Raw genomic sequence first — 1,153,433 nt, forward strand, 5'->3', positions numbered from 1 at the left:
AATGAGGTCTCGGGGTTCCGGGATGGGGGCTCCAGGACGCACTGTGGGGGGACCAGCCATTTGTGCGGGTTTAAATTGGATATCATGGGTGCCTGAGGCAGGGGTTAAAAATGGGATTTTTTTTTTTTTCGGTACGCGGGCCTCTCACTGTTGTGGCCTCTCCCGTTGCGGAGCACAGGCTCCGGACGCGCAGGCTCAGCGGCCATGGCTCATGGGCCAAACCGCTCCGCGGCACGTGAGATCTTCCCAGACCGGGGCACGAACCCGTGTCCCCTGCATCGGCAGGCGGACTCTCAACCACTGCGCCACCAGGGAAGCCCTAAAAATGGGATTTTAAAGGATGCTGAGGGTGGCTGAAGAGACAACAGCATAGTGTTAAACTATCCCGCTTTTCAAAGCTTAGGTAGGTAAACGGTTTTATCAAGAGGCAGGAGCCCTCGCAGAGCACGTGCAAGAGGGGTCTGTCTCAGCTTGGTCTGTAACACATACCACAGACAGGGTAGCTTCATCAACCAACGCTGATTTTCCCAGGTTCTGGAGGCTTAAAAGTCCAAGGTCAAAGCACCACAGATCAGGTGTCTGGTGAGGACCCCCTCTTGCTGTTGTCCTCACATGGCTGAGAGCAGACAGAGGGCTAGCTTTCCTTCGTATTCTTAAAAGGACACTAATCCCGCCATGGGGGCTCCACCCTCATGACCTAGTACCTCTCAAAGGCCCCACCTCCAAATACCATCTCATTAGGCTTCAACTTAAGAATCTTATGGGGGCACAAACATTCGTTCCCTAGCAGGGCCTGTCCCGTTCCCTGCCCAAGATACTTATTTATAACAGAAGGGTTGGTGATGCCCCGCTGGAGCATTATAATCAGGGACTTGACATTTAAAATTTAGACAGCAAAGGATGGCAGTGATGAATGACATCTTCTAAAGGAGGAAGGATGCTACCAGGGAAGCACTGAGGCTGGGGCTTGTCTGAGGTCCCTTCCAGCTCTGCATCCTCCACTGTTGTGACTGTATGTAAATCGCCCAGGAACTGGCCCCAGTCACCCCGCTGGAGCAGGGTCCCTAGTAGAACCTGGGGTTCCGTCCAGCAGCCGTGCACCAACCAGCCTTGTGAGAGCCAGTTGCTGGCACTCCCTCCCGCTCCGCACTTGTAACCTAAAGACACGTTGGCAGCTTGCAGTCAGCTCCGGCGGGGCGACAGTCCTCTGCTGGCATCCCCGGGGGCTGCTTTTGTGCAAGTCTCTTATGTAGGATGCATCGTATTTGCAGTTTCAGTTCAGCGTGGGAATTAGTATCAGGGTTTCCCCAGCCACATGCCTGGGTTCACATGCAGTTCTTTCACTTCCAGCCCATATGATCTTAAACTTGACACTCATCTCCACCCGTTTCCTCGTTCAGGTTCATGAATGCAATCACATTTATATCATACGACTGACCATGGAATTAGGACACGTCATGCACGTAGCAGGTATTCACATCCACTTGTTATTATCTGATACCAATTTTGCATTCACGACTGTGTCTGCTGTACTTCCCAGTGCACCCTGCACCTCTTGGGTATAATCAGACAGTGGGTCACACAGTAGAGATCATGAACCCATCATGCGTGCACCACTGTCATTTATTTCTGTCATTCTGAAAACAGTTTCAGTCTATCCGCAGAAGTGTTAGTAGGAGTGTACAATATAATGAACAGCTCCTCCCTTAAATTCTGTGCTCAGGGATTTGGAGTTGGTGACCCCCTAGGCAGTTGAGAGACATTAGAGGTTTTTGAAGTGAAAAGCATAGCCAGGCACCTTATATACAGAACGCCAACCTTCTAAGGCAGCTAATGTCATTACTTCCATTTTCCGGGTGCAGAAAACCAAGGCTCAGAAATGGTCAGGAACTTGCCCAGAGGCCTGGCCAGAAATTGGCATCATGTTCCCTCCCAGGACCAGCTCCAGAGGGCTTGATGGTCTCAGGGCAGGGGCAGGAGCTTTGGCCCGGGTGGAGTCCAGCACCTCTCCTCTTGTGCCTCGGGTTCCCACTGCCCCTCCAGCTCTGGGTCATCACTGGCAGGTTGGAGGCCTCAGAAGCCAGCTCTCCAAGCAGGATCCCAAGGTGTTAGATGTAAAGTCTACCTTGGGTTGGAGGGGAGGGCAGGTGGGAATTCTTGCTTTTTAGAAAGGATCTGACATTGTTTCTGAGGATTGCTGATCAGAGAGAATGCCCTTGGGTGGGCCCTTGGAAGGGTGGGTGTGTTTTACTCCCAACACCCATCAAATAGCTGGCAGCTTTGTGTGGTCCCTATTCTGATGAGCTTTATATCTGAATTCAAAGCTGTTTCTCTTGGCAGGACTCAGGGCTTTGCTGTTGATGCTGCCAAAAACTATGGGGCCTGTGCCAGTTGGTTGGGGGATTTGGGTGGTGTTTTTTTTCAACATAGAGAAAAAATGTTCTCTTCAGTCAGCAGAGGTGCCCTTCAAACATCTCTGCATCACTGATCCTCTGACACACCCTCTGGAGTAGCCAGCCCAGTGCCCCTTGGCTGTGTCTGCCTTGTCCCCTCTTCCAGGGGTGGGGAGACGAAGTGACACTGTGCTGCCTCAGGCTGTCTTGGCCTCCATCATCACACAGAGGTTCAGAGAGGGCCAGGCCACATTCATGGCCTCTGCTCAAGACTCACCTGGTGGCTGGCTGTGCAGATGGCCTGCCTTCCACACATAGGCAGTACCCGAGGTGGCAAGTGGGGACGCTGGGTGAACTGTACTTACTCTTCATCTACTTGAGGGTCAGACATGTTAGCTTGAATCAAGGTGAGTACAGCACCACTGGCAACTCCCTACCTCAGTCATCAATCCCCCAGCTTGTAACCCCACCACCAAAACCACCTCCAACTCCAGTGTTTACAAATCTACAACAATTAACATCACCTCTTTGGCTGGGATGTCAAGCCTCATTTGAAAAGGGTAAGAAAAATAAATGAAAATTAAAGACAGACCCCACAAACATGTCTTGATAAATTTAAGAGGATTGAGATCATATCGAAGATCTTTTCTGGCCATGAAAGTATGAAACCAGAAATTAATTACATGAAGAAAACTGGAAAATCACAAATATGTGGAGATTAAGCAACATACTACTGAATAACCAATGGGCCAAAGGAGAAATTTTAAAAATACCTTGAGACAAAAACGGAGACATAATATACTAAAATCTATGGGATGCAGCAAAGGCAGTTCAAAGAAGGAAGTTCAAAGCGATAAATGCCCACCTCGAGAAACAAGAAAAGCCTCAAATAAAAAACCTAACTTTACACCTCAAGGGACTAGAAAAAGAATGAAGTTTAAGATTAGTAGAAGGAAGGAAATGACAAGGATCAGAAGGGAAACAAATGAAATTGAGACAAAAAAGATAATAGAAAAGATCAATCACATTAAGAGCTGGTTTATGGAAAAGATAAACAAAATAGACCAACCAGTAGCTAGCCTCACCAGGAAAAAGAGAGGACTCAGATAAAATCAGAAACGAAAGAGAAATTACAACTAATACATCAAAAATACAAAGGATCACAAGAGACTACTGTGAACAGTTATGTGCCAACAAACTGTACAACCTAGAAGAAATGGATAAATTCCTAAAACATATAACCTACCAAAACTGATTCATGATGAAACAGAACATTTGAACAGAATGATTAACAAAGAGATTGAATCAGTAATCAAAAACCTCCCAACAAACGAAAGTCCAGGACCAGATGGATTCACTGGTGAATGCTACCAAACATTCAAAGAAGAATGAATACCAATCCTTCTCAAACTCATTCAAAACATAGAAAAGAAGGGAGCTCTTCCAAACACATTTTACAAGGCCAGCATAACCCTGATACCAAAACGGGACAAAGATGTCACAAAAAAAAAAAAAAGAAAGAAAAGAAAATTACAAGCCAATATGCCTGATGAACATAGATGCAAAAATCCTCAACAAAATATTAGTAAATCGAAATCAGCAGTACATTAAAAGGATCATACAACTGTGACCAAATGGAATTTATTCCAGGGACGCAGGGATGGTTCAATACCTTCAAATCATTCAAAGTGATACACCATATTAACAAAATGAAGGATAAAAATCATATAATCATTTCAATAGATGCAGAAAAAACATTTGACAAAATTCAACATCTGTTTATGATTAAAAACTATCAGCAAAGTGGATATAGAGGGAATGTACCTCAACATAATAAAGGCCATATATGACAAGCCCACAGTTAATATCATACTCAATGATGAAAAGCTGAAAGCATTTCCACTAAGATTAGGAAAAGACAAGGATGCCCACTTTTGCCACTTTTATACAACATAGTATTGGAATTCTTAAAGCAGTAAGGCAAGGAAAAGAAACAAAAGGCACCCAAACTGGAAAGGAAGAAGTAAAACTGTCATTATTTTCAGATGACATGGTACTATATATAAACCCTGGATATTCCACCAAAAAAACTGTTAGAGCCAATGAATGAATTTCATAAAGTTGCAGGATACAAAATTAACATAGAGAAATTAGTTGCATTTTATACACTAATAATAAACTATCAGAGAATTTAAGAAAACAATCCCATTTACAATTGCATCTAAAAGAGTAAAACACTTAGAAATAAATTTAACCATGGAGGTGAAACACCTGTATATTGAAAACTATAAGACATTAATGAAAGAAATTGAAGAAGACATAAATAAATGGAAATATATTCTGTGCTCATGGATTGAAGAAGTACTGTTGTTAAAATGTCCATACTACCCAAAGCAATCTACAGATTCAATTCAATCGCCATCAAAATCCCAGTGGTATTTTTCAAAGAAATAGAACAAACAATCCAAACATTTTTATAGACCCATAAAAGACCCCAAATAGCCAAAGCAATCTGGAAAAAGAGGAACAAAGCTGGAGGCATCATGCTCCCTGATTTCAAACTGCATTACAAAGCTAGATTAGTATGGTATCGGCATAAAAACAGAAACTTAGCTCACTGGCACAGAATAGAAAGCCCAGAAATAAACCTATGCATATATGGTCAATTGATTTACAACAACAGAATCATGAATATACAATGGGGAAAGAATAGACTCTAATAAATGAACTTGCGAAAATTGGCCAGCCACGTGCAAAAGAATTAAACTGGATTACTCTCCAGCACTGTACACAAAAATTAACTCAAAATGGATAAAAGACTTGAACTTAAGGCCTGAAACCATAAAACTCCTACAAGAAAACACAGGTTGTAAGCTTCTTGACATTGGTCTTGGCAATGAGTTTTTAATTCTGACAGCAAAAGCAAAAAGGAACAGGTGGGAGTACATCCAACTAAAAAGCTTTTGCACAGCAAAGAAAACCATAAACAAAATGAAAAAGCAACCTACTGAATGGGAGGAAATAATTGCAAGTCATATATATATATATATATATATATATATATATATATATATTTTTTTTTTTTTTTTTTTTTTTTGTGGTACACGGGCCTCTCACTGTCGTGGCCTCTCCCATTGTGAAGCACAGGCTCCGGACCCACAGGCCCAGCGGCCATGGCTCACGGGCCCAGCCGCTCCGCGGCATGTGGGATCTTCCCAGACCGGGGCACGAACCCATGTCCCCTGCATCGGCAGGCGGACTCTCAACCACTGCACCACCAGGGAAGCCCAACAAGTCATATATTCTGATAAGGGGCTAATACCAAAATATGTAAAGAATTCCTACAACTCAATAACAAAAACAAAAAAATCTGATTTTTAAATAGGAGGTAGATCCGAATAGGTATTTTTCCAAAGAAGGTTTACAAATGGCCAACAGGCATATGAAAAAATGCTTAACATCATTAATTATCAGGGAAATGCAAATCAAAGCCACAATGAGACACCACCTGTTAGAATGGCTATTATAAAAAAAGTGTAGAAATAGTAAGTGTTGGCAAGGATGTGGAGAAAAGGGAATTCTTGTGCACTGTTGGTGGGAATGTAAATTGGTGGAAAACAGTACGTATGTTCCTCAAAAAATAAAAAATAGAACTACTACATGATCCAGTAGTTCTACTTCTGGGTATTTATCTGAAGAAAATGAAAACACAAAATTGAAAAGATATATGTACCCACACATTCACCACAGCATTCTTTACAATAGCCAAGATAAGGAAACAACCTAAGTGTCCACTGATGGATAAAGACGATGTGGTAAATATACACAGTGGAACATTATTCAGCCATGAAAAAGAATGAAATTTTGCCATTTGCAACATGAATGGACCTTGAGGGCATTATGCTAAGTGAAATAAGTCAGAGAAAGACAAATACCGTATGATCTCACTTATATATGGAATCTGAAAAAAAGAACCAAACAACAACCCAAGCTCATAGATATGAAGAAAAGATCGGTGGTTGCATGTGGCAGGGGGTGGAGGGGAGGATAAATGGATGAACTGTTTTAGTTTTTTTGGGGGGGTGGGTATAAAAAAATTAAAAGCAAGCGTTAGAGCCTGCATATGCCTATACTTTACCCCAGTCAGGACAAACAGAATAGATAAAAGAGAAAAAAGCTCACACCCACAGTGTGTGGGCTGCCAGGAATGTAGGGCGTGGCCTGGTTAAGAAGCCTTCTCCAGAGCTCGGCCACACCATCAAGAGCACCTTCCAAAGGTGAGGCGCTCGCTGGGTTGTGGGGTGTTGAGGCCCAGTGCGATGGATGGGTGCCATGTCTGGACTCAGGTGGTGGGAAGACTCATGAAGGAACATCCTTTCAGTGGGAGAAAAGTAAAAGCTGATTTAGACTGACAAGGGTGTTGGGCCTTGCCCCCTCCCTGGCCATCTGGCTTAGCACCAGCACGGCCTGACCTCTTCGCAGGCAAGGCAGAGTTAACTCCCAAGTCAAAAAGAGAGGTCAAAAAGAGAGGCAAATACTTGCGGATTTGTGACCAGGAATGCCAAGGCAGCTGAATCTGTTGTCAATGGCCAGCTTTGGGGTGAAGACTGGTGACTGCTAACTTGGGTGATGTCAAAATCAGACGTTAGAGAATGCCCTTTCCATACCATTTCAAATCCAAACTAAGTGAGCCATTTCTCTGCAAGTCGACTGGCTGATATATTGTGTGATTCATCATTAGGTCCCTTACTCTATAAAAGTTTCCCTTTCCCCCTAAAGTCATCCCAGAAACTCTAGCAAAGGGGCCATTAGGATACACAGCCCATTGGTTATATGAGCTGAGCTGATGAAGGGGGAGATGGATCCTGGGCTCAGGACTCACAGGAATAACTGCTATTTGTGGAGAATTTTGTATGTTCCAGGCACTTTACAAATTTCTTTTCTAAACCTCAGAACCCAAAGGGTGACTTTAGAACTCCTGTTTCAGAGATGAAGCTGAAGCTCATACAGCTTAGCTTTTTTTTTTAAGATTCCACACAGCTGGTTAATGAAGTAGCCAGGATCCAAACCCAAACCTGCTGGACTTTCCCTCTACTGTACCAAGCTACCTCATTACCAAATAATGCATTTTTACCACACAATAAAAAGATCTTTTACGCCTCCTGGTGGCTTTCAGTCTGGGGCAGTAGTAGGACATCTACAGATTCCCTGAACAGGAAGGTAAAGAGGCAGAGCCAGTACTTCTGGAAACAGAATTATTAATGTCCACACTGCAGGCTGTACGGGCAGAATTAACACTGCGGAGAATGTAACCTGTGAGTGGAAAAGAAAGAGTGAGCAGTTCTCCTAAAATACAAGGAAGAGGATGGAGAGAGGAAAATAATAATGAGATTACAACAATGGAAGGCAAAGGAGGGAAATCTAAGTAAGATGTATAGTGATAAATGGAATATTTATGAACGGAATATTTCCTGCCATATCAGTAAACAAAGGATGTCACAGTCACCGATGATTGCAGCCCTGCAACGAGAGCCGGAGGAAACTCAGGGCTGAAAAGAATACCTGCCATCTAGCAGCCAACAGACCGCAGCCACTCCCTGCGGTGAGCCCCAAGGAAACTCAGGAGGTGAAAACGAAGGATACTGGCCCCAGATAGTTCAATGCATGTCAAAGGAATGATTTCAGTGAGCCCAGACTCTTGCATCTTCCCATACATAGAAAAGCGCTAAATTCTTTGAGATATCTGGTTTTCTTTAATTAACAATAATCCTTTGACGTTCCCGACTACCTGCCCTTCGTTGCAAAACTCCTATGTGTCCTGGCTCCCCCCTCGCCTCCTTGGAGCAGTTTCTCAGAGTTATCTGAAAAGCCATGTCCTGGGCTGCAGTCCTTATTTTGCCCCAAATAAAACTTAACTCACAACTCTCACGTTGTGTATTTTTTTAAGTCAAAAATAGTTACTCCGGAGGACGGGAACACATAATTCAAATTGAAGTATTATTTAAAGATATAAATGTAGAAAACTTATGTTCTAAAACAGAAAACTGTGCAATGCAGTCTGGAACATGTTCTTGACAAAATGAAAGCAAAGAGGCCCCATGAAAACACATCCGAGCATCCCCCACAAATCATTTCTGTGTCTTCTCTGTGCACCAAATGCAGGAGTCCCAGGGTATATATATGTGAGATATGTGAAGACATAACCAATGTTTGGATGCGTGTGCGTGAAGAAAGCCGCCCCTGCAGAGGTGGCAATTGCAAAAACGTAGACCATAATTTTAAAAAATTTATTTATTTATTATTGGCTGCGCTGGTCTAGTTGCGGCGAGCGGGGGCTACTCTTCATTGCTGTGCGTGGGCTCCTCATTGCGGTGGCTTCTCTTGTTGTGGAGCACGGGCTCTAGGCGCGCAACCTTCAGTAGTTGTGGCTCGTGGGCTCTAGAGCACAGGCTCACTAGTTGTGGCGCACGGGCTTAGTTGCTCCACTGCATGTGGGATCTTCCCAGACCAGGACTCGAACCTGTGTCCCCTGCACTGGCAGGTGGATTCTTTAACCACTGCGCCACCAGGGAAGTCCTGACCTTAATTTTTTTAACCTAAAAACAGACCTCATGCCACATCAGCCATGACCTTACGCTAAAAGGATGGTCAATTCCAAAGCATTAGCTCAGAGAGGCAATTTCTGGTGCAAATGCCCCTGAGATGTCTCAAGTGATCTGCCTGTGCCCCGGGTTCACTTTTTCTCTGGCTGTTCCTGTGTCTTCCTCTTCTTGGCGTAAGGTTTGAGCCAACTGACACTTCTGCTTGTCACTTAGCCTGCTGGTGATGCCAGAGTACAGAGTGACTCTCTGGTGCACCCTCCTGTGCCTTGATGGGGGTTTGGTGGGAGTGTGAGGTTCTGGCAGTGGGGAGGGGCAGCGGAGGGTCTGGGGCAACTGTAGGAGACCCGCAATCTCCCTGGGGGAGAGAAGAGTCACCACGGTCAGGGAGCGGTATTCAGCACAGTCCCACGGAGGTGGGCAGGTTGCAGCGCCTGGGGCTGGGGAGCATCCCAGACCAGGAAAGCTCGGCAGGCAGGTCTGGGTGCTGGCCTTATCGAGGCCACAGGAGGGCGAGAGCAGGCCAGAGGCTGGACGTCCTCTCCTTCAGCCTTAACCAGGCTCAGACCCTGGGACACTGAGTCTAATTGCAGAGCTGGGATGAGAATTCAGGCCTCCCCAACCCCATTTAGTGGTAAACAGTTTCTAAGTTATGTAAACCACTCTCCCTCGGAATATCAAGTGCTACTCTTGGCCATCTTATCAGCAAACACTGGACAGTTTCTTCCTCTGAATATCAATAGCCAACAAGGTAAAAGTGTAGAGAACTCAAGTCTGCCCCTCCTGGTAATATTAGGTTAATTCAGTCTGGTCACCTGTTTTCTAAGTCTTCCTCCGATAGGGTGTCACTCTGTAGTTACATCCGGATAGGACTGTACTTATTTCCTCCAAAATAACTGTAGGCAGAGGGTGATGCTAGAATCTTATATGTCTTCATAATTACTAGTGGCTATAGGGTATTTTTCTATTTATTCCAGAACCTTAAGATTTCAGAGATGGATGAAAATAATAATTACCTGGTTATCCCACCTTGTTTTGCTAGAAGTGAAAAACTGAAGTTCAGAGAGGTAGATGGACCTGTCCAAGGTCACACAGCTAATGGTGGGAAGAGATGGGAACGCAAGTTTTTCTTTTCTTTTTAAAATTTTTATTTATTTTTGGCTGTGTTGGGTCTTTATTGCTGCACGTGGGCTTTCTCTAGTCGCGTGAGCAGGGGCTACTCTTCGTTGTGGTGTGCAGGCTTCTCATTGCGGTGGCTTCTCTTGTTGCGGAGCATGGGCTCTAGGCCCACGGACTTCAGTAGTTGTGGCCTGTGGGCTCAGTAGTTGTGGCGCACAGGCTTAATTGCTCCACGGCATGTGGGATCTTCCCGGACCAGGGCTCGAACCCGTGTCCCCTGCATTGGCAGGCAGATTCTTAGCCACCACGCCACCAGGGAAGCCCGGTAACAGAAGTTTCTGACTTCCAGCCCTGTGTATGTCTGCAATTTTATAATGTCATGACTGCCGGACTACTGTTAGAAATGAAAGCTAAGAGACAGGTTCTCTTAGACAACTGACCATTGTCTCTCAGACAACAGAAACCACACGGAACATTTCAAGAAACACCTAACAATGATCAGTTTAAAAACTTTCTCATTAAAGCACACATACACCCATGCACACTCACTCATATACGTGTACCCCACCCTCTTCTCTGGCTACATTTTACACTGTCCAGGTGTGTCTTGCACAGCCAACAACTTCACGAACAGACTGCTACAACCCTATGCGTCCTTTAAATGAATGCCACCACAGGAGCCAAGCCTGGAGTACCAGCAAACCCCATCCTCCCGCGTGATCCTGGTGGCCGCCCAGAGGCCGTCGCCCTGCTGGGCTGGCCCGGGAGCTCCTGCATGAGATGCCTGCCTGCCTGCCTGACTGAGCAAATCTGCGTCGAGAGCCGAAGAGGCAGGGGGAGTTATCTCCCGCCTTCCCTTCCTCAGGAGGCTGGCGGGCTGTACGGCAACCAAAGGTTCACAATGCACATCAGGGTCTGCAATTACATAAACATCTATATTAGTTTCCTAGGGCTGCCTTAACAAATTACCATAAACTCGGTGGCTTAAGACAAAAGACATTTATTCTGTTATAGTTCTGGAGGCTACAAGTCTGGAATCGAGGTGTCTGCAGGGCCATGCTCCCCTCCAGGGCTCTGGGGAGTCTGCTCCATGCTGCCCCCCCCGGCCCTCGGCGTCCCCTGGCTTGCGGCTTGTCACTCGGGGCCCTGCCTCTGCTGTCCCCTGGCTGCCATCCCCTCTGCGTACGCACCTCAACTTCCCAACCCCTCTCTCCTTATAAGGACGCCGGTCGTTGGCTTTGGGACCCGCCCTAATCTGGTCTGACCTCGTCTTAATTTGATCACATTTGCAAAGACCCTGTTTCCAAATAAGGCCACGTTCACAGGTGCAGGGGGTTAGGACTTCAATGTCTCTTTGGGGGACTCAACCCACAGCACCTAGTGTCCACAAAGCTCACTCTTCTGCCCTTGTCTATCCAAGGCACGCATGTGGCTTCACCCTCCTCGGCAAGGTCCTGGGTAGAGCCCTGCCCTGCTCCCCAGAGCCAGCGAACCCCTCACACAGGGCCCCTCACCCCCTGCCGTCGTCCGGAGTATTTCGGTACATGTGAAGGCTCTCGTCCTACACCTTCAAACTCCTCGTTCAGTTCACAACACCCGCAACTTGTGTTCCCTGTGTGTCTTACACCCTGGCCCACACATGCACCGCAAGTGAGGCGTGCAGGGCCGTGGGCTCAGCCACCAGTGCAGGCTCTTTCGCCAGTCCCTGACGCCACCGAGGAACTTCATAGGAACAGGACCCCGAGACCTTCCGAGATGAGGCAGAGAGGGAGTGCCAAGGCCATGGAGGACTTCTGGTTTTGAGGTGCCCCTTAATTCCTAAAAGGTTCCAATGTCTTCGTCGTTTATTCCATACATCACTAGGGTTGTAGCCTTCATGTTGGGAGCTGCAGAGATGGGGGTTCTTCTCCCTTTACTGCTGGGGTGCGTACAATGCAGAGGTGATTCCCTCTTAGCGTTAATTAAACTCCAGCATTTGTGCAAAAGAGAGGTCGCCATGGGACCCCCAAGGGTCCTTTCACTTCATCAGGATTGGCTCCCTGCAGGGCGATGTGGCTTCATACACAAGTGTCCATCTCCGCGGTGTCTGCCTGTCCAGAGGACGGCCCAGCTGGCGGCTGCAGGATGACACGATGAGGTTGTCACTCAAACAGGCCCTGGTAGTCGGGCGGCTGTTCCTGCTGACCGCAGGGGTACAGAAGGAGCTCCTTCCCCAGGGAGGTGATGGGTTCCTCCTGTGAAGCAGAGGGTACAGGTCAGGCTGTGCCCAGTGACAGCAGCACAGGTATTAGGTGGCTCCTGAGTCTTATTTATGACAGTTTAGTAGGAAGCCCTGCCCTCCCTACCCCGCCAGAGCACACAATCTCTGGTCTCCCCTGGTATTCACAGAGCTTCCAGAGCACACAACCTCTGGTCTCCCCTTGGTGTTCACAAAGCTTCCAGAGCACACAACCTCTGGTCTCCCCTGGTGTTCACAGAGCTTCCAGAGCACACAACCTCTGGTCTCCCCTGGTGTTCACAGAGCTTCCAGAGCACACAACCTCTGGTCTCCCCTTGGTGTTCACAGAGCTTCCAGAGCACACAACCTCTGGTCTCCCCTTGGTGTTCACAAAGCTTCCAGAGCACACAACCTCTGGTCTCCCCTGGTGTTCACAGAGCTTCCAGAGCACACAACCTCTGGTCTCCCCTTGGTGTTCACAAAGCTTCCAGAGCACACAACCTCTGGTCTCCCCTTGGTGTTCACAAAGCTTCCAGAGCACACAACCTCTGGTCTCCCCTGGTGTTCACAGAGCTTCCAGAGCACACAACCTCTGGTCTCCCCTGGTGTTCACAGAGCTTCCAGAGCACACAACCTCTGGTCTCCCCTGGTGTTCACAGAGCTTCCAGAGCACATAACCTCTGGTCTCCCCTGGTGTTCACAGAGCTTCCAGAGCACACAACCTCTGGTCTCCCCTGGTGTTCACAGAGCTTCCAGAGCACACAACCTCTGGTCTCCCCTGGTGTTCACAGAGCTTCCAGAGCACACAACCTCTGGTCTCCCCTTGGTGTTCACAGAGCTTCCAGAGCACACAACCTCTGGTCTCCCCTGGTGTTCACAGAGCTTCCAGAGCACACAACCTCTGGTCTCCCCTGGTGTTCACAGAGCTTCCAGAGCACACAACCTCTGGTCTCCCCTTGGTGTTCACAAAGCTTCCAGAGCACACAACCTCTGGTCTCCCCTGGTGTTCACAGTGCTTCCAGAGCACACAACCTCTGGTCTCCCCTTGGTGTTCACAGAGCTTCCAGAGCACATAACCTCTGGTCTCCCCTTGGTGTTCACAAAGCTTCCAGAGCACACAACCTCTGGTCTCCCCTTGGTGTTCACAGTGCTTCCAGAGCACACAACCTCTGGTCTCCCCTGGTGTTCACAGTGCTTCCAGAGCACATAACCTCTGGTCTCCCCTGGTGTTCACAGAGCTTCCAGAGCACACAACCTCTGGTCTCCCCTGGTGTTCACAGAGCTTCCAGAGCACACAACCTCTGGTCTCCCTGGTGTTCACAGAGCTTCCAGAGCACACAACCTCTGGTCTCCCCTGGTGTTCACAGAGCTTCCAGAGCACACAACCTCTGGTCTCCCCTTGGTGTTCACAGAGCTTCCAGAGCACACAACCTCTGGTCTCCCCTGGTGTTCACAGAGCTTCCAGAGCACACAACCTCTGGTCTCCCCTGGTGTTCACAGAGCTTCCAGAGCACACAACCTCTGGTCTCCCCTGGTGTTCACAGTGCTTCCAGAGCACACAACCTCTGGTCTCCCCTTGGTGTTCACAGAGCTTCCAGAGCACACAACCTCTGGTCCCCCCTGGTGTTCACAAAGCTTCCTTGGCTTAGGCAGCCTTGAAAGAGATTTTTCTTGCCCGCAAACTGCCACGTGGTCTCCCTCCCTCCTGGGCTTGTGCTCTAACTTAAGAGTGTTCTCATGATGGAAAAGAATATATTAAAAAAAAAAGAATGTATATAGATGTATAACTGAATCACTCTGCAGTACGGCAGTAATTACCACCACACTGTAAATCAACTATACTTCAATAAAAACAGCAGTGTTCTCAGATGTGATCAGAGTGCACAGATTTTGTAGCATCTCCTGCATGCTCTGCCCCAGTGGGTTCTCCCTGAGCATTTGAGGAGGAACTAGGTTCAGTGGTAAAGGAAATGCCATTGACAATCCTGATTTTCAGGAGGGGTCATCAAAGGCTAATCCCCCACTGCTTGTGTCAGTCATTTTTCTTGCAATTGCCTTTCACTGTCAGAGCTGCTGCAGGACCCCTATCACAGAGCCAGTGAAGTCTGCACATCGCTTCACCTTGTGGTACTCCACCAAGTCAGCCAGGCTGGCGTGCTGCAGCTGGTCGGCACCCAGGAAGCTGTACGAGTCCGTGGAGGCATCTATGAGGAAGTGTTTGCAGCCGTCCTTGGACAGATAGGACAGGACGTAGCCCTTGATCCTCTCACTGACCCGGATCAGAAAGCTGCCTGGCACGCACGTGCTCAGAAGCTCATTCGCTCTCTGTACGGTGAGAATTCCTGTGGGAAAGAAGAGGTGTTTCAGCCAAATCATTTCCAAAACTCCCCTCTGTTAAACACAGCCGTGTGGATAAAGCTAATAAAAATCTGAGCAAGTTTAAGTCCAGTTTGGACTTCTTAGGAATACGGTATAGTATCATTCGTCATCTGGTATTTGGTGACGGGGCCGGGGTAGGTCACATAAGCAAATGGATAGTATAAACGAGAGCTGAAACGTTTACCCCTCAGAACACATTCCCACTCGCACACCCACTGACAACAGCACAGGCGTCAGGTGGCTTCTGAGTGTCGTCGGACCCTTGACGGTCGTCCTGGGAGGGTGAGCTCTCCCCAGGTGACTGATGGGGACTCTGTGGCCTGGGAATGATCCTGCTTGATCTGGAACGGTAGTTCCCACCCAGGGCAATGTCTGGAAATGTCTTGAGACATTTTTGGTCGTCCTGGGTGGGGGGCTACTTTCCTCCAGTTCGTTGAGGCGGGGATGATGCTAAACCTCCCACCGTGAACAGAACAGCCTCACTACAAAGAGTGATCCAGCCCCAATGCCGTCAGTGCCGAAGGTGGACACCCTGGTCAGGTGTCAACAAGTGAGTGACAGAAGCGGGATGGGCCCAGGCCTACCCAGTGCCCTCTGCTGTGGCTACTCCTAAAGGAGGCTTCATTTATAGGAATGAGGGTAGATATACAGGTATATGCATGTACATGGGTATATATGCTTATCTATTAATATTTATGTCTTCACATACATTCAGAAGAATGAAAGCCTTCATGTATATACACATGAGTTTTATACCCCTATGTATACATGTGTATAGTTTGGATGCCTCATGAACTCACACTGATTCAGACCGGCCTTTCCCCCAATGAGTCCACACTCACGACGTCTGACCCGTATTCCCGGTTCCCCTTCTCATGCCTAGTGTAATTCTTCAGATGAACCAGCAATGTGATGAGACAGCCAGAAAGCGCACAGACACGTCTTGGCAGGGTGGTGAGGGCGGTGAGCGACTCTGACCTCTGACCTGGGGAGCAGCGTTCTCTGCGCCCTTTCCCGCGTCAGCAGATGGGAACCCCTGCCTTCTCCCATGCTGCTCCTCAGTATCGTTATCAGGAAAACCCAGAAAACCTCCTGGTGGAAAGGCAATGGATTATCACAGCCCTTTAGTCTAACATGACTAAAGGTGGTAAAGTTAATTGAGAATTAAACCTAATTATCCAGGGTGAAGCCTAAACTAAAACTGCTTCTACGTTCTCTCTTGTAAGCAGACCTTTAATAAAGGGAGGACTGGAAATCCAGCTGACCGGCCCGCCTCCTGCCCCGTCCCCCCTGCAGGGCCCGCACCTGCACGTCCCGGTGCGTGAGGCTCAGCCCCAGGGCGACGCCAGGATGGGGGTGGGAGTGGGGGCGCTGGACAGGAAATGAGCCTGCCGCCTCTCCTCTGGCCCCAGCTCTGCTGTGTCCCTGCCCCATGGGGCACCTTCTCTGTCCTCTCCAGTCACCTTCCTGCCCTTCCCCAGCGAGACTGAGCCACTGGACACGGCAGGCACCGTGACCCTGAGGAGCCCCTGGGTCAGCTGCTGGGTGTCCGCGTCAGGTGCCCAAGTGACACCCAGGTGAGCTCCCCCGCTACGACCGCTTCTGTCTGCCTGTTGTACCTTCTGCACACACCGGTCCCACGGAGGGCAACCGGAGGCTGAACCAAGGCCACAGGTGACCAGCCTGCCTGGGGCCTGCAGGGGACCAAGGTTTGAAGACTCTGGGTCTGTCTCTGAAACCAGGGGTATTTTTCACTGACTTCAGAATCGAGCTGAGGGGCTCATTCTGAAAAGATTTCTCTCCCCTCCCCGACTTACTGACAGGCTGACTCTGAGATTCCAGATTACTTCAACAGATGGGACAGATGTTATAATGTATAATGTCTGGATTTTATCAAGAGGGATTTGGATTCCTAAAATGAAAGCTATTCTGGAAAATTATAACCAGAATAAGGCAAATTCCTCCTAAAATCAGGTCATATAGTAGCTGTAGATCAAACCATCCGAGAGCCTCCCAGTCTGTAACTATTCCTCATTACACACAAGTCCTGGTGCTGTCTCATCTCCAGAGACACCAGAACTTGGTCCTAATGGGGCCTCCTTCCACTCGGTGGTACCCACGGCAGGTGCAGAAGGTGAATGCTACGGGAACTAGGCTTTGTCCTTTTTGCTTTACAACAGGGTCACCACGCCTGAAGGCCATGCTCTCTTGGTGCACCTGTGATACAGGTCGATGGACAATTTCTCACGATTCCATCGAGGGCAGCGGGTGCCTTCAGGGAGGCCTGACTGAGGTCACTGCCAAGCTCCCCTGTAAAGGGAGCTCTTGAATGCAATGCCGAAGTCCAGCATCAGATATTAATCACCACGGACTCGTGCCCCGTGCACAACTCTAAGAAATTAATTCTAGAGCAGTGAGTGGCCTTCCTCCAGTCCCTGAGGCTGTGACACCTCCAGGCCACCACCCTCGCACCAGCTCTCCTCACACAAGAATCAAACCTGTCTAGGAGCATAGAAGGATCTCTGCACTAGTGGAAACGGATACATAAAAGCTGCCTTCTGCTTCACCAGTTTTTTGAAATGAACCAGCTCTTCACCCAGCGGTCTATTTTGGAGCTGAATCCAGGCCAGGTGGGGCAGAACGGCGGTGGCCCGGGGGACAGCAGAGGGCATTGTGCCAGGGGAAGGGGCTAAGCTCCCGAGAGCCTGGACCCCCGGCTTGGAGGGGAGCAGAGAGAAAGGTCTCACTTGTCCCGGTCGTCTGCGTGACGCCCGGCGCCCTCAAGAACAGTCCTATTCAACAGAACTTTCTGTGACGATGGAAATGTTGTCTGTGCCAGTCATGTGTGGCTACTGAGCACCTGACATGTGACTGAGGGACTCAAGTTTTCATTTTAATTAATTTTGCTGTAAAGAGCCAGGCATGACTAGTGGCTCCATATTGGAGAGCACAGCCCTAAACCCCTGCGAGTGTAGGTTTAGCGCTCCAGGCCAGGCCCAGGAAAACTGTGTTTGCACAGGAGACGATAAATGGACCCCAGGAGACCTGAAACAACTCAGAACCCCCCGCAGGACCCTCACTGGAAAGCCAAGTGACAGCAACTCCCCTACAGAAGGAGGGCAGGTAAACGGGATGCCCTTTGCCGGCCCTTCCTCCGTGTTCTCCAAGATTCAGCCCAACAGCATGAAGCGTTCTCATCTCTCCCTGAGCAATCTGAGGCTGAGGGTCCTCCAGGCCCGGTGAGCACTCACTCAGCCTCTCCAAGGGCTCACCTGGCCCGACCTCCACCTGGGCAAGCGCCGTCCACAGCTCTGAGGGGACCACGGCACATTCTGCTTCGTGTCTCCCTGCTCCACCGCGCGAGCAACGAGAGGGCAGGTACCACTCCTTATTTATTTTCACAGCCTCAGCACCTGCCACTCAGGATGCCCAGAAAAGGTCTAACGAATAATTCTGTCTTACTTCTTTCTCTAGGACACTTCTAGCAACCGCTGCCTCAGGTCTGAGAATTGTTACCACGGGGACAAGGGGTGCACTCATGTTTCTCCAAGGCACCGCTAGGTCTAACTCTGCTGATACATGTACATCTGTGTGACCTGCTTCCAGTGTCTGGAAAAGCTGTGTTTGATAACCAGACGAAAGATAACCCAATAACAACAGCACTGAGGGTTCTTTGTGTCTGCCTGGCATTCCTCCAGGTGTGCATTCCCTCATTTAATCCTCACAGTGGCCTGAGGAAGAGGCACTGTCACTGCCCTTCAAGGACAAAGGGGAAGGCCCATGTTGCAGAGTTCCTGACATGCGTAAGGTCTCTCGGGTGGGTCCCGAGTGCTGGCTGGACCAGGTGCCTGACCCCAGGCCAGGATCACACACACCCATCTGGAACACCTGTCCCCGGCGGGCACGTTGGTTCTTCCAGGCAGAGCCCTGCAGACTGCGAGTGTACACGTTATCCCCGGGGAGTCTTAAACTTGGGAGAGAGCTCCTTCCTACTTTACACTCTCTGACCCTTCAGCATGTAAAGGAAGCACGTTCAGAGAGGCTCTGGGTCCTGCCCTGGTCCTCTGTGTAGAAGGAGGCGCACCGTAATGCCGACATTCACCCTTGACGTCTCAGGCACCTTAGGGATGATGAAAAACGGTCAGAGCTCTTAAAGTATTATTCATAATGTTTCCTTAACAATTCAAAGGTTAAAATTACATCGTTTGTTCTCACTTCATCACCATGGCTAACACTTACTAACCAGGCCTGAGTATGCGTCACACACAGTTCTAAGTACTTTATGTATTCTACCTTGTTCAGACCAGCCCTGGGAGGCAGGTAACGTCGTTATCTGCATCAGACTGATGAGAGTCAAGTGCAGGAGTCGTGCAACTTGCTGAGGCCACACAGCCGGTTGGTGGGGGACCGGGAGCCGAGCGCAGGCGGCCAGGCCCCAGAGATGCGCTTGTCGCCAGCGCGCGTGCTCGCCTACCCGCACCGGCTCAAGAAGCAGCGTCTAGCCTGCTCTGGCTGTGGCAGCAGAAGTCCAGGACACAAGGCACGTGACAAAGAAAGTCTGACAACAAAAGCGTGGACTTAAAGCTACTTCTCTGAAGAGTAGAATGCCCCTTTCCAGAAACGCATCACAAGTAAACCCCCAAGCAGAGCCACTCCCTTTGGTGGGACCCACCCACTGCCCTCTCTCTTGCCTCCGAGGTCCCTCCAAGACCACAGCGGAAACCGCAAACCCAGAGCCGTGGGCGTCAGTGATGGGAAGTGTGAGGCTCCGAGTGCCAGCAGGCCCTGACCCCGGTGGCCAGCAGCGTCAGGGTGAGGACCCAATTGCATCATTTGAAAAACTCAAGGAAGAGAGGGTTTGGGGTTAATGGACTGTTCTCAGCATTATTGGAATAACATACTAAGCCCTGGGTAATTTATGAGAAAAGCCAGGGTCTCCCAGAAAAAAAGCAATGCGCAGTATTCGCTGCAGAAAAGATAGCTCTTCTCAAATCTGAATAAATACCGTAGCTTTCACCTCTCTATGTTTCATCTTCAGGTATTTCAGAAATCTGAACTAACACTACGCAGGCACATAGGAGAACCACAGAGAATAATTTGGACAAAGTGCTCTGATGCCTCATTGTAGATGAAGCTTTGATGCTGAACGGAGGTGACTCCCGGGGCTCGTGGCTCAGGCCCTGCTGGTTCCTCCCAAGGTCAGGGCTTCCCCGTGCCCTCCCCTGCAGAGGCTGGAGATAGCCACGCCAGGCATTTACAAGCCAGGCATTTACAACTGGCCTCCCATTTACATTTCAGGGGGCAGGAAAAAGTGGGCTTCAGGCCAGACTAGTCTTCTGTTTGCATTTCCTGAGACAGGAGATAGACAGGTTCCAGGTTAGACATTTAAAATCAGCCTCCTGTTTGCTCTCCGCAATGGAAGTGACAACAGACACAGTGTAAATAGCCAGACTCTGTCTCCTGTGGATGCCTGAAGATAACAGCCGTGGCAGGAACAGAGAGGGGCTAAAGGAGGGGTAAAGGATCAAGAGGTCACATATGTCCCACCCTTGCGGCAAGGGAGACGCTGCACATGTGCAGAAAGCCTCCTTGGGGGTCAAAAAGGAGGGGGCACTACTCCATAATGGGTGATGCTAAGGCTGTCCCATAGGCCTCTGGGCTGGAATCCATCTTGGAAAAAAGTTGCGCACACACGTGTTAGGGAGGGTCCTAGGGCAGGGCAGGTGCGGAGAAAGAAACCAGATAATTGGCCAGAGGTAAACAGAGACCCAGAAGAACTGCCCTGTATAAGTGACTTCACCGCCTCTTTACTGCACTCCTCATTAGGGAGGACACCCACACCCGTTCTCTCCGGGTGTGCATCTCTGCCTTGTTTCTGTCTTAACTAAACAGTTTCCCTGTGTGCTCTCCCACTTGCTGTGCTGTGTCTCTAATAATAAACTTTGTACCGGTTTTTACAGTTTTTCCTCTGTGAGAAATGCATTTTTCACTGCGGGCAAGAGCCAGGGGTGTGGTGGCTTGGATTCCTGGTTTTTATCCAGGCTCCCCAGGTTCAATTTCTGGGCAGGGAACTAAGATCTCCCTTCACGCCACCACTCCCTGCGGCCTCTGCGAGATCACTGCCACGCACAGGCACCGACGTCCTCCTGCTTCCGACCACAGCCTCTTCCACTCCATGCGGTAGCTGAATCATAGATGTAAGTGAGGCAGGGTGAATACATTTGGGTGACTTTGAAAAGTCACACAGATCAGTAATTTGTGCTTAAGACAGAAGCTTGAAAAATCCCTTTGTGAGAGATGGGTAGAATTTTGATGGCCCCCCAATTAAGAAACCTCCACTCCTCAGCAAAATAGCTGAAGGACAGATTATTGCTTATGGATGCCAGTTTCCAGGTTAATTAAGGTTTTAGCCTGAAAGAAATCTAGGGAGGCTTCTGTGAGACTTTCTCAATGCAACCCATCCAGGTATATACACTCAGCCCTGGAGGACTGTGCTGATGGAGCCTGGATAGCACACTGCAGGTATGATGGAGAAGAACAAACCTGACTCCATATTGGACCTATTCCTTTAGCTCTAACCTTTGAGCTCTGTGGCCTGTGCTTAGTCATGCAGGCTCTGCACCTTTGTAAAAAAGAATGCTGCCTATATCCTGAAATATACAGGGTAGCCCATTCTCAAGGCCTGAACTTTAAAGGTACAATGCTTTCCATTCATATAGAGATAAAAAGTTGCAGAACAGAGAATAACCTTTGTCTTGTTGTGACCTGACCTATGTGAACGTCGTGACCTATGTGGACAGCTGCAAGAACAAAGGATTCTAACATCAAGAAGCACACCACCTCCCCTTTTAGTGTAAAAGAAGCCTGAATTCTAGCTCGGGTAAGATGGTTCTTTGGGACACTAGTCCACCATCTTCTCAGTCTGCTGGCTTTCTGAATAAAGTTACTCTTCTCTGCCCCAACACCTCATCTCTCAATGTATCGGCCTGTCATGCCCTGAGCAGTATGAACTTGGACTCGGTAACACTGGGAAGACAAAGACACAGGACTCCTCCTGGACAATCATCTCTAGGGAACTTAAGTTCCAGCGAATAACTGCCTCCACAGAAATGGACAGGATTTACCCCCAATGGAGGATGAAAATTTGGAGAGTGTAGCAAATATGGAAAGAATCAAAATAGTTGCAGTATGAACTGTGTGGGTAGCCCATGGATGTTAAAAGGATTTGCTTTTTAAGTAGCTTAAAATGTAAAGTTTTAAAAAAATGTAAAGCATTTGGAGGGCACGTTCGATTATATGCCACGACAGCAAAGACATCCACAAGAAATAAATCAGGTGGAAGTATTTCATCAACAGTCTAAGCATTTCCAATTTCGGATAAGGAAGCATAAATTACATTTCAGAGGAATAACGATCAGCTGTTGATGCATAAAGCAAGCATGTGAATTATCTAACAACAACAGAAGTAACTAGAAATCTCCTAAATCAGAAATCTGTTTATACATTTACTTCTATCTTTTTCCCACCTTCCCACTCCTAGTTCCTGCTGGCTCCTAAGCTCCTGACACTGTTGCATATTTAACAGGAGTAGGAAAATGGACGGAATGAAGAAATAGGTCTGTGGGTTTCTGGATGGACCTTCAAACTTCAGTTTTATTTATTCCTTGGCCCTTTTCTCCAAGAAGTGGTACGATTAATTACATATCTACCCACATTGAAGACTCACAGCAGGAAACAGAATGAGTGAAATGACTTTGCTCAGAGGGGTGTTAAGGTTGGCCAGGAAGGCTCCCCAGCACTTATCACCAACTGCACAAACGGTCCAGACCAAAAGGCGCTCTAATAGGGTGGCCACACGCAAGAATGAAATGGATAAAAACAAGGATATATTCGAGGGTCAAGACAGTCCTGAACTCAACACAAGCATGCGAGGAGATAAGCAGTGAGGAACAGAGAAGAAAACAATCCCTCTTAAGGAAACAAAACCAAATAGACTTAACAACACTACTCAGAAAATTATAAATCTAGAAAAGAGAAGACACGCTTCAGTGACCCTAGGACTCACTGCCATCTCACCACATCCTCCCTCCTAACCCCATGCTCAACCCTAACTGCTTGTTATGCTGAACTTTCCACACAGCTTTATTCCCTGTTTGTGGGGTGGCTATCCGCTGGTCCTTCCAAATTACTCTTGCCTTCTGGGGTGACCTCCAGGGCTCTAGGCTTTTAAAGGACAGGCCCTAAGTAAATACTTGAGGAAACAGCGTAGGATGGTTTGGGCAGTAATTAAGATCTATTTTGTTGAAGTGCTGCCTCTTCCTCGTATGTGACGCTGCTACTCAAGACAATACTTGGTGGTGGGGTGAGGGTGATGAGGAACAGAAAGGCAGGGAGGACAGGAGGGGTGAACTTCCAATAGGAAGCTGATCGGTTCTGCTTACAACAGAAACACTGCACCAGGCCCTAAGCACTTCACGCATGTCAGCTGACTTACTTAAAAAACAATGCCGTGGTGTAGATACTATACCCATTTACAGAGGAGAAAACACAACTGAAACCCAGTGATCCATCTTGGAGTCTGGTACTAAGCCTGCACCATACTACCTTTCCGAGCTAGGAGCTAAGAAAACTCTGTGCTGCTTTGGGGCATTAAATTTTTTAAAATTAGTTTGAGATATCATTTACATGCAATAAAATTCACCAATTTTAAGTGTGTCATAGATCAATTCTGACAAACACATACATTTGGGTACCTACTGCCACAATCATAATAAGATTGCACTTCTGTTACTCCAAACCCTGTGGCCTTGGAGCATTTGTATGTCAAATAACTGCTTCTTGAAATCCCACCTGGAAGTGAGCAAAACAGTGTCCAGACAAAAGCGTGCTTTTCCCTTATTCTCAGAGGCAAGGATGGGGCAAGACATAGCTGAATGAGGTCTCTTTGACACTCCCATTTCACCACTGACTGTGAGACTGAGTGACCTCGTTCATTTATCAGAGAAGCAAATCTCTGTGGTATTACTGTTCACTGATTTAAACTTCACAGGTTAATAAAAAGCACCACATGGGTGTTCTCACTTGTCCTAGTGCAGATACACTGTGGCTTTGAAGTCAAATAGATCTGGGTGTGAATGCTGCCTCTGCCACCACAGGTGGGGAAAGAACCTACCATCTTAGTTCCTGGGTTCTTCTTCTATGGAGTGGGAATGAAAGTTACCTTCTTCAAGAGTGCAGTGCAATGCTTGGCCCATGTTAGCCCTCGAAATATTACAGCTCCAACAGAATACTCTGACAGTAGAATTAATAAGAGTTCAACAGTGTTACTGGACTCAAGATCAATATATAAAAACATAACTTCTTTACACCACCAACAACCAATGACATACTTTAAAAAATCTCTTTCAAAATAGAAACAAAAAATATAAGTACATACAACTAAAGTCTGGTTTGCTTTCTTTAAAGTGCATGTCATGTATGGGGAATTTATTTAATGATTTAAAAAGAAATATAAGGAGACATTTACCATGTTCACGGGTGGAAAGATATGATAACATAAAGATGGCAATTCCCTCTCCAAATTAATCTACAAATTCAATGCAATTCCATTAAAAATCCCAACGAGAGTTTTAAAACTTGACATTACCAATCAGTGGAGAAAGGAAGGACTATTTAAGGAATGATGTTGGGACAACTGGCCACCCGTATGAAAAAGGATAAATCAAGCCTCTATACCACATATCATATATAAAAATAAATTACAGGGTGGAGTCAAGATGGAGGTGTGGGAAGACGCAGACTTTGCATCTCCCCACAACTAGGGTACCTGCCCCAATGCCCAAGGAGACGAGAGGAACCCCCAAGCGAACCGGTACGATGTGGAGGGACTGAGAGGGCAAGAGAAATGGAGGCTGGACAGGACCGGTGCCCCTGAGGGGTGACTGAGAGGGGGCAGGGGTTCCCACACCTAGGGGGACCCTCAGGGGCTCAGATCGGGGGGATGCGAGCCCAGCGTTTCCCCCGCCCAGTTAGCCGGGGAAGTCTGCCTGGCTCTCAGGCCAGGTCCTACGCCTTCAGAGGTCCCCCCGGGGCTGGGTTGGTGCTGGGGACATAGAAGGGAGGTGGGGAGAGAACAGGAGAGGCAGGGGGGAGGGGCCCTCCAGGACCAGAGGAGTGGGAGAGGATCACAGGGCGTTTGCTCTGCCCACTGGGGCCTGGGGAGCCTGCTAAGCTCCCAAGCCGATCTCCCACCCTCTAAAGCCCACTCCAGACCACGTGGGTCCTGGGGACATAGGAGGGAGGCTGGGGAGATCAGGAGAGGCAGGTGGGAGGGGCCCTTCAGGATGCGAGGAGCAGGAGAGGAGGGTGCTTGCCCCCCCACTCGAGCCCAGGAGTCCTGCTAGGCTCCCAGGTGGGGTCCCCCACCCGCTGGAAGCAGGGGTGGGGGGCATTCCTGGGTCCCTTATGTTCCATTGAGCCTAAGCCCCACCCGCCCCACCCCCCTACCCCCCACCTTTTCCAGCCCTGTGGGTCCTGAGCATAGGACCCGCCCACTGCCCAAACCTCCCCCTTGCTTAGGCACCACCCTCCACAACCAAGGCCTTTTCCACCTTTTTTTTTTCCTCCTCCTCTTTTTCACTATTGTGGTTCTGTTTTACCTTCTGGTTGTTGTTTCATCTATATTTTAATTTTTATATTTTTTCTAACATAGCTGTTAGTTTCCTAGTCTAATTTTATTTTTTACATTGTTTTGTTTTGCCACCCAGTGTGGCTTGCGGGATCTTGGTTCATGAGTTGGGGATTGGGTTGAAGCTCCTGGGGTGGCAGCTCCGAGTCCGAACCACTGGACTAACAGAGAACCTCAGACCCCAGGGAATATTCATCGGAGTGAGGTCTTTCGGAGATCCTCATCTTAGCACCAAGACCCAACTCTACCAAACAGCCTACAAACTGCAGTGTTGGAAGCCTCAGGTCAAACAACCAGTAAGACAGGAACACAATCCCAGTCATAAAACAAAGGGGAAAAAAATGAGATGCAAAAAAATATGTCACAGATGAAGGAGCAAGGTAAAAACCTACAAGACCAAAAAAATGAAGAGGAAATAGGCAATCTACCTGAAAAAGAATTCAGAGTAATGATAATAAAGGTGATCCAGAATCTTGGAAATAGAATGGAGGCATGGATTGAGAAAATACAAGAAATGTTTAACAAAGATCTAGAAGAACAAAAGAACAAACAAACAGAGATGAGCAATACAATAAGTGAAATGAGAAATACACTAGAAGGAATCAATAACAGAATTACTGAGGCAGAAGAACAAATAAGTGAGCTGGAAGACAAAATGGTGGTAATATCTGCTGAGGAGAAGAATAAAGAAAAAAGAATGAAAAGAATTGAAAACAATCTCAGAGACCTCTGGGACAACACTAAATGCACTACAGGGGTCAAATTACAGGGGTCCCAGAAGAAGAAGAGAAAAAGAAAGGGTCTGAGAAAATATTTGAAGAGATTATAGTTGAAAACTTCCCTAACATGGGAAAGGAAATAGTCACCCAAGTCCAGGAAGCACAGAGAGTCCCATATAGGATAAACCCTAGATGACACACACCAAGACACATATTAATCAAACTAACAAAAATTAAATTCAAAGAAAAAATATTAAAAGCAGCAAGGGAAAAACAAAAAATAACATTTAAAGGAATCCCTATAAGGTTATCAGCTGATATTTCAGTAGAAACTCTGCAGGCCGGAAGGCAGTGGCAGGATATACCTAAAATGATGAAAGAGAAAAACCTACAACCAAGATTACTCTACCTGGCAAGGATCTCATTCAGATTTGATGGAGAAATCAAAAGCTTTTCAGACAAGCAAAAGCTAAGACAATTCAGCACCACCAAACTAACAACAAATACTAAAGAAACTTCTCTAGGTGGGAAACACAAGAGAAGAAAAAGACCCACAAACCCAAAACAATTAAGAAAATGGTAATAGGAACATACATATCGATAATAACCTTGAATGTAAATGGACTAAATGCCCCAACCGAAAGACACAGACTGGCTGAATGGATACAAAAACAAGCCCATATATATGCTGTCTACAAGAGACCCACTTCAGACCTAGGGACACATACAGACTGAAAGTGAAGGGATGGAAAAAGATAATCCATGCAAATGAAAATCAAAAGAAAGCTGAAGTAGCAATACTCGTTATCAGATAAAATAGACTTGAAAATAAAGACTGTTACAAGGCATAGGAAGGACACTACATAATGATCAAGGGATTAATCCAAGAAGAAGATATAACAACTAAATGTTTATGTACCCAACTTAGGAGCACTTCAATACATAAGGCAAATGCTAACAACCATGAAAGGGGAAATCAACAGTAACACAATAATAGTAGGGGACTTTAACACCCCACTTACACCAATGGACAGATCCTCCAAACAGAAAATAAATAAGGAAACAGAAGCTTTAATGACACAATAGATCAGATAGATTTAATTGATATTTATAGAACATTCCACCCAAAAGTGGCAGAATATACTTTCTTCTCAAGTGCACACAGACCATTCTCCAGGAAAGATCACATCCTGGGTCACAAATCAAGCCTCAGTAAATTTAAGAAAATTGAAATCATATCAAGCATCTTTTCTGACCACAGTGCCTATGAGATTGGAAATCAATTACAGGGAAAAAACAGTAAAAACCACAAATACATGGAGGCTAAACACTGCGCTACTAAATAACCAAGAGATCACTGAAGAAATCGAACAAATAAAAAAATACATAGGGCTTCCCTGGTGGCACATTGGTTGAGAGTCTGCCTGCTAATGCAGGGGACACAGGTTCAAGCCCTGGTCTGGGAAGATCCCACATGCCGTGGAGCACCTAGGCCTGTGAGCCACAACTACTGAGCCTGCACGTCTGGAGCCTGTGCTCCGTAACAAGACAGGCCGTGACAGTGAGAGGCCCGAGCACCACAATGAAGAGTGGCCCCCGCTTGCCGCAACTAGAGAAAGCCCTCACACAGAAACGAAGACACAATGCAGCCAAAATAAATTAATTAATTAATAATTTTTTAAAAAGAGTAGCTATTATCATCACTGAAGGGAAGTAAAAACTTTAAAAAAAATACATAGAAACAAATGACAACAAAAACACAATGACCCAAAACCTATGGGATGCAGCAAAAACAGTTCTAAGAGAGAAGTTATATCAATTCAATCTCACTTCAAGAAACAAGAAAAATCTCAAATAAACAATCTAACCCTACACCTAAAGCAAGTACAGAAAGAAGAACAAAGAAAACCCAAAGTCGGTAGAAGGAAAGAAATCATAAAGATCAGAGCAGAAATAAATGAAATAGAAATGAAGAAAACAATAGCAAAGATCAATAAAACTAAAAGCTGGTTCTTTGAGAAGATAAACAAGATTGATAAACCCTTAGCCAGACTCATCAAGAAAAAAAGGGAGAGGACTGAAATCAATTAAATTAGAAATGAAAAGGGAGAAATCACAACTGACACCACAGAAATAAAAAGGATTATAAGAGACTACTACAAACAACTATATGCCAATAAAATGGACAAACATGAAGAAATGGACAAATTCTTGGAAAGGTACAATTTTCCAAGATGGAACAAGGAAGAATTAGAAAATATAAACAGACCTATTCCAAGTAATGAAATTGAAGCTGTAATTAAAAATCTTCCAACAAACAAAATTCCAGGACCAGATGGCTTCACAGGCAAATTCTATCAAACACTTAGAGAAGAGCTAACACTGATCCTTCTGAAACTCTTCCAAAAATTTCCAGAGGGAGAAACACTCCCAAATCCATTCTATGAAGCCATCATCACCCTGATACCAAAACCAGAAAAAGACATCACAAAAAAAGAAAATTATAGACCAATATCACTGATGAACATAGAAGCAAAAATCCTGAACAAAATAGTAGCAAACAGAATCCAACAACATATTAAAAGGATCATACACCATGATCAAGTGGGATTTATCCCAGGGATGCAAGGATTCTGCAATATATGCAAATCAATCAATGTGATCCACCATATCAACAAGTTAAGGAATAAAAACCATATGATCATTTCAATAGATACAGAAAAAGCTTTTGACAAAATTCAACAACCATTTATGATAAGAACTCTACAGCAAATGGGCATAGAGGGAACCTATTTCAACATAATAAAAGCCATATATGACAAACCCACAGCAAACATCATACTCAATAGTGAAAAACTGAAAGCATTTCCACTAAGATCAGGAACAAGAGAAGGATGTTCACTCTCGCCATTCTTATTCAACATAGTTTTGGAAGTCCTAGCCATGGCAATCAGAGAAGAAAAAGAAATAAAAGGAATCCAAATTAGAAAAGAAGAAGTAAAACTCTCATCATTTGCCGATGACATGATACTATACATAGAAAGTACTAAAGATGCAACCAGAAAACTACTAGAACGAATCAATGAATTTGGTAAGGTTTCAGGATACAAAATTAATGCACAGAAATCTCTGGTATTCCTATACACTAACAACAAAAAATCAGAAAGAGAAATTATGGAAACAATCCCATTTACCACAATAACAAAGAGAAGAAAATACCTAGAAGTAAACCTAACTAAGGAGGCAAAAGACTGTACTCAGAAAACTATAAAACACTGATGAAAGAAATCAAAGATGACATAAACAGATGGAGAAATACACCATGTTCTTGGATTGGAACAATCGATATTGTGAAAATTATTATACTACCCAAAGCAATCCCTATCAAACTACCAATGGCATTCTTCATACAATTAGAACAAAAAATTTTACAATTCGTAGGGAAACACAAAAGACCCCACATAGCCAAAGCAACCTTGAGAAAGAAAAATGGAGCTGGAGGAATCAGGCTCCCTGACTTCAAACTATACTACAAAGCTACAGTAATCAAGACAGTATGGTACTGGCACAAAAACAGAAATATAGATCAATGGTATAGGATAGAAAGCCCAGAGATAAACCCATGCACATATGGGCACCTAATTTATGACAAAGGAGGCAAGAATATACAATGGAGAAAATACAGCCTCTTCAATAAGTGGTGTCGGGAATACTGGACAGCTACATGTAAAAGAATGAAATTAGAACACTCCCTAACACCATACACAAAAATAAACTCTAAATGGATTAAAGACTTAAATGTAAGGCCAGACACTGTCAAATTCTTAGAGGAAAACATAGGAAAAACACTCTTTGACATAAACTACAGCAAGATCTTTTTTGACCCACCTCCTAGAGAAATGGAAATAAAAACAAAATTCAACAAATAGGACCTAATGAAACTTAAAAGCTTTTGCACAGCAAAGGAAACCATAATCAAGATGAAAAGACAACCCTCAGAATGGGAGAAAAATTTGCAAATTAAACAATGGACAAAGGATTAATCTCCAGAATATATAAACAGCTCATGGAGCTCAATATCAAAAAAACAAACAATTCAATTAAAAAATGAGCAGAAGACCTAAATAGACATTTCACCAAAGAAGACATACAGATGGCCAAGAGGCACATGAAAAGACACTCAACATCACTAATTATTAGAGAAATGCAAATCAAAAGTACAAAGAGGTATCACCTCACACCGGTCAGAATGGCCATCATCAAAAAATCTACAAACAGGGCTTTCCTGGTGGGGCAGTGGTTGAGAGTCCGCCTGCTGATGCAGGGGACACGGGTTTGTGCCCCGGTCCGGGAGGATCCCACATGCCGTGGAGCGGCTGGGCCCGTGAGCCATGGCCGCTGAGCCTGCGCGTCCGGAGCCTGTGCTCCGCAACGGGAGGGGCCGCAACAGTGACAGGCTCGCGTACAGCAAAAAAAAAAAAAAAAAAAGTTAAAAAATCTACAAACAATAAATGCTAGAGAGGGTGTGGAGAAAAGGGAACCCTCTTGCACTGTTGGTGGGAAGGTAAATTGATACAGCCACTATGGAGAACAGTATGGAGGTTCCTTAAAAAACTAAAAATAGAACTACCATATGACCCAGCAATCCCACTACTGGACATATACCCTGAGAAAACCATCATTCAAAAAGAGACATGCACCACAATGTTCATTGCAGCACTATTTACAATAGCCAGAACATGGAAGCAACCTAAATGTCCATCGACAGATGAATGGATAAAGAAGATGTAGCCCATATATACAATGGAATAGTACTCAGCCATAAAAAGAAACGAAATTGAGTTATTTGTAGTGAGGTGGATGGACCTAGAGTCTGTCCTACAGAGTGAAGTAAGTCAGAAAGAGAAAAACAAATACCATATGCTAACACATATATATGGACCCTAAAAAAGAAAAATGGTTCTGAAGAACCTAGGGGCAGGACAGGAATAAAGACTCAGATGTAGAGAATGCACTTGAGGACATAGGGAGGGGGAAGGGTAAGCTGTGACAAAGTGAGAGAGTGGCATGGACATATATACACTACCAAACGTAAAATAGATAGCTAGTGGGAGGCAGCAGCATAGCACCGGGAGATCAGCTCGTGCTTTGTGACCACATAGAGGGGTGGGATAGGGAGGGTGGGTGGGAGACACAAGAGGGAGGGGATATGGGTATATATGTATAAGTATAGCTGACTCACTTTGTTATACAGCAGCAACTAACAACAACGTAAAGCAATTATACTCCAATAAAGATGTTAAAAAAATAGTACATTAAAAAAAATCATGGTGAATTAATATTTGATTTTTTTAACCAATAAAGAAGTCAATATAAGGCTTTTCATGGAAATTAATGTAAGAATTGGAAAAATAAATTCTTTATAAACTAATAAAAAAAGGCTAACTGGACAACAAATCAATGCTAATTAAATTAAGGTGGTTCCACCGCAGGCTGTTAGATTAACAAAGAAGTCTGGCAATACCACGTATGTCAAGTATATAGGAAGAAAAACTCTCAAGTATAGCTGGTGGGAGTATAACTTTGTATAATCACTTTGGAAGGCATTTGGCAATATTTAATATAATTAAAGATGCACATACCCTACCTCCCAGCATTTCCACTTCTAGATGTATACCCTGAAGAAATTATCATGAATGTCTACAATGAGACATGTTCAGGGTGTATACCACATCATTTTCTGCAATAGCAATAAAATGTACCAAATGTAGGAGAAGGGATGAATGAATAATGATATGTGTGTGTAATAAAATATATATCATCGTTAAACACAAATAAAGCATTATGTGTTTTATAGTGTGTGTATTATAAATATTTAAATAACATATATCATATAACACTGCACTACAGGTAAAATGAATGAGCCAGTCTCATTTATAAACAAAGAAAAACCCAGATAACATAATGTTGAGAGAAAACACACGTTGCAGAAGAATGTCTATAACATGATACCCATGTAAATGTTAAACACAATATTCTGTTTTATAGAAACATATATATACCTATGTTTTATATTTTTAAAATATATTTTATAGAAATACACAGGTATGCATGTATATAATAAGAGTATAAAAATATGGATGGAAAGGACAGCTTCAGAAGAGTGGTTCACCCATTGGGAAGGAGAGAATGAAATAGAATCAAAAAGGGAATAAAAAAGAAGCCTTAATTCTCTCTGTCAGGATTTCTTTCTTAATAAAAGCAGATGTGAAGTAAATATGGTTTTTAACATTCACTGTATCTGGAGAGTAGCTATAACATGTTTCATCACTGGCACTAGATATATTTCCCTCTGTACTGTTCTTGTTTAAAATATTTCATAATTAGAAAAATCATGTTTAGGGACCTCCCTCGTGGTCCAGTGGTTAAGAATCTGCCTGCCAATGCAGGGGACATGGGTTTGATCCCTGGTCTGGGAAGACCCCACATGCCACAGGGCAACTAAGCCCATGTGCCACAACTACTGAGTCTGCACTCTAGAGCCGTGAGCAGCAACTACTGAGCCCATGAGCCACAACTACTGAAGCCTGCATGCCTAGAGCCCGTGCTCCACAACAAGACAAGCTGCTGCAATGAGAAGCCCGTGCACCACAACAGAGTAGCCCCCGCAACTAGAGAAAACTCACGTGCAGCAAGGAAGACACAGTACAGCCAAAAAAAAAAAAAAAAAAAAAAGAAAGAAAGAAAGAAAAGAAAAATCATGTTTAAACGAGGAGAGAAAATCCTCCATAATGTGGGTGGGCCTCATCTAATCAGTTAAAAGCCTTCACAGGACAAAGACTGACCTTCCCTGAGCAAGAAAGAATCTGCCAGGGGGTGGACAGCCTCTGGATCTGAGCCACCAATCTGGCCATTCTCCCTCTGGCTGGCCTGCCCAGCAGGTTTCGGACCCACCAAGCCTGGGACAGAGATGGGGGGGTCTCTGCTCCTCTCTGCCACTGCGCTGAGTGGTGGCTGGCACTCCCTCAGGTTCTGTGCCTGGTCTTCCTCTCTTACCATCTTCCCAACTCACCCCTGGAAAGTCTCATCCCCTCCATGCTTTTAATTGTGGGCTAACGATCCAATCTATTATCTCGAGGGTTGACCCATTAATCTGATTGCCAAATGGATACTTTCGCACAACGGCCCCCCAAAACATTCAAACTCATCATATCCCAAACGAGTGCACTGTCTCCCTCCCCTAAGTCCCTGCATCCTCCTGGGTTCCTGTCTCACCAACAGCGTGCAGCTTCCACCCACCCCACAAGCCAAAGGCCCAGCAGCCCTCACTTCCCTGGTCTCCTCCTACCCAGCCCCATCCTTACCCAAAGCTAATTAAGAGAAAGGGGTGAAATAGAAACTTCTGTGGGGTGGAAGATTAGGTGGCCAAAACAGTAATTTAGGAAGGGTGATTAACAGAGTGCATGACAATGAATGGAATATGGCAAACCAATAAAGAAGAGCTTCCATGCCGCTATTTCAAAACAGGCTTCCTGATAAATAAACAATTATATTTCCAAAAGATAAGTTGTGATCCATCTTCTCTTTGTGATAGAAATGTGAAATTTTGTCTTCTTAAAACCGAAGATAATGATTTACATTGACTACCTGGCTGTGTATTTATTTATTATTACCTTATTTTATTGTATCATATTATTTGCTTTGTTTATAACTATGATGTTTGTATAAATAAAAATAATTCAATAACAATTAATAAATTATATGTAAAACTCAAGAGTCTTATTTTTCAACCAAAGCTTCAACTAGATTTTTAGTCTGACTGTGTCTTCCTAGCTTGTAGCAACTGTTTCAAACAGATCTGCCCATTGAAGTATCAGAATTTTTAATAACACCAACACTTTGAATTTCTCACTCCCTGCTGTTAAAAAAGCTACCACCCTTTCAATCAGGGATGACAGCATCTTCTGCCCAGTGACACAGAAGCTACAAAGTGGCTGATTTCCTCACTGCTTATCTTAAAAAGGAAAAAAAAAACAGGCAATGTGGGGCAGCGGAGTTGACCATGACAGACGGGTCACTGACCATGTTCTTTCTATTCATCTTCTGATGCTGTCGTCACTCTTTCCCCCAGTGTCTTCAGAGCAGAATGGAAAGGAAGGACCTGGTCCCGGGAGGGCTGGGCTGGGGGGCTCCTCTGGGGATGGACAATTACAAAACCTAAATCGCCAAAGAACATGCACTTTCCAGGAAAACTAGGCTGCTGTGCTGTACCTGTAAAGGCAGCTCTTTGGCAATGAGCCTACCGCAGATAACGTGGTTCTTTTTAGAGGAGTTTGCCATGCTGTGTGTTTGGGAGCTTGTTTTTGTGGTTTTATTTATGTGTGAGACGATCCTACTGAAAAGAGAGTAAGTAGCATTAAACATAACTCAAACCGAGATACCCGTTAGGACAAGTGTGTTCCATGAGAGGATGTGATCTCTGTCTTAAAGCTGTCGTTGGGACTTCCCTGACAGTCCAGTGGTTAACCCTCCGTGCTTCCACTGCAGGGGGCACGGGTTCAATCCCTGGTTGGGGAACTAAGATCCGGCGTGCCGCACCGTGTGACCAAAAAAAAAAAAAAGCTTTTGTTGTCCACGGGACCAGTGAGTCCAACCCAACCACAGACCTCGTGGAAGCCAATCGAGGCAAGAAGCCACCTCCTTCTCTTGAAGTTCAAGAAACGGAGAGGTCGGTGAGGCAGGCGCTGGGTAAACAGAGTCTTGGATGAGCCTAGCTTCAAGGGTCGAATGAAGACGTGCTTTACGAGCTGACCTCTGCTCAGTCCCCAACAGACCCACTTTGCAGCCTTAATCGCATGGGTCAACTTTTAAGTTCAAGATCACAAAGTCCCACCCCTTCCCTTAACAGATGAGGAAAGTAAGGCTCAGATAAACGGAATCACTGCGGAGAACGATGATCTGCTCAAGGTCACTCAGCCCGAGACCTTCCGGCCACCCACAGAGGCCACACCAGCCCCTCCCTGGGTGGGGGACGGATGACAGCGCCGCCATCTGGGGCCGTCCCAAGGGGCCTGCCTTCCCTCCGCCCTGAAGATAACTACTGGCCCCACACAAAAGGAGATCTTTGTTTTTTATTTTTCCATACTCCTAACAGAGAAGGATTTTTAGTTTTTATTTCAGAGGAAAAGGCTTTAGACAGTTGTGTTTCATTAAATCAATATTTGGTTATTTTAAACATCATCTTCCTCCACACCAGAATATGAAAAAATCATGTAATAGCAATAACCAGGAGAAAATAATTTTATATTTAGTGAAGATAAGGGATGGGGGTTTCTGCTGTGATATCACTGCATTTTTCTTTTTTCTTTTAACATCTTTATTGGAGTATAATTGCTTTACAATGTGGTGGTGCCCGTCCGGGGTGATGAATCACCCCCGTGCTGGGAGCCACCGTGGCGTGGGCCTCTGGTTGTGAGACAGCAGCTCCCTGAGAAAGCCGGGAAAAGCTGCTCTGTGAGAACAAGGTCAGAGCCTCTTCGGGGGCAGCTCAGGTGAAAGGCAGCCCTGACCCTGCGTGCCTGGAGGCCGAGCCGGCTCACCCACTACCAGGGGCGGGGCCGTGCACTCACCGTGGAACCATGGGGCGATGCTGTCCGAGGTGCCCAGGTAGCCGGCCCGCAGCGGGAGCTGCTCCTCCCGGAACCAGCGCACGATGTCCGCATGGGCCGAGTGGGACGCCGGCCTTGCCGCTGCCTGGTTTCTGACATTCATGAAGGGTTTCAAGTTAGATTCAACTTATTGGAAAATAATGCTTTCAAAAATCACACACACACGCAGAGAGTATAACACGTCTGAAGATCTGGCCTCGCAGCTGAGCTCACGGGGTGTGACCCTGTGCACGGCTGTCACACGGTTCCTTCAGGGCAGGGAATATAAGGGAGCAGATCTGTCACCTGCCCTTCCAGTCCTGCAGGCTAGCCATGAGCTGCTGCTGTACCGACACACAGATTTTAATTCATTTTTAATATGAATGAGAAGCTCCATTAATTAAAATTTGACAAAATGAGCATTAAAAACTGAAATACACCCCCAGCCATATTTTCCTGGAGAGCATGTACTTGCAAAAGGAGGAAACCAGATGCAATAGAATAAACTTTCTCCCTAACACTTTCATCATTCACTTTCCTCATCTTTCTGTTGCCACTAACCTCTCTGACTTGCTTCCTTCTCTCCCATACTTTGAAGAGTTCTGCTAAAAGGCAGTCTCAGAGATAAAAAGTAAAAGCAAGAGGAGTGTTTGAAGATAGGTTAAGAGAAAGATACAGGCAGCAGAATGGATTTGAAATAAATTCAGTAGCAGAACTTAAGTCAATTTCCACTATAAAAACTAATACTGCAGTGTAACAAATGTATTCCCAAGTTCCAGGCCCACAAATTCTGAGCAGAATTCAATGTAAAAACAACAAGTTTGGATGAGCTACCGGAATATCCTGCCATGTAAATTACGTTCTTTATGCTTTTTTATGGTAACACATGCTACCAGGAGTTACATGTGACATACATGTCAGATATATACACGTGATGTATATGCATGCGCATACATACATAGCATTTTGGAGAAAACAGCTTATAATACTTGACTTTCCAAGGGAGCAGACACTGCACACACATGAGATTACATGTTAAGTTCTCCTCCTGGCCTTCAGATTAGGTTCTTTTCTTCGGGAAATCTTTGGAGGTAAAGCAGAAACTCCAAGGACAGCCTGTGTCTGTCTTTCCCTGGGCTGGCTCCTAGCTGACCTTGGTCATCACTGTTTGAAGTCCCAGCCCTGAAACCATCTGGTCTGGCCACCTCACAAAAAGCACTTCATGCAAGTGGCTTAAGTTGGAAAAAATGAGCTACTGGAGCTTAAAACATCGTCTTAAAACCCTCATTAAAAGGCACCTTCAGGGCTTCCCTGGTGGCGCAGTGGTTGAGAGTCCGCCTGCCGATGCAGGGGATACGGGTTCGTGCCCTGGTCCAGGAAGATCCCACATGCCGTGGAGCGGCTGGGCCCATGAGCCATGGCCACTGAGCCTGCGCGTCCAGAGTCCGTGCTCCGCAATGGGAGAGGCCACAACAGTAGGCCCGCGCACCGCAAAAAAAAAAAAAAAAAAAAAAAAAAGGCACCTTCATTGCTGTCAGTCACATAAGCTGTGCTCTCAAAATACTGTGGGTGCGGGTGTATGACAAGCTGTATTCCACCCTTGGGGGAGCCTGGAGAGGCACATAGCCTGCGGGGACCTGAGGCCCGACAGTGACAGGCTCGGGTGTGGGAGGCACCTGCGCAGGAGTTCACACTCCGTGCCCCAGGCACAACGTTGAGGGGCCTCTCTTGTTGTCATAAGGAAAAAATCGTTCCCCAAACTGTCACTCTGTAGAACATGGTCAGTTAGTGCTGGTCCCCAAGGCCCCAGATGGAACCTTTCAACTGAGTAAGTATAAATAATCATAGAAGAGGAAATGGTCCACCTCCTGCTTCCTCTGAGGACAGAATCCACATTAGGAAAAAGCCCTGAAGATAACTACTGGCCCCCACACAAAAGGAGACCTTTGTTTTTTATTTTTCCATACTCCTAACAGAGAAGGATTTTTAGTTTTTATTTCAGAGGAAAAGGCTTTAGACAGTTGTGTTTCATTAAATCAATATTTGATTTCTCTTGGTTATTTTAAATATCATCTTCCTCCACACCAGAATATGAAAAAATCATGTAATAGCAATAACCAGGAGAAAATAATTTTATATTTAGTGAAGATAAGGGATGGGGGTTTCTGCTGTGATATCACTGCATTTTTCTTTTTTCTTTTAACATCTTTATTGGAGTATAATTGCTTTACAATGTTGTTTTAGTTTCCGCTGTATAACAAAGTATATCAGCTATATGTATACATGTATCCCCATATCCCCTCCCTCCTGAGTCTCCCTCCCACCCTCCCTATCCCACCCCTCTAGGTGGTCACAAAGCACTGAGCTGATCTCCCTGTGCTATGCAGCTGCTTCCCACTAGCTATCTATTTTACATTTGGTAGTGTATATATGTCCATGCCACTCTCGCACTTCGTCCCAGCTTACCCTTCCCCCTCCCCGTGTCCTTAAGTCCACTCTCTATGTCTGCATCTTTATTCCTGTCCTGCCCATACGTTCTTCAGAAGCTTTTTTTTTTTAGATTCTATATATGTGTGTTAGCATACAGTATTTGTTTTTCTCTTTCTTACTAACTTCACTCTGTATGACAGATTCTAGGTCCATCCACCTCACTACAAATAACTCAAATTTGTTTCTTTCTATGGCTGAGTAATATTCCATTGTATATATGTGCCACATCTTCTTTAGCCATTCATCTGTCGATGGACATTTAGGTTGCTTCCATGTCCTGCCTATTGTAAATAGTGCTGCAATGAACATTTTGGTACATGTCTCTTTTTGAATGATGGCTTTCTCAGGGTATATGTCCAGTAGTGGGATTGCTGGGTCGTATGGTAGTTTTACTTTTTGTTTTTTAAAAAATCTCCATATGGTTTTCCATAGTGGCTGTATCAATTTACATTCCCACCAACAGTGCAAGAGGGTTCCCTTTTCTCCACACCCTCTCTAGCATTTACTGTTTGTAGATTTTTTTTTTTTTTTTTCCGGTACGCGGGACTCTCACTGTTGTGGCCTCTCCCGTTGCGGAGCACAGGCTCCGGACGCGCAGGCTCAGCAGCCATGGCTCACGGGCCCAGCCGCTCCGCGGCATGTGGGATCTTCCCGGACCAGGGCACGAACCCCTGTCCCCTGCATCGGCAGGCGGACTCTCAACCACTGCGCCACCAGGGAAGCCCATTTGTAGATTTTTTGATGATGGCCATTCTGACCAGTGTAAGGTGATAGCTCTTTGCAGTTTTGATTTGCATTTCTCTAATTATTAGTGATATTGAGCATCCTTTCATGTGTTTGTTGGCAATCCATATATCTTCTTTGGAGAAATGTCTATTTAGGTCTTCTGCCCATTTTTGGATTGGGTTTTTTGATATTGAGCTGCATGAGCCTCTTGTATATTTTGGAGATTAATCCTCTGTCAGTTGCTTCGTTTGCAAATATTTTCTCCCGTTCTGAGGGTTGTGTTTTCGTCTTGTTTATGGTTTCGTTTGTTGTGCAAAAGCTTTTAAGTTTCATTAGGTCCCATTTGTTTATTTTTGTTTTTATTTCCATTACTCTAGGAGGTGGGTCAAAAAGGATCTTGCTGTGATTTATATCATAGAGTGTTCTGCCTATGTTTTCCTCTGAGAGTTTTATAGTGTCTGGCCTTACATTTAGGTCTTTAATCCATTTAGAGTTTATTTCTGTGTATGGTGTTAGGGAGTGTTCTAATTTCATTCTAATTTCAACTGTAGCTGTCCAGTTTTCCCAGGACCACTTATTGAAAAGGCTATCTTTTCTCCATTGTATATTCTTGCTTCCTTTATCAAAGATAAGGTGACCATATGTGCGTGGGTTTATCTCTGGTCTTTCTAACCTGTTCCATTGATCTATATTTCTGTTTTTGTGCCAGTACCATACTGTCTTGATTAATGTAGCTTTGTAGTATAGTCTGAAGTCAGGAAGCCTGATTCCTCCAGCTCCATTTTCCTTTCTCAAGATTGCTTTAGCTATTTGAGGTCTTTTGTGTTTCTATACAAATTGTGCAATTTTTTGTTCTAGTTCTCTGAAAAATGCCATTGATAGTTTGATAGAGATTGCCTTGAATCTGTAGATTTCTTTGAGTAGTATAGTCATTTTCACAATGTTGATTCTTCCAAATCAAGAACATGGTATATCTCTCCATCTGTTTGTATCATCTTTAATTTCCTTCATCAGTGTCTTATAGTTTTCTGCATTCAGGTCTTTTGTCTCCTTAGGTAGGTTTATTCCTAGGTATTTTATGCTTTTTGTTGCAACGGTAAATGGGAGCGTTTCCTTAATTTCTCTTTCAGATGTTTCATCATTAGTGCATAGGAATGAAAGAGAGTTCTGTGCATTAATTTTGTATCCTGCTACTTTACCAAATTCATTGATTAGCTCTAGTAGTTTTCTGGTAGCATCTTTAGGATTCTCTATGTATAATATCACGTCATCTGCAAACAGTGACAGTTTTACTTCTTCTTTTCCAATTTGGGTCCCTTTTATTTCTTTTTCTTCTCTGATTGCTGTGGCTAAAGCTTCCAAAACTATGTTGAATAATAGTGGTGAGAGTTGGCAACTTTGTCTTGTTCCTGATCTTAGTGGAAATGGTTTCAGTTTTTCACCACTGAGAATGATGTTGGCTGTGGGTTTGCACTGTAGTTTTATTCAGGGATTTTCCAAAACAAATTGTTCTGCCTAATTCCCCCCACAGCCTAGGAGGCAAAGGGACCACCATGGCCAAATAAAGTCTTCATTTAAAAAAGAAACATTTCCAGCTGCTGCATAGCACAGGGAGATCAGCTCAATGCTTTGTGATGACCTAGAGGGGTGGGGTAGGGAGGGTGGGAGGGAGGCTCAAGAGGGAGGGGATATAGGGATGTATTTATACATATAGCTGATTCACTTTGTTGTACAGCAGAAACTAACACAACATTGTAAAGCAATTGTACTCCAATAAAGATATTAAAAAAAAAAAAAAGAAAAGAAACATTTCCAAATTCTCAATCTATGAGCTTGGCTGTATATCCCAGAATGAGAATTATCATCAAATCTTTAATCCTGAGCAGAGGAAGTGTAGCTCTGCTCATGATGTGAAGCCCGGCAAGCCTGGGTTCCTACTGTGATGACCCCCCAGTTGTCCCCCCTCCCCTCACTGGCTGTCACCAGGTGGGGGTGAGCTGGGCTGGTGGCACAGGACCTCGCTGAGCATCTTCACAAAATTCCTGGCTGTGTTAATGGTACCCACAGCGGGGATTTTACAGATGAGGGGAGATGAAGGGCTGCCCAGGTGTCTCAGAATCACAGACTCAGAGGTGGAGCCGGATTGAATGGCACCAGTAGGCTCTCTCCCCGCAGCGGCCATGCAATTCATCTATTTTAATCAGCCATTTCACCGCTTATGCTTAAAGCCACCTGCATGGCTTCTTACCTGAGAGGTCTGCAGGGGTGTCCCAAAGGGCTCAGGAACTGAGGCTTGGGTGGAAGGGGGGGCCTCCGAGGCTTCTGGGGGCCACCGAGGGGGCTCTGTGGCCCCTCGCCGCCTCTCCCCCTCTGGGACAGCCTCTTGTAGTCCTCCCGCGCCTGTTTTGCCAGGGAGCGCCTCCTCTCATCAGCTGCCTTGGATTTTCGCACTAGAAAAACAGTGGGGTTTGAGAAAGGCCCTCATGAGCCACGGAGATGTTTAGAAGAATCAGCACCTCAGACGGTGAACAGAACGGACTCTGGTAACAATGAACAGGCACCAGCAATGCCTAGCATTAAAGACCCTAGCGCAGGATGTAAGAATAAGCTTTACTGAGTGTATCTGTACTTCAGACATTATTGATCAGAATCTGTTATGTTTGATTTCACAGAAATGCCTGAAGTCTTCCATTACACTAAGATTTCACTGCATATAAGTGACTGGATCTGGTAAACATTTTCACTTCACAAAAATTGTCATTTTAATGGTGTTGATTGTGATGGAATTCCCAACATTCTGCAAACACAGCCGCCCCTGTTCTCCTCCTGTTGCTTCAAGGGATGACCGTGCAGTTAGGGTGTCTTTGTCCAAGTCAGATGGAAGCTCTAATCCTGTTTCAAACCCAAATCCTCCCAGCATCCATCACACATGCTCTGCTCTGCCTTCATCTGCACTGGCCTCTCCCTAGGAGGACGATCTCTGGGAAGTGCTAACTCAGAATGGGGCAGGGTTGAGCCATAGGTGTGGAAGGGATGCTGACACATCCAGCCTGTCACACCTGTGTTCTTCTGATTACAAAGTTAAGATGTGTTCACTGTTGAAAACTGAGAAAAATACAGAAAAACGAGAAGAATTCCAATAAATAACCTTGAATCCTGCCTCTCCAAGAAAACTAATGTTAACATTGCCACTTCTTTTCCCTCATATACTTAGACATTTTTAAGTAGGGATATTTTTCATACTATTTTATAATGATTTTTCTTCTCCAAGCTAAAAAGATATAAACACATTCCAAGGACTTTAAACACTCTTCCAAAACATTTTTTCATAGCTAAATACCATTTCATCATATACATACATCATAATTTTGATGGTACAAAGATGAATTGAGAACCTTTCTGCCATTCAATGTTTAGATGAGAACCTTTCTGCTATTCAATGTTTAGATGGCTCTGTAGCCTTTGAGTAATAGTTTAGTGTTAAAACATCTCTCAGGCTTCCCTGGTGGCACAGTGGTTGAGAGTCCGCCTGCCGATGCAGGGGACACAGGTTCGTGCCCCAGTCCGGGAAGATCCCACATGCCGCGGAGTGGCTGGGCCCATGAGCCATGGCCACTGAGGCTGCACGTCCGGAGCCTGTGCTCCACAATGGGAGAGGCCACAACAGTGAGAGGCCCGTGTACCGCAAAAAAAAAAAAAAAAAAAAAATCTCTCAACAACCACTCTAAGTGCTTCCTAGATGGATCATCTTATTCTGTGAACAAACTAGCTTAGTGTCACTGTTATGGAGGCCTCTGGGTACTCACAAGAGGCCTGCCACTCCGAATCTTCTTTCCAGCTCTTATAAATCTGCTTGGTTCTCTCTTCATCTATTTGTTTTACTTCTTCATCTTGTGTTTTCTTCACAGATTCTTTCTTCTGTTTAAAAAACCAAAAATAAATACTGGTGAGGGACTCTGGCAGTTTCCAGCAGTGAGGCAGGCACTAGGCATGGTATGGGCACAAAAATGGGCATATAGATGAATGGAAGAGAATAGAAAGCTCGAAAATGAAAACACAACCTTACAAAATCTATGGAAAGCAGCAAAAGCAGTTCTAAGAAGGAAGTTCATAGCACTACAGGCCTTCCTCAAGAAACAAGAATAACCTCAAATAAATAACCTAACCTACCACTTAAAAGAATAGAAAAAGAAGGACAAACAAAATCCAAAGTCAACAGAAAGAAGGAAATAATAAATATCAGAGAGCAGATAAATAAAATAGAGCTCAGAAGAAACATAGAAAAGATCAACAAAACCAAGAGCTGGTTTTTTTGAAAAGATAAACAAAATTAACAAACCTCTAGCCAGGTTCACCAAGAAGAAAAGAGAGAGTACCCGGATAAACAAAATAAGAAATGAAAGAGGAGAAATAACAACTGATACCACAGAAATATAAAAAAATCATAAGAGAATACTATGAACAATTATATGCCAACAAGTTGGACAACCTAGAAGAAATGGACACATTTCTAGAAACATGCAGCCCACCAAAGCTGAGTCAGAAACAAACAGCTAATTTGAACAGACCGATCACTAGAAGTGAAATAGAATCTGTAGCTAAAAAAAGAACTCACTGCAAACAAAAGTCCAGGACCAAATGGCTTCACTGGGGAATTCTACCAAACATACAAAGAAGAACTTACACTGATCCTTCTCAAACTCTTCGAAAAGACTGAGGAAGAGGGAACACTCCCAAATTCATTCTATGAAGCCACCATCACCCTGCTGCCAAAACCAAAGACACTACAAAAAAAGAAATTTACAGGCCAATATCTTTGATGAATATAGCTGCAAAACTCCTCAACAAAATATTTGCACACTGAATCCAACAACACATAAAAAGGATCCTATACCATGATCAAGTTTGATTCATTCCAGGGTCACAAGGATGGCCCAACATATGCAAATCAATCAATGTGATACACCACATCAACAAAAGAAAAGACAAAAAACCCATGATTATCTCAATAGATGCCGAAAAAGCACATGACAAAATTCAACATCCATTCACGACAGAAACTCTCATCAATATGGGTATAAAGGGAACATATCTCAACATAATGAAGGCTAGTTACAACAAACCCACAGTCAACATCATAGTCAATGGTGAAAAGCTGAAAGACTTCCCAAAGGAACGAGACAAGGATGCCCACTCTTACCACTTCTATTCAACATAGTATTGGAAGTCCTAGCCACAGCCACCAGACAAGAAAAATAAATAAAATGTACCCAAGCTGGAAGGGAAGAGTAAAACTGCCACTATTTGCAGATAACATGATACTCTATATAGAGAACCCTAAAGTCATAACACAAAAACTACTAGAACTAATAAATGAATTCAGCAAGATAGCAGGATACAAGATTAATACACAGAAACCTGTTGCACTTCTTTACACTAACAATGAAATTTAAACATGATTTTAAAATCATGTCAAAACAAAAACAAAAACCTAGGAATAAACTTAACCAAGGAGGTAAAAGACCTATACACCGAGAACTATAAAACATTTATAAAGGAAACTGAAAATGATTCAAAGGAATGGAAAAATATCCTATGTTCTTGGATTGGAAGAATAAATATTGTTAAAATGGCCATACTACCCAAAGCAATCTACAGATTTAATGTGATCCCTATCAAAACACTCAGGACATTTTTCACAGAACTAGAACAAATAATCGTAAAACTGATATGGAACCAGAAAAGACCCAGAATTGCCAAAGCAATCCTGAGGAAAAAGAAAAAAGCTGGAGGAAAAATCTTCCCAGACTTCAGACTATACTACAAAGCTAAAGTAACCAAAACTGCATGGTAATGGCACAAAAGCAGACACATAGATCAATGGAACAGAATAGAGAGCCCAGAAATAAACCCTCGCACCTATGGTCAATTGATCTATGACAAAGGAGGCAAGACTGTACAATGGAGAAAAGACACCTTCTTCAACAAGTGGTGTTGGGGAAAGCTGGACAGCTACATGTAAATCAATGAAATTAGAATACTCCCTCAAACCATACACAAAAATAAACTCAGAATTGCTTAAAGAACTACATATAAGATACGACACAATAAAACTCCTAGAAGAGAACATAGGCAAAACCTCCTCTGACATAAACCGTACCAATGTTTTCTTAGGTCAGTCTCCCAAGGCAAAAGGAATAAAAGCAAAAAATAAACAAATGGGACCTAACCAAACGTATAAGCTTTTGCACAGTAAAGGAAACCATCAACAAAATAAAAAAACAACCTATGGAATGGGAGAAAATATTTGCAAACGATGCAAACAACAAAGGGTTAATATTCAAAATATACAGACAGCTCATAGAACTCAATATCAAAAAGGTAAACAACCCAATCAAAAAAGGAGCAGAAAACCTAAACAGATTTTTCTAAAGAAGGCATACATATGGTCAACAGGCGCATGAAAAGATGCTCAACTTCACCAATGATTAGAGAAATGCAAATCAACCACAATGAGCTATCACCTCACACTAGTCAGAATGGCCATCATCAAAAAGTCCACAAATAATAAATGCAAAAGAGGGTGTGGAGAAAAAGGGAACCCTCTTACACTGTTGGTGGGAATGTTAATTGGTACATCTACTATGGAGAACAGTATGGAGGTTCCTTAAAAAACTAAAAATAGAGCTACCATATGATCCAGCAATCCCACTCCTGGGCATATATCTGGAGAAAACTCTAATTCAAAAAGATACATGCACTCAATGGTCATAGCAGCATGATTTAAAATAGCCAAGACATGGAAACAACACAAGTGCCCACCAACAGATGATTGGCTTAAGAAGATGTGATACTTATACACAGTGGAATATTACTCAGCCATAAAAAAGAATGAAATATTACCATTTGCAGCAACATGGATAGACCTAGAGATTATCATAATTAGTGAAGTAAGTCCGACAGAGACAGACAAATATTATATATCACATATATGTGGAATCTAAAAAGTAATACAAATAAATCTATATACAAAATAGATTAGAAATAGAAACAGGCTCACAGACACAGAAAACATATTTATGGTTACCAAACGGGAGAGGGAAAGAGGGAGGGAGGAACAAATTAGGAGTATAGGATTAACAGATATAAACTGCTATATATACAACAGACAAACAACAAGGATTTACAGTATAGCACAGAGAATTATACTCAATATCTTATAATAATGTATAATGGAATGTAATCTGAAAAAAAAACTTAATCATTTTGTTGTACACCTGAAACTAACACAATATTGTAAATCAACTGTACTTCAATAAAGAAAAGAAAAAATAAAATATACAAAAATATCTTTTAAAAGCATCCTTTTTGAGAAGGAAAAATATAGAATAAGAAACATGAGTCTTCCTTAAAAAGGAAATATCTTATTGAAGTATAGTGGTCTTACAATATTATTTACTGTGGTAAAATACATATAACATAAAATTACCATTTTAAATTTTTTAAAAATTGTGGTAAAATATACATAACACTAAGTTTACCATCTTAACCATTTTGACATGTACAGTTCTATAGCCTAAGTACACCCAAGGGAATTCGTTTTTAACCAAAGAGAAAACTAACACACCAAAGCACTTAAAAATTCCTTTGTTTCTTTGAGGACAACCTTCTGAGTGTTCATGAGAAAAATGAATTTACAACTTGGTGTGGCAAAAAGCCTCGTCAGCTGAGTCATGAAACAGGCTGAGGGGCGGGAAAGACGGGCCGTGCTTTGCTCTGCACCACAGAAATGGCTTTTTTCTCTTGTGTTTTCCTATAGAAAGATAAAGACTTTCTTGTGGTTAAATTATTTCACCACAAGTAAAATACGAACCTCGATGCTGTGAAACTGGTTTCAATCACCATTAAAGCACAGTTAGCACAGAAGACGGTGGTAATTCATATTATGCACTTCACCTCAGATGCAACGAAACTTTTGTGGTTTCACTGTTTTCACTTTTTTTCTTACATTCTTTTCCTGCCTAGAGCTAAGCCCCCCTTCTTTAGTTAATATTATAAAAACCAAAGAGCAGCTTTTGGTGTTTGAAATGACTTAAAATTTGCCATTGCCTTATTGACCTGTTGGCAAGCCTGAAAATATCAAAAGTGCTGGTAGAAATTTCTAAGCTCAAACAGAAAAAAATTCAAAGGGAGCTTTGTTTGTCTTCCACACACATATTTTTAAATGATTTTAAATAATTAGAAAAATATAGCTACAATATTAAACTATGCTATCATAGCATACTGTTATACTAAGGATACTGTTGCTTAGGAAAAGCAAGAAGTTTACCAAGTGAGTCTACTTAAAGAAATATATTAAGTAAATAATAATTCGGGTGGTACTTGGCTGCTAAGTTGATACTCCAGTGTCTGAGAGAGCTGTGTTTAGTAAGTCTCACTCCTTTTTCATCCACAGTGTCATTATGTATGGGCACAGTGAGAAAGGAGACAAAATTAATGTTTCACAGAGTAATAGCAGATGAGAGCTGACCCTGGCCGCTGTTTTTATTCAAAGCAGCTAGAACACTCAAGAACTTGTCCCGAGTTTCTCTAAGGATTCCTCCAGAAAATTTACTTTTAGAAAAGTCTTTACAAGTTGATCTTTACTTTCTCTGTTTAGAAAACCATCATTTCTTCTTTAGAAGTGTTCTGCTGAAGCACACAGGTCCAGGATGAAGGCCAGGGAGTGGAGGGGCAGCAGGGCTGAGCCTGGACACTGGTCCAGGCGCCCAGGGGCCGGGGTGTGGAGCCAGAGATGGGAAGACGGAGCTGTCAAAGGTCCCTGACACAAAGCCGCTCGTCCCGGGCTGCTGATGCAAATACTCCCACCAGCTCCCTCATCAGCCCCTCACTCCGTCTCATTACTGACTTCTGTGCGTTCCTCCACCATGTCCAAGAGCTCTTGCCTCTGTGCCCTCCTACGTGCTATTCCCTCTGCCTGGAACACACTTCCCCAGCCATCCCCATCACCCCGCCCTCATTCTTCAGGTGTCTGCTCCAATGTCAACTTCTCTGGCCACCTCTATAAAATCCAATTCCCACCCTCCCTGCATTCCTCAGCTCCCTTATCCTGCGTGATTTTCCTACAGAGCTCTTAGGACCTGAGTTCACACACAGATGTATCATCTGTCTCCCCATCAGGAGTAGAAGCTTTCCAAGGGCAGGGACTTTATCTGTTTCGTTCACTGTGTCTCTAGTGCCCATAGCAGAGCCTGGCACGCAGAAGGAACTCAACATAGGTCGTCTGAACGAACACACAGATCTCCTGTCCTTTCTTCCTCACCTGCCCTCATTTAAAATGACATAATGTAATCAGGGCAGGGTCACTGGGGAGTTCCTTTAGGGACTATTGCTGCTGTTTTATAAAGGGGCATGTATTACATCAGCGTCTGCACACCAGGCCCACAGCTCCAGACCTCCCCATGACTGACGCCTCAAACGTGCGAGCTCTCCAGCTCACACATGGCCCTGCAGAGGAGTCCGGGCCTGGGTCACCACCCAAGGTAACCAGCCCCAGCCGCCTCCTGACAGCCTCCATCCCAGCCTGTGGCCCCCAGAACCTTCATTTTACAGCCTCATCTCTCACTCCACTTTTTCAGACCATCTGTGGGCCAAACCCTACAGGGTTTCCAGTCTCTGCCTCAGTTATCCTGAGCCGCATGTATGGTAACACGGCAGTAGGACGGAGGGAGCAGAGAGGTCCCTGTCCGGATGGACCCGGAGACCTGAGCGCCTGGAGGCCCTGCGGGCACCGTGGGCACAGTGACCCAAGCAGCTGCTCAGCGCAAAGGGACAGGCTCGAGAAAGAGTGAAAACCTAGGGAACCTAATGTGAATTCACGATTTCCGCCAAGTTTCATGCTTCGTTTATCTCTCTCTGAAATCAGTCTCCCCAGCGTTTGCCTCTGTCCGGGATGCTATCTCACGTCAGATCTTCAGGGAGGAGTCCGATATGTCCTGACGAGCAGATACGTCCTGGTACATCCTTTCCATGATACTCAAGACTCTCCAACTCCAGATAAACAGGTAAAGATGAACAGCTGTACTCACAAGCTTTTCAAAGATAGAGTTCACAGTCTGCTGCTTAATTTCATTTCTGCATGAGGCTAATAAAACAATTTGTGAAACATTAGTGGAACTGGCTCTGCACTTAGCTCCTGAGACGGAAGGTAAGTCTTTTACCTGGTGAAATCCATATTCCTTCATACGACTGATAGAATCTGCCAACATTTGGTGAATACTTCTTGAGGAACTGGAGGGCAACTGAAAATTAAATGAAACACATTTTTATGCCATTTAGAGCTGCAGTGCAATTCCAGAAGATAATCTGTTAATGCTTCCCTCATGTCGATGTTCCCAAATGCTGCCCCCCCCCCAACTGGATCCATCCCTTTCCCACCAGCAAGTGAGCTCCTGAGCCCATCCTGACTGAGGGGGCAGGTATATGAAGCCCCAGCCTCTGCACTCAGTAGGGTTAGAGATGAATCACTGCCCAGCAGCCAGGAGCTGGTGGTTTGCTCATGTCTTGCTCCCAGCTGGCCCCAAGGTCCCTGGGATGACTTTAAGACATCAACACTACTCCTTAATCTCAATTCCCTTCCTTCTCTCTTAATCCCTGCTCTACCCCAACCCGTGTTTTGGGTCGGACCAGAGAAACACCTTAGTTTCGGCCACTTAACTGCATTCGCCTCTCTCCCCTTCTAGGGCTGGAGACATACCTGGAATATTCAGTGCCTGGGAGCCCTGCCCACCCTCCCTGCCCGCTCACATCCCCCCTGTCCCCCCACTTCCCCCACTTCCCAGTTCCGGCTTCTGCTGCTCTAGACGGATTTCCCAGGAGCCAGCTCCTGCCAATGGGATTCCTAGTTCTGCCGCCTGGATTCCCTGGGACCATCCTTGTGGGCCACCTGCCAACCCCTCTGGCTCAGTGACTGAGCTGGCACAGCACACGGGGTGCCTCGTAAGACCAGGTCAGTTACACCGGCCCCAGTCACCCGGTCCCTGGCCTGAGTGCAGTCTGGGCCAAGGCCAGCATGGCAGCCATGTGACCTGTGTGGCCGATATTAGACACCCTCAACCCACGGTACCACGACTCACGAGCCTTGTGCCTGAGGACTCCTTCCTGGGTCCTGGCTTAGACGAGAAATTGCCTGCAAAGTTTCAGCCAAGGTCTGTACCAAGATTCAGCGTGGAGCACGGTGGGTACTTTAGGGTCACTTCTATGCCATGAAACGAACCAGCATGGCTACCTCAATCCTGCCCCTGCAGTTAGGTGCCCATGTGAATAATTATCTCCAAAATAATACAGGTGATAACTGGTATTGGCCACTTCTATCCGGGCCCTTAAAACCTCCTTCACATGTGTCTCCAGGCCATTTCCCCCTTCTTTGAGCTGGAATGGTGTCAGCAGTCATGCTACTAGAAAAACAGCAGAGCCTCCAAAGCCTGAGTCCCTGAACGGCTGTGTAGACCTGAGCCTTCCTAGACCAGAACACCCACCCTGGATGTTACAAGGGAGAAAGATGAACTTCCATGATGCTTTGACCATTGCCTGTTTGTTCTACTCTATCTTAGCTGATAAAGCTGGCCACAGCAATCGCTGGCGGCCCTGGACTCCGGCTCTCTGCTGAGGTCATTTACTGATCACGGGAGTACAGTCGATGCTGATTTCCCTGATGGCTGAGGGTCACTGGAGCCTGTCCTGCCCAGGCTCTGCATCAGGGCCTTAGTAAGTATCATCTTTGCTGCCCACAACATCGCTGCTGGAGGGGCAACATTACGCCCATTCTCAGGTGAAGGAACTGAATCTCAGAGGAGTTGTGCAGCTTTCTGGGATCACACAGCCAGCCTGTGCCAGAGTTCACGCTTCTTCCACTATAGCAATACTGTCATGACAGGGAAATGAGTTGCAGGTCAAAAGATTTCTTATACCTATTACTTGGCAAAGTAATGAATCCTATGGGTTTCACAATTGCTACTTGCCATATTCTGTCTCATTTTTTCCTTATTCTGATACTATAAAAGGATATGTAGCTGCCCTGCATCTAAAGCAGAATAGGACAATAACCAGTTCCTCTACTGATGAACAGATCAGAACTCTTCCAACAGGTTTTGTATGTCTGTCTGTTCAAAAGTCTGAGATGGCTTTGAAGGGCTCAGGCTTGTGGTCTCTGAATACATTTCCACTATAAGAACTGTGAACTTTAAAAGCAGGCCCGCTCTCCCTTCCCTCAGTGATATAAGATCTGTGGGGCATTACTTTGCAAAAAGGATGTTTCTTCTATGCTGAAAATTAGGAGGCAGGTGACTGTGCTCCACGGATACGTCCTCAAGTGCTGTAGACAATGCTGCAGCCCCCGCTTCTCCACTCATGTTTCCGAGGGACCTGGGCTTTTGCCACTAGCAGAGCTTTGGACCAAGGTTTCATCAGCAGCACCTCCACCACGATCAGCTCCTGAACAAACTCTTAGTTGTTTCCTGAATTAGCGTCAGGCTAATAGATATCTGACATTGCTCTTCTAAGTCATATATCCCAAAGTGTGGTCTATTTTGTCAAGCATTTTCCCCCATCACTTGCCAATTACTGTCCTCTGCTTGGACATAAAACCTTCAACACACTGTACAAGTTATTCTTTGTCCCTTAGCAGTATTCCTTCAATGGAACTATTGATCTCATGTATACACACAGAAGTGTTTTCTCACCACTTGCTTTTTAAGAAATTACAATCTGGGTTTTTTCCATCATCATCATGTGCCCTCTCTCACTAGCACTTTCAACATGCTCACTGCTTCTTCACTTGTCAGATACTACAGGGTCATCAATATTGTTAAAAGAGCTCAAATCTAAGCACAGATGCAGGAACAAGACAATTTTCAGGACTTGGTGCCAGGGACTGAAGGGACCTCTGTGACCGTCAGCAACGTCTACTGGTGCCGCTCAGAGTTGACAGCCTTTCCTTGTCTGAAGGTTTAGGTTTTGTTTTTAGTATATCAAAGCTCACAAGTTCGTTCTTGAGTAGATAAGATTTAGCATAAACAGCTGATTAATTTAACAACCACCCCAGAGATCAGTACTTCTATTCAAATCCTTCCATGTGTCCAAAACATACTGTCAATTCTAAAACCATTCACACATACTAAGAACCACATTTATAAAAATTCTCATTTTAAGGGTGAGCGAAGATTCGCTCTTATTCCAAAATGTTAAAATAATATGAAGAAGTTAATCAAGACTTGCGCAGAGCTTACCCTTCCCCCTCTGCATATCCTCAAGTCCATTCTCTAGTAGGTCTGTGTCTTTATTCCTGTCTTACTGTGACAAAGCGAGAGAGTGGCATGGACATATATACACTACCAAACGTAAAATAGATAGCTAGTGGGAAGCAGCCGCATAGCACAGGAAGATCAGCTCGGTGCTTTGTGACCACCTAGAGGGGTGGGATAGAGAGGGTGGGAGGGAGGGAGACACAAGAGGGAAGAGATATGGGAACATATGTATATGTATAACTGATTCACTTTGTTATAAAGCAGAAACTAACACACCATTGTGAAGCAATTATACTCCAATAAAGATGTAAAAAAAAAAAAAGACTTGCGTAGAGCAGTTCATTCAGATACACTTACATGCTTACAAATCCACAAAGCACACCATGTACAATGGAATAGACTGAAAGCAGTGTGAGCCAGATCTCCTTTACTAAAAAACAGCCAGATCCATGGCTCAAAAGTGATGATTCGCAATGTCAGTACCAGAAGGAGACAGCCTCAGGAATAGCACTCTGAGCATCCCCAGCTCAAGGATGAAGAGAAGTCCTGAAGAGGGTGCCGGGCCCTCTCTGAAGCTTCCATAGGACGCTGAGTCCCAGGGAATAGACTCTTTAGCTATTCCAATTTGCAACACAAGGAAGGTTGGAAAACTACCCACCTCCCTGCATAATTTTTTCTTACAAAGAACTTTCAAGTCCATGCATCATTTGACCTTCATATCAACACCATAAGGGTATCAAAGCAGGTATTATCCCTTTACCAAAAATGTAAGGCGACCTGTTCATAGGTAGGAAAGCAGGGTCTGAAACCCTCGCCCTGCTCCTTCTGTGGGTTGTCCCGGAGAGAACATCTGTCTGCTCTCGTGCACAGAAGCCATGGCAGTCCCCTCCCACCTGCTGCATCACAGAGACTTCTGCAGCTGCTGAAGCCCTATGGGCAGAGTTAAAGCTATTGTATCCTCTACATATTTGTTTTATTTAAAAATGAAAACTGCCATGGAATATTTATGCAAAAGCTCCAAAAAAATAGAGAGAAAACTTGGAAGGCAACGACATCACAAGCTAGTGGACTCTCTGCAGACACCAAGTCAGAATGGTCCTCTCCAATCAACGTGGACCAAGGAGACCTGGGAGTGGAGCCCCTCCACAATGACCAAAGGATTTTATAAGTATATATAAATTACCATTAAACTTAGAAGTATGGCCATTCAAATCTATATAAGTAATGGGTAAACAAAAGACGCTGCCAGCAACATCAATATTATATGGTTACAAATTGTATTTCCTCCAGAGACTGTGTGTCATGTGAGAATTATTCTAATTATATTCACTTTTTAAACTGGTTTGAAAAATGGTTCATTCTGGCTTCTAACCTAATATTCACTCTGTTTAAAAGTAGGACTATACAATCAAACAAACATCAAGAGCCTTTGGAATAAACAAGAAAGCTCCAGTGAACAGAACATTTTTAGCGCTTATATTTTAATGGTGAAGAAGAAAATGATGAATTAAGGCAGGCGTCCCCAAACCGCAGGCCGCAGACCACTAAGGGTCCCTGGCCCGTTAGGAACCGGGCTGCACAGCAGGAGGTGAGCAGCGGGCTAGTGAGCCAAGCTGCATCTGCCGCTCCCCATCGTTCCCCATCACCCGCATTACCGCCTGAACCATCGGCCCCATCACCCGCATTACCGCCTGAACCATCGGCCCCATCGCTCGCATTACCGCCTGAACCAACCTCCCCATCACCCACATTACTGCCTGAACCATCCCCCATTCACACCCCATCCGTGGAAAATTGTCTTCCATTGTGGCGCAGTGGTTGAGAGTCCGCCTGCCGATGCAGGGGATGCGGGTTCGTGCCCCGGTCTGGGAAGATCCCACATGCCGCGGAGCGGCTGGGCCCGTGGGCCATGGCCGCTGAGTCTGCGTGTCCGGAGCCTGTGGCCACAACAGTAAGAGGCCCGTGTACCACAAAAAAAAAAAAAAAAAAAAAAAAAAAAGATATTCAGTCTAGTTTTAATACTAATAAGAGAGACTTAATTCAAATTCTCCAAAAATCGATGGCCTGTCCCCACGCTTTGCTAACCAGGTCGCTGGAATAATCAGATTCCTATTTCTATTCTCAGCCATTTTAAGTGAAAAGGGAATTTCCCAGTGATGACTATAATAGTAAGCTTTTAAGCATACTGGGGTTTAGCATTGTTTTTTTTTTCTTTTTAAAATAGTGAGAGAGGCAGAATAATGAAACCATGCTTTGATAAAGTGACAAAGAATAATAATATAGAGAAAGTGGAGATATTTTCCTAAGGCCAACTAGACTAACAGGATGAAAAAGGGACATTGAGTTTTACTGCTGAAGGTATGTTGTTGGTCCCTGTGGAGAGATTTTACTGAAACATGAACTAGGACAACGGAGAACTTAGGGAATCTTTTCCCCATTTCTCTAACATTGTTCCTAGCAAAATCTATGCACAAAGACTACTGGAGAGTCCGGCTTGAAAATACAGTGGACTCTAGTATGATGTGCAACTTTATGGCACCTCTTTAAATAATGCATTAGTCTTTAGTGCCTGAGTTTATTCTGGGCAGAGCAGAGCATGGAACTGTCATGCTGCATGAAGGTCTGTCCACCGGTGTCGCAGCTCACCCACGACTCCTCCAAACGACGTGCAAACAGCAGAACTGGGCAGTAACATCCTCAGGAAATGCAATAATCAGAACTAATAAGGGTTGTTAGGGCAAAGTGTTTCAGATATGAAAGAGTTTCAGAGGCCGCTCTTACAATTTCACCAGGGAGAATGTGATCCATGAAGGAGAAAAGGAAGACAGCAAGAGGAATAAAGTAATCGTTAAATGTAAAGTTTAAGGATATTATAAATATATAAATATTTATATATTTATTATATTTATACAGCTGTAATATATATAAATATAAGGTATAAGGATAGCAACAAAGGGTTGTTAGGACAGTAGTCAAAGAGTTTTAAAAACATGGTTGATTTGGGAAGTCTTGACGTAACATAAAATAGGAGCCTAACAATAAATAATAGAAAATAGTATTTACATATATAATATTTTACTCACATCCAACCCAGTGATTTGTAGCTACTGTAACCTCCATTTTTCAGACCAGGAAACTGAGCCCCAGAAAGGTCAGCTAGGCCCCACAGGGTTCCATATTTTTCTTTCCAGCATGCTACTCCAGTGAGGGATAAATGAATCATCGCCAACATCACGTGCATCACACAAAATGAAGTTGTGTTACCAACTTTGTAATGTACAACTCTCAACACCAGAACTGTTTTTCTCTTTTGTAATTCACTTTATATGAAGCTTTTAATATAACATACTACTTTTAAAACTCCAACAGCTTAAAAGGCTTTTATGGGCTTACGATTCTGCGATTCTATCTTATGTAAAATTTTATTCTACAAACTACCATGAAATTCTATTACAGTTATACAAACACTACTGGGGTAATTGTGTAACTCTCTGATTGTGGCTCTTCTCTTGAATTAATAAAATGAGCACGGTTAATTCCTCGTCTGTTTTTACCTGGTATACGCAATAGTTTCATCTCTCACAAAAATAATACTGAAATGCTTCCTTCATGTATACTAGGAGGGAATATACATCAAGAGACAAACGGTTACTGGTTTGGGATTATCTCTCTTTTTTTCTTCACATTCAACTCAACCCTCAAAATTCCACTTGCATTTCAAGAATACATTTCCCCTTCTGTTTGCAGTGGTGTCCTCATTATTAGCGTGACCCCTACTCCCTCTGAGGGACTGGCAAAATGTCTGTCTGCAGACAAGAGCCAGCCGTCCCGCGATGGCTCCACCAGGCCCTGGCACAGGGCGTCTACCCCTCGGTGGGGGAGGGTTCTCCACCCGCCTACTCCCCTAGGTTAAGTCACCTAAGGAGCTGTGCTCTAATACTACTTTTCACTCTTAATAGAAAGCCGGTGCCACATAGAACCCCAAACTTTGGTTGCTATGTAGAAGCACCTCGAGATGAATAAGGGTCCAAAAGTAGCAATCAAGCATATTCTTTTCCATTCTCTTCAAGTGGTCTGATCTCAGTACCTTGCTTTTGAATCTCTCCTTTATGAAGGCAAACCATCAAAATCCAGTTTTAGAGAACTGCTGGCTTCTGAGTAGACAGCAAGCTTAACAACTTCAGTCTGGAAGGGATGAAGGAGGTAAGGAAGAAGGAAAACCTAAGTGGAAGCCTTCCATTGTGTCTGAAAATCATTTCCCAGGTGCCCCTTCACTGTTCTCTACTGAAGGGAACATAACGCTATGAGTTAGAATAACACCTAAAAACACAACTGAACACTACCACAGTTTCAATGTCAACTTTACGATTAAAATGCACATTTTAGTGGCATGTTTTGTTATCAGTTGTTATAGTGAAATGACAGATGTAAAAGCAGGTGTCAGAGCCTTGGGGCAGTGTGGGAGGTGTGTGTGTGTGTGTGTGTGTGTGTGTGTGTGTGTGTGCGCGTGCGTGCGCATAGTAGAGGTGGAGAGGTGAGAGGTCTCATCTCTGGCTCCATTTGGTTAAAGAAGGTACTATGTATGACGGGGAAGACTCTTGCTCAAGGGTTTTTCATCTGCTAGCTTCAAGGTCCTTTTGGGGGTTTTTTGAACGCTTTGAATTCCAAATGTTTGTGTTCTAATTTTTTTTTAATCTCCTGGTTTGCAATGTGGTCCACTTTGAAGGCCATTTCTGTTAAAAACAAGTAATTCTCGGGAAATAAAAATCTAAAAGTGAGCAGATAGTTTTATCCAAGGTCCCCTTTGGGGCAAGGACAGTCAGTCTACTGATGAATAAGTCCCCAGCCCACAAATCACCTGACACAGAGACACACAAGGGCTTATCTCTTTTTTTTTTTTTTTTTTTTTTTTTGGTACGCGGCCCTCTCACTGTTGTGGCCTCTCCCGTTGCGGAGCACAGGCTCCGGATGCACAGGCTCAGCGGCCATGGCTCACGGGACCAGCCGCTCCGCGGCATGTGGGAGCTTCCCGGACCGGGGCACGAACCCGTGTCCCCTGCATCGGCAGGTGGACTCTCAACCACTGCGCCACCAGGGAAGCCCAAGGGCTTATCTTTTAATTACCATCCCACCCACTACCCTCAAACCTGTTCTTTTCCCTCCCAAATTCTCATGCGGGAAGGGGTTAAACACTGACTGCTTTGGGAGGGCTGTCCACGCCAAGGGTCCCTAAGGATCTCTGCTCAGCAGAGGGGTACTCCTAGTTCTTACCCAGAATCCCCCAGGGAGGGGCGCCTGCTCACACAGTGCCTCATCTGTCCTCTTCTCTGGCTCTTACTAACTGCTCATCAGACTTGTCTCTGCCTGGGAATGGCCTCTGCTTCCCAACCTGCATGTCTCAGAACATGGCTGGGTGACAGCTAAATTCTCATATTTACCATCACCTCCCATTCAGGGACAGGCTCCCAGCAACACTGAATGTTTGCTGTGATCCACTGAGAACCAGAACACTCTCACTAGATATCAAGCAGAACATCATTTCTGAGTTTCCCAAGTGCTGCCACTGCTGCCAAAAACAAGGAAAGGGCAGGCATTTTGTAGAGGGCAACAGCTTCCAGAAAAGAAGCCATGCAGGCAGCTCTAATCTAGGGATCATTTCTGTCTCCTCAGATTGCACCAGCCACTCAGCCTCCCTCTGCCTCTACCTCCTCAACTGAAAAATGAAAAGGACCAAGCCTGGGCTCATGGTAAGAATAGCATCTCATAACTGAAGGACTTCAGGGGCAATTCTTGCTGTCTCCATCAGATGATATTAGGCAAGCAACCTCATAAATTTTTTTCAGCTTCCTTTGTAAAGAAACAATGTTGCTAATTTAATCCCTATTCTATAGAAGGAACTGATTCCTGTAGGATGGGGCCCACAGGTCACAGAGCTGCTTCTAAGGATGGAAACCTCCATTCCCAGACTAGAGGTATTCTATGTCAGCTGCACTGTTTCAAGGTATCTGGTACTTAACTGGGCAGTCTTACTTTTGGTTACCCATTTGTTAAAATGAACATTTTAAGTTAACATAAATATATAAGAAGTATTTTGTAAAGATTATCCTCAGTGTGTAAAAAGATGCTGAGACTGGACCCCAAGTTTTCCAAACCCTGAGGCAGGCATCAAATAACTCTTCTCAAATCCCCCAGGTTTGCTTCTTGTGGATCTAAGGGTTAAGCAGAAATTCTCTAGCCTTAGAATTGGGACAAATCTTTCACTGTTCTAGAAAAGATCTCCTTGGATGAAGCCATCTGCCAATGAAGGTATAAAATAAATCACTGTTACATTGGTATAAAATAATCCAAATGCAAACCTAAAGATTGGGCTGTTTACTGTTCTGGTTCCATGGAGGGAAGGGTACAGGGCTCTACAATTTTTTATATGTGAGAAGATTAAGTAGACCCAGGTGAGTCAAGAGGTATAGTTTACAATCTGGGGCTGGAGGGCTGTGGTGAAAAGCTGAGGATAGGCTAGCCAATTGACTAAGGAGGACGTAATATGCACTTTATTTCCAGAAATGGGGCTGGGTTAACCTCAGCCCTGTACTGCTGGGCTTGGACCTCACACCCCTGCCTAATTCCTGCTTGGATATGAAAGTCCAGCCCTGGTGATGTGATTTTTCCAGTGAAACTGCATGGAAACCCTCCTTAACAGCCATAAAGACATGAGAAAATATTCGCCTTCAGGCCACACAGGCATGGGTATTGTTTAGGATCACCAGCATTTATAGCTGGAAGGCTAGGAGGAGTCATCTCAGCAAATAGATTCCATCTCTAGCGCTCACTCCCAGGACTGAGCATGAGACATCTGTGGACAGGACGCGAGGGCGCATGTGCCCTGGGTCGGGGGAAGGAGAGCTGCGATCCATTAGTGATGTCTGCCCAGGTGTAGGTGCGTAAGAGGTCTTATGCTTTGTGTCTACATACCTTTTAAAAGCCTCTCATTTTATAGATAAGAAAAAACGAAATCCTGCAGACACAGAGAATGAAAGCCCAGTTCTTCTGACTACGTTTACCATGCTTGCTCTCATTATGTTAACACAGAGCAAAAACCTACCATAAGTCCACAATCCCTTATTAACGATTCTGAAATCCAACAAGCTCTGAACGTACATAACTCATATTGAGGGGAAAACCTGACTTGGACTAACATGAGATCATTTACAGTATTTACAGTAACTGATTGCAAAGTGTAACCAAACCCTGCCGGGGACACTATATATTATACAGTATATACACAGCATTTCTTCTATAAAATCTGAAAAAATCTGAAATCTGAAACACATCTGGCCCAGGGGTTTGGATAAGGGAGGTTAGGCCAGTGGTACTGAGTCCACCGCCTAGAGGGTGTGGCAGGTAGAGTAGCCCCCAAATGTCTACACCCTCATCCCCTGGAACCTGTGTCTGTGTTATGTGACACAGGAAGTTTGCAGGTATTCATTATAAGCTACAGACCTTAAAATAGGGAGACTTTCCTGGATTGTTCTAATGGCCTCAACTAATCACATGAGCCCTTAAAAGCAGAGAACTTTCTCCAGCAGGAGTCCGAGAGATGCAGGAGAAGGTCAAGTCTAGAATCTTAGCATCTCTCTAAATTCCAAGCAGGAGAGAGACTCCACCTGCCTTTGCGGGAGGGGCCACACTGGCGGCACGAGGAGGCAGGCAGGCAGCCCCGGGACTGTCCCCAGGCTGACAGGGCTTGCCGTGGCTCATTCGCCAACGACCTGAATAAGCGTGGAAGCAATTCTTTCCCAAAGCTTCCAGATAAGATCCCTTCTCAGCCAACACCTCGATTCCTGCCTCGTGAGAACGGAAGACCCAGCCAAGCCATGTCAGATTTCTGACCTGGGGGCTGTGAGATAACAAACGGGTATTAAGTTCATAGTAATTTGCTACAGCAGCAACACAAAACTAAACAGGACGAGCCTGATTCCTCCCCCATGATACAGCCTCTAGACACCCTCCCAAAGTGCCTTCCCCACGTCCCAGCCAAGCCCCTCCTGGGTCAGGGTCAGGCCTGGGTCAGGCCGCTCCCTCCCTGGACCCACTCAAGATGCTTTCACTCTGACACCCTGCTGGCCCCCAGGCTTCCCCCGGCCAGCTCTGCCCTCCCTGGCCAGCCCCGCCCTCCCCACCAGGAACTTGACTCTGTCCTGCCTCACTGGGTGCAGTGCTTTCCAGGGAGTGTCCCTTCTTCCTCCCAAGTCCTGAGACACCAAGACCCAGTCGGGTGCCTCCCTTATGGCCCCGTAACACCTATCACTACACGTATGGAGCCCCTGACAAGCCTTAGCTCACAGAAGGACCGATTCACCTCAGTCGGCCTCACCGTGCAGGGTGCACGCAGGGCAGGCCGGGTGTAGGACACTGTCACGCAGACCAGGCAAGGCTTCCCGTGTTTCTGGTTAAAATAACCCCTTGGAGTTGTAGTGGGATTTGCAGTTTTCCAAGAGTTTCCAAATATATTATGTCATGTAATTTTTACAAAATAAACCATGAGATAAAACAAGGCAGGTATTTTTAATTCCCAGTTTTTACAGGTGAGAAGACAGAGGCTCTAAAAGGTTCTGAGGTTTGTCCGCTCGCCCACGTGAGAAACCCTGCCTCACAGACTCAGTGCTGCCACGCGCAGTGCAAACGCAACTCTGAGAATCTGGCCGAGGCAGCAGCAGGGCCACACTGCGAGCTCTGGGGACACTGCCGTGGATCCGCTCTGGCAGGTGTCCAGGCAGTTAGATCTCATTGCGTCTGTTTCTCCACTCTCCTCTTTCTCTTTCTCCGTGTTTTCTTACAGAAAAAAGTCTACTGTTTAATTTGAAAGCCAACAACATCTGGGTCTAAAGCACTCCTGCTTTGGGGGCACAAAAGCAAAACCTCTCTTGCCAGCAGTGTGATGGTGACGATGCAGCCATGATAGCTTCCCCGGGGCAGACGAGATGGCCCAGCTCTGCCTCTAACACAGGCTCTGCACAAGCCACTGCTCTCTTCCTCCCCTCGGAGAACAGACCCTGTTTCACGTCTCCGACAGCTGCTGTGAGGATGGAGTGAGACAGTGCATCTAAGTCATTTGGCAACTGTCCAGGGATGCATGCACGTGAAGTGTCAAATTCCTCCCCCTCGCTGTGATCACCCCAGTTACCCACATGAAAGCAAATCTGCCTTTTCACCAAAGAATATCCCAGGCTCCTGGCTATGCTCTTAGGATGTGCTGTTTTCTCCTCTTGAAGCTGGCTTTGGCATTCTTTTAAGCTGATTTCATCTTATTCAAAATATTAGTGGGTAAAGAGGGAGGATAATGAAGGAATTAACTGTGGGATTGGCCCCCAAGTCCTACACAGGCCCAAAGGGGTCCCTGACTACATGTTCTCCTCCATTCACAAGATAATCAGAGCAGAGCTGAAAAGACACTGGCTGATACAAATGCAGAAACCCAGTCCACTCTTATACCCCAGTTAAATCATTAACTAAGAAGCACCACCTCCTATGAGTGACTGACTCTTACACAAGAGCTTCCACGGTGCTGAAGGCACATCAACATTTGGGTTGAATTTAACTTTTATCTCTTCTTCATAACCCTTCAGAGATTTTAGATCAGACTAGTAAGGAGTGCTTTCAGATTCAGGTCTGGAGAACTTTCTGAGCATATGGGGCACATTTTCTGGTGATGATCTGTCATGTGGAAATTCATTACAAGTCCAACAAGACCATTTTATTTTAGTAAATCTATAGCTGATTTTCCTTGAATACTTTTTATAATTCTGGAAAACTGATGGCTCTTTAAATCCTCCCATGGTTATTCAGATAAGCATTATGATCACTAACATCAATAAAAATGGCTTGATGATTTTTCCTTTTATAATAAACTTTAGGCCTTGTGTAGGCAATGCAGTTTTAAAGACGTGACAATATCGTTCTAGATACTATGGTCAAATTATGGCCGAAACACGGAAATCTTTACAGCGCAAGCCTGGATTGCATTTGGAAACATGCACTGGGTGACTTCCAAAGCTCCTGCCTTGGTTTCTCACTAGAGTTCTTGTCCAAGGAGCAGATCTGGAGAAGACAATCTGTTTTAAGTACATCAAAGTTACGATGGGAGTGGAAGTTCAAGTAGATATACAAAAATGAGGACTTTCTGAGATATGGGGGCAAATCAATCTCTCTTTGGGCATTAGTTTGTTCATCTGTACAAAAGAAATCATACTTGAATTGTGTTGTAAAATGAACTCAATCCATGAGGAAAAGCTCTGTGAACACTAAGTCAAATTGTGTGTGTTTTATTCTTTTGTATAAAATCAACTTACATCTCCACCTGGAGGAGCATGAGAAGTCCCTGATGTTTCTAAACCAGACTCATCTTCTTTAAAACCAGCAACTGCTCCAGCAGTTCGTTCCTGTTTATGCTGATGACACACCCACACCCCCAGGCATCCAACCTTGGAAACATGGGCTGTGCTAGAAACCTCACTCCCCTGCCCACTGGGATGCCCGGTCAGTTCCTTTCAAAATATGAATCTGCTTAGGTCAGCCCCTTGCTCAAAAATCACTGACAATTTCCAGCTGTTCCTGCACAAAGGGTCAGAACACGTAAGTCGCCCCCAAGACCCTGTCCTGTCTGGCCTTGCCCAGCCCCTCACTCTGTCATTCCCTCTGCATTCCAGCCACACAGCCCTGCCCAACTGTCCCTTTGCTGGAACCTCCAGCCCCAGGCAGCCTCTGTGGTCACCTCCAGCTCTGAGTCCCCGGCAAAGCCATTATGCACGCCGCGGTAGTGCTCACGTCCTGGGGTGAGAGAGGCACAGAAACATACCCCAGTCCTGGAGCACAGCCATCGTTTGAAATGAGATTTTATGTGAAGTCTTTCCCTGCTTTCCCAACTACGAAATTCATGACAGCAGTGATTTTATTTTCACTCCTGAATTGTCATCTCAAGCCTAGCACATAATGGGTACTTGTTCATTGCATGAGTAAATCAATCAATCTTGGGATCTTCTCCTCAATACACCTCCCACTTAACAGCCTCCAAGAGGTAGAGAGCACACACAGCGTCATAGAGCCAGAGACCTAATGGAAGCCACACAGCTGCAAATCCCGTTAGTTCTCAGGGTAATTAAATCACTGGCAGAAGAAATACTTCACCACGTAGTTTCATTATTCTTCCAAACCATAATCCAAGCCGCAAATTACGTTTGAGCTTTTTAAACCACCTGACCTAAGAGAATCATCCTAGTTCTGAGTATAGAATGCTGTTGTGTTGAGGCAACAGCTGTTCCACAATCCCAGGCAGAACCTACGAAGCCAAGAGACACTGATGCTTTGTCCTCAACAAAAGGGGGGACCCATTAGGACATATCTAGGTCCCGGAGGTGCCTGTGTTACAGGCAGGCCCAGCAAACTGCAGCCCGAGCACCAGACCCGGCCCCAACCATCCTGGTGAGTAAAGTGGCCACAACCTGTGCACACCTGCGACAGAGGCCGCAGGGCCCAGGAGCTCCATGGTCCACCATCTGGCCCTTCAAGAGTCTGCCGAGCCATTAAAGAAGGCACATAACACGGAAAAATAACCCCGGAAATGTCTTAAAATGCAGTTTTATATCTAGAGTTCTTTCCTCACACCTTCTCCCATGGAAAAGGGTGCCTTATACTGTTTGTGAAAAGGCAGGTGAGCCAAACCCCCAAATCTCCCAACAAGGAGTAACAGCAGGGCCTTCAAGCTGGGAGGGATTTGTCCCAGAAAAGGCAGTTTAGGATCCTGACGCTCAGTGACGCCAATACCTCCATCTCCCCCGTCATGAAATTCCGCACATTTACAGGCAGGAAAGACTCACAGGCGTTTTCTGCTCTTCTAGGGGTGAAGCTGGCCCACGGCCAGGCCCGTGTCCCCCCTCTTCTGCCGCCTTCTCACACACGCTCCGAGGCTCCCGGTCACCTGGTGCCCGCACATCGGAGGAGTGTGACTTTGGTTTCAAGCTGCTGGTGAATTCTCTGGACTGAGTTTTTCTGAAGAGAAACAAATGTGGAATTATCAAAAACAGTCTTTAACAAAGACAGCTTTCCCAAAGTAGAGGTCTGCATTCAAATTACATGGAAACCAGTAATGGGTACCATTTACTGAGCGCTGATGGTAGGCTGAGCCCTTTGCTAGGTATTTAAAGACATTAACTTAATCCTCATAACAACCCTGCGAGGAAGGCGCTGTTATCCTTGCTTTGCTGTAAGAGGCTCAAAATAATGGTATCACTCATCCGAGGCCACGCAGCAGCCAGGACTGAAACCCGGGTCTGCCCGGCTCCTGGCTCGGAAGCTAAACAGCCAGGGCACACGGCCTTTGTGTCATCAGCAGCAAAGAGTCCCTTTCTCTCCGTGTGCCCACTTACGGCTGTGAAGTCACAGGACCGCGGCACGGAAGAGAGGCCCACGTGTCTGTTCCTAGTTCCCCGCTTGCACGGGGCTGCCAACACTTCGCAGAGGCCACCCTGGCACCCAGCCCAGGGGACCCATCCCCTGCCTCACTGCTCCCACCCAAGCTACCTTCCTGTCTCTGCAGTTGATTATGTCGCTTCCTCATTCACCACCTCCTCACTGTCACAGAATAAGGTCCAAACTCCTAAACCTGGCCTTCCAGGCACTTCAGAGCACGGCCCCCCCTCACCCCTGTGCACCCCAAACAGGCGGAAGGACTCACCATCACCCAAAGCGCCATACATGCCCCATCGAGCGGTCTTGATGACCCCTCTGCCTGCATTGTCCTGCCTGACCTTCTGTAGCTGGAAAACTACTTACCTTTCAAGGTTCACCACCGTGGATCAGGATGATGGGCTTGGGGAACCCTCTGCCTGACCTTAGTCCCAGTGCACACCACAGCCTGTGTGTCTGCCTGTTTCTCCTCCTGAACTGCAAGCTCCCAGCACCCAGCACAGACAAGCACCCTCGGGCCCACTTCCTCCGGGACCCCCGGAGCCTGAAGCCCGAGGGGTCCCCGCGCCTCACCCCTCCCACAGCTGCACTGTTCCAGCGCGAGGCTAGGGAAGCCCAGGGTCACCGGGGGACCACCTCCACACCCCAGCAGGAAAGCGAAACGGCCGACATGGTGGCGCTGTGAAAATGAAGGGAGTCGCCAGAAGTCTGAAGGAAATTTCCAGAAACTGGGAGTCACCATGCGCCCTCAAGTCCCACCAGGCCCCCCACAGGGTCTGAGAGCGAGAGGCCTCGCAGCCCCGTTGTGTGGTGCCTGGCCAGTCCCCCACGGGCCTGCAGGTTCATACCTGAGCTCCCGCACCTCCTGCCCCGACTTCAGCCGTGCCCTCTGGGCACGGATCTCATCACAGAGCGTGTCGTAGGGTTTATCGAGGTGGTGCTCACCCATCACCCACACCCAGACTTCCTCGTCGGCTCCCAGTTTCCAATGAACCGATTTGCCGTTGTCTGCAGGCAAAACAGAATTTGGATGAACAAGTGTCTTTAGCCATGGGTTAGGATGTTTTCCATCATTAAAGTATCTGAAAATCAGATGAGGCAAAGCCCGTCCAACCTGCTCAGAATGAGCAGCATTCCCAGGGCGGCGGCAGTGGGCTGCAGTACGTTTGTTTGAAAATATGATGAATGTGGTGCCCCTTTTCTAAGTGAAGATGCAAGATGGGAAGAAAGCAGGCATTGTCTGCAGTATGTTTAGGGTAACAAAGCAGCATCAGGCACCAGAACATCTACAGCCTAAGAATCTCCCTGCAACCCGGCTGCTCCAGGGCTTGGGGTGTCCACTACATTTCTAGGTTTCATTGCTGAGTACAAGGCAGCACTTGAGAGTCAGACCAGCTTTAGTCTAAATCCTAGCCCTGCCACTTAGCTGTGTGGCTTGGACAAATTATTTAATCTCCCTAAGCCTCAATTTTCTTATCTGCAAAATGGGATCTCCCTAAGCCTCAATTTTCTTATCTGCAAAATGGGAATGCTAACATCTACTCAGGAGGATGGCTGTGGGGAGGCGGTGACAGCCGTGCAGGCAGGTCCCCAGGTCTGACACACGACACGTGACGGACTCACGGGAGAGGCTGGCGCCACCGTCCCTCTGTGCTGTTGACAGACGGACGTGCCAGCTCAGAGACTCGGGCCAGCCCATGAGAGATGACACGCCCGAAGTGTGAGATGCGGGGAAGCTACTTGAATAACCGAACTTGCGCCTGCTCCCAGCAGGGGTTGTGTTACATTCTCTCTAGTTCCTGCTCCTCAGATGCGGCCACACAGGTCATGTTCCCTGAAACCTGGGACGGTGGACCATTCCCAGGAGAGGGGGTGGGCAGTCCTAAACCTGAAGGGCCCAGAGGGGACTCACCAGGGCTATCATGGTCCACGGCTGGTCAAGATGCCTGGGCCTGAGGACCCACACTAGCCAGTGGTGTTGAGTGTGTGACATGGGCAGCAGCTGGCATGCAGGCCGGGCCGTGGCCATGCCACAGGAAGTAGAGTGAAGGTAAAGAGGCAGAGGTTTTGGGGCAGGAAGGGAATTAGATAGGATGTGTCAGATTTAGCGGCCCTGACAGGGGTCTCTGCTCTGAAGACACTGGGGTCCTCCAAGGGGCCCACACAGCTCCCTGAACCCAGGGAGGGGGAATCATTCCCGTAAAGTGAGTGTCGGCCTGGTGCCCTCTGCTTCGTACCAAGATAGGGGGGCTAGCAGGGCCTCTGTGTAGCTCCTTCCACAAAATCCTACTGTGTTCCTAATGCTGGCAGGATGCAGAGCTGGGTGCTGTGGAGATGTGGAGTGAAACATCCTCCTGCAGGTCACCCAGAGCCTGGGAGAGAAAGAGTAGGGTGGTAGGTCACTGACTTAATGAACTTCACTGCATATCTGCTATGTGCCAGGCCCTGAGGTAGACACGCCTGAACACTTACAAACAAGACAGACCAGTCCCTCCTTCTAGCTGGGGGAGGCAGGTGCTGACCAACTAGTTACCTAGAGAAGTCGCAGTAACTGGGGAGGGGTGTTGAAGTGCTGCGGGATGTGTGGAGGGCCGGGGACATACACCGTAACCACGAGAGATTTAAGTCCATTGAGGATTCAGAGGACGGAGGATGCTTCAGAAGGACAGGGAAGAAATAAGAAGTTCTTTGTGTTCAGTTTGGGAGGATGGATATGGCATCTGGACAGAGAATAGGGGTGGTTTTGGTGCTGGACACAAGGAACAGCATGACCGAGATCAGAGAAGGGAATCAACGTGGGGCCACGGGGAACAAGGGTCTCCGTCAGAGCCGAGAGGCTTTAGAAGCAACCTGGCCGTGGGCTGAGGCTCGTGCAGGGGGAGCAGGTGGCTGCCTGGCACAGGTCCCAGACACCAGGCTGAAGGGTTTAAATGTAGGCCCTGTGCTGCATAAAGCCAGAAAGTGGTGCTAAAATCCCAGGGCTTCTACCAGCGCTTTACGTGACCATGTATATATCACAATATTTCCCCGAGCCAGAGTTCCCTCTTTGATAAAACAGAGGTAATGAGTCTGAACTCACAGGCCTGTCACATGACAAGTGTTCAAAAAGCATTAGCTCCATGTTCTTGGTCTGAGTGACCAAGCAAGAGTCCACACCTGTAAGACATGACACCATAAAACTCCTAGAAGAGAACATAGGCAAAACCTCCTCTGACATAAATTGTACCAATGTTTTATTAGGTCAGTCTCACAAGGCAAAAGAAATAAAAGCAAACAATAAACAAATGGGACCTAACCAAACATATAAGCTTTTGCACAGTAAAGGAAACCATCAACAAAATGAAAAAACCACCTATGGAATGGGAGAAAATATTTGCAAATGATACAAACAACAAGGGGTTAATATTCAAAATATACAGACAGCTCATAGAACTCAATATCAAAAAAATAAACAAACCAATCAAAAAAGGAGCAGAAAACCTAAACAGATGTTTTTCTAAAGAAGACATACAGATGGTCAACAGGCACATGAAAAGATTCTCAACTTCGCTAACTATTAGAGAAATGCAAATCAACCACAATGAGCTATCAACTCACACCAGTCAGAATGGCCATCATCAAAAAGTCCACAAATAATAAATGCAAAAGAGGGTGTGGAGAAAAGGGAACCCTCTTACACTATTGGGGGGAATGTAAATTGGTGCATCTGCTATGGAGAACAGTATGGAGGTTCCTTAAAAAACTAAATATAGAGCTACCATATGATCCAGCAATCCCACTCCTGGGCATATATCTGGAGAAAACTCTAAGTCAGAAAGATACATGCACCCCAATGTTCATAGCAGCATGATTTAAAATAGCCAAGACATGGAAACAACCCAAGTGTCCATCAACAGATGAATGGCTTAAGAAGATGTGATACACACACACACACACACACACACACGCACATGCGCGCGCACACACTGGAATATTACTCAGCCATAAAAAAGAATGAAATATTGCCATTTGCAGCAACATGGATGGACCTAGAGAATATTATACTAAATGAAGTAAGTCACACAAAGAAAGACAAATACTATATAATATCGCTTATATGTGGAATCTAAAAATAATACAAATGAATCCATATCAGAAACAGACTCATAGACATAGAAAACAAACTTATGGTTACTAAAGGGGAGAGGGATAAATTAGGAATATGGGATTAACAGATACAAACCACATAACAGGTACATAAAATAAATAAACAAGGACCTACAGCACTGTATAATTATTGTACTGTATAATTATACCTAATGTATAATTATATTCAATATCTTATAATAATCTATAATCACATCTAATCTGCCAAAAAACCCCAAAACCAAACCCTATGCTGTACACCTGAAACTAACGCAGTATTGTAAACCACCTCGACTTCAATTATAAAAAGAGTCCAGGACAGTACTGTGCAGGTGGTGCCAGGACCAGGAAGCCCTGCAGCGCGTCCGCACGCAGGGAGGACCTGGACCAGGCGGTGTGCAGCGGGTGTACAATGATGTTGCAAGAGACAAAGGGTGGAGAGAAGAGGGGTGAGGCCAGCCGGGCCTGCGCGAGGGGAAGACGGCCTCCAATGGGGCGATGGCGTCTGGGCGGCCGAGGCAAGGAAGGACTCAAAGATGAGGCCGAAGGTTTGAGAACGTGGGATGATAAACAGTGACGTCAAGAAAATACATGTGTTTGAGGCGTTAGGTAGTGAACGTTTTGGGAAACGAAGAATAAACTATTTTCAATTTTACTAGAAACCCAGATGGCAAGGTTGAGCACATACCTGAAACATGGAATTGAAGTTTAGAGTAAGGTCAGGATGCACAGTGTGAATGTGGGGATTACTTTACAGATGCCATCGTGGACACCGCTGGCCCAGAGAATGAAACCCAGGAGAGACCCTCGGAAAAGCATGTGCTTCGTCAGGACACAGAAGAAAAGACAGGGGAAGGAGAGTCCTGATTCAAAAGGAAAAAGAGGGAGAGGGAATTCTGACTCCTAAATAACTGGAAGGAGAGTGGGGAGGATGCCTTGCCTCCAGGAGAGGAGAGGTTCCGACCTCAGAGACGGTCACTTCAGACAGACGGGGCAGGCTGCACGGGGCACAAAGGACTGGGCACAAGTTACTAGGGGAGGAGCAAAGAGGGTTCGGCGGGGCTCAGCAGGCATCACTGAGCTCCTGCCACAACCCGCTGTGCCCGCGGGCAGGACAGAGCAGTCCAGGAGCTCAGGGGAACGTGGACACTTCCTTTGGGTTGCTGGGAGGGGAAGGAGTATGGACGCCAGGGACCAGGCCGGGGATGGGGACACAGGGACAGGAGAGAGCAGGGAAAGAGGGTGCTTTTGAGGAGAGAGAAAAGCTCAGCTGCTTAGAGTTGAAACCTGGCTGCACGGAACCACGTTCAGTTCCCAGTGTGCCTCCTTAAGGTAAAGGTACAAGCATGAGGGGTGTTAACAGGGCAGGCACTGCAACTCGTCCTGACTTAATGCTCTCCAGGTGTCCTGGGCCTCCTGCTGACTTCAACTCAGAGGACAGTGAGAGAGGGACCTGTTACAGTGCCTCCACTGAATTATGAGTTTGTTTCCCAGTCTTTGACTCACGTTTCTATGCTACAGTGCTCTCAAGTTTGCTCTTAGGGACTCAAGAGGCAGTGCTGTAGAATGTCACACAAAAACAGTGACGGGTCACGCACGTCCCTGGCAAGGCCACGGCCAGGCCCATTCCGCTCTGACGGGGGAGGGTGACGCCGCTCATGCAGTGCGTGTCGGGCCCGCAGGGGGCAGGAGGCAGTGCCCGGAGGTGTCAGCGGGGTCGCCTCCTCCACTGAGGTCAACGCGACCCCCGGAGCTATGACTGTGCCTCAGAGTCAGCATCTGGTCTCCACTCCGACTGATCCACTTGGAGGGACGAGCGCAGTAGCAGGTGCGCACGAGAGGGAGAGGGATGGAGAGAGGGAGAATTGCATGCTCTACCCCCACTGAGAGAAGACCACGGACTTAGAGAACAGAAGCCAGAAGAGCAACAGAACCAGGGCCCCTAACGCATCATGCATGAACTACACCAGGGCTGACGGAAGCAGGGCTCCTACCAACCCCAGGCTGCCGTGTCCATATGCTCCCTGAACTCACAACATCCCAGGACTCTCCCACCACTCTGGCCGCTCCTCTAGGTCACCCACCTCCAACCCAGAAACCAAAGGGTGAATGAATGCCTGGCCGGGGGGGGCCTCCGGGACTCGGGTGCTATGGTCATGTCCCTTCTGACTGATGCCCGTGCCAGGCCTGCCTTGAAATACTTAGAGCACCACTGAGGCTGTTACTAACCCTACTTGACCACAAGGAAATTGAGGCTTAGGGAGGGTAACTTGCCCAAGATCACAGAGGTGGTGAAACTGGAACCAGAATTCAAAACTCGGCTGTGAGATGGTAAAAGCTGTGTTTCGAGCCACCTCTGACGCATTGTCCAAACGGAAATACTTTTGAAAGCAAGAAAGGAAACCCACCAACAGGAATGGCAGGAAATGGAGAACGTGCAGGGCTCTGCTGAGCAAGCTGGGTGTGGGGTCACTGGCATGTGCCCTCACGGCCCTGCAGAGCTGGACAGCTCCAGCCTCACGTGCATTTAGTGAAGGACAAGGCCCAGTCCTACAGGCACTTCCTGAAGTTAACCTGGTAAGAATCCTGCAGTTACTAACACAGGTCCATCCTTGAAAACTTCAAAAATATTTATGCTTACTATAGAGACAAAAGGACAGGAAGGAAGTTGGAGAATGTGCATGGCACCATGGTCCAGGGAAGCAGGTGGTGGCACAGACAAGTGAGAAGGTGAGCCAGGAGGGAGGCCCGCTGAGTCCACAGCTCGTGGAGGTGAAAGGGAAGGGCAGCCAGTGAGCATCTGCATCCGGTGCTCAACGCGTAAGACACCAAGTCCGTTACACTATGCAGCCCAGAGTGAGGGGCACAGACAGGGCTGGGACCAGTGGCTCAGAACAGACCTGGAGTAGATCTGGACCTGAGTTCAAACCCTGACTCCACCGGTGACCCACACAAGTTACTTTCTCCAAGTTTGTTTCCTTATTTGTAAGAATAAGGGGGGCAACGTTCACCTCCCTGGATTCTTGCGAGGATTAAATGAAACAACATAAATACAAGGCTTCTGGCTGGCACACACTAACAGACAAGCAGGTTGGTGGGGAAAAGCTCCCTGGGATGGAGCAGGTGGGATGCAGTGACGTCAGGAGCAACCAGGGGACTCCCGGGTTTCTGGCTTTGGTGACTCAGGGCCACAGATCATGGTGGAGATTGAGAGGCAGGACCAGGCCTGGGGGTGGGGAGAACCGTGGTGATGCTGATTAACTTGGTTTTGCATCAAGTTTGTAGGGCCTAAGGGTCTTCTGAGCGGAGATGCTCATTGGGTAACTGACATGGAAACCAAAGCTCAGGTGAAAGGTCTGGCTTTGAAATACGGGTGTGAGAGTCTGGCATAAAGAGCAGAAGAGATGCCCCAGGGAGAGAATACAGGGACCCTAACCTTAACCTAGTCTCTGAGTCTGTGACTGAGCCTCAGGGAGTCTGTGAGCATTGGGAAACTCTACACGAAACGTCCTCTGTGTGCATTTTCCTGGTCCAAGCTTTTCATAAGTTTTCCATGGAGTCTATGGGCCCCTCAATCCCACCTCAAGGTTACCAACCACCGGTGTAGAGTGAGACTCCCCTGGGGAACACGGGTATTCAGGGTCAGGCAGAGACGAAAAAAGAAGCCGTCATGGAGACAGCAAGTGACCATGACACCAACAAGAGACTCTGAGAGGCAGCTCACAGGGTCAGACGCAGCTGAGGAATCGACTGAGGTAAGAACTGACTCTAGCAGCAGAGGTCACCGTGCTGGGTCAGGAATGAAGGGAAGGGAGGGGAGGAAGTAGACACAGCAGGTGGCACAAAGCAAGGCTTTATCATGATTTCATGAAAAAGGGAAGATTTTGCATAAAGGAACTTGCCTGAGAATCCACAAATGAAATTTCACAAGCCCGAGTCTGTTTCAGGGGCACACGTGGAGCCTCTCGGGCACCACACACGGTGCCCAGAGCCCAGCCTCCTGCGTGAGGCTTCTGCCAGCTGGAGAGAGGTCCATTGCTAGGCAGCCTCCTTTGTGTGTGTTACCAGAGAGAATCTTACAGAATAAATGCTCCACGGCAGGATGCCGATGCAAGCACGTGTTCAGACGCGAGCAGGGCACCTAGACAACAGGAACTGTTACAAAGCTCCAGGTAAGCTGAATGGGTGGAATGTTTGTTGACAGCATTGGCTCCGGGAGAGTCAGACTCAGGGCCACTTACTAGCTGCTGCCCCGGGCAAGTTATTAAGGTCCCTCAGCCTCATTTTCCTCACCTGTAAAAGGTGAACGGTAACTCAGCTCCAGGCTTGGCTGTGACTATTTAATGAGATGATATATTTAATCACAGAGTTCAGGGTCTGACATGCCTTCAGCTCAATCAGTGCTGGCTGGTGCCATGTTTACTGTCTAGAGCAGTGCTGTCCAGTGGGCGCTCTGCCTGTCATTATACGTTTTCTAGTAGCCCAACTAAAAAATCAAAAGAGGAGTTTGCCCAAGATGATGGAGTAGAAAGACCCTGAGCTCACCCCCTCTCACAAGCACAGCAACATCACAACTATCTGCAGAACAACCATCGATGAAAAAGACCAGAACCTTCAAGAAAAGATATTCTACAACTAAAGACATAAAGAAGGAGTCACGAGACATGTACGCCAGGTAGGTGACCCATAGGCTGGAGAATAATTGTACTGCAGAGGTTCTCCCACAGGAGTGAACATGCTGAGCCCCCGTCAGCCTCCCCAGCCCAGAGTTCCTACACGAGGAAGATGACCCCCAGAGCATTTGACTTTTAAAGGCCAGCAGGGCTTAATTTCGGGAGCCCCACAGGAGTGGGGGAAAGAGAGACTTCACTCTTAAAGGGCACACACAAAATCTCACATGCACCAGGACCCAGGGCAAAAAGCAGTAATTTGATAAGAGCCTGGGCCAGACCTACGTGTTGGTCTTGCAGAGTCTCCCAGAGAGGTGGGGGTGGCTACGGATCACCCTGGGCCCATAAATACTGGTGGCGGACATATCTGGGAACATTCTATTGCGAGAACATTGCTATTGGTGGCTGCCATCTTGGCTCGTGAGCGCCAAGATCTGGTCCCACCCAACAGCCTGTAGGCAGCACTGCTAGGATGCCTCAGGCCAAACAACCAACTGGATGGGGACATAGCCCCACCCATAAGCAGGCTGCCTAAAGACTTCCTGAGCCCACAGCTGACTCTAGACACACCTCTAGACTTGGCCCTGCCCACCAGAGGGCCAAGACCTAACTCCACACACCAGTGGGCAGGCACTGACCCTTCGCTCCAGGAAGCAGGCACTAGTCTCTAGACCAGACTCATTGGCCAGGAGGCAGACACCAGAAGCAACAAAACTATGATCCCACAGCCTGCAGATCCAGCCCACCCACAGCTCACCAGACCCTACTGTGGGACCAGCTGGGACCTGGCCCTGCCCACTAGCAGGCCAGCACAAGCTTCAGGACACCCCAGACCCCAGACCCAACTGTGCCAGCAACTGGCTCCCCAACCACCAATGATTTGAAATGAGTTCTGGGATCCCTGGGCCCTGCAGCCAGACTCCAGGACCTGGCTCTGCCTGCCAGCAGTCCAGCACTAGCGCCAGGACCTACGTTCACCTGTCAGTGGGTGCACAACATCCCTGGAGTCTTTGGTACCCTGATTCCACTCACCAGTGAGCCAGCACTAGTCCCAGGGCCCCCTAGGATTCCTCAACCAGTCACCTCATGGCCAGATCCATCTACACAGCAGCCGGCAGCATCCACACAAGGCAGGGCCTGAGAACCAACCAGGCTGGGGACCAACCAAGCCCCCCTGATGGCCCGCACACTCAGCCCCTATGACAGAAGGGCCGACACAGTCCTCTTAGGGGGCACCCCTAGAGCCTATACCTTGAGTGACCAGGTTGGGAGTGCGCTGCTGGGACACACAGGACATCTCCTACAGAAGGCCACTTTTCCAAGGCCAAGAAACATAACTAACCTACCACATACATAAAAATACAAATAACAACTTAGACAAAATGAGGCAGCATAGGAACATGTTCCAGATGAAGGAACAAGATAAAACCTCAGAAGAAGAACTAAGTGAAGTGGAGGTAGGCAATCTACCCAAGAAAGAGTTCAGGGTAGTGCTCGTACAGACGATCAAAGATCTCTGGAGGAGACTGGATGCACAGAGCAAGAAGTTCGAATTTTTTAACAAAAGAGTTAGAAAATATAAAGAACAACCAAACAGAGAAGAATACAATAACTGAAATGAAAAATACAATAGAAGGAATCAATAGTAGACTAAATGATACAGAAGAATGGATCAGTGAGTTGGAAGACAGAGTAGCAGAAATCACTGCTGCTGAACAGGAAAAAAGAAAAAAGAATGAAAAGAAATGAGGACAGTTTAAGAGACCTCTAGGACAACATCAAATGCACTAATATTCTCATTATAGGGGCCCAGAAGGAGAAGAGAGAGGGAAAGAGTCTGAGAAAATATTTGAAGACATAATAACTGAAAACTTCCCTAACCTGGGAAAGGAAATAGTCACCCAAGTCCAGGAAGCACAGAGAGTCCCACACAGGACGAACCCAAAGAGGAACATACCAAGACACACTGTAATTAAAATGACAAAAATTAAAGATACAGAATATTAAAAGCAGCAAGGGAAAAGCAACAAATAACATACAAGGGAAGTCCCATAAGACTATCAGCTGATTTTTCTGCAGGTCAGAAGGGAGTGGCACAATATATTTAAAGTGATGAAAGGGAAAAACCTACAACCAAGAATACTCTACCCAGCAAAGCTCTCGTTCAGATTCGATGGAGATATCAAAAGATTTACAGACAAGCAAGAGCTAAAAGAATTCAGCACCATGAAAGCAGTTTTACAACAAATGTTAAAGGAACTCCTCTAGGTGAAAAAGGCCACAACTAGAAACAAGAAAATTACAAAATGAAAAAGGCAAACATACAGTAAAGGTAGGAGATCATCCACACACAAAGCTAGCAAGGAGGTTAAAAGACAAAAGTAGTAAAATCATCTATATCCACAATAACCAGTTAAGGGGTACACAAAACAATTAGATGTAAAATATGATATCAAAAATAGTAATTGTGGGGGAGGAAAGTACACAAGCAGGGTTTTTAAAATGCATTTGAAATTAAGAGATCAGCAACTTAAAACAATCACGCATATATATATATATATATATATATATATATATATATATATATATATATATATATATATATATATATATATATATAGGCTGCTATACAAAAGCCTCCTGGTAACAGCAAACCAAAAATGTATAATAGATATACACATGAAAAAGAAAAAAACAATCCAAACATAACACAAAGACAGTCATCAAATCATGAGAAGAGAACAAAAGAAGAAAGGGTGAGGGGGAAGACCTAAAAGAAAGAATCCAAAACATTAACAAAATGGCAATAAGAACACACATATTGATAATTACCTTAACTGTAAATGATGGACTAAATGCTTCAACCAAAAGACGTAGGCTGGCTGAATGGATGTAGATCAAGACCCGTATATATGCTGCCTACAAGAGACTCACTTCAGATCTAGAGACACATACAGACTGAAAGTGAGGGGATGGAAAAAGGTATTCCATGCCAATGGAAAACAAAACAAAACAAAAGCCAGAGTAGCAATATTTATATCAGATAAAATAGACTTTAAAATAAAGACTGTTGGGCTTCCCTGGTGGCACAGTGGTTGAGAGTCGGCCTGCCGATGCAGGGGATGCGGGTTCGTGCCCCGGTCTGGGAGGATCCCACATGCTGCGGCGTGGCTGGGCCCGTGAACCATGGCTGCTGAGCCTGCGCGTCCAGAGCCTGTGCTCTGCAACAGGAGAGGCCACAACAGTGAGAGGCCCGCGTACCGTAAAAAAAAAAAAATTAAAAAATAAAATAAAATAAAGACTGTTATAAGAGACAAAGAAGGACACTACATACTGAGCAAGGGATCAGTCCAGGAAGAAAATATAACAATTGTAACATTGTTACAGTTGTATATGCACCCAATGTATGAGCATCTCAAAATATAAGGCAAATATTAACAAAGGAGAAATTGACAGTAATGCAATAATAGTACAGGACTTTAACACACCACTTACAGCAATGGACAGATCAGCCAGACAGAAAATCAATAAGGAAACACGGGCCTTAAATGACACATTAGACCAAACAGGCTTAATGAACATACAGAGGGCTTTCCATCCAAAAGCAGCAGAATACACATTCTTTGCAAGTGCTCATGGAACGGTTTGCAGGATAGATCTTGTGCTAAGCCACAAAACAAGTCTCGGTAAATTTATGAAAACTGAAAACATATCAAGCATCTTTTCTGACCACAATGCTATGAGACTAGTTCTATCAGTTTTTCACAACAGAAGTTCATTACTCCCTTAAATTTAACACTTGGAACAATACGTTTTGCACCACAGTGGTTCCTCTTTGACTACAGAAAAGGAAAAGTTCTGAGAGTCTTTCTCCACTTCCCCTATAAAGACAGGCCTCCTCTGTGTCTCATCTTGCTCTGTCTTCGGTGATCAAGCCACAGAGAGTCAAGGCCGTGTTGTCATGGCTGAGGCTCCCCAGGCTGAACGAGGCCCCAGCTGCTGCTTGTCGAGCCCTCAGCATGTGTTCCTCCTCGACGGTCTGGATGACTTAAGTGCTACTTTTCCTTAGTGGTTCATAGCTGGGCTGTGGCTTTGAGCTTGTCCTTTTCTTGGCTCATAAATATATCTATGTCCACCCCATTCCTTTACCATTCTAGCTCACCACTTAGCAGTTCTTTCGCTGTCATCCGGTCATTTTTTCTCGTATAGCCTACTGTGGTGAGTTTTCAAAAAGCATCACTAGACTTTTAGTGATAACTAGCATATTGTGTATCCCAGGAACCTGTCCACCTTACAGTAATCCTCAGGCCAAAGTAGGAGAGGCTAAAAAACAATCAGAAGTATGGATTTAACTCAGTAATAGATCAGAAAATCATTTCGAAATGTAGCGTGAAAATATGATTGTTAGAGAGGGACAGAATTCTGGACCTCGTCTGCCTGCTGGGGCGTAACGAGAGGGCAGAAGCTGCAGGGTCCAGTCTGGTAGCCGCTGGCCACAGGTCACTACTGAGCACACGAAATGAGGCTGCTCTGGGCTTAGGTGTGCTAGACAGGTAAATGACCAGAGACTTGGTAGGAGGAAAATTAATGCAAAATACCACATTAATACTTTTATATGCATTATATATTGATATGATCATATTTTGGGCATCTTGGGTAAAATAAATATATTAAAATTAATTTCACCTTTTTCTTTTGATTCTTTTCTGATTTTAATTTACTTTTTAAAATTTTTAAACAATTTTAAAGGTTACACTCCATCTACAGTTATTACAAAATATTGGCTCTATTCCCCGTGTTGCACACTACACCCTTGTAGCCTGTCTTAGCCCCAGTAGTTTGTACCTCCCACTCCCCCTCCCCTACGTTGCCTCTCCCCGCAGCCGGTAACCACTAGCTTGTGCTCTACATCTGTGAATCTGCTTCTTTTGTTATATTCACTAGTTTGTTGTATTTTTTAGATTAGTTAAGTGATCATTAAAAAAGTATGTTGATATACACCTATTCCACTGTGTAAATCAACATACATTTTTTATGATCACTTAACTTATAAAGTAACATAGGTTTTTGAAGAGGTAGATTCAAACCCTGCAAAGGAAGAACTTAAGCAAAGAAACGGAAATTATTGTCTTAAGTCAGCACGAGGAGAACAATTCAGCAAACATGAGAAGCCCAAAGTGTTTCAAAGAGCCTGGGCCAACAATTCCAGGGGCAAGAGCCCTTCTGCTGTCACCAGGCTTCAGAGTCACACACCACATCTGTGTGTTATGTTCACAACCAGCATGGTGCCCAGTGGCCTGGTTACACCTGGTAAACTCTGACTGAAGGGTGCAAGGAAATGAAGGAGCCAGTTCAGAAAGATAAAAGCTCATGCTTCAGTTTGGACGCGTTACCTCTAGAAGGAAAAACAAGTATCTATTTGGAGAGTGTAGGGTACTGTGAAACCCAGAAGATCTGGGCACTAACTGGTGGTGTGACCTTGCATTTATTACTGAACTTCTCTGATTCTAAGTTTTTCCATCTGTAAAACAGGACAACTGATACCTATTTTGCAGAAATATTGTGAAGATGACATATAACGTATGTAAAAGTGCTTTGTGTGGTGTCTGACAAAACAGGTGTTTAATAAATAGCTGCCATTGATGATAGTAATAATAAATGAGATGCTCATACTTGTTTCCGTATCACTATAAAGGCTTAATTCTAAAAGATGCCGCATGTCACAACGAAAATCCAGCACGCAGCAACGAAGACCTGGCGCAGCCAAATAAATAAATATTTAAAAGAAAAATAAAGGCTTAATTGGAAAAAGGTTTTAATGAAAGGCAGTACAAGGTAAAGGTCACTAAACTGACTTCCTTTTTGAGTCTGTGTATACAAGTTAGATTCATGTTCTCAATCTTTGAAACCCTGAATGGTTTTATCAAATTTAAGTTTTCCTGGCTTAATGAAAAATGAAGAGAGATTGATCTTGAATACCTCTCTGTAAGTGACCTTGAAAACCGTGTTGTTTTTTTCCAAATGATAACATTTTATTACAGAAAAAGCATCCCAAATATAGGATTTCATAAACACTGATAAATGAACAAGTGCAACTTTAAAAGTAAATACAAAGTAAAGAGGCAAAACCTACAAGCATTTTGCCTTTAAGAGAAAATGTAATGCTCTCCTACAGAGGTGATCCCACCCAGAGCACAAATGTGGCTCCATCTCCTGTAAAGACATCAGGTTTGTTTTCTGAACTATGCCCAGTTTAACAATTTCAAAATGATAGCAAGAAGTGACACGGAATAAATCACTAAGACCAATTAACTTTCTATTGACCATTACTCAATAAAGGCTCCCCATCACACTTTGACAATTTAAAGCCGAAAACTGTGCTTTTTTTAAACAAAATAGGTATTCATCCATAACAGAATGTGCCTGTGTGTGTGTGGGGGGGGGGTGTTAATGTGTGCTTTTCCACATCTGTGTGTGTATATCCTGATGTACAAGGAATTCCTCCTCACCCATGGTCCCAAAAGGCCTTCTCAAGTTACCAGGGATTCCTTGAGTCAGGAAGACGTAGTACATCTGAAAAATAATCTCACACTAAAAAATTAGTATTATGACTTTTTTCCTGTTAGTAGTATTTGCATTTTAAGAGTGAATCTCCCTAAAAAAGAAAACTCAAAGAAATATCTCTTAGAATCTAGGAAATGCAAACAGCACTGCTACAAAGGTTTTGACACAAAGACTTTGTATGCTGGTAGCAGAATATTAGTTGTCTGTGACAATATGGGGATAGAACTCTTCCTTAATTCCCCTCAGGTCCAGCTCCACGGGTGACTTTTTACTGCAGCTTAAGATCAGCCTGATTTCGAGTAAGAGATCTGCTTTTGGCCTCACAACTCCAGGGTAATTGGCATGTGCGTGTGTGTGTGTGTGTGTGTGTGTGTGTGTACATGCACGAGCATGGAGACTTCAAGTCAATAAACTGCACCATTAAAATCTCAGTAACACTGAGGGTCCACCTGCCAAATTAGACCTCACACCTGGCTTGCTTCTGACTGGTGTGAAACGTGGGAAAGAGCGGGGAGGCATCCCACGTGCAGGCTCCCAGGCAAGGCGGGCTCCGCTTACCTTTCTTTGGTCTGGGTTTCACTGGCAAGGACTCCTGTTTTTCCATTGCTGCTTCTCTTTCTTTCCATCGGCGGACCTGCTCCTCCCTCATCTTGAAGAACAGGATCTGTTTCTGTTCTTCGCTGAGCTCTGCCAGCAGATCAGGATCTATGTACATCTCCGACAGTATCTGTTTCAGCATCTTTGCAAGGGTGGAGTCTTTTACACCTGTGGCAAAAGTTCTTGAAAATGGCTTCCAGGGCTGCCTTCACCTGGGCTGGCCCTGGAAGGCACCCGCAGACCTTCCCCGAGACTCGAGGGGCTGGGACAGTAATTCAACAAACTGGCTCTGGGTTCCCGGCACCAAGCATCCTGTCCAAAACGCCACTCATGAACCTGCAAAGAGCAACAGGCAAAATGCAGGCCGTGTTAAAAAGTGTTAAAATGTGCAGACATGGGGCCAGGACAGGCTTAGGAATAAAGCTTGGAGGAAATACAGTATTGCTTTTCATTTCACAAGAAAGCTGAATCAAGCTTTGTTAAGAGTTTGTGTAACCTGTATCCTGTAATTTCCAAAGATACTTTATCAAAAAACAAAACAAACCCTAACAGGTCAATCTCAGGGAAACAAAAAAATGAACAGAGGTTTGGCCTTCTCCCAACTAAGCAAACATACTATTACCTCAGAGCCCAACAACCCACTACGTCCATGGCTAAGAACAGAGTTAAAGAGACAAAGGCACAGGGAAAAATTAAAAGAAGTTATTTCAAAAGGAAATACCGTTTTTGAGATTTCTCAGAATTACCCACCCAAACCCAAACCAAACCTAAGCCATGCTCAAGGAAGGAAAAAGAAGAAATAAACATTAGACCACAGTGCCATTTTCCCATTTCTCCTTAAAAGTAGCACTAAATAAATACAATTATGTACTTTCATCTTCACAAAAGGACAATACAATGTTCAGACAACACACTAGAACCATGAAAACTGTGCAGGTGCAGGAGAGAACATTCATGTACATTTTGGAAGGTCACCAGGTTTTAGGTGTACCTCTTCCAGATAACCTAATTTAATAGGATCTAAATTTACAGACCAGATAAACTGGGGGAGTGGAGGTGACCAGGCTCATCACAAAGGGTCCTGGCTCTGTAAGAGAGTTTCTCAGAGGAAGGAACCTTGGACCTAAGCACACAGGTTGTTTCATGGGGGTGCTTACCCCACTGCGGTTTCATTCTACTTCACATGTTTCTATTTGGTCTATTTAAAAAAATATACCAAACCTTCATATTTTTGTAATCAGAAGGAAATAATGTATAGATTTCCATTCTGAAAAAAAAAAGATGTTTATTTGGTTCCAGTATAATAGGATACACAAAAAAAGCTTACTTATTTCGACTTTCCAGGATCACCTATGGTCTAAGAAACTGACGAATCCTTTTGTGCTTACAATGCCTCAATAATCCCACCACCTAGCCACGCCCTCTCAAATATCTTTTTCTCCAAACTGAGTTCAAATGCTCTTAAACCTCAGACTAGTCACTTAGCCACACCATGGCTCTCCCAATTCCATCACCTGGTCCTTCTCCAGCCAGACTGTGATGCTCCTCTCACCCCTGGGAGGCCCCTGCAGCTTCACCTTTTCATACTCCTCATGAATGTTTCTCCATTTACACCAGTCTTCCGAGAGAAGCATGAGCAACAGCCCAAGAGCCAGGGTACCCAGAGTGGTTTGCATACACAACACATAGCTCGATTCACTAACGAGTCATTGTGTAGCAGGGACCTTTACTGAGGCTACCACGGCTCCCGTTAACTGCATCCTACAATCTGCCGCATTCAACTACCAAAACTCAAATGGAACACAACGTTAACAGAAAATTTTAATTAAAGGCACTGTCTGACTTTAACTCAGTCAGCCATGCCCGCCCCCGGCTCCCTGGCTAGCTTTGTATTTTGCTTTGAGGTGATCTTCAAAGGCTGTAACGGCCACAGTACTGAAGTTCTGTGATGCTTTCTTGACTCTTGGGTCTCACAGCTTCTCCAGTGGTGGGCCAACTAAATCCACACTAAAGGAGGTTTCCTGAGGCTGAGCTCTTATCTGTAGGTGTCAGAACCGCAGGAAGAATGCAGGTCCTCAGCTCACTGGACTCCGGTGCTCCCAGACCAAGTGGTAAGAAACCAAAGGGAAAGAGTCCTTGACATTCCGGTAAATGTCCTTATGCTGGCACGTTCCTTGAGCAGGGGTTGACTTTCACAGAAATTAAACATGGGGAGGGAAGCAGCCCAGTGAAGCTGGAGGCTTCCACTCTGTTTCCCAGTTTGAATCGGGTGACTCCCAGCAACAGGGACAGTGTGGGTTGAGCCTAAAAACTAAAACCCTGAAAGGGCCAAATCCCCCCCCCCCACTTCCCCACCCAGAGCGCTCCTGGTCACAAGTGCTGACACCTGCCACGCAGCCACTACCTTGAGCGCTTGACATGCAGTAACTAATGAATCTTTGCCATAATCTTGGAGTTCAGTCCCTCACTATCCCCATTTTATAGAAGATGGAAAGGCGTACGCCGGGCGGTCTGGCTCCAAGTCAATACAGCAGAGTCTGTGAACCCAGAATCAGAGCATCATCGGGATGCGGTACCACTGGTGAAGTTTTAGAATGAAAACCAGCAAGTTCTCGCGAAAGCGGAAACGAACCAAAAGCACACGAAGCAGGGTCCCTCTCAGGGGCAGAAGCCTCACCCCTGCAACTGCAGGTGAGCTCAGGGGAGGCCAGGTATTGAAAAGCCCCCACCCCAGGAAGGACAGCGGGAAATGCCCGCCATGCCGGCCCAGGCGTGGGCGATGCTGCCCACGGCATTCACCGGGCACTCAGTCTCCTGGCTCCCCCTCCCACTGTCCCTGGGAGCAGCACGGGCGGGCAGTGGGGTGCAGGGCTGCTCTGCACCTCGGGGATGACACGTTCAAGCTCTCACAGCTTCCATTTTGTGCTGTTTCGCCTTTTGTAGAAAACATGGGTTTTTTTGGCATTAAAGATAACTAATGGACCTTAAGGGAAAGACACTGGCTTCCCTCTATCCTCAGAGAAAACTTGGGGACCCAGCTGACAACATTCATGTGGGGCGAGGCTGCTGAATAACATGCACTGCCTGCCACGCTGAGGCTGTGGACTCCCAGTGGTGTGAACGAACGCCTTCCTCAAATACAGCTCAGGCCACTTACGGGACGGCCAGCTCTGCCTTGCGGGCTGTGTGTCTCTGGGTTGTCACTTCACTTCCCTGTAGGGAGTTTCCTCACCGTGAAATGAGCCTGAACTGTGACTCTTTGTAATCTGAGGTCTAGGCCATATAATCTAGTGGGGAGTTACGGAGACAAGTGGAGCCGGGGTAGAGGAAGTAGAAATGAGGAAATTAGCTGACCAGGGTTTCCCCACTTTATCCCGGACAATCAGTGCTGCTACTGATTCAAACGGGCATGACTTTCCGTGTCTAACACACTGAGGGCAGCAGGCTTCCACTTATGCAAGATCCAGTAAAAAGGAAAGCTCGGCTAACTCGGTTTTCTTCTTGTACAACACATTTCTTAAAAGACAGAAATGACAAGCAACAAGTCCACATCTGCTACTTTTTCCAAAAATAAATTTCTAATGGGTCACAGTTGTCTTTCAGGATGCCTAGAGATGTGGCCTAGCTCTCACACTTTCCAGAGCCACTGTCCTATTTTTTTTTTAATTGTATTTTTAATGACTCTGAGACCTTACCCCAAATGCCAGAGATACAGCCAAATCAATAATAAAAATAGTGTGATATGGACGGTATAACTTTAATGGTAAGAATATAGTTTGAATTCTAATTCTTTTAAAACAGCCAGCTCTGTTTTCAGACTTTCAGTTATCTTACTCAACTTTATGTTATTAATCTATCTGCACACGGGCTATCTTTGAGGATAAAATGAATTGCCAAGGGTGACAGCAATTTGGTAAATTATGTAAATATACACCCCACTTCAGAAATTTGAAATCACTGTACACGGATTTACCCAGAAACTCCACTCATGCCAGATCTATGCCCGCATACGCCTTCCACTTACTTCTTCACTCAAAAAAAAAAAAAAAAAAACCTGTATCCAAGTCGTTCTATTAAGCAAGCAGTCAAACAAAGCCCTTTAGGAGGCGAGCAGGGACTAAGTTTAGAAAGAGGGGAGCTCGCCTGCCTCCTTCCTGTGACTCTGGCGGGGGAAAGACGACTCTGAGCGAACCTGAACAGTGACTCGCCGCTGCCCCTAACGCCACCCCGGGGGCGCCCGGCGAACCCGAGGGCGGGGGGAGGTCACCGCCGGGCCGCCTGCGGCCACCGTCCGGGCCCGTCTTCCGGGGGCGGCGCGCCCACCCCGGGCCCCGCGCCTTTCCCCCGCGCCCACGGCGCCCTCGAAGGAGGGAAGCGTCCCCGCCGCCCGGCCCGCAGGAGGCAGGCCGTCCTCCCCCGCCCGCGACCCCCACGCGACCCCACCCCGCCGCCCGCGCGCTCCCTCCCGGGCAGTCCCGCGCGCGCCCCTCGGGGACCCGGCCCGGAGCCGGAGCTGCCCGTGCGCCCCGCGGCCCCGCGCGCCCCTCACCACGACCACCGGCCTGGCCCTCGGCGCCGCGGCTCTCCCGCCGTTGCTGCGACACCGGACACCCGACACCGGACACCGCTCCGCCGGCACCTGAGCCCGCCGGGCGGAGGAGCGTGGGGCCGGCCGGCGGGACCCGGACCCGCGGGAACCCCCGCGCTCGCTGGCTCCTCCCGGCCCTTCCCGGCCGCCTCCAGCCTACGCGGGGCTGGGCCGCCCGGGGCCGTCGGGCGCCGAGGGAGGGGAAGGCGTGGGCCGAGCACGTCCCCGCCCGCCCCGTCCGTGGTCCAGTCCCGCCCGGGCCGCCCGCACCTGCGGCCGCCGGGGCTCATCTCTCCACGCGTGTCCCGCGGGCCGCGGCGGGTCCCGGCCGAGCGCCGGGCGTCCTGGCAGGTGGGGCCCAGGCAAGGCGGGCGGGACCTTCTCAGCTGCACGGGCTGAGCTTCTGCTACGGCGTCGCTGGAGCTCACTTTTTTTTTTTTTTCTTTCCCTTTTGTTGACCTGAAGTAAATTATCAAACTCTCCGGCGCTTGTCCGTACGGGTGTGGCTTCGTAGGGAGCCAGGACCAAGGAGGAGAAAGGTTGGAAAAGATGAAGACAGCGGAGAGAGGGGAGAAAATGAAAGAAACGCGGCGAGAAGGAAAGAGGGTAAAGGAAGGCCGTGGACTGCGGCCAGGCCAGGTCGGGGTGTCGCACGGGGGGAGGAGCTGGCTGCGGACGGAGAAGGAAATCTGGGAGGACAGTTCAGCAGAAGCAGAGCGGAAACGTTGGAGGGCATTTTACGTCTAGAGGAACGTTCAGAATGTGTGAAGCAAACAGCCTGCTTTGGTGACGCCCAGGTCGCAGGTGTCCGGGAGAGAGGCTGTAAACGGCGAGTGTGGACCTCGTCTACGCAGCCCACCTGACTTGCTCCTTCAGAAATGAAACCCATTTCTAGCCTCTCCAGACCTCGGAAGATACTCAAAGGTAGAACCTGGGGGCAGAGGTCAGGACTGCCTAGGAGCTATTTAAGAACTTTTCTAGGGATCCTATCAGGGAAGAATTTCTGGTTGGGTTTGGTTCCCACTGCTTATTAAATGAATGGCCTGTAGGGTGTTTCTGGCCGGAGTGTCATTTGCCCCCCGGCTAGCTGCTGTGGCCAACTCAGAGTGAACCCTAACACTGTATGGTGGAGCAGTTGAAGAACTACGAAGTTAGCATTTGACACATCCGAGAAGCATTTAATGAATACTTGCTGGGTGCCCGGCCCATCGTGACACTGGGACCTACAGGGAGCAGACAGCCGGGCCCTGCTGCTGTCCTCGGGGCAGCACTGCCTTGTACAGTAGCTGTGTGTATGTTTTATGCCTCTTTGAAATCATAAACGTGATGCCAGGACTGATCCCAGGCAAGTTTGAATCCTACCTGACACCCAGGCACACAACAGGCACGCAGTACACATTGGTTGAATGGATGTTAACAGCCCGACTGAGCACAGACTGTACACTGCATCATTCTCTCAGTTAGGAGCCCGGTGTGTCTTTCCTTTTCTCTGCCGCCTTCTCTACATCTTCCTTGCCATGGGCCTCGCTCCTGTATTGGTAAAATATCTCTTCTTCTCTCCTTTCTCTGCTTCCCCCTTCATCCTCTTCACCTTGTCCCCCTCTCCGCCACCACCTTCCCTTTCTGTTCCTTCTCTCCCATCACCCGTTATTTCCTCTTTCCATTGGCATAATCTGATACAGAAAATATATTTTTTCATTAATTTCAAAAACAGACAGCTAAAATGTTTTCTATTGCTCTAAAAACAACAATGGCTCTGTTACTTAATTATGAGGCCCTCAATTATCTTCCCTCTGGGCCCATGCCCTCAGAAGAAAGCATGTACCCACCCCGTGATCCAAGATGAGTTGTGGGAGGGTTGCCACCTTCACATGCTGGCAGTGCCCCTGTCGAGTGTGAGGTCTGGGCATTGGCAGGGGCTGGGGGCTGAGCCTCTCCTGCTTGCTGGCCACAGGCGAGTCACAGACCCCTCTGAAAGGAGTGTTCAGGAGTTCCCTATGCCCATCCAGGGCAGTGTTCCAAGAGAAGAGCTAAATATCTATTTACTTTATACTAATTTTTAAAATTAGTCATTTATTTGTAGTAATGGATACCATGAAGCAGATGGCCTACGTTTTGATGAACACGTTCCGTGGCATTCCTTTTAGAATTTTGCTTAAGATCCCTGCTTGTAGGCTGCCATGTACAGCCACGCGGCTGGCTCTGTGCAGCTGGAGGGGCGCCGAGCAGAGGCGACAAAGCATAGGTCATCCCCCAGCTGTGAGACACAGCAGCCCCAGTGCTGCCAGGAAGACCAAGAAGACCACTTTTCATAAGTGTGTGAGTTTTATAGAAAATGAAAGTTACCTTCAGATGTTTTCTTTAGAAAATAGCATAAACACCAATAATGTTTTTCCTGTCATACTTTATCGTCAGTAACAGAAAGTCCAGCCATGCTTTTAATTCTCCAAGAAGTAAGCTATACATGTGTCCCTTAGTGACTATGAAGTAGATGTGAAAGAAAAAGACTAAGAAATTTTAATTTTACTAAAAATTGACCAAATCTCAAAATAAATCTTAGTCATCAATTTTTTTTTTAACGTATTGAAGGGCTACTTTGTCTTCAGTTTTTTGCCAGCAGTTAGATTTTATTTTGAACGATTTTCATTCCTTTATGACTCTGTGTGGCTTTTATTTTTTCATCTTCATGAATATCAAGATAAATTATTGGTCTTTACATCATTTTTAAATTAATTCGATTACTCTAATTTTTGATGTTTCTGCTGAATGACCGTTATGGAATTGTCTCCTCCAAACCCACCCTATGGGCTGGTGACAAGACCATAGCGTTCCTCATTTCTTGTGTTTCTGTAAAAGCTGTTGCTACCATCCTGGCATCCTTGGATCTTCCCAGGCAGCTTGGAGTAGGTCTCCTAATGCAAATAAAACCAAAGTCTCATCGCTTAATCTTGGACCAGATTCAGAATCAGGTTTTGATTTCCTAACCTCTTTCTTACGTATCATCTTTTCAAAAATTACACAGATTCATTTTAGTTTTATAAAGCTTTACTGCCGGGATCCCAGAAGTAATTCTCAAGCACATATTAAAATAACCTAAGGGAGGTTTAAAGTTTGCCCGTTTGTCCCCTCCCCCAAGGGGTTCTTTTTTTTTTTTTTTTTTTGCGGTACACGGGCCTCTCACTGTTGTGACCTCTCCCGCTGCAGAGCACAGGCTCCGGACGCGCAGGCTCAGCGGCCATGGCTCACGGGCCCAGCCACTCCGCGGCATGTGGGATCTTCCCTGACCGAGGCACAAACCCGTGTCCCCTGCATTGGCAGGAGGACTCTAAACCACTGTGCCACCAGGGAAGCCCCTCAAGGGGTTCTTTTGATGGGGATGGGATGGAGCACAGACATCAACATTTTTCCAGCGCATCCTAGGAGGTCCTAAGGTGTGGCCAAGGGTGAGAAGCACTAAAATATGTGGGAACAAAGTTAATTGGTTAAGGGAGATTTTGAAGGAGTAGTAACGGCAGCCCCTAGACTTTCTTAAAATAAACATAAAACTGGATGTTCACCTTCTTGGTTCTGGTCTTGAAGTTAGTCCCACAACCTTGTCTGGGGATGGACAGCCTCACATTTCATAAACGCAGTGTCTGGCTCGTCACTGCTGCTCAGTAGGCCTGAGTTTTGCTTCTTTCCTTCCATTCACTACTTCCTGGTTGTGAAACCCAGATGTTCCCTCTGGCCTTTTAGTTGAGGACAGGGCTTCGCACTCTGGCCCAAAGACTCCCACCTAGGCTCCTGGCTCCAGACGTTCTTCTCTTCACGTCCTTGCCTTTCCTGGGGATAGCTCTTTAGTTCTGCCCTCTAGGGCCATCTCCCCCATTATACTCTGTTTGCGTAAAGACTCTTCTTTAGCAGCAAGGAGAGCCTTACCCTGGGGTAAAGTAAGCTACTATGCCTCTTCCCCTAAGTGTATGTTTGAAGAAGAGCCAGTTTATGGCCTCAACGGTGAATGCCATTGTTTTAAGTTTGAAACTGGAGAGTTGATTTTTATTGGCATGTCAGCATTTTAACAAGGACATTTGTATAGCATCCAGTATTATGGAAGGTTATGGCCAACAGATAACAGATCATGCTTTATAAATAGGGAATATGAAAGAGGACAGACTCCCTTTGGAGAAAGGAGTCTGTATTCAGAGTTTATATAGCCACACTGGGAACCGTCATTGGGAGTGCATGCTACAGCTCTGTCCTCACTAAAGGATAGTACATCATATACAATGTTTAGGGCTGGAAGGAATTTGGACGTTATCTGGACCTCATTTTGCAGCTGAAAATAATGGGGGGAAAGCAAGGTTAACCATAACAGAGCTTTATTGGTGAAAACAGAATGAAAACAAAGAGTTTCTGACATACAGTCTTTACAGAGTTATTATACTGTAATAAATTAACCAGATCATTTACTTTACTGAGTTCAGGAGTAAGAATGAAGGGAACCATCACCTGTGTTTCTCTTCCAACATAAGCACCTCTGTCTGGTAATGAAGGGGCAGACAGGAGCCTCTTCGGGGCTGCACCAGCTCGAGGGCAGCTATGGGGCACAGGTCTCCCCTCTGGGATCTGCTGGCCATGCTCATAGCACTTGCAGAAGGAGACCTGCAGGTGCCACATCGAGATTTTCAGCCCCTCTGGAGAAGGCAGACCTGAGGCTGTGACCCTCCCTCTTTCTTCAGTGCAATAAGCAGGTACTGATGGAACCACCAGTCAATTCTGAGTGTTTCCTTGGGTCAAATTCTGCCCAGAGGAAGAGACGTAAGAAGAAGGAACAGAGGAATCAACGCCAGAAGAATAAAGAGAGTGGAAGTGATTTTTTTAAAACGTCTACATGACTCAGCTGATTTCCTAAGTGAGCTTTGCTTCCCATTGGTGTTTCCTGTGGAGCCTCAAATCTGTACTCCTTCCTAGCAGGGGAGGGGTTCACACATGAGGGGGGGAAGAATGCATCCAGCATCCAGAAATTACTTTGAGTCTTTAATGGAAGAGGAGGAATTTCTGGTCAATACTGGGCTTGAAAGCATGAATTTTATTGCTAGTTTTGCTGTGTGGTGAGCAGCCCTCCCAAAATGGCTGAAAGAAAAGTCTAATCAAATGCCTGGGAAACAAAAGACTCAAATCCTACTGTTTTTTCCTTTCAATAACATTTCCTAGTTAGACTCCAAGGAAGTAACATATGTCACTAAAGAGATGACACTTAATGTCAGATAGAAATGGTTTCTAGTCCTCCAAGTGTGCACTAAATCATCATGACACCGTAAATCTGTACAGACCAACATTTCAAAGCACTTTCAAGCTATGATTTCCTTCAGTCCTCCCAACATGTTTGGTGAGATAGGCCTTTTGATCTTAATTGACAAATGGGAACACTTGGGTTCAGGGCAATTCCATGATTTGCCTGGTTTATACATTAGCTTGGGTAGTAGTGGACCAGGGCTGGGACTCGGGTCGTCCCACACCTAGTCCAAGGCCCTTTTCCCCACACCCTACTGCCTCTGTCACCCTGTCATTCTCCCTGCGTGCATAGGATGGCTGGAGCTTTGTCTCATTATTTTTGCAGCCCCCAAGCCTAGCCCAGGCTGTGATATAGAGTAGATACTGAACACATGTTTGTTGACGAGCTGAAGGAATCTAAATTTGGGCTTGCCCAGACAGAATCAGTGCCTCCCTGCAGAGTCTGGGTAAGCTTATTTTTGGAAATTAAGGTTAAGTAGCTTTGCAGCCTAAGAACTCATCAGTGTGTTTTGAGGAATTATCTTAACCCCAGGAATGGCTCATGTAACTTGAATGTTCTGACCTGAGATGCTAGTCTGTATGAACGGAGGGGATAATCTCATGGGGATTATATTATTATCCTGCCACAGAATCATATGCCTTATTTTTATTTTCCCTTAATGCTTTATTATTTTTCAAACTATTATTCATTATGTGCAATGATGTAAATCTTTTATCCCTATGATGTGAATGACACACACGTGAGCAGCTATTGTTTTGAAATACATAGCATTTGCTGACCCAGAAAGATGATTATTTACATGATCAATCTTGCAATTTTAGGAATGCACCATCTTGAGTTATTATTCAACTGTTTCATTGCTGTTGGTTCTCCAGCTAGATTATAAATTCCTTCAGATAGACTCGTGCATTTTATGTATTTTATCTCCCTCATGCCTAATGAAGGACCAACACAAAACATGGATTTCTGAGTACACAGATCACGGCAAAGAATGTAGATTCCCTTGATGGAGCTCTTGGTGTAGTCTGGCAATGTTCACTAGAGAATTTTTTTTTTTTAGTTTTCATCTTGATCCAACTTAATATTGTAGTTGGGATGGAATTCTGTTTTATTAAACTCCTCATAGTATTTCCTAAGAGTTATATATTTGTATAATGAAACTTTCTGTTGGTAGGGCAAAAAAAGTAGACGGAATTGAGGGAGCTGCTTCTAGGATATTTGCATTAAGAAGAGAAACCACATGTGACCTCACCTTCTCTTCCTGCTTTTCCCTCTCTTCCTTCTCAAATAGCATGTGAAAACCTACAGATGGGAATTTCCATTGCTAAAATGAGAAGGAAATGAATGATTGCTTCTGCTGGCTTGTCAAACATTTTGTAAACACGTGTCTTTGGGGGGCAGGGGGTAATGAAAAGAAACAGTCCCTGATGGCCATTAGCAAATACCTACAAGAGAGAGATGTCATGAATAAAAACAATTAAAATAATTTTAATAACGAGGTTGAAAATATAAATACTACAAAGGCCACAGAGATAAAGGTGTGAGCATTCATGAGAAGACAGATTACATCAACCTGAGGGACTTTGGAAACTCTGGTGGTTATCAGAGAACTCATCGTACATTCCTTCCTCCTTCCGGTAGCTTAGTCATAGGGGATGGTGGGAATTCGTGGGGCAGTCACAGAGGCACTTGGGGTTGTCAGTGAGGCTGAACACGTAATAGGATTTTATGAAGGTTTTCTTAATTAGAAAGTTTTAGTCCTCTGGTCTGATCTTTCCAGCTTGTGTCAGTTATCTCTTGCTGCATAACAAACACCAAAAACATAGTGACTTTAAACAATAACCTTTAACATTCCTCATGGGTCTGTGGGTTGCCGGGAGGGTTATCCTGCTGGTCTTGCCTGGACTTGTTCTTGCGGGGCAGCTGGACCCTGGGGCAGGCATGTGGCCTTTGACTGTCATGGGGTCCAGGCGGATTTCTCCACCAGCAGCAGCAGCATTCCAAGAGGCCATGGCCTGGTGTGTCACAGCACATGTGCTCGTGTCCTGCTGGCTGAGGCAAACCCAAGGCCACCTCCAGAGTCAATATAGGAGGGGCTACACTGCACAGATTGTAGGAAGTGTGACTCACTGGGACCATTACTGTTACAGTGTACCACACAGTCCAGCACAGAACTCTCTAGAACATGGACAGCTTGCCCAGGAGAGCTCAGAGTTCCATAGGAGTTTATTCCGCTGTTTCCTGCATTAGCTTGTTTCTGTAGATGTCTCATGTGGAGTGTCTGGACGACCCCTGGACTGGGATAAACCACTGGTGACAGTACCTGCAAGAACCTTTTCTTCCTTTTCTTTTCTTTCTTTCTTTTCTTTCTCTTTTTCTCTCATTCTTTCTCCCTTCCTTCCTTCCTTCCTTTCTTTCTTCCTTCCTTCCTTCCTTCCTTCCTTCCTTCCTTCCTTCCTTTCTTTCTTTCTTTCTTCCTTCCTTCCTTCCTTCCTTCCTTTGTTTGTTTGTTTGTTTCTTTCTTTCTTTCTTTCCTTCCTTCCTTCTTTCTTTCCTTCTTTCTTTCTTTCTCTTTCTTTCTTTTTCTTTCTTTCTTTCTTTCTCTCCTTCACTCTCTCTTTCTCTCTCCCTTCCTCCTTCCCTCCCTCCCTCCCTTCCTTCCTTCCTTCCTTCTTTCCTTCCTTCCTCCCTCCCCTCCCCTCCCTCCCTCCCTTCCTTCCTCTCACTTGCCCATGCTAACTTAGGGAATGTTAAAGACTAGAATTCAGATCTCAGTCTAATGATCTCTGCATAAGCCACCTCCCTCCCTCTCCAGCCCCTGTGGATATCTTGTCTCCAGTTTCATTTACTTTGTAACATTTGAGGACTTCTTGTCTAATATTTTATGTGCTTTTCAATATTTATAATTAATTTATTTGCTGTTTCCTCTACTTTTCAATGCTATGAATACTCCTTATTACTTCACAATCTCTCATTAATTTCATTTTTACCATGTTTAACATTAACTAGTAGAGACACTACAGAGGAATGACCCCAAACCAGATCCTGCAGCCCTGAACCTTACATTCCCCAAACTGTGTTTCCTCCTGTTTATTATTAACTTTGATTTACTTTGCTTTAGCTGGTATTCTGACCATGAGACTATGTCTGACACTTGATAATGTCAGTTGTTTTTCAGAAAAGAGGTGATAATTCCTCATCAAACTTACAAAGCTTACAAAGCTCAGCTTGTAACTGTAAGTGAATTCAGAGCACATTTCTTATAGGCTTTATTTTTCATTAAGCCTAAGGGTTTAACTTAACAAACAGCAGAGTGCTGAATAGGAACAGGATGTTGAGTACTTCTTTCTGTTGTGCCTTTTCTCTGACTCTCAGTTCCCCAGTCTGTCAGCCACTGTGCAGGGATAGGTGGGCGTCTCTGGGAGCCACAGTAGTGCTCTCAGCTTGCTTGCACTTCTGACTCAAGCCAGGAAGTAAATTGGCATTAGGATAGCAGGTCCCTGAGCAAGGCACATAGTCTTTGTTCTGTGTGTAAGGTTCAGGTTAAATAAGCAAACAGATCCAAACCTATGGGTTCCCTTCCTCAGGAGCGCTGGTGCTCGGTCTATGCAGTGCTGTCATCCATGGGTTGCCTTGAGCCTCGTCATCACCCCTGTCATCATTATTCATATTGTTCTCACTTGTCACCAAGCAGCACATTTTTGTTCAGGCTCAAGTGCATGTGAAGGGCATGGAGAGAAGAAGAGCGGGTGTCACAGGAAATGATGTCAGGGTTTTTCTTTTGCTCAGTTTCAGGCTGTTGGAAGGAAAGGTTGACAATTTCACTGTATCCTCCTTCGGTCAGGTTGCCTTCGGGAAATTTCGTTTGAATTTGAGTGCCACAGTTAAAGGTGACATCAATCATGGACAAGTGTAGTTTTTCCAGGGAAGAATGGATAAGTTAAGTACAGTTAAAGGAATTGGGGGGTGATTAGCCTGAACCCAAGAAAGCTTGGGGGTATGTGGGAACCTCCTCAAATATCTGAAGGAGTCTCATGTACTAGAGATACCTTGGACAAATTAGGACATTCGAAATTTGAGGTCAGTTATTGCTCACGACATCTCATCTCTTCTGGTAATCATCATTTAGCAAATGAAGGACAATGGAAACTTACCACCACCTTCACTCTGTCCTGGTCCATTTTCTTATTTATGGCTACACTGGGTTTCACAGATGTCAGTTCTGGCTGTGTCTCCTTTCAAGATATGTTCACCCACAACTGCTGTTTCTAATCTATTATGTTTCTTGCATTAAAGCTCATTTTACGGTGTCAGACTGTTTCATTAAGCTGTCCCATCTCATCCCTTTCACCACTGTCACCTACTCAGCTCCCAGGCACTGCCCCTCACTCACAGACTTTGAGACCTGTTACAAAGTCTTCCCCTCCACTCCCATTCCTGCCAGCGACCTGGAAAATCTCACCGTCTACCTGATAGATGATCCATCCCACAGCACAGCTCACCCTTTCCTGGGTCTCTTTAATTCCGAAGACATCCCCTGCTCCTTTGGCTCTGTCCACAGCCTGGATCTTCTGTACCTCTTAAATTTGGTATTTGAACATAGCAATTTCTGGCCACAGCCTGCTGTTCTCCCAATTTTCTCATGAACTCACACTGCACTGCTCTTTTAGCTCAAAGGAACTTTTATTCCCTGATTCCTTTCATTTTATTGGCTTATCAGCTACCTCAGCCCCTTCCTTCTTCTCTCCCCAGCATAGTCCTCCTTTGCTGATTTCTCACCGCCACTTTCCATTCCCTTACTCCTCCCTCATTTTGCTGGAGAAGGAAAATCACACAGTGATGAGGATAAGGGCTACCTAGAGTCATGGCTCTAACTTCAGCTGGACCTTAAGTCTGCCGCTAGTCTTGGGTTAGCTTCCTCTCCCGCTGTTCCCACCAACTACTCTAATAATACTATCATAATCACACTCTTCAGGCCTCCATCTCTCAATTTCAGCAGATGACCTGCCTCCTGTCTTGAGAAAACTGATGCTTTTAGATATGTTGGCTGCATCAGTCAGGGTTCTTTGTTACAAACAACGGAATCCAATCCACTGGTTGAATGGCATGTTTGTTAGAAGTTACTTTGCAGTTCAGAGAATCTGCAGAAGGACCTGAGAGCCCTTGGAAGCTATTCGGCCCCAACCATGCCATGGGGGCTGTTATGGTAAACACCACTATCAGAATCCAAACCCTAGCTCGCACCATGCACTGACAATGCTCACAACCGAAAGCCGGAAGTTCTGTTCCTCCTGTGCTTGAAGAGATAAACACTTCTCCACTTCATTTGCCGAAATATGGAGTCTGCGTGTACCTACCTCCTTATGCTGCTCCCATCCAAGTCAACAGAAGCATCTGACCCGTGGGAGCTGGATTCACATGCCTGCCTCTCAGCAGCAAGGGATGCCAGAGTGAGTTCTGGTTTCTATCTTGTGGAGGCAGGATTCATCATATGAGAAATTCTCCAATACAAGAGGGGTGACCAAAGACATCACATCTGATGTCAGCTCTCATCATACACACAGGATTAACATTTCTCCTTTATTCTAATTTCTTTTGGTTGGTGATTTCAACCAGTCCCTCAAGTTATTCTTACCATTTCCTTTTTCTTTACTATCCCCCATCCCATGTTAATTCTAATCTGGCCATGTCGATCCTAATGCCATTTCTCGAATTCATCACAGCCTTTCCAGCTTTGCTGTCATTGGTTGAGGGTCTCATCATCTCTTTCTGAATTTCTAACTGGCCTCCTTTCTTCCCATCTCATCGTCTCTAAATCCATACTCCACATAGCCACAAAACGGGATATATTAACCAACTGTGCTGTGACATCTCAAAGCCCATCACTGACGCCCAGGGGGTGTCCTGCCTCTCCAGCTTCATCCCTCACACTATGTGTCCCATAGTTTCGACCTCAACAGCACTAATGATTTATCTAGTTTCTTGCATTTTCATGCTATTTTTGGCTTCTCTGTCATTGTGCACGCCCTCTCTCTTGCCTGGAATGTTCTTTCCTTTCTCCTCTCTATATTGACACCTCACCCCACCCCCCAAAACCACCATTTAATGCTCCTTCATCCTTGCATGCTCAGCTCAGGCATCAGCTCCTCCACAAAGCTTTTTGGGCCTCCTTTTTCGTCCACTGCAGAGTTAGAGGCCCCTCTGCCTGCTCGCATAATGCCGGTTACATGCTCCTCAAAGCACTCACTGGATATTTTATACGATCAAGTTATAATAGGTCTTTTTCCCTGTGAGAGTGTAACTTTCTTAAGGGAAATAGTGGTCTCATTCCTTGCTGTAACCTCAGAACCTGGTAAAGTGCCTGACAGCTGGTAGATACTTCATTAACGTTTGAGAAACAAATGAAATAATGGATCTCCTTTACAAACCCTAGAGTCAGGTTTTGGTGCCAAGATGCTAACCCTCTCATTGTCCCCTGTCACCTCCCCGATAGCATATGAAAAATGGTTGTACCGTTAGACAATGGTTAAGACTTGCAATGCTGCCTACACACACTTCTGAAGGTACTTTAAAAGCTAAGTTTACACAGTTGCCCCATCAGTATCAGAAGCGTGGCAGAATGAAGACCACCCTTGGTCTAAAATCATGAAGCAACGCTAACACTGACCCATGGGCTCAGTGGGTAATCAGAGCATGTGCAAGGTTGGAAGGTAAAATAAAAAGAAAGACTATGCCAAGGGAGAGGAAAATAGCTGATGTGCTGCGCTGCAATCTTTGGGCTGAAATTAGAGCAGGTGAGAGTTTCAAAGATCAGTTGTTAAATATTCCAGCCTGTAAATATTACAGTAAAATGAAGATAACAAAAATGTGTTACGGTGAAGTAATATAAAGTATTTTAGGCACACATTTTATGTTTGAATTGGAAACGTATGATTGGCTTCCACTAAGGTAGCTTGAAAGGGTTGGTGGGTTATTTTAATCTACAGGATGCATAGCTCAGGGCGAACTGGCCGCTCTAGGCCACGATTGCAGGAGCCTTTGCTCTCAGCCTGTGGAATGACGTCCACTCTGGTTCTTGCTGTTTTGTTAAGCTCATTGGAACCCCCAATGGAGCCACTCCTTCCACTCCCTGGGGACATGTCAGCTCTTGGCCTGAGGCCACCGTCCCCACTTCCCTGCACCGCCACCATGCACTACCCTCTGCCCGGCATGGTGGGAGCAGTATTCACCATGGCTAGGAGCGCTCCCTTCTCCCCCCAGCTGGGTCCCCGTGTGACCAAAGACACCACTGGGACTGGCACCCAGCGTGGCTGTGTCTCTGAGAGGGAACGGACTTCATCGGAGGACAGAAGCAGCTTTCTGCAGCCCCTTTTGGAAGTGGTGAGTTAGTCATTAACTAAAACACCTCTGCTTCTGGGAATCAGTCCTGACAAGATGAATGCTGTTCTCTTGTAGAAGTGGCCCGTGACTGAAAGAGGGATGGCAGCTGGGAGCAGAACAAAGACCAGCTGAAGAGTGGAGAGAGGAGTAGGACCACGTGGAGACTCATCTCAGCTCTAACAGAGCAGAGGGGGCCCAGGGCCTGGCAGCTCCTCTCTCCCTCCCGTCCTTACTACATAACGAAAGGCTTATAAGGGAAGGGGCCTAAAAGTCCAAAATTCTACATACCCATGAAACTTGAGAAGCAGACAACTAATTAGCCTGATAATCTGAGTTAAATGTAATTAAGGGCATATGCAATGAATTTCAAGTTCCAACAAATATTCTATACAGATTTATAATAAAGAATAGTTGGGGAAATTTTTGAAGATGCCAATAGTCTGTTTTTTCTGGCCCATGACAGGGTTTATCCAGTTGTCAATCTATTTCTTGTTCTTTTCATAAATCAGACACCTAATGGTTTGAGGTTCAAGTGTGGAACATTTCAAGACTAGAAAATTCGGTTGTGTCAGTCGGACTAGAGCTGTGTTCTTATAACCACTTAACTTTTTTTTTCATTCTTAAAGATCAATCTGAAATCCAAAGGCTGGCCAATTATACTTATCAGCAATGGCAGTTTGCTGAAGCCTCACTAAAAACAAGGTCTGGGAGGAACTAAAGGTCCTTCCGACGTTTCTTGTGAGGAGGCACCTGGATGAATTTCAAAACTACTCTGCCATCTGCCAAGGTCAAATGACATCAGATCCAGGCCCCATCGCACGGCGGTGGTTAGCAAGAGGCTGGTGACATATGAGGCTTTGGAGACCAGATCCCCTGATGGGTTTCCAACACTTGGAGAGCCTTCCCAAGTGCACTGCCTGTTCCCCAGCATGTCCCCCAGCCCTTCCAAGGGAAGGGGTGCAAATGCACGGGCTCCTATGTAGAGCTGAACTATTTGGATGATTCTGTTACAGGTTTTCAGGATCCGATCCAGCAGTCAAAAATGATGTGCCGAGTGCTAGCACGTCTGAAGCACAGTGCCAGGTTGGGGAAGATGTGAAAAAGCAAGAAGACAAGGCTTCTGCTCTCAGGTTTTCAGAGCAGTGGGGAAGGATGCCATTCTCCAGGTTGACGTGACAGATTCCAGGTAGATTTCTACGAGGCTCCCGTAGCAGAAGACCAGGATTAATTGGGTAAAAACATCACTCAGACTGTAAATGTCCTGGTCACCACCTACCCTCCTAAAAGGCCCATTGGCCAGAGAGATGGCACGGGATTGATTTAAGAACTCAAAGCACTGGGGAGGTGGCATCTTCCCTCATCTCGCTCAGGCTCCCATGCCCCCTCTTCTCTCTTTGCCTGGCTCTACTTTTGTCCTCTGTGTACACATACTTTGAGATGGAAAACATTGACTCAATGACTGTGGTCTATTAGCTCCATCCTGGAGGTTATCTACCTTGCAGGTGGTGTGGTCCTGGATCACGTAGTGTGGGTAGACAACAGAATGTAAACACCAGTGGACAAAAGTCACGTGTAAAGGGGATGCAGGGAATACTCACACAGACTCTGTCATTCCTCACCTTTCCTTTTCTCCAGCTGATTTCTACAACTGGATGTAGTCCTGAAGAAAAGGGGTAAAAGGTCCAGAGACCACTGCCCCATGTGGACCAGTGTATTCTTTACGAAACAATTCAAATAGCCTTCAGTGAAAAAACAGCTTACATCGATGGCGTGTTTACCGTGTGCCAGGCACCACATGTCTCATAGTTAAACCTTCTGTTATCTGCACGTTACAAATGAGGAAACTGAGGCAGAGAAGTAACTTGCCCAAGATCACACAGCTAAAGAGTGGTAGACTTGGGAAACCAATTCAGGCCATTGAACTCCTAAGTTTGTGTCCTTAACCATTACAGGTTCTTCCATCCTGGAATGAAAATAGATTGGGAGTCTTCTTTGTCACATTCCACATTCCTCTTGAGTTTGTGTCAACCGTGTTGCCATCTGACGTATGCCTGGCGTCCATGGGAACCAATCAGTCTGCAGCACCAGCCTCCCCTGCCGTGAGGCAGCAAACATGACCCTGAGTGGGTCACAGTGTGAGCATCTGGCTGAGCTTGTGCCTTCCGGGCCAGTGAGTCTGGGAGTGAAGCCGTCTAACTGGCTTTTCCACTGACATCACACAGCGAAATAATTTTTAAGGCATCTCTGTACTTTTCCAACTTCCTTGAATAATGGTGTTATTTATGTGGTTATGAAACATGGCTTGAGAATTATTCTTCTTTGATTTAAATAAAAATGTCATTAATGAAGCATGTCAGTTTTTAGCGTCATTGCATAATGTGTTGCCTTCATAAAGTGTGCTTCATAATTTGGATTGTGGAATATTCCATCAGTATCATGCTTTTGAGAGGGAACCAGTCTCTGAAAATCATAAGCAGTTTTATATAAACATCTCCTGCTTCTTGACCTCCATGGGATACAAATCTATCCATCTTAGGTTGTTATTTGATTGTTTTAGGTGAATTTTAAACTCCTTAAGGATACCTCAAGATAGCTGGGGACACAATAAGTGCAATACCTAATAGATATTGTTGCAGAACTGCACAGGAAATATACAGGTACTAACTTATCTTTAGGTACTAAAAATCAAGACTTGAATGATAAAACTTCAGAATTAATTTTGAAAACAAATATTCTCCTTCACTCCCCAAGGGACCACAAGTCTCCTTTTCTATTTCTGTTTTAAAGTTCAAATTAAATGACCCATCTTTGTGAATATAATGGAGTAGTTATTGTAAAAAGGGATCTTATAAACTCAGAGTGAGTTTCTGAAAGACATTAAGTCCAAGGAACAGATATCCTACCTTTCTCACAGAAGAATTTTAAATAAATAAGTAGTCAGAGTTTATATTTTAATCTATTCTATTTTATTATTTTTACAGAGAGGGAAGTTTCATTCCCTTCCGTGTTGCAGCCCCACTCCCCAACCTTGGTAGAGTTGGAAGCTTTGAAGGTGGCCTTGAAAGGAGGGCAGTCTAGACATAATGTTGTCCTTCAGCCACAGTCCTACAAAAAAGAAGAGCTGCAAATAAAAACGTAAATCTTCCAGCTGGAAGTGTCAGCTATTGTCTGTTGTTATGGAACCCAGAACTTGGCTGTTAATTCTTGGGGCCGGCAAAACGCATGCAGATCAGCGATGGAGTCTTGTTCTTAAATAGTGCTTTTCACGATCCTGGATCTCAGCTCGGAAGCTAGTGAGCAAATGGCCTTGAAGGATGACCGGTGATGGATGGCTGTGGGGAGAGCAAGGGCAAAAGCCATAAGGCAACGTGTTTTATAAGCTGCCTCCCTCGAGAAACAGGCCCGGCAGTGGGGGAGCGGAGTGAGGTGCAGCATATGTGCCCAAGGACAGCCCAGGCTCAGCCGGGAGGAGTGCACAGTGGCCTGTGCGCGAGCTCGCACCAGGGCGGGTGGTGGGATGTAGGCGAGGAGGGAGACGGCAAAGAGACAGGTGCCAACTAGTGCACGAAGAGAGGACAGACCTGCCCAAGAAGGGAAGGCAGCTGCCTCCAGGCCTCGAGTTTTCCAACCTTCAAAACGAGGAGACTGGCTTATGTCTTAGCTTGATAGTAGTTCATAGGAACTCACTCTCGCTGGCTAATGCAAAAGCGAGAAAACACTGGAAGGATGCTGGGGTGTGGAGAATCCAAAGAAGGGGAGAAAACCCAGGCCTCGGAAACAACAGGGACCAGGAGGCTGCAGGAAGCTAGGCCGCTGCATCTGTGGCATTTCTCTTTAGAACATTGCTGTGGACGAAAGTCAGCAGCCAGGACCCTCGCCTCAACTGCCCCCACTCCCACCCCCAGAGCTCCGTGTCTCTCAACTCGAAGTTTCTAGTTTCTGGGAGAGACAACCGACAAGCTTAGGTTGGGTCAGCCGTCCACGCCTGGACTGGTCACTTCTGACCAGGAGATAGGGTCTCGGGAGCACAGCCAGAGCTGTTGGGTCCCACCCTGTGTCTTGGGATGGAACAGAGGTGGACAGAGGCAAATGGACGAGAGCTGGGTGGCCACACCCATATCTTTCAGTTCCACCTAAGGTTCTAGTGAAACTACTGCAGCTCACAGGGATATTTATGTAATAGCTTTCACGGTGCAACTAGAGCCAGGTGAGTAGATCAGAAAGGAGTTCTCAGAGGGGAGCAGGTCTGAATGGGGATTTAAAGGGCCCTGCTCGGTTCAATGGTGGGAAGAGTGCACAGACGCTCAGAGTGAACAGAGCTTACAAGCGTAAACAAGTCATGTTTGGGGAGAGGAACCACTTTGTTTGGTCAGAAAAATTATAGACTAAAGCATTGAGATAAAATGGCTTAAAGGTGAGCCTTTAGTTGGGAGGCAGAGCCTAGAGTTGGGAGGCAGCCTGGAGGAGAAGAAAGAGCAGTGGCATGGGAGCCTGGGATCCGCCACGAATTGGCAGTTTCTCCTTGAGTAATCGAGTTCCCTTGGCCTCAGGTATTCACCTGTAAAAGGAGTCTATGTTGCTACCACTGGCAATCGTGTTTCATTTATTCATCCAAAAAATGTTTATTGAGCAACTACTATGTGCAGGCACCTCTAAGTGCTGAAGATTTGACAGTGAACAAAACATAGTGCCTTCTGTCCTGGAGCTGTGTACCCAACTGATAAAGTAACCATCAAAACAAAGTTTGATTCAGACTGAGGATGGTAAGTCTTGCCTTATTGTCCTGCCCCTGCATTTCCTGCACACACTTCCTTTCATGGAACCCCTTCCTGGGGCTGCATCATTCCTTTGCTAGCTCTCCCTGTCGTGTCAGATGGCACAGTCATCATCGCAAAATATTGACCTGACTCTTAAATTGAAGTGTTTGAGGAGTCCTGAAATAACACCTTTCTTTCCTTTCCACGTTCTGAGCCATTTCAGAAATAAGACAAGAGTAAGGCAGACGGGAGAACCAATCTTAACCCCCAATCACTGATAAATGCCAGGCTTAGTTTACGTCTGCTGTGAAGCAGGCTTTCTGACACTGAGCTCCAGAACCAGACACCCCCTCCCCGGCTCCATCTGCCGGCCTGCCCTGAAAGGTCTCCTGGCGGAGGAGAGGGCAGATTGCATGCTTCCTGCGGGCAGCAGGCTCCGGGACAGGGGACAGAGCCTGGCCTGGGCATGCCCAGTGCCCCTCCCCTATCCCCCGTCAGGAAGTCACTCCTCCCCCTGAACTTACTCCCTATTGCTATGTTATTATCCATTTGCTAAATTCCTTCCTATTTGGATAAAGGGGGAATTTTGTTGCACTTCCCCAATGGAAACAAGGCAGAGATGGGGACGCCAGGAAGCAGGTCCTGTGTCACACTGCTCCACATCCCCGCCTGCAGGAGGGCCAGGGTCTCATAACTACTAGGGCACAGCCCGCTTTGACGCGTTGTCTAAACTCTCGGGTAACGTTGTTGTAAGTTCTGGGGGTTACGGTGAGTTTCCCATCAAAAACTTGGAAATTAGGAAAACTGCTTCCGTAAGAGATGAGACACAGATATGTCACCTGAAGGACAAATAAATAACTACCAGGCCAACAGTAGTTGACTGAGTGAGCGGCTAGCCCTGGGATGTCCAATGTGGTGGCCACATGTGGTGACTTAAATTAAAATTAATGAAAATGGAATAAAATTAAACCGTTCCCCAGTTTGACTAGTCGCATTTCAAGTGCTTACGTGGCCAGTGGCTATTACGTTGGACAGTGCAGATCGAGGACATTTCCATTGTCACAGAAAGCTCTGTGGGTCAGCACTGACCTAGAAAAGCTCCCGTGATCTGGAGAAGAGTCGGCCAGCTGACTCACCTTGCAGACAATGGAGAATCTCCAGTTAAACACTGGTAGTGAGGTTGCATCTGCCTGGGTCCTGGGAGAAGTCAGATGGCGCTTGAAGGGTTAACTGAAGAGGGTGTAGTAAACATATTATTGACAAAGATAGGGCTACACTGATCTAAAATCGAACCCACAGAGCTGGTGAAGCATCTGGGGCCTTTGCACAGCGGGGAGCTAGCACCACGCTGCCGATGAGAGGTCTGAGGGGGTATGACGTCACTGGGCCCAGTAGCTGCTGTCAAATTGATAGTCCTGCCGTGGGCATTTTGAGGGAATACCCTGCTCTTCCTGCCCTTCATCTGTCTGGCTGGCGTCTCCTGCTGGCGTCTGACTGGAGGCCTGAGGGCACGAGAGCCTGGGGATGAAGGCTGCCCCCGGGGTGGGGGGCGCCCAGAGAAGAAAGCGAATAGAAACGGAGGGGGTAAGGAGAGGGGCCAGCCCTCCCTCCAAGCGCTGCCCTGGGGCCAGGGGGTTTGACGTGGCCGAGAGTGGTCCAAAGCTCAGGCGGGGTTCCTAACGTGGAGATGGAAGCCGAAAGGTTGTATGATGCTGCGATGGTTTAGTTTCCACGTGGGTCTGGCTACATGGGAAAGAGTATCCACGGCCTGTGGTGCTCATGCTTGCTGGTGGGGCAGTTTTCTCTCTTGCTGTGAATTTGAAGTTTGAAACACCTGGCCAAGCGTCTACAAGGCTGCAACGCCGCAGGCCTTGGGCCAGAGTAAATGGACCAAAATGACGGGCATGGCCTTGTGAACGCTTTTGGGAAACATCCAGCTGGCCTTGCCCTGAGAAGGACTCCAAAATATCACATGGGCTTAAGGACAAACATTTAAATTCCTAAAATAACACCTGCCCCACGGAATTGCTGAGAGGGTTCCAACACATGACTTAAGTGAAGCACCCGGCACAGACCAAAGAACACAAAGGGCATTTGTTCATTCACCTGATAATGTCTGACAAGCGTTTATGAATGCCTGCCACATGCTGGGGATGGAGCAGTAACTGAACAGGCAAAATGTCCTGCCCTCGTGGAGTTGGCATTTTGGTAGGGGAGAAGGATGGTAAACAATGGAGGTAAGTACACCATATATTATGTTGGACAGTAGTAAGTGCTGAGGGTAAAAATAACGCAGGGCACAGGGATATGAAAAGGGGTGGCCTTTTATACAGAGAGATAGGGTGGCCGGGGAAGGCCTTCCTCAGAGCATGGAACTGGGGAAAAGCCAAAAGAACATGAAGGAACAAGCCAGGGAGACCTCTGGAAGAGGGTGCCAGACGGTGAGGGTAGCTTGTACAGGGCCCTGGCGGGAGGGCCCTGACATGCTCAGGAACAGGGGGGTGGTCAGAATGATTGGAGCAGGGGAGGGGCAGGGAAGACCAGGTCGGAGCCATGGCAGGAGTTGGGTGGAAGATCACGTGGCCTTGCAGTGGATGGGTGCTTGTGACTGCCACGTGTCAGCCTTATACCCCGCGACCTGTCCTCACATATGGGACTCAATTCTCCTGTCCTTATGTAATGTTCCTTCTGATCTAAGAGGCTCACTCAGAGTACTCTGGAAGCTAGGCTCCTGTCGTGTGTGTGTGTGTGTAATGTGTGTATGTGAAAGTGTATGTGTGTGTATGTATGTAAGTGTTGTGTGTGTATGTATGTGTACGTGTGTGCATGTGTGTGTGTATTAACCTGCTTTGTCCAGCATAGTACCTGACATCAAGTTGATGCCCTGTGGATGCTGACTGACTCATGTAGAAATTCCCATGTGGTCTTCAATTTGCTTAAAAAAAAAAATCTGTGATGTCCCTGTCCCAGTGTCATATGGACTCCTGGAAAAGATAGCACAGCTTTTTAATCTGACAGCAGATTAAAGTAAGCTTTGTTTATCTGCATAGTAATAAAAACCCGGGCCATATCCTGCAGGAATATCTTAGGTTATCACTCAAGTAATAAAAAAACAGAATAATTTTAGTGTCTATTTAAGCTTTCAAATAATCTTTGACCAGGACCAAAGGCATCTTCAGCAGCCTGACAACAGAGGCTGGATGTGCCAGCTGAGGCCGAGATTGATGGGCTTGGAGCTGGCAGGGCAGCGAGCACACGGCTTGCGGAAGGCGGCTGCACTCATACATCACCTGTGTCTCTCAAAGAAATGACAACTTGAGTGCTGTGCTATGCTAAGGACTTGATTGAAATTTCTCCGGTAAATCAAAATGAACAAGATATGTTTGCACTTGAATCAAAATGAGGTTTCCTAGTTCCCCAAATGGAAAGCAGGACCATGAAGCCAACTAAACTAAACTCCATTTAGTTTATGTGATGCTCTTATGTCTCCGGGTTCTGTGGTCCACAGGCTCCCTATCTTCCCAGGATGTCTTTTTTATGTCTCCCAGCCCTATGGGCCCTTGTCCCTTCTCTTCTCATTTCCTTCTCCTCCTTTATCTAGTAGAACGCTGGTCTCATTCGTTCTTTTCTTGCTTTACCTTCATAGCCCCACTCTCGTAGCCCCTCGCATCCACCCCGTCTCCCCTACCAGATGTTAGGCACTGTGAGGGCAGGTGCCTTGTTTAAGTGTCTACCACTCAACCCCACCGGAATGCCTTTGATAGTGCTGGGCATACAGTAAATTCTTGTTGTTGTTTTTTAAATCTAGATGTTTTATTTATGTAGATAATCATCTTGCTCCAGTGGGAATTTGAGATGACTTATAGAAATACACAGAGTTCCGTAGGTTATTTTTCATCAGGATGTTGTAGTGGAGATTGGAAACACTGGTCTTTATCCCACATATGATTCTTCTTTGGGTCTTCCCCACACAGCGTCCTCCCATGATACAGCAAAACCTCGGATCCCCTGAGGCAGGTCTCCTCCTGAGCGCTGCCCTCCCCAGAATCCACCCCTCGTGGGGAAGCAGCACAGCCCCCTGGCTTGACTGAAGCTGAGTGGGTGTGCAGGCCGGCCTGCTCTATGCAGTGGCCGCTTTGAGACAGAATGTTTGCTTTCATTTAATCTGTTTGGTTTCCAAGACATTCCAAAAACGTTCAAGAAATGTTTTTTTCTTCTTTGGCACTGTGCCTGCAATTAAGGAAAAAAACTAACAAGTGAATAGTGATATCTGGCAGGCCAAAACTTCTTGCCTTTCATTTTTGATGTAGTTACTCCAATCATAAAGAGCAAAGTATGCTTTTCTAATTCAACTTTGCCCTGATTTTACTTTCTTTTATTATACCAGGAAAAGTGTACCACATTTAGTACGGAGAAAGTCACCTGTTACTCTAACTCATAAAGTGTAATTTTTTAAACCTTTGCTTCTAAGATGTTTACTAGTTTTAACAATAGAGCCTTGTATTGTGCTTTGTTCCTTGATGTTATTTTCTGTTCAGTAATTTTAATATCTGCATAACATTCTTTCTATGATGTACCATGATCATTCTTCATTAATTGGCATTTAAATTGCTTCCAATTTTTCATCGTTATAAATACTGCAGTGAGCAACTACGAGCATATGCTTTTTCTTATAGTTTGGATTATTTCCTTAAGATAGATTCCCAGAGGTGAGATTATGGGCCAGAGGGCTTTAATATTTTTATGATTCTTTACAGATATTGCCAGATAACTTTCCAAAGGATTGTACAGCTTTACAAAGCCACCGTTGATACAGGAGGTAGCCGACTTCATAGCTGCCTGCCAACTCTGGAGTTGTATTAAATCTGTAAATTAAATATGGGGGAAAATTTACTAAATTCAGTCTTGCAATTAAGAAGTCTACCTGTTGCTGTATTAGTTATTGTTCGTTTTTTATTTGGCTATACATATGCATATGTGGAATATATGCATCTACATACAACTGGCATCAGGGAAACCCCTGACTCTGTTTTGGAGCAGGATGGACCCTGGCTGCCCAGAGTGTCCCCCTCAAGCCTCCACCTGTGGCCCTGGCCTGGGACTGATCCCAGGGAGCCCGGTCACCCAGCCCAAGGGGAAGGGCGCATGTGCAGTTCCCTCCCTGCGCCTCCCACCCTCAGGAATCTCGTATCTCCAGGCTGTGTGAACAGGAGCAGAGCCAGCCCGGCAGGTGACACGATGGAACTAGGTGCAGAGTGGGGAGGTCGTCGGGTCAGAGCCCAGACGATACACAAGGCCTCCATGGGAGGCAGGTCTCCCAGGTAACTCTCACTGAAGGGCTCCCCGGGATTACTCCCTAGAGGTCCCATGAGATCTGGCATCAGTGGAACCGGCAACCCTGTTCTGGAGGCTGTGGTGGACCTTGGCGTTGCTGAGAGTCCCCAGAAGTCCCGACCGGTGGCCTGGTCTATCCCTATAAGTCCTGGATCCGGAGAGGATCCCACGGTGCCTGGATGCTGAGTCACAGATGCCTGCACCTGCGCAGTTCACTCCAGCACCCCTGCCCTCAGGCATCCTGGATGGCAGGCCTGTGTGGACAAGGGCTGCTCCCGCCCAGTGGGCGTGTTCCTGGTGCCAGCGTCCCAGCACTGAGCTCCTGATGCGGAGCCTGGAAAGGTCCTCCAGGGGTGACCTCCCCTGACCCTGCCGCAGGCCGTTCTAGGGCTCTGGCCTCCCCGGGATCTCACGCGCCTGCTGGCACTGCATGGCTCCCCGATATCGTGAGATATGCATTCGGGCGAATTGGCATCTCTGTTCAGAGCAGGCTGGACCTTGGCAGTGTGATGTGCCCTCCAGAAGCCCCTGCCTGCCATCTGGCCTGTCCTTACCCGTCCCAGACTCAGGGGCAGCTCTCAGGGAGACGGCGCCCTTGCGTGCGCTCGCGGAGGTCGCTGCAAAGCCCCTGCCCCGCAGCCCGGCTCTCCCACCCGGACTTACATATGATCGGATGTGGGCACAACAAGGTCCCTGGGGCCGCACCCCCCTCTCGTCTCCTTGCCTTCTACGTGCTCCCTATCCTCCTGTCTTCGCCCACCAACTTCTCCATAGCAATAATTAAAACACAATAACCCACCCACCCCCCAAAACACCCCCAAACACCCACAATCACCCAGTGGCAGAGACAGTGATTGCATCCAGCCTGGTAAAGCTCTGCTAGAGGCTGACTATCTGGGACACACGTGTCTTGAGTAGGTCATGCCCACCTGGAATTAGATGGGGGGGAGGTCAGATTCACAGCAACATTGGCTGGCACTGGAAACTGTCGTGTCCTCAGGGAGGTGTCCCATTGTACCTGAAAAGAATCTTGGTCCCCCTGGCGTGAACGTGTACACAGGCTGCATATGAGCGTGAACTGATGAAGGTGAGTGTTCTTCCTCGGCGCCGTGCTCTAGTCTCAGGGGCAAACTGTGTTCCGTTGGCAGGATGGCACTTCGCTGCTCTGGGCCAAACGATGAAGGAGGTCCCCTTTGTGATGCTCGCATACCTGCCTCCCTTCCCCTTGGCTGGCTCCTGACTCTCCTCTCTTGCTCCAGCCCAGGTAGAGAATGTCTACACAGGGCAGCGTCCCAAGGTCTGAGTTGCAGAATCTCAGGGCTGAAATGTGTCTCAAAACTCACCTAGTCCAATCCTTTCCTTTTGAATAGATGAGGAAACTGAATCCAAGAGAAGTAGCGTGGCTTGACCCAGGTGAGTCTGTGGCAAAATCAGCCCTAGAACCAAGGTGTCTGGGAAGAAAGGGCCTGAGATAAAGGGTCAAAAGATGGACTGGGTCTGAGCCCTGCCTTGTAGGAAGCGCATGGCTTAGGGTAAGTCAGTTACATAGACTTGCTAATTTCCATAACTGTTCTGGACCAGATGAAATAATGGATGTGACATAGGACTTTAGAAACTGTAAAGCATCCCACCAATGAAAGGTTTTACTATGCCCGGTCAGTGGTGTGCCAAGGTCAGCCATCAGGAAGGTGCATTGTCTGTAAAGAACTTAAAAACAGTTATAAAACCAACTAAAAGTGAGCTTCCTTTTTGTTATCACTGTGTTTGGCAATTCTAAATAATGTCAGTGATAAAATACTCTTTCCTGAAAAAGTCTTTCATAGGTCTGAATTCCAAGCAATTCTTATGGTTACTATTGAATTTTAATAACATATATGAATGCTTCAACTTACCACATTTTTGTTTCTTATCCTTTAATAAACCTTGTCTTCTCCATGAAAGTTGGTCAAAGATCTCCCAGTTAGGGTTGACAGATTGATTAAAGAAAAACAGAGGGCACCACATAATTTTAATTTCAAATAACAATGATTAATTCTTTAGTATAGCTACGTCTCATGCTTACTTGGGACATACTTATACTAAAACAAATTTATTGTTTACCTGAAATTCAAATTTAACCAGGCATCCTGTATTTTGTCTGGCAACCCTACTAGTTATACGTGAGGATGCAGCTACCCGCTTAGGTTCAGAGAATGAATTCATAATGGTTTAGAATGATTTGAACTTACTTGGAGCACAGTTTGTAACTCCAACCCTGGTACCTATACACATACTTTATTTAAACAGTAGATTTTAAATAACAATAGCACAGGAGTGGTAAAAACAAAGAAACAGAACGTGAGTCCTTCAACTCTGTCATTCCACATGACCACTTGGAGTTTTTATAGGGTTTTAAAAATTTAAGAGTAAAATAGAGTGTGAACTGCGAGGTGTAATATTTTTGTTTGGTAAGTGCAAATTTTATTTCGCATGACATGTAAGATTGTTTTAAATTAATTGATTTATTTATCTAGGCAGTGCCGGGTCTCACTTGTGGCACAAGGGATCTTTGTTGCGGCATGCAGCCTCCTCAGTTGCGGCCTGCATGCGGGATCTAGTTCCCTTACCAGGGATCAAACCCAGGCCCCCTACATTGGGAGCACAGAGTCTTACCCACTGGACCGCCAGGGAAGTCCCAACACTTAAGATATTTTACTAAATGCTATGGGTTGAATTGTGTCCTCCCAAAAGATATATTAAAGTTTTAACCCCCAGTACCTTAGAATGTGACTTTAATTGGAAAGAGTATTGTTGCAGATGTAATTAGTTAAGATGAAGTCGTACTGGAGTGAAGGTGGGCCCTTAATCCAATATGACAGGGGTCCTTGGAAGAAGAGAGAGACACACGTGGGGAGAGGAAAGCCATGTGAAGACACAGACACCCACAAGGACGCCATGTGACAATGCAGGTGATGCAGGTGACGATGAGAACGATGACATTGCATGGCAAGGAACACGGAGGCCTGGGGACCCGCCAGGAGCTGGGAGAGGCAAAGAAGGGCTCTCCCCTGTGGTCTCACAGGGAGCACGGCCCTGCCCACACCTTGACTTTGGACTTCCAGCCTCCAGAACTGTGAGAGAATACATTTCTGCTGTTTTAATCCACCTAGTTTCTAGTACTTTTTTATGGAGACCCTAGGAAGCTAGTACACAGAATCGGAATGACGTCTTTAAAGTTAAATGTGTTCCTCTCTTTAAAAATCGTCATTTTCTCTAATTTGTTGTTTTTGAACTTCAACATTATTATTTATCATATGTTCATTCCCTTAAAAAACCCATTAATATAGTTAATATGAATCTATTTTTTTTCCTTTTTTTGTACTGTACTATTTCATCTTTTATTTATTTAAAAAATTTTTAATGGCATAAATAAGTATAAGGTTCGATAAGAGACAATTTTCATTGCCTATTTCTTTTCTGGTTTTAAAATTCTTTGTTTTGTATCATAATTATTACTAAACATAATTTTGCCACATAGAAGAGGGGTATAAAAAATGACCCCCTCGGGAGTGTTAGGTGAGCCACATACACAGCTGTGCCCGTTCAACCATCTGTTCATTGTGGGGCTTTGTCAAGTTTCTTAATCTACCTGAAGCACAGTTTCCTTATGTACAAAATGAAGCTACTAATACCCACCTCAAAAGTTGTTAGAATTAGATGAGATAATGCATGCAAAGGGCCCAGCACTGAGCAGGGCATAAAATGAGAATGTGAATAATATTGACCGCTCTCTTTACGGTGCTGCTATTTTAATAGCTGAAGGTGTGATTATCTAAGAGTAGCACATTTTTGAAGACCACATGCTCAAGGTGCAGAAAGATGTACCGCAGCTGGAAGAACAGGAAGAGGTGACCTGCCTATGAACACAGCACTGGAGAGGAGGGTCACTACCTGGACCTGAAGAGGGAGCTCTCTGACCACACGATTCTCCTTCCCACGCTTCACACAGGGCCTCCAAATGGAACAGCTCTGAGCAGTGGTTCGAAATGTTCCTACCCCCAAGAAGACTGGTCATTATGCTTGGGGGCACCCTGAGACTGGGGAAGCCACTGGGAGAACAACATAAGCAGCATGAAGCCAGAATAATAATAACAGTAATAACATTATGATAATGAAGATGACAGCCAAAATGCTGGCGTTTATTTCGCTTTTACTGTATACTGTGCTGTATTAAATATATATTACTGAACTTAATCCTGCCAACAGCTCTGTGAACTCGTTACTTCCACTTCACAGATGAGCGCCCCGAGCCTCAGAGGGGTAAGTGATCTGCCCAGGGACCCAGGGCTGGTCAGCGGCTGGACCATTGCCACTCTGAGTCATTGTCCTGAGTGGCCAGACGAAGAGGAAGCATCAGAGCCACCCAGGGCCTGGCTCTCTCTGCTCACCCTTGTGCCCTGGACCAGCGACTCCATTTACCATGTCCCACGTGTCCTGTGCCGTGCCTGAAAGGACCTCGAGGAAGCCCGGGATCCAGGGCTGACCGCCGTGGCCCCTTCCTTTATCCTCGTCCGGGGCCCTTCAGACCTCCTACTGTTTGAACCTCAGTCTTTTCCTCCACCTCATCAGCTGCTGGCCTAGCAAGCCCATGCAGGGAGAGACCAGGTGGGATCTGCTGTCTCCAAGGAGGTACCTGGAAGAGGCTCAGGGCAGGATTCAGGGGGTGGCACGTGTGCCAGGGGACCTGCTGCCTGGCCTCACTCTGCCAGCAGCTCCCAGAGGGGTGGCGCTCCGGCTTGTGTAGGTCCACCGGCCCCAGCGTGTCTCTTGACCTCTCTTGCTTCCTTGGCCATTTTGCCCAGCGAATCAGGAGAAGAGCACCACCAATTTCCTCCTGCTGTCCTGCACTAACCTCGTATCCTCCGGACCATTACCACCCTCCTTCCGCAAGCCTGGCACCAGGCTCTGCATATCATATGCTCTCTCACTGATTTCCCCAGGAAGAACTCATGAGACAGGCACTGTATTATTCCCATTTTGCATATGAGGAATGATGATGTTCAGAAAGATTAACTACTTTTGCCTGAGTTACCCAGCTGGTAAATGTCAGAGCTGGGATTTGAACCCAAGTCTCCCTGACTTCAAAGCTCACATCCTTTATGTTACCCTACACTGATATTTAGACCTGTTCAAGCTGAGAGTAGCAGAGGAAGAAAAGGAGTACGATTACACATGGATTCAACCTTTAAAGTTATTTTCAGTGGTCTGCCCTTGCCTTTTCTTTCAAGGCTGGAGTTGCCCAGCCAGCAGCAATAGGACACATCCTAAGTTTTTTTTTTTTTTTCTTTACCATTTTTTAAATTGGAGTAGAGTTAGTGTACAATATTGTGTTAGTTTCAGGTGTACAGCAACGTGATTCAGTTATACATATATGTATATATCTATTCTTTTTCAGATTCTTTTCCATTTAGGTTTTTACAAGGTATTGAATATAGTTCTCTGTGCTATACAGTAGGTCCTTGTTTATCTATTTTATATATAGTAGTGTGTATCTGTTAATCCTAAATTCCTAATTTATCTCTCCTCCTCTCCCTCCCCTCACCCCCGCGCTATCCCCTTTAGTAACCATAAGTTTGTTTTCTATGAGAGTGAGTCTGTTTCTGTTTTGTTAATAAGTTCATTTGTATCATTTTTTAAGATTCCAGATACAAGTGATATCATATGATATTTGTCTTTCTCTGTCTGACATAACTTCACTTAGTATGATCACCTCTAGGTCCACACATGTTGCTGCAAATGGCATTATTTCATTTTTTTATGGCTGAGTACTATTTCATTATCCACATCTTCTTTATCCATTCATCTAGGACACATCTTATTAAGTAACACCACAGAACCTGAGGGAGGTTCCAGATCCTTCTAAACAAATAAAGTGGCACAGTCTGAGAGGCTGGGGAAGCTCTTGAGAAAATAGGGACTTCACAGGAATTTCAGTCTCTGTGGAAACTCTAAATAACCATCGAAGGGCCTTAGATTTTCCTAATGCGCAATTTGAGAGCCAAAGATCCTTTGTTTTGAAAAATTCTAACATTTTCCCTCCCCAATCCACTCTATTCTCAATGGCATTCTCAGCCCAGTCTTTCGTAGTAATTCAGTTACTGTTGCTGTCCTTAGGAAATCTATGCTACTGAAACGGATAAACAGAACGAGTAACTGTAGTAGGTAAGCATGAGGAAGTAAACACCAGGTTTCAGCTCCTGCAGCGCCCAGGCCCAGATGCAGCGGAAAATAACCAGCTGTTCCAGCAGGCGGCGCTATAGGCCGCCGGAGGCTTCGGGACCAGGTGCGCGTCCTATAGTCAGGAACGAACTCGCTTTCCGGGTTCATTCAAGGACAGGGTGGCGTGCCCAGGATTTCATCCTGGGATCCAGCAGCACTGTCGTGTGATCCTTCTACAGACAAGACAGTAGCGGCCACGTGGGGACGGGTGCCCGCAGCCTTCCTAGGACTGCAGTCCTGGAGAGGGAAGGGCACGTCAGCCCAGGTGCCCTGAGGATAATCCCGTGAGGCCCCAGAGATGCTGTGTGGACAGAAACTGCGCTAACAAGCGAGCCGACTAAACCAAACAACTTCAGTGCAAACAAAGCCTCTGGTGATGCAGCGGTTCTTAATCAGAGGTTCGCTTCAGAATCACCCTGAGAGCAAAATAAGCATCCCTGGGTCCCGCTGTTGAGCTCTGGTGGGTCCGGGCGGGCTGGGCGTCTGTGTTCTCAATCTCCACGGTGATTCCCGCGCGGGATCCCGGCACCTCCGCAAAGCTACCCGCCGTCGTGTCATCCGTGTCCCTCGGTTAGTGTGATACAACGGGAAGAACACGTCACAGCTGTTTCCTCATCTGCAAAATGGACCAAGTGGCCGAGATGGGCTAGTTCCTCAAACCGAGAGATCAGACTTGAGCTATGATCAGGGGTCAGAACTCTTGGTGTGCCCCGCCCCCACCCTTGAAGCAAAGCTCGGCACCATGCTGAGTGGAGAAACATCGCTGTTGAGATCGCTGCCTTCCTCAGTAACCGACTGTGATATAGTGATGTCAGCAAGGTGAGCTTGGTCCCTTCCCTGAGGCTGGGAAGTATTAGGAAACTGAGCCTCTTTCATTTTATAGTCTTAAAAACAGTGCTCATTCGGGTCACCCATTGTTTGATGATTTGGGACTCAGAGACTCCTCGAAGGAATAATTAAATCTGTTCACGGTAGGAGGAAAAGAGGAAAGGAGAGGACATTTATGATTTTGCTTACTCTTTTCAAGAGAAGAGAGGAGAAGAAAGACTTCCTGAGGACACAGGAACGGGGACACCTCCAGCTGACGGCCGCCAGCCCCGGGCTAAGCCCAGTCCCCTTGTGAAACCGTCCTTCCGCCTTTCCTCCGCTCCCCCTACCCAACACTGGCCTCCACACCCCTCACCTGGGAGTCAGAACTCAGCATCCCGGGGGGCCTTCCGCCTCCGCGCCTCCCCCAAGCCTGGTCCCACCCATCCTGGCCGGTTATGTTGTAAAGGCGTCTCTCCCTTAGACTTGGAGCTCCCTGAGCGCACAGGCTCTGACTCATTCGAAGTAGAATGAATGAATTAATGACGCAGGATTAACAGACAGGGAGAGTTTTCCTTACCTGCAGGGAATGTGGCTGGTCATGTCAGGGCTATGCCTGAAATAAAGAGAATTTACAACACCCCACCTCCCAGTATCCCGTATAGCAGCCTAGCAGGTATTTAATTTTGCCAATAATTTATTTCTTTGGGTTAAACTTTGCCCGTGCCTGAGGGCCTCTTTGAGAATAGAAACATCCCCAGGAAGGATGGACTACCCCCTTGGAATAAGTGTGATTCCCAAATCTCAGGTGGGAGAAAGGGCTTAGGATGACTCCTTGAATCATGCCTGGGAGCCAGGGTTTGAAAGACAAGTGTCACCCGGGATTCTGCAGGGAACCAGCTCTGGGCAAAGGGATGTCCTGCTAGGAAGGCCCAGCTCTGATCCTGTGGGGCGTCGGCAGGGAGGGAGGGCCTGCAGTGGGGTTGTGAATGAGTAGGATTCCAGGTGGAAAGAGAATCAGAACCTTCATTTCGTAGAACCAGCGGCTGAGGCCCAGGGAGAGGAAGGACTTTGCCCAGGGTCGGCATGGGGATTCAGAACCCCCAGGCAGGACGCTTACAGCAGTGGCGTCTGCAGTGCCCTTGTGCTGCCCTGGTGCCACCAGGTGGCCACATTCCTGATGCCAGAGCTTTGCTGGGTATACCCGCAGGCTGCTCATTAGAATCCTCCAGGGCTCTTTTTTCAAAACCCAGGGACTGTATTTTTAACACAAATCTGCATTTTTAACAAGTGCTCCCAGGTGATTCTGATGCACAGCAGGTGTGGGAACTATCGGCCCAAGTTATCAGGACTGTTTGTATAGATGACCATAGAGTTCTTTTAACTGCTTAAAAGGACCTTAGACATAGCATGGATCCTCTTTTTTTTTTCCTTTTAATTACAGAAAAGTTTTTTTTGTAAATTTTATTGGAGTATAGTTATTTACAATGTTGTGTTAGTTTCAGGTGTACAGCAAAGTGATTCAGTTATACATACACATATATTCTTTCTTTTTCAGATTCTTTTCCCATACAGGTTATTACAGAATATTGAGTAGAGTTCTCTGTGCTATACAGTAAGTCCTTGTTGTTTATCTATTTTATATATAGTAGTGTGCATATGTTAATTCCATAGTCCTAATTTATCCTCCCCCCCACCATGTTTCCCCTTTGGTAACCATAAGTGTGTTTTCAAAATCTGTAAGTCTGTTTCTGCTTTGTAAATAAGTTCATTTGTATAATTTTTAAAAAATTAGATTCCACATGTGAGTGATATCATACGGTATTTGTCTTCCTCTGTCTGACTTACTTCACTTAGTATGATCATCTCTAGGTCCATCCATGTTGCTGCAAATGGTAATATTTCATTCTTTTTTATGGCTGAGTAATATTCCATTGTATATATGCACCACATCTTCTTTATCCAGAAAAGTTATGCATTACTAAACACAGTCTACTTCCATGAAAAAACTATAGAGACCAAAAAAGGCAGACTAAAGAAGAAGTCAGAGAAAAAAATAAGCTTATGAATACTGTATCTTAGTGTCTCCTTGGCCCTTTTTTTTTTTTTTTTTTTTTGCGGTATGCGGGCCTCTCACTATTGTGGCCTCTCCCGTTGTGGAGCACAGGCTCCAGACGCGCAGGCTCAGCGGCCATGGCTCACGGGCCCAGCCGCTCTGCGGCATGTGGGATCTTCCCGGACCGGGGCACGAACCTGTGTCCCCTGCATTGGCAGGTGGACTCCCAACCACTGCACCACCAGGGAAGCCCTCCTTGGCCCTTTCATTTCCCAAAGGAGAAAACCGGATTGAGAGAAGTTAATGATTTTTCTCAAAGTCACACAAGAAGCTTGTGACAGAGCTGGGCCTGGGAAGCCAGGCCCTCAGGCTCCACTCCCCCAACCCTGAGGGACTGTTTGAGCTCAGAGAAAAGGCCTGTGGGAAGGAGATCACGAGGTCGCAGCGGTCACCTCTGGAGGCCGAGATCACCCACGCGGCCTTTCATTCTGTCTTGTTTGACCCTAGTCCAGTTATAAGCAATGCAGAAGGCTAGGTTACCTGAAATCCTCCACTTCAAACACTTCACTGGGCAGTATCGCCTGTTGCAAACAGCCCTGTCAACACAGAGCTGAGTGTGCAGAAAAGTAAAGGGATGCTTCAGCGCTGAAAACCAGGCGGCTTTGCCTGGTGCCTCCCTGCCCTGGGGGTGTCGGCCTCAGCCGGGAGGTGATGCTTCTGGCCCCGCAGCAAGCAGACGTCTGGGTGAGAACCCCACACAGGCAGGCCTGGGAGGGCTGAACCCACAGGAAGAGGAAAGGTATCCCTGAGAACTTGCAACCCATGATTTATTCAAGTAGAAATTGTAGTTTATTCAGGAAAATTAGAAGTTAATAACAAAGGTATAAGTTTTTAAAAAATCCTCTATGTTTGGAAATTTAGTAAACCATTACTAAATAAGTCTTGGTTTTAAGAGGAAATAAAGTAAACAAATACATGCTCATAATTAAAGGATAATGAAAACACGACATGTTAAAATGTGTGCAATAGCTAAAGAAGTACTTTTAGGTGAAATTATAACCTTAAATATGTTTAATAGAAAAGTTTAAAAGGTTAAAAATTACAAGCTAACTGTTCAACTCAAGAGTTTGGAAAAGGAGCACTGGAATAAATACAAAGAAACATCATGAAAGAAAACAAAAATAAGGACAGAAATCAATGAGCTGGAAGAGGAAAAATAACAGAGATGAACAAAAACAGCAGCGGGTTCGTGAAAAAGATTAATAAGAAAGGTATCTGGAGGTAAAAAGGGAGAAAATGCAAATATGCAAAATGTGTAATGAAAAGGGGGGACACTTGAAAAATTTTAAAGGTGATTGTAAATGAATATATACAAATGAATTTGAAAAACTACCTGAATCAGATAAATTCCTAGAAATGTAAATGTGTAAAACTTGGCACAAAGAGAAATTTTAAAATTAAACCAACCACTGAGTACACAAGGTTTTCAAATGGAATTAATGAACCGTCACTCTCAAGGCACAAGTGCCCATGTACACACGCACACGCACACACACACGCACACACAGGACGGATGGGGCTAATCAAGCCCCTCGGAGTCAGCGTCGAGACTGTGTCACAGCCCCTCTTGTTTCCGCCGTCCTGAGACATACGGTGGTGGGTGGCCTCTGAAGTGGCCCTTGTGACCTGTCTCCTGGGGTTGGTGCCCTTGAATGTGGGCTGGACCTAGGGACTCTCCTCATGAATCGAGTATGGCAGAGTGATCGGCCGTCACTAGGTGTTTGGCCACAGGGAAGCTAAGGCCCATTCTGCTCCTGCTGTCCTCCTCTCCCTCTCAGCCCTGCTCTGGGGAAGCAGGGCGCCTCGCTGGGGGTTCCCCAAAGGAAAAGCCCAGAGCCAAGGACTGAGTCTCCTGCCAACAGTCAGTGAGGACCTGTGGCTTCTGAGCAGCCGTGCGATTGGGCTGGGAAGTGGATTTCTGAGTCCTGCCAAGAACCATGTGAGTGAGATGAAAAGCAGATTCTCCCTCGGGAGAGAGCTGACCCACACCACATCGACGGCTACTTTGTGAGAGACCCTGAGTGAGAAGCAAGTAGGCCCACAAAGCTGTGAAGTGACAAATGTGTGTTGTGTGAAGTCACTAAGTTCTAGGGTAGTTTGTCACATGACGAGAGATAACTCATACATACAGAGACAACACACCTGATTGATTTTACTGGTGAATTCTGCCAACGTTCGATGAGCACTTGTCTCCTGTCTTATAAAAGTTGATCCAAAAAATAGAGAATGAAACTACGCAGTTCATTTGTGATGTTAATATCATCATTTCATTATGATGATGACGACAACGATGATAAAATTTAAGGCAGACGTGCACAGACCTTCAGTGTGCAATCAGGTGGGTGATGACGAACACATACTCCTGTGTATCGATGCGCCAATTAAGACAGAATATTTCCATTACCCCAGGAAGTTCCCCTGTGCCCCTTTCCAACCAATCTCCCTTCTCATAGGCAGCCCTACCCTGATTTCTATCACCATAGGTTATTTTTGGCTGTTCTTTGGAGGAATCGCATAGATATGTACTCTTTTGTGCCTGGTTTATTTTCCTCAACACAATGTTTTTAAGATTAAGCCCCATATTCCCCTCTCCTATATTAATGCCAACTTCCTTCTATTTTCCAGACCCATCTCTGCTCACAAAGCCAAAGTACCAAATTAAAACGAGATCAAATATTCGGTCCAATTGAAAAACATTTAAGCTGGTCTTTTAACTACAGACTAATGACTAAGTTGGAGATGTACAAAGAATTAAAATTGTCTGGTAGCTTAAAGTCAGGTGTAGGGGCAGGAAATTATTAGAGCAGAAGGTTAGAATTTTCTATCTTTTTGTAGAGCACAACACTATGATGAAACAAGGCAGGTTGTGTGAATAAGACTGCTAGTCAAATTATACTGAATAATTTTGTCTTTGGCATATACTAAAAGTAGCTTATCTATAGAATTTTATCTGAGAATTAGTATGTGGATGTGTATACCTCCTTGTAGATTGTTTTTTCTTTTTTTATAACTAGAGTTTTATTTTTTTAATAGATCATTGAGGGAGGTGAGGGGACCACTGATCATTGTAGAAATGTAAGTAATTAAGAGTTAGTAATCTTGTGTTATCTTACAATAATCATGTTGGGGATGGAGGATTCTGGGCACTGAGGCCACAGCACCTCCCCTTCCATGCACATGATGGACGTCACTAGCCCACCACAGCACTACACAGATGTCACTAGCCCATCACAGCACTTTGCTTTCACAGAGCTGCCTAAGAACCCTTCCCAGACAAGTGCTCCAGGCAGCCACCATCCATCTATGGAGTTGGCACAGGGGTGGAAACCTACGGGACAACTATTCCCAAACCTATGAGAAACCTATGGGAACACACTGTGCACAGGAGTATGTTGAGATACAAGTGCTACTTCATTGAAATGTTACAGTGTAAGTGTGTCGAGGGAAAAGCAGGGACATTGGCGTCTAAGAGCTCTGCATGTGAATCCTGCCTCTGCACTTGATTTTCCAGGTGACTTTGGCCAACCACACCCCCTCTTCAAAGGAGAAATGATCACTGTTATCTCACTGAGTTCTTGTGAAAAATGGAAATAACTTTTTAAAGTGCTGAGCAAATAATAGGGGTTCATTAAATGGTGACTGTCACTCTCATCACAGTGGAAAGAGTATAGGTTTGGAATCAGGCACAGCTAAATTCAGATCCTGCCTCTGCTCTTTTGCTGTGACTTTAGATAAGTTACTCACTCACTCTTAGTCTGTTTCCTCACAGACAAGAAAAGGATAATAATAATGGCCTTTATGGGTTCTTTTGTAAGAATCAATGCTAATATGTGGAAATTGCCTGAAACTTGGCCAAAGCTTGACCAATAACAGCTCTTATTTTTATTTTAATGGTACTGTTTTTATTATTCTTCCCTCCTCCCTACCCCCAAAATATGAAAAAGAATTGAGAGGATGTGCTAAACCATTGATGGGGTAAGTGTGCAGGCGGGGAGGGCAGAGAACTTAGAGAGCTTTCAATATCTCCAACTGGTGTTTCTGTATTGTTTGAATTTTCAAGTATATCTGAAGTTAAAACCCAATATAATAGTAAAAGTTAGAAAAGTAAAATGCGTATTATCTATAAAGAGTTTTTCAAATATTGACTCAACCATAATAAATAAGACTCCAAAAAAGAAAAGATTAAGCCATGTTGTTGCATGTATAAGTAGTTCATTGTTTTCTTTTTGTTTTTAATTCATAAGTTTTTTAAGGTTTTATTTATTTTATTTTATTTTATTTTAATTTATTTTTGGCTGCATTGGGTCTTCATTGCTGCATGCAGGCTTTCTCTTGTTGCAGCGAGCGGGGGCTACTCTTCATTGCGGTGCACAGGATTCTCAATGCAATGGCTTCTCTTGTTGTGGAGCATGGGCTCTAGGTGCATGGGCTTCAGTAGTTGCAGCACGCAGGCTCAGTATTTGCGGCACACCAGCCCTAGAGTGAGTGGGCTTTAGTGGTTTTGGTTCGCGGGCTCTAGAGTGCAGGCTCAGTAGCTGTGGCGCATGGGCTAAGTTGCTCCACGGCACGTGGGATCTTCCCAGACCAGGGCTCGAACCCATGTCCCCTGCATTGGCAGGCAGATTTTAACCACTGTGCCACCAAGGAAGCCCAGTTCATTGCTTTTTATTGCTATATTCCAAACAATTTGTTTATCCAATTTCCTCTTGATACACATTTGCATTGTTTTCATATTTTGGTTATGATGAATAAAGCTGCAATAAACATTCTTGTACAAGTCTTTTTGTAAATATGTGTTTTCATTTCTCCTGGATAAATTCCTAGGAGTTGAATTACTGGTTTATATGGCAGATGTCTATTTAACTTTATAAGGTATTGCCAAAACTATCAGTTTTCTAAAGTGGTGAAACCATTTTACTTCAGCCAGTAAAGTAGGAGAGATTTGTTGTTCTACAACTTCACCAACATTTGATGTTGTCAGTCTTTTATATTTTAGCCACTATTGTGGGCATGAAGTAGTACCTCATTGTGGTTATACTCTGCATTTCCTTGGTGACTAATAATATTTAGCTTCTTTTCATGTGTTTATTTACCATACAGAGATCCTTCTTTGTGAAATTAATTTCAAGTCCTTTCCCCATGTTTTAATTTGGGTTGTTTTCCTTTTATTGTTGACCTAAAGCTCATCACATATTCTGGATAGCTGTATCCAAGTCCTTTCTATATGTATATCTTCCCTCAGTCTGTGATTTTCCTTTTCATTTTCTTAATGGAGAGATAAATTTTAAAATTTTTATAAGTTCAATTTATTTCATAAAGGTCAATACCTATTTATAAGTCTTTTTTGTAACAGTAACTTATGAATACAATAGAACTTCTTTACCTTGGTGAAGGTTTTATCCAAAACCTATAGGAAGAATTACACTTAATGGAAAAACTTTGAAAGAATTCCCTTTAAGATAAAGTCCACAATCCCCAGTATAGTTCTGGCCAATACTATAAGGGGAAAAGAGGAAGTATAAACTGTGAAAGAAAAAGAGATAAATTTTTACTAATTGAAGATCATATGATTATCTATTTACCCAATGAAAACCAACAGAATCAATATACAAATTAATAGAACCAATAAGAGAGTTCAGCAAAAGTGCCAAGAAAACATCAGTGCAACAAGAACTACATTCTTCACACCACTGATATAAAACTAGAAAAATATAATAAAAATGAAGTATCATTTACATAGTAACAAAGATGGATAAAGTGTCCAGGAACTAACCAATTTATTCATACAAGTTCCCAGTAGAAAACAGATGATACACTCAAATTTGATAATTGAGAACAGATTAATAAAACGATTATTTATCAAGGTGGGAACAGAGTGTAGGGAAACCCCCAGGTTTGGTAAAACATTTTAGAGCTTGTAATATCAGGAGGCCACCACTACTCCCAGGGCTACAGTCTTTGAAGTTCTAATTTTGCATTTCGTTGCTGATATAGTTCAAGGTGGCTTATTTCCTTGTGTGTTTTGTGATTTTTTATTGTGAGTTCATGTCCCTTGGAAATTTATTTGTGAAAATTCAAAAAGACCAGGATTTGAAAATGCTTTCCTTGTTTTTGACAGATACCTGTCATCCTGAGACTTCTTTAGACTAAATTTTGACTTTTCTCCTCCATGAGTAATGTGGCTTCGGGCCCCAGATCCACAGTGGTCTGCTGTGGTTAGGGATCCTGAGTGGAGAATTGTTTTCTGTTTCTTGTTTTCTCTTTTCCTTCAGAGCCCAGACTTACCCAGGCAAATATTCTTACCCTCTCACTCTGCACGACAGATTGTTGTAATTCCCGTTATTGTGTACTTTGTTTTCTAGTTTACCAGCTGAGGGTGTGGCTGTCGAGGGGTGAATGTTCCCATGTTTGGCTTCCACCCACCTGCGTGGCGGGACCTCCTCTTCCTCATTGCCCTTTCTTGACTCCCCTCCCTGCTCAGCTTCCTGAGCTCCTTTGACAGTTTGATCTTTAGCAAAGGCTCTTGCTCAAACCTGCCTCAGTCTGGCAGGTAGTTTCCTTCTAGCCTTATCTACGTCCAAAACGTATTGATTGATTAATTAATCCAATGAATATCTGTTAAGAACCATTCTGGGGATATAATAGTGAACAATACAGACAAAAATTCATAAATTTATGGATCTTATATTCCAGTGAGGGCAGATAGACAATAAATACATAAAAAATATATAAGTAAAATAATTTCAGATACTGATGAATGCTAACTATTTCTAAAACTAGGTAATGGTATAAAGAGTGACTGGACAGGGATGGGATGACCTTAGTTAGAATATTCAGGAGAGTTCTCTCCAGGAAGATGATACTTGCTTTGCTTTGAGAAAATGATGAGAAAGAGACAGATGTGAGACAACCTGGAAGGTAAAGCTCTCTAGAAAGAAGAGAGAACAGGGAGGAAAGCACTGGTGTGTGAGGAATGCAGAGGAGACAGGTGTGGGAACCTAGTGGTGAGAGTGAGGAAAGGCCGGGAGATCAGGGGATGCTTGTGAGCAGGGTAAGGAGTTTGGGATTTTCTAGTGCTTAGAAGTAAATAGTTTCAAGAAGGGGTGTGGCATGATCTGGTTTCTGTTTAATAAACATATCTCTTGCTGCTGTGTCTCGGAGCGTATTTGGATTGTGGTGAAAAATGGAAGATCCATCCAGAAGCTCAAAGACAGCTTCTAAGTGGCTTTACAAGCATGTCTGCTGACTGAGGAGAGCTGTGGAACGGGAACAGAAAAGGGGAGAGCTTCTGCTAGGTGTTGGCAGTTGTGCTTGCCCAGACCCCTTGGAAGACTGCAGGAAGACTCTTCTGACCGCCTTGAAGATGTATAGGAGTATGGAAGGTTATTAGGGCTGTCACCAGTATTCTGCATCTCCTCCTTCCTGACACCTCTCATGATAGGTGTGGCCATGTGACTCTGTCCAGTTAGTGGAAGTATGTGATTTTCCACAGCCATTCCTCCAACATAGTGACTGGAGGCATTCCAGACAGTGGAAGCTCTGTCACCCTGAGTCCCTGACTGAAGATGAGTATATAGCATGAGCAAGAAACAAAATTGTGTCTTTAAGCCACTACGATTCTAGGGTTTTCTGTTGTCAGAGCATAACCTAGCTTATCCTGACTAAATAGGGAATGACAGTGATAGGAGACTTTGTTGTAGTTTGGACTAAGGCTCAGTTTTAGTTCAACAAACCCTTCTAAAGAGACAAGTCTGGGGAATTCCCTGGTGATCCAATGGTTAGGACTTTGCACTTTCGATGCCAAGGGCCTGGGCTCCATCCCTGGTAGGGGAACTAAGATCCCACAAGCTGCGCAGCCAAGGAAAATAAAAATAAAGAGACTACTGTGCGCAAGACACAAAAATATGAGTCTAGACTCTCCTCACGGTGCTTGCAGTCTACAACTGGAGAAAGACACAAAAGCACAGTAATTGTGTTAAGTGGAAAGATTTATAACATAGCCTTGTCCCTCTCATCTTAAAAAACAGACACCTATTTATAACTCTATGTCACCCAATAGTGGTGTGGTCTACACCGCCAGATTTCTTGAGTTATTACCTTCTGTTCCCCAGCTCTGTCTTCCTCTGACTATGCTCTGACCTCTGAACCTGCTCTTCCCAAAGTCATCAATAACAGGCATTGCTAAGTCCGATGGCATTATTTTTTCAGGTTTTATCTCATCTGAGCTCCCAGCAGTGTTTAACTCTCTTGAGCACCCCTTCCTTCTTGAAATACCTTCATCTATACCACAACCCTCTCCTGCTTTATGTCCTGTCTGCCTGGCTATTCCTTCTCAGGATCCCCTGACTGTTTTTTGTTTTTGTTTTTACATCTTTCTTGGAGTATAATTGCTTTACAATGGTGTGTTAGTTTCTGCTTTATAACAAAGTGAATCAGTTATACATATGTTCCCATATCTCTTCCCTCTTGCATCTCCCTCCCTCCCACCCTCCCTATCCCACCCCTCCAGGCGGTCACAAAGCACCGAGCTGATATCCCTGTGCTATGCGGCTGCTTCCCACTAGCTATCTATTTTACGTTTGTTAGTGTATATATGTCCATGCCTCTCTCTCGCCCTGTCACAGCTCATCCTTCCCCCTCCCCATATCCTCGAGTCCGTTCTCCAGTAGGTCTGTGTCTTTATTCCTGTCTTACCCCTAGGTCCCTCCTGACATTTTTTTCCTTAAATTTCATATATATGTGTTAGCATACGGTATTTGTCTTTCTCTTTCTGACTTACTTCACTCTGTATGACAGACTCTAGGTCTATCCACCTCATTACAAATAGCTCAATTTCGTTTCTTTTTATGGCTGAGTAATATTCCATTGTGTATATGTGCCACATCTTCTTTATCCATTCATCCGATGATGGACACTTAAGTTGTTTCCATCTCCTGGCTATTGTAAATAGAGCTGCAATGAACATTTTGGTACATGACTCTTTTTGAATTATGGTTTTCTCAGGGTATATGTCCAGTAGTGGGATTGCTGGGTCATATGGTAGTTCTATTTGTAGTTTTTTAAGGAACCTCCATACTGTTCTCCATCGTGGCTGTACCAATTCACATTCCCGCCAGCAGTGCAAGAGTGTTCCCTTTTCTCCACACCCTCTCCAGGATATATTGTTTCTAGATTTTTTGATGATAGCCATTCTGACCGGTGTGAGATGATATCTCATTGTAGTTTTGATTTGCATTTCTCTAATGATTAAAGATGTTGAGCATTCTTTCATGTGTTTTTTGGCAGTCTGTATATCTTCTTTGGAGAAATGTGTATTTAGGTCTTCTGCCCACTTTTGGATTGGGTTGTTTGTTTTTTTGTTATTGAGCTGCATGGGCTGCTTGTAAATTTTGGAGATTAATCCTTTGTCAGTTGCTTCATTTGCAAATATTTTCTCCCATTCTGAGGGTTGTCTTTTGGTTTTGTTTATGGTTTCCTTCACTGTGCAAAAGCTTTGAAGCTTCATTAGGTCGCATTTGTTTATTTTTATTTTTATTTCCATTTCTCTAGGAGGTGGGTCAAAAAGGATCTTGCTGTGATTTATGTCATAGGGTGTTCTGCCTATGTTTTCCTCTAAGAGTTTGATAGTTTCTGGCCTTACATTTAGGTCTTTAATCCATTTTGAGCTTATTTTTGTGTATGGTGTTAGGGAGTGATCTAATCTCATACTTTTACATGTAGCTGTCCAGTTTTCCCAGCACCACTTATTGAAGAGGCTGTCCTTTCTCCACTGTACATTACTGCCTCCTTTATCAAAGATAAGGTGACCATATGTGTGTGGGATTATCTCTGGGCTTTCCATCCTGTTAAATTGATCTATCTTTTTGGTTTTGTGCCAGTACCATACTGTCTTGATTACTGTAGCTTTGTAGTATAGTCTGAAGTCAGGAAGCCTGATTCCTCCAGCTCTGTTTTTCGTTCTCAAGATTGCTTTGGCTATTCGGGGTCTTTTGTGTTTCCATACACATTGTGAAATTTTTTGTTCTACTTCTGTGGAAAATGCCAGTGGTAGTTTGATAGGGATTGCATTGAATCTGTAGAGTGCTTTGGGTAGTAGAGTCATTTTCACAATGTTGATTCTTCCAATCCAAGAACACGGTATATCTCTCCATCTATTTGTATCATCTTTAATTTCTTTCATCAGTGTCTTATAATTTTCTGCATACAGGTCTTTTGTCACCTTAGGTAGTTTTATTCCTAGATATTTTATTCTTTTTGTTGCAATGGTAAATGGGAGTGTTTTCTTGATTTCACTTTCAGATTTTTCATCATTAGTGTATAGGAATGCCAGAGATTTCTGTGCATTAATTTTACTTCCAGCTACTTTACCAAATTCATTGATTAGCTCTAGTAGTTTTCTGGTAGCATCTTTAGGATTCTCTATGTATAGTATCATGTCATCTGCAAACAGTGACAGCTTTACTTCTTCTTTTCTGATTTGGCTTCCTTTTATTTCCTTTTCTTCTCTGATTGCTGTGGCTAAAACTTCCAAAACTATGTTGAATAAGAGTGGTGAGAGTGGGCAACCTTGTCTTTTTCCTGATCTTAGTGGAAATGTTTTCAGTTTTTCACCATTGAGGACAATGTTGGCTGTGGGATTGTCATATATGGCCTTTATTATGTTGAGGAAAACATCCCTCTATGCCTACTTTCTGCAGGAATTTTATCATAAATGGGTGTTGAATTTTGTCAAAAGCTTTCTCTGCATCTATTGAGATGACCATATGTTTTTTCTCCTTCAATTTGTTAATATGGTGTATCACATTGATTGATTTGCGTATATTGAAGAATCCTTGCATCCCTGGGATAAATCCGACTTGATCATGGTGTATGATCCTTTTCATGTACTGTTGGATTCTGTTTGCTAGTATTTTGTTGAGGATTTTTGCATCTATGTTCATCAGCGATATTGGCCTGTAGTTTTCTTTCTTTGTGACATCCTTGTCTGGTTTTGGTATCAGGGTGATGGTGGCCTCGTAGAATGAGTTTGGGAGTGTTCCTCCCTCTGCTACATTTTGGAAGAGTTTGAGAAGGATACGTGTTAGCTCTTCTCTAAGTGTTTGATAGAATTCGCCTGTGAAGCCATCTGGTCCTGGGCTTTTGTTTTTTGGAAGATTTTTTTTTTTTTTTTGTGATAGGCCGGCCTCTCACTGCTGTGGCCTCTCCCGTTGCAGAGCACAGGCTCCGGACGCACAGGCTCAGCGGCCATGGCTCATGGGCCAAGCTGCTTCACGGCATGTGGGATCTTCCCGGACCGGGGCACGAACCCGTGTCCCCTGCATCGGCAGGCGTACTCTCAACCACTGCATCACCAGGGAAGCCCTGTTGGAAGATTTTTAATCACAGTTTCAATTTCAGTGCTTGTGATTGGCCTGTTCATATTTTCTATTTCTTCCTGATTCAGTCTTGGCAGGTTGTGCATTTCTAAGAATTTGTCCATTTCTCCAGGTTGTCCATTTTATTGGCATAGAGTTGCTTGTAGTAATCTCTCATGATCTTTTGTATTTCTGCAGTGTCAGTTGTTACCTCTCCTTTTTCATTTCTAATTCTATTGATTTGAGTCTTCTCCCTTCTTTCTTGATGAGTCTGGCTAATGGTTTATCAATTTTGTTTATCTTCTCAAAGAACCAGCTTTTAGTTTTATTGATCTTTGCTATCATTTCCTTCATTTCTTTTTCATTTATTTCTGATCTGATCTTTATGATTTCTTTCCTTCTGCTAACTTTGGGGGTTTTTGTTCAACTTTCTCTAATTTCTTTAGGTGCAAGGTTAGGTTGTTTATTCGAGATGTTTCCTGTTTCTTAAGGTAGGATTGTATTGCTATAAACTTCCCTCTTAGAACTGCTTTTGCTGCATCCCATAGGTTTTGGGTCATCGTGTCTCCATTGTCATTTGTTTGTAGGTATTTTTTGATTTCCTCTTTGATTTCTTCAGTGATCACTTCGTTATTAAGTAGTGTATTGTTTAGCCTCCACGTGTTTGTATTTTTTACAGATCTTTTCCTGTAATTGATATCTAGTCTCATAGTGCTGTTGTCGGAAAAGATACTTGATACAATTTCAATTTTCTTAAATTTACCAAGGCTTGACTTGTGACCCAAGATATGATGTATCTTGGAGAATGTTCCATGAGCACTTAAGTAAAATGTGTTTTCTGTTGTTTTTGGATGGAGTGTCCAATAAATATCAATTAAGTCCATCTTGTTTAATGTATCATTTAAAGCTTGTGTTTCCTTATTTATTTTCATTTTGGATGATCTGTCCATTGGTGAAAATGCGGCATTAAAGTCCCCAACTATGAATGTGTTACTGTCAATTTCCCCTTTTATGGTTGTTAGTATTTGCCTTATGTATTGAGGTGCTCCTATTTTGGGTGCATAAATATTTATAATTGTTATATCTTCTTCTTGGAAGGATCCCTTGATCATTATGTAGTGTCTTTCTTTGTCTCTTCTAATAGTCTTTATTTTAAAGTCTATTTTGTCTGATATGAGAATTGCTACTCCAGCTTTCTTTTGGTTTGCATTTGCATGGAATATCTTATTCCATCTCCTTACTTTCAGTCTGTATGTGTCCCTAGGTCTGAAGTGGGTCTTTTGTAGACAGCATATATATGGGTCTTGTTTTTGTATCCATTCAGCCAATCTGTGTCTTTTGGTGGGAACATTTAGTCCATTTACATTTAAGGTAATTTTCAATATGTATGTCCCTATTCCCATTTTCTTAATTGTTTTGGGTTCATTATTGTAGGCCTTTTCCTTCTCTTGTGTTTCTTGCCTGGAGACGTTCCTTTAGCATTTGTTGTAAAGCTGGTTTGGTGGTGCTGATCTCTCTCAGCTTTTGCTTGTCTGTAAAGGTTTTAATTTCTCCATCAAATCTGAATGAGATCCTTGCTGGGTAGTGTAATCTTGGTTGTAGGTTTTTCTCCTTCATCACTTTTAATATGTCGTGCCAGTCCCTTCTGGCTTGCAGAGTTTCTGCTGAAAGATCAGCTGTTAACCTTATGGGGATTCCCTTGTGTGTTATTTGTTGTTTTTCCCTTGCTGCTTTTAATATGTTTTCTTTGTATTTAATTTTTGACAGTTTGATTAATATGTGTCTTGGTGTATTTCTCCTTGGACTTATCCTGTATGGGACTCTGTGCTTCTTGGACTTGATTAACTATTTCCTTTCCCATATTAGGGAAGTTTTCAACTATAATCTCTTCAAATATTTTCTCAGTCCATTTCTTTTTCTCTTCTTCTTCTGGAACCCCTATAATTCGAATGTTGGTTCGTTTAATGTTGTCCCAGAGGTCTCTGAGACTGTCCTCAGTTCTTTTCATTCTTTTTTCTTTATGCTGCTCTGCAGTAGTTATTTACACTATTCTATCTTCCAGGTCACTTATCTGTTCTTCTGCCTATGTTATTCTGCTATTGATCCCATCTAGAGTATTTTTAATTTCATTTATTGTGTTGTTCATCATTGCTTGTTTCATCTTTAGTTCTTCTAGGTCCTTGTTAACTGTTTCTTGCATTTTGTCTATTCTATTTCCAAGATTTTGGATCATCTTTACTATCATTATTCTGAATTCTTTTTCAGGTAGACTGCCTATTTCCTCTTCATTTGTTAGGTCTGGTGTGTTTTTATCTTGCTCCTTCATCTGCCATGTGTTTTTCTGTCTTCTCATTTTGCTTATCTTACTGTGTTTGGGGTCTCCTTTTTGCAGGCTGCAGGTTTGTAGTTCTCGTTGTTTTTGGTGTCTGTCCCCAGTGGCTAAAGTTGGTTCAGTGGGTTGTGTAGGCTTCCTGGTGGAGGGGACTAGTGCCTGTGTTCTGGTGGATGAGGCTGGATCTTGTCTTTGTGGTGGGCAGGTCCACATCTGGTGGTGTGTTTTGGGGTGTCTGTTGAGTTATTATGATTTTAGGCATCCTCTCTGCTAATGGGTGGGGTTGTGTTCCTGTCTTGCTAGTTGTTTGGCATAGGGTGTCCAGCACCGTAGCTTGCTGATTGTTGAGTGAAGCTGGGTGCTGGTGTTGAGATGGAGATCTCTGGGAGATTTTTGCCATTTGATATTATGTGGAGCTGGGAGGTCTCTTGTGGACCAGTGTCCTGAAGTTGGCTCTCCCACCTCAGAGGCACAGCACTGACTCCTGGCTGTAGCACCAAGAGCCTTTCATCCACATGGCTCAGAATAAAAGGGAGAAAAAGTAGAAAGAAAGAATTAGTAGAAGTAGAAAGAAAGAAAAAAGAAGGAAAGAAAGAAGGAAGGGAGGGAGGAAAGAAGGAAGGAGGAAAGGAAGGAAGAAAAGAAAGAAGATAAAGTAAAATAAAATGAAGTTATTAAAATAAAAAATAATTATGAAGAAAAAAATTTTAGAAAAGAAATGGACAGATAGAACCCTAGGACAAATGGTGGAAGCAAAGCTATAAAGACAAAATCTCACATGGAAGCATACATATACTCACTCACAAAAAGAGGAAAAGGGAAAAAATAATAAATCTTGGTCTCAAAGTCCACCTCCTCAATTTGGGATGATTCGTCGTCTAAAGGAGGGAAGGAAGGAAAGAAAGAAAGAAAGAAAGAAGATAAAGTAAAATAAAATAAAGTAAGATAAAACGAAATATAGTTATTAAAATAAAAAATAATTATTAAGAAAAAAATTAAAACAAAACAACAACAACAAAAAAACACAAAAACAGACAGATAGATCCCTAGGACAAATGGTGGAAGCAAAGCTATACAGATAAAATCTCACACAGAAGCATACACATACACACTCACAAAAAGAGGAAAAAATCAAAAATCTTGCTCTCAAAGTCCACCTCCTCAATTTGGGATGATTCGTTGTCTCTTCATGTATTCCACAGATGCAGGGTACATCAAGTTGACTGTGGAGCTTTAATCCGCTGCTTCTGAGGCTGCTAGGAGAGATTTCCCTTTCTCTTCTTTGCTCTCACAGCTCACAGGGCTCAGCTTTGGATTTGGCCCCGCCTCTGCATGTAGGTTGCTGGAGGGCGTCTGTTCTTCGCTCAGAGAGGACGGGGTTAAAGGAGCAGCTGCTTCTGGGACTCTGGCTCACTCAGGCCAGGGGGAGGGTGGGGTACAGAGTGCCGGGCGGGCCTGCGGCGTCAGAGGCCGGCGAGATGTTGCATCAGCCTGAGGCGTGCCGTGCGTTCTCCCGGGGAAGTTGTCCCTGGATCCCGGGACCCTGGCAGTGGCGGGCTGCACAGGCTCCCCGGAAGGGGAGTGTGGAGAGTGACCTGTGCTCGCACACAGGCTTCTTGCTGGCGGCAGCAGCAGCCTTAGCGTTTCATGCACTTCTCTGGGGTCCGTGCTTTTAGCCGTGGCTTGCGCCCGTCTCTGGAGCTCCTTTAAGCAGCGCTGTTAACCTCCTCTCCTTGCACACCAGGAAACAAAGAGGGAAGAAAAAGTCTCTTGCCTCTTTGGCAGGTCCAGACTTTTCCCCCGGACTCCTTTCCGGCTAGCCGTGGTGCACTAATCCCCTGCAGGCTGTGTTCACGCCACCAACCCCAGTCCTCTCCCTGCGCTCCAACCGAAGCCCGAGCCTCAGCTCCCAGCCCCGCCCGCCCACCCCGGTGAGTGAGAAGACAAGCCTCTCGGGCTGGTGAGTGCCAGTCGGCACCGATCCTCTGTGCGGGAATCTCCCCGCTTTGCCCTCCACACCCCTGTTGCTGTGCTCTCCTCAGCGGTTCCGAAGCTTCCCCCTCCGCCACGGCAGTCTCCGCCCGCATAGGGGCTTCCTAGTTTGTGGAAACCTTTCCTCCTTCACAGCTCCCTCCCAATGGTGCAGGTCCCGTCCCTATTCTTTTGTCTCTGTTCTTTTTTCTTTTGCCCTACCCAGGTACGTGGGGGGTTTCTTGCCTTTTGGGAGGTCTGAGGTCTTCTGCCAGCCTTCAGTAGGTGTTCTGTAGGAGTTGTTCCACGTGTAGATGTATTTCTGGTGTATCTGTGGGGAGGAAGGTGATCTCCGCGTCTTACTCTTCCGCCATCTTCCCCTTGTCCGCTATGGTTTCTATTTCTTCATTGAACATATTGTTTTGTTCATGCACTGTCTTCCTAATTTTGTTCAGTTGTCTGTGTTTTCTTGTAGTTCACTAAACTTCCTTAAGAGGACTGTTCTGAATTCTTTGTCCAACAGCTCATAGATCTCCATTTCTTTAGGATCAGTTATTAGCACTTTATTAGCTTCCTTTGGTGGTGTCATATTTTAATGCTCCTTGATTCCTTACATTGGTATCTGCACATTTGAATAATTGTTCTTCTCTTCCAGACATTGAGGGTTCTCTTTGCAGAGACAGTTCTTTACCAGTCAGCTCAATTTGGGTTTCTGGACATGTCTTCTGGTAATGTCCTTGAGCAGGCGGGGCCTGCTATTATGGTCTATTTTGGGGCAAGGCAAATATTCAAGCTCTGAGATTGGGGGTGGGGGTAGGGGTGGGTGTCACTGGCTGAGAATGACTGGATAGGATGGCTGGCTTGGTTCTCTGCCCAAGTGAGGCTATAGGATGGTCTCTGTGGTTGCCTAGATTCTCTGGTCAGGCTCACTAGACGATTGGGAGTGGGTATCATACTCAGCAGTAGGTGACTTTTTTCCTGGGATGCAATAATAATTCAACGTACCAAATCAATAATTGTGATACACCACATTAAGAGTGAAAGATAAAAATCATATGATCCTTTCAATAAATGCAGAAAAAACATTTGACAAAATTCAACTTCCTTTCATGTTTCAACTTCCTTTCAAATTTCAACTTCCTTTCTCCATAAATTGGGTCTAGAAGAAACATAATCCAGCTAATATTATACTCAATAGTGAAAGGTTGAAAGTTTTCCCTCTAACATCAGGAACAAGGCAAGGGTATCTACTCTCACCACTTCTATTCAACATAGTATTGAAAGTCCTAGCCACAGCATTTAAAAAAAGAAAAAGAAATAAACAGCATCCAAATCAGAAAGAAAGAAGTAAAATTGTCTCTATTTGCAAATGACATGATTCTATGTACAGAAAATCCCAAATACTTCACTGAAAAACTGTTAGAACTAGTAAATGAATTCAGTAACATTGCACAATACAAAATCAACATGCAAAAATCAATCAAGTTTCTGTACACTAACAATGAACTCTCTGAAAGAGAAATTAAGAAAGCAATCCCACTTACAATAACATCAAAACCAGTAGAATACTTAGGAACAAATCTACCCACGGAGGTGAAAGATCTGTATACTGAAAACTATACAGTATTGATGAGGATTCTTGTTCAGGATGGTGATGATCGTGAACTCACCTCCTCCCGTGGGCACACCGAATCTACAGCTATGTATGGAAAACTTCCTTTGAATAAAGCCCTAAAAACCGGCAGAGCAAACCTTCACGCTGGGCAAACAAGAGGGAAACCACACTGAGTGGTAGGAGAGGCAGAGACACTCTCGCCATAAAACCCACCCCACACAGTGCCCCACAATCGGGAGGGAACTCAAAACCCAGAGCTCCTCCCTGAGGAGGGAAGGATTCCTACCCCACCTCAAGAACCCCAACTTTTAAGACTGGTGCCTGAGAGAAGAGCTCCCCAAACATTCAGCTTTGAAGTTCAATGGGGCTTGTGTCCAGGAGACCCACGGCGCTGTGGTGAACTGAGGGCTCACACACAGACTCACACACCCTGGGGCCCAACACAAAAGCAGCTCTTTGAAAAGCACCAGGACTTTATGTGAAAGAGACCCATTTCCTAAATTTAAAGCATGGGTCTGTGGGGCGGGGACTGAGGGGATACTCTCCAGGGCAGGGGCTGGTGGGCACCATCTTCCTGTTCTCCCTCTGCCTTGCTACAGCCAGCAGGTGCCATCTTTTTTTCCTTTTTTTTCTTTATAGTTCCCTTTTTTCTCTTTTTCTCTTCCTTTTTGTTTTTTCCCTTTTATCAGTCAGTGCAATGTTTTCACTCTCCCTCTGACATGCTCCAGAGTGCCAGTATCTGTCAGAAGGGAGCGTCAACACACATCTGGCGCCCTGGGTTTTATGACTACCATGTCTTGTTCTGGAGGCCGGGGGGGTGGGTTGTGTTCCTGGGTACCACAGGACTGCAACAATTGGAGTGACAGTTCTTGGCAGGCTACCACCCCCAGGGCACTGCACTGAGGACTGACACACCCCCAGCCTTTCTGTGGAAGAGGTCTACTTGCTAGTCCTGCTTGGAGGCAGGCTTCAGGTTTGCACACATGTAGAAGATACAGAGGTGCTCTCAGGGAACATAGGCCAAGAGTGTCAACTTTGTGCTCTCCCTCTGCCTCACTATAGCTCACCAGTATCTCCCAGAAAGGAGCTTGTAAGCCCATCTGGAACCCCAGTTTTTGTGACTGCTGCCCAGGGAACACCTCAAGAGCACCCAGCTCTGGGGGCCACTAGGGCTTATGGTCCCATAGGACTGTATATATTTGCTTTTTTTTTTTTTTAAGCTGCTACCTGAAGGTCTGGCTTTCAATCAGCCTGAATCTAGGTGCTGACTAAGATCCTCCCCTTTGGGGAGTGATGTTGAAATCATGACAGAGTGAGATGCTTCCTTTGTTTCCCACAATTCAACACATGTGTCTCTGCCCAACACACCAGGATGCAGGAGAATTCCACACATCTGTACATCTAAAGGTGAGTGGATTGTAACATATAGAGGAGGTGGAATGAGGGGAACAGTGGAGCACTGCCTGGAATCCTGCCCCCCACTGCCAGAAGTGGCAGCTGAGCCCACAACCCCAGGTAGCAGCAGGGGAGGTGGCATACTGGCCTACCAGCTGCCATGGCGCTCATGGCCACACATAACTGGGCAGCAGCAGCAGCAGGACCTGTGGCCCCATCCCTCCAGCCACGGGGGCACCAAGACTCTGGCCCCCAACCCCCACTTGCAGCCGCAGCACCCAGGAACCCAACTCAGGCAGCTCAGGTAAGAGAAGCCAAAAATTTGTGCTATAGCGCCACCTACTGGAAACAAAAGCAAGGCTTTTGCTTCTAACCTGTTGTCTCATTAGAATCAAAGGAAAACAAAAACTTTACCTAAAGAAGAAAAGCAGAGGAACAATTCATCAAGCACCATGAAGGACCAGAGTAATACTGTATTACAAAAAGAAAATGACAATTTTCCAGAAACTAAACTTAAAGTCATGGGATATTGCAATGTATCTGATAGAGAATTAAAAATAGTCATCATGAAGATACTCAATGAGCTACAAGGAAACTCAGAAAGTCAGTTCAATAACCTCAGGAATAAAACTAATTAATAGAAGAAAAACTTTACAAAAGAGATTGAAACGCTAAAAAAGAACCAAACAGAAATACTGGAAATGAAGGACTCAATAAACAAGATAAAAAATGCATTAGAAAGCCTTGAAAATACAGCAGACCATATGGAAGAGAGAATTAGCAAGCTTGAAGATAGAAAGCTAGAAATAATACAGATAGAAGAGGAAAGAGAATTAAGATCTAAAAAATTTCGGAAATTCCACTACAATTATCTGACACTTTTAGGAAGTGCAACATTATAATAATGGGTATTCCAGAATGAGAAGAGAGGGAAAAGGGAACAGAGAGTTTACATACAGAAATTACAGCTGAGAACTTCCCAAATCTGAGGAAGGAACTGATATACAAGCCCATAAAGCTAAGAGAAAAACCAGTTATCTCAATGTAAACAGACCTGTTTCAAGACACATCGTATTAAAACTGTCAAAAGTCAATGACTGTCAAAAGTCAATGACAAAGAAAAAATTTTAAAGGCAGCAAGAGAAAAAAGGATGGTAACTTACAAAGGAACCTCCATTAGTCTATGAGCAGATTTCTCATCAGAAACCCTATAGGCCAGGAGGGAGTGGAATGACATTCCCCAAATACTAAAAGATAAAAATTGTCACAAAAGGATACTCTATCCAGCAAAGTTATCATCCAGATATAAAGACTTTCCCAGAAAAAAGCTGAGGGAATTCATCGACACTAACCTGCCTTACAAAGTGTTGAAAGGAGTTTTCTACCAGAAACAAAATGGCCAAAATATACAAACCTCTGAGCAAAGTGATAAATAGAAACAGAAAATTGCAACTGTTTATTAGAATAGGTTTTAAAACACTTTATTACAGCATAAAAATTAAAGGGGGAAAAGGCAGGGAAAAAAATAACTATACCCATTTCAATTCAGTAATAAACTCACAACATAAAAAGGGATAATTTGGGGAAACAAAAACACAAAAGGGGAAGAGGAAAAGGATGGAATCTGTATAAGCAAATGAAGATAAGATGCGTTAGCCAAAAAAAGGACAATTTTATCTATGAGATATTTTATACAAACCTCATGTTAACCACAAAACATAAATCTAGAGCAGAGACACAAAATATACAAAAGAGGAAACTGAGAAAAATACTATAGAAAACCACCAAAACAAAATGGCAGGCAGAAACACAAGAAAAAGAAACAATGGAGGGACTTCCCTGGTTGTCCAGTGGGTAAGACTCCACACTCCCAATGCAGGGGGCCTGGGTTCAGTCCCTAGTCAGGGAACTAGATCCCACATGCATACCACAACTAAGAAGTCTGCATGCTGCAACTATGAGCCTACATGCTGCAACTAAGGATCTTGCATGCTGCAATGAAGACCCAGTGCAGCCAAAATAAATAGAAAAGAAAAAGAAAAAGAAACAATGGAGATATGGAGCAACCAGAAAACAAAAGATTAAATGGAAGTACTAAGCCCTTGCTTATCAATAATCACCCTAAATATAAATGGATTTAATTCACTAGTCAAAAGACACAGAGTGGTAGGATGAATTAAAACACAAATTCCAACTATATGCTGCCTCTGGAAGACTGATCTCAGCTCTAAAGACAAATATAGGCTCAAAGAGAAGGGATGGAAGATGATACTCTGAGCAAGCAGCAGCCAAAATAAAGCATGTGTAGCCATACTCATATCAGACAAAATAGATTTCAACCAAAAAAGGTAACAAGAGACACATGTGGACAGTATATAATGACAAATGGAACAATTCATCAAGAAAACATAACAGTTATTCATACACAGGCACCTAACATAGGAGCACTAAAATATATAAAGCAAATACTAACAGACGTTAAGGGAGAAATAGATAGCAATACAATATTAGTAGGGGTGTTAAAAGTCCCCTACATTTTTGGAGACAAACAAAAAGGGAAATGCAACATACCAAAACTTACAGGATGCAGCAAAAGCAGTTCTAGGAGAGAAGTTCACAGCAATAAATTCCCACCTCAGGAAACAAAAATCTCAAGCAACCTAACTTTACACCTCAAGGAACTAGAAAAAAAGAACAGATGTAGCTCAAAGATCTGTAGTGAAGTCCTCTTTCATTTCTATTAAAGTAATTTGTGTCTTGTTTTTCTTAGTTAGCCTGGTTAGAGGCTTATCAGTTTTATTAATATCTTCCAAAGAACCAGCTTTTGGTTTTGTTGATTTTCTCTGTTGATTTCCTGCCTTCAATTTCATTGACTTCTGCTTTAATTTTTATGATTTTTCTTACTTACTTTGAATATAATTTTTTATTCTTTTCCTAGTTCTCTAAGGTGAAAGCTTAGATGATTTATTTTAGATCTTTCTTCTTTTCTAATATATGCATTAAATCCTATAAATATCCCTCTAAACACTGCTTTTGCTTCATCCCACACATTTTGATAAGTTGTATTTTCATTTTTATTATTTCAAGGTATTTTAAAATTTCTCTTACAATTTCTTCTTTGACCCATGTGATATTTAGAAGTGTGTTGTTTAATTTATAAGTATTTGGGGATTTTCTGGCCATCTTTCTAGTATGAATTTCTACTTTAATTCTATTGTCACCTGAAAGCATGTATTGTATGATTTCTATGCTTTTAAGTGTGTTAATGTGTATTTTATAGCCTAGAATATGATTTATCTTGGTGAATGTTCCATGTGAGCTTGAAAAGAATGTGTATTTGGCTGTCATTCGATGAAGTAGTCTGTAGGTGTCAGTTATATCCAGTTGATTGGTGGTGGTGTTGAGTTCAACTGTGTCCTTACTGATTTTCTGCCTGCTGGATTTCTGATGAGGTGTGCTGAACTATTCAACTATGATGGTGGATTTGCCTACTTCTCTTTGCAGTTCTATCAGTTTTTGCCTCACGTACTTTGATGTTCTGTTGTTAGGCACATACATGTTAAACATTGTTATGCCTTCTTGGAGAATTGACCCCTTTATCATTATGCAATGCCCTTCTTTATCATTGATAATTTTCCTTGCTTCAAAGACTGCTCTGACATTAATATAGCTACTTCTGCTTTCTTTTGAGTAGTGTTAGCATGGTATATGTTTCTCCATCCACTTACTTTTAATCTATATTTAGCTTTATATTTAAAGTGGGTTTCTTTATATTTTTTCTTATACATTTATTTATTTTATTTATTTTTGTTTTTGGCTGTGTTGGGTCTTCCATGCTGCATGCAGGCTTTCTCTAGTTGCGGCGAGCAGGGGCTACTCTTTGTTGCTGCGCATGGGCTTCTCACTGCAGTGGCTTCTCTTGTTGCGGAGCATGGGCTCTAGGCTCGTAGGCTCAGTAGTTGTGGCTCGTGGGCTCTAGAGTGCAGGCTCAGTAGTTGTGGCGCACGGGCTTTGTTGCTCCACAGCATGTGGGATCTTCCCGGACCAGGGCTCAAACCCGTGTCTCTGCATTGGCAGGCAGATTCTTAACCACTGCACCACCAGGGAAGTCCCTAAAGTGGGTTTCTTAATTTATCCCTCCCCTCACCCACCTCCCACTTCTCCCCCCATATGTTGGGATTAACATACACATGCTACTATATACAAAATAGATAACCAACAAGGGCCTACTGTATAGCACAGGTACTATACTCAATATTTTGTAATAACCTATAAGGGAAAAGAACCTGAAAAAGAATATATATAACTGAATCACCGTGCTGTACACCTGAAACTAACACAATATTGTTAATCAACTATGCTTCAATTAAAATTTTTTTTTAAATAAAGTGAGCTTCTTGTAGACAGCATATAGTTGGGTAGTGGTTTTTGATCCACTCTGACAATCTCTGTCTTTCAATTGATGCATTTAGATCACTGACAGTCAAAGTGATTATTGATATAGCTGAATTAATATCTACCATATTTGCTATTGTTTTCTATGGTTTGTTGCCCTTTGTTCTTTGTTCCTCCACTCTTTTTCTTCCTTTTGTGGTTTTAACTGAGCACTTTATATGATTCCATTTTCTCTCCTTACTTAGCATATCCATTATACTTTTATTTAGTGTTTGTCCTAGAGTTTGCAGTATATGTTTACAATTAATTGAAGTCCACTTTCAAATAACACTTTACTGCTTCACAGGTAGTGCAAGCATCTTATAATGAAATATATTCCATTCCTCCCTCTCATCCCTGTATCGTTGCTGTCATTTATTTCACTTGTACATAAACATATATAGCCTAATATATTGTTTCTATTGTTATTTTGAACAAACTCTTATTTGTTAGATCAATTAAGAAAAGGAAAAATAAACATTTTCACTTATTCCTTCTCCAACACTCTTCCTTTCTTTATGTAGATCTGAGTTTCTGATCTATACAATTTTCCTTTTCTGAGAAAAACTTCTTTGAACATATCCCACCAGGCAGGTTGACTGGTCACAAATTCCCTTAAAATTTGTTCATCTGGCAAAGTCTTATTTCTCCTTTACTTTTGAAGGATAATCGCACAGGGTACAGAATTCTACATTGGTGGGGATTTTTCTTTCAATATTTTAAACATTTCACTCCACTGTCTTCTTGCTTGCATGGTTTCTGAAGAGAAGTCAGATGTAGTTCTTATCTTTGCTTCTCTCTAGGTAAACTGTTTTTCCCTCTGGCTTCTTTCAAGATTTATTTCTTTATCTTTGATTTTCTGCATTTTAAATATGATATGCCTAGGTGTAGGTTTTTTTTTTTTTCTTTTTTGGCATTCATCCTGCTTGTGTTTCTTTAAGCACAGCTTCCTGAACCTGTGATTTGGTGTCTGATGTTAGTTACTGGAAATTCTCAGGCACTATTGTTTCAAATATAGCTTCTGTTCCTTTCTCTTTCTTCTCCTTCTGGCATTCCCATTCACATATTTACTCCTTTTGTTGTAGTCCCACAGTTCCTGGATATTCTGTTCTGTTTTTTTAAAGTATTTTCTTTTTAGTTTTGGAAGTTTCCATTGGAATAGACTCAAGCTCAGACATTCTTTCCTCAACCATGCCAAGTCTATTAATGAGCACATCTGATGAACTCTTCATTTCTGTTAGTGTTTTTTACTCTTGTATGTTCTTGATTCTTTATTAAAATGTCCATCTCTCTTACATTATCCGTCTGTTTTTGCTTGCTGTCTACTTTGTCCATTAGATCCCTTAACATATTAATCATAGTTTTAAAAAATTCCTGGTTTATAATTCCAACATTCTTGCCATACCTGATTCTGCTTCTGCTATTTTTTCAGTTTCTTCAAACTGTGTTTTTTCTCAGTTTAGTATGCTTTGTGATTTTTCTTGGTGGCCAGATATGAAGTACTGCGTAAAAGGAACTGGTAAATAGTTCTTTAGCAATATGGTAGTCAAGTGTGTGTGGAGAAGAAATGTTCTTTAATCTTATGATTAAATAAATCTTACTCTTTTAATGAGACTGTGCCCCTGAACGTCAGACTTCAGAAGTGCTTCTCCATTTCTGCTCTTCCCGCCCTTGCACGTGACAGAATAGATAGAGGGGGATGAAATCTTGTATTTTCTGTCCCCCATGTGGAAGAATAGAGGGAGCTGGAGTATCCCCTTCCTGCAGCTCAGTTGGGAAAAATGATTTCTCCTGAGGGCAGCCCTTGAATACTCTGGGGGGCAGGACAGAGAACTCAGACATGGTTCAAAATGGCTAGCCTCCCTCCCCCCACCCCCCCACCAGAAGCATGAGGAGGTCTTTCTCCAGTCTTCACTTCAAGAGGGTAGTACTCTTAGAGGTAAAGGGAGGCCCTCCTTGACTGTGTCCCTCTGGAGTTTTTAACTCAGAATTACTCACACTGAGCCTCCAGCAATTTGTCAATTTAAGTTCAGTTTCCCCTACCTTGGTATTGGTTCCTGAGGGGGCTTCTGCTCTAGTAAGCTGTGATTCTCAGTATCCACATGTCTGTCTCTCTGATTTGGGGAGCAGCAGGTTACTTTGTGACCTCACTTCTCTGATAGACTAAGAACAGTTGCTGATTCAGTTTGCTTAGCTGTTTACCTGTCAGAACACAGTGACAATTTCCAAGCTCCTTACATACTTAACCAGAAATGGGAAGGCTCTTCTTACTCTCAGTGCATGTATGTAATGTCAAACAATGTAATAGTCATCCCTTTAGATTTAAGCATGTCTTACAAAACTCATTGCTCACCACTGTTTCTTGTACTCTTTAGTTTCCTTATCTAAGCCCTTTGTTCAGATTTCTTTTTCCTTTGGTTAGGTTACTTCCTGAAGTGTTTTGCTTGGATAGAATATGTGGGTGGTGTGCAAGTGTAAAGGACGATGTCTTCACTGGGTATATGATCTTGGGACTTATACCTGTTCACTCAGTAGCTTACAATGATTGTCCACTATCTTCTAGCTTCCAATCCTGCAGAGAAGTTGAATCTTCTTTTCTTTATAGGTATCCTGTGATTTCTGGCTAGAAGCTTAGACATATTTTTTTTCTTTATCATTGAAGTTCAGAAACATTGCCAGAATATGTCTAGGCATGTGTCTTTTTGGCCCAATCCTGTTTGGAACTCCCTTTCAGTAAAATGATTCGAACACTTAAAAAAACTTTAGAATAGTTTTATATTCTATTTTACCCTTAATCATCACTTCTCTATTTGTTCTCTTTTCCCATAAAAATCCTATTATTTGTATAATAGATTTCTTAGGTTTGCTTTCCAAGTGTCTTATTGTTTTCCTTATGATTTGCAATTCTTTCCTTTTTTCCTCTGTGCTGTGAGTTGTGAATTATTTGTCCCTTTTAGTTATCTGCTCCATCAACTGAATTTTCACAACAGCCATAATAATTTTTAGTGTTTCTTGAATTTTTAAATCCAAAGTCATGTTTTGTACTTACAGCAAATCTTTTTTAAAATTGTATAATTGCATCTATTTGAGATTCTTGTTAAAGAATCTATTAAATTTCTATTAAATTTTCTATTAAATTTCTATTAAATTTTCTTTTGTCTTTTTTGCCTCAGTGAGATCCTCCTTCTCTTGGACTTGGTATTAATTATCTATTACTGCATAACAAATTACTCCAAAATGTCGTGGTTAGAATTCTAAACACAACTCACAGAATAGCTCACAGAAATGAGCAGAAATGCTCTAAACACAGCTCACAGTTGCTGTGGGTTGTCCAGGAGTGGCTGAGCTGGGTCGTTCTGGTTCCAGGGCTCTCACAAGGCTGCAGCCAAGGTGCTGGTCAGGGCTGCTGTCCTCTCACGCACAGCTGAGAAAGGATCTGCTTCAGGCTCCCTTACGTGGCCTCTCCGCAGGCTGCCTCAGGCAGGGCAGCTGGTTCCCCCAGGAGTAATCCAAGAGCATGTGAGAAGGAACACCCAAGACAGAGCCACAGCATGCTTCTAACCCAATTTGGAAATTATATCTCATTTCTTTTTTACATCCTATTCCTTGGAAGTCAGTCAGTAAGGCCAGGCCTTCCGCACAGGAGGGGATTACACAAGGATGTGAACACCAGGAGGTGAAGGTCAGTCCTCCCTCAAGCTATGAAGACCCTCCTTAGAAAGCTGTACCTTACCCTGTCTGTTCATGAATGTGAGTTCTCTTGAGCCTGTTCATGTCAAGCTCATGGGAGGTTCTTGGGCAATGGCAAACATGAAGAGGTTGAAGACAGGATGGTCTTTGTTCTAGAGGCAAGTAAGCTGTCCCTGGACTTCAGTCAGCCAGAATCCTGGCCTCTTATCCCACCCAGAAATAGAACCAGAGCAGCCCAGAAAGCCACAGGGAGTCCCTGAAGAGCAACACATCAGGTTTGCTTTTCAGGAAAAAAAAAAACTTTAGTAAAGTTATGGAGGATGGATTGCAGAAGAGGTAGGAGAATCCATTGTGGGGCTTTGGCAATAGTTCAGGTGAGAGATGATGGGCTGAATTAGTGCAGTGGCATTTGAAAGGGGTGTTTTTGATATTTAGGAGGGAAATTTTACTAAATGTGAATCTGGATGTTGGGTGTGAGGGAGAAGAAACATAAATGAATTCCCAATCATTTGGCCTCAGCAGGTAAGTGCAAGAAGGAACTATTCACTGGAAAAGGACATGCAATTAGGAGAACTCAGTATTTTGTGTGGGCTGTGGGGAATAATTAATTCAGTTTATTTTTAAAATAAATAAATTATTTATTTTTGTCTGCGTTGGGTCTTCATTGCTGCGCACGAGCTTTCTCTACTTGTGGCGAGCAGGGGCTACTCTTCGTTGCAGTGTGCGGGCTTTTGGTGTCTTCTGTTGCGGAGCAGGGGCTCTAGACGTTTGGACTTCAGTAGTTGTGGCTCACGGGCTCTAGAGCGCAGGCTCAGTAGTTGTGGCACAAGGACTTAGTTGCTCTGCAGCATGTGGGATCTTCTTGGACCAGGGCTTTAACCTGTGTTCCCTGCATTGGCAGGCAGATTCTTAACCACTGCACAACCAGGGAAGTCCCTACTCCAGTCTTTAAAATGGTTTGCTTAGATGCTGGTGGAACATCCAACTGGAATTCTTCAATAGGAAGTTGTGTTACAAAAAACCTGCGTTTCCGGGATTCCCTGGTGGCACAGTGGTTAAGAATCTGCCTGCCAATGCAGGGGACACGGGTTCAATCTCTGGCCCGGGAAGATCCTACATGCCGCGGAGCAACTAAGCCCGTGCACCGCAACTACTGAGCCTGTGCTCTAGAGCCTGTGAGCCACAACTACTGAGCCCGCGCACCACAACTACTGAAGCCTGCGCGCCTAGAGCCCGCGCTCCGCAAGGAGAGAAGCCACCTCAGTGAGAAGCCAGCGCACTGCATGGAAGAGTAGGCTCCGCTCTTGGAAACACCCCACGCAGCTAAAAAACAACAACAACGAAAAAGGAAACATCACCCCGTCCTAAAAGAGGGTGGGGGGGGGGGGGAAGACCTTCCCAGTTCTCTGTGGCCGGAGGGATGCAGGCGCGGGTGTGGGCGGAAGCCTTCTTTTCCCATCCTCTGAGAGGCTTCTGCCCTGGAGCTAGTTCCTTGGCGCTATAGCAGGGCCCTGGGGGGATCTGATTCCAGCCCCCGATGGGGGCAAGGCGGGGGGACAGGGTGTGGGCACGTGAGGGTTATGGACTCACAGGCTAACGTCCCGCTCTGGAGGGGTCCAGACAGGAGAAAGATGGGAAGAACTGAGTCAGAAAGAGAACGAGGAGGCGGAGTCAGCGCCTCCTCCCCCACCTCCCGGGGGTTCTCGGGTGCTCAGGCGGGCGCCATCGCCCTGCGGCCCGGCTCCCCGCGCTCTCGGGACAGGCCCACCCCCCACACACCCCGGGCACACGAACGGCGGTCCCGCAGGGCGCAGGCGCCGGCCTCGGGGCACGACTCCCCGCGGGGCGCCCCTGCGGCTGCGACCGGCTTCCCACGGCCACCATCACCGGCGCCCCCCTCGCCCGGCGCCCGCACCGCGGCCCGGCGGGGCGCGTTTCCTCACCTCCTTCCCCTTTTCCCCAGCGGCCCCCAGGCCTCTACCTGCACCCCAGCCGCTCCCCCCAACTCCAAAGGGCCCCCTTCCAGTTCCGGACGCCACCACCCCGCCCGCGGCACCCAGTCCTCCTTCCATCACAGAAGGCGGGGCTCAGGACGCTCCAGAGACACGCAGGGAGAAAACCCGCGGAGACCCCTCCCCCCCCCTCCCCCCGTGAGAACGCTGGGAGTGGCCGCCACCACTGGCGGCGGAGAGACTGCGAGGCAGGCAGCGGTCGGAAGGCTTCCTAGTGGACAGGAGGCCCTGACCCCAGGCTGTTGAACTGGGCAACAAGCCAAGCATTCTGCGTGGTTGATTTAGGAAGAATATTTGGGATTCCCCGGTTGTTCCAGAGTTGGAAGCACGGGACGGGGCGGGGAGGGGGGGCAGTCGGGGGCGGGACGTTAAGGAAGCTTGCGTATCTTGATCAAATCCTCACCGTTTTGGTCTGGTTGCTGCAGGGATTGGTCAGAGTTGCCTATTTATATACGGTCTCCCGCCACTCATCCGCTTGTGCTTCGTCTGATCACCTACGCCTTCCCAAGTGGAAGCTGTCGGTGGGAGTTCTCACTAAGCTCCAACCCGCTAAATAGGGGAGTAGCATTTTCCTAGGAGAAGACACTTCAAGCGGTAGGCATGTGCCCAGGGCTGCGTCTTCTGGGCTTTCTGCTCTGTAATGCAGATGGTGGCTGAGCTTTCTGACTTTATTATTGTGAAACCAGCACCTCCTCCGCTTTAGTTCTGTGGCAGGGCAGACACCCAGAGGTTACAGAAACGTTTACTGTCTATATAGAGGCATCACCTTCTCATGAATGGCACCTAAAAACCACAGGCCAGGCTCCCTGCTACACAAGTGGACGAGGGAGGGTGTGCTGGCTGTTCTGTGGCCACCAATTTGGTATTAATCAGGTTCTGTATTCACAAAGCCTCCCAATTTCATTTTTGCTATGGTCTGCTTCCGTGCCTGGGTTTTCCCCACCGTGAGATGTGCGAACGTCCTGCTACCCAGAGCTTTCGAGCACCTTGCAAAGCCTGCTAGTAATGAAGAGTGAGGTCTGTCCCTGTCTTTGCTTGCTTCCTGCATCCAGTTAGCAGCAATTGAAAGGTCAGCTGGTGAGTCACTGGCCGCTATTTAGTTTGTTTTGTCAGCTGTTTATTCATCTGTATCTTCCTGTTAAGATGCAGGGTGTGCTTTTTAAAGAAGCCTTACACAGCATAAGTTTTATTTTGGGACTGGATGTACTAATATATAAAGAGGATCTCTGAGAGTTATTTAGCCCTGTAAGCTATTTTCTTTCAGCAAAATTTTGTGGGCGCTCACTAGGTGCCAGGCACTGTTTAGGGCACTGGTGGTGCAGCAATGAATGAGATGGTCTCAGCTTCCAGCAGCTTACCATCCACTCCAGGGAGATGAGCATAAGAAAGTGCTGCATAGCACAGGGAGATCAGCTGGATGCTTTGTGATGATCTAGAAGGGTGGGATGGGGAGGGTGGGAGGGAGACGCAAGAGGGAGGGGATATGGGGATATATGTATATGTATAGCTGATTCACTTTGTTGTACAGCAGAAACTAACACAGCATTGTAAAGCAATTATACTCCAATAAAGGTTTAAAAGAAAACGTGTGGTGAGTGCAGTAAAGCATGGTAGACAGAAAGAGGGTATGCAGTGGCGATCTGAGAGTTTCTACAACAGGAGGGGATGGTGGGAGGTGAGGAAGAGTCGAGAGAAGGTTTTTGTTTTGGACGCTTGGTTAATGGTGTTGCTGTTGAGAATAATGGAAAAGAAGCAGCAGGTGTGTTAGGTGATGGCTGTGGAGACATGGGCTCATTTTTGGACCTGTTGCAATAGTTTGAGAAAGAGGACTGGGCGGGAAATGCAGATGTGAGCTACATGTAACCATTTGGAAATGTGTTTCTACTAAAAACAGATTGTACTTTATGTTTATGGCACCTGACAAATGACTAGCACTTCAAAAGTATACGGTGTTTATTTTAAAATGTAATTTTCAGATAAAATGTAAGTGGATTCCAGATCATGGCTTTTTTCTTTAATGGTGTCATCTTTTATGTCGGGGATTCAGCATATCAGGAGGGGAAGCAGGCAGTACAAACTGAACACAACCTACAAAGTGAACTTCAGGGTGTTAACAATGACATTAAAAGTGTTACTTGCCCTTTCAGGATTAGAGATTTAAAAAACACTCTGATGAACTATGGAAAACTGTATATTGAATTTGATCTTGAAATGCTGTAGAATGAAGGTTCTTTTCAACAGTGCCGCACTAGTTCCCGGGAAGTCGGTAAAAATGTGTCCTTTATCATACAAAGAATTTTCAAGAACACGTTTTTGTAAAATCGTCCTTGTATCCAGGAATCTAGCCTAACCCTAACCTTAACTCTAACCCTAACCTGTCCCCTTAACCCTAACTCTAATCCCAACCCCCAACCTGCGTGTCGCACTGTCGACTTAAAAAAAGGCACCATCTGACAGTTGCGAGTTAAGTTTTATTTGGGGCAAAATGAGGACTGCAGCCCGAGAGACAGCATTTCGGAGAGCTCTGAGAAACTGCTCCAAAGAGGTATGGGGGAATGTCAGTATATATGTGATTTTGGTGAAGGGGAATACATGTAGTCAAGCACAGATTTTTTGTAGAAGGTTTCTGCTAGTCTCGGGAAGCTTACTGCTAGTCACGAGGAGTACATGTCACCATGAAGGATTTTAGTGCTTTTCTAGATATGAGGAGATACAAGAACCGGGCTCCTAAAGTCGGCTCCTGAAAATACCTAACTATCTGAAGACCTGTTCTGCCAGTTTTTCCCAGAGCACAGGTGCCTCATTTCAGCGCTCCACCCTGAACTCCTTTCAGGGGTGTTGAAAATCAGCAGCTGCAACAGCACATAGTTTAATCCTTGTAGAGGTCGATGGCGAGTGCCACTTGTAGTTGACAACACTAACACCAACTCTGGCATGAATCTGCATCTGCACATCTAAACTGACGCCTCATCCAAAGCTGAGCCTTAACTCTGACAGTAACCTGAACTCTAACCCTAAATGCAGCACTAACCCTTAACTCTAACGTGAACCCCATTTCTTGTCACTAACCCTAACCTTATCCCTAGAACTGGCTTTTTTAGGGGTAGACCTATTAGGGTAAAATGTTCTTTAGGTCTCTAGAAAACAGGTAATCAAAACTGAGAAATGAATTTCAGATTAAATGAGTAATTTATGAACAGATCATCAGTGGACCATCTTCAACAGCATTTCATGGTCAGGTAGCCTGATCTTTCTGATAAAGATACCCAAGGTGTGGATATTGTTCCCGGATGTCTACAGGACATCCTTGCCTCTGTTCTCTGATGTCACTAAATGTACTTAATAAGGGTCATTGTGAAAATTCAGTGAAAGTCTCTGGAGAGGCAAGATCCAAATTGAGAGTACATTTCCGTAGACTCACAAAGGCGTATGCTAACCTTGATCCCAGTCTTCTAGGACTCCCCAAAGTGTAAGACTTTCCTACTCCAGAAGACCTGCAGAAGCCTGGGCTCTTCCCTTTGTATCTAAATTCCACTGTGACCCGAATCCAGCTAGAACTCATGTGGATTAGACGAGCAGTCTTTAAGACAGCGTGCTGTGTTAGGCTCTGAGGGTTATGGAAGTGAGGTAAGGTACTGCCTTGCATTCAGAGACTTCACAGCCAAGTTGAGGGAAAATGATTACCGTACATGAAACAACGAGAGAGTCTGATGGGACAGGACGTAATTCAGTGCTACACTGCGTGGTGCAGACCTGGATGCTGAACTGGCCCAACGCATGGACGGTATTGCCTCACATTTGCCTAGCACTTTGCTGCTACCAGACCTTTGTGACGCACATTCCGTCCTTCCTAGGGTTCTGGGAGGTTGACAAAGGGCAAGTATTAGTATAATCATTTATCTTTGCATATGCAAAAATGACTCAGAAAAGTTAACTGTTTCTTCCCAGATCCCCCAGCAGAGCTTTGACCTCAAGTCAGCCAACTTCAAATCCAATGGGAAGCTCACTCTATTTCATGGAGTAAATGAGACTTGAGCTGGGCCTTAGAGGCCTGAGTAAAATTTGAAGAGATGAGGGGAAATGAGAGTATTCTGCTTGGGGTAAAGCGTATAAGGAGAAGGCAGGGAGCCAGGAATGGGAGGGTGAGCAGATGAGGGGCGGGGCCAGTGGATGAGGTAAGACTGGAAGGGAAAATGGGGCTTTGAGAGCCAGGCAGGGGTTCATGTTTCATGTAGGGTTTCACTACCTACATGAGGAGTCAGTGAAGCTTTGAACTGGCTTAGTGGCTTAAAGAAAGACCCATCTGATACTGGTGTGCGGGGAGGTTTAGAACAAGGGGGGTCCAGAGACAAGAAACCCATTTAGGTGGCTTTGGGGTGTGGCTACAAGGACAGGCCTGGAACCGGGTGGCAAGAGCTGGTATAAAATAAAAATAAATGGGTTTGAGAAAAGGCAGTTCAAAAGGACAGACTTAGTGTTTGATTGAGCATGAAAGATGGAGAAAGTGAAAAAAATCAAAGACTCTAAATTTCAAATAACCAGTTACGTGGCTTCAGGGAAGTGATAGAATCTCTCTGGGCCCCTTAAGGGAAGGAAATGCAAGTGCAACCCCTCACCTCACAGGGGACTGAGGCTTGTATGTACATAGAAGGACTGGATTAATTGGTTGTTTTGAGAAAGAGGGGCAATTTTATTTATTTATTTTAAAAGATTGCTTTTATTTATTTATTTATTTTTGGCTGCGTTGGGGTCTTCGTTGCTGCGTGCGGGCTTTCTCTAATTGCGGCAAGCTGGGGCTACTCTTCGTTGTGGTGCGCGGTCTTCTCATTGCAGTGGCTTCTCTTGTTGCGGAGCACGGGCTCTAGGAGCGCGGGTTCAGTAGTTGTGGCTCACGGGCTCAGTAGTTGTGGCTCGCGGGCTCTAGAGTGCAGGCTCAGTAGTTGTGGCGCACGGGCTTAGTTGTTCCGTGGCATGTGGGATCTTCCCGGACAAGGGCTCGAACCCATATCCCCTGCATTGGCAGGTGGATTCTTAACCACTGCGCCACCAGGGAAGTCCCGAGGGGCAACTTTAAAATGTCTAGAGAGACATTCTCAACGACATTATTTAAAATAAGGAAAAATTGGTAAATGTCTAAGTGCCTCCCATGGGGGGAGAAGTAAATACATTATGAGTATTGTATAGAAATTAAAACCACATTTAAATAACATGGGGACATAAGTATTCAAAATATAAAAGTAGGTGGAGGAAAGAGGGCATAATACTATCTGAATATTATGAAGAATAAATACATGTAGAAAAAAAGGACTGGGAGAGTGATTGTCTCTTGTTGATGGTAATGTGGCTGATTTGTATTATCAAGTTTTGTACTTTGGATTTTTCCAAATTTTGTGCAATGAGCCTTATCACTTTTATAATGAGAAAAAAATATTTCGGAAAAAAGAATAAGAAATGAGTTCAACTACTACTGAAACTGTGCAACTCAGATTGGGACTTCAACCCATGGTCTTTTAAGTAAGATCACACACCTGGTCTCAGGACTTAATGAAACTCAGGTTCTTGATGTCTCCTTGCAGAAAGAATTCAGTGAGAGACAAAGTGATAGGTAAGAAGTGGATTTATTTAGAGAGAAACACACTCCACAGACAGAGTGTGGGCCATCTCAGAAGGTGAGAGGCCCCAAAATATGGGGTGGTTAGTATTTATGGACTGGGTAATTTCATAAGCTAATGAGTGGGAGAATTATTCCAACTATTTTGGGGAAGAAGTGGAGATCTCCAGGAATTGGGCCACTGCCCACTTTTTGATCTTTCATGGTTGGCCTTGGAAGTGTCATGGCACTGGCGGGTGTGTCACTTAGCTTGTGCTAATGTATTACAATGATGCTAACGTATGAGGCTCAAGGTCCACTGGAAGTCAAATCTTCCACCATCTTGGACCTAGTTGGTTCTAACCAGTTTTTATCTTGTCCTATGGATATGTCACTCCTTTAAAGGTTGTACCCTGCCCCATTCCCTCCTGTTTCACTACTGTTTAAAATCTTTAGATATGTTGTCTCCCTTATAACTGTTTCAAAAGAAAATAGCATATAATAGGTAGAGAGGTGGCATCCTTCTCTATCTGAGTTAAAAAATATCAGTGGAGTGGAATAGATCCTGAGACATGACAGAGAGGGAGAGGTGACCTTCATAGGAAAAAGGGAATAGGGCTGAAGAAAATAAAATACAGCAAAGATAGAGCAGAGATACATGCCTTCACAGACAGGAAATCAGAGTTCTTCCCTGTAAAGTAGTCTGACCTTTGGAAGCTGTTTACAACTCAGATAAATACAAAAGCAACTTTGGAAGTAGATAAGAATGCAGTTAAGTCACAATTGCAAACAATGCTTCATTGTACAGTATTTTATTAGGTTTGCTAACCTCCAGGAAACCTCTGCCAGGATTCCTCTTGGTTTTCCACCAGGGCTGCAAAATGTTTTCAGTGAACCTGCATTCAGGCATAAATGAAAACTGACCATCCAGTGACATCATGAAACATTTATGTGTTGAGAATTTTTTATGAATTTACATGTAACTAAATAAAATACTTCTAGGAAATAAGACCATAATTGTACCCCGAGGAAAATAATAATTGAAAACCTATAGAATAATTATCTTAAAATCTTGGATCCGTGAAGGTTCCTGGCTTTGTGCTTAATAAACAGATAATATGACATGACACGGCTACTGACTGGAGGCAATATGAGGGGGAAAACGGTCTTTGACACCAAGTTTTCTGCTAAATGTATGATCTCACATGACCTTGTATTATCACTTAAATTGAAAACCCTGGGAATTACCTTTAACAGATGAGTTTCTGACAAATGGAGCCTTCCTTTTGGCTTATCGTTTTTTTCGTTTTAATTTATTTATTTTTTATTTTATATTTTGGCCTCCTGGCGTGCGGGATCTTAGTTCCTGGACCAGGGATCAAACCCACGCCCCCTGAAGTGGAAGCGTGGAGTCTTAACCACTGGACCGCCAGGGAAGCCCCCTTTTGGCTTATCTTTGACTGTATTTTACAGTTACCTGTGTATTGTTGTTTTCCACCAAAGACATGCTACTCAAAGTTCAGAGAACTCTCCTGAAATATTTTTTCTTCTCCCTACAATTTACATTGGCCCACGTGTCCCCTCACTGTTCTGGATCTCACTCTACCTTATCACAGGTGAGCACACGAGGGTCTGCCTGGTAGAGGGTCAGAGCTCTCTGAATAGCATGGTGCCCAAGCCCCAGTAAATACTAGATCTGAAAAGGGTAAGGGGGCACCCTCTCTGGTTTTCTTTAGGATCAGCTTGTTACTAGGTTTTGGGTAGACCCGCATGTGCTAATTTTCTTAGCTATGCTCACATTTGTAAAAATGGCATAAAAGAAAAGAAATGAACATAGCAAGGATTGGAAGAACCTGAGTTTCTCACTACCTCTCACCATCCCCCAGTGTTTGTGCTGCCTGCCTATATTTTATGTGGCAAGTGGGCAAAACTGCTCCATGTAGAGATGGAAGATTTTTCCCGGTTATAAGATACTTTTCAATATAGGTTGTCAAAGTAAATACTGTAATATCTTTTTCTTATGATATTCCTATGGTAGAGAATGCCAGAAACATTAGGAAAACAAAAATTCACATGTCGATACTAATTGTTTAAAAGTTAAACCTCATTAGAGTATGTTTGCATATTTAAAATGTCTCCGAGGAGGAAGGTGACACGCTGGGAAGGAAGGATGAGGATAAGAACATTATGGAACTTTTGGACTTTATTCATAAAAATGAAATAATTAGGCCTGAGATGGCTTTTCAGTTGTAGGCCTCTCATCCCGTATTTCCCTTTGAATGACTGTCACAATAAGCTACCAGTCACCACACCGTGTGTAATCAGTGTGACATCTGGCTCCATAAGAGGCCACTGTTTCTCCAGCGTTAGCTAAACCAGTGCACTTCCTGTTGCTGGATTAACTGTCAGAGCCACAGGGTCTGATTTCCCTCCTGCTGATTTACAGTCCCTGTCCCGTTCTCTGTCGGCACTTGGATATCATTCCCGCTTTGAAAAAACTTACTCCTTTGACAAATATATACAAAACAGAGAGCTAATGGGGTGACTAATCTATTTGAAGAACCTTCTACATCCTTTTGTGATCGATGATTCCTACTTGGCTTGACACATGTACATTTGGCACCTTTTCCTTGACAAGTAAACCAAGATTGTGTGGTTTTCGTCGTGGCCTATGGTGTAGAAGCGGAGAATGAGGAAGAAAATAATTTGAAGATTTGCAGAGAGAAGGGATTGGATTTCACCCTGTCGTGGAGTCAGTCCATTGGGATAAACCAAGTCACTAATACCAGGCAGAGGAAGTGACCGAATTTTATATTTTGTGTCAGACACAACCTCAAAACAAAGAGGAACCACTCCAAGGACCTGGCCAGATGCAAGCCTGGTAAGTCGCTGCTTAAGATGGAAACTTTCTTGTGAAGCAAAACACCAGCAAGAATATATTTTAGGAAGAAATGTTTGGGTTTTGAAAAGTTTTATACTTTCTATAACTGTGACTGTGTTAAAATAAGAATTCTGACATGGTGGGAGATGTGATTTGGGGGTATTTTGCTGGGCTGCTTTGGGATATGTTTTCCTTTGGAGGAAGAAGAGTCAGAAAAATATTCTTGGTTTTACCATCTAAAGCTATTCTAGCATAAAGTCAAATTGCCAGAGACTTGGTGTTTGAGGATCTAGGCAGGTTGATGACCTTGAATTGTGCTTTTCTTCAATATATTCTGAAATGTCAACTGGTTGGATGTGTAGAGTTCTCGCTGAACACTCACTGATGGAAGATTTTATTGGAAGACTCAAGTCTATTCTGATTTAAAGAGATATAGTTCCATAAAAAAAACAAAAAACAAAACTTTGCTTTTTGCCCTTTATTTAATAATATCTTTAGTGTTAAAGAGACAAAACCAAAACCAAAGCAGTTGATGGCAAATACATTACGAAGAAAACCTGTAAACAGTAAAAATGTTAGAATAAGATCGTGTATTTCCAAAGAAAAGCTGAAGATTTAAACTTCAAAAAAACAGAGATAGAAAAGGTAACTTTTTAGTTCTGCTTATCCATAAAAATTGCCACTATTTTTGCAATCACACCTACTAAGATGGCCTTTATATGGTGCTTTTGCCCTCATCAAGCGAGGGGGGAAATACCTAAATGTGAAATCACTGCAGTTTATTAAATGTCAAAGAGGAACTTGTTAACCAGACAAATCAGATAACCAGCTGCTGTGCAGAGCAGTTGCCAGCCATGGGAAATGTCAGCACTCCCTTTAGAGAAAGACAGCTGATGACTACACAAAATGCATAGTTTATAAATAATTAGAAAAAAAAGATTAGAAGGTGTGCCACTCGTGTTAACCTATATGTTCCTCAGAAGAATAAATATTAGAATGTGTCATTAATAACAATGATCAAATATGATTGTGTTAGAAAATGAGAATGTAGACTACATTTCTGCCTAATTCCAGAATCTCAATTAGATACACGGGCAGGATATGAGCAGAGGATTGAGATTTCAAGGACAAGTGTTGGGGGAGGGGAGGCTGTCCAGGGAGTGGTCAAGGCCCCTTTGTGTTTATGAACTGAAAAGACAAGTTTCCCAGGAAGGAGTCTTTGTCAGGAGATGGGATTTTTCCACTTTCTCTCCCGGGAATTTCTCTTCCCTGAAATGAGGGCAGATGGAGCCTTCCATCTCCTTTCTGGATGCTCTCTCTCTCTCTGTCTTTGAAAAGGAGGAAATAAAATTCCCAGGAACGGATCCTGGCCAAGAAACCCTAAGGGGATCTATGGGATTCTAAGAGGTGGACCTAAGAAGGCCTATGAGCCCCTGCAACTTGTGCAGAATTGCTGGTTGAAGAACGACTCCTTTGCATGAGTAGCGTGTTCGAAGGGAAGAACTCACACAGGTGGAAGAGAGACATGTCTTTGAACTACGCTGCCTTGGAAGCTGGACTTCTACTGCTCCGGCACCTCAGGATATTTAGGAGAAGAGCAGGCCCAGTCCAAGACCCTTGTGCTTTGTGTGCAGTGCCTGTGTAGGAGAGAGAGTAGAAAATGTTTCTTGCCCCGTGTGAACAAGTATGGGTCATCCAGAGAAATCTGAGAACCCTATAACTGGGTTAATCTTGCCCAAGCGGTGGTAGAGAGGGTCCTGACCATGGAAGGAGCCAAGGCTTACTGAGGCATCTCTGACCTCCACCCAGGAGGGGTGAGCGGGAGACTCACGTGGAGACCCAGAACACTGAGCGTTAAGAGCACAGTAAGGACGAGAGGTGTGTGGCTCTGAGGATCAGGGCAAGGACAGAAGTAACGTTGGTGATGAGTTCAGAGCAGAATGGGGCTGGTGGAAAGGAGGGAATCGTGAGAAATGACTCTGAACTGGTTCTGCTCACAGAGCCTGTGCACTGAGGCTGGGTGAGCGGGGCAGGGCCACCGTGGCCTAAAGGTGCTGCAGCACTTGGGCAAACTGGATAAAATCTCATATTATGGACTAAAAGTTACCCTAAGAAATCTTCTATTCCATGTCCCTCATTTCACTCACTTGGAAAGTGAAGCCTAGAGATGAATCCACGATTCCATAACTAATCATGGCAGAGCCTGGCCAGAACCTGCCCATTGAGTGGTCAGCTGTGCCTTGAGGCTGTCATGACTAATCTCATTGTTCCTTTTCCCTTGTTTACGTCTGTCACCACGAGGAGCCCAGCCCACAGGGCCCTAGTCCCCTCCTGGACTCTATTTACCATGTGGTTCTGCAGAGCCCCTCTTCCCCTGTCTCTCAGTCCTCCCCAACTCCTGGAACCTTCCACAATGCCTCTGCAACTCGCTGCAAGCCATCAGCTTATTTCTTTGTATCCCTCAGCTTTCCTTTCTGGATGGTCCCCTCACTGCCTAACTGAACCCAAGTCTCCCCGGAGGACCCTGCAGCTCCTCAGGTAGCAGGGGGTCGATGTCCTCTCCACCCCCCCCCATTGCTCCTTCCACACCCTTTCCCCCTGTCCTGACATCTCCCAGCCTTAAACCCCATCTCATCAGACTCTGCCACCCACTCCCTCTCATTGTCAGAGTCATCAACTGGGGTCAAGTGTACTGTAAAGCCTAAAACTTCAAATGCCGCCTTGATGCCTTGGAGCCTCACAGGCCCCAAAGGCCTGATCCTGAGTTGCCCTGCTCTTGCCAGATATGCCTCCCACCCCAGTGGGAAAGGCTTCCTGTCAGTTGGGTCAGCTGCGCCCCACGTGGTCCTCAAGCTGACAAGTTCACTTCCCTGAAAAATTACCCAAACAAGCCAATCAGCCCCTCCCACGGAGCACAGGGGCACCACACCCTCTTGTTACTACAAAGCTCTCTCTCTCTCTGTTACTTGTTACTACAAAGCTCTCTCTCTCTCTGCCCCCAGGCTTCGCTGGTTCACTGTAATCTTGAAAGCAGCCCCCGTGAGACCCTGCATGGCATGCGGTGCCCTCCTCCCCCAGCTGTGAGTGTGTGTGGCTGGTGAACCACTGCCCTCTCCTCTGTCCCGTGTTGAGCATCCTGTGTCCCATGCTATTCAGACAGGGACCCCTCCCTCACCCATGAGTGGATGGAAGGGGATCACAACAGTCAAGTCCCCTCATTTCTGGATCATTTTAGTTCCCGAATCACTATCACTCACTTTTCTCATATTAACTCTTGTTGATTTCAATGTACACATCTGTGATCCTTGCAGTGCCCTGGTCTTCAGGTCCTTTCATTCTTGTTCCCTATAATCTTGTCCTCCACCCTCCGTCAGCCACTCACTTCCACGTCCTTACCTCCCATGACCTTCATCTACGCCTCCCACTTCCCGCCTCCATCCCCTGTCTTTTCAGTTACTCATACAGCACCTTGAGCCCCAAAATCCTTTGACCCCAATGGGACCTTCATTCCATCAACTCTGTCACCTATTCCCTGTCCCTCACCCCCTTTCTTCCCTGTCTGCCCAGTTAAATGGCCAATTGTTACAATCACTCTCTTGTGCACACCCTCATCCCCCCTTGTTTTTGCCTTTTTCATCCTTCTCATTCAACAAACCTGCCTGACCCTGCCCTCATTCTCTCTGTACTGTGTCTGCGCAGCTGAGAGTGGCTCACGCACATTCACACTACACATGACATTCAAGACCACCGTCCCCAAGTGGGCCCTGATGCTGCCTTGAGAACATCCTATATTTCCCTGGTCCGTGTGCTCTCCTGCTCACCTAAAGAAATATTTCACGCCTTTTCCTCTCCTAAAACCCCCAACACCTTTTCCCTGTGCTCTGTCTCAGCTGATGGCTTTGTTTTCTACTCACTGAGAAAACTGAGGTCATTGGAAGAGAGCTTCCAAACTCCTGACACATGTCCAATCAGGAAGCATGTGACCCCATGTTCCTGCCACTTCACAGGGTGTCCAGGCTCCTGCGGCCAGGGGCCCTCCCTGGGAACTAGACCCTATCAGCATCACTTCTCAAGGACACTCCTCCAGCAATCGGGCCCTTTCTCTACTGGGTCATTCTCACCAGAAAGCAAATAGGTTTTGTTTCTCCCAACTTTTTATTGACGTCATTTTTTCCTCATTATTTCTCTGCTCTCCTTCAAAAAGAAATGTCTCAAGAGTGTTCTCCAATTTTTCTCACCCTATTTCCTCTTGAACCTGCTGTAATCAGATTTTACTCCACTTCAGCAAATCCCTCTGGAAAATGTCAATAATAATAATTTCAAGCACAGCGGTCATCTCTCAGTCCTCATCTTACCTGACACGGTCGATCTCGGTCTCCTCCTGACATTCCTTCTTCCTTCACCTTGAACTGCGTGTGCTCTTCTGGTTTTCCTTCTATCTCACTGGTAGCTCTCAGTCTTTGGCTGTTTCCCCATCCAACGTTTTTACTGTGGAGCTCCCAGGGTCTTGGGCCTTGGACTCGTCTCCTGTTGGAATGCTCTCTCTTTGGGTGATCCAATCCAGTCTCAGGGCTTCAAATACCAGTCATATGATGACAACTCCCAGATTTACACATCCAGCTGGGACCTTGACCTTGAGACTCATGGCCAACACTTACCCAGCATCTCACTTCGATGCTGTAGCAGAGTCTAATCAGAAGGGCAGGACCACTATGAGTGATAGGAAATTGGCAGGGCGGGGGCGGGATTCATTGCAGGGATTCGAATTTCTGCAGTTGTGGAGTTGCTGAAGGGTCTGTGAAGAGCTGTTGACTCTGCCCCTGGGGGCCTTCAGGTGCCATAGGTCAGCTGTACCTGCAGTTGGGAGGAAGAGCTGGACCTGGAGTAGGAGGGAGCCGGATGACTGGGGCCACATCTGCCTCTCGCTGTCTCTGACCTGGACCACACGCCGGCCTGCACCCCGGCCCCGGGGGTCAGCAGAGCTGGGGAGGGGTGGGGCTAGGGAGGCTGCAGGATCTGCTACCCGCCCTGGCAGCGCAGTGGCCAGCGTTTCGGCCACAGTGCAGGCAGGTCGTGGCCTAACCTTAGACGCTACCTCATCTGCACCTTCCAAACTCAGCGCAGATTTACCTGCAGCCTGACCAGGAGCCACAGGAGGGAATGGGCTCTGTCTTAGCTCAGCTGATGCAGCTCAAAACCCTCATCGTGTCTAATGGATTCTCACGCGACATGTTCCAAACTCTCCCCTTAAATCTTTCCCATCTACCATCTTTCTCCATCCTTCCGAGAATCTGAGTCATTCTTGATTCTTCTTTTTTTCTCACCCCCCTCCCCCATATTCCATTTTCCAGGAAGTCTAGTCAGCTGTGTCTTCAAAAAATCCAGAATCTGACTACGGGGTCCAAGCGCCATAATTTCCCACCTGGACCATTGCAGGGACTGCTCTCTGCTCCCTCACAAAGCCCCTCCCCGTATACTTTCCACCTGGCAGGCTGGGTGGCCCCTTTGAAGCAAAAGTCAGATCACACCGTGCTGCCACACAAACCCTCCAAGGGCTCCCTGTCTCACTTGGAGTGAAAACCAAAGTCCTGCCAGCGAGCCGCCTCCAAGTCCCTACATCGGCTGTCCTCCGGGCCGGCGTCGCTCCTGCCGCACTGGCTCCCGGGCTCCTTCCGGCTCTCCAAGCGCGCCAGGCACGCTCCGGCCCGGAGCTTTCACGCTGGCCTCGGCCTCGCCTGCCTGGGACCTGATGCTCCCTCCCCTCCTTCAACTCTTCACGCCCCTGCGATGCCCACCCCGACCAGCCTGTTTTCAATTGCAGTCTCCTGTCCCGGTCACCCCTGGCGAGCTCTATTTGCTAAGTAGCTCTATTTTTTAGGAGCAATTATTACATTCTAAGACAGGCTCTGTGCATTATTACGATGATTGTCTGCCTCCACTAAGTAGAACGTAACCGAGTCAGGGCAGGGATTTTGACTGTTTTGTTTACTGATGTACCCCAGGGGCTTCGTCGATGTTTGTTGTATGAACTGAATGTTCTTAGTGTTTGCTTCCCCCTAATTGGAGGAGATGGATCTTAAGAAGGTTACCTTGTGCATTTCTCCATTTTTAGGAGGCATTCTTTCTACATCATTCCAAGGAATTTCTGCGGGAAAGAGAACCCTCCCTATTGTTTTAGGGCTTCGATTATAAACATCTTTTCTTTTTACCTAACTAGATCTTAACTATAAGAGTTGTCATCACTTTAACTCACCCTGGGAGCATGTGATTAAGTATTAGAGACATACAGAGATGTAGTGGGACACACTCCTCAGCCTTCTTCTAAGGACTGAGTTCTGGGTTCCTTTCACCTAAGCCCTTGAGAGAGCTTTCAAAGTTGGGAAAAGAGGTCACTTGCTCGGGAACTTGATGCAGTTCGCTGTCCCTGCAACAGAGAGGTCTGAAGGAAGAGAAACCACTACCTGATGTGAGAGGAGGTTCCTAGAAAGTGAGGTAGGTGCCTTGGTGCCAGTTATGAATCTCCGAGATGGCGTTCTCTGGCAGCGGACGCAGAACAAGGAAAGGTTTAATCACGGAGGGTTTGCAGCTTGAAATGAAATGTTACTGAGCCTTTTTAAATGTCATGTGCCTGTCCCTTGGGGCGCTGCATCACACTGTACTCCGGTGACACCTTTATGGGACTGTCCTCTAACCAGTCCGAGTGCCACTCCAGAGCTGGGGTGATGTTTTTCCTCTCACCTCCCAGAGCTGGCAGGTGCCGGGACCAGGAAGCAGCTCGCTGAGGGCCTGTTGGGTGGACAGAGAATGAACGAGACATCTCCTGGATCAGCATCAGGAAAGAACAAGGAAAGGGAAGGGGCAGGGGGAGAGGAAGTGGCCCTTTGAGAGCCCCTGTGGGATTTGTGTAACGTAATGTAACTCATGCATTCCTGGCATGTGCTAAACGGTAGCTATTTGTATTTCATTTAATTTTACTAACTTCATGAGGTGTACGTTATGGCCCCTTTTTGACATGTAAGGAAACACTGGATCCGAGGACGGGTGTGCACTTTAGCGCCACTTAACTAGCGCTGGTGGAGCCAGGATTCAGCCTCAGGCCACGCACCTTCCCTGATCCTATCTCTCCATGTGGTCCCCAGAAAGGACGCCCGGAAGCACAAGGCAGTCGTATGTATGTGTGTAAAACGCACACTGTGCACGTAGGCGGGCAATCTTCACCACAGACATGAGTAGGAAACTGGAGAGAACTTACCTTCTTTTAATCACCAACTTCCACCTGGCCCCTGGACCGCCATGCACTGTCTTGTGGTTCCAGATGTCCTCACCCTGGGATGGAATGCAGTCCTATTCCATCATTTAAACTCTGAGCCTCAGTCCTTTCACCTGTAAAACTGAAATAATTATATCCCCCCACCATGGGTTCATTGTGAAGATTAAGTAAGAATACAAGGCAACATTATTGAGGGCTCCCTATATATCAGACACTATTCTAAGCACAGTGCGTGGATTAGTTTATTTAATCCTCACAACCAGCCTATGTGGTGGGTATAATTATTGTCATCATGATCATTTAGTGAGTGAGGGGCTGGACATCAGAGATTAAGTGACTGGTATAAGGCTACCCAGCCAATGGCAAAGATTCAGACCTGGGCTGCCTGACTCCATGGGTCCCTGTGCCATTTCACCTCTGCTGTCTTAAAAAACAACAACAAATAAACAGAACCTCTAAAATAAGATAATAATTAAAATAATAAATCATAATAAAATAGCTACCACTTACTAAATGCCAAGTTGTACAAAGCTCCATGCTTGCTACCCTCCCCTGGTCTCACTGTGAGCCCCCAGCCCCTCACAGAGTTAGCGGGGGTAAATGACATGACAAGTGCCTCACATAATAGGACATTAATAAATATTTGGTCTGGTTTTCACCCAGAGACAACCAAAATTAATATCTTTATATAGAAACTTATAGATATTTTTTCTATACCTATTTACAAGTAAATAAATGTGGATTGTATCATACAACCTTTTTTTTTTTACTTTCCCAAATATCGTAAACATTTTTCCATGTCAATACATATCAATCAACAACATGCTTTCTCAATGAGTGAGAATGAGCCCTCAAGTTGGAAAATACTGCCTCTTAGGGGTGAAAAAAAATCTTAGATATTACAATGTATTGTGACCCTTCAAAGGGCCACAGTACATAAACAGATGTACATCATGGTATTAAAATTTCATGGGGGCTGGGACTTCCCTGGTGGTCCAGTGGTTAGAACTCCAAGCTTCCACTGCAGGGGTCAGGGGTTCGATCCCTGGTCAGGGAACTAAGATCTCCACAAGCTGCATGGCATGCCCCCCGACCCCCACCAAAACAAAAAAGAAAAGAAAAAATTTCATGGGGGAAGGAGGTGGGTGAGAAACTATTAAGATATTAGGGTAAAAAAGTCTAAAAAGGCTCCTTACAGGGACAATATTGGAAAGAGGTCGAGAAACAATGATCTACAACATCATTTTACATAATGGATAGTATTCCTTTGCATGAATGTGCCATGTTTATTGAACTGAAATATTGTTCAATCTGTTATTGAAAACTGAGGATGTTTCCAATTTTTAGCACTATAAACAATGCTGCAGTGAGCGTCTTTGCAGCTAATATTTTGTACATCTTTTTAATTATTTAAGATCAATTGCTAGAAGAGGAATTACAGGTCAAAGGATGTCTCAAAACTTCCGATATATGTTCAAGACTCTACTTCAGGCAGTTTTCAGAGAAATTTCCAATTATGTATCACTTATACAGAAACTGGAGGAAGGGGTAAGACATTTCTTCATACAACTAAGGTTAATAAATTCACTATTAGTGTGAGTCCATGCTTTAAAAAGTCACTACAAGTAAATGTTTCTCAAGATGTCTTTCGTCCGGAATGTTCTGAAATATATTTTTGCAGCAAATATAAAGGCAGACTAGTGCACTTCTGATCCCCGATCTCATCTTGCTCTCCAGCTGGGGCCCCACCTGACACCCAGAGAAACTGGTGTGACCCACCCAGGAAGGGGGGGTGAGGCGCATATAAGCTCTCGTGGTCCAGCTCCAAGCTCGTGTGTGGTTGCTCTCTAAGTGTGTGGGTTCCTACAACTGTGGCCTTTTGTTGGGGATGAGGGAGCGTCCATGCTTTTTAAAAGAATCCACTCTGGGTACTTCCCACTGAATTCTGGTGAAGAGGATCTTGACTCGCCTGGCTGGTCATTTTTAACCTCTTTTAACCCTTGGCCCCTTGATGGAGGTCCTCCTCCAGTTTGGCTCTGCTGAGGCGCCATAGGCCTGCCCCTGGAAGAAGGCCTTGGGCAAACACCCCTTTTGTCCATGACACCGTCCACTACCATCTCTGGGCATCCTGACCCATGGGAGGAAGGTGCACCTGTGCCTGCAGGCGGGGGGAGGCGCAGCGTTGCAGGCATCTCTTCTTCTGCTCAGGCAAACCCAGCGACACCATCTCGGCACCTTTGCGCTGGCGCCAAGCTCTCCACGTGGTTCTGCTGGAGCCCCTCTCCCACTTGGCTTGTGGTTGGGCTGAAGCATCCTCTCCCCTTCCCCACGGCAGGTGAGGGCAGTGGAGGGGAAGCCCCCCCACACACACCTACATCCAATCGTCTTCACATTCAGTCTCATTGCAGCTCGCCTTGGGGGCGGGCGAAGCTTTATAAAAGCGGTCTTCAGCTCTTATGCATCTTGCCTAGGTGTGAAATTTGTCAGTCCCTAGAACCTATGATTTCTCAGTCTTAACTAAAGCAAGTCAAGTCACATCCTAATTTTCTGTTAAAATTAAAAGTAAGAACAACACCCATTAAATATGACGAAATGTGCTGAGACTCCAAAAGCTTTCAGAAGAAAAACACATGAACCATCTAGAAGATTAAACACTTTTTTTTGAATAATTGAATTACAGCAGCAGTGACATCTAATGCCTCAGTAATTTAATGCCATTTCTATGCTCACAAGGCAGCTCACATATATATCTCCTCTGTATCAAAAGTGTATAACCCAACATTTTTATTGTTGCTTACTACTTCAATCAAGGTAAGAGTTGGTGCTATTTTAAATACAATAGAATAAAAGTATTGGAAAATATACCCAGTGACTGTGTTTTGGCTCTTGGCAAATCAAATGATAGAGATTAGGGCTTTCAAAGCTTCTGTCAAGTCCCAACTTTTTAAAGATAAATTTGGCTAGTTATGCTTAAAATGGATATTTTTTGATTCACAGAATAATTTCTATCCACTGACTTCTTTAACATTTCCATTCAGAGCAAAGCTTATAATAACTGATGAATCTCTGAGAACAGTCGTTCCAATTTTGTTCCTAGAGTATGTTCGCTTTTGATAATGTTGTTCTTATTATTGGTTATCCTAATTTGTACTGACTAGATTTTTTTAAAACCTAGCTTAATTTTATGGGAACAATTGAAATCTCATATCAAGTAAATAAATGTTGACTAGAAAATTCAGGCATTAAGTTCCATCGTTGTAAATTGGAGCGTAAGGCAGTCAGATAACTTTAAATTACAGATGATGTGTAATTTTAAATTAAATTTAAATTAACCAACATCTCTTGTGCTCCAGAATGAATTTCTAAAATTTGAGCTGTTTTTCAGCCACCATTCCTGAGGGTGTTTTGTTCTGTATTAGTTTAGTTTAAATTTAGTAGAGAATTAGATTTTTTCTTACTTTGAGAGCAGGGATCAAAATCTGTTCCAGCTGTCTAGTGCCCAACATTTCGTGTCTGAAAACAAGGACTCTTGTGTAGTGTTTCTCATGGATTTTGTGGATCAGGGTTGGGTTGGCTCAGCTGAGTAGCTCTGGTTGACAGCACCTGGTGTGGTCAGTCTGAGGGTGGCAGCAGTGGGATTAGCAGTGTGTGGAGCATCTGGGGACTGGCCAGGTGTTTCTCTCTTCACACGGTCTCTGCTTTTGACTAAAGAAGTTTGTGCTTCCTCATAGCATGGCAGCCTCAGACTTCTTACATGTGGTGCAGGGCTCCAAAAGCTACTGTCCTGAGAGAGAGAGATAGGAGGAAATTATATTGCCTATAATGACTTTGCCTTGGAAGTCATTCTATGTCACTTCTTCCATAGTCTATTCATTGAGACAGTCATCAAGTCCCACCCAAGATCCAGTGGAGGAGACATAGACTCCATCTCTTGATGGGAGAGCTGAAAAGTTCTGAAAGAGCATGTGGGGGTCAGGAGTGTTGTCATGGCCATTTTTGGAAAATACAATATGCTACAGTTTGTCCTCTGGCTACTGTCATCTGCATCCCTTCCATATGCAAAATGCATTCATCCCCTCTCAGAAGACCCCTAGATCTTGTGCATTAAGGTACCAGACTCAGGCTTGAGGTTCAGGATCAAGTTATTTAAATCAAGCTTATGTACAGCTGAGGCTTCTCAAGTGCGTTTCTTCACATACAGCTCGTTGTGTAATATTCCTCTCAATCTGAAGTCTTGCAAGCTAGAGAGAACTTACCTGCCCTCTGCATGTGCAGCCTACAATAGTGAGACAGCATAGGATAACTGCTACAGATGTTCCCACTCAAAAGGCAGTAACAGGAGAAACACAGCAATTCTAAAATCCAGTCCCGCACCTGCTGCCAGGTTCTTGGTTAGGGGTCAGGCCTATGACTCTATGACTCTGACAGCTCTTGACTCTGCCCTCCAGGCTCTTCATTCCTCCCTGGGAGTAAAATGTAGCCCATGTTTGCAGCTGAGTGGTTTTCCCATCCTGCTTTTTGTGTACAGAAGTTTGTGGGTCCAAAGGGGTCTCTTTATTTTATAATATTTCTATGCTTTTCTGTCCCAGTTGATATTATTTTCTGCTACCACAATTCTCCTAAAAGCTTTGTGGGTTTCCTATAAACCATACTGAAGTCTATTCGGTAGGAAAATGGCAAAATATTGAAACAGAAAATTCCACAGAAAAACATACAAATGGCCTTTAAATATATGAAAGGAAGCTTACCCTTGCTCAAAGTAAGAGAAATGCAACTTGCAACTCACTACGTCAGCACGAGGGGGCTTCTGCAGTGCTAGTAATTTTTCTGTTTCTTCATTGGTGTGCTGATTACAAGAATGTGCTCAGTCTGTGAAAATTTACCATCTCTGCACTTCTGATAGGTACACCTTCTGTATGTACATTGTACGTAAATAAGTTAACAAGCAAACTGCCCTGAGATACCACATCTCACTTACCAGGCAGGCAAACATACCAAAGTTAGACAACACATCCTGTAGAGAAGGTGGTGGGAAACCGGCCCACTCATCCAGTGCTGGCGGGTGTGCCAGCTGCTGGCACCCCTGGGGGGCATTTCACAATATCTAGCAAAGTTATGTGTGCGCTCATCCTTTGACTTTGCAGTGCCATCTCTAGGAGTCTGTGTCAGAGACATGCAGGCAAAGTTATGACATGACAACATGCACATGGCTGCTTATTGCTGCTCTATTTGAAATGGCAAGAGGTTGTCAAAAACCCAAATGTCTGTCAGTAGGCGTTGGTAGCTGTTACTTTCACACAAAGGGTCACTCTGCAGCTGTAAAAGGAATGCGAATGGCTGTACACCCACCCTGGAGGGAGCTCCGCATGTGGTACCTAAAACCCTGAGCTATGGAACAGTGTTAAAGAGGGACAGAGTGAAACAGCATATGAGTTCACCCATAGTTTCAAAAAGAAACAAGTGAAGAATAAACAAAACTAATAAAAAATGTTTACCTTTGGGGAGGGGGGAATTAGGGTGGAGGGAACCAAGATGAACATTTACTTCAGAAACATGAAAATGTTTTACATAATTTTAAGAAATTGAAAAGCACCTTTAAAACAATACAAAAGGAAGCAAATGAACCTAGTAATTGTATATCAAGTGCATGAAGGTTAGACTGAGAGTGAGTATAGTGACCATAAAGTGTGTCATCCTAGTTGGGACACTTTTGAGAGTGAAAAGGGGTAGTTTTAATAATTATTCCCAGACAACGGGTATAAACCAGACTGACCTTGGCCAATCGGGACTGGTGACTACCCCAGGTTGGATGTTATTAAGGAATTACTCATTTCTGTTTGATGCAATAATATCACTTATAGATGCATATTGAAGTGTTTACAGGTCACATGACCTCATGTGTGGAATTTGCTTGCATACATTGCTTCTCAGAGTGTGCGTGCATCAGGATTACCCGGAGAACCTGGGAAAACATAGAATACTGAGTCTCCCCCCAGAGATTCTGATCCAGTGGGTCTGCAGTGCAACTAAGAATTTGCATTTCCAAAAAGTGTCTAAATATGCTGGCTTTGCTGGGTTTTAGATAGTTTTGAGAAACTATGTATCTGCACACACAAACACATCAGCTCGTCCTCTCTGCCCCCGTGTGTGTGTGTGTGTGTGTGTGTGTGTGTGTGTGTTAGTGGGGGAAGGCTGCAGTGAGATTGGCAATGTGTTGATCATTATTGAAGTTGGGCCATGAGTCCATGAAGGTATTTTCCTATTCTCTCCACCTTTGTGTATGCTTGAGAATTTCCTTACTATAAGTTTATATATGTTTTTCAATTCAGGAGGTTGAGGTCCAACTCAAATGGAACCTCCTGTATTGCCTTGATTCATTTAATTGGATCACACTGATTTTTCTTTATTATTATAAGAATCATATTTATACTTCTGCCAAAGTAAAAGCCAATAAAAATGAAACACATAAAAAATTCACCCTAAATGCTCTTATCTGTGATCCACATTTTATGATTTTACATACAACTGTGACCCGATGCAATTTAAAAAACTACAGAATTTAATCAGAAAATGAATTTGAAATAGATATAGAAAATCATTTTCTTATTTTTCTTTAATGCAGAAGCAACTCTTTTAATCATTCTCTTGTATCGCTTGTCTCTGTTATAACTTTCCTAAAGTTTTCTCTTCCTATACTTCCTCTTCTCTCCTTTTTCCTTCTCTTTTCTTCACCCCCTTCTGCCTCCTTTGTCTTTTCCTTCCTGCTCTCTGCCTTTCTAAATATATTTTAGATTTTTGGGGTTTTTTGTTTTTAAGTAAGGTCCTGCATCATTTGGTTTTAGTTTGCAAAGTGATTATGTTATTTTATATATTTCTCTCAAAAATTGAAATTGCTTTGAATTTATGTGAACTCTTTAATTGATTTCTTTTCTTTTTTTTTTTTTTTTGGCTGCGTGGCACATGGGATCTCAGTTCCCTGACTGGGTATTGAACCCAAGTCCCCTGCAGTGTAAGCACAGAGTTTTTTTTTTTTTTTTTTTAAATATTTATTTATTTGGCTGCACTGGGTCTTAGGTGCAGCATGCAGGATCTAGTTCCCTGACCAGGGATGGAACCCGGACCCCCTGCACTGGGAGCGTGGAGTCTTAACCACTGGACCTCCAGGGACTTCCCTAGTTGGTTTCTTTTTAAACACCTGAGTATCATCAGTACCCCTCCATAGGAAATAAAATCCCACCATGCGGTGAGAGACCACATCTTCGGGCCTCTATAAGTGGTTTGGTTTCTTCCTAGGTGTGCTCCCGGGGAGCCTGTGGTCTGACTGAAACATGTACTTTTACACTAAACCCCGAGATGCCCACTCATGACAGGCTTCGCTGCCCACTCCCTGCATTCTAAAGACTGTGTAATTTAGCACAGTAAGGGGAAATGCTGCAATACTTTATATTCTTTACAAAACTTCATATTTTGTAGCAGTTACGAAAGAACAAACCATGACTCACACAGTTTTACTGGCGCCGTGTGGACTTGAGGTGAGCTCCCGAGTAACGTGACCTCACTGTGTTCTTTTGGCTGAAACATCAGCAGAAGTTGATAATTCAGATACTGAGAAATCTGTTTAGGAGATAGTGGCACACATAAAGTCCCTCTGTAGCTCACAGCCTTGCAGTCTGTTCTATTCTACATATGTTTGTCTGAAGTTTTAACAGGAAATGTTTGGTTAACCACAATCCTGCTCAACTTTAAACAACTAATTTAATATCTTTAAAAATCTGGCTTTGAAATAGCTTCTCTGAAAAAAGAAAAAAAATCATAGATTTCTTAGATAGAAAATACAGGCCAACTATCAGAACAGGTGATCACTGTTTTCTTAGTCACTCCTGAAATGATGGTAATAGCAGCTAACATTTTTATAGCCCTTGCTCACTTGTAAGCACTTTCCTAAGTGTTTTACATTATATGTAATTAATTTCCATTAATCATATAATTTTCACTGCTATCTTATGAGGCAGGGACTTTAAATAATGATTGGAGATAAAAAATAAATTTGCCTCAGTAGATAAATAAATTTAGAGGGAAGTAAATTCGCCTGAATGTACTCATGTGTAAAATAGGTATAGTCAACAAATTTGATGGTGGGAAATAACGGAAGGTATAACAAAATGGCTTAAATTATTTTTTCTAAATAAGTATTTTTAAAAACTACTGAATAGCTTGGCTTAAAATACTTCTTGGGTGTGGTTTTATCTTAAAATATTCAGAAAAAGAGAAAAGGTTTGACCCGTTTGGGAAGTCTCTTAATCACTTCACAATATATGAAATGAAGTGAAATGAAATCATTATGCTGTACACCTTAAATGTATATGGTATGTCAATTACATCTCAATAAAACTGCAAAAGTTAAAAAGAAGTCTCAGCACTAAACACTGTAAGGTTAAGCAAGGAAATTGTTCGATGTAACATACAATTTGGAAGTAAGAAAGACATTCAAAGGAAGTTAGTAGTGTATGCCATGGTTTTTTTTTCTTTCTCTCTTTCTTTTTTTTCCCCTTTTTTCCTGCTAGCCATAAGGAAGTGAACACACAGGAAGAAAAGTAACTTTCTCCTAGAAAAGAAGATTCAGGGAATTTAGATTCCTGGGATAATTAGGAAATAGATACAGATAAAGTCCTAGTAATTAGAATAAGGAAGTAATTAAAGGCCTGACAGCTAAAACAATAAGCTTTCTTGTCAAGTGAGATTGTTCTGTGTGTATAATGTCTTAGGTAATTTCTGATTTTAAGAAAAGGCTCAGTCAGTCTTACCTTAAAGTCAGAAGTGTTAAACTTGAATTCTAGTTCATGTAGTACCAAAATATATCTGGGTGTTTGAGTTTCTTTAAATCTTGCTCTGTATCAGCTTATGTTGGTTATAAATGAGTTAGTAAACATTTTTCCTCTCTTACTATATTTTTGGAAAAGAATATTTGGCTGAATTGTGACTAAGTGTATTACTTCTTAGCTAAACAGTATACCCAGCTCACCTGTGTACCCAAACTTAAAGCATCACTCTTTACCTCGTTTTCCATTGGAAACATAATCAGTGTTCTAGACAAGTGTTCATATACTCAACCCTTTTGTGATAGTGCACATTTTAGGCTTAATATTTTATAAGGGGTGGTCGCACATGTTGTGTCAGTATCTATATGGGAAGCTGAATATTTTCCTTTTTTTTTTTTTTTGCGGTACGCGGGCCTCTCACTGCTGTGGCCTCTCCCGTTGCGGAGCACAGGCTCCGGACGTGCAGGCTCAGCGGCCACGGCTCACAGGCCCAGCCGCTCCGTGGCATGTGGGATCTTCCTGGACCGGGGCACGAACCCGTGTCCCCCGCATCGGCAGGCGAACTCCCAACCACTGCGCCACCAGGGAAGCCCCTATTTTTAATAGCTTCTTGGAGCTTACTGTTTTCTGAGTGTGGCTGGAAGCACCAGAAAGCAGTGTCTGTTACCTGGTGTTCTGTCGAGACTTATTTACTTGGGCTCTCGACTGAGGTTCGCATAGTTTTCCTCTTGCCCTGGCAGAATCCAAAAACCAGAGCCTCGAAGGAGATGGAAATGTGGCTCCTCAGTTGCCCCTTTCAAGCCAATCAAGCAGGCCAGGGACACCTGAGGTGAGGCAATGACACGCTTCCTCCGCAGTTCTTGCCGAAAGAGTCCAAGAATGAAGGTAATGATCACCTCACCTGGCAGATATCCCTTTGTCCCTATGAGAGCAATTGAGACAACCGCGTCCCATGTTCATACCTAAGGCCGCAATTAGCTGTTGTGTCTCTTTCAGAAAAAGTGGTGCCTGTGAATGTCACTCTGCTCTGGCCTGAGCATCACTTTTCTCCTTGTTTTAAGTGCCGTTTTACCAGGAAATGTCGTGATTGAAGGAAGAAGCTTTAAATAAATAGCAAGGTTTTTTTCCTTTTCTTAAGATTTGGTCCCTAAAAACCAGTTTCCATAGCATCTCTGGAGCTTGTTACATGAACTCAGTTTCCTCTTGTTCCCATCCCCATGAGCACGTCTGCAGAGAACCTGCTCCCTGGGCTACTCAGAAAAGAAGTGTCAAAAAAAAATAATCAATAAACAATAATAGCAACAGAAAAGAGTTTTATTTGCGTCAAACAGGACTAGCCTGGAAGCGCACTTCCCACAGTAGTCTGAGGAGCTGCTCCAGAGAAGCGGGGTTTCCACCACAGTCTTATATCTTGTCAGAACAAAGAACATTAAACAAGTCAGGGATATATTTCTTCAAGGTCAAAACTAAACAAAACGCAAGCAAACAAACAAACCAAAAACGGTCACACAGGCCAGCACATACACAGCAAGTCAGCATGGGCTTGGCACCTGGGAAGGGGGTCTTATCATCAGGGAGGACCAGCAAGAGATGCCAGGAAGACATGCGTTTAATCTTTATTTTTAATATGAACATTTTTTTTTGGTTGCATTGGGTCTTCGTTGCAGTGCGCAAGCTTCTCATTGACGTGGCTTCTCTTGTTGCGGAGTACGGGCTCTAGGCGCACAGGCTTCAGTAGTTGTGGCATGCGGGCTCAGTAGTTGTGGTGCACAGGCTTAGTTGCTCCACGGCCTGTGGGATCTTCCCGGGCCAGGGCTTGAACCCGTGTCCCCTGCATTGGCAGGCGGATTCTTAACCACTGCGCCACCCAGAAGCCCTGGACAGTCTTTACTTCTGGTCAAAGTTCCCTTTTCTCTAATAATTAAAGCAGATGTACAACGTATGTTTGATAGGCCACAAACAAGCTATTTTAGTTAGCATAACGTTCAAGTTAGCTCGTGTATAAGAATGACTTCCCTATCTCTCGACATGTGAAAATTTCTTTTAGCAGAAGCTATTGGGCAGCTTCGAGCCTCAGTTTTCGTCTTGTCCACTTCCTTACCCATCTTACTCTCCCTCCTATCTTAGAGGAAAAGAAATCCTTCATGTCCCTCCAAAGCCAACTGTTTTCATCTTTGCTAATGGTCTTTCTCTTTTCCTACCTTCCCTGGGGATTTATTTCATCAATTTCCTACTCTGTTTCTCTCATCTATTTATTCCTCTCCCCCAGCCTATAACTGTGTACAACACCCCCAGGTCACACTCTCCATCCAGTTACTCCCCGCATCCTCTCCTTTGTTTCACTAAAGGGTTTTCTACCGTCTCTGTTCCCTCTCCTCTCCTGTATTTCCTGTTCCCTTGAAACCTGGTTTCCGTCCTCACTGCTCGACTGAATTGTCACAGCAAAGGTCATCTGTGACCTCAAATCCAATGTCCTTCTGAGTGGTCACCTTACAATGTCCTTCGAGTGGACCTCTCGACAGCCCTTCCTCCTGACACCTCCTCCCTGGGGAACATGGGGCGCTCTTCCCCTCCCTCTCTGGTCCCAACCTCAGGTGTCACCATGATTCTTTGCTGGGGTCGATTTTCCCTGGGGCTGGGGAGAGGGGCTCGGTCATGGGCTCCTGTCGTGTTCTCTCCAGTGACACTTCAGTCATGGCTCGTCTCTTGGTTCCATTTCTCTTCTTCCCTAGGGTATTAGAGACATGAGAAGGCTTCGAAACATCTGACACAAATTCAGAAGTTGCCATTTTTGTTGCCCTGCTTGCCTTGCCCTAATAAAGGAAGGAGGTCACTTTTAGTGGCAAAGGCCTTGGTCATTCTCTGTCCTGTACCGGCTATTGACATGAGTCACAACAAAAGAAGATTTTATGAGGACATGTTAAAACTCAGAGCAGCTCTTGTTTCTGGCCCTTTAGGTTTCTGCTGCCCCATCCACGTGCCTCAGTGCATCACGGGTTCCTGCAGGCGAGGCCTACACTCCCTCACGGGGGAGAGTCACTGCATGAAATAGTTTTGAGGCACAAGTGCGTATCTTCTATTTAGGAAACGGTGGTCCTTATTACAAGGCACACAGCACCCCTTCACCACGGCGTTGAGAACTGTCCAGGGAAATCTTTCTGTGGGCTTGGGGTAATCCCTGAAAGGCAGTCTCCAAAGTTGGACCATTCATGCTATGGATTCTGGGCGGAGACTGTAGATACTTGCTCACTTCTCCTTTCAGCAAAGCCTTCCTTCCTCTTCCACATTTTTTTCCTTTCTGCCCTTCCTTCCTTCCTGCTCATGGGCTGTTTTACTGGAAACCATGAATAACCCCTAAAAATTGCATTTTCATCTTTCTTCTGAAGATCAGAGGACACAGATGACAAAAATCGTGCAAATACTGAACTGAAAGTAGCAAAGGAGCCTGAGCAAGATGTGAGCTTTGTGCCCTGAGGGAGACGGGAAGCAGAGAAGCTGTCAGGGTGGTGCTGGGATGCCAAGGCCCTTCCTGCCCTCGACGTATCGGGAAAGGGGACACACACCTGGGCCCCCCCCCATCCAGGGAGGTGGCTGAGAGTATCAGAGTCTCAAAACTCAATGCCACGCTGACCCCGTGTCTTAGTAAAGCTTATTTCCAGCACTCGTTAAAACTCCAATGTACTGTTTTTTGGAAGAAGTGAAGATACTGATTTTATCAGGCTCCAAACAGTCCTTTGGTTTTCTTTTCTTTAGACTTAATTTTTATAGGGATGTGAACACTTGATAATTTTCCAAGGAGCACTTATCCACAGGTACACTGTGAGGTTGGAAACATTTATCAGAAGACTCCTCCTTTTCTTTACCTTATTTTCCAGTTTTGCATATTCCAGACAATTTCAAGTGTTTACCCGGGAATAAAATGCGGCTTTAATTTAAAATGGAAGTGACCTGGGGGGAAGAGGTTGGTCCCACTAATGATACTGTAAGGCGCTGTGCTTCCCTTCAGTATCCTGAATATTCCCATCCATTTATATGCAAACAAAAAGCTGCGGAATTCCCTGGTGGTCCAGTGGTTATGACTCGGTGGTTTCACTGCCAGGGTTCGGGTTCTATCCTTGGTTGGGGAAGTAAGATCCCACAAGCCGTGTAACGCGGCCAAAAAAAAAAAAAAGCTGCGATTTGTTCCTGTGTTGAGTTTTGCGTCACGTTTCTTTTTGGAGTCAGAGCCCTGGCCAGTTACTGCCCAGGACAATGAAGTGCCATCCAGCATCTGAAACCGCGTAACATGCATCCTTTAGAATAATCCTCAATGTTGGCAACTCAGCTGCGAAGGTTTTTTTTTGGATCTAATGTCTCTGCAGAAGCTGAAAGGCAAACAGCAGGAAATCTATTGTTTCAGAATTCCATTTTCAGTGGAGTGAGTCCAGGATTTATGTTTGAGATACATGTGGACACAGCAATTCCAAAATTATCTATCTTGCTGAATAGCAGATGTGAGAACAGACCCCAAAATGTGCAACTCCGTGGTTTCCTTTTGCTTAGTTTATAATGATGTCACAGTAATCACTAATAAACAATGACAAGGTTTTCCTCAAACTTTGCCTTGTGTCAGGATCGCCTGGAGGACTTGCTGGTGTAGATGGCTGGGCTCCACCTACAGGGCTTCTGAGTCAGGGGTTCTGGTAATGCTCAAGAATCTGCATTCCTAACCGGTTCCCAGGTGGTGCTAATGCTGCTTGTAGTGAGACCGCGCTTTGAAAACCACTGCTCAGATTACCAAGTGCCAGTATGATCATTACACATGGGCATGGAAATCTGTTTTATTTCACTCTCTGCATATGCAAGAAAACCTGAAAAATTACTATGGGGACTGAAATACTTTTTAAAAATTTAATTTACTTTTTTATACAGCAGGATCTTATTAGTTATCTATTTTATACATATTAGTGTATATATGTCAGTCCCAATCTCCCAATTCATCACACCACCACCACCATCCCCCTGCTACTTTCCCCCCTTGGTGTCCATATGTTTGTTCTCTACATCTGTGTCTCTATTTCTGCCCTGCAAACCGGTTCATCTGTACCATTTTCTAGGTCCCATATATATGCGTTAATATACAATATTTGTTTTTCTCTTTCTGACTTACTTCATTCTGTATGACAGTCTCTAGATGCATCCACGTCTCTACAAATGACCCAATTTCATTCCTTTTTATGGCTGAGTACTATTCCATTATATATATGTACCACATCTTCTTTATCCATTCGTCTGTCGATGGGCATTTAGATTACTTCCGTGACCTGGCTGTTGTAAATAGTTATGCAATGAACATTGGGGTGCATATGTCTGTTTGAATTATGGTTTTTTCTGGGTATATGCCCAGTAGTGGGATTGCTGGGTCATATGGTAATTCTATTTTTAGTTTCTTGAGGAACCTCCATACCGTTCTCCATAGTGGCTGTATCAATTTACATTCCCACCAACAGTGCAAGAGGGTTCCCTTTTCTCCACACCCTCTCCAGCATTGGTTGTTTGTAGATTTTCTGATGATGCCCATTCTAACTGGTGTGAGGTGATACCTCATTGTAGTTTTGATTTGCATTTCCCTGATAATTAGTGATGTTGAACAGCTTTTCATGTGCTTCTTGGCCATCTGTATGTCTTCTTTAGAGAAACGTCTATTTAGGTCTTCTGCCCATTTTTTGATTGGGTTGTTTGTTTTTTTAATTTTGAGCTGTTTATATATTTTTGAGGTTAATCTTTTGTCCATTGATTTGTTTGCATTTTCTCCCATTCTGAGGGTTGTATTTCCGTCTTGTTTGTAGTTTCCTTTGCTGTGCAAAAGCTTTTAAGTTTTATTAGGTCCCATTTGTTTATTTTTGTTTTTATTTCCATTACTCTAGGAGGTGGATCAAAAAAGATCTTGCTGTGATTTAGGTCAAAGAGTGTTCTTCCTATGTTTTCCTCTAAGAGTTTTATAGTGTCTGGTCTTACATTTAGGTCTTTAATCTATTTTGAGTTTCTTTTGGTGTATGGTGTTAGGGTGTGTTCTAATTTCATTCTTTTACATGTAGCTGTTCAGTTTTCCCAGCACCACGTATTGAAGAGACTGTCTTTTTTCTCCACTGTATATCTTTGCCTCCTTTGTCATAGATTAGTTGACCATAGGGGCATGGGTTTATCTCTGGGCTTTCTATCCTGTTCCATTGATCTATATTTCTGTTTTTGTGCCAGTACCATACTGTCTTGATTACTGTAGCTTTGTAGTATAGTCTGAAGTCAGGGAGTCTGATTCCTCCAGCTCCCTTTTTTTCCATCAAGACTGCTTTGCTATTCGGGGTCTTTTGTGTCTCCATACAAATTTTGAGATATTTTGTTCTAGTTCTGTAAAAAATGCCATTGGTAGTTTGACAGGGATTGCATTGCATCTATAGATTGCTTTGGGTAATATAGCCATTTTAATAATATTGATTCTTCCAATCCAAGAACAGGGTTATCTCTCCATCTGTCTGTACTATCTTTAATTTCTTTCAGCAGTGTCTTACAGTTTTCTGCATACAGGTCTTTTGTCTCCTTAGATAGGTTTATTCCTAGGTATTTTATTCTTTTTGTTGCAATGGTAAATGGGAGTGTTTCCTTAATTTCTCTTTCAGATTTTTCATCATTAGTGTATAGGAATGAAAGAGATTTCTGTGCATTAATTTTGTATCCTGCAACTTTACCAAATTCATTGATTAGCTCTAGTAGTTTTCTGGTGGCATCTTTAGGATTCTCTATGTATAGTATCATGTCATCTGCAAACAGTGACAGTTTTCCTTCTTCTTTTCCAATTTGTATTCCTTTTTTTTTTTTTTTTTTTTTTTGTGGTATGCGGGCCTCTCACTGTTGTGTCCTCTCCCATTGTGGAGCACAGGCTCCGGACGTGCAGGCTCAGTGGCCATGGCTCGTGGGTCCAGCCACTCCACGGCATGTGGGGTCTTCCCATACCGGGGCACAAACCCATATCCCCTGCATTGGCAGGCGGACTCTCAACCACTGTGCCACCAGGGAAGCCCTGTATTCCTTTTATTTCTTTCTCTTCTCTGATTGCCGTGGCTAGGACTTCCAAAACTATGTTGAATAATAGTGGCCAGAGTGGACAGCCTTGTCTTGTTCCTGATCTTTAGGGAATGCTTTCAGTTTTTCACCATTGAGAATTATGTTTGCTGTGGGTTTGTAATATATGGCCATTATTATGTTGATGTAGATTCCCTCTATGCCCACTTTCTGGAGAGTTCTTTTTTTATTTTTTAATAAATTTATTTATTTTTCGCTGTGTTGGGTCTTTAATGCTGCGTGCGGGCTTTCTCTAGTTGTGGCAAGTGGGGTTAGTCTTCGTTGTGGTGCATGAGCTTCTCATTGTGGTGGCTCCTCTTATGGTGGAGCATGGGCTCTACACATGTGGGGTTCAATAGATGCAACACACGAACTCAGTAGTTGTGGCTCGTGGGCTCTTGAGCACAGGCCCAGTAGTTGTGGTGCACGGACTTAGTTGCTCAGCGGCATGTGGGATCTTCCCAGGCCAGGGCTCAAACCTATGTCCCCTGCATTGGCAGGCAGATTCTTAACCACTGCACCACCAGGGAAGTCCCTCTGGAGAGTTTTTGTCATAAATGGGTATTGAATTTTGTCAAAAGCTTTTTCTGCATCTATTGAGATGATCATATGGTTTTTATTCTTCAATTTGTTAATATGGTGTATCACACTGATTGATTTACGTATACTGAAGAATCCTTGCATCCCTGGGATAAATCCCACTTGATCATGGTGTATGATCCTTTTAATGTGTTGTTGGATTCTGTTTGCTAGTATTTTGTTGAGGATTTTTGCATCTATATTCATCAGTGATATTGGTCTGTAATTTTCTTTTCTTGTAGTATCTTTCTCTGGTTTTGGTATCAGGGTAATGGTGGCCTCATAGAATGAGTTTGAGAGTGTTCCTTCCTCTGCAATTGTTTGGAAGAGTTTGAGAAGGATGGGTGTTAGCTCTTCTCTAAATGTTTGATTGAATTCACCTGTGAAGCCATCTGGTCCTGGACTTTTGTTTGTAGGAAGATTTTTAATCACAGTTTCAATTTCATTACTTGTGATTGGTCTGTCCATATTTTCTATTTCTTCCTGGTTCAGTCTTGGAAGGTTATACTTTTCTAAGAAACTGTCCATTTCTTCCAGATTGTCCATTTTATTGGCATAGAGTTGCTTGTAGTAGTCTCTTAGGATACTTTGTATTTCTGTGCTGTCTGTTGTAACTTCTCCTTTTTCATTTATAATTTTATTGATTTGAGTCTTCTCCCTTTTTTTCTTGATAAGTTTGGCTAATGGTTTATCAATTTTGTTCATCTTCTCAAAGAACCAGCTTTTAGTTTTATTGATCTTTGCTATTGTTTTCTTTGTTTCTATTTCATTTATTTCTGCTCTGATCTTACAATTTTTTTCCTTCTACTAACTTTGGGTTTTGTTTGTTCTTTTTTCTCTAGTTCCTTTAAGTGTAAGGTTAGATTGTTTATTTGAGATTTTTCTTGTTTCTTGAGGTAGGCTTGTATTGCTATAAACTTCCCTCTTAGAACTGCTTTTGCTGCATCCCACAGGTTTTGGATTGTCGTGTTTTTGTTGTAATTTGTCTCTAGGTATTTTTTGATTTCCTCTTTGATTTCTTCAGTGACCTCTTGCTTATTTAGTAATGTATTGTTTAGCCTCCATGTGTTTGTGTTTTTTACATTTTTTCCCCTGTAATTGATTTCTAATCTCACAGTGTTGTGGCCAGAAAAGATGCTTGATATGATTTCAATTTTCTTAAATTTACTGAGGCTTGATTAGTGACCCAAGATGTGATCTATCCTGAAGAATGTTCCATGTGCACTTGGGAAGAAAGTGTATTCTGTTGTTTTTGGATGGTATGTCCTATAAATATCAATTAAATCTATCTGGTCTATTGTGTCATTTAAAGCTTGTGTTTCCTTATTAATTTTCAGTTTGGATGATCTGTCCATTGGTGTAAGTGAGGTCTTAAAGTCCCCCGCTATTATTGTGTTACTGTCCATTTCCTCTTTCATAGCTGTTAGCAGTTGCCTTATGTATTGAGGTGCTCCTATGTTGGGTGCATATATATTTATAATTGTTATATCTTCTTCTTGGATTGATCCCTTGATCATTATGTAGTGTCCTTCCTTGTCTCTTGCAACATTCTTTCTTTTAAAGTCTATTTTATCTGATATGAGTGTTGCTACTCTAGCTTTCTTTCAAGTTCCATTTGCATGGAATATCTTTTTCCATCCCCTCACTTTCAGTCTGTATGTGTCCCTAGGTCTGAAGTGGGTCTCTTGTAGACAGCATATATAATGGGTCTTGTTTTTGTATCCATTCAGTGAGCCTGTGTCTTTGTTTTATTTTAAATATTTATTTATTTATTTGGTTGCACCAGGTCTCAGTTGCGGCAGGTGGGCTCCTCGGTTGTGGCATGTGAACCCTTAGTTGCAGCATGTGGGATCCAGTTCCCCGACCAGTGATTGAACCTGGGCCCCCTGCATTGGGAGCGCGGAGTCCTATCCACTGCACCAACAGGGAAGCCCCGAGCCTGTGTCTTTTGCTTGGAGCATTTAATCCATTCACATTTAAGGTAATTATTGATATGTATGTTCCTATGACCATTTTCTTTATTGTTATGGGTTTGTTTTTGTAGGTCCTTTTCTTCTCTTATGTTTCCCACTTAGAGAAGTTCCTTTAGCATTTGTTGTAGAGCTGGTTTGGTGGTGCTGAATTCTCTTAGCTTTTGCTTGTCTGTAAAGCTTTTGATTTCTATGTCGAATCTGAATGTGATCCTTGCTGGGTAGAATAATCTTGGTTGTAGGTTCTTCCCTTTCATCACTTTAAATATATTGTGCCACTTCCTTCTGGCTTGTAGAGTTTCTGCTGAGAAATCAGCTGTTAACCGTATGGGCGTTCCCTTGTATGTTATTTATCATTTTTCCCTTGTTGCTTTCAATAATTTTTCTTTGTCTTTAATTTTTGTCAGTTTGATTACTCTGTGTCTCGGTGTGTTTTTCCTTGGGTTTATTCTGCCTGGGACTCTCTGTGCTTCCTGGACTTGGGTGGCTATTTCCTTTCCCATGTTACGGAAGTTTTTGACTATAATCTGTTCAAATATTTTCTCAGGTCCTTTCTCTCTCTCTTCTCTTTCTGTGACCCCTATAATGCAAATGTTGTTGCATTTAATGTTGTCCCAGAGGTCTCTTAGACTCTCCTCATTTCTTTGCATTCTTTTTTCTTTATTCTGTTCCATGGCAGTGAATTCCACCATTCTGTCTTCCAGGTCACTTATCCATTCTTCTGACTCAGTTATTCTGCTATTAATTCCTTCTAGTGTATTTTTCATTTCAGTTATTGTATTGTTCATCTCTATTTGTTTGTTCTTTAATTCTTCTAGGTCTTTGGAAAATATTTCTTGCATCTTCTCGATCTTTGCCTCCATTCTTTTTCCGAGTTCCTGGATCATCTTCACTCTCATTATTCTGAATTCTTTTTTCTGGAATGTTTCTTATCTCCCCTTCATTTAGTTGTTTTTCTGACATTTTATCTTTGTTCCTTCATCTGGTACATAATCCTCTGCCTTTTCATCTTGTCTTTCTGTAAATGTGATTTTTGTTCCACAGGCTGCAGGATTGTAATTTTTCTTCTGCTGTCTGCCTTCTGGTGGATGAGGCTATCTAAGAGGCTTGTGCAAGCTTCCTGAGGGGAGGGACTGGTAGTGTGTAGAGCTGGGTGTTGTTCTGGTGGGCAGAGCTCAGCAAAACTTTAATCTGCTTGTCTGCTGATGGGTGGTGCTGGGTTCCCTCCCTGTTGGTTGTTTGGCCTGAGGCAACCCATCACTGGAGGCTACAGCCTCTTTGGGGGAGCTAATGCTGGACTCTGGGTGGGCTCACACCAAGAAGTACTTCCCAGAATTTCTGCTTCCAGTGCCCTTGTCCTCACAGTGAGACACAGACACCCCCTCTTACAGACAAGCCTCTGTACGAGACCCTCCAACACTAGCAGGTATGTCTGTTTCAGTCTCCTATAGGGTCACTGCTCCTACCCCTGGGTCCCAATGTGCACACTACTTTGTGTGTGCCCTCCACAAGCGGAGTCTCTGTTTCCCCCAGTCCTGTCAAAGTCCTGCAATCAAATCCCACTAGCCTTCAAAGTCTGATTCTCTAGGAATTTCTCCTCCCGTTGCCGGACCCCCTGGTTGGGAAGACTGACGTGGGGCTCAGAACCTTCACTCCAGTGGGTAGACTTCTGTGGCACACGTGTTCTCTAGTTTGTGAGTCACCCACCCAGCAGTTATGGGATTTGATTTTATTGTGCTTGTGCCCCTCCTACCATCTCACTGTGGCTTCTCCTTTGTCTTTGGATGTGGGGTATCTTTTGTTGGTGAGTTCCAGTGTCTTCGTGTCGATGATTGTTCAGCAGTTAGCTGTGATTCCAGTGCTCTCACAAGAGGGAGTGAGCGCACGTCCTTCTACCTGGGGACTGAAATTTTTGAGGAGGAATACATATTGAGAAAAGTTATATTTTTAAAAACCTACTATCTCCTGTGACCTCAAAAGTGTAACACAGCATGTACAAAACACCTGGGACAAAGAAGCCAAATCACCTTTTTCTCAGTGATTTGCTGCTATGGGTCATCTCTCTGTGTTTTTGCCTTTGCAAACAGACCATAGATTTTGTGTCAGAGAGTTAACTGTTGAGGCTGGATCTATTTACATAGGAAGCCTGTCTAACCAGCAGTCCCATTGGCCTTTTGACATGACAATATTTCATTCACTGCCCTCCACCCCTAACAAGCTTGAATCACTACCTCCTCTGTGGCCAAGGGACAGGGCACTACATGTAATGCTCTGGAAATTTCGCCTTTGGAATTCAAACCCAACTAAGATTCCCTGCATCACTGTTCAAGGAAATGGTACAAGAGTACCCCAGAATACACTCTTCTTGGTTTGGCCTCACTTTCTCTTTTTTAAATTTTAGTTATGTATGGCTTTTGTAGAATCCTCAGAGCATCAGTTTTCTCTTTTAATAACGTCCACACGATGTTTCAACTTTGCTAAAACCAAGTGCCAAAAGAGGTAATTGATGGTGGAGCCGTCCAAGCTCAGCTCAGACACCATAAAGGAAGTGAGCCATGACCCCACAACTGAGCCCCAGGTGGCTGAGGGCGTCTGCAGCAGAGCAGGAGGATGAGGGCCTGGGGGCCGTGCTCCCAGGGCACACTAGCTCCACAGGGGCTGATGAGCAGCAGTGGCGTTGGTCTGAGTGTTAAATGCACACAGCAGTGGATGTGCCTAAATATTTTTCTTTCGGAACACTTGGTGTCCTGTGGCCTATAGCCTGAATCTAAGAGAACGTGCAGCCCTACAGTTGGGCCTGGGTCTATGTTAGCAAAGTCGTCTCTGGGAAACAAACAAGCAATATTACATCTGGTTCCAACTGTCAGGCGTGTTCTTTCTCGACCTGCCTCCCTTCCCTTTACAGTGGGAACTGAGTGGAAAGGTAACGATTGCCACCAGGAAGAGGCGAAGAGAGCCGAGGAAGTCCTCCCAGCCAGAGCCTCTTCCCTTCCCTTCACTTTGGTCTCTTGTTCTCTCTCCTAATTCTTCCTCTTCTGACAGAGAAAATGACTACCAAGTCTTATACTGGTTATCCCAACTTCACATGAGAAACTGTCCCTTTATCTTATAGCCGTGACTAGAATAGACCTATTCTCAATTATATTTTCCAGGTTATTCAGTCTCATGGTTTTTATTTTTGTTTTTTTCATTTTTTCTTTTTTCTCAGTCTCAAACTGAAGTCTCCTCTGGTTCCCAACAAACTCTCAGGTCACTTTCTTTATTGTCCAAATTTATGTGCTCAAATAATGTAATTCAATACTAGCCTCTCCAAAATACAACTTTAAAAATAAAAGATCTGCAAGCATTATATGCAAAAGCCAATAAATGTATGACTTTTAATGTTATCTGTGATTTTAGCTTATGAGTGACTGTTCTCTATGATAATTGATAATAGATATTGCCTCATATTTTTAGTAGGCATTTAATTATTGATTGGTTGATTGTCCCTCTGTCTTACTAGTTTAATGATGCAGAAACTGAAAGAATATGAGTGTATTTTTATAATTGTTCTCAACCCAATGGTTTATTTAGTAAACCACATGGTAAAAAAAATTTTTTTTTAATGTATTGCACAGATTCATTAACTTCAGAGTAGCTGTGCAGGAAATTCTCTAATACAAATGTAATTTATATTTATGTTACAGTACATAAATACTGTAGCCTACATCAAAGCCTATGATTATTATACAAAGATCCCAAATGACCAAGTACTGGTACCACAATTAACATTTGAGAAGAGTAATTAGTTGACTCTTCTCTACACAAAACAGATTTCTTGGTTTTTTTAGTTAAAAACAAATTTTAAAAATTGAAGTATAGTTGATGTATAATATTAAATAAGTTACAAGTGTACAACATAGTGATTCACAATTTTTTAAGATTATACTCCATTTATAGTTATCATAAAATATTTCCTGTGTTGTACAATATATCCCTGTAGCTTATTTATTTTACATATAGTAGTTTGTACCTCTTAATCCTCTACTTCTATATCCCCCTTTCTCTCTTCCCACTGGCAACCACTAGTTTGTTCTCTATGTCTGTGAGTCAGTTTCTTTTTTTATTATATTTACTAGTTTGTTTTATTTTTTGATACCACATATAAGTGATATCATACAGTATTTTTCTTTCTCTGACTTATTTCAATTAGCATAATGCCCCTAAGTCAATCCATGTTGTTGCAAAAGGAAAAATTTTGTTGTTTTTTATGGCCGACTATATTCCATTGTGTGTGTGCGTGTGTGTGTGTGTGTGTGTGTGTGTGTGTGTGTGTGTATTCATCTGTTGATGGGTTGATGGGCACTTAGGTTGCTTCCATATCTTGGCAATTATAAATAATGCTGCTATAAACATTGGGGTGCATGTATCTTTTCTAATTAGTGTTTTCATTTTTTTTTCAGATATATACCCAGGAGTAGAATTGCTGGGTCAGATGGTAGTTCTATTTTTAGTATTTTGAGAAATCTACATACTGTTTTCCACAGTGGCTGCACCAATTTACATTCCCACCTATAGTGTATGGGGGTTCCCTATCCTCACATCCTTGCCAACATTTGTTATTTATGTTCTTTTTGATGATAGCCATTCTGACAGTTGTAAGCTGATAGCTCATGTGGTTTTGGTTTGCATTTCTCTGATGATTAGTGATGTTGAGCATCTTTTCATGTGCCTGTTGGCCATTTGCATATCTTCTTTGGAAAAATGTCTATTCAGGTCTTCTGCCTATTTTTTAATTGGCTTGTTTGTTTTTTGATGTTGAGTTGTGTGAGCTGTTTATATACATAACAAAATTTCTTGGGCATGACAAAAGGATAAATTATTTTTCTTTACCATCTCCAAAGGCTATAGTTTTTCAGTTATTTAAAAACAATGTCCTTTGAGAGTGCTAAAACTAAAGACCAATAAGCAAATCAAGTTGAAAACAGAAATAACATGGATTCAATCTATTAATGAGATATTAATGAATAGCTAATAGCCACTAGACTCACATATTTGGGCTTGAAGTAAAAAGTCAAGTCAGGAAATTATCTTTCTTTCTTAAGCATTCCTATTTAGAACCACATAGACAACCCATAAAAATTTTCAATCGTCTCCACACAATTTGCTGCCTTGTTCTGACTTGACTTCACACCCAAACAGTGACTTTGAAGGAGTGATTGCTCGGGAAGGAGACCAACCATGAAGTTCTATTCTGTCCTGACAGTGAAGCTGAGCAAACCTTGAGCAGTGGAAGGTCTCCCCTGAGACTCGCTGGGGGCCGTGGGCCCTCCTCGGCCTACTTAGATGCACGTGGCACACCACCTGCTTGAGAAGGACAGCTCTTGCACTCTCGTGAAAGAGGGGTTCTGAGTTAGGCTCAGAGATGCAGACCAAGACTCTTTGGGGAGAGATCCCATAAGCCCTGAGAACTCTCCGAGGTGAAGGAGGGCAATGTCAGGACAGGCTGGAATTCTCCAGAAGTGACGTTTTGGAGAAGGGCTCCGGGTGAGGACCAGGGGCTGAGGTCATCGGGGCCAGGTTTCTCAGATCCTGCTGGCTTAACTTGGAAGATACTGCCACTAGGGCCAGCCTTTCAGGATGGTGCCTTGTGATCTTCAGAAGTTTGAGAGTGACTTGTCGGAATGAGATACAGTGGTGGTAACACACTACATGCTTCCAACAGAAAGAAACAACTCATGAGATGAGTGTGAGGTCCCGAGTTGATTTAAAGTTACCTTTTCCATCAAGAAAAAAACCTCGTGTCCACTGGTTTGATGGCCAAAAAGGGAAAATTAGAAAGTCTGTTGTTTATTCTCTGGACTGTAGGACCGGAAGAGACTGTGGGGCAGGCTGGTGGTGAGGGACAGGGAAGGGACTGAGGAAACTTAACCCTCCGAAACATTTACATTCTGTGTTTATTTATGGAAGATGCAGATTATGATGCTGAGAAATACTGAGAGTGGAAAGGAAAGAGCAGATTTTGTACATTCATTATTGGAGAACACTGCAAACACAGGAGCTATGCCCACTCTTACAAAGGAAAATAGCAGAAGATGTAGAGCCTAGCTGAGGCCAATGAGACGCTCACCTTGCACACTTACAGGGGATGCCAGAGACCTCAATGATCAAGATAAGTAATGTCTATCTAATATATTAGACACACAGTACCTAATATCTAGTAGATTACTTATCTTGATCACTGAGATTTTGGGCACTCGCTTAAATTTTGTGCCCTAGGCAAGTGCCTGAGTCCCGTCACCCTATTCCCAGTGATGGACCCTCTGAATGAACTGGACTCATCTGTCGTGGAGAGTGTTATAGAAAGCAGACTTCTCAGGGCAGGGGCCAGCAAGGCTGTCCTCAATTGGTTTTTAATTTGTAACGGGGACATCTGGGATATAAGTATGTCAAGTGTAAGTGACTCAGCAGGATCTTTAAAAATGTAGCACAGAAATCCCACACTTTCAAAAATAAAATTAGAAAATGTAAGCTTCACTTAATATGTGTAGTGGGTTAAATAGTGGCCCCCAAAAAGATCTGTCCAAGTCCTGATCCCTGGGACCTGTGAATGTGACATTACTTGAAAAAAACAACAAAACAAAGTCTTTGCAGATGTAGTTAAGGATTTTGAGGTTAAGAGCTCATCCTGTATTATCCCGGTAGGACATAACTCCAATGGCAGGCATCCTTATAAGGATGAGACTGGGAGCTTAACATAGACAGAGGAGGAAACCGCGAGGGGAAGAGGCAGAGACGGGAGTGAGGTGGTGACAGCCGGGAACACGAGGGCTTCTGCTGCCAGGGGGAGCTGGAGAAGGGAAAGATGGGCTCCCCTCCGAGCTTTAGAAGGGGTGCACACCAGCCCACACCCTGATTTTGGACTCCGAGGCACCAGAACTGTGAGCCAACCAATGTCTGCTGTGTTAAGCCCCCAAGTCTGTTACAGCAGCTGCAGGAAGTTAATACAACGTGGCAATGAACTGACAGACGACAGCACAGACGTAGAGATTTTAATGTCAGCGAAGGTGCTGCTTGAGCATTGTCATCTACATACCGAGAGTCTTGAAGATCAGACTGATAGTGGGTCTTAAGTAGGGCGACCATATAACTTATGGACCAGTCGGAACACTTCTGAGAAAGGGAGCGGGGACTACCAGTGACCACAAGTCCTGGACCAAATGCCCTGGGTGATTAATGGCTTAAGCAATTCATTTTCAGCAAATTGGTGGTCGCTGGTGAGTTTGCAGCTGGAGCCGCAATCTCGGTTTATCAGCTTCAGATGTGCCAGGCGTTTGGGTGTGTGATGCAAACCCTTCAGGGCATTTTGTTAAATAGTCAATTAGAGAAATGCATACTGAGTGGCCTTTAAAGTAAGGATTTCATGCTGCAAAAATCACCACACGGACACACTTATAAAAGCAGAGAATCTGACTGCTGGTGAAAAGAGCTATGGAAACCAGAGGACCCACAGTACCTGTTTGGGGAGTTCTGGACCCACTCTCTGCTTTCTTCAGAGGTGGTGAAGCTGAGGCATTTGGGCATGTTTGTCATAAGTGGTGCCGTTTGTCATTTTAAGTCTCACAGTGATTTAATTACCCAACAGCCTGAGGAGCTTCAGCATTTGGGCAAGAAAAGTAGAACAAAAAATGTATTTTTCTAATATTAAGGAGTATACAGGATCCTTATTGGAATCCATTTAGTAGGGAAGGATTATAACCTCATACTCATACAGCACTATATACCTTGGCTATAATATTCTTAAATAGAACAATGAATTTTAGGTTTTGGTTTAGAAACCTGAGTTCCTTATGACAACATAACACTTTAAACTTTGATCATATGTTTGGTACTTCTCTGGTTTAAACTGTGATCGGTATGCTGTAGCAGTGCTAAAAATGTTTTCTACCATTCTAGGGTACATCAGTGAGGAATATCTAAGATTCAGTAATTCAATCAGAAGTATTTCTGTCCACGGCTGTGTGCTGAGCGCCCTGCTACATGCTGGGAATGCACAGATTTGGGCACGTCCTCCATTTGTCCTGCTCTCTGCCCTGCCCTCCCCGCTCTGCCCTGGGAGGCTGACCCTTGCCTTCTGGCTTCTGGTTAGGGTCGGCTCCTGTCAGCAGCTGTGCCCATATGGCTTTCTGTGTTCTGGAAGGGTTCCACTAACGGGTCAGGTCTGGGGGGGTGTGTGTGTAAATACATGGGGGGGGGAAGGAAAAATACTGTATGATTTCTTTCTTTTGCTTAAATCCTGGTCCCATCTTTGTAAACAGTCCCTTTCTTAAACTTGCTCCAAATTATTAATTTGAGGGGCCAGGGTTCTAATAGAAGAAGATATAGACCCACCATTAAGGAACTCATTCTAGCTGGAGAGACAGAACTATAACAGCTAACTGTAACATGAAGTGAAAACTTTTAGTAAAGTCCTGTGCAGAGGGATGTCAGAGCACGGAGGGAAGGGTGACAAGTCTTCCCTGGAAAGGGAGAGACAGGGAGGTAGGGGGAGAGCAGTCTTCACCCAGAAGGTGGCATTTGGGCTGTTGGGGATTCGGAGGTCATGGAATTTCCTTGCATTTTATAGACCTCAAGACCTCAGAGATCTTGTGCTATTTGCCTGAAGAAAGTGGTACAGACCAGGAAGAAAGAGGAAACTCCTGGAGACCCCATCATGCTGGGGTTTCCACCATCACCATTTTAGGATAATGTTACAAGGTGACACGAGCAACAAACCAAGGCAGAAGGCCGTGCAAGTCCTGAAGTCACTAAATGACTGCATGGATGGAGGCAAGTTTCCTGAACCCTGTTTCTCCACTGCCCCATCTGCCTAACACAGAGGGCAATTCCTGCCCTTCCCCTTGAAGGATTGCTGCGAGCCTCAGAATGAAAGAGTGTTTGAAGACATGCTGGGACTAAAGCACTCGGCCATTGGGACATGTGGGGTTAGTGAAGGATGGACTGGGAACAGCCATGAGTTGATAATAACTGAAGTGAAAACAAGTGAAGCTAGATCATAAGATTGTTACGAGGATTAAGTGAGATGATATTTGTAGAGAACACAGCACAGCACCTACTGGAAGTAAGTGCTGTGTATCTAGGTGTAAATTTGAATATGTTGTTAAACTAACTGTCATTTACCTCTTAGAATCATTTTCTCTCTGAATTCTGGGGTATTTCCTCAGGTCATTCTTCTCTTCCATTGTATCTGATTTGTTATTTAACCCATATTTTGAATTTTTAACTTCAATAACTACATGTTTCATTTTTAGTTCTGTTTTGATTCTCCTTTCTTTAGTGCCTGATCTTTCATACGGCTTCTATTCCCTCTTTTTAACTTTTTAATGATTTAAACATAATATTATATAGTCTCTTTCTAATACTTCAATTCGGTGGGGAGCACACAGTTTCCTTATGATGATTCATTTTCTTTTGTGGTTTGTAACTTTTCACCATGAGTTCATCTTCAACTGAAGTTGTTTGTTTCTGTGGGTGTCCCATGAGCTTGGTAGGAAAATGTCCCTACAGACTTGTTTTGCATTTTCTTTTGCCAAGTGCTCCATGGGTTTCAATGATCTGGAAACCACTTTTGTGTTAATTATACGGGTTATGAGCCCATAAATGAGGACTCTATACTTTGCGGGGGTTTCAGGATTGGATTTTCATTCTCACGGAAGAATTTTCATTGTTGTTCATTTATTTGATTTTTATTCCAAAATCCTTTCAAGGAACAAGCTACTAGTAGAGTTTTTCTAGAACTTCTTTCTAGGGACTTAGCTGTATAAGATATTTCCCAGTTTCAGCTCCCTCCTTTGCAGAGCCTAAGACCACATCAAAATGCCCTTCTGGGAGCATTAAAACCTCACTCTTTTGGACCTGTATTCAGGTTGATGTCTTGGGGGCCACCCAAGGCAGCTTGTAAGCTTCTCACCCTGCCCAAGACCTTTCTGCTATTGCTGATAATTGAAGAAAGTCCATTTGTTTTTTTCAATATTGGCTATACGTTTACAATCTTTGTTATATTTTATGTTTGTAGATGAGATGGAGCTTATTTTAGTTCAAATGCCCATGTTGCCAGAACCAGGACTCTGTCACTTAATATACTATAGATACATAGATACCTGGATATGGGTATAGATTCACAGACAGACCCAGCATGGACATCTTCTTTTTCTTTTTCTTTATTTATTTTTGGCTGTGTTGGGTCTTCGTTGCTGCACGTGGGCTTTCTCTAGTTGTGGCAAGCAGGGGCTACTCTTCGTTGCGGTGTGCGGGCTTCTCATTGCGGTGGCTTCTCTTGTTGCAGAGCACGGGCTCTAGGCATGCGGGCTTCAGTAGTTGTGGAACACGGGCTCAGTAGTTGTGGCTCGTGGGCTCTAGAGCACAGGCTCCGTTGTTGTGGCGCATGGGCTTAGTTGCTCCGCAGCATGTGGGATCTTCCCGGACCAGGACTCAAACCTGTGTCCCCTGCACTGGCAGGTGGATTCTTAACCACTGTGCCACCAAGGAAGCCCCATGGACATCTTCTTGAAGAATATGCAAACTATCCTTTTTCCTGGGTCCCCAGCTTGCTGGCTGACCCTGTAAACCTCGGGGCTTAGCCTCCATCATCACATGAGCCAATTCCTTATAAAACATCTCTTAATACATATATTACAAACACAAAAACACACACACAGTTGGTTCTGTTTACCAGGAGAGCCCTAATGCCTGACTACACATTCTCCGATCTCCTGCTGGTACTTTCCACTGACCAAGTCCAGCCATCGGGGGACCCAGGTGATGTCACCTGCTGGGGCTCAGAGCAGTGCCACAGAGGATGTGCATGATTCCCAGGTTTTGTGTGTGTGTGTGTGTGTGTGTTGAGGGGATGGCAGGGGTTGGGGGACAAATAGAGACAAATAAAATTCTATGGTGGTTCAGAGAAGAAAGAGATTGGAACCAATGGAGAAAACTTTATGTAGAGGTGGATTTTAAGGTATTTTTCTGAGGATCAAATGGGATTATGACTGAAAATTATTTAATAGCTGTAAAGTTCTGTAATATGCCAGCTCTTATGAAGATTTGGGTACATAGTATTACACACTGTAGGATAATACTACTTACACAATAAGAATCATAATACTTATATTAATAGTTAATGGTACCTACCACTTACCATGTGCCAGGCACTGTGTTAGATGCTTTGCATTAGCAGTTGGATATTTCATTTTTAAACATTAGGTGATGATGCAGAGACATGGACCCCTTCACAGAGCCCTGGGTGTACATGTGAAGATTCGGGGGGCAGTTGGCAGGGTAGTGGCTGTCTGCCCAGGCTCCCGGGAAGCAGGGCCTCTGAGGACTGGGGACACTGTGCTGGGTTCCGTGTTTATTGGCTGCAATCTGGGTTATGCCAGAGCAACACTGCCTGGTGGTCTAGCCAAAGGCACTGCATGTATAAAGAAAACAAATACCCACACCAGCTCCAGGGATGGCTCATCTCCCCATTGGGTGTCCTGTTCATCACCCCCCTGGCTGTGGCCTGAGGCCAAACCTAGGAAGTGACACAAAGAAGAAAGCTCAGAAGGGCGCTAATGAAACATATATTGTCCTGGGAAGGAGATGGGAGCCCAGCTTTCTGCTGATATGAATTCTATTCTACCTGTTCTGTCTGCGTCCTGCCAGGTCCTTGGAAGAATGAAGTGGTGTCGTCATGCTCTCAGGTGCCCAATGGGAAGAGAGAAAGTGCAAGGGAAAGGGAGCCCAGTGAAACGGACCAGGTGGTCCTGTGCTGGGTGATGATCCCGTGGCGAGGCAGGGGAGCTGCTCCTCTGTTTCTAGGCCTCTCGTAGGCAGATTGCTCTGAAGGTCAGCCCAAGGTCAGCCTGAAACCAGGTCTGACTCACATGTGCCCTCACAGGTTCTCGCTGCTCACAGACTGGAAAGAAATGTGGGCTTGTTCAGGTTCTCCAGATGCAGGTCAAGAACATCCCGATTCAGAGCTCACATGACAAATGACACTACTTTCCAGGCTGAGCCCTGACTGGGCACTTCAGAGTTGCTTTGTTGCTGTTCCTGAATTTCAGTGCACCTGTGAGCCACTGGACCCTGAAGGACAAGAGGATGTCAGGCCTTTGACACCAAAATGAAACAGGAACAGAACCAGTGAGTGTAGATGGTCAACAGCCCAGAGGCTGAGTATGTCCACTGCTTTAGGGCTACTCTGTTGTGGCTGTGAAGGACCTGGGACGAGTGTGCAGGTGGGGGGTTGTGGGGGGAAGGTCTGGGTGCCAGGGAGCTTGGGGTCTGGTCCCAACGCTGCCTCTAAGTTGTCTTATGGCCATAGTGGGTGAAATAGCTTCTCTGGCCTCAGCTTCCTCATAATCGAAATGATACAGTTGTGTAAAAAGACCCCTAAGGCCTCCCTGTAGTGGATACGGCTCTATTGCATTCCAGAGCCTAAGGAGGGGCGCGCCTACAACATGGGTTCCTGGTCTCTTGCTCCCTTTAGGGGAGGAGCAGAGAGTCTCAGCCCAGAACCCCAGTCCTGGATGTCCACACTGCCTGGAGTGTGTTGGATCCTGACCAGTAGCTGTGGTCCAGCAGCTTTGCAAATGGCAGACAGGCTGTCGCTGGCTTGTCCTAAGCCTTGGCAGACGTCACTGATGGATCATGGTATTATCTTTCTAAACCGAGAGCTCCAAGCAAACACTACTACTAAGTTAGAGTAGGCTTGCTAGATGAAGCTTACTTGTCATCCCTGCTCTCATCTTTTTCTTCCCAGCTTGACATTCTTCATTGGACAGCATCAAATTAATTGGCTTGCATGTATCAGCTACTGTATGAGATGACTGCATTTTAATTAGGGCTTTAAGTAATTAAACTCCCTAGTCAACAGTCTTTACATTTAAGTATTATATTAATGAAGAAATTTGTTCTCATAATTTAGCACTGGGTAAGAAAAGATGCGGTTCCCATAGAATCATAGCTTGTGGAAAAAGAAAGAGTAAACATGTATCTGGACATCCCTTTAGTGCCCTGGAAGAAGCAGAGCACAGTTACTCATAACACATGCAGTGATAATATTGTTTTTTCAGTTCTGAGTAATGGTGTTATTTGCATCTCCTTTGGGAGATTTCCATAACCTAATGGAGTTTCACAACATTTGGCCCTAATTATTTTTTACTTAATTTAATTCACTGATTGAATTTAGATTGCTTTGCACCAAGCAAAGTTATTCATCCTTTTCCTTGTAAGTAGACACAGCAATTATTGAGGGCAGCTATCACATCCCATCTCAAATGTCACAACTGGGTTAAAAAATCTTTCGGGTTTGCATTACATCATCTATGCTGACGTTTGATGCTCTTCCCAGAATCACTTACAACTTATCTACATTATGATAAATCACATTATATACTTGGGAACTTTCTTCTCTTGTCGTCAACATGCAAAGTTTGTGTAGCTTCCTAGAATTTTGCCTGAAAAAGTTTGTTTAACTTTTCATGGTCTTCGCCTAATGATAGTTTCTTCCATAACTCAGAGCAAGGACCAAGGGAGCTCTGGTTATCAGAACAGGCCAGGAAGGGACATGCTTGCACTAAGCTGTTGCCACCTGGGAGACATTGGCAATGCCATGCCGAGGTGGGAGGGAGCTTGGAGATAGGGCCCCTCCACGTTGATGGATGCTCCTGCATACAAGGAAGACAAAAGGTGCCCCCATCTGGGTAAAGGGCACAGGGGCTGGGCGAGGGATGCCCTGACACAAGGGAGAATTCAGACGTCTGGGCCAGTCCTGGAACCCAGCTCAAGCTGACCTCAGAGTAGGGGCAGACCCACTGTGAAGCTAGTAAGGCTTATGTATCAGGGACCCTCACTGTGTGGGCCTCTTCCGAGACTCTGGGAGGGGCCCTAGCAGTGTGCTCACATGGTCACATGTTCTTGTAAAATATACCCGCAAAAGGAAAAATAAGATATTTTGAGCACCGTTGGTCCAGCCCTCTGTCTCTGTCCCCTCCCGCTGTGCCTCTGTGCTTTCTCTCGTGTCCAAGGTGTGACGGGCATGCAGGGAGTCTTGGTGCTCCATCTAAGGGGCCGTTGAATTGGGGATGTGTGCAGCTGGGTCGTGACGTATATTTATGGGACTCACTGTCACATTTGTGCAGGGTTAAGTGACAGGGAGCTGTCCCCTGGGGTTCCCTGCTTCCAGCCCAGCTTGCCTGCTGTGATGTCACGATGCAGGGTCAGGTTGTGATAAGTGTGTGTCCCACGGTGCCTGCACTGGTACAACCAGATAGCAGAGCAGAAAGTAGGATTTAAACACTTGGAGACAGAAACAGGTCCTTGGAAAGTTCTCCCAATTATCAAACGTGTAAGATGGTAGGTAGAGGATTCCACTTTCAATAGCACCTGGTCAAAAGGGAAATGTTCTTCTCTCAGGAACAGACGCAATAAGCCAGTGTATAGAATGATAAAATCCCTGTGCAGTATTTTTCTTTGTTGGCGGAAACCAGTGAGAGGAATTGATCAGACTTCTTGTGCGTGAGGACACAAACCTACCCACGGGGAAACGTGTGTGTGTGAAGCCGTGTGCTCATGCATCTTGACAAGCCACACCCTGTGGGCAGCCTCCTCGTAGGTCTTGTCCTAGCAGAGTCTGGTGGTTCCAGAGGAAATGACGTGCCAAACAGTCACTGACACAAGTGGTCCAGTGAGAAAACTCCTGAGCTCAACCATCAGTCAGTCAATGTATGCAGCAGAAGAGTGATTTGATTAAACAGCTGCACAGCTCAATGCAACAAAGCAGCATCATAATCATTTAAAATTGCCTTTGGGACTTCCCTGGTGGCGCAGTGGTTAAGAATCCACCTGCCAGTGCAGGGGACACGGGTTTGAGCCCTGGTCCAGGAAGATCCCACATGCCACGGAGCGACTAAGCCCGTGCGCCACAACTACTGAGCCTGCTCTCTGGAGCCCGTGAGCTGCAACTACTTAGCCCATGATCTGCAACTACTGAAGCCCACGCACCTAGAGTCTTTGCTCTGCAACAAGAGAAGCCACCATAATGAGAAGCCCATGCACCACAATGAAGACCCAACACAGCCAAAAATAAAATATAAATAAATAAATTCATATTAAAAAAATAAAATTACCTTTGCTCTACTGTAGGCCTTGATTTCAAATTAATTAGGTATATTTCTTCAGATTTATTGTTCATACTAAAATTCAAATACAATAAGAAAGAAGTAGCCCAGTGGAAGCCCACATTGTAAGAAAGAAAAACTGACAGAGTTTAAAATGTCAAAACCTCTCTGATATAGCACATTGGGAACTAAAAAACTCCCAAAACTTTAATAATTAAACTCGTGAAGATAAGGATAAGATGAGTTAATAAAGGCAAGAAAATACAGGTAATGAAAATGATGCAGAAGAATTTTTAAAGATAAAGAAGGTCAGGACACTTAAGTAGGAAAGAAAAAAAGAAGAAGGAGGATTAAAATAAGAACAAAGTAAAACAATCTGTACAAACAGAACATAAAGGCCAACAGCAGCTTAATTTTGATGAATTCGCTGACTGATAAATTCTGTGACCTCAGCTTGTTACAATGAGAAATAATTTTTGACACCATTTAATGAAAACGTTGGTTTTCTTTTTTCCCCCAAGTTATTATCCCATTAATATTTACAGAAAATCAAACAGCACACACACACATACACACACACAAAGATGTTTTGAAAATAGACATTCTGGAAAAAAATTTTAAATGATCAAAACTATCATGAGACTCTGGCTGGCCTATTCCAAGACTGCATGTGTCATTTTATTTCTAAACTGCTTTGAAAGGGACAGATATTCCTTATAGGAGACCAGTGTTTAGACTGGATGTGTATGTGAAGAAAGAACCTTCAAAAGTCGTAAAGATTCTATGAAGCACTAGAAGGCTGTACTTGGATCACGTATCAATCAAATAAAAATGTTATATGTCTCAAAGAACAAAGAAATACAGTATTACCTTGATTGCTTGACAGAGTTGTGTTTATTATTTTTTAATGAAAAGTTTGTTCTGATGTTGCAATGAAAAGTGGCTGTCCTCAAATAATGCAACTTCCATGGGAATTGTTGAGGTAATTACTGAATTTGATTCACTTTTGCATGAGCAATTGGCAGTTAAAAAATTTTAAAAGTGACTTGCTTATCCAAAATAGCTTACATAATATTAACAAAAATAGCTTGAAATGTATAAAAAATAAATAAACCAGAAAACAAATGGACCCCATTATTATAAATTCTCCATAGGAGATGACAGATGCTTTATCAGCTGCTATATTACTCTTATAATAGAAAACCCTATGCATGATTTTTAACTTTTTTGCCAACTGAAAATCATTTATCTGTGACCTTATTCAATAAAGTAAAAGAAACGGTCAGACAACACGTAGAAGGAGAATACAACAGCTGCAAGCACTGTTTCAAAATATTAATGATTATGTAGCGCATGTGACATACGCAGCTGGCTTCCTAATCTCTTCAGAGAAAAAGCTGCCCCAACAGTATGGCGCTGTTGATGACTGCGGTATTCCGGTAACAGTTAGGATCTGCGCCTTCCAGGTTTGTCTGGCACAGTGCGAGCCACTGGAAATACAATGTGAGCCGTAGTAAATGTTTCTAGTGCCACAACTGAAACAAGTAAAAACGAACAGTTGAGGTTTTTTCATGATACGTTTTATTTAACCCTATGGATCTTAACATGTAATCAACAGAAATATATTTGAACATTTTACATTCTAATTTTTTGGTATTAAGTCTTTGAAATCTGGGGTGTATTTTACGTCACAGCACTCAATTCCGACCAGCCCCATTTCAGGTGCTCACAGCCTCGTGAGGTTAGCACCTGCCCTGTGGAACAGTGCAGGTATAGCAGGTGGTGTGTTTCAAGCACAGATGACATCTCGGATTTTTCTTTAAAGGGTTTAAAATGCAGTGAAACCGTTTGCTCATCACAAACTTGCAACTGGGGTGCAAGGTACCAGCAAGCTGAATTCACTGCCGGCAGAGCATGCGGCTGACTCCAGGGGCTGGACCTCCCCGGGGGATGAAAATGGAAAAGCGCACGCAGCTCGGTAGGGCTCTCAGAGGAGAGCAGCGCGGGGGCGGGAGCATTAGCAGGGGGTCCCAGGGAGAGCTGGAGACCCCTGCAGCCGAGCCCCAGGCTCCCAGAGGGGCGCCCTGGGCGCTGACAAAGTAACAAGGCCGGGAGGAGACGCCGGGCTTACGGGGACCAACAGACGCCAGCGAGGGGTGCCGGGGCCCTGGATCCTGTCTGGGTGCTCCTGACTCTCGGGACAGTCCTCAGTTAGGTGCTGTCATCCTGGATTGACAGCCGACACCCGTGGGGGGGCCTCTGACGTCCCCCGGGAGGAGCGGAATCGGGGTTTGAACGCTCGGGTAGGCGGGGCGGGGGTACGGATGGGAGGGGGCGTGGGTCCCGAGACGTGCAGAGGTCTCAGAGCCGAAACACAAGCCGTACAATCCCAGCTTGACTCCCCATCCCTCGTCCGGCGTTGCCTGAAAATCAAGGGTTTTCTTACGGCTACACTGTGCCTTTGACCAGGAGCGGCCTGGGAAGCAAGGATTAGGCACCTCCAGGTACCAACGGACGCCGCTTAGGGGCTTCCTAGAGACCCTGTGTCCTGGGAGCAGGGACCACCTCCGCGTTGCAGCATTGCTAAATTCCATTTGAACTAGGTCAGCTTTTATTTCCCTCAGACCCGTGTTTTCCGGAACTCTTCTGAGAAAATTGAATCCATGGAGTACAATTGAATTGAATTGAATTGAAGCCTTCTCACTTTTCCCTCTTGCTTGTAGATACACTTTTTAAGCAGGAAAATGCTTCCAAAGGAAGAGACGGTAAAAGCACATGAAATGAATCTTCGTCTGAGAGAACAGCCTCCAAGTAATTAAAAGCCGATTGTCTCCTCCTGGGCCCTTTAGTTTCTGGTTTCTGCCTGAGGACTTTAAGGGATGAATGGATAAAGAAGATGTGGCACATATATACAATGGAATATTACTCAGCCATAAAAAGAAACGAAATTGAGCTATTTGTAATGAGGTGGATAGACCTAGAGTCTGTCATACAGAGTGAAGTAAGTCAGAAAGAAAAAGACAAATACCGTATGCTAACACATATATATGGAATTTAAGAAAAAAAAATGTCATGAAGAACCTAGGGGTAAGGCAGGAATAAAGATGCAGACCTCCTAGAGAACGGACTTGAGGTTATGGGGAGGGGGAAGGGTGAGCTGTGACAGGGCGAGAGTCATGGACATATACACACTAACAAACGTAGTAAGGTAGATAGCTAGTGGGAAGCAGCCGCATGGCACAGGGATATTGGCTCGGTGCTTTGTGACAGCCTGGAGGGGTGGGATAGGGAGGGTGGGAGGGAGGGAGACGCAAGAGGGAAGAGATATGGGAACATATGTATATGTATAACTGATTCACTTTGTTATAAAGCAGAAACTAACACACCATTGTAAAGCAATTGTACCCCAATAAAGATGTTAAAAAAAAAAAAGACAAAAGTGGCTTGGAGGGTCACCTGGATAACTGTTGATCTGAGCCTTCACGGACTATGTCTCCAGGGAGAGGCATGAAGAACATGGACCCCCTCCTGCTTCCCTGCTAATGAAATCAGGTAAAAACTGCAGGCACCAGTTCTGCCGTTGGCTGGGACGCATGTCAGGTGGGTGACCGCCTATCCTTGACTCCGCTGTAAATGAGAAAAAATCGCCCATTCTGGGATTATCGGGCGCATTGACCGAGATTAAATGACGTGGCATGTGAAGGGCCTCCAGCTGTTCCCAGCTCATGGGAAAGAAACCTCGAATGAATGAACAAATGAACATTTGGGGCTTTTCCCCCTCATCGTTTAAAACCATTTAAAGAATAATTATACCAATTTATTATTAAAAATACTCAATCCATTTCCCACATAGCTTTCCTCCCTTACAATATATAGTTTATTTTCCTTGTAGGCTGGACACAGTTTTGTTGAGTGCCTCTTACGGACAGGCGTTGTCAGTCGCCCTCAGTGTTGGCTATAACATTCTTTTTTTTTTTTTTTTTTGTCCACGCGGTTTGTGGGATCTTAGTTCCCCGACCCGGGATGGAACCCAGGCCCACGGCAGTGAAAGTATGGGGTCCTAACCACTGGACCGCCAGGGAATTCCCAGATCTAACATTTTGATGTAGGAGAGATTCAAGGGCAGAGTTCTGGTTGTGGGAGAAGAGTACACAGAGGACTTGTCCTTTTATTATTGAGTCATAACATACAATATTATATTAGTTTCAGGGTACAACATAGTGTTTGGATATTTATATACATTATGAAATGATCACTGCAATAAGTCCAGTTACCATCTGTCACCGTACAAAGTTGTTACTGTATTCTTGACTATATTCCCTATGTGTACATTACATCCCCATGACTTATTTATTTTGTGGCCGGAAGTTTGTACCTCTTAATCTCCTTCACCTGTTTCATCTGTCCCACATCCCCACTCCCCTCTGGCAACCACCAGTTTGTTCTTTGTATCTATGAGTCTGTTTCTGTTTTATTTTGTTTGTTTGTTATTTTTTTAAATTTTAATTTATTTATTTGGCTGGATTGGGTCTTAGTTGTGGCACGCGGGCATCTCTCTAGTTGCGGCACATGGGTTTTCTAGTTATGGCTTGTGAGCTCCAGAGCACACGGGCTCAGTAGTTGCGGCATGCAGGCTTAGTTGCCCCGTGGCATGTGGGATCTTAGGTCCCGACTACGGATCGAACCCACGTCCCCTGCATTGGAAGGCGGATTCTTAATCACTGAACCACCAGGGAAGTCCCTGTTTGTTATGTTTTTATATTCCACATATAAGTGAAATCTTATGGTATTTGTTTTTCTCTGACTTTTTTTACCCTAGCATAATACTCTCCAGGTCTATCCATGTTGCCATAAACAGCAAGATTTCATTCTTCTTTTATGGCTGAGTAGTATTCTATTGTATATATACCACATCTTCTTTATCCATTCATCTGTTGATGGACACATAGGTTGCAACCATATCTTGGCCATTGCAAACAATGCTGAAATGAACATGGGGATGCATATAAATTTTTGAGTTAGTATTTTCATTTTCTTCAGATAAATACCCAGAAGTGGAATGCTGGATCGTATGGTAGCTCTATTTTTAGTTTTTTGAGGAACCTCCATACTGTTTTCCATAGTGGCTCTGTTGAGTTTCCTTCACCATGCAAAAGCTTTTTAGTTTGATGTGGTCCCATTTGCTTATTTTTGCTCTTGATACCCTTGCCTGAGGAGACATATCTGAAAAAATATTGCTGACACCAATGTCAAAGAGGTTATTGCCTATGTTTTCTTCTAGGAGTTTTATGGTTTCCAGTGTTACATTTAAATCTTTAATCCATTTTGAGTTTATTTTTGTCTGAGGTTTAAGAAAGTAGTCCAGTATCATTCTTTTGCATATAGCTGTCCAGTTTTTCCCAGCACCATCTATTGAAGAGACTGTCTTTTCTCCATGATATATTCTTGCCTCTTTTTTCATAGATTAATTGCCCATGTGAGTGTGGGTTTATTTCTGGGCTCTCTATTCTGTTGCATTGATGTACATGTCTGTTTTTGTGCCAGTATATTACTATTTGGATTACTATAGCTTTGTAATATAGTTTCAAGTCCGGGAGTGTGTGATACCTCCAGCTTTGTTCTTCTTTCTCAAGATTGCTTTTGCTATTTGGGGTCTTTTGTGGTTCCATAGAAATTTTTTTTTTTATACAATTTTTTTTTTTTTTTTGGCTGCACCATGCGACATGCAGGATATTAGTTCTCCAACCAGGGATTGAACCTGGGCCCCCTGCAGTGGAAGCGTGGAGTCCTAACCACTGGACGACCAGGGAATACCCTGTATATTAATTTTGTATCCTGCAACTTTACTGAATTCATTTACTAGTTCCAATAGTTTTTTTGGTGGAGTTTTTGGGGTTTTCTATATGTAGTATCATGTCACCTGCAGATAGTTTTACTTCTTCCTTTCCAATTGGGATGACTTTCATTTCTTTTTATTGGATAATTGCTGTGGCTAGGACTTCTGACTATGTTGAATAAAAATGGTGAGAGTGGGCATCTTTGTCTTGTTTTTGATCTTAGAGGAAATGCTTCCAGCCTTTCACCATTGATGTTACCTGTGGGTTTGTCATATGTGGCCTTTATTATGTTGAGGCATGTTCCCTCTATACCCACTCTGCTGGGAGTTTTTTTTTTTAATCATAAATGGATGTTGAATTTTGTCAGATGGTTTTCTGAATCTATTGAGATGATCATATAATTTTTATAGTTCTTTTTTTTTAATGTATATCACATTGATTGATTTACTTTATTATTTTTTTGACTGATTTACTTTAAATCATCCTGTACCCCTGGAATGAATCCCACTTGATCATGGTGTATGATACTCTTGATGTATTGTTGAATTTTGTTTGCTAACATTTTGTTGAAGATTTTTGCATCAATGTTCATCAGGGATATTTGCCTGTAATTTTCTTTATTTCTGGTGTCTCTTTCTGGTTTTGGTATTGGGTAAATAATGCCAGCCTCATAAAAGGAGTTTGGAAGTGTTCCTTCTTCTTCAACTTTTTGGAATAATTTGAGAAGGAAAAGCATTAACTCTTCTTTAAATGTTCGGTAGAATTCGCCTATGAAGTCATCTGGACCTGGACTTTTGTTTTGGGGTTTTTTAAAAATTCATTTATTCATTTACTTGGCTGCATCGGGTCTTAGTTGTGGCACGCAGGATCTTCGTTGCAGCACGTGGGCTCTTCATTGCGGCATGTGGGCTTCTCTCTTGTTGTGGCACACGGGCTCTAGAGCTTGCTGGCTTAGTTGCCCTGCAGCATGTAGGATCTTTGTTCCCTGACATGGGGATCGAACCCACGTCCCCTGCATTGGAAGGCAGAGTCTTAACCACTGGACCACCAGGGAAGTACCTTGGGAGATCTTTTTGATTACTATTTCCTTTTTTTTTTTTTTTTTTTACTAGTAATTGCTCTATTTAGATTTTCTATTTCTTCATGATTCAGTCTTGGAAGATGTATGTTTCTAGAAATTTATCCATTTCTTCAAAGTTGTCTAATTTTTGCCATATAATTTTTCATATTATTCTCTTGTGATTCTTTGTATTTCTATGGTGTTAGCTATTTCTCCTTTTTCATTTCTGATTTTATTTGTTTGGACTCTCTCTCCTTTGTTCTTGATAAGTCTTGCTAAGGTTGATTTGTTTGTCTTTGTTTGTCTTTGTTGATTTGTTTATCTTTTCAAAGAACCAAGTCTTAGTTTCATTTACATTTTCTTTCTTTTTTTTTTTTTTTAGTTTCTATTTCATTTATTTCCACTCTGATTTTCATTATTTCCTTCCTTCTACCAACTTTGGGCTTTGCTTATTATTCTTTTTCTAGTTCCTTTAGGTGTAAAGTTAGATTGTTTGAGATTTTTCTTGTTCCTTTTTAAAAAATTGTTTTTACTGGAATATAATTGCTTTACAATGCTGTACAATGAAGTGAATCAGATATATGTATACCTATATCCCCTCCCACTTGGACCTCCCTCCCACCCGCCCCCATTCCACCCATCTAGGTCATCACAGAGCACCAAGCTGAGCTTCCTGAGCTTTATAGCATGTTCCTGCTAGCTATCTATTTTAGTGGTATATAAGTCAATTATATACATTGTATAGTATATATGTAAGTAGTATATATACACTCTACATAGTAGTATAGTAGTATATAGTGTATATGCATGGTAGTGTATGTATGTCAATTCTAATCTCCCAATTCGTCCCACCCTCCCCTTCCCCCTCTGTGTCCACATGTCTGTTCTCTATGTCCACCTCTCTATTCCTGCCCTGCAAATAGGTTCATCTGTACAATTTTTCTAGATTCCACATATATGCATTAATATATGATACTTGTTTTTCTCTTTCTGGCTTACTTCACTCTGTGTGATAGACTCTAGGTCCATCCACATCTCTACAAATGACCCAATTTTTTTCCTTTTTATGGCTGAGTAATATTCCATTGTATATATGTACCACATCTTCTTTATCCATTCATCTTTCATTGGACATTTAGGTTGTTTTCATGTCCTGGCTATTGTAAATAGTGCTGCAATGAACACTGGGGTACATGTGTCCTTTTGAATTATGGTTTTCTCTAGGTATATGCCCAGTAGTGGGATTGCTGGGTCATATGGTAGTTCTATTTTTAGTTTTTTAAGGACTCTCCATACTGTTCTCCACAGTGGCTGTATCACTTTGCATTCCCACCAACAGTGCAAGAGGGTTCCCTTTTCTGCACACCCTCTCCAACATTTATTGTTTGTAGATTTTTTGATGGTGGCCATTCTGACCAGTGTGAGGTGATACCTCATTGTAGTTTTGATTTGCGTTTCTCTAATAATTTGTGATGTTAAGCATCTTCTCATGTGCTTCTTGGCCATCTGTATGTCTTCTTTGGAGAAATGTCTATTTAGGTCTTCTGCCCATTTTTTAATTGGGTTGTTTGTTTTTCTGATATTGAGCTCCATGAGCTGTTTGTATATTTTGGAGATTAATCCTTTGTCCGTTGCTTCATTTGCAAATATTTTCTCCCATTCTGTGGGTTGTCTTTTCGTCTTGTTTATGGTTTTCTTTGCTGTGCAAAAGGTTTTAAGTTTAATTAGGTCCCATTTGTTTATTTTTGTTTTTATTTTCACTACTCTAGGAGGTGGGTGAAAAAAGATCTTGCTGTGATTTATGTCAAAGAGTGTTTTTCCTATGTTTTCCTCTAAGAGTTTTATAGTGTCTGGTCTTATATTTAGGTCTTCCCTCTTAGAACAGCTTTTGCTGCATCCCATAGATTTTTGAAAGTTGTGCTTCCATTTTTATTTGTCTCAAGGTATTTAAAAATTTCCTCTTTGATTTCTTCATTGACCCATTCATTGTTTAGTAGCATATTGTTTAGTCTTCATGTGTTTTTGTTTTTTTCCAGTTTTCTTCTTGTACTTGATTTCTAGCCTCATACCATTGAGGCTGGAAAAGATGCTTGATGTGATTTCAGATTTCTTAAGTTTATTGAAACTTTCTTTGTGGACTAACATGTGATCTATCCTGGAGAATGTTCCATGTGTACTTGAATGTATATTCTGCTGCTTTTGTATAGAATGTTCTCTCTATAACCATTAAGTTCATCTGGTCCAATGTGTCATTTGGGGCCAGTGTTTCCTTATTGACTTCCTGTCTGGATGATCTATCCATTGATGTAAGTGGGGTATTAAAGTTCCTTACTATTGTATTCCATCTATTTCTCCCTTTATGCTGTTAATATTTGCTTAACATATTTAGTTGCTCCTATGTTGGGTGCATAAATGTTTATAAATGTTATAGTCTTTGTTAGATTGACCTCTTTATCGTTATGTAACACCCTTCTTTGTCTTTTATTACAGTCTTTTTTTTTTTTTTTGCAGTATGTGGGCCTCTCACTGTTGTGGCCTCTCCCATTGCGGAGCACAGGCTCCAGATGCACAGGCTTAGCAGCCATGGCTCATGGACCCAGCCGTTCCGTGGCATGTGGGATCTTCCCAGACCAGGGCATGAACCCGTGTCCCCTGCATCGGAAGGTGGACTCTCAACCACTGCACCACCAGGGAAGCCCCAGTCTTTTTTTTTTTTTTAAGTCTATTTTATCTGATAGGAGTATTGCTTTCTTTTCTTCTCCCTTTGCATGGAATATATTTTTCCATCCCCTCACTTTCAGTCTGTGTGTGTCTTTAGATCTGAGGTCTATATGTAGGTGTAGTGTAGATTCGGTGTGTCCGAGGGAGGAGGTGAGCTCAGGGTCTCCCTATGCCACCATCTTGGGCCCCTCCCAGAGGACTTGTCTTAAGCTGCTTTACATAACATTCTGCTTCAGAAACATCAGTTTTACACACCAATGACTAGGGAGGGTAGACTGACAGAAACTATAGGTGCTGCTCCTAAACCACCACTGTGGCCACAATAGTAGGTTCCATAGAGAATGCATACGCATGCCTATGTAACTGCCATTGTGCTAGAAAAGAATATGGTATAACGTCACCTTTAAGAGCCTAAAGTGTACATGCAAATAAATCATATGGTAGGAGACTTTCTGAGGAAAAGAACTTACCAATCACTGTGGCAACTTGGCAGAGGGAGCTGACAATGTTTTGCGGTGTTGGCTTCAACATCACAGATGTCATATTTGAGTTGTGTCTTGTAGGATGTGTAACAATATGCTATGTGGAGAAATGCAGGGCCAGCTAAGCAAAGAAAACAGCATGAACAAAGGCCTTACAGCATTTAAAGGACTGGGAAATTCAGGAAATGGAAACTTGGGGAACGGCCTAGGAGTCAGTGTGGCTGTAATTTAGGCTATAGATTGGGGGGCAGAACACCAGGAGATTAGCCCACAAGGATAAGTTGGATGAGATAGTCTGCTGGGGTAAGGCATTTTGACGTCACTATTTAGGCAATGGCTAGCTCCTGATAATTTTTAAACAAGGAAATGCTACGATCAAATTGTTCTTTTAAGGATATAAAAAGATCAGCGTATAGGGCCAACTGAGAGAACCCCTCCAGTTGTATTAGTCAGAATATGCCAGTTTGTGCTGCAATAATAAACAAGCCCCAAACTTTAAAGACTTAAAAAATGTTTATTTCTCTCTCTCACAAGGCATGTCTCACATGAGTCAACAAGAGTCTTGCAACATATAATCCCTCAATATTCTATCTTGTAGCTGCACCATCTGCATGGAACACAAGGCATCCATGTCTGCAAGGAAAGAGGGAATTAGTCTCACAGCCTTGCTTAACTGCTGGAGAGCTGGGATTGTCAATGAGCAAACAGAATACTTGGTGAGCCCTAACTGTCTCTGCCCCACCAGGAGAAAAGGAATTTTAGAACTACCCAAATAGGACACCATAAGAACCACTGGAAAGGCAGTGGTGAGGTTGGCTGTAACACCTAGAACTTGTGGAGCTCTGCCGGGGCCAGCCAGCCATGGAAAAGTCAGTCCTTCTGTATCCCATCCACATGTCTCTGCTCTTTATCCATCCCTGCTCACAGATGGGTGTCTGCTAACCTCTACAGAGATGGTTGTGGGAAATTAAGAAATAAGCTGATCAGGATTCTAGGTTATCGGGGCTGGGAACACATGGTGTGTGGAGATCCAAGGCCAGGTGTGTGGATCCCATTGTACCCGTTTCCCTCTTTGCCCTTCTGTCTCATCTGTGAGGGAAGATGAACGAGGCAACCTCTGGATGAGAGAGTGAAAGAAGGGGACAAAAGCAGAGGAGAAAGAGGGAGAAAGAGCAAAATACTTATATTGGGGAAAAATAACATGTTAATAGTGGTTGTCTGGAGGTGGTGAGATTATGGATCACCTTTCCTATCTCTGTTACCACCTTCCTTTTCTGTATTTCACATTTTAGGCAACTTTAAATGTTTTCATCATTTAAAGGTAACTTGATTTATTTAAAACACTATGTAGAAGTTTTACTGTTTATTCTGAGAATGGCTTGTGAGGTTGACACTCTCATCATTTTGATTTAATTATTTACACTATGCAAGTGAAGATTAGAAAAGATTAGCAAAGAATTCTCTCAACTTCTCTGCTAGTCGAGTAGTAGGTTTGATTAAGGATCTGAGGACAGTTTGGACCACTGCCTGAGAGGGGTGTCTCCAGGGAGGGGATGGAGCCTGGCCTTGGTGCAGGGTTCACAAGCCACTGACTGTGGTACGGATGGACGAGGCTGAACCTTCAGCAACTGAATCAGACTCTGCCCCACCGCGAGCACATTTCTCAGGGCTGGGTCAACACCAAGCCCTGTATTGTCTGGAGAAACTCCTCTCCCCTCTGCTCGTGACTGAATAATGGAAATAATTGTTTTTGATTGTTAAAAATTTTATATTGATATGCATATTTTTTAAAAACCCTTTGTAAAGATAAAAAGGATGTTAGTTCTGTAATAATTAGCACTGTGACAGGAATTGGCAGCATGGGGTAATATTAATTTGAACAGACGTAAAAATGAACATTGAAAGGATGAGAAGTTTGGGGCTTGTAACTTAGTTAACGCAATTTTTCCACGTGTGAGTCAAGCCAGGGTGGTGACTTGTGGTTCTGTCACTTGAACATTCTTTCCCTCTGCATCGCTGGAGAGGTTACGCAGTCATTCTGATCTTCCAGCTGTTTCTAATCAAATTAAATGAAAACTTGGAAACAGGCTCTGAATGAACCCACACCATCTCCAGACAGGTCTTGCTTCAAGGAGCCCTGGGGGAGTGGAATCTTCTTATCACCTGTTTACACACATTTATTTCATTTCTGATGCAGAGAAACACATACTAAGAGCCTTTAACTAAACCGAAGATCTGTTCTAATCGCTGTCCAGCCCCCTGTCCTTTGTAGGTCCCACTAGAGGGACTGTGTACAAGCCTGTTTGAAGCAGGCCAATCAAATATGATAACTGAGGCCTCAGAAGACACAAGCAGAGCCTAAATGTAGCTCAAACACCACGGTTAGGAAACATGTCCATTAGGAAAACTGCACCACAGCCTCACCTTTGACGATAGATGCAAACATCTCAAATAGAATGCTAGCAAAACTTCTATAATATAATAAAAATAAAACAATTATGTTCCATGTAACTCGGTACAGCGTGGTGTCCAATTCCAGCTCCATTTACCAAGTACCTCTGCACAAGCAATTTCCCCTCTCTAAATATCAATTTTCCCATCTGCATATTGGGCGTGTACTTCTCTCACTGCATCGTTGTGTGCCTGGCTTATAAGTGAGGAAACAGAAGGAAGGGAAATTCTCACAGCCAGTGAAGGGCAGAACCAGGATTCAACTTCACCTTCACTGGACTCAGAACCTGGGCTCTTAACCTCTAAGCTGTAAGGGAGCCAGGAAGCAGATATAAAAAAATATAGGGCTGCTTTTCTGAACTAGGATAGAAAGAACTTTTTAGTAATATAAACAAATGAAGAAAACATAAGGTGATTTAACAACATGAACTTTAAAAACTTTTAAATATAAAACATACTTTTTTAAAATTTAAGAAGTTAATAACAAACTGAGCAAAACATTCACAACATATATTGGTTAATATTCTAAGAATATTAAAAAGTGCTTAAAAAGATGAATATTCAATTTAAAAAAAGACAAAATATGTACACTGAAAATTCACAAAATAAGAAATACAACTGGGCAATAAACAGAAAAATACTCTAAGACAGAAAGACTCTCCAGAATAGTTCCTAGGTTGAGAGAATGTCCACGTTCCGAGAGTCCTTCTCCGGTCCCGTTTGTCCCCAGGCTCCCAGCCTGTGGCGAACTGGGGATGTGAGGCCTTTCAGCAGGACACAGCGGGCTCCTGCGGTCCTGCATTTCACTTTCCCGGTGTTGACTGTTCGGGGCTGCTCTGCTGAGGCTTGAATCTGGATCACAGTTATTCAGCTGGTGAGCGAGCCTGCCTGATGCTAACATCCAGGTAGCTGTGCTTCACTGCTTCATACTCATTGTTAAGCGTTCTCATAAAGCAGTAAAAACTGTTTCTTTATGCAAAGGGATCAAGAAAGAAAGAAAGCAGCATGGTAATGAAAGTGAAGTCAAAGTGTGCAGGTTTTAGGAAGTTTTGGTTCTTGGTCAGAAGAAGAAGAAATCTTGAGTATAAAGCCTACCATTGAGCAGCAGCTAATACAATATTCACAAGCAGATATTCTAGAGACGTCTGGACTTATCCCTTTAGCACGTTAAGGGGTCTGTTGCACTGCCCTTCCCTGAATGCATGTTCCTTCAGGATTCTGTGCCTTCTCTTTTCCTGTTTCCACCCGCCTTGCTTCCTTTCGCCACCTCAAGGCCAAGCCCACAGCACGTCCTCTAAGAAGCCTGCTCTGCAGCGGGCAGAGTGGAGCGCGTCTTCTCCGTGTGCTTGTCACACTTTGTATCTGCACAGCGTAGCCGGAGGGTGACAGCCTGGACTTGGGAGCCAGACTGTCTGCGCTCAGTCCCAGCCCCGCCGCTGATCAGCTGTGTGATCCTGACCCTGTTGCTTCACCTTTGTGTCTCAGTTTCCTCACCTGCAAAATGAGGGTAAAAATAGCACCACCTCATGGGAATGTCTAAGCCTTAGACGAGTTAACGGACGCTCAGCGCTGGGGCAGGGTCTGACATGGCAGCAAGCATGGTTCTGTCACTCTCCCTCAACACTTCCCACGCTTCATCATGGTTACCTGTTTACATGCAGTGCACGGTTCAAAAACAAAGACTGCCGTAACTCAGTAAGGCAGATAAAGTGTAGTTTCTTTCATTTGTTTATAGATTTTCCTGGACTTCCTCATGAGCTGGCCACCTCTACCCCTCCTGCTCTGGGAGAGGAAGCTTTGTAGACCGAGTGTGATCCAGTAATTTAAACAGCCCATTGATAATGCTGTTTGGGGGGTAGTTGCTTAGACTCTGACCTGAAGTTCTCCAAACCCCATCCAGCTCCTCTGAGAGAGAGGGGGACGTCCTGCCTCTGATGGGGGAGCTCAGGGGCATCCGATCCAGGCCATGCTCTCTGTTATCCCAGCTGATAGGGGCTCTCCCTTGTGCCCTGGGGGGCTGCTCCCACTAGCCTCACTGTCTCTCAGCTCAGGAAGACCTAGTGCCTCTTCCCATGACTTAGCCCCACCAGCTGTGGACTTTCCAAACCTCTGTTCCGTCTTCCATCCTGTCCCCTGTTCCAGGGTCTACCCCCAGCTCTTCTGCTGTGAGCTTGCTCTCAATTCACCATCCCCCCACAGGAGATGGGCGGGAAGCTTAGCTTCCCAAACCAGACACTCTCTCTGCCCTTTGATCAATGCTGGGACGGAGACACTGAACCCCTCCTGCCCCCGATTCAGGTTTCCAAGTTCTATCAAGCACACAGCTGCCTCTGATGGCCATGTCATCCCCATCCCGACTACCCTTGGGAGGAGAAAGGGGGCTGTCCTCGATTCTTCCTGATGGGCTGTCTCCCACCCCCATGTGGACGCTGGGCTGGACAGCCAGCCAGGCTCTAATACAGCTTCATTCCCTTCATGTCATATTAAGCCTGTCTCGTAAGCAAAAAATCCTACTTTGAATGTTAGAATTTAAATGCTAATATTTTCTTTTCCCTTTGACATTCATGTAACAGCAATTTAAATCCCCTCAAGGCAGAGAAAGAAAGTAGGTTAAATACAGTAAACTCCATCCCCACCCCCCCAATTCCAAACATCCGCCCCGTGGTTTGAGTTGGTCTCCAAGTTTGCCCTTGAGCTCCAGGGACAGACTTTGTCCAGTCCATTGGGCTGGGCTCTGTCTAGACTCAAATTCTGACCCTGCCGTTTACCCTGAGACCTTAGACAAGTTACCTATCCTGTCTGTGTCTGTATTTTCATCTATAAGAATATTACCTTGTGAGGTTATTTTGAGGGTTAATTGACTCATGGGAAGTTTTCAGGACAGTGTCTGGCACATAAGTACTCACAAAAATTGTGCTTGAACGCAAACTACCAATACTGTTACCTGCCCCAAACTCATCTCTACCTTTGAATCTGCCAGTAAAGCTCCATGGGAATAAAAGGACTAGGCAGTGGTTTGTACTGAGCAGCCTCTGCTGAAATATTATTGCTTCTCTTCCTGATGGAAAAGCCCGCTAACTCTCTCTTCTCTGAGTGACCCACAGTCACTTGTAATCTACGGGGCAGAGTTAACTGATCTAAGAGGCAAGTCTGCAGAAGATGACGTGGTTCTTCCAGCATTAACACCCCCTTTGTGTGTGTGTAACTATAAAGATAAATTCTGAATCAACCCGTAGGAAGATGAATAAAATTAGCTCCAATGGACTTTGAACAAAACATATGTTATTAGGAGAAAAATATTTTTAATTCTAAAGGATTCAGTCATCAAGCTATGAATCTAAAAGTTTCATGAAAAAAAAAAAGTGGAATCAAAGAGTGGCAGCTGGAAAGGGCCTAAAGATTATTTAGAGGCCCGTGCATTTCAAGGATGAGGAAATGAGCTCCAGAGGCAGGAAGGGACTTGCCAGAGCCTCAGGGGAATTCCTGGTGGAGCCAGGAGTAGACCCAGGGCCACATCAGTGCTCCCCACTGGTGTTGCTGGAGATGCCAAAATCAGTTGCAGGAGATTGTACTGACCCTTCTGGAGACCTAGAGATTATCCTAAAACTGACTGAAAGAAACTGGAGAACGTATTTTCCTATTATTGTGACTTCATAGAAATGTACCGAAGTAAAAGTTAAAATCCAGACTGTCAAACATGCCTGTGTAATTTCCAGCATGGTTTTGAGTCTTTCAGTGTGTGTGTGGTCTGTTTCAGTACATCGTGTTAAAGGTACATTCAGGTTTTCTTTATTACAAATGTACTTGAAAAAAAAAAAGTGGAGTGTGTGAGTAGAGATGTTTGCGTTTTTGTTTTTAGGGTTTTTTTTTGGTAGAGATGTTTTAATAGAAACATTTGGGAGGAACTTCCTCATTTCCAAAGCATGCCTTCAATATAGAAAAAAGCAAGGGTGTTGATTTTTCTTTAGGGTTTGATGTTTCTTCTTGGCTCTTGGTCACAGCACAATATATGGAAAACTCGTCAGCCTTTATTTTAGCAAATGGAATAAAATGGAACAGTTACCTAAAGGAACAAGACATCTGGGCAAGAACCCAAGCATCTGGCTCTCTGAGATTATGGCCTCATTTGGAAGAGCTGCTCCCTTCCTGTGTGCAGTGTGTGACATTCAGGGGCACAGAAACCTAACTGCCTATATTTTCCTATAATTACAACTCAAGTCTACCTAAGCCCCCATCCTTCCTGAATCTAGAAAATCTAGTCAGTTTCAACTAAAACTATCACCACAGGGCTTTCCCAGTCACTTTATGATTTCTCTGACCCCTTCCTCCTGCTCTGAAGGGCGACATCAGCCCCAGAGGCTTGTCTACATTGTAGCCAGGGCAGAGGGCGCCTGTGGGGAAAGCAGGAGCTCTCCAGCTCTCCTCTGTCTACAGTGGCACCCGGTGAGAACAATCTATATACTATTGGGTTTTCATTTCCTAAAATAACTGATTATGGAAATGTCACCTCTTTAAAGAAGTTCTGTGATTCCTCTGAGTCAGAAATAATCTCTTTCTGCTCTACAGCTCTTACATTTTATATTTCTTGTGTCACTCACCACATATTTTGTATTTTATTTGTGTCTTTTCCTATTTTACCTTCTAGACGGAAAGGTGCCTGAGAATAGAAGAGATTGTCTTATTCCTTAAGGAATAACCATGAAATCTAATGCATGGCAGTGCTCCAAATATGTTTTCTGAATGAATAAAGTGATGGTTGTATCAGTCAGCTTTCACTATGATAACGCTGCGTAAAGAAAATGTCAGCAGCTTGCAGCACTTATTTCTCCCTTGCAGTCATGGGCAGTCGGGTAGCTTCTATTCTGCCCCATGTCCTCCATCTGGGACTCATACTGAGGGAGACACTATCTTGTATGCTCACTTCCCACGGTGGTAGTTATCAGAGGGCTGGTGGGAATTCTCTCAACGCGTTTTCCAGCATCCACTTGGGATAAGCAGGAGCCACTGCTTCCCTCACTCAATTAGCCAAAGTGACCCACCCAGCCAAGCCCAACTTCCCTGGGAAATGCACTTCTCCTGGCGTGGGGGAGGGATGAGGTAGGACAGACTTGGAGGTGAGAGGGAATATCTGCTGAAACATAATGTAACCCACCACAAAGACATGAGGAATATAGAATGGAAAAGAAGCAGATCCATAGGGGATATTCCTGCTGCAGCAAAGGTACCACTGAGCCAAACAACAGCCCTGAAAAGGATTTTTCACATTAATTTCCCATCCTTGTAAATTTTTTGATTGGGCAGTTGTCATACATATATAGTTCTAGCCTGCATGGAAAATATACACCGAGGAACTGAAACCTCAGCTGTAGAATGACATGCAGACTTTCCCAGGAGACTAAGATACAATAGCTCCTTTTCTTCTCGCAGAAGAAATGGATAGGGCAGTCTTAATGGAATGAAGTCTCTTAAATTATTTCAATATCTTTATTGAGATATAATTCATATGCCATAAAATCCACCCATTTAAAGTGTACAATTCAATTCAATGACTTTAACATATGGAAAGAATTGTGCAAGCATCATCACTGTCTAAATTTAGAACATTTCTGTCACCTCAGAAAGATCCCCTGTACCCATTAACAGTCTCTGCCTATGAACCATCCCCCAGCCCGAGGCAACCACTAATCCACTTTCTGTCTCATTAGATTTGCCCATTCTAGACATTTCCTAGAAATGGAATCATATGATATGTTATCTTTTGTGACTGCCTTCTTTCACCTAGCACATGTTTTCAAGGCTCACGAGTGCTGTAGCATGTATCAGCACTTCATAATTTTTTTGTGGCTGAATAATATTCCTTTGTGTGGATGGACCACATGTTGCTTATCCAGTCATTGGATGACGGATATTTAGGTTTTTTCACTTTGGGACTACTGTGAACGTTGTGTATAGGTTTTTGTGTAGACATACACTTTCATTTCTCTTTTTTTTTCTTTTAACAATTTTTAAAGTCTTTATTGAATTTGTTACAATATTGCTACTGTTTTATGTTTTGGTTTTTTGGCGGATAGGCATGTGGGATCCTAGCTCACTGACCAGGGATCGAATCCGCACCCCCTGCATTGGAAGATGAAGTCCCAGCCACTGGACCACCAGGGAAGTCCCTCATGTCTCTTGATTATATACCGAGGAGGGGATTGCTGGGTCATGTGGTAGCCCTATGCTTAACCTTTTGACGAACTGCAAACTGTTTTCCTGAACAGCTGCACCATTTTACGTTTTCATCAGCAATGTACAGGGCTCCCAATTTCTCCCATCCCCACTGACATTTGTAATTATCTTTCTTGATCCTAGCATCCTTAATGGTTTTGATTTGCATTTTCTTAATGGCTAACGATGTTGAGCATCTTTATTGGCCATTTGCATATCTCCTTCGGAGAAATATCTATTCAAAGACTCCTCATTTTTAGTTAGGTTTTTTATTTCTTTATTATTGAGTTCCAAGAGTTCTTTGTATATTCTTAACACCTGTCCCACATCAGATAAGGGATTTGCAATTATTTTCTCCCATTCTCTGGGTCATTTATTAACCTTCTTGGTGGTTTCACAGAAGGAAGCCCTTTTGCCTGAACTCTTAAGCTTCTTTTGTGCCAGCACCTCTGTGCTTCCTTAACTGGACTTCAGGGCAGCCAGAGCCTTTCAGCTTAAAGTAGAAGCATCACTGCTAGCTCTCCTCAGGGTCATATCACCATCAGAACTTGCTTTCTGATGTGTTAAGAAATTATTTAACTCTCTCCATCCAGTCCCAGATAGTCTTACTGGGGACAGCACAGTGCACGTCGCCTGGACTTTATTTATTTAAATTTTGATGAGGTCCGATTTATTTTTTTATTTTTAATTTTTTGGCCACGCTGTGCAGCACGTGGGATCTTAGTTCCCCGACCAGGGATCTAACTCGTGTCCCCTGCCTTGGAAGTGCAGAGTCTTAACCACTGGACTGCCAGGGAAGTCCCCAAAGCAGGGGGTTTTGTTTGTTTGTTTGTTCGTTTGTCGCCTGGACTTTAAATCCAGTTCCTCCCTTGGAGTGGTTCCCAGGTACCCGAGAAATTGTCATCAATCCCAATAAATGTCCAGGACCTTACCTGCGTGTTCTCAGTGCTCCTGATCTACAACCTAGAGATGAGATGACCTAACTGAAAAAACTAAACCTATAAATCTCCAAGCATGAATGTGCCTTTGTAAACCTGAACTCTACTGAGAGCCCTTTGTTTCCGACATGTAAGAAGGCTTTGGTGTGCAAAGCCTGCTTTTAGTGTCAAGCAGTCTTTCAATCAGCAAACTGTAAGTGCACACAGAGCTTTTATAGATCAGGTGTTCTTCAATTCTCTGATAAACTGACTTGTAGCACAGAGGATGGAGGTGCCAGTTATGGGGCTGTCGGAGCTGTCCATCTGCTGGCGGATTCATGGGTGTCAGTTTCACCACCCTTTCTTCCCAATTTCCTTTTTTAATACATTAGAAACTTATTTAAAAACATGAAGTTGTATGCGAGTAGCCAGCCTCCACGGACGATGACAGTGCTTACTGTCTTAAGGAGGGTTTCCCGGATCATGTCCTGAGACAGAGACAGCGCCGGAAGGGAGGTTTGTAGGGAGTCTCTCCAGGGCCACTCCCGAGAGCTGTGGTCCAGTGAAACCACAGAAGAGTGAGGCATGCAGGCTCATGCACGCAGGCTCATGCTGTATCCTCAGGGCTGAGTTATGCTGAAGCTTAACCCCAGTTATAGGACTAGGATCAAGAGGTGGGTGGGAGCAGGTCCTGATGGGACACGTGTCTTGTGGGTGGAGGTCTTTGCATTGCCTGCAAGGTGGTGGTGAGGGGGCAGGAGGGCCACTCTTTATAGGGAGGGTGGCTTGCTTCTGCAGGCCCGGAGGGTTTGGGGAATTAGGAGTTTCAAGACAGAAGGGGGAGCTGAAACCATCCCAGGGGTCCTTGGCTGGACCCTTCCCCTTCTTGGTTCTGCTGTTCCGACAGTTAGGTCCTGAGTCTGGTGGTCATCTTTCTCTGCCTTCTCCCTCTGGGAGGTGAGACCCTTGTTGCTGTTGTAAGGAGGGTCCCTGGCTTCCACATTGACTCTCCATCACCGTAAATCGCTCGCAGGTTTTCATGACGCGTGTCAACTTTGCCATAGTAATAGCTGTTGAATTCCACTGTCATTAGAGTCGCTGTTTCCTCCAAACTTTTCACACATCTGGCACTTTACACCAGCATTTCCTTCCACCCTCTCGACTGGTCCCTGGCAAAAGTTTTAACGACTAGACCGGGCATTAGTTTCCCTGGGCAGCCATGACAAACTGGGTGGCTTAAACAACAGTCATGTGTTGTCCCCGGGTACTGGGGACCAGAGGTCTGAAATCAAGGAGTCAGCAGAGCGGGCTCCCTCTGAGGCCCCGAGGGGAGAACGCTCCTCGCTTCTTCCCGTTTCTGGTGCTCCTGGCGCTCCTTGGCTGTGGCTACGTGGCTCCAGTCTCTGCCTCCATCTTCACACACCTTCTTCCCTATGTCTCTCTGCCTGTAGGTTTCCCTGCTTCCCCTTGGCAAGGATGCCATCATTGGATTTAAGGCCAATCCTAAATCTTATTTTGAGGTCCTTAGCTAATTACATCTGCAAAGACCCTATTTCCAAGTAAGGTCCTATTCTGAGGTTCTGGGTGGACGCGAATCTCTGGGGACACTTGTCAACCTACTACCAAGAGCCGTTTTGTGGCAGGGGCTATTCGTGCTTGACTCAGCACCAGTGAGAGGTAAGTCAGGTAGCAAGTGAACCAGTTCCAAACCCCACATTATTTTTGTCACCCCCATCCTGGTACCAGCTTCATGGGGTGGGTTCTCCAGGAAGCAGACTGGTTGTTCACTGGGGAATGTGCTCAGTGCCTGCGGAAGGAGGGCAGCCAAGCCTCAACAGCCTCGACCCCACCCCCACACCCCGCACCCAGGGAGCTTTGGAGTGAACATCACCTGTCTGAGCTGTCCTGGGTTGGGCCAGATTGTTGGCTGTTCATGCACCCACCTGTCAGTCACTAGGTATGGGCTGCCCTGGAAAAGGCTTGACCTTGAATGAGGTAGCTCTTTGCAGCTGAGGAATCCGTGGACGGCTGGCAGCTGAAGGCCGTCTGCTGAGAGTACTCAGCAGCGGCAAGAAGTCCTTCCTTCAGGGAGGCCCAGAGGTCAGGGTAATGGGGTGAAGATGGAGTCAAGTCTCCCTGAGCACCCAGCTCACCAAACCCTGAGCCTTCTCCTCCACTTCTGGGCCCCCCTAGCTGATGAGTCAGCCAACCAACCTCAGTCAGAATAGTTCAGTAGCCGACAAGGTTGGACACACAGCAGGAAAACCTCTGTAGAGTCAGGAAATGCAGCAGCCATGACTCTACGACTGGGGAATTAACACCGTTTAGAGAAAAATGAACTGATTCAGGAAAAGTTAATTACCTTGCCCCAAGTCATCAGCTATGGAAGTGAAGATGAATTTTGTTAATTTTTCTTTTTTACTCATTTTTTTAAACTATGCTTATTTATATGGAAGAATAACAAATGATCCAAATATTTAACAATGGAAGAATGGGTGAAATAAATTTGATTACAGTTATATAATGCTATATAGCTATAAAAAAACACATCTGAAAAAAATTTAATGACATGGAAATAAGTTAATGATAGAGTCTTAGGTGAAAAAGGCTAGTTAGGGCTTCCCTGGTGGCGCAGTGGTTGAGAATCTGCCTGCCAATGCAGGGGACACGGGTTCGAGCCCTGGTTTGGGAGGATCCCACATGCCGTGGAGCAGCTAGGCCCATGAGCCGCAACTACTGAGCCTGTGCATCTGGAGCCTGTGCTCAGCAACAAGAGAGGCTGTGACAGTGAGAGGCCCGCGCACCGCAATGAAGAGTGGCCCCCGCTTGCCACAACTAGAGAAAGCCCTCGCACAGAAACGAAGACCCAACACAGCCAAAAATAAGTAAATTAATTTTTAAAAATGGCCAGTTAAAGCAGTGTATATAGTTTAATATTATTTTAGAAAAAAAGGTAAATAGACAAAATAATCTGAAAAGTTATTTATTAAACTATTAACGGTTGTTATCTCTAGGTCATGAAATTATGAATGGATGATTTTATTTTCTACATTTAATGTTTTACTTTTTAATAACAAAAATGGAAAATTATTTAGAAATAATCATTCCAAGGATTGATTTGTGTGTGATTAATGAGGAATAAGTCACCTTTTTCACCTGGTACTACGATTAGAAGATCAAAAGCCCAGAATCTTAATGACAGAACTGAAGTCAAACACCCTTCCCGCAGTCCTCCCTCCTTATGTGGCCACTTGTCCTGATGTGGGGTTCAGAGGATGTGATTCCCATTTCCCAAGGTGATGGAGGCAGAGGCTGGCTCAAACCAGGTTGAGCCTCAAGGCCACATTGTAAACCCTTTAAACCAGATTTATTTTTACAGAAGTAGGATTCAAACTTGTGTCGATGCCTGGAGTTTGGAGGTAAATGTAGGCATTCTAGCAGCTGTGAAAGATGTTTTCTTCTTAGAAAAGAGGCAGGAAGCTTCTTATCACATAGGAAATGTCATATATGATTTGAAGACATTAGCCGTTGAAAATGTGTGATAAGTAGAAGGTCCAAAGTTTTCTCCCAACCCAAATGAACCAGGTTTTCTCAAAAGCGTGACCTTTGGTTGGCTCTTTCTGAGAGATGCTTTATTTTTTCACCACCAGCAAGACACACCTTCAGGATGCTTTGTGGAAAACGCATAATCCTGAAAAATTAGATATAGAATTTTAATTTTTATATTTTGAAAAGTTTAAAAAATATTTAAAAGTTCCAAGATTAATTTAGTAGGTACCCAGTGGTCAATGTTAACAACCAACTCTCAAGAGGAAAACAAAGCTCTGATTTGTAGGACTTGCTGATTTCTGTGAATTGGTGTGAATACTTCCAGCTATCACGGTGATATCACTGAATGGGGAGCTGGGAGGATCTGCACACAATCTACCCTTCCCGGGGTGATCCAGCTGTAGCTCACCACTGAGCGGACCCAACAGCCATAATTAACAAATGTTAACAATTTTCACATGACATCTTTTCACAAAAGAAATAAAACGTTGTGAGTAATGTTGAAACCCTCCTTGTTTCTCTCCACAGATCCATCTTCCCTTCCTTCCCCAGAGACAACTGTCTCAAGAATCTGGTATGTATTCTTCCAGGTTACACTTTTATACTTTTACCACATATATATGTAGTCAAAGCAATACATCGTTATGCTTTGCCTACTCTGAGTTTTACCTAGTGCTGTCATATTATACATATTCTTCAACTTTCTTTTCTCTTCAATATTGTGTTTTTGAAATTTATTCATATTGATGCATGTAGAGGCAGTGCATCCATTTTAAGTGCTGATTGTGCTCAATTATGTGAAAATATCACAACTTATTTATCTATTCCCCTTATTAATGGACTTGCAGGTTGCTTTCAATTTTGCTAATAAAAGTGATGTTGGAATCACCCTACAGACGGTCTCCATATGCAAGTTTACTGTCCCTAGAAGTGAAGTGAACAGATTGTAGGGAGCTCATTTTCTACTTCAGTAATATTGACAAATTGTTCTCCAAGTGGTTATACCAATTTACACTCCTGGCAGAACTATATGCAGGTTTCTCATTTCCCATAGTCTTGCCGATTTTTAGTATCATCAGACTTTTAAACTGTTGCCATCCTTAGGGCATGAGATGACATCTCATTTAAACCTGAATTTCCCAATTACTAGTTAGGTTGAACATTGTATTAGTTAGGGTAAAGCTAAGCTGATGTAACAAAGAGGCCCCAGGTACAGTAGTTCTCTCTTGCGTAACCACCTTGCGTTGGGCAGTCAGGCTGGTATTCAGGGATCCTTCCCTTTGTCACACTGCCATCCCTTAGGTTATCCTCCTCGTCCCCATGGTTGAAGTTGGGTAGTTGCCACACACTAACTTTTGGAAAAAAATTAGAGAGTTTCTGAGAAAGCAATTGTCTTATAGGCAAATAAGGCAGAAGCTGCACACACTCCTTCAACTCACGTTCCATTGGCAAAAGTTAGGCACATCCTTAGGAGGCACTGGGAGTCATGGTCCCTGGCTGGGCAGCTATGTGTCCAGGAGGAAGGCGGGAGGGGGACTAGCTTTCCTTCTCAAGCAGGTATTTTTGTGGCTTCTGGGCCTCCTTTTCCATGACTCAGCTGGTAAAAGTTTTTGTCCATTTTTATTTTGTTTGCTTTGTCTTATTGATTTATAGGAATTCCTTACATACTCTAGTTTGCCTGTTTAATTTATACAATAAATCTGATCATTTAAATGCACCAGTGCACATACATCAATAAAGATATTTTAAAATATTTTAGCATACATTTAAAGGAGTTTGTTATTTAAACAAGTCATATATTCTTTTGATAAATTAAGATTCTTTTTATAAAATGAATAATTACCATTTTAATGGCAAGATCTTTAGGCTAATATAAGTTATTCAAAGTTAAAACTTAGGGAAAGTGGTTTCTTAGACTCAGCTGAACCTACTGAACTGAACCCACAAGAGAATCTGACACCTATGACATTGTGGTCAATTTCTTAACCACTCGGAGCTTCCATTTTCTTGACTGTAAGGATGATATTATTTGCTCTGCCTCCTATATGAGATTGTTATAAGGATCAACAAGGTAATGTAGAGAAAATGCCCCATAGGGTGCAAAGTTTATACCATTGTTAGGAATTAGAATTACAGATGGGACTTCAGTAGATGCGTTGGATTTCATCTGAAGGTTCCTGAATCTCTTTTCTGGTTCCCCTTGACACTCTCTATGCACTGTCTACACCTTACTCCCTACTCCAGACCAGGGTCGTCCTGGGTTTGTGGGCTGTATGGTTGGAGAATCCATGTGAGATTCGATGCCCCTGAGGGCAGCCTGGCAGCTTGGCTTTCCAGCCTGTTTTCAAGCAGTTCTCAGCTAAGCCTCTCGTCCAAGTGGGGCCGTGCAGTTTCTCTCACTGGTTCAGGCCAACCCAGCTTGTCATCCATTACCTCCGTCACGGGGAACAGTTTTCACTTTCTCAGCATTGGCACCCAGCCTGGCACACACACTCAGAGCCCATGCCGCTGGGGGGTGAGCAGTCCCTCCGCCTGATCCCCCAGCTCTTCTCCCCGTGTCTCTGCTCCAGCTCCATGCTACGTGGGGGCCCTCAGGCTCTGCCAGGGGAGTGGGGGCGGGCAGGGAGGGAGAGTATGGAGGATGCCCTGGAATGTGATTTGGCTTTATTCGTGATAAACCAACTTTTAAAAGTTAGAAAGGAAAATTTTAACCATGTGTTGAAGAAATGAGTATATAGTATGTCTCGATCTTTCATTGCTGTGTTTGCATTTTGTTTTAAAAAGGAGAACAGTGGTGCTTTTGTGACAAAATGCAGGACATCTTTTTACACTGTGCAGCCTAAACCTGCAGGTGTTAGGCAGGCCTGGTGGGGTAGGGGCTGTGAGCTGAGGTGGCCATGTGGCAACCAAAGAAGGGATGAGCAGGGTGGGGGTCTCTGGCCTCCCTCCACCTGGGGTGGGGTTCACACTCATTCATTTCCTAAGCGTTTGCTGAGCAGCTCCACATGCCAAGAGATGTCCCAGGTGCTGTAGCACAGGCTGAGCAGGTGACATCCTGCTCTCATGGAGCTTAAATTGTAAGGCCAGAGACAGACAAAGACACACATGATAATGCAAATATGAAAGTGTCAGTTACTGGTAAATGCTCTGGAAAGATTTTTAAAAGGGTGATGAGAAAGAGACTGGGGTCATCAGGGAAGGCCTTCTTGAAAAAGTGACATATGAGCTGAGATCTGCACAATAAGAAGGAACAACTCATGTAAAATTGGGTGGGAGAGCACATAGGGCAGAGGCTCAGCTACTGCAAAGGATCAAAACTAGGATCAAGTTTAACAGGTCCCCGTGGGATGAGGAGGGAGGTCAGTGGGCCTGGAGTGCGGGCAGAGGGTAAGGAGGTGTGTGTACAGAGGGGGCTGGGGCCAGGCCATGCAGAGCTGTCGGGGAGGACCTGAATCACAAGTCCAGAAGTTTAGTTCAGAATGGGATCCACGCTGGGGGGGCTCCTGGAGCCATGAGGGAGCCGTGGTTCTCAGAATCACGGAGTTGGCTCAGGGACCAGCCTTTGGGGGTCAAGGACAGATACTGGGAAGATAGGAGCTCTTACAGCAATGGTACCTGCCCTGAAGGAAGGGACTAGCAGGTACTGGGTGAGTTGCTGATGGTCTCACGTGGCCAAAGTGAACCCCCAGGACAAGGCAGGACAGACAGACTCCCCCTGGGTGAGGACCGAGGAGGGCCCCGTGGCTCTCACCTCCATGAGCATCACAGAAGCATCAGCTCTCCCCTTGTAGCCTGCACCACAGGCCCAGGGCAGGGAACCAGCTCCAGAGCCTGCTTGCTTGAGCACAGAGCTCCAAGTGGACTGCAAGCCTCCTCACCTGGGCCAAGCCTGACGCTGGCAGGACACTTTGGCAGGGAGGTGGCATCTATACAGTGCTGGGCAGACTGGGCGAGACCACCAAGATGGAAAGCATCTTGCTTCTGAAGAGTCGGGATCAAAGTCAGTGTTCTACAACTTTGGGTTGAGGCACAAACCAAACCAAGACTTTCACATCCTTTGACCTTGTAGATCAACCACCTGGTGAAGGTGGGTGTTCATTTTCAGATTTGATTATGCATCTCACCTGGTGAAGGAGCACAGGTGGATGTTCACCTTAAGATTTGATTATGCATCTCACCTGGTGAAGGGGTGCACGGGTGGATTTGGTCATGCATCTCACAGGCAGATGCCCTGCATTAGGTCAGGAACAAACTGAGGCTTTGCGTGCTGAATAACACCCCAGGATTCCAGAACATGTCTGTTTCAAAGGCAGCACCATGTCTAACTACAAGGTCCTTAATTTTTGCAGCCAAGAAGAACTCCAGACAGCCCCAAAGCTCATACTCTTCTTACTAGACTGTCCTGTTCTCCTGAGTAAATGTGTCCCTAAACTTTTTATTTTTTGTAGTAAAATTAGTCCATGATTTAGGAGTTCAAATGAGGCATCTTTCATGGAGAGATACTATACAATATTAAATTAAAAGTATATTCCTGTTTGCTCAGTGGAAACTATATAGACAGATAATATACGTGACTATGACATCACATTAGGAACTTTCTATAAAAAGTTAACAATGGGGACTTCCCTGGTGGCACAGCGGTTGAGAATCTGCCTGCAAATGCAGGGGACACAGGTTCGAGCCCTGATCCGGGAAGATCCCACATGCCGCGGAGCAACTAAGCCCGTGCACCACAACTACTGAGCCTGCGCTCTAGAGCTCATGAGCCACAACTACTGAGCCCGCATGCCACAACTACTGAAGCTCACGCGCCTAGAGCCTGTGCTCCACAAGGGAAGCCACTGCAATGAGAAGCCCATGCACCACAATGAAGAGTAGCCCCCCACTCACTGCAACTAGAGAAAGCCCGTGTACAGCAATGAAGACCCAGCAATGAAGACCCAATGCAGCCAAATATTAATTAATTAATTTTTTTTAAGTTAACAACAAAACTATTATTATTTTTAATAGCAGCTCTCACTTCTTGGTGCCTGACTGTGTTCTCGGCCCTGTGCTGAGCACATTTTACATGACCTCATACTCCCTCTCTTGTGCCATTGTTTCTGAGTAAAAGTAATGTACTCAAGGAATCCCAGGGCTTGGACAGTCATCTGGTCTGACTTACATCATTTGACTTACAGTAGATTTTCCATTAATGTAATGTTCTTCACCTCATGGGACTTGGGTAATCACTTATTTGTACTTCTTTCTTTTTCTTGGGAGGAATAGTGCAATAACAAATTAACTAAGTGCTTGGATCGTAGAGATAGAAGGGGTTGTGAGAGGCCTGAGCTGGCCTCCTGCCTTTAGATGACTGCGCCTGGGGCAGGGTGTGTGGCAGGCAGGAGAGGTTAACTCACCTCCTCAAGGCCACAGTCTGGGTCTCCTTCTAAGATCCTGTCTCCTGCTCAGATCTCCTTCCCCTAAACTGAGCTTCCACGTGGCAGTGAGTGTCAATATGTGTTGAGATGTAGCACGTCTGTGCCCTTGGTTCTCCTTGACAAGCTACACTTTCAGAGCATGGATTGAAGCGGTGAGGCTGAAATAAAAAATGCTTCCTGCAAATGGTATATTGTGCTGTTAACTGGCCAATTTGGAAGAATTTAGGAAAGGCAGCTAAAATTAAAGCCATAGCTCAGAATAAGCATCACCCCAGGGACAGGATCACAGCCGTCTTCTTCCAGCCCCACCTGTGACAACATTCTACCCAGATGATGAAACAAACATGCTCCCTCCGGCTTCACTTCTACTCAAGTACATCTGCTCCATCCCTCCCATCTGCTAACACCCCAAACCGCAGGGCAGGGTGGCCTGAGGATGCAGTGCAGGATTCAGGGAAGGTGTTGAGGGGACCTTTCTGCCAGTCTCAAGTGGTTTTTAAATTGCAGAAATGGTATTTAGCATAGAGAGGGCTCGTTTTATGGCGTGTGTGTGTGTGTGTGTGTGTGTGTGTGTGTGTGTGTGTGTGTGTGTAGGGAGCACTCTCTCTGATGATTGTGCCTAAAAGCTGGTCTTTCCTGACCCAATAATGAGGTTTCCTGAATGGCTGAGAACTAGCTTCTCCCGCCATGAAAAAAGCCAGTCCCAGAAAAATCTCTTGCGAGATAGAAAAATCTGAACAAACATAAATCAGACATAGATTTAATGCAGATGCTGACACCACAAGGAGCATGAGGAAAAAGGGAAAATTTGGGGAGAAGCAGCGGCATCTTCTGAAAGGAAGGAGAAAGCAAAAGAATAAACCAAAAGACCAACAATTGGTAGCACGTAATTTATCTTGTACCATTCATAACCCTGTCAACCAGAGCATGTGCAGAAGTGACTCTGGAAGGGGTAGGGGAAGCATGCGGCTTTAGTAGAGGACAAAGAACCCACCCAAAACATGAGGTCCACTCGCCCAGGCTGTGAAGCTACCATCTCCCTGCTTAGGAGGGATGAGGCTCAAACTGCACTTACGCTGGCGGATTTATTTACAGATAAATTATATCCCTGTAATTAAGCACATAGACTGAACTGAAATGTGTAGTCACAATATTACCCATCCACACTTGTTGGTTTATACTTAAAAGACCCCTTTGTGTTTAAAGTGACATTAGGGAGCTGGGTAGTTGGGTGGAGGGCAGGAGGTGGGGATGGAGAACCCCAAGGACAAGCTGCATTCTGCCCAGCCAAAGGCCATCCTAGGCTGCAACTCTCTTTATCAACTTGCTGGAGAGCAGGGTGGGACGGAGTTAACGCCCCATGTGCTGATGGAACATGGAAGTTCCATCAGCAGGTCTGGGAGGCACTGGGGGTCTGAGTCAGTGGGTGAGTCACATCCCCACTACCCCCAGGATCAAACACACAGTGGAGCCTTTCAAGGCAAAGGTGTGAGTCATGCTTGCACGTCGAGCTGGCAGTGCACACCACGACCTCACCTCTGCAGTACTACTGGCCCACCCGACGGCTGCGGAAGCAGTGACTGAATCTGAATCAAGTTCAACTCTATTAAGTGAACCTCTGCAAGGTCAACATCTGCTACTTGCTTTTTGGCCAGCCGGCAATCTCGAAATGAGTGCAGATGTCTTGGCTAATGAGGCTTTGATAATGGAAACCTGGGTCCTGATTAAATTTTGTGCAGCCTGTGTTTGTGGACACCAGTGTATCCTGCTGGGTTTCTCAGACTTGTCAATTATATATCAAAAATTATAACAGCAATTGTCCTTTTGAAATGTATCCTACAGATAATTAGCATGAAGCCTGTATATGAACAGCTTTGTGTATGTATACACATATATATCTATCTATACATATACATACAAATACATATAGTAATATGTATACATACAAATACCTATTGTACTTAATGCTAATGTATCTGTATATATAGGTATATATATGTGTGTATATACACAAAGTTGTTCACTGTAGCATCTTTTATTGCAACAGTAAATGTCTAACCGTGAATACTCAGCAGTAGGATGTTTTAAATTAGGCTATAGCCCATCTATACGGTGGAATGTTATGGAGGTATTAACGAGAAAAAAGTATACTGGTATGTATTAGCTATTTTACATGCTATAACTTTTTAAGCATGCTTAATATATGTTAAGTGAAAGAAAACTATGTGACAAAAAAGATAACGCAGTAGGGGCCCATTTATGTAAAAAAAAGAAGGATAGACATAAATATAAATTATGAAGGCTTAGTTCTGAAAAAAAATGAGGAAAATAGCTGTTAACTGAGTGCAGAGAGGGACTGGAGGTCTGGTGAAGGTGGAGAGGTGTGGGTGAGAATTTGTTTGTTAAAATTAGTTATTTACTTCATGGTTCTTTTAAAATATGCCAAACACTAAAGAAAAACACCTTAAATGCATCCAATATTCAGAGGCCAAACTATCATAACTAACTCACTGGCTGCTGAAAAAATACTTTAAAATGGTTCCAAGTTTCCATAAATAAGGCTTCAAGTGCCCCCAAAGCAACTTCACTGTTCATTGTTTATACGGCCATGTGTTCTCTTTAGCACCATTTTCAAGGAATGGGGGCATTCTCTTTCCAGATAGTTCGTTTCTCAAGAATTCGATCATTGATCTAATAATAAAAGGAAGCTATTAGAGACTCTGTGTGCCAGATACTACTCATGCTTGATAAATCGCATGCCCAAGGGAATATGAAAAAAAGCACACCAACAAAAATAGAATTTAATTCACATTGATTAAAACAATGTGTGCCAAACAGCTCTTTTTGTGGGAGAGAAAAAAATAGCAACATATATCAAGAAATCTAACAACTGAACATAGGAGATTATGGCCCCAATAGGTTTGAATTATTCGATAGACTTTTCTTGATTATTTTGTATCAGGCATTATGCTGAGGATGAGTAGCAGGACAGTATGATGAAAGGAAGAGAAAAGATAAAACAATAATTACAATGCAATGCAATAAGAGGTAAAGTGGAGGCCAAAAGGAAAGTTCATTTAAGCAAGTGCAAAACCCACATAAACACGAAAGAATGAGGTAAGGAGGGAAAGGTGAGAACACTGCTATTCCTGGGTGTGAAGGGGGCGCACCTCAAGCTGCCTCTTCAACATTCATCTCAAACCTAATACCCCCCAAGTTGAACTTCTTACCCTTTCCACCTCCTCCATTGGCCCATCCCATGGTCTGCCTCTTCTTAGTCATGGCAGCTGCATCCTTTAGTTGCTCAAGCCACATGCCTAGGAGTCACGATTGAATCCTCTCTGTAATCCTCTCTCCAAAGTGTCAACAAATCCTTTTGGCTCCACTGAAAGGATCCAGAACCCAATCACGTCTTACCAGCTCTGTTGCTTCCACCTTCATCCAAGCCACCACCATCTCTCGCAGGGCTGCCCCACTTCAATCCATTCTCAGCAGAGCGGACAGGGCGATCGATCCACGTATATGGTAAGACAGATCATGTAATTCTCCAGCTCAAAAACCCCCATGACTCCCATTTCACTGAGTAAAAGCTGAAGTCCTCACTGTGGCCGACCAAGGCCCTGAATGCCTGAATGACCTGAGCCCCCCATCCCTCCTACCTCCTTCTACTCCCCGACTGCCCACTCCCCCCCTACCCCCGGGAGCCTAGCGCTCCCCCCAGACTCCCCGAGCCACACTTCTCTCCCCCTCCATTTTTTATTCAATGACCCTTCTCCGTAGGCCTTCCTAATCCTCTTACAGAAACTTGCCATCCCTCCTCTTACACCCTATCCTCTTATTTTTTATTTTCTCATATCACATATAACTATCAAACACTCTATATTCTACCTATTTAGTTTATTATTTGCCACCTACAACCCATCCCCAGAATATAAGCTCCAGAAAGGTAGACATTTTTGTCCGTTTTGTTCACTGATGAGTCCTCAGAACCTAGAATAACACTCAGAATATTACAGGTTTCAATAAAAATTTGTGAAATTCATGAATGAATGAGTAGGGTCTGAATGGGGTTTGGTATTATCAAAACTGAGGTTGAAGGGATAAACAAGGGCCCAGCTCTGGAAGGTGCCACCGTAAGAGCTTTGAACCTCATCAGACAATAGAAAATCACAGGAACAAGAGAGATGGTTATACCATTTGTTTGCATGTAAATATATACAAAACATTAAGAATGCAGTGGGGTGCGGGAAAGCACGTCTGGTATTTTTGCCATAAACATCTTTGCTGTGAGCAGTTTCATTGCACAACTATCTGGCTGTAGGACAGTTTTGCTCTAAAAGGTAAACCAGCTGGTTGACAGTTTGGTTTCAGTGCCATTCAAGACAATATAAAAGATGCACCTAGTAATTCACAACAGTCTTCAAGAGCATTAATGATCCATCCTTTGGCTGATTTAGATACACTGCTTGTTCTCTCCTGTACTTTTAACAAAATTTATGAATATTAACAATATTAGAAGTTGGAGGCAAAAGAAGCACCAAGGTCCTCCTACCCACTCAAAAGAAATAGTTATGTGATTCCCGATGAGTGTAGGTTTCTTGAAAATGCGAAATTTTTTGCCATTTGATAATGGAGAACATGATGTAGATGGAATTTTGGTATTTGGCACAGAATGTGGCTTCCTTGATTTAGTGGAATATAAGGACTAGGCATGTGATAGAACATTTCAATATAGCCCAGCTATGTTCTAGCGGTTACATATGTTCCATATACTGATGAAAAATAGCAGTGTCCCTGTCTGTTTGTTTTACTTCCAGGAAAATCTGGAGAGACTTGCAGCAAATATTTTTATATCATAAAGAATTTATGTCTGACATTAGATCCTGAATCCTTAATGATCAACATTGAGAAACTATCATCACTTTCTCTAAGATATACCCCAATACAACATAACCCTGAATCTACACATTTTAAAGGTAGTCAAATTTTTTTGTGTGTTTTCATTTTTTACAATAAAATCTTAAAAATTTTTTGTTATTAATTTTTCATGTTTCATTATGTCCTTTTAGTCTTTTTTTATTATGTCCTTCTTATCTTTTACAATAAAATTGTCTTACGGCCAACTAGTTATGCAGCAAAACTCCTTGCAGCAAAGATTCTTACCACAAAAATACCTGGAACTGGAGAAAAGGCAGGGAAAAGAAAAGCTTAAAAATTATTGCAATGATATTTGACAGTGAGGATGGAAATTGTGACAGATTCCAGAGACATTTCAGAGTAGAATTCATGACATGTAGTAGCTAAATTAATATGGAAGGTGAAGCAGAAAGAGGACCCAAGGTAACTGAGTTTCTAGCCTGGGTGAAACAGGAGGGGAGGGAGCAGGACACAACTTTTGAAAGAATGGCATAGCCCAAGGACATGACATAAAAGGATTAGAACCAAATGGGTCCAAGGTGGTGGACAAGTCGACTTCCACTAGACCTTGAGCCTCAGTATATGCTCATTGTAACACATCAGCAAGCTAAATGACACACCCACAGGAGCCATGACAGTTCCAAGGCCAACCATAATCAAAAAAATGGGCGGTGGCCCAATTCCTGGAAATCCCTGCCCTTCCAGAAATAGCTGGAATATTCCTCCCATTCATTAGCCTATAAAATTACCCACCACTATAAAAACTGACAACCCCATACCGAGGTGCCTTTTCTCGCCTTCTGAGATGGCCCACGCTCTGTCTGTGGAATGTGTTTTTCTCTAAATAAATCCGCTTCTTACCTATCACTTTGTCTCTCACTGAATTCTTTCTGCAATGAAACATCAAGAACCCGAGCTCCATTAAGTCCTGAAATCAGGTGTGTGATCTCAGTTGGAAGGCTGTGGGTTTTGGCCGGGTTCAAGTCCTGGCCGTGTAGGTTCAAGTTCCAATCTGGCTTTAAGCTGGGTTTGAGTCCTGGCACATGGGTTCAAGTCCCAATCTGAGGTGCACAGTTTCATGGGTGTTTGGGAATGTGTTTAAATGCCATTAAGTAAAGGTAGAACATATGACCTGCAAGGAATGTACTCAAGGCCAATCAGGAGGAAATTCAGGCTGACAGGCCTCTGGACTTTATAATCGATTTCATGCTCTGAGTCAATTTTTACATCTTGTACAAGTGACTTCCTGTGGCAGATGGTAGACAACTGTCTGTCCTTCTGGTCCTTAAATTCATATTCCCTTATATGAACTGGAATTTAAGGCTGGAAATGTGGGGAGGTTAAAAATAAGCAATTCACACTTAAACTGGAGACACTTGATACTTACTGGATAATACTACAAAAATGTTATGATAGAGGGCTTCAGGGTCGCAGAGGGATGTAATGACTGTAAAAGCAATTCCTATCCTGCTAAGTAGAGAGAGGAGGAGAAATAATAGATAAGGAGACGCTGACATAATATCGCTAACACTGCCTGACATGTCGAGTCGTGTCACAGTATTCAGGCTGGGCTTGTTTCATAAAGGCATCTTAGGACGTGCTTGGAATACAGATAGACTTGTTTACATAGTAAACACATAAACATTACTTAGCTTCTGCAAAGAAACTCACTTCCTCTCATTTTTTCTGAGCCTTGCAACCCTCTCAGTCTATCTTTCATTTTCTAACTTTTGATGAAGACTTGAATCTAAGAAATGCTTCACTATTTCTTCACTCCATTACAAGAAAAATTTCAATGTAATAAAAACAAGAGGTGGCCCGATGAGGAGCGGTGGCCCCATGATGAGCGGTGGCCCGATGAGGAGTGGTGGCCCCATGATGAGCGGTGGCCCGATGAGGAGCGGTGGCCCGATGAGGAGCGGTGGCCCGATGATGAGCAGTGGCCCGATGAGGAGCGGTGGCCCGATGATGAGCAGTGGCCCGATGAGGAGCGGTGGCCCCATGATGGGTGGTGGCCCGATGAGGAGCGGTGGCCCGATGATGAGCGGTGGCCCCATGATGAGCCGTGGCCCCATGATGAGCGGTGGCCCGATGAGGAGCGGTGGCCCGATGAGGAGCGGTGGCCCCATGATGAGCAGCAGCTCTCACCTGGTCTCCGTGTTAGGTGGGCTGTCCTGATGCTCCTGCTCCCTGGAATGTCAGTCCAGGGCTGCCAAGTAGAGGCAGAAATCCAAGTTCCATATGAAAGCCCCTTTCTAAAAAGGTTAGCAAGCAGGTAAAAAATGGTAATGCACGGTGTAGGTCAACAGGGTCCACGGAAACTAAACAGGCTTGAGCAGAAGTTTGAATCCGCTTTAGAGTTTACGAAACTCCTTCAGGTACGTTCTCTTGCTTGACTTCACGACATCCTGGTGAGGCAGGAATCTTATCGTTTTTCTTTTCTGATACAGTGGTAACCTGAGGGAGAACAGCTTACCCCGATTACATAAATCCACCCTTCTCACATCTGAGCCTCCCAGCCCAAACCTCGTGCTCTTTCCTCTACTCCATTTTGTTGTTTTAAATGTTGAAAAAGTTTGAGACAAACTTTACATTCTGGTTACCTTCCTTTTCTTTTCCTAGTTCTACAAGTTATTTGAGACCAAAATAAATTGTATATTGGGAATGTAAATTGATACAGACACTATGGAAAACAATATGGAGTTTTCTCAAAAAACTGAAACCATATGACCCAGCAATTCCACTCCTGGGCATGTATCAGAAAAAAACCAACAACACTAATTTGAAAAGACACGTGCACCCCAATGTTCATAGTAGCATTATTTACAATAACCAAGATACGGAAGCAAAACCTGTGTCCATCAACAGATGAATGAACAAAGAAGATGTGCTACATATATACAATGGAATACTACTCAGCCATAAAAAAACCAATGAAATTTTGCCATTTGCAACAACATGGATAGACTTGGAGGGCATTATGCTAAGTGAAATAAGTCAGGCTGAGAAAGACAAATACCGTATGATATCACTTATATGTGGAATCTAAAAAATACAACAAACTAGTGAAATAACAAAAAAGAAATAGACTCACAGATACTATAGAGAACAAGCTAGTGGTTACCAGTGGGGAGAGGGAAGAGGGGTGGGACAAGATAGGGGGAGGGAATTAAGAGGTACAAACTACTGGGTATAAAATAAATAAGCTACAAGGATACACTGTACAGCATAGGGAATAGAGCCAATATTGGATAACTATAAATGGAATATAACCTTTAAAAAATAAGTTGTGTATGTGTAATTTCATTGAACTCACCTTATAGATTATGAGAAAAAAATAGATTAATCATGAAAAATGCAGCAAAGTTTACTATTCTTCAAAATCTTAGATAACTTGATTAGTTAAGCACTTGCTACTCTTGTCACTAGCCACAGGTAGGTAAGTTAAGTCTAACCTTAGGGGAGTGATGTGTGTTTGTCTCCTCCTGTAACATGTAGACTTATGTCTCAAAATATAAGCACAAGAAAAATAAGGTACTTAACTATCTATAGCCTGTCAAGAAGACAAATGAGAGACTTCATATTACATTGCATTAAGACTTTAGACATCCTTCCTGCATACATGATCGTATTTAATCACATTGATCCTATTTGAGGCTATTGCTGTCCCCTGGAGGGAGATGAGGAAGGTGAGGCTCAGAGACATGTGTTTGCTGAGTTCATACTGTTTGTGAGCAAAAACCAGAGACTAGACTCCAGGCTCAGATTTTCATACAAGCTCTGCCACTAAATAGCTCTATAAGTGAGGCAAGACACTTTCCTCTGGGCTTAGTCCCCTTTTAAATTAAATAACAGATTTTAACAATACAATCTCTAAGCTCCTTCGAGCGCTGACATTGCAGGGTTCAATGACCAGTCCCCAGGCCTCTGATTCCTGGTCCATCCCTCTTTCCACCACCCCATCCTGCCTTCCTTGCTCCAACCTGACAGGATTTTACTCAGCTAGGAGAACTGTGATGTCTCGGACCAAACTTGGACACAGAGGCACTGCCCTAAAACCTGAGGAGCCATGGGGTCAGGACAGTCCAAGAGGGCTTCCCACTGGCCACAGCTCAGAAGAGTTATAAGTAAGATCCAGAAGAACAAGGCAGCAACGAAAAACACTGGGTTAACAACAGCCAAAACAAGATAAACACTGAAAGCCAAGGATCTCAGCTAAGACTGACGGTCCTGTGCAGCTGCCAGCCATGAGCCGGCCAGTGGTCAAGAAAGAAGGGGTCGTGCAAAGAGGGAGGCAACCATGTGTCAGAAATCAAGAAAGAAAAGTGGCCAGATGGACACCAGGTGGAGAGCTGACCTGTGATGCCAACAGTCAGATGGCCAGTGTGATTCAGGTGCTGGATCAGGACAAGGATGGTCTCCTCTCTGCTCTTTTATATTTTGCTTTTAATCTTTTAGAGTGTAGGGTATAAACTAAAGTGATCATGGTGACCTAGCAAGCCAGAACTTTCTGGATACAGGAGCAGTGGAATTACAGGTGGAGAGGAGTGGGATTGCTAAATGGACGCGGTTCTTGTCGCTTCCCACACCCAGGCACACCACACCACGTGCGCTATTACAGCCTTCACGTGGACGAGACTCTGCGCTCCGCCGAGCTTGGTGAGGGTCTGGCGCGCTGGTGACCCGTGAGATAAGCCTGCCTGCCTGCCTCTGTGACAAGGTCAGTCTTCCTTCCGCTGAAGCCAGTTTCCCCTGAAGTAAACAAGTGTGGAGAAAGGACTTGAGAATTTGGGGTTTGTGAAGAAAGCTTCGCAGATGTGACTGTGAAATTATTTACTTAAGAAGCCTACTTCTTTGGGGGCAGGGGAGAAAATCCTACATCTACTGGACGCTGTAGGGGACGCTGTGATGCACGACGCAGACCCCGCCCGCCAGGGACTAAAGAGCTCCTCCCCGCCGCGGAAAGCGTGGGCGGCGGCAGCTAGCAGCTCACTCCCTGCCCCGGACCGCCGGTCTCTGCAGGGGCACCCTCGTCCGCGGTCACGCTCCCCTCGCTGGGGAGCCCACGACCAGTGACTGGCTGCTGTGGGCGTCTAAAAGTGCAGCCCCCTCGCTCCAGCTGGGGCCACTCTAGCTCCAGAGCCCCCCACCCCCATCCCCGGGGGCTGTAGAACTGGTCCTCCCGGGCCCCCTCTGTCTGGTCCTGCCTCAGTGATTTCCCCACGTGATTCTCTGCAGCAGACACTCCATCAGGTGAGGAATAATTACTTAAAACAAGATGACTGACTGAGATTTATCAAGTAACAACAGCAAAAAAAACACCAATAGTAGTAACAGCTACTTTAAATGAGCTCTTACTACGTGTCAGGCATAGTCTGTTATCCCATAAAATCCTCACAGCAGTGCTACTGAATAGATATTAGTATCTCCGTTTTACAGATGAGAACACTGAAGTCTAAAGAGGTTGAAGTACTATTCCCAAGGTCACAGAACTGATAAGATCTGTCTGGCATTTGAACTCAGGTCTGTCTGGTCACAAAGCCTGTGCACCACCTCTATTCCAGTATCCACACTGGAAGCACTTTTGCTGTCAGAACTGTGAATCCAAGCAGTTATTATGCAGTGATCACCTCGATATTCTAAGAATCGCATTGCATTGGGAAAGCAGGAAGGGTAGGAGAGAAAGGGAGTGTAAGCAGTGTTTCCTGTGCTTTGTTCTAATTGAAATCAAAGATAAACAGACTTCATTAAGTTTGATCTTATAAGGAATCTTACCTAAATCTATTCTTCGTTAGTAATTGTTGAGTTGAATTGTGTCCCCCCAGAAGCTATGTTGAAGTTCTAACCCCCCAGTGTGTGACCTTACTGGAAACAGGGTCACTGCAGATGCAATTAGTTAAGAGGAGGCCATCCTGGGGTGAAGGGGCCCTACTCCAACATGGCTGGCGCCGTCAAGACAAGACAGTGTGAAGGCCCAGGGGAGAAGCCATGTGACCGCAGAGGCAGAGATGGAGAGGGGCAGCTCCAAGCCAAGGAGCACCACGGATCACCAGCCGCCCCCAGGAGCTAGGACGAGGCAGTGAAGTGTTCTACCCAGAGCCTCAGAGGGGGCATGGCCCTGCTGACTCCTTGGTCTCAGACTTCTAGCCTTCAGAACTGTGAGAGAGTGAAGTTCCGTTGTTTTAAGACACACTCTTTGTAGTACTTTGTTATAGCAGCCACAGGAAACTAGTACAGAATCATGTAAACACAGAGAAAAACGACAAGGATGTAGCATTTTCTGCCCATCAAGTTTATGTCCACCAAACTTTTTAATTGGAAAAATTCACGTCTGATAAAACCACCACAAGCAGTAGTGTATCAGTAGATGTTTAACAACCAGCTCCAAAAAAAAGGTATTTGTAGGTACGTGTGTGTCAATATATGTCTATAACTGATATAAAGGATATGTAACACAATTTAGAAATAATAAAATATACAGTGCTCTTTATCATCAGTTCCATTTAGCCAACTGATTCTCACAGAAAACTTTCTGTTGATTTTTGCTAAATTCTGAATCCGTAGCCAGCCCGGAGTTATAACTGATGAATGAGTCATGACATGAATGTCACTGGTAAGATTATATTTAATTCAAATTCTAGTTAGTAGGCATCTTTCACTGAAGTGAAATGGGTTTTAATAAATGATTATTGTTGCTACTCTAAAATAATAATGGATAACACTTACTGAATATTTACTATGTGTCAGTCTCCACACCAGGCACAGAGGACACAGCAGCCCCCAGACACAGTTCCTCCTTTGTGGAGCTTAGTCTAAGAGAAGACAGACACTAAAAGAAAATTTAGTGTGCAGGAGATGCATGGCACCATTCAATTTAGGATGCTAAGATACTGAGAGTTTCCTCCCCAGCTGAGGACTGAGTCAGAGGACTGACACTGCAGTCCTAAGGAGAAAGGATGGGTTGGAGATACCTTTGGTGGGATTTTTGGACATGATTTGGTGATTGGATATAAACACAAAGGAAAAAGAGGAAGGATTAAATACTCAGCTTTGTGGCGTAAAGTACTTTCATTCAATTATCAATTCAACGAATATTTATTGAGCACCTACAAATGCCATGCAGCATTCTAGGTATTGAGGGTGCAGTGCTGAGCAAGAAAAGGCACCTTAGTGAGACGTGGGGAGGAGACAGACAATCAATGGGTCAATTACTCAATAAATCGTTAAGTGATGGCTGCTAAGCAAAGCACTAAAATAGGCTGATGTGATAGAGGAGGAGACTTTGGATTGGACTGGGCGGCCGGGGGGACCTGTCTGAGGAGATGACATTTAAACTAAGTTCTGAAGAACAAGAACAAGACAACCGTGCAAAGTAGGAGAAACAGCATGACAGGAAGAGGGACTATTTGGTGAAATTCTCCAAGGCAAAAATGAGCTTAGTGAAATGAGAAATTGGTAGGGTTGCCAGATATAGAAATAAAAATACAAGATATCCAGTTAAATTTGAATTTTAGATAACCAGCTATTTTTATTTTAGTATTAATATGTCCCATACAATATTTGGAACATACTTATACCAAGAAAAAAATAACCTTGTTGTTTATCTGAAATTCAAATTTAACTGGGTGCATGTAGAAAACTCCTAAAGAATCAACCACAAATTCTTAGAACTAATAGAAATTACATGAAGATTTGTGGACACAAGTTTAATATACAAAAGCCAACTGCTTTCCTATATATCAGCAATGAAAAATTGGAATTTTATTTTATTCTATTTATTTTTTAATTTTTAATTTTTTGGCTATACCACACGGCTTGTGGGATCTTAGTTCCCCAATCAGGGATCAAACCCCATGTCCACATTAACCACTGGACCACCAGGGAATTCCCAACAATTGGAATTTTAAATTAAAAACACAATATCATTTGCATTACTACCAAAAAAAAGAAAGAGAGAAAAAGAATAAAGAAAGAAACACTTAGACTTAGGAATATATAAACCTAACAAAATATGTACAAGATCTATATGAAGAAAACTAAAAAGAGCTTTGATGAAAGAAATCAAAGAAAATCTAAATAAGTTCAAGGATAGGCAGAGACTATTGTCAAGATGTCAGTGCTTCTCATCCTGACCTATAGAGTCAGTGCAGTACCAATGAAAATACCAGGAAGTTATTTTGTGGTTATCAAGAAACTGATTCTAAAGTTTGTATGGATAGGCAAAATGCCCACAATATCCAACATAATATTGAAGAAGAACAAAGTTGAAGGACTGACATTACTCAACATCAAGACTGTAAAGCTACAGTAATCAAGACAGTGTAGTACTGGTGAAAGAATAAATGGCCAGTAGAACAGAATAGAGAGTTCAGGAATAGACCTGCATAAGTATAGTCAATGGTTCTTTGACAGAGATGCAAAGGCAATTCAACAGAGAAAGGATAGTCTTTCCAACAAATGGTGCTAGAACAACTGGACATCCACATGCAAAGAATTAATCTAGACATAGACCTTACACTCTTCCCCAAAATTAGCTCAAAATGGAACATAGACCTAAATATAAAATTTAAAACTATAAAACTTCTGGAAGATAAGATATAAGAACATCTAAGTGGTGCATTTGATGATGACTTTTTAGATACAACACCTAACAGCACAATCCATGAAAGAAAAATTCGTTAAGTAGAATTTCATTAAAATTAAAAACTTCTGTTGAGGGCTTCCCTGGTGGCGCAGTGGTTGCGAGTCCGCCTGCCGATGCAGGGGACATGGGTTCGTGCCCTGGTTCGCGAGGATCCCACATGCTGCAGAGCGGCTGGGCCCGTGAGCCATGGCCGCTGAGCCTGCGCGTCCGGAGCCTGTGCTCCGCAGCGGGAGAGGCCTCAACGGTGAGAGGCCCGCGTACCGCAAAAACCAAACAAACAAACAAAAAAAAAACTTCTGTTGAAAGATATGGTTAAGAGAATGAAAGAACAAGCCAAAAACTGAGAGAAAATATTTGCAAAACATACAAGTAAAGAACTTGTATTCAAAATAGCACCAAGAACTCTTAAAACTCAACAATAAGAAAACAAATAATCCAATTATAAAGAAGGTAAAAGATCTGAATAGACACTCACCAAAGAACATACACAGGTGGCAAATAAGCCTCTGAAAAAATGCTCAACATCTTATGTCATCAGGAAATTGCAAATTTCCTAACAAACTATACAGCTATTAGAATGATTAGAATCTAAAACACTGACACCACCAAATGCTGGTGAGGCTGTGGAGCAATGGGAACTCTCATGCATTACTGATGGGAATGCAAAATGGTACAGCCACTTCAGAAGACAGTTTGGCAGTTTCTTACAATGTTAATCATACTCTAACCATACAATCCAGCAATCATGCTCCTTGATATTTACTCAAATGAGCTGAAAACTTTTATCTACAAAAAACCTGCACATGAGTGTTTATAGCAGCTTTATTCATAATTGCCAAGCCTTGGAAGCAATAAAGATATTCTTCAATAGGTGAATAGAAACGAAGTTTGATATATCCATACAGTGGAATATTGCTCAGCAACAAGAAGAAATGAACTATCAAGCCACAAAAACATGGAAGAACCTTAAATGTATTCTGCTAAGTGAAAGAAGCCAGTCTGGAAAGGGTACATACTGTATAATTCCAACAATATGACTTTCTGGAAGAGGCAAAACTATAGAGAATAAAATGGTCAACAATTACCAGGGGTTGGAGGGGAATCAGAGGGGAGTTGAGTAGCTGGGGCACCCGGGATCATTAGGTCAGTGAAACTATTCTGTGTGATAATGTAACTCCAAAAAAGATAAACACGTGCCATTAAGCACATGTCATTACACATTTGCCAAAACCTAGAGAAGTGTACAACATAAAGAGTGAACTATGGACTTTATTTAATAATAATGTGTTAATATTGATTCCCCAGTTGTAACAAATGTATCACAAGATATCAACAGGGAAAATTGTGTGGGAAGGTGGAGGGGGTATATGGAAACTCTACTTTCTGCTCAATTGCTCTAAAAGTCAAAGTATATTAATTAAAAAAAGAATTTAACTGGGCATCCTGTATGTTATCTGGAAACCCTAGGAACACAGAGAAACCCCTGTGGTTGGACTTAGTGGGTGAATGGAGAGTGGAATGGGATAAACTTAAAGAAGTAGAGAAGGGCCAGAGTACAGAGAGCTTTGTAAACCAGGAGTTGTGATTTCATTCTAAGTGTAATGCGATGCCCCTGGAAAGATCAGTATTTAAAAAATTCTCTCTGGCTGCCATGTGGAGAATGGATGATTCCTGCTGTGGAAGCGGGAGACCTTTCCAAGGAGCTTGCATTTGCCCAGGCAGGAAGTGAGGGTGCCTTGGCTGGTGGCAGAGGAGGTGAAGAACAGTGGTCAGATCTCTAAAGTGGGGACAGAAACAACAGAGTTTTGTGCTGGGATTGGGGACGGAGAATGAGTGGAAGAGAGGAGACAGACCTTTTTACAGAGATGGTAAAGACTAGGTGTAAAAAGTCGAGAGTTTTTTGTCCTTTGAGATGTCTATTAAATATCCAAGTGGAGGTGTCAATTTTACTAAGCTAGGGAATGATGTCATTAACTTATACTGGAAACAATGGCAAAGGAGCAGTTTGCATGGGAAAGGTCATAAACTGGATTTTTGACATGTTAAATTTGTGACACTGTGAGAGATCTGAATGCATGTGTTGAGTAGGCAGCCACATGTCTTAGTCTAAAGTTGAGAAGAGAAAGTTTGGCCTGGAGATACCATTTGGAAATTGCTGGTACGTAAGATACAACTGGAGTCGTGGTGTTGAATGAGGTTGCCTGTTGAGGCTCACATGTCCTAATCTTTGCTTTATAACCCAAGATGGCACAGAGTAGGGTAAGCAGTCTCTCCAAGGCTGGCTACTGGTCCCCATAGGCTACAACCCAGGTCTTTTCTCCTTTGGACCCCCAAACTAGTTTCCACTGGGTCCCCACCAACTTGTTCTGGGGGGTGGAGATGGGGGCACAGAGCTTGGCCTTTGCACTACTTCTCATTGTAGTCTTCCTCTCATCCCCTCTCTCCCTCTCTCCCTCTCCCCGAATCTTTGAGCTCTTTAATGAGTCGAGGGGATGAAAAGGGACCTGTTCCAGAGTCACCATCACCTCACCCCCAGGTTATTAGTGCTTAAAATTTGCCTCATTTCTGACAATACTCTTCCCAAGGCAAGTGTTGGTCTGCATCACATAGTCCGAGTAGGGCTGGGGTAGAAGAACACAACAAGCTGGTTAAATCCCAAGTACAATTTCACTAGCTATCTGTTCCTTATTGTGGGTCCCTTCTCCAGTCTGCACATGTGTCTCCTTCCACCTTCTTAAACAGCCAACTGTTTTGTTTATCAGTGCACTGACAGAACCCTCCCATCATTCTTGAGATATTTTCTCCTTCAGTTTCTTTAGAGTGAGAATCTAAGGTGAGGATTCTCTAGGAATGAGATAATAGTTAGTAGGGAGGTACAATCTGCTTTTGTCAAATCACTCTTGCTTTTATTGACCTAGACAATTACCTGGGATCTGTGCAGCTACTTATTTTCTAATTCTTCTCTCTACCAGAACTCTTTTTTATGTCCAAATTTTAAAATTACTTTTCAATTGAGGCATAACATGAGTATAGTAAAGTGTCTAAATTGCCCCGTTCTTATATGTATGATGAATGATTTTTAAGCTTGTATACAACTATGTAGTCCATACTGTTTTTAACCTTTTGTTTTCTTTCCAGAATAGCGAAAATAAAACATGTCACAGAAAATATAGTTAGTTATGTTATTTAATCTCTTTAGACCAACATTTACAAACTTTTGGATCTCTGGACCACTTTACACTGCTAAAAATTATTGAGACCCTTAAGAGCTCTTTGCTTGTGTTACTTGAGAGATAGGTAGGTAGGTAAGTAGGTGGATAGATGATAGATAGATAGATGTATATTAGATATATATTATAAATTAAATCTGAAAAAGTTACAAAACACAAGAATACAAAAGCACACATTCCATTAGATTTTGTAATAATGACACCATGGGAAACTTTTCTGTATACTTGTGAGAGGATGAGGGTGAAAAGGGCAAATAATGTCTTAGAATTATTATGAAAATAGTTATTATTATTACGGAAATAGTTTTCACCTCACACACTCCATGAAAGAGCCTTTAAGCTCTCCAGCAATGATCAAGAGACAGCACTTTGAAAATGACTCTTCAAGACCTCAGTTTTTATTTCTACATAATATGACATTAGACTAGATAATCTTTAATAGTCTTTTTACTCCGATTTCTATGATCTCTGACTTCCATTTTTTGATGCCGCTTTAAGTTCACAAAACACTTTCCCACATTCACTTATTTTCTTTCTCACTGCTGTGAGACAGTAGAATAACCCATGTGTTATGTAGATCACTGGGAAAGGTGAGGAGTGCAAAGCTGATATTTAGAGATCAGCTCTAAAAGCTTCCAGGACCTCATCAGATGCCATAGAACCTGATGTGCTGGAAAGCTTCCTGCATGATCAGATATGAGATCCCCATTTCTGCTTCACCGGAGCGCTTTTTATATAGTGGCGTTCCACATAGATTTAATTTTTTTAAAAGAGGGTATTCCAAGCAAACAAACAAACAAATGAAAAAGATAAACTGAACCTCCTCAAAATTAAAACCTTTTGTGAATCAAAAGACACAATCAGGGACTTCCCTGGTGGCGCAGTGGTTAAGAATCCGCCTGCCAATACAGGGGACATGGGTTCGATCCCTGGTCTGGGAAGATCCCACATGCCATGGAGCAACTAAGCCTGTGAGCCACAACTACTGAGTCCGTGAGCCACAACTACTGAGCCTGCATGCCACAACTGCTGAAGCCCACGTGCCTAGAGCCTGTGCTCCACAACAAGAGAAGCCACCACAATGAGAAGCCCATGCACCACAGCGAAGAGTAGCCCCGCTCACCGCAACTAGAGAAAGCCCGCACACAGGAATGAAGACCCAATGCAGCCAAAAAAAAAAAAAATGTCACAATCAAAAAGTGGACAGAACAGGAGAAAATATTTGCAAGTCATATATATGACAAGAGTCTAGTGTCCAGAATACGTAAGGAAGTTGTCAACTCAATAATAAAAAGACAAATAATTCAATTTTTTAAATGGACAAAAGATTTGAATAGACATTTCTTCTAAAATATATATACAAATGGCCAAGAAGCAGATAAAAAGATGCTCAACATCATTAGTCACTAGGGAAATGCAAATCAAACCCACAGTGAAATACCACTTCACACCTACTAGGATGGCTATAATCTAAACGAGAGGTAATGATAAGCGTTGACGAGGCTGTGGAGAAACTGGAACCCTCCCACATTCTTGCTGGGATTGTACAATGGTGCAGATGCTGTGGAAAACAGTTTTGCATTTGTTCGAAAAGTTGAACATAGAGTTACCATATGACCCAGCAATTCCACTCCTAGGTATATATCCAAGAGAATTTAAAACATATGTTCACACAAAAACTTGTACACAAATGTTCATAGCAGCAATATTTCAAAATAGCCCCAAGTGGAAACAACTCAAATATCCGTCAGCTGATAAATGATTAAACAAATTTGGTATATCCATACAATGGAATATAATTCAGCCATGAATAAAGTCCTGATTCATGCTACAACATGGATGAACCTTAAAAACATTATGCTAAGTGAAAAAGCCAGACACAAAAGGCTACATATTGTACGATGACATTTATGAAATGTCCAGAATAGACAAATCCGTACAGAGAGAAAGTAGATTAGTGGTTGCTAGGAGATGGGGAGAGGAGAGAACGGTGAGTGACTGGTAACAGGTATGGAGGTTTTTTTGAAATAATAAAAATGTTCTGGTATTATACAGTGGTGATAGTTGCATAACATTGTGGATAAACTGAAAACCACTTTATTAGTATATACTTTACTATATGAAAACTACTTTATTCGTATATACTTTAGTATATACTAAAAAACACTTTAAAATGATGAGTTTTGTGTTCTATGAATTATATCCCAAACAAGTATTGTGGAAAAAGTGTTGTCCTCCAGAAATTATTATTTGGAGCTTTAGAGACAACTTGAAACAAACTTTGTGATCCAGAAAATAAACAAATGGGTGGAGGAGACTGTAGTGTAGATTTCTGCTGAGGAGGAGTTTGTGGAGAATCCCTGTTGCCAGATTGAGTGCAGCATTGGGCTTAGTTCCTGGGTCACTTCGCTCCCAGGGCAACTGCTGTTGAGCTCAGAGTTTGAAAATGCAGTTGTCTGGGACTTCCCTGGTGGTCCAGTGGTTAAGATTCCAGGTAGGCTTCCACTGCAAGGTGCGTGGGTTCAATCCCTGGCTGTGCCGCATGCTGCACGGCACAGCCAAAATATAAATACATAAAATATATTTTTTTAATGCCGTTGTTTAAGCTGAGTGAATACAGTGCTGGTGGGGCAGATGCAAACCCGCAAGAAAGTATAGACAAGCCAGTTTAAGGGCTGCCTACCACGCCCTAAGCCTGGGTTAGGGCAGAACTTACATGTGTTCTTGGGAAACTCAGGCGGAAATGAAACTTGAGAAACTATTAGAAAGAAGGAAACAAGAACAAAACCCCAAACACCAGCTTAACCATGACAGCACATGGGTCCCATACATCATGGAAAAATCATCTGCTTCCTCATGGAGTGCCTTTTCTCTGGTCACCTGTGGAGTTTGGGAAGGGTGATCCAATCAAAGCAGCCCGCATTTGAGTTCATTCCCCAAAGAAGAACACAAAAGGCAGAAGAATGGAGTTTAATGACAAAAGACAAATTTTTAAATATGACAGAAACACATTAGATGGTGTGAGGTGGGGTAAGTCCAGGAGCGAATGGACAGATGAACTTTCTCCTGAAGCCATGCCTGGATCTACAGCTGGAGTAAGAACTGGGAGACGGGAGAAGCAGAGTGAGACTCAGGCTCCAGGTGGTAGCTCCATGGGGAAAAGGAGACCAACCAGTCCTAAGGTAGAGGGACTTCCAGAAAAGGACCACAAGGGCGGGTCTCGACATCCCAGGTAAGGGACCGGCCTGGTGTCAGTGGGGCTGCGTTCAGGTGTCGACTTCCTGGGGTTGCAGAGGTGCCACATCAGTAGGTACCCTGGTCTGAATTTTCAAGGCACGACTAAGATGACCCCACGCAGGTGGGAGGGAGAAGGCCCCAATAGGCTGGCATGCAGGACTTCTGCAAGGGGCACAGAGTTTGAAAGCTATGTCATGTCTTGTGTGTTACCTAGGCTGATGATCCCAGAGTTCTGAGTTTACACTGAAGCAATGATATTCAAATACAAACAAAGAGTAACTGGACAGATATATGACTGCAACCACTGCATAGCATAAGCTATATATAGATTTACGTATTTACACTCCCAGGGAGAGAGAAGTGGAAAGATTTCTTTAAAAAAAAAGAAAGAAAAGTATACAGCCTTTTGATTAGTTTTCTCATGTTCTGTCTTCATGTAAAATGAAATTTAGGGCCAAAGGCTGTAAACAGTAACAAATATGCAACATCCATCTGGAGTGGTATATGAATAGTCACTAAGGAAACGTTTCCAAGAAAGAAACCATAAATGCTTTCACCAAAGCCGGATAATTAGAAGTGTTGTTAAAGAAACAGTGTAGGATTTAAAAAAAAAAAAATCCCTGGTTAAGATAAAACAGATTTGATTACATTTTAGTTGCCAGGTCTTCCCCAAATCCTTAAAATCTTTCATGAAAATGAATTAAAATTGTAATTCTTAATAGGAAATTTGAGAACAATCAAGCTCTCTCAATAGATTAGAATGTTGCAAATTTCTGAAAATAATGTATAATCTTAAGAGTACAATACGTCACACATTATTTTCTTCTCCTGACTCATGGGATGCTTTTTTCCTTTGCAGTTATATGAAAAAGATCCTCTATATTCTTTTTCTGTTTAAGTAAGTTTAGAGAAGGTAAATTTCATTACTATAATTTCATGTAGGCTTGCAAACAAAGACTGGCCCACATCATAAAGAGAACCACGGGGTGTCTGAAACATATCTGGCAACTGTGGTTATCCACAAAGTGCCGTTTGAGTTGGGGCAGGATTGTGTGGACGAGGAACTAAAGCACAGAAGGGAAAAGTAACCCTGGGATAAGAGCCTGAGTCAGGAGAAAACCCTGGTAGGTGGAGAGGTCTGGTACTCCCTGCCTTCTGGGGCTGTGGTACTCGCAGGTAGGCTCACAGTCCCTTCTCTGAGATTCATGGGGTCAGATGTGTTTCCAAGTTCTGAATGTTTGGGGCTTCATGAAGGTAATCTATTTTGGATATACTGTGACAGATGGTGTGACACCCCACGGAGGCTGGGGCAGCAGCTCACAACCCAACACAGCAGCATGTCTGCAGTTTCTGTATGAACATCACACTAACTGGGATAAAGGGAGACTAAGAATAGCCTCCAGTCAGTTCAGACCAGGTTTTGCCTTCAAATGAATTCTGAAAATCTCTTGGTTTTCAGGAATTTCTTTGGAATTGTGGGCAAAAGATGGTGAACCTGTAATTAAATGTAAGAGTCTGTGCCCTCTTCCTCTGCACGGAGGGAAACCCTCTCTGGGCTCTGGGTGGAAAGTCCTCTCCAGTGGCTCCTTCACTCTGTCCCCCTCGAGCTCCACAGCAGAGCTTGAACAAGAGACAGCAGCGCCCCGACCCCTGTGCCACCCTGGCTGGACCATCAATGAGTCTTGAAAGAGATGTATTTGACTTTTAGTCAAATGTGGAGATAGATCCTCGTTAGTTACACCCCAAGAGAAGGATTTTGTATTTGCTGGATCTGGTGCAGCATGGTGAGTATGTGAGTATCCAAATAATCCTGGGGAATCTTTCACTCTATTGCTCACTTTTACCTAAATTAAGTGTATCGTTTGTCTCAACAGTTGATTAAAAAACATCCTAGTTTCCTAATGAACTTAGATGGATAAGGATCCCTGTCTGTTCTCCTTCTATCTGCTCCCTTTCTCTCTCCACTGAGCCCTCTGCCCCCAATCCAAGTTCAATGGAATTAAAAGTATGAGCAAATTTTGAAAAACCTTATTTGGGATATTGAGATAACTAGCACTTTGTTTTCAAGCATAACAGATGTAGCCAGTGTGAAGTAAAGTCATCTTTTTGGCTGTGAACCAATTTTTAAGTTTGAAATGGCCAAGTGGTCAGTTTAAGAACTGAAAATGCCATTTTCTTGGTCTTCAGACCTACTCAATGGAGGAAAATAATGAAGGAAAGAAATATGTGAGCTACACTTGCCACTTAAAATGTTCTAGTAGCTGCATTTAAAAATGTTAAAGGAAGCAAGTGAAATTAATTTTAATAATGTTTTATTTAAGCTAATATATCAGGAACATTAACTTAATATAAAAAATAATGAAATAACTTACATTCTTTTTTTCACACCAAGGCTTCAAAGTCTTGTGTGTATTTTTTACTTAAAGACCATCTTGAATTGTACCAACCACATTTCAAGTGTTCAGTCGCCACATATGACCATCAGCTACTGTGCGGGGAACGTGAAAGTTTAGAAAATAGAGCCAGCACCCAAACACTCAGCAATTTGTGATTCTTCTGGGGAAAGAATTGCTCCTACTTAAACTAACGAAGCACACAGGACTCAGGAAGAGAATCGCATGCCATTCCTTGGCTAAGCAGAAGTCACAATTTGAACCCCAAACTGGAGGAAACAGTGCAATGGAAAAGTTTTGCCCATCAATTTTTTTGCAAACCCAGGTATCTCTGTTGACTTTAACCCTGGTAGCAATGTAAACCGCTCTGAGGAAAGCAAACGTGAACATGGTAAATAAGTGTTGCAATGGTTCAAAAGTAAAATTCAAGCGTGTTTATGCAGTTAGGCTTCCTGCCCTCAGGAGCCAGGGAATTTAGATTTTGCAATCTTGTTTTAGAGTAACCAGTTGCATCTAGATTTTCACCACTATAAAATGAGAGTAATATACAGTGTTTGTTACAGGCATTGTTCTCAGTGTATTACATGCACTGATTTGTTTAATCCTCATGATAATTGTATAAGGAAGACACTATATTTTATTTCCACTTGAAAGATGAAGAAACTGAGACCAAAAAGGTAAAGTAACTTCCTCGCAAGGTCACAGAGCTGAGGAGAAATGAATTAGAATTCAAACCCATGTTATTAATCATTATTCTCTAAACTACTAGATCTACAATGTTAAAATAAGATGAAACCTCATTATCTTAAATAGAAATTACAGTATAAATGCAATATATTAATATTCAGGAACAACCCTTTATTAATGAAAATGACATTTGTTAAAGGAAATCCTATTCCATTTATGTTTAAATTATATGTAGTTTGTCTCATGTTGTACTCAGACAGCTAAAGTTTAAACTCATCCATTCATTTATTCTGCTCAAATATCAACTCTCAGTGAGACTTTCCCTGATCACTTAAGGTAAAGTAGTAAGAACCTCCCAGCCCTTGGCAATCTCAATCTTCCTTAATTATAAATTTATACATATAAATTCCTCATTATAAATATATACATTATAAATTTATATATAAATTCCTTATTATAAATTTACTTACATGTTTGTGCTGTCTCTCTCCATCCTTAATAATATAAGCTCCACACAGGCAAGACTTGTTTTCTGTTTTGTTCACTACTATATTGCCAGTACCTAAAAACAATGTTTGGATCTTAGTAAATTCTCAATAAACATTTATTAATTGAATAAATGAATGATTTTTATATTTATTCATTTATGCTGAAACAACACACATAGCAATTATGTACATAGACTGTGGAGCAAAATATACTTGTGTTAGGGGTATAGTTGCCATTTACCATTTGTAAAATATACAAATAATAATAAATATATTGACCTTGTAAGGTTATAGGGAATAGGATACCACTTTCTAAAAGTGACATAGAGGCTGACACACTGAATGTGGTTGTGTTGTTATTTTTGTAACATTTTTATTACTTATCCATTCCTTAAATAAATACAGTGTCAAACACTGTGCTGGGTGCTGAAGGACTTTGCATTGAAGAAGACATCTCTTTTGAGATACCTCGTAGATTGTAGATAGATTGCTGGACTGATGAGAAGGAAAGGAACTCTTCAGGATGCCACAGCCCTGCAGGCTTTAGCCCCGACCCCAGCCCTTAACCACAGAGTGAGCTGAAAGCAGAGTCAGGAGCTGGGAGCAGTAAGCAAATGAGATGTGCAGTGTTTCCCTGAGGGCAAAGGCTGAGAGCTGTACTGCAGTCGGGAGCTCCAGCCTTGGGCCAGTGCCAGGTGGGCGAGGGAAGCCTATGTTCTGACATCAGCCAGGGGGTTTCAGAGAGGACTGAAGTAGACAGTGCCAGCTTCAGTAGTAGCAAAAGGAGGCACAAGTTCTCTCTGATGAAGTTTGCATGACTTCCATGCACTCAAGCAAATATGAGTTCAAAAAGTTCACCAAACACACAAATAAACAAGACATCATGTCATAGAAAAAGGAGATAAACAGACTTAGACCCCAAAGGATTTCATATTTTTAAATTCTCAGATAAAGAATACATAATTCTTAAATACAAAGTATTTATGGAAATAAAGAATGGGATCATAAATTTGATCAAGAAACAAAATGATGGGTTGATTTACAAAACAACCTAATAGAACTTTTTTTATTTTTAGTTGATTTACAATGTTGTGTTAGTTTCAGGTGTAGAGCAAAGTGATTCAGTTTATATATATATATATATTTATTTATTTTTATTTATATTTATATATATTTATATCTATATACACACACATATATAATGTATATGTAAGCATCTATGTAAAGTATATATATAAGTATATACATAAATATATATATATACATATACAAAGTGTATATATATACTTCTTCAGATTCTTTTCCATTATAGGTTATTACAAGATATTTAATATAGTTCCTTGTGCTATAGAGTAGGCCCCTGTTGTTTTTCTGTTTTATGTACAGTAGTGTGTATCTGCTAATCCCAAGCCCCTAATTTATCCCTCCCTCCGCTTCCACTTTGGTAACCATAAATTTGTTTTCTATGTATGTGAGTCTGTTTCTGCTTTGTAAATAAGTTCTTCTGCATCCTTATTTTTAGATTCCACATGTAAGTGATATCGTGTGATACTTGTCTTTCTTTGTCTGACTTCCTTTAGTATGATAATCTCTAGGTCCATCCATGTTGCTGCAAATGGCATTATTTCATTCTTACTTATGGCTGAGTAATATTCCATTGTATACATGTACCACATCTTATATATATACCACATCTTCTTTATCCATTGATCTGTTGATGGACACTTAGTTTGCTTCCATGTCTTGGCTATTGTGACTAGTGCTGCTTTGAACATTGGGGTGCATGTATCTTTTTGAATTAGAGTTTTTGTCTTTTCCAGGTAGATGTCCAGGAGTGGGATTGCTGGATCATATGGTAACTCTATTTTTAGTTTTTAAAGGAATCTCCATACTGTTCTCCACAGTGGCTGCACCAATTTACATTCCCACCAACACTGTAGGAGGGTTCCCTTTTCTCCACACCCTCTCCAGCTTTTATTATTTGTAGCCTACTTGATGATGACCATTCTGACCAGTGTGAGGTGATAACCCATTGTAGTTTTGATTTGTAATAGAACTTTTTAAAATGAAAAGTATAATTGTTGAAATTAAAAACTCAATGGATAGATTAGTGTATTAATAGTAGCTGAAGAGAGACTATATGATTCTAAACGTATAAACTATGGGAAAGAGATAAAGGGATGTGGAAGATAGAAGGAGAAGTCCACCAAACGTATAAGCAGAGTCCCGGAGGGAGAGAATAGAAAGAGGTGATACTTGAAGAGAAAAGGGGACTTCTGATGAGAGAAAACTTACCAACAGGATAAATGAAATTATTTGGATATGCCATAACGAACTACAGAATATCTAAGCAAAGAGAAGGCCTGATAAGCAGTGAAAGACAAAATGCAGGTTTCCCACAGAGGAATAACAACTAAACTTACAGCAGCCTTCTCAACACACAAAAAGGAGACAGAAATGGTGGAATGGTATCATCAATAGCTGAATAACAACGTAGAAAAACTATTTTAAGAATAAGAGTGAAATAACAACCTTTTGAGATGAAGGCCCAGTGTTCCTAGGAGCAGAACTTTATGAAAGAAACTTCTAAAGAACCTACTTCAAGATCAAGGAAAGTGATCCCAGAAGGAAGGTCTGAGACACAAGAAGGAATTGCAGGAAAATAAAGTAGAAAACATGCAGTTTATAATAAAAACGATGTCTAATTGTAGAATTAGAACCAACACAATGTTCTTGCATTTGGGGGAAAAGATTAAGATATTGACTACAGTTAGGCTTTGTTTACTCCAGAAATATCATTGGCAAAAATAGTAATAGAATATTTAGCTTCCAAACCAGAAGAAGAAAAAAAGGGGATAAAAAAAGTGAATAAAAGTTCTGTTAATTTTTTTAAAAGGCAAGGAAGGGGAAAAAAGTGGCATAGAAAAAGTAAGACCAAAATAATAACGTAAGATCATATAAGCAAATCTAAATATATCAATTATCACAATGAATATAAGTGTTATCATCTTACAAGTTAAAAACAAAGTAAACCAAAGAGAGGGGGAGGGAAAAAATTCCAACTATATACTATTTATGAGACATACCTAAAACATTAATACACCAACAAGTTAAAGTAAAAGAATAGAAAACAATATAACAGATAAACACTTATTTAAAGTAATATTATATTCAATACCTTTTTGAATAAAGAAAACAAAACAATGCCCCAAATCTTAACCACAATTATTTTCATTTTTATAAATCCCTCTATCTTTTGTCCCAAGCTTCCATATTTTTATATTACTGTATTTGTGATATCCATTTAATTTTAATTCTGTTTTTTATTTTTAAAATTATAACATCATAATTTCCCAAGCTTTTATGTAGTTTGTATAATATAATTTCATAATAGCTATTTTGACCGTTTTTATAATTCAATTATGTTTCCTGCCCGAGCTTTCTAGTAGTGCATTTTATAAGTTTACTACCAACTCAATGAAGTAAAAATTCATTTTATTTGTTGCTTAATCATTAAACTTTAGAATCCATGTGTCATGTGAATATGTCTAGATTTGGGGGGTACCCATGTTTCTCTTACACAGGCCACTCTGATTTTGTGGGTTTTGTGGTCCCTCTTGCAGGCTGAAGCCGTGCCCTCTTTTGCACATCCTCACGTAGCACCACCTGTCCTGCTGATCATCTTAACTGACTCTTCCTGTTCTTTTCGAAGAGGGTAGAGGGCTGCTCAGCTGGTTGGGAGTTCGAGTGGGGATACAGGGCCTTTGGACCAAGTCTCAAGACAGTACAAGACTGAAGCAGAGGCCCTCAAAATACCAACACCAGGAACAACAACAAAAATGAGTGTTATCTGTGCAGGACTTCCTATGCGCTGTGCACTGTTTAATCATCTTACAGACAGCATTGCTTAGTGTGAGTCCATGAAGGCCTTGAATACCTGCTCAAGTCCTCTTTCTACTCCTCCCTTCTTTGTTTCCAAAGAAATCAGAGCCAAGTGACTAGGCATTCAGGCCTCTTGCCTGTTTGTAGAAGCTGTAAAATTGGCATCAATACTTCCATTCATCTGCCTCTCTTCTGGGTCCAGAGGGCATGATGACAGGATGGATTATGAAACAAAGGGGTGTTAACTTGGGAGCAGAAGGCCAAAAAGAAAACTCCAAACAAACAAACCATAGAGGTCAATGCTAATGAGTAGAGAACCGGCTTGTAACTAAGACTCTCCCAGGCTTTGAGGAACTTAATAAAATCAGATTATGTTTCAATGACAGGCATTGCAGCAAAGCTGAATAATAATAACACATTTAGTGCAGCACATAGAAATTACTTGTGTGCATAATTATGGATCTACACAAACTAATGGACCAGTTGAACTCCTCCCTGATCTCTGACTACAAACCTTTGTTTCCCTTCTAGGAATTGGAAAAAAGTCAACGTGTCAGCAGTTCATCTATTTCTGCCTGTTGGTTCATCATGCAGAAATTAAATGAGGTGCATAATGTAAATTTAGATGTCAACATTCTGTTGAATTCTAGAAAGATGCATTAAAATGTTTAGTTTGCATCATATTTCAACAGATTTGTGTCATTCTAAGTTTGTTAATTTTGGCTTATGGAACACTGAACATTTGCATAAATCTAAATTCTACTGAGGACCCTGTGCTAATACCCTGTGCTTCATATTATTTTTCCAAAGAACAAGCTTGATCTGTTCAATCCAATCTTTAAAATCTTCATTATATACTTTGGAAAGCAATATTCTCTTCAATCTTCAGTATTCTGCCATTAAATCAATCTTGTGAACTGGTCTTAGTAGTTTTATCTTGCAGGCTAATCATTTGACACCAACATTATCACGATGTATTAAAAACCAAACCAAAGCAAAGCAAAACAAAAAAAACAAGGTTCATGTTGCCAATCACACGGTTGGTCTCTGCTAGAGTACCTTGGGACCTCCTGACAAAGGGCACACGTCTGGGAGCAGAGGCTCGCCAGGCTGGAGCTCTGGAGCTCAGCTGTGGACGAGCACGTCTAAGTGGGCTGTCCTGGGCCCTGCCCAGCCGATAACAGCAAGCATCATGATTACTGTGTAAAGAAAGTGAATTTTAATGTTGTGCAGCACGATATGAAATGATAGCTTATGAAAGCAGCCGACAGCGTGTGCTGCATGAGGGCTCATGAATGGAAAGCTTACCTTGAAACTGGCCCCCTACCCTCTTAACATCCCCACGTATCTAATCTAAGCCTCATCCCCAGACTAAGGCCACTGTAACCCTTCCTTTGCTTTCTTGCTTCAGCCTCATCCCATTTCAACTGCTCTCCACAATCAATCTTCCTACAATAAAGCTACTGTCCTGTCCTGTCCCGATGGGATGACTGGAGTTCACACGTTTACCTGTTGAATCAGGTCCAAGTGCCTCGATCTGGCTTTACATCACTCTCCCTTTCTCCCTTCCTTCTTCCTTCCCTTTTTCCTTTCCTCCCTCCCTCTCTTCTCTTCTTCTTTACTTTTGATCTACTGAATTATAATCTACACACAGAAAAGTGGACGCATCGTAAGTGTTGCCTGGCTCAGGGGACTCTCACAAACTGGACACACCCAGGTGACACCCAGATCAGGAAGGAGAGCCTGACTGGCCCCCAGAAGTCCCTCCTTGCCCCATCACGGGAGCTACTCACACAGTCTAAAGGGAAACACTGTCCCACCTAATGTCTGCTTCTAAGAGCAGACATTAGTTTGGTCAGGCTTCCTACATGCAAGACTCAGGGGACGGCTCTGACTTGGGGGCCTGAGGATGCCTTGGCCCCCAGGCCTGTGGCAGCGAGTCTAATTCAAGGCCCTGCTCTGGTGGATCTGGATGCCCTGTCATCTGCCTTCATCAGAACTTGCTCAGGAACTGCCAGCCGGAAGTGTCAGGGTGACAGCTGGTGAGAGCTGGGCAGGGAGGGACTGGGGACGAGTTGGGTCTGATGAGGAAGACGTGGAGCTAATGTCATAGGCAGCGTGGTCCCCTACCACCCCCAGGCCTGCTCTTCAGCCACTTCTCTACCCTCCCACACAATTGCACATCCCCGAACAAAGTCACAAAAGGCAACTGCGACAGTGGCATTCAACCCATAGAGTCCCCAGTTGACACCAGGGCTTTTGCATCCCAAGTGGAATGCCTCCAGAGAGGGGCTGGGGATTCCCTAACGCTGCTCCCATCTCAACAACTGTCTTCCTGTCTTCCAGCAGCAGAGACAAGAAAATATTGTTTACCTGTGATTCTTTTTAACAGCAATTCAACAAGTGCTATTAGTTGTTGCCTTATTCTAAAGTTGAGATTTTCTTAGGCATCTATTGAAAATGTAACATAAAAATAATAAGTTAGGTATCAAAGAAAAGTCAGGAGGTTTATCATAACCCCAGCCTAACTCTACAACCACTTTAATTTGCAGATCACCTCCCGGTCCTGTCCACACTCACTCCAAGTCTTACCCTGTGGTTACCACAGGTTCACATGAGGACATTGTCTTTAAGTGGCCTTTTGTTTATGCAAACAAAAGGGATGCTTTACAGAAAATGATCTCTCTACCAAAGGGATAATTTTAATACAGAATCATAAAATTCTGCCTTTCTTTTCTGACATAGCCTCAATCTCTGTTCAGGGAAGCTGTGTAGCTGGGGAAAACAAATGGCAATGACGCCAGTCCCTGCGGAGCCTGGGTTTTGTTCCTGTCAGTTACTGTTTAAATAAACATATGGATGTCAGCTTAAACTTCTTATGCCTCAGAATCTCCAGGAGTAAAGTGCAAAGGATGAGACCTATCCCACCCACCTCACAGGATGTTTGCTTCACTCAGTAAACCTACACGGAGTCCCAACCGCACAGGCACCAGGCCCCTCGCTGGGGACTGCGGACACGGCAGTGCCAACACCTGCATGCACCGGGCATCGGACAGGTGCCGGCTCCGGTCCAGACGGACGATGCCCCCTCAGGAGGGGCTGCAGTCAGTCCCTGCCCGTCCTCACCCTCGTGCTCCCTGAGAGCAGCTCCCGGGCCTCAGGATGGACGCAGCCATGTGAGCTCTCTGAGCGGCCCCTGTCCCTTTCCCCGGACTCCCTCCACAGTCCCTCCCCAGTTCCCCCCGACCTTCACCAAAGCCTCAGGGGGGGCCCAATGCTCCCTTGGCCTGGAACCCCCATCCCAGGCAATACAAAACCCGTTCCCCTCCCCAGAAGGGAAGCATGGGGGCCTTAGAAACACAGGGGTCCCCCTTTGAGATACATCACCTCCCTCAAAAATACACAGAAAAGGGCTTCCCTGGTGGCGCAGTGGTTGAGAGTCCGCCTGCCAATGCAGGGGACGTGGGTTCGTGCCCCGGCCCGGGAAGATCCCACATGCCGCGGAGCGGCTGGGCCCGTGAGCCATGGCCGCTGAGCCTGCGCGTCCGGAGCCTGCGCTCCGCAACGGGAGAGGCCACAGCAGTGAGAGGCCCGTGTAATGCAAAAAAAAAAAAAAAAAAAAAAAAATGCACAGAAAAAAGGTTTTCTGCTGAGCAGGGGAAAAATTGTTTTGAAACATTCCATTTCGAATTCCACTGACATAAATCCAGAAGCCAGAGTGGTTGTTTCTGATTGGAAGTGACTTGCAGGATTTTGCAGAAAGGGTGGCTTTTGTGTCAGGCATTGGAGACAGATGGGACTGAAATAGGGCATCTCCCGTGGGGCGCTGGGGGCAGAGGGCAGAGGTGGGAGGATCCAGAGTGTGCTTGGGGACCGTGAGGACCCAGAAGCACACAGGGCACACTGGAAGGGCAGCCGCCCTGGACGACAAGGGCTGTGGCCCGAGACGGCCAGGCTGAAGCCCACCCTCTAAGAAGCCAGCAGGCTCATCGCTGTGCACGCAGCCAGAGGCCCTGAGTCCCCACCTCCCTTCACCTGAGCAATCACTGTACACCTCTGTACAGGCCCTGATGCGCCTGAGTCTGCCTTCTGTTCATGGCCTCTCCTCTGAAATGGGGAGGTTCTCTGAGACGGCTCTCCCACGGACACTCAAGGCTGTTTTTCCTCCCATATGCCATGTAACCGGGGCCCACAGGAAGGGGGGTGGCTGCTTCCGTGCCCACCTCTGCTACCTCCACACAGTTGCACCCATTTTCCTGTCAGACCTTTGCCTCTGACGTTCATGTGACTCGGACATGCTACCCACCCCCTCCCTGGGCTACTCCCCGGTTTCTGTCATCTCTCAGTCACCCTCTTCACTCACTGGTTCCTGGGCTTCCTTCCACTCAAATTCCATCCTTTTTGTGACTTAGACATTCCCAGGGGAGGCCATCTAGGTTCCCCAGCATCTCGGTTTTTTCATGTCGTGTCTCAAATGGTCTTTTCTTCCCTCTCCAGCAGCTGCCCACTCTGACAGCTGCCCCCAGACACTGCCCCTGGACACTGCACCACCTCTGAAAGCTTGAAGGCCAACCTCCAGCTCCCAGACCATCCATGTCCTTGTAGTTTAGTTATTCAAGTATCCCTCCTCGTGGGCTTCCAGTCTCATCATGACTCACACTTCATTGAATCTCCCATTTCTTCCCTGTCCATCAGTAGCCTCATGAATGGCTCCCCTCTTGCTTAGATTCAATCCCATTCTCCACCATTCTAATCATCATTTACAGGTGCCATAAATTCCTTTATCTTTCATGGCTTCATGCATGTGCTATGGGCAGGTATCCCAAGCAGCAGCATAAGGGATGGATTAAATCAGAAAGAAATTGGAGGCAAAGCTGCTGGGAAGAAAAAATGATTCAGCAGATAAGTATATTTATATACATATATATTCTTTGAATATATATATACACATGTATTCTTTAAAAAGGTAAATATGTTGTGTAAATGTACGGTTGAACTAAGTTACATATAGTAATTAATTATATTCTTCATGAAGAATTAGCAATATTTGACTTGATCAAATAGTTCAGCCTTGGATATGTCATGTTCAAATGATCAATTTTTGAATGACTGCCCCAGATTATCTCAAATATATTTATGCCCACAAGCTGTAAAACATTTATAGTTGTGGTATGGGGGCTAATCGGGCCTGAAAGTATCTTTCCACAGTAATTGGAAAAAGCCTCCCATATTCAGCTGGCTATTTTTAAACACAAGCAACGTCTCACTCCTTCCAAATCAGATTGCTTTAAACTTGGAGAACAAGGGCCCTTATTCAGGACATGTGTGTGCCAGCTCTAAGGCCCAGTTTCTTCAAAGTATCTGGATTGAAACAGTGCCCGGAAAAAGTGATTAAAGTAGCTATGAGTTTTGAAAACTTCGAAAACAGTCATACAGATTTTAAAGATGTATTTAAAAACAAATAAACAGAAACTAATTCTACCCAAAGTACCTGGAAAAAGAAAAAGGCCAAGGAACAGCTTAACTCTAAGTGCCAAGAGAAATGAGCAGCGGAGAAAGAAAGGGGTTTCATTGACTCAATGCCCAGAGGCCACCTCTGGCAAAGCGCTTTAAATGGCTATTTTATTCATGTGTTGTCTCTAAATCCAAAAATGTTAAGTGAAGCCAACACACCCCGGAGTGTTTGGTTCTACGTGGTGATGCTGAGGGCAGAGCTTGCTGAAGCTGCTGCAGGGTTAGGGTACCCGTCTCATGCCCACCTCCTGGGCATCCCCAGCACGGTGGGAACCAGGGAAAGTGCTGGGAAAAGAGCAAAAATGACAGAGCGCCTGTGAAAGGCAGCTCAATAAATTAGTTTTTGTTTTAATTGTTAGGGCAGAAAGCATTATATTAATCCCTGGTAGTTCTGGGACTAAGAGTGGTTTATATGAAGAAACTGTAGTGAAAAGAAAGGGAACAAAATAGTTCTGGTAAAAGAAACTTGAGAGATTTCTACCACACATATTCAAGATCTGACTAAGTAATTTTGTGCTGGTATAAACGCTGTACTGATGACGTGCCTTTGCCACGTTCTCGGACCAGGACTACCTCCCGGGTGTCTGGATGGCAGTGGGACCTGCGGAAGGCCCCGCCGCCGCAGCTGAGACAGGTTCTAGCCAGGCCTCCATCTATTTCAACTCTGTGACCTGGAACAGGTAGCCTCCCTTCGCTGACAGTTCTTTCCTCTTCTTAGACTGACATGTTGGCGTCCACCCTAGGAAAGAGGAACGCCATCTCTGGAACTAATTAGGACAGAGTGTGCAGACGTGGATGTGTTAGGATGTAGCCAAGGGCCAGCCCAGCTTGACTTCATCCTTTTTGTACACTCATCCACTGGGGAAGAAGCAGGGCCCTTGAGAAGAGAAGGTTGGGACGGGGTCTTGGCGAGCAGACAGAGGGTCAGGAAAGGTTGGAAAAGCACAGTAACATTTACAAGCACAGACATGCAGTGACCCTGACGCTGACTCCCTGAAGTGGCAGCATTTCCCAACTGTGGAGCTAGAAAATGGAAACCCTGGTGCAGTGGGCGTTCCAGAGAGGGCAGGGTCAGAAAAAGGTCCTCCTGTCAAACGTGAAGAAATACGGCAGAGTGCCTGCCCTTGTTGAAGCTTCATGGAGCACCTTAGCATAGTAAAGGCTCTGACAAGTCCTGCAGCAAAGAAACAGGATTTACTGTTTAATCCTGAACTTGCTGGACTATAGAAACTCTAACAGACATGTCTGTTAACATTTCATTGAACACAGTAGATAAACATTGCTCTAGGGAATAAAAATCCAAGCTCCCTAACATGGCACGTGATGCCCTGCGGGGTCAGCTCCCGCTGCTGTCTGCCTCAAACCTGACAGGGCACCGAGCCCAACCCCCTTGAGACTCATCGCTACCCTGCCTCGCAGTTCCGCAAGCCCCGGCCGGCCCTGCACATTGCAGACCTCGGGTTTCTTTGCGTGTTTTGTTCATTGCGAACACAAATACTGTCCCTCCTCTTTCACTGGCTAATTCCTATACGTTTTTGTTTGTTTGTTTTTTGCGGTACTCGGGCCTCTCACTGTTGTGGCCTCTGCCGTTACGGAGCTCAGGCTCTGAACGCGCAGGCTCAGCGGCCATGGCTCACGGACCCAGCCGCTCCGCGGCATGTGGGATCTTCCCGGACTGGGGCACGAACCCGTGTCCCCTGCAACGGCGGGCGGACTCTCAACCACTGTGCCAACAGGGAAGCCCCCTATACGTTTTTAAGACTGGTGTGAGCCACGTGCAGGAGGACACGTCTTTCAGGGACATATTGTAACCTTGAGTAGAGACATCTATGCATCCGTGCACAGCAGTATCCATCCTACAAACTGCTTCCTTGTATAGTATCTCATTTAGTCCTTGCTTATATTCCGCAAGGGAGACATCATTACCATTATCATTTTACAGATGAGAAAACGAGGATCAGAAAGCCCAGTGACTCGCCCAAGATCACCTGTCGGGTCTGGAAGGGGCAGGGCCTTCTCCCTCCGAGCCGGGGCTGCCAGGGCGGCTCCTCGGTACTGGAAACCCTCAGCCTTGAGGCGCCTCTTCCATCAGGACTCTTCAGGAGGCTCTCTCCCTTCTCTCCTCAGACACCATCCCGCCCACACCATGGCCGCCTATCCGATGGGCCTCTGGTGACTCAGAGGACTGAGGACAGAGTCTCGGGGCGGGGGGGAAAGGAAACTCATTTGTACCCGGTGTGCACATCTCTCCTCACAGCTGCTGCTGTTCCCAATTTTCTGCTTGGCTGGATTTTTTTTAGTGTTAACTGGTTTTTTCCTCTTGCTAAACTCAAAACAAACCAAAAAAGCACAGTCACATAAGTGTACACGTGCGAACATGTTTCTTTCAGAAGCAAATATTTGTAATAACAAAGAGCTGGAAAGGATGAAAATTATCTTTAAAATTTTTTACGTCACTTACGCTATTTTAGAAGTAGAAAGTGACTAAAAGAAACGGCTGCAACTACAGCTGGAAACACTGAGCTCATTAACCCTTTATCTTCCTCAGCTGCCCCGGATCCTCGGCTTGTGGGGAGCTCCCTGGGGCGGTGAGTGAGGCTTGTTCCTCCAGTCTGCACCCCTGGGCCCTCCTAAGGATGCAGCCTAAGAAAACCACTTGCACCGAGACACTAGAGTGTGGTGGGTTTGCTCCCCCCAGAGTAATTAGTGTATTAAAGGAGAATCCACCCTCACCCCCAAGGCAATGATTAACCCAGAGAAATGAATCCATGGGGATAGATCTTTTGGGTCTATGTCACTCTGATAAGCATAACTTTTAGGCCAAGTAGGCCTTCCTGGCATCTTCCAAGTTGCTTCACAAGCAAGGACCTTTTCCTCTCCCCTGACTACCAGGTGGAGATAAGTGAAGCAAAGTTTAAAAAAAGGGGTTTTAATGCCTATGTGTGTTAAATGGAATAAACAGTCATTTTCCATTATTTAAGCAGCTGCACAGACCTAATGAAAAGCATTCTGTTTTCAAACAGTTGCACTTTTAAGTGTTTCTTGCTGCCCTCTACCCCTCACTCCTCTTGTACTTGACGTGGCCTATCAAGATAAATAAGGCCTTTTTTCTGCTATTGCAGGATTTCCTTCTGAAATGCAGAGAGCATGGGTGAGAAGCAAATCCACACATGCCTGGTTGAGGTTGCTGATTCTGCCTGGTCCGCCAGGCGAAGGTGAACCAGACCTGCACACCTGAGTCATCTGCACCTGCCTGCTGGGCATGACTACGTGCCCACCACACCTTGGTGCTCCATGCTGGCTCTTATCTCACCTATTTTATACACAGTAGTTTGTGTCTCTTAATCCCATACCCCCATCGTGCCCCTCTCCCCACTGGTAACCACTAGTTTGTTCTCTATATCTGTGAGTCTGTTTCTGTTTTGTTACATACATTTGTTCTATTTTTTAGATTCCATATATAAGTGATAACATACAGTAATTGCTTTCTCTGACTTATTTCACTAAGCATAATACCATCTAGGTCCATCCACATTGTTGCAAATGGCAAAATTTCATTCTTTTTTATGGCTAATATTCCATTGTATACATACACCACATCTTTTTTTTTTTTTTTTTTTTCTATGCGATACGCGGGCCTCTCAGTGTTGTGGCCTCTCCCGTTGCGGAGCACAGGCTCCGGGCGCGCAGGTCCAGCGGCCATGGCTCATGGGCCCAGCCGCTCCGCGGCATGTGGGATCTTCCTGGACTGGGGCACAAACCTGTGTCCCCTGCAACGGCAGGCGGACTCTCAACCACTGCATCAGCAGGGAAGCCCTATACCACATCTTCTTTATCCATTCATCTGTTGATGGACACTTAGGTTGCTTCCATATCTTGGTCATTGTAAATAATGCTGTTATGAACATTGGGGTGCATGTGTCTTTTCAAATTAGTGTTTTCGTTTTCCTTGCATATATACCCAGGAGTGGAATTGCTGGATCATATAGTAGTTCTATTTTTAATTTTTGAGGAATCCCCATACTGTTTTCCATACCGGCTGCACCAATTTATATTCCCACCAATTGTGCACCACGAGGGCTCCCTTTCCTCCACACCCTCACCAACATTTGTTATTTGTAGACTTCTTGATGATAACTATTCTGACAGATGTGAGATGATCTATCATTGTAGTTTTGGTTTGCATTTCTCTGATGATTAATGATGTGGAGCATCTTTTCATGTGCCTGTTGGCCATCTGTATGTCCCCTTTGGAGAAATGTCTATTCAAGTCTTCTCTGACGCAGTTCACACTCATACTAATCTACTTATCAGTCGCCTGGCCACACCTTAAGTGTTCTCTTCCAAACATGCTTTCTCATTTTCTTTGTAATATGATAATTTTTCAAATCTTCAAGTTCTAGTTCCTTTTTGCTTAATAATACCATCTTCAAGCCATTTCTCTCTTCTCACAATTTACTATAAGAAGTCAAAAGGAGCCAAGCCTTTCCTTTAACACTTCACTTAGAAACCTCCTCAGCTAGGAATTCCCTGGTGGTCCAGTGGTTAGGACTCCAAGCTTCCACTGCAGGGGGCACGGGTTTGATCCCTGGTTGGAAAACTAAGATCCTGAAAGCCACACGGACAAGAAAAACCCTCCTCAGCTGAATATTCAATTTTATCACTCCCATGTCCTGCCTTCCACAAAACACTAGGAAACAAACACAATTCAGCTAAGTTCTTTGCCAATTTATAAGAAGGATTGCCTTTTCTCCATTGTCCAGTAACACGTTCCTTGTTTCCATCTGAGACCCCATCAGAACGGCCTTTTCCATCCATATATCTGCCAACATTCTGTACATGACTATTTATGTGATCTCTAAGGAGATGGAAGCTTTCTCTACAGCTCTCCTTTCCTTTCTGAGCTTGCACCAGCACTGCCTTTAAAAGTTCCTTTACTGCCCAGTTTCAAAGCTGCTTCCACATTTTTAAGTATTTATTATAGCAGCACCCCATTTCCGTCTCAGCTTGGGCTGCTATCACAAAATACCATAAACTGAGTGGCTTATCAACAATAGAAACGTATTTCTCACAGCTCTGGAGGTTGGGAAATACAAGATCAAGGTGCTGGCCAACTTGGTGTCTGGCGAGATCCCTATTCCTGGTTGCCCACTGCTGACTCTTGGTGTGTCCTCACGTGGCAGAAAGAGCAGGAACTGCCCTCTGGCCTCTTCTTGTAAGGACACTAATCCCACCAAAGGGGCTCCACCCTCATGACCTGATTATCTCCCAAAGGCCCCACCTCCAAACACAATTCCTCTGGGACTAGGTTTCGATGTGAATCTTGGAGGGACACAAACATTCAGCCCACAAAGGCCGTCTTCTATTGACTCTCCCCACTCTAATATGATGTCCTTTCTTCTGAGCCCTGTGGCACTTTGGTTTCATGGCCTCTAAGGACGTTTACTTGCTTGCGCAGTTTGCACTCCACAGGGTCTAAGCTGCTTTGGGCACTGACAGTGCAGTCTCACCTCTGTAACCCTGTCACACAGGACTCACAGCACCTGGCACACAGGAGATGCTCGGTAGCATTTGTTAAAATAGTGAACTTGTGTCACTTCCTGGCAATGACATCAGTTGTTCAATCTATTTGTCTTATATTAGAAGAAAGCGTCAGGATTCAAATTCCCTTCTATGGTCCTAACATGGTAATTATTCAGTAACACTATGAAGTAAAATATATTCAGTAACATTCTGAAGTTAAAATATAAAAATTAAAAAAAATTTTACGTGCAGAAGTTGAACCCTCACATCTGTGCTACTGGTAAGGTGTGAGGCTAGTACTGCAGTCTGGTCCACGGCTCCTTCCTCTCCATCACTCTCTCCAGACCAAAGCCTAGGTCTGTCTCTGTTAGGGGACAGTCCTTCAGCCTGAAGCTCCTGTCAAGAAGTACAGCAGAGGGCTTCCCTGGTGGTGCAGTGGTTAAGAATCCACCTGCCAATGCAGGGGACATGGGTTCGAGCCCTGGTCCGGGAAGATCCCACATGCCACAGAGCAACTAAACCCGTGTGCCACAATTACTGAGCCTGCGCTCTAGAGCCCGCGAGCCACAACTACTGAGCCTGTGAGCCACAACCACTGAAGCCTGTGCGCCTAGAGCCCATGCTCCACAACAAAAGAAGCCACTGCAATGAGAAGCCCGCGCACTGCAACAAAGAGTAGCCACTGTGTTTTGCCAACTAGAGAAAGCCTGTGCACCTGAGGACCCAATGCAGACAAAAATAAATAAATAAAATAAATAAATTTATTTTAAGAAACTTAAAAAAAAAAAGTACAGCAGAAGCTGGGAAATCCTAAAACTGAAGCTGGGAATCCATTGGACAAGTAAGGATCCCCAATATTATCCAGCCTTATTAATTCTAGATTTCTCCCTCCCTATTGCTTAAGTGATCACATTGTACCTTTTTTGGGACAGATGTTCTGTTTAACACTGATCCAGGGGACTGGTTCTTGACTTCTGGATCATTCTACACTTTCAGGAATTAAGGAGTAGTGCAAAAGATCAAACTCCCCAACAAGGGCTGAGGATCACTGTGTTTTCCCTTCAAAGCCTTCATGCAGGGCCATTACCAGAGGGTGAAAAGAGGGTGCTCATCATATGGATACAACTGTTCCTATTAAGACCTGATAAAACCTTCACTTCTATGTAAACGGTGCCTCACTATGCAAGTATATCAGACACATAGCTTTTCAAGCTCACTGCTGAATTAGTCATAGTTCCATAGAGTCTCAATAAACTTTGTAGTCTGGTGTATATTAAAAAATTACCAATATGTAGTTCTGATCTGAGTTTACAATTGAGCCTAATATTTTACTTATGGGAGAGGAGTTGCAACATTAAAATATTTCAGATGGCTTTTGAGACTGTGTCAGGAGTTAGAAAAAAGAAAATTTCTAAAGCCTTTTGAAAACTTCCTTCTTTCCTGTCTTTTCTTTCTTACTTCTACCATTGGCATCAGAATGAATGTTTTTGGCAGAAAGTGCTAGAAAAGGAAGTATTACTGATGGCCAGAGTGTCTAGCAAGGATGGGGAGGACCTGGAAGGGGAGAGCTCAGCCAGGGTCGGGGTGGAGGCTTTGCACGGTGGCCCTGGGGAACTCACCTGTCCTGTCTGAGGGGACCCCACAGAGGAAGAGTGGGAGGAGAGTCTGGGAAAGCAGGGGTGGTGCAGGCAAAGTACTGTCTGTGGAGTTGACAAGGCTGGAGACACTGGGGACCTAGGCTCATGGGCGTGCAGACCTGGGGCTTGGAAGACGGGTGCAGAGCGTCAGTATAGTCGGCTGGCCAGGATGGGCTGGGCACTGCCAGGATGCGATGGGGTGGCAGGGAGTGTGGCCTGGGTGGGTCTGGGAGCCACCTGGTGCCATCAGGGCCCTGTGTGCAGTTATGACAGAAGGGCTGAGGGCTGGCTTTGCCTCTGGTCAGCAGCAGTGGACAAGTTGACCCACCTCCCTGGGCCTCAGGCTCTGCATCCCGAGGACTAAACAGGAGAGCAGATGGGAGGTGCCGGGCACGTGGGATCAAACTGCGCCGTCACCAAGTTCACCTGGAACTTACAAAATGTGCACTTGAAATCATTGCTACTCAACTAATCAAGCTTCCGTGAAGCCTCCTTCCAGTAAACTCACAGCCCTCTGAGGATGGCTTCCCCAAGGGACAATTACAGACCAAGTGAAGAGGTACAGCCTCTGGCTCTGGCCCGGACCTCAGCGAACACAGACCCCAAACACACTCCTCCCCTTCAAGCCGCCCTTCTCCTCCCCCCACCCCAGCCCCTCGGTGGAGTGGTCCTGCTCACTGCAAGGACCCCACCTCTAACTGCCCAGCGCCTCGTAGTAGAAAGTGTCTCAGAACCGTGAACGAGAGGATGGCCATCTAAGCTCGACACAGGACAGAGCGTTCGAGTTCCTCAGGCCAGTGCTCTGATCTGTTCAAGAAATTTTTCCATTTACTTCAAAAGCATCAGCCTGTGTGATCAGATGCCAGTGTAGACACATAGCAACTTAACATACAAAGAATCGCTCAGAACACACCCATGTGTGTATGGAGTTGGGTGGCAGGCAGTAAAGGAAATAGAAGCAGGATGGAAATGAAAGCCTCTTTCTAATCAGAGCATTTCCCAAGCGTTTCCATCTGGTTCCTCCATAAATAGTCATCACAAGGGGACTATCTGACACAGTGTCATCTCCTGAAGAAATGAGCCCAGCTTGCTTTTGGAGGAGAGGAAAAAATAGTCACAGGGGACTGGGTTTGGAGAAAGTAAGGAGTGGAGGAGTTGAGGGGACCACGTGCCCCTGGAACCTGGGGAGGATGTGAGAAAATTTTCTTTTTTTAACCTCTCCAAATCTCAAGTCTTTGTCTGTAAAATGGAAGATAAGGTTGTCCTCTAAATATATTCATTGGGAGGCAATGTGGCATTGTGGAAAGGGCATGGACTTTGGATCCTGAAAGACCTGGGTCTACCTCATTGCTATGTCACTTTGGGAAAGCAGTTTAACTTCTGCAGATTTTGTGTTCCTGTCTTTGAGACAGAGTCTAATATTTACCTTGTTCTGGGGGTGAGAAGTCATATATATAAAGTGCCCTTGGCCGTGTCAGGCATAAAAGAGATTTTTCGTAAATGGCAGCTCTCACTGTCACCACCATCAAGCTCACTATTAGGCAAATCTCCTTATGATAACGGAGGAAACCAAGCTACAACTGTGAAGGTGCATTTCTAACCAGTAGACAGAATATTCTGGAAAGTCCTGAAGCTTTATTTGTATGGCCTGAGCAGGAATGCTCAGTGCTGATTCCTGCCATCACTCTTGTTACTGATCTCAGGTCTGGCTGCTCACCACCCAAAAATCAATACCCGAGTATGGAGGTTCCTTAAAAAACTAAAAATAGAATTACCATATGACCCAGCCATCCCACTACTGGGCATATACCCAAAGAAAACCATAATTCAAAAAGACACATGCACTCCAATGTTCATTGAAGCATTATTTACAATAGCCAGGTCATGGAAGCAACCTAAATGCCCATCAAAAGATGAGTGGATAAAGAAGATGTGGTACATATATACAATGGAATATTACTCAACCATAAAAAGGAATGAAATTGGGTCATTTGTAGAGATGTGGATGTGATGCATCTAGAGACTGTCATACAGAGTGAAGTAAGTCAGAAAGAGAAAAACAAATATCATATATTAACGCATATATGTGGAGCCTAGAAAAATGGTACCGATGAACCAGTTTGCAGGGCAGAAATAGAGACACAGATGTAGAGAACAAACATACAGACACCAAGGGGGGATAGTAGCAGGGTGGTGGTGGTGGTGGTGTGATGAATTGGGAGATTGGGATTGACATGTATACACTAATTTGTATAAAGTAGATAACTAACAAGAACCTGCTGTATAAAAAATAAATAAAATAAAATTCAAAAATGCAACAAAAACAAACAAACCAAAAAATCAATATCTGAGAGGCAGTGGTTGGTAGAAAGGAAAAATGCTTTAATCAGAAAAGCCCGCAATCTGGGGAGAAGGTGGACTCATGTCCCAAGACCAATTCTGAAGATTCTACTAAGCCATGACAGTTTTTAAAGGGAAAAAAAGGGGCATAATTTCAGTTAATCATTTAGATAGGGGGTCAGAGTCATCACCCTCCCCCACTGCGTGCAGGCTTCTCAACTTCTTGTGATTTTCTTTAGATGCTGTGTTGTTCACACAGTCTGTCCACAAGATTACTGAAGGGGAAGCTAGGGAAGAGATCTGATCATCTGTTAATTACTTATTCTTCATTTCTACTTCTCTGATCTAAGGAAAGAACCAACAAGTTAGGCAAGGTATTGTGTGATCAGAAGATTTGAAAAGTGTGCTTGGGCTGGAGATGAGCAGAGCATGTGGGTGCCTGGTTTAAGGTTAGTTACAATATATTGGGTTAGCCAAAAAGTTTGTTCGGGGTTTTTCCATAAGATGCTTTGCTAAAGTAACAAGAAAGGGGGTTTCCTGCTGAGGACAGTTTCCTGCAAAGAGCTACTTACAAATCCCCCCCACCCCCACCCCTCACCCCCGCCCCCATCAGATATCATTTCTTTTCTATGGGATTAGGAACGAAGGTACATCTTCTGTAACTTCTTCATGCTGAGAAAGGGCGTTGAGGTCTTAGAGTGGAAGATGTTGACATGTGTCTGTAGTATCTCTTTGCTGACAGTTTTGGTTGCCTGCTTATGTATACGGGCAGAGCAAGCTATAATTACTTTGATGCCCACAAAGGTATAGATGATCATGAGCAACAGTGCTAATCCCATTCTCTTGAGGCCAGTTCTTGGAATTGTGCTAGCCATAGACTCAGTACTGCTCAGGGTGTGGCAGTTATATCATGGCTGCAGTCTGGTCATCATGCAGTGAGATTTTTCCCTCTGGTGGCAGGTATAGTGTCTGTAAAACAGCTCAGGAGTGTGCATCAGACATTGAGTCTGGGACCCTATTGTCCTGATCATAACCTGCTTGGGCTCACTCTTTTGGACTCAGGGAGGCCTGGGAGACTTCAGCTTTTCTACAAACAAGAGGCAGGGGACATGGAGAGGCCTTTGTAATTGGGGGCCCCACAGAGTTCTGCTCGGGTCCACTCTCTCTGCCTCCCTAACCATTCAGGCTTCATTTCTGCCAAGCTCTCCCTCAGGCCCACCCCCGCCTCCGCCTTGTCTCTCGTTCTTTCTTGAATCAAGAATGCATTTTCCGGGAATTCCCTGGTGGTGCAGTGGTTAAGAATCCGCTTGCCAGTGCAGGAGACACGGGTTCAAGCCCTGGTCCGGGAAGATCCCACATGCCACTGAGCAACTTAAGCCCGGGTACCACAACTACTGAGTCTACGGTTTAAGCCCGCGAGCCACAACTACTGAAGCCCGCACGCCTAGAGCCCATGCTACGCAAGAGAAGCCACCGCAATAAGCCCACACGCTGCAACTAGAGAAAGCCCACGCGCACACAGCAATGAAGACCCAATGCAGCCAAAAATAAAAAAGAAAAATTAAAAAAAGAAGGAAGAAAATTCTTGGAAAATTATTTTTAAACAGTGCATTTTCCAAAACATATCCTTTGGCAGGAGAGGACTATAGTTACCACCTTCTTCTCTTCTTATCAGGCGCTAATGCCGGAAGGTCACGACCAAACTGGGCACAGGGACTCCAGAAGGGTCCAAATTTAGTTGCCAAGGACGGGTGGCGTGAACTCCCCTGAGAGAATGAGTGCGTGTGGAGAGGATGTCACTCCTGAATGGAATATTTCCAGGAGCCCTTGGGACCCCCGGGACATGGTCCTCTAACACTCTTTCTCTGGAATCACTACTCTTGGGAGAATTACTTTTCTTCAATTCAGACAACAGATCTTGATAAGGTACCATTTTGTACAATCTTAAATCATTTAAGCTCTTAAGAACGCTAGAGAAACAACTTTAGCGAGTAGCTCCCTGGGCAGCAAGGCAGCTCATGTGGGTGGGTGGGCCTTTCCAGGGAGCCCAGGTTTGGAGAGAGGAGCAGACGGGCTGGACCAGCTGTGTGCACCATCCACCGGTCTAGAGAGGGGAGGAGGGATCCAGATCCGATGAAATCTCCGCTGCTGCGCCCGAGCCCCAGACCCCGGTGCTCTCAGTCTCTTTCTGCGTCTCTGGAAGGGGGCTCAGCTGCCGACTGCATGAGGTTGTCACAAGGTTGGAGAGAGAGAAGCCCTGACATCTCTCCTCAGTGCCCACTCCCCGCTCCACCCATGTTAAGTTTCTAGAATCTTCTTTTCTCGCTAGAAGTGATGAGAAGAGGTCATTAGCAGAAATAGAGTCCAGTTTAAATTATCTGTTGTTTGCCTTCACACCTTATGAATCTTGAAGGTCAGTGGTGGTGGAGAAATATGAAATCAATTTAGAATCCTTTCAGACAAAGAGATCTTGAGTTTTCAGAGAAATCAGACGATGGTTAAGTTTAGAGTTATTATTAATGATATTATTATAACAACACCCATCCTGATGTAAAGACTTAATAAATATTAATTTTGTGTTTACAGAGTACTGTTACACAGATTATCCCCTTTGACCTTCAAAACAATTCTGTAAGACAGAAAGGGCAGAAATATATTTTGCTCAGGTAAGTCCACTGAGGGTCAGAAACTTGCTGTGAGTCACAGCTAATAAATGATCATGTCAGACCTCCAGACCCCAAACTCACTGCTAACCCTAACCTTAACCCTTCCCTCATCGCAGTGACTTCTTCAGTTCTCAGATGCTTACCCATCAGATAGGAAGCATACAAACTTGCATATGATTGCCATTGCAGGTTTAAAAAAAAAAGATTTCATGCAACAGCTCAAATTGTTCCATTGGGTCAACCAAACTTCCTAGGCCTGAAAAGTGTGTGCATATGCATTCTAAGAAATGCTAACATTTATCGAGAAACCTTTTTGTGCCCGATACTATGCTAAACAAGGCGTTGACAGACACTTCCACTTCATCCTCTCAGCAACCCTATGAAGTGGGTATTGTTAACGCAGAGAAGAGGAAACTGATTATCAGAGAGGTTAAGTAACTTGCTCAAGGTCACAAAGCCACACAGTGGGCTCAGAAAAATGTCTGTGTAGTACCAAAGCTCGTGCTCTCAGTCCCTCTGCTATTTACATCACAGCAGAAACCCATGTTTTTCTGGCACCTGCCCCTACTTCTCACAGAGAACCCCAGCTCCCTAAAAGTCCCCCCAATACTAAGGAGGTGTCTTACACGTGTCCTCCAGGTAAGTCCCTCCGCCCTCCTGTCAACCCCCCAGTGGCATCCCCGCCATTTGTTTACTCTCCTCCCAGGCCAGCCCAAACAACCTAGACATGAAACATTTGGCAGTAATCATCTCTGCGGCAGCCTTGCTAATAACAAGTCGGAAGAGAGAATTGTCCTGAACTCACCACCACCACAGACTTTGTGGTACTTTGTTGTTTTTTGCTTTTTTTTTTTTGCAGTACGCGGGCCTCTCACTGTTGTGGCCTCTTCCGCTGAGGAGCACAGGCTCCGGACGCGCAGGCTCAGCGGCCATGGCTCACGAGCCCAGCCGCTCCGCGGCATGTGGGATCTTCCCGGACCAGGGCATGAACCCGTGTCCCCTGCATTGGCAGGCGGACTCTCAACCACTGCGCCACCAGGGAAGCCCCTAGTACATTGTTTTATTTGCAGGTTGGAGTTGAAGTGAAACTTCTCTTCTGATGGTTCCTTAAACCCCTGCCCATCTGGGGCAGTTGTGGTAAAAAGGCAATCATTTCCCCTCCCCGAGCTCCACCTTCCTCACCTGTGCAGTGGAAACACTGCCCCCTGCCTCTCAGGATGGGGTTGAACTGTGAATAACAGAAATGCAGAGCAACTAGTGTGATGCTCGAACCCCTGGAAGCTAAGACAAGACAACGGTACTTCTCCCCAAATTCCTGTTCTGCAGGAAGACAGAGCTCCCCACTGGCCTTATTCAGAGTTAATCGGTTAACCAACTAGTACAATACTTGTTGAGTGGTTACAATGTCCAAGTAAGTTCTTTTATAGGAGAGTGAGTTACATAAAGAGGCCTAGACATCACTCACATGGGATTTTTGTTGAAAATAAATATAATCAGATCAATATGTCATAATTTCAATGGATAAGTCTGAGACTTGGCCATATGTTTTGCTGCAATTTTCTCTGTCATGGTGTTTGTTATAAAAGGGCTACAGCGCCCAGAGCCTGGCCCAGACAGCTCTGGACACATGTAGACTGAGTCATTTGTCAGCTGTCTGGAAACAAGGAGAAGCCTCCATAAACTTGGGTGGAAAAGCTGTGTGAAGATGTTTAAGAAGGAAAACAAACACAGGGCGCCATCCACCCAGGCTGAGAATTTCCAAGGAGCCGCCCCGGCCAGCGGTGGTCAGCCAGGGCCGGTGCCCTCGGCCACTGAAGGTACACTGCCTGTGGGAGGTCATGGTCAGGAGTTGGGAGGCTGTGGCTCAGGCTAGTTTGCTGCCAGCACTCCAGGCCACGTGCCAGTTTGTCTCAGAGGATCATTTCCTGGTTCCCTCCCAGTCAAGCTCAAATTGATAAAGAAAAGACCTTTTCCACTCACTGCTATGCTGTCCCCAGGATCAAGGTCAGCAGGACTCAAAGGGCTCTTTTCCATTGTGAGGGATATTGAGCCTGTAGTAGCCCACTAAATGTGAATTACTGGATGAATTTTCAGGTGATTTCCTATTGTTCTCACAGTTTAAGAAAACTAAAGTATTTCTTAAAATAATTTAACAAAAAACCTCCTGCTTGATTTGTCACCTGGATAGATTTTCTTATTTCATCTTTCTCTCTTTCTTATTTTCTCTTTTTCATCTTTATCTCTTTATTTCTACTTATCTATCTGTGTGTGTGTGTGTGTGTGTGTGTGTGTGTATGTGATGCCTAGTATTTTGCTGTGGGACTATGGGACTACCCCCTGGGGAATTCCTGAATAACCACATGATTTCAAGTGGAAATTCATTAAAACATTAAAGTTGTCTACAACTGTGTGTCACTGATGCGAGAAAGGTAGATTGAAAGTGAGCTTTGAAGTGTCCTGGGGGCTCATCTTTACATGCATCCGTCTCAGTGTCAGACACCAAACAACAGGTGTCGCTAATATGGAGTTTAGGATAAGCATGGAAACTAGTAGCTTTAGTGTCTTCAATTCAAACATGGGGAGGGGGCCGGATAACAGAAGGAAAGCCATCAGACACACCAGGGAGAGGGCAGCCGAGTCCCAACTGTCCCCTCCCAGCCTCGCTCCCCCAGCCTGTCTGTTCATGCACAGTCCTGACCCGCGGCTGGGTAACCTCCATCCCCACTCCTTCCCCATTCCAGGGGGAAGACTCCCCCTGGGCTGAAGGTGTATCATTTGCTTCCTCAGGCCGTCGTGGAGCCATGGGGCCAGGTCACGCCTGCCCGCAGCTGCCGGCCTTCGCATCCCTGGGCACCGAGGTCTGAAAGTCGACCCGGCTGGACCAGCCGAGCCTCTGGAGGACATGGCTGAGCAGCAGCAGATGAAAACTTCCTTCCTCTCCGTGCAGCTGCGGCCCACCCCGGCGCGCGCCCGCCCCGCCCTGGCTCCCGCCCGGACTGCGGCCGCAGGGGACCCGGAAGAGGGACGCTCTCTCTCGGGTCCCGGGACCGGCTTCTCGGCAGGCCGGGCCCTCGGGCTCCCGCGGGGCCCGGCTGCCCCTCCCCCGCAGAGGCAGGGCCGTGGGACAGAGGCACCAGCTGCTCCCAGTTGCTCTGCTCCCGACGAGGGGAAAGAGGGAGAGAAGAAAACCTGGGACGTGGATGCGAGGAGGGGGCGCGCTCGCAGATGCCCTGCCTCCGGGACCCGTGGACGGCGGCAGCCCCGGCCATGCAGACCCCCTAGCCCGGCTCGCGGCATGGGCGACGGTGGCCGCAGTCCCTCCGCGGGCTGGAAGCCCTGGCCGGGCGGTCCTGCCCCGCGGCACGTGTGGGGCACGGACCCGAAGGCTCAGGACGCCGTGGGAGGCTCCCTTCCCCAGCCCCTGGCTGCCGCCGCCGCGGCTGAAAGCCCCCGGTCCGGGGGAAGTGGCGAGGCGCCGGCACCCTGCCCGGAGCGCCCGCGGAGCGCTGAGGGCTCGGGCACGTCCACGCGGCCCAGGAGCGCCAGGCTCGGCAGGCATCGTGCGCTCCTCCAGACCAGCAGGAGCTGCCCGGCCCCGCCTGCCGCGCTGCCTCTCAAGGTAAGAAAGTGCGCGTGGCTGAATCCCTGAGACCCGAGCTCTTCCCAGAGAAGCAAGAGTGGAGAGAGGGGGCCGATGTGCCCGCAGGGCCCCCAGTTCCTCACACTGGGGTCTCCTGTCCGCTGTGGGCCTGGCTCCTTCTTCTGTGCTCCGCCACCTTCCCTGCACGAGCGGCTTATCCTGCGGAAGGAGAGAATGTATCGCTCCTTCCCAAGATTTCTGCCAAAGACTAGCGTCCTTTATGGGAAAGCGGAGAGGGAGGTTGGTGGCGGTGCACGGACACTTGTTGAGCCCTGTGCTGTGCCAGCCCTTATGCTGGGTGTTAAGCTGCATAGCCACCCGAAAGACAAAGGCTCCTATCCCCAACTCCAGATGAAGGAATTGGGAAGTGATTAGGCAAAAATCCTCCTCTTGCTCCCAAAAAGGAAAGGGCAGAAGCAAAACCTGTTCTCCGGAATGGGCGAGGGGGACTTGGGGAGCCTTCGGTGGGTTTTGTCGAGGTTTCCAGAACTGGAGTGCAGTCTTGGAACTCAGCTCCATCTGTACCCAGTGGACCACCTTCCACCCCTGCCGGCAGGTCGATGTTTTTCTTCCTGGCGTCAGCTTCCAGGCCCTGCTTCCCTTCCCACCAGAAGGGAAAGGGTAGCACTGGGTGGTTTCCAGCGTCTCTCCCAGCTCCAGTCATGGCCAAGCCTACTCTTTGCTCTTCGCATTTTATTCTCTGCATCTCCACTCAGCCTCCTCTCTGGGCTGGTGCTTGAGCCCAGCCTCCCCTCTCCACCCAGCTCAGATGTACTGATCCCAAAATGGGTGGACAAAATTAAAAATTATGCTTTTGTTTTCTCTTTCCCGATAGCACGGACATCTTGCTATACTTTGTCCATATACAGGCAATGAGGGTGAGGGAGGGGTTGGTGGGATGAGATGGAGGAGGGGCCTCTTGCTGGACTGTGTGGAAGGTCCACATGGAGGGACGCTTGGGGAAGTCACCAGAGAAATGGATGAAATTCACAGCATCGGGAGAGGGGCCTCCCAGAGGTGTGGACGTGATGCTGCATCATCTGGAGCCTGTGCCTCCCTCCTGCGTGCCTCTACACCCTCCTTCCTGCCCCTTTCCCCGTAACAGGCAGCCCTTACAGCCACAGTAGAGAATCAGGGAGAAAAGATGAGCTCAAGTTCTCTTTGGAGGGAAACTCTTGGAGAAGAGAAATGCTAGCATGCTTCCTTAAGAAATGGTTTACATTCCATCCTAGTCCTTGTATCTTGCGTTTCCTACAGGGATTTAAGAGGAATGACATATCCGTGAGTCAGAGCCCAGTCTCTGAATGTGGGGTCACACGGTAGTTGTTTGTGTACTTTAATGCTGCTCTGATGACTTGAAAACTCCATCTCCCCTCCTTTCTCCTCCGCCTTCCAGGTATAAGAAAACCTCAGAGCTGTTGCCAGTCCTCTAGGGAGAGGCACTGTGGGACGTGTTCCAAGTGGGTAGATTTCTGCCTGTCTGCCCCATTTAGCCACTTTTGCTAATGGATCCCCAGACATCTGCCCCATCTAAAGCAAGGATGGCAAGATTCCTGGCTAAAATCCTGGAAACCCCAGGTTCAACTCCTAACCTTGAGCAAACCACCAGAGCTCTCAGTTTTCCCATCAGAAAGCCCTGAGGATGCCACCTGCCTGGCAGTCGCCACGGGGCCAGTGAGGGTCCCTCAGTAGCCCTATCTTAGGGGAGAGAAGAGAAGCAAAGTCAGTGGGACAGCAGGTAGGACCGGGAAGCATGGAGTTAGAGGGGTCAGTTTGGGGACTCTGGGGTCAGGGGAGAATGCAGGGCTAAACTTAACCTTGACCATGCTGGTCAGACTGTGTGATGGTCTCTGTCACAGCAAAGAGGGAGTTGGAAAATCAGCACCTTCAGAACTACAAGTCCCTCAGGTGCCTCATGGCTGTTATTAGCCAGGTGACCCCTGCCTGGCCTTGGGTGTTAGAGAAAGGAAGAAATCAACAAAGAGAGGTTTCCATCCGCCCAGCCCTGGGCACATGACGGTTTCCCTGGGTCTGATAGATTGGTGCGCAAGCACCGCCCTGTCCTCGCATGAGTTGGAACTTAGCTGTGTGAGTCACCGCATAGTGATAGCAGACTGGTTAAAAATGTCTTCTGTGAGCTACCAGTGAAGAGGCCTTTCACTCAATACACTCATACAAATGCGATTATTTACTACATTTATTAAAGTGCAATATTGCTTACGTGGAAGCGAAATCTATTCCTACATGCGTATCATAGGATGGAGGTCCTTGTATCAACTTCTCAAGCAAAAAAGTCTGGATCCTAAGTGTAGACTTTCTTCTCCAAATGGCTAAATTTACTCCTTTATTGTTGAAACAAATGGGGTCCAGAGTGAGCATTGCTGATGTATCCAAGTATCACAAGGAGCGGGTACAGCAATCACTTAGTTCTTCATCCAAACCATGACTAGGCTTTAGTGAAAACTACAGCTCTCTGTGCCCTACAGAGAGCTTCCAAAGCATGATTCCTTCTTATCAGAACCTCACAACTCTGTGAAGTTATACATTATCATTGTGCCCACTTTGTGGATGAGGACACAGATGCTTGAGGACGGTCAGTGACTTGCTACGTCCTGAGGCCAGGATGCAGCAGCTTGGACAGAGCTCCTGTGGTCCATGCAGAGGCTGGAGCTCTGCTCTCACTGCCTTCTGAGAGGGCGAGGCTTCCTCGGAAGGCAGCCCACCAGCCGCGGGACTGGGGTCCTGTAAGCACTCCTGGGACATGGGAGAAGGGGCTTCAGGACTATCAGGTCTAGTGACCTAGCCTTGCTGATATGTGACTTGAGTTTGGGGCTAAAGATACAAAGACACAGAAAACAGACACAAGTCAAATGAGAGGGGAAAATAGCTTTCTCTACAATCATTTTGGGAATTTTCCATTTTTTAAACTGTCTTCCTATCTTACATATTTTATGTTTTGAAATTACAATGACTTTGGGTGTGTAAATGACATTAGAAAGACTTCCCTGGTGGTCTAGTGGTAAAGAATCCGCCTTCCAGTGCAGGGGACGTGGGTTCGATCCCTGCTCAGGGAGGTAGGATCCCACATGCCGCGGGGCAACTAATCCCGCGCGCCACAACTACTGAGCTTGCATGCCTCAACGAGAGAGTCCACATGCTGCAAACTAAAGAGCCCATGCGCCCTGGAGCCCACGTGCATGCCACAGCTAGAGAAGAGAAAACCCGCACGCCACAACTAGAGAAGCCCGGGCGCTGCAACAAAAGATCCCGCATGCTTCAACAAAGATCCCGCATGCCACAGCTAAGACCCGAAGCAGCCAGAAAAAAAATAAAAAGAGCCATTTCACAGCTTCCCTTCCCAAGAAAGCAACTTAAAAAAAAAAAAAAAAAAAGGAAAGAAAATTAGCAGTAAGTAATATTAAAAATTCCCCCCAAATGCCATTTCTACAAACCCCACCTGTAGCTTTAAATTTCCCAAGGATTTTACCTCTTTATTTTGGTCTTCCTCTTCTCTTCCTCTCTCATCTCAAAAACAATTAGCTTTTTGAGTTTTCATCACCAGCTGCTAGGAGCGTTCAGGGTTTAGAAGGCAGAGTGAGAATAAGCAGGGCAGAAAGGGCCTCCCTGGAGGCTGGGGGCGGGGGCACAGGGACGGGGGTAGGGAGCAGTTATTCCCTGAGGTGCTGAGGGGAAGGGGGGTCCACTTGTACACAGCAGATCAGAGAGAATAGCTTTAACCCTCTGTGTCTTGGATTGTTTTGCCTTAAAATAAAAACAGGGTCTGAAATATGTCTGTAAAGTGTATCAATTTTTGATAGAGAGATTTTATTTAGAGAAAAGGTCACTGTCACTGGGATTCAGGAGATGAAATGAAGCTCTGGTTCTGCCAGCCAACTAGCTAAGCGCCCTGACGACTCACTGAGCAAAGCAAGGTTACCCCGTCTGACCTCTGAGGTCTTTCCAGCTCTGACCTTCTGGGATAAGTATGAATCTTCGAATCCAGAAAGGTAATGAAACTGTTTAAGGAAATAAAAGTATGAAAATAATTTAATTTCACCTACCTCCGCTTGTCTCTAAATATTAATTATTTTGTCAAACGGCTCCAGGGCAAGGAAGCTACCCTTAGCGGGCTTGCATCTCTCAGGGGATATGGGATTTCAGCGGGAGCTGGGATGTTCTCTATAGGAGCAGCACTGAACAATCAGTTGAATGAATGAAACTTGGAAGGGGGTTAACATCCAGTGATAGGAGTCAGTGCCATCTTTGGGCAGTAACACAAATCCCCACCACAAAATTTTAGGGCCACAATCGTTCGCTGTCTATTCCCTAAAGCCTGATATTTCTTTCTCTGACCAGATTCGAGTTGAATGAAGTTCTCCTCTGAAGTTCAGTACTGACCCCCAGGTACACCTAATCCCCAGGAGGAGGTCGTTGATCTCATCTGGAGTAAATGCTTAATTTCTTAAGCCAATTTGACTTTTCTGGCCTGTTGTGAGTTTAGAAACTGTTCTGCTCATAGAAAGATAAAATTCTAGATAATTCTGTCATTATATTAGTCATTCTTGGTGAGCAATTTAGAAGTTTTAAAAGAAGCTAGAAGAGAGAGCTTGCATAAATGCCATATAGTAATTTGAACAGTGATGTAGATAAATGTGCAGTGGTATCACTTTTAAAGGATTCTGGTATTTAGAAGACAGTGCTGATCAGATTCAAAAGCTTATCTTTAGTCTGTTTTACACTGCATTGGTTTTGACACAGATGTCTTGATTTATTATTTCAGTAAATAAAACCTGAGGTAGCAGAATGGGTTTCAACCCTTTTTCATCTTGTGGTTTGCCTCGGCGTTCCCATGACAATGTTCTCTCACTCTTTTTCTCTCCTTACCCCTTCCTTCGACGTTCACACAGACGTCCTGTCGTCATTGTGCAGGAGCCGCCCTCATGGCCCCATCTCACCTCCACATCTTGATGGGACAAGAGGGCGGAGAGCACACGGACCACTTCACACATTGCCTCTGAGACTTGTAGAAACGATTCAGGGTGGGAGCTGGGACCCAGGTCTGGCCCCCTCTTTGGTTCAAGTTAGCTAAGTAAGGGCGACCTCCTCACGCTGGGTCTCAACTTCTCATCTGAAATGTGAAAAGATCAGACTGTGATTTGCTTCCCACTAGCTCAAGATTCTAAATTCTTGCCAATCCATTTGCACCTGTGTTTGTGAAAACTCTACCAAAGCTACAGCTTTTGATGACAAATCTCTAAAAATCCATCATGTTTAGAAGTCACTACTGTTGGGAAACTCCTCTATTGGTAAAATTAGATACCTCTCCAGGATCCAGAGGTTAAAAAGGAACCAAAATACATTTTTAAACAATTTACACCAATATATACCCAATTTTCTAATCTCAAGTGTTAAATTTCTCTACAAAATATTGGTCGCACGAGTTAAGTATTAGGTTTGCCCTGAGAGATTTGGACAAAATACTGAATTGAGTTTTTTATAACTATACAAAAAGGAGTTGTGTTTTGTTATTCTCCCATATTAAAAGGAAATACATTCGCTGAAAGGGATTGTTTTGTGTTTTTAGTCCCGTGATTTAATTACTTAGCAAAGGGAATATTGGAAATCGATTCCAGAATTAAGGCCCAGAATGAAGAAGAGGCTTGTCCGCACTCAGCCAGTTGGAATCAGTTCCAACAATTGCCTCAGTTTAACTTTCAAGTTTTGTGCCCTTGAACAAAAGTGTTCTATCACTTGTAGATTAGTTAGGATTCTTGGTTGTGTGTGATAGAAACCCTCAAGGCTACTTAACCCCAATGAGGGGGATTCATTATGAGGAGAACCCTTGCCTGTAAGTGTTGGGTGTGTAGAACCAAGGGTGGGGGTGCAGCTGCGTCAGGATCACCTGGCATGAGGGCTCCAGGGCATCCAGTTCTCTTTTTTGTTTCTTTTTTTAAATTTTTGGCTGCGTTGGGTCTTCGATGCTGCACGTGGACTTTCTCTAGTTGCGGCGAGCAGGGGCTACTCTTCGTTGCAGTGTGCGGGCTTCTCATTGCGGTGGCTTCTCTTGTTGTGAAGCACGGGCTCTATAGGCGCTCAGGCTTAGTAGTTGTGGTGCACAGGCTTAGCTGCTCCGCGGCATGTGGGATCTTCCTGGACCAGGGCTCGAACCCGTGTCCCCTGCATTGGCAGGCAGATTCTTAACCACTGCGCCACCAGAGAAGCCCCAGGTCTCTCTTTTCAACTCACCTGTTGCTCTCTGCCCTTACCAGCACTCTTCTCTGAACTATTCTTTCTCTTTTTGCACATCTGCTTCCCCTATTCCAGGGGGAGGAATATGGTCACCCACAATTCCCAGATTTATATCTCCTCTCCTTAAAGACTGGGATTCCTCAGACCTGCTTCCCAATCCCCCTGCAAAGAGGCTTCTTGGTCCAGTGCAGGTTGGGGGTTGGTGCCCACCCAACCTACTGTGGTGGGGACAGCTCATATGGTGCTATCAGATCTACTGAGAGCCCAAAGGTGGTTATAACCATGTAAACCTGTGTGAGGCACAGGTCCTAGAAATTGATGGGACATGGAGAGAAGGGGGCAGATGTGGACGGCCAACCCAATAGATGACAAAGACACTTTCAGGGAGTTTCACTTAAAATTTATAAAGTCACTGCTTTCTATAAATGTCCTATCTGAGCCCTCTCTGATTTTAGGGAAGCCAGTTTTTATAGCTCTTAAGGAGATTTTTTTTAAAAAGCATCCCTGAACAAGCAATGTATTAGAATCAAATTATTGCCTGATATGATTTATAAATAGATTTGTTTCCAGAATCTGCTACTGGGCATAATATGGTAAGTTTTCTCTTTCAAAGACTTTTTTCCTTGCAGACTTTTAGAGACTGTAAAATGCTACATGATTTACATAAATATAAGTCCTTCAGTGAAAGCAGGGTTCTGTAGCCCTTTGGGTTCTATGTGTGATCTGTTCAACATTACAGCCACTCCCTGGGCTACTCACAGAATCCGAGAAGTCAGGACAGTGAGGGGAAGCCATGTTCCTTGAACTGAACCGTATCAGTGAAAACACGAGATGGGCAAAGGAAAGAACCCTGGCTCCACCGTGTCACCACTGCTGGACCGCTGCAGCCTGCTTTGTGAGGAAGTTCACTCTCCTTCGTTCTAAAGGAATCAGCAGCTGTGGCTCTTTTTTGGCTGCCCTTTGTGTTGTGCACATATCCTGTGATTATATTTAGTCAATTTTAACTTTTTGGAATTTAACTTTCAATTTTCAGGATGTGTGATTTTGTATTAACCTTTGAATTACCAAGTCCAGCAGATCGTGAGCTAAAAAGCTCCAGGACCCTATTCAAGCACTTACAATGTTCTGTCATTTGAAAATTCCATTTTGTCTGCAAGAAGCTTGGTTACTCTTGACTGAGTTATCAATCTGATTGTATGATGAAGTAACAGTTAAAATGTCACTCCATCCATCTCATGCCACAAGCAGAGAGATCTCAGTCTTTTTCCATAAAGGATTTAAAGTGCCCTACAACTATAGCACAAATAATAAAAATAATAAAAATAATAATAAAAATAACTATAGCACAAATAATAAAAAATAATAAAAATAATGGTGAAGGTAAACAGTAATAAAGAATCAGTTCTAGGAAAACATAAATAAGTGTCAAGATGAAGAAAGGTCAAGATCAGGAAAAGAACCCAAAAGAACATAAAGGCCAACAGAGCCAGTATGTTTGAAAGTCACATTTGGCTGTGTGCTTTCTAGCTGCTCAAGGTAAAAGAGACATGGTTAGCTAGGCAGTTCTGTGAGAAGGGATGGAGAGAGGGAGGGAGGGAGGGAGGAAGGAAACAATGGAAGGAGGGAGGGAGGGAGGAAGAGGTCCTCTAACATGTTCCACAGAAATCAATTCTCTTAGAAAACCGAATTTTGCTTGCCCTTTAAAATAACAGTAAAAATAGCATTTTGGATAAAAACTTTTCGAAGGAGGACTTAACATTTACTATTTCCCTGTTTCCTTAGATACATATACATGTATACAACATAACTTAATTTTCTTGATAACTTAAGCAATTACTGTAACTGCAGTATTGCTTGCTGGCAACTTCAGATCTGTGAGACTGTTTGCTTCTACGCTTAATGCCCCGAATACTCTGTTTTCTCAGTTCTTTTTGCCTTTTAGTAACTTTTTAGTTTTCTCCATGCTGGCCTATCCCTTCTTGCTGCTATTAGTGTGTCTACCTCTAATATACTTTTTTTAATATACCACAGGCCAGGAAACTAGACAGCAGATTTGTTTAAATTGTAAGGCAAGTTTGTTAATTGCATAAAGTAAAAGTTGAGTGGCTCATCTAGCAGAAGGACTGAGTGGGCTCCTCCAGCGGAAGGATTGAGTGGGCTCATCCAGCGGAAGTTCTGAGTGGCTCATATAGCAGAAGGATTGAGTGGGCTTATCCAGCGGAAGGTTTGAGTGGGCTCAACCAGTGGAAGTTTTGAATGGGCTCATCCAGCGGAAGGATAGAGTGGCTCAGCTAGCAGAAGATCTCACAAGTTTTAGAAAGGATTTTTTTTCCTCTGATATTTAAAAAATTAATTAATTTATTTATTTTTGACTGCATTGGATCTCCGTTGCTGCTCGGGGGCTTTCTCTAGTTGCAGTGAGCGGGGGCTACTCTGTTGCAGTGCGCGGGCTTCTCATTGCGGTGGCTTCTCTTGTTGCGGAGCACAAGCTCTAGGCGCGTGGGCTTCAGTAGTTGTGGCATGCGGGCTCAGTAGCTGTGGCTCGTGGGCTCTAGAGCTCAGGCTCAGTAGTTGTGGCGCATGGGCTTAGTTGCTCTGCGGCATGTGGAATCTTCCCGGACCAGGTCTTGAACCCGTGTCCCCTGCACTAGCAGGTGGATTCTTAACCACTTTGCCACCAGGGAAGTCCCTCTTCTGATTTTGTGTGTTCAGAGATGATACTGTTGCTTTCTGTGACTATGGCCATGCTAGGGATGAATAAAGTTGCTGAAGAAATAACTTCCAGATTCATTCATTCAATAAGTATTTCTTGACCACCAGCTATGTGACGAGCAATGTTCCAGGCATGGGTGGTACAGCAGTGAGTTGACAAAGTCCTTGCTCCTACAGGGAATGATGAACAAACAAACAACACACGGGCATAGGACTTCACATGGCCACAAGAGCTTGGAAGAAAGTAAAACAAGGGGTGATGAGGGGAGGGTGCTCGAATGAATGGTTTAGTTTGTGTGATGACAGAAGGTGACCTCAGAGTTAAGCCTTGAGTGACAGACAGGAGGCAGCCACGAGAAGATCAGGGAGGGAGGGTTCTAGGCAGGGTTAGCAGAAGAGTCCCCTGTACCTGCAGGGTCACTGGGGAGCATAAGTTACTGTGAAGCTTACTCAGAGCTATAGGCAGGGCCAGATCACACAGGGCCTCTTAGTTTTCAGTAAGGATTTTGAAATTTATTCTAAGTAAAATAATAAATTTTTAAATTTATTATTGGGGAGCCTTTGGAGAGTTTTAAGCAGGAGAGAAACACAGAAATTAAGGGAAGGGTGGGTGTGTTTATGAAGTGACCCCCCTACAGTTACTCTGCAGATTACATGTTTGAATCTGCCTCTCATTTCCTAATCTTGTCAAAGAAACCTTGAGGCACACAGCTTAACTCCCTCTGAACACTGGGGGCTCTAATTTTCTTCAGAGTCTTTAGTTCTGAAATGTAGAGGTTTGATGAGGTCCTGCAGACACAGACAGGTGAAGGGGGAGAAAACTCCAGTTACTCAAGGATTTGAGATTTCCCCAAATGAAGCTGTGTTCTAACGATAGACAATAGAGTAGATCTTTTCCATATTTGTAACCTCAAAAAGTTAAACTTATTGCAGCGCATAGAATTTATGATTTAAATAGAAAAACTCCCCCCCGCCTTTTGAGCATTACAAAATGCATTGCACATAATAGGTGCTCCATAAATATTTCTCAACTTTAGATTATGGCAAAACCACACTAAATGACCTCTTTTACCAATTCCTTCTGTTCTTCCCTCAGGTGCTTTCATCCCTCCGGTTCACATCTGTAGGCAGTGAACTGTGAGGCCATCCATGCCAGGAACTTGGCAAGCAAGTGGTGGTTGGCACTCTTGGAGTCCATCCAAAGTAGAATAAAATTTTGAACTATCTTTGGGGTCATAAATTTAGCCTAGTGGTGTTTCTATGAAAATGTATTGTGGCTTAGACTAATATTAAAGGAGTTCCTGGGTGGCCCCGTAGCCAAAGAATTAACAGTGGTATTTCTGGCTAAGCTTGGTGACCTAGTTTTCTGGATCTGCTTTGTGAATAATCTTTATGAATAATGACCCCCAATAGCGGTAACTATTCTCCTAATGAACCAGCTTTACTCCATGCTTTAAACAACCTGTAAAATAACTTTTTTTCTATTTAAATAAATCAGTCTACTTTTCGTGCCATATTAGAAAGCTCATGGCAAAATTCTTTCCCTTCTCATCCTCGATCTGTTTTACTAAATGAGCTTTTCCTTATAGTTCTCTGCAAACTGCTTTCCTACCACCTTTATGCTGTTTTGTGAGCCACTGAGGACCGGCTGCCTTTGTTTATTGTGTCGTCTTGTTGTTTGCAGCTTCTGGAGCTCTTTGAGAAAAAAGCATCACATAAATCCAGTTAGAAGGAATGGCAGGAATTACACTGTTGACTACCTGTAAGTTACTTCAAGCATTATTAAATGTTTCTGTGGGTCCTTTATAAAGCACAAAACAGAGGCAGAAAATTCTTTTTCTGCTTTCTATAAGCTTAACGTTTGTGGTAGGCAAACATATATGCAAAGAGGCATTTTTAGACATATATATACAAGAAACAGCAGAATAAAGATAAAGGTCTACTACTTTATGTAATAATCAGTGTAGGCCTGCAGTGGGGTGATTTAGTCAGGAGAAGATTCTTAATGGAGATGGGCCATCTGAATGAAGGGAGGAAAGCTTGGATTGATAGAATGTAGAGAGGGTTTGAGTTCGTGGTTTCTCCTGAGTTCATGTGTGAATTTCATGATTCATTATGAAGGAACGTAACAACTATGTGGTCACATATTTAGAGAGTGAATGCTTTTCAAACTGAAAATATTTAAGGTTTCTGGCTTGTTAGTTTATATCTTTTATTCGAAAGTATAAAAAATAAATTTAAATTAGTCAACTACATTTACTGAAAAGAATAAAATATCATGAGAGAAGCACACATTCCAGGATTTAAAAATAAGCATAATTTAATGCAACACTGGAGAATTTGCAACCAAGACCAGAAAATCTGGACACAGAGTCCCATGTCTGTGCATTAGAGAGTGGTGGCTCCGCACCGGAACTGGCCGGTTTCCTTTCCCAGGTGGCAGGTGATGATGGCAACTGAACAGGGCCACTTTGGGAGGCGTTGCTAAGAGACGCAGAGATGCAGGAAAGGGCCCTGCATGCCGGACCAGTCGGTGAATCAGAAGCTATTTCTTGCAGGAAGCAGGGGAGGCAGTTTGACTCTGGGACGATTCTGTGAATGAGCAAATGTGCAGGGAGTGTATCTTGCTGTAGACACGAAGGATCCTGCTGTTTGGACAGCAAATCAAAGCAGGTGATCCAGGCTGGGAGCAGGCCCCTGTGACTCCTGAACAAAAATGACGTTTAGAAATCTGTGACGGTAACAACCTGTCGGTTCACAACAGTAACGTGTAGATTGGCTTTCCTGCCTCTTTCCCACCCAGAGGAATCGTTATGATTATTAAGACCTCTTAGGCCTCTTAATCACGAAGACCAGGCCAAGAACTTGAAGCACTCATTTCCCTCCCTTTATAACCTCACTGGGCCTGTCTATGCTGCTGGTGGAGCAGTCTTTGCCTTCTCTTAAGGGCAGGAAAAAGACAAAATAAGTTATTCCTGACTGTAGCAGGCCTCAGAATCCATCAACATGCTCAGAGAGAGAGCCATTTCATTCTTTTGTTAAAATCACGTTAAAAGCTAGCTGCAAACCCCCATCCTATTGGAACTCAGCTATGCTCAGGGCTCCCTGTCTGCTAACTTTGGGCCAAGGATCCAGAAAGGTCATGACAGGAGAAGTTAATGAAGTCTTGCCCTCACATCTGTCCTTCAGCACGTGGTCAGCATGAGCGCAGCCTTGAAGAGCTGCCCCAGGGCCCCGACTCTGGTGAGAGGCTGGCTCTGCCTGCCCCTTCCTCCAGAGTGGCCTTGGTGAGTTACTTAATCTCTCTGTGCCTCAGTTTCGTGATCTGTAAAACAGAGGTTAAGTGAGGACCTGCCTGATAGAAAATAAGGATTAAGTGTGTACTAACATTTAAAGTACTTGGAACGATGCCTGGCATGGAGTTTGCAGATGCTGGGGGACCCCTGCTTGGATTAGCTCTCTGTCTGCTGGAACTTTCCCCAGACTGCGTCCCACCCCAGGCCCTGTGCTGCTTCTGTGCCCCAGGCTGGGGGCTGGACTCTGCACTTCTGGAAGAATGACAGCACAGAAGTAGGGGGTGGGGTCTTCTCTCTGAATGCCTGAATACCCTCCCCCATCTCCACCCATAAAGATGGGGCTATATTTTCTTTGTTTAATCATAAATTCTGTTATATATACGCTTAATATCTGAATTCACTATGATTTCATCACCCACTATCCAGAACTGATGGGACCTTGAGAAACAGAAAATTGTTTAAGCTTAGAAATGTAGGAAAGCAAAAGAGCTCTCTGTAGTTGGAAGAGTAAAGCCATGTGCCTCAGGGTCCTGAAGACAAGGTTAGCAAGTGGGAGGTAAGATAGCAAAGCCTGAAAAACCCTGGCCAACAGCTTCATTGCACCACTTCATAACCACGACGGCCTCCCCTTAATTCCCGCCCCTTTTCCCCTGCTTAAAACTCCCCAGCCCTGAGCTTCCTTGGTGCCGCAGTGGTTGAGAGTCCGCCTGCTGATGCAGGGGACGCAGGTTCGTGCCCCGGTCCGGGAAGATCCCACATGCTGCGGAGCGGCTGGGCCCGTGAGCGATGGCCCCTGAGCCTGCGCGGACTCCGCAATGGGAGAGGCCACAAAAGTGAGAGGCCCGCGTACTGCAAAAAAAACCCAAAACAAACAAACAAACAAACTCCCCAGCCCTCACCCTCACCCGCACCCCCCAGGAGTCACAGGATTCTCTTTCTGCCCCTTTCCAGGAACAAGCATCCTCTCCTCCTCTCCCCAGACACTTGTTACCGCTCTTCAGTGTGTCTAACCGAAGGGAAGGGTCCTGAGGAGACCTGTGCTCCTGACACAGAAACCTCCCTGGGCACAAGTGCGTGTTAATAAAGTATCCTGCCACTCAAGAATGTTTTGAAGAGGTTTTCATTGTTAGACCACATTCTAAAAGTAAAACACTTCAGCCAGGTGTACCTAGAGTTAAAAAAAGAGTTAAAGAAAACTTGGATTTTACAAAAATGTATTGGATAAAACTCTAGTGGTTCTCTGGGTTTAAGTTTGCTTGGTTAGTTCCAGTGTCCTTTTTATTTATTTATTTATTTATTTTTTGAGGAGGGAATACCAACCTTTATTCATACTTGGGTTCAGGTTCAGAGGTATCTTAGAATATATAGCAAAGCAGGAAAAAGCACAGATTCTGGGATCAAGTCTCAGATTCCAAAACAAGCATATTAACTGTGTTACAACAGGCAAATGTTACCCACAGTTTCTTCGGTAAAATGGGGGGAGCATCACCCCAGCTTCCAGCATCTGGTGCAGCTGCCTCCCCTCCCACATCAACTCCCTCACAGGCAGCCCGGCTGAGAGAGCACAGCTCTGCAGGTCTCAGCTCTGCTGGTTAGGGTGGGACTCGGTGAGTCACTGAGACTCTGAAGTAGCCCCTCACCCCAGTATTCACCAAAGGCAAATAGGGGCTCATGAACTGGTACAAGGACCAAGTGAGAAAACCACACATAGGTGTTCACTAAATCTTAGTTATTATGAGTCTTGCCCAGGACAAGGATGGGGCCGGAGTGTCCAAAGGGGGTGCTCAGGACAGTCTATTGGGTATAGAAAGAAAGAGGTGGTACTTCTTCTTATATTTTTATATCTCATCTTTAACATTTTTATTTTGTGCTTTAAAATGTACAAGATATATTAATATGAGAGTATTAACGTATCAATCATAAATAAATATGTGTATTTGGGGGACAGATGCTCAAATGATTTTGCTGATGGTGTTGAGGGGAATGGTTTAAACATTGTGAGGCTTACCACACTCAGAGCTGTTAAAAAACAAAATTCAACTTAGTAAATTTTAAAGATCTTAGTGGTTTTCTTCAATGATTCGTGAATCAGGCAGCATCCCATCTAAGCAGATAGAAAGGGGCTCCAAGGTGCTGTACAAAATGAAAGACTTTTATAGGCCCAAGGGAGTGGGAACAAGGAAGTTATACCAGCCAACAGTGGGGTGCTTGTGTCAGGTCACTTTCCCGTAGGGGCTGCAGGGGTCTATCAGGCAGATGACCTCACTAGTGCTGACCAGGTGATCCTGATGGATGGGTTTAAGACTCTATTCCTGGGAGAGGCTGAAACTGTAGTAAAGTTAAGCCTGGGTTTGGTGATGTGAAGCTCAGCAGAAGTAATTCCATTTGGGGCCTGTTACCTTGTGTTTAACAGAACAAATATTCAAAACAAATATCATCTACATGACAATTTTGTCTAAGTCTTATGCCTCTTGCAGCTACCACGATTCATCCAAAATAGGGCTGGAGCACCTATTTTACTATGGCCTACTTCCACTCCAAATTCCACCCTGCAGAGGTTTTTCCCGCACCACCAAGCAATTCTCAGACACCAGCTGGGTGTCCTACAGTTCAATTCAATTCTGACACTACCGACATGGAGATGGCGTCAGATCCCAGAGGTTAAGGGCTCGGTCCTATAAGACTGCCCCTTCCCCCGCTTCAGACATCAGTCAAAGGTCTAGACTGTCACTGGTGCTTCTGACCCACCGGCTACAGATGGGAGGTTCCAGAGGGCCCCTCCTCATGTTCAATTAACTTGCTCAAGTGGGTCACAGAACTTAGAGGAGCATTCTACTTACTAGATCGTCAGTTTATTATAAAGGAGATAACTCAGGAACATCCAGGTGGAAGAAATGCAGAGCGGACAGTCTGGGGAAAGGGCACGGGGCTTCCATGATCTCTCTGGGCACCACTCCCTCGAATCTCCAGGTGTTCACCAACATGGAACCTGTCTGAACCCAGTCCTTTTGGGGGTTTATGGTGGCTTAATTACATGGGTATAATTGATTAATCATTGATTGAACTCAATCGCCAGCCCCTCTCCCTCCCTAGATGGGGTGGCGGGGAGGGACTGAAAGTTCCAACTCTGATGGAGAGAGAATAGGTTCCTCTGGCACCAGCCACCTTCTTTGGGAGCCTCCCCCAAGTCACCTCAATAACATAACAAAAGACACCTCCTCGGATCTTACCTTAGGAAATTCCAAGGGTTTTAGGAGCCCTGGGCCAGAAACAGGACAAGACCAAAGACATATTTCTTACTATAAATCACAATATCACATATAGGCAATAGACCATTTCACTCCTAACCAGAATTCCATACTAATAGCTTCAAAGGATGAGATTTGGAGAAGGGTTGCCAAATTTAGCAAATAAAAATAACAATATTTGGGACATACTTTTTAGTACAATTATTTGTTGTTTATCTGAAATTCAGTCTTAAGCAGTGTCCTGTATTTTATACAGCAACACTTGTTTGGAGTTGGGTCTGGTGTTGAAGACCCATTAGCTAAGAGACCTTGGGCAAATGACTTAGCTTTTCCGAGCCTCACTTTCTTTGTGCCCTCTGTTGCTGTGAGCATCCTTTTTATAGTGGATATCAGCACTTAGCATGGTTCCTGCACAAAGGAGATAAAGGTCTAAGTTATAGGTATTATCATGATAGATGGCCCTGTTAGTTGCAACTCAGATTCAAGTATTTACTATAAATCTTACCTCCTTTGCTTGAAGGTGGGATCCACATTTGCACAGACTTGCACTTAACTTGTGCACAGTTTGTTGAATTTTGCATAAGTACAGCTTCTGCCCAAGCACTTCCACTGAGTCTGGTTGACTGGCTCTTGGCTGGCCCCCTCTTCCTATTCTCCTATTCCCTTTTCCTTCCCCGTAGGAAGAATGAAGCTTTGTTCTCAAGTTATTTCAAGCAGGCTAAGCCCTTGTGGAAACTGCCTCAATCAGTTTTTATAGGCCAGTAGGTCCCACAGGATGTATAAGATTTATCGTTCATATCAAATTGAAAAACTCCCCTGTGTAAATCTTTGAAACTACAGATGAAAATGAATGGCATTCACTGCAACCACTGTAAAGATTTAATGACATTTGCATTCAAGCTGCTGAAAGTAAATGATTATGGATGCCGGGCGGCTATTCTTTTGCTGAGTTTAGACCGTTTAGAACAACTTGCCCAACGTTAGCTTGATATTAATTCAGGGTGTGTGAAGTGTCCCCCTCAGAGCTGTGGGTTGGATATGATGGAAACTTAGACATTTCTATACAGTCATGAAGCATAACAAGGGTTTGGGGGAGGGAACCCAGGACAGCGATAGGGACAGTGGGAAAGACTTCCTGGAATGCTCACCCACCCAGACCATCCCCTGGGAGGAAGCAACGGTGCCCAGGAGAGAGTGCCAGCACAGTCCTCACAGTCACAGCACACCAGCTCCCAACGGTCTGTGTGTCGCTGCACTGAGGCACTTCACCCGCCTTCCGCTTGCTGTCAAGAAGGAAGGTTAAAGTGAGAATTAAAGACTCTCTGAGTCTGACTTTATTTTTAAAAGTCCCTGACCTTAGCTCCCCGCCATTTCAACTCTGCTATTACTAAGCATCCCCCTGGGCCACCCACTCTGCTCAGGTGTTCTGGGGCCTCTGCTAGGTAGGTATCCCCCATATGCAGGCTGCAGAGGAGTCAAAATCAGGGGACTGGGCAGTCAGTCCTGTATTCCCAGTGTGTGGGCAGATGAACTGGACTGAACTTTCAGGCATGTGGAAGACCATTCTCTTCCACATCATTATCAGAAAGCATTTCCCATGTGCCAAATGATGGAGGGATTTTCCTTCGGACCCCCGGGTGTTCCACGTTGGGAAGCTAAAGGGAGGTATCTGCAGTGGACAGAAGAGACAGAATGCCGGGCATGCTGCTCCAAGCCAGCTAGATGATGCACAGCGCACTGAGCTGATAAGCCCAACCGTCACCTATTGGCTCGTATGAGGGAGATCAGTCACCCAGCCGCAGCTGCTGCAGGTTCCTCTGGAGCAGCTCTTGCCTGCATGGCCCTGGGGGCTGTGGTCCACTTCAGCATCAGACAAAGCTCCCACCCTGGGCCTTGAGCATCACTCCTTATCTGCACCATCCGATTGTATTTCCATCTTCTAGTTCCATCCGCCCATTTTTGTGCAATTTCTTATCCCCTCACAAGTTATGATTCAAGATTTTGAGCTCATAGAACACACGGTCAGAGTCCAAGGGCTTTCCTTGTGCTCTTTCTGTAGGAGGCATTTTGGAGGATGCTGTGACTCTGGGTAAATGACGGCTTTCTGTTTCCCTATCTCTCACATGGAGCTTTGAATGAGATGGCTCTGGAGTTTCTTCCAACTTTCATATTCTTTGAGCCTCTGAGATGGGGTAATAGGTATGAATACACTATAAAGCAAAGAGGGGACAGAAAACTTAGGTACCACTACTGTTATTATTATTTTTCTTCTGAATTATGTCTCAAACTGAGGTGTGGCACAATACCAATTTCTCTCAATTCCTAGTTCCTACAGATTGATCAATTTTAAAAACTGATAGTTGAATGTCTGCCCAAAGAACCCATTAGTTTTACAGCTTCAGCAATCAACTTTCACTCATTTAACAAATATTCAGTTTCAGGCTCTGTGCTAGACACCAGGGAATTTAAAAAAAAAAAAAGACAGACCTGCCCTTGTGGTGTGTATAATCTAGCATCTAGCTGAGAAGATAGGTATTGAATAGGTGATTAAAAGTATAACAAATGTTACAAGGAAGGTCAAGATGCTGTAGCAATGTGTAGTGGGATCACCCTACCTGGTTTGAGTGGGTAGGAAAAGCTTCCTGCCAGGAGGAATTCTCCAGGTTAATAATAAGAGCTAACATATATTGAGCCCATTTTATATGTCATCATGTTATGTGCATTATTTCATTCGGTCTTCATAAGAACCCCATCAAGTATGGTCTATTCTTGTTTCTACTCACAGACAAAAGAAATCAAGGCACAAGCGGTGACAACCATGCCCTCACAGCTAGTTGGAGATAGCCCTGCTTGTGGGTGCAGGAAGCTGTACCCCAGTCTCGGCCGACTGGTAGGAAGGAAGCTGGACAAGCCAGGGGCAAAGGCTGGGGCAGGCCCCGTGCCACCTCGTGGGCTTCAGGAGCTGACGCTGCAAGGAAGCTCCAACAGCCTCGTTGTCTGTTTGTCCTTCAGATAGTAACGTGCTTCTGAAGGAACAATTGCTTTTCTAATTCAGGAAAGAGGCAGATGGAATGGTTCATACACAGTCAGAGGTTACTAGGGTTTGTGAGAAGTAAAATATCCTTAAAGTAAAATTTCCTCAGAAGTGGGAGGGGTTGCATAATCTAATTTTCTAATAAGCCTTAAGTGAGAAAACTCTATAATGATTTTAATGCAGTTCCACCTGGTGTTCAATCAGGTGGCAATAATAGTAGATGTTCAGTGTTTTAATGATAGAATGATTCTAGCCACAGTCACAAAGGCATTGATTCCAGCAGGTTATTTTTCTCCATTCTTGGAATCACATGCTTAGGGGAAATGTAGAAATAGTGAGGAAATATTATAACGGTGGGAGGAGGACTTTTCGTCCTGACACTGTGAGCAGTTCTATAGGGTTAACCTGGACATGTCTTGGCTCAGGACGACTTCACAACATTCAGGAGAAGGGTCTGCTGGGCCACGTTTAGATTCCTCCAGTGTTATTAAAGCGTTTCCACCTTAACTTCAGAAGAAGCAATATAAGCATGACCATGTCCAATATTACTTTATCTGGGTGCGCACAGAAGCATCTTTAATTATTAGGAATGACATGCTATTAAAACTTAATTAACTAGAGTTCCACTACCTGGAGTTCTCAATTAACTTGAATTACTTTTTGTATTGTATCTAAGGCTTATGGGAAATTGCCAGATGATAACGGGTTAAAAGAAAAATAAAACCCAACTCAAACATTTTAAGACGAATGAATCTCACGTTGATGGGGCACCTTAGGCCAGGATTCTGGGCACACCTGTTCTGCTACACTTGGTATTGTGAACTTGGAAATCAGATGAGTGTGTCTGAGAGTCCTCGTTATGCTCACTGTTTTGTCTCCAGACGAGTTACTTCATTTTTCGATGGTTCAATTCATTCATCTGCACAAAGCGGGTCATAGTACCTGTCTCACTCTAATGTGGGAAGAGCAGAATGGGATCACATGGGGAAAGCAAAGGGCCACTCAGAACAGGTACTCAGGAAACAGAAATCATTGAAAATGATTTAGCCTGGGCCACCACAACATCACAAATCATCAAAGAAATGTTACTTACATTTGCTGTTCTGTGCTAACTTTGACAGAAATTATGCCTTCATATTTTCAAAAGTTATTTTTGATAATGACCTTTGAAAATATGAAGGCATATTAAAATTCATTTAATAATGAATTTTAATATTTTTAAAATTAAAATATTTTCTGGTTAACCCTTGGTAAGCTATAATTAAAGTCAGCTAACTAGAATGCCCAATTTAAAAATATTCAGATTAATAAACACTTGATTTTTCCTGTATCAGAAACTACAATGTTTTATCTATAGAGAAATAGGAGTATCTCTCAGATACTGTCTGCTCTGATTTTAACAAAGTTTATTTTAACAAAGTTAAATAATAGAACTGTCAGCTCTGATTTTAACAAAGTTTAAATAAAGTGCCAGCCAGGAATTAGTGCTGTTTTTCTCTGCCTTTTAAAGCTAATTTGGAATCCTTCAAGTCCAGCTGTCTCACACATGTTTTCTACTTGATGTCTTAGTTTTGTTTTTTGCTGAATACCTATTAGCATGTTTACTTTTGTAGGGCTAATAGACTTTTTTCTTGACTAATTTTGAGTGGTAGCAAATTTTCTTTTCTCTTGCATTTGGGGAAAAACAGATCAAATCAAATAAATATGACTCCTTGAAAAGGTTGATTTTTCAAAGGTGGGTCCTAACATATGTATACAGTAATATCTATGTGAAATATAGGCTAATCTATCTTACTGGTCAATATGGATTTTGATGTAATATAATGTTTCCCAAAAGTGTGGACCTTAGGTAGTAACACAATTTTACTATTTTTATTTTTAAAAGTTTTGTATTTTAAAGAATATTTGTATATACCTTCTACTTACAGAAAATGATACTGGTTTGCCATTTATTGATAAAAATTCTAAAGATTCCTTTTAAAACTATTTAAGTTAGGGACTTCCCTGGTGGTCCAGTGATAAAGAATCCGCCTTCCAATGCAGGGGACGCGGGTTCTATTCCTGGTCGGGAACTAAGATCCCACATGCTGCGGAGCAACTAAGCCTGCGCGCCACAACTACTGAGCTCGCACGCCTCAACTAGAGAGAGAAAAACCCTACGCCACAACTAGAGAGAAGCCTGTGTGCTGCAACGAAAGATTCCACATGCTGCAACTAAGACCCGACACAGCCAAAAATAAATAAATAAATAGTAAATAAATCTTTAAAAAAAAAACTACGTTAAAAAACATTAGGGGGGGCTTCCCTGATGGCGCAGTGGTTGAGATTCCGCCTACCGATGTAGGGGACATGGGTTCGTGCCCCGGTCCGGGAAGATCCCACATGCTGCGGAGCGGCTGGGCCCAGGAGCCATGGCCGCTGAGCCTGTGCGTCCGGAGCCTGTGCTCCGTAACGGGAGAGGCCACAGCAGTGAGAGGCCCGTGTACCGCAAAAACAAACAAACAAAAAAAACAAACAACAACAAAAAAAACAAAAACATTAGGAATTGAACAGATATTATCCCTATGCAATAAAAATTGGGCAGATGGCGCATAAGGGGTGAAACTGGGGAAACAGTGGTCTCTTGCTGCATCTGAGGAAACAGGCCACAGTTTACTCATCCTCCTCCCCCAACTACCAGCACAGTGCGAGGACCACCGCAGCGCAGCTCAAGGCAGCACTGGAAGATTCAATACATTAACTGTCCCCTCCACTTCTGCCATTTGGGGGCCCCTCTATGTCTAGAGGAATCAGCACTTTCATTTTCTTTCCAGTTGTCTACTGAGAGAGATACATCGTGTAGCCACAAGCTTGAATATTTAACAATTGATTGAGTTTATTTGTGCCTTGGACGTACAAAGCGCAATGAAGGAAACCAGAGAAGTGATAGGAATGGTGACTGTCCCCAGAGAGTTTGCAGTTCCCTTGTGAAGGCACTTAGAGGGCAAGTTAGGCGTGTAGGTCAGCAAATATCACTGGATGTGGCGAATCTTATCCAGGATGGGGGAAGGAGTTATCAGTTATCGGCAAGTTTGGGGAGGAGATGGGACATGACTTTGAAGGAAGAGGTGTTTAAAATAAGGGATAAGAAGAAGGAGAACATTCTAAGCTGGGTTAGCCATGTGTGTAAAGTCTGCAAAGTGATGTTTTTAATGCATATTTAACAAATTCACCAGCAGACAAACACAATAGTAATACCTTTCTCCTCCTGATTGAAGCCCAGTATTTATGATCTAACATACTTGTTGGTTGAGACATTTTGTTAATTTCGTCTTGCTGCCAATGATTAAATTATTGGCCATGTTCTTTTTTTTTATTTTCTAAAATATTATCTAGCTGTAAGGCTCTTGACCAATTAGATTACTCTATCATCTCTTTGGCCTGTTTGTTTTGTAAGTGTGGTGTGGTCATGTGTGTTTATTTATAAAGACTGCCAACTATGATTTCACTTCTTTCTTTTAGGAAGTTCTCTGCTGTGATGGGAAACTGGGAAGCGGTGAGGACAAATGGGGCATGAGCAGATGCCACTGGTGGGAGGCATGCACCTGGCTGATGTCTGGGAAGCCTGCCAAGGCTATGGAGGAAACCCAGGCTGATGAATGTGCCCTACTATGCTTTGTGGATGATTGAAAGGGGCCAAAGAAAGGGCCAGTCAGAGAAGGTAGAAGCCAGGACCCTTCAGCTAGGGGCAGTTGTCACCTTGCCAAAGAGACATCTAGACACCAGGGTGGGCACCTCTGAGCCACCTGCCATTCCTCAGCCTTAGGCCCTTGCAGGCCTGTTGCTTCTGTGTATTACATGTCATGTCCCTCTTTCCTCCTTTAGTTGACTTTATAGTTGAGGATATCATAAAGCAGAATTCCATCTTAGCAGTGAAAAATAGCAGTGAGATGAGACGATGGTCAGTGGGGCTTCAGTATGGACACGTATGTGACACTGATAAGCTCTGCTGGTTGTATTAATAGGCTGATGTTGAGCTGCATATGACGATCTAGGTCTCCATGATGACAGGCGCAAGGAATTAGTAATCCTACACATGAAGATGCAGTTTTCCATATATTGATAAATAAGAGGTAGTGACAGCAAAATCTCTATATAGATATTCCTACACTTCTTGGAAACTCAAATTTTACAGTGTTTTTTAAAACTTTTCCTCTCGTCACCTGAAACACATATTCCTTAAATCCCCAAACTTCAAAATGCACTCACTTCCTTCAGCTGCCATTATTCACAAATAAGGAGGAAGACAAACCCCACCTCCACAAAACCTGACGTTGCAGGGAGTCAGGGCCCTCCAAGCATCATCTACAATATAGAGGCTGTCATCTAAAAGTCAGCTACATTTAGGGCTCCTCTGGTCAAAAACACTCACATCAAGCACAGGTGCGACAGCAGCCCACGTAGACTTGCTCTTCCATCGGTTCTCAAGGCAGTGGCTCGGGATGTGGCGCTGGGCACAGAGCAAGGTCAGAAGTTTCCATGGTTATAGGAGACAGAAGTCGGCTGGGCGGGTACCCTGGACGGGAGGCCAGTCACAGAGAGCTGCAGGGGACTTGGGCAGGCTGGAAAAGAGGAAGATGATCCAACAGAAAGGAAAGCCTGGCACTTGTCATTTCTTTCCCATCTCTTGCTTTTTGTTTTCTCCAGAATCTCTTCCCGAAACTTTCTGCTTTCTGTCATGGGAGTGATTGAAGGTCTCAACTCAGCACTACACAAACACAGAACATTTTTAATGGTTTTGAATACCTGATCATCAGCTTGCTCTCATAATCTCCCTAGGTACTGGGGCAGGTGGGGAGGGGTCCGTTTCATCTCATTGAATAAAATAATAAAATACCTCAGTCCCATCTGATACTGGTTTAAACCCTAGACTTTTCTAAAAGCTTCAGTCTCTCCGCATCCTGCTCAGGCTAGTTTTCTGTTCTGGAGCAGCTGCTGCTCTGTGTTGGAAATAGACAGTTGCAGAGCTTGGCATGCCCTGCTTACCTGGTCCTGTTTTTCCTTTGAGGTGCACTGTCTACAGAAGCAGCAATAGTGCTGGAGCTCAGGGGACCATCTTCTTATGAGGCTGATGGCGGTCTACAGAATCTAGCAGCCTGGCCATGGCCACTCCTTTCTTGGCCCCTGCTCTGGTACCATTCCCTGGTCTAGCTCCCGGCACAATGATGCAGACTCGGCCACAGCTGGATACCACCTGGGTGGAGGACGCGCTCAGGACTTAGACCTTGATTATTCTGTTTTTAATGGTCTCTGCTAAAATGGAGATTTCACTGTAGGTGGCATACAGAGTGTTCATGGTCAGCATTCAGCTCCAATACAGCTAAACCAAAAGACCATTGGAGGGTAGTCAAACTTTCCTGTGGCTTCTGCCCTCAGTACGCGCTATATCCTTTCAGGCCCCGCAACTCTGCTTTGCAGAGTGATCACAAGGGCAAGCTCTGGGCTCCCATCCCTCAGTTAACCTCACTTGGGTCACAGAAACCAGCTGGGTTTTCGCCTTGATCCCCAAAGTTCTGGAGAACTGGGATGGCCACGTCCTCACTTTCCCTTTCCTAAGCGTGCTCCACACTGCGGACCCCTGTCACTCTCCTGGCCTAGGTACCGATCAGCCACTCACCATCAAAAATATCTAGGTAAGGAGCCGGCACCATTCCCTAATTTCCAGAAACATCTCCAAACTTCAGAGAACTTTTATAACAATGTGCTTAACACTTCAGTTCAGGGAAAGGGAAAGGATACTGGTAGTATTTTAGTTGGGCCTCACTGGTAGAGTAGGCAACACTTTAAAAAAATTATCATAAAGTAAAATTAGCATGTGTGCATGTGTTTGTGTGTAGTTCTATGAATTTTAACACACACACATATACATATATAATACACACATAATTATGCAAACACACCCAAAAAACACATGCTCTCCCTTTATACTTACTCCTTCCCCCACCCCTAGTCCCTGGAAACCATTCATCTGTTCTTCAGTACAATAGTTTTGTCTCTTCAAGAATATCATAAAATGGAATCACAAAGTATGTAACTTTTTGAGACTTGCTTCTTTCACCCAGCAAATCTCAATGTTTTGAGATTCAGCCGAGTGATTAGTTATTGCACGTTGAAGAGTTTGTTCCTTCTTACTGCTAAGCATTCCATTGCATGGACGTTCCCCAGTTTGTTTATCCTTTTACCCTTTAAAAGGCATGTGGGTTATTTCCAAGCTTTGATGGTGTGAATAGAGCTGCTGTAAACATTCACACACAGGTTTTGTGTGAACATGTTTTCATTTCTCGGGGAAAATAATCAGGAGGGAGATTGCTGGGTCATATGGTAAGTGTATGTTTAACTTTGTAAAAATAACTGCCAAGCTGTCTTTCCAGAATGACTCTACCATTTTGTACTCCCATCAGCAATCTATGAGAGATCCAGTTTCTCCTCATCTTTGCCAGCATTTGGTATGTTCACTGTTTTTTATTTTTGCCATTCATGATGGTATCTCATCATGGTTTAGTTTGCCCTTCCCTAATGGCTATCCTTATAACCTCTTTAGCGAAATAATTGTTCAACTCCTTTGCCCATTTTTTTCTTTGTCCATTTATTGAGGGTTTTTTTTTCTTTTTGTTGAACTTTGAGTGTTCTTTATATATTCTGGATACAAGACCTTTGTCTGATATATGGCTTGTAAATATTTTATCCGTCTGCCACTTGTCTTTTCATTTTCTTAACATTGTATTTGAAGCATGAAACTTTTTATTTTTTTGACGAACTGCAATTTGTCACCTCTTAAATTTTACAGATCATGCTTATGGAATATCATGTCTAAAAACTCTTTACCTAATCCTAGGTCATGACATTTTTACTTGATTTCTTCCAGAAGTTTTATAGTTGTAGGGTTTACATTTAAGTCCATTTTTAATTTTTGTTTAAGTGTGAGATTTAAATTGAGGTACTTTTTTTTTTATAAAGATGACCTACTTTTCCAATATCATTTGCTGAAAGAGCTACACTTTCTCCACCGAATTGCTTCTGCCCCTTTGTCAAAAAGGAAATAGCCATATTTGTGTGGGTCTATTCCTGGGTTCTATTCTGTTTCTTTGACCTAAGTGTAGCTCTTCAACAGTTCTGCTCTCTTCTTATTACTGTAGCTTAAAGTCTTAAAACTGGATACTGTGATTCCTCTAACTTTATTCTTCTTCAAAAGTGTTTTAGCTTCTAATTCCTCCACCATCCATATAAATTTTAGAATCAGCTTGTCTAAATCTCCAAAAAATTCTGCTTGGATTTGGACTGATATTACATTAAGTCTATAGATCAGTTTGGGGAGAATTGGCATCTTTACTCTGTCCTCCAATTAATGAACACAGTATGTCTCCATTTTTTTTGGTCTTTGATTTCTTTTATGGACATTTTGTAGGTTTCAGCATCTAGCTTCTAAACATTTTTTTAGACTTTTACCTAAATATTGAAATTATTTTAAACAGTATATGTTTTGTTTTAGTGCCGGTTTTTTCCTTTCTAAAATTGTCATGAAATACATGAAACATAAATTTTACCACTTTAATCATTTTTTAAATTTATTTATTTATTATTTATATCTTGAATAAATATACACAAATATATATTAGGAGACTTGAGTCAAACTTATTCATAGATTCTACCTTTTAAAAATTTATGTTTAGTTTTTGTTTGTTGTGGTTTTGTTTTGCTTTTTTAATATTTAATGGATTTACGTTTGTACATGGTGGGGATAGAGGGGTTGCTGATTCAACTAGCTAATTTTTATTGGAGTTCTAAATGAAATGATAATAATAAACTAATTGTTTTCCTATACTGTCTAAAACTCTTTCACTTACTCTTTAATTGTACAACTCTTTCATTTATTCTTTTTTTTAAAATTCTCATTGAAGTATAGTTGATTTACAGTGTTGTATTAGTTTGCGGTATACAGCAAAGTCATTCAGTTATGCATATACATATATCCATTCTTTTTCAGATTCTTTTCCCACATAGGTTATGACAGAATATTCAGTAGAGTTCCCTGTGCTACACAGTAGGTCCTTATTGATTATCTATTTTATACATAGTAGTATGTATATGCTAATCCCAAACTCCTAATTTATCCCTCCCCACCTTTCCCCTTTGGTAACCATAAGTTTGTTTTCTATGCCTGTGAGTCTGTTTCTGTTTTGTAAATAAGATAATTTGTATCATTTTTTTACATTCTACATATAAGTGGTATCATACGATATTTGTATTTGTCTGAAAGGTGCATTTACTTTGCTTAGTATGATAATCTCTAGGTCCATCCATGTTGCTGCAAGTGGCATTATTTCATTCTTTTTTATGGCTGAGTAATATTCCATTGTGTGTGTGTGTGTGTGTGTGTGTGTGTGTGTGTGTGTATACACACACACACACACACTACATCCTCTTTATCTGTCAATGGACACATAGTTTGCTTCCATGTCTTGGCTATTGTGAACAGTGCTGCAATGAACATTGGGGTGCATGTATCTTTTCAAATTAGAGCTTTTGTCTTTTCCAGATAATATGCCCAGGAGTTGGACTGCTGGATCATATGATAACTCTATTTTTAGTTTTTTAAGGAACTGCCGTACTGGTCTCCACAGTGGCTGCACCAGCTTACATTCCCACCAACAGTGCAGGAGGGTTGCCATTTCTCCACATCCCCTACAGCATTTATTATTTGTAGCCTTCTTGATGATGACCAGTCTGAGGTGCTACTTCATCGTAGTTTTGATTTGCATTTCTCTAATAATTAGCAATGTTGAGCATCTTTTCATGTGCCCATTTAGGTCTTTTCATGTGTATTTAGGTCTTCTGCCCATTTTTTTGATTGGATTGATTTTTTTTTTTGATATTGAGTTGTATGAACTGTTCGTATATTTTGGAAATTAAGCCCTTGTTGGTTGCAGCATTCGCAAATATTTTCTCCTAGCCCGTAGGTTGTCTTTTCATTTTGTTAATCATTTCCTTTCCTGTGCAAAAACTTGTAGGTTTGATTAGGTCCCATTTGTTTATTTTTGCCTTTATTTCTTTTGCCTTGGGAGACTGACCTAAGAAAACATTGCTTTAATTTATATCAGAGAATGTTTTGCCTATGTTCTCTTCTAGGAGTTTTATGGTGTCAGGTCTTTTATTTAAGTCTTTAAGCCATTTTGAGTTTATTTTTGTGTATGGTGTGAGAAGTGTTATAATTTAATTGATTTACATGTAGCTGTCCAGCTTTCTCAACTCCACTTGCTGTAGAGACTGTCTTTTCTCCATTGTATAGTCTTGCTCCCTTTGTTGAAGATTAATTGACTATAGGTGTGTGGGTTTATTTCTGGGCTCTCTATTCTGTTCCAATGATCCATATGTTTGTTTTTGTGCCAATACCACACCGTTTTGATTACCGTAGCTTTGTAGTATTGTCTGAAGTCTGGGGGGGTTATGCCTCCAGCTTTGTCCTTTTTCCTCAGGATTGCTTTGGCAATTCTGGTTCTTTTATGTTTCCATATAAATTTTGGGATTCTTTGTTCTAGTTTTGTGAAAAATGTCATGGGTAATTTGATAGGGATCTTATTAATTCTGTAGGTTGCTTTGAGTAGTAGGGCCATTTTAACAATGTTAATTCTTCCAATCTAAGAGCATGGAATATCTTTCCATTTCTTTCAGTTGTCTTTAATTTCTTTTATCAATGTTTTGTAGTTCTCAGCTTATAAGTCTTTCACCTTCTTGGTCAGGTTTATTTCTAATGTTTTTTTTTTTTTTGGATACCATTTTTAAAATGATTTTTTTTTTACTTTCTCTTTCTTATATTTCACTGTTAGTGTAAAGAAATGCAACAAATTTCTGTATGTCAATCTTGTATCCTTCTACCTTGTTGAATTCGTTTATCAGTTCTAATAGTTTTTGTGTGGAGTCTTTAGGGTTTTCTATATGTAGTAACATGTCATCTGCCTATGACAATTTTACCTCTTCCCTTCCAATTTGGATACCTTTTATTTCTTTTTCTTGTCTGATTGCTGTGGCTAGGACTTCCAATACTATGTTGAGTGGGCATTTTTGTCTTGTTCCAGATTTTAGCAGGAAGGCTTTCTGCTTTTCACCGTTGAGTTTTATGTTGGTTGTGGGTTTGTCCTAAATAGCTTTTATTATGTTGACATATGTATTCTCTATACCTACTTTAGTGAGAGTTTTTATTGTGAATAGATGTTGAATTTATCAGATGCTTTTTCTGCATGTATGGAGATGATCATGTGGTTTTTGTCTTCTCTTTTGTTGATGTGGTGTATTGCATTGATTGATTTGCTTATGTTGACACATCCTTGTGAACCTGGCATGAATCTAACCTGATCATGGTGTATGATCCTTTTTATGTATTATTGGATTCGATTTGCTAATATTTTGTTGAGGACCTTTGCATCTATATTCATCAAAGCTATTGGCCTATAAATTTCTTTTTTGTAGTGTTTTTGTCTGGTTTTGGTATCAGGTTGATGGTGACTTCCTAGAATTACTTTGGGGAGGGTTCGGTCTTCTTCAATCTTTTGGAAGAGTTTGAGAAGGATTGGTATAAGTTCTTCTTTGTATGTTTGGTAGAATTCCCCAGTAAAACCATGCAGTCCTGGACTTTGGTCTGCAGGGAGTTTTTTTAATTACAGATTCTATTTCATTTCTAGTGATTGGTCTGTTCAAATAATCTATTTCTTCTTGATTCACTTTTGGTGGGCTGTGTGTTTCTAGAAACTTGTCCATGTCTTCTATGTTGTCCAATTTGTTGGTGTGTAATTGTTCATAGTATTCTCTTATTTTTTTTGTAGTTCTGCAGTATCATTTGTTATTTCTCCTCTTTCATTTCTTATTTTGTTTATTTGGGTCCTCTCTTTTTTCTTCTTGGTGAGCCTCACCAGAGGTTTGTCAATTTTGTTTATCTTTCAAAAAACCAGCTTTTGGTTTTATTGATTTGTTTCTATCATTTTCCAAAACTCTATTATATTTATTTCTTCTCTGATCTTTATTATTTCCTTCCTTCTGCTGATTTTAGGTTTTGTTTGTTCTTCTTTTTCTAATTCTTTTATGTGGTAGGTTAGGTTGTTTATTTGAGATTTTTCTTGTTTTCTGAGGAAGGCCTGTATCACTATGAATGTCCCTCTTAGGACTGCTTTTGCTGTGTTCCATAGATTTTGTATGTTTGTGTTTTCATTGTCATTTGTCTCAAGAAATTTTTAAATTTCCTCTTTGATTTCACCATTGACCCATTGTTTCATTTTAACCATTTTAAAGTGTATAGTTCAGTGGCATCAGGTACATCCACAGTGTTATACAACCATCAGCACTCTCTATTTCCAGAATTTTTATTACCCCCAAAGTAAATAGTATTGTTTTTTATAGTTCAGTTTCCAACTGTATATTGCTACTATATAGAAATAGGACACGTGTGTGTATACTTTGTATCTTGTGACCTTCCAAAATTCACTTATTAGTTCTATGAGTTTTATTACAGATTCCTTGGGATTTTCTACATAGACAATCATGCAGTCTAAAAAGAAAGATAGTTTTATTGATTCCTTTCCATCCACTGAGTTTTTAAATTTAGATTATTTTACTTTTCATTTTTTAAATTCCCACTTCATTCTACTTTATATTTTCTGATATGTTCTATTTAATATTTCTTTCAAGAATGTTTGCAATTACTTATTTGAGCACTTTTATAATAGCTGCTTTAAAGTCTTTTGTCAAATAATTCCAGGATCTATGTCATCTTATTGTTGTCATTTGTTGATTATGAGTTGAGATTTACTTGGTTCTTTGTAGGCCAAGTAATTTGGGTTGTTTGTATCCTGGATATTTTGCATATTACTTTATGAGACTCAGATTTGTTTAAATCATATGAAGAACATTAATTCTGTTTTAACAGATAACCAACCTAGTTAAGTTCAGGCTGCAAATTCCAATCTTCTTTTTGTGGTCTGTGACTGAAACATCAGTTCAGTTTTCAAAGCTTTTGCAGTGAGCACTGATTGAATCTGTCCTATTCGTGCACCGTTCATATCAGTGTGGGACCTGGGCAGAGTCTATGCTTTAACTTAGTTCTCAAAGTCTTTGGTATGCTAATTAGGACCAAACCCGTACATAAGCATGTCAGGATTGAGCCTAAGTGTTCATAAACAATATGTTCCCTCTTCACTGTCTCTCTGATGTTTTCCGGTTCACTAGTCTCCCCTTCTGGTCCCTTAGCCAGAAACTCTCCACTTCCACAACTGTATCATGTCTGGGGTCATGTGGTAGGAGGAGTGGGAGTGGGGGGTCAGGGGAACTATGTATTTGGTTCCACCTCTTAGAGCTGCAGCCCCACTGAGCAGAAAGTTGCCTCTCCTTGTAAATCTTGAAGTTCTTCTCAAGCCAGACCTAGAGTGCTTCTCTTGATCGCTCTCTGTCTGCACCATAGTGCTTACTTCCACAGTTCCAGCTACCTCAAGTTCAGGTTGGGGAATACTGAGGGGAAATGAAACTGTAAACTCACCACCAAGTCGAGCACTACTTTGAATTCTAGCATTTTTGCCCGATCTGCCTGCTAGTATATACTTCATTTTTAAGGTCTTCAAACATCTGAGGGAGGCACATTGTCTAGGTTTTATAGTTGCATTCACTGAGAGAAAGTGTGGCATGCACTTACTCCATCACACCTGGAACCAGAACTTCTAGCTATTTTTTTTGCATGACATAATTTTTTTTTAACCCAACCAATTTTGTTTCGAAGAAGAACTGTCAATAAGGCATCATTATTGAATCAGAATAATAAATTACTAGATCCAACTGGAAGAAAAAAATTACTAGATCTATAATCTCTCCATGCCTCAGCTTTCTCTTGTAAAGTGGGGATAATAATAATTCTCACTTTACAGAGTTGTTATAAGGTTTAGATGAGGTAATGTATGTGTATCTCTTAGAACTGTGCCTTAAATATAGTATCATACAGGCACTTGGTATCATCACCATACAGCATTAATCAAAAAGATATTAATCATTTTTGTAAGATGAGATCTATTTTTGATATTTCAAATATATATGCAATGAGAGGTAAAAAGACAAATTTTAAGTAATTATATAGATTGTAGGAAAAATGTACAACAAACAAAATATCAATTTTGTACTTACGTGTGAAGGTTAAGCATGTAAAATTTATATGTGAAAGTTAAACAACTGAAACACAAATGAAAATTTGGAGTTTTTCCTTTACTATAGTTGCCGATTTATAAAAACAAACCATGATTTTCCTTGAAACTTACTGCATATGTGAGTTTTCTTATTAGATGAATATATAACTTACTGTTTCTCTGAAGAACAATTTAGCAAGAATCCAAAAGTCACTCAATTCTAAATGCTGAAAATATTAGGATTCCCTATAACCTCTCCCCTGATTTGGGAAAGCACTAACAGACTTACTTTTCAAATCTACAACAGTTATATATGTTCAGTTGCATTTCCCTAAAAATGTTCCGTCCGTCCATCATGTGGGTGTCGCTCTCCCTTCTGCTGATGCCCACTTTGTACCTAGGCACGGTCACAGTGATAGTTCTCTCTCCTGTCGCTCTGTCTGCTGCTCTCACGCGTTCCTGGGCATTGGTCTCAGGTCATCTACAGGGCACCGATTCGCTAACCCATAAAGTCTCCAAATTGTGCCTATAGTATGTACAGTCTTGGTGGAAAAAATGACTGGTAATGGGAAAAATTCACAGACACAGTGTGTATTTTGGAGTCTGAATGGAATGCTTGCTGCCTGTTGAAATTTTAAAATGATACTAAGTGCCTTGCTGACTTGGACTCCACTTAGCCATTGCTTGGTCTGCCCGAGCATTTCTCTCTGCTCATCAGATTGCAAATGAGGAATCCGTCCAATCTTTCCATCAGGAGCCTTCTCTTTACCTTGTAATTGTACAACGAGTCAAAATTCTGGCTTACTTCTCTTCTACTGAGAGGAACAGTTCCAAGACACATTTTAGTTTTAATACAAATGTCCCAAATAATACAAACATGCAGATTCTGCCTGGTCTGATTAATTATGGTAGAGGATGGTCAGATTTCCTCATTTGCAAAGCTGCAACATAGCAAACTACCCAGAGACCGGAACTGGTTTCCTCTGTGGCTTCTGAGTTTTAGATTTTGCTCTGAAATAACATCTTTTGTTGGCCTGTATTTGAGAAAGATGAAAGGGAAGGAAGTTCTCCCATGAGAAAGTTGCTGTAAATGATCACATTTAAATGAGATTAAAACAAACAAAGAACAGCCACAAGAGGCAGTATTTAACATCAAGGAAGAAAAAAAATCAGACCAAGAAACATAGATTTTCAAGATAATAGAACTACCTTTCATAGACTGTATCTTTGATAATTCACGTGGCAACCTTTTTAGTATGAGAGCAGATGATCTTGGGAATCGGTGTGTTCTCTTGCCACATCATTGGCATGGAGAATAAAGCTGAACTGTGTTGAATTCTGTGTCTGCCTTTGTTTGGTGGAATGTCTTTCCAGTCATGTTTAGTGTAATCTGAACACAGGAACAGGGACCATTGAGAAGATTAAATCTCTGTGGCCACAGGTCACAGAATGAGGTGTGGATTCTGTTGGGTCTAAAATTTCAACATACTGGTCCTAACTGTGTAATTTTGCTTTGTCAACACCCTTTACCCTGAGCACCATCTACACTTACCATTTCTGAACCTTTGCCTTTCCTTGCTGTCTCGAGACTGAAATACATAGCTTAGTTCTTTCAGCCTAGGACTAGGGATGTAGATCAGTGAAAAAGGCTACAAGTCGTCTAGGACGTACACGTGTCATGGGTTATGTATGAACTCCCGTTTCAGCTGTTGTATTAGTCAGGCTAGGCTAAACCGTTCCTTGGCAACACAGCAACCCCTGAATCTCAGTGGATCAACACAACCAAGGTTTACTTTTTGCTCATGCAAAATCAAATAGGCAAAGAGAAGAGAGATCAAGAGGTCAAGCAGAGGATTTTCACTGTTGCAAACCCAGAAGTGACACGCATCTCTTCCACTCACACAAGCTGAGGCTAATCACATGGTACCTCCTACCTGCCAAGGAGCTGAATGTGGCATCTTCCACATGCCCAGGAAGGAGGAGAAAACAGGGTAGAGAAGCTTTCAACACAAATGTTCCTTCTGCTGACAATGTATGTAATACCACATACGTCTATCATGTACAATGTATATAATATCACATACATCTACAATGTATGATATATATACATCTACAATGTGCAATGTACATAATATCACATACATCTACAATGTACTGTATAATATCACATACATCTGTAATATATAATGTATATAATATCACATGCACCTACAGTGTACAATGTGTATATTACATACACCTAAAATGTATAATGTATGTAATATTCTTGCTTTCTAAATTATTTAGTTCAAAAGTCCCTCAAGCCTAGAACTGCAGATATATCAGGATTAAAAATTGTTTGCATTATTAGATGTTATTAAGGGGAAAATTTATGATCATGATTCCTGTTTGAGAATAGGCCTTTTTAAGATCCTATTTCTATAAAATAGGTTTAGATTCATTTAATCAGCTCACAGGTATTATTAAAACTAAATTTACCAAAAATATGAATTCCCCAGACTACATTTGGCAAATGCCCAGGTGAAGATTCCTCACTGCATTTTTCAGCGTAAAGAGAAGTTGAGGAGACGGGAGGAAGCAAATGGAGGCACATGGGGCAGAGGAGTTGGCTCCATGCAAGATGATTACAGAGCTCTGGAGACACAACTTCTTCGCTCCTTTCCTTCCTCCCTTCATCCCTTTCTCCCTCCCTTCCTTCAACAAATATTATTCAGTCTCTGTCACATGCCACAAACTCTGCCAGGCACCAAGGAGATAATCATCAATGAGTAGTCACTGTTCCTGGATGAGTTAGGGTAACACTGGGTGCTTGACAGATAAATCCCCAAATCCTAGTGGCTCAACACAATAATGTTTACTTTTAATTCATGTACAATCCAAAATGTATGTGCAGGGCAGGGGGAGGCTGTTATCAGTCATATGATTCACATGGCTCCACAAATAGTACATGAAGCTTCCAAGATGTGTGACTGCAACAAGCCAGCAGAAGGGGGAAGAGTGTGGATGTTTCCAGATGGGAGATTTCCACAGGCCTGGCCCAGCGGGGCTGTACACCACTCCATGTCCCAGTGCAGGTGGGAGGGTCAGAGTGGAAGAGACTTAATGGACCAGAGAGACACAACTGAAGGAGTCCACTTTTAGCTTAGGGAAACAAAAATAAAAATTTTATTCATTAGTCCAACAAAAACTCGTTTGCCTTATTTTCTTTTTTCTTTTCTTTTCTTTTCTTTTCTTTTCTTTTCTTTTCTTTTCTTTCCCTCCCTCCCTTCCTTCCTCCTTCCTCCCTCCATTCCTTCCTTCCTTCCTTCCTTCCTCCTTCCTTCCTTCCTCCTTCCTTCCTTTCTTCCTCCTTCCTTCATCCTTCCTCCCTCCCTCCCTTCCTTCCTCCTTCCTTTCTTTCTTTCTCCCTTTCTTCCTTCCTTCCTTTCTTTCTCCTTCCTTCCTTCTTCCTTCCTTCCTCCTTCCTTCCTTCCTCCTTCCTATCCTCCTTCCTCCCTCCCTCCCTTCCTCCTTCCTCCCTCCCTCCCTTCCTTCCTTCTTTCTTTCTCCCTTTCTTCCTTCCTTCCTTTCCTTCTTTCCTTCCTTCTTTCTTTTTCTTTCTTTCTTTCTTTCTTTCTTCCCTTCCTTTCTTCTCCTTTCCTCCTTCCCTCCCTCCCTCCCTCTCTCTCTTTCTCTTTCTTTCTTTCTTTTCTTCTTTCTTTCTTTCTCTCTCTCTTTCTTTCTTTCCCTCCTTCCTTCCTTCCTTCCTTCCTTCCTTCCTTTCCCTTTCTTCTTTTCCAGGCAATACTCTAGGTACAGGGGCTACTACAGTGAACAAAACAGACAAAAATCTTTCCACTGTTCCTAACCTCAAATTCTATTTTTAGGTCTTATACTCTTAAGAAAATCTTGTATATGTAAGCAAGGAACCATGTACAAAATGTTTATTACATTACTATTTGTAAAAGAAAAAAAAAAGGAAACAAATGTCCATTGATGGGAAAAAATGGATAAATTATAATGTGTTTATTTAACAGAATAATACTACAAAGCAGATAAACTGAAAAACTTTGAGCTACAACTATCAACATCTCAAAAACAATTTCAAAAAATCTCAAAATCAAGTCTGAAAAACGATCTCAAAAAATTTTCAAAAACAAAATACTGTGTGAAAAAAGCAAATTGCAGTTGATTAGTAATAGACCCAGGTTACGTTTAAAAAAGTTTTAAAACCCTGAAAAACAATACCACATGCTCTTTATGGATGTGAATTTATATTAAAAGTTAAAAACACACATGAGCAGGATGAACACAGAATTCAGGATAGTGGCTGTTACTCCGAGGAGGAAGCAACAGAGAGAAATGGATGAGGAAGAGATACACAGAGGGCCTTAGGTGTATCTATAAATTATGATCTCCCTTAGAAAAATCTGAAGCAAATATGACATAACGTTTCTATTGGATAAAGCCGAAGGTAAGCATGTGTGTGTTCAGCATGTCGTTCTCTAGTTTGTTTTTACATTGGAACTGTTTTTGGTACCCTTTTAACTAGACTCATTTCCTTCTAGCCTCTTCCCAAATTGCCCCGTCCCCAAACATCCTACGCATCTCCTGATTAGTGTCTCAACTACTGGTCCTGACCAGGGGAGATATTTTCCCTTCTTGCCCTTAGGTGATGCATCTGAGGCAGTGCAGGGAGGCCACTAGTGGGAAGGAGAGAGGGAATTTGGCTTCCAAGTGGGGAGAAGGGGGTAGGTGGGAACAGGGTCAGGCAGCTTACCTCCCCTGTCTGGCTGCAAAAAGGTCATCCAGAATCCAGCACCCTGGGTGCTTCTATAACTCTTCTAATGGGAGGGACCCCACTAATTTTATTATTTTCAAAGGATTCAACAAATTGTGGCTTTAAGGGTTCCTGTCACCAGTCTGTTCTCCTTGGAATATCTATCTTTTCTCTGGGCAGGTGCCAAACCACCGCAGTCACCTTGACTGCAAGTAAACTCTTGTATCAGCAAAGTGAGTCTGGCTCCCTGATCTCTATTACATAACCGTGCTGGCCACCAGAGTGACCTTGTTCTCCTTGAACCTAGGACAACACAAGCACAAGCCGGGTGATCCGAGGTAACTTTGTGGGCAGACACCAGTTTACCAGCTCCAGCTCCAGACATGTAGCCCTAGACTAGATCAGCCAAGATGATCTTGGTCCAAGCTCCTTCTTAGTAAAATGGTTTCATCATGGGGTATGTTCTCTCTTGATTGTGCTTTGGGTGTTTTCCATTTTACTGTACATCTCTTTATATCCTCACTTCATCTCTTAATCTTATAAGAAACTTGCCTTTCTTTAAATAACTCTGTCCTGGGACCTGGGATTCTCTCCCATGAGGACCTTATGTTCTCCTATTCTCTCTGTCAGGAGGAGAGGACTGTGTGTGTGTGTGTGTGTGTGTGTGTGTGTGTGTGTGCATGTGCATGGGTGGGCTCCTCCCACTTCCCATGGACCATCTCCCCCCTGCTGGAGTCACTGGTCTCCTTCCCCAGCTGGGACCCCTTGATGAGCTGTATTAACCCCGCGTCTCCACCCCATTTGTCAAGCTCTGGATTTAGGTATTGAAGCACAGCTGAAGAAATCCCAAGAAATGGTACACATATTTATAGCAAGCCAATTCTCAGCCCTTGACACTTGCTTTCATAACTAACTCTCTATATTTTTCATGAACCTTCTGGCTTTCTTACACAGTAGCTTTCCCAGACCGTCTCTGCTCTCTTCAAGTATGTCTTTTTTCCCATCCACTCTCACTCCCACTTGAGGATCTCACCAAGGAAAGACTGGAAGGAGGCAACATAGGCACCTGGAGCAAATATCCCCATCCCCATCATCTTTATTTTTATTTCTACAATTGTTCCCTCTTCCTTTGTTGTGGTATCAAGGGAAGAGACTTTCCTATTCCTTCCTCGAGTTAATCCAGCTACGTGTGCTCTAAATTTCTTGACATCTGAGCTGAGAGATCTTATTCCTGTATCATGCCATCTCTTTCCAGCATCTTATGTAGCTGTCATTTTCAGTTAGCTCTTTGTGTTTTTCCTCCTTCAACAAGTGTGTGAGTGCCTGCACTGTGCTAGGTGCAGTGCATCTAATAAAGGATAAAGTATGGTCCTTGCCCTCAGTTGAACAGGGGTAGATGGTAATGTGCTATTCACCTGATTGTAAGTCAGCACGACACAATGACAAATAGTTCTACAGGCATTCCCAGGGAGGAGCAATTATTGTGATGGGGCATTTTAATTTCTTCAAGCCCTTCTACTGCCCCAGAGCCAATCTCCCTATTCCAGCAGCAAAATAAATAGAAAAGGAGAAAAAGCATGCAAATACACTCATTAATCCATTCAAAAAATATTTATTAAGTGTCTACTATGTGTCAGCACTACCGGGGTGCTGGAGGCCCCCTAATGAGTGAAAACAAACAAGGTCCCTGCACTCATGGAGTTTGTAGATAATCAAAGACTAGCCTTAATCACACAAATAAGTATGAGCTGTGGAAAGTGCTGGAAAGGAGCAGTGCTGGGTCATATGCAAGTGCATAATAGAGGGTGTGGTCTAATCCCAGAAAGCAGAGAAGTCTTCCCTGGACCTGGGACAATGGAACTAAGAACTGAAGGATGAGTGCTGGTCATCAAGGTAAAGATGGAGGCCCGAGGAGGGCCAGCCTGCACAGAGCTCTTGTGCAGGGAGGGGGCTTGACCAGGACTCAGGCCTGGAAGGAGGACAGCAAATGGAGGGGTGCAGACATGGAAGGTGAAAGACGCCAGGGAGCAGGGTCTCACAGATCAGGATAAGAAGCTGTGTGTTTATTCTAAGAGCCATGGAGCTGTTGAAGGCCTTGAAGCAAAGAGGAGACTTGATCAGACATGGGCTTAAATGAACACTCCAGCTGCAGGGTGGGTAGCAGGATGGAGGGCTTGGGGTCAACTCTGGTGAAACTGGAAGAACACTGGATTCAGAATCAGACATCACAGGTCGTATTCAAGTCTTATGAGCCAATGAACTTGGGCAAACTCTTCCTGAGGCTTGGTTTCCTCCTCTGGACACTGAGGCAGTTGGGAGAGGATGTGTGTGACTAAGTCCTGGCTCACAGGAGGCCTTCAGCCCATTTGTTTAATCCTATACCTTTTTCAGTGTTTCCTAAGCCTCATAGCCATTATTTGTCTGCCAGGAGGGGATGTAGGTGAAGGGTGTAGACCCAGTGCATTTCTGTGTCTAGTTCAAAGAGCACACTGAGGCTCACCTCGCAGGCCCTGGGGTGGCGGGATCACTTAAATTATATCACTTTCTTTTTTCTCATTTGCAAATTGCAGACCTCAAAGACTATCTAGGGAGAGCTGACATGGCCTCCTTGACCTGCATCCTAAGTACTGAACTCTTGATCTAAGAATTGTTGGAATCTCCATCACAAATTGGTTGGCTTGTTCAAACAAAAGTGTTATGTTTTGGGACTTCCCTGGTGGTCCAGTGGTTAATACTCCACACTCCCAATGCAGGGGACCCGAGTTCTATCCCTGGCTGGGGAATTAGATTACAAATGCCACAACTAAGACCCGGTGCAGCCAAATAAATAAGTAAATAAATATGTTTTTTTAAAGTATTATGTTTCCAAAATCTGGGCTTCTTTAAGAGTTTCAACTCTCTGCTAGGTGCTGGCTGGAATTGAGGATTTTAATTGTTCCATCCCTTCCCTTGTCATGATTGTTTTTCACTAATGAGTTAAGCTAATACGTGGCAGGCATAGGATTCAAATGCAGGGAGTCTGGCTTCACACCATGGGTTTTTCCAGGACACCCTGCTGTCCCACTATTCAAAGCAGGCTCAGGAGCTGAGGAGAGAAAATATCTAGGTTTCCACCTTTTAATTAGATGACGAAATAAAGCCATCTTTGTCACCATCCTCTGTCACAGATCTTAGAGGCACAGGAAAGTCTTAGAAGCATCGGAAGCTCATCATACGTGTGATTTAGGTGTAAGGGATTCCTGGTACAGTGATGGGGGAGGTTCTCCTCCCTCCTCCTTGGAGAATGTCCCCTCCTTTTAGGGCCTGAACTATTTCTCCACCCACCTACCCAAATTTGTATGTTGAAGTCCTAACTCCCAGTGCCTAAGAATGTGACTGTATTTGGACACAGGGCCTTTAAAGTGGTAATTAAGGTGAAATGAGGTCACATGGGTGGACCCTAATCTAATAGGTGTCCTTATAAGAAGAGATTAGGACACAGACAACACACAGACGAGGGCAACCCTGAGAGGACACAGGGAAAGGTGATGCCTACAAGACAAGGAGAAAGTCCTCAGAAGGAAGAAACACTGCTGACACCTTGATCTTGGACTTCCAGCCTCCAGGACTTTGAGACAATACATTGCTGTTATGTAAGCCAACCAGTCTGTGGTACTTTGTTGTGGCAGCCCTAGCAAACTGTTACAGAGCCTAAGGCAGCTCTACCAAATCTTCGTAAAGTGAGAAAACCTGATTGCTCTTTGCTTCCCTGCTCATATAGACTAGAGTGGACCCTAGCAGTGAGTTTTCTCTATTTTGTGAACGCAGCTGCTTACGGATTCACAAGCATCTTTCAACCCAGTATCTCACAGGTCTCACGTTTACCCACCACGCTGTTGATGTGGGGTCTCTTCCTGTCTTTCTTCCCTCCTTTCTCCACAAGGATATATGAGGATATATAGCATTCTGGCAGTTAAGCTGCTCGGAGTACATAAAGTATTAATTCAGCAGCTGAGCACCTTTCACTACTTTATCCATATATCTTTGTGAGCTAAATGGTTTTCACATGCTCAAAGCTATATACCATTTCTTCAGGAACCTGACTTTCAAAGGTGTGGGCTTTAGATGGGGAGAAAGTACACTCTGCCCTCATAAAAGATCCCATAAAAAACATCTCTAGGGCTTCCCTGGTGGCGCAATGGTTGGGAGTCCGCCTGCCGATGCAGGGGACGCAGGTTCGTGCCCCGGTCAGGGAAGATCCCGCGTGCCGCAGAGCGGCTGGGCCCATGAGCCATGGCCGCTGAGCCTGCGCGTCTGGAGCCTGTGCTCCGCGGCGGGAGAGGCCGCAGCGGTGAGAGGCCCGTGTGCCGCAAAAAACAACAACAACAAAAACAAACAAAAAAAAAAAACCCCACCTCTAACTGCTCTTTCCTCCTAAGTGATAGGTCTGCCAGGACTCTGTGCCCTGTAGGAGAGGGCGGGGCCGCTTCTCAGTGAAGGGCCAGGAGGTTGGCTCCATCGTCCCACCAGGCCCACTGGCGTTTGGGTTAATTTTAGTCCTGGGGGCGGTCATCAAGCCTGGCCTCACCCTGGCTGCCACTTCTTGTAAGGCTTCAGGAGAATGAGTTAGAGGCATCTGCCCTGTTCTTTGGAAACTCTGGATGTGCAAACGCTACTTGTCTCCAGGTTTGGGCAAGCCAAGGGTGCTGCCAGGCCGTTCCGTGGAGAGGCTGCATAAGCAAGGATAGAAGGCGAATGTGCATGAAACTTCACTAAAAAAATCCAACCACAAGACACTCAATGACACTAGGCTGTGTGTAGGTGTTACCTGACAGCAGAAACTTCAGAGCAGGAGGCCCACCTGGCCACAGCATTGGCCCTGGGGGAGATTCTGCCAGGAGCACAGGCACCTTGGGATCCTTGTTCTGATGGGTTCCTGTTCTTAGGCAGGAGAGAACTGGTCCTCTGCCTTTTAAGTCACGTCATTCAGCACGTCCCTATTGAATACCCACCTTGTATTATGCAAGAAGCGGGGGAATGGCTGATAGACAGATGTGCTCCCTGCCCCCTGGGCTCAGCAGTGTGCTTGTGCATGCAGCATAGGCTGTTTCCTTCCCTCACCACACTCTGTGTCTCCCTCTTCTTTGTCCTTTCTTCCATTCATCTGTCCCCTGCATGCTCCACCTCCCAGAGGCTTGCATCCGAGGAAGACGCTGCAGGAAGAATGACGCTTATCTCAGGGCCTGAGTCCCTAATGGCAGGATTATATCATCCGGCTAGGAGATATTTTACGATAAATGACCATTTTATGGCCTCTCCAATTACAGGATCCTGAATCCCTTGCTTGTAATGAAATCTGCACAATGCATCTTACTGCTATAGCCTGGAGGCACATGAGAGCTACCCCAGAGTGCCAAGGACTGCGCAGTTAGAGACCTCCATGCTTGTAAATCAGCAATGCATTTTGTCATTAGCAAATAAACAGCTGAGTAGCACTGCATTGCTCACCTGAGGCTCTTAAGTACTTCATCTACTCAAGCACCTAGCTTAGTTCCTGCTTCCTGCAAACAGATTCATGTCCCCACATACACAGGAATAAGAGGCCTGCTGGCAGTGAGCCCAGGGAGGTAGTGGGGTTTGCAGAGGGTATGCTGACAAATGTAATTGCTGGCAGCTGTTGGTCCCAGGGCTGCCAACCCTAAGATTTAACCCCTAACTCTCCAGGTGCTATGTGAGCTGAGGATAGATAGAGATCACTCTTGATCAAAAACAGGTGCTCACCTGAGGCTCGCGATCACTCCTGATCAAAAACAGGTGCTCACCTGAGGCCCACACCTGAGAACTTTGTCCCTGTTCCTATTTAATGCCTTTTCTTCTATTGCAAGACCAACCAACCATTTCACTTGCCAAGACTTGAATGATAGTAAGCTTCAGTATTAAATACTGTTCAGCAGTGTCAACAGTATTTCTTTGAAACTTCCTTTGTCAGCTTTAACAAAACCTCATCAGATCTTACTAAAAAGATTAGCATCCTGGTGTTTTACTTGGGTAATCCAATATTGCATCAAACTTGGAAGAAAAAAGAGGTTTAGCTTGCCTTGGAAATTCAAGGCAAAGTTACACTTGGGTGTTTTAAGAGGCAGACGGGAACGATAAGGGGTAGAGTGCCAGGACTGAGTGAGAAAGAGTAGGCATGGCCCTTTGCTAAGTCTGACCTCAGCCAGATTCATGGTGCCAGGAACTCAGCTCATATTTGCTGAATGAATAAGTGATAGCCCAAGGAAGGAAACTGATCAATGCTAAAATCAGAGTCCCTGTCAGGTCCGAAAGTATAAGATCTAGTTATTTCATCTTTGTTCTACACATATTTTCTTATTTCCTATTGGATAATTCCAGTAAGATTTGTACCCAAACTAAACTTGAACAAGATGTAAGGGATGTTGGTTATGGACAAAAAGAAGATTTAAAGGAAAATATTTGAGAAACTAGTAATTAGACTGATGAAAGCCCTGAATTCAACTGGGAGTAAAAATGCCTACTTGGTAGGTTATTGTGAGGATTAAATGAGATCATGTGTATAAAGCATCTAGCATAGTGCTGACACCTAGAAGGTGCCCAACAATTGTTAGTAGCCTCCTCTCAACACAGCCAACTTCAGTTGATTTTGAGCTGAATCAGAGGGCTGGTTTCTTTTACTTTCTTCCATTTCTAGAATTTCCTTCCCCTCTTAATGGAGAAATGTTACAGAGGAAAGGGATTATTACCTTTCTTTTGTTATGTAAAGAGACCTCATCTTTGCAAGAGCAAAGAGTTTTCTAATCACTTGGGTAAACTTCTGTAGAATCAGTCCTAGAAAACAGCTACTGGGAACTGCTATTTTCAAGAGCTTTATGCTGTTGCTTAGAAATGCTTCTTATTTTTCCAGGAAAGATACTTGGCTGTGTTCAAGGGAGTTTGGCTACTGTCAGTCTCAACTCCGTTAACACTTCTGATATATTCAAAATAAAAGACATATAAGAGAAATACCCTTTGGTGAACTTTTTCAATGGAACTGTGAATCTCTTGGTTTCATTTCATTCTCTCCTTAAAATGTTCTCTCAATTGCCTGTAACAAAGTCCTAAACCTCTATAATGGTATTCAAGGATTTTCACAATTTGGGCCTTAACTTCTTCAAAAGTCTCATCTGCCTGTCTCCCCGGGTCATACCTAAGCCTTCACATTTTTCTATATAGCCTTCCCCATCTCTCCACCAAACTCCTATTCATCCTTGGAGAATCTCTTCTGTGAATCTTTGTGGTACACCACAGAGCAAGGTTCTCATAGAACTTTCATAGTTCTTTTGCTTTCACAGTATTTTTCATGTTTTATTGTATTTCATGTTGATATAGTAGGCTTGTACAGTATCTAGTATCTAGTTGACACTAACTCTGTGTTTGTTGAATAAATGTTGTCTTGAATTTGGTCTGAAAAGTGGGGGAATACACCAATGTTTTACTGTTTGCACCAGACTGCAAACTCTAGAGAAAAAGACCTGTTCTTGGTGATTAGATTAAAGACCATGGAATGAGTTGACAAAGAACAGTAAATATAGTGAAAAAGAATAGATAATAATTTACATTCATTTAATATCTGCTATAAACTGGGTACTAGATGTTTTCAAGGATACAATTGATACAATCTTATTTAATTTATTTGATAACCAGGTGGGGATTAACACACTTACAAGTCAGTAAATGGGTTTAAGGGTAGAGTGACTTGGTTAGCGACTTAATTAATCATGGAGCCTAGATTTGAATCCCATCTGTTGCTCCAAAGTCCAGGCTGTTTGCATTACCCCAGTCTGGCTTGGAGAAGGGAGGCTACCATTGAAGCTATAGGCTGGCACTTGTTCGCAGCACGGGTTTGAGGGGGGAAGGCAGCCAGGAGATTGCAGGAATTAGTCAGTTGTGAGGTGATGAGTGCCTGAGCAAGAGTAATAAGCAGAGAGCGATCAATACATGTGATAGGCCCTGACAGGGAGGAGCCGGGTGCAGCACAGCATCTTACTTGGTCCTGAATGCAGTTGTTCGAGGGGTGGGGTGGGGGGACTGCAATAGGGGCAGGGCACAGTCCTCAGCACAGATCCCCAGATGCAGCTGCTCCAGGCCCTGAGCTGGGAGACTGGCCAGCAGCGTGGGGAGAAGGAGACAAAAAAGACTCAGGTCCTGCAGAAAAATCATAATGTGGTTAATGCCTCTGTGAGTATCTGAGCCCTGACACAATATGTGGTCGCGGTATTTCCCCCCAGCTATGAACCTAAACATGGCCTGCAAAAGTAATAGGTTGGATCCCATTTTCCTCCCAGGTGGGAGGGATTGTAGAGTCCACAGCCCCACAAAACCATGACCAGATGAGAGGATTGTGTGGGAGCTGTTTGGCTGAATATCACAGTAAATTGAAAAGCTTTTGACCCTGAGCTACCACTAAAACTGCTTTGAGATCCTGTTTATGTAGCATGATTCCATACCTGTGAATTCTTACCACAATCATTTTGGCCATATATGCTGTTTGCCAGTCTATGATATTTGGCAAAATGTGTGGTCTGATGCTGAACGTAGAACTGGCCTCCTGGTTAACATGCGTCAAGTCTTGGGTCTTTACTCTTTTTTTTTCTACTCTTTTCTGTTCCACCCATTTTCTATAAGGTCAAAGTAGTTTATGGACATGTACCAGATTCCTGGGGAGAGGCGGTAGGATAAGTAAGGACCCGGTCTTTTTGTAACTCCCTCCCTCCTACCTGCATTACTGGCCAACTCACTGGCAGCATATTCCTTTATTCAAATTTACCAAGATGGAAGTTGTATTTAACTGGAGATGAGAGTCATCATTCTTCTCTTGTAAAGTTGTGCTTTCTTTTTAGGAGGTATGATTCCTTTATAGGTATTTCATTCAATTAAAAAGAAAGAGAGAGAAAATTGAACTTTTGGCAGCAACATCAAGTGTTACGAATGAAATGAAAACACCCAAGCCAGTGCTCAAGCCTTTCATGTGGATTTATGATATTCCTTTGAACTCTTCATAAGTTCAGTGATTTTGAGTTTCAGTGACCCATGAAAAAAGTACTTTCATGAGGTGCTTTTGTTTATGTCCCAGACTTTTTTTTAAAGAAAACTGAAGAAATTCTGTTGGTGTCTGGACCTGGTCAACTTACAGACAACATTTGCTGGCATAGAATTGAAGGTTTTTGATATGTCAATCATTGATATTCTGCTGTTACGTATGATTTTCTTCACTTTATATATTATAGACCTAGATTTATCATGCCTGACATTTTGGTTTTATACATACACTTAGGCTTGCTTGGAGAAGAACATGTTGGGGGCTCACTCATCTGGGAGCCTCACCCCGCATTTCACTAAGCATGTGGAGGGAAATAAGTTTGCAGAATGTAATTCTAGAAGGTGGGTCACCTGTGAAATCACTTTAGAATTTGATATCCTTTAAAAAGTGGGGGGAGGGGTGCTGTAGGGATGAAATACCACATGTTAGGTGCAATGTGGGAATCTGAATCTTTTCCTCGTTTATTATGTAACGGTTTTGAAACCACATGTTCATCCAGCTGTTTCTCATCAGATTTGTTTTGTTTCCATATAAACACATACACATAAAATAAAACAATTTTAATGAAAAGAGAAATTCTCTTTTCCCCTTAAAGTTTCTTTGATGATGAAATTCATGTAAAGGTCTGAATTATGACAATGTACAAGTTAAAGAATTCAGAAGAGAATTAGAACAAAATTCAGTTTTGATTATCTCTTGTCTCCCTTTTTCAAATATGTTTCTTCATTCCTTTGCTCTCTATAAAACCACATGGGAGGGCTTCCCTGGTGGTGCAGTGGTTAACGATCCGCCTGCCAATGCAGGGGTCACAGGTTCGAGCCCTGGCCCGGGAAAATCCCACATGCCGCAGAACAACTAAGCCTGTGCACCACAACTACTGAGCCTGCACTCTAGAGCCCGCAAGTCACAACTACTGAGCCCGCATGCCACAACTACTGAAGCCTGCGTGCCTAGAGCCCATGCTCTGCAACAAGAGAAGCCACTGCAATGAGAAGCCCGCGCGCCGCAACAAAGAGTAGCTCCTGCACGCCGCAATGATGAGTAGTCCCCACTTGCCGCAACTAGAGAAAGCCTGCGTGCAGCAATGAAGACCCAACACAGCCAAAAATAAATAAATAAATAAACTAATTAATTTAAAAAAAAGGATGTTTTTTTAAAAAACCACATAGGAAAAGCACAATTTTGAAATAATATTAGAAATCACAGTTTTTGGTTTCTTTTTTGTGAGAAAAGATAAAATGGCAGAAAAAGTGTGCTGATGACATCAAAACAGAGGAATTCTGGTTCAGAGCATGTTGGGAAACACTTACTTCTTACTCTTACCCTTGTCTCATTACTGGAAATTTGCCTGGGCGTATAGTCCAGTGTGTTTGTCTGACACATATTAACTTTGTATACAAAGACACGTAGCTGTCCTTGGGTCTGGCCCAGCAAGTTCAAGAATTGTAGCATTTCCAGCAGTTACAGCTTTGCAAAGGGACAGAGCACATTGTAAGACATTTTATTGTACTTTTGCTCTGAATTTCATTTAAGTAAGAATAGTAACTTAGATTTCTATAAAAATTTATACTTTTAGTAACTTAGATTTCTATAAACTTTATGCATTCCCTCATTTAATCTTCACAAATTGATACCCCTTTTACTATGAATTTAAGGCTCAGGGGATTCTGACTCCACATAGATAAGTAAAATGGGTGTCATGCATTGGGGCTCATTCGTTATGGCAAATCACCCTACTACACTGGGGACCAGTCAGCTCCTAAAGGTAGGATAACTAGCTAGACCAGCTCCAGTTAGCTCTGACCTCTGCGTTAATGCCTGTCCCTTTTGTCTTCTGACTTACAGGGTTATGGGGCCATATAAAAAGTAGATAAGGCAGATTCTACATAAAATGGAATCAAGTCTCATAGAGTGTAGAATGTTGGCGGTAGCGAAACCTTCCATACCATGTTGTCCAAACCTGACTCATGGGCAACATCCCCGACTTCCCCCCCTTCCAGGATACTTCCAGTAATAAGGGACACAGCCCCTCACATGTAGCTTCTTCAGCAAGCTCGTCACCTGCATGGATATTCTGGTCCAAGCCCCAAGACTCTCTTACCTGACAACTGAATCTTATAGGTCCTCCTGTCATCACTCTTGTCCTGCTGCAAACTCCATGATCTATTCTCCACATAGCAGTAGGTGATCTTTTAAAATGTAATCAGGCCAAGTTATTCTCAGGCTTAAAATCCTCTAAGGTATCCCCACCAGTTAAAATCTAAATCCAAATTCTGAGCATGGCCTTCAGGCCCAAAGACCTGGACTCCCGCCTTCATGCTGAGCTCTGGTCCTTAGTGCTCTGCACCAACCACGAGGATCCTCTCACTGCTCCCATTTCACGACCTTTGCCCTCTCCCCAGGCTCCCCTCCCGTCTTTGTGGTACGTTCCCTCATTGTCAGGTCAATGCTCCAACATCATCTCCTCAGACCACCCTAACTAAAACATTTCCCACCAAGCCGCTTGCAAACCCTTGACCTGCTTTCTTTTTCGTCACGGCTCTTTTTGTTCCTTTCTATTATTTAAAACGTTTATTCATGCAGATGTTTACTGTCAGCCTCCACTCACTCCATGAGGTAGGGACTTTTTCTCATTCATTCTCCACTGTGTTTCCCAGTGTTGTCATCTTGTAGGTATTCTATAAATAAATTAAATTAAAATTAATTAATCAATTATTAGAAAAATTTCCTTTCCATTTCAAGATTGAATATATGCAGGGGTGAAAGATGACTCTAAGATTCCATCCCTGGGTACCTGAAAGAGTGATGGATGTGGGACATGAGGAGTTGTAGGAATACAGAGTGGATGGCATCTAATGCCACCCATTGAACACCCCCTTACTCAGGAGATAGGGTTCATACAGCCAGCATGTCAGGGACTGGAATCCACGTCCCCTCATTTCCCTGCTTTGTGTTCTTTCCAGGACATGACATCATTTCATCAGCAGGAAGTGAGGTTGGTGTACAAATAAAGGAGAGATGATGAATTTGGCTTTGGACATGCTGAGTTTGAGGTGTCCCTGGGACGTTCACCAGTTAGATATAAAAACTGAAACTCAGAAATGAGCTCAGATACCTGCATTGATTTTGTAATTGAAATGTGGGAAAGGATGAGATTGCCAAGGTAGATAAAGAGCAAAAAATAAGAAAAGGGAGAGAAGAAGATGGGGAAAAAAAAAAAAAAAGCAAAGGCCAGAACATTTGCATAAGGAAGAAATTTGCGGATAAAAAAAAGGATGCACATGGTCTCATGAAGTCAAGGAAGAAAGAAGGTCAATGGAGGGAAGGTCAAGTAGGACAAGGACAAAGCTGGAGGAGGGGCAGTTTCAGCAGTGCAGGGTCAAAGGTCAGATTGCCAGGGACCCAGGTCCTGAGGATGAGGCCTTATTGGTTAAGATCACTGGAGTTAAACTGCCTGGATTTGTACCCAGACTTCAGCATTAACTGTAGGGCCTCAGGAAAGATTTTTAATCTCTCTAAGCCTTATTGCCTCATATACTAAATAGGGATAAAAGTATCATATTAAAATATTATGAGAAATAAATGAAATAATCCACTTAAATTGTTAAGCCCAGTTCCTGATGCATAGCAACTGCTCAATAACTTTAGATATCATTTCTCTCTCTCTCTTTTTTTTTTTTTGGCTGCGTTGGGTCTTCGTTGCTGCGCGTGGGCTTTCTCTAGTTGTGGCGAGCAAGGGCTACTCTTCGTTGCAGTGCACGGGCTTCTCATTGCGGTGGCTTCTGTTGTTGTGGAGCACAGGCTCAGAAGTTGTGGGTCGCAGGCTCCAGAGCGCAGGCTCACTAGTTGTGGTGCACAGGCTTAGTTGCTCCGTGGCATGTGGGATCTTCCCAGACCAGGGATAGAACCCATCTCCCCTGCATTGGCAGGCAGATTCTTAACCACTGCACCACCAGGGAAGTCCCAGGTATTATTTCTTTTGGTAAGAGTTTGGAATATAAAGGAAGGAGAAAGATAAGATATAAATTGGGGAGATTAACGGAGTTCAGGGAAGACCTCTTGAGTGAACAAAATCCTGTAAAGAAAGGAAAAAGGTTCATATATTTAGACACAGGGCTTAGTGTTAGGGAAGAGAAGATAGATGTTGAGATAGGAGCACAAAACGGATGATAAGGATGAGAAGAGAGATGGGTATTTTGATAAAGAGAAGGTCTTTCAGTGCCATCTTGTTAGATCAGCCCATGGCCCCCACTTGTTGAGAGCTTGTGAGTGCCTCTTTCTCACTACGCCACATGGGGCTGATAATTCCAACTTCCTGAACTGATACTGTTTGATAAGCACTGCCAGAGCTAAGGACAGAGCTCTGTAGAGGTGTAAGAAAGCCTTTACAAGTGGCCACTGACCAACAGTGAATCGAGCCGCCATTCATGCAACACAATCATTAAGAATCTCAGGGCTGGAGGCATCTGAAAGGCCATCTGGCCCAAGGTCACCTGAATTCCCTCCACAGCATCTCCAGCAGGCAGTTACATATAAGCTGCATTTGAACAGCATCCCATTTGGTATCTTGCAAGCCAGACCTTTCTTTCTCAGGTTAGACTGTTCAGCACAGGAATTCTCCCACTGATCTGCCGTAGACTTGAAATTGGCATTTTCAATCACTCCTTAGGCTTAACAGACTGAAGGATTCTTTTAAACCACAAATACATAACCTGGGGATGGAGATGCTGGTGATGCCTTTTCTGTAAGAGTCCTTGTCAGTCACAAAGGATGACTCCAAGGAGGGGTAAATCTAACGTGCGGTGGGAGGGCTGCAGATGTTAACATCTGAGGATGCTTAACACCAAGGGATGTTAAAGAGCATAAGACGCTGCTACAAAAGCCAACATGAAAGCACAGGGTATTCAGAGGAAGGGAAATATTGAAGTCATGTTCATCCTTTGTCTTATTCTGGCCCCAGGTGGGCACTGGGGTGTGCCACCATCTAAAGAGGAGCCCGGACTTCCCTAGTGGCGCAGTGGTTGAGAGTCCGCCTGCTGATGCAGGGGACACAGGTTCGTGCCCCGGTCCGGGAAGATCCCACATGCCGCGGAGCGGCTGGACCCGTGAGCCATGGCCGCTGAGCCTGCGCCCCCGGAGCCTGTGCTCCGCAACGGGAGAGGCCACAACAGTGAGAGGCCTGCGTACCAAAAAAGAAGAGGAGCCCAGGCCTGAGCGTTCACTCCTTGCCCTCATGTAAACGAGGACATTTCAATTACTGGCAATGAGGTAGTCCATTGAATCCATTTAAATGGACCCAGCCAGAGGTTCATGGATCTGGTTTAAGCTAGGATAGCGGAAGGTATTCTCAGTCTACCTGAGGATAAGACTTCCAACCAGCCATGTAACCCCACCACAATCCAAATGGAGCCCAGCCCAGCCCAGCCCAGCCCAGCCCAGCACTCTCTGAGTTCAGCTAACTCTGAACTTTGTTTTTCCTCATCTGTGAAATACCTCACCTATTAGAATGCAGGGAGCTAGAGTAGAGGGCCTTGGGTGGGTCTTCCCACTTCTAAATTCCATGATAGAAGATCTCCCTGGAGACTCAAGAGATCATAGCAAGGAGGCAGGTAGGAAAGGAGCAACGGCAGCTCCAGAATTTCAACCTGTGGCAGACCTGGAGCCCATCTGTTTGGAGGTTTGACAATCTGGAGAGCTTGTCACATAGTTCCATCTGCATGGCAAACAGCGGTTTTTACTTCGATTGCATAAGCATTGGTGGGAGTTAAGGGAGGTTGACAAGCTCCCTGCAAACAACCCTTGTGCCATTTTGGGAAATAGGTCCTGGGGGATGATGCAGCCATTCCTCCAGCTCTCACTCGGGACAATCTCCATACCCTGCATTCAGCTTTAGGAAACGGAAAGGCTCAGCAGTGGCATTTGAGTATTGTCACCACCATCAGAAGATATTCCTTTTTCATCAGGAAACTTTGGTTATCACTAATTTTCTCTTCTGCCTGAGCGTATGATGTGAGTTGGTTAAGATTTGGCCAAGAGAAGCATAAAAGAGAGACTAGACAATTTGTTAAAAATAAAAAGGGTGATTGAAGTTTTAAAAAATCCTTTTCTTAATTCAATGATGAAATATGGCTGTTAATGGAAAATGAATTGGTCTACTCCGGCCATAAACACTTTACGTTTATGTTAATCACACTAGCGTTAATACCAAACACTGTGAATCTATTAATAGCAGTCTTCATCTTCATAGTACTTTACCAACAACTAATTAATTAAGCAAACCTGTTTTAACTGGTTGCCATGGTAGCAGAGATGCACAGAAATGGTTGCATCCATGAAATTCATTCTTAGCTCCTGAAATATAATTCAGCTTGGGCAATAAGTTATTATGCAGCACTATAATGTGTTTAGAACGATAATTACTATGTTAGTAATGAAAAGATTTGCGAGTACACATAAATACATGCAGTAGTAAATATTTAAAAAGATAATTTTTATGCTTATTACCTATAAAATCTTTTCCTCCACTGAATCTGGTAGCCAAAACATGACAATTTCATCTGTAATTATTACTCTGTTTATACCTTATCTACTGTGTTTGCTCTTCAGTACCCATCCTGAGAAGATGGTCATCCAGATGAAAGAGGCTTCCAAAAATTTGCCGCTGAATAAGCAGTGAGGAGAGGAGTTGCGGGGCAGGGTGGGGAGATGACAGTTGCCATCTTCAAGGGTCTGAAGGCTATTGGAGTGGAAGAGGAATGGGAGTGGTGGCTTGACCGCTGGTGTCCAGACCAGCGTGAATGGCGAAGCTACAGGGAGGCATGTGTGACCTGCGGCCCCATGGCACAGAGGTTACATAGGATGCTCTGGAGTCAGGCTGGACCTAAATCCAGATCCCATCCTTGCTGTGGTGGGGTTAGTTGCTCGGAGCCACTGGCCTGCTGCATGAGGTCGTGTGGGGATTCCCAGCTAATGCACGGAGGCCTCTGCCTAGCACAGAGTAAATAGAACATGAGTGTTAGCTCTTTATTAGTGGAGGATTTTTACCTGAAGTTTGTTAAAAATAGAATGGGCTGCTTTGTGAAGCAATGACTCACTTCTCTGTCAACTGGAAGTAATGAAGCAGAACCTGGATGGCCACCTGTTAAAACTGCTGTATAAGGGCTTCCTGCCTTGAGGGTAAGGTTGAAATAGATGATTTCCAGGTCCACGATTCCATGAATTTGGGGAGGAGGGGAAGGAGGAAGGACTTCTATTTTCATCCTTCAACCTTTGCTTCACTGGATTCTTACTATAATGTAATACTTGGGTGAACTAGGTTTGTGACGTAGTGTTATTGGTAAAATGGTATTATATGGAGCAAACTGTTCTCTTTCAGAAAGAAAGTCCTGAGCTAGCCTTAATTCTAAGAAAGACGCTCACTAATTTGACTGTTTAGTCTCTGCCAAGTTTTCCTCCGAGACCCTTTAGGTCCTTTTCAAATGGAGATGTTTTTCCAACTAGTTTCCTTAAGTCTGTGGCTCACTGTGTTCTAAAATTACGTTACTTCCCTTATTATCCAGAATGTCATCTGTCTACAGTCATATTTCTCTAAATATTTGTACCTATCTTTACCTTGTCCTTTAAATCCTCATCAGTGAGCAGGCAATGAACCAGCCTAGGTTTGTTTTTTTTAACGTCTCAGCAAAGGTGTTTTTAATAAACACAGCCTAAGCTAAACAGCTCTGCTTCAGAGAATTCTTTCTTGACTAGAGTGGCAGCCCTGAGCTCCCGGGTGGCGGGTGGCGGGGCTCCCAGCTTACAGTCTTAGACCTGGAAGGTTTTCTGTTCAGATTCAAATGCAGCCTTGTTAATTCTGGTGAGGTCTGTGCTCAGAGTATCTGAGGACGGTGCCTACCCCCCCCCACCCCCACCCCGCGTCTCTTCCTGCCTTGTCGACTGGGCCAGGCCTCAGCTCTCTGGGCCTGTTTCCCGATCTCAGAAATGGACACGATCTTAGTATGCACCCTGCTAGGAGGACCCCCGAGGTTCCGCGGTGAGGTTCAGTGGGCGGTAAGGTCACAGAGGGACCAATGCGTCCTTTCTTCTTTCAGAAACAAACGCGCCTCATCGCGCTAACTGCCGACACCAGCAGCCTAGTGAGACCTGCCCGGGGGAGGTGTTTGGAGGGTGGGGAGGGTCAGGTGGACCTCGTATTGCTGCTTCGCGTTATTGCCCTTCGCAGATGGTGCGTTTTTCACAAACTGAAGGTTTGTGGCAACCCTGCGCCGAGCAAGTTTATTGGCACCATTTTTCCAACAGCATTTGCTCACTTCCTGTCTCTGTGCCGCATTTTGGTAACTCCTGCGATATTTCAAACTTTTTCATTATTATTATTCTCTGTCGTGATGATCTGTGAGCAGTCATCTTTGATGTTCCTACTGCAAAAAGATCACGACTGGAAGGCTCAGATGACGGCTAGCAGTTTTTAGCAATAAGGTGTTTTCTACCGTACGTGTGTTGTTTTCGACGTAATTCTGCTGCACGCTTATAGATGAGGGTACAGTGTAAACGTAGCTTTTATCTGTACTCTCGCCGGGCTTTCCAGAGGAACATATCATCGGTGCAGTGGAAGGCTGCTCGCAGGGCCCCCGCAGGGTCAGTGGGCATCTCCGGCTGGTGGGCAGCAACAGCGTGCATGTGCACAGACGCGTACCCCGCGGCGTCCACCCCTCCGTGCCCATCGAACACGGCAAAGTAGGCGCGGTCCACAGAGTCCGATAGGCCAAAGAGCAGGTTGAAGGCTGGGAGGCACACGTGCTTGTCCTCCATCCTGAGGCGCGCATTACGGATGGCATGCACGGAGACGAGCCACTGCCGCTGCGGGACCCAGGCAGCCACGGGCACCTGCTTCTGCCACTGGCTGCACACTTCCCAGAGCCGGTCAAAGAGGCTCCGCACCAGGCCCGCAGCGTCCAGCAGGCTCACAGGGGCCTCCTCCTCCTCATCGCGATCCTCCTCCACCTGCTCCGGCAACTTCCGCAACTCAGAAAGGTCCGTCCGCAGCAGCCAGGCAGGCAGCAAGTGGCGGCCGAGCGCTCCTGCTGCTCAGGAAGCCCATGGCCAGCTCAGTTAGCTCATGGCCAGCTCAGCTAGCTCGCCTTTCACCTCCTCCTGGATCAGCATTGTCCCTCGGACCTTCCATGGCAACAGGCTCTCCAGGCCCAGCAGGGCTGGGAAGTCGCGGAGGAGTGCGTCCAGGAGGCTGGGGTTCTCCTCTGCCTTCTGGCTGTTCTGCTGTGGGGGTCCTGAGGCCATGCCCAGAGCATCCCCGGGGGCTGCTGCCAGGTCGTTGGTCTTCATTCTGCCACTCGGCCGCCCGGCGCCCGCTAGCCGCTCCCCCCAGCCTAGGTTTTTAACAGTGTGGGCTTCTTTCTCGTTTTTCTTTTTTTCTCTCTAACAACACCGTATGGTGACAGCTCTGGCCTAGCTGCTAAACGTCTGCCCAGAGCCGCTGAAGTCCACACAGTTACAGGCTTGTTTGTGGGACCTGGTGTCAGGTCCATCCCAACCACTCATGAGACTGCTACTCCTGGGAGTGTGGTTGTCACTATGACAACAAGCTGAGAAGACCAGGGATAGACTGAGAACTTTACAGCGAGGCTGAGAGGGAGCCCAGGGAAAAGGAAAGAAAATAAATCCTAGGGAGGTCACCAAGGCAAGGGTGCAGGGCTGGGTGTAAGCAGTACAGGTAGAAAGGAGACAGAAGGAGAAGGAGAGCAAGAAAGAAGAGGTTTAAAATCTGTCCTGATTCTCACTTTTAAGCCCTATGTCTACATAGATCCTTTAGATGCAATAGAAACCCTACTCCTTAGAAGAAATAAAAATTAAGGTTTGAAAAACAAAATATATTCTAAAAGAGAAAAGAAAAATGTCCTTTTACGGATAACCATTCTAGAATCAATCATTTACTATAAAAGCACCATAACAGCATCAGCAATATAAACTAGTATGGGCAATTTCTATAGAAAACCACAAAGGAGAAAAAAATTAAACGAGAAAACAATCTCATATCCAAAAATATGATGATTGTGTGTCTCTAGCTATTAAATAACTTTCAGAAATCACATACAAAGTCTTTTTTCTGAACAAAATGGATTTGAAGATGTCCTGTTGTTTTGTGTGTGTGTGACAACTACGTGACATTTTAACCAAATGACAAAATTTAGAGCATTAAAGTAGCCCTCCTTATTGTTAAAAGTTTCAGAAGTTCTTCAACTGTAATATGTGCATATTCAACTTATATTCACAACAAAATGAGAGGCAAGTTCTACAGTCTGACATTAATGTTGAATATCCATCAACTACAAATTACTAATCCGTTTTTGGAAATATTTTTCATCTGAAAAAATCAGTAGCAGGTTAATATAGCTTAAATTACAAAAGAAATCAACTTGGCTTTCAATTTTGTTTCTAAACGTTATATTTAACAAATAAACATAAGGGATAGATAAAACCACGTCTCATTTCTGAGGTGTGTGGGTGTGTGTTTGGGGTTAGTGTAAGAGGATGAAATGTTGATTTTTTAAAAATATTAAATTGCTCTACAAATCTTAAAGCATTTTATTTGTAACTCATTTGACAAGTGAAGACAGTGGCTGGAGTGAAGGGCCCAGATAGGACCCACTGCCCCCAGGTTGGCCTCCTCCAGTGGTCCCTGCTCTGGGGTCCAGTGGCCTGAGCATCCATCCCCAAGTCACGCTGAGCAGCAGGAAGGCCCCCCTAGAAGGTGATCATTGCTCCAAAATAGAGCAGATCATGGGACGTGTCCACCTAGGACATTTATAAAGTAAAATATTATGACGACGGTACTCAAATAAGTGTCTTTCAAGCTGTGCCAAGAGTCGGTAAAGGGTTTCCCCACCTGTAAGGCAAAGAGGTCGGGTTACATCATCTCTAGTGTTCCTCCTAGTCCCCTCTATGACGCTGAGACTTTGACTCGTGGTTTTATCTTCCACTCTTATTTATTTAGCATACACAAAAGGCCAAAATTTTTTTTTAATTGGTAAGATCAATGCAATAGAAGAGAGTTCAAAAATAGACCCACACATATATGCTCAATTGATTTTCAACAAGATAATTACATGAGGAAAGGGTAATCTTTTCAAGAATGGTTTTAGAACAATTGGCTATCCATGTAGGAAGAAAGGAACCTTGACCTTTAACTCATACCACATAAAAAAATTCAGTTGTAATGTAAACATAAGAGTTAAAATTATAAAACTTCTAGAAGCAAACATAGGAGAAAATCTTTGTGACATTATATTAGGCAAAGATTTCTTAGGAAACAAAAAAACACAAACCATAACAGAAAAAGTGGCAGATTGGACTTTTAAATTAAAAACTCTTGCTCTTCAAAGACACTTAAGAAATTGAAAAGACAAGCCAAAAACAGGGAGAAAATTATATGTATTTACAAATACAAATACATTTATAAATATGTATTTACAAAATACATACCTGACATAGAACTTGGATTCAGGATATATAAAGAATTCTTACAACTTAATAAAAAGAAGACAAAAAGATTCCATTTTAGAAAATGGGCAAAAGATTTAAATAGACACTTTACAAAAGAAGACATATGAATTGAAAATAAGCACATGACAGGATGCTCAATTATTATTTATCATTAAGAAATGCTAGTCAAACTACAATGAGATACCACTCTACGTACACAAAAGGCCAAAAATTTTTAAAAACTGATAATATCAAGTGTTGGCAACAATGTAGAATACTGGAACTCTCAAACATTGCAGATGGGAAAGCAAAATAATATGGCCACTTTGGAAAACTGTTTTGCATTTAAAAAAAAAAACATACATTAACCATATGACCCAGAAATATCGCTTCTGGATATTTATCCAAGAAAAAAACATATGCACTATACACAAAAACTTGAATATCGAAGTTCATAACATTTTCTTTGTAATAGCCAAAAACTGGACACAACCCAAATGTCCATCACCTGGTGAATAAACAAATTATATTGATATATCATATAATGGAACACTACTAAATAACAAAGAGGAAAAACTACAGATCCATATAAAAACATGCATGAATCTATGTGAACGCAGGCAGACAACAAATGATTTCATACTGCATGATTACATTTATGTGGGATTCTAGAAAAGGGAAAACTACAGCGGAGAGAAAAGCGAGTTAGTAGTTGTTAGGATCCAGGGTCTGGAGGGAGGGGTTGACTGCAAAGGGGCATGGAAATTTGTGGGGGGAGAAGTTGTGAAATGTCTTTTTTTTTTTAATTTATTTTATTTTTGGCTATGTTGGGTCTTCGTTGCTGTGCGGGTTTACTCTAGTTGGGGTGAGTGGTGGCTACTCTTTGTTGCGGTGCGCAGGCTTCTCATTGCGGTGGCTTCTCTTGTTGCAGAGCACACAGGCTCTAGGCGCACAGGCTTCAGTAGTTGTGGCACGTGGGCTCAGTAGTTGTGGCTCGCGGGCTTTAGAGCGCAGGCTCAGTAGTTGTGGCACACGGGCTTAGTTGCTCCGCTGCATGTGGGATCTTCCCGGACCAGGATCGAACCTGTGTCCCCTACATTGGCAGACGGATTCTTAACCTCTGTGCCACCAGGGAAGCCCCGGTGTGAAATATCTTGATTGTAGTGGTGATTTACAGAACTAGATACATTTGCCAAAGCTCACTGAACCCTGAACTTAACAATTCTTATCATCAGTTCCAACGTGTGTGGGTTTTTCCCCACACCACTAAGCAGTTCCCCAGTGCCAGCTGGGTGTCCTACAATTCAAGTCAATTGTGACACTATCTACCTGGAGATACCATCAGAGCCAAAAGATTAAGGGCTCATCCTTAAGGAACGAAAGGCAAGGTTGTGTTCCTTGTGTTCTCCAACCCAGAACCTCATCCTTTTGTTTTTTTTAAGGAGGCTTCATTACATAGGCACAGTTGATTAAATCACTGGCAATTGGCATCAATTCAACCTCCAGCCCCTCTCCCCTTCCCAGAGGTCAAGGGGTTGGGACTGAAAGTTCTAGACCTTTTTTTTTTTTTTTTGCGGTGCGCGGGCCTCTCTCTGTTGTGGCCTCTCCTGTTGCGGAGCACAGGCTCCGGACGTGCAGGTTCAGCGGCCATGGCTCACGGACCCAGCCGCTCCGCAGCATGCGGGACCTTCCCGAACCAGGCCACGAACCCGTATCCCCTACATGGCAGGGGGACTCTCAACCACTGCGCCACCAGGGAAGCCCAGGTTCTAGCCCTTTAACCACAGGGTTGGTTCTCCTTGCAACCAGCCCCCGCCCTCAGGTGAGATTCTAAAGTCATGCCATCAACATAACAAAAGACGCTTTTGCTCTCACCACTTAGGAATTTCGAGATCTTCAGGAGCTCTGTGTCAGGAGCAGAAGGAAGACCAAGTATATTTCTTATTATAAATCACAGTACCACAGCACTAACATTGGTGAGTTTTACAGTATGTAAACTATCCATCAGTAAAGCTGATTTTGAAGGAAAGAAACCCTTTTCTCCAGGGTTCCTGACTGTGGATTTATATGAATCAATAGGGCCAAAATAGCTGGGCTCACAGAGTTCAGAAGTGAGGTGACTCGAAAAGAGCCACTCGGTCAGAATTCAGCCCCAGGAACTTGTCAACTCTTGCAGGTAATTCAGCAGATGTGTCCAGAATGAGGGTTTTTAACGGGAAATGGAGAGAGAACGGGTAGATTTCTTTCCTTTCATGAACACAGTTACAGAAATTTTCAAATGTAAGAGTTCCTAAAGCAGATATTTTGAGATGAGAGTTCTATTGGAAGTTCTCTTACCTGCTTTGTTGACAGTGTTCACCAACATTTCTCTCTGTAGAGCCACTGAAATCAAAGGAATCCCTAAACCACATGCTAGTCCCTCCCAAAATAAGGAGAGAGAATTCATTCATCTATGCATTCAGGGAACACTTGATGGGCAACTCCTCTGTGCTGGGCAATGTGCCTTGGGCAGGAGATAAAAAGGAAGTAAATAAAGAAGGTGTGGTCGTCTCTGCACCTGAAGGCTAGTCTGGTCTGAGTTTCTTGGGGTCACAATTCAGAACATTTACAGATTCAGCTTCTGGGATTTGCCATTATCACTAAAGCATTGCCAGAAAGATTGTGAGGATTGTGACAATAAAGACTGCTTTTGAACACCAGGGTACTTTTACAATGTGGACGCACTCAGGCATTGGTAATTTTCATAGGTCATGTCTACTCTGGAAAAATATTATACGTGAAATGCTTATTTCAGCAAAGTAGTTTTTATATGGAATCCCCCTTCAATACAAACACTGCTTTTGAAACAATTCCTTTTCACTGGAATAATTCTGAAAAAGTAATTTGTTTTTTGAGGGAAATAGGGACTTTCCCCCAAATATTTTCAGTAATTATTTGGACGGTAAAGCATTTTCTAGTGGAGTAGGAGGATGCAGATAGGTTTTCAAGTGTGAAATAGAAAAGCAGCTATACCTATGTACCTTGGTTTTTGTTCTTTATGGTTGAGTCAGTACTTAGTACTGTACTAAAAAGCTTTATATTCTCAGAAAAATAAACCAGGGCAATCATATGGTATTGTTAGGGAACCGTTGGCCGAAACCACTCACCTTGGCTAGGCACGATAATAACCACTTGCATGAGTTGTCTCACAATAGGAGGTCCTGATAAGGAACATGGTGCTGCCACCTAAAACCAACCTGGAGAATTTGGGAAGGGCCAAAAGGAGGGAGGAGATGCCAGCCCGTAATATGTCCTGCCGACCTCCCAGAAACCCTCGTGCTGGAAACCGTCTTGGCTAAGAGATGCACGTACCATCAGGAAGGACACTGAGTCAGACCAAATATGGGCACAAGCAAGATGATTGGCCAGAGACAACCCCCAAAGCTAACCCCCATCACCATAAAACCTGAGACTGCAAGCCGCATGACAGAGCAGTTCTACTGGGTTCCCCTACCCTGCCGCTCTCCATCTAGGTGTCCCTTCCCAACAAAGTCTTTTGCTTTGTCAGTAAGTGTGTCTCCTCGGACAATTCATTTCTGGGTGTTAGACAAGAGCCCAATTCTGGGTTCCCCTTCTGGTAACAGTATCTTTGGACCAAACTTTCACTTGCCATTCAGTGCCTCCTATGTGCCAAAGCCCTTGTGAGGCCGTGCTGTCCAGCAGAACTCTGCAATGATGGAAAGGTTTTCTATGACTGCACTGTCTAAATATAGTAGTCAGGCTCAGAAACTGGGTTTTAATTTAATTTAATTCTTTTACATTTAAATGGCTACATATGGCTAGTAGTTATCAAGTTGGACAGGTTGGGTATGAGGAATAGGTAATATGAAGTGTCCCAATGTGCACAATGTGGTCGTGGTGAATTGGGCTAGGTGTAGATGGAGGATTTTTTCAGTGATTTCTGTCCACAAGGGTACCAGTCTTTCAGTCATCACCTTCAAACACATAAATCTACAATGGAGGTGATTAAGGCTATATCCAGAGGTACAATATGTAATGTATATACTTAAATGTCCATGTAAATATAAGTGCACATGTATTTATAGCAAGAAAAAAATGCTTTGACTCTTTCAAGTCAAGATAGGTAAGAGGATGGTAGGTAGAATGGGGCTCTTTCTGTCTCAGGTTCTACTGAGGTGTCAATGCATTAGATATGAAAGTGTACAAAGTGAATGTGAAACAGACCTCCACCCCATGTAAAGATTTTGAAGGAAATGGTCCTGAGATCCTGCTCCACAATCTTGGATCCCATAGTTAGATCAAAGCTGTAAAAAGAAGTGAGTGTGAGGAGATTGGGAGGACATGGTGACTAGAGCGGTCGCCTGGTTCTACTCCCCATTAGGGGAAGGTGGGAGGTTCTACTCTATGACCCCAAGACTCATAAAGGGACTTCAAAGAGACTCGTTGGAGAAATTTGAAGTTGTTCCCTGTAGCTGGAAAACACTGAGGATAGTGGCCTCACTCATGCCCCAGAAAGCTAATGGAGACTGTTGCTTTCCAGGAAACTCAGTGTGAGAGAGAGTTGAGTGCTCTAGGGGCAGGGCCTGAGATCCCCTGCTGTGTGGTTGGGATTAGCTTGCACTTCCAGAGTTTCTGAGCAAGGGCCATGAGTGTTCTTGTGGACCAGACGTGGGCCACATGCAAGAGAGTTGGCCTGGGGTCTACCTTCCTGTGATCTATCCATTGGGGTGGGCTGGAGAGTATCAGTAAGAAGAGGAGGTGTCCCAGTGGGTACTTAGGGCTGTGGAACAGGAGCAGAGGTTGTCACCTACACTCTCCTTCCCATAGCACACTTCCAGCTAAGCAGGGAAGAAGATCTGATGTCAGGTCAAGTTTGGGCTTTCCAGGATGGGGTAGTTTAATTACTGAACTGACCCTGTGTCTAGAGTGAGCTGAACAATTTCTGGGCTTGCCAAGTTTTCATTTAATGACAGGGAAGACACCGAATGAGATGATTGTGGAGGACAGTTTTGGTTATACCAGGAATGGAACTTATTCAACATCCTGGTTCTAATGTATATAGTCATTCCATTCGATTTTTCTTGGTATAATTCCAAGAAGCTGTGGTTGACACTTCTTTTCTTTTGTAACAAAAAATACAGAAATTAAATACAAATTAATTAATAAACAATTTCTATCAGCCTGGAAACCTATATATTAATTAAATATCTTTTTTAATGAATTCTAGAAGTAATTATTTTTGCAAAAAATAGTAAACAAATATTAGTAACTAGGTCAGGCATAACAAATTAGCTTGAGACAAGTGAGAAATTGCTAGAACTATAGGTATAAACACTCTCTTCCATTCTTCTTGAAAATGATAGAATGAACGTGTTGATAAAAAGAGAAGTGATGATTGTAGTAGGGAGACAGTAGAATAGAGAAAATGCTAACTGAAAACTTTAGAGAGGAAAAACTTTCATGTAAAAATAACCTGACAATATTCCATTAAGAGCATCTACCTGCTCTCCTCCTATTTTTTCAACCTCCTCTGCTGGTTCTTACTCATCCCCCTAACTTCTTAGTGTTGCCTTGGACTTTCTCTTTCTCTTTATCCGCCTCTTTGTTGATCTCATCTCATTTCATGGGTGTAAATACCACTTCTACTCTAACTTCCAAATTTATAGCTCCAGCACCAACCTCTTCCCTGAATTCTGATCTCCAACTGCTTATGCAGCACTACCATTGGGTGTCTGAAAGATGGTAACTTACCACGTCCACAGCTGAGCGCTGACGTCCCCCGCCTAGTCCTGCTCCCCTGCAGGTTCTTCCCAGCTCAGTTTCCCAACTCCATCTTTCAAGCAGTTCTCCCCCAAACACTTGGAGTCATCCTTGACTCTCTTTCTCTTCCACCTTCCATTGATCAGAAAATCCTGTCAGCTCAGCCTTCAAAATACGACAGAATCTGAACAATTCTCACTACCTCCTTTGCCTCCACCCTGGCCTATGCCACCCTCATCTGCTTGGATTGTTGCATTAGCCTCCTAATTCACTTCCCTGTTTCTGACACCCCATACAAGGTGATCCTGGTAAAAGAGAAATCAGATCCCGCTACTCCTCTGCTCAAAAGCTTCCAAAGTCACTTAAAAGCCCAGATCCTCTCAGTGGCCTGTAAGACCCCACACACCACACCTCCTGCCGTCACCCGTCCTCACTCGGCTCTTGGCACACTGACATCTTTGCTGTGGCCCGAACACGCCAGGCGAGCCCTCGGGGCCTCTACACTCACAGTTCCTCATCTGTCTGTCTGTGAGGCTGGCGCCTCACCTCCTTCAGGTCCTCACTCAGATTTCCCCTTCTCAGGAGCATCCTTCTCCAAACACCCTTTGCAACCATCCACTCCCCACACCCACACTCCTTACTCCTTGTCCCTCTTCCTTGTTTTATTTTTCTCTAAAATGCTTATCACCATATCAGGTCTTATAAATATTAACTTATCTTGCATATTTTCTGTCTTCCCAAGGTCATTAGACTGTAAGCTTCATGAGGACAGGGATGTTTCATTTGCTGCTAAAGTCAGTGAACTATACCTAGTACAATACATGCAAATGTTCAAGAAATATTGGTCATATGAATGAATAAAAGAATAGCTATCCATGAGAAAGATAATAAAAAATAAGCTGAAACCTTTGTTATTTGTGTTTCTTCTTCTCCTTCTCCTTCCTCTTCTTCTTCTTCCCATACATAGCCTAACTTATTTGGATCCTGGGGAAAAGGTGAACTGGGTCCAGCCTATGATCTAACATTTCTGTGCATGCAGCACAGGGAGCCAATGTCACTTCCTCCTTGATCTTCCCCTGATTCTCTGCTCTTTGAAATCACCTCAGCACAGTGACCAGATTTTTACTCTTTGCTTCTTGTCTCCCAATCCTCTTATCCCTCCAGCATCCATTCAGTATTCAGTAGAGTCAGATGCCAGGTGAATTTTGTCTTAGATCTGTCCTTTCAGTTTCACCTTGGGCTACTGAAATTCAAGGACAACATGATTTTAGATTGTTGTATATTTGAGTTGAATATTTGTTGTGTATGTAAGTTGAATAATTCTACCTTGGATAAGGGCAAATTTCAACTCAACAATTATTCACTGAAGTCTTTACTATGGACCAAGAACAGTGCTAGAAGCTAGGAATTTGACAATAAATAAGCTAACGTTCTCCACTCTAATATACCAGTTATTTGTATACAACTGATAAATGATTAATGTGTTAAGAGGTCTTCTAATTGAAAATATTGTAGAGGTTAGAGTTTGTGTATTTCAAATAAAAACTTTAAAAATGCATGTTTTAAGACTCTTGGATTGTTTGAGAATTCAGGTAAAAACGAGGAGTGAACCATAGAACGCAATAAGAAATTTTCTTTTTCTCTTTTGACATGAAATAACTGACATCTATGAAATGATAAAATTCACAATATTAATAAAGATGAATTTAAGAGCACTTAATGTTAATCATTGCCTAAATAACTTGAAATGTCCCCATATCCTACGGCTCACATATGAAAGAAACTTGAGACGTCTTCCTAAATTCGACAACACAGTAAAATTGTACATGTTATTTTCAATAATGAATGTGAGACAGGAACTTTTCTAAAGTGTCAATTAAAAAAACCAAACAACTTTTGATCAACTATGCTGGAGAAAAGACTTTTTATTCTACCCATCAGAAATGATGTTACAGAATTATTCTACCACTTCACACTCATTAGAACGGCTATAAAATCAAAATACAGACAATAACCAGTGTTGGTTAGGATGTGGAGAAATTGGAACCCTCATACATTGCTGATGGGAATACGAGATGGTGCAGCCACTGCGAGGCACAGTTTGGCAATAAAATTAAACAGAGTTACATATGACCCACGAATTCTACCCAAGAGAAATGAGAATATAACATCCACACAAAAACTTGCACAGGAGTGTTTATAGCAGGAGTATTCATAAAAGCCAAAAAGTAGAAACAACACAAATGTTCATCAGCTGATGAATGGGTAGTAGAATATTATTTGGCAACAAAAGGAATGAAGTTCTGATATACGCTGGTCCCGGATGAGCACTGAAAACATTAGGCTAAGTGAAAGAAATCAGTCACAAAAAGACCACATAGTGTATGATTTAATTTATATGAAAAGTCCAGAATAGGCAAGTCCATAGAGACAGAAAGTAGATTAGTGGTTGTTTGGGGCTGAGGGGGTTAGAAAGAAAAGAGCAGTGACTGCTAAGAATATAGTGTTTCTTTTTGGCATGATAATATTTTTATAAAATGCACAACTCTGTGAATATACTAAAACCCATTGAATTGTACAGTTTAGATGGGTGAGTTGTGCGGTGTATGAGTTATATCTCAATAAAGCTGTTAAAAAAAGTCATTCCAAAGAGATGATCAAAAGTATGCAGCCAAAACACATGGGGGAAAAGTACTGTAAAGATATTTTAGGAAGTTAATTAATAAAAATATGTGATTTTTCTGGATTTGGTGGTGTGCGCGTAACTTGTCAACTTTTAGAAATTTGTATTAAAGTTTTTTTCCATTCTAAATAAATATTCGCTCTTCTACAAAAAAAAAAAAACGAAAAAAAAATCCACAATCTGGTTCTGCAAACTGGCCTTCAGAAATAGTGGGGATTGGGCTTCCCTGGTGGCGCAGTGGTTGAGAGTCTGCCTGTCGATGCAGGGGACACGGGTTTGTGCCCTGGTCCGGGAAGATCCCACATGCCGTGGAGCGGCTGGGCCCTTGAGCCATGGCCGCTGAGCCTACGCGTCCAGAGCCTGTGCTCCACAAGGGGAGAGGCCACAGCAGTGAGAGGCCCACGTACCACCAAAAACAAACAACAACAACAAAAGAGAAATAGCGGGGATTAATTGTGTGCATGAATCATGCATGAGAGAATTTCCATTTCCTTTTCATTTCTTCTTTTGACTGCTGGTACCTAATGTCTTGCCTAAGTTATCTTTCTCTCTTTCCACAACACAATACGGGGCTCATGGGCAGAGTTCAGGGAGGGATATGGCATTGGATAAATACAGACCAGCCCATACCTCTTTCGGAGTGGTTGCTCCTCCCTGGCCAGTGTGCCTCCTTCCTACTTTTACAAGGTGGATGTCTGTGTATTCTGACACCAAACTTGAGCACAACTGTGATCTTTTGAGCTGGGTGCCTGGGATCTCTGTGGGCTAGAGTAGCAGAAATGCGAATTCATACTCTATTTCCAATATTTCAAGAAACCTAACAAAATATTTATCCACAAAATACATGCTGGCAAAATGCGATGTCAACCTTTGTTTGATTTGCTTTGGGCTTTATCAAATCAAAAGTGGCAACACTGGCTAATTTATGCCGATCAGAGTCTCCAACAATTATGCCTTTGATTATTTAAGGTGGGAAGAATGATCATTTAATAGGTGTGACCAGCTTTGTAAGTAAAATCTTAAAACATGTTGAATTCAGGGAGAAAAAAATAAAAACTTTGCTTTGTGATGAAAATGTTTCTGTTGCCTAACTTTTGAAATGCCTCTTTATTGAACATTTACTATGGGCCAGGAACCTTACATAACTTGTCATGCTAATAATAGTTCTTCAAGCTATTATTATCCTCTTTCAGTAATTGAGGAAACAGAGCCTCAGATTATAGATGTCCATTACCACGTCCCTTAACTAGTAAGCTCATGCAAATCTCCGTCTACTCTGCCTCTTCTATGAAGAGTTATGTCTGGGCATCGTTGGTATGGGTTTAGATTCAGCTCAAAATCCTGACCTTCTTCCATGTATGAGCTGTTGGTTGATTTTCCAGGTAAAGGCCACCAGGCCAGCGGTCAAGCCCTAGGTAGCAACAGCATTTCCTACTTGGTTTTACTCCTGATTCTTTGCCAACAAAGTCATCAGACCTCCGGGTTCAAGGACGGTAGGAGTTTATTGAGAATAGGCACACAGGGACTGTCTTCTTTGCGTCATTCTGTGAAGAGGGGAGGATCCATAAAAGAGAAAAATGCCCAAGTAACTGGGGTGCTTTAGAACCTACACATCTGACCAAACTTCTGCTCTGGCCAGGTAGCATGGACTACGACCATTTTCAGAAGCTGGACTGGATCTGCATAAATGCATCCACCCCCTCATTCTGGTTCCGCCGGTGGGCGCCGCTGGCTGACCGGCAGCTGTGAATGGGGCAAGGCAAAGCAGGAGCCTCAGGGGCCTCCTGCACCCTGACCTGGTGGGCTGCCTCCTCGGGCCACCAAGGAGCCTGACCCTCCATCCTCGACTCAACGCTTGGCCATTGTTATCCATTTCCCTTTATTTGGGCATCTTCCACCGGTCACAGAAGCCAGACTTTAAGGCTGCAATATCCTCATACCATAGCACCGTGCAGCCGGCCATGCGGGTCTCTGCTCCTGGTGCTGAGCGCGCTCTCCGCGGGTAACGGACCTCTGGGGGCGGGGGGTCTTGGGTCTCCCCCTCCCTCGGCCAGAGGAGGGCGCCTTCCCGGCCCCGGTCTCTGCCGCAAAAGCTCGAGGCGAACAGGAAAAAAGGGCATCGGTGTGCGGCACTTCGGTTGGAAAATGCAGTTTTACGCCGGGATCCCCTGGCACGCGCATTCGGAGCCGGGACCGCGGTGGCCGCGAGCATGGGATCTGCCTCGAGGGACTGGACTTGGAAAGGCTCGGCGGGTCGCTGGCGAGCAAACCCCTACACGGACGCCAGAGGCCCCCCGCCCGGATGCCGCGACCCAATGGGACGCGTGGGCGTGTCGGGCGCTAGTCCCGGGAGCACGCGAGACGCCGCTCCCCTCGCGGCGCTTCCTGACAGGAAACTCCGTCGGAAGCGCGGCTCACTTTCCTCAGGGAGACGAACGAAGCAACAGGCAGGCTTCCGCCGGAGACAGGCGACTGCGAGTTCGGCGCGGGGACCGCCCCTCCCCCTTTCTTCCCCCTCCCCCTCGTCTCTCCCCTCCCTTCCTCTGGGGCACCGCCCACCTCCCCGCTCCTGCCCGCCCCCTACCTCCCCGGCTGCCCCGCCCCCTTCCCGCTCCCCCGCGGGGCCCGCCCCCATCTCCCGCGCCCCTCCCACCCTCGGCCCCGCCGCCCTCCCCCTCTCTTTCTCCTCCCTCCACTAGCCCCTCTGGCCCCGCGCCCGCCCCCGCCGTCCCTGGGCCGCGGCCCGGCCGCAGCCTCCGCCAGGGAGCGCGCCCGCCGCCCGCCGGTGTCCCGGGAGCCCGACAAAGAGCGCGCCTGAGGCTCCAGCAGCTCGGCGGGCGATGGGAGATGGAAGGAAGCGACGCCGCGGTGAGGCTCGACCCGGAGGGCGGGCGGGCGGGGGCGGGAGCGCGGGCGGCCGTCGGGGCGGCGGTGCTTTGTGGCTGCTCGGTCCCGGGGTCCCGGACCGCTGGACGTCGGGTTCGGGAACTGCTTCCTTTCTGCCCTCTCTTTGTGCGGGTGAGGAGGCGGAAGGCTCGCTCTGTGGGGTGGCGGTTCGGGGGGTTCACCCCGACCCCCGAGGCCGGGACGGCGGGGGAGGCGGGAGGGGGCCCGGCGGCCGAGTGCGCGGCGCTCTGGTTTCTGTCAGGAGAACAGGGAAGCCCAGCGCAGCGAGCGGGCGCGCGGCCGGCGGTGGGGATTCCGCACCTTGAAAGACGTTGCAGCCCTTCGGTGGTACTTGCGTTTAACTTTGTCCGCCGGTTTCTGCAGCGAGTTCTGGCAGGCGATGTTGTGAGATGTTAAAAAAAAAGCAGGCACCACTTGGAGGACGTGGGTTTAAAATGCTGTCGGTTGCTTGGATGACAAATGTGTAGTGTTACCGCTCCCCTCGGAGGACGCGACGCATGCGACGACGTCATTGTCCACAGACACTGGGGTCCCGGGTTTCCACCCCGGAATAGCTCTTAAGTGGGTCCAGGTGCTGGTGTAGGGAAGACGAGGTCTGGAAAATTCCGCTCACTGGGATTCTGGGAGCAAATGCTTGCAATTCATGAGCCATAGTTGAGTATCTGCAGAGGATTTTGCGGAGTCCCGTAGCCAGGTGAGTGCGACAGGCTTGCTGCTGTCAAGGAGCTTGTCTTCTAGGAGGGGCGGCTTGGGCAGAGCTGTGAAGGAGGAACCCAGAGGAGGGCGGGGTTCTGGCGAGCGAGGGCCTGGACGGCCTCTGCGGGCATGTTGGGGTGGACCTTGAAGGGGAGGGTTGGGGCGGCCGTCGCGTCGTGGGGAAAGGATGCTCCCCGCTGGAGGAAAGCGAATGCACTTTCTAGTTTCTTCCAAGACAGGCTTTACCGTCCTTCCTTAGAGTGTTTGCAGATCAAGGGATATTCTTTTAAAAAGTAGTTAAATTCCTCTTCACCGCTTAAAAATAAGTGCGGCATGCTAAACAAAACCAGCAAAACAAAGAAAAATAAAAGAACACCTTCCCAAACAATTGTTTAGTGGCTCGATGCATGTTCTTCTACAACTCTCTATATCCTCTCACAAGTCCTATGGCAGCTCTGTGGGTTTGTCTTGTCTGATATTTCATTAATACACACTTTTTGTGCTAACAGGAGCAGAGTGGGTACCATGGAAAGTGCTTAGACACCTGGCTTGTAGGTTATATCACTGACTGGGTGAGTCTTTGCCACTGTCTTTGTCGCATCCTTTAGCCCCTGGAGCTGAAATTTCCTCCTCTGTAGGATAAGGGGATTGGGTGGATAGGTGCTCCCTCGGAGTCTTCCAGCCCCAGCATTTTATGGTTTCATGCCTAGACGTGTACATGCATTCCTTATTCAGTGATGTACTCTCAGCTTCACCTTCTGAATCGCTCTCAGTTTATATGTTCTGTGAACGGATCAGCACATCCTGGCCATTGAGTGGGAGAGAGTGATGGAAGCTGCAAAGCTAAAATAACCTTATTTTAAGGTGAAATTCCACAGTTGAATTTTATTTTTTAAAATGCAAGTGTAAGAAGCTTGATTTGCCAATCTGAATGAGTGTTGGCTTTAAAAAGGTTTTGTTGACACTGTTCATTTCATTTGTGACCAAAGAATAATACGTGCTTTACTGTGTACGTGTGTTAAGAGCTTCAATTTTGTTCTTAATTAACTACTAGCACTTAAAAAAGTGAGATATCTCAGAAATCCTTTTAGGCTAGTAAATCTTGGGAATTTGGAAATAATAATATAAGATGGCAAATAGTTCCCTGAAAAAGGGAAATTCAGTGATACTTTCCATCCATGGTTCTGTTCACTTTCTAAAACCTTGGTATTTGTTTCCTGACCCTGGTGGAAAATATGAGTGGGATTTAGCCTGGCATTTTTCTAAAAAAACATGTCTAAGGCATTACTCCTTTTAGAGGTGATTTTTCTTCTTTAGAAATTCTGGAGTCATCTGTCATCATTCATAAACTAAGACACCAGTGTGGTAATGGATTAGGCCCAGTCTTGATTAAGAAGTGCTGGGGCAAAAAACGTGTGAATGTTAAAATGTGTATGTACTTTGGCTTCCGGACTGGTTTGTTTGAGGTTTACCTGACGTAATGTTGTCACTTGCCAATTGTGAAAAGAGCATTTCTTTGCGTTTGGGTTGGATTAAGAAATAAGTAATGGATGATGATCCTTCTCAATTTTTAGAAACGAATTCAGACACGATTGAGGTTTAGGCAGCCTGTGAGAAATAATCTGGTGATCAGTAGGTGACCAAAGCCCCCTTACCTGAGCATGTGACTCAGGCTTACAGATACCTTGGGGTCCAGGCTCACCTCCAGTCACTGCTGCTTTGATAGTTCTCAACATTTAGGACTCTCCCCATGCAGTGGTGGCCAGGCGCAGAGGTCCTTGGCTTCCCTTTGCTAAGAGTGGAGACATTTCCACCTAGGGTACTGCCTCTCAGCTCTTCCTAAGTTCTTTCACAGTTAAATCAGCTGAACCTTAGTTTAGGGTAGTGCACCATCCAGGTGAAATCCCCCAGAGCATTTGTTCATAGTGTCCATGTCTGGACAGCTTTCGTTTGTGGTATTGTTTGCAGTTTCAGAGATTTGCTGGAAAGAATTTTAGCAGTGGCATTATTTTTTGAGAGCGTGTCCCTTTGTACCTTTCCTGTGTTTCTTTTTTCTTTTTTCTTTTTCTAAATTGGAGTATAGTTGCTTTACACCTTTACACTGCTGTGCCCAGAAGGTCAACAAACTGGGGCCCTGTTGGTGCTGAGCAGGCAGGATTTTGTTGACACTCCAGGGCACAGAGGTGGTGAGGCGTTTTCTCTTTCGGGCACACCTGTGGTGTGAGGGAGTCACCAGCTTCTCTCCCCATCCTCCGTGTAAGCGCCAGGCCCTGGCCACAGCTGACCACTCATTTCTCCAGGCCTGTTTAACTGTGAACAACCATCTAGTTTGAAATTCCCTTTTCGCTGGTCACAGGCCAGTGAGATGAATCAGAATAACTTGTACATGTCGATGGACATTTTTGGAAGTTTATCCTTGGGGTTAGGGTAAGAGGGAAAATGAACATTTTGGCCTGAGCCTCTTTTTTTACCTAGTAGCTTCGTGTGGGTTGTCTGAGAAGCAGCATTTTCCTTTAAGTTTCAAATTATGGCCTAACTTTTGGAAAGTGCTTATTTCATGTGATATTTTCAAGCGTGATGCATTGTTACAGTCACAGCTAATATTTATTGAGATCTTATTGTGTGTTTTCACACAGGTTACCTGTAGTCCCCATGACAGCCCCATGCGGTCAGTACTGCCATTATCTCCAGTCTGAAGTCTGGAGAGGTTAAGTAACACAGCTAATAAGGGGCAGAGCTGAGATTTAAACTTGGCAGTCCAGTGGTCTTAACCACCATTCTGCTTCTATGTACTCAAAGTTAGCATTGTGTTGGGGCTTCCCTGGTGGTGCAGTGGTTGAGAGTCCGCCTGCCGATGCAGGGGACACGGGTTCGATCCCTGGCCCGGGAAGATCCCACGTGCTGCGGAGCAACTAAGCCCGTGCGCCACACTACTGAGCCTGCGCTCTAGAGCCCCTGAGCCACAACTACTGAGCCTGCGTGCCACAACTGCTGAAGCCTGCGCGCCTAGAGCTCGTGCTCCACAACAAGAGAAGCCACCACAATGAGAAGCCAGCGCACTGCAACGAAGAGTAGCCCCCGCTCGCCACAACTAGAGAAAGCCCGTACACAGCAACGAAGACCCAGTGCAGCCAAAAAACAAACAAACAAATAAATTTATTAAAAAAAAACATTTAGAGGCACTAAGGTCATATTTCAGAGTGTCAAACCTCACAGCCTGTAAATACTGAAACTACTTTATTTAAGAACCCTTTCATGGAATACTTTCATAGAATCAGTGAGTTACCTCCAAATCAGTATTGTTCAATAGAACTTTCTGCTGTGATGGAAATAGTTTATATCTGTGCTGTCTAATATGGCAGTCAGTAGCTGCATGTAGCCACCGAGAGCATTTGAAATATGGCTAGTGAGATTTAGGAACTGAATTTTAAATTTTATTTAATTTCAGTGAACTTAATTAGCCTCATATGGCTAATGGCTAATATATCGGGACAGCACAGCTCTAGACCAGAAATGCTCTACTAGATGCTAATGGTTGTCCTGGGCAGTCAGTTCCCACTTGACCGTCTGGTTGCTTATGGTGTGTTTACTGACTGGGCTTTGCTAAGTTTTTAGTTTTGTATGTGTTTACCCCATCATTTCTGATAAGTACAAAAGCAGTGAGAGTATATGGGGGCATGGGATTTTAATGGAAATGAAAGTGGAGATAGAATCATTGAAAGTGATGAGAAGAAGAAAAATGTATTCAAGAGTAAGAACTATACTAAAGAAAAAAATTGTGTAACAGGTAGCGTGCAGTTGACAGTACTCAGCAAGATGGAGGAAAAGCTTTTGATAAAATAGAAAAACGAGTGTCTGGCTGAGATCCACTATTACATTAATTCATGAGCTGGCTGTGAGTTGTTTGAGAACTTACAGAGATGGTGAGAGCACTGCCGTTGACTTTTTTTTTGTTACAAGCTGTGGATAGTTCAGTAGCTCCCAGCTCCCTTTGAATCTGCATAGCATCACAGTCCAGGAGGGTAGTGCTGGATATTCAAGTGGCTAAGGTCTTTCCTGGGACCCCTCAAAGCTGTCTTGGAGGCCCAATAGATTTTCAAAGTAGATGAAGCTGAGTAGGAAAGATTTCTGTATTACATGAATTTTGGCAAGGAGCATGCCTAGCTTTAAAAGTACATGTTAGTAGAGGTGCTTCAGACCACAGAATGGAGAAAAAAATCTTACTCTTTATCCCCAAATACTTTTCAGTCTGGGAGGTAGACAGCCACATTTACAGATGCCAGGGTTTCTCCAGGGTCAGGCGTGTAGGAATAGCCTTGAGTATAATAGCATGTGTGAAATCATGAGAGAATTCTCATGGTTAGGCTTCTGTTGGAATACCTGACTATTTTGAGTTTTCTAACTTGTGGTGAAAACACAATGATATCAAGGCATAACACTGCAAAAATGTGGGGATAGGAAGAGGAGAAAGAATAACATGTATTCTGTATTTACGGTGTGGCAGGCACCATGTGAAGCAGTGTGTGTATATGTGTGTGTGTGTGTGTGTGTGTGTGTGTGTGTGTGTGTGTACGTGAATTTACATATTCTTTTTTTTAAAAATAAATTTATTTAATTTACTTATTTATTTTTGGCTGTGTTGGGCCTTCGTTGCTGTGCCGTGGGCTTTCTCTAGTTGCGGCGAGCGGGGGCTACTCTTCATTGTGGTGTGCGGGCTTTTCACTGCGGTGGCTTCTCTTGTTGCACAGCAAGGGCTCTAGGCATGTGGGCTTCAGTAGTTGTGGCGTGCAGGCTCAGTAGTTGTGGCCTGAGGGCTCTAGAGCGCAGTCTCAGTAGTTGTAGCGCACGGGCTTAGTTGCTCTGCGGCATGTGGGATCTTCCCGGACCAGGGCTCGAACCTGTGTCCCCTGCATTGGCAGGCGGATTCTTAACCACTGCGCCACTAGGCAAGCCCAGTTTACATATTCTTATATGTTCTTTACAATGTTGTAAGCTAGGTAGTATCCCCATTTTCAGAGGATGAAATTGAGGCTCATGGAGGTTAAATGGGATTCCTTTTTAAAACAAGTTTATTGAGATAAAATTCACATACCACACAGCTCATCCATTTAAAGTGCATATTCATTGATTTTTACTACATTCACAGAGTTGTGCATTCATACTCGTAATCAACTTTAGAGTATATTCATCACCCCAAAACAAACTTTGGATCCATTAGCTGTTTCTCCGTAATCCTACTGTTGCCCCCATTCCCTGACCGAGGAATCACTATTCTATTTTCTGTCTCTATGGGTTTGCCTATTCTGCACATATCATATAAATGGAATCATACAGTATGTGGCCATTTGTGACTGGTTTCTTTCATTTAGCAAAATGTTTTCAGTGCTCAGCCATGCTGTAGCATGTGTCAGTACTTCATTCCTTTTTATTGCTGAGTAATATTCAATTGAATAGCCAGGACATATTTTATTCATTCATCAGATAGTGGTTCCCTCCCCCCCTTTTGGCATTTAGGAATAATGTTGCTGTGAACATTCATGTACAAGTTTTTGTGGGGACATATGCTTCCATTTCTCTTGGGTATGTACCTAGGAGTGGAATTGCTGGGTCATATTGTAACTCTGTGTTTGACACTTGGATGAACTGCCAAACTGATTTTCACAGGGGCTGCACTACTTTACATTTCTATCAGCAGACTATGCGAGTTCCCATTTCTTCATATCCTCATCAACACTTGTTATTTTCTGTCTTTCTGATTTTAGCCATCTTAGTGGGTATTAAGTGGTATTTCACTGTGGTTTTGCGTTTCCCTAATAATGTTGACCATCTTTTCACATGCTTTTTGGCCATTTGTTTATCTTCCTTTGAGAAATGTCTATTCAGATCATTTGCCCTATGAAAAATTGGGTTGTCTTCTTCTTATTGAATTGTAAAAAAGTTCTTTATATTCTGGATGCAAGTCTCTTGTCAGGTATATGCTTTGCAAAAATCTTCTCCCATTCTGTGGGTTGTCTTTTCACTTCCTTGTTTCTGTCCTTTGAAGTAAGTGAGGTTCTTTTTCTTAAGCAAAGCTTGGGTGGGCATAGCACACTTATAGGTTCTCACATATTTGCTGAAGTCAGTCACCACAATAATTTGTAAAATAGTTTGTATAATGAATATCATTGTTTTGGGGTTTCTGGTTGGAAAAAAGGATGGATTTAACTTTTGCCTAAGTTACTTAAGAGGAAAGCAAAGCTCTGAGGATTTGAGACCTTTGTGTGTATTGAAAAGAAATTTTCGAAGTTGTTTCTTTGGAGTCTTTTATGTACAGAAAATGCTGCTTTCCTCTTGGATTAGAGAACTGCTTGAAAGGAAAAGGACACCCTGCCTAAAAGACCCCTCTTGTAGGTCCTGTAATTTTATGATCTGAATAGAGGTTCCCAAACTAATTTGTCACAAGAATCACCTGGTTTTAGATTTCTAGGGCTGCCTGAAGGTCTGGTTCAGTAGTTCTGAGGCGGCACTTTTCATAATGACCCCACATGATTAAGATCAGGAACATTTGAGAAACTCTGATCTAAACTGGTGATAATCATGACCTTTTAGTGGTTGCCCCTAGAACTTAAGGGGCAAGTTAAGTTCTTGGTCTTAGTGGGTGTGGTCTCCGGGTGGCAAACATCCCTCCCTGAGGGTGATTACAGAGAGCTGATCCAGCCAGTCTGGCTACTTTGCTTAGGGAGCTACGGATCTTGATCCAAGGCAACCCACATTCTCTTTCCCTCCCCTCATATAGTAGAGGTGGTTCCACTATAAAAATTTAAACCAGGTTCACAAACATTTCAAGTCATAAGGTTGCCACTACCCTCTTGAAAGTATTCCTCCCTCCCCTTTCTTCCCCTTTAAGATGTGTCCCTGTTTTCTTACCATTGCTGAATCCCTGGCGGCCTTCCATAGCCGCACAGATCTCTATGAGACCCAGTGGTGAGAAGAGGTCATGGAAAGGAAAACAGTTCGAATTTTACATAATCCTTACTTACACTTTGCTTGTTTTGGGTGGGTGGTCAGGGTCTCCTAAAGGATTTGATAAATGTGATGTTGGGCCAGCTTCATTTAACAGGGGATGGGGACACTCCTGTGCCTGGGTCACCAAGTGAGAGGCAGTGCAGTATATGGTTAGAATGTGGCCTTAATAATGCTTGAGAGGGGCTTAGTGCCTGCAGTAAAACAGTAAGTGGACAGTAAATGTGACCTGGATGGTAGGTTATACTTATCTGGGTAGGAGGTGGAATTATTTCCATTCTTAAAATCACACAGCTGTTAACTAGTAAAACTGGTTTTTCTTGTTCCCTATATTGTGATTGCTTGTAGATACGCAGTGTGGCAGCCAAGAGGAAAATTCTGGCACTTTGAATGGTGCTTTGGCACATAGTAGTCACTCAATGAGTTAAACACCACAGGCTATTGAATCGCTAAGCCCAGGAACCCTTCCAAGCATGTGTGGACAGAATAGGTGCTCTGATACTGACCCTGGTCTTGTGGTGGAGTAGAATTTCCAGAGTCAGCAGGGTTTCTGGCCTGATCATTTTTTGCCGTTGCTTTGGTGTGTGGTCTTCTTGTACCTCCTGCTTTGGGGAAGTGGAATTTTCCCCACTTTGCAGATGTTCATGGGCTGCATTTAGTGCTCCAGGTGTGTGACTTTCATTACAGCCTTCTTGCAAATGACAACCTAGGGCATAAAGGTAAGAGTAATGTGTTAACTGTGAACTTCCTCACACAGGTCTTTCCCTTCTGGCAGAGGCATTTCATAGAAGTAGATTACAGGTGTAGGCTGTGATTGCATGGTGTGATATAACCGTCTCAGAGACCTGATTCATTCATTCTTTTGATTTTATCACTTTTTAAAATTCTTGATTCATTTCTTCCTACCTTCCTTGTGTGGCTTATATGTCAGTCGATTGTCTCTTGTATTGATAGGTTCTATCTGGGGAAAAAAATCTAATTAAATATAGTGTAATATTCTAAAGCTGGAGCTTTAAGTAAAGATATATTTACTTAAAATACTTTAAATTTTATTTTATTTGTATATAAAGATATTTATATATTTAAAAGAACTTGATAGCTTCAGAGTAATTAAGGTCAATATTTTAGAAGCACTACTAAAATAAATATCTGTGACTATTTAATGAGAAAATGTTTTACTTTATAATATCATTATATACCAAAAAGTTCACAGGGGAGTTAAAAGGATAATGGTAATTTCTTGGTGTACGTAGGGATAATTGCATTATGAATCTTCATATATGACAAATATTTTATAAATTTTATTTTGCCTCTATTTAGTAAAAACAATTTAAAAATAAACCACTGTTGGTAGAATTCTGTTATGGTCATTTAACGGCTTATTTCTAAAGCATTCCATTTAGCTTTCATGGAAACAACTCTTTCTTGTTATACACATATATAATCGCTCTACATAATATTTAATTAAATTACATAATATTGGCATAAATCAGTTTGGGAGCAAACACAATTGATTCTGGTAACCATCAGCTCGGTGATCAGAGCAGAATTTCAGAGCCTTGATTACTAGCCATGAGCACCAGGTTATAATGGGCTTCAGCTCGGATGTTTCACAGGGTGCCTGATCATCCTGGAGCTGGCTAACTGCCGGCTGGTGAGAACTTCTGCTGTATATGTAACTTTAGAAACCTGATAGACTATGTGGGTATTGATAAGATAGAGAAATTGGGACACTTTCCATTTTGTTGTAGAATCACTTTTAGCTTTTATCTGCCTCATATCACTTCCATTTGTGTACACAGTTACTAAACTCCTAAATAATTTATTTCTGCATCTAAATGTTTTTGAAGTTAGTTGGCTTTCTTTTTACCTGGAAGATACTTTTAAGTTCTTTTAAACTATGGTTTATAAAAATATGACCCACCCATTTCTTTCTGTTAACTGAATGCACTGCTAACAACAAAATAACTTTTTTTCTGTCTCATACCGTTCACTGGTTACACCCAGATTTTATACAGCATTAAAACATTAAGTGCTTTGTACTTTGTGTCATAATTTCTCTATCATTTGAAGAAATTAAAGTCCATTATATTGGCCTGGAGACTTTCACCTGCTTCAGGAAGGGTGTACCTATTGAGACCCATCTTTTCATTGTGCTCTGGTGAAGTAAGGTCTAGGGTTTTGAGAAATCCTACTACCCTTGGAGTGTTTTAGAGTATCTCTCAGTTTAGAGAACTATTTCTTTACAGTTATTCAGGTTTTGTATGAGATTAATTTAATTATCAAGTTGGAGCACCTTTGTTTTTTCTACAGTATCTGAATATTTATATGCATACAAAGTGCCATATTAAGATACAACCCTTTTATAAGGCTGCAAGATATACTATCATAGTTCACATGCAGCTCTGTATTACTGTAATCTTTCATTCATTCATGTATTCATTAAACAAATATTTATTGAGTGCCTCCTAAGTATCAGGCATTATTTTAGGTACTGGGGATACTGTGGTCAACAAAATAGACCCCAAAATTCTAACTCTTGCAAGGTGAGACAGACTCTGTGTGTGTGTGTGTGTATGTGTATATATGTATGTGTGTGTATGCACGCGCGCTCCTGTATATGTGTGTATAGTACTTTGGAGAAAAATAAAACAAAGGAGGGAGGTTAGGAATTGGGAGGGAGTTGAAATTTTAACTAGGATGGTCAAGGATGGCCCCCCTGTGGTGACTTGTATAATGAAAGGCCTGAAGAAGGTGAAGGGAGTCATGTGGCTGTCTTGGGGGAAGAGGGGCCAGCAAATGCTAGTCTTGAGGCTGAGGCATGCTTTCCGCCTTCTGGGAACTGCAAGACTGGTGTGGCTGGCGTAGTGCAGGCAGGGAGGAGAGCAGACACCAATTCCTGTAAGGCCACTGGTCCCATAGGCTGTTGCAAGGCCTTTGGCTTGTACTCGAGTGAGCAGAGAAGCTGGTGGAGAGTTCCACATAAAGATTGGACATGATCTGGCTTATGTTTTAAGAGGACGCATTGCTGTTGTGTCTCATGAGACTAGACCTAAGTGGAGAAGGGCAGAGATAGGGAAAGCAGTTAGGAAGCTATTGTAGTAATCTAGGTGAGCGATTGTGACCGCTTGGACCAGGGTGGTCTGTTTTGAAGATAGAGTGCAAAAGATTTCATGGTTGACTGGATGTGAGATGTGAGTGAGAGAAGTCAGTGGTGAATTGCAAGGTTTTGACCTCTGCAGCTTGAAGGGGGTAGGGAGAAGCTGATTTGGAGGGAAGGATCAGGAGCTCAGTTTTGGAGATTCCCAGTGGGCAGTGGATATGGTAGTTTGGATTTCAGAGGAGAGGTCTGGGCTACAGATAAACATTTGGGAGCTGTCAAAATGTAGAGACTGGAGAAATCCACAAGGGAGTGAGTGTAGATAGAAAAGAGGTTCAGGGCCAAGAACCTGGGCTACTTCTGCACTGAGGTTGGGGAGATGAGATGGAACCAGTAAAGGAGAATGAGAAAAAGCTGCTGATGAGGTAGGAAAACCAGGAGAGTGCCATGCCTTGGGAGCCAAGTAAGTGAAGACACTGTTTCAAGGAGGATGAGTCAGATACTGAAGAGGGGAAGTACAGTGATGGTCAAGGTCTCGAATTGACTTAGGGATTTAGCAATGGGGAGGTCATTGGTGAGCTTGACAGCAGTAATTGTGGTGGAGTAGTGGGGACCTACAATTGATGGTGAGGACAAGAGACAACAGGAGTAGGAAGTGGGAACATCAAACGTGGACAAATATTTCAAGGATTCTTGTTGTAAAGGGAAGGTGAATAAATACGGCTGAAGGGAAAATGAGGTCAAGAAAGGTTTTAAAATGTGGAAAGTAGCAGCATGTTTGCTGATAGCAAAGACAGTGAAGAGGAAAAATGGAATGATGCTTCATGTAGCAGCATAATTCCCTTGCAGAAGAACTTTGGTTTAGTTTAAAACAGCTAAAATCATTTAGCTTACTATTGTGAACACTAATTTTTGTTAATGTAGCCTATATTTTCAACGTACAAAATTCTTATCTTCCCATCTCTATCGAGGGAGGTCCAAGCTGGAGAGGATATATGTATACATATAGCTGATTCACTTCGTTGTACAGCAGAAACTAACACAACATTGTAAAGCAATTATACTCCAATAAAAAAAAATCAAACTTTTTCTTTTCTCTGAGCCTTTAAATAAATGTTTTTTTTGTTTGTTTGGATCGTTTCTGTTCATCTTTTTCAACCTAAGGGAGTCCCTAGTTCTGCACCAGTATGCATGGGCCTGAAGTATACTCTGTCCATACACTTCAGTAACTGCTGACTTTTTTTTCAGACTTCATTTTTTTTAAGAGCAGTTTTAGTTTCGCAGCAAAACTGAGAGGAAGGTACAGAGATTTCCCATGTACTTCCAGCCCACACACATGCATAGCCTCCCCATTACCAACATCCCCATCATACGGTACACTTGTTGCAATTGATGAACCCACATTGACACATCGTGATCACCCAAAGTCCACAGTTTACATGGGGGTTCACTCTTGGTGTTGCGCATTCTTGGGTTTGGAAAATGTATAATGATGTGTATCCTTCATAATAGTAGAATATTTTCACTGCCCTAAAAAGCCCTCCCCTCTACCCCAGCCTCTGGCATCCACTGATCTTTTTACCATCACCATGGTTTTGCCTTTTCCAGAATGTCATACAGTTGGAATCATGCAGTGTATTGCCTTTTTCAGATTGGTTTCTTTCACTTAGTAATATACACTTAAGGTTCCTCCATGTCTTTCCATGGTTTGATCGCTCATTTCTTTTTAGTGCTGAATAATGTGCCATTATCTTATGTACCAAAATTTATTTATCCATTCACCCAGGACAGTATGGTTGCTTCCAGGTTTTGACATTTATGAACAAAGCTACTATAAACATCCATGTGTAGGTTTTTGTGTGGGCATAACTGCTTGGGCAAATAACCAAGGAGTATTGTATGGATTGCTGGATTGTATGGTTAGAGAACGTTTAGATTTGTAAGAAACTGCCAAACTGTCTTCCAAAGTGGCTGTACCATTTTGCATTCCCATCTGCAATGAATGGGAGTTTTTGTTGCTCCATAGCCTCATCAGCATTTGGTGTTGTCAGTGTTCAGGATTTTGACCATCCAGATGACTGTGTAGTGGTATCTCACTGTTTTATTGATCTTATCTCTGACACAGATTTCCCACAGTCCTTTAAGCAGGTATGGAATCCTCTGGGTTTTCCAAGAATATATTTAGTCAACAAAATAGTCATTGCATGCATTATACATATATGGTCCTGTGTTTACAGATAACAGCCACAGGGCAACAGATGGCTGATAAAAAACAGGAAGAATCTAAAGATACAGATGTCTCTGGCTCTTGTGTGGATTAGTAGTGGCTTCTGTGCATGCTGTGCAAATCATCTTGGGACACTGTAGAAATGCAGATTTTGACTCTTTAGGTTTGGGGTGGGGCCTGGGATCCTGCATTTCTAAAAAACTCCCAGGTGATGCCAGTGATGCTGGTGCACCTCATTTTGAGTAGAGAGATATCAGAGGTACTACTTCTGAGCTTAAGTTTTTTCCTTAAGGTTTTGCTTTTGTTCTCTTCCTACTTTCTCTTATTTCCATACTGGGTCCTCTCTAGTGGGAATTCTCAGAACATACAGCATTTCAGTATTTTCTGCTTTCTAACTTTGCATTTTTATTGATCTCTGCAAAAAGCCTACTGGCTTCTGGGTGTTTGTTTAGTAAATAGGTAGTAATGAGGCAAGTGTCATACGTATTATCTGTGGAAGGCCAGACTCTCAGGCTCGTAAATCCCCAGGCCCTTTTTCTCTTGGGCATCTGAACATACACTTCTGTGCTTTGAAGACCCAGAGGCAGGGTCCAGCACTGGGGCCAAATTGCCAGTTCAGGTGTGTGTTCAAGCGTGGTCAGCTGTCTAATGCTCTGGACACTTCTGTGCTAAGTCTAGCTCTCCTGATGGAGGTTAGTTGCTGAGCTGTGTTATAGAAGTAAATTCTGTCAGCTTGTGGAAAGTAGAGGAAATCTCTTAAATTAGCACATGCTGATAAAAAGCTTCTCAGACGGCTCTAGAATTGAAGAGTCACTCATCAAAGGTCATTTTTGGGGGGAGTGGGGGAGAGTTTGAAATTAATTATATGTAAACTGAAAATTTATTTAAGTTCTATGTTTCGTTTCTGCTGTGATTTAGATCATATATCTTGTCCTGAATTTAATTTTCATGAGGCATATTCTTTAGGATCATCTATGTCAGTGCTGTCCAATATAAATATGTGTTATATATATAATTTTAAATTTTCTAGTAGTCACCTTAAAAAAGTAAAAAGAAATAGGTGAAATTAATTTAAATAATATATTTAACCCATTGTATCAGAAATGCTGTCATTTCAATATGTAATAGGTATAAAAATTATTAATGAGATAATCTGTTTTCTTCTTCTTCTTACCCTAAGTGTTAGTGATCTGACATGTATTTTTTATTCACAGCACTTCTGCCATATTTCAGGTACCAAATGGCTCCATGTGGTGCTGTATTGGACAGTGCTGATCTATATGCAGAGAAGTTGCAGGTGTAATAAATACAGTTTTGTTTGTACCTTTATTTCATCATTCTCTGTGAATCTCAACATATTATTTGCTATAGTGATAGCATTTATGGCTAGCTAAATATTAAAATTGGGGTGGAATTTTTAATATTAATTTAAAAATCTACCCTAAAATGAATAGATGAATGTATGGAAAATAGAAAATTATAAATATGCAAAAAAATGCTAAGCTGCCAGCTGACTTCAGCAATGGCTAACAGAGGTGAGGGTCTATATAAATTAAAAATGGCTGAGACTTTCAGATAAGTTTTAGCAAAATTATTTAGGATAATTTGCTTCTTCAGATGATTTCTGAGAAGTAGTTACAACAGCAACATCAGTAAGAGTTTTGAAAGGTGAGAAGCACCATTCTGAACACACTTCATGTCCATTTTCATTTGATTCCCACAAATCCCTATAAGGTAGGTAGGTACTGTGATGACTTGCATTTTGAAGATGGGGAACCTGAGACCAGAAAGGTGTAGTAATTTGCCCCAGGTCACCAAGTGGGTAGACTGTGGATCTAGGATTTGAACTCTAGACAGTCTGATCCCAGAGCTTACTTATTTCAAGTCTGTGCCAGATGGCTTCCTCAGTATGTCCCAGTGATGCCTTGTTAAATTGTGTGATTCAGGGGTAAAGAGTGGGGATTGCTTGATGTATGAAATCGTTGTGTTCTGAAAACTTGAGTATAAATTAACTGTTTAAATAAATCTTTTGCCATTAATTTGTCTTAATTTCAGAATTGCTTTATCTTGACTTTTGACTGATCTTCAATTTAAGTTGGGCCTCAGCACTTAATTTCTCTGCCCAACCCTGACTTGGGGAAAGAACAGCTAGTGATATATAAGGGAAACCTTCCTTGTAGTAGAGGACTAGAGCTTACAGCTTGATTGGGAGGATACGGCTCTAATACTAGTAAAAGATTATTATAACTTACAGTTAAGTGCAGTCACAGCAGCAGTCATTTATTTTTATACTCATTATCTTTTTTAATCATTAAAATGATGCTGTAGGGTTGGTTTTATCTTCCTCAATAAATAAGTGCCAAAAACAGTGCATTGTATCTGAAACAGACTCCATGTATTCAATTCTGGGTGTCACCTTTCAAGACAGACATTAGCAATGAAAGGACAGCTAGGTATGTGAGTGGTGGGTGAATGGTCAGAAAATCATGTGATATTAGGAGAGGTTGTAGAAACTTTAATCTTTAGCTTAAGGAAAGAAGACTTAGTGGCAGAATAGTTGTTTTTAAGTATTTGGAACAAGGACTGTGGTCTAAAGAGAAACCTGACTACAGGAAAGGAATATGTACACTTACTCCATCTTTCTCCAAAGAATTATGGGAGAAATTTACAGAAAAGCAGATTTTTACTTCGAAATAATAAAGCACTTTTTCACAGAGCTGTTTGAAAAACCAAACCACTTTCTGTTTACATGTGTTTGGACAGAGAATAGGTCCCTACCTGGATATTTAGATTAAATGCTTGCATTTGGAAGATTCGGATTATAGGAATTGGCTATTGGGTGAGTTGTCCAGTTGGTCAAATGAAAGACCCTTTAAGTTCTTTCCAGTCTTGGGGGTTTGTGATAAATTGTGTTCTAAAATCAGATTTTTTGTAATGTAAATAATTACTACCTCAGTTTTGGAAGTTAAGTTGGAGATTGGAAATTAAGTTGGAGATTGTGATTTAATAATAGAATGTCAGAGCAAAGAAGGACCTTAGAAATCTTGAGGTCTAACCTCATTTTGCAAATGAGGAAACTGAGAAAGTTAGAGAAAATAAAGACCCAGTTGGACAAGTACTCAGCTCGTATTGACTTCAGCTGCACTGCTTTTTTTTCTCACTACAATTACTAATGTATAGGTGGAACAGACTAAATCACCTACAGCACATTTTGAAAGGTCCTTTTTAATCTTCTCTAGAGCTAACAGAATAAAGCAGCCTTAAGTTCATTTTGTTCTAATTGGGGCACACTTGAGTCCTTTTCTTGTTACCTCATCTGAACTTGAAACTCAGTGATTTTCCTAAAGACAAGCTTTCTGTTTCTTCAACTTATTTAATGCCACAGTGTTTTATTTCACTGAAAACATAAGCATCTTCACATTGAAGGCAGAAAGAAGACATACAGTGGCTCTGATAATTTATCATTCCTTCAACAAATATTTATTGAAGGCTTCCTGTGTGCCACATGCTTTTCCAAACACAGTTGTGGGATTTTTCTCTGAGTTGGGAAGCCATTAGATAGTCTAGAACAGAGGATGAGGGGATGTGCTTTTTTTTTTTTTTTTTAAAGTATCACTAACAATCTAAAAGGATTATCTGGGAGTTTCAGCCAGCTGTAGTCTGCTTTGATTTAGTAAAACACCTTTTGTCCAGTTGGCACACGTTGGAATTACTGCAGTTAGAGCTTTGATCCTTGTTAGTTACATAAGCAAGTTATTCTACCATTTACTGATTTGAAAAACATTATAACTTTATGATGGAATCTGACAGACCTACGTTTGAATCCCATCTTTCAATGGTGATCTGATTCTGAGAAAATGTATTAATTGTGAGCTTCAGTTTTGTCATTGGTGAAATGGGGTTAAAGCTGTTTCATGGGGCTTTTTTGATGATTAAATGATTAAAAGGAGAACGTGCTTATGAAGTGCTCAGCTCATTGCTTGGAATGTTGTAAACATTCAATAAAAGCACAGCAATTACTATGATAATTTAGAAAAGGGAATTTTAAGAATGGGTAAAAATTATTTTAAAGATAGATTTAGGGTGCTAACTCAGCCTTTATGTTTAGTTTAGACTAAATGTATTAACTACCTTTGTCTAAAAGTCCTAACATTGAAACAGTACTTAAAATAATACCTGTCTTAGCACTATTTCTTTTACATGTGTATGAATTAATTCTTTTAAATGTCACTAGCAGTTTTTGTGGTGTCACAATTTGGCACATTCTAGAACTCTCTTCCCATTCCACAGGCATTATCAGTTTTGGACAATTCTGGAAATTTGGCTGTTGATTAAAGCAGGCAGAGAAGGTCCTGCCTGTGGGTCACAGTTACGTCTAGCCAAAGGACACGCAGGGAAGTGGTTCACTGTGAAGCCTCCCCGGGTTTTAGGGGTCCGTGCCTGTGTGTGTGTGTGTGTGTGTGTGTGTGTGTGTGTGTGTGTGTGTGTGTGTGTGTGTGTGTGTGTGTGTGTGTGTGTGTGTGTGTGTGTGTGTGTGTGTGTGTGTGTGTGTGTGTGTGTGTGTGTGTACTCTGTTACGCAGGATCTTTGTCCTCCCAGAGTGTAAACACAGCATCCTATGATTCTATGGACAAGTTTACCTCTGATGTTTTTTCTTTACATATGTTTTACACCTGGAAATTCAGTCTGACTTTTACTTCAGTGTTGTATCTAATAGCAGTGTCTGGTTAAAAGCATTACAAATTTGATTTGCCAGTCTGCAAGTGATATTAGGAGAGAGTCCTATGTGTAATTGGATTGGACCTCTGTAAAACTTGTCTTTATGTTGCCCTACTTTTTTTGGGTGATGGCCTGCTCATTTCTGCATCTCATTTTCCTGGGTCTTTAGGTGTCACCTAGCTGACTTGAGAAATACATCTGGGTTATTGGGAGAGGGATCGGGGACCATGTGGACATTTTAACTGTCTTTGGAGGCAATATTTTGTCTCCCTCTCCTCTTAATTATTTGACAGAACTTTGGCAAAAATAAGGCCACTGTCTTAATGTAATATTTCAGCATTATTTTCAGTTGGCCCATGAGTGAGTGTGATCATTATGAGAATTCTAGATCATGGAAAAGGTGGGTACATGGCAGGCCTCTGGCGAAGATGTGGGCATGTGCAGCTTTTTTTCTTGGATTGTGTAATTAATTGTTAAAATTCCATTTTAAAATATAAAATTGGAAATGTTTTTCTGATTATGAAAAAAGACCTGGTAATTGTAAACAGGTTGGGATATGCAGAAATATTTAAAGAAGAAAACAAAAATCAACTATAATTCCTCTACTTAGAGATAAAACACTGTTAACCTTTTTTGAGGCATTTCTGTTTCTTATTCTGAGCGTGTGTTTGTGTTCATACAGTATATATGGTTTTATGTGTTTTACTTTGCTTAATATTGTATTACAGACATTTCCCCATGTTATTAAAACTACTTGCAAATATGCTTTTTAAAATGGCCACCTACTATTTAGTGTTAGGGCCCTTCTGTAACTTCTTAAACCAGTTCTCTATTGTTGGATACCTAGGATGTTTCCAGGATCTCATTGTGATTTTATTTCTACATATATTGAATATACACACACATACTTTATATATAAACTTTTGTCTGTATCTCTGATTATTGCCATAAAATATTTTCCTATAAGAGGAGTTTGAGAGTTATAGGTGTGAACTTTTTAAGTCCTCCACATCTATATTTCTTTCTGGAAAGGTGGCACCATTTACATTTATATTTTACTCACCATACTATAGAATCAGAAAGAAACTTTTGTGATTTTTGAGTGATACAGGTTAGGACTAGCTTTGTCATAGCCATTATCTAAGTTCACATCTTTAAAAGGAGGTTATGGAACCACAGAGCTGAAATCTTTAGATCTACATCTAGTACATATTAGTCCTACTATGATATTTTACAGATGAGGAAACTGAGAGCTACAACAGTTATTTAATTGATTTACCCAAGTTCATGTGGTTGGTAATTGGCTGAGCCAGGATTAGAGACTTTGACTCCTTGTCCTGCATCTTTTCTTTTTCATCTAGATCTTGATGCACCAGAGATAGTTGTTCCCCAGGACTGAATTAGAGGGTGACATAAATGTCACCAAACATTTTTTTGCCATGACAGCCTCTGCTAGGCATATAGAACCATTCATTACCTATCATCTGGCCCAGGACATGCCTCTTCCCTATATCTCCCCCAGAATCTCGGCTTAATTTTGATAGGCCTGGCTTGACTTATGTGTCTGTCCCTGTGGCCAGTGTCTTAGCTCGGCCTGAGTCACATGCCCAGAGGCATGGCCCTGGGTGAAGATGAGGGGAAGATGCCAATTTAAGCCTAACACATGGAGTGAGACTAGAGGAGAGATTATTTAAAGAAGAAAAGAGGTATTCTGTTATAAGAAGAAAGAGTGCTGGGCAGGCAGAAACAACAGCTGTCCGTGGCTGATGAAATGGGGCTGGCCAGAGGAAGCGTATGCCTTATAGAGGGATAACAGTGCAGAAGGCAGGGGCAGGCAAGAGCTTAGCACAGGAGGGACTGAGGAAGGCCTGGAGCCTGGCCAAGTGCAGAGGTGTTGGGAGGGGGAGATGGGGAGGGAGGGAAGGGAATTGGAAAGGTAAGCTGAAGACAGATTGGGCAGTGAAGTAGGATGCTTGGATTTTGTCCTATGAAAATGAGAATTCAAGTCGTTGAAGGGGTTTAAGCAGTTTAGCTTTTAAAAAAGATCACGCTCCATTCATTTCTCCTAGGCAGAAAGGAAGAGGGAGAGTGTTAGGAGGCTTTGTAGGAGAGAGATGAAGGTTTCTTGGATGGGAATACAAACAAGTGGAAAGATAAGTGAGCCACAGTTTGTGTAGATCAACAGAATCTGTTGAGTGATGGGTAAGGAGAGGAGGAATGACAGATTTCCAGCTTGATTAGCACAGTGGATGGAGCTGCCATTGTTGAGATTCAGCTCTTTTATGTAAATGGAATTATTCAGTATTATATTTTGTGTCTAGCTTCTATGCTCAAAATTGGGAGGTTAATGTGAGTCATTGCATAATAGCGACACCACTGCTATTACCCTGGATAGATATTCTGCCAGTCATTGAGCCCTTCTGTTGAGGGATATTTGAGTGGTTTCCCACTTTAGCTAGCACGGCTAGTGGTGCTGCCAACACTTACGTATATGGTGCACATATATGTGCATTTCAGTAGGTATATGTATCAGGTCATAGAGTGTATGTCCTGGGTTGAATAGTGTCCCCCCAAATTCATGTCCACCTGGAACCCCTGACTTTATTTGGAAAAAGGATCTTTGTGAGTGTAATTGGTAAAGATGAGGTCATAGTGGAGTAGCGAGCCCTAATCCAGTGACTGGTGTCCTTATAAGAAGAGAAAAAGAGACACACAGACACAGAGAGGAGAAGGCCGTTTCTCATTGGATACTGCTTTGTGTTACTCAGTTCTTCCCACCCAGACTGTAAACTTCTTGAGAACAGGGGTTAGACATGTCTCATTTTTCTTCGTTGATTCTAGCACAGTGCTGAGGTGTATAATAGGCACTTGGTTGGACATAGATCAGGGGGAGCTGATCCTAAACCCCACCCTCCGCTCAGGGTGGACCTTGAGCGGAGGCTTAAAGGAATGAGAACAAATCCCATTTATTAGGATATTTTTTGTTGATGGTTTTTAAACTTGTTTAAAATGGTATAAATTATGTGGGAAGAGGTACATGAACTGCATTTCTTACAAAATAAAGAAATCTGCCCTAGATAATCTTTTGATAGTGCTTTAACATTTTCTAATCCCTGGTATTCTCATTAAATCGTCTGCCCTATTTTTGTGCTTCCAGGTAATTTTTTTCTGTCTAAAATTAGTGTTTCTTTTTTCTTTGGTGTTATTCCACATAGTGAAAAGTAAAAACATCAAATAACTAGCTATGTCATCTCTGGGTGGTCTCTGCCCCTTCGATGCTGCTTTGATTCTCTCAGTTTCTTGGTCTCTTTTTTTTCTCCTTTACTAAAAAAGCTCATTCTGAAGTGCCTGTGAAAAGAGGTCAAGACTGGAAGAAATCAGTCCAGTGGCCCAGCTCCCTGAGGTTATAGGGCAAACAAAACCTCTTCACAGAATGTGCTCCTGGCCTGGAAGCCCAGTGCTTCGCTAGGCTCAGGAGATGCTCAGCGATGCTGGTTTCTCAAACTTAACCACTGCTGTGGTTTGCTTGGCCCAGACTGGTAGGTGGTTCTGCAGGCCAAATGGTGGGCTCCAGCCCAGCAGGTACTAACCACCTGGGGCAACAGTGTGCTTTTTGTTATGTCATTTCTCCATTTACTACAGATTTTAAAAACGATGATTAGGAGAGTCTCAGAAACCAAAGTTATTTTCCATACTCTTATTTCCATACTTCTGAAGGACTGTTAGAAATTTTAGTTCTGTTCCTTAAGTTTCTAAGGAAAAAAGTCCCCAAATGTTGGGGTCACTTTTACACCTCCAAATCAATCCTTGCTTTTTACATGTGGTCGTGTCATTAAATGTTCCTGTGGAAGCATTGTTTAAGGAAATAGAGGTGTGGAGGGGCTTGGCATATGGGGGTTGGGGGAACATTTTTAACTTGGGTAGTTAGGCGGCTACAACCATGTGGAACAGAAGTGGTGATTAGACTAATTAGTTAAGCCATTTTGTAAGTGCCCTGTCGACCCAGGGGTAATGGCCTAGAAATGCTGCCTTTCCTGATTTATTTGATTGATGGAAAGCAGGTTTTACACTTGGGAATTTTCTTGTTTTTAAAATTAGAGATCTTTTTGCCTGGTTTTCATCTGTTTCAATTTTGTTTCTCTGGTAACAGAGAGGCAGGCGTATCTTGGGAGTTTTGGGACAGGGCTTCTCTGCTTTTTGTTTTCCTCTCCTTCACACACTGTTCTAGTGGAGCAGATTTAACTGAGCACCTTTAGTCAAGTGTATTTATCTAACATCCCTTGTTGCCTACTGTGTGCCAGGCACTGTTCCATGCAAAAGGTACAGGGATATCTAGCAGTTAAAAGAGTTTGTTTTATTCAGTGTTACTTCCCCAGCTGCTTGGTGCATGGTAGGTACTACGTAAATAATTTTTGAAAGAATGAGGGGGTTAAAGGGTTGGCCCTTGTTTTGTGTTTTGTGTGTATGCTCAGATTTAGCTCATGCAGTTGTAGCTCATTTTGCAAAACAGTTTTCTTTAAAAAAGGAAAACAAATTTCTGTGCACTTAATCTCATTTCCCTGTAGTTTTAAAATTTAAGCTAAGTCTTTTCAAGGAATTTGCTTATAAAAATAATAAATAAGAGCAGGAATACTGTAGACCCTTAAACATAAAAATATGAAGTGAAAAATGTTTTGCCCAATTTTAATACGGTGCAATACTTTTTGCACACGTTGTGTTGTTTGATCTTGCCGTCATCTCTGAGGTAGGCAGGGCGAGCATTACCATCCCTGCCACAGCACTCGTGTAGTGGGCGTGTTGTGTGGGTTAGAAGAGTTAGCTGGCTTCCTCAAGTGTCCGCAGCCAGAACATGACAGAGACAGTAGACCCCCTCCTCTTCTCACTCCTGGCCCATGTTAGTCTTCCCTTCAAGGGACAGCCTCTTGTGTACCAGCTCCCAGATGGCTGGATCAGCCCCACTGGGGTTAACGAACCCTTTAAGGACGGGCATTCAGCAATAAATAGTGTCTGACTCTTCAAAAACAGCATTAGTTATATATATACTATATGTATATATATATATTGTATATAGTGTATATACACACACACGCTAATCAGATAAACAGAATATTTAAAGATGCTTGTGAGACTTTTTACAACATTGAACATTTTGTGATGATTTGACTATTCTCCTTACCTCAGATAAGAGCTTATGGGCTTGTAATGAGGAAGTGAGCCAGAGAGACCTTTTTGAACCCTTTGATCCCTGAGTATATTTTAAAATGTATAATGGGGTAATAATACCAACCTTGCAGAAGTGTTCTGAGTATTAAATGAGGAAATCCATGTAAGCATAGCACTACCATATGAAGCACTCAGTATTTGATAGCAAAAACAAAATAAGACAAAAACAAGAAAAAAAACCCTAAATACCAAAGGGTAAAATAAAACTATTTTCATGTGCCTTTGTATACTTTATAGTTAAAATTTTAATTATAATAACTTATCTATTTATTAATGCAGTTTCTCCAAGGACCTCTACTGTTAACCTAATTTCAATTATCCCATGTATGTGAAGGATCAAAATAATTTTCTTTTTAAAATAAAAACTCCCAATTGTGTGTGACCTTTAACAGTTAATTAGCCTTTATTACCTCATTGCCAGTTGAGTATTTTTTTCTTTTAATTTTTTGCTGTAAGCGGGCCTCTCACTGCTGTGGCCTCTCCCGTTGCGGAGCACAGGCTCCGGACGCGCAGGCTCAGCGGCTATGGCTCACGGGCCCAGCCGCTCCGCAGCATGTGGAATCTTCCCAGACCGGGGCACGAACCCGTGTCCCCTGCATCGGCAGGCGGACTCTCAACCACTGCGCCACCAGGGAAGCCCCAGTTGAGTATTTTAAAGACCTATTGCTGCACCTACACTACATATCATGGGTTAGAGGTTTAAGACACAACTGGAATTTCTTAGTCTTTAAAATAGAACATTGGGTAATAAAATGAGGTAGATTATCAGAACAAAGCTTGATAAATGTGATTATTAATTTAGAGTTACAAGATATTCATTAAATCAGACTAATTAGGAAATATTTAATTGGCTTCTAGGAAAAAATTGAAAATGTTATAGAGCGAATTGCCACCCAAAATCAGGAGCAGAGAAATAGAATTGATTCTGAGACCTTTTCATGCTACTAAAATACATCATTCTAATATTTTATTATTTTAGAGAGAAAAGAACTCCAGAAAAATTGTTTAAAATTTGTCATCTGTGACATGATACTATACATAGAGAATTCTAAAGATGTCACCAGAAAACTACTAGAGCTAATCAGTGAATTTGGTAAAGTTGCAGGATGCAAAATTAATGCACAGAAATCTCTTGCATTTCTATACACTAATGATGAAAAATCTGAAAGATAAATTAAGGAAACACTCGCGTTTACCACTGCAACAAAAAGAATAAAACACCTAGGAATAAACCTACCTAGGGAGACAAAAGACCTGTATGCCAAAAACTATAAGACATTGATGAAAGAAATTAAAGATGATACAAATAGATGAAGATATGTACCATGTTCTTGGATTGGAAGAATCAATATTGTGAAAATGACTATATTACCCAAAGCAACCTACAGATTCAGTGCAATCCGTATCAAATTACCAATGGCAGTTTTTACAGAACAAGAACAAAAAATCTTAAAATTTGTATGGAGACAAAAAAGACCCCAAATAGCCAAAGCAGTCTTGAGGGAAAAAAAACAGAGCTGGAATAGTCAGACTTCCTGACTTCAGACTATACTACAAAGCTACAGTAATCAAGACAGTATGGTACTGGCACAAAAACAGAAATATAGATCAATGGAACAGGATAGAAAGCCCAGAGATAAACCCATGCACCTATGGTCAGCTAATCTATGACAAAGGAGGCAAGGATATACAATGGAGAAAAGACAGTCTCTTCAATAAGTCGTGCTGGGAAAACTGGACAGCTACATGTAAAAGAATGAAATTAGAAGACTCCCTAACACCATACACCAAAATAAACTCAAAATGGATTAGAGACCTAAATGTAAGAACGGACACTAAGAAACTCTTAGAGGAACACATAGGAAGAACACTCTTTGACATAAATCACAGCAAGATCTTTTTTGATCCACCTCCTAGAGTAATGGAAATAAAGACAAAAATAAACAAATGGGACCTAATGAAACTTAAAACCTTTTGCAAAGCAAAGGAAACTACAAATGAGATGAAAAGACAACCGTCAGAATGGGAGAAAATATTTGCAAATGAATCAATGGACAAAGGATTAATCTCTAAAATATATAAACAGCTCATGCAGCTCAATATTAAAAAAACAAACAACCCAATCCACAAATGGGCAGAAGACCTAAATAGACATTTCTCCAAAGAAGACATACAGATGGCCAAGAAGCACACGAAAGGATGCTCAACATCACTAACCATTAGAGATGCAAATCAAAACCACAATGAGGTATCACCTCACACCAGTCAGAATGGCCATCATCAAAAAATCCACCAACAATAAATGCTGGAGAGGGTGTGCAGAAGAGGGAACCCTCTTGCACTGTTGGTGGGAATGTAAATTGATACAACCACTATGGAAAACAGTATGGAGGTTCCTTAAAAAACTTAAAAATAGAACTACCATAAGACCCAGCAATCCCACTACTGGGCATATACCCTTAGAAAACCATAATTCAAAAAGAGACATGTATCACAGTGTTCACTGCAGCACTATTTACAATAGCCAGGACATCATGGAACCAACCTAAATGTCCATTGACAGACGAATGGATAAAGAAGATGTGGTACATATATACAACGGAATATTACTCAGCCATAAAAAGGAACGAAATTGAGTCATTTGTAGAGACGTGGATGGATGTAGAGACTGTCATACAGAGTGAAGTAAGTCAGAAAGAGAAAAACAAATATCGTATATTAACGCATATATGGAACCTAGAAAAATAATACAGATGAACCAGTTTGCAGGGCAGAAATAGAGACACAGACACAGAGAACAAACGTATGGACACCAAGGGCGGAAAGTGACGGGGGGAGGGTGGTGGTGTGATGAATTGGGAGATTGGGATTGACACATATACACTAATATGTGTAAAATGGATAACTAATAAGCACCTGCTGTATAAAAAAATAAAATTCTAAAATTAAAAAAAAATAATGTTAGAAGTTTAAAAAAATAAAATTTGTCATCTGTCTTATGGGATAATAATGAATAATTGATTTCACTATTTGGATATATTTTTGGAGAATGTGGAAATTTAAAACACTCAACACTTTTTATAGCTACAATTAAGGAATTATAATAAAATTCAGTAAGACTGCAAAATTCACAAACATATTACCTCAATAAAAAAATTGAAACTTGTTCCTTCAAATGCTCAAATGGTTCTTTTAGATCATATTTTGATAGAATTCTTTAAACGGTATATTATTACTCCCTTTTCTGTATTTTTAATGCATGTACTTAATGCTGTTTAACTTTTTTTAGTTATCCATGTTGATTTCCAGTATTGAATTATAGTGATGTTCTCCTCATGGGCTTATAGGTCTGTACCTAATCATGTCAAGGCGTTATGGTAAATTATTATAATGTATGAATAACCTGGTTTTAAATAATAACCTGGTTTTAAATAAGAGCCTAATAACCGTTTTAGTTACATTATGCTCTTTAACAACTAGACATTCAGCAGACATGCAGACAGAATCTTAAAAGGTATTTTAAGTACTTTTCACATATTAGCTTATTTATTCCTTAAAACAACCTCATGAGGTTGGTTTCTTGTTATCCCCATTTTCCAGAGTCACAGGGAAGTTAAGTACTTGTGCAAGGTCACCTACTAGTAAGTGGACAAGTCAGGATTTGAATTCTTTCCATCTGGCACCAGAGCCTGCCTCTTTATCACCATGGTGGTCTTTTTGTTTTACAAGGAGCGGACTGTTTTTTGTCTGTGGCCTGTTTTGCTTTCATCCTGATTTTTGTATGTTTTGAAACTTGCATTCACTCATTTGTTCATTCAGCAAATATTTACTGAGCACCCATCATGTGGTGCAGCAGTGATCCAGCTGGGCCCTGATCTGCGGGACTCTGGTGACCTGCAGGCCTGATGTTGCAGCTTAACGTCTAGGAGGGAGGGCAGATGGAGCAGAGTGAAGCTTACTGTGTTACCGAGAGACAAGGACCTGAGAGGTGAGCAGGATTAAGCCAGATTGGAAAGCAGGTGTGAGGAGAAGAGGAGGACATTCTAGGTAAAGGGAGCAGCCATGTGCAAAGGCCAGAGGATGTATAAGTAGTTTAGAGAACTTCAGACAAATCCATTATGGCTGAAGTCCAGTGTTTTGAATTGGAAATGGAGTGAAGAAGGGTGTAGATAGTGTTAAAAGTGTTCTAAGATCAGACAGAAAACTGAAAGGATTGATTCACTTTATACTTTATTGTAATTTCTGACAGTAAAAGCATAGAAACCAAGTGTATAGCTTCCAAACTTGTGGGGGCATGGGATAATAAATCACTTCAAAAGGAAGCAAGAAAGGAGATTAAAATAAAATAGATGGGACAGATAGCACAAAATAAGATGATAGATATAAACCCAAATGTGTTTGTAATTACTTTAAGTGTATATGGACTAAATGCACCAAAAAAAGACAAGGATTTTTCAGACTGATAAAATCCAACCAAACAGGGGCTTCCCTGGTGGCGCAGTGGTTGAGAGTCCGCCTGCTGATGCAGGGGACATGGGTTCGTGCCCCGGTCCGGGAGGATCCCACATGCCGCGGAGCGGCTGGGCCTGTGAGCCATGACCACTGAGCCTGCGCGTCTGGAGCCTGTGCTCCACGGTGGGAGAGGCCATAGCAGTGAGAGGCCCGCGTACCGCAAAAAAAAAAAACAACACAAAAACCCCAAAAAACTAACCAAACAAATAAACAGATATACTTGACAGAGAATACCACAATACAGGAAATGACCAGAAGTGACCATGAGATAATATACCCCCATCTCCTCACCTCTCCCTTTATCCTGAAGCCACTACCTTCCTGGGAAGGGTACTGGACGTTCCCCTGCAAGTGCAGTGGAGGTCACACTGGGAGCTGGCAGGTTAGCTGTGCCTGGGTTACGCAGTACTGGCTCCCACCAGCTTGTGAGAGCTTTATGGCAGAGGGGGAGTCTTATTCACATCCCTAATGAATTATGTAGTGTTCGGCAAACATAAGTATAAATAGACCTTGACTTTATTTTGTATATACATTGATTTCCATGTGAGATTGTAAACTCTTTGCAGGCAGGGAACCTGTAATACTTCTGACTTTTCCATAATACCTGCTAAAACATATGTGAGTAAATAATAAATATTTCTTGCTTAATTAGTTCAGTCAAGGTTAAATCTGACTTCTGCATAAGGATACTATTGTACCTCTCAGTGCTTTGGAGATTTGTTTTCACAACAGAAGGAAAAAAAACATGTTTTTATGCAATTAAGGACCAAATGACCTACTTTTTCATAAATACATTTTACAAGTAGAAGAGAATTCTTTTGTACTTTGAAAAGCATGATTTATTTAATATCAAAGAAATGCTTTACTCATAAAAGCTGTAATAAAATATTGGTAGTAAAATAATACAAATATTTTTCTATTATTTGGAGGAAAAATTGAGCAGAGCATACCAAAACAGCAGTTCCTTTTCTTTGGAGTGAAAGATACTCTTGATTCTATTAGTACAAATGCCTGAAGTTCTCTTGTTAAGGAAGAATGTGCTGCTGAAGAAAAGACTCAGTTGATCTCATGTAAGAGCTTCTCATTATGAATGGAAAGAATGACGGAATTCAGTTTTTACTTACAATGTATAAAAATTAAAACATGGAGCTAGGGTCTAGTTGGATATATTTCTTTGCAATAGATATTTTGGAAACTGAGAACTAAAGATGCTGTATGCTGCTTCCCCCTAGCATCCTGGTGGTTCTCCTGTTTAGTGACCTTAGTTAACTGTGGTGGAATCACAGAATTTTGAAGCAGGAAAAGGATCTCAGAAATCTCTTCTCATCCTCTCATCCTCCAGATGAGCAAAATAGGCCCACAGTGGTGAAGGGACGAGACGGGGGTCATATGGCTAATTCTGGGAGGAACTAGGCACTCGGACTCTATCTGGCTTGCTTGCTTTGAGACTGCACTGTGTGTTGCTGCCCAGCAGTTCTGCTGTGGTTGCCGACCTTAGTGTAGTGATAAGAGGGGTGGGAGGTGGGGGAAGGAAGGGAGAGAGTCAACATCAGTGAGGGAGATGAGAGACTGGGATTGAGGGAAGGAGAGACGGAAGACCATAGAGAAAGAAGTATGCCTGCCTTGCTCCTTTCTCAGCAGTGGTACCAGTAAAAGCAACGGTCTGAAGCAGGGTCTTGCTGCACACATGAAGCGAGGGGAGACTGGTTCAGGTGGGACCTAGGAATGTCCTATACCTGCAGCATAAACGCCATTCTGAGCGTCTGTGTCTGTAGGCTTGTTGATGTATCTCAGTCCAACCAGTAGAGCCAGCCTCTCAGGTTACAAAGAGATGTTGGGGAGAGAAGAGTCAAATCGAAATTTGTGTGGCTGATAATTTGCCAGTTTTCAGGTTTTTCTTGCCAGTTTTCAGGTTTTTCTTACCCCTTAGCAAGGGGGTATAATCTCACATTTCCCTTTCTACTTTCAAGTCTGAGCAAAATCCTGTGACACTTCTTGCTTAGTTAGTTGGGGTTTGACTTTTTAAGAGAAGTCAAAATGCAAACTGATTTTCAAAAGGTATTTGGAATGTTTCAGTTATCCTTTCCCAGTTCACTCAGGATCTATTACAGATTTGCTGGTGTAAAACAAGTGTTGAAACACCAGTGTGTGGGCGTGTGGCCCACAGTGCCCCTTGGACTTTCACCAAGCTTATGCATTTCCCTTGGGCCGGATTCAGGTTCTTAAATCCCAGCACACCTCCCTGAAGTCAGGTGGGAGCTTGGCCTGATCGAGGTCCCCAGTCCTAGCTACTGATTGTCAATTGTGTTCCTTGGTATTAATGTGATATCTGACTTACGGTCCTCAGGAAGACATGTTCTGTTCACTTGTTTTTACTCTAAAGCCCGTCTTTGGTTATACCATTAGAAGTGTCTCAGTTCCATCTCTTTCTTTGTAGGTTCTATAGTTGGAAATAAATTATGACAGTTAAAATTTTATTATTATACAAGTAATGTATGTTCATTTTAGGAAAATTAGAAAATAGGGAAAGCAAAAAGAAGAAAATATAAATAATCTATAATCTACCTCTTAGAGAAACCACTGCTTGGTAGCATTTTAGTGCATATCAAAATGCTTTTCTATGTACATTTATTTGCATAATATTAAATATTTTAATAAAAATGAGTTTGAGCTGTACATACTGTTTTGTGCTGGGATTTCTCATTTGACATGTTCTCTACATTTCTCATATCAATAAATATAATTTTGAATTTTCAAAAGATGAATCTCTTTGTCTCTACCTTTTAAGATACAGATAAGTACAAAAAACCCCAAAAAGTCACATAATCTCACAACCTTTGTTGACATGTTCAAATGGTTAGTAATAAGACAACTAACATTAAGTGGTTGCTTACTGTATGCCAGGGACTGTTTTATCAGTTAGCTCCTTTAACCCTCACAAAAGCTATGTAGTAGATACTATTTTTAATCCTGATTTACAGATGAAGATACTGAGGCTAAGTGTTTAAATACCCTCCCAAAGCTGTAGAGCTGGTAAGAAATTAGCTTGGATTAGGACCCAGGCAGTCTTGCTCCAGAGCCCATTTCTCCACATTCTTAGCAACACCTGTTATCTCTTGTCTTTTTTTTTTTTAAGTGTAATCGACCTACAACACTACACTATTAGTTCCAAGTGATTTGATATTTCTGTACTTTACAAAATGATCACCATGGTAAGTCTAGTTACTATCTGTCACCATACAAAGATATAATTATTTGCTATATTCCCCATGCTGTACATTTTATCCCCAACTCATTTATTTTGTAACTGAATTTAGTACCTCTTAATCTCCTCACCTGTTTCCCTCATCCTCCTCCCCTCCTCCCCTCTGGCAATCATCTGTTTGTTCTCTGTATCTATGACTCTGTTTCTGTTTTCTGTTTGTTCATTTGTTTTGTTTTTTTTAGATTCCACAGATAAGTGAAATCATACAGTATTTGTCTTTCTCTCTGACTTATGTCACTTAGCATAATACCCTCTAGGTCCATCCATGTTGTTGCAAATGGCAAGATTTCATTATTTTTGATGGCTGAGTAATATTCCATTGTGTGTGTGTGTGTGTGTGTGTGTGTGTGTGTGTTAGACACACACATACATATATTAATACATACCACATCATCTATCGATGGGCACTTAGGTTGCTTCCATATCTTGGCTATTGTAAGTAATGCTGCAGTGAACAGGGATGAGTTTATCTTTGAATTAGTGTTTTCATTTTCTTTGGATAAATACACAGAAGTGGAATTGCTGGAGCATATGGTAGTTCTATTTTAAATTTTTTGAGGAACCTCCATACTGTTCTCTATAGTGTCTGCACCAATTTACATTCCCACCAGCAGTGCAGGAGGGTTCCCTTTTCTCCACACCCTCTCCAACACTTGTTTTTCTTGTCTTTTTTTTTTCCCATAATGTCAGATTTTATTATACAGTTACATTTGTCAAGAATGTGTTTAGAATAAGAATAGACATACACATCAATGGAACACAGTAGAAATTCCAGATATAGACCCATACATACTGGGTTAATTGATTTTTGAAACAGGCATTGAGGCAATTTAATGGGGAAAGGACAGTCTTTTCTTTCTTTTAATAGCTCTTTATTGGAGTATAATTGCTTCACAATACTGTGTTAGTTTCTGTTGTACAACAAAGTGAATCAGCCATATGCATACATATATCCCCATATCCCTTCCCTCTTGAGCCTCTCTCCTACCCTCCCTATCCCACTCTTGTCTTTTTGATGATAGCCATTCTGACAGGTGTGAGGTGATATCTCAATGGTTTTGGTTTGCATTTCCCTGAATACGAGTGATGCTGAGCATCTTTTCACATATCTGTTGGCCATTTGTATGTCTTTTTCAGAAAAATGTCTATTTGATTCCTTTGCATTTTTAAATTGGATTGTTTGGGTTTTTTTTGCTATTGAGTTGTATGAGTTCTTTATATCTTTTTGATACTAATCCCTTAATAGATATATGATTTGCAAATAGTTTTTCCCATTCCATAGGTTGTCTTTTCATTGATGATTTCCTTTCCTGTGTGGAAGCTTTTTAATTTGATGTAGTCCCACTTGTTTATTTTTGTTTTTGTTGTCTTTGCTTTTGGTGTCAAATCCAAAAAATCATCACCAAGATTATGTCAGGGAGCTTACCCTTTATGTATTTTTCTCGTAGTTTTATGGTCCAGTCTTTAATCCGTTTTGAGTTGATTTTTGTGTATGGTGTAAGATGAGGATCCAATTTCATGGATAGTTTTTTTTTTTTAGTTTTTTTTTTAAATGCTTTTTATGAGCTGTCTATAAAATAAGGAAATTAGCCCTTCAACTTTCCTATGCTTTGCAAATATTTTTCCAACATTAGCATTTTCGATGGCTGTATATTTTCCATTATATGGAAATACTGTGATTTATTTGAATGGTGGGCCTTTTGCTTCCAGTTTTTCATTACAGTGCTGTCAAGAACATTCACTTAATAGTTTCTTAGGAAATTTCTTAGAATTGTAAATGGTGAATGGAAGGGAATCCACATTTTTAAGGCTTTGATTCATATTGTTCTGTTTCTCTCTAGAAAGATCGTGTGCACATTGACTGGCAGTATATGATAGAGTGTCTGTGTCCCAATAACTGATGATAGTACTCGGTGTTATTAAAAAAAACTTGGCTAAAGTGTACTCCTTTGATTATGAGTTAAAGTTGAGATATTTCTATATGATTATTAGGAGTTGGTAATTCTTCTTTTGTGGCCTCTTTTAAGGCCTCTTCATGCCTTAAGGAAGATTTTGATCACGTACAATTTTTTCAGTTCTATAATTCCAGTTATCTACCAGTGGAGCAAATTGCCTTCCCTTCCTATCACTGATGGTGTTAAAGCTGATGTTAAAGATATTAGAACTGTTTAAGGCTGGGGAGTGAATATTTATTAACTTACAATTAAAAGTCAGCCTTTAGGCCTGTTATCTCTTTAATCTTTCTGTTTTAATCTTACAGATAAAGAATAAGAAGTTTAGATAGGCCAAGTAACTTATCCAGGGTCCCCTAGTTGTAAGTGGCAGAAAGAGGACTTAAGCTCTGTTCTACCTGACCTCATAGTACAGGTTTCTTCCACTCCTGGGCCATACCTTGTTTATAAGAAGACATACTTACTTTAGGTGGTAAATTAGCTGGTTGAAACCTAAGGTACATTTTGACCAAAAAGACAAAATTTTCAGAAAATACCTGTTTAGAAATATTCTAATGTGATATAGAGTACTTCAGAAACTTGATGTGTTTTTATTTTTATTTTTCTGCTGACTATTCCATAAGAACCCTGATCTACTAGGGGTGTGTAGAAAATGAGTAGGGATTAGGCAAAAACCTTTTCCTTAGTAGCTCTGACCTCTTCCCCTTCCCCTTGCTTCCAGCTCCTGCCACTTTTGAAAGCTTTCCTTCCTGCCTGCCGCCCACCCTGGGAGTGAAACCTCTATGCCTTTTGTCATCTCCTCACTGCTGCATGTCTCTTCATGCTCTGGTGGTGGAATGCTTCTCTCTCTGTTTCCTCAGTGCTATGGCAACAGTTCACAGATAACTACTTTCCTTGCCTTTAAGGAAAAAAGGCTTCACCCATTTCTTTCTCTGTGACCCGGTGTTTGCAATTAGCACTGTGGCCCACCCTTTCCTCCAGTGAAAAGCAAGGAAGTACTGAACTGTAGTCAAGGCTATAGGGCCTGATGGATGTAATAGCTAGCAGGCCTGCTGCACTTCTGTGCAGCTGTTTAACCCCCTTCCCCTCTCCAACAACTGGTTGTAAAACAGCACCTGCTGCATCCTCTGACCGTGCTCCCATGCCCCTTCACTCTCTTTTTGTATTAAACTTGTCGTGTTCTATATTAGAAGTTTGTTTAGTCTCCCCCCACTAGAATGAGGGTCTGGGTGAGTGGGATTTAATCTGCTTACTGCTCTCTGCATGTTCCCTGGGACTAGCATATAGCAGGGGTTCTGTTAGTATTTGTCAAATGGGCCACAGGACTTGGTGGAGATAAGCCTGATTTTGTTCCCTAGGGTTTGCTCTCCTTGGCTCTCTTGCCCTTGAAGGCAGGTTTGGAATATATTTGCCCCTCCCTGTGACATTTGGTCCACCCCATCAGGTCCCAGAGCCTGAGCTAAGTGAGAGCCCAGTAGGAGTGGAGGATTATAGTTGACATAAATAATTTGCACGTGGAATAGCCCAGACTGGTTTGAGTTCTGACCCCAGATGTTTTTAGTCAGTGTATGAGTTTGAGGAAGACTTTCTGAGTCTGTTTCCTCATCTGTGAAATGGGCATAATACCTGCCTCCTTGGTTTGTGGTGAGATGAACTCTGACAGTGTATGGAAACAACTGGTATCTAGGAAGAAAAATAAGCATTGGTGGTGATGTGGTTGTTAATGTTATAGTTTTCTTCTGTGTGATTTTCTATTGATAATTGGAGTTATTTACTCAGTTGTATTTACTGTCCTTTACTAATTTAGGGAGACTGTTCAGTTTAATGTTCAGAGGTGGGTAGGTGACTTTGGCATTTGACTGCCTAGGATCTGGTGCTCCTTCTGCCACTTGCCAGCACTGTGACACTGGGCAAGAGTGAGCCTAATTTATAAACAACAACAAATGGCCATAATAGTAGGATTTACCTCTGAGTGGGTGGAAAGATTCAGTGAGATAGTACTTAACACAAAGTTTGGCCCATAGGGAGCACCGAGTAACTTATAGCCTATAAATGACAGTTGCTGTAATAGTTGTTAGAGTTGAAAGAAGCTTAGATTTCATTTTGTCCACATCTAGTACTCTTACCCTGTTTCTAATTTTTCCTTATAGAGTAATAAAGAATAAATTCGTATCATTTTCAGTCAGTCTTTCATATACTTAAGGTTGGATGCTGCTGTGGACTGAATTTTGTCCCCCCAGATTCATGTTGAAGCCCTAACTCCTTACATGACTCTGTTTGGAGACAGAGCCTTTAGGGAGGTGACTAAGGTCGAATGACGTCATGAGGGTGGGGCCCTAGTCCTATAAGACTGGTGTTCTTAAAGAAGAGGGACAGACACCAGAGATTTCTTTCTGCAAGGGCCTTATGAGGACATGGCCAGAAAGCGACAAGCCAGGGATAGAGGCTTCACCAGAAACCAACCCTGATGGCACCTTGATCTTGGACTTCCAGCCTCCAGACCTATGAGAAAGTTCTGAAGGCTGGTTCTTAAGATACCCAGTCTGTGGTATCTTGTTATAGCAGCCTGAGCAGACTTATGCAGATCCTTTTTTCTTTTCTTGCATCATCATATCTTCTCTTAGTTCTCCTCCTGCGACAGTTTTTACATCTTACCATCCTGGTCACTACTGTCTAGATACTTTCTTGTGTGCACATGTCCTTTTTAAAGTGGGGAACCCCAAGATAAACTCAGGACTCCTGTGTGGCCTCAGCAGTTTGGGTACTGGACTCTACCCTTAAAGTGGGGAACCCCAAGATAAACTCAGGACTCCTGTGTGGCCTCAGCAGTTTGGGTACTGGACTCTACCCTTCTAATGAAATCTAAGATTGGGTTAGGTAGTCACCTGAACAAGCCTTTAACACTCATGTCTACCCCATCCTGTACTTGGTCTGATATTTTAGTACAAATTCAGAATTTTATCTTGTTCACTCCAACTCTCCAGCCGCGACCCCCCCCCCCCTCACCGCCCCCAGACTATAGGAATCAGTTTTTTAGAACCCGAGTTCTAATTAGAAGTCTGAACCAACCAGCCCACCCACTTAGTGCTGGCAGTTTTCATGCTGTTTAGTTAGTTTGGGCTGCTATAACAAATTACCATCTACTGGGTAGCTTAAACAATAAACATTTATTTCTCACCATCTGGGAGGTTGGAATTCCCAGAGCAAGGTGCCGGTGTGGTCAGGTTCTGTTGAGGGCCCTTTAACTGGTTTACAGGGGCTGTCTCTTGCTGTGTCTTCACATGGTGGAAAGGGAGCTACCCAGCTTTGTGGCATCTTCTTGTAAGGGCACTAATTCCATTCTTGAGGGCTCTACCCTCATGACCTAATTACCTCCCAAAGGCCCCACCTCCTAATACCGTCCCACTGGAATTAGGGTTTCAACCTATGAATTTTGGGAGGACACAAACACATTGCACTGTTTCTAACAGCAGCTGCCTAATCTGCTCCTATACTTCCAGTGGTTGGGAGCTTGCTACTTTGCTATGGAACTTATTCATTCCATTGTTGGGTTCCTTCACGTATTTGGAAGAATTATGAATGTTGAGTCAAAATCTGACTCTGTAGCTTCTATTCTTTGATCACACCTTTGTGCTCTGGAGTATCAGAAAATGTCTGTTCTGCCTGCACATGACAGTTTCTTATATAGATTGCCCCCTTCTCTCCTGTTATTTGCTCTAAATATTATAACAATATTTTACTTTAGTATCATTGGGGAAAATCAATTCTGCTTGGTCTTCACATGCCTGAGTTAGATAGGTAAGTGAATCTATAAACACATAAATAAAAGAGGAGCCTAATTGACAGAGGCGTACTGTATTTCATTTGTTTTAGTGAGTAGCTTCCATTAGATAATTCTCTGTGAAAATAGATTGAGGAAGTAGGCTATTCATTCTTCATTATTTGAATCGGTATGATTCATATCTTTCTTCTCTGTTTAGTATGATAAGCATTAAATCTTTATCTGAACTCTTCATAGTATTTTAGTCCTGGAAGATACCCTGTACACAAGCTTGATACCGCCTACTCTTTCCAGTGACATATGTACTTCATATTGCAATAATGTGGCCTTTATATTTTAGCCATAGCAAAGCCTTAAAAATACTGCTATTTCATTAAGTTTGGAGTGCTTTTAATAAGTTATTTATACCTGAAACATGGCTACTGTCTATTCATTTCCCCCACCCCTTATTTCTATTTGTTCCAAGCTATGTTATGTAGCAGAAATTCCTGGGCAAGATGAATGTAAGGAACTAATCATGGATTCTGATTTTTAAATGTTTTGATGGTCTCTACTTACCTTTCCGAATAATTTTGAAAAAAGAGAATTGAATTTGTCTTCTTGATGCTTTGCATTTTGTTTCTTGCTAGTCAGGTATGTATAAAATAAGAAGAAAAAACAACTAAGGTTCATAAACTGGGAACCCATAGAGAATGTGGTATGTGCCTAAGAAAAGTTTTGAAGGAAATTTTTAGTTTCAGAAGCAGAAATTAGGGGGGTCAAGTTCTCTGTGGTTTGTAATGTATGGGAATACATATGGTATCTAACCATAACTTTTCCAAAGATCATGGCAGATCTTGGCTCCACTGGACCTGCTGTGGCCTTTAACCTTTCTATGTCTCCTTGTCTTCAAGACAGGTGTGACAGTAGAACTCAAGGGTTTGTGAGGGTTAAGAAGATAATTCATGTAAAGTTATTAGACAGTGCCTGGCTCATAGTCTGCAATCATACATAAATTTTTTTAATTAAAACATATTTTTTAACTAATAAAAGCTGTCTAGGCTAGTCAATTCTTCAGCATTTGGAGATATTTGAACTTTGGGATGCTGTGGAAGGATTCAAGCACCAGCTTGATAGACCGGAATAACTACATTACCCTGTTAAAAAAAAAGAGACATCTCACTGGGGATACATTAGCAATATGATTTGCCATTTTTTTCTACAACAACATTATTTCCCCCCCACCACCTGGAAAAAAAATCCCTTTTGCTGTATGTCTGTATTGTCGTAGATTCCCAATTTGAAAGCAAACCAAAGATTTCTAAGTTTTTTAATCTTGGAGAGGTTTTTTTTTTTGGCCGCCTCACCCAGCATGCGGAACTTCCCCATCCAGGGATCAAACCCATGCCCCCTGCACTGGAAGCACGGAGTGTTAACCACTGGACTATCAGGGAAGTCCCTTGGAGAGTTTTAAAAGGGAATTCCTGATAGGTATGATGGTGATGATGGAAGTTGACCTATCTTCGTTTTGAAACTAACATAAAAGTTTTGCGAAATGAAACTCAGTGTCCTGGATTTTACATGATTTCATCAGAAAAGCAGGCATAGTTTGGGGCTTGAAGGCATGAGCTCCAGGCAGTGGAGGAAGCACATACCCATTGACTAGGACTTAGAAATAGTTTTGTTAGGCAGATACCTGATTTATCATGCCGTTTGACTCAGGACAAATAAAATACCTTTACGGCAATTTTGAAGACAGAGATCCCTAGAGGACTATTTATATCTACAGATACCTTCTGTATATATTTAATTTTTATGACTTTTCTATTGTTGTGTTTTCGTCTTTTGTCTTTAGATAGCTTAAATTGTAACCTTCTCTATCTTATGTTGCTGTTCCATCATGTTGATCACTGTGTAGACTCCAGTACTGAGTTGACTAATTAAAAAAGATAGTGTTGTTTCTGTCACTGCTTCATTAACAGTGCTTACACTTAGTTCCTCCTTCATATTTAGCTAAAATTTCTCTGTTGCTGAATTTCTCCATTTTTCAGTGCACTTGTAAAATGTCTAATTACTATGTTCTAACTGCTAGTCTTCAGTAGTATGATTGCATCTCAGAAAATTTTTTATATTTGCTAAACCTTTTTACTCCCTCCAGAAGTCTCATTTTCAGCTCCTTAAATCAGCGGTCCCCAACCTTTTTGTCACCAGGAACTGGTTTTGTGGAAGACAGTTTTTCCACAGATGGGGTGTGGGGAGGGGCGGAAGAGGGGGGATGGTTCAGGTGGTAATGTGAGCGATGGGGGGATGCGAGTGCATTAAACAAGCATTTAATTTGAACATGCCAAGGATTATTTAATGCAAATCCAGTATCTCCATTTGCAAGACTGCTTTACAGAGGTTCAGGGTTTGCTCCTGGAGTGTTCACCAAACATCTCCTGGGAGGGCAGTGTTGTCCTCAAGCCCTGCGGCGGGGGGTGGAGCACACCGGCCAGAAGGCTCAGGTCCCTGCGTCCAGCAGCCCTGGGCTGACACAGGCCCGGGGCTCCGCCTCAGGTCCAGGCCCAACATTGCGAGAGAAGAGCAGAACCGGAGCTCTGGCCTCACCAGCTGCCAATCCCAGACTGGCATAAGCTGGCCTGAGAGTGGCCTTCACTAAGCTCTGGGCCGGCCTCAGGGGAACACCAGGAAAGGCCTGTGGAGTGGTGGCTGTGGATTCATGGACCTGCCAGCACCTCCTCGGCATGTGTGCACTAGGTAGAGCCCCCAGGGGAGGTGAAGTTGCAGTCCTCCCTCTACATAAGGACCTCCCCCTGTGACAGAATGAGGCAGTGGTCGTTTCTTACAGAGATGAGCAAGATGGGCATCTGTCTGAATTCCTAACACTGAAAGGATGGGACAGCTGACACCATGGCCTGGCCCATCATCTTGGGGTCCCTGAGAGGGAGGGCTCAAGGCCTGCAGAGCAAACACACACCTTACACACACTGGGGGCAGGGACCACCCATGCTCCTGTCTGCCAAGTACTCCGGATGGTGACAAAGCGGGACACACAATCAAGTCACACTCACTCTTCAGGGATAAGTTGAATCTGGCTTCAGTAAAACCTGACTATTCTTAAATCAGCCGTCACTGAAAAGGGACACTTTTCTAGATTTAGCATACTGATAGAGTCTGGTAAACTTTTTGCCTTTTAAAGAAAATACACAAATCCTAAACATCCTCACTATTCTAAATTGTGTTCGCAACAAACCCTGAACAACTTGAATGAAATTCACTATTGATATCATTAGATGGTTGCTGTGGAGTTCTAGAAAGCCCTAAAATCAAGATGGGAACATGTGTGAACAGAACAGGAAGGCAACACGGATGTAGGCCACCTCGGTGCTGACTGATGAGCACGAGCTTGTGCGCACGAAGCACCCTGTCGGGCGAGTCTGGAGGCCTCTCCACAGCTCTTCAATGACGAGCCTTGAGAGATGCAGAATTCTTTTGTATTTCAAACTGATACCCAAACACGTCACACTTATCTTCCCATTACAGGATGCAAGGGGGGATGGTTCAGGTGGTAATGCGAGTGATAGGGAGCGATGGGGAGCGGCAGATGAAGCTTCGCTCACTTGTCCATCGCTCACCACCTGCTCTGCGGCCCGGTTCCTAACAGGCCAGGGACAGGTACTGGTCTGTGGCCCTGGGGTTAGGGACCCCTGCCTTAAATCATCTTCATTGTTCTTTTCAATTAGGCTTGGAACTCTAATAAGGATCTAATTGGGATCTGTTAGATATATACTTAGAGAGTATAACAATGACTTATTACCCTCCATTTTTAACAGCCCTGTTATGTTAGCAACATCACGGAAGCAGCATTTTATTGTCAGCTAGTGACCCATGGCAATCCTTAGTGTATATATGTATTTCCTAATCTGTTTTCATGATTTGCTTTTATTCAGTTGTTCTTTATTGGACAGCTTTCCATTATTTTATGATTTCTGCTTTAATTTAGTACTCTGATATCTGAAGAACCTTTTCCAGATGACAGGTAAATAGCTGTAGTTTCCCTCTTGCTGCTTCTTTGTGTCTTGTATTCTAGCCGGATCTGCCATTGAATATTAATGTTTAGAAAACACTTCTTGATTATGTTTCCCCCTTAACTGGGATTCCTTCTTACCTATCAAAGACTGCACTCCACATTCTTACAATAATAGTTTTTCAAAATCAGTGGATAGCTGAGTGTTGTCTTTGTTCAGTGGAGGTGAGAATTCAAAGAGAGATAAAATAGAGTCTCAGGATCAGGGGACTTACTGCCTATTTTATCTTAATAGACTTCTCATCAGTACAAGAGGTGTTATTGTAAATGTAGAAACAAGAGAGTAGCACAGGCATTAAGTGCTATAGGAAATCCAAGGAAAGGATAACACGGTAAGTGTTGTGTGGGATGGGATGGTTTTCAGGTCAGGGTGGGATGTGTACTGTGCCTTGAAAAAAAAGCAGTTGATACTAGAGCTAATCAATGAATTTGGTAAAGTGGCAGGATACAAAATGAATGAACAGAAATCCCTTGTACTCCTGTACACTAACAACGAAAAATCTGAAAGAGAAATTAAGGAAATACTCTCATTTACAATTGCAACAAAAAGAATAAAATACCTAGGAATAAACCTACCTAGGGAGACAAAAGACCTGTATGCAGAAAACTCTAAGACACTGATGAAAGAAATCAAAGACGATACAAACAGATGAAGAGATATACCATGTTCTTGGATTAGAAGAATCAACATTGTGAAAATGACTCTACTACCCAAAGCAATCTACAGATTCAGTGCAATCCCTATCAAACTACCAATGGCATTTTTCACAGAAATAGAATAAAAGATTTCACAATTTGTATGGAAACACAAAAGACCCCAAATAGCCAAAGCAATCTTGAGAAAGAAAAACAGAGCTGGAGGAATCAGGCTCCCTGACTTCAGACTATACAACAAAGCTATAGTAATCAATAGAGTATGGTATTGGCACAAAAACAGAAGTATAGATCAATGGAACAGGATAGAAAGCCCAGGGATAAACCCATGCACATATGGTCACCTTATCTTTGACAAAGGGGGCAGGAATATACAATGGAGAAAAGACAACTTCTTCAGTAAATGTTACTGGGAAAACTGGACAGCTACATGTAAAAGAATGAAATTAGAACACTCCCTAACACCATACACAAAAATAAACTCAAAATGTATTAAAGACCTAAATGTAAGGCCAGACACTATAAAACTCTTAGAGGAAAACATAAGCAGAACACGCTATGACATAAATCACAGCAAGGTCCTTTTTGACCCACTTCCTAGAGTAATAGAAATAAAAACAAAAATAAACAAATGGGACCTAATGAAACTTAAAAGCTTTTGCACAGCAGAGGAAACCATAAACAAGACGAAAAGACAGCCCTCAGAATGGGAGAAAATATTTGCAAATGAATCAACGGACAAAGGATTAATCTCCAAAATATATAAACAGCTCATGCAGCTCAATATTAAGAAAACAAACAACCCAATTAAAAAATGGGCAGAAGACCTAAATAGACATTTCTCCAAAGAAGACATACAGATGGCCAAGAAGCACACGAAAGGATGCTCAACATCACTAACCATTAGAGAAATGCAAATCAAAACCACAATGAGGGATCACCTCACACTGGTCAGAATGGCCATCATCAAAAAATCTACAAACAGTAAATGCTAGAGAGGGTGTGCAGAAAAGGGAACCCTCTTGCACTGTTGGTGGGAATGTAAATTGATACAGCCACTATGGAGAACAGTATGGAGGTTCCTTAAAAAACTAAAAATAGAACTACCATATGACCCAGCGATCCCACTACTGGGCATATATCCTGAGAAAACCATAATTCAAAAAGAGTCATGCATGGGAATTACCTGGTGGCGCAGTGGTTAAGAATCCACCTGCCAATGCAGGGGACATGGGTTTGATCCCTGGTCTGGGAAGATCCCACATGCTGTGGAGCAACTAAGCCCCTGTACCACAACTACTGAGCCTGTGCTCTAGAGCCCGTGAGCCACAACTGCTGAGCCCACGAGCCACAACTACTGAAGCCCTCGCACCTAGAGCCCGTGCTGCCTAACTGGAGAAGCCACCGCAATGAGAAGCCCGCACACCGCAACGAAGAGTAGCCCCCACTTGCTGCAACCAGAGAAAGCCTGTGCTCGGCAATGAAGACCCAACACAGCCAAAGATAAATAAATTAAAAAAAAAAAAAAGTCATGTACCACAATGTTCATTGCAGCACTGTTTACAATAGCCAGGACATGGAAGCAACCTAAATGTCCGTTGACAGATGAATGGATAAAGATGTTGCACATATATACAATGGAATATTACTCAGCCATAAAGAGAAATGAAATTGAGTTATTTGTAGTGAGGTGGATGGGCCTAGAGTCTGTCATACAGAGTGAAGTAAGTCAGAAAGAGAAAAGCAAATACCGTATGCTAACATAAATATATGGGATCTAAAAAAAAAAAAAAGGTTCTGATGAACCAAGGGGCAGGACAGGAATAAAGACACAGACGTAGAGAATGGACTTAAGGACCTGGGGAGGGGGAAGGGTAAGCTGGGACAAAATGAGAGAGTAACATTGACCTAGATACACTACTAAATGTAAAATAGATAAGATAGTGGGAAGCAGCTGCATAGCACGGGGAGATCAGCTCTGTGCTTTGTGACCACCTAGAGGGGTGGGATAGGGAAGGGATTTGGGGATATGTGTATGCGTATAGCTGATACACTTTGTTATACAACAGAAACTAACACAACATTGTAAAGCAACTATACACCAATAAAGTTGTAAAAAAAAATGAAATAGAAAAAGGAAAAAAAAAAGCTATGTACTTGAAAAAGAAAAAAAGCAGTTGAATAATTAGTGAGGCAGCCTTCGTTTGCCTGGCCTGGTGTTTCTAGGCAGAAGGATCTCCGTGGAAGTGGAGTTGCTTGTCTGATGGGGGAATTGGGAGAAAAAGTGAAGATCTGCAGCTCATTGCCTGCCGGCCCTCTCTGTTCGGAGTCAGCCGGCACTTGGCTTTTTCTGCATTAACAGACTTGGCCCTGCTGGGGTGGCCTGGAGTTGTCTAGCTGTGCCAGTGACTGGGGAAGTCAGGTTGATTCTTGCCACAGGTCTGTAGCTGTTTTCTCTTGTCTGCTTCATCAGTGATAAGGATGGTGTCTTGATTCCCATTTCGCTCTTGGTTGGATGAGAGCTTGGAGAGGGTTGGAAGGACAGGTTTGGTGGAGTTACACACAGTAAACCCTTGAATGGATGAACACTGTTGTTAGTGTAGGGGCAGTGCTGTAGCTCACTACAGATTGGAATGGAGATTGGAGTCAGATTGTGCAGGGCTGCAGAATGTATCCTTTATTGTAGGCTGAGGACCCATTCCAGTTTTTTGAACACTTTAAGAGTATAGTTTTGTTTTAGTAACATGAATCTGATAGTGCCGTGGAATGGGTTCCTCATTTTACAGTTAAAAAACCCTTTTTTAAAAACCTTAACATTAAGGCTTCTTCAGTTGGGATACATGAAACTTCTGGCTTTGGAAGTTCTGAAGGAAGATGCCATGAAATCACATGTAGGGTCTTTTAAAGGTTTATCTGCCAAAAACTGGTTAAGAGCTACCAGTAAACACTTTTGTATTGTTTACTTATAGGACGTCTAGGAAGGGAACTTCACCAGTAAGTATGATGTTTATTCTGGATTGTGTTGTAGGGCCTTTATCAGATTATAGAAGTTCCTTTTAATACCTAGTTTGCTAAAGCTTCTTTTAAAAATAATGAATTGATGTTGCATTGCATCAGATAGTTTTCTGCATATTCTGATAATCATGCAGGTTTTTCTCCTTTGATTTGTCAATGTGATGAATTATATTAATTGAGCTTTAAAAGTAAAACAGCTTTGCATTCTTGGGATAAAGCCAAGTTGGTGGTAATGGATTATTTTTTTAATATATCGTTGAATTCACTTTGCTAATTTCTTGTTTAGGATTTTTTTTTTTTTTTTTTTCCCGGTACGCGGGCCTCTTGCTGTTGTGGCCTCTCCCGTTGCGGAGCACAGGCTCCGGACGCGCAGGCTCAGTGGCCATGGCTCACGGGCCTAGTCGCTCCATGGCATGTGGGATCTTCCCAGACCAGGGCACGAACCCGTGTCCCCTGCATCGGCAGGCGGACTCTCAACCACTGCGCCACCAGGGAAGCCCTAGGATTTTTACATTTAGTTTTGTGAGATTGACCTGCAGTTTTTCTTCACATGAAAACATGTAAATGTTTTCTGTAACTCCTGAATGCTCAGAAGGAATCCATGCTTTGGGGAAAAAACCAAACAAACCAAAGAACCTCCAAAATTGGAATAATACATGGTGCATGATAAATAAGTAAGTAAATAATCAATAAATACAAAAAGGTAGGAGCTATAAAATGAAAGTCTTTCTCTAACCCCAGACACCCAGTTCCCCTGGCAATCTGTTACCAGAGATTTTGTGTGTGTGTGTGCGCGTAACGCACATTTGTGTATGTACACACCTCCTCTCCCATATATGTTGCATATTCTAGATACTGTTTTCCATTTTACTCTTCTTACTAATATATCTTTTATATGTTTCATTTTTTTATTAAAATTTAAAAAAATTGAAGTATAGTTGATTTACAATATTGTGTTTCAGGTGTACAGCAACTTACTAATATATCTTGGAGATAGTTCTTGTACAGTACATGAAGTCTTCCTCATTCTTTTCTTAATATCTCTATTGTGTTTCATTATATCCCAGTAGAGTTAATTAGGTCCTTTAGATAGACATTTAAGTCGTTTCTCATTTTGCTGAAATGAACATCATTTCACCATCTTATTTGGCATGTAGATTTTTTTGTGGAATAAATTCCTACAAGTAGAGTTGCTAAAAGGATATGCACTTTTCAAATTTTGATAGAAATAGTCAAATTATCTTACAAATGGGTTACATCTCTTTACACTCCAACACTGTATGAGCTTGCCATGGCAAATGTCTGAAGTGTCGTGGCCTCATAAGACTCCTTTACCACTGCACAGGTCACTCGGTTTTGTGGTCATGCTGGCTGCACCTACACTTCTGCCCACGTGCCAGTGCGTTCATCATTAACTTTGTGATCTCATGAGCTTTGGCAGGCAGGGATTTCCTGCTAGAGAGCCTCACGAGAGCCTTGGAAACTGCTGTGTGTTCTGAAGTATTACTGTGAAGATAAGAGGAAGTCCAGCAAAATGCCGAGATCAGGTGTTGAGTTCAGCCTACCTACCTATCTCTCTCTCCTTTACATCCCCCCGCCGCACCCCCTTTCCAGGCCGTAATGGAGCAGTGGAGAGAAATTCAGCGAGTGCTGGCTTCTGTCCCTGTCATCTCTCCAGTGCTAGTGATGGATGGAGAGGACAGAGGAGGATGGGATGGCATGGAATGAGCTCTTGGGGATTTGGACTCTATTGAGGCCGTTCTTATCTTTGTGTTTCCCTGAGTTAGATTAATTTCTTCGGTTGTGTGCAGTCAATCCCCCTTCTTTCCTGAGTTATTACTCACTCTGAGGCTTAGGCATCTTGAGGTGATATGTGCTCCAAGAATTGGCACTCATCTCTTACTGAATTTGAAGTAGTTGTAGTTGTAGTCATGGTTGGGGGGTGGGGACGTGGTAGGGGAGACTTGACTGTTGGTTTACCCCTGTGTCATTTTTATAAACAGGACGCCTGGTTGCCACCAGAAACTGTCATAAAGCAGTGACCAGGAGCTTTGGGGTATGGCCTGTGCTGAATGGGCCAGAGAAGATAGGGGTGGGGAGGTAAGAAAGAGCAAAACCCTTCATCCTTCTGCTTTTATTTGTTGATTGTCTCTTCCATTATTAAAAAAAAAATTAATCTAGAGAGGGATATATGTAAAGCACTGATACTTTGCCAAAATAGCCTCAAGTTTGTGTACAATATTAAGCAAAACTGAGAAAATATTAAAGTGACAAAACAAAACAAGCCATCTCCTAAGAAAGACTTGGTAGGTAATTTGGTATAAGGATTTTTCTTACTTGATTTTTGTCTGGTGATTAGATCTGTCCTGCTCAGAAGCTTCTAATATAACCCCTCCCTTAAACTGATGACCAAATAATTGAATACCAAAGTCCAAACTGTTTAACCTGACGTTTGAAACTCTAGTGCTGATCTGCCTCTTCACTGCTTCTTTCTTATTTGAAGTACAGTCCATGGACTAGCAGCATCAGCATCACCTGGGAGCTTGTTAGAAATGCAGATTCTCAGCCCCTACTTGGATCTGTGGAATCACAACTAGAATTTTAGCAGATCCCCAAGTGTGTGGAAGCCCACTGCAGGGTGAGAAGCACTGATCTGCCTCATTCTTCTCAGCCTCCATTTTAGTCCTGCAGTCAGCTTGCCTGGACTAGCTGTCATTTTCTGAACACGTTCTGCATTTCTCCAGTGGCCTGCCTTTCTTCAAATTATATCATTTTCCCAGAAATGTCCCTTTCTATCAACTTCCTGTCTTTCCTTCCATTCATCGGATTTACTAGGTGTCTAAATGTGCCAAGAACTGTGATTTGGATCGGGTTTCGGACATGGCTGGACACACAGTTCCCCCCACTGCTTGTACAGGCTCCCTGGAGGACAGCTCCTTTGACCCCAAAATTCCACTTCTAGGAGAGTTTCCTGAACTAATCATCAGAAAAGAATGTAAAGAAATGTGTAGAAAGTTAATCACTACAATATTATTTATAATAGAAATAGATAAATTAATAAATTCTGTTAGTCATATGGTAGACTTACATATTCAAGAAAGTAAGATGTATATTACTGAAATGAGAATATATCAACAATGTTTTTGAGTAACAATTATGTTATTAAAGAATACACACTTAATTCCTGTGGTCCAAGGGCTTATAGTTGAATAAGTAAGAGAGACATATAAACCAAATAATACAGAAATACAAATGCAGTAATAATGATAATGATAACAGTAGCAACTAACATCTCTTGGACACTTGAAATGTTCCAGACACTTCTAAGTGCTTCACATTGTTATCTTCCTTTATCCTTTCAAAAACCTTATAAAGTCAGACTACTGTTAATTCCATATGAGGAAATTATGTTATTTTCATATATTTTAATCTTTGCCAATATGATGGGTGAAGTTTGGTAACTTCTGTTTTAATTTGTATTTCACTGATTATTAGCAAGGTTCAACATCTTTTAATGTATATTGGTCATTTGTATTCACATTTCTCAAATAGTCTTTTTATCTTCTGTTTTTCTGTTGTGTTTGTCTTTTTCTTATTGATATGTTGGAATTTGTTATATTTTGGATATTTAAATATATGTTGCAAATATTTACTCCCCAGTCCATGCTTGTCTTTTATCTTTGTTTATGTTGTCTTTTGTTATTTGTCTTTCCTGTCAGACTTGTGTTTGTCATTTTTTATTTTTGATAGTGTCTGCTTGCTGTTAGTCCTTCTCCCTAATAAACTGTTTGGAGTCTTTTAAGAGTTAAAAAATAATGAAATTTCCCCAAATTGTCCATTTTTAAGGACCCCCCCCAAGGGGAGAACCTTGGGGCTCTCCTGAATTATATATATATATTTAATTGCATGGATTTTTAAGATATGTACTTTGACCATTCTGAAAAATCTACTTTCTATGTTCTGAATATATGTTTGCTGGTTTATGGTGTTCCAAATAAAGGAAGTGTTAATAATACTACCATTCCTTATGTTTTTAATTAATTTTGCTCTTGTACAGAAGATGACTGTGCTTGGCTCCCCCAGGCAAAATTAGGGATCTGTAATCAGAGTCACATGAGTAGTCTTTGCTCATCAATTGATGTGAGCTGTCAACCTCAGTTAAATGTATAGGTAAATAAAATGTGTAGGTAATCTCTAACTTTCATATGTGAATTTCAAAAGTTTATAGTTTAATTAATTGGAACTCTACTTTTATTTTTGCACAGAAACAAGTCAGTTTCTAGGTTTCCAGCAAGCCCAAACGAGCATTCTTAAAATTAACTTTTAACAATATTTAATAAAGCACTGTTACTTGAACTTAACATAAAAAATATAGTGTATCACATTAATTTTATATTCCAATTATAGATGTAAAAATAGCACAAACCTCTCATCTTCAGATGCTCTGGTGATCAGACTGTGGGATGTGTGGGTGGGTGTGTGGGGAGTAGGGTAAATGCCTTTAAAACTATAAAGTGCAGAAACCTTTGGTGAATCATTTATTCTCCAGTGTTCTGCATTTAGGAACAAGAACAAAGGTAATTTGCATTTACTCATTATTCTTTAGCTCATGCACTGTCTGTTTAAAATCCAGCGTTTTTGAGGATGATTTGGCCTGGTTAGTGCAGCAGGAGCATTTCCTCATGCTGTATTCCTTGCATTGCTTGGGTCCGAAAGCAACTTTATAACTGATAGCATTGTTCTCACTCACTACACAAGTTTAAGACCATTGGTAAACAGCTTTAACATCAGTTGTAAAATGTCCACAATAAGCCAGGAAGCTTGCTAGTACATTTTCCCAGGTATTTTGTGGTTGTGGTTTGTGTTGTAGGGATGATGGAGGTGACCTAAGAGGAATGGGCTTCTTCATTCCTTGCTCTCAGCTGTCCTGCTGTTCCTTAGTCTTTTTGAGGGCTCACTTGTATACCTCATAGAGCTCCAGAATAGTAGTGCTCAAACTTCAGCATACCTGAGAATCAGCTAGAGGAGTTAGGTACAAAGTCAGCTTCTCCTGTGACCCCTTCAGGAGTCTGATTCAGTGGGCCTGAGGAGTTCAGCAGCCTGTGGTTTATCCACAAGCACCCTGGGGACTATGTTGCCAGACATCCCTGGGCCAGCAGAAATAATGCTCTAGAGTGTTTCATTCCTCCTGTGTTCTCTCTCTCAAGTATGAGTCAGAGCAAGACAATTCTCAGATCCCTTGCTTCTGTGAGTGAGGCTGATGAAGTCTGTCAGGGCACCAAGCATACATAGCTTGATGTCTCCAAAGAGGTAATTGACCAAATGGGACCTAAAAGTCCTAAAGTCCTGGAAGAATTATTTACTTTTATCATGTTTACATAAGCAGTTTGTTTCAGAGAAATTTACTTATTTTGGCTTATGATGAATAGTTTGTGTCTTTTTTTTTAAAATAAATATATTTATTTAGTTATTTTTGGCTGTGTTGCTTCTTCATTGCTGCGCGCTGGCTTTCTCTAGTTGTGGTGAGAGGGGGCTACTCTTTGTTGCAGTGCGCAGGTTTCTCATTGCGGTGGCTTCTCTTGTTGCAGCGCATAGGCTCTAGGTGCACGGGCTTCAGTAGTTGTGGTGCCCGGGCTCAGTAGTTGTGGCTCATGGGCTGTAGAGCGCAGTCTCAGTAGTTGTGGCGCATGGACTTAGTTGCTCCGCAGCATGTGGGATCTTCCAGGACCAGGGCTCGAACCCGTGTCCCCTGCATTGGCAGGCGGATCCTTAACCATTGCGCCACCAGGGAAGTCCCAGTTTGTGTCTTTATTAAAGCTAAATATGTAAAATGGGCACATTTTAGTATTGCAGGTAGTGTGGGTATCCTGACAATGTTTAAGTTTAAAGAATGGAGATCTTCTGAAATCAAAATACAGGTCACCGTGTCAGTTTGTGCCTTTTACCTATTGACTGCCCATCGGACTTGCCTGAAGCTGGGATGCTGAGAAATCATCAGTGGAAAATCGGGCAAATGCCTCGTCAGGTCACTTTGAAGAAATGGCTTTACTGGTAATTAACAGGGCTATTAGGCACCCACATAATATATTTCACTTTCTGTATCATTTTAAATTAAAATTAAAAATTTTGGGTCTTCCCTGGTGGTTCAGTGGTTAAGAATCCACCTTCCAATGCAGGGGACATGGGTTCTATCCCTGGTCGGGGAACTAAGATCCCACATGCCGTGGGGAAACTAAGCATGCATGCTTACAAGTAGAGAGCCCACATGCCGCAGCGAAGATCCCGTGTGCTGCAGCTAAGACCTGATGCAGTGAAATAATAAATAAATAAATATTAAAAAAAAATTAAATCAAGACTATAGATAACTAGCATTGTTTATCTGAAAATTGACTTGGAATTTTTGTTAAATTTTTATTTTTAGGACCTTATGCTATGTTCTCTTTGGTGTCCTTCTTTACCTTGATATTGACAGATACGTGTTATATAGATCCTTTTACCTTAGTGCATGCACATTTCTTCATAATAGACATCTGTTAACACCACGATGAGATGCTTGTATCATCTGGTCAGGGTTTATGTCCTGCAGGCAGAACCAGATGCTTTCCAGGGGGATGACCTGACTCTTCTGATTTTCTTTGTGATATCGAACTTGTGGTCATTTGGTGTTTTTCAAGAGGGGTCTGTACTTGGAGATAGTTTACTTTGGTAAAATTTTCGGTGGATTGTATATTTTCTTGTAGAAATTAATGCAATGATTATATTATTTCTAATATTTCATGTGCTGGTTTAGCTTAAATTACAGCCTGGATTTTATGACTTTCAGAATGTTTGTGTTTGTCCTGAGACACTTTTTTCTCCATACATGCAGTAATTTTCTATATACATACAAACATAAATATATATATTGGGTAAATGACTTATATTTTGCACGTAGAAACTAATTTATTTGATCACTCACATACCTTCTTTGAGAAGAAAATTACGGCTGGTTTTCTTACCTTAATCAAGAATAGTCTTTAGCATGTCTTATTGCAAGATCCAGTTCTAGGTATTACATGTTCTACTAAAACACAGGGCTGCCATCCAGGGGTGACTTTCAAGTTAAGGGAAATAAAAATGTAGCAAACCAGGTGAGAAGACACTTACTTTTCATGATTCCCACCCGTAATTCATAGTTAGCACCTATTTTTCCTTCTTGGCAAAGTACCAAATGACATGTTTTTAAAAAATTAGAGTAGATTTAATTTTGTTTCAGAAGTTAGTAGAAAATTTGAAAAAACTGAAGATACTTCCGTATTTGTGAAGCTTAGATTTTGGTGTATTAATAGGCTGATACTTAGTTTTCATTTATGTAATTTGTGGTATTCTGCCAAAGTTTCAAGACTTTTTTAGGTTGCTGAGTTTATAAGGACTCAGCAAAAATATTTATGAACGCTCACTGTGAGCCTGTAGTCTGTGTCAGCTTTGCGACCACTTGTTCTGATTGTTCTCAGTACCTAGCCTTCCTCCGTTGTTTTTTGAGTACACAGAGGAACATTTGTGAATGTTGTTATTCAAAGTCTGGTTGATTTCCTCCCAGGGATCCTAGTTATGCTGGGCTGACTTTTAAAGTTCTCTGTGGCTTTCCATCATTCCCTCTTGTTACCCAACTTAAATCCTGACTTGCTGTCAGCATGTGGAAGGCTCTAGCCTCCTGGGTGAGAGCTCTAGCAAGTAAGGACATGTGTTCTGAGGCTTACAAATGTGTGTTTTTCTTTTTAAAACCTGGACCTTTATATTGTCTGTTTCGTTTATTAGTTTTAAACATTATCAGAAGCACACAGATCCAGAGCCTGAGGAAGGTAGAAAGGTAGGTAGTAGTAGGCAGGGAAATGAGAAAAGCAGAAGGAAGACTTAGATCTCTGGGTCTGTACACTTGCCATCAAGGGTCTCACCCTCTGTCATTATGGATTGTGAAATGGTAGGAAAGGCAGAGGATGTATTGTGAGTGCATAATATATGATTGCTAGTTTTCTTTTAAATTCTTTCTTTGAAGCTCTCCAACACTTTAGTCCCTTGGTGCCTTAGTGAAGGAGCCGTCAGGAAAACTGGATCCCTGTGTCTTACACTAGTTTTATGGGAGGCTTTGCTACAAATGAATGTTTATCATCCTAGTTTCTTAGCCCCTAACTTTCTACATCACACCCCCCAAAAAAAAAAAGAAAAAGGCACTATCACCATTTGCAATAAGCCATAAAATATATTGTGAATAAGCCAGGGAAGGCGCAGTTCCTAAAAGGGCATATAATCTTTCCATTTGGTCGGAAGACAACTATAAAATGGGCCCAAGATGCAGATTATCAAAGAAGGAGCCTTTGCGTTGGCCAAAGGCTTGCTGTCATACCCCTCCCTCTGCCTTTACATGCATGTCAGTGGCAGGCGGGGTGGGGACTCTGTGTCTCTGCTCTGGTGCCTCCTGCACCCCACCCCCCAGACTGGCTTCTGTGTCTGGAGGAGCAGCAGAGCCCCCACTTGCCCTTCCCAGGGGAGTGTGCTTTCAGGAAATGGGCTGAGTAGATGGATGGCAGCTGGTGGGAAGATGAGAATGGACCTCCAGGGGCTTTTAAAAAGGCTGTGAATTCAGCCCTTGTCTCTGCGCTCACACAGTTAAAACAGACTGGCAGCAGGTCTGGCTAGTGATGAGATGAGTCCTGCCTTTTCCCCCACAGTCTTCTCCTTAGCCTGGTAGTCCATTCCTGCTTTGCCCTTTGCTTTGGATGCTGTCTCTAACCTTTAGAAGTCAGGATTTGGATGTTCTGTTATCCCATTTGTCCCCTGGCAGTTTTTGGACTCTTTCTGCTCTTGAGAGGCTCTCAGTCCCAGTTTTACTTGGTTACTGTTCCTGGCTTTTGGACTATCTATCCAATTAGCCTTTCAAGGGAGTAGGAGCTGGTTTTAGGGAATTTCAAATTACGTGGGCCATCCCCTTATTCTCAAACACTGGTGTTTTTTCCACTTGTTTATGTGCAATCGTATGTCAAATATATTTTTAAAGGGAAAAATGCTGCACATGACAGGATTTGAATCTCTCTCTTTATAGCCAGGCAAGCTGAAGGAGTGGATAATTTTGCTTGTTTGTCTTTCAGCTATACAAATTTCTTAATTATAGTGGAAGAGCAAAGTATATTTGGATGAACTTCAATAACAGGGAACAATATAGGTGGAATAACAATTACTCATTAAATCTTTGATTATTTCATTAATAACTCATTTGTACTTGAAAGCATTAGAAATATACTTACAGTATACGTGTCAGTGTGAACTCACGGTTTTTTTATTAGATAGATACAGAAATAAACAGATATAAAAGTATGTATTTGTATATACATATTTTCTGTGTGTCTGCATTAATTTCCTATGGCTGTTAAAGCAAAGTACCACTAACTTGGTGGATTAAAACAATAGAAATTTATTCTCTCATAGTTCTGGAGGCCAGAAGCTTGAAATGAATTGTATGGGCTAAAATCAAGGTTCCAGGAGGGCAGTGGTTTTTCTGGAGACTGTAGGGAGAGTTTGTTTCCTGGCATTTCCAGCCTGGAGTTCCATTCCTTGCATTCCTGGGCTCTTAGCTCCTTCCTCCATCCAATAGTGTGGCATCCTTTCTCTTACTCTGCTTTCCTCTGACTTCCTTCTCTCCTGCCACAAATCTTGGCCCACCTGGGTAATCCAGGTATGAAAGAACTTAATCACATTTTGAAAGTCTTTGCCATATGGTGCAGCACTCACAGGTTCTGAGGATTAGGATGTGGACATCTTGGGGGACCCTTATTTAGCCCACTGCAGTGTGTGAGAGTGTGTGTGTGTGTGTGTGTGTGTGTGCGCGCGCGCGCGCGCATGCATGTGCAGGGTCCTATTTAAAATTTCTTAGGTCTGTCCCCTGAGCTGGTCGACAAGCAGGTACCCCCAGTAGCAGTGGGCACACCCAGCTGCTCAATGTCCAGTTCTTATGTATCATACTAAACAATATTCTTCATTGAAAGGGACCAGGTTTTTGGGTTGGTTTTTGTTCGTAGAGAAATGGCTGATTCCAGGGAGAGGCCTGGAACGTCCTGTTGTACCAGAAAGTGAAGAGGTGCTCAGAGAATATTGGGGATGTGTCAAAGAGAACAGAAGCCGGCTGGAAAGAGCTTCCACTGGCCAAAATCAGGCAGCTTGAACATTGAAGTAAATAACGAAAGTAGTGGATCACAGCTCATTGGATAAAATAGTAAATTCAGTCCTTATTGATAAAAATAAATTTATAATTTGCAGGTTTGATGAGGAACAGAATATTTATAGTAAGTCCCCTACATGCAAACTTTCAGAGATGTGAACGTGCGTTCCATCAACGGCAGGCATGAGTGAAATTGCAGCTTTCCGTCTGTCTCCTATTGCTGACGATCCTTCAGCTCTACCATCTCCCACCTCCTCTCCCTCCTCCAGTCAGTAGCTCTTCTTGCCTGTTCACTTGATGCCAGCCTCTGTATGCCAGCTGTTGTACTGTACTACTATAAGATTAAAAATGTTTTCTTTACTTTTTGTTTTGTTTGTTTGTTTTTTATGTATCATTTGTGTGAAAAGTATTATAAACCTATTACAGTACAATACTATATAGTCGATTGTGTTAGTTGGGTACCTCGGCTAACTTTGTTGGACTTACGAACACATTGGACTTATAGATGTGCTCTCAGAATGGAACTCGTTCATATGTAGGGGACTTACTGTACATAGTTTCTAAGTCTTTCCACAGAATACTGATTAATTACAGAGAGAAAGTTCTCAGTTGACAGTAGAGAGGCCTGGCAGATCAAAGTGAATATGATCAGGAATGGGACAAATTGAAATCCTGTGTCTCTAAATAGGATGCAGAGTGGATAGCATCACTTCTGTGACATTCCTGTCAAAGATGCATAATCTGAATGTAATCATGAGGAAATGTACCAAAAACACCTTAAATTTTGTATGGAAACACAAAAGATGTCAAATAGCCAAAGCAGTCTTGAGAAAGAAAAACAGAGCTGGAGGAATCAGGCTTCCTGACTTCAGACTATACTACAAAGCTATAGTAATCAAAACAGTATGGTACTGGCACAATGACAGACTTATAGATCAATGGAACAGGATAGAAAGCCCAGAGGTAAACCCATGCACCTATGGTCAGTTAATCTACAACAAAGGAGGCAAGAATATACAGTGGAGAAAAGTGAGTCTCTTCAATAAGTGGTGCTGGGAAAGAATCTAAAAGAATGAAATTAGAACATTCTCTAACACCATACACAAAAGTAAACTCAAAATGGACTAAAGATCTAAATGTAAGGCTGGATACTATAAAACTATTAGAAGAAAACATAGACAGAACACTTTTTGACGTAAATCGCAGCAATATCTTTTTGAACCCACCTCCTAGAGTAATGAAAATAAAAACAAAAATAAACACATGGGACCTAATTAAACTTAAAAGCTTTTGCACAGCAAAGGAAACCATCAACAGAATGAAAAGACAACCTACAAAATGGGAGAAAATATTTGCAAATGATGCGACCGATAAGGGATTAATATCCAAAATATACAAACAGCTCATGCAGCTCAATATAAAAAAAAAAACAAACCCAAACAACCCAATCAAAATCAAACCCAATAGACATTTCTCCAAAGAAGATACACAGATTGCCAGCAAACATATGAAAGGATGCTCAACAGCACTAATCATTAGAGAAATGCAAATCAAAACTACAATGAGGTATCACCTCACACCGGTCAGAATGGCCATCATCAAAAAATCTACAAACATTAAATGCTGGAGAGGGTGTGGAGAAAAGGAAACCCTCTTGCACTGTTGGTGGGAATGTAAAGGGATACAGCCACTATGGAGGACAGTATGGAGGTTCCTTAAAAAACTAAAAATAGAACTACCATATGACCCAGCAATCCCACTCCTGGGCATATACCCTGAGAAAACCATAATTCAGAAAGTCTGTATCACAATTCATTGCAGCTCTATTTACAATAGCCAGGACATGGAAGCAACCTAAGTGTCCATTGACAGATGAATGGATAAAGAAGATGTGGCACATATATACAATGGAATTTTCCTCAGCCATGAAAAGAAATGAAATTTAGTTATTTGTAGTGAGGTGGATGAACCTAGAGTCTGTCATACAGAGTGAAGTAAGTCAGAAAGAGAAAAACAAATACTGTATGCTAACACATATATATGGGATCTAAGGAAAAAAAAAAGGTTCTGAAGAACCTAGGGGCAGGACAGGAATAAAGATGCAGACGTAGAGAATGGACTTGAGGACACGGGGAGGGGGAAGGGTAAGCTGAGACGAAGTGAGAGAGTGGCATTGACATATATACACTACCAAATGTAAAATAGATAGCTAGTGGGAAGCAGCCACGAAGCACAGGGAGATCAGCTCATACTTTGTGACCACCTATAGGGGTGGGATAGGGAGGGTGGGAGGGAGAGGCAAGAGGGAGGGGATATGGGGATGTATGTATACATAGAGCTGATTCACTTTGTTATACAGCAGAAACTAACACAACAATGTAAAGCAATTATACTCCAATAAAGGTGTTAAAAAATAAATATTGACCTTTAGGTGATTATATGCATATTAAATTTTTTAGAAGGAAGTGTACTTGATGTCTACAAATATTTTTTGAAATATACTGATATAAAGGAAGGATTGAACTATACGTAGATGGAAGGATAAATAATAAAGTAAGTATAGTAAAATATTTTAAAAAATGGGCAGAAGATCTAGAAGACATACAGATGGCCAAAAAGCACATGAACAGATGCTCAGTATTGCAAAGTGTTAGAGAAATGCAAATCAAAAGTACAATGAGATATCATCTCACACCGGTCAGAATGGCCATCATCAAAAAGTCTAGAAACAATAAATGCTGGAGAGAGTGTGGAGAAAAGGGAACCCTCTTGCACTGTTGGTGAGAATGTAAATTGATACGGCCACTGTGGAGAATGAACCTATGATTACCAGCAGGGAAGGATGGGGGAAAGGGATAGTCAGGGAGTTTGGGATCGACATGTACACACTGCTTTATTTAAAATAGGTAACCAACAAGGACCTACTGTATAGCACAGGGAACTCTGCTCAGTGTTATGTGGCAGCCTGCATGGGAGGGGAGTTTGGGGGAGAATGGATACATGTATATGTATGGCTGAGTCCCTTTGCTGTGCATGTGAAACTATCACAACACTGTTAATTGGCTATACTTCAATATAAAATAAAAAGTTTAAAAAAAAGTCTACAAACAGTAAATGCTGGAGAGGGTGTGGAGAAAAGGGAACCCTCCTACACTGTTGGTGGGAATGTAAATTGATAACAGCCACTATGAAGGACAGTATGGAGGTTCCTTAAAAAATTAAAAATATAACTACCATGTGATCCAGCAGTCCCACACCTGGGCATGTATCCAGAGAAAACCATACTTCAAAAAGATACATGGACCCCAGTGTTCATTGCAGCACTGTTTACAATAGCCAAGACATGGAAGCAACCTAAATGCCCATTGACAGATGAATGGATAAAGAAGATGTGGTACATATATACAATAGAATATTACTCAGCCATAAAAAAAGAATGAAAAAAAAAAGAATGAAATAATGCCATTTGCAGCAGCATGGATCAATCTAGAGATGATCATAGTAAGTGAAGTAAGTCAAAGACAAATATCATATGATATCACTTATATGTGGAATCTAAAAAAATGATACAAATGAACTTGTTTACAAAACAGAAACAGACTCACAGACATAGAAAACAAATTTATGGTTACCAAAGGGGAAAGGTGTCAGGGAGGGATAAATTAGGAGTTTGGGATTAACATATACACTACTCTGTATAAAATAGATAGTCAACAAGGACCTACTGTATAGCACAGGGAACTCTACTCAATATTCCGTAATAACCTATATGGGAAAAGAGTCTGAAAAAGAATGGATATATGTATAACTGAACCACTTTGCTGTACACCTGAAACTAACACAGCATTGTAAATCGACTATACTCAATATAAAATAAAAATTAAAAAAAAAGTATATGACTGTAATCATGAGGAAATGTAAAGACAAACCCACGTTGAAGAACACTCTGCAAAATAATGGGCCTGTAATTTTCAAATAACTCATAGTCATGGAAGTTAAGGAATCTAATGTCATGTAATAGTGGGTCTAAATAGCCAGTTGGAAGTTCTGAGCTTCACTGTGGGGAGGAGCTGGTTAAGCCATTCATCAGTGGACCCCTGACATAACTATTTAGGTCTTTCTTCGTGAGGTGGTTGCTTTCTGCAGAGAAAGCTCTTCAGATCTCTTGCCTGCAGGGTAAAGTCCAGGGTGCAGCACTCCATAGGTTGGGTGAAATAAAAGAACTGGATATTGAGTGGCTGGGTGTGCTCATTGCTACTGGGGGTACCTGCTTGTAGACCAGCTCAGGGAACAGAGCTGGAGAAGAAGTCTAAGCATCTTAGCATACAGCAGCAAGTCCCCTTGCTACTCTGGTGTCCTTGTATCAGTTGTGCTTCGTGTCCCCCAGGCCAGAGATGTTCTGTGAAAAATCTCACTCATGAATAAAATTCCAGTCTTTTGCCTGAATGAAGTGGGGGGTGGCAAATTTTCCAGTGAAACAGATCTGGGGATCTAACTGCTTGATAACCTTTCCTTTTCACCAGTCCTGCTTGTGTTGACCCCTCCTCCTTCCACCTTCCCCCTTCCCCCTTTCCTTTGCCTTTGAGTATTCTTTGGTGTGGCTTGGTTGGTTCTGTTCCCTTTTAACAGACCTAAGTTACCTGTCATCTTAAACAACTTCCCATTTGCTCTTAACTCTTTCAGCTTTCCCTGATGATAGGCTGCTGTAATAAGGTACCACAGACTGGGTAGCTTAGCCAGAGGGAAAATTATGCTCTCACAGGTCTGTAATCTAAGAAGTCCAGGCTCAAGGTGTCAGTAGGGTTGGTTTCTTCCGAGGCCTCTTTCTTTGGCCTGCAGATGGCTGGCTGCCTTCTCCCTGTGTCTTTGTATGGACTTCCATGTGTGTCTGTGTCCTAATCTCTTATAAGGGCACCAGTCATATTGGATTAGGGCCTACCCTAATGACCTTATAGACCCTGTTTCCAAATGCAGTCACGTGTAAGGTGCTGGAGCTAGGACTCAACATATGAATTTTGGGACACAGTTCTGCCCATAGCACCCAACCATTGTCTTTGGCAGCATTGGCACTAAGCTTCTAGTGCTGCCTGTACTTGAGTTGCCGCACTCGGTGCCCTGCTTCCGTGGGCCTGACTTCTGGGTGATGGAATCAGATGGCACTGAGTGGGATCAGGCATGGAGTGTGAATGTTGGAATCATATTAGTTTTGAGTGAGTTGTGAAACATTATTTTTATAGTCGTTAGTTTAGCTTTTAATATTCTCTGGCTTAAAGCACTTTATAATATTCAGCCCTGACTGACTTTAGAGGTCTCATATCCTCTGAACATGATCCTGAAATTGAAATGATAAGGATGTGAAGGAGCACGCCACCCTCCTCAGACTACCCTCAAGCCCTGTCTCCACCTCTCCCACCCCTGACCCCATACGTCCCCTCCCAAGTCAACTGAAATTACTTCTAAAATTTGCTTGCAGCTTTCTGCTTTCTCCTCTTGATTTTTTATAGTTAGGCAATTAAAAAAATTAGTTTACGTCAGTAGTGTTTCTCTTGTATCTGAAATTGGTAATTATAATCAGCAACATCTTGAGACTTGGATGATATTAGGTGAAAACTCTTTGTAAATTTGAAAAGCTATGTAAAATGTAAGGTTGAGATTTTACTTGTCCTGTCCATTTAAAGATGGACTGCCGACTTACATATTATGGTGACCATGTCATTGTAACTTCATCACAAGGAAAAGACTTGTGTTATTCCTCCTTAATGAAATATCTGTGAAGGTGGCTCAGAAGTGTGAAGAATCTTTGTGCTTCAGAATTAGAAGGGACCTTAGAGATGAATTTGAATATCTCTTTTTACCAATAAAAAGAAGCTGAAGTCTAAGACTGAAGCTGAAGTCCAGGACTGAACATTAGTGTGACTGAGTGGGAGTCTGACCTGGGATTCAAGTCTGGATCAGCCGACAGTCCATTTGCTAATGTTACTTCATATCCCATACTTTATCACAGTGGCTGTGATAAAAAAGAATATATATTTTTCAGTTAGTAATACAGAAGAAAAAGTAGTGCTGAGTATTTCAAGTAAAATTTTTTTGACCTGCAAAAATTGTTGTGGAGATAGGTGGGTGAAGAACTGTAACCCTTGGCATGGGAAGGGCAGTGGGGCATCTAGCTTTAAGAATAACTAATATAAGCCGAGTGCATTTTATTTCACTGGGCAAGTCAGGGGAATGGTTGTGCTTTGACTGGGCCTGAATGTTGGGTTTTGGGGTTCCCCACAATTTTCAGAGTATGGAGTGCTTTATTAGAGTGGAGCCCTGTAGTATCTTTTACTCTTGGTTAGAGCATCGTTTTAACAGGTGTTTCTCTTCTGTGAGAGTCTGTGCTTTGAACAGTGCTTCACTTCCAAACCTTAGCACAAGTGTGCTCTGTGGACCAGCATCAGCATCCTCTGGGAACGTCTTAGGAATGCAGAGTCTCAGGCCCCACCCCAGACCTGCTTGATCTGTGTTTTAACAAGACTCCCAGGCAGTTCATATATACAGTAAAGCATGGGAAACACTGGTCTAGAGCAGTGGTTCACAAAATGTGGTCCCTGGACCAGCAGCATCAACATCGCGGGCAAAGTTGCTAGAAAACACACATTCTCAGGCCCCAAATCCCAGGCCCCCTGAACCAGAAACTCTGGGTGAAACCCCAATATGTGCTTTAACAAGCCCTGTAGGTAATGCTAATTCATGCTTAAGTTTGAGAACCACTCTGGAGCACTGTGTTTCCACAGTTTTGATCTGGACTCACGGTGAAAAATATATTTTACATCATGACCCAAAACACACACACACACACACACACACTCTAGAAGTTTCATAAAACAATGGTTATCTTACCAAGTTCTATATCTACTTTGGTATTTTCCATTTTATTCTGTTAAATATATATGTGTGTGTATAAACTTATTTATAAAGAAAATCTGGCCATAACCCACACAGCTGCTTACAAAGCCACTAATAGACCATGCACTGCAGTTTAAGGACTGATGCTCTTGAACAGGGTCTCTTAACCTTCTTCTGTGCTGTGGCCCCTTTTGACAGTCTTGTAAAGCTCTGGATCTCTTGTCAGAGTAATGCTTTTTAAGTGTATACAGTAATATACATGGAGCTGTAAAAGAAACCAATTATATAGGGTACCAATATATTAAACAAATGTGTGATATGGTGATATATTGTATTTTCTTATTCATAGTGAGATTTAGTGGTGGGTCTTGTAACTACTGTCATTTCAAAGTAGGAATGGGTATAAATGATAGTTCAAGTTATTTGCAATAATTGTTATATGAAGTGAAAATGGCTGTGATTTCAATTGGTGACAAAGTTACGGTTACTGATAATAATACTGTGGTTTGTTGAGTACATGCATATTTGAAAAAAAAAAAGCTACATTTCGGTTTAAGTTAAGTGAAAATAAAGATGTAATTTTTTCCCCTAACTTCAGACTTCCAAAATTGTGAGGTTAAGCACTCTTGCTCAAGAGGAACCTTTCTTTGGAGAATAGTTCCCAGGCTTTAAGACTGTGTGTCAAAAAATTACCTTCCTGGAATTCCTTAAAATTGCTGCTTCATCGATGGCATTTCTTATTTTCTAGCACCATGGTAATGGAGTTCTGTTTTGTTTTTTTCCTCACCAACAGGGTAGGAGGTTTCCCTTTTCTCCACATCCTCACCACCATTTATTTTTTGTGTTCTTTTTGATGTTAGCCATTCTGACAGGGGTGAGGTGATAGCTCATTGTGGTTTTGATTTGCATTTCCCTGATGCAGAAATCAGCATTTTAAAATTTAATTTAATTTTTATTTTACTTTGGAGTATAGTTGATTTATAATGTTGTTAGTTTCAGATGTACAGCAAAGTGATTCAGTTATACATATACACGTATCCATTCATTTTCTTTTTTTGTTTTTGGCCACGGTGTGCAGCTTGTAGGATCTTAGTTCCCTGACCAGGGATTGAACCCCAGCCCTCAGCAGTGAGAGTGCAGAGTCCTAATGACCGCCGGGGAACTCCCCATATATCCATTCTTTTTCAGACTCTTTTCCCAAGTAATGGAGTTTTCCTTTAAAATCTTCTTCTCTATTGTTTTCCTGAGGTTACCTCAGGCCCAAATGCAATCTATTGACAATGTTTCTTCTCTAGTCTCCCCCATCTCAACACACCACCCAGCTGCTCAAACCAGATTCCTGGGATCATTCTCTGGGCCATGGGTTCTGGATTCAGGATCTGAATCTGGGGTCCACGGTTTACTAGCTGTGTCACCTTGGACAAGCGACAAGCCTCCCTTTCTCTGCCTGTGAGACTGGGATGGCAGCAGTGCCCCCACCTCATAGGACTGTTCTGAGTATTGCATGAGACATCCCAGGTATTGCACTGGAACAGCCTGGCCTGGAGTTAAGTGGTTAGTAAATGTTATCCATTACAGTTATGCTTGATTTCTTCCTTTCCCTTATTCCTTAAACCCAGTTTGTCAGAAAATTTATATAGAGTTTCCCTACAGGTATATTTCATATTTATCTACTTCTGTCTGTTTCCATTGCCGTCGTCCTACTCGAAACTTCCATGCATTCTCATTGGCACTTCTGACTGGTGTCTCTCCTTCCTCTTGACTGACTCCAATCAGTTTCCCCTATAACAACCGTATGATTTTTTTTAAAGTGTAAGTGAATGACCTAATAAAAACGTTAGTGACCACCGTACATTTAGAACAGTCCAGTGGCTTCCCGTCAAGCCTTTCCCTGACCTGCAGCCTGTGTTTTTGGCCCCTGCGTCCTTTCAAGTGTTTGTTCCTGCTGTGCTGTTTCTCTGGTCTGCCTCTGAACTTGCCCGTGTACCCACTGTTCTGTGGCCACATTGGCTTTCCCTCAGTTATTTGGGTAGCCTGGTCCTTTCATACTTTGAGGCCATTGTGTGTGACCCTCCCTCTGTTCAGCTGCATGTTTCTGCCCTTCCTCAGCTCCCATCCTTCTCATCTCTGTGGGAGAGAGCCTTTCTTAACCACCCCTACCTAAATTAGGGCACCAAATTCCTCCTTTATCAGCCTGAGGCTCCCTAAACACATCAACAAGTGAATATTGCCTCTCCATCAGGGAAAAGGATAATTAACAGCCTGTGATTATGAAACATGCAACTCCAAGAGGAGTGGAATAATTTTACACATTGTGAACATTAAGTGATTGTAGAGCTATTTTAAGAAATTGCAATCCTGAAATTGTTCAAGAAGGTCTTTGATATTGTTATTCAAGAACAAAGAGAGGCCGGCCCACTGAACCTGTCTGCAGAGGGTAATGGAGGTACTCATAACCCAGCCATGCGCCTCCTCACTGCTGTCAGTCATTTCTGCTCCAAAGGGTAAAGCAGATGTCATAAAATTTCCCTCCTTGAAGTAGCTGCCTGGTTGCTGATAGAACCCTTCATGCTCTTCTCTCCTAAAGTGAATGGTCAGTTGCTGCTCAGACATGAGGAAGAGGCCTCATGATTAGACGATAGAAACCAGTGTGGTAATATCTGGATCCTGGTTTTAATTTTTGAGTTCGGAGTGAAGAGGCAGCATAATGACTCCCTGATTGGACTCGGTCAAATTTCTTTGTGTTTTGAAATTTCTGCCTTGTTACTTATTTTTAATTAATCCTAGGCCAGAGAAAGGAGGCACTCCTGATTTTTGGCAGTTGCCTAAAGCAGCCAGGAAAAGGGTGATAGGAGTTGAGAATCATGTTGTAAACCACTTCAGTGACCTTTGTAGTTTTTCTTTCAAATAAGTGTCCCAAAGGACACTGGGACAGATACTTGAATTTAGGATAATAAGTATAAACGCCTGGTACTCCTGTTTGGCTAAATGGTGTTCCTGATTAAATAAAAATGTGGTCTCTTTTGGGGAAAGACTACCTTTTGTTTACATACTTTAGCAGAACCCATGCACAGAAGTATTCCTGGTATGGACTGTGGGTAATGATAATCATTTGGAAAATGATGTGTCTAAAAATAAAATACAGTTTTCTTATTGCAAAAAAGTAACATATACTTAATTTTTAGAAATTCTACCATAATTCTGCCCTCCAGTCAAGCCAACCTTTTCATATTTTTCTTGTTCCCCTATAGATGTTTATATGTTTATCTTTCTATATAGTTGTAATCTTGCTGTGATCATCTTGTATTCTGATTTATGTTATGTTATGATTTTCATGTTTCATTTTTAATGGCTGTATAGCATTCTATCAAGTAGAAATGTCATAACCATTCTCTTGTTGGTTGATTTGCTTTATGATGTATTTTTTATGATATACTTTTAATGATGTCTTTGTTTTGCTCTAATTTTGCAGGCAGAGACATTTGTTTGGGTTAACAGTGCATCAGCACATTCCCAGAGTGTTGCCAAGGCCAAATATGAATTTTTATTTGGCAGATCTGAAGAGAAAACTCCAGATACTAGTAAGTGTATCCCTACCTTCCTCTTTCAGGTAACAGATAGGAAGTGCTATTGAAATTTCAAATCTCAGAAGCTGAGAATTCTTCAAATCAAGAAGTGACTTGAAATTACCTAAAACAGGCTACTAGAATCACATCCTGTATTTCTGAGTTCTACACCTTAGGAAGATGTAGAATTATTAGTGAATAATTAAAGCAACAGGTTTCACAGAGGTAGGAAGGCAGCAGTGCGGATGGAGAAAAGGTACTCAATCAGCAGGAGATAAAGGCCATAGGAGTCCTGGGAGTCAGGCAGAGAAGGGTACTGAATGTGGTTAAGAGCTTTGGCTCTTTAGCTAGGCTTCTTGAGCGTCAGTTCTGGCTTTGTAACTTATGAGATGCATGACCTTGAGTAAGTTGTCCAAGCTATTTTTGCCTCAGTTTTCTCATCTGTAAAATGGGATTATAGTGATATATGTGTCAGAAATCTTTTGAGGATTAGGTAGATTGACATATGTAAGGATCTCAAAACCATACTTGGCATGTAATAAATGATATGGAAGTGTTTGCTGCCATTATTATTTATTATGATCATTATCATCATCATATTCCTGACCTTTGAAGCTGACATTTAGAAAAAATACAATCCTGACTCTCCTCAACTCCATCACTGTCTGACACTGATTTTCTGTTTTGGGTAGACAAGGAATCTGACCTAATGTATTGGTAGCTGTTGTTCAGTTGAAGAAGTCAAATGCTAACTATTCATTTTGATTTATGTGTTAGATGGGATTATATAATGGGCTCCCTAATACCTGGGGCTAGCAAGAATGCAGTGTATATCAATAATTCCTTTTACCTTAATAATGAATATTTATTAGATATTTCAGTAGTTGGGGACTCTTAATGAAGTATAAAACAGCTAAATTATTTTAAAAAAATCATTCTGCTTTTATTATGTAGCATAAATACCTAACATTCTAGGCTAGAGGTTTGGGGCACTTAATCATTTATTCACTTTGTCTCAGGGAGTACTGACTGTCATCACCCCAAGACTGTGTAAAACTCCTCCTTGGCATAGCCTTAACTTTGTGATTTTGTGCTAATTAAGCTGTTTTTAACTTCGATAAAACATGATTTTTACTTCACTATATAGAGATACTATCAGATGTCTACATAGTCCTTTGACTTATTGGTGGGTGAGTTTGGGTCTACCTTACTCATAGGTTTTGTAGTTTTCCGAGTGTACCTGAGGAGAATCAAAATGACATTTTAAACCTCCTGTTCCTTATTTGCCTTGGTAAAAATGGTTGGTGTTATTTATTTCTAGTGTGATGTTATTCTGCAGGTGTGTAAGTGTGCATGCATTTATTAAATCTATTTAATGAACACTTATTATGTGCTAGTCACCTGTGCTGGGCACTGTCATGGTACAAAGAAGCAGAAGACAGTCCTTACCACATGGGGGCTAATTCTTTGGTCAGAGAGAGGGAATGATCATTTTCAGCTGTGCTGGTGATGGCTTCATGGAGGAGGTGAAAGTTGCACTGTTCTTAAAGAATGACTAGTATTCTGATTAATTGAGTTTTGGGGAGGGCATTTCAGACTGAGGGAAGGGTATGACCAAGGGTGTGGTGGCAGAAAATACAAATTTTTTGGAGAACATGGAGGAAACTGCCCAGGTTGGTTTGCAAAGCATATCTGTGAGAGATAGGTTTAGAAAGATAACCATTTAGAAAGGGGCAGAATCATGGAGGGTGAAGAGTGTGCATTTTAATTTAGGTATGTGGAGATGAAGTGCCAGGTACTGTTTTTTTTTTTTAATCTATTTTTTATTTTTATTTATTTTTTTGGGTATAGTTGCTTTACAATGTCGTGTTAGTTTCTACTGTAAAACGAAGTGAATCAGCTATATGTGTATATATATCCTCTCCCTCTTGGACCTCCCTCCACACCCCCTAATCCCACCCATCTAGGTCACCACAGAGCACTAAGTGGAGCTCCCTACGCCATACAGCAGGTTCCCACTAGCTATCTGTTTTACATATGCTAGTGTATACATGTCTCCCAATCTCCCAATTCATCCCACCCCCACTTACCTCCCCCCCTGCCCCCCCCCCCCGCCCCCCGGCCTGTGTCCACACATTTGTTCGCTATGTCTGTGTCTCTATTCCTGCTCTGCAGATAGGTTCATCTATACCATTTTTCTAGATTCCACATATATGTGTTAATATACAATAATTGTTTTTCTCTTTATGACTTACTTCACTCTGTATGACAGTCTCTGGGTCCATCCACGTCTCTGCAAATGACTCAGTTTCATTCCTTTTTATGACTGAGTAATATTCCATTGTACATATGTACCATATCTTCTTTATCCATTCCTCTGTTGATGGACATTTAGGTTGCTTCCATGTCCTGGCTATTGTAAATAGTGCTGCAATGAACATTGGGGTGCATGTGTCTTTTTGAATTATGGTTTTCTTAGGGTATATGCCCAGTAGTGGGATTGCTGGGTCATATGGTAATTCTATTTTTAGTTTTTTAAGGAACCTCCATACTGTTCTCCATAGTGGCTGTATCAATTTACATTCCCACCAACAGTGCAAGAGAGTTCCCTTTCTGCACACCCCCTCCAGCATTTATTCTTTGTAGATTTTTTTTTTTTTTTTTTTTTTGCGGTATGCGGGCCTCTCACCGTTGTGGCCTCTCCCGTTGTGGAGCCCAGGCTCCAGACGCGCAGGCTCAGTGGCCATGGCTCATGGGCCCAGCCACTCCGCGGCATGTGGGATCTTCCCGGACCGGGGCACGAACCCATGTCCCCTGCATCAGCAGGCGGACTCTCAACCACTGCGCCACCAGGGCAGCCCCTCTTTGTAGATTTTTTGATAATGGTCATTCTGACCAGTGTGAGGTGATACCTCATTGTAGTTTTGATCTGCATTTCTCTAATAAGTGCTAATAATAATTGCTAATAATTAACAATGTTGAGCATCTTTTCATGTGCCTCTTGGCCATCTGTATGTCTTCTTTGAGACATGTCTCTTTAGGTCTTCTGCCCGTTTTTTGATTGGGTTGTTTGTTTTTTTGATATTGAGCTGCATGAGCTGTTGGTATATTTTGGAGATTAATCCCTTGTCAGTTGCTTTGTTGGCAAATATTTTCTCCCATTCTGAGGGTTGTGTTTTCATCTCGTTTATGGTTTTCTTTGCTGTACAAAAGCTTTTAAGTTTAATTAGGTCCCATTTGTTTATTTTTGTTTTTATTTTCATTACTGTAGGAGGTGGGTCGAAAGAGATCCTGCTGTGATTTATGTCAAAGAGTGTTCTGCCTATGTTTTTCTTGAAGAGTTTTATAGTGTCTGGTCTTACATTTAGGTCTTTAATCCATTTTGAGTTTATTTTTGTGTATGGTGTTAGGAAGTGTTCTAATTTCATTCTTTTACATGTAGCTGTCCAGCTTTCCCAGCACCACTTATTGAAGAGGCTGTCTTTTCTCCATTGTATATTCTTGCCTCCTTTGACATAGATTAGTTAACCATATGTGCGTGGGTTTATCTCTGGGCTTTCTATCCTGTACCATTGATCTATATTTCTGTTTTTTGTGCCAGTACTGTCTTGATTACTGTAGCTTTGTAGTATAGTCTGAAGTCAGGGAGCCTGATTCCTCTAACTCTGTTTTTCTTTCTCAAGATTGCTTGGCTATTTGGAGTCTTTTGTGTTTCCACACAAATTGTAAAATTTTTTGTTCTAATTCTATGAAAAATGCCATTGGTAATTTGATAGGGATTGCATTGAATCTGTAGATTGCTTTGGGTAGTAGAGTCATTTTCACAATATTGATTCTTCCAATCCAAGAACATGGTATATCTCTCCATCTGTTTGTATCACCTTTAACTTCTTTCATCAGTGTCTTAGAGTTTTCTGCATACAGGTCTTTTGTCTCCCTAGGTAGGTTTATTCCTGGGTATTTTATTCTTTTTGTTGCCATGGTAAATGGGATTGTTTCCTTACTGATTTTTTTGTTGTTAGCGTATAGGACTGCAAGAGATTTTTGTGCATTAATTTTGTATCCTTCAAGTTTACCAAATTGATTAGCTTTAGTAGTTTTCTGGTGGCATCTTTAGTATTTTTGCTGTATAGTATCATGTCATCTGCAAACTGAGAGTTTTACTTCTTCTTTTCCAATTTGTATTCCTTTTGTTTCTTTTTCTTCTCTGCTGTGGCTAGGACTTCCAAAACTATGTTAAATAATAGTGGCAAGAGTGGACATCCTTGTCTTCTTCCTGATCTTAGAGGAAATGCTCTCAGTTTTTCACCATTGAGAATGATGTTTGCTATGGGTTTGTCGTATATGGCCTTTATTACATTGAAGTAGGTTCTCTCTGTGCCCACTTCCTGGAGAGTTTTTATCATAAATGGGTGTTGAATTTTGTCTAAAAGCTTTTTTCTGCATCTATTGAGATGATCATGTGGTTTTTTTCTTTAATTTGTTAATATGATGTATCACATCGATTGATTTGCTTATATTGAAGAATCCTTGTAATCCTTGCATTCCTAGGATAAATCCCACTCGATTGTGGTGTATGATCCTTTAATGTGTTGTTGGATTCTGTTTGCTAGTAATTTTTTGAGGATTTTGGCGTCTATGTTTATCAGTGATATTGGCCTGTAATTTTTGTTTTTTGTGATATCTTTGTCTGGTTTTGGTAGCAGGGTGATGGTGGTCTCCTAGAATAAGTTTAGGAGTGTTCCTCCCTCTGCAAATTTTGGGAAGAATTTGAGAAGGATCGGTGTTACCGCTTCTCTAAATGTTTGATAGAATTCACCTGTGAAGCCACCTGGTCCTGGACTTTTGTTTCTTGGAAGATTTTAAATTACAGTTTCAATTTCATTACTTGTGATTGGTCTGTTTATATTTTCTACTTCTTCCTGGTTCAGTCTTAGAAGTTGTACCTGTCAAAGAATTTGTTCATTTCTTCCAGGTTGTCCATTTTATTGGCATATAGTTGTTTGTAATAGTCTCTTATGATCCTTTGTATTTCTGTGGTGTCATTTGTAGTTTCTCCCTTTTCATTTCTAATTTTATGGATTTGAGTCCTCCTTTTTTACTTGATGAGTCTGGATAAAGGTTTATCAGTTTTGTGTATCTTCTCAAAGAACCAGTTTAGTTTTGTTGATCTTTGGTGTTGTTTTCTTCATTTCTGTTTCATTTATTTCTGCTCTGATCTTTGTTTCTTTCCTTCTACTAATTTTGGGTTTTCTTTGTTCTTCTTTCTCTAGTTGCTTGAGGTGTTAGGTTAGATTGTTTATTTGAGATTCTTCTTGTTTCTTGAGGTGAGATTGAATTGCTATAAACTTCCCTCTTAGAACTGCTTTTGCGTCATCGTGTTGTCGTTGTCATTTGTTTCTGTGTATTGTTTTATTTCCTCTTTGATTTCTTCAGTGATCTCTTCATTAGTAGCATTTTTTTAGACTCCATGTGTTTGTATTTTTTACAGTTTTTCCCTGTTATTGATTTCTTTTTTAAAAGAATTTTTAATTTATTTATTTATTTATTTTGGTTGTACTGGGTCTTCATTGCTGCGTGTGGGCTTTCTCTTGATGCAGCAAGTTGGGGCCACTCTTTGTTGCGAGCTAGTCTGCACAGGTGTCTCATTGCAGTGCTTTCTCATTTTGGAGCAGAGATCTAGGCACATGGGCTTCAGTAGTTGTGGCATGTGGGCTCAGTAGTTGTGGCTCGCTGGCTCTAGAGCGCAGGCTCATTAGCTGTGGCACACAGGCTTAATTACTCCGCGGCAAGTGGTATCTTCCTGGATTAGGGATCAAACCCATGACCCCTGCATTGGCAGGTGGATTCTTAACCACTGCGTCACCAGGGAAGTCCCTGTGATTGATTTCTAATCTCATAGCTTTGTGTTCAGAAAAGATGCTTGATATGATTTCAGTTTTCTTAAATTTACTGAGGCTTGATTTGTGACCCAAGATGTGATCTATCCTGGAGAATATTCTGTAAGCACTTGAGGAGAAAGTGTACTCTGCTGCTTTTGGTTGGAATGTCCTATAAATACCAATTAAGTGTGTCTGGTCTGTTGTGTCATTTAAAGCTTGTGTTTCCTTGTTGAGTTTCTGTCTGGATGATCTGTTCATTGGTGTAAGTGGGGGGTTAAAAGTCCCCCACTATTATTGTGTTACTGTCAATTTCCCCTTTTAAGCCTTATGTATTGAGGCAGTCCTCTGTTGGGTGCATAAATATTTATAATTATTATGTCTTCTTCTTGGATTGATCCCTTGATCATTATGCAGTGTTCTTCCTTGTCTCTTGTATCAGTCTTTATTTTAAAGTATATTTTATCTGATATGAGTATTGGTACTCCAGCTTTCTCTTGATTTCCATTTGCATGGAATATCTTTTTCTGTCTTCTCAGTTTCAGTCTATGTATGTGTGTCTAGGTCTGAAGTGGGTCTCTTATAGACAGCATATATACGGGTCTTGTTTTTGTATTCATTCAGCCAGTCTATATCTTTTGATTGGAGCATTTAAACCATTTACATTTAATGTAATTATCGATATCTATGTTACTATTACCATTTTCTTTATTGTTTTGGGTTTGTTTTTGTAGGTCTTTGTCTTTTCTTGTGTTTCCTGCCTAGAGAAGTTCCTTTAGCATTTGTTGTAAAGCTGGTTTGGTGGTGCTGAATTCTGTTAGCTTTTCCTTGTCTGTAAACCTTTGGATTTCTCTGTCAAATCTGAATGCGATCCTTGCTGGGTAGAGTAATCTTGGCTGTAGGTTCTTCTCTTTCATCACTTTAGGTATATCCTGCCAATGCCATCTAGCCTGCAGAGTTTCTACTGAAAAATCAGCTGATGACCTTATGGGGATTCCTTTATATGTTATTTTTTGTTTTTCCCTTGCAGCTTTTAATATTTTTTCTTTGAACTTAATTTTTGTTCGTTTGATTAATATGTGTCTCGCTGTGTTTCCCCTAGGGCTTATCATGTATGGGACTCTCTGTACTTCTTCGACTTGGGTGACTATTTCCCATGTTAGGGAAGTTTTTGACTATAATTTCATCAAATATTTTTTCAGACCCTTTCTCTTTCTCTTCTTCTTCTGGGACCCCTGTAATTCAAATGTTGGTGTGTTTACTGTTGTCCCAGATGTCTGTGAGAATGTCCTCATTTCTTTTCATTCTTTTTTCTTTATTCTGCTCCTCGGCAGTTATTTCCATCATTCTTTCTTCCAGCTCACTTATTTGTTCTTCTCCCTCAGTTATTCTGCTATTGATTCCATCTAGTATATTTTTCATTTTAGTTATTGTGTTGTTCATCACTGTTTGTTCTTTAGTTCTTCTAGGTCCTTGTTAAACATTTCTTGTATTTTCTTGATCTGTGCCTCCATTCTATTTCTGAGATTTTGGATCATCTTTACTATCATTACTGTGAATTCTTTTTCAGGTAGGTTGCCTATTTCCTCTTCATTTTTTTGGTCTTGTAGGTTTTTACCTTGCTTCTTTGGCTGTAACATATTTTTTTGTCATCTTATTTTTCTTTTGATTGGTGGGGCTGTCTTCCTGTCTTGCTGCTTGTTTGGCTTGAGGTGTCCAGTACTGGAGTTTGCCAGCAGTTGTGTGGAGCTGGGTCTTGGTGCCGAGATGAGGACCTCTGGGAGACCTCACACTGATTACTATTCCCTGGGACCTGAAGTTCTGTTAGTCCACTGGCTTAGACTTGGTGCTCCCACCACAGGAGCTCAGGCCAGTGGCCTGAGAATCAAGACCCTGTAAGCTATACAGTGCAGCAAAAAAAAAAAAAAAGCAACAAACAGAAAAGAGCAGAACAATAACAAAGAATAAAAAATAGAATTAGAAAAGTTAAAAATATATTAGAAAAAATAATAAAAATGAAACAACAAAACAGAACCACAACAGCAAAAGCAAAAAAGAAAAAAGAAAATAAAGGAAAAAAAAAAGATAAAAAAAGTAAAAAGATAAAATATTCCCTGGTGCCTTCTCTATCAGTGTCCTTCTCCTGACTGTGAACTACAGCCAACCCCCACCTCACCAGTGGGCCCTCCAAGACCTCTATGTAGGTCTCTGGACTCACTATGTCAGCCCTACGTCTGTGTGTGTTCCTTTCACCAGCGTCTGGTCCTGGAGCTTGCCTGGAGCACATGTGCCCATGCAGGCCAGCTGGGGCACAGGTGTTCACAGGCACACCCACAGGGGCTGGAGGAGGCCTTGGAGGGGGGTGGCGTTTCGCCCACCTGGACCCACGTGGCCAGAGGAGGCTTTGTCAGGGGCGGGCCTAAGACATGGGACCCGCGCAGTCGGAAGAGGCTTTGGCCAGGGCCACTCAGGTCCGGAACTCATGCGGCCAGGTCCGGAACTCATGCGGCCGGAAGAGGCCTTGTGTTGGGGGCTCAGGCCCAGGACTCGTGCAGCTGGAAGAGGCCTTGGTGGGGAGGAGGAATTCAGGCCCAGGAACTGTGCCACCAGGAGAGGTCTTGGTAGGGGCAGGAGTTCAGGCCCGGGACCTCAGCAGGCTCATGGGGGCCCGAGGGGCTGGGGGAGATGCTGGCCGCATTACCCTCCAGTCCCCTGATTCCGTGAAGGTCCCTCTCCTTCCCTGCTGATCCTCTTGCTGTGAGTGGGTGCCTGTGAGCGTGAGAACCTCTCCCTTCCCCCAGCCCCCCCACAGGGGTGCCAGTCCCATCCCACCTCCACTTTTCTTCCCCCCACTCCTTCCTTCCCATGTCCAACCTGATCGAGTGGGGATTTCTCCCATCCTTTTAGGGGTCCAAGGTCCCCCACCGGCGCCTAGTTGGTGCCCTTTTGGAGATGCGAACTCTGTGTCTTCCTACTCTGCCATCTTGACTCCACCTTTCTTGTTGTTTTTCTAACACTCCAGCCTGGGGTAACTGTATTTCTCCAGGTACCATTTTAGAGAGATAAATCAAGATGGGTTGATCTGGAAATTGGAAGGGGCAGCAGAAGTTGTTGCTTATCGTAGGAGGGGTGTAAGATGCAAGTTTATATTGACTTTTGGAAAGTACTTTTTTTTTCTAATCTTCACAAAGAAATGATGGCACATTTTTATCATTTCAAAAATACTCTTGAAGTTTCATTATATTGACCATTCATCTATTGTCAAAACACTGCCCAAACTCAGAAGACCATAGGGAAAGGTAGTAGAAAGAATAGGACAGTGTTTTTATTTGAATTTGATTGATAGGCATACCTCTTCCCACTTGTTTTTGTTTTTCCAAGTGGATTAAATAAGTGACTGAAACTGACTAAGTGCTCCAGAAACAGCCTGCTGGAGAAATGGAAATGCTGACATTGCGTTTTGAATGCATCCCCAGTAATATTCAGGTGGTAGCCTCGTAGTAATGCAGCCAAATCAGTGAAGGTCAGTTGACTCATGACTCCAGTTAGGCCCAAGGAAAGTGTCGCTGCTCTAGGGACAGGAGGCTTAGGCTTTGCCACTCAGTGGGGACTTAACATGGGCTGTGGGTGGGAGTTTCTAGGGAAGACAATACAAGATAATTTGCAAAGTGTTGCTTATTGCAGGGGTTTTGAATCTGTGACAGAGTTTGGAGGTGTTGGATGGGGTATGGGAGAACATGAGAACAGAGGAAAGAGTCCCCTGACTGGGAATTAAGGTCTGGATTCTGTGATCTGTTCATCAGTGTAGTGAAAGAGGTGACCTTGCTTCTCTCTATTCCCTGCTGCTTTATGGGAGCTGTCGTAGCTTTCAGGAGCTCTTCAAGGGCAAGTCCGTAGTTGGTAATTGCTGAGAAGCTTTGAGCTAGTGTGGCATCAGTTGTGCTGTGACTTAATGAGGAACAGGGAGGCGAGTCACCAGAGGTTCCCCTCTTCCATTCTGATCAGCTCTTGAAATATTTGTGGAGCTACATTGAACTACAAAGAGGTAAAAAAGAGGTGCCACAGGAACCCACCTGGGGCCACCTGTGAAGCAACACCTCCCAGACTTACCCCTTGCCCCTTGTTTTCTCTCCTGGCTGTTGCACTGAGGCTGCTGGCTTCTCTCAGCTAGGCAGATGGAGTCCGCTCTAACAGGAGGAGGCTTCATTTTGGGGAAGTACATTCTTTGAAGTGTTCCTAAGGCAGTATCAGATGGCTGAGGTTGGTATGTCTTTTGGGGCGAAATCCAGAGGGAAGAAATGCTTGAGAAAGTCTTTGAAGAAGAATGAGACTGTTCCTTGGCTTGTGGGGAGGACACGTGACTTGTGGAAGAGTGTGAGGGAGCAAAGTGCCCGTGGTATCCTGAGAAAGGGAACAGACTTCTCGTACTAGCTCTTGGAAATTTACAGACTCTCACTCCTACCTTCTCTACTGATTTTTAAACTTTGAGATAAGTAGGTAGGAAATAAGCTTCAACAGTATTGAAGAAATTGTCCAAGGGCATGTAGTTTAGATGCGTTCAAGTCAGGTGGAGGCCAGGGAAGAGTTGGGGGGTTGGTGGTTGATGAACTGGTTTTCCAGAGCTCTGATGGGCAGAGTCACTCGTGTGGAATTGAAGCCCCAGCCTGCCCAGATGGGGTAGACGTCCAAGTGTATCATCTCTTGACATCTGGAAATTGACACAAACGTGCTGGGCTGGTGAAACCCCACGAGTTACTGCTGAAGTACATGCAAAACCGCCCAGAGGGGCTCTTTCACAGCCCAGGACATAGAAGACCCTCATATTAATGAATAGATCAGTGACCCTAAAATGGACAAGCTCACAATAAAGTGGTATAAACTGCAAAAAGGAAGGAGCTTCCATGGGACGGAAGGTCAGCATACACAGCAAGCAGGGAAATCAAGACCCACAGAACCAGAGATAGTAGAATATTCTGAAACTATAATAGGTTTGTTTAAAAGATAAAAGAGGGAACCATTATGATAAAAGAGGAAAGTATGAAGTAGAGAACATACATATATGAACAAAAAAATAACTTACAGAAAATGAAAAATATAAATAGTGAAATTTATTTATTTATTAAATTTTATTTTTTTTTTTTTTTGCGGTACGCGGGCCTCTCACTGTTGTGGCCTCTCCCGTTGCGGAGCACAGGCTCCGGACGCGCAGGCTCAGCGGGCATGGCTCACGGGCCCAGCCACTCCGCAGCATGTGGGATCTTCCCGGACCGGGGCACGAACCTGTGTCCCCTGCATTGGCACGCGGACTCTCAACCACTGCACCACCAGGGAAGCCCCATAAATAGTGAAACTTAGGAAAGCACAATGGTTGAGTTAATTTTACTTTTGGTGGGGGCTGATGAACTTTTTTCTGATCCCTGCTTTTTTTTTTTTTTCTGCTTTTCAAATGTTATCTGCAGAAAAGTGAAAAGAAGGAAAAAAACGAGCATTTGTAATTCCAAGCAATGTGTTCTCATCTTGGCAAAGCTTACTTCCGATTTTTTTCTGTTTGTCTGTTCCATCTCCCAAAGGCACACACATTTCTTCGTTATTTAGTAAACATACAGGCGGTTACTCTTTGTCAAGCATTGTTCTAGGTCTCGGGGTGGAGTGTTGAACAGAACTAAAATCCTGGTTTGACAAATTGCTTCACAAAGATTGTTCCAATTCCGAGTCTCCTCTGTGGTACAGGTGTCACCTCCTCTTCCTTATATTACTATCTGAGACAAAGCACTGCACCACATTTAATAGGGGAAAATGCACTGGTTAGGTTTTATTCCCCCAGATATAGGTATTTATTTTTTATTTTAAATATGAATTTAAAGTTTTTATTATCAAAATAATATGAGTGTATAATCTGAGAAATATAACTGTTACTAAAGTATGCACGGCCCATGTGCAAGTCCCCCGCCTTGCTTTCTTCCCCTAGTGGCAGTGACTTTTGACTGTTGCTGTTTTCTTCTACTCTTTTTCCTTCTACTTTTGCTTTTGTTTTTTAAGCTTTAATGGTAGTTGCCTTATAGATAATATGCTTGCACCTGTATTTCTTACTTATTCAGAAAAAGTATAATAAAAATGAGGAGTTTGGCTCACTTTCATCCCCCCCCCCCCCCAGCACCACAGGTTGTATTCTTACTTTTAGGTTTTTACTTGGTTACATTATGGTTGTTAAATCTCAGGACACTCTTGTGTAAAATGAGAATGCAGCACCCCTGCAGCCTGCCTAGCTTTCCTTCCCCCAACTCAGCCTCCTTGCGTCTCACCTTTACTTTTACAAGGCTGTAGGCATTTATATACTGTTCTGTAACTACAGGATAGCAAAATCTTTTATGCTTTTACTACAGGTTGATTCTGAAAATTAAAAACCTGGCACCAGCATTTACAGAGTGCAGAATCCAGGTGGTGTAGTTGGAACCGAAGTGAGAGAAGCGAGTCCTATATCCGTGACCTCCGCTGCTCAAGGGGTGATACAGTCAAGGAGAGCAGAGAGGAGACAGAGTGAGGTTAACTGTATTCTTTGTAACAGGCAGGTTGTTTTCATCTTGAAGGCTTTCTTAGAGTCTTCTGACAACCTGTTCTCAGTTGTGCCATAAGTTTTCTAGGCCTCTGTACAGCTGTTCCCCTTTGACTTTGACAGAATTCTTCATTGCATTCTTGATTAGATGCACTGTATCTTGGATTACATGCCTCATTCTTGGAATCTGTTTTTTTTGATAGAGTATATCTATCCTTTAGTAATACTTCCTGAGAGGTTCTGGGGTTGGTAACATTCCTAAAGCTTTGTATGTCTGGAAATGACCATTTTGTTTTTATGCTTCATTGCTCACTCCCCTGGAACTGAGTCTAGATCCAGCTCAGTTCCCCTCAGAATTCTGAAGGCGACCCCGCTTTCCTTGGCATCCACTGATCCTGATGTGACTCTGAGGCTTGCTTCCTTGTGCGGGACCTGCTCTCTCTAGACACTTTTGAGGTCTCCTCACCTCAGCCCTCTGAACTGTCAGGAGGCACACATCGTTAATTGTTCTTTCTGTGCACTTGGTGAGCCCTTTAGGTCATACCTTAGCTCTGGAAATATATGTTCTATTTTTTTTTTTTATTATTTCCCCTCCATTAAAAAAATGCTTTTTACTTCTAAAATTCCTGTTCATTTTTTTTCCTTTTTTTTTTTAAAGCAGCTGTTGAAAGCTGAGGAGCAGGATTTGACTTTCTTGAGATCAATTTTGGAGCAGCACTGCAACAGTGCATCTCAATTAGAATAGAGAGCTTTTATCTCCAGAAACTTGCGGCACCAAATGTAATTGAGGTCAGACTTTTTAATGTACATATTAGCTATCAAGGCTTTGTTTAAGATTTTCTTCTTCATGTGTTTTTTATTGGAGAGCTAGTCTTTCCTTGACGTACAGAACTCTTTGAGTGCCGTGAGGGTGTTTTAGAGTAAATTTGGGTCCTCAAGATGGGTCCCTGAGCAGAATTTTTCATTTTCAGGTGTAAGAACTACTTTTTTTTTTTCCTTTTTAAATTGTTTTTTTATTTTTCCCCTTTCCTTTTATTGGCGCACCATGTGGCTTGCAGGGTCTCAGTTCCCTGACCAGGGATTGAACCCTGGCCACATCAGTGAAAGACCAGAATCCTAACCACTAGGCCACCAGGGAGCTCCCAGAACTACTTTAGAAAGTCTGCTTTTAGCAGAACCTCCCTTCACCATTCCTAAATCAACTATCCAGTCTTAAGTTTCCTTTTATTTTTAGGTAGGAGGTATCTTTTCCCTTTTATTTTGTAAAGGAGAGGTCATATACTGGCATCTGGCATGCATGTTTTATTTGACCTGGCCAGTGTTTTAATGAAAAATTGAGCTAACCTGAAAAAAACATTGGGGTATTTCATGTAAAAATCCAGACTTCAAGCATCTGTGGGGAAATCTGGGGTGCACCACCGTGTGGGTGTTGCAGCTGGCCCTAGATAGAACTCAGGTGCTGCAGGCTCCTACTTTGCCTGCTTTCCTTTTGTGTTGCCTCCTGAAGCTTGTAGGCGTTTGGGCTTAAGGTCTGTGCTTTAAAGTCATACTAGTGTATGGCTTGTTATTTTGACATGTTTTACAGTAATGATTCTCATTATGTCCTGCTTTGCAACCCTGACTAGCATCCAAAGGTGGATATATCATGAAGTATGCCTGGGAACTTTCCAAGGCCTTCTGAGGCCTAGCAATTTTTTCTTCTTTCGCTTAAAGAGAGCATCCCAAATTTTGTAAATTTCAGGAGCCACAAAACTGGATCTGCCCCTGCCAGCATGAGAACCACCTGTAGACTTTTTAAAAGAAAAAAGATTCTTGGGCCTATGCAATCAGAATCTGTGGGCAAGGGATCCAAGCATCTCTCAGTTTTTAGGCGGCTCCCCAGTGGATGATTATGATGCACATATAGGCTTAAGAACTTCTGTATTTAAAAAGCTAGTCACCTGAGCTATTTGTAAACTATTTTAATATTAACAAGATTCATTGTGGGATCCTTTAATACATTTGAACTATAGTTTGATGTATTTTACTGACATTCGAAACTGAAGTGCTTAGGAACCACTCCCAACTGAAAATCAATCAGATAAGTTAAGAGGACATCTCTGAAATTAAAATTGTGATGTCAGTATGAAAACATGATTTGATTGTTAAGAAAATAGTGTGCATTATTAGTTTTTCAGGAATTTTTGAGGTTTCCTATATCTGTAATGTTTGTCCACTCATGTGGAATTTCACTGGCAATTTCTGTTATCCTAGTAGTCACGTAAATATTTGCTTTGGAAAGCATTATTGTATAGGTGAAATCAGGCAGAGATTCTGGAGTCATTATAATGAAGATACAGCAGACAAGGAGATATGATATTGCAGCCTGATACAAGTGCCTCTGCTCTTATTGCTTGGGTAGGTTGAATGCTTGTTTTAAAGCAGTGGTTTTGGAAATTTGTGGAGATGATTTTAATTGTTACAGTGACTGGGAGTGAGGCCTGGCTACTGGCCTTTAATGGGTAAGTGCCAGGGATGCAAGGCATCCTGTAGGGCATGGGATAGTACTGCACAAGGAAGAATTGTCCCAAGTGCTCATGACTTCGAGTGTCCTGTTAGACATTCTCGTAGGGGAAAAACATGTTTCTAACGATCTGGGCATAGGATATGTAACCAAAAGGTTTTTCATGTCATTTTAAATATCAGTGAATTTTCTAGAACTATAACTACCATGTGAATCGAGGGAAGATTCTACTTCTTTTTGTTTGGAAATTCACTAAAAATTGTTCACCATTTCAAAAGTCATTACCACAAGGTAATGACTGTGCTGTTGAGTTGTCAGTTCAACACACCTGCGGTCTGTGCTTGAGCCTAGCTTTCAGGGTGAGGCTGCATGTAGATACAACCTGAGCATGTACATCATGAGGAACATTTTAATTCTATTTCTCCTTTGTGTTACGTTTAGTAAACCACTGAAGGCGCACCTTTAGTAAGTCATGATACTGATTTTTTTTTGATATTGATTGTTTTGATTTTTATATTTAGCTTTGAATTTCACTTGAGGATAATAAAGGAGGCATTGCCAAATATTTGTTGTGAAAAGGTATTTTTGCTCTTAAAAAGTTGAGAATTGCTATTTTAAAGCAATCGCTCTTAACTAACAGTGCACATCACATTGACCTGTGGACGTTTTGAAAATGATCATTGTGAACCTCCCCTGGCAGTACTAATTTAATGGTTTCCTAGGAAATTCTAGGAACTCTACAAACCTTTTCCAGTTCATGGCATACTTAGAAAATGATATACTTCATATCGTACACTAGGGTGAATGAAAGCAGCTGCTTAAGGCTGCAGGTGACCACCTGGGGATCCTGGCAGCTCCCGCCCTGCCCTGCCAGCAGCGATGTATTGACACTTTGGAAGCTTGGGATGCTTATTAAAAATTCAGATTTTTCTTTGCACAATGTATATGTATATCAAATCATCACCTCATACACTTTAAATTCTTACAATTTTATTTGTCAGTTACACCTCAGTAAAGCTGAAAAAACAATTTGGCTTCTTGAACCTCACCCCAGTAATTCTGATTTTGGTGTGTGACCCAGAAATCTACTGTGATGAGCTCCCCAGGTAATTCAGACCGGCAGTCTGCTTGTAGGGGTAGGTGCAGTAGCCATGTGTTGTCTGATGGACACAGAACAGGAGGGGCTAGGCTCCTTTCTGAGGACGTGTGAGGTGAACGTCAGAGATTTCTGAGAGAAAGTGGGGAAGTGAGACCCCTGCTGGAAACAGTGGAGCAAACACTGCTGAGAAGCCCAGGGAGAACTCCCTTTGCTCCTTTCACATGAGGGAGCTCTGAGGGAGCTGAGCACATCTACAGGTGAAGAACAGACCCACTCAAGGTACTCTTCAGATGTCAGGAAGAAAGGGGTAGATGCTAACATATTTTGAGAGATAAAACGTCTATTTTTAGAAAGGAGAATGGAGAAGATTGTAGAGACTGGTGAGTTTAAGGATGATCTTTAGCCAAATTTTAGAGGATTATTAGAAGTACGGGAGAGTAATAGTCCTCCCCAGGTGAGAGCTGGTGCTGGAGTGGAAAGGATGAGAGGTGGGAACGGGGGTGGGGGTAGGGCGCTGAGGTGATAGGCCTTCTGAGGGTGAGGGACTTGGGTGGATTGGTGGAACTGAAAGTCGTTGGGGGTGGCTGGAAACCCATGTGTTATTAACGTTATTAACATTCCCTAAATGGATGTTATTGGAACACAGTTAGGGAAATGCTGATGTACTAGCAACAGGCCTGGGCAAACAATCTAGAGGCCTGGGTTTTCATTTATGTCAGGTATCAGATGCCACAACTTGCTTCAAGATGAGTGAAGGCACTCCTGAGGGTGTTTACTTGTTCAATATACAGCAAATACCTGTAGTTGCTAGGCTGGAGGTGTGGAGATAACAGTGTACAGTGTGACTGTGAAGGCTGGTTGGGGAAACAGACAAGTAATGTGATGGTTCTAACATTATATGATTCCTGCTACAGTAGAAATAAAAACAGGGAGTTTTGGGAAGCTGGGACAGCTTCCCAGGAGAGGTGACTATCTGAGCAGAGTTTTGTTTTTTGTTTTTTTTTGCGGTACGTGGGCCTTTCACTGTTGTGGCCTCTTCCGTTGCGGAGCATAGGCTCTGGACGCGCAGGCTCAGCGGCCATGGCTCATGGGCCCAGCCGCTCCGCGGCATGTGGGATCTTCCCGGACCGGGGCACGAACCCGTGTCCCCTGCATCGGCAGGTGGACTCTCAACCACTGCGCCACCAGAGAAGCCCTGAGCAGAGTTTTTGAGGCTCAGGTGGAATGGGTGCTGGCAAGACAGATGTTTCAGACAGTGGAAGAAGTATATGTAAAGCTATGGTGCTGTGAAAACCATGGATTGTTCAGAGCAGCTGGTGTCAGTGGGCGTAGAGGGTGGGTGTGAGGGAGAAGGCTCAGGACAGGCAAGGGCCAGGCTGTGCACAGTGTTATGTGCCCTGCTAAGGAATATGTGTTTCATTGCATTTTTTAAAATAATGGATTGATTCTTTATGTTTGGGATTTAGGGAATCAGTCTGAAAGCAGTGTGGAGATTGGATTGCAGTTATGGAGAAGTGAGATTGGAAGCAGTGTGCCTTGTTAGGAAGGTGCGTGCGCGCACACACATGCACACACACACGTACACACACACACGCACATACAGCGCACACATGCACGCGCATGTGCAACACACGCACACGCAGCACACACACGCTCACATGCGCGCGCACACACCCCCCTGTGGCTTAAAGAAAATACAAGTTTACTCTTCTCTTCCGTGAAAGGGATCCAGACAGATGATAGAGAGCTCGGGCGGTGGTTCTACAGTGTCAAATGAGCCACACTCCTGTGGGCTATTTGGTCTGCCATCCTTTAAACATTTCTCATCTTCTAATGTGGTTGGTTGAGTTCCAGGCAATTCCCGAGAGCACAGAAGAGGAAGAGGGCAATCAGAAGGGCAAAGGGGCATGTGTCATCTGTACTTTAAGGATATTTTGGAGAATATCCTTACCACAGAACATTTTCAGTTACAGCTCATTGCTTATAGTGTGGTGCCATGGAAAATGCAGAAAATGTAATCTTTAGCCATGTGCCCAGCTAAGAATTGGGCGTTCTGTTTGTAAGGCAGGGGAGGTGGGCAGTGGGCTCAGACCACCTGTGTGATTGCCACAGAGAGTAGTACGGGGATGCAAGGGGCTCATGATGATGACGGGGCTGAGGCAGTGGCAACAGGGAGGAAGGCAGAGTGCAGAGAGGGAGGCGCTGCTCTCGGCACCTGATGGGGTGTGGAAAGGAGGAAAGAGGGAGGCACTGAGGGTGGTTCTGCTTTGGGCAGCTGGGTGGATGGTGGTGCCTTTCAACAAGGTACAGGCTGGAAGGAGGAGCAGGTTTGGGGTGGTAAGGAGAATGGTGACAGCCCACTATGCTGGGTTTCGGACACTGGCACTTTCATGTAGGGATGTCCGGTGGGCAGGGGGTGTGTGTGGCTCCTCCAGGGAGAAGAGACTTTGGAAGTGGATGTATTGCCCAGGGAACATGTGCACCATGGGAAGACTGCAAATGGCACCTTGAAGAAGATAAATATTTAAAGGGTGTTTAAAAGGAATTCAGGATGATGAGCCAGGGAGATAGAAGGAAAAGCAGAACAGAAAGATATTGGGAAATAAGAGGGAAAAGATTGTAATAAGAAGGGAATAATTGGGCCCAGTAAATAAAGGCTGAAGTGTCTAGCAATTAAGAGGTGATTGAATGCAGTAAAATAGAGAAATAGATGTTTGTGTGTTTCAGTATCTCTGTCTATATGTATCAGATATGGGTGTGTGTATATGTGTAAAGTTGTTTAGATCAACAGCATGATTCAAAATGATCATAATGACTGTCAAAATCACTCAGGGTAGATGGCTGCTGAGCTGATCTCTAGGAGTAGAGTCTGCATATCCTGTGCCCCCCCTTCCCCCTTGGCAGCCCACTTTGGGTTTTTGTCACTGTGATAGGGCAGTAACTAGGTCTCTCAAGCTAAAATTCTGTATATATTTATTGCTAAGTGAGAATGTTTTTATGGGCAGAGAGGGGTAGCTATTTAATACAAGGACTAGTGTGCCTTGAGAAACATGAAATGGTTTAAAAAATGTGATGAAATTAGGGTCCCAACTGCCACTGTTCACCCCCTTCTTTGAGCTTTAGCATCAGGCTGTGAGTGAGGATGGGGGACTGCTTAGGACTGCAGCGGCCTTGGTCAGGTAGAGCTGGACATGATGTTTTTTTTTTGTTTTTAATTTATTTTTGGCTGTGTTGGGTCTTTGTTGCTGCGTGTGGACTTTCTCTAGTTGCGGCGAGCCGGGGCTACTCTTCATTCCGGTGCGCGGGCTTCTCATTGCGGTGGCTTCTCTTGTTGCAGAGCGCGGGCTCTAGGTGCGTAGGCTTCAGTAGTTGTGGCACACGGGCTCAGTAGTTGTGGCTTGCGGGCTCTAGAGCACAGGCTCAGTAGTCGTGGCGCACAGGCTTAGTTGCTCAGTGGCAAGTGGGATCTTCCTGGACCAGGGCTCGAACCTGTGTCCCCTGCATTGGCAGCCGGATTCCTAACTACTGCGCCACCAGGGAAGTCCCAACATGATGATTCTTTGTTCCATTTAGGACAGTCCTACATCTAAAGGTATGACAAGTTCACAGGCACAAGTGATTTTGAAAGGTGTACTGTATTTTATGGTATCATTTTAACCTGATTTACAGATACCTACTGGCAGATTTCTGCATTTTCCTTCAATAAGTATATATATGTTTTTTCCTGAAAGCTTGGAAAGAAATTGTTGGGTTGGCCAAATCGAATTTTTTTTGTACAAAATTCTATGTTTAGGTTCTGCTGATAGTTAGACAACACTTCCCTCTGGTGGACGCAGTTTGTGACACTTTTTTATTTTTATTTATTTATTTATTTTTTGATTGTTTATTTTTTTGCATCTTTATTGGAGTATAATTGCTTTACAATGGTGTGTTAGTTCTGATTTATAACAAAGTGAATCAGTTATACATATACATATGTTCCCATATCTCTTCCCTCTTTTTTTTTAACATCTTAATTGGAGTATAATTGCTTTACAATGGTGTGTTAGTTTCTGCTTCACAACAAAATGAATCAGTTATATATATACATATGTTCCCATATCTCTTCCCTCTTGCGTCTCCCTCCCTCCCACCCTCCCTATCCCACCCCTCCAGGCGGTCACAAAGCACTGAGCTGATCTCCCTGTGCTATGCAGCTGCTTCCCACTAGCTATCTACCTTACGTTTGGTAGTGTATATATGTCCATGCCTCTCTCTCGCTTTGTCACAGTTTACCCTTCCCCCTCCCCATATCCTCAAGTCCATTCTCTAGTAAGTGTGTGTCTTTATTCCTGTTTAACCCCTAGGTTCTTCATGACATTTTTTTTTCTTAAATTCCATATATATTTGTTAGCATACGGTATTTGTCTCTCTCTTTCTGACTTACTTCACTCTGTATGACAGACTCTGGTCTATCCACCTCATTACAAATAGCTCAATTTCGTTTCTTTTTATGGCTGAGTAATATTCCATTGTATATATGTGCCACATCTTCTTTATCCGTTCATCCGATGATGGACACTTCGGTTGTTTCCATCTCCGGGCTATTGTAAATAGAGCTTCAATGAACAGTCTGGTACATGACTCTTCTTGAATTATGGTTTTCTCAGGGTATATGCCCAGTAGTGGGATTGCTGGGTCATATGGTAGTTCTATTTTTAGTTTTTTAAGGAATCTCCATACTGTTCTCCACAGTGGCTGTATCAATTTACATTCCCACCAACAGTGTAAGAGGGTTCCCTTTTCTCCACACCCTCTCCAGCATTTATTGTGTCTAGATTTTTTGATGATGGCCATTCTGACTGGTGTGAGATGATATCTCATTGTAGTTTTAATTTGCATTTCTCTAATGATTAGTGATGTTGAGCATTCTTTCATGTGTTTGTTGGCAGTCTGTATATCTTCTTTGGAGAAATATCTATTTAGGTCTTCCGCCCATTTTTGGATTGGGTTGTTTGTTTTTTTGTTATCAAGCTGCATGAGCTGCTTATAAATTTTGGAGATTAATCCTTTGTCAGTTGCTTCATTTGCAAATATTTTCTCCCATTCTGAGGGTTGTCTTTTGGTCTTGTTTATGGTTTCCTTTGCTGTGCAAAAGCTTTGAAGTTTCATTAGGTCCCATTTGTTTATTTTTGTTTTATTTCCATTTCTCTAAGGAGGTGGGTCAAAAAGGACCTTGCTGTGATTTATGTCATAGAGTGTCCTGCCTATGTTTTCCTCTAAGAGTTTGATAGCTTCTGGCCTTACATTTAGGTCTTTAATCCATTTTGAGCTTATTTTTTTGTATGGTGTTAGGGAGTGATCTAATCTCATACTTTTACATGTAGTTGTCCAGTTTTCCCAGCACCTCTTATTGAAGAGGCTGTCCTTTCTCCACTGTACATTACTGCCTCCTTTATCAAAGATAAGGTGACCATATGTGCATGGGTTTATCTCTGGGCTTTCTATCCTGTTCCATTGATCTATATTTCTGTTTTTGTGCCAGTACCATACTCTATTGATTACTGTAGCTTTGTAGTGTAGTCTGAAGTCAGGAAGCCTGATTCCTCCAGCTCCGTTTTTTGTTCTCAAGATTGCTTTGGCTATTCGGGGTCTTTTGTGTTTCCATACAAATTGTGAAATTTTTTGTGCTAGTTCTGTGAAAAATGCCAGTGGTAGTTTGATAGGGATTGCATTGAATCTGTAGATTGCTTTGGGTAATAGATTCATTTTCACAATGTTGATTCCTCCAATCCAAGAACATGGTATATCTCTCCATCTATTTGTATAATCTTTAATTTCTTTCATCAGTGTCTTATAATTTTCTGCCTACAGGTCTTTTGTCTCCTTAGGTAGGTTTATTCCTAGATATTTTATTTTTATTCTTTTTGTTGCAATGGTAAATGAGAGTGCTTCTTTAATTTCTCATTCAGATTTTTCATCATTAGTGTATAGGAATGCAGGAGATTTCTGTGCATTAATTTTGTATCCTGCTACTTTAACAAATGCATTGACTAGCTCTAGTAGTTTTCTGGTAGCATCTTTAGGATTCTCTATGTATAGTATCATGTCATCTGCAAATAGTGACAGCTTTACTTCTTCTTTTCCGATTTGGATTCTTTTTATTTCCTTTTCTTCTCTGATTGCTGTGGCTAAAACTTCCAAAACTGTGTTGAATAATAGTGGTGAGAGTGGGCAACCTTGTCTTGTTCCTGATCTTAGTGGAAATGCTTTCAGTTTTTCACCATTGAGGACAATGTTGGCTGTGGGTTTGTCATATATGGCCTTTATTATGTTGAGGAAAGTTCCCTCTATGCCTACCTTCTGCAGGGTTTTTATTATAAATGGGTGTTGAATTTTGTCAAAAGCTTTCTCTGTATCTATTGAGTTGATCATATGGTTTTTCTCCTTCAATTTGTTAATATGGTGTATCATGTTGATTGATTTGCGTATATTGAAGAATCCTTGCATTACTGGAATAAACCCCACTTGATCATGGTGTATGATCCTTTTCATGTGCTGTTGGATTCTGTTTGCTAGTATTTTGTTGAGGATTTTTGCATCTATGTTCATCAGCGATATTGGCCTGTAGTTTTCTTTCTTTGTGACATCCTTGTCTGGTTTTGGTATCAGGGTGATGGTGGCCTCGTAGAATGCGTTTGGGAGTGTTCCTCCCTCTGCTATATTTTGGAAGAGTTTGAGAAGGATAGGTGTTAGCTCTTCTCTAAATGTTTGATAGAATTCGCCTGTGAAGCCATCTGGTCCTGGGCTTTTGTTTGTTGGAAGATATTTAATCATAGTTTCAATTTCAGTGCTTGTGATTGGTCTGTTCATATTTTCTATTTCTTCCTCATTCAGTCTTGGCAGGTTGTGCCTGTCTAAGAATTTGTCCATTTCTTCCAGGTTGTCCATTTTATTGGCATAGAGTTGCTTGTAGTAATCTCTGATCTTTTGTATTTCTGCAGTGTCAGTTGTTACTTCTCCTTTTTCATTTCTAATTCTATTGATTTCAGTCTTCTTCCTTTTTTTCTTGATGAGTCTGGCTAATGCTTTATCAATTTTGTTATCTTCTTAAAGAACCAGCTTTTAGTTTTATTGATCTTTGCTATCGTTTCCTTCATTTCTTTTTCATTTATTTCTAATCTGATTTTTATGATTTCTTTCCTTCTGCTAACTTTGGGGTTTTTTGTTCTTCTTTCTCTAATTGCTTTAGGTGCAAGGTTAGGTTGTTTATTCGAGATGTTTCCTGTTTCTTAAGGTAGGATTGTATTGCTATAAACTTCCCTCTTAGAACTGCTCTTGCTGCATCCCATAGATTTTGGGTCGTCGTGTCTCCATTGTCGTTTGTTTCTAGGTATTTTTTGATTTCCTCTTTGATTTCTTCAGTGATCACTTCGTTATCAAGTAGTGTATTGTTTAGCCTCCATGTGTTTGTATTTTTTACAGATCTTTTCCTGTAATTGATATCTAGTCTCATAGCGTTGTGGTCGGAAAAGATACTTGATACAATTTCAATTTTCTTAAATTTACCAAGGCTTGATTTTTGACCCAAGATATGATCTATCCTGGAGAATGTTCCATGAGCACTAGAGAAAAATGTGTATTCTGTTGTTTTTGGATGGAATGTCCTATAAATATCAATTAAGTCCATCTTGTTTAATGTATCATTTAAAGCTTGTGTTTCCTTATTTATTTTCATTTTGGATGATCTGTCCATTGGTGAAAGTGGGGTGTTAAAGTCCCCTACTGTGAATGTGTTACTGTCGATTTCCCCTTTTATGGCTGTTAGTATTTGCCTTATGTATTGAGGTGCTCCTATGTTGGGTGCATAAATATTTACAATTGTTATATCTTCATCTTGGATTGATCCCTTGATCATTATTTAGTGTCTTTCTTTGTCTCTTCTAATAGTCTTTATTTGAAAGTCTATTTTGTCTGATATGAGAATTGCTACTCCAGCTTTCTTTTGGTTTCCATTTGCATGAAATATCTTTTTCCATCCCCTTACTTTCAGTCTCTATGTGTCTCTAGGTCTGAAGTGAGTCTCTTGTAGACAGCAAATATATGTGTCTTGTTTTTGTATCCATTCAGCCAATCTGTGTCTTTTGGTGGGAGCATTTAGTCCATTTACATTTAAGGTAATTATCGATATGTATGTTCCTATTCCCATTTTCTCAATTTGTTAAAAAAATGGGAATAGGAACATACATATCGATAATTATTGTAGGTCTTTTCCTTCTCTTGTGTTTCTTGCCTAGAGAAGTTCCTTTAGCAGTTGTTTTAGAGCTGGTTTGATGGTGCTGAACTCTCTCAGCTTTTGCTTGTCTGTAAAGGTTTTAATTTCTCCATCAAATCTGAATGAGATCCTTGCTGGGTAGAGTAATCTTGGTTGCAGGTTTTTCTCCTTCATCACTTTCAATATGTCCTGCCACTCCCTTCTGGCTTGCAGAGTTTCTGCTGAAAGATCAGCTGTTAACCTTATGGGGATTCCCTTGTGTGTTATTTGTTGTTTTTCCCTTGCTGCTTTTAATATGTTTTCTTTGTATTTAACTTTTGACAGTTTGATTAATATGTGTCTTGGCATATTTCTCCTTGGATTTATCCTGTATGGGACTCTCTGTGCTTCCTGGACTTGATTAACTATTTCTTTTCCCATATCAGGGAAGTTTTCAACTATAATCTCTTCAAATATTTTCTCAGTCCCTTTCTTTTTCTCTTCTTCTTCTGGAACCCCTATAATTCGAATGTTGGTGCGTTTAATGTTGTCCCAGAGGTCTCTGAGACTGTCCTCAGTTCTTTTCATTCTTTTTTCTTTATTCTGCTCTGCAGTAGTTATTTCCACTATTTTATCATCCAGGTCACTTATCCGTTCTTCTGCCTTAGTTATTCTGCTATTGATCCCATCTAGAGTATTTTTCATTTCATTTATTGTGTTGTTCATCATTGTTTGTTTCATCTTTAGTTCCTCTAGGTCCTTGTTAAATGTTTCTTGCATTTTGTCTATTCTATTTCCAAGATTTTGGATCATCTTTACTATCATTATTCTGAATTCTTTTTCAGGTAGACTGCCTATTTCCTCTTCATTTGTTAGGTCTGGTGGGTTTTTATCTTGCTCCTTCATCTGCTGTGTGATTTTCTGTCTTCTCATTTTGCTTATCTTACTGTGTTTGGGGTCTCCTTTTTGCAGGCTGCAGGTTTGTAGTTCCCGTTGTTTTTGGTGTCTGTCCCCAGTGGCTAAGGTTGGTTCAGTGGGTTGTGTAGGCTTCCTGGTGGAGGGTACTAGTGCCTGTGTTCTGGTGGATGAGGCTGGATCTTGTCTTTCTGGTGGGCAGGTCCATGTCTGGTGGTGTGTTTTGGGGTGTCTGTCGAGTTATTATGATTTTAGGCAGCCTCTCTGCTAATGGGTGGGGTTGTGTTCCTGTCTTGCTAGTTGTTTGGCATAGGATGTCCAGCAGTGTAGCTTGCTGGTCGTTAGTGCAGCTGGGTGCTGGTGTTGAGATGGAGATCTCTGGGAGATTTTCGCCATTTGATACTATGTGGAGCTGGGAGGTCTCTTGTGGACCAGTGTCCTGAAGTTGGCTCTCCCACCTCAGAGGCACAGCACTAACTCCTGGCTGCAGCACCAAGAGCCTTTCATCCACATGGCTCAGAAGAAAAGGGAGAAAAAGTAGAAAGAAAGAATTAGTAGAAGAAGAAAAGAAAGAAAGAAAGAAGGAAAGGAGGGAGGGAGGGAGGAAGGGAGGAGGGAAGGAAGGAAAAAAAGACGATAAAGTAAAATAAAATAAAGATAAAATATAATAAAGTTATTAAAATAAAAAACATAATTATTAAGAGGAAAACCAAAAAACAAAAAAAACGGATGGATAGAACCGTGGAACAAATGGTGGAAGCAAGACTATAGAGACAAAATCTCACACAGAAGCATACACATACTCAAAAAGAGGAAAAGGGGAAAAAAATCATAAATCTTGCTCTCAAAGTCCACTTCCTCAATTTGGGATGATTCATTGTCTAAAGGAGGGAAGGAAGGAAAGAAAGAACAAAGATAAAGTAAAATAAAATAAAGTTATTAAAATAAAAATTAAGAAAAAAGTTAAAAAAAACAAAACAAAAACAGACAGAACCCTGGAACAAATGGTGGAAGCAAAGCTATACAGACAAAATCTCACACAGAAGCATACACATACACACTCACAAAAAAAGGAAAAGTGGAAAAAATAATAAATCTTGTTCTCAAAGTCCACCTCCTTAATTTGGGATGATTCGTTGTCTATTCATGTATTCCACAGATGCAGGGTACATCAAGTTGATTGTGGAGCTTTAATCCGCTGCTTCTGAGACTGCTGGGAGAGATTTCCCTTTCTCTTCTTTGTTCGCACAGCTCACAGGGGCTCAGCTTTGGATTTGGCCCCGCCTGTGCGTGTAGGTTGCTGGGGCGTCTGTTCTTTGCTCAGACAGGATGGGGTTAAAGGAGCCGCTGATTCGGAGGCTGTGGCTCACTCAGGCCGGGGGTAGGGAGGGTCATGGAGTGCAGGGCGAGGCTGTGGCGGCAGAGGCCGGCGTGATGTTGCACCAGCCTGAGTCGCGCCGTGCGTTCTCCCGGGGGAGTTGTCCCTGGATCACGGGACCCTGGTAGTGGCGGGCTGCACAGGCTCCCCGGAAGGGGGGTGTGGAGAGTGACCTGTGCTTGCACACAGGCTTCTTGGTGGCGGCAGCAGCAGCCTTAGCGTCTCATGTCTGTCTCTGGGGTCCGCGCTTTTAGCCGCGGCTCGCGCCCGTCTCTGGAGCTCCTTTAAGCATCGTTCTTAATCCCCTCTCCTCGGGCACCAGGTAATAAAGAGGGAAGAAAAAGTCTCTTGCCTCTTCGGCAGGTCCAGACTTTTCCCCGGACTCCCTCCTGGCCAGCCGTGGCGCACTAACGCCCTTCAGGCTGTGTTCACGCTGCCAACCCCAGTCCTCTCCCTGCGCTCCGACCGAAGCCCGAGCCTCAGCTCCCAGCCCCGCCCGCTTCGGCGGCGGGTGAGCAGACAAGCCTCTCGGGCTGGTGAGTGCCGGTCAGCACGGATCCTTTGTGCGGGAATCTCTCCGCCTTGTCCTCCACACCCCTGTTGCTGTGCTCTCCTCCGCGGCTCCCTATGTCCCCCACTCCGCCATCCGCAGTCTCTGCCCACGAAGGGGCTTCCTAGTGTGTGGACATTTTTCCTCCTTCACACCTCCTTCCCATTGGTGCAGGTCCCGTCCCTATCCTTTTGTCTCTGCTTATTCTTTTTTCTTTTGCCCTACCCATGTTTATTCTTTTTTCTTTTGCCCTACCCAGGTACGTGGGGGGTTTCTTGACTTTTGGGAGGTCTGAGGTCTTCTGCCAGCGTTCACTAGGTATTCTGTAGTAGTTGTTCCACGTGTAGATGTATTTCTGGTGTATCTGTGGGGAGGAAGGTGATCTCCGCGTCTTACTCTTCCACCATCTTCCCGGAAGTCGTGACACTTTTTTAGTAGCAGTTCTCAAATTGTCAAGTGCTGTTTCCTTTTCCTGCTACAGATTTCTTTTACATTTGTTTTGGAGGTCAATTAATATACTTTTGTTCTTTCTGCTTAATCTAATCTGAAGGTTTATAAAAATTCCAGTGGTGTACAAATATGCCTTAAATATGTGATGCTTTAATCTCATTATGATGTTATGAAATTAAAGATTTGGAATTTTCATGCAAAAACATTCATGTGGTTGAAATAGAAATGTTAACCACCCATACTCTCAGATGGACATTTTGGTATGCCTCTGATAATTATAATGCTTGAATATAAGATGCATTAAAATAATATATGATCCATGGCTGCTGAGCCTGTGCGTCCAGATCCTGTGCTCCGCAATGGGAGAGGCCACAGCACTGAGAGGCCCGTGTACTGCAAAAAAAAAAAAAAATATATATATATATATGTATATATATATATACACACACACACATATGAAAGCTAGTCTGGAGTGTTCTGTTTTTCTTATACGTAAATTTTGCAGAAACTTCTGAAGAAGTCACTACTACTGTAATAATTGAAAGACTAATGTGGAAGGTCCTAAATTGGCTGTTTCTTAACTGATAGTTTTTTAGTTGTTGTATTTGTTTGTCCTGTGTTAAATTATGGCTGACAAAGTGAGTGGGATATTTTTATTAATTTTTTGGTTCAATCCTGAGTTCTCTGTTTGTTTTATATATGTATACACACACACTTACTACGTAACAGATACTCTGCTAGGAAATTTTTATGTTAGCTATTCTTTAGACCTCAGAGGAGTCCTCTGATGCTAGGTCCCCAATAAGGCTTAAATAATTTAACCTCAGGTTACACAGCAAGTAAGTTGTGGAACTGGCATGTCCACTCGAGTGTGACTTCAGAGCCCAAGTCTTCCCACCACATCCTACAGTATCACAAAGAATCAGAGTGAGATGCCACTGTACCCCAATTGCCAGCCTACTAACTTCAGGTGAAAGTGGGCTGTAATTCTGACTTTGTCATTAATTGGTAGTATGATATTGAGTAATTGACTTTCCTAGCTCCACTTTTTAAAAAAATCTTTAAACCAAGGTCTTTGTGTCTCCCTGAGGGTTGGGGAATGAGGAGATGGTGGTATGAATCCATGCCCCACTCCAGTCAACTAAAGGCTCCCCCTCTTATCTGTTGTACATATTGGGCTTCTATGTCAGACATCATTTGAAGGCACAATTTCTCTGCTTAAAAAAAAAAATTAAACTGTTGGTCAATATGATTTCCCAGGTCTTATCCAGCTCATTCTTTCTTGAGGGATGTTGATCAGCACAACAGCTCCTTGTTATTTTTCCTTTGGCAGGGAAAGCAGGTGTGGCCTGAGGCACCGGATTATTTAGTACCTGCTCCTTTCACTTGACAGCATTAGGGTGCTGAGGACAGGGCCATTAAATTAGGAGGAAAGCAGGCTCTAGATGGGCAGTCCTCCAAATCTCAGAATACTGAAGCATTTAAATTCTTTACCCACTGTAATCAGAGCACCCAGCTGCCCCTTTACTTTGCAGTGAAACTTTCAACAACGCACTTCCCACATCCGAGCAGAGGGAAATTATGTGAGGAAGATGACAGAAGTAAAAAATACATAAAACACTGAAACATAAATTTCTGTTTGCATTCAACATTGTAGAATTAGAGAAGATTTCTTGGCAACATGCCAAATAACAGTGAGCAAGACCCAGCACTCTTTCATCCATAGCTACGTTGTCTCTGCCTTCCTGAAAGTTTCTGTTCCTTGTTGTGCTCATGCTGTTCATATTGAAGTATTCAGTCAGCCTTACTTCACTGATACAAACAGTGGTATCATTGAGAACAGGGTCAAATCTTAACTTTTATTTCAGTACACCAGGAACATTGCAAACTATTTTAAAAAAATGTTTCTGTTGGTTAAAAGGGAGTCTAGCAAATGAGTAGGGACCACTTAGTGCACTATCCAGCTGTACCCGGAAAAGCAATTTAGAGAGCTCGCCCTTCCAATGACAGATTGTTGAATATCTTAAATTGGGCCCCTTAGCTGTCCTTGGAGTAACTGCATGGGGAACTCTGATCAAAATGAATAGAATGAAAGAAAGAATATTAAGAACCTGTTTTAATTTTCTGGTTAAAGGAAAAATGATTAGAGATTCTTTTTTTTTTTTTTTGTGGTGGGAGGCTCCCCAGAAGTTTTTGGGAACTGAGATTTGTATAGGTTTGGTTCTCATATCTAGGTATAGTGGGGGAGAAGAGAAGGGGCAGGAAATAAGTTTTTCTTGTTTAATACATTTAATTAATTTCTACAGATAGTTAATGAGTATTTGCTATGTAGCCAATTCTGCTAATCACTGCTTATGAGAAACTTATGAACTTATAGGCAAGATAACATTCACACTAGGAGCCATTAAATAGATGATGATGTGTGATTGAGTGCCAGATAATTAGTATAAGTCTCATGAACAGATGACTGATTCCATGCTAATGATCCTGCATGGAGATAGACATATGTTCTTATCAGGAGACAGACTATTGAGATCAGGAGCAGCCTGGGAGGTCAGGGGTGTGTGGTCATCATATTAGGTACAGTAGAGGGAGAGCACAGCAGGGTATGAAGGCACACTCAGAGGCTTCTAGGAGGGATGTTCGTTTGTTCTGTGCCTGGCAGGGTAGGCAGTATTTGAATATATGGAAAGAATAGGCAGGATGTTCTGTTCTAGGAGGAGATGAGAGTGATGTTGTGGAGGACGGCAGAAAACTGGCTTAGGTAGAGAAATGGATTAAGATGTGATCGTGGAAGACCTTAAATCAGTTCAGCAAGTTGCCATTGGAAGTGTATGTCTTGAGAAGCTTTATTTAATCCCTATCAGTTTGATTGATGACCCTTTCTTTGGGGGGGTCCCCGCTGTACCTTAGAGTCTGCCTCTGTTATTGAACCAGTCATTCTGAAAGGCTCAAATGTATTTACAGGTTTTTCTTTCACTAAATGTGACTGAGACTATACCTGGTTACCTTGATTGGAATTTGGCTGTTTTTGAAATTCCATATTCATAAATTTACCTATCAGAGTGGGTTACTTCTACAGATAGTTTGATTTTAACCATTTTATTTTCAATCTTAAAATTTAGATTTTTGTGACATCTTGCTTTCATTGTCATATGCTCAGCACAAAAGACATAAAAATTAAATCCTGTTTAGCAATACATTTAACAAATTTGTTTTAAATAAAAAGATTAAATGAAAGGGAATTAGAATTCAGCAGCTATGTATGTATCATTAATATTATTGTGTTTGTCACTTATGTGCTGTTGCATTCACAGTGTGTGTGTGTGTGTTACTCCACTGGTATTTATTTTAGGAACTCATTTTTATTTCCGAATTTGAGTTTTATTTATTTAAAAAATTATTTATTTATGGCTGTGTTGGGTCTTTGTTGCTGTGCATGGGCTTTCTCTAGTTGCGGCGAGCGGGGGCTACTCTTTGTTGCGGTGCACGGACTTCTCATTGGAGTAGCTTCTCTTGTTGCTGAGCACAGGCTCTAGGCGTGTGGGCCTCAGCAGTTGTGGTGCGTGGGCTCAGTAGTTGTGGCTCGTGGGCCCCAGAGTGCAGGCTCAGTACCTGTGGCACACGGGCTTAGTTGTTCCGCGGCATGTGGGATCTTCCCGGACCAGGGATTGAACCCGTGTCCCCTGCATTGACAGGCAGATTCTTAACCACTGTGCCACCAGGGAAGTCCCCCGAATTTGAGTTTTAAAGGACATTTTATAATTAGTTGCTCATGCTGATTTTCTTAGCATGAGTGTTTTAGGATGTGAAATTGCCACTTCTGCTGTGCAAGGTCTTATGGTGACGTGTGCTACCCTAGGAGCCCGGGCTGATGCTCCTCCAGCGTGGACGTGTGTCCAGGCCACCAAGTTTTCCTTGCAGGCAGTGAAGTGAAATCGAAATCTCTGTCATTGCTGATATTTCCCCTCTTCCCTCCCACCCATTTGCTCTTAACCATAAATTTCCCCATTTCCGCTGTTTATGATCTTTGACATCTTCTAATTTGGGTGTGAGTTTTCTCTATAAAAATGTAAAAATAAAAAAAATTGCTGCCAGATCCTTTTGGTGCATTGAAATTTATGTGAATAACTTGAATTAAAAGGAAAATTTCTTAGATGAGTGAGGGCTGTGAGTGCTTAACATGAGACCCTCTGAGAGGGTTTCTTAACTTCAGAGCGTCTGTGAGCCCCCAGACATTTAATGCGAAGTTTGTATGAATATTTATCTGGATTTTTTTTTTTTTTGGCTGTGTTGGGTCCTTGCTGCTGCACGCGGGCTTTCTCTAGTTGTGGCGAGCGGGGGCTACTCTTCGTTGCAGTGCACTGGCTTCTCATTCCTGTGGCTTCTCTTGATGCAGAGCACGGGCTCTAGGCATGCGGGCTTCAGTAGTTGTGGCACACGGGCTTAGTTGCTCCGCGGCATGTGGGGTGTTCCCGGGCCAGTGATTGAACACGTGTCCCCTGCATTGGCAGGCGGATTCTAAACCACTGTGCCATCAGGGAAACCCCTATCTGGATGTTTTTATTGGGAGAGGATCCATAGCTTTCTCAAAGAGGTCCATGATGCCAAAAAAGTTAAGAACCACTTCTCTGAGGATTATATTTTCCTAGTCCTACAGATTCAACTATTACCCTAAATCAACTACATTAATGAGGTGTTTACCATAAAGTAAGCTCTTTTAAGTACTTGAATTAGTGAATCTATTGATATATTGTCATAATTGTTTTTGCAAGATGTACCCCATACCAGAAAGGTCAAAGGGATTAATTTACACTTTTAGTTTCTTTCCCCATTAAATTGACATATTTACTGTACAGAGACCACTTGACATAATCTTTATAAATATGGGGTGTGATGAAAATTATTTTAGGTTCATATATCCATGGATTACCTTGTAAGTTAACATCATCATCCTAGTAAAGAATTAATGACTATCTTTTAACTTCTGAACACTATGATACTTGTCTAGTCTATAGAAAATGTAACATAAGAAGTAGGTTGGGAAGCCAGTATGAAATCATGAGTATATAAGGACCCAAAGAAAAGTGCAGGCAATACATGTTTTAAGAGTAGAAAGGAGGGAACGGTCACTGTGAGTTGGGTCAAGCATGCAGGACTTCAGTGAGAAGGGGGATTTGAGCGGGGACTTGAAAGATGGGTAAGACAGAGTTTGGGGAGGAGGGAATAACTGGTTGAAGCAAGGTCCACAGGCGATTTTGCCCCTTAAGGGGACACTGAGTTGACCAATGGAGAGGCAGCAGTGGGTAGTGGCTCTTTCCCTGGCTTCTAGTCCTGGCTGGAAGCTGCTTAACCACTCTGTTCTCAGTATTTTAATTTGTAAAACTAGTACTTTTCTTATAACATTCTTAATTTATTTGGTATGTGTTATATTTGAAAAGAAAAACCTAATATACAGAGCCATCAAGATGGCAGTATGGGAATAAGGTGAGAGTAGTTAGTGGCCAGATTGCTAAGGGTCTTGAGTAACAGGGTTAAGCAGGAGTTGGCAAACTATGGCCCTTGTACTCATTTCTTGTCTTTGTAGATGACGTTTTATTGGGACACAGCCATGGGTTAATTTATCATCGTCTCTGACGACTTTTTCTACAGTGGCAGAGTTGAGTGTTTGCATCATGACTTTATGGCCCATGAAGCTTAAAATATTTACTCTTTGGTCCTTTACAGAAAAAGTCTGCTGACTCCTGAGTTAAAGAATTACAGCTTTAATTTAGTTGCATTGGGGATCCATTTAAAATTTCTGTTTTGTTTTGTTTGGGGGAAGGAAAGGTATGTAGTAGACAGTAGTAACAACAATGCCACCGGAAAAGTGTATTAGGAAGATTAATCTAGTGAAGTTGCCTAGAGTGCATTGGAGGGTATGAATTCGTGTTGAGGTGGGTAGGCTGTTTAGGACCAGTAGTTAATTCCTGAAGCACGCTAGAGAAGAGATGGTATCCACTGTAGGAAGAGATAGTAATAAGAAGAATGTAAATGGAGGGATAGATGTGTGAGACTCTAAGAAAATAATAATAGTCTTGGAGACGATATGGGGAGATACGAGGGAATATATGAGGATCTAAAGTATGTCACTGAAGTGACCGGAGGGGTTAGTGGTGCATCTGAAATAGGAGCTAGTTTTATAGGGAAGTTCATCACTATGGTTTTGGCATGTTGAGTGTGACGATACATCTGTCAGGTAGTTAGAAGTTATTGACTCTTTGCTTTTTCTGCTTCTCTGGCCAGACCCAACTTTCCGGGAATGGTAGGCACAATTCAGAGAGTAGGCTGCCCTTAATTGCTCAGAACTCCCCCTACAGGATCCCAGGAAAGAGGGAATCTGTTTCCTTAGTCCAGTTTTTCTTTTTCCTGGTAGTGCCTTCCAAGAGTGATGGCGGTGGGTTGCATGGTGAAATAATGTGGATGTGTAGCACATGGCTTGTAAATGCCAGCGACTTGATCACTGTCTGTGGGAGAAGCACGGGGCAGCTCCCAGAGGCTCTCTTGAGCATGTTGGCTCAAGTTAGTTCTTCAGACAAAACTCACAATCTTCCCTTCTACTCTTAGCCTGAGACACACATCCCTTCTAGACTCCTGAGACCTCCACCAGAGGTGAGCTAATTAGACTGTATGTGAGCTGCTTCTGGCTGTGGTTTACTTTGTATTTTTTTCTTATTATGTTGTCATTATCATAAGTTGGGTGGTTCTTTTGCCAACACAGATCGGAATGTAGCCTTGACACCTTTAACTTGGTAAGATTTATTTTCTGTTTGGCTTTCTTGAGGCTTGTAATTAAAGGATACAAACTGGTCTAGAGTTACTTTGTTTTTTCTCCTTGTTCTGTCATCCCGGTCCAAATCTAGACCCTTGCCTCAGAGGTCTGGTCTGGCCAATTACATTTTCTTCCGAATTAACTAAATTCTTGACATCTTTCCCTTTTCCTGTATAGTAGTCTCCGTCTGACGAGCACTTCCAGTCAATGGAAGTGTGAGGTGGACTGAAGCTCAGGGCAGATGTCAGATCTGGGAACCTGGAATGATCAGGGCAGAGCCTTCCTTTCAAATACAATTTTGTAGTTTTCAGTTAACTTTTCAGGCAACCTTCTCAGTTTAATCTTACAACAGCCCTGTGAGGTAAACATCTTGTAATTAATTGTTCAAATTATGTTGAAAATTAATTGCAAATTTTTATTTTAGTGAGTACAAAAGGCTGGATAAGTTGACTTTTAGTGAGAATTTTTAAAGTAATAGATGAAAGCTGAGGCTCAGGAAGGCAAAATTACTTGTTCCAATCACATGGTAAGTAATGGAACAAAGACCGATCCCCAGTAGTAATAGTAGTGACATCAGCTAGATCTTACTGACTGTTCCCTAAGTGCTGGGCACTGTTTTAAGTATTTTATGTGTATTAACTCATTTAGAATACTTTTGCCACAATACCAGTTTGTCTGTTGGGTGATAGATGTTTCTTCCAAGCTCTTCCATTTTAGAAGGTGAAGAATACAAAGTGAGAAGAGCAGTGAGCTGAGAACTAATCAATTTTTGGGACAACCTATAATTTAAGGGCAGAAGAAATGCCAGAAGCCGGGGAAATAGCAGAATGGCAGAAGCGATAGAACAACGACTAGGGTAGCATATTGTCACACGAGCCAGTGGACGAGGGGGATTGTAGAAGAAATTCCTACCCTTCCATCCCTTGACTGACTGGACTGCGCTCTGCTCTTAGGGCTGGATCTAGAGTCCATGTGGTCCTGCTTCCCTGCCAAGGGGTGGGATGTTACATTTTATTGTAACATAGCTGATACAAGGTGAGAGTTTATGAACAGAATCTCTTACTGAAAGAAAGAAAATAAAAAGAAATGGCAAATAAATAAAGGAGTTTATAGGAGAGAGAATTATAATCCTAATTTAACTAAAGGCTAGCCAGAAATCGGCTTGATGAGTACAGATACTAGGGCCCTCTGGCTACTTCAGTTGCCCACTTCAATGTCTTTTGGATAATTATTGACTTTTCTACTTTGGGGAAGATTCAGTTCCTCCTAGAATTTGCTTTCAAGTTTTACCTTTGCGTATGGTGTCCCCTTTAGCCCAAGACTCTGGAGCATTCTTTCTCCTCCAGTGCTATTCTTGCACCCTTGGGTTCTGATTCCATCCCAGGCCCCATACATGAGGATGGCAGTTTCCTGACTGACCATAGAAATTCTCCTTGCCTGTTACATGCAACCTGAGTTTTATGCCATCTTAACCTGACTTTGCAGTTTGACATCTGTGCTTCCTGGGTATCTCAGTGATACGGGGGTACAGCAGTGAACAAAACAGATACAAATCATTTACTTCGTGGAGGTTTCCTTTGAGTCAGTGGGGCTTATAGTTTGATTACATTCTGAATAATATTAATTAGCCAGTTGTAAATATAAGAATCTACCTAAGATAATATTGGGAATAACCAGAGTAGTCAACAGTAACTGAATTATATTACTAAATGGCACGTTGTATGTTCATTATAAATGATGTTTACATGGTTTATATATAATAGAAAATAACATAAGTATTATTGTAAATAAGTTAATATGCGCAACAAGGGAAAAATGTTTAAATTCCCAAACTGTGGTAGAATAAAAGACAGGAATGAAGTACAGCCCAGTGTGAAGTAGAAGCTTTGTTTCCTTCTGCTCTTCTTAGACTCACATTTGGGCTGCCAACTAAATTCCTTTCCTTCTTTTTTTTTTTTTTAATTTGATCTGAGGGATGTTTCTTGCCCTTCTTATCTTCTAATTGTATGTTGGCCAGGTGGCTTAAACTCTCTCTATGCTCTTATCTGTAAAAAAGGAGTTAATATTCTCCATACCCTGAGAACCCTCTTACACTGTTTGGTGGGAGTGTAAATTGGTGCAGCCACTCTGGAAAATAGTATGGAGGTTCCTCAGAAAACTAAAAGCAGAGCTACCGTAGATCCAGCAATCCCACTTCTGGGCATATACCCAGACAAAACTATAATTTGTAAAGATACATGCACTCCTATGTTCATAGCAGCACTATTTACAATAGCTAAGACATGGAAACAACCTAAATGTCCATCGACAGATGAGTGGATAAAGAAGATGTGGTACATATGGAATGGAATATTACTCAGCCATAAGAAAGAATGAAATAATGCCATTTGCAGCAGCATGGATGGACCTAGAGACTATCATACTAAGTGAAGTAAGTCAGAAAGAGAAAGACAAATACCATATGATATTACTTGTATGTGAAATCTAAAAAATGACACAAATGAACATATCTACGAAACAAAAACAGACAGATGTAGAGAACAGACTTGTGGTTGCCAAGGGGGAGGGGAGTGGGGGAAGGAGGGACTGGGAGTTTGGGATTAGCAGATAAAAACTGCTAATAGGGTGGATAAACAACAAGGTCCTACTGTATAGCACAGGGAACTATATTCAGTGGCCTGTGTTAAACCATAAAGGAAAAGAATGTGAAAAAGAATACATATACATATAACTGAGTCACTTTGCTGTACAGCAGAAATTAAACACAGCATTGTAAATCAACTATGCTTCAGTAAAATTTTAAAAAATTAAAAAAAAAATCCTCTACACCCCCAAATTATCAGAAAAGGAGGAGTGGCTTTATATTCAAGTTTTTACCATTTCTGAATTAGGGATGTTTGACTGTTTTTGAATAACAAAGAACTTTTGGAGAATACGTATTAGCTTGAAATAACTACAGATAATTCTAGTTGGGATGCTTACAGAGATCACTAAAACAGGTTTAAACAAAGAGGAGGAAACAAATTTAACACACATTTATTAATTATACCTGAAGAAATGATCCTGGAGTTGTAGGTGTTGGATGTCACTGTAAACTGGCTTTTAAAGGTGACTTTTAAAGGTCAGACAGTGAGTGTAGCACTGAATGGATTCTGTGCATTAGGATAGAATTTCCAGCTACAGCATCACACAGCTTTAAAAATTGCTGTATCTCAACTTAAAGCAGAACCTAAGATGTAATATAACTGAAAATGAGACTGTGGTGGTAGCAAAGATTCTAACGACAATTGCATGTGAAAAGCTTGACTCTGATAATTCCCAGAAATGTAAGTCAGAGCAAGTATTTTTATTGTTTTATGTAGTATGTTATTTTATATATGTACACAATTAACATAAAATATTATGAGAAGCTATTTGATTATTTAATGTACATCCTTAAAGTGTAGCCAACGACTTTTTGTCCATTGGGTTGCCTTATATTCAGGTATACCTGGTCTTTACTTCTTAGGAGATTTTAAGGGTTAAATGAAACAGTTAATTGGGTGTCTGCTGTGTAGTAAGCACTGGGTAAATAGGGACTGACAACAAGACCTGCTGCAGTTCTGTTTCCTGCTCTTTCCTTGTCATCACAGCTGGTGGGGGAGCAGGAACACAGTGGGGAGTGACTTGGAGGGTGACAGGGTAGCTTTATAGGTAAATAGCATCTTGCCCAGTCTCTCCTCCTCCAGGTCTCCACCCTCCACCCCCGCCGCCTCCCCACACAGTCTGTAGCGCAGAGAAGGCGCAGTGGTTCTGCACTCTGAGACGGCTCACCCTCTCCTCACCAATGCAGACCCTCAGGTCCACTGACTGTGGTCATCCTGCCAAGCAGTCCTGGGAGAGTTGGAGAGTTTGTAGGTGATTTTAAATTATATCTTTACTGAACAGGAGGTTTCAGACATACACACTTTTTGTAAGGTATGTTTCCCTACAAGCTTACTAGTAGGGCTGTGTATATATTTCTTATAAGTTACAAGTGAATTTTTGTTATTTTTTTAAAACAATGTTCAGAGTATAAAGCTCTGGCATAACTGTCATTATTTCTAGTCTTGGTGTGCACACCTGTCCTCTCTGCTCACTTGGATTTATTTTCATGTTATGTCTTCCTGGATTCTGTTTTCTATGTTAATCTTAAACATTCAGATGTACCTTATAATAGAGACAGTAGACTAATATGTAAAAACTAAATTTTTATAATCCTGAAATTGGCACTGCGTATATTTGTTAACATCTAAGAACCAGAATTAAAAAATAAATAACTTGAGATAGGAAAACTGGCTGCTTCTTTTTTTTTTTTTTTGCGGTACGCGGGCCTCTCACTGTTGTGGCCTCTCCCATTGCGGAGCACAGGCTCCAGACACTCAGGCTCAGCGGCCATGGCTCACGGGCCCAGCCGCTCCGCGGCATGTGGGATCCTCCCAGACCGGGGCACGAACCCACGTCCCCTGCATCGGCAGGCGGACCCCCAATCACCGCGCCACCAGGGAAGCCTGGAAAACTGGCTTCTTATTTGTTGAAATTTGCTCAATAAAACGAAGTTATTTCAAATAAGGAACTATTGTTACCAGTTCTTCTGATAATCTTGTCTCCTCATGGATTTAGTAAGTAATAAAGGCAAATAATAAAATATCATATGTTGTGACAAAATTGGCATTATACAGTCTTTATTTGTAAAATATTTTTAATTCTAAAATTTTATACTAAATTGGATAACAGTAGTTTGCTTGCCTGTTTGTATTACTTTGTTGGAAATTTTTGAGAAGTAACACGTTATATCAAATAGCAATTTATTACCTACAGCTTGTCAGTGCTAGTGACAATAAAGCCTAGAAATACATTACTGATTTTAAATTTTGTTATTCAAGAATAATTAATTATTCATTTCTCTTAAAACTTTCTTACAAGATTTGTATTTAGGATTTGTTTTAATCAGGTATGGTAAGTCACACAGACATGGGAATAATTGTCATGAAGAAAGAAGTGTACTCACAGATCTCTAGAAACACCTGCAGGGCCACATGGGGATAGAAGGGGGTGGGGAAGAGCACAGCCCAGCCTTTAATGGGGTTTTTGCTGGAAGGAATGGGTAAGGCACGGTAGATACCTGCGTAAGCTTAGGATTATATAGTTTGAATAATTTCAAGGGTTAAAGTCTAGGGGTAGTTCCTAGTTGTCCCATGCCAGGCCCTTGGGTGATGTAGAGCCGGGGAATATTGGCTTAGGTGGGAGAGGTTGAGGAAGGAGATGCATGGGGTGTGGCTCTGGATTGGTTGATTGGTGCATCAGAAGTGTACTCCCAGGGGAGTCCTTTGCTCTCTTCAGGAAATAGCTAGCCCTGGGAGGGGCTGACTCTCCAAGATCAAGGCCCCAAATGCCAGAGCGTCAACACAGAAAATAAGAAGATACAGTCAATACAAACTTTATGTTAAGACTCAAAATACTTTATAATTTAAATTTCATACTTTCTTCATTAAAAATCATTGGTTGCAGTTGGCTGTTGTATACTTTTGTTTAGAAGATCTTAAATTTTAATGAAAAAGTGTATTTTATAAATCTAGCTTTTTTGATTGGTACAGTATGTCAGTGATATTTCTAGAAAAACAAATTATCTTTTACAGAGGAGATATAAACAGAATATTGGTTGGTAAATTCTTTAATGGTTCTCTCATCTGAATATTATTGATATTATCTGTCTTTCAAGGATAATGGCAGCTTTATTAGGTTACATTTCAGAAACAAAACAAAACCAGACAGTCAAAGACTTCAGGATGTCACTGCCAACCCAGTCGTAGACTCAGGTGCTGTTTCCACATGTATATTTTTTAGAGATAGTGTACATGAGAGACTAGAGAATATGTAACAAATTTATCTTCAAGCTTTACTTTTTAAAATGGTGAGTTTTAGGATGTCTGTCAAAGATATTGTTAATTAAAGCCTAATGTGAAACGCTAGACATTTGGAAATGAGACAGTTGTGTGGTTGAGACAGTTTCATTTCCTCACAGTCACTGGTAGATGCATTTAAGGGGATCATCTTAGTTATGTAGCCTTTTTATAACCTCAGTAACTTTATTCAGCACCCTCATTCATGTATTTGAGTTTTTTCCCCTTGTAAGGAGCTTTCTTGGAAAGCACACCCAACAACTTCAGCTTATATCTCACAGAGAGTTGGTGATTCATGGGTTGGTTAATGTTTGTATGACACCAGCAAAGGTTGTCCTTTCTGCTTTTCCTACCAACTCTGGAAAAATTGCAGCTCTTCTTGGAGAAGTTTTTGAAAAGGGAGGAAGCTGGCAGTTGTAGTTTAAAAATGCAGTAATAATGCTAAAAGTAATGATGATTATAGTAACAATAATAATAATCTTGAGCTTTTATTATATACTAGTTGCTAGTATGAGTGCTTTATATATTTATATGAATAGTTAATTTAATTCTCAGAACAACCTCATTGTTTTCCTCATTTTTTTTGGATGAGAAAATTGAGCCCCTCAGAGGTTAAATCTTGCTTGAGGGACATAATTGGAAAGTGATGGAACCCAGACTACAAGTCTAGATTGTGCGCTTTAACCGTGCTTTTATAACTTAAAAATCTATAGCTCAGAAGTAAGGAAACTAAAGCCGAAAGATTTAAAGCCATTGGCCCAAGGTCACTGGAGCAGTCAACACTGAAATTCCTCTCCTGGGTGTCATTTTCACTATCTTCGTATGCTTTCTCTAGGTGTACTCTCTGCCTTTATCCTCTTATATTTGGGTGAATCTTCTTGCTATTTTTGACTTGCTGTGGTTCCAAATTCTGAAAATTATATTCTTCCTTTGGAATTGTTTTACTTGACAAGGAAGCCCCCAGGAGTCAGTGTAGCTTTATGGACTGAGAGGGTGGACTTTGAACCTTAGTGCCTGTAATTGAATCCTACCTGTGCCGGTTTTAGCCATGTGAACTCATACAAGTCAGATACTTCTTGTGTTTCAGTAGTTTTATCTGTAAAATGGGTTAATTATGGTAGCTATCCCACAGGGCTGCTGGTAGGAATAGATAAGTTAATACAATAAAGCTGCTTAGTGTGGTGCCTGGCACATAGTAAGCATTTTATAAATATTTTCTATTCTGGCTATATTATTTATGAGAAATGTATACTCCAAATTAAACTCAGCACATTATCTCACACCTATTAGGTACTCAGTAAATGCATACGGAGTGAATAAAAATAATCATCAATTGCTTTGTATTGGCCTTTGCTTTTTATACTAGTTGGAAAATTAAGGTTATAGAAGATGAGATATTTTCAATGTTTGTATTAACCTCTGTTACTAAGACTAAGGACCAATATTACACTATGCTCTTCATCTCGTGCTATTTTTCACTTCACTTTTCTCATCTACAAAACCATTAGTTTTTCATTTAGTATTTTTATTGAGATTGTGTAGAAAGGTATTGCATACATCTGAGGTACCATTGGTGATGTAAAAGTTTATGTCATCATATTTAAAACTAAATGTTAATGTCTTCGAATTTTTTCATGTCACATTTTCCAAGTAATATCAGCTACCCATTAAATAAGAATTTAATTGCAGGAATGGTAATGCAGTCGTCAGTAAAATGACTTTAGTTGGCAGCATCATTTAGCCGTGAGATGAGGACTGGGAAAGCAGGATTGAGATCCTCCCACGGCAGTTGTTCAACATTACATTTGCTTTTGCCTTTTCTGGTTAAATAACACAAGAATTAAACCCTTTAAAAGGGAGCCCATCCATCTCCTTTCACGCGTGTCCTTCTTGCATCAGAGAAAATGCTGCATAATTCTGAGATGACAGCCCCACCTCTGATGTCACCCGGGGTGGTACAGTCCTCTCCGAGGCTTTGCTGGGGTTCCTGCTGCTGCACTGGGGAAATGGTTACATTAAAGCTCACTCCCGTCATCTCCATTATCTCCTTGGAAGTAGTTTTCACAAATATAGAAAGGCCCTACGGTGGTTGTTTTCGGTAAGCTACCAAGGTGGAGAGCGCAGAGGCAGACGGGAGCGTGAGGGCAGGCTGCTGTGCCTTTGTGACACAGGGAGAGGCGGCAGCTCGCTCAGCTGGGCTCCTGGTGCTCAGAGCGCTTCCATGGACATCACCCTGTGCATTGCAGGGCCACAGGGGCTGCCAGGAAATCTGAAACTCATTTGCTTCCAGTTACTAGAACGGCAGATTTTGAATTAGCCAGCTTCTTTTCTAGCTAACTTTTCTCAAGCGTTAAGCTGATGAACTGGGCATTTTCTATGATCAATGGGTAACTGCTGGAGCTACAGTAATCTCTGTGAGTAACCTCTATTTGTAGGTCTATGCAGGCAAATATATTTTGTATATCTATCTTTTGTAAAATGCTGCTGTAAAATGATCCATCTGTATTATTGACTGCTTTTGCTTACTAGTCTTGTCTTTTGACCATCCCAGTAGGAGACTGCTGGGGCTGGATGAGGTTTTGCTGAATCCTGACTAGAGAAGCACATACTGCATTTATCCGGGGTGTCCACACCAGCCGTTCTTTAATTCCCCAGCCGCCAGAAAGACACCACCTGCCCTCCGAGTGCTGTTGCCCAGAACCTCCCCTGGCTTTAACGTGGAAGGTTTATTTTAGCATCTGACATTGGATTTTTCAAAATTTTTATTTTTAAATAGAAAACAGAATATTATTCTTACCTGTAATTTTATTTCCTTTCATTGTTTTTTGTTGTTGTTCAAACGGCTTTCCTGGGAACACAGAATTCTATCATCCTGTTTCTCCCTGTTTCTGATGTATTATATAGAAAGAAAGAGGAAACCAGCTACCCCTGTAGTTTTAGAAAGCCATCATGTTGTGGCACTGGATGGGAATGGGGAGGAGTTTCTCTTAAAGAGCTCAGACTGCTTTCCCCCTGCTCTGCCGGAGTCTCTGGAGGAGAGCGTGGCTAGCCCCAGGCAGCACCACAGCCGCTCCTTGAGCACTGTCCTTGAGGCTGAGGTGGCCTCTGCTGGAGGTTTATTTTTCCTCAGTTTACACATGGGGGTGTGTTTTTCTTATCTGTGGAAAGTGTCACTTTTAGAGTAGTTCAAGATTTATTTCTCTCTCACCAGGGAACTTGACTTCGGTGAAATTTGCATTTTCAGAGACGCTTGGAATTATTGCTCATGTCAATTTGCAGCCTGAATCCTTACCAAAACTGTGGGTCTCTTATTGAGCATGAAAACTACTGAATGCAAATATGGATCAGCTGAGGCTTGTGACAGGCTGGAGGCTGAGTGAAGCTGTTGTTTTCCACTGCACTTGACATCTGTCTTGGCACACAGCGGTTTAGGGAAGTCCACAGCTGTAGTGGATCATCACTGCTAGGCACTCCAGCCGCTTGGCATTTGTGATTTTTAAGAAAAAGAATTGTATAGTATTTTGAATTTCAACTTAAGTATTAAATTTCTTTAATATTTCAATTTTAAAATATTAAAATATTTAATAAAATATCTTAAATAAGAACTTATATTAATACCACCACATCTGTGTTAACTTTAGCAGAAGAGAGCCTGCTATAAACAAGACTGTGGAGTTCTTTAAAAGCTTAAACTTTTGCTTTTAAAAATAAAGAGAAAACAAAAAAAAATCAGTGAAGATCAGAGAAATTTAAAAATTGGGTTTTCAGAGAGTAAAGTGGTGGTGACCAGGGGCTGTCAGGGTGGGGAAAATGGGGAGATGCTGGTCAAGGGTACAAACTTACAGTTACAAGATGAATAAGTTCTGGGGCTCTGATGTAAAGCATCGTGATTATAGTTAATAATATTGTATGATGTACTTTGAAGCTGCTAAGAGAGTAGATCTTAAATGTTTTCACCACAAAAAAGGAAGTAATTGTGTGATGTGGCAGAGGTGTTAGCTCAAGCTATAGTGGTGATCATTTTTCAGTCTCTAAGTTTATCAAATCAACACGTTGTATACCCTGAACCTACACAATGTTATATATGGATTACATCTCAATAAAGCTGGAAAAAATTAGAACATAAAATTGGGTTTTTAAAAGTGTGGATTCCTAACAGGAAGAAGTAGAAAAAGGATAGAATGGATGAAATCAGAGGAGCAATGATGATCAGAAGCGCTAAGACTGGAAGGAGAAGCACAAAGTGTGGATATAAGAAGAAACAAATGAGAGTGGATGATAGGTCAAAGTGGAGAATCCTACTGATTGAGAAAAGGAAACCAGCTTTTAAAAACAATGATTTTAAAGATAGATCTAAATTCAGCTCTTGCAGCTTAGAATTTCTCCTCCGTGATGAGTGCCAGGTCTCTGCACGCTGGCAGAGGCCTGGGTTAGGGTCACTGGGCTGCTCCTTAGCGCACTTGTCTTACCTACCGTGTGTTGTGTGCTGCTGCTCCTAGCCCACAGAGCTCCTCTGCAGTTGACTGGAATGGAAAGCTAGTCTCATTTCCCCAGGGACTAGAATTGAAGGAGAAAAATTGGGTTCTGAATCATTAGTATGTGAAATTTAGTTTGTGATGAGCACAGCTGTAACTATTAATCACTTGGGGAAAGAGTGTCCAATTAATAGAACTGTCTCGTGTGCACATGCTAATAGCTTGTGTAGTGGTCGGCAGACCTTTTCCTGGGCTTTGTAACATATAAATACCTTAAATATCTGTGCTTTTAGAGAGTTATTAGTGACCAGGTAATAGCCAGCATCCTCAACTACATACTGTAGCCGTCTCCAAAGTGGGACTTTTATTAAGAGTGTGTAACAAAGTATAATGTACTTAGATTACTCATTTAGCAAATTATCATTACTCATACTCATTTTATATCACCTTTATCATACTAAATGTATTTTCTATTGCTTAGTAAAAATGGATTATTCTCCTGTTTGTTTCCTTTTTTTAAATAAAACTTTTTCTACTGCACTACAAATCGAAACCATGCATGCATCACTGTGATACTGGAGGGGTTTATTGATTGTTAGAAACATTGATCATTGTTATTCACAGTTAAGGATTATGATTACTTATAGATAAAATGTATTTGAGATTTTTTACTCTGCAAGGCTTACTTTTTATGTTGCTTTGTAAATTGGACCTTTGTCTTCAATTTTTTTTTATTGATTTATGAAATTTCAGACTAAAGGGGACAATTAGTCACCCATCTGTCCATGGGATTGAATTCCTTCCTGACAGGTCGGGGGCAGTGTGTCTTTAAGGTTGTTTCTGTAAGTTTTCCAGTGTTGAAATAACTTAAGAATTTATAGTTCTTTTATCACACTAACTGATTATATACGTTTTAATATGTTTGGTAGCTGATATTCATTAGGGAACAGAGAGCACCAAGGGCATTACTGCATTTATGAACAACCTACAAGGGAAGGAGAGAAACTGACTTCTAGTGGCTGGGTTAGCCATGATTGTAAAGGATTGAAAATGTGCTCAACTGTACTTATAAAAAATAGTGCTGTCTTGAAAGTGCCACACGAGAGTGAATTTGCCTATGCATTTTTATTTTACAAGTGATATATCCAGTGACATGAACCTTGAAAGTCTGGGAAAATCTCCCAGTTTTTAAAACCAGAAAAACCTTACCTTTCCCTCAGCTTCTTTCTTTTAAGCTACAATGTAATTTCTTTAAGGCTATGTACAGATGTTAATGTACAGGCATTTACTAATGCTCAGTTTTACATTTGTAGGTTTTTTTTTAGGACTTTATGGTCTTTTGCCTAAAGGTAGAGTCATTGACCATTCACTGTGGGAGAAATTCACTGTGAGCTGTAAACTAAAGACAGGTCCCATCACAGTCGAGGTGGTTCTCTTCCTCTGCTGAAAGGATCCTGGACCAGCTGGATGGCAAACCCAGACCAGAATGCACAAGGCTTTCTCTTGATTGGAAGGAGAGGCTGCATGTTTTCTTTACCTCTTGTTTACTTGATTGAACACTTGGACCTTTCAGTTAGGAGGTAGGAACTCTTAAGATTATCTTTCAGAATAAAAATTAACGATTTAAATGTAGTCAGAACAACTTCTAGATATTGTTGTAGTTCTCTGGAGAAGTACTACCATATTTTAAAGTGTATACAGATTACCTGGGGTTCTTTTTAGAAATACAGATTCTGATTAGGAAGGTCTGAGATGGTACTTGAGTCTGCATTTTGAACAGACTCCTGGGTGATACCTATGCTGCTGTCCCCTGGCCACATCTTGAGTAGGAAGGTTCTAGGGCAGTGCTTTCAAACAGACTTCTCTGTGAGCATGGAAAAATATTCTGTATCTCTGGTGCAATATGATAGCCACTAGCAACATATGGTATTGAGCACTGGATTTTCAGTTTAATTTTAATTAATTTTTAAGTAGTTATATGTGGCTGTGGCTACCATATAGGGCAACATAGCATTTAGAGAGTAAGTTAAACAATTGAGAAATTAATGTTTAATGGTAACAACCCATGTAGGATCATGGTGAATTCTAGAACTATGGCCAAGGTTGTCCCCACTTAACTTTACCACTGCTTTACCACTGCTCTCTGCAAGAGAACATATATGCAGATAGAGTTGCTGGACTGCAAGCTCCTTGTTAGGAAGGACGACCCCGCCCCCCACCCCCACCCCCCGCAATGTTTCCAGCATTCTCTTCAGCCTGTACTTGGGAGTAGGGGACAGAACTTAGGTAGCATTGACGTGTAGTGTTTTGCTTGGGTTTTGGGAGGCTTCTTTCTGTTTCTCTTTTGAGGTTCTATTAAATGGTATCCTGTTGGTTATAGGACATTCTTCATTCATTCATTGATTCAACAAATATATCCATTTTGCTCGGTACTGTTATTCTAGGCTCTGGGGATATAATGGTAAAGAAATCAGACAAAGTGCTTCTCTTTTGGAGTTTATATTCTAGTGGCAACAACACAAAATAAGACAAAACAAACAAAGAATCTTTTCCTAAAAATGACTGGGCCTAGTTCCTAGGGAATGTGTGTATGATTCGTAATTGTGGTTTCATGGACGTGGCCCCCATAGTCTTTTGGGAAACCTATATCCAGTTGCTCAGAATCCCTTATGATAAACTTCTTTACTTCACATTTCTACTGTGAAGCTGTGACCAAGTCTGCAGAAGACTTGCCAAATAGTTCTTTTTCTTCTTCTTTTTTTTTCCTTCAGCCATTTTCTTTTAAGGAGTTTGCTACTCAGAGTAGAAAGAAATCCATTTCATTTACTGGGCCTCAAGCAGGGTCAGTCTTAGAAGGGCCACGGTTTTTCTGAAGCTCATCTTTTGGAGCAGGCTTGTTTCTCCATGATTTCGAGAATTCTTTTTTGAAGTATAATTGACATACAATATTATATTAGTTTCAGGTGTACAATGTAATGATTCATTATTGTATATGTTGTGAAATGATCACCACAGTAAGTCCATCACCATACGTAGTTACAGAAATTATTTTTCTTGTGATGAGGACTTTTAAGATCTACTCTCTTATCAACTTTCAAATATGCAAGACAGTATTATTAACTATGGTCCCCGTGCTGTATATTACATCCCCATGATTATTTTATAGCTGGAAGTGTGTACATTTTGAATCACTTTACCCGTTTCACCTCCCCCCACATCCTTCTGACAACTTCCAGTCTCTCCTCTGTATATGTGAGCTTGTTTTTGTTTTTGTTTTTTTTTAAGATTCCACATGTAAGTGAGACCATTCAATATGTGTCTTCCTCTGACTTATTTCATTTAGCATAATGTCCTCAAGGTCCAATCATATTGTTGTAAATGGCAAGATTTCATTCTTTTTTATGGCTGAGTAATATCCCATTATATAAACTATATATAATATATATATATACCACAGTTTCTTTATCCATTCATCCATCGATGGGCACTTAGGTTGTTTCCATATCTTGGCTATTGTAAATAATGCTGCAGTGAACATAGGGGTGCAGATATCTTTTCAATTAGTGTTTTTGTTTTCTTCAGGTAAATACCCATAAGTGGAATTGCTGTATCATATGGTAGTTCTATTTTTAATGTTTTGAGGAACCTCCACACGCTGGAGGTTGCGCTAATTTACGTTCCATCAACAGTGTACTAGGGTTCTCTTTTCTTCACATCCTTACCAACACTTTTTATTTCTTATCTTTTTTTTCTTTTTTTTTTTCTTGAGGTGTGCGGGCCTCTCACTGTTGTGGCCTCTCCCGTTGCGGAGCACAGGCTCCGGACGTGCAGGCTCAGCGGCCATGGCTCACAGGCCCAGCAGCTCCGCGGCATGTGGAATCTTCCCGGACCGGGGCACGAACCCGTGTCCCCTGCATCAGCAGGTGGACTCTTAACCACTGTGCCACCAGGGAAGCCCTCAGAAGATTTTTTAAATTTCAGGGAAAAGATTGAAGGCACATACTAGGGTATCTCACTACCAATAAAGATGGAGGGCAGGAGAGGGATGTACAGCTTAGTAGAGGTAAAATAGATAAGCTCTGGTTTTTATTTGTTGTATCATGTTGGCAAGTACATCATTCCTTTGAGGCTGTTTTCTTGCTAATTATGTTAGGTAGCCAAATTAATTCTTTGATTCCTTTGACTTTTGCAGTTTTATATTCTATGATCCTCATTTTTTGTAAAGGCATACTCTAACTTAAATAAAAGCATTATAACGTCTATAGGAAGTATTTCCCACTGTGATCTAAGTACTTCTCTAACAATTTAAAGCTATTTTACTAAGTTAAAGAAAAAAGCCCATGCTTTTGGATTGTATACTTTTTTCTTTCATTGCATTTTAACAATAAATTTATAGCTTTTAAACTACGGAGGAAATTAAGTCCCCTGAATTATTAAGGAAGAGAAAACTGTTAAAAGCCTAAAAAGTGTAAAATATGAAAAATGTTTTTTAAAAAAGTGTAAAAAGGTATAAATAAATGCCAATATAGAATATTTCCCAATTCATTTTGTTAAGCCCACATTACTACCCAAACCAGAGATAGCACAAGACAACTACAGACCAATATTGTTTATGAATATAGGTGCAAAAATACTAAAAAGCTGAATCTAGCAACTTTTAAAAAAGGATTATGCACCATGACCAAGTGGTATTTATTCCAGGAATGCAAGGTTGGTTCAGTATATAAAGGTCAGTTAATGTAATTCACTCTTACTAGATTAAAAGACAAAACCCACATGGAAATCTCAATTGACAGAGAAAAAACATTTGACAAAACTTGGCACCCTTTCATGATAGAAACACTTGACAAACTGGGAGTAGAAGGGATCTTCCTTACGCTGATATATAGCACGTTTGTGAAAAACCCACAGCTAATATCATACTTAATGGTAAAAGACTGAAAGCTTTCTCTTAAGATCCAGAACAAGACAAGGATGTCTAGCTCTTACCACTTCCAGTCAACATTGTACTAGAGGGTCTGGCCAGTGCAGTTAGGCAAGAAAAAGAAATAAAAGACATCCAGATAAGAAAGAAAAAAAGTAAAATTATCTCTGTTCACAGACAACATGATCTTATATATAGGAAATCCTAAGGAATCCACACAAAAGCTATTAGTACTAAATAGTAAGTTCGGCAACCAGTTGTATTTCTATATGCTAGCAGTGAATAATCTGAAAATGAAAAAATTTCTGCATATTATAGTATCAAAAAGAAAATACTTAGGGGAGTAAGTTTAACAAAAGTAATGTAAAACTTGTACATTTAAAACAAAAACATGTTAAAAGAAATTAAAGAAAATTAAATAAATGGAAAGACATCCTATAGTTACGGATCAAAAGACTTAATAGTACTATTGTTAGGATGCAGTGCTCTACAGATTCATCCCAGCCTCTATGAACATTTCGGGTGTCTGGCAAGCTGATCCTAAAATTCATATGGAAAATGCCAGGGTCCCAGAGTAGCCAAAACAACCTGGAAAAGGAAGGACAAAGTAGGAGGACTCACACTTCCTGATTTTACTTCTGCAAAGCTACAGTAATCAATATGGTGTTATACTTGCTACTAGCTCAAAGGAATAGAATTTAGAGTACAGGCATAAACCTTTACGTTTATGGTCAGTTGATTTTCTATGAAGGTATTAATGCAGTTCAGTGGGGGAAATAGTTTTTTTCAACAGTAGTGCTGGGACAGTGGATATCCACATGCAACAGAATGACGTTGGAGCTCCACTTTACCCCATATACAAGAGTTAATTCAAAATGGATCAAAGGTCTACATGTAATAGCTAACACTGTAAAACTCCTAAAAAAAAAAAGGAATAAATCTTTGTGACCTTGGATTAGACAATAATTTGTTGCATATGACACCAAAGACACAAGCAACAAAATAAAAAAATAGATGTTGGATTTTATTAAAATTTTTAAAAATTGTGCTTCAAAATAAACACCATCGGGCTTCCCTGGTGGCGCAGTGGTTGAGAGTCCGCCTGCTGATGCAGGGGACACGGGTTCCTGCCCCTGTCCGGGAAGATCACACATGCCGCGGAGCGGCTAGGCCCGTGAGCCATGGCCGCTTGGCCTGCGCGTCCAGAGCCTGTGCTCCGCAATGGGAGAGGCCACAACAGTGAGAGGCCCGTGTACCGCAAAACAAAAAAACAAGAAAACAAAACACCATCAACTAAGGGAAGAGACAACCCACAGAATGGGAGAAAATGTTTGCAAAGTATATATATGATAAGGAATTTCTGTCCAGAATATACAAAGGACTCTTACAACTCAATAATAAAAAGACAAGTAACCCAATTATAAAATGGGCAAAGGATTTGAATGGATATGTCTCTGAAGAAGACATACAAATGGCCAACAAGCATGTGACAAGATGCTCAATATCATTAATCACTACCACAGTGATTAATGATATTGAGCAAAATCAGAACTACAGTGAGATAGCATTTCACATCTACTAAGACAGCTATAATAAAAAATATGGGCAGTACTAGAACCCTCAGACTTCGCTGGTAGGAATGTAAAATGGTGTAGTTGCTTTGGAAAACTGGCAGTTTCTCCAAACATTAAAGAGAGAGAGTTACCATGTGACCCAGAATCCACTCATAGATATATACCCAAGAGAACTGAAAATAAATGTAGACACAAAAACTTGTACACAAATGTTCATTATTTATAATAGCTAAAATGTGGAAATAACACAAATGTCCATCAGCAGATGAATGGAAAGAAACTGTGGTATATCCATACAATGGAATATTATTTGTCAATAAAAAGAAAAGAAGTTCTGGTACATGGTACAGTGTGGATAAACCTTGAAAGCATTGTGCTAGGTGGAAAAAAAGACAAAAAATGCCACATATTGTGTGATTCTGTTGATATGAAGTAGAACACGTGAATCCATAGAGACAGAAGGTAGGTTGGTAGTTACCAGGGGCTGAGGAATGGTGGCTAATGGATTGGATATAGGTTTTATGGTGGTGGTAGGAGGTGATGAAAATGTTCTGGAATTAGATTGCGGTGATGGTCACACAATTTTGTGAATATATTAAAGACAACTGAATCTTAAAAGTCCTATCACAGTCTTTATTGAAAAATTTAAAATGTCAGTGTGCCACAGGAAGAGGAATCTTTATTGCTTTTAACTGTCTTCCTTTTCAAAATCAGGGTTTGAAAGTTGCTTCCTCCTCAGATTTCAAGCAAGCCGCATCCTCTTACTTCTGTCTTGTGAAGGTACTATCAATACTACAATCACAGAGAAGTGCTTCTTGGATTCCATCAATACTGATTCAAATTTAATTTAAAAAATGTATTTCAAATTATTTCAAAAATGAAATATGAAACTGAATACACTCTTAGATGTATTATTATTTATCAGATTTTCCACACTGTGGGATACTATACATTAACTTATGTTTCCAAGTTACCTCATTTTGTACATGCCTTGGAATCAAGTCTTTCATGTCATTTCATTGTATATATTCAGACAGTCATCAAACATTTCACTGAATAGGAAGGTGGTAGCTGGCAATGCTTTAAAAGCAATAACAAAAACAGCAGGTGTCCTCTGTCATAAAGTTGTCCAAGTGAGGACCCTACATTTCCAGGGTAGATGAGGATATTCTCGATACAAAGTAACCAAAACCAAGTTCAGAAGGAAATTGGATCCTGGGGTGATAGGACTGTAACTGTTATCCATAAATCCTCAATTTAAAATTCTGTTATCAGAGTGTCTTCATTTTTCTCATTGACTGCCGTTTTAATAAGAAAAGGATGTAAATTTGATCCTACATAGTAAATATATGCTAATTGTTTTTACTGCTTCATATATTGGGGTTCTGCATATGATACCATTTAAATTTTATTCATTTGGGATCCCAGAGATCTTTCTTAACATACTAAGTTTCCTATTCCATTTTGACTTCAGTCTCATTCCCCAGGGATATTCTGAAAGCATTCCCCCCCACAACAGAAATCCAACAGTGAAGGGGAAGCTTCCAGCCAAAAAAATATTTACTGACTTTAAATAGATCATATCTTTTTTCTGAGGCTTCCATCTCAGAGATTGCACTGCACAGGTATTGTTGGCTGGATCGTAAGACTATTTGTTGTTGTGCCCAATATAAATACTTTAGTTGGTATTTCATGAGTGGTATTTGGAAAATGATACATATCCTTATTTTCATCTGTTCTTGCGTATGCAGCAACCGAGGTGCGTGTGTGGGACTTCATCAGAAGCAGGGTTGAATAGGGCGTGTGTCATTAGATCGTCTCTGTCTGTGCCAAAACCTTTGTGGGTACTCTCGTGTAAGCTAAGTGGAAGGGACCACCGGCAGGGTTATGAGAAGCAAGTGTTGCAGAGGTGGGGGCAGGAGACAGTGAAAGGATCCCATAAGGATGACTGAATGCCTGATGCGTATGGAGATTTATTAACACACGTTGGAATCTGTTGTTCAGAACAAGTCATGTGTCCATTCTGTTCTCTTTGTAGGTGATCATGGAGGAAGCACTTTACTCCCCCCGAATGTCACAAATGAATTTCCAGAATATGGGACCATGGAGGAAAGTGGAGAAGGCCTAAGAGCCTCTCTCGAGTTTGATGCCGAGTCTCTGCCGTGCTGCCCTCAGGTGCAGCAGAGGGTCCAGTCTCTTGCTGGCCATCCCTCTGGGCTTCTCAGTGTTACCGGAGGACCAAAAGATGTCAGAGAGGTCCCCTCTCAGAGTCATCTCAAGGAACAGAGTTTACAACCCATTGACTCTTTGATTTCAGCTCTGAAAGCCACAGAAGCCAGAATAGTTTCAGGAACATTGCAGGCTACAAAGGTACTGGATGGAGATGCAGTTTCTACTTTTTTAGTTCAGCAGGTGGAACAAGAGCCAGACCCTGCCAGTCATAAAACACAGAGAGCCAACACACTGTTCCCTGCTGGCCGAGAAAAGTCACCCGATATACCTCTTTCAGCTGAAGTTACGACTGAGGAAGGTTTTTATTTGAGCATCCAGGAGGACCTGACTGCACTATTAACTGGAGAAACTCAAGCAGAGCTTTCCCTAAGAGCTAATAATGGGAGAAAGGGGGCTGTCCATGTGCAGGAGCCAGCTTGTCCAGCATCCTCCGTGGGGAGCCCCGTGACCCACAGCTCAGTGGGAAGTGCTGGGTTATTGAGAGAGAGGAGATCTGATCAGGGGAGAGAGCACCCAGAGCAATGTGGTCGAGGCAGCTCCTCAGGACGCCCAGGCCAGGTCAAACATGTGGAATTTCAAGGGGTGGAAATATTGTGGACAGGAGGGGAGAAAAGAGGGACATGGCAACCTGTGGATTTTCAGACATCATTGGAAAGGACAACCCCTCCTGAAAGCAAAGAGTTTTCTAAAGTGCCAAGCCATCTCATCTCATCTGCTGGTTTGTGTGATTCAGCTGGTTTAACTGAGAGTGTTTGGGATGACACCTGGAGAGCTCCTTCAGAGAGGCTGGCCACTGGCTCAGGGCCATTTCTGCCTGAGCCTCTTCATGAGAGTGGAGAGGATGAAGTCTTCCTAAGGGAAAACAAGGAACATCTTGAGACGAAACCTGAACTGGAGAGAGACAGGGAAAGGTGAGCTCGCATAGTATCCTGCTGTCTGTGATGCCAGTGAGAACTCGATTCACAATATCCTGGGTCCTTGTTTACCACAGAATGGAAGAGAAGTGACTGTAAGCTATGTTGCTTCTAAGGTTCCGAGATGTTAAAGCGGTCTTGTTATAAAGTTGTCCATATGGGGAGACTGTGAACTCTAAACTAGGTGACTCCATTTCTGATGTTTTATTGTATTTGACAGGTTGCAACTTCTCCAACATCAAGGTAATTAAATACCCCACGATTATCTTTAACAATGTGGAAAGGTTTGAACTCTTTTTGACATCCTGTAGTCATTACATCCTAACTCAGGCATTTCTTCTGGGTGCAGCACCGTTGCCTGCATACAGCCTTATACATGTAGGAACACAGAGGCTGGCTCAGTTTTCTAGATTGAAAGAGATCAGGAGGTCAGAATTCAGTTCTTCCATGACACTCACATGGGTCTCCCTTCTCACAAGCAGCATGTTTTGATTACAGCCCTGATGAGTAAACTTGGCATCATATGGTATTTCCTGGTCTCTCCCTACATTTCTGGCATCCATACCAGCTGTGAGACTGGAAAAATGGAAGCCATACCCGTCTGTCTTCACATCCTTTGCTTGTAGTCTGACTGTAGAGTGTTCCTCTTGGCAAAGTCATTTCAAATGTGTGCCGTCTTGTCAGTCCTCCACCTGTGGTAGTTCACATGGGAAAACATCTGTGTCATGCCTGAAGGGTTTTGTTTGTTTGGTGTAAGGAGATGCCGTTTTCTCCACAGTTAACTAACAGATCCATGAAGAGATGCTCCTTTAGGATGGCTGTCAGGACTCCTCTCCCTCCCGTCCCCATCCCCCCTACACAGAAAATCTCCAGACTCCCCTCAAAAGGAGCCCTGATATGTGGTACATGGCTCGGTAATTATATTCCCACTGGGGTATGCACTTCCGTGCCTGTGCAGATTATTAATTCATTCCTCCTTTCCTCCCGCCCTCCTTCCCTTCCTGTCCTTTCACAAATGGTTTTCAGTTGTCTGCTCTGTCCTTGATACGGCTAGAGATGCTGGGCATAAAGGAATGTTCAAAATAGACATGGCCCTGGGAATTCCCTGGCGGTCCAGTGGTTAGGACTCTGTGCTTCCGCTGCAGCGGGCATGGGTTCCATTCTTGGTTGGGAAACTAAGATCATGCAAGCTGTGCGGTGAGGGAAAAAAAAAAAAAAAAAAAACAGTGGAAAATAGACATGGCCTGAGGTCACTGACCTCATGGAATTTACTTCTGAAGATCAACACATTAATAATGCTGGGACCTCTAATTGTGCTGGGTTCCGTAAAGGAGAAGAAGGGAGACATACTAGAAAGAATAGTTTTGTTTTGTTTTAAAGTTTTTTTTGACGTGGACCATTTTTAATGTCTTTATTGAATTTGTTACAGTATTGCTTCTGCTTCACCTTTTGGCCCTTTGGCCCCGAAGCGAGGCACGTGGGATCCCAGCTGCCCAGCCAGGGTTCAGACCCTCACCCCGGCATTGGAACGCGAAGTCCCAACCACTGGACCGCCAGGGAGGTCCCTAGAAAGAATAGTCTGAATGCAGGAGAGAGGCTGATTCGGTTGATGGCTTGGGGAAGGCCTTTCTGTGGAAGTGATAGTTACGCTGAGACTTCAGGTATGAATACGTGTTTGCCCAGCAGAGAATGGGGAGGAGGATATTCCAGGCAGAGGGAACCACCTGAGCAAAGGAGGACTGCTTGTCGCTAATGGAGCATGCTTCCTGGACACTGCAAAGCAGAAGCCTCCAGGTGCCTTTTAAGATGTGACCCTCCGTCCGCCCTTCTCCCCGTGTGGCTGGAGCCTGGGGGCTGGGGGAGGGTGGGAAGTAGGTGAGCAGAGGTAGGGAGGGGCCTCATCCTGAGCTTCCTGTTTCACTGCAAGTGCCCTGAGGAGCCATTTAGAGGTAGAACCCAGAATAGTACTTGGTGTGGGGTAGACCTTCAGTAATTTAAAAACAGCAGAGACAACTGTACTGTTGAATGTGAATCCTGGTAATACCTAGAAATGTGGGTTACCTACCAGGTAGTTTTATTCCTATTTCTGTTTTGTTCCTGAGGCTGAGCTAGTAATTGGCACATCCAGATTCAGCTCCACGTTTTTCTGTCTCTTGTATTCTTTCTCTTACTGAGTTTTAAAATTTTATTTAGTTATTCTAATGTTCATTTTTAATATTTGAAGAACATGCTGCATATTAATTAATTAACGCCCCAGGTATATTAACTTGTACGTTTTTTGTAGGTTGTCACTGTTTTGGTTAGCCCTGTAGTAAACACGTTTGTTGGCTCTTATTTATTTATTTTTTCTTTTAAAAGGTCGTTTACTGGCTGGCTGTTTCTGGACCTGAACTCTCTCTGCAGTGCTGTCTTATTGTCACCAGGGGACAGCCCTTGGATTATAGAATATTTATCTTCTTGAGGGCATTAGGTCTTATTTAAATCAGAAAATATTAACAGACTGATGAAAGTTTAGTGTATTTTTAGTCCATTAAGTTTACACAATATATTTATCTTCTAACAGGTCATTTACCTGTTAATGACCTCTTTCTGTTAAAATTAAGAATGATAGTAGCTGTTAATTTGGATTTGTGGAGTTTAGTTGGCTAGATGAAAATTCATTATTTTAACATTTTATTGAAATATTCTTTGGACCTGATTCACATATTAGGAAATAGTTCAAAACTATATTAAATTATGTAGAGGGTAGCATAGCGTATGTATGCTAAAGAGTTCTTTCAGCCTGAATATGTTTCTATGAAATCTTCCTTCCCAAATGTATTGACATAAGCCCACTGAATACAAGTGTTAGCTCTATAGAATGTTCCCTTTTTTATATGGTTGGAGGGGAAAAAATAACCTGATATTGAAATTCGTCCGTTTTATGTGCTTTCCAGGATTCTTGAGCAAGAGGAGCACTTTCGGGCCAGAGATGATGATATCCTTGGGTCTGGTTGTGCAGAGGACTCCACTGATGTGTACAGCTCCCAGTTTGAAACCATTTTGGACAACACTTCTTTATACTACAGTGCTGAGTCCTTGGAGACTTTATATTCAGAGCCTGATAGCTATTTTAGCTTTGAAGTGCCCCTCACTCCAATGATACAACAGCGCATTAAAGAAGGTGGTCAGTTCCTGGAGAGGACATCAGTGGAAGGACAGCAGGACGTCCTGAGCATCTCTGCAGATGGTGGAATAGTGATGGGCTATTCTGGTGGGATCACCAATGGGCTGAGTGGCTCCAGTAACTCCACCTACACGAAAGGCACCCCAGAGATTGCTTTCTGGGGAAGGTACTGGTCCCATTCTCTTAATTTTGTGCTGGTGGTTTTTGTAGCAGTTTTTTTTTTGGAAATCTGAGTGTGGAACATATTTGAAAAGCATTTGGCTGGTTTCTGTGGATATAAGTGAATGATGTGAGTGAAAAGTAATTTGGGTTTTGGGGGCAGGTAGAGTACAATTTAGTGGTTTGCCAAATTGGCAACCTGTGGACATTCTATTTGGCAGTATTTCTTGTATTACCATATGTAAATTGGATCCTGAACAAATACTTGTGGGTGATGAGTATGTATTAGGTCCCATGATGCAGCTTTGGTAGCAGTGGCCTGGTGCTGGGAAAAGGACACTGGGAGATCTTGGCTTTCATTCTGCCACTGGCATTGGTTGATTACTTGGGGCAGGTTGTTTGATTAGGCCAGAGACTCCTTGATTGTAAGTAGAGGGTGTTGGATTAGATGGTCACTGTAATCTCTCTTGGCCGTTTGCCCTGTGAGGTCCCATTCTGCTGGGAAGTCTTCATGTTCCTGAGATGGTGGGGGAGGATCTAATTATATGGGTGCTTGGTAGAGCTGATTCCTTGGTCAACGCCATAAATACTTATTTTCTCTCTCTACTTTAGGATTTAACTCTCCCTAGAACACAGAATCACAAATTATGTAGGTTTTATGTGCTGTACCTGTCATTTAGTGATTCCCTGTCTCTTTATGGATTATCCAGCATTTCATCTCTTGTCATTCATCATGCTGTCCTTCAGCATCTCCATAAGTGGAAAGAGAATGCTAAACTTCTTAATCATTTTATGAATTTAGTTTTAATATATTTTTCCTGAATTAAAATGTGTCAATTCACATGTTTGGGGAGGTGCAGGGGAGGTTAAATGGGGATAAACTATTTTAAAGTTGTATGAAAAAACGTCAGTTTTTTTTTTTTTTAAAGTCAGTATACATATTACAGAATTTTTTTTTAATATATAAATTTATTTATTTTTGGCTGCGTCGGGTCTTTGTTGCTGCGTGCGGGTTTTCTCTAGTTGCGGCGAGCAGGGGCTACTCTTCTTTGTGGTGCACGTTCTTCTCATTGAGGTGGCCTCTCCTGTTGCGGAGCATGGGCTCTAGGCGCGTGGGCTCAGTATTTGTGGCATGTGGGCTCAGTAGTTGTGGCTCGCAGGCTCTAGAACCGCGGGCTCAGTAGTTGTGGCGCACGGGCTTAGTTGCTCCGCGGCATGTGGGATTTTCCCAGACCAGGGCTCGAACGCATGTCCCCTGCATTGGCAGGCAGATTCTTAACCACTGCGCCACCAGGGAAGTCCCCATATTACAGATTTCTAATGAGCCTGTTTTTATGATCAGTCTGTTCTATGTTAAGTGTTTCCTATAAGCAGTTTATAGGTTTATAGTTCATTGGCTGAGCACATTCAAGACTGGCACATGGTAACGTTGCAGCTATGCATTTCCATGTGAAATAGACCATGGATGTTGGTTGTCTTCTTGGGTCACACAACTCTCAGAAGCAGAAGACCTTGGTCTGAATTTCTTGGACAAGCCACTTATTCTTTCTGAAACCCCCTTTGTTTATTTGCATAGTAGGGTTAATGATACTTAGTATGCTGTGTGGCCATGTGATTTAAAGAGTTAATATAGATTAAAGCACCTAGCACAGTACCTGGTACCAAGTAGAAGCTGGAGCAAATGTGTGAATCAGAACTGGCTGATAAACCCGCATTTATACCCGATCTCTAAGAGGTGGTATCCCTGAGGGAAGGGGGGCATCCCTGAGAAGGGGGTGTTTCTAGAAGGGGCCAGAGAGAGGGGTGTCTCTGAGGGGACATCCTTGAGAGGGGGTGTCCCTGGGTGGATGGTGCTACTTTAGTCGTTTAGTTTCACCATCATCTCGGGTAACTGTAAGTTGTGGTAAAATGCAGATAATTTCATTGAAATTCCAATCCAACTTTCTGGAGTGAGTTGAAGTTGTTGGGGACCTGAGGTGTTTTTGGCTGAGAGGCTTTGCTGCAGAAGCCACAGGGAGGGTAAGTAAGTAAAGACAAGAAGTAAACATCAGCACAGAACAGGAAGGTGAAAGGTTTATCAAAGGTGCAGTTTGCACACTCAGAATAGGAAGCAGCCATCATTGGGGCCAGTGTGAGTGCCAGTCATTAGTAGGGCAGAGCTGGGTAGTTAAGAGAGAGTATTGGGGTAGGTTATAGTACTTTAGCATCTCAGATGTGGACAGTGGTATATACTTCAGGCCAACTTGAGATAAGGTTTCAGCTGTGTTACCTGCATTGTCAAACCATGAGATCTTGCCCAGCCATGAGACCGAATTCCAGTACTGAATGAGAAGCATGTTAGAGATGGGCTCTGGCACTGTCCACATGATTCCTGACCAGTGGTCATTCACCCTTCCTTGAGCACTGCTAGTGATGTGGACAGACCAGCTTGGCAAGGGCACGCCATTTGTGTTCTTGGACTTGGCATAAGATAATAAGCAGTTACAGGTGGAGGAGGTTTTTTGTTTGGTGATTCACGGTTAAAAATTAGGATGGGCTCAATCATTCTAAGAAATTTTAGGGAATCGGGAATAATTTTCATATTCTTCTCTACGTTCTCTGCCTTCTTAGTGCTTTGGAGAAGTTGTAGCACCAGAGGAATCGTGGGTTGAAGAATAATGATATTTTCCAGCTTAAAGGGGGTCTTAGATAACCCTGTTTCACAGTAAAGAATCTGAGTCCCCGTTGGGTGGGATAGAATTACCTGGTGACAGATCTTGCACCAGAATTCAAATTGTGTGACTCCTAGACCAGGTACATTGACTGTTCTAGGCTGCCTGGTTTCATATTTGTATTCTTTCTTTTGATCTAATTCCTCTCATGCCATATATTCATGGAGCCGTAAGTCTGAGTTGGTAATTGTAGAGCTGGTGGTTGGTGATGGTGTATGTGTTCAATTTTAGAAAAAAATTTCCAAATTTTTATCTAAAAAAAAAAAAATGGTTTTGAAGAACCTAGGGGCAGGAGAGGAATAAAGATGCAGACGTAGAGAATGGGCTTGAGGACAGGGGGAGGGGGAAGGGTAAGCTGGGGCGAAGTGTGAGTGGCGTGGACATATATACACTACCAAATGTAAAACAGATAGCTAGTGGGAAGCAGCTGCATAGCACAGGGAGATCAGCTCTGTGCTTTGTGACCACCTAGAGGGGTGGGATAGGGAGGGCGGGAGGGAGATGTAAGAGGGAAGAGATATGGGGATATATGTATACGTATAGCTGATTCACTTTGTTATATAAAGCAGCAGCTAACACACCATTGTAAAGCAATTATACTCCAGTAAAGATGTTAAAAAAAAGAAAAATTCCCAAATTGTTAATAAACCTGTCTCCATAAATTTTTTAATGTAATCAATGATCAGGCTTTTAAAAATTTCTTCTGCATTAAAACATCCCTCTGCAGAGGTAAGGAGTAGATACTGAGGTACTGAGTCTGTTAAGGAAGTCCAGACTAGGACGCTGACTGCACAACTGTCACCCCGATTGACTCCCTTCTGTTAGGCACTCAAGGCCAAAGTGTTAGGCTTCAAGGAGAAAAAAATTCATTTATTAATAAATGTTGTGATAAAGCAACACAGCAAAAGTGATAAATAAAACAAGTGCACGTGCTTAGCATTCCATCTCTACTCACTGGTCTCTCCTGTTTCCTTGGCAGTGGACTGGGGGGTCTGACTGTGTCTGATAAAGTGAACTCTGAGGAAAGCACAAAGGAAAGGGAATGATAAGACTAATCTGCGCTGATAATGCTGCTTTGATTCTAGCTGGACTTGAACCAAGAAAATTAAGCCCATTCCTATTGAGTTACTGCTTTTGATGTATAAAGTGTTAGACAGTATTATAAGATCATTTTAGGTTGTCTCTAAACACCATCTTATGTCCTATGCATCATATGTATTCCATAGGTTTTCTTTCTTTAGTAAAGACATGGTGCTTAATTCACATAATAAGCTAAGAGAAAGGAACATTAATGTTCTGATTTTCCAGGTAAGGAAACTGAGGCTCAGAGCAGTTGAGTAACTTGCTCAAAGTCACACAAATGGTAAGTGCCACACCCAGTATTTGAACCCAGGCAGTCAGGCTCCAGAGACCATTTACTTTTGATCTCAAAACAAAAATATTTTTGCTTGACATTGCCTAGGTATATTTTTAAATACTTTTCTATATCAGTATATGCTTTTACATCATTAAAGATTATTTCAGTGGCGGTATCTGACAGTGATTTCTTTTGAACACAGGATGACACTGTTCTCAATTGTGTTGCTTCCTGTAAGAAAGGTGGAGTGGTTGGGGAGGGTGACGAGGACCTGTGGCACTTCAACACACCTTAGTTCCCTCTCAGGAACACCCCCAGGCCTGGATTTAGCCAGGCTTTGTGGCCAGAGCGGGACTGAGCTCCACTTAAGTCAAAGAAGAAAATACTTCAAATCTGTAATATTCTAGAATAGGGTTGGAAAGGACGTTTGTAGAGAGTATGTGTGCTGACTCTGTCTTTTAAAGGGTTATGTACCTTTGCAGTATCAAATAGATCGCTCATTATAAGCTGAAAACACCTCTTAAGATCCTGGAGTCAATTTGGCAGGAATAGTTAATTCTCTCAGATGCTCTGAACACTGATGTTGACCAGAGAGCTGCATGCCAATGCGGAAATAGCGCACCCTGTGAATGTAACACAATAGTTTAATGAAGGAGCAAAGAGTAGCATCCCCTCCCTTTGTGGTCCAGCTGCAGAGCACTCAGGCTAGCTAGCGGGTTCAGTGGTGCTGTGTGGAATCCAGTCACGTGGCTCCAAAATTAGAAAGGATAATTAGAGACTTACAGATACCCAGGGCCAATGGGTTCCTTTGTGTCTGGGTGCTTCTCCCTCTCCGGCCCATCAGCTGAAGACTGCAGCTCCAGTCAGTAAGTCCTGACCTGAAGCCTGCAGGGCACAAATGTGGTCACTGTGACCATTAGCAGGGTTGAATATTGTTTATTTCTATGGAGCTTGGGTTTGGACAGATGGGAAAAGGGACAGCAAATACAGCCATATGGCAGGGATTTCTCTTTTGATTCTCTGAAATACACACAACTGCCTTTTAAGATTACATTTTTGGTGTAACAGATATATACACTCCACGTCTGGGCTTCCCAGTTTTTCTTTCGGAGGGCGCTCAGGATCCCGAGGAGCCCCGCAGAGGGGGTGGATTACGTCTGTGTGCAGCTCTTACGCCTGGGGAGTGCTCCGCTCAGTTGGGTCCACTCCAGCTGGTAGTTGCCGGTTTTCTGCCTTCTCACCTTTCTCAAATGAAGTGCAGACATTGGAAGTATCTTTTTTCTTCCTGTTTTTCTTTTTCTTTAGTGTCTTTCTGTCTAGGAAAAGTCACATGAAACAAGATTAGTACTTAGAGAAATTTGTTGAAGTGCGATTTCAAATACATTTTGACATCCCAACTTAAAACCTGCAGGTATTTAATTAAGTAATTAACTAATTAATTAATTATTATTTTTGGCCGTGCCACGCAGCTTGTGGTGTCTTAGTTCCCCAACCAGGGATTGAACCTGGGCCCCGGCAGTGAGAGTGCTGAGTCCTAACCACTGGACCGCCAGGGAATTCCCTGCAGGTATTTTAGTATAATGTAAAATATTAAAATCATGTGACATTAGTTAAGCTGGTGACAGGAAAAGACCTTGATCTTGTGAACTTGTTTGGGGGGATCTGGCTGACCTCCTCTGTCCTCTAGGTGGGGAGCTCCTGCCTCTCAGGTTCATTCCTGCTGCTCTGGTGATCTCTTCAGGCCTTTTCTCTCATGTTTTAAAACTTGTTCTGTAGAAGATAGGTTCTTATTTTTCTCTTTCTAGCTTTCTGAAGCAGTTGTGATGATGATTTTTTTTTTTTTCTTAACTGTAAAGGAGTCCCTGCTCATTGCTGAGGGCAGGGGCTCTCCTAGCTTCAGAGCCGGTCATATCTGGGTTCAGATCCTGCCTCAGGTACTTACTGGGGGTGTGATCTTGAGTAAGTTACAGAAAACCTGGGAACCTTTCCAAGTGTAAAATGGAATGAATAACACCTATTCAAAAGCAAATGAGATTAAGTGAAAAAAAAATCAAGAATAGAAAATCAAGTGGTTTCACAATGCCTAGCATGTAGTAGGAGATAACTGTAAACTAATGATAATACGAACAGCAGTGGTAACCTGGAGAAGAGTTGTTATGCCAGTCTACCGCCTGCTCAGGCCCTGGGTCAGCCTCTGAGCTGTCTGAAACACCTGGTACTGGATGTCCTGAATAAAATTCAATGTACTGTGGTGGGGTGGCATAAATATGGGGATTTGGGATCAGAAGACAGGAGGTCAGATCATCCTCTCTACTGGTTGCTTGGTCCAGGGTAGGTTATTTCACTTCTAGGAACCTCCCGTTCCTTACTGGTAAAATGGAAATAACCTTATCACCCAGTTTACAGTTCTGTTGTAAGAATTTGCTAAGTTCTAGTTTGTGGATATTCATTTTTATCATGAATTTTGCAGTAGTCTGAGTAATAGTCTAAGGAATATAAGAAAATAAATAAGAAAAAGCCTGATAAAGAAGGAAAGACGCAAGAATTTGGTGAGTGAGTGAATCTAGGACACGGGGGCTGCATCAAGGTGACTGTGAGATTTCCAGTGTGGATGACTTACCAAGTCAGGAAACAATCAGCGGGAGTTGGTGGGAGCAGCAGGGTTTGTAGGAGGGCGCCTCCCAGTGGGGTCTGTTTACACAGATTGAATTTGAGGAGAGGGAGGACCCTTCATATGCAGAGACACGGAGTCACCATTTGGAGGGGAGGCTCGCAGTGAGCTCTGGGAGGGCGAGGAGCGGCTGAGGCCGGGCTGGAGAGAGGTGCACACGGGAGCCCTTGGGTGCTGCCCGTGCGGCTTTCTGATGCCACCTGGGTAGGACATATGCCTCTGACCGGAGTTTCCAGGCGGCTGTTTGGTGCTCACCTTCAGTCCCCAGCAGTGTCCGATCGTCAGGGAGCCGGTGTGGCTGTCCTCTCAGGCAGGCCTGGCTCTGGCTCTGGGGGTTTGGCCTCTCCCTGTTTGCTGGGGTCTCTTGTATAACTCGGTGATGACTTCAGGAAATGGTCCTGGATTTGAAACAGGGTTTCCCAGAAGCATTCTAATTCTGTAGTTTAAACCTTAAGACATACAAAGTAGTGACCTGGACGTTGGTGTGAAGAGTGCTGTGGAGTGCTGGCTAAGTGGGTGATCTTTCATCCAAGACTATATTGCAAGACCTCAAATGATAGAGGACATTGGAGTTACATGTTATTACAAGGAGAATCATAGCTCTAAATAAAAACTGTATTGGCGGTTATTTTAACTGGTCAGGGTGATGCAGCAATCTTTCTATTCATATATCAGTGCAATATTTAACTTTTAAAGGAAGCAATAACGTTTTCTCTCAGCAGAGGTCACTTAACACAAGACTTGCAACATTGGATGAGAAACGTTATCCATTGATCCACTGGGGAAGAAAAAAGACAGAGACCTTCTCCAAATAAAGTTCTCTGAAAGTCTTTTATGTAGAAGTACCAATTTATCAGAGCCCCAAATGGGTATGTTTCCAGTGCTTTAATCTTGTTTTTCTTTTTCTCCCGTGTGTCTTAGACACTTTCTGTAAACTGTATTAAATTGGCACAAGCTCCTAGCAGAGCCCTGCTATTCAGTACCGTAGGGCCATGGTGCCAGGCGAGTTGAACATAATCTTTCTCATGCATGCTAATGAGGATTAATGTAAACTCCATCTAAACCATCTAGCGTCTAAATGTTAGAGAAATCCCTTGACAGCTTCTCATGCCCTTGTGCTTGGGCCTCTGTCCCCAGGCACTTTTCTCTGAAGCTGGAATTAGGAGGCACTCTCCATGCTTTGCCACCACAGATTATGACTCTGCTGGTCGAGGGTGGTACCCAGGCAGTGACAGCTTCGGAAGCTTTTCGTGGAAAGATGCTCATGTTCAGCCTAAGTTGTCAACCTCTGATTTTTGAGCTTGTTAGAAATGTGTAATGCAGACCTCATCCCTGACCTACTCAATCAAAATGTGTATTTTAACAAATTCCCAGGTGATTCATGAGTACTTTAAAGTTTGAGAAGCACGGGAAACTGTTAAAGGCAGAATACAAAGCTGAGTAAGACAGTCCGTGTCCTCGGGGGCGGGAGGGCGGCAGGCCTGTTATATGTCACTGTGCTACTGGCAGGGAGAAATTTCTTAACAGAGGTTCATAAAAGTGAGTGGCCCTGGCTGTGAACTTTGAAATGATTTCTTGTGTCACCTTTGGTGTAGTGATCACAGGGTGCCCATTCCTGCTCTAGAAATATAGAGGTTGACCCATTTTCCTGCTAGGAAACAGTATGGTTTCCTAGTGAAGAGTGTGGGTTAAGTCAGACTGCTTTGGCTTATATTTTGTGAATTATCTCTACTAAACCTCAGCTTACTTATCTGGGAAAAGGGATAATAATTTACTGTCACTTGATGATTACTCAGAAAATGTTGGCTCTTATTTTCAGTAATAACACTGCTTTAACTGTTCTCTTTAAAACTTCCTCAAAGTCACCTGCTGTGAGTGTACCATGGTCAGATCAACTTAGGATGTTGTTTATCTGTAATAATAATTCTAAGAGCCTTCGATTACTTGAAGGTGAGGAGTTTTAATGATAGTTTATTTTCTTCATAATTATACAGCAGCTGTACCTCGACACAATGGTGACATTTTCTAGTCAAGAGTAGTAATATGAAATCTTTAGTATAGAGAAATTAAGAGGTATTGAATAATTATTATTGTGAAACAAAATTATAAATGTTCATTATTCACACTCCATTCACTAGCAACTATTTTAGGGTTCATCATATAATATTATACTTAGGTCTGAGCCTGTCCCTCCTATTAGGCAGTGAACTTCACAAGTCTTTAGATTTAAGACTCAGAGAACCTGTTACAGAGTCCAGCACATGCTGGGTGCCCAGTTTTTGTTGAATGAGGAACTCAGTTAGCAGCTGCTCTATACTAGGTACTAGGTGTCTCCCAAAGAGGGGGCAGATAACTTCACAGATCACTCTGGAACAGGGCCTAGTGGGTGGGGCACTAAGGTTCCGAGGCCAGGACTACTCCAGCATGGGCTTTGGAGGACCCGGTGGGTGTGTGGACATGGTTGTGGGCTGGGGGAGACTTTCCAGGTGGAGGTAGAGTTAGGAACAGCTGCTTGGATTGGGGGCTTGAGAGTGGGGAGTTCAGGGCTTATTAATCTCTTTGCCTCCTGTTGTGTTAATTTTCTAGATTGAGGCCACTGAATCCACTTGAAAGGCAGTCATCATGCAGTTGACTTACAACTTCTGCACGTCCTAGGCACACCCAGAAGTGTAAAAGTTAATAAACACCTTGCATCTCGCCAGCCAATTTGAGAAATAAAATGTTGCAGTCAGTGCCTCTGTGGTCCCATCTCTCTTGTTCTCTTCCTAAAGGTCACCATGACCTGTGGGCGTGTATTGTGCCTATATAGGTGTCAACCCATAAACAATATATGATATTCGTTCACATGTTTCTGAACTTTATATAAGTGCTATCTTGTTTCCTTTTGTAACTCACTTATTTGCTCAACATTTCAAATTCATTCTTACTGATTCATAACGCCCTAGTGTATTAATTATTTGCTGAATAATATTCATTGCATGAATATACACTGTAACTAATTTTCCCATTTGTCTAGTTATGAACATTTTGGCTGTCTTGTATTTTTGTTATTTTAAATGGCATGGCAGTGAACATTCTAATTAGTGGCTTCTTGTGCACATGTGGAGAGTTTCTCTAGGCTAGGTATATATTTAGGAATAAAATTGCTGGACAGTAAGTTATAATCATTTTCTGGGTGAACCAAGGCATTCTTGAAAGGGCATATTACATTTTCTTTGAGAGTATGTAATTTTATCTACTTCTGTTTATAAAGTAATTTTTAGTTATTTTACCTCCTGATCCTTATAATTCCCAAATCCCAACAAATATAGCAGGAGCTTAAAGAGAAAGCATGGGAAAAAAATGAAGCGAAACCAGTCTCCTTTCCCTTCAGGAGCTCTGATGTGTACTCTGTTATCCATTAGTTAGGCCTGGTGCGCGTCCATTCCGTCCGCCCCGCCCCCGCCCCCCACCCCCAAGTCCCGTAGGTCCCAGTTTCTCAGATGCCTTGGTGGCAGTTGTTGCCTGCGTCTGACAGCTGTGAGTGTTGTCAGTCCGCTTCTGGCCGTCTAAAGCAGGGTTTGAGCAAAAGGCCAAATGAGTCTTTTCATTTAAGGATAGCAGAAAAACAGAAACAAAACTAGAAAATAGGAAAACACAAATCACATAAAATTAGGTGTGAATTTAACACAGGTGAATTTAATATAATATAAATGAATCAGATCTATTTATTGCCTATTTCAGCCATTCCCTTATAGCCAGAATGTGTGTGCTGTAGGAAATGACAGTCTTTAAAAATAGGACCTCAAAAACTGTAGTGCTACTTAAGAAAAACAATGCTGAGATTAACACTTTTGTTCTTCTTTTTCAAATGATGTTGGACAAACTCTCTTTCTCACATAAGCAGCAACCACTCCAGATAAGCTAGCACAGCTGTCCTTTCTCCCTGTAGTCAGCTGGCCTCCTGGCTTCTAAAGAGTTAAGCTGGAGGTTTGTGAGGTCATGCGTGGCTTCCCAGGATCTGGACTTCTGAAGCTCTCTTGGAGGGGGGCTGCCTGCGGAGAGGGGAGGCGGGGCAAGGGGAAGTACTCCTTCAGCTTCTTCAAGTTCTTACCCCGCAGTCCTGAGGGAACAGTGGCGTTCTGGGAGAATGTCGCTGCCGAGTCAGGGTGCAGCAGTCTGCGCTCCCAAAGGAAGCAGCTGTAGAAGTGCATTGAAAGAGCCCTTGCCGATGATGAAGTTCTGCTAAACAGATGGGACCAGGGGATGTTCTTTGTATTCGTGACAAAATTACGGGCAGGCTGTTTGCTGACAAAGGTAACTGGAATTGACTTTATGTTCTTTGTCTGGTCCCAGGCAGTGCTGGATTATGTGTGATTGTACTTACAGAAAATTCCTTGGATTTTAAACTTTTATTTCAAGTGAAAAACATTGTAAGAAAGTCTTAGAAGAAACTTAGGAAAATGATAATTCCTGTATATTGTTTTCTAAACAAGGATGTCCGAAGTGCGGAGGGTGTATTTGTACAGGGCTGTGATGTTTGGGCAGTGAGATGCTCCCTTGATGGAGCTGTGCTGCCCTTTGAGGCCAGCAGGTGTTGCTCTGCGCTCCTGCACCCAGGGCGGTGCCAGCCGCCTTCTACTAAACTTCAGGCGTCGGGAGGTCACCAGCTTGAGCTTTGTCATTTCAGTGGAGTCCATTCTGACTGCTGCGCAAGGCTTCCACTCTTATTTTGGTGTATCACTGCTCTAAAGGGAAGTTGGCTGTGCTGTTAGTGTAGAGACATGATCTGTCTTAGAATTTGGCGTTGGTTTTGAAACTTCAAAGACTAGTCCGTTATCTAAAGAAAAAAGGTAAAGGGAGTTTTTATCTGGAGCTGAGGGAACGAGCTCCACAGTTCTCTCTGGGAAGGTCTCTCTTCATGTTCAGGCCAGGGCATATGCTGGGCAGCTCTCGGGTCAGATGGTAGAGAAGGGCTAGAGCCAGTGCGTTGATGTTACTTCCATTCTTGAGATGCTTGGAGTTAAAAGATACATGGACACCCCAAGGCCGGTGAGAACCTCAGGGCTTGGATGTCTGGGGTAGTCAGCTGAGTGTAATTGGTGTGTTGGTGAGTATGTATGAGCCTGGACTGAGGAGTCATAGTCTCAGCGGTTTAAGTTTTACCTCCGTTTCTTACCGTTTGACCTCTAGTGAGTTACTGCACTACCCTGACCCTCAGTCTCTTCACACGTGAAGTAGGAACGGTGACCGGAGCGAGCTCGGGGTGGTGGTTGTGAGGGTTAACAGAGGTGCAGTGCGTGGGCGAGTTCAGCAGCCTTTCTCCTGTCTTAGTCAGAGCTCAGCAGGTGTGAATAAAGCACGGCTATTACTGTGTTTAAGTCGTTCTCCCTTACATCAGACGTGAGAGGGCCTGGGCTTGGGCCTGTAGACCGGTGGTCACAAACATGGACTTTGTGGGTACGCTCACACAGTAAACGTGTCAGGGCTTCTTTGTGCCAGGGTTCCAGGCGGTGCCTCCTCAGCGCCTGTGGCCCCTTGCCCCGCCCTGCCCCTCTCCCCCAGTCATCTCTCAGATGGAGCCTTTGTGGAAGGCTCCACAGAGGGAGGGAGGAAGATGGGTAGGTTGGTACAAAACCATCAACGCTGTGAAAACGTCTTTATGCTCAAGTCCTTTCAGTGAGGGTTAGTTTCATCGTCTTTGAATGGGGAGAACAGCACTGTGCGCTCACGTGCCGCTCAGGGGCCACGCAGCCCACACTGGGAGTGCAGTGGAAACGTTGTCGGGACCTGGCCGCTCCTTCTGGTTCTTCCTGTAGGTGCACGTCGTGCTCTGCCTGGAGCGGTGGCCGCTCTTACCGGGTTTTTCTATGTTCACAGGTTGACCCGTTCTGTCTTCATGCTCCAGGAGTTAGTGGCTGGGTGAAGCTCCTTAGCTCCTATTTCCTGGACTATAGCTTGTGGATGATGTCTTTTTTCCGTGGTTATTGAAGACATTAAATGAGATAAAATATGTGAAAATGCCTAACAATTTGTTTGCTCCTTTGAGAATTGCTCTATGTTTTTCCGTTACTATGAGGGGAAAAATCATACAATTTGTAAATGAGTCTCTTTTCCCCTGTTTTGCTTTTATAAAGGTTTCATGTTTAGATTAGTGTTTCTAAAGCTTTTGTTTAATTTAAAATAGTTTAGTCAGTTTCTGTTTGCCTGCATGACTTTCCAGTGCAGCTAATCCTTATAGCTTTTAAATTTAATTTTGAACTAGTTTTTTTCAGAAATACAAAAGGAATATGTGCCGATGGTAACAATTCAAACTGAAGTCCCTGTGGTCCCACTTTGCCGAAGGGACCTCCTGATGGTTCATAGGGTGTCCTTGCAAGGCATGGTCTGTGCAGCTCTTTGGGGACCAATTTTAAACTACCTTACAGTGTGAAAGCACAAACGATGGAAAGTTCTTTCGGAGTTGCCAGCCTCCTGAAACGTGGTTCCTCCCTACAGCTCTACCACGCAGCGCTGGAGTGTTTAGCAGCCCCTTGGAGGGCGCGCGCCTGCACAGCTGGGCTGTGTCACCAGAGCTGAGTGCATTCGACAGGGCCAGCTGTAGCCACACCGTGGTTCCTGCCATCAGGCCAGAGTTCCTGCAGGAGAGTGAGCCATGGGCCTCTCTCAGCAGATGCCAGGGCTGACCCTGCTCTGAAAATGCCCAGTCCTGACGTTCTAGGGAGGCAGAGCCTGTGTTGGGTTCCAGCAGGGCTATTAGTGATTATGTAGCTGGCCTGAGGGTGTGATTCAGTCACCCCACTGGTGTACGGTTGTGTTTGGCTTTTTGTCATTAGTAACGTTGGGTTGAGGGAGCGTCAGAGAGGTGTGCTGAGTGTGGGCTTGGAAGATACGGGCTCAGCTGCCAGCCCGGCTGCTTACCAGCTGTGAGCCGGGGCAGAGCTTCCTTGGTCCTCAGTTTCTTTACTTGGAAACTGGGACCATTGTGAGGTGTGAAGTAAAATAATGCACGTGACAGTGCTAGGTAGACTACGAAGTGCTCTGTGGATTCTTTAAGTCTCTTAAGTGTTTGGTGTCCTTGACCTTACCCAACCTCTTTGTGAGTATCGTGTGTCCCATCTGCTCCTGAGTGGTCTCGGCATGCCTACAGCCTGTCTTCAGAAGCAGGGCGGGCAACAGAGTTTCTGCGCTCAGCATGTTCTTCAACAAGCTACTCCCTTTTGTTGATTCAGCTGGTCCTCTGTGGAGGCCCTGCTTTTCAGCCAGGGAGACACTGGGGACTGAGGCCCAGAGCACCTCTGTTGGCCCAGCTCTGCTACTGATCCTGAGACCCAGTCACTTCCTCTCTTGATCCCTGCATGTCCTCATCTTTAAGACATTTGTATTTGACATGGAAATGATGATTCTCTTCCTTTTTCTGTCTTTCCTCAACCTTGCTGTATCCATCAAATTACTGAACAATTTCTGCTTCCCCTTTTAAACAGCTTGGGACAGTTATCTTCAAAAAGATAAGACAAGTGAGTAATGAGGCTGTGAACAGCAAGTTGAGGAATACTGTGTTGACTTTTGAGCCCTAAATGTGGAAAAGGGTGATGGGGTGTTCAGGGTAAGTATCAAATTGTCCTGCCCATAAGCCACTGACCTTGACATTGGTTTGTATTATATTCATCCAGAATTGGTCACCTTTGATTAGGGCTTCTGTGTCTCAGACCTGTTGTTATGGGAGCTGTGAGAACCTGAAGGGGAAGAGAAGAAGGATGCCCTGGCAGCTGAAATGGAGATGCCACCAGGAGAAGAAATGGAGAATGAATTTCTTGGAGCTGGAGACAGTGATCCCTTTGGGTCAGGGAGGGCCTTTGGCCAGGCTGTGTGTGCGAGATGTTTGCGTTGCTGTGGTTTGGTTCTCAGTGCTGTTCATCCATCCTGGTTTCCTAAGTTCTTTGTCTAAATCTTGTTGAATAGAGGAGCACATCTAGCAGGTGTGGACATTTTAGTCTGGCTTTCCCAGGACAAGACTGCATTTCTGGGTGACAGAATGACAGGGAAACATTTGTATTTCTTCAGTGTTTTGCTGCTAAAAGATAAGCAAAAAGACAGTTAAAAACTTATCTCTGCAGCTTACAAATCAGAAGGCTCAGGACTGGCCCAGGTAAGGGGAGACAGTCACTGACCGTTGGAACTTGTATCTCTAGTGAGTCCCTTGGGGGACCCATCAGATGAGCCGGCTGTTAGAGACTCATGAGTTGTCCTTCTGGTTGAAATAGGTCACCTAGAGAATTCCAGCACTTCTGGCTTTTAAGGCAGTGGTTGATAGGAGGAACACAGATTTGTCTGTGATTGGCTGAATGATCTGAGTGTGTGACTGTGTGTTACAGGAATTATCTCTGCTCTAGACCCTTCCAGTTGCAATGTGAGTGAAGATTCTGTTGCTCAAGACTTGACACTTCTTGCTAAATTCTGAAGGGTGGGGTCTCACAAACTGACTTACCATAAACGTTGTAACAAGCAGATCAGTATCTATTTAAGTGCCAGGTGTTATAAGTGCTGCTTCAGGATTGGAGGTGGGGACATGGCCAACAGGTTTAGAAGGTAATGGAGAGTACCAAAAGTAATGGAAATAAAAACAAAAATAAGCAAATGGGACCTAATGAAACTTAAAAGCTTTTGCAAGGCAAAGGAAACTACAAACAAGACAAAAAGACAACCCTCAGAATGGGAGAAAATATTTGCAAACGAATCAACAGACAAAGGATTAATCTCCAAAATATATAAACAGCTCATGCAGCTCAATATTAAAAAAACAGACAACCCAATCAAAAAATGGGCAGAAGACCTAAATAGACATTTCTCCAAAGAAGACATACAGATGGTCAAGAAGCACATGAAAAGCTGCTCAACATCACTAATTATCAGGGAAATGCAAATCAAAACTACAATGAGGTATCACCTCACACCAGTTAGAATGGGCATCATCAGAAAATCTACAAACAACAAATGCTGGAGAGGGTGGAGGGTGTGGAGAAAAGGGAACCCTCTTGCACTGTTGGTGGGAATGTAAATGGATACAGCCACTATGGAGAACAGTATGGAGGTTCCTTAAAAAGCTAAAAATAGAATTACCATGTGATCCATCAATCCCACTACTGGTCATATATCCAGAGAAAACCATAATTCAAAAAGAGACATGCACCCCAATGTTCATTGCAGCACTATTTACAATAGCCAGGTCACGGAAGCAACCTAAGTGCCCATCGACAGACGAATGGATAAAGAAGTTGTGGTACATATATACAATGGAATGTTACTCAGCCATAAAAGGAACGAAATTGGGTCATTTGTTGAGACATGGATGCAGCTAGAGACTGTCATGCAGAGTGAAGTAAGTCAGAAAGAGAAAAGCAGATATCATATATTAACGCATGTATGTGGAATGAAGAAAAATTGTACAGATGAACGGGTTTGCAGGGCAGAAATTGAGACACAGATGTAGAGAACAAACGTATGGACACCAAGGGGGGAAAGCTGTGAGAGGTGGGGATGGTGGTGTGATGAGTTGGGCGATTGGGGTTGACATGTATACACTGATGTGTATAAAATTGATAACTAATAAGAACCTGCTGTATAAAAAAATAAATAAAATAAAATTCAAAAAACCCCGACAAACATATGTGGCCAATGGTAACTTTTACAGGTACAGAATCTAGTCCTGTGGCAGCCATGAAAAAAAGAAAAGACACATGCACTCCAATGTTTACTGCAGCACTATTTACAATAGCCAGGTCACAGAAGCAACCTAAATGCCCATCGACAGACGAATGGATAAAGAAGATGTGGTACATATATACGATGGAATATTACTCAGCCATGAAAAGGAACGAAATTGGGGCATTTGTAGAGACGTGGATGGATCTAGAGATTGTCATACAGAGTGAAGTAAGTCAGAAAGATAAAACAAATATCGTATATTAATGCATATATATGGAACCTAGAAAAATTGTACAGATGAACCGGTTTGCAGGGCAGAAATAGAGACACGGATGGAGAGAACAAACGTATGGACACCAAGGGGGAAAGCGGCAGGGAGGTGGTGGTGGGATGAGTTGGGAGATTGGGATTGACATGTATACACTAATATGTATAAAATGGATAATTAATAAGAACTTGCTGTATAAAAAATAAAATTCAAAAATTCAAAAAAAAAAGGTAATGGAGAGTAAACCTAAGGAGGAAGTTGGTGTAAGGTGGATTTTGCCTTGAATTTTCTGGCATCTTGACCTTGAGAAGCTGGTGTGTCCCATCCTTGGCTGTGACTTTGAATTCACCATGGAAATTGCATAGCTGAGCATTTTCTGAAGTTTAAAAACGAGGGAACTCAAAAGTCTCCACCTGAAACACAGCCGAAGAATGTTACTTGTGGCATTTAACGTAATGACAGACTGCCCAGTCCACGGCCCCACCTTTGCTGTGGGATTCTGTCATCCTGGGCTCCTCAGTTGGTAAGCAGTGTGGATTTCACAACCCATTCCTTGGAAAGTAACCTTTTCTTTTTAAATGAGAAAAACATTTTTGCTAACAAAATATTTTACTGGGAAATTTAGGTTGAACAAAACAGATACCCACCACCACACACACACACACACACACACACACACACACACACACACAGACACACACACAGACACACACACACACACACACACACACACACAAACACACACACACACCCCTCAGGCAGCCTCAGTGCAGCGTGTGAAGTGTCATCTTGCCCTGCTGCTCCTCCTGGGGAGCTGCCCCTCCTGAGTCAGTCGAGCCCTTCCTGTGGCGCTGGGTCTTCTTGGGAGGCTGCGAGGTCCATCTGCAGGAGCTGGGCCTGGTTCCCAGGGTGGGCCTGCCCCGCCCAGGGTGTGGTAAGGATCCCGACCCACCCAGGGTCGGCCGGTGTACAAGTAATATTTATCTTGTGTTACACTCAGTTTTATGAAAACAGCTGAGGATAGCAGTCTGCTGTAACTGTACACCAAGTTGGTTAAAAGTGTCATTATAAAGGAAGTAACAGGATTTAGGGATATTTTTTTCTCACAGTACTGTATATATTATGTGACCAGTGGTTGTCCTTTCTGTGCTTGGATGCCATTCTTTTCACCTGTTTTCTTGATGGCGTATTTTCTTTTCCTGCTTCCTTTCCCTCTGTCTTCAGGGCCTTTCCATCATGCTGAGCCTCCACAGGCACAGATGGACAAGGCCTTTAAGCTGCTGTGTTGCCGTGGCCATTGCACACGTGAGGCCAGCCTGAGTCTCATGAGCCCAGGGGTTGCCTCCTGACCCGTCTGTGCAGGGTGGGCCTCTGAGGTTGTCCCGTGTCTGCTGGTGATGCCGGGGGGCCGTAGGAAGAGCGTCGTGCTGGGAGTTGGGAGGCGTGGGCTGTGGCCCTAGTTCTGTTCATATCCAGATTCTTAACCTCCCTCCGAGGCCTTCCTTTACTCATCTGGGAAATGAGATTAGATTCAGCAATTCACGAAGCATATTCTCAACTCAAAAAATTCATTATTTGGCTCTATGAAATCGTACTAATTCTGGCTCCTGAGATTAGCTCTTTGTGACCAGTTAGGACCTTCTACACAAGAACAGATTGAAAAGCAGCTAGGAGACTGGAATTGGAGCGGGTAGAAGAACTCCAGGGCTGAGCACCGCATGTGTCGCTCGCTGGCCAGCTGGGAGGCCAGAAAGCAGGTGCATGAGGGAGCAGGGTCCACTCTTCCCCGACTTTCTTGGGCGGCTTTGCACAGCCTGACTTTCTGCATGTTCTTCCATGAAAGCAACAACCACTCGTTACCCTTCCTCAGTCTGAACTGCTTGGGAAGAAATACTTATTCTGAAACCCAAATGCCCCTCTTCTAGGAAGGCGAGTGCAGAGATGGTAGGAGACTAATTCTTCTTCTCTTGGCTGAAGTAAGGAACTAAAGATTGCGTCTTTTCCGCCCCTTATCAGAGGGTCCCTGTTTCTCACATGAAGGCAGAAGTGTGGGCCCCAGCGGCTGAAATGAAACCAGGACGGAGGAGGTAAATGTCCACGTAATCCTCTCTGGAGTCTCAGTGTCCAGTGCGTGTATGTTGCAGGCCTACACTTAGGGGACATATTCTCTCCGTTTCGAACTGAAGAAGCGTGGACGTGACCATCTGGAGCCTGGGGCTTTATCGTGCCTCACATTAGCTCTGTGACTCCGGGCATGTCCCTTACTCTTTTTTTTTTTTTTTTTTTTTTTTGTGGTACGCGGGCCTCTCACTGTTGTGGCCTCTCCCGTTGCGGATCACAGGCTCCGGATGCGCAGGCTCAGCGGCCATGGCTCACGGGCCCAGCCACTCAGCGGCATGTGGGATCCTCCCGGACTGGGACACGAACCCATGTCCCCTGCATCGGCAGGCGGACTCTCAACCACTGCGCCACCAGGGAAGCCCCCTTACTCTTTTCTGAGCTGGTGTCATGTTTAAAATGAGGGAGTTGGGCTAGGCAGGGCAGTATTTAGGGTTGTTTCCGGATCCAGTGTGCCAGGAACTTGAGATCCCCCTCTTCATTTGCAGGTTGTGGGAGGGGAGTGGCCATGCGGGAACAGGAGAGGAGCAGCCAGCTTGTGCGGACGCCTTGTATCCAGCCTGCAACCTCCTTGGGCAGAGGCTGTCTCATAATTTTTGTGCAGCACTAACTCCCAGTTACCACAGAGCGTCTTACAGTTGATGTTGTCTTTGGTCAGTGTGCAGATTTTGGTGTTTATTTATCAAGGTGTCACAGCCTGAGGCGCCCAGTTAGGAGCACAGCCGCCCAGGAACAGGAGAGGCCTCCCCGTCTGAGTTGTTCCTTTGTGGCCATGGAACTTTTGAACTGTCTGTCCCTTCACAAGGAGTGTCTCCCTCCAGGGGTGGCAGAAACGTTTCTGTCCATCTCCCTCTTTCTGTTTCTTTGTTTACCTTCAACATAAGCCTTAGGGACACTCGTCCCCCAGCCCGTGTTAGCTGCCTGTTCACATTCAGGTTGAAGAGCTGCTGGTGCCTTTGAACCTCGAGGGGAGGTTTAGCAGGGACAGCTATGCTTCTCCAGGGAACTGTCTGCCTTTGCCTTCTTGTTTTAATGGTAGTGCCAGTCAGAACGCTTGTATTCCATCCGTAAGGCCCAGCACATGCACTGAATGGCTTACTGAGCATATTTTCTGGTCACGATGGGATCTGAAAATCTTTTCCTATCCTGATTCTTTCAGTACCACAGGGCAACTTTAGAGTTGGCAAATTACCTTGTTTAAAATACATCCCAACTCGGTGAAGGATCCCACTCTTCCCAGTCCTGGAGAATTCTTTTATTGAGGCTCATCCCACTGACTTAACTGAAGGAGATCAGTACGAGTGCAGGTCATTACAACTGCATTTAGTTATCTGTGCTGTTGGTCAACAGAGTTATAAAGGATTTCATTTATATATGTTTATTTTATTCAAAACAATAATTTTAGTATTCTCTCCTGTCAGATTTTTAGACAAGGAGATAGTTTGATTCATCTGAGTTTCTCTCTTCTGACATTTCCTAACTGATGTAGTAATGAGACCTTGGAACTTTCACCTGTGGGCAACAGGGAGAAGAGGAGAGAGTCAGAGGGCTCACGGAGCCCCCAGCCATCCCACGGGTACAACTGACAGGGTGCTGATGTGGTGATTCCAGAGCCCTCTCAGCTTGGAGTACTTGAAACCCTGAAACCCTGTCCTGTGCCCCTGGAAGTGATGACTGAGGACAGAGTTGCCACCCCGCTTATGTCACTAACTTTGGGACCGCAAGCAGGACTGTGTCGGTGGGATGGCACAGCTGCCAAAGGCCCCGGGTGTCCGCTCCAGGAGACTGTGTGAACCCGGCTCGCTCCTGCTGTGACGGCCTCTCCCCGCCAAGGTGGTGTCTGCCTCCATGTGCCAAGGACCTACAACTAGTATAGTCTCAATCAGAATGGTATTAGTGCAATATGCTATTTACTTTTGAGGAAATGTTCTAGTTTACTAAATATCATATTCTTACCTCCTGCTTTTTTTACATTTAGAACAAACTTACCCTCAAGTTAAAACTTTATTTAAACAACAAGGTTTTAGAAAATCTAGGTTAGTTTGTGAACTCATATGACGTGCTTTGAGGCTTCCATGGCTGTACATTCTTAGATTTGAGTGCAAACCTTTCCCCACCGATTTGGAATGAACTGGGCATTGTAGCTGGTTTTGTATGGAACAGTTGTTTCAGATCCCAACCCTGTAATGACGTCATTTTCTTTATACCCAAAGTAAATGCTGTGCAGAATAGATGATTCTGGAATTTGACCTCCCTGTATTTCTCCTGATTAAACTCTTCTCTTGCAGAGGAGCCATGCTAGTGCACAGGCCCTTATACGTTATTGTTTTTGTGCCTCTAACTTTTCTGGTAATAAATCTTATTTTTCTGTGAGAAAGCAGCCCATCCTGTTTGAGGGGGCGTAGGGGTTGTGGCTGAAATTGCAGATGCATCCAGTGTTCTGTTTTGATTTTCTAACTTCAGAGTGCCTTTTCAGTGGAAGTGATTCAGTCTTAATTGTTATTATATTTAGCCAAGATAAAGCATACTTTAAGTTGTTTACATGTAAGGCCTTGAATTAGAGAGAGGAAAAGTGCTCGAGCCCCAGGGAGTCATTCGTAGGGTTTTCAAGTTTCTGAGGGAAGACAGAAGTGTATCTACCTCAGATTTTTTGTATGTGCTTGAAAAAGAATAGGGGAGAGATCAACCTGTAGAAAATTCCATCCTCTCTAGAATTCTCAGGGGCCTGAAGTAGGGCCATTCCTTTACTTTCTTTCTATGATATCTTCATATTTTAAGAATAATTACTCTTGTAGTTTTTCCCTGTGTAGATTTAGATCTTAATTATGGGTAAATTGTATGATTCAAAGGGTATTAATGCAAGTCTTCCTATGATTATGTTAACATTTGTAATCCCATCAAGCTAACTGCTGGACCTCTATTAAGGCCAGAACTCTATCTATGCAATGGATAGAATTGTGTGTAGGGTTAAGAACTTAGTTCTTTACCAGCGGATTTGTCTTCACAGCCTAACTTGGCCATTTCCTGATAGTGTTACCTTGGGCAAAAAACCCTCCTTTCTGTCCTTTTTGAAGAGGTCGCAGTAATACCTACTTTCTAGAGGCATTACCAGGATCAGTTGAGATATAATGCTTATGAAGTACTTGACACAGTGCCTGGAGCTAGTAAGTGTGCAGGAGATGTTGGCTGTCATCAATGTCTTCCCTGTCACCGTCACTGCCAGGTCCTTCCACAGAGGCACATGTGCCTCTGCTTTTTTTTTTTTTTTTTTTTTTGCAGTACGCAGGCCTCTCACTGTTGTGGCCTCTCCCGTTGCGGAGCACAGGCTCCGGATGCGCAGGCTCAGACGCCATGGCTCACGGGCCCAGCCACTCTGCGGCATGTGGGATCCTCCCGGACCGGGGCACGAACTCGTGTCCCCTGCATCGGCAGGCGACTCTCAACCATTGTGCCACCAGGGAAGCCCGTGCCTCTGCTTTTATCACGCCTTTTATGTTAACCCCATCAAGCTCAAAGCTCAGTTAGCAACAAGGGACAGTGTCCCATGCTCATTCCTTTCCTACTTCTCCTCTCTACCTTCTGCCTTTTTTGGTGCCCTTCTGTCAGGGATGCTAGGTGAGGACTGAGGTTATATCTCAAAGCTATTATTAGAAGAGGAGAAAGAACTACAGATCCAGAATACGGAATGTCTGCAGGTGTCCCTCCAGGAAGAAGAAACTTCCTAATGCCTCTTTATTGTACAAAGGGAAAAAAAGAAAAGAAATTCGAATAATGTCTGACTCTTGCTCAGAGTTTTAGGTACAGTGATTCTGATTCCTCATGCTGGAAGTTGGCTGTATAGAAAATTAACTTTCAGTAATGGGTCACTATAATCCTTCTGATGATTTTATTTTTTTATTAACAACTGTAGCAGAGACATAGTCTTCTAGAGAGTTGTCTTGACAGTGGAAAAACCAACACGGAAACTGAATATCTCCTGATAAAAGTTAGAATAATAGGAAAATTTATGGTTCTCTGCTCAAGTGAAATCCGTGCCTAGTTCCACATGTTCTGGCAAAAAGGAACATCAGAGGAAGGCTTCTGTGCCTTCACATTGTACCAGATTTTCTTTAGTGAATGTCCTCCTTCTCTGATATATGTTATATCTAAATCCTTTGCTGAAGAGCTCTCATTGACTGGATATTAACAAAGTCTTTGCGTAAATAACACCACACAATTTTTGTGAGGTCTAACTCATCTTAAAAGAAGACTAAACAAAACATCCGCTTGCTGTGAAGAACCAAAAAAGTTTTTTTCCACTTAAGCCCCTGGTGGGAGCATTTTTATGTCAAAAATAGATCAGCTCGGTGCTTTGTGACTACCTAGAGGGGTGGGATAGGGAGGGTGGGAGGGAGGGAGACGCAAGAGGGAAGAGATATGGGAACATATGTATGTGTATAACTGATTCACTTTGTTATAAAGCAGAAACTAACACACCATTGTAAAGCAATTATACTCCAATAAAGATGTTAAAAATAAATACATAAGGGCTTCCCTGGTGGCGCAGTGGTTGAGAGTTCGCCTGCCAATGCAGGGGACATGGGTTTGTGCCCCGGTTCGGGAAGATCCCACATGCCGCGGAGCGGCTGAGCCCGTGAGCCATGGCCGCTGAGCCTGCGCGTCCGGAGCCTGTGCTCCGCAACAGGAGAGGCCACAACAATGAGAGGTCCGCGTACTGGAAAAAAAAAAATAATAATAAAAAAATAAATAAACTGCCTTTGATAGATGGCCTCTAAGCAGTCTCTGCAGCACAGAGGAATTACAAAAAGGCGTGTAACTTTGGCGTTGTGTGGCCTTGAGCTGCTGTGGGCTTATGGGGATTCACACAGTGATGCTGCAGAGAGTAGCTGTGGTTTAGGTAAAGGAACCCTGGCTGTGGGCTAAACACTAGCTGGGGTGATCCTCAGTCAGCCGGCTCAAGTCTCCTTGTGTATCCAGCAGTGGACTCTAGGTACTTCTCCCTTACTGAGAGTCTTAAGAATTTCAGGTACTGGCTAAAATGGGAGAAGAATGGGGAAGTCCATTGTATTGTTGGAAACAGCAGAAGAGGGCTCCCTCAGTTGCCCTTCTGCTCCTGTGACTTGTAGGTAGGTTTCTTTATCAACTCTACCTTTTCTACCCCTGCATTGGTCTCAAGTTCTCTGCTTACAGATAGAGCAGGTTCTGATTAAACAAAGGAAGGGACAGGTACCCTTTGTTGGTTTGTGCTTTTAAATTCATTCTGTTACCCTCCTGCACTGAGTTAGGCAGGGCTTCTCTCCCGGTGGTATGGCTCAGGGTGGCAGACTGCCTGCCCTGCTCTTAGACTTCCTGAGGGTAGCAGCAGACAAGGGTCTCTCAAAAAACTTAAAGAATTTTGGCCTTCCTCATTATTGAGTCATCTGGGCATGACTGGTTGATACCAGCTGGCTGGGTGCAACCCAGAAAAGCCTACCCACTCACCAGCATCCTTCCTCCTACCCAGTTCAGACAACGCCCGTACTTCCTCTCTTCCTAACATGTGGCATCCAGGCAGCCCTTTCTCTTTATAGCGAGTAAGGGCACTTACTCCATGCTAGTGGGTGTTACAACTCGTGTGCTTGTGTGTGTGTGTAAATAGACTTTTTTTTTTCACTAAGGGATTACAAAGAACTCCCAGTTTTATCACATGGTTGGAAGTGAACCTGCTTTGTCAGAAGCTTGACTGGGGGTGATACTGTGCTCTACCCTGGGCACCCCCAAGGGGCTGCTTTAGTGGGTTATCCTCACTAAGAACACTCCGTTTCCGTGCTGGGCCATGAGCATGCACAAAGACAGGTACCAACAAGTAGCACATCCAGTTAGTGTGGGCATGGCCAGGGGTTCACCAGGCAGTTTAGGTTGTAAACTTGATTTTTATCCAACAGAAATCATGAGACTTGTTTTGCTTTCTCTTCCCTCCTTAGGTTCTTGTTTATTACTTTTTAAATGTCATACAGTAAGTAATATAATAACCTTATCAGGTGTAGTAGGCTGTTGTGGAATTTTAGAGGTAGAGGGGATATTCATCCAGCCCTGCACACCCCCAGAGCTGTGCAGATGAATGAATATACTGAGGCCAAGGAAGTGAGGTGCTTGCTCCGAGTCTCATGGTTAATGATGACACTGAAACAGGAATTCACCTCTCTTGGCTTCCATATATGTTGTGCTCTTCCGGAGCGTCTTTGCCATGTGCCTCCCGTCTAACCACTGTTGGTGAGTCTGCGGTACTGCACTGGCGCCACGGACCTCTCCCAGGGAGACGAGACAGCAGTGGCGCACAATGTGGTGTATGGAACCACACTGCCTGGATGCACATCCCAGCTCTGCCATCCTGCTCACGCATACCTCAGTTTCACCATCTGTCAAGAGGACTTGTTAATACTATCTACTTCATAGGGTTGATATGAAGATTAAATGCGCTAATTAATGCCTGTAAACTTCTCAGAACCATGCCTGGAACATTGAAAGTGCTTAATACATATTAACTGTCATTTTTGCCTGAATGCTTTGAATGGCAGTGGAGAGGAATTAAGTAGAGACCATTATGGCGTGAACACTGAAGTGTTTACCTCAGCCTGGCAGACCAACTGGGGTTCTGGGGTAGCAAAATATACACCAACCGCCCAGGTCGTCTCTGGGAGGCCACTGTGTTTGTCACAGGTGTTCCAAGACATTTTGGCTTAGCTTCTCCTCCAGCAACCCCTCCCAGGGGGAGTGACTGGGGCCATGTGACTTAGCTGTTAGCATGATATCACAGGACATTTCCAGGCAAAAGGTAGTTCTCACTAAGTTCTTCTGGTTTATTCACTTGGCAGTCACATTCCTTTGAAATAATGCAGGCTCATTTTGTTCAAGATCTAGAGGACAAAGGGATCAGCAGTAGGATTCCTAAAGGCCCATGGGATGATTATTTTCTGCTGACCTCAAACCAGTGTTTTGTTCCTCAGTGTAATAATGTATATTATCATGTGGAGTTTAACAGTGTGTGGGCGGAGAGAGAGAAAAGCTTTTACGGAACGATGGCACAGCGTTGTCTGTGAGTGACGTGGGGTGAGACGGCCACCGGGAGTTGTAAGTAACTGCCGCGCCTGTCAGTCCACTGCCATAGGCAGTGTGGGAGCTGGGGAGGCACCGCGTGCGTTGGCTGTGCCATCACTGCGTCACGGGGGCCACAGCCACGGGGGCCACAGCAACTCAAGCCTTGCTTTGAGTAAGACACTTGGAGACAACCCGTCGCTACTTTGGGCTCAGTGTTGAGTTGATTTACAGCAGGTGATGGCTGTGGAAAGTGAGGTGTCCCAGAACCACTGGAACTGCAGAACCTTCTTAGGAAACTGTTTTTCTCCAGGTGAGTAATTCTGGTTCCCACACCATTTGCGGAAGTGACTCCTTGGCAGCAGGCCCCCTCTGGGGCTGGCCGTAGCCTGTCACTCTCTTTGTTTTTCTGTATGGAACAGAGGCTCCAGCTTTAAGGGCCAGGAGCTGTATGAGGAAAGCCAAGCTCGGGGTCCTGGGGTGGAGAGCTAATGCTGGGGGCTGGAGGGTTGATCGAGAAGCCAGGGAAACTTGCTTTTTGACAAAGGATCTTTTAAGAGGAAAGCTTTTGCTCTACTGTTTTTGGTCTTTTTTCTCTTTCGTGCTTAAGAAAATATTTTCCCTTAAAAATGCAGTTAGATTTGTGTATAAAAGTTCAGTGGAGAAAATGTATTTGGACTAGGGGTGTCTTTTCTGCCTATGCTCTGATGAAATAACAACGCCAGAAACTGATGGACTAACCTTTGGAATTTGTGTTTCTTCTGGTTAGAATATCGTTGAGAGAGCTGAGCGCAGGAAGTGCTGTTTTGAGATTTAGTTCCCTTTTTAAGGACCTCTCCCTTCTGTTTGTTTTAAAGTGGGTTTTGAGTTTTCCATTTCTATGATAAGCCCATTTCCTCTGGGACATTTGTAGAATATTCAGACACAGATTGAAATTACTGAGAAACAAATAGGGCGCAGAGTCAAAACATGTTTGAAATGCAGTTAACTGAAATAGGTTGTCAGCCACTGAAGGCTTACATTTGTTTTACTGAACATTATTATTTTAAAAAATTGAACTTTGGTTTGCACTTTCTTAAAGTTTCACAAAGTCCATTCAGTTTTTTAAAATTTTTTATTTATTTATTTTTTTTAAAGAGGCCAGGACACATTTATCAAATAATTAGACTTAACCAATATACAGAAATGCTTATGGAAAGCAGAAGAACTGAGGAAGGGAGGGTCAGACCATTTCTTTTCCTGGAAACCCACGTTCTCTCTCTTGCCCGGAGTGGTAAAACAATGCAGACCTTTAGGTAATTTTTTATACTTAATGTTTCTCGATCATACCATGAAGCTATAGCTTTACATGAAATCAAAACTAAATCTCTAGTGTTATTAGCAAAATATTGTTTTAGAAATAAAAGCCCTGTTCAGGGCTGTGAGGTGATTCCATGTGTGAGCTTTGTCAGATGGCATTACAGGATTAACTAGCTGAGCCATATGATTCATTCAATACATGAGCCAACTTAAACCCATTCATAATTATGTTCTTTATTAGAGAGATGGGAGAGCTGTGTCTAAACACAATAGGCATTTAGAACAGTCCTCTATTGTGTCTTTCCCAGAGTGACTTCCCCATCCCCAGAAGCTGTCTGCCTGATGTACAGCAACAATGTCTTGCAGACAGAGTTGTGGATCTGATTAGGTTAGAGGAGAGTCATCCTAGCTCTTAAGCAAGGTGGAGGATTACTTGAAAACCTCAGAGCTTTACCGGAGCACTTTTAAAGTTTAGTCTCATTTCATTTACTGCGTACATTTATGGTCTTTTGCTAGTTAATAATAGAGAGTCAGGAACAATGACACTTTGATAACCCAGCTAAGTGGTTTGACCTAAAAACCTCCACTGAATCCTAGTTACCTATGCCAATATACCATTAGGACAGAGAGGGGAGGCACAATCAATTTCTTTTAGAGCCCACTCTGATTTTTATTGAACTTGCTCTACACCTCTTGAGGTCTGTGTATGCATACTTATGTTTATTTTACCTGGGTAGGGTAATGTTTTAGATGATGTTTATGTAGAAGAATTTGAGCAGTTTATTAAAATATGCTGTCATGGGTCAACCGTGTATTAAAAAATCCCATCCACTTAAAAAGGAGTCTCATTATAGAATTAAAGTATATGTTCATTAAAGACAATTTGAAAAGCACAAAGAAATAATCTAGGAACCACCACTGAGAAATCAGTTACTGTTGCCATTTTGGTATATGCATTTTCAACGTGTGTGTGTGTGTGTGCGTGCGTGTGCGCACGTGTGCACTTCAGATTTATTTAAATGAGTGCTTCCAAAAGTCTGGTGCAGACACTATTGGTGGCACATGAAATAATTTAGGAAATATATGAATGAGCATGTTTTGTTAATGGTTATATATTCTAATATATATTATAAAATTATAACAACACATCAAACCTATGATTTCATGGTTACAGTTACTCTGGATGACCTTTAGATGTTGGGAGTCCTCAGCCCCTCTTCAGCACCTCACTCATTAGGTGATTTCACTAGGTCTTCAATATCCAGCACATCGGTGATCTGGTCAGCTCTACCATCAAAATCTGTTCCTGATTCAACTCTTCACCACTCCTAATGCCACCAGGATTCAAATGATCCAGGTCACCATGGTTTATGACAATATCCGTTTTTTAAAAAATATATTTATTTATTTGGTTGCGCTGGGTCTTACTTGTGGCAGGCGGGCTCCTTAGTTGCGGCTCACTGGCTCCTTGGTTGTGGCATGCAAACTCTTAGTTGTGGCATGCATGTGGGATTTAGTTCCCTGACCAGGGATATGACAATATCCTTTTAACTAGTGTCCTACTTCAGTCTTTTGTCAATCTCTGTTGGCTTCCCATCTCAGAGTAAAAGCCCGAGTCCTTACCACCAACCCACAAGTCCCTGCATGGTCTGCCTCTTCCCCGTCCTGTACCTCTGTGACCTCATCTCCTCCTATTCTTCTTTCTCACCTGCTTCTGTCACATCTTTGAACATACCAAGCATGCTTCCACCTTGGGTCCTTTGCTCTTGCTATTACATCTTCCTGGAATGCTTATCCCTCAGGTACTCCCATGGCCAGCCCCCCAACTTCAGGTCTTCAAAGGTTCCTTTCTAGCAAGCATTTCCCTGGCTACCTTCTTTAAAATTCTGACTCCTTCCCCCACAAGCCTCATGTTCCTCTTGCTTGTTTTATTTTTTCTCGCTAACCATGTCACTAATGTGGTTATCTTATTTTATTATGTTTCCCCACTTAAACATAAGCTCTTCCAGGTCAGGGATTTTTGTCTGTTTTAGTCATTACTGAATCTACAGCACCTAGTATAGTTCCTGGCATATAGTAGGCATTTAGTAAAAACTTGTTGAAAGAATAGCTTAAATAAAAGTCATGGGCTGACTTAATGAACAATATTAAATAAATCAGTACCTCTAGTACAGGGATATGCAAAAGTCATGAAAGTGATGAATGGATAATCTTTGAGAAACACTGATTTAAATAATCTTTGAGTCTTTTTCTTTTGTGTTATTATAAATAGCACTGCAGTAAATACCCTTTAGTAGTTTTCTTGTATATATTTATGATTATTTCTTTAAAATAAACACTTAAAAGTCTTTTTGCTGATTCTTAGGATATACATATTTTTAAGACTTACTGAAGCTAGACAGCTTATTGGTTCATACCCCTGTCCAATCTATGAGCACTTATATTTCTTCCTAAACCTTGCGGTGCACTATCTCAGTGCCTTTTTATCTTTGCCAGTTTGATAGCTGAAAAAGCTGAGTGCCTGAGCTTGTACTTCATTGATAACTTATATGTATAAGTATTTTCCCACCTGTTTAATTCTGATCTTTTAATCTTTTTTTTGTGACTTGCTTGCTCTTGTCTGTTTGGGCTGGGCTCTGATTGCAGGGGACTGAAAACCTCCATGAGCTGGTTTTATTGGATGGATGTCATAGGCACTCTGGTTTATGTACAAGGAAAGAATACGAAGGACAGGCAGACCTCTCAGAGACAGGAACGGGAGGGTTCCTGCTTCCTATCATTTCCACTCCAGCTTTTCTTTCCCTACTGGGTTTCCCTTTTCTCCCTCTCTGCAGGGCCTCTGCTTTTCTGTAACTGTTCATACCACCTGGCTTTGGTTTGCCATGTCACTCAGTTCAGCCCTGACTCTTAGCAGGACCTTTCAGTTCAGATACCCATCATCATCCAGGTGCCGTGGGCATCTGTGTCCCAGATTTCTAGGAGTGAGCAGTCAGTTGGCTCCATTTCATTAGGTGGTTGCATCTGGTCCAGCTAGCTGAGATTAGGGTTGGCGGGGGGGGCGGTGGTTGAGGCACTTGGGGACTGTTCTGTCCAGGGGCTGTGGGTGAAATAGCTTCTCTAGGAAGGATGAAGTGACTGGAATGTTCAGTACCATGTCTTTTGCCCATTTTTTCGTATGATGTGTTCATCTTTCTCTTATGGGTACACAGAAGCCCATTACATACGACGACTAGTTTTGTCTTTTGTCTCATGGGTGTTTTTCCCTCTGATTACCTTTTTTTTTTTTTTTTTTTTTGCGGTATGCAGGCCTCTCACTGCTGTGGCCTCTCCCGTTGCGGAGCACAGGCTCCGGATGCGCAGGCTCAGCAGCCATGGCTCATGGGCCCAGCCGCTCCGTAGCATGTGGGATCTTCCCGGACCGGAGCTCGAACCCGTGTCCCCTGCATCGATTGGCAGGCGGACTCTCAACCATTGCGCCACCAGGGAAGCCCCTGATTACCATTTTAATTTTGCTTGGTGTTTTCACCATTTAATTAAAATAGTCAATTAAATCATGATTTTTGCTACTGTAAAGTTTAGAAATACCTTCTTTATGAGGAAATTATATATTCAGCTATACCTTCTAGTTCTTTACAGTTTTATTTTTTATGTGCCCCTTGAATTACATTAAATTATAGGGGAATTTGGGAGAGAAATAGTATCTTTGCCTAATTCATTCTAGGAGCATAGTGTTTATTTAGTATTAATTCCTTTCAGCAAAATTTTATAGCTTTTTTTTATTCTAGTTCTGTACCTTTCTTAAGTTTAGTCCTAGCTACTTTATAAATTTTATTCTTATTATGAGTAGAATTTTTCTCAATTATGTTTTCTATCTGGTCCTTCGTGGTTTATTGAAGCTATTGTTTTCATATTTTTATTTTACAACTGACCACTTTACTAGTTCTAATAACTTTTTTACTTAATACATTTGGGCTTTGTATGTAGACACTTACAACATCTGCAAATAGTTATTTTATTTCTGCCTTCTTCTATCTTTTCATTTTTTTTTCTCATTTTACTGTAGTAGATCTTTTAGAATGAGGATTATGGTGATTGTAATGGAATGTAAAACAATGTCTTATACTGTTGTGTTTTGTTAGGAATAATTGTTCTGACTAGATAGTCAGAATAGGGACTTCCCTGGTGGCGCACAGTGGATAAGACTCTGCACTTCCAATGCAGGGGGCCTGGGTTTGATCCCTGGTCAGGGAACTACATCGCACATGCATGCTGCAACTAAGAGTTTGCATGCCACAACTAAGGAGCCTGGGAGCCGCAACTAAGGAGCCCATCTGCTGCAACTAAGGAGCCCATGTGCCACAACTAAGGAGCCCAGAAGCCAGAACTAAGGAGCCTGCCTGTCTCAACTAAGACCTGGTGCAACCAAATAACTAAATTAATTTTTAAAAAAAGCAGTAGTTGTTTAACAACTTTTAGATAGTCAGAATATTTGGGAATGTAGAGGTAAATGAAACTAGTGGAAAACTGGTCTTGACCCAAAAGATGATCTACACTGGCTTGTCTTGGAGCTTGAATGTTTCACTTGTTACTCTCTTTCTGACCAAATCATTGCCTCCAGAAAGTCCCTGTTAAAATGCCCATGTGATCCTCCCATTAATACAGACTTGCTAATATAGCATGTCACTGATGTGGTTCTCTGATTTTCTGGTAATTGATACTGGTCTACTATTATGGAAAATGAGAAATGGACCTTAAAGAGATAGGATAGAAAGTGTTTAAGGTGGTGATGGCAGCATGAGCCCATGTAGTTAGCAGCTGCTTACTTCAGCTTTAGCTTTTCTCTGCTTTGTGTTCTGTGTACCTCCCACCTCCACCCCACAAACTCAACCACAGTGAACTTCTTTTGCTTTCTTAAATATGTTTTATTCTCTTGTCTTGAGCTTTCCTGTTCTTACCCCCCACTCTTAGCATCCTCGTCCTCAGGGTCAACTTCAGTGTCACTCTTCTCTAGGAGACTGATTTCCTTAGAGTAGGTTATGGTCCTACCATGTACTCTGAATGTACCCTGTATTTTCTTTAAAATGACATTATTATAATTGCTTTGAAAAATAATCTCTTTTAAAAATGTTAGAGCTATTTAACTATAACCTCAAATTGCAGTGCCAGAGAGCATGTCTCCCTTACTGATCATTGTGTCTGACACCTAAGTAGTCACTCAATAAATGCTTCCAAAATTAATGATGAACAGGGGAATGGAGGACAGTGAGCATGGGTGAGAGACTGCAGGGAGCTGCCTTGATTAGTGCAAGTGATAGCAAGAGGGAGTTGGAGGAGTTGGAAGGGAAGGTATTGTGTACGCCTGTGCCAGAAAAACTTAGTTTCTGAACCTGTGTGGAACTGAAGGGAAGGCCTGCCTTCTGTTACTGAATTTGAGCAGAGTTCTGAGAGATTTGAAATGGAGTTTCATATACAGGTGAACTCAATGTACCCTTGGACACGGAGAAGAATACAACTCTATACTTCATGCTTTTACCCTTTAATTTCTTTGCTTTTCAGGGTTGAAGTAGTACAGCCACTAGGATTTTACAACATCTAAACTGGCAGACTGGCTCATAAAGTTTAGGACCCCACCAACAATGAAGACCATATTTAAAAAGCTAGAGTGGTAAAAGGCAGTAGGAGGAAAAAACAGGAGTCTGTACAAAAAAAACAGGACTTGGTGCTTTTTCGTTGGCAAAAGCAAGGAAAGTTTGCTTTTGTGAGCCTGGATGGTACCAGTTCATGAATAAAGAATTACCGTACAGTTTTCACTGTTTCTCAAGTTAGAGTAAACTTGTTCCTATACTTCTGTTTTTTGTATTATCATTCTATTATAAATTATAAACAGTGAACTCAGAGCCAAATGTAAATAGGAGACCAAATACATTTATTACTATTATTTTCTTTATCTCATTTATTCAAACTATGTATTCCTGAGGAAAACTGCTCTTTGACATAATGTTGAACTGAGGGTTGAACTTTGAGTATTAATACTTGGAGTATTAAAAACAAATCCATGTGAATTGAGCTGAGTTTTCATGAGATTACTATATGACTAATAAAATTAAGCAAGTTGAGGTGCTAATTTTGGTAGATTGGGTTGTAGTGATACTGCATTTAAGTTTAGAGTAATCTGGCCATTTTTCATATCCACTTGAAGTCTTCCTCTGGCTCCCTTGCCTAAGTACTCACACTACTGCCCTTTTTCCTGTACCCTGTACGATGCCACTGGCCTCATGCTTTGAACAAGCCCTGGCGTCTTACACCCCTGCGACTTGCTGTGCATTGCCTGTGCTGGGAGAGCCTTTCCTTCATCACTGTCCACCTGGCATACGCCTCCTTTTGGTTCAGGATTGTGCAGGATGTACTCTTCTAACAGTTGGAACACTGATTGCTCCGTGATTTCTGTCTTGTTTGTAGTTATTTCTACAAACTTTGTCTGCACTACCTAGACTTTAAAATCCATGATGTTGGGAGCTGTGCTTTGCTCTTTATTCATCTTTGTACACACTGTACCTACTGTGAAGTCTGGGTGCTCAGTAATTGATGTCAGTGAGGGAACTTCGTAGGTGGTTAGGCATCTCTGTCCTCCTCTTAAGCCTCTGCTCTTTATTTATTTATTTAATTGACATACAGTTGGTTTACAGTGTTGTGTTAGTTTCTGGTGTATGGCAAAGTGATTCTGTTTTACATATATGTGTTTACATATATAGATATATATTCTTTTTCAGATTACTTTCCATTATAGGTTATTACAAGATATTAAATATAGTTCCCTGTGCTATACAGTAAGCCCTTGTTGTTTATCTATTTTATATATGATATTGTGTATCTGCTAACCCCAAACTCCTAATTTATCCCTCCCCCCTTTCCCTTTGGTAACGATAAGTTTGTTTTCTATGTCTGTGAATCTGTTTCTGTTCTGTAAATAAGTTCATTTGTATCAGTTTTTAGATTCCACATATAAGTGATACCATATGACATTTGTCATTCTCTGACTGATTAGTATGATCATCTCTAGGTCCATCCGTATTGCTGCATACGGCATTATTTCATTCTTTTTTATGGCTGAGTAGTATTCTATTGTGTATATGTACCACATCTTCTCTATCCATTCATCTGTCGATGGACATTTATGTTGCTTCCATGTCTTGGCTATTGTGAATAGAGCTACTATGAACATTGGGCTGCATGTATCTTTTCAAATTATAGTTTTCTCCGAATATGTGCCCGAAAGGGGGATTGCTGAATCATACGGTAACTCAATTTTTAGGTTTTTTTTTTTAAAGGAATCTCTTTACTGTTCTCCGTAGTGACTGCACCAATTTACATTCCCACCAGCAGTGCAGGAGGGTTGCCATTTCTCCGCACCCTCTGCAGCATTTATCATTTGTGGTCTTTTTGATGGCCATTCTGACTGGTGTGAGGTGATACTTCATTGTAGTTTTGATTTGCATTTCTCTAATAATTAGTGATGTTGAGCATTTTTTCATGTGCCTGTTGGCCATCTGTGTGTCTTCCTTGGAGAATTGTCTGCTTAGGTCTTCTGCCCATTTTTTGATTGGGTTGTTTAGTTTTTCAATATTGAGCTGTATGAGCTGTTTGTATATTTTGGAGATTTATTGCGTGTTGGTCACATCATTTGTAAATATTTTCTCCCATCCTGTAGATTGTCTTTTCATTTTGTTGATGGTTTCCTTTGCTGTGCAGAAGCTTATAAGTATGATTAGGTGCCATTTGTTTATTTTTGCTTTTATTTCTTTTGTTTTGGGAGATGGACCTAAGAAAACATTGGTACGATTTATGTCAGAATGTTTTGCCTGTGTTCTCGTCTGGGAGTTTTATGGTGTCATGTCTTGTATTTAAGTCTTAAGCCATTTTGACTTTATTTTGTGTATGGTGTGAGGGAGTGTTCTAACTTCATTGATTTACATGTGGTGTCCAGCTTTCCCAACACCACTTGCTGAAGAGACTGTCTTTTCTCCATTGAATATCCTTGCCTCATTTGTTGAAGATTAATTGACCATGGGTGTGTGGATTTATTTCTGTGCTATCTATTCTGTTCCATTGATCCATATGTCTGTTTCTCTGCCCCAAACACAGTGTTTTGATTACTGTAGCTTTGTAGTATTGTCTGAAATCTGGGAGGATTATGCCTCCAGCTTTGTTCTTTTTCCTCAGGATTGCTTTGGCAATTCTGGGACTTTTATGGTTCCATGTAAATTTTAGGATTATTTGTTCTAGTTCTGTGAAAAATATCATGGGTAATTTGATAGGGATCACATTAAATCTGTAGATTGCTTTGGGTAGTATGGCCATTTTAACAATATTCTTCCACTCCAAGAGCATGGGTTATCTTTCTGTTTCTTTGAATCATCATTAATTTCCTTTATCAATGTTTTATAGTTCTCAGCATGTAACCTGAGAACCTGTAACATGTAAACCTCCTTGGTCAGGTTTATTCCTAAGTATTTTATTTTTTGTTGCAATTTTAAAAGGGATTTTTTTTTACTTTCTCTTTCTGATATTTCATTGTTGGTGTAAAGAAATGCAACAGATTTCTGTATGTTACCTGCTACCTTGCTGTATTTGTTTATCAGTTCTAGTAGTTTTTGTGTGGAGTCTTTAGAGTGTTCTATATGTAGTATCATGTCACCTGCATATAATGACAGTTTCACCTCTTCCCTTCCAATTTGGGTACATTTTATTTCTTTTTCTTGTCTGATTGCTGTGGCTAGGACTTCCAATAGTATGTTGAAAGGAAGTGGTGAGGGTGGGCATCCTTGTCTTCTTTCAGATTTTAGTGGGAAGCCTTTCAGCTTTTCACCATTGAGTATTATGTTGGTTGTGGGTTTGTCATAAATAGCTTTTTATAATACTAAGATATATACCCACTTTGGCAAGAGTTTTTATCATGAATGGATGTTGAATTTTATCAAGTGCTTTTTCTATATCTGTTGAGATAATCATGATATTTATCTTTTGTTAATATGGTGTATCACATTGAGTGATTTGTGTATGTTGAACCATCCTTGTGACCCTGGAATGAATCCAAATTGACCGTGGTGTATGTATGTATTTTGTTTTGTAATGTATTGCCAGATTCGGTTTGATATTTTATTGAGGATTTTTGCATGTGTATTCATCAAAGATATTGACCTATAATTTTCTTTTTTGGTGGTATCTTTGTCATATTTTAGTATCAGGGTGATGGTGGCTTCATAGAATGAATTTGAGAGTGTTCCCTCCTCTTCAATCTTTTGGAAGAGTTTGAGAAGGATAGGTATAAGTTCTTTGTATGTTTGGTAGAATTCCTCAGTGAAGCCATCTGGTCCTGGGCTGTTGTTTGCAGGGAGGTATTTTTGTTTGTTTTTGTTTTTTTTCATTATATATTCTATTTCACCTCTGGTGATCAGTCTGCTCAAATTATCTATTTCTTCTTGATTCAGTTTTGGTGGGCTGTATGTTTCTAGAAACTTCTTCATTTCTTTTAGGTTGTCCAGTTTGTTGGCATATAATTGTTCATAATATTATATTTTTTTGTATTTCTGTAATATCAGTGGTTATTTCTCCTCTTTCACTTTTTATTTTATTTATTGGGGTCCTCTCTCTGTTCTTGGTGAGTCTGGTTAGAGGTTTGTCAGTTTTGTTTATCCTTTCAAAAAACCAGCTCTTGGTTTTATTTTTTCTATTTTTTAAATCTATTTTATTCATTTCCTCTCTGATCTTTATTATTTCTTTCTGCTCACTTTAGGTTTTCTTTTTCCTTGTTTTCCTAATTCTTTTAGGTGGTAGGTTAGGTTGTTTGAAATTTTTCTTGTTTTTTGAGGAAGGCCTGTATTGCTGTGAACATCCGTCTTAGGACTACTTTTGCTGCATCCCATAGATTTTGTATGGTTGTGTTTTCATTGTCATTTGTCTCAAGGTATTTTTGGATTTCCTCTTTGATTTCATCATTTACCTGCTGGTTTTTTAGTAGCATGTTGTTAAGTCTTCATGTAGTCTTTTTTTTTTTTTTTTCTCATTTCTCTTTCTGTGGTTGATTTCTAGTTTCATGCTGATGTGGTCAGAAATAAATGCTTGAAATAATTTCTATTCTCTTAAATTTGTTGAGGCTTGTTTTATGTCCTAATATGTTGTCTATTTTAGAGAATGTTCCATGAGCATTTGATAAGAATATGTATTGTGTTTTTTTTGTTGTTGTTGTTTGTTTGTTTTTTGATGTAGTGCCCTGTAGATATCAGTTAAGTCTAACTATTCTTTTTTGTGTCATTTAGGGTCTCTGTTGCATTATTGATTTTCTGTCTGGAAGATCTGTCCATTGATGTCAGTGGGTGTTAAAGTCTCCTATTATTATATTCCTATCAACTTCTCCCTTTATGTATGTTAGTATTTGTTTTACGTATTTAGGTGCTTCCATATTGGGTGCATATATGTTAACGAGTGTAATATACTCTTATATTGATCCTTTTATCATTATATAGTGTCCTTCTTTATCTTTCTTTATGACCTTTGTTTAAAGTCTATTTTGTCTGATATGAATATTGTTTTAAAGTCTGTTTTGTCTGATATGAATCCTGCTTTCTTGTCATTTCCGTTTGGATGAAATATCTTTTTCCATCCTCTCACTTTCAGTCTGTGTGGGTCTCTTGTATGAAGCATATTGTAGGTTCTTGTTTTATTATACAGTCTGCCATTCTTTGTCTTTTGATTGGAGCATTTAGTCTGTTCACATTTAAGGTAATTATTGATAGGTATGTATTTACTGCCATTTTTAACTTTATTTTCCAGTTGATTTTTTACTTCTTTTTTTTTCCTTTCTTTTTGTTTTTCCTTTTGTGGATTGATGGTTTTCTTTTGTTTTATGCTTGAGTTCTCTTCTTTTTGGTTTTTATGAATCTGTTATGAGCTTCTGATTTGTGGTTACCATGGTTTTCAAGTATGTCAGTCCACCACTATATATACTTGCTCATATAAGCTCAAACACATTCTGAAAAACAATCTACATTTTCTTACTCCCCCCACCCCTGTTTTTATGATTTTAATGTCCTATTTTACATCTTCATGTTTATCATTTTGCTGGTCATTGTAGTTATAATTGCTTTCACAAAAATTGTTTTGATCGCTTTTTTTTTTAATCTATACACTGGTTTATTGAAGTGATCTACAATGCTTTTACATATTTGCTTTTCCTGTTGTAATTTTATTTTTCCTATCGATTCTCGCTTCTTTTCTATTTAGAGAAGAACTTTCAATATTTCTTCTAGGATAGGTTTAGTAATGCTATATTCTTTTTGTTTTTGCTTATCTAAGAAATTCTTTATCTCTCCTTCTATTCTAAATGATAATCTTGCTGGGTAAAGTATCCTGAGTTGCAGGTTTTTCCGTTTTAGGACTTTGAATATATCTTTCTACTCCTTTCTGGCCTGCAGCATTTCTGTAGAGAAATCAGCTGATAGCCCTATGGGGGGTTCCCTTCTAACTAACTCTTCATTTTTCTATTGTATCTTTAGAACCTCTTTTTATCTTGAACTGTTGCCATTTTAATCATAATATGTCTTAGAGTAGGTCTGCTTGGGTTCATCTTGTTTGAGACAGTCTGTACTTCCTGTACCTGGATATCTGTTTCCTCCTTTAGGTTTAGGAAGTTTTCAGCCATAATTTCTTCAAATACATTTTTGATTCTTTTTTCTCTTTCTTCTACCTCTGAGATCTGTATTATGTATAGATTGGCATGCTTTATATTATCCATAGTTCTCGTATATTGCTTTTATTTTTTTTCCATGTCTTTCTTTTTATACAGCAGGTTCTTACTAGTTATCCATTTTATACATATTAGTATATACATGTCAATCGCAATCTCCTAATTCATCACACCACCCCACCCCCCGCTTTTCCATCCTTGGTGTCCATACGTTTGTTCTCTACATCTGCGTCTCAATTTCTGCCCTGCAAACCAGTTCATCTGTACCATTTTTCTAGGTTCCACATATATGTGTTAATATACGATATTTGTTTTCTCTTTCTGACTTACTTCACTTTGTATGACAGTCTCTAGATGCATCCACGTCTCTACAAATGACCCAATTTCTTTCCTTTTTATGGCTGAGTAATATTTCATTGTATTTATGTACCACATCTTCTTTATCCATTCGTCTGTCAATGGGCATTTAGGTTGCTTCCATGTCCTGGCTATTGTGAATAGTGCTGCAGTGAACATTGGGGTGCATGTGTCTTTTTGAATTATGGTTTTCTCTGTGTATATGCCCAGTAGTGGGCTTGCTGGGTCATATGGTAATTCTATTTTTAGTTTTTTAAGGAACCTTCATACTGTGGCTGTATCCATTTACATTCCCACCAACAGTGCAACAGGGTTCTCTTTTCTCCACACCTTCTCCAGCATTTGTTGCTTGTAGATTTTCTGATGATGCCCATTCTAACTGGTGTGAGTTGATACCTCATTGTAGTTTTGATTTGCATTTCTCTAATAATTAGTGATGTTGAGCAGCTTTTCATGTGCTTCTTGACCATCTGTATGTCTTCTTTGGAGAAATGTCTATTTAGGTCTTCTGCCCGTTTTTTGATTGGGTTGTCTGTTTTTTTAATACTGAGCTGTATGAGCTGCTTATATATTTTGGAGATTAATCCTTTGTCTGTTGATTCGTTTGCAAATATTTTTCTCCCATTCTGAGGGTTGTCTTTTTGTCTTGTTTGTAGTTTCCTTTGCCTTGCAAAAGCTTTTAAGTTTCATTAGGTCCCATTTGGTTTTTTTTGTTTTTATTTCCATTACTCTAGGATGTGGATCAAAAAAGATCTTGCTGTGATTTATGTCAAAGAGTGTTCTTCCTATGTTTTCCTTTAAGAGTTTTGTAGTGTCCCGTCTTACATTACATTTAGGTTTCTAATCCATTTTGAGTTTATTTTTGTACATGGTGTTAGGGAGTGTTCTAATTTCATTCTTTTACTACACGTAGCTGTCCAGTTTTCCCAGCACCACTTATTGAAGAGACTGTCTTTTCTCCATTGTATATCCTTGCCTCCTTTGTCATAGATTAGTTGACCATAGGTGCATGCGTTTACCTCTGGGTTTTCTATTCTGTTCTTTTGATCTCTATTTCTGTTTTTGTGCCAGTACCATATTGTCTTGATTACTGTAGCTTTGTTGTATAGTCTGAAGTCAGGGAGTCTGATTCCTCCAGCTCCGTTTTTTTCCCTCAAGACCGCCTTGGCTGTTCAGGGTCTTTTGTGTCTCCACACAGATTTTAAGATTTTTTTGTTCTAGTTCTGTAAAAAATGCCATTGATAATTTGGTAGGGACTGCATTGAATCTGTAGATTGCTTTGGGTAGTATAGTCATATTCATAATATTGATTCTTCCAATCCAAGAACATGGTATATCTCTCCATCTGTTGGTATTATCTTTAATTTCTTTCAGCAGTGTCTTACAGTTTTCTGCATACAGGTCTTTTGTCTCCCTAGGTAGTTTTACTCCTAGGTATTTTATTCTTTTTCTTGCAATGGTAAATGAGAGTGCTTCTTTAATTTATCTTTCAGATTTTTCATCATTAGTGTATAGGAATGCAGGAGATTTCTGTGCATTAATTTTGTATCCTGTAACTTTACCAAATTCATTGATTAGCTTTACTAGTTTTCTGGTGGCATCTTTAGGATTCTCTATGTATAGTCATGTCATCTGCAAACAGTGACAGTTTTATTTCTACTTTTCCAATTTGTATTCCTTTTATTTCTTTTTCTTCTCTGATTGCCGTGGCTAAGACATCCAAAACTATGTTGAATACTAATGGTGAGAGTGGACAGCCTTTTCTTGTTCCTGATCTTAGAGGAAATGCTTTCAGTTTTTCACCATTGAGACTGATGTTTGCTGTGGGTTTGTTATATATGGCGTATATTATGTTGAGGTAGGTGCCCTCTATGCCCACTTTCTGGAGAGTTTTTTATCATAAATGGGTGTTGAATTTTGTCAAAAGCTTTTTCTGCATCTATTGAGGTGATCATATGTTTTTTTTCTTCAGTTTGTTAATATGGTGTATCACATTGACTGATTTGCGTATATTGAAGAATCCTTATATCCCTGGGATAAATCCCACTTGATCATGGTGTATGATCGTTTTAATGTGTTGTTGGATTCTGTTTGCTAGTATTTTCTTGAGGATTTTTGCATCTATATTCATCAGTGATATTGGTCTGTAATTTTCTTTTTTTGTAGTATCTTTTTCTGGTTTTGGTATCAGCGTGATGGTGACCTCGTAGAATGAGTTTGGGAGTGTTCCTTCCTCTGCAATTTTTTGGAAGAGCTTGAGAAGGATGGGTGTTAGCTCTTCTCTAAATGTTTGATACAATTCACCTGTGAAGCCATCTCGTCCTGGACTTTTTTTTGCTGGAAAATTTTTACTCACAGTTTCAATTTCATTACTTGTGATTGGTCTGTTCATATTTTCTATTTCTTCCTGGTTCAGTCTTGGAAGGTTATACCTTTCTAAGAATTTGTCCATTTCTTCCAGGTTGTCCGTTTTATTGGCATAGAGTTGCTTGTAGTAGTCTCTTAGGATGCGTTGTATTTCTGTGGTGTCTGTTGTAACTTCTCCTTTTTCATTTCTAATTTTATTGATTTGAGTCCTCTCCCTCTTTTTCTTGATGAGTCTGGCTAACGGTTTATCAATTTTGTTTATCTTCTCAAGGAACCAGGTTTTAGTTTTATTGATCTCTGCTCTTGTCTTCTTTGTTTCTATTCTATTTATTTCTGCTCTGATCTTTATGAGTTCTTTCCTTCTACTAACTTTGGGTTTTGTTCGTTCTTCTTTCTCTAGTTCCTTTAGGTGTAAGTTTAGGTTGTTCATTTGAGATGTTTGTTGTTTCTTGAGATAGGATTGTGTTGCTATAAGCTTCCCTTTTACAGCTGCTTTTGCTGCATCCCATAGGTTTTGGATTGTCGTGTTTTCATTGTCATTTGTCTCTAGGTATTTTTTTATTTCCTCTTTGATTTCTTCAGTGATCTCTTGGTTATTTAGTTTGTATTGTTTAGCCTCCGTGTGTTTGTGTTTTTTACGTTTTTTTCCCTGTAATTGATTTCCAATCTCATAGCATTTTGGTCAAAAAAGATGCTTGATATGATTTCAATTTTCTTAAATTTACTGAGGCTTGATTTGTGACCCATTGTGTGATCTATCCTGGAGAATGTTCAGTGTGCACTTGAGAAGAAAGTGTAATCTGCTGTTTTTGGATGGAATGCCCTATAAATATCAATTTGTCTGGTCTGCTGTTTCATTTAAAGCTTGTGTTTCCTCATTAATTTTCTGTTTGGATGATCTGTCCATTTTTGTAAGTGAGGTGTTAAAGTCCCCCACTATTATTGTGTTACTGTCAATTTCCTCTTTTATAGCTGTTAGCAGTTGCCTTATGTATTGAGATGCTCCTATGTTGGGTGCATGTATATTTATAATTGTTATATCTTCTTCTTGGATTGATCCCTTGATCATTATGTAGTATCCTTCCTTGTCTCTTGTAACATTCTTTATTTTAAAGTCTATTTTGTCTGATATGAGAATTGCTACTCCAGCTTTCTTTTGATTTCCATGGAATATCTTTTTCCATCCCCTCACTTTCAGTCTGAATGTGTCTCTAGGTCTGAAGTGGGCCTCTTGTAGATAGCATATATATGGGTCTTGTTTTTGTATCCATTCAGCGAGCTTGTCTTTTTTTTTTTTTTTTTTTTTGGTTGCACCAGGTTTCAGTTGCGGCAGGTGGGCTCCTCAGTTGTGGCATGTGAACTGTTAGTTGCGGCATGTGGGATCCAGTTCCCCGACCAGTGATCGATCCCGGGGCCCCTGCATTGGGAGCATGGAGTCCTATCCACTGCACCACCAGGGAAGTCCCAAGCCTGTCTGTGTCTTTTGGTTGGAGCATTTAATCCATTCACGTTTAAGGTAATTATCGATATGTATGTTCCTATTACCATTTTCTTAATTGTTATGGGTTTGTTTTTGTAGGTCCTTTTCTTCTCTTATGTTTCCCCCTTAGAGAAGTTCCTTTAGCATTTGTTGTAGAGCTGGTTTGGTGGTGCTGAATTCTCTTAGCTTTTGCTTGTCTGTAAAGCTTTTGATTTCTCCATCGAATCTGAGTGAGATTCTTGCTGGGTAGAGTAATCTTGGTTGTAGACTCTTCCCTTTCATCGCTTTAAGTATATCGTGCCAATCCCTTCTGGCTTGTAGAGTTTCTGCTGAGAAATTGGCTGTTAACCTTATGGGAGTTCCTTTGTATTTTATTTGTCGTTTTTCCTTTGCTGCTTTCAATAATTTTTCTTTGTCTTTAATTTTTGCCAATTTGATTACTGTGTGTCTCAGCGTGCTTCTCCTTGGGTTTATCCTGTATGGGACTCGCTGTGCTACCTGGACTTGGGTGGCCGTTTCCTTTACCATGTTAGGGAAGTTTTTGACTATAATCTCTTCAGATATTTTCTCTGGTCCTTTCTCTCTCTCTTCTCCTTCTGGGATCCTTATAATGCAAATGTTGTTTCGTTTAATGTTGTACAGAGGTCTCTTAGGCTGTCTTCATTTCCCTTCATTATTTTTTCTTTATTCTGTTCTGCGGCAGTGAATTCCACCCTTCTGTCTTCCAGGTCACTTATCTGTTCTTCTGCCTCAGTTATTCTGCTGTTGATTCCTTCTAGTGTAGTTTTCATTTCAATTATTGTATTGTTCATCTCTCTTTGTTTGTTCTTTAATTCTTCTAAATCTTTGTTAAACATTTCTTGCATCTTCTCGATCTTTGCCTTCATTCTTTTTCCAGGTCCTGGATCATCTTCACTATCATTATTCTGAATTCTTTTTCTGGAAGTTTGCCTATCTCCACTTCATTTTGTTATTTTTCTGTGGTTTTATCTTGTTCCTTCATCTGGTACATACCCTCCGCCTTTTCATCTTGTCTATCTTTCTGTCAATGTCATATCTGTTCCACAGGCTGCAGGATTGTAGTTCTTCTTGCTTCTGGTGTCTGCCCTCTGGTGGATGAGGCTATTTAAGAGGGTTGTGCAAGTTTCCTAATGGGAGGGACTGGTGGTGGGTAGAGCTGGCTGGCTATTGCTCTGGTGGGCAGAACTCAGTAAAACTTCAATCCACTTGTCTGCTGATGTGTGGGGCTGAATTTCCTCCCTGTTGGTTGTTTGGTCTGAGGCGACCCAACACTGGAGCCTACCCGCACTCTTTGTTGGGGCTAATGGTGGACTCTGGAAGTGCTCACGCCAAGGAGTACTTCCCACAACTTCTGCTGCCAGTGTCCTTGTCCTCACGGTGAGACACAGCCACCCCCCTGCCTCTGCAGGAGACCCTCCAACAGTAGCAGGTAGGGCTGGTTCAGTCTCCTGTAGGGTCACTGCTCCTTCCCCTGGGTCTTGATGTGCACACTACTTTGTGTGTGCCCTCCAAGAGTGGAGTCTCTGTTTCCCCCAGTCCTGTCAAAGTCCTCTAGTCAAGTCCTGCTAGTCTTCAAATTCTGACTCTCTAGGAATTCCTCCTCCTGTTGCTGGACGCCCAGGTTTGGAAGTCTGACGTGAGGCTCAGAACCTTCACGCCAGTGGGTGGACTTCTGTGGTATAAGTGTTCTCTAGTTCGTGAGTCACCCACCCAGCGGTTATGGGACTTGATTTTATTGTGATTGCGCCCCCCCCCCCCCCATCTCATTGTGGCTTCTCCTTTGTCTTTGGATGTGAGGTATCTTTTTTGGTGAGTTCTAGTGTCTTCCTGTTGATGATTTTTCAGCAGTTAGTTGTGATTCCAGTGCTCTCACAAGAGGGAGTGAGAGCACATCCTTCTACTCCACCATCTTGAACCAGTCCCTCCCCGCACTCCATTTGTCTTTCTGTCTGCTGTTCTGATGGAGTGGTTTCCATTATTCTATCTTCTGGATTGCTTATTCGTTGTTCTTCATTACTTAGCTTGCTATTTATTGCCTTTATCTTTATTTTCGTCTCAGCAGTTGAGCTGTCTATTTTTGATTAGCTTCCCCTTATAGTTTCTAGTTCCTAGTTACAGTGGTCTGCATTTCTATCAACAGCTTTTCTTAATTCCTTCAGCACTTTTATTATCTCCTTTTTGGACTTTGGGTCTAGTAGACTGGAGTGGTCAATTTCATTGTTATTTCAGGGGCATTCTCTTGATCTTTTATTTGGGTTGGTTCCTCTGCTTCTTTATTTTACTCATTTTTCTCTCACTGTATAAATTCAGAAGAAACAGTTATCTGCTGTGGTCTTGAAACAGTTATCTACTGTTTTTATGTGGGAGCTTCCCTGGGTAGCCTGTGTGGCTCTAATATTTTTGGTGTGAGGGTGGTTTTTAGTATGGATGCCTGCCACATCTTTCCTCAGGGTGTGCTGGCTCTTATCCCCTTGAGAGTAGGTGTGATTAGTGTTGTGACCAGAGCCTGCCCTGGATTTTGGATTGGTCCTCCTCTTTCCTCTGTGGTTGTCACAGCTCTGTCAGCAGCAGGGTCTGCTTCCCAGTTGCTGGAGTAGACGTCCCTAGATCCGGTTCTGAGCGGCCGTGTGAGGTAGGCAGGACTGGAGCACTCCTGCTGTGAGAGGAGCCACTGAGTATTCCTCTGCAGGAGTTGTCTGTCGGGAAGTGTACTCTGTGATGTCACCTGTTACCTCTTGTGTGTGCTCACAATGTACACTGTTCTTGCCATTGACCTCGGCCCCGCCTTAGTCATGAGAATGCTGGCAATCGGCCCAAATGTCCCTCAGGTGCTGCGCTCAGAAGGCTGCAGATGCAGATCTGCCGAAATCCGGCACCTGGACACACTGTAGTGGTGCACCTGGACCTGCTGTGGTAGTGCAGGGAATCAGCCCAAACCCCAGCCCCGCCGTTGCGTGTGCCTACCATAAAGCCCACCACTGCCGACACTGGTCCTGCCCCGCCCAGGGGGGTGCCTGTCATCTGCTTGGACGTCCTACAGGCGCTGCGCTCACAAACCTCCTGGTGGCATAAATCCTCTGAAGTTGTGCAACTGGAAGAATTGGCTCAGATTTCAGCCCTGTCTTCGCGTGTGGGCAACCCGCCTGTGCTTGTGTGCTCCCAGAGCTTGTAGAGGTGGAGCCGTGCCTGCCCATGAGCACACTGAGAATGAGGCTGCTGTGACTGCACCACGTTCCACCCCTTCCTGCGTGCGTTGACAGTGGAGCTCCTGTGGTGCACCTAGGCTCTGTCCAGCACACCCCCCCACCTGCAGCCTGGACCACACTGTGGGCCCTTTGGGTTGTCTCTGCACAGCCAACCCCAGTCCCGTCCCTGGGTGTGTTAGCTGAAGCCGGAGTTTCGGTCCCCGGCTGCTGCGCAGCAGGCACGTGTCTCGGGCTGGGGAGTGCAGCAAGGTGGCCAGGACCGTCTGTGCTGGTCTCTCTTTGTCCTGCCTGCTGCAGGCCAGCTGCAGCACTCTCCTCCAAGCCTCTGAGGCTCTGTCTGTCCCAGCTGATCTTCCAGCTGTGAAGGGGGTTCAGAGGGCGAGGGAACCTTTCTTCTCTCACAGCTCCCTCCCAGAGGCATAGGTCCCATCCCTGTTCATTTCTTCCTGCCTAGTTAGGTGGTTTTCTTTCTGGCAGCTTTGGTTTTGTGAGGTCTTCTGCCAGTATCATTAGGTGTTCTGTGAGAATTGCTCCACAGGTAGATGTATTTCTGATGTATTTGTGGGAGGGGGTGAGCTCCACGTTCTTTTATTCCACCGTCTTGATCTCTGCAAGGCCTTAAGCCTCTGCTCTTAACCGTGATGTTAACATTGTATAAAACAGTGTCACAGCCATCATACTCTTTCTGTCACTTTAGTGTGAGCTGATGTTAATTGTCTTACAGTGCTTATAGCTCAGAACTTACAGTACATCTGAAAGATAGAAGACATACTCTCTCTGAATAGAAATATTCATATCAGAGTTGTGAGTATAAAATGGAATTTGACCCTTGGGTATATATAGCCAGAATAGGATTTTTAAAAAATACAAACCAAAACCTTCAAAAATTTTCCAAAGGGCCTTTGCCCAGGCTGACATTCATTCTCATACTTCAGTGATAACACAGTACGTGTTTCTGGAATCAGTTTTGTGTAATATAACTCTATTCCTCCTTAACAGTAACATTTTTATTTCTCTAAGAGAAAGGTACAGAAGGAACTCATTTACATCACAAGGAATATAAAATAATAAGACATTATACCATTTGGTGAGTCCTACAAGAAGTTGGACTTAAGTTAGAAAGAAAATTGCTGCTGATATTAATTTGTTTGGATCCAACAATTGTACCAATTCTGTCAATCTGAATTTTTAGGGGTGATGTCCAGTGATATGTGTTTTTAAATGAGCTTCCCAGGAGACTCTAACAGATATTGAATTTTGAGAGCTACTGGTGGTCTTTACAATGAGAGATAACAGATAATACTCGAACTACTGGTACAGCAGTTTTAAATGTGTTATAGCCTGTGATGCTTATTTGAAATATAAGTAACCCTTTGGTTCTCAAACTTTAGGTCTGGGGTAGGGCTGGAGAAGTTGCCTTTATAACATTTTCCCGGGTGATTCTAATGCACACATACGTTTGAGAAACTGTGCTAGTATATGACAGCATAGCAGTAAGTCAGGGTTTTCCGAATTGTATTTCTCTAGGTGTTAATAGATGTTCTTGGCACAAAAGGATTCATGTCAGATAACTTTGAGAAATGCTGGAAAGGTAAAAAGTGTTTTTGGTTTTTGTACAGCTCTAATTTTCATAGCCTGAAGCACTAGGGTTTTGTGGAATACTGTTTTGGGGGACACATGGAAAGAGGGTGACTCTTGGCCCTTGTTTGTTGAAAGTCTTGGTTAAAGAGGTGGCGCTGGATTGGTGTAAGCCCGGGCGCACTGTATGTTACTGGTGCTCTGACTTGGGGCTGGTTTGCTGCTTTCCAGTGTCTGCATCACAGTCAGGTATGTGTTGAACAAAGCACCTATCTCGTTCTTCTTTTCTGAACTTCTCCCTCCAAACACTGCAGATTTCTTTGGCAACGTTTATCATGGATAATGAAGTGTGTGCTTTAGGCATTGGTACATAGCTCTTAGATTTATTCTGGTGAGTTGTGTGGAACTTTTTTTCTATTTCTATTCTGTAAAGTTAAGAATTCTGGGAAAGAGAAACCACTGAAATCTTCAAAAATTTTTAATAGTAAACACTAGTTTTGAGTGGTTGATTTTTAAGGCAGGTATTATGATCCTCATTATTTGCAGACGAGGAAACTGAGGCTGAGAGAGGTGACACAACTTGCTGGGACTGAGACCTGAGACTAGGTCTGTTTGAGTATCCAGACCCGTAATTTTTTTCCTTAGTGGCTTTGCCTTTCAGTTTTATTCAAGGTTTATATTAGTGCAGTGGATTGTTTACTGTGGAAAGTATTCTAGGATTGGAGACAGATGTGGGTTCAATTCCAATTTTGTATCTAAGCAGCTTTGTATCTTTGGGAAAGTCATTTAGTCTCTCTGAGCCTCACTTTTTTTCCCTCCATTAAATTGATATGTAGTGTTTTCCAGGCCTTATCCCCAGATATTAGTAAAGATTTATGAACATGGGTGTGTATAGTGTAAAGCACCATCTGTAATTGTGAGGGCAGAGAGCAGGTAGTGGTATCCACATTTTTAGTAACGAGCTTTCCCCAAACTTTGGCAAGTTTTAAGTGGTATCAATGGGAATTACTTCTGCAAGTCTTTTGGTTGCTCTGAAGTGACTAGCATGTGACAACACTGTGACAAGCTGCAGAAACGTCAGCTCTTCGGTGACTTGGGGCTGGTGGCATTGCAGCAAATTGCAGAATTTAGGATCTCCCGTGGCAGGACCAAAAAGCCAGGCTGATCTCCGGTAGGGCAGGACCTTTAACACCTCTGGTGCATAAAGGGAGAAATCACACCTTTGCTATTTTTGCTACTTGACTGGTATTTTCTTACGTTAAGTGATTGGGGTAAAGATCTTGTGAGAGGACTGGCGAGATTGACTTAAAATGTATTTAGGTTTTATTTTATCAGCCCTAGTTCCAAGGATAGGAATTCAGAATGTGAAAGTAAAACTGTCTAGGCGATTTGACTCTGTAGTAGAAGGAGAAATTTAAAAATGAATTTTAAGAGTGGTGCCAAAGGGCATTCTGTTTTCTTCAGACCCCAAATGAAGGAGTGTGTCCTCCAAATGGAAGTTCCAGACTGGTAGGATTCTTTTTCTTTTTGGCTTCTTGGGAGTTTTTCTGGCTCTTGGCTTAGTTTTTTCTTTTCTTTGTCCTCCTTCCCTCCCTCCCTCTTTTTCTTACTGCTACATAAAACCAGAGTGATATTACTTATCATATACTTCAGAAATAAAATTAAAGAATAAAGTATAAATAAAAACTTCATAGAGCTGAATGACTGGGTTGAATGATCATCTTTGAGTGAGTTTATATGCTGAGATAGGAGCTCAGAGGTGCCAGGACTCAGGAGAAGGGTGGTCAAGCACATGCTCTTGTTCTCTAAACTTTAAAATATCTGAACTGGGTCATCTGACATGTTTTTTTTTTTTCAGATTTACTTATTATTTATTTATTTTATTTACTTTTGGCTGCATCGAATCTTAGTTGCAGCACATGGGATCTTTGTTGCAGTGTGCAGGATCTTTTGTTGTGGCGCGTGGGCTTCTCTCTAGTTGTGGCATGTGGGTTTTCTCTCTCTAGTTGTGGTGCATAGGCTTCAGGGCACATGGGCTCTGTAGTTCTGGCACGCAGGTTCCAGAGCGCGTGGGCTCTGTAGTTGTGGCACGTGGGCTCTAGTTGAGGTGCGTGAGCTCAGTAGTTGTGGTGGCATGTGGGATCTTAGTTCCCTGACCAGGGATCGAACCTGCATTCCCTGCATTGTAAGGTGGATTCCTCACCAGTGGACCACCTAGGAATTCCCTGATATGTATTTTTTATTTTATAAAAGAGACAAGATCTATATGAAGTTAATGTACTAGTGAGGACAGTATATTTTATATTTCCATGGTGAATTTCATTCTGAAATGGCTTATGTTCTCTGAAAGTCACAAAATCTAAATGCATGCTGCCTTCTGGGTTCATCTCTGATATGCAGCTTCTTGCAGCAGGTAGTTGGGAATTGCTAAGTGCATCACATCCACACCTTATGGTATTTAGGTAAGGAAGCAGAGGGACTGTCACTAGGGGGATATTGGCCCAGGACATCACAGCTAGGTCATTCCCTCTTGCCATTTAAAAAGTTGAGTTTGAGGATGTTTCTGCTTTTTTTCTTGCACCGTGGCGTGGGGTATTGCTCTTAAGAGTGTTGTGGGGTGAAAGGGTATTAGGAACACACTCTGGGGGATGGACTGTAGTACTGAAGAAGGGACACAGGTTTGCCCCCCTCCTCTCAAGCGATGCCCAAGTGACACCGTCCAAGGAACTGGGCTGGATAGACAGGTGCTGTCTGGGGCTCTGCATAGTGATTCCTTTTTAAGAAGGCATATATATGACCAAATCTTCTCCCTGTTTGCTTTTCTTCTTTGAAGTCTGATGCTCACTCAGCCTGGGCCATCTAGTGGTTTCAGGCCACTGAAGACCCTCTCATGGCCCCTCCCAAACCTAAGTTTTTCTGGTAAAAAACATCTTATTTTGTAAATTGAATAGCTTAGTGAAAGTTTGAATGCATGTTTCACAGAGTGTGTGTTCCATGTAGGATAGAAATTAAAAGGGTAGTAAACAAAACAAAACAACAAAAGTGATTTTATCAAGGTTAAACTCTTTTCTGAAGAACTTCTAAGTCTTTAGTACGAAGAGTACTCACCTGCATTGTGCATCTGCAAGGGGTGGGTTTAGAAGTTAAAGAATACTCAGCTTACTGGCCATTCGTATTTTTTATAGTATGGAGTGTATTTGTCCTCGAGGAAAATTTTCTTTTCCTGCTATCTCTTCCTCAAAATGAAGTTTGAAGTGATGGAATAGATTATGGTTCAAAAAATTATTTGAAGCCATGAGCATAGAAGTTCATAAGCCATATGGAGTAAGCTCTGTGTGTGTGTGTGTGTGTGTGTGTGTGTGCGCGCGCGCGCGCGCGCGTGTGTGTGTGTGTGTGTAGGGGGTTATTTGTTTGTGTATGTGTGTGTAAAAGTCCAAAAGTTTGGTATTAAAGCAATATGAAGCAGTGTTTGAATTACTGGGGGGAATATTCTTCATTTTCACAGAAACTGGTTAACAAGTGAGGGAAATTGTTAATATTCAGTTTTTTTCTTTTTATTTGAAGTGAAGTTGATTTACAATGCTGTATTAGTTTCTGGTGTACAGCAGAGTGATTCAGTTATACATATATAAGTTATATATATTTTTTCAGATTATTTTCCATTATAGGGTATTACAAGATATTGAATATAGTTCCCTGTGCTATACAGTAGGACCTTCTTGTTTATCTGTTTCGTATATAGTAGTGTGAATTTGTTAACTCCAAACTCCTAAATTATCCCTCCTCCCCTTTCCCCTTTGGTAACCATTTGTTTTCTGTGTCTGTGAGTCTCTTTCTGTTTTGTAGATAGGTTCATTTATATCACTTTTTTAGATTCCACATGTAAGTGATATGATATTTGTCTTTGTCTGACTTACTTCACTTAGTATGATAATGTCTAGGCATGTTGCTGCAAATGGCATTATTTCATTTTTTTTTATGGCTCGGTAATATTCCATTGTATATATGTACCACATCTTCTTTATCCAATTATCTGTCGATGGACACTTAGGTTACTTCCATGTCTTGACTATTGTAAATAGTGCTGCTGTGAACATTAGGGTGCATGTATCTTTTCAAATTAGTTTTCATCTTTTCAGTATGTATGCCCAGGAGTGGGATTGCTGGATCATATGGTAACTCAATTTTTAGTTTTTTAAGGAACCTCCATATTGTTCTCCACAGTGGCTGCACCAATTTACATTCCCACCAACAGTGTAGGAGGGTTCCTTTTTCTCCACACCCTCTCCAGCATTTTTATTTGTAGTCTTTTTGATGATGGCCATTCTGTTTGGTGTGAGGTGCATACCTCATTGTAGTTTTGATTTGCATTTCTCTAATAATTAGCGATGTTGAGCATCTTTTCATGCTCCTGTTGGCCATATGTATGTCGTTTTTGGAGAAATAATCTATGTAGATGTTCTGCTCACGTTTTGATTGAATTGGTAGCTTTTTTTTTTTTTTTGATATTGAGCTGTACGAGCTGTTTGTATATTTTGGAAATTAAGCCTTGTTGGTTGCATTGTTTGCAAATATTTTCTCCCATACCATATGTTGTTTTTTCATTTTGTTGATGCCTTCCTTTGCTGTTTAAAAGCTTATATATCTGATTAGGTCCTATCTGTTTATTTTTGTTTTTGTGTTGGGAGATTGACCTAAGAAAAACATTGGTATGATTTATGTCAGAGAATGTTTTGCCTATGTTCTCTTCTAGGACAAGAAGACATGTTGTCATGTCTTTTATTTAAGTCTTTAAGCCATTTTGAGTTTATTTTTGTGCATGGTGTGAAGGAGTGTTCTAACTTCATAAATTTACACGCAGCCCTCCAGATTAACATTCAATTTTGTTAGAGAAAAATCAAGAGTTTTCATTCGATTTTATTAGGTATTGATTATAAATACTGGTCTTAAATTCATGTAACCTCCCTTTACTTTGTAATTTTTCTCACAAGGAATATTTACCCATAATTTTAAAGTTTAGCATTTTGGAACTTGGTATGATTGTGTTTTCTTGAAATTGGAGAAGGAAAGTTTTAATACTAGTTATCTTAAATGTTTTCTTGGTGCACTGGGATATAGCAAAGCTTTAAAAATATTAGATAAACTTAAAAATATTATTGTAAAAGGCATTGGTTAGAGAGTGTCTGTGACCTTTTGAATGGTGATGTTTCAGGAGTTGGCCATAAACTTCTAGAATTAACTGTAAAAACCAGGACTTCAAAAAAACTCTAGTCTTGTCTAAAACAGAGGGAATAAATAAAGAATTTCGTGCCATCATTATTTTACTATAAGGCACGAGGCGGATGTGCCAGCAGGACAGGGGCCTGGGGGCTGATGTGCAGTTCTGAGTGCACCAGAGAGGTGCAGCCAAGCTGGGCACGGATGGGACAGTGGAAACAGGTATTTGTAAGAATTTGAAGAGAGGGCAGAAAGCACTAATAGAGATGGTAAAAACTGGATGATATCTAACCACAGAAAGTATCCATAAAGCCTCTTGTTCTTCACAAGATGGAACAGTTAGAAGAGAGAACAGAGGAGAGTGGAACCCATATGGTTCTCTGGCTGGATAATGTTATTTAGAACCTTGACATGCGAGGGGCAGAGGTATGTGGCCAAACTAACTTCATGTTTACAAGTATACTTTTGAGCACTTGTAATGTTTAGTTTAGGGGTAGAATACTTAAGTTTAATGAGTTAATTTTTACTTGTTTATTCCTAATGATTGCTATTCTTAAGCAAATTAAATTAAAAAGAAGTAAGTTCTAAGTTGAGACCTCTAGCAGGGGTAGATTAAGAAAAACAACAACAACACACACACACACACTCAACTGGAATTAGGATCTGTCTTCTAACTCTTTGGCTACTGCTTGTGAGGTAGAAGAGGCCAGCTATCCCAGACCGGCTTGGGTGCATCTTGACCTGTGTTCTGGAGGAAACAGGGATTCACAGGAATGGAGTAGGTACACCAACTCTTGATATGACACTATGTAGCAAACTGCTTACAATATTAACTTAGTAGTCATTATCTATGGAAGGATTATCTACTTTGTAGAGTATCTGTTGACAATTATGTTGGTCAGAGTTCAAACATTCCCTCGCTGGCCAGTCCTGGACCACCTTCTGTTGCCCAGCTTCTGATGCCCAGTGAATATATACTAATACTAATTCAACTCAGCACAAATGTGGACAGAAGAGAAATTTTTGCATAAAAATTATTCATTGCATTCTAAAATGTATGGAACAATCCATTTATTATATTTATTTATATTTATTATATTATATTTATTATACTTATTTAATATAAATAATTGGAAGACGGTTTGAGATCTGATTAAAGGTAATTCAGTGCTTCATATTTTTTAAGTTGAAATTAAGCATTTTTTCTCCTTAGGGGTAGGAAGGGCCAGAATATGGTACGGTAAAACCATTATTTTTTAGCCATAACTTTTCCTCAATAATATAACCCTAGTGATAGAAAACTGATTATTTTCAAGTATCAGATAATCACACATGCAAAAAAAAACCTGTAAGAAACCAGAAAAAAACTAGATAATTAGGATTTAACCAGTAATAATAAGGCGTGTATTGAGTCTTCAGATGGCTGTTTGGGAATTTATTCTTTTTGAATGACTTTTAAAATGATAGATTAAAATGTGAATCTCTAAGGAATAATGTTGTTATAAGCATTACACCAAAACAGACATTGTCATTAGTTTTCTTATATAGGAATTGTATGTGACTATTATTTATCTGTCTGTTCCTCTCTTTTTATTTGGTAGGAATTTCAGAGAGAAAAAGCAAAGAGGAGCTAGCCCAGACAATTTTTTAACTTTAAAAACCCGTGATAAACCATAATGGAAAATAATATGAAACAGAATGTATATATATATGTAACTGAATCACTTTGCTGTACAGGAGGAATTAACACAGCATTGTAAATAAACTATACTTCAATAAAATAAAATTTTTAATATCTGATGTTTCTTTCTATAAATTTTCTTTGGAAGGTAGACTTGATCTCATTCTGTGCTATAGTGAGTATTCTGCCTAAGGGTATTAAACTTTCTTGATAATAGTTGTATTGAATTAAGCAATAAGAGTGTCCTTTCTGAACCCCAGCAGGGAGATTGCTGGGCTCTGGCAGTTAGAGCCTTTTACAGCATGTCCTTCTTCATGTGTTGTGAGGCCAAGTGGCACCTCCTTTCTTCCGCCTCATTCAGAGGAGGGAGGTTTTTGGTGAGTTGATGATTGATTGATTGACTGATTGGTTTATTTATTTACTTATGAATAATAAATTATACCTTCCTTTAAATAAAATATTGTAAAATAAGATAACTTGAATTTGGAGAGACAGGAAGGGATGTGATATCTTGGCCTGGATAAGCAAGTGTTTTTCTGTGTAGAAATACGGGTGTGTTGTCTAAATTCAGACTGTTTTGTTTCCTGAAGAGTGTGAGTGTGCAGTGTATTTTTTTTAATAGATCTTTATTGGAGTATAATTGCTTCACAATACTGTGTTAGTTTCTGTTGCACAACAAAGCAAATCAGCCATATACATACACATGTCCCCATATCCCCTCCCTCTTGAGCCTCCCTCCCACCTTCCCTATCCCATCCCTCTAGGTCATCACAAAGCACCGAGCCGATCTCCCTGTGCTATGCTGTTGCTGCCCACCAGCTAACATTCGGTAGTGTATATATGTTGATGCTACTCTCACTTCGCCCCACCTTCCCCCTCTCACCCCATGTCCTCAGGTCCATTCTTTATGTCCTCCTCTTTATTCCTGCCCTGCAGCTAAGATCATCAGTACCATTTTCTTTTTTTTTTTTTTAGATTCCATATATATGTGCTAGCATACGGTATTTGTTTATCTCTTTCTGACTTACTTCACTCTGTATGACAGACTCTAGGTGCATCCACCTCACTACAAATAACTCAATTTCGTTTCTTTTCATGACTGAGGAATATTCCATTGTATATATGTGCGACATCTTCTTTATCCATTTATCTGTCGATGGACACTTAGGTTGCTTCCATATCCTGGCTATTGTAAATAGTGCTGCAGTGAACACTGTGATACATGTCTCTTTTTGAATTATGGTTTTCTCAGGGTATATGCCCAGTAGTGGGATTGCTGGGTTGTATGGTAGTTCTATTTTTGGTTTTTTAAGAAACCTCCATACTGTTCTCCATAGTGTCTGTATCAATTTACATTCCCACCAGCAGTGCAGGAGGGTTCCCTTTTCACCACACCCTTTCCAGCATTTATTGTTTCTAGATTTTTTGATAATGCCATTCTGACTGGCGTGAGGTGATACCTCATTGTAGTTTTGATTTGCATTTCTCTAATAATTAGTGAAGTTGAGCAACTTTTCATGTACCTCTTGGCCATCTGTATGTCTCCTTTGGTAAAATGTCTATTTAGGTTTTCTGCCCATTTTTTAATTGGGTTGTTTGGTTTTTTTTTTTTGATATTGAGCTCCATGAGCTCTTTGTATAGTTGGGAGATTAATCCTTTGTCCGTTGATTTGTTTGCAAATATTTTCTCCCATTCTGAGAGTTGTCTTTTCGTCTTGCTTATGGTTTCCTTTGCTGTGCAAAAGCTTTTAAGTTTAATTAGGTCCCATTTGTTTATTTTTGTTTTTATTTTTGTTATTCTAGGAGGTGGGTGAAAAAAAAGATCTTGCTGTGGTTTGTGTCAAAGAATGTTTTTCCTATGTTTTCCTCTAAGAGTTTTATAGTGTCTGGTCTTACATTTAGGTCTTTAATCCATTTGGAGTTTATTTTTGTGTATGGTGTTAGGGAGTGTTCTAATTTCATTCTTGTACATGTAACTGTCCATTTTCCAAGCACCACTTATTGAAGAGGCTGTCTTTTCTCCATTGTGTGTTCTTGCCTCCTGTGTTGTAAATTAGGTGCCCATATGTGTGTGGGTTTATCTCTGGGCATTCTATCCTGTACCATTGATCTCTGTTTCTCTTTTTGTGCCAGTACCATACAGTCTTGATTACTGTAGCTTTGTGGTATAGTTTGAAGTTGGGGAGCCTGATTCCTCCAACTCCATTTTTTTCTCAAGATTGCTTTGGCAATTCGGGGTCTTTTGTGTTTCCATACAAATTGCAAAACTTTTTGTTCTGATTCTGTGAAGAATGCCATTGGTAGTTTGAGAGAGATTGCATTGAATCTGTAGATTGCTTTGGGTTGTATAGTCATTTTCGCAATGTTGATTCTTCCAGTCCAAGAACATGGTATATTTCTCCATCTGTTTATGTCATCTTTGATTTCTTTCATCAGTGTTTTATAGTTTTCTGAATACAAGTCTTTTGCCTCCTTAGGCAGGTTTATTTCTAGGTATTTTATTATTTTTGTTGCAGTGGTAAATGCAATGTTTCCTTAATTTCTCTTTCTGATTTTTCATTGTTGGTGTATAGCAATGCCAGAGACTTCTGTGTACTAATTTTGTATCCTGCAACCTTACTGAATTCATTTAGTAGTTCTAGTAGTTTTCTGGTGGCATCTTTAGGATTTTCTACGTATAGTATCATGTCATCGGCAAACAGTGACAGTTTTACTTCTTTTCCAATTTGTATTCCTTTTATTTCTTTTTCTTCTTTGATTGCTGTGGCTAGGACTTCCAAAACTATGTTGAATAAGAGTGGCAAGAGTGGACATCCTTGGCCTGTTCCTGATCTTAGTGGAAATGCTTTCAGTTTTTCACCATTGAATATGACGCTTGCTGTGGGTTTGTCATATATGGCCTTTATTATGTTGAGATAATTTCCCTCTATGCCCATTTTCTGGAGAGTTTTTGTCATAAATGAGTGTTGAATTTTGTCAAAAGCTTTTTCTGCATCTATTGAGATGCTCATATGATTTTTACTCCTTAATTTGTTAATGTGGTGTATCACATTGATTGATTTGCTTATATTGAAGAATCCTTGTATCACTGGGATAAACCCCACTTGATCATTCTGTATGATCCCTTTAATGTGCTGTTGGATTCTGTTTGTAGTGTTTTGTTGAGGATTTTTGCATCTATGTTCATCAGTGATATTGGTCTATAATTTTCTTTTTTTGTGATATCTTTTTCTGGTTTTGGTATCAGGGTGATGGTGGCTTTGTAGAATGAATTTGGGAGTGTTTCTCCCTTTGCAGTTTTTTGAAAGAGTTTGAGAAGAATTGGGATTAACTCTTCTGTAAATGTTTGATAGAATTCGCCTGTGAAGCCCTCTGGTCCTGGACTTTTGTTTGTTGGAAGACTTTTAATTACAGTTTGAATTTCATTACTTATGATAGGTCTGTTTATATTTTCTAATTCTTCCAGGTTCAGCATTGGAAAATTATACCTTTCCAAGAATTTGTCCATTTCTTCATGGTTGCCCATTTTATTGCCATATAGTTGTTTGTAGTAATCTCATAATCCTTTGCATTTCTGCAGTGTCAGTTGTGATTTCTCCTTTTTCATTTCTAATTTTATTGATTTGCATCCCCTCCCTTTTTTTCTTGATCAGTCTGGCTAAGGGTTTATCAATTTTGCTTATCTTCTCAAAGAACCAGCTTTTAGTTTTATTGATCTTTGCTGTTGTTTTCTTCATTTCTATTTCATTCATTTCTACTCTGATCTTTATGATTTCTTTCCTTCTACTGACTTTGGGTTTTCTTTGTTCTTCTTTCTCTTGTTGTTTTAAGTATAGGGTTAGATTGTTTATTTGAGATTTTTCTTGTTTCTTGAGGTGAGATTGAATTGCTATAAACTGCCCTCTTAGAACTGTTTTTTGCTGCGTCCCATGGGTTTTCGGTTGTGTTTTCATTGTCATTTGTTTCTTTGTATTTTTTAATTTCTTCTTTGATTTCTTCAGTGATCTCTTGGTTATTTAGTAGTGCACTGTTTAGCCTCCATGTATTTGTGTTTTTTACAGTTTTTTTCCTGTAAGTGGTTTCCAATCTCATAGTGTTGTGGTCAGAAAAGGTGCTTGATATGATTTCAATTTCTTAAATTTAGTGAGTCTTGATTTTTGACCCAAGATGTGATCCATCCTGGAGAATGTTCCATGTGCACTCGAGAAGAAAGTGTATTCTGCCACTTTTGGGTGGAATGTTCTATAAATATCAATTAAATCTATCTGGTCTATTGTGTCATTTAAAGCTTGTGTTTCCTTATTTATTTTCTGTTTGCATGATTTTTCCATTGGTGTAAGTGAGGTGATAAAGTCCCCTACTATTAGTGCGTTACTGTTGATTTCCCCTTTCATGGTTGTTAGCATTTGCCTTATGTATTGAGGTGCTCCTGTGTTGGGTGCATAAACATTTTTAATTGTCACATCTTCTTCTTGGACTGATCATTTGATCATTATGTAGTGTCCCTCCTTATGTCTTGTAAGAGTCTTTATTTTAAAATCTATTTTATCTGATACAAGTATTGCTGCTCCAGCTTTCTTTTGATTTCCATTTGCATGGAATATCTTTTTCTATCCCTTCACTTTCAGTCTGTATGTGTCACTTTCAGGTCTGAAGTGGGTCTCTTGTACACAGCATATATTTGGGTCTTGTTTTTGTATCCATTCAACAAGTCTGTGTCTTTCGATTGGGGCATTTAATCCATTTATGGTCAAGGTTGTTATTGATATGCAGGTTCCTATTACCATTTTCTTAATTGTTTTCGGTTTGTTTTTGCAGGTCTTTTTCTTCTCTCATGTTTCCCGCCTAGAGAAGTTTCTTTAGTATTTGTTGTAAAGCTGGTTTGGTGGTGCTGATTTCTCTTAGCTTTTGCTTGTCTGAAAAGCTTTTGACTTCATTGAATCTGAAAGAGATCTTTGCTGGGTAGAGTAATCTTGGTTGTGGGTTTTTCTCTTTCATCACTTTAAGTATATCCTGCTGCCTTCTGGCCTGCAGAGTTTCCACTGAAAAATCATCTGATGACCTTATAGGGATTCCTTTGTGTGTTATTTTTTTGTTTTTCCCTTGCTGCTTTTAATGTTTTTTCTTTGAATTTTGTTAATTTGATTAATATGTGTCTTGGTGTGTTTTTCCTAGGGTTTATCCTGTATGGGACTCTGTGCTTCCTGGACTTGGGTGACTATTTCCTTTCCCGTGTTAGGGAAGTTTTCGACTATAATCTCTTCAAATATTTTCTCAGACCCTTTCTTTTTCTCTTCTTCTTCTGGGACCCCTATAATTCGAATGTTGGTGTGTTTAGTGTTGTCCCAGGGGTCTCTGAGGTTGTCTTCAATTCTTCTTTCTTTATTCTGCTCCTTGGCACTTATTTCCACCATTTTGTCTTCCAGCTCACTTATTTCTTCTTCTGCCTCAGTTATTCTGTTATTGATTCCTTCTAATGTAGTTTTCACTTCAGTTATTGTGTTGTTCATCTCTGTTTGTTTTTTGTTTAGTTCTTCTAAAATGTTAAACATTTCTTGTATTTTCTCAATCCGTGCCTCCATTCTATTTCTGAGATTCTGGATCATTTTTACTATCATCACTCTGAATTCTTTTTCAGGTAGATTGCCTATTTCCTCTTCATTTATTTGGTCTTGTAGGTTTTTATCTTGCTCCTTCATCTGTTACACATTTTTTTGCCATCTCATTTTTTTTTCCTTTTTTTTTTTTTTTTTTTTAATGAATGGTATTGCATTCCTGTCTTACTGGTTGCTTGGCCTGAGGCTTCCAACGCTGGAGTTTGTAAGCTATTGGTAGAACTTGGTCTGGGTGCTAAGATGAGGATCTCCTGGAGACCTCACTCCAATGAATATTCCCTGCGGTCTGAGGTTCTCTGTTACTCCAGTGGTTCAGACTTGGAGCTCCCACTGCAGGAGCTTCGGCCCAGGCCCAGCTCATGAACCAAGATCCCGCAAGCCGCGTGGGGTGGCAAAAGAGAGAACAATAACAAAGTAGAAGATAAAATTAGACTAGGAAACTAACAGATATATTGAAAAGAATATAAAATTAAAAATATAGATGAATCAACAACTGGAAGGTACATCAGTACCACAATAGTAAAAAAGAGGGGGAGGGAAAAGAAGAAAAAATGGGAAAAGGCCTTGGCTATGGAGGGTGGTGCCTAAGCAAGGGCAAGGTTTGGGTGGTGGGCGGGGCCTATGCTCAGGACCCACAGGGGTGGAAAAGGCCCTGGGGGCTGTGGGGGGTGGGGCTTAGGCTCAAGGAACAGAAAGGGCCCAGGCATGCCCCCCACCCCTGGTCTCAGAGGGCAGGGGACCCCACCTGGGAGCCCAGCAGGCCTCCTGGGCTTGAGTCGGGGGGGCAAACGCCCTCCTCTCCTGCTCCTCCTCTCCTGGATGGTTCCTCCCGCCTGCCTCTTCTGATCTCCCCAGCCTCCCTCCTGTGCCCCCAGGGACCCATGCGGCCTGAAGGGGCTTTGGAGGCCAGGGGATCAGCCTGGGAGCTCAGCCGGCTCTCTGGCCCGACTGGGCCAGAAGATCGCCCTCCACTCCTCTCCCACTCCTCCCGGAGGGTCCCTCCCCCCTGCCTCTCCTGATCTTCCCAGCCTCAGGGGTGCCGATCCTGTCTGGCCTCCACTTCTCCCCCCCCTCAGTCCCCCCTACCTCCTACTGGTTCACTTGGGGGTTCCCTCGTCTCCTTGGTTGTCACAGTCCCCCCAAATGGCCGGCAGGTGCCCTAGTTGTGGGGAGACTCCAACGCCGTGTCTTCCCACGCTGCCATCTTGGCTCTGCCTCCCTGTGCAGTGTATTTTAATCACATTATTAAAGGAGATGATCAGCTTCAGACCATCTACTGATTAGTTTACAAGGGAGTGGAATGCAGTTGCCCCTTTATTTTCTTTTGTCAGGGTGGAGAGTGATATGGTGTTATCAGAAATTTTTAATGCCATATCAAGGCAGTGAAGCAACATAGCCAAAAGCTGTTTCTCATGAAGTTGTAAACTCAGAATTCCAATGACATTTTAAGAGTATCTCAGGAAAACAAGTTAGTCTATCTGCAAATGATTCACTCTTCCTTTCCTGCCCACTGGAATTGGGATTCATTGATCCCACTTTGCACAAAGAAGCTTCTGTGCAGAGTGAACATGTAAATGTTTTTGCATCATTTTTTTTCTCCTTAGTTTTCACGCTCAGTATTTAGAAATAGTTGCTTTGCAAATGATTCATTTCAAATTTTTATAATGTGGTTGTATTAAAGTTGATAGTATTGCAGGTATTACATGCTTATTTGAGAGCTGGCCCAGAAAAGCTGCAGCCTAGTATAGAAAAACAAAACAACCCCAAAAAGCAAAAAAGTGAAAACCCCCGTCTTCTGGATCATGCCCAGAGGAGCCTGAACCTGTAGAAGGGTGATGAGTCCAATTGTTTCCTGGAAATTAGTGCTACTAAGGCACGTTCAGCCTGTCTCATTCTGTTGGTGAGCTTGGTCGGTCTCTGTACACTGCCACACACACGGGTGCCCTCTTCTGGAACACCGAAGGCAGGACTGAGAAAACTGAGTGAGGTGAAAGGTTCCCTGAGGAGGCAGACCTTCTAGGTGATGCTTACTAAAATTCATCATTGGTAAAGACTGAATTTTGGCCTCTGTGCTGAGTTTTGATTATAAGGTTTTGTTTATGGTTCTCTTATAAGGGCCCTGAAATCATTTGTAGGTAAGATGCAGTCCCATCTAGAGAAATCTATTCTATATAAACATCAAAAATGTGTTCATTTGAGGCAGTTTTCTTTAGAAAAATCAAGTATTCATTCATACTGAGAGCTAACATTTGTATATGATTACTAATAGCAGTTTACATTTAATAAAATGCTGATCTCGCCTGATCATCCAAATAACCAAGTAGTAATCTTAGTGGTGCAAGGGGTGGTGTAGTGATGAAAATGGGTCTGGTGATGGCAGCTGACATTTATTGTTTACTGTGTGCCAGACTCTTCCCTAAGCATTTACACAGATCTTCTCATTTAATCTTCATAGCACTTCGTTCTTTCCATTCTGTAGATGAACAAACTGAGGCTCACGGAGAATAATGAACTTACCCACAACTGGTGGCTGATGGAACCCATGTTTGAACTTGGCAGTCTAACTGGAGCTTTTCAACAGATACTCGCTTTTAGCATCTTCTAAATTTATAGTTGTTCCTTACTGGCAAACTGAGTGCTTGCCTGGAGAATCTCATTAATAAATTAAGGGGACCTCCTAATTCTTTCACTGTAATGGAGTTTTATTCAGATGAATACTCTGCTAGACATGTTTTTAGGGTGGCACATTTCAGAGTTCCTTGGTCATATAGACTCTCACCCTGTGAGGGCACCCATCAGTGTGTAGGCAAGTGCTGTGCCTGTACTGAGTTCCCACAGGTAGCTCTGCCTGGGTATACTGTGGGCACTTTATACTTATCATGTCTTCAAGTCTTTGAATCAAACTCAGGGTTTTTCTCCTCTGTCTCCTGTTTTTCCCCATATGCTTGCACACTCTCTGCTCTCTCTTTCTCTAGCTCCCTTCCTCTCTTCTTATCCCTCTCACCCCCTCCCTCTCCCTCCTCTCCCACCCCCTCTCTCCCTCCCCCTCCCTCCCTCCCCCTCCCCCTGGTATACATTCCTTCTTCTTCCTGAGGTAAGAAGAGTGCTGAGGCCTGTGTCAGGCCAACACTCTGCCTGAGACAATCTCTAGAAAGCACTACTCCCAGGCTTAACCAGTATTAGATACTATTAGGTAAATGGCACCACTGGAGGTGCTGTAGCTGTTCTGAATAACCTCATTTACGTTTCCCTCAAGATTAGGTGTAGAAAACTGCTAGAGCTCATCAATGAATTCGGTAAAGTTGCAGGATACAAAATTAATACACAGAAACCTGTTGCATTTCTATACATTAACAATGAAAAATCAGAAAGAGAAATTAAGGAAACAATCCCATTTACCTTTGCATCAAAAAGAATAAAATACCTAGGAATAAACCTACCTAAGGAGGAAAAAGACCTGTACTCTGAAAACTATAAGACACTGATGAAAGAAATCAAAGATGATACAAACAGATGGAAAGATATACTGTGTTCTTGGATCGGAAGAATCAATATTGTCAAAATGACTATATTACCCAAGGCAATCTAAAGATTCAGTGCAATCCCTACAAATTACCAATGGCATTTTTCACAGAACTAGAGCAAAAAATTTAAAAATTTGTATGGAAACACAAAAGACCTCAAATAACCAAAGCAATCTTGAGAAAGAAAAAAAGAGCTGGAAGAATCAGGGTCTCTGACTTCAGACTATACTACATAGTAATCAAGACAGTATGGTACTGGCACAAAAACAGAAACATAGATCAATGGAACAGATTAGAGAGCTCAGAAATAAACCCACACATCTATGGTCAATTAATCTATGACAAAGGAGGCAAGAATATACAACGGAGAAAAGACAGTCTCTTCAATAAGTGGTGCTGGGAAAACTGGACAGCTACATGTAAAAGAAGGAAATTAGAACACTTTCTAACACCATATACAACGATAGACTCAAAATGGATTAAAGATCTAAATGTAAGACTTGATGCTATAAAACTCCTAGTGGAAAAAGTACACAGAACACTCTTTGACGCAAATTGCAGCAATATATCTTTTTGGATCCATCTCCTAGAGTAACGGAAATAAAAACAAAAGTAAACAAATGGGACCTAATTAAACTTAGAAGCTTTTGCACAGCAAAGGAAACCATAAACAAAACAAAAAAACAACCTATGGAATGGGAGAAAATATTTGCAAACAATGTGACCAACAAGGGCTTAATCTCCAGAATATACAAGCAGCTCATGCAGCTCAATATCAAAAAACCAACAACCCAATACAAAAATGGGCAGAAGATCTAAATAGACGTTTCTCCCAAGAAGACATACAGATGGCCCAGAGGCACATAAAAAGGTGCTCAACATTGCTAATTATTAGAGAAATGCAAATCAAAACTGCAATGATGTATCACTCCACACTGATCAGAATGGCCATCATCAAAAAGTCTACAAATAATGCTGAAGAGGGTGTGGAGAGAAAGGAACCCTCTTACATTGTTGGTGGGAGTGTAAATTGGTACAGCCACTATGGAGAACAGTATGGAGGTTCCTTAAAAAACTATAAATAGAACTACCATATCCTGCAGTCCCACTCAGGGACATATATCCAGAGAAAACCATAATTCAAAAAGCCACGTGCACCCCAGCGTTCATTGCAGCACTGTTTACAATAGCCAAGACATGGAAGCAACCTAAATGCCCATCCACAGAGCAGTGGATAAAGAAGATGTGGTTTATATAAACAATGGAATATTACTCAGTCATAAGAAAGAATGAAATAATACCATTTGCACCAACATGGATGGACCTAGAGATTATCATACTAAGTAAAGTAAGCCAAACAAAGACAAGTATTGTATGGTATCGCTTATATGTGGGATATTAAAAAAAAAGTGGTACAAATGAACTTAATATACAAAACAGAAATAGACTCACAGCCGTAGAAAGCAAACTCAGGGTTACCAAAGGGGAAGAGGTGGAGAGGGATAAATTAGGAGTTTGGGGTTAACATATACATACTACTATATATAAAAAAGATAACCAAGAAGGACCTACTGTATAGCACAAGGAACTATACTCAATATTTTGTAATAACCTATAAGGGAAAAGAATCTGAAAAAGGATAGTTACATACGTATGTATTACTGAATCACTTTGTCATACACCTGAAACTAATACAACTATGCTTCAATGAAAAATAAAATAATTTTTAAAAAGTTTTGATAAAAGGAATATGTTTTTAAAAGATTAGATTAGGTGCTATCTCTACTCTGCCTGAGACATAAAGGCCATAGATAATGGTGGCCAAGAAGATTTCCTTTCCTTTCTTAGAGGCGATTTATGCTTCTGGGTTTTAAGTGCATCTCACTTACGGTGTTGTGCTTAGAGCTCTTCTTGACTGACTTCATTCTGGCTTCCCTGGGTCTGCTGGTTTCAGGCCTCTGTGACTGCATCCTCAGCTTGCAGAATGGCAGCCGGGTCATAGTGCTCCCTTCCAGTCCTTTTATTCCACTTGTGACTGGAGTTGTTTCCTCGCCCTCTTTGGGATTCTTCTGACTTGCCTCTGACTAGCTTATGTATGAAATTGAACTAGGTGACTGTGGTTGTTTTCTAAATGCAGGGCATGCACCTTAGCCTAGTTTATTTTTTTATCCTAGTTTTATTACCACAATTAAATAAAAATTTAAAGACATTTAAAAAATTTAAATTCAAAGAAAATATGAACTAAGACAGTGTATCTGGTACCCTCTGCTGATGTCAGTCTCCTTAGAACTTTTCAGGATCGGTTATACTGAACTAGAAAGTTAGTGCCCCATGTCATTGCTGGCAGAACGCAGAAGACCTCAAAGGAAGTGGAAACAGCTGCTTGCTCAGTTCTGCGTTCTTTCAACAGATGGCTGTTGAATAACCTCAGCCTACTCTTCTGATGTGGATACAAAGTGAAGTTTAAGATAGTGGTAGGTGAGAGAGGTGGGACTTTAAAAAAGCAGAGCTGTAATATCCAGGTGCTCTGAGAATGCAGCCGGGGGGGTTGGAGTACGAGTCTTAGAAAAGCTGTTATTTCACTTGGGTTCTTGTAGGATCATTGAGTTTGCAGAATTTTGGGGAACCCCAGGATTGTAGGGTGGGGGTGACAGGAGCAGCAAAGGGAAGGACGTGGGAAAGCGGTGTAAGAGCACAGCTTACATCTCTGTGCAGCCCAAGCATGAAGACGATGGAGGTGACCAGTCTAAACGGGCAGTTGGGGTTGGCTTGTGAAGGGCCTTAACGACATGCGGCAGAGCATGGGCTTTTACCTTGTGTAGGATATTTGTGAAGGAGACGTTTTATCACATCCATGGTGGCAGTATGCAGGCTGGGAAGGAAGGGTGAAAATACAGAGAAAAGAGGGTTTTCCTTTTGTATTTGAAGGACATTAGGGAAGAATCAGCAGATCGTAGTCAATTGAGAGAAGATCTTGATAAGACAATAGAAAAATAGTAGGAATAAAAATTAAATCACAGAAACAAGTTGAAACAAACCCAGAAGGAGTCTGATCGAGAACAAGCATTCGGGAGATAGGGTTACCAGATAAAGTCAGGATGCCCAGTTAAATTTGAATTTTAGATAAATAGTGAATAATTTTTTTAGTGTCAGTATGCCCCATGCAATTTTTGAGACATACTTTCACTAAAAACTGTTTTTTGTTTATTTGAAATTCTGATTTAACTGGGTATCCTATTAATTTTTTTTGGAAAACGCAGTAATCAGTATGATAAAAAGGTTATGAAAAGACTTGGTGGTCAGACTCAGTGATCTGATCCTTCTTTTGATGATATTGATGATAGAGTGTAACCACATATGTTTGGAGGTGTGAGGTATAGGCCTTAGTGAAGCATTTATATATATCACAGGGAGAAGCTTTTGGGAAGTCTCTTCTATATTTAAGTGACTGGTAAGGATTTCACCTTAGGAGATTTAAGTTACTTGATCAAGAAGAAAAGCGGAACTGTAGAAAAGAAGGGAAAATTCAAACTATTGGAAGCATCTAACACTCAGCAGACTAGATGGACAATGTCTTGTGTATTCCAGGAAACAAAACGGGGGTGTCCCTCCTGCTGAGAGGGGTCATCCAGTTTGCTTTATCAAGTGTGAACAAGGCAGGGCTGCCATTGTTGTGTATGATCTTGGTATACAGTGGACCCTGTGTTATGGCTTCTGTTTTTATTAGTACTGTAAAAACATACAGAAACCCCAAGAGTAAACACTTGCGAGAGTGTGAGGTCATAGTCAAATGACCTCACAGGGAGCCAGGTCCTTGGAAGCCCTAGTGGACCAGCAGACAGTGGAGATGGGGGATGAAGAGTCCTGGGAAGGGGCTTGTGAGAGGAAGCATGGCCCAGGCGCACCCTTTGCTCCAAGATATGGGTTCTTGGTGTCTGTCGTACTGCTGGTGAGTTGGTATTGCCATCATACCGCCAGGCTTTCTGACTTAAAAGGGGCAATCTCTGTTCTTGTTCATGTTCTTTCATAAATTGTGAATGGGGCAGAATGAAGCCATCTAGGAATGGAAGTATTTATCTTCATTTTATTCCTTATTTTCCTTTTTACTGAAGGTTTTCTCAAGACGATCCAGAGAAGTCTGATCCATACACATTTTTAAATTACCTCCTTCTGGTGAATGTGAGGAAAATGAGGTGAAATAGACTGGGCAGGATAGGAGAAAGAGGCAGCAAACATGCGGAATGAGAAACATAAGGAATAGGAATCAATACCGCATTTAAAAAATACAATGTCGTTAGGGTAAGTCTGTTGTATTTGAACAACATCTTTGCAGTACTATGTATGTGGTACAATTACTTTTTTTTATGGAGTGATTAAATACATGCCGTGAATTTGCCCTGAGAAGTGAACAATGCTAAGTAGCAGTTTAATTGAGAAGAAAATCCTTTCTTTGACATTGTTTTTTCTACACAATAGCTAATATGCAGAGTAAGAGAATGCGCGGGAGCACAACTCCAGGGATTTTCTTTTCATAATTATAAAAACTACTTGACTGTAACTCAACTAGTTCTTAGAGTAAATATTTTACATTTTCACCACTTATTTAGGAAAACACAAAAGTGTGAGCTGACCTTTAAAAGAAGTGTCCTCTATGAATTTACTTACAGTTTTGCTGTATATAAAAATTAAATATTCAGTTTTCTGATAGCGTAAATTTCACAAAACTGGCTGGTAATGTGAACTTTATAAAGTAAAGTTTAAGATGAAAAAAATTTAAATGTATTTACGTGAAGAATTCATCATAATGAAGCAATTTATTTTAATTGGTGGGTATTTCTTTTGGAAAATTGTTTAAGGTGGCTGATTGCTTAGGGAGGCTTACCAAACATCTTGGTTTGCCTGCGTCAGTTCCGGTTTGTGTCTGTTGTCTTGGTGTTGACTATGGTTTAGCATTTGGTTTTGACTTTAAAAAAATGAAGTATTATCATTAATAGTTGCAGTAGAATAAGTCAGCATGGGTTTGTAACCCTCCACTTTGTACTTCCCGCTTCTCCACAGTCTCATCTGGAATGCGTGAGTTGACGTGTGCATTGAACAGAAATTTCACATAGTTGAGTCTAAAAGACTATGTGGGATACTCTCTCTCCCTTTTCCCTCCCCTTAAAGCTCCTTTCAGAGATAGCTTGTGCAGTGCTTGCTGATAAGTGAGCTTGGAGAGGGGCTGCTAGAGTCTGGCAGTGGTTGGGGACTCTGGGGACTCTGCAGCCCCCAGGCGCTCCTTGGTGCACCAGCTGGTTGTGCAGTAGCCCAGCTGCACTGAGTGATAGTGAAGCTGCCAGGCTACCACTTAGTTGGTGGATCAGTGGGAAATGGGAAATTGTAAGTTAGGTAGAACAAGTGACAAAATAGAGATTAAGCAGTTCTGTTTAAAAATGTCTTCACTTTGCTGTAATGATTTTTATAAGTTTACAACTATTTTTTTTATTGGTAATGCTTTTTTTTTTTTTACCTTGTAACAATTATAACTACATATTTAATGATTTTATCATCCCTGTTTCCTTTTCAGAGTGTCCTCGTTTAGACAATAAATTGTTCTCTACTTACAATTCAGGCCAAGTTAAAGAGCTATGGGATAGGGCAAGGGCCTGCAGACTAGGATTCAGTGTAGCCTGGAATGGCTTTTACATTTTTAAAGGTTGTGAAAAAACAACAAAAACAAAGAAGCCTGTGTGACCAGGGTCCTTATGTGGCCTGCAAGTCTGAAATATTTACTCTCTGGTTCATTGCAGAAAAATTCTATGTCTGCTTTACAGTCTACAGTAAGTGTGTTGGAAGCCTACTTAAGCACAAGTAGTTTACCATGAACATAGCCTTGTTCTGTTAGAAGTCCAAAGGAAGGTCTGGAAATCACAGTGTTATTGGTTTTAGTGTTACAGATGCATGCTGCAGCACCTGGCTAGAGCAGAGGTTCTCACAGTGTGGTTGTGCGGCTTCCTGAGACCCTTTCAATGGGTTTGTGAGGTCAAAATTATTTTTTTAATAACAGTGCAGCATTGTTTTCCTTTTTCACTGTGTTGATACACACTGATGGTACAAAAGCAATGGTGGGGGCCTTAGCACAAATCAAGGTAACACCAAACTGTTCTAGTTGTTACATTCTTCATTGCCATGCATTCAAAATAAAAATAAAGAGCAGTTTCACCTAAAGATGTCCTTGATAAAGCAGTACCAATTAATTGCTTTTCAACACTTGGGTACCTGCCTTTTTAATTTCACATGCAATGAAATGGAAAATATGCATGAAGCGCTGTCTAGGAACAACACTCATGTAGTTTGAGTTGTGAGCTATAAACTAGTTGCTTTTTTCATGGAAATGCCATTTTCCTTCAAAGTCTGACAAACTGTGGTTTTGGCAAACATTTTCTTGAAAATAGAGTTACTTAATTACTTTAAGGAAAACAATCATCAATTTTTGTTGCCAATGGTAATACTTAAGTTTCAATCAAAATTAGAATTTTGGAAAACTTGTATCTACCACCAAAAGTTTGGCAGCTTCCCAGTACTTAAAGACTTTTCTGAGGATATTAGTGGTGACATTAATAAATGTTATTTTTTAAAATAATAAAATGTGTCAACAGATATTTTGCAAGTGACCAGTTCATGTGGCAGAATCATGCCTGGGTAAGATGCATTCAAAGTGTGAGACTTTTTTTTTTTTAATTAATTAATTTATTTATTTATTTATTTTTGGCTGTGGTGGGTCTTCATTGCTGCACGCAGGCTCTCTCTAGTTGCGGCGAGTGGGGGCCACTCTTCATCGCGGTGCGCGGGCCTCTCACTGTCGCGGCCTCTCTTGTTGTGGAGCACAAGCTCCAGATGTGCAGGCTCAGTAGTTGTGGCTCACGGGCCCAGTTGCTCTGCAGCATGTGGGATCCTCCCAGACCAGGGCTCGAACCCGTGTCCCCTGCATTGGCAGGCAGACTCTCAACCGCTGTGCCACCAGGGAAGCCCATGTGAGACGTTTTTAATATGAGTACAAAAAGTTCATTGATACAAGTTTAGATTCTATATTGCAGCTGACTTTTAAGAGACTACCACTTGTTTTATTTTGGCATCATCATATGAGAAAAGAATATCCACAATTAAGGATATTAAAATGCTCCCTATTTTTCTAACTAAATATTTCTGTGAGGCCAGATTTTCTTAATGCTTTCAACCAAAATGATGTATTATTACTGAGTGAATGTAGAAATGGCTGTGAGAATCCAGCTGTCTTCTAGTGTGCCAGGCATTAAAGAAATTTGTAAAAGATGTAAATCACTGTTGCTTGTCTCATTAAATATTATGTTATTGTTTTGGAAAATATAGTTCTTTTTAATAAAAATGTATTATTTATATTCATGAAATGGATTTATTATTTTTAAATGAATATTTAAATTTTTCTGTTTTAATTACTCATGCAGTGAATATCACTAGATATAACCTACATACATAGAGGTCTTTGGAGTTCTCTATACTTTCAAGAATATAAACGTCCTGAGACCAAAAGGTTTGAGAACTGCTCATCTAGGGTTTAAGTAATCACTTCTCTAGTATGTTAAAATATAGCAACTGAAAATATTTTTATGAATAATTAAGCATAAGATGCTATCATTTAAAATAGTTTTTTCATTTGTTCTACAATATTGTGATCATTTCATTAGCTACTTTGCTTTTTGCCACACAAGAACAATCTTTTCTGTTCTTTTGTTTCCTTCTTTTTCAATTCTCACAGCAATGCTGGGATGAAAACAACACTGCTAGAGGCTCATTCTGAAATGGGGAGTACTGAAATTCTGGAAAAGGAAACCTCAGGAAGTCTCAGTAATGGTACCAGCAGCAACGTAGAAGCAGCCAAAAGGTTGGCCAAACGTCTTTATCAACTAGACAGATTCAAAAGATCGGATGTGGCAAAGCACCTAGGCAAGAAGTATGTCCCATTCCAAGGATGGTGTCTGAGTGTATCCTTGTAGGGGTATGTGTGTGTTCTGATGGCTTCAATTTTAATAACCAAGTCTATTCTGTTTTCTTATAGCAATGAATTTAGCAAACTAGTTGCGGAAGAATATTTGAAGTTTTTTGATTTTACAGGAATGACACTGGATCAGTCTCTCAGGTATGATTAAACATCACTTCTGTTCTTCTTTGCTTCTAAATAATTAATTCTGAGAAGAGAAAATAATGTGCTGAAGCTAAAATCTGATTTTTATTTTTTTAAACCCACAGTTACTTTGTGATCTTAGCTCAGATTGTATTACAGATATTAAACATGGTGGAAAGTGGGAAAAATATATTGTTTTTATGAAATCACACATGAATTCATATCCTGCACCAAATAGACGACCTAGTAAAGAATGGTGGCAAAGTAAGTCTTGGAGAAATGGAATCTGTGGGAATCTGGTTTTTGAATGCCTTAAAAAGGCACAGTTTACAGACTGTAGAATTAGATTTTCCCTAATCATTTTTTACAATAGCCAAATAGCCCTTTAAGACAGTACTTTGGAATTAACTAATGAATGGGATAAAAATGAATATCAACATAATAATCAGCAGAAAGTATCTGTAAAACTGTTTCAGACAGTAGCACTTTTTGCTGATCTGTTCAAGTGAAGGTGTTGGAAACACACTGACCCTCATGTCTCACACGATACCATAGTATAAATTTCTAAGTGCAGCTGAAGGTAAAACCCAGTAAGCATTTAATCTTATAAACTTTATAACGTGTCACAGCCTGGAGGAATTCTGAGATCATCTTGTGTAATGCTCTAGTGTTACAAATCAGGAAACTGAGGCCTGGGAGGTGAAGGGAGGATGTTCCGTTAGAATGCACAGCAGTGAGTTAGTCTCTGGCTCTTTGCGTGAATCAAGGGTACTCATAGGTTTGTCAATGAAAACAGGTAAGGGTGGGGGAGGGATCTGTATTTTTGCTTTACTCTCTCATATGGTTTATTAAAAAAAAGTTAAGAAAAATTAAAGTTAGATCAACATAATTTAGATTAACTACAGATAAGGAAGACAGCAACACTTTCATCATTGAAATATGTTTTATTGTATGTTTCTTTCAAAAGTAAGATTTCTTAGGGCATTTTAAATGATTTTTTCCTTCCCATCTCATATTTAGGTAAATGCATCTACTTTGTCAAGTGAGGGTCCTGGATACATCTATAATAGACAGTACTCTCAGTGACTCTGATCTAGATTGGTATTCCTAATTTAAGAAATAAATTAGGGTTTTATTTTCCAATTTCTTCCTCATGTAGCAAGTTAATAATATATGGTGGTGATAATAGGCAAAATAAAATTAACAGAAATCTACTGTGCTAATGGAAAACTGATGAATTCCTAAAAGTGCTAACAAAAGTTCAAGATGAAAAAAAAAATAACATGGAACTGAGTGAACTGATGAGGATCATTATAATTTTTGCAACTTTCTGTTTGAATAATAATAAAAAAGAAATCTACTGTGCATAAGACAATATAATTGTAATTTTAATAGTGGGTCGGTGGTGATTACAGTCAAGTAACAAAATGACAAAAACCTGTGATCTTTGTCAAGCTTTAAAACATAGTCTACAGGGGACTTCCCTGGCGGTTCAGTGGTTAAGACTCCGCACTGCCAGTGCAGGGGGCGTGGGTTTGATCCCTGGTTGGGGAGCTAAGATCCACATGCCGCGTGGCATGGCCAAAAAATTAAAAAAAAAAAAAGTTTAAAACATAGCCTACATGGTTATGCATCCAGACTTGTGTTCTTTAGTTTTTATCTGACTGATCTTTTAAAATGGCTACTTGACACTTAACATATGTGGAAATCATCCACCTTCCCAAGGCTTTTTTTGATGTATTGGCCACCATGTTATTGCTCTGTCATCTTTTATATTGACAGTTCCTATAATATAAACATCAATATAAATTTATATTGAATGGCCATCTAGTAAGTGATTTTTTAAAAATATAGAATATCTTACATTGTATTGTTAATTTCTTATGTTTAAATGAATTAACTTTTAACTGTCAAACATAGAGAGTATGGTAACATTTTCTAAAAATTCACCTTTTCCCCCTTAATTCTTTTTTAGGTATTTCTTTAAAGCATTTTCTCTTGTGGGAGAAACCCAAGAACGAGAGAGAATTTTAGTACACTTCTCCAATAGATATTTTTATTGTAACCCAGATACCATTGCTTCACAAGGTAATCTGATGGAAATGCTTGAATTTCTTTCTTATAACAAGGGCTATTTTCCTCAATGTGTGAAGGTTACATTTTATTATGGAAAATATGGAAACTTATGCAGAAGAAAATGAAAATCACCTAGTTATCTCTAATTACCTAGAGATAACTGTTACTAACAGTTTGATTTACTTCCTTCTAGTCTATTTGTACAATATTTTATGTCAAATTGGAATCATTACAGAGTTTTGTTTCCTACTGTCTTTCCCTTTCATTGTGAGCATTTTCTCATGTTATCAAATATTCTTTAAAAGCCATGATGTTTAATGACTGCATGATATTCTTTACTCTTGTTTTAGTTACTTTTACTCCATTTTCCAGTTCCATAGTATGACAGTATACTTTCTTTAAATTGCTCATGGTTTGTCACTGAGATTTTATGTCAGTGTACATTGTAATAAGTGAAATGCTAGTTTTCTTCTTTCTCCTTCCTATACACCTGATCTCTAAGCTTCTTGATGAAGGGCATGTATAGTTTTATGGTTAGTTTTGGAAACATCTGCAAATCTCACTGGAGGTTGTGGTGTGTCTCTGGTGCTTTTTTTGGACATTCATTATTACAGCACTGACCACTGACTCTGGTTTATGATTTTAATGGTCTATATTTGTATTTACTATTTTAAAAAGCAACTTTAAACTATTTAATTTTTGATATACCTTATGAAGATAGGTCATTTCTCCGTTTCAATTCTTATAATAAAGCAAAGTTTTCAGGGTTTGAAGTCAAGCATTTTCACTTACAATTGGAGTATCTTTCATAAACTTACAAGTTCTGGAATAAATCACTGAGACTAGATGCACTAGAAATTATAATTATCTCTTAGCTTCCGTATTGCCAATTACCATTGTGTCAGTGTACTTTATATTGACTAAAGTGATTGCTCCTGCTGCCTCTGCCCTGAAGGCTGTAGCTAAATTAACTGATTGTTAAAGTCACATTCCTATCCGTAAAATAGGAACTGTCTTTATTCCTTTGACTATATGTAGACCATTTATTCACTGTCTGTATCACTGTCGGCCTTGACTGGAGAAAGAAAGGTATAGAAGTGGATTGTTTTTATTAGAACCTTCTTCAAATCTAAGAAGACACTGACATTACTAAGTGAAACAAGGGCTACGGATTTGTGTACTCAATTGGCTGTTGATAAGGATATTTGAGAGTTAGCTGCTGAGTTTTAGAAATACATTCAGGAATTTGTTTTATATGTATTTAGAATACTGGAATACATACCCTTTTAAGCATTTAGTAGCATCTACTTAGAGATAGTCCACTTAGAGAAATCACCTACTCAGAGGCATAGTTTGGAAGATAAGCTATCTTTAATTCATGAATTCAGTAGTGGGACAAGCTTTTTTGTACATTTAGTATAAATTAATAAGATTTTTCTGCATCTGCAACTGCTATTGTCTACTTTACTTGGATTGAGAATTGCAGGGAGAGAATAAGGAGAACTAATCCTAAGGTTTGGAAGTAAGAAGCTTAACTCTTAGTGCTTTTTCTTTTCCTTTGTAAAGTAAGAAGAGAAAGTGATGTTTCCATATAAGTGTGAAATGACTTTGCTGGTTTGGGTAACGTTTTTCCCCTAAATATTAATTTTAAATCTTCAGTGATTATTTCAGTATTTCACTTTTGTCTGATCCATAGCATCCTGGACCAGTCAACCTAAATGTTGCCTTTAAAGCATGGCAAGAAAAAGGATAACTATTTCTGTCTATATATTTTTAGCCAGAGAACTAATACCCAAAGAGTAAACATTGGAAGATGCAAATCTTGGTTTTCTTTAACTTTTGCTTCTTTCCTAATTCACTTTCTTCCCAGAAAATAAAAAAGTAACAGTATTAAATAATTTATTTTCATTTGTATATCTTATAGAAAATTGAGAAACTTTAAATAAAAAAGATAAAAATTATAATTTTACTATCAAGAGATAATAATCTCTTAATATTACATTATATATCATTCTAGATGTATTATATTTAAATAGAATCATACTGCATATAGTGTGTTTTTCATGTAATACTTTATTGTAAAATATCTTTCCATTTCAACATGTATACTTGGACCACATTTTTAATGACTTCAACATAACAGAATTGTGTTTTAGGTGGGTTATATTTACTCATTCCCCATTGTAAGCAGTCTTTCTTTAGGTATCCTTGTGTTGGGGGTAGCTCCTTATTTCATTAGTATAAAGCCCTAGAAGTAGGTTTGCTGTGTCAAAGGACACTGTTTCAAAGTTTTAGATATATACTATCGAATTGTCCTCCAGAGGTAGGAATAATTTACTTCATCACCAGTAGAGTCCAAATCTGTGCATTGAGATCATTTTAATAACTTTTTCTTTATCTATTTTGTGTTTCCCCAAATGAATATGATTAATTTTGCCTAGCCACAGTATTGTGTTTTCATAGGTTCTTAATTAAGCATAGGTATGCTATTTTAATGATACTGAGGAGTCCAATAGGAAATAGTGAATTAATGCTTTCTGTCCTTGTCTCTTTTGTTAGATGGAGTCCATTGCCTCACCTGTGCAATGATGCTTCTTAACACAGATCTCCATGGCCATGTAAGTGTAGGTGTGTGAAGAGCTGTCTTACAGAGCTCCAAAATATTTTGGGCTTATCTTTGCTTTTGTGTTTATCCTCTGCCTCCCTTTACCTCATTCTCTACATGGCAGGTAGGTAAACATAAACCTTTGGAAAAAGAAATAACTTATTCTACATGCTAGCACTGAACATAATTTTAAGTGAATTCCGTATGCCTACAGGTCTGGAGTTGTTCTAGCTGTAATGTGTGTTCTTGTATCTTCTTTCTCCACTAGGTGGCAGAGACAGAGCTTTTACTTATGTTTTTTGTTTTTGTTTTGTTTTTTGGTTAGCTACTAGGGTTGATATAGAATAGTGGAAAGAGGATATAAGTTAGATCTGAAAGTGTCAACTATGTTTTCACTAAATATAGTAGTAAGTCTTAAAACTCAGACTTCTTTACACTCCTCAACTTACCTGGTCTCTTGCTAGTTGAAATATCAAGGTAATCTACTGTCTCATCTTCTATTTAAAGTATAGGATGAACTTATAGAATTTAGAATTATATGTAAACTTTCACCTTTCATAGAAGTGGAATTTTAGCATTTACTTGAACTGTTCATATTAGAGAAAATGTTTTAGTTAAATATAGATCAACATGTACTTAGCACAAAAATTATTTCATAGTCCCAGGTCCATTTATTTTGAAGAGAAAATCATGTTTCTTATAATTAAAGAGTCTAGATCATCCCTTGATTTGATATATGATTTATCTTCCAATTAAGAAACCACATTAAAAGAACTAAAACTTAGATATTGGTCCTAATTTGTTCTACTACTATTCCAAAAGGTCACACCTTATTTTAAACATGGTGCTCCTCTTTAAGAGAGGCAAAATGGAGCTGTATGGGGTCATTAAGATGGACTGAGGGGGGGGGAAGAACGGTTCTACTGTCAAGAAAGTGAAGGAGAAGATACAGTGATAGAATCATAATTTCAACATCGTCTTCACAAATCTCACAATACTCAACTAGGAAATTCCTTCTGCAGTTTGCAGGAGGTGAATTTAGAACACGTTAGTGACTTGTAGGCATATGTAACTTGTGTCCTGAGATTATATAGACTGAAAATGTAGATGTTCTCAGGGGACATTCGTGGATAATATGTCTTGTGGAAATGAAGGTACTGGGATTCCCACAGTGTGAGCCTTGAAATGAGTGTTAGAGTCTAATATTCATTCAACTTGATATGGGGATGACCAATCAGTGTACTGTCCTAACCTCTGTTTTCCTGTTAACAGTGAAGCACGTTTTCATTGCTTTCTTTTCTGTTCATCTTGTGATAACAGCTGCAACTCTGTCCCCTTCTTTTCCTCCCACTCAATTTCTTAACCTAACTATCAGCTGAAGGAAACACTTTTGATTATGCTTGTCCACATACAAACATTAATCCAAGCCAATGCGTCCCAGCATGAGGAATCTTCTTCACATTGGATATCTTGAGGTCCCATCCACATATGATAGTTGTGCATTTACTCTCTTTTGACTGAGAAAATGTATAATAATGAAAAAGAGAATCCAGTAATAGTTCGATTCTTATTTAAAGGTTAGGGATGTCATAGTACTTCTATGGAAGTTGCTAGATTTGTGGGGATTTATTTCTATTAAAAGCTGGATTGCTTTTTAAAAAGCTAATATTGCTTTAATAATACTTTCAAATAAGCATGTGTCTTATTAATCACAATAATTTCAAGTATAGCAGTAAGTAAAGGTGTGAAGTTTGTTATTTATTCAGATAACTCCGCATGCTTGATGTCCAGACAAGCCATGGGCACCCCAGGGCCTCTTGTACACAGGTTCAGAACCACAGATCTTGGATTTGCTTTTGTCTTCCACACTTGAGGAATTGAAAGGAGATTAAATGATGTGTCGCACTTCTTTTTGGCAACTAGGATATAAGAGACAGTTTATATAAATGAACAGTTTAATATTATCTTGATTTATGCCAATCGTACATAATAACAACTGGCTACAGTGGCAGAATTACATATGAGGGAGAAAATTATGAATGCAAGTAAATCTCTCTGTATCACCTTCAAAATCATGTTGTTATTGATTATTAGTTCTTAGGTTTGTTTTTAAAAATGTGTGCTACATACTTCAGATTGTCTGTTGTTTAAGTTTTGTATATTAGACTTTTTTATTCTTATATACAGTGCATGCTGTTTCAAGTCTGTTGAAAGTATACTAGCTATCATAAAAACTAACTGTGTGAAAATGTGTTTCTCTTCTTTTCCTCCTCTGGATTCATTTAAAAAATAAATTTTCCTTCTAGGTGGTAAGTTTTTAATTCATAATTCTGGATATAACTTCTCTTGCATTATGATTGCCTGAATTATGTTACAGTGTCTGACTTATTGAAAGTGAATCATTCATGAAGAGTATACAGTGAATTATTTCTAGCATCTTCCCCTTTTCACCTTCTCCTTATGCTGTGCTGCCTAGGTCATCCCCTCTCATTACTTAGTCCAAAGCCAGAGTAATCCTCTTGGGAAATGAACCAATAAACCACTTCCCTTTTCTTCCCTACCATTGTGTCATAATAGCAGTACAACAGCATGACATTTCTAAGAAGTGCTGAGACAAGCTCATCCCTTCCTCATGCTTTCAGTGGGGGAGGTATAACCTGGGAGGTTCACTTCTTACAGCTGTTCTTTGTGAATCTTCCTGTGCTTAGGAATGATGTGTTGAAAATGCACTGGAATGGGCCTTTGTTCTTCCTGCTAATCTTAGTAATAGAATGGTAGAAGGTATACTAATATAGTGAGTCTAATACAGTGTCATATGTTGGAATGTCTTTCTAGCTTCCTTTTTTCTAATTTATTCTGTTGTTAAAGAAACACTTGTAGGGCTTCCCTGGTGGTGCAGTGGTTGAGAGTCCGCCTGCCGATGCAGGGGACGCGGGTTTGTGCCCCTGTCTGGGAAGATCCCACATGCCGCGGAGCGGCTGGGCCCGTGAGCCATGGCCGCTGAGCCTGCGTGTCCGGAGCCTGTGCTCCGCAACGGGAGAGGCCACAACAGTGAGAGGCCCGCAAACCGAAAAAAAAAAAAAAAAAAAAGAAACACTTGTAGCATGTACACTCCATTCCAAGTTCCCTGCCATCTGGGTAAGGATCAGAGGCCATATCTCACTCTGGTAGGGCTGGTGAGGCTAACCTCCCTTAGGTTAACTGCAGAGGTGGTGGTAGGTAACTAAGGTGCTGTGGTGGAAAAGCACGGGGGTTCTCTTAATTACACACCCTTCACTAAGTGGGCTCAGATGTTTTAGTCATTTTACTGGAGCTAAGAATGGTGATTCCCTTCTGAACTTACTTTAAAAAATACGAATGATTTATCATTAGTTATCATTATTTTAGCAATAGTATGGACTTGCTTTTACTTTTCTGCAAGTGGTTTACTCAGATTAAATAAGTATTTTATAATTGTGGTCACATTTGCTAAGTGATCTCTTATTTTTAAAATGCCTCTTCATATCTGAAATCTATATGTAAGTTAGACTTTTGCACATACAGATCAATATCTATCAAAACAAACCCTAAGGTTTATTTTTCTCTTGCTATGTTGGAACTAAGGTGTATTGAATATTGTAACTATCAACAAGGAAAGAGTTGAAACTTTTTTTTAAAGCCTTGTATTTTATTGGAAAGGCATGAATAAAATGATTTATCATTTTAGAATAAACTCAAACCTGTTCCTTTTCTGGACTTATCTTCAGATGTGCTCTGTTAACTAAAAGTAGCTCTCTTGTACTTCAGTCCTAGTCGAGCTTCAGCCTCCTGAATCTGAGGCTGAGGCTGAAGACAGGTAGCAGGGCCAAGACAGTAGTCAGGAGCTTCTTACCAGGACTGGATCCTGAGATGGGAGGAAGTTTTAGAAATAGAACTGAGTTGCAGCAGAGACTGGGGTGGATAGGGGCACAGTAGTTGGCCAGTGTCACAGCTAAAAGTTGGAAGAGATCCACAAGATGGTGCTGCCCAGGTCAGGCCATGGTCAGAGGCAGTAGCCAGGGCATTATTTTAAGTCAAGATTTTGTGACAGAATCTACCCTTTAACACTGAGGCCTGGGATTTTTAGCAGCAGTTTTATCTGAGGTGTGTCTCCGCTTTCTAGCATTGACAGAGCCAGCCCACCCTGTGCATGGGGTGTAGTGTGTAGGGTGTGGTTTCTCTGGAGTGGTGGCTTCCTGTCTCGGGCTGGGCATCCTGCAGATGCTCTGTCCTTGGGATACTTGGCATGCATCATCTTCAGTAGTCTGGCTTTGTTGTGTGAGGCAGGACCTTACTGGCTCTTTTTGGTGTTAGGTTATAGGTTGGATAAGGGGTAAAACCAACGCAAGTATACCATACTGGTAGGGGGAAGAAAGAAGTCAAGGAATAAAGTATAGGTTTTGTAACAGAATAATGTTAAGAAGGTGTGTGTAGTGTGTAGTTCAGTTTGAGATAGGTCATAGGAATTCATTATTTTTCAATCTGTAAACTGCATTGATAATTGTGAGTTTCTAATTCGTAGATTGGCTTTCTAGGATCCTAGAATTTTGAATGGTGGGTAAAATATTTGGTTTATTATCAGAAGTGGAAAATGCCTGTTGTAAGAATTGTGATTAAAGACTTTTAATGCTTTTACTTTTCATATTGTGCTATCTTATATTTCCACCCTTAAAAGCAGCACAGATCTCCATGAGGTTGCTAGGGATTATTTAATAACTAAGGGATTCTCTGTGGGTTTAATAACTCAGGGATTCTCTGTGGGTTTCTGCGGCCGTCATCATTGTAACTGGCATCCGCTGTGAGTGCGTTTTGCTTCTGCTGTCCCTCTCTCCTGCAGAGCTGTCTTCTCTGTGGACTCCTCTTCGAGTCCATGCTACCCCATTTCCTCAGTGTCCTCTTCCAGGAGAGCCAGCCCTGGCTCTGAATTCTTTTTCTATCTGATTTCCAGCTGTGGGTGGTATTTATTTCCATAAGCCTCCTTCCCTTGGAGTCCTCTTTTCCACCTCCCTGATGTGGAGTCTGTCTTTCACCTCGTGGGGGCTCCCCAGCCACAGTGACTCCACCAGACTCTCATCACTGTCAAATTGGCAACTGCTGAGATTTTAATAGGAATCCTTATTTAAGCATGTCAGAATTAATCATGCACTGGTGGATTTTCTTGGCTTCCAGACTCCTCAAAATGAAAGCCTTCCTTTACTTTTTTTCTTTCCTCCATTCCTTTCTCCCTGCCCTTACCCCCTTCTCTTTCTTTTTTCACCTTTTTTTTTTTTTGGTAGTTTTACTTTTCTTAGAATCAGTTCATACTTATAAAATACAACAAGGATAGCTTTTATCAGTTGAGTCAGTGGGGCTCATTTAGGGGCCTCGGATTATCTCATTGATACATTATTCAGAAACTTCATCCCTTCTCTTTCTTACCATTATGAGCTTCTCACATTTGCACTGCTCATTTGTAGATGGTGATAAAGGAAAGCAGATGAAACTCTGTTAAGTCAGGTTTTGCTCTTTCTTCCTGCAAATAGTTTGGGGAGGGAGGGGGAAATGAGGATGAGGAAGGTGACTGAAACCTCTGACCTCTAATACCATTATTTTCTTTAATGCCTGTCTAGACAATCAAGTTAGAAGTAGAGATTAGTCTTTGTAATTTGATAATGAGGGCAGTCTTTCCTTTATCTTCTCAAATTTTAGAGAAACTACTTTCTATGAAGCAGTGATAGAAGATGCTACTAAATACTTCTCAATGTTCTCAGGATTCCTTTATACTCTTAAAATATTTTGAGGACCACCAAAAAGCTTTTACTTATATCTGATTTACCATATTAGAAACTAAAATGGATAATTTAAACATTTTATTAAATCATTTAAAATAGTAGTAATGAGGGCTTCCCTGGTGGCGCCGTGGTTGAGAGTCCGCCTGCTGATGCAGGGGACACAGGTTCATGCCCTGGTTTGGGAAGATCCCACATGCTGCGCAGCGGCTGGCCCTGTGAGCCATGGCCGCTGAGCCTGCGTGTCCGGAGCCTGTGCTCTGCAACGGGAGAGGCCACAACAGTGAGAGGCCCGAGTACCACAAAAAAAAAAAATAGTATTAAGAAGCCAATTAAATGAATAACATATTTTTTATGAACAATAATTATACTTAAACAAAATTTAGTGAAAAGAATAGCATTTAAAATTTTTTGCCAGTCTCTTTCATATTTGGTTTAATAGTAGACTGCTAGATTCTCTGCTTCTGCATTTTGTCTTTTGCAGTATATCACAAGTCATGTAGCTTCTAGAAAACTCCACTGTAACTTGTGAGAGACTGAAAAACGTTTTTATTATTATTATGAAAATAGGTTTGACCTCATGGACACCCTGAACAGGATCCCTGAACCACACTTTGAGAAGCACTGTGTTGTAACATTATTTTCAGTTACCATATATCTATTTTTTCTTTATGCCATTTCTGGCTCCTTTTTCAATGGCAATATGTTACACAAGTGGTAGGAAAAATCCCAGTAATACTTCAAATATATCTAAAAGTTGAACTTTTAACACTTACATTAGCCTTGTGTTTAGGGTTTATTAAAGAATACTTTGAATATTATAGCTATAGTTTCCTGGTTTGGAAATTTACAAAGGATCCTGCTTTGCCAACTAATCATGTATTCATGTATAATTTAAAAAATGGACACCTGAGGGCAGCAGAACACAATTAAGCTTATTTGATAGAGATGCATGCAAAACAAAAGCAAAATAGGAGCTTTTAGCAGAGCTCCAGAAGTAAAGTAATTACCAGATCAGTAGTATGCTTTTTCAGCACTTACTGTAACATGTTGCAGGAGGTGGAGTTGTCATGTGGGAGGGTATGCCTGCTGTGTTTTAATATTTCAAGATTTATGAAGCCAGATTTTACCAATGGATCATGAGAGCTTTTAGTTTCTCTGAAAGCATGTTTTCCACAAAGTTTCCAGACTTTACACTATTAAAAATGAAAAATGTTAGGATTATTTTGCTCATTCTTCAACCTTTCCATCAGAGTATATGCTGTGGGCTGCTTCCTGGTGAATGTGCAATTGAGATAGCCACCCTATCAGCAGCTTCCCCTTAGGGCTGAGTGTGGGTCAGGTCTTGGCTGGAGCTTGGTAGAAGGTTCCATTCTCCTAGTTGTCAGGGAAGCATGCTCAAAGCAAAGACTTGGTCACACTTATGCTAAGCTTTAGATTATAGTTTGTATGGTGTCTAAGTGACATTGTTAAGAATGAAACTCTTCTTCTTAACTTTCCTCCTTTGCTGTCAGTTACCACTAAAGTTGGGAGTTGATTATCTGCTGGGGTGGGAAAAAATGCCACAATTTTAACAAAGGGAAAACCTGAAATTAAGGCACAGAATACATCAGGACGCCTAATCTGCTTGCATGCCCACTTGTGGTTTGTCCTCAGTACCAGTGCCGCTCCTTTTCCTTTTCTCATAGACTGGGCCGGCAAAGTGTGACCCACAAGCATGGTCGCGCTGATTTTCCCAACTTTTATTGGAACACGGCCACACACATTTGCAAACTAAAATGACGATGTTCAGTAGTCACAGGGACCTTATGGCCTGTGAAGCCTAAAATATTTCTTATCTGGTCCTTTACAGAAGTTTACAGAACTTGTCTCTTCCAGATTCTTGCCCCTTAGTGTATGAAACCTTCTATTCCCTCTCCCAAACATAGTAGGGTTATGTTGAGGATGATCTTTTTACCTAACGTTCTAAATGTGAAACGTGTCCGAGTTACGTTTTTCAGACATGATAAATTCATCAAAGAATTTCTCTCTAAAAGGAAACAAATGGATTAAAAAACTCTTTCTTTTGTAAGAAAATATATTTGTTAATGGCAGTATAATGATGTTGGGAGAATAGCCTTAAATTTGTTTGGGAATGTGAACCCCCAGTTTTGGGTTTTTTTTTTTAACTTTTTGATTAATGTTTTGTCTCATTAATAATGGTACCTTAATTGGCTAAGTAGTCAAGATTTGGGCCTCCCTGGTATTTTGGGATTTCAAATAGAATTCTTTTTGTGGCTTTTCCATTTTATATTTGGTTAAAAATGCCTCCTGATTTTAAAGATAATGATCTACAGATTTATACTTATTGAGCGCCTCAGATTTGATTGGAAATGGTGCATTGATTTCAAAGGATAATTTGTGTGCCTCTTAATGCATAAGGAGGCCTTTTCAAATCTCTATGCTTTATTCATTTAATGGGAAGGAATTCAGAATATAAGAAAGTTCTATGAAAACGCTGCCTTGGCATGCAACTGCCAGCGTTTGTTTCAGAGCAGGCCTACTATTTTCCAAAGTCATGATTCAATTTCAAAAGAAAACAGAATAGACTAGGAAGAAGAGGATAGAACCATGATACTGTATCTTTGATACCTATGAATTGTTGAGATACAAAATCAGTGATTAAAGTTCACTTTGTTCAGTGGACAGTATTTGTTTGAATAACAGTCTTTCAAATTAATTGATACAATTTGGTATAACAAGGAGAAAAAAAATGCAGGTCTCATAAGGACTGTTTCTTGATGATAAAGACTTCATTTTATTTATTTTTTATTTTATTTTTTGCGGTACGCGGGCCTCTCACTGTTGTGGCCTCTCCCGTTGCAGAGCACAGGCTCCAGACATGCAGGCTCAGCGGCCATGGCTCACGGGCCCAGCCGCTCCACGGCATGTGGGATCTTCCCGGACCAGGGCAGGAACTCGTGTTCCCTACATCGGCAGGCAGACTCTCAACCACTGCGCCACTAGGGAAGACCCATTTTATTTTTATTCCCGGATAAAAATGGTATAAAAACGGTATAAAAACATGGGGAGTGTTTAAACACTGATGTCAGTAACACGCAAAATGGACTGACCTGACCCTTTGCTTTTGCTCCTAAACCTTACCTAGAAGAATTACCAGTGAGTCAGAGGAGGACAATAAATGGCAGGTTTAAAGAGCCTCAACTAACCAAGTATTCCAGAAGTTGTTGGGCATCTTTGACCTATAGAAAGCCATGTATTTTGGTTATCTTTATTCCCTGCATTGGTCAGACAAATCAAGGCATATCTTTATTCCCTGCATTGGTCAGACAAATCAAGGCAAATTGTTCCAGTTGATTGCACCCAGAACACTACCTTACTGTGGAGGACCCAAAGTGTTTGAATTATCTTTTGTTGGTCTGACTTTACATACCCATTTCCCCCCCAATTGCTATTTTCCTAATTGCTGTTTCAAAGTCCATGTGAGTCAAATTGATATCTTTATACTAATATAGGCAATGTTTAGTCACTGTGAAAGTATACAAAAGGCAATACCAAACAAGCAAGTAAATGAAATAAAACTGAATTTAGAATGAGTGTGATTTTATAAACTAAAATAACACCAGGGACTTTACCATTATTTTTAAATGTTGTAAAACATAACAATTGTTAATTAAATGATGAAAGTTTTATTTACACCTTATAATAGAAATTCCTGGTGTCCTAAAGAAGCATTTTTGACTGAGTGATCTTTACACATACTGCTCATGAATCTTCCAAAAGAATTTGGAAAAAACTAGTAGCTTCTCATCCAGTTTAAAGTTGTCATCTAAATATTTTATTGTGTTAAGTAAATAAAGCTTATGAAAAGAGAGAATTTTTGATGTGGATGTTAATTATTGATATTAAAAATTGTCTTTCATTAGGGTCTAAATATCACAGGGAGAAATATTTCTAAATGACAGTACTTCTGAAAATCCGTTCCTCCAAAAAACAGTGAGAACACTAGCAAAAAATGACCAAAATAAACATTTTCAGAACTCTGGATATTAACCAGAATGCTTGTAACAATCTAAAGACTTTATTGGAGGAAAAAAATAAAACCCAGCTGAATTTCCATAAGAACAGAAAGCTTTGTGCTGTTTTCACTTATCCTGTTAACCATTCCCCTCTCCCCCGCTCCAGAGTAATCTTGAAAACCAATAGCCTCACAGTCACGGTAGCTTTGAAAACCGAAAGCCTAGCATCCACTGGAATGGGCAATTTGGAGTTCTCCTCAAAGTCCCATTCCCAGGGAATTGTCATTACGTGTATGTGACTTGTCTGGCAGTTCCCTGGAAAATCGTCACTTGCATAGCTTGTCTTTCTTTGATCTGACTCTGCACTCACTCACTGAAAGCAAACTTTTCCCCAGAGTATGTGGCAGTTGTTCAACACTGCTGCTGCCTGGGATGGTGGTAAACAAGAGGCTGACAAACAAGAGGCTGACCAAAAAACTCAAAAGGAAAAGCTGGGAAATAAGATATATAAAGGGGGCTTTGGTAAGCTCTGAATATATTTGGGAATCTGTGTCTACATGCCCAGGAAAAACTTGGGAAGGCCCTAAGTTCTCACTTCTTCTTGACTTTGAGATTTTGCACAAGCAGAAAGTGAAGCCTCAAACAGATTTGTGAACGACCTCCTGGAGCCTCAGCACATGCAGAACCCCACGGCACAGGCTGACTACTTCCTGATTCAGAGTGTTTAGGGAACCTCTGTCCAGTAATAGGTTGACTACTGAGCTAACTGAGCAGAGACTTCAGTGGCCACACACAGCAAAGAATATAGACTTTACAGAATTAGTTCAGGAGAAGCAAGTAAACAGTGACATCAAAAGCTGGGGAGGGGAAGGAACCTGAATTACAGAGTGGCTGTATTATGTTATTTAAGATTTCTAGTTTTCAACAAATAATTTTGAGACAAAGAAATAGGAAAGTATGGCCCATACATAGTATGAATAACAGTCAATAGAAACTGCCTCTAGGAGAAGCCAGGTATTGGACATGAAAGATTAGAAAAATGGATTAAAAGCATCTAACTATGTCTACAAAAGACACACTTTAGATTCAGAGACAAGTAAGTTGAAAGTAAAAGAATGGAAAAAGTACTACTGGGCTAACAGTAATTGAAAGACAGGTGGACTGGCTCCATTAATATCAATAAAATGTATGTTAAGACCAGAACTGCTAGAGGCAAAGACAGACATTTTATAATGATAAAAGGGTCAGTCCACCAAGAGGATAAAACACTAATTCTAAGGTATAGGCACTTCGTAACACAGCCCTGAAATACATGGATAAAAAGCTGACAAGTGCAAGGGAGACTACGTACTCAGCACCAGAGCACCTACACATATAAAGCAAATACTAACAGAGCTAAAAGGTGAGAGAGTGATTCAGCTGACTCTTGAAACAACGTGGGAGCTGGGCCACCGACCCCTGCGCACAGCTGAAAGTCTGTGCGTAATGTTTAACTTCCCCGGAAGTTAACTACTAATAGCCTACTGTTGACCTGAAGCCTTACCAGTCAGTTAACACATATTTTGTATGTTGTATGTATTACATACTTTATTCTTACGATAAAGTAAGCTAGAGAAAAGAACATGTTATTAAGAAAATCATAAGGAGAAGAAAATACATTTACTGTACTGTAAGTTTATGAACTTAGTGGTATCAGTAAATGCAGTACAGCAAATGTATTTTCTCCTCCTTATGTTAAACTTATAATTATCATTAAGCTTATCACCTGTTTATAAGATGAATCCTCTGTCAGTACCTACATCAATATTGTCTTATGTGGTACAAAATGCTATAGGTGTTACATGTATTAATAATGCCAGACATCAAAATGAAAAGATAATGTGGAAAAGAAATTCATATTTATTTACAGGTGTAATGATTCATGCATTGATAACAAAGAAGCAGCAATAAGATTGCTTCATGGTAGCCTAGCCTGTACACTAATGAATAACTTGTTATAAAATTTTTATGGCATACAGCATTATAGTCATTTATAATATAGTATTAGAAACATTGCTACATTAAAAAAAAAATCACTTCTCTGTGATGATAGGCTGTGAGCTATGTGGTTTGTCTGTGAGTTTTTTACAAATTGCTGCAAATCTCTAAAAAATTTTCCAGTGTATTTATTGAAAAAAATCCATGTGTAAGTGAACCCATGGAGCTCAAACTCATGTTGTTCAAGGGTCAGCTGTATAATACTACTTGGAGACCCCACTCTCACCAATGGATAGATCATCCAACAGAGAATCAAAAAGGAAATAGTGGATTTGAACAACACTATAGATCAATTTGATCTGACAGACATATATAGAATATTCCATTAAACAGTAGCATGATACATATATATTTTTAAGCACACATGAAACATTTTCTAGGATCATGTTATGCACAGAACAAGTCTCAACAAATTGAAGATGATAAAAATTATATCAGGTATCTTTTCAGACCACAAAAGTATGAAACTAGATATCCATTAATAGGAGGAAAGCTGGAAAATTCACAAACACATGGAAATTAAACAACATACTTCTGAGCAACCAATGGATCAAAGAAGAAATTGAAAAGGAATGAAAAAGTATCTTGAGACAAACAAAAATGGAAACACAACATACCAAAGTGTATGGGATAGAGCAAAAGCAGTTCTAAGAACAAACTATAGCTATAAGAAAATAGGAATATCTCAAACAATCTAACATTACACCTCAAGGAACTAGAAGAAGAACAAAGTAAGCCAAAGTTAGCAGAAGGAAATAATAAAGAGTAGAGCTAAGATAAGAGCAGAAATAAATGAAGTGAAAAATAGGAAAACAATAGAAAAGATTAATAATACTATGAGTTGGCTTTTTGAAACAAAATTCACAAACCTTTAGCTAGACTAACCAAGACAAAAAGAGGACTCAAATAAATAAAATTATAAACAAAAGAGGAGACATTACAACAGATAACACAGAAATACAAAGGATCATAAGAGACTACTGTGAACAATTATATTCCAATAAATTGGGCAACGTAGAAGAGAAATAAATTCTTAGAAACATATAACCTATCAAGACTGAATCAAAAATAAATAGAAAACCTGAACAGACCAATAATGTGTAAGGAGATTGAATCAACATCAAAAACCTCTCAACACAGAGAGGCCTAGTACCAGATGGTTTCACTGGTGAATTCAAATATTTAAAGAATAATTAATGCCAGTCCTTCTCAAACTCTTCCAAAAAATTCAAGAGGAGGAGGGACTCCTTCCAAACTCATTTTACAAGGCCAGCATTACCTTGGTACCCAAACCAGATAAAGACACTACAAGAAAATCACAAGACACTGATGAATATAAATGCAAAAATTCTCAACAAAATACTAGCAGACTGAATTCAGCAGTACATTATAAGGATCATACACCATGATCAAGTGCCTCATCCCTATGAGGCAAAAGTGTTTCAGCGTACACAAATCAATAATCATTAATAGACTGAAAGGTTAAAAATCATACAGATCATCTCAATAGATACAGAAAAAGCATTTGACAAAATTCATTATCCTTTCATGACAAAAATTCTCAATAAATTGGGTATAGAAAAGTACCTCAACATAATAAAGCCCATACATGACAAGCCCACAGCTAACATCATACTCAGTGGTGAAATGTTGAAAGCTTTTCCTCTAAGGTCAGGAACAAAACAAGGGTTTCCATACTCCCCACTCCTATTCAGCTCAGTAATGGAAATCCTAGCCAGAGCAGTCAAGCAAAGAAAAGAAATAAAAAGCATCCAAATTGGAAAGGAAGAAGTAAAATTATTTCTTTTCTTAAATGATATAATCTTAAAGATAGAAAACCCTAAAGACTTCACACACAGAAAAAAAAACTGTTAGAATACAATATACAAAAATCAGTGTGTGTTTCTATACACTAAGGATGAATTCTCTGAAAAAGAAATAAAACAATCCCGGTCACAATGGCATCAAAAACAATAAAATACTTATGCATAAATTTAGCCAAAGAGATGAAAGATCTATATACTTAAAACTAAAAGACATTGAAGAAAGAAATTGAAGACACAAATGAGTGGAAAGATGTCCCATGTTCATGGTTGGAAGAATTAATATTGTTAAAATATCCATACTATGCACAGCCATCTATAGATTCAGTGCAGTCCCCATCAAAATTTTAATGGCATTTATTTTTTTTTTTACAGAAATAGAACAAACAACCCTAAAATTTGTATGGAACCTCAAAAGACCCCAAATGGCCAACACAGTCTTGAGAAAGAACAACAAAGCCATATGCATCACACCTCCCAGATTTCAAATTATACTGCAAAGCTGTACTACTCAGAACAGTATGGTACTGGCATAAAAACAGACACATAGACCAATTGTACAGAATTAAGATCCCAGAAATGAATCCACACATCTATATAATCAATTAATATTTGAAAAGGTAGCTAAGAATGCTCAGTGGTGTAAAGATAGTCTCTTCATTGAATGGTGTTGGGAAAACTGGATAACCACATGCTAAAGAATGAAACTGGACCCTTATATCACTCACAAAATTAGCTTGAAATGGATTTAAAGACTTGAACGTAAGACCTGAAGCTATAACACTCTTAGAAGAAAACATAGGCAGTAAGCTCTTTGACATTGGTCTTGGCAGTGGTTTTTTGACTCTGACACCAAAAGCAAAAGCAATAAAAACAAAAATTAATAAATGGGACAACATCAAACTTAAAACCTTTTGCACCGCAAAGGAAATCATCAACAAAAAGAATAGGCAACTTACGGAATGCGAGAAAGTATTTGTAAATTGTTTGTCTGCTAAGTGGTTAATGATCAAAATACATAAAGAGCTCATACAACTCACTAACAATAATCTGATTAAATGGGCAAAGAAACTGAATTTTTCCAAGGAAGATATACACATGGCCAACAGGTACATGAAAAGATGCTCATCATTATTAATCATCAGGGAAGCACAAATCAAAACCTCAGTGAGTTATTACCTCACAATGAGCTTTCTCTTCACACCTGTTAGAATGGCTGTTCTCAGAAAGACAGCAGTTAACAAGTGCTGACAAGGATATGGAGAAAAGGTAGCCCTTGTGTACTTCTGGTGGGAATGTAACTTGATACAAGCCATATATGGAAAACAGTATGGAGGTTTCTCATAATTAAAATAGAACTACCATATAATCCAGCAGTCCCAGTTCTCAGTATATAGTCAAAGGAAATGAAATCACCATCTCTAAAAGATACCCATGCTCCTCTGTTCACTGCAGCGTTATTTACAATACCAAGGCATGAAAACAACTTAAGTGTCCATCTACGGATGAATGGGTAAAGAAAATGTGAGATAGATAGGCAGGTAGGTAAGTAGATAGATACGCACACAATGAAATATTATTCAGCCATAAAATAGAAGGAAATCCTACTGTTTGTGACAACGTGGATGAACCTTGAGGGCATTATTCTAGTGAAATAAGAGAAAGACAAATATTGTATGATCTCATTTATATGTGGAATCTAAAAAGAAAATGCACACATATAGAAACAGAGCAAATTGGTGGTTGCCAAGATCAGGTATGTGTGGGGGAAATGGGTGAAGCTTGTCAAAGGGTACAAACTTTCATTTATAAGATGGATTAGTTCTCAGGATCTAATAATGCACAGCATGATGACTACAGTTAACAGCACCGTATTTGGAAGTTGTCAAGATCTTCAACGTTGTCACCACACACACAAACATGTAAATATATGGAGAGCTGTATGTGTTAATCTTACTGTGGCAGTCATTTTGCTATATGTACATATGCTATATGTACATATGTTAAATCATTATGTTGGACACCTTAAACTTATAGAATGTTATATGTCAATTATATCAATAAAGCTGGGAGAAAAGAAAGAAAATGCACTCATAGAAACAGAGAGTAGATAGGTGATTGCCAGGGGCTGCAGGGTGGAGGAAATAGGTAAAGGTGGTCAAAGCTTACAAACCTCCAGTTATAAGATGAATGTGTTCTGGAGATGGTGCAGTATGGTGACTACAGTTAATGATACTGTATTGTGTACTTGTAAGTTGCTAAGAGAGTAGATTTTAAAAGTTCTCATCACACACACACACCAAAGGTAACTATGTGAGGTGATAGATGTGTTAACTAACCTTACTGTGATCAATTTGCTATACATGTGTAGAAAAACATCACTTTGAACACCTTAAACTCACACAATGTTACATGTCGGCTATATCTCAGTAAATCTGGTGGTGGGGGGGGGAAGAATTAAAGGGAGAAATAGACAATTTAACAACAATAGTTTGAGACTTCAGTACCCCACTTACAAATATCTTTAGAATAACTAGGCAGAAATCAACAAAGCACACTCTGTAACACACTCCGCTCAGCAGCAGCAAAATATGTATTCGTTTCAAGTACACATGGGATATTTTCCAAGATAGAACAAAAACTAAGTCTCAGTAAGTTGAAAAGGAGTGAAAATATACAGAGTATGTTCACTGAGTACAATGGAACGGAATTATGTCATTAACAGTGAAATTTGTAGAAAATGAACAATACTGAATAACAATACTGAATACTGAATAACTATGGGCCAAAGATGAAATTCACAAGGGAAATTAAACAATACTCTGAGACAAATGAAAATTAAATGCAGCATAAAACGTATGAGATGCAGCTCAAGCATTGCTAAGTGGCATATTTGTTGCTGTAATTGCTTATATTTAAAAAGAAGAATGATCTCAAAGCAATAAAGTAGCCTTCCAGTATAAGAAACAAAAATAAAGCAAACTAAACCCAAAGAAATCAGAAGGAAGGAAATAATTTCGAGAAGAAGCAAATAGAGAATAGAAAAACAATAAACATTTTAATGAAACTAGAAGTTTTTTCTTTGAAAGGTCAACAACATTGACAAATGTCTAGCTAGCCTGACCATGGGGAAAAAAAAAGATTTAAATTACTAAAGTCAGTAATGAAAGAGGGTGTCAGCAATTGTATGTTAACAAATTAGATTACCCAGGTGAAATGGACAGATTTCTAGAATGATATATATTGTTGGAACTGAATCAAGAAGAAATAGAAAATCAAAGTATTTTTCAAAGTATTCTATGAGGACTGTATTACCCTGATACCAAAGCCAGTCAAAACTATCACAAGAAAACTAATATCCCTTATGAATAGCCCTTGTGAACATAGACACGAAATCCTTAAAGAAATAAAAAGGAAACCTAATCTAGCAATATATAAAAAGGACTATACATTATAACCATTTGAGATTTATTACGGGCATACAAGATTGGTTCAACATATGAAAATCAATCTAATCACCTTATTAATGGAATAAAAGAGAAAAGCCACATGATTATCTCAGTAAACACATAAGAAGCATTGCCAAAATCCAACACCATTTCATAACTAAAAAGAAAACATCTAATAAGCCAGGAATAAAAAGGAATTTCTTTAATTCCTGAAAATGAGCTCTATGAAAAACTCATAGCTAACATCATACTTTATGGGAAAGATGGAAAGCTGTCTCCAGATCAGAAACAAGACAAGAATGTCTGCATTTGCCACTTCTTTGTAACGTATTGAAGATTTTATCCAGGGTAATTAGTCAAGGAAAAAAATAAAACATAAGAACATAAGAAAGAAATAGGTCAAATTTTCTCTGTTTGCAGAAGACCTGATCTTTTATATAGAAAATCCTAAGGAATCTACAAAAAAAGAAAAAAAAAATCCAAAAATGATTAGAATCTAAAAAACACATTCAGCAAGGCTGTAGAATAAAAGTTGAATATACAAAGATCATTTGTATTGCTGATACTAGCAATGAACAATATGAAAATGAAATTCATTTCATTTACAATATCAGTCAGAAATACTAAGATACTTAAGAATAAACTTAATATAAGATCAATACATTGACATTGAAAACTATATAACATTGTTGAAAGAAGCCAAATAAGTGGAAAGTAATTTCATGGTCATGGATTGGAAGGCTTAATGTTAAAGTGCCATACTCTCCAAAGTGATCTTCAGGTTGAACACAGCCATTGTCAAAATCCCAGCTGGCTTTTCTTCCCCCCCCAGAAATTTGATAAGCTAATACTGAAATTCAATTACAACTCCTATCAAAATCCCAATGACATTTTTTGCAGAAATAGAAAAATTCATCCTAAAATTCATATGGAATCTCAAGGGACTGTGAATAGCCTAAACAGATTTGAAAAACAACAAAATTGGAGGACTCACACTTCCTGATTTCAAAACATATTACAAGTCTACAATAATCTAAAGAGTGTGATGTTGGCATAAAGACAGAAAATAGACAAATGGAATAGAATACAAAGCCCCCAAATAAACTCTTGCATATATGCTTTAACAGTCTTCAGCAAGGGTGCCAAGACTACTCAATGGGGAAAGGTTAGTCTCTTCAACAAATGGTGCTGGGAATAAAGGATATCCACAAGCAAAAAAATGAAGTTGCACCCTTATACCATATAAAACATTAACTCAAAAGAGATTAAAGACCTAAATACAAGACCTAAAATTACAAAACTCCTAGAAGAAAACATAGAGAAAAAGCTTCATGACATTGGACTTGGCAATGATTTCTTGGATCTGACAGTCAATGCACAGGTAGCAAAATTTAAAATAGACAAATGGGGTTACATCAAACTTACAAGCTTTTGTACACCAAAGTACACAATCAACAAAGTGAAATGACAACCTACAGAATGGGATAAAATATTTGCAAGTCATATATCTGATGAGGAATTAATATCCAGAATATGTAATGAACTCCTGCAACTCTACAACAACAACAAAAAATCAAATAACCCAATTAAAAAGAGGGCAAAGGCTTTGAATTAGACATTTACCTGAAGATACTATACATATAACCAAGAAGCATATGAAAAGATGCTCAACTTTCACTAATCATCAGAGAAATGCCAGTCAAAACTACCTCACACCCATTAGGATGGCTACTATAAAAAAAAAAAAAAGGTGGCAAGTATGTGGAGAAATTGGAACCCTTATACGCTGTTGGTGGGATTGTAACATGGTGCAACCCTATGGAAAATAATATGGCGGTTCCTTAAAAAATTAGAAATACCACATGATGCCTCTATCCTATTTCTGGTTATATATCCAAATGATCTGAAAACAGGATCTCAAGGAGATGTTTGCACACCCATGTGCATAGCAGCACTTACAATAGTGCAGAAGTGGAACCCCCAAATGTCTACCAGTGGATGAATTGTTGAACAAAAATGTATACGTACAGTGAAATATTCAGCCTTAAAAAAGGAAGAACTTATGATGTATGCTACAACATGGATAAACTTTGAGAACACTATGATTTCACTTTCATGAGTTACCTAAATATTCAGATTCATTAGAACAGAAAGTAGAATGATGGTTACCAGAAGCCTGGGGGAGAGAGAAAAAATGAGTTATTTTTTAAATTTTTTAATTTTTTGTGGTACGCGGGCCTCTCACTGTCGTAGCCTCTCCCGTTGCGGAGCACAGGCTCCGGACGCGCAGGCTCAGCGGCCATGGCTCACGGGCCCAGCTGCTCCACGGCATGTGGGATCTTCCCGGACCGGGGCATGAACCCGTGTCCCCTGCATTGGCAGGCGGACTCTCAATCACTGCGCCACCAGGGAAGCTTGGTGAGTTGTTTTTTAAATGAGTATAGAGTTTAAGATTTGCCAGATGAAGGAGTTCTGGAAATCTGTTTCACAGCAGTGTGAATATACATAACCCTACTGAACTCTGCATGTAAAAATCATTAAGGTGCTTAATTGTTCATGTGGTTTTCTTAACCATATCAAAAAGAATGCAGAGGTGTAAATAACTTACTACAAATGTACAAGAATCAAGAGAGTATTATAGTGGCATCAAACCAAACATCTAGATCAGTGCAATAGAATTATGAGTTCAGAAGTAAACCCTTATATTTACAGTCTTCTAATTTTTGACAAGGATGCCAAGGCCATTCAGTGGAGAAAGACTACATATGGTGCTGGGACAACCGTATAGCACATGCAAAAGAATGAGGTTGGATTTGTCTTTCCTACCTTGTACAAAAATTGACGCAAGGGCTTCCCTGGTGGCGCAGTGGTTGAGAGTCCACCTGCCAATGCAGGGGACACGGGTTCGTGCCCCAGTCTGGGAAGATCCCACATGCCATGGAGCAGCTGGGCTCCATGTTGCATTTGACATTTGACACCAAAAGCACAAGCAACAAAAGAAAAAATAGATAAATTGAATATCATCTAGTTAAAAATTTTCTCTGCTTCAAAGAACACCATCAAGTGAAAAGACAACTCTCATAATAAGAGACAGTATTTGTGAAGTGTGTATATGATAATGAGCTTGTATCCAGAATATACAAAGGACACTTACAACTCAACAATAAAACACAAGTAATAAGAAAAGGGCAAAGGATATAAATATGCATTTCTCCAAAGAATATATACAAATGGCCAATAAGTGCATGAATGGATGCTGAACATCATTAGTCATTAGGGAAATGCAAATCAGAACCAGAAGATACCAGTTCACACCCACTAGGTTGCCTAAGATAAAAAGAGCAGGTAAGTGTTAGTAAGGATGTAGAGAAATTGAAACTCTCATACACTTCTAGTGGGACTGTAAACTGGTGCCATCAGTTTCTCAAATGATTAAACATAGAGTTACCATATGACCCAGCAATCCCACTCCTGAGTTATACACATAGAGGAATGAAAACATGTCCACACAAAAACTTGTGCACAAATATTTTTAGCTACATTATAATAACCAAAATTTGGAAACAGTCCAAGTATCTACCAACTTCTGAATGGATAAACAAAATTTAGTATATTTATACAATGGAATATTATTTGGCAATTTAAAAAGTTAAATACTGATTAATGCTACAGTATGGGTGAACCTTGAAAACGTTATGCTAAATGAAAGAAGCCAGTCATGAAAGACCACATTTTGTATGATTCCATTTATGTGAAATGTTCTGCATAGGCAACTCCATAGGGTTTAGTAAATAAAAAGTTTGTCAGTGGTTGCCAGGAGATGGGTAGTGGTGATGGGAAGAGAGATTTGGGGAGTGACTACTAATGGATATGAGGCAGCTTTTTGGGGTGAAGAACATGTTCTGAATTTAGGTAGTGGTGATGGTCATACAACTTTATCAGTATACGAAGAATTATTAAATTATATAGCTCAAAAGGGTGAATGTTATATGAATTATATTTTAATAAAGCTGGTATTTTTTTAAAAGTTATAGTAAGTTGACACTCCATCATATTAAAAAAACCCTCTTTTTTGCTCCTTGCCCACTTTTCCATAGTTTTATTTTTATGTTTTTATATTTCAGTCTTTTATTGATATTGTTTTATTTGATACTTATTTTAACAAAAATTATGTAAGTTGAAATGAAAGTTTCAATTTCTTATGACTAAAAGACTTCAGGTGTTTAAATATAAATCATTCTAAAAGAAATTTTTATCATTATTAGCAATGCAAAATTGATTAAAAGCAGATAATGTTACAAGTATTTGAATTCACCAAATTATATATTTAAAAACACTTTTGTTCTTAACTGATGATTAAATTACATCCTCTTTTAATTTTTTTAAAAGCAAAGAACTGGAATCACCTGACGTGGAAAATGATTTTTTACCTGGTCATTATTCATTCATTTTCTTAAATCCTTGAAACATATCCCAAAAAAGCATTGCAAGTCATATCAAAATGACTATTGATTATACTTGTTACATTTTACCTTGGGGCACGTTGTTTGATCTGATATACTAGATAAGGATTGGGAAAATTGAGACATTGCTTTTTCAAGACATTTTCTTTTTCAATATAATGTTATTTTCTATTGTGTTGTCTATTTCAGTATAGTGTATTTTCCATTAAAGTTCCTTTCTGTGCTTTAAATTTTCATCAAAACTTAGGACTGCAGATGCAATTTATTCAAATTATAGGAATTATCTACCAAATACATTTAATTGGCAAAGCTAGTTATCATTGTTAAAACATTCATCCAGTCTTTCATGTAAGTGTGACTATATGCCCTCTTTGCTGATGGAAGAGGCAAAGTTTTTAACAAAAGTTATTTAGCACGTTCACTATAATTAATTAGCTAGCACATGTTGGACAGATTGTTCCATGTTGTAAGGCAGAAGGGCAGTTGTGAAAGGAGAAGTGGGAAGTGATTACTTTTTTTTTTTTTAACATCTTTTTTGGAGTTTAATTGCTTTACAATGGTGTATTAGTTTCTGCTTTATAACAAAGATACCCCATATCTCCTCCCCTTTGCGTCTCCCTCCCACCTTCCCTATCCCACCCCTCTAGGTGCTCGCAAAGCACCAAGCTGATCGCCCTGTGCTATGCGGCTGCTTCCCACTAGCTATCTATTTTACATTTGGTAGTGTATATATGTCCATGCCACTCTCTCGCTTCGTCCCAGCTTACCCTTCCCCCTCCCCATGTCCTCAAGTCCATTCTCTACATCTGCATTTTTATTCCTGTCCTGCCCCTAGGTTCTAGAGAACCTTTTTTTGTTTTTGTATTTTAGATTCCATATATATTTGTTAGCATATGGCATTTGTTTTTCTCTTTCTGACTTACTTCACTCTGTGTGACAGACTCTAAGTTCATCCACCTCACTACAAATAACTCAATTTCATTTCTTTTTATGGCTGAGTAGTATTCCATTGTATATATGTGCCACATTTTCTTTATCCATTCGTCTGTCGATGGACACTTACATTGCTTCCATATCCTGGCTATTGTAAATAGTGCTCAATGAACATTATGGTACATGCCTTTTTTGAATTATGGTTTTCTCAGGGTATATGCCCAGTAGTGGGATTGCTGGGTCATATGGTAGTTCTATTTTTAGTTTTTAAAGGAACCTCCATAATGTTCTCCACAGTGGTTGTATCAGTTTACATTCCCACCAACAGTGCAAGAGGATTACCTTTTCTCCACAACATCTCCAGCATTTATTGTTTCTAGATATTTTGATGATGGCCATTCTAACTGGTATAAGGTGATACCTCATCATAGTTTTGATTTGCATTTTTCTAATGATTAGTGATGTTGAGCATCCTTTCATGTGTTTGTTGGCAATCTGTATGTCTTCTTTGGAGAAATGTCTATTTAGGTCTTCTGCCCATTTTTGGATTGGGTTGTTTGTTTTTCTGGTATTGAGCTGCATGAGCTGCTTGTAAATTTTGGAGAGTAATCCTTTGTCAGTTGCTTCATTTGCAAAAATTTTCTCCCATTCTGAGGGTTGTCTTTTTGTCTTGTTTACGTTTTCATTTGCTGTACAAAAGCTTTGACTTTCATTAGGTCCCATTTGTTTATTTTTGTTTTTATTTCCATTTCCCTAGGAGGTGGGTCAAAAAGGATCTTGCTGTGATTTATGTCATAGAGGCTTCTGCCTATGTTTTCCTCTAAGAGTTTTATAGCTTCTGGCCTTACATTTAGCTCCTAATCCACTTCGAGTTTATTTCTGTGTATGGTGTTAGGGAGTATTCTAATTTCATTCTTTTACATGTAACTGTCCATTTTCCCAGCAGCACTTATTGAAGAGGCTGTCTTTTCTCCATTGTATATTCTTGCCTCCTTTATCAAAAATAAGGTGAGCATATGTGCGTGGGATTATCTCTGGGCTTTCTATCCTGTTCCATTGATCTATGTCTCTGTTTTTGTGCCAGTACTATACTGTGTTGATTACTGTAGCTTTGTAGTGTGGTCTGAAGTCTGGGAGCCTGATTCCTCCAGCTCTGTTTGTCTTTCTCAAGATTGCTTTGGCTATTCAGGGTCATTTGTGTTTTCATATAAACTGTGAAAGTTTTTGTTCTTGTTCTGTAAAAAATGCCATTGGTAGTTTGATAGGGATTGCATTGAATCTGTAGATTGCTTTGGGTAATATAGTCATTTTCACAATGTTGATTCTTCCAATCCAAGAACATGGTATATCTCTCCATCTGTTTGTATCATCTTTAATTTCTTTCATCAGTATCTTACAGTTTTGTGCATACAGGTCTTTTGGCTTTTTATGTAGGTTTATTTCTAGGTATTCTATACTCTTTGTTGCAGTGGTAAATGGGAGTGTTTCCTTAATTTCTCATTCAGATTTTTCATCGTTAGTGTATTAGAATGCAAGGCATTTCTGTGCATTAATTTTGTATCCTGCTACTTTACCAAATTCTTTGATTAACTCTAGTAGTTTTCTGGTGGCATCTTTAGGATTCTCTATGTGTAGTGTTATGTCATCTGCAAACAATGACAGCTTTGTTTCCTCTTTTCAGATTTGGATTCCTTTTAATTCTTTTTCTTCTCTGATTGCTATGGCTAAAATTTCCAAAACTATATTGAATAATAGTGGTGAGAGTGGCCAGCCTTGTCTTGTTCCTGATCTTAGAGGAAATGATTTCAGTTTTTCACTATTGAGAACGATGTTGGCTGTGGGCTTGTCATATATGGCCTTTATTATGTTGAGATAACTTCCCTCTATGCCTACTTTCTGGAGAGTTTTTATCATAAATGGGTGTTGAATTTTGTTGAAAGCTTTTTCTGCATCTTTTGAGATGATCATATGGTTTTTATTCTTCAATTTGTTAATATGGTTTATCACATTGATTGATTTGCATATACTGAAGAATCCTTGCATTCCTGGGATAAACTCCACTTGATCATGGTGTACGATCTTTTTAATGTGCAGTTGGATTCTGTTTGCTAGTATTTTGTTGAGAATTTTTGCATCTATGTTCATCAGTGATACTGACCTTTAGTTATCTTTCTTTGTGACATCTTTGTCTAGTTTTGGTATCAGGGTGATGGTGGCCCCATAGGATAAGTTTGGGAGTGTTCCTCCCTCTGCTATATTTTGAAAGAGTTTGAGAAGGATAGGTGTTAGCTCTCCTCTAAATGTTTGATAGAATTTGCCTGTGAAGCCATCTGGTCCTGGGCTTTTGTTTTTTGGAAGATTTTTAATCACAGTCTCAATTTCAGTGCTTGTGATTGGTCTGTTCACATTTTCTATTTCTTCCTGGTTCAGTTCCGGAAGGTTGTGCCCTTCTAAGAATTTGTCCATTTCTTCCAGGTTATCTATTTTACTGGCTTATAGTTGCTTGTAATCTCTCATGATCCTTTGTATTTCTACAGTGTCAGTTGTTACTTCTCCTTTTTATGTCTAATTCTACTGATTTGAGTCTTCTCCCTTCTTTTCTTGATGAGTCTGGCTAATGGTTTATCAATTTTGTTTATCTTCTCAAAGAACCAGCTTTTTGTTTCATTGTTCTTTGCTATTGTTTCCTTCATTTCTTTTTCATTTGTTTCTGATCTGACCTTTATGAGTTCTTTCCTTCTGCTAACGTTGGGGTTTTTTTTTCTCTAATTGCTTTAGATGTTAAGGTTAGGTTGTTCATTTGAGATGATTGTTGTTTCCTGAGGTAGGATTGTATTGCTATAAACTTCCCTCTTAGAACTGCTTTTGCTGTATCCCATAGTTTTTGGGTCATCGTGTTTTCATTGTCATTTGTTTCTAGATATTTTTTGATTTCCTCTTTGATTTCTTCTGTGCTCTCTTGGTTATTTAGTAGTGTATTGTTTAGCCTCCATGTGTTTGTATTTTTTACAGATTTTTTCCTGTAATTAATATCTAGTCACATAGCATTCAATCGGAAAAGATACTTGATAAGATTTGAATTTTCTAAATTTACCAAGACTTGATTTGTGACCCAAGTTATGATCTATCCTGGAGAATGTTCCATGAACACTTGAAAAGAAAGTGTATTCTGTTGTTTTTGGATGGAATGTCCTATAAATATCAATTAAGTCCATCTTGTTTAATCTATCATTTAAAACTTGTGTTTCCTTATTTATTTTCATTTTGTATGACCTGTCCATTGGTGAAAGTGGAGTGTTAAAGTCCCCTACTATGGTTGTGTTACTGTCAATTTCCCCTTATGTATTAAGGTGCTCCTATGTTGGGTGCATAAATATTTACAATTGTTATATCTTCTTGGATTGATCCCTTGATCATTATGTAGTGTCCTTTTTTGTGTCCTGTAATAGTCTTTTTTTTAAAGTCTATTTTGTCTGATATGGGAATTGGTACTCCAACTTTCTTTTGATTTCCATTTGCATGGAATATCTTTTTCCATCCCCTCACTTTCAGTCTGTATGTTTCCTTAGGTCTGAAGTGGGTCTCTTGTAGACAGCATATATATGGGTCTTGTTTTTATATCCATTCCGCCAGTCTATGTCTTTTGGTTGGAGAATTTAATCCATTTACATTTAAGGGAGTTATCAGTGTGTATGTTCCTATTACCATTTTCTTAATTTGGGGGGGGGGGGTTGTTATTGTAGGTTTTTTCATTCTCTTGTGTTTCCTGCCTAGAGAAGTCCCTATAGCATTTGTTGTAAAGCTGGTTTGGTTGTGCTGAATTCTCTTAGCTTTTGCTTGTCTGTAAATGTTTTAATTTCTCTGTTGAATCTTGCTGGGTAGAGTAATCTTGGTTGTACATTTTCCCCTTTCATTGCTTTAAATATGTCCTGCCACTCCCTTCTGGCTTGCAGAGTTTATGCTGAAAGATCAGCTGTTAACCTTATGGGGATTCCCTTGTATGTTATTTGTTATTTTTCCCTTGCTACTTTTAATATTTTTTCTTCGTATTTAATTTTTGATAGTTTGATTAATATCTGTCTTGGGTTGTTTCTCCTTAGATTTATCCTGTATGGGACTCTCTGTACTTCCTGGACTTGATTGAGTATTTCCTTTTCCATATTAGGGAAATTTTCAACTATAATCTCTCCCAGTATTTTCTCAGTCCCTTTCTGTTTGTCTTCTTTTTCTGGGACCCCTATAATTCGAATGTTGGTGCATTTAATATTGTCCCAGAGGTCTCTGAGCCTGTACTCAATTCTTTTCATTCTTTTTTCTTTATTATGCTCTGTGGTAGTTATTTCCACTATTTTATCTTCCAGGTCACTTATCCATTTTCCTACCTCAGTTATTCTGCTATTGATTCCTTCTAGAGAATTTTTAATTTCATTTATTGTGTTGTTCATCATTGTTTGTTTGCTGTTTAGTTCTTCTAGGTCCTTGTTAAACTTTTCTTGTATTTCCTCCATTGTATTTCCAAGATTTTGGATCATCTTTACTATCATTCTGAATTCTTTTTCAGGTAGACTGCCTGTTTTCTCTTCATTTGTTTGGTCTAGTGGGTTTTTAACCTTGCTCTATCATCTGCTGTGTGTTTCTCTTCCTATTTTGCTTACCTTACTGCGTTTGGCATCTCCTTTTCGCAGGCTACAGGTTCATAGTTCCCGTTGTTTTTGGTGTCTGCTCCCAGTGGCTAAGGTTGGTTCAGTGGGTTGTGTAGCCTTCCTGGTGGAGGGCACTGGTGCCTGTTTTCTGGTGGATGAGGTTGGATCTTGTCCTTCTGGTAGGCAGGACTGCATCCAGCGGTGTGTTTTGGGGTGTCTGTGACCTTACTATGATTTTAGGCAGCCTCTCTGCTAATGGGTGGGGTTGTGTTCCATCTTGTTAGTTTTTTGGCAAAGGGTGTCCAGCACTGTAGCTTGTTGGTCGTTGAGTGCAGCTGGGTCTTAGCGAAGTCAGCTCTCCCACTTCAGAGGCACAGGCCTGACACGTGCCTGGAGCACCAAGACCCTGTCAGCTGCACGGCTCAGAAGAAGAGAGAGAGAGAGAGAGAGAGAGAGAGAGAGAGAGAGAGAGAAAGAGAAGGAAAGAAGGAAAGAAGGAAGGAAGGAAGGAAAGAAGGAAGGAAGGAAGGAAGGAAAAAAATAGTTATTAAAATTAAAAAATTATTAAAAAATTAAAAATAATAAAAAAGAAAGAGCAACCAAACCAAAAAACAAATCCACCAATGATAACAAGCTCTAAAAGCTATACTAAGAAAAACAAAAAAAAGCATAATAAAAAAAACTGACCGACAGATCCATAGGACAAATGGTAAAAGCAATGTTATATAGACAAAAATCACACAAAAAAGCATACACATACACACTCAGAAAAAGAGAAAAAGGAAAAAAAATATATCTATATATATAAAAAAGCAAGAGAGTAACTAAATGAATAAACAAATGTACCAATGATAATAAAGTCTAAATACTAAACAAAGGTAAACAAACCAGAAACAAATTAGATGTAGAAAGCAAACCCCAAGTCTACAGTTGCTCCCAAAGTCCACCCCCCTTAATTTGGGATGATTCGTTGTTTATTCAGGTATTCCACAGATGCAGGGTATATCAAGTTGACTGTGGAGATTGAATCCTCTGCTCCTGAGGCTGCTGGGAGAGATTTCCCTTCTTCTTCTTTGTTCGCACAGCTCCTGGGGTTCAGCTTTGGATTTAGCCCTGCCCCTTTGTGTAGGTTGCCTGAGGGCATCTCTTATTTGCTTAGACAGGGCAGGGTTAAAGGAGCAGCTGATTTGGGGGCTCTGACTCACTTAGGCCAGCGGGAGGGAGAGGTATGGAATGTGGGGTGAGCCTGTGGCGGCAGAGGCCAGCGTGACGTTGCACCAGCCTCAGGCACGCTGTGTGTTCTCCTGGGGAAGTTGTCCCTGCATCACGGGATGATGGCAGTGGCGGGCTGTACAGGCTCCCAGGAGGGGAGGTGTGGATAGTGACTTGTGCTTGCATACAGGCTTCTTGGTGGCTGCAGCAGCAGCCTTAGCGTTTCTTGCCTGTCTCTAGTGTCTGCGCTGATAGCCGCGGCTCATGCCCGTCTCTGGAGTTCGTTTAGGGGGTGCTCTGAATCCCCTTTCCTCGCGCACCCCAAAACAATGATCTCTTGCCTCTTAGGCAGATCCAGAATTTTTCCTGGACTCCCTCCCCACTAGCTGTGGTGCAGTAGCCCCCTTCAGGCTGTGTTCACGCAGCCAGCCCCAGTCCTCTCCCTGGGGTCTGACTCTGAAGCCTGAGCCTCAGCTCCCAGCCCCCATCTGTCCTGGCTGGTGGGTGAGCAGAGAAGCCTCTAGCGCTGGTGAGTGCCGGTCGGCACCGATCCTCTGTGCGGGAATCTCTCCGCTTTGCCCTCTGCACCCCTGTGGCTGCGCTCTCCTCCGTGGCTCTGAAGCTTCCCCCTCCCCACCCAACCCCTGTCTCCACCTGCGAAGGGGCTTCCTAGTGTGTGGAAACATTTCCTCCTTCACAGCTTCCTCCCAGAGGGGCGGGTCCCATCCCTATTCTTTTGTCTCTGTTTTTTCTTTTTTCTTTTGCCCTTCCCAGGTACGTGGTAATTTTCTTGCCTTTTGGGAAGTCTGAGGTCTTCTTCCAGCATTCAGTAGGCGTTCTGTAGGAGTTGTTCCACACGTAGATGTATTTCTGATGTATTTGTGGGGAGGAAGGTGATCTCCATGTCTTAACTCCTCCACCATCTTGAAGGACTCTCTGGGAAGCGATTACTTTTAAGACACACAGGTGAATCTGTTCTCAGGCAGATTTGTATTTTTTAAGTTCTGTATAAATACTCCCTTAAAACTATCTATGGTTTTGCATTCCTTTTAAAGTCTTTGTCTCCAGAAATATTCTCCACCAACTTGAAGAGTACTGTTCTACCCTATTCTTATTCTTTTATGCATAAAATAGGCTTGCAGAGCATGCCTTTTATTCATACGTGTATTGTGTGCAGGGATGTTACTATGTTGGTGAACTTTGTGTTCAAGTGAACTTGACCACCCCACTTGACCACATTTACCAGAAACTCCCTGCCTGTGCACTTGTGTTCTATCAATACATCCCTCTCCTGCACGCATGATGGGTTTCTGTTGGTGCCCATATTCAACCTCAGAATACTTTACAACTGGCAACTTATACTAGTTGATTGGAGCTGGCATTGGAGGCAATTCTCTGTCCTAGCAATTTTATTAGTTTTCTCAGTCAGCACACTTGTATCTTTTCTCTTTTTACAGTTCAGATTTTTAAATTTTTGTTTATTAATGAGGTTTTCTTTGGTTAAACTTATTATCCTTAAGTCAGATTGGAAATGTGTTTGTAGACAGTCCTCCATGGGTCTCTTGCTTTTCTTATATTTTGTGAACTGAAGTTTGGTTGCCTTTGATCTGGTTTGTTTTTTCAGTGTAATTCCTATAGTGAGCAGTATTGGAAGACGTAGTGATTCCCAGAGCAATGGTTAGATTTGCATATGACCTTGGAAGATAAGAGCTGGTTTCTCACTTTAGAGCAAAGGGATAGGTATGGTTACTGCCCCACTGCAGGGATTCATGTTCCCAAATCTCAGGGTTTCTGCTGTGTGTGCAGGTGTCAGCTGGCCCCACTTAAGTTGCTCTGTGAAAATTGGGACTCAGGGAACTGGAGCAAGAAAACACTGGGATTCTGTCCACTTCTGTTGTGATAAATTCCTGTGGTCCTGCTTCTGACTGCATTCAGCAGGTTGTGATAGACTAACTTGTTAGCTTGAAGTAGTAGGCTAAAATCTCAGGTCCTTCATTGTTCTTGGCAATAGGTAGGAAATACAAATAAAGAAGCAAATAAATAGCTATCAGAGTTCAGTTCAGAAATGTCATTTTATTCATGTTTTTCCTGTAAAAACTACATTATATATTATTTTTATAAAAGTAGCATAGATTTTTCAGATTTTATCTTAGGCTAAAATAAAGCTTTAACGTAATTTTGCTATTCATATTTAATGACAGTTTTAAAAGCATAATAAGCCATCTGTTTTTTCATATGCATATAAACTTGTATGTATATATATGCATATATTGGGGGGTGTGTGTTTGGTTTTGAAAAACCAAATCAGTCTTGCTTTGCTTTATCACATTTTCAAGAAATAATCTTAATTCCACATATGCCATCATGATGTACTATTTGCCTCTATTCCAGAATATTGGAAAGAAGATGACCTGCCAAGAGTTCATTGCAAACCTCCAAGGGGTAGATGAGGGTGGTGATTTCTCCAAGGATCTACTGAAAGTAAGCATTGAAATACTGGTATTTATTTATTTATTTATTCATATATTGAAGTATAGGTGATTTACAATATTATATTAGTTTCAGGTATACAACATAATGATTCAATATTTTTATAGATTATACTTCATTTAAAGTTATTATAAAATATTGACTATATTTCCTTTGCTGTACCATATATTCTTATAACATTTTTTTTATGCTTAGTAGTTTGTACCTCTTAATCCCCTACCCTTAAATACTGGTTTTTAAAATATGCTTATATTTTCTACTTACCTTTTAATCTAAAATAGACTAAGATCACTTAAGTATTTTGTTTTTTTCTTTTAGTTTTATTGGTGATGTTTCTGTTGGGCATTGTCCTTGATGCGTCAGACTGCAAAGTACCCTTTGATTAATAATTCCTAAAAGTCCACATTGTAATTGATAATACTGAGATAATAAGTAGATTTGGAATAATTGCTGATACAAATAGTGGGCATTTTTTGATTTACTTGACTGTCAGAACTTGAGAAAGATCACAAAGGTATATTCCTTATGGAAACAAAAAGCATTTGCAGACACTAAAGGAAGGAGTTCTGACTCTTCAGTTCCTAGTCAGAAATCCACTCAGGTCATCTCTGGAAAGAGATTAAATTAAATCTGAGTAATTGTAGATTTCCTGAATTATTTGCACTCAGCTTTATTATTGGTAACAATTAGCATCTTTTTCCCTCTAGTCAGATTGTTTTCTAGGAGACAGAAACATCAACTTTGGAATTCATAGCATCCTGCAGCAGTATAAATGAAATGGGCATTTGATCAAGTGATTGATAATGGATGTGAATATTTTAGAAGTTCAGGATAAGATGTGTATGTTGAGAATGTGATTTTTACAGATTTCTGTTTGATTCTAACTTTCTTTTTAAAAACTTTATACACATGTATATTTCTTTTGGATTCAGTTATTTTGACTGAATTTGCTAAGAAGGGCAGCACATTTGAATCATGGTATAATATGGAAATGTACCAGCTGAAGGATAAGTCCTTTATTATGTTTTTTTGTGACTTTTAAACTACATAATATGTAGAATCAAGTTCTGCCAGATTTGGAAAGACATATATACTTTGAAAAATGAAAGAAGGTGTAAAAATGGCATTATGAGATTCCAAGTCTTACTGGCTTTAATTGCAGCTCATTAAAAAATTATATTATGAAAAAAGCAGGAAGAAATGTATCTTCAGCTTACTATATAAGGAAGGTATTTTTTAAGCCTTTTCTTTATAGAATAAATGCTGCCGTTTCTGAAGCTACAATTCCAAATGGGAACGGGAAGTAAAAGGTGTTGGATTGAGACTTAATAAATATGTTCTGTGCATCCATGGAAGTTATACAGTACACACATGTTAACAGGTCTTTTTTCAGTCTAGTGGTACTAGCATGGAAAATAACAGTCTTTCTAGGAGAGGATTTGTGAGGCTCTTATCAAGTTATGTCAGCAATGAAAATTGACAGGTATAATTTTTACAATGAAGCTCTCAGACTTTAGTGGTAGGCTTATGGTAACGTTTGTGACTGTGGGTACATAGTGGGCAGATTTAGAGCATGGTTGATGGAGCTTTCTGAACCAAATGTAGTTAATGTACAGTGCAGTGGCTACCATTCTCCTTGGGGTAAACATGTTCTTTGATTTAGTCAGCGAAGAATTTGCTGGCTGATTTGTCACAGTTGTACAGTTTGAGATCACGTTTACAAATCTCAGGGAAAAATATGTGTTATACTGTTCTTTATTTACTGTGTGGGAAGATGACAGTGAAGTGACACTGAAAATGACAGTGGCATTTAGCATGGAAATTGTCAAGTAAAATATTGATTCCTTTTTATAACAAACCCCAGCCACTCACCCATCCAAGAGGAGAGTTTTCCATTTCAGTAGGAATCTGGATTTTATTGCAGTTTCTTCAAACCGTTGGTTTCATTTCACTCTTCTGTGTGGCCAGCCCTCTTCCCTGCTCCTTCTCCCTTTCCCTCCCTTTCTGCCTCCCTCTTTCTTCCTCTCTGTTTCTCTTTACTTCTGTCTTTTCCTTTCTCCTTTGTTTTCTCTTTCTCTCTTTCATATCTTTCTTTCTCTCCTCCCCTCCCACCAGAACTCTCTCTCTCTCTCTCTCTTTCAATAGCTAACTCTTCATTCCTTGTTGAGATAAATTATTGGGTGGAATATTAATTGGCATTTAGGGGGACAATATTATACACATGCCACACAGACAGATACATACGTACAGATAAACACAAACATGTTTGGTATCATCTTACAGGTTCTGACTAACCCCTTTCTGTCTTCTGCCACCCCCTCCCCAACTTAAAAAATTACAGGCATGTCCTACATGCAGTTTAATTTATGACGTAAGATATTTAAAGTTACATGGATCAAACCAATAAATGGTTATTGCTACATATTGACCTTATTACTTTTAGATTTCTTTGGATCAAAAGTAGCATTTGGATTTATGTCTGTTGTTCAGATTTCTTTGGACCGGAAGTAACATTTCAACTTACATCTGTTCAGTGTGGTTGCGTAGTCAGGAATATTTATTGAAGGTCCACTGTGTGTTCAGGTGTGGACTTGGAGAACGTGTCAGAACCAAATGGGCCCCTGTCCTCAGAGATCATAAACTACTGAAAACGATGGAGGGTCCTTTCTCCCTTAACATGGACAGTTATTCCATATTAAAATAAAAATATAAACTGAATTCTGCTGTTGTCAATGGAAATGGTTACAGAAAAATAGACCTTAACGTACTTAAAGGTATGCACAATGAGGAACTTGTTTCAAGCCTTCAAATTCAGAGACTTGAGTTAATATTTTGCTTTAAATTTGCCTTAAGGTACATGAAAAGGATAGATAATGGTATATTGAGCCCTTTTTACAATTTACAATTCCACTGCTGTTTCCCTTTTCACTCAAATGACCTAAAACAGATACATGAGTATATGAGTGCTTTGTGCAAATAAGAGTTCTCCCCCGACAGGTTGCTTAGAGCATAAGTTATAGATATCTATGGCATAAAATGGAAAAAGTTGGGTACCAAAAGACAGCCAGTGATACAATATTATTTAGGTTCTTTAAACTTGAAACTGGCTGGGAGGATGTGATGTTTGAGATGGGTCTTCATTTGAAAAATAGGTACAGTTTTAGTAGGAGACTTATTTTGATTTTTATTTAGGTTAATATTCCACTTCATCTCCCCCCCCCCGTTTCCTCTCCATAGACATTAATGTTCTTTCTTTCTTTCTCATAAGCACCCCTGACTATTTCCTCACCAAATCAAGACCAAACTATGCCAAACCATCTGGCGTGTTTTATGGCTCCACAGGGCCTCCCCATCCCAATGCTTGGATGTGGTTTGCCTTCAGGCATCATTGGGGATGAGGTGGAAAAAGTTCTGATAGATTTAATAGGACATCCCTAAAACTCTAATAAAAATCTTCAGGACATAAATAGAAGAGGATGAGAATGTGAAATGTGGGCCAGCTCTGGGTTGGAGGCTGAACTTCCTGAGAGACATGAAAGCTTGAGGATTATGACTATGGTCTTGGGAACTGTACGACTGGATTCCAGTCCCAGCTCCTCTCTCTGATTAGCCTAGTGATTGTGAGCAAATTCACTTAAACTTTGTCTCTTGATTTCCTCATCTATGAAACGGGTGGTTTTATTAGCACCCACCTCATCTAGTTGTTTTAATAATTGAATGAGTTAATAATATATAAACTCTTTAGAGACCTAGCATGTGTTAGGTATTATAAGTTTTTATTTTTAATATTACTTTATTCTTTACCTATCTCAAAGTGGACTGGACAAGGACTCCACCCCTTCCTGTGAGTATTTGGACCCAAGGTGTTTCACATGTCCTAGGGTTGAGTGGGATTAGCGTCAGTAGACAAGACCTCTATCCCCCATCCCTTTTCAGCCTAAACACACACATCATCTTGGTCTTTAACAGGAAGCATTTGTGACCTTGACCTTGAGCATTGCCTCCTTTTGTGGTAAGATTTTTAATCCTTGTCATTTATGGCTTCTTTTCTTTCTAAAGACTTGTTGGTTCCAAAGAATGGCCATTGAAATCCTTCACGGGAGGCATTATTCAGTGAAGTCTGTCTTGACATTCTGTAGGCACCTGACAATGAACCTTGGTTAACCCTATGTTTTCTGCCTTTTTACCTTGTTAGCAACAGTGCCTTTCTCTTGCACCTTATCCCTCTTGGAACATTTTTATACCTTAGGTTTGGTTTGGGTATTGGATGCTGCAACAGCGGAGAGACTAAGGAGAGTTTGGAATTAAACTGGTCCTGAGATCATGAAGAACCTTTGAGGAAGCAAATAAGTTCTGGTCCTCTTAAAGATCCCAAGAAAATCCTGGGATATTAATGGGGATGTGAATTATTTGAAGTGACTTCAAATCCCTGGGGAAGAAGTGTTGCTGTATGTCTCCCTGCTCTGTGCGTTCTCCAGATAGAGAGCCCTGGGTCAGAAGGCTCATCGGTTTAACGGTCTTGCCCGTCAGTTTTTATAGATTCTTGACTGTGTTATCCTGAGGATCTCTTCCACCCAGTCTCATCAGGGGCAGATTCTAAGAACTAGTGAGAGTGTTGACATGTAATCATATGCATGTTTCTGAAGCACTTTGTAGAATAATCTTTAAAAATTTTCTTGATCATCCTCTATCTCATGCTCCAAGTGTAGCACCTTGCTTCTTTGCCTTTCTGTTTCCCAAGTTTTTTTCTTCTGAGTTTCCTATTAACCTCTATTCTTGATTTTAACAGAAAAGCTACATTTGAATCTTTAGTCCAGTTTGCTTTTCATTTCTAACTTTGGTTAGAAATGGTACATTACATGTTGGAAGAGACTTCGGGACTTTGGGGGTGACTACCAGTTATTTACATGTCTAGAGGGGAAGTAGCCATTTCATAATATATTTACATGAAAGAAGAGAAGAAACAATAGGAAATAAGAGAAAAGGAGCCAGTGAAAAGTGGCATAGGAGCACACTGGGTGAAAAGTCAGTCAGTTATTGGCTGCACAATAATATCATTTTGAAGAGCTCCAGACTGAATATTTTTGGCAATGAAACATGAAACCCATGTTTTCTATCCGAGCTTCCTTATTGCCCCCTACCATTTGATATTCAGACAATGGTCTCCTTAATATTTTTGTCCTGGTCATGGTTAGGTTTATATTTTTTTTTCCTTGAGCAGCAGTTGAATTCAGTAGGTGCCAACAAGAATTAGAAGAAAAATACGAATTTAGGAGTTTTTACATCATCTTAATTATAGAGAGGACAAACAAGAAAACGCCCAAGTCTTTCAAAATGATTTTAATATAACTAAAAAACAAAACTGAATACATTTTGCAGAGTATTTTAAAACATACCTTCTCCTAAATCAGCTTAAATACACAGGTAGCTTTAAGAATAAAGCAAGGTAAATAATCTTGCTTGGGTAAGTCAATGACATGTCCCCCTTTCAGGCTATTGCTTATGATTATATGTTTGACTTCAGAGTATTTTTCAGAAATTTAATTTTTTTTTAGAAATTGTTTGCTTCCATCTTTCTTACTTGGGAATTTATTAACTCTGAAATTAGTTGCAGTCTCTTAAGGGAGACCAAAAGTTTTTTCACTCTCTTAGGTTTGTAGTTAATGGTGAAGTGTGTGTGTTGGGGGTTTAGGGGGTGTGGGGTAAGGGAGAGTAGTAATTAAATTGAAATAGTGTAAATCAGTGTGCCTGGCTTAGTGGAATTCACATGATTCATTCCACTAGTGGAATAATAATAGTGAATTAAATTGTTACATATTCCAATTCAAGAACATGGTATATTTTTCCATCTGTTTGTGTCATCTTCAGTTCTTTCATTAGTGTCTTAGAGTCTTCGGAGGCAAAGGAGTCTTTGCCTCCTTAGGTAGGTTTATTCCTGGGTATTTTATTCTTTTTGATGCAATGGTAAATGGGATTATTTCCTTAATTTCTCTTTCTGATCTTTTGTTGTTAGTGTATAGAAATGCAACAGGTTTCTGTATATTGATTTTGTATCCTGCAACTTTACCAAATTCATTGATGAGCTCTAGTAGTTTTCTGGTGGCATCTTTAGGATTTTCTATGTATAGTATCATGTCATCTGCAGACAGTGACAGTTTTACTTCTTCCTTTACAATTTGGATTCCTTTTATTTCTTTTTCTTGTCTGATTGCTGTGGCTAGGACTGTGTTGAATAAAAGTGGCAAGAGTGGGCATCTTTGTCTTTTTCCTGATCTTAGAGGAAATGCTTTCAACTTTTCACCTTTGAGTATGATGTTAGCTGTGGGTTTGTCATATATGGCATGGCCTTTAGTATGTTGAGGTTTGTTCCCTCTATGCCCATTTTCTGGAGAGTTTTTATCATAAATGGATGTTGAATTTCATCAGAAGCTTTTTCTGCATCTATTGTGATGATCATATGGTTTTTATTCTTCAGTTTGTTAATGTGGTGTATCACATTGATTGATTTGTGAATAATTGAAAAATCCTTGCATCCCTGGGATAAGTCCCACTTGATCATGGTATGTGATCTTTTTAATATATTATTGGATCTGGTTTGCTAGTATTTTGTTGAGGATTTTTGCACCTATGTTCATCAGTGATATTGGCCTGTAATTTTCTTTTTTAATCAATATTGTTAAAATGGCCATGCTACCCGAGGCAATCTACGGATTCAGTGCAATCCCTGTCAAAATAATAATAGCATTTTTTTTCACAGAACTAGAAGAAATAATTTTAAAATTTATATGGAAACACGAAAGACCCTGCATAGCCAAAACAATCTTGAGAAAGAAGAAGAGAACTGGGGGAATCACATTCCCTGACTTCAGACTATACAACAAAGCTACAGTAATCGAAACAGTATGGTACTGGTGCAAAAACAGATACATAGATCAGTGGAACAGATTAGAGAGCCCAGAAATAAACCCACACACCTATGGTCAATTAATCTATGACAAAGGAGGAAAGATTATACAGTGGAGAAAAGACAGTCTCTTCAATAAGTGGTGCTGGGAAAACTGTATAGCTACATGCAAAAGAATGAAAGTAGAACATTCTCTAACACCATATACAAAAATAAACTCAAAATGGATTAAAGACCTCAATGTAAGACTGGATACTATAAAACTCCTAGAGGAAAACCTAGGCAGAACACTCTTTGACATAAATTGTAACAATATGTTTTTGGATCTGTCTCCTAAAGTAAAGGAAATAAAAGCAAAAATAAACAAATGGGACCTTTAAACTTTAAAACTTTTTCATAGCAAGGGAAACCATTGAGAAAACAAAAAGGCAGTATACTGAATGGGAGAAAATATTTGCAAATGATATTATCAATAAGGGGTTAATACCCAACACATATAAACAGTTCATACAACTCAACATCAAAAAAACTAACAATTTGATTAAAAAAGGGTGGAAGACCTGAATAGACATTTTTCCAAAGAGGACATGCAGATGGCCAGTAGGCACATGAAAAGATGCTCGATATCACTAATCATCAGGGAAATGCAAATCAAACTACAATGAGATAACACCTCACACCTGTCAGAATGGCTGTCATCAAAAAGAACACAAATAACAAACGTTGGCAAGTGTGTGGAGAAAAGGGAACCCTTTGTACACTGTTAGTTGGAATGTAAATTGGTGTAGCCACTGTGGAAAACAGTAGAGAGGTTTCTCAAAAAACTAAAATTAGAACTACCATATGACCCAGCACATCCACTCCTTAGCACATATTTAAAAAAAAAACAAAAACACTAATTTGAAAAGATACATGTACCTCACCATTCATAGCAGCATTATTTACAATGGCCAAGTTATGGAAGCACCTTAAGTGTCCACCAGCAGATGAATGGATAAAGAATACGATGGAATACTACTGAGCCATAAAAAAGAATGAAATTTTGCCGTTTGCAGCAACATGAACAGACTTGGAGAGCGTTACGTTAAAGTGAATAAAGTCAGACAGAGAAAGACAAATCCAAACACTGTATGCTGTATCTAAAAAAGACAACAAAGTAGTGAAAAAAGAAGCAGATTCGGGCTTCCCTGGTGGCGCAGTGGTTGAGAGTCCGCCTGCCGATGCATGGGACACGGGTTCGTGCCCCGGTCCGGGAAAATCTCACATGCCGCGGAGCGGCTGGGCCCGTGAGCCATGGCTGCTGAGCCTGCGCGTCCGGAGCCTGTGCTCTGCAACGGGAGAGGCCACAACAGTGAGAGGCCCGCGTACCGCAAAAAAAAAAAAAAAAAAAAAGAAGCAGATTCACAGGTACAGACAAGAAACGAGTGGTTACTGGTCGGGGGTGGGGGGGGATGGCAATATGGGGGTGGGGAGTGAGAGGTACAAACTGTTGGGTGTAAGAAAGGCTCAAGGATGTATTATACAATATAGGGCATAGAGCCAATATTTGGTAATAACTGCCAATGGAAAAGAACCTTAAAAATGATATAAAAAATTTTTTTAGAAAGTTAAAATAATTGTTACATATTCTATTAGTTAGAATCCCAATAAAATGTTACTATTTAGATGTGTTTGTTTTCCTTTGCTTTCCCAAAAAACAGAATTTAGATGTGGTTCATTTAAAAGAAGTTTCTGAAAATGCATGTATCCATTACTTAACATATGTAGTTGGCTGAAACCATTGTATGTTTTGTTTTAAATACAATTTTCTTATTTGCTATTCTTAGGAAACAGTAGCTTGTGAAAATGATGGAGAAATTAGCCAGGAGGGTAGCACTTAAACAAACAGATCCAAAACATCAAAAGAGAAAAACACATTTTAAATAAAGGTTAATGTATCTTGTTGGAAAAAGGAAGAAACGTAATTAGGAAATATAAAAATTATACTATGCAGGTTCATAACCATTAGGCTTTTAATCAATTACAGTTGTATATAGGGGTAAGAAAAAAAAAAAAAAAAAAAAGATTAAACCGTTAAAGATGGTTTAACCAGCCATTAAAGATTCAAACAATTTTGTAAAAGCTCGAACTCTGAAAAGTACCTGTTTGCACGTAGTGACAGCAAGAGCTGTAGGATTTTTCTCAAAAAGAGAGAGCAAAGCTAGCTCAGCTTTCAGAGTTCCATTGACCTATCTAATTTGACCCTTTCAGCTAGGGAGAAGATTAACAGTTTAACACTGACAATTGCCCTATTTTTCTTTCTACCAAAAGGCTGACCCTAAGCAGCATTTCTCCCCCATTTTGCTCTCTCCTCTTTCATCTTTGCTTCCAGTGTTATCAAATTAGGACAAGTATAAATGGGGAAATCTGAGTAAGATCGGGGTTTTCAATGTCAGTACTCTGGTTGTGATATTGTACTGTAGTTTTGCAAATGTTACCATTGGGGGAAGCTCGGTAAAAGGTATAAGAAATCTATTATCTCTTACAACTGCATGTGAATCCACAATTATTTCAATAAAACTTTCAGTGAGAAGGAAATTCCATTTCCCTCCGTTCAGCCAGAGATTTAGGCATCATACAAGGATGAGTTTCATGAAGTTTTCCTACTCTTTCAAACTTTACTGCTCTTTCATTACTCTTTCACAGCAGTGAGTGTCACGATGCTTAAGCTTAAGCTATAATGGTGTAGCAGCATTAAAAACAGTGCTTTTAAGAAAAAGGCGATGGGGAATTATTTTAAAGAGTTGAAAGGCAGAAAGTCACATGAGTCCATTTAAAAAGATTATTATTATTACTCTGGGATCTGTGGAGAATTGTTTGAAAGGAAGTGGGAGTGAAAATGGGGAAGATGGTGAAGAAATGGTTGCAGTTGTCCACGCGAGAAGGGTTGGCGGCTAGGACGTGGGTGGCGACAGTAATAAGGGAATGATTTTAAATTGTTTTGAGATGTTATTAGCATTTATGTTACTAAATTATTTTCCAAGTTGCCCCTCTGTCCCTTCCTATATCACCTGTGTTCTAAACTGCATGAAATAAAGAGCAATAAAAAGTAGGAAGAGCCTGTCTGCTTCTTCTGAGTTAATGCTTGGTCTTTGTGCCGCTTTGTGCCTCTGTGAAGACCTCGGCCTGGCCACGCAGGCTTTTCAGTTTTCTCGTGTGTAATGTGGGTAGTAAGGCCTTCCTCCAGGAGTGATTGTGAGGATTGGCAAGTGCATCCCCGTGTTGTCACATGGCTCTCGTCTCTGTGACAGGGTTGTGGGAGTCCTGGGCTCCACACCTGTCCTCTTGCTGCTGCTGATGAGTGATGGCCCTCAGTCACTCTTGGTTTGTAAAATGAGATATGGTTTGTAAAATGAGATATGTGGGCCGTGCCCATAATTTTCTTGGTTTGTAAAATGAGATATGGTTTGTAAAATGAGATATGTGGGCCGTGCCCATAATTTTCAGGTTTTCAGTTCAGGCTCCTTTTAGCCCACAGTATCTGGGGTCACCTTGCCCTGTCCCCACTCCCCACTGGGACCAGAACTCCTTGCTCTGTTTTTTTGTTGTGCTCAAACTTACTCATGTACAGTGTCTTCTGAGCAAAATATTTTGTAGCAGAGAATAAGCTGGAAAAACTCTATACGTGGTCTTTACGGATTCTCAGTCTAAGTATTAGGAGTGTTCTTAATGTCATTTTTTTTCTTTGTAAACTCAAATCACATCACTCAAGTTTTAACTTTTATGTTATATTTATTGGTTCAGACAAGTATGTATTTAATAGTGAAAGTTCAGATTTAAATTCAAGAAAATTACCTTTGTTGTGTCAGCATTCTCAAAGGATTACTCCTGAAGAATTATATGAGAGGAAGAAACAGGCCACAGTCTGAAAACAGTCTGAATTTTTTATAAATGAAAAGCCTGAAGTGAATTCTCAGAAATACTTGATCTGAGTTATATTTGGAGTTTGCAGTTGAAAATAGGAACTGAGGGGTGGTATTTAAGTGTAGCTAAAAAAAGAGCATCAACTGTTGCCTGGAGTAGGTGAGCTTTCTCCAAGAGAAGGTCCTGGAGACCTGGTAGCAACAGTCTCTATGGAGGAAACGGGCTTGAATGCTTATTCTGGTATAAGCAGGAGAGCCTTTTAAGAGAAAAGCTATGTTAGCAGCTTTTTAAGAGAAAAGCTTTAGAGGTTCTGGCTTAAAATATGGAATGTAGCTTTGTTCAGTAAAACGAATCAAGCTGAGGTGTGATACAGGGTTCGTGGTGTGTTTCTGCTCTGGTTTCCCTGTGGAGATCTGGTTGCAGGCTGTTGCTTCCAGTCGCGTGCTGGCCTGGACAGACAATGCTGCTGCTTCTGGTGTAGTTCAGACCTTGAATGGAAGACGGTGACGATGAGGAAGATAATACTTGGAAGCTGCTGAAGGTCTATATCTCGTGTTCATGCTTTAAAACAATCTATTAAAAATAATTCTCTTAGAACATTTTGACAGAACAGATGCTGCTTAAAGAGTACAAACAGATTTTTAACCAAAAAAAAAGAAGAAGAAGAAGAAAAGAAAAGAGTTTGAGTAGGGGAAAGGGGAGGTAGTCATTAAGGGTCCTGTAATGGAGTATTAATGATTCCCAGATAGATTCCATTTTAATTTGATCATAAAGAAATGCTACAGAATTTCATATTCAGATGCATCCATAGAAGTTAGAATGGTCACATGTTTGGAACATTTTTAAATTTCATAATATAGTCCACCCAGGTTGGTGCTCCTGTCACTCAGGCATGAACGTGTGGTATTGATATGAATGTAATGGGTCACATTGTGAATTTAAACTGTCCTCCTTTTGCTTATGATATACCAGATGGGGACAGCAGTGATGGGCTTCTTTTAACAGGCCTGCAATTCAATGGCAAATGAAGTATCACAGCAAATAGTCCATCCTAAACACAGGGTTTACCTGTCCATTGAGGACACAGAGACACAGATTTTAATTTAAAGGCATTTGTAGCTGTACAGTACAGAATTTCACAAAGGAAAACAATTTGTTTTGTGGTTGTATTAATGCTTCACTTATGTAAAGGTCAGTTGTCTGGAAAAGACTCAGAAGTTGAAAACACAAAAAAATTAAAATAGAAGTAACTCTGAACAGCCAGAATAAATAGGTGTTATACAGAGTCTGTGTAACAAACCTTACAAATTTTACTCAGACCCTCATTTATGGTCTATTTTCAATAATAACCAGAATTGTTACTTCTTCAAAATTTTGGCCTAATCTTCCTCCCTGGCGTATCCTAAGCCAATGGGCACTTAGATGCCATTATACAGACAGCTGCCTAAAACCGCGCGCTGTACCTGCCACTGCTTATCTCAGAGTCAGCTCACCTTTTCTAAAACAAATTTAATAAAACACAGTATCCAGGTTGTTATTTAAATTTTTAAATTGAACTTATTTTGAAGAAACAATTGTTTTCCCAGTTTAGCCAGGAATTAAAAGGATAATCTTGCATGGAGTGCTGTCAGTTGGATAGATGGACCTTAGCAAGAAGTGATTTGATGATGAGGTGAAGAGAAAGAGAAAACTTAAAAAGCCCTGGGTCTCCACATGGAGCAGCTGGAGTTGTTTTGATGAAGGGCAGGCAGAGCTGAGTAGGCAGCAGCTTCTCAGAGTGTGTTACAGCCCAGCGGAGTAATGGATGGACTTAGAGAGCCACCAGGAACGTTACATCATGTTTACTCAGTTTGATTAAGGAGACAGGAGAGTGAAATGATTTGGAAAGATTGCCAGCAACTATTTTATAAAGGTTTTTCCATTTAAAGAAATTAGCTTCAATCAGAAAATCCACTAATATAGAATAATTCATTTCTCTACCGAAAAACATTCTTGAACTTCATTTTTGGTCAATGTTGAATTTTTATTGTTGCTATTTTAAAGCTTTTTGTTTATTCTAGTTGTTTTAACATTTACCCTCCTCTCACACTTCCCCCAGATAGCGGCATAGTTTTTGTGCTGTAATGCTGCTTTTTCAGAAACACCAGGAAACACCTCGCAAGGAGGTATCTCTGGATGGTGCAGTGCACTATGCCCCTGACCAGTGGAGGCACCTTCTCCTGTGGGTCCTCAGCACCTCACCAGACCACCTGTGGGGAGGCCCCCTCAGCACCTCACCAGACCACCTGTGTGTCCCCTCTGCACCTAATGAGACCACCAGTGGGGAGGTCCCATCCCTTCCCGCTCTTTCCCAGATGAATGAGCTGCTGTGCCTATCCCCACACACTGCCACGTGAGGATGACCACCACGGATGCCACACCTACTCCTGGGGCAAGTCATTTCACCACAGGGTCTCTTAATGCTGGAAGCAACCGGAAGCATTTATTCCTTGAGAGTGCAACATATGTAAGTTGTTACTCTTCTTCCCCTCTTTTTCTTTCTTTTTCTTTCACTTCCAGAAACACAAGTCAAAGGTAAATCTCTATACCCAAAATACTACCTTGAAGGGTTATTTGCATTTCAGGTTGTTAGTCATATGTTGTAGACTTGGGCAAAAAAGTCATCTTTGGAAAGGGTCATGGATTCTGAGATGCCTGACTTTGGATTAGATGGTATTGCTTGTTATTTGCGTGTGACCTCCTCCCTGCCCCTATTCTTAAGGGCGGGAACTATGTCTTGCCCTTATACCTAGTATAATTCCAGGACAAATCAGATATTCAACAAATAATTTGTGAAAGAAATGATTGCAGTTTTATATAAAACCCAGTACTGTGATTTCTGACCATGTGAACACCATGTGACCAACTTGATGTTGTATGCAGAACTGTCAATGTATACATACAACCATCTTTTCTTGTCTTTTATTTTTTTGAGGGGGGATCCATAGTTTTAATCAGATTTTCAGAAGGACCTTTGTTTCCCCCAAATATTGATAGCTATAGACCTAGGACTCTCCCAGAGTGTAGACTTGTACCTTGTTGTTTCAATTAAAATAAACAAAATATTTAGGAGAAAGGATTTTTCTTTCCCCTCTGTACTTTGTTCATTGAGGCCCTGATATGCGCCCAGTCTCTGTGCTGGATTCATGGGTGCAGCCCTTAATAAGACAGACAGAGGCCATGCCCTCTTGGAGCTTAGAATTGGCAGAGAAAACAAATATTGAACCCATGATTATGCAGATCATGAAATGCTTTACTCAAAATTACACACTTATTGTGTTTAGTTACGGAGGGCAGACTTAGTAGATTTGCCATATATGGCGAAAGTCAGAAGCTGGATCAAGGTGAAATCTGAGATGACTTCGTTGGCATTAGCTCTCCTTTGCTGCTTGGGTTTAGCTGCCATGTGGAAATTGGCGGCATTTGGCACCTCGGGGGTCATGGAAAGTCAGGCCTCTGTGCGTGTTTCTTGAGCACTACCTCTACGGTCAGCGCCTTACGTTTGTGGATGAAAAGCCTGGGGACGCGGAGAGGGAGCGGCCGGCGGGGTGCGGGGTGTGGTTTTGCCCGAATCAAAGATGGCCGCCGCGAGTGCAGCCTCGCGTAGTTTCACGTCAGGTTCTGGAGCTGGGGGAGCCTCCGGGTTGCTCTCAGCGCCTCTTCACGAAGCTGGCGTAAGGCAAAGAGGCGCCTCTGGAAGAGGCCAGACGGGGGTAGCTACGCTCTGGGCAGGGGCCGCGTCCACGCCTCCGCTACTAGCTGCTGATCTGGCGGCCTTGCGAGTGTAAGTGGAGAGAGGCTTTGAGGCAGCCGTCTGTGCTCCCAGTGCGTCCCCGTTTCCTCAGCTTCCTTGGCTTTAGGAGTGAAAAGTGAGATTAGGCCCTGGTTGCCCCGACATTGCCCTCGCGCTGTCACTTTCCGGTGGCCAGGCATAGCCAGGAGGTCGGCGGCTGCAGCTTCCACTGCGGACTCTCCACGGTCACACTCGTATTGGCTCAGCGTGTTGGTGCCCGGCTCGGTCCTCCTGGCGCTCACACTCTAGTTGCGGAACTGAATGGACACACGTGAACTGTTGGGTATCAGTTAAAGAGTAATTAAAGGTTAAAAGGTGTGGTCTCATACTGTTAATTAGCAGTGAATGTCGCTTGGCCGTTGGAGCCATCCCCAAATATTTTCTAGCGAAAGTAGCCTCGTATTGCTCAGAACAACCCGTGACCTTTTGTACCTTTCATAAAAACTAATCGCTGCCTTCGTTGTATAGATCATGCACACGTATTATCTTTCCTGGTAAACTGCATGTTATGGAATATATACATATGTAGCTATCGTGAGCCCGCACGAGAATGTTCATAGCAGCATTGCTTATATTAGTGAAACAGTTTAAATGTCCACTTACAGGAGACTGGATGAACAAGTTACATTATTGGACAAATTGCCATACACAGAATGCTAAAAGATGGAAATTAATGAACTAAAACTATTAGTAATATTGATTTAGAGTTCATTAACATAATATTGAGAAAAAAGCAACTTACAGAAAGAGGTATATGGTATACCATAGATAAATAAATGTTTAAACACACAAAAAAAGGTGAAATCTGATAGGATTCATGAGTTCCTACTTTGCTAAAGACTGTGCTAAATATATTGGGGGAAGCAAGGATGACTAAGATGTGCAACCAGCCTTGGAGAAATTCTTAATCTAGTCTAGTGGTTCTCAACTCTGGCTACACATTAAGATCATTTGAGACGAGGGGAGAAAAAGTAGGCAACTGACATATTCTCACTCAGGTAGGAACTCTTAAAATGGTATGGACACTTTGGAGAAAGGTGTTTAACTAAACATACATTTACCCTATGATCCAGCAGTTCAAGAGGAATGAAAGCACGTCACAAGAGTATTCATAGCAGCTTTATTCATAATAGCCCCAAACTGTACACAACCCAGACATCCATCAGCTGGGAATGGGTAAACTATGGTATAGCCTTACAGTGTGATACTCAGTAGAAAGGAGTGGAGTACCAATATACACAACATCATGGAGAAAGAAACCGTAAACCAGTGTATGCAATGCATGATTTTGTTATATGGAATCCTAGTATAGGCAAAACTAACGTACGGTGGAAAATAAAAATCAGAACCATGGTTTACCCTGGGGATGTGAGGATGGGAATTACCTGGAAATGAGCTTGCGGGAACTTTCTGAGGTGATGCTAATATTAAAAAATGTTGGGAAAAGTGTCACTTGCAGAGCTATAAATAAAAATTTGATGTTTTCTTCCTGCTCTCCCCTCTTCTCCCTCAGAAATTTTAACTGGGAATGGGGTCCATATGCATTTTAAAAGCTCCTCCGATGATTCTGATGTCCACTGAGATTTGAACTGTTAAATAGGATAAAGTACAAAAGAAAGCTGTTGTTAACAAATTACCACAAATTTAAACAACACAGATTGATTATCTTACTATTTTGTAGGTCAGAGGTTTGGGTTGGCCTGGATTCTCCTGTTCTGGGTTTCACAAGAACAAAATCAAAGTGCAGGTAGGCCTGTGTTTCTTTCTGGGAACTCTGAGGGTGAATCTACTTACAAGTTCATTCAGGTTGTTGGCAGAAACCAGTTCCATGTGGTCGTAGGACTGAGGTCACTGTTTCCATGTTGGCTGGGGGTCATTCTCAGTTTCTAGAGGCCACCCACATTCCTTGGCTTCTGGACTCTTTCCTCCATCTTCAGACCCAGCAATGATGGGTCAAGTCACTCTTTGTATCTCTGTCACCACAGCTTTCACCTCATTGTTCCTCTGTTCTCTTCTTTTGGCACATCTCCTGAGTGACCGTTCTGCCTTCTTCTTTGCTTTGAAGAGCTTGTTTAATTACGTGAGCCCACCCGGGTAATCCAGAATACTCATCCTATGTTAAGGTCAGCTGATTAGTAACCTTAATCTACCTGCAGAGTTCTATCGCAGCAGCACCTAGATGGACGTTTAGCTAAATAACCAGGGAACGAGAATGCTGGCAGGATGGCGTCTTTAGCATTCTGCCTACAGTAGAGAGTTACATTGAAAATGCTGGGGTTTCAGAATAAAGAGAAAAGACTTTCAACAGGAGAGCCTCCAGGGAGCCTCTTTCGAGGAGGTGGCGTTTAGTCACTCAAGGCAGTTCTAATGGATGCTGCAGAGCCAGAATAGGAGAAAGAACTGGAGGTGGGCTAATAGTTTGAGTGCCAGCGTGGAGAAAGGAAGCGCGACAAAGTGTGATCCCCTCAGAGCAGCCTTTATTCCATAAACGCACTCCGTGTGTGTTAGTTATTATTTACACTGAGTCATTCAGGCCACTGTCAGATTAACATCAGATATTTTTAGATCAAAGTAGAAAAATAGGAGGAATGTCAAAAAGTTACCCACTTAATGGATAGAAATATTTTTAAAAGGACTGGGGGAATTTCATAATGTGATTTATCTTTCACCTTCTGTCTGGCTGTTAGAACCCAGTAGAATTACATGTGAAAGTCCAAAAAGTTATTTAAGTATTTCCAAGCACTTTAAAACTCCATATCTACTGATGAAAACCAGAGAATGTGGCCTTCCTTTATATGCCCCCACAGTATGTACCTCTCTGACCATTTTTAGTGGACTTTGTACCCTAAAGTACAAAGCTTGGTTGGATGATGACATCAGTACCATTGCAGCTTCTGTGGAGAGATGCTGTGGCCTAGTGGCATCTATCTAAAAACTGCAGCCTTATCAACTGATTTTTATAATAATCCACATAAAGGAAAAATGCTTTTTGTAAGCATTAAGCATTAACTACTCTATACCACTTACCTTCTTTTTTACTTTATTTATAAGCTGTTAGAAAGGATTGTGTATACATTTTTATTTTGAAAGGCAGGCATGCATCTCTACAAAAAGTCTTAACAATACTTCCTGCCAACCTTTTAAAAATACAAAGGTTTTAACTGCCTGTGGTCATTTTTATTCACCCTTCTAAAGGATGTGTACATAAGGGCTAAAATACTGAAATCAGCAAGCTAGTTATTTTATTTTATTTTTATTTTTTGCTAAAGCTGGATATGAGAAATAGAGTTCAAAAGGGAAGGCTTGGTGGCAAAAAGCTGAGGCGTCTTTTAATGAGGATCAACAAATTACGCTCTTCTTTGATGACTTGCAGTTTGCTCTTTAAACTTCTGGAGCAACTAAGCATTCCAAACCTGTGAAAGTCTTTCCAAACCTGTCTTCCTATCCCTTGCCAGGGTTTGTTTTCTTTCCTTCTCTTCCCACCTTGCACCCACCCCTGAAGAGTTGGTCATGATGATCAGAGGCCTGCTAAAGGAAGCCCATCCTTTCTTGGAGTTGCTTTGTGCGTTCTGAGTAAGTAGTGAATAGGCAACTCGACAGCAGTTGACTGAGCTGTCTGCACCTGCACAGGAAGCCCTGCTTTCTTCACCATGCTGCCATCCTGCCATGATCCCTGCTGCCTGGTGTTCTGGTTAAAGCTTTGTACTTTCATATTCAAAGATACGGGGAACTGTTTCTGATTTCATCTTTTTCCATTCATTTTCCCACCTTAATATGCTAAAATATATTTTCTGATAGCTCTAAGAGATTGCTGTTGTTTCACTTATTTTTTCCTCTTCATATTTCCACAATGCTGTTGACTTTCAGGATATATATATATATATATTTTGCCTCTCTACTGTATCAGTTTCATGTTTTTCTTTAGGAAAAATTGAATTAAAAACATGTGAAAACAAACCTTTAGAAACTCAGGCAGTTTCTTCAGGTTCTTAGGTTCTTATATTTTCCTTGTTTGTAACACTGAATTAAAAGCTTACTGTAAAGATCCTTCCAGTGCTGTTAACTTCCATTAAGTGGTATAAGTACTCTGGGTTTTTTTTGCCGTACGCGGGCCTCTCACCGCTGCGGCCCCTCCTGTTGTGGAGCACAGACTCCGGACAACGTGCAGGCCCAGCGGCCACGGCTCACAGGCCCAGCCGCTCCGCGGCACGTGGGACCCTCCTGGACCGGGACATGAACCTGCGCCCCCCGCATCGGCAGGCGGACTCCCAACCACTGCACCACCAGGGAAGCCCAGTGTCAGTACTCTTATAGGTACCCACATATATTTTCATGAAAAGGTCAAATTCAGATTTATGTTGTTTTTATGTTATTATTAAAAAGTAGAGAATTATTTGGCGATATTTGCATCTGAGGAGAACTTTTCAACCTTAAAAAGTCAGTAGATTTCTAAACTTCACTTTATTTCCTGTGAGCAAAGGAGGCTATGAGCTGGCAATTCTGAGACTGTATAACTTTATGCATATACTAGGATTAACAAATAAGCAAATAAAGTATACATGATGAGAGCCAGGTTTCTCTCTATAGGAGAAAGAAATTACAAATCAGGAAAAGAAGGAAGGTTAAAATGAACCTGTGGTGTTAGATTGGAATTGGAGTTATAAGTGTGTATTCATAGTTTCTAATGTGTAGACGGATACAGAGGTGTACTGAGTGATAGGTGTGAGTCAGTGTACAGACAGAGGTTTCCTAGCTCTGCCTGCTGAGAGTTTCTAGAAACAATGACACCCAGTAGCCATGACCAGTCTAGCGTCCAGACCTGGGTTTCTAAATACCATTCGCCAATAAAAGGACCAGGGCTCCTTGGAGAAGTGTTTGGCTCTAGGTCTGGGGCAGGGAAAATACAAGAGGCACAGAACATCTGTGGTGCCAGAAACCTACGTAAGTGCTCAGGAAAGGGGAGACCTGCCGAAAGGGCACTCTGGCCATCTGGAGGGGCTGCGAATGGCCAAGCCTGGGCAGTTAGAGCAGAGAGTGATAGTCTTGGATTATGCCCTATGGAGCAAGAAGGGACAGCTTTTTCTTACAGAAGAATTTCAGTTAATACCTATAAAAGCAAAGAGGGAAATAGAATATCACCATTAGGCAAATACCACAGTAATTCTTGAACACAAGGTCCAGTGATGGGTGCTCAAATTTGTGGTGAAAGTTTGAGGAGAAACAGGATATTTGCATAGTCTCAAATTGTCTCTTCCAGATATTAACTACAAAGGGAAAAATAGGAATTTTACAGTGTAGACACCAGCACATACCACCTTAACCAAGTGATCAGGGTTACCCTGCCAGTGGTAAGACGTAGATGTCACAAAGCCTGTGATATGACACGCTGAGAAGGACACAGCATCACTTCTGTGCTGTCCTGCCTCAAATGCCTAACCTCACTGTGAACATGAGAAAACACCAAGCACACTCTAACTGAGGACTATGCCACACTATAACCGATCAGCCCTCCTCGGAGTGTCACGACCATGAAAGACCGAGCAACTGTCACAGATTGGGAGAACCAAGAAAACACAACTACTAAATAGAGCATAGGATCCTGGATAGGGTCCTGGAATAGAAAAGGACATTAATGGAAAACCTGGTGAAATTCAAATAAGATTGGTAGTTTAGTTAATAATACAGTACCAATGTTAATTTCCTGGTTTAGATAATTATAGTACAGTTATATAAGATGTTAACATCAAGGGAAGGCTGGATGAAGGGTATACAGGAACTCTGTACCATTTGTACAACTTTTTTGTAAGTCTAAAATTATTTCAAAATAAGAAGGATGCTGGATACTTAAATGTACAAAGGTGTGTGTTCAAGGACATTAATTATTGTTGACTATAGCAAGAAATTAAAAATAACACAGATGTCCATACTCAGGGATTAGGTAAATTATGTTATATTCATGTAGTTAAGAGTTATTAGAAAGAACCACGTAGCACGGTGTGTACCTGATATGGATGTCACAGTGAGGAGAGGGGTGCAGGGCGTGTCAGCATGACCCCGCCCCACTTTGTCTGCCTGGACTCTCATCCCATCTCCAACACTTAGCGTGAATTCTGTGACCCTTGGGAAAATTATTCCTCTTTTCGCTGTTCATCAGTTTCCTCATCTGTAAATTGGGAATAATAATAGTATCAAGTTATGGACTGGCTGCAAAGATTAAATGTGAAAACCCCTATAAAGCACTCAGGATAATACTTAACATATAGTATTGATAAAATATTAATACTTTATTATTTTCTAGGAGTAAATGGGGAAAACCCCCAATATAACATTAAGTATCAAACAATGCCATTTCTGTTAATAAAAATCTTGTGTGTATGAATCTTGGAGATTAGATACTAATGTGTTTAATGGTGGTAGTGTTGGAGGTGGGCAGTAAATCAGGGAAATTCCACTTTCTGAGTTAAATATTTAAAGTTTTCCATAAAGTACACAGTTAGAGAAGTATACATGGCAGCTTTTTAATAGAAGCCTGCTATTAAATAGAAATTATTAAGAAACGAAAATGGTATCTCTCAGGCTAACAGAATTGGGTAGTCATTCTAGATGGGGGTCCAAAATCATATGACTTGGCATCTTCATAGTGGAAAGTACAAGGGCCTGACTCTGCTCTTGGCCAGTATCTATAATTGCCTGGAACATGATTCTTAATTTGGAAAGTGAAGAACTTAATGACTCCAGCCTATAATTCTAGGCTGTGAAAGGTTATTGTGAGAATGGGTGTAACAAGCTCTTTGTCTTTGTGGGAAATGAACCAAAAGGCCTAAATTGTGGAGTTGAGCCAGAAATAAGTAATTCTGATAATTTTCATTAGAATGATTTAAACCCTGGAATAGAGCACCAAAATGATGTACTCTCCAGGCTTATAGTTATAAATAGGATAGATTTCAATTGCTTTTTGACCCCTGCGTCAAAAAGCCCTCCCGAGTTATGGTGGGGGCCAGAATTCACTACTATCTTAACAGAAGCCTTCTATATTTATGTATAGCATAGACAGAATATATAGAAATGGACATGTAAGTAACTACATATTTTTAGAGATATGCCTATGTTCATAATTTGGCTATGACATCAGTTTTTTTGTGATTATAAAGGTTTTTGTTTTTGGTTTTTTTTCCCGATGCTTGCTTCAATGCTGGTGGTTCTTTGTAGTGCTGGAGCTCTAAGCCTGGCCATTCTGATTTAAGTGTGTAGAGGTCTCTGCAGCAGACTGAAGACCCATCTGTCTTTGTGATTTTGAACTGCACAGGGTTTCTGAAAGGACCATGAGTGGAACTAGGATGAAGTGTCAAGTGTAAGTGTATGCTAGGAATGTAGGAAGACCATTCCAAGAAATGAGAATAAGAGGTAAAGTGATCTGCTGTTCTCTTGCATTTGTAATTCTCTTTCATATCTTCCCTATGAATAGGCCTCTCAAAGTTGAATCACCAAAGCTTTCCAAGGAAAAAAGTGATAATGTTGAAAGCATATTTTCCTCATTTGACTCTTGGTAATGTTTTAACACATCTTTTATCCTTTTTTCCTTTAATACTTTTGTTTAAATATACAATACTGGTTGACCTGCTATTTTAAAATCATTTAGATTTCATTTACATTCCACATTTTCCTTTGGGACGGCACCTGCTTTTTCCTTCTGTTTGCAGTCTTCACTGATTCATCTATGGTAACTGGATGTCAGAGCATTTTCCTTTTATGATTAAGTTAGATGCAGTGCATTGAAGCCCATATCGTTATACTGTAATCTCTGGAGAGCTTAAAGTAGATGAGAGAGGGGAACCCAAAATTTATTGTGCCACGAATACCGGTAGATAATTTTAGCACAAAATTGGGTTTTAGAATATTCCATTTTAAAGGTACTGCTATATACAGCAAGTGCCTACTTGTAAGTGTAGAGACTATACATTGAGTAGCACAGTTCCAGCGTTTGTGGAGTTTTCCATGTTTTCCCAAATACTTTGGTTTCTTAAATTCTAGGATTTTAATATCAGATAAAATTGACGCGCTGCAGTGGACACTGCTCTGAAGGTGGATCATGACAGTAACAAGCTTCAGGGAAAGAGCAGTGGACTCTTGGAGTCACACCATCTTGGGTGAAGTTCTGACCCTGCTATTTACTGGCTTGTGACATTGGGCCAATTAATGAAGCTTTCTGAGGCTCCTTTCTCCAAGTGCAAAATGGAGATAACGTTACTTCCTTTGAACAGTTGTTATAAGGATTAAATTAGGTTGCATATGTCAAAATGTTTAGCACATCCTCTGGCTTCTAACTAGTATCTACAAGCCTTTCCCCCAACCTGACTTGTTCTAGTCTACTTTTTGCTCAGCGTTTTCTAAGATTTAACACACAGACAACAGAAAACATTCTTTAATGTATTTGGGTCTGAACATTTTTATGAGTTTTCACTCTTCCTTTCATTGCTTTATTCATTGTTCACTGTGCAGAACATCTTTCTGGAGAATGAGATCAGCCCTCTGCCCTAAGGAGGCACTCAAGCTGGTTCACACTTAGGAGACACTGGGGGAGGCCCAAAGCAGAGAGAGCTGGACCCCACGGGGGCTACAAGGTGTGGGTGCATTATGGCCAGCTTCACAGGGGAGGTGGAAGTGATGTCTAAGCAAAATCAGGAGGAATCGGAGACAGAGTAGAAGGGATGGAGGGAGTAATGTGCTCACTGGCTCTGTGGATGCATGAGAGAGAGGATTTCCAGGTGACTCCTGGGATTTAGTGTCTGATGGTGCTGTTTCTCTGAAATTAGGAATGCAGGAGCACTTTTATTAGAGCTGGAGGTAATGTTAAAGGTGGTCTAGTCTGATATCCCTGAATTTTTAGGTGAGAAAACCGAGGAACTTGTAAGGGTTGGCTCAAAGAAGAGCTGAGGCTTGTTCAGGGTCGCTCAGTTCAACTCTCCCTGCTTTAATAGGAGTGCAGTGATTTGATTGCTGAAAGAGGCCCTAAAAAATAGGACTCAAGGTATGCTGCGTTCTACTTGAGAATTTTACACATGAAACAGCACGGCATTTCTGTCTCTGTAGCAAGAGAAGGTCACTGCAAGCTGTCAGAATTGAGGGGGAATAGTGAAGTGGAAAAAGGGTACAGCTGAGGTCAGAATTCTTAGGAGAGAGTGACTGGGTTGCCAAAACCTGGTGCTGGTAGAAGCAGTGTGGGGATCCAGACTGAGTGAACACAGCAGGAGCCATCAGCTTAGGGCCAGTCAGAGATCAGAGTCGGGAACAGAAGACAGTAAGCAGAGGCACACTGCGTGGATGAGGAGTCGGCCCAGAGACACCGCCTGGACAGCAGCTGTGGAGTGACCTGAGGTCGGACGCCTCCTGAGGGCTGGCCGGCCTCCACTGCTCTTGCACATTTGGCTGATAGCTCACACCTTGCACTTTTGTTCCTCTGAGCTTTTTCATGAAGAAGAATGTTACCAAGCACTCTGTTATCCCAGATTTGATGTTACATTATGAGCGGTGTCTTAAAATTTCTTTTGGAAAGAACCTGTGTTCTAAAATTAGCTGATAGTGTTAACTCCGTCTGATGTCTTATATTCTTTAAAAATATTTGGCTTATACTTTTGCTACTAAAAAATGGAATAACTTAGAGTTCTATGACTATGTTTATTAATGGTGCAAGATACGGTATTTATAAAGTGGACCCCTTATCTGTAGACTATTAGACACATGAAAAATGGAAGTTTAAAAAATAAATCTCAAAGTATATCATCCTCTTCTTCATATCCAACCCTGTAATAAAACACAGGTGTTTTAGGACATTTTATGGTTCACCACAGAGTTCAAACAAATGCACTGTATTTACGTTTGATGTTTTCCAGGTTTGCCCAGCCCTCTGTTTCTTTAAATACTCATGGTATTTCAACAGTGAGCCTATAACTAATAATTAAGCAAAGGAACACCCATTTTTTCCCCTTATATATCCTAGTCTTCTTTCTTCCACAAAGATTTGTTTATTGCCTAAAGCCTTTATTTCTGCTGGAGAGTCATGTGCCTTCTTGTTACTGTTTATAACTGAGCATAGTTTTCAATCTAACTTGAGTTTTTCAGTTGTTTAATATTTTCTTTCTTAAAGATATTTATCACTAAATTTTCATCCATTTGAAGTTTTCCTAGTTTTCCTTATGTGCCTTCCAAAATGATTTTTGAACATTGAACTTATTTATTAATTAAATCACCAGGTAAAATCAGCATTTAGTTTGAGCTGTTCTGAATAATCTGTGATACCTAGGTGCCTAAGGATCTTCTTAAAAGGAAAAAAACCATCCTTAGGGTAGTTTTTATCTTACAAATATATTAAAAGACACAATTTTAGAAAAAAAATGACTAACATTTCTTATAGAACCCTTTTGGGGGGTTGGTTAGAGAATTCCTATTTTTGAGTAGAGCTTAATCTTGTCTGCTTCTTAGCAATCCAAGAAAACCATTTCTGGAAAATGATCAGTTCATTAAAGGCTAATCAGCCCTTTAACCCATGTGATGTTCATATGTCTCTCATGGGGTCATCCTTCTAGTGTCTAGTGTGAGTTTTCATTTTGGAGCTGAGAGAAAGGTGCCCTTTTGGCATTCAAACCTATTCATGCTGTTGTTTAATCTGTGATGAAATTTACATTTCCAATAGTGATTAGAGTTTTCCAAGTTTAATGTGCAGTGTGTTTGGTAGGCACCCTTTATAATACGGGTTTCTGTGTGGATTCAAATGTATCGTCTGCTGGATTGTATCCCCAGAAAAAGCAGCTATGTCCAGTTAAACATGGTAGACCAGCCCTGTTGATCTTGATAATGTGCATGTTATCTAATCATAGACCATTAGAGTTAGACGTCAGCCTTGAGATGCTCCTGGTGAACCCCTTCATTTGACAAATGAGAAAACAGGTTTCCGAGAGCAATAGTGACCTGTTCAAGACTCTGGTTAGTGTGGACATGTGAAGCCAGAATTGAGACGAGTAAAGGTAATTTTCCTTCCCACTGCCATGGTTTTCGCACACGCCAGGATACCTCCAATTAGACGTATCATGCAAAATCGGTTACTAGAAAGTCAGGATCATTGTCTGTGATGCACATGCTGAGACAGGGAATGAACACTCAGGTCCTGGTTTACTGGGCTTTGCCAGTGACCCGAAGTCAGGGATTCATATTTCCCGATTCCCATTCCGTTGCCCTCCTCCCAATATCACATTGATTTAAGACTTTTAAAATCAAGCAAAGATAGCTTTTAATATTTTTCACCTGTAGGTAGAAAAATATTACAAGCAGTTTCTCTTGGTCACCAGTTTGAGTAGAAGGAGCAGTACTAGTAACATGTGATAAGGCTCTGTGCAGGGGGCCACACACATCGAACAATAAGAAATCGGATTCAAGCAGATCAAAATCAAAGTTAAAAGTTAACCCCATGGTATGAGATTAGTTTTGTGTGTCTTTTTTTAACTAAAGTTCAGTGATATCATAGCTATAAAATTAGAAAAGGCAAAATAGACCTGTACCCTGGGAAAAAAATTTTAAATATCAATACATACTTTTTATCCCTCTCAAACCGATATCTGCAAGACTGATTTATAGTCTTACACACCTCATAAAGCCGTACACTTTTTGAGTAATGCATTGAAAATACCTGAGTTCAAACAAGAGTTCCATCATTTTCTAACAGTGAGCCCTAATTTTCTCATTTGTGAACTAATACAGTGTTTCTCAACTCTATGCATGTTAGGATTGTCTGGGGCAACAATATAAAGGCAACACAAGGCAAACTAAGGAGGTAGTACAAGCCCCCACCCCCAGAAAGCTCTGATTCTAATTGATCTGGGTTGGGACTGGTATTGTTTTTAAAGCTCCCTGGGTGATTCTAATGGACTGAGCCACTAGGCCAGATAACTTTGAAGTCCCTTTAAAGTTCTCATATTCTGCAATTTTGAGAAGTTTTAATGTCATTTAGTCCAACAGCTCACTCAGCATAACCATCCCTGGGTATTTGAAAAGCAGTCTCTAGTTTTTGTGTCAACATTCATGTTGAAAGAATACTCATTATCATCAGAATCTTATTATTCTTTAAAAGTTTTTCCGGATAAACAGGCAAATTTTCCTTGGGGAAACAGATAATAAATCTAATTCCTAATATATCTGATGACCTTTCTGATATATGAAGATTACTCTTATGATTCAGCCAAGTTGTCTCTTAGGGCAAAATACCCCCAATTTTTCATCTCTGTTCATGTGACATTATTTCTATATCCCAGCATCCTGCTTATCCTGCTCTAGGGATAAACTGGGTTGCCATCATCTCTGTGAAGTGTGTTCCCCAGAAGTGAACACAGTCCCTTGATGATCAGAGTAAGAAGCCTAGAGGGCTTTGGTGATTGTCCTCCTGTTAGGCTCTTACTGAGTCCCTAGTTTGGATAAATAGCTAATTATTTACCGATACTCACTGATCTATAGATACTACCCCAAGCAATCTACAGATTCAATGCAATCCCTATCAAACTACCACTGGCATTTTTCACAGAGCTAGAAAAACAAATCTCACAATTTGTATGGAAACACAAGAGACCCCGAATAGCCAAAGCAATCTTGAGAATGAAAAACAGAGCTGGAGGAATCAGGCTCCCTGACTTCGGACTATACTACAAAGCTACAGTAATCAAGACAGTATGGTACTGGCATCAATGGAACAGGATAGCAAGCCCAGAGATAAACCCATGCACATATGGTCACCTTATCTTTGATAAAGGAGGCAAGAATATACAGTGGAGAAAAGACAGCCTCTTCAATAAGTGGTGCTGGGAAAACTGGACAGGTACAAGTAAAAGTATGAGATTAGAGCACTCCCTAACACCATATGCAAAAATAAGCTCAAAATGGATTAAAGATCTAAATGTAAGGACAGAAACTATCAAACTCATAGAGGAAAACATAGGCATAACACTCTATGACATAAATCACAGCAAGATCCTTTTTGACCCACCTCCTAGAGAAATGGAAATAAAAACAAAAATAAACAAATGGGACCTAATGAAATTTCAAAGCTTTTGCACAGCAAAGGAAACCATGAACAAGATGAAAAAACAACCCTCAGAATCGGAGAAAATATTTGCAAGTGAAACAACCGACAAAGGATTAATCTCCAAAATTTACATGCAGCTCAATACCAAAAAAACAAACAACCCAATCCAAAAATGGGCAGAAGACCTAAATAGACATTCCTCCAAAGAAGATATACGGATTGCCAACAAATACATGAAAGAATGCTCAACATCATTAATCATTAGAGAAATGCAAATCAAAACTACAATGAGATATCATCTCACACTGGTCAGAATGGCCATCTTCAAAAAATCTGCAAACAATAAATGCTGGAGAGGGTGTGGAGAAAAGGGAACACTCTGGCACTACTGGTGGGAATGTAAATTGATACAGCCACTATGGAGAACAGTATGGAGGTTCCTTAAAAAACTAAACATAGAACTACCATACGACCCAGCAATTCCACTACTGGGCATATACCCTGAGAAAACCATAATTCAAAAAGAGTCATGTAGCAAAATATTCATTGCAGCTCTATTTACAATAGCCAGGAGATGGAAGCAACCTAAGTGTCCATCATCAGATGAATGGATAAAGAAGATGTGGCACATATATACAATGGAATATTACTCAGCCATAAAAAAAAACGAAATTGAGTTATTTGTAGTGAGTTGGATGGACCTAGAGTCTGTAAGTCAGAAAGAGAAAAACAAATACCGTATGCTAACACATATATATGGAATCTAAGAAAAAAAAAAGGTCATGAAGAACCTAGGGGTAAGACAGGAATAAAGACACGGACCTACTAGAGAATGGACTTGAGGATATGGAGAGGGGGAAGGGTAAGCTGTGACAAAGTGAGAGAGTGGCATGGACGTATATACACTACGAAACGTAAAATCGATAGCTAGGGGGAAGCAGCCGCATAGCACAGGGCGATCAGCTCGGTGCTTTGTGACCACCTAGAGGGGTGGGATAGGAAGGGTGGGAGGGAGGGAGACTCAAGAGGAAAGAGATATGGGAACATATGTATACGTATAACTGATTCACTTTGTTATAAAGCAGAAACTAACACACCATTGTAAAGCAATTATACTCCAATAAAGATGTTAAAAAAAAAAAGAATGTTAACTTCTAAGTACCTTGCCACCGCCAAGTTCTTTCCATTCTATGTAAATATTCTAATAAGAGTATATTTATACCAATCACTTTAATGTAATATATCCAAATAAAACAGTCTTCAGCCCCTTAGACCTATTTCTAAAGTAATAAGAAAGCCAGGGGATTTCTCATTTATTTTATTCTAAATCACAAATACTATTGAATTTTCACAAGAAAATAGCCTTTTTATTTTATAGCGGTACATGCATATGTACATAAAATAAAGTAATTTAGGTTTTATTCATTCATCTGTCACCTCAGAGTCTGAGGGAGTCTGGTTTGAACATTGATGTATTTCACAGAATTCTAGAACTCTAGAGTTTAAGCCTTGTGACTCATAAAGTCAATTACCCTTGCTTCATATGGGTGGAAGTCCGGGGTTGAAGAAGTTATGTGGAGGGATAAGGTTTCTGCTTATACTTAAATAGGTAAACTAGATTATAGGAGATGTGCTCAAGTTTGTTATAGTTACATGCCGTTTTAAGAAACCTGGAGTATTTCAGAAGCTGCTTTCCATAAAAACAATTTATATGCTAATTTTGTTTATTTATTCTTCAAAGTAGATTTTTAATGAATTCTGCTAGACAATCTTTGTTTAATTTGCCAAATAAATTTCCTGAAACATAATTTTATTATTCAGATGGGTGTTCCTTAAATTGACTCAAACAGAAAGTTTCTGACTACACTGAAAAATCATTTGAAGAACCCTTGTTGATATCCAATAATCCTTTGTGTTCTCACAGTTTCATCAGCCTGAAAAATCTGTACTGATTCTCTTTATGAATATTATTTTTTAGTCCTTGTCTGATTCATTCTGAAAGGTCAGTCTTTCTGTGTAAGGCTTATACAAGGGAGCTTGCCAGTAAAAACCGTGCTGCAGGGGCATAGAAACAATTTCAGAGAAAAATTGACCTTGTAAACCCTACTGTCCATCTGATTGCTTTTAGCTTCAGATATGTTTGTATGACTATAACAGAATATAAAGTATACAGGCTGCAAATGAAGCATTTCTGTCCTCTGTGAATCTTAGCCTGGAGAGCAGTATATTTGCCCGGGCTCATCTGCGGTCCATTCGCCAGCTCAGCTTAGTTTTTTCTTGAACTAGTGTTGTGAGCAGCTCAGCCATCGGTTGTGATTGTGTATGCTAAGGCTTGGTGGTCAGTATTACTCTCTAGATTACTGGCTTTAGGGGTATAAAGAAAAGCATAGTCTTTGATGTGAAGATCAGATTTTCCCTTTAACAGCAAAGGCTTCCCTTTAACAGCAGAATTTTAAGTTTTCGTCTCAAATGAGGAGTGTTGCTTTTGTAGTACAGAAGGACTTCATAATGACACCGCTTTTCTTTAGAAGCCTTTGATTTTTAGTTTTTGTGTGTGTGTGTGTGTGTGTTTTGGGTTTTTTTTTTGTGGTACGTGGGCCTCTCACTGTTTTGGCCTCTCCCGTTGCGGAGCACAGGCTCCGGACGCGCAGGCTTAGCGGTCATGGCTCAGGGGCCCACCCTTTCCGCGGCATGTGGGATCTTCCCGGACTGGGGCACGAACCTGTGTCCCCTGCATCGGCAGGCAGACCCTCAACCACTGCGCCACCAGGGAAGCCCTGTTTTTAGTTTTAGGAAGAATGATTTAACACCTAACAAAACTTCAGAATGAGAAATTATTATCTTCCTTTCCTTTTGTTGACTTTCATTGTTACAGTCATAGATTCATACACTTAAATCAGAAGGGGGAGGCTTGAAGATACCTAACCCAGTCACCTCCTTTTATAGATGACACTGCCCAGTTACTGTGCATTTGTTTCTTTTACGTCTTCCCGGGACAGGGAAAGCTCCATGAGGGCAGGGACTTGCTTTACCTTGGTGGCTGCTGTATCCGCAGCTGGTACACATTCAGGTTCCAAGCACTGAAGAACCTAGGACGTGGGGAGAGAAAAGGCTGAACCAGGACTGTCCAGTCAGTGAGCAAAATCTGACCCAGTAACTTTATCTGCTGACTACAAATTTTGTGCCTTTTTCATGATGTAAAAAAAAAAAAAAAAAAAAAAAAATTGGGAATCTTAATTATTTGGGAGCTTTAATCTGTAAAAGATGAGAATCATATACAGTTTATATTTATTGGGTACTGTTTTTCATACGTATAAACTACTTATTTCTTTGAACCCACATAGTCTGTAACTCATGATTGAAGGTATTTTTAATCCATATTTTTTTATAGATGAATAAACTTGGGCCTTGAAAGATTAATTTACCAGGGGTTATGCAGAGTTAAAGCCAGGATTCAGGTCTCTTCCTTCTGCTTCCAAGTTTAGTGATCTTTCTACCTTTGCCTTTTATGTGGGGATCGATGTTTGTCAATATGAAGAATTACCTAGGCCCACGGTAGCAGTTATTTAGCTCAGTGCCTTCCGTACTGCAGACTTTAATGCCTGTAGGATGTAAGTAAGTGCTGGCTTAGCTAGAGGTCTGTATTTAAAAGGCAGCAAAGGAAGCATTACTTCCCACTTTCTTTCATCTGCGGTGATCGGTCTTGGCCCCCTGTGTGGTCTTATTTGAGGGGCTTTTCTGCTCCCTTACCTTTTTCTCATTTTCCCATAATTGGACTTGGATTTCTCAGTTTGGTCCTAAATGATTTGCAGGCTTCAAAGCTTTCCTGCTAAATTTTTAGTGGATACCCCTGAGATGGAATGTACTAAGACTTAGTTGAGGATTAACATCTATAGCTGGAAGAAAGATACTGCCTTTTTTTGTTTCTATTAAGGAGAATAGAGAGGAATGATGACAAACTAGGAAATGGGTAGATACCACTGTAAGCAGGATGCGTTTGTCCACCTTCTGTGAAAGCGATAAACCTCCTCTTATCCAGTGACATTTTTGTCCAGGCTCAACTGGACTAGTTTCTTGGGACTCGGGATAGTGCCATCACATTGCCACTTTGGTATATAACTCACCTGCCAACCACTTTCTGGCAAAAGTCATGCATGAGTAATACCACTGTTTCCTATACATGAAGAGAGGAGATTTAAGAGGAGATGGTGTTCTGTAACACTGCAGTTCAGTGCAGGAAAGAAGCAGCTGCCTGTCCACAGCAGGATATACCAAGTTACTACCTCCATTTCTCAGTTTTCTCTTTCTCTCTTTCTCCCCTCCCTCCCTTCTTTCCTTCATATATATATCTATATATTTTTTCATATATATATATAAGTTTGGGTTGTACAGCATCATAATTCAACCTGTGATTACCGTCCATCACCATACAGTTGACCCCCTTCACCCATTTTGTTCACCGTCCAACCCCCTCCCCTTCTGCTAATGTGTTCTTTGTATCTCTGAGTTTGTTTTTGTTTTATTTTGTTTATTCATTTGTTTTGTTTTTTTAGATTCCACATCTGAGTGGAATCATATGGTATTTGTGTTTCTCCATCTGACATATTTCACTTAGCATAATAGCTTAAGGTCCATCCATGTTGTCGCAAATAGCTGGATTTCATTCTTTTCTATGGCTGAGTAGTATTCCATTGTATGTGTCTACCATATCTTCTTTATCCATTCATCCACTGATGGACACTTAGGTTGTTTCTATATCTTGGCTATGGTAAATAATGCTGTAATGAATATAGGGGTGCATATATCTTCTCAAATTAGTGTTTTTGTGTTTGTCAGATAAATACCCAGAAGTGGGACAGCTGGATCATATGGTAGTTATACTCTTAATTTTTTAAAAACCCTTCATACTGCTTTCCATAGTGACTTCACCAATTTATATTCCCACCAGTAGCGTATGAGGGTTCCCTTCCTCCACATCTCTCCAACATTTGTTATCTCTTGTCTTTGTGATAATAGCCATTGTGACAGGTGTGAGGTAATATCTCATTGTGGTTTTGATTTGCATTTCCCTGATAATTGGTGATGTTGCACATCTTTTCATGTGCCTGTTGACCATCTCTGTGTCTTCTTTGGAAAAATGTCTATTCAGGTCCTCTGCCCATGTTTTAACCGGGTTGTTTTTGTTGTTGAACTATGTGAGTTCTTTATATATTTTGGATATTAACCCCTTATCAGACATATGATTTGCAAATATCTTCTTCCATTCAGTAGGTTGCCATTTTGTTTTGATGATGTTTTCCTTCTCTATGTGGAAGCTTTTTGTTTTGGTGTAGTCCAATTTGTTATTTTTGTTATTGTTTGCTTTTGTTTTTCTTGCCTTTGGAATCAGATCCACAGAAACATTTCTAAGACCAATGTGAAAGAGTGTACTGTCTACATTTTCTTCTAGGGTTTTTATGGTTTCAGATCTTACATTCAAGTATTTAAATCCATTTTGAGTTCATTGTTGTGTATAGTGTAAGATAGTGGTCTGTTTTCATTTTTTGCATGTGGCTGTCCTTTTTTCCCATCACCATTTACTGAAAAGATGATCATTTCTCCAGTGTGTGTTCTTTGCTCCTTTGTCATAAACTAATTGTCCATATATGTGTGGGTTTACTTCTAGGCTCCTAATTCTGTTCCATCGACCTGTGTGTCTCTTTTTGTGCCAGTACCACACTGTCCTGATTCTGACAGCTTTGTAGTATAGTTTGAAATCAGGGAGTGTGATACCTCCAGCTTTGTTCTTATTTCATTTTTCAACTGTGGGTATTCCAATGTTTATTTCTTCTAGAAAGATATGTTAGAAACTTTGACCTTTAAAAATCATGACACTTAAGAAGTAGAACTTACCATTTTTTAACAACTTTTCTTTTTTTCCTAACGGTGTATATATTCTTTACCTCGTACCAAATCCTTTTATCCTTTTGGGTAAAGTGTACATTTAGCTAAAGGTACTAAGAGATTCAGTGGTGGTTCTATTACTTCATTTTTTTGTTCTCTCTCTATATTTTTTTAAATATCCTAATTAGATGTTGTGATCAAGGTTGCTCTCTACGAAGGTACAGTCTTCACTGCATTTCCATTCTGTTCTTTCTTTTATGTTTTTCATTGGTTGAAGAGTCAAGGGCAGAAGATGGAGTGTATTGGCAAGTAAAGGCACTTAATTTGGATCATCTTTTCTTTTCTTTCTCTTGACTTCTTTTGTGTTGTTGTGGTTTCCAGTTCTGGGGTTTGTGGTAGATTGTCTGCAGAGATGGTCACCTGTAGTTCTTCCATCCCCGTGTGCACATGCTGTCCTGCCCTTCTAGAGGGTGGAATTATCCCCACCTCCCTCCCCCTTGAAGGCAGGGCTGGCATAGTGTTACAGAATGTGGCAGAGGTGACGCTGTGACAATTACAGATCTTAAGAAGGGGCGGTTCTGAGCCCCTGTGTAAGGAAGGAAGTGCAGGCTCTCCTGCTGCAGAGGGAAGCCTGTTGTGGGAGCATTGAGGCTCTGCAGCCTGCAACCGACACCATTCCCAGATGCGGGAGCAAGGTCCTTGAGCTTCCAGCCCCATGGGAGCCCCGCCAGTGCTATGAGGGCAGGCAGAGTGGTCTCCTGAGAGTGGCCCCACTCTGCACACCCACAGAGTCGCGGGCAGATTCAGTAGTACATGGTGTAAGCTGCTGACTTTGGGGCAGCTTGTACAAGACTTTTATGTCTATCTCCTTATGTCTGGTGACTGTCCAAGTACACCAATGACCCTGTATTTCTGAGGGACCTTCTAGCTGATCAGTATTTTTTGTTGTGGTAAAAATTTGTTAAACATTCTTTAGCAGCTGTTTCTCATTTTGTTTTCACCAGCTTTGTATTTGTCCTCACTTGGAGCAGATTCTGTGTCTTTTGAAATGCCCCTAGATGTCATTTCTCTGGGGCATTCAGTGACACCACTGTCTTGTAGTTGTTTTCAGGAAACAAAAAATTATTCCTCTCTTGCAAAAGAAAACCAATGAAAAAAAATTGACTGATTTCCTCTGAAGAGTAAATTTCCTGCTACCAGACTAGAGCATTCTCACTTCTCAGACTCTACATGTAGCTGGTGGACAAAGAGCAAAACAGAAGGCTCTGAGATAAAAAACTAAAGCAAAGGCCAAGATCCAGGGGGAGTTTGTAATGTACATTTTCTGTTCAAATTGTAAGTATTCCAAGGAAACACCAGAAGGTAGTTATTTCGTTTTATTTTAAATTTCTGGAAGGATCTGAAACCATTTTTAAACGTATGACTTTTAATTTCCTGAGTAGAATGAATGCTTGTTCTGAGGTCCTTGTATCAGCTTCTGTAAGCAATTTCCTTTGAAAGCTCAAGGTAGTATTTTTCTCATTTTGTTGTTAGTGTTTTTGTACTTTAATTAAAGGTTTATCATTTTTCCTGTTGTCTTTCTGCCTAACAGTTCCTTTCCTCAAACTCTTCCAAACAGTTGAATAAAGGAATCACTGGGATTATATTTCATCCAGGGATGTAAAGTTTAAGTATCAGACAGATAGAAGATGCTGGGTTCAGAGGATCTAGTTGCTTTTTTTAACTTAACGAGAATCACATCAAGCCCACCTTAAAGCTCTGTTTACTGTTTCCAAGCTTGTGTCATTATTAGTGACACTGATTCCTGAAGTCATTAGTCAGTCGTTATAATACGTGTTTTGCTGTGTAATGAAGAGGCTTTTTGAGGGGTCGGAGGGAGGAGAGAATTTTCTAGAGAGGACGAGGGGAATGGTTTTTAGGAGCAAGTTCTTTTTCCTTAGTTTCATTTAAAAATATTATTTTCAACCTTAACTAGGTACATGGGAATTTCTACTTGGTTGTCACCTCTCTAAACCAAAAGTGCTATTATAAGCCATTTATGTATTTTTTCCAGCATATTTCAAGTATGTGTATCTTTTCTTTCAGTTATGTTTTGAATTTCTGAAAAATGGTGGCTACATACTCTTAGCTTCTGAGACCGAGGTTCCCTCAGGACACTGGGCACTGCTTGGAGGTGTTCTGGTTGTTGGCACTTTGGGCAGCACTCAGCCTTCTGTACTGTGTCGTGTCTGGCACACAGGAGGTGATCAATAAGTGCTTATGCGTGCGCGGAGGAGAGGCCAGTGAATGTGACAGTAGATATGGGGTGTCTTTTTTTCTTTCTCTTTCCTCAAAGGTACTGAGGATGGGCTTTGTTAAGATCAAGTTGATAGTTCAGATATAAACTATGGTGGTCTTGTTAATATGCATATATACAGGGTTTTTGCATTTCTTCCAAACAGTGACAGAGATCAAAGCTAGATAAGTTTTTAATTATGATCTGGGGTGTGTGTTTATATTGGAGAATACTCGCTGCTTAGCCTGAGAGAGAGAGACGCATTGACAGATGAGAATTACGGTGAGGTTGATGATCACGCCATGTGTCTTTATCCCTAAAACGTCAGGTCCTCATTTTGTTGTCCTGTGGTTGCGGAATGAATGTGGTTTGCAGAGTCGTTCCAAAGTAACATTCCATATTAAGAACATCTCAAAAGAAGTGGTACACTTGGAAAAAAACACAGTGTACTCCTTGTAATTAGAAAAAAAACAATACTTATCGTATTGCTTACTTTTGAAAGTGAAGGACTAGAATTCCAGATAAGGCCCCTATTTTAGGAAAGGGGAAGTTTCTTTGCTTTATGATGCTTTCTTTTCTAGTCTCCATGGAATTCAGGTTTTGCTATTTTAATGAAAGAGGAAATGAATAATGAATGAGATAAATAATGAGAGTTGTTTTTACTGGGGGGAAACATCTTTTAAAACACGGTAGCAACAATACTAAGAAAAATTGCGTTAGCAACTTCCTCACGAGGAAGGTTTAGCAGGGATTTATTTCCCTCTCCTGTGTGGTAGGCTAGAGATAGGGATATGAAGGATTTCCCCCCAGAATGGCATGTATGGTTTTTCTTAGTGCCCTGATTTTGTTCATGGCCCAGAGTGAGTGCTAGCTGTTTTGAGGAAGAACAGTGTTTAAAGGTAACGTATGAGACAAATGCTGGGTAGCTCTTCTTAATACACCATTACTACAAATTGTCTCGTGAAAATCCATACCTTTTCTAAGCCATACTTAGAAAACTAATTAACTTGAAGTAAAAGCGGAAGGGAAATCAAAACCAGTTTGAGCTTTTTCTTTAGCTCATTCCTTAAGCTTTACAAATTGCCTGGTAACTGTAAGAACTTACAGGATTGTGGATTCTGAGGGGAGTCCAGTTCAGAAATCTTGGCTGTCTAGCAAAGGAAGTTCAGAGTCTCAAAGGGAAAAACCAATTAAGAACTTAAGGTTCAAATAGCTGATGAAATCTCCTGCACTTAAAATTGTCTATTAGTCTCTTTGTTTAATGGCTACATTTTAAAGTTACTCTTTTTTTTTTCCTTTGGGATGGAAAAGGGGCAGGAAGAATCAAAGTTTTCAATCAGCTTTTTGAACACTGCATTTTTTGAACAGGGAGACACAAGGAATTTATCTTCTGCTTTTCTTACAAGGAATTTATTCTCTAGACCGAGAGACAGAACGGACACATAGGCCCTTTCCTGTGCCCCTTCCCAACTTCCTTTTCATATTCGTTTTGATGGCTCATACTTCTTTTTCTTCTTCGGACAGGAAAGGGTCACCCAAAGGTGATTTCAGGCCCTCAGACTCCTGTCCCTGCCAACCCTGCAGCTCTGCTCTGGACTTCTTAGCTCTGCAACACTTCCGCTTTCCCTTCCCGCTCTTCACCCACGCTACTCCCTCTGCTTCCAAGACTCCTCTCTGCTGCTCACCGGCCAACTCAGACTCCTCCCGCACGTCCTCCCTTAGATGTCCCTTCCTGAGAAGCCTGCCCTGTTGTTGAAGATCAAATTAAGCATCCTTTTTGTGTGTACTGTAGCATCTGATTTGTAATTGACTCTAATGCTTACACTAGACTGCGGGATTGGAGAAGGCAAAGGCCCTGTCTGTTGTGGCCACCACACCACCAGTGCCTGACACAGAGAGCTTGGCACACAGTAGGCCCTCAGCTACTCACTGGACACTTGGAATGAGTATTTTTACATGCTGAATTGTGTGACCAGAGAAACCAGTGAAGACAGAAATGATCAGTGAAAGTGGGTCCTTGACCTGAATGATAAACTCCTTCATGGGGACATTCAACACACACACTCTACCTTCCTCCTTCCCTTCTGTTTTTCTCTTTTTCTTATAATAACTAATCATCCAGCGAATATTTTTTGAGGGCCTAATATGTTTCAGTATTATTCTATGTGCAGAAGATAAAGCAGTGACAAGCCCCTGCCCTTGTGGAATTTACATTTTAATGGACTAAATGGATAAAAATGGGTTAAATATGAGTATAGAAATAAGCTGGTAGGGCATTGAGGAGGCCAGCTTGGTGGGTAGGGTACATTGCAAAGTCAGACTTTGAATGGTTCCCCTTAAGAGCATAATTTTACTTTGGAAAGTAGGTGGGTAATGGAGAAGTATATATAGCTTTCGAGCAAAGGAGACTTTTAGTCTCTAATTAGTATGCAGAAACTGAAAGTAAAAAGGCCAGTTTACACAAGATTGCCAAAATAGGGGAAATGATACCCAGCTTGGAATAGGGCAGTGGCAGAGAGGTAAGATGACTAGAAGAGACATTCTTCTGTGGGGTGTGTGTATGTTGTGAGTGTATGTTTGGATTTCTTTTAAATTCAGCAATATAGTTTCTAAAGAAAATTTCCTAGATGGTGGACTATCTGGATAGAGGTGATGAAGGAGAGATAAATTAGGACTATTTAGCGCCCTACATTTAGAGCCCAGACGAGCAGCAGGAACACTGAGAAAGACGGGGCAGTAGTTTTGGATGGAATTAAGATATTTTGCATAAGTTGCATCTGAGATTTCATCTGAGTAGGTTCATTCAGTTGATGCTTATTAAGCTCCCAGGAACTCTTTATTAGGCTCTGGGGTCACAAAGACACAAGACAGATGAGACCTCTGCTGTCATGAAGTTTACATTGTAATGGGCACACAGAGGAGAGGATGGGATTGCAGGTCAGAGTTGGGAAATCTTCTGTGACAGCATGACTTGAAGTCATGGGAATGGATGGGGGTTTGGGTCTACGTAGCAGATAATCCTGAGTGTATAAATCTTTATATCTAGGGTTTGGTATAATAATGCAATAATTGTCATCAGTTATACAGCAATTCATAGCACAATAAAGAAAGAGATAAGAGAAGATCAGGGAATTACTGTGGCTCTTTTAACCAGCTATATTCCTTTTCCATATGTGGAAGAAAAAACATACTTCTTTGTCTTTAAGTTCTAAGCTGTCATGTTATTAAAGTTCAGTAACTTAATGTTTCTGCCTGCTTATTACTTGGCAACATCTCACTAACTCACCGACGTCAATTTAGGCTGGTCTCCAACGAATGCATGAAAGAAGCAGAGGCCAGCAATTCAGATGACTTTTTAAACAGATTTAGCATGTGAGTACATCTCTGGGTTTGGGGAGGTGGTGTTGGAATCAGGAGAGATCTGCATCATAGCTTCCCCTATCAGCCTTGTCTCTCAGTAACAGTCATGAACTGCGAGGTTAGTGTCTTGGCTCAGAGATAAGGATGCTTTTGCACTGACTCTTCTGTTGCCATCTCAAGCTGTTTTTTTTTGTCCCCAAGAACAGCACTTTCAGTGGGTGTGGAAGTGGGCGGGACGTGAAGCAATGGTTTGCATAGCATTGCCTGGCTACAGCTTGGCATTTCTTCCTTTTTTCTTTCTCTTTGCGTCATTGCCACTGGTGTCACTAATTTTACTTCCCCCTCACCCTTGTTTCTCTGGGAGTATCCCAGAGTCTCAGCATGATGTTTTCTTTCGAGTTGTGGCAGTGTTCTCAAGCAATAACCTCGGAGCTGTTATCTGTCCCATCTTACAGGCTGAATACTAGAGGAATTCATAAAAGAAATAAAGTTCCTCTCGCTGGAACTTCTGCTTTCTCTCTCTGGTTGTCTTTTACTTTTGGACATATCCTAAATGAATATGCACTAGATGCCCCAGTCACCAAAAGGAGGGGAAATAGAACATAAGGTAGGAGGGTGGTAGAAAGGAGTGCCAACCCCATTGCCTCGAGTGATTCCAGAAATCAAAAGCCACCCTCCTTGAAGGAAGTATAAAGGATTTTACCCCTTAGGACACCGTGTGATAGAGAGACCTGGTTTTCATCCTTCTTCAGGTCGCAACCAAGGAAATCTGTAATATTAGTTTCTTCCAAGCTCTGTTCCTACTTACATCTCCTCCTTTATCTATTTCTGTCCCTTGTCTGTAGTGTCTCTTTTCAAAGCTGACTGTTTTCTGAGTTTCCTAAAGAAGAAAGAATTCTTGGGGCTTGTGTTGAGTTAGACCTTAAAGGATGGATAGGATTCGGGTGTCATAGAGGCTTATGCCAGACATGGTTTCAAAAGAAGTAACATGATTGGGAGCCAATAAATAGAACATGTTTTCTAGACTGAGAGCTTAGTGAAAGGTTACTTGGCAGAAAAGAACTAGGAAATTGGGTTTTGCTTGATGACCTCCTACATGGGAGAATTCAGTTCACTTTGTCTGTGTCTCTTATGAGTTTTTAATATACGTTCCCCCCACCTCAAGCTGGTAACTTTGCCCGAGCCCACCTGCCTCTCCAGGTCTTATCAGTGTTCCTGTCCACTGGTCAGGGTTGGTCTTTGTCCATTTACTCCTCCTTCTTCCAGGAGCTCACACTACTAGCCGTTTGTCCCCTCACTCCTTATTTTATCCATGCATTCATTTATTCCTCTCTCCATTCATTCATATGTTCATTCATTCTAGAGTCGTTTGTTAAGCAGTATTTACCTTTCTTCCACTGTCCATTACATGCTCACATTAAATTTTATACCAACCCTGGAAGGAATTATAAGGAGATTTCTAGCCTTAACATTATTGCTCTTTGTTTTGGCTTCTCAGTATATTGTTGCCTCATTTTTCTTCTAGTAATAGACCCTGTAACAGTCCTTGAGAATAGATGTACCCCTCCAGTTGTCCTGATGCCAGGATCTCTGCTCCACGTGTACTTCCAGCCTCACCTACTTGTTTATGACCCAAACCCTAGGCTCATTTTTTGTCTTCTTTTAGTATATCCATTCTTTTTATGTCTATTATCATTAACTTTTAAAAGAATAATTTTCCGTGTAACTTTCAGTCCTTTACTTGTATTAATATGGCTGTGATAGCAAATCACTGCTGTAGGAACAGCAGGCTTCCAGAGGTATTCTGGTATGTATAGATACAGAAGTTGCCTCTCAAATTAATTTCTGCTTCAGGGAACATGAGAGGAGATTTAAAATCAATAAATGGTTTTTCAGTGACAGTGTGTGGGAGAATCAACTCTCCTCCAGAAATTAAGTCAGAAGAAAAAAATGTGTTCTTAAAATATATTAATTTATTTTTATGTACTTGGCTTTCATATGATTGTTTATTTATAAAGGGCTCATGTGCTTAGCTATGTTTATACCTACAAATTTCATTATTTCATAAACAATGCCATGCCCCTGACACACTGTGAGCTATTACTCTACGTGCAGTACCAGAGGAAGTGGTGTTGGACATGCCGAAGGAACGAGCTTTGTTCCTTTCCTTGAGAACTCTGTGTGTGTGTGTGTCTGCCTGCTTCTTACATTTGAGAATTAACAAAATAAAAAGGGAACTCTGTTGTGTGTCTTGTATTTCTTTCAGGATGTTGCTTGGTGCTGGGCATTTAATAGATCATCAGCAGAGAAATGCCTATGGAACTAACTTGCATTACATTGAAATAGCTAACTAAAGGATCCTCTTAACAACCTGCTGTAAAATGAGAAAGTGCACTGGATGATGAAATACAGAAAAGAAAGAAAAATTACATCCATATATGCACAAAGGCACTTGAGGAATGTGTGTGACAAGTCGTGCCTAAGTGTTCCTGTTAGGCACTGAAGATGAAGATGAATAACAGCCACAGTAGTGTTGATGATTATATCTAGTCTTTTCAAAGGAGCTGGAGCATAGGTGTAATTTATAGCCATACACCTTCCACTCGCACGTGAGTTCATGCACAAAGGAAGAGATGTTGTGGGTTAGTCCTGAGAGGCAGGGCATTGACTGTGTTAATTCAACGCAGCAGGATTTTTCCCAGGTGCCTATTTGTCTGCTTGCATGCTAGTGCAATGGAAAACATTTTAAAAGTATGAGTTCTAGTGTGTGCCCTTAATCTTACAGTTTAAGTGGGAAAACAAAACTGCTAACATACATACGGCAACTAGCAAAGGATACAAGACATTTTGTAATTGGTGCAAATTATGGAATTTGCATAGCAATGTTTAAGAGTTCAGAAAATGAGAGACTGGTGGGTATATAGCACTCCAGGGGAGCTCTATGGGGGGCATGAATTTGGACCGGGCCTTACAGTTAGCTGAGATTTAGACAGATGGAAAGGCTACCTATGGCAAGGAGGGAAGGGCATTCTCAGGTTAGAAAAGAGCAGAATGGGGAGGTAGGAGGGAGTGGGGTGTGAGTTGACGGCGCCACCAAGGGGACGTGGTACTGGTGGGGACACTGGGAGAGCCCCCCAGGGTGAGGAGGCCGATGTGCTGTCCTGACCCGGGCACAGCTGCTGCTGCTTCCTCCTCCTTGAATGAGACTGACTCTGTCTCCACTGATTATATTTAGATACATTTATTCACATCTGTACTCCCTGTGAGGATAGGGAGGATGAAGGGGGAGGATATGGAGGGAAAGATTTAATATTTGTCCATTTCTTAAAGATTAAGTTTATTTTTAGGGTATCTCACTTATTACCCAACTGAGGGGAAACTTTCTAAGGGACTTCTCGGTAAGAGAAATCTCAGGCTATCAGGTGTGACTAGTGTTTTTACTGTGCTGGAAAGAGAATATGTGCATTTTAAAATTCGGATTACCTTTTTACTTGTAATTGTCAGCTCTATAAAGTAGACCAGGCAAAGGAAGGGCTAGTGGTGCTTCTTTGAAAGAGGGAACAGCCCGCTCCTCGTCGAGTCAGGGCATCTGTGAGCCTCTGCCGCATATATCTCAGTCCTCCTGGCATATAACCCCCACGTCCTTGTAGGTAGTAAAGTTAAAATTTTAAAAATGTTCTTTGATCTTCCACCCACTGATTTAGTAGACATTTAAGTTCAGTACTGCAGCTGGGAGAAAGGGAGGTTGAAATATAATTTCTCCTGCAAAAAAAAAAAAAAAAAACCTCAAAAATCACAGTCTCTATGTACTGGTTTAGAAATTATAACAATAAAGTGGTTTCTGTTTTAGAAGGTGTTGTTAGTCATCACGCTTTAATCTACATGGCGTTACTATTTGTGACCTACTTAAAATGGTTGTCCCTGCAGTGGGAACAGTAAGTGTGTAGCCCCCGGTTGACTTGTAGGCCTTTTTCAAAGCTGTCTTTTAATTGCAGCCAAGAGGTTAAATACATACTGACTATAATTTTCTGTGGGCTGGACTTTATCGGGTGAAGACGTGTGATAGGTCTTAGTCCAAGGGAACCACTTCGTAAACAGTTACCCTAGTAATTAAATAGCTCCTCCCCATTCTGTGTTAAGATAGGACACGTTGTCCAGAGTGATCTTCTATCTATGCAGAATGATTCCTGGAGCAGGAGTCAAGAAATCCAGGCCCTGTGTTGGCCACGCTGGTGCACTGCTCCGCGGCCTTGGGCAGGTCACACACATCTTCGCTTTCCTCGTGTGTAAAATGAAACATTGCATTACCATCTCACTAAATGTCAGTTTTTTAACTTCTAAGGTTTTTATGATCCTAACTATGCTACAGAATGTGCAGAAATATAAAAGGATAAATACAGTGGTCCTTGGTCTTCTAGTTACCTGGGGCACAGTTGATTCATCCAGGTAGACCTTTGTAGGCATATCTCAAAATGAATCTTATAGCAAATAGCACTGTTGCTTCCCCCAACCCCTTTGGAGCCTCTATAGAACTTTGGCAGATTTTAGTCCGAAATAATTGATCCTGAAAAGGAAAACATTAAGATTACTTGAAAAACATATCAGAAATTGCATACACCTTGTTTTACCAGAGTGAATGTTCTAAGAGAGCGCCTGCCGGCCGGCGGCAACAACATAATTCACTGGGGCTCCAGGGCCAGGAGGACTTTGTTCTAGAGGGACATGGACAGTGGGCAAAGGCTTCTTTCCCCAAGAAAACCAGTACAGTGTTCGTGATTTGATCTCTTTGTTCACATTGACTGATGAGGCTTACCCCTCAGTATGAATATTTCTGTCTTCATGCTTTCTTTTAAAATAAAGGCTCATTTTGGTTTCCCCAAATCCTGGGGAAGAGTGATATAAAGTAAGAAAAATCAAAACCTTTAGAGGTTTTAAAACATCACTACTACTAATAAATCACTGTATTTGAAAGTGACCTTTGAACCTTCTTTTCTTTTCTGGAAGATGGTTGTTGTAGCCATGTGTGTGTTTAGAGTGTCATTACACGAGTGTGTCTGCACCCCTGTGATGGGTTGTAAGCCATGTGCAGAGCACTATGGAGGTGGCCAGGCAGGGGGTGGGTTCTGTAGTAAAGGCCAGATTTCTCCTTCAATCTTCCTGGCAGATTTAATATGTACTTCTTTAAGAGTCTTTCACTATTCATCTCTTTTTTTGGTCAGTTTGCATATGATATTTTATATTTCTGTCCCAATCAAGAGCTGCTAATTCTTGCTACTTTTTGCCAATTGTAAATAGCTGTAAACATATATAATTCCAGGTAGTTTGAGGATGTGGATACAGTTTTTTTCTTTTCTTTTTTTTTTTTTAAGTTTTGCTTCCTGCATCACTTGTCCTTTACTCAACAAAACTGTTTTCCTTTTTCCAGATATTTTATTAAACATCTGGAAATTCAAAGAGTCTTCCTAAGAGGCTCATAGAACGCAGTTGTGCCCAAATGTGTGATCCAGGAAACACCTGGTGGCTTAGGTAGGGAGGAGTGATGGGAATGTGCCTGGGTATTTGATGCCCAGTCCAACAAAACAAGGTTATGTTTTTGTATCCAAAGCCAGAACTTTGGTCCTCCTTGCAGGGACTATCTCTGTAGGTTTTCTCTGTATGAACGAATTCTGCTCTACTGGGTATGGCAGTAGTCCTTAATGGACGTGTCACAATGGACAGTCATAATTGCATGTAGGTTTTTATTTTACACTATCTGGGCATTAAGGATAAGAAAACTTACATATCTTCACTTTTCTGTGTTTCAGTGAGAGAAATACACTACTTGTATCACTATGAACACAAGAAGTATGAGTAGTACTTTTTAATCCTGTGTTTATGGTATACAGAATGGTTTCTTAACTATTACCTCAAAAATGTTTGGCAAAACAAAACATAAAATACTGAGTTTTGCTGTACACATGTGTGCTATATTCCTGAAAAGCTGATTGGTTAAAATGAAACCACTTGACCATAAAATAGTAGATGCAGGCAATTTTAGGAATGGACATAAAATATCCTGGAACAAGCAAGTCAGTCTTTCTCTAGAAGGTGTCCATAGATGAGATCTACCACCTCACTAAATAGTGCTTCCTCGACCTAAAGGTGTTCAAGCAGTAACTGGGCAGTTAGTCTGAATATTGAACAAGGGGTTCAGCTAAAAGAATATTTGGACTAAATGACTTTTAAAGTCTTGCACAAATGAGCTTCTGTGGTATATATTTTGTTATGGTTTAGCACAGATATGAATGTTGTTTTAAATTAAGATGACCAGTAGCATATAATAAAGGAGGAGATGCCTTTGAAGATTGCTGCTTCTGCCAGTGTTGCTTATGTGACTTGAGAAAGTGCTTTTCTTTGGAGTCCTCTAAAAGTGGGTAATGCAGAGGCCTGGGTTTGGTCATTTTTTCAGGCCAGACACTCGATTTCAGTTTTTTTTTTTTTTTTTTTTTTTTTTTTTTTGCGGTATGCGGGCCTCTCACTGTTGTGGCCTCTCCCGTTGTGGAGCACAGGCTCCGGACATGCAGGCTCAGCGGCCATGGCTCACGGGCCCAGCCGCTCCGCGGCATGTGGGATCCTCCCGGACCGGGGCACGAACCTGTGTCCCCTGCATCGGCAGGCGGACTCTCAACCACTGTGCCACCAGGGAAGCCCTCAATTTCAGATTTTTTAATTTTTCATAAGGACTTTGTCTTTTGTCAAATACCCTAATAGAGTTTGATTCAGAGGAACTTTATATATGCTACAAATTGAACTTATTACTTTGGCGGTCTCCATGGAGCCCACTCATACTCCTCTTCCAGGTGCCTTCCAGAAACTGTTTGATCAGGGAGAACAGGGCAGAGTGGTGTGAAGCAGGCTGCCTGACAATCGGAAGTCACAGCCACCTACATTTCAATCTCTGTCTTCATTCTTCCCTTATAGCCTCATTCTCCTGGCCTAGAATAACTCCGTTACCGCTCACATTCTTTTATCCTTTATGCTCACAGGATCTCTACGTCAGCTGCCTGACAGTTTTACAGATGTCTGTGGCAGTTGGGTGGATCCTGAAGTTCTGTGATATCTGTTTTTGCACATTGTCTAAGAATTTGTGCTAAACTCCGCTCTCCTCACTTGCCTTTTTGTTTTTAACCTGCTTTTCCCATTTTAGCTTTTTGGTTTTTGGGTTTTTTTGCATCAAACCCCTTTGCTTTCAAGCTCATTATATCTCTAAATTAGAAAATTTTTCTGACTTGCTACTTTCTTCTACCATCATTTCCTGTTTTCCTCTTACCATCATATTTCATCTCCTCAGGGATTTTAGGGATTTTAGCTCCAATTGAATAACATTTCAGGTCCTGGAAGGACTTGTGCCCAAGAACAAGGCTGAGACATGAATACATGCTGTACCCATACTGTCTTTCTGTTAATATATTTTCTGATTATAAAATTTATTAAACATTTGATATAGAAAATCTTTAAAGTATTAAAAATGCTTTCAGTTTTCCTGTATCCCAGAGAAAATTAAAATTTTTGAATATTTTCTTCTAGTTCTTTTTATCTGTCTGTGATGCTAAATGATCTGACCTCTTTGTAATCCCTGTTCATGCCTGCTTCCTACAAAAACGAAAAAGAAAACACACATAAAGAGTGTGCTAAAGCTGAAGATCTTCTTTTATAATTTCTTGTGGGGGAGAAAAGTAATGTGAGCATGGAATGGATAACATGGGAAATAAGTAAATGCTGCTCTCTGATTCTAGAGAAATGGACATGTGTGAATGGAGGAACAGATGAAATAAGGAGTGTGAGGGTAAAAGGCTGTTAGCTGCACAGGAACCTTGTGAGGGTGCTCTGTTAGGAAATGGGGGAGGGGGAATGGTGAGCAGGTGTAGGCCAGCTCACAGGGGAAGGTGCATCAGGGCCACTGGAGCAGATATGAAACAAATCTTCGTTCTACCAGATACACTTGAACAAAGTCTATTAAAGCCGGGTACGAAAGTGGGAAGTGACGTTCAAGGCAGTGAGTCCCCAAGGCAAGACTCCTGGGTGCCCTCTTGGAAGCTGACTGCCACACACGCTTCTGAGCTGTCTTTGGCCTTTAGTCCAGCCCTGTGGAATATTGTTTGGTGTCCTTTTATTTACTGGATCTCGTAGGGGAGCTGGAGCAGGTGAAAGTTTGAAATGGAAAGAGAAGGTTTGGTTCTGATTTAATTTACATGTAAAAAAGTCACCAAGGCAATCTGTATGGAAAGAAAACAAAGGAAGTAACGTTTTTTTTAATCTTTCAAACTCAGTCATAATGGTAGGAATTCATTAAAGCCAGTATTGTGGCAGCTTTGGAGAAAAACCTAAAAGAAATTATATAAATAACTAATATACAAATACTTAAAAAGATAGTATATCAAGTATATTTAACACTGAAATTGCAGTATGTTTCTGCAATTTTGCTTCATATTTTCTTTTAAAATTCAAGCAAAATATGTTTGGCTCAAAAGCTCAAAACATTATTGTGAAAAGAAAAGCACAGTTAGAGTGCTTAGGCCACGGTTACGATGTGTGACCTCCAACCTGGCTGATGGCAGTTGCTAGAATTGCACTGTGCACTCGCCACCAGCTCCCCTTCCTCCCATTCTGGAGCATTTTTAAAATTTTTCTTTTAAATGGCTCTTTACAAAAAGTAGGCCTGTTGTAGATGGACAACACGGAGTGAAATGCTTACTCTCTGAAAAATAGTAGGGAGAAACACGGTTTCCTTTGGTGATTTGTTTATTTTTATTTCATCCTGTTGTTCTGGTTTTAAATTATATATTGGAGAAGAAAACAAAACTTCCTAGATCTTGGGACTCCTTTAAAAATGTCTGATTTCAGTGCTGTTGGCTAACTTTCATTTTCTCTTCTGACTAGCAATATTTTGTTCACATTTGAAGAACCTCAGGTTAAGTCCAGAGGTCTGAATTTTGTTTTTAGAGGAAGGTGCATCCTTGATCGGTCTCGTCTGTTTGGAGTCTGGCAGGAGAGGGGTGCCTGGGGCTTGGCCTGCTGCTGCTGTGCCCCCAGCTCTGTCCTGCAGAAGGTGGAGATGGCTGTGCTCACACACTGTCTGCGCCAAACACAGAAATGGAGAGATGTTACCTTGGGGGCCTTTGTTTTGATTTATAAAATTCTCATTCTGTACAAGATCAAATTAGCTGTTTTAAAACTGTGTATTTTTAAGCCATTGATTCAAATCAGATGAAGAATAGTTTCTATAACTAGATTGGTCTGTCACAAAGGTTCGTCTGATCATGCTACTCCTCTGCTTAAAACCCTTCATCCCATAACTTCCCTCAACACTTAGAAAATAAATTTAGACTCCTTACCAAGGCCTACAGGGCTTGCAAGGTCTGGTTCCAGCAGTGTCCCCCGCTCTGCCTCATCTCTTGCCAGTTTTTCCCTCACTGCCCAGGCTGAGCCACCTGGCCTTCTTGCCGCTGAGTGAATACCCGCAGCGCCTTCTGCCCTAGGTCCCTTATTGCTGCACACGCCTGGGACATTCTCCCTTCGTTGGCTGCTCCTCCTTAGGAATACGTTGGCCTGCCCACGTACTCCACTGCATCTGTGCCACTGCAGTGCCTAGAAAGGTGAAAACTACTTCCCTCACCCCTTCTGCTGCGGTTTCAGTCTGTGATTTAGGTTTAACCATCAGAGACGCCGTGTGAAATGTGCCAGGTGAACCTGGGCCACAAGGAGGCCAAGTCCACTTGCGGTGACGCTGCCGTTTCTGCTGGCAGTTCATTTTTCTGTGGCTTCTGTGGCAGACGTCTGCATGCATCTCTGAGGCAGGATGTGGGGTGCAGGTTATGTTGCAGTCCAGATGTTCTGGTGGCAGCTCCAACCTGATCGTGGTGAGGCTGGTGGCTCCGTGGCAGTCCACTTCTGCACTAGAGCTCTGGAGGTATTTCCTGGACACGCAGCCTGGACTTTTCCTTCGGCCTTTCCAGCAATCTATGAACTAATTAATGTCTGATAAATCACAGTCTTGGACTAGCTAAGCAGGTCCGGTTCTCCCCACTGATGCTCTGACCAGCGTTGGCGCCGTGCGTCCCCTCCCAGCCAGCACTTACCCCTGCCCTCCCCGCCCTGTCTCCCCTGCTGCAGTTCTTCAGGGCACTTTGGCATCCCGGCATTATGCATGTTCTTGCTCATTCTCTTACTGGCTGCTTCCCTCACTAAAATGTATGTTCCCTGAGGGTAGGTGCTTTATATTTTTACAGCCATGCCCAGCCAGACCTAGAACAGCGCCTGCACGTAGTAGGGTCTCAGTACATACTTATTGAATGAACTTATGTGCCAGCTCTAGTTTGGGGCTACCTACCTAGAGAAATGAGATAGACACTGAAGACTGACCGCATGGGGTTCAGTGGAAGAACAGGGTTATTAGTAAGTGGTACTTGTCACGGGCTGTGGAGCAGCAGCCAGGCTGATTACAACCACTGAGGCAGCGCATGGATTGATACCTGTGTCCAGAAACACTTCCAAGTGATTTCCTTTTAAAAAAATTCTGTTATATTTAGCATATCATTTTAAAATTATTGTCAGTTTACAAGCTAGGCAATTTAGAATTTGTAGAGCGCTTACCTTTCTTGAACAATCTGAATTCAGATGATTCAAAGAATAACAGATTATTGTCTTTCCTTAAAGCGTTCGAATTTGTAGGTGGACAATAAACAAACACATACATGAATACATTAATAAAATAAATGCCCTAAAATTGCATTTTTTAGATCTGATTAATCTAGACCAGTGCTTTTCAAATGGCAGGTTAATATCCATTATTAATGATCCATTAAGTTAATCTAGTGTTTTGTGGCTAGCATTTCTTTCATTAAAGTGGAATAGAAAAAAAATGTAGTCCACTTAGGACAGGTAAGTATTACTTCCTGAAACTTTTGTTTCAGATACATATGTGTATCTTACATATACCAGGTCATGATGAAAATGTAATTTCTTACTGAAGATTGGAGTAAAAACTTGAAAAACATAGAGACACAACTGGATTATCTACAACTCATTAATGATGGCTCTACCCAGAAGTGCTGCTAAGGTTGAAAGTTAGAAGTTTATCTACGGAGAGACCTAACTTACTGTTTTTTAAAACCCTGGGCCTGGAGCCAACACGTGAAGCCATGGTCAGTGCTTGCACAGTGGCAAGTGAGGAGAGAGCAGTAGGCCCCCCTGTAATCCACTTTAAGAGTAAATATCCACTTAAAGACAAACACTAGACATTGCCAAATAAACCCAGTGCATTTGGAGAAAATTCACCTTGACAGATTGATGTGTATATCCTTTTAAACATCTTGGAATTTATTTGTTGTGCTCTATTTGGAAGCTGCTTTGTTTGTGTCTTCCTACAGTAAAGGACTTAACTCACATGGTGATGACATTAGCATACATGTATTTGGTTTAACTGGACTGTAATATAAATGATCAGCTATACTCTACTGATAATCGTTATGATTCTGTTTTGTCCTGTGTAGGAGGTTCCTTGCTAGGAATGCTAGGTTTTAAATTACGGTCTTCACAGAGGGGCTTGTTAAAATAGGTTACTGTATATGGGTTTAAAATTTATAGCAAGCTGAATGAACCTTGTTTTGTCACTGAAATTATTTATGCCAACTCAAGATATATGTCATGTCCTCTGACCAAAATATCTTTATAGTTACAGTATTTAAGATAAAATGTAATTTTATGAAATTGTAGAACTTGAAACCTGCAAGGACCTTAGAGCTCCTACTTCTATACCGATGAGTACACTCAGGCCTATACTGAGTTTCGCTGGAGATTTTCTCACTCTTTTCTTCAGGCCTTTCACTGCAACTTTGAGGAATTGCTATTATAATTATTTTCTCATTGCCTTAAGTGTAAAGGAGGAAGAGAGTAAGTCTGAGGATTGAAGTGAGCCCATTAAACTGTGAATTAGACGTGATTCCTCGGTCTCTTTCCCACTTCCCCTACCTCCAGGGTGAGGCTGGGCACCTTTGCCAAGATTGTAAATAAATATTTTTTAAATAATTGTCATTACAGCAGCAAGGTTGTTTGTTACCTGGGCCAGGAGCAGAGGAAGAGGATGTTGGTGGCAAAGCCCTGTCTGTCCTTAGAAATTAAGCTCTAGCCCAAAACTTTCCTGTTGTGCTCGACCAGACAAAAACCACAGTCCCTGCCCTCTGTAGGCCATCGCAGGTAACTGACTTTGTTTATTCAAGTATGCCTCTTTGGGGCTCTTACGTCCTGTTCCAAATTTTCCAGTCTCACACTGTATTCTTTTGGGGAGGTGTGTAATAATTCTTCTCTATCTTATGACATTTCTAGTGAGTCTTACATTATTATAATGATCTAGAATTAGCAGAAGGCAATACACATAAGACCAATAAACCTGTGGGCTCTGAATTCCAGCTGTGCCACTTCTGACCTTGGGAATGTTGCAGTCGTCTGAACCTTTCTGTCTCATCTGGAACTATGGAGTGATGATCATTATCTATCTCACAGTCTTGTACATTTTGTCTTAATGAGGTCATTCATGAAACAGTGCTCATAACTCTGCCTGGCAATAGTAGTAAATGTGTTTGCTGCAGGGCTGCTGCCTAAAAACCCTAAACCTCCCTGGCCTGAAGCTGCCAAATTACTGTGGTCAGCAGTCACTTGCACAGCTGTTTTTTGAGGATCTGCTACTCACTTGTTGCTGTGGGGAATCCAGGAGAAGGTTTCCGGGAGCTTCTGTACCTCTGTGTGGGGAAGTCTTAAACTTGACCCATGAGCAGAGCAGTGTGCCCAGTGGTGCTGCTGTGGGTTAGGAAGGAGAGTAGGTTTCCTGGGAAAGAGAGGACAAGGAGTATGAGGAATTTTTTTTGAATGAGCTCTCGTCGCTCTTTACTAAAAAAGAAATCTATGCCAATTTATTAACTCAAGGTACTTCTTATCTGAGCCTATTTTATCAGCACATTCTTTCCCACTCGGTGAAACTACGAAGAAACCATATAGTACTCAGAACATTATTTAGCTGGGGTGGCATCAGGACAAAGGGAGTTATTTAGATGAATGTTTCATGTCATTGATCTAAGGCAGCTCAGTGTAGCCATTTCCCATGGAGATGAGTTTGCCAATGGACCACCACCCTCAGAGTTCCTGAGCTGCCAGGAGATTGCCAGCTGGGCCAAAATATATCCAAGCCCATTAGCTAAGGCTTCTCCCCGCCTGGACTGTGTGTTTGTATGGGCACTGCCAATGCTCCTGCATGTGGCTTTTTTGCTCTTTGTCCTTTGGCTGACAAATAGCTGACAATGAGTATTTCTTTAGCTATTGTAACATATTCAGTCAAGTTAAAGTGAATCCTTCTAGCTTGTTGAGCTATACTGTTTCTTTTTTTGAACTACCATGTGATTAAGTTATACATAGTTATGATAGAAAAATTAGGAAATGACAAGCAAAATAAGAGAAAAATATTCTCCCATAATAACATTTTATGGAATAGCATTGCATCATGTATTTATATTATTATATATTATGGAGTGTATAATATAATATTGGGATATAATATTATCCCATTATATTATGTAATTATACATTATTATGTAAAACATTATGATATTATACTATAATATTATATATTGTGTTCCTTATATAGCTTTGCTATGTAACAAACACCCCTAGAATCTCAGTGACTTAAACTAGGTATTCGTGTCCCTTTGGGATGGATATGGCTGAGTGTTCCAGTGTTGTCTCTTCGGAGGCCCAGCCTGGGGGAGCTGTCCCTCTGCAGACAAGCCCATTCCTGTGTTAGAAAGAAGAAGAGGAGAGGCTGAGCCAAACACACAATGCACTGAACGCTCCCCGTGCAATGTGCATATCTACTCTTATTCTGCTCGCCAGCGCAAGTTACACAGCTACGGCCGCATCCGTGGAGGGGTAGGAAGGTTTCCTCAGAAACCTTGGGAGTAGGTTGCATGGTAGGCATTTTGTGAAAACTAATACAGTGTGTGATAGTTTTGGTCACAGATACTCCATTTCTCCACACAAAATACTCGTGTGCTGTACTACAGCAACCATTCTTCTCTTTCCTGTTCCTGAGGGCTTCCCTCCTCCTACAGGCAGGGTGCACTCACCCCGCCCCAGAGAGATACAGTACATGCCGCCTTCTTTAGGGCTTTACAACAGCTGTAATGAACCTGGATACAGTGGTTGTGGTCTGCTTTTCCCTTTCGTGTGTGTGTGTGTGTGTGTGTGTGTGTGTGTGTGTGTGTGTTTCATTAATTTTTATTGGAGTACAGTTGCTTTGCAACGTTGTGTTAGTTTCTGCTGTACAGAAAAGTGAATCAGCTATACATATACATATATCCCTTCTTTTTTGGACTTCCTTCCCATTTAGGTCACCACAGAGCACCAAGTAGAGTTCCCTGTGGTATACAGCAGGTTCTCATTAGTAATCTATTTTATACATGGTATCAATAGTTTATATATGTCAATCCCAATCTCCCAATTCATCTCACCCACCCCTTCCCCCTTGGTATCCATACGTTTGTTCTCTACATCTGTGTCTCTGTTTCTGCTTTGCAAATAAGTTCATCTGTACCATTTTCCTAGATTCCACATATAAGCGATATTATACAATATTTGTTTTTCTCTTTCTAACTTATTTCACTCTGTATGACAGCCTCTAAGTCCATCGTGTCTCTGCAAATGGCACAATTTCATTCATTTTTATGGCTGAGTAATATTCCATTGTATATGTGTACCACACCTTCTTTATCCATTCCTCTGTTGATGGACATTTAGGTTGCTTCCATGTGCTGCAGTGAACACTGGGGTGCATGTGTCTTTTTGAATTATGGCTTTCTCCAGGTATATGCCCAGCAGTTGGATTGCTGGGTCATATGGTAAATCTTCACATGTCAATATATATTTCAATAGAATGTTAATGCTTGCACTGTACTTCATTATATATGCTATAAGTTATTTAACTTATAAGTTGGGATTTTTATCTTTTTTCTAATTGATGTCTGAAAATTTGTATTTTAAGGATTTTTTTTTTACCCTTGTCTGTCATATATGCTGCTTATATTTTTTCTAGCTTTCCTTCTAACTTTATGTGTGTTATTTTTTAAAATTTCAGCTTTTAAATATTAAGCAGGACAGAGATACTATGGATGGTATATTGTACAAAAGCAAAATGGGGTAGAATAGAGGTAATGGAAGCAGTAGGACTGTGTAGGAGGCCTCTCAGTAAGAGGGCAGGACTGAAATGGAAATGCAAAAAGCGCAGGAAGCATTGAGATACACTTATTTTCCTTTACACTTAGTATTTAAGGTTTCCCACTGTTGAAGTTCATCTTCCCAGAACCGGCCCTCTAAAGGGAAATTCTCCGTTTATAGTCTAGTAAGAGAAAAAAATGTTTGGAATAAAGCAAATGATCTTTATTTCAGTGGCAGTAAAGTCAGTGTTTGAAGAGAAGACATAAATGTATTTGTTTTCAATTGGGAAGCAACATTTTGCTACATTATGCTTTGCTTTTTGCTTTTTCATCTTTTTGGCATCTTTGGTTTTAGATCTTATCTGCCAGGAAGTTCCTTTTTAATGAATCAGCTGCTTTTTGAAATCATCACCACAATTTTAAGAACAGGCTAGTGATATTGCAGTATTTTCAGGGTTAAAAGCACTTTGATTAATGTGAAATTCATTGTCAGTATACTTCAGGCCAAAATGTGAAAATGATTGCTTTGAGATTCAGTTGCATTCATTTCTATTCATGTAGTTTTCAAATGCAAGGTTTACTTACTAATTTTTAGGCTTAGTGTTATATATTCTTAATAGAAACACACTCATGTTTTTTTTACTTTTTGTAAAAAAGAAAAAAAACGGAAGATTAGCAACTGGCCTTTTAGAAATAGCATCCATTGTACTATAATCACCTGTTCTTCTGTGGCAGTCCTTTCATGTTGTTTGTTTTAACCAGGAATTCCACTTCCAAGGGAATTCTCTATGTGGGAGTCTATCTTCTGTGGGTGATTATTTACACCAACAAAAAAGACACATTAATTGTTTGTATTATTAGAAGTTTGTTTCAAACTTTTCCTTGAAATGTAAATATTTGATCCCCTCAGATTTCAAACATTCTAGTGATAATGAAGAATTGAAGGAAAGCAATTTTGATTTCAACCTCTTGAAAATCTGATTGAGCATCTTCAGGTGCCTTGGAGGGGACAGTAATACAGTCTAATTCTAGGTAAGCCCTTCCTGAGTGGATGGGTCTGTGTAGCTGCAGAGTCATTCACGTGTTGGTCAGTGAGCTGCATTCTGTCTTACAAGCCACAGAATGCGCACCAGAAAAATCTCTGCCTTGGTCCGTTCTTCAAGGGGAAAAGACCCTGTAGCCAGAGGAACAGTGAGGGAGCTCAGGCCCTATGGTAGTATTGCCTTCTGATTGGTGCAGTGCTAGCAGCAGAGAATTAAAGGACATTTCACCCAGCTATTGACCACTGGCAAATAAAAGAGTTTTCCAGCTAGGATTTCTCACAGTTCTTGTCCTCAGAAAAGCACGAAAATCAAGATAGTCTCAGAAAAGAGAGAAAGACATTTTAGGAGAACATGAAAATTGCCCTGGCAAGCAGTGCATGAAACAATAGAGTGCCTCTTGTAAAGAGTATCACTTAAGGTATAGGAGTATATACCTTAACATTTTAAGTGATTTCCATCTTGTAACTCTGAGAAGAACCTGTAAGTAGTTTACTTACATATACATACACGGGCACATAAAATGTGTCTATTTTACGGAATTGAAAACTGAAACTTAGAGAGCATAAGTAGCCAGAGGGTCCCCAGACAGTTCCGCCTCCATCTTTCATCACTGCCGTTTCTATGGGCTCAGGATAGTTTACTGAACTCTCCAGGTCATGTTTTGAAGTTACTGGGGAGAATATGGATCAGAGAAAGAGACTTACAAGTAGTTGCATCTTTTTCCAGATGATCTTAAACAGTGGAAAGAACTGTTAGTTACAAGTAGGTTGTCTCAGCTTCCTCTGCAGATGGATGAGTGATAGGCAGCACAATGCCTGGCAGTGGTATGTGCCACTCCAAGTACTGGAAATCAACCTCAGGATTCCTGGGAAATATTCTGCCTCGGGAAATAAAATGTTAAAATGAATGGATCTGAAAGAGTTTGTTTTTGCTTTTATTTTCAGTTCTTTCACATAATTTTCATATAATTTGTAGGCAAAAAGTCCTACGTTCCATAAATGGTCCTGTGAACATAGTGTTTCACATTCAAGACACGTTCGTGATTGTTTTTTGGTTAGATGGAAAAAGATTGAGATGAAATGTTGTTTATAAGTTTCTACTTCGTAAGAAGATGTTTACACCCTTGGGAAAGCTGTTGGCTATGCTATTGTAAAAGGTCTTGCAATTGGTGAATAATTCCACTCTAAGTAAATATCCACTTAAAGACAAACACTAAACATTGCCAAATAAACCCAGTGCATTTGAAGAAAATTCACCTTGACAGATAGATGTGTATATCCTTTTAAACATCTTGGAATTGATTTGTTGTGCTCTATTTGGAAGCCACTTTTTTGGTCTTTCTACAGTAAAGGACTTAACTCACATGGTGATGACATTAGCACATATATATTTGGTTTAACTGGACTATAATATAAATGATCAACTATACTCTACTGGTAATCATTATGATTCTGTTTTGTCCTGTGTAGGAGGTTCCTTGCTATATGCTAGGTTTTAAGTTACAGTCTTCACATAGGGGCTTGTTAAAATAGGTTACTGTATATGGGTTTAAAATTTATAGCAAGCTGAATGAACCTTGCTTTGTTATTGAAATTACTTATGCCAACTCAAGGTATGTATAATTTCCTGTGACCAAAAAATCTTAGTTACAGTATTTAAGATAAAATGTAATTTTATGCAACTGTAGAACTTGAAACCTGCAAGGACCTTAGAGCTCCTACTTCTGTACAGGTGAACAGACTGAGGCCTGGGGACGTGAAGGGGCCTGCAAGGTTGTGCAGCAGGATGGTGGCATTGTTGCAGCATCACTCAGGTGTTCTGAGTTCTGTTCTACTGTTTCCTCAGACATAGGCAGAGGGAAAGACAGAAAAGACAAGAAAGGCAAGCTGTTTATGCCCTTGTTTTGGTGTCTCGGGAAAATTATTTAACTTTTTGGCCTTTTTTTCCTCTTAAATAAAAATGAAACTGCCTTTTCTGCATTGTATTATGTATCTAGTCTGTTTTGGGGTTTTTTTTGATGGGGAAATGAGCCTTGGATATATGTATACATATAGCTCATTCGCTTTTCTCTACAGCAGAAACTAACACAACATTGTGAAGCAACTACACCCCAATTAAAAAAAAAAACATTCTTTTTTATACAGTGAAGTTTCTTTAAGTCCTTATGCTCCAGAGTTCAGATAATTTATAACAGGTGACCACGTCTATTGATATAACTACAGACCTAGAAGCTGTCATCCTGTCTTTCAGGCCTGCAGGGGGAAGGCTAAATGACCAAGCTGTGCCCATGCTGATGGTTAGCTTCCAAAGCAAACTGCTGATTTCCACAAGTGTAGCAGAAAGGTTTAAGGTGATAAGTGTGGCATACAGCCTTTAAGCAATGTTCATACCGTTTAGAGGTGTTTTATATCTTTAAGAGCTTGATCTAAAAGAAAACAACCATGCTCTAGAAACTACATCATGTTCCCTATTATTAATATAAATATATACTCTTTTGATGACTCATCCATGGGAATCTATAAAATATTCATACTTCTAACAGCCTATAATGAATTCATGGATTGTAGGTACCTTTTATATTATATCTAATTAAGTGCTTAAATTAAGAAATCTGTTTCCAAAGGGAAACACGGAGAGTTGCTGCACTGTTATTTGTTTTTTGTTTTTCATTTTTTATTCTTTTAACGTCTTTATTGGAGTATGATTACTTTCCAATGTTCTGTTAGTTTCTGCTGTATAACAAAGTGAATCAGCTATATGTATACGTATATCCCCATATCCCCTCCCTCCTGCATCTCCCTCCCACCCTCCCTATCCCACTCCTCTAGGTGGTCACAAAGCACCAAGCTGATATCCCTGTGCTATGTGGCTGCTTCCCACTAGCTATCTGTTTTACATTTGGTAGTGTATATAAGTCCATGCCACTCTCTCACTTCATCCCAGCTTACCCTTCCCCCTCCCTGTGTCCTCAAGTGCATTCTCTATGTCTTTATTCCTGTCCTGCCCCTAGGTTCATCAGAAACTTTTTTTTTTTTTAGGTTCCATATATATGTGTTCGCATACGGTATTTGTTTTTCTCTTTCTGACTTACTTGACTCTGTATGACAGACTCTAAGTCCATCCACCTCACTAAAAATAACTCAATTTCGTTTCTCTTTATGGCTGAGTAATATTCCACTGTATATATGTGCCACATCTTCTTTATCCTTTCATCTGTCAATGGGCACTTAGGTTGCTTCCATGTCCTGACTATGGTAAATAGTGCTACAATGAATATTGTGGTATGTGACTCTTTTTGAATTATGGTTTTCTCAGGGTATATGCCCAGTAGTGGGATTGCTGGGTCGTATGGTGGTTCTATTTTTAGTTTTTTAAGGAACCTCTATACTGTTCTCCACAGTGGCTGTATCAGTTTACATTCCCACCAACAGTGCAAGAGGGTTCCCTTATCTCCACACCCTCTCCAGAAGGGGTTCCCTTTTCTCCATACCCTCTCTTTTTGATGATGGCCATTCTGACTGGTGTGAGGTGATACCTCATCATAGTTTTGATTTGCATTTCTCTAATGATTAGTGATGTTGAGCATCCTTTCATGTGTTTGTTGGCAATCTGTATATCTTCTTTGGAGAAATGTCTATTTAGGTCTTCAGACCATTTTTGGATTGGGTTGTTTGTTTTTTTGATATTGAGCTTCATGAGCTGCTTGTATATTTTGGAGATTAATCCTTTGTCAGTTGCTTCATTTGCAAATATTTTCTCCCATTCTGAGGGTTGTCTCTTCGTCTTGTTTATGTTTTCCTTCGCTGTGCAAAAGCTTTTAAGTTTCATTAGGTCCCATTTGTTTCTTTTTGTTTTTGTTTCCATTACTCTAGGAGGTGGATCAAAAAGATCTTGCTGTGATTTATGTCAGAGTGTTCTTCCTATGTTTTCCTCTAAGAGTTTTATAGTGTCTGGCCTTACATTTAGGTCTTTAATCCATTTGGAGTTTAGGAAGAGTTCTAATTTCATTCCTTTACATGTAGCTGTCCATTTTGCCCAGCACCACTTATTGAAGAGGCTGTCTTTTCTCCATTGTATATTCTTGCCTCCTTTATCAAAGATAAGGTGACCATATGTGCATGGGTTTATCTCTGGGCTTTCTATCCTGTTCCATAGATCTGTATTTCTGGTTTTGTGCCAGTACCATACTGTCTTGATTACTATAGCTTTGGAGTATAGTCTGAAGTCAGGGAGCCTGCTTCCTCCAGTTCTGTTTTTCTTTCTCAAAATTGCACTGGCTATTCGGGGTCTTTTGCGTTTCCATACAAACTGTGAAAGTTTTTGCTCTAGTTCTGTGAAGAATGCCATTGGTAGTTTGATAAGGATTGCATGTAAACTGTAGATTGCTTTGGGTAGTATAGTCATTTACACAATGGTTATTCTTCCATTCCAAGAACATGGTATGTCTTTCCATCTGTTGGTATCATCTTTAAATTCTTTCATCAGTCTCTCATAGTTTTCTGCATACAGGTCTTTTGTCTCCTTAGGTAGGTTTATTCCTAGGTATTTTTTTCTTTTTGTTGCAATGGTAAATGGGAGCATTTCCTTAATTTCTCTTTCAGATTTTTCACCATTAGTTTATAGGAGTGCAAGAGATTTTTGTGCATTAATTTTGTATCCTGCTACTTTACCAAATTCATTGATCAGCTCTAGTAGTTTTCTGGTAGCATCTTTCAGATTCTCTATGTATAGTATCATGCCATCTGCAAACAGTGACAGCTTTACTTCTTTTCCGATTTGGATTCCTTTTATTTCTTTTTCTTTTCTGAGTGCTGTGGCTAAAACTTCCAAAACTAGAGTGGGCATCCTTATCTTGTTCCTGATTTTAGAGGAAATGGTTTCAGTTTTCTACCATTGAGAACGATGTTGGCCGTGGGTTTGTCATATATGGCCTTTATTATGTTGAGGTAAGTTCCCTCTTATGCCTGCTTTCTGGAGAGTTTTTATCATAAATTAGTGTTGAATTTTGTTGAAAGCTTTTTCTGCATCTATTGAGTTGATCATATGGTTTTTCTCCTTCAGTTTGTTAATATGGTGTATGACATTGATTGATTTGCGTCTGTTGAAGAATCCTTGCATTCCTGGGATAAACCCCACTTGATCATGGTGTATGATCCTTTTAATGGGCTTTTGGGTTCTGTTTGCTAGTATTTTGTTGAGGATTTTTACATCTGTGTTCATCCGTGATATTGGCCTGTAGTTTTCTCTCGTTGTGATATCTTTGCCTGGTTTTGGTATCAGGGTGATGGTGGCCTCGTAGAATGAGTTTGGGGGTGTTCCTCCCTCTGCTATATTTCGGAAGAGTTTGAGAAGGATAGGTGTTAGCTCTTCTCAATGTTTGATAGAATTCGCCTGTGAAGCCATCTGCTCCTGGGCTTTTGTTTGTTGGAAGATTTTTAATCACAGTCTCAATTTCAGTGCTTGTGATTGGTCTGTTCATATTTTCTATTTCTTCCTGGTTCAATCTCAGAAGGTTGTACTTTTCTAAGAATTTGTCCATTTCTTCCAGGTTGTCCATTTTATTGGCACAGAGTTGCTCATAGTAATCTCTCATGATTCTTTGTATTTCTACAGTGTCAGTTGTTACTTCTCCTTGTTAATTTCTACTTCTGTTGATTTGAGTCTTCTCCCTTTCTTTCTTGATGTGTCTAGCTAGTGGTTTATTAATTTTATTTATCTTCTCAAAGAACCAGCTTTTAGTTTTATTGATCTTTCCTATTGTTTCTTTCATTTCTTTTTCATTTATTTCTGATCTGATCTTTATGACTTCTTTCCTTCTGCTAACTTTGGGGGTTTTTTGCTCTTTTTTCTCTAATTGCTTTAGGTATAAGGTTAGGTTGTTTATCTGAGATTTTTCTTATTTCTTGAGGTAGGATTTTATTGCTGTAAACTTCCCTCTTAGAACTTCTTTTGCTGCATCTCATAGGTTTTGGGTCGTCATGTTTTCATTGTCATTTGTGTCTAGGTATTTGTTGATTTCCTCTTTGATTTCTTCAGTGATCTCTTGGTTATTTAGTAGTGTATTGTTTAGCTTCCATGTGTTTGTATTTTTTCCAGATTTTTTCCTGTGACTCATATCTAGTCTCATAGCATTGTGGTCGGAAAAGATACTTGATATGATTTCAGTTTTCTCTAACTTACCAAGGCTTGATTTGTGACACAGGATATAATCTATCCTGGAGAATGTTCCATGAGCAGTTGAGAAGAAAGTATATTCTGTTGTTTTTGGATGGAATGTCCTATAAATATCAGTTAAGTCCATCTTGTTTAATGTGTCATTTAAAGCTTGTGTCTCCTTATTTATTTTCATTTTGGATGATCTGTCCATTGGTGAAAGTGGAGTGTTAAAGTCCCCTACTATTGCTGTGTTACTGTCGATTTCCCCTTTTATGGCTGTTAGCATTTGCCTGCGTATATGGAGGTGCTCCTATGTTGGGTGCATAAATATTTACAATTGTTATATCTTCTTCTTGGATTGATCCCTTGATCACTATGTAGTGTCCTTCTTTGTCTCTTCTAATAGTCTTTATTTTAAAGTCTATTTTGTCTGATATGAGAATTGCTACTCCAGCTTTCTTTTGATTTCCATTGGCATGGAATATCTTTTTCCATCCCCTCACTTTCAGTCTGTATGTGTCCCTAGGTCTTAAGTGGGTCTCTTGTAGACAGAATATATATGGGAGGTCTTGTTTTTGTATCTATTCAGCCAGTCTATTTCTTTTGGTGGGAGCATTTAATCCATTTACATTTAAGGTAATTATCAATATGTATGTTTCTATTACCATTTTCTTAATTGTTTTGGGTTTGTTATTGTAGATCTTTTCCTTCTCTTGTGATTCCTGCCTAGAGAAGTTCCTTTAGCATTTATTGTAAAGCTGGTTTGGTGGTGCTGAATTCTCTTAGCTTTTGCTTGTCTGTAAAGGTTTTAATTTCTCTGTTGAATCTGAATGAGATCTTTGCTGGGTAGAGTAATCTTGGTTGCAGGTTTTTCCCTTTCATCACTTTAAATATGTCCTGTCACTGCCTTCTGGCTTGCAGAGTTTCTGCTGAAAGATCAGCTGTTAACCTTATGGGTATTCCCTTGTATGTTGTTTGTTGCTTTTCCCTTGCTGCTTTTAATACTTTTTCTTTGTATTTAATTTTTGTCAGTTTGATTACTATGTGTCTCAGTGTGTTTCTTCTTGGATTTGTCCTGTATAGGACTCTCTGTGCTTCCTGGACTTGAGTGACTAGTTCCTTTCCCATGTTAGGGAAGTTTGCAACTATAATCTCTTCAAATATTTTTTCAGTCCCTTTCTTCTTCTCTTCTTCTTCTGGGACCCCTATAATTCGATTGTTGGCATGTTTAATGTTGTCCCAGAGGTCTCTGAGACTGTCTTCAATTCTTTTCATTCTTTTTTTTTTTATTATGCTCTGTGGTAATTATTTACACTGTTTTATCTTCCAGGCCACTTATCTATTCTACTGCCTCAGTTATTCTGCTATTGATTCCTTCTAGAGAATTTTTAATTTCCTTTATTGTGTTGTTCATCATTGTTTGTTTGCTCTTTAGTTTTTCTAGGTCCTTGTTAAACGTGTGTTGTATTTTCTCCATTCTGTTTCCAAGATTTTGGATCATCTTTATTATCATTACTCTGAATTCTTTTTCAGGTAGAATGCCGATTTCCTCTTCATTTGTTTGGTCTGGTGTGTTTTAACCTTGCTTCTTCATCTGCTGCGTATTCCTTTGTCTTCTCATTTTGCTTAACTTACTGTGTTTGGAGTCTCCATTTTGAAGGCTGCAGGTTTGTAGTTCTCGTTTCTTTTTTTTTTTTTTTTTTTTTTTTTTTGGTGTCTCCCCTCAGTGGGTAAGGTTGGTTCAGTGGGCTGTGTAAGCTTCCTGGTGGAGGGGACTGGTGCCTGTGTTCTGGTGGGTGGGGCTGGATCTTGTCTTTCTGGTTGGCAGGGCTGCATGTGGTGGTGTGTTTTGGAGTGTCTGTGAACTTAGTATGATTTTAAGCAGCCTTTCTGCTAATGGATGGGGTTGTGTTCCTGTCTAGCTAGTTTTTTGGCATGGGACATCCAGCACTGGAACTTTCTGACCGTTGGGTGGAGTTCGTTCTTAGTGTTGAGATGGAGATCTCTGGGTGAGCTCTTGCCGATTGATATTACGTGGGGCCGGGGGGTCTCTGGTGGTCCAGTGTTCTGAACTCGGCTCTCCCACCTTAGAGGCTCAGACCTGACATAAGGCCGGAGCACCCAGAGCCTGTCAGCCCCACGGCTCAGAAGAAAAGGGAGAAAAAAAGAAAGAAAAAACAATTAAAAAATGAAATAAAATAAAATAATTAAAATAAAAAAATTTAAAAAGTTATTTAAATAGGGCTTCCCTGGTGGCGCAGTGGTTGAGAGTCTGCCTGCCGATGCGGGGGACGCGGGTTTGTGCCCCAGTCCGGGGGGATCCCGCATGCCGTGGAGTGGCTGGGCCCGTGAGCCGTGGCCGCTGAGCCCGCGCGTCCGGAGCCTGTGCTCTGCAGTGTGAGAGGCCGCAGCAGTGAGAGGCCCGCGTACCGCAAAAAAACCAAAAAAAAAAAAGTTATTTAAATAAAAAAATTAAAAAGTAATAAAAGAAGAAAAAGGAAGAGAGCAACCAAACCAAGAAACAAATCCACCAGTGATAACAAGCACTAAAAAGTATACTAAGATAAATATAAAAATCAGAAATAACTAAGTCACAGACAGCAAACCCCAAGTCTACGGTTGCTCCCAAAGTCCATCCCCTCAATTTGTGATGATTCTTTTACTATTCAGGAATTCCACAGCTGCAGGGTATATCAAGTTGATTGTGAGGAATTAATCCACTGCTCCTGAGTCTGCACAGAGAAATTTCCCTTTCTCTTCTTTGTTTGCACGCCTCTTGGGGTTCAGCTTTGGTTTTGCCCTGACCTCTGCCCTCAGGTTTCTGTTCCCAACCAGACAGGATGGGGTTAAAGCAGCGGCTGATTGGGGGCTCTGGCTCACTCATGCCGGGGGAGGGAGGGAGGGGTACGGTAATTATAATTGGAATGCAGGGCAGGCCTGCAGTGGCAGTGGCCAGCGTGACGTTGCAACATCCTGAGGCACACCGTTCTCCCGGGAAAGTTGTCCCTGGATCACAGGACCCTGGCGGTGGCAGGCTGTACAGGCTTCTGGGGTGGTTATGGATAGTGACGTGTGCTTGCACACAGGCTTCTTGGTGGCTGCAGCAGCAGTGTTAGCGGTTCATGCCCGTCTCTGGGGTCCGACCTGATAGCCACAGCTTGTGCCCATCTCTGAAGCTGGTGCTTTCCCTTCTATGGGCAGTCAGGGAAGGAGTCCCCTCTCCTCCCGCTCCCAGAAACAATGGTCTCTTGCGTCATATGCAGGTCCAGACTTTCTCCCGGACTCCCTCCCATTTAGCTGTGGTGCACTAGCCCCCTTCAGGCTGTGTTCACGCAGCCAACCCCAGTCCTCTCCCTGCAATCTGTCCTCCGAAGCCTGAGCCTCAGCTCCCAGTCCCCTCCCGCCCTGGCGAGTAAGCAGGCAAGTCTCTCGGGCTGGGGAGTCCTGGTCGGCACCGATCCTCTGTGTGGGAATCTCTCTGCTTTGCCCTCTGCATCCCTGTTGCTGCGTTCTCCTCCATGGCTCTGAAGCTTCCCCTCCCCGCCCACCCCCCTTTTTCCACCAGTGAAAGGGCTCCCTAGTGTGTGGAAACTTTTCCTCCTTCGCAGCTCCTTCCCAGAGGTTCAGGTCCCGTCACTATTCTTTTGTCTCTGTTTTTTCTTTTCTCTTTTTCCCTACCCAGGTACGTGGGGAGTTTCTTGCCTTTTGGGAAGTCTGAGGTCTTCTGCCAGCATTCAGTAGGTGTTCTGTAGGCGTTGTTCCCCATGTAGATGTATTTTTGATGTGTTTGTGGGGAGGAAGGTGACCTCTATGTCTTACTCCTCTGCCGTCTAGAAGTTCCCCCCTGTTTTTTGTGTTTAGAAGATATATTATGTACAATTTTCTTTTTGAAAGAATTAATTTATATTTGGCTGTGCTGGGTCTTTGTTGCGGCACGTGGGATTTCTCTAGTTGCAGCGAGCGTGGGTTACTCTTCGTTGCAGTGCACGGGCTTCTCATTGTGGTGGCTTTTCTTGTTGAGGAGCAGAGGCTCTAGGCATGTGGGCTTCAGAAGTTGTGGCACATGGGCTCAGTAGTTGTGGCTTTCAGGCCCTAGAGCACAGGCTCAGTAGTTGTGGTGCACGGGCTTAGTTGCTCCACGGCATGTGGGATCTTCCTGGACCAGGGCGCAAACCTGTGTCCCCTGAATTGGCAGGTGGATTCTCAACCACTGCAGCCCCAGGGAAGCCCAGATATATTATGTTTAATGTTAATATGAGAGCCCAAAAAGATGGTGGTTGATTTCAGATCCCATTTCTCTAATTCTTGGCCTAGGAAAATGAAGCACATTTGACTCAAGCAAGATTCCATCAAATGCCCTTGCAAGTGAGGAAGCCTCACATTATCACAGTTTTCCAGGAATCGGGTTGTTGATTAACTGCCTGTGGGGAAAATTTTGTTCTTAGAAATAAGTAGGAAAAGTTAACCATTTGCCAATGGGCTTAGTAAAGAAAGGAGGGAACTAGAGCAAAATCTATAGCTTGATTTTTGTTTTTTAAGGTCTCCTTACAATTTGTGCAATCTGTAACACTGGAACTTTGATTTAAATAATGCAAATAATTAAAATACACCACATATCACTTTTTCTCTGTCTTACCACACACCCATTCTGTATCTCAGTATACCTATACAAGAGTTTATGATAAATTTACCTTTCACACTGTTTGAATTCCTTTTATTTTTCTCTTATCATCATATATTGCCCAGAAGTACTGACACTACCTTAAATTTTTTACCAGGATTTATAAACATCTCAGCAAACATTTTCTGAGGAAACTATCCTTCATATAGAGTAATTGACCCAGTGAGTAGAAGATTAGTCAGTTCACTACACACAAAGCTACAATTTTTACCACATACAATGAATTTGTCACCATGGAAGTAAACTCAACAACCAAATGTTGGGTCTCCTTTCTTAAATGTTAATAGATGTATCAGTCTGAGTGGGCTAAATTGCTATAGTAAATGATCCCAAGTTGCATCGTGGCTCAGACACAGTAGAGATGTATTTCTTGCCTATCCAGTTGTCTGAGGCACACATTCCTGGTGAGTAGGTTCTTCACAGAAACATAGCAGCCTCTTTGCATTCTGTGCCTTCATCATCCCCAGAGACATCTTAATTGTTCTGTGTCTGGCTTGTAAAAGGAGAAGGAGCATGGAGGGGCCAGTGGTTCTTGAAGGACCTGGACTGCAGGTGGCATAGGTTCCATCACTCACACTCTGTTGGCGGGCGTCTAGCTGCAGATGGGGCTGGGAGCAGTGTTTGGATCTTCCCAGCAACAACCCTGTACCATGGAGAAGAAAAGGGATTTTGATTGACAACAGGATATCTCTGCTGTACCAGATAATCTTTTTATCCATTTCCTGAGGAGCCTATTTGAGATTTTTTTTAGGGGGTGGGCAGTGTGGATCTTCAGATGCTCTTAGATGCCTTGTTTTTTTTTTTTGTTTTTTTTTTGTGGTACACGAGCCTCTCACTGTTGTGGCCTCTCCCGTTGCGGAGCACAGGCTCTGGACGTGCAGGCTCAGTGGCCATGGCTCACGGGCCCAGCCACTCCGCAACACGCGGGATCTTCCCGGACTGGGGCATGAACCCGTGTCCCCTGCATCGGCAGGCAGACTCTCAACCACTGCGCCACCAGGGAAGCCCCCGATGCCTTGGTTTTAATATAGACTTGCTATCTTCATTAATGGTAACTTAAAATTTTAATATTTCTGCATATTTTCCAGAAAGAGGAAGTGCTATTTTTATTGAAACTTATATACTGTTATTGTTCTCACATATAAGAACCAACATAAAACCTTTCAACCCTAATGAAATAGGAAGATTAGTTAGAAATCAGTACATCTACTCCTAATAAAGAAGGCACATAACATGCCATCTGGGATGATACTAGCATGATATATTAGGTGTATTAGCTTCCTGTTGCTGCTGTAACAAATTACCATAAGTTTAGTGTCTTAAGACAACACAAATGTGGTAAGCTCTCCTTCTGTTGTTACATGTCCTCTGACTCTGACCTTCTACATCTCTCTAAGAACACTTGTGGTTCCACTGTGCCCACCAAGATAACCCAGGGTAGTCTCCCCACCTCAAGGTCCTTAACATAATCACAACTTGTAAGTCTCTTTTGCCACGTAAGGTAACATATTTACAGAGGAACATAAAAATCTCCTAATCCAGGGATTAGGATGTAGACTTTGGGGACCAATATTTAGTTTAACACTGATAGGTAAATAATGTGCAACTTTTTCTCAGGAAGAAGCAAAACAACAATGAAATGAATTTTTGGTTGCTTTTCAGAAGACAGTTTGTTCATCACACTCTGCCATGTAGTCACAAAATGTTGGTTCTGGAATGAACTATAGAGATTTCTCATTCAACACCCATATTTCATAGATGAGGAATGCAGGTCCCTAAAAAATTGAGACTTGCTGGAGGTTACTCAGACCATCAGAGGCAGAGCTTTGGGACATTCTGGGGATTTTAACATAAAGGAAGAGAGAAGGTACCTTGTTTCTTTCTTGGAACCCTCCATTTAAGAGGGTTTTTGTTTGTTTGTTTGTTTGTTTTAATAATACTAATACTCTGAGATGACAAAATGGTCCCAAGTCTGCTGATGGCAAAGAAATGATGTCTTGGTCCATCAAGGACCTCAGACCTCAGTAATATAAATAAATGAAAATTCTCTCTTGTTTAAATAGATCATCAAGGAGACAGGCTTCATATCTGAGAGAAAATTTTTTATGATAAGTCTTACTGAATGTCAAGTACTTTTATTGTTGCCTGGAAAGGAGTGGAGAGTAGAAATACTAGAAATTCTCACATCTCATCATTAGCCCTTTGTTTCCAACTCTTCAACGTGCTGAGTCGAAACTGAGATGCTTGTGAGTGTAAAACACACACCAGATTTCAAAGATTTAGTATACAAAAAGGATTTTTATTTATTACAAATTTTATACACGTTGAAATGATAATGTTTTAGATAATGTCGGGTTAAGTAAAATATGTTTTTAAAGTTAACTTCACCAGTTTTCTTTTTACTCATTTTAATAAGGTTACTAGAAAAATTTAACTTATATATGCACCTTTCATTACATTTCTTTTGGACAGTACTGCCCTAAACTTTGCCCCGTAACTAATGATGGTGTGATGTGAGGCTGAGCAGCTCTCCCTTATCCTGGTCAGAATGATTAAAGGTGGTGGAGCCAGATTTCTCAGAGCTAGCTCAATAAAAATTAAATATTTCTTATTTAACCTTATGTTCGTAAACCAGTAGACTCATCATGACTTGGTGAGCGATTGTGATGCTGTATTACTGTAATATATAGTAAAATATATTTATACTGTAATATATAGTAGACATATAGTATTTTATATAACTATATAGTAGAATGTAAATATATAGTAAAATAAATACATACATAAATATATAGTAAAATAAATATATGCTGTAATATATTGTAAAACCTTGATAATTCTGGAGAAAAGTTACAATTAGGACTTGAATCAAAGAATACTTTAAAAGAAATGCAGTTCTCTTTGCTTCTAGGAATGTATACAAAGACAAGCTAAGCTCAGGCCCCACAGAGTAATAGTAAGAGCATAGCTTTTAGGAAACTAGTAGAGTCAACATTGATTCAAGTCCTGATTTCAGCTGAATGACTTTAGGCAATTTAGCTAACTTCTCTGAAACCCATCTCTAAAGTGAGATTAACAGTATCTACCTAGTAGGGCTTATCCTAAGGATTACAAGAGTAAGGTAAGTGAGGTAAGTGAGGGCCTGAGTAAAGATCCCTGGGCAGCAAACTCTGAGTCACATATTAACTCATAGGGAGTATGTTGGGAAGTGCTCTCCAGATGGTACCCGGGAAGGGTGGGATGCACTTTGGAGGAGAGAGGAAAAGAAGCTAGGCTGTGATGCAGTCTCCCCAGGGGCCTCCGCTGCCTCAGCAGAGGTCTGAAGCAGAGAGGTGCCCCTTCAGAGCTGTCCTGCAGTGCAGCACAGTGTCCACCAGGAATGTTCCTTACCCTTTCCCTCACAATAGGAAGATATGCTGTTGTGTTGTACGAAGTTACCATAATTAATTTAACCATTTGAAGGGTTTCCCATGCTTTCCTGTTACAAACAATGACAGTTTTTGAACTCATCTCCTGGAGCATATATGTAAGAGTTTTTCTAGAGTATAGTACTGGGAGAAGAACTGCCAGGTCATAAGGTGACAAATTCTACTTTACGAGATAATGCCAAATTGTTTTCCAGAGCGTTTAGATGGAGGAACAGCAAAACAGGTGGAATGGGACCCCAGGAAGCTTTAATGGCCCTGTTATATTCTATTTCACATATTGGGGGTGGCGGTTTGAAGGGTGTTTACTTTGATTATTATTAGTTTAATATCTTGCATGAACATTACTTTTATGTTTTTATGTGTTTTTGTGTGGTTTGTATGTATACAAAATGTGTTTTATGTATTTTATATGTTATTTTGTACATATCAATGATTACTTAGTAAAAATACCCCCTACAAGAGAATAGACAGAAGTTGCCCATTAGTTCTGTGCAATCCCTCTGGGTCTTCTAAAGTACGTGGAAGGGAACTAATAGTGTGTTTTTAAGGTATTTGATATCTTACCCAGTTGTGTTTCTAACATATTAGAGCAGGAGGCATGAAAGATGCTGTTGACCTCTTACTTTTTTACCTCACGCTTGCACTTTCCTGTCTACCAGGCTTATTTGGGGCTGTCAGGTGTCAATGACTGTGTGTCTGCAGCTGCCTCTAAGAGACATTAAGATTTACTTTAGATTGTCAACCCAAGTTGGGATCTCAATCTCACTGTCATACTAGCTCTCATCAGCCCTTGGTTGTTGCTCTTCTTTGTAAGGAGGTTTTTCCCTTCTGCTAGAGATTTTTAGTCTTCTTAGGAGTGGTTTTGTCCCTAGAAAATTTGAGAATTGAAAGCCTAGCTCTGGTCCCTTTTGAATGCTATTTGCCTTAGATTCTGTGTTTCCATTTATTGGTTCCTCTTACATAAAAATGTGTATTGGACTGTTTTTAACATCTAATGGTTAGCATCCCCCATAAAAATGCTACTATAAATTTCTAGCACATACTTGGCCAGCTCTGAGGATCCCTTGAATGAGCACTGCTAAGTTGAAAACCATTTCATTTATCAGAATAATTTTAATTTATTATCTAAGTAAGAAAGGAAAGATTTCATCTAGAGAAGGAACCTCACTTTCTAATTAACTTGCATTGTGCAGAATGTTTTCTCCAGAGACTTGGAGAGCACTGTGGTAGTGGGAACAGATGAGCAGACACTGCTGTGTGGAGTAAGGTTGGGGTAGGAGTGGTGGATAGATGTTTAAGGCACAGGAAACACAAATGTTTTATTGATGATTATTTGTATTTGGCCACTCAGGCTTAAATAGGAACCAGGATCTTCTTAATCTTTGTTACTGAAGTGAAGCTCTAACTTGAGCTACTTTATTGTTTGTTTCATGAAACTTGGACAGGAGTATTTTCAGATCTCAAAATCACAAGTCTTATAGCATATCGGGATCTAGCTTTACTACCCAATTATCACAGATATGCCACTTACATATCAGATGCTATGCTAAGTGCTTCATCTGTGTTTCCTCTCCACTGTCTCCAATAATGTCATTTCTTATAGCCAGGATTCTTGGCTACAAAATAAATGGAAACTGACCCTGGATAACTGAAGTATAAAGGAATTTATTGGAAAGTCATCAGGTAGCTCACAAACTGGAGGGGGAGGCTATTTAAGAATCATAGTAGGAAAATAGCTTCCCACCAAGGAATGCTGACAGCAGAGGAAACGCCAAGTGGCTTCCATGGGAAAGGTGTGGTGAGGACCCTACAGCTGCCACCACTTCTGCTACAGGGATGCTCTGACCCTGTGTCTGTGTCATTCCCTTGGCAGCATCAAGTGGCTGGCTTAGGTCACATGGCCTTCGCTGCTAACTTACAGGGACAGGGACTATTTGTCCCCCACTCTGGCACACAGTGGGAGTTTCCCCTAAAGTAGGAAGTTCTTGGTGAATAGCATGAAATCATCAAATGTCCATTGAGTCATGTTTCCCCCATTTTTCATTGAGATTTAGAAAATTTAAGTAACTTACCCAAAGTCATACATTCAGTCAATGACAAACCCAAGATGTAAACACAGGTCTGCTTGGCTCAGAACCATTGCACTTTGCTGCCACCTTAAGTGCTATTAACCTTGGTGAAGCCACTGTTACTGTCTTGGCCACATTGAAATTTGGATGAGGCAGAGAGTATTAAGTAGAAATCTGCTGGTTTTGTTTGTTTAGTTTTTTTTGACTAGGTCAGAACCCGTGGAGACACAGAGTACCTCATAGTGGCGCACTACTGTTTTACATTTGCTTGTGTGATTATTTGATTATTTTCAGTGAATGGTTCTTTAGTTGATGTCTATCTCAGCGTAAGCTCAGTGAGAGCAGGAATCTGTCTGGTTTTGTTTAATATTCTGTTCTTAGTGCCTGACATAACAAATGAGGGAAATCATGGTGGTGAACAGAATTAAACAGGTGTTTTGTCTTTTGCACTATAGAGCTTATAGTTACTCTTATGTAACACCAAGTGGTGACCATTTTTGGTGAAATTATAAATATGATTTGAAATTATTAAGTACAGATAGAAACTGATAAGTGACCCAGACTACCAAGTGAACTAAGCAAAGAAATGGAAAATGAAAATTTGTGGGTTTAGAGGACTTTCTGATAAATGAAAGTGAGGCAGCAAATGCTCTCTCTGTACAAATCATCTTTTTTTGGAAAAAATGCAAGTACAGTCATGTACTGTAATTGGCATCGTTTCTTGCTTAGAGAATAATTTGCCTTTGGCGTGAAGCTCCACGAGGGCAGCGATATCTGACCGTTTTATTTCCTTCTGGACAGTGTGTCTGGCATGACTTAGGTACTTAGGGGATATTTGTTGAATTGACACTAAATGAGATTATTATGGGTGGGTTTATTGGATTGGCTTCTGGGACAGAATATTTTCTCAGCACTTACCATCCCATCTGTAATTACTGGTTTACTCACTGGTGTTGGTTCACAACCTGGCCCCATATGAGGAGGGCAAGGAGAGACCGAAGAAAGAGGCAGTCACTCCGGACTGGTAGGTGGCAGGTTTAATACGCAAGGGAACTTATGAGGCTTGTCTTGGGCATCTGAGACACAGCGGATCTCTGCACCCGCCTCCAGGATCTTAAAGTTTATAAGCAGCCTTAAGTGGGTTCCCGTCAGGTAGGCCGTCCAGATGGTCCCAACACCACCTTACTGTCTCAAGGCCGCGTCCTTGAGCAGCTCCTAGCACGGGGAAGGCAAGCGGAATGCACATTCCGAGGGTGGGGGCTGGGTGAGGAGCCTCTGGGTGCCCAGGTCCGGCTCCAGGGTCAACTGGTAGACGTGTCCTCTTGATGACTTCCTCCAACAGCTAGAAGAACAGCTCTGGGAGGTCTGAAATGATACCACTTCTGTATCTGCATTTTGTATGTACTTTGGGATAGAATGAAGAGGACCTTCTTCCAGCACAGAACAAGGTTTTAGTGTCTTAGTGGTACATGAGAGGTTTTCTGCCCCTCCAGAAGGTCTAGTGACTTCAAGACAAAGTTCTTTGTTGCTTTTCCATGTGATGGTTTGAAAAGGTCTGAGCTGAATGTGGCAGTGTCAGTTACACAGAATTATGTCTTATGAACACAAAGATGCAGTTTTCCTTCTGTGTTTCTGGGCTTCTAAATAGCAAGTCTAATATATGACTCTTGTCTAAATGTCTTACATGACTGGATTTGGTTTATGAGGGATAAATAATGTTTTTTTCAAGTTTGGAACTATTTCATGCTTACAGGGTGGTTTCTCCCCCCGCCTCCCCCTCCCCCCAGCAAGAATGTTATTTAATTTTAAATGTAAGAAGGTTCTATTTAAAGATTTTTTTCCCATCCTGTTCCTTTGTGTGTTTAAGGAACAGATGGAACTAGAGCCTGTGAACCTACAGGCGAGGCTGAGGGCCGCTGGAGGGAAGCAGCACATCCTCGTGGGTTGAACGAGTCAAAGACAACTTCGACCTTCAACTGCCAATTACCGAAGACAGTGATTGTTCATTAAAATTGGGCTTAGTTTACATTTCAGATAATGACTTATGAGTGAAGGAAATCTTTAGCCCCATGGCTAGACAAAACTTTTCACTTTTGTGTCCACCTGAGATGGGCAAGGATAAGCATTATCAGACCTTTATGAAAAGTATTAGTGGACAAAGGGAATGGGTTGTGAAACTAGCTCCTCAGGCTGGGATTGAAGGATAAGGGACCAGAGAGCAGGTCCAGTCTGTATTCCGAGAGAAGCTGTATGAGTTCTGTTTTGGAAAGTAGTCTGTGAGGTGTCTAATCCATTAAGGTGGTAGATTGGTGACGCGTGGCAACAGGGTTCTGGCACAGACTCTTAGCACAGAACAGAGGCAGGGGAGCCTGCGTGAGGTCTCATGTGGCTGGACCACCTGGGGATCAGGATCTAGTCCTGCCATGTGGGACGCTAGATGGCTGCCACCCTCTGCTGGGGTTTAAAATTGGTCCTCAGATTAGAAAAGGATCAGCTGGGAAAGCCTGGAAGAAGACAGGAAAAAAGCAGGGAGTTTTTATCTAATTTATCTCTTTTTATTATTTAAAGCCATTTGTTGTTTGTATGTACTCTCAATGACTGTGGTAAAGTAGATATTGTTCTCTGGAAGACTGACTAATTTTGTGATCATGTTGCTGTATGGAAAGGAATAGTACCCAGAGAATGGAACGATACCTACCTCACTCCTGCCATGTTAGGGGCAGGAAGCTTCCACACATTTTTCTGGCCCCCCAGACTGTTCCTAAGCTGTTGGTAGAGTTGATTTTTCACGCCTCCTCTCTGCAGTTATTACATGAGTGGCTGGCCTCCATTCACTTCTGGAGTCAGTCTCCTCATATTGGATTTCAAGGTAACCATTTTAAGCCTTAAAAGCAGTGTGAAAAGATGTGTGGTTGTGGAATATTTAGCTTCAAGAAGCAAATAGCACAGGAGAAAAACAGCTTCTATTGGAAATTAGGAAACCTGGACACAAGTCTCAGTTCTGTCACTTAGTTATGAGGCCCTGGACAAGCCGCTTCATGTTTCTTGGGCCTCAGGAATCTTCATCTATAAAATGAAGAGACTGAAGGTGATTATTTCTAAGGTTCCTTCCAGCTCTCCCAATGAGGTTAAGTGCAAATGAATGGCCTAGAAAAGAAATCATTTATTAGCACCTTCGTGACAGTAGCACCAGCCTCTTGAAGATGTCGGGCCATGTGACTTTGACTCCCAGGTCATATTCGCTCACTTTACTCTGTTCCATACAAGCCAGTGTGACCTAAAGAACCTAGGAGAGCCATGAGATTCTTTTACGGCCTTCATTCTGTTCTGAAAATAAACTGAAGCTGGTTTCCTCTTGCATCTCATGCCTCTCTTCCCTCCCCTACTGTGTTAATTGTACCTCTGGACAGTTGATATTTAGAATTCATTACCACTTTGGCTTCTCTCCAGAGTGCTTAACTCAGTCTTCGGCCTTTTCTGCTAATGGTTCCACAGTGGTTTTTTGTGTTTTTTTTTTTAACATCTTTTTTGGAGTATAATTGCTTTACAATGGTGTGTTAGTTTCTGCTGTATAACAAAGTGAATCAGCTATACGTATACATATATCCCCATATCTCTTCCCTCTTACATCTCCCTCCTGCCCTCCCTATCCCACCCCTCTAGGTGGACACAAAGCACCGAGCTGATCTCCCTGTGCTATGTGGCTGCTTCCCACTAGCTATCTGTTTTACATTTGGTAGTGTATATAAGTCCATGTCACTCTCTCACTTTGTCCCAGCTTTATAAAGAGGAAGGACGCACCTGCCTAGAAGCCACTGTCGTCCTCCCAACTATCTCACTGGAGTTCTGCCAAGTCTTTAGTTCATGGGTATCCAGAAGGTACCATTGTAATTGTGGCAGAATTTCCTGCTGACCCCGCCTCCCACCCCCAACTGGGTGCCAGCTGCATGTTAGGGCCTTACGGTATTGGTGCTGTACGTATCCCTGGCACCTGGCACCTGGTAGGCACACATGAGCAATGTATTAGATGGGGTTCAGTTCTCTGGGACTCTGCCTTTTGAGAGGTTTAGAGAGTTTTTCTTTTGACCATTAACTGGGACACTTTTTAGAAACTTATTAGGGCTTGTGTACCAAATAGTGTCTTCAGTAAGAGAAAGCATCAGAAGGTACAGTATGGATTCCCAGCCTTCCAGTTAATTTGCATAATTAAGTTTCTTCTACAATTTTTATTTGATATGGAAGTCACCTTTATTTTCTGCTAAAGCTTTTATGAAAAGTTATTTTGTACTTTAAACAGCTGCTGCTCTCCAGGAGGCCTGCCTCTATTTTATAGCAAGCAAGCTCCTCTGCACAGGCTGGCTGATGTCTAAAAACGGTCAAGCCTTCTCAGAGCAGGATGGGGCAGGATGGGGCCATCATTAAATATTGAATCTAGTTGTGAACCCCATATGTGCCTAACACCACAACTGTGGGTGATATAAATGTAAGGGGAGGAAAATTAGACTTATTCAGAAAACAATTGGAAAACCATATTGTTTAAATGTTATTTAAGGTGTGCTACATTACAGGCATATTCACTGCATCCTTATTTATGAAGCAAAGGACTGCAAACTAAATGTCCAGTAATAAGACCCAGATACATCTGTATGCTGGAATACTGTGTAGCGATGAATCAGAGAGAGGGAGATTTATGTGTGCTAAAGTAGAATGATCTTGATGGTAAGGAAAAAGAAGAAACAGAAAGAATATATATCATGCTTTCATTTGTAGCCCATAAGAAGAAAAAGGATACATATACACACTTACACAGTGTCCATGGATGGACTGTCTCTGGAAGGATGCTTAGGAATCTGGCAATATTGCTTCTTTCTGGGCAAAGGGACTGGGAAACTAATGTGGGAAGGAAACTTAAAATTCACTGCATGCTCTATTTTACCTTTAGGAAAGAAGTTCATTTTGCATTAACTATAGTCATTTTTCAGAAAAAAAGATTATGCTGAATTTTCTTAAAAAGAAAATGACATGAAATACAATAGAGAAGGGAAACTTCCTGTACATTTAAGGAGTTTATTTGACAAGTAGTCATTGAGCTCCTGCTCTCTGCAGATGCTGTTATAGTCTCTGCGGCGCGGAGGACTTCAGACAGCCAGGGGTGCCCTACAGACAGGAGACGGCAGTCATGATGGAGAGTGACTGGGGTCGGGGTCGGGGCTGTTTCAGGAGGGTGGCCAGAGAAGGTCCCTTGGAAAAGGTAACATTTGAGCTGAACCCTGAATGGTGAAAGCCAGGATCAGGGTGCAGCAAGAGAGTGCCCGGCGGGAGGACACCAGCAGGGACCATTCAGGAGAGCCTCGGCAAGCAGGCAAGCATGTGTTGCGTGTGCAGGTTGAGTGAGGCTGCAGTCCTAGGGAATGAAGACACAGGCCTGACTGAAGGGGACGGTGGTGCTGGGAAGAAGTGGGACTGAGTTCAGGTTGGTAGGGTGGGGTCAGAGCACCCAGGGGTCCTGAGTGCTAGGGGTCCCCGCCAGCTTCCTCACGTGTTCCCTGTGTTGTTCACCCTGACCCTGTGGAGGCATGGCTCTGTGCTCTTCACTCTGTCCCGATACGAGAGTGCTGGGAACAGTATGAGGAAACTGCGTGGTGTGTGGTGTGGCTCAAAGTGAGGATTTGAATGCGGCTCTGCCATCACCTCCCGAACTGACTTCTGCCGCCTATGAAGAGGGGGTTTTACAATCCCCACTCACCTCGACCCCCTCACAATGTTTTCAAGTTGAGAACCCAAATGAGATAACCTGTGCTACTGCTGTAAAGTATAAGGTGTTAAACAGGTGAAAGTTGTTATTAGGAATGACATTACAGGAGGAATAATACCAGCTGGGCAGTCTTTAGATAAAGGTAACATATTTGGGTAAAGATAGGATATTTCTGCTAAACGTCCCAGAAATCAGGTTGTATATCAGATTCCATCTCTGTACATGGCAGCACATGGTTTTCATTCTTTTTATGTAAGCTTTTTGGTGGGGAAAAGGAAATTAAGTTCATCAGGAGGTGTCTTCTCACTCCTCATTATTCTGCCTGGCAAATACCCAAACGATGTGCTGCTTTTACAGCATGTTCCCTGTTTCTGACACATTGAAGCAGGGTCTCGTGTCTTCCACTAGTACTTTTTGAATTTTTATCTTGGCTCTGCTGCTAGTTCCTTCATGGGTTCTACCTCAGGCTTATTTGTGTTAAATGGAGATATTGGCCTATAGAATCACCATATGCTTAAGTTAGAATTATGCATGTTCTAAACGAGCGACTTTATCATCATTTTTTATGTCTTTGGAACATGCTTTGTAAAATATAAAGTCACTGCAGATTTTTTTTTTTTTTTTTTGCTGTACGCGGGCCTCTCACTGTTGTGGCCTCTCCCGTTGTGGAGCACAGGCTCCAGACGCGCAGGCTCAGCGGCCATGGCTCACGGGCCTAGCCGCTCCGCGGCATGTGGGATCTTCCTGGACCGGGGCACGAACCCATGTCCCCTGAATCGGCAGGCGGACTCTTAACCACTGCGCCACCAGGGAAGCCCCACTGCAGAATTTTTTTTTTTTTTTTTCTTGCGGTACGCGGGCCTCTCACTGTTGTGGCCTCTCCCGTTGTGGAGCACAGGCTCCAGACGCGCAGGCTCAGCGGCCATGGCTCACGGGTCCAGCCGCTCCGCGGCATGTGGGATCTTCCCGGACCGGGGCACGAACCCGTGTCCCCTGCATTGGCAGGCGAACTCTCAACCACTACGCCACTAGGGAAGCCCCAGAATTTTTTTAATTTAAAAGGTTCAGTAGCTTCAGATTACCTGGGAAGAGAGGAAAGTTTACCTTAAAGTAGCCAAAAATGATGTCATAGACTCTAAACTCTGCATTCTTAAAGCAGAGAAGATCTCCAGGATCGTCCAGAAGCGATTATCTATTATCATCTTAGACCAGACTCTACCAAAGTTCTCTAATGTCTTTGTTTCGCTCGTAGCAGAGTTGAAGCATCATGGGCTTCAAGGGTGGGAGATGGGAAGTGGAGAGGCCAGAGGAGGTAGGAGGTAGCCCCCGACGTGGGGTGCAGCCCAGCCCAAGTCCAAGCTTCACCTGCCAGGCTCACTGTCAGCAGAGGAGACAGCCCACATTCCTGAATAGTGCTCAGGAGCTGTGCCTTGTACTGTACAAAGTTTGTAATCCTGAGTCATCAAAGAAAAGATCAGATTTGAGGAGTGGGGTCGGTTGAGGCAGCACTGTCTTCCGGATTGGCATTTTACAAACTATTTTAAAATTGTATTTATATTAACACTAAGCCCTCCTTTATCTGGAGGCTTCTGTGACTGACCCTGTATACCCCAGGGATTCCAGATAAGTGAGGTATTGCAATCCTGAGTATTATACTCAGAACTTCACATGTCAGGAACTAAAATTCTCTGGTCTTCTATTAGCTTCCAATTTGTAATTCTCACTCAAGGGGCTGCATGCATTCTTGTGCTGACAGAGCATTTCTAGCTCTTAGAAAAGCTTCTTGCTCCTTCTTGGTCAGAGTTGGCTTTATGTGTCTCACTCTAAGCCATATTTAAAGCTAACATGTGCTAACCGATGGATTTTTTTTTTTTTTTAAGTTTTCAGTATGAGAGGGATGTGACACACCATCTTTATTCTGGATTTCTCATATGGGCTGACCACATTCCTGGTTAAACGTCTGGCTGTAGTAGTCTGAGGCTGTAAGAAACATTTAGTTCTTCAAAAGGCAATGCAGTTTGAATTACTGTTAAATGATATGTGGCCTGGAACAGAAAGGGGAGAGGAAAATAAATGCTCATTGGGATGGCTTTGTGGCTGTCATCCTTTTCCTTGCTTGGAATTGACTGAGCCTTTTGATGCCCATCGTATTTTTTTTTTCTTTTTGAAAATTTATCTCTGTTCCCACCCCACGTAGTGCCTGACAGATTACTTGAGACTTTTATTTGTGGTCTCTCTATTTTGTTGTTGACATTAATAAGCTTGCTGCACAATCACAAGAGAAATAGTGTTGCTATTTGGAATGTTAATGAATTGCTTGCCTGGCCAATTGCCATTTGTTCCAGTGTGTGAATATGGGTGTGTGTGTGTGTGTGTGTGTGTGTGTGTGTGTGTAACAGAGAGACAAGTAGCAGGGCTGGGGTTGCTTTTTTTCCTGTTCGCAGCCAGTGACGTGAGCTGTGCCTGGAACAATCAGACTCTCTGCGAGCAGGGTAGTTGACGCTGGAGGAAGCAGCCTGGTGTTTCCTGGGCTAAGGCGATCTCGGAGCTCTGAGCTGCTCAGGCGCGGCCCAGCGGAGCTCCTCCAGCATAAGAGCCTTGCAGCGGCTGGAAAGTGCCTTTGTATTTCTCCAAGCCCCTTCCCCGGTCAGCCTGCAAAATGATTGGCGTGAACAGTGTTCAGAGTGCCAGCAAGGTGCGGGTGAGGACCTCAGGCTCTGTGAAATATTCCCGGGAGGATTCCATCCGGCGGCAGTCACACCGGTCAAAGTCTATGAAAATTTCCAACTCCTCAGAGTTTTCTGCCAAGGAGACCAAGGTAAAGAGACACCACGTTCAAGCATATTGACAGTTGTATGTTAGGATAATGAAATTTGGTACAGTTTTTGCCAGCGTCTAATGTGCAATGACAAACTGAGAAAGTACAATGCATAAAATGGCTCTAAGATAATAGGTGAGAGGGTGGTATCTGAACTCCAGATATTAAGATTGTGGCGTGGGTCAGTTTTCTAAAGAGCCAGTTTGTGGAAGACAAGGGTGAAGCAGGGCTCAAAATGAAATGATAGTGGAGAAGTGTTGGTTGGCACATTGATCGCGTTTTAGTCTCAGAAAGGTTGCCTTGACAAATGACTTGTCAGTGCAGTGTATTTTTAGAACATCAGGAATACAGAGACAGTGTGTGTGATTTTATCGTTCAGATAGGTCCTCTTGCCTTCCCTCCTCTGCTTTCCCCCTAATATGTGGAGGGCAGACCTGGTCCTATTACACTACATCTTTAGCTCATTCAGAGCCTCAGGTGTATGTAATTGGGAAGAATTTCTTCTTTCATGTTCCTTACACATATGTATGCTGATGCTGTGCTGCCATTATTCACTTGTCTTTTTGTGACTGTCTGTAAGATAACATCATCTCTGCTCATATGAGATGTGAAGGGGGTGATTACGTAGTGAAATGGGCATTTACTACATGCAGTATATTCTTGAGATTCTTCCCACCACCATCTGTGTGAGCAGGGTACTCAGAAACACTCCCACTCCACAGGTTTAAAAATGGAATAATGGAATCATGGGACCACAAAACTCTGGGGCTGTAGATGTAGATGATTATGCTGGAGACTCGGAGGTTTGATGTGTGCAGGGGAAGCTTCAGGAGCAGAGCTCGGTGTCACCCGGTCTCCTCACAGGTCCCTCCCAGCCGCCGTCTGTGACATTTACCTATTGAAAGACTTTGGTAATAACGGGTGCCCTCGAAATATGGTGGGGGTAAAGGGAGGGGGCAGAATACCTCATATGACTTTAAGAAACATGTTGGCTTCTTACCCACTCCCTTAGGCTGTGACACAGTGGGATCTAACACCATCAGTCATTAGCAGATTTTCTAGTTAGAATGTCTTCAGATGTAACTCTTTCCTCCTTGTATTTTTTTTTTAAAGCTGTAGCTTTAGGAAGAAACATGTGTTTCTTCGTCCATGTGTTCACTGTCCTGTTAATGTGACCTGCCTGGGGATGTATTGGTTTCTACTGGAACTGTTAGGAGACCTCCTGTGGTGTGATGACTACTGTTTCCTGCTGAGATAGACCTGGATGGCTTATTATATTTTTAAGTAGCTAAGTGTATGTGGGCAGGTATGTGATTCTTAACATGGCTCTGATTAGCTTCTATTAAGAGTGCTAAGAAGCATGTTTAGGTTTTGTTTTAATATGGATTGTACCTACAGTATCAGACCATCATCATCTACCAACAATCCCGATGATAATTTAAGCATTGTAATATTAGTCTATTTGCCCAGAATTATGGTTGTGTACTGTAATGTAGGAATCTAGCATACATGCCAAATGGAAGGACGCTCTAACTATCTTCTCTGTTTGTCACACAGTACAGGTTCTTCTGTTTGATTTGATTCTATGCAAGAGAAAGCCAAGCATTTTGGCGGGGGAGGGGGAGTATTGCAAACATAGCAAGGAGAGAACAGCATAAAAGACTTCTGGTAGAATTGTAGGCAGTAGGCCATCACATGGTACTTTGGAGATTATAGTCAAATTTTTTTAAATTATATTTTTTGAGGCATAGGAAGTTCTGGAGGGTGCATTCACCCACTATCTCACAAGAGATATTTTTATAGCATTATGTAGTCTTTTAAAATTAAGCCCCAGAAGTAACTAACAGAAAATCATTAGAATGGGAAATTAGATAGATTAAACATAATCTTTCACTAACCATTTTTGTTCCCTAAATGAGGTAAACTGAATAACACTATAGGCTTATACCCTAAATGTACGGAACCAAACTATATTATAGATATGTATAAATACATATCAACATGAATTCCTGTCCACAGTGTACATGTTTTACTCTGGGGGTTAATAATCAGAATTTTCATTCACCTTACTTTTTTAGCACTTAAAAAAGTGCTTCTTTTTTAAGAAGCTTCTTTAAAAATGGAATAATGGAATCTTGCTTCTTCCTGCTAATCATGTAAATAACACGTTTTCATTATCTGACTCTTCATCCAAAATGCAAGATATCTAATCTAATGATTAGAAGAGATACCATCACCACTGCCTGAAAAAAAAGCCAGTAAGGTACCATTAACTTGGGGTATGCTCCTGGGACTTACTTTTGTGTCTCTGGAACTCTGGCGTTTTCTAGAATAGGTGCAGTCATTGTGGTCCCTTGTCAAGGAGCTGGAGCTATGTAACATGTTTTGTATCCCTTGAAAGCTTTAGAAGAACACGTACGCGTTTTGTGGAGAACACATGCGTTATTTAAATGTCTTAGTGAAGTCTGACTTTGATGTGGCTCTTTATCCGCTAAGGGCCTGCTGGTGGAAGGGTACCCATGAGCTCCTGGCCGTGAGGGGGCGGCCCAGCTGCTCGCTCTGCTTCTGACCCAAGGAGCATTTCGGGTCGGTGTCTAAAGACTGGCACTCCTGAGTCAGGCGTGCGCCATGGAAGAAGATGCCGATCAAGCCTTGGTTCTGCCACACGTTTCCACATCCCCCTGGAAATATAAGTTATTTCAGCACTGCGCAGTTTTCAACTTGAGTAAGCCAACTATCGGTTTAAAACATAGACCTGTAAAAGCTCATGTTGACAATATCGCTTTCTCCTTCCCTGTCTCTTGCCAACTACACTATGCATTATAGATGAGGGGGTCTCAACGGGACGCTTTTCTATTGTGGTTGTAGGTCAGTGTGACGCGCATGGTTGACTCTTAGGCATTTTTTAAGAAATAGTATGAGGCTAGAGATTAAACCAGGAGTTCTTTGGTTGGTTATCATCTGGATTCAAGCGAACTGTTTCAAGCTATTCAATAGTACAGCAAAGAAATCAACTTCTCCAACAGTCAGATTGCAGAGCAGAACCCCTGGCACTTTGGGTGGTGCCAACTGAAAACGGGGGCCTTTTGCTCTGTGCTGTGACAGCATCCCTGTGGCGGGCCGGGGTTTTGCTCACTAGTCAGCAGTGTGCACCTAGACAAGTCACTTCTCCTCCCTGACACTCACCCATAAAGAGCAGGGGTTGATGAAATGATACCCTAGTTCTGAGCAATGTTAATTTTAGAAACCTTGTGGGGATTGGTGATGGTTATTCCTCTGTATGAGGAACCTAAAGACTGAGCTAGATTCAGGGAAGGTGAGTTTATATATATTTTGAATAAACCTCTTCCTGTGCTTGGTGTTAACCGTAAACACATGAAAGGAAAGTGGAAGGGCCTAATTCATTGCTTTGCAAAACTCGCTGCAGTGGTGTGAAAGACACCATCAACTCTGTCCTCTCCCTTCTGCAGAGGCTTTGCTGTAGTATTGTTAGGTAAATGTTAATCATTTCTCCCTCTGGGAACCAAATCTATACACGAAGGAACCTGGAAGAAATCATTACCGTGCCCCTTTGCGACCTGAAGTTTTTCTTGAGAGGTTTGTGGATTGTCATTCTTGACCAGATCTCTTTTTGTTCTTTAAACTAAGGCTTAGAGCCTGGGAACGAGATTCTGGTTCAGTGGGTCATTTATGTCTGCCTATTCCAAAAATGTATTTCTCATATAATATGGAGAAAATCCTTAGTCATAATTTGGAAAGTTTCCTGCGAATGTCTTTTTGTATTTTTTTATTCTTAAATTGAAGTAGAACATCTTTTAACCTTGTAGATTCATCCTTCAGTTGGATCCTTTCAGAAGGACAGTAGATCTAAACTATTAGAGCCAGAATATGAAGAACATCTCGCATTACTAGTTATGACCCTGGCACATGAGAGAGTCTGAGAGGAGGTGTCTTTCACAAAGTAAATTTGGTTGTGCAAAGATAAAAACAGTTTTATCTCCAGACTCTCCTTTTCTTATATCGGCTCTACTGTCTTCACGCTGGAATCACTTCTTGTGATCCAAGAAGTTATGCTTTTCCCTCAGGTGTGATTCTGAGAAACTAATACATTTTGATATTTTAACGTGGTCTTTACCCAGAGGAGGCCTTAAGATACCTGGCCCTTCTGGAAGGTAATGCTGCAGACTACGTAATTATCAATAGTTGTTTAACCCTTTTCAGACTTGACTCAGCCTTGCCTCCAAATAGAAGCTTTCACCACTTTTAGTTTTATTTTAAATTCTAAAGCTAGCACAGTGATACTGGTTTTTGTTGTTAGGTTTGTATTTTTGGATTTTCCTCCAGCCCCTAACTCCCCCTCCCCTCACCCCAAGTTGTTTCTGAATTTTTCAGATCCTGCCAGTACTTTCATGTAAATTAGTACCTTTTTAAAGGATGATTATTTAGGACATTCAGCAAACTATGCTTATGATGGGGTGACACCTGTTGACCCTTGAATGTAATTAAAAGCGGATCTTCACTATCCTCCTATTTACCTATTTTCATTTGCTTAAGGTGCCCGTGGTTTTGTACTTGGTTTGAGTGTCCTTAGAATAATCCCAGTGTCACACTGCATCCAGCTCTGCTGCACTCGTGCCTTTCTGTTTGAACACGTTCTTCCAGGGATGGTGTACTAGGCTGGTGTTTCAGAGCTTCCAGGAAGTATTTGAACATTGTAAAGAAGATGCTGGTCTGTGTCATCATTCCTGGCAAGCTAGTATATTAGCCTTGTCAGAATCAAGGGAAGGGAAGAAGAGAAATCTGTGAAATAGTGTTAAGATGGGAGTTACGGGAGAAAACAAAAAAAACTTGCATTTTTAAGATAGTCTTTGTTGAAGATGCAAGGAGGTTAGCATGGCGATAACCTGAAGTGAACCCTCAGGAGCCCTTGTGTGGGAACATGCATGGTGACCAGATGTCCTGTGTTTCCCAGGACGATGCCTTCCTTTATTGAAACCTGTTGTTAGATTATGCTTGGTTGCCTGGTTTACATTTCAGGGGTTGCATTCCGCTTAAGGACTAACGGGAAAATTTTGGAGAATGTTTTTTATTTACTCATGCATAGCGATACAGAAACCATGAGCAGCCGGGCAAAGTAGCTCCTCCTCAGTAACTTATGGGGTTTCTCTTCTATCTTTGGCTTTTAATTAAGATTTTTGAGCATTATCTTATCTTCCAAGCAGTACACTCTTTGAAAAAATCTGGTCTACCACGTTCTGATGGTACAACATTTTGGTTTACACACAGATCATCTGATTTCAGTGGGATTTGTATTTCTACGTAGATTACTCGGAATGCTTCATGTCAGAATTTTCAGGAAAGTACTGGGTGAGGCCCTCTTCCTAGCCTGGCTCATCCCCTGACACGACAGGGGTTGCAGCCTGCAGTGAAGTGTTGGAACATGAGGTACCCAAGGCAGCTGGAGACATCAGTATACTTGTAATCGCTCTATTCAGATCTGGCAAGCCAAGTTTCTTTTTGACTCCAGTAAATCAGGCGAGAGTATGCAGCTCTCCCAAGCCCAATCGCTGGTCTCCTCCTTGCACCCAGGTGCGGTTTAGTGGTGTCAGCCTCAGGTCCACAGCTGAGAAGCTGACGGGGGTCTGGAGGGGCTGACAGCGGGCAGGGGAGCCCCTCCAGACCCTGCACCCGCAGTAGCCATGACAAGGGCGTCACTTCCTACTGAGCTTTTTATTAGAGCTGTCTCCTGAGACTTCACAGCATAAGTAAACCAGAAGGTTTGAGGTCTAGTTCACTAGCTAGACCTAATAGACAGAAAAGGAAAGCGCTTTGAGCGAAGAAGTTCTCTCCTGTCACTTAGAGGCACTGATAAAGTACCAGCTTTGTACTGATTTATGACAGTTTTCTTCCTCAGAACACTTTTTGAAAAGCAGTTAAAATAGAAAGCTCTCCAGAATGCTTTTATTATGATTGGGCAGTGTTTTGAGGGGGTTTTTGTATGCCTCATCAACCCCCTGCTGTGATGTCTGAGATCATGATTAAATGGTATTTATATGCTGCAAAAGCATAACTCTTAAAATTAAAATTTAAGATAACAAATGTGCTTTTATCCCTATGCCTACATAACCCCACTAAAATGACAGTAGAACTCACAGATCTTCAAGGACACAGAGAATGAGATAGATTCCCTGAAGATGTCAACAAAATTCAAAAGATGGAAAGACTTGTTAACCGCAGAGAGAGCTGAAACTCAGGTGCCTGCAGACCTGGAAGCCCATAGAACACAGGAAAGGCATAGGAATCAGAGTCACTGGCTACCTCTGAGGGCAGTGGGTCAAAACAGAACAATCCCTTAAGTCCTTTAAAATTGGTTACTGGACCCTCTAGATGCCTTCCCCTGCTTTGCAGAGCCTAGTGACCATATCCCCCATCTTCTGCAGCTCCTCTCAGAGACTTTGGACTTAGGAAATCAGGCTCAGTTGAGGCCAGCAGTGGGATTCCCACATTGAAAATAGGCGGGTTAAGTGAAAAGTACACACATTTCACAATGGGCAGTCTCTTCCTTCTCTCCTCACCCATCTTACTTGAAGTTACTGGAAGAAGAGAAGGCATGGTGTCCAGTACACAGAAATCTAATAGCAGAGAGTCAGAGGGGAACCCCACGATGATAGTAAAGGGGAAGCCCCAGAACAGCAGCTCTGCGGGAGATAGAAACCGACCAGTTTGTTTGTTCGTTTGTTTATTAGTTTGGTTGTTTTGGGTCTTAGTTGCGGTTCTTTGTTGGCAGCGCGCAGGCTTCTCTAGTTGCAGCGTGCGGGCTCCAGAGCGCACAGGCTCAGTAGTTGTGGTGTGCAGGATAAACTGACCAGTTCAGATTGGAGTGGGAGAATAGAGGATTCCAAGGATGCTTCCAGCAGTGTCACTGAGAGAATACGTGAAGTGTTGGACCATATGGAGAGGAGATTCCCCATGTGGTGATGAATTAGAGATAGGCTCTTAGAAAATGAAGTCAGCAACAACAAAATGAGGTCATGATTAACATCGGGAAAAACAAAAAGTTCACAAAGAAGCAACTGTGGCCTACTGCACACATAGCTCAGCAGTGAATTACATCTGCCTAGTCATAACAAGGTAGGCACTGAAAATTGATGTACCTCTAAATTGTGATTGTGATATAATTTTAGTGGGAGGATCGGGAGTGGAGGGGGGAGTAAGAGCATACTGTGTGTGTGTGAGAGAGAGAGAGATGGAGGGGGGGAGAGGGAGAGATGGAGAGATGGAGGGGGAGAGAGGGAGAGATGGAGGGGGGCAGAGGGAGAGAGGGGGAGAGAGATGGAGAGAGAGGGGGAGAGAGATAGAGAGGGAGAGGGAGAGATGGAGGGAGGGAGAGATGGAGAGAGGGGGAAGAGAGATGGAGAGAGGGGGAGAGAGATGGAGAGGGAGAGATGGAGGGGGGAGAGGGAGAGATGGAGAGAGGGGGGCGAGAGGGGGGAGAGAGATGGAGAGAGAGGGGGAGAGGGAGAGAGATGGAGAGAGAGAGAGAGAGATGGAGAGAGAGGGGGGAGAGAGTGGGGGGGAGAGAGGGAGAGAGAGAGAGGGAGAGAGATGGAGAGGGAGAGAGATGGAGAGGGAGAGGGAGAGATGGAGGTGGGGAGAGGGAGAGATGGAGAGAGGGAGAGAGAGAGAGAGAGAGATGGAGAGAGAGAGGGAGAGAGAGAGAGAGAGATATAAATGCTCTTCTCCAGAGCTCCACAGTTGAAAGTCAGTAGTTCATACTGAAAATAGAAAAAAAAAAAAGGAGTTGAAAGAGGTTAACTCTGGATAACAAAAATCTGAAGTAAATAAATCAAAGGATTGTTATTCATTACATGCCTTTTAGTAATTTTAATTATGAAAATGATAAACATATTCCTTTGATAAAAGTTTAAAAATGAACAAAAAGGAACATGGACAACATATATAAGTACACATGAGACTGGAATAATTTCCATTGACTAGAATGGTTTGTGTATCTTAACTTTGTGTTTAGCAAATACCAAATAATAGGGACTTCTTTTTTAAAAATTTAATCTTTTCCCAGACACTGTATTCTAGCAGCTATAGGACTAGACCGTGTTCTGCTGCTGGTTGCTGTCAAAGTTTTCAGTCTATAGTGAAAATGTTAGTGAAGGTATGGTCCTTTCTTGGGAAACAGTGCTTTGTCTTGAGGTTGTCCTTGTTAATTATTTTGATGGAATGATGGCAGTAGAAGATAGTGTTTTGTTTTATTTCCTCACGTGACAAAATGAAAATCTGGCAGTTCTAGGTGGGTTCCCAAACCTCTTTTCAAAATTTTCCTATTCGTGAAATCCCAAAGCCTGGCAGCCACTGGATTAGATTATTTAATTTAGCTGTATTGATTGTTTTGGATGAAATCTGTTTCCATTTGGTTTGTCTTCATTACTTTGTCTAATGCATGGAAATGACAGAGAACAAATGCCATGCCTGATGTTCTCTCTAAATGTCAGAGTCCCCAGGAATCATTTTTATAAGCCATTTATAAAAAGAACTCTGCATGTTACTCAGCAAACAGTTTTTTAACTGTGTACATTAACTTTATCATCATGTCCATAATCATTAAATATAATTGATCATTTTCTCAGGTGTTTAAAAACTTACTGCATGTAATTTACGAGGTTATTTGGAATTTGTTTTCTTTATGTACTAAAATTATGAAGCTTCCTTTATTATGGTATGTGCCTGCCACTTCCCAACAAGTAAGGCTTACAACAAGAGGGTCTAATAACAGATACGGCAGGTACAATCCAGAATCTTCTTTGAAAATATTGGTTATTGTTATATTTTTCAAAAGTATGGCCCAGCTATCCAAATCCAGACAAGTTTTTGATAGATAAATCAGAGGATTCGCGTATAAGAATTAAAAGCAAAATCAGGAGATGGCTATGAAGGCAATGAATTTGAAAATCATGATGCTTATACAGGTCAGAGAATAGTTACATATGCTGAAGAATACTTTGGAAGTTAACCTTAACTCTTATGGAAGAAGGTGGTGATTTACTAAGACTATCATTACATTAACTTTTTCCAAGCTATCAGGCTCTGACGATTGCCACATTAAATCACATCTACATAATGTTTTTGGACATTAGTTTTTAATGCCCACATTTGTTTGAAGATGAAGATCTTTTCAGAATATATGTTGTAATCTTTCCATTGGTACTTCAGTGAATTCCTCTTCTACCTGAGATACATATCCTCTTCCCAGGAGGGTTTTGACGTAGTCACAGCAAGTCCATCTTGGGAAGGACAAGAGGTGTAAAGCAGTGAATAAAAACCTGAGCTCTGGAGGCAGGTGGTCCTATGTGTGAGTTCCAGTTTTGCCACTGGAACTCTGTCACCTGGGAGAGTTGCCAGATTTAGCAAATAAAAGTACAAAACACCCAGTTAAGCTTGAATTTCAGGTAAGTAATAAATAATGTTTAGTATAAGTATGCCTCATGCAAAGTTGGGGGGTGGTAATACCTATGCTTGAAAAAAGTTAGTCACTGTTTATCTGAAGTTCACATTTAACTGGCCTCCTGCATTTGATCTGGTACCCTACAACCTGCAGCAAGTAACAATCTGCCTACTCTATAGCTTTGAGATCAGTGAGATGGAATAAGTCATACTTATTTCATAGGTTGTAGAGAGTTAAATGAAGTAGTACATATAAGTGCTCAGCATGTAGCAGCTCAATAAATGTTACCTGTATGGATCATATCTTCTCAGTTGTCAGACACCCAGCCTGGCATGTCCTAAAGCGCGACTGTAGCTGCAAACAGTTTTAGCCATCCAGGTTGGAGTTCTCTTGGGAGAATAGTATACTAGTCTGAGTGGTCAGAGACGTGTACTCTTATTGTTGTAGGTTTTAGAGGGAGAATTATATAACAGATTCAAGCTCCTCTGCCCCGAAGTGAAGACAGGAAGTGAAAGCCTAGATTTTTCAAGGGAAAAAAAGTCAAGGAAAAAATGTGAAAGGCTTTGGAATCAAACTGCCTATGATTCCTTTTTGAGATCTCCCACCTAATAACACTCTCTTTACCCTCTCTGCACCCCCATTTTCCTCATCTGTAAAATGGGAATAATACCCATGGGTGGTGGTGAAGAGGGAACAATGTCATACATGTACAGGTCCCGGCACTTGTTAACTACTCAGTAAATGTTGTTGCCATGTTTGTCTATAATGCCAAACTGCCAATTTGATTCAAAATAAGTGATTCTCCCCAGGCCCAGCATGCTTGGCATGGGGAATGGAATGGATGGATTCTGGATGTTTACTTCAAGTGTCCTGTAAAGTCTTGAGTAGGACAAGCATGGGCTGTATGTAACAATAGTACCTTTCATTCATATATTGCTTTACAAAGTACAGATGTTTTCATATTGACAATTTGATTTCATCCTCACGATTCTATGAGGTAGATTGTTGTTATCTTATCTTTACTGATGAAGCAACCAAAGGCTAGTGTTAGTGGCCTAAAGTCACACAGCTGATGGAAGGGGCAGGTTCGATACAAGTGAACTGATTTCTAGTCCACTGTTCTTTGTTCTGTGCTGTGGCCTCCCTGATGGGAGTCATGGTGTCAGGGTCATCATCACCGAGGTCCTTGTCTTCTCAACACCTGTTTCTTTAAAACATGCCGTGGTCAAGACAATTTATGAGGTATCGTGGGGACTAAAGAGAGGCAGAGTCTTGATCACATGTGTGAGGAGTTTAAAATATAGTATCTAGATTTTTAGTTGAAGAAGTAAAGCATTTATGGTGTGGTAAACATTCAAATGGTACAGAAGTTTATCCATAGAAAATTCTCTCTACCACTCCATTCCCCCAGTTGCCTTCTACAAAGGAGATCTCAGCAGTGGTTTCTTCTGTATCCTTTCAGAGATGTAGTGAGAGCAAACGTAGATACATTTTTTCCACAAGGTAGGAACATACTAAACAGACTGTTTTGCACCTTACTTTTCCCCTTTAATCGCATATTCTAATATAGCTACCCCAGTTTTAGCTTAAATGACTTTAAATACTAATGGAGAGCAATCTGTCTCTGGTGCCACTGTTGAAACTGTCTTACCCAATTTTTTATTTGTGCTTAATGTGTGGGAAAATGGGCCATCCTTCTCCCACAATTTAGGAAATTGGTCTGATACATCCCCAGTCTGCACTGCTGCCCCCCCAAGCCCGGTCACACCACCCCTCACCAGACACCGCCAGTCTCGATGCAGCTTCCCTTGCTCTCTTCCAATCCTTTCTCCACTTGGTGGCCAGGGCGACCTTTAAGTACATGAATTAGAGCAGGTCACTCTACTGCTAAAATGCCCCAGTGGTTGCCCAACACACGTGGAATTAACCCTTGTTTTCTGGTCAAAAACCCTGTGTGACGCGGTTACCTCTTTGTCCTTGTCAGGGCCCACGTCTCAAGCCACCGTGCTCTAGCCATGGTGGCCTTGTTAGTTTCTCAGACCCACCAGGTTCAGTTATGCCAGGAGCTCTTTCCCTTTATCTTCCTATGGCTGTCGCTTACACCCTAAATTTCCTTGCAGAGAGGCTTTTTCAACCATCCAGTCTAAAGCTACTTTTTGAGTTATTGTTACCTTATTTTAGTTACCTTATAATAATTATTTGGCAGCCTCCCAGAAAGTGAATAATCTTTATTTGTTTTCTTATTCTTTTACTGTCTGTTTCTACCCCCACTAAATCTAAGTTCTATGCCTGTGTTGTTCACCACTGGGCTTTCAATGCCTGTATGAGTACCTGACAACCTGCCCACCTGACAGGTAGTAGAGACTCAGTTGACTGAATGTATGAATGAATGAGTGAATAGTTTTAAGAGATTTATTTATACAATATCGTTACAGTTGTTACAACTGTTATGTTATACTATACTGTTCATGTCCCAAATATGAACTAGTCTTCTAATAGTTATAAAAAAATACTATTCTGTATAAGTACTTATACTGTATACAATACTATTATAGAAAAAAATGCAATCTTATCATTGTTTATTAGTTATAAAAAATACTTTCCCCTGACCTATCAGCATATGTTAGGATAAAATATTTGTTGTGGTTACTGTATGCTAGAGCAATACAGTGAGTCAAGCAGGCATGCCACATAGGCAGTTGGAGCACACAGGTGACAGAGATGCATGACAGGTTAAACGAGAATGGAATGAATAACCGTCAGCACAGGTACACTGTTTTCTCAGGTAAGAACTCAGGATCGTGGATATCTTTCCTTGTGAAAACATTACTTTTAAATAACTAAATAACAAGTCCTGAGCTGATATAACAGAAAGTAAAAGGCAAAGAAATGGAAGAATCTGAATAGCGTTGTTCGTTTTTAAATTTGTAAACTAGCGTCTAGTAAGTTTTTAACAACAAAGCATTTATTGAAGTTGTAAAATCTATTGCTCAATCTATGTTAACTTAAAACATTTTATATATACTGTATATATACTACGTTATAGTATGGTATATATGTCAGTATTGCATCAGGATTAAGGCAGACTTTACAAGCACAGACTTTGGCTTCAGACAGACCTGTCTTCAGATCCCCAGCTCTGCTCTATGACCTTTGGCAGATTACTTAACCTTTATGAGCATTAGGTATGTCATTTCTAAAGCAGGGATAATAATACCTCATTCATACAGTTGCTGTGAGGACTCAGATTAAATAGAAATAACTCTCTTAGCACGATGCCTCACGTAGTGTGGCCTCATAGATGGTTATATTATTATCTATCATCAGTGGAATATCAGCCATTGAGAAATGGCTAGAGCATCATCACAGAGTTAGAGAAATCTCATCAAGTGAAACATCCAATATCCAGAAGTGTTAAGTCTCTAAATCATAAACCAGGAAGTTTTGCTGTATCTATTCTCTATTTGGGATTCTCATTGTTCTTTCCCAGCAGTTTTCTGATAACTTCATTCTAATCAGAATTTCAACCCTGATGTCCTGTTGGATAACAGATGTGTTTAGTTTGGCCCACAGTGGGGGTTTTTTTTGTTTGTTTTTGTTGCTCTTTTTGTTGCCACACTTGAAAATTTGTGAGCCTTGAGTAATTTGTACTTCTGAAAAATAATAAGAGCTAGGCATAGTGAATCCACACTCCCACCTGATTGAAATCAGGCTACAGCTGAGTGTCACCCGCCCCTCTAGATCAGGCTTTCTCTAATTCCCAAGAGTATCTCCCTGGCTACTGTACTCAGCTATGTTACCTGCTTGCTGATGAGTCTTAGTCAGTTTTTTGATATTGGACCAGCATTTAGACTTGATATTCAAATCAACTCATTAGGATATGTTTACAGGTTTTTTTAAATTGAGGTATAATTGGCATATAACATTATGTTAGTTTCAGCATACAACATAATGATTTGATCTTTGTATACATTGTGAAATGATCACCCCATAAGTCTAGTTAACACCCATCACCTTACATAGTTACAAAAAAATTTTTTCTTGTGATGAAGACTTTTAAGATCTCTGTTAACAGCTTTCAAATATGCAGCACAGTACTGTTAACTATAGTCACCATGCTGCACATTACATCCCCATGACTTATTTATCTTATGATTGGAATGTTGTACCTTTTAACCCCCTTTGCTCATTTCTCCCACTCCCCCATCCCTACCCCACCCCTCTGGCAACCCCACCAATCTTCTCTCTATATGAGCTTGGGGTTTTTGTGTGTGTTTGTTTTAGATTCCACGTATATGAGATCACATGGTATTTATCTTTTCCTTCTGACCTATTTCACTTCACATAATACTCAGAAGCTTCATCCATCTTATTGCAAATGGCGAGATTTCATTTTTTATGGGTGAATAATTTTCCTTTGCGTGTGTGTGTGTGTGTGTGTGTGTGTGTGTATTTGTGTATATGTGTGCATGTGTGTATGTGTGTGTGTGTGTATGGGTGTGGAGAGAGAGAAAGAGAGAGAGGAAGCAGTTTATCCATTTATGGACCCGTACATTGTTTCCATATCTTGGATATTATAAATAAAATAATACTGCAGTGCACGTAGGAGTCCATATGTCTTTTCAGTATATGTTAAAATTAGCGTTTTTGTTTCCTTCAGTAAATACCCAGAAGTGGGACCGCAGGATCATATGGCAGTTCTAGTTTTAATTTCTGTGAGAAACTCCATACTGTTCTCCATAGTGGCTGCACCAATTTACATTCCCACCAACAGTGTATAGGGGGTCCCTTTTCTCCACATCCTGGCCAACACTTGGTATTTCTTGTCTTTTTGATAACAGCCATTCTGACAGGTGTGAGGTGGTGTCTCATTTGGTTTTGATTTGCATTTCCTTGATGATTAGTGATATTGAGTATATTTTCATTTGCCTATTGGCCATCTGTATGTCTTCTTTGAAAAAATGTCTCTTCAGATCCCTTGCCCATATTTTAATTGAGTTTGTTTGTTTGTTTTTTGTGATCAAGTTGTGAGTTCTTTGTATATTTTGGATATTAACCCCTTATCAGACATACTGTTTGCAAATACTTTCTCTCATTCAGTTCATTGCTTTTTCATTCTGTTGATGATTTCCTTTGCTGTGCAGAAGCCTTTTAGTTTGAATAGTCTCACTTAATTTATTTTTGTTTTTGTTGCCTTTGCTTTTTGTGTCAAATCCAAAAACTCATCACCAAGACCAATGTCAGGGAGTTTACTGCCTATGTTTTCTTCTAGGAGTTTTATGGTTTCAGGTCTTACATTCAACTCTTTAATCCATTTTGAGTTAAATTTTGTATATGGTGTAAGATAGTGGTCCAGTTCCATTCTTTTGCATGTGGCTGTTCAGTTTTCCTAACACCATTTATTAAAGAGACTTTCCTTTCCCCGTTGTATAGTCAGGGCTCCTTTGTCATAAATCAATTGACCATATATGTGTGGACTTATTTCTGGCTCTCTCTTCTGTTCCATTGATCTGCATGTCTGTTTTTATGTCACTATCATACTGTTTTGATTACTATAGTTTTGTAATATATTTTGAAATCCGGGAGTGTAATGCCTCTAGTTTTTTTGTCCTTTCTCAAAATTGCTTTTGCTATCCAGGGTCTTTTGTGCCTCCACACAAATTTTAGGATTGTTTTCTTCTATTTCTGTGAAAAAAATGCCACTGGAATTTTGGTAGGGAGTGCATTGAATCTGTAGATTGCTTTGGGTAATATAGGACATTTTAATGATATTAATTCTTCCAATTCATGAACACAGAATATCTTTCCATTTATTTGGTCATCTTCAATGTTTTTCATCAGTGTCTTATAATTTTCAGTGCATAGGTTTTTCACTTTATTAAATTTATTCCTACATATTTTATTCTTGTTGATGAAATTATAAATGGGATTGTTTTCTTCATTTCTCTTTCTGATAGTTCATTATTAGTGTATAGAAATCAACAGATTTCTGTATATTGATTTCATATCCTGCAACTTAATTGAATTTTTAAGTTAGTTTTAGAAGTTTTTTTTGTGGAGTCTAAGTTTTTCTATACATAATATCATGTCATCTCCAAATAGTGACAATTTTACTTCTTCTTTTCCAATTTGAATGCCTTTTATTTCCCTCTCTTGCCTAATCGCTCTGGCCAGGATTTCCAATACTATGTTGAATAAAAGCAGTGAGAATGGGCATCCTTGTCTTGCTCCTGACATTAGAGCAGAAGCTTTCAGTTTTTTAATGTAAATTGATGCAGGCACTTTGGGTGTTAGCTGTGGGCTTCTCATATATGGCTTTTATTGTGTTGAGGGATATGTTTACAGTATTAACAAGGAGAAAAAAATTCTTTCTACTTAAGTTTTTGCTCAAAAAGGAGCTTAGTACAAATATCAAATCATTATGTTGTGCACCTGAACCTAATATAATGTTATATGTCAATCATGCCTCAATTTAGAAAAAGGAACTTAGTGGCTATTTTGTATTTAAATACATTTACATTTTGAATAATGTTATTTGAACTAGCATAGTTAGGAAAGTTTCCTTAAGACACAGCAGCCAGTCAAATGGGAGGTAATCATAAGGTGTAGAAAAGACACTTTAGGAGGAATATGCTCTGTAGAAATACTCATGACACCTTATTGACCAATTCTACCCTCAGAATGAATGAAATGAAACAATATGTGTGTGTGTGTGTGTGTGTGTGTGTGTGTGTGTGTGTGTGTATATATACATATATATGTAATAGTTTGGAGTACTGTGTCAGCATAAATGGTAATAAAGGGAACGTTTTTGTTCCCTTTCAGGTTGGTTGAGTGCACCTCCAGAGCTGCTCACCAAATCTTTTGGTAGGTGTGCATATTTAGTATTATCTTTGGCTGCATCTCCCCTCCTTTGGTGATAAGGAAGGGTGGTTCCTATTTTAGCTCACAAAGATACATTTGACAGTAGGCAATCAGGCGAGCCCCACTTGCTGTTCCTCCCCCTTAGGGAATAATCAGTCTTCCTCCCTCTTTACTTTTTCTTTTTTTTTTTTTTTTTTTTTTTTGCGGTACGAGGGCCTCTCACTCCTGTGGCCTCACCTGTCGCGGAGCACAGGCTCCGGACGTGCATGCTCAGCGGCCATGGCTCACAGGCCTAGCCGCTCCGTGGCATGTGGGATCCTCCCGGACCTGGGCACGAGCCCGTGTCCCCTGCATCAGCAGGCGGACTCTCAACCACTGCACCACCAGGGAAGCCCCCTTTTTCATTTTTATATGTACAATTTAAAAATTACTTTTATTTCCTAATTTATAGAGTCATACCTGGGATTTGGGAGCAAATAGTGATGCTGCTAATCAATAACCATGGGGAAAAATAAGTGAGGGACACAGGAAAAGGGAGTAGGGACTAGGGAAAGAACTAGTTTGAGAGTTTGACCAGGTGATTTCTAAGATCCTTTTGAAGTGGAATCATAGAATGGTAGATCTGGAAGGGGGTCAAAAAAGGTAACCTTATGCAACCCTCTCATAGCACATATTTAGAAAATGAAGGCCAGGTAAATGAAATTATTTGTCTTGAAAGGGCAAGTTCATGATTGTCGAACCCCCTCCTCCCCTCAAATTCTTAGATCCTGAGACTGGATCTGTTCTCTCTTCTATTAAATATTTGTCTAAAAATTACTTGTCATATGATGTCACATATTAGATACTATGTGTGAAAGTGCCTTGCACATTGATGGCAGGAAATAAAAAGTTGATTCTGCTAGCTAATTCTCCATTAGGTCAAGTTCAGTCAGGATTAGCAGTACGTTTTGTTACCCTTACATAAGAGGCCCCAGAAGGCAGAGTGGATTCTTCTACACCTAGCATAATGCCACTGTGGCCTATAGATGTACTCACAAGTGTTTGTTATGTGATGAATCATGCATATTAACTATACTTCAGATTCCCTTTCAGTAAGGCGAGTGCTTTTATGTTACTGTCGTGGTATCTGTTATGGTTTGGTGTTGGCTCATCTCTGCAGTAGAGTCAGACACTTAATGGTTAGATGTTTCTGCCATTGCTGGCTGGGTTTGTAAGTGCGCCACAACCTGTGGTAAGTTAACGCTCCAGGACATAGATTTTGACCCTGTTTACATGGTGACTGGATCCAAAAAATAGATCTGACTATAGATGTGGGAAAAAGCCAAACTCAGAATAAGTTATTTATATTGAGCATGCTTTTGTCACCCTGAATGAGAGCTAAAGAGAGGAATGCCTGCAAGGTTGCTTGTTAATATGTGTTCTTTAATGTCATGTTCTTTAAACTTGGGTACATGAAAACTTTCCACTGGATACAGGAATCGGTTTCCAGAAACTCATCTTTTATATGTTATTCTCCCTAAAATGGATCTACCTATGAATACTCTTGTGGTCAGAGTTTCAGGCTGTTTATCCTTTTTTACTTCTGGTTGACAATTGCCTTCTGCCACTTAAGAAAAAGAAAAAAAGAAGGCGGCGGCACAGTCTCACCCATAACTTTATTTGGTATGTTGCACGGGTATAGCAACTTCCACGGGTAGAGGGGCAAACAAAGAGTCAATTCTAAATATTGGTTTTAGGGAAGCCCCCTTTAATGAGGTAGTAATGCAGTTTCTCAATATTATTTTAAGGTATAAGGAAGAAAATAAAAGTTGAGGGCCATTGATTTAAGATATTTTGAGTTTTTCTAACCAATTTGAAATTCATATGGTAACTAGATTTATTAATTTTTTTAAATAAATTTATTTTTATTTTTGGCTGTGTTGGGTCATCGTTCCTGCATGTGGCCTCTCTCTAGTTGCAGCGAGCGGGGGCTACTCTTCGTTGTGGTGCATGGGCTTCTCATTGCGGTGGCTTCTCTTGTTGCAGAGCACCGGCTCTAGGCGCGCGTGCTCATTAGTTGTGGCTTGCAGGCTCCAGAGCGCACGCTCAGTAGTTGCAGTTCACGGGCTTAGCTGCTTCGTGGCATGTGGGATCTTCCCGGACCAGGGCTCAAACTCGTGTCCCCTGCACTGCCAGGCGGATTCTTAACCACTGCGCCACCAAGGAAGCCCCTAGATTTATTAATTTTTAACCAATGTCTTTTTCAAACACAGTCTTTCTCTGATAACATTTTCCAGAGTGTTGCATATTTAGTTCTATACTTAGAAGTCTGCTTGATCTGAATATCTGCATGAAGCAGCATTGCACTTGAACAAGATAGCCATGGCGTTGATGGTGTCATAATTCTTGGGTACAAATTTCACTGTGGTCACTGTCAGTCTCACGAAGGGAAACTGGAAGTTGTGTTATCCCCTATACTTTTCCTAGTAATTCAAGGAGGACAGAGAAAGAAAAATCACTGGAGTTGAGAGATGATTGAACAAAAATACATGAATTTCATAGATTGCAAAATGTGCTTCTGGAGAGAAAGAGACTCATGGTTACCTGATGCATGGTAATAGGGAAAGCTTCAGAGAACCGTGTGTGGGCTGTCAAAGATGGTGCTAAGCTTTGAATAAAATTGCATTTTATCATCTTGATGAGAAGCAATTAAAAGTTGAAGAACAAAGACTTAAAAGTAAATTTAGACCAAGATACCTTGATCTCTGTAATTTAAGCAAGTTACTTTGCTTTCTCATTCTTAAAACTGATGAACTTCAACTTTGAGGAATCATTCTGTCCTCTTTAGTCTCAGTGGAGGTATTTGATTATTGTCTAGCTCCTGGGTTAAGTTGCAGGAATTTCAGTTTGAAGAAGACAGGTAACCTCACAAAGCAGTGATTTTTAACCAAGGGTTTTTATCAGAGTTATGTGTGGATCATTTGGAAATATTCATGTTTAGGTTCCTAATCTGTGAATCTGATTCAGTAGATCTGGAATGGGACTCAGTGATCAATATTTTAAAAAGTTCATTGGCTCATTCTGGCACATACCCTCATACTTTCAGTTGAGAGCACTCTGGTAGACAACTGTGTTTTACCTGGGGACTGACTTTGGAAAAGTTTCTGGAAGTCACCCTGTGGGTATGATCATTCTTTATTCAGAAATCTGTCTTCCATTTATACCTCGTGTGTTAATTTCCTAGGGCTGCTGCAACAAATTACCACAAACTTGGTGTTCTAAAACAACAGGGATTTATTCTCTCACAACTTTGGGGGCCAGACGTCTGAAATCAAGGTGTGGAGAGTGCTGCGCTCCTCTAGAGGGTCTAGGGGAGGATGTCTTCCCTGGTTCTTCCAACCTCTGGTGGTTGCCAGCATTCCTTGTGTTGTGTCTGTATCACTTCAGTTTCTCTGTCCATCTTCCTGTTACCTTCTCTTCTGTCTTTGTTAAATCTCCCTCTGCTGCCTTCTTATAGGGACACCACTCAGCCCAGATGTTCTCTCCCATTCAAGATCATTAACTTAATTGTGTTTGCAAACTTTTTGTGGAATGCAGAAACATTTGCAGGTTCTGGGGTTTAGGACCTGGATGTCTTTTGGGGGTCCATTATTTAGCCTGAGACAGCTGGCTGTCACCTCACTGCATATAATTTATATGGGCTGCTCTGGCCCATTGAGATTGATTTCGTCCCTTTCCCCACTTGTCTCCAGCTACCAATTCATGGCCACAGGGAAATGGAAGCCTTCTGTGACAGTGTTTACCCACAAATCTTGCTTTCTTGGACCTAGATCAGATAACCCCTCACATAGCTAGAGATAAATTATTTTACTAAGTTGTCAAATACACCTCCAATTTCAGCCATTTGTATGGCAAATACCTTTGGTCATAAGTGGAGCGGGAGTATACGATCAGTGCAGCAAACCATCATCCTCACTGACGAAGGCATCCCAAGCATGTGTCCCAGCAACGGTGGCTCTTGTTTAAAGCTCATCCTTAAGAAGAGAATATCACAGTGACCAGCATTACATGACTCGATTCCAGGAGAGGCACGAGCCTTCTTCCCTTTCACGTGAGCCTTGACCTAAGCCAGGCATTTACAATGCTGTCAAGTTTGGTTTTAGGAGAGAGAATGTAGTTAGCTGTAGTTAGCTGATAGGAAAGAATTTAGTTAGTTGAAAGGATAGAATGTACTTAGTTGAATGTAGTCACTTGATTTCTGAGAGAAATGTAATTTCTGAGTCAAACTTTATGAAAACTAGCTATAGCACCTTAAGAGAATTTTTTAAACAAGGGGCTTCATTTTCCCCATCTACAAAAGGAAGAATTTATTTCATGACCTCTAAGGCCCCTTTCAGCTCTGAAATTCTATTTTGTTGTTTCTTGAGTTTTAACAGTTTGTCCTAAAAACACTATTACTAAAAGGCTTGTTCTTGTGCCATTAGTAGGCAGGTGCAAGATTGGTAGTAAAGATGATTTTAACCTGAAGCTTCCTTGATTGTGTGGTAGAAATATATGTAAAAGTATTTTGAATGGAACAATTGATAGAAAAATTTTGGCATTCCTAGGATTCTGACTTGGGCATGTTTTATATCACCATAAACTACCCATCCTTGGGCTTTATTTGTAGTGTTTCTGTACTCCAGTAATTAAATGTTTTATATCAATGGGGTTTACTAAGATTGAGAGTACATTTTCACTATTAGGCCTTCATGTACTAGTTAGTTCCTTTTTACGGAGTTTGTGATGCTTTGTGACACATGAATCTGAACTTCACAGGAGTTCACATGGGCCGAAGATAAACCCTTAGGTTCAGCCACATTTAAGGGATAAGATGAGGAAGATATGAGTAAGGAGAAGGATTGTCAAAGGAGATAGGAGAAAATTCAGGAAACTATGTATTGTGTCACAGAAAATAAGGAAGAATATATTCAATGTTTGAGAGTATTCAGTGCTGCTGAAGGTGAAGAGATACAGAACACTAGAGTGGCCTTGAACGAGGAAAGCTGATGAATTTGTTGTGATAAGTTTTAATGGAGGAACAGGGATGGAAACTAGATTGAAGAGAATAGATCAAGCGGAGATAAGAATTGCTGAAACTTCTCTCAGGAGAGGTTCTGAGGAACAAAGCGTGGCAACTAAATTGCAGAGATGGGGTTTGGAGAGACCTGCACAGGTTTGAAAGCTGATAGAGGGGAGCAGGTAAAGGAAAAGCTGTTACCCCAGAAAGGGAAGGTCAGGACCTGTGTTAGAGGCTTAGCCTGGCAGGCATGGACCACTCCTTCCCTTCCTGTCAGAAAGGAGGAAAGAACAGATGCCAATGCAGATACATTTTAGGGAAAATGGCAAAAAAGTTAAAAGAGACTCATGAATGAATGCTCTGCGGAAGTGTGAGATGTTAGTGTGTACTGTTGTTAATGTTCTCTATTAATGTTGAATTAGTCACCTACCAGGAGCTCAGGAGGTCTGCACTTGCGGCCAGTCAGTGCCACCCCTCTGTAATAGATACCCCAGCCCCCTTGACTGCAGGGAAGGGCCGAATCATAACTCCTCATCTCCCAGGCACATGGATTGATCAGTGGGGAGGACAGGTGACCTACATCATACCAGTTGGAATCTTTTCAAACTGGAGCTGGGAGAAAAGAACTGTGGGTTTCTCTTATTCAGAGATACAAAGATGTGAATGGGTGCTGTTGATATGGACATGTTTATCGTTTCTTGTGTAGCAAAGAAACAGGGAGTGGGGATGTTTGGGATGGAAAGAGAAGAGTTGAAAGTAGAGGGGGCAGAGTTTATGTTTTTTTCCCAATTTTATTGAGAAATGGTTGACAAGGGGGTAGAATTTTAAATTCCTGTGTCCCTGTGGCCAGCTCCATCTGGATCATTTTTATGGTTTGGCTACATAAACGTTAGGTCCCCCTTACCCTTAAGGTAGAGTTTAGATTTTTGAATTTGAAACTAAAGAAACCTTAACTAATATAATGTGAAGTCAGAATAGGATTGGTCAAGAGTTACAGTGTTTCTTTTCAGGTACAACAGAAAGGCCATGGGACAAAGAAGTGGAAAGTACCATCAAGACTGGTTGAGGTGATGGGCTGCCTGGGAAAGGATGTGAGGACTGTTGGCTGGAGATGAGGGGGAATCAAGGGACTTCAGTTCCTAACGAAGTGAAGTAGATACAAGGGTAGGCAGTTGTGATCAGGGTATATGAGTGTTGGATGCATTTGCAAAGCAAATTTTCCTTTTTTAAGAGAAATAATGGACTATCATAAAGCACTAAAAAGATTCAGGAAAATCCCTTTGTAATTTTTTCATTGAAAAGGATAAGGCTAACATCCCGTGTTTAGATTTGTTGCGTTATCATTTACACAAAGAGGACTTGACCTACAATATAGCAAGTTTGTTGAATTTTACAAGACCCTTTATAATAGAGTTTGTTGTGTGATGTGCAGCTGACAGGGAAACAAGAATCTTCTCATTTGAAACTCAGTTCTTTCTTCAAGAAAATATTCTCACAGGCAAAAAATTTGAGAAAAAAAATGATCTAAGGCAGAATTGAATTTATTGGAAAATTTCTAGTTGCTTAGATATCATTTTCTACCTTTATGAACAGGTAGTTTTTTAATCTTTACCATATTGTTAAATTACTCTGGTTAGTATTGAGAGTGATAGTGTATAAAAAACCTTTAATGGTCTGTCTCTTCTGAAAAGCCCACTATTACTTGTGGGTTCAGGACGGCTCCTACAAGGAATAGAATTAATGTAAAGACGCTTATCAGCAAGAGTCTCCTGAGGCTGGAGCTAGACATTGACTCTGCACTTCTGTACATGCAGACTCAAGAGACATTAGCTATATAATAGGTTGTCCTAGTTCTTGAGTGAATTTGAGTTCTTCAAAAAGAACATCCAATTTATAGCATGGTCTTTGTGCCTTGATTTACCCCTTATTTTCTTTTGATGTTTTACCATTTCTCTATTTGAGGACACGTTTTACCATACCCTGATAATGATGAAATGTGTCCTAAATTTTATTAGCTCCCATAATTATACAGTAGGTAAACTGAGTACTGTAGCCACACTGAAGAACTCCCATGGAGTCTGTCAAGACACTGGCTAAGGATACATGTATCGCATCTTAAATAATATAAAATCTGTAACTAAGCATCTTTGTCCTGAATTGGGACGTGCTTTGCTAGAAAGGGAGTTCACTAGCTGGATGCAGTCTTTTTGATCACACACATGTAGACTTCCTCTCACACTTAGAAGATAGATCTACAAGGCAGTTCTGCCTCTGCTCTGCTGTGCCTGGGAAATGTTATGAACTTACCATTTCCTCATGTGAAAGATGAGGGGTTGGATGGCATCTGATCCCCCTTTTCCCATCTCAGAGTGAATGAGATGAGTCTCATAAGTCCAAATCCTTCTTTAAAGAAAAATGTTCCAACTGCATCATGTTATTAGACACATAGTCCTCTCTTCAACGCAATTTGCTGTTATATCTTAGAGATGCACTTGTGTTTTCTTTATAACATCTCACTCAAAAGTAAGAAACTAGAGGTGTGGGTAGCATTTTCTTGGATTAGCTGTAGTGGAACAACGTGATTACAAGGAGCTTACACGTGACGCCAGAGCTGGGAGGTGTGGTGGGGCAGTCTTCTGCTGCCTGGACGGAGCCTTGGAGGCTCCAAGGAAGCTTTCTGTCTGCTGCACCACCGCACCCGCCAGTGCGGCACTCACCAACTGTAAAGCAGAGTCAGGAGGTGGGACCCATAAAAGCTGCTTAATCCATTCCTCTGTCCATGGACACCTAGCTTGCTTCCAGGACCTGGCTATTGTGAATAGTGCTGCAGTGAACACTGGAGTGCATGTGGCTTTTTTTTTTTTTAATTTTTTTAAACATCTCTATTGGAGTATAATTGCTTTACAATAGTGTGTTAGTTTCTGCTGTATAACACAGTGAATCAGTTGTACATATACATATATCCCCATATCCCCGCCCTCTTGCGTCTCCCTCCCAGCCTCCCTATCCCACCCCTCTAGGTGGTCACGGAGCACCGAGCTGATCTCCCTGTGCTATGCAGCTGCTTCCCACTAGCTATCTGTTTTACATTTGGTAGTGTATATAAGTCCATGCCACTCTCTCACTTTGTCCCAGCTTACCCTTCCTCCTCCCCATGTCCTCAAGTCCATTTTCTACGTCTGCATCTTTATTCCTGTCCTGCCCCTAGGGTCTTCAGAACCATTTTTTTTCCTTTAGATTCCATATATATGCATTAGCATACAGTATTTGTTTTTCTCTTTCTGACTTACTTGACTCTGTATGACAGACTCTGGGTCCATCCACCTCACTACAAATAACTCGATTTCGTTTCTTTTTATGGCTGAGTAATATTCCATTGTATATATGTGCCACATCTTCTTTATCCATTCATCTATCGGTGGACATTTAGGTTGCTTCCATGTTCTGGCTATTGTAAATAGTGCTGCAGTGAACATTTTGGTAAATGACTCTTTCTGAATTATGGTCTTCTCAGGGTATATGCCAAGTAGTGGGATTGCTGGGTCGTATGGTAGTTCTATTTTTAGTTTTTTAAGGAACCTCCATACTGTTCCCCATAGTGGCTGTATCAATTTACGTTCCCACCAACAGTGCAAGAGGGTTCCCTTTTCTCCACACCCTCTCCAGCATTTAATGTTTGTAGATTTTTTGATGATGGCCATTCTGATACAATGGAATATTACGCAGCCATAAAAGGAATGAAATTGGGTCATTTGTAGAGATGTGGATGGACCTAGAGACTGTCATACAGAGTGAAATCAGAAGGAGAAAGACAAATATCGTATATTAACGCATATATGTGGAATCTAAAAGAGTGGTACAGATGAACCTATTTGCAAAGCAGAAATAGAGACACAGATGTAGAAAACAAACATATGGACCCCGAGGGTGGGAAAGGGAGGGTGGGATGAATTGGGAGATTGGGATTGACATATATACACTACTGTGTACAAAATAGGTAACTAATGAGAATGTGCTGTACAGCACAGGGAACTCAGTGCTCTGTGGTGATCTAAATGGGAAGGAAATCCAACAAAGAGGGCATATACATGTACATATAGCTGATTCACTTGACTGTACAGCAGAAACTAACACACCATTGTAAAGCAACTTTATCCCAATAAAAAAACAAAACAAAACAAAAAGCTGTTTAAGTCATTGGCATAGAAACTCTGAAATTATTCTGAGATAGTCTCCCATAATTGGGCTTCAGTCTCCTTTCCATGTGTCTTACTCATTAAGTTGTTATGAAAACAGTTATATTTATTCCATTAATGAAAAGGTATGAATATTGAAATTTCCAAAGCAATGAAACTATAAGACCATATTTTGAATAAGAAAAATAGAGTACATGTCTAATTTTAATCATGTCCTATATTTTACTGTGGTAAAATGTAGTACAGTGTTGTGTGTCTTACAAATGACGTTTTTTACTTCATGAAAAGTCTCTCTCTTTCACAGAGCTCTACCTGCCCTGTGCTCCTTAGCCTCACCTGTGTTTTCTTCATTTCTGCAGTACCAATAGGATGACCCACAAGGGCCCTGGGAGTTGCTTGCTGACTCACTCAAGCCTTTTGGCTTTGGTCATTTGCTGAACGCAAAATGTGAAACAGGGTGAAAAGAATAATTCCATCTTGTTTTCTCTCTTTACAGGCTCTGTACAACTCAATCAAGAATGAGAAGCTTGAATGGGCAGTGTAAGTATGCTGCATGTCAGCCATTTAGTAAATGAACTACTTGCTCTTTTCTTACTGTCTTTCTTTGTGCCTTAGCGGTGACCCTGGAGAAGGGTTAATTGCACCAACTGTTCTCATTTTACACCAGTGTCTTACCTACTTTGTATAAGACACATAAACCCTGAGTATCCCATGTCTTTTTCTTGGTACCCAGCATGCTCCTATTCTTATTTTAAGCTGTTTGCTATGCTTGTATGCAATCAATTATCTTTTTATAAAAAATAGCATTCAAAAAGAAAATATGGTAAAATTACATAAATTCCAGAATCTAACACAGATGATTTGGGTACCATACACTGATTCTGATTATCTCCTTCTTATCATTATAGCAAGGTTTTCTAATCCTGTTTCCTGTGACACTAATTATACCAGGATATTGATAGATAAGCTTAAGAAATGATGGATTAAATGAAGCTAATTTTTTTTTTAACTGAAGAACTTCCAGGAGCTTGTACAGTGCTGATGTTTATTGTCAATCTGTAAGAGAGAAATAGAATTTGCAATGTTTCCTGAACCTATTTTGACAGTAAAATGTAAGGTTTCAAGGTACACACTTTGGGGGAGATAGTATTACAGATAAATTATAACTAACTCTATGTAGACCAAGAAAACCACCCTTGTTAAATTTCTACTAATCAATATAGCAGTTAAGAATTTAATTTTTTAGAAATTGTTAGAGCAGAATCTTTACTAAATTTTTAATCCAGTTATCAAGAAAATTAGAGCCAAATATGTTTTTAAATTAGAACTACATGTGAATTTTATTTTTGATTTTCACTGATATTAAGCTTTCATAAATATTTTTCTGACATGTTACCTAACATAGCCATCTACAGTGAACTTAGGTTTACAAATCATAACTTGGGGGAATAAATCTTATTCTTTCATAATGCGCACTGTGGAAAAATGGTTTACCAGTTGACTAGATCTTACATATAACATGCTAGAATGAATTAAAAAATACCAATACCACTTAAATTGTTTGACTAATTGTAAGGGAATGTGGTACTATTTTAAATTGGGGATTCAAAGTATGAGACTGTAATATTTGCAAGTATATGTGATGGCCTATGTTTCTGTGTATGTATATCACCAGACTCAAGTAGAGATAGTGTATCATTTCAAGGAAAACTCATTAGAATTAATATGAATTCATGGCCTGAGGTCCAAAGCGATTATTTTTGGACTTATTTCTCATGAATGAAAGTGAGTTTCCTAGAAAAATTTCATAAATGATATACTTAGACCCTTGCTGAAATATGAAAGGCGTATCTTGACCTATGCAGGATGTCTACTCTCGAAAAAATTAATAGAATGAAATAATTGTAAATATATTCATATTGTGAGAGAGAATATTTTGATGATTCTTTTATAAATTTATTTTTAAAAGCAAATAAATATACTCCTGAGGATCTGTTTTGTAAATCTAGATTTTTGATATATTGAATTTGCTACATTAGGTTTTATTTACATTTATATATAGTGGCAATTCGGTATAAGAAAGCTTTATCTTGGGCCCTATCCATGGATCAGGGTGGATGTTTACCCAAGAACTGGATTCTTCTTTGGCCCTCTTGTCAGGTCAACAGGGCATTGTGTTCAAGAGCCCAGATTTCAAGAGTAAGACAGATTTGGGTTTGAATTCGAGCTCTGCTGTGTACCAGCTGGACCACTGGCCATGTGATCCTTGAGGCCTCAGTTTCCTCTTCAGGATGACACTGTGAAATATTCTAAAACAATAAGCATAAAGCAAGTTACCTCTCAAATGGTAACTAATATTGTAGCTTTTAAAGCTCAGATTTCTATTTTATTTGTCATTTCCCTTTTTATTTCTCTCTTGTTCATACGGTTTCCTATCCACATTTATTCATCACCTACCAAGAATAAGGCAATACAGTAATTTATCATATAATTAACTTTCTTCTCGTATAAAATGAAGCGATTGGAAGAAATGATCACAGCTGTCCTTTTCAGTTTTAATATTCTGTGAATTTTGAAACGTTACGACGTATCAGTATTTCTCAAGCTGGCTCCTTGTCTAGATACACTGCTGTTATCTAGAGGATATAAAACAAAAAGGGTTTATGGGTCAGTGTGATGGACTCTTTGAATTTCTTCAGTAGATAAAGGGCCAATATCCTAACCTTTTTGATCCCTGAGTCCTGTTTTGATAATGAAGTACCTTTCAACAGCTAATAAAACTAGTGTTCCCTAGAACAGTGGTCCCCAACCTTTTTGGCACCAGGGACCGGTTTTGTGGAAGACAGTTTTTCCATGGATGGGGGCAGAGGGGGGTGGGGAGGGATGGCTCAGGTGGCAGTGCAAGCGGTGGGGAGCCGTGGGGAGTGATGGGGAGCGGCAGATGAAGCTTCCCTCACTCTCCCGCCACTCACCTCCTGCTGTGAGGCCCGGTTCCTAATAGGCTGCGGACTGGTATCCCCAGGGGTTGGGGACCCCTGCCCTAGAACACACTTTAGAAAACCCTGCTGTCCATATATCAACTTATGTGATCTTCAGATCAAGAGCTAAGCTTTTTCATTCATAAGTAAGTATATATGCATGTGTGTAACTGTATGTAATACTGTGCTCCCCCAGTTTTCCTTGTATCTCTCCAGTCACACCTTCTCTGATTCATTTTCCTCCTATTAGCCATTAATGTTAGTATTTCCCGAAGATTAGCACTTAGAATTGTCTTTTCACTAAAGTCCCATTCTCATCACTCTCATTCAGTCTTAAGAGTTCATCTGCCGTATCTAAAAATTCTTACCTTATATGCAGCTCTGCCCTCTTTCCCAGATTTCAGTTCAACATTTGCATTTTTCTGCAGGACATTTCCTCTGCACTCAGCACTCATCATCTGTCTCTAGACTTCGTCACATGTTCTCCACTTCTATTAATGGCACCAGTATTTCCTAGATTCTGGGCTCCCATCATCCTTGAACCTCTCTGGCCCCTCGTTCGCTCCTGCGGAACTGGCCCCGCCAGCAGCCCCACACCATTCCTGCTGCGGCACTCCGAGTTCAGACATCCCTGCTTCTGCCTCCTGACTGTCTCCGCCTCCAGCCTCTTTCCTCTACTTTAACCTGTTTTGAAGCCCTCCTCTGCTCTAAAATGTCATTAAGCTCTGCACATTGTGCCAGTAATCTATTTTATTCCCCGTACTTGTCTTCACACACCCTGTATGTCAACAAAGCTGCCACTAGATGCCATTCCCTGCACTTGCCCCATGGCTTCTGGCTTTTTGGACAGTGCTCATAAAGTAACCTCTGCTTAGAATCTACATCCCTGCCATTCTTTACAGCCCAGCTCATAACATGCTCCATGAATTCTTTCCTGATCTTACCAACCAGAAATAATCTCAGCCTTTAAACATCCACTTTACTTTATCTGATGACACAGTGATTTCTATTCTCAGTTATAGTTATTGATAGGAATGTTCCATTAAGACTATAAGCTTAAGGAAGTTATACATGTCTGGATTTGTCCCTTTATATCCTCCTTTGAGGCGCATAGTGCTTATATGTAATGAAGTCTATATAAAAGTCTATAGAAAGAATAATAGCAACAGTGCAAGGAACTGCATTTCCTGAGAGATTTTCTACAGTTGTGTAAGTTTAGATAATAGTTACAGGAAAGGGGTTGCTACTTCAAAGTTTGTAGGATTTCGTAGTGTATACTTGCATGGGGGAGATCTTGATATTGATTTATTTTATTTTTACTGAAGTATACTTGATGTACAATGTTATGTACATTACAGGTGTGCAGTATAGTGAGTCACAGTTTTTAAAGGGTATACTCCATTTATAGTTATTATAAAATATTGGCTATATTCCCCATGTTGTACAATATACCCTTGTAGCTTATTTTATACCTAATAGTTTGTACCTCTTAATCCCCTTCCCCTATATTGCCCCTCCCCCCTTCCCTCTCCCCGCTGGTAACCACTGGTTTGTTCTCTACATCTATGGGTCTGCTGCTTTCTTGCTGTATTCACTAGTTTGTTATATTTTTTAGATTCCACATATAATTGATATCATACAGTATTTTTCTTTCTCTAACATATTTCACTTAGCATAATATAATGCCCTCCAAGTCCATCCATGTTTCTGCAAATGGCAAAATTTCATTCGTTTTTATGGCTGAGTAGTATTCCATTGTATATATACACCATATCTGTTTTTATCCATTCATCTGTTGATGGACACTTAGGTTGCTTCCATATCTTGGCAATTGTAAAAAATGCTGCTATGAACATTGGGATGCATGTATCTTTTCGAATTAGTGTTTTTGTTTCTTTCAGATACTTACCCAGCAGTGGAATTGCTGGATCATATGGGAGTTCTATTTTTCGTTTTGTGAGAAACCTCCATGCTATTTTCCACAGTGACTGCACCAATTTACATTCCCATACACAGTGTATGAGGGTTCCCTTTTCTCCACATCCTCACCAACATTGGTTATTTGTGTTCTTTTTGATGATAGCCATTCTGACAGGTGTGAGGTGATATCTCATCATGGTTGTGATTTTGCATTTCCCTTACGATTAGTGATGCTGGGCATCTTTCCATGTGTCTGTTGGCCATCTGCATGTGCTCTTTGTAAAAATGTCCTTCAGGTCTTCGGCCCATTTTTTAATCCAGTTGTGTGTTCTTTTGATGTTGAGTTGCATGAGCTGTCTGTATATGTTGGGTATTAACCCCTTATTGGTTATATCATTTGCAAATATTTTCTCCCTTTCAGTAGATTGTCTTTTCGTTTTCTCAGTGGTTTCCTTTGCTATGCAAAAGCTTTTAAAGTTAAGGGGCCCATTTGTTTAATGATGTTTTTCTTTCCTTTAGGACCAGATCCAAAAAAATATTGCCACAATTCATGTCAAAGAGTGTTCTGCCTATGTTTTCTTCTAGGAGTTTTATAGTATCCAGTCTTACATTGAGGTCTTTAATCCATGTTGAGTTTATTTTTGTATGTGGTGTTAGAGAATGTTCTAACTTCATTTTTTTACAGGTAGCTGTCCAGTTTTCCCAGCACCACGTATTAAAGGGACTATCTTTTCTCCATTGTATATAGTCTTGCCTCCTTTGTTATAGATTAATTGACCATAAGTGTGTGGTTTTATTTCTGGGCTCTCTATCCTGTTCCATTGATCTGTGCATCTGTTTTTGTGCTAGTACCATACTGTTTCGATTACTGTAGCTTTGTAGTGTAGTCTGAAGACAGGCAGTGTGATTTCCCCAATTCTCTTCTTCTTTCTCAAGATTGTTTTGACTATTCGGGGTCTTTTGTGTTTCCATATAAATTTTGAAATTTTTTCTAGTTCTGTGAAAAAAATGCCATTAGTATTTTGACAGGGATTGCATTGAATCTGTATGGTCATTTTAACAATATTAATTCTTCCAATCCAAGAACATGGTATACCTTTCCATCTGTTTGAGTCATCTTCAGTTCCTTTCATCTGTGTTATATGGTTTTCCAAATACAGGTCTTTTACCTCTTATGTTCCTTATTCTTTTTTTCCTTTCTTTCTTTCTTATTAGTCATCCATTTTATACACATCAGTGTATGCATGTCAATCCCAATTGCCCAATTCATCACACCAACAGCCCCCCCTCCTGCCTCTTTCCCCGCTTGGTGTCCATACGTTTGTTCTCTATATCTGTGTCTCAATTTCTGCTCTGCAAATTGGTTCATCTGTACCATTTTTCTAGGTTCCATATATATGCATTAATATACGATATTTGTTTTTCTCTTTCTGACTTACTTGACTCTGTATGATAGTCTCTAGATCCAACCACGTCTCTACAAATGACCCAAATTCGTTCCTTTTTATGGCTGAGTAATATTCCATTGTATATATGTACCCCATCTTCTTTATCCATTCGTCTGTCGATGGGCATTTAGGTTGCTTCCATGACCTGGCTATTGTAAATAGTGCTGCAATGAACATTGGGGTGCATGTGTCATTTTGAATTATGGTTTTCTCTGGGTATATGCCCAGTAGTGGGATTGCTGGGTCATACGGTAATTCTATTTTTAGTTTTTTAAGGAACTTCCATACTGTTCTCCATACTGGCTGTATCCATTTACATTCCCACTAACAGTGCAAGAGGGTTCCCTTTTCTCCACACCCTCTCCAGGATTTGTTGTTTGTAGATTTTCTGATGATTCGCATTCTAACTGGTGTGAGGTGATACCTGATTGTAGTTTTGATTTGCATTTCTCTAATAATTAGTGATGTTGAGTAGGTTTTCATGTGCTTCTTGGCCATCTGTATGTCTTCTTTGGAGAAATGTCTATTTAGGTCTTCTGCCCATTTGTGGATTGGGTTGTTTGTTATTTTAATATTGAGCTGCATGAACTGCTTGTATATTTTGGAGATTAATCCTTTGCCTGATGATTCGTTTGCAAATATTTTCTCGCATTCTGAGGGTCGTCTTTTCATCTTGTTTATGGTTTCCTTTGCTGTGCAAAAACTTCAAAGTTTCATTAGGTCCCATTTATTTTTGGTTTTATTTCCATTACTCTAGGAGGTGGGTCAAAAAAGATCTTGCTGTGATATATGTCACAGAGTGTTCTTCCTATGTTTTCCTCTAGGAGTTTCATAGTGTCTGCTCCTACATTTAGGTCTCTAATCCACTTTGAGTTTATTTTTGTGTATGGTGTTAGGGAGTGTTCTAATTTCATTCTTTTACATGTAGCTGTCCAGTTTTCCCAGCACCACTTATTGAAGAGACTGTCTTTTCTCCATTTTATATCCTTGCCTCCTTTGTCATAGATTAGTTGACCATAGGTGCGTAGGTTTATCTCTGGGCTTTCTGTCTTGCTCAATTGATCTATGTTTCTGTTTTTCTGCCAGTATCATATTGTCTTGATTACTGTAGCTTTATAGTATAGTCTGAAGTCAGGGAGTCTGATTCCTCCAGCTCTTTTTTTTTCCCTCAAGACTGCTTTGGCTATTTGGGATCTTTTGTGTCTCCATACAAATTTTAAGATTTTTTTGTTCTAGTTCTGTAAAAAATGACATTGGTAATTTGATAAGGATTGCATTGAATCTGTAGATTGCTTTGGGTAGTAGAGTCATTTTCAAAATATTGATTCTTCCAATCCAAGAACATGGTATATCTCTCCATCTGTTGGTGTCATCTAAATTTCTTTGAGCAGTGTCTTATAGTTTTCTGCATACAGCTCTTTTCTGTCCCTGGGTAGGTTTATTCCTAGGTATTTTATTCTTTTTCTTGCAATGGTAAATGGGAGTGTTCCCTTAATTTCACTTTCAGATTTTTCATCATTAGTGTATAGGAATGCAACAGATTTCTGTGCATTAATTTTGTATCGTGCAACTTTACCAAATTCATTGATTAGCTCTAGTAGTTTTCTGGTGGCATCTTTAGGATTCTCTATGTATAGTATCATGTCATCTGCAAACAGTGACAGTTTCACTTCTTTTCCAATTTGTATACATTTTATTTCTTTTTCTTCACTGATGGCTATGGCTAGGACTTCCAAAACTATGTTGAATAATAGTGGCAAGAGTGGACATCCTTGCCTTTTTCCTGATCTTAGAGGAAATGCTTTCAGTTTTTCACCATTGAGAATGATGTTTGCTGTGGGTTTGTCATATATGGCCTTTATTATGTTCAGGTAGGTCCCCTCTGTGCCCACTTTTTGGAGAGTTTTTGTCATAAGTGGGTGTTGAATTTTGTCAAAAGCTTTTTATGCATCTATTGAGATGATCATATGGTATTTCTTCTTCAGTTTGTTAATATGGTGCATTACATTGATTGATTTGCGTATATTGAAGAATCCTTGCATCCCTGAGATAAATCCCACTTGGTCATGGTGTATGATCCTTTTATTGTGTTGTTGGATTCTGTTTGCTAGTATTTTGTTGAGGATTTTTGCATCTATATTCATCAGTGATATTGACTGCAATTTTCTTTTTTGTAGTATCTTTGTCTGGTTTTGATATCAGGGTGATAGTGGCCTCATAGAATGAGTTTGGGAGTGTTCCTTCCTCTGCAATTTTTTGAAAGGGTTTGAGAAGGATGAGTGTTAGCTCTTCTCTAAATGTTTGATAGAATTCACCTCTGAAGCCATCTGGTCCTGGATTTTTGTTTGTTGGAAGTTTTTTAATCACAGTTTCAATTTCATTACTTGTAATTGGTCTGTTCATATTATCTATTCCTGGTTCAGTCTTGGGAGGTTGTACCTTTCTAAGAATTTGTCCATTTCTTCCAGGTTGTCCATTGTATTGGCATACAGTTGCTTGTAGTAATCTTACAGGATGCTTTGTATTTCTGCGGTGTCTGTTGTAATTTCTCCTTTTTCATTTCTAATTTTATTGTTTTGAGTCCTCTCCCTCTTTTTCTTGATGAGTCTCACTAATGGTTGATCAATTTTGTTTATCTTCTCAAAGAACCAACTTTTAGTTTTATTGATCTTTGCTATTGTTTTCTTTGTTTCTATTTCATTTATTTCTGCTCTGATCTTTATGATTTCTTTCCTTCTGCTAACTTTGGGTTTTGTTTGTTCTTCTTTCTCTAGTTCCTTTAGGTGTAAGATTAGATTGTTTATTTGAGATTTTTCTTGTTTCTTGAGGTAGGCTTGAACAGCTGTAAACTTCCCTCTTAGAACTGCTTCTGCTGCATCCCATAGGTTTTGGATCGTCGTGTTTTCATTGTCATTTGTCTCTAGGTATTTTTTGATTTCCTCTTTGATTTCCTCAGAGATCTCTTGGTTATCTAGTAATGTATTGTTTAGCCTCCATGTGTTTGTGTTTTTTACATTTTTTTCCCTGTAATTCATTTCTAATCTCATAGAGTTGTGGTCAGAAAAGACTTGATATGATTTCAGTTTTCTTAAATTTACTGAGGCTTGATTTGTGACCCAAGATGTGATCCATCCTGGAGAATGTTCCTTGTGCACTTGAGAAGAAAGTGTAATAAGCTGTTTTTGGATGCAATATCCTATAAATATCAATTAAATCTATCTGGTCTATTGTGTCACTTAAAGGTTCTGTTTCCGTATTTATTTTCACTTTGGATGATCTGTCCATTGATTTAAGTGAGGTGTTAAAGTCTCCCACTATTATTGTGTTACTGGCGATTTCCTCTTTTATAGCTGTTAGCAGTTGCCTTATTTATTGAGGTGTTCCTATGTTGGGTGCATATATATTTATAATTCTTATAACTTCTTCTTGGATTGATCCCCTGATCATTATGTAGTGTCCTTCCTTGTCTCTTGTAACATTCTTTATTTTATTTTATTTTTTTATTATTTTTATTTTTTTGCGGTACACGGGCCTCTCACCGCTGTGGCCTCTCCCGCTGCGGAGCACAGGCTCCGGACGCGCAGGCTCAGCAGCCATGGCTGACGGGCCCAGCCGCTCCGCGGCATGTGGGGTCCTCCCGGACCAGGGCACGAACCCGTGTCCCCTGCATCGGCAGGCGGACTGTCAACCACTGCGCCACCAGGGAAGCCCATGTAACATTCTTTATTTTAAAGTGTATTTTATCTGATATGAGTATTGCTACTCCAGCTTCCTTCTGATTTCCATTTGCATGGAATATCTTTTTCCATCCCCTCACTTTCAGTCTCTATGTGTCCCTAGGTCTGAAGTGGGTCTCTTGTAGACAGCATATATATGGGTCTTGTTTTTGTATCCAGTCACAAGCCTGTGTCTTTTGGTTGGAGCATTTAATCCATTGACATTTAAGGTAGTATCAATATGTATGTTCCTATTACCATTTTCTTAATTTCTTTGCATTTGTTTTTGTAGGTCCTTTCCTTCTCTTGTGTTTCCCATTTAGGGAAGTTCCTTTAGCATTTGTTGTAGAGCTGGTTTGGTGGTGCTGAATTCTCTTAGCTTTTGCTTGTCTGTAAAGCTTTTGATTTCTCCATCGAATTGAATGTGATCCTTGCCGGGTAGAGTAATCTTGGTTGTAGGTTCTTCCCTTTCATCACTTTAAGTATATCATGCCACTCCCTTCTGGCTTGTAGCGTTTCTGCTGAGAAATCAGCTGTTAACCTTATGGGAGTTCCCTTGTATGTTATTTGTCATTTTTCCCTTGCTGCTTTTAATAATTTTTCTTTGTCTTTAATTTTTGCCAATTTAATTACTATGTGTCTTGGCATGTTTCTCCTTGGGTTTATCCTGTATGGGCCTCTCTGTGCTTCCTGGACTTGGGTGGCTATTTCCTTTCCCATGTTAAGGAAGTTTTCGACTATAATCTCTTCAGATATTTTCTGTGGTCCTTTCTCTCTCTCTTCTCCTTCTGGGACCTCTATAATGCGTATGTTGTTGCCTTTAATGTTGTCCCAGAGGTCTCTTAGGCTGTCTTCATTTCTTTTCATCCTTTTAGCTTTATTTTGTTCTACAGCAGTGAATTCCACCATTCTGTCTTCCAGGTCACTTATCCGTTCTTCTGCCTCAATTATTCTGCTATTGATTCCTTATAGTGTAGTTTTCATTTCATTTCATTATTGTATTGTTCATCTCTGTTTGTTTGTTCTTTAATTCTTCTAGGTCTTTGTTAAACATTTCTTGAATCTTCTCGATCTTTGCCTCCATTCTTTTTCCGAGGTCCTGGATCATCTTCACTATCATTATTCTGAATTCTTTTTCTGGAAGGTTGCCTATATCTCCACTTCATTTAATTGTTTTTCTGGGGTTTTATCTTGTTCCTTCTTCTGGTACATAGCCCTCTGCCTTTTCATCTTGTCTCCCTTTCTGTGAATGCGGTTTTTGTTCCACAGGCTGCAAGATTGTAGTTCTTCTTGCTTCTGCTGTCTGCCCTCTGGTGGATGAGGCTATCTAAGAGGCTTATGCAAGTTTCCTGATGGGAGGGACTGGTGGTGGGTAGAGCTGACTGTTGCTCTGGTAGGCGGAGCTCTATAAAACTTTAATCTGCTTGACTGCTAATGGGTGGGGCTGGGTTCCCTTGCTGTTGGTTGTTTGGCCTGAGGCAACCCAACACTGGAGCATATCTGGGGTCTTTGGTGGGGCCAATGACAGACTCTGGGAGGGCTTATGCCAAGGAGTACTCCCCAGAACTTCTGCTGCCAGTGTCCTTGTGTCCACAGTGAGCCACAGCCACCCCCTGCCTCCGCAGGAGACCCTCCAACACTAGCAGGTAGGTCTGGTTCAGTCTCTCCTGGGGTCCCTGCTCCTTCTCCTGGGTCCTGATGCACACACCACTTTGTGTTGCCCTCTAAAAGTGGAGTCTCTTTTCCCCCAGTTCTGTCAAAAGTCCTGCAATCAAATCCCAGTAGGCTTCAAAGTCTGATTCTCTAGGAATTCCTCCTCCCATTGCTGGACCCCCATGTTGGGAAGCCTGACGTTGGGCTCAGAACCTTCACTCCAGTTGGTGAACTTCTGTAGTATAAGTGTTCTCCAGTCTGTGAGTCACCCACCCAGCAGTTATGGGACTTGATTTTACTGTGATTGTGCCCCTCGTACCGTCTCACTGTGGCTTCTCCTTTGTCCTTGAACATGGGGTATCTTTTTTGGTGAACTCCAGTGTCCTCCTGTCGATGATTGTCCAGCAGCTAGTTGTGATCCTGGTGCTCTCACAAGAGGGAGTCCTCCTTATTCTTTTTAATGTGATGGTAAATGGGATATGACGTTGATTTTAGAGCCTTAGAAGAAATCAAATCATAGAATTATGGGATGCTTTAGCTAGAGGGAACTTAGAGTTCATTGGCTATCTAAATGGGTTCCATGGAGCCTTAGCATTCAGGGAGATGTCTGGGGGCCTCCCTAGGTGATGTGAATGAGGGAAGAGGGGAGGATGACAGGGACACAGTTCTACCTCACACAAGTGTCACAACTGTTTCAAATGACCAAAGCAGCCCCATTTTTATCCTTTTAAAAGATGTATTTGGCGCTCTACTTATTATTGCTTTTCCTAAGTAATCAGTACTGAAGAAAAATTTTTTGAAAAGTACTACTCCAGTCCAGTGTTCTCCTTTCATGTATTAGGCAAATGAAGTCAAGAAGCACTTATTAACAGATGCAGAGTCACACAATCAGTGTAGGAGCAAAGCGAGGATTAGTTTTCCCAGCCACCTCTCTCCCCTTGGCATCGCCATGCTGCTTCACTTTTCTGTAGCCACATAACTCTTATCAAAGTCTTTGCTGGGCAGGTGTCACATCTGAATGTGTATTAAGAGAGATTTATATTAAAGTTTTAGTCTCGTGAAATGCTCCTAGAATTACTAATCATTCATCTATTCCACAAACAACCTTTGAAACAGCTGCTTCTGTGCCTGGCCCAGTACTGAGCTCTAGATACAAATATGAAAAAGAGAGAGGTTCTCTGCCTAAGAAGAACACAACATGGGGGCGGTTGGAGGGGGCAGACTGTACAAAGACTAAAACGTAAAAGCTGTAGTGAGAAGTGCAAGTAGCCAGACTGCCTGTGGAAGGTCTCGGCTCCCTTGTGCAGGAGAATCACCATTTCTTCCCCACTTCCTTTGCTCAGTTATTCTTTATTCATAAAGCTTCTTTGTGCTAAGCGGTATGCGGGAAATTTGCAGAGAAGAAAAGGCATTAAGACATTTTCCCTGGCCTTAAGAAATCTTACAGCCTAATAGATGTGTTTATTTATTTTTAAATGAGGAGTGGTTACTCTGTCTGATTGGGATGGGATGGTAAGGTGAGTTGAAATGGATACAGGCACTTATAACTTATGTTAGAATTGCTTAAAATTTAGCTACCTGAGGATTTTCAGAGAATACAGCAGTTAACAGAAAAGCAAAATAAAAGTGCAGTATTATTCATTAGGAAAATTAATGGTCGTCTTCTACTTTGGACTTTCATGTGTACTGCTTTATTGTATTTTATTGTATTTAGGATTGTAGGAAATCTCCCTTACCCTAGTTTTAAGAAATATTAAAAATTCACATATCCAGCTTCATTTTTAAAAGACCCAACCAGTATTTAATGTAAATAATATACTTTTGGACCCCTCCACTCTCATGCTTCTTCCCTCAGTGTGTAGGTTGCAGCATTATTGACCTTGCTTATCATTATGCATAGTTGTTCTTTTAGCTCTGAATAAGCATTTTTACAATGCCTGTATCATGGAATAATTTTTGCTATTTTATGTTACTCTATAACTCAGTTTAGCAGAGCAGTTTAATACCTTTGCCTTGCTTCTGAATTAAATTGTTTTCTATTTGCCCTCTTATATCAAATTGTCCTGGCTCTGATAGGTGATATCCTGGCACATTGGGGCCTTTCTGTCTTTCAGATCATGTGTTATGGAAGCCCTCAGCTTTCAGAAGTGTGGTTTTAAATACCAATAGTTCGTTGTTTGGCCTCTTTATCATTTTTTAAATGAACTTCAGTTATGACTAGTCTTTTCAGGAAACCAGTGCTACCCGTTTATTGGTTAATTTTAGGAAGTAGAGAAAGCTCTGCAAAGATGTTCTCCCTCTTCTTTACCTGGGTGACACTGCCTGTGAGTACCTGTGGGTGTGTGTACCTGTGTGTATGTCTGTGTGTGTTGTTAGAGAATGATAAAGGCAGTGGGACTGCTTTGTCTTTTATGTGGTGCTTTAATTCTTTGTCCAGTCCAAAGGTCTGAATCCAACATTAACAACTGCTTCCAAAGTCTCTTTGCTATATAGTCTCTGATAAAAGCCTTTTTCTAAGAAAAGAACTCTTCTAGAACTCTTTTATTTTTATTACCTGGTCCCTATTTGTATTTTATTTAACACAGTGTTGATTCTAATTTTATTTTAGTAATACATATCAGTTAAAATGTAGTCTCAATTCTTGCTCTTTAGGAAACGGCCATCTCAAAAGGACAGTTTATTTTCTCTCAACGGAGTCTTTCAAACTTAGACTGATTTAGATAAGGCACCTTTAGCTGATGAATATAATTTATCACCTTGCATTTAAGTTTTATCATTTTCTCATGTTACAATTCTCCCTGATTTTTTATTTGCCAACATTAGAGTCCTCCAGGAAGAAAAATTGAAATTTCCTATGTATACCTTTTAGGTTTGAACTTGTATCCTAAAGAAAAGGGCATTTCTTTGTCTTATTTTAAATTTTTTTTTACCTTGAAGTAAAATTGTTTTATTTCTGTAAAAGAGATAAATCATGGTAATTCATTTTTGCAGTTACTTATTCTGTTAGATAACTTTATTATCCTAATGTCCTAGTGAATCTAGATGTATGAAATTGTTAATCACAATAGTGTTTCTTAATAGTAGATGTAGATAAAGGAAAACTTTCTTACTCAGACAACTTATTTTGGATCAAGACATTTATGTGGCACTTTGATCTAAGATGTTCAAAGATTAGTTCTTGTTTTAAACTTCAAAATAGCCATTTGTAGGTTGATCGTAATTACTAGTGAGAAAACTAAGACAGAGAAGTTGCCATAAGTTGGACAGTGGTTGTACATACAGTGAGTATAATAAGTATATAGAGAAATATTGGAGTGTGTATATTTGGAGAAAGAGGTAGGAGGGTTGGCATGAGGAATTATTGGTAGAGAGACAACTAACCATGGAAAAATTAATGAAACTGTTTGTGTGAGATATTTGACTATAAAAAAGGGTTAAAACTCAATTATCCATTTGGGGTGCTCATACTATTAAACATTGCACTCATTAAAATACTAGAAAAGAATAAGATTTGACAAGTCCACCATCATTGCTCGGTTAGATCACCCTAACATTCCTAACTGGAGAATACTAATCATGCTGCACTCTTAGCGTAACAATAATTCTAATGTTAATATTAGGTGGAATTCACAAATTTAGAAGACAACCTATATGAATACTAACTAAGGGTAAATGTGTAAGGGATGTGTAAAGGATGTTATTGGTTTGATTGTTCTATATATAAATTCATTGAAAATAGTTTGAATATAAGATAAGGAAAGAAAAGCAATGCCTTAGTTATAAAAAGGTGATCATTAACTTGAATTAGATTTTGAGGTGAAGAATTGATTTCACTTAAAAATTTGTTGGCTAAAAATGATATTGAACATGGATCAGTCTCCTGGATTTTGGTATTTGAAGGAAGATTTCAAGGTTTAGAGTTAGGGAAGAGTCTCTTACACAGCTCTGTGAAGTATAATTTTATTAAGAATCTGAATCATAGTTCACACTTAACATTTAATCTGTAAGTACCTATTTTTTTTTTAATCATCTCGAATATGTTGAACTCAGGTAGATAGGAAACTGGACACATTTGTCATCCAATGTTTAGCTTTAAAAGGGCAAGTTAAAAAAAAAAAAGTCCACCCTCTGTGTAAGTGGCATCTCAATGATGAGACTGAGATGGATACTTAGAATTTTTAAGGATTTTATTGTTGTAACAGCGTTAATATCCACAAAGATTATGATGAAATTGATGTAATTTACAAATATTTATTATCTTTAACTGCAGAATATGCTGAGCAGACAGGTTGGAGAGCAAATGGAATGTGGCTGTAATGTTAGTAGCCCACTCATCCCAAAGCAATTTTAAATCCCTAAGGTGCAAAAAATTATAAAGGCTGGGGTATAAGGAAAGTGTTTTTTCCTAATATGCTGATGATTTAGAATTTTATGTCATCTATATCAATTGCTAAGCCTTTGCTTTTTGTTAAAGAATGATACAGAGGAAAATACAATAAACATAATTTCTACATGGAGCATAATATGCATACAATGGCTCACATAGTGCCTGGGACATTTTAGACCATAGGTGTTTGGATTTCATTGAGCATTTTGCATGTGTGCATTGTGATATACACACAAACCTACATTTTCATAGTTGAAAAATTTAGCCTGATCAGTAATAAGGAAGTTATTTTTAGTTGCCCATTAAAAATTTCGTAGTACATCTTCTGAAACATCTGACATCTGTCTTGACCCCAGTGTATTTCCAACAACTTTTTGTTAAAACCATATTAACATCTACAGTTAAGTTTTTCTTAGTTTGGAAGGGGTGCTACAGTCATCAAACATGCAGTCAGATCCTTTATTCCAGAAAGCCTACATCCTCCTCCCAGCTGGCAGCATTCTTGTTAGTGTTAAAGGGCTAATGATGAAGCTTGACATTTTTAATAAAAGCATATTCTCCTTTTTACAGTTAAGATGCCTGTGTCAGAATAACGTAATATTAGAAAATAAAATGTATTTCCTGTTTTCATCAAAATTTTAAAATTTAACTTCATGGTTATTTTTTATTTTTGGTAAGTGACAAAGACAGATCCATTTTAAACTCATCCTGCCTTGTGCCATATGATGTAAAATCGAAGCCCCATGACAAGTCAGCACATTTTTTATAAGCTTATTCTTCACTTTATTTTCCAACAATCACCTGTTCACAATATTGGGTTGATATTCAACTTAGTATTCTGTGCCTGCACTCAACCACTATATTCATTTTTTAAAAGCAAATTTATTGAGGTATAATTTATATACTATAAAATTCACCCATTTAAGTGTCTGATTTCATGGTTTTTGGTAAATTTACAGAGCTGTATAATTACTGTCACAATCCATCACCCCATTAGACTCCATACAGATTCCTTGTGCTTGTGATTCAGCATATTTGATATGAAGTCTTCCCTCTTCTCTGGTCCTACACTGTTTTGTGCTCAGCTCTGTTGAGGTGCATATTATAATACTCTTTTTTATAAAAACATTACCCATTATTATTTGTATTTTTTTCCCCTACTGGACTATGAGTCCCTCAAAGGGTCTTAATCATTTTGATCTTCCCACCGCCTAGTGCACTGCCTGGCAGCTAAAGGCTCCTTGTAATCATTTCTGAGCTGGCAATGACTCCCTCCTATAGACAAGAAAGGGCTTGGCCACTTGCAGGCTACTGTGCTCAACAGGCATCCCTGTGGATGGTGCAGTGACTTTCAAATCTTTTTAATCAGGGAGGCCCCCTGTTACCTGCCATGTGAGGTTGACTTGTCTGAAGCTTGGTTTTTCAGTGAGTTGATAACCTCTATCTTTTTAGGGTGGTTGTGAGGTTAAGAAATTAAGTTAGGATGATATGGTATTGATTAGATGCTCAAGGTGGACGACCTGATTCATACCCCACTCCTGTCTTTAATGTTCTGGCAAGAGAAGTATGTACACAAAATACTGAGTCAAATGAACTCAGTCATCCACTGTGTAACCCAAAGTGCAAGGCACCCTAGAAAGTTAGATTGGAAAATGCAGTGGGAACCTGAGTGACTGCCAGGCTTGCTGAGCTCAGCCCACCTAACTTGAATACAGACTGAGAAACCAGAACTAAAGGAGCAGAGGGAAAGCCTGATCCTCTGGGTTTGCCACACAGTTAGGCAGAGGGTAGAGGGTGTTCCGTTTGATGCTGGGGGTGGGTACTGAGGCGCTCATGTGAAGTTCACAGTTCAGAGCCACAGGCTGACGAAAGACTGAGACCAAACCAGAGAACTGTAGAATGCTTCCCTTCCCCACCTTACCATTACATTACTAAAGCCCTATTTATAGCAGTTCCTTTTACTCACTACATTGATTCTGACTTTCAAGAGAAAATTACAAGCCATACTAAAAGGTAATAAACATGGTTTGGAGAGACAGCCAGCATCAGAATCAGACTCAGATATAGCAGGGATTTGGAATCATCAGACCAGGAACATAAAGCAGCAATGATTAATATGCCAAGGGCTGTAATAAGTACAGTACACAGCATGCAGAACAGATGAACCATGTGAGCAAAGAAATGGAAATCTAAGAAGAATCAAAAAGAAATGCTAGAGATCAAAAACACTATAACAGAAGTAAAGAATGCTTTCTATGGGCCCATTAGTAGACCGGTCACATCGGAGAAAAGAATCTCTGCAAGCTTAAGAATATGTCAGTAGAAACTTCAAAAATGGAAAAACAAAAGAGAAAATTCACTAGGAAGAGGAGAAGGAACAAAATATCCAAGAACTGTGGGACGACTATCAACGATTAAAAACAGATACATAATGAGTGCCAGAAAGAGAAGAGGAGAGAGAGAGAGACACAGGGTGGGGCAGGGGAGGACAAAGGACACACGTGAAGCAACAGTGATGGAGAATTGCTCCCAAGTTAATGTCAGACACCAAGCCATCGATCCAGGAAGCTCAGAGAAAACCGAGCAGGATAAAAATTAGAGGTGTGACAAAAACTACACCTAGGCATATCATTTACATACCGCAGAAAATGAAACATAAAGAAAAAGTCTTGAAAGAAGCTAGAGGGGAAAAGCACCTTACCTATGGAAGAACAAACACAAGAACATCTGACTTCGCAGACTAGTAAGCAGGAAGAGAGTATTGTGACACAGTGTTGAGAGAAAAAACTCACCAACCTAAAATTCTGTATTCTGAAAAATTACTAATTCAAAAAGATACCTGCACCCCAGTGTTCGTAGCAGCATTATTTACAGTAGCCAAGATATGGAAACATCCTAAGTGTCCATCAACAGATGAATGGATAAAGATGTGGTACACAAACATACACGCTGAAATACTACTCAGCCATGGAAAAGAATGAAATTTTGTCATTGGCAACAACGTGAATGGACTTGGAGGGTATTATGCTTAGTAAAATAAGTCATACAGAGAAAGAAAAATATTCTGTGATACCACTTATATATGGAATCTAAAAAATAAACTAGTGAATATAAAAACAACAACAAAAAAACAGACTCACAAAGAGAACAACCTAGTGTTTACCAGTGGGGAGAAGGAAGAAGGGAGGGGCAACAGAGGGGTAGGAGGTTAAGAGGTACAAACTACTATGTATCAAATAAGTAAGCTACATGGATATATTGTACAGCACAGGGAATATTACCAATATTTTATAATAACTATAAATGGAGTATAACCTTTAAAAATTGTGAATCACTATATTGTATACCTGTAACTTATATAATATCATACATTAACTATACTTCAATTTTAAAAAAAGACATCACCCAGATGGCAGCATAAGTTGTTCCTGACTTTACTCCCCCTCACAAGAACAACAAGTAACAGCTCTTCGAAAAAGACACCACTGAGAGATTCCTGGAACATAGAGGGGAGTCTGAAGCCCCTCTGTGCCTCAGAGACGAGACAGACTGTATTAGAAGGGTAAGAGGAAAGGCTACAGGCCGACTGCATGGCCCTTCCCCCAAGCCAGTGCAGCACCCACCATGTAGAAATGTCTCACCTGAGCCTGTGGTTCCCCCAGTGAGAAAAGAGAACCAGTGGCCGACCAGAACCCCCCGCCCCCCAGCATTGTGCATTTCTTTTCAGGAGCCTGCTCTGATCTCGCACCTGGGAATCACCTGCGAGTCTTGGGTCTCGATACTGGGCATCTAATTGAGATGGGAAAGGGTCAGGGGCTTCCAGTAACCATCACAAGGATCTTGGCAGACTGATTTCCTACCCGCAGGGCCAATTGTTAGTCCCAACCAGCAGCTTTGATCATCTGCAGAACCAAGTCAGTGGCTCAGTCTGACCAGGGCAATTCAGCAGGTCTGCCTAAACGAGGTCCCCAGAAGAGGAATTCTGCAGCCCTGGAACCTGGTCTGCTCAAGCCCAGGCAGAAGAGCTGAGCCCTAGTTGCACCTGCTGCAGAGTGTGGCCCCCAGCCCCATCTGACAGGAAGGGCTGCTGAGAACACCTGGAAGCTGCATAACCCACCAATGCTCAAGCCGAGAGGAGGAGGGTAAGCAGAACTGATCACCCCCTAGAGCAAAGCCATTGACCCTGTTTGGCCAGGGAACTTGGGGCACAGGTCAGCTTGAGTCAAGGCTACATACAAAGAGCGTCAGTGGCCTTGGAACTGCTTTTCCTGCTGAGTTCAGGCAGAGAAACTAATTCATAGCCCCAGTTTCTGCTGAAGACAGCTTTCAGCCCACCCAACCAGGGAACCTTACCAGAGCACCCAGGAAACTGTACAGCCCATCCACAGCCCTGCTACAGTGGTACTGAACATGGAGCGTAGCCCAAAGCTTCCTCCACCCACAAAGCAAAACCAGTAACTTCATCTCACTAAGATTATCAGGGCACACTCTTGACTGGTTCAGGGTCCCAAACAATGAGCCTTGCAGACCCTGGGTCCCATCCTGCTGCCCCTCCATGGCAGGGAAGCTAATTCATAGCCCCATGTACTATGGAGTATGGTAACCAGACCTGACCATCTAGTGAGCCTAGCCAGAGAATCCAGGCAACTGTGAAGCCCATCTGATAGCCTTGCTTGGGCAGGGAACCAAGCCAGCCATCTTATCCAGCTGTTCTCAGCCAGTGACACCCATCCCCTTCCCCAGTCTCAGAGCTCAGGCGGCTCGCCTCCAAATAGGCCATAATAACAGCCCCCACCTGCCTGAGGATGTTACCAGCAGACATGTCCAGAAATCAAACTGAGCTGACTAATGAAGAACTGTCTCTGCCAAAGTGAATCTGCAAAGTCTGAAAGAGGAGACGACTTACTCAAATGTGCAGATACCAACATGAGGAATCAAGGATCATGAAAAATCAGGTAAATATGACATCACCAAAAAAAACTAATAAGGCTCTAATAACTGAGTCTAAAGAAATGGAGATCTATGAACTGTCAGGCAAAGAATTCAGAACAGTCCTCTTAAAGTAGTTTAATGAACTACAAGAAAACAGACAACTAAATGAAATTAGGAAAACAATGCATGAATAAGTTCAACAAAGAAATGGAAACCCTGCCCCTTAGTCCTGAGCCACAGGTGCACGGCACCAAGAGAGGTTGTGGGCAAGCTGCTCCCTCCATGGCACCAACAGTCCCAGTGGGCAGAAGGTTCTGAGCCTGACCCTGCGCCGCCTGCATGTGGCACTGACAAATGTGGAGGGCGAGTAGCCTCCTGCCACTTGTGTGACCCAGCCAGAGCCAATGAACAGACAGCTCCACCACCCCACACCATTCACACCACCCACCAGAACTGATGGGCACCCCCAGCCCACACAGGAGACATACCTTGAACGACAGGCTCAGCCCAACAAGGGGCTGTGTTTGTGGAACCCCATGGAGCTGACACAAGCAAAGACATAGTTTTAGAGACAGCTAAGAACTAGGGCAAGATTATATAATAAAGTTCATCTCCCACGTGGGGCCAGTCTTTCATGACAGGGAGAAATAGCTGTTTTGAATAACAGAAATAGGGAGTCAAGCAAAATCAGGAAATAGAGCAATATGTTCTAAATGAAGGAACAAGTTAAAACCCTGGGGGAAAAAACCTGCAATGAAATGGAATTAAGTAATATACCTGTTGAAGAATTCAACATAATGGTCATAAAAATGCTCAGTGACCTTAGGAGAAGAATGGATGAACACAGTAAGAAATTCAACAAACAGAAAGAAAATATTAGAAAGTTTCAAACAGAATTTTAAAAGCTGAAGAATATAATAGCTTTCTTGAAAAATAAACTAGAGGGAATCAACAGCAGACAAGATGATACAGAAGAATGGATCTGGAGGACAGGGGAGTGGAAATCACCCAAACAAAACAGAAGAAAGAATTTTTTAAAATGAGGACATTTTAAGACACCTGTGGGATGACATCAAGTGCACTATAGTCTGCATTGTAGAATCCCAGAAAGAGAAGAGAGAACAAAAAGGAGCAGAAAACAGATTCAAGCAAATAATGGCAGAAATAGATGAACAGATATTTTTTCCAAAGAAGACATATAGATCATCAACAAGCACATGAAAAGATGTTCAATATCACTAATTTTTAAGAAATGAGAATCAAAACTACAGTGAGATATCACTTCACACCTGTCAGAATGGCTAGTATCAGAAAGTCAAAAACTGGTAAGTGTTAGGATGTGGAGAAAAGGGAACCCTTGTGCATTGTTGTGGGACTGTAAATTGGTGCAGCCACTATGGAAATCAGCCTGATGGTTCCTCAGAAAAATTAAAAACACCATACAATCCAGCAGTTCCAATTTGGGGTATTTATCTGAGGAAAACAAAAACACTTAACTCGAAAAGATATGTGTACCACCATGTTCATTACAGCATTATTTGTAATAGCCAAGATATGGAAGCAATCTGAGTGTCCATTGATAGAGGAATGGTTAAAGAAGATGTGGTATGTATGTACGTGTGTGTGTGTGTGTGTGTGTGTGTGTGTGTGTGTGTGTGTGTATATATATATAACAGACTATTATTTAGCCATAATAAAAAATGAAATTTTGCCATTCGTACTGACTTAACATGGATCTTGAGGATATTCTGCTATGTGAAATAAGTCAGACCAAAAATGTTAAATACTGTGTGATTTCACTTATATGCGCAATCTTAAAAAAGTAAAATGGACAAAGACTCATAAATACAGAGAACAGATTGATGGTTCCCAGAGTTGAGGAGTGATAGGAGGTATGAGAAATGGAAGAGGAGGGGATCAGGAGGTACAGACTTTCACTTATGAAAGGAATAGGTCATGGGATATAATGTACATCATGGGAAATATAGTCAGCAATACTGCATTAATTTTGTATATTGACAGATGGCAACTAGACTTATTGTGAAAATTGTATAATGTATATAGACATCAAATCACTAAGTTCTACTCTTTAAACTGACATAATGTGCATGTCAATTATACTTCAATAAAAAAGAAATATTAACCATCAAAACCAAACAAATCCTAGAGCAGAAGAACACAATAACTGAACTAAAGAATTCAATAGAGAGCTTCAAAAGCAGAATTCGCAGTGCAGAAGATAGTATCAATGACCTGGAAGATAGGAAAATTGAAATTATGCAGTCAGAGGAGCAAAAAAATTGAAAAAGAGTCAAGAAAGCCTGTGGGACTTACGGGACACAATGAAAAGAAACAATATTCTTATATGGGAATTCCAGAAGGTGAAGAGAAAGAGAAAGGGACAGAAAGCATATTTAAATCAGTAATAGCTGAAAAGTTCCCAAACCTGTAAAGACAAATAGACATCCAGATCTTAGAGGCCCAAAGGACCCCAAGTAGGTTAAACCCAAATAGGGCTACCCCTAGACACATTATAATTAAATTATCAAAAGTCAAAGACAATGAAAATTTTAAAAGCAGTGAGAGAAAAGAGAGAAGTCACATACAAGAGAACCCCCAAAATACTTAGGCGGATTTCTCAACAGAAACTTTTCAGGCCAGAAGAGAATGGGATGGTGTACTTAAAGTATTGAAAGAAAAATGCTCAACCAAGATTACTGTACCTGGAGAAATTGTACATACAATTGAGGATGGATTAAGACTTCCTGAAACAAACAGAAGCTGAGAGAACTTGTTATGGCTAGATCTGCCTTACAAGAAATGCTAAAGGGCGTTCTTAGAATGGAATTTCATGGACAGTATCATTAAAACTCATTGGTAATTGTAAATATTTAGTCAAATTTGGATTCTGTAATACAGTAATGGTGGTGTATAATTCACTTACAACTCTATTTTAAAAGTTAAAATACAAAGGTAGTAAAAATCATAACTGCAGTAATCTGTTATTAGTTATGCAGTATAAAAATATGTAAACTGTAACATCAATAATGTAAAATGTGAGGGGGAGGAAAAGTAAAAGTGTAAAGCTTAGGAATTCTATTGAATTCATGGTAAAAGCGCTCAAAAAAGTTGGTGTAGAAGGAACCTATCTCAACATAGTAAAGGCCATTTTTTCAAAACCATAGCTAACATCACACTCAATGGTGAAAAACTGAAAGCTTCTCTAAAATCAGGAATGAGACAAGGATGCCCACTGTTGTCATTTCTATTTAACATGGTATTAGAAGTCCTAATCATAGCAACAAGACAAGAAAAAGAAATGAGTCATCCAAATGGGAAGGGAAGAAGTAAAACTGTCACTCTTTGCAGATGACATTATGCTAAATACAGAAATCCTGAGCATCTCTATACCAACTTTGTTGAGAACTTCTGTCATGAATGGGTGTTGAATTTTGTCAAATGCTTTTTTCTACAGCTATTGAGATGATCATATGATTTTTATCCTTTGCTTTGTTAATGTGGTGTACCACATTGATTGTTTTGTGGATACTGAACCATCCTAGCATCCATAGAATAAGTTCCCCTTGATCATGGTGTATGGTCCTTTTAAATATATTGTTGAATTTGGTTTCCTAATACGTTGTTGAGGATGTTTGCTTCTGTGTTCATCAAAGATATTGGCTTGTAGTTTTCTCTTTTTTTTGTAGTGTCTTTGTCTGGTTTTGGTATCAGGGTAATGGTGGCCTCTAAGAAGAAATTTAAGAGTGTTTCCTCTTTAATTTTTTGGGAATAGTTGGAGGACTCTTCTTTACATGTTTGATAGAAATCCTCTGTGTATCCATTCAGTCCTGAACTTTTCTTTGTTGTGAGATTTTTGATTACTAATTCATGTTCAATACTGGTAATCTGTCTGTTCAACTTATCTATTTCTCCCTGATTCAGTACTGGAAGATTTTATGTTTCTAGGAATTTATCCATTTCTTCTAGAAATTTGTCTAATTTGTTTACATATAACTGTTCTTAGTATTCTCTTATGATTGTATTTCTTGCATATTGGTTGTAATTTCTTCCTTTTGCTTCTTGTTTTGTCTGTTTGGGTCCACTCTCTTTTTTTCTTAATGAGTCCAGCTAAAGGCTTATTAATGTTGTGTATCTTTTCAAAAACACTAGCTCTTGGTTTCAGTGATTTTTTTTTCTATTGTTTTTCTTCCTTGTTTTGTTTATTTCCACTCTGATTTTTGTTGTTTCCTTCCTTCTGCTGACTTTGGGCTTTGTTTGTTCTTCTTTTTCTTATTTCCCAAGATGGGAGATTAGGTTGTTTATTTGAGATTTTTCTGGTTTCTTGAGGTAGGTCTGTATCATTGTAACCGTCCCTTAGAATTGCTTTTGCTGTTTCCCATATATTTTGGAAAGTTGTGCTTTTGTTTTCATTTGTCTCAAGGCATTTTCTGATATCCTCTCTGATTTCTTTGTCAAGCCATTGGTTTTTCAGTAGCATATTGTTTAGTCTCCATGTATTTGTGTATTCTCCATTTTTCTTTTTGAACCTCTTAAATTTGTTGGGACTTGTTTTATGGCCTAGCATGTGATCTTTAAAATGCAAATGTTAGTTTGCTTGATGTTGTCCCAGAGGCCCATTAAACTATTCTCATTTTAAAAATTTGTATTTCTTTTTGCTGTTCTGATTGGGTGATTTCCATTATTCTGTCTTCCAGATTGCTTATGTGTTTTTTCTCTATCACCTAATCTCCTGTTAATTCCCACTTGTGTATTTTTCATTTTAGATACTGTATCTTCAGCTCTGATTGGTTCTTTTTTATATTTTCTATTTCCTTTTTAAAGTTCTCTTTGTGTTCATCTGTTCTTTTACCAAGTTCAGTTAGCATTCTTATTGCTACTTCTCTGAACTCTTTATCAGGTAAATTATTTATCTCTGTTTCATTAGGTTTTTTTAGGGTTCTTTTGTTGTTTTGTTCTTTCTTTTGTAACATATTCCTCTATTCTTATGTTGTTTAACTTTCTCTGCTCTGTGAAATTAGGTGAAACGTTTACCTATCCCAGTGTTGAAGGCATGTCCTTGTGTGGGAGCATCCCTCTGCAGTCTGTGTGTACCCAGTGGCTTTGGTGACAGAGCTAGATCTGAAGTGAGCTCAGACCTCATCTTCTTCTGGGGTCCCCTGGCAGATGCCATCTTGGTAGGAGGTAGTACTGGAGTTGGAGGGGCTGGAGACAGAGCCAGTTGTGAGCCAGCTTTTTTCCTCTATTTCATGGCAGTCACATCTGTATTGGAGCCTGGGTCAGGGCCTGTGGGGCTGGAGCAGGAGCCCTGAGGTATTTGGATTTTTCCTGGGTATGATGGTGGTCTCTGTCTTGGGTGGGGTCATTTCCAGGGCTCGAGGGTTTCAGGCTGTACTTCTGGGCTTGTTTCACTTTTTCATCTTGGTGTGCTTGCTTTGGTTCAAGGCTTGGTCAATGCCAGAGAGGTTGATGCCACACTGCTGAACTGAATCCTCCCTCCCAAGTGTGTGCAGAGATGCGTGCTCTGCCAGTGGCAGTCTCAGCCCTGGAGCTAACCTCACTTACTTCTAAGTGTGTACAGTGATGCATGCTCTGGTGGTGGCAGTCTCAGCCTTGGAGCTAGAGCTAGTGTTGCTCCCTCCTGAGTGTGTGCACCAGTGCATGCTCTGGCAATGGCTACCTCTGCTCTGGTCAGAGGCAGGGCCAGGGACCATGCTGGCTCCATTCCCTACAAGTGTCCTCTATCATTGGCAGCAGTGGCCTCCCCCTTTGTGGAATGCAGCTCCAGAGCAAGAGGGGCTGGAACCAGAGCCTGACGCGGGTTGGTGGGTGCACTGGGGCAGTGCTGGAAAGCCAGCCAGAGCTCCAGGCAGTTTTCAGTCTGCTGTCCTCATTCTGTGTCTGAGAGTAAGCAAGTCTACACATGTGGTATTTAAGAGTGGAGTTTCAATTTCTATAAGCTGGTAAGCTCCACTTGTTTTCAAACCAGCAAAGAGAGCTTGTCTTCCTGGTGTCAGACCCCAGGGCTGCAGTGGCTGATATGTGGCTTGAACCCCTTGGTCCCCAGGTAAGATCCCCAAGCCTGTGATATCCCCTCCTTTTCTCTGTCCCCCACTAGGAGTGTGGGTCCTGACCAGATCGCTCCTCCTCCCTTTTACCAGACTCCATGTGGATCTTTCTTTATAGCCTTGGTTGCAGAAGTGCCATCCTACTAGTCCCCAGGTTGATTTCAGCAAGAGTCATTCTGTATGCAGTTGTAGTTTTGATGTGTTTGTTGAGGTAGCTGAGCTCATCCTCCTCCTCCTATAATTTTAAGATATTTATGTAAGTTGCATAACCACAAGGGGAAAACCTGTAGTAATTACACAAAAGAACATGATAAAGAAGTAAAGCTTATTGATACCACATCAAAACACAAAAAAGACAGCAGTATAAAAATCAAGGAACAGTGGATCTACAGTAAAACCAGAAAGCAATGTGCAAAATGCCAGTAGTACGTCCTTACTTATCAATAGTAATTTAAACCTAAATTGATTAAATTCTCCAATCAAAAGACATGGAATGGCTGACTGTATTAAAAAATAAGATCCGGGCTTCCCTGGTGGCACAGTGGTTGAGAGTCCGTCTGCCGATGCAAGGGACACGGGTTCGTGCCCCGGTCCAGGAAGATCCCACATGCCGCAGAGTGGCTGGGCCTGTGAGCCATGGCCGCTGAGCCTGCGTGTCCGGAGCCTGTGCTCAGCAACGGGAGAGGCCACAACAGTGAGAGGCCCGCGTACTGCAAAAAATAAAAAAATAAGATCCAACAATATGCTGCCTAAAAGAGACTCATCTTAGCCTTAAAAACACACATAGACAGAGAGTGAAGGGATGGAAAAAGATACTTCAAGCAAATGGTAACCCCTCCCCCCCAAAAAAGCAGGACTAGGTCTATACTTCTTTCAGAAAAAATAGAGTTGAAACTAAAACTTGTAAAAGTATATAAAGAATGTTATGTAATGATAAAGTAATAATACCTCAAGAAGATATAACAATTGTAAATATTTATGCACCCAACATCAGAGCACCTAAATACATAAACCAAAAACTATAACAAGAGAGCTAAAAGAGGTAAACAGCAACACAATAATAATTGGGGACTTTAATGACTCAACCTGTCGGCAATGGTTAGATCATCCAGACAGAGAATCAATAAGGAAACAGTGGATTTGAGCAACATTATAGATCAGATGGACCTAACAGACATACATAGAATATTCTTTCCTACGGTGGCAGAATACATGTTTTCCTCAAGTGCACATGGAACATTTTCTAGGACAGACCATATGTTAGGCCACAAAAGAAGTCTTAGAGATTAAAATCATATCAACTGTCTTATCTGAACACAGTGATATGAAGTGAGAGATCAAATAACAAAAGGGAAATTGGAAAATTCACCAATATATGGAAATTAACAACACTCTCCTGAACAATGAACGGATCAAAGAAGAAATTAGAGGGGAAACAAAAACGTTCCTTGAGACAAGTGAAAATGGAAACACAACATACAAAAACTTGTGGGATGTAGCAAAAGGAGTTCTAAGAAGGAAGTTCATAGCAATAAATGCCCACATTAAGAAGTAAGGAAGATCCCAAATAAAAAACCTAACTCTGTGCTCTAATGAACTAGTAAAAGGACAGCAAACTGACCACCAAGTTAGTAGGAGGAGGGAAATAGTAAAGATTAGAGGAAAAATAATTGAAATAGAGAATAGGAAAGCAATAGAAAAAATTCCCCTAACTTGGCATTGTTTCTTTGAAAAGATAAACAAAATTAACCAAGGAAAAAAGAGAAAGGACCAAATCAACAAAATTATAAATGAGAAAGGTGACATTACAGCTGATTCCACAGAAATACAATGAATTGAAGAACAACTATATGCCAACAACTGCACAACCTAGAGAAAATGGAAAAAAAAAAAACTTAGAAACATACAAACTACCATGACTGAATCAGGAAGAAATAGAAAGTCTGAATATATCAATTACTAGTAAGGTGATTGAATCAGTAATCAGAAGTCTCCAGAGAAAATCCAAGAACCAAATGGTTTGACTGGCAAATTTTGTGAAACATTTAAAGAAAAGTTAACGCCAGTTCTTTTCAAACTCTTCCAAAAATTCAAAGAGAAGGGGACACTTCCAAACTTATTTTACAAGGCCAGTATCTCCTCAGAACCCAAGCCAGGAAAGGACAATTCCACGAAAGAAAACAGACTAATATCCCTGATGAATATAGATACAAAAATTTTCAATAAAGTATTAGCAAACTAAATTCAACAGCACCTTAAAAGGATTATTTAACATGATCAAGTGAAATTTATACCTTGGATACAAGGATGGTTCAACATACAGAAGTCACTCAATGTGTTACATCACATTGAATGAATGGAAAAATGTAATATGATCATCTTACAGATGGTGCAGAAAAAGCATTTGACAAAATTCAATATTCGTTTATGATAAAAATTCTCTTAATGATTTAGGTATAGAAGGAAAGTACTTCAGTGTAATAAAGGACACATAAGCCAAAACTAATATCATAGTATTGAAGATTGAAAGGTTTTCCTTTAATCAGGATAAGAAAAGGATGGCTACTCAAACCATTCCTATTCAGTATACTACTGAAAGTTGTTACCAGAGCAATCAGGTAAGAAAGGGAAATAAAAGGCATCAGAATTGGAAAGACAGAAGTAAAATTGTCTCTCTTTGAAGATGATGTGATATTATATTTAGAAAATCCTAAAAACTCCACCAAGAAACTGTTAATTCTAATCAATGAATTCAGTAAAGGATACAGTATTAATATAGAGAAACCATTGGCATTTCTATAAACTTACAATGAATTAATCTGAGTAAGAAATTTTTTTAATTATACCATTTAAAACAGAATCAAAACCAATAAAATACTTAGGAATAGGCTTAACCAAGGAGGTTAAAGATCTCTCCTCTGAAATCTCTAAGACTGATGAAATGAATCAAAGTGGACACAAATAAATGGAAAGGAACTTATATCAGTGGATTGAAAGAATTAATATTGTTAAAATGTCAATACTACCAAAAGCCATCTATAGATTCATTGCAAACCCTGTCAAGATTCCAAATGGCATTTTTACAGAAATAGAAAAAATTTATATGAATTCACAAAAGACCCTGAACAGCCAAAGCAATCCTGAGAAAGAAGAACAAAGCAGGCAGCATCACACTTCCTGATTTCAAGCTATACTATAAAGCTATTGTAATGAAAATAGTATGGTAATGGCATAAAGACAGACAAATAGATCAATGGAACAGAACTGAGATCCCAGCATAACCCAAGTATATACGGTCAACTAGTATTTTACAAAGGATCCAAGAATACTCAATGGGGAAAAGTCTCTTTAGTATGTGTTGCTGAGGAAATTGGATATTCACATGTAAAAGAATGAAATTAGACCCTTGTCTTACACGACTCACAAAAATTAAGTCAAAGTGGATTAAAGACTTGAATGTAAGACCTGAAACCATGAAATTCCTAGAAGAAAACATAGGAAAAAATCTCCTTGATGTGGGTCTTGGCAATGATTTTTTGGATATGACACCTAAAGGACAAGCAACAAAATCAAAAACAAGTGGGAATACATCAAACTAAAAAGCTTCTTCACAGCAAAAGAAATAAAGTGAAAAAGCAAATATAAGGTAAATCAACTAGACTTCAATTAAAAATAAATAAACTTAAAAAATAAAAGGTGCTAGAGTGAAGAACAGAGATTCAGCCATTTTACTTAGTAACTTGTTCTGAATAGAATAAAATTAAGTAAACCAAAAACAAAACGCAGCCTGCAAAGGGGAAAAAATATTGCATATGATATATTCTGATAAGGGACTAATATCCAAAATACATAAAGAACTCCTGTAACCCAGTAGCAAAACACCAAACATTCCAATTAACAAATGGGCAAAAGACTTGCATAGACATCTTCCCTAAAGAGGTTATCTTAAACGGCCAAGGTACATGAAAAATGCTCAACATCACTAGTCATTAGGGAAATAAAAAAACACAATGAGATATCACCTCATGCTTGTTAGGGATGGCCGTCATCAAAAAGGCAAGAGATAGTAAATGCTGACAAGAATGTGGAGAAAAGGGAACCCTTATGCTGTGTTGATGGGATTGTAAACTGGTACAGCCACTATGGAAAACAGTATGGAGGATTGTCAAAAAATTAACACTAGAACTACCATAGGATCCAGCAATTTTAATGCTGGGAATATATCCAAAGGCAATGAAAACAGTAACTTCAAAAACTATCTGTACTCCCATGTTTGAAGTGGCACTATTTATGATAGTTAAGACACGGAAACAACCTAAGTATCCATCATGGATAAATGGATAAAGAAGTTGTGGAATATACATAATGGGATGTTATGCAGCCACAAAAAATGAGGAAATCCTGTCATTTGTGATAACACAGGTGGACCTTGAGGACATTCTGCTAAGTGAAATAAGGCAGTCACAGAAAAACAAATGCTTTCCACTGATATGTGGTGTACTGAGAGTCATCCAATTCATAGAGACAGAAAGTGGAATACTGGCTGCCAGTATTTGGGGGAGGAGGGAATGAGAAGTTGTTATTTAATAAGTTTAGAATTTCAATTCGGATGTTGAAAATATCTAGAGCTTACAGTTATTGTCCAACTCCACTATCACAGGGGTCCCCAACCCGCGGAACTGGGCCACACAGCACGAGGAAAGCAGCGGGCAAGTGAACGAAGCTTCATCTGCCACTCCCCATCACTCACATTACCACCTGAACCATACCCCGCATTGCTCACTCACATTACCGCCTGAACCATCCCTCCCCACCTCGTCTGTGGAAAAACTGTCGTCCATGAAACCAGTCCCTGGTGCCAAAAAGGTTGGGGACTGCTGCACTATCATATTCTTCATGATTATTTCTCATTGAATTCAGCATAAGTAAATAATCCAGTTCTGCTCTGGAAAATGTTTTTGTTTTCTTTTCAACTGTTATTCCCTCCCTTCCCCAAACACACACACACACACACACACACACACACACACACACACACACACATACATTCACAAAAGCCCCACCAATTTATATTTAAATTCAGAATTTGGATTTCATATAATTCAGTCCCTTGAAGATAACATAATTCTTGAGTTTGGTGCTAGCTTAACAACTTTGGTACACCTGAAACACAACTATACTGAGACTTGCCAAAATGGGGTATTTTAAAATCTGTTCAGTGGCTGGGTCAATGTAATAATATTCAGCTCTTGTCACTCTTAAGAAGCAGTTGTTGGATTGGTTCAAGATCGCGGGGTAGGAGGACGTGCGCTCACTCCCTCTTTTGAGAGCACCAGAATCACAACTAACTGCTGAACAGTCATCAACAGGAAGACAGTGGAACTCACCAAAAAAGATACTCCACATCCAAAAACAAAGGAGAAGCCACAATGAGTTGGTAGGAGGGGCACATTCACAATAAAATCAAATCCCATAACTGGTGGGTGGGTGACTCACAAACTGGAGAACACTTATACCACAGAAGTCCACCCACTGGAATGAATGTTCTGAGCCCCATGTCAGGCTTCCCAACCTGGGGGTATGGAAATGGGAGGAGGAATTCCCAGAGAATCAGACTTTCAAGCCTAATGGGATTTGATTGCAGGACTTTGACAGGATGGGGGAAACAGAGACTCCACTCTTGGAGGGCACACACAAAGTAGTGTGTGCATCAAGACCCCGAGGAAGGAGCAGTGACCCCAGGGGAGACTGAACCAGACCTACCTGCTACTGTTGAAGGGTCTCCTGCAGAGGTGGGGGGTGGCTGTGGCTCACTGTGGACACAAGGACACTGGCAGCAGAAGTTCTGGGAAGTACTCCTTGGCATGAGCCCTCCTGGAGTCTGCCATTAGCCCCACCAAAGTAGGCTTCAGTGCTGGGTGACCTCAGGCCAAACAACCAACACGGAGGGAACTCAGCCCCACCCATCAGCAGACAAGTGGATTAAAGTTTTACTGAGCTCTGCCCACTAGAGCAACACCCAGATCTACCCACCACCAGTCCCTCCCATCAGGAAGCCTGCACAAGCCTCTTAGATAGCCTCATCCACCAGAGAGCAGAGCAACACCCACCTCTACCCATCACCTGAGCAATACCCAGCTCTACCCACCACCAGTCCCTCCCATCAGGAAGGCTACACAATCCTCTTAGATAGCCACATCCACCAGAGGGAAGACAGCAGAAGCAAGAAGAACTACAATCCTGCAGCCTGTGGAAGAAAAACCACATTCACAGAAAGATAGACGGAAGGAAAAGGTAGAGGACTATGTACCAGATGAAGGAGCAAGATAAAACCCCAGAAAAACAACTAAATAAAGTGGAGATAGGCAACCTTCCAGAAAAAGACTTCAGAATAATGATAGTGAAGATGATCCAAGACCTCGGAAAAAGAATGGAGGCAAAGATCAAGAAGATGCAAGAAATGATTAACAAAGATCTAGAAGAATTGAAGAACAAACACCTAGAAGAATTAAAGAACAAACAGAGATGAACAGTACAATAACTGAAGTGAAAAATACACTAGAAGGAATCAATAGCAGAATAACTGAGGCAGAAGAACAGATACGTGGCCTGGACGACAGAATGGTGGAATTCACTGCTGCAGAACAGAATAAAGAAAAAAGAATGAAAGGAAATGAAGACAGCCTAAGAGACCTCTGGGACAACATTAAACGCACCAACATTCTCATTATAGGGGTTCCAGAAGGAGGACAGAGAGAGAGAAAGGACCTCAAAAAATATTTGAAGAGATTATAGTCGAAAACTTCCCTAATGGGGGAAAGGAAATAACCACCCAAGTTCAGGAAGTGCAGAGAATCCCAGGCACGATAAACCCAAGGAGAAACACGCCAAAACACAGAGTAATCAAATTGACAAAAATTAAAGCCAAAGAAAAATTATTAAAAGCAACAAGGGAAAAATGACAAATAATATACAAAGAAATCCCCATAAGGTTAACAGCTGATCTTTCAACAGAAACTCTGCAAGCCAGAAGGGAGTGGAGGACATATTTAAAGTTCTGAAAGGGAAAAACCTACAACCAACATTACTCTAACCAGCAAGCATCTCATTCACATTCGACAGAGAAATTAAAAGCTTTACAAATAAGCCAAAGCTAAGAGAATTCAGCACCACCAAACCAGCCCAACAGCAAATGCTACAGGAACTTATCTAAATGGGAAATACAAGAGAAGGAAAGGACCTACAAAAACAAACCCAAAGCAATTAAGAAAATGGTAATAGGAACATACATATTGATAACTACCTTAAATGTCAATGGATTAAATGCTCCAACCAAAAGACACAGGCTTGCTGAATGGATACAAAAACAAGACCCATACATGTGCTGTCTACAAGAGACCCACTTCAGACCTAGGGACACATAGAGACTGAAAGTGAGGGGATGGAAAAAGATATTCCATGCAAATGGAAATCAGAAGGAAGCTGGAGTAGCAATTCTCATGTCAGATAAAATACACTTTAAAATAATGTTACAAGACACAAAGAAGGACGCTACATAATGATCAACGGATCAATCCAAGAAGATAAAACAATTATAAATATATATACACCCAGCATAGGAGCACCTCAATAAATAAGGCAAATGCTAACAGCTATAAAAGAGGAAATCAACAGTAACACAATAATAGTGGGGGGCTTTAACACCTCATTTACACCGATGGACAGAACATCCAGACAGAAAATTAATAAGGAAACACAAGCTTTAAATGACACCATAAACCAGATAGATTTAATTGATATTTGTAGGACATTCCATTCGAAAAGAGCAGATTACACATTTTTCTCAAGTGCACACAGAACATTCTCCAGGATAGATCACATCTTGTGTCACAAATCAAGCCTCAGTAAATTTAAGTAAATTGAAATCATATCAAGCATCTTTTCTGACCACAATGCTATGAGATTAGAAATAAATTACATGGAAAAAAACGTAAAAAACGCAAACACATGGAGGCCAAACAATACATTACTTAATAACCAAGAGATCACTGAAGAAATCAAAGAGGAAATCAAAATATACCTAGAGACAAATGACAATGAAAACACAATGATCCAAAACTTATGAGGTGCAGCAAAAGCAGTTCTAAGTCAAGCTTATAGCAATACAATCCTACCTCAAGAAACAAGAAAAATCTCAAACAATCTGACCTTACACCTAAAAGAACTAGAGACAGAAGAACAAACAAAACCCAAAGCTAGTAGAGGAAAGAAATCATAAATATCAGAGCAGAAATAAATGTAATAGCTGGTTGTGAGGGCATCTCACCCTGTCGGCCACAGCTGGTTGCAGCCTCCACCTTCTTTCAGCACTTCCAGAAGCAGCCTACTGGGAGGTGCCTCCTTCCTCAGGAGCCCCTTCTCTAAACCTCTGGACCCCACAACAGCCGGGTAGCAGCACTGTCTCCTCCATAGCATGTGGCTGACAGTGTCTTGGTGGTCTGGCTGGGTGTCAGGCCTGTGCCGGTGCGGTGGGAGAGCCAAGTTCAGAACATTGGTCCACCAGAGACCTCCTGGCTCCACATAATATCAGACAGCGAGAGCTCTCCCAGAGATCTCCATCTCAGTGCTAAGACCCAGCTGCACTCTACCACCAGCAAGGTACAGTGATGTACACCGAATGCCAAACAACTAGCAAAACAAGAACACAACCCCATCCATTAGCAGAGAGGCTGCCTAAAATCATAATAAGGTCACAGACACCCCAAACACACCACCAGACGCGGTCCTGCCCACCAGAAAGACAAGAAGCAGCTTCATCCACCAGAATGCAGGCACCAGTCCCCTCCACCAGGAAGGCTACACAACCCGCTGAACCAACGTTAGCCACTGGGGCCAAACACCAAAACAACGGGAAGTACAAACCCACAGCCTGTGAAAAGGAGACCCCAAACACAGTAAGGTAAGCAAAATGAGAAGACAGAAAAACACAAAGCAGATGAAGGAGCAAGGAAAAAACCCACCAGACCAAATAAATGAAGAGGAAATAGGCAGTCTACCTGAAAAAGAATTCAGAGTAATGTTAGTAAAGATGGTACAAAATTTTGGAAATAGAATGGAGAAAATACAAGAAACGTTGAACAAGGGCCTAGAAGAACTAAAGAGCAAATAAACAATGATGAACAACACAATAAATGAAATTAAAACATCTCTAGAAGGAATCAATAGCAGAATAAATGAGGCACGGATAAGTGACCTGGAAGATAAAATAGTGGAAATAACTGCCACAGAACAGAATACAGAAAAAAAGAATGAAAAGGATTGAGGACAGTCTCAGAGACCTCTGGGATAACATAAAACCCACCAACATTTGAATTATAGAGCTCCTAGAAGAAGAACAGATAAAGAAAAGGACTGAGAAAATATTTGAAGAGGTTATAGTTGAAAACTTCCCTAATATGAGAAAGGAAATGTTCAGTCAAGTCCAGGAAGTGCAGAGAGTCCCATATAGGATAAATCTAAGGAGAAACATACCAAGGCATTTAGTAATCAAAAATTAAATAAAAAGAAAAAATATTAAAAACAGCAAGGGAAAAAAGCCAAAGTAACATACAAGGGAATCCCCATAAGGTTAACAGCTGATCTTTCAACAGAAAATCTCCAAGCCAGAAGGGAGTGGCAGGACATATTTAAAGTGATGAAAGGGAAAAACCTACCACCAAGATTACTCTACCCAGCAAGGTTCTCATTCAGATTCGACGGAAAAATTAAAAGCTTTACAGACAAGCAAAAGCTAAGAGAATTCATCCCCACCAATCCCGCTTTACAACAAATGCTAAAGGAACTTCTTTAGGCAGGAAGCACAAGAAAAGGAAAACACCTACAATAACAAACCCAAAACAATTAAGAAAATGGTAATAGACACATACATATAGATAACTACCTTAAATGTAAATGGACTAAATGCTCCAACCAAAAGACATAGATTGGCTGAATGGATACAAAAACAAGACCCATATATACGCTGTCAACAAGAGACCCACTTCAGACCTGGGGACACATACAGAGTGAAAGGGGAAGGAAAAAGATATTCCATGCAAATGGAAATCAAAAGAAAGCTGGAGTAGCAATTCTCATATCAGACAAAATACACTTTAAAATAAAGACTATTACAGAAGGCAAAGAAGGACACTACATAATGATCAAGGGATCAATGCAAGAAAAAGATATAACAATTGTAAATATTTATGCACCCAACAAAGGAGCACCTCAGTACATAAGGCCAATGCTAACAGCCATAAAAGGGGAAATTGACAGTAACACAAACATATTAGGGGACTTTAACACCCCACTTTCACTAATGAACAGATCATCCATCCAAAATGAAAATATATAAGGAAACACAACTCTTAAATGATATACTAAGCAAGATGGATTAATTTATATTTATGGGACATTCCATCAAAAAACAACAGAATACAGTTTCTTCTCAAGTGCTCCTGGAACATTCTCCAGGGTAGATCATATATTGGGTCACAAATCAAGTCTTGGTAAATTTAAGAAAATTGAAATCATATCAAATATCTTTTCAACCACAATGCTATGAGACTAGATATCAATCACCGGGAAAAATCTGTAAAAAATACAAACACTTGGAGGCTAAACAGTACACTAAGAAATAACCAAGAGATTACTGAAGAAATCAAACACGAAATCAAAAAATACCTAGAAACAGATGACAATGAAAACACGATGCCCCAAAACCTATGGGATGTAGCAAAAGCAGTTCAAACAGTTAAGTTTATAGCAATACAATCCTACCTCAAGAAACAAGAAACATCTCAAATAAACAACCTAACCTTATACCTAAAGCAATTAGAGAAAGAACAAAAAAAGCCACAGTTAGCAGAAGGAAAGAAATCATAAAGATCAGTTGAGAAATAAATGAAAAAGAAATGAAGGAAACAATAGCAAAGATCAATAAAACTAAAAGCTGGATCTTTGAGAAGATAAACAAAATTGTTAAACCATTAGCCAGACTCACCAGGCAAAAAAGGGAGAAGATGCAATAGAATTACAAATGAAAAGGGAGAAGTAACAACTCACTGCACAAATACAAAGGATCATGAGAGATTACTACAGTCAGCACTATGCCAATAAACTGGACAACCTGGAAGAAATGGACAAATTCTTAGAAAAGGACAACCTTCCGAGACTGAACCAGGAAGAAATAGAAAATATAACACACCAATCACAAACAATGATATTGAGACTGTGATTCGAGATCTTCCAACAAACAAAAGCCCAATATCAGATGGTTTCATGAGCAATTTCTATCAAACATTTAGAGAAGAGCTAACACCTACCCTTCTCAAACTCTTCCAAAATATAGCAGAGGGAGGAACACTCCCAAACTCAATATACGAGGCCACCACCACCCTGATACCAAAACCAGGCAAAGATATCACAACGAGAGAAAACTACAGGCCAGTATCACTGATAAACATAGATGCAAAAACTCCTCAACAAAATACTAGCAAACAGAATCCAACAGCACATTAAAAGTATCATACACCATGAACAAGTGGGGTTTATCCCAGGAATGCAAGGATTACTCAATATACGCAAATCATTCAATGTGAAAAACCGTATTAAAAATTAAAGGAGAAAACCATATGATCATCTCAATAGATTCAGAAAAATCTTTCAACAAATTTCAACACCCACTTATAACAAAAAACGCTCCAAAAAGTAGGCATGCAGAGAACTTATCTCAACATAATAAAGGCCATATATGACAAACGCACAGCAACATAGTTATCAGTGGTGAAAACTGAAACTATTTCCACTAAGATCAGAAACAAGACAAGGTTGCCCACTCTCACCACTATTATTCAACATAGTTTTGGAAGTTTTAGCCACAGCGATCAGAGAAGAAAAAGAAATAAAAGGAATCCAAATTGGAAAAGAAGAAGTAAAGCTGTCACTGTTTGCAGATGACATGATACTCTACATAGAGAATCCTAAAGATGCTACCAGAAAACTACTAGAGCTAATCAATGAATTTGGTAAAGTTGCAGGATACAAAATTAATGCACAGAAATCTCTGGCATTCCTATACACTAATTATGAAAAATCGAAAAGTGAAAATAAAACACTCCCTTTTACCATTGCAACAAAAAGAATAAAATATCTAGGAATAAACCTACTTAAGGAGACAAAAGATATATGCAGATGTATGCAGATGATGTATGCAGAAAATTTTAAGACACTGATGAAAGAAATTAAGGATGATACAAATAGATGGAGAAATATACCATGTTCTTGGATTGGAAGAATCAACATTGTGAAAATGACTCTACTACCCAAAGCACTCTACAGATTCAGTGCAATCCCTATCAAAATACCACTGGCATATTTCACAGAACTAGAACAAAAAATTTCACAATTTTTATGGAAACACAAAAGACCCTGAGTAGTCAAAGCAATCTTGAGAAAGAAAAACGGAGCTGGAGGAATCAGGCTCCTGGACTTCAGAGTAAACTACACAGCTACAGTAATCAAGAGTGTATGGTACTGGCACAAAAACAGAAATATAGATCAATGGAACAGGACAGAAAGGCCAGAAATAAACCCACGCACATATGGTCACCTTATCTTTGATAAAGGAGGCAAGAATATACAGTGGAGAAAAGACAGCCTCTTCAATAAGTGGTGCTGGGAAAACTGGACAGGTACATGTAAAATTATGAAATTAGAACAGTCCCAAACACCATACACAAAAATAAACTCAAAATGGATTAAAGACCTAAATGTAAGGCCGGACACTATCAAACTCTTAGAGGAAAACATAAGCAGAACACTCTACGACTAAATCACAGCAAGATCCTTTTTGACCCACCTCCTAGAGAAATGGAAATAAAAACAAAAATAAATAAATGGGACCTAATGAAACTTCAAAGCTTTTGCACAGCAAAGGATACCATGAACAAGATGAAAAGACAACCCTCAGAATCGGAGAAAATACTTGCAAGTGAAACAACTGACAAAGGATTAATCTCCAAGATTTACAAGCTGTTCATGCAGCTCAATACCGAAAAAACAAACAACCCGATCCAAAAATGGGCAAAAGACCTAAATAGGCATTTCTCCAAAGAAGATATACAGATTGCCAACAAATACATGAAAGAATGCTCAACATCATTAATCATTAGAGAAATGCAAATCAAAACTACAATGAGATATCATCTCACACCAGTCAGAATGGCCATCTTCAAAAAATCTAGAAACAATAAATGCTGGAGAGGGTGTGGAGAAAAGGGAACACTCTGGCACTACTGGTGGGAATGTAAATTGATACAGCCACTATGGAGAACAGTATGGAGGTTCCTTAAAAAACTACAAATAGAACTACCATATGACCCAGCAATTCCACTACTGGGCATATACCCTGAGAAAACCATAATTCAAAAAGAGTCGTGTACCAAAATGTTCATTGCAGCTCTATTTACAATAGCCAGGAGATGGAAGCAACCTAAGTGTCCATCATTGGGTGAATGGATAAAGATGTGGCACATATATACAATGGAATATTATTCAGCCATAAAAAGAAACGAAATTGAGATATTTGTAGTGAGGTGGATGGACCTAGAGTCTGTCATACAGAGTGAAGTAAGTCAGAAAGAGAAAAACAAGTACCATATGCTAACACATATATATGGAACCTAAGGGAAAAAAAGGTCATGAAGAAGCTAGGAGTAAGACGGGAATAAAGACACAGACCTGTTAGAGATTGGACTTGAGGATATGGGGAGGGGGAAGGGTAAGCTGTAACAAAGTGAGAGAGTGCCATGGACATATATACACTACCAAACGTAAAATAGCTGGTGGGAAGCAGCCGCATAGCACAGGGAGATCAGCTCGGTGGTTTGTGACCACCTAGAAGGGTGGGATAGGGAGGGTGGGAGGGAGGGAGACGCAAGAGGGAAGAGATATGGGAACATATGTATATGTATAACTGATTCACTTTGTTATAAAGCAGAAACTAACACACCATTGTAAAGCAATTATACTCCAAATAAAGATGTTTAAAAAAAAAAGAATGTAAATGGAAACTTGATAATTGATGGTGGAGTTATAAAAATAACATGTGCCATACAACTGCGTAAAACAGAATGGTGTCATTTTGAAGAGCTTTAAAAATCTTTCAGAAAAAAGACAAGAATGTCCTCTCTTGCCACTATTATTCAACATCATTTTGGAAGTTTAGCCACAGCAATCAGAGAAGAAAAAGAAATAAAAGGAATTCAAGTTGGAAAAGAAGAAGTAATGGTGTCACTCTTTGCAGATGACATGATACTCTACATAGAGAATCCTAAAGATGCTTCCAGAAAACTACTAGAGGTAATCAATGAAGTTGTTAAAGTATCAGGATACAAAATTAATGCACAGAAATCTCTTGCATTCTTATACACTAATGATGAAAATTTTTCAAGAGAAATTAAGGATACACTCCCATTTACCATTGCAACATAAAGAATAAAATACTTAGGAATAAACCTACATAAAAAGACAAAAGACCTGTATCCAGAAAACTATAAGACACTGATGAAAGTAATTAAGGATGTTAAAAACAGATGGAGAGGCATACCATGTTCTTGGACCGGAAGAATCAACACTGTGAAAATGACTATACTACCCAAAGCGATCTACAGATTCAAGGCAATCTCTATCAAACCACCAATGGCATTTTTCGCAGAACTAGAACAAAAAATTTCACAATTTGTATGGAAACACAAAAGACCCTGAGTAGTCAAAGCAATCTTGAGAAAGAAAAATGGAACTGGAGGAATCAGGCTCCTGGACTTCAGAGTAAACTACAAAGCTACAGTAAACAAGACAGTATGTTTCTAGAACAAAAACAGAAATATAGATCAATGGAACAGGATAGAAAGCCCAGCGATAAACCCAGGCACTTATGGTCAGCTTATTTTTGATAAAGGAGACAAGAATATACAGTGGAGGAAATACAGCCTTTTCAATAAGTGGTCCTGGGAAAACTGGACAGCTATGTGTAAAAGAATGAAATTAGAACACTCCCTAACTCCATACACAACAATAAACTCCAAATGGATTAAAGACCTAAGTGTAAGGCAAGACACTATAAAATGCTTAGAAGAAAACATAGGCTGAACATTCTATGACATAAATCACAGCAAGATCCTTTTTGACCCACCTCCTAGAGAACTGGAAATAAAAACAAAAGTAAACTAAAGGGACCTAATGAAACGTAAAAGCTTCTGCACAACAAATGAAAACATAAACAAGACAAAAGGACAGCCCTCAGAGTGTGAGAATGTATTTGCAAATGAAGCAACTGACAAAGGATTAATCTCCAGAATTTACAAGCAGCTCATGAAGCTCAATATCAAAAAAACAACCCAATCCAAAAATGAGCAGAAGACCTAAATAGACATTTCCCCAAAGAAGGTGTACAGATTGCCAGGAACATATAAAGGATGCTCAGCATCACTAATCATTAGAGAAATGCAAATCAAAACTACAATGAGATATCACCTTACACTGTTTAGAATGGCCATCATCAAAAAATCTACAAACAGTAAATGTTAGAGACGATGTGGAAAAAACGGAACTCTCTTGCACTGTTGGTGGGAATGTAAATTGATACAGCCACTATGGAGAACAGTATGGAGGTTCCTTAAAAACTAAAAATACAAGTACCATATGACCCAGCAATCCCACTACTGGGCATATACCCTGAGCAAATCATAATTCAAAAGGAGTCATGTAGGGGCTTCCCTGGTGGCGCAGTGGTTGAGAGTCCGCCTGCTGATGCAGGGGACACGGTTCGTGCCCTGGTCTGGGAAGATCCCACATGCCTCGGAGCAGCTGGGCCCGTGAGCCATGGCCACTGAGCCTGTGCGTGCAGAGCCTGTGGTCCGCAATGGGAGAGACCACAACAGTGAGAGGCCCGCGTACCGCAAAAAAAAAAAAAAAAAAAGAGTCATGTAGCACAATGTTCATTGCAGTTGTATTTACAGTAGCCTGGACCTGGAAGCAGTCTAAGTGTCCATTGGCAGATGAATGGATCAATAGGATGTGGCATATATACACGATGGAATAATAGTCATAAAAAAAATGATATTAATTATTTGTAGTGAGGTACTGGACCTAGACTCTGTCATACAGAATGAAGTAACTCAGTAAGAGAAAAACAAATACTGTATGCTAACACATATATATGGAATCTTAAAAAAATTGTTCTGAAGAACCTAGTGGCAGGACAGGAATAAACACGCAAATGTGGAGAATGAACTTTAGGACATGGGGAGTGGGAAGGGTAAGCAGGGAAGAAGTGAGAGAGTGACATGGACATATGTACCCTACCAAAGGTGAAATAGATAGCTAGTGGGAAGCAGCCACATAGCACAGGGAGATCAGCTTGGTGCTTTGTGACCACCTGGATGGGTGGGATAGGAAGGGTGAGAGGGAGGTGCAAGAGGGAGGAGATAGTGGGACATATGTATAGCTGATTCATTTTGTTATAAAGCAGAAACTAACACACCATTGTAAGGGAATTATACTCCAATAAATATGTTACAAAACAAATGAAGTTCAAATGTAGAAAACAATAGCAAAGATGAATAAAACTAAAAGCCGGTTCTTTTAGCAGATAAACAAAGTTGATAAACCTTTACCCAGATTCATCAAGGTAAAAAGAGAGAAGACTCCAATCAACAGAGTTAGAAATGAAAAAGGAGAAGTTACAACTGACACTGAAGAAATACAAAGGATCATAAGAGACTACTACAAGCAACTATATGCCAAAAAAATGGACAACCTGGAAGAAATGGACAAATTCTTAGAAACGTATAACCTTCCAAGACTGAACCAGGAAGAAGTAGAAAATATGAACAGACCAAACAGAAGTAATGACATTGAAACTGTGATTAAAAATCTTCCAACAAGCAGAAGTCCAGAAACAGATAGGTTCACAGGTGAATTCTATCAAACATTTATAGAAGAGCTAACACCCATCTTTCTCAAACTGTTCCAAAAAATTGCAGTGGAAGGAACACTCCCAAACTCATTCTGTGAGGCCACCATCACCCTGAAACCAAAACCAGACTACAAAAAAGGAAAATAACAGATCAATATCATTGATGAATATAGATGCAAAAATCCTCAAAAAAATACTAGCAAACAGAATTCATCACCACATTAAAAGGATGATACACCATGATCAAGTGGGATTTATCCCAGGGATAAGGATTCTTCAATATACACAAATCAATCAATGTGATACACCATCTTAACAAATTAAACAATAAAAAGCATATGATCATTTCAATAGATGCCGAAAAAGCTTTTGACAAAATTCAACACCCATGTATGATAAAAACTCTCCAGAAGTGGGCATAGAGGGCACCTACCTCAACATAATAAAGGCCATATATGACAAACCCACAGCAAACATCATTCTCAATGGTGAAAAACTGAAAGCATTTCCTCTAAGATCAGGAACAAGGCAAGGATGTCCACTCTTGCCACTATTATTCAACATAGTTTTGGAAGTACTAGCCACAGCAATCAGAGAAGAAAAAGAAATAAAATGAATACAAATTGGAAAAGAAGAAGGAAAACTGTCACTGTTTGCAGATGACATGGTACTGTACATAGAGAATCCTAACGATGCCACCAGAAAGATACTAGAGCTAATCAATGAATTTTGTAAAGTTGTAGGATACAAAATTAATGCACAGAAATCTCTTGCATTCCTATACACTAATGGTGAAAAATCAGAAAGAGAAATTAAGGAAACACTCCCATTTACCATTGCAACATAAAGAATAAAATACCTAGGAATAAAACTACCTAAGGAGGTAAAAGACTTGTCCTCAGAAAACTATAAGACACTGATGAAAGAAATCAAAGATGACACGAACGGATGGAGATATATATACCATGTTCTTGGAATGGAAGAATCAATATTGTGAAAATGACTATACTATCCAAAGCAGTCTACAGATTCAGTGCAATCCCTATCAAATTACCTATTGCATTTTGTACAGAACTAGCACAAGAAATCTTAAAGTTTGAATGGAGACAAAAAAGACCCCAAATAGTGAAAGCAATCTTGAGGGAAAACACAGAGGTGGCGGAAGCAGACTCCCTGATTTCATACTATACTACCAAGCTATAGTAATCAAGACAATATGGTACTGGCACAAAAACAGAAATATAGATCAATGGAACAGGATAGAAGGCCCAGAGATAAACCCACACACCTATGGCCAACTGATCTATGACAAAGGAGGCAAGGATATATAGTCAAGAAAAGACAGCGTCTTCAATAACTGGTGCTGGGAAAACTGGACAGCTACATGTAAAAGAATGAAATTAGAACACTCCTTAACACCATACACAAAAATATTCTCCAAATGGATTAAAGACCGAAATGTAAAGCCATGCACTCTAAAACTCTTAGAGGAAAACATAGGAAGAACGCTCTGACATATATCACAGCAAGACCTTTTTTGACTCACCTCCTAGAGTAGTTGAAATAAAAACAAAAATAAATGGGACCTAATGAAACTCAAAGCTTCTGCACAGCAAAGGAAACTATAAACAAGATGAAAGAACAATGCTCAGAAAATATTTGCAAACAAATCAATGGAAAACGGGTAATCTCCAAAATATGTAAATAGCTTATGCAGCTCAACATTAAAAAAACAAACAACCCAATTAGAAGATGGGCAGAAGACCTAAACAGACATTTCTCTAAAAAAGACATACAGATGGCCAAGAGGCACATGAAAAGCTGCTCAACATCACTAATTATTAAAGAAATGCAATTCAAAACTACAATGAGTTATCACCTCACGCCTTTTAGAATGGGCATCATCAGAAAATCTACAAACAACAAATGCTGGAGAGGGTGTGGAGAAAAGAGAACCCTGTTGCACTGTTGGTGGGAATGTAAATTGATACAACCACTATGGAAAACAGTATGGAGATTCCTTAAAAAACTAAACATAGTACTACCATATGACCCAACAATCCCACTACTAGGCATATACCCTGAGAAAACCATAATTCAAAAGGAGACATGTACCACAGTGTTCATTGAAGCACTATTTACAATAGCCAGGTCATGGAAGCAACCTAAATGCCCATAGACAGATGAATGGATAAAGAAGACATGGTACATATATACAATGAAATATTACTCAGCCATAAGAAAGAACAAAATTGGGTCATTTGTAGAGACCTGGATGGACCTAGAGCCTGTCATACGGGTGAAGTAAGTCAGAAAGTGACAAACAAATATCGTATATTAACATATATACATGGAATCTGAAAAAATGGCACAGACTGGTTTGCAAGGTGGAAATAGAGATACAGATGTAGAGAACAAACGTATGGACACCAAGGGGGGAAACTGGGTGGGGGGATGAATTGGGAGATTGGGATTGACATATATACACTAATATGTATAAAATAGATAAGTAATAAGAACCTGCTGTATAAAATAAAATAAAATTCCAAAAAAAAAGCAATTGTTTTCTGTTCTTTGTGGAATTCCAGTGAAATATAAGACTCCAGTGGACTTGCATGGTTCCTTATCTATCTTTTTCGTTTAGAAATAAAAGCACACCTGTCATAAGTAACATAGGATATAGGAAATTTGTGATTTACAGTTGATCTTTAGAAAGAACAGAGAAATAGAAAGATTATCTTCTGATAGCACCAGAGCTTTTGTTCTCCAAATAGACTGCATCTTAAGCTGTGGACTTTGACCACCCAGTGACTCATACATGATTACACAGTGGACAGATTAAAGAATGTTTTGGGGAATTTTGTAGGTTGTAAGATGTTAAGATGTCTGGAATCTCAGTAGAATATACTATTCTTTTTTTTTTTTTTTTTGTGGTACGCGGGCCTCTCACTGCTGTGGCCTCTCCCACTGCGGAGCACAGGCTCTGGACACACAGGCCCAGCAGCCATGGCTCATGGGCCCAGCCGCTCCGCGGCATGTGGGATCCTCCCTGACCGGGGCACGAACCCGTGTCCCCTGCATCGGCAGGCGGACTCCCAACCACTGCACCACCAGGGAGGTCCTACACTATTCTACTTAATGACACAATAAAAAATAAAGTGAATTTAAGTGTAAGGTGACATGGTCATTTCATTAACCTTTGTAATTTGAAGAATACTTGTTTCTCAGGATTGAATATTTTCAGCCCTCACTTATTGTCAGGGTTTTAGTGAGCTGTACTTTGTTGAACATTTCTTCAATTATTCTTCATCTATTTTTGTCTTTGGTTTTAATATGTCTTAGAATATACAAGCCCCTCTAACAACAGCCTTTCTAAAAGAAATGTGATGCATGCCACATATGTAATTTAAAAATGTTTAGTTGCTACATCATCAAAGTTTAAAAACGGTAAAATTAATTTTATAAAGTACTTTTAACTTATCCCAGTGTATCCAGAATATTATCATTTCAATATGTATTTGGTAGAAAAATTATTGGAGTATTTTCCTTTTTTGTACTGTCTTTTGAAATATGGTGTATATTTTTTAAATTTATTGTACATCTCAATTTGGACTACCCACATTTTAAGTTCTCAGTAGCCATATGTAGCCAGTGGCTACCATGTTAGACACTGTAACTGTACTTCTTTTGCCTGATGTTTATATAGAGAAAAATAATTTCATCCCCAAAACTCAGCAGAACGTTTTAAATAAACCAGTATAGAGACTCAAATAAAGAGGACTCAGATAAATTAGAAATGAAATGGGAGACATTTAACTTATTCCACAGAAATACAAAGGATCATAAGAGACTGTTATATGACAACAAATTGGACAAAGTAGAAGAAAAGGATAAATTCCTAGAAACATACAACCTACCAGGAGTGAATCATGAAAAAAAAAAAAAACCGGAAAACTGATGAGACCAATTACTAGTAACTACTTGGACAGGTATTTGATTACTGATTAAATAAACAAAACAAAAAATAAAAGTCCAAGACCAGATGGCTTCATTGATGAATTCTAGCAAACATTCAAAGAAGAATGAATGCCAATCCTTAAACTATCCATACAATGAAAAGGAGTGATTCTGCCAAACTCATTCTACGAGGCCACCATCACCCCGATGCCAACGCTAGACAAGTATGCTTCAAGGAAGGAATATCACAGGCCAGTAACACTGATGAACATAGATGCAAACAGTCCTCAACAACATACTAGCAAACAGAGTCCAACAGCACATTAAAAGCATCATACATCAAGATCAAGTGTGATTTATTCCAGGGATGCAGGGGTGGTTCAACATCTGTAAATCTATAAATGTGGTACACCACATTAAGAAAATGAAGGATAAAAATATAATCACAACAGATGCAGAAAAAGCATTTGACAAAATTCAACATCCATTTGTAATAAAGACTCTCAAAAAATTGAGTATAGAGGAAATGTACCTTAACATTAATAAAGGCCATATGTGACAAGCCCACAGCAAACATCATATACTCAACCTTGAAAAGCATTTCCTCTAAAATCAAGAACAGTATAAGGATGACGTGGCAATTAGGCAAGAAAAATAAAAGGCATCTAAATTGAAAAGGAAGAAGTAAAATTGTCTTTATTTGCAGGTGAAATGATACTATATGTAGAAAACCCTAAATAGTCCACCAAAAAACTATTAATAAATGAAGTGCACAATATAAAATCAATATACAAAAATCAGTTACATTTCCGTATACCAACAATGAACTGTCAGAAATAGAAATTAAGAAAACAATCATTTTTACAATAACATCAAAAACAACAAAATACTTAGGAATAAATTTGACCAAGGAGGTTAAAGGTCTATACCCTGAAATCTATAAGACATTTTAAAGGTCTATACACTGAAATCTATAAACATTGATTAAGAAATTGAAGAGAACACAAATGAAAAACATTCTGTGCTAATGGATTTGAATAATTAGTATTGTTAAATGTTCATAATACTCAAAGCAATCTAAAGATTCAGTGCAATCCTTATCAAAATTCCAATGGCATTTTTCACAGGAATAGAACAATGCTAAAATTTGCATAGAACCACAAAAGACCTCAAATAGCCAAAGCAGTCTTGAGAAAGAAGAACAAAGCTGGATGCATCACAATTCCTTTCAAACAATAATATAAACAAAACAGTATGGTATTGACATAAAAACAGACACATAAGTCAGTGGAACCCAATAGCCCAGAAATTAACTCACACAAGGCAGCTAAGAATGTACAAGAGAAAGAATTGTCCCTTCCCTAAATGGTGTTAGGAAAATTGATAATCTACATGCGAAAGAACAAAAGTGGACCTCATCTTACACCAAACACAAAAATCAACTCAAAATGTATTAAAGCCTTGAACATAAGACCTGAAACTATAAAACTAGAAGAAAACATAGGGAGGAAACTTCTTGACATTGGTCTTGACAGTGATTTTTTTGATTCGGCAACAAAAGCAAAAGTGGGTCTAAGTTAAACTAAAAAGCTCTGCACAGAAAAGGAAACCGTCAACAAAATGAAAAGGCAACTATGGAGTAAGAGAAAATTTTTGCAAATCCTATATCTGACAGGGGGTTGATATCCAAAATATACAGTGAATTCCCACAGTTCATTAGCATAAAATCAAATAACTCAGTTTAAAAATTTGGAAAGGACCTAAGTAGACATTTTTTTCTAAAGAGACATAAAAGAGGTCAACAGGTATATGAAAAGGTGGTCAACATCACAAATCATGGAAATGCAAATCAAAACCACCTGAGATATCACCTCATACCTGTTAGGATGTCTATTATCAAAGAGACAAGAGGTTACAAATGCTGGCAAGGATGTGAAGAAAAGGGAACCCTGGTGCACTGTTGGTGGAAATGTAGAGTGGTACAGCCGCTATGCAAAACATTATGGATGTTCCTCAAAAACTTAAAAATAGAGCTACCATATGTTCCAGCGATCCTACTTTTGAATATATAGCCAAAGAAAAGAAATAATTATTTCAGAGATATCTGTACTCCTATGTTCAGAGCAGCATCATTTGCAATAGCCAAATATGGAAACAGCCTAAAGTCCATCTGTGGATGAATGGATAAAGAAGATACACACACACACACACACACACACACACACTGGTATACTATGCAGCCCTAAAATAAGAAAAATCCTGTCATTTTTGATAACATGGATGAACCTGGAGGGCATTATGCTAAGTGAAATAAATCAGATAAAGATAAATACCATATAGAATCACTTATATGTGGATTTTTTTAAAAAAGTCTAACTTACTGAAACAGAGTAGAAAAGTGGTTGCCAGGGCATATGGTGTGGGGGAAATAGGGAGAGTTTGTTCAGAGGGTACAAACTTGCAGCTGCAAGACTAATAAGGTCTGAAGAAATAATATAAAACATGGTGACTACAGTTGATAGCAGTGCATTGTATAACTGGAATTTACTAAGAGAGAAAAACTTAAATTTCTTACCAAAAATAAATATATAAATAAATATGTGAGGTGTTGGATTTGTTAACTCAATGTTGGGGAACCTTTCATGATGTATGTGTATATCAAATCATCAGGTTGTACACTTATAATACCTTACAATAAATAAATCAGTTTTACCTCAGTAAAGCTGGAGGTGTGGGGTAGGGGAAAGTAAATGCATAAATAAACTAGTATGTCCATAAAATAAAATAGTACTCAGCAATGAAAGTGAACAAACTATTGATTCTCACAACAATATGGATGAATCGTAAATATGTTTTGCCAAGTAAAATAAACCATTTATGTGACATTTTGAGAATGGCAAAACTATTGGGAAGGAAGGGAGATAGGTAGTTTCCAGGAATTGGTCAGGGAGAGGAATTGACTAAAAGAAGGCAGCAGAAGGAATTTGGGGGTGACAGAACTGTTCTGTTTGATATTGTGATGGTAGATACATGATGCATTATGTATTCCCATAGAATTGTACATCTCAAGGAGTACATTTTGTGTATGTACATTTCTTAAATATCAGCCACAGTATGGGGAATGCAAGATATATTTCAGACTATGTGAAATTAATTTGTTTTCCAAATGAATTGCATAACCGTTGTTATATATAACAAACAACCCGTTGTTTACTCGGGTTGAACATATAAATAAATAAATATATTGTAGGTAAGAAAGCCAGGTTTCTCACTGTTGAAGAAGTACAAATAAGCAAAAGGCAAAGGCTGGGATGAATTTTGTCTTGCTGGCTTGGGTTGGAGATAACAGTATGGGCTCATGGGAAGGGAGGGAGGATAGCTGGATCATACATATATATATATATATATATATATATATGCAATATCTATGTATTTCCCTAGGTGTGTCTGTTGAGAGGGCCTAGAGGCAGTGAGCACACCTAGCACCTGGATTTGGTTTCTAAATACCATTCTCCAATAAATAGAACTGGGACTCCTTGTAGAGTTGTTGCTTCCGGGGCTGAGACAAGGAAAATACAAGATGAGCTTGGAGGTAGCATCTTGTGGTACCTGAAAGAAAGGAAATGCTTACAAAACAAAAAGGAAAAAGGATGAGGCATGATGAAAGGACACAGAAGCCTACTTGATAGGACTCCCAGTGACCAAAGCTGGAAAAATTTGAACAACAAATTAAATAATGGTAGTGTTTGATTACAATCCAAATAATAAATATCCATGTGTCCATACTTACAGAAGAATTCCAATGAATAATGTAGAAGAAATTAGGGAAATTTTAAAAAATCACCATTAGATCACTACAGTATAATTGTCTTAGTCAGAATACACAGATGAATGCTAAAATTAGTGGTCAGAAGTTTAAAGAGAAACAGCATATTTTCATAGTCAGAAAATATCTCCCCCAAATCATTTGCAAAGGAAAATAGTAACTTTACAGTATAGAAACTTGACAGAAACCACCTTAACCAAGTGATCCAGGTGCATCTCACTAATAATAAAACACATACCTCCTGATCTGGTGTACTGAGAGGGTGTATCACCCATGGTATCCTTCCCGAGAATGTATAACCTCAATCTAATGATGAGAAGACATCAAACAAACCTACAGAATCACTGGCTAGTACTTTCTAGCTCATGAAGGACAAGTAAAGGCTTAAAAGTTGTCACTGTCTGGAGGCGACTAAAGAGCCATGACAGCCAAGTGCATTGTGAGGTCATGGATAGGATTCTGGAAAAGAAAAAAACATTAGTGAAAAAAATGGGTGAAACCTGAATAAAGTCTGAAGTTTACTTCTTAGTATTGTATTGTTAATTTCTTAATTTTGACACTTTTATTATGGTTCTATAAGGTGTTAACATTGGGGGTAATTTCCTGGCAGTCCAGTGGTTAGTACTCTGCACTTCCACTGCAGGGGGCCCGGGTTTGATCGGAACTAAGATCCCACATGCCACGTGACATGGCCAAAAGAAAATAAAAGTTGTTTACATTGGGGAAACTGGATGATGAGCATAAGGGGACTCTGTACTATCTTTGCAAATCCAAAATTATCTAAAAATAAAATTAAAAATAAGGTATAGTTTCCTGAGTTCAGTGTTATTTTCATATATCTCACAATTATTTATAAAATACCAATGGGGAGAAATGTCTGTTTTACTCTGATAACCAAATAAACACTTTTTTTTTTTTTTTTTTTTTTTTTTGTGGTACGCGGGCCTCTCACTGTTGTGGCCTCTCCCGTTGCGGAGCCCAGGCTCCGGACACGCAGGCTCAGCGGCCATGGCTCACGGGCCCAGCCTCTCCATGGCATGTGGGATCTTCCCGGACCGGGGCATGAACCCACGTCCCCTGCATCAGCAGACAGACTCTCAACCACTGCACCACCAGGAAAGCCCCCAAATAAACACTTTTGATGATTGTTAAGCTTTGTGGTTTATTTTAAATATATTTTGGTGGTGGTTATTTTGGTTGAAGTTTTATAAAAAGATTCAGTATTCAAAGCTTAATAAACAATGAAACCAGAGATGATTCAGGACATTAAAACCAGAGAACTAAGACAAATGCTCTTATTCTGGTTATGTGTTTTCCAGCAGTATATCAGAGCTTATTAGCTTTCTTCTAATCTTCCCCTCTCTTTATTAGCTGAATGTGACCACCTCCTTCATACTTCATGTACATTATAACCTCAGCGTTCAACTTTCCCCTGCTTGAAGGAATGGGGATTCAAAAGGGGGGCTGGGCAGTTAGGGGTTTTCTCGGTCAGTGATAGGGTGCGCCAAACTTTAATGGCGATTGGAAAGCTGTAAGATGCCAAAGCACTGTGGATGGCACCCCCATCCTAACCCATTGGTAGCTTTACCTGAGGTTTTGATATTAGAGATTACCTGGTTATTTGGCAGATATAGTCCAATATTGTTTACTGGACTTAATCTGTACTTGTCGTATTCTGTATGCTTGGTACTATTCTAGGCCATGCAGAAATCAAAATCAAAATCATGATCTCTGCCAAAGAACTTGTACTTGTTTGAAAGAAGACAAACATGAAGGCTCTATAGTAGGTGTAAAGACCAGAGGCTTTAGAGTTTTGCAGTCATATCCTCACTATTTCTTCCTTTAATTCCTAGGTCTGTGCTTTGGCATATTTATTTAAACTTTGAGTCTCTTTCCTTACCTGTGGTATAGGATACTAATATCAGTCTTACAAGACTGTCATGGTCATAAATACCTGGCACACAGGAGATGTTTAGTCAACCGCAGTTATTCTTATCATGGTCGTTGTTATTAAGACTGATAGACCATTAGAAAATATGATAGTTTATTACACCAAATAACTCTGTTCATTGAATATTGTGTTACTCACAGTGTTCACATTGAATATTGTGTTACTCAACCTGTGTGTTCAATCTTTGTTTTATCCTTTTAGAGATGATGAAGAGAAAAAAAAGTCTCCGTCAGAAGGTACTGATGAGAAGGCTAATGGAACACATCCAAAGACCATCAGCCGTATTGGGAGTACTACCAACCCATTCTTGGACATTCCTCACGACCCAAATGCTGCTGTGTACAAAAGTGGTTTCTTGGCTCGGAAAATCCATGCAGATATGGATGGAAAGAAGAGTAAGCATCATTTGTTGACATTTTCTATTTCATTTATTTCGTCTTTAAGATAGGCTCAAAATTTAAAGTGAATTTATCTGAAGTAAAGTGAAGGGATAAAGAAAAATTGTATTATGTTTATTTAGAAAAGTATTATTGAAATTTGGTAAAGCCTCTAACCCTAAATCTGAAAACCATTATGCACCTTATCTTCTGCAAGTAGAATTACAGAACTTCAGAACTGGAAGATTTCTTACAGACCATTTGTTTCTAACCTCTTATTCATTTATTTATTCTCACCTTCAACAAATAGTTTTTAGTACCTGCTATGTGCTAGGCATCAAAAATACAGTAGTATATAGAATGGACAAGGGCCCTGTCTTCATGGAGTTTACATTTTCTGGTGGTTGAAGGAAAGGTTGGATTTATAACACATAGAATGATAAATAGTGTGAGATCCTTGAGACAAAGCAGGGAGGGTTAGAATTGAGATCCAAGCACACGTGGAATGCTGACCTCTGTGGAAGATGGACGGGTGCAGTGTAGGTGAGTGTAGTGTGCTTCGTCCTAGGAAATGGAAGGAGGCCCATGTGACAGGATTATCTACTGACACATGATGTTGGAAGTTTGAGTGGAATGGAGTCTGTTTCTATGTTTAGAATAGCCCTTGCAGAGTATGAAATAGCAATTGTATGTAGTTGGATAGACTAAGATAGCTGTTAATGCATGAATTAACAGCTTTCATGCAGAATTAATGCAGAATTAGGCTATAGCTCTAGATTATTTCTATCCACCTCCAGACACAGACATGCAGTGCTGGGATGGACAGTCCTGCTGTTTCCTCCTGTGCTGGGCCCTTTTTTCTTAATGTATTAGCATATTCTATTAGGGTACAATCAAGAGAAACGTTGTAACAGTGTAGCTTTACACTGACTTACAATGCTGAGCAAGCCTTGCTGTCCCCAGTTCTGTAGGAGCACCCCACCGTGTTTCTGGGCAGTCTGTACACTAGCCCGCTAGCCTATGTCATTTTCTCTGTCAGCACTCCAGTGGCTGCAAGGGACAGTGAGTCTAACAGCTTAGGAGAAAAGGGCAAGGAGACGCCTCAAGATGAAGAATTGTCTCCAGGACATTTTCTGCATTTCTTTCTCTTTATTGTTTTTGCATATCATATTTATTCTTTTTTTATTGAGGTATAATTGATTTACAATATTTTATTAGTCTCAGGTGTACAACATAATGATTCAAAGATTTTATAGATTACACTCCATGTATGTCAATAGTTACTATGAAATATTGGCTGTAATTCCCTGTGCTGTACAGTATATCCTTGTAGCTTGTTTATTTTATACATAGTAGTTTGGATCCCTTAATTCCCCACCCCTATTTTGCCTCTCCCCCTTTCCCTCTCCCCACAGTAAACACTAGTTTGTTCTCTATATCTGTGAGTCTGTTTCTTTTTTGTAATATTCATTCATTTATTTTATTTTTCAGAGTCCACGTATAAGTGATGAAACACAGTATTTGTCTTTCTCTGTCTTGACTTACTTCACTAAGCATAATACCCTCCAGGTCCATTCATGTTGCTGCAAATGGCAGAATTTCATTCTTTTTTATGGCTGAGTAATATTCCATTGTGTGTGTTTACATTTATATATATCACATCTTCTTTATCCATTTATCTGTTGATGGACATCTAGGTTGCTTCCATATCTTGGCTGAAAAGTTAGCTGATAGCCTTATGGGAGCTCCTTTGTAAGTAACTTGTTGCTTTTCCCTTGTTGCTTTTAATATTCTGTCTTTATTTTTAATTTTTGCCATTTTAATTACAGTGTGTTGGTGTGGTCCTTTTTGGGTTTCAGACTCTCTGTGGATTTTCAACCAAGAAGTCTATTTAACCTTTCCCAGGTTAGGGAAGTTTTCAGCTATTATATATTCAAATATTTTGTCTTCCACTTTCTCTCTCTCCTTCTGGTACTCCTATAAGGTGAATGTTAGTATATTTGATGTTGTCCCAGAGGTCTCTTGAACTGTCCTCATTTCTTTTTATTCTTTTTTCTTGTTTTGCTCAGCAGCAGCGATTCCCACTGCTCTGTCTTCCAGCTTGCTCATCCGTTCCTCTGTATCATTTAATCTACTGTTGATTCCTTCTAGTGTATTTTTTCATTTCAGTTAGTGTATTCTTTATCTCTGTTTGGTTGTTCTTTATGGTTTCTAACTCTTTATTAAAAACTTCTAATTTCTCACTCTGTTCATCCATTCTTCTCCCAAGTTCTTTGATCATCTTTACAATCATTACCCTGAACTCTTTCTCAGGTAGGTTGCCTGTCTCCACTTTGCTTAGTTCTCCTTCTGGGGTTTTATCTTGTTCCTTTCTTTGGAATATGTTCCTCTGTCACCTCATTTTGCCTTATTTGCTGGTTTCATTTCTGTGTATGTAAGTTGGTTACATTTCCTGACCTTGGAGAAGTGGCCTTCTGTAGGAGACATCCTGTGTGTGCTGGCAGCACACTCCCCTCGGTCACCAGGGCTGGATGCTCTGGGGTGCCCCCTCTGTGGACTGTGGGTCCCCCTGTTGTGGTAGGCTGACAGGTGTGGGCAGTCTCATAGGCATGGCTGGCCCCTGGTCTGGTTGCTGGCCAGGCATTCCTTGTGTAGAGGTTGCTGGTCATTGGTTGGTAGGCCTGAGTCACAAGGTGGCTGGCAGCCTCACTCCTGGTGAGCCCCAGAGCTTGTGCTGGCCCACTGGTGGTCAGAGCCAGGTCCTGGGGTCTAGCTGCAGGACCCAGGGGTGCCAGAGCTGGTGTCGGACTGCTGGTGAGTGGGGCTGGACCCTGGGGCAGCTGGCTGAGGGGCCCAGTGTGTCTCAGAGCTGGTGTTGGCCTGAAGGTAGGTAGGGCCATGGCCCAGCTGGTGTGTGGGCTGGGTCTGTAGGCTCCAGGGCTGAGGTTTTCCTTGGGCATGTCTCTGCCTGCTGGTGGGTGATGCTGGTCCCAAGGCTAGAGCAGGCTCACTGGTGGATGGGGTCAAGGTCCAGGAGATTCTGGGGCTGGTGCCTGTTCACTGGTGTGTGGAGCTGAGTCATGGGGTCTTTGGCTGCAGGGCCCTGGGGTTCCCAGGTCTAGTGCCTATGTACTGATGTGTGTGGCCAGGTCCTGGACCCTCTGGTGGACAAGGCCGTGTCCAGGGGCAGCTGTGGGCTCGAGGGTCTTAAGGCAGCCTGTCTGCTGGTGGGTGGGACTGTGTCCCCACCTAGTTAGTTGCTTGGCCTGAGGTGTCCCCGTACTGGTTCCTTCAGGTTGGTGGGTAGAGGTGGGGCTGGATCCTGAGGCTAGTAAGTTAGAAGGAGGATTCCAAGAGGTGCTCGCTAGACCAGCATCCACATGGTAGAACGAGCTCCCCAAATAGCTGCTGCCAGTGTCTGTGTCCCCAAGGTGAGCTGCAGTTGCCTCCTGCCTCTCGAGGGGCTCTCTAAGATCAGCAGGAGGGTCTAACCCTGGCCCCTTTCAAATTACTGCTTCTGTCTTGGGTCCCAGAGCATGTGAGACTCTGTGTGTGCCCTTTAAGAGTGAGGTCTCTTTCCCACAGCCCTCTGGGCAATCTCCTGAAAGTCAGCCCCACTGGCCTTCAAAGCTAAATATTCTGGGGGCTCATCTTCCCAACGCAGGACCCCTGAGCTTGGGAGCCAGATGTGGGGCACGGACGCCTCACTCCATGGGGAGAACCTCTGCAGTTGTAACTATTCTCCCGTTTGTGGGTTGCCCACCCCAGGGTGTGGTCTTGGCTGTACTGCGACTCCGCCCTCAAACCCATCTCACTGTGGTCCGTTCATTATGTCTTTAGTTGTAGAAGATCTCTTTTGATAGGTTCTGGTCTTTTTTGTAAGTGGTTGTAATTTTGTGTGTCTGTGGGAGGAGGTGAGCTCAGGGGCTTCCTGCTTTGCACTTGTGGGAACCCCACTCAGCTTTATTCTTTGGAAGGGGAGGCTTTCATGTGGCTGGATGCGTGATTACTAGCAGCACGGCAGAGCATGTGTTCAGTTCTGTCTCCTGACCTCCACTGTAGTGTATTCTGTGGCACGACTGTGACCTGTGTGACTGACACCCACGTGGTTGCTCTGGTGAGAGGAGAGTTCCCTCCAGCAGGGGTGAGATACAGTTCTCGGAGAAAGGGTGATCTTCTTGGTAGACAGAGCCAGCGACGTTCATCTCTTTGTCCCCAGCACACACACACACCCTTTCTCCATACATTGAGTTCAAACAATGCTTTTGCCCAACATGGCACAGTTTCCCATCTCTAACCACAGATCTCCTCACCTCTGTCCCCTGTGTCTAGCTGTGGCTCCCGTCTCCAAGGCTGATTGGTGTCCATTCTCTTCAGGTAGGGATGTAACTTAACTCTACAGGCTAACTGAAAAATACAGAATATCTGACATACTTCATATAAAGTACTAGAGGCAAAAAACAGAATAACTGCACTTTAAAATGCCAGTTCTAGAAAAGGCAAAAGAGGCAGCAGAACAGCTGTCACTGATTCAATGTCTGTTGCTACATCAAGCAGGATGGGCTGACCACGCTAATGTACTTGAGCGTCTTTTCACTGAGTCACTTCCCTGGGTAACTTATTCCAGAGCATCCCCAGGTTCAACCTGTTGACATTTGCTTTGTCCATGTTTTCCTGGGCCACCTCTGAGAATTTTTGGAGAGAATCCCCCTGCTGGAAGCTCTGATCGCTTAGCAGCCCTATGAGTAGGAGCACAGGCCCAAACCATCGCAGTCCCCTTGCACCAGGCCAGAGGTTTTCCTGCCAGTAAAACTCCTTTAAAGCCTTAGTTATCCCCTTTGAGAACTTCTGGCTGGTTAGGGCAGTTTTAAGTGTCACAGGGCTTTTTTTCTGTTTAGCAGCTTAAGAAGTTCTGCCTGTTACCTGCCTCTGCTTCAGTCTCTATTTCTGTTCCTGCTTCAGAACGCAAAATAGGTGGGAAAACAGATGGATCAGGTAAGATGGGGCTAATTGGGCCCAGTCTCCAGACTTCACTCCAGCTGGTTGCTTTATCACGGAGGGCTTCTTCACTTCTGCCTTTGAGAGAGGGTTTTGGGGAGGAGTCTTGAAGTTTCATCCTTTAATTCCTCAGGCTCTTCCTAGATATTCCCATTTCAGTTTTTCATGGTTTTTAAAATCACATAAGTATGGGCAGATAACCCAACTTTTTCAGTAGAAAGTGCATAGTTTCTAATGATAATTTACATACACTAAAATTTACCAATTTAAATTACATAGTTTGAGTTCTGAAAAATGAATACAGTTGTGTGACTACCATCACTATCAAGATACATAACATTTCCATTACCTGAAAAAGATCTTGCTGTTAATTCCTTCCACCTTTACTCCCAGCCCATGGCAACCACTTATCTGTCCTTGGGCACTGAGCTTTTTCTTTTCTATAATTTCAATAAATTGAATCATGCATATTTTTTTGTGCTTGGCTTCTTTCACTTGGAAGTGTTCTTTGCAGATTCATCCATATTGTGTGCTGCATTAGTTTGTAGTTTGTCTCCTTTTATTGCTGAGTAGTATATTCATTCCATTGTTTGAATATCTTACAGTTTACACATACACCAGCTGGGCATTTGTGTTGTTTTCAGTTTGGGGCTATTATAAATAAACCTGCTTTGGATATTCTCAAACAAGTCTTTGCATGTACATATGTTTTCATCTCTTTTCAGAAGGTACCTAAGAGTGAAGGAGTGAGCTTGCTGGGATGTGTACTAAGTATATATTTAACTTTATAAAAAACTTCCAAACTGTTTTCTAAAGTGTCTGTAATGTTTTGCATTTCTGCCACCTGTGCATGTTACGTCCTCTTGAAAAAATGATCCCTTTGTCATGAAATGACCTTCCTCATTCCTGATCACATTCCTTATTTTGAAATCTACTTTGTCTAATATTAATATAGTAACTCTACCTTTCCTTTCAGTTTTTGCTAGAAATTTTTTCTAGCTTTTTAACCTTATTCTGTGATCTTGTCTTTAAAATTGTTTTCTACAGCATACTTGTGGGTCTTTTCAACCAACAATCTTTTGATTGGAGTGTTTATACCATTTATATTTATAGTAATTACTGATATACTTGACTTTATAGTAATTTATAGTAATTACTGATATAGTTGACTTTAATTCTGCCATCTTGCTCTTTGATACTTACTCCATACTTACTTTGATACTTACTTGCTCTTTTTACTTACTCCATCTTTTATTTTTTCCTCTTTTCCTGACTTGTTTGGGCTTGTGTGTGTTTTGTGGCATCAGGGGGTTCGGTCTTTCTTCACTGTTGGCATATTAGCTGTACCTCTTTGTTTAATCATTATAATGAGTGCTGGAGGGTTTACAGTATAGTCTTTAACTTGTCACAGTCTGCCTTCAAATTTTACCACTTCATGTGTAGTTTGGAATCTTTATAACAGGTTACTGTGCTATTGTCATACATTTTAATTATGTATATAAAACTCATACTCCATTGTTATATTTTTCCTTTAAACAGAAAGGTATTCTTTACTTTTACTCACATATTGACCATTCCTGGTGTACTGGGTTCCTTTTTGCAGTTTCACATTTCTATTTAGTATCTTTTTTTTCTGCCCGAACAATTTCTTTCAGTATGTCTTATAGTAAACTGCTGGTGAGAAATGTTCTCATGTTTTATTATTTTTAAAATTATATTAAGGCTGCACCTTAATTTTAGGAATTTATGTTCACTTGTATGTAATTCCTTGTCAGTGTTTTCTTTTTTGTTCAGTAATTTTAAAATGTTGTTCTGTTGTTCTCTACCCTGCGTGGTTTCAGACAAAGGGTCTGCTATCATTTTCTGTTCCTCTGTACCTAGTGTGGGTTTCTCCCCCTCTTGCCACTCTCAAGATTTTTCTCTTTATATTTGATTTTAAGCATTTTTATTATGAGGTGCCTTACTTTATGTTTTCCTTGTTTTTTTTTTTTTTTTTTTTTTTGAAGTTCTTGGATTCATTGGTTTACATTTTTTACTAAGTCTGGAAATTTTTCAGCCATCATTTTTATAGCACCCACCCCTCTTCCTGGGACTCTAGTTTCCTGTATGTTAGACTGTATTACACAAAACGTTCGTTGAGACTCTGCTCAATTTTTTTCCTACTCTTTTTTTGTTTTTTTCAGTACTTTAATAATTTTTGTTGCTATATCTTCAAGTTTACTACAGTATTTTTATTCCATATATAGTATTTTTATCTTAGAAACTGCAATGTGAAACTTTTATATCCTTCATTTCTCTCCTTATCGAGTTTGTATCTTTCTTAATATCCTTGAGCATATTTTTCATATTTACAATAGCTGTTTTAAGGTCCTTCTCTTCAAATTTCTTTCTCTCTGTGCTTTTCTGGAACTGTTACATTCTTTGCATTTCTATTCATTTTTGTTTTCATGCCAGACTTTTTGACATTTTTGTGGGTGGATTTGGTTTTATTCCTTTAAAGAATGTTGTATTTTATTCCATTGTCCAAATGAGTAACTTGCAGATTAGCTGAACCCTTTAGAGGCTTGTCTTTACCCTTTGTCATGGTGGATCCAGAGCAGCCTTTATTTGGAGACTTATTTAGCTCCATTACTAAAGCATTATTACCCTTCTTTAGACTCTCTTCAATGCCCTGGTGTTAATGAAGTCTTTCCACTCTGTCTGATAAGAACACAAGCTGTTCTTAGCCCTCTGTGAGCTCTTAAAATTACTCATTCCACTACTTATTTCTGATGAATTGGACCATTTCCGTTCACGTGTGTTCAGATCAGTGCTCCAGCCAAGACCTGGGGATTCCTCTGCAGAACTCCAGAGCTGTCGCTTTGTGCAGCTTTTCTCTCTCTTTTATTCTGCTCCATAAATTCTAGCCACCTCAGCCTCACCACACTCCCTCTTCAGCTCCTCAGCTCAGCACTACTTCCAGGCACCTACTTTTACTGCTAGATCTTAGACACTGCCTCCAAGCAGTAATCTGGGCTTACCTTATTTGTTCCTTTCTCTTCTAAATCACAGTTCAGATCTGCCTATTGTACAGTGTTTGAAAACTTTTGCTTTACATATACTGTCCTATTTTCTAGTTGTTATGATCGGAGGGCAGTTTCTGTAGCAATTAATCTTTAATGAGCATAACTAGAACTAAACTGATTATTGATCCCTGTTGTTAAGAAATTTCTTTCTAGTTGCCTCAGACCTCAAGACCTAATATTTACTGAGTTATGAAAGTGATAAGGAATTCTAGGTATTTGAGTATGACCAGGTGTGTATTTGGAGTCCCAGAACAGGATTTGTCTTCTTCCCAGCTGATCTTTTCCATGCTTCCCAAATCCCTTTTGTTGGACTTCCAATCGTGTCTGGTTGAACTGGTTTATCTCACTGCTAGATGGCTACTGCTTCTTGGAAATGCACCAACACCTGACCTGCTTCTGAATGCATCCTTCTGTTTTGAGAGGTAGTCACCATAAGCAAATTTGAAGTATGTTTTATATTACTCATATCTAATGTGCTTTAAAATATATCACTTTTCATTTCTAATACATTAAAAAATTAAAAACAGCAGTGGAGCTTTTCTGGAATAGGAGATCCAACTAATTTTTGAGAAATTTGTGTAATGATACCTTTTGGGCATATTATCCTGCTAATAAGTCTGTAGAAATTTATTCAGATTCATCGTGTTCACTATAGCCAGCGCTGTATTACATTTGCATGTATATGTAAACATGGGGAGGTGATCTGACGATAGATACTACTAAAAGTGTTTCATAAGTGAAGATTTGGGTCAAAACTCTATGGAAAGATTAAAACCCTGATTAACTTGTCTCCAAAAGACCACTTGTCCAACTCAAGGTTTGTATATTTCATTTTTTTTAATTAACTCTAAGTACTAAATTTGTCAGAGTATTTCCATAATTCCTCATATAAACATTTTTTAAAACTTGGAGATATTCTTTGCTCTTATTTATTTATTTAGTCTTTTAAAGATATGGTCAGCTCGGGCTTCCCTGGTGGCGCAGTGGTTGAGAGTCTGCCTGCCCATGCAGGGGACGGGGGTTCGTGCCCCGGTCCGGGAGGATCCCACATGCCGCGGAGCGGCTGGGCCTGTGAGCCATGGCGGCTGAGCCTGCGCATCCGGAGCCTGTGCTCCGCGACGGGAGAGGCCACAGCGGTGAGAGGCCCGCATACCGGGGGAAAAAAAAAAAAAAAAAAAGATATGGTCAGCTCAAAAATTTGTCCAGGAGACAAATCATCATTAAAAGCAAATGTTTCATCTCATAGAAGTATAGGTGTTTACCAAACCCATTAAATCTGACATTAAGCGAAAACTTTGAACGGTCAAATTTAGAAAACAAAACGTATCTTCTGCATTTTGTCAGGTAGAATGAAAAATAAAGTTCAATATAAGCTCTTAGCTTTATTAACCTGATGCATGATATTTGCGGAAATCAAGAAAGTGATTGGAAACAACAAGGTACTCAAAATATGAATGTTCTAAATCATGATGAATAACGAGATAATTAAGTGATTACTCAATATTAGTACTTTTTCCTAAGCACTTCATGCATTGCTTCATTTAATCTTCACCTTATGAAGCAGGTATTATTACTATTATCCCCATTTTACTGAGGAGGAAATTCATCTTATATTTGTTAGCCAAAGCTGTAATATAGAATATCAGGATATCTCGTGGGACTAAAATCTGATTATACCAAACTAATTGTGGCACATTATTAAAAGCAGTGCCCATGAGAAAATATGTTTAGAAAACATTTAAGTTCTCCATGTTTTGTGCAATCAGTACCATCTACTACAATGTAGCATGTATTTAGGTGGCTAGAGGTCTCAGTCGAGGGCCAGTGGGGCCTGAACATTTCTTTTACTTAGCCAACCTAGCACTTTTTTGTAAATTGAATTGTGTGAATTTAGTTAGGCATTTTCTGGTTAACCATAGTTTCCGCAAGCCCCTATATCATTATGCCAGGCCTCCTTACACAATAATTGCTACTTTTCTAACCCCAGAGTCTTTTGAGGTTGTGACCCACCTCCCCTCACCCCTGCCTCCCATTTAGACTGAGGTAGCCTTAAGGAGACGGGGGCAGACAGATGGGCAAGACCATACCTAGTGCTAAATTTGTACTTCAATGGTATCAATGTGGCAAAAAATGAAGTGCTTATCTAGTTTTGCTACCACAGCCTATATAAGCTGAGGTGCAAGAAATTAATTTTTTCCCTACATGAATTAAACACTCCACAAGTACCTAAGACTGTACATGTACAAAGACTGTGTTAAATATAGCCTCTCTCCTCTTAGGAGCTAACATTTAGGTGTACCATACAGAGAATAATTACCATCTAGAATCCACAGCACAAGTTTCTAAATACATATATTGTTAGCTAAGGTACCATATAAAACATTCAAAATTGAGTGGGAGAAGTACAGTTGGGACCATGCTGACATTCTCCCAGATAACAAGATATCCAAAGGACAGTGGAATAGATAAGAGGGCCCAGAAGCAGCAGCGTCCAGTGTTTATGGTAACTTGATTATACAACAGAGGAAGTGATTCAGATACTGAAGACAACAGAACTATTTCAGTAAATGGTGCTGAGGGTGTGGGCAGTGATATGTGTGGTCGGGGGAGGTATGTGGTGTCTGTGGAGGGGGTGAGGTGGGTGTGGTGTGTGTGCTTATGGAATGAGGGGGGGTGGGTGGTATGTGTGTGTCTGTGTATGTTCCCCGCCTCAGCCCAACCAGAAAAATCAGTTTCAGGTAGATTAAAGGTAAACATTTGAGAGAGAAAATCTAAAATGTTTAGATCAAAATGTGAAGCAACATCTTAATGACCTTTGGGTAGAGAAGGCTTTCTTAAGATTTAGAAAAACAAAAACAGTGAAAGGATATATTGCTGTATATGATTACATTAATGTGAAGACTCCTCTTTTAAAAAGTTAGAAGATAATCCACAGTATGGGAGAAGATACTTTGTAGCATATTATATTACTAATAATGGATTAGTATTGTGTGTGTGTGTAAAGGAATCTTAAATTAATTAGAAAGACGACATAACAGAAAAATGGACAACAGTTGGAACAGACCATTCACAGAAAAATAAATTGCAGTGATCCATAAATATATATGAGGAGATACTTAGACTCCAGTAATCAAGGATATTCAGATTAAACACACAGTGAGATATCATTTCACGTATGTCTCATTGGCCAGAATTTGAAAGAGTGATAATACCAAATGCTGGCAAGGATTTTAGAGCAGTGAGCACTCTTCCACCCCATGCATGTGAGTGTCGGTGGTATTACCACTTTGGAAGACAGTTGGCAATAATCAATAAAGTTGGAAAAGCCTACACCTGTGTCTCAGTTAACCCAGTCCTAGGTACGTATCTACAGAAACTCTTGCCATTTTACAAGGAGGGGATTGTTCATAGCAACATTATGTTAGATCAAAATAAAACAACCTAAATGGCCCTTAATAAGAGATTGGAAAGGTTTCATATATTCATATAGTAGAAAACTGTGTAACAGTGAAAAGCAAGTAACTAGAGTTACAATTTTTAACATGAATGACTCTCACAAAAGGTAATGTTTAATGAAAAAAGCAACTTGCAGAAGAATGTGCGTATATGGTAACATCTTAAAGCATGCAACACAGCACTATTTTGCATAGGAACACATCCACATAGGAATCATTAAATATGGCTTAGTGGTTACCTCTGGCAAGGGGAAGAACATGCAGTCAGTGAGGAGTACCTAGCAATTCAACTATATTGACAATTTTAAAAAATTAGGTACACATATGTTTCTTGCTCTTGATAGCCTTCTGATCTCTTAATGTTTCATTATAAAATTTTTAAAACTTGATAGAACACCTGATTGCATGGGAAATTTAGAAGCAGTTGGTATTTTTCTTGAAGTCTGTGCAAGAAAAATAATAATTATAAAACCAAAAACCCCAAAATTAGTATTCACCTCATAATATTTTAAACCTTCACCACAATAATAAAATTTTGGTTTTTTTGTTTTTCACATTTAGAAATGTAAAAGATTTAATTACGGTTACACAATGGAATGTAAATATTGTCCACCTTGACCCTGTAAGAATACAGATGAAAGAATTTGGGGTGTAAAAGTGGAGAGGGGAGAGCCCAAGGGAAACAGGGATAGAGCCATCATGCTGCTCTTAGAGAGAAGTGGAAAAGGGCTACCTAATACCCAAGAAGCAGGAAATAATGTTGTTAGCATGCTCTTAAAACCACTGGGACAACAAATAAGATGCAGATAAAAAGCATACAAATGTACTGGGCAGGTGGAATGAAGCAGTCACATTTGCTAGTCCTCATCTCTCACAGCAGAAAATCAATAGAGAATTTTACAATCTATTATCACAGCACATTGTTTAGGGATATGATGCAAATTAACTACCCCAAGAAACAGTAAATGTTAAAAAGTGGTTTCTTTTGGAAAATGGTATTGGAGGAGTTGGGAAGAAGTGAATCAAAGAAGCTAATTATGTGGACATACCACTTTAGTAATTTTGAAATATTTGAATCACATTTCCAGTATAGATCCTTCATTGATTTTACCCACCTGAGATCTGTTTCTATTTGAAATATTGAAATGTTAATTGCTTTTTAAGGGTGTGGGAGCCATATTTGTTTCACATTTTAGATCTCATTTTAAACGCTTTGGATGTAAGGAGTGTTGAGTAGTGTCTTGAGAAGGTTAGGGGGTTTCACTCACTTTAGAGGGGTTTACACATTGCCTGTCAGTGAAAGTTTTGAAAATTCAGTCCCACATGTCAAATTTGAGAGAGTAGATGATATTCTGAGTCACACTTACTGAAAATAGAGTTTATAATGGCACTGCAGGCAGAATTCTTTGTTATTGTATAACACTGGGAACAGCGACACTGTAATTAAGAGATAATAAAAGTGGAATATTTTTTCCCCAGAAGACAGTGTCTCCTCCTATTAGAGAAAGACTCTTTAAGTGGAGGCAAAGCAAAGCAATTATTTTAAAACTAGGCGAAGTTCCCCCTCCTTGCCACTTTGCTGTTCTGTGGCAGCAGGGTTGTATAATGAAGCCCTTTGACACAAGGCCAAAGAGCAGTGCCATGAGGGTGGCCATTTGAGTCCTCAAGTAGGAGTTTGGTGGCGGTCTAGTTCTGGTGGCATTTTATCTGTGTTCGATGAGGAGTGCCTCTTCACAATTCTACATTTAGACTAAATAACTTTTAGGTTTTTAAGTTCCATTTTGATGGCTCTTGTCTTTCATTTAAAATCCACCCTTTCCTTCATTAGTGTTGGTTAAAAGAGGTCACCCACTGTTCTCAGAAGCAATACTTTTGACAAGGAATGTGGAATAGAAACTATAATTTTTTAGCACCAAAAAAACTCTGTTCAGAATCTGAATATTTCTTTCTGAAAGAAGAATGCACAGTTTTCACTACATCTGATTTTTAGAAATTATTCTGTTTGTACTGTTGACTCATTCTATTTATATTTTCAGTATAGTTAAAATTTAGGAGAAAGAAGAAAATAATCTTCATTTCTCTATGTTTGTTTATTACAGTTTATCAAAGTCTTCAGTAACCTGATGTAAATTTGAAATTAAAAATGCAATACTGGTTTCCTAAAGAAAATAATTATGGTGATAGAAATTTATGTACCAAAATTTTATCACTGGATAGTACAGAATTAAGAATTTGAGCTTTGAAACTAGATAGATCATTGATTCATTTTAGAAATTTTTTTTTCTTTTTTGGACAAGAAAGTAGAATTTATTGGTGGGCAAGTAGGGAGGGGACAGTGCCAAGACTCTCGCGAGTGCAGGGCCCGCCATGTGTCCAGGGGCCACAATTAGGGATGTATTTGACTTCACAGCCATCTGGGATGGGCCTCTTTTCTGCCACCATGCTTTCAAATTCATCCTCATTAAACTTAGTAAATCCCCCCTTCTTGGAGATGTGGATCTTCTGGCAGCCAGGGAACTTGAACTTGGCCCTGAGGAGGGCCTCAGTCACATGCTCCTTGTTCTGCAGCTTGGTGCAGATGGACACCATGACTTGGCCAATGTGGGCCCTGGCCATTGCACCCTGGGGCTTTCCAAAGGCACCTCACATACCTGTCTGGAGCCTCAACTGGGGACAGTATACCAGTCACGAATGTCCACTGGAAAGGGCTGAATCCAACATCCCTTAGGGCAACCCATACTGGCAACAGGCTCATACACTACACTACCAAGGAGCCTGTTGTTTGCAGCCACTGCACACCAGGCCCCCATGGGGAAAAGAGCACAGTCGGCTTAATTGGCTGCAAAGTAGAAATTCTTTCGAGCACCAGCTGTGTGCCAGTCCATTCACTCTTGATGGGAAATAAGGAGAGGGAGGGGATATACCTGAACAGGTGTCATTCAGCTGAAAGCTGAATTGCAAAAGGAAGTTCATAACATCTTTGGATACAAATGGCATATATGAGTATTCCAGTGAGGGAAATAGGTAATGCAAAAGCCTCAAAGGTGAGAATGCCACCTTAAGGTGCTTATTAGCACAGTGTCTGGCACATAGAAAGAACCTAATTGTTATTTAAGAACTTAATTATTATTTTAGGTAATATTAGCAGCAGCAGCAGCATTATTGCCATCATCATCTTGGAAACAGCTGAAGGACCAGCAAGAGCAATACAGTGTCACTCTTGCAGTCATTTTTAAAATGACATATGATATATAAGTAGAAATGTTTAAAGGAAACAAGTATGATATCCCAATTTTGTGGCAGACGTGTGCGTAGTAAAATGATTAGGAGCTTATATACTGAAATGCTCTCTGGTGGTTAGACTGGTGATTTTACATATTTTTTCTATGTGTGTTTTTTTCTGTTATTTTCCATATTTTTTATTTACTTTGAAATTTTTTGCCATTGACACTGGATGAATATAACTTACATTATCAGGGAAAATCAGTGTTTTATGTTAAACATTTGTTATTTAAAATATAACATCAATGCAATAGAATATTTAAAGGCCTAATGAAATACAATGATGTCTAAAATATAGTAAAATGTTTTCAAAATAAAGACAAATGGAAAAAGGTATAACAAACACTTAAGCATGATTACCAATAAAAATTGACTGTTAAATAACAAAAAATGCAATAAAATAAATTTAAAAGATATAATTGGCTTTATTAAACCATCAGTCAATTGGGCAGCATCCCACCTTGCAAGCAGAGAGGAGCTTGGAGGAGCCGTACAAAGTCAAGGCTTTTATAGGCAGGAGAGAAGGGAAAAGGGGAGAGTGGTCACCTCATCTTCTTCTGGGGTATGGAAAGGGCCTGTGTAGCAGATTTCCTCATTGCTGCTGACAAGAAACTTCCAGACTAGTTGGTTAAGACCATTCCTGGAGGAGGTTGTACTGCAATTACTGCAATTAGGTTAGTTATTAAGCCTCGGTCTGGTGAGGTGGGCTGAGCACAAGTGACTCCATTTGGGGCCTATTGTCTCTTTTTTAAGATGACTTATGATAAGGTGGTGGGTATTAAACCTCCCTTTTAAAAATCTGCTAATGGCTGTTGTGGTACTGTTCTTACCATAAATAAATTGGGGATGGGGATCGTTGACAAATGTTTCATGTTGTTTTAGCAGCACTTAGTAATTTGTATCAAGGCTGCTTGTTGCAGTCCTCTTAGGAATGCAGTCCTGGTTACAAGGTGGGAAGTCCCAAGGTGGGAAGGGGTGAAGCTCTTCCAAGCACTGGCAGTCTAAACAAATGGAAGACGTTGGCCTGACATGGAAAAGCTGAGTTACACACATGGTGGCATCACTTCAGATGCAGTTCATGGCAGTGGGCTGTTTTCTGGCATCTGTGTCAGCGGTCTTGTAGGAAGGGTTGGGAACCGTGTTTTAGAAAGGGGAGCTGGCAGTCTCTCCTGAAGCTCCTAAGTTTGGGGTAAAACAGTCAGACTGCTGTCATCTTCCCTGAGAACAGCCTCTGTCTGCAGGCTGCTCTTCCTTGCCACTAGGAGTTATTTTTGTTGACCTGTAGTAGCTTTTGCCCAGGGGCGTGTTAAAGGTGCCAATGGGGCTTGGGCTATTTTACAGTTAAGGTAGCCTACTTGAATTCTATTTGTAGAAATGCATGCTCAGCAGCATCTTAGACTCTAAAGTTTATTGGTCATAAGGTGCTTGTGAAGTTGAACAAACTTGATTTGGTGTCACTTGATGAGCCAGATTCAGGCTTATCTGATTTAGCAGTTACCTGCGTTCCTCAGATAGACTGTAATAATTTACCCTTACATTTTATTTTAGTATGTTGCTCTCTGTAAGTTTGATAATGAATCCTGTAAATTGCTCAAAAAATTATGAAAAAACATAGTATGCTTGATTTTCTTGGAGTTCAGTGTTCATACCTTTCACATATAATGAAGTTATTGAACTTCAGTAACATTTTGCTATTGTCCAACTTTTTAAGGTGGTTATTAAAATAGCAAGTTCTCCAGCATCTTCCTTCACTTTATAAGAATTATGAGCATGGTGACTATGGTTAATAACACTGTATTACATAATTGAAAGTTGCTAAGAGGATAGATCTTAAAAGTCCTCATCACAAGAAAAAAACTGCGGTAATGTATGGTGATAGAGGTTAAGTACACTTACAGTGGTCACCATTTTGCAGTATAGACAAATATTGAATCATGTTGTACACCTGAAACTAACATAATGTTACATGTCATTATATGTCAGTTTTTTAAAAAAAGAATTATGGGATGCTGTTTGTTTCCTAGAATTTAAATTCCCTTTCCACAGATGTCCATTCTTTAATAATTATTGAAAACCCATAGCAATTTGTCAAGCTATGTTTGTTCCTTATGAGCCTGGGTCTTTACTGATATCCTATTTCCATATCCAACATCCTCTTGTTGAAATAATCTGTATGAAAATTTTGTCCTGCCTCTTCTTTGCTCTTTAACCAACCTGAGTTTTCAAATGTATTTCACCTAAATGATGGAGACACTTTTTAAAAAAATTATCTTCAATGTTTGTTGAGTTGCCTCATCTACATGCCTATTTAGGACATCTGATGCTTTTCTTCTTTTTCGAGTTTTTAATCTGTTCTCTGGACACAGTAACAAATAGTACTTGCTTGGAGATTCCATTCTAGTATAAGGGGAGCTCAATAATAAATAGGTGGTATTTCAGGTGACTGTTAAGTGATCCAGAGAAAAATAAGGCAAGGTGAGGAGAGGAAGCCCTGGGGGATGTGACATCTGAGCAGCGACCTGATTGAAGTGAAGGGGCAGAGGTCATACTGGTATCTGGGAAAGCAGCAGCGAAGAAAATGTGCGGGATGTTCATCTGTCAAAATGCTAAAAAAGTTTATATGACTCTAGTATTTGTTTTTCCTGAAAAAAATAGCTGTATATTCTGGGTTATTTTTGTCTTCCTCGCTGCCTGCACACTTTTCCCGTAACCTTAGCTCATGATGATATGTTCTTATTATGTCCTGCCCTCTTCTCCAACCTCAGCACAAGTCCTTTACATTCTCCCTGTGCTTCTAGCAATGGCTAGCTGTGAAACCATCTCCTAGCTGAGTGGAGGAACGTATTTGTTTACAAGTTGGGTTTGTACATTTTTATGGCTTATTACTTGGGTAAAAATTTCTCCATCAGCTTTTGTTCCTCCTCCCACTGTTCACTTTTACTGTTTGCATTCATGTTTGATGTATCCAATGTCAAGACAGGACAGGACCTGGGACAAAACAGAAACAATAAATATGTTAATGAATGTGCTGTACTCCATCCTCCCCCCAATTAAATTAAGGGTGAAAGGTTACCCCTTTTCTATTAAAATGCATCAGGAATGTCTGGGGCCGGGGTGGGGGTTCTTCTCAAAATATTGACTTTAACAAAGAAAAATTTCTGAATACATGAATGATGTTTAAAAAGTAAGTCTTTGTGTTTTAGCATGGAAATTGGATGCATTTTCTTTTAGAAGACAGTATCCCTAACAATAAAAAATACACTTTTAAAAGATTCACATGTATTAACTCATCTGATTTTCAGAATAACCCTATGAGGTGTAGGTAGCATTTTATTTTTGTTTTACAGAGACAGTAAGTGACGCATGGGGAGGCTGACTTGCCCAAGGTCACTCAGGTGAAACCAGAATTTCAAATCATGTGCTCTCTGTGGAAAATACTATGTTGGCTTTTGTCTAGAGGCCATCCTGATAAAGGGTGGTGGTGATCAGTATTATGAGTCTTCTGTAATTGAGATCCATGTTTTGATTCAGTGTCTTAGTCCAGATATACTGTAGAGAAGGTGGAGGGCCAAAGAAAACCCCCCTTTTCTATCTGCTGAAAACAAAATCCTCATTTAGAACTTTCTCTGACTTGTAAACCCTACACATGGGTAGAATTAGTGACTTCCTCCTCTCTTTACCTGCTTGAAACCTCCACTGTGGTTGCTTTCGGTTAGTGCCATGCTACCGGTAATTTGGTTTATACAACTTATCACTGTTAATGTGAACTGTTTAGGGGTAGGGTTTGTGTCCTAATAACCTTTATGAAACAACACTGTAAAGTAATTATTGTATGTTGTAGTGTCATTTTATAGATTTATAACCAGAGATGTTAGGCAACTTGTTGAAAGTCAGAGAAATAGTAGACAGCAGGGTATGAATAAAATCCAAGTTTCCTGGTTCTTGGTCCAGAGTACTTTCTGCCATTCCAGAAAGATCAATTTAGGGTAAAAGTCTTGACTTCTTAAAGGAATAGAATCACATCCAGAGTGAACATCATCCTGCCAGGGGCATCCTGGGGAGCATATTCTTCCAATTCTCTCTTGTGTTTCATGTTCTGTTCTCTACCAGTGATGTAAACCTATTTCTATTATAAAAAGAAGGAAATGTTTTTCAGGGAAAAGCAATCTGTATAGGTTGTACTTCTAGTTCCTGTAAGGCTGCCCCAGTTTTTCCTTTTATAAAATAGAGTTGACTGCAGGTAACAGCTCCCAGTCGTAAAGAGAAAGATTATAAAGATTAACTGATTTTTTTTAAATGTGTAAATTGCCTTAAATGTTTCGAAGGTAAATGATTTAGAAATATAAGATAGTAATAGTACTGTTTTATTTCTACCACTCTGTTATAAACCTGGAGATAATTAACACTATGAGTTGCTTAATATTGTGTGAGTTTTCTCCCAAAGGTAACTTCTGTTGTGCACAGCTGGGATTCCATTGCTTCAAGCAGTAATCTGAGTGTCTCAGTTACTCAACTAAGATTTAATGGTACTTCTTATGGTGGTGCCTGAGAATATTTTATGAAAGGAAGTTAGGGATAAATATACAAGGATTACTGTTAACTTCACATAATGATTTGTAGGGAGAGCTGTCATCCATGAATTTGTCTAAATCCTTTGCATACCAGTCATAGAAAGCAAACTCCCCCTGCCTGGGGTGCACCTTCAGCTGCCTCAGTGATGTAGAATTGAAGAGCTTGCTTCCTACCAAGGTAGCATATCTCTTCATTCTATAGTAGAGATACTTTAAGAATTTTGCCCAGTTTTCAGATGCTGTCACTAGGGAATTAACTTTAGAAATATCTTGTGCCTTTTACAAATCTCGTACAGACATGTCCCAGTTGTACAGTGTAGAAGGGCTTTTGCTGAGCACATCTTTGTTTCCAAGATTTATTTTGGAATGCCCTCGGTGGTGTTGCATTATATTTTAAATGTCTTTCTCCCATTAACATAGAGAAATTGAACGTATTTTACATGGAGCTTATTACATCCTCACATTTCCCTTGTTTCCTAGCCTGGCAGGGCCTCCATTGTTAGCTTTCAGGCCATAACTTAAGAATTGTTTCTAATTAGTGTGGATATGGCTTACTGACCTTCTCTACCATTTGGGGAAAAAATGATATTTTTGTCACTTTACTGGGGCAATGGAAGAATATTTTTCAGGCCAACAGACAGGAAAGAAAGGTTTGTGTATTAAAAGAAAAAATAGACACTGTCCATACTATGTCTTTCTATGCTTCTTAAGTCTTTCTGATATTAAACTTGAAGAAAAGGAAAAAGTAGATAATCAGGGAACCCACAGTGTGGAGTGTTCAAAAACAGGCCAAGATTTTGATGAAAATAGAAAAATTGGAACAGTAAGATCTTAAACGCAATCTGTTCCCAGTTCGGTTCAGAAGAAATTAAAGTTGGAGAGTATAGCATGCAAATAAAAACCTTTGCATGAAGCTTATACCTTTTGGTGAATTAAAAAAATAAATATCTTTATTTTCTGGCATATATCCGTCATTACTCTTTACTGAATATTTCATTGCTCGGGAGTATTTTATACCTTCCTCTTTATGAAAGAAGGGTGACAGGCTGTGCTTTCATTCTCAGTTGTGCATTTAACTATTTTTTAAAGATCAGTGGTAGTAACTGAAGCCAAAATATTGTTCATTGTACTTCATATTTTCAAGAAGACTTCTTCAAATGTATAATAAAGATAAGGTCAGAATACTAATAAGAACTGGTTTATAATATTGAAGATTTAATGATAGTTTCACCACTGCTCAGGTTTGGAACAACTGCGAATTTCTCTTTTGCAGAAATGTGTTGTGTGTGTGGTGTAAAAAGTCACAGAGGCCTGTTGACTTTTTTGTTTCTTGTTTTACTTTGAATATCACACCTATATCTCAGAGTCTACCAACTCAGTGTGGATGAGTCTAGTTTGACTGCTCTTTCCCTGCATACAAACCAGAGTAAAAGTGGCCAGTGCGATGGGGAACCTAGTGCTGCAGGTTAGTGAAGTCTCAGAGTCCACATCTGTAAAATGAAGAATATAGAAGTGGCTCCTCACAGAGTTGTGGGCTTTAGTTAACATACATCCAGTTTTGGAACAGTGCTTAAAACAGTATGTTCTCGATAAATGTTAGCTGATGCTATCACTACTGCTACAATTATTACTGCTATTAGCCTTATTACTCTGCAAAATGCTAGGTGAGCTAGGGGGCAGACACAGGATCGTGGCTCAGTTCTGAGCTGCATCGCCATGAGCAGGGGTGCTTCTGAAGGCATCAGGGAGATCAGAGAACACACCTGACTTGCATTCCCCTGCTGTCCTATCTTCTCATTCCCTGCCGTCTGTGCTTACCTCACCGGAGTAGTACGCCTGACTATTGCAAAGGATTGTCACCTGGAGAGTTTCCCCTTAATGTATCCATAGAACATGTTTCCTCCTCCGAGTTGCACTAGACAGTAGCTTTGAAATCCGTATGTAGGTAGCCCCCTCAGTAGCTTACACCACCTCTCAGAGCTGCAGATGTAGTTATAATGGAGACATCAATGTGAAATAGAGGCAGTGATGCCTAACTGAAAGGATCATTTGGATCAAACAGAACGTTTATAATGCGTGCCCAGTGCTCAGAGCACTGTAGTATAGGTGCTCAGTTAGCACTGCTGCCTTCCCCTTTCTTTCCAGTTCTTTGTCTTTATTGTGCACCTCTATCCATATTTTGGGCTTTTTCTCTCATGTGGGCGATTGTAACAGCCTCCTTCCTTGTTCTAGTTTCTCTCATCCTGTCCTCCGCTCCTATCTCCTTATCCTGCTTCAAATGAATTCTAGATTATAAAATTTGTGAATGAATTCTTCAAAAGAAAAGAAAAAATGAGAAACTGTGTTTTGGCAACACGATGGCCTACAAATTCCAAAACTCGTACATTATGAAACATCTAAAAGTGATTAAAATATTTTTAAACACCTTTTAAATGAGTGGATGAACCTGTAACAATGAAAGGGAAATGCGTACAAATCTAGGAAGTGAGCTAGCCCTGGGACTGCTAATCCCTCAGGGCATCTGTGGATCTGGGTGCCCAAGGAGTACTGGAGATAAAACTACCAGCTTTTAGCACAGAGGACAAAAAGATAGAGTATGAAGGAGCTGTGAAGCCGCCTGTGGGGTAGGCTGAGAAGTTAGAGTATCAGAAGTTTCAATAGCGGAGACAATGGAGAGACAGTATTCAAACATATGATGACTGCAAGTGTTTGGAAATGATACCTGAGAAGCCCAGAGCTGGATAAACGTGAAGAAACCTGTACGTAAACAACATGAAGTAATGTCTTCATGAGAAAAGGTAATTGTCCACCTAGACTTTTTTTTAATTAATTAAGTAATTAATTTTGGGCTGCATTGGGTCTTTGTTGCTGCACACGGGCTTTCTCTAGTTGTGGCGAGCGAGGGCTACTGTTCTTTGCGGTGCTTGGGCTTCCCATTCCGGTGGCTTCTCTTGTTGTGGAGCATGGGCTCTAGGCGCGCAGGCTTCAGTAGTTGTGACACACGGGCTCAGTAGTTGTGGCTCGTGGACTCTAGAGCACAGGCTCAGTAGTTGTAGTGCACGGGCTCAGTTGCTCCGTGGCATGTGGGATCTTCCCAGACCAGGGCTCGAACCCGTGTCCCCTGCATTGGCAGGCAGATTCTCAGCCACTATGCCACCAGGGAAGTCCCTAGAATTTCTTATGAAACAAAGACATTTTCATATGAAGAAAAACAGAAAAAGATTTGCCACCAAAAGACCCTCACTAAAAGAACTTCTAAGTATAGATTTCAATAAGTAGTTGAAAATGGCCTCCAAAAACAACCTGAGTTACAGAAGTAACAAATAAAGGTAATATTATAGTAAACATGAGGGAAAATCTAAGCAGACAGTGGCAATTTATACAAAATGTCTACTTCAGTAGTATTAAACAAGACAAAAGTAATAGACACTGTTATCATGTAAGGTTGGAGACAGTTGATGAGTTAAAATACACCAAGATTCTTTTATTTTCAAGAAGAAGGAAAGCAGTCTTTGGACTCTGGGTATGCATGTTAAAAATAGCCGTGGAAGTGTAGTCTAGTGCACAAAACGGTATCTTTTGATCAAGTTTGGCAAACACCTTTTCACAGTAGGCACCCAGATATTTGTTAAAATGCATCTACCTACCAACCCGCTACCACCCTTGTAGTTAGAGCCTTGCAGTAGGATACATCCAGTTTCCAGTCAGTGACTTCACTGATTCCTTCCACCATGTTCATTATGTAACTACAGTTATAGCTCTTTCCCCAGCCTTCTGTACTTAATAATGAATGTGCTATGATGTCAGATTTAACTCCCTCTACCGTTGTCATTATGAGGGACAATCCTCCTCATTCAGTGGGGTCCAGCCCTGTGTTTCACGTGGCAAGCCTCACCGAGGGTGCAAAAGCCATAGCTGCACTGTGTGTGTGTGGCTTTAAAATCAGGGCCGCTGAGGCTGCCTCTACAGCCTTCCCATCCTGTTTAGTGCACAGTGGTCCTTTTCTTCCCTGAATTCCACTGTAAAATGGAGGTAATACTAGTGTCTTATTTTTAGCATTGTGGTGTGCGTTAAACAACTAAGTTATAATTGACCAAAAACAAGATTAAGTTTTACACTTCTGTGGGAGCTGGAAAAATAGAGCATGGCGCACAGGGTTAATGCTCCCTGACTCAGCATTAGTCACCCACAGGTGACTTGCGATCAGAGTTTGGTTGGAGAGATCTTTGGGATCCATTTCTAGGAGGCTTAGTGTGGTAAAGATGAAGATCTGTTAAAAGTTTCTGTGAACATGTACACCAATTTGTTACCAAATTGGTGGACTAGACCCACACTGGGGTCCTAACCCGGGTGGAGACTCCTTGTCTCCGTCAAGGAGGTTCTTTTTCTGCTCGGATTCACACAGCCACTAATGAAACCAATGAAGAGCCTGGGACAGCACAGCCTTTATTCAATGGCCAAAGAATGGAAAGAAGCCAGAACTCGGTTCCCAAATCAACTTCTCAACCCAATTCAGGCAGAGACACAATGTACAGAGGAGGGTCCAGGTAAAAGGGTGGGAATTGGAAAGAGAGGGAGGAATATTCATGAATAGAGGTGTGGTTTGGATCCGGACCTGATGCAACACTCCTTTTCAGTCCTTGTATGGGCTTTTCCAGTTGTTGTCATGGCAGTTGTCAACTATCCTGGTGTCAGTGGGTGTGTCGATTAGCTAATCTGGCTCAAGGTCACTGGAAGTCAAATCTTCCCCCATCTTGGGCTTAGTTGGTTCTGACCAGTTCTTCTTTTTCTCCTTGCAGCTTCCTCCTGAAACTTAGATAAGAGCAATTGGTTTGCATTTGAGGGAGGGGCAGGGTTATGATTCTGGGGCAACAACCTTGGTAACAGATTAATAGATTTCTACTTGAAAAGCAGAAAACTAGATTTGTAAATCTTTAAACTGAAGGAATCTCAAGATGCCACTAAATTAGTTTTAGGGCTTTGGGGAAAGCCTTTCAAATCCAGGACCTGTGTTCCTCCTATAGAAAACAGAAGGGTTTCTCTAAGTTCTTCTCCAGCATTAGCCAGTGCTTTGCCTTAAGTTATATGAATTATCCGCATTTTAAAATGAAGCAGCTGAAGTCCTGAGAGGTTGGGAGACTGGTCGGGAGTTACCGAATTAGGGTTAGTGGGTGAGAGGAGAGGTTTGAGACAAGGTCTAGAGATCAGCTGGTCTGCCTTCCAGCAGGTACCTCCACCACACCGCTGCCTCTGTCCTGCTCTGCAGCAGCTCCTGCAGCCCGGGGCCACTTGTGTGTGCCCTGCTCTCACATGGCCCAGATCAGAATTTGACATCTATTGAAAAAGGCAGTCAACATTTATTTCATATATGTGTGTATATATATATATATATATATATATATATATATATATATATATATGATGATCTATGGCTTTCTTTATAGTAGCCACTTGTTTTTCTTTATAAAGAAGGTTATGGCGCTTCCCTGGTGGCGCAGTGGTTAAGAATCCACCTGCCAACGCAGGGGGCAAGGGTTTGAGTCCTGGTCCGGGAAGATCCCACATGCCGCGCAGCAACTAAGCTTGTGTGCCACAACTACTGAGCTTGCGCTCTAGAGCTGCGAGCCACAACTACTGAGACCATGAGCCACAGCTACTGAAGCCACACTCCTAGAGCCCATGCTCCACAACAAGAGAGGCCACCGCAATGAGAAGCCCCCGCACCGCAATGAAGAGTAGCCCCTGCTTGCCGCAACTAGAGAAAGCCCACGTGCAGCAACGAAGACCCAACACAGCCTAAAATAAATAAATTTTTTAAAAAAAGAAGATTATGGTATACATTTTTTGATCATTTATTTTTGAGTACACACTTTAAAACCTTACGTGATGGAAACAGATGGGATGAAATTTTTTTATTTCCCCTGGAAACCTACAGAGTGGATGTTTTGAGTCCTATTTTGCCAGGTGGATATCTCAGTATGGTGTTGGCAGGAGCACCCGTGTTCTGTAGGTGGCTATTCACCTACTTTCCAAGCCTAACAATTCTTCAGTCAAAGGAGATTTAAAAGATTTACTTAAGAATAATGCACTTCCTAATTTAATCAGGCATCCAGGTTAAAGACAGCCTAAAGACAGCCAAATAGTTGATAACAGAATAAGAATAAATGGCCCTTCCTGCATATTTGGTAGACATTAGAGAAATGGTATTCAGGTAATAACCTTTTCCAGTTACGGATTTTAATTTTATCAAGATTAAGTATAAATAGTAAACTGTTTTGCTAATCTGTGCTTTTACTTTAGGACAATCTGTAAAGTTTTATATAAGTCAATAGAGAAATTCTACTTTATACTCCAGGAAAATATAAATGAAGGAAATATAAGGACTTCCGGAAGAAACTTAGTTTGGAGAATTTTTATAAAGGTGCCTAATGTCTGCCTTGCACTATGCTAGGTTCTGTGAATTCTGAAGATGAAGGATATCTGTTCTCAGGTTATTCACAGTCTACTGGAAGAGACATTTAGAAAAAAAAAAATTATGTTACAGGGCAGCGTGATCTGCAGCAGAGGTATCACAAATTGCCACAGGAGTAATAATAATTAAAGTTACAGTCCAGCTGGTGGATGTTTGGGAGAAAGACCAAGAGGAGTCCTTTTATATTCCGGGACTTTTTTCTTGTGACTCCTGGAAACTTTGACGAAGCCATGAAGGCTCTGGTTCGTGAGCCCTTAGATTAATGTGTATTTCCAATATGCCTCTTGCTTTTTCAGTCTTTTAGTCACCTCTACTGGAGCACGGACCGCAGAGCCTTGCTGCTTGGGCTCAGAGTCCTGCTTCTCCTCTTCCTAGTTATGTGACCATAAGCAGAGTACTTCTCTGTGCTTCAGTTTTATAAAAAGACAAGAGTAATAGTACCTACCTCACAGTGTTATTGTGAGGATTAAATGAGATAATACTGCCTGTTACACAGTAAGCCTCAAGAAAATGTTAGTTCTCATTATTATTAGTCTCGGTAGCAAATAAACCAGGAACATTGAAGCATAATCACCATGTTGACCTTTTAGGTTCTCCTTCGAAAAACGCAAATTTCCATCAAATAAAATTTTTCAATTTTTTTTCCCTTTCTAGCTCCAAGAGGAAAGCGAGGATGGAAGACCTTTTATGCTGTACTAAAGGGAACAGTTCTTTACTTGCAAAAGGTAAAAGTAGATACAAAAAAATGAAGCCTGTAAAACTTTATGAAGTGATAATTAGACAGGTTACCTAGAAAATACTCACTTTGTACAAAGAGGCCACATCAAACACCCAAAAGACTGTTTAATTGATATCTAAATTCTCTTTTAGATTTTTTTTTTTGTTTCTGGTGCAAAAATTGTTTTGGAAATTATTTATATATATATGTATATATATTACATTTTATAAATATAAAAGGTTATATACATGCATATGTGAGTGTATGTGATCAGAGGGAGTGGATGAGCTGTGTTCTAATTATATTCAATTAGAAATGCTGAATATAAGTTGATAAGTTAGACTTCATATTGTCTATTCAGGTTCAGATTGTGGTAACACTTGTTTCAATGGGTATTTATACTATAGATTAGTTTTATCCCTCATTTATTTAGTTATTTATCTTCATTTAGATCCTACCTAAATCTAGAAACACATTTTCTTTCAAGTCCTGGTATTTAACACTGCAAATGTATTCCAGTTACCTGGGTAAGTGTTTGACCATACCATTTCCTGTCAGCGTCCTTTCTTCTAATCCCCAAGTCTGGAAATTATTTTGGTATCAAGTTTATATATTCTGACCTTTGAAGGCTAGTCCCTGGAGCTTCCGCCTCCCTAGCTCTGTGTGCGTGGAGATGGGAAAGTTGTGTCTTGACTGGAATAAGTACACCACGTCCCAGGGCCCAACAGGACTCTAGCTCCCACCTCAAAGGAAAGCTTGGAAATACTTTTTCTTTTTAATGTGATAAAAAACATAATGTGAGATCTCCCTCAATAAAATTTTAAGTGAATAGTACAGTATTATAAACTTTATAAGCACCATGTTGTACAGTAGATCTGTAGAAACTTTCCGTCTTGCATGACAAACAATACCCCATGAACAGCAGTTCTCCCATTTCCCCCTCTCCCCAGCCCCTAGCAACCACCTTTCTACTCTCTGTTTTTTTAAGTTTGGCTCTCAGATACTTCACATAAATGGCAACAAGCAGTGTTTGTCCTTCTGTGACTGGCTGATTTCACTTAACGTAAAAGGTTCATCCATGTTACAGCATATGACAGGATTTTCCTCTTTTTTATGACTGAACAATATTCCATTGTTTACTTCATTTTCTTTTTCCATTCATTCGTCCATGGACATTTATGTTGTTTCCACCTCTTGGTTACTGTGAACAATACTGCAGTGAACATGGTGTGCAGATATGTCTTTGAGATCCTGATTTCAGTTCCCAGAAGTGGAATTGCTGGATCATATGATAGTTCTACTTTAAATTTTTTGAAGAACCTCTATATTGTTTTCCACAGTGGCTGAATCATTTTAAATTTACACCAACAATGCACAGGAGTTCCAATTTCTCCAAATGCATGTCAACATGTGTTATTTTCTGGGTTGTTTTAAAAAAAATATTTTTTAATAATGGCCATACTAACAGGCATGAGATGATACTTCCTTGTGATTTTGATTTACATTTTCGTGACAATTAGTGATGATGAGCATTTTTTCATATCCCTGTTGACCATATGTGTGTTGTCTGTGGAGAAATGTTTATTCAGATCCTTTGACCATTTTTTAATCAGGTTATTTGGGTTTTTTGCTATTGAGTTTAGGAATTCCTTATATATTTTGAATATTAATCCCTTATCATATATGTGGTTTTCAGGTATTTTCTCCCATTCTGTAAGTGGCCTTTTCACTCTCTTGATTGTTTCCTTTGTTGTGCAGAAGCTTTTTAGTTTTACATAATCCCGTTTCTCTATTTTTGTTTTTGTTACCTGTTGTTTTGGTGTCGTATCCAAGAAATCATTGCCAATGTAAATGCCAAGAAGCTTTTCCTCTGTGGTTTCTTCTAGGAGTTTCATAGTTTCAAAGCTTAAACATTTAAATCCGTGATGAGTTGACTTTTGTGTATGGTGTATGTTAAGGATGAACTTGCATTCTTTTTCACATGGACATCCAGTTTTCCTAGTACTATTTGTTGAGGAGATTATCTTTTCTCCTTTGTGTTCTTTTGGGACCCTGTGGAAGATCAGTTGATGGGATTGTTTCTGGGCTGTCTATTCTGTTACATTGGACTACATGTATGTCTTCATACCACTACCATAATTTTTTGATTACTATGGCTTTGAAATATGTTTAGAAATGGAGAAGTGTGAGGATTCTAAATTTGTTATTCTTTCTCAATATCATTTGGAGCATTCAGGATCCTTTGTAGTTCCATATGAATTGTGAAGGTGAATTTTTCAGTTTCTGCAAAAACTACCATTGGGATTTTGATAAGGATTACATTGAATCTGTAGGTGACTTTGGATAGTATGGGCATTTTGATAATATAAAGTCTTCCAATCCATGAACATAGGATGTCTTTCCATTTATTTGCGTCTTTAAATTCTATCAGCAGTGTTTTGTACTTTTTATTGTATAAGTTTTTCACTCCCTTTATTAAGTTTATTCCTAAAGTATTTTATTGTGTTTGATTCTGTTGTAAATGGAATTGTTTTCTTAATTTCCTTTTTGGATTGTTCATCATTAGTTTATAGAAATGCAACTGATCTTTACACGTTGACTTTTGTATCCTGCAACTTTGCTGAATTTATTTCTTAGTTCTAACAGTTCTTTTGTGTAATCTTTAGAGTTTTCTGTATTTAAGGTCATGGAATTTGTAAACAAAGATAATTTTACTTTTTCCTTTCCTGTTTAGATGTCTTTAATTATTTTTTCTTCTTGATGGCTGGGCTAGGACTTCAGTACTATGTTGAATAGAAATGCCAAGAGCGGGCATTTTTGTCTTGTTTCTTTTCTTAAAGAAAAAGCCTTCAGTTTTTCACCATTGAGTATGATGTTAGCTGTGGGCTTTTTATATATGATTTTTATTATAGTGAAGTAATTTCTTTTTATTCCTAGTTTGTAGAATGTTTTTATCATGTGAAAGGTTGTTGAATTTTTATTAAATGCTTTTTCTGCATCTATTGAGATGATCATGTGATTTGTAACATTTGTTATGTTAATGTGGTTTATCATACTAGTTAATTTTCATAAGTTGAAGCATTCTTGCATTCCAGGGGTAAATCCCAGTTGGTCATGGTGTATGCACCTTTCTTTTTTTTTTTTTTTTTTTTTTTTTTTTGCGGTACGCGGGCCTCTCACTGCTGTGGCCTCTCCCGTTGTGGAGCACAGGCTCCGGACGCGCAGGCTCAGTGGCCATGGCTCACAGGCCCAGCCGCTCCGTGGCATGTGGGATCCTCCCAGACCAGGGAGGACCCGTGTCCCCTGCATTGGCAGGTAGACTCTCAACCACTGCGCCACCTGGGAAGCCCCTGCACCTTTCATAATATGATGTTGGATTTGGTTTGCTGATATTTCGTTGTGGATTTTTGAGTCTATATTCATCAGAGATATGGCCTGTAGTTTTCTTTTCTTGTAGTATCTTTTTCTGGTTTTGGTATCAAGCTAATGCTGGCCTCATGAAATGATTTTAGAAGTGTTCCCTCCTCTTGAATATTTTATAAGAATTTGAGAAGGATTGGCGTTAATTCTTTAAGAGTTGGGTAGAATTTACTTGTGAGGCTGAATGGTCCTCGACTTTTCTTTGTTGGGAGGTTTTTGATTACTGATTTAATCTACATGCTAGTTATAGGTCTATTCTGATTTTTATTCATAATTCAGTTTTAGCAAATTGTGTTTCTAGGGATTTATCCATTTTTTCTAGATTGTCCAATTTGTTGGTGTATAATTGTTCATAGTTGTTTCTTATAATATTTTTATTTCTCTGACATTAGTTGTAATGTCTCATCTTTCATTTCTGATTTTACTTATTTGAGTCTTCTCTCTGTTTTCCTTAGTAGTCTAGTTAAAGGATTGTCAATGTTATTATTTTCAAAAAACCAACTCTTAATTTCAATGATTTTTTTCCCTCTACTGTTTTTCTGATCTCTATTTCATTTATTTCTGTACTAATCTTTATTTTTTGAGGGAAGTGAATTTTATTTGAGCTGCTGGCGTTTTGAAGATTTACTCTTTTCTTCTATTACAAATAGGTTTTTAAGACAACTAAGGAGAGATTATCACCCTTGAGGTATGATACTAAAATTAGTGTTTTCACATCTAAGACATTATTACTTGTAAGTCAGTCAAAATTACTGCTATTTAATTTTTTTTTTATTTTAGCACATAAAGATAGGTTTTTGTTTTTAGGACAAATTATCTCAAATGCTTGTTTCAAAATGTAGTTCTTTTTTTTAAATTTATTTATTTTAGTTATTTATATTTGGCTGCACTGGGTCTTCATTGCTCCTCGTGGGCTCTCTCTTGCTGCAGCAAGCGGGGGCCACTCTTCATTGTGGTGTGCAGGCTTCTCATTGCAGTGGTCTCTCCCATTGCAGAACACGGGCTCTTGGCACGCGGGCTTCCGTAGTTGTGGCACGTGAGCTCAGCAGCTGTGGCCCGCAGGCTCCAGAGCGTAGGCTCAGCAGCTGTGGCACACGGGCCCAGCTGCTCCGCAGCATGAGGGATCTTCCCAAACCAGGGCTCAAACCCACGTCCCCTGCATTGGCAGGCGGGCTCTCAGTCACTGTGCCACCAGGGAAGCCCAAAAATATAGTTCTACTTTGTACCAAACTTGAAATATTTAGCAAAAATTAGCATCATGATCAGTATTCCAGCTTATGTCTTCAGAATTTCACAGTTGATGCAAAATGTTTATTATTTTTCTTATTGTTATGTTGATATGAATCCTTTATGTATGTAAAGTCCACTTGCTAACAAGGGCTACACTGAAGCTATGTAAACTCCCTAATAATTGGATCTGTGTCCTAGCATGTGGCACACAAACATTTTAAAAAAGGGTCTCTGAGCAACTTTGACGAATATTGTTTGCTATCTTGTTTTTTTGAGGTTCTTCTCCCATTTATTTATTTTTTTTTAATTTAAGTATAACTGACTACAACACTATGTTAGTTTCTAGTACACAACGTAGTGATTCGATATTTTTTATATATTACAAAATGAACACCACAATAAGTCTAGTTACTGTCTGTCACCATATAAAGTTATTATATTATTATTAACTGTATTCCCCATGCTGTACATTTAATCCTTGTGACTCATTTATTTGGTGACAAAAGTGTGTACCTCTTAATCTCCCTCACCTATTTTATTCACTCCTCCACCCTCCTTTCTCTGGCAACCACTTGTTTGTATTCTGTATCTATGACTCTTTCTGTTTTGTTATGTTTGTTTTGTTTTTTAAATTGTACATGCAAGTGAAATCATGTGGTGTTTGTCTTTCTCTGACTTATTTCACTTAGCATAATAACCTCTAGGTCCATCCATGTTATTGCAAGTTGCAAGATTTCATTCTTTTCTTTGCTGAGTAATATTCTGTTATAAATGTATATATGCCACATTCATCTATCAGTGGACATTTAGGTTGCTTCCATATCTTGGCTATTGTAAATAATGCTGCAATGAACATAGGGGTGCATGAATCATTTTAAAATAGCATTTTTGTTTTCTTCAGAAAAATACCCAGAAATGGAATTGCTGGATCTTATGGTAGTTCTGTTTTTTAAATTTTGAGGGACATCCAAACTGTTTTCCATAGTGGCTGCACCAGTTTACATTCCTGCCAACAGTGCACAAGGATTCCTATCTCCACATCCTTGCCAACACATTGTTTATTGTCTTTTGGATTACAGCCATTCTGACAGGTATGATGTAATATCTCATTGTAGTCTTGATTTGCATTTCCCTGATGATTAGTGATGTTGAGCATGTTTTCATCCATCTGTTGGCCATTTGTGTCTTCTTTGGAAAATGTCTATTTAAGTCCTCTGCCCATAATTTCATCAGCTTGTTTTATTTTGTTTTGATGTTGAATTATATGGAACCTTTGTATATTTAGGATATTAACCCCTTATCAGATATTATTGCTTCAGGGATCTTCTCTGATTTAGTAGACTGTCTTTTCATTTTATTATTAGTTTTCTTAATTGTGCAAAAGTTTTTTCGTTTGATGTAGTGCCATTTGTTTATTTTTGCATTTCTTTCCCTTGCCTGAGGAGACGTATCCAAAAAATATTGCTTAGACCAATGTCAAAGAGCATACTGCCTGTGTTTTCTTCTAGGAATTCTATGATTTTACATCTTCCATTCAAGTCTTTAACCCATTTTGAGTTTATTTTTTATAGGTTGTGAGAAAGTAGTCCAGTTTAATTCTTTGGAATGTAACTGTCCAGTTTTCCCAGCAACATTTATTGAAGAAGCACTCTTTTCCCATCTTTTCCCTAGGTTTATTCTGAGATATTTATCCTTTTTGTTGCAATTGTTAATGGGATTGTTTTCTTTCTATTAGTTTGTTGTTAGTGTAAAGAAACACAAAATTGCTTTTGTATCTTGTAACTTTACTGAATTAATTTATTAGTTCTAATAGTTTTTTGTTGTCATCTTTAGGATTTTCTAAATACAGTGTCATCTGCAAACTGTGACTTTTACTTCCTCCTTTCCAGTTTGGATGCCTTGTATTTCTTTTTCTTGCCTGATTGCTATGGCTAGCGCTTCCAGTCCTATGTTGAATAAAAGTGGCAATAGTGGCCATTGTTGTCTTGTTCCTTATTGTAGAAGAAATGCTTTCAGCTTTTCACAGTTGATAATGATATTGGCTATAGGTTTGTCATATGTGGCTTTTATTAGGTTGAGGTATGTTCTGTCCGTACCCACTTTGTTGAAAGTTTTTATTACAAATGGACGTTGAATTTTGTCAGAAGCTTTTTCTGCATCTATTGAGATGGTCATGAGTTTTATTCTTCAGTTTGTTACTGTGGTGTATCATTGATTGTTTTGTGGATATTGAACCATCCTTGCATCCTAGAATAAATTCCACTTAATTGTGGTGTATAATCTTTTAATGTATTTTTGAATTCAATTTGCCAATATTTTGTTGAGGATTTTTGTATCTATGTTCAGTGGGGATAGTAACCTACAGTTTTCTTTTTTTTTTTAACATCTTTATTGGGATATAATTGCTTTACAATGGTGTGTTAGTTTCTGCCCCATAACAAATTGAATCAGTTATACATATACATATGTTCCCATATCTCTTCCCTCTTGCATCTCCCTCCCTCCCACCCTCCCTATCCCACCCCTCCAGGCGGTCACAAAGCACCGAGCCGATATCCCTGTGCCATGCGGCTGCTTCCCACTAGCTATCTACCTTACGTTTGTTAGTGTGTATATGTCCATGACTCTCTCTCGCCCTGTCACAGCTCACCCTTCCCCCTCCCCATATACTCAAGTCCATTCTCCAGTAGGTCTGTGTCTTTGTTCCTGTCTTACCCCTAGGTTCTTCATGACATTTTTCTTTTCTTCTTAAATTCCATATATATGTGTTAGCATACGGTATTTGTCTTTTTCTTTCTGACTTACTTCACTCTGTATGACAGACTCTAGGTCTATCCACCTCATTACAAATAGCTCAATTTCGTTTCCTTTTATGGCTGAGTAATATTCCATTGTATATATGTGCCACATCTTCTTTATCCATTCATCCGATGATGGGCACTTAGGTTGTTTCCATCTCCGGGCTATTGTAAATAGAGCTGCAATGAACATTTTGGTACATGACTCTTTTTGAATTTTGGTTTTCTCAGGGTATATGCCCAGTAGTGGGATTGCTGGGTCATATGGTAGTTCTATTTGTAGTTTTTTAAGGAACCTCCATACTGTTCTCCATAGTGGCTGAACCAATTCACATTCCCACCAGCAGTGCAAGAATGTTCCCTTTTCTCCACACCCTCTCCACCATTTATTGTTTCTAGATTTTTTGATGATGGCCATTCTGACCAGTGTGAGATGATATCTCATTGTAGTTTTGATTTGCATTTCTCTAATGATTCTTGATGTTGAGCATTCTTTCATGTGTTTGTTGGCAGTCTGTATATCTTCTTTGGAGAAATGTCTGTTTAGGTCTTCTGCCCATTTTTGGATTGAGTTGTTTGTTTTTTTGTTATTGAGCTGCATGAGCTGCTTGTAAATTTTGGAGATTAATCCTTTGTCAGTTGTTTCATTTGCAAATATTTTCTCCCATTCTGAGGGTTGTCTTTTGGTCTTGTTTATGGTTTCCTTTGCTATGCAAAAGCTTTGAGGTTTCATTAGGTCCCATTTGTTTATTTTTATTTTTATTTCCATTTCTCTAGGAGGTGGGTCAGAAAGGATCTGGCTGTGATTTATATCATAGAGTGTTCTGCCTATGTTTTCCTCTAAGAGTTTGATAGTTTCTGGCCTTACATTTAGGTCTTTAATCCATTTTGAGCTTATTTTTGTGTATGGTGTTAGGGAGTGATCTAATCTCATACTTTTACATGTATCTGTCCAGTTTTCCTAGCACCACTTATTGAAGAGGCTGTCCTTTCTCCACTGTACATTCCTGCCACCTTTATCAAAGATAAGGTGTCCATATGTGCGTGGGTTTATCTCTGGGCTTTCTATCCTTTTCCATTGATCTGTCTTTCTGTTTTTGTGCCAGTACCATACTGTCTTGATTACTGTAGCTTTGTAGTAGAGTCTGAAGTCAGGGAGCCTGATTCCTCCAGCTCCTTTTTTCGTTCGCAAGATTGCTTTGGCTATTCGGGGTCTTCTGTGTTTCCATACAAATTGCAAAATTTTTTGTTCTAGTTCTGTGAAAAATGCCAGTGGTAGTTTGATAGGGATTGCATTGAATCTATAGATTGCTTTGGGTAGTAGAGTCATTTTCACAATGTTCATTCTTCCAATCCAAGAACATGGTATATTTCTCCATATATTTGTATCATCTTTAATTTCTTTCATCAGTGTCTTATAATTTTCTGCATACAGGTCTTTTGTCGCCTTAGGTAGGTTTATTCCTAGATATTTTATTCTTTTTGTTGCAATGGTAAATGGGAGTGTTTTCTTGATTTCACTTTCTGATTTTTCATCATTAGTATATAGGAATGCCAGAGATTTCTGTGCATTAATTTTGTATCCTGCTACTTTACCAAATTCATTGTTTAGCTCTAGGAGTTTTCCGGTAGCACCTTTAGGATTCTCTAGGTATAGGATCATATCATCTGCAAACAGTGACAGCTTTACTTCTTCTTTTCCGATTTGGATTCCTTTTATTTCCCTTTCTTCTCTGATTGCTGTGGCTAAAACTTCCAAAACTATGTTGAATAAGAGTGGTGAGAGTGGACAACCTTGTCTTGTTCCTGATCTTAGTGGAAATGCTTTCAGTTTTTCACCATTGAGGATGATGTTGGCTGTGGGCTTGTCATATATGGCCTTTATTATGTTGAGGAAAGTACCCTCTGTGCCTACTTTCTGCAGGGTTTTTATCATAAATGGGTGTTGAATTTTGTCAAAAGCTTTCTCTGCATCTATTGAGATGATCATATGGTTTTTCTCCTACAATTTGTTAATATGGTTTATCACATTGATAGATTTGCATATATTGGAGAATCCTTGCATTCCTGGAATAAACCCTACTTGATCATGGTGTATGATCCTTTTAATGTGCTGTGGCATTCTGTTTGCTAGTATTTTGTTGAGGATTTTTTCATCTATGTTCATCAGTGATATTGGCCTGTAGTTTTCTTTCTTTGTGACATCCTTGTCTGGTTTTGGTATCAAGGTGATGGTGGCCTCGTAGAAGGAATTTGGGAGTGTTCCTCCCTCTGCTATATTTTGGAAGAGTTTGAGAAGGATAGGTGTTAGCTCTTCTCTAAATGTTTGATAGAATTCCCCTGTGAAGCCACCTGGTCCTGGGCTTTTGTTTGTTGGAAGATTTTTAATCACAGTTTCAATTTCAGTGCTTGTGATTGGTCTGTTCATATTTTCTATTTCTTCCTGATTCAATCTTGGCAGGTTGTGCATTTCTAAGAATTTGTCCATTTCTTCCAGGTTGTCCATTTTATTGGCATAGAGTTGCTTGTAGTAATCGCTCATGATCTTTTTTATTTCTGCAGTGTCAGTTGTTACTTCTCCTTTTTCATTTCTAATTCTGTTGATTTGAGTCTTCTCCCTTTCTTTCTTGAAGAGTCTGGCTAGTGGTTTATCTATTTTGTTTATCTTCTCAAAGAACCAGCTTTTAGTTTTATTGATCTTTGCAATTGTTTCCTTCATTTCTTTTTCATTTATTTCTGATCTGATTTTTATGATTTCTTTCCTTCTGCTAGCTTTGGGGTTTTTTTGTTCTTCTTTCTCTAACTGCTTGAGATGCAAGGTTAGGTTGTTTATTCGAGATGTTTCCTGCTTCTTAAGGTGGGCTTGTATTGCTATTTACTTCCCCCTTAGAACTGCTTTTGCTGCATCCCATAGGTTTTGGGTCATTGTGTCTCCATTGTCATTTGTTTCTAGGTATTTTTTTATTTCCTCTTCGATTTCTTCAGTGATCACTTCATTATTAAGTAGTGTATTGTTTAGCCTCCATGTGTTTGTATTTTTTACAGATCTTTTCCTGTAATTGATATCTAGTCTCATGGCGTTGTGGTCAGAAAAAATACTTGATATAATTTCAATTTTCTTAAATTTACCAAGGCTTGATTTGTGACCCAAGATATGATCTATCCTGGAGAATGTTCCATGAGCACTAGAGAAAAATGTGTATTCTGTTGTTTTTGGATGGAGTGTCCTATAAATATCAATTAAGTCCATCTTGTTTAATGTATCATTTAAAGCTTGTGTTTCCTTATTTATTTTCATTTTGGATGATCTGTCCATGGGTGAAAGTCCATAGTAGGGGTGTTAATGTCCCCTACTATGAATGTGTTACTGTCGATTTCCCCTTTTATGGCTGTTAGTATTTGCCTTATGTATTGAGGTGCTCCTATGTTGGGTGCATAAATATTTACAATTGTTATATCTTCTTCTTGGATCAATCCGTTGATCATTATGTAGTGTCCTTCTTTGTCTCTTCTAATAGTCCTTATTTTAAAGTCTATTTTGTCTGATATGAGACTTGCTACTCCAGCTTTCTTTTGGTTTCCATTTGCATGGAATATCTTTTTCCTTCCCCTTACTTTCAGTCTGTATGTGTCTCTAGGTCTGAAGTGGGTCTCTTGTAGACAGCATATATAAGGGTCTTGTTTTTGTATCCATTCAGCCAATCTGTGTCTTTTGGTGGGAGCATTTAGTCCATTTACATTTAAGGTAATTATTGATATGTATGTTCCCATTCCCATTTTCTAAATTGTTTTGGGTTCATTATTATAGGTGTTTTCCTTCTCTTGTGTTTCTTGTCTAGAGAAGTTCCTTTAGCATTTGTTGTAAAGCTGGTTTGGTGGTGCTGAACTCTCTCAGCTTTTGCTTGTCTGTAAGGTTTTAATTTCTCCATCAAATCTGAATGAGATCCTTGCTGGGTAGAGTAGTCTTGGCTGCAGGTTTTTCTCCTTCATCACTTTCCGTATGTCCTGCCACTCCCTTCTGGCTTGTAGGGTTTCTGCTGAGAGATCAGCTGTTAACCTTATGGGGATTCCCTTGTGTGTTATTTGTTGTTTTTCCCTTGCTGCTTTAATATGCTTTCTTTGTATTTAATTTTTGACAGTTTGATTAATATGTGTCTTGGAGTATTTCTCCTTGGATTTATCCTGTATGGGACTCTCTGTGCTTCCTGGACTTGATTAACTGTTTCCTTTCCCATATTAGGGAAGTTTTCAACTATAATCTCTTCAAATATTTTCTCAGTCCCTTTCTTTTTCTCTTCTTCTTCTGGAACCCCTATAATTCAAATGTTGGTGCGTTTAATGTTGTCCCAGAGGTCTCTGAGACTGTCTTCAGTTTTTTTCATTCTTTTTTCTTTATTCTGCTCTGCAGTAGTTATTTCCACTATTTTATCTTCCAGGTCACTTATCCATTCTTCTGTCTCAGTTATTCTGCTGTTGATCCCATCTAGAGTACTTTTAATTTCATTTATTGTGTTGTTCATCATTGCTTGTTTCATCTTTATTTCTTCTAGGTCCTTGTTAACTGTTTCTTGCATTTTGTTCATTCTATTTCCAAGATTTCAGATCATCCTTACTATCATTATTCTGAATTCTTTTTCAGGTAGACTGCCTATTTCCTCTTCATTTGTTAGGTCTGGTGTGTTTTTATCTTGCTCCTTCATCTGCTGTGTGTTTTTCTGTCTTCTCATTTTGCTTATCTTACTGTGTTTGGGGTCTCCTTTTTGCAGGCTGCAGGTTCGTAGTTCCCGCTGTTTTTGATGTCTGTCTCCAGTGGCTAAGGTTGGTTTAGTGGGTTGTGTAGGCTTCCTGGTGGAGGGGACTAGTGCCTGTGTTCTGGTGGATGAGCCTGGATCTTGTCTCTCTAGTGGACAGGTTCACGTCTGGTGGTGTGTTTTGGGGTGTCTGTGGCCTTATTATGATTTTAGGCAGCCTCTCTGCTAATGGGTGGGGTTGTGTTCCTGTTTTGCTAGTTGTTTGGCATAGGTTGTCCAGCACTGTGGCTTGCTGGTCGTTGAGTGAAGCTGGGTGCTGGTGTTAAGATGGAGGTCTCTGGGAGATTTTTGCCGTTTGATATTATGTGGAGCTGGGAGGTCTCTTGTGGACCAGTGTCCTGAAGTTGGCTCTCCTACCTCAGAGGCAGAGCCCTGACTCCTGGCTGGAGCACCAAGAGCCTTTCATCCACACGGCTCAGAATAAAAGGGAGAAAAAGTAGACAGAATTAGTAGAAGTATGAAGAAAGAAAGAAGGAAAGGAGGGAAGGAAGGAAGGAAGGAAGGAAGGAGGAAAGAAAGAAAGAAAGAAAGAAGGAAGGAAAGAAGGAAAGAAAGGAGGGAGGGAGGGAGGAAGGAGGGAAAGAAGGAAAAAAGACAGAAAGAAAGAAGATACAGTAAAATAAAATAAAGTATAGTAAAGTTATTGAATTAAAAAATACTTATTTAGAAAAAAAAAAGGGACGGATAGAACCTTAGGACAAATGTTGGAAGCAAAGCTATACAGACAAAATCTTACACAGAAGCATACACATACACCCTCACAAAAAGAGGTAAAGGGGGAAAAAATCATAAATCTTGCTCTCAGAGACCACCTCCTCAATTTGGGATGATTCGTTGTCTAAAGGAGGGAAGGAAGGAAGGAAAGAAAGAAAGAAAGAAGAAAGAAAGAAAGAAAGAAAGAAAGAAAGAAAGAAAGAAAGAAAGAAAGAAAGAAAGAAAGAAAAGTATAATAAAGTTATTAAAATTAAGAAAAAATTTTTTTAAAAACCATGGACGGATAGAACCCTAGAACAAATGGTGGAAGCAAAACTATACAGACAAGATCTCACACAGAAGCATACACATACACATTTACAAAAAGAGGTTAAGGGGAAAAAATCATAGATCTTGCTCTCGAAGCCCACTTCCTCAATTTGGGATGACTCGTCTATTCAGGTATTCCACAGATGCAGGGTACATCAAGTTGACTGTGGAGCTTTAATCCGCTGCTTCTGAGGCTGCTGGGTGAGATTTCCCTTTCTCTTCTTTGTTCTCACAGCTCACAGGGACTCAGCTTTGGATTTGGCCCTGCCTCTGCGTGTAGGTCGCTGGAGGGCATCTGTTTTTTGCTCAGACAGGACGGGGTTAAAGGAGCCGCTGATTCGGGGGTTCTGGCGCACTCAGGCCAGGGGGGAGGGAGGGGCACTGTGTGCAGGGCGGGCCTGTGGCGGCAGAGGCCGGCGTGACGTTGCACCAGCCTGAGGCCCGCCGTGCGTTCTCCCGGGGAAGTTGTCCCTGGATCCCAGGAACCTGGCAGTGGCGGGCTGCACAGGCTCCGCGGAAGAGGGGTGTGGAGGGTGACCTGTGCTCGCACACAGGCCCCTTGGTGGCGGCAGCAGCAGCCTTAGCATCTCCCGCCCGTCTCTGGGGTCCGCGCTTTTAGCCGCGGCTCGCGCCCGTCTCTGGGGTCCGCGCTTTTAGCCGCGGCTCGCGCCCGTCTCTGGGGTCCGCGCTTTTAGCCGCGGCTCACGCCCGTCTCTGGAGTTCCTTTAAGCAGCGCTCTTAAACCCCTCTCCTCGCGCACCAGGAAACAAAGAGGGAAGAAAAAGTCTCTTGCCTCTTCGGCAGGTGCAGACTTTTCCCCGGACTCCCTCCCGGCTAGCTGTGGTGCACTAGCCCCTTCAGGCTATGTTTAAGCCGCCAACCCCAGTCCTCTCCCAGCGCTCCGTCCGAAACCGAAACCCGAGCCTCAGAGCCTCAGCTCGCAGCCCCGCCCGCCCCGGCGGATGAGCAGACAAGCCTCTTGGGCTGGTGAGTGCCGGTCGGTACCGATCCTCTGTGCGGGAATCTCCCCGCTTTTCCCTCCGCACCCGTTGCTGTGCACTCCTCCGCGGCTTCGAAGCTCCCCGCTCCGCCTCCCGCAGTCTCGGCCCGCGAAGGGGCTTCCTAGTGTGTGGAAACTTTTCCTCCTTCACAGCTCCCTCCCACTGGTGCAGGTGCCGTCCCTATTCTTTTGTCTCTGTTTTTTCTTTTTTTCTTTTGCCCTACCCAGGTACGTGGGGAGTTTCTTGCCTTTTGGGAGGTCTGAGGTCTTCTGCCAGCCTTCAGTAGGTGTTCTGTAAGAGTTGTTCCACGTGTAGATGTATTTCTGGTGTATCTGTGGGGAGGAAGGTGATCTCCACGTCTTACTCTTCCGCCATCTTCAAGGTCCCCCCCCCACCCCCCAGTTTTCTTTTTTTGTGGTGTCTTTGTCTGGTTTTGGTATCCAGGTGAGGCTGGCATCGTAGAATGAGTTCAGAAGTGTTCCTTCATCTTCAGTTGTTTGTAATGATTGAGAAAGATAGGTGTTAACTCTTCTTTATATCTTTGGCAGCATTCACCTGTGAAGCCATCTGGTCCTGGGATTTTTGTTTGTTGGGAGTTTTTTTGTTTTGGTTTGGTTTTTGTTTGTTTGTTTTTACTAATTCAGTTTCAATTCTGGTAATTGGTCTCTTCCTGTTTTCTATTTCTTGCTGATTCACTCTTGAGATATTCTGCATTTTTAGGAATTTATCCATTTACTCTAGGTTGTCCATTTTGTTGACATATAATTTTTCATATAATATCTTTATGATCCTGTGTATTTCTGTCCTTTTTCATTTCTGATTTTATTTCTCTGGGACCTTTATCTTTTTATCTTGATTAGTTTAGCTAAAGGTTTATCAGTTTTGTTTCTTTTGAAAGAACCAGCTCTTAGTTGCATTGATTTTTTTCTATTGTTTTTTAAGTCTCCATATTATTTATTTCTGCTCTGACCTTTATTACTTCCTTCTACTAACTTTGGGTTTTGTTTTTCTTTTTCTGTTTCATTTAGGTATGAGCTTAGATTGTTTATTTGAGATTTTTCTTGGTTTTTTTTTTTTGAGATTTGAGGGGTAGGCTTGTATTGCTGTAAACTTCCCCTTAGAACTGCTTTTCCTGTGTCCCATAGGTTTTGGATTGTTGTGTTTCCATTTTCATTTGCCTCCCAGGTATATTTTTTACTTCCTCTTTGATTTCTTTAGTGACCCATTGGTTAGCATATTGTTTAGCCTCCAAATGTTCTTTATTTTCGCAGTTTTTTTCTTGTAGTTAATTTCTAGTCACATACCACTGTGGTGTGAAAAGATAGGACTTTATATGGCCTCAGTCTACTTAAGTTTATTGTGACTTGTTTTGTGGCCTAATGTTTGATCTGTCTTAGAGAATGTTTCATGTGCACTTGAAAACAATGGGTATTTTGCTGCTTTTAAATGGAATGTTTTATATATATCTTTTAAGTCCATCTTGTGGACTTATATCATTTAAGACCAGTGTTTTCTTATTATTTTCTGTCTGGATGATCTATCCATTGATGTAAGTGGGGTGTTAAAGACTCCTACTTTTATTGTGTCACTGGCAATTTCTCCCTTTATGTTATTATTATATGCTTTATATATTTAGGTGCTTCTGTGTTGGTGCATATATATTTATAATTGTTATATCTTCTTGTTGCATTGATCCCTTGATCATTATATAATGCCTTTCTTTGTCTCTTGTTACAGTCTTTGTTTTAAAGTCTATTTTGTCTGATATAAGTTCTGCTACCCCAGCATTCTTCTTTTTATTTTCATTTGAGTGGAATACCTTTTTTCATCCCCTCACCTAACTCTGTGTGTGTCTTTAGATCTGAAGTGAGTGTCTTGTAGGAAGCATATACATGGGTCTCTCTCTTTTTTAATCCATTCAGCCACTCTGTGTCTTTTGATTGGAGTATTTAGTCTATTTCCATTTAAATAATTACTGATAGGTTTATACTTATTGCCATTTTGTTAGTTGTTTTCTGGTTGTTTTTGTAGTTCTTCCTTGTTCCTTTCTTCTTTTGCTTTCTTCCCTTGTGATTTGATGACTACCTTTAGTGTTACGTTTAGATTCCTTTCTCTTTTCTGTGTGTGTATCTGTTACAGATTTCTGCCTTGTGGTTACCATGAGGGTCATATAAAACGAATGTGTGTGTGTGTGTGTGTGTGTGTGTGTGTGTGTGTGTGTCTGTATGATTATTTTAAGTTAATGATCACTTAAGTTTGAATACATTCCAACAACTCTGCACTTTTATTCCCCTCTCACCACATTTAATGTTTTGGACATCATTTTACATCTTTTTCTGTGTATATCCCTTAACTACTTATTGTGGATATAGATGATTTTACTACCTTTTCTTTTAACCTTCCTACTAGCTTTATAAATGTTTGAATTTTTCTTTCATAAATTTCATATTTCTAGTTGTGGGATTTTCTTTTCTGCTTAGAAAAGTCTCTTTAACATTTCTTGTAAAGCCAGTTTAGTGGTGCTGAACTGTTTAACTTTACTTGTCTGTAAAACTCTTTATTTCTCTTTCAAATCTGAATAATAGCCTTGCCAGGTAGAGTATTCTTGGTTGTAGGGGGTTTTTTCTTCCCCCTTTCATTACTTTGAATATATCATGCCACTCCCTTCTGGCCTGCAAAGTTTCTGATGTAAAATCAGCTGATAGTTTTATAGGAGTTCCCTGATACATAACTAGTTGCTTATCTCTCTGCTTTTAAGAATCTCTCTTTATCTTTAATTTTTGCCATTTTAATGTGTCTTGGTGTGTTCCTCTTTAGTTTCACCTTGTTTGTGAATTTCTGTGCTTCCTGGATCTGAATGTCTGTTTCCTTTCCCAGTTTAGGGACGTTTTCACTCATTTCTTCAAATAAGTTCTCTATCCCTTTCTCTCTCTCTTCTCCTTCTCAGATTCCTATAATGAGAATGTTAGTATGCATTATGTTTTCTCAGAGGTCTCTGAAACTATCTTCATTTTTAAAAATTCTTTTTTCTGTTCAGCTTGAATGGTTTCCACTACTCTGTTTTCCAGTTCACGTCTCCATTTCTCTGTGTCATTGAATTTCCTGTTGATTCCTTCCAGTGTATTTTTTATTTCAGTGACTGAATTCTTCAGCTCCTTTGGCTCTTCTTTGTATTTTCTAACTTTTTGTTAAACTTCTTACTGTGTTCATCCATTCTTCTCCCAAGTTCATTGATTATCTGTATGATCATTACCTTGAACTCTTTATTGGGTAGATTGTCATCTCCACTTTGCTTAGTTCTTCTTCTGGGGTTTTGTCTTATTCCTTCATTTGGAATATATTCCTCTGTCTCCTTATTTTTCCCAATTCTTTGTTTATTTCTATGCATTAGGTAGGTTGGTTACATTTCTTAATCTTGGAGAAGTGGCCTTATTTAGGAGTTGTTCTTTAGGGCCCAGGAGCACACTCCTTTCTTGTCACCAGAGCTATATGTTCTAGGAGTTCCCCCTATGCAGGTTGCATGGGCCCTTCTTTTGTGGCAGGGTCGAGTACTGTGGGTGAACTGGAAGGCAGGGCTGCCCCTGGCCTGCTTGGCTGTCCAGCCCTGCCTTGTGTATAGCTGCCAGCCTGCTGGTTGGTGTGGCCAGGTCCCAGTGCAGCTGGCTGCAGGGCCTGGAGGAGTCCTAGGGATAATGCCAGCCTGTTGGTGGGTGGGGCTGGGTCCCAGGGTGGCTGGCTTTGGGACCTGGGTGGCCTGATTTTTTGCTCTAATCTTAATGTTTCCTTCCTTCTGCTAATTTGGGCTCAGTTTGTTTTCATTTCTTGATCTGTAAAGTTAGGTTGTTTGTTTTTTATCTATAAACTTGCTTCTACTGTATCTCATATTTTGTTATGTTGTGTTTTCATTTTCCTTTGTCTCAAGATATTTTGTCATTTCCCTTATGATTTCTTTTTTGACCCATTGATTATTCAAGAATATATTGTTTAATTTTCACATATTAGTAATTCTGCAGTTTTCTTTCAGCTGTTAATTTCTTGTTTCATCCCATTGTGATTAGAAAACACTGGGTATGATTTCAGGTGTCTTAAATTTGTTAAGACTTGTTTTGTAACCTAACCTGTCATTTGTCCTGGAGAATATTCTATGTGCACTTGAGAAGAATGTGTATTCTGCTACTGCTGGATGAAATGTTCTGCATATGTCCTTGAGGTCCATTTTGTCTACAGTGTTTATCACATTCTTTGTTTCCTTGTTCATCTTCTGTTTGGATTTTCTGCTATTATTGAAAGTATGGTAGTGAAATCCCCTAATATTATTGTATTGCTGTCAATTTCTCCCTTCAATTCTGTCTATATTTGAGTGTTCTGATGTTAGGTGTATAGATATTTATAATTGTTACATCTTCCTGGTGAATTGATCCTTTTATCATTATGCAATATTCTTCTTTGTCTTTTTTTTACAGTTTTTGACTTAACGTCAATTTTGTCTCTAATAAATGTAGCTCTCTTTTGGTTACATTATGCATGAATATCTTTTTCCCTTTCTTCACTTTCAGCCTATATGTGCCTTTAAACATAAAGTGAGTCTTGTAGACAGCATATAGTTGGGTCTTGTTTTTTTTTTTTTATCAATTCAGACACTCTATATATTGATTGGGGAGTTTAACTCATTTACATTTAAAGTAATTATTTTTTAAAATAATTACTGATGGAGAAGTACTTACTCTTAGCATTTTGTAAATTGTTTTCTCCTTTGTAGTTTTCTTGACACTTTTACTTTGTTGCTCTCTCCCTTTGTGTTTTGTTGATATTTTGTAAAAGCATATTTTGATTTCTTTCTCATCTTCTTTTGTGTGTCATCCATCAGTATTTTCTTTGTGGTTACTATGAGGCTTACATAGCACATGTTATAGTTCTGATCATCCATTTTAAGCTAATAACAAATTTTTTTTTTTTTTTTTGGCTGTACACAGGCCTCTCACTGTTGTGGCCTCTCCTGTTGCGGAGCACAGGCTCCGGACACGCAGGCTCAGCGGCCATGGCTCACAGGCCCATCCGCTCCGCGGCACGTGGGATCTTCCCAGACCGGGGCACGAACCCGTGTCCCCTGCATCGGCAGGCGGACTCTCAACCACTGTGCCACCAGGGAAGCCCTAAGCTGATAACAATTTAACTTTAATCACATACAAAAACTCTACACTTTTACTTTTCCCTCCTCACACATAACTTATTATTTTGATGTAAGAATTTATTTCTTTTTATATTGTATATCTAATAGCAAGTTTTGTGCTTACAGTTGTTCTTGATACTTTTCTGTTTTAACTTTTGTGCTAGTTAGATGTGATTTGCAAACTGCTACTACAGTATTTCATTATCCTGTATTGTCTATATATTCACCTTCCCAGTGAGATTTGTATTTCATCTTCTTTCTCTTATATTTCCAATGTTGCTGTTTCATTTCCTTTCATTTCAAAGTCTTGATTTGTTTTCATTACACTTTCTGTAAGACAGATTTAGTGGTAACATACTCCCTCAGTTTTTGCTTATCTAGGAAATTCTTCATCTATCTTTCATTTTTAAAGGAGTAATTTTCTGGGTATAGTATTCTTGGTTCACAGGCTTTCCCCCTCCACCCGCCAGCATTCTGAATCTGTCATCCCACTCTCTTCTTCTAATCTGGAAGGTTTCAGCTGAGAAGTCCTATGATAATCGTAAGGAAATCCCTTGAATATGACAAATCACTCTTCTCTTGCTGATTTCAAAATTCTGTCTTCACTTTTTACTTGACAATTTGATTATAATGTGTCTTTGTGTAGATTGGGGGGTGTATCCTAATTTGAGACCATTGGACTTCTTGGATCTGGATGTCCATTTTCCTCCTTAGATTTGGAAAGTATTTGGCGATTATTTCTTTCAATAAGCTTTCTGCCCCTTTGTTTTCTCTTCTCCTTCTGGGACTCTGATAATAGGTATATTGTCCAGTTGATGGTGTCCTGTAAGTCCCTTAGGCTCTCTTTACTCTTTTATGTTCTTTTTTCCTGTTTGTTCCTCTGACTGCATAATTTCAATTTCCTGTCTTCCATTGCTGATTCTTTCTTCTGCTTATGTGTGCTGTTGAATGATTCTAGTGAATTTTTCAGTTTGTCATTGTATTCTTTAGCTTCAAAATTTCTGTTTTAGTTTTTTAAATCTTTTCTTTGTTGATATTCTCTTTTTGTTCATGCATCATTTTCTTAAGCCCATTGAGAATCTTTATGATGGTTATTTTTAATTCTTTGTCAGATACATCATATACCTCTCTTTCTTTAGGGACAGTTTCTGGAGATTTATTTTGTTCCTTTGATTGGGCTACATCCACTTGTTTCTTCTTTATTCTGGTAAATTTGTGTTGAGATCTGTACATTTTAAGGGGTAGCCACCTCTCAGTGTTTACAGACTGCTTTTGTACAGTGGAAGACCGTCATCAGTCTACTTGGCTAGAGATTCTGGGGGCCTCTGTAACATTTTTTTTGAGGGGTGCAACTTCTCTGGGCCTGTGCATGCAACTTCTCAATTAGAGAGGCTTGCATGTTTCTTTTTCCAGAGCTCATAATATTTTTTCTTTCTGATATCTGTCTGTGGCACTGCAAGTTTTCTGGTTCTACAGCAGCAAGCCACCCAGCTCTCCCTTATTCTGAGTGGCAGCTAGGCATCCAGAGTATGCCAGCTCCCCATCAATACCCCAGGTCAGGCGAGACTGATAGCATTTCCCTTGGGCAGCCCTCTGATGAGCCAGAATGTGAGATGCATACTTCACTCCTCTTTGTCCCTCCAAGAGAGAAGACTTAAGTTGTGTACCTTTCTCCCAATCTTGACAAGCCCTGCCAGCTGCAGCAAGCCACCCACCTTTTTCCTTGGTCTCAGCAGCCTCCAGGCATCCAATCTATGTTGATTCACTCTGAGGTCTGAGTGAAGCAAGACAGAAACCCATTCCTCAGGCAACTTTGCAAAAAGCCAGGATGTTGGAAGCATGCTCCACTCTTCACATTCCCCGCACTGACATTACATTACAAAACTTCACATTCCCCTCCCGCACAGGGAGGGGCTGGCATGGTTAAAGTGAAGTTGCTCTTCTCATACCCATCTTATCTATTTCAGTGAAGCTGTTCTTGCCTTCTGTTCAGTTGGAGTCCTGCTAGCTCTTGACTGCATTCTGGCATTCTTGTAAAGGTATTTTAATCCGTGTAGCCTTGTTAAATGGGTGTTCCTGTGTAGGAACAAGAACTGAGACTTCCTGTTCTGCCATCTTGCTCACGTCACGCCTAGGAAAAGATTCTGAAATTTGCTTGGACAATGATTTCCTTTTCTTTTACTCTATTTATTATCATAAACATTTTTAAATTAAAAATTCTTCAGAAGTATATTTTTTGGTCAGTCTAGTATCTGGTGACTGTGAAATGATAAGTCATATGGTTTTAATTTTTCCTTTTAATAGGGTTTACAAAAACATTCAATTTTAATTGCTTACAATATTTTCCATTAAATAGATTTATCATAATTTAATCTTTTCCCATTTTCAGACGTACCCTCATTTCAGTTTTTTACAGTTATAAATAATGGTATATTGTGCACATGTCTGTTTATTTCTTAAAGGTAGATTTCTGGAAGTATCATGGGTCACAGGGACAGAGTAGGAACTGTTTAAAATTATTGAGACCTATTACTTAATTACTTCTGGGAAGACTGAACCAACTTTCACCCACTACAGCAGTTTCTAACAATACCTGTCTCACCACAGCCTTTCCTCGCCACACTAATTACTAATATTTGCATATTTAAAGAATCAAGGTCTCATTCATTTTGGGCTTTTTGTTTTCAGTGTACAAACGCATGCCCTTACACACTTTACACATTCCAACGCTGCCTTTCCACACTTGTGTTTCTCTGGGGAAGAAAGTACATTTGAAATAACATCAACAATACTGAATCAGATGGCAGCCCCTGTGTGATGGCGTCCACACTTGCACTACTGAGATAATAAACTGCTTTGGAATGGAAATATAATTATTGAGGAAGAACATATTTGATTTATTTTTATTTTAAACATTTCAAAATGTTATAATAATGCCCTATGTAATAAAATTGAAAGAATTATTCTTTTTTAAAACCACCCTTCCTTAAGAGTCACCCAGATCAATATTTAAAAGGACCTTGACTATCGTATGTCAACATTTTACATACTGCCGGAGCAGCTTTAAAAGGAGCACTATTATAATTCTCTTTCGTTCTATTTCTTTATTGGCACTTTTTTCCAATGTCTAGATTGAGAACTATATCTAATGTTAACAAAGCCTTTTGTTTTCTTCCTTTTGGAATAGATTAGGTAAGGAATGTTAGAGTATGGGATGCTTCACCTTGGACTAGAGCTCTTTTTGTGGCTAAATTACCTTTGCAGAGAGATGTATGGAGATAGCTGAAACCCAAAGATTATAAAGAAAATGATCTGTGGCATCCTTCTAAAATTTACACATTACTTAGAAGGATCAAACAACTGGAGAAATGGAGACTGTTGTTGATGTTAGGAGATCATCCATTTTCTTCGGTGGCCAGATATCTTGTATTATCTTTATTTCCCTACAGAGCCAGCACAGCTTCTAATTTATAAGTCAACTGCTTTGGCCTCTGCCAAAGCACCATGTTGTATTCATGCTGGGCCTACATTTGTCCTTTCAGCTAGATTTGTCTCTGCAGGGAGCAGCCCTTTGAAATTAGACTTCACATATCACAGCTGTTTCCCCAGCATAAATCCTATTCTCTTGGCTTACTTTTTCATTTTCCCTAAAATCTCTATGAGGGACATGGTTGTCTTTGGCAAAATCATTTCATTGAATACCTAGTCACAGGATTTCCACCCACTCCACCCCAGGGTAAGCCTGGGAAGGGAGAAGAACACTCTTGCATTCAACATTTGACAGAGGTGATGCAAAGAGAAATGCTGTTTCCAAGTCAACTGCTTTTCCTTTCTCATTGTCCTCTCCCTCAGATAAGTGAATTGGATTGAATTTGACTCATCCAGATACAAAAGAGAATGGGGTAAATGTTGACAAGGGAATGACTTTGTAAATTCTGAAGTGTCAACATCAGTTTGGATTAGAGCTACAAAATTAGATTGCACCTCCATATTTATGGTACCTCTGGAGTGTGGCCCATGTGCCCTTAGGGAAAATTGGATGAGATTCCTTTTGTAAAGTGAAAAATGGGACACAAGGAAATGATACATTTGTTTAGGACAGTGCAGGTAGAGCTGTGGGTTATCTCTCAGTTTGCTGTTTCATACTGAGATGGAGAGTAAGGCTGAGCAGGGGCAGCCGGGTTTTGTATCCAGGCTCTCCTCCCTTGTTATTGTTGTTAGTGCTCTTTAAAAGAAAAGAAAAAGGAGGGGCTGGAAAAAATGTGACAAGTGATTAAAATCTCAACATAGCAGTCAGCCAATATCTATTCCCAGAACTTTGCACAGATCCTAGAGACTAGCTCATCAATCAGCAGAAGCTTCGTCATACCAGGCCACGTTCTTCTGTGGCTATGTCTACCCTGGTGTTTTAATTAGGTTCTTCCTGATTTGTAAAATTAAGAAAACAAAAAGGCAGAGAGGCAATAAAAACATGAAGACCCTATGGGCCCCTACATCTGAAAATGCCAAGGACTGTAAGGTTAACGGGGCACTGTCTGATATCCACTGCTGTAAGGGGACCTCTGGGATACTGAGCTGCCTACCAGAATCAGCAGGCATCGGTTCTTAGACATCTTCCCCTTTAAATTACCTCTGGATTGTAGTGTATATCAGAGGCTCAGTACTGATACAGCATGTATCCTACATAGGGCTCTAATGTCCCATTGCTGGCTAATCCTTAACCTTGCCGGAGTCCTGATTTCCCAGCACATGATGGCAGATGCTACACCAAAAGTAAGTTATATGACTGCAGGGTGATTTGGGGTTTATACAATTTGGGGATTATGTCTTCACATAGCCATTTAGAGCTTATCACGTCAAGGACTCTGCTAAATGCTGGGCTTCCAATGATGACTAAGACACAGTCTCTGCCACATGGAGCCCACAAAGCAAGAGGGGAAACAGGTACATTGAACCTTCCCCAGACGGTGGTATAAACTAAAGGAGGGATGCAAAGTCTTACAGAGTAGGCCCTAGTCATACTTGCAAAGGTCAGAGAATGCCTACCTAAGGAATTAACATGCCTTGAACTGATACCTGAAGGGTGACCAGACATTTGCCAGGCAGGCAAGGTAATAAAAAGCATTTTAACCGGAGAGGGGGAAATAACAGATTTAAGGGAATTGGCGTGTTCAGAGAATGGCAAAACAGTTTTTTCCATTTGGAGTACAGGATGGACGGAGGGTAGCCAGCAGTAGAAACATGATGAAAAATTATGTTTCAAGTGCTAGTGTATCATGAAAATGAAAAAAATGGTGTCACAATGTCATAAACTGTCCACTTCACCAAAGAAGCAGTTTTCTTCCCCAGAAGAATTTCAAACCCTTTGAGTGTGAGTTGGGTGCTGCTCCCACTGACACCCAGGTCCCCAAAGGATTTAGACAGCATCATCCCGAGCGCTGGGCAGTCACTCTCACAGGACCTGCTGGCTGGTGGTGCTCCCGGGAGGGGCGTGTTGCTCTTTCCTCTGTGCCCTGAGAATGCCGTGCAACCTGCTGGGATTCAAAGCAGAGAAAACAGTAGTCACCCCTTCCTCTCCTTAACTCCTGCCACTCTTTGTTGTTTGGATGATGGGTAAGGAGAAAGGGCACACTTTTCCTCTAGCCCGAGACAGGTTTGATTCAGACTGGCAGGGACTTGCTCAGCCAGGGGTCAGGATCGGGGTTGTGCCAGGTCCGAGGTGCAAAGATAATAGGACCAAGCGTGTTCTTACGGGTCCGGCTAGCACACAGGCTTTCTGCCACCATCCTGATTTTGACACCTTTCCACCCCATGTCAATTTCTCAGCATAGAAGATTCCTGTCCAGAGGCTGCCAGGATTCCTCCCTCCTGCATCCCTTGTTCTCCTCAGGCGGGCAGGTGCTGCATGTCTGCTCCACACCCATCGTGGCTGCCAGAACTTGGCTTCTAAAAGAGGGAGACGGTGTTGCCCTGAGACAGAAGGGAGCAGGACCTCTGCTCCCCTGATTAAAGGAATCCAGTCAGTCTTCTAAAGATACCGTAATGGCTGGGAACTCACCCTCCCTTCACTCTAAACACATACACGCCACACACATCTCAAAACCCCTCTGCCATTGGAGTAACAGTCTGTTTGGTGTCTCATTCCATGATCAGTTGCTCATCAATTACTTAAAATTTTCATCAAGATTTCTCAATTATGAAATAGACAAATGATTTTTACCCAATTAGTATTTCCTCATTAAGAGTGAAGAGTGAAGAATTACAGTAAAAACCACCACCACCTCCAGAAAAATACAGTCACCAAAAAGAAAACCAGGCACAGCTGAACCTACACCGGGCAGGTGCTCCAAGTCCTCTTAGTCCCCACTCACCCAGGCTTCTCCCTCTTCTCGTCCCAGGCACAGAGAGGCTTAACACAAAGCTTTTCAGTGACTGCTCTAGGAAACTGAAGAGATAATAAAGATCTCATGCCTCTAAAGTTCATAACCCTACCTGTGTGCTTACAACCCTCTCTGCTGCATGCCTGCTGAACACACACACACACACACACACACACACACACATATCCTTACAGGGCATTGCTTTGTATCTAATATCTAAGAGAATCATCATCCCAGATCAGAGCATCCCACCTCACAAAGTTAGGAAGGGGCTGGCAGACTTATTGAGCCAACTTACTTGAGTGATCATTCAGCCAGAAATAACATGGGTTTGTTAGTGTGATACAGTTTTTAGGATACTTTTTATATTTGAGCTCCACAACTTCATAGGAGGATATAGTTCCCATTTTTTAAATTAAGAAGCTGAGGCTCAGAGGTTGGTTAACCTCCTCAGGATTGTGAAGGGTGGTAGGAGCCATGCTAGTATTTTTTCCATTAAACCATTCTTGTATAAACACTAAAGCTCTATTTTATGACTTTCTTAAATACTAGAAGTTTAAAACAAGTGATTTTGGAGAAATGTTTCTTTTACCACCTCAACCAGATTCAATTAGCTTTTGTCTAATATGAAGCAAGTATGCAATAGCTTCTTTCCTACAGGTAGCTTCCTGCTTTGGTCAGGACTGATGGTTAACCTGTCTCAGGTAGCAGTCTCCTGACTGCAGCCTCTCCTCTATTGGAATATGGGGCTGTCTCTAATCACCTTCCATAATTAGTGTAACTAACCTTTTAAGATTTTCTAATCCAGACCCACTTTCAGATATTCTTCCTTATTGTTCCCAGAAAACGTGGTAAAGGAAATGTCAACATTTCAATCATTTCATGATTCCCAGATTGGCACTTAAAAGTAACCCCAGCATCTATTATCAGCTGAACTTAGGTTAACAAACTACCATCCTGACACAGAGGACCATCATGGGAAGCAAATCATTATCTATCTGAATGTATCTATTAGGTTAGGACTCTGGCAGTTTTTCAGAATGCTGTGCACTGCAGATCTGACCGAGGCAAAATATAGTCCCTAAAGGAGCATATGCTCTGTCTGAAGAGATCAACAAATAAAAAGCCATTTCAATGCCATTTAGTATGTGCTACCAAGAGGGAAGTGTGCTCTGGAAACACTTTGGAAGGACAGTTAGCTGAGCCTCAGGAAGAGCAGAGAAGATCATGGAAGAATTCATGAAGGAAGTGATGTCTACACCTACACTTAAAAGGCAAATGGAAGTCACATGGCGGATTTAGACAGGGAGGAACATGTATGGATGCCCAGCTGTGAAAGACCATAGCACATCCAGGGAGCTGTGGGCTCAGCGGAGCATAAAGGGTGTCCAGACCAGACTGCAGAGCCCAGAAAACCAGGCTTAGGAGTTGAGCTCTGAGAGCAGTGTGGGACTGTCAAGCATTTTTAACGGGATGTGACATAATGAGATTTATATTTTAGAAAAATCAGTCTGGCGATAGGATGGAGTATGGATTGGGGGTGGTGTCAGTCAGAGACAGAGAGACCAGACTAGCTTGACGATGGTAGGGGTCACAGGAAGGGGGAAACACAGTCTGACTGGACAGTTCAGTTTGTGGTATTGAATTCAAGGTGTCTGTGGAATAATAAATGGGCATGTCCAACAAACAATTATAGATATTCAGATCCGGAGCTGAAAAGGGAGCCTGGAGAGTCATCAAAAAAACATGAGAGTAGATGATGTCACTCAGAGGCTGTAGAGTGAGGAGAAGACGCAGGGTAGGACAAGTGGGACACAGACATTTCATATGTGCCCTGTGAGGAATGCAGTGTGACCAGACCCAGGGGGACAATGGGGGCCGGCGGGGGGGAGCTGCTACAGACTTCAAGAGGTGGCAGAAATGTTCCATGTTGTAAAGAGGTCAAGTAAGATAGGAGTTGGAAAGTCACACTGGAATTCAGCAACCAGGAAATTATTGATAAAGCAGCTCCAGTGGAGTGGTGGGCATGGAAGTCAGATAGAATGAGTTGAAGACACGGGCAGAGTGTACAGACAGCTGCTTTCAGGAGGCTCCACGCTGATCATTCCCCCACCCCCTGCCTGATATCCCCCTTCCTGTGACTTTTGCAAAGAATGGATCCCCCGTGTCTATCTCATTTCTACTGAACCTCTTTTCTTTCCTGTTATTGATTTCTCTCTCAAGTAAAATAAGTCCTTTTCTCTCTTTCCATCCCTTGGACAGTTTCTGATATTATCCTGAGCTCTTGTTTTGCTTCTCCAGGTTATACACAGCCTTCCTCATGACCACCTCATTTCCTTTTCTGGCCCCCTCACTTAATGTCACTTAATCACATTTGCCTCTAACTTTCAAGCAGAAAGGAAATCCATAGAGAATTGCAATAGTAATGTCAGAACCATTTACAAAATGTCATCTTGGGAGGAATAAACTTGGTCTCTATCCCCAAAAAGAGCTTGGGCTTACGGTGGTGGGTGAGAGACAAGTCTTAGGCAGTGAATGGCTAGTGACATGATATAAACCAAGGATATGGGTGAGCTGGGAAAGCATCAGTGAAAAGGGAATACCGCTGTGCGGGTAGTGGGCTGCAGTCTCTGAGAACTCTCTTGGGCAGGGCACTGAGAGGCACCTGCGGTGGAGTGAGTGGCTCTGTTTTCCAGCGGGGCAGGAAAGCACTCCTGTCCTTGTTTGGTTCCAGTACTTGCAGTGCCCCTGAGCCCAGGCTTGGGAAATATATTACCTGATGGAGAGTTAATTATTATTATTGGAATATAAAGCCTTTGTGGCAGAGGAGTCTAATATCATTTCAATATAACACAGTTTATATATGCTTTGAAATTTTGAAATTGCTATGGATTGATGATAAAATGATTAAATTTTTGGTGGTGAAGATCCATCATTGTCGACATTCAGATATCAGCTTTATATCCTTTTGTTAACCGAGAGTGAGTCATCTGCTGGCAAATGCTGAGATAAGCCTTTGCTGTCACACAGCTTCAGAAATTCTCTGTCGGTTTCAGTCAAGGGCTTTGTGTCTGACACTGCTAGTCTCTGCCTTTTTCTTGAAAATATTTTTTGGTAAGCTTTATGATGGTATTTTTGTTACAGGTCTGGTTGTAACAAAAGTTAACTATGTTATCCTTAAAATAGTCAGGTGATCGATGGAATGGTTAAGAGAGATGGGTGCGGGTGGCTGGTTAGTGCATGGCCGTGAATTACTTGATGATCGTATTCTCCACGCCAGGCTCTGGATAATGTTCTAATGTCTTTTATCTCTAGAGTCTAGAAAATAGGTATTCAGACCTGAATTTATTTGCCTTTACCATGTCTTTCAAATGTTTGTTAGCTAAAAATTTAGTTTCCTGTCATAGTATACTGGGAACTCTATGTCCTCGATGCAAAATCTTCCATTCTTTCCTTCGATTACTGAGATTTGTTCCACCTGCCTATAAGGTTTTTGGATTGGAAGGGGAGTTGTTTGTTTGTTTGTTGCAGTGTTTGAAGTATAGGTGGCAACAATAGAGTGAGCCTGGACCAGGCAGAAGGAAGTACTGAAGACCAGGCCTTCCAGACTGTGATGATGGCAGCCTGGGCTGATGTGTCAAATACCAAGTGCCAGGAGCTGGCTGATCCTGGCCTGGGCCCCTGATAGCAAAAAGCTTCCCTGTGTGCTCAGGGCATTTGTATTTCCTTTTGTGAAACTGCTGGCTCTGTGTCCTCTCACACACTGAAGAGACCATGTGGACCCTCTCTCATTCTCCGAAACAATGGAAAGTGCAGAAAACAAAAGTTAACTAGGTTTTGAAGCCTTAGGAGAATAATGATCATATCAAAGTTTTCATTAGTTATAAGTTAAATGAATGACCCAGTTCAGCAGAGTGATGTAGCCATTATACAAGGTATATTTAGGACATAAGCATAATTTTTTAAGACTATCAATTCATGAAAATAACGTTGCAGCTGGAAACACGTGGTCTCTGGATTTTAAGACCCATAGGCTGTGCTCTGAAGGTTTCTGTCTAAAAACACAATTCTCGGGCTTCCCTGGTGGCGCATTGGTTGAGAGTCCACCTGCCAATGCAGGGGACATGGGTTCGTGCCCCGGCCCGGGAGGATCCCACATGCCGCGGAGCGGCTGGGCCCGTGCGTGAGCCATGGCCGCTGAGCCTGCGCGTCCGGAGCCTGTGCTCCGCGACGGGAGAGGCCACGACAGTGAAAGGCCCGCGTACCGCAAAAAAAAAAAAAAAAAAACCAACAACAACAAAACACAATTCTCATTCAGGGGTCTAGCAAACAGAAAGTAGTTTATTCCTATGAGTTGTTTTGTTCCCACATGAAGAGGCGCTGCAGTGTTTTGTGGCTTCTTCTAAGTAATTCGAGGGTAAGATAGGTCCAGAACTCAAACCTCTTTTCCTGTTTGCTACTTGGGTCCCTAGGCAGTGCCTTTCTCTCCCTCTCTGTCTCCCTCTCTCTCTCCCTTCCTTGCAGTAAATATTATACCCATACCAATCATGTGAAAGTCGTAGCAGGAAACATATGAATTAGATACTAACTTGGTCTCCAGGGCTCTGAACTGAGTGGTGGTGGGTGAGTGCTGGGCAGACACTTCAAGTGGTCCAGACAGTGCCAAGTGCAGCTTTAACAGAACGTTAGTGAGCCTGGAACTGAGAGGAAAGCAGGAATAGCCTCCTATCAATCAAAACCCTGATCATTATGTTAGTTAGAAATATGGAAGAAGTATGCAAGGGTGATAAGATGTTTTTTTCTGCTTAAAAATGTTAAGAGCTCTTACGTTTCTTCAGATACTGAGTCATAGAATCCTATAGTCTTTTTCTAAGGGCTACTGATGGTTGTCTGTCTGCCCTAATTCTCTTCCAGTTCAGCTGTGTAATCATTAAAAAGATAGATCCTAGCTTCCTGGTTCACTCACCAGATTTGTCCTAGAAAATGTCCTGTGTCTCACTGAAGTCTGAGGCCTGACTGAGAAAGCATTTCAAGTCCTTCAAGTCCTACTGTGTCCGTAAGTGCTCCCTCTGTATGTGGACCATGACGGGTTCCCGTGCTAACAAGGAAAGTCCTCCGCTACCCCCCCATGTGGCCCATCATCGCAACATGGAAGCGGCACCATGTCCACCGTAACCGAACAAACTAATATAAACAAACATAATCCTTTGACTTTAACTGGCTTATTCTTTCTTAATTCTCCTTACAGAAATATAAGACATATTTTTCTGACTTTAAAATTGTTTAGCTAACATGAGAAAATTAGTTGAAATGATCCTTTAGGCTCCTTTCAGCTTTAACATTCTGTGAATAAGTGATTTTCAAATATCTGATTATGTGAGTGATGGGCTAAAACATGCCTCCATTGGATTTCCTATTATGTCTTGTTCCCAGATTTATGGGAATACAGCACACTCTGAGCTCCCTGGTAAAAGAAAAATGAAGCTGAATAATTTTTAGAAAGATACCTAACCAGAAATACTCAGAATTTTTAAAAAAGATAGTCATCAAATTATGAAAAATGCTTTTAATGCCTTTTTTAAAATCAAGAATTAATGGACAGTTTAAGATCCAGTTTATTTTAATTACTGACATTTTTATTAAATCCTCATAGCCTCTCAAGGCTGTCCTCAGTTTTCCCATCTATATTCGCTCAGTGGAAATCAAGACTATTTCAGCTTTGTTTTAAATTGTTTTAATTAGGTATAGCAATTGTGCCTTATACTTTGAAAACTGGAATCTGAGCATTTTTTAATTGACATTGATGAATTTCAGTTTAGATTTGGTCACTTTCCAAATTGGACTTTATATTCACCTGAGGGTACAGATTTTCAGACTTGATGCCAACCAATTATTTGTACATATGTAGATGATCTGTGTGTTATGATCCAACTTCACAAGACATTTAATTAACAAGCTTCTTAAGAAAAAGAGGAAAGTTTTTCATTTCATGCTTTAAATGAATTTAAAATAAATAGCATATTGTGAAATCAAATTCTTGGTGCTTATTAGGGTGGTAGAGTGCTCTAATGAATCATCCTAGATAAAAAGACATAGATTGCAGTGAACACAGAGGAGAGTAACATGTTTTTAGGCATCATTTTCACCCTTCATTTGAGAAAATAGATAGTAATTAGGTGTCATAGAGCATTTTCTTTTCTTACAGAATTTCTTGATTGAATTTACCTTCCTCTCTTTTCTCATTTAGTTTGCACAGCCAAGAGTCTTAGGTTTGAAATGGTTTGATTACAATAATTTATCCCTTATTTCCTCCTTCCCAATACCGTCATTTAAACCATCTTCAATTTTAAGTAGTGAAAAATAAAGATGTCAGAATGAACTCCATAGGATAAAGTCTTTTCTTTTTATTCAATTGTCAACTCTAATTTTTCCAATCTACGCTGAGTTTTGCTCATTTTTTTAATGGACTTGGAGCTACATTTTCTAGTAGGAATTCAGAATGCCAAACATGTATGGTTTATATTTTGCCTTTTTGTTTTAATGGTAAAATAATATTACTATCAACTAAAAGAGTGGAAGCCCATGTTAGACTTGAAATTCCTAGACTTTGGTTTTATCCTAATTAAATAGATCTTATCATCCATTTTTGGCCTGTGCAGTATTTTCCTTCCAATATTAGGTACCTTAAGAGTTTAGGAAACTGTCTTAGAGTCCTCTTCAGAAACCATGGTGCAATTCTTCCAAGTTGATAATTACTGTTCACTTTTACTTAGAGCTATAATAAATGTTGCATTTTAAAATTCTTCGCACTTTTAGAGAGGTCTAAGAATGTCATCCTTTAAGCTTGGTTTTAAAGGAAAATAACAGCAGAGAGAATATGCTCCAAGAATATGTGTAGTTGCTCCAAAGGTCTAAGTCATCCAATATTAATAGCTAAGGATTGGTCTTGGGTTTCTTATTCATCTGCAGCAGTTTGTTAGGCATCATGACATAGGTGGGACTTCAACTGATAAGAGTAGATTTGACCCTTGAACAACACAAATTTGAGCTGCACAGGTTCACTTTGTCAGCAGATTCTTCAATAGTAATGCACTACATACTACATGATTCATAGGAGGTTGAATTCACTCACGGAGAACTGTGGATACAGAGGAACAGAGGTTAGGGAGGAACTTCATAAATGGAAGGCAGACTGTAAGGTATATGTGGATCTTCACTTGCCCCAACCCATGCGTTGTTCAAGCGTCAACTGTAGTCGTAATCATCCCAAGACGCATTTATGGGATGAGAAAGAATGAAGGCCAGTGGCAGAACTGACAGCTGACAAACAGGCTAAAGAAGAGACAGCAGAGTCATGGTCAGAGTATAGGGGAGAAACCAGGAGAGAATTGTAAGGAGAAGCCATGGAAGAATTTCAAGAGTATTGTTGACTTCCTTTAGTGCTATAAGACGAAAACTTAAAAGAATCTATTAAATTTTGCAGTTAGGAGGTCATTGCTGACCTTTGCCAGAGCAGTTTCAATGAAGTGTAGAAATGGACTCCAGGTTCCAGTGGGTTAAAGGGTAAACTGGAAATTAATGTATAAAAGTAGTTAATGTGGACTCCTCACTCATTTTATATAAAGGAAAAAGAGAGGTGACAGCTAGAGGTGACAGCTAGCAGAAAGCAATATTCAGGAGGGACTGTTATCTTACAAATAATAGAGAGACCTTGAGGGTATTTATAGGCTGTGGGGAAGAAGCCTGTAGATAACGAATGATTTAAAATATAGTGGAAGGATAATAACCAACGCAATAAGATCCTAGGAAGGGTTGGTGGAGGTTGATCCTGGAGTACAGGATTAGCCTTGAGCAGGACTCCTCTGTGTAAGGAGGAAAGAGGATAAAGGTGGTCACAAAATACGCGTTTACAGGGCATGTAAGCAGAAAGTTTGAAATTTACAAGCTTGACCTTATAAAATACAAGTTCAAGCTATATGCTACTAAAAATTATTATTAGGGATTATATCAGCTAACATCTAAGTGCTCACTGTCTGCTGTGAGCATTATTTAGAGTTTTAGAAAAATAGTATCTCATTGAATTTCATCCGACAGCTCTATGAGGAAAGTATTATCACTACTCCTCAGGCAAAGAAAATGAAGTTTAATGAGTTTAAATAACTTGCCTCTGGTCATGGAAATGTTAAGTACCATAATAGAGCTAGACATTTGAAGAGATGCGTCTAACCCCAGGCACCTGTGCTCTTAACCATCTTTGTCGTGGGATAGGAGTGTTGAAGAGAATGGTGGACGTTTGGCAGAATGGACCAGAGGGGTTATCGTAGAGGAGTAAAAGCATTGTCGGTCGGCACTGGGTGCAGCCATAGCTGGAGACCATACGTCTGGGTGGCACACATCTGCATAGCTGGGTTGGTTGTCTTTAGCAGCTGTCAGCAGTGCAAGTGAGTGATCATATAAGGAGAACTAGGGTGGGATTTTTTTAGTTCCAGATCAGATAGATGAGAATGTTAGGGCATGGCTGAGCAAAAATTCCTAAATTCTAAGGATAAAAATAAAACCCTATGAGATTCCTGACAGAAAATATAAGAAAAGCAAAAGAGAATCAGACTGGTTTTGGACTTTAGTAAAACTGGAAGCTAGAAGACAGAATAGCATCTGCAGAGTACTGAGTGGAAAAAGACTGCAGCCCAAAGCTCCATACCCAGTTCTCCACCTGAGAAAGAAAGCAAGAGACACTTGAAAGTAAGGACTGGAGGACATCACCCACCTGAGAAAAGTACTTGCAAGAAGAGAGAATAACAAAGGGATGAGAAAAGAGACCTCAAGATGGAGAAAAGATAGAAAGTAGGTGAGCAATGAAACATGGACACAATTAAATCTAAAAGAATAAGGAGAGATTCAGGGAATATGTAATGTAAGTGCAAGATAGGATTTCTTGAAACAGAAAATACATAATACAAGATAATTTTAATAAGATTGCAGAATAAAACATACTAAACTTTTATCAAAATTTAGGATTAATGGGAAGGGTAGGGAGGGAAGTGAAACTATTTTAAAAGTCTTGTTGATACAGAGAAATAGAGCATTTGGTGGGAGAAGAGAGCCTTTTAAGTTTCCATCTTATGTAAGTAAGCACTAACGTGGATAAAGAAGAACATTTTAAAATAATAAATAGCACACAGAACATGGTAGAAAAATACTGTAAGAACATAGAGGAACTGAATCAATAAACTTGAATATAAATACACACTCATCCCTCAGAGAATAACTTTTTTTTTTTTTTTTTTTTTTGCGGTACACGGGCCTCTCACTGTTGTGGCCTCTCCCGTCGCGGAGCACAGGCTCCGGACGCGCAGGCTCAGGGGCCATGGCTCACGGGTGTAGCCGCTCCGCGGCATGTGGGATCTTCCCAGACCGGGGCACAAACCCGTGTCCCCTGCATCGGCAGGCGGACTTTCAACCAGTGTGCCACCAGGGAAGCCCAGAGAATAACTTTTTTTTTATGTCCATGGAACAATAACAAAAACTAAACAAGTTGTTGGAAAACCTTGAGAAATTAACCTTAGCGAATTTTAAGTAAATAAAATACATTTTACAGACCACATTCTCTGGTCACAAACCAATAAAATTGGAAATATATAATGATAAATAACTAAAAACTTTAGGTGCTTTAAATTTGAGAAACATTCTTTGACATGACTAAGATTGAAGAAGAGAGAAAAAAATAAAACTACAAATCATCTAGAGAACAACGAAAAAATACTCTTCATTCCCAAGCTATGTGTATCCTGTACTCAGAGGAAAAATTATAGTCTTAAATTCTTAATTAAAGAAGAAATATGAAAAATAAAAAACTAATCGTTTTAAATTCAAACAACAAAAAATTAACCAAAAGAAACTAGTGAGAAAGAATTAGGATAAAAACCCAAATTATGGACCTGGAATATCAAAAAACGGTGCATACAAATTTCTAGGCTGATCTCTGTGCAAACTCAAATATCAGGTGTGTTAGAGATCAGTATGTACGGAAATGGACTTAGTGTATAAACTCTCTGAAGGTTTTGTCCCTGATCACTTATCCCCATTCCCCATAATTCATCCACCCCAGATTCCTATCTGGAGCTAAGTGGGTAAGCTGAGCTCACGGCCAGCCATGCGGGGCTCTATTGCAGTCTAATTCTGAGGCCAGGGGGAATTTGTTGTCATGCTGCCTCTAGCTGATACTCCTGCTCTAATAACAGTTCCCCTGGAAGGAGATCTGTGAAGTTTTGGAATGCTAAATCACTAAGAAAAATCCCATGTAGAAAAGACAAGACCCCAAAACATAGCTAGATTATAGTTTTATGCATTAATGGGAATTGTAGAACAGATACATGTAAATATATTGTATTTATTTTAAGATTTTAAAATAATTCTCCTTTATTCCTCATACTTCTCTGGTTGTCAACAGCAGTTCCTAATCTCTGAGGCTTAAGAAAATTGAGCTGTAGCAATCTTAAAGTAGTAATTTTATCATTTAGTATAATAAATTGTGTAATTTTTATATTGCTGTTGGCATTTACTGAGTATCTTAGGTTTTCCCACCTTTGTCTCAGCACTGTCACTGACAGTGATCACTAAGGATCAGCAGCTGCTGTTTATTTCTGACTCACTTTGAATCTATGGCAAGAGGACCTCTGAAGAGCTCGATTTGTGCTGGGGCCACGGGGAAGGGAGGAGGAGGTATGGGAGAGTGTAATTATCATTTAGAAAATTTGTAAAACCAGACTGCGATAACAGAATAAACAACGTCTTCCTTTAGGCTTTTAGTACTAATTAGAAGGTGAGGACTTGTGTGTGTGTGTGTGTGTGTGTGTGTGTGTGTGTGTGTGTGTGTGTGTGTTCTTTACAGAAGAAGTGCAAGTTTATTTACCATCAAGTCTGATAAAATATGGGAAGCGGGGAGAGGAACTTAAACATCTAAAAACTAAAAAACATCTCCTACAACACTTTGTAATGTCTACTATATTGACATTAGTTTCCAGGCCTTTTTTATTCTTATGGACCCAAGGAAACTGCTAGATAAAATAGTAATAATAATATTACATTTGTTTTAAATTCTTATTTTTCTACTAGTTGGGATTTTTTTTTAGTTACATTTGGAAGGACGCCATACAAAAGAACCTTTATAAATTCTATGAATTGTGTCTGGATCATGCCCAAAGATAAAATTGCATCTATCCATGACACCCTCCTTTTTATGTAATTTTACCCATTTTCCAAATTTATGATAATAGAGCTAAGCTTTCTCCTGATTTAAGATTAAACTGATTTTCCTCTTTTCTTTCAGAGAACAGCTGGAGAAATTGTTTTATTTTACTGTTCATTTTTCTTTTAATAATATTTGCCTCAAAAGAAAGTATTGGGAAAATGTAGTATCTTTTGGGCAAACACAGTGGCATGGGTTTTCACCATCAGTACAGTTCTGCTGATGCATCCTGGGGGCTTTTGCATAAGTCCTTTAGCTCCTGAAACCAAATCACCCTATTAGACCTAGCTTCATTTCAAATCACTATAAAACATGTGTGATAGATATTTTGTCTTTGATCTTCCTTAGCTCTTTACTTTAATTATTATATACCAGCTTTTTCAAAAGTGCCCCTTTGGTAAATGTGTATTTTCTCATTCTGAGCATACTTTTCAAAGAGCAGGATTTTTTATGACATTTATGAAGTAGCAAGGAGTTGTTTCTACCCACCATTCATTTCACTTTTTTCATGCACCTTCATGGATTCTCTAAAATTTTTCTTATAGTCTTAGATTTTAAAAAGAGAAGATGAAGTCTGAACATGTCTTTGCTTTCTTCGTATCTGCCCACAGGATGAATATAAGCCGGAAAAGGCCCTGTCGGAAGAGGACCTGAAAAACGCTGTGAGTGTGCACCACGCACTGGCATCCCGGGCCACGGACTACGAGAAGAAACCCAATGTGCTCAAACTGAAAACTGCTGATTGGAGGGTCTTGCTTTTTCAAGCCCAGTAGGTTTCGCTGGTTGTTTTGGTTTGGTTATTTAGTTTGCAGAGCACCACTTTACACCGAGAAATAGAATCGGGATCTGCAGGGGAAACTTTTTGAGTTGGAGTCAAAGTCATTAACTGGTTGCAGTAGAGAGACAACTGTCTAAGAAAAGTAGAATACGAAATAGAAACCCTAGGGCAAGCTTTTTGTTTGCTGCAAAGTAGCCCTGTGACCCTTTGTCAACCACTTACCACCTCTAGACTGTAATACCCTCAAGGGTGTTAGTATGCAAGTTCTATCACACAGTGAGTAAAATAGACCTGGATTCAGATTACTGTTTCCTAACTCTTTGTCCTATCATGTAAATTTAACCTCTTTGAACCTCAGCTGGTGGCTAGTGTAGATAATGATAATAATAATGTTAATAATGTTTATTTCTCAGGGTTCTTGTGGAAGCAAATGACATGAAGCATGTAAGGAGCCTCACATAGTGCCTGGCACACAGAGGCTGTTCAAGAGGTGTAGATTTTCATTTTGCTCTCTCCCTTCTCTCTCCTTATGAGCCCTAATAGTTTGTGATTAAACTAGAAGGAAAATATAAAATCATATTGTGGGCAAGGAAATGGGATGGAGTGCCATTTTAATAAGGGGTCTGTGACAGCCTTTAGATTAAAAATGGAACACTCCACGTGGAGAATTCTGGATTTATGAAGTGAGAAACTTTGGATGTTTAGAACTGAGCCTCTAGAACAGGAATTTTAATAGCACACATAGCATCAGTGTCCATGGCAGGCAGTGTTAATTATTCATGGCATGCCTTTTACAGCCTGAGCTTGACTTCAGAATCACTCTCAACACAGCACTACCAACTGGCTGCATTAGGCACTGGCATTAAATTTGACATCAATAGAGTAAACACAGGTATCTGCAGGCTTGCTGATCAAAACAGTGCAAGACTAGCAGAGGAAATGAGAACAAGAACCAGGTACTCTGGTGATTTGGGGATGCTGAGCTTGCAAAGGCATGAGATTGCTGACATCAGGTGAGGAGGAAGTTGTAAGGAAACCCAAGTCACACAGGAGTTTTTGGTGTGGGAGATGGCTAGCAGCACAAGGGAGCCACAGCCGGATGTGTAATCACAGCCATTAGTCATAAAGGGCCCCCACGTTATTCTGTTCCCCAGCATTATTGTTTTTAAATGTCTAAAATGCTGGATACGGTAACTAAGGAGAGCTAATTACTCCAAGTGGGATTGATGCAGAAATCAGTCGATTGAAATAACAGGTTGGAGAGGCACACGGGTCAGAGAGGCATGCAGGGCATGATGAGGGTGACACCTGGGTGTGGTGTCAGGTTAGAGTGGTAGCTTTCAGCGTATTCAGTACAGGAAATGATTTTTAGATGGGCTGACTTCTTGTCCATCTTTTTATTGATTATATACATGGTAGGTATCTCACCTAGTTCAGGACTATTTCTTCCATTGGTTTATGAGTTCACAAGTGCTGTCAGTGCTGGGCTCTGCAAACATGACATATAAGTTAAAAGTATGATACCGACATCAGGAGATTTCCACACCCTCTCAGGTGGATTTTTTTATGTCCTACTGAAGTATACTGTACATACTTTTAAGTGTACAATGATGTTTAGCAAATTTGCAGAATTGTGCAACACACTCCAGTTTTGGAACACTTTCATCACCCCACCCCAATCCCCTGTGCCATTCTCACCCACAGCCCAGACACCACTAGTTTCCTCTTTGTATTGCCCTTTCTGGATTTTCCATATAAATGCAGTCACAGAATACATGGGCTTTTCTTTAACTCAGTATGAAGTTTTGGGGTCATCCATGCTGTAATCTGCCTCAGCACTCCATACCTTTGCTGCTGCGTGGTATTCCACTGTACAGATATAGATCGTGGTTTTGTTTTTGTTTTGTTTTTAATTTTATTTATTTTTATTTTTGGTTACGTTGGGTCTTCGTTGCTGCACATGGGCTTTCTCTAGTTGCGGCGAGCGGGGGCTACTCTTCGTTGCAGTGCACGGGCTTCTCATCGTGGTGGCTTCTCTTGTTGCGGAGCACAGCTCTAGGGGCGCGGGCTTCAGTAGTTGTGGCACACAGGCTCAGTAGTTGTGGCTCACGGGCTCTAGAGCGCGGGCTCAGTAGTTGTGGCGCACGGGCTTAGCTGCTCCTTGGCATGTGGGATCTTCCTGGACCAGGGCTCGAACCCGTGTCCCCTGCATTGGCAGACGGATTCTTAACCACTGCACCACCAGGGAAGCCCTAGACCATGTTTTGTTTATTCATTCACTAGTTGATGGACATTTAGAGTGTTTATCCTTTTTGATGCTTATAAATAGTGCTGCTATGAACATTCACATACAAATCTTTTAGTGCCTATATGTTTTTATTTCCCTTGAGTGTATACCTAGAAGTAGAATTGCTGAGTTGTATAATAAATTTATAGTTTATAGTTTTTAAGAAACTGTCCAAACTACTTTCCAAAGGGGGTGTATGTACCCTTTTACATTCCCTCTATCAGTTTATCACTCAGTTGCATTTTAAAATCAAATTATGTGATTGGAAGAGATGAGTTAATTTTTAAATTAATTTTTGACCTAGCCTAGTATCAAATAGAAAGTAGGGGGTTTAGTAAATATTTATTGTGAAGTGATTTTGCTGTATTTCCTTCTGTATCCTTGGGGGATAATCATAGCCTTACACTATGATGATCCTAGGTTCCAGGGCCTTTTATTACCATGGTGATTGCTTTTGAAAATGTTAGTCTCCAATGAAGTTTTGTCAGGAATTATTTGTACCAAGAAGAATAAATGATTTTATATGCCATTTTAGATCAGTAATGAGAAATGGGCAAGATGTGATGCACTTAGATGCAGAAATACCCTAACATAAATATGTCTGTTTCTCATAGGAGTCCAGAGGAAATGCAAGGGTGGATAAACAAAATTAATTGTGTTGCAGCTGTATTTTCTGCACCACCATTTCCAGCAGCCATCGGATCTCAGAAGAAGTTTAGTCGTCCACTTCTGCCTGCCACCACTACAAAATTGTCTCAGGTTAGTCATTTTGATCGTGCTTTGACCTTGGAAAAAAGCACTTTGTAAAATAATCTTCTTAATATTTGTATTTGAATAATACTCCATATTTTGGGGGCAGTGATGAGACCTTGCCCTGGAGGACAGTGTTGTACAAGTGGGGCAAAATGCAGTGTGCTGGCTTTTACACTTCCTGTGGGAAGCTGACACAATTGAGTCAGCTCAATTGTCAAGGTTGGTAGGACACATACTTTGAATTAGTTTCTAAAATTCATATTAGTTTACTACTTAGTCATTCCAGCCTCATTTTTTATTTTGATTTTTGTTTTTACTAACAATGCATATTTTTTAAAGAACTGGCTAATGTTAGACATCATGGCTTGGAAACAAGCTTTTTATTCATTCATTCATTCAACTTTTTATTTTATTGAGCTTTTCCCATATCCCAGACTGTATCTGATGCTGAGTATATAAAAATATTCCCAGGGATCCACTATTCACAGTGCAGTGGGGCAGAGCCTTCCCTACCTCTCAGGGAGGATCTAAGTGAACCCTGGTGGTTTTCCCAGCTAATCCAGACAAAGCATGCTAGAACTCTCTTCAGATGTATTCACATGAGCTGCTCTCCTTTTGTAGGAGTGATCTCTCTAAAGACCACATTTTATTGTGTTCCTTTCTTACTTAAAACTCTGTTCTAAGATATTGCATACAAGCCACGTTTGCCAGTTTTAAACCTGTCTGCAGTGCCTCTATTGCCACTGATTAGTTAAGGATTTTGGAAGCTACTTTGATGTCTTTGTGAATTTCTTATTGGTGCAATAATAGAAATAGTTTCACCTGGCTTTAATCAACCAAGTCTTGATATTAACTAGCTCCTCTACACATCTGACATCATGAACGGAACATTTATTAATAAATATGTATCATGTGCCTGTGTACCTCAGAGACTATTTTTGGCACTGGAAATAGGAAGGCAAGTGAAACCCAGGCGGTCTCTGGGATCGCATTGGCAAATATAAACAAGCAAGTAATTGTAACGCAGTTTGATTAGAGGTACATGAAGGATAAATCCAGAGTACTGTTGGGGTGCAAGTTAGGGCCTGGCCTTGGAGGAAGGAGGAAGTGTGCTAGCTAATACGAAGCTCACAGGATGAGCAGCAGGTAGGTGTGCTGTGGGAAAGAGAATGATCCAGCAGAGGGTCCGAAAGGCCTAGAGGAGAAAGCACTGGGATGTAGGAGGTAACATAAGTTATCAGATGTGACTTGAGTACAGAGTGTTGTGAAAAGGCAAGAAACGTTCCTCTGTGGAGATAAGCAAATGCCAAATGATGAAAAGTCTTGTTTGTCAGGTGTAGGATTTTGGATGCGTCACTGGTTCCCAGCATCCTTAGGATACTAGTGTAAGCAGGAAATTAATGTGATCAAATCTGTGCTTTAAAAATTATTCTTGTTACAATAGGAAGAAAGTACTAGAGGAGGAAACTACTAAAGCAGGAAGGCACTTTCAATAATGCAGGGGAAAACTAAGTTAGTTAAAGAGGAGGTGGGCAGAAGTGGAAGGGTTTGGGGCATGTTGATGGTCCTTAGTGCTCCCTGAAGTGAGCAATAAGGGCTGTCACCTGGGCTTGGACACTGAGGACTGTGGTGTCTGATCTGGCTTTTGGGACCCCATGGTCTCCTGCTTTCCCTCCTGGTGCATCTTCCCAGGGTCCTTTCCTGTGTCCTTTTCCTCTTTCTACCTCCACATATTGCAATGAGTGCTCAGAAGCAGACCAAAACAGACACTTGAGAAACAATAGTTTTTAAGTTAGTCAAGAAAAAACCCAGAGAGAATGTTATGCCAAGAGAAGGGGGGAAAGATCAGGTACAAATAGGACCAAAAGATCTCCTGTGAAGTGGCAGGAGGTGACTGGGTCCTACAGTGAGAGCAGTTTCGGGAGTGATGGTGGAGCGGCCGCGTTGGTCATCCTTAAGGGGGGTGGAAGGCAGTGAGGATGTGGAGGGGGGGACGTGTGCAAGTCCTGCCTGAGTTCATAAAGACAAGCTGGCGCTGAGAACAGAGGAGGCATGATTTCAGTAGAGATTCTTTTGTTTCTGTAAATTCATAATTATTATGGACATGATTTGGATGCTCCCACGTAAGCATTGCTATTCCTGTCTAGTTCATAGACTGACTACTGAAAAAGCTGTTAGGAATAGAAAGGACTGAGCCAGCTCACTTTACAAGGCAGAATGGCATTTAACTTTCAAGGAAAATAAATATTCTAAGAGAAAAGGCAGGTTTTACCTCTTATTGATGACGAGAAAGTATGTTGGCAGACCTCTCCATCTACCCAACTAAAATACGAACTCTTAAAGCAAATGCATTTCCCCACTGTAATTTTGGGTACTTGACATAAATAGTAAGCCACATTACATAAGGTAAGAGGAGAGAAAAGCAATTGAATAACTAGAGGCAAAAAAATACTTTCAAAAGTTGAGTTTTATTCTATTAATTTCACTAGGAATTTTCCAATCGTTGTCTTTCAATAGATTGGTCTTTCTCACAACTACTCCTATAAAAGATCTGGGGGGAAAGGTGATCTGAAGTTAAAGACGAACATTAATAAGTATAGAGCAACATGAGAGCTTTTCCTTGTTCTTTCCTCACTGTAGAACCTACATTTCTGTTTATTTTCTACTTTGAAAAATGTGTTACTATCCTGCTTATGTATGGGCTGTACATTAGTTAAGTCACTTATACGTGAAAATGAATGTGTTTATCTATTTGTATATTTTTACCACAAGACCATACCACCTTTATCAAGGCAGAATCTCTTATTTTAAACAAATGACCTACACTGGAATTAAAAATAGAATGCATAACTTTTTTGATATTTTTCCTCATTTTGAACATGGAGGTGCAAAAAATGCATATGTAATGTGATCAAAATGATGGGTTCAAGATTTTAAATATGCAAGTAGTAACCAGAAAGAAGCATCCTCTTGTGTCACATAAGATGACCAAACCCTTTTGGGAATTTAATTTCTTTGTAAAAGAATACGATGACTTCCTCCCAGACAAGTAAGTCACTGAGACTTTGTGGGCCTCAGTTTTCCATCTGGAAGATGAGGAAGTTTTCTAGAATGTTTTTAAGATTCTTTCTATCACTAGCTCTGTATTTTTTGCCCAGGTCGTCGTGTTTGTTTACTAAAAATGAAAAATGTGCTTTACCTTTGAGAGTAATAGGACAATTAGAAACGAATATGTAGAACCAAGCACATGATAAAGAACAGGTTAGAAAGAGGGAGAGAGCGTTGGTTTGCACACAGCCTGGTGCAGGTGTTTGGGGTACCCTCCGTTTCAGATGGAGACTCTTGGGGCATGTCTTGGCTGGAGTCACAGTGCACCTTCAGTGAACCTGGAAGGTGTGTCTGGATGCGCCCACAGGGCCTCCAGTGCCTTGAGGGTGAGGCCTCCTCCTTTAGCCCGGGCATTCTCAGTCTCGGCCCTGCTGACCTTTTGGCCTGGGTAGTTCTTTGTTGTGGATTGTAGGATGTTGGGCAGTATCCCCAGCCTCTGCACACTTGATGCCAGTATCATCCCCCTAGTTGTGACAACCAGAAATGTCTCCAGACATTGCCAAATGTCCCGTGGGGCCAGTCCCTGCTGTTGGGAGCCACTGCTCTAGCCTGGCCGTCTTTCCTTTCTCCGCATGCCCACAGCCTGGCTGCAACTCCCCTAAATGCCAGAACACTTGGATAATTTCAGTTTACAAAATAATGTATAACAGTGTGAGTGCCCTGCTGGAAAAAAGTCAAACAGTGTGAGGAAAAAACTAAACATTCAATTAGAAGATTGTTTGGTGCTTTTAAAGACACACTGTTCACCACCCTGTCATTTGCAGGCTTTTCTTTAATTTATTCTTGTCTTCTCTCCAAACCATATTAGCCGTCGTTATTGGAATTGATTATTGTCAGAGTAGCGTGGTTCTTTCTGAGCAACTCTGCTGTGTGGGAAGAGCTGCCTTCTTCTAGTTGTTTTTCATGACCATGTTCCCAGGGCACATTTTTCTTCCTCTGTCGCAGGTAGAGAGACTAGTATGAAAATGTAAGTTTTGTTTCTCCTTCTGGTGTAGCACTCCAAACTTAGGATTTCATGGTTGGCCGTCTTCAAGATCTACTGGACCTCCTTTTCTACTCATCAAAGTAGTCATTTTCAGACATTAATGTGCATAAGAATTATCTGGGGACTTATTTAAAGCGCACATTTCTCATCCCCCGGCCCCCCGCCTCGATTGATCAGGTCTGGGCCAGGGTCCCGGGGAATATGTGTGTTTCTGAGACACACCGGTGTCCTGCCATATGCAGTGCAGACCAGAGACCCTGCCCTGTGACAAAACCTGCCTCCGTTTCACTACTTCTCTGGAGACCTGTACCTCATGACAGTGTCATTTCCTCAGGTATCTTGTCCTGTTTTCTGCTTTGAATTCCAACCACTGTTCTGTAGAAGTTTGACTCAGTGGATGATCACTAAATGCTAACTACTGAGGGCCAGCCTTGTGATTAACCCAGTCGCAAACAGGAGATTCTGTGTTTGCTTCTCACCCTCGTGCTATCCTGTGCTTTGACCACATGGCAGTAGTGCTAAGGACAAGGTGAGTGGGGCAATGTTGGTTCACAAACTGGCCCCATATGAGGAGGGCAAGGAGAGACCGAAGAAAGAGGCAGCCACCCCGGACTGGTAGGTGGCAGGCTTAATAAGCAAGGGAACTTGCGAGGCTTGTCTTGGGCATCTGAGACACAGCGGATCTCTGCACCCGCCTCCAGGATCTTAAAGTTTATAAGCATCCTTAAGTGGGTTCCAGTCAGGTAGGCCGTCCAGATGGTCCCAACACCACCTTACTGTCTCAAGGCCGCGTCCTTGGGCAGCTCCTAGCACGGGGAAGGCAAGCGGAATGCACATTCCGAGGGCGGGGGCTGGGTGAGGAGCCTCCTGGTGCCCAGGTCCGGCTCCAGGGTCAACCGGCTGACTCGCCCTCTCAACGCCCCTCTCCACAGGCAGACGTTAGGAGCAGAGCTTTCAGAGGATGAAGGCATTCTCAGAGTGTGTCCCTTACTGGCCAGAACCACACCCTTCCCACCCCACTCAATGTCATACTTTCAGTCCTGTCACTTCTACTTCCTACACATCTTTCATATCCTACCCACATCTCTTAATTCAGACTCTTATTATCTTGTACTCAGATCACTGGTATCCTAATTTTTTGGTCATTTACCTTATCAACACTAAATATTTGAGCAGATATCCTTCAATATGTGTATTTTTTAAATAAAATATATTGCATGTCTTACTACCAATATAACATGAAAAAGTGCTGAACATCATTAGTCATTAGGGGAATACAAACCAGAACCATGAGATACCATTAGGATGGCTGTAAGTTTTTTAAAATTTTTATGAAAAGTAATATATTGGTGAGGTTATGGAGAAATTAGAACTCTCATATATTGCTGATAGGAATATAAAATGAAGCAGCTTCTTTGGAAAACACTTCGGTGGTTTATCAAATGATTAAACATAGAGTTAGCATGTGACCCAGTAATTTCACCCCACTTTGATAACAAGAGAATGAAAATATACATTCACATAAAAATTTTTACATGAATGTTCACAGCAGCATTATTCAAACGGCCAAAGGTAGATATGGCCATCAGCTGATAAATGGATGAACAAAACGTGATATATCCATACAACGGGACTTTATTCAGCCACAAAACACTGAAGCACTGGTACATCCTACAGTGTAGATGAACCTGGGAAACCTTGCTAAGTGAAAGAAGCCAGTCACAAAAGGAACGTGTTGTGTGATTCTATTCCAAAAGGGTCTCTTTTAGGGGATCTAAAATGTCATAAAATTAAATGTGGTGATGGTTGCACAGCCCAGCCCTGTGAATATATTAAAAAACTCTGAATTGTACATTTCAAATGGGTGATTTGTGTGGTCAAGTGTGAATTATATCTCAGTGCTGATTTTAAAAATTCATCCCAGTGGATCACCTTGCCTGGGGCGCATGCCCTGCCTTGGAAAACTCTGGCAGACCCTTCCTAGAACCACGGGAGATCTCCCTTCCTCTCATCTTGCTTCTCTTCAGTCCAGCCTGCACAGTTCTGGCTAAAACATGATTGCTTTGATGTCACTTAACCTTAACTGGCTCACTATTGCCAACAAGATGCAGTCTAGACTCCTTGGCATGAACTTGGACCACACTTTGAGAATAGACAGCTTTCGTATTCATTTACTAGAGGGTTGAATTAAATAGTTAACATATACTAGATACTCAATAAAACAATTAGGTTATTATGCTGAAACTCACTAAACACTGCTTAAGGTCCTTAAAACCGTCTTAAACTTGAAATGATGAAACAAAATCTTTCTGATGGTGCTTTCAGCAATAGCCCCCCTCGGGCTGACTTGAAGGCAGGTGTTCTTTAGTCTAAACTCCTGCGGCTTGGGTTTGATGAAGCTGCAGTATTTAGCAATTTGACTTGTTAATTGCCTAGCAGATTCCTAGAAATGCCATTACCTTCTAAATCATGTCTACTTTAAAACAGCACAAGGAAACAGTCTGAGGTCTCCCTCTTTACCTTCCCTTTTTTTAAACAAGTAAGTCAATTTATTCCATTTTTAAAAAGTAAGTCACTTCCTGTTTCCTGAGAGACCCATATATCAGGTACTGTGTGAGGTGTGTGGGCATTACAAAAATAGCTCAGACTTGGTTTTGGCTCTTAGCTAATGGAAGCTGAAGGGGTCAGTTGATGTTAGGCAGGTCATGTCTACAAGGCAGAACGGTGCCTCTCGTTCCTTCCCCCGCCCAGCACCATGCTAGACACTGGATGAGTTGAGAGAAGGGAAAATGAACTTGCTCTGCCTCCAGAGAGCTTTATAAACAGTAGAGGAGACGAAATTCCCACAGGGGTCAGGGTATGTTTTTTACTGAGCATGTGGTGTAGACTTGTAAGTGCTGTACACGCAGCAGAGGAATCGGCTGTGAATCCAGGGAACTCTGGCTTTGAGTGGGGTTTGCAGAAAGGACCTAGTTGTTAAAACTGGGTGTCTAAGAGCCACGGGAGAAAAGGCAGTTGAGAACCAATGCGTTTACCAAGAGCCTTGACGGCTCAGGTCAGCACTGATCCAGCAGGGAGCAGACTGTTTTGAAGCTTGTGTTTTCAGCAGCCCTTTGGATTTTATACCATTGTCTGGAGGCTCAGAGTTGGGAGAATGGGGCTGCTGCCCCTCTGCCTTTACCTCTGGGGCCTCAAGCAAGGACTTGACCTTTCTGGATCTCCATGGCCTCCAAGAGGAACAGGTTAGAGGGGCGAAGGCCAGGTTCTCTTTCACTTTAGAATTCCTGGGGTTCTGTATTCCACAGTGGGAAAAAGCACCCAGCACAGCACCTGTCAACCTAGTATGTGTCCAGTTAGAGTGCAGGCGGACAGCTGTGTCCTACCCACCAACCCTCAACCCTCTGCCCTCTCCCTCTGGTCTTCTTCCTTCCTCCCCTCCTTAAGTCTTATGCTTGGTATAAAAGGATGGAGAGCTGACTTCTGTGCCTGGCTGGTAGCTGAACCGTTGGGCTGTGCTTCGGAAGGGAAGGCTCTTGCACTGTCTCAGCCCTGGGCTCACTGTGAGATCTGTGAACGCTGTGAACACTGGCTTGCCTGTCCCCATTGCCAAAGCAGCTAAGAAATACTTTCTTCATGAAATTAGAGTTTGGTTTTTTTTTTGTAACATCTTTACTGGAATATAATTACTTTACAATGGTGTGTTAGTTTCTGCTTTATAACAGTGAATCAGCTATACGTATACATATATCCCCATATCTCCTTCCTCTTCCATCTCCCTCCCACTCTCCCCATCCCACCCTTCTAGGTGATCACAGAGCACTCAGCTGATCTTTCTGTGCTATGTGGCTGCTCCCCACGAGCTATCTGTTTTACGTTTGGTAGTGTATATATGTCCATGCCACTTTCTCACTTCATCCCAGCTTACCCTTGCCCCTCCCCATGTCCTCAAGTCCATTCTCTACCTCTGTGTCTTTATTCTTGTCCTGAAATGTTCTTCAGAACCTTTCTCTTTTTTTTTTTTTGTAAGATTTCATATATATGTTTTAGCATACGGTATTTGTTTTTCTCTTTCTGACTTACTTCACTCTGTATGCAGACTCTAGGTCCATCCACCTCACTACAAATAACTAAATTTCGTTTCTTTTTATGGCTGATTAATATTCCATTGTATATATGTGCCACATCTTCTTTATCCATTCGTCTATTGATGGACACTTAGCTTGCTTCCATGTCCTGGCTTTTGTAAATAGAGCTGCAATGAACGTTGTGGTACATGACTCTTTTTCAATTATGGTTTTCCCAGGGTATATGCCCAGTAGTGGGATTGCTGGGTCGTATGGTAGTTGTATTTTTAGTTTTTTAAGGAACCTCCATACTGTTCTCCATAGTGACTGTATCCATTTACATTCCCACCAACAGTGCAAGAGGGTTCCCTTTTCTCCACACCTTCTCCAGCATTTATTGTTTGTAGCTTTTTTGATGATGGCCATTCTGACTGGTGTGAGGTGATACCTCATTGTAGTTTTGATTTGCATCTCTCTAATGATTAGTGATGTTGAGCATCCTCTCATGTGTTTGTTGGCAATCTGTATATCTTCTTTGGAGAAATGTCTATTTAGGTCTTCTGCCCATTTTTGGATTGAGTTGATTGTTTTTTTGATACTGAGCTGCATGAGCTGCTTGTAAATTTTGGAGACTAATCCTTTGTCAGTTGCTTCATTTGCAAATATTTTCTCCCATTCTGAGGGTTGTCTTTTCATCTTGTTTATGGTTTCCTTGGCTGTGCAAATGCTTTTAAGTTTAATTAGGTCCCATTTGTTTATTTTTGTTATTATTTCCATTTTTCTAGGAGGTGGGTCAAAAAGGATCTTGCTGTGATTTATGTCACAGAGTGTTCTGGCTATGTTTTCCTCTAAGACTTTTATAAGTGTCTGGCCTTACATTTAGGTCTTTAATCCATTTGGAGTTTATTTTTGTGTATGGTGTTAGGGAGTGTTCTAATTTCATTCTTTTACATGTAGCTGTCCAGTTTTCCCAGCACCACTTATTGAAGAGGCTGTATTTTCTCCATTGTATATTCTTGCCTCCTTTGTCAAAAGTAAGGTGACCATATGTGTGTGGGTTTCTCTCTGGGCTTTCTATCCTGTTCCATACATCTGTATTACTGTTTTTGTGCCAGTACCATACTGTCTTGATTACTGTAGCTTTGGAGTATAGTCTGAAGTCAGGGAGCCTGATTCCTCCAGCTCTGTTTTTCTTTCTCAAAATTGCGCTGGCTATTCAGGGTCTTTTGTGTTTCCATACAAATTGTGAAAGTTTTTGTTCTAGTTCTGTGAAATATGCCAGTGGTAGTTTGACAGGCATTGCATGGAAACTGTAGATTGCTTTGGGTAGTATAGTCATTTACACAATGTTTATTCTTCCATTCCACGAACTTGGTATGTCTCTCCATCTGTTTGTATCATCTTTAATTTCTTTCATCAGTGTCTTATAGTTTTCTGTATACAGGTCTTTTGTCTCCTTAGGTAGGTTTATTCCTAGGTATTTTATTCTTTTTGTTGCAGTGGTAAATGGGAGTGTTTCCTTAATTTCTTTTTCAGATTTTTCATCATTAGTGTATAGAAATGCAAGAGATTTCTGTGCATTAATTTTGTATCCTGCTACTTTACCAAATTCATTGATTAGCTCTACTAGTTTTCTGGTGAGAAATCTTTAGGATTCTCTATGTATAGTATCATGTCATCTGCAAACAGTGATAGCTTTACTTCTTCTTTTCCGATTTGGATTCCTTTCATTTCTTTTTCTTCTCTGATTGCTGTGGCTGAAACTTCAAAAACTATGTTGAATAATAGTGGTGAGAGTGGGCAACCTTGTCTTGTTCCTGATCTTAATGCAAATGGTTTCAGTTTTTCACCACTGAGAACGATGTTGGCTGTGGTTTTGTCATATATGGCCTTTATTATAATGAGGTAAGTTCCCTCTGTGCCTATTGTTTGGAGGGTTTTTATCATAAATGGGTGTTGAATTTTGTTGAAAGCTTTTTCTGCATCTATTGAGATGATCATATGGTTTTTATCCTTCAGTTTGTTACTGTGGTATATCACATTGACTGATTTGCGTATATTGAAGGACCTTTGCATTCCCGGGATAAACCCCACTTGATCATGGTGTATGATACTTTTAATGTGCTGTTGTATTCTGTTTGTTAGTATTTTGTTAAGGATTTTTGCATCTATGTTCATCAGTGATATTGGCCTGTAGTTATCTTTCTTTGTGACATCTCTGTCTGATTTTGGTATCAGGGTGATGGTGGCCTCGTAGAATGAGTTTGGGAATGTTCCTCTCTCTGCTGTATTTTGGAAGAGTTTGAGAAGGTTAGGTGTTAGCTCGTCTCTAAATGTTTGATAGAATTCACCTGTGAAGCCTTCTCATCCTGGGCTTTTGTTTGTTGGAATATTTTTAATCACAGTCTCAATTTCAGTACTTGTGATTGGTCTGTTTGTATTTTCTATTTCTTCCTTGTTCAGTCCTGGAAGGTTGTGCTTTTCTAAGAATTTGTCCATTTCTCCCAGGTTGTACATTTTATTGGCATATAGTTGCTTGTAGTAGTCTCTCATGATCCTTTTTATTTCTGCAGTGTCAGTTGTTACTTCTCCTTTTTCATTTCTAATTCTATTGATTTGAGTCTTCTCCTTTTTTTTCTTGATGAGTCTGGCTAATGGTTTATCAATTTTGTTTATCTTCTCAAAGAACCAGCTTTTAGTTTTATTCATCTTTGCTATCGTTTCCTTCATTTCTTTTTCATTTATATCTGGTCTGATCTTTATGACTTCTTTCTTTCTGCTAACTTTGGGGGTTTTTTATTCTTCTTTCTCTAATTGCTTTAGGTATAAGGTTAGGTTGTTTATTTGAGATGTTTCTTGTTTCTTGAGGTTGGATTGTATTGCTATATACTTTCCTCTTAGAACTGCCTTTGCTGCATCCCATAGGTTTTGGGTCGTCGTGTCTCTATTGTCATTTGTTTCTAGGTATTTTTTGATTTCCTCTTTGATTTCTTCAGTGGTCTATTGGTTATTTAGTAATGTACTCTTTAGCCTCCATGTGTTTCTATTTTTTACAGATTTTTTTTTTTCTGTAATTGATATCTAGTCTCATAGCATTGTGGTTGGAAGGATACTTGGTACGATTTCAATTTTCTTAAATTTACCAAGGCTTGATATGTGACCTAAGATATGATCTATCCTGGAAAATGTGCCATGAGCACCTTAGAAGAAAGTGTATTCTGTTGTTTTTGGATGCAATGTCCTATAAATATTAATTAAGTACATCTTGTTTAATGTATCATTTAAAGCTTGTGTTTATTTATTTTCATTTTGGATGATCTGTCCATTGATGAAAGTGGGGTATTAAAGTCCCCTACTATTGTTGTGTTACTGTCAATTTCCCCTTTTATGGCTGTTAGCATTTGCCTTATGTACTGAGGTGCTCCTATGTTGGGTGCATAAATATTTACAATTTTTATATCTTCTTCTTAGATTGACCCCTTGATCATTATGTAGTCTCCTTCTTTGTCTCTTGTAATAGTCTTTATTTGAAAGTCTATTTTGTCTGATATGAGAATTGCTACTCCAGCTTTCTTTTGATTTCCATTTGCATGGAACATCTTTTTCCATCCCCTCACTTTCAGTCTGTATGTGTCCCTTGGTCTGAAGTGGGTCTCTTGTAGGCAGCATATATGCTGCTCTTTTTTTGTATCCATTCAGCCAGTCTGTTTCTTTTGGTTGGAGCATTTAATCCATTTACATTTAAGGTAGTTATTGATATGTATGTTCCTATTACCATCTTCTTAATTGTTTTGGGTTTGTTATTGTAGATCTTGGAAAAGTTCCTTTGGCATTTGTCGTAAAGCTGGTTTGGAGGTGCTGAATTCTCTTAGCTTTTGCTTGTCTGTAAATGTTTTGATTTCTCTGTCAAATCTGAATGAGATACTTGCTGGATAGAGTAATCTTGGTAGTAGGTTTTTCCCTTTCATCACTTTAAATATGTCCTGCCACTCCCTTCTGGCTTGCAGAGTTTCTGCTGAAAGATCAGTTGTTAACCTTATGGGGATTCCATTGTGTGTTATTTGTTGTTTTTCCCTTGCTGCTTTTAATATTTTTTCTTTATATTTAATTTTTGATAGTTTGACTAATATGTGTCTTGGCATGTTTCTCCTTGGATTTGTCCTGTATGGGACTCTCTGAGCTTCCTGGACTTGATTGATTATTAGGGAAGTTTTCAACTATAATCTGTTCAAATATGTACTCAGTCCCTTTGTTTTTCTATTCTTCCTCTGTGACTGCTATAATTCAAATGTTGGTGCATTTAATCTTGTCCCAGATGTCTCTAAGACTGTCCTCAATTCTTTTAATTCTTTTTTCTTTATTCTTCTCTCTGGTAGTTATTTCCACTATTTTATCTTCCAGGTCACTTATCCATTCTTCTACCTCAGTTATTCTGCTGTTGATTCCTTCTAGAGAATTTTTAAATTCATTTATTGTGCTGTTCATCATTGGTTTTTTGCTCTTTAGTTCCTCTAGGTCCTTGTTAAACATTTCTTGTATTTTCTCCATTCTATTTCCAAGATTTTGGATCATCTTTACTATCATTACTCTGAATTATTTTTGAGGTAGACTGCCTATTTCCTCTTCAGTAGTTTGGACTGGTGGGTTTTTTCCTTGCTCCTTCATCTGCTCTGTGTTTTCTGTCTTCTCAATTTTCTTAAGTTACTGTGTTTGGGGTCTCCTTTTCGCCACCTGCAGGTTTGTAGTTCCCATTGTTTTTGGTGTCTGCCCCCAGTGGGTAAGGTTGGTTCAGTGGGTGGAGGGGACTGGTGCCTGTGTTCTGGTGGATGAGGCTGCTTCTTGTCTTTCTATGGGCAGGACCCCATCTGGTGGTGTGTTTTGGGGTGTCTGTGACCTTATTGTGATTTTAGGCAGCCTCTCTGCTAGTGGGTGGGGTTGTGTTCCTGTCTTGCTAGTTGTTTGGCATAGGATGTCCAGCACTGGAGCTTGCTGGTCGTTGAGTGCAGCTGGGTTTAGTGTTGAGATGGAGATCTCTGGGAGAGCTTTCACCGTTTGATATTACGTGGAGCCAGGAGGTCTCTAGTAGACCATGTCCTGAACTCGGCTCTCCCTCGTCAGAGGTACAGGCCTGACACCCGGCTGGAGCACCAAGACCCTGTCAACCACACAGCTTTTGGGAAGTCTGAGGTCTTCTGCCAGCGTTCAGTAGGTGTTCTGTAGGAGTTGTTCCACATATAGATGTATTTCTAATGTATTTGTGGGGAGGAAGGTGATCTCCATGTCTTACTCCTCCTCCATCTTGATGGTCTCTTCTAGAGTTTGGTATTTTAAAGGAAAATATGAAATTTTCTTCAAAGTCAAAATATTATATAAGTAGGAAAAAAATTAAATATTAAGTGACATCATCTGAAACTTGCCTTTTGAATAAAATTTCATTATATGTGCTATCACAGGTACTACCAATGTACATCACTTGACATATAACAGTAGTTTTCTTGCATCTATTACTTTAATGCCACTACTTAAGCTGTGACTTCCTAATTTAAAACAGTTTAAACGAGTACATGCCATTTGCTGTCTCTGTTCCTTTTCTTTGAACTTTGTCAGGTGTATTTCTCTGTCTTCTGTGAAATCCCCTTTGTTAGCGTTGTCCCATGAGAATGGTCTGCATGCTTCCCTAATGGATTCTAAGGGCAAAGACAAAAGGGAGGAGAACAGCAAGCTTCCTGATTGGTCTTTCTTCATGGTGGATATTACAGATTTAATTGCGTGAGCCTAAGAACATCTTGTTGCATCTTGTGGCTCCTGCCTTCCTCCTTCTCCGTTTTCACATCCACTTTTGTTGGGAAAGTCTGTGTGTCTCCTATATGGTGGGATTCTAGCATTGAAATAATTTGCGTGGTCTGTATCCATTTATGGCCGTAAGAACCACTTGGAATTTTTATTTCAGTGGTGAAAATAGACATTTAAGAGGCATCATTTTAAAATGCTTCTATTTTGAGATTATCTCCTTGATTCTTGCTTCATGAAGATGATGAAGCTGGAGTAAAGCACTGCACGTTGAATTTAGACATTTATTTGACTGTGAATAAACTGTACACTATAAACTGTAAACTGTGAGTCATTGTACTTACAGATCTGGACTCAGCAGAAAAATGGGTCCAGTGTTTCAGCAGCCAGTTCACAGAATAGGAATTCCAGTAAACATACGAAAAGATGTTCATCCTCACTTGTAATCAGGAAGATGTAAATTCAAATCATTTTATACCCATAAAATTAGCAAAAATTTGCAAGTGTGATAGCAAATTTTGGCAAGGATGTAGAAAAATGGGAAGTTTCAAGCCTATTGTGAAAATGTAAACTGGTGGAAACACTTTGGAAAACAGTTTAGCGTCATTTTAAAGATATACATTTTCTAAAATCCAGAAATTTCAGTTCTTGATGATCACAGGCAGACTTCAGAGACATTGTGGGTTCAGTTTCAGACCACTGCAATGAAATCAATATCTCAATAAAGAAAGTCACACAGATTTTTTTGGTTTCTCAGTGCATATAAAAGTTATGTTTATACTGTACCCCAGTCTACTAAGTGTGCAATAGCATTCTGTCTAGAAAAACTATATACATTAGTGAAGAAATGCTTTATTGCTAAAAAATGCTAACCATCATCTGAGCCTTCAGTGAGTTGTAGTAGTAACATCAAAGATCACTGATCATAGACCACCATAACAAATATAATCATAATGAACAAGTTTGAAATATTATGAGAATTACCAAATGTGGCACAAAGACACAAAGTGAGCAAATGTTAGAAAAATGGCATCGATAGACTTGCTTGACACAGGATTTCCACAGACCTTCAGTTTGTAAAAAACACATTATCTGCTAAGTGTGATGAAACGAGATGTGCCTGTATGCTATAGGGAAATTCTTGCTCATATTCACTAGGCAACATGCATAAGAATGTAGCATCATTTATAGCAGCCCAGAGAAACCTGAAAACAACTTAAATATCCTTCAGTAAAATTTGAGGCTGAGGGAAGTCAGAACCTCTACTATTTTGGAGGGAAAAGCATAGGTCACTACATTTTTTAGAATAGCAGCTTTCAGAATAATTATTTCTTGATGGCATTGCTTGTCTCAAAAAGGAAAAAAAAATATGCAGGTAGGTCTTCATCTGTAGTGACAGGACAGCACTGCTGAGGACGTGAAATGGAGAAGCCAAATTGTGCAGCCCTCAGGATGGGTGCTTGACTCTGCAGCCGGTGCCTTGCCTGCTTGAGTATCTCTGAGGAGGCCTGGTCTCAACTCCGTGGCAGTTACTCCTGACGCAGGGCTATGAAAGCATTTGGTTTTGTGACCAGAGGCCTGGTTAGGGGGGCTGGCCTTGGCCTTGGTTGCTGTTTTTCGAAGGTACACGTGGACCCTGGCCTGAGAAAGTTGGTAAGATGTGGCAGCAGAGGCATGTTGGACTGTTTTGATGAATTAACGTCATTCATCATAAGGGATTTTTTAAAGTGTGCTACAGTTGTTTATTGATTTTTCTGGATGCTAAATGGCTTAATACTTTCCTGCAGGAGGAACAGCTGAAATCTCACGAGAGCAAGCTGAGGCAGATCACCACAGAGCTAGCCGAGCACCGCTCCTACCCACCTGACAAGAAGGTTAAAGCCAAGGAGGTAGATGAGTACAAACTCAAAGATCACTATCTGGAGTTTGAGGTGTGTTGAACCTAAATGTAATAATTGTCTGTACCTGAGCTACTTTATGATTTTTTCCATGAGGCAGGTTTTTTTATACTTACTGTAACTGTGGGCAATGTACCTTGACCCTGCCTCTCCCTGGGGAGCTCTGTGCAGGGTCTAGGTCATGGTGGCCCCTCATGTTCATGGTTCTGTTTAAGCGTCAAACAAGCATCAAGGAATAATTGGCAGTTTATGCACTTAAAAGCAAATAGCCTGCCTGTCGGAATAGCAGGTGCTGGCTGCAAGACAAAAAAACAACAAGTAGATGGACATGCCAGGGTGGGCAGCTGCGTTCTCTGTTTCTGCACCTCTTCCAACACAGTCTTAGTCAGAAAAAGTACCGCAGAGGAAATGAGCTACAGGGCGACATGATGCCTTTTCCTGCTGCTAGGCAACAGATGCATTTTTCCTCTTACCACTCACTGCCCTTCACAAGGAGGCTAGTTGTGCACATCCATATACTATAGCAAGTGTGGTCATTAAAAGGGATGGGGAGGGTCCATAAACTCTGGAAAGACAGAAAATTTAAAAGCAAGTTGAAAGCCGTAGAAATAGTAAATGTTACCTTTGGCTAAATTTTCTCCCAAGTTAGCATCAGGGTTATGCAGGATCCTCTGACTCTCCCCCTTCAGCTGCCACTTTAAGACACTTAAAGTATCTCTTTTTTTAAGTTGATAGCCTGTAGTCCAAAATGAAGAACAATTATCTTTAAATTATTTACAGTCTTTTTCTGTTGAGTGTATTGAATCCATCTTTAACTATTCTTTTTCATTGTAGCTCTAGTGTATTCTACTTATTCATCTCCTTCTTTCCCATCTTACAATCATGTTTCTTCCTTGGGCTTGAAATGTAGCATCATCTGAGCACCCTCGCCCTGGCCCCTGCCATCCCCCAGGATCTGATCAGGAGCCAGATCCCAGTGCTCTGCCTCTGCGATATCCCTGCTGTCCCTTGCTTGCCACCCGTGTTGCTTTTATGCCTCTCTGCCCAAGTGCTGAGTTTTCATGTCTCACATGAGCCTGGCGGCTGCTTCCTGTCATCAGTTCATCCTGCATGCTCCTGTCAGTTAGTTTTCTAAGGCATGCTTCTGCTCGACAGCTGCCCTTGATTTTCCCCACAATTTACCTTCAGATAAAGTCCAATCCTTAGTCTGAGAGGATTTGGGTTCCTTCTGCCTTTCCACAACACGGGTCTTCCCACCACGACCTCCATGTATATCAGTCACATTTCTGCCCACTCTGCTCTCTCCAAACACGCTTTTTATGCCTTTGTTCATCTACTTAATTCTGCCCCAAATGCTCTTCCCCTTATTTCATTTCTGAAAATGCTGTTCATCTTCCAAGATGCAGCCCAAATCCCTCCTACGAAAAGCCTGCTCTAAATCTGCTGGTTACCGTCCTGCACGGTGACTCCCGTTATGGTGATTTCAGGAAGTCTTTGTATCTATGGCTTCCGCGCCAAGGCTGTGAGCCCTTGGAGTGCAGGCGCCTCAGGTCCATTTCTAATCTCTGCTCTGTGCTTGCTTTTGGGCTGCACAGGATTTCATGGAAGCTTTTAAAAGTCTTTTTCTGAGTTATAAAATTTCTGTTACAAAATAACATTTGGTCCCCTGCAGATCCATGTACTAGTTTTCTTCATGGTTAAGCAGGTCCTTGCTCTGGGCAGATGAAGAAAGATCTTTCTTTTATTAAAGGAGAAAGTTTATTAGCTAAAACTTTGGAAGCCTTACCAGCAAAAGACTTGAAAAAATACCTTTTAACAAACAAAAAAACTAAGCAGCTCATCTCTCCCCACACTTGTTCATTCTTGAGAGATGGGAGTTCTCAAAAATCAATCCCAATTCTTCACACGTCTGGAGTGGCTTTCAGCTGTAGGCCCTTTTAGTTTCACATGTGCTAATTAAATTTCCCAGCACCTCAGGCCCCTGCTGCCAGCTCTCAACACCTTGCCCTGAGCCCTTGGCTCAAAGGCTACAAGTCTCTTCCCAGGAGGCAGGGGCGGTGGCAGGACCATAGAAAGGATGCCGCTGCTAGAAGCACTCCCTGCTTTTGCATCCACTGTGGTGCCCCTTTTCTGAAAATGTAACCCAGCAAAAGCCGGCATTTTCATTTCCTGACATGAACTTAGACCAACCTCTGTGGAGATAAGTCTTGCTTTGATCAAATTATCACATCAGGGCTTCCCTGGTGGTGCAGTGGTTGAGAGTCCGCCTGCCGATGCAGGGGACACGGGTTCGTACCCCGGTCCGGGAGGATCCCACGTGCCGCGGAGCGGCTGGGCCCATGAGCCATGGCCGCTGAGCCTGCGCGTCCGGAGCCTGTGCTCCGCAACGGGAGAGGCCATAACAGTGAGAGGCCCGCGTACCGCCAAAAAAAAAAAAAAATTGTCACATCAAGGAGCCTGCAGATTGCATTCCAGGACTTTGGCTCATTAAAATCTTCTCATATGGTAATATGTCAGGCATGCTGGATTGTCTGTCGAACTGTGTTGACCTGTGTCACCAGAAAGGCAGACGGGCACCTCACTTCATAGAGGTTATCTCAAAAATTTTTTGTAATCTTTTTTTTTTAAGTGAATCATTATTTTTCACTAACTTAAAATTGAAGTACTATATCTTTCGGGGTCCACTTTGCTGTTATTTCAGCCACCAGAATTTGTCTTGTGTGTGTGCCTTAGAGAGGCTCTGCAGAGAATTCAGTGCTTGGCTTTTTACAGCCTTCCCTAGCAGGCTGCTCTATTTCCTGAACAGGAGGTCTGAGTGTTACTGACCGTCTTATGTACTTTGTTCATTGCTCTATCCCAGCTTCTGGAATATGGACTGAGTGCTTAATACATACTTGTTGAGTGAATAAATGGAATTTTGTTATTGAGTATAAAAGATAACATCAGAGGAAGTGGTTCCCCGAGAAAGCTTAGTAACTCCCCTGAAAACTAATGTGATAAGCAGACAGCAGTGTCTGCAGTTCATTGTGACCTCAGATGGACAGTGACAGGAAGGGGAGCTTGAATCCCATCTACATCCTTGTCACCAGGGAAGAACACAGGCAGGAGCCTCTTCTCTCACCTGTTCCTGTAGTAAAGGGACTCGCTGTGGTTTCAGAGCAGTTCTTGTAATTTTTACATCTTGGTAAGAAAAACACCTTTATTTTGTTAGAATATTAAGCTGTTGGTAATAACACTGGGGTTGTTTCTAACTTAATGCGTTTCAGTTATTTATATTCCAAGTTGCTTTCAGTACAAACAGTTCTTCGTAGTGGGACAAATTCACAGCTCTTTCTATGACTTAGAAATTCTCCAAACCCTGACTGACAGTAAATGATTAGAAACTCTGGTAAATAAGAAGGTTCAGTGGTTGTTTTTTGTTTGTTTGTTTTAACGTCTTTATTGGAGTCTAATTGCTTTACAGTGGTGTGTTAGTTTCTGCTTTATAACAAAGTGAATCAGTAATACATATATCCCCATATCTCTTCCCTCTTGCATCTCCCTCCCTCCTACCCTCCCTATCCCACCCCTCTAGGTGGTCACAAAGCACCGAGCTGATCTCCCTGTGCTATGCGGCTGCTTCCCACTAGCTATCTATTTTGCATTTGGTAGTGTATATATGTCCATGCCACTCTCTCATTTTGTCCCAGCTTACCCTTCCCCCTCTCCGTGTCCTCAGGTCCATTCTCTTGTTTGTTTGTTTTTGAAGTCTATAAAAAGTCTACAGAGAACAAGGAGACTTCCATCAATCTCAGCCTTAGCCTGTAAGGATATTCACTATTACTGTAAGCAGCAAACTCCCCTCAGAATGGCTGTTAGTTAACCAAGTTCATGCCTGTCTCTCTTTATTGCGTATTCATAGCGGGTGGGGAGGGGTGGCATTGCTTTGTTTTTGATTGAATTGGTTCCCCCAAGCTGTGGCTGTTACTTGTTTAGAAGAGTTCGTGTGGAGTCTGATCTCAGTTTTGAAAGGGTTGTTAGGCATCATAAGTCTGTGTAAGAAACTTGCCATCATTTCCCAGTTTCAAAAAATAAATATCAGAAATGGCCTCACTTCCTTATAACTTATTTCTACTTTATTCAGTTCCCTTTTCACTTAAAAATGTTTAACTGATCTCCATCTTTCTAGTACATTAGGAAATTTATCAGGATGTGGGACAGGTGGGTGGTTTGTGTCACATATAAAAACTTACAAAGCTCCAGCCACTCGAAGCACAGTAGGCAGGGCTGTGCCCGATACTCCTGGGCCCTTTAAGAAACAGCCCTTGCTAGCACTGTACTTGGCCCCAGAAATTTGTCTTTATGTCTCTTAGCAGTTAAAGTGAAGATACTGTTTGATCCAGGATGTTTTTCATGTGACATTTAAGATGTTTTCAGTGGCATAAGTTATTAATTCTTAGATCTGAGTAGGGAAAGGGAGACCATAGCAACCCAAACCTGTGAGAAGCGTGACTGGGCTGTAAGAGGTTTGCTTACAGGAGGGAGGGATTCCTGAGGGCAGGCTAACAGAGGCTCCCGGGTTCACTGCAGAGCCAGGGCAAACCTGGCGGGCAGCACCAGACCAGTGCATTTCATGGGCCAGCAGACCTAAGGTCAGAATGTTTTCTTTGGCCATCGCAGTGCTGGATTTGTTTTCATTGAGATTTGAATGCATTTAGGGAAGACCTACAGGGCCCTCCCCACCACCCCTTAGTATATCAAGCCTAGCAGGCATCCACATTTGTGTTGCTGGCCTGGCCCCTGGGGGCGGTTCAGTTTGCCATCCCTGTACAGAGGCTGCAGAAGGTTGGATATGCTTTGTGTCTTAGATCTTTGAACATGAGCTTTGGAATCAACTGTCTCTCTGTGGTTAGAAAATGGATACTTCCAGGTACATGTGTTCTCAGGTTCCAGTCCAGCAGGAAAAGAAGTCCACGTCCCTGATGGCTCTACCCAGATGCAGAATAAGTCCCCTTGGCTGAATGGGCTAGAAATCAGCCACGTGCCCACTCCTGAATTTCGACCTGGAGTAGCACATGCTCATGGCTTAAGGCAGGCAGGGCCCACACGAACCACATGGCTGGAAGCTCAATTTTAGAAACAACAAATGTCCATTCTAGTAAGACATGTAAATCTCTTGGGACGGAATATTTTAAATCTAGAAAATCTAGGGCGTCCTTGAGGCGTGATGCATCTTTTTCTGAATTTCTAATTTTTGGTGGCATGTAAAATGGCGCGATTCCTTCTGAAATTGATGTATTTGAAATAAGAGCACATTCCATACAGCACCGTTCAGGAAATTCAAAGCATCTCATATCAAGGAGCGCACGTAATATGAATTTCTGGGCACAAGCCCTCAGTTTTATCGTTGGGCTATTTGTTGCACGGTGGGTAGGTGGTGGTTTGATGTATTTCTTTTTGAACAGATTCTCTGCTTGTGATCTTAGCCCGGCTCCCTCAGATCACTCAGTCTTTGTCAACATCAGATAAATAATTTTCATGTGACGGTCCACTTTTTCTCTCACAGGAGCAGTGCAAGGGCATATTTCAGTGCACTGCCAGCCGCCACAAGCTAATCCATCTCTGGAACAAGACAATCTAGCTGTTAATTTGTGAGTCGCCGTGTTTGTAAAAGTACAGAGATAGCTGTGATCACCATCGTCTCCCTAGCAAAGGGAGAGTCTCAGTTGAACGAGAGTCTCAGTCTCACTTGAAGAAGAGTCTCAGTCTCAGTAACAGGGTCTAGCCTGGAATCCAGCACTGTCTCCTTTATAGAAAACATCACAGAGGTGATCCCTGGTCTGGATCTGAGAAGCTAAGATGTGGCAGGTTAATAGAATTCTTGGGGAAGTTTAGGAATTTTATTTTTCTAATAGAAGACTAAGTGTTAGAGTCTAGAGACACAGGTTCAGCATCTGCCCAGGCATACAAGTCCAGTTAACTACAGAGACAGGAGTCTTGCATTGCCGTTCGGAGTTGCATTTTGTATGACACAATGAGCGAGGTCTGCAGAGCGCTTGATTTTCATCTGTAAAAGATGGTGCACGCTTCTGAAGGGAGGAGAAGCTTAGCAACAGGATCCTTTGAATCACATTTTAAACAGATGATTGAGAAGCAGAACAAACAGCCAGTCACAGGACCCACAGTGACTCTGTCCCTAAATCCCTCCTTACACCTGAAATGTCTGCTCTGAGGAGAGTCACTGCTTTGGGTGAATGTACTGTCTGCCAGAAAAGGGAAAATACTTGCAATTATAAAATAGTAAAATTAGGAAAAGGGATGGACTGGAAGTTAGGAGGCCACTTTAGTCTCATCCTTGATGTGTTTGGTACTAGTTATCCTCTCTGGACCTCAGTTTCTGGCTGTGGAGATGAGATGGGATTGGGTGAACTAACCTATAAGGTCGCCTCCAACTCTTTATTTTTGATGCGAGATACATACTAACAGCAAATAGTTTATTAGATTAACTCACTCTCACGATGATCCCTAAGAGTGTTGTTAAACGTAAAACAAGAATAGTTCAATTTGGGGATATCAGGGGATCTGGACCAGCTCTGTCCAATAGAGATATAGTGCAAACCACATATATAATTTTAAATTTTCTAGTAGCTACACTTAAAAATAAAAGGAAACTGGTGGAATTAATTGTAATAAGATTTTTCAGCTTAACACAATATGTCCAAAATATTATCATTTCCACATGTAATCACTATAAAATATTAAGATATTTGACGCTCTTTTCTTCCTAAGTCTTCAAACTTTAGTATACCTTTACACTTAGGGCACATCTCAGTGTAAGTTGGCCACATTGCACGTGCTCAGGAGCCACCTGAGGCAGTGGCTCCTGTGCTGCTCAGTCTCCCTAAAAGCCAGCTGGGACTGGGAGGCCTGGTCACAAGTGGGGTGCAGGTTTCATGCATAATGGAAGATGTGCAGCTGTTGTGCACCGTAGGACTCTACAGTAGTTTGTGGACGGTGTCGCTTCTGTCTAGCTGCCTGTGCGGTGCCTGTTGTTTACTGTTTTGATTGTTACTTCTGGGTGGGGATTCAGTAAAGAAGAGGTCCACCTGGTGTGAGTGCTGTCACCACAGTGACTTGTGAGAAGGAAGTGCCCCTTCAGTCTCCCCACAAAGCTATTCTCATGCAAATAGTGTGAGCGGCCTCCTTCACAATTCCCTTGGACCTTTTGGTAAGTGACCCTCCCATCCGTTTTTTTGCAGACTGCTGGTACTGTCCGCCCTTTCCTGTGCTAACTCTGCTTTTTTCTTTTTACCCAGAATACTTTATCTCTGTCTAACTACTTTAGGTTTCTTCCTACTACTTTCCATAAGAATCTGTATGCTTTTGATGTAAGAGTTTTAAAAGCTTGTGTGCTTGAGCCCCTGCTCCGAGATGCAGAGGCTTGTTGGAGCAGGCTACTGCGCTTCTTTAGGTGTATCTAGTTCAGAATTACTCAAGAGACTTATAATGAAAACTTAAAATGTTTTCAGAAATGTTCTTCTGGAAATATTAGGGAAAAATCATATGCAAAAATCCTATGTTTGTACTAGCCTTCTCAGTACAGCCCTCACTGGAAGGCTGGAAGCAGGTCCCCCGGTCACGGACTTCTTGCAGGAGCACCTGTCTGCCTGGACAGCTCCTGGAGGTGTGGCTCATGTGCACGAGGGACACGTTGGGGCCTCTCACCTCAACCGGAGGTTTCCTGCCTGACCGGGTCTGGCCTTTGGCCAGTTTGTGGACAGTCAACCACAGCTGGTTTCCCATGTGCCTTCCCCTCCCCGGACCAGCACTGCATCTTCATCCATGTGTCATGCTTCCCTCCTTAGAGAGTCCTGGGAAGTTTATAGCTGCCCCTCATTCTGCCACTTGTGGAGCCTGAGACTGGAGGGGGCGAGGGACTTGCTGAGGCCTGGTCGCTCAGTGTTCTGACTCCACGGGTCAAAGATACTTTACCAAGACAGGCTCAGAATTGGACACAGAACTGGTGAGATGGAAGAGAGATATTTGAACTGGGCCTGCAGAAGGTGCAAAACTGCTTTGAGCTCAAAAGCAATCAATATATCTTAGGTATGAAGTGTCCTGGGAAGTCAGTGGGGAAGGTAGTTTACCTTCAAAGCTTCCTCAAATCCTACTTTTAAAATTTCCTAGAAAGACTGACCTGTCCCCTTATGACAGGCACTGGCGTTTTGGGACCTGTGCATGTGACAGGCCAGCTGCCACAAAGAATCCCGGGAGCGTATTTCTGAGAGAAAGTGTGTGCGACTTTAGGGAATCCTAGTACAGCCAGAAGCACAAACTAAATATAAACCAAGGATTAAGAGTGTGGCCTGTAGGTGTTTCCCTGGTAGCACAGTGGTTGAGAGTCCGCCTGCCGATGCAGGGAACATGGGTTCATGCCCCAGTCCCGGAAGATCCCACATGCTGTGGAGCAGGAAGATCCCACATGCTGTGGAGCAGCTAGGCTCAGAGCCATGGCTGCTGAGCCTGCACGTCCAGAGCCTGTGGTCCGCAACGGGAGAGGCCACGACAGTGAGAGGCCCGCGTACCGGAAAAAAAAAAAAAAAAAAGAGTGTGGCCTGTATAAGAATGTTGTCATAACAAACTAAAATTTTGTTTTAGATGTGAGTTCCCTAAGGAAAAACTCAGTGAGAGACAAACTTTTATCCCATAGGAGTTAAATTTAACCTCTTATCCAGATAAGTAGTATTTCTCTAGCTCAGATTACTTACCTTGGGTATGTAGAAACTTGACTTCACATCTCTGTGTTTCAAATGACAATTTTTTTTTCCATTAAACTTTTTAATCCCATTGATCCAGAGTTAATTTTCTTTTTCCCGTTAATTTTACACTCAGCTATTGTCAAAACCCTCATGCAAGGCCACACTGGGCAGGGCCCCCAGAGCCAGGAGCCTGGTGCATGGCAGGTCTGCAGGACTGACCCATGGCTAGGTGGGAACTGGACAATTCTTGAGTTTTCCACCTAGAAAACAAACTGTGTTCTGTTTTCTAAGTGAGCTTTGTGGACTTTTAAATTGAGAATTTCGAGTTTAATTTCTAAGAAGAGAAAAAAAATCTGGGTACTAATACAGACTGGGTTTATAGAAAGGGTTTCGAGAGCTGGAGAAACAAAGTGTGAAGAGTGAGAAAGGCAGCAGGGTTTTAAAAATTAGCTCTCAGAATTGGGAAAGCTCTCCTTGACACCGAAGTCCTGTTCTTCTCCACAAAGATGTTGCAAAGGGAAAAGCACTGCAGGGGATCTGCCTGCCCGGGCCTGGCAGCTGGGGGCCCTGGGAGGGACAAGCACGACAGGGGTGGCCATTGAGCCCTCTCTGTTCCCTGAAGGGCCTGTGGGAGCTCTGGGGGCAGAGACCAGACGCCTTAGGAGCATCAGACCAGGACCACAGGATGGAGACAAAGACACACTCAAAACGCTTTCTGCAGACCCAGTGCTTTTTGTCCGTATTAGAGTTTTTTGACCTCTTCTGCTTACATTATTATTATGAGTAAGCTTTTTATTTTAGTTTTGTTTTTAATTGAGGTCACAAAGTTCATTTAGAGAGCAGTCGAGCCAAAAGGTAGACTGAAATAAAACAATAGAATTCACACTGCCTCAGGTTTTCCCAGAAAGCCACGAATACAAACTATACAACCTAAAAATGTGTGTATTTGCTATATTTTGGCAGTGGGTTACCATTACATGCCGAAGCCTGATAGGGGAATGGCATAGGGAGAAAACGTTAAAATTTTCTTTTAAAAATGTAAGTCCTAGCATAGCTTTCAGATAAGAACTTATAGAAAGCTCTGTTTTTAATGTATTGCTTTCTTAAGTTAGCAGGTAGCAGAGGGTAAGCCAGCCGGGCAAGGAGAAAGTCTGCAAGTCAATTCTGCATCGTCCTATAGAATGCAGAGTGGAGATGAGCAGTTTCTTCCAGAGCTCCTTGTTTTGTTGGCTTGTTTTAATTGTTTTGGTTTGTTTCTTTGTTTTCCAATGGAGAGATCTAGGAGTAAAAAGTGTTTTGCTATGTACATGACATTATTGGTGTTCTTCTCCTTTCATTTTAAGCTGGCCTTTTACCCTTCCTGCCTGAGAAGGGAAAATGTCAGGAGGAAATGTATTCAGGACTCGATTGCTGGTGCAGTGAGGTCTGAAGGCAAATGGCAGTGCTAAGTTAGAATTGCCGTTGCAGTTTTCTTTTCATTTAGGCTGTTACTATTGTATTCATGTATCAGAGGTCAAAAGGAGATAGTGTTATATTAAATGAAATGAAAAATGGTATGCAGAACTCATACTCAAAAAAAAGAAACTGCTCCATCAGATGTGGATGTGATTAAACTTCTTTTCAAATAATAACAATACTCAGGATTTTTTTTTTAGCACTTAACATTCAACCTAAGCCACAGCTTACTTGGCCTTGGATACTGTATTGTTTTGTTCCTCCCTAGTAAGCATTGCTGCTAGTGAAAGGGATATTTTTCCTACATGTTTGAGAAGTATTCTTACAGGTGATTAAAGACCAACTTAATAAATTAACGTTGCAAAACAATGTAGTAAGGAGGTTACAGAGTGAATAAACAACTTGATTTTAGGAGAAAAAGAAGCCATTAAGCATTTGAATTGTCTTTGGCTCTCAGCGGTCACAGAAGGTTTTATGGAAAGCGCAAATCTTACGAAGGAAATTAAGAGAGAGAGCTTGCTGAATGGACAAAGCCACAAAAGCAGTGTTCAGATGCTTCTCTGCAGAGAGTAGCCACTGAGCTTGGATTTGGTAAAATCCCATCTCAATTTTCTGATAGTGGGATCAGCTCACACAGTTATACTGCTATGAATCTATTCATACTGTCGGAGAATCTCTGAGCAAGGAAGCTGAGCATACAGCTCTGAAATTTTTAAGAATTGATCTGAGAATGAATCCACAGCGACTACGACAAAATCTTTAATAACGGGGCTTCCCTGGTGGCACAGTGGTTAAGAATCTACCTGCCAATGCAAGGGACACGGGTTTGAGCCCTGGTCCGGGAAGATCCCACATGCCACGGAGCAACTAAGCCCATGCACTACAGCTACTGAGCCTGTGCTCTAGAGCCTGCAAGCCACAACTACTGAGCCTATGTGCCACAACTACTGAAGCCTGTGCACCTAGAGCCCATGCTCTGCAACAAGAGGAGCCACCGCAATGAGAAGCCCACGCACCGCAACGAAGAGTAGCCCCCGCTCGGCACTATAGAAAGCCCGCGCACAGCAACAAAGACCCAACGCAGCCAAAAATAAATAAATTAAATAAATAAATTTTTTAAAAAGGGAAAAACTGTGAAAATGATTTTTTAAAAAAAGACCTTTAATAACGTGACCAAAGGCAGTAACTGTCCCCAAAGCACATCGCATTCTGAGGCTCCCTCTGTCCTTCCTAATGAAAGTACACCCTGGAAGGGCCACGTAATGAAAACTAGCAAGGATTTAGGAAAGTGAATCAATGCCATAGTTAGTGGCCACCTGCCCCCAAGACTGCTCTTTTCACTGTCACATTGCTTCCCACAGACTTGCGTTCTGCAGCCCATCTCATCTTTAACGTGCCCGATCTGGAGCTATGTTCATGCTTGCACAGTGGTTACTTTGTGGCATGAATTATATTAATTAAAACATTCATGGTTTTTTGCTGTTTCTTCTTCCCTTTTTACTATCTGGTTATGAACATTATTGGCAGAGCAAAAGTGTAAAACCTCCATATTGTTATTATTTACTTGTTGAGTGTCAGCAGCAGTTTCCTTCCCATGTTAATATTGATGAGGCTGCTACTCTGACCCACAGAGCTTAGAATCTTAGGTGAGTGTTGAAGTATTTACCCAAGGGTAAATGTGATCCTGGTGCGTTACATATAAGTCACATGCAAGAGTCATCAGGCAAAGGAATTCACATATAAATGACCATTGACAAACTCTTATCTTTTTAATGGATGCTTTTGTTAGAAGGTAAATTTAGAGGCTGCCCTTCATGTCAGAATGAGATCTAGTCACTAACAAATGAAGAACCACCACACTCCACACTCCAAAAGTCCAGTTTTTCACTTTTTTTTTTTAAAGCTCTAAGTGGGTAATAAAATTTGGTCTTCATGTACTACTACATAAGAGATGCTCAGAAAATATGTCTCTGTTTTATGAACCTCAAAAGTATGATATAAACTACTTTTCTTTCTCTGTAGAGAGAGAGCCCCAGTCTTAAGTACGCAGCCTCAGTGCACTCTGCAGGGTTTGTGCGGGTGGCGTCTTGACAGCCGTGGTCTGGATGTGGGGGGCATAGATAAGTCTTTGCTGAGTGGTGCAACTTGGGGTCAGACCATAGCATTTTTGTAGAAAACATGGGAATGGGGAACACTGGAGGTGAAAGAGCATTCCCTAGAGGCTACTGACGGAGGGGCTCATCGGGCATCTACCTCTGCATCTATATCCATGGTTTTATTTTTCTAGAATTTGCCACATTAAGAGTTCAAAATATGTTTTCTATTAGACATGAGAAATTTATTTTCTCATTTGTTCCTTCCTTCCATTTATACACTCATCAAATGTTTACTTAGTGTATACTCTGTGTTCTCTGTGCTGGGGATACATTAACAAACAAAAGCCAAGTCCTTGCCCCCATGTGATTGCATTCTAGGATTGGCAGGGGGAAGATAGACAAGATTGTTTCATAAGCAAACTCTAAGGCTCATGGTGAGAATGCTAAGGAGAAAAATAATGCAGTGTCCAGTGCGAAGAGCAGGTGTGGCAGTTTTAGGTCTGGATGACCAGGGAAGGCCTCTGCATAAAGGAGACATTTGAGTGAAGACTGAAAGGGGTGACGGAGGCCAGGGAATATGCCCTGTAGGCTCCTGGGGCCATGCTTCTTGGGCAGAGAGAGCAGCAGGTACTAGAGGTCTAGAGCCAGGAGTGTGTCTGCTATGTTCAAGGACAGCCAGGAGGCAGGATGACTGGCACACAGCATGCCCGGGGGGAGCAGTAAGACACCAGACTGGGGGGTGGGGGGTGGCACTGATGGGGGTTTCCTAGGCCAGTGTATGGATTTGGGGTTTGGAAGGATTTTTAAGGATGAGAAGCCATTGGAGCATTTTGAGCAGATGACACACTCTTACAGTTTAGCCCATGACTCTCTTTCTAGAAGTGTATGCATGGGGGGCAGAGAGGGAGCAGGGGGCCAGAGAGGCAGCTATCGCAGTTATCCAGGCACAAGGTGATGGTGCTTGGTCCAGACTGGAAGTGGTGGCAGCAGAGAGAAATGGTGTTCTTCTGAATTTATTCTGAAGATGGAGGGACAGATGGATGTGGGATATGGGAGAAAGAAGGATCAAGGAGCAAAGTTTTTATTGTCAAATTTCCTTCCTCAGGATTTTAGAAGTATCTCCAGGCTGCTCCCTAGTAAATACTAGTATACTAACTAATCATTACCCAGATCCAGAAACTGCTGTAGGACAATTTGTTGGCTAACTCTTACAATCTTGATATCCTACGTGTTGTAGGCTTATAGGGGAGGACCAAGAGAACTGTACTCTAGCACCCATGGCGACCAAACAACTGGTATAAAACTATTAAAATAATAAAATAGTCAATAGATTTAATACTTATTATGTGACCACAGTATGGCTTAGAGTGGAATAACATCCATCAATAATTTGTTGAATATTCAGAGAAAACCCAACAAAACTATGTTATACCAAAGCCTATTAATTAAGTATATCTTTTGCTAAATAAAATTATGACAGGAAGTGCACGTACAGCTCAATTGAGATACTGTTTTTTATTGAAGTACAGTTGATGTTGCATTAGTTTCTGGTATACAGCAATGTAATTCAGTTATAAATATATATTCTCTTTCATATTCTTTTCCATTATGGTTTACTATAGAATATTGAACATAGTTCCCTGTGCTATAAAGTAGGTCCTTGTTGTTTATCTATTTTATATATAGTAGTTATATATAATATTTGCTAATCCCAAACTCCTAATGTATCCCCTCCCCCTTTCCCCTTTGGTAACCATAAGTTTGTTCTCTGTGTCTTGTCAGTCTGCTTCTGTTTTGTAAATAAATTCATTTGTATCATATGTTAGATCCCACATATAAATGATACCGTGTGTGTGTGTGTGTGTGTGTGTGTGTGTGTGTGTGTGTGTACCCCATATCTTTTGTATCCATTCTGTTGATGGACACTTAGGTTGCTTCCATGTTTTGGCTATTGTAAATAGTGCTGTATTGAACATTGTGGTGCATGTGTCTTTTTTTTTTTTTTAACATCTTTATTGGGGTATAATTGCTTTACAATGGTGTGTTAGTTTCTGTTTTATAACAAAGTGAATCAGCTATACATATACACATGATCCCATATGTCTTCCCTCTTGCGTCTCCCTCCCTCCCACCCTCCCTATCCCACCCCTCCAGGCTGTCACAAAGCACCGAGCCAATATCCCTGTGCCATGCGGCTGCTTCCCACTAGCTATCTACCTTACTACGTTTGTTAGTGTGTATATGTCCATGACTCTCCCCCGCCCTGTCACAGCTCACCCTTCCCCCTCCCCAGCGTGTGTCTTTTTGAATTATGGTTTTCTCTGGGTATTTGCCTGGTAGTGGGATTGCTGTGTCATATGGTAATTCTATTTTTAGGTTTTTAAGGAACTGTCATACTGTTTTCTATAGTGGTTGCACCAATTTACATTCTCACAACAGTGTAGGAGGGTTCCCTTTTCTCCACACCCTTTCTAGCATTTATTATTTGTAGACTTTTTGATGATGGCTATTCTGACTGGTATGAGGTGGTACCTCATTGTAGTTTTAATTTGCACTTCTCTAATAATTAGCGATGTTGGGCATCTTTTCACGTGCCTCTTGGCCATCTGTCTGTCTTCTTTGGAGAAATGTCTATTTAGGTCTTGTGCCCATTTTTTGATTGAGTTATTTGTTTTTTTTGTTATTGAGTTTTATGAACTGTTTGTCTATTTTGGAAATTAAGCCCTTGTCAGTCAATTGGGATGTTGTTTCTATGAGTGAGTCCAAGCTGAGTGTTGACCATTTTATTAGTCTGCAAATAATAGAAAACTTGACTAAGTTTTTAAACAGTATAAACATTCTTTATCTCATCTAAGAAAACTTGAAGTAGATGGTCACTGGCTGCTTGAGAGTTGCCACCAAAGATATATGATCTTTCTAAACTTCTGATTTGCTATCCTTAGCACATTGGCTTTTTTGTTTTCATGCTTATCGTTTCATGGTTTCAAAGTGCCTTCCATAGCTCCGAACATTTCATCTCCCAACTTTTATCAGAGCACCAAAAACTGCTTCCATGGAAGTACCCTAGTCGGCTCTCCTTACATGTCACTGGCCAGGTCTAGGTCACAGGGCTGCAACATTGACTGGCAATGTTAGACCACGATTCCTGTCCTGGGGTTAGGCTAGAACATGACACCCTCAGTGAAAAGCACAACTCCGTCAGCTGCAAGAGGAGGCTGCTAGGGAAGCAGCAAACAGTGTTTGCTGCTCTGTCCTCTACCAGCTTCTTTGGCTGAGATTGACCATTGGAACATGACCCTCAGGTTTTCAGTCTCTAAACTGGCACATCAGGTTAAAAAGTGATTGAGAAGTACACTTCCTGCTGTTGCTCTGCTTTTCCCTAAACACCAGCTCTAACCTAAAAAAAATTTCAGGATTGGTCTTAGAAAAAAGAGTCATGTCTTCTCTGAAAGGAAAAAAGGAAATAAACCCTCCCAAAGATGGCACATGGTTGCATTGTTAGGAAGAAGTCTGACTTTGCCACCCCAGAGGGGAGAAGTCAGGAGAGTCTTGGAGAAGAATTTTGCAGGCAGTCCTAACCCTTCACTCCTCGGGCTGCATTCAGAGCTGCCTGTCTTTGCTCAGAGGCAATCTTTTTTTGGCCCCAAAGCCTCTGGATAGAGGTTTACAAATTTGGTGAGTCTGTAATCCCAGAAGAACGTAGATCACAGTCCTTCCAGTAGTACTGAAGAGTCCTGAGATTAAAGATAAGTTTTCCTAAAATATTTTAAAGAGGAATTTGGCTTGGCCACAGAGAATGGTAGAAAGCAAAGCTGTATTACTGAGTTTAGTAGCCTGTGTCCCTGTAAGCCCTTTTAACTCAGAAATAGAGCACAGCCATTGGAAGTTCCTAAACAAACCCACATTATTTTTTTCCTTATTTCTCTCAACATCTGAGCAGTCCTGGTTGCCGGCCCCCTTTCACCCTTTGCTTTGCTTTGCCTTTTCTTCTCATCTGATGATTCATGTACTGCCAGTCCTCTGTGCTCTGCCTTTTGTTTGTTGATTGACACACAGATGTAATTTATGGGGGCAACAGATTTGCAGCTGGAGCTGTAAAATGAGTGGATGAAATTGCTTTAATTTATGCATGTTTTGGTGAATTTTCCCAATAATGTCAGTTTCTTCAAAAGCTAGTAGAAAATGGCCCAGTCACCTTTTCTTCTTTTGTCCTCTTTCAAGTCATCTCAAAAAATTGTCCTTCATATCCCTCTTATTGTATAAATGCCCTAGTTTTGTGAAATAGTATGCCTTACATTGATTTTCTGAATGTATTTTTAAACTGTCTTTAGATCATTTTACTAAACCTTATTCATATTAAAATACAGTTCTTTCCTGCATTTTATTCTTGCCACCAAGGCAGTTTAGAGACAGATTAAGTCTCTAAATTCCCAGAATGAACATGACTTTAGATTTCACTGATGCATAGACTACTGTGTAATACTTATGACATATTTTTATTAGCATATGCCCTTATTAAACCCTTATGTATTAATAGCTTTCTGAGAAAAGATTAATATTTTATTCCTTTGTTACTTCTATACTAAAATTGGAATGTGTATCAATTAGTGATGCTTTCATCTGCAATTAACAGTACTTCAGGCACAAGAAAAGGTGCTCAACATTGCTAATCATCAGGGAAATGCAAATCGAAACCACAGTGAGATATCACCTCACACCTGTCAGAATGGCTATCATCAAAAAGAACACAAATAACAAATGTTGGCGAGACTGTGGAGAGAAGGGAACCCCCCTACAGTGTTGGTGGGATTGTAAATTGGTGTAGCCAGCGGGGAGGGATAAATTAGGAGTTTGGGTTTAACAGATACACACTACTATATATAAAATAGATAAACAAGGACCTACTGTGTAATAGCACAGGGAACTATATCCAATATCTTGCAATAACCTATAAAAGAATATATATATTCTTTTTCAGATTTATATAAAACTGAATCACTTTGCTATACACCTGAAACTAACACAACATTGTAAGTCAACTCTACTTCAGTTAAAAATAAAATTGGTGCAGCCACTGTGGAAAACAGTATGGCAGTCCTTCAAAAAACTAAAAACAGAACTACCATGTGATCAGCAATTCCCCTTCTGTGTATATATCCAAAGAAAATGAAGACACTAATTCAAAAAGATAATGTACCCAATGTTCATAGCAGTATTATTTACAATTGCCAAGATATGGAAGCAGCATAAGTGTCCACCAACAGATGAGTGGATAAAGAAGATGTGGTATATATACAATTGAATACCACTCAGTCATAAAAAAGAATGAAATCTTACCATTTGTGACAACATGAATGGACCTAGAGGGTGTTATGCTTCGTGAAATAAGTCAGAGAAAGACAAATACAAAATGATTTCACTTATACATGTAATCTATTAAAAACAAAACAGATGAACAAACGTAACAACAGAAACAGAGTCATAGATACAGAGAACAAACAGGTGGTTGCCAGAGGGGAGAGGTGTAGGGTGGGGAGAGAAATAGGTGAGGGAGGTCAAGAGACACAGACTTCCAGTTGCAAAATAAATGAGTCAAGGGTATGGGGAATATAGCCAGTAACTATGTGATATCTTTGAGTGGTGACAGTTGGTAACTAGACTTATCATGGTGATCATTTTGAAATGTATAGAAATGTTGAATCACTATGTTGTGTAATAGGAACTAACATAGTGTTGTAGGTCAATTATACATCAAAAAGAAATAAACGAATAAACAGACTCATAGAAAAAGAGAATAGATTTCTGGCTGCCAGTTGGGAGGGGGAAATTGGATGAAGGCAGTCAAAAGGTACAAACAGCCAGTTATAAGATAAATAAGTAGTAGGGGTGTAATGAAACACATGATAAATATAATTAGCACTGCTGTATGTTATGTATGAAAGTCATTAGGAGAGTAAATCCTGAGTTCTCATCACAAGGAAAAAACAAATTTTTCGATTTCTTTAGTTTTGTATCTATATGAAATGATGGATGTTCACTAAACATTTTGCGATCATTCTTTCATGATGTATATAAATCAAATCACTATGCTGTATACCTTAAACTTATACAGTGCTGTGTGTCAATTATATCTCAAAAGAAACTAGAAGGAAAAAATGTGGTGGAAAAAACCATTACCTGATTAACAGTGGCTTAACCCCAAAGGGTATTTATTATTCATACTTAACAAGACGGTCAGAGGCAGTAAGGGCTTTGAGAGTTGGATCCAGCTCATTGTGTCATCAAGAACCCGGGCTCTTTCTGTCTTTCCATTTCCCCTCAGGCCTAGCATGCTGTCCTTTTGCCTTCACGCCTGCTGCCTCATTTCACAGGGTTACAGCTTTAGGAATCACATCCATGTCAAGGAAGGAATAAGAGTGAGGGGCTGGCACCAGTGGCTTCTCCTCTCAACCTGCCCCTTTCATCAGAAAGCAAAATCGCTTTCGCAGAAGTCCCCCAGGAGAGTTCTCCTTATATCTCAGTGGCCAAAATATCACACAGCCCATCTTAGCTGCAAGAGTGTCTGGGAAAGTAAGTATTTGGTTTTATCAACAGTGGGAGGGACATAGGAGAAGAGGGGGGTTGAAAATGGCTTTTGATTGGCCAAACCTACAGAGTCTCTCAGAGTTGTCATCCTAAAATACACATTCCTGCATATATTTTCATACCCAGGAAGGAAATGCAGCTTAAGAGTATGGGTTCTAGAGTCCATATCCCAGCTTCACTTCTTTACTGTCTTGGACTTATCTCTGCCTCTATTTCCTTTACTGTAAAACAGGGATAATAACGTACCAATTGTATATGATTCTTGTGTTAATGCCCTCAAGTTAGCCTGTGGGCACACCATAATGTAATCATCATCAACCAAAGCTTGGCACCTCAACATGGCTACTGACCAAACCCAGAGCAAGCTTAATGACTAGCAGCTTTTCCCTACTTTTGAACAAAACAACTTGAAAGAGTAGCTTCAAGTAGCTTCACCTTCATAATTATTAATTTAAAACAGATATATAAAATCTCAATTTGACCAGAAAAATCCCTAAAAGACTTAGAGTTATAAAAGACTTTGCTGCCTTTGTTGGGACAATTTATAACTGAGCTGTTCTTTTGCTGAGAAAGAAAATACTTTAGGCCTTCTACAGATCCTTCATGTGTTGAAGCAGTATGATGAGAGACTTATTTTGACTAGAATCTATCAAATCGAGAATCTGCGACCCTTCTGTAATTTGCACTATGTACACAATAGCTCTATATAGTGACTCAGATACAAACTTAAGAAAAGAAAAGCAGCACCAGTAAAGGTTAGAGAAAAAAAATCTCTGCAGTGTTCTTCTCAATTATTCTTAGAAAAAGATACCCAGAGACAAGAAAATCAAGGAGCCATTCAAAACATAGTAGACACTCAGTGAACAGTTGATGGAAAAAAATGTGTAGAATAAAGAACAGCATCAGGGGATAATTTGAAGTTTTGCAAGAAACCATAGTACTCTGAGAAGTTGGTAATCCTAGCAGAAAAGCCGCAGCAGGAAACCCAGAGCAGCTTCGAGGAAGCGTTAGTGGTCCCTTAGGGGACAGGAGTACAGGTTCACCACCAACTGCTTCCTCAAGTTGGGAGTAAAGAACCGCACCCCAGCCAGGTTCAGGGGAGGCCTTGGCCACGGCCTTGTGGGGCGGCCCCAGTGGCTGCAGGCCTGAGCCTGAGAGCCATCTGGTCCCCAAAACCGGAGGCCGCAGCTCTTCCAACTCACACTTTCTTGTGCTGAGTGTTCAGGAAGCAGGCTTCCTCCATCTCATAGCCATTCCTGCAGAATGCAGAACGAAGGAGAACTCACATTCTATCTTTATGTCTTACCGAATCGATGAAACCATCAGTCAGCCTCCTGAGCTGCCAGCCCTGCCCTTCGGGAAGTGAGCTCGCTGGCGCCTTGCGCCGTGTGCCTGTGACAGTATACTGACCCCTCTTCTCTGACTCCCTGCAGAAAACCCGCTATGAGATGTATGTCCGCCTTCTGAAAGAGGGGGGCCTGGAGCTGCTGAGTAGCAGCGGTGGAGGGGGCGCCGCGGGCCTGAAGAAGTCGCACTCCAGCCCCTCGCTGAACCCAGATGCATCTCCAGTCACCGCCAAGGTCAAGAGAAACGTGTCGGAAAGGAAAGACCACCGACCTGAAACTCCAGGCATTAAGCAAAAAGTCACTTAGAATCCATCTGCGGCCAGGAAGTGCTGGTCGTGGAGCAAAATAGAGTTTTTCAAGATCTTTCTGGTGAATCCGTGAATATATTTAAAACAAAGTCTGTGACTAAATGGTGCATTAGTAACCTTTCCTATTGTATATTTTTGTTAGTTTCTGTACAGATTGTCTCTTTGCTCTTGATTTCTTTGCTTTGATGATTTCTGCTACCTGATAACTAATGCACCTTTTGTGAGGGGAGGGGATCATGATTTCAGAATGGATTATGTATCGCTTCTCCCTCAGGGTTCTCTCATTTGCACTCTGCTCAGTTGTTTTGTGTGTTCTCAAATCAGCTGTTAACACTTTTTATAAAGGTTAAAGATTTAATCCATTGTGAAACACTTAACTGGACAAACTTTGTAGTTTAGAAAATTCTAGCCAGAGTTAATATAAGCCTTTTCATGTGAAATCTTGCCCAGTCACAGAGGTAGAATCCAGCTCTCGCGCTCGCAGAAGTTCAGTTAAGAGTTACACTCACGGGAGGTGCCACTCCCCTGTGAGGCCTCATGCATCTGAGTGCTTAGTGTTGAGTCCGGCCCTGCTGGTAGGGGTAGAGGGGGGCAAGGACCTCAGGCCTGGGGAATTTAAGAAGCACGTTAGCTCGCTTGAAGTGTAGATTCCATTTCAGCCAAGCAAGGAAGGAGGAAGTGGCGTCTTTTGAAGGCTGAGGCAAGGTGGCCCCAAGTTCATTTTGTTTTCTAAAGGATGGTGGCAACAATGGACTCTTGGGGGCTGCAGCAGCGAGATGTGTTTTTGATCTGCAGGAAGTTGTTACCCCACTCCCACAGGGTCTAGACAAGGAATCCAGAGCCATCTGTGGTGGATACCCTGCCATCCGGGAATTAGGTTCTTTTATATATATAGGCATGGTATTGTCTCCTGGTTGTAAGAATTTGGGGTCTTCCTAACAAAATAATATCAAAATGGAGCCCCTTTCATTCTTTCCTTAATAAAGCAAAATAAGGAAGGAAAAAGTTGTTTTTCCCTATAGTTGTTTGGCAATAGAATGTTGATTCTTTACAATAAATCTGAAAGGAATAAAATCTGAAGGAATTATGGCTGGAAAACTGAGGAATCTCCTGGTGACAAACACAGAGTCCCTTAGTCTGTTCTTGTCTCTGTCTCTGTGAAGCCGCTTCACCCTAAAATAAACCCTTGATTCTAAATCATTTCTTTGTATCTGCTCAGAGCAGTCATAAGCTTATTCCAGGGATAGTCCCTTTGAAATTCAGGGTGATAAACAGAACATTCTCTTACTGAGGAGAAGAAAGGAGTGAAAATTGAGCCCACTGTGAGTTAGAACTTTCTGATTTTGGAACCTGAAAACTCTGTGATCCTTAAACCTAGAATCTCCACAAGTTCAGAGTGAATGGAATCACTTCGAATGTTCTTTTCTCTCCCACAGAGATTTGCTCTTTTCTACTTGGTTTACTAGTTAAGGTGCTGTGTGACTAGAGGCTCAGGGACTCTGTGTGGGTAGCATGGCTCCAGGGAATTAGAGAAAACCTGCTCCTGAACCATGGTACTTTCTAGTGGTATTTTGTTCTGATGCACCAGCATTTATACAGGACTATTTATTAACATGCCCTTCCTTCAGCTGTAGAAATGCCCATACTTGCTGGTGCCCAGAAAGGAGAAACCCCTCCGTAAGGTTGTAGCTGCTTTGCTTTGTGGTGTTTTTGCCACACATTTGAAAAACTCCCTCTAACCCTCTATCTTGTTTATTAGGTAAAGGCAGTGACTAAATTTGTTTCAAGACCTAGAAACAAACAAGGTAGTTACCAACATGGCCCATGTACCTGATTCTTTCTTTGTAGCTTCTGACTGAATCCAAGGTTTCTACAAGGGAATAGTCTTTCTTCCTAGAATCTGAATCATCAGTGTGTGTGCTTTCTGCCTAGATCTTTATCCTAAGCAGAGGGGAGAGAGGTACCTAGACCATATCATCTCTGAGCTTCAATAACTAAAGAAGAATCAACATCCCTGACTGGCTTGAATGTGTGTGCTCCCAGCATGTGTGTGTCTGTGTATGTCGAATGTCTCCGTGTGTGTCACTTAGAGTCTGTACCAGACATGGAATGGTACCTTGCTGCAGTGTTTAGACACTCGAGCAGCTCTGAAATGCCCAGTGAACATCAGCACCACGACGGCGTTGTGCTCACTGTGTGACTCACTAATGTTATCTCCAAGAACTTCTGGATATGCTAATAGAGAGACAGATGAGAAGGGCACTTTTGAAGCTGTGGTATATACTGCATTCCCATAGTTTATCTTGAAAAACAACTGCAACGGTTATTTTGTGAGCCGTGATCCCAGACTGCCATCGTTAGGGGATGGGCTGAGAACACCTCCCCCTGAGGCCTCTGGACTGTCTGGTGCCAGTGCTCCTTGCAGGCCAAGAGCTTATCCTGTAGGAGACAAGGCCCCTTCTGTGACAGGATCCTGAGAGCCTTGCCCATAGCCAACCAGGGTCTCCTTTGTGATCATTTCTTTCCCGTGGTGTCTAGTCAGGAGACATGACTGAAGACCTTCCCCTTCACAGTTCCTCCACGCCTGCCACCCAGTTCACGGTACAGGGGAGCCCCCTCCTTCCCTTCTGAAGGTACTGCCCCCCATCCCTCACCCATCCCTTAGTACCAAGAGCCTTGCGATCTCTCTCCATCTAATAAGTTATTATTCCTCTTTGCAGAAATACACCTAATATTAATTTTTAGTATAGAAAATCTTGAGAGTCATCAAAATACCTTGGTGACGGTCTTGTTGCCGAATTGTCCATAGAAGCAGCCGTGTGTGGAACCGGAACCAAAGTGTCTCAGAGTGTGTTCCCCCACCTCACATGTTGACATTTACAGGGAGGGGTCAGGATTTCCTTGTTAGCAATCGAAACCTAATTACTAGCATGCAAGAGTCTTTATTTTATTGCCAGCCATAGACATTATTTGAAGTATGCTTTTTACAGATATCATTTGCTGACTCTTAGTAATGCCTGATTAAACCAAGCAACACTTCTGCACATTTTAATTACCTCGTGTGGAGAGTCGTCTGGGGGACTGCAGTCCTGGACCATGTGAACCTTTTCTGTTGCTCTTGCGTAAAGAGGATGGAGAGCACCTGTGCAGGACCGTCTTTGCTTCTCCGGCTGTGATCCTCATTCCAAAGATGAGTGTTTCCTGGTCAGAAGTGACGTGAAGGAGTTAATTCTGGGAGAGAAAAATTGGCTGGCTCTCCAAGGCCAGTCTAGGGTTGGTCTCTTGTGTTTGTGTTTCACCCTGTGGCCAAAGCACAGAACCCCTGAGGCTGGAGAGGGGTTTACATACCCAGCAGGGAAGGAGCCTCCTGCCAGCCCTGGCCTGTTGTCCTTCCAGCACAGAAAGAGCCGGGGAAGACATTCTTAGGTAGGGCAGGGCTTGCTTTGGCCTCGAGCTGCACCTCTTCTCTGCCTTTATCCCTAATCATAGACAATTGGAAGAAAATTGACCTTAAAGAAGTTTCTCCATTGTCTTACTTTGAACACTTTCTTGGGTTTAGTTAGTGGTCACTGGAATTTGATTCTTTGGCATTTTTCCTTGTTAAGCTTTTTTAAGGCCAAGTTCACAGGGCATTCTCAGCCTTGTGGTCCAAAGCTCTGTAGTGTAGCTGTTGTGGACCGGGCCAAGGGTTCAGCAGGTGGGGAGCCACCTTCCTTAGCTGCAACAATGGACAACCTCCTGATCCCTTCACTTTTCAATTGTCAGAATTTTTGCAATTATAAGATTAGCGCTGTTAAACAGGAATCAAAGTGGCACCCAGGACCTGTTCACAGTAGAGCCTGGTTAATGACTAGTGTGACTTGGGCTTAACTAGCACCTGCTTTTCTCACGGAGCATCTGAGTTACTCTGACAGAAGATCAGCTTTTGTAAGGAGATGAGCCTCTGGGCCTTCCTGGTTCCAAAGCTTTCTGGCTGTCTCTTCTCCCAGGCCAACAGTCTGCCCCGGGCAACAGGTGTCTCCATTGGCCTTGGACATCTTATAGTACCAAGTTACCCAGAGGACTTCAGAGACCAGTAGCTCACACAGAATAACCCAACAGTGATGAAAGGTGCTTTGTCACCACTTCTGCTCTCTTCTCAGTGTCTCACTCTCAAAAGGAGGACCAAGGTCCAAAGCCATTGCCATTTTCCTTTTGTGCCCAGAGTACCCAAAGCCCGAGCGGGAAGCCTCTGCCTAGGACAGTGAGTGGCCAGTGCCTGCAGAGAGAATGTCTTCAGAGAGAGAGTGCCAGTAAAGGTGTGAATCTGCATGACAGTCTGTGGACTTGACTGCAACAGCAAGAAAATACCGCAAGTTAAGTAGTTGTATATACAGTAGGTTTCCTTAGGTCTCTTTGGCTCATTCTTTGTAATTTACGTGTGTGTCTGTAGTGTTGCAGGCTTTTGGAGAATATTGATAGTATGTCAGGCATCCAAGAGTATGCCTTCTGTCACCTTCCAATGTCGTAGTTGTGGGTATTTATAGTTGTATGTATCTATATTGTATCAACGTGTAGATTGTACATGTACAATATACAATATATACATGTACATGTACAGTATATGGCATATGTACATCAAATTTATTTTTGTCCTTAACCAGTGTGATATGAAAAGCAAGTAAAAACCTCATAGGATTGAATATATAATGCAGTTTTTGAGAGTCTATACAGTGGTACTGTTTTATTAAACTTAAATTCAAATGATATTTTGATTAATTTTTTTAATGATAAGATTTTATGCTAGAAAATTTCGTCTGTGAGCTTTGAATCACCAGAGCAAAAATGGCTCTGAACTAACTTTGTTAAACTATTTCAGTGTACTGTGTACAATACCCGGGGTGGGGCTGTAGCTCATTATAATTTGAAATATACAGAAAGAAAGGGGAAAAAAAAAAAAAAACACAGGCAGCCTGTGCAGTCTTAGCAACTTCAGTATTAAGAGCACTTAAACATAAAGTCAAACTGACAATTTGGGGCTTATTACAAAATGTGATGCTTTAAAGCACACGTTCTTTATTGTTGTAATTAGTCCAGAAAAATAGAGCTTTCAGAAGAATTAGCTAAGTGCCCAGCGTATCATTTATGTTCCTGTGTCAGTTTTACAGCAGCCCAAACCACCCTCCTAGCACTGCGTCCTCATCCTCTTCACCTTAAAGAACTATCGCCAGCCCTGCAGCAGATCAGGGCTTCCAGAGATCTGGGACTGCCCTCCAGGCCTGCGGTTGCACAAATTAGCATCTAGACACAGGTAAAAGAATTTTAGGACAGGCTATGGACCAGGTTAAAACTTTAGTATTTTTATACTTAGGTCTCTTTTCCGGCCTCTCCCCAAAGAAGAGCCACTGGCCTTAGTTGTCTGAGCTTACTGCCTATCTTAAAGTATATAAGTATTAGATAACTAGAGATTAAAACTTTATTAGCCAGCATGTTGGTATATTTAAAGCAAAACTGAGTGTGTGTGAGTGAGTGGTTGAGTGCAGTGTATTCGTCTACGCACACTGCCTGTCGTTCCTCGTGTCCAGTTCAGAGGGTGGGAGTCGTGGGCTGGGAGGCTCAGCTTCAGCTCCAGGCTGCAGTAGTAGTGGTGGTTACACTTGCGTTTTTTTAATTAACTCTGCAGTCTCAAACCGTTTTTGCCAATGTATCCTATTTCCTAATCTGTTTTTGACCGCGCTGTGAGTTGGCTCTGTGTCTCTGTTCCACAAGAGTGTGTTTCCTTCTAAGAACTATAGTGATTTGCAAAAGCGTCCATTTGACTCAGATGCAAAAGCGTCCATTTGACTCAGAAATCATATACAAAAGGAATATCAAAATTTAAAAGTTTCACTTTGGGGCTTAATCATTTGAAATGTTTGGACTTTTACTATAAAGCCAAGTAACCATTTGGCATGGATAATAACGTCTCCTCTGCGGAGAGGATGCATGCTCATTGATTTTTAATGCCATTAGGACCCTTTCTTAAGCTGTAGGAACAAGAGTCAAAGTGAGGATGTGGGGAGTGTGTGAGACGCTTGCCTTCCGCTGAGGGAGACGTGCTGTGGCCTGTCCTCCGCTCTGAGAGATCTGGCGCACGTGGAGCCTCGGCAGTGTGTACATGCACTTGCACACGTGTACACAGCGAGTGTCCTAAGTGACATAAACTTGAGACCCAGAGCGCCCGAGTGTTGCGAGAGGTGTGGACCGAGGTGACAGCGGCCCGCAGGCCCCTCCCGGGCGGGCAGGAGTTGGAGCCCCGCATCTGACCTTGAGATGCTGTGCGGGGAGGCGGGTGGCTGGCAGTTGGGGGACGCTCATCTCCTGTCCGGTGGACCTTCGCTCCCCGGCGTCCCGCAGTGGCTGGCGTGGCCATCGTCCCCAGTGGCGCTGCTGCTCGCTCTCTAGCTGGTTCCTTTGAGAAGGGAATACGGGGGGTGGGGGGGGGCACAGCCTTCCGCCCGCCAGGCTCCCCTCTGAGCTGGTGGTGGGGCTGGAAAGGGGAGGAGCCTGGCCACGATGGGTTTCCCTTCGCAGGGTGGAGGCTCAGCTTTCACGAATAGTGCTATAAAAATAAGCACCTTACTGTCAGTTCCTGAAAATGCTGGTTACTAGGGAGAATTTTGGAGTTTCCCTTACCATTTCCCCGAGTGCCCCCCGGGGAGCCCCAGGCACAAGCTCAGTTCAGGACCCACTGTGGGCCTGGGCTCCTGCTGGGACGCCCCCTCAGAGGCCGGCATGCACCTCTCTGCAAAGAGGGTTTCGTCCCAGCCTCCCTCCTCCTGGGCTCCTAGGAGCCCAGGGTTGGTCCATGTGCGCCTTCCCTGGCTGCAGGGATCCAGCTGTCCTCATTGGCTGACCCTGCTGAGGGTGACCGAGTCACTGCAGTGACGCTTGACAAAAGGTATTAAACAATTCTCTGACTGAAGACAAGACTGCATATTTTGCCTTTGCAAGAAACAAGATGGCAGGTTGAACTATAACCGGGGATGGATGATCTCTTTGCCTTTGCACCTGGATTTCTGGAAATGGATAAGGTTTCGCTTCCGCGGAAGGGTCAAGGGACGCAGGCCGCTGCCGCGAGGTTCTCCCCAGGCCCCATGAGCCCTGCTGCGCAGAGGCCTGAGTGCCTCCGTGCATTCCTTCTCCCACCCCCGCCACTGGCTTCGGAGCCTGTTTCTAGAGCAGAAGTTGATGCAGTGAAGAGCTGGAACCGCAGCCTTGATTACTGTAGGGCAGGCAGAGGGCAGAGGTTTGTATCCTTTAATATAAAACAAGCTTTGAACTTTTCCAACCTATTAACTGGATTATGTTTACTGGGGTTCAAACTAATTGGCAGAGTGGGTCAGTCCCTTACCTTCAGAGCTTTCTCCACCAGTCACTTCAGTTTCATTGTAGTCCCGGTGCCATATGTCCCTGAAATCATGAAAGTAATTAGTGATAAAATAGCAGCCTGCTCCTTTTCAGTGGCCAGACTGTCAGCACTGGCAGACTTGGGTGAGCCCGTGGCACCAACTCCTTAGGAAACCTGTTCCTCCTCGCCCACCAGATTCGAGAAATGCTGTCTCCTAGAGAATCACGGTATTTATGGTGGTCATCTTTTGAATGGAACAGTAATTTATGTGGATACTGTTAAAGTGTTTAAAGAATATTTTGAAAATTAAGTTTACATTTTACGATCGCTTTATTTTTTATTAAAATGGTTGTATATAAATATTACCCTATCTTACCGTTGTTGAAGGAAAGCTAACCGTGCAGACCAGTGAGTCACCTGATGTGTATAGAAGCTGTGATGTATAGAGTACATTTCTCTACTGTATAAATGCTCATGAATATAACTCTTCCTGTGTTTTTATAAGTTGGGGATAATTTGTTGTTTTACAACAACAAAATTTATTGCATTTAAATGGTTTTTATGTAATAGAAATCATGCAAAATAGTGAAGGATTTAAAATATGTATATGATATATGTAAATGTACAAACTTTAGAAAGAAATAAATCCAACAAATTTCGGTCATTTGGGGGAATGTTCTTATTTGTTTATTTATTAAGCAGCTGGTTTGAACCCCAATTAATTAACAACTAACACAACACAGTACATACACCCCCTCGCATAAAAAGCCAACCACAAGCCCCACAGTGAGAGTTGGCTGGGGAGGTGAGAAAGTCACATTGTCAACCCTGCCTCCCTCCGCTGGGCTCTGTGAACCTGTGTGTGCGAAGCCTGCTGCTGCCTTCGTCAGAGGCTCTGAGGAAGGAAGGATGAAGCTTTTTGAAGTAATTTGAAGAATCTACACGCATCCCACTCCAGCCTTCCCACCAAGGCAGAGGGGCCGAGGGGTGATTGTCGCCCTAACGTGCAGTGCTCACCCCTGCTCTGTGGAGCCTCGTGTGTGCATGTGGGTTCTCTTAACCTAACTTGATGCCCAAAATAACATGTTAACTTGGAAAATTAGAAAAATAAAATTCCACCCCAATCACTTAACTTCTGCATATTAGAGATATTAGAGACCAAAACCCTGAGGAGTGACTCTCACAGGGATGGATGGATGGGGGGCAGAAGAGGGCCTGGGCTGCCACCAAAATCCCTCAAATGTGAATCCCCTTATACAAATACTGAATCATGTCACACACATGGAAGTAATATGTCATATGTCAGTTATACCTCGATTTTAGAAATTCAAAAACAAAACAAGCCATGAATCCTCACTGCCCAGTTGTCTGTCCTCTGGAGCTAGGAGTCTTCTGTATCTTGTCATATTGTTTGTTGCACAGTTAATAATATTAGAACGAAAGGAGCTAAAGAGATCATTTTTGAAAGATGACATTCATAAGAGAAAACTAAAACACAGAGAAAATTAATATACTATAATGAAAAATGTAGCAAGTCTAAAAACATCTTGTCTCTAGACTAAGTCCCTTGCATACACTGTGGGATTTTCCGGTGAGACTGCTGAGTCACTGTCAGCTTTTATTGAGAGGCTGTCAGCAGCAGGAAATACCTCTCTCCTGTTAGAGAAGAGTGTGAATTCTGGATGCTGTGCACAGTGAGCTTGACTTTAACTCTGGTCGTGGCTTTAGCTTGAGTGATAAGGAAGCAGCGGTTCCTGGAAGCCAACATGGTTTCCCAAGAACAAACCATTTCAGACACATTCATTTTGAATTTTGTAAGATTAGGTAGATTAGAAAAATGCAGTAGGCAGAATATCTGAGCCATATCATCAAAAGAATTTAACAGGGTCTTTAATGAAATATGTCTGGGCAAAATGGAGAAGGCTGATCTGGACATTAGTACAGCTGGTGAGAGTGTCACCACTTGAACGGTGCTAATTAAAGGCACATGTCCACCTGGGCGATCCTGCTGTGAAGCTTGCCTTTTGGCCCCATCTGTTGAACATTTTAATTAATAACTTGACTAAAGCTACAAAAGGCGAGTTTATTAAAAATGTGTATGTCATAAAGCTGGGAAAGAATGATTATACTGAATGACAGAATCAGGATTTGAAAAAAATCTCATCAAGCAGGGAAATGGTGCAGATTAACAATGTAAACTGTAAGAGTGAAGATCTTACACTTCAGTTATTAAAAGAACAATTATCAAGGCCAAGGTAGGCCCTGGTGTTGCCTAGTGTAGCAAACACCTGGAAAAGAAAGTCTGCGGCCTCCATCCCAGCGAGCTGGGCGCCAGTGCCAAGGGTCCCGGGCACCCTGTGCCGGGACACAGTGCAGTTCCTAAGACACTGCCCTCCATCAGGGAGACGGCGCCTGCAGAACTTGCCCCGAAGCATGGGATGCGAACACAGGGGAGGGCGTAAAAGCAGCAGCCAGGATGGCAGAAATATGAACAGTGACGTGCAAGGAGAACCGGACACGCATGAGCTGGAGACGGCCAGCCCATGACAGACCAGGGATGTTTAAATGAGTCGCGTGTAGGAGGGAAAGGAGAGCCATGCTGCAGCAACCTAAGGGGTGACTAGGATTGGTTAGTGGAACTTACAAGGAGAAACACAACAGTGAACCCAAGAGAGAGCTGTCCACTCAAAGCTGCCACGACAGACAGGTCCTCCGCCCACAGGCGAGTTGGGACGTGGGCTGGCGCCGGGGCAGGGGCTGGGGGCGGGCACTGAGGACCCAGAAAAACTTGCTGCGGAGGTTGCGTTGTAGAAAACACGGTAAGGGATGCTATTACTCGAATACCCGGCGCTCAGGTGCGCGGCACCCTGCTGACCCCTCCGCACCCGCCCCTCCTTCCATCTCCACGGGGCTGGGTGCCCGAGCACCGACGTCCCCCACTTCCAGGGGAGGAAAGCCTGCATCAGGCCCCATGTCTTCAGGTCCTCCGCGGCATTTTAACACCTCAGCAGCGTCCATCTCCACCTGCAGGAGGAACTGGCAGCAAACGGCCCGCGCTGGATCCAAACTCCCGGTCCCGCTGGGCACGTCTGACCGAACCGGTCTGGGGCGCGGCTGAGGCCCCGGGCTCACGCTCGCCCGACTGTGCCGCGCAGCCGGCTTGAGAACCGCCGCCCGCCGGCCCGGCCGCGCGTCCTTGGCCCCACGTGGATGCGCCCAGCCTCGGACCCTCCAGACCCGGGGAGGCGGAGGCCTGGGCGTCTTCCCCGCGCCCGGGGCTTGGCGCGCGCTGGGGCCTGGGAAGCCCTGCGGCCGTCCCGGAGGCTGAGCCCACGGGTGACGCTGTGCGCAAAGCTGGGACCTGAGGACTGCTGCTCCGGTCACTCGCGAGGCCACGGGCAGCCATCCGTCTGCTGCGTCGCCGGGCTCGGTGCAGTGCTGCCCTGTGCCCGCACCTCTCCCTGTCCCCACCGAGAAGGGAGGCCGGGCCACCACCCCCGCGTAGGGAAATGTCCGCTGGCGGCGCCGCGGTGGCAGCGGCCAGGGGGCCCCTCGTACGTGCACGTGAACCCGGAGCCCCGCTCACAGTTCTCTGCGCCCGCGGCATCGCTCCCCTAAGGCCCCCAGACCCAGCCTGAGGCCCGCGGCCCGGCCTGACCCACGCTCCCTCTGTCAGTCCCCTTTCCCACCCTCGCTGTCAGGATACCCTGCCCCTCCTGCCCCGACTAGAGGTACTTCGACCTCAGCTATGACTGCATTCTGGCCGTGCCACCAACAACCCTGAGAGGGGTTTGTGGCCTGGAAGAGTGTGCGTCCGGGGGAATCTTCCCCGCAGCCCGCCAGGGGTGCGACTGCCGGATGGAATACAGGATGCCCAATTATATTTGAATCGCAGATAAATAACAATACTGACTGTAAGTATGTCCCATGCAGTATTTGGGACATACTTAGGCTGTAAAAGTATTCAAATAGAACCGAGCATCCTGTATTTTATCCGGCTGCCCTACCGGGGGGGTCCCTCTGGGTAGAATTTCCTCATGGAATTTACCCTTTCTTGGCCCAAAAGAGGATCTTGCCAATATCTTTGAGTTAATCAGACTCGTGGAAGCTCATTCACGCTGACCAAGCTCACGAGGGATGGGAAGTGTAAAGCCAAGTGCCAGCGTGGCCTGGAACGCTGCTGTTGTGGAGACAGACGCTTTCTGGCTCAGGCACATCTGCAGTGGAGTCAGATTATAATCTGTGTTGCACTTAGCCCCTCAAGGGCGGAAAGCTGTACCTTGCTCAGCTGCGTGCCAGGTGCTGGCCATGTACCTGGCGGCCCGAGCAGCTGTTTAATAAATATATACACGTCTGATGGACTCAGAGAGGCAGCAGGTGCCATTAGGTGTTCTCGGCCAAGGCCTCCAGCCGAGATCATTTGCAGCACTTCTCCCCACTGAGGGGCCATGTCGCCAGCAAAACCACAGGGAACCACAGGGTCTGGGGTGGATGCTACCCTGGGCAGTGCTCAATGTACACGGCCTCACAAGACCTCTGTTCTTAAATGGTTAAGAACAGGGATTCTGGAGTCCAGAGGAGCTGCCTTTAACTCCCTACTCTGCCACTTACTGGCTGCGTGACCTTGAGAAAGTTACCTAACCTCTCTGTTCCTGTTTCCACAATTTAAGAATGTGAAGAATCATATAATAACCAATTCATAGGCTTTTTATGAGGCTTAAATGGAACAATACATATAAAATACCTAGCACATCATTTGGCCCTTAGCAAGCCCTGTAATAATAATAATAGATAATATTAACTAACATTACCTTACCTACAATATTAATTCCATTAATGATAATTGCCAGCTTGTTCATCCTGCTTCTGACCCAGGAAGAATTACGTTTTAGCATATATCTCGGCTCATCCACTATGCGCTGATTTTGTAATGTAACTCTTAGAACAATTTTGAAGAAGGCTGCTTTGACAACCTCCAGCCTGCATGTAGAGATCATTTAGCACTTATGCTGTCTACTTGTGTTATGGTCTCAATCCTCTAGAAAAGTGGCTACTGATGTGGTAGCCACTAATCACATGAGGCAATTTAAATTCAAGTTAAATGCAATTAGAAATTCTGTTTCTTAGTTGCATGACATACATGTCTCAACATTTCCATCATCTATTGGACAGCACTGCTCTAGATTCATATTAAGTTGAGATTTTCCACACATTCACATAGCACATGATATCGTATCAATGAAAACTCATTTACGGATCAAGACTCAGGCACACCAACCACCCAGACATGATTCATTCATCCAACAAGTATTTCTTGTTGCCAGTAATACCAACAAACAATACAGCCAAGCATTACTTGCACCTGTACATACAAGACACAATACTGCCGAATAGCTTCAGAGGAAAATTCCAGTAAAAATGATATAAAGTATAATAGGGATCTAATTGAAAGTTAAAAACTAATGAAACTTACTGGAAAAGAGTGTACGGTTTGACCCAATGAGCAAGTCTGTTCTGAATTTTTGTTTTGGCTTCTACCTTTGAAATCTGGATATCGATTCCTCTCCTTGCTCCCCCAGAGCAAGGTGGGGATGACAACCTGGGTCTCCTTCCTTCCTTTTGTCCCCTGGGAGACCTAGAAGCAGGGCTGCCCCCTGCTGGAAATGAAGACAATTCGCAGCCCCGTTGTGGAGTTTGCAACCCGAAGACGCTGGCTGTTGGGCAGTGTGATCTGTGGCTCGCCACTGTGTTTCCTGTTTAGGTGACCCCACGATTCCCAAACAGGTTCTGCCCCCATAATGAGGGACATGCCCATGGACGGGGGTAGATGAAAGCTCAGATCTGGGAATTTTGGTTCTGCCTGAAAGCATCCTCAGCCCCCCTTCAAGGCAGCATATTCGCCTCAAAGCCCAGCTCAATTCTAAAGCTAGTTGTACCCGCCTGGGAGTCCATTTTCCTGAGGGGAACTTTCAGTCTTGACTTTTGGGGCTCAGTAAGCTTGTTGGATAAAAATAATGGTTCTGGTAACAATGGTGAAAACTAGTACTTATTGGAAACAATCTGTGCTAAGCACTTGGATGTATTATTTCATTTAACCCTTACAAATGACTTGCCCCAGGTCACATGTGATGGAGCCAGGATGTGAGCCCAAAGTTCCATGCCCAGAGCTGAGGCAGGAGATAGATGGGCTCCAGTCTAGACATTTACAACAGGCCTCCTGTTCACACTCCCCAGGGTGAGAAACAGATGGGCTCCGGACATTCACTACCAGCCTCCTGTTTACATTTCCTGAGGCAAGAGACGAATGGGCTCCAGGCTACATATTTATGACCAGTCTCCTCTCTGCATTTCCAGATCTGCACTTTGATATAAGAAACAACAGGAATAGGGTAAATAACTGGACATTGGACACTTGTATGGCAGGAACAGAGAAGGGCTAAAACCTTCTGAAAGATCAAGAGGTCACACACTTCCCATCCTTGGGGCAAGGGAGACATTACACATACACAGGAAGTCTCCATGGGGTCAAAAAGGCAGGGGATGCCAGACCATAAAAAGTCTTGCTATTCTCCCTCCCAGACACCCTTGCGATGAAACCCATTTTGACTGAGGGGTGCGTGCGCACCTAGGGGAGGGTCCTGAGGCAGATTAGCCAGGGGGGACAAAACAATACGATTGGCCAAAAAGAAGACAAAGACCCAGAAGCCTGTCACCTTATAAAGGATTTAAACTTCCCAAAGGTGCAACTGTCGCAACTCTGTCGCTGAGTTCACACGTGCTTCTTTCTGCCTGTACTCTGAACGGTTTACTTTCCTCTATACCTTCTGGTTCCTTGTCAAATTCCTCCTTTCAAGGTAGACAAGGACTGGGGATTTAGATTCTAGACACTGCCCACCCTGGTCTAGTGGTTAAGATTCCTGGTTTCCACCCAGGCGACCAGGGTTCGATTCCCGGTCAGGGAGCTAAGGTCTTGCTTCCAGCCGCTGTTCACTGCAAGCTACCACTCACAGTTGGGTGCATCTGAAATCAGAGCCACAAGGCTAACTACCTGTATCAGACAGGGTCCAATCAGGAGAGAAACTGCACAGTAATTTCATCAGGGAGAATTTAACATTTAAAAATGACTAACTGTAACAGAGGATTGAAATAACATGTAAAAGGTAATGAAAGCACAAAAGAAAACAGGAGTTGCAGATGTAAGGTGCAGCAACTACCCCTAGGGCTGAGAAAGGGCACCCAGGGAGGAGTCCTTGTCTCCCCCAGGGCTGAAATCCAGACCTTAGGAAGATACAATACTGTGCCTCTGTGCCAGTGGACACTGCTGGATGTATGTCTCTAGAACATGTTAGACATCTGTCCTCTGGACTGCCAGGGAGAGCGTCTCATGGGGAAAACTGCCTGCCCAGGGGGATTTAGGAAGAAGCTGCTGCTCACTACGTGCTGTGACTGCTGTGCGCTGCAGGAGCCTGGCACTGACAGGCCACCCATCCTGCAGGAGCCGGGTGCATCCACTGCAGGAGCCAGGCTCGCAGAAACCGAGAGCTGGAGGAGATTCAGTCACCAGAAGGTGAGCACTGGGGCAGCGCGTGAGCAGGAGCCTGCGGAACAAGCCCATCAGATCCAGAAAGGAAAGCCCCGCCCTCTGGAATCTTTCTCCGGCACCTCCCCTGACAAAGCTTTGTGCCACCTGGCAAAGAAAGACATTTCAAGGACTCAGACCCGTTTGCACAGAGCAGGCGGTGAAGGTGAATTCAGACTGGAGACGAGCACGGATAGCTGGCTCACTGCTGAGTCGGAAACCATCTTCCCCGAGAGGAGCAACATGGCATGACGGCCAAGAGCTTGAGCTCGGAGGCCAGAGGGACCCAGGCCGACTCCTGCCTTCACTATTCACTGTTCCTGCTCTGTGGCTCTGAGCAGAGTACTTTTTTATGTGCTGATTCAGATTCTTCTTCCTCCCAGCATTTGTTTGCTTTGAAAACTTCTAAATCTTTGGAAATTTGAAAAATTAGCACAGTGAACACCTGCCACGTGATGGCTTCTCTGGAAGCAGAAGCCGAGACAGAGTTTGTCTGTGAGGTATTGATTAGGAATCAATACCTGTGGAGGAGGGAGGAGGATGAAGGGCAGGCAGAAGAGGAGCCCACCTGTGGTGGAGCCTGACGCCTCCCTGTACACCCTGTGGAGCAAGCCCCACGCTGGGCCAAGTGGCTGGGCTTTGTACCCTAACCTCGCAGCACCAGGAAGAGCAGGACCACTGGGGCCAAGGTGCGGGGGGGGGGGGCTCCCTGCAGCCCGCAGGTCCTTCCTGGAGGAGATGTCAGTGGTCCACATCCGTGCTCCCAGATTCACCAAAGGCTAACATCTTGCCAAACTGCCTTTCTACCTTTCTCTCTATAACCACTCACTCATTCACACACACAACACCCACACTTTTTATTTTAGATGAACAGTTAGAAAGACGTTTTTTTCCCCAAGCCATTTGCAGACATCATGAAACATCACCCTTTAATACATCAGCATGCATCTCCCAAGGACAAACACATCCTCCTACATAGCCCTGTACCATTACACTCAAGAAATATAACACTGATAAAATTATATTACCTGATATCTAGTCCATATTAACATTCCTCAGATGTCCCAAAAATATTTAAAGCTTTATATAACTTTTATAGAAAAAAATTTACACATTTATAGCATTTTTTTTTCTTCTAACCAGGATCAATCAAAGGTCAAAGCAATTATATTTTCAGGTATTTATTCTGCCCTTTCCTCTCTCTCCTTCTAGGGTTGTGCTTATACATATGATGTACTTGACATTGCCCTCTAGTTCTCTGACTGTGTGCTCTGAGTTTTGGTTTTGTTTTGGCTTTTTACTCCTTTTTCCTTTGTGTTTTTGTTTGGGTATTTCTATTGATAACTTCAAGTTCACTGATTCTTTTCTTGGATGTCAGGTCTGTTTGATGAACCCTCTGAAGACTGTTCATCTCTGTAACTTTAGTTTTTATTTCTAGCACTTCCATTTGATTCTTAGAATTTCTATCTCTTTACTGAAATCTCATTTAATCTTACATATCAACCCCCCTTTTCCTTAGGGGCTTTAGCGTGATAGTTATCACTATTTTAAATTTCTTGTCTGATAATTCCTACATCTGTGTCACATCTAGGATTGCTTCTGCTCATTGCTTTCCCTCCTAACAGTATGGTTTTTCTTCTGACCTTTTCTTATGTCTCAAATTTTTTGTTGTTGAAAGCCAGAAACCTTACGCAGGACTGTAGAAATTGAGGTAAATACTTTCTATGCCAGGAAATAGTCGTGCCTTTCTTTCTTCTAAGAGAAAGAAGCAGGTTGACCCAAGTCAGGGGTTGAGCTGGTTTGGGGTTTTGTGTTGCCGTGGCCCCAGGACACCACTGGCTTCCAATGCCTCCAACTCTGCCTTGTGGATGACCTGGGAACCGCTGGACCTGAGGAGTTTCTCACTGTCCGTTTCCCTTTGTGCTGTGCCTCCGATGGGGTGTGTTGGGAAACTTCTCCATTCCATGCAGAAGCCAGGACTCTGAAAGCTATTGATTTTTGTGTGACAATTTTATACCCCAAATTTCCTATTCTGCTACTTTACTGAATTATATTCTTTTTATCAGTGATTCTCTTCAGTTTTCCAAGTATATGATCATATAATCCAAAAACATACTTTTACTTTCTCTCCAGTTTTTATGCTTCTAATTGTTTCCTCTTGCCTTATTTTCTTGATTAATACCTGTGGTTGCAGGACAGAGCAAAGAAAAATACAGGATGCATAGTTACATTTGAATTTCAGACAAGAAACAGTTTTTCAATATGAGTATGTCCCATGCAATATTTGAGAATTCAAATTTAACTGGATATCTTATACTTTATCTGGCAGCTCTACTTACTAGAACACAGTAATGTGGTCTGGGAGCACCTTTTACTTTCCCCTCACAAATGTTCCCACAATAACGCAGATGTTGATTTTAATACCAACGTGTGTATTTTCTATCATGTTAAAGAAGTTTCTGCAATTCCTATTTTATTGTGTTTTTATCAACAAGCAATTTTGTTGAAGCCTTTTACATACACATGGAGACAATCACAGAATTTTTCTCCTGAGCTTTATTTACATGTTGTATTATGTAGACAAATTTTTAATCATTTTGTATTTCTAGGTCAAACCTAGATAACTTGGTCACAATTCATTATTTTTAAATAAGCTGCTAGTTTCTGTGCTAATTTTAAAAAAAATTTTACATCAATGTTTATAAGTGAAATTGGTTTGACTCTGTTTTGTGTTTATTCATTAGTGTTATCCTTGGATTGTAAGAAGAATTTGGAAGTTCCTTCTTTTTCTATATTTTAGAATATTAGAATTATCTGGATTTTGAAAAATTCCTGATGGAACTATATGGTCCAATACTTCTTTGTGGAATAGATCTTTGATAAATTTCTCTATTTCTTTTATGGAAAATGGTCACATACAATGTTCCAAGTCTGCTGGGGTCAATGTTGAAAAATTGCATTTTCCTAGGAAATTATATATTCTGTCTGCATTTAAAATTTTATTCACATAAAGCTGTACAAGGTAAGCTCTTATGGTTTTTGTTTACTATCTTTGATGGCTTTTTACCCCTTGACACTTCTTATTTTGTATATTTGTGCTTTTTTCCAGGTTTCCCTTGATTAGGTTAGATACTGGGTTTTATATTTCATTGCTTTTTTCAAAGGATTTGTGTTTTGATATATGTTTTTCTGTTTATTTCTGCTTTAATTTTAAAATTATTGTCTTTCTTTTGCTTTCTTTTTATTAGTTGATTTTTCCTTTTCTAGCTTTTTGAATTGGGAATCTAATTCCTTTTATTCTCAAGTATTTACCCTTATTTATTATTTAATGTTATTAATTTTTCCTCTGATCACTACTTTAATTGTGAAATACATGATACCTAGTGTTTTCATTATCATAATTTAAAAGAAATTTTGCAGTTAAGATTTCCACTTCTGCTCTAACCAAAGACTTATTTGTTATAGGTATTTTAAATTTCCAGGTTGAAGGACCTGTTAAATGATTGTGAAATGTTTGTTATTAATAAATGTTTCTTATTAATGTCCTACTTCATGCATTGTTGAATCCCCTGTGTGACACAGTGTGGGCAGCGTTCATGACGGTTCCACGTGCTGAGAAGAGCGGATCTCCTCTATTTTAGGGTGTAAATTTAAAAAAAATATTTCAGTTGAAATACAGTTGATTGGCAATATTGAGTTAGCTTCAGGTGTACAGCACAGTGATTCAGTTATATATGTATTTCTTTCAGATTCTTTTCCATTACAGGTTATTACAATATATTGAATATAGTTCTGTGTGCTATACAGTAAGTCCTCGCTGTTTGTCTGCGTTACATATAGTAGTTTGTATCTGTTAATCCCATACTTACAATTTATCCCTCACCCTCCTTTCCCCTTTGTTAACCACAAGTCTGTTCTCTATGTCTGTCAGTCTGTTTCTCTTTCATAAATATGTTCATTTGTGTCGTATTTTAGATTCCACATATAAGTGATATCATATGGTATTCATCATTCTCTGTCTGATTTACTTCACTTAGTATGATAATCTCCAAGCCCATTTATGTTGCTGCAAATAGCATTATTTCATTCTTTTTAATGGCTCAGCAATATTCCATTGTACATATATACCACATCTTCTTTATCCATTCCTCTGTCAATGGACACTTACATTGCTTCCATGTCTTGGTCATTGTAAATAGTGCTGCTATGAACGTTGGGGTGCATGTATCTTTCTGAATTAGAGTTTTCATCTTTGCCCAGGAGTGGGATTGCTGGATCATATGGTAACGCTATTTTTAGTTTTTTATCAGGGTGTAAATTTTGATATATAGCTATGCCTTCTACCTGATTGATTGTGGCTTGCTTGTTTTAGTTCTTCTAAATTTTTAGATATTTCCCACTCATGATCTGCCTTGGACTATGAGTAACATATTAAAATCTCCTATTAGTGCAGTTTCTGCTTTGTGAAGGTGGTTGCTGCTTTATTGGTATATAGTTATTCATAACCATTAAATCTTCATTGTGAGGGTGAACATTAGCATTTAAAAACGTTTAATAATTTCCCCCTGAATTCTACTGTTTGCTCTAGGAATCATAACCCTTCTTCCTTACCGTTTGCAATTGCCTGATATAACCTTTTCCTGGACCTTTATATTCAACCTTTCTAAATCACTTTGCTTTCAGCGTGATGTGCACATCATAGCATTCGGTTTGCTTTGTGACACACTTGAAAAACCTTTTTCTTTTAATAGGTGAACCCATTCCATTTATATTGATTGATGTGACTAATATCTTTGGTCTCAAATCTGTCATATTATTTTAGGTTATATTTATTGTGGTTAGGGTGTTATATATGTACTCTGTTTCAATGTGATCTGTTTCTTTGATCATTTTTACATTTAATTTTTAGTTGCTTTTAAAAATTGAGGTAAAGTTCACATAATATAAGATCACCTATTTCTCCAAAGAAGACATACAGATGGCCAATAGGCATATGAAAAGATACTCAACATCACTAATTGCTAGAGAAATGCAAATCAAAACTGCAATGAAGTGTCACCACACCGGTCAGAATGGCCATCATCAAAAAGTCTACATGTAATAAATGTTGGAGAGGGTGTGGAGAAAAGGGAACCCTCGTATACTGTTGGTGGGCATGTAAATTGGTGCAGCCACTATGGAAAACAGTATGGAGGTTCCTTAAAAAACTAAAAATTGAGTTAACATATGATCCAGCAATCCCACTCCTGGGCATATATTTGGAAAAGATGAAAACTCTAATTTGAAAAGATACATGCACCCCAATGTTCATAGCAGCATTATTTACAATAACCAAGACATGGAAGCAACCTAAGTGTCCATCAACAGATGAATGGATAAAGAAGATGTGGTACATATATACAACAGAATATTACTCAGCCATAAAAAAGAATGAAATAATGCCATTTACAGTAACATGGATGGACCTAGAGATTATCATACTAAGTGAAGTAAGTCAGACAAAGACAAGTATCATATGATATCACTTATATGTGGAATCTAAAAAAATGGTACAAAGGAAGTTATCTACAAAACAGAAACAGACTCACAGACATAGAAAAACTAACTTACAGTTACCAAAGGGTAAGGAGGGGAGAGATAAGTTTAGATAAGTTTAGTTTAAAGTTTAGGATTAACAGATACAAACTACTATGTATAAAATAGATAAACCAGGACTGACCTACTGTATAGCACAGGGAACTATGTTCAATATCCTGTAATAATTCATAATGGAAAAGAACCAGAAAAAGAATATATATATGTATGTGTATGTATATATGTATGTGTATATATATACATATGTGTGTATATATATATACATATATATATGTAACTGAATCACTTTGCTCTGCAGTAGAAACTAACACAACATTGTAAATCAACTATACTCCAATTAAAGGAAATAAAATTGGGGTAAAACTCACATAATATAAAGTCAGCCATTGGAAAGTGAACAGTTGGTTGGCATTTAGTGCACCTCAAGTGTTGTGCCACCACCACCTCTGCCCAGTCCCAGATGCTTCATCCCCTAAATGGAAGCCCTAAACTCACCAAGTGCTTACTCCCCATCTTGCTCTCCCTCCAGTCCCTGGCAACCTCCAGTCTGCTTTCTGTCTGGATTTTAATTTGCTTCTGTGAGTGTGCGGTAAAGTGCATATTAACAGAAAAGTTGCCATTTTAATCGCTTTTAGGTGTACAATTTAGTGGCATTAATTATGTTAACAGTGTTATGCAACCATCGCCAGTATTTCCAAAGCTTTTTCAACATCCCACATGAAAACTCTATACCCTTTAAGCAATAACTCCCCTTTCTCCTCTCCCCCAGCTCCCATTACCCTCTGTTCTATTGTACTCTCTGTCTCTATGAATTTGCCCATTCTGAATGCTTCGAGTGGAGTCATACAGTGTACATCCTTTTGCATCTCATTTATTTCACTTAGCACGATGACTTCAAGGTTCACCCATGTTGTAGTCTGTGTCAGAACTCCGTTCCTTTTTATGGCTGAATAATATTCCATTGTATGTATGCACCATATTTTGTTTATCATTCATCTCTTGATGGACACAGGTTTTTTCCACTTTGGGGCTATGGTAAATAACACTTGCATGAACATTTGCATGCAAGTATCTATTTTAGTCATTTTCAGTTTATTTGTGGTATATATGTAAGGGTGGAGTTGCTGGGTCATATGATAATTCTATGTTCAACTTTTTGAGGAACTTTCAAACTGTTTCCACAGAGGCTGCATTGTTTTATATTCCCACAAGCAATTAAAGATTTCTCAGCAGAAATTGAGGGTTCCAATTTCTCTAAATCTTTGCTAATGTGTCATTTTCCATATTTTTGTTTATAGTCATCCTGGTAGGTATGAAGTGGCATCTCATTGTGGTTTTGATTTGCACTTCCCTAACGACACTGAGCATTTTACATGTGCTATTGGCCATTTGGCTATATCTTCTTTGGAGAAATGTCTATTTAAATCCTTTGCCCATTTTGTTGTTTGTCTTTTTGTTATTGAGTTGTAGGAGTTCTTATGTATTGTGGATATTAAACCCTAATCAGATATATAATTTGGAAAAAATGTTTTCACATTCAGTGGGTTATCTTTTCACTCTCAGGATAGTGTATATTTATTTTTATATTTATGGTATTTAAGTTTTTTTTATTTTAGTAGTGTTCTTTATAAGAATAAAAAATGTCTCCTCTCCCCTTGGCTAACTTTGGTATATTGTATTTGATTTGATATTTTTTACTACATTTCCTATGTGGCAATTACTAAACTTATTTTACATTTCCTTTTCTCTCTCCCTCCTCCTAGGTTTTTGGTTTTGTCATTTCTTTGTCATAGCATATAAGATTCATATTATTTCTCCATGCTTGTCCTTATGTTTGTCTTGGTCTTTATACAGAAATAAATTCAGTGCTCACCAACACATTTTTTGCCAAAATCTCCCTAGTTATCTCCTGGTTAGATGAAGTTCATGTTTAAGTGGACTCCTTAGGCAGGCTTCCTGAATGTTGTGTTCCTAGAATTCTTGCATTTTAAAAACTTCTTCAATACCTTTGATATTTGAAAGACTATTTGGCTTAATATAAAGTTCCTTGGATCACATTTTCTTGAGACTTTAAAGATATACTTTACTTTTGCTTTGTGTATTGCTGCCAAGAAGTCTAAATCCAAATGATGTCCTCTGCTTTATAAACAGCTTGGTCTCTAACCTTGAGAACTGAAGGATTTTCCCCTTTATCTTTAAAGTAAGTTTGTTTCAATGAAGTATGTCTCATAGTTGGCTATTCTGGTTCAATATTTTAAGGTATGCAGTTGGTCCTTTCAAGGTATATATTTTGTTCTTTTATTTCAAGAAAGTTTCCTTGGATTATAGTTTTAAAGATTAGTGATGTTTAGTTTTTTTCTGTTTTCTAGGACTTCAATTATATGTACGTTGGATCTTCTTTTCTTACCTTTACATCTATCTCACTTTCTCTCTGATCCCTTTTACCTTTTCTTAATTCCATTTTCATCGTTTTGGCTATATTTATTCCTTTCCTCAGTGCTTCTCATTATATTTTCAATAAAATATTTTCCCTTGTGCCCCTTATAATTTAATCTTAATTTTTGAGATTATTTTCAGTTTCTTTCCTGAGTTTGATCAACTCATATTTCTTTCTGTCTTGGAGGAAGTTTTTTTTTGGTTTCCAAATTTCTTGACACATATTCAGATATTTTTAGTACCTTCAAAATTTTGTTCAAGGATATCTATGATACTTGATGTTGGTTGACAGGTTGAGTTTTCCCCTGCTCTTTTGGGGAATTGGGAGAGGACTGGACAATTTTTATCAGATTCTCATGTTCCGTTTTCTTCTTACATGTTTGTATAAGAACTGCCATTTTCTGTTATTTGAAATGCATTATATTTTCCTGGACCAGCAATAACAGATGATTTTTTTTTATGTCAGGAGTAAGGCATTTGCATGGCTTACTAAGTTTCCTAATTCCAGTGTACCTCTTCTCTTAGTGTAGTGAAGTTCAATTTCTTCAACAAATGTTACCTTCTGGAGGAGGGGATGTTACCTGATTCTGTGATTTCTTTTTGTTTCTATAGGATCCTTAATTTCTACCTCTTGCTTCCTCCCTCCCCCTCACAATTAAGTTCTTCCCCCTCTTCTAGAATGTGCTTTCCCCAAATTTCCATCTCAAATTCCAAACACTTTCAAGTCCTTTCTTTCCTGTCCCTTTTAGCCAGTTCTCAGATCCACCAGGTCTCAGAGCTGTTCTCAGAATTGCTTCAACCAGGGTGGATGCATCTCTCTGGGGGTGACTTTATCCATGTTCTCCCGCAACTAGGCAGTCTCCTACTATTCTCTTCTATTTCCTGTGTAGTTTCTCTCTGATTCTCTACTTCAGCATGGATTCTAGGGCTGTCTCAAGTTTGTTTCTGTTACTTCTTTTCCTACTTACATGATAATTATAGTTTTAGGCCTTTTCTCCTTTTGAGGACAACATGCTGTATCATGTTTTTAAGGGTAGTTTCACTTGAACTCCTTTGTTATTTGTATGTTTTTGTCAGATGTGTGGATATACTTTTATCTGGACAGCTGCAGTTATCCCATGAGAACCAGGAACTCTCTGTTCTTTATCCTTTATCTTATTCTTTGTCCTTTATCTTAAATGAAGGATGTCCAGAACTTAGCCCTCAGTGTTGTTTCAGGATCAAATGAGGTAATGCAGATAAAATTCCTAGCCTAGTACATAGCATATTATGTGCTCAGCAAATTTTATTTGCTATTATTATTGTTATTGTCCTTGTTATTCTGATTCACGTTGTGAGTCTTCCGCACATTGGATGTTTCACAGGATCCTCATGCATCAAGGATCCCCAGGGAAAGAGAATCTGACTTTTAGTTCTAGATTCTCTCTTAGTAGCACGTGTTTTCCTTCCCAATTCGAGTTTGACAAGCATCTACCATGTCTAGAAATGTAAATATTTTTAATGTTCCAATATTTTTCTACTGAGGATAAATGCTTCTTCAAAAGCAATTAACCATAAAAGGAGATGGGGTGGTGATGGATACAAATGCCTGTGGATCCCAGCAGGATGACCAGGGTGGTGGCCCCGCCTCTCCCTCTGCCTGAGCTGCCTGCACGTGGTCCCCCTGCCTTTTGGTATTTTATAAGATTCTCTTTTCTAAACCGAGCTGTTCCTCCTGTCTTCCACTTTGCTCTTGTCTCTCCCATTCCCCAATGCCTCATCCTTTTCTTGCTCTCTCTCCCGTTCTCTGCCCTCTCTTGCACCTTCCCCCACAAATAGATGATTGCTCTACAGTGTGTCACTTGAACAAATAGCTTATATTTAGAACATCCCTCCTCGCAGACTGGAGTTTACATGTGCCCTCTCATTTAGTTTCCACTTCTCTTTCCAGCTGCCTTGGCTAAACCATCCCTGCCTCAGGTACAGACCGTAGAACATGGCACATCCTGGCTAAAGGACTGGCTTAAGGTGGGGCCCTGGGAAACACTTGCCCTTGGACCTCAAGCCTTTAATGAACAATGTTGGTTCTCGTAACGCCCCTCAGGCAATGACATGTACTATGTACGGAGCAGTTGTGGCAGCACAGAAGTAAAGAATACTCAATTGTTATTGCTCAGGAATCCATGGAAATCATTCCAGTCCAACTTGCTGTCTTCAAAGCAGGAGCTGCTCTTCGCAGTGCTCTTTCCCCAGGACTCAGTTGGGTGGTGAACATGCCCTGAGTTCCTGGGCAATGTGGTAGCTGAGTCATGGCCTCAGAGATGCCCAGTCCTAGTCCTGGAACCTGTGGATGTTACCCTACATGTCAAAGGGGACTTTGCAGGTGCGATAAGTTAAGAATCTGGAGAGATTATCCTGGGCCATCTGCAATCATGAGGACCTGTGTCGGGGGATGCAGGAGCTCAGACAGGAAGTGGGGGGTTCAGACAGAAGCAAGAGGGTTGCAGTGATGTGAGGAAGGGTCACAAGCCAAGGAACACATGTGGCCTCCAGAAGCCAGAAAAGCAAGGAGACGGGTTCTCCCCAAGGGTTTCCAGAAGGAACGGGCCCTGCCAATACATTAACTTTAGCCCAGAGAGACTGACTTGGGACCTCTGACCTCCAGACCTGTAAGAGATACATTTGTGTTCTTTCATGCCAATGAATTTTTGCTGACTCATTGCGGCAACAATAAAAAACGAATACAGGCAGTGTTAGTTCCCCACTGACAAAATGCATTTATTCTTCACTTAAGATTCAATGCCAGCAGTTAAGGACTTGCCCAAGTTCACAGGGACAGCTATAGACAAAGTGCTGATTAGAACTAGAGTGACTGTTTCTATCAGTTGCTTTTGACGCATAACAGATAACCTGGAACTTAGTGATTTAAAACAGTGAACATTTATTCAGCTAACCACCCTACAGGTCATAACTGTGAGCTGGCTCAGCTGCGTGGGGTTTCTGGTGTTGACTGGACTGAACCACGCATCTCCTGGCAGGCGCCAGGTCCTGTGGGGCTTGGTGTGCTGGCAGGGCCTCAGGCGGGAGGGTTTACCTCTGCACCACCGGATCTTTCAGCCTCCGGAGGGCTTCTTCAGGCTTGTTCTCATGGCAGCTGGGCGGGGCTCCAAGAGAAACAATGAAAACATACGAGGTAGGCTGAGGCCTCGGCTTGGAATGCACACATCACTCACACTCCCTCTGTGTTTTATTGGCCAAAGCCAGGTGGTAAGATGAATCTGGATTCCAGAAGGGGAAAAAGATGCCATGTTTTGATGGAGAAACTGAAAAGTCACATTGGAAAGGATGTTGAGACATGGAGGAGTTGGGGTTTTTGCAACGTACATCTTCTTATAATTTACATCTCAAAGACTAGGTCACTTTGAGAAGAAAAGGGGATGCTTTTAGGAATTACATCAAGACAGCAGATATAAACCAGGGCTGTCCCAGGTGTTAGGCTGTTAAGGCCCTTACCTCCTGACTTCCAGCCCGAGGCTCTTTTTGCTCCGCACACTGGTATGATGCTGCTTTGCTGACCCAAGGGCAGGGAAGCCACAGAAGTCAGACCTCAAATCGGAGTCCAGGCCAAGGTTAGCATGAATGCTATTCCTGGTGTCCAGGTAAACACCCATAAAGAATTTGTTTTCCCGTTTCTCCCTATGACCAAGGCGTGTCTTCTTCTCCCCTGGGACCCCACACATCCAAATAGTCATCAGAGTCTCATGGTCAATACCCATGGTCGCCGCGCTCAGCTTGGCTCTTGTGCACACGGCAACCATACATTTTATAAATATAAATAATTTATAGAGTTCCCACCCAAAGCTTTTCCTGTAAGCATGAATGTAGCAAGCTCGCCTCTGGGACTTTGAACCTTGGCACAGATTTTTGTTGACCTGACCTATAGGGAATCTGGCCTTTTTTTCTAATCCTGCCATCCCTTTCAAAGCTTATTTCAAAAGCTTATTTTATAGCTTGGTTTATAAAAAGCTCTATTTTTCCTTCAAATAATATAGTACTTTTGAAACATGGAGAATTTCTCCATCAACTTTAGAAATTTTTGTCCTGTGGTTTGAAGTCATGAGCTGGAGCATTTGGAAACTTATTTAGAAACCTAGAAATCGTAATATATGTGTGGCGGCTTTTTAATAACCTCCCAGCAGGCAGGCCATTCTTGGAGGTCATTGAGCTGATAGCAGCTGACCTGTCTGGTTCCATCTTAACGTTCCCAGATCAGATTTCTGGAGAGCACTCACTTCCCCCTTGGTTAAGTCTAAAGGCCTCTTGCTGGGCTTTGCAGCCCCTCTAGAGTCATCCCTCGCCTGCTTGTGCAGCCTTATCCTCGCTGCTCTGAGACAGGTAATCTGAGAAGTGCCTCCCCGAAGGATCTGTTGGTGCAGATGACATGATGGCCTGGGACGGGCTGCGCCAACGCCTCCCAGTGTCATGTATGTGGGGCCTCTTAGCTCTTTCCTTCCCTCTGTCTCACTCCGTCTCCTGCCAAACCATCATCCCTACCCATTCCTCACATGCTTGTTTTTGCGCCCCTTAAGGTAAAATCTACAAACAGAAAGCGTAGACATGGTAAGCACGCGGACCCTCCATTGTAAGCAGCACTCAGATTGAGAGGCAGACTATCACCCGAAGGCCCCTCCTATTTCCTTCCAGGCTCTCTCCCCTCACCTCCAAAACTAACTACTCTCCTGATTTCTGTACCATAGATGAGCTCTGTCTGTTTTCTACCCTTTAACAGGACATCGTGCAGGCCGTGCTCTTTTGTGTCTGGCTTCTCCTGCTCAGTGGTCGTGCATGGTTGTAGGCTGTTCCTCCCTTCCCTTCAGGATATTCTTTTGTGTAAACACACCACAATATTGACTCATTCTGTTCTGTTAATGGGCATTCCAGTTGGGGAGTGTTAAGGATAGTGCTGCTGGGAGCTCCTTCTGCATGGTTTCGGTGAGCATGTATGTGCATTTCTGGTGGGTGCAGGCCTCGGAGTGGGGCTTCTGGGTCATCTGAGCTGTGTGGCTGCAGTTTTATTAGATTCTGCCAACAGATTTCCAGGGTGGTCATACCCATAAGACAGCATGTGAGAGTTCTGTTTGACCCACATCCTGCTGATACTGGGTATTTTCTATCTTTTTATTGCAACCATCCTCATGGGTGTGAGTGGTACGACACAGTGGTTGTAATTCTCCTTTCCCTATTAGCTGATGAATTTGGGGGAACTGAGCTCTGGAGCCCACACCACCAGGCCCACAGTGTCCCCTGGAGCCCCCTGGGGTCTGCTGCGGAGCTGGCCTGCTCCCCACCGTGCTGGGGGCAGCCTCGTGGGAGTGGAGGGGGGCCAGTCAGCCAGGCTTGAGCTGTGGCTGGGGAAAAACCTACACCCACCCCAACTCTAGGACCCAGAGCACTTCGGACGGCCCTGGAATCCTAAACCCTTCACGGCGGGCCACCATCCCTGTGGCAGGGGCAGCAGGCTAGGAAGACCAGAGGCCATTCCAGAGAGATACTGGTGGCTACAGGGCAGTGTCCCCCTCAAGGTGCCCCCCTCCAAGAGAACCGAGTAGGTTAGACGGAGCCAGCTGCTAACTGAAACATTAGCAATGCAGCCTCTGCTGCCCCTGGAAACACACTAGCTTAACCTCTGACCTCCATCCATAAGGCTGCCCTGCTGTGTGGCCTCATAAATTTCCTGACAATATTCCTCATTTTGCCTAGGAAGAGACCAAGCTCAGAGGAATGGCTCCATTTAGGTCTCACTAGCCCCATGAAGTAGGTGCTGTTATCATAAGCACCTGGCCGACAGCGCTCCATCAGGGTAGTTGTTATGATTCCAGCAAGGCTGTCACGCTCAAAACCCTGTCATGCTCCTTCTTTGAAGATGGATGAACAAACTGGATAATCGTCTTTGCAAGAGAAACTTGAAGTGCTGAGATTATTTTTCTCGGATAGGCCAAAAAAGAGCAAAAAAACCTCTTCCTTTTCCACCCTCCCCTTCCTACCCGCCGCCAACCTCCATTTCCAAGAAGATTGCTCTGGATACTGACTCTCTTGTGGATGTTTAATTTCGATATGTCCTTGGAAAAAGCATCAGGCTTCCCCTTTGTAGGCAGCGTCTTGTCTGGAAGCGGAGGAGGTACGTCCCTCACCTGGAGTCCCATCAGTTGCCTTGTCCTCCTGTGACTTGGCTCCAGCCCTGCTCACCTGTCAGAGCTGAGCCCTTGGTTGCTCATAAAGCCCTCATCGATCATGCGTCTTCCTGAACTACAACCTTAAGAGTTCAGATTGAACAATTTAGCTCCCAATGGCCTTCTGTCCTTCATCGATGACCCTTAGATGCATGTTTTTCTTTCTATAGCCAACAACGGGATTATAAGCTTCCAAGGGCTGGAGCATCTCACTCAGCCATATACCCATATGGGTCACAGACTAGAGGCTCCACCCTTTCCTACTGGTTATTTCAGCTGTGTTCTCAATCATATGAGTTAAAACATTTAGCTTTTTAAATATCTGTTCCTTTGGTATGGTCATTTTTGTGTGTGCTGAATTTTTTCTGCTGAATTTTTTCCTTACATAAAATATTTTTCTTTGGGTCTCAGGGAAGGTGGTACATCCTTGGGAAGGGGGTTTGGGAAGGGGGTTTCTGCCCTAGTTAGATGTGATCTGTGTTTTCCCTTTAACTCTTGCACAGCTCTGCCTTCCACATGTTTCTGGACATCTTCCATGCTGATGGTTCCAAGTCCCTAAAGCAGACCTTAGTAGCTGCTCAGCAGATCTTCAACTGCTGTGTGGATTCCAAGGAACAGCAGGTTTACAACAGTTATAGTCAATTCACGAAACTGTCAACATTCATGCTATTGACAATGTAAACACTCTTCCCCAGCTCTCCAGACCCTTGATCAGAGAGGCTAATATTGGGCTGATGTGCTTTGTTCATGGTTGTTCACCACCAGGTAAAGGGCCTATGAGCAACAAATTTCCCCCAATGCAGGAAGAACTAGGATGAGAGGCAAGGTCTAGGCCATCAAGTCCAACTGTCAGCTCCTGGATAATTGAAAGCTAACTTCATTACATCCATAGTTTACCCTTACCTTTGGTGATTTTTGTCATTTTTCAAAGGCATAAACCCAGCTGGCCCACGGCAGCTGAGGACAGCTCTGTCTCCCAAGCACATGTCTCAGGGGAAGAACCCTGGGTCTGGGGCCTCAGACCTCACCTCTGCCCACCCACCTCCGAGCCCACGTCACTTCTCTTCCACTGGTCCTTTGGCTTTTCTCTTCTTTATAAATTTCAGTTTTCCTTGCACTGAACATATTAAAATTTAATAGTCACAGTTCATGACACACCAAAGCTTTCCCAATAACTTCATTTCCTTCTGTCATTGAAGAGGCTGTTCTCAAAATCTCTGTGACCTTGAATAATCCCCACATGATGGTTCTTTGATTCTATTTGCACAAGATGATTTTTATTCTTCACAGACATGGTAGCTTTATCTCCCTGATTATGTTCCCCTTGTGCTGATATTAATAATGTAAGTGGGGAAATTTTTAAATGTTCTCATCTAAGAAGAGACCAGTTCTGTAGAATGAATACTTGCTAAATCAGACCTCACCCACTCCGCTTCATTTCTCTCTATTCCTCCCCAAGTGGCTTCCAAGGAGAGGAAGGGTGAGCAAGCTAAGTGCCTGGCCTTTGCTTTTTGAGTGCAATGTAGCAGCTGGAGCAAGAGTAGAATTACTTTGGAGGTGACCTGAGAAACTATGGGTGTTAAAGGAAAAATCGTCCATTGTTAAATTGTTAAAAACAGAGTCAAACTGTCACTTGTTAAAGATGGCAATACAGACTTTACTCAGGGCCATCGCGATGGATATAGGGATCACTGTAATGGGATTTTATGGTGGGGAGAGAGACTGGGCTCCACCAGGAATTTGGTGTGGTCAAGTGGGAATTTACAGCCAAGGAGCAGAGAGGGTCAGTGGATGGAGGATTCCGAAGAGGAAACACCAGGAGTGAGGGTAATTCTGTTTCAACTGACCTAACCCGATCTTTGCTGAAGGCAGGCCTGGGCGACCAGACATCACCTGGAGGATGGTGGGGGAGAAATCTGACCAGAAATCAGGATGGAGTGTGGTCAGATACTGAGGTGGGGCTCTGTAAACGCCTGGTGGAGTTGGGCGCTTTGGGAAGGAAGTGGTTTAGTGCTGGGTGTGACTTCAAGCATGAGGAGAGTTAGGTTAAATTGCCCCCCGGCCCTTGACCAGGAAGCACAGAGGAGTCTGCAGCAGGAGTTAGTCTGACGTGAGCACCCTGCTGTCCCCAGAGTCTCTCCAGCCTGGGCGCACCGTGGGGTCTGACAGGCGCCATCTGCTGTGTCCAAACAGCTCCCTGTAAAGGGTGCTCCTGCCGTGCTGGTCTTCACTCATCAGACATGAATCACACATTTCTGGCTGTGCCCGGATAGCTGGATTTGGTTTATGTGAACTTCCTGTCACTTGCTTTGTAATTGTTCTACGTGTGCTGGCAAAATGAAAAGGGAAGAGTTCCAGGGCAGCGATGTCCAGCTGAGTCGTGACCTGGATTCCAGTCTCACATACACAGAGTGCCTGAAACTCGACAGTGAGAGGCTGGGGTGTTGCTGAAGCACATTTCTTGAGGATCTCAAGAAATGATCTCCTTGGTCTTTTCGCTCTTCCTGGTGTCCTCATCAACTCCAGGCAGGAAGACTGTCCCCCGGCACCTGGGGTGAGGGGAGCGTGGGTGGGGGGCAGCCTTCCTGGTGATCCACACTCTGCCGGGGGCCTCGCAGGCTGCGGGGAGCAGAGCAGTGATGCTGCTGCCCGAGAGCGTTGCTCCACAACTCGCTCTCTCTCCCTCTCTCTGTCTCTTTCTCTCTCTCTCTCTCTCTCTCTCTCTCTCTCTCTCTCTCTCTCTCGGCACCAAAGTTGGTTTGCCCATGAAAGGAAATAAGGAAATCAACTTGGAATTAAAAGATCCATAACAAGTAGTAAAACTTGGAACGGTCAGACTGAAGACACCTGTGAAAATATTTCCTTTGGAAATACTGATTCATATGAGGCTGCCAAGTTGGCTACTTTTTGATTTCATGGTTCAAGCTCCTAGGATGCTTCCCCTTCTATGGCCTCCCACTGCATGAGGACAGAGACCAGCCCCACTGCCAGCTGTCCACCTCGGGTCTCCCGGGGTCCTCCTCGGGCACTCTCGCTGGGAACCTGCTGTTCTCCGGTTCCTCTGAACATCCCTCCTGAGCCCCTCTCTCTTCACCTGTCACTCTTCCTCCAGGTATTTGTTCAATGTCAACTCCATAGGAAGCCTTTCCAACAAGCTGCTTCTGCTCCTCTCCTCTCCCTGAGCACCTTGAGGAGCCGTGGTCACGGCTCAGGTTCGTGGTCAGTGTCAGCTTGCCCCACCCGCAGGGGTCCTGACAGTCCTCCTCTCTGACTCATTGTGTGGAAGCTTTGCCTTTTGGACAAACGTCTGCAGGTACCCTGTGGACGTCAGGATTGGTGCGACCCCGTGAGAAGGCATTCTGCTCCCTGTGTTCAGTAGACGCTGGACAGCAGCCCTCAGACATGCAGACTCAGGGAGGCCCTGCCTTTCTCTGCAGCCCCCAGGTCCCCACTGTGCTCCTGGTGGGCTCGCTGGACTGGGAGTTCCTGTTGTGGGGGCTGCCTGCCACCTGCGGTCAGGCTGCAGCGTGAGGGTGGTGGACACGTACACTCAATGAGTACCTGTGAACGAATGAATGAAACCTCCAAACAGGAGCAGCAAGGAGCTTTACTGGTTCCGGGCTCAAAAGGCATCAGCAATCCGGGCCTGCACAGCTCCCCGCCGCAGCTCTCTTCTCCCTGCCTGGGGGCCAAGTGGGGCGGTGAAGTCCCCGAGCACACTTTCTTTCCTTCAGAAGGAAACCACCCGAGGTCCAGGGTCCTCGCACGCCTTTCTTGTTTCTGGTTGTTCACCGCTGAGCTGCTGCTCTGCAGTGGCCCATGTGACAGCCACTGGGACCCCAGTGAGAGCCCTGGCCGTCCTGGGTCTTAGTGGAAACTCATTCCTGGGTCCTCTGCGACCCAGGCGAGGGAGTCTCCTCCTGGGTCAGTTTCTGTTGCCACCAAAGTTCAGCCTCGTGAACAGCTGCCAGGATGGGTGACTCTAGGACAGAGAAAGACAAATATCCTCTGATATCGCATATCTGTGGGGTCTAAACAATGATACAAATGAGCTTATTTACGAAACAGAAACAGACTCACAGACATAGAAAAAACAAACTTATGGTTACCAAAGGGGAAAGGGGGTCGGGGAGGGATAAATTAGGGGTACGGGATTAACAGATACACACTACTATATACAAAATAGGTAAACGACAGGGCCTACTGCATGGCACAGGGAACTGTACTCAATATCGTGTAATAACATATCATGGAAAAGAATCTGAATATATTCAGATATATATACATATATCTGAATCACTTTACTGTACACCTGAAACTAACACAACATTATAAATCAACTATGCTTCAATTAAAACATGCAAAGTTAACAATAATGGGAAAGTATCAGTTGTGAGTTGGTACAAGGATACATAAAGCTGATTCACTTCATTGTACAGCAGAAACTAACACAACATTGTAAGGCAATTATACTCCAATAAAAAAAAAAGAGAGAAAAAAGAAGAAAAAAAGGGTCATGAAGCAGGTGCCTCATGTTCACGAATAGCTCAGTGCCCTGTCCCCACTCCCTCACACCAGCGTCCCCAGCTCAGTCCCATGTGGTTACTGGCCCCCAGGAGAAAACCACTAGGAAAGGAGGAAACGAGCAGCCACTGTCAATTTGGGACTTGAATTCTTACAGTAATCCCTTGAGGTTGGTGCTGGAACTCCGGGCTGACCCCAGATGGAGGCTGCCTCCCCCACCCTGCCCCGCCCCCTGCAGCTTAGTTGGGCTCCAGTCAGAGGCACAGTTCCAGGTACCAAGAAGGACCTCGGGTCCAGACTGCTTCTCACCCTTTCCAGCACTTGTGCTGGGAATGCCTGCCAAGTCTCAATCCTTTGGGCTAAGGCAAAATTTTCCAAGCTACTCTTTGGAAGAACCCTCCATAGGAGGTTAATAGCTATTCTATGGGGAGAGAGGGGTTCTATTTTCAAACGTTTGGGGAAAGTAACACATCATGATAAATGGACAAATGTGAGAAATATGTGAAGTCTTTAAGGGTGCTCTCCTAAATTCTTACCCAGCTCCTGTAGAGGATCTGACCTCAGTCATTGACATTAGGTAATCACTACATCAGGCTTGTTTTTTTTTTCATTGTGTTACCACTTCCTGGAACACTCACTTTTAAAGATGCTAAGCGGTGAATTAAAGTCAGATTCCTCTAAGGATATACAGGCACTGGGTGGAGGTATTTCAGGGAAGGACTTGGAGGGAAGACACCTAAAATCACATCCTGCAGGAGACCACCTAACCATGCAAGCCCCTCTCCCTCTTCCAGAGCCAGCCTCCCACCCTGGAAGCTTGACCCACCACCCTGCCACCTGTGAGCAGATGCTGCCCCCACCCCGGTCCAGGTTCCTGGCCACTCCCCCGCCATCTTCCACACACAGTTGTCCAGCTGCTTACTGGACTCCATTCAGCTCAAATTCAGCTTCTCCAAACGGATAGCCTCTTCTGCCTGCCCATTCCACAGAGTCGTATTGGGAATGGCATAATTTCCTACCCAGGTGCCCAAGACAGAAATGAATTTTAGGTCCAATTTATTGAGTTATGATTTACATACAGTAAAATTCACCTTTTTAGCACATTGCTCTATGGGTTTTAGTAAGAACACACAGTGGTGTAACCACTTCTAAAATCAGGGTGCAGAGCAGTTCCACCACCCCTAAAACTGCCCTCACACCTTTGTCATCACACTGTGTCCCAAGCCTGGCTCCTGGAAACCACTCATCTATTTTCGGTCCCTATAATTTCGCCTTTTCCAGAACATCATATAAATGGAATCACATACTCTGTAGCCTTTTGAGTCTGGCATCTGTCATTTTTTTTTTAACATCTTTATTGACATATAATTGCTTTACAATGGTGTGTTAATTTCTGCTGTATAACAAAGTGAATCAGCTATACATATACATACATCCCTATATCCCCTCCCTCCTGCGTCTCCCTCCCACCCTCACTATCCCAACCCTCTAGGTTGTCGCAAAGCACCAAGCTGATCTCCCTGTTGCATCTGTCATTTAAGGTAACATATTTTCAATTCATCCCTGTTATTGTGGGTTTTGGTGTCTTCCTTTTTTATTGCTAAGTAATATGCCATCTAAGCCAGCAGTGTTGAGTTGCATGAAATTTTTCTTTCTCTTTCATTCCCTACCACATCCCAGGTCCTGGCAATTCTACTTTCTAATCTCTCTCAGATTCGTTCCTTGCCATCCTTTCTGCCCCCCACCCTCAGCTGGGGCCATCTCAGCAGCTCCCCTACTGATCACCCCCCCATTCCCCTCAATGCCCCTCCCTCAAAGGCACGTGGGGCCTCACACTGAGGTTGCTGCCCCACTGCAGGGGCTTCAGTCACCCCCCTGCTGCTGGTCTTTAACCTCTGAACTCCTTCCAACTCCGGTGCTCCGTCTAGTTCACAGCCCTCCCCACAGGCTGGCTTCCTCGTTCGCGTTCCAGTCATGTGCTATGTCTGATGACCAGCCCACAGTTCTGCCCTTTGGACATCAGCCCTTCTAACCTCGCTTGTTCCCCAGAGTCTGGACAGCCCGGGGAGAATCTGCTCATCTGAGTCCTAGAGGGAACATCTCAAATGGCCGTGAGGGCAGCATTCTATGAGCATCGTCACTGTTTCCATGCCTTGTAATTAGAGGGAGTTTAACTGACAGAATGTCAGTACACTTGATCAGAGCTTATAAAAAAAGGAAGGTTAATTAAACTGCTTTACTCATTCAGACTTTCATCTTCTCCCAGGAATTCATAGTGACTTCTGGACCCTGACCTTGCATTTTCCTTCCTTTGGGTGTTGATGGGGACTAGAAATGTGCTTGGTGGGTGTACAGGTGGGGTGGACTGGCCCTGCCTCTCCTTTCTCCCCCTTTCCGTGATGCGAGCCTTTCTGGAGAACACCCAGAGCCAGTCTGGAAGCCTGGTGCTGAGCCAGCCTCTTGGGGCGTACACGTGATCAGCCAGTCTTCAAAGGAGGAGACAGAGAAGGTGTCTGATTATAGAGGGAGAGGCCCCTTTCAGCTCCTCTTTCTGAGTTTCAAAGTGGTCTGCCCCATAACACCCACAGTTTTTAGAACTACTGAACTCGATCCTTAGTGGTCTTTTTTCTACAAGTCAGGCCTGAACAGCAATCTGCGTCTAATAGCACTGGGGGCTTCTTCCTAAAACACCTTTGTCTTTGGGTGGAAAGGTGTGAAGAAATTTGAGTTTTATGATTGGTAGGAGCTGATAACTTTTAGAGTTTGGAGTCATTTGCTTGTGATTTTTAAAGGGGGATGCTTCATTATTAGCATCCACTTCTAATAATTAGTTTTATTAGGATTATTTGTTACTGAGAGCAGAGTGTTTGGAGTGAGTGTAGGCAGAGGGCATGTTTCCATCTTGCTCTTCCTCAGCTCAGGCTACTGTGCAGAGGATGTTTGCAGCTAGTGAAGGCCAGTACTGATCCGGCCGTGCTGGGCCGTAGGGATGGCCCCCATCTGATTGTTAGTGCCTGTGACATTCGTGGGGTTTATGAATTCAACTGCCACCTCTGCTGCTACTGAATGGCGTGGCTCAAGGAGGATCTCAGCTCTTCCTTCTTGCTGCTAAGAAACATGCAGCCATCCACTGACCTTTGTCTATCCCTTTAGTTTAAGGTTTCTTCCCCTGTAGGACACAGATCCCTGTTGAAGTGAGGGATGAAGGGACATATAAGCCTTCCCAGTAATTTATACAATCAGTAGATTGAACAAATGAAGGTTCAGAAAGCAGAGCTGGATTGAGGGTTTTAGAAGTCTTTTCTATGCAAGGTCAAATCCCTGTTCCTTCTAAGTGTCAGTCATGTACCTTCTGGAACTGGAAAGCCCAGTTCTCAGGCCAACCTAAGGTTTGTGGGCACAGTAGCAAGAAGGTGGAAAATGCAGTAGGAGAAGAATGTGTGACCTGCAGAAGCCTGAATTCTAGGTCTTTCCCAAGCACTGCCTGCTGGGTGTGGGAGGTTCTGGCACTCACTCTGCTGTTGATGGGGCCTCTCAGAGAGCTGCTTGTCCCGCCAGTGCTGCTGAGGGTCAGGAAGGTGATAGTGTGAAACGCTCTGTTGCATCTTCGGTCTTTTCTCCTCATCATGATTAGTTTGTTCATTCTCAGACTTTTTAGTTTTGAGACAGGCTTGGACCTGGGACCCTTTGCTGCAGTGCTTGCGCCTGGACAAACAAAATACAAAGAAAGTATAAGGGGCTAAAAATAACTGTGTGAATGCACATTTGGGGCAAATTATGGACAACAGGATACGAAAAGACCAAAAAAACCCCAACTGCCACTTCTGAAGAGCAGGGAGCAAAAGCAGGGTACTGCGCATGCCCCCAGCACTCAATGCCACCAAGGGGGTAGGCAGACCACCTAAGCCACCCCTCCACCCCCCCAGACACACCCCTACCCTCACCCCATATAAGGAACCAGTTCCCCCCACCTAGGGGAGTGAACAAGGAAGCAAGGGAGGGGCCCCAGTAAAGCCTTGCCTGAATTTCTTGTCTGACCTCTTAGCAATTTCTGTTGATTAAAGAGGCCAAGAACCCTGGTCAGTAAAAGTTTGATTTGGGTAAGGTATTTTTCAAGTTTTTAAAAATTCAGGTTTATTCAGGTTTTTAACGTGAACTTCCAGTAATTAAAGAAAAGTGTGCTCCATGTACAACCACCAGTACAATCAAGATAGAAGATTTCTGTCACCCTGAAACCCTAACCCTAACCATTGGTCCTTGGCAATCACACATGTGATGTTTGTCCCTTTGGCTTTGCCTGCTCCAGCTTGCCATACAGATGGAAGCAACAGTATACAGCGCTTTGAGTCTGGCCTCTTTCTTGTAATGCCTTTGAGATTCATCGTGTTGCTGCGTGTGTCAGTACTTCATTCTTTTCTAGTGCTGAATAGTATCCCATTGCATGAAGGTACCGCAATTTATTTATCCATTCACTAGCTGATGGACATTTGGGTTGTTTTCTGTTTTGAACTATTGTGAGTAAAGCTGCTTATAAATAGTCACGTATAGATTTTTGTGTGACTATAGGTTTTCATTTTACTTGGGTAAGTATCTCAAAGTGGGATTGCTGGGTCGTATGGTGAATGTATGTTTAAATTTGTAAGAACCTGTCAAAATGTTTTTCAAAGTGGCTGTACTATTTTTAAAATTCCAACCAGCAAAGTATGAGTTGATGATTTATTTTTATTTCTTAATATTATTATTATTATTAGTTTGTCTCATGTGTATAACTTTAAATACATCCCTTATGTTTTCATAAGCAGTATACTGGTTGGCATTTTCTAAATAGCTTATTACAGTTTTGAATTACTCTCTTAAAAAACCACTCTCATGTTAAATAGTGATATAAAATTAAAGGTGTTTGGGATTTTATAACAAGTTTTTGTTAGTAATTTTGAGTTTTAGACCATCATGATCTGGGAATGTGTTCTGTGCCACTTTTGTTTTTTTGTATTTTAGGGTTTCCTTGTGGCCTGATATAGTAACAATTTGAATGTTCCAGGCATTCAAAAAGATATATTTTCAGTGTGTAATTCATATATATGTGTGTGTGTGTGTGTGTGTGTGTGTGTGTATTTTTGAGGTATAATTGACATACAATATTATATTAGTTTCAGTTGTACAACATGATTTGATATTTATATATAAAGTGAAATGATCACCAGAATAAGTTTCATCACATACATAGTTGCAAAATTTTCTTTTTCTTGTGATGAGAACTTTTAAGATTTATTCTCATACAAACTTTCCAATACACAGTATAGAATTATTAACTATAATTGCCCTGCTGTACATTACATTCCCAGGACTTATTTTATAACTGAAAGTTTGTATCTTTTGACCCCCTTCACCCATTTTTCCCACCTGCTCTCCCCTCACCTCTGCCAACCACCAATCTCTTCTCTGTATCTATAAGCTTGGTCTTTTTTTTTTTTTTTTTAAGATTCTACATGTAAGTGAGTTCATTAGTATTTGTTTTTCTCTGCCTGACTTCTTTCACTTAGCGTAATGCCCTCAAGGCCCATCCATGTTGTCACAAATGGCAAGATTTCATTCTTTTTTATGGCTGAATAATATTACATTTTATATATATGTAAAAATATATAAAGTTTTATATATATATATATATATATATATATATATAAAATATTTTATTTATCCATTCTTCCATCAATGGATGCTTAGGTTATTTCCATGTCTTGGCTATTGTGAATAATGCTGCTATGAACATGGGGGTGCAGCTGTCTTTTTGAGTTAGTGTTGTCCTTTCCTGTGGATAAATACCCAGAAGTGGAATTGCTGGATCATATGGTAGTTCTATTCTTATTTTTTGAGGAAACTCCATACTGTTTTCCAGAGTGGCGGCACCAATTTACATTCCCACCAACAGTGCACCAGAGTTCCCTTTTCTCCTCACCCTCTCCAACCCTTGCTATTTCTTGTCTTTTTGATGGTAGCCATTCTGAGAGCTGTGAGGTGATACCTTATTGTGGTTTTTTTTTTTTTTTTTTTTTTTTTTTTTTTTGTGGTATGCGGGCCTCTCACTGTTGTGGCCTCTCCCGTTGTGGAGCACAGGCTCCTGACGCGCAGGCTCCGCGGCCATGGCTCACGGGCCCAGCCGCTCTGCGGCATGTGGGATCTTCCCAGACCGGGGCATGAACCCGTGTCCCCTGCATCGGCAGGCGGACCCTCAACCACTTGCGCCACCCGGGAAGCCCCCTTATTGTGGTTTTGATTTGCATGTCCCTGATGATTAGTGGTGTTGAACAACTTGTCATGTACCTGTTGACCATCTGTGTGTCTTCTTTTGAAAAATGTCTATTCAGATCCTCTGCCCATTAAATTTTTTTTTTTTGCTATTAAATTGTATGAGTACTATATATGTTATCAGATACTTAATTTGCAAATATTTTCTCCCATTCAGCAGGTTGTCTTTTCTTTTGTTGATGGTTTTCTTTGCTGTGCAGAAGTTTTAGTTTGATGTAGACCCACTTACTTATTTTTCCTTTTGTTGCTTAGTCCCATTTGTTTTTTGTTTTTTGTTTTTGCGGTACACGGGCCTCTCACCGTTGTGGCCTCTCCCGTTGCAGAGCACAGGCTCCAGACGTGCAGGCTCAGCGGCCATGGCTCACGGGCCTAGCCGCTCCGCGTCATGTGGGATCTTCCCAGACCGGGGCACGAACCCGTGTCCCCTGCATCAGCAGGTGGACTCTCAACCACTGTGCCACCAGGGAAGCCCCCATTTGTTTATTTTCGCTTTTATTCTTTTTGATGAATTATAAATGGGATTTTTTTTTCAATTTCTCTTTCTGATAGATTGTTATCAGTATATAGAAATGCTACAGATTTCTGTTGATTTTGTATCCTGCAACTTTACGGAATTCATTAGTTATTTCTAACAGTCTTTTTGGTGGAGTCTTTAGGGTTTTCTATAGATAGAATCATGTCATCTGCCAATAGTGATGATTTTACTTCTTCCTTTCCAGTTTGGATGTCTTTTATTTCTTTTTCTTGCCTAATGCCATGGCTAGGACTTCCAATGCTATGTTGAAAACAAATTGTTATCCTCTTGTTGGATTGACCCTTTTACCATTATGACATTTCTTTGTCTCTTATTACAGACTTTGTTTTAAAGTCTAGTGTGTCTCGTGTAATTATATCTATCCCAGCTTTCTTTTGGTTTCTATTTGCATGGACTATCTTTCTCCATCCCTTCACATTCAGTCTGTGTGTCTTCATGTCTGAAGTGAGTCTCTTGTAGGCAACATAGATGGATCTTGTTTTGTTGTTGTTTTTGGTTTAAATACATTCAGCCATTCTATGTCTTTTGATTGGAGAATTTAGTCCATTTACATTTAAAGTAATTATTGATAGGTATGTACTTATTGCCATTTTATTAATTGTTTTCCACCTGATTTGTAGTTCCTTTCTTCTTCTCTCGCTCTCTTCCTTTGTGGCTTAATGACTTTCTTTAGTGGTGTGCTTAGATTCCTTTCTCATTATTTTTTGAGTATCTACTACAGGTTTTTGCTTTGTGATTACCATGAGACTTATACATAACAACTTTCTGTTATTACCATATGAGGCTTACACATAACAACTTTCTAGCACTCAATTTTAAGTTGATAACAACTTGAGTTTCAATGCATTCTAAAGCTGTACATTTTTACTCTCTTCCCCATATTTTATGTTTTGATGTCACATTCTAATCTATTTATCTTGTGTACCCCTTAACTAATTATTGTAGCTACAGTTATTTTATTACTATTGTCTTTTACCCTTCACACTAAGTTTATAAGTGATTAATCCACTAACTCTACTATATATTTACCTTTACCAGTGAGATTTATAATTTCATGTGTTTTCTTGTTACTAATTAGTACCCTTTCTTTTCAGTAAAGAAGTCCCTTTAACATTTATTTTAAGGCCAATTTAGTGGTGATAAACTTCTTTAGCCTTTTCCTTGTCTGAAAAACTCTTCTCTCTCCTTCAATTCTGAATGATAACTTTGCTAGGTAGAGAATTCTTGTCTGGAAGTTTTTGCTTTTGTTTTTCTTTCAGTATTTTGAATATATTGTGTCACTCCCTCTGCCCTCAAAGTTTCTGCTAAAAAATCAGATGATACTCTTATGGGGATTCCCTTGTATATAACAGTAGTTTTTTGCTTTCTGCTTTTAAGATTCTCTCCTTGTCTTTAACTTTTTATATTTTAATCATGTGAGTCTCTTTGGGTTCATCTTATTTGGAACACTCTGGGCTTCCTGGATCTCTATGTCTGTTTCCTTTCTGAGGTTAGGGACGTTTTCAGCCATTATTTCTTCAAATAAGCTTTTTCCCCCTTTGTTGCTCTTTTCTCCTTCTGAAAATCTCATAATGTGATTGTTAGTCTGCTAGATGTTGATCCAAAAATCTCATAAGCTATCCTTACCTTTTTCATCCTTTTTTATCTTTTTGCTCCTCCAATTGGGTAAGTTCCTCTGATCTGTCTTTGAGTTCACTGATCCTTTTCTACTTCATCTACTGTGCTGTACAACCCCTGTAGTGTATTTTTCAGTTCAATTATTGTATTCTTCTGCTCTGTGACTTCTGTTTGGTACTTTTAAATATTTTTATCTCTTTGTTGAAGTTTTCACTGTGTTCATCCATTTTTCTCCCAAGTTTGGTGAGCACTATAATGGCCATTACTTTGAATTCTTTATCAGGTAAATTTTAAATCTCCGTTTCATTTAGGTTGCTTTTTTTTTTTTTTTTTTTTGCTTCTGACGTATTATCTTGTTCTTTCCAAGTAGTTGAGGGGGTGCCACAACTAGTCAGTTTCCCAAAAGGAAGGATCTCAGTCAGCACCTAGATTCAGGCTGATTGGAAGACAGACCCTCAGGTAGCAGATTTTAAAGAATGCAAATATTTAGATACAGTTCTGTGGGACTGCAAGCATACACCTGCTGGCCACTAGAACCAGGTGATCTGGAGGTGTACCCTGGTGGCAATTTAAAAAATTGGGGTTCCAGATGAGTGTATAAGCTCCTTTCTGGACAAACAATTGAACTGCAGTGAGGCAGAGGGAGAGCACAAAGATGGCATTCCCCAGCCCATGTTCCCTGAGCATACATCTGTAGCCTTCTGGATGTGTGCAAACCTGAGGAAGCCTGCCTCTAAGACCATAGATTCAGGACAAGCAAGTAGGCTTCTTCCACAGAAAGGCCAGAGGTGTGTTTTAGTCCTCTGTCTGTCAGTGCTGTGGGAGTGGTAGTCTTCTAGGAAATGTCTCTCCAATTGTTACAGTCCCATGGAACCCAGGAATGCAAGACACTCTGGTTTTCAAAGCCAGGTTGTCAAGGGGTGTCCCTTGGGCCGCAGCCACAAAAACGGGAGCACCACATATGTACAAGAGCTCCCCTCTGAGAGATGCTGGTGCTCTGGAGCATAGCAGGGGGAGAGAATGAGGGTAGTGCCTGCCCTCTGACATCTCAGGAAGGGCTTATGGTCAGCTTTCAGTTGTGAGTTTAATTGCAGCTATGACTGTGACAATAAATTAATAGACCTCTTTCACAGAAGACTGAGCTCTGGGTCTGCTGCCTCTTGCTGTGCCTAGGAGGGGTGGGGCTTAGATCTGATGAAGAACTCTTTCTCTGTTGGTTACAATCTTGTGGGATCCACCAGTAAAAGCCCCACTGGCCACTAGAGCCAGACAGTGTAGAGGTGTCCACTGGCAGCAGCCACAAAAATCAGGGCACCAGACAAGGGAATATGCTCCTTTCTGGAAGATATTGGTGAGCTGGAGTGAGGCAAGTGAGCACACAGATTAAGTCCATTTGTCTTCACTCCCTGAGAGCAGCTCTGTAGGTCTCCTGTGAGTGTGCCAAAAAAGTCTTTCCCTCAGACCAACCTTATGGACAAGCTAATAGGCCTCTTTCTCAGAAAGACCAGGGATGTGTCAGTCTGCTGTCTGTGCAGTGCCCTGGGCTGGAAGTCTGCCAGGAACTGTCTGTCTGGTAGTTAGAGTCCCATGGGACCCATGATTACAAGCCCCCTGGCCTCCAGAACTAGGTGCTCAAAGAGCATCCTTTGGGTGGCAGCTGCAAAAACTGGGGCACCAAACATAAAAACTGGGGCAGCAATGTAGATACTCCCTTCTTGGAAACACTGGTGCTCTAGAGTGTGGCAGAGGGAGAGCATGAACATGATGGCCACTGGCTGGAGCAGGCTAGAGGGGCAGTGTGCAAAAAATTGCACCTGTCAGAAAAGGAAGAAAAAAAAAAGAAAAAGAAAGAAAATTTTAAGAAAGAAATAAAAAAGAGATGGTACCTGCTGGCTGTAGCAAGGCAGAGGGAGAACAGGAAGATGGCATCCACCAGCCCCTGCCCTGGAGAGCATCCCCACAGGTCCTGCCCCTCAGACCAATGCTTTAAACTTAGGCAGTGGGTCTTTTTCACATAAAGTCCCGACACTTTTCAAAGGGCTGCGAGACTGTGTGTGAGCCCTTAGGGCCATTTCTCAGTTCACCACAGCGGGTCTCCTGGACACAAGCCCCATTGAGTTTCAAATCTGGATGTTTTGGGGGCTCTTCTCTCAGGCTCCAGTGTTAAAAGTTGGGGTGCACAAAGTGGGGTAGTAACCCTTCTCTCCTCAGGGAGAAGCTCCATGTTTTGAGTTCCCTCCCGATTGTGAGACGCTGTGCAGGGTGGGGTTTATGGTGAGAGTGTCTCATCTCTCCTGCCCACTTCAGTGTGGTTTTCTTCTCCTTTCCCCAATGTGAAAGGGTTGCTCTGCTAGTTTTTAGGTTTCTTTTCAGAGAAAGTTGTTCTATATATAGCTGTAGATTTGGTGTGTCCACGAAGGAGGTGAGACCCTCCCTCAAGTTGCCCTCTTGTACCGGACTGTACATATTTTTTAAATTATTTCTATCATTAAGATATTCTACATGTTTATTTTTGCTCACTTACTCCATCAAAGACTGAGAGAGATCCATATATATATAAATATTTCTAACAGGTATTGCTTTATATATTTCAATGTAATATAATTTGATGCATAATATCCATGAGTATTATATCTTCTATGTTTATGATATTAAAAAAATCAATATAAAATGACTTTTTTCTATTTAATTATATTTGCCTTGAATCCTATTTCCACAAATAATATTTTATTCACACTATTTGAGGTTATATTATTTGAAATTATATTATGAATTGTTTACATCCTCACTGTCAAGGACTAGAATTCTGTCTGTATCACCAGCACATTGAGTAGGACTGGACACAGTAGGCTCACAGTAAATATTCTTGAACAAATGAATTCATTAGTTTATATTGCACTTCTACTTTCTTTTTAGTCTCATTCAATCTGTATCCATCCATGGTTTTATTTTTAATTTACATCTTTTTTTTATAATGGCTCTTGGGATTTGTTTTTCACCTAATCAGAAGGTCTTTGTGTTTTTAATAGAGAATTTCATTCATTTCTAATATGGTTATGGATGCTCTTAGGTCATTGTTGGGCTGCACCCCACAGGTCTACAAGGCCAGCATTTGCCCAGCCTTAAGACCAAAGAAAGAGCCTGGAGTCAGCAACAGGGACATCAATGATCTAATGGATGGGGGAGCTTACACGTCTGAAGCAAGGTCCTGGAGCGACACCCCACCATGTGCAGGGAGATGGCGGGCAGGACGTGGTGGCAGTCTTCCTTCTGGGGGGTTTGGGGGTAGGAAGGGGAGATTTCCAGTTACAAGAAGAATTGTTGTCAGATTGACTCATCAGTTACCAACCAGCAGAGGGGCATGCCCTCACTGTCCCTTTAATAAGAACAATCACTAACTAGGGCCTGGGGCAATTAGGTAGGAAGGTCAGTCATGTGAGTGGAGTGTAGGTGAAGCAGGCACTGGTCAAGCAGGGTATGTACAGAGAGCAAGAGAACAGCCATCTTGAGTGGTCTGACCATATAGTCATCTCCTTTTGTCTATTATCTATTAATATCTATTAATTAATTTATTAATATCTATTAATTTTGATTAATTCTTCCTTGCTGATTTGTTTTATCTCTCTTTCTCTCTCTCTCTCTCTCTCTCTCTCTCCATCTTCTCTCCTTCTCTCTCTGCTTCAAATGGACAATATCCTTTTTGATTTCTCTTTTCCAAGGTTTCCTGGTTACAACTTTTCTAGTGGACACTTCTACTTTAAAAATTCATTTAAAATGTATATGTTTTTCATTAACAAAGAATAGAACTGTGTTAATTGAGTTGCCCTTGTTTATGTGGACCTCAGCTCCTCCTACGACAAATTTCCTGACTTTGGAATTAAAACCCCAGGTATTAACAGTGCATTTTGTACATTTACATCATCGCTTCAAAGGATCTTTTCAGTTTTGAAGCCACATTTCTTGTAATTATTTAAACACTTCCATGTTTATCTGCTATCACTCCTCACTACCAGCTTATTTATTGCATGCTTTTCTCATTCACTTTATGTTATCACTTCATTGATTGATGTATGTCTTCAAGTAACATTTTCAAGAAATGTACAAAAAGTCATCTTCTATACTGCTTTTTAAAAATAATTCATATTGTTTTGTGCTTTATGCTCTTATATCCTTAAACCACCTTTAATTCTCTGAATTTTAGCTTTAGTAAATCAAATATTTAAGATACTATGTAGCTTAACTGCCTGCTAACCAGACACCCCCATTTCAATGTCTTTGACACCTTTGACAATGCAGCAATATTTTGGGAGTTTTTCACTATTTTGATGGATTTTGCCATTCTTGAATACAATTGAATGGGCATTTAAAGATGGTTTTACATCAGTGATCTTTTAAAATTTACTCCTGCCCCCCTTTCTAGTGGCTTCATTCAGTATGTCTCTGCTGTGCCAAGGAAGGTATCTCTTTGCCTCTCTTTCTGCTTTTCTGATACTCTGACCCAAAGGACCAGTTTCCTACAAGCACCTCCTCTGAGCACTTCCTGTCTCTCCATCCATCTGCAAGGCTTTGTTCTTTGGCATCAAACTTCCTAGTATGCAATATGTGGCTATCCAGTCCCTTTCTTCCCACTATTGGAGTCACACTCTTGGAGATGTAGATAGATGTGGGAGGGAGTGGGAAACCATATTTTGACTGCCTCAAAAGCAGTGTTCAACTAGTAGAGGGAGAGTTAGCCCTGTTTTCTTTCTACTCTACTAGCTGTACTCTCTCCCCAACCTCTATTTTATGATGAAAATCCTGTTGGAATCTTGTCAATATCTAGCTGATTCGTAATTAATAGAATTCCTTCCAAGAATCTGGAAATACATTATATTATTTTTTGTGTTGTGATGTTTCTTTTTTCCTCATTTTCACTTTTGTTAGTGGTATTTAAATGCCAGCCAGGTATTTTAAACTGGAAGTGTCATTATGTTGCTGTCAATAAAACTATGAATAGGTGAGTCTTTCTTGACTAGATGAAAATATTTTTTAATTTCTTTACTTTCCAAAAGCTGTTGTTATAGAGAAGTTTTATTCAGGGCCATTACACAGAATGGATTCAAAGGACAATATTGAAATGAGATTGGTTCAAGATGGCAGAGTAGAAGGACGTGTGCTCACTCCCTCTTGTGAGAGCACCAGAATCACAACTAACTGCTGAACAATCATTGACAGGAAGACACTGGAACTCACCAAAAAATATACTGCACATCCAAAGACAAAGGAGAAGCTACAGTGAGACAGTAGCAGGGACGCAATCACAATAAAATCAAATCCTGTAACTGCTGGGTGGGTAACTCACAAACTGGAGAACAGTTATACCATAGAAGTCCACCCACTGGAGTGAAGGTTCTGAGATCAATAAAGATCAATAAAACTAAAAGCTGGTTCTTTGATAAGATAAACATAATTGATAAACCATTAGCCAGACTCATCAAGAAAAAAATGGAGAAGACTCAAATCAATAGAATTAGAAATGAAAAAGGAGAAGTAACAACTGACACTGCAGAAATACAATGGATCATGAGAGATTATTACAGGCAATTATATGCCAATAAAATGGACAACCTGGGAGAAATGGACAAATTCTTAGAAAAGCACAACCTTCCAAGGCTGAACACAGAAGAAATAGAAAATATAAACAGACCAATCACAAGCACTGAACTTGAGACTGTGATGAAATATCTTCCAACAAACAAAAGCCCAGGACGAGATGGCTTCACAGGTGAATTCTATCAAACATTCTCACAGGTGAATTCTTCTCAAACAGAGAAGAGCTAACACCTATCCTTCTCAAACTCTTCCAAAATATAACAGAGAGAGGAACACTCCCAAACTCATTCTACGAGGCCACCATCATCCTGAAACCAAAACCAGACTAAGATGTCACAAAGAAAGAAAACTACAGGCCAATATCACTGGTGAACATAGATGCAAAAATCCTCAACAAAATACTAGCAAAGAGAATTCAACAGCACATTAAAAGGCTCATACACCATGATAAAGTGGGGTTTTTCCCAGGAATTCAAGGATTCTTCAATATATGCAAATCAAACAATGTGATACAAACCATATTAACAAATTGAAGGATAAAAACTATATGATCATCTCAATAGATGCAGAAAAAGCTTTGACAAAATTCAACACCCATTTATGATAAAAACTCTCCAGAAAGTTGGCAGAGAGGGAACTTACCTCAATATAATAAAGGCCATATATAACAAACCCACAGCCACCATCGTTCTCAATGGTGAAAAACTGAAAGCATTTCCTCTAAGATCAGGAACAAGACAAGGTTGCCCACCCTCACAACTCTTATTCAACATAGTTTTGGAAGTCTTAGCCACAGTAGTCAGAGAAGAAAAAGAAATAAAAGGAATCCAAATCAGAAAAGAAGAAATAAAGCTGTCACTGTTTGCAGATGACATGATACTATACATAGAGAATCCTAAAGATGCTACCAGAAAACGACTAGAGCTAATCAATGAATTTGGTGAAGTAGCAGTATACAAAATTAATGCACATAAATCTCTTGCATTCCTATACACTAAAATGAAAGATCAGAAAGAGAAATTAAGGAAACAATCCCATTTACCACTGCAACAAAAAAAATAATATACCTAGGATTAACCAACGTAAGGAGACAAAGGACCTGTATGCAAAAAATTATAAGACAATGATGAAAGAAATTAAAGATGATACAAACAAGCAGAGAGATATGCCAGGTTCTTGGATTGGAAGAATCAACATTGTGAAAATGACTCTATTACACAAAGCAATCTACAAATTCAATGCAATCCCTGTCAAACTCCCAATGGAATTTTTCACAGAACTAGAACAAGAAATTTCACACGTTGTATGGAAACACAAAAGACCCTGAATACCCAAAGCAATCTTGAGAAAGAAAACCGGAGCTGGAGGAATCAGGCTCCCTGAGTTCAGACTATACTACAAAGCTACAGTAATCAAGACAGTATGGTACTGGCACAAAAACAGAAATATAAATAAATGGAACAGGATAGAAAGCCCAGAGATAAACCCACACACATAAGGTCACCTTATTGTTGATAAAGGAGGCAAGAATATACAATGGACAAAAGACTGCCTGTTCAATAAGTGGTGCTGGGAAAACTGGACAGCTACATGTAAAAGAATGAAATTAGAATACTCCCTAACACCATACACAAAAATAAACTCAAAATGGATTAAAGACCTAAATGTAAGGCCAGACACTATAAAACTCTAAGAGGAAAACATAAGCAGAACACTCTATGACAAAAATCACAGCAAGATCCTTTTTGACCCACCTCTTCAAAAAATGGAAATGAAAACAAAACTAAACAAATGGGACCTAATGAAACTTAAGAGCTTTTGCACAGCAAAGGAAACCATAAACGAGATAAAAAGACAACTCCCAGAATGGGAGAAAATATTTGCAAATGAAGCAACTGAAAAAGGATTAATCTCCAAAATATGTAAACAGTACATGCAGCTCAACAAACAAACAACGCAATCAAAAAATGGGCAGAAGACCTAAATAAACATTTCTCCAAAGAAGACATACAGATAGCCAAGAAGCACATGAAAACCTGCTCAGCATCACTGATATCTAGAGAAATTCAAATGTAAACTACAATGAGGTATCACCTCACACCAGTTAGAATAGACATGATCAGAAAATCTTTTTTTTTTACATCTTTATTGGAGTATAACTGCTTTACAATGGTGTGTTAGTTTCTGCTTTATAACAAAGTGAATCAGTTATACATATACATATGTTCCCAAATCTCTTCCCCCTTACGTCTCCCTCCCTCCCACTCTCCCTATCCCACCCCTCCAGGCGGTCACAAAGCACCGATCTGATCTCCCTGTGCTATGCAGCTGCTTCCCACTAGCTATCTATTTTACCTTTGGTAATGTGTATATGTCCATGCCACTCTCTCACTTTGTCACAGCTTACCCTTCCCCCTCCCCATATCATGAAGTCTATTCTCTAGTAGGTCTGTGTCTTTATTCCCGTCTAAACCCTAGGTTCTTCATGACATGTTTTTTTCTTAGATTCCATATATATGTGTTAGCATACGGTATTTGCCTTTCTCTTTCTGACTTACTTCATGCTGTATGACAGACTCTACGTCCTTCCACCTCACTACAAATAACTCGATTTCGTTTCTTTTATGGCTGAGTAATATTCCATTGTATATATGTGCCACATCTTCTTTATCCATTCATCCAATGATGGACACTTAGGTTGCTTCCATCTCCTGGCTATTGTAAATAGAGCTGCAATGAACATTTTGGTACATGACTCTTTTTGAATTATGGTTTTCTCAGGGTATATGCCCAGTAGTAGGATTGCTGGGTCATATGGTAGTTCTATTTTTAGTTTTTTAAGGAACCTCCATACTGTTCTCCATAGTGGCTATACCAATTCACATTACCACCAGCAGTGCAAGAGTGTTCCCTTTTCTCCACACCCTCTCCAGCATTTATTGTTTCTAGATTTTTTGATGATGGCCATTCTGACCAGTGTGAGATGACATCTCATTGTAGTTTTGGTTTGCATTTCTCTAATGATTAATGATGTTGAGCATTCTTTCATGTGTTTGTTGGCAGTCTATATATCTTCTTTGGAGAAACGTCTATTTAGGTCTTCTGCCCATTTTTGGATTGGGTTGTTTGTTTTTTTGTTATTGAGCTGCATGAACCACTTGTAAATTTTGGAGATTAATCCTTTGTCAGTTGCTTCATTTGCAAATATTTTCTCCCATGCTGAGGGTTGTCTTTTGGTCTTGTTTATGGTTTCCTTTGCTGGGCAAAGGATTTTAAGTTTCATTAGATCCTATTTGTTTATTTTTGTTTTTATTTCCATTTCTCTAGGAGGTGGGTCAAAAAGGATCTTGCTGTGATTTATGTCATAGAGTGTTCTGCCTATGTTTTCCTCTAAGAGTTTGATAGTGTCTGGCCTTACATTTAGGTCTTTAATCCATTTTGAGCTTATTTTTGTGTATGGTGTTAGGGAATGTTCTAATCTCATACTTTTACATGTACCTGTCCAGTTTTCCCAGCACCACTTATTGAAGAGGCTGTCCTTTCTCCACTGCACATTCCTGCCTCCTTTATCAAAGATAAGGTGACCGTATGTGCGTGGGTTTATCTCTGGGTTTTCTATCTTGTTCCATTGATCTATCTTTCTGTTTTTGTGCCAGTACCATACTGTCTCGATTACTGTAGCTTTGTAGTATAATCTGAAGTCAGGGAGGCTGATTCCTCCTGCTCCGTTTTTCGTTCTCAAGATTGCTTTTGCTATTCGGGGTCTTTGGTGTTTCCATACAAATTGTGAAATTTTTTGTTCTACTTCTGTGGAAAATGCCAGTGGTAGTTTGAAAGGGATTGCATTGAATCTGTAGATTGATTTGTGTAATAGAGTCATTTTCACAATGTTGATTCTTCCAATCCAAGAACATGGTATATCTTTCCATCTATTTGTATCATCTTTAATTTCTTTCATCAGTATCTTATAATTTTCTGTATACAAGTTTGGTCTCCTTAGGTAGGTTTATTCCTAGATATTTTATTGTTTTTTTGCAATGGTAAATGGGAGTGTTTTCTTAATTTCACCTTCAGATTTTTCATCATTATTGTATAGGAATGCCAGAGATTTCTGTGCATTAATTTTGTATCCTGCTGCTTTACCAAATTCATTGATTAGCTCTAGTAATTTTCTGGTAGCATCTTTAGGATTCTCTATATATAGTATCATGTCATCTGCAAACTGTGACAGCTTTACTTCTTCTTTTCTGATTTGGATTCCTTTTATTTCCTTTTTTTCTCTGAATGCTGTGGCTAAAACTTCCAAAACTATGTTGAATAAGAGTGGTGAGAGTGGGCAACCTCGTCTTGTTCCTGATCTTAGTGAAATGCTTTCAGTTTTTCGCCATTGAGGACGATGTTGGCTGTGGGTTTGTCATATATGGCCTTTATTATGTTGAGGAAAATTCCCTCTATTCCTACTTTCTGCAGAGTTTTTAATAATAAACTGGGGTGAATTTTGTCAAAAGCTTTTTCTGCATCTATTGAGATAATCATATGGTTTTTCTCATTCAATTTGTTAATATGGTGTATCACGTTGATTGATTTTCGCATATTGAAGAATCCTTGCATTCCTGGAATAAACCCCACTTGATCATGGTGTATGATCCTTTTAATGTGCTGTTGGATTCTGTTTGCTGGTATTTTGTTGAGGATTTTTGCATCTATGTTCATCAGTGATATTGGCCTGTAATTTTCTTTCTTTGTGACATCCTTGTCTGGTTTTAATATCAGGGTGATGGTGGCCTCATAGAATGAGTTTGTGAGTGTTCCTCCCTCTGCTATATTTTGGAAGAGTTTGAGAAGGTTAGGTGTTAGCTCGTCTCTAAATGTTTGATAGAATTCACCTGTGAAGCCATCTCATCCTGGGCTTTTGTCTGTTGGAAGATTTTAACTCACAGTTTCAACCTCAGTGCTCGTGATTGGTCTGTTCATATTTTCTATTTCTTCCTCATTGAGTTTTGGCACGTTGTGCATTTTTAAGAATTTGTCCATTTCTTCCAGGTTGTCCATTTTATTGGCATAGAGTTGCTTGTAGTAATCTCTCATGATCCTTTGTATTTCTGCAATGTCCATTGTTGTGTCTCCTTTTTCATTTCTAATTCTGTTTATTTGAGTCTTCTCCCTTCTTTGCTTGATGAGTCTGGCTAATGGTTTATCAATTTGGTTTAATCTTCTCAAAGAACCAGCTTTTACCTTTATTTTTCTTTGCTATCATTTCCTTCATTTCTTTTTCATTTATTTCTGATCTGATCTTTATGATTTTTTTCCTTCAGCTAACTTTGGGGTATTTTTGTTCTTCTGTCTCTAATTGCTTTAGGTGCAAGGTTAGGTTGTTTATTCGAGATGCTTCCTGTTTCTTAAGGTAGGATTGTATTGTTATTAACTTCTCTGTTAGAACTGCTTTTACTGCATCCCGTAGGTTTGGGGTCGTCTTGTCTCCATTGTCATTTGTTTCTAGGTATTTTTTGATTTCCTCTTTGTTTTCTCCAGTGATCACTTCGTTATTAAGTAGTGTATTGTTCAGCCTCCATGTGTTTGTATTTTTTACAGATCTTTTCCTGTAATTGATATCTAGTCTCATAGTGTTGTGGACAGAAAAGATACTTAATACAGTTTCAATTTTCTTAAATATACCAAGGCTTGATTTGTGACCAAAGATATGATCTATCCTGGAGAAGGTTCCGTGAGCACTTGAGAAAAATGTGTATTCTGTTGTTTTTGGATGGAATGTCCTATAAATATCAATTAAGTCCATCTTGTTTAATGTATCATTTAAAGCTTGTGTGCCTTATTTATTTTCATTTTGGATGATCTATCCATTGGTGAAAGTGGGGTGTTAAAGTCCCCTACTATGAATGTGTTACTGTCGATTTCCCCTTTTATGGCTGTTAGTATTTGCCTTATCTATTGAGGTGCTCCTATGTTGGGTACATAGATATTTAAAATTGTTATATCTTCTTCTTGGATTGATCCCTTGATCATAATATAGTCTCCTTCTTTGTTTTTTCTAATAGTCTTTATTTTAAAGTCTATTTTGTCTGATATGAGAATTGCTACTCCAGGTTTCTTTTGATTTCCATTTGCATGGAATATCTTTTTCCAACCTCTCACTCTCAGTCTGTATGTGTCCCTAGATCTGAAGTGGGTCTCTTGTAGACAGGATATATATGGGTCTTGTTTTTGTATCTATTCAGCCAGTCTGTGTCTTTTGGTGGGAGCATTTAATCCATTTACATTTAAGGTAATTATCGATATGTATGTTCCTATTCCCATTTTCTTAATTGTTTTGGGTTTGTTATTGTAGGTCTTTTCCTTCTCTTGTGTTTTTTGCCTAGAGAAGTTCCTTTAGCATTTGTTGTAAAGCTGGTTTGGAGGTGCTGAATTCTCTTAGCTTTTGCTTGCCTGTAAAGGTTTTGATTTCTCTGTCAAATCTGAATGAGTTACTTGCTGGGTAGTGTAATCTTGATTGGAGGTTTTTCCCTTTCATCACTTTAAATATGTCCTGCCAGTCTGTGCTGCTGAAAGATCAGCTGTTAACCTTATGGGGATTCCCTTGCATGTTATTTTTTGTTTTTCCCTTGCTGCTTTTAATATGTTTTCTTTGTATTTAACTTTTGACAGTTTGATTAATATGTGTCTTGGCATATTTCTCCTTGGATTTATCCTGTATGGGACTCTCTGTGCTTCCTGGACTTGATTAACTATTTCCTTTCCCATATCAGGGAAGTTTTCAACTATAATCTCTTCAAATATTTTCTCAGTCCATTTCTTTTTCTCTTCTTCTGGGACCCCTATAATTCAAATGTTGGTGCGTTTAATGATTTCCCAGAGATCTCTGAAATTGTCCTCAGTTCTTTACATTCTTTTTTCTTTATTCTGCTCTGCAGTAGTTATTCCCACTATTTTATCATCCAGGTCACTTATCCATTCTTCTGCCTCAGTTATTCTGCTATTGATCCCTTCTAGAGTATTTTTCATTTCATTTATTGTGTTGTTCATCATTGTTTGTTTAATCTTTAGTTCTTCTAGGTCCTTGTTAAATGTTTCTTGCATTTTGTCTATTCTATTTCCATGATTTGGGATCATCTTTACTATCATTATTCTGAATTCTTTTTCAGGTAGACTGCCTATTTCCTCTTCATTTGTTAGGTCTGGTGGGGTTTTATCTTGCTACTTCATCTACTGTGTGTTTTTCTGTCTTCTCATTTTTCTTATCTTACTGTGTTTGGTGTTTCCTTTTTGCTGGCTGCAGGTTCATAGTTCCTGTTGTTTTCGGTGTTTGTCCATAGTGGCTAAAGTTTGTTCAGTGGGCTGTGTAGGCTTCCTGGTGGAGGGAACTAGTACCTGTGTTCTGGTGGATGAGGCTGGATCTTGTCTTTCTGGTGGGCAGGTCCACTCCTGGTGGTGTGTTTTGGGGTGTCTGTGGCCTTACTATGATTTTAGGCAGCCTCTCTGCTAATTGGTGGGTTTGTGTTTCTGTCTTACTAGTTGTTTGACATAGGGTGTCCAGCACTGTAGCTTGCTGGTCGTTGAGTGAAGTTGGGTGTTGTTGTTGAGATGGAGATCTCTGGGAGATTTTCGCCATTTGATATTACATGGATTTGGGAGGTCTCTTGTGGACCAGTGTCCTGAAGTTGTCTCTCCCACCTCAGAGGCCCAGCACTGACTCCTGGCTGCAGCACCAAGAGCCTTTCATCCACATGGCTCAGAATCAAAGGGAGAAAAAGAAGAAGGAAAGAAAGAAAGAGGATAACATAAAATAAAATAAAGTAAGATAAAATAAAATAATGTTATTAAAATAAAAAATAATTATTAAGAAAAAAAGTTTTTTAAAAAGTAAAAAACAAGGGCTTCCCTGGTGGTGCAGTGGTTGAGAGTCCACCTGCCCATGCAGGGGACACGGGTTTGTGCCCCAGTCTGGGAAGATCCCACATGCCGCAGAGCAGCTGGGTCCGTGAGCCATGGCCACTGAGCCTGCATGTCCGGAGCCTGTGCTCTGCAACGGGAGAGGGCACAACCGTGAGATGCCGTGTACCACAAAAAAACAAACAAACAAAAGACCACACAAAAAAACCACACAAAACAACAAAAAAAGGATGGACCTAACCCTAGGACAAATGGTGAAAACAAAGCTATACAGACAGAATCTCACACAGCAGCATACACATACACACTCACAAAAAGAGGAAAAGGGGAAAAAATAATGAATCTTGCTCTCAAAGTCCACCTCCTCAATATGGGATGATTCGTTGTCTATTCAGGTATTCCACCGATGCAGGGTACATCAAGTTGATAGTGGAGATTTAATCCGCTGTTCCTGAGGCTGCTGGGAGAAATTTCCCTTTCTCTTCTTTGTTTGCAAAGCTCCCGGGGTTCAGCTTTGGATTTGGCCCCGCCTCTGCATGTAGGTCGTCTGAGGGCGTCTGCTGTTCGCTCAGACAGGACAGTGTTAAAGGAGCAGCTGATTCAGGGCCTCTGGCTCACTCAGGCCGGGGAGAGGAAGGGGCACTGCGTGCGGGGCGAGCCTGTTGCGGCAGAGGCCGGTGGGACGTTGCACCAGCCTGAGGCATGCCGTTTGTTCTCCCAAGGAAGTTGTCCCTGGATCATGGGACCCTGGCAGTGGCGGGCTGCACAGGCTCCCAGGTGGGAAGGCATGGATGGTGACCTGTGGTTGCACACAGGCTTCTTGGTGGCTGCAGCAGTGGCCTTAGCGTCTCATGCCCGTCTCTGGGGTCCACGCTGTTAGCCGCGGCTCGCGTCCATCTCTGGAGCTCCTTTAAGTGGCGCTCTTAATCCCCTCTCCTCGCGCAACAGGAAACAAAGAGCCAAGAAAAAGTCTCTTGCCTCTTCAGCAAGTCCAGACATTTTCCCGGACTCCCTCCCGGATAGCTGTGGTGCACTTACCTCTTCAGGCTGTATTCACTCCGCCAGTACTCTCCCTGCAATCTGACCGAAGCCCGAGCCTCAGTTCCCAGCCCCCTCCCACCCCGGCGGGTGAGCAGACAAACCTCTTGGGCTGGTGAGTGCTGGTCGGCACCGATCCTCTGTGCGGGAATCTCTCCGCTTAGCCCTCCACACCCCTATTGCTGTGCTCTCCTCCACAGCTCCGAAGCTTCCCTCCTCCATCACCCGCAGTCTCCGCCTGCGAAGGGGCTTCCTAGTGTGTGGAAACCTTTCCTCCTTCACAGCTCCCTCCCACTGTTGCAGGTGCCGTCCCTATTTTTTTGTCTCTGTTTATTCTTTTTTCTTTTGCCCTACCCAGGTACGTGTGGAGTTTCTTGCCTTTTGGGAGGCCTGAGGTCTTCTGCCAGTGTTCAGTGGGTATTCTGTAGTTGTTCCACGTGTAGATGTATTTCTGATGTAGCTGTGGGGAGGAAGGTGATCTCCGCGTCTTACTCTTCCACCACCTTCCTAGTTGTTCTCAGAAAATCTTTTAACAACAAATGCTGGAGAGGTTGTGGAGAAAAGCGAAACCTCTTGCACTGTTGGTGGGAGTGTAAATTGATACAGCCATATGGAGAACAGTATGGAGGTTCCTTAAAAAACTAAAAATAGAACTACCATGACCCAGCAATCCCACTACTGAGCATATACCCAGAGAAAACCATAATTCAAAAAGTCCCATGCACCTCAATATTCATTGCAGCACTATTACAATAAACAGGACATGGAAACAACCTAAATGCCCATCAACAGACGAATGGATAAAGAAGATGTGGTACGTATATACAATGGAATATTACTCAGCCATAAAAAGGAACGAAATTGGGTCATTTGTAGAGACGTGGATGGACCTAGAGAGTATCATACAGAGTTACATAAGTCAGAAAGAGAAAAACAAATATCGTATATTAATGCAAGGCAGAAGTAGAGACACGGATGTAGAGAACAAGCATATGGACACCAAGGGGGGGAAAGCAGGGGTGTGGGGCTGTGTCGGATGAGTTGGGAGATTGAGATTGGCATGTATACACTAATATGTATAAAATAGATAACTAATAAGGACATGCTGTATAAAAATAAAATAAAATTCAAAGCAAAAACAAAGGGCAATATCAAAACAAAATTCCAACATTAGCTTTAAGAAAAATTTATCCATGAAACATTTTTCTAGGTGCTCTTATATACACTGTTTCATTTAACCCCTGCCAAACAACCACATCATGCAATACTATTATTTTATGCAATTATAAAGAATGGATAATGAAGGTTAAAATGATTAAATAACTCACCCAAGGACACCTAATATTTTTAAGAGAGGGATTGGAAAGCCATCAGAGCAGAAGGACCATAGCCCTGTGTGCACATTTCGACAGAGAATAGATACTGGATGTGTGGCTATCACATCCATCACTGTGTGTGTTTTCTCCTGCCAGGATATTAGAGAATCTCAAGTAACTGAGCAGATGTAAAATTACTCTTATTATTAATTAATCTTTGAGAAATATGCTGTTCCAATATCAATTTGAAATAGATCTTAAAATTTGCTGCTAATGAGGTTAGCATGAAATAAGCAAATGCAGCTGTGAATGTGATATTCCACATGGGCTGAGAAAGGATATGCAGGGTTCAGAGGGACCATAGTATCCCTTCTTTGGTAAAGGGATTTCTTTTTGTCTGTTTTAAACTGTGAGATTCTGTTTTAAATCATTGCTTTTATTTGCTTTTTCATATTTGAAGCAGACTTGCTTCCCTCTTCTGAAGTCTACACTTGTCTCTCCATCCCTCTGCCTGGCCTGGCAACCTCCCAGATTCTTGCTAATTTTTCCTCTGTTGAATGCAACTCACATGTGTACTGAACATTTCCTGGACTCTTCTCATTGTTGCAGATACAGAGGTGACTCAGTGGACAGCCCCCACTCTAGGAAGCACAATAAGCACCGTGAGAGAAGTGTGTATTCCAGAGCTCCAAGGAAGTGTCCACTTGTCACCCAGGCCTGTAGGAAGGGCACTCCCAAGTGGAGGGTCAAGCACAGCATTCAGGTAGAGAAGAATCAGATACACATGTGCTGAATTCCTAATCCACCACTTCCCAGGTGACCTTGGGCCAGTGAGGAATGCAGAAATCCTGATGGGAAGGGTTAGCACAGGTCCTGGCCTGTAGCAGATGCTTAGTGAATTTCAGAGTTGGCATCAGGTGACAACGATGAATGCTCCTTTCTGGCATAGCTCCAAGCCTGAGTAGGAGCAACGCCTAGCAAAGTATCCCACATACATGGGCATTTCCATTTGCCGTGACACACATCCTTATTTTAGTTTCTCATTATACAAGACCCAGCTCTTCATTTTTCCATTTCAAAATCCCGCAATTTTCTCCTGTCACTCATCCTCAATTTCCTTCTTCCAGGAGCCTCTTCCAAGGGGGAAAAAAATCTCCCGGTGTCTCAGTACTCCACTGAGTCCTGCCTATAAAAACACAGGGAGAAATCTCACTTCATTCTAGCCTCTGCCCACTGAGAAGCCCAGGAAGAGTGCTAAGGTGTTCAACTATGCATCTGTATCCTCTACTTCACTTCAGGGAACTCTTGAGAGAAATGAGGATAAAAAGCACAGGGCTAGTGTCGACAGCCAGCATCCCCTATGTACTGGGGGCACGAGAGACTCTGCTGCCCTTGGAATCATATAATCTCTGAAAGCAATTTTAGATGCCAGCTAGTAACTGCTTAAATGCCTTGCCTATACTTAAATCTCCTTCACAGCCATCCCTTGTGAATGACTATGCACTTCAGCTGGACCCCAGTGCTCCACACACCACCACTGGGATTGTGATTAAAATAATATGGCCAGGGGCTTCCCTGGTGGCGCAGTGGTTGAGAGTCCGCCTGCCGATGCAGGGGACACGGGTTCGTGCCCCGGTCCGGGAAGATCCCACATGCCATGGAGCAGCTAGGCCCGTGAGCCATGGCCGCTGAGCCTGCGCGTCCGGAGCCTGTGCTCCGCAACGGGAGAGGCCACAACAGCGAGAGGCCCGCGTACTGCAAAAAAAAAATAAATTAAAAAAAATAATAATAACATGGCCAGGACTTCCCTGGTGGCGCAACGGTTGAGAGTCCACCTGCCGATGCAGGGGACATGGGTTCGTGCCCCTGTCTGGGAAGATCCCACGTGCCGTGGAGCGGCTGGGCCCGTGAGGCATGGCCGCTGAGCCTGCGTGTCCGGAGCCTGTGCTCCGCAACGGGAGGGGCCACCACAGTGAGAGACCCGCGTACCACAAAATAATAATGATAATATGGCCAGACTCTCTGTTACCTGGAAATGGAATTTCTGCTATGCCGTCAGAGCCTAACCATTTATATCTTTCAACCAACTGAAATTCTGTTGGTTGAAATTACCTGGAGCAAAGATCCTATTTTCACATACTACTTTAGTGAACACCTGGGAAACTACAAGTAGTTCAAAGTTCTTATCAGTGGAAGGAGAGACTGGGAGTCAGTTGGATGTGAATTTAAAGAAAAATAATCAGTAACATAGAGTTTGGCAACATATATTTTTATAAGCCTGGAACATTCATAATTTGCATCATTGGAACATTTTTACTGTGTGTACCAGTGATGACATGTGTTAAATACTCCAGTATATTTGTTTGTCGTGTATGGAAATGGACCCATAATAAATTTAATGTTGCAAATGAACCTAGAAATAAAAAGTTTGTATCCAATGGGAAGAGGAGCATCACTTTAGACATTATGGTCCTTTGGATTTTTGTTTCTGAGGGAAAGGAACATCTAATTATTATCTGAATTTATATTTCTATTTAATAAACCACTTCATGCTTAAAATTTATCTTATTAGAAGGGACGTAAACATTGCAGATTTGCTCAACAAACATTGGGCCTCAAGAAAAACAAAAACTAAATTCAGGTGTAAATTAAACTGTGTCAGAAGTAATTTCAAATAAACATCATTTCAACTACTCTAAGTTTTTTAAAAAAAAATTTTCAAAAGGCACCTTTATTGCTCTTATGATGTAGGAGATTCCAAAAGTTTTAGGAGCTCTGTGCCAGAAATGGACAAACACCAATTTTTTTTTTCTTTCTTTCTTTCTTTTTTTTCTTTTGGTTGCACCACACAGCTTGCGGTATCTTAGTTCCCAGACGAGGGATCAAATCTGTGCCCCCTGAAGTAGAAGTGCAGAGCCCTAAGCCCTGGACTGCCAGAGAATTCCCCCAGTTTGTTGTTAAAAGCAAAATACACCTTCTGGGAGGGTAGGTAAAGGCTGGTAGACAACTTTGGGATCAACAAGATCAGAGTTAAGGAGGTGTCTTTTATTTGTTTCCAGAAATATTTGTCCACTGCCAAATAATGACATTCTTTCTAAGCATGCCACTTTCAGTTAGTGAGTTTTCTTTAATGTCCAAGGAATTTACCCAGGTCCCCAGATAATGTGTATGAGAGCAATCTGTAAACCCTGAAGCACTATACAAATGTAAATGGTTATTATTTTCTAAAATCACTTTCACAGTTTTTCACAAATCAGAAAGCAAGGAAATGGCTGGGGAGATGGTAAAGGAGGCATGGGAGCAAGCCCAGGGAGGAACTGACCAGGACTGGGTGGTACCTGCTTAGAGTATGGGCCATGTTCTGCCTGGTTCAGGAGCATGTAGACAGAGCACTGGATGGAGACAGGCAGCAAGCATAAGGATTCAATGTGAGGACCATTAGGAAATATCACTGCCTCATTTCCCTGCTTGCTTCCTGTTTCTGTCAAATGCTGACTGAAATAAAAACATACAACGTGAGAGCTGTGAGTTTCAGTTTTATCTGGGGACTCACTGAGGGCTATGGCCCAGGAGACAGCCTCTCAGAGAGCTCTGAGGAACTGCTGCCATGGGATAAGGGGAGAGGTCAGTATATATGTGATTTTGGCAAAGGGGGTATGTGTAACCAAGCACACATCTCAGGAGAAGGTTACTGCTAGTCAAGAGGAACAGATATCTTAGTTAACGGTTTTAGTGCTTTTCTAAGTATGGGGAGATGCAAGAATTTGGGTTCATACAAAAGTTTCTACTGAAAATACCTAACTATCTGGAAGCCTATTCTGCCACTTTTCCCAGAGCACAGGGTGCCTCATTCTTGATCTCCACCATGAACTCCTTTCAGGGTGTGTTAAAAGTTAGTGACTGCGGGCTTCCCTGGTGGTGCAGTGGTTGAGAGTCTGCCTGCTGATGCAGGGGACGCGGGTTCGTGCCCTGGTCCGGGAGGATCCCACATGCCGCGGAGCAGCTGGGCCCGTGAGCCATGGCCGCTGAGCCTGCGAAAAAAAAAATTAGTGACTGCAGTGGCTAGTGACTTCATTCCTGTAGAACCAGATGGCGAATGACATTTTTCTAGCTGGCAGTGCTCTCACTTGGTCATAAACTCGACCATGGTTTGGGAGGCATTTCATGATCACTTGTCCCATGGTGTTAGGAATTTTCATTCCCAGGTCAGGCCAGGTTTTCACTGATAGGCCACTCAATGTGCTCTTACTAAACTAGGCCCTATGAATCAGTAGCCAAAAGTCTCTGGGTCACCTGTATTACTAGTCTATTATTGTTCAGGAAATGATTCCATCTTGTTGTTTCTTCCCATATCTAGAGTTACACTATTACAATCACTGGTCTTATATAGAACTATATATTTGTTCAATCATTTCAAGTCACCTAGTCATCATTTTATCAGAGAATATGTCACATATTTGGTAATATAAGAAACAACAGTCTTGAAAAGTTGGCAGAATACAAGTTATAAAGCTAGTAGCATTAGTAAGGTAAGAATTAGTAAGATTTTAAGCCAAGAATTTCCACTAGGTGTGACCCAGTATATTCCCAGGTCATCTGACCTGGTCTGTTCCATACCAATCCCTATCTTTAAGGGAAATGATATGTAAGCATTGTTCATGAAGCACCCAGACCAATTTCCTAGTGTTGTTTCCTTACTATGGTTTAATTCTTCCCAACATAAGGGGGAGGCCTTTCAATTTAAATGACCATAGCCTAGTGTTAACCATATAAATCCATCCCATTACTCAGGGAGGTTATATTATTTGGTTGAAACTTGGCTCACTACTCTGATTGAGTAACTTTAAAAAAAAATTCATATTTATGGTGATGGTCAGAGCAAGTGTGATTAATTATCCAAGTGAGGGAGTCCCATCTAGTAATATCAATAGTGGCCCAAACAGAACTATAACTTCTTTCTTCTAGAATACATTTCCTAAGGGCTATCCAATTAGAGCCTTGGAGAGGAGAAATCCACCAAGGTAACCCAGAAGTACTGGACATAGGTAATTGATCATAAACCCACAATTGGATTAGTTTTTAAACTCTGCATGGGATTGTGCTCATGACAGAAAAATATATTAGATTTATATGCAAAAGTTCAAGAAATTAAGAAAACACTATAAATTATCATACGGGTCAGGTCAGCTTCTTGGGATTGCTGTCTACCTTTGATGTTGTCTTCTCTTTGCCCTGGTGTGGGTGTAGTTTCTATTCTGCTTGAGCATTGTTTTAAGGTAATTTTGAGGTCAGTAGTCCTCTCTAGAGACCAGTCTGGTGCAGGAGCCCTTTCTAAGTGGGAAATATGAATCCAAGAGTCAATTTCCTTCAGTTTTGCTGTGCATAAGCTAGTTAATAGTACCTGTTAAGTATCCTTCCATGTAGTTTGGAGACAGTGTTTAGATGATGTCTTTTTCAGTATACATAATCTCCTGGTTACAGGTCATGGGGCATCTGATCTTCATTCACAGAGAGATTACTGTGATAAGCTTAAGAAACAAACTTAGAGTGTCTTTTAATAATTCAATCAAATTTTACAATGATGTAACCTAGCCACAAGTAGCCATCTAGGAAGTGAGTCTTAGACAAACAACACTAGAATTTAATATCCGCAAAGATATATTGCTGAAACATATTTTTTTCTCTCTAAAATTACTATGAGTTCTACCAAATATAACCAAATTAGGACATTTGTTTGGAAAGTAAGTCTGGCTTCAATAAAGTTGGCCTGATTATTTACTTAAGTGTAATTGAGCATACAGGCTCTTTTAAATTTGGCTTTCCTGGAGTTTTTTTAATAAGGAATCTCAGATTGAATTTTTAAAATTCCTCTCAAGGCCAGGAAAGCCATTTACCGTCAAGGGTTTACCGTCAGATTCTGCCTGCAATATCTATAGATTTGGTGAATTTCTCTCTTCTCAAGATTCCCAAAGTATCTTGAGATTCTTGCACCTGTCAGGAGGTGGCCTTCTTGATTCACCTGATAAGGCTGCTGGGAACCTAAGAGTTTCCAATCTTGAGAGGGATCAGGTAGAGAGAAAAGATAAATGTTTCAATTCTTCTTACAAAGGTATAATTTGCCAAAATGCTGTAAGTCAAAATTAGCTTGAGGGGAAGAGTTTCCTTATATCTGGAAAACACAGATTAAAAGGCAGTAATATTTCAGACAGAAGCCATAAAAATTATAAACATAGTCACCAGTTCACTCAGTTTTATGTAACTAATTCTTTATCTCTTGTAACTGTTTTATGAAGCCATCAGTGTTTCCATTAAAATTCTTTAAATTTTTACCCAGTTCAGTGGTATGATTAGAAAGTTATCAGAAACCTATACTTGTCAAAAAGTCCTTTCTATGAACCTTCCTGAAGATGAAGCATTTTTGCAAAAACATCAAAGTAAAATAATAACTGTCTATGAATGACAGTTCAAAAGAGTTCAAGCATGATTAAAGACCTTATTACAATGCAATTGACAAAGAAACTTGTTTACTGTTGTGACAGATAATTTAAGATTGTAACTGATAACATTTTACCAGGACATAACAGATTTTTAGGAGTTCCATATAATTTCTAGACTATCTATTAATATTTACCCATACAATATAACCTAGGAAGGTTTATCACTCATTTGACAATGTTTCCTATGTGATTTAACATACCAAATAAGCCTAATTAACTTAATATCTGTTTGATAAGGAAAGAAAACAAATCTCTTGTGGTGTTCCAGGGGCCCATTTGGAAAAACCTCAGAGTTGGCTAGAGGTCACACAAACTTCATTTAGAATTTGACCTTTGGGAATTTTGTCAAAGATATCATAAAGGTTTTAAAACACTTGGTCAAATAAGATCATAGGTCGCTGTGAAATAATACTTATTCACTTAATCAAGGTGACAATAAAAGAGTTCAAAGGCAAATACAGAAAATAATAACAGATTGCCAGCTAAAGGTAAAGAAAGTTTACAATTTGTTATTAAAAGCAGATCAATATTCCAAGAAAACTTTGTCCTCCTAAAAGAGAGGAATCAAATTCTAGTTTTGTGCCAACTTACTTTTGATATTAAAATTCATTCCCTCAATTGAATTTATTATAATCTTAGTTCTAACCACACATAGAACTGTTTTTCCCCCCCTCATAGTTTCTTTTCCACAAAACTTCTATAAATGCCTTTTTTACATTCAGATTTTGCCCTATGCTTTCTCTCTCTCTCTAACCTCTCTTTAGGACAAAATTACTTTATTTTCCCTTAAGAAAATTAACTTCTATTCCTTATGCCCTGTTTTGTTTTGTTTTGTTTTGTTTTTGCGGTACGCAGGCCTCTCACTGTTGTGGCCTCTCCCGCTGTGGAGCACACGATCCAGACGCGCAGGCTCAGCTGCCATGGCTCACGGGCCTAGCCACTCTGGGGCATGTGGGATCTTCCCGGACCAGGGCACAAACCCATGTCCCCTGCATCAGCAGGCGGACTCTCAACCACTGCGCCACCAGGGAAGCCCCAAACACGTTTTTTCTTATTAACTTACTAGTTTTAGTTACATATACTAGTTGGAATCCTCAACTCTTAAAAACCTTAATTTCTAGTGAAAACTAACAAGTAGCAATTTTGAAATGTCTTTTACATTAGCATCTTGCAGATTGGCAAACTTATAGGTACTATTCATAATTTCTTTTAAAAAATGTGCTTTCTTAAAGAAAACATCTCAGTGTAGCATCAAATATATTTATTAATCATCCTAAATTTCTTTAGTTTCTCTGTAAAAGGAAGCCAATGTTCAGTAAATAATGTTTCAGTATCTTATTTTATTTGGGAATGACCTAGATATTTAATAAACTTCCATTATTTAACTTAATTTAGCAAAACTCTAAAGTTTCAAGTTACCCAAATCGGGAGAATCTATTTTTATGTAGATATTCTTGAAACATAATTATTCCTAAAGAGTTTGCCTAAAAACTCTTACCTTATTTACATTTGATTTACATATAAAAATTGTATCATACCAAGTTATTTTCCTTGCTGACAAATTTGCATCAGGTATAATAAGATCTTATTTAACTTCTAGTAAACTTAGGTACATAAAAATATTATACTTAGTGTTGATGACTCTAAACGCATGTCTGTATTAATTAAACCAACAAACTTCAACTAACTCTAATATCAAACATTAATTTAATACTGAGTTTTTCTCAGTTCACATGGACCTGAAATTCATTTGGGTTAGTCTCTTTTATATTTCTGAGAGTAAATATGAGTGCTTATTTTCCCTTAAGGAAATTAAATAGCTCATTTACAAATTAATTTTGATGATACCATCTGGAGGTAGAGACATATCTTATCTATAAGGTACACCCAGTCATAGATACATCCATATAGACACAGACAGAGATCTGACAGTTTAATTTTTAAACTTAGTCGTGAATCAGGTGTTACAATATAAAACTCACTAGTTTATAAATAACAGTTTAAATAAGTTAAGTTTACATGTTGAGTTTAAATAAAAAGGCTCTTTTCCCCCTTTCACCCCTCAGTCTCAGGAATTACAGTTGGTCTACATATATACTGACCTCCCCCTTATCCCATGGCAGCAGTTCCTCAGAGCTCTCTGAGAGGCTGTCTCCTGAGTCATAGCCCTCAGTGAGTCCCCCAATAAAATGGAAATTCACAGCTCTCAGTGTGTGTGTTTTTTTCTTTTCAGTATAGACAGTTTACAGAACAAAAGTGTCCACTATGTTCCAGGTGAAAATCAACAAAGAATGTCCCAAATATGGTCATACTGTGGCAAAATCTTTCAAATTTAATATCAAATAGAAAATCCTATAAGCATTCAGGCAGGAAAAGTAGTTTATCAATATATGATCAAAATCAGACTAATTTCGGACATCTTTACAACACTTAGCACCTGAAAAAATTATAGTAATTTATAGTTTGAGAAAACATGATATTTATCCAAGAATTTATTCCTTAGTCATGTGATGTGTGAAGGCAATTAAAAGATAGGCATAAGAAAATATACAAAATCCAAAAAAACTTGGGGACTTCCCTGGTGACACAGTGGTTAAGAATACACCTGCCAGTGCAGGGGACACGGGTTCGAGCCCTGGTCTGGGAAGATCCCACATGCCGCAGAGCAACTAAGCCCGTGCACCACAACTACAGAGCCTTTGAGCCACAACTGCCGAGCCTGCATGCCACAACTACTGAAGCCCGCACGCCTAGAGCCTGTGCTCCACAAAGAAAAGCCACTGCAATGAGAAGCCTGAGCAGTGCAACAAAGAGTAGCCCCCGCTCGCCACAACTAGAGAAAGCACGCACACAGCAACAGAGACCCAATTCAGCCAAAAATAAATAAATAAAAATAAATTTATAAAAACAAAAAAACTTGGAGACACACACCACTTAAGTAAATTAACTCAAGAACAGAAAGACACATATAAAAGACTCATGGTCTTCTCTTCTTTAGTTCAAATACAAATTCAGTGGATCCTGTTGTCAGGGTGAGTTCTCCTTCAGTGCTTCTTTCAGGATTTTGTTTGATTGTTTTTCTTTCGCCATCTCTGTTTTCCTAATACAAGTAAATTTCTTGACCACTATATTCAGTTGGAATTTTTCCCTCATATTTGATTACTATTTAAAACATGAAACACTAAACTACATCACTAGGACTGTTGTTCCAGCATTTGCTTAAAACTAAACCTGCAAGCTTGAGATGTTTTCCAGAGGAATCACTAGTCAGAAAGATTAATTATTTGATATTTTAAAGTGTCAGAGTTTTCCAGAACAATTTAATTTAACCTTGGGATAGGCAAAAATTTCTTAAGACACAAAGAGTGCTTAACATAAAGGAAAAGATCAATACACTGAACAACATTTAAAATCAAGAAACTGTTTTCATTGAAAAACTCCATGAAAAGTCACAGAGTGGGGAGAGATTTTTACAACACAAATAACTGACAATAGGCACATATCTGGATTATATAGAAATTTATTTCAAATTAATAAGTAGGAGACCACCTAATGTAAAACTGGGCAAGAAATGTGAACTGCACAGTCCAAAAGAAAATAATCAAATGGCCAATACATATGTGAAGAAGTGCTCTCCTTTATTAGTAATAAGGGAAATGGAAATTAGAAACACTATGAATACCACTACAGACTTACCAGTAGAGCAACAATTGAAGATGACTTCTCACAGAAGTCACTCATCTGAGGAACGTGTGGAATCACGGAGCTCGCACGTGCTGCTAAGAGTGTGGAGTGGTGCTGCCATCCAGTAAACTGTTCGTATTTAATGAAGGTGAACATGCAAATACTCTGTGGCTGACAATTTCACTCCTAAGTTATTATATCGATAATATTGGGGTGAGAGATGCCAAAGACATAAGAATGATATTCTGTGATTCCATTCATATAGAATGTGAAGACCAGAGTTCAAGTCAGGGTAGTGGTTGCCTTTGAGGAGGAGGTGCTTCTGTGGAAGTTTGGGAGGATGCTCCAAATGCTGTTAATATTTTATTTCTTAAACTCAGTGGTAGGTACAAAGTTGTGTTTGGTGAGTTATACACTTGGGATTTTTACACTTAAATTTATAGCTATACTTCAATAAAAAAGTAAAAGAATAAAAACCAAATATACATTAAAAAGTTATACATTTTTTTCTTTATCTCTACTCAAACATCACACTAGCTTCCCCATTAGAACTCCTGCAGATGTCTTCTTTGAGAGACACAATTCCACCCTCAAGGCTTCACTGCTTCTCTGTCTTCAGGGACCCTCATTGCTCAGAGTCCTGGATGTGGCCATCTAGGTGCTCCCCACACTGACCCCACAGTGACATACTCGGGATTCTCACTCTCTCTCCATCCTCCCTTCACACTCCACGTACCTGCTAACACCTTCTTGTGCATGCTTACCCATGGTGCAAGGCCTAGATGAATTTTCTTCATGCACATGAAACTTCTTTTGATAAACTGGGCAGGTGCAAGTAATGTCTTTCAAGGTGTTTGTTTCTATGGTTTCATAGCACTTTGTACCTGTTTCATCATGTTCTACAGTTATATTTTATTTTTTATTATTTTTAACTGAAGTATAGTTGATTTACAGTATTAGTTTCAGGTGTACAGCATAGTGATTATTTATTCTGATTATATTATTTTTTTTCTGATTATATTCCATTATATATTATTGTAAGATATTGAATATAATTCCCTGTGCTACTCAGTAAACCCTTACTGATTATTTTATGTATAGTAGTCTGTATCTATTAATCCCATACTTCTAACTTGTCCCTCCCCACCTCCCTCTCCACTTCACAGTTATATTTTAAATGCTCTGCTAGATTAAATGTTTTTTATGGTCAAGTGCTATATCTTCTTTTTCTTCTTTTTTTAAGTCCTGAAATTTTTTGAATTTAAATGTTAGAATTATGTTTTTCTTTCAAGTCTGGCAAAATTAACTAATATTTTCTGCACCCATCTACCCACCCTCAAGACTCTTTGCAAATGGAAAAAGAAATCATTAAAGCCCTCCCATCAGGATGTAACACAGAAACATAATTTCATTCACAGAACTCCTTAAAAGAAAAAAGCAGATATAAATGACCACTTGAGCAGACATTACATGTTCCTACTGTTTAAGCATCACATCTAATGTCACCCTCTGTGTAATTTATCTTCCACAGTTGATTTAACCATTTTACTTCCTCTGCTTTTAAGTTTTACATTTTGAAAACATGATGAGTTATTGAACTGTTTTCCAGTTGCTGTAGCTGTATTTCATTTTGAGCTCTAGCATGATCTAATTGCACATAAGCAGAAGCACTACAAAGACATTTGTTTTCTTGGCCATTTGTTTTTAACCTAATGGCTGTTCTAAACCTTTTTCACTATTTTTTTGGCTCCAAACCGGCCATTATCCTCACTTGTCTTAACAGATGACCTTGTCTTCTTCCTTATTGAAGGGATCAATGCCATCTGTCTTGAAATCTCCCTGTTTCTAAATGTCCCAAACTTCATCCATTCCATTGATCCAGGGAACAATGTACCTGTCTAAGGGAGTGGTTCTTAACCCTGGCTGCACAGGAAAACATCCCAGTGCCTTAGTCACACCCCACAGAGACTCGGATTACATTGGCTGGAATGAAGCTTGTACACTGGTATTTTTTACAGCTTTGCTGGGTGATTCTATGGCAGCCAGGTTTGAGAACACTAGTTTGAAGGGAGCCCTTCCACTCTCTCCCTGGACCTCACCCCATGGAGAACAGGTTCCATCTGATCTCCTGGCACTCCCATCCTCTCTCAGGCAAGAACACTTTCCCTCCTCAGACCTCTCTTTGAGCTACCGTTCCATCTCTGTTGTTCCCTTTTTGCCAAAGCAAAGGAGTACACACTTGCTACCACTCATGGACTCCTGGATTCATGCTAAAGACTCCATGCCACTCTAGTGGAAATGCTCCCTCAAAGTTGCCAAACACCCTCTTAATCATCACTGATGAAGTGATTTTGTTACAGTTCTTACTTATTCTGTCTGAAGCACTTTACACTGTATGTTAGGTAGCTCTTTTCCTTTGACTTCCTGGTGTTTGCATCTTCTCCTACCTTACTGACTTTGTTTGCCATCACTTCTAACTTCTTGATTGGGTTTTTTTTTAACATCTTTATTGGAGTATAATTGCTTTACAATGGTGTGTTAGTTTCTGCTTTATAACAAAGTGAATCAGCTATGCATACACCTATATCCCCATATCTCCTCCCTCTTGCGTCTCCCTCCCACCCTCCCTAATCCCACCAGTGTTAATACTTAGCTGTAGTGATAAACTCTTAGAGATAAGATCACCTAGGCCTGAACCAGACACTTAGATTTTAGATTTTAAAGTGGACAAAAGGGTGGCTCAGATTACAAGGAACAAACAATAATAGTGAGAAGTGGCCATTTCCAGTAAGACAAACTCCTTGTCCCCTACAATTGGCACTTTATCTGAGAAAGTCATCCCTTCCCTATCTCAGTTGCAAATGATAGAAACCCAAATTAAATTAACTCAAGCAAAGTCATAATGGAGTTGTTGGTGTATGAAATTTGTAAGGCTAGGTGTACACTAACTTCAGAAACAGGTGGAACCAGGTATTCAAATGATGTTATCAGGACTATTCTTCTCTCCACCTCATAGCTCTTTTTTTGCTCCTTCACACCAACTGGTGAGAGAGACGGCTGCCAGCAGGTCTAGTATTTTGTTCTACCAGCTCAACTACCCCCAGAGAACTGAGAGCCTCTTTCTCAGTAATACCTAGAAAAGTTCCAGGTCTGATTCTGATCATCCTGTGTTGGGCTACATGCTCATTACTAAACTCATCACTGAAGCTCTAGTTGGGCAGTCTTGAGCTGTGAGTTGAGGTCTTCCCACACTCGAATGACACGGGCTAGGAATAGGGAAGGATCATTTCCAAAGAGAAATCAGGGAGCTGTTAACTGAAAATACAGACAGGCCAGGCAAAAACAACAGATATCCTCTCTAGTACCCAACAATCTCCTTTGAAAGATACTGACTCTGCTCCATTGTCCCCCTTCTCTCCCAGTCATGATCATCTTGAATGAACCACAACCATTCTCCCTTCTCCTAATGAAACAAGATTTTTTTAAAAAATTATCATATCATGTATTCCTGGAGTTTTCTTAGAGGGCACATCTTTGAACGTTAAGATTAATACCTGGGTTTATATCAGAACAAAAGAGAAACCATGTGTCATAGACTGCTTTAAAAATCGCTCCCAATGATCCCCTCTTCGGGTGTTCATTCCCTTGCAATGTCTCCTCCCTTGAATATGGATGTGATTTCTGACTTGCTCTTAATCAATAGAATAGAGTAAAAATGATGGGATATATGGATTATGGGATTATGTTTCATAATATGGAAGCACCCATCTTGCTGGTGTCTGTCTCTCTCTCACCCTGTTGCTGGCTTGGAGGAAGCCAGTGGACATGTTAGGAAACCCCAAGTAAGAAAGAACCATTAGTGACCTCTAGGAGATGAGGACAGCCTCCAGCAGACAGCCTGTGATGGCCTATAGGTAGCAGCTGATGAGAACATGGGCCCTCAGTCTCACAGCCGTAAGGGCTGAGTTCTGCCAACAATCACAAGAGCTTGGAAACAGAGCCTTCCATTGTTGAGTCTCACATGAGACCACAGCCAAAGCTGCTCTTTGGTGGCAGCTTTACAGAGGACCCAGACTCCTGACCCACAGAAATTGTGTGATACAAAAATAAACTCAAAATGGATTAAAGACCTAAATGTAAGGCCAGACACTATTAAACTCTTAGAGGAAAACATAGACAGAACACTCTATGACATACATCACAGCAAGATCCTTTTTGACCCACCTCCTAAAGAAATGGAAATAAAAACAAAAATAAACAAATGGGATCTAATGAAACTTTAAAGCTTTTGCACAGCAAAGGAAACCATAAACAAGACCAAAAGACAACCCTCAAAATGGGAGAAAATATTTGCAAATGAAGCAACTGACAAAGGATTAATCTCCAAAATTTACAAGCAGCTCACACAGCTCAATATCAAAAAAGCAAACAACCCAATCCAAAAATGGGCAGAAGACCTAAATAGACATTTCTCCGAAGAAGATATACAGATTGCCAACAAACACATGAAAGAATGCTCAACATCATGAATCATTAGAGAAATGCAAATCAAAACTACAATGAGATATCACCTCACACCAGTCAGAATGGCCATCAACAAAAAATCTACAAACAACAAACGCTGGAGAGGGTGATGAGAAAAGGGAACCCTCTTGCACTGTTGGTGGGAATGTAAATGGATACAGCCACTATGGAGAACAGTATAGAGGTTCCTTAAAAAAACTAAAAATAGAACTACCATATGACCCAGCAATCTCACTACTGGGCATATACCCTGAGAAAACCATAATTCAAAAAGAGTCATGTACCAAAATGTTCATTGCAGCTCTATTTACAATAGCCTGGACATGGAAGCAACCTAAGTGTCCATCACAGATGAATGGATAAAGAAGATGTGGCACATATATACAATGGAATATTACTCAGCCATAAAAAGAAATGAAATTGAGATATTTGTAATGAGGTGGATGGACCTAGATTCTGTCATATAGAGTGAAGTAAGTCAGAAAGAGAAAAACAAATACCGTATGATAACACATATATATGGAATCTAAAAAAAAATGGTCATGAAGAACCTAGGGGCAAGACGGGAATAAAGACACAGACCTACTAGAGAATGGACTTGAGGATATTGGGAGGGGGAAGGGTAAGCTGTGACAAAGTGAGAGTGGCATGGACATATATACATTACCAAATGTAAAATAGATACCTAGTGGGAAGCAGCCGCATAGCACAGGGAGATCAGCTCGGTGCTTTGTGACCACCTAGAGCGGTGGGATAGAGAGGGTGGGAGGGATGGAGATGCAAGAGGGAAGAGATATGGGAACATATATATTTGTATAACAGATACACTTTGTTATACAGCAGAAACTAACACACCATTGTAAAGCAATTATACTCCAATAAAGATGTTAAAAAAAAGAAAAGAAAAAGAAATTGTGTGCTAATTATTTTTAAGCCACTAAATTTGTGATTATTTGTTATGAAGTATTATAAAACTAATATGTTGGTGCTGACGCAACCCTTCCCTCCACATCCATCTCCCTTCCCAGCCATCCCTATTCCCAACTGGGGTACTCGAGGCTTTCAGGTTCTAATAGAAAATAATAACCACCCCCAAATTAGTCTTTCTTGAAATGTCATCTTGAGGGTAGGTTTAATGCCTTCCTTCCACACCTCTTTGAGCCCTTGGAAGGCTCTGTGTGGGCTTTGGTATCCTTTTTTACATATATAAGGACTAATTAGAGTGATGAAGCAGTCATATGTTTCTTGGCATGTATTGCAGGTGATTTTTAAAAATCAATGTTTAATTACAGAAATAATACATAAATCCCTTTCTTCACAAAATATTAATACCTTTTAGATTAAGCTGAATTCACCTTTACTTACCTTCTCCAATAGTTTGCTCCTCCCCTTACTCAGAAAAAAACAGCATAAGTTTAGCATAGGTTATTCCATACATTTTTCCTATGCATTTAAATGCATTTAGTATATACACTTATAGAAGTATGTAGTATCTTTCTTTTCTAGAAAAGACATCATATTATATATTTTACTCAACAATAACATGTTGACATATTTCCATGTGAGTCCTTGAGATCTACTGTTTTTTAAACTGCTGCTTATTTTTGCACAGTATCTGTAAACTATATCACAGTTTCCCCTTATTGATGAATATTTATGCTGTTTCTAAATTTTTGCTACTCCTAACTAAGCTGCCATGAACTTCTTTAGCCTTGAATCCTTGAATGCATGAGTGATACCAAGAAGCATCTATCAGTCCAGAAGTAGAATTCTGAATAATCAGCACTGTCTACCAGTATAATAAGATGTGTCCCCCAAAGAATATGCACTAGTTTAGTGCACCATATGCACTAACATTGAATCTTGTCAACACAGTACTATCAGACTTCTAATTTTGCCAGTCTGATGATTTGATGAATGAAAATACCTATTTGATTAATTTGCATTGCCTCAACTACTAGTGAGACTGGGTATCTTTTCACATATTAATAGCCATCTGTAGTTATATCTCTGTGATTTTTTTTCTTTATATATTTTCCCCCATTATTTTACAGATTGTCTCTTTTTTTCCTCTGGTAGAACCTTTCTACATATTTTTGGGTAAAACATTTTGCTATTATATATACTACAGATATTCTTCCCAATCTGTGTTCATTATACAGTTAGTCTTTAGGTTTATGACTTTTGCTCTCTGTGAACTAAACGAGAAGTCGTTTTCTAATTAAAGGTGATAAATATACCCATATATTTTAAACATCCTTTAATAGTTTTGTTTTAATATGGACCTTTAACATAGCTGTACTTTATTAACTATTCAGAAAATAAAGTTGTGGAAAGGATAAATTTATTTTTTTTTAATGTCTAGAAACTTGCTTTAACCTTGTTTATTGAATAATCTGTCCATCCCTCCATTGTTTTGAGGTTCAACTTTCTTATTTACTAAATTCCCACATATACATGAGTTACTTTCTGGACCCTTTATTCTATGCCATTGATCTGTTTATTCCTGGGATGACATTACATTATTTAATTATTATTTCTTTATACAATTCTTAATATTAGGTAGGGAAAATGCTTTTATTTTTCTTTCAAAACTGTATCTTACCTATTCTTTCATGCTAATTCTTCCATTTGAATTTTAGTCATCTTGTCAAGCTCTTTGAAAAACACTGTAGGATCTAGATTTGTAGTCTGTTAAATCTATGGATTAATTTGCAGAGAATGGACCCCACAGTATTGAGACATTTCATCCATAAAACTGTTCTAGCGTCTGTTTGTTTTTTTTTTTGTTGTTGTTGTTCTTAATAAAGTTTTACAGTTTTCTCCCCAAGGGTGTTATTTATTTGTAGTTTGGTTTATTTCTAGGTACTTTTTGTTGCTGCTGAGATTGACTTTATTTTTTCTATTTTATTTTCATATTGACATATGGCTTCATTTCAACATCTGTCTCTGTGCCTAGCTGGCTTAGCTATTCTGGATCCTTAGTTTCAAATCCTGAGAGCAAATCTGAATTTTTAAGGTACTGGACACTTTTGCCCTCCTGGGTTTTTTTTTTTTTTTTTTAAGATACCTAAGTTTTATTGGTTAATTTTAAAAGAATGTAAAACAGAATACATCATAGGATTTCATTGGTAAAATAAGAACCATAACAATGCGAATTAGTATATTCACAAAAAATAACCTGAAATACACCATACTGTTAACAGTGGTTATCTCTGAGGTTATGGAAAAAGTTCAGTTTCTAAAGTATTTATTCCAAGATTTAATATTCTTATTTCCCAGAAGAAAGTCCTCTGTAATTAAAAATTCAATTACATGTTTTACCTTTTCTAAAAAACAGATTTATTGAAGTATAATTGTCATAAATTTTCTGTACATATTTAAAGCATACAGTTGGAAACTACATTCAAGATGATGAACATTATCATCACCCACAGAAATTTTATGGGAGTTCCAGTTGCTCCACATCCTCAGCAACATTTGGTATAGTCAGTCTTATTGATGTTAACTGTTCTAGAGGGCAAGCTGTTCCCTGTTTGACTCTCTCATCATTTTTACCCAGTGACTGTGTGTTTTTCTTTAAACATCATTTTTTAAAAATATGTATTTATTTATTTGGTTGCACTGGGTCTTAGTTGCAGCAGGCAGGCTCCTCATTTGCAGCTCCAGGGCTCCTTAATTGTGGCATTTGGGCTCCCCAGTTGTGGCATGCAAACTCTTAGTTGCGGCATGCATGTGGGATCTAGTTCCCCGACCAGGGATCAAACCTGGGCCCCCTGCATTGGGAGCACAGAGACCTATCCAATGCACCACCAGGGAAGTCCCCACCTGGTGAATGTTTTGATCCCACACTTTACCTCGTGATTGTTTTGAATACAAAATTTTAAATACTCATTATTAGTGGTATGATAAGTTTTGGTCAATGAAATATTCTCTGAAACAAGCTCCATTAAAACACTTAGAATACTGAATACATTTTCTTTGCATCATAGTCAGCACCAACATTTATTTCTTTTCTTTTTTGTCTTGCTGAAATCATTTTTACTGGCATCAGTTCTTCACCTTTTATATTTTACAGTGATGAGGTTTTTTATAAATTATTTTTTCCCACATAGAATTTTTTTAGGCTGCTTGTTTTATTTCTGAATTAACCTATGAATGAAGGGGAAAAGAGGTGAGGGGAAAGGCCAGCAGAGACATACACGAATAGCAGAAAAGACAGGCCCCCCAAAAAGCAGCAGAACAGCCAGGAGAAATGTGGCAGCTGCTCTGGTTTAATGACTGCTAATATTTTGAATGCACAGTGGAGTCAAAGCATTCCAGGGATGGATGTGCATCAGTATTTAGGATGGAGCCTGCCCATCATCAAGGCCCAAGCAACAAGTCTGTTGTGATCTGTTATGTTATGATGGGATGTTACCTGTTGCTTCAGGTAAGTGTGTGTGTGTGTGTGTGTGTGTGTGTGTGTGTGTGTGTGTGTGTGTGTGTGTTTTGTGTGTGTGTGAATGAGGGGTAGTGGTAATTTATCTTATTAAAGTCTACGGTTGAGCATGCTCAGAAATTTACAATGTCAGTAAAAATGTATACATACTACAATCTAAATCTTTATATATTTAAAGTTATATAGAAAGTCTGAAGAAATTATGCTAAAATACTGTCTGGGGGTGATTACTGCTTGTTGGGACTATTGGCCTTTCTTTTTATTATCTGTATTTCCCAAAATAATGTGTATTATCTTTAAAATTAATAATGCATGGGGGTTGGAGGGTGTGGTCCACAATGGTGGCATAAGAAGACCCAGAACTCACCTCCTTCCCCAGACACACCAAGTGTACAACTGAATATAAAATAATTCCCACCGAAAAAAACCCTGAAAACTAGCCAAACAGCCTCTTCCTCCACAACAAGCAATAAAAGGGCCACACTGAGATGGCTAAGAAAGGCAGAGATGTGATCTCACTAAAACCCCACCCCCAGTGTGACAACACAAAATAGGGAGAGGTCTCACAGACTGGAGTTTCTTCCTGAGGAGAAAGGGGTTTGTGCCTCACTTTGGGTACCCAAATCCTTGGAACCTGCACCAGAGAGATGAGGCCCCCAAAACATCTGGCTTTGGAAATTGGCAGCGCTTAGGTCCAGTGAACCTGAGGGTTATGGGGATCTCAGGTCCTCCTGCTGAGGGGCTCACAAGAAGACTCACTCCTCCTGGGGAGCAGCACAAAGGCATCAGTTTGAGAGTGACTTGATTATGAATGAAGGAGATTCAGTTGCTAATCTTAAAGCCTTTGAGGGGAGGGGCAGGGATTAGTTGGGATTTTCCTCAGGGATAGAAGTGCTGGAGAGCACCGATTTTTACCCTCCCCTCCTCCTGGCAAGTGCAGGCAGACATGTGCAGACACAACCTTGCTAAAGCCATAGCATGCCCTGCCCTCAGCACTTTGCTCCAGCCTCCCTAAAACTTGTCCACCCCCCAGCGACATTCTGCAGCTTTGCCAAAACTGTGAGCGTGCCCAACACCAAAGCTATTTGCAGGCCTTGCTAAAGCCTCAGGCGTGCCCGACTCTTACGACTCTCCAGCAGCCTTGCTAAGGCCAGTGGGCAAGCACAGTCCACACGGGGAACCACATTTGATCACCTGGATTTGGTGGCCAGACGGGCTTATGCTTCCTCTGGGACTGGAACAATTGGAGACATTTGTGGGCAAACTACCACACCCAGGATACCACACCCAGACCAGAAAACATAATGTCCAAGACGAAAACATATGTGTTAATCTCCTTGACATTGGTCTAGGTGATATTTTTTGAATCTGACTACAAAGGTAATGGTAATGAAAGCAAAAATAAGCAAATGGAATCACATCCAACTAAAAAGCTTCTATATGGTGAAGGAAACCACCAACAAAATAAAAATGCAACCTATTGAATGGGAGAAAATATTTGCAAATCATATATATGCTAAGGGGCTAATATTCAAAATATGTAAAGAACAAATGCAACTTAGTAAGAAAAAGCCAATCAATCTGATTAAAAAATGAACAGAGGTTCTGAATATTTATTTTTTTCCAAAGAAGACATACAGATGGCCAACAGGTACATGAAAAGATGTTCGACATCACTAATCAGGGAAATACAAATCAAAGCCATAATAAGATATTACCTCACAACTATCAGAATGACTGTCATAAAAAAGACAAGAAATAACAAGTGTTGGAGAGATTGTGGAAAAAAGGGAACCCTCTTGCACTATTGGTGGGAGTGTAAATTTGTCTGTTATAATAAAGGACATCTTGCCATTTGTGACAACATGTATGGAAGGAGCTTGAAGGTATTATGCTAACTAAAATAAGTCAGTCAGAGAAAGACTAACACTGTATGATTTCCTTATTTGTGGAATCTAAAAAACAAAACCAAGAATAAATAAAAGGAAAGAAAACAAACTAAAACTCATAGATACAGAAAATAGATTGGTGCTTATCAGAGGGGAAGGAGTTCAGAGGGGCAAAAAGATTTAAGGGGGTCAATTGTATGGTGATGGGGCATTAACTAGACTTATTGTAGTGTATACAAATATCAAATTATTCTGTTGTACACCTGAAACTAATATAATGTTGCATACCAATTTTACCTCAAAATAAATAAATAAATGGGAAAAAGTGTTTAGTGAAAGTATATTAGAAAGATATTTACAGTTGGATCCAAACACACACACACACACACACACACATACACACACACACACACACACACACACACAGAGATATATACATATATTTACTTATTTAGGAAACTGACTCAAAAGAAAGCCATCAAATGTTAACAGTGGTTTTCTCAAGATGGTAACATTATGGGTGTTTAATTTCAACACTGAACATATATTTTATAATGAGAAAAAGTAGTATGAAATAATGGTGAGTGATTCTCTCTTGCCTTCAAAATAAAATCTCATCATCTTAACATTCTCTCCAAGCTTTTCCAGTGAATCTGAAGCTTCTTCTCCTACTACTAACTTATCTGTTTTCCACAGTAGTGCCAAACTGAGCAATTTGCCACTCCTTATAGGCAGCCACAGTGGTGCGGTGGTTGTTGGCACACTTTGAATGTTATTTGTTCCTGGAATGCATGTCCTTCCCATCTCTGCCTGTTGAGAAAATGTCCTCTTATCAATACCCAGCTATCCTGACACCAACTGTTGTAGTGCAATTCAATTCTTGCACCAAACACTGAAGTTAGTGTAGACCCCAGAAGGTAAAGTATATGGTTCCCAACAAGACTTCCCTTACATCAGACACCAGCTACACTTTAGGGGTTCCCTGGCCATCACATTTCTGACCAACTGGGCTATAAAACCTGAGGTTCCCCAAACCTCTCAGGTCCAGTAATTTGCCAAAATGACTCAGAATTCAGGAAAGCACTATACTTGGGAGTACAGTTTTATTTTAAAGGATATAAACCAGAACAAGCCAAATGAAGAGAGGGTCCCAGACATGGAACTTCCATGTCCTTTCTCTGTGGAATCAGTGTATGTCACCCTCCAGAACACTGATGTGTTCGCCAACAAAGAAGCTCCACTGAGCCTTGGTGTCCTGAGAGTTTATTGGAGTTTCATTACATAGGCATGACTGAATCACTGGCCACATGACTAAACTCAATCTCTAATCCCACCTTCTTGGAGGTTGGGTTGATATCTTTTGGCTCAAAGTCCCATCCCTCTAATCACATGGTTTATCTTTCTGGTGACCAGCCCCATCTTGAGTCATCTCTTCAACATAAACTCAGGAGTAATCCAAGGGTTTAATTTAATAATTTAATTTAATAATGAATAACATCACGTAGGAATTTCCAAGGGTTTTAGGAACTCCATACCAGGAACCCAGGACAAAAATTAGACTAATTCTTTATTATATGATACCTGCTCAGATGTCACCCTCTCCTGCTCAGTGTCCCCTGGGACTCTTGATCCAATAGTGTTTTGCACTTGTCACCCTCTACCATTTATTAGAGCTATTCATGTACATACCCTTCTTCCCTTTAAGCTAAAAGTTCTTTGAGTGCAGAAAACATGACTTGTCTATCTAATTCCTTCAGTGCCAATGTAGTGGCACTGTGCTTTGTTTTTAAGCAAATTTAATTAGGAGGCAACATTTCTCTCAGAAACCTTTGTCCTCTTCCAACCAAATGTTAAGAACTTTTGTGAAGATCAATTCTTTTCCAGTGATGTTGTGAGCAGAAATGAAAGCCATTATTTCTCATCTTCTTGAGGATTACTTGTGGATAAAAAATTTTTAATTCATACTTTATACTTTGTCAATTATTAAGTTAGATATGCAGTCAAATGCTTAAATCAATGTAACTGAAAAAATTCTTGTATTTCCTTTTGAAAGTAACATCTTTACAATCATATCATTTTCATTTCAAAGCTTTTTGAGTTGTTCTTAATTCTCCAATTGTGGATAGCTCATCATTTAGGCCTCTTGGATGGATTCCTAGATTTATTGCAAGGAATCACTAGATTAAAAAAAAAGATATTCTCAAAACAATGTATAGATTCAATGAAATTCCTATCAAAATTCCAATGGCATTTTTCAAAGATAGAAAAAACAACCCTAAACTTGTATGGAACCACAAAAGACCATAAATAGCCAAAGCAATCCAGAGGTCTTGCTGCATTTGTCCCTGTCAATTTGTCATTTCTCTAATTTAAAAATCTACCCGTAAATGATGAAAGAGGAGAAATTCCTGTGTTCTCTCCTCCAGACCATGTTCATAAATATTGTGTTTATTTTTTATGCCTTATTCATTTGTTCAAGACATGGGGAGTGAACTTGAATTCCTACAGAGGCAGGAAGTAATGTGAATGAAAGAAATGCACAGGGTGGGGTGACAGGGAGTCAGGGGGACTGCAGAAAGTGGGCCAGCTAGGCCTGAACTTCCTATTTTTCAAGACCAACCCAAATTCAATTTTTTTAAATAAATTTTTGAATCTTTAGGATTCTGTGTGAACCAGACTAAAATATCTGCAGGCAGATCAGACCTGCAGTTTCCAACCTCTGATTTTAGCCATTTCCTTATCCTTGACTTAACTTGCAAGCTCTATAATAATTTAAATGTTTCAATAGTCCTTTTTGGTGAAATCCTGTAACACATTTTTCGAGGCTAAATATATTATGTGTACCTGTTTGCCATGGTCTTCAAGATAACTTTTAAAATTCTAATGAGGTGGAATTCCTTTCTATCAAAACAACATTGCCTTTATTTTAACAGTTATGTTGTATTGTCTTAATCATTTCCAAAATGGTGTGACCTCTCCCAAATACTCTGGGTAGCAAACCTACCAAAGATAGGTAGCAAAGACTTAAGAGACTTTCAATATAAAAGGGCTTGTAAAAGAGGAATATGCTTTGGCTATTGCTGCAGAGACACCAGATGTTTACTTTGCTCAACTTGACTAATGTAAATAGAATATATGACTCAGGTGTTTACGTAGATGTAGCTGAGTGATAGACACTTTTTCTATGATAAACCCAGCTAAAAATTTTATAGGCTCAAATAATTGTCCTTAATCTAATGCCTTTTGACTTGTGGGTAAAATCACACAATAGTGGACTATGAGAGAAAGCCATTGAAATCATTTAGTGCAACTCACTCATTTTTCAGCAGCGGAAAGTGAGGTCCTGATGGGGAAAATATGTTTGTCAAATGACAAATCTAGTGATAGGGCCAGGCTAGAATCAGCCTAGAACCCAGGTTTCCTGGCTCCTTTGACTCTCATGTGTCTGAAAATACATGCTTATACATTTATATTTATATGAAACATAAACATATGTCATTCATAATTTTTGAAAAGCAATATATTGAGATGTGAAAGTGACTTTCTCGATTATAATGTTCTTTAATTATTGGATATAAACTCAAGATGTTGGGGTCCTCTGTGTCTAAGAATGGGAACATTGGGAAGAAATCCCGGTTCTGGTAATTCTCCAGTCCTGCATGCTACATAAACCATTCAACAGAAAGCAGATAGTTTTATAGAATGATGTCAGCGTTCCTAAATCAAAATAATTTTCATTTCTTGTCCTTCGTAGGCCAGAATGAATTTTTTCTAATGCTTTGAATTTACACTGCACTGTCATAATGCCCCTTGATGAACAGGGACAGAACTGAACTGGATAACTTTAAGGGCACTGTGACATGAAAGAGAAACTGAAGTTGGTTTAGAGGCACCCTGTGCTAATACTGGTCAGGGATCTTCTTTGTCACAGAAAATTGCTAGTTTCATAAGGGAAAGTCAAATAGGGATGAAATGTAGAAGTATAAAAATCTTTCTGTTAAAGTTAATGAATCTTGGGAGTTCCTGGTGGTCTAGTGGTTAAGATTCCAGGCTTTCACTACTGTGGCCTGGGTTCAATCCTGGTGGGGGAACTGAGATCCTACAATCTGCACAGCATGGCCAAAAAAAAAAAAAAGTTAATGAATCTCTTAAGCATGTTTGAGATGATAATGGCAAAGCCTCCGTAAGTATGGCACAGATAAACCATAACTGGGAGTAGAGATTTGGGTGTAGTTTTCTCTACTGGACATAGTGAACTATTTTATTCTTGTGTCCAAGTCTCTCAAGCTCACTCGCCTACCTGCAAAATTATACATCATAATTTCTGTAACCACCTCAAATTGAATGCATGGGATTCAAGCTTCATACCTAATCTCCCTTCTTAGAACATACATCCTCATCTGAGTGGACTGCAATTACACCCGAGACATGGACTTCAGAGAGAGGAGTATTGCCATTAGTAGTTGTTTCCTATTGCCTGTAGTATTTCCAGACAGGCTTGAGTGCTGTGGAGGACTGGCAGTTCCAACACAGAACACAGGATGTGGATCTGAATGGTAGCCCCAAAATGTCTAGTTCCAAGTGCCTGGAACTTGCATATGTTATATAGTAAAAGAGACTTTGCAGATGTGATCAAGTTAAGGCTCTTGAAATGGGGAGATTATACTTGAATATGTGGGTAGGCCCTAAATACAATCAAATTTTTTTTTCTTAATTTTATTTTATATTGGAGCATATAAAATTGATATAATGATTAACAATGTGTTAGTTTCAGGTGTATAGCAAAGTGATTCAGTTATACATCTACATGTATAACTATTCTTTTCCAAGTTCTTTTCCCATTTGGGTTTTTACAGAATATTGAGCAGAGTTCCCTGTGCTATACAGTATGTCCTTTCCTGTTATCTATTTTAAACATAGCAGTGTGTATATGTCAATCCCAAACTGCCAATGTACTGCCCCCCCACCCGACCTTTCCCTCCTGGTAACCATAAGTTTATTCTCTAAGTCTATGAGTCTGTTTCTGTTTTGTAGATAAGTTCATTTGTATCATTTTTTTAAGATTCCTAATATAAGCGATATGATATGTCTTTCTCTGACTTCTGACTTACTTCACTTAGTATGATAATCTCCAGGTCCATTCACATTGCTGCAAATAGCAAAATTTCACTTGTTTTTATGGCTGAGTAGTATTCCATTGTATATATAAACACAACATCTTCTTTACCCATTCACCTGTTGATGGACATTTAGGTTGCTTCTATGTCCTGGCTATTGTAAATAGTGCTGTAATGAACACTGTGGTACATGTCTCATTTTGAATTATGGTTTTCTCAGGGTATATGCCCAGTAGTGGGATTGCTGGGTCATATGGTAGTACTATTTTTAGTTTTTTAAGGAACCTCCATACTGTTCTCCATAGTGGTTGTATCAATTTACTTTCCCACTAACAGTGTAGGAGGGTTTCCTTTTCACCACACCCTTCCCAACATTTATTGTTTGTAGACTTTTTGATGATGACCATTCTGACAGGTGTGAGGTGATATCTCATTGTAGTTTTGATTTGCATTTCTCTAATAATTAGCAATGTTGAGCATCTTTTCATGTGCCTCGTAGCCATCTGTATGTCTTCTTTGGTAAAATGTCTATTTAGGTCTTCTGCCCATTTTTTGATTTTTTTTTTCCCTATATTGAGCCGCATGAGGTGTTTGTAAATTTTGGAGACTAATCCCTTGTCAGTTGCATCATTTGCAAATATTTTCTCCCATTTTGTGGGTTGTCTTTTCATTTTGTTTATGGTTTCCTTCGCTGTGCAAAAGGTTCTGAGTTTAATTAGGTCTCATTTGTTTATTTTTGTTTTTATTTCCATTACTCTAGGAGAAGGCTTGGAAAAGATATTGCTGCAATTTATGTCAGAGAGTTTTCGGCCTATGTTTTCATCTTAGAGTTTTATAGTATCCAGTCTTACACTTAGGTTTCTAATCCATTTTGAGTTTATTTTTGTGTATGGTGTTAAAGAATGTTCTAATTTCATTCTTTTACATACAGCTGTCCAGTTTTCCCAGCATCATTTATTGGAGAGACTGTCTTTCCTTTATTGTATAGTCTTGCCCTCTTTGTCATAGGTTAATTGATCATAGGTGTGTGGGTTTATTTCTGGGCTTTCTATACTGTTCCATTGATCTACCATACTGTTTTGATTACTGTAGCTTTGTAGTATAGTCTGATGTCAGGGAGCCTGTTTCCTCCAGCTCCATTTTTCTTTCTCAAGATTGCTTGGTTATTCAGGATCTTTTGTGTCACCATACAAATTTTAAGAGTTTTTTTTCTAGTTCTGTGAAAAATGCCATTGGTAATTTGATAGGAATTGAATTGATTCTGTAGATTGCCTTGAGTAGTATAGTCATTTTGACAATATTGATTCTTCCAGTCCAGGAACATGGTATATCTTTCCATCTGTTTGTGTCATCTTTGATTTTTTTCATCAGCCTTTCATAGTTTTCAGAGTAAATGTCTTTTGTCTCCTTAGGTAGACAATGCTAATTAAGTTAATGCTAATTAAGTTTTAAAATATGCTTGAAATGGATGGTTACGTTTTTAGGAAAAGACAAATTATCACACTGACCAAAGAGTAGAAAATCTAAAGAAGGCACCAGCCATACTTTGTATGTTTTCTCACATGTGCACCCAGGCTGGTGAGGGCCACTGCAGAAAATCCTGCAGCTTAAGGTTCTGTGTCTCTTCATAATCATGGTCCTAACTTCAGTTAGGCTGTCAGCGTGGCCCCTTCTGTGTTTCTCTAATCAGTTCTTGCTCCTTTTCCACAGAGACCATTTCAGGCCTTCTCCACTAGCTTCAGTCTCCTCATCCCACTCCTCTTAGCTGATGGGCTTGCCTCCATTTTTTTAAAGAGGAGCCATCAGATGTCCTCAATCCCCTATCACCCAAACCACAGATTCATTTCCTTCCCTTATTGGTTCTCTGTTCCTCCTTCTATACGGGAGAACATATCCCATCTCCTGGTCCACGTTCATCCTTCCTTCTGCACTTTGGGTCCCATCTGGCTTTGTCTTCTTAGGAATTTGGTCAATTGATTGTCTCCTTTTTTTCTTGTAAATCCAACATTTTCCTTTTTACTGGCTCCTTCCTGTTAACTTGTGAACATGCTCAATATTTATATTTCAAAAAGAAACTCTTCAAACTCAAGTCTGCCTTAGTTACTCCTTCTTTTGTTTTACAGGAAACTTCTTGAAAGAAAAGTTTATTTCTGCTTCCTCATCCTGTATTCACTCTTCAAATGAATGTAATATGAATCCCACCTATGTGACTTTACTGAAACTGCTCCAGCTGCAGTCACCAATGACCTTCTGTTCTTGAATTAACTATCAATTCTGAATCCTGAATATATGTTTTCCAGTGGGACTTGATACTTTTTCCCTCCCCTTCTTCACTGATGTTCTGTTTTCCCACCTCTCTCCCTGTGTGGCCAGCCTCTTGTAAGCTCCTCTTTATCTGAACATCCCTTAAAGATTTATTTTATTGCCTTTGGCTCTTGACTTTTTAAATTCTTAGGTAATACCATAAATGACTTCCTACTTTTTCACTGCTGAAGTTACCATCAGCTTATGGGCCTCATGTCTTTGTTTCCAGCCAAGATATTCTCAACCTCAGGAGTCACATACTTACCTTCTTACTAAACTTTTCCTCAGCTACTCTCAACATCAAACTGGCTCAACACAGAAGTGATTAACCTATGAGCCCTCCTCTATTCCTTCTTAGTGAATGGTGCCATGCTAATTTTGGTGCCTTCCTTCTCTTTCTCCCATAAGAAGACATCAAATATTCTCCCATTCTGTCAGGTTTCTCTCATATATATGTCTCAAGTCTGGCCATGTCACCTCATCACCACAGCCTGGTAGACTCTCCTTCAGGCTACTAGACTCTCTTACATGGATCATCACAATTGCCTCTTAATGGGAAACCCTCCTTTCCTTTCACACTAGTCAAGGTGAACTTAAACACAAGTATGATCACACCACTCCCCTCCATGAGACATTTTTTAATTGAGGTAGAATTGATTTACAATATTAGTTTCAGGTGTACAACATTGTGATTCAATATTTTTATAGATTATACTCCATTTAAAGTTATTATAAAGTAATGACTATATTTCCCTGTGCTGTACAGTATACACTCGTTGCTTATTTATTTTATACACAGTAGTTTGTGTCTCTTAATCTCATACCCCCTTCCCTCTCCCCTTTGGTAACCACTAGTTTGTTCTCTATATGTGAGTCTGTTTCTGTTTTGTCATATTCATTCGTTTCATTTTTAGATTCCACATATAAGTGATAAGATATAATATTTGTCTTTCTCTGTCTGACTTATTCCACTAAGTTTAGTACCCTCCAGGTCCATCCATGTTGTTACAAATGGCAAAGTTTCATTCTTTTCTTATGACTGAGTAATAGTCCACTGAGGAATAGACTGTTACTCAGTGGACTATATATATGTATCATATATATATATATATATATCACACCTTCTTTGGCAATTCGTAGATTATTTCCATGTCTTGGATATTGTAAATTATGCTGCTATGAACATTGGGGTGCATGTATCTTTTCCAATTAGTGTTTCTTTTTGTTTTTTTTTTTTTAGGATATACACCCAGAAGTGGAATTACTGGATCATATGTAGTTCTATTTTTAGTTTTTTTGAAGAACTGACATATTGTTTTCCATAGTGACTGCACCAAATTACATTTCCACCAACGGTGTACTAAGGATCCCTTTTCTACACGTCCTCACCAACATTTATTGCTTGTGGTCTTTTTGATGATAGCCATTCTGACAGGTGTGATTGTGGTTTTGATTTTCATTTCTCTGATGATTAACAATACTGAGCATTTTTTTTATGCCTGTTGGCCATCTGCATGTCTTCTTTGGAAAAACATCTATTCAGGTCTTCTGTCCCTTTTTAAAAAAATACACCTTTATTGGAGTATAATTGTTTCACAATACTGTGTTAATTTCTGCTGTACAACAAAGTGAATCAGCCATATGCATACATATATCTCCATATCCCCTCACTCTTGAGCCTCCCTCCCAACCTCCTTATCCCACACCTCTAGATCATTGCAAAGCACCGAGCTGATTTCCCTGTGCTATGCTGCTGCTTCCCAATAGCTATTTTACATTTGGTAGTGTATATATGTTGAAGTTACTCTCACTTCGCCCCAGCTTCCCCCTCCCCCACCATATCCTCAGGTCCATTCTCTATATTTATTCCTGTCCTGCCACTAGGTTCATCAGTACCATCTTTTTTTTTTAGATTCCATATATATGCGTTAGCATACGGTATTTGTTTTTCCTTTCTGACTTACTTCACTCTGTATGACAGACTCTAGGTCCATGCACCTCACTACAAATAACTCAATTTCGTTTCTTTTTTTGGCTGAGTAATATTCCATTGTATATATGTGCCACATCTTCTTTATCCATGCATCTGTCGATGGACATTTAGGTTGCTTCCATGTCCTGGCTATTGTAAATAGTGCTGCAATGAACACTGTGATACATGACTCTTTTTGAATTATGGTTTTCTCAGGGTTTATGCCTAGTAGTGGGATTGCTGGGTCATATGATAGTACTATTTTTAGTTTTTTAAGGAACCTCCATAGTGTTCTCCATAGTGGCTGTATCAATTCACATTCCCACCAATGGTGCAGGAGGGTTTCCTTTTCACCAGACCCTTTCCAACATTTATTGTTTCTAGATTTTTTTGATAATGGCCATTCTTACAAGTGTGAGGTGATACCTCATTGTAGTTTTGATTTGTATTTCTCTAATAATTAGTGAAGTTGAGCAACTTTTCATGTACTTCTTGGCCATCTTTGGTAAAATGTCTATTTAGGTCTTCTGCCTATTTTTTAATTGGGTTGTTTGGTCTTTTTTATATTGAGCTCCATGAGCTCTTTGTGTATTTTGGAGATTAATCCTTTGTCCGTTGATTTGTTTGCAAATATTTTCTCCCATTCTGAGAGTTGTCTTTTGTCTGGCTTATGGTTTCCTTTGCTGTGCAAAAGCTTTTAGGTTTAATTAGGTCCCATTCATTTATTTTTGTTTTTGTTATTCTAGGAGGTGGGTGAAAAAAGATCTTGCTGTGGTTTGTGTCAAAGAGTGTTTTTCCTATGTTTTCCTCTAAGAGTTTTATAGTGTCTGGTCTTACATTTAGGTCTTTAATCCATTTAGAGTTTATTTTTGTGTATGGTGTTAGGGAGTGTTCTAATTTCATTCTTTTACATGTAGCTGTCCAGTTTTCCCAGCACCACTTATTGAAGAGGCTGTCTTTTCTCCATTGTATGTTCTTGCCTCCTTTGTTGTAAATTAGGTGACTATATGTGTGTGGGCTTATCTCTGGGCTTTCTATCCTGTACCATTTCTATCCTGATCTATATTTCTGTTTCTGTGCCAGTACCATCCTGTCTTGATTACTGTAGCTTTATAGTGTAGTTTGAAGTTGGGGAGCCTGATTTCTCCAGCTCTGTTTTTCTTTCTCAAGATTGCTTTGGCTATTCGGGGTCTTTTGTGTTTCCATAAGAATTGTAAAATTGTTGTTAATTCTGTGAAGAATGTTATTGGTAATTTGATAGGGATTGCACTGAATATGTAAATTGCTTTGAATAATATAGTCATTTTAACAATATCGATTCTTCCAATCCAAGAACATTGTATATTTTTGTTTATCTTCTCAAAGAATCAGCTTTTAGTTTTATTGATCTTTGCTATTGTTTTCCTCATTTCTATTTCATTTATTTCTTCTTTGATCTTTATGACTTCTTTCCTTCTACTGACTTTGGGTTTTCTTTGTTCTTCTCTCTCTAGTTGCTTTAGGTGTAGGGTTAGATCATTTATTTGAGATTTTTCTTGTTTCTTGAGGTGAGACTGAAGTGTTATAAACTTCCCTCTTAGAACTGTTTTGCTGCATCCCATAGGTTTTGGGTCATTGTGTTTTCGTTGTCATTTGTTTCTATGTATTTTTTAAATTTTCTTTGATTTCTTCAGTGATCTCTTGGTTATTTAGTAACACACTGTTTAGTCTCCATGTATTTGTGTTTTTTACAGTCTTTTTCCTGTAAATGACTTCCAATATCATAGTGTTGTGGTCAGAAAAGATGCTTCATTCAATTTCAATTTTCTTAAATTTAGTGAGGTTTGATTTGTGACCCACGATGTGATCTATCCTGGAGAATGTCCCATGTGCACTTGAGAAGAAAGTGTATTCTGCCACTTTCGGGTGGAATGTTCTATAAATATCAATTAAATCTCTCTGGTCTCTTGTGTCATTTAAACCTTGTGTTTCATTATTTATTTTCTATTTGGATGATCTGTTCATTGGTGTAAGTGGGGTGTTAAAGTTCCCTGCTATTATTGTGTTACTTTCAATTTCCCCTTTCATAGTTTTTAACATTTGCCTTATGTATTGAGGTGCTCCTCTGTTTGGTGTATAAACATTTATAATTGTTGTATCTTCTTCTTGGATTCATCCCTTGATCATTATGTAGTGTCCTTCCTTATTTCTTGTAACAGTCTGTATTTTCAAGTCTACTTTATCTGATACAATGTTGCTACTCCAGCTTTCTTGTGATTTCCATTTGCATAGAATATCTTTTTCCATCCCCTCACTTTCAGTCTGTATGTGTCCCTAGGTCTGAAGTAGGTCTCTTTACTGAATTAATTTCTTAGTTGTAGTAGATTTTTGGTGGAGACTTTAGGATTTTTCTATATATAGTATCATGTATCTGGAAAGAGTGACAGTGTTACTTCCCTTCCAATTTGGCTACTTTTTGTTTCTTTTTCTTGTCTGATGGCTGTGGCTAGGACTCCAATACTATGTTAAACAGAAGTAATTTTCTTCTTTGTAATGTCTCATCTGGTTTTGGTATCAGGATGATGGTGGCCTCATAGAATAAATATTGGAGTGATCCATCCTCTTCAATTTGGGGGAATAGTTTGAGAAATATAGGTATTAGCTCTTTTGTATGTGCTTGGTAGAATTCTCCTGTGAAGCTATCCAGGCCTGGAATTTTATTTGCTGGGAGTTTTTAAATTACAAATTCTATTTCACTGCTAATGTCAGGTCTGTTCAGATGATTTATTTCTTCTTGATTCAGTCTTGGCAGGTTGTATGTTTCTAGAAATTTGTTCATTTCTTCTAGTCTGTCCAATTTGTTGGTATATCACTGTTCATAGTTTTCTCTTATGATTTTTTTTGTATTTCTTGGTATTGCTTTTTATTTCTCCTCTCTCATTTCTAATTTTGTTTATTTGAGTCCTCTCCCTTTTCTTCTTAATGAACCTGGCTAAAGGTTATCAATTTTGTTTTTTACCTTTTCAAAAAAACTCTTGGTTTTATTCATCTTTTCTATTGTTTTTTTCCTCATTTTATATATTTCCTATCTGATATTTACTATTTCCTTCCTTCTGCTGACTTTGTGCTTTGATTGTTCTTTTTCAAATTCCTTCAGATGGTATGTTAGGTTGTTTATTTGAGATTTTTCTTGTTTCTTAAGGAAATCCTGTATCCCTATAAGCTTCCCTCTAAAACTGCTTTTGCTGCATCTCATAGATTTTGAAGAGTTGTGATTCCATAGTCATTTGTCTCAGGTTATTTTCTGATTTTCTGTTTGATTTCTTCATTGACCCATTGGTTTTTTGGTAGCATATTGTTTAGTCTCCACGTGTTTCTCCTTTTCCCACTTTTCTTCTTGTAATTGATTTCTACTTTCATACTACAGTGGTTGGAAAAGATGCTTGAAATAACTTCTATCCTCTTAAATTATACGAGAATTGTTTTGTGGCCTAGCATGTGATCTATCCTGGAAAACGTTTCATGTGCACTTGAAAAATTTTGTATTCTGCTGTTCTTGGATGGAATGTCCTGGAGATATCTTTTCAGTCCAACTGGTCTATTGTATTATTTAAGGCACTATTGCCTTATTGATTTCATCTGGTTGATGTGTCCATTGATGTAAGTGGGGTATTAAAGTCTTCTATTATTTTATTATTGTCAATTTCCCCCTTTATGTCTGTTAATATTTGCTATGTATATTTAGGAGCTCCTATGTTAGGTTCATATATGTTTATGAACTTTATATCCTCTTCTTGTGTTGAACCTTTTAAGATCATATAATGCCTTTTAAAAATATTTTATTATAGACTTTGTTTTAAATTCTCTTTTGTCTGATATGAGTATTCCTACCCTAGTTTTCATTTTGTTTCCGTTTGAATGTTATATCTTTTTCCATCTCTTCACTTTCAGTCTGTGTGTCTTTAGCTCTGAAGTTAGTCTCTTATAGGCAGCCTATAGATGGGTATTTTTAATCTAATCAGCCACCCTATATCTTTTTTAAATAAATAAAGTTATTTATTTATTTATGGCTGTGTTGGGTCCTCATTGCTGTGCACGGGTTTTCTCTAGCTGTGTTGAGTAGGGGCTACTCTTCATCGCGGTGCGCAGGCTTCTCATTTTCATGACTTCTCTTGTTGCAGAGCACAGGCTGTGGGCAAAAGGACCTCAGTAGTTGTGGCACATGGGCTCACTAGTTGTGGCTTGTGGGTTTTAGAGCACAGGCTCAGTAGTTGTGGTGCACAGGCTTAGTTGTTCCATGGCATGTGGGATCTTCCCGGGCCAGGGCTCGAACCTATGTCCCCTGCATTGACAGGTGGATTCTTAACCACTGTGCCATCAGGGAAGCCCCCCTGTATCTTTTGATTGAAGCATTTATTCCATTGACATTTGAAGTGAGTATTTATATGTATGTACTTGCTGCCATTTTGTTGCTTGCTTAAGGTTATTTTTGTAGTTCTTCTCTCTTCTCCTTCTTTTTGTCTCTTCCCTTGTGGTTCAATGATTTTCTTAATGTTATGTTTTTGTGCCTTTCTCTCTAGTTTTTTTGTATCTATTATTGTAGGTTTTTGATTTGTGTTTGTCATGGAGTTCATATATGTTGATCTATAATTATGTTTACTTGTTTTAAAGTGACAGTCATTTAAGTTCAAACACTTCTAAAAGATCTACATCTTTACTCCCCCTCCCATGTTTTGTGTTATTGATGTCATAGTTTACACTGTGTCTATTCTTTTTCTGTTTATTGTAGTTATAATTGATTTTACAATTTTTGTCTTTTGAACTTTGTAGTAGGTTCTTTAAGTAGTTGATGTACAGTCTTTATATTTGTCTTTTTCAGTGGAATTTTTCTCTTTCTATAATCTCTTATTTATTGTTGTAGTCTTTTCTTTTTCACCTAAAGAAGATCTTCTCACATGTCCTATAAGATCAGTATAGTATTGATGAACTCTTAGTTTTTGCTTATATAAAAAGTTACCTCTCCTTCAACTTTGAATGATAACCTTACTGGTAGAGTATCCTAAGTTGTAAGTCTTTTCCTTTCAGCACTTAAACATATCATGCTTCTCCCTTGTGGCCTATGAAGTTTCTGCTGAAAAATTAGCTGATAACCTTATGGGAGTTCCGTTGTATGTGACTCTGTTTTTCTATTGCTGCCTTTGAAATTCCCTCTTTAACTTTTGCTATTTTAATTATGATATGTTTTGGTGTGAAACTCTTTGGGTTCATCTTGGTTGGGACGCTCTGTGCTTCCTATACCTGGATGTCTCTTTCCTTCTTCAGGTTAGCGAAGTTCTCAACCATAATTTCATCAAATACTTTTTCTACCCCTTTCTTTTACAAAGTTCCTTCTGGGAACTTTGTAATGCAAATGTTACTATGCTTGTTTTTGTTCCTGAGGTTCCTTCAAATATCATTTTTTAAATTAATTAAAATTAATTAATAATTATTTTAAATTAATTAATTTCTTTTTGGCTGTGTTGGGTCTGCATTGCTGCATGCAGGCTTTCTCTAGTTACAATGAGTGGGAGCTACTCTTTGTTGCCATACATGGGCTTCTCATTGAGGTGGCTTCTCTTGTTGTGGAGCATGGGCTGTAGGCATGCAGGCTTCAGTAGTTGTGGCTAATGGGCTCTAGAGCACAGGCTCAGTAGTTGGGGTTCACAGGCTTAGTTGCTCCACGGCATGTGGGATCTTCATGGACCAGGGCTCAAACCCGTGTCCCCTGCATTGGCAGATGGATTCTTAACACTGCACCACCAGGGAAGTTCCCAAGTATCCTTTTTAAATTTTGTTTTTCTTTTTGCTCTGATGGTTGTGTGAGAACATTGTTGTTATTGCTAATAATTATTATTATTCTATCTTCCAGATCACTTATGCATTCTTCTGTATCACCTAATCTGCTGTTAATTCCTTTTAGTATACTTTCCATGTCAATTATTGTATTCTTCAGCTCTGACTGGTTCTTTTTTATGTGTTCTAGTTCTTTGTTGAAATTTTTACTGTGTTCATCTACTCTTTTCTCAAATTCAGTTAGCATTTTTATTACTATTGCTTTGGACTATTTTTCAGGTAACTTCTTTCTGTTTCACTAGGGGTTTTCTTTCTTGTTTTTTTTTTTTTTTTTGAAACATATTTCTCTGTCTTCTCACTTTGTTTAACTTTCTCTATCTTTAGGATAGTAAGTAAAACAGTTACCTATCCCATTCTTGAAGGCATGTCCTTGTGTTGGAGTGTCCTCATGCTATCTGTGTTTGTGCAGTGGCTTTGGTGATAAAGTTGGATCTGAAGTGAGCATTAGCCACATCTTCTTATGTGGTGTTCTGGCAGCTTCCACTTTAGTGTAAGTAAGGCTGGAGTTGGAGGGGTTGGAGCCAGAGCCAGGTATGAAGAAGGACTTCTCTTATGTTCAGTGGCAGTCACAGACGAATTGGGGGCAGGATCAAGTCCCAAGGATCTGGAGCACTCAAGGATTTGTGTTTTTCCTGGGACATGATGGTAGTCTCTACTTTGCTTGGGGGCGTGGCTATAGCCCAAGGGCTTGGGGCTACATTTTTGTGCCGGTTTCACTTTTTCTTCTGGCGTGAGCACCTTGGTTAGAGGCTTGGTCAGCTCTGGAGGCTTTGGAGCCACACTACTAAGCTGGTTTTGCTCAATCCCTTGTGTGCACATGGAAGCATGCACTGGCAATGGCTACCTCCACCCTGGACAGAGGCAAGGCTGGGGCCCAAGCGATTCCATTCCTTCTGTGTGTGTGTACTCTTGTTGGCAATGCAGACTCTGCCTTAGTGGGAGCAGCACCAGCATAAGAGGGTGTGGAACAGAAGCCCGGTGCAGGCTGGGGGTGTGCTGGGGTGGTCCTGGCAAGCTTGCCAGAGCACCAGGCAGTTTTCAATCTGCTGCCTCCATGCTGTGACTTGGAGCAAGCAATTCTCAGTTTCTTACAGCCCTCCAGTAAACCCCATTGGTTTTCAAACTGGGTCAATGGGCTTGTCCACTGGATATCTGACCCCAAGGCTGGGTTGTTTAACATGTGGTTTAAATCTTCTGATCCCCAGGGAGGATCCCTGTGCCTGTGATATAGCCTCCTCTTCTGGGTCCCCCACTAGGTGTGTGGGTCCCAACCAGATCACTTCTCCTCTCTTCCTATCAGACTCAGTGTGTATTTTTCTTTACAGTTGTGATTTTAGAAAAGCCATTTTGCTAGTCTTCAGCTGAATTTCAGTGAAAGTCGTTCTATATGTAGTTTTGATGAGGGGAGGTGAGCTTAGCATCTTCCTATTCTGCCATCTTGATCCCACCTCCAGACCAAAGATGAAAATCATGAACTAAGTACAATGAATTCAACATGAGGTTAAAAAAAACAAGAGTGACCACTTTCTCTTCAGTTTCTCAATATAGCCCAATGCTTCATTTTTTTTTTCAGTCAGAATTAATTCAAAAGCAGCATTTTTCCTTGATCATCTCTTTTTAAAACTGCCTTTTGGCAAAGTTGGTAGCTGAAAACGTTCAGTGTTTGTGGACCTGATTTTTACAGTGGATAAAAACAAGTCTAAAATATTGCCCATAAAATATTATCTGAAAAGAAAGTTTCTAATATCATGGGAAAAGCATTAAAACCCAACATTTGTAACTGGAAGATTTTTACTTTTTAAATCCTGAGATCAAAGCATAGTGAAGGTTTTATTTTGAATGAACTTGATTGTGACAACCTTTATTTTCACTTCGTTGTGTAATAAGTTTTATTTTTTTATTATGTGCCCCACATGTCATTCTGGGTCCTTAGTAAACAAAGCTTGTTAGAGAATGGTTTTGAATTAGCTTTGTGAAGGATGTGATGGAGTGTTTCCCATGATTTCCTCTTCCCTGTATCTGCTACCTCCTGGCTTAGTGGTTGTTTCTTTCTGATGTATTGTGACTTAGTCAAAGTTCTCCAGTTTACATGAGAGGAAACAGTCTTTTAGCTCTCTACTACTTAATGCTTACTCAGCCCAGTATGAAGAAGAAGCATTTAGATTCTCATTGTTTCCAAAATTCAGATAAATCTAATGGATCTAGAACTTAATTTCTTTTAAATAATTAACAGATTTCCTAACTCAGAGTAAGTCAAGATTTTAGTTTCAAAAGTTTTTTTTACCAATCTTTTCAATACTAGGGAATCTAGAATTTTTTCAATACTAGGGAATCTAGAATTTTTAATGACCATCACATCATTTGCATGAAGGGAATCTTTTGATTATACCCTTGAGTCTCTCACTAAAGTTTTTCATTTTGAGGTGACCAGCAGATCCAGTCACTACATTCAAGTGGACATGGTCTACTTGGTTTTGCCAGATTGCAATAGGAGAGATGGATTAAATGATAACCTGACTGGGAAATTGTAGTAATTTTTTTAAAAAAAATTGAAGTATAGTTGATTTATAATATTATATTACTTTTAGGTATACAGCATAGTGATTCAGTATTTTTACAGATTATACTCCTTTAAAAGTTATTACAAGATAATGGCTATAATTCTCTGTGCTATATAATGTATCTTTGTTGCATATCTATTTTATACATAGTAGTTTGTCTCTCTTAATTCCATACCCCTAATCTCCTTCTCCCCCTTCCCTCTCCACTTTGGTAACCACTAATTTGTTCTCTATATATGGGAGTCTGCTTCTCTTTTGCTACATACATTCATTTGTTTCATTTTTTAGATTCCACATATAAGTGATATCATGCAGTATTTTTCTTTCTTTGACTTACTTCACTAAGCATAATATTCTCCAGGTCCATCCACATTGCTAAAATGGCAGAATTTCAATAGTTTTTATGGCTGAGTAATATTCCATTGTGTGTACATATATACATATACACTAGGCAGAAAGTTGGACTCATAGACCTTTGAAGTCTCTTCCAGTATTGAGTCAATGAAAGCTATGTAATGAAACTGGATTATAAATACATTTCACCAAGACTAGAGATTCTTCCTCAGATGAGAAGGAATGTGGAAGTGTAGTTACAGATGGCAGTTTGATCTCAAATGGCTTCATGCTAGGGAAGAAGTAATATGCGAGGCTTGCAAAATGACAGCCTTAATAATCCTGGAGAGCAGCACCACAGCCATCAGAAGGGCTGTGGACAATCACTACTCTCACCCTTCATGGGTTGGAGCAAGCTGGCAGGGCTACAGGGCCAAAGTTGCAGGACACTGTGTGGATGTGAAGGACAAGGCTTGCTATGGTTTCCAAAGTGACCAGAGAGTGTTATTGTTGCTAGCTCTTCTTCTGATGTACAAATATCTGTTCTTTCTACAACTACAGACAAGTTAATTTGCCTGGGTATTCAAAACAGATTTTTACAATTGTTATCCAGGGCCCCAGACAACTGGTTTATGGGTTTTAGTGTTAAGCCAGGGAAAGCTGATGGTCTTGTCTGCCTGTTTTATTGATGTGGTTATCTTAGATACATATCTATTATGTTTTCAAGTGATTCCTTCTTTCCTCCCTTATTTCCACCTAAACGTACCCTCTCCTCTCTTTTTCTCATTCTAGGAACCATAGTAGGATCTTTCAAAGGAGGAAATAAATGGGAGAATATAATCATTAAAGTAGAAAGATTCTTGATAACAGGGGATTAGGTAACTGCTTTTCAATTTCATTTACCTCAGTAGTGATATCATGGTGGAACTGTCAGAAAAGGAAATAAGCATACACTATAAATTTACATGGTTGAATATATTTAGAGTTCTTAACAAGAAGCTATTGAATATATATGGAGGAGATATTGAGGAGAAGCAGTTAATTTGGAAATGTCTTGAGAGCAGAGGGAGCCACAGTGACTCCTGGCTTTGTCACTATTTGACACACTACTTGGCTATTTGTTGTTTGAGCTTGGGAGATGTGCTTCACAAATAGTACTCATTCATAGGAATGAATGAGGATGACACGAGTGTGATGGTTAATTTTATGTGTAAACTTGGCTTGGTCATAGGGAGCCCAAATATTTGGTCAAACTTTATTCTGGATATTTCTGTGAGAATATTTTAGGTGAGATTAACATTTAAATTGGTGATCTTTTCATAAAACAGATTGTTCTCCATAAGTGTGGGTGGGCCTCATCCAGTCAGTTTAAGGCCTGAATAGAAAAAGAGACTTGCCTCCCCTGAGCAAAAGGGAATTCTCCAGCAGCCTGCCTTCAGACTTCATCTGCAACATCAGCTTTTCCTAGTTCTACAGCAGACAGCCTTCAGGCTCAACCTAGCACATTGGCTCTGCTGGATCTCCAGCCTGCCAGCCCATCCTGCAGATTTTGGACTTGTCAGCCTCCATAATCACATGAGTTAATTCCTTATAATTTTTCTCTCTCAATCTCTTTCTCTCTCCCTACACACACACACACACACACATCCTATTCATTCTGCTTCTCTGGAGAACTCTGACTAATACAATGAGGTAATATTATTATTCTTATTTCACAGATATGGAAAATAAGGCTCAGAGAGGACACACAGACAGCAAGAGGTTGAGAGAAGATTCAAGTCCAGATGTGTCTGACTTCAGAACCCGGGCACTTACCCACTTTTCTCTTCTGCCTCATGAGAAAGGGAAACATAAGAGAAGTGATACCTCCAGAATTATATGGCCAATAAATCCAGATTTTGAGTTCTGGTTTCCAGTCCCAGTTTAAACTCCATCACACAATCTCTATCATGTCTTGCTGCCATGTTTCTTTTCCTTCTTTCTTTTGGTTCAGATAGAACAGGAGGTGCCAATTCAGTAAGGAAGTTCCCAGTATAGGGTAACAGAGACAATTCAATCCCACCCTCATTGTTAAGGATCATGTTTTGTGATTGACTGCATTACCTGGCAGGTAGCCCCTTTCTGTGTTCTCTGCCACCTGTATAAACAAACGTAGTGGAAGTTCCTCTCAGGCATTTTAGTGAGATGTGTGGCCTCTTTGAGGTTACCAGCCAAACAGTATATTTGGTTTACAAATCACGGCATCTGTAAAAACCAATTTGTCAGACCAATAAATGCAATTCTAAGTCACAAAGCCCTTCAAGAGAATTGGAGCTTTAAATTCTTACTTTTAAGTGTTTCATCTCCAGCCCCCAAAGGAAAAGCCCTTCCCTCCCCGTCAAGGGTAAAACTGTCTCATTCCTGTGATTCATGTTTATCTTTTAAGATACAAGGTTTTTCCATAGTTCTTTCCTTTTTGAAAGTGGGCGTCTTTTTATCTCAGATTTAAACAATAACTGCATATCCCCAGTACTTGACTGTTACTGGAAATCTAGTTAACTTCACAAAACAAGTTACCATACATACTTGCACAATTTCCATTTTAATAATATTAACTCTACCTGAAACTTAAATTTAGATGAATACAGGCCAATGCCTGGAACATTCTCTGTTTCAAACACTGGTCCTTTGTGGGAGAAATACTAAAATGCTTTTCTATTCAGACCATTTGGGGACTATAAAGAAGAAAATATAAAACTATAATATAACCCCCATCCCAATTGCTTTGGGTTTGTTAGAGAAATGGGTGAGCAGGATTAAAAATTGGCTAAATGAGAAAACAACAAGAAATTCATTTTGGGTAAAGATTTATGAGTTCTGCCAGATCTTAAGAAGGAGCTGAGAGCCATCAAATTACCTGTGGCTTCTATGACATTTTTCCTTCCTCAATTGCCTTGCCTAAAATTCTTATCAAAATCAACTATTCTTATCAACTATGTCTTAACCCAGATCACTTGTATTCAGCCATTCACCTCTCCTTTAATCCTTTAAAGAAAAAGAATGCATTACTTGTATAAGCTCATTTCTTTTCTGTTAGTGAGCAAGTAACTTCTCAGAGAAGATATTTTAGTGATTTTGAAAAAGCATTTGCTTTTTACACTGATGGGGCATGGATAGCAGATGGATGATGGCATTTGCAATCAGTTCAAATTTTCGCTGTACTAATCAGGTGCAGATTCTGTTCACTAATTCCAACTCTGTGCCCAATTCCAACGTGTGTATGGTGGTTTCTCCCACACCATCAAGCAAGTCTCTGACACCAACTGGATGCCCTACAATTCAATGCAATTCTGACACTGTCTACCTGGAAATAGCATCAGACTCCATAGGTTAAGGGCTCAGTTCTACAAGACCACCCTCCACTTCAGATGTCAATTGCAAGCCCAGGTTGTAACTTATCCTTCTGACCAACTGACTATAAATCAGAAGATCCCATGACCCCACTCTCAGGGTTTGATTATTTTGCTGTAGTGGCTCACAGAACTCAGGAAATCCATTTACTCACTAAATAACTGATTTATTAGAAAGGATTGAAATATATGAATCAAAGAGATACATGGGGTGATGTCCTGAACAAAGGAACTTCTGTCTTCTCGGAGCTTGTTGTCTGGCATAGTAGCATGTAGAAACATTCCGGTTCACCAGCCTGGAAGCTTTCCAAATCCAGTCTTTTGGGGTTTTTATGGAGGCTTCATTGCATAGACACAATTGACTAAATCACTGGCCACTGACAATTGTTTCAACCTCCAACCCCTCTATCCTCCCTGAAGGTCAGGGGAGTGGGACTGAATGTTCCAACTCTCTAATCACATGGTTGGTTCCCTTGGCAACAAGCTCACATATTTAGTGTTTTCCAAAAGTCACTTTATTAATGTAAACGCAGATGTGGTTGAAAGGGGTTTGTTATGAATATTGAGGCACGTTTATTACTCTCATCACTTAGGAAATTCCAGGAGTTTTAGGACCTCTGCATCAGAAACAGGGATGAAGACCAAATATACATTCCTTATTATTAATCACAATATCACATCAGATAATTTTAAGATTAAGGTTCTGAGTTCTCTGAACCTCAGTCTCCTCAACTGTACAGTAGGCGTAATGATACCTCCAGGATAATTTTGAGGAATAAATGGGTTTGCAAAGTGTGAGCACAGTGGGTCTTAAAGAAAGGTACTTGACACTCCACAAAACACTTTCAGATACATGATCTTATTTTACCTTTACAATATTCCTGTAGATAGATGTATCTTCTCTCATCATTATTTTTACAGAGATAGGAAACTGAGGCAGAGTGTTTAAGTGCATTGTTCAAGGTATAGTGAGTAACAGATCTAAATATGACATCCCAGTCTCTTCCTGGTTTATTTCTATGATTTCCTTCTGTCTGAGTCCTTTAATTAGGAAAAGAGCATGGTCCACATAAAGAAGACCATCAGCTCTTCTTTATCTGAAAAGGGCCAATGGACACAGGTTTATGAAAGTGAAACTAACTCTAAATGTCTTTTATGATCACTTTGTGGCTTTTCAAGGTTTCACATTTAACCAATTAAGTTCTGCTTCTCAGTTTCTTCCCTTAGATTCTCTCTCTATGATTATGTGTGTTGCTTTTTTCACTTTTCCCCCGGATAACTTTTCTGAGTAAAATTTCCCCAGTTATTGACCTTACCTTCTATATTCCCATCTCATTCTCTCTATGAGAAGAAAATTTCTATGTGTTTCTTTGATGCAAAAATAAGAACAAAATATTTGTGTACTAAAGCAATGAGTCGATTGATCATTGAAAAAAATTATGGCTAGTTAAGAGAAGAAGACTTGCAGAGGAAGATTCAGAGAGAGAATATGATGGTGTAAGGGTGAGACATGAATACTAACATAAATATGATCTAGTTCTTGCCACCAATCAATTTAAGGTGAGGTAAAAGTCACAAATATTTAAATTCCTGAAGCCCTTTTTTGTCTTTAGTTCTTTATTAAATTCTCCTGTATTAGAGAAATCAAAAGAGATAGTTATTATCCTTAAGGGGTCTATTACTCAGTTGGGGCAGTATTTTGAAACAACAGTGAATGTATTGAAAGTGGTTGCAGCTTTCAAGAAACTGGGAAATATTTTTGTTTATTAATTAATGAACATTCAAATGAGAAATACAGTATTGGGTGCTAAGAGTGCTAGGTAGTCTTCAGAATTCTAATCATCTTTTCTTGGGGTCATGGGCTTATATTCAACATGGGTAATCTGGTGGGAAGAACAGATAAGGCAGAGAATAATTTTTTTTTTTAAGGAGAGAAGCTTCAAGCTTCTTTTGATTTAGGAATGAAGAGAAAATATCCTTAAATGGGTCTCTGTTCTGGGAAGAATCATTTGCATTGCCCTTCTTAGAAATGAAAGTGTCAGGCAAGTAGGCCTTGGGAAAAGATGTAATGGTTATGTAATTGTCTTAATAAATACTGCTCCAAATAAAATCTTTTAGTAGGCACAGGTAGTCTGAGAGTTCTGTTGGTCAATTCACCTAATGTCTGGGGCTCTTCTGTGATAGTAGCACATAGAACCCAAACCCAGCAATTTGAAGTCAATGAAAACTATCTTCTTAGATGGCATGGCCTTATCATAGACTGCTGGTAGAAAAGCACACCAAAGATCCCAAAGAGGAGAAAGAGGAGTCCGGGCTGGTGATCCAGAAACACACTGAAGGCCTGGGTCCCTGGAAGAGGAATGGTTTGGGTACACACGTGGCTGACATTGAAAGCACCTGTGGATCCACCTATTCTAACAGTAATTGTGCTTTGCAGAATAATGGCTGAGCAAGGGAATGTAAACTGAAAACTAGTTATAATCCAGTGCTCATGGTGGAATACTACTACCACCTGAAATGGTTTGTAGAGCAGCAACACTCAGGTTTGGTGAAATATCATCCTTCAGGAGAGGATCAGTCTTCAGTCAGGACACTGTCTGTAAGGGAGGATCAATGTATGTCTCCAGGATGACAGATGTCTCTTCACTTGGTGTTCAGAAAAGAACTAAATTCAAGTTAAGACTACACTGAGATACAATTTCTCATTTATTCAGATTGACAAACGTTTAACAGCTTGGCCCACACTCTGTTCGTGTGGCTATGGGTATAACTGAATTCAGGTTTGGCCACTCACCACTCAACAACCAATACATTGAGGGACAAACTTTGGCAGAGAAGAAAGATGCTTTTTTCCAGAAAGCTGGCAATCTGGGGAGAAGATGGACTTGTGTCCAGAGACCAGTTCTGGATATTCTGCTCAGCCATGACAATTTTTAAAGGAAAAAGGGGGAAAAAATCTCAGTTAATCATTAAGGCAGGAGGTCAGATTCTTCGTCATTTTTCCATTGCATGTAGACCTGCTGACTTCTCCCAATCTTCCTTGGAATGCTGGCTTGCCCACACGGTCCACCTGCAAATTTACTAAGAGGAATCTAGGGGAAGAGAGTTAGTCATTCTTTAACTACTTAATTCTTCATTCTTATTCCTTCTAATCTAGAAAAGTAATCAACAGGTTAAGTAAGGTGCTGTGTGTATTTAGAAGAGCAGAAATCAGGAGCTAAGTTAAAAATTGCCTAATGAGCTCATCTTTATGATTACAGTCTAAGGAAAACAGGGATGAACAAACAGAAAATGGGCAAAGGAGCTGCTTACACAGGGAAAGCAGATACTCTTATATAGCACTGCTGGAAGTGCAGAATTGTGTAGTCCCTGTGCAGAGGAAGTTGGTGATATCTAACAAATTATATATGCACTTGCCCTTTGACCCAGCAATCCCATTGCTATAAATTTATCCTGAAGATATAATACCAACAATGTGAAAAACACATGCACAAAGTTATTAGTTGCAGTATTTCTTATGTAGCAAAATATTGAGGAAAAAACTTGTGTCCATCCATAGAGACTCAAATAAACTTTGGTGCATCCACACAGAGGAATAATATATGCAGCTGTAAAAATTATGAAGTTGATCTGTGTAAACTGATATGTAGTAATTCTCATAGTATATTGTTAAATTTAAAAAAAAAAGGCCGAATTGGCTTTTATATTATACTAGCTTTTATGTAAGTGAAAAGGGGAAAGAGGAACACATTTGTTTATTTTACAAAAAGAAGTATAGAAAGCATAATCCAGAAACTAGAATATTGGTTACTCACAGGGGGCATGGATTTTTCCAAAAATATCTTTCTATGTAATATTTTAAAATATTGAATATTGAATATGTTTAACATATTCAGAAAATAAAATGAAATCACCAAGGAATTGTATCTTTCATCTCTAGAAGTTCCATTTATAACTTCCTTTTCCTCTCCTTATTATGTTTGTTTTCTCTTTCAACCACTAAAACATAGATGTAATGGCCATTTTAATAGCCTTGTCTGGTAGTTCCATCACTTCTATCATTTGGATGTCATCTTCCTGCTTCTTGGCATGTCTAGTAATTTTTGATTGTGCATTGTGAAACTTATATGTTCGATCATCTGATTTAGTTGTCTTCCTTTAAAGAGTGTTAGTCTCTATTCTGCTGGGAAGTTGAGTTTCTGGCAGTACAGTTTAAGCCTTTGAGGCTTGTTTTTGTGCTTCAGTAGAGCATGTCTACAGAAACCTTTACTCTAGTTATAGTTAAGCCTCACTCTTAAGGCATGATCTTCTGTATATTCTGAATGCTCTGAGAGATCACAAGGACTCTCCACTGTGACCAGTGGGAGCTCAAGTCATTCCCAGCCCTGTGTGACTTCTGGGAGTTGGAGCTATTTACCTGTATCATCCCTTCTTATTCGGAAATCTGCCCTGTAACAAGCCATCTCGGACTCTCTGAACTCTGACATCTGTCTCTTCAATGTGACAAGACCAGCATGCTCTGCTTGGGATCTGCAGTGTGGTCTGCAGTGTGCTTCCAGACAGAAGGACAAGGAAATTGTTGGAAGCTATCTTGTTTGTTTCTCTTCTCTAAGGGATCACAGTCTGTGTGTTCCTTGTTGTCCAGTATCTGACAACAGTGGTTTTATATATTTAGTCCAGATTTCTAGTTGTTAAAAGTGTGAAGATAGGAACTTCACTGATGGCTCAGTGGTTAAGAATCCACCTGCCAATACAGGGGACATGGGTTCGAGCCCTCATCTGGGAAGATCCTACATGCCATGGAGCAACTAAGCCTGTATGCCACAACTACTGAGCCTGTACTCTAGAGCCTGTGAGCCACAACTATTGAAGCCCGTGTGTCTAGAGCTCATGCTCCACAACAAGAGAAGCCACTGCAATGAGAAGCCTAAGCCCTGCAAAGAAGAGTAGTCCCTGCTCACCGCAAGTGGAGAAAACCCACTTGCAGCAATGAAGACCCAACGCAGCCAAGAAAATAAATAAATAAAATTTAAACAAAACAAAAAAGAAAACATTTGGGGCCAGTCAAGTCCCTTAAAAAAAAAAGTGTGAAGGTAAATCCAGTGCCTAATATAATCCATCTTGTCTGGAAGCAGAATATATACTGCAGTATTTCCTAGCACTGTCCATTGTAAGGATCTAAAAGGAATAATATCCCAGTAGCAATGAGCACGCTAGTGACCAGATCCTGAGATCATTCCCCAGGAAACAACAAGAACAGCAGCAACAAGAAAACCAGAGCTCCTTGGAGAAATGCGTGATACCAGATTTGGGGAAGAGAAAGTACAAAGTAAATCAGGAACACTTTGCTGTGTCTGCCCAAAAGTAAAAAAGCACACAGAAACTAATGGGGACATGTCAAAAGGACAACAGAAGCCAGTTTTAAAGGGCTCACATTGGATAAATTTGAGACAATTTGAGCTTCACAAATGATAATGAGAGTAATGGATTTAAAAATACTGAATAAAAGCAGCCATGAATTCATGGTGATACTAAAAGAAAAGGGTTGGTTTGCAGAGAAGTACTTATTCACAGAAGAATGCCAGTTAATAAATGTAAAAGAAATATTAGATTTAGAAAATGACAATTTTGCACCACTAATGTAATAGGTGGCTACAGCATCCTCATCAAAAAATGTTTGAACCACTGGGTACAAAAATTGATGGGCCATAGTGTATTCACATTTTTCAAAGTATCAGACAATGGATTATTAGTTACAATAATTACAAAGGAAAAATACACCTTTATAATAGAGAGACTTGGTGAGTATTACTTTAATGAAGTACCCAAATAGCATAATCAGTAACAAAACAAGCTAATATGAGTGCCTTCTAATGGAAGGCATTGATAAGGACAAAATGTCACCCAAGTAGTTGCCAAAAATAATTTAATTTGAATCTGATCATGAGAAAACAGACAAACTCTGAATGCAACCTTCTACAAGAAAATGACTTTATTCTTTAAAAATATAAATGTTACGAAAAGACAAAAAAATGTAGGGAAGTATTCTAGAACTAAGGAGATTAAAAAGACATGACAGGGCTTCCCTGGTGGTGCAGTGGTTGAGAGTCCACCTGCTGATGCAGGGGACATGGGTTCATGCCCCAGTCTGGGAGGATCCCGCATGCCGTGGAGCAGCTGGACCCGTGAGCCATGGCCACTGGGCCTGCGTGTCCTGAGCCTGTGCTCTGCAATGGAACAGGCCACAACAGTGAGAGGCCTGTGTACAGCAAAAAAAAAAAAAAAAAACAAAGGAGAAGAAAAAAAAAAGACATGACAGAGCAGACGCAAGAAGAACTACAATCCTGCAACCTGTGGAACGAAAACCACATTCACAGAAATATAGACAAGATGAAAAGGCAGAAGGCTATGTACCAGATGAAAGAACAAGATAAAACCACAGAAAAACAACTAAATGAAGTGGAGATAGGCAAACTTCCAGAAAAAGATTTCAGAATAATGATAGTGAAGATGATCCAGGACCTCGGAAAATGAATGGAGGAAAAGATCGAGAAGATGCAAGAAATGTTTAATAAAGACCTAGAAGAATTAAATAACAAACAAACAGAGATGAACAATACAATAACTGAAATGAAAACTACACTAGAAAGAATCAATAGCAGAATAACTGAGACAGAAAAACAGATAAGTGACCTGGAAGACAGAATGGTGGAATTCACTGCTGTGGAACAGAATAAAGAAAAAAGAATGAAGAGAAATGAAGACAGCCTAAGAGACGTCTGAGACAAGATTAAATGCAACAGCATTCACATTATAGGGGTCCCAGAAGGAGAAGAGAGAGAGAAAGGACCCAAGAAAATATTTGAAGAGATTATAGTTTAAAACTACCCTAACAAGGGAAAGGAAATATCCACACAAGTCCAGGAAGTGCAGAGAGTCCCATACAGGATAAACCTAAGGAGAAACACACTGAGACACACAATAATCAAATTGGCAAAAATTAAAGACAAAGAAAAATTATTGAAAGAAGCAAGGGAAAAATGACAAATAACATACAAGGGAACTCCCATAAGGTTAACAGCTGATTTCTCAGCAGAAACTCTACAAGCCAGAAGGGAGTGGCATGATATACTTAAAGTGATGAAAGGGAAGAACCTACAAGCAAGAATACTCTAGCCAGCAAGGATCTCATTCAGATTCAATGGAGAAATCAAAAGTTTTACAGACAAGCAAAAGCTAAGAGAATTCAGCATCACCAAAGAAAATCTACATGCTAAAGGAACTTCTCTAAGTAAGAAACAAAAGAGAACAAAAGGACCAACAAAATCAAAACCCCCCAACTTAAGAAAATGGTCATAGGAACACACATATAGATAATTACCTTAAACGTGAATGGATTAAGTGCTCCAACCAAAAGACACAGGCTTGGTGAATGGATACAAAAACAAGACCCATATATATGCTGTCTGCAAGAGACCCATTTCAGACCTAGAGACACATAAGACCGAAAGTGAGGATATGGAAAAAAAATATTCCATGTAAATGGAAATCAAAAGAAAGCTGGAGTAGCAATACTCATATCAGATAAAATAGACTTAAAAAGAAAGAATGTTACAAGAGACAAGGAAGGACACTACATAATGATCAAGGGATCAATCCAAGAAGAAGATATAACAATTATAAATATATATGCACCCAACATAGGAGCACCTCAATAAATAAGGCAACTGCTAACAGCTATAAAAGAGGATATCAACAGTAACAGAATAATAGTGGGGGACATTAACACCTCACTTACACCAACGGACAGATCATCCATAGCTTTAAATGATGCAATAGATCAGATAGATGTAATTGATATTTATAGGACATTCCATCCAAAAACAGTAGATTACAATTTCTTCTCAAGTGTGAATGGAACATTCTCCAGGATACATCACAATTTGGGTCACAAAGCAAGCCTCAGAGAATTTAGAGAAAACTGGAATCATGTCAAGCATCTTTTCTGACCCCAACGCTATGAGATTAGAAATCAATTACAGGGAAACAAACGTAAGAAACACAAACACATGAAGGCTAAATAATACATTACTAAATAGCCAAGAGATCATTGAAGAAATCAAAGAGGAAATCAAAAAATACCTAGAGACAAATGACAATGAAAACACGATGATCCAAAACCTAGGGGATGCAGCAAAAGTAGTTCTAAGTGGGAGGTTTATAGCTATACAAGCCTACTTCAAGAAACATGAAAAATCTCAAATAAACAATCTAATCTTACACCTAAAGAACTAGAGAAAGAAGAACAAACAAAACACAAAGTTAGCAGAAGGAAATAAATCATAAAGATCAGAGCAGAAATAAATGAAATAGAGGCAGAGATCACCTTCCTCCCCACAGATACACCAGAAATACATCTACACGTGGAACAACTCCTACAGAACACCTACTGAACACTGGCAGAAGACCTCAGACCTCCCAAAAGGCAAGAAATCCCCCACGTACCTGGTTAGGGCAAAAGAAAAAAATAAACAGAGACAAAAGGATAGGGACGGGTCCTGCACCAGCGGGAGGGAGCTGTGAAGGAGGAAAGTGTCCACACACTAGGAACCCCTTCGCGGGCGGAGACTGCGGGTGGTGGAGTGGGGGAGCTTCAGAGCTGCGGAGGAGAGCACAGCAACAGGGGTGCAGAGGGCAAAGCAGAGAGATTCCAGCACAGAGGATCAGGGCTGACCGGCACTCACCAGCCGAGAGGCTTGTCTGCTCACCCGCTGGGGCGGGCGGGGCTGGGAGCTGAGGCTCCGGCTTCATTTGGAGTGCCGGGAGATGACTGGGGTTGGCAGCATGAACACAGCCTGCAGGGCGTTAGTGTACCGCGGCAGGCCGGGAGGGAGTCCGGGGAAAAGTCTGGACCTGCCGAAGAGGCAAGAGACTTTTTCTTCCCTCTTTATTTCCTGGTGCGCGAGGAGAGGGGATTAAGAACGCTGCTTAAAGGAGCTCCAGAGACGGGCGCGAGCCGCGGCTAAAAGTGTGGACCCCAGAGATAGACATGAGATGCTAAGGCCGCTGCTGCCACCACCAAGAAGCCTGTGTGCGAACACAGGTCACTCTCCACACCCCCCTTCTGGGGAACCTGTGCAGCCCGCCACTGCCAGGGTCCCGGGACCCAGGGACAACTCCTCCAGGAGAATGCATGGTGCGCCTCAGGCTGCCAACGTCACGCCGGGCTCTGCCGCTGCAGGCCCGCCCCACACTCTGTGACCCTAGCTACACACCCACCCACCCCCACACCCCCCCCGGCCTGAGTGAGCCAGAGCCTCCGAATCAACGGCTCCTTTAACCCCATCCTGTCTGAGCAAAGAACAGATGCCCTCCTACATGAACAGGCGGGGCCAAATCCAAAGCTGAGCCCCTGGGAGCTGTAAGAACAAAGAAGAGAAAGGGAAATCTCTCCCAACAGCCTCAGAAGCAGCGGATTAAATATCCACAATCAACTTGATGTACACTGCATCTGTGGAATACATGAGTAGACAACGAATCATCCCAAATTAATGAGCCATGTGGATGAAAGACTCTTGGTGCTGCAGCCAGGAATTAGTGCTGTTCCTCTCAGGTGGGAAAGCCAACTTCAGGACACTGGTCCACAAGAGGCCTCCCAGCTGCACATAATATCAAACAGCGAAAATCTCCCAGAGATCTCCATCTCAACGCCAGCACCCAGCTTCACTCAACGACCAGCAAGCTACAGTGCTGGACATCCTATGCCAAACAACTAGCAAGACAGGAACACAACCCCACCCATTAGCAGAGATGCTGCCCCAAATCATAATAAGTCTACAGACACCCCAAAACACACCGCCAGACGTGGACCTGCCCACCAGAAAGACAAGATCCAGCCTCATCCACCAGAACACAGGCACTAGTACCCTCCACCAGGAGGCCTACACAACCCACTGAACCAACCTTAGCCACTGGGGACAGACACTAAAAACAACAGGAACTATGAACCTTCAGCCTGCAAAAGGGAAACCCCAAACACAGTAAGATAAGCAAAATGAAAAGACAGAAAAACACACAGCAGATGAAGGAGCAAGATAAAAACCTACCAGACCTAACAAATGAAGAGGAAATAGGCAGTCTACCTGAAAAAGAATTCAGAATAATGATAGTAAAGATGATCCAAAATCTTGGAAATAGAATAGACAAAATGCAAGAAACATTTAACAAGGACCTAGAAGAACTAAAGATTAAACAAACAATGATGAACAACACAATAAATGAAATGAAAAATACTCTAGATGGAATCAATAGCAGAATAACTGAGGCAGAAGAAAGGATAAGTGACCTGGAAGATAAAATAGTGGAAATAACTACTGCAGAGCAGAATAAAGAAAAAAGAATGAAAAGAACTGAGGACAGTCTCAGAGACCTCTGGGACAATATTAAACGCACCAACATTCGAATTATAGGGGTTCCAGAAGAAGAAAAGAAAAAGAAATGGACTGAGAAAATATTTAAAGAGATTATAGTTGAAAACTTCCCTAATATGGGAAAGGAAAGAGTTAATCAAGTCCAGGAAGCACAGAGAGTCCCATACAGGATAAATCCAAGGAGAAATATGCCAAGACACATATTAATCAAACTGTCAAAAATTAAATACAAAGAAAGGATATTAAAAGCAGCAAGGGAAAAACAACAAATAACACACTGGGAATCCCCATAAGGTTAACACCTGATCTTTCAGCAGAAACTCTGCAAGCCAGAAGGGAGTGGCAGGACATACTGAAAGTGATGAAGGAGAAAAACCTGCAACCAAGATTACTCTACCCAGCAAGGATCTCATTCAGATTTGATGGAGAAATTAAAACCTTTACAGAGAAGGAAAAGCTGAGAGAGTTCAGCACCACCAAACCAGCTCTACAACCACTGCTAAAGGAAATTCTCTAAGCAGGAAACACAAAAGAAGGAAAAGACCTACAATAACGAACCCAAAACAATTAAGAAAATGAGAATGGGAACATACATATCGATAATTACCTTAAATGTAAATGGACTAAATGCTCCCACCAAAAGACACAGATTGGCTTAATGGATACAAAAACAAGACACATATATTTGCTGTCTACAAGAGACCCACTTCAGACCTAGAGACACATACAGACTGAAAGTAAGGGGATGGAAAAAGATATTTCATGCAAATGGAAACCAAAAGAAAGCTGGAGTAGCAATTCTCATATCAGACAAAATAGACTTTAAAATAAAGACTATTAGAAGAGACAAAGAAGGACACTACATAATGATCAAGGGATTGATCCAAGAAGAAGATATAACAATTGTAAATATTTATGCTCCCAACATAGGAGCACCTCAATACATAAGGCAAATACTAACAGCCATAAAAGGGGAAATCGACAGTAACACATTCATAGTAGGGGACTTTAACGCCCCACTTTCACCAATGGACAGATCATCCAAAATGAAAATAAATAAGGAAACACAAGCTTTAAATGATACATTAAACAAGATGGACTTAATTGATATTTATAGGACATTCCATCCAAAAACAACAGAATACACATTTTTCTCAAGTGCTCATGGAACATTCTCCAGGATAGATCATATCTTGGATCACAAATCAAGCCTTGGAAAATTTAAGAAAATTGAAATTGTATCAAGTATCTTCCGAACACAACGCTATGAGACTAGATATCAATTACAGGAAAAGATCTGTAAAAAATACAAACACATGGAGGCTAAACAATACACTACTTAATAACGAAGTGATCACTGAAGAAATCAAAGAGGAAATCAAAAAATACCTAGAAACAAATGACAGTGGAGACACAATGACTCAAAATCTATGGGATGCAGCAAAAGCAGTTCTAAGAGGGAAGTTTATAGCAATACAATCCTACCTTAAGAAACAGGAAACATCTCGAATAAACAACCTAACATTGCACCTAAAGCAGTTAGAGAAAGAAGAACAAAAAAACCGCAAAGCTAGCAGAAGGAAAGAAATCATAAAAATCAGATCAGAAATAAATGAAAAAGAAATGAAGGAAACAATAACAAAGATCAATAAAACTAAAAGCTGGTTCTTAGAAAGGATAAACAAAATTGATAAACCATTAGCCAGACTCATCAAGAAAAAGAGGGAGAAGACTGAAATCAATAGAATTAGAAATGAAAAAGGAGAAGTAACAACTGACCCTGCAGAAATACAAAAGATCATGAGAGATTATTACAAGCAACTCTATGCCAATAAAATGGACAACCTGGAAGAAATGGACAAATTCTTAGAAAGGCACAACCTGCCAAGACTGAATCAGGAAGAAATAGAAAATATGAACAGACCAATCACAAGCACTGAAATTGAAACTATGATTAAAAATCTTCCAACAAGCAAAAGCCCAGGACCAGATGGCTTCACAGGCGAATTCTATCAAACATTTAGAGAAGATCTAACACCTATCCTTCTCAAACTCTTCCAAAATATAGCAGAATGAGAAACACTCCCCAACTCATTCTACGAGGCCACCATCACCCTGATACCAAAACCAGACAAGGATGTCACAAAGAAAGAAAACTACAGGCCAATCACTGATGAACATAGATGCAAAAATCCTCAACAAAATACTAGCAAACAGAATCCAACAGCACATTAAATGGATCACACACCATGATCAATTGGGATTTATTCCAGGAATGCAAGGATTCTTCAATATACACAAATCAATCAATGTGATACAGCATATTAAGAAATTGAAGGAGAAAAACCATATGATCATCTCAATAGATGCAGAAAAAGCTTTTGACAAAATTCAACACCGATTTAAGATAAAAACCTTGCAAAAGTAGGCATAGAGGGAACTTTCCTCAACATAATAAAGGCCATATATGACAAACCCACAAACAACATCGTCCTCAATGGTGAAAAACTGAAAACATTTCCACTAAGATCAGGAACAAGACAAGGTTGCCCACTCTCACCACTCTTATTCAACATAGTTTTGGAAGTTTTAGCCACAGCAATCAGAGAAGAAAAGGAAATAAAAGCAATCCAAATCAGAAAAGAAGAAGTAAAGTTGTCACTCTTTGCAGATGACATGATACTATACATAGAGAATCCTAAAGATGCTACCAGAAAACTACTAGAGCTAAACAATGAATTTGGTAAAGTAGCAGGATACAAAATTAATGCACAGAAATCTCTGGCATTCCTATTTGCTAAGGATGAAAAATCTGAAAGTGAAATCAAGAAAATACTCCCATTTACTATTGCAACAAAAAGAATAAAATATCTAGGAATAAACCTACCTAAGGAGACAAAAGACCTGTATGCAGAAAATTATAAGACACTGATGAAAGAAATTAAAGATGATACAAACAGATGGAGAGATATACCATGTTCTTGGATTGGAAGAATCAACATTGTGAAAATAACTCTACTATCCAAAGCAATCTACAGATTCAATGCAATCCCTTTCAAACTACCACTGGCATTTTTCACAGAACTAGAACAAAAATTTTCACAATTTGTATGGAAACACAAAAGACCCTGAATAGCCAAAGCATTCTTGAGAACGAAAAACGCAGCTGGAGAAATCAGGCTTCCTGAGATCAGACTACAGTACAAAGCTACAGTAATCAAGACAGTATGGTACTGGCACAAAAACAGAAATATAGATCAATGGAACAGGATAGAAAGCCCACAGATAATCCCACGCACATATGGTCACCTTATCTTTGATAAAGGAGGCAGGAATGTACAGTGGAGAAAGGACAGCCTCTTCAATAAGTGGTGCTGGGATAACTTGACAGCTACATGTAAAAGTATGAGATTAGATCACTCCCTAACACCATACACAAAAATAAGCTCAAAATGGATTAAAGACGTAAATGTAAGGCCAGAAACTATCAAACTCTTAGAGGAAAACATAGGCAGAACACTCTATGACATAAATCACAGCAAGGTCCTTTTTGACTCACTTCCTAGAGAAATGGAAATAAAAACAAAAACAAACAAATGGGACCTAATGAAACTTAAAAGCTTTTGCGCAGCAAAGGAAACCATAAACAAGACCAAAAGACAACCCTTTGAATGAGAGAATCAAAGAAAACAATAGCAAAGATCAATAAAACTAAAATCTAGTTCTTTGAGAAGATAAACAAAATTGATAAACCATTAGTCACACTCATCAAGAAAAAGAGGGAGAGGACTCAAATCAATAAAATTAGAAATGAAAAAGGAGAAGTTACAACAGGCACCACAGAAATACAAAGCAATGTAAGAGGCTACTACAAGCAACTCTATGCCAATAAAATGGACAACCTGGTGGAAATGGACAAATTCTTAGAAAGGTATAACCTTCCACGACTGAACCAGGAAGAAACAAAAAATATGAACACACCAACCACAAGTAATGAAACTGAAACTGTGATTTAAAATCTTCCAACAAACAAAAGTCCTGGACCAGATGGCTTCACAGGTGAATTCTATCAAACATTTAGAGAAGAGCTAACACCCATCCTTCTCAAACTCTTCCAAAAAATTGCAGAGGAAGGAATACTCTGAAACTCATTCTATGGGGCCACCATCACCCTGATACCAAAACCAGACAAAGATACTACAAAAAAGAAAATTACAGACCAATATAAGTGATGAATATAGATGCAAAAATCCTCAATAAAATACTAGCAAACAGAATCCAACAACACATTAAAAGGATCATACACCACAATCAAGTGGGATTTATCCCAGAGATGCAAGGATTCTTCAATATATGCAAAGCAATCAATGTAATACAGCATATTAACAAATTGAAGAAGAAAAACCATATGATCATCTCAATAGATTCAGAAAAAGCTTTTGACAAAATTCAACACCCATTTATGATAAAAACTCTCCAGAAAGTGGGCACAGAGGGAACCTACCTCAACGTGATAAAGGCCATATATGACAAACCCATAGCAAACATCATTCTCAATGGAGAAAAACTGAAAGCATTTCCTCTAAGATCAGGAATGAGACAAAGATATCCACTCTTATCAGTATTATTCAACATAGTTTTGGAAGTCCTAGCTATGGCAATCAGGGAAGAAAAAGAAATAAAATGAACACAAGTTGGAAAAGAAGAAGTAAAACTCTCACTGTTCCCAGATGACATGATACTATACACAGAGAATCCTAAAAATGCCACCAGAAAACTACTAGAGCTAATCAATGAATTTGGTAAAGTTGAAGGATACAAAATTAATGCACAGAAATCTGGTGCATTCCTATACACTAATGATGAAAAATCTGAAAGTGAAATTATGGAAACACTCCCATTTACCACTGCAACGAAAAGAATAAAATACCTAGGAATAAACCTACCTAGGGAGACCAAAGACCTGTATGCAGAAAACTATGACACTGATGAAAGAAATTAAAGATGATACCAACAGCTGGAGAAATATACCATGTTCTTGGATTGGAAGAATCAATATTGTGAAAATGACTATACTACCCAAAGCAACCTACAAATTCAATGCAATCCCTACCAAATTACCAATGGCACGTTTTATGGAACTAGGACAAATCATCTTAAAATTTGTATGGAGAAACAAAAGACCCCGAATAGCCAAACAATCTTGAGGGAAAACAATGGAGCTGGAGGAAACAGACTTCCTGAGTTCAGACTATACTACAAAGCTACAGTAATCAAGACAATATGGTACTGGCCCTAAAACAGAAATATAGATTAATGGAACAAGATAGAAAGCCCAGAGATAACCCATGCACCTATGGTCAACTAATCTATCACAAAGGAGGCAAAGATATACAATGGAGAAAAGACAGTCTCTTCAATAAGTTGTGCTGGGAAGACTGGACAGCTACGTGTAAAGGAATGAAATTAGAACACTCCCTAACACCATACACCAAAAGAAACTCAAAATGGGTTAGAGACCTAAATGTAAGACCGGACACTATAATACTCTTAGAAGAAAACATAGGAAGAACACTCTTTGACATAAATCACAGCAAGATATTTTTTGATCCACCTCTAGAGTAATGAAAATAAAAACAAAAATTTTTTAAATGGGACCTAACGAAACTTCGAAGCTTTTGCACAGCACAGGAAACCATAAACAAGACGAAAAGACAACCCTCAGAATGGGAGAAAATATTTGCAAACGAATCAATCGGACAAAGGATTAATCTCCAGAATATATAAACAGCTCATGCAGCTCAACATTAAAATAAACCAACCCAATCAAAAAATGGGCAGAAGACCTAAATAGACATTTCTCCAAAGAAGACATACAGATGGCCAAGAAGCACATGAAAAGCTGCTCAACATATCTAATTATTAGAGAAATGCAAATCAAAACTACAATGAGGTATCACCTCACACCAGTTAGAATGGGCATCATCAGAAAATCTACAAGCAACAAATGCTGGAGAAGGTGTGGAGAAAAGGGAACCCTCTTGCAATGTTGGTGGGAATGTAAATGGATACAGCCACTATGGAGAACAGTATGGAGGTTCCTTAAAATACTAAAAATAGAATTACCATATGACCCAGCAATCCCAGTACTGGGCATATATGCAGAGAAAACCATAATTCAAAAAGACACATGCATCCCAATGTTCATTGCAGCACTATTTACCATAGCCGGGTCATGGAAGCATCCTGAATGTCCATTGACAGATGAATGGGTAAAGAAAATGTTGTTCATATATACAATGAAATATTACTCAGCCATGAAAAGGAATGAAAATGAGTCATTTGTTGAGACGTGGATGGATCTAGAGACTGTCATACAGAGTGAAGTAAGTCAGAAAGAGAAAAACAAATATTGTATATTAACGCAGGTATGTGGAACCTAGGAAAATGGTACAGATGAACCAGTTTGCAGGGCAGAAGTGGAGACACAGATGTAGAGAACAAACGTATGGACACCAAGGGGGGAAAACTGCGGTGGGGTGGGGATGGTGGTGTGCTGTATTGGGCCATTGGGATTGACATGTATACACTGATGTGTATAAAATTGATGACTAATAAGAACCTGCAGTATAAACAAACAAACAAACAAAAAAACAACTAATACTAAACTCTCTTTCGGTTATTTGTATGGAAATATTTTAATATAATTGTTTCAGATATTACATGAAATTTCTAAAATCTTATATGTTCTGGTATAATGTTATAAGTCATAATTCTAGTTATTACTTTAAAATGTATATCTCAGAAATAACTAAATTTCCTTGTCAACTACATTATTAGGAACTTTCATCAAATCTTTAACTGTGGTGATTTTTAAGTCCTTTGTCATTTACAGACAATTCTGGGTGTACTCTGATGCTTTTGCAAATATGTTCCTATAAAAGGGTTTCATCTTTAAGGAATTCATGGAAAAGACTCTGACATGCTCAGGTTTCTGGTAACTGACTATACTGCTGAACTGAATGAATAAGCATTTTCAGAACTGTGATGGAAAACTGATGAATTCATAAGAGTGCTAAGATCAAGATGAAAAAAGATCAAGATAAAAAAAATTAATTACATGGAACTGAGTGAACTGATGAGGATGATTATAATTTTTGTGACTTTCTGTTTGAATAGAAAAAAAATCCCACAAGGACTCAGAGGCAAAAAATATACAAATCAATTTTCACTGCAAAGTAAAGGAGCTGTTACAGTGGAGGATTACTGGACTGAATGTCAATATTATGACATAGTATGAGTGTGTTTCATGTTTGGTAATTGCGATCATTGTTGCTTTTGTTGTGGTCATCCATTAAAAAATAAGATTAAGGTGGAACATGTATTTTAAAGTGAAATGAAGAAATTTGGAATATGTAAATTATGTTAACTAGGTATATTGGTAGTGCAAAATTTGTGTCTCCTCAGTAAACAGAAAATATTTTCAAGCAAAGTATAAATAAAGTCATATGTTCTTTACCTAATCTATGATTTCAATGATTAAATATCTTTTTTTTAAATGACCATGGTTAATGATTTGATGAAAGTTCATAATAATACAATTGACAAGGAAATTTAGTTATTTCTGAGATATACATTTTAAAGTAATAACAAGAATTATGACTTATAACATTATACTAGAACATATAAGATTTTTAGAAATTTCATGTAATGTTTGAAACATTTATATTAACATATCTCTATACAAATAACCCAAAGAAAGATTAGTATTAGTTGTTTTTTGGTTTGTTTGCTTTTTGTTACTACTAAAGTAAAAAAAAAAAAAAATGGAAAGAAGATCTAAATAGACATTTCTCCAAAGAAGACATACAAATGGCCAAAAAGCATATGAAAAGATGCTCAACAGTAATCTACCTGGTCATTGTTGCAAAGACCCCTGGCTCCTGCCCTACCTATTTGTAGCAGTTCCTCAGGGCTATCTGAGAGGTTGACTCCCAGGTTTGAAGTCCTCAGAGAGTCCACCAAGTAAAACAATTCTCAACTTTTAGGTTGTGCATTTTTTTTAGTTGACAAGGTAAACCCTTCACAAGTGCATCCATTGTCAGATGTTGCAAACTGACCTAAACTAATTTGGCCAATCACCTATCCCTATCTATCTATGTATCTATCATCTATATAGCATCTATTATTTATACATACATATATATTTTAGAACATTTAAAAATAGCTTACATAGACATATAATTTAAAATTTAAAAATACCTTATATGGCATATAATTTATCACTCATTTTAAGTGTACAATTCAATGATTTTTAGTAAATTAATTACAGAGTTGTACAACCATTTTCACAATCCAATTTTAGTACATTTCCAACTCCCCAAGAGATAGTTTCCATTCCCATTCCCAGCCACATGCAACCACTGATCTATTTTAGGTCTCTATAGATTTAGCTTTTTTAGACATTTCACATAAATGGAATCATACAATATGTGGCTTTGTGTCTAGTTTATTTCACTTAGCATAATGTTTTGAAGTTCATCCATGTGGTAGCAAGGATACTCTCCATTCCTTTTTATTGACAAATAGACTGTTGTGAGAATATGACACATTTTGTTTATCCATTCATTAATTGATGAATGTTTAAATTTTTTCGAGTTTTTGTCTATAATGAGTAACTCTGCTATGACCCCATATACAAGTTTTTTGTGGACATAGGTTTTCATTTGGGAGGATGCCTAGGAGTAAAATTGCTAGTTCATATGGTAAATTTATGTTGAACTTTTAAAGAAACTGCCAACCTGTTTCCCAAAGCAGCTGCACCATTTTACATTCCCACAAATAATGTATGAGGATTCCAGTTTCTCCACAACCTCATTAACACTTATTATTTATTTATTTATTTATAGCCGTTCTATTAGGTACGAAGTAGTAGACTTTTGGTAAATATAGGTAGGATCCAATGATTAGAAGAAGTTGAACTATATCTGTCTTCTCCCCTAACTGGTGGTATATGAGAATGAAGGCAAGCCTTAGATCAAATTCTGTCAAATTGTAATATTTATTATCAAGAACAAAAACCGTCATACAGCTTATTGTTATGAGTTTGAGAAATCTCTAACAAGTACCTTGAATGAGAGGTTCATTTTGAGGAAAATATAGCAAAATTCTTATGTCAGGACCAGGACTTTTCTATTCAGATCAAAAAGCAGACCCTGTCCTCTGGTCAGAGGGGACACAGGCCATACAGAGCTCCAGGCCTCCAGCCCTCCTCTGAGGGTGAGGCTTCTGGGCCTCCAGTTGCCCATAACTTGTCCACAAAACAATGGTGATGGTATCTGTATGATATTTCTACCTAACAACATACCTGAGCACCACTCATTTTACCCATGATGAAGCATTGCATATTTTTAACATCTATCATGCTAGTTACAAAACACTTGGGTAGATTTTGATAATGATATTTCAAACCTTTACAAAGCTATCTCTGACAGCTTGTTTATTATTGACTAGGGAACTTTGAATGCTAACTAATTATTTTCATGATGGGCTGGAAAATGTTTAATAGTAGTTTAATAGTTTAATAGTTTAATAATAAAAAACCCACCCAGATTTAAAGCAGATTAAAAAGTTCAGGGCTTCCCTGGTGGTGCAGTGGTTGAGAGTCTGCCTGCCGATGCAGGGGACACGGGTTCGTGCCCCAGTCCGGGAAGATCCCACATGCCGTGGAGCGGCTGGGCCCATGAGCCATGGCTGCTGAGCCTGTGCGTCCGGAGCCTGTGCTCCACAACGGGAGAGGCCACAATAGTGAGAGGCCTGCGTAATGGAAAAAAAAGTTCAAACTCAGGAATTCAACATAATATACAGTCCTTTTCCAGATTTTCTTTCCAGCTCCATCTTCCATCATGATGCTATGCACTAGCCACACTAAAGTAACCATTTTCTGAAGCACCCCATCTTCCTTATTATCTGCATGTCTGAGTACAGTGTTGTTTTTATAGCTTAAGCACATCCAATTGTGCACTAATTTTACAAAAGTGTATTCATCTCTATATCCTTTTATCAAGCAAAGGCTAAACACAAGTGTGGATCAACTAAAAGCATTCACAAACTAGTCAGAGATTAACTAAAGCTAGCAAATAAACAATTCATCATGATAGATTCCAAAACAGCCATGCATGCTAGTTATAATCAGAACACAAAGTGGGGGGAACCTTCAAGATGGCAGAGGAGATCACCTTCTCCCTACAGATACATCAAAAATACATCTACATGTGGGACAACTCCTACAGAACACCTACTGAACGCTGGCAGAAGACCTCAGACTTCCAAAAAGGCAAGAAAATCTCCATGTAACTGGGTAGGACAAAAGAAAAAAATAAGACAAAGGAATTGGGGGGGGGGAACCTGCACCTCTGAGAGGGAGCTGTGAAGGAGGAAAAGTTTCTTCACACTAGGGAGCCCCCTCACTGGCAGAGAAGGGTGGGGGGAGCTTCAGAACCTCAGAGGAGAGTGCAGCAACAGGGATGTGGAAGGCAAAACAGAGAGAATCCTGCAAAGAGGATTGGTGCCAACCAGCACTCCCCAGCCTGTGACGCTAGTCTGCCCACTGGGTTGGATGGGGGCTGGGTGCTGAGGCTCAGGCTTTGGAGGTCAGACCCCAGGTAGAGGACTGGGGTTGACTGGGTGAAGACAGCCTGAGGGGCCTAGTGTGCCACAACTGAGGGAGTCGGGGAAGAAGCCTCGGCCTGTCAGAGAGGCAAGGGACCATTGTTGGGGGTGTGGCAGGAGAGGGGCAGGTCCACATAGGAGCTTCTTTCTCCACGTGCTCACAGACAGCAGAGTATAACCTACATGAGATCCAGGGGTGAGCATGAGCCACGGCTGCTACCTCGGACCCCAGAGGTGTCTCCTTTACCACTCCTGCTCCTGCCACCGAGGGTCCTGTGAGCAAGCGCAGGTCACTGCCCACACCTTCCCAGGAGCCTGTGCAGCCAGCCACTCCCCAAGGGTCCCGCAATCTGGGGCCAACTTCCCCAGCAGCATGCACGGCACACCCCAGGCTGTTGCAACTTCCAGCTGGCCTCTACCGCTGCAGGCACTCCCTGCACATCCCAATTGTGACTGCCTTTTCCCTCCCTCTTCCTGGCCTGAGGGAGCAAGTGAACCCTAAACAGCTGCTGCTTTCAGCCACTCTTGCCTGAGTGAGGACGAGATGCCTGAGGGTGGCCCACACGCAGAGGCATGGCCAAAGCCAAAGCTGGACTCCAGGGGCAGTGCAACCAAACAACAGGAAGGGAAATCTCTCTGTGCAGCTGCAAGAGCAGCTGATTAAGTCCCCGCAATTGGCTTAGTAAACTCTGCATCTGTGGAGTATCTGAGTAGACAATGAGTGTTCCTACAATTGAGGCTGTGGATTTGGGGCGCAACTGTGGACTCTGGGGGCAAATACACGTGGAAATAAGGCCAGGTCAGAGACTGAGCTGCCCCAAAGTGCCCACAGAAGGTCTAGAGACCTACCTAGAGGTATGGGAGGACTTTCTGGGTAGGCAGGGATTGGGGGTGGCTAACTGTGGAAACAAGGACACTGACAGCTGAGGGCCCAGGAAAATATTATTATTATTGCTATTATTTTTTTGTTTCATTTTGATATGCTGTTGTTCTTTTTATAAATTATTCTTTTAATTTTTATTTATTTTTTCCTTTCTTCTCTTTTTATGCTTTTATTTTTAATATATTTTTCCATTTCTACTTTATTTTTTGTTATATTGTGTTTTTTCCTTGTTTCTGTTTTTTCTTTGCTTTTATCTTTTTTAAACTATATTTTCTATTTTTCGACTTTACTTTTTTGTTGTTTTGTGTCTTTTCCTTTTGTTTTCTACTTTCTTCTGTTTTTATCGTGTTTATTTCATTTTTGGGTTGGTTTATTTCTTTGGTTGATTACTTCTTTTTTTTTTTTTTTTTTTTTTGGCAGTACATGGGCCTGTCACTGCCACGGCCTCTCCCAATATGGAGCACAGGCTCCAGAGGTGCAGGCCCAGTGGCCACGGCCCATGGGCCCAGCTGCTCTGCGGCATGCGAGACCCTCCCAGACCAGGGCACGAACCCACGTTCCCTGCATCGGCAGATGGACTCTCAACCACTGCGCCACCATGGAAGCCCAGATTACTTCAGTTTTTAAATATTTTATTTTATTTTATTTATTTTTAACATCTTTTTTGGAGTATAATTGCTTTACAATGGTGTGTTAGTTTCTGCTGTATAACAAAGTGAATCTGTTATGCACATACATATGTTCCCATTTCTCTTCCATCTTGCATCTCCCTCCCTCCCACCCTCCCTATCCCACCCCTCTAGTTGGTCACAAAGCACCGAGCTGATCTCCCTATGCTATGCGACTGCTTCCCACTAGCTAGCTATTTTATGTTTGGTAGTGTATATATGTCCATGCCACTCTCTCACTTTGTCCCAGCTTACACTTCCCCCTCCCCGTGTCCTCAAGTCCATCCTCTAGTAGGTCTCTGTCTTTATTCCCATCTTACCCCTAAGTTCTTCATGACAATTGTTTTCTTTTTTTTTTAGATTCCCTATATAAGTGTTAGGATATGGTATTAGTTTTTCTCTTTCTTACTTAACTCTGTATGACAGACTCTAGGTCCGTCCACCTCAATATAAATAACTCAATTTCATTTCTTTTTATGGCTAAGTAATATTCCATTGTATATATGTGCCACATCTTCTTTATCCATTCATGTGTTGATGGACACTTAGGTTGCTTCCATGTCCGGGCTATTGTAAATAGGGCTGCAATGAACATTTTGGTACATGACTTTTTCTGAATTATAGTTTTCTCAGAGTATATGCCCTGTAGTGGGATTGCTGGGTCGTTTGGTAGTTCTATTTTTAGTTTTTTAAGGAACCTCCACAGTGTTCTCCACAGTGACTGTATCAACTTACATTCCCACCAACAGTGCAGGAGGGTTCCCTTTGCTCCACACCCTCTCCAGCATTTATTGTTTCTAGATTTTTTAATGATGGCCATTCTGACAGGTATGAGATGATATCCCATTGTAATTTTGATTTGCATTTCTCTAATGATTAAAAATGTTGAGCATTCTTTCATGTGTTTGTTGGCAATATGTATATCTTCTTTGGAGAAATGTCTATTTAGGTCTTCTGCCCATTTGTGGATTGCGTTGTTTGTTTTTTTGATATTGAGCTGCATGAACTGCTTGTATATTTTGGAGATTAATCCTTTGTCAGTTGCTTCATTTGCAAATATTTTCTCCCATTCTGAGGGTTGTCTTTTGGTCTTCTTTATGGTCTCCTTTGCTGTGTAAAACCTTTTAAGTTTCATTAGGTCCCATTTGTTTACTTTTGTTTTTATTTCCATTATTCTAGGAGGTGGGTCAAAAAGGATCTTGCTGATATATATGTCATAGAGTGTTCTGCCTATGTTTTCCTCTAAGAGTTTGATAGTTTCTGGCTTTACATTTAGGTCTTTAATCCATTTTGAGCTTATTTTTTTGTATGGTGTTAGGGAGTGATCTAATCTCATACTTTTACATGTACCTGTCCAGTTTTCCCAGAACCACTTATTGAAGAGGCTGTCTGTTCTCCACTGCATATTCTTGACTCTTTTATTGAAGATAAGGTGACCGTATGTGTGTGAGTTTATCTCTGGGCTTTCTATTCTGTTCCACTGATCTATATTTCTGTTTTTGTGCCAGTACCAAACTGTCTTGATTACTGTAGCTTTGTAGTATAGTCTGAAGTTAGGGAGCCTGATTCCACCAGCTCTGTTTTTCATTCTCAAGATTGCTTTGGCTATTCGGAGGCTTTTCTGTTTCCATACAAATTGTGAAATTTATTTGTTCTAGTTCTGTGAAAAATGCCAGTGGTAGTTTGATAGGGATTGCATTGAATCTATAGATTGCTTTGGGTAGTAGAGTCATTTTCACAATGTTGATTCTTCCAATCCAAGAACATGGTATATCTCTCCATCTGTTTGTATCATATTTAATTTCTTTCATCAGTGTCTTATAGTTTTCTGCATACAGGTCTTTTGTATCCTTAGGTAGGTTTAATCCTAGGTATTTTATTCTTTTGGTTGCAATGGTAAATGGGAGTGTTTTCTTAATTTCACTTTCTGATTTTTCATCATTACTGTATAGGAATGCCAGAGATTTCTGTGCATTACTTTTGTATCCTGCCACTTTACCAAATTCATTGATTAGCTCTAGTAGATTTCTGGTGGCATCTTTAGGATTCTCTATGTATAATATCATGTCATTTGCAAACAGTGACAGCTTTACTTCTTTTCTGATTTGGACTCCTTTTATTCCTTTTTCTTCTCTTATCGCTGTGGCTAAAACTTCCAAAACTATGTTGAATAAGAGGGGTGAGAGTGGGCAACCTTGTCTTCTTCCTGATCTTAGTGGAAATTGTTTCAGTTTTTCACCATTGAGGACAATTTTGGCTGTGCGTTTGTCATATATGGCCTTTATTATTTTGAGAAAAGTTCTCTCTATGCCTACCTTCTAGAGGGTTTTTATAATAAATTGGTGTTGAATTTTGTCGAAAGCTTTCTCTGCATCTATTGAGATGATCATATGATTTTTCTCCTTCACTTTGTTAGTATGGTGTATCACATTGATTGATTTGCGTATATTGAAGAATCCTTGCATTCCTGGAATAAACCCCACTTGATCATGGTGTATGATCCTTTTAATGTGCTGTTGGATTCTGTTTGCTAGTATTTTGTTGAGGATTTTTGCATCTATTTTCCTCAGTGATATTGGCCTTTAGTTTTCTTTCTTTGTGACATCTTTGTCTGGTTTTGGTATCAGGGTGATGGTAGCCTCGTAGAATGAGTTTGGGAGTGTTCCTCCCTCAGCTATATTTTGGAAGAGTTTGAGAAAGGTAGGTGTTAGCTCTTCTCTAAATATTGATAGAATTCGCCTGTGAAGCCATCTGGTCCTGGGCTTTTGTTTGTTGGAAGATTTTAAATCACAGTTTCAATTTCAGGGCTTGTTATTGGTCTATTCATATTTTCTTTTTCTTCCTGATTCAGTCTCAGAAGCTTGTGGTTTTCTAAGAATTTGTCCGATTCTTCCACTTTGGCCATTTATTGGTATAGAGTTGCTTGTAGTAATCTCTCATGATCCTTTGTATCATGTAATCTTCTCCCTTTTTTCTTGATGAGTCTGGCTAATGGTTTTTCATTTTGTTTATCTTCTCAAAGAACCAGCTTTTAGTTTTATTGAACTTTGCTATTGTTTCCTTCATTTCTTTTTCATATATTTCTGATCTTTATGATTTCTTTCCTCCTGCTAACTTTGGTGTTTTTTTGTTCTTCTTCCTCTAATTGCTTTAGATGTAAGGTTAGGTTGTTTATTTGAGATGTTTCTTGTTACTTAAGTTAGTATTGTATTGCTGTAAACTTCACTCTTAGAACTGCTTTTGCTGCATCCCATAGGTTTTGAGTCATCGTGTTTTAATTGTCATTTGTTTCTAGGTAATATTTGGTTTCCTCTGATTTCTTGAGTGATCTCTTGGTTATTTAGTAGTGTATTGTTTAGTCTCCATGTGTTTTATTTTTTACAGATTTTTTCCTGTAATTATATCTAGTCTCATAGTATTGTGGTTGGAAAAGATACTTGATATGATTTCAGTTTTCTTAAATTTACCAAGGCTTGATTTGTGACCCAAGGTATGATCTATCCTGGAGAATGTTCCATGAGCATTTGAGAAGAATGTGTATTCTGCTGTTTTTGGATGGAATGTCCTATAAATATCAATTAAGTCCATCTTGTTTAATGTATCATGTAAATCTTGTGTTTCCTTATTTATTTTCATTTTGGATGATCTGTCTATTGGTGAAAGTGGGGTGTTAAAGTCCCTTACTATGAGTGTGTTACTGTCGATTTCCCCTTTTAGGGCTGTTAGTATTTGCCTTATGTATTGATGAGCTCCTATGTTGGGTACATAAATATTTACAATTGTTATGCCTTTTTCTTGGATTGATCCCTTGATCATTATGTAGTGTCCTTCTTTGTCTCTTATTATTATAGTCTTTGTTTTAAAGTCTACTTTGTCTGATATGAGAATTGCTACTCCAGCTTTCTTTTGATCTCCATTTGCATGGAATATCTTTTTTCCATCCCCTCGCTTTCAGTCTGTATGTGTCCCTAGGTCTGAAGTGGGTCTCTTGTAGGCAGCATATATAGAAGTCTTGTTTTTGTATCCAGTCAGCCAGTCTATGTCTTTTGGTTGGATTATTTAGTCCATTTTTAAGGTAATTATCGATATGTATGTTCCTTTACCATTTTTTAAATTGTTTTGGGTTTGTTATTGTTGGTCTTTTCCTTTTCTTGTGTTTCCTGCCTAGTGAAGTTCCTTTAGTATTTGTTTTAAAGTTGGTTTTGTGATGCTGAATTCTCTTAGCTTTTGTTGTCTGTAAAGGTTTTAATTTCTCTATCGAATCTGAATGAGATCCTTGCTGGGTAGAGTAATCTTGATCGTAGGTTTTTCTCCTTCATCACTTTAAATATATCCTGCCACTCCCTTCTGGCTTGCAGAGTTTTTGCTGAAAGATCAGGTGTTAACCTTATGGGGATTCCCAGTGTGTTATTTGTTGTTTTTCCCTTGCTGATTTTAATATTTTTCTTTAATTTTGGTAGTTTTATTAATATGTGTCTTGGCATGTTTATCCTTGGATTTGTCCTGTATGGGACTCTCTGTGCTTCCTGGACTTGATTAACTATTTCCTTTCCCATATTAGGGAAGTTTTCAACTATAATCTCTTCAAATATTTTCTCAGTCCCTTTCTTTTACTCTTCTTCTGGGACCCCTATAATTTGAATGTTGGGGTGTTTCATGTTGTCCCAGAGGTCTCTGAGACTGTCCTCAATTGTTTTCATTCTTTTTCTTTATTCTGCTCTACAGTAGTTATTTCCACTATTTTATCTTCCAGGTCAAGTATCCATTCTTCTGCCTCAGTTATTCTTCTATTGATCCCTTCTGGAGAATTTTCAGTTTCGTTTATTGTGTTGTTCATCATTGTTTGCTTGCTCTTTAGTTCTTCTAGGTCCTTGCTAGACATTTCTTGTATTTTCTGCATTCTATTTCCAAGATTTTGGATCATCTTTACTACCATTATTCTGAATTCTTTTTCCAGTAAACTGCCTATTTCCTCTTCATTTGTTAGGTCTGGTAGTTTTTTGCCTTGCTCCTTCATCTGCTGTGTGTTTCTCTGTCTTCTCACTTTGCTTAACTTACTATGTTTGGGATCTCCTTTTTGCAGGCTGCAGTTTCTAGTTCCCATTTTTTTGGTGTCTGTCCCTAGTGTCTAAGGTTGGTTAAGTGGGTTGTGTAGGCTTCCTGGTGGAGGAGACTAGTGTCTGTGTTCTGGTGGATGAAGCTGAATCTTTTCTTCTGGTGGGCAGGGCCACACGTGATGATGTGTTTTGGGGTGTCTGTGGCCTTATTATAGCTTTAGGCAGCCTCTCTGCTATTGGATGTGGTTATTTTCCTGTCCTGCTAGTTGTTTGGCATATGGTGTCCAGCTCTGTAGCTTGCTGGTCATTGAGTGGATCTGGGTTTTGACTTTGAGATGGAGATCTCTGGGAGGTTTCTGCCATTTGATATTTCATTGCACTGAGAGGTCTCTTGTGGACCAGTGTCCTGAACTTGGCTGTCCCACCTCAGAGGCACAGCCCTGATGCCTGGTTGGAGCACCAAGAACCTGTCATCCACATAGCTCAGAATAAAAGGGAGGAAAAAAAGAAGGAAAGAAAGAAGAAGATAAAATAAAATGAAATAAAATAGTTACTAAAATAAAAAATAATTATTAAAAAATAAGTTTTTAATTAGTAAAAGAAAAAGAAAGATAGAAGGAAAGAAGAGAGTAACCAAACCAAAAAACAAATCCACCAATGATAACAAGTGCTAAAAACTATACAAAAAAAACAAAAACTAAAAACAATAATGGACAGATAGAACCCTATGGCAAATGGTAAAAGCAAAGCAATACAGACAAAATCACACACAGAAGCATACCCATAGACACCCACAAAAAGAGAAAAAGGGTAATAAATAAATAAATAAATATATATATATATCGTTGCTCCCAAAGTTCACCTCCTCAATTTAGGATGATTCATTGTCTATTCAGGTATTCCACAGATGCAGGTAACATCAAGTTGATTGTGGAGATTTAATCCACTGCTCCTGAGGCTGCTGGGAGAGATTTCCCTTTCTCTTTGTTCGTACAACTCCTGGCATTCAGCTTTGGATTTGGACCTGCCTCTGTGTGTAGGTCACCTGAGGGTGTCTGTTATTTGCTCAGAGAGGAAGGGGTTAAAGGAGGAACTGATTTGGGAGCTCTGGCTCACTCAGGGCAGGGGGAGGATGGGGTACGGAGTGCAGGGCAAGCCTGCAGTGGCAGAGGCTGGCGTGACATTACAACAACCTGAGGCGCACTGTGTGTTCTCCCGGTTAAGTTGTCCCTGGATCACGGGACCCTGGCAGTGGCGTGCTGCACTGACTTCTGTGAGGGGAGGTGTTGATAGTAACCTGTGCTTGCACACAGGCTTTTTGGTGGCTGCAGCAGCAGGCTTAGCATCTCATGTCCGTCTCTGGGGTCTGCACTGATAGCCACAGCTCGCGCCCATCTCTGGAATTCCTTTAAGTGGCGCGCTTTACCCCCTCTCCTTGCGCACCAGGAAACAATGAGGCAAGAAAAAGTCTCTTGCCTCTTTTGCAGCTCCAGACTTTTCCCTGCCTCCCTTCCAGCTAGCTGTGGTGCACTAACCCCCTTCAGGCTGTGTTCACGCAGCTAACCTCAGTCCTCTCCCTGGGATACAACCTCCAAAGCCCAAGCCTCAGCTCTCAGCCCCCGCCTCCTGGCGGGTGAGCAGACAATCCTCTCGGGCTGGTGAGTGCTCTCAGCATCGATCCACTGTGTGGGAATCTCTCCACTTTGCCCTCTGCAACCCTGTGGCTGTGCTCTCCTCTGCGGCTCTGAAGCTTCCCCCCTCCACCACCAGCAGTCTCTGCCCACAAAGGGGCTTCCTAGTGTGTGGAAACGTTTCCTCCTTCACAGCTCCCTCCCACTGGTGCAGGTCCCCTCCCTATTCTTTTGTCTCTGTTTATTCTTTTTTCTTTTGCCCTACCCAGGTACGTGGGAAGTTTCTTGCCTTTTGGGAGGTCTGAGGTCTTCTGCCAGCCTTCAGTAGGTGCTCTGTAGGAGTTGTTCCACATGTAGATGTATTTCTGATGTATTTTTGAGGAGGAAGGAGATCTCCACGTCTTACTCTTCTGCCATCTTGAAGCTCCCCCAGATTTCTTCTTTTTTTCTCTCTCTTTTTTGTGTGTATGTGTTTTTGTCTGTTTGGTTTTGCTTTCACCATTTGTTTGGGTTTTTGCTGTCTGTTCATTTTCTTTCTTTCATATTTTTCCCTTTTCTTCTGCACCATGCACCTTGCAGGTTCTTGGTACTCTGGCCAGGTGTCTGGCTTGAGACTCTGAGGTGGGAGTGCCAAGTCCAGAATGTTGGACCACCAGAGAACTCACAGACCCAATGAATATTAATCAATGAGAGCTCTCCTAGAGATCTCCTCCACAACACCAAGACCTGGCTCAACCCTATGGCCAACAAGTTCCAGTGCTGGATGCCTCACACCAAACAACTAGCAAGACAGGAACCCAACACAACCCATTAGCAGACAGGCTGCCTGAAGTCATACTAAGTTCACAGATACCCCAAAACACACCACTGGATATGGCTTTGCCCATCAGAGGGACAAGATCCAGCACAACCGATCAGAATGCAGGCACTAGTCCCTCCCCACCAGAAAGTCTACACAAGCCCTGGACCAACAACACCCCCTGGGGGCAGGCACCAGTAGTAACAGTAATTATGACTCTGCAGCCTGCAGAAAGGAGACCCCAAACACAGTAAGTGAACCAAATGAGAAGACAGAAATATGCTGCAGATGAAGGAGCAAGGTAAAAAACCCACAAGACCAAACAAATGAAGAGAGAAACAGGCAGTCTACTTGAAAAAGAATTCAGAGTAATGATAGTAAAGATGACCCAAAATCTCAGAAATACAATGGAGAAAATACATGAAAACTTTAACAAGGACCTGTTAGAACTAAAGAACAAACAAACAGTGATGGACAACACAGTAGCTGAAATTAAAAATATTCTAGAAGGAATCAATAGCAGAATAACTGAGGCAGAAGAACAGATAAGTGAGCTGGAAGATAGAATATTGGAAATAATTGCTACAGAGGAGAATAAAGAAAAAAGAATGAAAAGAATTGAGGACAGTGTCAAAGAATTCTGAGACAACATTAAACAAACCAACATTCGAATTATAGGGGTCCCAGAAGAGGAAGAAAAAGAGAAAGGGTCTGAGAAAATATTTGAAGAGATTATAATCAAAAACTTCCCTAACATGGGAAAAGAAATAGTCAATCAAGTCCAGGAGACACAGAGAGTCCCATACGTGATAAACCCAAGGAGATACATGCCAAGACACATTAATCAAACTATCAAAAATTAAATACAAAGAAAAAATATTAAAAGCAGCAAGGGAAAAGCAACAAGTAACACACAAGAGAATCCCTATAAAATTATCAGCTGAGGGGCTTCCCTGGTGGTGCAGTGGTTGAGAGTCTGCCTGCCAATGTGGGGGACACGGGTTCGAGCCCTGGTCTGGGGGGATCCCACATGCCGCAGAGCAACTGGGACCATGAGCCACAATTACTGAGCCTGTGCATCCGGAGCCTGTGCTCTGCAATAGGAGAGGCCGCGATAGTGAGAGGCACGTGCACCGTGATGGAGAGTGGCCCCTGCTGGCTGCAACTGGAGAAGGCCCTCGCACAGAAACGAAGACCCAACACAGCCATAAAAAAAAAAAAAAAATTATCAGCTGATTTTTCAGCAGAAATTCTGCAGGCCAAAAGGGAGTAGCAGGATATATTTAAAATGATGAAAGAGAAAAACCTACAACCAAGATTACTCTACCCAGCAAGGATCTCATTCAGTTTCTAGGGGGAAATCAAAAGCTTTACAGACAAGCAAAAAAGTTAAGAGAATTCAGCACCACCAAACCAGCTTTACAACAAATGATAAAGGAACTTCTTGAGGCAGGAGACACAACAGAAAGAAAAGACCTACAAAAACAAATCCAAAACAATTAAGAAAATCATAATAGGAACATACATACCAATAATTACCTTAAATGTGAATGGATTAAATGCTCCAACCAAAAGACACAGACTGGCTGAATGGATACAAAAACAAGACACACATATACGCTGTCTACAAGAGACCCACTTCAGACCTAGGTGCACATACAGACTAAAAGTGAGGGGATGGAAGAACATATTCCATGTAAATGGAAATCAAAAGAAAGCTGGAGTAGCAATACTCATATCAGATAAAATAGACTTTAAAATAAAGAATGTTACAGGAGACAAGGAAGGACACTACATAATGATCAAGGGATCAATCCAAGAAGATAGAACAATTATAAATATATATGCACCCAATATCAGAGTACCTCCATACATAAGGCAAATGCTAACAGCTATAAAAGATGAAATTGACAGTAACACAGTAATAGTGGGGAACTGTAACACCTCACTTACACCAATGGGCAGATCATCCAGACAGAAAGTTAATAAGGAAACACAAGCTTTAAGTGACACAACAGACCAGATAGATTTAATTGATATTTATAGAATACACTTTCCTCTCAAGTGCACATGAAGATTTCTCCAGGATAGATCACATTTTGGGTCACAAAACAAGCCTCACTGAATTTAAGAAAATTGAAATCATATCAAAGCATCTTTTCTGACCACAACAATATGAGATTAGAAATCAATTACAGGGGAAAACTAGTAAAACCCACAAACACATGGAGACTAAACAATATGCAACTAGATAACCAAGAGTTCTCTGAAGAAATCAAAGAGGAAATCAAAAAATACCTGGAGACAAATGACAATGAAAACATGATGATCCCAAACCTACAGGGTGCAGCAAAAGCTGTTTTAAGAGGGAAGTTTATAGCAATACAATCCTACCTCAAGAAACAAGAAAAATCTCGAATAAACAATCTAACCTTACACCTAGAGGAGCTAGAGAGAGAAGAACAAAAGAAAACCCAAAGTTAGTAGAAGGAAATAAATCATAAAGATCAGAGCAGAAATAAATGAAACAGAACAAAAAAACAATAGCAAAGATCAATAAAACTAAAAGCTGGTTCTTTGAGAAGATAAAAAAAATTGATCAACCATTAGCCAGACTCATCAAGAAAAAGAGGGAGAGGACTCAAATCGATAAAATTAGAAATGAAAAAGGAGAAGTTACAACGGACACCACAGAAACATAAACAATTTTAAGAGACAACTACGAGCAACTATATGCCAATAAAATGGACAACCTGGAAGAAATGGACAAATTCTTAGAAAGGTATAAACTTCCAAGACTGAACCAGGAAGAAATAGAAAATATGAACAGACAAATCACAAGTAATGAAATTGAAACTGTGATTAAATATCTTCCCACAAGCTAAAGTCCTGGACCAGATGGCTTCACAGGTGAATTCTGTCAAACATTTAGAGCAGAGCTAACACTGATCCTTCAAACTCTTCCAAAATATTGCAGAGGAAGGAGCACTCCCAAACTCATTCTATGAGGCCACTGACACGCTGACATCAAAACCAACCAAATCACACACACAAAAAAAGAGAATTACAGACCAATAACACTGACGAATATAGACCCCCAAATCCTCAACAAAATACTAGCAAACAGAATGCAACAACATATTAAAAGGATCATACACCATGATCAAGTGGGATTTATCTCAGGTATGCAAGGATTCTTCAATATATGAAAATCAATCAATGTGATACACCATATTAACAAATGGAAGAATAAAAGCCATATGATCATCTCTATGTTTAGAAGCAGAAAAGTCTTTTGACAAAATTCAACACCCATTTACGATAAAAACTCTCCAGTAAGTGGGCATAGAGGGAACCTACCTCAATATAATAAAGGCCACATATGACAAACCCACAGCAAACATTATTCTCAATGGTGAAAAACTGAAAGCATTTCCTCTAAGATCAGGAAAAAGACAAGGATGCCCACTCTTGCCACTATTATTCAACATAGTTTTGGAAAACCTAACATTAGCAATCAGAGAACAAAAAGAAATAAAACAAATCTAAATTGGAAAAGAAGAAGTAAAACTGTCACTGTTTGCAGATGACATGATGCTGTATATAGAAATCCCAAAGATGCCACCAGAAAACAACTAGGTCTCATCAATGAATTTGGTAAAGTTGCAGGACACAAAATTAATGCACAGAAATCTCTTGCATTCCTATACACTAACAATGGAAGATCAGAAAGAGAAATTAAGGAAACAATCACATTCACCACTGCAACAAACAGAATAAAATACCTAGGAATAAACCTACCTAAGGAGGTAGACCCGTACTCAGAAAACTATAAGACACTGGTGAAAGAAATTAAAGATGATACAAACAGATGGAGAGGTACACCATGTCCTTGGATTGGAAGAATCAATATTGTGAAAATGACTATACTACCCAAAGCAATCTACAGATTCAATGCAATCCCTATCAAATTACCTATTGCATTTTTCACAGAACTAGAAGAAAAAATCTTAAAATTTGTATGGAGACACAAAAGACCCCGAATAGCCAAAGCAATCTTGAGAAAGAAAAATGGAGATAGAGGAATCAGACTCCCTGACTTCAGACTATACTACAAGGCTACACTAATCAAGACAATATGGTACTGGCACAAAAAGAGAAATATAGATCAGTGGAAGGATAGTAAAGTATAGAAACCCCAGAGTTAAATCCATGTTCCTATGGTCAACCTATCTATGAAAAATGAACCAACAATATACCATGGAGAAAAGTCTCTTCAATAAGTGGTGCTGGAAAAACTGAACATCTAAGTGTAAAAGAATGAAATTAGAACACTCCCTAACACCATACACAGAAATAAACTCAAAATGGATTAAAGACCTAAATGTAAGACTGGACACTATAAAACTCTTAGAAGAAAACAGGAAAAACACTCTTTGACATAAATCACAGCAAGACATTTTTTGACACACTTCCTAGAGAAATGAAAATAAAAACAAAAATAAACAGATGGGACCTAGTTAAACTTAAAAGCATTTTCACAGCAAAGGAAACCATAAACAAGATGAAGAGACAACCCTCTGAATGGGAGAAAATATTTTCAAATGAGTCAACAGACAAAGGATTGATCTCCAAAATATACAAATAGCTCATGTTGCTCAACTAAAAAAAAAACCCAATCCAAAAATGGGAGGAAAACCTAAATAGACAGTTCTCCAAATGTGGCCAAGAGGCACATGAAAAGATACTCAACATCACTAAATATTAGAGAAATGCAAATCAAAACTACAATGAGGTATCACCTCACAGTCATCAGAATGGCCTTCATCAAAAAATCTACAAACAATAAATGTTGGAGACCGTGTGGAGAAAAGGGAGTCCTATTGCACTGCTGGTGGGAATGTAAATTGATACAGCGACTATGGAGAACAGTATGGAGGTTCCTTAAAGAACTAAAAATAGAACTACCATACTGACCCAACAATCCCACTACTTGGGCATATTCTCTAGAGAAAGCCATAATTCAAAAAAATAGATGCACCCCAGTGTTCATTGAAGCACTATTTACAATAGGCAGGTCATGGAAACAATGTAAATGCCCATTGACAGAGGAATGGATAAAGAAGATGTGGTATATATATACAATGGAATATTACTCAGCCATAAAAAGGAATGAAATTGGGTCATTTGTAGAGACATGGATGGATCTAGAGACTGTCATATAGATTGAAGTAAGTAGAAAGAGAAAAACAAATATCTTATATAAATGCATATATGTGGAATCTCTTAAAATGGTATAGATGTACCTGTTAGCAGGGCAGAAATAGAGACACAGACATAGAGAACAAACGTATGGACACCAAGTGGGGAAAGGAGGGGTGGGATGAATTGGGAGATTGGGATTGACATATATACACTAATATGTATAAAATAGATAACTAATGAGAACCTGCTGTAAAGCACAGAGAACTCCACTTCACTGTACAGTAGAAACTAACATAGCATTGTAAAACAACTATACCACCCCCACCAAGAAAAAAACACAAAGGAGAGAGCTATTATTTTTGCCTGGGAGACCAGAAAATGGTTTCACAGAAAAGAAGCATTTTAACAAGGATGTAAAAATAAATGGAAATTTAAAAATACTTCTCTAAGCCTTAGCTGCCTTTCTTGGGGGTGTAAAGAGCATAAATAAGGATCAGAATCACCATTTTGGGACTGAGCTGGTGTGACTAGAGAGACTGGGGGTATCCTCTGGGGAAGTGATAGGAGAGTGTTTTATTTACCATACAAGAGCCACTGCAGGCTAGGCAACAGGGAACACCAAGGGAGCCACAGTTCTTCCTTTATCTGTAATTTTCCATACTTCTTGAGCCTGAGCATGCCTGCCACTCCCTGCAATGTGGTATGACCTGGGGGTAACAGGTCAGTCTGTTTATTTATTTATTTAAATGGTTTTTTTTGTAACATCTTTATTAGAGTATAATTTCTTTACAATGGTGTGTTAGTTTCTGCTTTATAACAAAGTGAATCAGCTATACATATATATATGTATTTAAATATTTTAATTGAACTATATTTGACATACCACATTGTGTAGATTTAAGTTAATTAAATTTTGTTAATTTGATTTATATATTGTAATATGATTGCCATGGTAGAATAGTTAGCAACTCTATCATATCACATAATTATCATTTTTCTTTAGTGGTTAAGTTCTAGTCTTTTAGCAAGTTTGATGATTATAATGCAATATTGTTTATATTCACTATACTGTGCATTAGATCTCCAGTACTTATTATTGCTCCTTGCAAGTTTGTACCTTTAAACCACATCTGTCCTATACCTCAACTCCCATCTTCTGGTAACCACCATTTTACTCTCTGTTTTTATGAGTTTGGCTTTTTTAGATTCTACATTTGAATGATATCATACAGTATTTGTCTTTCTCTGTCTGCCTTATCTCAGCATAAAGTCCTCAAGATTCATCCATGTTGTCACAAATATGTTGTTACAAATAGCAGGGTGTCCTTTTTTCTCTTGGCTGAATACTACTATATATATATATATATATATATATATATATATTTTCTTTATCCATTCATCCACGAATGGGCACTTAGGTTGTTACCACATCTTGGCTATTGTGAATAATGCTGCGATAAACATGGAAGTGCATATATATCTCTTCAATATCCTATTTTCGTTTCCTATATTCTCTCCCAGAAGTGGAATTGCTGCATCCTATGGTAGTTCTATTTTTAATTTTTTGAGAAACCTCCATATTATTTCTCATAGTGGCTGAACCAACTTACATTCCCACCAAGAGTGTATAAGGACTATGTTTTCTCCACATCTTTGCTAACACTTATCTCTTGTCTCATTGTTGGCATTCTAAGAGATGTGAGGTGATATCTCACTGTGATTTTGATATGCATTTTCCTGATGATTAGTGATTTTGAACACTTTTCATATACTTGTTGGTCATTTCTTTGGAGAAATATTTATTCAAGTACTCTGCTCTTTCTTAACTGGATTTTTTTTGTTTGTGTGCTATTGAGTTGTATGAACTCCTTATATATTTTGGATATTAACCTTTTATCAGGTATATAGTTTGAAAATATTTTTTCCCATTCTGTAGTTTACCACTTCATTTTGTTGATAGTTTCTTTTGCTGTTAGAAACTTTTTAGTTTGATGCAGCCCCACTTATTGATTTTTGCTTTTGTTGCTATGCTTTTGGTGTCATGTACAAGACAGGTGTCAAGGAAATTTCCCCTAAGTTTTCATCTAGTAATTTTACAATTTCAGGTCTTAAGTTTAAGTCCTTAATCTGTTTTAAGTTAATTTTTGTGACTGGTGTAAGATAGGGAGGTGATTTCATTTCCTGGTATGTGAATATCCTGTTATGCCCAAACCTTGTATTGAGGAGGATTTTCCCATTAAGCACTCCTGGCTCCCTTGTCAAATACAGGTTGACCTTATATGTATGGGTTTATTTCTGGGATGTTGATTCTGTTCCATTTGTCTACGTGTTCATTTTGATGAAAGTACCATACTATTTTGATTGCTATAGCTTTATAGTAGTTTGAAATTGGCAGTGTGATACCTCCAGCCTATGTTCTTCTTTCTCAGGACTGTTTTTGTGGGTTGTTTTCTATTTCTGTGTAAAATGTCATTGAAATTTTGAACCTATTGACCTTGAGTAGTATGGACATTTTAAGGATATCAATTCCTCCGATCCATGAACTCAGTTTAGCTTCCCATTTATTTATGTCTCCTTCAATTTTTAAAAAATTAGTGTGTTATTGTTTTCATTGTGGAGATCTTTCACTTCTTGGTTAAATTTATCCTTGAGTACTTTGTTATTTTCAATGCTATTTTGCGTTTTTTTCAGATATTCTGTTGTTAGTGTTTAGAAATACAATTGATTTATGTATATTGATTTTGTATCATGCAACTTTACTTGTTTATTATTTCTTGTTTACTTGTTTATTAGTTCTAACAGTTTTTTGGTAGATCCTTCAAGGATTTTCTATATACAAGATCATGTCATCAGCAAACAGAGACACTTTCACTTCTGTTTCAATTTGAATGTCTTGTATTTGTTTTTCTTATTTCACTGCTTGGTTAGGACTTCTAGTACTATGTTGAATAGTTGTGGTGAGAGTGGCCATGCTTGTCTTGTTCCTGATCTTAGAGGCAAAGTTTCATATTTTCACCACTGAGTATGTTAGCTCTGGCTTTACCATTTATGGCTTTTATTATGTTTATATATGTTTCTTATATACCCAAACAGCTAAGCACTTTTATCACGAAAGTTTGTTGAATTTTGATGAATGCTTTTTCTGCATCTATTGAGATGACCATATGATTTTTGTCCTTTTTTTGAATTAATGTGATGTATTACATTTATATATTTGTGTATGTTAAACCTTTCTTGCATCTCAGGGATGAATCTCACTTGAAGATAGTGTACAGTCCTTTTAATGTGGTATTAAATCTGGTTTGCTAATATTTTGTTGAGATACATTGCATCTATATTCATCATGTATATTGATCTGTACTCTTCTCTTCCTGTGGTATCACTACATAGCTATGGTGTCAGGTTAATGTTGGCCTTGGAAGTTGAGAAGTGCTCTCTCCTCTTCAAATCAATATTTGGTAGAATTCATGGGAGAGCTATCTGATCCTAGGCTTTTCTTTGTGGGACGTTTTTTGATTACTGATTCAGTCTCTTTACACATTATTGATCTGTACAGACTTTCTATTTCTTCATGATTTGGTATTTGCAGTTTGTATGTTTCTAGCAATATCTATTTTTTTCTAGGTTGTTGAATTTTTAAATTGTTAAAACTAGTCTCTTAGGTACTTTTGTAATCTGTGGCATCATTTGTGATGTTTCTTCTTTCATTTACAGTTTCATATACTTCAGTTCTCTCTTTTTTTCTTTGTAAGTGTAGCTGACTACTTGTCAATTTTACTTATCTTTTTTAAAAAACCAACTCTTAGTTTTCTTGATATTTTCTATTGTTTTTCTCTTCTTTATTTTACTTAGTTCTGATTTGATCTTCATTATTTACTTCCACATGCTAACTTTGGGCTCAGTTTGTTCTTATTTTTTCAGTTCCTTGAGGTATAAATTTAGGTTGTTTGTTTGCAATCTCTCTCTCTCTCTCTCTCTCTCTTTTTTTTTTTTTGGTGGTACATGGGCCTCTCACTGTTGTGGCCTCTCCTGTTGCAGAGCACAGGCTCCGGACATGCAGGCCCAGCGGCCATGGCTCACGGGGCTAGTTGCTCCGTGGCATGTGGGATCTTCCCAGACCAGGGCACGAACCCATGTCCCCTGCATCGGCAAGCAGACTCTTGACCACTGCACCACCAGGGAAGCCCCTCTCTCTCTCTTTTAAATGTAGACCTTTATCTCCATAACCTTTCCTCTTAGAACTGTTTTTTTGGTATGCTTTAAGTTTTGGTATATTGCTTCCAGTTTTGTTTGTTTCAATATATTTTCTAATTTCACCTTTAATTTATTCTTTGACCATTGGTTGCAGTACTCTGTTGCTTAATTTTCACACATTTATGATTTTTTCCAGCTATCCTCCTATTACTGTTTTCTAGTTTCATGTGATGTGTTTGGAAAATGTACTTGGTATGCTTTCAGTCATTTAAAATTTTTTGAGATAAATTTTGTGACCCGACATATGATCTATTCTATCCTGGACAATGTTTTGTGTCTACTTGAGAATAATGTGTATTCTGCTGCTGTTGGATAGAATGTTCTATATATGTATATTAGGTCCATTTTTTCCAATGTTTCTTTAGTGATTTTCTTTTTGACAATCTATCCATTGTTGAAAGTAGGGTACTGAAATCCCCTACCATTTATTGTATGATGCCTATTTCTCCCTTCCAGATGCATAAACTCTGGAAGAGGTGACTGCTTCTTCAAATGCAGACACCTGTGCAATACTACATGTATCACATAAAATCAGAGAAACAGGACACCACCAAAGGAACAAAGTATACTTCCAATAACTGAACACAAATAGAGATACACAAATTTCTCAATAAAATTCCAAAATAATTTGTGTAAAGATGTTCAAAGAATTACAAGAGAATGCAAATAAATAATTTAATGAAATCACTAAAATAATACAAGAACAAAATGAGAAGTTGAACTGAATTAAAAAAAAAAACAAAAAAACAAAATTTTGAAATTATGGGGATGACCTGTTAGCTTTATAAATTTGGATGTTCAAATTTCTCCCCAAGTTTGGGATGTTCTCCACCATTATTCATTTAAATAAACTTTTTGCCCCTTTGTCTCTTTTTTTTGGGGGGGGGGGACTCCACTGACGTGTGAATTGTTCCTTTTAATGGTGTACAATGTCCCATTGGCTTTCCTCATTCTTTTTGTATTTAGTATTTGTTTAATGTATTTACATGTTATAGTGTTGGGCACATATATATTTACTACTGTTATATCTTCTTGATGAATTGAACCCTTAATCAATATATAATAGCCTTCTTTGACTTGTTATCATTTTTAGCTTAAAGTCTATTTTGTCTGATATAAGTATAGTTATCCCTACTCTCGTTTTCTTTCCCCCCACTAGTGTGGATTATCTTTTTTTCATACCTTTCCATCCCTTTATGTTAAGTGTTCGAGAACTCGAAGTGAGTCCAGTTGTAGGCAGCATATAGTTGGGTCTTGTTTTTATCATCTGTCCAGTCACTGTATCTTTTGGTTGGAAAATTTAATCTATTACATTTAAGTAATGGTTGATAAGTAAGTATTTATGCCATTTTGTTCATTGTTTTCTGGTTGTTTTTAGTTCCTTTCTTCCTCTCTTGCCATCTTCCTTTGTGAATTGATGATTTTCCATAGTGGAATACTTTATTTCCCTTCTTTTTCTCTTGGGTGTGTCTTCTATATGTTTTTATTTTGTGGTTACCTTGAGGATTACTTGATCATTTTAAAGATGTATCGGTCTGTTTTAACTGATAATAACTTGACTTGATTACATATAAGAACCCTATCCCTTCCCCCTACACACAAATTTTATGTTTTTGATGTCACAATTTACATCTTTGTATATTGTGTATCCACTAAACTATTATTGTAGCTATAGCTATTTTAAATACTTTTGTCCTTTAACATTTATACTAGAATTAGTGGTTAACACACCACCATATTACAGTATTAAAGGATTTTGAATCTAACTGTATACTTACCCATATCAGTGTGTTGAATATTTTCATGTTTTCATGTTACTAATCATCATCCTTCATTTTCAGCTTGAAGAATTCAACATTCCATGTAAGGCAAGTATAGTGGTGATGAACTCCCTCAGCTTTGTTTTCTAGGGAGTGTTTATCTCTCCTTTATTTCTGAAGAACAATGTTGCTGGTTAAATTATTCTTTGTTGACATTATTTTTTCCTTCAACACTTTTTTTTAACATCTTTATTGGAGTATAATTGCTTTACAATGGTGTGCTAGTTTCTGCTTTATAACAAAGTGAATCAATATGTTCCCATATCTCTTCCCTCTTGTGTCTCCCTCCCTCCCACCCTCCCTATCCCACCCCTCTAGTTGGTCACAAAGCACCGAGCTGATCTCCCTGTGCTATGTGGCTGCTTCCCACTAGCTATCTATTTTATGTTAGGTAGTGTATATATGTCCATGCCATTCTCGCTTTGTCACAGCTTGCCCTTCCTCCTCCCCATATCCTCAAGTCCATTCTCTAGTAGGTCTGTGTCTTTATTCCTGTCTTACCCCTAGGTTCTTCATGACATTTTTTCCCTTAAATTCCATATATATGTGTTAGCATACAGTATTTGTCTTTCTCTTTCTGACTTACTTCACTCTGTATGACAGACTCTAGGTCCATCCACCTCATTACAAATAGCTCAATTTTGTTTCTTTTTATGGCTGAGTAATATTCCATTGTATATATATGCCACATCTTCTTTATCCATTCATCCTGTGATGGACACTAAAAAGAGTCATGTACCAAAATGTTCATTGCAGCTCTATTTACAATAGCCCAGAGATGGAAACAATCCTTCAACACCTTGAATATATCATCCCATTCACTCCTGGCTTGCAAGATTTCTGCTGAGAAATCCATTAACTCCCTTATAGGGTCACTTTTTATGAGAGATTTTTTTATCCACGCTCCTTTTAAAATTCTCTCTCTTTTTTAAATTTTTGACAGTTTTATTATAATGCACCTTGGAGAAAACTGTCTTTGGATTGAAATTATGGGGTGGCCTATTAGCTTTATAAACTTGGATGTCCAAATTTCTCCCCAGGATTGACATTTTCTCAACCATTATTCATTTAACTAAACTTTTCCCTCCTTTCTCTCTCTCTTTTCTTTCTGGGACTCCACTGATGTGTGGATTGTTCCTTTTAATGATATGCTGTAAGTCCCATAGGCTTTCCTCATTCTTTTTGTTATTTTTGCTCCTCTGAATGGATAATTTCAAATGATTTATCTTTGAGCTCACTGACCCTTCTGTTGGTCCAGTCTGTTTTTGAAGCTCTCTATTGAATTTTCCAGTTCAGTTTTGCATTCTTCATCTCCAAAATTTTGTTTTGTTCTTTATGCTTAAAAAAAAATTCAGTTCAACTTCTCATTTTGCTTTTGTATTATTTTACTGATTTCATTAAATTGCTTCTTTGCATTCTTCTGTAATTCTTTGAACAACTTTACACAAATTGTTTTGGAATTTTATTGAGAAATTCATGTGTCTCTATTTATTTGTGTTCAGTTACTGGAAGTTTACTGTGTTCTTTTGGTGATGTCCTGTTTCTCTGATTTTATGTGACCCATGTAGTATTGCACAGGTGTCTGCATTTGAAGAAGCAGTCACCTCTTCCAGAGTTTATGGACTGACTTTGGTAAGGAAAGACCATCATCTGCTGGTAGGGGGAATGCTAAAATATGTTGTGATCCCAGGTCTAGTAATGCAGGGTGCCAAGTGCAAGGGCATGTGGCAACTCACCTGGGTGTGTCTTGATGTCTTGTTGGTTCAGGCTTCTAAGGCCCAGAGTGTCAACGACTGCATTGTCCTTGCTGAGTGATACAGGGAGTCTGTAGTTGCTGCCAGGACTGCTGGAGTCTTTAGTGTGGTACCCAGTAGGTACAGACTAAGGCAGGACAAATGGTGGCCAGAGCCAGTGGTGTGCCCACACTCAGCTACAAGTGTCTGTGTTGTGGCAGGGACTGGTTACAGACACACATGTAGTGGTGGGGGCCAGAGACAGCAGCAAGGATCAGGGTCAACTCTGGGCACACTGGCAGCTGCTAGTGCCCTGGCTGCTGGCAGGTATGCTGTGGTTTCAGGGTCTCTCAATAGGTGCACACATGGCAGTGGAGGTCAGGGAAGGGAGTCAGCCTGGCAACATGCAGGTGCATAGTTGGTGGTGCTAAGTGCAGGTTAGTCTCCTGGTGCAGACCCTAACCCTATTCCTAACCCTAACCCTAACCATAATGCATAACATTAACTGACATAAATGACTGTGATATGTAGTAGCTGTTTAAACTTGGGTATGTTAATCGGTCTCTATGAGTCTCAGGACTCTCATCTATAAAGTGGAGATAGTAAAATATTTTGCAGTGTTGTAGGAGAATTAGTGATAGTATACATAGCCCATTGTTAGAGACCCAGATGGTTGTTTTTCTGGCTATGCCAACCCAAGGCAGAGAAGAGGGGTGGGCGTAAGTGAATGAGATGACAAGCCTATTCAGAGACTTGTCTGGCTGAAAATCTGTCAAAGGCTACATTCATGAAAGATTAAGGAGAAAGCAGAATATCTGTATCTCAGAAGGAAAGAACTGTTGAGGACAAAGAGTATCAAAAGATGCAATGCCTACCACATCTTGATTCTAATTGGTTTAATTGATCCTTTGTTCTGATCAACTTGAATTTGAAATGTGTATGTTAATTTTTGATGGAGGCAGAGTTAATAGTTTCCCAGTGGGTGAGTGACAGTTACAAGAAGATCAGCAACTGGGGATTTAGACAACTCTCCCTGATTTCGCTTGGTTGTGGAAAAGCAGTAGTGACATACCCCGTGTATAAATGGCTTCTGAGCTTGAGGTTTCAGGTGGAGGACATGGATGTCAGCAGATTGAAGGAGGTCAGAACTAAAGTCAGTAAGAGAGAAAGTAACAACAGCCAAGCAGCCACATCTATTCATCTCTAAAATCCTGCCTAGCTGAGAAAAAAAATAAGAATTTGAATTTTAAAAAGCAGATATTTGTTAATATATCTTAAATACTGTTGCAAACGAAATGCTAATTGTTAACTTCACTTGGAAATAAAACTTGAGTAGTAGAATATGACAGCACTGGCAGGTGAAAGAATTTTTTTAAATTTGTATCTTTTGGCACCCATTTGGGCTTCATGATACCCTTTTATTCTTATAAAGTGTTGGATAACAGGCTTTCTTTGCAGCAACTGAAATTAATCTCCAACCAGAATGACTGATTCCAGAAGCTGGGAGTTGTCTCATGTACTAAACCACAGGGAAGAATGAACACACAATTAGAGTTTTATTTATGCACCTAACTGCCAAAACTATGTATTCACTGGTTCCATCTTAGATATTCTTTTTCCTAAAGGATCTCCTAGTTTAGTGGTGTAGATGAAACAAGTGGTTGAGAAACCACTACCTGCCGGCTGCTAGGTTCGGGGAAGAAGGTGCAGTAAGGATGCCAGAACAATAGTCATGGGTCTGATCTCTTGGTTATCCTGTGGCAGAGGTTACTCTGGTATCCCTCGAGCCTCTGGTGCTGAGACCCACTGAGGGGCAGGGTGAGGCTGATGCCTGCTTGCCGGTATTTGGCCTCGTGAGTTGTTTTGCAGCTAAAGCCTCCAGGATGGATCCCGTCCTGGCCTTAGCAGCAAAACCAAAGTAGCCATGCTGGCAGCTTTGTCTCCTGTCACCTTCCTCAGCATGTTGGCACCAACCAAATGATGTTGTTGACAAGATCCTGCCAAGATGCAACTTTTCCCAATTCCTCAGTGAGGGCTTTTTGGTTTTCAGTGCTGCCTCTCTCTCCTTGTCATGGAAGAAAGAAAAAAATAGGAAGAAAAACCAAAAATTCAAAACCTGTTCCAGGTGTATACAACAGTCTTCTGCTTCTTACTTCCAGGAGTTGAGAAAGCAAGGGACTCCTGAGTTTTGGTCATTTCCGTTATCCCTTTGGCGAAACTACTTTCCATCTTGCCAGGTGGTGTAGGACTTAGGCAGCCCAGCTCCTTGTTCAGAAGCAGAGAAGCACTTACTGCAACTGCGGCCAAAAATTCAGGATCCTGCTTAATGTGGGTGTGGCAGTGGGGAAGAGTAGACCCCAGCAGCATAAGAAACTGTGTGTGAGCTCCTTTCTAACAAAACATGTGTTTATACCTCATGCCATCAGTCAACAAACAACTTTTGAGCACCACTATTTGTCAAGCATCTTGCTAGACACAAGCTGAAGTTATTCATGCATTAATTCAACAAGTATTTACTCAACACCTACTTGATAATTGAATATGGCAGAGTCCGTGATGACCATAAACCTAGTTTAAGCTTCCATCAGAAGGGAAACTTCTTTCACACTTACAGCCTCCCCAGATCTCTCTTCACAGTTCTCCAGTCATATGTGGACCTGTGTGTATTTACTGAACCTCCTGGAAAAGAGGCTTTGCTCATCGTGCAACATGATTCTGACCTCACAAGTTCCTCATACATATTTTTGTGTAAAAAAAATATCTTTAGGCATTTTATCCTCTTCCAAATTTTTGTGCTTAAAGCAGCTGTTCAGAATCTCTCTTTTCATGTAATTTAGTTATACATGTGGTGCTAGTCATAGAAGATGACTAACATCTGGGAAAATAATAAAATAATCTAAAGGAGTTAGACCATTTGTCAAGGAAGAAGAGACAAAAAAAGCATACCCCTTTATTGCTGCTCCACGTAGTGTTGATTTATTTTAAAGCACTTGTCAGGGTAGGCTAGAGTGTGCTGCCATAACAAATAGCCCTAAATCTCAGTGACTTATAGAGTGAAAGTTTAGTGCTAATGATGAAACTATAACTATCACAATTATTCTGAAAAACATCCAGAAAAAATTCCCCACAATTATTGACAGAGAAAGCTGCTGGATATTGTTAGAGATTAACAAAACATCATATGGACTCACTGTTCCTTAAAGACCTGGAAGATAAAATAGTTCTTTCTAGGATCCTGTTTAGCAGTTCACCTTTCTACTATTAGAATGACAGCTTAGACATATGGGGATATATGTATCTGATTCACTGATTATGAAGCAGGAAGTAACACACCATTGTAAAGCAGTTATACTCCAATAAAGATGTTTAAAAAAATGACAGCTTTTCTTCTGCTCCATAGGTTCTCTGTGTGTTTGCTTCTTTCTTATTTACATTTATGTCTAGTGTTTACAAATCATGAAAAAAAATGGTTAAACATTTGTCCCAAGCTTGAATACTAATCCCAGCTTGGCTGCTCTGATAATTCAGGGAGATTTGGGGGATCCTGCCTCCATACCCAGCCTGTCTTTATCCCTCCACCCTACACTACCATCTGTTTTGGCCGAGTCACTAGTCCAGTTGTGTGGGCATCTGATGGCTTACTGCTGACAGTGTCCTGACTCATGTGTATACCAGATGTTCTTGCTTCTTGCCACAGGACTTCTCCATGGATGCCAACAGAAGCCCACTCTCATGTAACTCCTTTGGGGGAACTCTCAACCAATGGGAGATGGGAACAAGTGGACAAATGCTCCTACCACTTTTTCTTTAGTGGAAAATGCTGGAAGGCATTCGTATATGCGCTTTTGTAAGTCCTAGTGGCACTTAGCTCATGTTGCCCACAGCAACAAACTTAATGAACCCTCTTACTGACTTTTCATGCATGTCCTCACTTTCCCTGTTCCCTCTCCTGTTTATTGGTATCACCTCCCAAATAAATGTCTCTGAGTCTTAAACTGCTACATCTAACCCCAATGCTCCCGAGTATTCTTTTCTTACCTCACATTCTTTCATTCCAGTCCCTCCTTCTAAGTTGACCTCACTGTTATGGTCACAAGTTGAAGACAGCTCTGTTTTCAGGGTACCCAAACTGAGGACACCACTTTTTCAGAAACATTGCCCCATCATATTAATGACTACCTGCATACTTAATTGCATAAACTCATACTCATCCTTCAAGTCATCACACGTCACTTGAGTCTAGGATGTCTTGCTGTTCCTTGGGAGGGCTGTGGACAAAACTGCCCTCACCCTGGAGGAAAATCCTTAGATAAAGGTTTATTAGCTCCCATGGGGCTGTAATCTCCTTATAAGAAAATAAGGTTTTTGTCAATTTTAGCCATTATGAAAATTATGGCAGAGACATGTGGTGAATCCAAAAGCCTAGAGAATAAGGTCAAGAATAATGAAAAAACTCACAGGAAATAGGACTGAGCCCTAATCAAGGAACTGGCCACATGGGGCCCTTGGATTTCACACCTATTATGGACTGGGGTCTGCTGTGTGTTCCTTGTTTACCTTGCTCTGAATGGAACTGTCCACAGTGATCATTTTTCACTTGTTTCACTGTTTTGTGTGGGGTATGTGGGGAAAGGTAATTTGTCGCAATGGTTTACAAGTGCTCTGATCAAGAAGAATGATACTCAAAGAGAGGTACTCACAAAACTGCACCTGAGGAGCCTTATCTGCACCTGCACCTGATGCCAAGATCCTGGATTTCAAGTTTGAACCTAATGCCAAAATGGGAGGGGACTTCAATGTAAATTTTTGCAACCAGAGGGTTGACTGTGTCAGATTATATTTTCCAAAGATGACCATAAGAATATCTTCCATACCTTTCCATTTCTACATCAAGAAGCGAAGTCTAGTTCTTGCCCCTTGAATCCAGAGGACTTGTGAGTTACTTATAACCAACAGAATGTGGCAAAAATGATACTATGTGACTTTGATGCTAGGTCATGACAGGTGATTTAAACAGCTCAATGGGTCTGGGGTTTTATTTGGGGGTAATGAAAATATTGTGAAATTAGATGGAGGTGATGGTTGCACAACATTGTGATTGTACACAAATTTCACTTCACCTGAAAACAATAATTTTTAAAAAGGTGCTTTAGTTTCCAACTTATAAGCTAGAACCCTCAACATAGCATTCTGAGTCACGGTTTAGAACTATGACTGCCCTGAGGCCACCATGCTGTGAGGAAGCCCAGACCACTTGGAGAGGCCACATGTATGTTCTCCTTTTGTAGGCCCAGCTCAGCACACAATGCCAGTGAATACGCTTCTAGCACATAGCCATCAAATAACCGTGAGCCACTGGAGTTCTCTCAGCTGAGACTGGACGTTGGACAGCAGAAAAGAACCATTCCTCTGTGACCTTCTTAAAGTACAGACCCAGAGGCCTTGTGAGAAAAATAAAATGGTTGTTTTAAACCACTGAGTTTCAGGGCAATTTGTTAAGCAGCAGTAGTAACAGGGTCAATAATCATTAAACCGTAGAGACCACTCATTTAATTTTCACTGGAGAGATGTTAACATTGCACAGAAAGGCACATCTGTTCAATCTGGAAGATAAATTTTATATCTCTAAGTCTCTTTCAACATATTTTGGGTTTTCCCCGACTCCCCCCAACCCCGACCCCATGTCATAGTTGTACTTAAGGCAAAACAACTGCATTGGGTTTCAGGATACTCATTATACAATATGACTTTGACTCATTTGTACAAACTGCATTTTTTCCTTGAGCCATATTTTTTTTTAATTGGGGAGCAGCTACAGCAGTATTTAATTAATTAATTAATAATTTTTTAACATCACTTTTTCTTAACATCATTATTGAAGTATTATTTCTTTACAATGGTGTGTCAGTTTCTGCTTTATAACAAAGTGAATCAGTTATACATATACATATATGCTCATATCTCTTCCCTGTTGCATCTCCCTCCCTCCCACCCACCCTATCCCACCCCTCTAGGTGGTCAAAAAGCACTGAGCTGATCTCCCTGTGTGATGCGGCTGCTTCCCACTAGCTTTCAGTTTTACATTTGGTACTGTATATATGTCCATGTCACTCTCTCAATTCGTCCCAGCTTACCCTTCTCCCTCCCCGTGTCCTCAAGTCCATTCTCTACTAGGTCTGCATCTTTATTCCCATCCTGCCCCTAGGTTCTTCAGGACCTTTTTTTTTTTTTTTTTTGGATCCCATATATATGTGTTAGCATATGGTATTTTGTTTTTCTCTTCCTGACTAATTTCACTCTGTATGACTGACTCTAGGTCCATGCACCTTACTACAAATAACTCAATTTCATTTCTTTTTATGGCTGAGTAATATGGCATTGTGTATATGTGACACATCTTCTTTACCCATTCATCTGTTGATGGACGCTTAGGGTGCTTCCATGTTCTGGCTATTGTAAATAGAGCTGCAATGAACATTGTGGTACATGACTCTTTGAATTATGGCTTTCTCAGGGTATATGCCCAGGAGTGGGATTGCTGGGTCGTATGGTAGATCTATTTTTAGATTTTTAAGGAACTTCCATACTGTTCTCCATAGTGACTGTATCAATTTACATTCCCACCAACAGTGCAAGAGAGTTCCCTTTTGTCCACACCCTCTCCAGCATTTATTGTTTGTAGTTTTTTTGATAATGGCCATTCTGACTGGTGTGAGATGATATCTCATTGTGGTTTTGATTTGCATTTCTCTAATGATTAAGGATGTTGAGCATTCTTTCATGTGTTTGCTGCAATCTGTAAATTTTCTTTGGAGAAATGTCTGTTTAGATCTTCTGGCGAATTTTGGATTGGGTTCTTTGTTTTTTTGATATTGAGCTGCTTGTAAATTTTGGAGATTAACCCTTTGTCAGGTTCTTCATTGGCAAATATTTTCTCCCATTCTGAGGGTTGTCTTTTTGTCTTGTTTATGGTTTTCTGTGCAAAAGCTTTTAGTTTCATTAGGTCCCATTTGTTTATTTTTGTTTTTATTTCCATTTCTCTAGGAGGTGGGTCAAAAAGGATCTTGCTGTGATTTATGTCATAGAGTATTCTGCCTATGTTTTCCTCTAAGAGTTTAATAGTGTCTGGCCTTACATTTAGGTCTTTCATCCATTTGGAGTTTATTTTTGTATATAGTATTAAGGGGGGTTCTAATTTCATTCTTTTACACGTAGCTGTCCAGTTTCCCCAGCACCACTTATTGAAGTGGGTGTCTTTTCTCCATTGTATACTCTTGCCTCCTTTATCAAAGAGGTGACCATATGTGTGTGGGTTTATCTCCTGGCTTTCTCTCCTGTTCCAGGGATCTATATTTCTGTTTTTCTGCCAGTACCATACTGTCTTGATTACTGTAGTAATATAGTCTGAAGTCAGGGAGACTAATTCATCCAGCTCCGTTTTTCTTTCACAAATTCTCTTTGGCTGTTCAGGGTCTTTTGTTTTTCCATACAAATTGTACAATTTTTTGTTCTAGTTCTGTAAAAAATGCCATTGGTAGTTTGATTGGGATTGCATTGAATCTGTAGATTACTTTGGTTATTAGAGTCATTTTCATAATGTTGATTCTTCCAATCCAAGAGCATGGTATATCTCTTCATCTTTTTGTATCATCTTTAATTTCTTTCACCAGTGTCTTATAGTTTTCTGCATACAGGTCTTTTGTCTCTTTAGGTAGTCTTATTCCTAGATATTTTATTCTTTTTGTTGCAATGGTAAATGGAGTGTTTCCTTAGTTTCTCTTTCAGATTTTCCACCATTAGTGTATAGGAATGCAAGAGATTTCTGTGCATTAATTTTGTATCCTGCTACTTTATCAAATTCATTGATTAGCTCTAGTAGTTTTCTGGTAGCATCTTTAGGATTCTCTATGTAGAGTATCATGTCATCTGAAAACAGTGACAGATTTACTTCTTCTTTTCCGATTTGGAATCCTTTTATTTCCTTTTCTTCTCTGCTTGCTGTGGCTAAAACTTCCAAAACTATGTTGAATAATAGTGGTGAGAGTGGGCAACCTTGTCTTCTTCCTGATCTTAGTGGAAATGGTTTCAGTTTCTCACCATTGAGAATGATGTTGGCTGTGGGTTTGTCATATATGGACTTTATTATGTTGAGTAGAGTCCCTCTATGCTTACTTTCTGGAGAGTTTTTATCATAAATAGGTGTTGAATTTTGTCAAAAGATATATCTGCATCTATTGAGATGATCATATGGTTTTTCTCCTTCAATTTGTTAATAATCAATCACATTGATTGATTTACGCATATTGAAGAATACTTGCATTCCTGGGATAAACCCCACTTGATCATGGTGTTTGATATTTTTTAATGTGCGGCTGGATTCTGTTTGCTAGTATTTTGTTGAGGATTTTTGCATTTATGTTCATCAGTGATATTGGCTGTAGTTTTCTTTTTTTGTCACATCTTTGTTTGGTTTTTGTATCAGGGTGATTTTGGCCTCGTAGAATGAGTTGGGGAGTGTTTCTCATTCTGCTATATTTTGGAAGACTTTGAGAAGGATAGGTGTTAGCTCTTCTCTAAATGTTTGATAGAATTTGTCTGTGAATCCATCTGTACCTGGGCCTTTGTTTACTGGAAGATTTTTTTTTTTTTTTTTTGTGGTACGCGGGCCTCTCGCTGTTGTGACCTCTCCCACTGCGGAGCACAGGCTCCGGACGTGCAGGCTCAGCGGCCATGGCTGACGGGCCCAGCCACTCCACGGCATGTGGGATCTTCCTGGACCGGGGCACGAACCCGTGCTCCCTGCATCGGCAGGCGGACTCTCAACAACTGCGCCCAGGGAAGCCCTGTTTACTGGAAGATTTTTAATTTCAGTTTCAATTTCAGTGCTTGTGATTGATCTGCTTATATTTTCTCTTCCTTCCTGTTCAGTCTGTGAAGTTTATACCTTTCTAAGAATTTGTCCATTTCTTCCAGGTTGTCCATCTTATTGGCATAAAGTTGCTTGTAGTAATCTCTCATGATCCTTTGTATTTCTGCTGTGTCAGTTTTTACTTCTCCTTTTTCATTTCTAATTCTGTTGATTTCAGTCTTCTCCCTTTTTTTCTTGATGAGTTTGGCCAATGGCCTATGTCCTCAAAGAACCAACTTTTAGTTTTACTGATCTTTACTATCGTTTCCTTCATTTCTTTTTTTTTTTTTTTTTCATTTTCTTTTTCATTTATTTCTGATCTGATCTTTATGATTTCTTTCCTTCTGCTAACTTTGGGTTTTATTTTTCTTATTTCTCTAGTTGCTTTAGGTGTAAGTTTAGGCTGTTTATTTGAGATTTTTCTTGCTCCTGGAGGTAGGATTGTATTGGTATAAACTTCCCTCTTAGAACTGCTTTTGTTGCATCCCATTGATTTTGGCTTGTCGTGTTTTCAGTGCCATTTGTTTCTAGGTATTTTCTGATTTCCTCTTTGATTTCTTCAGTAATCTCTTGGTTATTTAGTAGCTTATTATTTAACCTCCATGTGCTTATATTTTTTACAGTTTTTTTTTTCTGTAATTGATATCTAGTCTCATAGCATTCTGGTCATAAAAGATACTTGATACGATTTCAATTTTCTTAAATTTACCAAGGCTTGATTTGTGACCCAAGTTATGATCTACCCTGGAGAATGTTCCATAAGCACATCAGAATAAAATGTATTCCGTTGTTTCTTGACGGAATGCCCTATAAATACCAATTAAGTCCATCTCGTATAATGTGTCATTTAAAGCTTGTGTTTCCTTATTTAATTTTATTTTCATTGATCTGTCCATTGGTGACAGTGGGGTGTTAAAGTCCCCTACTATTATTTTGCTACTGTCGATTTCCCTTTTATGGCTCTTAGCATTTGCCTTATGCATTGAGGTGCTCCTACGTTGGGTGCATAAATATATACAATTGTTATATATTTTTCTTGGATTGATCCCTTGATCATTATATAGTGTCCTTCTTTGTCTCTTGTTATAGTCTTTATTTTAAAGTCTATTTTGTCTGATATGAGAATTGCTACACCATCTTTCTTTTGATTTCCATTTTCATGGAACATCTTTTTCCATCCCCTCACTTTCAGTCTGTATGTGTCCCTAGGTCTGAAGTGGGTCTCTTGTAGACAGCATATATACACGTCTTGTTTTTGTATCCATTCAGCCAGTCTGTGTCTTTTGGTGGGAGCATTTAGTCCATTTACATTTAAGGTAATTATCAATATGTATGTTCCTATTCCCATTTTCTAAATTGTTTTGGGTTTGTTATTGTAGGTCTTTTCCTTCTCTTGTGTTTCTTGCCTAGAGAAGTTCCTTTAGCATTTGTTGTAAAGCTGGTTTTATGGTGCTGAACTCTCTCAGCTTTTGCTTGTCTATAAAGGTTTTAATTTCTCCATCAAATCTGAATGAGATCCTTGCAGTTAGAGTAACCTTGGTTGTGGTTTTTCTCCTTCATCACTTTAAATATGTCCTGCCACTCTCTTCTGGCTTGCTCAGTTTCTGCTGAAAGATCAGCTGTTAACCTTATGGGCATTCGCTTGTGTGTTATTTATTGTTTTTCCCTTGTTACTTTTAATATGTTTTCTTTTTATTTAATTTTAGATAATTTGATTAATATGTGTCTTGGCATGTTTCTCCTTGGATTTATCCTGTAAGGGACTCTCTGTGCTTCCTGGACTTCATTAACTATTTCCTTTCCCATATTAGGTAAGTTTTCAACTATAATCTCTTCAAAAATTTTCTTAGTCCCTTTCTGTTTCTCTTCTTCTTCTGGGACCCCTATAATACGAATGTTGTGGCATTTAATGTTGTCCCTGAGGTCTCTGATACTGTCCTCAATTTTTTTCATTCATTTTACTTTATTCTGCTCTGTGGTAGTTATTTCCACTATTTTATCTTCCAAGTCACTTATCCGTTCTTCTGCTTCATTTATCCTGCTATTGATTCCTTCTAGAGGATTTTTCATTTCATTTATTGTGTTGTTCATCATTGTTTGTTTGCTCTTTAGTTCTTCTAGGTCCTTGTTAAACGTTTCTTTTGTTTTCTGCATTCTATTTCCAAGATTTTGGATCATCTTTACTATCATTACTCTGAATTCTTTTTCAGGTAGATTTCCTATTTCTTCTCCATTTGTTTGGTCTGGTGGGTTTTTACCTTGCTCTTTCATCTGCTGCGTATTTCTCTTCTCATTCTGCTTAACTTATTGTGAATTCCTTTGCGCAGACTGCAGGTTTGTAGTTCCTGTTGTTTTTCTGTCTGTCCCCAGTGGGTAAGGTTGGTTCAGTGGGTTGTGTAGGCTTCCCATTGGAGGGGACTGGTGCCTGTGTTTTGGTGGATGAGGCTGCATCTTGTCTGTCTGGTGGGCAGGACTATGTCTGGTGGTGTGTTTTGGGGTGTCTGTGAACTTCTTATGATTTTAGGCAGTCTCTCTGCTAATGGATGTGTTTGTGTTCCTTGCTGGTTGTTTGTCATGGGGTGTCCAGCACTGCAGCTTGCTGGTCATTGAGTGGAGTTGTTTCTTAGTGTTGAGATGGAGATCTTTGGGGAACTCTCGGTGATTGATATTACGTATGGTCAGGATGTCTCTGCTGGTCCCACGTCCTGAACTTGGCTCTCCCACCTCAGAGGTTCAGGCCTGACATCCTGCTGGAGCACCAAGTCCCTGTCAGCCACACGGCCAGGTACGTGGGGATTTCCTTGCCTTTTGGGAAGTCTGAGATCTTCTGTCAGTGTTCAGTAGGTGTTCTGTAGGAGTTGTTCCATATATAGATATATTTTTGATGTATTTGTGGGGAGGTGACCTTAATATTTGAATCCTCCGCCATTTTGAAGGTCCTCTCTTGAGCCACATTTGATCTGAAATGTATCTCTTGCTTACATCTCCTCCCTTGGCATTGTCTTTTCAGAATGTGAGAAAATTCTTTCTGTCCAACAGTACCATACATGACCTAACCATGCTGCAAGATAGCAGCAGAGCTGAACAAGGCCAATGAGAGGGAAGGAAGATGGTGCTTTCGGTTAGGCACTTATTCATATAGGTATTGTCCCCATTTTATACCTGAGGAATGGGAGCCACAGATTCATCAATTAATTCACCTGGTGTCCACAGGATTTGAACTCAGAACTGTATACTTTGAAGCACATACTCTTTCTCTTACAACAAAGTGTAAAAGGAAGTAAAAGGATAGAACTGGGAGACAAGAACGAGGATTCAAGGAAGACTCTACTGAAGGGAAAAAAAAAAAAAAGAAACCCCATAATAACCTAACTATGCCGAACAAAAATTTTATGACTGATATTGTATTGGCCAACATGTTTTAACATACTTTTCCAATATGAAGTTTTTAAGTATTTTTTTTGATAATAAGTATTTTTAAATTTGCAGTACTTATTACTTTTAAGCAAAAATACTGAGTTCCAAAATTTGAAAATTATAAATAGTAGTGTTCCCATATTAAGAAAAATGGTACTTGAAGAACTGTGGTTGCAAAAAGAGCCATGTAAGAAATTATTAGTTGTGTCCCTCTCTTGGTACTTGATCACATGCTAACAAGTATTGGTTTACACTTTGTCTTGAGAAATATTAGGTTATTTGGAAGGAATGTCATGTCTCTTTCTTTTGGTTGAATTATAATCCCATTATACATGTGGTATTTCTGCACAAATATGACATTGGATATACACTGGTAGAATTTAATAAAAAAGTTTCCCTCAAGGTTCTAGTTACTGAATTATAGGTAAACATGTTGTATGAATTCAACATTAACCAATGTGGAAAGTTTTCTAGCATAAATCACTTTTTCCTCAAGAAAACCATAGGCCATCATTAAAACATCTTTGCTATTATTATTTTTGAAAAAATATATGGTTATGTTTTTTTAAATGTTATCTAATTATATATGCTGACATTTTTAAAGGTGAAATGATTTGATATCTAGCATTTTCTTCAATATAATTTGGGAGCATTGAGAAAATATGATAGGCCTCTAGTTTATAGCTGATAAACTGAGTGATAAACAAATGCAGGTTTATTATTTCATTCTCTCTACTTTTATAGACGTTTAAACTTTTTTATAATAAAAAGTTACAGCACCAGAAGTAATACTGAGACCATTTTTATTGCTTACTCTATATGGTAAAAAATTTATCACCATGTTTGGGGACAAGCTTTTTCTCCAAGGAAATATTAAATATATTTTTTAGATTTTCTTTTACTTCTTCTTCATTCAGTGTGTTAAACTCTACCAAATCTGTATTGTCCTTATAATTGAATCTCCTGTAGGTGAGGGTGAAGCCCACTAAACAGTGAACACCTTCTGGGGTCTGCAAGGAACAAAATGACTTGCTTGTAAAGACAGATGCTGGAGATTCCTGAAGGTATATATTCACAGACTCAAAGTCTTCAATTGTTCGAGGTTCAAGAGTAAAAGAGTAGATTTTCCGATATTTATTCTTTTCCAGGAGCTCAGAATTAAGAAATTCTTGGTTTGGGATATACTGCTCTCTTCTGATTTGGTCTAGGTACCAGATTCCTCTCTCTTCTGTCAAGCAGAAGGTGCAAGGCAGCTGGGGCTGATCCTTCCCAGAAATTAACTCTAGAGGCTGCCACATCTGGTAAGAGCGTCCAAATCCAGCATCAGCTATGTAGTTCCTGCCATCAATGGTCACCTTCAGCAGGAGGTGAATCATGGCATTGCTATATTTGTTTGCTGGAGTGTTGTATACATACCCTCCCAATATAGTGGTCTCAAAACCAATTGTGGTCAGAGCCCAGTACAGAAGATGATTGACTTGGAGACACCACCCACCTCGGTTCCTCCTCACAATTTGATCAAAAGTGGCCTCTAAGCCCAATTCCATGGCTTCCCCACAATGGATGTTAAGGTTCTCAAAGGGAATGGCTCGGATCTGGTGCTGAAGAATGTCAGTTAATGTTTCCAAGTCCAACTTGTTCCTATAGTGCTTATAACCAATTCTTTCAAAATATGCTTCAATGTTCATGATTCCTTAAGGCAAGGAAAACAAAACAAAAATATTCCTTTTTTACTTGAATTTCTTTGATTAGCCTAATGATAACAAATGTATTTTAAACATGTAAACACAAACAATGGTTATAAATAATTGTAATTATAAGCCTTTTTGTGTGTGTGCTTTTAGTGTATTAGTGGCTTTCACATGCATAAGTTCAGTTAATGGTGCGAGTAACCCTGAAAGAAAAGTATTATCACTTCTTCCATGTTTTGAACATGAGAAGTTGGAAATCCAGATGAAGTGATGAGTAAAATAATAAAGAGCTTACATGTGGTTTTTTTGGTGATGAATAAGGAGAGGTACAAGTTGCTATCAATTAAAATAGAGTTTACAAACAGTTTCTAATACAAACAGGAGAATTATAATATAGTACTTTCATTCATGGTACTTGACCAACTCAATATCTTCTTCAGCTGAACCTTACACAAATTTCCCTACTCAAAGATTCATATTCATTCACAAACTGATTTATTCAATAAATAGTTTACTGAAAATCTATTATGTATATGTTACTGACCTAGTGGTTGCTTATCTTAAAGAATCTTACAATTTAGTGGGGTCTGGTATGACACAGTGAATTAAATGAATTTTAAAAACATGCAATTTCTTAGATAGTGATAAGTATTCTGGGGAAAATAAAGCAAAGAAGGTAGATAAGATGTGCACAGAGAGAGCTTCAGTTTCCAATAAGGTGGGCAGAGGAAGCTTCACTATGACTTTAAGGATGTGAGAGAATGAGCCATGTCCACAAATGTGGGAGGACAATTTAGGAAGAAGGACCAGAGGGTTAAAAAAAAAAAAAAGCCCTAAACTGGAACCTGCCTAGAGTTTCCAAAGAACGTTCAAGGAAGACAAGATGAAGGGAGCAGAGGGAGTAAGTGGAAGCATGGATTGAGATGAGATCTGACCTTTTGTCTTTTACTCGGAGATGAGTAATCACTGTGAGAAGGGCAGTAGGGGAAGGCTGCAGTTTGGGCAAAATGCACCATCATCAAATTGTTATGTCTGGCTTGTATGGAGAGTGAGCTGTACATACTGAGCTGAATGAATAGACATATGACCCAGGTAGGCGCAATTCAAAGCACATTTTCTCTAGGACCAGTGTTTTGCGTGTGGATGGCATGTGGTCCAAGTCAGTTCAATGAGACTCTGTTGAGGAACTTTTGCTGAAACCTAAGCAGATGCTTCTACTGCAGGGCCAGAACCTGGTAGGATATTAGCTCAAATCTACTAGGAGAACTTGCTGAAGAATAATATCAACAAAGAATTTATTGAGTTGAGGAATGAAAAGCAGGAAAAGGAAAGATGAGAAAAGACAACAATCAAGTTTTAAGCCATATCTTGACTTTATGGTAAGGTGAACCAGAAAAAAAAAAAGTAGTCCTTATTTTGTAAAATCTCATATAGGAAATGTTTCTGTCCCCTGATACCAGAGTCATAATCCAGTGTGAACACTGATTGTAACAGTGGTGCATTACCATTGATAAGATGACATGGCCTGAGGTAAGAGGTTACAAAAGGCCCTGCCCCTAGGTTAATGGTGATAAGTTATGTATCCCTGTTGTCCTTCTTAATGTCATTTCTTTCAGATTCACCTAATTCTCTTTTTTGATCAGTTATTCTTCCCATTTTGCTAGTGTTTCAACTTTTTCTATTCTTGATGTCTGCAATCTGATCTCCTCCAAATCTCTTAAGCTTATTTCATTTCTTCTCATCTTTACATGCATCAGCACAAGCCAAAAACTCTACGACTCAGACACCAAGAGAACAACTGGTACTTAGCCAGACCACCACAGACCCTCTTCTGCTTCTGTATCCAGAATCAGTGCTGGGTAAGTAAGGAGGGCAGGTGATGTGGAACAAAAGCAATATGATTTGTAACTGCCTGGCCATTTCATTTCTGAGTTAACCAACATCTTTTTATTTGGAAATTAATGTATATTTTTTAAAGCTATCTTTTGATTTTAAAGATTTTTCTTTGCTCCTCTGGAGGGGATATGGGGATATATGTGTACATATAGTTGATTCACTTGGTTATACAGCAGAAACTAACAGAACAATGTAAAGCAATTATACTCCAATAAAGATGTTAAAAAAATATTATGTTACTTTAGAATTTAGTAGCTTCAAGTTCATTGAGAAGAAGCCAGGGTCTGGATGCAAGCAACATGTTATAACCAAATTATATCTGCATATTCCATGACTAAATATAAGAGATTTTGTACTACTGAAGTTATGATAGAAGGTGAAATATGGAGGCACTAGAAAGTAGTTGTCAGGATAAAACTGGGTGAAAACACTGCAAAGTTTATATATTGACTTGTAATTTAGATGTGCACTGATATACCATTTCATTTTCCTTGATCATAAATATAAGAAAAGAATAAAAGGAGGGAGAGTGAACACACTTAGGGATCCAGCTGAGATGTCTCAGAAAAGCATACCTTTCTGAGGAAGTTCAATGTAGATTGAGTCTCAGTTTTAATTCAGAAGACTTAGGATAGTTCTTCTTCTTAGTTCACTCTGTAGAAATAAAAGAAAAAAGTTTTAAATATATCATATTCTTTCTTGAAAACAAGGACAGTAGTTCTAATTGGGACATGAATATGAAGAGTATTTTAAAATCACAAAACAGGAGTAAAATGGCCATTTGGGTTGCACAGAGAAGAGAAGTGAATGTACAATGATGGGAGATGGGAGCAAAACGGGTGGGTTCTAAGACTGGACACTGTGGAAGTCACCAGCAGGGGGCTCAGACACAACAGACCAGATGAATATTTGTCATACAGTCAGCAAGGAGGGGTGAACCCTGTCTCAGGCCCCTGATTGCTACTACAAGATTTACCAAACACAGAAAAGACAAGTATGTAATGGTAGCACCTGTCTTCCTTTAGGTGTAAAGTATAATTGGGGATGTTGGAGCAGAAAAATAAGGCAATATTCTTAGTGTATGGTGTCACCAGAAAGGATGAAGAACCATCCATACAGAAGACCAGCCATCAAAATATCTCTTGTCTTCAGTCATCTTCCCTCATCTCCACTGGAAAGATTGCAGAGTACAAGGTCCACTCCAGCCAGACATCTCACCAGTCACATTTCATTCAAGAAACAAATAAAAGATGGAGACAGAACTATACATGCATGAATATGATGAAAAAACAGAATGCAAATATACTATGAGATGGGGATCAGAAGAAAAGGACATAATACACAAAAGATAGGGGGAAATGACAACAAGCTCAAGAAGAAACATAAACTGAACAATGGAAAGATATTCTTCACAGGTACTTGAAGATATAGAACATTTAAAATGGACTCATACCAAAAAGCCAAAAAAATGAGGTGATAAAATAACACAGCATTATCAAAAGAACTATTTATAACTTAGGAAACTAATTAAGAATAACAACAAAGATAATATATAAGTAATTATGAACAATAGGGGAATATATATATATAGCATAATATCAAATGACTTATGTAGAAAAACTTAATACTCAATGGTTTTAATGAAGAGATAAAGCCATTAAAGAGTTAGAGAAAAGTTAATAGACATAAAACCAGTCAAAGACAATCCAATATAAAGATAATTGGTATTTCTGAAGGAAAAGATAAAACTCAAAAAGGATAATAGAAAAAAAATATATATATGTATATATTCTAATAGTGTTACCTCTCCATCAGCCTGTGAAGATGTAAATCAAAATGAAAAACTAAGGAAGAGAAAGGCAGAATTGACTCCTTTTATTATAGGATAGAGTAGAAAAGTTATGAGAATAATGGCTGAAGTAATTTTAAAACATTTAAAAAGTGTGACTTAAGTGAAAGCCATTAGACCTATTGACCTCTGCCTCAGGTACAGAGGATAAAGAACAGAGCATGTTCAGTGTACCTCGAGTGGGCACATGACACTGGTGAGGATTAGGCTATCTTTTGACTCTCTGGTAAGGTGAGCACCCCACCCCCAAAAGTCTGTATTTTATAAAATCCTATGTAGAAAAAAATTTCTGTCCCCTGTTACCAGAGTTCTAATCTAGTATGGACACTAATTGTAACAGTGGTGCATTACTATTGGTAAGATGACATGGCCTGAGGTGACATGGTACAAAGAATCCCACCCATAGGTTAATGGTGATAAGCTATGTATTTCTATTGTCTTTCTCTTTTGTTCAATTAGACATTTACTAAATGAGAAAACTACACTTAAAAAGTGCTTTAAAACAAAATGAAATTAGAAAAAAAAAGACATGTGCATTTGAAAGAACTTTGCACTCTGCTGAAAATCAAATCTCTTGCAGTAATACAATATGCCTATTCTTAAAATATAAGTTAACAGAATTTTCAATTTAATATTTTCAAAGATGATATTAAGGTCAAGAATTTCACATCTACAGTAACCCTTATAGAAGGGCATTTATAAATATAATGTCCATCCCTATGAAGCTTACAAATTTGGCAATGCTCAATAAAAGCTTTAGGAATCACATCCAAGTGTCTCATCTAATGAATCACAAATTTGTGTCCTGTAAGTTCTCCTTCTAAAATCTTTATGTAGACTTTTCTATTTCCATCATTTATTAATTTAAATAAAATATTTTGTTTTTAAAAAAAAGGAAAAGAAATGCTGGAATAAATCCTAGATCATGTACAGAAATTATTGCTACTATAGTTCACTACAAAGCATGTCTATACAATATCATATGAATTTTGATCATGAAAAATCAGAATAAAAATCTTTAGTGACATAAGCCTTACAATCATATACAATATTCAAATGGTAACATTAGACAGTTAAGCACCCAATACCCATAGCTGACAAATGTCTTACTGACCAACATTCATTTAAATACATCCTTCATATAGAGGGAGGAAAAAAGAGATACTGTCAGCTTTCTAAGCCTTGTCAAAAAAGGATTTTCATGTTCTTTGGATCTAAAAACAAACAATAAAAACAAACCCCCAAAACAAAACTGGTGCAGGTGAGGGTGTTATCAGAAAGTTAAGCATGCTGAAAGGTGTTTTGTGGGAATTAAAAACCTAATTCTTTCTTAATGTCACAAAGAAAACAATAGCAACAGTCAATAAAACTAAAAGCTGGTTCTTTGAGAAGATAAACAAAAGTGATAAACCTTTAGCCAGACTCAAGAAAAAAAGGGAGAAGACTCAAATCAACTAAATTAGGAATGAAAAACGAGAAGTTACAACTGACACCACAGAAATACAAAGGATTGGAAGAGACTACTACAAGCAATTATATGCCAAAAAAATGGACAACCTGGAAGAAATGGACAAATTCTTAGAAAAGTACAACCTTCCAAGACTGAACCAGAAGAAATAGAAAATATGAACAGACCAATCACAAGTAAAGAAATTGAAACTGTGACTAAAGATCTTCCAACAAACAAAGGTCCAGAACCAGAAACCTTCATGGGAGGATTCTATCAAACATTTAGAGAAGAGCTAACACCCATCCTTCTCAAACTCTTCCAAAAAAATTGCAGAGGGTGGAATACTTCCAAACTCATTCTACGAGGCCACCATTACCCTGACACCAATACCAGACAAAGATATCACAAAAAACCTACAGACCAATATTACTGATGAATATAGACACAAAGATCCTCAATATTAGCAAACCAAATCCAACAACACATTAAAAGCATCATACACCATGATCAAGTGGGATTTATCCAAGGGATGCCAGGATTCTTCAATATACACGAATCACACCATATTAACAAATTGAAGAATAAAAAACATATGATCCTTTCAATAGATGCTGGAAAAGCTTTTGACAAAATTCAAGACTAATTTATGATAAAAACTCTCCAGAAAGTGAGCATACAGGGAAACTACCTCAACATAATAAAGGCCATATATGACAAACCCATAGCAAACATTATTCTCAATGGTGAAAAACTGAAAGCATTTCCTCTAAGATCAGGGACAAGACAAGGGTGTCCACTCTTGCCACTATTATTCAACATAGTTTTGGAAGTCCTAGCCATGAGAATCATAGAAGAAAAAGAAATAAAAGGAATACAAATTGGAAATGAAGTAAAATGCTCACGGTTTGCAGATGGCATTCTACTATACATAGAAAATCCTAAAGATGCCACCAGAAATCTTCTAGAGCTAATCAATGAATTTAGTAAAGTTTCAGGGCACAAAATTAATACACAGAACTATCTTGCATACCTATACACTAACAATGAAAGATCAGAAAAAGAAATTAAGGAAACAATCCCATTTACCACTGCAACCAAAAGAATAAAATACCTAGGAATAAACCTACCTAAGGAGGCAAAAACCTGTACTCAGAAAACTACAAGATACTGATGAAAGAAATTAAAGATGACACAAACAGATGGAGAGATATACCATTTTCTTGGATTGAAGGAATCAATATTGTGAAAATGACTATACTACCCATAGCAGTCTACAGATTCAATGCAATCCCTATTAAATTACCAATGGCATTTTCCACAGAATTAGAACAAACTATTTTACAATTTGTATGGAAACAAAAAAGACTCTGAATAGTCAAAGCAATCTTGAGAGAGAAAAATGGAGCTAGAGGAATCAGGCTCCTGGACTTCAGACTATACTACAAAGCTACAGTAATCAATACAATATGGTAATGACACACAAACAGAAATATAGAGCAATGGAACAGGATAGCAAGCCCAGAGATAAACTCATGCACCTATGGTCTATAACAAAGAAGAAAGAATATACAATGGAGAAAAGACAGCCTCTTCAATAAGTGGTACTGGGAAAACTGGACAGCTACATGTAGAAGAATGAAATTAGAACACTCCCTAACACCATACACAGAAATAAACTAAAAATGGATTAAAGACCTACATATAAAGTCAGAAAGTATAAAACTCTTAGAGGAAAATATAGGCAGAACACTCTATGACATAAATCACAGCAAGATCCATTTTGACCCACCTCCTAGAGTAATGGAAATATGGGGAGGGGGAAGGGTAAGCTGTGACAAAGTGAGAGAGTGGCATGGACATATATACACTACCAAACGTAAACTAGATAGCTAGTGGGAAGCAGCCACATAGCACAGGGAGATCAGCTCGGTGCTTTGTGACCACCTAGAGGGGTGGGATAGGGAGGGTGAGAGGGAGGGAGACACAAGAGGGAAGAGATATGGGAACATATGTATATGTATAACTGATTCACTTTGTTATACAGCAGAAACTAACACACCATTGTAAAGCAATTATACTCCAATAAAGGTGTTAAAAAAAAAAAAAACTCAAATGGGACCTAATTAAACTCAAAACCTTTTGCACAGCAAAGAAAACCATAAATGAGATAAAAAGACAACCCTCAGAATGGGAGAAAATATTTGCAAATGAAGCAACTGACATGGGATTAATCTCCAAAATATACAAAGGGCTCATGTACCTCAATATCCAAAAACAAGAAACAACCCAGTCAAAAAATGGGCAGAAGACCTAAGTAGACATTTCTCCAAATAAGACACACAGATGGCCAAGAGGCACATGAAAAGATGCTCAATAATTTTTAGAGAAATGCTGATCAAAACTACAATGACATATCACCTCACAGTGGTCAGAATGGCCATCATCAAAAGAATCTATAAACAATAAATGCTGGAGAGGGTGTGGAGAAAAGGAACACTCTTGCACTGTTGGTGTGAATGTGAATTGATACAGCCACTATGGAGAACAGTATGGAGGTTCCTTAAAAAACTAAAAATAAACTACCATATGACCCCACAGTCCCATTACTGGGCATATGCCCTGAGAAAACCATACTTCAAAAGACACAGGCACCCCAATGTTTATTGCAGCCTTATTTACCATAGCCAGGAGATGGAATTAACCTAAATGTCCATCGACAGATGAAGGGGTAAAGATGTGGTACACAGGGCTTCCCTGGTGGCACAGTGGTTGGGAGTCCGCCTGCCGATGCAGGGGACATGGGTTCGTGCCCCAGTCTGGGAAGATCCCACATGCCGTGGAGTGGCTGGGCCCTTGAGCCATGGCCACTGAGCCTGTGCATTCAGAGCCTGTGCTCCCCAATGGGGGAGGCCACAGCAGTGAGAGGTCTGTGTACTCCAAAAAAAAAAAAAAGATATGGTACATATATACAATGGAATATTATTCAGCCATAGAAAGGAACAAAATTGGGTCATTTGTAGAGATGTGGATAGACGTAGAGTCTGTCATACAGAGTGAAGTAAATCAGAAAGAGTAACCAAATATTACTTGAGTATTCTGTGATTAAACAAAAGAAATTGCTATGACTAAAGTTGTGATTCACAGTGAAATACTAGCAAAACTTAGAAACAGTTGCCAGGAAAATAGCTAACTGAAAACACAACTAGCCTTATTTCTTGATATATAGCATTTCTGTGCAGATATATCCTTTCCTTTCAGCTTCATGATTAATATTAGAGAAGACTCAAGGGATATATAAAGAACACACTTAGAGCATCTACTGAGAAATCCCAGAAAGGCACTTAAAACATTTCTAAGCAAATGGAAGCAAGTTGATGTTCAATTTTAATTCAGAAGTCTCAGAAATTCCTTTCTCCTGGACTGAACTCTAGAAATAATAGAAGAGATAGTAAAATGTATACTGTGACTTCCTTTGAAAACAAAAAGATAGTTTAGTGTTACATGAGTTGTGAAAAGTACCTAAAAATCACAAAACAGAAGGGAAAGAACTGAAGAGTAAAGTGGGCATCTGAGTTGCATAGGGGAGGGTGTAGCAAGTGTAACCACAGGAAATGACAGCAACACTGATGGGTTCTGAGCCTGGAGGTTGTGGAAGCCAGCATAAGGGGGCTCAGAAGGAACCAGTCAGATGATTATTTGCCCTAGGATCAGTTAGGAGGGGTGAATCATGTTCTATGTCCCTGATTGCTACTACAAGAATTACCAAACATAGCAAAGACCAATATGTAATGGTAACACATGGTCTTCCTTTATGTGTAAAGTATAATTGGGGATATTGGGGTAGAAAAATAACGCAGTGTTCTTAATGTATGGTGTCACTGGAAAGGAAGAAGAACCACCGATATATAGAAGATCAGCCATTAAAGTATCTCTTGTCATCAGTCATCTTCCCTCGTATTCACTGGAAAGATTGAGGAGTCCAAGCTCCACTACAGCCAGACATCTCACCTGTAAACTATATTCAAGAAAGAAATCAAAGGTGGATACAGAACTATATATAAGGAATTGTTTCCTTTTAATATAGAACAAAGAGTAGAAATGTTATGAGAATTTGGCTAAAGTAGTTTAAAAACATTTTTAAAATGTGATGTAATGGAAGCCATCAGACCTATAGATTTCTGCCTCAGGTACAGAGGGTAAAGACCAGAGCACGCTCAGGGTACCTTGAGAGGGCACATGGCATTGGTGAGGATTCAGGACTGAGGCTAATGTGGGGAGAATGCTGTCTTTAAGCCACCCAGAAACCTTTAGATGTGTTTGACCACTTTGCCTCTGACTAGCATGGCTTCTGTGTCCTTGTGCTCAAGGAGCTGCATTGTGGACTCTTTGGAAGACTTCTTGGGGGTTCCTGGAGCTGCTTTGCCTTCCTATGTGAAAATTGGAAGTGCCAGGGACTTCATGTCCTGCCAGGGCAGCCCTGCATCAGTGACTTACTGGTGAGAGGTTCTGAAAACTCAGCTGCCTTGCCTTGAGTCTGGAAAGACTTTGAGTTATAATTCACATTCAGGCTGACACTGGAGTTCTCCCAGGAGCACATCATAAGCCACTTGCACATGGTCCTGGCCTCAGCGTCTAAATCTGGGGAACCTGACAAGTCATATCAGTGGTCATTTTGGAGAGCTGTGTGAAAGAAAGGTAAGATGTAAGGGATGAGGAAACTTCCAGAGGGCCTTGAAAGTCAGGCAAAAGAGACTTCTTCTGTCACCAAATGAATTCTTGTTATTTTGTTGAATGGTCAATAGTCAACTGGCGGTTCCTCTAGCTAGATGCTCTGCTAAAGAAGCAAGCAGGAAAAGGAGGCTTTCTAAGGCAGTTGCTCCAGGAAATCAGGGCCATAGGCATCTCCACTTATCCCAGTGTCTGAGTGATACTGGGAGATAGATCAGCGACAACGTGAATCCGAGCTGGGTCAAGTTTGCTGGGAGACGAGAGAGCGATGGAGGCAGGAGAGAGGAAGAAATGCTTTCTGAAACAAAGGCAAGTCTTGATATTCTTTGTTTGGCTGGGCATAGCTCAGGCTGGTTCTGAGCCTAGGCGTTATTCAGTGGCCGAGGAAATGGACAGTGGCTCCTTCGTGGCCAATCTGTTGAAAGACTTGGGGTTGGAGGTAGATGATCTAGCTGCTCGGGCCCCCCGGGGTCGTTTCCAAAGGGAAAAAAATGCGCTTGCATTTTGATAGGCAGACCGGGGATTTGTTGTTAAGTGAGAAACTGGACCGGGAGGAGCTGTGTGGCCCTACCGAGCCCTGTGTACTACCTTTCCAGATGTTACTGGAAAATCCCTTGAAGTTTTTCCAGGCTGAGCTACGGATTAGGGACATAAATGATCATTCTCCAGTTTTCCTAGACAAAGAAATAATATTGAAAATTTCAGAAAGTATCACTCCTGGAACTACTTTCCTAATAGAGCTTGCCCAGGACTTAGATGTAGGAAGCAACAGTCTCCAAAGTTACACAGTCAGCCCCAATTCCCACTTCCATCTTAAATTACAAGACAGTTCCGACGGCACAATATTACCACAGCTGGTGCTGGACAAAGCACTGGATAGAGAGGAACAGCCTGAGATCAGATTAACCGTCACAGCGCTGGATGGCGGAATTCCACCCAGGTCTGGGACCGCCCTAATCCGCATTGAAGTCTTAGACATCAATGATAATGCCCCCGACTTTGCAAAGCTGCACTATGAGGCGCATGTCCTAGAAAACAGCCCCATTGGATCCCAGGTTGCCATTGTCTCTGCCAGAGATTTAGATATTGGAACCTATGGAGAAATATCTTACGTACTTTCCCAAGCATCTGAGGATATTCGGAAAACATTTGGAATAAATGCAAAATCGGGAGAACTCCTTTTAACACAGGAACTGGATTTTGAATCTATTCAGACTTATACATTAAATATTCAGGCGACAGATGGTGGGGGCCTTTCTGGCAGTTGTGTGGTGTTTGTCCAAGTGATGGATTTGAATGACAACCCGCCGGAACTGACCATGTCAACGCTTATCACTGAGATCCCAGAAACCTTGCAGGAGACTGTAATTGCTGTATTCAGCGTTTCAGATCCTGACTCTGGAGACAATGGAAGGATGGTTTGCTCCATCCAAAATGATGTTCCCTTCATTCTTAAACCCTCTGTTGAGAATTTTTACAGTTTAGTCACAAACACAGCCCTGGACCGAGAAACAAGATCCGAATATAACATCACCATCACCGTCACAGATATGGGGACACCGAGACTGAAAACCCAGCACAACATAACCATGCTGGTGTCCGATGTCAACGACAACGCCCCCGCCTTCACCCAGACCTCCTACACCCTGTCCGTCCGCGAGAACAACAGCCCCGCCCTGCACATTGGCAGCGTCCGCGCCACAGACAGAGACGCGGGCGCCAACGCCCAGGTCACCTACTCGCTGCTGCCGCCCCTCGACGCGCACGTGCCCCTGGCCTCCCTGGTGTCCATGAACCCGGACAACGGCCACCTGTTCGCCCTGAGGTCCCTGGACTACGAGGCCCTGCGGGCGTTCGAGTTCCGCGTGGGCGCCGCCGACCGCGGCTCGCCCGCGCTCAGCAGCCAGGCGCTGGTGCGCGTGCTCGTGGCGGACAACAACGACAACGCGCCCTTCGTGCTGTACCCGCTGCAGAACGCCTCGGCGCCCTGCACCGAGCTGGTGCCCAGGGCGGCCGAGGCGGGATACCTGGTGACCAAGGTGGTGGCAGTGGACGGCGACTCGGGCCAGAACGCCTGGCTGTCGTACCAGCTGCTCAAGGCCACGGAGCCCGGGCTGCTCGGCGTGTGGGCGCACAACGGCGAGGTGCGCACGGCCCGGCTGCTGAGCGAGCGCGACGCGGCCAAGCACAGGCTGGTGGTGCTGGTCAAGGACAACGGCGAGCCTCCGTTCTCGGCCAGCGTCACGCTGTACGTGCTGCTGGTGGACGGCTTCTCGCGGCCCTACCTGCCGGCCCCTGAAGCGGAAGCGGCGGACGCGGCCCCGGCCACCCTGCTCACCGTCTATCTGGTGGTCGCCTTGGCGTCGGTGTCGTCGCTCTTCCTCTTCTCGGTACTGGTGTTCGTCGCGGTGCGGCTGTGCAGGAGGGGCGTGGCGGCCTCGGTGAGTCGCTGCTCGGTGCCCGAGGGCCACTTTCCAGGCCACCTGGTGGACGTCAGCGGCACGGGGACCCTGTCCCAGAGCTACCAGTACGAGGTGTGTCTGACGGGAGGCTCCGGGTTAAATGAGTTTAACTTCTTGAAGCGGATTCTCCCTAGTGGTCTGGTTCAAGACACTGGGCAGGACTAGTGCAAAAAGGCAATTCCAAGAATAGCGTAGGTTTCATTAATAGAAGAATCAGAAAGTTGTCTGGCTACGAATGCTTTAAGTCAAGGCTCTTGAGTTGATATAGTATTTTGTTTATATCTTGATTTTACTTTCTGTCTAGTTAACCCTGCATGTTCTTTTTTCATCTGCTTCCTACCTTTTCAATCCAGTATTAATGCCTCTTTCTTTTTCTAATAGGTGAGTAAAAATAAATGCATTATCTTTTAATGATGATTTCAAATAGGTTTTTTAAGGTCGTCATTTCAAATTCTATCCAAAGCAATGTAGAGAGAGTTCTGAACCACCAATATTAATAATTTACCCTATTGAATATAGTCAGATAATATTCTTTATAATACTCCTAAAGCAGCTTTGTCTGTGGTTAATGAAGTGGATAACTAAAAATGTTTTAATATGTACCATTTTAAGGTGTATCATCCTGTAGGGGCTTAGTACTCAAATAAAACTTACACATATACTTCATTTTCTGTTTTGACATTTGCAATTAATATTTCAACACTGTATATGCTTATATTGGCTAAAAATGGACAAAAACTGTAGGTCAGATTACTCTTAAATTTGCCTAAAGTGTATTTATGATGGATGACTGAGAAAAAAAATTAAACATAGGCATTTTGAACAACAACAACAAAAAAAAATAGTCAACTGGCTGCTTTGATTTATCCCTAAGTGACATGGTACTTCAGTTACAAATTACCTTTTTGATGTAGCCCTGGAGAGCAGGTCAATATGAAGAACTCATTGTCCAGCTCCCAGTCTAGGGTCTCTACCTCTTTCATGTACAGCAGTGTTTTTCTATTTTATTTTATCTTATCTTATTTCATTTTTATTATTTTATTTTTCAACTAAAGAAACCCTTATTCGTTCCCCAAATAAAGTTGTAAGCAAAAGCCTAAAATAGAAGAATTAAAAACAGGTTGATCCAGAGGTAGTTCACGCCTGAGATGCTGCCACCACAAGTACAGTTATGGACTGAGATGAAATCTTCTATACCTACTTCCTGAACTTCTGGCACGACTGAATAAAAGAGCCTTAAGGAGTGCTAGTGAGTGGCTTTTCTTTGTGTGTGTGTATGGTGTTTGTGTTTTATTTCCTATACTTTTCCTTCTTTTTCCTTTTCTCTGTCTCAGTGAAGGATATGGCATCCCACTGGATTGACACTACAACCCTCCCTGACCCCAGGGCAGGTGGGCATCTGCTTGATTTCTGGCTGGAAAGGGAGCTGCTAGGCTAGCCCTACTCAGAGGCCATTGGACAATAGGGCTTTATGTACTGAAGGCCTGCAGCTCAGCCAGGCCTCTGAGCTAAAGCTCTGAGTCAGGCAGGTATTGTGAGGACTACCAAGCAGGCCCAGAGGGAACACAGCTGCTCAGCTGAAGATAGAAAAGCCAAACAAAATAAGTCTCTGGGACAGAAGTACTAGGGAGTTGATATTAAAAAAACAAAAACAAAAAAAACTCCTTTTGAAGGAAGGAATGGAGTCCTCTGTTTTATCCTTCAGGAACTAAAATGAGGGCCCAAGGGAAGGCAGTGAAATGCTGATGACACACTCAGGGCTACAAGCAGCATAAATACACGTTTGGACAGAGGTGGAACTTTCTGTACCTACTGCCAGCATATCTGTCATGACAACAGATTTATAAAAATTGATGTGAAATTTACGTGACCTAAATAAACCATTTAAAGTGAACAATTCCGTGTCATTTGGTACATTCACAACTTTGCGCAACCACGACTTCTATCTAGTTCCAAAATATCTCACTACCCCCAGTAAAACCCCAAACTCATGAAGCAGTTACTCCCCATTTCCTCCAGCCTCTGGCAACCACCAGTCTACGTCCTGTCTCTATGTTCCGCTCCACCTTCGGCTGCTGTGAACAGTGCTGCTGAGAACATTTGTGGTCAAGTACTTTTTTCTGTATGTTTTCAATTCATTGGGTATATGCCTAGCATTAGAACTGTCCAAATGAATAGTAGAATTTTAAGAGGTACTTCTAAGTGGCTTTTCATTCTATATGCTGTGATTTTCTTTTCCTCTCCTTCCCTTTCCCTTCCCTTCCCATCCCTTCCCTTTACTTACCTTTTTTTGGTGCCGAGGCTCACGGCAAGGACACCACAACCCAACCCACCCCCAGGGACAAGTGGCCAGCCCAGTGATCTTCTGGATGAAAACAAGAGAAGTTGCCATGCAAGCCGTGCCCACAGACCGTCCTTCACAGTGCTTACTGCACAGAAAGCCCATGGAAAACAGCCAAAAAAAAAAGTTACACCCAGGCAGCAGGAAGTTCTGAATGTTTCTTTGTTTCTCTTTTTTTCCCCCGTCTTGAGGAGAAGAAACTCAGAGTTGTGGGTGAAATCTGCCTATTTTTAAAGTTGGCTCTGAACTATTTAAAATGTAAAGGGCAAACAAAATAAGTCTCTGGGCAGGATGCAGCTATATACATAGTTGGCAGTTAACAACTTCCTTCTGAGTGAGAGGGGGCAGGGTCAGCCACTTTGTGGTTGAGGAACTAAACTGTGACTTGGGGGAAGGGAAAGGTCAGTTCATCAAAGAAGAGCCAACAGGCGTGTTGTTGTTGTGGGCATCGGGCCAGGGCAAGGGAGCAAAGTCCGGAGGGGAGAGCCCACAGACCCCTTGCTCTGGGGCTGTCAGCCTCCACAGGCTCCTCTCTCCTGTGGAATTCTAAACATTTGTGCTCAGGGAGTGGTGTCCTCAGCCTGCCTGACAGTGAAAGAGCTGGTTCTTGTCATTTATGGCTCCTGAAGACCTTCCCCTTAGGGTCTTCCTTCCATCAAGATAAAATGTCCTCAAGAATTCCCTTGAACTGTGCAGACAACACAACACAGCCTCCCTGGAGTTTGGGGATGATCATTAGAGAATTTCTGATGAGCTAATGCAGGAGGAGCAGGAGTGATCATGAATTTGATGACTGCAGGACTAACTGGGCCCTTTGGGACACACCCAGGTGGGGACAGAGAAGGTGGACATTGCTGTTTCAATTATCCAAGAGGGAAATCCTGTCCCCTGAATCACGTGTTGTACACATTAGATATATTTTATATACTTTCATCCTCGCAACAAACTTTTAAAGTAAGCTCTCTTATTAGCTCCAATCTTCTGAGGGATAAACTGACTTTTAGAGATGCTTAAATGACCTACCCAAGTCCTCACACCTGGGATGTCACATGGCTGTTACTCTAACCCTGAAACTGAGCAGGGCCCTGCGAGGCACCCAGGTATGGAGGCTTGGCCTTTTATTTTTGTCCCCGATTTCTTGTCGGAAAGACTACAGCCTCCATGACCTTCCCTGAGTTCCAGAGGGCAGACTCAAACAGTTGCTAATCAAGGGAGGGGCAGGCAAGAAACCACCCAAAGCAAGATTAAAGGGACCAGAGAAGCTCATCAAGATTAGAAGACTTACCACCTGAGACCCTACACACATCCTCATCTTGTCTGCAACCCCACCCTTTGATAACTCCTTTGATAAGGAGTTATAAAACTCCTTATCAAATCTTCCTGGGTTGGGACACATAGTTTTTCGAGGCAGGAGCTCTTGTGTACCCCTTTGCCTGGCAAAGTAATAAAGCTCTCCTCTTCTACTTCACCCAAAACTCTGTCTCCAAGATCTGATTTGGCACCGGTGTACAGAGAAGCTGAGCTTTTGGCATCAACCCCGACAGTTTGAACTGGGGTGTGTTATCTCCTCCATTATCCTGTACAGTAATTACAGCATAAGGATTCAAGTTATATGTCAGCCAAACTTTCTGAACTGGCTTAGGACCTGACATTCGGGTGTGTGTAGTATCTAGTCTCCTGGACTCACATTTGAAATAGGATTAAACCCCAATTTCAAAGCACAACACGTCACTTACCGAGCTCCCCTGGGTCCCACAACCAGGAACCGGGCTGACTGCCATCCTCCCACTTCCTGGACAAGCCCAGGAAGAGACCTCATTGGTTTGCAAACTGCTCCACCCCTTGAATCTTGTTAGAATCACCAGGGCGCTCTGGGAAATGTAGTCGTGGGAACTTGGGTTGTCCTTGTGCACCTCTTGTTCAAATGTACTCTGGCGAGACCTGGCACCAGACTGAGAGTGGAGTGACCTTGTAATCCATACAGTTCCTACTCTTAGGGTGGCTGAATCCAGATATCCTAAGTGTAACGTGGGAGGTTAGGGTTTTAAGGGGATCCAGGAAAAGCAGGTTCATTAACCTAGAGGAGTAGAAGGAGATGGATATTTTAAATCACTCCCTCAGGTTATGACAGCATTTCCTCATGAATTTCCATGAGGCCCCTAAATTTCTTCCCCATCTTCAGTCCCATTCACCATTCCACCCTGAGGCACTGTATAATGTGTCCTAAATTTGTCCACATATAAGTTACGAGTGTGACATATATAATGTGCTTTTGTTTCTGCATGTATTTTTAATTTATGTTAATGGTATAGGTCTATCACTCTTGCTGTTTCTAATGTACTTACCTCTACACTTTCTTTTTTAATTAAAAAAAATTTTATTGCAGTATAGTTGTTTTATAATATTGTTTTTGTTTATACAGTACAGCAAAGTGAAGCAGTTATACATATACATATATCCCCTGTTTTTTGGATTTCCTTCTCATTTAGGTCACCACAGAGCACTGAGTAGAGTTCCCTGTGCTATACAGTAGGTTCTCATTAGTTATCTGTTTTACACATAGTATCAATAGTGTATATATGTAAATTCCAATCTCCTAATTCATCCCACAACACTCCCCCCCATTTCTAAAACCATCTTCAGGACACAAGTGTTGCCTTGTGCTCTCTCTTTGGCACTAACAGTTCTAGTCCATGCCTCCTGTATTATGCTGCATGAACTTGGGACTCTCTATGTGAAGGCTTTCTCTTGGCCTGTGCTTGGGCCATCCAGATGGACCTGCAACTAATGGCCCTGGAACACCACTCAGCCTGGAAAATGTGAGTGGGTGCATAAATGCCCCTGTGTTCCACCTACTAAGGTGGGGTTACTCTGGGGTCATGGCCAGCACTGCCTCCCTATGTTCTCCACTGAGAGGAAGCTTCCATTGTCCTCTGAGGTAATGTGCTGATCATGTATCCTTCTTTGAGTCTCAAAGAGCCGCTGCCTCACTTTTCTACTCCCATGGTGGTGCTCCCTTAAATCACCTCCCAAGTAAGCTACTTGAATATAAATCCTCATCTCAGGGTCTGGTTTTGGAGGAAACCAACCTAAAACCATTTAACCTACCGGTACCACTGGTGAAGGACACTTAGGTTGCTGCCAACTCCTTGTTACTACAAATACCACTGTAATCAGCACTTTCCTACATGTGCCCTGGACACGAGGACTTTGCTTGGATAGACATCAGGAATAGAATGTGCTGGAGGACAGGGCAACAGTGTATTTAATTTCACTGAGCATTTCTGTCCTCTTGTGTAGAAAGTTTCCTGCTTTCTTCATATCCTGGTTGATACTTTCAGTTAGCAATCTTCAAATGTCTGCCAATCTCATGTGTCTAAGGTGATAGCTCAGTGTAATTCTCATCTGCACTTCTCTGATTCTTAGTGAGTTTGAGCAACACTTCATATTCCTATTGACCCATCACATTTACTGGTGGTGAATTAAATGACAAGGTGTCGAGGAAACACTCTTCTACCATAGTAGCCAGGGCACAACAGAGATGAAGGATGGATAGCAGAGGACATCTTGCTAGAAAAATATTGCTGGAGAAGGATATAATCTCAGAATGCAGGTCTGGGCCTGGGTCATTTTGACAGAAAGTGTGGAAAGGCTTCATTCAATGGAGTAGGGCTATTGTCCCCTGATCCTGGGAAATGTGACACCTGGAATTAAGATCCAGATGGCAAGTTTGTAATTCTGAGATTGCTTCCATCATTCTAGCCAAAGTAACAGAGACCCTTGAGGATCTCCAGCAAGAATTGTTACAGAAACATGAAGTCAGGAGGCTGTGGCTAAGGGAGAGTAAGACCAGAGTCATGGATCCTAGGGTCTGAGGGCAGGGACACCAGAGGATGTAGTCCTGGGATCAGAGTGGCCATCTGAAATGCCAAGCCAAATTCTGACTACTTCCTAGACTTTCCATGTGGAAGGAGAGCAGAAGTAGGAAATACTGGAACTGTCACTGAGCATTCTCCTCACCATAAAGGATGTGAGTTAGGTGTAGTAATAAACTTCCTCTTTATTCCAGTATGTACAAGTTGGAAAAGTTTAAGCATTCTGCTTTTTAAAAAATAAATATACTTAATACAATAGAATTAATTTGTATATGGTAAATATTCTAACTTGTTCTAAAGTGTTTTCTTTCAAATATTAAACCATATAAAGAACTTCTTATTTCATTGCTAAAGAAAAACAAACAGACCTACATTTTTGCAAAGATAGGAAGTTTGAACTAAAACTCCCCCTCTTGATGATGGAATCTGTGGAAGACAATGACCTCTAATTTAAGATTTTTTGTTGTTGAATAAATCTGTTTTAAAATTTGCTTGCCAAGCCTTCTGGTTTCTGCTCCAACAGGTAAAAGTTATCAATTCTCTTTCTCTCTCTCTCTCTCTCTTTTTTTGGCCTTGCCTCATGTGGGATCCCTGACCCGGGATTGAACCCACACCCCCTGCATTGTAAGTGTGGATTATTAACCACTGGACCACAAGGGAAGTCCCAATCCTCTCATTCTTATTGCAAAATCAATAAGTCCTGAAAAATCAAACAGATCCATTAGTGTATCAACATAATGAGGAAAAATGCTGCTTTAACTGAGCAAGACTCTATGAGCCCTTCCCAGAATAGACCCCCACCCATGTTCTCTTTCGGCCTTTTGTCTGTAGAAAAACTTTAGTCAAAGAATAAATTTAATCAGAGAAGTGAGAAAATGCAGAATGAAAGGAAAACAGTCAAGCAAGACAAAATAATACTTTAGCCATTAAACAACGTCAAGGATCTTTAGTTCTTCCTCAAGGACTATAGATAATATTCTCAGCCATGTCCTTTCAGTTGTTTTGCAGATACTGAAACCCCCACCAAGTGGAATAAGTTAACTGTATGCTACCCACAAGCATGTAGACCCCAGACCAGTTGGAACAAGAAGGCTGATGATGCTGATTCCCGCTTACCTCATCACCAGCCAATCAGAAGAAATTCCATGACCTGATCACACCCTGCACCTTGAGCACTATAAGACTCCTTGCTACCCCCTCGAGAGTGGGACACACAGTCTTGAGGGCATTACCCACTGTGGCCACCTTTGCTTGGCAGAGAAATAAAGCTATTTCTTTCTACTTCACCCAAATCTCTGTCTCCAGGATTTAATCTGGCATCAGTGTACAGAGCCCAAATTTCAGCAACACTGCTAAAAAGTAGAGAGACAGACAGGTGCATACATAGAATCGGAGATTACTGTGAACTGAAGTTCAAGATTAGAAGCCCTAGCTGAAGCCAGTATTATTAAAAACACTTAAAAACTTCGATGAACTCCTGGAGACTCAGTGTGGATGAGCGTGAAAGTTACAAACTTTGGGCTGTCTCAGTCTCATGGAGTCCTCCACACTTTTGTGAATTTTACCACCAGGAACACCACCCAAGTTCTCATTGTGAAGACAACAGAATAATCTCTATGAGCTTCTGATAGAAGGAGGAAAATGTAATCATTTTGAAATAAGGTCACAGACTTCTCTTCTCTCCCTTCCCTCCAGGGAAATTACTTTATAACAGCCTAGTCAAAGTAAGGTAAGGAAAATACCAAACTCCAATCATCTCCAGCATTTCTGCCTTACTTAAGGGGAGGAAAAGTTGAGATGCACTTTTGAAGTTCACACTTTGGGGCAAAACCCAGGCTTACTTAAAACTTGAGACTAATGATAGGACTATAAATATACTTATCTCCTCACCATCCCTTATAATCACATCAATAATTCTACTGTATATAACAGAGAATTACAGATGAAAAGCTACAATTTTCAGACACTATTTAATGAGGGATTTCCAGGCAATCCTAAGAAAAGAGAGAGACCAAAACTAGGATAGTAATGGAAATTGAAGACTTGGACATCTATAGCTATGGAAAACAGTAAACACAGCATAATTCCTAGTGAAATAAACATAAACCCTCATACTAAAGGCCTGCATACCTCAGTTCTTATTACCCAATATATCATGTCTAGCTTCCAACATAAAATTGAAAGGCATGCTAACATATGAAAAAACACAGTATGAAGAAATAAGGCAAGCATCAGAGTAAGATTCAGATATGGCAAGGATTTTGGAGTTATCAGACCAGGAATTTAAAATAACTATGATTAATATGCTAAAGTTTCTAATGGAAAAGCAAACAACATGCAAGAATAGATGGGCATTGTAAGCATAGAAATTAAAACTCTAAGGAAGAATCAAAGGAAATACTAGAAGGACTTCCCTGGTGGTGCAGTGGTTAAGAATCCACCTGCCAATGCAGGGAACACAAGTTCGGTCCCTGGTCTGGGAAGATCCCACATGCCACGGAGCAACTAAGCCTATGCACTGCAACTACTGAGCCCTCATGCCGCAACTACTGAAGGCCACGTGTCTAGAGCCCATTCTCCATAACAAGAGAAACCACCACAATGAGAAACCTGCACACCACAACAAAGAGTAGCCCTGGCTCACTGAAACTAGAGAAAGCTTATGTGTAAAAATGAAGACCCAACACAGCCAAAAATAAATAAATTAAATAAATAAATTTATAAAAAAGGAAATGCTAGAAATAAAAATTTATAACAGAAATGAAGAATGCCTTTGATGGGCTTACCAGTAGACTGAATATGGCCAATTAAAGATTCAGTGTTCTTAAAGATATGTCAATAGAAACTTCCCAAAATGCAAAAAGAAAACCAAGAAATAATAGAGAACATTCATGAACTGCACGGCAATTGTAAAAGATACCACATAAATGTAATTGGAATACCAGAAGAAGAAGAAAGAAAGAAAAAAAGAAAGAAAGAAAGAGAAAGAAAGAAAGAGAAAGGAAGGAAGGAAGGAAGGAAGGAAGGAAGAAAGAAAGAAAGAAAGAAAGAAAGAAAGAAAGAAGCAGAGAAATATTTGAAGTAATAATGGCTGAATATGTATTTTCCAAAATTAATGACAGACACTAAAACACAGATCCAGAAATCTCAGAGAATAACACACATAATAAATATCCAAAAATGGACACCTGCAGAAGAAACAGAGACAAAGAGAAAATCTTGAAAGAAGCTAGAGAGGGGGGAAAAACACCTTACACACTAAAGAAAAACAAGAATTATAGTGGACTTCTTTTCAGAAACCATGCAAAAAGTAAAGAAAAATGTTTAATGGTTTGAAAGAATAAACCCACAAATCTAGAATTCTGTATCCAGCAAATTTATCCATGAAAAGTGAAGGAGAATAAAAACGTGCCCAGAAAGACAAAAACTAAGAGAATTTGTCACCAGTAGACCTGCCCTGCAGAGACATACTGTGTTTGTGGATTGGAAGACTCAACATAGTGTCAATTCTTCCCAGATTGATATATAAGTGTAATGCAATTCCTATCAATATTTCAGGAAGTATTTTTTGTTGTTCTTATTTTACCTTTATTTTATGTAGATACAGACAAGCTTATTCTAAAATTAACATGTAAATTGATAGGCCCTAGAATAGCTAAGACCAAGAAAAAAAAAAGTAAAGGGATGAAGAAATATCCCTTTACTAACATAAATCAAAAGAAAGCTGAAGTGGTAATATTAGTATTAGACAAAGCCTGCTCAGAATAAGGAAAATTATCAGGAATACAAAAGAACATAATGATACAAGGGTCAATTCTTTAAGTAAAGCTGTGCATGTGCCTAACAACAAATCATCAATATATATGAAGGAAAAACTGATAAAACTGCAAGAAGAAATAGAGAATCTACCTATAGTTGGAGACATCAACTCCTTTCTATCAATAATTGACAGATCCAGTAGACAAAAAATCAGTTGAACTGAGCCAAACTATCAATCAATTGGATCTAGTTGCTATTAATAGACTATATCCAATAATAGCACAATATGCATTGTTCTGAAGCTCACATGGAACATCCACCAAGAAAGACCACATTCTGGACCATAAAATGCTCTTCATGAATTAAAAAAAAGGGAGTCAATATATGTTCTCAAACCATAATGAATTAAACTAGAAATTAATAACAGAAAGACAGCTGGAAAATCTCAATGCCTTTGAAGGTTAAATGACACACCTTTAGTTTATTTTTAAAAATTTTTGTTTCATATTGGAGTATAGTTGATTAACAATGTTGTGTTTGTGTCAGGTGTACAGCAAAGTGATTCAGTTATACTGAATACATGTAGATATTCTACATGTATCTATTCTTTTGAAGTTATTACAGAATATTGAGCAGTTTCCTGTGCTATACAGTAGGCTCTTGTTGGTTATCTACTTTAAATATAGCAGCATGTATATGTCAATCCCAAGCTCCCAATTTATCCCTCCCCCCTACACTCCTCTCACACATAACCATAAATTCATTCTCTAAGTCTGTGAGTCTGTTTCTGTTTTGTAAATAAGTTTATTTGTATCATAAATGACACACTTTTAATAACATGAGAGCTAAACAAGAAATCTTAAGAAAAGTGGAAAGTGAAATAAAATCTATCAAAATTTGTGGAATGCACAGTGCTTAGAGAGAAATTTATAACACTAAATGTAGAAAAGAATAAAGATCTAAAAACAATAATTTAAGTTTTAACCTTAGGAAACTAGAAAAAGAATAGCAATACTAACCTACAGAAAGCAGAAGAGAAAGCATAATAAAAATCAGGGCAGAAATCAATGAAATTGGAAACAGAAAAACAATTGAGAAAATAACAAAACCAAAAGCTAGCTCTTTGATAAAAATTAGCTCTTATTTTATTTATAGTTTTTTATATCTCTGCAGCTATCAACATTATCTATCATTTCCTCCTTGAAACACACTTTTTTGTTTGTCTTCCATAGCCCATCATCTCCTGATTTCCCTCCTAACTCGTTAGCTATTTCTTCTTTGTCTCCTTACCCAAAATTGCTTTCTCTCTTTCACTTTTAAAGAAAGGTTGTGGTGTCTTAGTCTTGGGACACTTTCTCTTCTCAATGTACACATTTTCTCCTGGATGATCTCACTCATTACCATGACACTACATGCCACTCAAACACTATTTAGGTTTCTCCAGAAATCAGAACCTGAGGCAAACTGTTAAAAGCAAGTATTAAGTAATATAGTCATTTTCACAATGTTGATTCTTCCAATCCAAAAGCATGGTATATCGCTCCATCTGTTTATATCATCTTTAATTTCTTTCATCAGTGCCTTATAGTTTTCTGCATACAGGTCTTTTCTCTCCTTAGTTAGGCTTATTTCTAGGTATTTTATTCTTTTGGTTGCAATGGTAAATGGGAGTGTTTCCCTAATTTATCTTTCAGATTTTTCATCATTAGTGTATAGGAATGCAAGAGATTTCTGTGCATTAATTTTGTATCCTGCTACTTTACCAAATTCACTGATTAGCTCTAGCAGTTTTCTGGTAGTGTCTTTAGGATTCTTTATGTATAGTATCATGTTATCTGCAAACAGTGTAAACTTTACTTCTTCATTTCCAATTTGGATTCCTTTTATTTCTTTTTTTTTCTGATTTCTGTGACTAAACCTTCCAAAATTATGTTGAATAATAGTGGTGAGAGTGGGCAACGTTGTCTTATTCCTGATCTTAGTGGAAATGGTTTCAGTTTTTCACCATTGAGGAGGATGTTGGCTGTGGGTTTGTCATATATGGCCTTTATTATGTTGAGGAAAGTTCCCTCTATGCCTACTTTCTGGAGAGTTTTTATCATAAATGGGTGTTAAATATTTTTGAAAGCTTTTTATCCATCTATTGAGATGATCATATGGTTTTTATACTTCAATTTGTTAATATGGTTTATCACATTGATTGGTTTGCATATATTGAAGAATATTTGCATTCCTGGGATAAACCCCATTGATCATGGTGTATGATACTTTTAATATGCTGTTGGATTCTGTTTGCTAGCATTGTGTTGAGGAGTTTTGCATCTATGTTCATCAGTGATACTGGCCTGTAGTTTTCTTTCTTTGTGACATCTCTGGCTGCTTTTGGTATCAGGGTGATGGTGGCCTCGTTGAATGAGTTTGGGAGTGTTCCTCCCTCTGTTATATTTTGGAAGAGTTTGAGAAGGATAGGTGTTAGCTCTTCTGTAAATGTTTGATAGAATTCGCCTGTGAAGCCATCCGGTCCTGGGCTTTTTTTGTTGGAAGATTTTTAATCACAGTTTCAATTTCAGTGCTTGTGATTGGTCTGTTTATATTTTCTATTTCTTCCTGGTTCAGTCTCAGAAGTTTGTGCTTTTCTAAGAATTTGTCCATTTCTTCCAGGTTGTCCATTTTATTGGCATATAGTTGCTTATAGTAATCTCTCATGATCCTTTGTATTTCTGCAGTGTCAGTTGTTACTTCTCCTTTTTCATTTCTAATTCTATTGATTTGAGTCTTCTTCCTTTTTTCTTGATGAGTCTGACTCATGGTTTATCAATTCTGTTTATCTTCTCAGAGAACCAGCTTTTAGTTTTACTGATTTTTGTTATTGTTTTCTTTGTTTCTATTTCATTTATTTCTGATATGATATTTATGATTTCTTTCCTTCTGCTAACATTGGAGTTTTTTTGTTCTTCCTTCTCTAATTGCTTTAGGTGTAAGGTTAGGTTGTTTATTTGAGATGTTTCTTGTTTCTGGAGGTAGAATTTTATTGGTATAAACTTCCCTCTTAGAACTGCTTTTGCTGCATCCCATAGGTTTTTGGTCATTGTGTTTTCATTGTCATTTGTTTCTAGGTATTTTTTGATTTCTTCAGTGATCTCTTGGTTATTAAGTATTGTATAGTTTAGCCTCCATGTATTTGTATATTTTTCAGATTTTTTCCTCTAACTGGTACCTAGTCTCATAGCGTTGTGGTCAGAAGAGATATTTGATATGATTTCAATTTTCTTAAATTTAGCAAGGCTTGATTTGTGACCCAAGATATGATATATCCTGGAGAATGTTCCAAGAGCACTTGAGAAGAAAGAAATCTACAGATTCAATGCAATCCCTATCAAACTACCAATGGCTTTTTTCATAGAACTAGAACAAAAAGTTCACAATTTGCCTGGAAACACAAAAGACCCTGAATAGCCAAAGCAATCTTGAAAAAGAAAAACGGAGCTGGAGGATCCAGGCTCCAGGACTTCAGACTATATTACAAAGCTACAGTATTCAAGACAGTATGATACAGGCACCAAAACAGAAACATAGATCAAGGGAACAGAATAGAAAGCACAGAGATAAACCCACGCACATATTGTCACCTTGTTTTTGATAAAGGAGACAAGAATATAAAATGGAGAAAAGACTGCCTCTTCAATAAGTGGTGCTGGGAAAACTGAACATCTACATGTAAAAGAATGAAGTTAGAGCACTCCCTAACACCGTACACAAAAATAAACTCCAAATGGATTAAAGATCTAAATGTAAAGCCAGACACTATAAAACTCTTAGAGGAAAACATAGGCAGAACACTCTATGACATAAATCACAACAAGATACTTTTTGACCCACCTCCTAGAGTAATGGAAATAATAACAAAAATAAACAAATGGGACTAACGAAACTTAAAAGCTTTTACACAACAAAGGAAGCCATAAAGAAAATGAAAAGACAACCCTCAGAATGGTAGAAAATATTTGCAATTGAAGCAACTGACAAAGGATTTATTTCCAAAATTTACCAGCAGCTTATGTAGCTCAATATCAAAAAGCAAGCAACCCAATCCAAAAATGGGCAGAAGACCTAACTAGACATTTCACCAAAGAAGATATACATATTGCCAACAAACATATGAAAGAATGCTCAATATCACTAATCAGTAGAGAAATACAAATCAAAACTACAATGAAGTATCATCTCATTGATGATACTACAAAACTACAATGAGGTATCACCTCACACCAGGTCAGAATGGCCATCATCAAAAAATCTACAAACAATAAATGCTGGAGAGTGTGTGGAGAAAAGGGAACCCTCCTGAACTGTTGGTGGGAATGTAAATTGATGGAGCCAGTATGGAGAACAGTATGGAGGTTTCTTAAAAAACTAAAAATAGAACTACCATATGACCCAGCCATCCCACTACTGGATATATAACGTGATAAATCCATAATTCAAAAAAGTCATGTACCACAATGTTCATTGCAGCTCTATTTACAATAGCCAGGACATGGAAGCAACCTAAGTGTCCACTGAGAGATGAATGGATAAAGAAGATGTGGCACATATATACAATGGAATATTCCTCAGCCATGAAAAGGAACGAAATTGAGTTATTTGTTGTGAGGTGGATTGTCCTAGTGTCTTTCATACAGAGTGAAGTATGTCAGAAAGAGACAAACAAACACCATATACTAACACATATATAAGGAATCTAAAAAAAAAAAATTATGAAGAACCTAGGGGCAGGACAGGAATAAAGATGCAGATGTAGAGAATGGACTTGAGGACATGGGGAGGGGGAAGGGGAAGCTGGAACGAAGGGAGAGAGTGGCATGGACTTATATACACTACCAAATGTAAAATAGATAGCTAGTGGGGAGAAGTCTCATAACACAGGTAGATCATCTCAGTGCTTTGTGACCACCTAGAGGGGTGGGATATGGAGGGTGGGAGGGAGATACAAGAGGGAGGAGATATGGGGATATATGTATGCATAATGCTTTGTTATAAAGCAGAAACTAACACACCATTTAAAACAATTATACTCCAATAAAGATGTTTAAAAAAAAAGCAGGTTTAATTGGGGAGGGTAATCAGGTTGCAAGAGTTAGTGACATGGGCAGCAAAACAGGTATAGCTAGTAGTTTCCAAGTTGGCCACTTGTATGGAACACTCATTCTTCCATCTCATTTTTTCATTATCATCCATCTTTATTGGTTGAAGTTTACTTCCTGGTCATTACTTGCTAAGACTTGAATGAGAGCTGAAGTGTATTCAAATGGCACCTGCCCAAAGCTGGCCAGAACCAACAAAGAACTGATTTCTGCCACATGACTATAATTAGTAAAGAGGCCAAAAAGATTTAAGGTGTTGCCCTACAGGTGTCTCATATAGTACTTGCAATGCCCACATTTACATCTTCAACTGAAATCTTTCCACTAGTGTCAAGACATCAGGTGCAAATAGCACCTTAAGTTTATATCCAAAGTGAAACTCTTGATACCAAACTCCATACCTGTTCTTCCCTAAATCTCTTTCAGCACGCCCCACATTGGAAAACTTATAGGCTTATGTCACTTGCTGTTCACTTGTTTATGGTTCATCTAACAGTGAACATCTGTTGGTGCCCTCTGGGTGAAAGGAACTTTCTTGGGACATATTTTTTGGCTCTCCAGAGCCTACCCTGCCCAGTCCTGTGATATAGGAGTTCTGGTACAACCTTAGGTACAACCTCCCTCCCAACACGAATTTTATTGTTGCTGGGTTCCTATAGCTGATGGCCTTCTTGAGTACACACATGGCAACAAGGTTCAGGCCTAACTCCCTTCCACAATGTTCCCTTGATCCATGGGAAATACATATATTTTTGCTACACTAATAGGTGGACATGAAGGTGCTTCCTGGCATGCCCTCTTTCTTCTATGCTACCTCTAGTCTTCCAATTTCTTTAAACCCTAATGACATCGAGCACTCAGCTTGCACAGGGCTTCAGAAACTTTAAGCTAAGAGGCTTTACTTGTCCAGTACTTAGTGTGTGAAGGAAGAGCATTTGTACCCTCATTTGTTAGGAGTGATTTTCTTGGGAATTCCCTCAGGAAGCAAGGCCACACTTTCCCATAAGTGATCTAGGAGAGGGAGAGAGCCTTGTTTCACAAACAGTGTTCTCAGGAATGGAACACATTCTCCTATTCAGCTCTCCTATTACAAATGCTATTGGGGAATAGTGGCAGTTCTGCTGGCTGCAATTTCTCAGCATGTCAGGGTAAAAGGATGGATGATCCATCCAAGAGGTGGATGATCCCTGAACTGAGAAGCCTGGGAAATTTGAATCTTCTTACCTGAGAATCTCAGTTGCCTTTTCCAGTAGTCAGCATATAATTATATCCTATTACACATGTACAGTATTGTTTTTTATAACAAAAGAGAGTAAGTTGCATATTATGTTTATAACTTAACAGTATATGGTGAATATTTTTCTACATAAAGATTTATATATAATTCTTTTACAACCCCTCCTTTTTTATTATAGAAGATTCCAGACATATACAAAAGTTGATAAAAACTTAATTATTCCCAGTTTCAACAATTATCAACTCATTGCCAATCATGTTTCATTAATACAGCACCCATTCTTCACTCCCATATGATTTCGAATCCAAGATATTTTAGATATCACATTTTATAAATATTTTTAATTGACGTATAGTTGATTTACATTATTGTGTTAATTTCAGACATATAGCAAAGTGATTCAGTTACATATATTTTTAAAATTCTTTTCCATTATAGGTTATACAAGATACTGAATATAATTCCCTGTGTTATACAGTAAATCCTTGTTGTTTATTTTATACATGGTAGTGTGTTTCTGTTAATCCCTAATTTATCCCTCCATTCTTTCCCCTTTGGTAACTATAAGTTTGTTTTCTATGTCTGTGAGTCTGTTTCTGTTTTGTAGATATGTTCATTTGTACTATTTTTTAGATTGTACATATAAGTGATATAGTATAGGATTTGTCTTTGTCTGACTTACTTCACTTAGTATGATAATCTCTAAGTCCATCCATGTTCCTGCAAATGGCATTATTTCATGGCTGAGTAATATTCCATTGTATATATACACATCTTTATCAATTCATCTGTTGATTGACATTTAGGTTGTTTCCATGTCTTGGCTGTTGTAAATAGTGCTGCAATGAACATTGGGGTGCATGTATATTTTTGAATTAGTTTTCATCTTTTCTCACTCAGCCAGGAGTGAGATTACTGGATCATATTATAACTCTACTTTCTGTTCTTTAGGGAACCTCTATACCATTTTCCATAGTGGCTGCACCAATTTACATTCCTACCAACAGTGTAGGAGGAGTCCCTTTTGTCCACACCCTCTCCAGCATTTATTATTTGTAGATTTTTTGATGATAGCCATTCTGACAAGTGTGAGGTGATGCTACATTGTGGTTTTGATTTGCATTTCTCTAATAATTAGTGATATTGAGCATATTTTCATGTGCTTATTAACCATCTGTATGTTTTCTTTGGAAAAATGTCTATTTAGGTCTTCTATTTTTTGATTGGGTTGTTTTTCTGATATTGAGTTGTATGAGCTGTTCTTATACTTTGGAAATTAAGCACTTGTTGGTCTCAGCATTTAGAAGTATTTCCTCCCAGTCCATAGGTTACATTTTTGTTTTGTTTATGGTTTCCTTTGTTGTGCAAAAAGTTTATACATTTGATTAGGTGCCATTTATTTATTTTTGATTTTATTTCTTTTGCTTTGGGAGACTGATCTAAGAAAATATTGTTATGATTTATGTCAAAGAATGTTTTTCTTATGCTCTTTTCTAGGAGGTTAGTAGTGTCATGTCATATTTAAGTCTTTAAGTCATTTTGACTTTATTTTTGTGTATGATGTGAGGGAGTGTTCTAACTTTATTGATTTACATGTAGCTGTCCAGCCTTCCCAACACCACTTGCTGAAGAGAATTTTTTTCTCCATTGTATAGTCTTACTTCCTTTGTTGAAGATTAATTGACCATAGGTGTGTGAGTTTATTTCTGGGCTCTCTATTCTATGCCATTGATATATATGTCTGTTTTTGTGCCAATATCATGCTGTTTTGATTACTGTAATTTTGTAGTATCATCTAAGTCTGAGAGAGTTATGCCTCCAGCTTTGTTCTTTTCCCTCAGTATTGCTTTGGCAATTCTGGATCTTTTGTGGTTCCATATAAGTTTTAGAATTATTTGTTCTAGTTCTGTGAAAAAAGTCATGGGCAATCTGATAGGGATTGCATTAGACCTGTACATTACTTTGAGTAGTATGGCCATTCTAACTATATTAACTCTACCCATTCAAGAGCATGGGATATCTTTCCATTTTCTTGAATCATCTTTGATTTTCTTTACCAATGTTTTATACTTCTCAACCTATAACTCTTTCACCTCTTTGGTTAGGTTTATTCCTACGTATAATCATTCTTAATCACTGAAATTGCTTACATTAAAGCATTATTTATTCATTCTTTATCATAGGGCATTTGAATTCTTTCCAACTTTTCATTATTACATGTGCAAAAGCATCTTTGTATGTATATTTATAACTAATTACTCTTTATGATTTGCAATTCTTTTATTTTCTATACCAATTTCTTAATAATGTCTTTGGAATAAAAAACCTTTGTTTGAGGGAACGTTTTCTTTATTTCTGTGAATATATACAGTTATACCATAACATAAAATAACTAAAGTCATATAAATCTATTTACTAGGACATTTTATGCCTTGTTTGAAAATTTAGAAGAGCCTCTTACTAGTTCTTGTCTACCATCTTCCTTACTGTGAAAGAACATTATTAAAAACCAATATGGAGTTCTGGTTCAATATGGCAATGTTGAACTCACCTCTTCCCGTAGACACAGTGAATATACAATTACATACAAAACAAGTTCCTTTGAAAGAAATAAAAAAACTAGCTGACTGACTCCACATCTGGTGAATGAGGAAAACACTGACATTGAAACATGTAAGAGAGGCTGAGACATAATCTTTCCATAAACCCCACCCCTAATGCAAAACCCCATAATTGGGAAGGAACTCAAAATTCTGGGCTTCTCCTTGAAGAATAAGGGTTTGAACCCCACATGTGGCAACCTAACTTTTAAGACCTGCACCTGAAAAGTGAGCCCCCAAAATATCTGACTTTGAAAACCAACAGGGCCTGTGTCCATGAGACCCACAAGGCTGAGAAGTAGTTCTTAAAGTGCTGCTGAGAAGTAGTTCTTAACGGGCTCAATGCAGTTAAGGTGGACTTACAGCAGTTACACCCTAGGGCCTAATGCAGAGGCATTTTACTGAAAAGTCAGGCTCTGTGTGAAAGAAGCCTATTGGCTTATCTTAAAGCTTTAGCCTGAAGGGCGGGCATTAATTGAACACACATCTAGGTGCCTACTGAAATACTTTCCAAAGACCAGGGAGAATAATGAGCACCATCTTTGTGCTCTCCCTCTGCCTTGCACCATATCACCAGTATCTCCTGGAAGGGAGCTTGTACATGTGTCTGGTGCCCAGCTTTGTGGCTGCTGCTCAGCCCTTGATTCCCTTGCTCTGGTGGCCAGTGGGCTTACATTTGTAAGTCCCACAAGACAGTAACAAATGGAAAAACTGTTCTTAAATGACTAACACCCAAGGCATGGTGCAGTGACAGCTGACTGAAACACACTGCCGTCTTTCTGTGAAAGAGACCTATTTGCTTATTTAAAGTTTCAACCTGAGGTTCAGGCTTCTAATTTAACAGTCATCTAGAGGCCTACTGAAAGACTCTCTGAAGACCATGGAGGTTGGTGGGTGTCATCATTGTGCTCTCCCTCTGCCTCACTCTAGGTCACCAGTATCTCCCAGAAATGAGCCTGTGCATATGTCTGGAGTCCTGATTTTTGTAGCTGCCTACTCAGAGGATGTTTCTTGATTGCCTGACTGTGGTGGCCAGTGGAGCTTGCGTTCATGAGTTCAATGGGATGAGGGCACACAAACAAATAATTTTGAATTGGTTATCACCCCAGGGATCAGTGCAGAGGGAGCAGGCAGAAATACCCTTTTCTCAGTTTTCCCCTGAAATAAGTATATTTGCATAATTTTAAAACTGCTGCCTGGGGACTTCCCTGGCAGTCCAGTGATTAGGAGTTTGCTTTCCAATGCAGGGTGTGTGGATTTGATCCCTGGTCAGAGATCTAAGATCCCACATGCCTCTTGGCCAAAAAACCAAAAATGAAACAGAAGCAATATTGTAACAAATTCAATATAGACTTTAAAAAGTGTCCACAAAAAAAAAAAAAAAAAGCTTCTGCCTGAAGACCTGGATTACAATCAGCCTGCACCTGGGTGATGTCTGCGACCCTCCCCTTTAGGACACTGACAGATCTTGGCATGTTCTCAACTATTGGGAGCCACTAAGAACAAAGTAGCCTGCTTGGACACTCAGAGATTTGAGAAGCAACAAAGAGTAAGGACAGGGTTGAACAATAAGTTTCATCTCCTACATAAGCCTCTCCTTCAAGACTGAGAGAGGTGGCTGTTTTAGTTAATGCAAAAAAAATCAACACAGAGAGTCAAGGAAAGTGAGGAAAAAAACAGAAGAGAGAGACAGAAATATGTTCCATATAAAAAATAACAAACCCCAAACCTCAAAAAAAAAAAAAACCTTAATGAAACAAAGATAAATGATTTACCTGAAAACAGTTCAAAGTAATGGTCACAAAGATGCTTATCAAGGTTAGGAGAATGCATGAACAGAGTGAGACTATAATCAAAGAGATAGAAAATATAAGAAAGTACCAAACAGAAGCCACAGAGCTGAAGAATATAATACCTGAACTGAAAATTCCCATTAACAGGTTCCACAGAAGACTACATGAAACAGAAGAAAGTGTCAATGAGCTTAAGAGAGAACAGTGGAACTCATCCAATCAGAACGACAAAGGAAGAAAGAATGAAAAAAAGTGAAGGCAACTTAAAGGACTTATGGGAAAACAAGCGGATCAATATTTGCAATATAGGAGTCCCTTAAGGAGAAGAGAAAGAGAAAAGGGCAGAAAATTTATTTGAAGAAATAATGACTGAAAACTTCTCTTAGCTTTTCCAGGACATCCAGTTTTAGGAAGCCCAGAAAGTTTCAAATAATTTGAACCCAAAGATACCCACACCAATACACATTATAATTGAAGTGTTAATAGTTAAAGACAAGGAGTGAATCTTAAAAGCAGCAAGAGAAAAACAATGTGCTACATACAAGGTAAACTCCTTGTATGTAACACATTGAAGCTCTGCAGACAGAGGGAGTGGTACTATATACTGGAAGTGCTGAAAGAAAAAAAGTACTAAACAAGAATACTTAAGCTGGCAAAAGTGTGATTCAGAATTGATGGAGATAAAGTTTCCAGACAAGCAAAAGCTAAAAGAGTTCATCACCACTGGATCAGTTTTATGATAAATGTAAAAGGAAATCCTTTAATCTGAACAGAAATGGTACTGATTAGTGACAAGAAAACATTAAAAGCATAAAGATCACTGTTAAGGTAAATATACAGTGAAATTCAAAATAGTCTAATATAAAGTATAAAATATATAAATATAAATAAAATATAAAGTCTAATATAAATATAAAATGAGTTAATCAATTTTAAAACTATGAAGTTAAAAGATAAAAGTAGTAGAAACAACCGTGACTATAATAATTTGTTAATGGAAACACAAGATAAAAATATGTAAATGGTGATATCAGAAATAAAACGTGGTGGATAGTAAAAATGTACAGATTTAGAATGCATTAGAACTTAAGTGGTTAGTGACATAAAATAGACTGTTAGAAATATAAGTTGTTCTATGTAAGCTTAAAGGTAATCACAAAGCAAAGATCTATAGTAAATACACAAAAGAGAAAGAGAAAGGAATCTAAGCATACCACCACAGAAAATGACGAAATCACAAAAGAGAGTAAAGGGAGAGAAAAGGAGCAAAGGAATTACAAAACAGCCAGAAAACAATTTAAAAAATGTCAATACATGTGTACTATCATAATTACTTTAAATGTAAATGGACTTAATTCTCTGATCAAATGACATAGAGTAGCTGTATAGATTAAAAAAATATATTCTGCCTGCAAGAGACTCTTTTCAGAGTCTGAAAGTGAAGAGATGGAAAATGATATTCCATGTAAATAGAAACCAAAAGAAAGCTGAGGTATTTATACTTATATCAGACAAATTGACTTTAAGACAAAGATTGTAATAGGAGCCAATGAAGGAGAGTATATAATGATATATGGGTCAATCAAGATATGACACTTCTTTATATTCCCCTCAAAGAGTCCTTAAATATATAAGGAAAATATTAGTAGACCTAAAGGGAGAAACAAACAGCAATGCAATCATAGTAAGGGACTTCAATACACCACTTTCATCAAAGGATAGATCACCTAGAGTGAACATCAATAAACATTGACCTTAAACAACATGTTCGACCAGATGAACTTAACAGACATATACAGAACATTCCATCCAAAGGCAAAATAATACTCATTCTTTTTTAAGTTGAAGCACAGTTGATTTTCAATATTTCATTAGTTTCAGGTATACAGCATAGTGATTCATTTATTTTTTTTCACATTATATTCCATTATATGTTATTACAAGATATTTAATGCAATTCTCTGTGCTACACAGGAAATCCTTGTTGTTTACGTATTTTATGTACAGTACTTTATATCTGTCAATCCCTTACCCCTAATTTGTCCAACCCACCTCTCTCTCCCCTTTGCTAACCATAAATTTGTTTTCTGTGTATGTGAGTCTGTTTCTGTTTTGTATATAGATTCATTTGTATTATATTTTAGATTCCTCATATAAGTGAAATCATATAAGATTTGTCTTTCTCTGCCTGATTTACTTTACTTAGCATAATATTTTCTAGGTCCATCCATGTTACAGCAAATGTCAATATTTCAGTCTTTTTATGGCTGAGTAATAATCCATTATATATATATAATCTTCTTAAGCCAAACTGTTGATGCGCACTTGGGTTATTTCCATGTCTTGGTTACTGTAAATAATGCTGCTGTGAATATTAGGAAGCATGTGGCTTTTTAAATTAGAGGGTTTTTTTTACCCCCTCTGTATATATATACAAGAGAAGGATTGCTGGATCATATGGTAGCTCTATTTTTAGGTTTTAAAGGAACTTCCAAACTGCTTTCTATAGTGGCTGCACAAATTTACATTCTTACCATCAGCAGTATACAAGGGTACCCTTTTGTCCACATCCTCTCCAGCATTTATTATTTGTAGGCTTTTTGATGATGGCCATTCTGGCCAGTGTGAGGTGATACCTCATTGTGGTTTTGATTTACATTTCTCTAATAATTATTGAGTTTGAGGATCTTTTCATGTGCCTGTTATGTATCTGTATGTATTCTTTGGGAAAATGTCTATTTAGGTCCTCTGCCTACTTTTTTATTGTTTTTTTTTTTTGATATGAGTTGTTTGTATATTTTGAAAATTAAACCCTTGTCAGTCTCATTGTTTGCAAATATTTTCTCCCATTCCATAGGTTATCTTTTCATTTTGTTATGGTTTCTTTGTTGTGCAAAATGTTTTAAGTTTAATTTAGTGCCATTTGTTTATTTTTGATTTTATTTCTTTTGCTTTGGGAGACTGATCTAAGAAAATATTGCTATGATTTATGTCAGAGAACATTTTGCCTATGTTCTCTTCTAGGAGTTTTATGGTGTCTTATATTTAAGTCTTTAAGCCATTTTGTGTATAGTGTGAGAGAGGTCTAACTTCATGGATTTACATGTGGTTGTCCAGCTTTCCCAACACCACTTGGTGAAAAAACTTTTCTTCATTGTATATTCTTGCCTCCTAGACTAATTGACTGTAGGTGTGTGAGTTTATTTCTGGGCTGTCTGTTCTGTTTCATTGATCTATATGTCTGTTTCTGTGATAATAAAGCACTGTTTTGATTACTGTAGCTTTGTAGTATAGTCTGAAGTCTGGAAGGGTTATACCTCTAGTTTTGCTCTTTTTTTCCTCAGGATTGCTTTGGCAATTTGGGTCTGTTGTGGTTCCATACAAATTTTAAGATTATTTGTTCTAGTTCTGTGAAAAACCTCTTGGGTATTTTGTTAGGAATGACATTAAATCTGTAGATTGATTTGAGTAGTATGCCCATTTAAAAAAATTAATTCTTCCAATCCAAGAAGATCAGATGGACTGCAGTGAAGTGGCAGCCACCAGCACAAAGCTCTCTCCACCTGATTGTTGGTGAGCCATCATGTATGCACTCCTCACAAGTAGAATCTAGGTTTCTCCAGCCTTTCTGTATGTCCCAGCAGTTCTCCTAGCAGTCAAGGGGTCTTGTCCCCTACACACCAAACCCCAGGACTGGGATGCCCAGATTGTTTCTAGTCCACTCATTTTGACCTTCACTTCCTTTCAGATCCCTCCTAGGGGTGCAGGTCCCAATGCGATACTTTTTTTTCCATCCTATCCAGTTATGAGGCGATCTTTCTTTTTTCTTTTCTTTTTTTTTTTGTGGTACACAGGCCTCTCACTGTTGTGGCCTCTCCTGTTGCGGAGCACAGGCTCCAGACGTGCAGGCTCAGCAGCCATGGCTCATGGGCCCAGCCACTCTGTGGCATGTAGGATCTTCCCAGACCGGGGCACGAACATGTGTCCCCTGCATTGGCAGGTGGACTCCCAAACACTGTGCCACCAGGGAAGCCCAAGGAGATCTTTCTTGAAGATTTGGTTGTGTAGGAGTTCTTCTGCTAGTTTCTAGTTAATTTTCCATGTGAATTGTTCCACATATAGATATATTTTTGATGTGTTTTTTTGGGGAGAGGATGGGAACTCCATGTCCTCCTACTCTTCCATCTTGATCCCCCTCAGAACACACATTCTTCTCAAGCACATATTGGTTGCTCTTCAGAACAGATTATATGTTAGGTCATGAAACAAACAACTTATGGAATGCAGCAAAAGCAGTTTTAAGAGGGAAGTTGATAGTGATAGATGCCTACATTAAGAAATAATAAAGATCTCAAAGAAACAACCTATTTACCTCTAAAGGAAGAAGAAAATAAAAGTAAAGCAAACTAAACCCAAAGTTGGTAGAAGAAATAAAATAACAAACATCAGAGCAGAAATGAATAAAATAGAGACAACAAAAGCAGTAGAAAAGATCAGTGAAACTAAGAGCTTGTTTATGGAAAAGACAAACAAAACAGACAAATCAGTAGCTAGATTCACCAGGAAAAACAAAAGGCAGAACTCAGATAAATAAAATCAGAAATGATAGAGAAGAAATTACAATTGATACATCAAAATACAAAGGCTCATAAGAGACTACTATGCAAAATTATATGTCAACAAGCTGAATAAACTATTTTAAAAAATGGTAAATTCCTAAAGTCATACAACCTACCAAGACTGAATTATGAAGAAATGGAAAATCTGAATAGACTAGTTAGGAGATTGAATAAGTAATCAAAACCCTCTCAAGACACAAAGTCCAGAACCATATGGCTTCACTGGTGAATTCTCCAAAACTTTTAAAGAATTAATACCAATCATTATCAAACTTTTCCAAAAATTGAGGAGTAGGAAACATCTCCAAACTCATTATATGAGGCCACTATTACCCTGCCATCAAAATCAGATGAGGATATTATATGAAAAGAAAATTATAGGCCAATATCCTGGATAAATTTAGACATAGAAATCTTGAATAAAATGTTAGTAAATTAAATTCATATTTTCTGTACCATATTGACAAAATAAAGGATAAAAATATGACCATTTCAATAGACACAGGGGAAAAATTGACAAAATCCAACATCCATTTATTTTATTAAAAACTCTCAAAAAAGTGAGTGTAGTAGGAGTATACCTCAACATAATAAAGACCATACATGATAAATTCACAACTAACATTATATTCAATGGTGAAAATCTTCAAACTTTTCCTCAAAGATCAGGAACAAGACTACTTTTATTCTATATAGTATTGGAAGTCCTAGCAAGGGCAATTAGGCAAGATGTAAGGGCATTCAGATATGAAAGGAAGTAAAACTGTTTCTATTTTCAGATGACATGATATTATATATAGAAAACTCCAAAACCACAAAATATTGTTAGAATTAGTAAATAAATTAAGTTGCAAGATACAAAATCAATAAATAATAATCTGTTGTATTTCTATACATCCATAATGAGCTATCAGAAAGAGGATTTAAGAAATCAATCCCATGTATAATTGCATCAAAATCAATAAAATAACTAGAAATAAATTTATCCAAGGAGGTGAAAGATCTGTACTCTGAAAACTATAAGACATTGATGAAAGCAATTGAATGAGACACAAATAAGTGGAAAATATTCCATGCTGATTATTTGGAAGAATTAACATTGTTAAAATGTCCATACTGCCCAAAGCAATCTACAAATTCAGTACAATTCTTATCAAAAATTTAATGATTTTTTTACATAGATAGAAAAATCAATCCTAAAATTTGTATGGAAGCACAAAAGACCCTAAATAGCCAAAGCAATCTTGAGAAAGAAGCAAAAAGCTGGAGGCATCATGCGTCCTGATTTCTTTATATTACAAACCTATAGTAATCAACAGAGTATGGCTATTGACATTAAAACTGACTCATAGATCCATGGAACAGAACAGCTCAGAGATAAATCCACACATATATAGTCAGTTAATTTACAATAAAGGAGACATGAATATACAATGGGTAAAGCACAGGATCTTCAATAAGTGGTGCTGGGAAAACTGGGCAGACACATTCAAAAGAATGGAACTGAACCACTATCTTACAACATACACAAAACTTAAAGATGGATTAAAGACTTGACTGTAAGACAAGAAACCATAAAACTCCTAGAAGAAAACTTGGCAGTAAATTCCTTGACACTGATTTTGGCAAAGATATTTTTGAATTCGGCACCCAAAGCAAAGCCAACAAAAGAAAAATAAACAAATTGGACTATATCTAACTAAAAATCTTCCTTTTTTTTTTTTTTAAATCTTCCATACAGCAAAGTAAACCATTGGTTAGATGAAAGGGCAACCTACTGAATGGGAGAAACTATTTGCAAATCATTTATCAGATAAGGGGTTAATATTCAAAATGCATAAAACTCATACTACTCAATATCAAAAAACCAAATTATCCAAATAAAAATGGGCAGAAGATCTGAATAGACATTTTCCCAAAGAAGACATACAGATGGCCAACAGGTACATACAAATGTGCTCAACGTCACAAATCACCAGGAAATTGCAAATCAAAACCACAATAAGATATTACCTGTTAGAGTGTCGATTATGAAAAACAGAAGAAATAACCTGTTAATGAGAATGTGGAGAAGAGGGAAGCCTTGTACATTATTGGTGTGAATGTAAACTGGTTCAGCCACAATGGAAAACAGTATGGAGGTTCCTCAAAAAATTAAAAACTATTCATAACAATTAAAACATGTCTGCTCAGGGATGAATTGATAAGCAAAGGTGGTGTATACACATAGTAGAATATTATTAATCTGTAAAAAGGAAGGAAAGATGACATGTACTACAATATGGATGGACCTTCAGGATGTTATGTAAAGTGAAATAAAACAGTCACAAAAAGAAATACTGAATGATTCACTGTATAGGAGATAGTTAGAGTTAAAATCATAAATAAAATGTATAATGGTGGTTTCCACAGCCTGGGAGGAGGGGAGAATGGGAAATTAATTAATAGGTTTAGAGTTGCAGATTCAAAAGATGAAAGGGATTGTGGGAGATGGATGGTGATGATGGATGCACAACAATGTGAATGTTTATTTTAAATTAAAAATTTTTTTTTAATTTTTTGTTTTATAGTGAGGTATAGTTGACTAACAATGTTGTATTAGTTTCAGGTGTATAGCAAAATGATTCAGTTATACATATACATGCATCTATTCTTTTTCAAATTATTTTCCCATGTGTTTTTACAAAATATTGACCAGAGTTCCCTGTGCTATACAGTAGGTCCTTATTTGATATCTATTTTAAATGTAGCAGTGTGTACATGTCAATTCCAAACTCCCTAACTATCCCTTTCTCCCACCCTTCCCCCCAGTAACCATAAGTTCATTCTCTCAGTCTCTGAGTATGTTTCTGTTTTGTAAATAAGTTCATTTGTTTCATTTTATTTAGATTCAGCATATGTGATATCATATGATATTTCACCTTCTCTGTCTGACTTACTTTACTCAGTATGACAATCTCTAGATCCACCCATGTTGTTGCAAATGGCATTATTTCATTCTTTTTAATGGCTGAGTAATATTCCATTTTATGTATGTACCACATCTTCTTTATCCATTCCTCTGTCGATAGACATTTATATTGCTTCCATGTCTTAGCTATTGTTAACAATGCTGCAATGAACATTGGGTGCATGCATAATTTTGGGCCATGTTTTTCTCTGGGTATATGCCCAGGAGTGGGACTGTAGGATCATATGGTAGCTCTGTTTTTAGTATTTTAAGGAACCTCCATACTGTTCTCCATAGTGGCTGCACCAATTTACATTCCCACCAACAGTGTAGGAGGGTTCCCTTCTCTCCACACCCTCTCCAGCATTTATTGTTTGTAGATTTTTTGATAATGGCCATTCTGACAGGTGTGAGGTGATATCTCAATGTAGTTTTGATTTACATTTATCTAATAATTATTGATATTGAGCATCTTTTCATGTCCCTCTTGTCCACCTGTAGGTCTTCTTTGGAGAAATGTCTATTTAGGTCTTCTGCTAATTTTTTCATTGGGTTGTTTATTTTGATGATATTAAACCTCATGGGCTGTTTGTAAATTTTGGAGACTAATCCCTTGTTGATCACATCATTTGCAAATATTTTCTCCCATTCTGTGGGTTGTCTTTTCGTTTTTTTTTTTTATGGTTTCCTTTGCTGTGCAAAAGCTCTTGAGTTTGATTAGGTCCCATTTGTTTATTTTTGTTTTTATTTCCATTATTCTGGGAGATGGATCAAAAAGATATTGCTGTGATTTATGTCAGAGAGCATCCTGCCTATGTTTTCCTCTAAGAGTTTTAAGGTGTCCAGTCTCACATTTAGGACTTTAATCCATTTTGGGCTTATTTTTGTATATGGTGTTGAAGAATGTTCTACTTTCATTTTTTTACATGTAGCTGTCCTATTTTCCCAGTACCATTTATTGAAGAGACTATCTTTACTCCATTGTATAGTCTTGCCTCCTTTGTCATAGATTACTTGACCATAGGTGTGTGGGTTTATCTCTGCACTTTCAATCAAGTTCCATTGATCTATATTTCTATTTTTGTGCCAGTACCATACTGTTTTGATGACTATAGCTTTGTAGTATAGTTTGAAGCCTGGGAGCCTGATTCCTCCAGCTCCGTTTTTCTTTCTCAAGATTGTTTTTGTTATTCAGGGTCTTTTGTGTCTCCATACATATTTTAAGGGTTTTTTTGTTCTAGTTCTGTGAAAAATGCCATTAGTAATTTGATAGGGATTGCATTGAATCTGTAGATTGCTTTGGGTAGTATAGTCGTTTTCACAATATTGATTCTTCCAATCCACGAGCATGTCTGTCTTTTGATCTGCTTCTGTCGTCTTTAATTTCTTTCATCAGTATCTTATAGTTTTCTGCATACAGGTCTTTTTCCTCCTTAGGTAGGTTTATTCCTAAGTTCTATTCTTTTTGATGCAATGGTAAATGAAATTGTTTCTTGAATTTCTCTTTCTGATCTTTTGTTGTTAGTGTCTAGGAATGCAACATATTTCTGTGTATTAATTTTGTATTCTGCAACTTTACCAAATTCTTTGATGAGCTCTACTAGTTTTCTGGTAGCATCTTTAGAATTTTCTATGTATAGTATTATGTCATCTGCAAACAGTGACAGTTTAACTGCTTTTTCTCAATTTGGATGCCGTTTTTTCTTTCTCTCTCTGACTGTGGTGGCTAGGACTTTGAAAACTATGTTGAATAAAAGTTGTGAGAGTAGACATCCTTGTCTTGTTCCTGATCTTAGAGGAAATGCGTGAATGTTTTTAATACCACTGATTTGTATACTTAAACATGGTTAAAATGGTCAATGTTAGGTTATGTGAATTTTAACACCATAAAAAGTTGAAAAAAAAAAGAATTCCCATATCACTTTGGGGAATTTATCCAAAGTAAACAAAGATACTATCCTGAGAAGATATCTTCACCCCTGTATTTATTGCAGCTTTATTTAAATACAACAGCCAAGACATGGAAATAATGTAAATGGCCAGTTGGTAGATGAATAGGTAAATAAAATGATTCCATTTGACCATTCAGTGTGCTCTAGGTGGCTTCTAACACCTGGATATGCACAAAACAACCCACCCTCAGAGCATGTTTAAAGTCCTTAAGTTACAATGTGTCTCTTTCCACCCAATTATCTTTGTTAATTTACTGAGTTATTGCTTCCAGACTGTAGCAAAGTTCATGATGAACTTCATATTATCAAATGACTGCAACAAATCTTCCCTTCCTGCTGATTTTTTTCTCCTATTTTCTCAACTATTTCCTTGAAGGGCCTTCAGTGCACCATAAAAACCTGACCTTTAGCATCCTGAGATCTCTTCCTTTATTTCATCACTTCAAGTGCAGTACTATCAATCACATACTGTTTTTGTGTGTGTGTGTGTGTGGTAAGAATACTTAACAAGAGATCTACCCTCCTAACAAATTATTTTGTGTACGATACTGTATTGTTAACTATAGGCATGATGTTTTATGGCAGAACTCTAGAAATTATTCATCTTGTATAACTGAAACTTTATATATGCTGAATAACAACTCTCACTTTTTCCTCCCTCTTGCCCCTGGAAAGCACCATTATGTTCCCTGCTTCTATGAATGTGACCATTTTAGATATCTAATATAAATTGTATCATGAAGTATTTGTTCTTCTGTAACTGGCTTATTTCACCTGGCATAATGTCCTCAGGGTTCATTCATATATGGCAGGATTTCTTTCTATATAAAGGTCAAATAGAATTCCATTGTATGTATATATCACATTTTTATAATCCACTTATCTCTCGACATTTTGTTTCCTTATCTTGGTTACTGTGACTAATACTGCAGTGAACATGGGACTGCAAACATCAGTCAAGAACCTGACTTTATTTTAATTTTTGGATATATACTGAGAAATGGGATTGATGAAATCATATCATATAAAAAGAATCAAGGTTCTTTTTTAAAAATTTTTGAGGAAACTCCATAGTGTTTATCATAGCATTTGCCTCATTTTATATCACCACCAACCCTTTTTACATCACCACCAACGCTTTTCTCCACACAATTGCCACTATTTATCTTTCTTTTTTTAAATTGAGGTATACTTGATTTACAATATTATGTTAGTTTCAGATGTACAAAAGACTGATTCAAAATTTTTGTAAATTATATTCCATTAAAAGTTGTCATAAAACATTGGCTATATTCCATGTACTGTACAATACTCTAGTAGCTCATTTATTTTATACATAGTTTGTGCCTCTTAATGCCTTATACCATCTTGTCCCTCCCATCACACTTCTCCTCACTGGAAACCACTAGTTTCATCTTTATATCTGTGACTCTCTTTCTGTTTTGTTATATTCATTCGTTTTATTTTTTGTACTCCACATATGTGATGACATACAGTATTTGTCTTTCTCTATCTGATTTATTTCACTAAGTATAATGCCCTCCTGGTCCATCCATGTTGTGGCAAATAGCAAAATTTAATTCCTTTTTATGGATATTAGTTTTCCATATTTATACTACATTTTCTTTATCCATTCATTTGCTGATGGACACTTAGGTTGCTTTCATATCTTTGCCAATGTAAATGATGCTGCTATGAATATTTGGGGTGCATGTATATTTTCAAATTAGTGTTTTCAATTTCATTGGATATATAACCAGGATTGGAATTGCTTGATCATATAGTAGTTATATTTTTACTTTTTTGAGGAAACTCCATAATGTTTTCCATAGTGACTGTACTAATTTACATTTCCACCAACAATGCAGGAGTGTTCCCTTTTCTCCACATCCTCACCAACCTTTGTTATCTGTAGACTTTTTGAGGATGGCTGTTCTGACAGGTGTGAGGTGATACCTCATTTTTGTTTTGATTTTCATTTATCTGATGATTAGCAATGTTGAGCATCTTTTCATGTAACTGTTGGCCATCTGTATATCTTCTTCAGAAAGATGTCTATTCAGGTCTTCCACCCATTTTTGAATAGGGTTGTTGTTTTTTTGATATTGAGTTGTATGAACTGTTTATATATTTTAGATATTAACCCCTTATTGGTCATATCATTTGCAAATAGTTTCTCACATTCAGTATGTAGTCTTTTCATTTTGTTATGGTTTCCTTTGCTGTGCAAAAACTTTTAAGTTTAATTAGGTCCCATTTACTTATTTTTCCTTCTTTTAAAAAAATTTTTCCTTAGGAGATAGATCCAAAAAATATTGCTGTGATTTGTGTCAAAAAGTGTTATGCCTATGTATTCTTCTAGGAAATTTCTGGTTTCCAGTATTACATTTAGGTTTTTTGAGTATATTTTGTATATGGAGTGAGAAAATTAATTTCATTGATTAAAATGCAGCTGTCCAGAATTCCCAGCACCACTTACTGAATAGACTGTCTTTTTATCCATTGTATATTCTTGCCTCCTTATTCATAGATTAATTAATCATAAGTGTGTGGGTTTATTTCTAGGCTTTCTATTCTGTTTCATTGATGAATCTATTTTTGTACCAGTACCATACTGTTTTGATTACTATAACTTTGTAGTATACTCTGAAGTCAGGGCTCCTGATTCCTCCAGCTCCGTTTTTCTTTCTCAAGATTGCTTTGGCTATTCGGGGTCTTTTGTGTTTCCATACAAATTGTGAATTTTTTTATTCTAGTTCTGTAAAAAATGTCATTGGTAGTTTGATAGGCATTGCATTGAATTTGTAGTTTGCTTTGGGTAGTATAGTCATTTTTACAATGTTGATTCTTCCAACCCAAGAGCATGGTATATCTCTCCATCTGTTTGAATTGTCTATAATTTCTTTCATCAGTGTCTTATAGTTTTCTTCATACAGGTCTTTTGTCTCCTTATAGGTTTATTCCTAGTTATTTTATTCGTTTTCTTGCAATGGTAAATTGGAAAGTTTTCTTAATTTCTCTATCAGATTTTTTAGCATATAGGAATGCAAGAGATTTCTATGCATTAATTTTGTATCCTGCTACTTTACCAAATTCATTGATTAGGTCTAGTGGTTTTCTGGTAGAATATTTAGGATCCTCTATATATAGTATCATGTCATCTGCAAACAGTGACAGTTTTAATTCTCTTCCAACTTGGATTCCTTTTTTTTTTCTTTTTCTTCTCTGATTGCCATGTCTAAAAATTCCAAAACTATGTTGAATAATAGTGGTGAGAGTGTGCAACCTTGTCTTGTTCCTGATCTGAGGAAATAGTTTCAGTTTTTCACCATTGAGAATGATGTTGGCTGTGGATTTGTCATATATGGCCTTTATTATTTTGAGGTAGGTTCCCTCTACGCCTACTTCTGGAGTGTTATTTTTTATCATTAATGGGTGTTGAATTTTGTCAGAAGCATTTTCTGAGGTGATCATATGGTTTTTATCCTTCAAATTGTTAATATGGTTTATCACATTGATTGATTTGCATATATTGAAGGATCCTTGCATTCCTGGGATAAACCCCACTTGCTCATGGTGTATGATCTTTTTAGTGTGCTGTTGGATTCTGTTTGCTAGTATTTTGTTGAGGACTTTTGCATCTATATTCATCAATGATATTGGCCTGTAGTTTTCTTTCTTTGTGATATCTCTGTCTGGATTTGGTATCAGGGTGATGGTGGCCTTATAGAATGAGTTTGGGTGTGTTTTTCCCTCTGTTATATTTTGGAAGAGTTTGAGAAGGATAGGTATTAGCTCTTCTCTAAATATTTGACAGAATTCACTTGTGAAATCATCTGGTACTGGGCTTTTGTTTGTTGGATGATTTTTAATCATAGTTTCAATTTCAGTACTTGTGATTGGTCAGTTCATATTTTCCATTTATTCCTGGTTCAGTCTCGGAAGGTTGTGCTTTTCAAAGAATTTGTCCATTTCTCCAGGTTGTCCATTTTAATGGCATATAGTTGCTTGTAATAATCTCTCATGATCCTCTGTATTTCTACAGTGTCAGTTGTTACTTCTCCTTTTTCATTTCTAATTCTATTGATTTGAGTCTTACTTTTTTTCTTGATGTCTGGCTAATGGTTTATCAATTTTGTTTATCTTCTCAAAGAACCAACTTTTAGTTATATTGATCTTTGCTATTGTTTCCTTCATTTCTTTTTCATTTATTTCTGATCTGATCTTTATGATTTCTTTCCTTCTGCTAACTTTGGGTTTTTTTGTTGTTCTTCTTCCTCTTCTTTCTCTAATTGCTTTAGGTGTAAGGATAGATTGTTTCTTTGAGATTTTTCTTGTTTTTGAGGTAAGATTGTATTGCTATAGACCTTCAAGGTGGCACAGAGTAAGACGTGGAGATCACCTTTCTCCCCACAAATACTTCAAAAATACATCTACATGTGGAACAACTCCTACAGAACACCTACTGAGCACTGGCAGAAAACCTCAGACCTCCCAAAATGCAAGAAAATCCCCACATACCTGGTTAGGAGAAAAGAAAAAAGAAAAGCAGAGACGAAAGTATAATGATGGGACCTGCACCTCTGGGAGGGAGCTGTGAAGGAGGAAAAGTTTCCATGCACTAGGAAGGCCCTTCACTAGTGAACATGGCTGGTGAGTGGGGGAAGGCCTTGGAGCCATGGAGCAGAGTGCAGCAACAGGGATGCAGAGGGAAAAGTGGACAGATTCCCGCACAGAAGATCAGTGCCAACTAACACTCACCAGCCTGAGAGGCTTGTCTGCTCACCCACTGAGGTGGGTGGGGGCTGGCAGCTGAGGCTAAGGCTTCAGAGGTCAGATCCCAGGGAGAGGACTGGGGTTGGTTGCATGAACACAGCTTGAAGGGGGCTAGTGCACCACAGCTAGCTGGGAGGGAGTCCGGGAAAATCTCTGGACCTGCTTAAGAGGCAAGAGACCATTCTTCTGGGGTGCATGAGAACAGTGAATTCCTTCTCTGTCTGCCCACAGAAGGCAAAGCACCACCTAAACGAACTCCAGAGATGGGCACAAGCCGCAACTATCACCACGGACACCAGAGACAGGCATGCAATGCTAATGCTGCTGCTGCAGCCACCAAGAATCCTGTGTGCAAGCACAGGTCACTATCCACACGTCCCTCCCCCACTCTCCATGACCCTGTGCAGCATGCCACTGTGAGGGTTCTGTCATATAGAGATAAGTTCCCTAGAGGAACACAAGGCACACCTCAGGCTGTTGCAACATCATCCCGGCCTCTGCCCCCACAGGCTCACACTGCATTCCAATGATAACTACCATACTCTTCCCTCCCCACAGCATGAGTGAGCCAGAGCCCCCTAATCAGCCTCTGCTTTAGCCTCATCCTGTCTGGGCCTGAACAGAAGCCTAAGAGCAAACTACACGCAGAGGTAGAGCTAAAACCAAAGCTGAACCTCAGGAACTGTGCAAACAAAGAAGAGAAAGGGAAATTACTTGGTGCAACCTCGGGAGCAAAGGATTAAACCCCCACAATCAACTTGAGGTACGTTGCATATGTGGAATACCTGAATAGACAATAAATCAACCCAAAAGTGAGGTGGTGGACTTTGGGAGCAACTGAAGACTTGGGGATTGCTGTCTGCAACTGACTTGTTTCTGATTTTAATGTTTATCTTAGTATAGTTTTTAGCACTTGTTATCATTGTTGGATTTGTATATAGGTTTGGTTACTATCTTCTTTTTTATTGCCATTTTAATTTTTTTATTTAAAATTTTTTTAATTATTTTATTTTATTAAAAATATTTTTTCTTACATTTTTTCTCCCTTTTCTTCTGAGCCTTGTGGCTGCCAGGGTCTTGGTGCTCTGGCCTGGTGTCAGGCCTGAGCCTCTGAGGTGGCAGAGCCAAATTCAGGACATTGGACCACCAGAGACCTCCCTGCCGTATGTAATATCAATTGGCATGAGCTCTCTCAGATATCTTCATCTCAATGCTGAGACCCAGCTCCACCCAATAGCCAGCAAGGTTCAGTGTTGGATGCCCTATCTGAACAACTAGAAAGACAAGAGCACAAACCCACCCATTAGCAGAGAGGCTGCCTAAAATCAAACTAAGTTCACAGAAACCCTAAAACACACTACCAGATGCAGCCCTGCCCACGAAAATGACAAGATATAGCCTCACTAATCAGAACACAGGCACCAGTCCCCTTAAACAGGAAGCCTACAAAACTCGCTGAAACTACTTTTCTCACTTGGGGCAGGCACCAAAAACAATGGGAACAACGAACTTACAGCCTGCGAAAAGGAGACACTAAGCACAGTAACTTAAGCAAAAGGGGAAGACAGAGAAATATGAAGCATATGAAGGAGCAAGGTAAAAACCCACCAGACCAAACAAATGAAGAGGAAATAAGCATTCTACCTGAAAAAGAATTCAGAGTAATGATAGAAAAGATGATCCAAAATCTTGGACATACAATGGAGAAAATACACGAAGCGTTTAACAAGGACTTTGAAGAACTAAAGAGCAAAAAAACAATGATGAACAATGCAATAAATGAATTAAAAATTCCCTAGAAGGAATCAATAGCAGAATAACTGAGGCAGAAGAATGGATAAGTAACCTGGAAGATAAAAGAGTGGAAATCACTACCACATAGCAGAATAAAGAAAAAAGAATGAAAAGAATTGAGGACAGTCTCAGAGACCTCTGGTACAACATTAAAAAAAACAACATTTGAATTATAGGGGTCCCAGAAGAAGACGAGTAAAAGAAAGGGTCTGAGAAAATATTTGAAGAGATTATAGTTGAAATCTCCCATAACATGAGAAAAGATATAGTCAATCAACTCCAGGAAGTGCAGAGCCCCAGACAGGATATATCCAAGGAGAAACATGCCAAGACACATATTAATCAAAAGATCAAAAATTAAATACAAAGAAAAAACTACTAAAAGCAGCAAGGGAAAAGCAACAAATAACATGCAAGGGAATCCCCATAAGGTTAACAGCTGATCTTTCAGCAGAAACTCTGCAAGCCAGAAGGGAGTGGCAGAACATATTTAAAGTGATGAAAGGGAAAACCCTACAACCTAGAATACTCTACACAACAAGGATCTCATTCAGATTTGATGGATGAATTAAAACATTTACAGACAAGCAAAAGCTAAGAGAATTCAGCATCACCAAAGCAGCTTTACAACAAATGTTAAAGGAAATTCTCTAGGCAGGAAACACAAGATATACAAAATGAAACCAAAACCAATAAAAAATGGTAATAGGAACATACATATTGATAATTACCTTAAATGTAAAGGGATAAATTGCTCCAATGAAAAGACATAGACTGGCTGAATGGATACAAAAACAAGATGTGTATATATGTTGTCTACAAGAGACCTACTTCAGACCTAGGGACACATACAGACTGAAAGTGAGGGGATGGAAAAAGATATTCCATGCAAATGGAAATCAAAAGAAAGCTGGAGTAGCAATTCTCATATCACACAAAATAGAGTTTCAAATCAAGACTATTGCAAGAGACAAAGAAGGACACTATGTAATGATCAAGAGATCAATCCAAGAAGAAGATATAACAACTGTAAATATTTATGCACCCAACATAGGAGCACCTCAATACATAAGGCAAATGTTAAGAGCCATAAAAGGAAAATTGACAGTAACAATAATTGTAGGGGATTTTAACACCATACTTTCACCAATGGACAGATCATTGAAAAAGAAAGTAAATAAGGAAACACAAGCTTCAAATGCCACATTAAACAAGATCGATTTAACATATTCATAGGACATTCCATCCAAAACCAACAGAATACACTTTCTTCTCAAGTATTCATGGCACATTAACCAGGATAGATCATATCTTGGGTCACAAATCAAGCCTTGGTAAATTTAAGAAAATTGAAATAGTATGAAATATCTTTTCTGACCACAATGCTATGAGACTAGATATCAATTAAAGAAAAAAACCCATAAAATATACAAAGACAGGGAGGCTAAACAATACTAAATAACTAAAAGATTACTGAAGAATTCAAAGAGGAAATAAAAAAAAACCTAGAAACAAATGACAATGAAAACATGATCACCCAAAACCTATGGGATTCAGCAAAAGCAGTTCTAGGAGGGAAGTTTATAGAAATACAGTCCTACCTCAAGAAACAAGAAAAATATCAAATAAACAACCTAAACTTACACCTAAAGGAATTAAAGAAAGAAGAACCAAAAAACCCCAAAGTTAGCAGAAGGAAAGAAATCATAAATTTCAGATCAGAAATAAATGAAAAAGAAATGAAAGAAACAATAGCAAAGATCAATAAATCTAAAAGCTGGTTCTTTGAAAAGATAAACAAAATTGATAAACCATTAGACAGACTCATCAAGAAAAAAAGGGAAAAGATTGAAATCAACAGTATTAGAAATGGAAAAGGAGAAGTAACAACTGACACTGCAGAAATACAGAGGATCATGAGAGATTATTAAAAGCAACTATATACCAATAAAAGGGACAACCTGGAGAAATGGACAAATTCTTAGACAGCAAAAACTTCCGAGACTGAACCAGGAAGAAATAGAAAATATGAACAGACCAATCACAAGTACTGAAATTGAAACTGTGATTAAAAATCTTCCAATAAACAAAAGCCTAGGGCCAGATGGCTTCACAGACGAATTCTATCAAAGATTTAGAGGAGAGCTAACACCTATCCCTCTCAAACTCCTCAAAAATATAGCAGAGAGAGGAGCATTCCAAAACTCATTCTATGAGGCCACCATCACCCTGATACCAAAACCAGACAAAGATGTCACAAAGAAAGAAGACTACAGGCCAATATCACTGATGAACATAGATGCAAAAATCCTCAGCAAAATACTAGCAAACAGAATCCAACAGCACATTAAAAGGATCATACACCATGACGAAGAGGGGTTTATCCCAGGAATGCAAAGATTCTTCAATATATGCAAATCAATCAATGTGATACATCATATTAACAAATTGAAGAACACAAACCATATGATCACCTCAATAGATGCAGAAAAAGCTTTCAAGAAAATTCAAAACCCATATATGATAAAATCCCTCCAGAAAGTAGGCATAGAGGGAACCTACCTCAACATAATAAAGGCCATATATGACAAACCCACAGCCAACATCATTCTCAATGGTGAAAAACTGAAACCATTTGCACTAAGATCAGGAACAAGAAAAAGTTGTCCACTCTCACCACTATTATTCAACATAGTTTTGGAAGTTTTAGCCATGGTAATCAGAGAAGAAAAAGAAATAAAATGAATCCAAATTGGAAAAGAAGAAGTAAAGGTGTCACTGTTTGCAGATGACATGATATTATACATAGAGAATCCTAAAGATGCTACCGGAAAACTATTAGAGCTAATCAATGAATTTGATAAAGTACCAGGACACAAAATTAATGCACAGAAATCTCTTGTATTCCTATAAACTAATGATGAAAAGATATGAAAGAGAAATTAAGGGAACACTCCCATTTACCATTGCCACAAAAAGAATAAAATATCTAGGAATAAACCTACCTAAGGAGACAAAAGACCTGTATACAGAAAACTATAAGACACTGATGAAAGAAATTAAAGATGATACAAACAGATGCAGAGATATACCATGTTCTTGGATTGGAAGAATGAACATTTTGAAAATGACTATACTACCCAAAGCAATCTCTGGATTGAATGCAATCCATATAAAACTACCACTGGCATTTTTCACAGAACTAGAACAAAATAATTCACAACTTTTTATAGAAACACAAAGGATCCTGAATAGCAAAAGTAATCTTGAGAAAGAAAAATGGAGCTGAAGGAAACAGGCTCCTGGATTTCAGACTATCCTACAAAGGTACAGTAATCAAGACAGTATGGTACTGGCACAGAAACAGAAACAGATCAATGGAACAGGATAGAAACCCAGGGATAAACCCACTCACATATGGTCACCTTATTTCTGATAAAGCAGTCAAGAATATACAGTGGAGAAAAGACAGCCTCTTCAATAAGTGGTGCTGGGAAAACTGGACATTTAAATGTACAAGAATAGAATTAGAACACTCCCTAACACCATACACAAAAATAAACTCAAAATGGATTAAAGACCTAAATGTAACACCAGGCACTTTACAACTCTTAGAGGAAAACATAGGCAGAACACTCTATGACATAAATCACAGCAAGATCCTTTTTGACCCACCTCCTAGAGAAATGGAAATAAAAACAAAAATAAACACATGGGATCTAATAACGCTTAAAAGCTTTTGCACAGCAAAGGAAATGATAAACAAGACGAAAAGACAACCCTCAGAATGGGAGAAAATATTTGCAAATGAAACAAAAGAGAAAGGATTAATCTCCAAATTTACAAGCATCTCATGCAGCTCAATATCAGAAAAACAAACAACAAATCCAAAAATGGGCAGAAAACCTAAATAGACATTTCTCCAAAGAAGATATACAGATTGCCACCAAACACATGAAAGAATGCTCAACCTCATTAATCATTAGAGAAATGCAAATCAAAACTACAATGGGGTATCACCTCACAGCAGTCAGAATGGCCATCAAAAAATCTACAAACTGTAAATGCTGGAGAGGGTGTTGAGAAAAGGGAACCCTCTTGAACTGTTGGTGGGAATGTAAATTCATAGAGCCACTGTGGAGAACAGTATGGATTTTCCTTAAAAACCTAAAAATAGAACTACCATATGACCCCATAATCCCTTTACTGGGCATACACCCTGAGAAAATCATAGTTGAAAAAGAATCATGTACCACAATGTTCATTGCAGCTCTATTTACAATAGCCCAACATGGAAGCAACCTAAGTGTCCATCGACAGATGAGTGGATAAAGAAGATGTGGCATATAAATACAATGGAATATTACTCAGCCATAAAAAGAAACGAAATTTAGTTATTTGTAGTGAGGTGGATGGACTTGGAGTCTGTCATGCAGAGTAAAGTAAGTCAGAAATGGAAAAAAAAAATGCCATATGCTAACAGATATATATGGAATCTTTAAATAAAAACCAAAAAGTTTATGAAGAACCTAGGGAAAGCATGGGAATAAAGATGCAGACCTACTAGAGAATGGATTTGAGGACACGGGGACGGGGAAGGGTAAGCTGGTACAAAATGAGAGAGTGGCATGGACATATATACACTACCAAATGTAAAATCGATAGCTAGTGGGAAGCAGCGGCATAGCACAGAGAGATCAGTTTGGTGCTTTGTGATCAACCAGAAGGGTGGGATAGGGAGAGTGGGATGGGGGGAGATACAAGAGGGAAGAGATATGGGGATATATGTAAATGTATAGCTGATTCACTTTGTTATAAAGCAGAAACTAACACACAATTGTCAAGCAATTATACTCCAATAATGAAGTTTAAAAAAAAAAAACCCTACAGCTAATTTCATACTTTTAGTGAAAGCCTAATAACTTTTCCCCTAAAATAAGGAACAAAGGAAGTCAATCTGATAGCCTCTGAATCTTCCTCTGGCTTTGCAATTAGAGCCCATATTTCCCTTTTCTGTCTCAATAAAATTATGTTTATCCTCAAAACAAAAAAAAACTTAGAGGAAATCATAGGAAGAACACTCTATGACATAAATCACAGCAACATCTTATTTGACCCACCTCCTAGAGAAGTGGAAATTAAAACAAAAATAAACAAATGGGACCTAATGAAACTTAAAAGCTTTTGTGCAGTGAAGGAAACTGTAAAAAAGATGAAAATACGAAGTCGGAAGATGGCGGAAGAGTAAGACGTGGAGATCACCTTCCTCCCCACAGATACACCAGAAATACATCTACACGTGGAACAGCTGCTACAGAACACCTACTGAAGGCTGGCAGAAGACCTCAGACCTCCCAAAAGGCAAGAAACTCCCCACGTACCTGGGTAGGGCAAAAGAAAAAAAGAAAAAACAGAGACAAAAGAATAGGGACGGCACCTGCACCAGTGGGAGGGAGCTGTGAAGGAGGAAAAGTTTCCACACACTAGGAAGCCCCTTCGCGGGTGGAGACTGCGGGAGGCGGAGGGGGGAGCTTCGAAGCCGCGGAGGAGTGCACAGCAACGGGTGCGGAGGGCAAAGCGGGGAGATTCCCGCACAGAGGGTCGGCGCCGACCGGCACTCACCAGCCCGAGAGGCTTGTCTGCTCACCCGCCCGGGCGGGCGGGGCTGCGAGCTGAGGCTCTGAGGCTCGGGTTTCGGTTTCGGACTGAGCGCTGGGAGAGGACTGGGGTTGGCAGCTTGAACATAGCCTGAAGGGGTTAGTTCACCACTGCTAGCCGGGAGGGAGTCCGGGGAAAAGTCTGCACCTGCCGAAGAGGCAGGAGACTTTTCCTTCCCTCTTTGTTTCCTGGGGCGTGAGGAGAGGGGTTTAAGAACGCTGCTTAAAGGAACTCCAGAGACGGGCGCGAGCCGCGGCTAAAAGCGCGGACCCCAGAGACGGGCGCGAGCCGCGGCTGAAAGCGCGGACCCCAGAGACGGGCGCGAGCCGCGGCTGAAAGCGCGGACCCCAGAGACGGGCGCGAGCCGCGGCTGAAAGCGCGGAATCCAGAGACGGGCGCGAGCCGCGGCTGAAAGCGCGGAATCCAGAGACGGGCGCGAGCCGCGGCTGAAAGCGCGGAATCCAGAGACGGGCGCGAGCCGCGGCTGAAAGCGCGGAATCCAGAGACGGGCGCGAGCCGCGGCTGAAAGCGCGGAATCCAGAGACGGGCGCAAACCGCGGCTAAAAGCGCGGACCCCAGAGGCGGGTGGGAGACGTTAAGGCTGCTGCTGCCGCCACCAAGGGGCCTGTGTGCGAGCACAGGTCACTCTCCACACCCCTCTTCCGCGGAGCCTGTGCAGCCCGCCACTGCCAGGTTCCCGGGATCCAGGGACAACTTCCCCAGGAGAACGCACAGCGCGCCTCAGGCTGGTGCAAAGTCACGCCGGACTTTGCCGCCGCAGGCCCACCCCGCACTCCGTGCCCCTCCCTCCCCGCCGGCCTGAGTGCGCCAGAGCCCCTGAATCAGTGGCTCCTTTAACCCCGTCCTGTCTGAGCAAAAAACAGACGCCCTCCAGTGACCTACACGCAGAGGCAGGGCCAAATCCAAAGCTGAGCCCCGGTGAGCTGTGAGAACAAAGAAGAGAAAGGGAAATCTCTCCCAGCAGCCTCAGAAGCAGCGGATTAAAGCTCCACAGTCAACTTGATATACCCTGCATCTGTGGAATACCTGAATAGACAACCAATCATCCCAAATTAAGGAAGTGGACTTTAGGAGCAAGATCTATGATTTTTTCCCTTTTCCTCTTTTTGTGAATGTGTATGTGTATGCTTCTGTGTGAGATCTTGTCTGTATAGTCTTGCTTCCACCATTTGTCCTAGGGTTCTATCCGTCCATGTTTTTTTTTTTTTTTTTACTTTTTTTTCTTAATAATTAATTTTAATAATGTTATTATACTTTACCTTCGTTCTTTCTTTCTTTCTTTCTTTCTTTCCTTCCTTCCTTCCCTCCTTTAGACAACGAATCATCCCAAATTGAGGAGGTGGTCTCTGACAGCAAGATTTATGATTTTTCCCCATTTACCTCTTTTAGTGAGGGTGTATGTGTACGCTTCTGTGTAAGATTTTGTCAGTATAGCTTTGCTTCCAACATTTGTCCTTAGGTTCTATCCGTCCCCTTTTTTTTTTTTCTAAATAAGAATTTTTTAATTCAATAACTTTATTATACTTTATTTTATTTTTACTGCATCTTCTTTCTTTCTGTCTTTTTTCCTTCTTTCCCTCCTTCCTTCCTCCCTCCCTCCCACCCTCCCTCCTTTCTTTCCTTCTTGCCTTCTTTCCTTCTTTGCTTCTTTCTTTCATTCTTCCTTCCTTCCTACCCTCCTTTCCTTCTTTCTTTCCTCATACTTCTACTAATTCCCTCTACTTTTTCTCCCTTTTATCCTGAGCCGTGTGGATGAAAAGCTCTTGGTGCTCCAGCCAGGAGTCAGGGCTCTGCCTCTGAGGTAGGAGAGCCAACTTCAGGACACTGGTCAACAAGAGACCTCCCAGCTCCACATAATATCAAACGGCGAAAATCTCCCAGAGATCTCCATCTTAACACCAGCACCCAGCTTCACTCAACGACCAGCAAGCCACAGTGCTGGACAACCTATGCCAAACAACTAGCAAAACAGGAACACAACCCCACCCATTAGCAGAGAGGCTGCCTAAAATCACAATAAGGCCACAGACACCCCAAAACACACCACCAGACGTGAACCTGCCCACTAGAGAGACAAGATCCAGCCTCATCCACCACAACACAGGCACTAGTCTCCTCCACCAGGAAGCCTACACAACCCACTAAACCAACCTTAGCCACTGGAGACAGACAACAAAAACAGGAGGAACTACGAACCTGCAGTCTGCAAAAAGGAGACCCCAAACACAGTAAGATAAGCAAAATGAGAAGACAGAAAAACACACAGCAGATAAAGGAGCAAGATAAAAACCCACCAGACCTAACAAATGAAGAGGAAATAGGCAGTCTACCTGAAAAAGAATTCAGAATAATGATAGTAAGGTTGATCCGAAATCTTGGAGATAGAATGGACAATAGAATGGACAAAATGCAAGAATCAGTTGACAAGGACCTAGAAGAAATAAAGATGAAACAAGCAACGATGAACAACACAATAAATGAAATTAAAAGTACTCTAGATGGGATCAATAGCAGAATAACTGAGGCAGAAGAACGGATAAGTGACCTGGAAGATAAAAGAGTGGAAATAACCACTGCAAAGCAGAATAAAGAAAAAAGAATGAAAAGAACTGAGGACAGTCTCAGAGACCTCTGGGACAACATTAAACGCACCAACATTCGAATTCTAGGGGTTCCAGAAGAAGAAGAGAAAAAGAAAGGGACTGAGAAAATATTTGAAGAGATTATAGTTGAAAACTTCCCTAATAGGGGAAAGGAAATAGTTAATCAAGTCCAGGAAGCACAGAGAGTCCCATACAGGATAAATCCAAGGAGAAATACGCCAAGACACATATTAATCAAACTGTCAAAAATTAAATACAAAGAAAGCATATTAAAAGCAGCAAGGGAAAAACAACAAATAACACATAAGGGAATCCCCATAAGGTTAACAGCTGATCTCTCAGCAGAAACCCTACAAGCCAGAAGGGAGTGGCAGGACATACTGAAAGTGATGAAGGAGAAAAACCTGCAGCCAAGACTACTTTACCCAGCAAGGATCTCATTCAGATTTGATGGAGAAATTAAAACCTTTACAGACAAGCAAAAGCTGAGAGAGTTCAGCACCACCAAACCAGCTTTACAACAAATGCTAAAGGATATTCTCTAGGCAAGAAACACAACAGAAGGAAAAGACCTATAATAACGAACCCAAAACAATTTAGAAAATGGGAATAGGAACTTACATATCGATAATTACCTTAAATGTAAATGGACTAAATGCTCCCACCAAAAGACACAGATTAGCTGAATGGATACAAAAACAAGACCCTTATATATGCTGTCTACAAGAGACCCACTTCAGACCTAGAGACACATACAGACTGAAAGTAAGGGGATGGAAAAAGATATTCCATGCAAATGGAAACCAAAAGAAAGCTGGAGTAGCAATTCTCATATCAGACAAAATAGACTTTAAAATAAGGACTATTAAAAGAGACAAAGAAGGACACTACATAATGATCAAGGGATCGATCCAAGAAGAAGATATAACAATTGTAAATATTTATGCACCCAACATAGGAGCACCTCAATACATAAGGCAAATACTAACAGCCATAAAAGGGGAAATCGACAGTAACACATTCATAGTAGGGGACTTAAACACCCCACTTTCACCCATGGACAGATCATCCCAAATGAAAATAAATAAGGAAACACAAGCTTTAAATGATACATTAAACAAGATGGACTTAATTGATATTTATTGGACACTCCATCCAAAAACAACAGAATACACATTTTTCTCAAGTGCTCATGGAACATTCTCCAGGATAGATCATATCTTAGGTCACAAATCAAGCGTTGGTAAATTTAAGAAAATTGAAATTGTATCAAGTATCTTTTCTGACCACAACGCCATGAGACTAGATATCAATTGCAGGAGAAGATCTGTAAAAAATACAAACACATGGAGGCTAAACAATACACTACTTAATAATGAAGTGATCACTGAAGAAATCAAAGAGGAAATCAAAAAATACATAGAAACAAATGACAATGGAGACACAACGACCCAAAACCTGTGGGATGCAGCAAAAGCAGTTCTAAGGGGGAAGTTTATAGCAATACAAGCCCACCTTAAGAAGCAGGAAACATCTCGAATAAACAACCTAACCTTGCACCTCAAGCAATTAGAGAAAGAAGAACAAAAAAAACCCCAAAGCTAGCAGAAGGAAAGAAATCATAAAAATCAGATCAGAAATAAATGAAAAAGAAATGAAGGAAACAATAGCAAAGATCAATAAAACTAAAAGCTGGTCCTTTGAGAAGATAAACAAAATAGATAAACCACTAGCCAGACTCATCAAGAAAAAAAGGGAGAAAACTCAAATCAATAGAATTAGAAATGAAAAAGGAGAGGTAACAACTGACACTGCAGAAATAAAAGAGATCATGAGAGATTACTACAAGCAACTCTATGCCAATAAAATGGACAATCTGGAAGAAATGGACAAATTCTTAGAAATGCACAACCTGCCAAGACTGAATCAGGAAGAAATAGAAAATATGAACAGACCAATCACAAGCACTGAAATTGAAACTGTGATTAAAAATCTTCCAACAAAGAAAAGCCCAGGACCAGATGGCTTCACAGGCGAATTCTATCAAACATTTAGAGAAGAGCTAACACCTATCCTTCTCAAACTCTTCCAAAATATAGCAGAGGGAGGAACACTCCCAAACTCCTTCTACGAGGCCACCATCACCTTGATAGCAAAACCAGACAAGGATGTCACAAAGAAAGAAAACTACAGGCCAATATCACTGATGAACATAGATGCAAAAATCCTCAACAAAATACTAGCAAACAGAATCCAACAGCACATTAAAAAGATCATACACCATGATCAAGTGGGGTTTATTCCAGGAATGCAAGGATTCTTCAATATATGCAAATCTATCAATGTGATAAACCATATTAACAAACTGAAGGAGAAAAACCATATGGTCATCTCAATAGATGCAGAGAAAGCTTTTGACAAAATTCAACACCCATTTATGATAAAAACCCTGCAGAAAGTAGGCATAGAGGGTACTTTCCTCAACATAATAAAGGCCATATATGACAAGCCCACAGCCAACATCATCCTCAATGGTGAAAAACTGAAAGCATTTCCACTAAGATCAGGAACAAGACAAGGTTGCCCACTCTCACCACTCTTATTCAACATAGTTTTGGAAGTTTTAGCCACAACAATCAGAGAAGAAAAGGAAATAAAAGGAATCCAAATCGGAAAAGAAGAAGTAAACCTGTCACTGTTTGCAGATGACATGATCCTATACATAAGGAACCCTAAAGATGCTACCAGAAAACTACTAGAGCTAATCAATGAATTTGGTAAAGTGGCAGGATACAAAATTAATGCACAGAAATCTCTGGCATTCCTATATACTAATGATGAAAAATCTGAAAGTGAAATCAAGAAAACACTCCCATTTACCATTGCAACAAAAAGAATAAAATATCTAGGAATAAACCTACCTAAGGAGACAAAAGACCTGTATGCAGAAAATTATAAGACACTGATGAAAGAAATTAAAGATGATACAAATAGATGGAGAGATATACGATGTTCTTGGATTGGAAGAGCCAACATTGTGAAAATGACTCTACTACCCAAAGCAATCTATAGATTCAATGCAATCCCTATCAAACTACCACTGGCATTTTTCACAGAACTAGAACAAAAAATCTTGCAATTTGTATGGAAACACAAAAGACCCTGAATAGCCAAAGCAATCTTGAGAACGAAAGAAGGAACTGGAGGACTCAGGCTCCCTGACTTCAGACTATACTACAAAGCTACAGTTATCAAGACGGTATGGTACTGGCACAAAACCGGAAAGATAGATCAATGGAACAGGATAGAAAGCCCAGAGATAAACCCATGCACATATGGACACCTTATCTTTGATAAAGGTGGCAGTAATGTACAGTGGAGAAAGGACAGCCTCTTCAATAAGTGGTGCTGGGAAAACTGGACAGGTACATGTAAAAGTATGAGATTAGATCACTGCCTAACACCATACACAAAAATAAGCTCAAAATGGATTAAAGACCTAAATGTAAGGCCAGAAGCTATCAAACTCTTAGAGGAAAACATAGGCAGAACACTCTATGACATAAATCACAGCAAGATCCTTTCTGACCCACCTCCTAGAGTAATGGAAATAAAAACAAAAATAAACAAACGGGACCTAATGAAACTTCAAAGCTTTTGCACAACAAAGGAAACCATAAACGGGACCAAAAGACAACCCTCAGAATGGGAGAAAATATTTGCAAATGAAGCAACCGACAAAGGATTAATCTCCAAAATTTACAAGCAGCTCATGCAGCTCAATAACAAGAAAACAAACAACCCAATCCAAAAATGGGCAGAAGACCTAAATAGACATTTCTCCAAAGAAGATATACAGATTGCCAACAAACACATGAAAGAATGCTCAACATCATTAATCATTAGAGAAATGCAAATCAAAACTACAATGAGATATCATCTCACACCAGTCAGAATGGCCATCATCAAAAAATCTAGAAACAATAAATGCTGGAGAGGGTGTGGAGAAAAGGGAACACTCTTGCACTGCTGGTGGGAATGTGAATTGGTTCAGCCACTATGGAGAACAGTATGGAGGTTCCTTAAAAAACTACAAATAGAACTACGATATAACCCAGCAATCCCACTACTGGGCATATACCCTGAGAAAACCGAAATTCAAAAAGAGTCATGTACCAAAATGTTCATTGCAGCTCTATTTACAATAGCCCGGAGATGGAAACAACCTAAGTGCCCATCATTGGATGAATGGATAAAGAAGATGTGGCACATATATACAATGGAATATTACTCAGCCATAAAAAGAAACGAAATTGAACTATTTGTAATGAGGTGGATAGACCTAGAGTCTGTCATACAGAGTGAAGTAAGTCAGAAAGAAAAAGACAAATACCGTATGCTAACACATATATATGGAATTTAAGAAAAAAAAATGTCATGAAGAACCTAGGGGTAAGGCAGGAATAAAGACGCAGACCTCCTAGAGAACGAACTTGAGGTTATGGGGAGGGGGAAGGGTGAGCTGTGACAGGGCGAGAGAGAGTCATGGACATATACACACTAACAAACGTAGTAAGGTAGATAGCTAGTGGGAAGCAGCCACATGGCACAGGGATATTGGCTCGGTGCTTTGTGACAGCCTGGAGGGGTGGGATAGGGAGGGTGGGAGGGAGGGAGACGCAAGAGGGAAGAGATATGGGAACATATGTATGTGTATAACTGATTCACTTTGTTATAAAGCAGAAACTAACACACCATTGTAAAGCAATTGTACCCCAATAAAGATGTTAAAAAAAAAAAAGATGAAAATACAACCCGCAGAATGGGAGAAAATATTTGCAAATGAAGCAACTGACAAAGGATTAATCTCCAAAATATACAAGAAGCTCATGCAGCTCAATATCAAAAAGCAAACAACCCACTCCAAAAGTGGGCAGAAGACCTAAATAAACATTTCTCCAAAGAAGATACACAGATTGCCAACAAACACATGAAAGGATGCTCAACATCACTAATCACTAGAGAAATGCAACTCACAACTTCAATGAGGTATCATCTCACACCAGTCAGAATGGCCATCATCAAAAAATCTACAAACAATAAAGACTGGTGAGGGTGTGGAGAAGTGGGAACCTTCTTTCACTGTTGGTCCGAATGTAATTGATTCAAACACTATGGAGAACTAAGGACGTTCCTTTAAAAACTAAAAATAGAACTACCATACAGTCCAGCAATCCTACTACTGGTCATATACCCTGAGAAAACCATAATTCAAAAAGAGTCATGTACCACAATGTTCATTGCAGCACTATTTACAATAGCCAGGACATGGAATCAACCTAGGTGTCCCTCAACAGATGAATGGATAAAGAAGATGTGGCACATATATACAATGGAAGATTACTGAGCCATAAAAAAAAACGAAATTGAGTTATTTGTAGTGAGGTGGATGATCTTATAGTCTGTCATAGAGAATGAAGTACGTCAGAAAAAGAAAAACAAATACTGTATGCTAACACATATATATGGAATCTAAAAAAAAGTTTATGAAGAAGTTAGGGGCATGACGGGAATAAAGACACAGACCTACTAGAGAATGGACTTGAGGACAGGGGGAAGGGGAAGGTGAGAGAGTGACATGGACACAACAAAATGTAAAATTGATACCTAATGGGAAGCAGCCACATAGTACAGGGAGATCAGCACTGTGCTTTGTGACCACCTAGAGGGGTGGGAAAGGGAGAATGGTAGGGAGGGAGACACAAGAGGAAAGGTTTACAGGGATATATGTATACATATAGCTGATTCACACTGTTATACAGCAGAAACTAACACAACATTGTAAAGCAATCATACTCCATTTAAGATGTTTAAAAAAAAGAATATACTGTACAACACAGGGAATATAGCCAATATTTTATAACTAGAGATGGAGTACATGCAATAAAAATTGTGACTCACTATAAAAAGAAAAAAGAAAACAAAGGCTAGCCTGAAGGGAGGCACTTGGTGCAAGGTTACACTTATATGGATAAATGTGTTTTATAATAATTTATTATTTCATTGGTTTATTCATTCCTTTAATAAATATTTAATGAGAATCTTCCATGTGCAAAAAAAAAAAAAAAGATTGTATTGCTATAAACTTCCCTCTTGGAACTGCTTTTGCTCTATCCGGTAGGTTTTGGGTCATCGTGTTTTCATTGTCATCTCTTTGTGGGCATTTTTTTATTTCTTCTTTGATTTCTTCAGTGATCTCTTTGCCGTTTAGTAGCATATTGTTTAGCCTGCATGCATTTGTATTTCTTTTATAATTTTTTTCCTATAATTGATATCTAGTCTCATAGCTTTGTGGTAGGAAAATATACTTTTTACGATTTCAATTTTCTTAAATTTACTGAGGCTTGATTTGGGACCCAAGAGATGATCTATCCTGGAGAATGTTCCATGAACACTTGAGAAGAAAGTGTATTCTGTTGTTTTTGAAAGGAATGTCTTATAAATATCATTTAAGTCCATCTGATCTAATGTGTCATTTAAAGCTTGTGTTTCCTTATTTATTTTCTTTTTTCTTTTTCTTTTCATTTTGAATGATCTGTCCACTGCTGAAAGTGGGGTGTTAAAGTCCCCTTGTATTATTTTGTTACTGTCAATTTCCTCTTTTATGGCTGTTATCATTTGCCTCATGTATCGAGGTGCTCCTGTGTTGGGTGCATAAATATTTACAATTGTTGTATCTTCTTCTTGGTTTGATCCCTTGATCATTATGTAGTGTCCTTCTTTGTCTCTTGCAATAGTCTTTATTTTAAAGTCTATTTTATCTGATATGAGAATTGCTACTCCAGCTTTCTTTTGATTTCCATTTGCATGGAATATCTTTTTCCATCCCCTCACTTTCAGTCTGTATGTGTCCCTAGGTCTGAAGTGAGTCTCTTGTAGACAGCATATATACAGGTCTTGTTTTGGTATCTAGCAGCCAGTCTGTGTCTTTTGGTTGGGACATTTAATCCATTTACATTTAAGATAATTATCAATATGTATGTTCCTATTCTCATTTTCTTAATTGTTTTGGGTTTGTTTTTGTAGGTCTGTTCCTTCTCTTGTGTTTCCTGCCTAGAGAAGTTCGTTTAGCATTTGTTGTAAAGCTGGTTTGGTGGTGCTGAATTCTCTTAACTTTTGCTTGTCTGTAAAGGTTTTGATTTCTCCATTGAATCCGAATGAGATCCTTGATGGCTAGAGTAATCTTGGTTGTAGGTTTTTCCTTTTCATTACTTTAAATATGTCCTCCTACTCCCTTCTGGCTTGCAGAGTTTCTGCTGAAAGATCAGCTGTTAACCTTATGGGGATTCCCTTGTATGTTATTTGTTGCTTTTCCCTTGCTGCTTTTAATATTTTTTCTTTTTATTTAATTTTTGATTTTTTGATTAGTGTGTATCTTGTCATGTTTCTCCTTGGATTTGTCCTGTATAGGACTCTCTGTGCTTCCTGGAATTGATACTATTTCCTTTCCCATGGTAGGGAAATTTTCAACTATAATCTCTTCAAATATTTTCTCAGACCCTTTCTTTTTCCCTTCTTCTGCAACCCTATATTTCGAATGTTGTTGCATTTAATATTGTCCCAGAGGTCTCTGAGACTGTCCTCAATTCTTTTCATTCTTTTTTGTTTATTCTGCTCTGTGGCAGTTATTTCCACTATTTTTTCTTCCAGGTCACTTATCTGTTCTTCTGCCTCAGTTATTCTGCTATTGATTCCTTCTAGAGAATTTTTAATTTCATTTATTGTGTTGTTCATCATTGTTTGTTTGCTCTTTAGTTCTTCTAGGTCCTTGTTAAACGTTTCTTGTATTTTCTGCATTCTATTTCCAAGATTTTGGATCATCTTTACTAACATTACTCTGAATTCTTTTTCAGGTAGAATGCCTGTTTCCTCTCATTTGTTCATCTGGTGGGTTTTTACCATGCTCCTTCATCTGCTGCCTATTTCTCTGATTGTTATTATCTGGTGCCAGGAAGCCTCTGGTGGTCCAATGTCCTGGACTCAGCTCCCCCACCTCAGAGGCTCAGGCCTGAGACCTGGGCAGAGCACCAAGACCCTGCCAGCCACACAGCTCAGAATAAAGGGAAGGAAAAAAATAAATAAAAAGAAGAGAGCACCAAAACCAATGAATAAATCCACCAATGATAACAAGCACTAAAATCTAAATTTTGATAAACATAAAAACCAGAAACAAATCTGATGCAGAAAGCAAACCCCAAGTGTACATTTGCTCCCAAATTCCACCATCTCAATTTTGGGATCACTCATTGTCTATTCTGATATTCCACAGTTGCAGGGTTCATCAAGTTGATTTGGGGATTTAATCCTCTGCTCCTGAGGCTGCATGGAGAAATTTCCCTTTCCCTTCTTTGTTAGCCCAGCTCCTGACATTCTGCTTTGGTTTTGGCCCTGACTCTATGTAGGTCACTCTCAGACATCTGTTTCCCTTCCAGACAGGAGGGAGTTAAAGCAGCAGTTGATTAGGGCTCTCTTGCTCACTCAGGCTGGGGGGAAGGAGGGGTACAGAATGTGGTGTGAGCCTGTGGTGACAGAGGCCGGTGTAAGTTTGCAACAGTCTGAGGCATGCTGTGTGTTCTCCCAGGGAAGTTGTCCCTTGATCTCGGGACCCTGACAGTGGTGTACTGCCCAGGCTCCTGGGGGGTGTTGGTAGTGACCTGTGCTTGCACACAGGATTCTTGGTGGCAGTTGCAGCAGTGTTAGCATTTCATGCCCGTCTCTGGGATCTGAGCTCATACCCATGGCTCATACCTATCTCTGGAGCTCGATTAGGTTGTGCTCTGCCTTCTGTGGGCACATGGGGAAGGAATCCCCTCTCCTTGAACACCGTGAAACAATGGTTTCTTACCTCTTTGGCAGGTCCAGACTTTTTCCCAGCTCCCTCCCAGCTAGTGTGGTGAGCTAGCTCCCTCAGGCTGTCTTCATGCAGCCAACCCCAGTCCTCTCCCTGAGACCTGACCTCTGAAGCCCTAGTCTCAGCTCCCAGCCCACACCTGTCCCAGTGGGTGAGCAGACAAGCATCTCAGGTTGGTGAGTGCTGGTCTTCACTGATCCTCTGTTCAAGAATCTCTCCACTTTGCTCTCTGCACCCCTGTTGCTGCACTCTCCTCCATGGTTCCAAGGCTTCCCCCCTGCCCACCCCCCATCCTCACCAGTGAAGGGGCTCCCTAGTGTGTGGAAAATTTTCCTCCTTCACAGCTCCCTCCCAGAGGTGCAGGTCCTGTCCTTATTCTTTTGTCTCTGTTTTTTCTTTTTTCTTTTGCCCTACCCAGGTATGTGGGGATTTTCTTGCCTTTTGGGAACTCTGAGGTCTTCTGCCATTGTTCAGTAGGTGTTCTGTAGGAGTTGTTTCACATGTAGATGTATTTTTGGTGCATTTGTGGGGAGGAAAGTGATCTTTACATCTTACTCCTCTGCCATCTTGAAGGTCTCCCTCAAAACTGAGGACTTAAGCCTGGTGCAGCCTCTCAGATAGCTCTAAGGGACCACTCTGAAGACATAAAGGAGGAGCCAGGATATATTGCAGTTGTTACAACAAAGATCAGGTAGTTGAAACATTAAAAGATTACTGTTACATTAAAAAAAAGATATCTCGAGTGAAAGGAATTAGTGCTCTTCTATGTGTGGGAAGATGCAAGAGTCTGGGCTTATTGAAATCATTCCTTTGATATGCACCTCGGCTATCTGAGGCTGGTATCCTATGATTTCTCATCCTGGGTCTCCTCAGGGTGCACTGTCAGGGGTGGCTGCAGAGGCTGATAGCCTGATCGTGGGCATCCTGTTTCTATCCTGAGTTTCCTCAGGGCTCACTGTTGGGCTGGCTATAATGTGATGGCTTGATGGCTGCAACATCCTTTGTTTAGTGATATGGCAGGCAACAATTTTTTCAATGAAAGATAGAAGTTTGCATTTCTGAGCATCCCCTTGGAGATTCCCAACCTGATACCCATCCTAAGTAGTTTATCAAGTGATTTCTTAAAACTCTCTTGAAGTGTTCTAGTAATTTTAACTTTCCTCATTTGTATGAGGCCACCAAAGATGGCTGTTTGCTTGCTCTCTGTACATCCCCTGCTCAACCTGTCCCTGCTTCACCTACATCCTAGAAGCATGACTGACCTTCTCCCTTAATTGTAGAGCCCAATCAGTAAATACTTACATACTTGACCCCCTCCTCCTCTAGTGATTGTTCTACTGTTTAGGTCAGAATGGCTCCCCTTTGATAGTTTAACAAAAGGAAGACACCTGCCCCAGGAAGGTACTTAGCCCAAGGGGATAAGACAGGCTATGAGTGCTGTGCCCCTCTGCTGGTTTCCCTGGTAACCAATGAGCCAATCTGGTGTCAGTTCCCCCTATGACTTGTAGTCTCCCTAGTCCCCTTAGGAGTGAAGATTGCCACCATGTCCTGCCCTGCTGTCCAATGCACAGCAGTGGTGGAGTGACCCTCTAGGACCTTGCTTCCAACATATGAGATCTCCCAATCCATTACACTGTTAATGTCTCTGTTGTTGACTCTGGGCTCTTTCTTTGGTCTTGAAGATGGGCAAGTAAAGGCTTTGCAGGCCTGTGTGGTGCAGCTCAATAACATCTCATTACAATTCCAGTGATCCATTCCTTAAATCTCTCTCTTCCCAGGGTACTCTGGTCCCCATGGCATGCCCTTTCCAGAGTATATCCCCTGGAGAAGGACAGTTCATTATTCTCCATCATGCTTCTCTTCTTTCAGGATCCTAAACTCAGTAAGATATAGAATTAAGAGATCTAATAAAAATACTCAATTTGTTCCTTTTTATGGCTAGGTAATATTCCATTGTATGTATGTGCCACAACTTCTTTATCTATTCATCTGTTGATGGACACTTAGGTTGCTTCCATGTCCTGGCAATTGTAAATAGAGCTGCAATGAACGTCTGGCACATGACTCTTTTTGAATTATGGTTTTCTCAGGGTATATGCCCAGTAGTGGGATTGCTGGGTCATATGGTAGTTCTATTTGTAGTTTTTTAAGGAACCTCCATACTGTTCTCCATAGCAGCTGTATCAATTTACATTCCCACCAACAGTGCAAGAGGGTTCCCTTTTCTCCACACCCTCTTAAGCATTTATTATTTATAGATATTTTGACAATGGTCATTCTGACTGGTGTGAGGTGACACCTCATTATAGTTTTGATTTCTCTAATGATTAGTGATGTTGAGCATCCTTTCATGTAGTGTCCATTGACAGATGAAGGGATAAAGATGTGGCACATGTATACAATGGAATATTACTCAGCCATAAAAAGAAATGAAATTGAGTTATTTGTGGTGAAGTGGATGGACCTAGAGTCTGTCATACAGAGTGAAGTAAGTCAGAAAGAGAAAGACAAATACCGTATGCTAACACATATATATGGAATCTAGAAAAAGGAAAAAAAAAAAAAAGGTCAGAAGAACCTAGGGGCAAGATGGGAATAAAGATGCAGACCTACTAGAGAGTGGACTGGAGGATACGGGGAGGGGAACAGTAAGCTGGGACAAAGTGAGAGAGTGGCATGAACATATATACACTACACTACAATGTAAAATAGAGAGCTAGAGGGGGGCAGCCGCATGGCACAGGCAGACTAGGTCGGTACTTTGTGATCACCTGGAGGGGTGGGATGGGGAGGGTGGGAGGGAGGGAGATGCAAGAGGGAAGAGATATGGGGACATGTGTATATGTGTAACTGATTCACTTTATTGTAGAGCAGAAACTTACACACCATTGTAAAGCAATTACACTCTAATAAAGATATTAAAAAATACTAAATTCTTTCTATTTTATAACCTCTTGCTTGTAATTAATTTTTTGCTTATTTCAAACACGGGAGCTTGGACTTTATTAGCACCCATGTTGTTCACAACTGTATCCCAACAGTTGTGAACAATATGGGTGCTAATAAAGTACTTGACACCTGGTTAATACTTAATAATATCTGCTGCAAGAATGAATGAATTACATTAATCAAGAAGACCGATAATGTGTTATATAACACTATACCCGTTAGGTTTAGGTTCATCTGTGAGTGACAGACCCAGGAAAACTGTGGCTTAAATAAGATTAAGTTTATTTATCTTTTATAGAAAAGGATAAAAATAAGCAGTCCATGATTCTTCGGTGGTTTCATAACGTCCTCAGTGACCCAGTCTCCTTCTGTCTTCCTGTTCTGCCATCCTCAGCATGTGGCTTCTACCACCTAGTTCAAGATAGCAATGTGAATTCCAGCTGTCACATCTGCTTTCCATCTGTCAGGAAGAAAAGAGGGTTGAAGATATAAATTTCCCTTCCTTTAAGGATACTTGCTATGAACTGAGTTTTGTCCCTCCCCTGAAAATTTGTATGTTAAAGTCCTAACTCCCAGTGTGATGGTATTTGGAAATGGGGATCTTTGGGAGGTAATTAGAGTTAGATGATATGAAGGTGAGGCATTCATAATGAGATTAGTACCCTTAAAAAAAGAGACACCATGTTTCTCTCTCCTGCAAATGAAGAAGAGGTTGTGTGAGGACACAGACATATGGTAGCCACCTACAAGCAAGAGAAGAGGCATCAGAATGAAGCCTACCTTGCTGATTCCTTCATCTTGGACTTTCCAGCCTCTAGAACTATGAGAAATAAATTTCTGTGTTTTAAACCACCCAGTCTATGGAGTTTGTTATGGGAACCTGAACAGACTGATATAATGATTTTTTGGAAGATATACAAATTTAGTTTTCAAATAAAAACAATATTGAAATCTTGCCTTTGTCTAACATGATGCAACTATCTCTTACACAACCAAAAAACTTGCTAAATCTCTTCCCCAAAAATGAATCAAAGTCTGGTCAAATCATATACTTTCCTTTGATATACTTCAATTTAAATAAGAAATGTGAAGATAACGAGTAGTAACACATTTTATGTTAGATGGGAGGAGAATGGGAGAAAAGAGAAAACATTGGTTAATTCACACCATATATTCATATCAAAATAAGTATGAAATATAACCATAATAGTCCTTGTTTCTGCATCTGGTCACATGATCATAACTGTTGTTTATAACTACCTCTCACACTATCCATTCTGTATTCCTTTTGTTCTCAGCAAGAACATTAGCTGGTCATAATTCCCTGACTGGTAGTTTGACCTAAACTTTATTCCTGCCAAGTCTAAGCCATTAAAAGCTTTACCTGAATTGGTTTGCTTTAGTTTCACATTTACTTTAGTCACAAATCATGAGAGTATGAAGTGGTACTCAAGGGGGTTTCTTGCATTCATTATATTCCTATTTAACCCCATTGGAATGTAGCAACCCATTTCTCCTTGATAGTCAGTGCCAATCACTACTGCTAGTACACTAATCTCTTCTTTGTTGACTTTAAGCATAAGAAGATTAATGTGTTCAGGTGGCAGTCTCATCTACCATTACTGTGCCCCCTGTTGGAAGCTTTTCTCCATTGTGAACCAAATCTTCTATACCTGTATAGACCTGGGTCATGGAGATGGAAATGATGCTAGTGGATCACTAGAAGTAGTAGTGAGAGGAGCCACTCTCTTGGGAGCCACCTCTTGGTTCTTGGACCCATGAATTCTGGTGGTAGAAGAAATAGCACCAATATTGGTTATTGATTTAGAAGATATACCACATCCTGGAAGATATTAGTCTAGACTCACAAGGTGTTTCCTATATCTTTCAAAGGTCTATTCTACAAAACTATCAGGCTGTATGCTTCAAGGTAAAAAAGAACACGGTAAGACCAGTGAATTCTATGAGCATGGGCCAATAGCTGTGCTTCATTTGCTGTAAAATGGGTTTCTTGGTAAGAAGTAATTCTATATAGAATAGCATGAAGATAAATAAGTCAGTTAATGGATAGTGGTTTTAGCAGAAATTTTGCAGATAGGAAAGGCAGAGTAAGTGTCTATTCCAATGAGAACAAAATGTCCCCCTACTATGATGAAAATAGTACCATGTACTCAATCTCATGTAATCAATCTCTCACTAGGTGGCTGGCTAATTCCCCTGGAGAATGGTGTTTTGGGAATTCTCATGGCCCAACACATTTCATCTAATGCTCACTTCCTGCAGTCCCTTGTACTCATCCCATAATTCAAGTCTGTTAGGCTTCCTCCCAAATTTAGCTGTTTGTTTTATATTGGCCTGCTAAACTCATAATCTGATTTGGATCCCTTCCTTTGCCTTTTCTTTTATTCTCCTTCACAGTTACTTACACTACGTGGACATTGTTGCTGCCAGTGGTTTGACCATAACCACTCATATCTGGGGGTTATCTGGGGCATCGTGTCATTTTGTTTGTTAAAGATGTTGTCCATGGCTTTCTTTGGTGCTATCCTAGTTTCTCCTTCTAGTTTGCTTTCTTTTATTTTCTATTTTTAGGGAGTATGAGAGATTCACAGAGATTAAAAAAATAATGCCTCTGTTACAACCACCTTGCTTTCAGGTTGTATTGATGTACTTCCAAAACTCCCCAAATGTCTTAATGTGCAGTCAGAATTAGGAATCAACACTATAGAGGGGTTTAGAGAGTATGAGCACTTGGAAAATCCAAGTGTCTGGATTTTCACTCTTCCTTCTGCTGCAGGACTGGAACGAACTAAGAGGAGAAGTTGGAGAGGTCCTAAGAGGTCTCATCAGGCCCAAAACTCATTACATCAGCATTCAACAAGGAGCCAAGCTTCCCTTCATCTCCATGAGTATTACAGGGCAAGGAAGTAACCCCCATGCTATTGTAAGATTTGACTAAAATGCAGCACAAATCCCTGGAACTGTTCATGTTCTGTGTGCCCTGGGGTAGGGTTTTCTCACAGCCCATCTTAACCACATCTGAATAGTACATTTAACCAAAATTCTCCATTTGCTACAACAATTAATGCATAGGTTGGCTCTCTTATTGAGTAGGTCACAGGCAGCTCAGGCTAAATTACATGTTTTAAGGCCTCAGATATGTTCAAAATTCCATCCCAAGCTTCTTTCTTTCTTTTTTTTTATTAATTTTTATTGGAGTATGGTTGCTTTACAATGCTGTGTTAGCCTCCACTGCACAACAAAATGAATCAGCCAAGTTTATTGATTTCAACATTATTATTCAACTCTGGGGGGGGGGTTTGTTTGTTTGTTTGTTTTCTTTCGGTATGCGGGCCTCTCACTGTGGTGGCCTCTCCCGTTGCGGAGCACAGGCTCCGGGCGCGCAGGCTCAGCAGTCGTGGCTCACGGGCCCAGCTGCTCCGCGGCATGTGGGATCTTCCCGGACCGGGGCACGAACCCATGTCCCCTGCATCGGCAGGCGGACTCTCAACCGCTGCGCCACCAGGGAAGCCCTCAACTCTGCTTTTTATCAGAGCAAAAATTCAAAACAAAACCAACCATCCCTCCCCAAATGAAAACAGAAAAGCCAGCATGAAGCTGTCCCCCAAATGATAGGATAATTTGTTATTTCAGAGTAGAAATGTTAGGCATAGAGACTTCAGGACATTTGTCTCATATGGTTGTGTTTACTTACCTACTCCTCCTCCACCGCTATTTGAAATTTCCAGTGACTGTCTGAAGTTTCTCTGTGCATGGTTTCAGTTTCCAGTTTTTTCGCTGCAGCAGCTGCTATGGTTCTGTTCCCAGTGAATTTGAGGTTCTTGATGTCTCGTTGCAGAAAGAATTCAGTGAGAAACAAAGTTATAGTTAAGAAGTGGATTTACTTACAAAGAAACACGGTCCACAGACAGAGTGTGGGCCATCTCATAAGACGAGAGAGCCTCGAAATATGGCATGGTTAGTTTTTATGGGCTGGGTAATTTCATAGGCTAATGAAGGGAGGATTATTCCAATTATTTTGGGAAAGCGGTGGAGATTTCCAGGAATTGGGCCACCGCCTACTTGTAGCCTCAGAACTGTCATGGTGCTGGTGGGTGTATCATTTAGCATGCTAATGTATTACAATGTGTGTATAATAAGGCTCAAGGTCCACTGGAAGTCAAAGATTCCACCATCTAGGACCTAGTTGGTTCTAACAAGTTTTTGTTATGTCCTATGGCTGTCATTCTTTTAAAGGTTGTACCCTGCCCCCTTCCCTCTTGTTTCAGTTCTCCTGGTCAGAAACTGGCTACTCAAAGTGAGTGTCGATTCTGCCTGGTTTTCATATTCAAGGTATTTGTTCTCTATTCTTGTGTTTGCCTAGGCTTCCCTCTGAGGTAAGTTACCTTGAAGTTGCATTTCAGTTATGTAGTTTCCAGTGGCAGGTAGTTTACTGCATATCCCTTCCATGTGACAATAATTTGAAGGAATTTATTTAAGGTCCTCCAGAGTAATGTAATTTACCCTTCCTAAGTCAGGCGATCTGATTTTTAGTCCTGGCTCTGTCTACTCTGTCAGCAGCTAGTTGACTTTGAACTTAGTGTTATTTGCTCATGTAGACTGAAAAAAAATTGCAAAACCTAAAAGTTGAGAATTATGTTTTATTTGGCAGGAAAAACTGAGGACTTAATCCCAGAATGCAGCCTCTCAGATAGCTCTGAGAGACTGCTCCAAAGAGGTAAGGGAGGAGCCAGGATCTATAGGAGTTTTTGCAACAAAGACCAGGTAGTCAGAACATCAAAAGATTACTGTTAATTAAAGAAAAGCAGCTATCTCAAGTTAATGACTTTAACATTTTTCTATGTGTGGGAAAATGCAAGAGCCTGGGCTCATTGAAGTCATTCCTTTGATATGTACCTCAGCTATCTAGGGCCTGTATCCTCTTCTTTTTCCATCCTGAGTGCCCTCAGGGAGTGCAGCTGGGAGTGGCTTCAGTGGCTGAGAACTTGGCATCCAGCAGCCCATTAGTCTCCATCTTGAGTTCCCTCAGGGCTCATGTTCAGGGTAGATGGTTGGGGGGTGGGCCTGGGGGTGTGCAGCTGTGGTGGCTTGATGGCTGTAATAGCTTTGTTTACTGATATGGCAGGCCATCCTTCCATCCATTCTTCTATCCCTCACCCTCCACTGTGCTTGTCATTTTTCATTCACTCTCAGTATGATGGGGCAATAGTTGTTGGAAGCATTAAAAGGAGATGGGGTGGGGAGGGAACTTAGACAAAACTGGGGGTTTGTATGGTTCTCAGTTCTATGGGCAAAAGTCTTACAGTGGACATGGAGTTCATTCATTTTCCCTTTTGTTGTTAAGAGTCTTTTCCACTGATATGGGGTGCTTTGGAAGATAGTAATACTACACCAGATGTCAGCCTTCATTCTGGATTGAACATTTGAATGTTTCACAGTTTTGCTGTGTGATGGATATAAGTAGAACTGGGTCCTACACCTTTCTCATATATGCTTATGTAGGATTTTTGTAATCTTGGTATTTGGGGATGATACTTATGGCTCTGAGCAATCAAGATTGGACCTTGCTTTGTACGTCATCAAATCAAGGTTCCTCAAGATCACTGGATAAGCTCACCACAGGCAAATGGCAAAGCTTACTGTGCTCTCTTTCACGAAAATGGCTCTCTACTTGTTATTGATCTCAGAGAGGCAGCAGTGAGTGGCGGTACAAAGTGAGATCTTAATTCCCTGTCCAGGAATTGAACCTGGGTAGCCTGGATGAAAACCAGGAATCCTAGCCACCAGACAAGCAAGGGCTAGAGGCTAGATGCTATTTTTCCCTGGATCTTACCCCTAATGAAAAATGCATTTCTCATGGAGGCAAAACTGTAAAAACAGGTACGAAGTTTATTATTAGAGACATAGCACAACAACAAGTGGAGAGCACACAGAGAAACAGTTTGTTTAGTTAATATAGAAGCAAGGCAGAGATGCCCATCCAGACAGAAAGGGTGTGGATGTCCTCCCTAATGAGGAGGAATGTAGTAAAGAGGTGGTTAAAACATTTATATAGGGCAGTTCTTCCAGGTCTTTGTCTTCCTTCTGGTCAATCATCTTGTTTTTGTCCTCCCTGACTAATTTGTTTCAGGACCCTCCCCCTAGGTGAGCACGCACCTCTCAGCCAAGATGGATCTCCACTCAAAGGCGTCTGAGAGAAGCAAGACTCATTATGGCCTGATGTTGTCCCCTGACTTTGATCCCCATGATTTTCTGCATATGTGTAGTGTCTCCCTTGCCCCAAGGAGGGGGGAAGCAGAGATTTCTTGATCCTTTACTCAAATAAGGTTTAACTCCTCTCTGTTCCTCCCAAGACTGTTATCTTAAGGTGTCCACAAGAGACAAAGTCTGGCTATTTACCCTGTTTCTCTTGTTACTTCCATTTCAGAGAGCAAAGAGAAGGCTGATTGCAAATGCCTAACGGAGCTCACCTATCTCGTCTCAGGAAATGCAAACAGGGGGTTAGTTGTAAGAGTCCGACCTGAAGCCCACTTTTTCCTGCCCCATGAAATGTAAACAGGAGGCTAGTTGTAAATGTCTAGACAGGGTCCCATCTATCTCCTGCCTCATTATAAGAGAATGAGTGTTATTATGGTAAAGAAAGGGTTATATCAAAGAGGAATGTGAAATATATTACAAAATGAGAGAGTCTTAGCATCTATAAACTTTAAAACTGTGGTAAAATACACATAACATAAAATTATCAACTTAAAAAAATTTAAGTGTACTGTTCAGTAGTGTTAAGTATATACATATTGTTGTGCAACAAATCTCCAGAACTTTTCATCTTGCAAAATTTAAAGTCTAAACACATTAAACAACAACTCCCCATTGCCTTCTCTCACCCCAACCCCTGGCAACTGCCATCCTACTTTCTGTTTTTATGTATTTTTATAAATTTGACTTTTCTAGATACCTCATTTAAGGGGAATCATACAGTATATTTTGTGTGTGTGATCAGCTTTTTTTGCTTAGCATAATGTCCTCAAACTTCATGTTTCATGTAGTAGCATGTGTCAGAATTTCAATCTAAGACTGAATGATATTTCATGCTATGTAATACCACATTTTGTTTACCTGTTCATCCATTGATGGACACCAAGTGTAGTGTTGTTATGAACATAACACAAATATCTCCTTGAGACCCTGCTTTCAATTCTTTTGACTATATACTCTAAAGTGAAATTGCTAGATTATATGGTAATTTTAATTTTTTGAGGAACTCCATACTATTTTCAATAGCCTGCACCATTTTACATTTCCACCAACAGTGCACAAGTCTTCTTATTTCTCTGCACCTTGTCAACTTGTTATTTTCTGTTTTTGTTTGATAGTAGCCATACTAATAGGTATGAGATGATGTATCATTGTGATTTTGGTTTTTATTTTCCTAATTAGTGATGTTAAGCACTTTTTCTTTTCATATACTTCTTGGCCATTTGCATATCATCTCTGGAGAAATACATATTCAAATCCTTGTTAATTTTAAAATTGGGTTATTTATTTTTTATTGTTAAGTTGTAGGAGTTCTTTATATATTCTGGATATTAATTCTAATTAGATAAAGTATTTGTAAATATTTTCTCACATTCCAAGTTACCATTTTACTCTGTTTAATATGTCATTTGATGCATAAAATTTTTAAATTTGATATAGCCAGTTTATTTTTACTTTTGTTTCCTGTGCTTTTGGTGTCATATCATATCCAAGAAATCATTGCCAAATCCAGTGTCATGAATCTTTTCCTCTATGTTTTCTCCTAATTGTTTTACAGTTGTAGGCCTTACATTTAAGTCTTTAATTAATTTTGATTAAATTTAATTTTTTATGTTAAATTTTGTATGTGACATTTAACCACTGTAAGATTTTGAGGTGGCTGATAACTTTGAATTGGGCTCAGCTGTCACACTGCTTTCTCCTCTAATGCTGACAAGCTTCCCAAAGGGCAATGCAGTAATTAAGATCTTGCAAGTAAAAATTGTCTCTTAAAGTGTATCCTGTCAACAACTCCAAATGAGCCACAAATGCTGAAAGTCCTGGACTGCTTGTAACTAGCAACTGTAAGTGATTAAATGAGACCACTTTTATGAAAGAAACTTGAAAAGTGTAAAATGATAATCACATGTGTATGGGATAATATTCAATTTGAAGTACAGACCACCCACATTTTTAGTTGAATTTCTGTGAGGTCCAGATAGGTGAGTTTAACTTGAAATAATGAGATTTAGGTAATTGGAAAAGGATGGCTGTGCCAAACATATTATGTGATAAAATGGAATATGAATATTTATAAGTCCAGATATACGTTTCTGTGTCTGTGTGATATACATATAGTTTTCTCCTATTGTCTTTCTTGCTTTTTTTCTTTGTCTTTCAGCCTCAAGTACTTATCTGATTTTTTGCCAAAGTTGTCTGCTTTAAATCAGGTTCAAAGCAAAAGAATCTCTTTAAAGATGGCCCCTAATGCATTGTAATTTCACATGAAAGAAAGTGGAGTAGAAGTGCCAATGTGTGAGCCTTTCCAGGTCTAATCATGTATCCTTGGCAGAACACATCTTCCCATAAACAGGTAATAGAGCACAGTGTAGGACAATATGCTCACAGAAGTGATGGTAGCTTCATTGCAGCAGAGATGGTAAAGAGGTGTGCTGATTGTATAAAGTGGTGCTGAGCAGTTGGCAGGTATGTTTGGATGTGGGAGAATTTGCATTTGGATAGAATCCTGGATCTGAGGGTGGAAACTAGAGATTAGATGAGCAGGTGCTAGTGAAGTTCAAAGCTAAACGAAGAAAAGAAGGAAAATTTGACTGAGTCATGAAAATGACTCATTTCCACAAGAAAATGAAAATGTGTGGTGATGGGATGGGATTGGGGAGGGGTAGGAGAGAACTGATAGAAAGTCTAGGAAGCAGGAAGTCTAAATATGAGAAGAGAAACTCACCAGGGAGTATGGAAGTGGTACATGGTACTTAAATAAGCTAAAAAAGAACAAGGAAAACAAGAATGTCACTTCTGTACAGTAAGAACACATCTCTTTTTCAAGGAAGTTATGATTGTGATAAAGAACAAAATTATGACAATTATATGAGAGTATAAACAGAATAAAAAGGAATACAAAAATACAGGAAAATAAATTTTTTGGTTTTTTTTTATTATTTTAACAGAATAGGATGAGAAGAATTTTAGAGCATCTGAGTTTTCTATATTTGATTCCATAATGCACAAAGAATTTTGCCAGTGATCTTCTTATGGTTAGAATTATTTTTTCCCCTTTTTCTTGAGGTATTGACTACACATACTACATTCTCATTTTTTATATTTAGAATAAAGAAATATACATCAGCAAAAATTATTATCATGGCATTTTCTCTAACTTTATTTTAAAGAGTATATTGCTTGTGTCTTTATTTTCCTGCTTTAGTGTCATATAGTGTGCTCACTAACTGGAAGACCAGAAATTGTTAAATAAAAGAATATGTAGAATCATATACCTTTAAATTACTTAGCTGTCATTGTACTAGTGATAGGATTATATAATGGTGAAAATTTCTTTCCCATTATGTTCTAGGGGTCAGTAAACTTCTATAAAAAGTTACATAGAAAATATAATTGACCCTTGAACAACATAGGGTTTAGGGGTGGTGATCTCCTGCACAGTGGAAAATCCACATAAAACTTTGTAGTTGGTCCTCTGTATCCAGTGTTCCACATTCACAGATTCAACCAACCATGGATCATGTGGTACTGTAGTATGTATTTATTGAAAGAAGTTGGCATATAAGTTGACCCACGCAGTTAAAACCTGTGTTGTTCAAGGGTCATCTATACTTTTGTGATTCATATAGTCCCTGTTGCAACAGTATCTACCATTGCAGAGCAAAAGTAGTCATACAATACATAAACAAGTGAGCATGGCTGTGTTCCAATAAAGCTCTATAAACACTGAAACTTGAATTTCATAAAGTTTTCATGTATGACGAATATTATTTATCTTATTTTTCTTCATCAAAAAATGTAAAAACCATTGTTAGCTCATGCAGGTCATATAAAAACAGGTAGCAGTTCATATTTGGCCCATGGGCTGTAGTTTACCAATTTGTGCTCTATGATTACAAGGAGAGATTTCTTTGTATTTCATTTAATTTTCAGCATTTTTATAAGTAACTTTTTCTAAAGTTTTATTAAATGAATTTATAGGTCAGCATTACAGATCCTTTTTATTTTCTCAGGCTATGTATACCACTTCTAAGAGAGATACATTATTTTCAGAAACTCAGAATATGTGCCACAGAATATGTGGCAGAGTGAATTATTTTTCAAAAACACCACTAGGGCTTAATAACTAGAGTTATATCTTCAAAAAATCCCAAAAAACTAGATTTGGGTCTTCAAAGTAAATATGAGAAAATGCCAAACATATTTCTTGGCTCATAACAGGCACTTAAGTAGAATTCAGTTGATGTTTATATTATGATCTCTGTGGAACATCAGATTTTTCAGAATTGAAATAGAATAAAATTCACTAATTCAGACTAATCAAAAGGTCAGTCAAAATTAACAGCATAATATCAAGTTCATCTAATAATATAGATGATTAAATTATCATCAGGAAATCTAATATAAATGGGTATGTCTCAATTAATTAAGGATACTTAAACATACTTCATTTTCCTCATAGACATAAATTGTTCTCTTTCAAATTATTCTTGTATTATTTACTTAAACTATCTATTAAGAAAGCTTTGCTATCCAAAACAAAAAGTTCAGCATAGTCTATTCTAGTCCTTTCAAATATCAGTGTAAATGAATAAAACTTACATGCTTTTTTGAGATTCAGTGTCTCTAGATACATGTTGATACATTGTCTTTCAGATTTAATAACTTTGGGAATATGACAAGATGTCTTTGGTTTGTAGATGATGTAATGTTGTGAGAAGAGACTAGTTTCTAACTGCTCCACGAAGAAATATTTACTTGTAACTTTCAGATTGCTAAAGAAAATGTTAAAACCAAATATAATCTCTGATCTGGTAGCTGTTGATGAAGAGAGGGAAAGAGAAGTCTAAAAGTTCAGAAGAACCTAGGGTGAAAGGCTAATATAATGACTATTGTTAGGTGGTTGATAGGGTTGATGTATAGCATCCATGTTCCCCATTCAGTTTCAGAAACCAATTGAAAAGCAAACAAACAAACAAAAGAAAACAGAGTTAGGTTTAGAGGAGACCAAATTATCAGCTTTATAAAATGTAAGCTGATTAAGGAGATTGTGCCTTATACTTGTAGCAAATTTCTTTTTCTAATACTGAACACTGTCCTTAGAAAGCTTACTCATTGTCACTGGTTGTCCCCCACTGAGGCAAGCATTTTGTGTGCATTCAGCAGAGAAGACTATACAAAGCATTACAATAGTAAATGTTCTTCCATGTGGAGGGAATTTAGAGATAAAAAGAGAGTAGATATTGGGTGAGGTAAGGGCTAGGTACTTGTAGATTTTAGTTTATCTACTCTCCAGTTGGGAAATAGTCAGATCTGGATTTAGGCTACAGATTGTTGAATGAACTGAATGAATGAATAGATGAGTAAATAAATGATGGCAAATTTCCCCCAAACTTGGGGTAATCCCCTTCTATGCTGTGGTTAACTGAACCCACCATCTGATTCAACATTGCTACCATAATCAGACAAGGCATGGCACTTCCCCATCACAGATGGGTCATGCTGCACTCTGTGAGGAGGGTGATTTCCTTAAGGAGTGCTGGGGAGAAAGACAGGCTTTTAATGGGCAGCCAGATCCTATGGAAGAAAACCCAGCTTGTCTCAGACCCCTGCCTTAACTTCTTGCCCTCTTTTCTTTAGTCCTCACCATGACATGTCATTCACACTCCATACTGTTCCTATTGTCTGGGATAACTGTCTGTAGCCACCTCCAAGAGACTCCTGCCCACTATTCAATCTCCCTCCCATTGTGAGGAACCTCTTTGAAGTCCACCTAACCTAACCAAGTTTTAGACCTCATCATACCAAACCATGCACAAGCCACCAGCTTAGTTTTTATGGGAGGTAAACTGGACTTCTGGAAAGATATTAATGTTTGAAGTAATTGTACTATAATGCTTTCCTTAAATCTCTGAGTCTATTGGTACTCTCCTATCTTATGCCAAAATTAATGGGAAGCAAATATGAATAAGACTGTCTTTCAAGGAGAATTATTCCAACAGAAGTGAGAGACAAGCAACAAGGCATCAGAAGGACTACAGAGGAAGTAAATTGTAAAAAAGTGCTATAGAAACATGAGTCACAGTGGGTTTTGTGGGCAAAGGGTTAAGAACGGTAGAGAAGATGGTATCAAGGAATTACACTTAGAACCTGAAGTTTGACTTTGCATAGGCATGTTCCAGGAGACTATTATAGATGAAATTGCCTTATAATGGAATTTTTAAAATTTAGATGCATTCTTTCAAGTAGAGGTCAACATGGATTACTTTATCCTGACTTCTACAGGCAGTGATTAGGTCTCACAGTGTGTATAAAAACATATGTGTGGGCTTCCTTGGTGGCGCAGTGGTTGAGAGTCCGCCTGCCGATGCAGGGGACACGGGTTCGTGCCCCGGTCTGGGAAGATCCCACATGCCGCGGAGCGGCTGGGCCCGTGAGCCATGGCCGCTGAGCCTGTGCGTCCGGAGCCTGTGCTCTGCAACGGGAGAGGCCACAACAGTGAGAGGCCTGTGTACTGCAAAAAAACAAAAATGTGCAATTTAAATAATTTGGGACGCAAAATCACATAAAATTTATTCCAATTAAAACTTGATTCAAGCTGAATTTTACAAGAATATTCATTCATCCTGGGCATCACCCTTCCCTTGATAATTTTAAGAATTCCAACTCACCAGGTTGGTAACATATATCCAGGTCAGTTCTGGCCACTTCCATCTTCCACCATTAGCTAGAAAAGATTTGCTCCCATGGAAATAGTGGATTCCTCAGTTGCAGCTCCATTAGGCCTGATGCCAAAACCAGAGGCAGCTAAAGCTCTTATGAATGGAAGGTATTCTTCATTTATTCCTCTTTCTCTTGCTGTTGCTGTGGGTGGTGGTGCTAGAATGTAGCTATTGGTGTGGTACAAGGTAATCCTGGTTGCTTCCTCCTCACTACTATACCTCAAATCAGACATGTTCTCTGCAGGTTGGTAGGCTTTCCTTGCCAACTGTGTCTAAGGGTCCAGAAGACAGTTGCTGTTTTTACCTATCTGGTCTCTGAACTCTTTTCCTGTTTGGGGAATTAATTTTTGTGTGAGTCTTGATAGGGGGAGGGTCTTGTCTCTTTTTCAAAATCCAAAAAGGTCACATATTTTTCTCCCTGACCAAGGGCAGCTAAGGTAAGGACAGTTTACCTGGGTGAATAGAGAGAAGCATCATCCAAGTCCCCTTTCAGAAATAAAGACTTATTATCCTAGCCACTGAGGATACTGCCAGCAGGCAGTTCAAGGATTTTCTCACCTGAACAGAGCTGCCTTGACCAAGCTCATGAGACCTGTTCCAGGGTGGCTATGCAGCCAGTGAAAGATCAAGGCAAGGGTGTAAAGTCCTGACTGTCTCATCCTAACTTGGGATAACTATGAAGGGTCATCTCAACCTCAGAACTCCCCACAGCTTTGGCTATCCCTTCTGCTGGAACTGCATCGGAGCTCAGCTCTCCCTCTGCACAATCCTGGTTCCTCCACTTTCCTTTCACGCATATTTATCCACAAGGCACTGCCTAATAAACCTCCTGCACGTTAAACTCCATTGTGAAGTTGCTTTCTGGGGAAATAACTTAGGTGGTATCACCGAAGTTTAGCCCATATTTTGCTTCAGCCAAGGATCTTAACTTAGGAGTTAGAAACACAAAGAATCAGGGGGATAGTTTAGAAATCACTCTGGTGGTGGTAGTGGAGGTACAGTATCTTGTGCTAGCAGAGTTTCCAAGGTTCACCATGTGGGCAGCAGCTTTCCAATTAGACTCTGTCATTAGAATGATTTAGGCTGTGGGTTGGACTGTGATTTGAGCTACAAAGTTTCTTTTGTTCCTGTCATTTTCTGAAACTGGCTCTCTAACTTTCCTGTTAGCCTTCAAATTAGTCTCTTTTCTGCTTAGGTTAACCAGAGCTGATTCTTATTTGTTTGTTTTCCCAAACAAGACCCCTTGGGTCTTCTGAGAAGCAGATGTCAACACATGATCAAATATGCAAGGATTTTATTTGAAGAAATATCTGAGAGAGAGAGAGAGAGAGAGAGAGAGAGAGAGAGAGAGAGAGAGAGAGAGAGAGTGCAGCAGGAGACTGGGAGAACCATGAGACCATGAAGCATGTTTTACCCCAAGTGAAGGAGAGAGGTAGGAAAGTTGGGTGAAAGTGCTCTAGATCACATGCTATCTAAGGAAGGTGGCAAGGCCAACAAGGAGTCCTCAAGAAAGTTACCCATCAGTGGAGTCCTGCTTCTCCTATAAACAAGGTTGCCTTAGACATTGATTAAGAGCTCGTGGGAAGTGTGGTCTTAGTACAAATATGGACTTTTCAGAGTCCAGAGTTGTGGAGATGGGAAGCTCAAAACTCTCCAGTGTGTCATTGAGTGTGGTAATAAGTGGAACCACTCCTGCTTTCACCCATTTGTTCCTGAACCCTTCCTCTTAGGGGTGCAATGCCGTACAGGGATCTTTAATTTAATACATATATTGCATTCTGAAGAATGACATCTCATTATTCCAGAGTGTATCCTCTAAGCTGTGGCTTAGATTAGGTCTTTAGAAGGCCATTCTGGTATTCTATGAGTTTAACTACTTCTGGCTATTAGGGTATGTGATACAATCAGTGGGTCCTATAGCCATGGTCCTATTTCCATGCCTCCTTCACTGTGAGGTGGATCTTCTGATTAGAGGCCATGCTGTGTGGGATCCATGCCTGTGGATTAGGCATATTTAAACCCCAAGATAGTAATGTTGACTGAAGCTCTGCAGGCAGGAAAGGTGAATTCCCATAAGTACAGAAAAGGTACTTATCCTTGTGAGGACAAACTGCTGGCTCTTCCAGGATGGAAATCAGCTTGCTATCAAGTGCCTAGTTGGTCTAGGAATAGTGACATATCAGGAACTTTGTGTTGATTTCTGTTGCTAAAATTTTGGACATTCAGAAGTAGCAGTAACCAGATGAGACTTGGTAAGCAGGAGTCTACAGTACTGGGCTCACACATCTTCTTTGCCATTATAGCTACTCCATTCATGAGCCCATAATGCTAGTTGTGGAGTGGCTAATAATAAATGCTGGCTAACATCAAGTTATTTTGTCAACTTGTTTCTTCTGTAGATAGCAAATGCTTGCTGGTAGATGTTAATATGTGATACCAAAATTTTCACACCTACTCTCATATGTCCATAGACATGCATCTACCACCACCTTCCTATCTCCAATCTCCCAGTCATTTTCTTCAGACCCTGACAAGACAGCCAGGCCATTTGCCAATGCTCGGGAATCTATATATACTCTCACTTCAGGCCACTTCTCCTTCAACACAAATTAAATCACCAGATGCATTGCTACAACTCCATCCTTTAGGAAGATTTTCCCTCTACACTTTCTTTCAAGGCCTCCCATGAATGAATATTTACTGCAACTGTGCTCCATTTACAGCTTGAACCAATGTATTAAGATGACAGGTAGACCAAGCTCAGGATGATTTCCAAGCCAAGGGAAGGGCACTGGTGCAATTGTGGTGCGTGTTTTGAAGGTCTAAACTATCTGCTCATGCTACTTATGAATGTTCTTTTGCCCTTCTGGGGCTCAATCCCATATGTACTATTTTACCATGACTGCTACTGGGGCTATCCAGTTTAATAACTTTGTGGACCACAAGGAACACAGTATATATGCTCACTTGGTATCCCACAGTCAAGTATCCCAGGTCTATCCAGGGCATAGAAATGTACCAAGATTTTTTTTTAATTGTTTACTGTGGCAAGAATATTTAACCCAAGATCTATCTTTTTAACACATTTTTGAGTGCAATGTAGTACTGTTGACTATAGTTACAATGCTGTACAACAGATCTCTAAAACTAATTCATTTTGCTCAATTGAAACTTTATGTCCATTGTAGTAACTCCCCAATTCACTCTCCCCACCAGCCCCTGGAAACTATATTCTACTCTTTGATTCTATTAATTTGACTATTTTAGACCCTTATATAAATGGAATCATGTGGTATTCCTCTTTTTGTGATTGGCTTATTCCATTTAGCATAATATCATTAAGGTTGATCCATGTTGTTCCCTATTGTAGAATTTCCTTCTTTTTAAGGCTGAATAACATTCCATTGTGTGTATATACAACATTTTCTTTATCCACTAATCTGTTGATGAACATTTAGGTTGTTCCACATCTTGGCTATTGTGAAGAGTGCTGCAATAAACATGAGAATGATAATGTCTTTTCTTTTCTTTTTTTTTTTTTTTGCGGTACACGGGCCTCTCACTGTTGTGGCCTCTCCCGTCGCGGAGCACAGGCTCCGGACGCGCAGGCTCAGCAGCCATGGCTCACGGGCCCAGCCGCTCCACGGCATGTGGGACCATCCTGGACCAGGGCACGAACCCACATCCCCTGCATCGGCAGGTAGACTCTCAACCACTGCGCCACCAGGGAAGCCCCAATAATGTCTTTTCAAGATCCTGATTTCAATTCTTTTGGATAAACACCCAGAAGTGGGATTGCTGAATCATATGATAGCTCTGCTTTACATATTTTAAGCAACCTCCGTACTGTTTTTCATAGTGGCTGTACCTTTTAACATACCCACCAACAGTATGCAAGTGTTCCAAATTCTCTACTCCTTGCCAACACTTACTGTCTTTTGCTTTTTTGTTGATAGCCATCCTGATTGTATTAACTGTTATCTCATAGTGGTTTTGATATGCATTTCCCTGGTGATTAGTGACGTTGAACATTTTTTCATATACTTTTTGGTCATTTGTATGTCTTCTTTAGAGAAATGTCTGTTAAAATTTGTAGTTCATTTTTAAATCTAGTTATTAAAGTTTTTGTTCTTTTTTGTTTGTTTTTACTATTGAACTGTAGGAGTTCCTTATATATTTTGGAGATTACACCCTTATCAGATAGATGGCTTACAGCTATTTTCTACCATTTCATAGGTTGCCTTTCATTCTGTTGATTTTTTTCCTTTCCTGTACAGGAATTTTAGTTTGATTTAGTCTTTTTTTTTTAATTTGTTTTTGTTGTCTGTACTTTTGGTGTCATGTGTAAGAAATCATTGCCAAGACCAATATCATGAAGTTTTCCTGTGTGTTATTCTGAGCTTTGCAGTCTCAGGTTTTACATTTAAGTTTTTAATCCATTTTGAGTTAATGGATCCATTTTTGTAGATGATATAAAATAAGTGTAATTTTTTTACATGTTTCCCCAACATCATTTGTTGAAGAGACTAATCTTTCCCATTGTGTATGTTTGGCACCCTTGTTAAATATCAGGTGACCAAAGGTATGTGGATTTTATTATGGACTCTCTATTCTGTTCCATTGTTCTATATATCAGTCTTTATGTCAGTATCATACTATTTTAAGTATTTTAGATTTTTAACATATTTTGATAGAGAGTATGATGACTGCAGTTTTGTCCTTTCTCAGGATTTATTTGGCTATTTGTGGCCTTTTAGGGTGCTATATGAGTTGTAAATTTCTTTTATTTCTATAAAATATGCCATTGGGGTTTTGATAGAGATTGCATTGAATCTGTAGTTTGCTTTGGGTAGTATGGACATATTAATAACAGTAATTCTTCCATTCCATGCACATAAGATGTCTTTTCTTTTGTGTGTCTTAAAATTCTTTTCAGCAATGTTTTATAGTTTTCAGTATACAACTATTTCCCTTCCTCAGCTGTTTATTCCTAAGTATTTTATTCTTTTCATTGTAAATGAGATTGTTTTCCTAAATTCCTTTACATAGAAAGTATAGAAATGTAACTGATTTTTGTATGCTGACTTTGTATCCTAAAACATTATTGAATTCGTTTGTTAGATCTAATAGTGTTTAAATGGAGTCTATATATAAGATCATGTCATCTTCAAAGAGGGACACTTTTACTTTTCCCTTTCTAAATTAAATGCCTTTTATTTCTTTTCCTAGCCTAATCTGTTCAGTCTAGAACTTTCAGTACTATGTTGAATAGAAGTGGTGAGAATAGATATATTTTCCTTGTCCCTGATCTTAGAAGAAAAGCTTTAATTTTTTACTGTTCAGTATATTATATATGGTCTATCATATATTGTTTTTTTCATATAGAGCTTTTCATACATATATGTAGAAATACTTTCCTTCTACATCTAATTTGCTGAGAATGTGTATTATGAAAATATGTTATTTGTAACACTGTAAAATCTATTAAAATGATCATGTAATATTTACCCTTTATTATTTTAATGTGATGTATCACATTAACTGATTTTGTATGTTGAGGCACCCTTGTATTTAAGGGATATAGTTCACTTGGTCATGGTGGTAAGCTTCTTTTCATATGATGTTGGATTTACTTTGCTAGAGTTTTGATAGAGAATCTTGCATCTATATCATCAGAAATATTTTTTAGTTCTTTTTCCTGTAGTTTCTTTGTCTGGCTTTGGTATCAGGGTAAGGCTTGCCTCATAAAATGAGTTTGGAAATGTCTCTGTTCTTCAATTTTTTGGAACAGTTTGACAAAGATTGGCATTTTCTCTAAATGTTTGGTAGAATTCACAAGTGAAGCCATCTGTTGCTGAGTTTTTCTTTGCTCGGAGATTTTTGATTATTGATTCAATCTACGTACATGTTATAAGCCTGTTCTGACTCTGTATTTCTTCATGATTTAGTCATGCTAGGACATATATTTCTAGGAATTTATCCATTTCTTCTATGTTATCCAATTTGTTGGCATGTAATAGTTTATAGTAGTCTTATTATCCATTTCCTCTCCTGTGATGTCAGTTGCACAGGCTCTTCTATTCTTTCTGATTTTATTTACTTGACTTTTCTTTTTTTTTTCATAGTTTAGCTAAGGGTCTTTCAATTTTGTTTATCTTTTTTAAAAATCAACTCAGTTTTATTGATTTTTCTGTTATTTTCTTACTTCCTATTTTGTGTATTTCAGCTCTAATCTTTTTTTAAATTTATTTTTTGCATCTTTATTAGAGTATAATTGCTTTACAATTGTGTGTTAGTTTCTGCTTTATAACAAAGTAAATCAGTTATACATATACATATGTTCCCATATCTCTTCCCTCTTGAGTCTCCCTCCCTCCCACCCTCCCTAGCCCAACCCTCCAGGCGGTCACAAAGCACCGAGCTGATCTCCCTGTGCTATGTGGCTGCTTCCCACTAGCTATCTACCTTACATTTGGTAGTGTATATATGTCCATGCCTCTCTCTAGCTTTGTCACAGCTTACCCTTCCCCCTCCAATTTAAGAAAAAAAAATGTCTGCTCTAATCTTTGTTATCTTTTTCTTCTGCTAAATTTGTCCTTAGTATAGTTATTTACAATATTGTGTTACTTTCAAGTGTACAGCAAAGTGATTCAGATATATATGAAAATTTTTTCACTATAGGTTATTACAAGATATTAAATATTATTCCTTGTGTTATACAGTATATCCTCATTGATTATCTAGTAGTGTTAAACCTATACTCCTAATTTATCCACCCTTCCTTTCCCCTTTGGTAACCATAAGGTTTTTTTCTTTTCTATGTCTGTGAGTCTGTTTCTCTTTTGCATATAGATTCATTTGTATTATTTTTTAGATTCCACATATAAGCACTATCAAGTACTTGTCTTTCTGTGTCTGACTTATTTCACTTAGTATGATAATCTCTAGGTCCATCCATGCTGCTGTAAATGGCATTATTTCATTCTTTTTTATGGCTGAGAATATTCTATTCTATATAAAAACCACATCTTTTTCTTTTTCCTGAGGATTGCTTGTGTGGTTTCATATGAAATTTAGGATTATTCTAGTTCTATGAAAAAAAAAATGGGTAATTTGATATGGATCACATTAAATCTGCAGATTCCTTTAGGTAGTATGGCCATTTTTTTTAACATCTTTATTGGAGTATAATTGCTTTACAATGGTGTGTTAGTTTTTGCTTTATAACAAAGTGACTCAGTTATACATATACATATGTTCCCATATCTCTTCTCTCCTGCATCTCCCTCCCTCCCACCCTCCCTATCCCACCCTTCTAGGTGATCACAAAGCACCAGGCTGATCTCCCTGCGCTATGCAGCTGCATCCCACTAGCTATCTATTTTACATTTGGTAGTGTATATATGTCCATGCCACTCTCTCACTTTGTCACAGCTTACCCTTCCCCCTCCCCATATCCTCAAGTCCATTCTCTAGTAGGTCTGTGTCTTTATTCCCATCTTACCCCTAGGTTCTTCATGACATTTTTTTTTCTTAGATTCCATATATATGTGTTACATACGGTATTTTTCTTTCTCTTTCTGACTTACTTCACTCTGTATGACAAACTCTAGGTCCATCCACCTCACCACAAATAACTCTATTTCGTTTCTTTTTATGGCTGAGTAATATTCCATTGTGTATATGTGCCACATCTTCTATATCCATTCATCCGATGATGGACACTTAGGTTGTTTCCATCTCGTGGCTATTGTAAATAGAGCTGCAATGAACATTTTGGTACATGACTCTTTTTGAATTATGGTTTTCTCAGGGTATATGCCCAGTAGTGGGATTGCTGGGTCATATGGTAGTTCTATTTGTAGTTTTTTAAGGAACCTCCATACTGTTCTCCATAGTGGCTGAACCAATTCACATTCCCACCAGCAGTGCAAGAGTGTTCCCATTTCTCCACACCCTCTCCAGCATTCATTGTTTGTAGCTTTTTTGACGATGGCCATTCTGACTGGTGTGAGGTGATACCCCATTGTAGTTTTTTTTATTTTTTACCATCTTTATTGGGGTATAATTGCTTTACAATGGTGTGTTAGTTTCTGCTTTATAACAAAGTGAATCAGTCATACATAAACATATGTTCCCATATGTCTTCCCTCTTGCTTCTCCCTCCCTCCCACCCTCCCTATCCCACCCCTCCAGGCTGTCACAAATCACTGAGCCAATATCCCTGTGCCATGTGGCTGCTTCCCACTAGCTATCTACCTTACTACGTTTGTTAGTGTGTATATGTCCATGACTCTCTCTCGCCCTGTCACAGCTCACCCTTCCCCCTCCCCATAACCTCAAGTTCATTCTCTAGGAGGTCTGCATCTTTATTCCTGCCTTACCCCTAGGTTCTTCATGACATTTTTTTTTCTTAAATTCCATATATATGTGTTAGCATACGGTATTTGTCTTTTTCTTTCTGACTTACTTCACTCTGTATGACAGACTCTAGGTCTATCCACCTCATTACAAATAGCTCAATTTCGTTTCTTTTTATGGCTGAGTAATATTCCATTGTATATATGTGTCACATCTTCTTTATCCATTCATCCGATGATGGGCACTTAGGTTGTTTCCATCTCCGGACTATTGTAAATAGAGCTGCAATGAACATTTTGGTACATGACTCTTTTTGAATTTTGGTTTTCTCAGGGTATATGCCCAGTAGTGGGATTGCTGGGTCATATGGTAGTTCTATTTGTAGTTTTTTAAGGAACCTCCATGCTGTTCTCCATAGTGGCTGAACCAATTCACATTCCCCCCAGCAGTGCAAGAGTGTTCCCTTTCTCCACACCCTCTCCAGCATTTATTGTTTCTAGATTTTTTGATGATGGCCATTCTGACTGGTGTGAGATGATATCTCATTGTAGTTTTGATTTGCATTTCTCTAATGATTAATGATGTTGAGCATTCTTTCATGTGTTTGTTGGCAGTCTGTATATCTTCTTTGGAGAAATGTCTATTTAGGTCTTCTGCCCATTTCTGATTGGGTTGTTTGTTTTTTTGTTATTGAGCTGCATGAGCTGCTTGTAAATTTTGGAGATTAATCCTTTGTCGGTTGCTTCATTTGCAAATATTTTCTCCCATTCTGAGGGTTGTCTTTTGGTCTTGTTTATGGTTTCCTTTGCTGGGCAAAAGCTTTGAAATTTCAATAGGTCCCATTTATTTATTATTTTTTTTATTTCGATTACTCTAGGAGGTGGGTCAGAAAGGATCTTGCTGTGATTTATGTCATAGAGTGTTCTGCCTATGTTTTCCTCTAAGAGTTTGATAGTTTCTGGCCTCACATTTAGGTCTTTAATCCATTTTGAGCTTATTTTTGTGTATGGTGTTAGGGAGAGATCTAATCTCATACTTTTACATGTACCTGTCCAGTTCTCCCAGCACCACTTATTGAAGAGGCTGTCCTTTCTCCACAGTACATTACTGCCACCTTTATCAAAGATAAGGTGACCATATGTGCATGGGTTTATCTCTGGGCTTTCTATCCTGTTCCATTGATCTATCTTTCTGTTTTTGTGCCAGGACCATACCGTCTTGATAACTGTAGCTTTGTAGTATAGTCTGAAGTCAGGGAGCCTGATTCCTCCAGTTCCTTTTTTCGTTCTCAAGATTGCTTTGGCTATTCGGGGTCTTTTGTGTTTCCATACAAATTGCAAGATTTTTTGTTCTAGTTCTGTGAAAAATGCCAGTGGTAGTTTGATAGGGATTGCATTGAATCTATAGATTGCTTTGGGTAGTAGAGTCATTTTCACAATGTTGGCTCTTCCAATCCAAGAACATCGTATATCTCTCCATCTATTTGTATCATCTTTAATTTCTTTCACCAGTGTCTTATAATTTTCTGCATACAGGTCTTTTGTCTCCTTAGGTAGGTTTATTCCTAGATATTTTATTCTTTTTGTTGCAATGGTAAATGGGAGTGTTTTCTTGATTTCACTTTCAGATTTTTCATCATTAGTATATAGGAATGCCAGAGATTTCTGTGCATTAATTTTGTATCCTGCCACTTTACCAAATTCATTGATTAGCTCTAGTAGTTTTCTGGTAGCATCTTTAGGATTCTTTATGTATAGGATCATGTCATCTGCAAATAGTGACAGGTTTACTTCTTCTTCTCCTATTTGGATTCCTTTTATTTCCTTTTCTTCTCTGATTGCTGTGGCTAAAACTTCCAAAACTATGTTGAATAAGAGTGGTGAGAGTGGGCAACCTTGTCTTGTTCCTGATCTTAGTGGAAATGCTTTCAGTTTTTCACCACTGAGGATGATGTTGGCTGTGGGCTTGTCATATATGGCCTTTATTATGTTGAGGAAAGTACCCTCTATGCCTACTTTCTGCAGGGTTTTTATCATAAATGGGTGTCGAATTTTGTCAAAAGCTTTCTCTGCATCTATTGAGATGACCATATGGTTTTTCTCCTTCAATTTGTTAATATGGTTTATCACATTGATAGATTTGCATATATTGAAGAATCCTTGCATTCCTGGAATAAACCCCACTTGATCATGGTGTATGATCCTTTTAATGTGCTGTTGGATTCTGTTTGCTAGTATTTTGTTGAGGATTTTTGCATCTATGTTCATCAGCGATATTGGCCTGTAGTTTTCTTTCTTTGTGACATCCTTGTCTGGTTTTGCTATCAAGGTGATGGTGGCCTCGTAGAAGGAGTTTGGGAGTGTTCCTCCCTCTGCTATATTTTGGAAGAGTTTGAGAAGGATAGGTGTTAGCTCTTCTCTAAATGTTTGATAGAATTCGCCTGTGAAGCCATCTGGTCCTGGGCTTTTCTTTGTTGGAAGATTTTTAATCACAGTTTCAATTTCAGTGCTTGTGATTGGTCTGTTCATATTTTCTATTTCTTCCTGATTCAGTCTTGGCACGTTGTGCAATTCTAAGAACTTGTCCATTTCTTCCAGGTTGTCCATTTCATTGGCATAGAGTTGCTTGTAGTAATCTCTCATGATCTTTTGTATTTCTGCAGTGCCAGTTGTTACATCTCCTTTTTCATGTCTAATTCTATTTATTTGAGTCTTCTCTCTTTTTTTCTTGATGAGTCTGGCTACTGTTTTATCAATTTTGTTTATCTTTTCAAAGGACCAGCTTTTAGTTTTATTGATTTTTGCTATTGTTTCCTTCATTTCTTTTTCATTTATTTCTGATCTGATCTTTATGATTTCTTTCCTTCTGCTTACTTTGGGTTTTTTTTTGTTCTTCTTTCTCTAATTGCTTTAGGTGCAACATTAGGTTGTGTATTCGAGATGTTTCCTGTTTCTGGAGGTCATTGTATTGGTATAAACTTCCCTCTTAGAACTGCCTTTACTGCATCCCATAGGTTTTGGGTCGTCGTGTCTCCATTGTCATTTGTTTCTAGGCATTTTTTGATTTCCTCTTTGATTTCTTCAGTGATCACTTCATTGTTTAGTCTCCATATGTTTGTATTTTTTACAGATCTTTTCCTGTAATTGTTATCTAGTCTCAGCGTTGTGGTCCAAAAAGATACTTGATAAGATTTCAATTTTCTTAAATTTACCAAGGTTTGATTTGTAACCCAAGATATGATCTATCCTGGAGAATCTTCCATGAGCACTTGAGAAATATGTGTGTTCCGTTGTTTTTGGATGGAATGTCTTATAAATATCGATTAAGTCCATCTTGTTTAATGTATCATTTAAAACTTGTGTTTCCTTATTTATTTTCATTTGGGATGAGCTGTTCATTGGTGAAAGTGGGGTGTTAAAGTCCCCTACTATGAATGTGTTACTGTTGATTTCCCCTTCTATGGCTGTTAGTATTTGCTTTATGTATTGAGGTGCTCCTATCTTGGGTGCATAGATATTTACAATTGTTATATCTTCTTCTTGGATCGATCCCTTGATCATTATGTAGTCTTCTTCTTTGTCTCTTGTAATAGTCTTTCTTTTAAAGTCTATTTTGTCTGATATGAGAATTGCTACTCCAGGTTTCTTTTGATTTCCATTTGCATGGAATATCTATTTCCATCCTCTCACTTTAAGTCTGTATGTGTCCCTAGGTCTGAAGTGGGTGTCTTGTAGACAGCATATATATGGGTCTTGCTTTTGTATCCATTCAGCCAGTCTGTGTCTTTTGGTGGGAGCGTTTAATGTATTTACATTTAAGACAATTATTGATATGTATGTTTCTATTCCCATTTTCTTAATTGTTTTGGGTTTATTATTGTAGGTCTTTTCCTTTTCTTGTGTTTCTTGCCTAGAGAATATCCTTTAGCATTTGTTGTAAAGCTGGTTTGGTGGTGCTGAACTCTCTCAGCTTTTACTTGTCTGTAAAGGTTTTAACTTTTCCATCAAATCTGATTGAGATCCTTGCTGGGTAGAGTATTCTTGGTTGTAGGTTTTTCCTTTTCATCACTTTAAATATGTCCTGCCACTCGCTTCTGGCTTGCTAAGTTTCTGCTGAAAGATCACCTGTTAACCTTAAGGGGATTCCCTTGCTTGTTATTTTTCCCTTGCTGCTTTTAATATATTTTCTTTCTATTTAATTTTTGATAGTTTGATTAATATGTGTGTTTGCGTGTTTCTCCTTAGATTCATCCTGTATGGGACTCTCTGTGCTTCCTGGACTTGATTAACTATTTCCTTTCCCATATTAGGGAAGTTTTCAACTATAATCTCTTCAAAAATTTTCTCAGTCCCTTTCTGTTTCTCTCCTTCTTCTGGGACCCCTATAATTTGAATGTTGGTGCGTTTAATGTTGTCCCAGCAGTCTCTGAGACTGTCTTCAGTTCTTTTCATTCTTTTATCTTTATTCTGCTCTGCAGTAGTTATTTTCACTATTTTATCTTCCAAGTCACTTATCCATTCTTCTGCCTCAATTATTCTGCTATTGATCCCTTCTAGAGTACTTTTAATTTCATTTATTGTGTTGTTCATTGTTGCTTGTTTCATCTTTAGTTCTTCTAGATCCTTGTTAAATGTATATTTCATTTTGTCTATTCTGTTTCCAAGATTTTCGATCATCTTTCCTATCATTATTCTGAATTCTTTTTCAAGTAGACTGCCTATTTCCTCTTCATTTGTTATGTCTGGTGGGTTTTTATCTTGCTCCTTCATCTGCTGTGTGATTTTCTGTCTTCTCATTTTGCTTATCTTACTGTGTTTGGGGTCTCCTTTTTGCCGGCTGCAGGTTTGTAGTTCCCGTTGCTTTTGGTGTCTGTCCCCAGTGGCTAATGTTGGTTCAGTGGGTTGTGTAGGCTTCCTGGTGGAGGGAACTAGTGCCTGTGTTCTAGTGGATGAGGCTGGATCTTGTCTTTCTGGTGGGCAGGTCCACGTCTGGTGGTTTGTTTTGGGGTGTCTGTGGGCTTGTTATGTTTTAGGCAGCCTCTCTGCTAGTGGGTGGGGTTGTGTTCCTGCCTTGCTAGTTGTTTGACATAGGGTGTCCTGCACTGTAGCTTGCTGGTCGTTGAGTGAGACTGGGTGTTTTTGTTGAGATGGAGATCTGGGAGATTTTCACCGTTTGATATTCATGGAGCTGGGAGGTCTCTTGTGGACCAGTGTCCTGAAGTTGGCCCTCCCACTCAGAGGCACAGCACTGACTCCTAGCTGGGGCACCAAGAGCCTTTCATCTACACGGCCAGGTACGTGGGGAGTTTCTTGCCTTTTGGGAGGTGTAAGGTCTTCTGCCAGTATTCAGTAGGTGTTCTGTAGGAGCAGTTCCAAGTGTAGATGTATTTCTGATGTATTTGCCAGAGTTAGACAGTCTTCTGCAGAGGCAGGGGGTGGCTGCAGACCATAGCGGGGACAAGGACACTGGCAGCATACGTTCTGGGAAGTACTCCTTGGTGTAAGCCCCCCCCAGAAACCAAAGAGCCCAGAGGCTTTGTTAAGTATCATGTTAGGGCCGGAGTTAGCAGTGGTGTCAGAGCCTTAGTTAGGACCAGTGTCATGGCCTTAGCTAGGAGTAGTGCCAGGGCCATAGTTAGGGACAGTGTCAGGGACTGAGTTAGGTATAGTGTCAATGCCTCAGGGACAGTGCCAGGGCCTTACTTAGGACTAGCAGCACAGTCTTTTTTAGGAATCGTGTGAGGGTCTGAATTAGGAGTAGTGTCAGGGCCATAGTTAGGGACAGTGTCAGGGCCTGAGTTAGCAGTAATGTCAGGCCCTTAGTTAGGGACAGTGTCAGGGCCTGATTTACGAGTAGTGACAGGCCTTAGTTAATGCCAGTGTCAGTGCCTTAGTTAGGGCTAGCATCACAGACTTTGTTAGGGATCGTGGGTCAGCCTGATTTAGGAGTAGTGTCAGGGCCTTAGTCAGGGACAAGGTCAGGGCAAGATTTAAGTTTAGTTTCAGGGCTTTAGTTACGGACAATGCCTTGGCCTGAGTTCGGAGTAGTGTCAGGGTCTAAGTTAGGGCCAGTGTCATGGCTTTAGTTAGGAGTAGCATCAGAGCATCTGTTAGGTATCGTGTCAGGGTCTGAGATACGAGTAGTGTCAGGGCCTTAGTTAGGGACACTGTCACACCTGAGTTAGGAGAAGTGTCAAGGCCTAAGTTGGAGCCCGTGTCAGGGTGTTAGGTAGGACTAGCATCAGAGCCATCTTTAGGTACCTTCTCAAGGCCTGAGTTCAGAGTGGCATCAGGGCCTAAGTTAGGGACAGTGACAGGGCCTTAGATAGGGCTAGGATCAGAGCAATCGTTACATATCCTGTCAGGGCCTGACATAGGAGTAGTGTTAAAACCTTAGTTAGGGACACTGTCAGGACCTTTGTTAGGAGCAGTGTGAAAGCCTTAGTTAGGCCAGGGTCAGGAGCTTAGTTAGGACTAGCAAAAGACCTTTTGTTAGGTATCATGTCAGGGACTGAGTTACGAGTAGTGTCAGGGCATCAGTTAGGGAATATATCAGGGCCTGAGTTATGGGTAGTGTCAGGGATTTAGTTAGAGGCAGTGTCAGGGCCTGAGTTAGGTGTAGTGTCAGGGCATTAGTTAGGGACAGTATCACGGCCTGAGTTAGCAGTAGTGTCAGGGCCTTCGTTAGGGACAGTGTAAGGGCCTTAGTTAGGACAAGCATCAGAGAATTTGTTAGGAATCATGGGAGGGCTTTAGTTAGGCATAGTGTCAGGGCCTTAGTTAGGGAAAGTTTCAGGGCCTGATTTAGTTTTATTTTCAGGGCTTTAATTACTGAAAGTGTCATGACCTGAGTTAGGAGTAGTGTCACGGTCTTAGTCAGGACCAGTGTCATGGCTTTAGTTACGACTAGCAACAGAGCCTTTGTTAGGTACCGTGTCAGGGCCTGAATTAGGGGTAGTGTCAGGGCCTTAGTTAGTGACAGGGTCAAGGCCATAGTTAGGGACAGAATCAGGGCTTCAGTTACGACTACCATTAGAGCCTTTGTTAAGTATCATGTCAGGGCCTGAGTTAGGAGTAGTGTCAGGCCTAAAATAGGTGCAGTGTCAGGGCCTGAGTTATGGACAGTATCAGGGCCTGCCTTAGGAGTAGTATCAGCAATTTAGTTAGGGGCAGTGTCAGAACCTGAGTTAGATGTAGTGTCAGGGGATTAGTTAGGGACAGTATTAGGGCTTGAGTTAACAGTAGTGTCAGGGCCTTAGTTAGGGACAATGTCAGGGCCTTAGTTAGGGACAGAATCAGGGCTTTTGTTAGGACTACCATTAGAGCCTTTGGTAAGTATCATGACAGGGCCTGAATTAGGAGTAGTGCCAGGGCCATAGTTAGAGACAGTGTCAGGGCCTGAGTTAGGTGTAGTGTCAAGGCCGTAGTTAGTTACAGTGTCAGCACCTTAGTCAGGATAAGCATCACAGCCTTTGTTAGGAATCGTGTCAGGGGCTGAGTTAAGAGTAGTGCCAAGGCCATAGTTAGGGACAGTGTCAGGGCCTTAGTTAGAACTAGCATCACAGCCTTTGTTAGGAAACATTTGAGGGCCTGTGTTAGCAGTAGTGTCAGGGCATTATTTAGGGACAGTTTCAGGGCCTGAGTTAGGTGTAGTTTCAGGGCCTTATTATGGAGAGTATCATGAACTGACTTAAGATGAGCATCCAGCCTTAGATAGGGACAGTTTCCAAGCCTTGGGACTAATTTCAAGGCTTTACTTAAGTCCAACATGAGGGCTTTAGTTAGCATAAGGGGCAGGACATTAGTTATGGACCGGGTTAGGTTAAGATCTAGGGATGATGTCAGGCCATGACCTAGGGATAGTGTTGCGACAGCTTGTACTGACAGGATCAGGGCCTTATTTAGGACCGAGCATCACTGGCTTCAGGTAGGGACAGTGTCAGAGCCTGAATTAGGAGAGAGCAACAGGGCCTGAGTGAAGCCTAACGTCAGGGCCTTAGCCCTGGACAGTGTGAGGGCATGCAGTAGGAGCAGCATCAGGGTCTTTGTTAGAGACATTATCAGGGCTTCTGTTAGGTGCAGCCTCTGGGCCTCACTTAGGGACAGTGTCCAGTGTCACTTATGGACAGCTTCAGGACCTCAGTAAGAGACGGGTCACCATATAAGCTCAGGATAGTGTCAGTACTTTAGATATTGATGGCAGCAGGGCCTTAGTTAGGGACATTGTTGAGACTGAGTTAGGAGTAGTGTCAAGGCCTTAGTTAAGGCCAGTGTCAGGGGTTTACTTAGGACTAGCATAAGGCCCTTCGTTAGGTATCATGCCAGGGCCAGACTTAGGAGTAGTGTCAGGGCCTGAAATCGGTGCAGTGTCAGAGCGTGAGTTATGGACAGTATCGGGGTCTGAATTAGGAGTAGCGTCAGCGCTTTAGTTAGGGGCAGTGTCAGGTCCTGACTTAGCTGTAGTGTCAGGGCATTAGTTAGGAACAGTATCAGGGCCTGAGTTAGCAGTACTCTCAGGGCCTTAGTTCGGGACAGTGTCAGGGCCTGAGTTAGGAGTAGTGTCAAGGCCTTTGTTAGTGGCGGTGTCAGGGCCTTACTTAGGACTAGCATCAGAGCCTTTGTTAGGTACCGTGTCAGGGCCTGTGTTAGGGGTAGTGTCACGGTCTTAATTAGTGACAGTGTCAAGGCCTTAGTTAGGAACAGAGTCAGGGCCTTAGTTAGGACTAGCATCAGGGACTTTGTCAGGAATCGTGTGAGGGCCTCACTTAGGAGTAGTGTTAGGGCATTAGTTAGGGACACTATCAGGAGCTTTGTTAGGACTAGCATAAGTGCTTTGGTTAGGCATCATGTCAGGGTCTGAGTTAGGAGTAGTGTCAGGGTTTGACATAGGTGCAGTGTCAGGGCATCAGTTAGGGACAATATCCGGGACTGAGTTAGGGGTAGTGTCAGGGATTTAGTTAGAGGCAGTGTCAGGGCCTGAGTTAGGAGTAGTGTTAAGGTCTTTGTTTGTGCCACTGTCAGGGCCTTTATTAGGACTAGCATCAGAGCCTTTGTTAGGTACCGTTTCAGGGCCTGAATTAGGGGTAGTGTCAGAGCCTTCGTTAGTGACAGTGTCAAGGCCTTAGTTAGGGACAGACTCAGGGCTTTAGTTACGACAACCATTAGAGCCTTTGCTAAGTGTCATGTCAAGGCCTGGGTTAGGAGTAGTGTCAGACCTGAAATAGGTGCAGTATTAGGGCCTGAGTTACGAGTAGTGTCAGCAATTTAGTTAGGGGCAGTGTCAGGGCCTGAGTTAGGTGTAGTGTCAGGGGATTAATTAGGGACAGTATCAGGGCTTGAGTTAACAGTAGTGTCAGGGCCGTAGTTAGGGACAATGTCAGGGCCTTAGTTATGGACAGAGTCACGACTTTTGTTAGGACTACAATTAGAGCCTTTGTTAAGTATCATGACAGGGCCTGAGTTAGGAGTAGTGCCAGGGTCATAGTTAGGGACACTGTCAGGTCCTGAGTTAGGTGTAGTGTCAAGGCCATAGTTACTTACAGTGTCAGCAACTTAGTCAGGATAAGCATCACAGCCTTTGTTAGGAATCGTGTCAGGGCCTGAGTTAGGTGTAGTTTCAGGGCCTTTTTTAAGGACTGTTTTATGCCCTCCCTTAATACCACTATCCAGGCCTTATTTAGGGGCAGTGTCACAGCCTTGGGACTAATTTCTTGGCTGTACTTAGGTACAGACTGATGGTTTCAGTTAGCATAAGAGGCACAACTTTAGTTATGGAGAGGGTCAGGTTAAGATCTATGGATTATGTCAGGAAATGACCTAGGGATAGTGTCAAGATGCTTGTTACTGAGAGGATCAGGGCCTAAGTTAGCACTATCATCAGAGCCTCTGTTAGGTACCGTGTTAGGGCCTGAGTTAGGATTAGTGTCAGGACCTTAGCTAGGGACACTGTCAGACCTGAGATAGGTGTAGGGTCAAGGTCTGAGTTAGGGCCTGTGTCGGGCCTTATTTAGGACTAGCATCGGAACCTTCTTGGGGTACCTTGTCAAGGCCTGAGTTCGGAGTAGCATCAGGGCCTTATTTAGGGATAGTGTCAGGTCCTGACTTAGGAGTTGTGTCAGGGCCTAAATTAGGGACAGTGACAGGGCCTTAATTAGGACTAGCAAAAATGCTTTCGTTACGTATCGTGTCCGGGCCTGAGTAGGAGTAGTGTTAACACCTTAGTTAGGGACACTGTCAGACGCTTAGTTAGGAGTAGTGTGAAGGCCTTAGTTAGTCCAGTGTCAGGGCCTTAGTTAGGACTAGCATCTGAGCCTATGTAAGGCACAGAGTCAGGGCCTGTGTTAGAGTAGTGTCAAGGCCTTAGTTAGGGACAGTGTCAGGGCCTATGTTAGGAGTAGTGTGAAGGCCTTAGTTAGGGCCATTGTCAGGGGCTTAGTTAGGACTAGCATAAGTCCCTTCGTTAGGTATCATTTCAGGGCCTGAGTTAGGAGGAGTCTCAGGGCCTGAAATACGTGTGGTGTCAGAGTCTAAGTTAGAGAGAGTATCTGGGCCTGAGTTAGGAGTAGTGTCAAGGCCTTAGTGCCAGTGTCAGGGCCGTAGTTAGGACAAGCATCAGAAACTTTGTTAGGAATCGTGTGAGGGCCTCACTTAGGAGTAGTGTCAGGTCGTTAGTTAGGGACAGTATCAGGGCCTGAGTTAGGAGTAGTGTCAGGGCTTTAGTTTGGCACAGTGTCAAGGCATGGTTTGCTGTAGTGTCAGAGCATTAGTTAAGGACAGTATCTGGTCCTGAGTTAGCAGTAGTTTCAGGGCCTTAGTTAGGGACAGTGTAAGGGCCTGATTTAGGAGTAGTGTCAAGGTCTTAGTGATTGCCACTGTCAGTGCCTTAGTTAGGGCTTACATCAGAGACTTTGTTACGAATCGTGGGTGGGCCTGATTTAGGAGTAGTGTTAGGGCCTTAGTTAGGGACAGTGTCAGGGCCTGATTTAGGTTTAGTTTCAGGGCTTTAGTTACGGACAGTGTCTTGGCCTGTGTTTGGAGTATTGTCAGGGTCTTAGTTAGGGACACTGTCAGACCTGAGTTAGGAGTAGTGTCAAGGCCTAAGTTAGGGCCCGTGTCAGGTCCTTAGTTAGGACTAGCATCAGAGCATTCTTTCTGTACCTTGTCAAGGCCTGAGTTCAGAGTAGCGTCAGGGCCTTAGTTAGTGACAGTTTCAGAGCCTGACTTAGGAGAAATGTCAGGTCCTAAGGTAGGGACAGTGACAGGGCCTTAGTTAGGAATATCATCAGAGCCTTCATTACATATTGTGTCAGGGCCTGAAGTAGGAGTAATGTTAAAGCCTTAGTTAGGGACACTGTCAGGCCCTTACTGAGGAGTAATGTGAAGGTCTTAGTTAGGCCAGGGTTAGGGGCTTAGTTAGGACTAGCAAAAGGCCCTTTGTTAGGTATCGTGTCATCGCCTGAGTTAGGAGTAGTGTCAGGGCCTGGCGTAGGTGCAGTGTCAGGGCCTAAGTTAGGGACAGTATCAGGGCCTGAATTAGGAGTAGTGTCAGTGTCTTAGTTAGGTCCAGTGTCATGGCTTAATTAGGACTAGCATCAGAGCCTTTGTTAGGTACCGTGTCAGGGCCTGAATTAGGGGTAGTTTCAGGGCCTTAGTTAGTGACAGTGTCTAGTCCTTATTTAGGGACAGACTCAGGGCTTTAGTTAGGGACAGCGTCAGGGTCTGAGTTAGGTGTGGTGTCAAGGCTTTAGTTAGAGACCATGCCAGGGCCTTAGTTAGGACTAGCATCACAGCCTTTGTTAGGAATCGTGTGACGGCCTGAAATAGGAGTAGTGTTAAGGCCCTAGTCAGGTACATAGTCATGGCTTGAGTTAGGTACAATTTCAGGACCTTAGTGACAGGCAGTATCATACCCTGACTTAAGACGTGCATCCAGACCTTAGTTAGGGACAGTGTCGCAGCCTCGGGACTAATTGCAGGGTTTTACTTGTGTACAGCTTTGGGCTTTAGTTAGCATATGAGGCAGGACATTATTTATGGACAGGGTCAGGTTAAGATCTAAGTATGATGTCAGGAAATGGCTTAGGGTTAGTGTAAAGACACTTGTCACTGAGAGGATCAGGGCCTTAGTTACGACTAGCATCAGAGCCTCCGTTAGGTATCGTGTCAGGGCTTGAGTTAGGAGTAGTGTCGGGGCCTTATTTAGGGACATTGTCAGACCTTAGGTAGGAGTAGTGTCAAGGCCTGAGTTAGGGCCAGTGTCAGGGCCTTAGTTAGGACTAGCATCAGGGCCTTATTTAGGTACCGTGTCAAGGCCTGAGATAGGAGTAGAATAAAGGCCTTAGTTGGGGACACTGTCAGGGCCTGAGTTAAGAGTAGTGTCAGAGCCTAAGTTAAGGAGACTGACAGGGCCTTACTAAGGAATATCATCAGAGGCATCGCTACGTATTGTGTCACGGCCTGAGGTAGGAGTAGTGTTAAAGCCTTAGTTAGGGACAAGGTCAGTGCCTTAGTTAGGAGTAGTGTGAAGGCCTTATTTAAGCCAGGTTCAGGGGCTAACTTAGGAGTAGCCTTATTGCCTTCATTAGGTATTGTATCAGCCCCTGACTTAGAAGTAGTGTCAGGGCCTCAGTTAGGGACAGTTTCACTGCCTGATTTAGGAATAGTCTCAGGGCCTTAGTTAGGGACATTTTCACTGCCTGATTTAGGAATAGTCTCAGGGCCTTAGTTAGGGACAGTGTCAGGGCCTGAATTAGCAGTAGTGTCAGGGCCTTAGAAAGGGACAGTGTCAGGGCCTTAGTTAAGAGTAGCATTAGAGCTTTTGTTATGTATCGTGTCAGGACCTGAGTTATGAATAGTGTCAGGGCCTCAGTTAGGGTCAGTGCCAGGGCCTTAGTTAGGACTAGCATCACAGCCTTTGTTAGGAATCATGTGAGGGCCTGAGTTAGCAGTAGTATCAGGGTTTTAATTAGGGACAGTGTCAGGGCCTGAGTTAGGTGTAGTTTCAGGACCTTAGTTAGGCACAGTATCATGCCCTGACTTAAGACGAGCATCCAGGGCTTAGTTAGGGACAGTGTGACACCCTTGGAACTAATTTCAGGGCTTTACTTTGGTACAGCATGATGGCTTTAGTTAGCATAAGAGGCACAACATTAGTTATGGACAGGGTCAGGTTAAGATGTAGGGATGATATCAGGAAATGACCTAGGGATAGCATCAAGATGCTTTTTACTGAGTGGATCAGGGCCTTATTTAGGACCAGCATCAGGGCTTCATGTAGGGACAGCGTCAGAACATGAATTAGGGAGAGCAACAGGGCCTGAGTGAAGCCTTACGTCAGGGCCTTATCCCTGGACAGTGTGAGGGCATGACGTAGGAGCAGCATCAGAGTCCATGTTAAAGACATTATGTGGGCTTCTGTTAGGCACAGCCTCAGGGCCTCACTTAGGACAGTGTCAAGTGACATTTAGGGACAGTTCCAGGACCTTAGTAAGAGATGGGTCACGATATAAGCTCAGGATAGTGTCAGGACTTTAGATATTGACGGCAGGAGGGAATTCTTTAGGGACAGTGTTAGGGATTGATTTAGGAGTCGTGTGAAGGCCTTAGTTAAGGCCAGTGTCAGGGGCTTAGTTAGGACTAGCATAAGGCCCTTTGTGAGGTATCATGTCAGGGCCCTTTTTAGGAGTAGTGTCAGGGCCTGAAATAGGTGCAGTATCAGGGCCTGAGTAAGGGACAGTATCAGGGCTTGAGTTAGGAACTGTGTCAAGGCCTTAGTGCCAGTGGCAGGGCCTTAGTTAAGACTAGCATCAGAGACTTTGTTAGGAACCGTGTGAGAGCCTGAGTTAGCATTAGCGTCAGGGTGTTAGTTACAGACAGTACCAGGAGCAGATAAATCTAGCATAAGGCCCTTCTTTAGGTATCGTGTCAGGGCCTGAGTTAGGAGTAGAGTCCAGACTTTAGTTTGGGGCAGTGTCAGGGTCTGTGTTAGGTGTAGCGTCCGGGCATTAGTGAGAGGCAGTATCAGGGCCTGAATTAGCAGTAGTGTCAGGGTCTTAGTTAATGCCAGTGTTAGTGCTTTAGCTAGGGCTAGCATCAGAGACTTTGTTAGGAATCGTAGGTGGGCCTGAGTTAGATGTAGTGTCAGGGCCTTAGTTAGGGACAGTGTCAAGGCCTTAGTTAGGGACAGTGTCAGGGCTTTAGTTAGGACTACCATTAGAGCCTTTGTTAAGTATCATGTCAGGGCCTGAGTTAGGAGTGGTGTCAGGGACTTAGTTAGGACCAGTTTCATGGCCTTAGGTAGGAGTAGTGCCAGGGCGATAGTTAAACACAGTGTCATGGCCTAAGTTAGGGACAGTGACAGGGCCTTAGTTAGGACTTGCAACAGAGCTTTCATTACGTATCGTTTCAGGACTGTGTAGGAGTAGTGTTAACGCCTTAGTTAGGGACACTGTCAGACCCTTAGTTAGGAGTAGTTTGAAGGCCTTAGTTAGGCCAGGGTAACGAGCTTAGTTAGGACTAGCATCTGAGCCTATGTTAGGCAGAGAGTCAGTGCCTTAGTTAGGGACAGTTTCAGGACCTAGGTTAAGAGTAGTGTCAAAGCCTTAGTTAGGGTCATTGTCAGGGGCTTAGTTAGGACTAGCATAAGGCCCTTCATTAGGTATTGTGTCAGGCCCTGAGTTAGGAGTAGTGTCAGGGTCTGAAATACGTGCGGTGTCAGAGTCTAACTTAGGGAGACTGTCTGGGCCAGTGTTAGGAGTAGTGTCAAGGCATTAGTTAGTGCCAGTGTCCGGGCCGTAGTTAGGTCAAGCATCAGAGAGTTTGTTAGGAATCGTGTGAGGGCCTCAGTTAGGAGTAGTATCAGGGCGTTAGTTAGTGACAGCATCAGGGCCTGAGTTAGGAGTAGTGTCAGAGTTTTAGTTTGGGGCAGGGTCATGGCCTGAGTTAGGTGTGTCAGGGCGTTAGTTAGGGACAGTATCAGGGCCTGAGTTAGCAGTAGTGTCAGGGCCTTAGTTAGGGACAGTGTCAGGGCCTGATTTAGGAATAGTGTCAAGGCCTTAGTTAATGCCACTTTCAGTACCTTAGCTAGTGCTAGCATCAGAGACTTTGTTAGGAATTGTGGGTGGGCCTGATTTAGGAGTAGTGTCAGGGCCTTAGTTAGGGACAGTGTCAGGGCTTGATTTAGGTTTAGTTTCAGGGCTTCAGTTACGGACAGTGTCTTGGCCGGTGTTTGGAGTAGTGTTAGGGTCTTAGTTAGGGTCAGTGTCATGGCTTTCATTAGGAGTAGCATCAGAGTCTCTGTTAGGTATCGTGTCAGGGCCTGAGTTAAGAGCAGTGTGAGGGCCTTAGTTAGGGTCAGTGTCATGGCCTGAGTTAGGAGTACCATCATGGCCTTTGTTAGGGAGAGACTCAGGTCCTGAGTAAGGGTCGTGACAGGGCGTTATTTAGGAAGAGTTTCAGGGCCGTACTTAGGACTAGCATCAGAGCATCTGTTAGGTATTATGTCAGGGCCTGAGTTAGGGACACTGTCACACCTTAGTTAGGAATAGTGTCAAGGCCTAAGTTAGGGCCAGTGTCAGGGTCTTAGGACTAGTATCAGAGTCTTCTCTAGGAACCGTGTCAAGGCCTGACTTAGGAGTAGCATCAACGCCTTAGTTACGGACAGTGTCAGAGCTTGAATTAGGAGTAGTATCAGAATCTAAGTTAGGGGCGGTGACAGGGCCTTAGTTAGGTCTAGCATCAGAGCCTTCGTTACGTATCTTGACAGGGCCTGAGGTAGGAGTACTGTTAGAGCCTTATTTAGGCACACTGTCAGTCCCTTAGTTAGGAGTAGTGTGAAGGCCTTAGTTAGATCAGTGTCAGGGGCTTAGTTAGGACTAGCATCAGAGCCTATATTAGGCACAGAGTTAGGGCCTGAGTTAGGAGTAGTGTAAGGGCCTTAGTAAGGGACAGTGTCAGGGACTGAGTTAGGAAGTAGTTTCAAGGCTTTAGTTAGGGGCAGGGGCAGGGGCTTAGTTAGGACTAGCATAAAGCCCTTCGTTAAGTATCGTTTCAGGGCCCGAGTTAGGAGTAGTGTCAGGACCTGAAAGAGGTGCAGTATCAGAGCCTGACTTAGGGACAGTATCAGGGCCAGAGTTAGCAGTAGTGTCAGGGCCTTCGTTAGGGGCAGTGTCAGGGCATTTGTTAGGACTAGCATCAGAGACTTTGCTAGAAATCATGTGAGGGCCTTAGTTAGGAGTAGTGTCAGGGCCTTAGTTAGGGACAGTGTCAGGGCCTGAATTAAGTTTACTTTCAGATCTTTAGTTACTGACAATATTATGGCCTGAGTTATGCATAGTGTTAGGGTCTTAGTTAGGGCCAGTGTCATGGCCTTAGTTAGGACTAGCAACAGAGCCTTTGTTAGGTATGGTGTCAGGGCTTGAATTAAAGCTAGTGTCAAGGCCTTAGTTAGTGACAGGGTCAAGGCCTTAGTTAGAGACAGCGTCAGGGCATTAGTTAGGACTATCATTAGAGCCTTTGTTAAGTAACATTTCAGGGCCTGAGTTAGGAGTGTTGTCAAGGCCCTAGTTAGGACCAGGGTCATGGCCTGAGTTAGTAGTAGTGTCAAGGCCTTAGTTAGGGACAGTGTCAAGGCCTTAGTTAGGGCTAGCATCGGAGACTGTTAGGAATCATGTGAGGGCCTGAGTTAGGAGTAGTGTCAAGACCTTAGTTAGGGATACTGTCAGGGCCTGAGTTAGGAGTTGTGTCAGTGCCTTAGATAGGGAAACTGTCAGGGCCTCAGTTCGGAGTAGTATCAAAGCCTTAGCTAGGGCCAGTATCTACGTCAGATTTAGTAGTCGTGTTAGAGCCATATTTAGGGACACTGTCAGGGCCTTATTTAGGCCTAGCATCAGAGCCTATGTTAGGAATTGTGTCAGGGCCTGGGTTACAAGTGCTCTCAGGGCCTTAGTTAGGGACAGTGACAGGGCCTTAGGACTATCATCAGAGCCTTAGTTAAGTTTCGTGTCAGGGCCTGAATTAGGTGTAGTGTCAGGACAATATTTAGTGACAGTGTCAAGGCCTTGTTAGGGACAGAGTCAGGGCATTAGTTAGGACTACCATTAGAGCCTTTGTTACGTATCATTTCAGTGCCTGAGTTATGAGAGGTGTCAGCGCCATAATTAGGACCAGGGTTATGGCCTGAGTTAGGAGTAGTATCAAGGCCTTAGTTAGGGACAGTGTCAGGGCCTTAGTTAGGACTAGCATCAGAGACTTTGTTAGGAATAATGTGAGAGCCTGAGTTAGGAGTAGTGACAGGGTCATAGATACGGACAGTGTGAAGCCTGAGTTAGGTGTAGATTCAGGGCCTTAGATACAGACAACATTATGCCCTGACTTAAGACGAGCATGCAGGCCTTAGTTAGAGAAAGTGTCACAGCCTTGGGACTAATTAGGAAACACGGCTTGTGCCAACAGGTCCGCATTTGCAGGTAGACATTAGTCCCCTCCCAAGCGAACTCCCTCATCCAAGGAAAGTTCTAAGTAGGCTCTCGGGCCTTAGTCTCTTCTTAAATGCTACAGTTTAACAGGAAGAACTCTGCTTTAATTACAGTAGGAATGCATGCAGGCTATCTCCTGTTGGTATCGTGTCTTCTGTTATGAGTTCTTAGAAAAACTGCGAAGAAGATTGTTTATCCAGGTGCAGCTCAGATGAGGGCAATGAGGAAGACTTCTATGGCATGTAGGATGTGAACAAGAGACTTGCTGGAGCTGTTGGCGTGCTGAGGAAATCTAGCTGTCCCAAGGAAGAGTGCAGTGTGTTTCCCTACTGTCAGCATACACAGAGTGACTGGGAAGGGCTTCCGGGCCTGGATGTTTCTGAGCAGAACAGTGGAGCCTGCCGCTACTCAGTGTCCTTGCAGGGAATAGGGTGCCCACACGAGTGTTCTATGTGTCCGGAAAAGTGTCCTAACGTTAAACTAATGCAGAACTTCGGGCTTCCCTGGTGGCGCAGTGGTGGAGGGTCTGCCTGCCGATGCAGGAGACACGAGTTCGTGCCCCGGACCGGGAAGTTCCAACATGCCCCGGAGTGAATAGGCCCGAGAGCCAAGGCCGCTGAGCCTGCGCGTCTGTAGTCTCTGCTCCAGAACGGGAGAGGCCACAACAGTGAGAGGCCCGTGTACAAAGAAAAAAAAAAAAAAAGCCTTCCTGCACTGCGACGACGTCCATTTTGAAACTGCTGCATGCCTCCGCTTCAGCAGGGCAATTCAGGGACTTACCTCGAGGCAACGGCTGACTTTTGGTCTTCACGTAGGTATAGAGAATAGCAGCATGAGCTCCCAACCAGGCCTTGGAAGCACCATGTTTTAGTAGAGAAAACCCCATTTCTTCCCAGAGCCAAGCCTACAGTTTCTACAGAGCCGTGAACAGTATGCCTCTCCGGGAAATTCAAGGCCCCATGAATAGAACTTTCAAAATGGGAAACATGCCTTGTGCCATCAGGCCCACATTTGCAGGTAGACACGCAGTATACTTACCTGTAAATTTAAGATTTCTAAAGACACACAAGGTTCATAATGGGCCCTTACATGAATCAACTTCTTTCGGAGGGCCTTCTGCGTGTAGCAAACTGCCTCCAACAAGACAGGCTCTAGTTAGGCCTATAAGCATTTCCTCTCCCGAAACACTGCAGTGTTACACGAAGAAGTCTCCTTTAGTTGCAGGTGGAACACAAGCAGCCTTTCTCCCACAAGATACACAATGGGTCCTTCCCTGAATGAACTTCTATTCGCAGGTTGTCCTGCGTTTAGCGAACTGCGTCAACCAAGGCAGGCTCAAGTTAGGCCTATAATCATATGCCGCTCCTAAACAGGCTACGGTAGCACCCTGTATATTTAGCGAAAATTCCTTTGTTCCCAGAGTACTGCCTACACTTACTACAGGCCCATTAGAAACCTGTACTTTAGGAAGTTTCCAGACAGCATGAATGGACCTTTCAAAATGGGCAAGCGGGGTTTCCCTGGTGGCACAGTGGTTGAGAGTCCGCCTGCCGAAGTCGTTGACACGGTTTTGTAGCCCAGTCTGGGAAAATGCCACAGGACGCAGAGCGGCTGGGCCCGTGAGCCATGGCCACTGGGCCTGGGCTTCTGGAGCCTGTGATCTGCAACGGGAGAGGCCACAACAGTTAGAGGCCCGCATATTGCAAAAAAAGGGGGGAAATAAATGGACAGGGAAGATTTCTGTGATCTGGCCCCCATTTCCAGTGAACATGCAGCCTATACCCTTGTGTTTTCTCACAAGTCAAAGGAGGCTCTAGCTACACACTAGTCCCCTCCCTGAATCAACTTTTCTTCACAGGGTGTTCAACATGCAGGGAACTCCCTCATCCAGGAACGCTCTAAGTAGGCTCTCGGTCCTTAGTCTCTTCTTAAATGCTGCAGTTTAACAGGAAGAGCTCTGCTTTAATTACAGTAGGAATGCATGCCGGCTATGTCCTCATGGTATGGTGTCTTCGAGTATGAGTTCTTAGAAGGAATGCGAAGCAGATGGTTTTTCCAGGTGCAGCTCAGATGAGGGCAATGAGGAAGACTTCTATGGCATGTAGGACGTGAGAGAACAGACTTCCTGGAGCTGTTGGCGTGCTGAGGAAATCTAGCTGTCCCAAGGAAGAGTGCAGTGTGTTTCCCTACACTCGGCATACATAGAGTGACTGGGAATGGCTTCCGGGCCTGGATGTTTCTGAGCAGAACAGTGGAGCCTGCCGCTACTCAGTGTCCTTGCAGGGAATAGGGTGCCCACGCGAGTGTTCTATGTGTCCGGAAAAGTGTCCTAACGTTAAACTAATGCAGAACTTCGGGCTTCCCTGGTGGCGCAGTGGTGGAGGGTCTGCCTGCCGATGCAGGAGACACGAGTTCGTGCCCCGGACCGGGAAGTTCCAACATGCCCCGGAGTGAATAGACCCGAGAGCCAAGGCCGCTGAGCCTGCGCGTCTGTAGTCTCTGCTCCGGAACGGGAGAGACCACAACAGTGAGAGGCCCGTGTACAAAGAAAAAAAAAAAAAAAAGCCTTCCTGCACTGCGACGACGTCCATTTTGAAACTGCTGCATGCCTCCGCTTCAGCAGGGCAATTCAGGGACTTACCTCGAGGCAACGGCTGACTTTTGGTCTTCACGTAGGTATAGAGAGTGGCAGCAACAGCTCCCAACCAGGCCTTGGAAGCACCATGTTTTAGTAGAGAAAACCCCATTTCTTCCCAGAGCCAAACCTACAGTTTCTACAGAGCCGTGAACAGTATGCCTCTCCGGGAAATTCAAGGCCCCATGAATAGAACTTTCAAAATGGGAAACACGCCTTGTGCCATCAGGCCCGCTTTTGCATGTAGACACGCAGTATACTTACTTATACTTACTAATATTGATTTAGGCCTAGCATCAGACCCTTAGCTGGGGACACTGTCAGGGCACGATGTAGGAACTGCATCAGGGCCTTTGTTGGGTCAACAATAGGGTCTTAGTTAAAGACATGATCAGGGCCTGAGTTGGTCACAGCTTCAAGGCCTCAGTTAGGCATAGCTTCAGGGCCTGAGTTAGGCACAGCCTCAGGCCTTCACTTAGGGACAGAGACAGGGCTTTCTTAGGGACAGTGTCAGGACCTTGGTTAGAAATGGGTCAGATTCCTAACTCAGGATAGTGTCCGGATTTTAGTTATTGCCGGCAGCAGGTCCTATATTAGGGATAGATTCCGGGCCTTAGTTAGAGACAGTGTCAGGGCCTTAGTTAGGACTAATCTGGGCCTTAGTTAGGGAGAGCATTAGGGCTTCACTGAGGATAAGAGGCAGGAAGTTAGGTCGGGACAGAGTCAGCTTCCAGGCCAGGGATAGTGTCAGGAAATGAGCTAGGGATAGCGTGAAGACCTTAGTTATTGAGAGCATCAGGGCCTTAGTTAGGACCAGTGTGAGGAGCTTAATCAGGACCAGTGTCAGGGCTTGATGTAGGGACAGGGTCAGAGCCTAACTAAGGTACGGCAACAAGGACTAAGTGAGGACTATCTTTAGGGCCTGAATTAGGGACAGTGTCAGGGCATCACGTTGGAGTAGTATAAGGGCCTTTGTAGGATCAGCACAAGGGTCTTCATTAAACACATGCTCAGGGCCTCTGATAGGGACAGCCTCAGGGCCTCACTTAGGGACAAAGTCAGATCTTACTTTGGGACAGTTTCAGGACCTTGGTAAGACATGTGTCAGGATATTAGCTCAGGATAATCTCAGGATTTTAGGTATTGACGGCAGCAGGGCCTTAGTTAGACGCAATGTCAGGGCCTGCGTTAGGACTAGCATCTGGGCCTCTTTTAGGTACCGTGTCAGGGCCTGAGTTGGGAATAGTGTTAGGGCTTTAGTGAGGGACAGTTCTGGGCCGGATTTAGGACGAGCAACTAGGCCTCAGTTAGGGACAGTGTCATGGCCCTGGGCCTAAATTCAGTGTCTGTGTTAGGCACAGAGTAAGGGCTTCAATTAGCATAAGAGGCCGGACATTTGCTAGGGCTAGGTTTAGGGTAAAGTTTACGGATCATGTCAAGAAATGACCTAGGGAGAGTGTCAAGACCTTAGTCACTGAGAGTATCAGGGCATTATGTAGAAACAGTATCATGGCTTTAGGTAGAGACAGCTCCAGTGCTTGACTTAGGGAGAGCAACAGGGCCTGAGTGAGGCCTAGCGTCAGGCCCTTAGCTGGGCACACTCTCAGGGCATGATGTAGGAGGTGCATCAGGGCCTTTGTTGGGTAAGCAAGAGGGTCTTAGTTAACGGCATGATCAGGGCCTGAGGTAGTCACAGCGGCAAGGCCTCAGGTAGGCATAGCTTCAGGGCCAGAGTTAGGCACAGCCTCAGGCCTTCACTTAGGGACAGAGACAGGGCTTTCTTAGGGACAGTGTCAAGACCTTGGTTAGAAATGGGTCAGATTATTAACTCAGGATAGTATCTGGATTTTAGTTATTGACAGCAGCAGGGCCTGTATTAGGGACAGATTCCGGGCCTTAGTTAGAGACAGTGTCAGAGACTTAGTTAGGACTAGTCTGGGCCTTAGTTACGGAGAGCATCAGGGCTTCAGTGAGGACAAGAGGCAAGAAATTAGCTTGGGACACAGTCAGCTTCCTGATCAGGGATAGGGTCAGGAAATGATCTAGGGATAGCGTGAAGACCTCAGTTATTGAGAGCATCAGGGCCTTAGTTAGGACCAGTGTCAGGGCCTTAATCAGGACCAGTGTCAGGGCTTGATGTAGCGACAGCATCAGATCCTAACTTAGGTACGGCAACAGGGCCTCACTGAGGCCTATCTTTAGGGCCTGTGTGAGGGACAGTGTCAGGACACGACGTAGGAGTAGTATAAGGGCCTTTGTAGGATCAGCATTATGGTCTTCGTTAAAGATCTTCTCAGGGCTTCTGATAGGGACACCCTCAGGGCCTCACTTAGGGACAGCGTCGGGGCTTATTTTGGGAGAGTTTCAGGACCTTGTAAGACATGGGTCATGATATTAGCTCAGGATAATGTCAGGACATTAGATATTGAAGGCAGCAGGGCCATAGTTACACATAGTGTCAGGGCCTGCGTTAGGACTAGCATCTGGGCCTCTGTTAGGTACTGTGTCAGGGCCTGATATGGAATAGTGTTAGGGCTTTAGTGAGGGACAGTTCTGGGCCGGATTTAGGACGAGCATCTAGGTCTCAGTTACGGACAGTGTCATGGCTTTGAGCATAAATTCAGTGTCTGTGTTAAGCACAGAGTAAGGGCTTTAATTAGCATCAGAGGCCAGACATTTTCTAGGGCTAGGTTTAGGGTAAAGTTTATGGATCGTGTCAGGAAATGACCTAGGTATAGTGTCAAGACCTTAGAAACTGAGAGTATCAGGGTCTTATGTAGAACCTGTATCATGGCTTCAGGTAGAGACAGCTCCAGTGCTTGACTAAGGGAGAGCAACAGCACCTGAGTGAGGTCTAGAGTCAAGCCCTTACCTGGGGACACTGTCAAGGCATGATGTAGGAGCTGCATCAGGGCCTTTGTTGGGTTAGCAATAAGATCTTAGTTAAAGACATGATCAGGGCCTGAGGTGGTCACATCGTCAAGGCCTCAGTTAGGCATAGCTTCAGGGCCTGAGTTAGGCACAGCCTCAGGCCTTCACTTTGGGACAGTGACAGGGCTTTCTTAGGGACAGTGTCAGGCCCTTGCTTAGAGATGCGTCAGGATATTAGCTCAGGATAGTGCCCGGATTTTAGTTATTGCCGGCAGCAGGGCCTATATTAGGAACAGATTCCGGCAGCAGGGCCGGAATATTAGGGACAGATTCTTAGTTAGAGACAGTGTCAGGTTCTGGGCCAGATTTAGGAAGAGCATCTAGGCCTCAATTAGGGACAGTGTCACGTCCTTGGGACTAAATTCAGGGCCTGAATTAGGCACAGCATAAGGGCTTCAGTTAGCATAAGAGGCCGGACAGTTGCAAGAGACAGGCTTAGGGTGAAGTTTAGGGTTCGTGTCAGGAAATGACCTAGGTAGGGGTAGTGTCAAGACCTTAGTCACTGAGAGTATCAGGGCCTTAATTAGAACCAGTGTCAGGGCTTCAGGTAGGGACAGCATCAGAGCCTTATTTAGGTACAGTGTCAGGGACTGAGTTAGGTGTTGTGTCAGGGCCTGAGTTAGGCCAGCCTCCAGGCCTCAGTTAGGGGCAGCCTCATGGCCTCGGGACTAATTTCAGGGCCTTATTTAGCGACAGCATCAGGGATTTAATTACCGAAAGAGGCTGAACATTTGTTAAAGGCAAGGATAGGTTAAGGTCTAGGGATAGTGTCAGGACATGACTTAGGAATAGTGCCAAGACTTCAGTTAGTTAGTGCATCAGGGCCTAATTTAGGACCAGTGTCAGGACTTCAGGTAGGTACAGCGTCAGATCCGGACTCGGGAAGAGCGACAGGGTTTGAGTGAGGCCTTGTGTCAGGGCCTTAGCTAGGGACAGTATCAGGGCATGACTTAGGAGCAGCATAAGGGTCTCGGTAGGATCGGCCACAGGGGCTTTGCTAAAGCCATTATCAGGGCCTCTGTTACGGACAGCCTGAGGGTCTCAATTAGGGACAGCGTCAGGGCTTACTTAGGGATAGTTTCAGGACCTTGGTAAGAGATGAGTCAGGAAATGAGCTCAGGATAGTGTCAGGACATTAGATATCGACGGCAGCGGGGCCATAGTTACACACATTCTCAGGACCTGTGTTAGGACTAGCATCTGGGCCTCTGTTAGGTACCATGTCAGGGCCTGAGTTAGGAATAGTGTTAGGGCTTTAGTGAGGGACAGTTCTGGGCCGGATTTAGGACGAGCAACTAGGCCTCAGTTAGTGACAGTGTCATGGCCTTGGGCCTAAATTCAGAGTCTGTGTTAGGCACAGAGTAAGGGCTTCAATTAGCATAAGAGGCCAGACATTTGCTAGGGCTAGGTTTAGAGTAAAGTTTATGGATCGTGTCAGGAAATGACCTAGGGAGAGTGTCAAGACCTTAGTCACTGAGAGTATCAGGGCCTTATTTAGAATCAGTATCATGGCTGCAGGTAGGGACAGCGTCAGAGCCTGACTTAGGGACAGCTACAGGGCCTGAGTGAGGCCTAGCGTCAGGCCCTTTGCTGGGGACACTATCAGGTCATGATGTAGGAGGTGCATCAGGGCCTTTGTTGGGTCAGCAACAGGGTCTTAGTTAAAGACATGATCAGAGCCTGAGGTGGTCACATCGTCAAGGCCTCAGTTAGGCATAGCTTCAGATCCTGAGTTAGGCACAGCCTCAGGCCTTCACTTAGGGACAGAGACAGGGCTTTCTTAGGGACAGTGTCAGGACCTTGGTTAGAAATGGGTCAGATTCTTAACTCAGGATAGTGTCTGGATTTTAGTTATTGACAGCAGCAGGGCCTGTATTAGGGACAGATTCCGGGCCTTAGTTAGAGACAGTGTCAGGGCCTTAGTTAGGACTAGTCTGGGCCTTAGTTAGGGAGAGCATCAGGGTTTCAGTGAGAACAAGAGGCAGGAAATTAGCTCGGGACCCAGTCAGCGTCCAGGCCAGGGACAGTGTCAGGAAATGAGCTAGGGATAGCGTGAAGACCTCAGTTATTGAGAACATCAGGGCCTTAGTTAGGACCAGTGTCAGGGCCTTAATCAGGACCAGTGTCAGGGCTTGATGTAGCGACAGCGTCAGATCCTAACTTAGGTACGGCAACAGGGCCTCACTGAGGCCTATCTTTAGGGCCTGAGTGAGGGACAGTGTCAGGACGTGACGTAGGAGTAGTATAAGGGCCTTTGTAAGATCAGCCGTAGGGTCTTCGTAAAAGACATTCTTAGGGCCTCTGTTAGGGACATTCTCAGGGCCTCCCTTAGGGACAGCGTCAGGGCTTACTTCGGGACAGTTTTAGGACCTTGGTAAGACATGGGTCAGGATTTAAGGACGAGCATCAGAGCCTCTGTTAGGTACAGTGTCAGAGCCTGAGTTAGGTGTTGTGTCAGGGCCTGAGTTAGGTCGAGCCTCCAGGCCTCTGTTAGAGAGAGCTTCATAGTCTTGGGACTAATTTCAGGGCCTTAGTTTGGGACAGCATCTGGGATTTAGTTAGCGCAAGAGGCTCGACATTAGTAAAAGGCAAGTTTAGGTTAAGGTCTCTGGATATTGTCAGGACATGACCTAGGATTAGTGCCAAGACTTCAGTTACTTAGTGCATCAGGGCCTAATTTAGGACCATTGTCAGGCCTTCAGGTAGGGACAGCGTCAGAGCTGGACTTGGGAAGAGCAACAGGGCTTGAGTGAGTCCTTGTGTCAGGGCCTTAGCTAGGGACAGTATCAGGGCATGACTTAGGAGCAGCATAAGGGCCTCTGTTGGATTGGCCTCAGGGGCTTTGCTGAAGCCATTATCAGGGCCCCTGTTATGGACAGCCTCAGGGTCGCACTTAGGGACAGCGTCAGGGCTTATTTACAGACAGTTTCAGGACCTTGGTAAGAGATGGGTCAGGAAATGAGCTCAGGATAGTGTCAGGACATTAGATATTGAGGGCAGCAGGACCTTAGTTAGAGACAGTGTCAGGACCTGCGTTAGGACTAGTATCTGGGCCTCTGTTAGGTACCATGTCAGGGCCTGAGTTAGGAATAGTGTTAGGGCTTTATTGAGTGTCAGTTCTGGGCCTGATTTACGACGAGCATCTAGGCCTTAGTGACAGTGTCACGGCCTTGGACCTATATTCATGGTCTGTGTTAGGCACAGAGTAAGGGCTTCAGTTAGCATAGAGGCAGGACATTTGCTGGGGCTAGGTTTAGGGTAAAGTTTATGGATCGTGTCAGGAAATGACCTAGGGATAGTGTCTAGACCTTAGTCACTGAGTTTATCAGGGCCTTATTTAGAACAAGTGTCATTGATGCGGGCAGGGACAGCATCAGTGCTTGACTTAGGGAAAACAACAGGGATTTCTTAGGGACAGTGTCAGGACTTTGTTTAGAAATGGGTCAGTATATTAGCTCAAGATTGTGTCGTATTTTAGTTATTACCGGTAGCAGGACCTATATTAGTGAAGATTCTGGGCCTTAGTTAGCGACAGTGTCAGGGCCTTAGTTAGGACTAGTCTGGGTCTTAATTAGGGAGAGCATTAGGTCATCAGTGAGGATAAGAGGCAGGAAATTAGTTCGGGACAGAGTCAGCTTCCAGGCCAGGGGTAGTGTCAGGAAATGAGCTAGGGATAACGTGAAGACGTCAGTTATTGAGAGCATCAGGGTCCTAGTTGGGACCAGTGTCAGGGCTTTAATCAGGACCAGTGTCTGGTCTTTCATCAAGAGCAGTGTCAGGGCTTGATGTAGGGACAATGTCAGAGCCTAACTGAAGTACGGCAACAGGGCCTATGTGAAGCCTATCTTTAGGGCCTGAGTCAGGGACAGTGTCAGGGTGTGACTTAGGAGCAGCATAAGGGCCTCTGTAGGAGCAGCATTAGGGTCTTTGTTAAAAACACACTCGGGGCCTCTTTTAGGGGCAGTGTAAGGGCTTCCTTTGGGACAGTTTCAGGACCTTAGTAAGACATGGGTGAGGATATTAGCTCAGGATAGTGTCAGGACTTTAGATATTGACTGCAGCAGGGCCTTAGTTAGACACAGTATCAGGGCCTGATTTAGGATTAGCATCAGAGCCTTTGTTAGGTACATTGTCAGGGAATGAGTTAGGAGTAGTGTCAGGGCCTTATTTAGACTAGAGACTCCAGGACCCTCCCTGATTTCCAAAGGGCAGATTCGAATGTTTGCTAATCAGGGAAGGGAGGGGTTGCAGAGAAAAGTGAGGAAGCATCAAGAAACAATAGTGCTGCCTTGGGGCTGGATCCTGATTTTGCCTCAAGGGATACAGGTAAGCGTATCTTTGGGCTCTTTACCAACCTAAAACCTCCACAAAATAGAAGATTTTAGTCTTCTTTATTTCAGAGAAGCTCATCAAGAGACCATCTGAGGCCAGATTAAAGGGAGTTAAGTCCCTGTACACACACTAAACCTTAGGAGGAACTGCGTCCTTAAACCATTGCTGTAAAACTCCTCACCAGATCCTCCTGCATTGGGACACACTGTTTTTGAGGGCACGAGGTTTCTGTGTCCCCCCTTTGGCTGCCAAAGCAGTAATGCTATTCTTTTCTATTTCCTCCAAACCACTCTCTCTCAGAATCGATTTGGCACTGGTGCACAGTGGTCAGGTTTTCGACATCAAACTTAGTACCCAATGTGGGGCTGACTTGGGGATGGCCCCTGTGGGTCCCCTGACTCAGTCGGGCACTGAGATTTTCTCCACGCCAGCCTCTTTCGAGAGAGTGTAGGGTTGGAGAATGCCTTTAGAGGGCAGACCACCTGGGACCCTTGCCTGGGAAGGCTGTGCCCCAGTCATCCCAGCAGTTAGAACTCTGGGGCAGGAATAGATGGTGGAAGAGGGAACACCCTACCAGCTGCCGAGGCCATCTTTGCCTTGAGGACGTTCCTCTCTTCCTCCTGCCTGGGCTGCCCTGAATGTCTTACTCCAAGGGATTATTTTGGGGAACCAGAAAAATAGCATTTGGGAGGTTGCAGCACCTCAGCCAGCGTGTGGTAACTCCCCTGGCATGCAGTCTGAGGTCCTTTTAACCCTGTACATTTGGGGTAACCTTGGTTCCCATTTGGGTGACTTTTCATTCCAGGAAATCTCATTTGGAAGGTGCAACACTTGGACAGAGGTCACAGGCTAAGTTGAGACTTGGAAGATGATTTGAGTCTTGAGCTGTTTGGTTTTTGGTTTCTGTTTGGTTTCTGGTTCCTTTGGTTTGAGGCTTCCGTTGGTGTTTAGGATTTTGTTTTGTTTTTAGTCCGTGTGTGAGTGTTCTATGGTTCAAGCATAAGAAGTGCTTCTTCTTCAGTTCCATGTGATAGCCAGTGGGCAAAATCCTGGCAGACTGGTCAACCTATAGTTGTAAACCTAAGACTAAGAAAAGAATGCAATTCTATTGTAATTTTGTCTGGCCAATGTATGGATACATTCTTGAAAAATGAGGAATGGTGGTCTTTGAGTGGGAGCCTAAATGACTATACCATCCTTCAGCTAGAGTTATTTTGTCACAGGAAGAGAAAGACAAAAGAAATTCCATATGTTCAAACATTTATTAAGCTACGTAATAAAGAAAGTGAGCAGCTAGGTAACAGGCTGATGGTACAAAGAGAAAAGAAAGTCACTTTGTAGTAGAGCTGGTTGTGTCTGAATGTGGAAAAAAATAAGGGGCAACATAAGATGGATACAGAAGGTGATGAACATTTGTGAAAAGGGAACACTGAGGAAAGAGTTGTGCATGGCCAGGATTTTCTAAGATGGATTTTGTTGGAAGTGGGTTAGGGCAAGCCTGGATTTGGATTCTCCCTCCAAAGTTTCCTTGGAATGCTGCTTTTGATTGTGAACAGCTTGTGAGTTCCTTTGCCTGTCTGTCATCTGTATTTTTGTTTGAAATCTCTTTACTTTGGTTCAGTGAATAAGTGTTGTTTGGCCAATTCTAACAGTACTTTTGATCTCCAGCTAACTTTGAGCTGCTTTCGAAGGTCCTTGAGCCATCTCAGAGAGAAATGTTTGATTAGTATGTTAAATTACATGGAATTCCTAAAAAGCTAGTATGTCCTGGTAAAATTTTATCGGTCATAATTCTAGTTATTTTTAAATGTTGTATGTAACAGCATTAATGGTTTCTTTTGTCATTTACATTGTGGTCAGATGTTTAACCATGAACTTTTAAGTCTTTATGTGATTTATAGATAGTTACTGTTGTGCTCTAACACTTTGCAAAAGTGCTCCATCTTCAAGAAGATCTATGTGAAGGACCTTTTGGCAAGCACAGGTCTCTGATAAATTTCATATCATAATGCCAAACTGGGTAAGAAATGAAAAATCTTAATGGAGAATCGGATGGCTTCATAAAAAGTTAACAGAAGGATTGGTTATTGAGTGAACTGGTGAATATGGTTATAATGTTTTTGGTTTTTTTTGTTACTGGCTTTGATCTGTGTTTTCCAGACACAGGGAAGTCCTTCCCCTCAAGCTACTTAGGACTTGGAGCAATTGGATAAATGACACCTCTGTATGGAAGTGTGTATTTATGAAAGTTACTGTGTTGGCTTCATTTTGCCCTGATGTTTAAGAGGAAAGGAAAATTACCTAGTGAAGTTATGAGAATGTAACTACTCATGATGTATCACTGTTTGCTTTAGGTCTACTGCTAAAAGCACACGTGCAATGCTTGTGTGACAATTGGGTATGAATAATAAAATGTATGACCTATATAAAGCGTTTTCTCATTAACATTCCTCTGAGCATGTTCACGATACCTGATCAGTATTCCCCCAATGTGGGTTAACTAGGCAAATATAAAGGAGGCCTAGCGCTGAGGGACGTGATCTACACCTGGGCCAAACAGCTGAATCATTCTGGCACTGAGGGATTGACATTTTGATCATCAATGCTTTCTATTGAAAGACTTGTAATCAAAAGGGAAAAAAACTCTTCACATATTGAGGTGTGAGGAAGTCACTCTGGCTTATACATGGTTTAACTTAAATTTTACTGACCAAATTGGCCTGTTTTGTGGTCTTCTGGATACGAATTGTACATCTGCTTTGGCATTGAGGAGGGGAATGCATTTTACTGTCAAAAAGGAGTAACTGTGGTTCAGACATACAAGATAAACCTAAGTGTCCATTGTAGATGTGATTTAGATGCATTCATGTATTTTTTGTTTTCTTTTTTCTTCTAAACCTTTATTGGAGTATAATTGCTTTACAGTGGTGTGTTAGTTTCTGCTTTATAACAAAGTGAATCAGTTATACATATACATGTGTTCCCATATCTCTTCCCTCTTGCGTCTCCCTCCCTCCCACCCTCCCTATCCCACCCCTCTATGTGGTCACAAAGCACTGAGCTGATCTCCTTGTGTATATCTTTTTGAATTCATGTTTTTTTTCCTTCAGAAAGATACCCCCAAGTGTAATTCCTGCATCATATGGTAGTTCTATTTTTAATTCCTTGAGGAACCTCTGTACTGTTTTCCGTAGTGGCTGCACCAATGAACATTCCCAAGAGAATGCATGAGGGTTCTCCTCATCCTCGCCAAGGCTTGTTATTTGTTGTCTTTTGGACGATAGCCAAATTTTTAGGTATGAGATGATAATCTCATTGTTCTTTTGATGTGCGTTTCCCTGATGATAAATGATATTGGTCATAGTTTCATATGTCTCTCGGCCATCTGTACGTACTCTTTGCAAAAATGTTCGGTCCCAAGTTTTAATTGGGTGTTTGCTTTTTGGAGGTTCAGTTGTGTGAGTTCTTCATCTATTTTGGATATGAACCCCTTTTCAGACATATTGTTTGCAACTATTTTCTCACATTCGGTAGGCTGCCTCTTCTTTTTGTGGATGGTTTCCTTCGCCATTGAAAAACTTTAAAGTTGGATGGAGTCCCATTGGTTTATTCTGCTTTTTTTCCCCTTGCTTGGGGAGACACATCCAGAAAATATTGCTAAGACGGATGTCAAAGATCATACTGCTTATGTTTTCCTCGAGGAGCTTTATGGCTTCCGCTCTTACATTGAAGTATTTGATTCATTTTGAGGTTGCTTGTGTAGGTGGTATAAGAAAGGATTCCAGTTTGATTCTTGTGCATGTAGTTGTCCAGTTTTCCCACCACCATTCATTGAAGAGGCTATCTTTTCCCCATTGTATAGTCTCACCTCCGTTGTCATAGATGAATTGACCATATATGCCTATGTTTATTTTGGGGCTCTCAATTCTGTTTCGTGGATCTATGTGTATTTCTTTTGTTCCTATACCATAGTGTCTTTATTACTCTACATATGTAGTATAGTTTGAAACAGGGAGTGTGATATGTCCAAGTTTCTGCTTCTTTCTTAAGATCGTATTGACTATTCAGGTTCTTTTCTGTTTCCTTACACATATTATAATTCTTTGTTCTAGTTCTCATAAAATTCCATTGGTATTTTGATAAGAATGGCATCAAATCTCTAGATTGCTCTGGGGTGTGGAATCATTTTAACAATATGAATTATTCCAATCCATGAACACATTATATCTGTCCATTTGTCTGTGTCGTCTCCAGTTTCTTTCATCAGTGTCTTCCAGTTTTCTGAGTAGAGGTCTTTTACCTCCTGGGTTAGATGTATTCGTAGGTATTTCATTTTTGTTAATACCATTGTCAATGGGTTTGTTTTCTTAATTTCTCATTCTGAAAGTTTGTTGCCAGTGGATAGAGATGCAACTGATTTCTACAGGTTAATTTTGCATCCTGCAACTTACCTGAATTTTCCAATGAATTCTATTTGTTTTGGGGGGTCATCTTAAGGATTTTCTAAATAAAACATCATGTCGGGACTTCCCCAGGGGTCCAGTGGTTAAGGGTCCGTGCTTCCAATGCAGGGGGCCTGGGTTCGATCCCTGGTCAGGGAACTAGATCCACATGCATGCCACAACTAAGAGTTCGCATGCCACAACTAAGGAGCCTGCCTGCCGCAATTAAGGAGCTCACCTGCCACAACTAAGACCCAGCCCACCCAGAATAAATAAATGAATAAATAAATAAATAAATAAATGAAATATAAAACATCATCTCATCTACAAACAGTGACAGTTTTACTTTTTCCTCTGACATTGGATTCCTTTTATTTCTTTTTCTCATGTAATTACTATGTCTAGGACTTCCTAGACCATGTTGAATGAAAGTGGTGAGAGTGGTCGGGGTTAGAGTTAGGTTTAAGCAGAATCCGCCCTCTTCCCCTTCCTCCCTCCCCATCACTCTGAGGTCTCCAGGAAGGACAGGACTAGTCCTGGGTCACACATGACTCAGGGAGTTGAACTGGACCACTGTTTCTCTGCCCCACAGTCCTGGGCAGAGTTTTGTATACTATCTCTGTACCTTCTTTGACCAGGTGTCTATTTAGAGCTTTCCCTATTTTTAATGGGGTTGTGTTGTAGTACTTTGTATATTTTGAGACAAATTCTTTATTAGATATGTTTGCAGTTTTTTTCCCCCAGTGTGTGTTGTCTTTTGATTTTCTGAATGAGGTTTTTCACACAGTAGAAATCTTTAATTTTATAAAGTCCACAGAATCCCTTGTTTTTCTTTCTGGACTCCTTTTTTGTGTTGTGTGTTAAAACCACAAAGCTTGTGATGGACATGACCAAGCCCAAGCTCATATCAATTTTCTTTTATGTTTTCTCCTATAATTTTGAATAGTTTTGCATTTCAAACTTGTCTCTGAATCATTTTGAGTGAATTTGGTGTAAGTTGTAAAGCTCGTGTCTACATTCATTTTATTCCATATGGTTTCCAATTCATTGTTCCCTAACTACTTTGGAGAAGTTATGGGATATTGTCTTCATTTGTTTGATTTCCACAATTTAATGGGTTCAGCAGTTCTGCCAGCAGGGTCTCTGTCTCCAGTGACCCGTGAGGGAGGGGCGGCCTGCACTTCCCGCACCGACCACAGGGTGGCGCTGATCCCGCCTCTGTGACCCACAGCGCATGCGCCTTCCCCGCGGACCCCGCTCTGAGCGCAGCTGAGGGGAGTTGTGTCTCCTCAGGCACCGCCGTGTTGTGGCTGCTGACGGGCGCTCGGTCTCCTCAAGGACTCGCTGTGGTTTCGGCTTCAGGACAACGTGGGGCTGCGTCCACGCTGGCGGGAGCTGGGTTTCCTGAGGACGCAGGCGACGCCGGAGGAACAGGTGAGGAGACAGTGAGGAACAGTGGGGAGAAGCTTCCTGGGGGCGACTGACGGCTGCGGGGGTCCGTCTTCATGCGACCCGGGAAGGCCTTGGTGTGCAAAGCTGGGTGTTTGGTCAGGCTGGTGTGCGGTGGAGCCGCGTGGGTTACAGGGTGTGCAGTCTTCCCCGCCCGTTTACCGTGGGGCTGCCCTTCCGCTTGGTGTGTCCTTGGCCCCCTTGTCGTAACTTAACGGCTCCCTCCCCCCCCCCCCCCCCCCACCGTGCAGGACGTGTTCTGGGCTCTCCGTCCCGTCGCTCTGGTCTGTGCGCCTGTTTTGAGCCAGTTGCGCACTGTTTTGGGGACTGTAGCTTCGTGATGAAGTGTGAAGTCAGGGAGGGAGATGCCTGCGGCCCGTTCTCCTTTCTCAGGGTCGCCTTGGCTCTTCGGGGTCCTTTGTGGCTCCACACACATCTCAGGAGGATTTGCTCCATTTCTGTGAAAAACACCATTGGAATTTCAGGACGGCCTGCCTTCCCTGTGTGCACCGCTTTGGGTAGCATGGACATTTTAGCATCAGTAATTCTTGCTTTCCATGAGCACGGGGAGTCTTTCCACCGACTTGTGTCTTCTTCAGTGTCTTCATGAGTGTCTTAAAGTTTTCAGGTCTTTCACATCCTCGGTTAAATTTATTCCTTGGTATTTTGTTCTTTTTGATGCGGTTGTAAATAGGGTTTTTTTCTCTTTCTGATGGTTCATTATTAGTGTTTAGAAATGCAGTTGAGCTGTGTGTACTGATTTTGTGTCTTTACTGAATTCATTTATTATTTCTAACAGTTTTTCTTGGTGGAATGATGTGGAAAATTGAACTTCCAAAATCCCGCTGTTTCTACCACATCCAAGTCATCCACAACAGGGAGGAAAGGGAAGTCCTTTATATTGGGAAGTCCTAGGCCCCTTCCGGGGCTCCCCACCTGCTCACCCTTGGTCGGTGTCCTCAGTCCACCTGTGCAGACAGGTGAGGATCCCCTCCAGAGGCTCCCAAACGCTTCACCCCTACATGCTGCTCGGGGTCGGCTCGTGTCCTGTCGGGATGTTCCACCCTCAGGAAGCCCCCAAGTACATGGCAAGGGCAGGCATCAGGCCTGCTGCGTGCACTGCTGTGCGTCCTGCTGTATACACAGGCATGACACTGCCCAGGGTGCAGGAAAGGCAGCCTTACCTCGGGACGTGGGGAGAGGGGCTGCCCACAGGGTGGACGTCAGCTCTCGGCTCACCAGGCAAGGGCAGCCGGGTTCTCGCTCCTTGGACCCTTTCTCACCCGGCCAGACCATGACCCGGCTTTGTTCCCACCCCTGTTGTCCCTCCATTGGCCTCGCTCTTGTGAGCAGAGCAGGACAGTGTGGTCTGTGGTTACAGGCTGAGACACACAGACACTGGCTGACCTGCGTGCACCCACCTGACCCCACGGAACGGGCACTGCACCAGGGCCTGTGCGGTGTGGGTTTGCCTGCCCACAGAGAGGCCGGGCCTCTGTCCTGGCTCCAGAGGTCACCTTGAGTCTGACCGGAGTGTCCGTGCTCCTACAATGTTGTGTTAATTTCTACTGTACAGCAAAGTGATTTATATATACAACAATACATATATACATATTTTTCATATTCTTTTCCATTATGGTTAATTACAGGGTATTGAGTACAGTTCCCTGTGCTGTACAGTAAGACCTTGTTTATCCATCCTATATATAATAATTTGCATCTACTAATCCCAAACTCCCAATCCATCCCTCTCTGCTGTCTTCACCTTGACAACCACAAGTCTGTTTTCTATATTCGTGAGTGTGTTTTTGTTCTGTAGATAGGTTCATTTGTGTCTCATTTTATAATCCACATATAAGTGATATCACATGGTATGTGTTGTTCTCTGGCTGACTTACTTCACTTTGTATGATAATCTCCAGGTCCATCCATGTAGCCGCAGATGGCATTATTTCATTCTGTTTTATGGCTGAGTAATATTCCATTGTATATAGGTACCACATCTTCAACATCCATTCATCTGTTGAGGGACATTCAGGTTGCTTCCGTGTCTTGGCTATTGTGAAGAGTGCTGCTGTGAATGCTGGGGTGCACGTATCTTTTCGAATTATAGTTTTGTCTGGATGTGTGCCCAGGAGTGAGATTGCTGGTTCATATGGTAATTCTATTTTTAGTTTTTGAGGAACCTCCATACTGTTTCCCATAGTGGCTGCATCAATTTACATTCCCACCAGTAGTGTAAGAGGGTTCCCTTTTCTCCACACCCCTTCCAGCATTTATTTCTAGACATTTTAATGATGGCCATTCTGACCACTACAGGGTGATAACTCACTGTAGTTTTGATTTGCATTCTCTAATAATTAGCGATGTGGAGCATCTTTTCACGTGCCTCTTGGCCGTCTGTGTGTCCTTGGAGAAATGTCTATTTAGACCTTCTAAAATTCTGCCTATTTTTTGATTTTTTTTCTCTTTTGAGTTGTATGAGCTATTTGTATATTTTAGAATTAAGCCCTTGTTGGTCACGTCATTTGCAGGTATTTTCTCCCAAACAGTGAGCACAGGTTCTGGAACAACTGGATACCCACATGCAGAAGAGTAAAGTTGGACCCTTACCTCCCCCCACCTCATATACAAAATCAACCAAAGGCCTAGATGCAAAATGGACCAAAGGCCTAGACGCAAGAACCAAAATTAGAAAACTCCTAGAAGAAAACATGAGAGTAAATCTTCATGACCTTGGATTTGGTCATGATTTCTTAGATCTACCAAAAGCACAAGCAACAAAAGACAAAATAGATGAATTGGACTTCCTCAAGATGAAAAACAGTTGTGTATAAAAGGAGCAAGGAATAAGATAGTCCACCATCCAAAATGGCCCAAGATGTTTGCAAACCATGTATCTGATAAAGGACTGTAGCCCAGCAGCCAAGCCCCCGGTGGTCCAGGGGAGTGTCTGTGTGGCCCCTCCCGTCCTCGGTGATCAGGGGATTTCAGGCCCCACAGCACCCGAGGGGTGGACACGGGTCATCCTCAGCACCCTCAGGGAGTGAGTGCTGGATGGTTTTGAGCCCAGATGCACTCCCATTACTGCCCTCAAAGGCTGAAGGCTTCGGCATGCCTCCAGAAGGACACAGAGTATTTGCAAGTCTCTGAGAACCAAGAGAACAGTCTTCACTTTTCTGAAAGGGCATCTTATTATTTCACAGCATGACCATTTTCAATCTGGCTCTCAGGGGTGCCCTCCCACCTCCCTGATTTCTCTGAGAGTGGCCATGGGGGGTTGGCTGTCCCCAGTCCCCACACCAGGTGACAAGGCCAGTGGGGCCAGACCCTGGTGGTCCTTAGCTTCGCTGGAGACTAACCCAGACTCTCAGCCTGCGATTGAACGTGGACGCCCCTGCTTCTCCCCGTCACCGATTCTCATCTCCTCCTCTGTCTGTCTTTCTCTTGCTTTTCAGTCTCAGATTTACCTGACGGCCATCACTCACAGCTCCCGAAGAGCCCAGTGATCTCTCCTGGAAGGAAAGGTTCTGGAAAATCAGAGGGATAAATAAAGGATGCAGCTGATTCCCGCCTTGTGCTGACGCCCAAGAGGGTGAGGAGAGTGAGTGTTTTCTCATTAGAATTTTAAATCCTCCAAGTAATAGATCATTGGGGGGGGGGCATCCAGTGTTCTCCTGCTCGTTCTAAGAATGTCATTCCTGGATTTTAATGTGGTAAATAATTTATATTATAAATATGCAGAGGGGGCAATATCCATTCAAAAATGTTAGCGGTAACTCCAAGGGATTTACAACAAACAAGGACACAGAACCCTGTGTCCAGACACTGGCTGTGAGGCTCCTACCCTGAGCCGCAGTCCCCTGGAAGGCGGAGTGGCCATGACTCTCCTCCCGGTGGTGAGCCTACACAGGCACATCCCACGTGGGACCACTGTATCGCAGAATCTTAGAGTGGCCGATGGCAGGCAGCTGGCTAGAGGTACGGACAAGAGAAAACCGCCCAGCAGCCTGGGACAACCCTGGGGTGAGGCCTTAGGAAGGGCCAGTGTCAGAGCCTCAGAGATAACTTGGAGGGTTCAGGCTGTTAAGGACATCGTCAGAGATGCACTTAGGGACATATTCAGGACCTTACTTATGGACAGGATCAGGGCATTATTTAGTGACAGCTTAGACTATAAGGGCCTAAGTTAGGGACAGTGTCAGTGCTTCACTTAGAGATAACGTGAGAGCCTTCGTTAGACACAGTTCAGGCTGTTACTTAGGGATATCTTCAGGGCCTTAGAACCAGCATTATGGCCATAATTAGAACCAGTGTCAGGGCGTTAGTTAGGGCCCAAACTAGGCTGTTAGTTAGGGAGTCAGGTCATTAGTTACAGACGGTGTCAGGGTTTTAGGTAGGGACAGCGGCAAGTCCTTAGTTAAGAAGAGTATCGGGGCCTCACTTAGGGGCAGCGTCAGGATGTTAGTTAGGGAGAGTCAGGACATTAGAATTTCAGATTCTGAGGTAGAGACAGCATCAGGGTCTTAGTTAGGGACAGCGTCAGAGACTTACCTAGGGACATATTCAGGGCCTTAGTTATGGACAGGATCAGGGTGATACAGAGGAACACCTAAGGGTATTAGGGACATCTTCAGGGCCTCAATTAGCGATAACATCAGGGTATTAGTTAGGGAAAGAGTTCAGGCCATCATTATAGATAGTGTCCATGTCTTACGCAGAGAGAGCATCAGGGCCTTAGTTAAGGACAGCGTCAGAGACATACTTAGGGACATATTCAGGGCCTTAGTTATGGACAGGATCAGGGTGTTATTGAGAGATACATGAGGCTATTAGGGACAGCATCAGGGTGTTAGGGAAAGAGTCGGCTGTTATTATAGACAGTGACAGTGCCTCAGGTAGAGACATCATCACAGCCTTAGTTAGGAAGAGGGTCAGGGCCTTGGTGAGGGACAGGGTCAGGCCAACAGTGAGGGACATCTAAGTCTATTAGGGACATCGTCGGGGCCTTAGGTAGGGTCAGCATCAGGGCCGTAGTTAGGACCAGTGTCAGGGCGTTATTAGGGACAAAATTAGGATGTTAGTTAAGGAAAAACTCAGGAAATTAGTTACAGACAGTGTCAGCTTCTCAGGTAGAGACTTCAAGGTCTAAGTGAGAGTATCAGCATCTCAGGTAGGAGCTGCATCAGGCCATTACTTACAGACAGTGTCAAGGCCTTAATTAGAGAGAGTGTCAGGGCCTCAGAGAAAGACATGGGGGGCTTAGTGAGAGATACTTCAGGCTGTTCGTTAGGGACATCATCAGGGCGTAAGTTATGGATAGGGTCAGGGTATTAGTGAAAGACAGCTCAGACAATTAGGCACACCGTCAGGGCCTTGGGTAGGGGCAGCATCAGGGAGTAGTTGGGGAAAGAGTGAGGCCGTTAGGTAAAGACCAACTCAGGGCCTCAGTTAGGACTAGAATCTGGGCCTCTGTTAGGTACCGTGTCAGGGCCTGAGTTAGGAGAGGTGTTAGGGCTTTAGTGAGGGACAGTTCTGGGCCAGATTTAGGAAGAGCATCTAGGGCTCAGTTAGAGACAGTGTCACGGCCTTGGGACTAAATTCAGGGCCTGAGTTAGGCACAGCATAAGAGCTTCTGTTAGCATAAGAGGCAGGACATTTGCAAGGGCCAGGCTTAGGGTGAAGTCTAGGGATCGTGTCAGGAAATGACCTAGGGGTAGTGTCAAGGCCTTAGTCCCTGAGAGTATCTGGGCCTTAATTAGAACCGGTGTCAGGGCTTCAGGTAGGGACAGTGTCAGAGCCTGACTTAGGGAGAGCCACAGGGCCTGAGTGAGGCCTAGCGTCAGGCCCTTAGCAGGGGACACTGTCAGGGCATGATGTAGGAGGTGCATCAGGGCCTTTGTTGGGTCAGCAATAGGGTCTTAGTTGAAGACAGGATCAGGGCCTGAGGTGGTCACAGCTTCAAAGCCTCAGGTAGGCATAGCTTCAGGGCCTGAGTTAGGCAAAACCTCAGGCCTTCACTTAGGGACAGAGACAGGGCTTTCTTAGGGACAGCGTCAGGCCCTTGGTTAGCAATGTGTCAGGATGTTAGCTCAGGATAGTGTCCGGATTTTAGTTATTGCCGGCAGCAGGGCCTATATTAGGGACAGATTCCGGGCCTTAGTTAGAGACAGTGTGGGGGCCTGAGTTAGGACTAGTCTGGGCCTTAGTTAGGGAGAGCATTAGGGCTTCTGTGAGGATAAGAGGCAGGAAATTACCTCTGGACACAGTCCATTTCCAGGCCAGGGATACTGTCAGGAAATGAGCTAGGGTTGGCATGAAGAACTTAGTTATTGAGAGCGTCCGGGCCTTAGTTAGGACCAGCGTCAGGGCCTTAATCAGGACCAGTGTCAGGGCTTGATGTAGGGTCAGCGTCAGAGCCTAACTAAGGTACGGCAACAGGGCCTAAGTGAGGCCTATCTTTAGGGCCTGAGTGAGGGACAGTGTCAGGGCGTGACTTAGGAGTAGTATCAGGGCCTCTGTAGGATCAGCATTAGGGTCTTCGTTAAAGACCTTCTCAGGGCCTCTGATAGGGACAACCTCAGGGCCTCACGTAGGGACAGCGTCAGGGCTATCTTTGGGACTGTTTCAGGAACTTGGTAAGACATGCGTCAGGATATTAGCTCAGGATAATGTCAGGACTTTAGATATTGACAGCAGCAGGGCTTCGTTAGACACAGTGTCAGGGCCTGCGTTAGGACTAGCATTGGGCCGCTGTTAGGTACCGTGTCAGGGCCTGAGTTAGAAGTAGTGTTAGGGCTTTAGTGAGGGACAGTTCTGGGCCAGATTTAGGAAGAGCATCTAGGGCTCAGTTAGGGACAGTGTCACGGCCTTGGGACTAAATTCAGGGCCTGAGTTAGGCACAGCATAAGGGCTTCTGTTAGCATAAGAGGCAGGACATTTGCAAGGGCCAGGCTTAGGGTGAAGTCTAGGGATCGTGTCAGGAAATGACCTAGGGGTAGTGTCAAGGCCTTAGTCTCTGAGAGTATCTGGGCCTTAATTAGAACCGGTGTCAGGGCTTCAGATAGGGACAGTGTCAGAGCCTGACTTAGGGAGAGCCACAGGGCCTGAGTGAGGCCTAGCGTCAGGCGCTTAGCTTGGGACACTGTCAGGGCATGATGTAGGAGCTGCATCAGGGCCTTTGTTGGGTCAGCAACAGGACCTTAGTTAAAGGCATGATCAGGGCCTGAGGTAGTCACAGCGTCAAGACCTCAGGTAGGCATAGCTTCAGGGCCTGAGTTAGGCAAAGCCTCAGGCCTTCACTTAGGGACAGAGACAGGGCTTTCTTAGGGAGAGCGTCAGGACCTTGGTTAGAAATGGGTCAGATTCTTAACTCAGGATAGTGTCCGGATTTTAGTTATTGCCGGCAGCAGGTCCTATATTAGGGATAGATTCCGGGCCTTAGTTAGAGACAGTGTGGGGGCCTGAGTTAGGACTAATCTGGGCCTTAGTTAGGGAGAGCATTAGGGCTTCTGTGAGGATAAGAGGCAGGAAATTAGCTCGGGACAGAGTCAGCTTCCAGGCCAGGGACAGTGTCAGGAAATGAGCTAGGGATAGCGTGAAGACCTTAGTGATTGAGAGCAACAGGGCCTTAGTTAGGACCAGTGTCAGGGGCTTAATCAGGACCAGTGTCAGGGCTTGATGTAGGGACAGCGTCAGAGCCTAACTAAGGTACGGAAACAGGGCCTAAGGGAGGCCTATCTTTAGGGCCTGAGTGAGGGACAGTGTCAGGGCGTGACGTAGGAGTAGTATAAGGGCCTCTGTAGGATCAGCCTTAGGGTCTTCGTAAAAGACATTCTCAGGGTCTCTGTTAGGGACATTCTCAGGGCCTCCCTTAGGGACAGCGTCAGGGCTTACTTTGGGACAGTTTTAGGTCTTGGTAAAACATGGATTAGGATTATAGGAGGAGCGTCAGACCTTCGTTAAGTACAGTGTCAGTTCCTGAGTTAGGACGAGCCTCCAGGCTTCTGTTAGGGAGAGGATCATAGCCTCGGGATTAATTTCAGTGCCGTAGTTTGGGACAGCATCTGGGATTTAGTTAGCGCAAGAGGCTCGACATTTGTTAAAGGCAAGTTTAGGTTAAGGTCTAGGGATAGTGTCAGGACATGACCTAGGATTAGTGCCAAGACTTCAGTTACTTAGTGCATCAGGGTCTAATTTAGGACCATTGTCAGGCCTTCAGGTAGGGACAGCGTCAGAGCCGGACTTGGGAAGGGCGACAGGGATTGAGTGAGGCCTAGGGTCAGCGCCTTAGCTAGGTACAGTATCAGGGCATGACTTAGGAGCAGCATAAGTGCCTAGGTAGGATCGGCCTCAGGGGCTTTGCTAAAGCCATTATCAGGACCTCTGTTAGGGACAGCCTCAGGGTCTCTCTTAGGGACAGCTTCAGGCTTATTTAGGGACAGATTCAGGTCCTCGAAATGAGCTCAGGATAGTGTCAGGACATTAGATATTGACGGCAGCAGGGCCTCAGTTAGAGACAGTGTCAGGGCCTGCGTTAGGACTAGTATCTGGCCCTTTGTTAGGTACCGTGTCAGGGCCTGAGTTAGGAATAGTGTTAGGGTTTTTTTGAGTGTCAGTTCTGGGCCCGATTTAGGATGAGCATCTAGGCCTTAGTGACAGTGTCACGGCCTTGGGCCTATATTCAGGGTCTGTGTTAGGCACAGAGTAAGGGCTTCAATTAGCATAAGAGGCAGGACACTTGCTAGGGCTAGGTTTAGGGTAAAGTTCATGGATCGTGTCAGGAAATGACCTAGGGATAGTGTCTAGACCTTAGTCACTGAGTTTATCAGGGCCTTATTTAGAATCAGTGTCATTGATGCAGGCAGGGACAGCGTCAGTGCTTGACTTAGGGAAAGCAACGGGGATTTCTTAGGGAGAGTGTCAGGACCTTGTTTACAAATGGGTCAGGATATTAGCTCAGGATTGTGTCGTATTTTAGTTATTGCCGGTAGCAGGACCTGTATTAGTGAAGATTCCGGGCCTTAGTTAGCGACAGTGTCAGGACCTTAGTTAGGACTAGTCTGGGTCTTAATTAGGGAGAGCATTAAGTCATCAGTGAGGATAAGAGGCAGGAAATTAGCTCGGGACAGAGTCAGTTCCAGGCCAGGGGTAGTGTCAGGAAATGAGCTAGGGATAGTGTGAAGACGTTAGTTATTAAGAGCATCAGGGTCCTAGGTAGGACCAGTGTCAGGGCCTTAATCAGGACCAGTGTCAGGTCTTTAATCAAGAGCAGTGTCAGGGCTTGATGTAGGGACAACGTCAGAGCCTAACTGAAGTACGGCAACAGGGCCTATGTGAAGCCTATCTTTAGGGCCTGAGTCAGGGACAGTGTCAGGGCGTGACTTAGGAGCAGCATAAGGGCCTCTGTAGGAGCAGCATTAGGGTCTTTGTTAAAAACACGCTCAGGGCCTCTTTTAGGGACAGCGTAAGGGCTTCCTTTGGGACAGTTTCAGGACCTTAGTAAGACATGGGTGAGGATATTAGCTCAGGATAGTGTCAGGACTTTAGTTATTGACGGCAGCAGGGCCTTCGTTAGACACAGTGTCAGGGCCTGATTTAGGATTAGCATCAGAGCCTTTTGTTAGGTACAGTGTCAGGGAATGAGTTAGGAGTAGTCTCAGGGCTTTGCTTACGGAGAGTGTCAGGGTCTGAGTTAGGTGTAGTGTCAGCGCCTTATTTAGACTAGAGACTCCAGGACCCTCCCTGATTTCCAAAGGGCAGATTCGAACGGTTGCTAGTCAGGGAAGGGAGGGGATGCAGAGAAAAGTGAGGAAGCATCAAGAAACAATAGTGCTGCCTTGGGGCTGGATCCTGATTTTGCCTCAAGGGATACAGGTAAGCCTATCTTTGGGCTCTTTAGCAACCTAAAACCCCCACAGAATAGAAGATTTTAGTCTTCTTTAGAGAAGCTCATCAAGAGACCATCTGAGGCCAGATTAAAGGGAGTTAAGTCCCTGTACACACACTAAACCTTAGGAGGAACTGCATCCTTAAACCATTGCTGTAAAACTCCTCACCAGATCCTCCTGCATTGGGACGCACGGTTTTTGAGGGCACGAGTTTTCTGTGTCCCCCTTTGGCTGCCAAAGCAGTAAAGCTATTCTTTTCTACTTCCTCCAAACCACTCTCTCTCGGATTCGATTTGGCACTGGTGCACAGTGGTCGAGTTTTCGACATCAAATTTAGTACCCAATGTGGGGCTGACTTGGGGATGGCCCCTGTGGGTTCCCTGACTCAGTCGGGCACTGAGATTTTCTCCACGCCAGCCGCTTTCGAGAGAGTGTAGGGTTGGAGAATGCCTTTAGAGGGCAGACCACCTGGGACCCTTGCCTGGGAAGGCTGTGCCCCAGTCATCCCAGCAGTTAGAACTCTGGGGCAGGAATAGATGGTGGAAGAGGGAACACCCTACCAGCTGCCGAGGCCATCTTTGCCTTGAGGACGTTCCTCTCTTCCTCCTGCCTGGGCTGCCCTGAATGTCTTACTCCAAGGGATTATTTTGGGGAACCAGAAAAATAGCATTTGGGAGGTTGCAGCACCTCAGCCAGCGTGTGGTAACTCCCCTGGCATGCAGTCTGAGGTCCTTTTAACCCTGTGAATTTGGGGTAACCTTGGTTCCCATTTGGGTGACTTTTCATTCCAGGAAATCTCATTTGGAAGGTGCACCACTTGGACAGAGGTCACAGGCTAAGTTGAGACTTGGAAGATGATTTGAGTCTTGAGCTGTTTGGTTTTTGGTTTCTGTTTGGTTTCTGGTTCCTTTGGTTTGAGGCTTCCGTTGGTGTTTAGGATTTTGTTTTGTTTTTAGTCCATGTGTGAGTGTTCTATGGTTCAAGCATAAGAAGTGCTTCTTCTTCAGTTCCATGTGATAGCCAGTGGGCAAAATCCTGGCAGACTGGTCAACCTATAGTTGTAAACCTAAGACTAAGAAAAGAATGCAATTCTATTGTAATTTTGTCTGGCCAATGTATGGATACATTCTTGAAAAATGAGGAATGGTGGTCTTTGAGTGGGAGCCTAAATGACTATACCATCCTTCAGCTAGAGTTATTTTGTCACAGGAAGAGAAAGACAAAAGAAATTCCATATGTTCAAACATTTATTAAGCTACGTAATAAAGAAAGTGAGCAGCTAGGTAACAGGCTGATGGTACAAAGAGAAAAGAAAGTCACTTTGTAGTAGAGCTGGTTGTGTCTGAATGTGGAAAAAAATAAGGGGCAACATAAGATGGATACAGAAGGTGATGAACATTTGTGAAAAGGGAACACTGAGGAAAGAGTTGTGCATGGCCAGGATTTTCTAAGATGGATTTTGTTGGAAGTGGGTTAGGGCAAGCCTGGATTTGGATTCTCCCTCCAAAGTTTCCTTGGAATGCTGCTTTTGATTGTGAACAGCTTGTGAGTTCCTTTGCCTGTCTGTCATCTGTATTTTTGTTTGAAATCTCTTTACTTTGGTTCAGTGAATAAGTGTTGTTTGGCCAATTCTAACAGTACTTTTGATCTCCAGCTAACTTTGAGCTGCTTTCGAAGGTCCTTGAGCCATCTCAGAGAGAAATGTTTGATTAGTATGTTAAATTACATGGAATTCCTAAAAAGCTGGTATGTCCTGGTAAAATTTTATCGGTCATAATTCTAGTTATTTTTAAATGTTGTATGTAACAGCATTAATGGTTTCTTTTGTCATTTACATTGTGGTCAGATGTTTAACCATGAACTTTTAAGTCTTTATGTGATTTATAGATAGTTACTGTTGTGCTCTAACACTTTGCAAAAGTGCTCCATCTTCAAGAAGATCCTATGTGAAGGACCTTTTGGCAAGCACAGGTCTCTGATAAATTTCATATCATAATGCCAAACTGGGTAAGAAATGAAAAATCTTAATGGAGAATCGGATGGCTTCATAAAAAGTTAACAGATTGGTTATTGAGTGAACTGGTGAATATGGTTATAATGTTTTTGGTTTTTTTTGTTACTGGCTTTGATCTGTGTTTTCCAGACACAGGGAAGTCCTTCCCCTCAAGCTACTTAGGACTTGGAGCAATTGGATAAATGACACCTCTGTATGGAAGTGTGTATTTATGAAAGTTACTGTGTTGGCTTCATTTTGCCCTGATGTTTAAGAGGAAAGGAAAATTACCTAGTGAAGTTATGAGAATGTAACTACTCATGATGTATCACTGTTTGCTTTAGGTCTACTGCTAAAAGCACACGTGCAATGCTTGTGTGACAATTGGGTATGAATAATAAAATGTATGACCTATATAAAGCGTTTTCTCATTAACATTCCTCTGAGCATGTTCACGATACCTGATCAGTATTCCCCCAATGTGGGTTAACTAGGCAAATATAAAGGAGGCCTAGCGCTGAGGGACGTGATCTACACCTGGGCCAAACAGCTGAATCATTCTGGCACTGAGGGATTGACATTTTGATCATCAATGCTTTCTATTGAAAGACTTGTAATCAAAAGGGAAAAAAACTCTTCACATATTGAGGTGTGAGGAAGTCACTCTGGCTTATACATGGTTTAACTTAAATTTTACTGACCAAATTGGCCTGTTTTGTGGTCTTCTGGATACGAATTGTACATCTGCTTTGGCATTGAGGAGGGGGAATGCATTTTACTGTCAAAAAGGAATAACTGTGGTTCAGACATACAAGATAAACCTAAGTGTCCATTGTAGATGTGATTTAGATGCATTCATGTATTTTTTGTTTTCTTTTTTCTTTTTTTTCTAAATCTTTATTGGAGTATAATTGCTTTACAGTGGTGTGTTAGTTTCTGCTTTATAACAAAGTGAATCAGTTATATATATACATATGTTCCCATATCTCTTCCCTCTTGCATCTCCCTCCCTCCCACCCTCCCTATCCCACCCCTCTATGTGGTCACAAAGCACTGAGCTGATCTCCTTGTGTATATCTTCTTGAATTCGTGTTTTTGTTTCCTTCAGAAGGATACCCCCAAGTGTAATTCCTGCATCATATGGTAGTTCTATTTTTAATTTCTTGAGGAACCTCTGTACTATTCTCCATAGTGGCTGCACCAATGAACATTCCCAAGAGAATGCATGAGGGTTCTCCTCATCCTCGCCAAGGCTTGTTATTTGTTGTCTTTTGGACGATAGCCAAATTTTCAGGTGTGAGGTGATAATCTCATTGTTCTTTTGATGTGCGTTTCCCTGATGATAAGTGATATTGGTCATCTTTTTTTATGTCTCTTGGCCATCTGTACGTACTCTTTGCAAAAATGTTCGGTCCCAAGTTTTAATTGGGTTTTTGCTTTTTGGAGGTTCAGTTGTGTGAGTTCTTCATCTATTTTGGATATGAACCCCTTTTCAGACATATTGTTTGCAGCTATTTTCTCACATTCGGTAGGCTGCCTCTTCACTTTGTGGATGGTTTCCTTTGACATTGAAAACCTTTAAAGTTAGATGGAGTCCCATTGGTTTATTCTGCTTTTGTTCCCCTTGCTTGGGGAGACACATCCAGAAAATATTGCTAAGATGGATGTCAAAGACCAGACTGCTTATGTTTTCCTCGAGGAGCCTTATGGCTTCAGGTCTTACATTGAAGTATTTGATTCATTTTGAGGTTGCTTGTGTAGGTGGTATAAGAAAGGATTCCAGTTTGATTCTTGTGCATGTAGTTGTCCAGTTTTCCCACCACCATTCATTGAAGAGGCTATCTTTTCCCCATTGTATAGTCTCACCTCCGTTGTCATAGATGAATTGACCATATATGCCTATGTTTATTTTGGGGCTCTCAATTCTGTTTCGTGGATCTATGTGTATTTCTTTTGTTCCGATACCATACTGTCTTGATTATTCTACATATGTAGTATAGTTTGAAACAGGGAGTGTGATATGTCCAAGTTTGTGCTTCTTTCTTAAGATCGTATTGACTACTCAGGTTCTTTTCTGTTTCCTTACACATATTATAATTCTTTGTTCTAGTTCTCATAAAATTCCATTGGTATTTTGATAAGAATGGCATCAAATCTCTAGATTGCTCTGGGGTGTGGAATCATTTTAACAATATGAATTCTTCCAGTCCATGAACACATTATATCTGTCCATTTGTCTGTGTCATCTCCAATTTCTTTCATCAGTGTCTTCCAGTTTTCTGAGTACAGGTCTTTTACCTCCTGGGTTAGATGTATTCGTAGGTATTTCATTTTTGTTAATACCATTGTCAATGGGTTTGTTTTCTTAATTTCTCATTCTGAGAGTTTGTTGCCAGTGGATAGAGATGCAACTGATTTCTATAGGTTAATTTTGTATCCTGCAACTTACCTGAATTTTCCAATGAATTCTGTTTGTTTTGGGGGGTCATCTTAAGGATTTTCTAAATAAAACATCATGTCGGGACTTCCCCAGTGGTCCAGAGGTTAATACTCCGCGCTCCCAATGGAGGCGGCCTGGGTTCGATCCCTGGTCAGGGAACTAGATCCCACATGCATGCCACAACTAAGGAGCCTGCCTGCCGCAACTAAGGAGCTCACCTGCCACAACTAAGACCCAGCGAAACCAGAATAAATAAATGAATGAATAAATAAATGAAATATAAAGCATCATCTCATCTACAAACAGTGACAGTTTTACTTTTTCCTCTGCCATTGGATTCCTTTTATTTCTTTTTCTCATGTAATTACTATGTCTAGGACTTCCTAGACCATGTTGAATGAAAGTGGTGAGAGTGGTGGGGGTTAGAGTTAGGTTTAAGCAGAATCCACCCTCTTCCCCTTCCTCCCTCCCCATCACTCTGAGGTCTCCAGGAAGGACAGGACTAGACCTGGGTCACACATGACTCAGGGAGTTGAACTGGACCACTGTTTCTCTGCCCCACAGTCCTGGGCAGAGTTTTGTATACTATCTCTGTACCTTCTTTGACCAGGTGTCTATTTAGAGCTTGCTATTTTTAATGCGGTTGTGTTGTAGTTCTTTGTATATTTTGAGACAAATTCTTTATTAGATATGTTTGCAGTTTTTTTTCCCCCAGTGTGTGTTGTCTTTTGATTTTCTGAATGAGGTTTTTCACAAAGTAGAAATCTTTAATTTGATAAAGTCCACAGAATCCCTTGTTTTTCTTTCTGGACTCCTTTTTTGTGTTGTGTGTTAAAACCACAAAGCTTGTGATGGACATGACCAAGCCCAAGCTCATATCAATTTTCTTTTATGTGTTCTCCTATAATTTTGAATAGTTTTGCATTTCAAACTTGTCTCTGAATCATTTTGAGTGAATTTGGTGTAAGTTGTAAAGCTTGTGTCTACATTCATTTTATTCCATCTGGTTTCCAATTCATTGTTCATTGACTACTTTAGAGAAGCTATGGGATATTGTCTTCATTTGTTTGATTTCCACAATTTAATGGGTTCAGCAGTTCTGCCAGCAGGGTCTCTGTCTCCAGTGACCCGTGAGGGAGGGGCGGCCTGCACTTCCCGCACCGACCACAGGGTGGCGCTGATCCCGCCTCTGTGACCCACAGCGCATGCTCGTTCCCTGCGGACCCTGCTCTGAACGCAGCTGAGGGGAGTTGTGTCTCCTCAGGCACCGCCGTGTTGTGGCTGCTGACGGGCGCTCGGTCTCCTCAAGGACTCGCTGTGGTTTCGGCTTCAGGACAACGTGGGGCTGCGTCCACGCTGGCGGGAGCTGGGTTTCCTGAGGACGCAGGCGACGCCGGAGGAACAGGTGAGGAGACAGTGAGGAACAGTGGGGAGAAGCTTCCTGGGGGCGACTGACGGCTGCGGGGGTCCGTCTTCATGCGACCCGGGAAGGCCTTGATGTGCAAAGCTGGGTTTTTGGTCAGGCTGGTGTGCGGTGGAGCCGCGTGGGTTACAGGGTGTGCAGTCTTCCCCGCCCGTTTAACCTGGGGTTGCCCTTCCGCTTGGTGTGTCCTTGGCCCCCTTGTCGTAACTTAACGGCCCCTTCCTCCCCCACCGTGCGGGGTGGGTACTGGGCTCTCAGTCCTGTCCCTCTAGTCTGTGCGCCTGTTTTGAGCCTGTTCCACACTGTTTTGGGGACTGTAGCTTCGTGATGAAGTGTGAAGTCAGGGAGGGAGATGCCTGCGGCCCGTTCTCCTTTCTCAGGGTCGCCTTGGCTCTTCGGGGTCCTTTGTGGCTCCACACACATCTCAGGAGGATTTGCTCCATTTCTGTGAAAAACACCATTGGAATTTCAGGACGGCCTGCCTTCCCTGTGTGCACCGCTTTGGGTAGAATGGACATTTTAGCATCAGTAATTCTTGCTTTCCATGAGCACGGGGAGTCTTTCCACCGACTTGTGTCTTCTTCAGTGTCTTCATGAGTGTCTTAAAGTTTTCAGGTCTTTCACATCCTCGGTTAAATTTATTCCTTGGTATTTTGTTCTTTTTGATGCGGTTGTAAATAGGGTTTTTTTTTCTCTTTCTGATGGTTCATTATTAGTGTTTAGAAATGCAGTTGAGCTGTGTGTACTGATTTTCCGTCTTTACTGAATTCATTTATTATTTCTAACAGGTTTTTTTGGTGGAATGGTGTGGAAAATTGAACTTCCAAAATCCCACTGTTTCTACCACATCCAGGTCACGCACAACAGGGAAGAAAGGGAAGTCCTTTATATTGGGAAGTCCTAATAATTCTTTCCACAGTGCCTCTAAATGACATGTGGACTTGGGGTGAACTGGATCTGGGTAAGGCTTGGCCTCTGTATGGAAGTTGGATGTTTCCTCTGCCTTTCTGGCATGGTTTTGACATGGTGTTTTGAAAAGTACTTGACTTTCCAGTAATTTCAAACGTACAGACAGCTTTACATACAGAAGAGCAAGTCCTGTATCTTGATTAAATATATTCCTAAATATTAATGTTGAGATTATTTAAAATGGAATTGTTTTCATAAGTTCTTTTTCAGATTGTTTATTGCTAGTATATATGTATAAGATAGATTTTTGTGAATTGATATTTTTTTCTATAACTTTGCTGAATTACTGATTAGTCAAATAATTTTTGTTGTTATAGGAAGTTTTATATTTAAGATGGTGTGATCTGTGTTCTGTGAATAGACACAGTTTTAATTTTTCCATTCACATATGGATGCCTTTGGTTTCTTCCCTCAAAACTCTGGGTAGAACTTCCAGTACACTATTATCAGTGGTGGAGGCCAGCTTCCTGGCCTTGTTCCTATTTTCAGGAGTGAATCTTTCAGTTTTTAACATTGAGCATGGTGTTTGCTGTGGCTTTGTATACTACTCTTTTTCATATTGAACAAACTTCCTTTTATTCCTACTTTCTTGAGTGCTTGTATCATGAAATAGCACTGGATTTTGATTATAGCTTTTCCTGCAATAATTGATAGGATCATGTGCTTTGACTTCACTTCTTTATAGTTCTTCAGTACATTGCTTAGGTTTAATATGTTGAACAACCTGACATTTCCAGTGTAGAGATACTTGCTTATGACATCATCCATTTAATGTTCTGTTGGCTCCATGTTGTTCTAATTTTGTGGAGGATTCTTGCGTTCATATTTCTAAGGTATACTGGTGTACTTTTCTTTCTCATGATGTATTTGTGTGACTTGATTAGATGTGGCTTGGTGTTGGTGCTTTGAAGGGTCAGCATTAGGGCTGGGACTGGGTTATGGTTGCCCTAAGCAACCCTGACGTTGCAGCCCAGGCCACCCGCCTCTGACCACCGCGTCCCCTCGCCAGCTCCGGCCCGGCCCTCTAGAGACTCTCCCCGTCCTTGGAGGGCAGGGCTGACCGCCCCTCGGCTTCCCTCCCCCCTCTGCCCGTCCGTCCGTCCTCCCTGATTCAGGACACCCCGTGCTCCATGAGGCTCCTGGATTCCTGCCTGGGGGACCCACACACCCCCACGAGCTGTGTCGACCACGAGGATTGTCACCTCAAGAGGCCCCGGAAGACGGACTCCCCAGGACCTCAGTATGGGACTTTGTGTGCAGATGGGCCACCACAGAGCTGCCCGGGGTGAGCTGCGGTCACTGACCAGTGTGCGGGTGTCCTCATGGGGGGCATTTGGACCCAGACACACGGGGGAGAAGGCGATGTCATGGCAGAGATGGAGACGGGGCTGGGAGTGGCCTGGGACTGACTGACCCAAGAAGCCGTGGAGGAGTGGGCCCCCAGCACCTTGACCTTGGCCTCCAGGCCTGAGAGGAAGCGTCCCCTGTCCCAACCCCGCCCCCATCTGGTGTTCTGTGCCGGGGCCACAGGAATCCCACACCCGGCCTGCGGGGCGTGGCGCTGTGCTTGCTGACACCCAGGACCGTCACCGGCCTCCCCCGCTCTGGGCATGACCCCCTCTCCTCCTCGGTGAGGGACCCAGGGCCCAGGACCCCTGTCCCACACTTCCCCATCACAGCAACCTCCCCCACTCCCCCAGCCACTCCTGGGGCATCTCAGGCCCCAGAAAGGAGCCGCAGCAGCGTGGTGACTTGGCGAGTGGTCACAGGCCACCGCACCCACCCCGAGACCTGAGTGTGGCCATCTGAGGAGGGACCCACAAGCCCCCCGACCCAGGCGCCCCGTTTCACAGGGCAGGTCCTCTTGCCGAGTCTCTGGAGGGGAGTGTCGAGCAGGGGTGACTGAGGTCTGTGAACATGTGGGCCAGAGAGGTCCTCCCCAGGAGCCCAGGCACAGTGAGCCCGGGGTGTGTGCATCCCTCCCCTCCTGTACCCCACGGAGTGAGGATAAAGCCCCAGTGACCCCCAAGAAGAGACAAGACACCCAGAGGACTAGACCATCCACAGACCGGGGACTGAGTGTCCACCTCATTTCTCTGGAGAGAACAGTGTGTTCACCGGGACTGCAGCCGGGCCCATGTGCCCACAGACACCCAGCTTTAGTGAACCAGCCACACAGCAAACCCCCTTCCAGGGTCCCCTGTGTTACTAGACGCAGCCTTCAGGGCAGGGGGCCGGCCCAAGCGAGGGTGCACGTGCTCCGGACACGCACAGCCCGTCCCCCTGCCCATCTCCCGGCCCCCTCCTGCACCCTGTGACCTCAACCCCTCAGGAACCCTCCTCTCCAGGCTCCGAGCACCCGCATTTCCCACCTCCACCCCATCACTCTCCACTTCAGTGTGCCCGTTTCCCCGCCAGGTGAAGTGGACGGGAAGCGTCCCACACTGGTGTTTTCAGCAGCGGAGACGGGGCTTCCTTTTTCTTGCCAGCTGGGGTCTGGCCGGACATCAGGGTCTGGCCCTGCAGGGAGCAGCCCTGATCCCGCCCTGAGTATAACAGCTTCAGGGAATTCTGGGAGCAAGAAAAAAGAAGGCGCGGAGGGGGTCCCCTACCCTGCAGTTGGGGTCAGAAGTCGGTGGGGAGGATCTTGGGGCCCTGGAATCTGAAGGGCCCCCCCTACCAGGGGAGGGTTAGGAGGCCCTGGGTGGCAGTTAAGCTGAGTCCAAGGCCCTCCTGCGTAAGAGGCTTCCTAGCCCCGGGGATCCTGAAGAGGCCAGCTCCCTCCTCCCCTCCACCTGCAGGCCTGGTCCCTGCTCTTGAGAGATTCCCTAGGGTGGGGTCCTGGTGCTGGAGGTGCCCCGATGCTGTGGCCTCCTGAGTCTCCAGTGAGGATAATGGGAGTGGGGGAAGACCTGTTCACAGAAAGGGCTTCTGCCGGAACAGAGCCTGGGTCTGCTGCCCCCGACCCCAGGTGCACTGGGGCAGGAATGTGAGAGCTAGAATTTGGCTAGACTGCAACTGTGAGACCCTGAGGGGTGAGGATTGGCTGACCTGGGCAGCCTGACCTTGCCGGCCAACCCTCCCCAGGTGTGCCTGCGTTGAGGTCAATATAAACACCGCTCCAGGCAGCAAGAGCCCCTGCAGCTGGGCCTGACGCCATATTCTCTGCCCCGTCAGCAGTCTCGGGGCTGGGCTGCTGGGAGGGAGTGAGGGGCCACGGCTCTGTTGGTGGCCCAGTGTGAGTGGGGCTCTGCTGGACTTTCTGCAGGAGTTGCCGGGCTGCCACCTCCTAAAGGAGAGGATGTGTCGCCCATACCTTCTGCTGGAATTTCTCCGCGGGCAGAGGTGAGGAAGGAAAAACGCAGTGGGGGCCGGGACAGGAGGGGTACCTCAGGCAGGGAAATGGAAAGCTTCCAGAAGAGCGCCCGGGGCCAGGACCATCCTGGCTGGCCTGCAGGCACCAACTCGGCCTGCGTGCTGTGGCTGGTGTGACTCCAAGCCCTTTCCTCTAGGCTTTCAAGTCCTTGCACACATTCAGGTGTTTTACCTGGGAAGGGTGGGAACAGTTCAGCAGCAGCTGGCCTGGGGCTCAGCTCACATTTACTCACAGACGCCTTGGCACCATCCCCCAGCCTTGCGATGAGGACACTACTTGCGGGGGAGCTGCTGGCTGCATGGGAGACGATTCCCCACCTCTGACCAACTTCAGAATTGTTTACCACTGGAGCAAGTGCCCTGATAGGGTTTCATCTGTATAACTAGTGGGTTCTTGATTAGCAACGTGAAGGGTGACATCAGAAGTCATGAATCAGGATGGAAATACTTATCCCCAACAGGTACAGGCGTAAAAACCAGGGGAGGCCGTGTGCAGCCGGCACCCTTAGGGATGAGCTTCTGACTGACCCCTCAACATTCTGGTGTCCAGCCACTGCTTTAGTATTTCTGAGGCCCAATGCTGACCCTAAGGGTTCTGTAACCCAGCCTCTGTGGGCCTTTAATGAGGCCTGCACTCCAGGATCCTACAGAGCAGGGTCTGTGTGACCATTCTGTGGCTTCTGTAACAAATGACAACAAGCTGGGTGGTTCAAAACAACAGGAATTCATCCTCCCCCAGTCCTGGAGACCAGACATCTGAGATCAAGGTGTTGCAGGACAGAAGTCTCTCCGAAGGCTCCAGGATAGGGTTCTTCCTGCCTTTTCCAGCTTTTGGGGGCTCCAGGCATTCCCAGGCTTGCGGCTGCATCCCTCCCGTCTCTGCCTCTGTCTTCACGTGGCTTCTCCTCTGTGTCTCTCCTCTTGTCTCTCATAAGGACTTTCTCAATTGGATTGAGGGCCACCCTAACACAAGATGACCTCACTTCGAGATCCTTAACTACATATAGAAAGACCCTTTTCCCAGATATGGTCCTGTTCACGTGTTCCGGGGGGGGACACATCTTTCGGGGCCAGCATTCAACCCATTGCCTGGGTATAAAATAACCCTCATTTTAGGAGATTGCCAAGGTCCCGTATAGATTGGCACAGACAGCAGCCATGGGTGGGGTCTGGGCAGAGTGAGGACCCTGGAATCACCTGGAAAGGATGAAGTCCTGGCTGCATTAGGTGAGCTCTTCTACCACGGGGCACGTGGAAACAGCCACTCCACTCTGTCCGTGGAAAGGGACCCAGTGCCGAGTCCAGAAATGGTTATATTGGAAAGCAGGCTCTCCTGGACTTCATCATCAATAGCATCATGTAACCAATAACTACGGGCTTGGAATCGGTTTCTGGCACGTGATGACAGCACTGTCTCTTTAGGCTCATCCAGCCTAGAATAGGAATGTTTGAAGGAGAAGGGTTTGGGAGATTGTGAAGCTTGGTTGTCAAGGAAACTGAGAAGGTTTGTCAAGGAAACTTCTCCCTTAAATGAAGGCAGGGCTGGGAGAGCTGAACTCCAGGGATCTTTTAAAGGGGCTTCTCTGAAGCACCGTCACCTGAGAGGTGGTCTCAGCGTGAGCTGGGGTTTGAGAAAAGTGTGATGAGATGAAGCCTGACTTTCTGTGACAGCTGGGGAGGGGTTTGTAAAGTACCTTGGGTTTTAAGGTAAAGTTTGTTGCTGGAACAAAGTGTCTCCCAAAACTGGGCTGGAGCTCAAGATGTGTCTGTCCCCTTCTTGTGAGAGTCCAGGGCAGGTGAGTGTCAGGTCCCAAGCTCTGGCCCCCTTGTTTCTCCTCCCTGCTTCCAGGTGAGGTCTCCAACCAGCAGGGTGCGGTGAACAGCTGGGCTTCATGCCCTCTATTGTAGGATGCAGGCTGGCCAAGGCCCTCACCAACTTCACCTGTTTCCCTTGGTAACAGGAGACAGTACGTCCCAGCTGGAAGGGGTGGGAAGGCTGGGAGGTGCAGGGTAGCTGTGAACAGGAAAAAGGGAAATGGGTTCTTATGGCCAGCTGCGCAGCCCTGTTGTGACGGTCACCTGGACGGTAGCCCACAGACATTGGGTCCTGTGAAGCTTCAGTGCTTTGTGGTTCTGGAAATCCTATAGGAGACGGTCCACAGCAGGTGAAGCTAATGCTCTCAGTGGAGCTGGTGAAGCCAAAGATCTGCAGTTCAGACTGAAGGTGCCGATGTACATACAGGACAAAACCATCTCGTGTGATTGGACTTCAGGCACGTTTAACATGAATGCAGCCATGTTAATGCCTAGCATCTTTTATCTTGTGCTTCCCCTCAGGGACCCCCTCCTCAGTTCCTGGGGTTCCTGTAACCCACGTACAGGGGGATGGAGAGTGGGCTCTGTCCAGTCTGAGCCCTGAGTTAACCCTGCGTGTGAGTCTGCTCAGGACCGCCGTAACAAATAGCACAGACAGGGCAGCTTGGGTAACAGACCTATCTCCCAGTCCTGGATGCTGTCGGAGATCAAGGTGTGTGCACGCTGGCTTCTCCTGAGGCCTCTCTCCTTGGTGCTTAGACAGCCATCTTCTCCCCAGGTCCTCACATGGTCTCCCCCTGTGCCTATCTGTGTCCTAATCTCTTCTTGTAGGACATCAATCCTATTGGATTAGGATCCACCCTGGTGACCTCATTTTTACCTTGATCACCTCTTTAAAAATCCCATCTCCAAATACAGCCACATCCTGGGGTCCTGGGGGTTAGGGATTCAGCATGTGAATTTGGAGGGACGTGACTGAGCCTATACCATCCTCCTTAGGAACCAAGTGTGCTTCATTCCTTCCTTCCCTCAAGTCACACGAGTTGATATAATGGCTCAAGGAGAGGCCACTCGTGCAGAGTTTGTGTCCCAGCTGGGGAGCCCTTCTCTGCTCTCTCTGATCAGGCCGTGACAGTGCCTGCCTAGTCCTGAGGTGAGCAGTTCTGGGGTTTCCTGCCGTGTCTCCCGGCCTGCTGAGGTGCTCATTGTCAGGGAACTCAGGAGCCAGCAGCCTAGTGGGGATGCCGGGGACTCTCAGGGCCTTGGCAGATGTCTCTCCCGGCAGATACCCTAGCGAAAGTGGGGAAACATTTGGGGGATTACAGGCGGGAGAGAGTCAGTCTCGTTTATGCTTCAGAAAGACCAAGTTGGGGTGGGATGTGAGACACACCGTGCAGGCAGGGAGCTTTGTCAGGCCTGATGAAGGAACCAGGCACAAGATCAGGCTTGGGCCAGAGCTGTGGGCGTAGAGGGGAATTAGTGTGGGAACTGGCCACAGACTGTTGTCGAAATCTCGGCTTCCCTGTGCCCCGAGGCCAAACAGAAATACGGAGACAGGGATTTAGGAGGAAGAGAGAGATGGCTTTATGTTTCTGCCAGGCAGAAGGGAAGACACAGCTGGCTAGCGCCACAAGAACTGGGCACCCCACTCTACTTGAGAATCAGGGAAAATTTTATGCGTGGGGCTCTCGCAGTCCGGGGTATAGGATGAGGATAAAAGTAGTGAAGGTCTTGCATTCTTCCTTTTCTTTGCATTATTTCAAAACAGTCATAGCTGGCATCAGGCCGCGTGGTAATTGGGGTCCAGCAGTCTGGTAATTGCATACGTTTGCCTCTGGTTTATCGGCGGTGACCTCGTTTCTGAAATGCAAAAGCTAAAGGGGGTGATTTGTTATGAGGGGCGTATAGAATGTAAGTGCTGGACATAATAAGGTTAGGGAGTGAGAGGCAGGGGATGTAACTCACAGAGTCAGGGTGATGGGTGCCAAATGTAAATTACATAGTGTCAGGGAGTGAGGTTAGCTTTGTAAAGTACAAATGTAGTTATTACAGATTAGTGACAAAGTATAACAAGGAGTGATGAACTCTTTCAGGCCAGGTTATGTTTCTTCTCTAGCCTGTTTACAGTTCCCTTTGTTTTCCTTGTTCTCAGGGGAAGGAAAATTTCATTTCTACTTTTGCTGCAACAAGACTGGAGGAGCAGATGACAGTCACTGGGGCACAAGGAGGGTAGGAGCCTGGGAGGCCCCAGTGTTACCGAACAAAACTTGGGTCCCCTTGCCCGAGTGCAGTAAAGCCAATCTACTGACACCGGGTGTGGTGAAGGAAAGTGCAGCTTTAGTTGTAAAAGTGCCAATACAAGGAGTCCAGGTGGCTTGTGCTCTAAAACCCCAAGCTCCCTGAAGGATTTCAGTAAAGCAATGTGAAAGGCCAGGTGAAGGAGGGGCGTCGCAGGGTATGTGATCAGCTGGTGCACAATTCTCTGGTTGATGGTGAGGTAACAGGCGGTTAACATTATAAATTCTTAGGCGCTAGAAGTTCCGGGGCTACATGTTCATGATCATCAAGTAGTTAAGTTCTTCCGCTTGGTGGTGGTTTTAGCATCTGTAAAACAACTCAGGAAGCATGTATCAGATACTGTTATCCAGGTACTTCAGAGAGGAGCTACAGCAGAGCATGTGGGGGAGGGGTCTGTCCTGGAAAGGCCCAATAGGGTCCTGCTTGGTTATACCCGGTGCCTGGGCTCGGCAACCTGGGAAGGTGGGGCTGCTTCTGGGTGTGGGGAGCTGTGGGCCCAGTCCTCTGAGGGACCTGTTAACCCCCAAGGTGAGATGGGGGTGCAGTGGCTGGACAGAGACGTCTGGCCTGGGAGAGGGGTCCAGGCTGGAAATGCCACGGGAATCATCACAGGGAGGGAGAGGAAAGGCCAGTGGGGGCAGGTAGGTCACAGCGGACTATGTGCAGGTGACTGCGGTCCTGGTGGAAGCAACTCAGAGCCACAAAGGAGTGGCCGTCAGGGGCTCAGCTCCATTCTCCTGTTCCTTTGTAAAACTGCTGTGTAAGAGTTTGAGACACCGCCAGGAGACGTCAGGGCCCAGTGCTGCCATGGCTTCATCAAAGGGCCCAGGGGGAAGAGAACCACTGCAGGTCCCGCCCATGTGCGCACTGGGAATGAGCCCCACCGGGGCTCCTGGGCTCACAGACTTGAGGGAACCTCTGTCCTCAGGACCGGTCTTCCTCCCTTCTCTCACCTGCTGGTCAGAGGCCCAGGAACCCCCAATCTGGCTCCACACCCAGGGCCTGGATTCTGGGACAGTTTAGGGGTAAGCAAGACCCTCACGCTCCTTTATCTGCCTGGGGGTGAGAATGTCTTAAATGCTGCAATTGACTGATTATGGAGGGCTGAGTGTTTCCAGCAGGTATGGGTGGAAAGATGGGGCGTGAACTTCCTGTGCCTGCAGGGTCTTCCCAGCGTGAAGATCTGTGTGTTTCCCCCGGCCAGTCAGCATCCTCCCTGGAAGCCCAGATCCAGTAATACGAGGGCAAAGGCTCTCCCCTTGCTTATCTGTAACTTCCCACTCCCACAGCAAGGCTGTGGCTGGCTCCCTGGCTCCCACCATCTGCCATTTATCTGTGCATTGCTCCTTTCCAGGTTACATGTGCAGAGGTTTCAGAATTGTTAGCTACTACACCCTGGAAAGAACTTCATAGAATAAAGCCCACTGTTTATATACGGTCCATTTTGTCTTTAGTCTACAGATTCCATTCATTTCCAAAGGTGACTTAGGTCACCACCTTTTATCCCATCCCCTACAGTGAGTTGCTTCCATATATTTCTAATACAGTTAGATTCTGTGACATTATGTATTCCATCCTGCAACATTCCTACATCCTAAATAACTAAATTTGAATAGATTATGATTGGCCCCTTGGGCTATGCACATCTGTGGGCTTAGACAAATGCATAGTGACAGGTATCCACCCTAGAGTATCACGTGGACTACTTCAGACACCCCACCCCATGATCTGCTTATCGTCTACGTAGCTTTGCCTTTCCCGGAATGTCATCAATGGGGTCATACTGTGTGCAGCCTCCGCAGACTGAAGTTTTTCACTTAGCAGTATATACTGAAGATATATCAGTGTCTTTCCATAGGTTGGTTGTGCCTTCTTTTCTGCTGAGTAGTATTCCACTGCACGTGTATGGGAGGAAAAACAATTTTCCCTCTACTTTTCTAGGTTCTTGGTTGAGGCCCTCCCCCCACCCTTGTAATAAATTACCAGGAGAAAAGCCGAAGTTTAATAATATGCCCCTGTAATAAATTACCAGGAGAAAAGCCGAAGTTTAATAACATGTATACCTTCTGAATACAGGGGGGATACCACGGAAAACTGAGTCACGCCCTGAAATGACCAAAACCATCCCCTTAAATACTGTCTTCAGCTAAAAACAGAAGAAAGATGCTGGGGAAGGGGGGAAGGCCAGTTTTGGCAGGTTATCATGCAAAGCACAGTAAACAAGGGTATGACTATTTGCACATTTAAGTCAGGACTTCCCCATTGAAAAGAGTTACCTAATATTTAATTATCCTTCCATTTTGGGTGCAAAGAGGGACATACCCTTATAAATGGAGATTTCTCTGTTGTAAATGTCCTTCATAAAACGGCAATCTCAGTTTTCTGAGATTTTTTAAAAAATGTATTATTTTTGGCTGCATTGGGTCTCCATTGCCGCGTGCAGGCTTTTCTCTGGTTGTGGCGAGCAGGGGCTACTCTTCATTGCGGTGTGCGGACTTCTCATTGTGGTGGCTTTTCTTGTCACGGAGCACAGGCTCTAGGCGTGTGGGCTTCAGTAGTTGTGGCACACAGGCTCAGTAGTTGTGGCTCGCGGGCTCTTGAGCGCAGGCTCAGTAGTTGTGGCTCACAGGCTTAGTTGATCTGCGGCATGTGGGATCTTCCCGGACCAGGGCTCGAACCTGTGTCCCCTGAATCGGCAGGTGGACTCTTAACCACTTAGCCATCAGGGAAGCCCTTTTTTTTAAAGCAGACCAATAATCCTTATGCCAGAGAGACATATTTTGGGGTGGCATATTTTACTCGCGTTGACATGAATGTACCCCAATTTGCTTATGCATTCATCTTTTGAAGGATATCCTGATTTCTTCAAGTTTTTAGCCATTATGGAAGTGCTGCTCTTCATAATTGCATCCTTCTTTTCATTTGGACACAGATTTCAAAGCAGTTGCCTAAATACTGCAAGTGTGATTGTTGGATCCCAACATGAGACTTGTTTAGCTTTGGAAAAAACTGCCAAATTGTCTTACAAAGTGGCTGCACATGCATCCCCCCAGGTATGAGAGAGAGTTCCTTTTGTTCCTCACCCTCTAGCAATTGGTATTGTCATATTTTTGGAGCTTAGCAGTCCTAATAGGTGTGCTGTGATAGCTCATGATTTTAATTTGTAATTCCCTAATGGTATATGATGTTGAGCTTGTTTCTTTTTTTTTTTTTTTTTTTTTTTTTTTTTTTTTTTTTGCGGTACGCGGTCCTCTCACTGTTGTGGCATCTCCCGTTGCAGAACACAGGCTCTGGACACGCAAGCTCAGCGGCCATGGCTCACGGAACCAGCTGCTCCGCGGCACGTGGAATCTTCCCGGACCAGGGCAAGAACCCGTGCCCCCCGCATCAGCAGGTGGACTCTCAACCACTGCGCCAACCAGAGAAGCCCTTGAGCTTGTTTCTGTATGACTTTTACTATCTGTGTATCTTTTTTGGTGGAATGTCTGTTCAGATCATGCTGTTCATGTTCATGCTGAGAGGAGCCCTGTCTCCTCAGGACCTGCTGGGGCTTTGGCTTCTGGAACACGTGGGGCTGAGTCCACGCTGATGGCCGGGCTTCGGAACAAGCTGGGGTCGGGTCCACACTAACAGAAGCCGGGTCTCCTCAGGACCCGCTGGGCCTTCAGCTTTGGGACACTGTGGGGTCCAGTTCATGCTGACAGGAGCCTGGTCTCCTCAGGACCTGCCGGGAGGTGATGCTGCTGAGGGAGAAGGTGAGGAAAAGTGGGCAGAAGGTTCCTGTGCGTGGCTGACCGCTGAGGGTGTATGTCTTCAGAGGACCCAGGAGAGGAAGGGCTTGATGTGGAAAACTGGGTTTTTGGCCCCTTTTGTGTGTGGTGTAGACAGAGTGCAGTGTTGTTCTTTGGCGTGTGGCGTCTGGTTTTCCCAGCACCATTTATTGAGGGGACTGTCCTTTCCCTGGTGTATGTTCTTGGCTCCTTTCTTGTGAATTAACTGACCACATACCTGTAGGTTGATTCCTGGGTTCTCTGCTCTGTTCCTCTGGTCTGTGTGCCTGTTTTTGTGCCCATTCCACACTTTTTGGGGACTGTAGCTTCGTAATGTAGTGTGAAATCCGGGAGGGAGACGCCTCCAGCCCGTTCTCCTTCCTCAGGGTCGTTTTGGCTCTTCTGGGTCCTTTGTGGTTCCACACACAACTTAAGATTATTTGTTCTGTTTCTATGTAAAATGTCATTGGACTTTTGGTAAGGATTGCATTGAATGTGTACATTAATTTGGCTAGACTGCATATTTGTTTTAAATTAAACAAAAATTTGGGTCACACCATGTAGCATGCAGGGTGCGTGATCTTAGTTCCCCAACCCGGGATCGAACCCGCGCCCCCTGCAGTGGGAGCACAGAGTCCCAACTCATGGACAGCCAGGGAATTCCCACCATAGAATGCATATGTTCACAGTATTCTTTTTCTTTTTCTTTTTTTTTTTTTTTTGCGGTATGCGGGACTCTCATCGTTGTGGCCTCTCCGGTTGCGGAGCACAGGCTCCGGAAGCACAGGCCCAGTGGCCATGGCTCACAGGCCCAGCCACTCCGCGGCATGTGGGTTCCTCCCAGACAGGGGCACGAACCCGTGTCCCCTGCATCGGCAGGCGGACTCTCAACCACTGCGCCACCAGGGAAGCCCTTGTTTTGTTTTGTTTTTTTGCGGTATGTGGGCCTCTCACTGTTGTGGCCTCTGCCGTTGCAGAGCGCAGGCTCAGCAGCCAAGGCTCACGGGCCCAGCCGCCCCACGGCATGTGGGTTCTTCCTGGACCGGGGCAAGAATCCACGTCCCCTGCATCGGCAGGCAGACTCTCAACCACTGCACCACCAGGGAAGCCCCTCCATTTATTTTCGTCTGTTCAGTGTCCTCTATCAGTGTCTCCCAGTTTTCAGTGTGCCGGTCCTTCATGTCCTTGGTTAAATTTACTCCTAGCTATCTTTTTGGATGCAACTGTAAGTGGGATTTCTTTAAAATTCTTTTTCTGATGGTTCATTATCAGTGTATAGAATCACAAATGATTTTTGTGCATTGATTTCTCTCTCTCTCTTTTTTTTTTTTTGTATCCTGCAGCTTTACAGAATTCATTTTTTAGTTGTAACAGTTTTTTGGTGGTTGAATGTGGAGAACTAGAATTCAGAAATCCCACTGTTTCATCTACATCCAGGTCATCCACAGCACCCAAGACATAGTGGCTCCGAATATAATCTTCCCATGGTGCCTCTTGTAGTATGTGGACTCCTACAAGGGTGATTAGCATCCCCACTGTGGGTGAACTGGATCTTGGTAGGGCTTGGCCTCTATAACAGAGTTTGATGTCTGTATTTCTGGCATGGTATGACGTGGTTGTTTTGATAAGTACTTTATTTTCTAGTAAATTTCAAGTGTATAAAAGACTTTAAATAGCAGTATAAAGTTTTCCATCTTCACAAAATACTCCAGTTTGTTTTACCCTGTGAGAGTGGGAGGGCCACTCTCCCAGGGAGCCAGCACATAACCCCAAAGTGAGGAATAATTAAGGTTTCCACATTATAATCCTATCGACTGACCCACTTCAACTTTCACCAGCTGCCCCAGCTTTGTGGAAATGTAGTTTGCTATTCGAATCCAGTTTTCTCTTCTTGGAACCATCACTAGGGCTTTTCCTCACTTTAAAAACCTTGCTGGATTGAAAGTGTACAAGATGAGCATGATCTGGGTGGTTTTTCTGTATGGCTTCTTTCACTTAGGATGTTTTCACTGTTTATCCGCACTGTAACATTGATCATTATTTCATTCATTTTTTCCATTGTGATTAAAAACACATAACATTTGCCATTTAAACCATTTTTTAAAAGCTTTTTAAAAAAATTATTTTCTATTCTTTGGCTACACGCAGGCTTTCTCTAGTTGCGGCCAGCGGGGGCTACTCTTCATTGCCGTGTGCAGGCTCCTCATTGCGGTGGCTTCTCTCGTTACGGAGCACGGGCTCTAGGCGCACGGGTTTCAGTAGCTGTGGCACGAGGGCTCAATAGCTGTGGCTCACGAGCTTAGTTGCTCTGCGGCATGCAGGATCTTCCAGGACCAGCGCTTGAACCCGTGTGTCCTGCAATTGGCAGGCGGATTCTTAACCACTGTGCCACGAGGAAAGCCCCATTTAAACCATTTGTAAGTATAGAGTTCTATGGCCTTAAGTACATTCACATTGTTGTAAAAATATCCTCACCATCCATCTCCAGAACTTTATTTTCCCCATGTGAAACCGTAGCCATTAAACACTAACTCACCTCAACCCCTGGCAACCTTATTCTACTTTGTCTTTGGATTTGACTTATCTGGATACCTCATACTAGTGGAATCATAGAACGTTTGTCCTTTTTGTGTCTGGCTGGTTTCACTTAGCATAATGACTTCAGGGTTCATCCACATTGTAGCATGTGTGAGAATTACCTTAGTTTTAAAGGTTGAATCGTATTCCATTGCGTATATACTACACTGTACTTATCCATTCATCTGTTGAAGAATGTGTTGTGTTGCTTCCACCTTTTGGCTATTGTGAATAATGTTGCTATGAATATGGGGTACAGATATCTGTTCCAGTCCTTGCTTTCTAATATTCTGGGTGTACACCCCGGAGTGGAATCAAGGGATCATACATTTTCCATGTTTTTGAGGAGCCACCATACAGTTTCCACAGCGGCTGTATAATTTTACTGTATTCCTTTATATGACAGAATAATGCAGCTTATGGATCTACCTTATTTTGCTTATCCGTTTACCTGCTGATGGACATTTAAATCTTTCCTACCCTGGGCTATTGTGAACAGTGCTGCTATGAATAACTGGTGTACAAGTTTTTGTTTGAATGCCTGTTTTCCATTTTTTTGTTATATATCTAGGAGTGGAGTTGTTGAACCACATGGTAATTATATTTTATATTTTTGAGTAAATGCTAAAGGTTTGTACACATAGACTGCACCATTGTACATCTCCATAAGTAACTTTTAAGAGTTCCAATTTCTCTGCATTGTTGCCAACGTTTGTTATTTTTATTTACATATTTTAAAATTTATTTAAAATTTTATTTTTATTCTAGTGTGTGTGAAGGGGCATCACACTGTGGCCTTAATTTGCATTTTCATCATGACTCTTGACATTTGACATCTTTCATGTCCTTGTTGACCATTTGTATGTCTTGCCTGGAGAGCAGTCCATGCAAGTTATTTGTCTGTTTCAAAAATTGTATTGTTTGTCTTTTTGTTGATGAGTTGGAAAAGTCCTGGGTACGTTCTAGGTAAAGAGTCTTATGAGAGATATAATGTGCCCATATTGTCTTCCATTCTGTGGGCTGTCTTTTTACTTTCTGGATAGCCTCTTTTGATGCACAAAGGTTTGTAATTTTGAGGAAATCCAATTTATCTATTTTTTTCTTTCATTTCTTATGCTTTACTGTCAAATCTAAGAAACCATTGCTAAATTCATGGTCGGGAAGATTTAATTCCTCGGTTTATTTGAGAGTTCATTCAGTCATCCCTCGGCGCCCACTAGGCCAGGTTTTAGGCCTGGGGCTGAGTCAGTGTGAGGGTTCAGCGGTCACGGTTTAGGGTTATGGGTCATCGTTGGAGAGTCATGGTAGAGGGTTGTGGTTAAAGGGTCAGGGATTAGAGTTTAGGGGTCAGTGATGAGGGTCTAGGGGTCTAGCGCTAGGGTTGTTAGGGGGTTACAGTTAGAGGTTAGGGTTCTTAGGGTAAAGGTTAGAGTTAGGTTTAAGCACAATTGGCCCTCATTGTCCTCCCCTCTCCTTCTCTGTGAAGCCTCCAGAATGGGTAGGACTTGCCCAGGGTCAAACAGGAGTCAGGGAGCTGAGGTCAATAACTGTTTTTCTGGCCTCCCTTCCCCCAGTCCTGGGCTCTGAGAGAAGAATGAACTGTCTGTTCTTGTCTAGGACTGTTTCTTATCCAACTCGACCTCTGTCAAGGATTGGGGAGGATGTCAGAAGTCATGCATGGTTTCCTTCTGCCCTCCTACCTGGGAAGGGTGATGCTGGCCCTACTCTGCCTGGGCAGCCCCAGGTTCCAGCACAGCCCAGACAGGAGGGCACTCAGTGGACATGTGTGGATTTATACAGGACTGGGTGCAGTGACCTGCCAGCCCCCAGATGCTGCCTTCTTGAGGGCTGCTGGGGCCCTCCTGGCACTGGAGGCATCCTTTGTCCCATCTGAGTGGGCATGCATAGATGATCAAGTCTCAGGCAGGACATCCCTCGACCTCTGACTATCCAGGCAGGCATCTGTGGTCCTCTAGCTCAGTCCAGCCTGGGCATTGTCATGCCCTCATGTACAGCTATGGAGCTGACCATGATGCTGGGCAATGCAAGAGCTACCTGGGCAGTGTAGACATTCCTTTGAGAAGTTTCAACCACCAACATGCACGTGGCTGAGAAAAAGGCATCCTGCTCACGGCCTCATAGGCTGCCAAGAGAGGTAGTAATCCTCTAGACATTGGAGTGTGGCCCTGACGCAACACCCATGCAGCAGACCATGGCCCTGCAATCCTCTGTCCTTTCAGTCGTTAGAAACTTTTGACATGCATATTCATTAAGAATCAAAGATATGGGAGCAACTGGACCTCCCAGTGTGAGGTTTACACTGCCACTGCCATTGTCTTGGAGAGCCATATGCATCCATGTGGCCTCTGGAAAGCCTGCCAATTATGGGTTCCATGGCATGGAATAATTCTCGAGCCTCCCGTTACTTCATTGCTCAAGTGTCCTTACCACCTTAGCATTTGGTTTCTTCCTCTTAGTAAAGGAGAGAGAAGAAACTGGAAAAGGAGCAGTATTGTTTTTCAGGGATGGGCAATTAATATGGCCAGGGAGATGGCATAACTCAGGGCTCCCACTTCTCAGGGGCAGGAATGAGGTCTGTGTGTCTTCTCAGGACACATGGGCTGTTCTGGGCCAGCCTCTGAGATGTGAGGACCTGATGCCCAAGGAAAGAGACTTGAGTTTACCACCACCAATGATCCTGACTTTTCAGCAAGTGAAAGAACTTTTTGCAGTCTTGGGAGGGACAGTAAGAGCACTGGGTGAGTCGCTGCAGCCCCTGACCCTAAGTGAACCCCTTTCTTCCTTTTGTGTCAGATTCTGTGCTGTGCAGTGAGCTGTCATTGACATAGAATCTGTTGCTTCCTCCCAGCCAGCCACTGTTCTCAGGCCCAAGTGCCTCAGTTTTCCTTTGGGAATTACATGTCACCTGCTTCCAGTCCAAAGATTTGCAGAAGGATGGCCCGATATTCCACCCAGCTCGAAGATGGGTTTACAACCCACATCTAGCCAGTCCCATTTTCCATCTTCTGGTGATCGGTCAAGGATAAGAATGCAACCCAAGCCAGATCAAAGGCATTTAAAACCATGACTTTCTTGGAATCCAAGAAAAGGAGAAACTCTTTCTCGGAAAATGGATGGTGAGTGGTTGTCAGCCTAGAACTGCTGTTGGCCCAAGTGCAGTGAGAGAGCCTGTGCCTATGAATGGGGTCCCCCAAAGGCACTGAGCGGGACAAAGGTTTGGAGAGAAACAAGGTCACACTGAGACAGTGTGAGCCCGTGGACCTGCTAGGTCCAAACCCATTCTTCAACTTGCCACTTGTAAGTATTAACGTATTTCTACCCTTACAATAAATACTAATTTATTTTATTTCCGTAAGTGTGTCCAGTCACTGGTAAAAGAAAAAGTCCTGGTTGATACATCTGAGTCAATAATCCCTGACCCTTCCTCAGGTGTCCTCACTGGGTAGGCATGGCTGGGGTAGGTGAAGACACTGGTTGGGGTCATAAACTAGGGGAGCTGGCAAACAACTCTGTCCCTGCTCCTTCCCTGTCCCGGGAGAGGGAAAGCCTGGAACAGTGATAGGATAGCCAGTAGGGGAAGAGTTTCCTCAGTGGTTAATTGGCCTTTTTGTGTTTTCCTTCATTTAGGGTCCATTTTGGTAATGTGCTTTTACAAAGAAATCCCCCTTTTCCTCTAGATTTCCAATTTGTTACAGTAGGTCTCTCTTATTTTGACGTTTAATTGTTCCTGTCTAATTTTCTACAGAATCATGACAAATAATGAACAATATACTGATACTTTACTATTAACTGAAGTCTCTATTCACGTTCCCTTTGTTATACCTTTCCTTGTTCCAGGGTCTCAGAGGACATGGGGTCATCATGTCTGTTTAGTCTCTTCTGGGCTCTGACAGTTGGTCAGATTCTCCTTGTTTCCATGACCTTGACAGCGTGGAGGAGGGCTGCTCAGGTATTGTATAGACTGCCGGGCGCTGGGATTTGCTTGGTGGTTTTGTCGTGGTTAGACTTGGCTTTGCAAAAGCAGACCACAGATGTGAAGTGCTTCCTCTTCACTATATATCAAGAAGACAGGCTCTTAAGGGAACTTCTCCCTTATATTCTTAATTTTGGTCACCTAGCTGAGGTAATGTTTGTCAGGTTTTCCCACAGTGAGGTTAATTTTTTCCCATGTCCATCCTGTGTGTCTTATGTAGGAGGCAGTCATAATGCAGAAGCCACACTTGAGGAGAGAGGGGTTAGCTTCACATCCTTGATGGACAGCTGACTTGCTATACACATTGTTTAGAAGTTTTCTGCATAGGAGATTTCTATTTAACACCATTCATCAAAAACTATGTAATTTATTTATACCAGTTTGGACACGTGAATAATTATTGTAAACTTTGGTTATAATCCAGCACTACATTATTAGACTGCTTAGTTCATTCTTGCTTTGGCTGTTGAGAGCTTCTTCCATTTGCTCTTGTTTTCATTTTACATATTTTTTCTTTTGTGGGTTTAAAAAATTTTGGTACTTCTTTACTTTCTGATATTTTAAGATTATCCTGCTTCATATATTTACTGTCTCAGTCCTACCATCAGCCCTTTCTTCAAAGAGCCCTTGTTCCTTTTATTAGAGAATGGTATTAAAAACTTACATGTGGGAGCTAAATATGCTCAGCTGACAGTACATAGAAATATATGCATGTATCCCAGCCTATGCATATACACATAATTACAAAGATTTCCATGTGGAACTATGTGTAGGCTAAAGATAGTTTATACTGGTATCTCCAAGCAGATCTGTTATGACATGGATATTGTAACCTTCTCCCTTTGTTTGACTGTAACATCCAACTCCATTGGTAAGAAACCTGGCTTCCACCATTTGTCATTTATTAAATTCAGTGCTTGTTCCATTGATGACTGATATAGTAGTTTCAGTACTGTTAGCTGCTACCCCTCATGGGAAAGAACATAGAGTCCACTGTGTATGTATGGCACATTTTGTCTTTGGCCTAAAGATTCTGTACGGTTCCAAGTTAACTTAGGTCAGCCCATTTGTCCCACTACCAACTGTGAGTTTTTTCATACATTTCTGAATCAGTTAGATTCTTTGTTACATTCTGTATCCCAGTCTTTGACACTCCCATATCCTAAGTAGCTAAGTTTGAATAGATTGTAGATTACTTGTTGGGTTGTAAAAATCTGTGGGTATAGCCAAATGCAGTGACAGGTATTCACCACTGAAGTATCATATGGACTCTTTCAACCACATATTCTGTAAACTGTTTACCATGTCAGTTTTGCCTTTTCTAGAATGTCATATAAATGAGGTCATACACTGTGTAGCACTTCAGACTGGATTCTTTCACTTAGCAATGTAAGTGTTGGATGCAGTATTATTTTGGGGGGGGGGGGCACGGGTTGATGATCCATTCCTTTATATCTCTGAATACTATTGCACTGCATATATATGAGAGGAAAAATAATTTTCCCTCTACACTTCTATGTTCTTTGTTGAGATCCCCCTTGTAATTGAAAAGAGACGAACTGGAGAAAACAATCAGAAGTTTAATGTATACCATGCATACCTCCTGTATACTTG

At 41.4% G+C, this 1,153,433-nt stretch overlaps 5 protein-coding genes, 2 long non-coding RNA genes, 1 other non-coding gene and 1 pseudogene across 28 annotated transcripts in view; 4 read left to right on the forward strand and 5 right to left on the reverse strand.

The window, feature by feature from the left end:
- Positions 1-11,095: 11,095 nt before the first annotated feature.
- Positions 11,096-85,919, reverse strand: SH2D4A (SH2 domain containing 4A). 2 transcript variants are annotated; one of them, XM_033848786.2, is made up of 10 exons: positions 85,555-85,919; positions 80,658-81,032; positions 65,589-65,748; positions 64,152-64,323; positions 49,198-49,278; positions 42,784-42,895; positions 41,226-41,427; positions 35,744-35,874; positions 14,451-14,671; positions 11,096-12,345 (listed from the first exon to the last, which is right to left on the reverse strand). In XM_033848786.2, exons 2-10 carry the CDS (start codon positions 80,836-80,838, stop codon positions 12,253-12,255), a joined length of 1,353 nt encoding a protein of 450 aa, XP_033704677.1. In that variant the 5' UTR covers positions 80,839-81,032; positions 85,555-85,919; the 3' UTR covers positions 11,096-12,252. The 2 variants fall into 2 exon arrangements, with proteins under 2 accessions (XP_033704677.1, XP_033704676.1); XM_033848785.2 differs by lacking the exon at positions 85,555-85,919 and adding an exon at positions 85,246-85,476.
- A 68,105-nt stretch (positions 85,920-154,024) lies between these two features.
- LOC117310038 (uncharacterized) lies at positions 154,025-252,411 on the forward strand. 2 transcript variants are annotated; one of them, XR_012328870.1, is made up of 5 exons: positions 154,025-154,485; positions 219,120-219,165; positions 249,428-249,462; positions 251,231-251,519; positions 252,021-252,411. It is a non-coding gene; the product is annotated as an uncharacterized lncRNA (long non-coding RNA). The 2 variants fall into 2 exon arrangements; XR_012328869.1 differs by having other exon boundaries at positions 251,231-252,411.
- On the reverse strand, positions 218,020-259,112 carry LOC141277456 (uncharacterized). 2 transcript variants are annotated; one of them, XR_012328871.1, is made up of 3 exons: positions 258,992-259,112; positions 247,590-247,681; positions 218,020-218,733 (listed from the first exon to the last, which is right to left on the reverse strand). It is a non-coding gene; the product is annotated as an uncharacterized lncRNA (long non-coding RNA). The 2 variants fall into 2 exon arrangements; XR_012328872.1 differs by lacking the exon at positions 258,992-259,112 and adding an exon at positions 252,549-252,680.
- Positions 259,113-272,185: 13,073 nt separating this feature from the next.
- Positions 272,186-843,547, forward strand: PSD3 (pleckstrin and Sec7 domain containing 3). Of its 12 annotated transcripts, XM_073798604.1 has the most exons (18): positions 340,467-341,186; positions 342,431-342,493; positions 405,990-406,098; positions 459,387-460,491; positions 463,431-463,826; positions 535,565-535,759; positions 535,865-535,945; positions 537,906-538,018; positions 540,566-540,624; positions 571,368-571,457; positions 587,787-587,852; positions 677,930-677,973; positions 731,506-731,699; positions 758,179-758,249; positions 795,935-796,092; positions 799,003-799,147; positions 814,876-815,019; positions 835,294-843,547. In XM_073798604.1, exons 1-18 carry the CDS (start codon positions 341,166-341,168, stop codon positions 835,510-835,512), a joined length of 3,273 nt encoding a protein of 1,090 aa, XP_073654705.1. In that variant the 5' UTR covers positions 340,467-341,165; the 3' UTR covers positions 835,513-843,547. The 12 variants fall into 12 exon arrangements, with proteins under 12 accessions (XP_073654708.1, XP_033704638.2, XP_073654709.1 ...); XM_073798607.1 differs by lacking the exons at positions 340,467-341,186; positions 342,431-342,493 and adding an exon at positions 272,186-272,788; XM_073798605.1 differs by lacking the exon at positions 342,431-342,493.
- Positions 326,929-327,673, reverse strand: LOC101336659 (protein phosphatase 1F pseudogene; annotated as a pseudogene).
- LOC117310078 (small nucleolar RNA SNORA70) lies at positions 745,906-746,044 on the reverse strand. Its single transcript, XR_004524335.1, has one exon. It is a non-coding gene; the product is annotated as a small nucleolar RNA SNORA70 (small nucleolar RNA).
- A 148,835-nt stretch (positions 843,548-992,382) lies between the features above and the next one.
- LOC101327889 (arylamine N-acetyltransferase 1) lies at positions 992,383-1,005,688 on the reverse strand. 3 transcript variants are annotated; one of them, XM_033848722.2, is made up of 3 exons: positions 1,005,549-1,005,688; positions 995,759-995,837; positions 992,383-993,289 (listed from the first exon to the last, which is right to left on the reverse strand). In XM_033848722.2, exon 3 carries the CDS (start codon positions 993,282-993,284, stop codon positions 992,412-992,414), a length of 873 nt encoding a protein of 290 aa, XP_033704613.1. In that variant the 5' UTR covers positions 993,285-993,289; positions 995,759-995,837; positions 1,005,549-1,005,688; the 3' UTR covers positions 992,383-992,411. The 3 variants fall into 3 exon arrangements, with proteins under 3 accessions (XP_033704613.1, XP_073654684.1, XP_033704614.1); XM_073798583.1 differs by lacking the exon at positions 1,005,549-1,005,688 and adding an exon at positions 1,004,950-1,004,974; XM_033848723.2 differs by lacking the exon at positions 1,005,549-1,005,688 and adding an exon at positions 1,003,799-1,003,829.
- LOC101322240 (protocadherin beta-2) lies at positions 1,003,254-1,006,516 on the forward strand. Its single transcript, XM_019921593.3, is given in 2 exon segments — positions 1,003,254-1,003,679; positions 1,003,681-1,006,516. Coding segments are annotated over 2 exon segments (2,358 nt in total). The 5' UTR covers positions 1,003,254-1,003,478; the 3' UTR covers positions 1,005,838-1,006,516.
- A 110,617-nt stretch (positions 1,006,517-1,117,133) lies between these two features.
- Positions 1,117,134-1,153,433, forward strand: part of LOC141277458 (uncharacterized) — a 67,012-nt gene continuing 30,712 nt past the window's right edge. The window contains exons 1-5 of one of the 5 annotated variants that reach the window (XR_012328875.1): positions 1,117,134-1,117,260; positions 1,120,734-1,120,879; positions 1,132,863-1,133,003; positions 1,135,106-1,135,275; positions 1,137,259-1,137,335. Coding sequence is in view for 1 of the 5 variants with exons in the window: in XM_073798527.1 (XP_073654628.1) it covers positions 1,121,157-1,121,301; positions 1,132,908-1,133,003; positions 1,135,106-1,135,275; positions 1,137,259-1,137,335 (488 nt within the window). In the remaining 4 variants the exon portion in view is untranslated. Of the gene's footprint in view, positions 1,117,261-1,120,733; positions 1,120,880-1,121,123; positions 1,121,302-1,126,954; positions 1,127,152-1,132,862; positions 1,133,004-1,135,105; positions 1,135,276-1,137,258; positions 1,137,336-1,153,433 lie in introns of those variants that run through there. The other 4 variants (XR_012328876.1, XM_073798527.1, XR_012328878.1 and 1 more) reach the window with 4 other exon arrangements.

Source organism: Tursiops truncatus, chromosome 21 (genome assembly GCF_011762595.2).
Source record: "Tursiops truncatus isolate mTurTru1 chromosome 21, mTurTru1.mat.Y, whole genome shotgun sequence".
Lineage (NCBI taxonomy): Eukaryota > Metazoa > Chordata > Mammalia > Artiodactyla > Delphinidae > Tursiops > Tursiops truncatus.

Coding starts and splice junctions, on each gene's coding strand:
- SH2D4A (XM_033848786.2), bottom strand. CDS start 80,838: ATGCTGAAACAGATACTGTCGGAGATGTACATAGATCCTGATCTGCTG. Junction 65,749..80,657: donor GAAACCCAGACCAAAGAAAG/GTAAGCGGAGCC, acceptor TTTTGCCTGCAG/ACAACGGCAAATCGGTTCAT. Junction 49,279..64,151: donor TAGAAGAGCAGAAAACGCCT/GTGAGTCTTTCC, acceptor TTTAATTTTCAG/TTGCCCTCCAGTTCCTCAAG.
- PSD3 (XM_073798607.1), top strand. CDS start 272,465: ATGGGCGACGGTGGCCGCAGTCCCTCCGCGGGCTGGAAGCCCTGGCCG. Junction 540,625..571,367: donor ACACAGATCTCCATGGCCAT/GTAAGTGTAGGT, acceptor CCTCTATTCCAG/AATATTGGAAAGAAGATGAC. Junction 677,974..731,505: donor GAGAAGCTTGAATGGGCAGT/GTAAGTATGCTG, acceptor TTATCCTTTTAG/AGATGATGAAGAGAAAAAAA.
- LOC101327889 (XM_033848722.2), bottom strand. CDS start 993,284: ATGAACATTGAAGCATATTTTGAAAGAATTGGTTATAAGCACTATAGG.